At 37.5% G+C, this 1,021,658-nt stretch overlaps 5 protein-coding genes across 5 annotated transcripts; 3 read left to right on the top strand and 2 right to left on the bottom strand.

The window, feature by feature from the left end:
• Positions 1-138,078: 138,078 nt before the first annotated feature.
• LOC150084430 (uncharacterized) lies at positions 138,079-394,604 on the top strand. Its single transcript, XM_090376228.1, has 9 exons — positions 138,079-138,171; positions 148,957-149,037; positions 152,474-152,635; positions 159,062-159,190; positions 186,218-186,332; positions 367,168-367,323; positions 384,092-384,261; positions 388,518-388,591; positions 394,418-394,604. Exons 1-9 carry the CDS (start codon positions 138,079-138,081, stop codon positions 394,602-394,604), a joined length of 1,167 nt encoding a protein of 388 aa, XP_090232354.1.
• LOC150084431 (uncharacterized) lies at positions 200,988-259,977 on the bottom strand. The gene is made up of 3 exons (XM_090375220.1): positions 259,645-259,977; positions 210,074-210,223; positions 200,988-201,375 (listed from the first exon to the last, which is right to left on the bottom strand). Exons 1-3 carry the CDS (start codon positions 259,919-259,921, stop codon positions 201,146-201,148), a joined length of 657 nt encoding a protein of 218 aa, XP_090231346.1. The 5' UTR covers positions 259,922-259,977; the 3' UTR covers positions 200,988-201,145.
• LOC150084432 (uncharacterized) lies at positions 293,315-309,284 on the bottom strand. Its single transcript, XM_090375222.1, has 3 exons — positions 308,766-309,284; positions 299,556-299,705; positions 293,315-293,592 (listed from the first exon to the last, which is right to left on the bottom strand). The coding sequence occupies exons 1-3, from the start codon at positions 309,034-309,036 to the stop codon at positions 293,351-293,353; spliced, it is 663 nt and encodes a 220-aa protein (XP_090231348.1). The 5' UTR covers positions 309,037-309,284; the 3' UTR covers positions 293,315-293,350.
• A 17,927-nt stretch (positions 394,605-412,531) lies between the features above and the next one.
• On the top strand, positions 412,532-654,760 carry LOC150084433 (uncharacterized). The gene is made up of 11 exons (XM_090376229.1): positions 412,532-412,605; positions 436,089-436,195; positions 443,328-443,433; positions 480,002-480,107; positions 487,580-487,756; positions 511,381-511,594; positions 532,080-532,286; positions 602,451-602,521; positions 625,542-625,672; positions 650,382-650,445; positions 654,608-654,760. The coding sequence occupies exons 2-11, from the start codon at positions 436,111-436,113 to the stop codon at positions 654,758-654,760; spliced, it is 1,314 nt and encodes a 437-aa protein (XP_090232355.1). The 5' UTR covers positions 412,532-412,605; positions 436,089-436,110.
• A 23,136-nt stretch (positions 654,761-677,896) lies between these two features.
• Positions 677,897-957,672, top strand: tapas (tudor domain-containing protein 7 tapas). The gene is made up of 16 exons (XM_090376230.1): positions 677,897-678,040; positions 690,379-690,474; positions 706,855-706,964; positions 730,246-730,363; positions 739,024-739,149; positions 740,545-740,700; positions 751,602-751,718; positions 770,742-770,846; positions 789,568-789,681; positions 825,884-825,999; positions 847,140-847,331; positions 873,442-873,592; positions 899,412-899,483; positions 910,962-911,084; positions 926,048-926,165; positions 957,171-957,672. Exons 1-16 carry the CDS (start codon positions 677,906-677,908, stop codon positions 957,398-957,400), a joined length of 2,079 nt encoding a protein of 692 aa, XP_090232356.1. The 5' UTR covers positions 677,897-677,905; the 3' UTR covers positions 957,401-957,672.
• Positions 957,673-1,021,658: the final 63,986 nt, after the last annotated feature.

The raw sequence follows: 1,021,658 nt of genomic DNA on the forward strand, positions 1-1,021,658 counted from the left end.
ATTCTTAAACCAGTTAAAACATTTTAAGCGAATTTAACTTATGGCTGATTGAAAAGGTTGAACTCATCTTTGTTGAAATTGTGATGGCAAGAGGAGTTTTCTAAAACCAGAACTTTTATATTCTCTCTCTCATCTATAGTAATAATGGCATGTGATGCGAGCTTATGTAGCATCAGCCAAAAAAAAAAAATTTCACACAACCATTCCCTCTATATGGTTGTCCAATTCTTCTTTAAATTTATTTAAGCTATCAACTTCCACAACGACAGATGGAAGTTTGTTCCAGCAATTAACCACCCTCTGGCTAAAGGCAAATTTCCGCACATCTATTCTACAACTTTCTTTCCTCAATTTGAATTTATGCCCCCTTAGGTTCGTAATCTGAACAAGTGGAAGGATCCCATCAGAATTCAACTTGCTCAACCCATTCAAGGCCTTATACACCTCAATCAGATCACCTCGCAGGTGCCTAGTCTCCAGCCGCTGTAATTAGCAGAACTTAAGCCTCTTTTGGTAAGAGGATCCCTTCATTCCCCTCACCAATCTTGTAAGAAATTTAATTCGTGGTTTGCTAGAAAGTGTTTATATTGATTCTGGAGCTACTTACCTTTTACCCATCACAGAAGAATAGTTAATTAGTAAGGTAGCGATACGAAAATATTACATTACCATTGTTTCCCTATTATGATATTTATTTTTAAATTGTAATTGTTAGAAAAGTTTTTAACACGAAAACATATTGAACAATGTTGAACCGTGTATTGCTTCACCAATTCTTTTCTAACCTTTGAAAATTATAATTGTTAATAATCATTTCGAATCTAATATAATTTCGATGCTAGTAAGTTCGATGATATTCTCTAGATATCAATATGTTTAAGAGAAAGAGAAAACACTTTGCTATAAAGAAAACGAAGAAAGTGTCTAATACAATGAACAGTCGTGTTCAGGATAACTAGAGATAATTTATATGCAATTAATTTTTTTCTTATTTTCAGTTAAATTATTTACTCATTATTTGAAGAGCAGAAATTTTTGGATTTATTTTCGCTTGTCTCATTCTTGTTCTCTAGCATTATTAAAGACCACGGCATATTCTTATTTTTCTTTAAGGACACCAGCGCATTTAATTTATTACTCACTCCGTCTTTAGCTTTCTCCGCCAAGAGACCTATTGCAGTAAAATAATTTATCCTTGATTTGAACTGCGAAATTAGCTCTTACAGATAACGCTTTTATATAATGGATGCTTTAATGTTATAGCTATTTCTGTGTCTCTTGAGAAGTACTTTAATTTACAATTATGTCTAGCTCCACACTGAGTTATTAACTTAGGCACCACTTCATTTTTATTTTGTGAACATGTCCTGTTAACTTCACTGGAGAGTAATTTCTTAAACAACGTCTTTATTTTTTTATGTGGATTTAATGTATTTTTCATCAACAAGAAACTTCAAGAAATCATCTCCATGCGATTATTCTCATAACCAACAGTTAATTTTCTCCTCCTCTAACAATTGGTTGCGAATGAATAATAAATATCTGAGGGAACAGTACATGAGAAGAATAATTGAGCAGCCCAAAATGGATTTTTTTTTGAAAACCACAAACACGCAAAGTATTAGAAGCTGTGGTACTTAGAACGGTACCTGGGTTGAAGGTTGGGGAGACAGAACTCCGGGAATACTGGTTGGCATTATACTTGAATTTCTATAGATTGTAATTTTCAGGAAATACGTGTGAAAAAAAAGGTTGTTCCAGAAAGATGAAGTTGAAGGGATAAATAAGGAAAAAGAAAAGTTTGTTCCGGAAGTTTGAAGTTGGACAGTAAATGGATGTTGACTGGTTGAGGCACTTGTTTGGACTGGTTTTGAAGAAAGAAGGGGATTGACAAGAAATTCAGTAGAACAGTGTCTATGGGTGTATCTACTGAAAAGCATGCAGTAGAAATAGAACGTCTATGAAACAGAGTGAGAATGACTTTGTAAGAGATGGGTCATTAACCTAACTGCCCTCTTCTGAATGTAGTCTAGAGGCGTGAGAGAAGTTATAGGGCATCGTCCCAGATGTGGAACAATATTCCATAGTATGACGGATTTCAGGTTGTACAGAGTGATTAGCTATTTAGAAGAAATTTAACACCTAGAGCGAAAAAGAAAACTCAATTTTTTTTTTTTATGCAGAGGAAGCAATATTTTTGATGTGCTTATGATAAGAGAAATTATAAGTCAGGTTAATCCCTACCGGAGATATATGATCTCATCTGGAAATCTGAGTGCCGTCGAAGATAAGCATAGGAATATAAGAATCATTTTTTCGAGATATAAGACAGGACTCAGTTTTAGAAGGATTGTAATTAACTACGTTATCTTTGCTCCATTGGAGAATTTTTTGGAAATTAGGATTTATGGAATAGGTGGTGGACATTGAAATTGAAGATGTTAGTGCAGAAGGTTTCTGAAACTGGAAAGTGGAATGCAATTAATGAATGCTATCATCAGCAGAATTCTAGATAAGATATGCAAGAGGAAAGAGTGGGAGAAAGAACTAAATCTTGGGGAACGCGAACATTAGCGGAGAAGTTAGAAGTCACATATCCATCGGCCCCCATGGGTAGCACAGTTGGTAGGATCGTCGTCCCCCCCACGCCAGGTGGAAAAGAAAGACCTGAGTTTGAGTCCCGTCGACGACGGAGGAATTTTTATCGACCTTTTCCACAACATCGCTGAGTTAGTCGTTCTCAGTCGAGGGTAGCATGGTTTATCTTGGAAACTTGGGTTTTTCGTTCAGAAAATAAAAAATCGACCTTAGAACACGCAATTTACAGACAATATACAAGGAGAAATATGGCCTTAATTGCTGATGCTCCTAAAACCCTATTACAACAAAAACCATCTACAATCGATTGCAGAGATCGGTCAGAGAGAAACTGGATACTCAATTTGTGGGGATAAAACAGTTGGATGAAGGCGGAAATCCTTAAGATGGAGGAAGTCGAAACGAAGTGCTTTAGTTTCGCCAAATGTTTTCATTTAATTTATCCATCGATGACTAACATCTATGAACAGATTCAATTTTAACTTCTATGGACAAATTTAGCAGTTAGCTCGTAATGGATTTCTCCATTACTTGGAAAAGAATAGAGGTAAGTGCAATGGGAGTTAATCTGGATGACAGTGATTTTTAACCCCTTTTTTTTTAGTAATTGGCTGGATATAAGCAAATTTCCAAACAGAAGGAAAAACATGAGTGAAATAGGAAAGTGTAAAAGGGCGACAGAGAACTGGATTAAGTTTAGGAGAACAGGTTTCAAGAACTAGTGAAAAAGTACCATCAGGACCAGAGCTATCTTGGCATCCACGTTGTTCCAAATGTTTCTGACATCCTTTTGACAGAGAACCACAGGAGGCATTGAGTAGAGTGTACTGGAAGTGGTAAGAAGTGGTTTACCAAGATCGTCGATTCAAGACTTAGAAGGAAAATAGGATACTATTTTTATTTATGGCACTGTATTGTGGTCCCAGCCAGCTTTCCTAGCAACCCCGCCACCTATTTACAATGCTGTACCACTGAATAATGTTGATGTACAATTATCTTAGATTCCCTCGTAGAGGGTCATTTCGTTGTCAGTGTAATGTCCATGTCACAATGCAATACCATGAAGTTATGAAGTCCCAACATAAGGTTATGATGATCTTCAATTGACATTTGTAGGTCCACCATGAAGACTCAAAATCATGAGTAGAAGTCCAATCCAGAGAGAAGTCTAACACTGGAATTGTGGTCACAATTAGGAGTCAAATCTTCCTCAAACCTGAATAGTCCCAATAGTACAGCAGTTAACAGTAAAGAGTAATACCTCAATCAGTCTCCACGTATAGTCACTGGAATCACAGGTCATCCTGGAAGCAACATAATGCAATCCAACAGGCTCGTCGCGATGTTCTAGCCCTCCACTGGAGCTCCAGTTATCCGATACAAGCTCGCCTGAAAAACGTCAGTGGTCTCAACAACTGACGTGACTCACCTGATACCACATGCCATTACTGATATTGCTATCATTGTATCTCAGATTTCCACAGATGGACTGTTCTCCGTGCAGGCACCATGAGTCTGATGTTGGTAGTATAATATCACAATTCTTCCCAGCTGAAGCATTGTGCTCCACGAATACTGACAAACAGACACAATGAGCCTGTAATTCCTACTGTAGAAATTGCACAATGAGCCATTTAGGCCGAAAGACTATGCTCCACCAATACTTACAGATAGGCACTTTAAGCCTGTAACTCCAACTGCATAATTGGCCAGTTTGGCCGATCGGAACAATGGAAGCCCTGCTATAGAAATGGCGTAATCAGCCATTTAGATCAATCAGAAAGTATAATGGCACACTGAGCCATTGAAGTTATACCTGTAGACCTAATCCAATGAGCAAGGTGTGAGAATTTCCTTCTCTTGCAGAATCATTCAATTAGTTAGTTTCTTAAGTTATTGGAAGAGTCATCTGTAGGATTTATCTTGAGGTAGGTTCTTTAGAAGCCGTAGTGTTCACAGGGTCGACTCCTACCTATAATTAGAATGGTACCATTCATCCTGCGTCCATCTTGTCTACCATAATAATAATAATCCGTTCTAATGTAGCAGTTCACGACAATTTAAACGTTATTCAGTATCTCTTTTATGCTCTCTTAAGTTATTTTCTTCTAAGGTTACAATACTGAACACATTCATAGAAAAGATGGTTCCAATTTTCCTGGAGTCCACAATTACATAGTGTTTCCAAATTCATTTAACGTTGAAAAATTCGAATCATGTCCAGTCAAAAGATAAGTTGCATGGAGATTGGGATTTAACCAAGAAATTTGGCTTTATCTTTAGCTGAGGTGGCATTATAAACATTACGTTTTAACAGAGGAGGTAGTGTAAATGGGCAAAAGTCTCAACCGATAGCTTTGGCAAGAGACCAGAATGCTCGACTACCGTTTGGACAAGAAACAAATTTTCTGCCCTTAGCCTGTTGAAATCTAGTTTAGACTGATTAATAACTGCTTTGCAATCGGTGCGAGCTTTGGTGTAGGCAAAAAATGAACGCGGAGGTTTGGATGCAAGCCAATCACGATATGAAACATTCTGATCTTGAACAGCCTGAGCACATTTATTGGCAAAACCAAGGTTTAGATTAAAGGACGAGATTTTAAGGGAGAGTGCGGAATGAAGGATTTCATCGTCCGTACAAGAATAATTCCACTGACACTATCTGAGTAAACATTGGCATCAGTATATTTAAAAAATCCAACCAAGGAAAAGAAGAAGAAAAATCTCGCAGATCATCCCATTTCGCATTCACATAATGCCAAATACCTTGAGGCTGAGAACAACCACGAGAGGAAGGCTCCATTGGAGGAGAGACCATCACCAAGTTGTGATCTCAGGCGACTAGAGGACCACTCTCCTCGACTGTGCACTTTGTAAGATAGTGTTGGATGTGTGGTTAAGACTGTCCAGTATTCTGATAGGTAAATGAACAATCTGTGAGATCATCGGCAATTGGAAAAGCCTTAGCATCTCGGCCAGCTGTATCCATGTGACTAGAAAACGGAAACCAGATGGAGCTGTAAGCATTAAAACCACTAAGAAATATTACCTCACTGTTAGGAAAGTTAGACGGAGAAAGTCGAGTTTCAAATAAAGTCAGAGATTAGTGAAGTTGGGATAACGATAGAGGCAACAGATGAATTTGACAGGCTGGGGTAGAGATTATAAGTCAGAGAAGATCGAAAATAGGAGATTCGAAATTACTAAGTCTCTGACATTGAATATCAGAGATAACATATGCCCAAGTTCCACTTTTGTCGCGAGCAACAGAAATCATAAGCGAATAATTAGGACAAACAAGATGAGAAGCTGTTGGGGCAATAATTGGAATTTTCTCGGAAAATGTACGTGGTGTGAATTGCAGTCTCAGTGATGTCCATTTCCACCTGCAGTCTGCCAAGACTGTAGGATGAGACTGCAACTCAGCCCACGTATATATTTTTGAAATGAATGAGGAAGTTTTTTGGAGGTTTAGTTCTTTTTGCAGTTAAGTCTGTTCTATTAATTTTACTATTCATGATGTGTTCAGTACTAAAGTAAAATTAGAGAGGGACATGTTGTATGAAGTAATGTAATTTTCGGATATGACGTACACACAGCAAGAATATACCCAGCTCCTTAACATAAACGTAACCTCAACAATGCCCCCCTCCGCATACACACTACTTTGACTCCCTGCAATCACTGTCTGGTGGAGTAGAGGCTATGTGATTATACAGTAGCTGATCCGGATGCCTCCTAGAAAATTACCAATAAGTTCGGTCCGGTGGACTATCTAGCGGCCGGCCTGCGAATAACGTTTTAAACTACCCTCGAAATGTAAAGAAGATTCGATCTGTCCATGATGTCCATCATAACCTCAAAAGACTTCAATCATACTGCATGGTAGAAAAAATTACAGTTGTGAGCTATGATTTGCAGACTAAACGTGGGTTTTTCCCGCTTCGAGCCTCCAGGAAGCAAAGTGGTGGTATCGAACCATTGATGAAAGTCATCTACCACTTAGTATTGCCTTGTAACACAGGGGGCGCATTCCTACGTGTGGTGTGGAAACTGTGCCTCGCTTTCGTTGGTTCACACCTGGTTGGTCACCTCCAGTATACTAGGTGCAGCATTTCAGGACTTGCACAGGGTGGTTACAGCCAGGGTTACTAACAGTCTCCGCACCGGGTGGAAAAGACTTGAGTTCGAATCCCGTCGATGATATGAGGAATTTTTGTGGGCCTTTTTCGCAATTTGCACCCTGAGTTAGTTGCTTTCAGGCGAGCGTAGCATGGTTTTTTTTTCCAGAAATTTATGGTTTTCTTCCATCAAACTGACCACAAGAACAGACGTAATTTACAGAATCGTTAAATATAGCGCAATATGGCCAAAGTTCCACAACAGTCAGCCAAAATCGAATTATGTAAGAAAAAAAATAATTAATTGCATTGTTCTCTGTAATAAATAATTATTTATTCAAACACAGAACTTCAAAAGTATTGAAACCGATTGAAAAATAATTTTCAGCAATTAATGTGTGCCTTATTAGCAAGTATGATGGTGTAATTTCTGTTGGTGTATAACTTCTAAAATACTGTGTAATTTTAGAAGTTCAAATTTTCCAGATTTTTTACACCAGTAATTTCTTTATATTCTAATTTTCAGAATGGTCTTCTCCGTTTTGAGTTCTATTTGTCCTGTAAACATATCAGTGCACACTTAGATCATTTTCATGTCCCGTATTGAGTGATGAAGGAAACCTCTTAAAGCACACTGTGAAAAATCAATCACATTGCATTTGTTGAAAAGTCTCAATTAACAGTACCTCGTCTATCCGCATAAGCGAAAGTACAGTTATTTGTTTATTTAACATATGATATACACAAAAGGCATGCGCCCAGTTCAAGTGAATCACAGAGCAGAAAAAAGATAACAGAACAAAGATTGTACAAAACATAAAAATAAATAGTAGAATAACACACTTTGCACAATGGAAGTTCTTCAAACGGGAAAAATCTAATTCAAGGGAAAAAAGAAGGTATTCGTGACGTCAAGTTCAGTACCATGAAGAAAATCGCAGAGAGCAGGTGGCTGCAGGAGACATCATCACATACACACAAATTAATGAGGACATCTTTAGCCCAGAACTCCTCCGTCAGCCAGTCAACCTACTGCAAACAGTTCTGTTAAACTACTTCTTATTCACAGCCATATCTAGATCAAACTTGTTCATTAGTGCTAATGTTCTTTTGAAGAAGGAGTTCCTGGATATCTCTAATCTAGAGTTTATCCAATGTGAAATGTAGTCTTCTGTCTAGTAGCCACTGCTGGATGAGCACGCATCAGAAAATAATTACTTTGCAGCTGTTTACTTATTTATTTATTTTATGGCATACACAGAATAAGTTTCGGTTTAAGGAGAGGGTAGCAGGGTTTCCCTCCCAGAAACTCAAGTTTTTCGTCTAGCGAACAAAAAATCCACCTCGGAGCACACGCAATTTACAGACAGCGCACATGGAGCAATATGGCCTTAGTCCCTAATGCTTCTAAAAACCTACAACAACAGCAATACAGAATAAATGTTTTATTGTTTATTGAAGTCAATCACATCAATTTACACTTAATACTTTGGCAACGTTTCGAGGCTAGCTGAACCCCGTCATTAGTCCAGTTAACGGGGTTCACTTCATCTGGATACGCTTTATTTATTTTATTGCAAACAGTTGTGGAAAGTTCGGGAAGAATAGTGAGAAGTTTGTGTAGCATGTTGACGGTATAAAACCTGGATAAATAACTCAAACAAAAGAGAGAAGAGAGAGGTTGGATGACATAGAATTTCATTTCCTATCACGCATTTCCTATCACGGGATCTCCAGAAATTCGAGACTTCCATCAATCAGTAGAATTGTGCCAACTGTCTTATGGTATCGTTTAGGTCTCCTGTATGCTTGAGTTTCTGCCCAAGGGATCCACCATAAATTCCGTACACTATTGCGAGGTATACTTCAGAAACTAGACTTCCATAAGGAAGGAATGAGGTGGGCTGTGACAATTAGTGTGGTATTGATTAGTAAAAACGCAGTACTCCATGAATATACTAGAATACCTCCGAGTAAACCAGACCTGTCCTTTTCGGACTTTCGTCTGTTCGTTCCGTTGAAAAAAGTGTCAGAGCACGTTTTTAATCAAATTATGTAACAGTTTGTGTCAAATTATGGCTGGTGCACGGTTTCTTCGTTTTTTTCAAGAGTGACAAATGTCTGAATTGCTACTAGGACCACTTGAAAAAATTTTACTTGATCAAAATGTTTTCACAATGGTCCCATTTTAAGATCTTATAAGTGGCGTCAGTGTATCTGTAAATTGAATATATACCGTATATGTATTCTGTGATAAGTTTGTTTTGATGTATGTAAAACCCGATAATGCAGGAAAAAAATCTTCCAACCATTTCTCGTGATAAACTTATTTGACCACAAAATGTTCCTTGACGCAATACAGTAATCGATAGAGCCCAAGGTGGGCCAACAAGCTATTAAATTTCTTTATATAAATAAATGTTTTGTTTATACTTGCAGGTATCCCAAGACTTTGGTAGGACAGTGTAGATATAGTTTCCTTTAATATTAGTCCTCTTATTAAAAAAACTAATTTCTAACTACTACTTGTCATTCTGGAAAGACACTGTATAGCATCAGGAAGTCCTCAGCATAATCAGATAAGAATATCCTTTCTTAGGTATTGAATATGCTTAGACTATTGGTGTGCTCGTATGCCAGCAAAAGCTAGAGGTAATGATTTGTCCAAATAAAAAAATATCTGGTCTGGAGATTAGAATTTAAATGAAAAAAAAATTGAGAGAAAAAACAGAACTTCAGTTTTCTGGATTAAATTAATAGGTTTCGGTTGCTCAGTGGAGAACAGTCTGGAGATAATCTCCAAATGCTTTTTCAGTAGCCACGATTGTTAACAATACATACGTTGAGTAGCGAAAAACATTTGGGTTCAGGCCATCGAATTGGTACTTTTTTTTTTTTTTCATTGCCACTCAGTTAGTTTTAAGTGAAGGCGCTATGCTTTCCATCGATGATGTTACCACTACTTATCCTACAAAGCAGTTAAAACTACCTAAGGAACATACGCAATTCATAAAAACAAAACAGAGAACTCTCGGGACGCTGTTCAACGGCATTCGTCACCACTTCGTCAAAAATCTCGAAACTACATTCCGATTAAATATTTTTCCCAGTTCCCCTCTAAATCAGATCCTTTTCTCGTTATAAAGTGACTTAACATCCTCAAAAAACAACCAAAAAACTTTAAAAAATAATCTTTCTTTAAGCAGCTCTTCTTTGCAAATTTAATAAATATTATGTTATCAATGTTATTTATTGTGCACTTAAAAGTATTGAGATATATTTCCTGCCCAAGAGAAAGTATTTAGTTCTTTAAACATTCCTCCATAAGATTCAGAGACAATTTAGTTAACTGTCTTGTGTTAGCCTAAGGATGGATTCCTAGTAGCATGATTCTAAACCTCGTTTCAGACTAATTGCAATTACAGTATAAATGATTATACTGTAATTGCAATTGTACGTGCCTAAATTATATATCGAGCCAGTTACTTGCTTAATTCGTCGATCTAAGGACGTGCAGTCGATATGAAATGGTGAGACTAATGGATTTGTCATTTGTTGTTTGTGGCTCTTGGCAGTTCTCCACTAAAACACAAAGATTATATTTATTGCCACGTCTGTACGCTCAACCTTCAGATGAACATGTTAATTTTCTTCATTAACTGTAGTAATAATTCCATTGAATGCCTTCAGATATAACAATCTTAAATTCGTTCTTAAATTAGAATTTTCATCAGCAACAAACACTATCAATTCGAACTGTGTGGTTGCTGTAATCACACGAGGAAATATCTCCAGTCATGGTATGTTCCAAAGATTAATTGAGGTACTTGTGGCGTATTCGTAAACTTTCTATCTCGATTTTGATCTTCTATTTAAACGATTCATTACCCAACATCGGGTAAAAAGACCTGAGTTCAAATCCCGTCGATGACGTGGAGAATATTTTTATGGTCCTTTTTCACGACGTGGCTGAGTTAGTCAGTCTCGGGTGAGAGTAGCATAGTTTTTCTCCAGAAACTCTGGTTTTAGATTCAGCAAATCGAACAAAGAACACACGCAATTTACAAACACATTGTATGCAGAGCAATGTAACCAAATTAGCTGATGCGGCTAAAACCCTATAGCAATAACCTTTTGTAAAAATCAATGGTTAGGCCACTGCATACACGTTTAGAAACCTGGGGAAATGTCATTTTAGGAAGGCATAGTTATGTTGGAAATGGCGCAGAGAGGGGCAGCAAATTGCGACCCAAAAGGGTATCTTTTGAATATTTGAAGTTTAAAGCTTTCAAACAGGCATCTACACGGAGACCTAACCGAATTGTTTATAAAGAGGTTGAAAATGAAAAAAGGATGGTTGCAGAATACATGTGCAAAATTTTCCTTCGTAAAAAGTAATTTTTTGTTGGTTGAAATAAACTTCTGTCTAGTGTTGGTGGAGATAAGAAGTCTTAATACGAAGGTAAATCAAAACGTAAAGGCAATTTGTGTGTAAAACTAACACCCATATCAAAACACTCCCCAAAGTCGTTATACCTGCTATTCTATTAGACTGATCATAGTCATGTATAATCAGTTGTAACATATAGTCAGTTGCCTGCACTCAGTCTGTTTTATATAGTCAAGTTATAAATATCGGTTCCGCTTTCTAATTGTACCGTTAGTGAACAACGTTCTGTTATCAGATTTTTGTGGTCACAAGGGGTCGAAACCTGCCAGATTCACAGAAAAATGTTAGCACAATATGGAGAAAAGTATAATATGGAAAGAAAGTTGTTGAATGGGAGAAAGGTTCAGATGTACAGAACAAGTGTGGTCGACGAAGATCGTTTAGTCCGTTCGACAACTGCAACAATGGTAAGCAATTCTGATTAAATTTATGCTCTTATTTAAGAAAACAGATGGATTTCTGTCACATCAGCTACTGATCTGCGTATTCGATCATACACGACACGCTCAAATATCGAGAAGTTCGTCCAAGGTGGATCACTAAACCTCTCACGGATGAGCACAAACGGAAGTGTTTGGAAATTTCCACGAAATACTTTCAGGGGTATCGTGATAGAGGGGCATTCCTACTACGAGTTGTTACGGGACAGGAAATGTTAGTTTACGAGCTCGAAAGCAAGGGGGCTATGCATGGTGTGGAAATACACGTCATCTCCAATAACTAAAAAATTCACAAGTGTTCCTTCTTCTGTAAAAGTAATGTCGGTTTTGTTTTGGGATTTGACCTGGCGTGTTCTGGCGCGTTCAAATCCCAGGAACAATAGTGAAAGATATGCTAGAATGTTGAAAGCGAAACTTAAACCAATATTTCGCAGTATACAAAATGTTATTTGAATATTCGCCTTGGTATTCGAGTAATGAGAATCGAATATAGAGCTTGGTGGAAAAATTGACGGCTGTCTGGGTTCAGTGACACTATTGTCAAGGGATGCTTGCTGGGCCCGCTGGTTTAATGGCGTCTTTTCTTTCTTTTGATTTATTACCAACTTTACTGCATCATGTTGCTTTTTCCCAGCCTAGGTATACGAGCTTATTTCGCAACTTCCCTGTTAATAAAATTAAGCTCGATCGTGCCCTATAAAATATTGCAGTATACCTCTCTTGCCTACTTCTTACGACTTTGTTTACTCAACTCGAAGACAGGCCTTATTCGAGAGACTTATCAAGTTGGTTCAGTCTCTGAAGAAATAGTGATTGTTTTTTTTATTTCATTGGCCATGTTCTAAAAATATAAAATGGCATGTTTGGTAGCTTTTTTTTTCTTCTTCCATTACTGCCAATCTGCTTCTTTGATCGGAGTACATTAGTTTCAGGAGATGCGTGTGTTACAATGGCAGCAATGGAAGGGACAGAAGAGAAGAAGAAATGGAATACTAGACGGTATATTTCAGAAAGTTATAGATTCTGAAAATTGCTATTTTTAGCCTATATCTAAGCAATAGTCCAGTTGTTTTCCAGTTTCGCTCGTTCAGACATTTCAATGAGCACAGTGAAATCGAACTCAAGACAGCATCTATCATCAACTATCACCTTAATGTTGCCATAATGAAAATCCTGAGCATTTCATTCTCCGGCATTAAAATATTTTTTTCTGTACATGAAAAGTCACCTTGTTAGTTAGCTATCGTAATAACCAATTATTTGAAGTCTAAGTAAGAACTATGTGTCTTTAGCAAATAGTTTTCTGGCGCTACTAGTAATATGTGAAAAAAGAAAATCAATTTCGAGTAGGTAGTCCCATTTCTCCTTAGGCTGGTTGCTGCTTCCTCCTGTTGTATTTTATTAGCGCTTTAACGTCACAAGAACCAGAATATACTACTCCGCTCTCCCATATTAGTGCTCCTGGAACCATGTCTAAAAATGCCAAGACAAGAAATCCATCAATAGTTTGTGTGGGCGATGTACGTTAGTCTCCCAAGAATGTAACTTGACATGGTTACCTTTTTGTTTCTTGTTTAGAAATTTTAGTAAGATTAGATTGCGATTGCTTTTTGGGGCGGTGGGTGAAATATTGAGAAGTATAACGGTATGGATCTCAATGTAACAGTGATCAGATTTGAAGACGATAATGGAGGCTATCTGCTTCTTATGGGACGAGAGGAGTTGAGTTCAGGGGCTTGATTCCCCGTAAAGCGAGCTCTGTCAAGCTTATTTATTCCCATTGAGTAGAGGACAGTTTTTAACGTATATTTCGAGGAGGAAGGTTGAACCACCCAGTGGAGATGATATCGTAGTCTTTCAAATGGTCGAGATAGTTCATCGTGTTATTCCGATGGGTGTTCCTTTCATTGCTTTGCCTTTAAATATTAAAGTCATCTAGATCCAGCGTTGTGTTGTAGTCAGATGATGGTGGCTTTAAAATATTAGAAGTACGAGCAAAGACCTTTATTTTTTCTACGATAACTGCGAAATCGCACTTTTCCGAGTTTGTGTGAGAATAAACATACTTATAAGTAGTTATTATTTCTTACTCATAAGTAGGTATTAATATTTCTTACTCATAAGCAGATATTTCGTTATTTCTTCGTATTATTATATATTTTTTAATTTTTTATTTCTCTGGTGGGGGTTCCACCCCGTGACGAGTACTGGTACCAAGTGCACAGGGTGGTTGTTATGTCTGGTGTTAGTGTTGGTCGAAGAACTCTGACTATTCTATAGGTGTTCAGGATTGCGACTTTCTGGCGTTCCTTTTAATTTTTCTCTGGGAGACCTATTGCTGCTAGGCTGTTACGTAGGGTCTTTGGCACCATACCGGTGGTTGACACGATGATCGGGATGGTCGTTACTTGTTGCATATGCCACATTTATTTGATCTCCTGTCTCAGCTCCGTGTACTTCTTGATCTTTTCCTCGTACTTTTTTTTTTTTTTTCTGGAGGTTGCTGGTGTTGGCTACCGCCATGTCGATCAAGTAGGTAGCCATTTCCTTCTTGTAGATGAGTATTATATCTGGTCTGATGTGTGGCATCGTCTTGTCCGTCACTATGGCACGGCCCCAATATAGTCTCAGTAGAGGTCTCTAGTACAGCCTGAGATAGCATAACCCTGTTTTGGCCAATAGACCTGCTCAGTTACATACTGTCATCCAGAAGAGGTCAACGATAAAAAACCTCTTCAGTAACCTACAGATTAAAAGTTCTCAGTAGCAAGACCCAAACGGATAGTCTTTTTTTTTTTTTATATTAAATCAGCCTTTGATAGATTAATCATTCTTGCCCTGTGCTACGCAGAGAATACTCTTTCAGAATCAGTGGGAAAAGATTAACTGTTATTGACGCCTTTCTGAAGCCAGTATGTCTCATATTCCATCAAGACCTTCAGTACAATTACAGGGTTGCCTGCCGAGTACAGCGGGAGTCCTCGTGAGTAGCACAGTTGGTAGAATCGCCTTCTTCCTCACGCCGGGTGAAAATACCCAAGTTTGAACCCTGTCAAACGGGAGGAAATTTTATTTTTCACAATGTGGCTGAGTTAGTCGGTCTCAGGCGAGGGTAGCATGGTTTTTTTACCCGGAAACTCCAGTAATCAAGTCTTACAAGATTGGCTTGAAGTAACTCGAAGAATGTTTCGTCCAGCAAACAGCAAATCGACCACAGAACACACATACTTTACAGACATTATATACGACGCAATATGGTCTACGTTGTTCATGCGCCTAAAAAACCCTACAACAACCAACCAGTACCGCGGGGGAGTAGGGAGGTCTTATCTGATGCCCTCTTTGCTGCAGCCCTTGAGTCTTTCCTGGATTATAGCCCAACTACTTGTCGTATGCAGATGATCTGAAATTATTCATCACTTCAAAAGAATCAAGATGCATGCCTCTGATTACCCAACAACTTAACCTCCAAATTCAGAAAAATGAAGAATACCTGGGATGATGGTCTCACGTGCCGATGCTACTTTTCCAACACTACATCTAAAATGTACTTAGCTATGTGGAAAAGCAATAGCTATTGGAGTTTTTTAGGCGCATACAGAAATATTTCGTATCAGTCCCTTTGTAGGTGTCTATAACTGTCTATTATCTGTATGAGTCGGTAATTTTTGTCATATGTTCCATCCACATACCAAAATAAGTCTATAGGTCATTGAGTGTATGAAGAGGGTAGCTGACAGGCCCTTTTCCATCTCTGGACCAATACTCTATGCAGACTTACACATCATCTCCTGAAAACTGAAGCTCTCATCACGGAATATCCACATGCTTGCGCAACTCACAGAACAAATTGATGCATCTAGTCTTGAACACACTTCACTAGTCCGAGAATAGCTGGGTGAAGTCAAATCGACTCTCATCCGCCGCTTCGATATGCTGATAACAATCTGGCTAGTCTACGGAACATGTTCCTTGCAAACACAGAATTCTTCAATGTATTGAGCACATATCCAAGAGAATTCTATGACGAGAAATAATACAAAACACAGAGAGACATAGCCAATGATCCATTTCTGATATGTAGTTTTCAGAAAATAAGGCACCCCACTTTCGCTGTAATTAATTTCTTTCTCGAGAAGGTCGGCCTGGAAGACGAAAATCAGAAAATATTCTGATGGGGAGTTAACAAAGACTCTGATCCTAGTGTATGTCTATTATCTGGAAATATTTGGCCGGGAGTGTCGATATATACAGGGTGTTTCAGTTAAACGTTTCAGAACTTCTAAGAGGGGTAGGGTACATCCTGACAACTCGAAATCATATAGCAATGTGGGGTCGGAAATGCTTTCCTGAAGCGGTGTTGTACACAGAAGCACCATAAAGAGAAAAGAGACCGTAAGTGAGAAATCGTTTTAATAATACATGAAAAGAAGCAAAAGGTACATGGATTAAAGTAAGTGTTCGAAGTTTCTTCAACCTCGTATTGCTTTCGCACAGTGGTACCTTGGAAAATGTGCTACAAATCCCCTTTTTCCTGCTGAAGTGTTGTTTTCCGATGAGGCATCCTTCACAAGGGAAGGAATTTTCAACACGCATAACGACCATATCTGGGCAGTCGAGAACCCGCATGCAATACGACGTCGTGCAGCACAGATTCGATTTTCGGTCAATGTATGGGCCGGTATTATAGTTGTGGCAAGTATTGCCACAACTTTTGAGAGATGAACAGATTTCTGCATCGACGCAACAGACAATGTGGTTCCAACACGATGGAGCCCCTGCCCATTATAGCGGAGATGTTCGTAACTACCTGGATGTCACATTTGGTCAACAGTGGATCGGACGTGGTGGTCCCGTGCGTTGGCCTGCTCGGTCACCCGACCTATCATGTCTTGATTTTTATTTCTGGGGTCATATGAAATCGCTAGTTTATGACACCCCTGTTGACAATGCTGAGGAGCTGGTTGCAAGAATCGCAGTAGCTGCCGAAGAAATTCGAAATTCGCCTGGAGTATTCCAGAATGTTCGGATGTCCATGCGTCGGAGATGTGAGGAGTGCATTGTAGCCCGTGGAAGAAACTTCGAACACTTACTTTAATCCATGTACCTTTTGCTTCTTTTCATGTATTATTAAAGCGATTTCTCACGTACGGTCTCTTTTCTTTTTATGGTGCTTCTGTGTACAACACCGCTTCAGGAAAACATTTCCGACCCCACATTGCTATATGATTTCGAGTTGTCAGGATGTACCCTACCCCTCTTAGAAGTTCTGAAACGTTTAACTGAAACACCCTGTATATCTATAACCATGTGTAAGTTAGCTGTAAGTCATAGAATATGTCATATTTGTATATACGACCTTTTTAACCAGATGCTGTATTTTTGACAATAAACGGATATTACATATATACACAAGTGAGGAGAGAGAGAGAGAGAGAGAGAGAGAGAGAGAGAGAGAGAGAGAGAGAGAGAGAGAGAGAGAGAATAAAGTCCAATTTAATTCATTGCAAGCATAACAGCTTATATCGCTACTATTCATATTATTGTATTGCTATTCGTACTGAATGATCAGAACAATTATCATTTCTTGCCTTCACCTTTCCAATTGTATACTAATGCTCAGGTAAATCACTGTACTCTTTTAGTGTAGGATGTGGTAATTTTTTAAATTCAATTTTTGGATTTTTAATCAGCGAATTAATGATGTCGCGATGTATCTCATTCATTAATCCGTGCACCCACACTAAAGCACATAAGCCAATATTTTTCCATTCTTTTAGACAGCATTGCTGTAGTATTACAAAAAACTTATGTTATTCACATAAATAAAATGATCTTAAAATACACAATGTGCAATAATTGAAAGCTTTTGTGGAATAAAATTGCTGGCCCTGTTCAAATAGGAGGAGGAGGAGGAATATCTTGTCGAACTTTTTCTTCTCTACCACTTTTTGCTTAGCTAACTCCAAGTATTCAGAAAATCGAACCTTCATCGACAGTTCAGTATCTGAAAAACTAAATATCGTATTGAAAAACTAGATTCCGGAACGCTCCCGAAATGACCGAGGTAAGTCATCGTAATCCCACTCCACGACACCACTATATTGGTAACCCCACGCTTCGAACGGAGAGGAAAAGCTCCGTCCACGACGAAGCTTGCTACAAGGTGTTTTCCGCTTCAACACCCGCATCGTATATCGGCAGAAGTGAAGCGTGGTGGAAACGGAAACTTGTTCCTGCCCTGCCTCACATGGAATTTAAACACTAATAAATGTGGGATAAGTGAAAGTGAGAATTAACGCTCCATTTGACTTTTAGCTTTCCTCCTCCCTCTCCCCCCTTCCTTTCACCTAAAAAAATAGTTCTGTAGACAATGAAATATGTGAGTAGCTTCGTGCAGTACAAGACTTTCATTTGCTCCCGAAAACCATAAAGAGTTGAGTTTCATGCTCTTCTTCAAAGAGCAGGAAACTCAACATAGTTTTATCTTCATATCGCCAAATACAGAGTTGAGAGGACTTAAATATGTTGGAAAAGAAATACCAGTTATCTTTCATGGAACAAATTTGTTTATAAAGATATAAACCGTATAATCCTACAATTTCTTAGCAAAGACTCCTTGCTAAATGGCTTAGTTATTCATTTATCGAATTCCTCAATTTTTGTAATTTTCGTAGAAATTAATATAACTTAACATAGATTTCATTGAAACCACTATAGTCTTCCGCCTCTTTTAATCCAAACTGTATTAGTTCTACTTCCCCCCACCTATAATTTCTTCAATTATCTGCAGTACTCTTGACCTGGTGAAGAACGAAAAAGCTGAATATCAAGCGCATTAGTTGCCATTTTATTATAATTTAAACGTTTTTATGAATTGGAGCATCCTTGCTGTTTGCAAAGTATATTTTAATTCTGCGTGATGAAATGTTTGAAGGAACATTTGTGATTGATTACGTAGAGGGTGAAACAATTGTTTGTTAAAAGGGAAGGCAGTTCTTTGCCTGTTAATTAGTGTGGTAAAAGTAATAGATTTGCTTTATTTGTAGAAATTTCAATGATGTGTCCTCTATAAAAGCAGCATTCGTACATTAAGCGACCGGTTGTTGAAGGTAACTTTAGTTATTCTTTAAAAAAAACGATCATAACAGTATTGGCAGCCAGAGTTTAATGGCTGTGGCGTAAATTTCGAATGAAGTCTTCTGCATGACTACATCTTAATGGGAAGTCATTAGTTAAAGTTTTTCTCCACACTTTTTAAAGATTTTCTTCTTTTTAATATCAGTTTTACAATCGATACTTCAACTGACGAAGCTAAAGCCATTCCAGTGACCGAAAAAACATTTCGTTTCAGGTTATTTTCACAGTCAAATGATGGCGAGTCCTTGATGGTGAAGTTGGTGTATCATCTTAAACAGAGTGAGCGCTTATACATGTCAGTATTTTGCACTCTTTGAATGATTGGTGTAATAAGTGGACCGTTCTCATATAGAGCCTGCAAATATTTTACACATTCATCAATTGTTATCTCTCATTGCAACTGGTGGTAGCCTAATGACTGTGTGCTTCACGATGGAGGTTTTTTCTTTCAAGCTGTGTGTTATTGGTATCACTCTATTTCGTAATCCTCTAGCTAACTAATCGCATATGTAAGTTCCTGCTGTTTGTAGAAAGCTTATTTCATTTTAATTATTCTATATTTTAAACAATATCCACAGACAGATATTTTCCTACTATCTGTACGAACAAATATAGTATGAATGCGTGTTATATCTACTTTTTGTTTAGTGTTTGCGTGTACCATTTTTTGTAAATGACATTTATAAGTTAAAGATCTAGAGAGCCAGTGTTGTTTGTCACCCTTGATGTTGTGGACCAGCTTCTTCATATTTTTTGTATATGGATGTTTCTCGTGTTTTCCTCCCCTAGAAGTCTATGTATGAAATATAGTGAGAGTATAAGCATTTACTCTTATGAACAGTTAATCACTGTTCATTATAAATATAATTGGCTCTCACTCTGGTAATTAATTACCAGAATGAGAACCAATTATATTTATAATGAACTAGAACCATCCTTCTGTGAGTTACTGTTTATCTTATCTGTATACGCGTATGTCTGGTTTTTCTAGATAGTTGTCATTCGTGATATTGCTCATCATTAATTTCCCTACCTAGAAAAACATAAATGATTGGACTTACCTGAAAATTTGCATGCATGACTGACGTAAACGATCATAATGTCAAGCTGATAGGTGCATTAGAACGCCCATTAAAATGCCTGTTACCGCCTTTATCTAAGGTGGTGTTGTAAAAACATGTGTAAACATTAGACGGCAAAGAAAACAGTGAGAAAATGATCACCGAAGAGCATGCAATGTCCTTAACGTTCCTATGACGTTACGTGCACTGAACTTTTAAATAGGGCGGACTATTGGGGTATCAGAAGCTGGATGGTCAACATGGCATCGCCATTCTTGCAGGTCGTGATACCCGGACGGTTGGATGCTGTTGCCAATATTGAGTACCGGAAGGTACTCAAACAGGTCGCTATGGCTCTGGTGGCGTCAGAAGAACGGGAGAATCGACGGATCCGCCCACTTAGCGACAGGAAACAGACCGGTCAAAATACTCTAGATTTCAAACATCGTAATGTCGTCACTCTTTGCACCTGTGTCGGGGGAGCACGATTAGCCCACTGCTAGGAGTGAGACTGTATTCTCACTGTAATTTTCCTTATCTGCCTGTGGCGCCACTTCATCGCTTTCAGCGTCTGCAGTGATAAAGGAACATAGACAAGAATGGTATTGTCGTCTTTAGTGACAAATTCCTTTTCTGTTTGTGATCCAGTGAAGGTTGTATGCGCGTCTGGAGACCGATATAAACAAGCCTGCATCATGAGGCAGCGTACTGTGGGAAATCCTTCAATTACAATGGCCGTTCATCTGTGTTCCTTATTGGCAGCACGTTGACGGCAAGACATTTGTGTGGAAACCATTCTGAGACGAGTGCTTCTGGCCCTTTCTGCGCTCCATCCCAAACGTTGTTTTCCAAAAGCACAACTTCTGCCCACATACTGCTCTCTTATTTTATAATGTCAAGCTGATAGGATCAAATCCACATCACGTAGGCACTGTCAAGTGCCTACGTGATGTAGACTTGCTTCCTTGGCCTGCACGTTCACCATACCTGTCGCCCATCGAACGCATTTTTGGATATGATGGGGATGTTCACTACTGAACGTTCCGTGTTATCCCAAATGCACTATCCATTTTTGTCTAACACACAGCACAAGTGAGAAGCATGGTTCAATGTTAACCAAGATGACATTCGACTTCCTACCGGAATATTTGGCCACTTGTATCGCTATTTATGGAGGGCATGCTTCATATTGATGTGAATTGTATTTTCTTAAATGAATGTTACAGATTGATATTCAAACTTAATCATTTCTTGTCTGCACGTCATCTGTCACTCCAATTATTTTGAGCTCAACGCGTGCACTCCTGTTAGGTGGGGAAATTTCAAGGACGAGCAGTGTGTTAAAGTTGTGTTGTTTCTGCCTCTTTACTTCATTTCCAACTACTTATTAATTAATAAATAACCTAACCTTATCCTTGTTAGTTTGCATTAGCTTAGATGAAACTAGACTTTTCACTACAAATGTTAGGTTATTTAAGGTTAAAAAAAATGTCAAACATTCTTATTGTAAATTTCTAACATTTGTTGCCGAGTATTGAAATAACTAGTGAGTAGAAAGTGCTCTGGGAAAACAAGAATATTTAGAATTATTCATCGGTAAGAATAAGTATTTGAATTATTATTTCAATCTTTCTGACTTAAAAGTAACCAAGTATTCTTAATATAATGCTACGTTCTGTCAATTATATCTAAACTTTTTTCCCAATTATATCCATGTCAATTATATCTGAACGGTTCCCAATATTTAAATGCATGGTTATATTGGATTACTACTTCGCCAGTTTCCAAATCTAAAATTTTAATGGAGGATACAATGCCTCCAAGACTTAGTTATCTTGCTTATTGTATTCTTCCTTCAGAAACTTGTACCCTTGCAGCTAACACAATACTATGCGACCAACTTTCTTCCGCAGTGGGCGAAAAACATGTGGGTTCTATTTCCTTTGGGCAACAAGGAAACTTTCAAGAGTTTCCTTTGAAAGTTTGCCCTCTTCGGTATGGAACACTAGCGGAATTAGTCAGTCTCAGAAGATGGTTATGATTTATTTCTCCCCGCCCGTGGAAACTCACGTATTTCATCTTTCAAACAGGCAAACTGAACTTACAATACCATCAATTTACATACCCTAGCGTCCAGTCCATATATCCTTGTTTATGCTAAAAAACCGGGATTTGGCTGTGACTTTTTAGGTATCAGGAATTATGTGATTCCCGCTTTAGACATTCCGTAAGTCGTCATGCATAGCGACATCAAACTGCTATCTGTTAAATGATTTGTAGTTACAAAAGTGCTTTTATTCGTGTTTCATTAAGTTGCTCCTAGGTATTTTACAGTGAACATAAAATATAACTGTTTGAAATATTCAGGAGATATTTGTGTCTTTATTCCCGAACCAGTCGGTACTTTCAGGGGACTGTGTCATTTAAAAAGTTCAGAGGGCTAAGAAAAACCGCGGGTATTCCCTCTAGATGCAGGCAGTTATGTGGTATTACACGTATAGGGTAGCAGAAATGGACCCTTCATTTTTATCTTATTTCACTTAATGAGCTCTTTAAATTTGCAATAACTTTCGATCTACGCGAGAAATCGTATTAAATGTGGCTCTTAGAACTTTCCTATCTGCCTTTAAAAACCCACATAATGTCTACTTGGAAAGGACACCTTGCAATAAAAAGGTACTCAACATTGATAAAGACAGTAAAGACACTGGTCAATGACTAATAATTATTTATTGGTAAAAGAGGAATTGCTGTTATACAACAATATTTGAGTTTAAATCGCATGCAGCCTTCGTTATTGGCACCTTTCAAAATGAAGTGCGCAGCTCTTGCCTCACCGAGTTTAAATTACACGTCAGAAGTGGTTGTATGCCAGTAGGAATGAAAAATCGCATTTTTCTTTTTCATTTCTTCCACTTTTTCGGGGTGATGTCTGAAAGAAATGCGATTAGTCTGGAATTGGCATAAAAGCTGCGAGTCAACGCAAGCGTCTTGCGCAAATCACGTCACAGTGTTCAATGTATTGACTCCCAGTTCACGTTTCCTCGCTGACAGCATCGGTCCAGTCCATATTGTTCCAGTCCAGCAACAACAGAAAAAAATTATCTTATTTTCTGTTCTTACTTTCTTCTCGCAGTCCCGAGTAAAATGATGGGTTTCTCCGTGCTTAAAGTGATTTTTCACGCTAGTATGCACGCCCAGACATTTTAAGCTTCCAGACAGAACACTGTGTTTGTGTTCTGTGCAAATATCTATGTTGTCAGTTGACACCATCCATCTCATATTAATCCGAATGCATCTGTATTGATATTAGCACGTCCTTCATTGCTGTAAACCATTCTTTGGAAGTAAGAGAAGAAAAAATTGTCGTGCAACCAGCTCATCTACATTCATATTTTTTATGTGAAGGGTATTCATTAAACATGATTGCTGTTGATTCGGATAAATCCAACAAAATGAGAAAATTTTCTTCATTTTTATGAAGATGTGAATAGCTTTAGAAGTAAAAATGGGATCGAACGGTATTATTTTTCGAACGTTATTCAGAGAACGATCTGAAATGAAAGTTTCAATTAGATTTTGTAGAGATTCTGTGCGACATTCGTCGACATCCATGGAGTCATGCTTCTTGCAAAGTTAATCACCTCTGCATGCGATTCACCAAACTTAGCCAATATAATAGCTATCTCCAACAGGGAAAATTCAAGAAACCAGCAATTCAAATCCAACCTCTCCAGGCTCAAACAAATGGACAGAATGTTCCCCAATGCATCTCTTCAACTCATAAATCATCACAACATTGATTGCAACAGGTTAATCAACTCTGAAGCCTACAGGAGTCAGATCTCCGATAAAATGAAGAAAAATAATCCAACCCAGTAATTGCAACTGAAAGCCAAATGTCCTGTTCTGCAATTTTTTTTAAATTCATAACTAAAATTCCTAGGTATTGTTAAGATCTATATAAAATCTGCTATGTACATATATTCGATTATTTTATGTCATTCCCGTTGTATTTTTACCTGCCCCTAGCCATGTGCTGTGATGGGCTTGCTGTATTTGCAATAAATGAATATTTGTTTGTTTGTTACTTGGACTGTTATTGGAATTGTGGTTCAACAGTAATTGAGTGAAGTCATACGTATTAGGATAAAATTCCAATAATTTCCATGAATATATAAATTAAAATTCATTTTTATAATGATATATACAAGTACGTAGCAGCCAAATAAATCGCATCACTATAAATTTTTCGCGAAACGAACATTTAAACTGGAATAATTGCCCCTCTAGACTGAATTTTCTTATAAATTGACCAAAAAGGATTAAATATTGTATTATATTAATAACAGAAATTAAAATAACTATTTAGGCATATTTATTTAGAAAAGCTCACAGAAATACACTCCAGAACTGGCACACATTCCTTTATGACCAATGTTCCGTGTCGTGGGTCAAAAAAATGATACTTGAGCAACCAGAGTAATTTTCTGAGTTCGAATTTAACCTTCATGGATCTGATAGGAACCACTACAATAGGTATAGATCAAGCAAAGTTTATAAACCTGGATGGTCCTCCGTGGCAACGTTCTTTAGTAAGGTCTAGGTTCGATTCCCGAAGGAGTTCTCTTCGGTCGAGCTATAGTTAGCCGATCTCAGGCGGAGGAGTAAGGTTTTTCAGCTCGCCCAACGTGCAGATCTGCCCTTGAGCATATACTTCTACAGACAAAACCATCTACTGATATAAGCGTAGAGTTAGGAGCCGTTAAACTAACATAACTGTAATAATAGTAATTATTATTATCATCTGAATGCATTGACTGCACAGCAAAGTTTCCATTTATCCAGAGTTCGGGAATGTAATGTTTTGAACATTGCCTGCGAAGTTGGTACAGTGTATTTCGCAGGCAGTTATTAATACAATATATATCAAACATTGTACGGTTCTGTCTTTAGGTGAAGGATTTCTTGCGAGACTTCCATGTCTATCTGATGTGATTCATCGTAGTCAGACTTAAACTGCTGCAGGTTGTGGATGGATTTTTTGCAGAGAAACCGTTAAGAACTAGGCAACGATTACATCAAGAATGTTGTATTCCATGCCAGCAGGTACAAGGAATAGAAGCCGAATGGGCAAGCGAGACAGTATAGAAGTATACGCTTTTCAGTTAGGTGTTTCAAGCTCACGTAACTGCTAAATACAGTGATGTTCTTATATTCTCTATGTATTGTGAGCTTCTCTCTCTCCTTGGATGGTCGACCTGGATTATAAAGAGAATTTATATATTAAATTTCGGGGTAGACCAACATACACTAATTTTCTATGAAAGACCTAGAGAATATGGCAGTACCTTGAGTAATTTCTTTTATCGATATAATACAGTATTTAATCATTTTGATCAGTTTATCTAGTGTATGGGGTAGTTATTCCATTTAGCACCAATTATAATTCTTCTTTTGCGAAACGTTTATAGCGATATTAATATTATTTTATTAATGAAATGCGATTTATATTGATCTTCTCCTAAAGGAAACTTTTTCAGAAGAATAGTTGTAGCTCGCACCTCTTGCCTCAAATTCAAGTAGACTTATCTTCATCCTCTCGCATATCTTTTTAAATATTACTGACTTCAGCTTTCTTTTACGAAATTCGAGCTATTTTTACCTTTGTTGAATCACCGGGAGGCTTTTGTAATAGAGGTACCAGCACATGTTGTTTGTGTGTGAGAAAATTGCAATTGTGTTTTATTCGCAGTAGTCACTTCTGATTGTGCGACTTGCTAGTGCTTCCCTTGGGAGGTGATCGCCTTGCTGTCGTATTATTCAATGGTTTACTTAGGAAGGTCAGGAAGAGTTCATCCAATTAACGGCATCTCTTAAATTAGGAAGAAGGTCCAGCACACCCTGCTTTATCTTCGTACACTTCTTTCCCACGGAAGCTGCCGAAAGCTAATTGCGTCATTAATTAATTTGAATGAGATAAGGGGGAGGAAGAAAGGATGAGTTTTCGATAAATGAAAACACAGCAGCTAAGCGATAATTGTAAATGTAGAAAATACTGATTGCCATACCGCGCTTGTCTAAAGCGCAGAATGCACAAGAAATCATAATAGTAAACTTCCTGTATTATTCGTTGAAATCCTCCCTCGCACATAAGTTACTTCGGCCCTCCACATGTAACACATCGCAAAATTTTGTGCCCTTCTCTGTAAATGCCACACTTTACCTTTGTAAAGTGTGGCATTCGAAGCGTGCCACGTCGTCCCCGGGGACCTACAACTTCGTACGTGAGCCCCTAGTTTAATCAGGCTCGGTAGATCCTTCAGTTTATGCACCAAGTGATAAATTATCTTCAGTGAATCGGTGATCTTGACCAAAATAGACTGCTGCGCTGTGGGTGGGGTCAGTACTAGCACGAGCTGGGTGTAAGTGGGTGTGTTCGACCTCCCGCCATCTGATTTATATCGTGCGGAATGGGATTTGTGCTAATTGAGGGGCTCATTTTTGCCTCGCGTATGTCATCCTCTCTTCCTTAGCCACCCTTCTTCATACCTTTTATCGATCTCGGTTACGACTGTTTTTGACCTCCGACATTTCCCTATTCCGCTATTCTTAGTGTCGTACGCACCCTTTGCTTTGCCTAATGGGATGACGTTTATCTTTTCAACTTTCAGCAACGCTCGAAAGATCTTGATGGAGTACGCGCATGCTTGGAAGGCAGTTTCTCTCCTGCCTGTCACATGAAATTCAGCTTCTTTAGTAAAATGAATGTCCAGTGTTTTCTCTTTATCCAGGTGATACCTCATGTGTATGCGCACCGAAGTAATGTAAAATGTCAGGCAATAATTAACCGCAATCAGGAACCATTCTACCATGCTGCGTTGACGTTAGAATAAGTTTTGAAACGATTCGGACAAATTTGTGGATTGAGTTCGAGAAACTCTGCCTGCAGTGCGTGACTAGTCTTCGTTATAACGTGACGCATCAAGAAACAGCAAGTGACTCCGTGACAGTATAACGGGTTCGCGCTACTTACTCGTTTGAAGAGATCAGGGTTCAAGCCTGTCGGAGGATGGAGGAATTCTTAAAGGCCTCTTCATTCGAGATTATAATTTGTCTATCCCATTAGGGGGAAATCAGATTGTAGCATTATGGCCAAAGTAGGCGATATGCAAAAAAAAACAGCTGTGAACTGTGTGATTTTGATGCCAAGCTAGTTATAATTTATAGATCGCACATAAAGAGAAATCATTGGCTGCTTGTTTGGAAAAACCTAACTTTTAGAAAGTATTTCGCCAAAATAAATTCTTTGCAAGATAACCACACAAAAAATGATTCGTGTAAAACGCTATGCGATGCGCTCTATTTGGTCACTGCAAGCCAAGGCTTCTTCTCTCATTGTACAATAAAGAGTTTTTCAACTAATGTCCTGTGAGAGATAAAATGGCCACCGAATATAAAAAAGACCAAAAAGATAAGCACCGAAAAATTATAGAACCGCAAATTCATAAACTTGTAGTATCCACTATTTGTGATAATATACAGGAGTAAATATAATATAAAAAATTAATAATATAATAAAACTAACTTTTAACCCATAAAATAATGTAAATGGAAAAAAAAAAAAACTTAATTGAATTTTTGTGGTGGTCGTTTCATATGTAATTCCAAATAAGCTTATTTTACCTTTCTAAATTTGATCACTTTCAAATTTTAACTAATTTTTCACTTTTACATTGTATTTATTCGTGTTAATATTTGCTCCCTTCACTTTGCACTTTAGCCTTTCATTTTTCTGTCCTCGATGGCAGTGTGGTTGATTCTGCACCTGTTGGGGAAGATGCGATTTAAATCCTATTTTATATTTAAGGAATTCTTAAAGACCTTTTTAATGTTGGCTGTAGTTCGCTTATGTAGGAGGAACTGAACGCGACAGAATCTGGATATAAAATTGGTGCTTTCTCCATTCTCTCATATTTTGAACTGTGTTGTTAAGTCCATCTGGCCTGCGTGTTGTACTGTACGGTCTACAAATTTATAATTTAAGACCATTAAAGTGCATTTATCTATGAGCTTATGCGTTTTATTTATGAGCAACGCCACTCAGTCTTATGGATTCAGCTATCCTTGAAAACTTAATGCGTCTATGTTTATCTCTTCCCAGATCTTTTAATTGCCAATCAATCCTGATACGAAACTGTCCAATCTTTAGTGTTGCTTGTTTTTTAAATACAAGTATACCACCCTACAGATTGGCGCACAAAGAACGTCTGGCGGCATCTAGCGTCCATAAAATGAACAGATGTATAGAACGGTACTTCATGAAAGATATGTCAGAGAGGGGGAATATATATATATTTTTTTCTTTGAAACATTATCTACTTGGGCTTTCATCTCCCAGCCTCCTCCTGGAATTTTGCGCCGTTGGTGCATCATGCAGTTTAACTTTGAATGCTATGCTTTTTTCCGGTTCTTTTTCTGAAAAGCTGAAGCAGGCTTTTGAAGTGACAATAAAAAAAAAAAGATGTAGCTGGTTTTTGTCACATTGATAAGTGTAAGCGCTGATACCACTTTCCAGCTTTTCTACTAGAGACTGTTGCTAGCAAGGATAATAGAGACTCGCGATGTCGGTGGTGCAATGTGTGGCCAGGTCGACGAACTGCGTGATAAAAGATGAAAAGAAGGCTGAACTTTGCGTCAATAGCTGTGGCATTCGCCCAGTTGAAAACTGTAAGGAAATGGTTTAGAGGGATACGAAAATATCCTAAACTCCTCAATTTGTGTTGAACTGATTAACCGAGAAGTGTATCCAAATATAAAATATTTCACTTTTGTTTCCTGCTCAGTATTCCAAGATAGATATTTGGTTCTTTTCAGCGATGCTGTGAATGGCTCAGCAATTCAGCGATCCTAGTGAATGGGCAACCTAAATAAAACAAGTGGAACGGTTTTCTTTGGTCTGATTATTTTTTTATAAACAGACATTTACAGAATATAAATATTTACTAGTGTTTTTTGCGTTTTTATGGGTGCTTACATATTTTGAGCTTTTTATCTTTAGCGCGTACATTTGTGATACGACTAGTTTAATGGGCCTCGATAACTGTATGCGATGAAGATAACTGAAACAATTTTTCTCCTGTGTCTTTATTTTTTTGGGAATTACGTACATTTTTGCTACTTACGTCATCTGTTGGCCTTCACCATCCACGGAATTTGCCCGTTTCGCTCGTTCTCTCTGAGTAAATGATGAACGGAATATTTTCCACCATTAAACTGTGGAATGATTTTTACTTTCGGGGTATCTTGCGCAGTTGTTGAAAGATGACGACTCGATCTTTTAAAATGATAAGTCTTCGGCACACCGCTGCTTTGGCTATCAAAGAACAAACTAAAGAAAAGCGAAAACTCCGAAATTGGGGACAACTCTAAGAAACTTTTTCTCTCTCAGATAGAAAACGTTGGCGCATCTTTTTATTAACTGGAGTTTCTCCTTAAAGCTCGCTGCAATTCGAAATTTAATGGAACAACCAAAAGGTTTCATTGCCACCAGGAACAAAAGATGCGTTGCCGAGCGTGTGTAATAACGCTGCCTGAATAGTAATAAATTGAGGAAATGCAGTGGACGTGATAGGGAAAATAGGTGTAACGCGTCAAGATATCCAGTTCGTATTTGAATTCACGTTCGAAAATCTGTAAAAGGGAGAGAAATATATCGTTTGAAGAAATTTCGAAAATAATTTTGCACATTTCTAAATCTTATTACGCTTGGTAAGTGTATAAATCTAAGTGAATGGAAAACCTTCGAAACAAACTGCAGTTTAGAAATAAGTGGACTTCAAACTGAAGTTCCTGCGACGTTGCCTCTGGTAGTATTGTACTGTGTTCAAGTACAGCGTTATAAAGTTCTTTGCTTATCTTTTTCTGGATAACTCAATTCTTCCACTGTGGACTAGATGTTTACACTGACGCACGCGCTCGTCAATTGATAAGCTTGGTACTTTCATGGCGTCTCCATTTCCAGCAGTTTTCTCAGTGGGATCCATTAATGCTACTTCTGAGACAAACTGCACTACCTTGGATTATAAGGCGCGTCTTTAAGTAGCTCTTCCAAATAATGTCGTGGTACAACAGAGTCCATGTAATTCCCAAGTGTTCATCCGCTTTTCTATCTTCTGGACAGTTAATCGGAGAAAAATCGTGAAAGGAGGGACATTGTTTATTTTAGCGAGTACATTTCCATGGAAACTTTATTTAGAAGTTCTAATGTATAGTTCAAAATTTATTATAACAATTGATTGTCACAATTAACTTTTTACCAATCTCTTGTTACAATATAAGATAAAACTTAATTGTCAAATAAACGAGATAAAATTCAAATGTCATCAAGCTAAAAGGAAAAATGCCAATTAGGTTAAAGAATAAAGCAGCAACATACACTGAGTGGCCACATTGTTAGGTATACCTACCCGCTTTTCATGTAATGGGGGGCTCCTTCAGTAACGGCATTCTGTTAGTACCATAGTGACATAGTGTTTTTTGACAAGCGGCACCGGTGCTTTCGCACAACTCCGCATTTGAATCTCTTGTGAAGTAAGACAGTACAGTACTGCCAAGGCCAGATATCATATGTTAGTGTATGTTCATGTTTGCTTAGTGCGGGTTATGTTGTTCATCTGGCCGCTTAGCCTAGGGTCTGTGGAACACCACAGACTGCTAGTTACCGTCACTGGCACTGGGAGCCGGACCAGGTATGTGGAAAGAGAACTCTGGCTGGCCGACCCTGGGGTTAGCCTGAGCTTCCCAGGGAGGGCCGGAAAAAAAAAAAAAAATAATAATAATAATAATAAAACAAAAATAAATAAATAATAAATAAATAAAAATAAATAATATAAAATATAAATAAAAAAAATAATAAATAAATAAAAAAATAATAATAAAATAAAATAAATAAAAATAAAAATTAAAAATAAATAAATAAATAAAATAAATAAATAAAAAATTATTTATTTATTTTTTTTTTTGAAATAGGAGAAGGGGTGAGAGATTGAGGAGAAGAAAGAAGGTAAGCAGAAGAGAGAGGGTGAGGTGGGGGAGCCCACCCTACCTCAGGAAGAAGAGAAAAGGTTGTGAGGTCAAGTGACCCACAAAGTCAGATTGCCTAATAGCATGATCCTCCATTTGATAAGTCAAATGCCAGTCCCACTCCCAGAGGAGTATTTATATGAGTTCCTGCACAAGTAGGAAAATCAGATATTGTCATACACCTTGAAGAGAAGAGGTGCCAGCAAGTGAGTGGGTCCCACAATGGGCAAGGGGCCCAGTGTCAAGCAATTTAATCTTCTTCATCCAAGGGTGACTTGTAGGCAATGAGCAGTGTCCCACACTGGGACTTGGATAATCTTCTCTTAGGGGATGAGAGGAGGCACATGGATTCATGAAGCTCAAGGATTGCTTGGAGTTCTTGTGGCTATTGTAGAAAAGTCCTTTTTGGGTTCGTGGGTTTGTCAGATAGCTACCTTTGTGAACGTCGAGAGATTCCTGTTAGGTCATGACAAAGATCAATGTTCTGTTTGTGTTTTCTTTGATTCCATTCAGGATATGTTCTGTGAATTGAGTTTTGGGTTCATTATAAGATGGGGGTGCGTTGAACAGTTTGCTGTAGGTGAATTTGACGCATTTCAAATACAGTCTGGGCAAAAGTAGTGAAGGCTTTGTAGTTGGTTTCGTCAATTATGTAGAGGTGTTCCTGCCCACTGGGTATATTTCCAGTTTTGGTGATTAGGAGACTTCTGGGTAAATCATAAAGAGGGCAATTATACATGAGGTGAATCCAGTCTTCATTGTCACCACATGTGCAGAGAGGAGAATCGGTGAGACCCAGGGCATGCAGCTTGGCCCGAAACGATCCATGACCAGTGAGGAAGAAGGAGACGTGAAGGCCTGGTGAGTACCACGGAGGAGGTTTTGGTGCAGTTATCATAACTTGTGGAAGAAATCTTTTAGTTGTTTCACCTTTGGTTGTTTGCTCCCAAGATCTTTGCCAATGCTGGAAGAGCTTAGGGTAAATCTGTTTCATTTCGTTTTTTGGATCGTTAGCTAGATCGAGTGTTATATCCAGAATGGTGGTGGGAATTCCTCTCTTTATGCGGTATGCAAGGCCGCGACGAATAACCTCCAGGTCCAGAGGAAGAGTGCCTGCTAAGACCTGCAGGGCAGGATTACTGACTGTGCGGCATGCTCTAGTCACAGTGAGTAGGATATTGCGTTGAATTGTATGTAGCTTTGCTTTATTACGTGCAATGATGGCACGAGGGAACCATATGGCTGCACCATAGCACACAGCTGGTAAGAAGATGGTTTTATAAAGTAGCATGAGAGTCCTCCTCTTCAAACCCCAGTCTGCTTTGCTAATTCTTACGATCATGGCAGTATAACGACGTATTTTATTGGAGAGGTAATTAAGATGAGGTAAGAATGTTAATCGGGAGTCGAAGGTTACTCCTAGATATTTTAGTTCTGTTTTGAGTTGCAATGTCTGCCCAGAGATTTTAATTTGGGGTGGTCTTCTTATGTCCAAGGAACCTTTGAGGAGGATAGTCTTCGTTTTTTCCCCAGAGATGACTAACTTGTGGTTGTTTGCCCAATTTTGGAGGATCGTTAAGGCAGGGGAGGCAATTTGCTCAAGCTGAGTTCTAGAATCAGCTTTGATAAGGAGGATGAGGTCATCTGCATAGGCCATGCAGTCCACAGGAGCCAAATCCATAAGAAGAAATTCATCTAGTATCAAGTTCCAGAAGTAGGGCCCAAGAACCGAGCCCTGTGGACACCCTCTAACAACTGGTCGGGAGGTTTTCTGAAAATTTGTTTGAACAGTGACTGAGCGGTTGAAGAGGTAGTTCTGGAGACAGCGGTAGAGGTTGAGTGGAACATTGATTTGACGTAATCTCCTGACAATGCTGGGCCACCAGATGGAATCGAAGGCACCAGCAAAGTCAATGGAAATAGCCAGTAGATATTTTTCTGTGGTTGAGTTTGCCGTGTTGAGCAGATTGTTCATAGCATCTTCAGTGGAGCATCCTGGTTTAAAGCCATACTGCTTTGGAGAGTCTAAGTTGGCTGTCAGTACCATGCGATGTTCAAGTAGGTAGGCAGATACGTACGGATTTTGTATGTGTGACTTGGAACGTGGCATACTAGTCTGCGTCAGACGCGCCAGTATGAGTATCGTGGAAAGTTTGCACTTTCGATGATACTGAGGTTTATACATATGAGTGTTATCAGGTGTCAAGACTAGTGCAGTAACCAAATAACATCCAGCCATTGGTGATCCTGTGGTTCAAGGTTGATGCATGGGGGGGGCAACTTTATGCTGAATAGCTAGGCTATTTGTATGATAATAGAAAGACTTCAGTTAGTTAAATAACAACCCAGTACAACAGTGGTAATTTTTATTATATTAGGGTTGCCCGTAATTGATTACATAAACCCGTATTTGTCTGTAAATTGCGTGTGTTGTCTGGTCGATTTGCATATTTTGCTATACGAATCACCCCCCCCCCCATTTCTGGGGGGAAACCTTGATAGCTACGCCTGAGACCGACTAACTCGGCCACCGAGTGAAAAAAGCCCATTAAAGTTCTTCGCATCATCAACGGGATTCGAATCCGGGCCTTTTCCACCCGGTGTGTGGGAAGAGCGGTGACGATTCCACTGTGCTACCGCGCAGACTGCAACATGTGTTTGCTGTCTGTGGTGGCATATCTCCGCCTAATGTCTCTGCGATGGAATACAGAATCTCTGTAAACGGGCCTGACATAGTATTAGTTTGTGTATGTGTTAGCGTGTGTACTGTAGTATGTATTGTTTATGTAAGGCCACCAGGGAGCATCTAACACCTGGAGAGCTGATTCCTGGTGCCCAACCACCGCACGTGCAGTTGGACCTGTACTAGTAGTCTGTGCTGTAATGCACCAAATCCCGAATCTACCAGTGGGTGTGCCATACCGGTGGATGCCAGCAATCCCGTACCGAGGTCGCCCACACCTAGGACTACAACAGTGGTAGGTATAGGTATGTTGAGGGTCAGACGACTCCGGGGATTTCTCCATCTCCGCGTATGTTCTATGTATCGAGTGACAGTACCCTGTCTATGCCAGAGGTTTAAAAAATAATGTATGGGTCATGTGGTAAGTAGTTGGTTGTGCCCATTGTTCATCCGGCCTGTTGGCCACCTAACCTCTAGTGGGACCCGTCGTTACCATACCTATCGACGGGGACGCCGGCCGGGTGTACCAAGAGACTAATTATTCTGTGGCAGGTCCTGCCAATTACTTTCCTGGGATTTCGGTAGCTAGGACCTAAAATAAAGGTTGGAGCGATCGCAGTTGATTTAGATAAAATTGCATTTAGAAAGCGCTGCGCTGAGGTTTTACGCTGAAAGAACTATACTGTGCTGACACTTTGTTAGGCACACCCCTGCTGTGCACACAAATGGTTTTTCCCACAACGATGCAAGTCACATGACCACAGTTGTGGATATAAATGCAGCAGAACAACCTTTCTAGTATCAGTTATGCGTACAAACCGCAGCAACAGTGGGGAAAAGGAATGATCTAACGGATTCGACCGTAGCATGGTAGTAGGTGCATGACATGCTGGACAAAGCATCTCTGAAACGGCAGTTCTCCTGAACTTTTCACGCACCACAGTTTCAAGGGTGTATCGAGAATGGTGCATCGAACAGAAAACATCCTCTCGACGGCACTCCTGTGGAAGAAAATCGCTTGTTGACGAGAGAGAGGTCAGAGGAGGATAGCTAGAATTGTGCAAGCAAACAGACGGGCCCCAATGTCACACATCACGTCATAATACAACCTTGGTGCGCAGAACAAAATATCGCAACGGACCACTATCGCACTTTGTCGCGAATGGGCTACAACAGCCGCCAGCCACATCGCATACCTTTTGTTATCAATGAAGAACAAGAGAGCACGCCTCCTGTGGGCACAGCAACACCAGCACTGGGCTATCGAGGATTGGAAAATAGTTGCTTGGTCTGACGAGTCGAAGTTCCTGGTGCATCATGTTGATGAAAGGCCCAGAATTTGGCGAAAACAATATGAATCCATGGACCCATCATATCTGACGACGCACCGTGCAAGGTGGTGGGGCAGTGTTATGGTGTGGGGAATGTTTTCTTCGCACACGTTGGGTCCATTGAACCCATAGATTCACGTATGAATGTCACATCGTTGCTGACCAAGTGCATCCGTTAATGTTGACAGTTTATCCTCAGTCAGGTGGTTACTTCCAGCAGGATAATGCACCGGTGCACAAAGCCCTAATCACTATGGAATGGTTCCAGGAAGATGACAATGACTTTTCTTTGCTGCAGTGGTCCGCTCAATCCACGGATCTCAATCTTATTGAATATCTTTGGGATGAGCTGGAAAGGGCTGTTCGCTGCAGGCCTACATCTCCGCCGAATCTCAAGGAACTGCGTGAAACACTCATGTCTGCATGGTACTGCATTCCTGCACAACCTTTTTAGCATCTTGTTCAATCCATGCATAGACGAATTCAGACTGTTTTGAAGGCTAAAAGGAGGCTCAACACGATACTAGATAGGTGTTATTAGATAGGTGTACCTAATAAAGTGGCAGCACAGTGTATTTCTAGAGAGCCTAAAAGGTCGGGAAAAATTTGATGTGATTTAATTTGAACATGTGGGGCAGTCGCTGTACAAGAGAAAGTGTTGGGAGGGGAGGGTGAAGACTGGGGGATGAAATAGGAAGAAGAGGGATCTGATAGGAAGGTGACCCTCCATTTCCATTGGAGCATGCCCATGCCCCACCGTAGTGAAAATATGTGTAGGGAAGAAAAACTCTCCTCCCCCTCCGCCGGAAATAGGAAAAAATAAGCCCGCCCAAGGGAGTGCGGTTTTGGGTCGCCAATAGGCCATATCACTTATTGTATCTCCGCTGTAGTTCGAATGGTGGTGTCACTACTGACTCAACGACATGGTCTTGTCCTGGCAAGCCGGGGTCTGGGGTTCTGTAATTTTTATTATCTGGCCTTTGTTGTGCAATGAATTAGTTTTCTTCTGTTTACTTTCAGGAGTGGTAATTTTGGATTGGCGTTCAAACTGGCTATCACAGAGTGGGTGCTGTGGAATAGCTTCATACATTATGGTAAGTTTTATTTGCGTGTCACGTTCTTGTTTGACCTCCTGCAGTCCTAGTCGGGTTGCCTTTAGTGTATTGCTATCATTGTTTTCCTTCTCGAAAATAGATCATGGGCATATCGACTGAGTGCCTTGTAGTCCTCTTGAGTGCCTAACAATCTGAGTTCTTGGTTGTCTGGTATATATTGGATTGCCGTTATTAGTCGTAGGTCGTCATACAGATCGCAGTCAAACATTAAGTGGCTCCAGGACTCCTGGTTGCCACAAGGACAGTCCGCGTTATCCATGATGCCAAGTTGGTGAAGCTTAACTTTAAACGGGCCATGTCCTATAAGGAGGAAGGTGGTACAACAGTGGTATTTTTTTCAAATTATTCAAAGTATTTTATTAAAAGTTTTGCGTGCTCCAGGGTTTCCCCTATCTGCCTGGTACAACGGTGGTATCGTATCATCGTATGTGAACTTTTCTTCGGCGGCACCCAGGCTAATGCCCATCTCTACTTTGTGTCTTGTTTATTCGAGTGGATCTTCCACATATAAGCTTGCAGTGTAAATTTGTCAGTGTAAGTGTAGTGTAATGTTCGTGTTTAGGGCAGGCCACTTAGCCACCAGGGAGCAGACGCCACCAGGGCATCCACTACCTGCCTCTCCTTCCTGGTATGCGAAGCCGAAACCGGGTCCATTAAACCTTCTATGCTGTAAGCACATGATCCCACACCAAGGCCGCCCACACCCAAGGAGCCAGCAAAAAAAATAATAAAATAAGTGTTTAACAAACCCGCAAGATCGATATCCCGCATCAGCAAAATCTGCCCGACACCTGCGAGGGGGAAAAAAAAAAAAGCACCATACATACCCGCAATAGTGCAATCATATCAGTATTATCTTCCTGATATTTAAGAATATAAAGACTCGAGCGAATCCGTTAAAAACAACAATAAAAATTGTCCTACCCCCAGAGAATCAGTCGTCAATCTGGGGGGAACAAAAACATCCCCCCAGACAGACAGTCTGAGGGGAGGGAAAAAAATGAATATATAAAAAATAATTTTTTATATATATATATATATATATATAAAAAATAATTTTTTATATATATATATATATATACACACACACAGTATCATGAAACTCCAATTTTAAACAACATGAATTAATAGACAATAGTTTCCGTTTATGGAATACTCTCCTACAATAATCCTGAAACAAAGCAAAAATTGTCAAAGCTAGACGGCCATTTCGTTTCAGTACCCCTGCTTAATTCAAACAAATTGTATCTCAAAATACATCTGTATTCCTCATAAATCGGGCAGTCATACAAGACGTGCTCCCAAGTTTCTGGAGACCGACAAGATCACAGGGGATCTGTTTTCAAACCTAAGTCTCACAATTTGAATTTTAATGAACCATGCCCCGTAAGCAAATACGAGGTTTCCATCTTTGGATAAAACCATTTATTACGTTTCCCCACATTAAAACCTACATCTGGAATGAACAACCTGGTGACTGCTCCAGTATCACTTGTATTCCATCGCCTTTGCCATATTTCTTGTAATTTTAAGAATATTTTTTTTTCCTCAGTTTTTCTACCAACCAAAATATTATTTGTTATACCCATAAATGTGATCTGTTTACCTCTTCTTAAAAAATAACTAAATGCCCTATATATGATTAACAAATCTAAAGGTAAGGCACCAGCAATGACTTGCAACGCATTTGTGGATAATGTTTTGCATGCTCTTAAAATAGCAGCATGGATCTTTGTACTGAATTAACTTTATTCCTAATTGTAATCACACTTACCCTCCTAAACCAAACGGATGCTGCATAGGCCACTATCGTTAAAAAAAATTGGCCTTATAGTAAAGAGTGAGGACCCGCTTACCAAGTCCCCAGTCTTTCCTTGTAATCCTAACAATTGAGGCCGTAAATTTCTTAATTTTAACACATAAATGATCCAAATGCGCAGTAAAAGACAATTTATCGTCTAAAATTGATCCCTAAATATTTGACTTGGGGAACCAGAGGTATTTGTTTTCCATTAACAACCAATCTGGAAGGCCTGTTGTAATCTAACTTTCTCTTAATCAGCATCATCACAGTTTTACTTGAATAAATCCTAAGTTTATTATTAGAAGTCCATTTTACCAAACTGTCAACAGCCACCCCAATTATATTTTGTATAACCTGTCTGGATATGCCTTGAACACACAAAACTAAATCATCTGCATAAGCAATTTTATGGCGGTCTACACAATCTTTTTCTAACCATATGTTCAGAACTAGGTTCCAAAATATTGGTCCTAGTATTGATCCTTGAGGGCACCCCCTATTAATTTCCCTCTCATATTTTAGATGCTGAGACCTAATCGTTATCATTCTTTGACTCAAATAACTTTTGATGGTCTTATACAGCTGGTCTGGGCAATTTAAAGCACTCAACGATAGAAGCACGCTCTCGTGCCAAACTTTATGAGCCTGCAAAGAACCCAGTATATGGTTCCTGTAAACAGAAAACATTTATCTATCATTACCACTTTGGCCTCATCCATTACAATTCTAGATTTTTGTCCATTTAATTGCATAAACTCTAACATCATTACATTGTTAATATCACTATTGTTATGATCTACACCAGGGCTCCCATTCACAAATTTTAAAAAAACCTAGATTGCAACTTACATAAACCCAAAAAAAACCTAGTTTTCATCATATATTTCATCATATCGCGCAGAGAATGAATACAATTGAACTGTGGTACGCTTTTAAAACATTAATCACAGATGCCTTGAATGCGTATATACCATTAAAAAAATACTCCACGAGAAGGGTTCCAAGTTGGATGAATAGTGAAGTTGCCACATTACTTGAGCAGAAAAAGGTGGCATGGAAAAGTTACAGAGCAATAAAAAGTACTGAAGCCTATAACAGCTACAAGGTGATGTGTAATAGAGCCACAGAAAAGGTTCGACAGGCAAAGGCAGTTTATGAGAAATCACTAGCAAACAGAGCAAAGAGGGGGGATAAAGAATTCTTCACATATATAAATGCCAAGAAGAGCAGGACAAACCAGATCGGACCTTTATGTAAGGGAAAGGGGATAGTAATAAATACACCAGCTGCCGTTGCAGATGAACTCAACAGTTATTTTGCATCGATATTTACAAATGAAAAGCCTTTTGTGGCAAAGGGAAATTGTGGGAGCGAAGTTAAAAAATATGTAATTAATGATATTGAAATTTCGCAAGATTATTTAATGAAAAAACTTTCGAGCCTACAGACCAGTAAGGCTCCTGGAGTTGATGGAATATACCCTATAATCTTAAGAGAGGCGGCAAGCGAGTGCATTGAACCATTGAGGCTAATTATGCGAGCATCATTAGACTCTGGGGAGATTCCCTTGGATTGGAAAAGTGCAAATGTATCTCCCATACATAAGGGTGGCTCTAAAAGTGAAGTTGGAAATTATCGACCTGTCAGTCTGACTTCAGTAGTAGGGAAAATCATGGAGGCAATGATCAAGGGTGGAATTCAGGATCATTTGGATCGAATTGAAATTCTCAAGGATACTCAGCATGGTTTCGTAAAGGGAAAATCATGTTTAACAAATCTGGTTCGCTATTTCGAAAGGGTCACTCACGAGCTGGATTTAGGGAATAATTTCGACATTGTTTATTTAGATTTCAGCAAAGCTTTTGACTCAGTCCCACATGAGCGGTTGCTTTATAAGCTGGAACAGGTTGGAATCACTGGGAAAATCCTTAGATGGATAGAAGGATGGCTTCAGGGCAGGAGGCAGAGGGTTGTGATAAATGGCTATTCCTCAGATTGGGTTGATGTAAGAAGTGGGGTTCCCCAAGGATCAGTATTAGGACCACTGTTGTTTTTAATTTTCATAACGACATTGATGAAGGGATAGAGGGCGTGATGTCTAAATTTGCAGATGATGTTAAAATTGGTAGAGTAGTTAATGATCACTGTCAAGCTTCTTCAGAGAGACCTAGATAGACTTCAGGAATGGTCAGAAAAATGGCAGCTGTGCTTTAATCCAACAAAGTGTAAGGTATTACACCTGGGAAACAGTAATCCCAAAATAACTTATTCACTTGGTGGAGTTCAACTAAAGCCAGTACTGGAGGAAAGGGACTTGGGTGTTACGATACGGTCAGACATGAAATTCTCTGAGCATTGTAAACAGGTTGCAAGGAAGGCCCATGGTGTCCTATCAATGATCTATCGAACTTTTGCAAGTAGAGATAGGGACGTGATAATCCCATTATATAAGGCTTATGTTAGACCACACTTGGAATACTGTGTTCAAGTATGGAGACCGCACCTGAAGAAAGACATCGAGCTTCTTGAAAGGGTGCAAAGAAGGGTAACTCGCCTGGTGAAATCGGCAAAAGGGCGTCCTTATTAAGAAAGACTTCGAATATGTGGGTTGCCGAGTTTGGAAACTAGACACCTTAGAGGAGATTTGATTGAGGTGTTTAAGGCTCTGAGAGGCATCAGTAAAATGAATGAGGACAAAATTTTCAAGATTACAAATGATGCTAGAACTAGGGGACATAAATTCAAGTTACGGGGGGAAATGTTTAGATTGGATTGCAGGAAGTTCTATTTTAGCCAGCGAGTTATAAATTACTGGAATAAGTTGCCTTCATGGGTGGTAGAGGCCGACAGTTTGGGGAAATTCAAAGGTCATCTGGATAGTACTTTCGGGTAAGGGAAGCACATAGGATGATAGGTTTAATTTCCTTTTTATTTATTTTTTATTTTATTAATTATTATTATTTATTTATTTTTTTTTTATTTTTTTTTTTTGTTTTTATCATTGTTTTGTTCGGATTTATATTTTTTTTTATTATTTTTATTTTATTTTTTTTTTTATTATTTTTTTTTTTTTTGGCTGGTGCAGCATAAGCCATAGGCTTTCTTGCACCATGCGGCCGTTACTAATACTAATATAGTATAGCAACACAAATAAGATAAAACTTACCATGCATAAATATCTTTTATTTAATTGTAATCAGAATTTTCATCCCATTCAGTTCCCTCCACATTTATTTTTTGAAGTTCTTTCATTTTTTTCAAACGTTCTTTTATGTCAAGTTCCTTGTATGACTTCTTTTACCAATTCTATTTAGATTTCCATGTATAGCAATTTTGATTAGATCTATTTATCGCTTGTTTTGCCATTAGTCAATCTTTCTGTTTGTGGCTTTTGTTTTTATATGGTTTACTTGGGAGAAGATGCTTTCTACGCTTGCCAAAGAGTGAGGTAAAATAGTTAGATAAAATGTTATATTTAGAATTATTAAAGCCATCTTTTACATTACGTAGCAGATACCAAAACTCAGGGATGGTTTTGTAAGAGAGATCTTACAAACGAAATGATCTCCATTCATCATCTAGAAGATCTATTTTGTCTTCAGAAACAAGGTGAGGGAACTGCATTGCTAAATGGAAAATTGAGGATGGCGAGTTGACACGATCATGTATCACTACTAGTTCAAGAACATTGAGACTGGCAATAATTCCATCGTCATTTAGAGGAAATCTTTTTCTGATTTCCATACAAAGTTCAACAAGAAATTTTAAACAATCATTTTTAAACCTCTTTACACTGTCACCAAGTGGTGTTGAATTTAATAAGGCCATACAACGGCCTCCCAAATATATTTTATTCAAAGGCTTATGATTTATTGCATTGCTTGGATCAATTTCAACCAGCTTGCACGAAGTAATGACTTTTTCTTTTATGAAAACACTAAGAATATTTTTATACTCAATTGAAACCATTGAATGAAGTAAGTGCAATCTGAAATGCTCAGATTGAAATTCAATATTCAGGCAGTTTATTTTCTCCAGTACATATCCTAAAAACAACAACATATGCTTGGTTTCTTTGGTGATCATAGTATTGTAAATATTCCCTCCACCATCGATTTTGTCAATTTTTGATTGAGACTGAAAATAAAGAACTAACGCATCCCACCAACGGATAACCAACGTGTTTGTGCTAATTTGGGGATTTTATGCTTAGCAGTATCTACAACATCTTGAATCATTTTGAACTCGTTTAATCTTTTACTACTACGGGAAAAATAACAAGAGATATTTTTTATAAATATTTCTAGATATGATGGTCGTACCTTGACTGAATGACTAGCACATAATGCAAAAGAATGGCAAACACATCCCATTATAAATACTGATGGTACATCCTTTTTTAGCAATGACTAGAACCCACTCTTAGTACCCCATTATAGTGGCACAATTATCACTTCCAAAGCCAACAACATTACTTATTTGAATGTTTATTTCTATGAAAAGATCTTTTACAGCTTGATAAAGCCCTTCTGAAGTACCATTTTCGACACAGTGTCAAGTAACACTTCTACAACATCAAGTTTTTTAATATCAAAATATCTGACAACAACAGCTAGAACTTGCGATAAAGATAAATCTGTACTTTCATCTATTATCATTGAAAACATGTTGTTTCGGCATATGTTAGAAATGTATATTTTTTCATGATAGGCTATGCCATCTTGTATAAGATAAGACTTTAGTCGCCTTCATCTGAACTTGTTTTGCAATATTGCTATCATGAAATGCTTTCTTACATGCTTCTATAAGGTGATCACATTGCGCAAATGGAATATTATGCTCAGAAATGAGTGCAGCAATTGTTAACTCTGCCTTTGCTAATTCTTCATTCTCCGTAGGTTTACTTTTTGTGAAGAACGTGTCTAACGTTGAACTTGTCTTAGCAATATTTGCACTTTTTCTATGTTTAACTGTATTTTTATGCGCTAGTAACATCGATTTTTTGGCATTCTTTAATTTCATTTCCCAACAAATACAGTAAGACACACCTTTTTCATTACTGTCTTCTTTCAACCAATCTTTTAATTCCGGATCTTCTAACCATTCATTTCTAAAATTTTGAGTATACCACCGTTTACTCATCTTTCTCTGTGGGGAACAAGTTTCAGACATTGTGGGCAATTTGTGGGTATGGCTAGTTAGCAGTTATCTTATTTAAAAATGTTCTATAAAATAAAAAATAAAGCACTAATCCATTAACATAAAATAGAAATAGTCACTACAATTTAAATTTATATCACTGTATGTAGTACACACATAAATGTAAAAATCACACAAAATAATGCAATAATACCACGAACGATCACAAAAGACTGTGCAGTAAAGACCGCCTTCCGCCTGCTCAATAGGCTGTGCATACATGTTAGTAACACGAACGAAAACCATAGTGTAGAACCCTGCGAAAACTTTGAAATCGTTTTACATTTGTAGTATTTTGTACAAGCACTTGAGATATTACAAATTATGATCAGTATTATTAGAATATACTATTAAGAAAATTGTAAACTGTTATTAAATGTATTAAATTTTATTGTATTTACAAGAAATAAAAATAAATTTTGACTAAAAATTAAAAATTACCGAAAAAACCCAGATAATGAGATATTTTTGTGAAAAAAACCTATCAACCCAGATGACAATCAAAAAACCCAGTTCTGGGTGGAAAAACCCAGGCGTGGGAGCCCTGATCTACACTGTTATTATTCATTACTTATACCCGTATTTGAAATATCCATAGAGTACAACAGTGGTAAGCAAGGAACCATTTCAGAATGCACAAATAGTATCTCGTCGCAGATTGGGTAGCGCAGCCGATGGCCGAACCGGGTTCCACTCTCGCCAGAAAAAAAAAAAATAATAATACTAAATAAATAAATAAACAAGCACACAGTTATGGTGGGCCCAGAAGCACCAACACTAATGAACAGTGCAGGACTGAAAAAACAATGCATGTTTTGACAAATTCCAGTTTTTACTGTTTCACGCAGATGGAAGAACCAGATTATACTTATGTAACCAGATATCAACGTTGCTGGTAACGGCGGTATTAATGGTATGAGTAGTGTTTTCTTGGTGTGCGCTGCGGACCATCACTGGATAACCAGTGCAGTTGTTGTAAGGTTTTAGGCGCAACACCAACTTAGGCTATATTTCGGCGTATATAATATGTCTCTAAATTTCGTGTGTTCTATGGTCGACTCACTGTTTTCTGAGCGAAAAACTCAGTTTCCGGGCGAGAAAAAAAAATCATGCTACCATCTACTGAGACCGACTAACTCAGATCTGTTCCACGCGACGTGGGGAGGACGGTGATTATACCAACTCTGTTTCCCACGAGGGATACCAGTGGAGCAACGTTTAGATGCAATAGGTTATCTGGAAATTTTTCAGACTAATCGCATACCTTTATAATTAGTGTATTCGTCTGCAAGTGGGTTCTTCCAACAGAATATTGCGTTTGTCAAAAGACTAGAATTTTACGGAGCTGGTTCAATTAACGTGAGAGTGAATTCGACCTGATATAACTCATCGGATCTCAATCCAATTGAGTATATGTGGAATGAGGTGGCACACACTCTTCGAAGTAGACTTCCGAAACCATCCAGTTTGCAACAGTTGACTCATTATGAACCAGTATCTCCGTGTAATGCTTTCAAAACCTTGCTGAGAACATGCCATGACGAATCCAAACTGTTCTTTGAGCTATAAAAGCATCTACACGCTGTTCGGTAGGCGCACTTAATAAAGTGACTACTTAGTATATGCATTTTTTAACGTCTATAGTGCCCCTGTTTAAAACGTTTTCCGCTTATGTCGCTTTTTTTAATATTCCAAGAGGATTAATTTTTCAGTTTCTTTACCAATAATGGTTTGTGTGTTTTTTGGGCCTTAACACACAGTGTGTGTGTGTGTGTGTGTGCCCAAAGCACTAAGACTATGAAGCGAAGGTATATTGTCCTTAAATTGCGTGTATTTTGTGGTCGATTTGCTTGTTTTCTGGACAAAAAACCAGAGTTTCCGGGAATTAATATCATGCAACCATAACACGGATCAAGTCAGCCACGTTGTGAAAAAGCTAGTAAAAATTCCTTGAATCATTGACAGGTTCGAACCCTAGCATTTTCCACCCAGGAAGAATATCATTATATCCACTTGATATCTGCGAAGGCTCATCATATTTAATTCCTCAAAGCTTTGAAGATAGAAAGGCAGCACTTTATAACATTAGAGACTTTCCATTTATTGCTACCTTAGCATGGTTCTCCTCATTTTTTTTAAATTCAACATCGTCCAGTTTCTGTACCAGTACAATAATCAGTATCGTGTGTGTTCAGCATAGCACAATAAATCCATTAATAACAGGATTACCATTACTCTTATAGAACTTTAACCTGTTTATTTAGACGAGAGGTCCTTCATGTTGAGGAGAAACTGACTAAGGTTAGACAGTATGAAATTAATCGTATAGAAATAATAGATTGCTTGTTTGTTTTTTAGAAATACTTTCCAGCTTAAAGGCCACTTGGATTGCTGTAGTTTATTACACAGCCACTTATTTTGAGTTGAGGGTGGCGGCAAGAGAGTGCATTAAGATTAATTATAAGGGCATCTTTTGACTCTGGGAGATTCCTTTGGATTGAAGAAGTGCCAACGGATTGCCACTACATAAAGAAAGTTCTAGTAGCGACGTGGGTAACTACAGATCGGCAAGTCTGCTTTCAGGGGCAGGGGGGAAATCAGCAGGAAGAGGAAGCGATCAGTCATGCAGTACAAGGCCACTTAAAAATTAAATTTTGAAGGAAACAAAGCACGGTTTTGTAAAGAAAAACCAGTCTTTAACCAACCCAATTAGCTATTTTAACAGTCGCTGATAATCACCCACGAGGGAGGTAGGAAATAATTTCGACGTCGTTTATTTGAATTTTAGGGAAGAATCTGGCTGAGTCCTGCACATAAGCTTACCGTATAAGCTGAAACACGTTGGAATGACAGATGAAGATCCTCAAATGAATTCCATGGTGACTATTCGGTATAGACAGATGGTAGTTATTAATGATTACTCTTCAGATTGGACTAATGTAAGAGCTGACCGGGCTAGCCGGGTGGGTAAAGTGCCTGCCTGGCAACCCAAAAGTCGCGCGTTCGAATCCTGCCTCGGGCTTCGATCGGAATAGTGCAAAACCTTGGGCATTATGGCCACAGAAGCCGATGCGCCAAACAACTAACAAAAAAAAATTAACGTAAGAAGCAGGATCCCCAATGGATCAATCTGGTACATCTATGTTTTTGATTGTAGTAAATGACGTTGATCGAAGAAAGTGCACAGGTCGTGATGTCAAAATTTGCTGATGACGTCAACATCGAGAGATTAGTTAATGATCAACATCAAGGAGTGCTGCTTCAGGATAACTTGGGGAATAACAATTCAAAGATAAGTTAGCCACTTGTTGGAGCTGGATTGATTAAAATAGATGAAGGGCATTTGATAGTTTCAGTACGGAAGGACAAGAAGTTCGCTGTGTAATATAGGCAAGCGAAAAGGAGTGCCCAATGTGTCCTATCAATGATTTTATGGAACATTTGCTTGTAAAGAGAGGAAAGTCATAATATAAATAGTCTTTATTGTATACAAAGGTGATATATATTTATATATACACCCTTCACAGCAGCAATTCCAGGGGTTAATCCTACTGTGTAAGGCAATTGTAAAGACCACACAGAATTTAAAGATATCGAGCTTCTCGAAAGGATCGAAAGCCAGGCAACTCGCCCGATGACACAGGCAAAATGGCTTCCATAAGAGGAAAGGCTTCAAATATGTGGGCTACAGAACTTGGTAATTAGACATCTAGAGAGAGCCCAATCGTGGTCTTATAAGGCTCTGAGAAAGGATAGCAAAATGGACGAAGGTTATATTTATGCTATGAGGAGGGAAGTTAATTTCAAATTGCAGGGGAGAGGTCCAGATGGGATAGGACGTTTTTCCAAAGATATTAATTACTAGAATAAGTTGCCTCCATAGGTGGTTGAGGCTGACAGCTTGAGGTAATTCAATAGTCAATTAAATAGGTAACAGCGTTTATTTTATTTTATTTATTTTTAGGCTTTTGCAGCAAAAGCCAGGAGCTTTCTTGAACCATACGGCTGATACGAGATGATTTAAAATATTTGCTTTCAACTTTCAGTCGGATAAAATAAGTTCAGTCTTATAAAAACAAATGGTTTCCCCCACCTTCTGTTACTGTTTCAATTTCATGGTCCTCCTCTCAGAAATATCTGGTGAATCGTAAGGAGAGGATACAACTTCCATCATTCGTTTTATATACCAAAGATATCATATTACCATCACTTTAAATATTTTAATCTTTGCCAAAAATTTAGTGTTCTTCTTTTACATAGTGCTTTCTTCATTCCTAAACTGGTATACGCTCATCGACTTATCCTTTATTTTGTTAAAATATACAATCAGAGATATTCAACTCTTACATTTGATGGTTTTCTCTTCGACCCCGGAAACTGTTTTAGCAAACTAAACTATTTGTAACCATAGTTAACTACAATTTTAGTTCAGCCATGACAACGTGCTAAACAAGTCTTATTATAAGTTATGGCAAATTGAGTTGCAGTTTTCGTTACGTAGTGTCACGCATTCCCAGAAGTGATATATTTATGACCAGATAGGTGTTTCAGTTTCTATATTCTACTTTCCATTTCTCTTAGGGAAAGTTTAGGCTCAGTAAATAGTCAGTTATAGATCCTAGTAAGTGTCATTGACGCATCTTTACTGGTTTCCGCTTCTACCTGCAGTCTCCCTTAATAGTCGTTTGGCAAAATATATTTATACCAAGCGACTATTCATTTCTGTATTTTAATTCTTGATTGAAAATCGGCTGATCTTTTGAATGGTGTTAGGCCTTATCAAAACAGAGAGAGAGACGAAAGAGGATTGCGGTCCTCTTTTTTTCCTGACTGGAATAACTTTTAAAATTATTTATGATAATATATTTTATTAGTAATATTATTGCATGTTTCTCTGTTACCTTTTGGGGAAATATTTATCCATCGGGCCTAAACAGTTGTGATCTGAGGATTATAGTAATAATAATGGAAGTTATAAAAATTGAACCATTTAAAAATAATAATATGGACCAGTAATACATATTTATCTGACTGATTTGAGCATCAGTGGCGGTACAGCTTCCTATACAAAGCTTTAGCAGAGTAATATCAGAACTGTGCTTCAAACAGCTTATAGCAAAAGTGGTTTTCGGGATTTTCTATTTTAAGAACTATCATTTGCTTCCAGAATGCTACCGGTAGAAAGCAAATGGGAAATGTGGAGAGGGGTAAGGAAGGCGACACTAAGATACTTGTACCCAGACGAAACTCGACATTAGATTGTACTTGCATTTTATAGAATCGCGCACAGAGCTGAGCTGTGACACGAGCAGTAGTCTATTCTCCTTGAATGAATACCAAATAGCTCTTTGCTTCGAGTAATTTGAACTTGGAAAAGATGAAGTAATTCCCTTAATATATAGGTTTCTTATCCCTTTTTAATTGAAACATTCCATCCAGCTAAGCGTTTTAACGTCTTTGAAATAATAAATCGAGAGAGGACTTAAATGCATTCTGTTGTCATTTATTAAAGAATCTTAATCTTTTGAACTCTTGGATTCTTTCCGCATCATGTTGCGGCAACTCTCTCGCTGTTAGCATGAATGCTTAGTGATGTATGTGTGCTAAATACTTTGCATCTCCAAGTTCTGTATCATGCCATGAAAGGACATCTTTCTGGTAATTTCTTCAGTCTACTCATGCGTAACAAGCTATAAATACACAAGTATAAATATTCATATGGCCGCTAGAAACAACTCGCTGCATATTAGAAAGGATTAAAAGATGTAATTTTTCTTCCTGAACGGTGCAAGGCACATTGATTTATATTGTATCGTAATAGCCTTGCTAATACTATGAGAAAATATTCATTTCCAAACTTTATTTTAATTAAAAGTTTCATAAATAGTACCTACGTTTAGACGTAGCATTTAGTTAGCTGAAAAATTACTTTAGAAAGCATTATGGGGCAGTCGTAAAAAGTTACAAGTGGAAAGCATTTTATGCGTTCTACTTTTATATTATTTTAAATTCAAACATTGGAGTAGCCGTCGGTGACTATATGAATTGAAATTCTAATAATAGGCTCCTTTAAAGATCCTCTGCCTCAATTTGAAAATTCTACTCAGAAATGCTTTCAATTTCTCTCTTGAGAACACTTTGTTCCCTCTAGTGAGAGACCGACTTTCAGCCTTCAAGGTTTGTGCTTAGGTTCATAGTAATATTTTTGTTTTCCAGCTAAACGCAAGCCAAAGTTGGTACTGCTGAAGCTAAAGTTCCATCACGAGAAAAGAAGAGTTTTTAAAAAAGACAGACTTCAAATTTGCTAGTAAATCTAATGATTCTTTAACTGAATAAAAATCCTTTTGCCTTTTTTTTTTCAGAAAAAACTGAATAGAGCCTGTCGATTATGAAGGAAACTGAAACTTCGCTTGAAAATAGTCTTTATAATGTATTACCAGTTATGGAAGCAGTGCAGCCTAATTTAGCGTGAGAGTATATGTTATCTATCATTTCATGGATAAGGTGGCAAGGTCACGATTACATTACACAACGCATCTCTTCGTGGTTATTTTAATTTTTTAAAGTAATCATAAAGAATAATAATTTATGGTCAATGTTTTAACTTTTGGTGAGACGAGCTAATGAATGTTAAATGTAATGTTATTTCTTTAATTACTATCATAACTTTTAATATTTATTAATTAGATCGTACGTTTAGCTTAATTTTATTAATTTAAATTTATTAATTTAAACAACAAATACAAAACAGAAGGAATGAGTACAGGAACGTGGTGGACAAAGTGGATCGCTTAAGGTTTGGATTCGGTTCATCGTGGCTATTGTGACCAGAATATTATCACTAAATAAAGTTATATAATAAACATATAAAATATAAGTACACTATAATGTCAGTGGGAATTTAAGTAGGGAAAAATCTTTCGACACTGAATAACACCTTTTTATAATATCGCTTCTCACCATTTTTAAAAGACTGCTTTAAAAACCAGCGAAATCTCAAATATAAAATAAAGAAACAAGGAATAATCGATTGTAAATTGAGAAAAATCCAAGCAGATTTAGAGTAAATATTTCAGACATTTATCGAAATTTATAACATATTGTAAATGAGTTTCCAAAATCACAAATTCTTCACGTAGCGAAGAATAAACTAAAATTGTTCTGAAAATGCATCCATATCGCATAAGGTCTCTTCGGTTGCAGCTTGGTAAAACAGTCAATGTAATGAGTAAATTTGAGTAAACTTTGAATGACCAAAGCGAATTTCGTATTCGGTAGAAGCTAATCAGATAATAATTTAAAGAAATTAAATAGCATCAGTATATATTATTTATTTTTTTACCCTATGGACACATTGCTCAAAACTTTATGTACATAATATTGAGAATTGTATTGGTCGCCCCTAGATCTTTGCCCTCTAATTTAAATTTTGATGCCTCTTTCACCTAAACCTGCCCAAACCTGCATCAGTGAACCACAAGCGCACTCAGTGAAGGACATGACAATCCCCTGATGAAATATCTCCACAATATGAAGCTTATCTCTCATATTTGGACGTCATAATTCCATTATATAAGGCCATAATCCCATTATATACAATAATATTATATTGTTAGACCACACTTGAAATACTGTGTTCAAGTGTAGAGACCGCAAGTAAAAAAAAAAAAAAAAAGACATCGAGCTTCCTGAAAGGGGCCAGAGATGGGTAACTCGCCTGGTAAGATCGGCAAAAGGACGTCCTTATGAGGAAAGACTTCGAATATGTGGGTTGCACAGCTTGGAAACTAGGCACCTTATAGGAGACTTGATTGAGGTGTTTAAGGCTCTGAGAGGTATAAGCAAAATGAATGAGGACGAAATTTTCACGGTTATAAATGATTCTAGAACAAGGGGCCATAATTTCAAATTACGGGAAGAGTTGTTTAGTCTGGATTTCAGGAAGTTTTATTTTAGCCAGCGAGTTATAAATTACTGGAATATGTTATCTACATGGGTGGTAGGTAGAGGCTGACAGTTTGGGGAAATTCAAAGGTCAGCTGGATTACCTACGTTAGGAGGGAAACGCATGGATTGTCTATTTCCTTTTCTCTTATTATTATTTATTCTATTTTATTTATTTATTTTTTTTTTGGCTAGTGCAGCATAAGCCTTCTTTGCATCATATGGCCATTACTAATATGCCTACGTGATATAATCATAAGCCATTCACTTTTTCCCCAGAAAAATTATTCACTCCGCCCCAACCTGAATTTTCGAAATTCGTTAGCAAATTAGGCTTAATGTGAACTTGTAAAACAAATGAAATAAGCAGATATTGAACAAAGTGACAGCATTTTAAAGTGTCAAAATCATTACTGCCTGTTTTATTCTTTCATAAATAACTAAAAAATGCATAACTTCTTATGCATTTTTTAGTTATTTATGCTAAAAATTTGTTAGGCTAAAAAATGCATAACAAATTTATTCCGCAACGATTACTAATACAGATACAGCAGCGAAAAAAGGTCGGTTATGATACGTCCGTTGTACGCAATGAATGGCCATTTTATTCCATATGCTTACCTAATAACGAATAGATTCCCGTTTAGCCCTCAGAGCAGAATGGATTCGTCGTGCATGGACTCAGAAAGGGGTCGAAAGCTTGCCACATTGAATGCTGCGTTGACTTAATTAGTTCCCACAAATTGGGTGGTTACAGATCTCTACTCCGAATAGCTCGTTCCACTTCATTCCACAGGTTTTCCGGTGGACATCTGGAGAAATTACTGCAGTTGGCTAAATTCACTCGCATATACCTGGGACCAGTCTTGTACAACTCTAGTTTGGGATATTGCTGATTAACCTTGTAGAAGAAAATGGATACACTGCAGCAATGAAGGGATGCGCGTGATTGGAAATAATTTTCGAATAATCCGCTGCATATAGTTGTTGCTCTACTAGTATCAAGAGGCGCAATGTGCACCACGAATACACATCCCGACCGGCAGCCTGAATTGCTAACGTATAGCAGGATTTTCCCGTGGAATTGTGCTGTTTTCGCCATATTCCGGTTCTTTCATCGGCATGAAACAGCTGGAACCGGGATTCATCATAGCAGAGAACGTTTTTCCACTCCTGCAGTGTTGGTGTTCCAGAGCCCACTCTAACTTTACCTTGTGTTTTACTGACAGGGAGTGGACATGTATCTTATGTAGGACGGCACCTGAACGTCAGTTCAACTCGGCCTTGGTACTCTGTGATCGATATAGAACTCTGTAGAAGGCCAGATGTTTGTGCAGTGTGTGTTGTTTAGTTGTTTCTGGCCATTTTGTCACCAGGAAGGCGATCATCTGGAACGGCTGCCCAGTGTCCGTTTACACCGCGGGGATGTAGGCCGCAACTGCTCATGTACCGTGGCTAACCTTGACAGGCCCTCGTAGGTGGCACAGTTGGTAGGATAGCCGTCCTCGGAGATACTACCAAATGTTAAATTTTGAAATACTGAATTATTCCCTTTCCCAACGTCCTTTATGGTTGGCACATGGCTTGCAGGCCATGTGCCAACCATAAGATGATCATCGGTAACCATTTTCAGATCGCAGGTAAATAAGGTTTCTGTATCATATGATGGGTGGGTTTGAAATTGTGAATGAAAATCAGACTTCCAACTGTATTTCCATCTAACAAGCGATCAGTTCACTTGGTGTACAGTTTCATAAATTAAATCAATGGATCAGAACCTAGGCAGCCTTTTAGCATCGAAAACTTCGAAGTAATCACATTTTTTTCCATTTACAAAGCTCGTCGTGGAACAGCCTCCATTGTACTACTATTTGTTTTCTGGTAGGTTTTCTTTTTAAGACTATCACTACCGTGATAGTAGCCTTACAATCTGAGAGATAAATGCCTTTCTTATAACTTCTGCTTTTTTATATTTAATTTTATATTTAATGAGGATGTTGTAAGCCAAACTGTATTATAAGTTTTAAATAGACGGTAATGCGTGACTGAATTTGCGAAATAGTCAGAATATCATTTAATTGTCGAAACTTCAGTTTCAGGATTATAATTTAGAATTTGTCTTTTAGTCCAGAAACAAATCAGAGGATTCTGGACGTCAATTCAACCAGACAGTCAAATTATCATTTCTTTCTGCAGACATTTTAAAATTTTTCGGGGTTCCGAAACGTGAAAAGAAAAATGGGGATATTCCATTTAAAAAAATAATAATAGTGTGATAACTTTGGAAAACAAGTCCTAGTTTTATACAGTGACATGTTATTTATTGTTGCTACATGCACGAGAACGTTCATACGTATCTGCAAATAACTTTGAAATTCTCGAGGGTCTATGTAACCCGTCTTATCTTCGACTGTGAATAGACTCTGCTTCGAAAGACAGTGAGCTTTTACTCATACATGGATTCATTGTAGAAATGATTCAGATAGATGCCGAAGCTGAGAAATCTTTTCTTGAGCGATATTATTTGCAGACTCCAGTGCTGCTGCAGACATTTATCTCGTGATGGATGGAAACTTGAAGTTATGGGTTGTGCAAATGATTCACGTATTCATTACCTCCGACTATTACTCAAGTGACGTTGTTCAGTGCTAAATTTAATTCCACGTAAAGATGCAGAGCACTCCATCAATTTCATTATGATTTCAATCCTTTTGTTTATTTACTGCATGTTTGGCATTTTTATTTTTTAAAATGCATTACGTAGAAGGATCAAAGAAATTAAAAGCTCTGAGAATAGTTCAACGAAAACATGTCATCTTAAAACAGATTAACTAGCTAAAGATGCTTGCTATGTCTGTTTAAATCCCAGAAGCATTCATTTATTAAAAGCGGTAATGGTTTAACCATGTAGTTTAAATTATGCAACAGTCGTACAAAAAGAAGGGCTCTAACAGTATGCAGAATGCATTAGCTGTGTACTGTTTTAAATTTTTTGTTGGCTTAATTAGGGAAATAGTTCTCTTGGAGTATTGCCTTTAGAAAAGAGTTTCCCTCCCTCTCCTTCATCTTCTTTGATGAGAGAAGTGCATCCCACTCGCCTGTTCCAAAAAAGCGAATGGTTCTACTTTGTATGATGATGCAATGCAAACTTATAATTTCGTTGCCTAACAATATTAAAACTTATAATTCTTCAAAGGCACTTTGACTAATTTGTACTTTCAGTCTTATTTAACAAGCTCTCCCTTTTGACCGTGACGAATCGGAAAATACTATCTGGTCTTCCTCGAGACACTTGCAACGCCGAATTAAGGCTTACAGTTGCAGAGTTTGTTGAAATAAAAACAAGTACTACTTGGATATTATGATATCCTATTTTTTCAAAACCTGCTGGACATGCTGGCAGACATTGTCGCATTAATAATTCTTTCTTATTTTACTAAGCATTTTGTTATTATATAAATAGATATAGCAATATGTTCATCCGGTGGCGAAACTACAGATTATGTCCAGAGTTCAGATTATGATAGTTTCAATACTGTGTTCATCCCTTGTTAATTGTAAGAAATTTAACAAACTTGCTATATAATACAATTTATTCGTTGTTATTTTAATAAATGTAAAAATACTTTAAAATATATATATATTTTTAATCTTTGATGTGCTGACAATTTCGTCCATTATTAACTAGTCTACTTTAACAAACTACGAGCGTAGTATTCTTTACGAAACATGAGCCCTATCCTGGTTTGTTCTCTGGTTCCCATTTGTTGCTGCTGTATCAGTTAATATCCGATATTTATAAGAAAGATGTTCCATTCTTTTGTGACATCCACGGAATTTTGCATAATTACGCAAACTTTAAATTGCATAATAACCAATAAAAACTGTTTTATTTATACTCCAGTGCAGCATATAGGCCTTATCATTACAGCCACCAGTGCGTTCAACTTAAAAACAGTTTGTTGTTTTTCTTCAGTGGATTTTTAGACTATTTGGTTTGATCACCTACGTTACCAATTTCCTTCTGGTAAGACACACACCATATTCAAGTTATCGCATTTCTTATCTTTACATATTTTTTGATGATAATGAATGTTGGTAGTCAGATTTCCAGTGCGGAAATCGCTTGGTTCAGATATTCAATCATTTCAGTCATTCTCTCTTATCACTCTGTATTAGACTGGATATTCTTTCTGTGAACTGGGAACATCTGCTCCAGCGGCAAGTGTTTTCAGAAATGAGAATAGTCTTCAAAAAGAATCAATCTCGTTGCATCTGCGTTTGCCGAGTATCAAAATGAATTTACAAAAGCACCGCCTGTGTGAAATTTTAAATGAAGTTTGTTGGATTCAGGCCGACTGGAGAAAATGGTGCCTTTAGATTTATAGTCAGAATTTAGAACAGAATTTGCGGACATTACAGAATAAGAACGTTCTTGTGCATTCTGTCCACTGTATGAAAACACCGCCCAGTCCACCAAACCAAACAACAAAGTTTGCTTGATATAAATTAAACTAATAGATAGTCAGTGAGTTTTCGAAGTTAACTATTATGGAATGAAAGAAAATTCATTCACTCTTCATCTGATTTTAGCACCTCCTATTGTCCACGTTTATACACCTCAATATCGATCATTCGTTACTATTTTCTTCCCCTTTCAATACTGGTTGTAATTTCTTGATTTGAGTTTTTTCTTATGTTCTTCACAACACTTGACATGTAATAGCCCGTATCGTTTCCTCCATGCCTATAACTGATAGCTTATCTATGCTCACACTGTCCTCGTATTCAGTATCGTCTACCCTTTCTTCAAACGTTCAATCACCAGAGCATCCGCGAACATTCTTTATTGGGATTAATCGTCTGCCATGTTGCAGGAAGAAAGAAGCACTCCTGACAGTTTCGTATCCATCATTTTCAATTGAAAACCCAAAATCTATTTGGGAACCACTTTTGTTCGCTTACGTCCTTGAAATGTATACATCCGACAACTTACGTTAGTAATAATCCAAATGGAATACTTGTGGACAATTTCATCAGTCATTTGCTATCACTTTCAACGAATTACTTTCCAAGGCCGGCACAAATGTCCGCACATCATTTATATTTTGTTCTTGGAACGTGGCTGCAGTAAGTAAATATTTTTCTCCTTGCACGATATTCATTTCGGGATCGTGAAATTTTTCCATCTCCACTTCATAACATCAATACTTACTCGGTTTATTTACATTAACTCTCTCTTTGAATGTATGCGTTGTATTATAAAGATGCGTTAAAAATTATGTGACTTATTTGAAAATAATAATAGTTTTCCTAGTGAAGTTTAGATTTCGACATGTTTGTATTTACAATTTTGTTTCACATTTAATAGTTGAATACGAAAATCTCAATTGCCAATTATTACAAGATACTACCAACATTCCTACAGTATTATACGGTTGTAATAATATTGCTAGATTCTGAGGAAGATAGGTAAAATAAGAGAAAGCAATATAGAAAGATCGAATATTATTAAAAACGTATATTTTCGAAAGTCAGTGCGAAACTATATTTTTTGGCACTCCAGTTTTAAACTTGGGGGAACGCACAACACTTGCAGGTTGGCTACATGGCCGCGGTTTGGACATCCCTGTATTAGTGTATCAGAGCGATACTCTAGTATCATATTGATGAAGGTATATCAGGCTTCATGTCGAAGTCTGCTGATGATACAAAGGTTGGCAGGGTTTTAATGACAGGTAATGAAAATATACTACTGAAACAAAAAAAAATTTGAGCAGATGGGTTGAGAAGTGGCAACTGAAGTTTAACATTTGACAAATGCAAAGTACTGCATATGGATAAAAGTAACCCCAGAGAAATGTACCTACTGGGTGGTACTCCACTCAGGGTAATGGAGAATGAAAAAGACCTTGGTAATTTTGTAGTCAGATGCGAAGTTTTTTGAGCCAGAGAAGGTCATAGGGTCTTATCAATGATTTACAGGAATTTTGCTAGCAGGAAGAAGGTGATTATCCCTTTGTGTAAGGCAATGAATACTGCGCACACGTCTGGAGACCTCATTTTAGGAAGGATGTAGAATTGCTATAACGAATACAGAGAAGGGCAACAACACTGGTGAGGGGGTACAAAGAGTTTCTCAAAGAAAAGCTTAAGTTCTACAAATTGCAGCGTCTGGAGACTAGGCACCTGCGAGGTGATCTGATTGAGGAGTATAAGGCCTTGATTGGTTTGAGTAGCCTCAATGCTGATGGGATTCTTCCTCTTGCTCAGATTACAAATTTTATGGGGCATAAACTCAAATTGAGGAAAGACAGTTGTAGAATAAATGTGCAGAAATTTGCCTTTAGCTAGCGGGGTAGTTGATTGTTGTAACAAAATTCCATCTGTCGTTGTGGGAGTTGATGGCTTAAATAAATTCAAGGAAGAAATGGACAAACTTTTCAGAGCGAATGGATGGATGAAATGGGAAGTTTTTTGCTTTTTTTTTTTTTTTTGGCTGATGCTGTATAAGCTTGCTTTCTTGCATCATATACCTCTGCAAATTCTAGTAATACTTGTAGTATTCGGGTAGAGTATTACTAGAATTTACAGAGGCATATTCGAGCATTTTGCAGACGAGCATAGCAAAGTATATACCCCAGAACAGTGAGGATGCCTTAGCACGGGGGATCTGTTGACGATTAATTGCATAATTCTTATGCAATTAATCGGCAACATGGAGTTTATTATTAATCGTAATCCCTCCAACTAGATTTTACATGGGGATTAACTATTGTACTCACTTTCATGTGTAGTTGTCTGTGTATATTTTAAATCCATTACAATAAAGAGATTTGATAGTTTAATGGTTGTTCAGTTGATAGTCCACTATCGCCATTTCAGATTCATCTAGTGCCGATTCTGCATGATTGAAAATAGATAAGCAAATATTTTAAATTGTTGCTCGTGATATACAGGATATGAAAACATTGATTTGAATCCAGAGTTTACGAGTTTCTCTCCTGGAAAAAAAATTATCCATCCTTCCCTGATTGGTTCTGCATTTGAAACTAGGTAGGAAAATTAATTGTTGCATTTACATTATTTTCGATTTCTGTCAGGGAAGCTTCTACCGATTCATATCCAATGATCTATAAAAGTAATATTAACCCCCACCCCAAACACAGTTTCCTCGTAAAACCGCATTAAAGCCCAGCTGGTTGCAGGCTCCCACTTCAAGGAGTTCAATAACAAAAGAAGGATTTCATAGAGTAGCACTTCGGTAAACACCGATATGTTATTACCTGACACGTCGAAGTTCTCTTTCTGTCGCTAACGTGCTCTGTTAAGTTCATCTATCAGTCTGAATTGTTCCACTTGCGTGACTTCGCGTGTTCAGTACTACTACGTGCTAATCCAGCAATGGATTTACAGCTTATACATCAAATCACCACAAATGGGTGTTCGCTGCGTTATTAATCTTGTTTCCTCCATTTTAGACGTCCTACTTTTCGCTTGTGAAGCCCTTAGAGATCAGTATACTGTAACCTGTAATCTACCAACCTCGTCTACAACACGTGTGCCAACTGAAATGCTCTCAAATGAATTCTGTTAATACTTTCAGTAAAACTTCTTTTATTAAATATTAATTTTTATCTAACCGGATATATTCTGGTAATGATTTCGAATACGTTTTAATTCCTGATAAAGGGTCATGCTGTTTATTATTAAAATAAACGATTGCCTTTGATTTTGTTATGGAGTCATGCGGTTATGGCGTGCAACTGAAATGTGCTTCGTTACTTGTTAATATGTGTACGTGCGAAAGACAGTCGTTTCCTGTTAAAGTCGTTTCAGTATTACTGACCATTTAAGCATGAACTTGCATTCACAAATCCTCAGTTTGCTCTGAATGGTTTCTCTTCTTTAACAAAGGGAATTGTGAAGTTTGAAAATGTCCGTGATTTACTATGGGATACGTGCTTTCAAAAGAGCTTGGACTTTATAAGGGTTGCTCAAATGACACAGTTTGACTAGTGGCAGCGCAGGCGACTGTGATAGCACATTCTCTCATTGATTCATGCCTGCCTAGAAGGCTAAATAGCGTATCACCGTACTTGGCTTACGTAGTAGTATTGGTACATGAGATGTCTCACCCAGTAACATGAAACATTTCACTTGTTTGTCATACTTGGACAAAAGTAAAGAGCAAATGACTGCGGTGATCGGTTCAATCTAAACTGCACCTGTCGTTCAGGCCAGCTAACCTCATTCGAAATATTTGATATTTATATAATTTGTTTGTTCAGGATATTGGCAGGTAAGAGCTACATGTATAATAAATATTTAGCTGACGTTTCTTCTTTAATTTAATTGGAAATGGCTCCCGCGATTTCTGCTCATAACTGGCTTGAATTCATTTAATATGATTTACTTCTATACGTCTATGATTTACTTAAGCAATATTTTATATCAGGTAATTTCGTAAGTAAAATATCAGTAAGTTAATTTTAATGAGAGTACATTTCACCTCAAGATATAACATTTGCAGTTGACATGTCAAGCCAGTGAGATGAGGAAAATCCACAATTATAACCATTAGCATTATATTTCAACTTGACATAGCTTATGTCAACTTTAAATAAAGACAACTTCTGATTATGCAAGTTATTTCTTCCAATTTATTAACGATTTGAAAAAGGAAGAGCGGCCTGATACTAACTCGGATACACTTGAGTTGGCTTTGCATTAACAACATTCCCCTTCTGCAGAAATGGACTGGTGTGTGACGCTGCTGAAGGATCAAAGTCGGAAACGTGTGATATAAGTTGTACTTCGGACACGTGGTGAGCGTCGTATGTCTAGTCTCGTAACACAACAGCGACGCAGCACAATGGCCCAGCTAACCACCCGTTACAAATAGGAACAGCAAGACCAATATTCACATGGACTATGCGCTCGATATTAGCTAGTATATGCTATGACAATCGACTGCCGTCATGGGTATCTATGTTCACTGCGAGACACAAGGTACTACGCCTTGAATGGACACTTCATCACCAACACTGGACCACCGACATGTGCAAATCTGTTGCCTGGTCTAGAGCGTTGTCTTGTTTGGTAGATGCTGGAGTTATCTGGATACACTGTCATCATGAAAAGTATGCGTTCCCATCGAGCCGTTGATTAATGGTGATCAGAGGACCCAGGACATGCCACTAAAACAGTCCCGAAACCATGACATCACCACCTCAAGACTGTCAAATACCAACAGTGCATCCAGATGCTATGGCTTCATGTTGCTCTCTCCAAATGGGGATACGCCTATCAGCATGATAGAATTGGAAACGGGATTGATCAGACCAGGCGTTAGATTTCTATATTTCAGTGGTCCAGTGTTAGTGCTAACTTGCCCATTCAAGAAAGCGCAGATTCTTGTCTCACAGTGAGGATGAGTACCCGTGACTGCCACAGCCTATAAACTGGCATTTGCACGTCTCTCCCCACAAACATTCCACGTTCGAATACGGAAGGATCTCGACCTACCATTCTTCCGCGTAGGCCCTCAAAAACTGATCGCCATGTGCAAACTACAATCTTTCATCATCTTCCCAACTTCCAACCTTCAGCAGCGTCACACACTAGTTATTACTACATAAGGACGTGTTGATAATGCAAAGCCAAATCCAAATAAATCCTGCTGGCTGCAAAAAGCATATGAAAGGACAACGTAGTTCTGCAAATATCATATTTGTCTGAAGTCATATCGCTTTAGCTATATTATAACTTTGAGTTTTTCTCTCTTTCAGTAAACTTCATAGCATATCACGAACTACTCTTGCAAATTACAGTTATTTGGCTGATCATACAGCAATTGCATGAGCTAGTGACTTTGGTGTCCCTTTAGGACAGTTGGAACAAAGATTTGAAAATGTTTAGCGAGGGTACGGTTGGAAAAATACTTTCATTAAATTTGTACTTACAATGTTGGCCATAAAGGACGACTTCACACATCCACAAAATAATAGATTTAATTCAACAGAACCAAAGTTTTTGCCACCAATTTTGCAGTTATACATTTCATCAGTCTATTATAGTTATAATAGAGGCAAAAACGAAACTTGGTTAAATTAAATTTCTCCACAGAAAATTAAATTAAATTTCTCAACATTATTAATAACAGAATATCATGTAAACTGATAAACATTGCCTCGTTTTAACAATTATTCCTCAAATGGAACAGTTATTTATTTATTTTTTTTTTTTTTTTCTGATTCTCCATTGCGGAAGTATTTATTTTCTGGAGTCTGGAGTACATCTATTGATAGTCCTGATTTTCATATTTAACAAATTGAACTATTAGTTACATTTAACCACTATCTTTTAGTCAATGTAAGCGTCTATTGATGTAAATAAATTGTCTTTATTCCTTAATACTCACTGAAATATGTTTCTCCAAAACGGCGCTCAACAGCTAAGTATACCTCCAAAATCGATCTCCGCCTGAAACTCCCTGAGGGTACCGGATTTTAAAGTTTACCGTACGATATTTTAAAAGTTTTAACAAAAACGTTTTTCTTTTTCAGAATGGTGACTAAAACGAAGAAGTTTCTTGACGAACGAACAGAGTTGAATTTATCACTTTCATAACTTTAAGTAGAAATAGTTCTGAAGACCCGTTTGGTGAAAAATTCTGTTTTATTGACCATCCACAAACAAATATCAATTCAGTTATATTTTCCACATCTATTTGTACAAAATATAACTCGGATGGTTTTCATTAAATTACCTTTTAAATGCATTGCAAGCCAATGTCTCAGCGTCAAGAGCGTAAGCTCTGTTCCCTGGTGTGAACAAGTGGATTATCAAACAGCGCTCATTGTCACATTAGAACCTAAGCAAAGTTTCATTTATCGAGACCCGCTAAGCCTAAGTAATCTCGATTAATGGCCCATTTGCTGAGGTTAGGTTCTAATGTGAATATGGGAGTTTACGAGACAATTCCTCTATTTTCTAATACTTGGTAATCGCACTGGATGTTGAGCTTTACTTCAAAAATAAATGTGCCATCATTAAGAGCTCAAATAACATGCCGTTAGGAACTGGTATTTATGCTTTTTTTTCCTGAATATTTCGTCTAGCGGGGCATATTTCACAAAGACAGAACGACAATTCATAGACCATGAAAATGTAGACCACGCAAGAATGTATTAACACATTGTATTAACACGTGAAAGAGCATACTTGATATATATTGACTAAAAGTGTGATCATATTGCACTTTGTCTGTTGTTAGACTGTAGAAAGTTTGTTTAGATATTGTACCGATAACTTAAACATTAACCATAGTTGTTGATTTTCATATTTCTGAATCTCAATGTATATAAAAGAAAAGCTGCGTCTAGTAATACTCAAAATATATAAACATATTCAAAAGAATAAAACCACTCAATTCCGAAAGGTGACAAGATATTTTATTAACTACCATACAATTCAAGCAGTTGCACTCAACTTTCATTTAACAGAGCTCTTACCAGACCTCGCGCCCATCTCAAGATCTGGCGAACGACAATGAAAACAAACATCAACTGGGCTGAAATGAACAGTACAAGTGATCCCTTGAAAGCATACAACACGAATTCCTGGGTAGTCATTGGTCGTTTTCCCTTCCTTAATCTGCGACTTCGGTACCATCTTTGAATCTTAATTGCCGAAACCCAGAAACCGTGAATTTTTCTCCAAAGTTGTATTTTGCGAAGGTATTTCTTCTTGCGATACCATTCTTGGATTTTAAGAGCAGCCACTTCTTTCTTGACTTTTTCCTTGAAGCCAACATGGAGAACTGACCCCAAAACGAAAGTATAAATAACAATTGGAATCAATTTTATCATTTCGGAGTTGATATTTGGATATCCTCTGTGCCAATATAAGCGTTTAACTGACGTAAATTCTTTCCTTCTTTAGGAAGGCAGATATTTTACTTTCTGCCAACTACATGAACTCGCTGAAGAGTCCTGCTCTTACTGCAATAAACGTTTCCCAAGTTCAAAACGGTTTACTTTAGTAATAAAATTAAGAAAATATCCTTAATAAGAATCCTCTCTCTACCTTGTTTTCTTCGTCAAACGTACCACTCTTACTGCTTTAGATAAATAAGTTACTACTATTCAATACACTGTGTAAATAAACTGCATCAATTAATGAAGCGAAAAAAAGCACTGCGTTCCTCTGAAAGACTAGATTGGTGAATGGGACAAAGGGGTTCTCTTACGAAGAAAGGCTTAAGTTTTGCAAATTACAGTGTCTGGAAACTAGGCACCAGCGGGGTGATCTGATAGAGGTGTACAAAGCCTTGAATGGTTTAAGCATGCTCAATGCTGATGGGATTCTTCCTCTAGCTCAGAAAAATCACCTGAGAGGGCATAAATTCAAATTGAGGAAAGACAGATGTAGGATAGATGTGCGGAAATTTGCCTTTAGCCAGCGGGTGGTTGGTGGGTGAAACAGACTTCCATCCCTTGTCGTGGAAGTTGATAGCCTAAATAAGTTTAAGGCTCAGCTGGACAGGTATTTCGAACGAACAGAGGGGTGAAGTGTAAGTGGTTATTTTTTATTTATTTTTTTTACTTTATTTTTTTTTTTGGCTGATGCTGCATAAGCTTGCTTTCTTGCATCAAATGCCTCTGCTAATGCTAATGCTAAAGACAATGAATTCATCTGCGAAAATAATATTGTAAAATATCCATTGTTTAGTAGTGGGCAAGTTTATTGTCAGCTTATAAACTATTGTCCACTGTTACGTAAGACAGCCTTTATTATGTATTGCATATCATATAATACAAATATAACATTTGAAAACATGTACATTTTTATAAACTTTCCGTTTGTAAACCTTTTCTCACATTTAACTGTAGCCCCTCATTCTGCCATTTTATTATCCCCCTTCTTTGTTATTAAGCTGAGTAAATTACCACCTTAAAATTTTTTAAAAAATCATTACTACATAATTGTTATTTATATTGTATTCGAAGTGTATAACCCAATGGCAAGTTGGGAAGGAATAGCTACCCTATATGTGTGCATTCTCAGGATGCATTCTAGGAATAGACACTCGGCAAGCAGGGGGCTGGCAACAGCCAATATATGGACTGATGGACACTGGCAAGGTTCCCGAAATTTCACCATAATCTCTTATAATTCACGTGGTATAAGAGTGGTCATTACTAAAAGTATAATTCTGAGGAAAATCACCACGTAACATCATTCCCCAATTATATTAATACTAATGGGATTTTGTACCTCCTGATTATAAAATATCAATTCAACTCTCTTGTGAGATCATTCGGAATAAGTGATTTTCTTTTGAGCAGTGTCAGTTGCGGTGCAATTCTTTATCAGTTTTCAATCGAACGATAAGGAGCCCAAATTAATTAAATATTGATTTCACATAGGCATTTCATTTTATTATTGCTGATGCAGAAAAAGTTTGTGGCATCTTTGCACCCTATTGCTAATTCCAATACTAATAACGTTTAATGATTTTAATAAAAAAAAATTAGACGTCTTTTAAAGATTAGGACAGTTTTTGTGTTATGTTAGCTTGTTTAGGAAATAACCAGTAGGTTATTATTTCTCTTCAAAATTCATTTCAGTTTGTGAGAGCTTTAGTCCAAAGGAAACACCGCCTTGCTGATTTCCCAGTGTTTTACACGTCTAAAATTCTCCTTGTTATATAATTCATTAATGAAGGGTTATGTCTAGAAGGAGGCATTGTCTCACAAACATGTTATAGTTATCCTTTTTCTCCAATCCTTTTATACAACGGCGAACTCTTTATCTCCTTCAGATTTCTTTATTTTTTTTTTCATATTTCTACTTCTGCCGTCAGATCAGTGATTGCTAGAATATTATGTATCTTAATCGCGACTTCAGAGGGCTTTTATAGTTTAAGTTTCTTTTGATGGTGATATTGGTAGCTTAAAATGGTGAGATCAAGCAAGCTTATACTACATCAACCAAAAAAAAAACTTTTCACATCACCTATCTATTCCCCCTAACAATATATCCAATCTTTCCTTAATTTTATTCAAAGTATCCTATCCACAACACCAGATGGAAGTTTATTCCAGCAATCAATTACTCTCAGGTGAAAGCAAATTTCTCTCATGTATCCTACAACCATTTTTTATCTATTTAAATTTATCTCCCATTATTGTTATTATCTGAGCAAGAGGAAGAATGCCATCAGCATTTGCTTTGCTCAATCCATTCAAACCCTTAAACACCTCAGTCAGATCTCCACTAACAACACCACATCTTTCTTAAAATTAAACTTCCAGACTTGCATGTAGTACTGGAGATGCCGCCTAACCATTTTGCCTTATACAACGGGATAACATCTCTCTGCCCATGCCGGATATACCTTATATAAATAAATGCAATATATATAAATACCTGTATATGATTGACAGAGCTGTTCCAACAGCTCGTCTGCACTGCTCAGCGAACTTCATGTGCGACTGTGCAATTACTTGTACTTTTTGTTCTCCACTACCCTGAGCGTCGTACAACCCAGTTTATATATTAATCTGGGATTACTGCTGCCCACGTACATTGCTTTGCGTTCGTCAATGTTATACCTCGATTGCCACTTCTCAGTCCATCTGCCTAAGTTTTCTTGTTCTTCTTGAAGTAGTATACCTGATTCCTGTCATTAACTGCCCTGCCCACCTCTGTATTATCTACAGACTTGGGCATTGACCCTAATTACGTCTTCTTGACTGTCTTTAATAAATATTGAAAACAGTAAGGGATCCAACACTGAATCCTGAGGGGCCTCCACTAATAATTAGACTAAGAAGAGCAGTGCCCATTTATAACCTCACTCTGTCTTCTGCCATCCAACCATCACTTTATCCATGACAGTAACTTGCCTCTAATGCCACGACCCCAATTTGTACGGTAGCCTTTCGTATCAAAAGCTTTACTGAAATCGAAGTATACGATGTCAAAATTATTTGTTGCTGCATAATGGTATCCATCCATATTGGTCAGACATGAACTTCTGTTAACAAATCCGTGGTTTGATTACCGTATAACTGCCTTCTTCTCAAGATGGCCCTGCATTAGTTCTTTACTCATTGACATTATTGTGCAAGTCAAGCGTACAGCTCTGTAATTACTCACTTTGCTCATTGTGAATAGGAGAGTCATCTGCACATCTCTAATTTATAAGAGCCTTCCCTGAATCCAAAAATGTGCTCATGATTATGGCTAACGATTTACACACTACAATTTCAACTGAAGTTTTTTTTCTGTATCTACTTTTTCCACATGTCCCTGTTTTGATAAAATTTATTTTCAACCACATTTAATTTATTATAATGTTAAATTTTTTGTAAATTTGTTTCTATCCGATTTATGACTGAGATCTCAGATTTGATAAAAGGGAAAAAAAAACTTTTAAAGAAAAGTCGACCGATCTTCTGATTGTGCACATCTTTGTCTCAGGTCTCAACGGGTAGTGGATGTGCCTTATGACAGCTGATAAGCCCAACTATTCGGACTTAGAGAGATTAGTCTGATATGGGGCAGAAGTTATATTAGCCACTTGCTGTCCTTGTTATGTAGTTCTTAAGGTATATATATATATATATATATTTTTGTTAGTTGTTGGCGCATCGGCTTCTGTGGCCATAATGCACCTCCAAAGTGTTTGCATTTTCGAAGAGCACCCGCGATCTTTGGGTGGCCAGGCAGGCACTTTACCCACCTGGCTAGCCCGGTCGGCTTAAGTGACATGGTGGCATTGAGTCTAGTGATGAAGAAAGACATCATGTACATTGTTCTCTTTTTTTTTTTTTAAATTTGATTGAAACAAACCATGTAAACTGTTTATTTTTTTTTTTTGTCAGATCAAAGGCACATTATAATATTCAGAGACATTCTGCTCAAAACATGGCAAACAGTTATATTATTATGCTTTAAGGATATACTACGAGTATGTTTAATTTATGCTTAATATTATGATTGAATGACTCCGAAACACCAGTTTGTTTCGGGATCAAAATGACCGAATACCTGAATTAAAGAAACCCTTCTCCCCCCCCCCCCATTCAAAGCAGTATGTAGGTGCAAGAGAACAGTTTTGAACTTACTTTTTTTTCCACTAATTCCATTTTATGAACTCTCAATATTTCAGAAGCCCAAACATTTTATGCGTATCGTACAATAAGCCTTGTATATAAATGATTCATTAAGCTAGATGGAAAGCACAGACCTGTTGATCGGTTACTCTTATGGAATGCTGGACAGATAACTTAAGAAAACATTACATTTTTAAATATCGATTGCTTGTTTTATTCAATAAATAAAACGTACCAATCAGATTTTTGCCGTGTTCGGTTATTAGAAAGCAAACGTGAAGGACTATTAATGCAGAAAAGTCCATAGAAACGGTATCCTTGAATTGCCACACTAAACATCCCATGTTTAGTGTGGCAATGGTTGCCATGGTTGGTCAAAAAAGTTCAAAATCGTAACACTAAATATACCATGGTTGTTCAAAGGATCTTTCAGACAACAATAAAATATTAAGGAAATAAATCCGTGTTCGTTGATATTCAAGGCGATACTCACTCATGAATTAAACATATCAGTAATAAAATGTATCCGTCAGTCGAAGTGAGAAATACAAGAACAGCATTGCAGGACTGCGTTTATCCAACGAGTTTACAAGTGTTTTAACTCCATGGAGTGAACTGCATTGATAAAGGAATCTTTCTTGAAGAAAAATACTGTACGTTTCGCAGAAAACATTCAACTCACGGCAACTTTAAAAGCTCGCCATTGCCATATTTCCCAGCTCAACCAGCTTTCGTATTAATGCAATCGTCCAAACGGGATATTTTTAGCAAAAAAATACATTGGGACATGCATGTGGTCTTGGTTTTCGGCCGTTGTTGGGGGTTCATTATTTGCACGCGCCGCTATACTAATAAAGAGATACGTGAGTTTGAAGGAACTGTTTTTATGGCAAACGTTAACAATAAAATGTCGACCACCAAAAATTCACGATAATCGTAAACTGTCAGTCGTACGTCATCCTCTCCGTTATTACCAATGATAGCTTCCGTGTGCAACTGCAGTGTGTGCCAGTCGTGTTCGTTTGAGGAAGGAATCGCAGGGAATGACAGATGGACTCGCCTTACAATCGAGTAGGAACTAAGAAAAGGTAAGCTAATAAAAAGAACCTAATAAAAATGTCCGAGAAGCCTGATGGAGCGTGCTGCATCGAAGATGGAAAGGCATAGAAAGTGGCTATCCAAATAAAAACGTTCCGCAATCTGAAAGTCCCAGATTAAAGTAAACAGAAATGCATATGGAACCTACTAAATATGGAAAAGGGTCTTGCGGAAGCACGTTCTTCTCTTGGGTTTGAAAGTAAAGATTGCCACTTGCTTTTTGATGGTTGCCATTTCTGCACTCGGGCAAAATTGTATAGCTCCTCTTCGCGATAATCGAGGAGAATGGGATAGTATTTTAAGAAAGTCATTGTGGTCAGTTTACGGCACTTCGAAAAACATAACAGGTGGCATCTTCCTATTTACGCAGCAGCCATAAAAGTGTATTCGGAATTCCTCGGATCGATTTAAGGAAGTATTCACCATAATATAATAGCTCGTCTTTCATATTATTTATTTGTTGAAAGTGCTGAAGAAACACTATTCTCGCGTTCTAGTACACAAAAGTGTGTGGGCGTGCATGCGCGCGCCACATCGCTATCCTGGTATCATTTGAGACAACGTTCCCCATCACATATACCAGATTATTATATCTGGTCGATGGCTCTGAGGAATCGATAGCAGTTTCGTTGCGCACCTATGCATAAATCTTGTCAAAAAATAGATGTGTAGCCAGGCCATCTGTCTTTGTCACCTTTGGAAATATTATTGCAAAGATAGCATGGTTTTGGATGACCATAAATCGGATAGTGAAAGTTTGGTTCTGTGAAGTTTATAAATGTGGCAAAGGTGTGATGCTGAATATTAAGTAAGCAAGTGGCTACTAAAAGAGCGCCACTGGCATGTGAATATTTTCATGAATACCTCACTTATGCGGTAAGTAAGGTTCGAAGATATTGTCTGGTGAAAAATGAAATTTTAATATTTTTGTGCCATAAAGTTTACTATAAATCTCAATCTTCATTAATTCTGTTGCATCATTAAAGTATCGGTGAAGCATATTAAGCAAAAGAGAATTTAATTTAGCAAAGGGGGACAAAAAAGGACACAGGATCACGTCATTATAAGCATTATAAGAGAATATTTAACAAAACCACTGATGGGATAAGACGGACGAAAGCTGATTACGAGAATGCACCAGTAAAGATATGCAAGAACGGGGATAAGGAGTTCATATGTAGATACAAAAAAAAAAAAAAAAAAAAGAATAAATGAAGTAGGTAATTTAATTGGTTGCAGGGAAAGGATTATAGAAAGTCTATCAGAGATGGCAGATCGATTAAACAGATACTTCTCAACGATAAATTTCTAAGGAATATTAAGGAGTCAGATTGCCGTAAAATAAGTGATATAATTATCTCATAGAAGCTTTCGTTAGAAAAGTGAGATTTAAAAAAAGGACAAGGCATCCAAATAGCAATGGTATGTATCGTTGAGAGCTTCATTTGATTCTGGAAAGATCCCTGCGGACTGGTGAAATGCTGATGATAAATAATGACAAATAAAATAAGTTTAATTGTTATTTTTACATTTGTTGGGAGATAACCGCAAAAAGGAGAACTCATGAGATAAAGGCTTTATAGGGGGCCTTCCTTTAGAGAAGAGATGCAAATACCAGTATAAAATTTATGCAGTTCTGAAATTGTACAAGTATTCAAACAACTGATAATCAATGAATAAATTGGAAATTTTATGTAAATTTCAATATTAGACTATTTCAGATGTCTTCCAAATCCACGAAAGTAGTGTTAAAGACCACTGGAGTAACTATAAACCAGTGAGTGAGAGTTCTTCTGTGGTAGGGAATATTAAGAATTCGATTCAGGACCATCTGGACAAGAATATTATCGAACAGATCCCAGAATGGATTCTCTTGCTATGATGTCGTCAATAAACAGTTAGATGCAGGTAACAGTTTTGAAATTTATATACTTTTGTTACCATATCTCGTATAAGGATGCTTTGTATAAACTGTAAGAAGATGGAGTTACTGGTAATTCTGTGCTTTGTCACAGGCTGGCTAAAATATAGAAAGGGGGGGCTGCCATAAATGGTTAATCGTCAGTGTAATAAATGGAGTCCCTCATGACTGGATATTTGGTCCTCACCTGTTTCTTGGATACGTTTATCAGCATCATTTAGGAAAATAAATGATGCTCATAAGAGTATTTATGAAATCATTATTTACTTAATCATTATTGGATACTCTCAAAGTTTGCTGATGATTTTAAGGTAGGAGGAGTGGTTAATAATTCGAACCAGACAGTGTTATTTCAAAACTACTTGGATCGGTTGCATATATGTTCCGAAAAATGGGAAGTAAAGTTTTTAATACTTCTGAATGTCATGCTTCTGGGGAGCAGAAATCCTGAAGTCACGTATAAGCTAGGGGAAGAACTAAAAGTGGTTCAAGACGAAAAAGCCTTTGGTGTTATAATTCCATTTGACATGAAATTTTCCATGTAATGTATATACACAGGCAGCTTAGAAGGCACGTGGCGTCCCTTCTACGATTTATAGGACCTTTGATAGTACCTCTTTTATAGCACCTCTTCCTGATATATGATACAACAGCCACAGAGCACAAATATAAAAGACTGGATCTCATGAAGTTCGCCTACAGGCAACGGTTGTTGAATACTGAAGTAAGTTGCATCCATACGTGGCAATGGCAGTAAGTCTGGCTAAGTTCAAAGCGGATTGGATGGATATTTTGTGGGAATAGGCATAGTATGAGTATTCTGTTTCGTTCTATTTTTTTATTTGCCCAGTAGAAAAAGTCTTTTTTTTTCATTTGTGATTACCATCTTTCACTAATATAGTAAAAGATGCTAAGCGTATTCTTTCTTCGTGTATAGCAATCAGTTATTTCTTTTCATTGTTTAATTTTCTTAATATACATGTGACTTTGGGAGTAACCAAGGTCTTCTCCTTTGTACTTATTATATTTACATCTTTAAATACTGCTATTCAGGTCTCCCTCCTCCTTTTTCTCTCATGTAAATTCCAAAAAAAAAAAAAAAATACATTAGGGAATTGGTGATGGAGTCCAGCGCATTTTTTTCCTCCACCTCCTTCGCTAGCCCATGCTTGGGGCTTCATCAAAAAGTCGCCAGCGATGTCAGCATTCTGAGCTGCTATCTGCGTAGAGAGTAGACCCACCGGTAAATGCAGAGTGTACTTTTATGAAACTGATTTTTTATTTGCACTTCTTTCTTCTCGCTATGGATTTGCTTCGTTGCATATACGTCATTGCGTTGTCGTCAGCAATATTTTATGTATGACGGTCCCGAACTATAAACTCTTGCCTCTCTTGCCTTTCATCATACTTCAGTTTCCTCCTTTCGCCTTCCATGTGCAGAAGCTTCGAATTTCATCTGAAGACTAGGAAAGGTAGTACCGAGTTCATTTGAGAACTAAAGTACTACGCTCTCTCTCCATCGCCGAAGGGCTTTGGACGTATTCGTCCTTTTTAGCATTGATTATGTTGTTCTAAGTTGCTGTGACGATGTTGTTACTATGGTTTCTGCTCTCGCTTTTAAGAATTCCATCGTCTCTAGTTTCGCCATATACTTGATATAGCATTCGGCTTCACTCGAGCAAAATGAGTTTCTCACAAAAGGGAAAGACATATGGTGTTAAGGACAATGAGAAGCGTGCAATTATTTCAGCGAGAAAGCGAAGGAAAACCTCGTAAAGATAAGGATAATGACAGTTATTCTCAGTAGCAGCTTTGCAAGTCATTGTATGCAGTAGTTCTTGAAGTTCTTGCATTTCCATCTGTCCTTGAAACGCTGCATACTCTCAGATAAATTCTCTTCCTTTTAAATTTTAATCATCTGTAGAAAACTGTGTATTCTAATTCAGGTATGCTATACCAATATATATAAATAAATGCTTTTCTAAAACGGTTGAATCATCCTCTAGTTTTTTAAAACAATTTCACCTAAAGAAAATTAATGTTAAAATATTGAAGTTCTTCATTATTTCAGTGTAGTTGTGCAGCCAGAAAGTGCCACAGTCAATGACTTATTAATTCACATCACTAAAATCTAAGAACATGTGGGATATTAAATGTTTTTTTTTTTTTTTTTACATTGAATGCAACAAGAGAAATACAGATGATGAGCAAAACATTCCATGTTACCTAAAGATCACAGAGATGGTTTTCTCTTATGGGTAGCTTATTATATTTATTTTTAATAGCTCTCAACGTCTTATTGCCAAAAGAAACTAGTTAATTTTTAAAGGTATCTCCTTTCGTTGTTTTATTCTTGCCCAAGTATATAATAGATTTATGGACAGCCTTTAGTTCCGTGTAAAATTAACAATTAATTAATGGAAACCTAAAAATCACTGGAACTTACCACTCAACTGCTTTATTAGCTAGGTAAAAATTAAAATGGAATGAACTGGTTAAAATAATCACATAGAGAAAGGTGTACCTACTCAATGTACGTCTATAATGATTTGAAGCATTAAAACCAAGAGATTAGCGGAGGCTTTCGTGATCGCCATCAGCTGATGATCATCCAAACATCAAATTTCCATATGCAGACAACCCGCATCATGGGAATTGAAAAAGATATAATCACCTCTCTAAAGCCACCGTCAAGCTCTTGGTTTTAGTGCTTCAAATCATTTTAGACGTACATTGAGAAAGTACACCTTTCTCTGTTATTATTCTAAAAACAGCTCATTCCATTTTAGTTTTTGCCTAACTGATAAAACAGTTAAGAGGTAAGTTCTAGTGATTTTTATGTTTCGGTTATTTAATGGTCTTGCCAAAGAATTAAAATAACTTTCAGTGATTGATATTATTTTTTTTTATAATTTTGATGATGTTTGTTAATATGAATTATTAACATTAGTAAGGCCAAATGATCAAAGAAGGCAAACTTTTCCGTATCATCCAAAAATTAATTCATTAATAATAATTAAAACAGAATCTTCATATTATTCCCATTCCCCCAAGGTAATTCTGCTCCAATTCTGCTTTAAATTTGGTCACACTTAGAACCTGCTTCCATCACAGAAGGCAACTTATTCGAGTGTTTGATAATCTGCTGCCATAAATGAACTTCATGAGATCCAATATTCTGATATTCCCTGAGATTTTAGTTGGTTCCCACATACGAGGTGGGGGAGAGATCTTCCTCATTCAATTTCACTCAATCCGTTCACTGATTTGTCCACCTGAGTATTTCCCTCTTAATGTTCTTGTTTATACTCCGGCCTGACTACCAGATCAGTGGAGTTTACAATAAATCAAACAATACAAATGTTAATCGTATTTAGCAGTCACGGGCTTGAGCCCCGGTCCACTCAAAGAGTGGACCGGGGTTCTGACCGGCTTCATGGAAGAATTTTGTATTTACAAGGGAATACAGATCCATGGGGTCTTTTATGTAAACCGACTAGAGACAAATTACATATTAATAATGTGATTAATACGGTTAAGGTAAATAATAGGGAAACTTCTGATTGGTTATCAACTAGAACTCCTCTGATCATTTGGTCGTCCCGGAGTATAAACAGAAAATTTATTTATTTTTATTTATTAAGAAAATCACTGATGAGTTGTTTGTTTGTGATACTTTAGATGATGATACTGATGAACAAAAGAGAAATAAGTTAAATTCTTATGTTGGAGATAACGATATACAATTTTTTACGAAGAGTGAGTTACTTAATGATATGTTCAAAATTAAATGTAAATAAAACTCCAGGTATGGACTTGATAAAGAATAACTGTATAATTAAGTTGATTGAATGTTACCCTGAGATTTTAGTGGTTATGTACAATAAGTGTTTATTGGAAGGGTGTTTTCCAGGGTTCTGGAAAACAGTCCTTTTAAAAGTTTTGCGTAAATCAGTCAGTGGTTGGTTGTTTGGTTTTTAGGAGCATTAGCAGCTAAGGCCACATTGCTCCGGGGATATGCGGTGGTCATTCCCTGACCTTCCCGCATCCTCCGTATTTGGTGGTCACGGGCTCGAACCCCGGTCTAATCAAGAAGCATGTGCTACGCACTACTGCTCCTGCCCACCTGGCTACGGAGGCCCCAATCAGTCAGTGATTCAAGAGGCTATATGCCTATATCACTTTTGGCAAATTTAGGTAGAATTTTTGAGAGGCTGTTGCTGTTAAGATTAGAGTACTTGTTTGTTAAAGCTAAATTGGAATTTCCATGTCAGTACGGTTTTAGAAAAGGCCTCTCAACTAAAGATGCTATAAATTCTTTGGTTGATTGTGGTACGCAATCAGAAAGTAAATATGTACTACCATTATTTGTAGACTTTGAAGGTGCTTTTGACAAGATGTGGTACGAGAGCATTTTATGCTCACTGAGAGGAATAAATTGTCCTCATTTATTGTATAAAATTTTAAGAAGTTTTCTCGCAACGTTTAAAATATGGTAGGGCTATTAATCGGAGCTGTCTGCAAGGTATAGTGCTAATATGGTGCTAAACCAGTGGTTGGGAGATAGATTCCGTATTGTAAACGAGTTGTGTATGCCGATGATTTGGTTATATGCGTTGAGGGTAAATCTAGGGTCATTTTAGAACAAAGGATGGGAGAGGTAGTACAAGGTTTAATTCGGTGGGTATCTTTAAACAAACTTAAGATTTCGGATAGCAAGAAAGTGATGATGTTGCTAAAAGGCCAATTAGATTATGGAAGGCCGCCTAAATTAAAAATTAATGGGAAACAAATTCCTTTGAAATCACAAGTGAAATACTTAGGTATTTTACTTGATGATAAGTTAACATTTTTTTCCGTACCTTGTTTATATTAATAGTAAGATTAAGAAATTTACATCTGCAGTTGTTAATGTTACCAAAACTGAATGGGGTCTTGGGAAAAGGGTATTTGGGTTATATTATAAGGCCTTATTCCTGCCTGTAGTTTTATATGCAGCATCTGTATGGTTTAGACGTATTAACAACGTTAAGTTTAGACAAAAATTATTATCTTTACAAATATTAAAATGTTGACTTCAATTACAGCATGCAAGACCGTGTCAACAAATGCGTTACATGTTATAGGAGAGGTACTACCGTTACATTTAGTAGTTATCTATAGAGAATTTTGTTATTTCTTGAATAAGAAGATAAGGGTTAGTTTTTTAGGAATAAATGTGTACTCTGTTGAAAACGTTAAAAAAGAAAAAGAAATGATTATTACAAAGTTAGTGGAAATGTGGCAACATCGATGGGAAACAAGTGTTAATGGAGAAGTTACTACAACTTTTATTCCCGATGTGAAATTTCATTATAATGTTAAAGATAAGAAGTGGTTTTATCCATATATGGAGACATCATTTTTAATGACTGGACATAGGTCACTAAATCAAAAATTGTTTTATTTTGGGTTAGTAGCCCAACCTTATTGTAGATGTTCACTGCCTGAGAAGTGGGATCATATCATGTTTGATTATCCCATTTATGACGACTACAGGAGGAATTTAATGCTTACTATACCACACCTTGTCAGAGGGCATGAGAATAATTGTGTAGATAATAAAGAAGCTTTTCGGGCCTTTCAAACTTTTGCTAGTTTGGTGTTTAAGAAAAGGAGGGCCTTGTTTGTTTGTTATTTGGTTTTTAGGAGCATTAGCAACTAAGGTCATATTGCTCCGGGAATATGCGGTGGTCATTCCCTGACCTTTCCGCATCCTCCGTATTTGGTGGTCACGGGCTCGAACCCTGGTCTAATCAAGAAGCGTGTGCTATGCACTGCTGCTCCTGCCCACCCGGCTACGGAGGCGCCAGAGGGCCTTGTCTATAGTCACTTACAGTTCATAAGTACAGTGTACTGTGTGCTTTTTTCCCCCCTCCCTGTCTTGGTTTTCCCAGGATGTTTTTTTTTTCTTGTTTGTTTATTTGTTGTCTTGGCCAGGCCAGGCCCGGATGGGGCTTAATTATTTATTTATTTATTTTTTTTTTCCCCAGGTGTTCTGGTCAGTTACCAGATCGTGGAATGCTGGCACCAGGCAGTTTAATTTATTGTCTGGTGCGGGATTGCCCTTTATTTATTCCCAAGTGGTGGAAAGATTTTTTTTTTTTTTTTTGCTGGGCAAAAAAAAAAAAAAAATAATTGCAGTCTCAGTGCAGGATGCTGGCACCCACCTGTATAGCACTATCTCAGTTGGGTGCGGGATATTAGTGCCAATTCGCACAGTAAGATCTATAGTAGACCTAGGTCCGGCTTTGCATGCCAGGAATGGGCACTGGAAAGTAACTGCCCATGTGTTGGATGCTTCCTTATGGCAGAGTAGCCTGAAAACAACACACACACACACACACACACACACACACGTATTAACATGTACACTTCACAACATACATTCAGGCCTCTACGCAGAGTGTATTATGTACAAATTACGAGGTGGATTTGGATGAGAGTCTTGGGGCCACCGAAGTACAGATACACAGATAGATAGGTATCGTGTAAGTTCCGTTGAAATTAATGTTGGCTAACAACGTAGATGAAACGGTTGTCCAATAGTTTGTTGGTTTAGGGAACTCAGCATTCATCATGTCCTCTGTGGCTTAAAGGAAGAAGCCAATGAACTTGCACTGAATAAGCCAGGAAATTAACATAATTTGTTTAGGGCAATAGCCTCAGGTTACAAATAAGTTAAGCTAACATATAGGTTAGTTAACACCATCAGGCATCTCATGTTGTGGAGTTATACTTCGCAACTGGATTGTAATCATTGCAACACCAGGGTACCTGCCCACCCACCGATGAAGAGCCATTAAGCTCTGAATCGTTGCCGTCTGGGTGGTATCCGCCGAGATTAAGTAACAGTAGTCTTCTCTGTTAGAGAAGAGTTACTTATTCAGGTAGTACAATACCATGGCAACTCGTTGTGAAGGCATACACAATATGAGATATACTTAAATGATGCTAATTTTGTAACTACTTAGTAGTTGGCTACATATAAACATGATCCTATAGCACAAACCTATATGCCAGGAAATTAAATAATACTAAGGGATATAGAATTCCTGCCCTTTTCGAGATTATAGAACATTATTTATTTTTTTTTTTTTTTTGTTTCATTTTTATTTTTCATTGTATTTGGGTTCTGTAATTCCAGATTTAAGATAACTTCTGTTAGAATTAATTTGGAAGCACTTTCTTCGCTTTCATATGGAATTCTTCAGTTTTATAAAATACATAAATTTTCTGTTTATAATCCGGGACGACCACATGGTCAGAGGAGTGCACAAGATAAAGAGAATACAAGGAACAGCACCGTATTTATGAGTCACAGGCTTGTATCCCGGTCACTTACAGCACTTGTATCGTGTAAGCACCCTCGCCCTTGACCAATCGGCTACGGTGGCCTTCTTAACTTCATGTACTTTTGGATCACACAATTATACAGTTACTGAATATTGAATAAAAGATAAGCAGTTCTTGTTCTGGAAATAATTATAAGGAAAGTTAAATGGAAATACTTGTAATTAAAAATTATTTTGATATGCTTCACATGAAAATTGACAAAATATTCATCTTATGATCTAATTCAGACGCTTCCAGTTCTTTGAAGCAGAGCAGGATCACGTGCGTTAACAAATAATTTTAATAACCTTTATAATGTCCTAAGCCAAACATAACTTCTCATTTCGGAGGTCATCTAACCGAAGTTATTAGTCTTAGTTATTGCCATATGAAGGATGCCACACCCCTCGATCAGTGATGTGATAAAACTGTATCACTGCGCACATAGAATACTGTGTAACTGCTGTCCTGTTTCATGTCTGCACAGAGCTGGGTCATTAATAAAAGCTGACGGCGAGTGATAGATACGTGATTACATTCTACTGACCTGTAGCAGGCAGGTAACTACTAACAGTACACGACAGACCATCAATTCAATGCAATCTGCGATGCGGCAGACGTGCAGATAATAGATCAGACCCATGTCTTTACATTGATAGTGTTCACAGAATGGCGGACTGGAGAGAAAGTGGGTACTTCGTTTGTTCTACATTCACAATCACGTTATGATTGAACTTCTAAGATTATTTAAAAACTGTTATGTTTTTAACCAACTCCAGGTTAGTCATAACGTGAATACATTTTCATAACAGGAGTACCATTTTCTGTGGACAGTGAAATGAATTTTCGATTCCTAGCAGTAACCTGTTCTAAATTACACATCGTCGTATCCTTCTCAATGCCATCAGTTATATCTTCTAGCTTTACGTTTTTATATATATATATAGCTTCCATTAACATTCCGTTAATATTTTAGTTATTTAATGTGGTCCACCGTTATTTCCCCTTAAATTATAACTCCCCTTTTGGTTGCAAACCCGTGAACACACACACACTTGTAAACGTTTGATACTTAAGAGAATTCAAGTTAAATTATTTTGCTTTCGAAATCGCCTTGCCTTTCACCATCGAAACTATGGAGCTCCTTGTGGTCGCTTCAGAATCGTTCTTTTCACTCCAGGCGACAACTCCATCGGTCTCTTTTTGTGTACAATGTGATGAACTATATTATCGATTCTCCATCTCTTCTTGAACAGATACCTTTCGCTATACTCCACTTGAATTTTCAGGCGCCTCCGTAGCCAGGTGGGAAGGAGCAGCAGTGCGTAGCACACGCTTCTTGATTAGACCGGGGTTCGAGCCCGTCACCACCAAATACGGAGGATGCGGAAAGGTCAGGGAATGACCACCGCATATTCTCGGAGCAATATGGCCTTAGTTGCTAATGCTCCTAAAAACCAAAACAACAACAACTTGAATTTTCGTTATAAAACTAATTTATCACTGCCTGTCCCTCGTACTCGACACATGGAAGTCCTCTGTTCCTTTTCCTTCAGGTATTGGATATTCACAATATCCAATACCTGAAGTTTTTTTTTTTTTTTACTCTAGGTGAATTCTCCAACACCTTGACGTGTTTTAGCATGTATTGGTAATTAATCAGAGAATGAGAGGAAAGCTTCCGGACTTCTGAAAGACATTCTGTACTGGATTTTTTGTAGTCTGCTTTCAATAATTTTAAAGCTTGAATATTTTCATGATAGTATTATAAAAAAAAATAAGCTTTAAAGAATTTTATATGGATTTATTTGAAGGAATATTTTAGCTAATTTAAAGAAATCCTGGTACCAAGCGGGGATTGATATCTACTTCCTTGCAGTGATGTGTTTACATGCCAGCAACGAATGGGAGGCAGTGTAAACCGAAGTAATTAATGTCTTTAATTGTGCTGAAGAATAATTTATGGGAACATTTATCCTCTTCTGCTTGGAATTCCGTACTCGTTTGCTTCTCTCCCTGTTTCTTTCCCTCCTGTTCGTTCGATGATCATTCAGTTTCCTCACCAAATAAACTTTTCCAGCAGTTCCCCTTTAATTGTCTTCATTGTCGTCCGTAAACGATATCTGGCCGTTGACCCGTATCTCTTTGAAACTCCACTTATTGATCTTTCACTTCGTTAACGGGGCTAGTGACCACTAATCGTACGTGCGATCACCTAACGCCGTTTCTTATTTCCACACTCTTTGAGGTTCGCAGACACGTGCTGGCGAAGGGTTACGTGACCCAAATGGCCGTGCTCTTTTTTCCTTTCTGAATATGTAGCTCGCACTCAGTTTCATCCCTGCTCTTATTTCTCCCCACCCACCAGTCAAGCCTTTTTATTCTCATAGAACTCATGTTTATTGGGTAATTGTAGTTTTGTCACTTAATTCCGAATAGTATTTTGTGTGTGAGAGAAAGAGAGAGATAACCAACCAACTTAATTATAGAAAATAATCTGACTAGTAATTATTAGTCCTATAAAATACTGAAAAGAGTCAAAATAATGACAGTTCACCGTTGATTCAGTTGAAATCTGAATAAGATTCCAGAGTGGCTGGTTCTTTAGCGATCTACCCTTGAACATAGTTAGCGTTTACTCATTAACTGATTCTGAACTGAAACCCATAATTGATTTGGTGGCATATTCATTTCAACTCTTGTTTCCACATGATGTATTCTCCAGTTCAAATCATTTCGTCATCTAGTTAATCCTGATAAGCACCTTGATAAAAGCTGAGTGAATAGCTTATAAAAGTATAGTACAACATTGTCTCTTTTGTCCTCCCAAATATTATCATCAAAATTAGTGCATGAAATTTTGATTCCTCGCCGAAGCGTACAAATGAGAAATGCCTTTAACACTGCTGATGCCGTAATACCCTTTTCTCTAGATAGGATAATAATTCCAACTACCATAATTACACAGTCGTATAAACTATGAAGAATGTCTCCTACAAATACCTTGCTTTTAATACCAAAGTGCTCCACAACTTAGATTTGGCTAGCAGTTTATATTCAATTAATGTATTCGTTAAGAATATATTCTACGTTGTTTTAAGGGCATAACTAAGATCGGAATCAAACTTCGTGGCACGCCTTCTCTGGGGCTTCAATTCCAATAACTGCTATCTTATTTAAGATGGTCGATTGCCTGAATCTGTTGTACCCGGGAGGGTATACATGTGAAGCACACTCTTCACATATATATCCTCTCGGGTATATAATTTGTATCACCATACAAACACGGGTATCAGCTAATGTCACTCATTTCCGGTAAGAAATCCCATGTGCTTTTCGTAACTCACTATAGCGATGATAGGTGGTACGTGTAGTATTAAATGAAACAAACGCTTATAGAGCAGAGATTAGAGCATCTAGTTCCGATATTAGCACTATTCAAGTTTACCGGTCTCTCTAGACAAGGTCCTGCTATACGTTAAGGAACATAAATCAGAGATATGTGTTCCTTATATGCCTGGAGAGAAAGATTAAATGAATAGCAAACTTCTCTAATGGGAAAGAATTATTCATTCGAAGTATAAGAGGAAGGAAATTCGTTACGAATGATTTCCCAATATAAGGTGAGATAATAATGATGTCTAATATACAAACTTCGGTCTGTCTTAAAATTTAACTATGTGGTAATAATGCAATTATACTAAACAATATTGCTTGCAACTTTTCTTTGGCGTTCTTGGAAGCAAACTGCTATGTGATATTCCGTTTTACCCTTCAAGATCATGTGGACAACCACATGAAAGTTACCTTAATGGAGTGCGGGTAATTAAAAATTCAATAGTTCCTTTAACTGAAGTCAATACAGATTGATAGGTTTGTTGGAGTTGAAGTATATATTGTGCATTTGGATTGTGCCTCAGAGAAATTTGTAGTTTCATGGATCGTCTACTGTTCATTTATATCATTAGAATGATCTGTGGCTAAGGAATATTAACATTACAAATCAGCGTTTGAATTCAAGAGCTCTACTTTTTTAACTGATGAGCTCAATGTTAGTATTCGCACTCCGTCCCCTCCCTCATTATCAGTCCTCAAGGAGTAACTTACAACTTATCTTGCTTCTTAGGCGGCTGTATCAGGGTTAAAAACAGCAGGCGGTTCAAGATCATTCGCTGAGTTTCCCACTCCATACTAACGCCATGGAAGACAAAGCCTAGTGAGCGACCTTGAGCCGTTCTTTGTTTTTCTCCTTGCTGTAGTATACTTTGCTGCTGTACTTCCTCTGGTTAAAGGTTCACAATTAAGGATGCCTGTAACTGAACTTAAAATAGGCTTTTGATCATTTAGGCTATTAAGCAATACAAGGTACTGTGTTATTGCATATACTCTAAATTTTAATTTCAATATGTTACAGCTTTAACCAATCAAGGGGACATATTGTCTCCCAGGTAATGTGTTGGTAAGCAAATGATGTACACTTAAAAATATTTTAGATGGAGTCTTTATTGTACGTATTTTTGTCAGTGCACCTCCTGAAGCCTTGCTCAAAGATATCTCGTGTGGCGATTCAAAACTCTTCACGAGTAGCCTCGTAGTGTGTGGGAGAGAGCTTTGTTGATGTTTAGCTAACGTCTTTATTCCCAGAAAGTTGCAAATTATCTGTAAATCAAATTTCTTGCCATAAGAAGGCGAGCCATCTGCTTTTTTCATGTGGTGACACTACAGTATAAGATACTATCAGGAATAACCAACAACCTTTACCGTGGTATCCTTTAGACATCTATACATCTCGCATTGATGTTTCTATCGTTTCTTTCCTGGCTTATCCAGAAATACTCCGATAAATAATTGAAAACAAAAAAAGCTTGGTTTCTGGTTCCCTCCACTGAAAAGAAGGTAGAATTTTGAATTTTACACGAAGCACACTCTACTACTTTTATTAGTAGAAAACCTCTATTGACGTTTTTATATCAAGGTCTTGATATTCTTTTGTTGAAAATTAAGTTTATGTGCGCCTACATTTCGAAATAGTTTTCTGTTAAAAAGTTAGTTTTACTTCGTACGCTTCTTTGTCATCTACGATCTTATGAATCTCACTGCTCTTATTGATGCATAGAGAAACAGCTGTTAGGTCGATCAAAAGGAGCTTTAACAGCTCTGCAGGGAGTTGTATAGCAGAACGTATATAGGTCCCATGCGTTCTGGCACAGATTATTACCCCCTGAACTATCTTAGCATGCATCAACATGACTGCGTTTTTCCTTGGCGTTATTTATGACAATGGCTGTAATTTCTTTTGTTAACAGAGTAAAGTTGACATTCCTCATCTCTCTCTCGTCTCGTCAATATTTTATTCTCTGCGAGATGCCTCCGGTGATATTTCGGCTGAAAAGTTTATTGAAAATTTATTATTTTAAGTTATTATTATTATTATTTTGAAAAGTTTTCCTACGATAAGGAAAATGTGAATTATTCCATTTGTTTTGTTTCAATCTAAAAACTAGCAGCTAGTCTTAGGCAGAAAGATGGAGAAAGCAGATCTGTAGAGATAGGAAATTTTGGGACAATAATAAAAACTTGTTTTAAAAGTTCTGTTTTGACGTTAAAAACGTTTTTACAGGCGTTATTCCAAAAAATTTGTAACGAAAAACCGTCATGCGAAAAACGTTGCGGAAGTGACGTCAGCTTCAACCAGAAGCAAATTGTTGTAACTTGTATTGTTGGAACCATACTTGTACGATGCCAACAATAATTTATCTTCTACTGGACCAAATTTAATGAAATTTTGTACAGATCTTCATCTACTCTATACTATTCACAAAGGGGGATCGAAGGGCGACACGAGTAATTACAGACCATTTAGTTTAACTTCTGTTCCGGGTAAAATAATGGAGTCACTGGTTAAAGATGCATTGCAGGATCATCTAGACATGACTGCAGCAATAATTCAGACACAGCATGGGTTTGTTAAGGGAAAGTCTTGTCTGACAAATTTGGTAGGATATTATGATGTGGTTACAAAGGAACTGGATGCAAAAAATTATTTTGATATCATATATTTGGATTTCAGGAAAGCTTTTGACACTGTTGCGCATAATAAAACACGCCTGCGTGCTCTGGATTCATAATTTATTTATTTTTGTTACACAGAGCATTAAAATTATGATAAATGAATTAGCTTTCGGCTGGGTGGCAGCCTTCATCAGATTAAAATACTTGAATGGCAGTTAGAATAGAGATGCACTGCCAGGATGGTACGTGAGACACGTGGTTAATTGTTTGTTGATGTTTGTGGCTGTGACGTATGGTGGTGACGTGGCCAGCGTTTGTCTATGGACAGAATTACTGTTTCTGTGATGGGGTTAAGAGTTGACAACCACTGTTCCTGTTCAACGAGGTATCCGAGCATTTTATACTTAACGATTCCAACCAGGTGCGCCTTAGGTAATGGTGGGACTTGTCTACAACCACGACATCGCGGTGTGGGTCGATGTCGTGGTGGGTTGTCCAGACACGCTCGGCAATAGCTGAGTGTTCTACATCCGCCAAACGGATCGCCCTTTTATGTTCTGAGAGGCGTTTCTCGAGACGACGACCAGTCTCTCCAAAGTAGCAGCTCGTGCAGTCACGGCAAGAGATGCGATAGACCACACCACTCTGTAGAAGGGTGGGGACAGGTGTTTTTATGTTGGAAAGGAGAGAACGCAGTTTCTTGCCTGGGAGTTGGATGCACTTCACCCCATGCGATCTTAGGATTCTACCGATCTGCTGTGACAGGTTGGGGTAGTATGGGATGAATGCCCTCGTGGAAGACTCGTCACTGTTGGCGTTGCTGTTGGTCGTCACGTTGTCGCGTGCTTGTAGATCACATCTGTTAAGGACATCGATGGGGTAGCCACACCTCGTAAGGTCTACTTTGACTCTGGTAATCTCTTTGCGCCTTTCATCTGCAGAGCTGGAGTGTGTCCAGGCGCGAGTTAGCAAGGTTCGGGCGGTTGAGAGGAGGTGGCCCCGTGTGTGTGCTGACTGGAAGTTGGTAAATTGGCCAGCACACATAGGCTTACGATAAACCGTCGTCTTCAAGCATGTGTCTTCGCGCCGGACAAGTGTATCTAGGTATGGTATAGAGTTGTTCGACTCCAGCTCAACCGTGAATTTTATGAAGGGCGACAGTGAGTTGAGGTGGGTTAGGAGTCGCTGACTTGAGTCTCTAGGGATCACTACGAACACATCGTCTACGTAGCGACACCAAAAGGCGATGTGATCCGGTGCGTGTGTAAACGCACGTCCCTCTAACTCCTCCATCACGATGTTTGCTGTGACCGAGCTGACAGGGGAACCCATGGCTGTGCCATGTATCTGCTGGTAGATTGAACCATTAAACATGATTGCACCCCCTGTTAAGCACAGTCTGAGGGCGGCGGAAATGTGCTTAACAGGGGGTGCAATCATGTTTAATGGTTCAATCTACCAGCAGATACATGGCACAGCCATGGGTTCCCCTGTCAGCTCGGTCACAGCAAACATCGTGATGGAGGAGTTAGAGGGACGTGCGTTTACACACGCACCGGATCACATCGCCTTTTGGTGTCGCTACGTAGACGATGTGTTCGTAGTGATCCCTAGAGACTCAAGTCAGCGACTCCTAACCCACCTCAACTGACTGTCGCCCTTCATAAAATTCACGGTTGAGCTGGAGTCGAACAACTCTATACCATACCTAGATACACTTGTCCGGCGCGAAGACACATGCTTGAAGACGACGGTTTATCGTAAGCCTATGTGTGCTGGCCAATTTACCAACTTCCAGTCAGCACACACACGGGGCCACCTCCTCTCAACCGCCCGAACCTTGCTAACTCGCGCCTGGACACACTCCAGCTCTGCAGATGAAAGGCGCAAAGAGATTACCAGAGTCAAAGTAGACCTTACGAGGTGTGGCTACCCCATCGATGTCCTTAACAGATGTGATCTACAAGCACGCGACAACGTGACGACCAACAGCAACGCCAACAGTGACGAGTCTTCCACGAGGGCATTCATCCCATACTACCCCAACCTGTCACAGCAGATCGGTAGAATCCTAAGATCGCATGGGGTGAAGTGCATCCAACTCCCAGGCAAGAAACTGCGTTCTCTCCTTTCCAACATAAAAACACCTGTCCCCACCCTTCTACAGAGTGGTGTGGTCTATCGCATCTCTTGCCGTGACTGCACGAGCTGCTACTTTGGAGAGACTGGTCGTCGTCTCGAGAAACGCCTCTCAGAACATAAAAGGGCGATCCGTTTGGCGGATGTAGAACACTCAGCTATTGCCGAGCATGTCTGGACAACCCACCACGACATCGACCCACACCGCGATGTCGTGGTTGTAGACAAGTCCCACCATTACCTAAGGCGCACCTGGTTGGAATCGTTAAGTATAAAATGCTCGGATACCTCGTTGAACAGGAACAGTGGTTGTCAACTTAACCCCATCACAGAAACAGTAATTCTGTCCATAGACAAACGCTGGCCACGTCACCACCATACGTCACAGCCACAAACATCAACAAACAATTAACCACGTGTCTCACGTACCATCCTGGCAGTGCATCTCTATTCTAACTGCCATTCAAAGTATTTTAATCTGATGAAGGCTGCCACCCAGCCGAAAGCTAATTCATTTATCATAATTTTAATGCTCTGTGTAACAAAAATAAATAAATTACTGTTGCGCATGGAAGACTATTGTACAAATTGGAGCAGAATGGTATTAAGGGTAAGTTGCTACAATGGATAAAAGGATGGTTAAGTGAGAGAAGACAGAGGGTGGTAATCAATGGGTGCTGCTCTTCGTGGACTAATGTTATTAGTGGTGTCCCACAGGGTTCGGTGTTAAGTCCACTGTTGTTTTGTATATTTATCAATAATATTGATGGAAGGATGTATATCAGGCTTACTGTCGAAGTTTGCAGATGCTACAAAGGTTGGCAGGGTTGTTAATGACAGTAATGGCAGTGTGCTACTGCAACAGGATCTAGATAATTTGGGCAGATGGGCTAAGAAGTGGCAACTGAAGTTTAACCTTGACAAATGCAAAGTACTGCATATGGGTAGAAGTAACCCCAGAGAAACGTACCAACTGTGTGGTACTACACTTAAGGTGGTAGAAAATGAAAAAGACCTGGGAGTAATTGTGCAGGCAAATATGAAGTTTTCTGAGCAATGCAAACAGGCTGTCAGGGCAGGTCATGGGGTTTTTTCAATGCTATATAGGAATTTTGCTAGCAGGGAAAAGGAGATGATTGTCCCTCTGTATAAGGCAATGGTCAGGCCACGCCTTGAGTACTGCGTGCAGGTCTGGAGGCCTCGTTTTAGGAAGGATGTAGATTTGCTTGAGCGTGTACAGAGAAGGGCAACAAGATTGGTGAGGGAATGAAAGGATTCTCTTGCCAAGAGAGGCTTAAGTTCTGCAAATTGCAGTGGCTGGAGACTAGGCACCTGCGCGGTGATCTGATTGAGGTGTATAAGGCCTTGAATGGGTTGAGCACTCTGAATTCTGATGGGATCCTTCTACTTGTTCAGATTACGAACCTAAGGGGGCATAAATTCAAATTAAGAAAAGACAGATGTAGAACAGATGTGCGGAAATTTGCCTTTAGCCAGCGGGTGGTTAATTGCTGGAACAAACTTCCATCTGTCGTTCTGGAAGTTGATAGGTTGAATAAATTTAAGGAGGAACTGGACAGGCATTTGGAGGAAATGGTGTGTTGTTTTTTTTTTTTTTTTTTTGGCTGATGCTGCATAAGCTCATACACTTGCTTTCTTGCATCACATGCCACTACTACTACTAAAGGAAAAACTTTCAAACCTCTGAAAATTATAGTAGTTTTTCCAAGGTAGTGGAAAATATGAACTTGGGATCTCACGTAATAAACGGGATAATGTGGATGTTTTGGCATATCGTTGGAAAGCTAAGGAATTTAGAAACAGAAATATTAAGGTTTTAAGATACAAAAACTTTCGAAAATGACTCTGAGGCTGGAAAAGAGTTGTGCACATTTATAAAAACATTTTTCAACTTGGACATGTCATCAGATCTTTCCATAAATACTACACTCAATGTAAAAATAAATAAAAATCAATGTAAAAATCATATATCCTACTTTAGTCATCACAGACCAATACTTCAAGTAACCGATATGTAATTATTAATAATAAAATGAAAACATTGTTATATTATTATCCATGAATATTATTAATATCTGAAAATTAAAACGTTTTTAACGCTTGCCGATGACTCTTAAATGTAAAACAACTTAATTATGCCAGAGGCAGGACACATTATGTACCTGCTACAGAATTTTCAATATTTATACAATTTGTAGCCCACTTTTTGGCTTTATTTGACGTGTTTTAGTGCATAAATTCCTGAGCGATTAGGCGGAATATTTTTTAACTGCGTTGGAGTTAATACTCACTGGAAGCATCCTATCCGTCTCCTGTCCGTTGTCATCAAGAGCTGCTAAATGGGGCGCAATTTTCTTCTCAACACTGTCTTGAAGGACATATTCGCAGCAGTTAAGTCTCAGCATTTTACACTTAACCCGAAGAAAACTATCTAGCAACGAATTTCTTGCATTAAATATGTGTTCGATATTCGCTAGATATGTGTGTGTGCACTAACCGTGGAGAACATCGGTAAGTCAAACATGAGCGCCAAACTTGGTGATAAACACTTGATCGCAGTCCACTACATTGCTCCGACCAAGTACCAGCAAACTAGCCCTGAAAGTGTACTCGCAGCCTTCTTTTTGAATTGCACCCATGCGCTCTCTCCCTTTTTATTACTAGAGCAGTGCCAAATATTTTAAATTCGAATTGTGTCCAGACATTTTCTGAACCTGTTGTTACCATATTTTATGACTTCATATGTTGGTGTCCACAGCTGAAGCGATAAATCAAATTTTATGAGTAAGTCTATACGGAGTTAAAATAGCTTTTGTGCATATATACTTCAGCAAAAAATATGCTGACTGTAATGAACTGGAGCGATTCAAGTAAAAATGTTTGCAAACAGACATAAATACGACATAATCTTCTTTCTTTATTTTATCGCAGAAACGATTTTGAAAATATCAAGGCGACACGTTTAGATGAATTTCTGCTAGGATAGCAGAAACAGGCCAAACGAATTCAAAAAAAAAAGTCCATATGGAGTTTGATGTGTGGAAAACATGTTACATGACTAAACTATGGTCACATCTAAAGCATGACTAAGGCCAGTTTTTAAATTGCAGTAATATTTAAACTATAACTCAAGGGTACTCATGACAAATTTATTGATGACGAATTGATTGACAGCCTTTTCAGAGAGATTATCAAATAGGCAAAGATGATTTGCCCTCCATCGGATTAGTAAAATACAATATGATCCTTTTACCGTCCCTAGGCAGCATCAAACATTTTAATAGAGTGGGCGTATTTTGAGCACCACTTGAATATTTTAATTTGTCTACTTTGTAATGCCATTCTTTATTTTAATATTATAATAGATTAAACTGGGAATATTATACAATGTTTTAAAAACAAGTATCCACAGGCACACCCTGAGCCGTGTGCCCTCCCCTCTCGTAATTATTATTTTAAATTGTTCTACGTTGTGTATTTGGTTCTTAATTCTTATACGAAACGTGCCTAAAAGCAGCAATTACTTCTAGAAATACTATAATATAATTACTTTATTAATTTTATTTTTTTAAGTATTATTATGAAATGAAAAATTGGAATACCTTATATAACGGAACTTGCCTCCGCTATATAAGATATTCCAAGATTATTAAAATATTTAAAGATTATTATATATATTATAACAACTACTGGTAACATACTTGGCCTTTACAACAGTTTTTGCCTGTTTTTCTATTTTATTCCTACATCTTTAGTAATCTCACTACAATGTTTTATATTTTATTTTTACCACAGACTTGGCACACATTACGGCCTTAGTTGCTAGTGGACCATAAAAAGTCGAAAACCAACCAAGCAGCATGTTCAGTTATATTTCTTAAATCTTTAATATTTCATAAATGTAAGATTAAATTCTCCTTTATGCGAATTGTGTGCAACTTTTATATCAAGTTTAATTTCCATTTTTATATTAATTTTAGTGCAGATTTTTGCTAGTTATTAGTGAGTATTGTAAATATAATTTAACCTTAATTAAATAAAATGGTAGGGGCTTAGAGAGGAACAGGCATTCTCTTTGTTATCAGACACTCAGTCTAAAACACTGATGGATCCGATATCTTTCTATTTCAAAAGATTTAGAAGTCCGGTTGGCCTGCCTCCCTAAAATCCACTCATGTACACCTTCTCGATGGTAAGCCCTGTTATGTCACTTAGGTGGCAACGAACGTGTACAGTGGTTTTCTTCAAGACGCCTGGTCAGCGTGAAGAGGAAAAGACCAAACCCTCCAGCACTTGACAGCACGACGAAACAAATAGTCCTCAGTCCCCAGCGGCTTTCACTCCCCCTCTTACGGCAGCGAGAGAATCAGAGTGGAAACAGAGGGTGCTAAGAATCTCTGGGTACGACCAGGCTGCCATGCACGGAAACTGAACTTGGCCTGTTACAACGTAAGATCCCTCATCGGTGAAGACAGGATATTACAGTTGGAAAAGAATTAGAAAATGTGAATTGGAATATCATCGGTTTGGTTGAAACAAGAAGAAGAAATGAATCACTTAAGTTTATCAAGTGGAAATCTGCTGTACACCAATAGAAACAGTGAAAGGAGCGAAGGTGGAGTTGGCTTTCTTGTCCATAAAGATATAAAACACAACATTTTGGAATGCAAAAGTACATCACCAAGGGTGCCAAGACTACTATTCATGATTTCTAATAGGTACAAGCTAAAGGTTATACTGATTTATGCGCCAACATTGAGCCATGGTGATGAAGACGTTGAAGAAATGTACACCGAAGTTTAGTCTTCTGGATGAGCAGAAAACTCACTACACTATCATTATGGGGAACTTCAATGCTAAGGTTTGAAAGAGACAAAACAGCGCAGAAGGGGGAACTATAGGAAATTTTGGAATTGATGAAAGAGGTGAAAGACTTTGTGAAATTTTCAGAACCTCGAGAAATGTCAGTAATGAACACTTTTTTTTTTTTTCAAGAAAAGTATGAACAGAAAGTGGACATGGAAGAACCCAAATCGATTAACAACTAATGAAATCGACTTCATCCTCACTAACAGAAGATATATCGTGAATTATATTACCGTCCTGAACGTAAATGTTATCATCGGTTTGGTTGAATGGTAAGGTGCACACTTGATATAGATGTAAGAAAAGAAAGGAAAAAAACTGACTGGAGTAAATACACTGATGTGCAAAACTTAAGGACCAACACTATTTCTAAAGGTTACAACCACAAAATCTTTACTTAAGGTACTCTTTACTGATGAGAGTAGATTCAGTCTCAGCAGCGATTCTGGACGTCAGCTAATCTAGCGAGAGGTTGGCACACGGTATCACCCCCCAAACATCACTGAAAGGGATCGATATGGCGGTCTAGGTGTTCTCGTCTGGGGAGGCGTTATCTTGGATGGACGTACACAACTCCAGATACTGGAAGGCGGTACTGTAACCGGTGCACGCTACTGTACTGAGGTAATCCTTTCCCATGTGCGTTTGTTCCGAGGTTCCGTTGGCCCCGAGTTCGTGTTTATGGATGATAACGCCACACCCCATCGCTCTGCGGCTGTTGATATGCTTTTGGAAAGTGAGGACACTGTTCATATGGATTGGCCTGCCCGTTTCGGCGATCTAAATCCCATCCAACACATATGGGATGCTCTGGGTAGACTCCTGGCGGCACGTCCACACCCACCAGAAAATCTTCACCAGCTGAAGATGGCGCTGACAGAGGAATGGACGATGTTACCGCAAGAACTTATCAACAACATTGTTCTAAGTATTGACAGGCGGTGCAAAGCCTGCATCGACATTAGGGGTGGCCATATCTCCTACTGAGGACCACCTCTTCCCCTGGTTCTATTTTTGGCAGTTATGCATCTGTGTCATGGCAGCCAGTGCTATGTTGCCATTTTTGAATAAAGTCCCTCTGTACCGTTTTGTTTCCGTTGTTGTGTCGGTGTTGTTTCCTTCATTTTTGTACCTCACGAGGTTCCTTTATGTTTTTCCCATATTCAGGCTACTCCTATAAGAAGCTACAGGTGAAAACCTGACTGGTCCTTAAATTTTGCACACCGGTGTAATACGAAGGTCTTTGAAATAACAGAAGAGGAGAAAAAGCAGTATGTACTGGAACTTAAGAACAAATTTGAGCTTCTGCAGACTGCTTAGGACCAAGATATCGACGAGGAATATTACAACTTTTTGAGAGTGATAAATCCCAAGAACCTATAGGTAAGAAGAAATCCAGAGAAGAAAAAAATAGCCAAGAAACACTTGTCATGATGAACCAAAGACGGCAAATGAAAAGCAAGATAAACACTGACAAAGATAAAATTGGGTATGTTGAGTTATGCACAGCCATTAGAAAGAGACTCAGAGGACATGAGAAGATTTAACACAGGAAAAGTAGAACACGCACTAAGGGAACACAAAGGACTTAAATCAGCAGTCATACAGAAAGACAAACGATACTGAAACTGAAGAATGCCGATGGTTTACTTATAAATAGCAAATAAGGCATAATTCAAATAGCAGAAGACTACTAAAAAGAATTATATAAGGAGCGAGGGAATGATGCCAGCAGTGGGGAAGGTGGATCGCAAATTAGTAACACATACGACATACCCGATATTCTTCCTTATGAGGTAGAACATGCGTTGAAGAGAATGAAGAATCAGAAAGTCCCGGAAGAAGATGAAGTTGCAGTAGAGTTGTTAAAATTGGGAGGAAGTGACATGACACAAAAACGGTCAAGACTTCACAAAATGCATTAGAAAAGGTGCGACGCCTAAGGAGTGGAATAATGCAACCATAGTTTTGCTGCATAAGAAAGAAGATAAATTGGAATTAAAGACCAATTAGTTTGTTATCCCACATCTACAAGTTGTTCACAACGGTCATTACTAACAGATTGGAAAGAATACTTAATGAGAATCAACCGAAAGAGCAAGCTGGCTTTAGAACAGGATTCTCAGCTATGGATCACCTTCACGTAATATCACAGCTAATGGAGAAAGCAAATGAATATGAAACACCATTATGCCTGGCATTTATGGATTATGAAAAGGCATTTGACTCCATACACCATAAGGCAATGTTTCGGGCACTGGAAAGACAAGGCATGGATACCCCATATATTATGATTTTGAAGAAAATATATGAGAGTGCTACATCCTTTATTAGACTAGACAAAGACAGTAGGAAATTTAAAATCGAGAAAGGAGCTCGACAAGGAGACACAATATCTCCGAAGCTGTTTACTGCTGCCCTTGAGGAAGTTTTCAGAAGATTAGACTGGTCGCATAAAGAATCACTGTGAATGGAGGGTACCTAAACCATTTACGATTTGCAGATATTGTGGTCGTAAGCCACGATCCCAGAGAATTAGAGGAAAATCTTAATTGGTTATGCAGTGTTAGTAAGGATTTTGGACTAAAGATGAATATGGCTAAAACAAAAGTAATGATGAACAAGTATATCACAGAAAGGGATATAATGATTGAAGGAGCAGTAATTGAAAAGGTGGAGTCATATACTTATCTGGGACAAGTTGTTTGCTGTAAGAATGATAAATGGCTGGAAGTCAAGAGAAGAATAAATTTTGGATGGATAGCATTCAAGAAATATAGTCACATACTGAGGAGCAATATCCCAATTTGTCTGAAACGTAAAATAATGAATCAATGTATACTCCCCACCATGACTTATGGAAGTCAAACTTGGGCACTCACCAAAAGAATGGAAGAGAAACTGAGAACTACACGGCGAAGAATGGAACGAATTATATTGGGAATCAGACTGTTAGATAAGAAGAGAAACACGTGGATTAGGCAGCAAATTCAAGTAAAGGATATTCTTATCAAAACTAAAGAACTAAAATGGTCTTGGGCAGGACACATAGCTTGAAGACATGATGACAGATGGACTAAGAAAATAACAGAATGGTACCTAAGAGGAGCTAGAAGAAAACCTAGAAACAAAATCTGGAAGACGACGGAGACTGCCAGATGAAATTCATGATTTTCTGGGTAGTAAATGGATGGCCATTGCACAAAATAGAAGGAACTGAAAAGTTGCTGGAGAGGCCTTCATCCTGCAGTGGATTGAAAATGGCTGATGATGTATCCAAATATAACTGAGTTTCTATTTTAAATTCTAAAATTGTATTTTAAGCAACAAATTGTAAATACGGCTTGGCAAATTGCAATGTGTAACAGGATTATTGTGTATAACATGTATAATACTAATTAAAGGAATATATAGTTACAGTATATTTAATGTACGGTTTACTGCGTGAAAGGTGAGCACTGCGATTAGCTATTCTAATCGGTATCGTCTCCGTCGGGGCCAGCCTTTATCTGGGGCAATTACAGAAAAATAAAATGCATCAAAACTTGACCTAAAGTCATTCTTTGCAAGAAAATTGGCTGGTTTATAATAATTTTCAAGACTGCCATAGCTATGAGGTGTCAGTGTATGGTATCTGTAAATTGCGTATTCTGTATTCGACACAAAAACTCAAGTTTCATGTAAAGAAAACCATGTAATTATGTGACGCCATCCATGAAATATCAAACTGGATCATTAACCAGCTTCATCCTTCAGCTTTGCACTTTGTCTGTGGAGACTTTAATCTTCCTCCCCTACTAGCTAACCTTCAGCAAATGCTCCTGTCAAACCTATCTTGTACTGGGTTACAAATGATTAATGACCTCCCGACCAGAGGTAACAATCAACTAGATCTCATCCTTGCCTCTTTTCCTTGCACACCTGATTACATGCCAGAGACTTATTTTAATTCGGACCACAAGCCAATTATTGTTATTTTACAGATACCTGCTCCAAACTTCAATGTTGTGAATTCAATTAACACCAGAGTAATAGTTAGTCCCAGATTTTTGAGCATTGCTAAATGTGTTGAGGCTGCCTCTGCCATCCCGTGGTCAGTCCTTGAAAACTGTGATCTTGAAATTGCAGTAAATCTGCTTACTAATTGGCTTAAGACGATTGCGACATTTGCAGCATCAAAGAATTTCTATTATGCCTCGGTCCAGAGCATGGTGGACTCCCCATCTTAATATGAGCTTCAAATTAAAACAGCAACTCCACAAAATGTGGAAGCAGTCGCAAAGTGTTCAAGACAGGATAGCCTACTCTAGATCCCGTGCAACATTCAACAGGCTGAAATCTCAAGCAATTAAGAATTATATGGACACCACCCTTCGTAGAGGAAAAACCCCCTACTTTGAACGGCCTTCTGATTTCCCACAAAAACTTGAACCTAACCAGTGGCTAGACTTTGTTCCGAGTTCGAGGCAAATCTGGATATAATGTCCTCATCTTGAGACACCAACAACTGAAATCCCCCCCGACACGCTTTCTGCAGTATCAATTTCCAGGGAACAGCTTATTTCTGCCATAAATTCTACACCGGCTTCTGCTAAGGCAGGTGCAGATGAAATACCCCAATTCATTATTAAATGTCTTAGCTCATACATTTTGGGTCCCCTTCAAACTATTTTTAATGCTATTTTGTCAAATAATTTCTTTCCCCAGCAATGGAACATCTACCTTGTGAAGCCTGTACCAAAAATTCAATCACCTACTCTTCTTAAGCACTACCGGCCAATCTCCAATGCCTCAAGTCTTCTAAAATTCCTAGAGAAGATACTTCTCCCCATTTTAACTAAACAACTTCTTCCACATCAGCCTCATAAAATCCATTACTCTCTTCCACATAGATCCACTGTGACTAATCTCTTAGCCACCACCAGCTCTATCCTCTCTGCGTTTGAATCTCATGCAGAGCTTGCAGTCACTTATGTAGACCTCGAAGCAGCATTTGACTCAATAAATGTTCCTGCAATGCTGAAGCTACTTTCAGACCATTATCAAATCAAGGGAGACACTCTACAGTTCCTCACTTCACTCCTTCAAAATAGAATAATCCGGCTTACTGTCCACGGCCAAACATACGAGCGATGTGTCTCTTCAGGCGTTCCAGAGGGTGGTGTCTTATCCGGCCTCTTATTTACAGCGCTCATCTCGCCGCTTGTTGAGTCCAGGCATGATACTCTATGCTATGCTGATGATATGAAGCTCCTCACACTGATTTCTCCACATGATGATCTTCTTGTGATAACAGCATCAATTAACAATATACTCCTGGAATTTGCAAACTACCTCAACCAGTTTGGACTAAAAATAAATCCAGAAAAGTCTGAATTTATGATATTCTCGTTAAAGAAAACGCCTTCCTATATTCAGCCAACACTATGCAATTCCCCTATTCCCATCGTCAAGAAACATACTGATTTGGGGGTTGTTTTTGATCCTAAGCTCTGCTTTGGTAACCACATTGGAAAAGCTGCTCACCCAGGCAGCTCGACTCCGATGGATGGCCAAACAGCATTTGCATTACATTAATGAAGTAACGATCACCAGAAGATATATAAAAAGCACGGTATACTCTCCGCTTCTATATGCTGCAGAAGTATGGGCATCTGCCGCCCCTAGCACAATTCGACCACTCTTTTCTACTGAGTTTTGGCTCTTAAAATGGGTCATAAACAAACAAACTTCCTCCACAGTTAAGGACAACTGAAATGGCCAGTTTGATAAAAATTCACAGGCTTCCCACGCTGATTAGGGTGAAATGCCTTACCACAACTGTAAAAATGATCACTGGAAAGATCTCGGCACCATCATTCTGGGACCTGTGCTCTTGGAGAGTCCCTCAGCCTTCCCTCAGAGCGACTCCAACTCTATGCCCACATCTCAGCCGTCTCCACCTATCCGATAGGTTTCTGCCATATCAGCTACTTCCATGTGCCCAGTCTTTGGATGCTGACCTTAATAAGTTTTCTAGTGATAAGGAGTATAGACGCCACATCCTTAAATTGTACTTCCCCGCCCCTGATTCTGCTCCTTGAAGCTCGCCTTAACGCCGCAATCCAGAAATGCGACATGAAGATGGCTTACCAACGAACCTTGTAGTTTTCCACCTGTATATTCTTTGTTCATTGTGATGTTTATAATTGTGTTATACTTTGAGTGTTGAGCTCTATTTACTTTTGATTCGTTCATATATGTATTTTATATTTCATTTATTAATTTCCTTTCTTACATATTGTAATATCACTGTTAACCCCTGGCCTTGTGGCCGTGAAGGGCTTATTGCAATGTATCCATTGTATTACCATTATTATTATTGCAATAAAGATTTCTAATTGCTAAAGACTGACTGATTCGGTCATAGTTTGAAAAACTTATGAAGTTCTTCACGTCCGGACCGAGGTTATTACCCGTTTGGAGAGGAGAAAAACTTTTTCTACACAGTGTGGTAGCAGTTTAACTATTTGGGAGGGCTGCTCATCACAGAATGATTGATACATGATATAAATATAACACAACTTACAGCTTGGGACTTAACCCTCTTGTCGAAAGGATTGTTTTGATTGGTATTTACGAATTAAACGATGGGGTGTCCCTCGCTGGTACCTTCATCATCATCAGCCATTTTCAATCCACTGCAGGATGAAGGCCTCTCCAGCAACTTTCCAGTTCCTTCTGTTTTGAGCACTGGCCATCCATTTACTACCCACAAACTCATGAATTTCATCTATCCATCTCCGCCTTTGTCTTCCAGGTTTTCTTCTAGCTCCTCTTGGGTACTATTCTATTATTTTCTTAGTCCATCTGTCATCATGTCTTCGAGCTATGTGTCCTGCCCAAGACCATTTTAGTTCTTTAGTTTTGATAAGAATGTCCTTTACTTGAGTTTGCTGCCTAATCCATGTGTTTCTCTTCTTATCTAACAGTCTGATTCCCAATATAATTTTCGTTCCATTCTTCGCTGTATAGTTCTCAGCTTCTCTTCCATTCTTTTGGTGAGTGCCCAAGTTTCACTTCCATAAGTCATGGTGGGGAGTATACATTGGTTCATTATTTTACGTTTCAGACAAACTGGGATATTGCTCTTCAGTATGTGACTATATTTCCTGAATGCTATCCATCCAAAATTTATTCTTCTCTTGACTTCCAGCCATTTATCATTCTTACAGCAAACAACTTGTCCCAGATAAGTATATGACTCCACCTTTTCAATTACTGCTCCTTCAATCATTATTTCCCTTTCTGTGGCATACTTGTTCATCATTACTTTTGTTTTAGCCATATTCATCTTTAGTCCAAAATCCTTACTAACTTTGAATAACTGATTAAGATTTTCCTCTAATTCTTTGGGATCGTGGCTTATGACCACAATGTCATCTGCAAATCGAAAATGGTTTAGGTACTCTTCGTTCACATTGACTCCTTTCTGCAACCAGTCTAATCTTCTGAAAACTTCCTCAAGGGCAGCAGTAAGCAGCTTCGGAGATATTGTGTCTCCTTGTCGAACTCCTTTCTCGATTTTAAATTTCCTACTGTCTTTGTCTAGTCGAATAAAGGAGGTAGCACTCTCATATATTTTCTTCAAAATCATAATATATGGGGTATCTATGCCTTGTCTTTCCAGTGCCCGAAACATTGCCTTATGGTGTATGGAGTCAAATGCCTTTTCATAATCCATAAATGCCAGGCATAATGGTGTTTCGTATTCATTCGCTTTCTCCATTAGCTGTGATATTACGTGAAGGTGATCCATAGTTGAGAATCCTGTCCTAAAGCCAGCTTGCTCTTTCGGTTGATTCTCATCAAGTATTCTTTCTAATCTGTTAGTAATGACCCTTGTGAACAACTTGTAGATTTGGGATAACAAGCTAATTGGTCTATAATTTCCAATTTCTGATTTATCTCCTTTCTTAAGCAGCAAAACTATGGTACCTTAGTGGATATCATCGATGCTTTCTCACACATACTGTGAAAAAGGCTTGGGATCTGTTCTTGTCACTGGCCCAGTTTGAGATATACCTCATCTTACATTGGGAGGAACGTTATGAATTTTTTTTTTTTAGTCTCGGACGAGACTCCGTCGTTGTTTCTTCTGGAAACTAAAGTGGCAAAGAAAATTATTTCACTGGTGGGGGAAGTTTAAAAAATTAAAATCTGTGAAAATGAAGCGTTCTGTGAAATATAGAATTAGTACGAAAGTAGGAATGGATTTTAAAAAATGCTAATTTCGTTTGATTTTATTTGATATTGATATGGGAAAGAAGTGGGAATGAATAAATTTTCTAACATTTAAAAACAATTTATTAATAGATACATATGAAGAAATGACTACTTACATGATGCCCACAATTTATTAGTACACTTTTAAGAATTATGTCGTAAAATATTTGGTTATTATTTGTTGTACACTGGATTCTACTGTACACCGTTCATAAAAATGCTGGCATTTGTTTAAACTTTAAACATTCAGATGTATTTTCTGTTACATTTTCTTCCCACTGAAGGCCTCAATGCAACGTTTCAAATGCTCAACGTTTGTTTGGAAGGTTTAATATTGCCCTCATTTTCATCCAGCTCATCGTCGATATTGTCGCTAGTTCTTTAAATACGCTCCAAAATGTTGGAGTAACTCGGATAATCAGCTACTATGACATCATTATCAACTCCTAAAAATTCGTCAAGAACAATTTCTCCGCTGATCAAACCTCTCTTGGAACTCTTCCCAACATTGCTCAATGTCTTCTAGTAGTTCATCTCTGTTAATTAGCATTTTAGCAAAACCTGCGTTTGTGAAACAATTCTTAATCGTTGTTTCCTTCACATCTTGACTCCACACGTTTGCCAACATCATCTTATATGCACATCCACAAATCTATAACAGAATCTATAGGTTGGTTGGTTTCTATTCTCAGTATAATTTTTTTTTTCAGTATGAGCCTTCGGTAGTGCATTTTCAAATTCTTGATAATGCCAAAATCTTGATGGCTACAGTTAAGACGAATTATTCAGATGGAAGAAAACAAGCTTCACACTTGTAAGTTTCGAAATTACCGAGTGAAGGTGGGCAGGGCAGTTGTCGGCAATCAACGCGATTTTTCTGTTGTCTTTCGTCATCTTTCTATCGAAATTTAAAATCCACTGCTCAAAAATTTCGCTTGTCATTCACGGTTTTTTGTTGTAGTCCAACTGTAATGACTTTACTCCTTTGAAACATCGGAGTTATTTACTTTTGCCTATTACCAAAATCTCCAGTTTTTCATTACCAACCATATTTGCACCAAGAGTGTAATTCTCGCCTTACTATTTTTACCACATAAACATTTATCACCTTCAAAAGTCAGTGTCTTGTTCGGCAAACATTTTAAAAATAGACATGTTTCATCAACGTTGAATATGTCTTTGGACTCGTAGTCCTCCATAATTTTTTTTTTTTTTTCAAAACTGTTTTTTTTTCTAATTGGTATAGTCTTCTTCGATTGCAACTCCACTTTCATCAGAAATAACTTTTTCGAGTAAGCCGTGACGCTCTTTAAATTTGTCCAGCCAACCAGAACTGGCTTGGAATGTTTGTGCCCCAGAAAAGATGCGCACTCCATAGCCTTTTCTTTTATTAATAGCCCTGATATCGGTATATTTTGGTCTCGAATCAACGTCATTCACTTAAACTGCTTCATCTATATCTTCCCAAAGGCATACTTTCGCACGCTTCCCACTGGGTCCCGTTTCTTCAAACAGTTTGAGAATCGAAACAGGGTTTTTCAGAATGGTATATGAAATGGAGATTGGTTGTCACTACTGGCAGGGACATCAAATTTTAAAGCGATTTTTTTTTTAACGCCGCGATCTACACTATTAAACACTCCCACTTTTTCATACTACAGTCAAGGATTTCCTCTTAGAAACTGCAAGGTTACTTGCACAACAGTCAAAATAAAGCTGAAATTAGGGACCACTTGTAGCTACCATGTAAACAGAAGGTGAAAGTGTGGACGACTCATTTCTTCGAAACAACAGATGAATTTCCGAGATAAAAGAAAATCAGTTTCTCCTAATTCTCTAACAGGATGCTTACGGTAGAATATAGGTTGACCAGAGCCAATTTCTGCGTCGGGAATATGCCTTAATCTTTGACAATGGCTGTGGACAGCTGACCAGCGAGACTTCTCAGCGTAGTAGTGTATAAGTTGTATAGGTTTTACTTCTTTTTAGAGCCATTGCTGGCAAAGGCCTCTCCCAAACTTTTCCATTTTTTCTATCCCGCGCCGTGGTTGGCTAGTTTCCTCCTGCATGGTTTTACAGGCACCATTAAATTCTAAAATGTTTTAGCTCTTAATTTGTGGAATTAAAGCCTTTAGCTATTAAAAGCTAAAGGGATTAAAGCTTAATCCTTTTGGCTCTTAATTCGTGCTATCTACAGCATCAGCTTTATATCCTGAAGGCCAGAGGTACGAACAATGCGTACCGAGGTCTCTCGAAATCAGTTCGTTATACGGTAACTATTTTCAATGTAATTGTAATGACCAGGGGGAATCAAAAAAGTTCGCTATATCTAAATTCGTTAAAGAGAGGTCCGACTGTATTTCGTATCCAATTCGATGACTTTCAGTTCATTCGAAAGCTCTTAATCTGTTTGTTTTATTTTCGAAATCATTATTCGTAATTAAGTACATAATTCAGATGTTTAAGGAGTTATAGCGCGTACAGTGCATTCTTACTAAGAAGAGATTATCCACATTGTGGATAAAAATAAATAATAATAAATAAATAAATTTTCATTTATTCCAACTACAGCAAGCCCATCACAGCACTAGGCTAGGGGCATAAATTCAGTACAAAGGAGACATATATAACAAAATACATAGCATATTCTATATATACATTAACAACGAATATGAATTACAATGATCAAAAGTATATATTGCAGAACATCACATTTGGCTCTCGGATGTAGTTACTGGGTTGCAGGCAGGCAGCTGTTTGTATTTCTCATAATTTGTTTGGAAATGAGACTCCTGTAGGCTTCAGAGTTGAGCAACCTCTAATGTTGAAGTGAGTTTGACTGAAGACCTAAACATCATGGTTTTCGAAACCTAAGTACAATCCATTAGTACTATTGAACCGGCATACGAATATTCTGTGCATATTTAATTAAAATAAGTATTTGTAATTTAAATAAAATATCTGCACTATCAATCCTTTATAACTACTGTCCTCTTTCAGTCTTTCTGATTCGACTTCGGTTAGTCATATTTCACTTGAGCTGATCTGTAGATGTGAAATAACTTCGAAAACATTAAAAGTTATTAAAGTCTACAAAGCGTATCATGTTTATTCACTGGAAAGCTTGTCTGCCATAAAGATGGTTCAGATTCCATTTATGGCAGATAAATTAATGCTGTCCTTTCCTTCTTTTCTTGTAACGTGTAAAAGAGTTTGAGGGAATTGAATAATCAACGTGAGAGGCGTGGATGTTAGGCTGAAAAATTAGGCTGTTCCAGTCTACAGTCTGCTGACACCTCCATTTCGGCCTTGGTACAATAATTAAGGCATTTTAATCTTGCATAGATATTTTAATCAAAATTTAATTATCACACTATTTGATTGTAACATACAATGGCATCTAATGACTATAGTAACGAATCTGGCATGAGATAGAGGTATTACTTAATTAACAAGGGACTCGGCGATTGGATGGTAGCTAAGTTACGTCCCTCCTATTTTTTTTAAAGGTATGCATTCCGTAGATGATACCGCTAACGCACAAATTTAGACATAATTACGTCTAAATACGTCTACATAATTACGCTAGCATGTCCGAGCGCTTAACGCTACAGAAGGATTTTTTTATTATGTTGGTGTTACACAAGCTACAGTTAAAACTATGGAAAGGATAGCGATCCGTTGGATATCCATCGATTGCTTGCCATGTGATCATTCCACAATGTCTGATCCTTTTTGAGTTGGAATTGTCTGAAGTTGAAAGGTTATAACGAGATTTTCGTAGAATGCTTTATTCAAGACAAGCTTGGCCAAGAAGCGAATATTTTATTTACATAGTCGCAAAGAAGTATAGTAACGTTCTGTTCATTTTCCAGAACGCAAAAGTATATATTATGCTTTAGAATAGTTGACTCACTGTTCTAAGTTATGCACTCTAAGTACATTGGTTTCGAAAACTTAAACAGACATACTTGCTTTGTAACTTAATTTCTATATATGCTATAAGCATGCAATGAACGAATAATTGCATACCAAACGGATGGCGTTTATTTCATATACCGCATGCAAATTAATGTTTGACTCGATGGAGATATAGTCTCTGTAGCCTACCTACCAACTGCACTTCATTACCTTATTTCTCATTCAGTAAACCGCCCATTCATGTCAGTTTTGTGTTAAGAATGCCTGAAACGAACCATCTAATGAATATTTGCAATAAGGATGCCGTTGAAAATCTTAAGGCTGGTCAGGCTGAAGCAGATGCAATCAGGTGTTGATCGTACAGTTGTTTCTGAACTTTGTGGAGGGCTTCCAGGAGTCGGGGATTGGTACTTGAAGACCTGCCAGAGGTAGACTTGGTGCAACAACTTTGAATAAAGACATAACTTCCACTGTTACCACGAAGTCGCAGGTTAACAACGCCATTTCGACAGCGTTGGGACCTCATGACCATCACTGTTTCTGCCTCTTCCATATTGAGGAGCTTGATGAAGATTGTCTACCCCACGTCACAGGAGTGATTGCCTGAATTAGTGTATAAAGTATGTTGCATTGACCCAAGACCAATGTGATGGCTATTGGTAACCGATTATTCCAGATTTGAGGAGGCCTGCGCTCATCTGAAAAGAGTCAGAGGCGTGTAATTTTCCCTATAACATCATTGAAAAGTACTTCTAGTTTGACTTATGGGGAATAGTGCACTGCTTTGGAGAGGCAGAGGCACTGTTGGAAGTATGTATCAATTTTACTTTCTGATGGAAAGGGGAATAATGACTCCATAGAGGGGTACGAATATGACATCTGGATTCCTTATTTCATCCCCTTATGCGGGTACAATAAGGAACATCTTATAAGACTGTAATACTCCACAAAATTGCTCCAGAGTGGCTGACCCTTGTATAGCGATGAATATTATGGCGTGGGCAACTTGAGTTCCCAATTTCGGTCTTGTAGCGCAGGCTTTGGTCCTTCTACCCATCTCCACGATATCTCTAAGAACTGAGAAGCGCTCTTGTTGACTAGAGAGCATCATTGCCACCTAGGCTTCTTTATGGCCTCTGAGTCATCAACAATGCGTAGTACCACTATATTATAATCGCGGAGGTGCGGGGTGGTTGGAATCATATCTCCTAATGACTAGCAGTTAACATTCCATTTGTAACTTTACTCTTGAAACGGAATGTAAACTGCTGGTCATTAGGTGATATCGTTCTCCATTAATAACTTCGTTAACTGTCATTCATGAAATGAACTGCCACTTTAAGTTCAACTATTTATAAATCGTTAGTACTCATAAATAGTTGAACTTGGCGTAGAGTTAGTGTACGTATTTTGTTTAACAGAAAATGGGAAAAATTTAAATGAGGTATCTTTAAATTTTGAATTACAATTTTTACTCAGCCTACATCGGAATATTGGTCACTTATTTAATAATAATTAAAGATATATGTATGTGTATACGTTGATACTCAATATATAATTTCATTCCATGCATCAGATCAGAAAAACAGACATTAACACATAATTTTGATCCAATACAATGCCTTGCCTCCTCGTTAATATGATCCTTTGTCCAAAATAATTACCAATTTGTTTTTATACTCATGATAAGGCAAAAATTAATTTCTTTGCGCATCATATGCAAATGGCATTTTGAGAAGCAAGCAAGCCGTGCCAGAAATACATAGAAAAAGTCGATTTTTCTCCCAAGTATAGTGAATTAGCTTGTCGCAGTTCTGCAGAAACAACACGACACACTTAACTGTCTTCAACAACCTTGTCAAATATCCTCAAGATGAACGTTTCTGGAATGAAACGTAAACTGACACCAAACTACTCTTGCAGAATGAAATAAGAAGACGGAACTCACCAACATACTTGTTGTGAGACAGTCAGTAGATCGCTTTGTGCCCAGCTCACGAACAAATAAAATATTGGAAGACTGCCAAATAAAACTTTACATTTGATAAGAACTCGCTTCCTCTCCCCTCTTTCTTTCTTGGCACGAGTTCAGGGATTTATTCTTAACGGTTTAGCTAAATCTTAGTAATTCATTCTCATCAATGTGAGATTGCGTGTCTGGTTTTGTAATTACATTAAATCCCTTCGGTAAAAGAAACCTAATGTGGCCCACCCACTGTTCGTATATTCAAATGAACAAATGATGGCCGCGGTTAAGCATTTGAATTGTAAATCTTGTTGCCCAACACATGCCGATTCTGGCTGAGCAGTTCTGCGGAATTGTTATTAAATTTTTATCCCAGCTTGATTAGCTTTCTACCTCTGAGTTTTTCCAGGGGAAACAAGGCACAGTTCCAATTCCATTTCTTCCCAGGATGCCATTGTTTGAGTACATAATAGTCAAAAGGCGATCCTTTTCCAGCTAAAGTGCAATCGATTTCTTAAAATGTCCAGCTGTTCTTACTGAATAAGAAATTTCTTTGTCTCTCTTCGAAATATGTAATAACTGGAATTTAGCTAATGGTGAGTATATTTATCACTTTTTTTAAGAAGAATTACGACTGGTTGTTTATAACACTGTAGATCGTGAGTTTGGATGAAGTCCAAGTCTTCTACTGTGGAAAAAAAAACGTGTTGTGATGTATGATATTTAGTCTAAGCCTTTGAATAATATATGAGCTCATAAAAAGAACCTGCATATTTTAATTGAAATATTTATCTCTATCTCATAGCATGTGTACGAAATGGTTAGATCAGATCCTCGATAAGGAAAGTTATTGTAAATTAATTCATACCCCGTTCAGCAAACTTTTGTTGGACACCTTAGCGTCCAATTAAATTATTAAAAACTATTAAATTTTTAATAGTTTTTAAAAATATTAAAAAACTATTAAATAATTTAATAATTTAAAAATTATTAAATTATTAGAATTAAAAACATCTCAGTTTATTACACTCATACTCTTATCTGGTATATAAACGAATCTTATAAATAATTAAGTTTAGTATATTATCTCTAAAAATTATTCTTTTAAACTTTTCAATAAACGTGGAGTTGCCGAGAGAAAACTATTACAATTAGCATATTGATTATGACCATAGTCCTTAACTGTAATAATTTAGCATTACTCTACATTTGCAAAAGTCTCATTTATGTACGTAGCCAAAAGTATGCTAGGTTTTGCTAGCGAGTATTCCGAGAACACTCATTTTAACTCACACAGGTGCAGCTCTAATCATTGTATATGGAAGTCCACAATAAGTTTGGTAAAATAACTAGATATTAAACAACAACCGGCCCTTAGCCCCAACTCATCTCCCAAGCATCCTGTCAGATTTTTTATAGCGCATACTTCACAAAGAAAAGACGATGTTGACATCCATCTATACGAGAGAGAGAGAGAGAGAGAGAGAGAAAGTCAATGAACCTCCTTAACATAAATAGATGAAATTTAAAGGGCACTTACCGTGGTATACTAAATAATATAAATTACAATATTTTATTTATTATTTTATACATTTGTGATAAAATTTAATCCTGTACTTGTATAAAATAATAAATGAAATGAATTCTTCTGATATACATTAACCCTTTACTGATTATTTCAAAGAAAGTTATAAATAAATAAAACTCCCATTGTATTTAGTGATTTAGAAATATTTTTTTGCTTTATTTTTATTTATTTAATTTTTTTTTATCAAGCCTTTTGAGAAATAACGTAGTCATTCTCTCAAAGAAACAGTTGTAATAATTCCTCTTGTTGTAACAATGTTCTTTTCGGCTAACCAAATACCACTTGCAAACCCCCAGAGATCCGAGTCTCTCCTCACGGACATTTTACTTCGCTGATAAAATGCCCCTCTTATGTAGGCTTTCACTCCAGTCTGATTAGCTTCTAATGGCCAGTCTTATCAGCACCGAAGTTCCTTGGGTCGTAGGGCATAGACATATCGCCCGTTGGTGATGAAAGAGGTCTCAAGGCGGATCACTGTACGGTGGAAAAGAGATTGGCTCGAGAGCATAATTAAGAAAGCTTCTTTAAATGGTATCAGACAACGTGCTGTGTGGCTATGAAGGAAAGACGTTTCTATTTGAATGTTTCTAGAGTACATTGGAAAGGTGGAGACAAAATTTATAGTGATCCAGCTTCAAATCAGCAACTACTTTTAGCTAATTTTATTCTATACAACTATCTATAATAAATTAACTTTAATTCAGTAGCGTAGCGTGCTGAAGTTTGAAATTTCTTTAAGTTACTAAATCGTGGTCATGTCGAATATTTCTTTCATGATGACAACAGAAATTTTAATAAAAGTTGTAATTTTTTTTACTTCTTTTTTGGCGTTTTTTTTTTTTCTATCTGACTTTTGATCCGTATTATACGCGTTAAATTTTTCCAAGCCTTTTAATATATGAACATGATTTTCTTACCAAAAATGTAGGTTGCGTGTGTGAAGAGGAATCGTTTAAGCAACCAGAATTTAATTGTATAGGATTTTCATAAAAGAATCGATATTACAAATACCAGTGTATTTTTTTTTATTATTTTATATTTTGGATGCGTTGTGTAGATATGAGTTTCGTTTATGGTTCAATATACACCAGACCTGTAATTTAGCTGTTTCCACGCGCTCCTCAAATATATATCTTGTGAAACTGTAGCCCTTAACTGTTAGTGACGTCACTTTCGACGAGTGAACCTTTACATAACCTCTAAAAAAAAATCTATTGAGGTGAGCTTCTTGGGCGAAAGTTACTTTTCGCCTGGAAACTCGGTTTTTCATATCAAACACCAAACTATAGATAAGATGGACGAATACTAACGTTTTCCAAAATTCGAAACCCAACAATCTTTGTAACAGAAGTTACGTTTCCATTCCTTCCATGCAAATTCGGATAGGATTTTTAATTAGAAATCGCACAGATGGTTTTTCGGGTGTGCGAACGTGAGTTGTGGCGCAGAAGAACGAGTTCCTTATACAGCAATCCCAGTATCTTCGTTCGTATTGCACACCTTAACTTTCCAATCTTATTTCTGAATTTATTTCATTTTGAAGATATCAATTCACACATACAAGTATATTATGTGCGCCAAAATAGCAATATTTTTCCTTCCAAACGTTCTTATAAATTGAGATATTCTGCTTCTGATAACTTTTTTTTTTATGATTTGCAATAGGATTGTATTTCTAAAATGTTTTCCAGTGCTCATTTGACTACATCTGGAGTCGTATCCACTGGAAAGGAAATTTAGAGATATCTACCGGTATTCTTAAGCGGCCTGACCTGCTCGCTCATTTTCTCCTGAAGTAATTTGTTTAACTGCAGAATGAAATATTTCAACGTCTCATTTATTTCCAGAAACTTTCAACAATTTAAAATGGACAAATTATTTTTATTATTTGATTCAAAAATGAATAATTTAATTCTAAATGGTTCATCGTTAACAATCGATTATACATTATTGAAGTCCATTTTGGATATTTGTAGATGATTACGAATTAAAGGTTATAAATCGCATCATTTGATCAAAGAACAATACAGTCTGGGGAAATTAGAGGTTGTTAAGATTAAACTGTTTGATGATAAATACTTGAACTGCAAATATACTGTTAGGAACAGCAGAGCTTTTGTAAACTGTTTTACGAAGCATATTACTGAAACTGTTTACAACAGTGTAATGTCTTCCTTTAGGTCAGTCAGAGGCTGAATATTGCCTTGACAAACTCTGTCCTGTGGTATATACTTTCGGGACCAGAAGTCACGAAGATTGAGGTCTGAAGAATGAGATATCCAAACATTGCCCACATCGCTCTCCTCCCTCGCTTTCAATTATAAAATTGTGTCCATCTTCAAATATGGCCCAAACAACGGTTTTACCGCCCGAGCAGTGAGCACTGGAGTTCACATTGCTTGGACTGATTTTCATGGCCTTCTAAAAAAACAGTTGTGTTCCAACGTCTTTTTTGATGGATTGGAATCATACGATGTCGGGGAGAGATAACAGTAACGATATACTCCTTCGAGACCACTTGCTTAAACCTTCTCGAATGAGAAAAATGATCTACTCATGAAGTTTGCAGTGTGACCCTCCCCTCCAACAAACAGTAACATTTGGGCAGTGAAGAGGAACTTCATCGATAACACGTGGGGACTAGGTTCTTTACCGGAAATGACGGGTATTCACACCACCGCTTAGCCGGAAATGAGCTTCATCGATCGATAAGATGTTCCAAGGCCACGTGTCATTCACCTCCATCTTAACCAGAAATCGTAGAGCGAATATGGTAGGTTGTTGGGTAAGGTTATCTTGTAAGGTAACCATTGCAAGTGGGATCAAAGCATTTTACATTCAGTTCCCTGAAGTATCTGGCTGTGACGACACCGCTCAGAATGAAATACACATTGAATTAGTATGTATTTCGTGTTACACCACATTAATTTTGAAAAATCAAAAGCTGTTGCAATTCAATGGTATCCTCTGCTCGGGGGTACCGACTACGCACCTATTCCTTCGCATTCAGTCGTCATTTTGCGCAATTCATTATAGGAATGGGGGTCCTCTTCTTAAGTTTTTTGCACAGCGATTTTCCCGAGGTGCAGCCAAAGTCACATCTAAGAAATGTACGACGCATCTCATGTCATGAGAGTTACACCAAATGACACCCTGATAGCCCTCGTGCATTGGTATGATTGTCGTCCTCTCCACACTGGGTGGAAAAGACCTGAGTTCCGAGTCCCGTCAATGACGGGAGGATTTTTATGAGCTTTTTTCACAACGTGGCTGAGTTAGTAGTCTCGGGAGAGGATTGCCTGTTTTTTTTTCTCCCGTAAACTGGTTTTTTGTTCAACAAATTAAAAATAGACCTCAGAACACACGAAGTTTAAGACAGTATACACGGAGCAATGTGGCCTTCGTCGCTGATGCTCCTTAAACCCTACAACAACAGAACCCTGCTGTCATTCTTTGGGAATGTTTTTCCTTTGTGCCTTTCATTTTCGAATATCTTGCCTATCGGTCAGCAACCTTTTTCCTTGTGAGTGCTATTTTTGTTCATTGCAATAATAAATGTCGTCACACATGCTACTGTGACAGGTCTGTGAACATAAAAATAAGAAATTCCATTAAGCACTGGCGTGTCGCATAAAAGCTTCTCCACGCCAGCTGGCGGCTGTCGTGCCTTAGGTTGCCGAACAGCCCATGTCTATTCTAGGTACCATCTGTCAAGTGATACTTCTGACTTGAATCACTGCTACTGTACGTGTGTATATTCCTACATCTGCTGAGCAGATATATGAATATATATTCATAGACAGAAAGCCAAACATCCAGATCATTTCGGATAGCTGCTTTGAGGACCTTAATACTTGTTATCCGCAGTTGGCAAATGTTCTTCACAATTCCCTAAAAGTGTCATTTGTCAAGTCTGAGATTCGAAGTGACCAGGTTGTTTCCAATTCTCGTGCACTGATTATGCTGTTAGTATATGCTATGCTCGAGCATATCTTATCCATAATTGTTTCTGTGCACCATTTTACTGAGTGTTGCATGTCTTTTGATTCGGGATTCCTTTCACGCAGCTGTGGAACGAGCCTCGTTTGCAACATGTCCAGGTGTAATCTGTGTTCAGCTCTTTCCTCAAAACAATGAGAACCAATTAAAAGGTCTATATTGACCATATAAGGTCAGAGGAATTCACAAGATATAAGAATATTACTTTATTTAGTAGTGCTTTTGTTTATGCATTATTTATATCTGTCTTGTATACTGAAATACGGACCTAATTTCAGGTTTTGTATCCATCATCCTTTGTTCGTACTTAATTGGATGATGAGGTATCATTAGTAGTATTAATTAGTATTACTACTAATAATAATTATTATCAATACATTTATTGAACCGATATTAAATACATGTTGTCAACTTATTAAGGCGAATATACTCCTTTTTAAAAGTTGATTAACAAAGAAATTAATTATGCAAGTAACAGGTTTAATTCTAAATCTCTTAACAAACGCAGTCAACAGTTTAACGATAAACTATTGATAGCGTTTGTCATGATTTTTGTATGAATTCGTTCTGTTATGGAGACGATGCTGTTGTTTAGGGCCTCTATTTTGAAAACAATCTGTTTTTGAATATCTTGAAATTGTTTTCTAAAATAAAGGACATGGAATATATGCAATTTCTGTAATGAAATTAAACTATTCTGCTTATTAAAAACGAATTGAAAAGAAGGTATCAGGCCATTTTAAATAGATTCATAATACAATTTCAATAATTATTTATATATAAGCTCGGTATATAATAGCAGCCACTACTGTGCTTTCATTCATCGACATATGTTTTTTTTTTTTTTTTTTTTTTTATCTGTTTGATTTTTTTTATTTTATTTTAATTGTAACGCTGGTTTCGTTTTAACATGAATAGTAAGCTCTCTTGGCTGAACTTTTCTGGTACATGCACCCTTGTTTTTGGTGTCACTGGCAGAATTTTATTAGCTGCTTCGAGGACATTTAACTTATAAGAAAAATTTCCACGATCGGGAGAAATGCTGGCTGAAATGGTTGAAAATCTCTGAATTAATGACCACTAAGGGTTTTCATTTGGAGGGGGAAGCGCTGTTTTCTATGCAGTAATTATCTCCTCAGGCTTTGATAGATGAAGTTTTAATGTCTTTTCTTGTTCATCCTCCAACAAAGCCGCTTCTAATTAAGAGAAGAATGCCCGAACACTCTTTTTCTTTGATCATACGTCATTGGTTGGATCTTCCAGCGATGCTTGGTTGTAATTGATGGGAAAGGATAAGTTGGGCATGCTGAAAAAGCTTTCCCTTGGCAGTAGAGGGAAAAAACTCTTACAGATTTCCTTAGGGAAGTTTCATAATGTCAGTCTTTTTGACTTAGTGAGTATCGATATTTTTCTGAATCACTGTACTGAATGTCACGTTATGTTGATTCAATGGGAGTGTAACTCTGTAACTGAGTTAGTCGGTCTCTGGCAAGAGACTCACGGTTTCTCTTTCAGATTTTTCATCTAGAAAATTAGAAAAACCAACCATATAATGCATGCAATTTACAGATACAATACACCGACGCTTCATAGCCTAAGTTGCTTTGGTACAAAAACAAATAAGTGAAAGTGCTCTTTTGTTTGGCATCACAATAGATGAGACTATTTTGATTTTAAGTTGAATGAAAGGCTTATGTGAGAATTAAGACGTTAAGAATAACACTTCAGGCAAGTATTCAGCAATTGTAAGTTTATTGGGTCTAAGTAAACAACATCTTAAGCAGTTTAAATTATTTGCAAAATTATCCCAGTAATCAAGGTTTCAGTTAGTTTCGTACAACTCATACTCACTTTGGGATCTCTTTTCAAGTTTAAAAAAATAAGTAAGAGAAGAAAAGAAACTAGGATGGAAACTAAAGAATTAGTTGGGGCATAACCGTTAAAGTCAATAAATCTACTCGCAATAACGGATCTTTCATGGAATTTCATATTTTGGCTATTTTATTCCGAATTTTCTCAAAATCAACAAATAGAAACCTGAATTTTTATATACTTATTTCTTATTATTTTTGAAAACACATTTTTGGTAATATTCAACGGATGTTTATTAATTTCATAATACACCTTTAGAATGATACATCTTAAATAGTTTTCTCCGCTTGCCTTCTATTTTATGCAGTGGGAAAGAAATGTGTATTTTACTGTTACTTTTAAGATTATTTCTCATCTAATAACAATATGTGTATGAAGCAATGTCCACTTTTTTAATCCCTCATTAGCAGCTAATTACCATTTAGGGGCTAATGACGTCTAAATAGGTTAATTACGAGATATGAATTAACATTAAAATTAATGCCTTCAATAACATATCCTTTTAAATGGTTTTCTAACCACTACCTCAAACTAGTTCATGCTTTTTAAAAAATTATTTAATTTCAAAGTAAAATTCATATTACCCTAGTCCTCTGTTTCATATACTAAGTCAAGTATAGTATAACTTTCTTAATACTAAAATTGTGAGATTATATTATAAAGTTAAAAAGCTGAAGCTCTTAATAAATAATTTACACCGTTGCTTTACATTTGAAGTCCTCCTGTTTCTCTCTGTCGGCATAAAATAAGCTCTGTGGGCTTATTTTCGTGTTTAATCCTAAATGGCTTTTTTTAAGAGAAGCAAAATAGCATGAAACTAAATAATTAGTTTGAGCATGTCCATCAGCATTAACAAATCTAAAATATAGCCTTCTAATTTGTTTTAGCGATTTAATCAGTTTACTTTTCAGAATAGGCGTGATAATAAAATTTCTGGAATAAAAGTATTCCAAAAATGCGCATAGCTACATAATTGTAACCAGGAATGTGCTGCCAGTTTATTAAACAAGGACCTTGCATGAGTTGCAGGTAAGGTCATTCCTCGTTAACGTAGTCTTAAATGGTATCAGACTTTTTAACAAAGGGCTCGAATGATTCCCAAAAACGTAAGTGGCTCGGATGAGTCCCCCCAGCCATCTCCAGCATACCCCTTGTTGTAATTCTCATTGATATCTCTGAAGATCCTTATCCAGGTCATTCTATGTATATGTTGCTTGCACAGATTCGTAACCTCAAATCCTGCGTTTTTAATGGAATGATATTGTACCATTCACCAATTCAGTCGGCTTTGTATAGTGTTCGATAGCAAACTGTAGGTTACTATTGCTGCACAAGGCCGATTTAATTTGGGTGTAAATAATGGCTTATTTTTTATAAGTTACTCCACTGCATTATAGGAAACTGAATTAGACAGTCAGAGAATGGATGAGGTTATCGCCTCCTGGAGTATAATATGGGCAGTTCTCAGACCTGGTCTCAGTTTCAAGACATGCAGAATTATTCTGAGTTTCCTTACTTAAAGCCGAAACGAAAACTATCTCATTATTCGAATCTGTGATTGTGATTATTTGACTGCTCACAGGTGTTTGAGAAGTATGGGTAACCTGTTTAATAAATTCATTAATTACATGAACTGGGCTTAAATATGCATGAAATTCAACATAATTTGTGATATGGGATCGCCCTTTCATGATATTTCAGACTCAGTTATTCTATCTTACTTGTGTTCAGCTGCATCTGACACCCGAGTGGATCAGTGTATTACGGGAACTGAAGAGTTATGTTTAATCTTATTGTGGTTCTCAAACTTGCTGAAGCTGTTGGCATTAGTCCAACATACAAGTTCCTGCCGCATAAAGAGCTTCGCAACATTGCATTCCTATTCCTGACATGTATACACTAACTGCTAATACTTTAATCCTAGTACATAAGTCGAATGGATTTAATCGAAAGTAAAAATTCAGCTCTTCGTGAGATGGAATGTAATAACTCACGTATTCGGCCACCTAAGATAATTGAAACAAAGTTAGTTTAAAACTTATTTTAATTTGCGCTGTTCTACCTGCAGATTTTTTTTAAGAATTCGGTCGATAACTTTAGTGCACCAGAGTTCTCCTGTAATGGAATTGTCCACCATGCAGTATGGTTCGTAGAAGTCTCGAGAACCTCTACTGTGACCTATAAGACTGCAGCCTGCTTCTGACGTAAGACTACTTTCGGGAAGCTCTGGAGGCAAGCCTATCAGGAGAACACCATGGGATGCCACACGTGTTCGATTTTCTCTGTCGCTTGTCCGGCTACGGGAAATTACTAATACGCGATAGTCTAGTTACCGATGTATTTATTGGGATTGTGTGAGTGCGAATACCATTCGATATGAAGACATATTCTTATCTGCTGTAATTTTCTATATTGCAAATAAATAGCCAACCCCTTCTCGATAAGATGTCAGTATAAGGGTGCAATGTTAGCTATTTTCTCAAAACCAGTTCTCGCAATTCTGGTTGCCTTGGTGGTACCGGACACACGCACACAGAGTCAGATATATTTTTTTATATGAAAACCCCAAACACGAGAGGTATTAGAACCTATAGTACTTAGTACCGTGCTTGGGTTGGAGGTTGAGAAGACGAAAGAAGATATTTGTTGACATTATACTCTTAACTTCTGTAGCCTATAATTTTCAGGAAATACGTATGAAGGAAGCTTGTTCCAGAAAACAGCAGTCGAATGAATAAACGAGGAAGATAAAGTTGGTTCTGTGAGTTTGAAGTTGGATAGTAAATGGATGTTTGCTGGTGGCGGCATGTGTTCGGACTCTTTTGAAAGAGAGAGAGAGAGAGGGGGAATTATAGAAGCCAATTCAGAAGAACAGTGCCCATGGAAGTATCTGTGGAAGAGGCATGCAGCAGAAACAGTACGTCTATGAGACAGCGAATGGAGAGACATCTGTTAGAGATGAGTCATTAATTAACCTAACTGCCCTATTCTGAATGGAATCTAGAAGGCTGAGAGAGGTTTTGGGGGCAGCCCCCCCCCAGATGTGGGAAAAATATTTAATGCTAGGGCGAATTTGCGATTTGTACAGAGTGAACCTGTTTGGAAGAAAAGTAACGCCGAGAGCGAAAGAGAAAACCAAGTTTTTTAGATGCAGAGGAAGCAATATTTGTAATGTATTTGTGCCAAGAGAGATTAGAAGTCAGGGTAATCCCTAAAAGATATATATATATATATATATATATATATCATCTTGCGTAGAAATCGGAGTGTCACCAAAGATAAGCATAGGAGCAGAAGAATCCTTTTTGCGAGATATAAGACAAGACTGAGTTTTAGAAGGATCGAAATCAACTAAGTTGTCTCTGCCCCACTGGAGAATTACCTGAAGATCGGCATTTAAGAAATTGGTAGCGGATATTCGGGAAGTTGAAGCTGATTGAGCAGGACAAGGTTTCTCAAAATGGAAAGTGGAATGCAATGTGTTATCATCGGCAAAACTATGGATAGGGTTTCCAGTCAATGGAAGAAGGTCATTAATATACAAGAGGAAAAGAGTGCGGGAAAGAACTGAACGTTGGGGGACACCAGCATTAGTGGAGAAGTTACAGAACAGAGAGCAATCTACCATCACACTCAGTGAGCGAGCGATCAGAGAGAAAACTTGGATAACCAATTACAAAAAACAGTTGACAAACAGTTGATGGAAGCTTGTTAAGAAGACATTTATGCCAAACACGATCGAAAGCCTTTGAGATGTTAAGAGCAACTGCTTGTGTTTTACCGAATGTTTCCATTGAATTTGTCCATAAATGGGTAACATAAGCCAGGATATCACCAGTGGATCGACACTGACGGAATCCATACTGGCGATCGTTGATCAGACGGAAGGTTTCTAGTAGTTTAAGAGTTGGAGGTTAATTGATTTCTCCATTACTGTAGAAAGAGTAGAAGTAATTGCAATGGGACGATAATTGTGTGGGGGAGATTTATTCCCCCTTTTTAGGAACTGGCTGAATATGAACAAATTACCAAGCAGGAGGAAAAATACCTTTGGAACAAGAAAGTAAAAAAAGGCGACAAAGAACAGGACTAAGTTCTGGAGCACAGGTTTTGAGAACAAGTGGAGAATTACAATCAGGAACTGGAGCTTTCTTAGCATCAAAATTCGTCAAAATCCTTTTGACGGAAGACCAGAAGAGGCATTGAATGGAGCATGTTGGGAATGGTGGGAGGTGTTTTACAAAGATCATTAATACATGAGTTAGAAAAAAAATGGGATGCTAGCAGGTCAGCTTTATCCTTGGCTGAAGTGACAACAGAACCATCTGGTTTTGACAGGTGGGAGCAGAGATGGGCAAAAGTTGCGGCCCATAGCTTTGGCAAGAGACTAGAATACTCGGCTACCATTAGGGCAAGAAGCAAGTTTTCTACTCTTAGCCTGTTCAAAATCTAGTTTAGACTGATTAATAACTGCTTTACAATTATTGCGAGCTTTGATGTAGGCAGAAAATGAAACTGAAGAAATGGAAACAAGCCAATTAGGATGTGCAACATTCTTGTCTTGAACAGCCTTAGCACATTTATTGGAAAACCAAGGATTAGATAAAGGGCGAGATTTTAAAATAGAGTGTGGAAAAAGGATTCCATTCCTACAAGAATAATTTCACTGACACGATCTGAGCAGACGTTGACATTAGAAGTTTTGAAACAGTAATCCGACTAAGGAAAAGAAGAAAAATCTCGCAGGTCATCCCATTTTGCATTCTTGTAATGCCAAACAACACGAGGTTGGGAATAGCCGTGAAATAAAAGCTCCATTGGAGAAGAGACAATAACCAAGTTGTGAACTGAGGTGCCTAAAGGACCACTCACTTCGACCGTGTACTTAGAAGGGTTGTTTGTGAGAAAAAGATCAAGCGTGTTGCCTTCATGGTTAGGACTGTCCGGTATTCTGGTAGGTAAATGAACAACCTGTGCGAAGTCATCAGTAATTGCAAAAGCCTCAGCATCTCGATCAGCTGTGTGTGTGTGTGACCAGAAAATGGAAGTCGGCTGGAGTTGTGAACATTTAAAATCACCAAGGAAAATTACCTCACTGTTAGGAAAGTTGGACTGGAGAAATTCAAGGTGCAAAGAGAGGAAGTGAAAGTGCTCCAAATGATTAGTGGAGTTGGGAGAACGGTAGAGACAACAGATGAATTTGACACAATGAGATTAGAGAGATTTTAAGCCAGAGGAGATCGAAAAGAGGAGATTCCAAATTACCAAGTCTCTGACAGGGAATATTGGAACGGACATATGCACAAATACCACCTTTGAGGCGAAAGGAATCATACAGCGAATAATTTGGGCAACTGAGATGAGCAGTAGTTGAATCAACCAATAACTGAGATTCTGTCAGAAAACGTACATGGGGTTTGGCAGACTGCAAGTGGAAATGGACATCGCTGAGATTAGAATTGAGACCACGCATATTTGTGAAATGAATTAGGAAGGCTTAGATCTTTTTTCAGATAAGCTTACTCTATTAGTTAGACAATTCATGGTGTATTTCAATAATAAGAAAAAGTGGGGGGACGTGCTGTATGAAGTAATGAAATTTTTGGATATGGCGTACACATGGTAAGTTATGTAAGACATGTTGATTGGCAAGATATGGACGTTGTAAGAAATATAGACATCTGGGAAATCTATCTCTACCTTGGGTGCTCTCACTTCCCTTTCTCATAGGGCTAATAAACGTGTCGTTTTCTACTGAGGGAACAATGTATACCATTGTTCGGTCAACTTCTCTTAACAGAATCGGCCCATTAAGAAGATCGTTTATTTATTAACGATTTCTTTAAGTCAACCTTTATAACTCTAGGGCTGCACTTAAATCTCGAACAGGTGTTTCATACTAATTAAAATTTAACCCAGCTATAGCGAAAACACTTTTTCTAACTGCTTTTCCTTTAAGCATTTATCGTGCAGTTTCTCCCTCTGCTTCCTTCCTGAAAGGTGGGAGAAAGGAAAGCTGCATCCTCCAAATTCTCCTCGATAAATAGGAGCTTAATGAATAATTTTGAATTGGTGCTGAGTTATTCTCTCAGAGAGGTATAGAGAATTTCTCCAAGTTTTTCATCCTGCAAACGAAAAATCGAAAATCATACCTTAGAAACGTGCAATTTGTAGGTACTTCATGTTCTGAGTTGCACGCCGCTTAATATAAACAGCTTCATCGTGAAAGGGAAAAAAATTTTATATAAATTAACACAGGAAAAATTCCCAATTATTAATTTTATTAGGGATCGTATTAATTTTTGGTTATGTTTGTAATCTATTGAATGTATATCCCCCTGCCAAACCCAGCTTTAACTGATGGATGATAATGTATGATTGCATCCACCCCCACCCCTTAAATCCGAATCAATCGATGGATGATAATAATAAGAGGAAGATGATGATTAACCTCAAAATCAACTTAGGAATTCTACATAATCTGTTATTTTTCCACAGAGAAGCAGATTTTAAGGTCCATTTACTCACATTTAATGCCTGGGGAAACATTTTCGAAAAGAAGTTCTTGGAAGCAGTTTGATTCTGGCAAATGTGGTATTGACAAGGAATTTCCTTATCCCATAGAATAAGAAAATTCATATTTTTACGTGTTATAAAATGGCCCTTCTTAAAACAAAAGTGTCTTGTTAAAGAAAATTTATAGTATAGTAAATTATCATTTTAATGCATTACACACTAATAGCGTAAAATAGTTGTATCTGAAGACTCTAGTCTCACGTTCTGTTGCTTATCGTTATATTCTGAGGTGTAACTAGATATTTCAGCACCCCGATAAATTGCATGAGCTGTTCCCCCCCCTCGACACAATTTATATAACCAAGGATTTATAATTAAACATGAAAAACATGCGATTTATTTAATAAAGGGAATGCAGTTGTCCACGTGAATGTTTCACAAAGGAAAATGTGTACAATATACATAAATACTGTATGTATAATAAGCCCATCAGCGTGTAAACAATGTATTTTGGATCCCTTGAAGTAAGCTAATGCGCATAGGGGAGAGGGATAAACATCTCAAAGTTTAATTTAAAGCCCTTATAAGTTAGACATAGAAGAAAAGATCGAAACAAATATACGAGGTGTGGCAATGAATTTCCCGGACTGGTGCTGTTGCTGTCATGTTCGTTGAGTTTGAAAATAAACGGAAGTGGCACGTTGTTGTTGAAACTTATTCAAACAGATAGTTGTACATAGATGATTGTCCAGTAGGCTGACCGGTTGCTTTGAACAACCAATTTCGTTAGTAGCGTTAACGTTCCATGTCGCGATTCTGCAATGGAGAAATTAATAAATATCACATTTTACTCGAAACTGCAAAATTCCGCAAATGTATGTAAAGTTAGAAATTGTTTATGGTGATGAAACGTTGTCGTACCAGTGTGTTTGAATGACATAAGCAGTTCAAAGACGGACGGAGGATGTTCGCGATGAACTGAAGAAGGGATGTCCATCAACCTCTGATACGAGGACGGGGTTGCAAAAGTTCGGAAAATTGTGGCATGAGATCTTCGTTTGACCATTCATAATAATGGCTGATGAGTTGGGTATGAATAAGGAAACAATTCGTCAAATGCTGGAAGAAAATTTAGGAAAAAGAAAGGTCTAAAATATTTATTCTGCACAGCCTTATGGATGGGCAGAAAGAAATAGTGTCATCGTGCAAACACTTCATCCAGACTTGTCAAGACAATCCTAATTTCCTCGACTATGTTTTTCACTGGAGATGAGTGTTAAGTGTTTCAGTACGACCCAGAGACGAAGTGTCAGAGCATGCAGTGGACTGAAAAATCATTACCAAAACTCAGTGAGTTTTGTTTACAGAAATTCAGGTTCAATACGATGCTCATCATTTTGTTCGACAAACTGTGGTTCACAATGAATTTATACATGAAGGGGAGAAAATAAATGCTACGTTCTATGTACAGGTGTTTCAAAGGCTATTGAATCACATTTCCCGGGTGGGCCGCAATTTAAGAGAGAAAGACAGCTGGTTCTTATTACACAACAATGCTCCGCCCATTACGCAATTGTTGTGAAAACATTCCTGACGAAACATGTCATTGCACAGATCAACCATCCACTCACTCTCCTGATCTAGCACCAGCGGACTTCTTCCTCTTTTCCAAGGCGAAAACTGCTCTCAAAGATTATTTTTCTTTCAAGATGTTGAGTGCGAAGCAAAACTTAGCCGCCGAACCAAACATATCTTTGGGCGCCTTCGTCGACTCTTTTCAGACACTTTTAGAACGGTGTAATAAGTTCAGTTCAATTAGGTGGTAATTACTTTGAATAAGAAATAAAACCAGTTTCGAGCTCATTCGCTTTGTGTTCTTTTTATTGCACTAGTCTGGGAACTTTATTATCATAAAGTTCCCAGACTGGTTTATTATCATGTTCAACAGAATTAACAGACTTCCAACGTGGAATGATAGTAGGATACCACATAAGCAAGCGTTCTGTACGAGACACCGCAGTCACGCTGGGAATCCCTAGGTCAACGGTTAGTGACGTCGTATGCAAATGGAAGAGGAATGGGACTGAAGCTGCCAAATACGGCCTAGTTTATCCCAAAACCTAAAAGAACGGGACAAGAGAATTCTGGAAAGAACTGTACGCGAAAATCGTAATTTGCCATTGTCTCAAGTCACACAAACCCTCTATAAGAGTATTGGGACTAATGTCAGCACTAGTACAATACGAGGACACCCATGTTATGGATTACAATGGTCGTGCAGCTGTTCACAAACCACTGATCACCTCAACAAATGCTAGACGCCGATTAACATGGTGTAAGAAGCCCGAATCCTCGACTGCAGAGCAGTGGAAAACAGTCCTGTTGACAGGAGTAGAGGTTCGCACTCTACCAGTCTGATGACAGTTCCTTCCTGATTGTATCTTACCAATAATGAAGTTTAGTGGAGGCAGTGTCATGGTATGGGGCTCCTTTCATGGAAAACCATGAATGCTGTGCAATACCAGGACATCCTGGACAATTATGCACTTCCAACATTATGGCAATACTTCGGAGAAGGCCCATACCTGTATCAGCAAGACAACGCGCCATGACATGCTGCTTAGGTCGTAACAGTGGTTTGAAGACATGAGTGTGAAAAAGTTGGATTGGCCAGCCCAGAGTTCTGATCTGAACTCTATAGAACATCTTTGGGATGTATTAGATCATCGGGTACGTGCACGTCAAGATCGCCCAAAGAACAAGGCCGAACTGGTGGCTGCGTTAAAGGCCGAGTGGAGGAACGTATCACGTGACATTTATAAAAAAAAAGCTGGTTGAGAGTAGGCCGCGAAGATTGAAGGCCGCCATAAAAGCAAAAGGTTTCAGCACAAAATATTAAAGTTTTTGTACAATCACGAAATCTAATTATTCGTGATTGCACAGTTGATGGTAGCATCATATGACAGATAAAAAAAAATGCGTATTCTTTTTTCGTGCAACTATAATGTTTACTCGTGCGTGTAGGACAAAGAACCCGAAGAGAGAAGGAACAAACATGAAGAGGAGGAAAGCGAGATGCACTGTTCCGATACGACACGTGCACGCAAAATTAGTGCCTCCGGCTAAATAGAAGAAAAAAGGTGGCTTTCAAGAGAGAGAGAGAGAGAGAGAGAGAGAGAGAGAGAGAGAGAGAGAGAGAGACTTCGCCGCTTGCCAGTAGATACTTTCGTAGAGGTAGCGACAGTGTAGAGGGTGCGGCAACGTCGTCAGAGTATGTTGGATCGAGGGGTAGGGGTGGAAGCAGACACAGTATGCGTTTCGCAGAAACCCCGGTAATGAAGCGGAAACTCAATATCAGCGAACCGATACTGCACGAGTCACAAAAGGAGTGTCCTACAAGATGCAGGACACTCCCAGCGCGTGTATGTTTCATCTGCGTCATCGATCGAGGATAGAGCATTTTTGACCAACTGGAAGTCAAGGACGTGACCTTGAGAGAGCGGTAAAGCTTTTTAGCAGCGACGAACGGGAAAGGCGTAGCCTGAGTAAACTTTGCTGCTCTGTTTTCCTTTTAATACCCACCGTTCTGCAGGAGACCTAGCCAAAGGCTAGGAATTACCAGAATAAAGCTTCTAGTCTGTTGTGTGTGTGTGCCTGCTTGGCATTTGATCATCTAAAAAAGAAGTGTGTTGCATGCAAATTAATGGTTGGTGCGAACTGGTTTACTGTGAAACCGTACAGTAGATAAAATAATACCATTATTGAACCTTGTGGAACTCTTCTACTACATCTAATTTACCATTTAGAAATAGAAGCTCCTTAACGCAATAAGTTCTTCCAACGGAACATTTTTATTTATGTTTCAATGTCCTTGTTAACCCTTTCTGACTAACAGCGATTCCATTATCGGCTGTTTCGTGCTCTCAGATCTTCCTGCGTTATGATGCCTCTAACCACATCCATTTAACGCAAACTTCTCACGTTTCGTTGCACAATCTAAGAAGAGACCAAATTTAGTTGCTTTCTTTTCAGCTAGTTTTCTTCTGTTAATGACTTTCTGTTGAGGCAGCTCGCAGTGCTTTAGTCAGTAATGATGCCGGTTTGCCAATTTGGGAAAGTGTAGGGTTCAAATTAAGTCGAGTGTTTATTGATCTCAAGTGTACATAATAGAAAGTTGTAATAGAAAATCAAGTAAACTTAAGAGTATAATATACAGACAGTACAGTAAACAAAAAGCATCATGACCTGTGTTTCCTAAGATCATTAATGCTTCAACCGAACTAATCGCGATAAAGCCATCCCGCCTAGTAGATCTTAGTCAACCCATGGAAGCAAAATGTATTTAGCTTTTATAGTAGCTTGTATGATGATTATATTCCAATCCATTTTGCTTTCTCTTGCAACCGTCACGTGATTGATCTTTCAGTTGATCGCCCAGTTGATGCACCGAAGTTCAAACTGCGATGTTTTATAAATCCCATACTTTACCTTCATACTTATCTCTTTAAATTAAGATAGTTTAATCATCCACACCATACTTGTTATAAAATATACTCGTAAACATTCCCTTGGACTCATTAGTTATTATGAGTTTCTATGTAAACGTTTATTTTATCCAACTACACATGAATTGATGTTGTCTTCTTTTAGCACTTTTCATTTCACTGACTTTTCACCTTGCTTTTAGTATTAGTAACATAATGCATGGAAGCAAAGTTTATACAAGAGCAGCCAGAAAGGAAAAAAAAACACTTCTTTGCCAATTTCTACCAATAATTTGCCTAAACTTCTAAATTTATGTCATCAACATTTAGTACAATTGCCTAGTTTCCACGGGTTGCAATTTACAGAAGTCGTCTTTCTTTTTGGTAAGAATATCTTTTTGTACCCTAACTGATTTTGTTTCTCTTCTTTGCACTCTTTCTATTAGATCTTTCTAATAATCTATGTCCTTCTTGAAATGAGGTCTCTAAATCTTTATCCCGTATTCCTGATATGGCCTAACCATTCCCTTATGTAATGGGACAATCACCTCTTTGACAATTGTTACTCGTGCCCTCGTCTCTGCCGAGGGTAGCAAGGTTTTTTTCTCTTTATTCTGGAAACAGCGGTTTTTTTTTTCGTCTAGCAAAGCAGAAAACCGACCAGAGAACACATGGAGGTTAGAAATGCGTTAAGCGCAAAGCTACTAAGGCTATGAGACGTCAGTATATCGGTGGAAAAACCCATGCATCCACTGCTCGAGACAGACCAACCCAGCCACAAGGTGATTGTGACAGAGCATATGATGTCAGTGATATCGAGTAATCTAGTTCTAAACAGGGGGCACTTTCATTGAATCTGCAGTACTACTTTTCATTCAAATCATCTTTGTAATTCTGAGATACATTCAGTAAAGAATATGCATACAGGAAGTGTAAATGAACGCAAATATAACCGCGAGTAAACACTTCTAAGGGAAGATAAAATGCAGGAAGTTGAAGAAGCGCTCATAGGAGTTGAAAAAATCTCTGCTGAAGCCTACGTCATACCAAAGCATGGAAAAGTTCAAGATGCATTATGTTTAGGTTGAGCACGAATTCAAACAACTAGGGCAGCATATTATAACTGGTTCGCCATTTCGTTCGACCAGAGAAACTTTTTAATCACACTTTATTGTATTGTAAACAGTCTTGCATTATTATACAATTAATGTATTATCCTCTATAAAAAGCTCAATTACTACTATAAATGTAATGCTAGAAGAGCGGCCACGTTACAGGACTGAATTTATGCCTTAGACAATTGCTTGAAACCTTATAGTAGTACTGGTCGTGCTACTGTAAAGACTCGAACCGGGTCCTGTTGCATTAATGACATTTTTTGAAATTAGGTATATGCAACAACAGATATTGGGTATGACACGATACATGCTGCAGCCATTATACCATTTTTTTAAATAAAAACAAGCTTCAGATTGGTGTTTAAAGTATTATTATTTGAATCGGCTTTCCTCTGTAGGTACCTCTATATTAATATTTTGATAAGGATCCATATTTAAATCTAAATTTCTAATAAATGCATGTACTGTTTTTCGAAATCTATTTTGATAAAATTGCCCGGTGTTGTTTAGGCCTGTGATATCAAATTAATCCCTTCACTGCTAAGCTGTAAAGGCGAATTAATGACATCACTTGTTGGGTCGTGAATGAATTGATAATAATTTTTTTACCCTTAGAATAAATAATAGTTAATCTTTAAAACATTCATTTGTTAAAATAATACTTTGTCATCATACAGTACCCTTGACACGTTCAAAGTGAATTGGTAATGCATCACTTTCGAGTTGCCTCGGTATTGCACTGTCTGAAATAAGCAAACCCCGGTTTTTATTATTATTGGTTAGGATAGCTTTTTTCAGTAATAGTATAGAGCAATATAAGTACAGTATTAGATATTTCTTCGTTTTTATGGATAGTGGAATTGCCACTTCCCCCCTTGTTTGGAGAGGTATGGGTTTATATTATTTTTGAGACTGACAGAATTATTAAAGACCTCTTCAGTCGTGGTTGTAGATTGTCAAGAGGAAAGAATCAAGTTTCCCCATGAGTTATTTTCAGATTTTTAAGTCCACATAAATTTCCACTTTCTCAGAAATTTAACTAATTTTTTTTTGTCAGTCCTATTATGACGTGTTTCAGGCAGAAATTATTCGTTCGCTTTTAGCCGTTTACAGCGAGTTGCCTTGGCATTTGCGCGACTATTCCCCATTATATTTGATATTTGTCCCTTAACTAAAATATATTTCCAAATCAAGTAATTATGATTACGCAGTATATTGTATAATTTGGAGTATTTTGTTTAAGGGATCATTCACAAGTATGTAAATTGGTGGCAGGAAAGTGGCTATGAACGTTAACAGATTTTTTTGGGAAAAAAATGGAGTGTTTACAATAATGGATAGTTAAAAAAAATAGATTGAAGTGTTTCATAACGCAATAATGGAGGGAGGAGAATCAGAAGTGTTGCTCCAAAATATTCCGGAGGAAGTATTTTTTTTTTTTTTTTTTTTTTAAGATAAATAGTGAGTGCAGTTACAGTTTCTTAAAGTAATTTCCCGTTATTTTATGACAGGTTTAATTTTTTTTTTTTTAAGATAAATAGTGAGTGCAGTTAGTTTCTTAAAGTAATTTCCCGTTATTTTATGACAGGTTTTAAGCAAATTATATGATGGCCCTTGATGTACACGTTCCAGAAAAATATTTAGGTCTATGATGAACTTAAAAAGAATTAAGCTGCTTATGAACGCAATTTATATAATGTAAGTTTTTCACGATGCTCGTGAATTCATTTCTTTCATGGCTGATTATATATTTCATGCCCTGTTTACTATCAATATTGCTGGCTCCGGTAAATCATTATTTTAAATGTGCATTTGCAGGAAGAAGTCTTATGCCTTAATAACAATTGTAATTTCCTTTTACACAGTTGTAGCTACTTATCTCAAAAAGGAAAAAAGAAAGCTATTTCCGTGAATTTTTTCACTACTGCGCTCATATTTTATTTCCTTTTTTTCCATAACGAGTGCCCCATAATTTGCAATTTTTACCCCAGCATGTCTTCACACAGTTTTCGCAGGTCATGCATACAAAGCGAGGCGATGAATACCTGCAGCCACTTTCAGCACATTGTAAGCCATCCGTGAACAATTCACAAGTGACATGGCCGAGCTTTTGACATTTCGGATCGTCTCGTGCACGTGACTTGAAGCCGTAATCAGCTGCGCGCCAGCAATAACATGTTCTTCTCGCCAACTTTCGGATAATGTCACACAGCGGGCACGCGAAACATTTGTGAAAGCGAGTGGGAACAGCTAATAATGTGACAGGAATAACCACAACGGCTGTCTGGGTGCGCTGTCATATTTGATGCCTTATAAGCAGACAAGAGCACTTCATAATGTGGCGTGGCTCATCTCAATGTTTATTATCCCTAGCTAATTTTGCCTTAATTATGCCTACCTAATACTGTGAGTATAGAAAAGACAGCGTGATGTTTCTTTCTTTTTTCATTCGATCAACGCCTCTTGCATGTCTGTTAAAATTTATAATTTATTCGTTACCAATTTTTTATAGCTCCTCTCACCTATCTTTAAAAAGAAGTATTTCAACGAAAACATGATGCGTTGATTACCTAAGTTAAGATGTTTTTTTCTAGAGAACAACGTCGCAGCAACCGATTCTCATTGTAATCATCCTTTGAAAAGATGAAAAATTATCATCCTTTGATGGAAAAATTACCTTACACACAGCCTGTGTGTAATGCAATATTTTAATACAAAGAAACTTGTACAAAGTGTTAACTTCAGCATATTTGTACGTAACACGATTTTGTGGTGTTTCTAATATTTATGAACACAAATTGTTTCTGCCCTTTTAGAAAGAATGGTGCCATATTTTTGGATTTCATGTGGCACTGAAACTTTGAATTTGTAGCCCCTGTATATGTTGTTTCACCGCATGGCTTTCCTGTGTGGAAAAGCTGCTTACTGCGTATTCAGTTACCAACTACTTAGAGTAAGGGTTATTATTGATAAACAAATAAGAATCGGCGCTTTGGAGCTTGAATGAGTAATAAAGAACTAGTAGGCGTGCAGTAAAATTCCGCCATGAACAGAGGTTACACAACCCTAGCAAACTTAAACCGTCTTTTTTTTTTATGTGAAAATATCTTAAGGCAGCACCTACTAAATTTTTCGGACTGAAGTAAAACCGATTGGTAACGCAAATGACGTCACTTCCTAAATGACGCCAACTCAGTCACTAACGCTGATTCGGTAGAGTAAGTAGCGGGCGTGAGCAAAAAACGTTACATCATTCATAACTTCGGTTCTAGCTTTTCGAGTTTAAAAACTTAAATGGTTTTGATTTTCGTCAAAGATGTTTTCACATAAAACATCTTTCTTGCGTACAGGGCACGCACACGCGGTTGTTTTAATTTTAAGGTTGTAAGATTTGAAAATCTTACAAAAATAAAATATTTTTTTTAGACTTTGGAAGTTAGTTTTCCTTTTGGATTCTTGCCGTTAGTAGGATAATATGGTAATGTCCGCAGTTTCAATAACAAGAATTATTCAGTAAGAATTGTAAAATTAGTGGGTAGTAGTAATGAAAAACAGAGCCATTAGCATAACTTCCGTTGTAAGCAGGGAATAGACGGTGAATACTACGGCAAACACAGCATGGGGTTTGTTGCGAAACAAACAAGTTAATGTTTATGCAAGGTCAAAATAGCAGGGCAATTTACTTCAGTCGCAGACCGGAAGTCGGTTCTTAAACGGCACACACAAATTTCCAAAAATAGATGCTGTGGTCACTAATGTCACTTTTTGTGGTTTTAGAACGCTGTGAAGACAAGGTGTTATATGAGACGGATAAAGTTGTTTTTGGACAACCGGCTACTTCAAAGAACACACCGGATGGCCGCAGATCCAACAGGTTGAAATAGGGGTGTATTGATCACGTGCTACTGGGCCCACAGAATAAGGGGTTTTCCAACAAATGGAATGAGATAGAATCCAAAAGTAAATGTAACATTGGTAGAAGTCACTGGGAAATGGGCGTGGCGAAATCGACAGTAAGAGGAAGAAAATAGGCAGTGAACGAGTTGCAAGAGACACAAAGTTGAGATTTTTGTGGGGTGAGTAAACATGGTTTAAGACATAAAGTTGAGATTTTGGCGGTGTGAATGAAAATGGTTTAGGAAGGAGATAGTTTAACAACTTTGGTCGGTGCGAGGGAATGGGTTAGTAGTCGAGAAAGTAAGAGTTCCTTTTTTGAGTGGAACATAGTCAATGCTGGCTCTTTGAGACGCCTAGGAGTTGGGAAGAAATATGTAAAGGACAAGAAGTTGAGAATGGAAACCAATGGCCCGAATAAGTGGAGCCAAGTTGAGACTGGAAACCAATGGCCCGAATAAGTGGAGCCAAGTTGAGACTGGAAACCAGTGGCCTGAAAGATGGAGCCAAGTTGAGACTGGAAACCAGTGGCCCGAAAGATGGAGCCAAGAAGCTGAGAATGGAAAGCAGTGGCCCGGATAGGTAGGAGCCTTGTAGAGCTGTCCTGCGAACGCAGTAGGGAAGAGTCCTAATGTAGACACTTGATGAAGGTCCCCCTTATGAAGACACCTGACCATTTAAAGAGTGTAACTTTGTAACGAGTCTCTCACAAAGAAAAAGGTGAAATCAAATCTGCCGAAAAAAAGGCCAAGATTCCTGAAATCTTGGAAAGCACAGTGTAGGATCGGATGGAATCGGAACCCCGACCGACATGATAGTAGCCATTCCGAAATAGGAGAGGTGCATCAAGCGGGCTGAATAAAATGGAGCCGAAACCTCCTGGCAGCACAACTACCAGTGCCTAATTCTTCAAGAATAGTAAGACGTCGCCCCAGATAGTAAAGATAAGCTGTACCTGATAGGAAGGATAAAAGATGACGCCCGCCGAGTTCTACAAGTAAGTCGCTAGTTTGTAGTACATAGTACCTTCACATACACAAAGAACTGTAGAAACCCAGTAAATTGCTCAGCAGGACTTTAGAAATAACTAATTGTAAAGATAGTTTAGTGAAGAATCAGGAAGGAAGAACATTAAAAAGGGGGAAATTTATTAGATATAAGATTATTTGAATGTTGGATATATGATATGTAGAAAGGAATGGATGGATTTGATATTTCTTATTAATGGTTTTTAAATTAAGCAGTATTAAGTATATGTAGAAAGGAATGGAATGGAATTGATATTTCTTGTTTAATTGATGCAGCATTAAGTATATGTAGGGAGGAAGGAAATGGAATTGATAATTCTTGTTAATAGTATTTAAATGAAGCAGTAGAAAGTATATGTAGAAGGAATGGAATTGATAATTCTTGTTAATAGTATTTAATTGATGCAGTATTAAGTATATGTAGGGAGGAATGGAATTGATATTTCTTGTTTAACTGATGCAGTATTATACATGTAGGATGGGATAGAATGGAATTAATATTTCTTGTTAATAGTATTTAATTGGTGCAGTACTAAATATATTAGAAAGGAATAGAATGGAATTGATGGTTCTTATTAATGGTAATTAAACGAAGCAGTATTAAGTCTATGTAGAAAGGAATGGACGGAATTGATAATTCTTGTTGATGGTATTTAATTGAGGCAGTATTAAGTATATGTAGAAAGGAATAGCATGGAATTGATGTTTCTTGTTAATGGAATTTAACTGTTGCAGTATTAAACAAATGTAGGAGGGGATAGAATGGAATTGAGATTTTTTTACTAATGGTATTTAGAGGATGCAGGATAAAATATATTAACAAAGGAAGGGATTAATGTTAGCTTGTTAATGATTTTTACTGATGTATGAATATGATATATATACACATGTAGGCGAGTCCAAATCATGTTGTCATATGTATGAATTCAATTATTATTTGGTTTTAATTATGCTCATGTAAATATGTCTAATAAACTGATTTTTTTTTATACAATATTTGTGTGTGTCTTTTGTTGTTCTGGGCACAAGCCTATCCAAAGGGAATTAAACACATAAAGGAGATTTTCCCCTTGAGCTTAGAATTTTCTGTGAAGTAATAGTCAGATGCGCAAGTGGGGAGTTGTTATAAGAGGATATATATTATAAAGGGGAGTTGTTTAAATAAAGGATAGATAAATAATATACATATAAATATAATCTTTTACATTTCCCCCCCACAAGGTTATTAAAAATACTTATCTACCTCTATAATAATTTCAAATGTTTTCTCGAATGGAGAAGCAGTTTCACTAGACGGGTCTACTGTTGTTGCCAATATAAGAGAGAAGAAATATCAAAAAATAAATTTAAGAAGGATAAAAAAAAAACATACAGAATCTGCAAACCATAATGCAAGCTTCCCTCTATAATTAAAACAATTTAGGTTATGTACTTAGTCCGTTTAATTTCAGGTGCGTTCGATAATTATTTCTTAAATTTAATCGTTTTCACTTCGCTTCACCCACATACTCACTCAACTTTTTCCTCCTATATTTTAATAACAGATCAAACATAACACACATTTCGCGTTTCTCAACGAGCTCCACTCAACAATTCTGCGAAATTTATGAAGTTACAAACCCTCTGCAGATTTATTTCCAAATCTGCAAAGTTCAGGAAGGAATACCTTCAATAACTCCATTCTGCAATGTATACAGTTATTTAATTGTATGGTTAAAATGGCGGATTTTTTAATGTGAAACATCCTTGCGGGCACCTACAAAAATTTCAACGAGTTAATCTGATTGGTCACGGAAGTGATTACATCATTCGCGGCCTTCCAACGCTCCCACCACTAGCCTGTGCCAAGCACTCGACGCGGCGGTAATGTGATTAGAGCGCGTGACACATATTTTCGTGACCGGTACGATATCTCGAGTTTTAGTGGACCGATTTATAAAATTCAAACGCCATTCGTTTGAATTTCGTCGAACCGCATTAGAAAAACACAATTAAACAAATAATTTGAGTGTTCAACGATGACGAAGTCAAGTGCAGAGCGTTCCTGAGAGTATCGAGCAAAATGAAAGCGACGAGACCTAAGAAAATAAAGAACAAAGGTAGTAATGAGTGCGCGAGAACGAAAAAAAGACTATCAAAATTGTTTAAAAGACAAACAGAAAATCAAGCGTTAGATTTAGCAGTGCCTTCAACCAGCAATGCCGCTCCATCTGACAATGATGTATCCTAAGTGAGTATTAATTATGTACAATGGAACATGTCTTCAATTTCGGAGCTGATGAGTTTAAGTGCCCAAGCTCCTTTTCTTTACGCCGACTACTATTTACATAAGAACGCACATCCAACCGATTTCATTGGCACTCAGAGTTAAGAACACTGTAGATTTACCAGGCTATCCAATCATAGCGAATTGATCGCGTTTACGTTGAGCCCAGTAGTAGATCGAATTTGGAATTGCCCTTAGGAAGGCCGCTGTGCAAGTTCGTTACAATCACAAGTATACCTTTACTTTAGCTATCATAGATCCATTGTATTTTGTCTTTCAGATTAAATTAACGAAATTTGTGAATGGTCAATAAAATATTTACAATACAAAAACTCTTATTTCGTAATCAATATATACAAATCAAAATACCTACAAGAAAAGCGAAGGATGTTTCACATAAAACCATCTACCGCGCATTCTCGGCACGCGCACCATTTTTTTATATTAATTTATAAATATTATTGCTGAGATGTCAGTCATAAATTTCAGCATGACTTACCTTGCATTATGAATTGATGCAAGCCTAGTTCAGAAAGCCTTATTATTTTAATAAATTAAATAAACATGTTTTCGAATGGAATTCCGAAAACATTGGCTTAAATCAATTAAGAATACTCGTGCGTTTATTTATTAAGATATATTTACAGTTTTGCGTTCCTCGTCTCCCTGTCATATCATCCATTTGAGAGATTATTGGAAAGATATATGTTCTGATTTTGAAGTTATTTCCTCGCATGAATGACAAATTCAGCCGCTCAATCATTATATAAATAGCGATTGAATAATTTTGTAGGAAAAGGCTACATTGTTTTATTGACTCTCACAGGATTTCTTGTTTGTTTTGTGCAGACATTTACTGTAAGAATTGTCGGGATGTTTGCATCTGCAATCGGTGTAGACCCACTTATAGATTGCAGTTCATATTTATTGCTGTTAATAAACCTTATCGTATGATGTATTGCTTTTAATCTTGCTTTAAAAGGCAAAATGCGCCATTAAAATCCAGCTCGTTTTTAAGAACTTGGTAATTACTTCTCCAAGATCGGATCGAGACGGTCGACCTAGAATAGGGTCATTAGCTGACAGGATTAGTTTCGCTTCCTATAACCACATCTGATACATATTCATGAGATAAACTATGGACATGTATGCAAATTTATTAATAGGGAACTGCGATCTCTCCAACCGTTCATCTATGTATGTGGATTATTGAAGAAATATTTTGAGAATTGGTCTCTAAAATGACCTTCTATCGTCGGTCTCTTATTCCTCGTAGATACAGTCTCGCTGATTTGCATTTGCGGGGATAGGCTGTGCGCCATGCATTATTCATTTGTTGCTATGTGCGCACATTAAATCTTATTATTTGATGCGCACGTCTCTCTCCTGTCTGCGTGAATTACTCTGCCACTTCCCAATGAGCCTTGTGTGTGTACGTATACAGTTAAAACACGCATTAATGGGTTCTTTAACCACTCTGTTTCCTCTTTTAATTGAATAAGTTCTGCATAATAATGGATGCAGTCCCCTGATATTGCTTCCAACCGAGATGTAATCTTCTTGTTTGTTCGCGTTGATAACAAAATTAAATCGGGAGTTAAGATGCTGTCGTTGTAGATAAAGTCGCAGTTAGCTTGGATACTTCCACGTGATGGTCTTCGCTCCCTGCTCTGCATCATTCTATTTTCGAAACTCTTTATATCAGTGGGGGGATCGAACATATAGCAATATAAAGATCGTCCCATGGCTTCCTGCTTTTCTAGATTCCAAAAATGTGGCATTACTTGTCGAACTGTCAAAAGATTGGTAATTACCGCAATGAAATCGTCATAGATTAATACTTTAATATTAAATTATAAAGATTAGGTTAACAAAACAGTACAGTCCTTTCTGTTGATTACCTCAAGTAAATTAAGTGGTTCAAACCATTGCGACTGATAAATTACAAATTCATAGCTCACTGGGGTTCCTTCGGTAATCTGAAAATTTGGATTAATAAATTTAAAAAGTTCTTAAAATAAATGCATTATGTTCATCTTGTCTGCATTCTTGCATCATTTCTGGCCTGTGAGAATCATCATGGGACCATTTTTGGCTACCCGATGGTATATCTGCGTATTCTCCCACCGTGGATGAATTCTGCTTTCTTACCATCTATTATCTCATACATAAATATTACTGTAAATTTGGAACGGGAGCTCTAATCAATTTAAAAATTTCATTGCTCACTTAGAATATTTTAGGAATCTTTATAACAAATTTTCATGCCGATGGCTTATTTTGCTATAAATGAATTATTACTATTTGCTAACACGCTTGAAATGTAACGCACTGCGCATACATCAACTAAGTTTATTTATTTATATATATATTTTTAATCATATCTCATCCATCATGGGTCAGGCACTCGCTCATCGTGATAGACCTCGTCACCATCCTCCACGTGAGATCCCTTCCTCACTGGTAGCATCTTAAATTGCGGTTTAGAGTAAATTGGCAGATCATAATTCGCATAGAAATCGCCACAGAAAATGCGTAAGCCTTATCTAAATTCATTTTCTGTGTATTTTAAATTGCGTTTTTTTTTTTTTTTTTATTTTACACTACAGTACGCGTAATTGATCCTTTTAATTTATTCAGAGAAAATGTTTCCTTCTGGAGTAATAAACACAAGTTTAAAACTTATCGATAGTTGATATCAGGTATAAATATTTAATACTAATAAATACAAGCAGTCATCTCAAAGATACAAAAGTGCAGGAAACCCGAGACTTTTCCTGCACCAGCCAAAAAATTTATGATTAGTATTTATTAATTAAATTATCAATAATTTATCAATTCATTAATAATTTAAATTATTAATAATAAATTTGAATTTGCAATATCTGTCATCCACGCATGGAGGCAACTTATTCCAATAATAATAAACAACTCTCTAGCTAAAAGAAAACTTCCTACAATCTAGCCTAAACCTCTTCCTCTGGAATTTAAATTTATAGTCCCCAGTTCTGGATTTCTTAAAACAGTGAAAAGTCCGCCTTCATTCGCTTTACTAACCCCTCTCAGAGCCTTATAAACCTCAATCAGATCCCATCTAAGGTGCCTGGTTGCCAAGCTTTGTAGTGCATATAACTGAAGTATTTCCTCGTACGGTCGCCGTTTTGCTGATCACACCATGTGAGTTGCTCACCTTTGGACCCTTTTAAGAAGCTCGATGTCTTCTTTCAAGCGAGGTCTCCATACTTGGACCAGTATTCCAAATTCCGTCTTACAATTGCCTTACACAGTGGTATTAACACCTCTCTATCTCTTTAAGCAACTGTTAGATAAATCATCGATAGCACTTCTTGCCGTCTAACTATTTATCTGCTCGGAGAACTTTGTCCTACCGTATTGTAACTCCTAAATCCCTTTCTGCCTCTACTATTTTAATTCAACCCCAGCAAGTGTATAAATTATTTTGGAGTTGCAGCTTCCCAAGTGTAAGACTTTGCATTTGCTAGATTAAAACACAATTGTCACTTCCCTGACCATCCCTAAAGCCCAACTAAGTAGCTCTGGAGAAGCGTTGCTTGGCACTGACCATCAACTACTCTCCCGATCTTGACATCTACAAATTTCCCCGGATATACCTTCATTAATGTCATTTAAGAAAATCGGAAATAGCGGCCCCAATACTAATTCTTGGAGGACCCTTCTTATTTCCCAATCTGAAGTGTAACCATTAATCACAACCCCTGCAGCCATCCTACGATCCATCTAAGGATTTCCTCTGTGATTCCAACTTGTTGCAGCTTATACAGTAACCTCTCCCTGGCTTGTAGCCGTGAAGGGTATTTATTGTGTACGGCGTGTGTCTTTTGTATGCAATAAAGAGTTCTTCTCGTGCTGGACTGAATCGTATACCTGGCTGAGATTCAAGTAAACAATGTGGAAATTATTTCCTACATCCAGTTTTGGTTAAACATGATTTTCCGTTTAAAAAACTAAGCTGTTTCCGTCAGAATTCTATTTCTATCTGTGTACTGCACTCTTGGTCATTGCTTGCACCGTTTTCCTTACTTGGTAGTTACCCACTTCGCTCTTAGTCTCGCCTTAATGTATTAGCGATACATTGGCACTTTTCCAATCCAAGAGAATCTCTCCGAGTCCTGAATAAGAAAATGGTAAAAAATGTTCAAATCATTTCAGTTGTAGAAAAATAAAATCATTATATTTGATGTGCAACACATCAAATGTAATGATTTTATTTTTCTACAACTGAAATGATGAAAAATTTGGTTCAGTTAAGAGAGATGAAATGCAAAATAAACTTCAATTTCTGTTTTAAATTGCGTTTCAGAAATAATAATAAAAATTTTTCCACTGTCAATTAAACGTCCAGTTCAGTTAAAATATACTGCTCTGCTTTTAGTTTATTCTACAAGCAGAGCGGAAGCCAAAGTAAAATATATTTGGTCTAAATGAGCATTGTAAGAACAATACATCATTAAGCGTCTTTGAAAAAGAAGGCGGCTACAACCCTTTAGAAACTGAGTGTACTACGAAAATTAAGCACCTCCAAAGCAGAACTTTGTTATGTTTTTAAATGACGACAACACCGAAAACTCTTAAAGGATATGTACGTGCCACCCTGGTACATGAAAATCTCTCCGTTATTAATTCCTTGGTGTTTTTGATGTGTTAACATGTGCTCCGCCAGCACGTCATTCCTCCTCTTACCTACTTAAGGGAAGAGCAATGCCATTAAAATGAAATTACTGTCATCTGTAGCGAGTGAATGCTGAAACACCATTTTAACATTTGGCCTTATAAACCAAGATTTCAAACTGATAACCGTGTTGTAGAGAAAGTGCATTCGTATTGTTACTTGGAGCGGAAACTAAATAAGTAATTCGTTCTTCGAAATTCGCGTACCACTATCTTTTGCAGGGCCAGTTAGCAGTAAAAATTCTATGGCTCATTTAATTTAAGAAGCCTTTCTAGTAATCTCCTTCTGTGCTTATCTAACCGTAGTGGGTTGCACGTTCTTCATTCTATTCTCGTATGGAATTAACTAACAGAATGTGCCGTTCGCCAAATGCTCTTACTCTTTTCATTGGATCCACTTCTATTGCATAGAACATTGTACTCTTTATCTAAATACAGGGCTGTTTTATACTATTATTTTTTTATTTATTTTGTCATAATAAATGTGTAAATGAGATTTGCTAACCAGGATAAAATACGGTATGTGCACGCTGCTCAGATTTTTCTCCAAACTGCATGAAAGCTTATAAGGAATTGTTACAATATATACATGAACATAAATACAGCTAAAGTTTGTGTGTAAATGTACAAATTAGGAAACTTCTTCCATTAAAATTGTAAAAAAAGAAGTAACCGTGCTCTAAATAAGAGTTGTTGAGATAGTCAAATGTGGCGAGCGGTTTGAAAAACTCATTGATGGCAAAATGTAATCAATGTGACTCATAAAATGAGTTTTAAGAAAGGTTTATCTTAGTTAATGGAAGTCTATAAAGTCAGAACAAAAATTTGTGGCTAGTATGAAGGAAGTTGGTTTTCCTGTAACTTCTGTTGATACATAACATTTCATAGTCTATGCGAACTTCATTCTGAACATCAGTTGTTTTCGCAGGCTGCTAAGGTTGGTGAGCTTGTAATAGAAGGAATCTCTAAAGAAGGTCGGTTCATTGTCACTGCTTCTTCCCCCATATTTGATCTTGTAAGGATATAGACGTTTTACTTGTCTTTTAAACTCGTCCTCTAAGAAATACATACAAACGCCTAGCCTCAATCCTAGCACTGAAAATGCCCAAACTTGACGTTGAAGCAGTTTCTTGAATAGTTTTTGGATATTTCCTCAGCTATCGCGTCAAAGATGTTGGATCACCATTTCTGGGGGACATCATTCCCGCCTTTTGAATTTTTTTTTCACGAGGCAGGGAGTGCTTTACTGGAGAATGCTTTTAGGATTTAATGCATTCCAGAACAGAAGCACTTTCATAATAACAAATAAGCATTGCACGTTTTTCAGATGTTAGAGGCATTTCAGAGAGCGATTAAATAGCTTACGTAATATTCATCCAACCTGTCACCCAGATTTCTTTCTTTATAAACGTATCCTACGTAAAATTCATTTTACGATTACCTATGTATTACTATCATGGGGAAGTGACCAATGCAGAGGTTTGGAGATCCAGATGCAACCCTAATATCATAGAGTAATTGTTAGTATTGATCTCTGCATTGGTCATTCTCACAAAGACGGTAATATATATAATTGAAGAGATCACTTCATGCTGCTGTAATGTCTAGGTGGGAATTGCAAATTCGGTATTAGCATTGAGTGCATCAAGAATTCGGTTGTATTCTATTGCCGTTATGAGGTTGTGACAAATGACTAATTCTTAATTACAATAGTGAATTTTGCCTCTTACTCGGGCATGAATTGGCGTGTTTGTATTGATAATTGCTTTTTTTCAGTTATTTTAAACAAATATGAAATTTTTGCTATGGACCTAGTCTGATTAACTGACGCGCATGTTGAGGCTTTAAAGGATTTGACTGGCTTTGCAGTAGATGTACATGTAGCATGCCATTCCGTGATTGAATACTGGTAAATATCGGCAATGAGTATGCAGACAAATAACGAAGAAACAGAATGTGCTGATCGTGAATTGGCTCTTGTCAACCGCCCTTTATGTACTTCAGTACAAAGAAAAGTAAGCAAGTATGTGAAGTGGTAAGGCGCTTATGAGAATGAAATGAGTATCCGTATGATAGTGGGTCAGACTATGCTTCTGTAAAAACTGTTAAATCTGAAACGAGGAACTTCGTTTCAGATTTAACTCTTTTCAAGGAGAAAATTAACAATTACCGCAGAAACTGCAATTTAGAAAAATAACTCGTTTAACGTCCTTCAAAGTGACTATTTTTAAACATGGGAATAATTAGTATCCGTATTCTTTCATACATCCTGACCAGAAAATCGTGTTTTTTTTTTGTTGTTTTTTGTTTTCATATATTCGATTCCCCCATGGGTATTTTAATGCCGATCCTTAGAGGCCTTTGCTAATATTTCAGGAGCTTACCCTGTGGAAAATGTGCTGGTTGTTGCCCTGGAAAGGTCCCCCTCTAATGACTTATCACAGAATTATATATAATTGGGTGTTCCAATTTTTGATGAAGAATGGTTCGCGTTTGTCTCCCGATGTGCATAGGATATTTTAATGCCCCTACAATAATTCGATTCAATGTGCTGCGGTCTTATAATGTGAGCAAAGTTTTCCACACCGTGGCATGGGGATTCGCTGTCAATGTAACATTGTGGAAGTCATGCAGCGTTGTCTCTTTAAGTATGGGCTGGCAGCAGGCTAATCGTAAAACGAATATATCATCTAAATAGACGGATGAAAAGATCTCTCTTTCTTCCTGTGAACATTTCTTATCAGTCCCCGTGGATTTTTAATAAAAATTGAAATGCAACACGTATTTCACTGGTCTTCTGTGATTTAATAAAATAAACAGTTACAATACGTAACTCACATCATAGTATGCTGTCAACACTCTGGTAATGCTTCTTATTTCTTCCTGTATTTTAATAACAATCGAAATATGTGTATTTCACGTTTTTGCTGTGATCAATCTAATAAGAAAATAATAATTCTTGATTTATATATTTAGTAAACTGATAACAATGAGCTCATCAAGAATTACCTACTTCATATGCATGAACTGAGAACATTTACTTCTGGGCATCCTCCATAGTCCATTCATTCTTTCATTCTTCCAGTCAGCGCGCTGCAACAAACATAATATCCATTGCTTCAGCTACAGTATATGGATATCTCTTTGTCCGATTTTAATGAAATTTAGAATAGCTCGACAAATCTTTTTAAAGAGCCAAATATAAAATCTCATGAAAATTCAACTATTAGAGGTCAAGTTATCACACGGACAGAGAGGTGGACGAACATGGAGAAGACTATTGGTACAATACACATATATGCGAACGTGCCTTTAAAAGACATGAAAAAAATTTCTTCTTTGTAATCTGAGTAAATGAGTGCGGTAGAAAAGAGTTCTTGAATTATCAAAGGTTCCTTTTAATTGAATAATCCTTTTCGAATACAGCAGCCACTTCAAACCCTTAAAAGAAGGGTAGAGTATTTTAGCAGCCAAGTCTCATTAAGATGCATGGTTAACGCTAGGAACACTGTTTACAAATAAAAGTATTTGTTTTGCTTTAAAGTTAATCTTCACCAAATCAACCGAGGAAGGTTTTATTTATAAAAAAAATCGAAATAAACATTGTTTTTGAAAAAATACTACGGTAATGCTAATAAAATTTAAATTATTCCACTAAATTCTCTGAAAGGTAATCCCAAATGGTTACGTCGTTAATCCTATGGAAAAACATATTGCGTGAAATAGAAATCCCTACACGAAATAATAAAAGACAAAACTGTTAGGAAAGCATCTCCTTCAGCTATATCAATGAAATACATTTTATCTCACAGAATTCCAAGAAAGCTTCTTTTCCTCTTTTTTTTAACCCTGCATAAATAAACAATTCTGCTAGGATTAGCAAAACAATCGCACTCGGGTACCCATAAACCATCACTTTCACAGACTAGTAAAATGTATTGCTCAGATAATAGAAGTTTTAAATAATATTCTTTGGGGAGGAAAAAAAAAAAAAAAACGTGATTCGAAAGACATTGAGCAGGAACGTCTTTAGAATCACACACACAGAAAATGTCTAAGAAAGTTTTACGATACAGTTAGGTGGGAAAAGATTTCGTGTTTAGGAGCTGCACGCATAGAGCAATTCTTAATTATGTGGATTCTTTTGGTGAAAGATCTTACACAACGCACATCCATGTCAAAAATGTCGAATCAATAGGGGTCGTCTCACGCTAATCGCACTCTCAGCTTGCGTGAGTCCCGAACAGGTTAGCAGTGCGAAGCTTCTCTTCTGGAGTCGGGAGGAGTGGGCTGTTTGAAGGGGAGGTGTACAAAGTAAACGGCCAAAATATACATACCTTGCTTACGAATTTGCAGCATTAAAAGATCGAAATTTTGAATTCTACTTTTTTTTATGTATAGTTTGTATTTTATTATTGATTGTTTGCGTGTTGTGAAGTAAAATGCAACATTTTAAAAATATACTGCGTATTCTTCGGTATTATATATGAATAAGGTTGCTATTTGATACAGTGAAGATTTATTATTTTTATAATAAAATTGGGAATTTTCTTTTTTCTCTTCTGATTTATTCCCTTCACCAAAATTTCTTGTCATTAATGATAGCAACTACAGCATTAGTCTTATATTATTTGTACAGTAGATTTATCTTTAATATCTTGAGCAAATCTTTAAATCTGCGTTGTTTTAAGCGGTCTTGTTGAACGGAAAATTTTGTACAGCAGTAACAATAAAAGCGAGTTGCAGAATAAACAAAGTTCGCTTCATTATTTATTTATTTTTCCCTTTTTCCAATTCTAATATATTAGAGAAAACACCTTTTGTATCATTTATATTTTTACTGAAAAAAACGGACCTTTTTCTTGGTTTGATTGTGCTTAAAACCGTCACAAAGTTTGTCACCCATAAAGTCGAAATGTACGCAGATGGATGGAGCAACATTTTGCAGTCACATATAATGAAGATATTTTCGACTTCAACCCAATGTGGACACTGCAGCTACGCACAAATGCATCTGCGCCTCGCAAAAGAGACGTCTACACAGGCAAGCTGCAATCTTCCTGTTGTTTGACGAAGCTCTGCCGCTGCATCCCGCACTCACTCGTTACCACGGTTACACTTCGTTGTGCAATTCTGTGGCATTCGCGGTGCTCTTTCTGTGACCTCACCAGATTGAGAAGAATATGCCAGCCATGACACGTGTCCCTCCACTTGCAGTATATATCGGGATCAGCAACACCGAAGGAGCGCCAACTACTTGAATCTCCTTCTCTGGTGTAATTTATGTTCGCGCAATAGGTACGGTTCCAGTGCTTTCCAAACTTTTTTGACGTCTATACACGATGTATGTATATTTTGTGGGGAGCGGTACCTAGAACGTTAGTTCAACTCCGTCTCGTTTCACAGTGAAGGTACAGATCTCTGTAAAAAGGCCAGGCATGTGAGTAGTATGTTTGCGTATATTGGGCATGTGTTGTTCTGGCCACCTGGCTATCCATAAGTGGCAATCACCAGGCGAAAACTCTGAGTACGCGTCCCTAATTACTGGAAGATGAGCCAATTCTGATATTACACAACTCCCAATAGAGATTAAATCCTATAATCCCGAGAGAGAGAGAGCAATACTTGATAAAAAAAAAAAAAAAAAAAAAAAAAACACTTCACCTATTCATTCCTCCAATACAATAGTTTGTCTAGTTGTTCCATGAATTTATTTAAACTATCATGTTCCGCAACAACAGATGGAAGTAAGTCAAATATTATTAGAAAAAAAACAGTACACGTTTGTTGTTAGTAGATGGTTTTATTTCTTTCTGTAGAAAGAAAGAAATTATAGAAAGTGGTATGTACTATTGTCCAAGTACAGTGAAATTGTGCCATGAGAAATTATTTACGTTTGGAGATGAAGACATTTCATGATTTGATACGGAACATTCTCACGAAAGAAATTGGAAGGCCTTCAGTAGACAACTCGTCGAAAGTAGTACAAAGAGGATATTTCTCAGCGGCCATCGAAGATAGAAAATGCTAGCGCTTTGGAAACTGACAGAAAATGATATATTTTGAATTTTACAGATGTGTATATAACTGCAGAAGGGAAATACACTCGCCATTGCCTCAAAACCGTGATAGCTTTGATTGCATTAGAAGAAACGAATTTACTAACGATGCCAGAGCAATTCTTGTTGCTTAATGTTCTTTTAATTCCTCGATATTCGCAGATACGCCCATCTTTACTAGCCCAAGGGTTCGCAGAATTCAGTCACTGACCTTAAACATAAGCAAGAATTTTATCTTTTTTAGCCATCATATTAGTGATGGATGTGCAGAGTTGTTTACTGACAGCGCTTTCATTGACTGATAACATGCATGAGGAGCAAAGGTCAAGATGTTTGCCTCTTTATACAATGACATTTTAAAGATATTCATTAAAGAAAATAGCAGGAGAAAAAAAGGGACAAACGCAGCTTCATTTATTTGATAAAACTAAAATTACGATTGTCCTCTAGTTATCTGTCGATCATCAAGTTTTGTCGATTATTGCCTATCCATTAAACTTCGATTTCGCCATCATTTCCTCTTCATTCGTGTGCCTTATCGACTTTCTCCTACGTCTTCGTTAGTTTCTGCCTCTGTCTGTATTGCGCAAATGTTTTTTCGCTCTTTCTTCTCTTCCGTTTTCTAACCTTGTTCATACCCATCAAATTGACTCGACTGAGTCTAATCTCGTTCTGTTTCCTCTGCAAGATAACCTCCAGTCAAGCAGACAAGACCACAGTCCCGTTGGAAATCATTGCCACTCCCAAGGGGCTCTCAAACTTTAAAAAGAAACGTCGTTAGTTGTTGTAGCCTTCGGTTACGATATTGACGGTAGATTTACGACACTAACGCGCTTCACACCGCGCTGCTAAAATAGCAACACGCGCACCCACCTGCATTCTCAACTTGAAGACACTGTACCTTCGATTAGTTTCAACTGTTTATATTCCATTTATGCATCTATTCATTAATCGATGAATTTCAAATGGTTTTTGTTTTCGTTTCCAAGCTGCTATGCACACATTGCATTTTCTTGTAAGCAACATTGTATACAAAGGATTTCAAGAAATTTATTGGAACAGAAGCTTGTCAGATATATATTCATCGTTCGTAACAGCCTTATGATTATTGAGATGGCGGTTCCTCAACTGAACAAACAAAACAACTAAAAGGTGGGATTTTTTTTTTTCATGTGAATTAATCACGGAAATGGTTTCATTGCAGATTAAGCAAAAGAGGATTCGTACTTCACCTGCAGGCAAGAGAGAGGGAGATACAAATATTTGCCTGCCTATCTGCCTCTAAACCGATTTTTAGAATTAGTTTTATCTTTCGATACCAAAACAGGGTCAATTGGTGAAAACAAAAAGGCACGCTTTTTAATAGTCAGTCATAAACAACATGAATAAACTGGCTACTAATGCATTTCAGTCACGCACTGATATATCGTATTAAGCAGGTTGGCTTTGAGTTCCTGCACGTGAAATATGTTTCCTAGTGACCCCACCCCCATATTAGTAGTTGTGCTCAAGATATAACTTCAACACTTTTTTTTTTTTTTTGGGTTAGAATAGGAGAATTTCTGATTATCATATTCACTTCACAGAATGTTGTGAAAATGTATTAATTCTTGTTTGATCCGATCATTTCAGGGTGCTAGCTGATTGGTGAAATAGTGAATAGTTTCCATGTTTGGTACTTATTATTTTTATTTTTATGAAACACCCAAACACGAAAGGTATCAAAACCTATATTACTTAGGGCCGTGCATGGCTTGAAGGAGATGGGGACAGAGGTAGGGGATGCCAGAAACTTTGCTTTGGTGACTAAACATGGGTTTCACCACTTCAAACCTCCAATAAGCAAAGTGGTGGTATTGCATTAGTTGATGAGAGTCATCTACCATCTAGTGTTAGTATTAGTGCATATTAGTATTGTATTATTAGTGCTATTTTATATTAGTATTAGTAGTACCGTGCACGGGTTGAGTTATATATATAAATAAGTAAACTGCAGCCATTACAACCCACTACAGGATGGAAGCCTCCTCAAATAAATAATTTTTTTTCCCTTTGTTTCTCTGGACTTCAGCGTCCACTTCTTGCTGACAAAAACGTTTGGTGAGGAACTGAAAAAGATCTTTATAAATCAAAATTATTTCACGATAAATACTGTCCCCGAAATAACTAATTGCATAAAAATGCAATCGTTGACCCAAAATACATAAATGGGTCTGATAGCTTAACAGTTTAAGTTAAGTGGTAAATGAAATAAAGATAAATTTTGTTAACAAAATATTACTGATATGTTTATTTACTCTCCCATGAATGGGTTTTTTTCTTTCTTTCTTTTTAGATTTCACCGTCAGCGTTATAATCGGTGTGAAGTGCTGTTTAAAGTGGTCTTAATGCCCACAAAAAACATTTCCATTTCAGCCTCTGAATGAAAGATATCTCTTATGTAGATGCGTCCTTCAGGCTTGCAGCGGGTCTTCGGGAAAGGGAGTGGGAAGAAAGCATGACAAGCATTACTTGCTCATTAGGCTCATTTCTCTGAAATTCTGTTTACTGGTTTCCGGGAAGGACACAATGTTTGCTAGACTACCAACGAGATAGATCCCTTATCGATTTGCCATCGGTTAGCTGTAGACCGAACCTGAGCCCACTAACTAGGTCACTTGAACGGGCAGCTTTACGCTGCAAGCATCGAGACTTTGATCGTAATTGCGGCAACCTAATACAAGGAAGAAAAATTAGGAGGATTAATGGAAGGCTGACGAAACATAAAGGATTAGAACTGTTTTCAGTTACGTTACCAACTGTATGGTTCTTCCACGTTACTTATTAAGCAAACAGTTGAATTCTGAAGCTATGTTGAATGTTTCAGATGACTTTTTCTTTTCCATTGGAATATTTCTTGATTTCTTTTTTTTTTTTTTTTTTGGACTTTCCTCTCTTCTTGCGTTTCTACACCACCCCACCTTTCTCTCTCATGTTTCAGCCTTCTCATCTCGAAATTTGTCTCCCTCTAACTTTTATTCCTATTCTTTTTTAATATTACCTTACTACTCTTTTAATCTACAACCACTCCACGTTATTTTCTCTATTATTGCTTCCATATATGTAATTTTTATCTTTCTCTTCACAAGTTCTTATGCCCTCGTTACCACAGTGGCTGCAGCCAATATTTTTCTACATCTTAAAAGTTCAGTTTGATTCCCGTCGGGACGAGGAGAATGCCTTTGTTCTCATCTCTGCCGAATTACTTGGTCCGGAAAAGAAAAAAAAACCTTCGTGTTTTCTTCTTTTGAAATTTCGGTGTTTGACTGAAAAATGGACAAACCGATAACTGGCGTTTCATGATTGTAAATGCATCGGTGTGTATTCTGAACAATTCAGCCTGGGCCCCTTCCACTCCACAGTTTATCGCCCATTTTTGTTATTTCCTTTTCTATCTGCTATCTGATATTTCCTAACTCTATATAGCATTAGCATTAGTAGAGGCATTTGATGCAAGAAAGCAAGCTTATGCAGCATCAGCCAAAAAAAAAAAAATAATAAAATAAATAAATAAATAAAATATAACCACTTCACCCCTCTGTTCGTTCGAAATACCTGTCCAGCTGAGCCTTAAACTTATTCAGGCTATCAACCTCCACGACAAGGGATGGAAGTCTGTTCCACCAACCAACCACCCGCTGGCTAAAGGCAAATTTCCTCACGTCTATCCTACATCTGTCTTTCCTCAATTTGAATTTATGCCCTCTCAGGTGATTATTCTGAGCAAGATGAAGAATCCCATCAGCATTGAGCATGCTCAAACCATTCAAGGCTTTATACACCTCTAACAGATCACCTCGCTGGTGCCTAGTCTCCAGACACTGTAATTTGCAAAACTTAAGCCTTTCTTCGTAAGAGCACACCTTTGTTCCATTCACCAATCTTGTTGCCCTTCTCTGTACTCGTTCCAGCATCTCTACATCCTTCGTGAAATGAGGCCTCCAGACCTGTATACAGTACTCTAGGTGTGGCCTGACCATTGCCTTATACAAGGGAATAATCACCTCCTTATCCCTGCTAGAAAAATTCCTATATATCATCGACAATACACCATGAGCTACTCTTGCAGCCCGTCTGCACTGCTCAGAAAACTTCATATCTGCCTGCACAACCGCCCCCAGGTCCCTTTCATTCTCTACCACTGTCAGTGTAGTACCACAGAGTTGATACGTTGCTCTGGGGTTGCTGTTTCCCATATGTAGTACTTTACATTTGTCAATGTTAAACTTCATTTGCCACCTCTCAGCCCATCTGCTCAGCCTTTCCAGATCCTGTTGCAGTAGCATAGTGTCAGTAGTGTCTTGACAACCCTGCCAACCTTCGTGTCATCTGCAAACTTGGACATTAAGCTTGATATACCATCATCAATATCATTTATAAATACAGAAAAGAATAATGGACCCAATACTGAACCCTGAGGAACTCCACTAACATTAGTCCACGATGAGCAGTGTCCATTGATTATCACTCTCTGTCTTCTCCCCCTCAACCACCCCTTTATCCATAGCAGCAATTTGCCTCCAATGCCACACTGCTCCAATTTGTGTAGCAGTCTTCCATGTGCAACAGTATCAAAAGCCTTTCTAAGATCCAAGTATATAATATCAAAGTTATTCCCTGCATCCAGTTCTTTTGTGACTGCATCATAGTATCCAATCAAATTGTTCAGGCAAGACTTCCCCTTAACAAAACCATGCTGTGTCTGAGCTATAACTGAAGTCTTGTCTAGATGATCCTGCAGTGCTTCTTTAACCAGTGCCTCCATTAATTTTCCGGGAACAGAAGTTAAACTAACAGGTCTATAATTACTTGTGTCGCCCTTTGATCCTCCTTTGTGAATTGGGGTCACATTTGCACATCTCCAGTCCATGGGTACTTCCCCTGAGTCCAAGGAAGCTCTCATAATTATAGCTAAGGGTTTGCTTACTTCCTTTGCTGCCTCCTTTAATATAACTGGATAGGTCCCATTCACCCCAGGTGCCTTTCTTGTATTTATCTTCAACAATATCTCCTCCACTTTACTCTCAGTTATTACAAGATTCTCTAGCTTACTGCCAGAGTTGAATACAACTCTGGCATTCCCCTCGCTGAATAACTCCTCATGTGTGAATGTCGATGCAAAATATTCATTTAGTTTGTTAGCTACTTGAGCAGGATCATCAACAGTTGACCCATCGATATCAAGTGGACCAATCTGATTCATCCCCTTCCTTCTAGAGTTTACATAAGTAAAGAACTCTTTGCTGTTTTTCTTTGCATCCCTTGCCAAAGATTTCTCGTAGTCTGTTTTCGCCTGCCTAACCTCCTTTGTAACTTGGTTACAGATCAACTTGTATCTATCATAGGCTTCTGTGTCACGTGTTAATTTGTATGTATCCCATGCATTTTTCTTCTCTGCCATATGTCTTCTTAGCAAAAATAATAGGACACCTTTGTTGAAAAAAAAAAGTTCATCGGGCACTTTTTTTTCCAACAAAAAGGAGGTAATGATGCAGTGCATATGCAAAGCATTTTCACTATCTGCAGTATGATTAGAATTGCATGACAAGTAGTTCACGCTTACTTGCAGCAGCGAAATTACCATACCGCAAGGACCACCACAGCCGGCAGACCAGAGAGTCACCGGACACGACGTTAGTTCGTATTGTTATTAAAGGAATCGTTCAGGATTCTCGGGGAAGGGTCTACTGAGTCATGAGCCGTGGGAAAAGAGCTAGACTTTTTGTATAATAATTTTATGCCGCATTAGAAAAATGTCAGTGCGTGCTTAGTGCAGCAATTAAACATCTTCGAGTCGCTTGTTATTGATGTTATGCAAAAAATAGAAGATTGCATGTGATCTTGTAGTAAAGAAACGACCAGGTAGATCCAGAATCCTTATTAACAGGAGCCGATATACCATGCAAAAAAAGTGGTAATAACGCCATCACATTTACCTACTCCTCCAAAACATGTGGATAAAATACCACGAGGATAATAGTATTCCATGAATTTCTAAGTAGTGATGCAGCGCAAAAACTCCTGATTGCCAAATCCGATGCACAATGCCGGCTCAGGTCGGGGAGCACCAGAACTGGACAATGGATTACTATAAAAGCGGTATTGTGGGGTGATGAGTCACGATGAACGTTTTTCCAATCAGATGGATGGGTTGGGAACTGGTGAATGTCAGGCGAGTGATTCCTACCAAAACGTGTTGTCCCAAGCTGTCAAGCTTACAGGTGGCAGCTGCACAGTGTAAGGGTGTTTTCATGTGATATGGTCTCGGCTCACTGGTAGGAGTATTATGGATGCAGAGCCCAAGCTTCTTGTATTAGATAACATTGTGGCGGATTCAGGGTAGGGACACCGGGGCACATTCCCCCCCTCATTTTTCGGAAAATATACACCAATCGTTTAAATTCCCTTTAGCTACAAAAAAGTTGTTTTTTTTTTTCATTGTTATCATAGGATTTTATCTATTTTTGCATTGTGGCTCAGCTATTTTCAACTGACTACAGTCATTTGATGTGATCGACATTCTGGTGCACAAAAAAGCCCCCCTGTCATTTTTTTCTGGATCCACCACTGGCTTAAATTACTGTTTTGTGGAACTCGAATCTCGTCTCCAGCGGGAGGAGGAACTGTTTTTTTTTTTTTTTTTTAATCAGTGTCAGGAGAGCGTTGCATTACTTTATCTTTCTGAAATTCCGATTTTTCCAGCAAAGTGACCGAAGAATACACCAGTATGCTGATTCCTCGTGGCTTGGTCCTATTTGGGGCTTAACACCCAAACACACGTTGGTAAGCCGGTTTCTGCACCTTGCAACACGATTACACGTCATGTCTCAAAGCATGACTTGTGCACAATAACACCGGAATAATTGCCATCACACCTCCAGATCTCAACCCAGTGACTGTGGAATAAATTAGAACGCGGGATTAATGCGCTACCAAAAGGTGCGCTGCTGCTTTGACGGGAGATTGGATCGCAATACCACAAACTTTTCAGCGGATATTGGTAGGAAACCTTCCGTAACTTATTCACGCAGTCAAAGGCCAACGATGGTCCAATTCTTAATTTTCTTAATAAATGCACGGTGTATTCTAGGACACATTACTAACAAAAGTAATTTGATCCCATTATTTTTGTTAATAATGGGAAGATTGTAGAGTTCCTCATATCTCTTCCCTTTTCTTTATCATTTATCCTTTATTCTTGTTGTAAAACTTAAAGTTTAAACCTAAAGCACTCTATAAAAATGTGTTCTTCTAATTAAGTTAGTCATTATGTTATCGAATTTTTTTTTTCTTAAGTTTTTCTTTTCTACTTTTGTGTATAAATGAGCTATAACTTATTTAATTGTTACAATTACATAATTTTATTTTTGTACAAAACTATATTTTTACCGAAATTGTATTATTAATATATAATCTATTATAGCATATACGTTGCTATCAGGCTGTATCCTGTTATTTGCTTGTTAAATAAATTTCCACCATTATTTTTTTTCTCTTTTTCCACATGTCATCTTTTATTTTTACATTCCCTGTCATTTTAATTCCTTGATTTTATTGCACTTTCTGAAAAGGCAAAATTGCATTTAAGTGTCATTCGAGTTATGTGCTGCTTTCATTTTCATGATTTGAATTAGAACGCTCAGAACCGTTCATTGTATTAAAACCAACTGCGAAAAAAATTTGAAGTTTTCAGGCCGATACCGAATTAATCATCACACATCAACTCCCCGTCAAACGCCATTTTTCTGGCTGACGTACCAATCTCTTCCGCCTTCGCTGACTACCCTTCTTTCATCTTTCTCGAGAGCTTCTTGTGATCTAGCTGTGATGTCACAAACTGGCAATAAAGTTCTCCCTTCAAATGGAATCATGCTCGGCCTGAGATGATATTCTGTCACGACGGGTTTCCGGGTAATGTTTGTTATCTGTGACGGTCGCCTTCCGTGTTCGGAAAGGAAAATTTGTCGTTCACATTGCACCGCAAGCGAAGCGTACGGAGTTTGAGCCTCCAGGAGGTTTAAATCTTTCTCTCTCTCTCTGCTACACTCAACTTGGGAGTCTAACCAGTCTATTCTGTGGACGGTTTGCCTGTTTTGGCGAATGAAAAACCGGAGTTTACGAGAAGAAAAGCAATGCAATCCTCATCCGAGGCCGTCTACTCAGCCACGATGTGCAGTAGCCTACACCGTGTCCCCCTTCAAAGAAAATTATTATTTTTTTCTTTTTGTTTTAATCGATTCTTTTGAAGGAGTATTCAGAAGGACTCATCCTCCCTGGATGAGCCCCTGACAATGTGTGTTGAAGAGGAGGGGGACCATAAAAATTCCTCCCGTACTGACGACTTTCAAACCTAATCAGACCTTTTACACTGTGGAAGGACAGCGAACCGGTGTGCAAACTGCAAGAGTATTATGAAGCATCAGTACATCGTTTACCTAAATTGCATGTATTATGTGGTGTTTCTTGCTGTGGACGGTTTGCCTGTTTTGGCGAATGAAAAACTGGAGTTTACGAGAAGAAAACTCCGGTTTTCCAATTTACACAATTTTTCCTACAAGTCCAGTTCTGCAGAAAAAATTACTTGCTGCAACACTTGCTTTCCCCGGACATTGCAGTAGCAACAAAACAATGCTGTGTGATTGTACCGAATTAATTTTATATAATTTTTCGGTTGGAAAAATATATAGTCCCGATTTAACTTGGATATTTGTTACATAAATTGTGAATCCGATAAAACTTGTGATAATTGATAAAGTGTATATCTCTACTCCCAAGAACTCGTTCCATCTCATCTAACAGGTACTCAGTTGGATTGAGATCTGGTGACTGGAGAGACTACCACACTAGGGTGAATTCACTTCGTGCTCCTGTAACCAGTTCTGTACAATTCTAGCCTTATGGCATGTAGCTTTATCCTGTTGGAAGAACCCATTCGCAGATGGATACAGTGCAGCCATGAAGGGATGTGGTATATCAGCGTAAAACATCTGGAACTGGAATTCGTTAGACCAGACATTTTTCCAGTACACCACTATCCATTGTTGGTGTTCTTGAGACCACTGTAAGTGTACGTATCCTTTTTTGCTGACAGTAGTGGAACTCGGTTCGATCATCGGTTGCGATGCCCATCTGTAATAGGGTGTGGTGAGTTGTGCATTCTGAAATACCTCTTTCATACTGAATTGTTATTTGACTTGAGTGCAGCCTTTCTCTTACCCTGTGCGGCTTGTCAACCTCCGTTGGCCTTTCGCATCGAGCTGTTTCTCATGTTGCTATTGGCTGAATGTTATTTAGTTATTAAATCAATCTCGATGCACGCAAGATACAGTCGTGCGCGAAAACTCCTAGCACGGTTGGTTTTCGAGAAAGTTATACCGGTGTTCTCGGTGCCGACTATCATGCCATGTTCAAAGTCACTTAAATCTTTCATCTTGCCGATTTTGGCACTGCATTGCCTACATACACCATCCGTATGTATCTGCCCACTTGCTTTATGTCACATGGTACGAACATGCGATGTTACTGAAGGAACGTTGCATTAAAAGGGTAGGTGTATCTAAATTAACCACTCATTGTGTTGTTTTTGTTTGGTTTTTTTTTTTAGAAGCATTAGCAACTAAGGCCATATTGCTCCGGGAAATGCGGTGGTCATTCCCTGGCCTTTCCTCATCCTCCGTATTTGGTGGTGACGGGCTCGAACCCCGGTCTAATCAAGAAGCGTGTGCTACGTACTACTGCTCCTTCCCACCTGGCTACGTAGGCGCCAGCCAATGTGTTGTTCTTAATAATGCAGATATTCTTAATCCAATGAATTGAATTTTCTTTATCTTTCGCCTGCAGCAGAAAGCTAACTAAAAATTTTACACCTATGCCTAAAATTCTTGGAATATCAGAAATGTCACATTTAAAAATAAATTATAGAGATTCAGTTATTCTAAGTCTTTAACTCCATTCGGCACCTGTAGCTGAGACAATCTTTGCCATACCCGTTATGCCTCTGACCTGCACAAACAGAGAATTACTACCTCAACATCCTTTCTGCTTTAGATTACCATAGAAAAATTGAATATAACAAACTTTATCTTCAGTGGAGTTTCTTAATAATAGCATGTTAGGAAAATTAAATTGGGAATAAAAACGCCCTGTTCTAGCCTGCTGATAATCTTCCTCCGAAACTAAACCCAGAATTATAGATTTCCATTTCCATCCCTTCTTTTAGGTGAATGGAAGCACACATGTTGGTTCAATTTACACATCCCCAGGTGGTGTTGCCAGGAATTTGGCTGATTGTCTGACTCGTCTTGGCCACTGGCCTTTGCTCATAACTGCTGTGGGAGAAGACAAGGCTGCTGACCTGTTATTAAGTTTCAACCAGGAAATGGTAAGTATTTATTTGATTTATATATTATGTAATACATTACAGTGTGGGAGATTTCTTTTTTTTTTTTAGTAAAAATTCAGATCTTGGGTACCTCTCCATACTTTGACTAAAAGTCAGGAGGAAAGTAGTGATTGGGAACTCAGGAGGATAAACACTCTACCTAAGCACACCCTCCTCGACGACACAAAACAATCAGAAACAAAATGCCTTCACAATAATCGTCCAATCACAAAACTTGACCGTGAAATAACTCCATTCTACGGCAACTGCACAAATGGTACCCAAATAATAGATTTTAGCCAATTTCTTTTTATTTCTATATTTATTTCCACCTGTACCTTACTATTGGTGTCATGGCAGCTGTTATTATTTTAATGCAACAGCTACCCTCAAGCACTAAGGTCCATAGCTACCTGACTGCTTTAAAATATCAGAATTTCCAGGAGCTGATGAATTTCCCATATATGTGAGCTCTCAATTTCTAATGAACAATTTAAGATTGCACAAAACTTATAAAACTAAGTCATTTACAGTAAACTTTTAGAATAACGGCACCTTTGGGGATTCAAGATGCTGTTATTTCATCTTTTCCATTATCCAGAAAGTTTTTTATTTTTAATATATTTAATGCAGAAATAACGAGGCAATATACGAAATAAAGAGATTAAGATTGCAATTTTATTAATTGCACATAAAAAACAAACATGTTGACGATCCAATGTTATATTCTGCTATTAATACACTCCTACCTACGCCATTTTCTATTTTCTTTATTATATAGTATAGAGTGAGTGATAGGGAATTCAAATTTTTAATTGTGGTAAATAGGTAGCTATAACAAAACTAGATACATATCACTGCATTTAGGAATCTATTAGTGTAGTACTGATAATTAATTTATTAATCTTATTAGTTTTCATTGTTAATCAATATTATTCAATCCGATATCATGCCCCAGACTAGAGCAGCAAAAGCAATGGGCACAAAGTAGCAGGAGTTCTGTGACTCAGGGAGAACCGAAGGGGGCAATTCTCCAACACATCACAGCCTAAAAAAAGTTTAACTTCTGAAATGTTTGTGGAACTATCTGGAACACTACATGACCTAGCCAAGGAGGATGTCTTTGTGTGTACTAGGTGCAGAGAGTATCAAGATATTAGGCGCCAACTCAGCATTCTGATGAGTGCTTATGAGAGTTTGAAGAGTTGTGTAGATGCCCTCGAAGGTATTAAAGTGGAGGACCCATCAAGCTCTCAGCTGCCGAACTCAACACCAGAGTTCACTCTTGTGCATCAGACAACACAGCAGCAATCTTCAAGGCAGAATTCGCTGGTCCCAGAGGAGCTAGTTATTGTTGGTGACGTCAGGGAGATGGGAAATATATTGTGCAAAAACGATAGGTGGAACAGGTTCAGGGGCAAAAGTAAATGACATTGTACAGCAGATATAATCTTTTAAGAGACACAAAGGGTAAGATTGTTGTACATGTTGACATTAAGAGTAGGAGATTTACCTTGCACTACCTTGAATAAGTAACACTTCACTAATAGAGAAGACGACTGTTACTTATTCTCAGTGGGCACCACCACCCAGACTTCACCGTTTCAAGGCTTATTGGCCTACCCTCGCTGGGTGGGCATGTACCCTGGTGTTTGCAATAAATTGTGAAAATAACTTCACAACTGGGTTGGCATGATTGCAACACCAGGGTACCTGCCCACCTACCAAGGATAGGCCAATAAGCCTTGAAACGGCAGTCTGGGTGGTGGTGCCCACTAAGAATAAGTAACAGTAGTCTTCTCTATTAGTGAAGCCTTACTTATTCGAGGTAGGTAACTTGTTGGGAAGGTTGTCACAATATGAGATACAATTAAATCGATGTCTTTAAACTACTTACGTAGTTTTTCATTATGAGTTCATTATGGTGTATTTACACTGATATTTTATAGTGTATTGTAAACTCGTAATATATTATGCCTTGAGAACTTATATTTTATTTAAGTAGCATTACAGTTGAACTAACATCCAGCCACCCTACGTGCGCACACACACAGCTCCTTTCAGTATACATTGTACTTGCCATATTTAGTGCATTCCCTTTATCTGAGTGGCACCATGTTTCCAATACCCAACAATTCCACATTTGATGGCTTAAACTCCAGGGGCTCACATCTGGTGAGTATGGGCTTGGCACACCCAGGATCCTCAGCTGGATACCATCATTCTTCTCTTTCTTGGTGATTCCCTTCTATCTCTCTCTCTCTCTCTCTCTCTCTCCTGCAGGGTAATTCAGAATTTTTTTTTTTTTTTTTTTTTTTTGGCTGGTGCAGTATAAGCCTCAGGCTTCCTTGCACCATATGGCTAATAATAATAATAATAACTGGCACTTCAAATTTGTCAAATTTTATTTATTATGCTCCTTGCATTGTACAAGCTAGTATATTTGTGCCTATTTTTAGAGTCACCATATCACAGCCCATATACAGTATTATCTCTTTCATCTCTGCAAGCAGAGATGAAAAAGATAATACTGTATATGGGCTATGATATGGGTAACTGTGTATCCCCCCCCCTTTTCTTTTCCGTTTTATAAAAATAAAACTGATGGTGGAGATTGTTTGCCAATTTGCAAATACTGCTCAATTACTGTGTCAAATAAATTATTCATTCATAATTATTCTTTGAATACTCCTTGAATTTGAATAAAATTGATGCTCTTTACAGTATTTGATTTTCAATCATGGGAATCCTTCTGTTTCCACTGAAGGAAAGAGTAAGGCCAAGTACTCAGTATTAAGGATTAGGCTTATGTTCGACTTAGAGACAAATACTGTTATGCTTAAATTGCTAAAATCTTTTTAAATTGTGTAGCGTCACCTAAAAAGCTGATTTCAATATACACTTATTGCAGTAACGCATATGAATTTTATTTCATTCATAACAAAAATACATTATTCACTTTACTGCAATTAACTGCATACTTTTTGCTCACCACTCTATTACTGCTGTACTTTATTATTACTTCTAGATAAAATCTAGGAGTCTAAGGGAGATTTGAGGCACCACACTGAAATATCGTCTTTAGACTACTTTGTAATCCTACAGTATTGCACTATATAGCCCACTTATTTAGGGTTAAAGATATACATAATGGTTATTATGTGTGTAAACAAATGGTTTACTTTCATGCACTGCTTGACTGTTCACTTAGACAAAAATGCAATATTCGCAGTTTGACATTGTTCACTAACAGAGACTACCTGCCAGCTGATGAGAAACTAGTAAGCTTTGAAACATTTAAACTTCTGAGACACCAGCAGCTGTCCTGGCAGTGTCTTATAATTTTAAATATATAACAGATTAACCTTTTTACATGATACTATACAACTTAAAAAGACATTAGCAACTTAGACAAAACCACAGATAACAGGCCAGTTGAGCACTCAGCTTGATCATTAGTGAGAGCAGAATGATCCTTGTGATCAAAAATTGAATACAGTAAAATATATAAATTTTATTTGAGCATTTCATATTATTTGATTCAAACATTTAATATTATTTAGTGTAAATTAAAAAAACATTCTATTAAGAAATATTTTATTTAACCCAGTGCTGTCTGTGCTGGGTCTTTGAGATTCCAACATGATTTCAGTGGCATCATGGCATTCAGTGGCATCTACTCAGTCCACACGTCTGAAACTCCAAATACCTGTTAACAAAAGGATTTTATTTTTCTATTTTTCATTTTATTTTAATTTTTCAAGAAATCTGATAATTATTGAAATATGAAGGATTGAGTTAAGCTTATTCTCAATAATTAGATGCATCTCTTGCATAAAATTGAGTTACTGAGAGCACGTACGAGGATCAAGAAACAATGGCATGACCATTTACAGGTTAATAAATTACAATGCTGATTAAACAGAAAATACTTAGTAATTTGACTGGCTTACACTTAAACTCATTAATTTAGCTCATTTGTGCCACTTAAGTAATTCAGTAATTCAGCTACAATAAACTGTGTAAAATTCAGCACTTTACAATCCAGAATTCTTTCAAATCTGGAGAATTTTACAAAAAAAATCAGTTTTAAAATCCAGAAATATTAAGAAAGCAATTTGGCATTTGTTAAGAATCCTAAAGAAAAATGAGTGACATTTCTCTTTATAAAATGTTTCTGAATTATCCTTAACTGTTTTTCCCATCGGCAAGATTTAAACTACACAGATAATGTAATGGGCTTAATTTTCACAATAGACGTTGCCTTTGCAATGAATTGCCTTGATATTGCACTGCTCTGAAACAGCCTTGCCAAAAGGCTAATCAGCCATTTGTTTAGTATTAGTAGTGGCAAATGAAGCAAAAAAAGCAAGCTTATAAATCGTCAACCGAAAAAAAAAAAAAAAAAAAAACCTCCCCTTCCCCTGTCTAACCCCTCCAATAACTTGTCTAGTTCTTCTTTGAATTCATTCAAACTACTCACTTCCACAACAGTCAACTGAAGTTTGTTCCAATAATCAACCACATTGAGGAAGGATAAACTTCAGCACATCTGTCCTGCAACCCATCCTTACTCAATTTGAATTTATGCCATCTCGTGTGTGTAGTCTGAGCAAGAGGAAGATTGCCATCAGCATTAAACTTGCTCAATCCATCTAAAGCTTTAAACAAACCTAATCAGATTACCTCATAGGTGCCTGGTCTCCAGACACTGCAATTTGTAGAACTGAAACATTTTTTATTGTAAGAGCACCCCCCTTTGTTCCCCTCACCAATTTTGTTGCCCTTCTCTGCACCCATTCCAGCAGATTGACATCTTAACTAAAATGAGACCTCCAGACCTGCATGTCATACTCAAGATGTGGCCTAACCATTGCCTTATACAATAGGATAATCACCTCTGTAACCCTGCTAGCAAAATTTCTGCATGTCATTGAGAAAACCCCATGAGCTTTCCTGGCACAATTACTCCTTGGTCTTTTTCATTACCCTGAGTGAAGTACCACACAGTTGGTACGTTAATCTGGGATTACTGCTACCCATATGCAGTACCATGCATTTGCCAATGTTAAACTTCAACTGCCATTTCTCAGCCCAAAAAATTAGACTACTAAGGCAGCCTTTTAAGGACTAAGTGGTCCTGCATCAGATAGCAGGTGGCCTCTAGTGGCACCATGCAAACAAAACAGTTGGAAAGAAGTGTGATGTGGAATGCCATGTGATACATGAAATCAGTTTTAAAAGTTATAATACAGATAAAGCTGCTTGTTTTGTCTGAGTGTTGTTACTAAAGACTTTTACTTTAAAAAATTTTTCACTTTAAAAAAAGGCTTTTTTTAAATAGTTAACCTTTTGGCAAGACCATTTGTTTGAAAGTAATGCAATACCAGGGCAACTTGAAGGGAAAGTTTGTTCTGCTGTGAGAATTAAGACCCTTGCATTATCAATGAAGTTCATATCCTGCTGGCAGCAAAAACAAATGATAGGACAAGGTAGTCCTGCAAGTAACTTGTTTCTTTAACATCATGTGACTTTAGCTGTACTATAACAATGAATTTCTCTCTTTTAGTGATGTCTGTTATTCAGTGAAATTCATAATGTAATGCAAACTGCTCTTGAAATTACTGCTATTTGGCTGGTCATACCATGCTTGCATGAGCTGGTGACCAGTTCTACATCATTTTACGACAGCAAAAAGAGAGTGAACGCCCAGTGTGGGTACAGTGAAAAAAATCCATGCTTCATTAAATTTGTGGTTAATCTTTTCCATAAACAGTGACCATTACTGACATACAGGAACAATGGATTTAATTTTTCACATAGCCAAAGTTATTTTGTGCCATTATAACTAGTCATATGGTTCATGAGGTGCATGGCTAATGTAGAGAGAAAAACAACAGGTGGTTCTAGAACACCCACTTGGTTTCCCACTCCATACTACCACTAAGAAGAGAAGACGTGCCACTTGTAGTTTTCCCCCCTGCTATACTTAGGCTGGCAGCAAATGGATACTTAGCCATCTCTGTTATTACAGGCAAAAAATTGATTACATATCTAACAGCATGTTATTAAAAGAAGAATGTTGTGTAAGCTGATAAAGACTGCTTTGTTATAATAATTATTCCTTAAGAATAGTTAATTTTGTTTCTTATTCTCCATTGTGAAAGTTTTTTTTTTTTTTTTCCCCTCTGAAGTACAAATTCACAGATATTTTGGCAGAATTTGCTCTTACTAAGTTTATTGTCATTTATTAAAAAAATTGACTGTTATTTAAATTTTCACTACTAGTACTATCTAAAGCCAACACAAACATTTACACATGTAAATAAGTTCAGTTGATAGTTAATGTATTCACTGCTCTGCATCTTGAATAATTTTAATATCATGTGTTGTTTTTATGCCCTAATTAGATTTTTTTATTTCTAGGATACAGATGGAATTAAAAAAATTCCTGGTGCTTTAACAGCAACTTACTCTGTAATTCTGGATAAAATGGGTGATTGTGCATTTGGTGTGGGAGATATGACAGTTCATAATGAAATTACATATGATCTGGTAAGAGAAATTTGAGTAAATCAGCTAGTTATCAGTTTTTTTAAATCCAAGTATAACAAAAATCAGTGGCACATTATTTGCTTTTTGACTTTTTTGTCCCACAACAACCTTTTCCAATATGCAGTAATTTATTATTGTTGCTCTTACATTATTTCTCCGATTGTGGGTTCCACCCCATGACTGGTACTGCTACCAAGTACATAGGGTGGTTGTTATATCTGGTGTTACTGTTGGTCGAGGAACTCTTTATCCTACGGGTGTTTAGGATTGCGACTTTTTGGAGTTCCTTCACCCTTTATTAAATAAAAAAATTGATCAGACCCCTCAATGTTAAACCTGAAGTAGGATGACAATATTTTTAGCAAGGAAAAAATAGCATTTTATAAATTACATAGTAGAAAATTTTATTCGACTACTGAGAAAGGAATAAAAAACTTGTTTCCATTATGATTTACACATTAAAATAATTTTTAATTTTACACATTAAAATAATTTTCCTCCTATTGATATTTATTCAGCCAACAGGAGAAGAGAGATGTGGGTTACGTGGTAATACCTAAATACTAAAATATGTAATAGAAGCTTGTTTTGCTGTGGTAAAACAAGCTTCTGTTTAAGCACTGTGTTTATCTAACATGACCACGCAGTACCATGCTTGATTGCCATATATAACGTATTTATGTATTCATAGCAGAGGAAGAGACACACACACAGTGTCGAATGCTTCTGTATTTTATTTTACTTTATCAAAAGAAGCAAGTGCAGTGAGCAGTGGGCAAAGCCCCCTAGTAAACATTAAAATAATTGTTTAATAATTTAATTGAATACAGCAAAAACAACAAATCAAATTCTTAAATTAAGATTACAAAACAAACACTTAATGAGAAGGATGAGCTTCGATAACTGATAATATTTGATCCATATTTGAAATTGCTAATCTCATGTCATCTTCTGGAATGCTGTTTTGTTTTTATAACTGACATATAGGTTAGTGCAAAAGCATAATTTTAACATAGCCATCCACCAACGTAGTTAAATTAATTAATTAAATTGGCATCGTTTTAATTATATCTCATATTGTGAATGCCTTCACAATGAGTTTCCATGGTATTGTACTACCTCGAATAAGTAAACTTCACCAGTGAAGAAGATCACTGTTATTTATTCTCAGCGGATACCACCCAGACAGCACCATTTAAAAACTTGTTGGCTTCTCTTCGGTGGGTGGGCAGGTACCCTGGTGTCGCAGTAGTGACAACCCAGTTATGAAGTATAACTTCACGATATGAGAGATGCCAATACTTCATAACTGGGTTGTCACTACTGCAACACCAGGGTACCTGCCCACCCACCGATGAGAAGCCAACAAGTTTGAAATGGTGCCATCTGGGTGGTGGTATCCGCTGAGAATAAGTGACAGTAGTCTTCTCCACAGGTGAAGTGTTACTTATTCAAGGTATTACAATACCATGGCAACTCGTTTTTATAACTGACATATAGGTCATGAGATATAACAAAAATGATGCCAATTTAACTAATTGATTTAACTACTTTGGTAGATGGCTACATTAAAATGATGCTTTTGCACTAACCTATATGTTAGTCATTCTACCTCGTAGCATGAGGCCTTTGCCCTTAATTATTTTTATAGTTTTTATAACTGTTAATTTTGAGAAGCCAACCTCACATAAATATGTAGACCTGAAAGGTAGCAAGGTTTATATTGCCATTTTTGATAATTCCCGATACTCATCTCAAAGAGAAAGCCAAAATTTTCACAAGTTGTAGTCTTGAAAAGAGCACGTAATGCTTCTTAAGCAACAGGTCAATGACATCTTCCTTTTGCTGAATGGTAATTTTGGGGCATGAAGAAATTTCAAAAGCAAAGGGATCACAAATCCAGTACAACTTTCTATTTTTTTTTCTGGAGATACATTAAATTGTTTTTTTTTTTTTTTTTTTTTTTTTTTCGGTAGTTGTTGGCGCATCGGCTTCTGTGGCCATAATGCACCTCCCAAGGTTTTTGCAGTACTTTGATCCAAGCCCGAGGTGGGATTCGAACCCGCGACCTTTGGGTTGCCAGGCAGGCACTTTACCCACCTGGCTAGCCCGGTCAGCTAAATTGTTTGTAAAAATTCTTAATTAGCATTGATAGGTAGGTGGCAATGATATCCTTAAACTGTAAAATGTCAATATTATTAACAAAATCAGAAAAACATGGGAACATTTCAGTATTATTACGGTCAAATTCAGTTTTCTAAAGATTAAGCTCCTTTTTTGAAAGCTTGCATTTTATCAGTGTATATTAATATATTTGTTCCCTGTCCTTGAAGACTTAAATCAATAAGTTTTTCAAATATATGAACAGGGTAACTGTTAGCATTAGTAGAGGCACCTGATGCAAGAAAGCAAGCTTATGCAGCATCAGCCAAAAAAAAAAAAAAAAAACCACTTCCACTTCACCCCTCTGTTCGTTCGAAATACCTGTCCAGCTGAGCCTTAAACTTATTTAGGCTATCAGCTTCCACGACAAGGGATGGAAGTCTGTTCCACCAACCAACCACCCGCTGGCTAAAAGCAAATTTCCGCACTTCTATCCTACATCTGTCTTTCCTCAGTTTGAATTTATGCCCTCTCAGGTGATTATTCTGAGCAAGAGGAAGAATCCCATCAGCATTGAGCATGCTCAAACCAATCAAGGCTTTATACACCTCTATCAGATCACCTCGCTGGTGCCTAGTCTCCAGACACTGTAATTTGCAAAACTTAAGCCTTTCTTCGTAAGAGCACCCCTTTGTTCCATTCACTAATCTTGTTGCCCTTCTCTGTACTCGTTCCAGCAGCTCTACATCCTTCTTGAAATGAGGCCTCCAGACCTATATACAGTACTCTAAGTGTGGCCTGACCATTGCCTTATACAAGGGAATAATCACCTCCTTATCCCTGCCAGAAAAGTTCCTATATATCATTGACAATACACCATGAGCTATTCTTGCAGCCTGTCTGCACTGCTCAGAGAACTTCATATCTGCCTGCACAACCACCCCCAGGTCCCTTTCATTCTCTACCACTGTCAGTGTAGTACCACAGAGTTGATATGTTGCTCTGGGGTTGCTGTTTTCCATGTGTAGTACTTTACATTTGTCAATGTTAAACTTCATTTGCCACCTCTCAGCCCATCTGCTCAACCTTTCCAGATCCTGTTGCAGCAGCATAGTGTCAGTAGTGTCCATGACAACCCTGCCTACCTTTTGTATCGTCTGCAAACTTCGACATTAAGCTTGATATACCATCATCAATATCATTTATAAATACAGAAAACAATAATGGACCCAACACTAAGCCCTAAGAGACTCCACTAATAACATTAGTCCACGACGAGCAGTGTCCATTGATTACCACTCTGTCTTCTCCCCCTCAGCCACCCCTTTATCCACAGCAGCAATTTGCCTCCAATGTCACACTGCTCCAATTTGTGCAGCAGTCTTCCATGTGCAACAGTATCAAAAGCCTTTCTAAGATCCAAGTATATAATATCAAAGTTATTCCCTGCATCCAGTTCCTGTTTTCCAAACCATTTTTGATTTATAAACAATTGGGCAAGATTCTGATTTTTATCCAATAAAAACAATAATACTTCATGTTTGAGGTCAAAAAGATGTCTCAACACTTTACCACTGGACAACCACCTCTCATACGTAAAAAAAGTGTTTCATGAGCGGATCCCATTTCATTGCAAAGTATAGTGAAAAGTCTGCTATTTAAGCTTCTATTTTTAAACTTCCAATAATGCTCTTAAAACTTTACAAGGAACTGCCATATGTTTCTTCTTGAAAGATTTCAGACCTTGTATGGCGTCAGTGTGTCTTTTGAAAAAGGATTCAGTGTTTTCCATTAGCTCTGGATGTTTTGTATCTGTCTTTTTAATTTAATAGGTTTCATGCTTTCGTTAGCCAGTTTTTCCTAACATATTATGCACACAGGATGCTGCTCATTATCAACAACACTGTAAGTGAAGCCGTACTTCATAAACTCTTGATGATTTCTATTCTTTTTCATTCCTTTTGATTTCGAATATGATGGCTCTCTGCCAGAAATTGGTGGTTGCATTACACTTTAGTGTCCAAATTTTCACAATACATTTCTTACCTTATTAGCTTCTGAAGTACCTGTAGCAACATTGTCGTCACTCCTCGGCCATTTTGTTTTGATTACCCTATTGTCCATGGTAAAATATATTTTTTTCTTCTTACAAACAATGATAATAACATGAAACGAGCAATATAAAAAGTATAAAAGTAGCAGAAGAATGAAAAACACCAAGTTGACATGAAAGCACCGAATTACGAAACAGAATAAAACATGTGCAACAGACTTTCTATATAGAATATTTACTGCCACCACACATTTGCATCTCTAGCATTTAGGCAATTTGAGAATTTGTGCTGTAAGAAACACAAATTAAGAGTGAAAGGGATTATCGTTCAGCAAGTGTACTGAGAAGCATTAATACATACTGAAAAGTCGCACTAGTCAGCTGCTTTATGTGTGTGTATCCATAGCCAGAGAGCAAGTTAAGGAGTATTCACGATGCAGACAATAATAAAGAATGTCACCCTAACAAAATAAAGAGCAGCAGCAGGGTTCATTCATATTTCAGACTTAGAGTAGTGGGTCTGTACATCTGCAGTATTGAAAAATGTAATTTTAGCAGCAGGTGTTTTAGCTTTAATGTACACAACAATTAATTTTGGATTAGGAAGTCACGCACCACTGACATATGCCAGTGGTGCGTGACTTCCTAATATTTTACTTACGTGTACTTCCTCATGGGTTTTCTGGAGGTTGCCAGTGTTGGGATTGTCTTCTTGTCTGTTATTATGGTGTGGTCTCAGTACAGCTTGTGGGTTGGGGTCTCAGTACAGCTTGTGGGTTGGGGTCTCAGTACAGCTTGTGGGTTGGGGTCTCTAGTACTGCCTGGTGTTCATACTTGTAATACTGTACACTTTCTTTGATTAACTGGTATTTCCTCACTAGCTTCTGATGTATTATCCTGGCTACTTGGTCATGTCTAAGAGTGTACTCCGTCTGGGTGATCACCTTGCATTCTGCGGTGATGTATTGGATCGTTTCTAAGGCCAGATGGCATTGTCAACATGTGTCATCTGACACTCCGTGCTCTTTGGCAGTGTATTTTCTATAGTTTCTGGTGTTGATTACCTGGTCTTGGATGGCAAGCACGAATCCTTTAGGCTCGGATCAGAGTGTCCGGCTTGTGAGACATGCATTGGAAGCCATTTTATCTATATGATCTTGATGGAGATCATTGTAGTGTCTTCTTTGCCCACCTTTCTAGCTTCTTTGTGCCATCTGGGAGGGAGAGGACTCCTCACTTAGGTTGAGTGGGATATGCTTCCTGTCTATCTTCATTATGGCCTGGTAGAGTCTTTCTCATGATATCCTCCAGCTCAGTGTTAGTCCAATCCATGATCCCGAAGGAGTATGTTAGCATTATTGTTGGTGGCTTTCTTGAATTTATTCAAACTGCCCACTTTCACAACAGATTGAAGTTTGTTCCAACAATCAACCTTCATGCATCTATCCTGCAACCATCATTCCTTAATTTGAATATATGCCCGCTCATGTGTGTAGTCTCAGCAAGAGGAAGAATGCCATCAACATTTAGCTTACTCAATCCATTCAAGGCCTTAAACAGATCAATCAGATCTCCCTGCAGGTGCTAGTTTTCAGATGCTGCAAGTTTCAGAACCAAAGCCTTTCCTGGTAAGAGGTCCTCTTTTGTTTCCTTCACCCATCTGGTTGCCCTTCTATGTAAAAACTGGTCTAATCCTTCTACACAAACTGGTGCAGTATTGACAAATAATATTAATAACATTAAACCTTAGGATACAGTTTAAGCCAAATGTTCCAGGCTTGTTGCTGATGAGGTGTACTTATCTTAGTACAAGGGTTTTCCAAAAAGTAAAGTAACACATTTTTTCTCTCGATGATGTTTAATAATACAAATTTGAAATTACACACCAAGAAATAAGTGAACATGCACTACTTCTCCACAAAGTCTCCAGTTTTATGGATGCACTTGTCCCAATGATGGATCAGCTTATCAATACCAATACTGAAGAAGTTTGTGCCCACATGCAGTAACCAACATCGCACTGCCTGATAAACACCCTCATCCATGGTGAAATGCTTTCCTGAAAGGTGTTTTTTCAGAGGGCCAAACAAATGGAAGCCTGAAGGTGCTAAGTCTGGGCTGTAGGGGGGGGGGTGACAGAGTTTCCCAACGATTTCGGCCCAACCGCTCACAAGTGGTGTGGAGTTGTGTTGTCGTGCAACAAAATCACGCTGCTTGTCAGGAGTCCTGGTTTGCGTTGACTTTGCGTTGGCTTTCAGTTTTTCCAATGTTGCACAGTAAAGCTGTGCACTGATTGTTCCTCCCTTCTGCAAGAAATCCACCAACAGAACGCCTTAGCGATCAGTTGGTGGATGGCCACACAGAAGGGAGGAACTTTTCGGATACTGGGATCAGTTTTGAATTTTTTGCACACAAGAGATTGTGGATGTTTCCAGGTCATGGAGTCTTGTTTGCTCTCCTGGGTAAAGTGATGAACCCAATTTTCATTTGCTGTGACTATGCGAGCAAGAAAATCCTCTCCTTCATCGCTATATTGCAACAGGTTCTCCAGACACATCCCCATATGTTTTTCTTTGAACTCCTCTGACAATTGTCGGGGCACCCAGTGGCAGCAAACCTTTCGAAAGCCAAGGACATCATGAACAGTCGACTTACTCATGTTCACTATTTTGCAGTTTCACTTGCCTGTTTTCAAGAACGATGCCCGTAATGCACGAAATGTTGTCTTCTGTCTTGCTCGATGAAGGCCTACCCATGCGATGTCGATCTTCAATGTCAGCACGGCCTGCTTTAAATTCATTGCACCAAAAACACACCTGCTTGTTTGTCATTACCTTTTCGCCATACACAGCAACCAGTTCACGGTGAATGTCACTTTGTGAAGACCCTTTTGCTTGCAAAAAGCGATAACGTCAAGAACACCTGTTTTGGACCACACTCGCATGGTAGCCGCCATTTTGCAACTGGAATCTGCTGTGAGGCAACAGTACTACAACACTACACTGGTGGTCTTTTTGAACATTATTAACCAGTCTATCTGCCCACCACATTTCATTTCATTCCCTTTCACCATTATTAAGAAAAAAAATGTGTTACCTTACTTTTCGGAAACCCCTCGTACATCTTATTATATCTTAGTATATTTCCTTGCTTATTAGTGACTGGTCTGTATTTGAGGAACTTTGCTCTAGTGACCACTGGACTATCACCTTTTCTATAACCTCTAATTACAATGTATTTAGTCCTCTTCTTCAAGATCTCCAACACTTCTTGTTAAAGCGAATTCTGTAGGATCACTGAAGCATCTATTAATTCTGATTTCCTTTCTGACTCTTAGGTTTTCTGAACACTTATTCTGCACCAATCTCACATCCTTTCTGATTTCTCTATATAGTGTCTGCTCCCATGCTTATAGAAAAAGGTGCTCTCTAAACAACTAACACTCCTGTGTCGCCATCTTCATCACAGAAGACGATACCGGAGACGTTGGCCATCCTCTGAGGTTGATTGCCTTACGTAATCAACCCAGAAGGCTGAAGGAGATAGTGGAACTTCATCATCTGAGCCTTCAACGAATCTTATTCACTTTGCTGGTGAAGACCAGGTCTTCACCAGCAAAGTGAAGAACTTCAGCACTTCACCAGCAAAAAGTTTGCTGGTGAAGTGCCACAACCAGGTCGTGCCTGGTTGTGGCAGGCAAGACCTGGTTGTGGCCCAAGTTTGCCTCATTGACTGAAGTTTCCTTTCCCAAAGGATTTCTCTGTAACATGCTATACTGTTTGATAGTATTTTACCCACTGTAGAACTTCTTTCAAAATTGGCGTCAATCCTCCCAAAACCTGCCACTACTGTATCAAGTTAGCCAGCTATTGTTCTAAATCCTTCGTTGTCATTTCAGCAATGCTCACTGGATCTTCGTCAGGAGTAGATTCCATCCCAAGAAGTGTAACCTCTTTGTTCATCTACGAAAAGCAAGTCCTCATCCGTTAAAGGCTTATCATGAGATGCCAGCAATTCAGCTACATCTTCAGGCTCCAGTTTCAGTTCTCTTGCCATTTCTACCACATTTGAAGTCACTTCCTCCACTGAAGTCTCAAACCCTTCAATGTCATCCATGTGGGTGGGAATCAACTTCTTCCAAACTCCTTTTAATGTTGATATTTTGACCTCTTCCCACGAATCACGAATGTTCTTAATGGCATCTAGAATGGTAAATCCTTTCCAGAAGGCTTTTAATTTATTTTGCCTAGGCCCATCAGAGGTATCACTATCAGGCAGCTGTAGCCTTAACAAATATCCATCTTAAATAATAGGACTTGAAAGCAGCAATTACTCCTTGATCCATGGGCTGCAGAATAGATGTTGTGTTAGCAGGCAGGAAAACAACATTAATCTCCTTATAAATCTCCATCAGAGCTTTTTGGTGACCAGATACATTGTCATTAATCAGTAATATCTTGAAAGGAATTTTTTTACTAAGCAGTAATCCTCGACAGTTGGCTTAAAATATTCAGTAAACCATGTAATAAACAGATCTGCTGTCATCCAGGCTTTGTTGTTCGATTAAAAATACACAGGCAAGCTAGCTTCAGCATGAGTCTTGAGGGCCCTAGGATTTTCAGAATGGTAGATGAGCATTGGCTTCAACTTGTAGTCACCAGCTGCATTAGCCCCTAACAAGAGAGTCATCCTATCCTTAGCTTTGTTGTTGTTATTTGTTTTTTAGGAGCATAAAATTAAGGCCATATTGCTCAGAGAATATGCGGTGGTCATTCCTTGACCTTTCCGCATCTTCCGTATTTGGTGGCGACGGGCTCGAACCCCGGTCTAATCAAGAAGCATGTGCTATGCAATGCTGCCCTTCCCACCTGGCTACGGAGGCGCCTGCAGTTTTGAAGCCAGGCATTGACTTCTCTCTAGCTGTGAAAGTCCTATACAGCATCCTCTTCCAATATAGGACCATTTCATAGACTTTGAAAATCTGCTGCTTAGTTTAAGGTAACTGATGAAGGTGGCTACCACCTTCATCAATTACCTTAGCTACTCATCTGGATAGCTTTCTGCAGCTCTAGATTAGCACTAGCTGCTTCACCTTGCACTTTTACAGTGGTGTCTCATGACTCTGATGTATGGAGGTGCTGCTTCTTAAAGTTATATTAAATTGCCTTGGTTATAAGACATGTAGACATAGATGGTAATAATAATAATCAAGTTAAAAATACTATAAAACATTAACTGGACACTTACCATTAACAGACTTGCGTAATCTCAATTTTATTTAAAAATAAAATCTATTCTTCAGTTTTTATTTGTTGAAAATAGATTAATAACTGTTTCATTCAAGTTTGGTGCACTGTTCAAATTGGCACTGCTCACTCCTCAGTTCTTTCGACTCTAAAAAAAAAAAAATGCATGTTGGCAACCTGCCAACTAGGCATTGACTCAACCACTGTGGCAAAAATGTGGAACTGTGTAGTCCACAGTTCCACCTACTTTTAACTTCAGTGTTGAAAACAATTTCATGTTTTTATTTGTTTATTATTAAATGATTATTGGAAATAGAGGATGAGTATACTATATGCGGGACCTGTTATTGAAAATATTCATTGCATTGCATTGTTGTTCACAAAATTTCATATAACTCCGCTGACTGTATATTTAGATTTAAAAAGCTGGGGGTGCTACAGTTCCTATCAACGAGCCACCCCTGCACTTTGTTGTTGTTGTGGAGATGGCTTCTTTCTTAAACATCATGAACCAACCTTTGCTAGCTTCAAACCTCTCTTCTGCAGCTACCTCGCCTCTCTCAGCCTTCGTAGAATTGAAGAGAGTTAGGGCTTTGCTCTGGATTAGGCCCTGGCTTAAAGGAACATTGTGCCTTGTTTGATCTTCTATCCAGACCACTAAAACTTTCCCCATATCGGCAATAAAGCTGTCTTGCTTTCTGATCACTTTCATGTTCACACTGGAGCAGCAGTTTTAATTTCTTTCAAGGACTTCTCCTTTGAGTTCACTACTGTGCTAACAATTTGGCGTGCTAAACCTAGCTTACGGCCTACCTCAGCATTCCTTTCTCACTAAGCTTTATCATTTCTAGCTTTTGATTTAAAGTAAGAGGCTTGTGACTCTTCTTTCACTAGCACTACACTTAGGGGCTATTGTACTGTGATTAATAATTACAATAATAACAATAACACAAGTAAAAAGTTTGAAAAATTTTGAAAATTGCCAGAATACGAAGTGAGACACGAAGTGCACAAATGCTGTAAACAGACTGAGCAAGGGTAACAAAATGGTGCCAATTAACTCGCTTGATTCAACTTGGAGACAGCTGATGTGCGCACCACTGCCAAAAACCTCCTTAAGAGCAAGGCAAGCACCAAAAATAATAAAACATGAATATAATTGAAAAGTGCCATATTAGCAAAGCACTCTAAAACAGAGCATCTTAAAGCGAGGTACGCCCTGTGTTAGATGTTCTCTTGCCTACAGTAATCCAGATAATGATTTTCCTGAGCATTGCCAAATTCGTATTGATAACTATATGCACTCTTCCATAACTGCTACTGATCCCTTCACTCAAACTGCAGTTAATCTTGCTGTTACTAAAATAAATAGCTCCAGCTGTCCTAGTTGAAGGAATTTTTATTAAGAGGTTTCATACACTTCATATGACTGTCTTACCAACATTATATAATAAATGTTCGAATGAAGATATATTTTTTGGTGCCTCCGTAGCCAGGTGGAAAGGAGCAGCAGTGCGTAGCACACGCTTCTTGATAGACCAGGGTTCGAGCCCGTCACCACCAAATATGGAGGATGCGGAAAGGTCAGGGAATGACCACTGCACATCCTGGAGCAATATGGCCTTAGGTGCTAATGCTCCTAAAAACCAAATAACAAACAAACAACAACGAAGATATATTTCCTTCAATTTGGATGTCTTTTCTGCTAAAATTAATCTCTAAATTATCTGGTGCAACAGCAGTGATTTCATTGCTGTTGCACAAGATAATTTAGGGATTAATGGGACAGAAAAGACAAAAGGACAATAGGTCATCCAGACATATTGCCCATCTGTCCCGTTTAGGCAAACTTCTTGAACAGTTGCTCTCTGTGAGGCTCACTTCTCTTTTCATAGACAAATCACTTATCTCTGATCAGTATGGCTTTTGCCCAGGGCATGGCACTGAGGAAGCTCTGGTTGAGCTTCTCTCATGTGTCCAAGATTGTAACTCCAAACATGCTTTGCCATCTACTTCAACTTCACCAGTGCCTTTTGACTTTGGTGGCCGTTTATTTGCTTGGTTGCATCAAACATCTTGTGCAGTCTCTTTATATAATCTAACTAAAAGCTACTTCAGAGACTGATCTGTTACTGTTTGCTCAGGCTCCAGCTCCATAATTAGGTCTGACATTTGTGGTTGGCCAAAAGGTTCAGTGTTAGGTCCACTCATCTAGAACCTTGTTCTAGATGAGTGGCTCCTTAGGACTGCTTATAACATCTATAAACTGGCATATGCTGATGATGTTATGCTGCTTGTAAAGGATCTTCTCATTCCTCAATTGAATCTGATCCAAATGCTATTATGACCATTTATCTCAATGGTGTACCATCAACAAGTTGTCTATTTCATCAACCGAGACTATGATGATGATGATGATGATTCTAAAGGTATTGCTTGAGCCTTCCTAGCCTCCAGTGGTTAAACTTTCAAATAAGTCATTGTCTTTGGTGACCTTTCATAAATTTCTCAGTATGATCATTGCCTCCAAACTCAAACATTTGGCATATCTTCTTGAAAAAATCAAAAATTATACATCCATGCTGATCCGCATTTCCAATCAATCTTCGGGTTTTGAATCATTGCTCTCTGCATCTCATGTATAAAGCTGTATTTGTACCTAAGGCACTGACAACTGGTTTTGGCATGCTTGTAAAGTCAGTGTGAAGAATAAGCTATCTTCCATCCAATGGTCTATGCTTATGGTGTCAGGCCTGCAGAACTGTATCAACCCAATCCCTGCAGGTCCTTAACAGTTGTTTGACCCTTGATTTATTGCTTATTTTCCATGGTATTAGTTTTTATATAAGACATGGAACGTCTGTTAAATTTTTGGGTTTTACAGTTAACACTGCCACTGATTCCAAGGTTACAGTCACATTGCTGGGAGTTTGATTTTGTGGTGGCAAGATAACTGGAATAACTCCCCGAAGGGGATAAGTAACTTACAAATTTATTCACAAAGTGTTATTTTTGCATCTGTGGAAAATAATTCTTGCTGGATTACTCCAAACTTATATATATAAGTTTACAAGCAGCATATATATAAGTAGACGTGCGGAAATTTGCCTTTAGCCAGCGGGTGGTTGGTGGGTGGAACAGACTTCCATCCCTTGTTGTGGAAGTTGATAGCCTAAATAAGTTTAAGGCTCAGCTGGATAGGTATTTCGAACGAACAGAGGGGTGAAGTGGAAGTGGTTATTTTTTATTTATTTATTTATTTTATTTTTTTTTTTTTTTTTGGCTAATGCTAATACTTAAGAGCTATCTGTGGTGAATCTACACCAATATTTAAAAGATAATTTTAAGCTCTTATAATATTATGCCTTGTTGCATTCGGATTTATTATATTCTTAGTCAGTTTTATTCATAGAGGGAATTTCATATCTATGGGATAGAATTATTTAATATAACTTAATGATAATCAATCTATAGTAGAATAGATGTGTGGAATAATGTTTGCCTTTAGCCAGTGGGCAGTTGATTGCTGGAACAGACTTCCATCTGTTGTTGTGGAAGTGGATAGTTTAAATAAATTCACTGGATGGGTGAAATGGGAAAGTTTTTTTTTTTTTTTTGGCTGATGCTGTATAAGCTTGCTTTCTTGCATCATATGCCTCAACTAATGTTAATGTTGTATAATTTCTCACTTCTTGGCATAGTTCACTAAACGGTAAACTGGCTGAATTTCATCTTACAGCTTTACCTCTGTGTATTTGTAACAATACTGGAAATTGGGACCATGTCCTTTTCCATTGTCACCTGTATGCAGATTTACGGCTGCCTATGACACACCTTTTGCCTTCTCTTGCTCCTGGTTAGGAAGAAACTCTGCTGAGCTCCAAGGAGAGCTTTCTACTTCTTCAGGACTTTACTACCAAGGCTTTCCTTCATGCTGAAAACAACTGCTTGCATTTAGACAACCACCTACTGGCCACTGTTGATGCTTTGATCCAACTACATTATTCATTCGCATGGATCAGCCTATGCAGGGAACTTCACCAACCCTGGACTGTAGATGATGATGCTGACACACTGACATTATCTACTGAACTATTCTCTTTTGCCCCCTTCCCCCTCTCCCTATCCCCACCTTGGTCCCCCCCCCTCTTCTTTCCTGGCCTTCTGCTTGAAGTGGGATTTTGCTGGTGCCCAGGTTGAAGCTCCTGGGCAGAGAATTATTGTCCACTGGTCACACACTCCACCAGTGGATTTTTTTTTTTTTTTTGCCTCTTCATTTTTTTTTTTTTTTTTATTTTACTTTACTTTATCTTTTTGAGGTTCTGCCTGGGTTTTGGTTCCCTGGGTATGAAATAGCTGGTATCCATGGTCTCGTTTTCCGCCAGTGGATATGGGACCTTTTATTTTTTATCATATTTTTTTAATTAATTAATTTTATTTTTATTTTTTTTATTTTTAATGATCCCAAAGTCACTTTGGAATTTAGCAAGGGATAGTTATGACCTCGATTCATGCTTAGTTGTGGCCCTCCTCCTCATGGTGCAGATGGACCCATTGGCAGGCTTTCCAGGTGATTGCCATTCCTGGTGACAAAGTGGCCAGAAAAACACAACACGCATACCCTGCACAAACATAATATCACACACATTTCTGGCCTTTTACATAGATCTATAATCATTACAGTATCAAGATCTGTAATCATCAAGGCATAGTTGAACTAGTGTCCAGAGCATGGCTCTGGACACTAAGATACTATACATGTCTACATACCATTCTCTGCACCTATTCTAGCAGATTTACATCCTTCCTGAAGTGAGACCTCCAGACTTGTATACAGTACTCAAGATGCAGCCACTGTGGCCTTGTACAGAGGGATAATTGCCTCCTTATCAATAATATACAGAAATTTTGTTTGCAAAATTTCTGTATATTATTGCTTTTGTTTGCAAAATTTCTGTATATCATTGACAAAATGCAATGAGCCATCCTAGCTGCCTGTCTGCAATTCTCAGAGCAGGGCCACCGCATGGGTGTCAGCCACCCATGTGCAAACTTTCATAAGACTGCCCTCTACTAGAAAGGGGTTACAAAAATAATTAAAAATTGTATTATATATTTATTATTCTAATCACAGTACAACCAGTTCAAAGTATTGTTAAATATATCATAAAAACACACAGAAAAAATATAAATAGGTCAAAAAATAAATCACCCCAGGTAATTTTCCAAAGTAGTTTGCTGTCTTTACCTCTACTTTTATCTTTATGCTATCTAACTCTTGTATCTTATGCCTCATAATCTGTAGAGTAATTTGAAGGAGATTGAGGTACTATTGTTATTATAATTGTTGCCTATTTTTTGGGCTTATGCACTCGCTATTCTTTCCTCCTGTCCATTTTGCTACGGAAACAGAAATACTTGTGTAAATATTCCATTAATGTTTAAGAGTTTGGCTATCTGTAGGGCTAGCTGTTATATTTTGCCAGTCTGCCGTTCTAATTTTATATTACGAGTTTCATATTTATTTTGGTTATATTAGCTCATTTAGCTACTTAAATTTAATCTTAAAACTATTATGTATACTATATTTAGTATATATGAATATGGCGAGGCTGGCATGTAACTAGCAGAAACAGATAGCGCATGCTGTTATTGATGGCATATATTGAGAGGTGCTAGCCCCAGTTGACGTGCCTTTCGATGTAAGCCTTATTCAGTAATGACATTATGGTAATGTTGATTGTTTATTTTGTTAATATTGCAATTAGTATTACTTATTGAGATGGTTAGGGCCCTTTGTAGGTTATGGTTACACCTTTTATTTAAGCTTTATAGTTTGAAATAAAAATAAATAAATGTGACCACGTGAGGTACAAGAGTGCGGAGTTAGTCGACCTACATAGCCAAGTGGTCAGGAGCACGAGTGCAATAGCACACACTCTTTGAGTGGACCGGGGTTCAAGCCCGTGACTGCTAAATATGATTAACATTTGTGTATTGGTTGATTTACTGTAAACTCCACTGACCTGGTGGTCATGTTGGAGTATAAACAAGAACATTTTTTTTTTTTTTTTTTTTTTTTAGCATAGATAAGGTGTCAGTGGTTCAGTAGGTAGTAAAATTCTGAGCGTGATGAGTAAAAGGAAGGATTTATCGGACTTTGATAAAGGACAGATTGTGGCTGCTCAATGAGCTGGTGCCTCGATTTCCCAAATGGCTGAATTGGTGGGGTGTTCGAGAGCCGCCGTAGTTAAAGTGTACCAGGACTGGTGTCAGAATGGTCAAACAACGACCCAACGGCAAAGGTCAGCGAAAGGTTGACTTTGGAGGTGAGTGCTGGATCCAACGACTCGTACAGGCAAACAGGCACAGTAATGTTGAAAAGTTGACTACCCAATACAACATGGGCAAACCCGGAACAATATCTGGCATGACCATGCATCGCACGTATGGGCTATACCAGCAGATGACCCCCACGGCATCCTCTCCTAACCGAGGTTCATCGGCATAAAAGACTCACCTGGTGCAAAGAGCATGCAAGTTGGATGTTAGAAGACTGGAAGAAGGTGTACTGGTCGGATGAATCACATTATTTACTCCACACAGTGGATGGTTGTATGGATTTGGCATCAACAACATGAGGCTCTTGATCCATCATGCATGGTATGAAAAGTACATTACATGTATTGAAAACAATGGGACAGCACTGAACCCTGTGAGATGCCACTAATAACATGTCAATGAAGAGCAGAACCCATTTATAACCATTCTGTCTTCTCCCACTGAACCATCCCTTTATCCATAGCAGCAATTTGCCCTTAATACCACAGTGCTCTAGTTTGTACAGCAGTCTTTTATGTGTAACTGTATCAAAAGCCTTCCTGAAATCCAAGTACAGTCCATTCCGGTTATTTGGGACACATCAGGCTAGTGCATTTTGGCCCGATTAAGCGGCTGCCCCAATTATCCGAAGTTTCACGTTAATAGTTAAAAAATACAATGTACCGCCCCCTTTAAAATTGGTTCACTGTACAATCAAATCACGTTACGACGAACTCAACATAGTAAACTGCCCTTCACTACACGATCTGCAGTAAGTGCCGGTCATTGTGATCAAGTTTGTGAATTGAATTTTAATTCTATTAAACGGTGATTCTAATTAGCGAAAATAGGAGGAATGTTATCTACAGGCTACAAAAGCAAAGATATATTAAGCACAAATTTACTCTTTATTACCTTACCAATTAAAAAAATTAAATGACACGTGAAAATCGGAAGAATATACGTGATAATTGGAATAATTAATATGTACTGTAATATGTACATACTCACTAAACTAGTTGACATTTCTGTACACTAACATTTGTGGGTGAGGATTAAAATTTAAAATAGTAAAAAGATAAGCAATCAATAACAAAGAACACGGCACACACAAATTGCAAGTAACACAATACGTGCAAGTGAGAACGGAGTAACGAGTTACAAAGCTTTAAAAATAGGAATGAAAAGAAAAGCCGAAAATTAATTTTTTTTATATTATTGAAGATTTCATGATAGTGTAAACACATTTCACCATAATAACCCACAGAATTCCAGCTGTCGGTATTATCGCAAATTCAGTAAGATCGAGTTTACTGTCCATTTATGATAGATTTCACTAACAAAAAAGCCCAATAAACAGGTGACTGCTTATTGTTTTATGGTTGTGACTTCCAGAATTTCGACCGAACCACGTGGTACCGTCGGAGACAGTCGTAGGGTAATCTCCAGTGCTGCGGCATGCTGGGGGGGGGGGGGTTGACATGGCCTACAAGGCGATTATGAATGGAGATCCGGTTGTTAAACGTTTTTGAACAAGTTTTTTACGCTGAGAAAAAGAAGAGACGACTTCACCAGACTTTATTATTGAATACCTAAATAATCAATACAGCTGTTTTCTCATCTCTAATGATGTTACCTTTCATTAATAAAATTTTTGCAATATTTTTAATTTCATATCCTTCTAATTGGCTATCAACTGCAAATTGTTTATAGACTGTTTCTCTGGTATGCATTAAATTAAAACCCATTATAATTATACCTCAATCAGCATGGTTTCACAAAACTGGGGAAAGATACTCCCCCCCCCCCAGCAGTTATGGTCCTATATCTCTGACCAGCTGTTCAGGAAAAATCCTAGAAAATATGGTTCACATAAAACTCACCTGGATCATTGAAGATGAGGGTGCTATCTCATACCACCAATTTGGTTTCCATCATAACAGGTCTACTATGCTCAAACTTGAAATGCCTTTGTTGAAAAAAAAAAAATTCTGAGTTACCCAGAGAGAGAGAGAAATTGCCAAGAAAGAGAAGAATGATTATATCCAGTTCAGGACCCTGGGTGTACCAAGCCCATTCTCACCAGATGTGAGCCTCTGGCATGGTAATGTAGCGTTTGATATTAGTAAAGAATTTGACAACACCTGGAGATGTGGAATCATCTGAGACTGAGAGGTAAACTGCCTCGATTCATTCAGAATTTTCTCCCTCTCAAGAACTTTTAAGTAAAATATTCCCAGAATGCTTTGTCCATAATTCACATGCAAGAAGGAATACCTTAAGGTTCAATTTTAAGTGCAACTCTTTTTGCATTATTTACCAGTAACAACTTGAAACATTCCTACTACAGTAGAAATTTATGTACACTGATGATCTAGCTATTTCCTGTCAATCATGGCTACCATTAAAAAACAACTACAATTGACAATAACTAAAATTGAAATTTGGATAAAATGCAATGGCTATCAATTAACCAAGCAATATACTTCTGTAAATTGCAGTCTCTTCAACCAGAACTTGTCTTAAAACTGAAAAGGCATAGATATACCCGTGACAAATTCCATAAGATTATTAGGTTTAGTTTTAGACACCATACTAAATTTTCATAACATATTACCTACCTGCAAATTACATGCTTCCAGAAATTAAATATCCTTCATGCAGTATCCTCAGCATCTTCAGATGCCAACAAGCAGTCACTGCTGAATTTATACCATGCTCTAATCCAATCACATTCAGACTATGGAGCTAGAAATATGCTTTAGCTAGAAACAGCTTCTTACAATCTCTGAACACCATCCAACACACTGCCCTTCAATCTGTACTGGGTGCCTACAGAATCTTGCCAGTTCACAGCTTGTATATAGAAGTCCATAACCCCCTGCTTTATCTTAGAAGACAAAGGCTATCAAAATAAGAAGCCTTCTATCCCACCCTTATTGGGTATATCTCAACCAAACTCTTTGGCCAACACTGAATCTAAGCCTAATGAACCTAGACCTGCTGGGATATGCCTTCAAAAAATAATACATAATGGAAAATTGATCCCAACAAAATTTCTCCTTATCCCCCATGGGATAGATATGAGCTAGACATTGTCTATACTTTGCTTAATCGTCAAAAATACCATTCCATCACATAACATCCAACAGCTATGCTAATCATGCTTCAGAACATACTGGGAAAAACATAGTCTATACAGATGGTTCTAAATCCCAGTCACATGTAGGTGGAGCAGCTGTATTCCCAAAATCCCTTCCACTTAAGTACAGCATACTCTCTGAAGAATTATATGCTATCCAGCTTGCATTGACAAAAATATGTCAGCAATAATCACTTTCTGCATTAATATATTCTTATTTGCTCAGTGCCATCTCACCAATACAGGGTTAACATACTTCTTATCATCGCCTCCTACAGGAAATTGGAATTCTAATCAACCTCTGTCAAAAAAAAAAATCACTCCGAAAGAACTTGGTTGGATTCCAGAACACTGGAATAGCTGGCAATGACAAAGTAGATAATGCAGCTAAGTCAGCATCACACTTACCAAACAAAGCAATGATAGTCCCTTACACTGACTTCAGAGCAGTTATTCGAAGGGCAAGTGAAGATGAATGGGCCTAGCCATGGAGAAACCAAACCAACAATAAATTACATGAAATAAAACCTAATCCACAAATATTGGTCTCCAACATTAGAAAAAATCGCAGATAAGCCATAATGCTTGCTAGACTATGTGCGTTACAGCCACATACATCTTACACATTATCATCTATTAACTAATGGAGGGGCTCACATCTAGTGAGTATGGGCTTGGCATATCCAGCTCAGGACCCTGGGCCAAGTTCAAATTTCAGTAAAACACATTCTTTTGATATAAGACTACTTTGCTTCCAGAGTTTGGGTGCATTCTGATTATTTCATAATCAGAATGCACCTACTCTTCAACAGGTATTAGGTAACGCTACAAATCTAGAACTGTTTTATTTCATTCAGCAAATCGACTTTGATAAACAAATCTAACAAAATAGGAGTTACATTAAGAAACCGAGGGATACACTTGGCCTTTGAGGCCCTTGTGTAATAAAACCCTTAAACCACAACAACAACCCTGTTGCATTATGTTCAGCTGTAGTATACAGAGTGTTTCAAAAATGATGGTCAATAATTTAAAGGTGAAAAATACAAACTAAAATAAGCAAAAACGTCCCAGTGAACATCAGGCTGCAAACGAACCATTTTCGAGATAATGCACATTTTCTGTTAAGATCCACCAGTGACTATGGGAGCACTCTGGGAGGGTAGTCTGTATTGCTGAGACATGGTACACACTGGATATGGTAGGGGTACAGTAATTGGCAATGTAAAATTCGCCACACACTGCTATGACTCAATACATGCTCTTGCAGCGCAAACCTCCTTGATTTTTTTTTTTTTTTTTTTATTCTTTCTAACACCTTTCCTCAACATCAGGTATTATGCTTCTGGGCCTACCTCTCGTACTCCATGTGCAAAGCACCCATGTTCTATAAGGCGTTGGTAAACCCTGATGAATGTGCACCTGTTGGGCTGCTTTTGGTGGGGAAATGCTCCTTGGTACAAACGTGCAGCCTCACGTGCACTGCTGTTGGCTTTACCATATATGAAGTGCATGTCCGCATACTCTTTGTTGCTGTAACCTCTCCTCTTTCCATGTTGACTATCCTTTAACAAGTACTAGTATGCCTGCTACGTCTCAGAGCAGCATTGAGAGAGGGGAAAGGGAGAGAATGAGCATAACCTAACCTAAACAAACAAGTCAGTGGTGGATCCTAACTAGAAATGTGCAATATCTCGAAAACGATTCACTTAAGGACCCATGTTTACTATGCTTTTTTTTGCATACTGTAGTCTGTACAGTTCACCTTTAAATTATTGACCATCACTTTTGAAACACCCTGTATAGTGTTGATTAACAAACAGTACCAAGGGGGACCCCACCAGAACTGTTTTATTTCATTCAGCAAATTGATTTTGATAAACAAATCTAACAAAATAGGAGTTACATTAAGAAACCGAGGAAATCTTGTGTAATAAAACCCTTAAACCACAACAACAACCCTGTTGCATTATGTCCAGCTGTAGTATACAGGGTGTTTCAAAAATGATGGTCAATAATTTAAAGGTGAAAAATACAAACTAAAATAAGCAAAATAGCTGCTGTCCAGCTATAGTGAGGTATAAAGTTAATAATTTATCTTTTTTATAAAATCTGAAAAGATATATAAAATAGCATTAAAAATTAAAAAGCATTACACTTTAAAAAAAAAAAAATGGAAAAATTCTTACTAAAACTCCAGTCATTAAAAAGGTTATAATGTGACTACAAACAAATATGTATTTCTCCCTTTTTTTTTGTCTAGTCAAATATACGTGGATGAAAAATTGTTACAATTATCATAAATTTTGATTTAACAAAATCAATCAAAGTAGTATTTACTCATTACTTAGATCACAAATGGAATATAACAGTAAGCCTTAAGGTAGCCTGTAGCTCTCAGAAACTGGCTGAATATTGTTGCTTTTCTTAAAAAAATTACTATTATCAATGTTTCATTTATGTAATGCTTATAATATTATTTCAAAAATGTTCAATGAAAACTGGAGATGTCAGAATGTTTCCCCAATTCATAAAGGGGAATAAAAAATGACACGAGTAATTACAGGCCTGTTAGCTTAATGTCTTCCGGGCAAAATAATGGAATCACTGGGTAGAGAAGTAATGCAGGAACATCTTGACAGGAATGTAATTCTATGTCAGTCACAGCATGGATTTGTTGAGTGGCAGTCTTGTCTAACCAATCTGATAGGTTATGATACAGTGACCAAGGAACTAGATGCAAAAAATAATTTTGACATCATATACTTGGATTTCGGGAAGGCTTTTGATATTGTTGCACATATGACTGCTGTACAGACTGGAGCAATGTGGCATTAAGGGCAAGTGAAAAATATTCAGACATAACTACACTATATAAGTATAAAAGAATTTGGTTCTGCCAGAGTCCCTTACTTATACAACATTTTGTAATGAGACTACATTATATCCTGGCATAAAAGTCAACCTGAAGCACTGAAAAATCATCTAAAATTTAAAGGTCAGCTTTTACATATAAAATCCTACGGCATGTACACAGGGTTTGAGAAACATGAATTAATGCTAATAAGTATACAAGTTATAACATATTTTTTACAAAAATATTTTGTTGTTCATCAGGTGAATGCAGTTTCTGAAAATCCTCAGTTGTTTTCATGATGATCAATATCTTATAGCAAACATTCTTCCATTGAAGCATCATTTACAGAGAAACCAATTTACAGTACTAAACCCGCAACAAAGATTGGCTTGGTTTACATAATCAAAGCCCCCTCTATACACATAGTATCAATAAGAGAATTGTCACATCACCTATTCCTCTTGTTTTATTTTTGTGACCTTCTACATAAAGGAGTACTGTATACACTTACCCTTACAGTTTTACTACGCATGCTTTCTTTATAGTTTACTGTGCAGTGTAATGAAATGTCGCAATGTAAACTTTAAAAGAGCAGAAATAATTGAATAAAAGTAAACAGTGGTTCTTAATGCAACTTTCACTGCAATACACTACTATGCAGAGTTAAAAAGATTATTGTAAAAAAGGAGGTCAATTTATACAATGAATAAACTTTGAGGACTGCATGAAGACATGACTGCACACTGGTGGCAAGTGGCACACCACTTGCCAAAATTTTGCTTTGTCAGCCACAGAGATAGCATCACGAGATGGCATGCCATGGCAAGCTGCAGTCAGTGGCATTTGTTAGTTTCATGAGACATTGCTCTGCCAAGCAAATGTGCTCTTTTTTTAAACTGATAATTAGAAATAAAAACTTTATTAACTTATCCTCATTTTCCTAAACTAACCAGATGTAATAGCTTCATTAATATAAGTTAGTTTGCGGGAAGGTAAGAAACAACAGAAAACAGGCAACGTTTGCACATTGGTAGTGACAGTAGTGAAATTTACATAGGTGTTGGGAGCCAGCTGCTTTGATAAATTTTAGATCCCATACTCCTTACACTTTAATATACAGGGTGTCTCAAAAATATTGGTACAAATGTTTAGGGGAGGTAGGTAACATCTAAAGGAATGTGAATCGCATAGGAACTCATAACCGGAAACGTCACTGTAAGTCGGTAGATGGCACTCTTCATTAGTTTGGGAGAGGAAAAATTTCTGGTTTACTCATTCAAGCAGTAGTTGCCGCACGAAGAGCATGCATTGATATACGAACTGTGAGCTGGCAGACATGCACCTAGTGTATGGATTAGCAGAGAGCAATGGACGAGCCACACAGCGAATTTATGGAGAACGCTTCCCAGACAGACATGTACCAGACCACAGTTTGTTTGCATGTGTGCATCAAAATTTGTGAGATTATGGGTCATTTAGAGGTAACAGGAGTGGTGTGGGCGGATCACATTCGACGCGAACTCCCGCCATGGAAGAAAGTGTGTTGAATGCCGTCCAGAATAATCCTACTATCAGCACACTTGCCTCTGCCTTAGGAGTGTCTCGTTGCAGGTACAGCGTGTCTGGCACGACGATTCCTTGCACCCCTTTCATCTCCAAAGGGTTCAGTTACTGCTCCCCCAAGATCATCCTGCACATGTGGCTTTTGCACAGTGGTTTCTCCAAGAAAGTGTTCAAGACTTGAATTTTCCAGCCTATGTTTTGGTCACGGATGAGGCTTATTTCACTCGGGAAGGCTTATTCAATCAGCATAATGCTCATGTGTGGGCTCACGACAACCCACACGGTGTGCGCCCCCATGCGGCACAACATTGCTTCGCAATAAATGTGTAGGCAGGTATGATCGGTGACTGCTTAGTTGGCCCATACCTGTTACCATCCCGCATGAACTCCGCTAAATATTGGATCTTTCTTGAACAAGTTCTACCAGAGTTACTTGACGATGTTCCAGCAAATGTGAGACACAACATTTGGTTTCAACATGATGGGGCACCTGCCCATTATGGAAGGTGTGTTCGTGACCATTTGAACAGGCGTCGATGGATTGGCCGTGGTGGACCCGTTGCCTGGCCCCCACACTCACCTGATTTATCGAGCCTTGATTTCTTTCTGTGGGGGGCCCTCAAATCTATCGTGTATGAATCTCCTGTGGAGACGGAAATGGATCTCGTGGCAAGACTCGTCTGCGCTGCTGCTACTGTCAAAGAAACTTCAGGTGTATTCAACTGTGCTGCCAATCCATGCTGCGTTGTCCTCCAATCCATGCTGCACACATGCATCACGTCTCATGGTGGAACCTTCGAGCATCTGTTGTAACATCATAAAATGCATCCATCTCATACTCCATTGTTAATATTATGTCAAATAAGTGTTTGCCACTAATTATTGTCTTGTGTCATTTCTGCTTCTTGTGCCTCTGCTACTACTTTCCCGTGATGTTTCCGGTTATGGGTTCCTATGCGATTCACATTCCTTTAGATGTTACCTACCTCCCCTAAATGTTTGTACCAATATTTTTGAGACACCCTGTAGAGTTTGGCCTTTTTCATTTCTTTTTTTTCGTTTCCATTAAAATGTATCAGCAAAAGTACCAACTCTTGGCAGAATATATCATAGTGCAATTTGTCCTGTTCTGACTACAGATCTACGAATGGGGGCAATAGTTACTTTTACTGTTATAGGTAATATATAATAATAATGTTAAGGTAATATAGAATAGCTAAAGGCTGGCACGAATACAGATATCAAGAATATTTTCCTGATATTAAAGTATATTTGTTTGGTAAAAGAGTTTAAATATTCTTAAAGCCACTCACTAATTCTCATCCCCTTAAAATTCCTAGCAAGGGTATCTTTGATTTTATGCAACATGTATAATGTTCTTTTTAAATATGCTGCAACAGGGGATACATAACAGCAGTTAATCTTAATTAGTGAAAGCCAACAGAAGCTAGCATCAGGTGTGTTGTGTATGTAAGATAAATATCCATATACTGATTCTCAAGAAGAAAATTAGATATTCTCCTATACAGCTGAGGCCAGAGAGGCTTAGACAGATCATTAATTTTTTTTTAACAAACACAGGCTTTTTTATGTTAAAAAGAAAAATAAACAGAGGAAATTTACATTAAATAAAACTATATGCTAATAACTCCGTATATAAACATAAGAAATACAAGACCAAAAAAAAAAAATAATAAAATAAGAAATTTATAGTAGTTGTATGGGATAGTCACAAATTCTAATAATTAAATGCACAGGATTACCTCAAAAAATGCCTCATGTAGATTTATCATTAATCACTTCAAAACTTTTGGTCTCCAAAATTTTTAAAATGATTAACAACTAATGATAATATATAATGTTCATAAAAAAATTATTTAATTTTACCTCTTTGGCTGTTGAGAAGATTGACCATAACTTGGTATCAAGATATTACTTCAATTTTTTTTTGGAAGAGTAATGGAAGGTGTGAAGGGTCCCACTATGTGGTATTCTAACCAAAATAATTTTCTTTGAACATATCCATTGTTAAGTTTTTTGTATTAAATGAAGAATTAAGCTTTAAAATCAGTGTCCTGTTAAACAAGAAATGCTTAAGATACCAAAGAAAGTCACCTGTAATAGAATAAAAATTTTATATCAACTGATCAAAGCAGATCTCACAGCATCAAACATTGAGATGAGATGCCGATAAACACTGTCGAGTTAACCTCATCAATTAATGGTGTCAGATGCCAAAAAGCATTTCTAATACTGCTGGGCACCCCTTTTTTGGCAGGGTGAACATTGGTAAACTGAGGAGCCAAAAAGGGGGAAGTGAATGAAGAGCATGATGGAAAAGCTTTAAGACAGAGGAGGTGATAGCTATGGTGTACCAAACTTTATTTTACTTAGGGTTAGAGACTTCCTGAAATGGGAAAAACAAAATAAATCTCTCATTAAGTCATCTGTTAAAGAGAGTAATGAGTGTCACAATGTATAAACTGGAAAACTTTATTACAAAATCGTAAATAAAATCTAATGGGGTACCACTATCAAATGACCCAATGCCACTTGATAGTGGCACCCCATTAATCAGTTTCTTAAAGGACCAATTTAAAACCAAAACAAGGAAAGATTCAAGATACAGTACAGGTGAATTGGCCAGGTTATGCCATAAATATTCCAAAAAATGTAAAATCTAAAGATGTGTTCAAGCTAAGAAATTGGAGCAGCACGAAAAGATTGAACAGCTGTTCAAAGGTGTCTTCCTACGGGGGAATGTTTGTATCCATTAATTTTTTGCAATTTTAATTTTCTTAATACTAACAAAGTTACTTCAAGCTTTCCTATTTAACTTTAAGTTTTGAAGGGCTGGGGATTCTGTTTTTGTATAAACAACTTGTTTGATTTTAAACACTGTCTACTTCGTTGTTCCATCAGAGTTATAGTACTAATTTCAGACTGTTTTGATGCAACATTCTTGGCAGTGTATGCGAGCCATTTCAGCAAAAGATCCATAGCAAGATCAAACAGACAATTTATTAACACATCCTATGAAATAAGAAAAAGATGATCAAGAGCAATTGAATTTTTAGAAATTTCAGAGAAAACATCATAGCAGCAAAAAAGGTTACTAATCAAAGCTTAGTCCTCAAAAAACCATCCTGTATAACTAAACATGAATTTTTAAGATAAAAATGCAAGTTTGCTTGTATGTTGAGTTGACTTATATGCTAGAATATACAAAACTTTTGGTTGAAATGACGATATTTTATCAAGTATATTTTCAAAATTCAATTCACAATTCTGAATAGAATAAAAAAATATGCAGTGATTAATATTAGTTTTACAGTTGCAAAAATGTATATATACATGAAAAATAAGCATATTTTATGCTGATATTAATTAAAACACAAAGAGGATGTTATTATATTTATAAGAAATAAGCTATAAAAATTTTAAATGGTGAAATTGTGAGACCTCAAAGTCATTCTGATAATGAGAATTCATTTTAATTCTTGAAGCATAAATGCATTAAGTTTTGTATTTGCAGTGTGGGTTTTATTGTGTTAAGTGGAGCACTTAGTGCAATGAGAATCCACTAATATAAATCTTTATCTGACTGTTAAACCTGTTTTTTAGCAGTTGTATTTATATATATTTATTCTGTACCTAAAACTCATTTACTTACGGTAATAAATAAACACTTCTTTTAAAGTATTAATTTTTCTTCATTTATCAATTAATCCTAAATCCTTAGGTAATCCAGTATGAAAGTATAATAAAAGATGCTCCTGTAGTAGCTATAGATGGCAATTTACCAAATGAAACAATACAGTTTATTATAGATCTGTGCAATAAATATAACATCCCAGGTAAGTCACTTTTCTGCTTCTAGATATTAATGCAGTGTCTTTTCACATGATAACCATCTAAGTAATGAATGTTGATATGAAGTTTATATGTACACATAACTGTGGAGAAACTAAAAAAAAAACAAAAAAAAACGGTGAATTTATTTTGTCACCTGAGTTGTGCAGTGTTTGGTCATACCAACTTCATATATGATAAATATACTTGCTTGGAACAGTAGCAAGAGATGCTTCTATAAAGCAAGCAATGTAGTCAGTAGGATCTAACATAGTCATTATTGAAAAGGCCTATTTTTCCATTAAAACTAACATATTATGATATTCCCATATTATTATAGCCCATATTATAATATTCTCCAAAACTGCCACTTCCAATTTTGGAGAATATTATTTTATGCAACCGATCTCCTTAGGGTACTGCAAGGCTTCAGTAAACAGAAATACTATATTCTCTTCATTTTCTAAGACCTTTTTTGTCCTGAAAAAATGGACCATAGTGAGAAAATTTTCTGCTGTTAAGGGAATTGTCATTTTTGTTTAGTCTGTGACATTTAATACTTTATTTTGCACATAATGATTATTATTAAAATAAAATGGCAAAGGAGACAAGTAAGCCTCAACATATTTGTTGAATCTTTTACTGAATCATTTAGAACCTTCAACCTATTTTACACTCATTGGGTGTCCATAAGGCAGTCTCATTAGTGCTAAAACTAACAGCCAACTTACTTTTTTCTGATTTCAAAATATGGGTGAACATAGCATTATATGCATCTATAAAAACTTGAAAATTAATGCTTCTTACTTTTAGCGCCTAGTATGGCTGTTAGCATATGAAATAATGCAATAACAACTGTAACCCTGATGTTTACAAGCACAAATATGTAATCACTAAACTTCATAACTAATGAAACTATGGCACTTGCTCTGTGTGAAAGATGAAATGACCCACCTAATGGTGGCTTTGAAGCCCACATCAATAAACACACAAAGTGTGGTCAAAAAAAATTTGAGACTAACTTTATATCATGAAAGTGCAATGTTGTAGCAAGTTTCCACTTGTCAAAACCTTTGGTGATGAATGGGTGATTCATCAAATGACATTTGATGAATCACCCATTTATCTGAGTTTCATTTATGTGCATTGAACAGAGGTTGGTCTATAGATCACCCATGTCATTTAGTCCCATCACTGGCAATGTGCCAGGAATATTCGATTTGTATAGATGGAGTTGCATCATAGTGTGAGATTTAAACTCATGGTCTTATGTTTTACTGTATGCACGTGGCTATATACAAGTACTAGTAGTAGCAGTGTATAGTGTGTTCGTGTCTAATGGCACCAGGGGTTTCCCCCATCTCCGCATTGTTTTCATTGTGGGTGTAACAGTTCACTGTAAAGGCCAGAGATTTAAAATTTTTGGATTTTGTAAGTGTAGTGTTATGTATCATTGTTCTTCTGGCCATTTAGCCACTAGACCCCCCCCCTGCTGGGGCCCAACATTTCCCACACTATGCCTCGTGGAGGCAGACCAGGTACCCAGTAATTTTAAGTTTTCACTCTGGCAAATCCTGCCACCTAATTTCCTGAGATTTCAGTGGCTAGGACCTAAAAAAAAAAATAATAATAAAGAAATAAAAATAATAATAATAATTTAATAGTATCGGGAAGTAGTTGCTGAAAGGTTAGGCTTGAGAGAGGGTTTTCATATGCAGTTGGAATTTTGACAATTTTTAAAAAATGGCAAATGATGCAAGAAAACAAGCTTATATTACATAGTGCACAAAAAAAAAAAAGAAAGTTCACCCATCTGTACCCATCAAGAATTTGTCTAGTTTTCCCTTTATTCAAACCATCCACTTCCACAACAGATGGTGGAAGCCTGTTCCAACAATCGACCACTTACTGGCTGAAGGCAAACTTCTGCACATCTATCCCACACCATCCTTCCTTGACTTAAATTTATTCCTCCTCACGTGTGATATCAAGCCTGATATACTTTCATCAATATCATTGATAAATATTGAAAACAACGATGGACCGAGCACTGAACCTGTGGGAACTCCACTAATAACATTAGTCCACAAATAGCAGTGCCCATTGATAACCACTCTGTCTTCTTCCACTTAACCATCTCTTTATCCATATCAGCCCTTAATGCCACATTGTTCCAGTTTGTACAGCTGTCTTTTATATGCAACAGTATCAAAACCCTTCCTGAAATCCAAGTATATGATGTCAAAATTATTTTTTGCCACCAAGTTGCTTGGTCACTGCATCATAGCATCCAATCAGATTTGTCACACAAACTTTTGGTCTCAAATTTTTAAAATTATTAACAACTAATGATAATATAATGTTCATAAAAAAATTATTTAATTTTATCTCTTTGGCTATTGAGAAGATTGACTATAACTTGGTATCAAGATATTACTTCAATTTACTTCAATAGTTATGTCTTTAATTAGTGATCAGCATTATAAAAATATGCAAATCGATAAAACGGCATTTGTATCAAAGAGAAAAAATCTGTACATAGCCAAGGGAAGAAAATTTTTATTCAGTGTTACTGAACATTTTGATAAAGAAGCATTAAATGATAATCGGATATGAAAGCATACCAATCAAGCAAGCAATAATGCTTGCTAATAAGATCATTGTACACCAATCAAGAAGCAATTGTCAGACCATCATTTGGAGATACAGACTGATTTGAAATCGGAAAAGGTGTGCGACGGGGTTGTATCTTATTCCCGTTTCTACTTAATTTGTATACTGAATCAGTTATGAGAAAATTGTACTTGGATGAGTCAGAAACTGGAGTGAAAATTGGTGCACAAACATCAATATTTTAAGATATGTAGATGATATAACTCTGCTTGCAGAAAATGAGGAAGATCTAATACAACTGATTTTAATGGTTAAAGATGAGAACAAAAAAGCAGGACTGCAGCTTAACATCAAGAAAACAAAAATTATGACAACAGCTGGGCCTGGAGAAGTTAAAATTAACAATGAAGAGATCGAATCTGTCCGGGACTTCGCTTTCTTGGATCTAAGATTAACCGGGGCGGAGAATCTGATGCTGAAATTAAAAGAATTTCACTTGGACACAGCACAGTGATGAGCTTGGAAAAGATCTGGAAAGAGAAAGACATCAGCCTTGCAATGAAGCTCAGAATAGTTAATGCTATAGTGTTTCCCATAACAACTTATGGGTGTGAAAGCTGGACAATGAAAAAAAGTAGACAGAAGTAAATTGACGTTTTTGAACTCTGGTGCTGGAGAAAGATGCTTTGCATACCATGACAGCGAAAGTTACAAACAGAGAGATTTTGAATCGCATCAAGCCAGAAACATCACTGGAAGCCAAGATCACCAAGCTAAAATTGACCTATTTTGGTCACATAATGCAATCCAATTCATTGGAAAAATCAATAATGCTAAGAAAAGTCGGTGGAACAAGAAGCAGTCAGCAAAGAACACACTGGCTCGAGACCATCAAGGGTGACACTGGCATGAAGGATTTAGAAAGTCTCCGAAAGTTGGCTGTGACTGAACGGATGAAAACATGATATAGCAACAGGATTTTCAGAATGATTATGATTCAAAGTCAAGCAAGAGGTAAATGTTCTCCAAATTTCTTATCACCAAAGAAATATTAAAAAACCTAAAGAAGTTATTCCTGGAAAAATTTGATCACAGTATCATAAGGCAAACAATCCAGGAATTTTATATTTATGATATAAAGTACTAACTACATCTAAATCAATTCCAGTATTAATAAATTTTAACTGGCAAAGAAACTAAGAAAAATTCATGAGGTGGAATTTTGTTGGAAAAAATCTCAAAACAGGTGAAAGCTTTAAAGGAAAGAAATGATATCATACTTAACTGAACAAAGTATTTACAAGAAATGAAATGAAAAGAGGCCTGTTGTTGCATTGACAAAACTTGGATCAACAGTAGACTTGAAGAAAATGTTGTCAAGTCAGTGAATCAGGAAATGATCTATAAAGCGAATGCTACTATGGCAGATATATTACAGCCAAATGAACTCATTTATTTGTGAAAAATGGGCAACCAAAAAACTTTACAAAAAAACTTCAGAAAATGCTGTTATAATAATCAACAATGCAAACCTCCATAATCATCAAAAAAGAAAACAGAGAATAATGGATTGGTGTTCAAGGAATAATAAACCCTGCAGCAAATCATTAAAAAAGTTGAACTTTTAGATTTGGTTAGACAAAATACTCCCTGAATAAGAAATAAGTGATAAGAAATGCATCAGATTATTGAGAATAAGGCAAATGTACCTCTTTTTATATATCTAAAGAGTGTACAACTGTGTGATAATTTTTAATATTAATAACATATCACAGTGAAATTTTATTATATAATGAAAATAATATCATATTGTGACTCGAAATGAAATTTTATATAATGAAAATACATTATGTGGAATCAACTGGTATGCACAGTTTGGCTACAGTAGCCAGTGTACTTATAAATCCCTAAACAACAGTAACAAGAAAGTTGTGAAGCTACTTTTTAATTACCATGCGTTAAAAGGCTGTGTGGTTTCTAAGGAATTTTCAATAGGAAATTGATTAAAAGTAATCAAATGTATATAAACAAATAAAAAGCTGGTTGAGATATGAAAATACTTTATTATATAATAATTTCAACAGCTGGAATGTAGAATATCTGCTGTATATATGGCAACAGTATATTTCAAATAACTTGATAGGACAGAAGCGTGGGTGTTTTATAATTTGAATAATTTCACTTGATATTATTTGATAAAAAATAAAATTAAAAAAAATAAAAAATTCCCATGTTGGCACGTTTGTTTTGAAATACATGTTTTATTGCTTGTGCTAGCACCTGTTTGTTTTTATTTTATTTTTTTGTGCTCATTCTTAATAACTAATAACAGACATTTACAACTTAAGAGTTTTAAGATTTTATTATTTTATAAACATTTTCTCAAATGTGAAGAAATTGTATTAAAATATTTCCTGTAAAAATATATAATAAATTTTTCACTCTTACATAGAAACCTACAGTTGATATATAGAACAAAAAAAGAGATTCTTCTAACAGTTTCTCAACTTGTATTTTATTACATTATTATTAACAAGTTCTTAATTGTTGTAAACTTAAGAGAAACAATAATAAATACAAAATATTTTCAATAAAAATATTTAATAATTTTACAGTTCTCTGTAGAAAGCTTTATGGCACACGCCGAAAATTTATTGAAAATTCTCCACAGCAAAGTTGTGCCAATTATAGTTAAATAAGTTTCCCGTAAAGCATTTATTTACATTCTGAATTGTTTCATTAGCTCACTCTTATAAATCTTCAAATCCCATGATCCCTTATTATCTTCAAATCCTATGACCTCTGGTGAATTTACTCTTGCCAATCCAAAAACTTTCATAAGAGAAAGTTTTCAGTTTTGCTTTTAACATATGTGATAAATTAAGAAAGTTGATATTTCAAAAATTTGTAAGGTCAGTAAAAGAAATAAAGATCATTTCAGAGAAGTGGTTCTCATATTGTAGACACATCCCTCTAGTGGAGTGCAAACACATTTCAAGTAAGGTAGAAAAAATTGGCACATGTGCCAAGCACGTGCAGTAGATGGTTTTATGTGAAACATCCTTGGCTTGGAAGAGGTTAGCAATATTCAAGCCAACAGCCTAATTACCAATCTGATTGTAGCCATTTGAATGGCTACAATCAACTGGCATCGGCAGGAAGTATGATTGCAAGAACAAAAGTATTTGTTTACAAATACTTGTATTGTTGCAATCGTGCAAGTGTGATTGCAAAAATGAGTTATAATAATTCGCCTCTGGCGGAAGCTGCAGATGATGTCACTTCTGTGTCGCATTTTTTGCGACCGATCAGATTTACTCAGCTGAGGTTCCCCCAAGAAGGTTTCACATCAAAAATCATAGTTACCCAGTAAATAAGGTCGCACCATTTACAAAGATCTCAGCTCTTACTCTTGAAATTACAGTTCTAACTCACTTAACAACAGTTTTCCTGATGTTTTGTTATAGCATTTTTGAAAATCACTAATATTCTGTTTGAAACATTCCTCACTTCAAATATTTAAAGGAGCAGGGTTTATTTTATCACAGGCATTTAAAAATTACATAATACTGCATTCTGTTTAGAAATGGCATCATTATCCACAGTTTGAACAAAATTACTAATTTCATTTTTAATTTGAATAGCATCAAAAAGTGGGAATCCAATATTCATTTATTCATTCAGAAACTTTGAATCACATTATGGTCTCATAGCTGCCAACTGTTGACTTTCAAAAAGCTGGGGATTAGGTATTTGTAGGTTTTTTTTATTTTTTTTTTCAGCCAAACAGGCAAAAAAACAGGAGGTTTTTTTTTTTTTTTTTTTGCAAAAAAAAGCAGGAATTCTTCCCAAAAAACAAGAGGAAAACAGAAGAGTAGTTGGGGGGGGTTATAGTTCACACTACACTACAAATTAAATTTCTCTGACAAATACATTTTATACTAAAATACAGCCATAGGATTGTTCATCAGTACAGTATGCTATTAACCATTAGCTTATCCAACATTTATCTCTTTCCCTCTCTCTCTTAGTCGATTACTGTTTTGCTTTAAGATGCTAACTGATTATGATTGCATCAAGAGAGATACTGTAACAGACTTTGCATCTCTTCAAAAATGTTGAATCAAATTTTTGTTTATAACAATGGCACACTGTTCAGACTTACCTGCCAAGAGAATTTCCAAAACAACACCAGAAAGAGTATATTCAAATGTGTCTGCTGCACTGTGATGCAATATGTGAACTAAATGCAGCTCTTCCCCCACCTGGTTGAACATTCTCTGGCACTCACCATTACTATAAGGAATTATTAATAATTCCTTATAGTAATGATGAGTGTCAGAGAATGTTTGTGGTATTTTAAAATGCTACAAATGACCTGGGATAACTTGTTATATTTCATGTATCTTGTACAGCACCTCCGTAGCCAGGTGGGCAGGAGCAGCAGTGCGTAACACATGCTTCTTGATTAGACTGGGGTTCGAGCCTGTGCCCACCAAATACAGAGGATGCGGAAAGGTCAGGGAATGACCATCGCATATTGCCGGAGTAAATATGGCCTTCGTTGCTAATGCTCCTAAAAACCAAATAACAAACAAACAAGCTTCCTTGTGCACTTGTCAATTCCCTAATCTAGGAATATCAATTGTTTCCTCTTTCATAATAGCAGTGGTTAGGGCCTCACAATGAAACTAGCAGAAATTATCTGCAACATATCTATTTCTTTACGTTCAGCAAAATACTGAGATATACTAGAAACTTTGAGGAATTGATTCATTTCAATTTGGTTTAAAAAAAACTTTCTCTAAATAGAGTTATTAGATGACAAATTGTTCTCCAAATGCAATTATATTTTAATTAATTGGAAGCATTAGGTTAAATAATATTTAACTTAATTCTTCCGATAGCCCAGTCTTCTTTAACTGTAATTGACAAGGAAGGCAACCTTTACTAATTTATTGACAATGGAGGGTGGTGTTTTGGCTCATATTTCTACTCTATTGGCAATGCAAATTAGGAGTTGAAAATGATAATTCATTTTCTTTGACAATAAATCCTTTAACTATATTAGTTTTTAATAAACTAAATTCTTTCATTAATCTTTTTTGCTTTCTAAATTGAGAGAGGAAATCATCGTGAGCCATATATTGTGTGCATTCCACTGGAAATGAAAACCTGCAGAATAAAGTTTGCTTTTTTATGGCTAACTGAACAATTATAGCAAACTATTCTTAGGTTTTTATCATGGCTGTGTTCTTTAATGAATTTCTAAAGTCCTCTTTAACCGAGGCTGTGATTAGCTGGAGTTATTCCTGGTTTTTCAGCCTATGCAACATGCAAATTGGTCTGAAACACACTTGTATAGCACAATATGGTTTTAGTCACTGCATTTAACACCCTACAACAACAATGATCTCTAATGAAATGAAGAAAAAATTTGCATAATTTTTTAATAATTCTGATTTTAGCACAGTTTTACTATTTTTGGCAAAGAGAAAATGATGGAGAAAAATGGTGTTTTTGTGAGAAGATGGAGAAATTCTATTATACCAACTCTAGTACAATGGTGAGAAGGGATCAAGAGTCAAAAAGATAGATTCTCCATTGTAAATACAGACAGACAGTTGTGTTTTGGAGTCTGCTTGCCTCTCATCAGGTGGCAAGTAGCCTCAGTTAACAACCCAGCAGTGTGAAAGGAAAAAATTCTGATTACATTATCCTTAATATGGACTGCACTAACCGAACTTTGGTGGCATGAAGTTAATTGAGGCCACCCATAATCAGATGAGCAGCCAGTAATGCTCAAAACAGATTATCACAGCAGTGCCCCAGAAATTTTTAATTCCATATTCAGTGTATTCTGTCTTCTATGGTGATGCTATTCAAATTAAAAACAAAATGAATAATATCTGATCGAACTGTAGACAATGATGTTATTTTTTAAGTGGACATAAGCCAAAATCTGTTGTCATTGGAAAGAATCAACATCCCCAAGACAGCAAGATGCAGAGAAGCATCTATTGTCTAAATATCCCTCATATCTTACATCATAATTTTGTATATATGACTGAGAATCACCATTGGTAACAATGTTCTGAGTAGGGCAAGAATTTAAAAATTTTGGGAAATACTATTTTAGAGGTATCCAAGTGCAACATTTCAAGTACTGTATGTGTAGGTGTTCCTCAATTGTCGTGGAGATTATGTATATAAATACTGTGTTTAACTTCCCAGTAATCCAAATAAGACATAGGGCTTGGCAAGCTAGGAGATTATAGAGATAATTAGTTGACATAAGGGATTAATGCAGAAGAGGTATATGCAGTGGGGCTTGATGACTCAAAGAACTGTGTGACTGAAATATGCTATTTAATTCTCTGTGAAGTTAATACAGCCACACAGCCTTTGTTTTTGTGGCTAGACTTCATTTTATAGGATCAACCTCAGTAATTCTGGAATTAATTTAACTGATCAGTTTAAAATCTCTGCTGTTTTTGGCCATTAATTGTTATTCCCCATCTCTGCTTCTTTATTATCATCCTTTTTTTCCTGTTGTCAAAGTTTGAAATTTTCACTTAAAACAGTTACAGAAAGATCAGCCTCAATTGTTTCTATAATAAGGCTTGAGAACCACTTTCAGTTATATTTTAATGATAAAAAATAAAACTGAATTTACCAATGGCTGGGAATCACCGCAGTCAAACAAAACAATCGTTTCAAGAATATATACAAGGTGAGTCACATGCAAGTGAAATAATGAGCAACCTGTTTGAGGTGGAGATACCTTGACTTCAACATAAATTTTTAATGTTTTTCTATCTAAACTCATTAAATAATTTACTTTGCATCAACTCAATGCATTCTATCAGAATAGATGAAACTAAAGTGTAGAAGGAAATGGCAAATAAACAAAACCACAATTGGAAAAACTAGGCCATAAGAAGAAAACACCATGAAAAGTCAAAACTGTAATCAGAGGGTCACAATCAGTGAGGGATACCTATAGTTAGCATTTTGAGTTCTACTAAGATAGTGATTTGGATTTTTGAGTGCAAGCAGTAATGAATTGTATTGTGTAAGACATCAGTAGTATGCTAACATGTCTTACACTATACAAGTGGGATTTTTGTTATGCTCGGATACAAGCAGGATTATACTCGGATATGACAATACAATATAAATAGCTTGCCAGCACCTATAATTTTGTGAGCACATTTCCTTCTTTTAGGTGTAAATTAGAAATAAAAATTCTAATAACTTATACCCATTTTCCAAAACTAAACGGACATAACAATTTTATTAAGAAAACAAGGGAAAATCATTGACAGCATCAGGTACAGCAGTATCTAGAATGCATCCAGAACCAATTAGAAAAATTTGGGATCCTAGACTTTGATATAGAGTTTGGTTTTTTAATTGCTATTTCTCCTGTTCTGATCCTTAAACAGGAGCAATAGTGAGCCTTTGATTTGGTGTCCAGGACCTTTATTTTTATATAGAGTTCAGCTTTTTTTAATTGTTATTTTACTTGATATCAAAGTGTATCATTTTGGCAAAAATGTTCTAAAATCATTCAGTGAAATTTATTTCTCCCTTACAGTTCATGGCAAGAGTTTGATTCTCAGCGAAGTGTATTGTGTCAATGAAATTTTTTTTTTATTATTTTTATTTTTTTTCTCACCGTGCAGTCCTCAGCAGGAGTATTGAATTCATTTTATCTAAAAGAGGAGATGCCCAGCTGTCAATCATGATTAATGAACATAACAAGATCTAACATCAGTTGTGTCACATAAGCAATCATGGCAAAGATTTTTAGTAATAAAAGAGTGGCTTTTGATACTTCTTAATCTTATTTACCAAACTATCTTAACAAAATTGTTATGTCCAGTTAAGTTAAGAAAATGGAAATAAGTTAATAAAATTTTTATTTCTGATTTGCACTTAAAAAGAAGACAATGCACTCATGAAAGTATCAATTCTCATTGCTCGTAGCTTTCCATGCCTATATCATGCTATTGATGAAGCTGACTGCAAGAAAGTTGGATAGTGACATGTACCGCACTTCATCCCGAGTACAGTCTGCAAAAACCTCTCTGTGCTATCCTATTTGATAAAGTTATTTTTTAAATAGTGTAATAATTCTTTGTAAAATAGTGAGTTGTATTCCTACCTTTAGTTCAACATATTATTCTGAACCTATTCCATTCCCATTCTTTTTACTCTCCTAAGCCTGAGAAAAATCTGGATGGGGAGGGTTAAGAACAGAATTATCATTATCATTATATCCCTCCTGCTGGTTCTGAACATTTATCACACTGTATTTTGCCTCTGGACTAAATATCTTCTCACCTAATCCATAGGCACTGACTTCTGAAGTCAGTGCCTATGAATTAGGCATGAACATTGTTATCTTAAAATAATATAATCATCCAAGATACTTAAGAAATAAGTGAAATCTGAATTGAAGAATTTTGTCTGGAAATTAATTTTTTTATCATTACATATGTATATTTTTCTCTTACTGATAAGTTATACTGTTTTCTAGAATTAATTGTTTAGTTAATTTTGGCTGCTAATGTAAACCTTCCCAAAATTATCTATAGAGATTAATTATCTTGGGCTTCTTAATTCTATAAATTTGTTACGTTTCATATCAATTAAAACCAATCCCCTATTATATTTGTGAAATTAAACTATTAAAACTACTATTCATAAATTTTCCTGAGGCTGTTAAGACTAACTTTTGATGAATTTCTTTTTTTTAATATATCCAAACCATCTTGTTTTTTGATATTAAAAACTTCAAGAGCTAAACAAGCAAATTTATTCACAATCTTGCAAATAAATGAATTTTTATGGACACAATATGATGAAAAGTTATGAAAATGTTTATATTCAAATCGAAACTGAATACAAGGAGTTCAAACCATAAACTTAAACATTAATAACTGTACCAAATTGTATTATTTTTTCGAAGAATTAGAAAATGTGTTGAGTAAAGATTCTGCAGGTATTGCCATTTCCTTCTTCATTTCTATTAGAATGTAAAAATATGTTTTGAATTTGTATCAGAATTAGCAGCTTTTTCCTTTTGAATGAAGTTATTTCTTTTACAAAGTAGTTGTAAAATCATTCTGAAATAAGTTCAGAATTGTATCGTTAAATTTTTCTATAGGAAAAATCTCTGCTGTTCTGCATAAATAAAATATGCATGTAAAAGAGAAGCAGTGCAAATTAGTGAAGTTATACTGTAAACTCAAGTCACGTGATGAGGGGAAAATATCAGTGTACCTTGCTTTTAGCATTAAATTCATATAATGCCTACTTCTGAAAGCAACTGATATCAACCATCACCACACTTTGACATTGGACAGTCCATTGATAATTAAACTCTGTAAAAATAAAAAGCTTTTAAATTTGTTTACACAATTGACTTTTATTTAATTGTTAAATTACTTATAAATGATATATTAGCTACTGCCAGCAAACCAAAGCAACAAAAATTGAAAAAGCACAAGAGATGATAAATTACTGGATCATATTCCAGATTATGAACACCTGATACACATAACCACTGTGTATGTAAAAAAAAAAAAGCACTAAGATAAACAATGTTTATCTTAATGAACAATCTTCAGATATGTTCTCCCTCTGACCAACTAAAAAAGGATAATGTTGTACTGGTGTTGAATAAGAAACTGATTATGAAATGCTCAAATTCTCTATAGATAACTTTAAATTTCATGCTATTCTAATGAAAGCTGATATGATTGATGGCTGTTATTCTTGATAATGTTTTTTCAATGAAAAAGATTTGCTCTATAAGATAATGCTGCTATATCTAATAGTTTAACATCTGTACTAAGAGTCCATCCTACTGTACGTTTTTCAAATGGTCATGCTAATCCTTGTAATATACGGATCACAGCAATTGTAAAACAAAGGACGGTCAGTTCAAATTCACAGCTGGTAGACTGATCTATAAAATAATAGTCACCAAGCAATTCCTTAGTTTACATTGTAACTGTATATTTCAAGCCCTGGCTATAATACACATACACACCTCGTGTTCCCTATTATCTCAATCTTATTTAATCATGGTTGTTGTTTCTACCTTATATTTTACCAAGTCCAGGGGCTCAAACCCAGGGTCCTGAGCTGGATATCATCATTCTTCTCTTTCTTGGTGATTCCTTTCTACTTCTCTCTCTCTCTCTCTCTCTCTCTCTCTCTCTCAGGGTAACTTGGGAATTTTTTTTTGGCTGGTGCAGCATAAGCCTCAGGCTTCCTTGCACCATATGGCTAATAATAATAATAATAAGTCTTTCAAAATCTGTTATCTGCATTACCTCTTCTGCTTTATTGTTCATTTGTTTCATTTATTTTGCCAACTTTTTATTTCTTATATTACTGATTTGCATCTCTAATACACACATGCACAAGAAAATAAACTTTAAGCTGGAAATTTTAGCCAAGATATCATGCTTGTTTATGTTGTAAATGCCTTATAATTATATTCCTTTTAATTCTTTTGACATATGTAAATCCTCCCTATCACAGTAAGCTAACATCATTTAACCTACATTTATCTAAAAAATGTATCTCTTCAATACACCTTTCATGGCCAGAGGATAAGGAGTTCACAATCTAGTAAAATGAACATGAACACGGAAACTGAGAAAAAAATCAAGAAATGTAAAAATTAAGCAAAAAAAAAAAAAAGGTTATGCACATTCTGACTGCACCTAGAGACTTAAATACTATATAAAAGGTTGTAATTATCAATGTATCCTGTTGGGGGGTTGAGGACTTGACAGTAATTAACACAATAACCAATTGACAATAATGTGGTCAAAGTATCAGAAAAACTGTTGTGAACTGAGTTATGCTATAAACTGGTTATGAATGATTCATGCAGGGCATCATTTCCGTCGAGAGGTCCAAACAAAATCTTGAAGCCTTCCCCTAGAACAGCAGCTCCCAAATTACTGAGATCTGCAGACCCCTACATATATATAAAAACACATATTACTTGATACCCTTTCTGAACATTTCATGGATCCATGTTTGGGAAACTCTGCTCAAGAACATAACAAATGCTCCTCATTGTAATACAGAGAAATAGGACAGTTTGAATGAAAAAATTAGGTGCATTGCTTTATCACCCAATATTTCTTTAATCCAATCAAATCTAAGAGATGCATCATCACAGCCTTGGTTCATGGCTGCAAGTATCTTCACAAGAGAATTTTTAAATGAAGTTATGGTGTGTTGAATGAGACTGAAAATGTAGTTAAAGACCCAAGACAGGAGGATCATTGCTGAGCATAAACTATACATCTGGCAGATATAATTAGGGAAACTCATAAAATCAGACTAAATAACAATTCTTGAAAATAGATGGAACAAGTTTGATTTCAACATTCAATGCTCTGAGGCTGCAGAAGACCAAACCACTATACTGCTGGCAGGGAAAGAGTGCAACAATTCAGAATGCTGAAGATGATCCAAGTTAATGATTCTAGCATAGAAAATAGTAGTAGAAAATGTTACATCTGCTACTTTGGAGGGAAAAGAGACTAACAGTGAAAATGATTTCCCAAAAACCTAAACTTCTATCAGAGCCCCTAGATTGATTAAATTCATTGACTGAACTTCTGATCATGATACGTAAATATACTATGACCACTTCAGAGGGAAACTGTTATACATGAACACACTTAAAATAAACAGCCTGAAACTGATACTTTTCTTCCAAACCTACATCAGTTAAAAGCAGCATCATTACACAAATAGGATCCTCATCATCTCTCAGGATTGAAATGATCATAACCAGAACTATCACTGCAAATATCCGAGTGTAGAAACACCACTTTATAAGGTTTAATTTTAAATATTTATAATGTACTTATTTTTGCATGAACTTTACCATGCACTTCCAACTTTAACAACAAAGTTCAGTAATTAATAAAATTACCAAAAGCCAGTAAAAAATTTTGATGGAGATATGTTTATCACAGTTAGTTACTTTGGAAAAGGGACTGACACATACATATTCCATTTTTAAAAATTATATATTATCTTTTAGTCATAAAGCAACTATAAAGAACTGTAAGGATTTATAAATTCGCACCCAAAATAAAACGTACAATATGTCAAAAAAGGTAAAATAGGTTTGCATGAAGCTTCTCAGTTTTCCTTTAAGCTACCGCACTGTCAGTGGTACTCCATATATAAAGTTATTGGTCCTGCGGCGACGTTCTCTTGCTTGGTAGATCTCAGAAATCAATGTACCAGCAGCACAAACATGACAAATAAAGGCTATTACTGCTAGTCCGTATGCCCAAGATAAATGATTAAAATTAGGGTACTGAATCCAAGAGCGATCAAAGCACATTCCACCAAATACACATACAGACAGGAAGACTGGCAATGCTATTAAAAAATAAAAGTATGGTGTTGTCTGATACATTTTCATATATCTTCTTTATTTGATGAATCCTAAATTTATAATTATGATTAATATATTCAAATTTTCAAGTATATTACAGCCTAAATGTCAAAAGTGAGTAGAAATATTAGAAAATTGAATTATAATTTAGTTACTGGAATTTTGATATTACCACAGGTTTGCCCAGTAAAACTGTACCATAAACAGAATTTCATTTATTTATTATTTTTTTTTTTTTTTAATTAAGATTTCCAAACACTGGGAATGAAACAAACTGCCAGCACTATCAAAAAAAAAAAAAAACCTGCTCCTTCAGTAACTTCACTGAAGGCTGGGTCAGTAATAATAAAAATCAATTTAAATTCCTAATATTGTCAATAAATGGCACATCATATAAACATTTAATTCTTATATTACAGTGTGAAATCATTATATTGGAATGTAAAAGAGGTGGAAGTGTGGATGGGCTGAAAGTGAACTGTAACCCTATAGCTTTGACAAGAGACCAGAAGGCTCAAACTATTTGGACATGGTTTCATAATCTTAACATTTTCAAAATCAAGCCTGGATTTATCCGATGTCAGCCAACTGTGATAGGCTTATCTCGAGCGACCTTAAAACATTTATTAGAAAACCATGGTGTACAAAAAGGGCAAGATGGCAGAATAAGAAATAAAGAACTTCATCATACAAGAATAATTTTAATTTCGGTAATAACACAATCTGAGTAATATTAGAATCAGAAGATTTAAAACAGTATAAATTCAAACTGTTATTTAAATAGCATCATGCTTATCGCTCATATTTGTATGTGTAGTTGTCTGTATAAGTGTGTGTCTTTCCTTGAAAGTTATCTGGAATAAGATACAAGGAACAATTCTTCTTCCGCCTGACATCAGCTAGATGCACTTTTATTGAAGACCTCAAATTCCTGAGTTGTTGAAGTGAACCCAGACCTCTCCGAATGATCAGAAAACAGTGAAGTACCATGTCAACTAAACTGCTACAGAGAATGATTTAAAACAGTATTTTTATTATTTTTTTTATTTATTTATTGTACTATGCAGTCCCAGCCAGCTTTCCCAGCAACCTCACAATCTATTTACAATGCTGTACTACTAACAATGTTGATGTACAATTATCTCAGATTCCCTCATAGGTGGTCATATTCTCAATGCAATGCCATGAAGGTATCTAACACTGTAAAGTCCCAACACAAGGTTGTAATGAACACTGAGGATCCAATTGACACGTAGGTCCACTATGAAGATTCAAATGAGGATAAGTCCAATCGAGGAAGTAATGTCTAAACCAAGAATTATGGTCACAATAAAGAAGTCAACTTTTCCTTAAACCTGAACCATTCCAACAGTAAAGGAAAATACCTCAATCAGTCCCTGGAACCACAATAACACCACAGCATCACATGTCATCCATCAAGGAAGTAACCACAATGCAATCCAACAAGGCTCATTGTGATGGTCTAACCCTCCACTAGAGCCTCAAGCTCTCTGATACAAGCCTGTCTGAAAAGTGTCAGCAGTCTCAACTGCTTGGAATTGCCTGTTAATGGAAGAGGCATCTGGAGGATGTATTGTGAGGTTCCACAGAAGCCAGTGTTCACAGGGTAGACTTTCACCTATAATCAGAACAGTTCCACTAGTCCTATATCCACCCTGTATAACATAATAATATTCTGTTCTAATGTAGCATGTCATGACCTTTTCAAGCCCGTTTTAACTGTCATTCAGTATCTGGCTCATGCTCCGCCAACTGCAACAAGATCCTCCTTCTGAATAGTTGGACTGCAAATTTTTGAAGTGCGTAAAAATCTTATTTTGTACTAACTAACAGTTGTTCACATCTGGGAGTAAGGAAGTGGAGATTAGGAGCCTTCTTCAACGGATAGTCTTTACACAGTCTGACCAAGGAAAAGATGAATGGAAACCATGAAAATCATTCTATTTCACTCTTAATGCCAAACACAATGCTGAAAATGGCCACGGGATAAAAGATGCACTGAAGAAGAGACTATCACCAAGTTGTGATCAACAAGAAAAGATCAAGAGTATTAGGTGTGTAGTCAGGATTGTGTGGTATGCTAGTGGGTAAAAATACTGTGCATGAGGTCATTAGTAATTGCAGAGGCTTCAGCATCAATACCAGCTGGGTCCTTATAACTAGAAATTGAAGCCAGATGAATTTGTGGACCTTAAAATAGCCAGGAAATATTACTTGAAAGTAAGGAAGAAAATTATATCTGAGAGAAAGTTTAGTTGCAAAGAAAGAAATTCAAGTGATTTTTAGATTTGGGAAAACGAGAAGAGGCAAAAGCTGAATTGGACAAAATAGCGTAAAGAGATTTTGAGGCAAAGAAGATCATAGAGAGAAGATTCCGATTCAGGAAATCTCTAGCAGGGAATATCATAGGCACAATACCAGCTTTAAAGAGGGAGGAATTATAGAGCAAAAAATTAGGAGAAAATAATGAAGCAGTTGATAACTGAAGTCTTTTCAGAAACAAATAATGGGGCTTGGCAGACTGTAAAAGGAAACAGACATAAATGATGTGTAAATGACAAATATACGTAGGTCCTTTACATATAGTGGCCTTGGATGCTCCCCACATACTAGTCATACTCCCTCTAGTCAAGGCTGGCAGAGCAGAGACAGCAAGATTATAAACTAGCTGATCCAGATGCCTCCTACAGCATTACCAATGAGGTTTGATCCAGTATACTATCTAGTGGCCAGCTGTCAAAATCACTTTAATGCTGTCCTGTCCTCTCCACCTGTGAGGAATACTGGATCTCACTATGATGTTATCATAACCTCAAAAGACTCATTGCATGATGGAGAAGACGAGGAGATTCCAGACCTTTCCTCTTAAGATCACACATAGTTTTGCCACTTCACACCTCCATTAAGCAAAATGGTGGTACTGCATTGGGTAATGAGTCACCCACCACCTAGTATTGCTTAAGTGCCATAGAGGGTCAGCTGTTCCACTTGTGTGGATGCTACAACTTGATCCTTGTTGCTTCACACTTGGGTGATCTCCTTGAGCATACTAGGCACAATATTATTGAACCATGCACATGGTGCAGTATATACCCAGGATTACCAATCCCCACTGGCATGAAGGTGCAAGCAGAGGATCAGGCAATCACAGAATGACACTTTGCAAAATTCAATGGATGTGACTCCCCCTCCATAAGTGGCAGCCTTAGCTTATTACTGGTGGAAGGATATCCACAACAAACTTAAGGGACCATCACACAAGCACCTTGTCTGATTTCTGATTAAACTTAATTTTAAATATAGTGATGTATGCATACATTTGCATTAATGCAGACACTGCTACAACTCTGTACAGCTCTGTCTGCCATGTACAGAATTCTTTGTGAATAGAGTTAGTATTAGTAACGGCCGTATGGTGCAAGAAAGCCTATGGCTTATGCTGCACCAGCCAAAAAAAAAAAAAAAAAAAAAAAAATCCGAACAAAACAATGATAAAAACAAAAATTAAATAAATAAATAAATAATAATAATTAATAAATAAATAAAAATAATAAAATGAAATTAAAAATTAAATAAAAAGGAAATTAATCCTATCATCCTATGCGCTTCCCTTACCCGAAAGTACTGAGTTAGCATTACTATTGGCATATGATGCAAGAAAGCAAGCTTGTACAGCATCAGCCAAAAAAAAAAAAAAAATTCCCATTTCACTTATCCATTCCCTCCAAAAGTTTGTCTATTTCTTCCTTGAATTTATTTAAGCTATCAACTTCCACAATGACAGATGGAAGTTTGTTCCAGCAATCAACCACTCGCTGGCTAAAGGCAAATTTCCGCACATCTGTTATGCAACTGTCTTTTCTCAATTTCAATTTATGCTCCCTCAAGTATGTAATCTAAGCATGAGGAAGAATCCCATCAGCATTCAGCTTGTTCAAATCATTCAAAACCTTAAACACCTCAATCAGACCACCTCACAGGTTCTGGTCTCCAGATGCTACAATATGCAGAACTGAAGCCTTTCTTGATAAGAGCACCCATTTGTTCCCCGCCAATCTCATTGCACTTCTCTGTACTCGTTCCAGCAGCTCTACATCCTTCCTAAAATGAGGTCTCTAGGTCTGTATCACACAGTTGATACATTACTCTGGAGTTATTGCTACCCATATGCAGGTTATTGCTCGCTGGGGTTATTGCTACCCATATGCAGTACTTTGCATTTGTCAATGTTAAATTTCAGTTGCCACATCTCAGCCCATCTGCCTAATTTTTCTAGATCCTGTTGCAGTAGCATACAACCCAGCCAACCTGTGTATCATCTGCAAACTTGGACATTAAGCCTGATATACCTTTATCAATATCATTGATAAATACTGAAAACAACAATGGGCCCAACACCAAACCTTAAGGGACTCCACTAATAACATTAGTCCACGAAAAGCAGTTGTTGTTATGGGAGTTTAAAGGCGCATAAGCTACTATGGCTATAATGCGCCTTCGAAGAGCAGTGTCCATTGATTACCACTCTGTCTTCTCCCACTCAACCATCCCTTTATCGATAGCAGCAACTTGCCCTTACTGCCACACTCCATTTTGTACAGCAGTCTTTTATGTGCAACAGTATCAAAAGCTTTCCTAACTAACCATCTTAGTAGAAGAATAATAGAATTTTCCATCAGATTTTCAGACTAAGCTCAAGGGGAAAAAACTGGACGGATCTCAAGGGTAAAAACCTAGGCAATGGATATAGGACTACGACTAAGGAACTTAAAGTAGCAACTTGGAACGTTAGGAGAATAAATCACAAATTAGATGAATTGACCTTGGAACTATAAAATAGAAATATTAACATAGCAGTCATTACTGAAATAAAAAAAAAGAAGAACAAAGGATCCAAAGAAATAGGTAATTTCATAATGATATACTCCGGCGTACCAAGTGAAATGTGGGCATCATCGGGAGTTGCTGTTATAATAAAGAAAGAATGGGAAAACAAAATATTAGACTACTCTTGGCTATCACCCAGAATACTGAAATTAAGACTAAAAATTTTATCTTATACAATAACAATCATTGGCATCTACACACCAGTAGAAGGCAACATTGATGAAACCACAGACAATAATGGAAGATGCCTGATAGAATTCTGCATTTTTAATAAACTTAAAATTACAAATACTTTTTTCAGACAAAGAATATCCATAAATTCACATGGGAAGCAAGAAACACAAAGTCTATAATAGATTATATTATCATTAATGAAAATTTAAATGACAAAATTAGAGACACTAGAGTATTCAGAGGCAGTGAAATTGACAGTGATCACTACCTAGTAGAAAGCATTTTCAAAATAAAAAGAAATTATCTTAATAAAAAGAAGAAAATACCAACAAAAACTACTAAGAAATTAAAAATTCATTTATTGGAAGACGAAAGCACTAAATTCCTGTATGAAAATAGATTGAAAAATAAACTCAAATCAGATGAAAGTGATAATGTTGAGGAAATCTGGTCAAACATGAAAAAATCAATTCTGGGAGCTGCTGAAGAAAGCCTTGGATATAAACCTATAAAAAATAAAAACTGGCTAAGAACTTGGAATGAAGAATTGAAACAAACAATCAATGAGAAAAAAAGGCCTATAAGCTGTTCCTACAAACTAAAGATCTACACATAAAAATAAAAAGCTTAGAGCAGAAGTTAGAAAACTAACCAGAAGAATCTGACGAGATGACTGACTGGAATAAATTTGTTAAATCTTTAGAATGTGATATCATGGGACCACAGAGAATAGGTTTTAAAATTTTTAAGAAATTACAACTAGACACAAATGATCAAATAAAAACCAACTCCATCTCCCAAGCAGAATGGAAGCAACACTATTCCAAACTATGGTATAACCCAGGCACTAGGGAATTGGAAGATGAATCTGTGATAACCAAAGATGAAGAAAATATAACAATGGAAGAACTAGAGTTAATATTACAAAAATCAAAAAACCGAAAAAAGCCCAGGCATAGACAATTTGAATGTAGAACTATTTAAATATGGGGGCCCCTTACTAAAAAACGCACTACTAAAATTATTTAACATCATATGGCATAAGCAACAGATACCCAAAGATTGGGAAACAGGAATAGTAATCAATTTACACAAAAAAAGGCTCCAGAAATAACCCTAACAACTACAGAGGGATAACACTGCTGCAAAGCTATACTCTAATATACTAAAGAATAAACTTAATAAATACAGTGAACAATTCTTAGAAGAAGAACAATGTGGGTTCAGAAAAGGGAGAAGCACAATAGATGCCATTTTCTCACTACAACAAATTTTGGAGAAAAGAAGAGAATTCAATCTACCAACATTTCTGCTCTTTATTGATTATGAAAAAGCATATGACAATGTAAACAGGGAAAAACTTTGGCAGATTCTACATGAAGAAAATATACCAACCCAACTCCGGAAAGCGATCCAAAGCCTATATAAAAACTCAAGTCTGTATAAAATATATTAATGGCCAACTATCAGACCTAATTAACACCAATAAAGGAGTGAAACAAGGATATGGACTATCACCAAATTTATTTAGTATCTACATCAATAAAATTCTTAAAGAATGGAAACAAACAATTAACAACGGAATACAGTTGAACAACAGGAATAAAATCCAAATTATATTATATGCTGATGATCAAGTTATAATTGCAAAATCCGAAGATGAACTACAGATAGCAGCAAACAAACTTAATAAAATAGGTAAAAAGTATGAGATGAAAATCTCAACCTCAAAAACAAAATCAATGGGATTATGTGGAAAAAACATACAAAGAGTCAAAATTGTTATCGATGATAAAATAACAGAACAAATATCTGACTTCACCTATTTGGGAAATTTAATATCAAATGAAGGAAAAGACATCCACACTAAACTACAAAAATATAATAAAATTAATGGAACGATTAAACGCCACTTCGGAAAACAAATGACAACTGAAACAAAATTACAACTGCACAACATCACTTCAAAACCAGCCCTTTTCTACAGCTGTGAGACTTGGGTCATAAATAAGAAATATGTGGTAGTCATTCCCTAACCTTTCCGCATCCTCCGTATTTGGTGGTGACAGGCTCGAACCCCGGTCTAATCAAGAAGCGTGTGCTACGCACTGCTGCTCCTTCCCACCTGGCTACGGAGGCACCTGCAGCACAAATGAGATTTTTAAGACCATTATTAGGCTTTACAAGGCTAGACCACTAAAGAAATTTAGATATCCGCGAGAAATTAAAAGTAGATAACATAGTAAATGACATAAAACGGTATCAGGAAAAATGGATCAGCCACATAGAAAGAATGAACCCAGACCGGATCCCAAAATTAGCCTTTAACTACAAACCTACAAGCGAGATTTTGGTCGACCAAGACAACGATGGCAAGATCAAGATCACCTCCAAGAGCTACAATGGAACAGGTCTTAAAAGACCTAAGCCGGACCAAGTTCATGATGATTTCCAGACTAATGGAACCTGATGAAAACTTCATCAGCTTTCATCATTCTAAAAAGTTACACAAAAATAATTCTGTTTTGATAGCAGAAACAATTCTTCAAAAAAAAAAAAAAAACCAGCATGTAAACATTAAAGAAATGAACTCATTAATATCAATACAGTTGCATTATAAACTTCTAAAGGTTACAATTCAAAAACTAGCTCATGCAACAAGGGTTTATGAAAAATAAATAAAAACTGTTACTATGATGAACAGTTAACCAAAAATTAAATAAATTTCAATATAATATAAATATTGCACTCTAATAATCATTTTAAAATTAAGAAGAAAATTATCCTGCACTGCCACTTGCATTATGGAATTTCATGCTTGCAACAATGGGTGAAGAAAACAAGACCATCTCTGTAATAATAAAAACTTTTACATTTTCAAATGGGAGCTAACTGGTAGTTCAATTGTACTGTTGCAATTGTAGATGGTTGCAGATACTGTTGCAGTTCCACTGTCAACAGTATCTAACAAGAAGAAAATGTAAAAATAAGGTAAAATTTTTCTGGTAATATTTTTTTCTGAAACTGTGATGTTGCTTTGCTATACAGACCCTCTATTACTGAAAAACTAAAAGCCATGAAAAATTGAAATGAAAAGAAATAAGCAGAATCCAATATTACCTAATTTTTTAGAGGGGGCACCCTCCCAGTTATCAAGTTAGCATGATTCACTAAACTTCACATGGCAGAGTATTATTATGCCATGTGAAAGCCCACAAGTATTAAAAAAAAGCAAACTGAGATGAGAAATTAAAATGAAAGAAAGAAAGTTAATGTATTGGGCCAAGTAAGATATTAGTCAATACTGAAATTCAAAATTAATGTGATATCTTTATTCTCTCCTCTCCCTCCCTTTCTTGAACTTAAATCTGCTAACTCACATTGAAAATTTGATTGGAATTGAGCAAATCTAAGATGAATTTGAAAATAATCAACAAATAATCAATAAAAGTAACATCTTTATGGTGTGTTCAGCATTCTCTATTGAAATTAAAATAACTTTGGACACAAAAATAATATAAGTAGATGGCTAGACACCAAAGAATTTTAATATATGGATTGTTAAATATTATAGTTAATGTATTTTGAATTATCACTTACCGGCTAGAGCTTCCAAAATGAAGGTAACAACAAGAATGAAGATTTCTAAAGTCAGGAAAAAACGCATCAGTAACAGGCTAATTATAGTCATAGCCAAAACAGAAAATATCACAGCCAAAGACATCATAGCCTGAACAAACATCATCCATGCTATAATTACAATAAAAAAAATACTTGTAATTACATACTTATTTATTAAGAAAGTAAATCACAATATAAAAATTCCACTCATTACTTACATTGTTATAAAACAGCTCTACACTAGTAACTTAATTTCATATAGTTTGAATTAAATGAACTTAAATGAGTCTTAATTTCATTTTCTGGCCAAAATTCATAATAGAAACCAAAATTCAGACTGCTCTCGCAGAATATTACTTTACACAATGTGATTGTGTGCAGAACTTTTCTGGCATTGAAGTCAATTTGACCCCACTCGCCCATGCTTGATGGTTACGGTGAGGTGCCTCCGTAGCCAGGAGCAGCAGTGGGTAGCCCATGCTTCATGATTAGACCGGGGTTCGAGCCTGTGAGCCACCAAATACGGAGGATGTGGAAAGGTCAGGGAATGAGCACCGCATATCCCCGGAGCAATATGGCCTTAGTTGCTAATGCTCCTAAAAACCAAATAACAACAACAACAGCTTGATGGTGAGTTTAACAAATAAAGTACAGGAATTCCTCACTAGCCACAACAGATACAGTCCCACATGGCAAGGCTAAAGTTCTATAGAAAATAGGGGTTTAGGGGAAAAACAATAATTATGGCAATAAAATATGAAAAGAGCAAAATTTCATTTTCCAGTTAACAAACATAAAAACAATGGTATGATTGAATATTCAATGGTCTGCACAATACAGTGAGGTCAATTTGACCCCTCTCTCCCATGCCTGCTGGTGAGTTTAGCAAATAAAACACAAGAATCCCTTGCCAGCCACAAGAGATACATTCCTGAATAGTACCACATTTGGGAAGCTTACTGTCCTATTAGAAAATAGGGGTTTAGGAGAAAGACAAAATTATGGCAATAAAATATGAAACAAGCAAAATTTCATTTTCCATTTGTCAAATATAAAAACAATGATGAGGCTGACAATACAATGAGAAAAACATGTTAAGAACAAGGTGATGGAAACATATGCCTATACATATTTGCTTTTGCCCTCATGGGCAGCAGTGCTGATAATATAATCACTGTCCTTCCACACTGGGTAGAAAAGTCTCAGTTGTTTTTTTGTTCCCCCCCCCCCTACAACATGGATGAGTTAGTCTCAGACAGAGGTTGCATGGCTTTTTCTCCTGGAAACTCTGGTTTTTCATTCTGCAAACTGATCGAAGAATGCATGCAATTACAGAAACAACCCAGCACATAAACAATTGCAGAAACTAGACAAATTTTTGGAGCAAATGGACAGGTGAAATGGGAAGGTTTTTTTTTTTTGGCTGCTGCTATATAAGTTTGCTTTCTTGCATCATATATATGCCTCTGCTAATGCTAATTCACTGACACTTTATAGCTTTAATTGCTTGAGTGCTTAATACACATTCACTTTCAGAACTTACTGAACGTTTAAAGGACATAATAAAGAGTAAAAAAATGCTAATTATGTTACTGTATAACAAACATAGTATTTTTCAAAGAGCTACAAAAACAAGTCTATTTACGTTTTCTTAATTTTACGAAAAATGTAAACTATGATCCACAAATTGGTAACCCCTGATGTATAGTGTTGTATGTAGATGTGTTACTGCCTCTCTGTAGATTTTCTTGCTTCTGACTATTGTTTACATTTGTGTACCACAATCTGTGAAAAATCATTGAGCTGAACCTAAGTCAATAATTTATGCATAGCATAATTCAGTTTTGTATTTTTGCAACCTCCTTTAATTTGACAAGTAACAGTTAAAAAAACTAATCATATGTTATACTGAACTTCTTAATAGCCTTCATAGTTTCTTTATAGGCATAAAGGGAAATAAAAATGCATTACATAATATTTACTTGACATTTTAATTTTATGCTCAAAAAAAAAAAAAAAATTTGGATTGCGATGAGTTACATATTTCCTAATGCACGCCACAGAGAAAATTAAGTGGTGTCCCCTAGTACATATATGGTACCAACAAGTGCATAATTGAATTATGCACTAGCAAGGCAAATTTACAAAGGGCGTATGGTAGAGTTGCTCCACAGTTCCCAAGGTCATGGGAGCATGCCCAGAAAAATGCAGTTAGTGTTAGTCCAGGGGGCCTCGTACTTTATTTTTAGGGTGTTTAAAAATATGTGTACAGGGTCCTAGATTGAACCACATGTATGTACAGACAGTTACCACTTTACAAGTTCCTGGGTTTACGAGTTCTTTTTTATCAAGTATCAACAAAATCGAAAATATGAACGTTAATTGCAATAAATAAATGCTAAACATTCATAAATAATTCATTTCAAACCACATGCATAGCTATACAATACAGTATGTGCTACCATGCGTGCGTTTGTTCAGGCAGATGAGAGCACCTCATTGATTCACATAACATAAAGCGGTTACCATGACCTGAGTGGTTGTGTTTCTCTTCATTTTTGCTGTGTTGTCTTATTTCAAATTTATTCAGCTTATTATGGGGGATAAATTTGAAGGGTGGTTGGAATAAACTCTTCCTCAGTTTATTGATAATTTTGAAGGATTTCAAGAACCAACAGACAGAGATCATACAAAATTAAACAGAAGCAGTCATTAATATTGCTAACTTTTGCAGCTTGAGGTTTCTATAACTGATGCCACTGAGCTACTTCAAGCACAAAATGGAGAGCTCACAAATGAAGACCTCTTTGAAATGGCAAAATGTGAAGAAGCTGAGGAAGAAGATTTAACAGCTGAAACTCCTGTTCGTTCCTTCACTTTCGAGGGGCTTGACGAAACTTTTTAACACAGAAAAAGCAATTGAAATTTTCGAGTCACAAGATTGAAATTTCAAGAGCACTAGAAAAGTTGCTGCGGATTTAAAAAATGCTCGTGCATGCTATCATAAAATTTATAAAGAAAAGAGAAGACTGTCTTGGAAACAAACGACTCTTGACGCATTTCTGAAGAAGAAGACGACTCCTAGTGCTTCCAACAAACCAACGAGTGTGAACCAGCAATGAGTGATAAACCATCAATGAGTGTGCATTTAGTTAATGATGATGAAGAATAAACATCTTTAACATTTTATATGACATAAATAATTTCTTTATTATTATAATTTGCTTGATTTTAAAAGCTGTTTTCATTTCTTTGGATAAAAAAAAATAATTTTTATGCATAAACTGTTCTTTTGTTGACCTTTATTTAACATTAATATGGTTAAATTTCATTGTTGTGAACATAACCCCTGTTTTGAATTGCGTCTATGAGAAATAAATTCCCACTTTATGAGTTTTCTCTTTACGAGTGCATGCTAGGAACAAATTAACTCATATAGTCGGGAACTAAATTCCTTGGTGATGTAATTCCTCATTTTGGATGTGGAGACTCCATGTGAGTCATTGTGCTCACCATGATCCTTTTCTCTGGAGTGGAAATGGACTGGCCAGCCATTGCTTACATGATTTTATAATACAATTAATATTAGTAAGTTGCCCACATAACACATAAATAATGTCTATATTTACAACAGATTAAGTTTTTCAGGGATAATAGGACTCTCTGAACATCCTGTACAACTCAAAATAAGGTAGTCTAAGGCAGTGATGCACAAACCTTTTTATGCTGCCCAAATATTAATGAGCATATTTATTGAAATCCTTGTTTGAGTTTGCCATCATTAAAAATCTGTAGTATTTCTGCAAGGATGTTATTTCTTTTTTAATCTAAAGAGCATCTGATAAATAACAAACCTTATAGAAAAGATGTATTAAAAATAATAATAATACATTTCCTGTCGCTCCCCCAGAGAGGCAGAGTTCATTCAGTTCTGGTTTGATATAGCACTCTGCTTTGTGCAAAGGGCACCTTTCACTCCAAGTGCATCATTGGGTGTTTACGAATCCTGATTGAAAAACAATTCTTCATTGCCTCTTCTGCTAGATCTTCAACTAGCTATAACTTTACAGTACTCTCTTAAAAAAAACAAAAAAACTTTGATTTTATTATTAAAGTTCAACTGTAACGCATAATGAGCAAGTAAACATAGTGAATTTATTTTATGAGCCTTGTTGACATTAGACTTCAATTTCTGTAGATTGTAATTTTGTGTAAGAAGGTTATTTCAGAAAGTTAAAATTGAAGGGATATATGAGGAACAAGAAAAATTGGTTCTAGAGTCTGAAGTTAGACAGTAAATGGGTGTTGACTGGTTTTCAAGACAAGGGAAGAATTCCAAAAGCCAATTCAGAACAATGCAATGAAAATATCTATAAAAAAGGCATGCAGCAGAAACAGAACATCTACTATACAAGACAGAGTGGAAAGACTGTAAAAGACAGATCATTAATTAACCTGACTGTCCTCTTTTGAATGGAGTCCAGAAGTCTGAGAAAAGCTTTGGGGGCAGCACCCCCACGTGTGAGAACAATATTCCATGGTAGGGCAGATTTGAAGATTTCTAGAGTGAGTAGTTATTCAAAAGAAAAGTATTGCCAAGAGCGAAAGAGAGAACCCAATTTTTATATACAGAGGAAGTAATATTGGTGATGTGCTTAAGCCAAGGGAGGTTAGAAGTTAAGGTAATCTGCAGTAGAGATATGTGATCTTATCTACAAATCTGAGTGTCATCGTGGATAACCATAGCAGCAGTAGACTCATTTTTGTGAGATATAAGACAGGACTAAGTTTTAGGATTCAAATTAACAAGGTTATCTTTGCCCCATTGGAGATTTACCCGGAAATCAGCATTTAAGGCATTTGAGCTGGATAAGCACAGGGCAAGGTTTCTTAAAGTGGAAGGTGAAATGCAATGTACTATCATCAGCAGAACTATGGATAAGATTTCCAGTCAGTGGGAAAAAAAGTCATTAATACACAAGGTGAAAAGAGTGGGAGAAAGAATTGAACCTTGGACAACACCAGAATTAGTGGAGAAGTTTGAAGACAGTTGTCTACCATTCACCCATAGAAAGTGGCTGGCGAGAAAAGTGAATACCCAATTGAGCAAAAAAAAAAAAAAAAAAACAGTTGGCAATCCATAAGATGGAAACTTGTATAGAAGACCATTATGTGAAACACAATCAAAAGCTTTAGAAGTGTCAAGGACAACTGCTTGAATTTTACCATTTTCTATTGAATTTTAGCATTAGTAGAGGCATATGATGCAAGAAAGCAAGCTTATGCAGCATCAGCCAGAAAAGAAAAAAAAAACATCCACTTCACCCCTCCGTTCATTCGAAATACCTGTCCAGCTGAGCCTTAAATTTATTTAGGCTATCAACTTCCACAACAAGGGATGGAAGTTTGTTCCACCCACCAACCACCCGCTGTCTAAAGCCAAATTTCTGCACATCTATCCTACATCTGTCTTTCCTCAATTTGAATTTATGCACTCTCCGGTGATTATTCTGAGCAAGAGGAAGAATTGCTGATGGGAGGAAGAATCCCATCAGCATTGAGCATGCTCAAACCATTCAAGGCTTTATACACCTCTATCAGATCACCTCACTGGTGCCTAGTCTCCAGACACTGTAATTCACAAAACTTAAGCCTTTCTTCGTAAGAGCAACCCTTTGTTCCATTCACTAACCTTGTTGCCCTTCTCTGTACTCATTCCAGCAGCTCTACATCCTTCTTGAAATGAGGCCTCCAGACCTGTATACAGTACTCAAGGTGTGGCCTTACCATTGCCTTATACAAGGGAATAATCACCTCCTTCTCCCTGCTAGAAAATTCTTGTATATCATTGATAAGACACCATGAGCTACTCTTGCAGCCCATCTGCACTGCTCAGAGAACTTCATATCTGCCTGCACAATTACCCCAGGTCCTTTTCATTCTCATTTGTCCATAGATGAATAACATAAGCCATTATATCACCAGTGGATGGACACTGACAGAATCCATATTGGCAATCATTGATCAAAAGGAAGGTTTCAAGCTAGTTCAGGAGTTGGTGGTTAATAGATTTCTCCATCGTGATGGAAACAGTTAAATGCAATGGTAACGATAATTGTATAGAAGGGTTTCAACACCCTTTTTAGGAACTAGCTGGATATGAGCAAATTTCCATGAAGGAAAAACACCAGCGGAATAAGAAAGGATAAAAAGGTGACACAGATCAGAAGTTTTGGAGCATAAATTTTGAGGACAAGTGGAGAAATACCATCAGGACCTAGAGCTTTCTTGGCATCAAGGTTGTTCAAATTCTTCTGACATTCTTTTGACAGAAGATCACAGAACACATTGAGTGGAGTGTACTCGGATGGTAGAAAGTGGTTTTCCAAGATTTTGTCAATACAAGAGTTAGAAGAAAAGTAGAATAGTAGTAAGTTGGCTGTCTTGAAGCAATAGATCCATCAGGTTTTAACAGTGGGAGTATAGATTGGGCAAAAGTTGTGACCAATAGTATTTGACAGGAGACCAGAATGCTCAACTACCATTTGGATGAGAAGCAAGTTTTTGAACAGGCTAAGAAAAGTAAGTTTTCTTAGCCTGTTCAAAATCTAGTCTTGACTGATTAATATTATAATTATTATTACAATTATAATTGTTGCGAGCTTTGGTATAGGCAAAAAATTAACCTGGAGATTTAGACATGAGACAATAGCAATATGAAATAATCTTATCTTGAACAGCTGTACTACACTTATTGGAAAACCGAGATTTAGATAAAGGATGAGATTTTAAGGTGGAGTGGGGAATAAAGGATTCCATCCCTACAAGAATAAATTCCCTAATACAATCTGAGCAAACATTGACATCAGATTTGAAACAGTAATCCAATCAAGTAAAAGAAGAAAAGAAATCTCACAGATCATCCCATTTTGCATTCTTGTAATGCAAAATGGGATGATCTGTGAGGTTGAGAATGGCTGTGAAAGAAAGGCTGCATTGAAGAAGAGACCATCACCAAGTTATGATCTGAGGTGCCTAGAAGACCACTCACCTGACTTTACCATATACTTAAAGGGTTTTTTGTGAGAAAAAGATCAAATGTGTTGGCTGTGTTATTAGGACTGTCTGGTATTCTATTAGGTAAATGAACAATCTGTGCAAGGTCATTAGTAAATGCAAAAGACTCGGCATCTCGACCAGCTAGGTTCCATGTGACTAGAAAAAGGAAGCCAGCTGGTGTTGTGAACATTAAAATGCTAAGGAAAATTATCTTACTGTTAGGAAAGTTTGAATGGAGAAAGTCGAGTTTCAAAAAAAAAAAGGATGTAGTAATAGTAGTAGTAGTGGCATGTGATGCAAGAAAGCAAGTGTATGAGCTTATGCAGCATCAGCCAAAAAAAATAAATAAATAAAAAAAATAACACCATTCCCTACAAATGCCTGTCCAGTTCCTCCTTAAATTTACTCAACCCATCAACTTCCATAACGACAGATGGAAGTTTGTTCCAGCATTTAACCACCCGCTGGCTAAAGGCAAATTTCCGCACATCTATTCTACATCTGTCTTTTCTTAATTTGAATTTATGCCCCCTTAGGTTCATAATCTGAACAAGTGGAAGGATCCCATCAGAATTCAGCGTGCTCAACCCATTCAAGGCCTTATACACCTCAATCAGATCACCGCGCAGGTGCCTAGTCTCCAGCCACTGCAATTTGCAGAATTTAAGCCTCTCTTGGTAAGAGGATCCCTTCATTCCCCTCATCAATCTTGTTGCCCTTCTCTGTACACACTCAAGTAAATCTACATCCTTCCTAAAATGAGGCCTCCAGACCTGCACGCAGTACTCAAGGCGTGGCCTGACCATTGCCTTATACAGAGGGACAATCACCTCCTTCTCCCTGCTAGCAAAATTCCTATATATCATTGACAAAACCCCATGACCTGCCCTGGCAGCCTGTCTGCACTGCTCAGAAAACTTCATATCTGACTGCACAATTATTCCCAAGTTTTTTTTATTTTCTACCACCTTAAGTGTAGTACCACACAGTTGGTACGTTTCTCTGGGGTTACTTCTACCCATATGCAGTACTTTGCATTTGTCAAGGTTAAACTTCAGTTGCCACTTCTTAGCCCATCTGACCGAATTATCTAGATCCTGTTGCAGTAGCACACTGCCATTACTGTCATTCACAACCCTGCCAACCTTTGTATCATCTGCAAACTTCAACATTAAGCCTGATATACCTTCATCAATATCATTGATAAATATACAAAACAATAGTGGACTTAACACCGAACCCTGTGGGACACCACTAATAACATTAGTCCACGAAGAGCAGCACCCATTGATTACCACCCTCTATCTTCTCCCACTTAACCATCCTTTTATCCATTGTAGCAACTTACCCTTAATACCATTCTGCTCCAATTTGTACAATAGTCTTCCATGCGCAACAGTGTCAAAAGCTTTCCTGAAATTAGCATTAGCATTAGCATTAGCAGAGGCATATGATGCAAGAAAGCAAGCTTATTCAGCATCAGCCAAAAAAAACAAAAAAAAAAAAAAAAAAACCCACTCCCATTTCACCCCTCCGTTCGTTCGAAATACCTGTCCAGTTGAGCTTTAAATTTGTTTAGGCTATCAACTTCAACAACCAGTGATGGAAGTCGGTTCCACCAACCAACCACCCGCTGGCCAAAGGCAAATTTCCGCACATCTATCCGACATCCGTCCTTCCTCAATTTGAATTTATGCCCTCTGAGGTGATTATTCTGAGAAAGATGAAGAATCCCATTGGCATTGAGCATGCTCAAACCATTCAAAGCCTTATACACCTCTATCAGATCACCTCGCCGGTGCCTAGTCTCCAGACTCTGTAATTTGCAAAACTTAAGCCTTTCTTCGTAAGAGCAACCCTTTGTTCCATTTACTAATCTTGTTGCCCTTCTCTGTACCCGTTCCAGCAGCTCTACATCCTTCTTGAAATGAGGCCTCCAGACCTGTATACAGTACTCAAGATGTGGCCTTACCATTGCCTTATACAATGGAATAATCACCTCCTTATCCCTGCTAGAAAAATTCCTGTATATCATTGACAAGGCACCATGAGCTACTCTTGCAGCTCGTCTGCACTGCTCAGAGAACTTCATATCTGCCTGCACAATTACCCCCAGGTCCTTTTCATTCTCCACCACTGTCAGTGTAGTACCGCAGAGTTGATACGTTGCTCTGGGGTTACTGTTTCCCATATGCAGCACTTTACATTTGTCGATGTTAAACCTCATTTGCCACCTCTCAGCCCATCTGTTCAACCTGTCCAGATCCTGTTGCAGCAGCATAGCGTCAGTATTGTCCTTAACGACCCTGCCAACCTTTGTATCATCTGCAAACTTGGACATTAAACTTGATATCCCATCATCAATATCATTCATAAACACCGAAAACAACAACGGACCCAACACTGAACCTTGAGGAACTCCACTAATAACATTAGTCCACGTTGAGCAGTGTCCATTGATTACCACTCTCTGTCTTCTGCCACTCAACCATCCCCTTATCCATAGCAGCAATTTGCCTCCAATGCCACACTGCTCCAATTTGTGCAGCAGTCTTCCATGTGCAACAGTATCAAAAGCCTTTCTAAGATCCAAATATATAATATCAAAGTTATTCCCTGCATCCAGTTCTTTTGTGACTACATCATAGTATCCAATCAAATTGGTCAGGCAAGACCTGCCCTTAACAAAACCATGCTGCGTCTGAGCTATAACTGAATTCTTGTCTAGATGATCCTGCAGTGCTTCTTTAACCAGTGCCTCCATTAATTTACCTGGAACAGAAGTTAAACTAACAGGTCTATAATTACTTGTGTCAGCCTTTGAACCTCCTTTGTGAATTGGGGTCACATTTGCACATCTCCAGTCCATAGGTACCTCCCCTGAGTCCAAGGAAGCTCTCATAATTATGGCTAAGGGTTTGCTTACTTCCTTTGCTGCCTCCTTTAATATAACTGGATAGATCCCATCCACCCCAGGTGCCTTTTTTATGTTTATCCCCAACAATCTCTCCTCCACTTTCCTCTCAGTTATTACAAAATCATCCAGCTCACTGCCAATGTTTACTTTACCTGCATCATTCTCCTTCCTGAATAACTCCTCATGCGTGAATGTAGATGCAAAATACTCGTTTAGATTGTTAGCCACCTGAGCAGGATCCTCAACTGTTGAACCATCAATATCCAGTGGACCAATCTGATTCATCCCTTTCCTTTTCGAGTTCAAGTATGTAAAGAACTCTTTTCTGTTTTTCTTTGCATCCTTTGCCAAGGATTTTTCATAGTCTGCCTTTGCCTGCCTAATCTCCTTTGTGACTTGGTTACAGACCAACTTATATCTATCATAGGCTTCCATGTCACCCATTAATTTGTATGTATCCCATGCATTTTTCTTCTCTGCCACATGTCTCATTAGTTCATCTGACAACCATTTAGGCCTAAACCTTGAACAATATTTCTTAGTTGGTATGTAAAGCCTGGTAGCCTCCAAGATTAGTTCCTTGAATGCTTCCCATTTTGAGTTTGCTGTTGGTAACATCATCAGTTGGTCCCACTGTATAGAATTTAAATACTGTCTCAGACCATCATAGTCGCCTTTACGAAAACAAAAACCCTTCCCTTTACCTCTGATGGTAGTTACCTCCTTGAGTAAATCCCACTTCAACACACTGTGATCACTGCCACCTAGTGGTTCATTTATCTGCAGGTTCTTAATGCATGAGGAATCACTACTGATAATCAGATCAAGAGTATTGCTCCCTCTCGTTGCCTCACGAACATGCTGATGTAGAAAACAATCATCCAATAAATCCACAAAAGCCTTGCTAGTGTGCGAGTGACCAACCCACAAATTCCAGTCAATATCTGGGAAATTAAAGTCCCCCATTATAAGACTCTCTGATTTACTGGCCCACTCTATTTCCCTGTACAATATCTTATTATACTCATCAGAGTCATTAGGCCTATAGCACACTCCTACTCTCAATTTTGATTTCCCTATGCTTATGTCACACCAAACTGACTCGACGCTGCCCTGTCCATCGATGTCGACTGGCTTCACTTCCTTGGACTTTATGTGTTTCTTAATTAATAGCATAACCCCTCCTCCCCTCCTGTCCTGTCTATCCTTTCTATACACATTGTATTCCCCAAATTCCAGTTCCGCATTACTTATATCTGTGTGACACCACGTCTCTGATATCCCAACAATATCTGCCTTTGATGTTTTGAGCAATACCTCAAATTCATCAAATTTATTTACCAAACTCCTAGCATTGGTGTACACGCAGGTATACATGCACCTGTTTCTATTCTTAGCTACCCTAACACAACCCATGTGTTTACTTGTACCGCAATGACTCCCAGCAGTCTCTGAAATATCCTGCATCCTGTTTTTCAGACTTCTGCTCATTTCAATAGAAGCAGTGCAAGAATCACTTCCACCTCTGCCACTGGCTACTGTTAATCTATTAGTCCTTGTATCCCCCCCAACTAGCAGTTTTCCGACCCACCTAACACTGCCTCGACAGCATCAGCAAAAATTCTTGCACCCTTTCTATTTAAGTGTATCCCATCCCTGTAGAAGCAATCTCTCCTGTTAACAAGTACAGTCCAGGCTGAAAAAAATTCTACCCCTTGAGCCTTGCACAATCCCTCCAGGGCCGAATTGATCGACAAGGCTCTCATCATATACTCCCTCCTATCGTGTCTGGGCAGAATTGCAGACACTTTCAAGTTCAACCCTAATTCACGGCTTTTTTTCAACAGTGACCTGTACTTGCTAAGTAATTCCGCCGGTCTCCTACTCTTAATATCATTAGTGCCAACGTGTACAACTATATCACCTTTTGTGCCCTTAAAAGATGATATCCGTTCTACAACGTCATCAACCTTTGCCCCTGGCAGACATACCCTGGTCCTATTCCACCTATCCTTTTTACAAAGGATGTTCCCCGTTTCCCTGACAATAGAGTCACCAACAACTACTAGTTCCTGTGGGACCAGCGCATTCTGCCTAGGGGGCTGCTTCTGTGTTGCCTGATGACCAAGTGCAAGCTCTGGCGTTGATGTGGGCAGCTGAGAGCTTGATGGGCCCCTCAATTTATTTCCTTCGAGGGCATCCACCCTGTCCTTCAAGCTCTCATAAAGGCCCATAACAACGCTGAGTTGTCGCCTGATTTCCTTGCACTCCTTACATCGTGCACACACAAAGACATCCCCCTTGGCAGTATCATGTCCCGTACCCGACTGCTCCGCAAACATCAAGCAAACAGTGCATTTTAATAGACTGTGATTCAGAGGGCAACTGCCCCCCTCAGTTCTCCCCTGAACCACAGCACTCCCATTAGCTTGAGCCTTTTGCTTTGCTGCTCTGGTCAGAGTCATGATTCCGATTTAATTCAATAAAATTCAAAACAAAAATTAAATCCTTAAGTTATATCCCAAAACAGTTATGTTATATATATATTTTTTTCGGTATCTAGTGTTTTCTACGAGTTCCCTTTATACAACTTCCGTATCACGTGTACCACTATAGTTATGTATTAATTATTTGTTAGATTAATCGTTACATATATATATATATATATAGAGTTAAAAGTACAATTTAATTGACAATAAAGTTTATCAAGATTAATAGATTTACTGATTAATTGGCAATATTATATTATGCACTATACGACACTAAGCTTATGCTATCGTGTAAAAATGGCGGGAATTCACGAACGGTATTTCTACGGACTCGTAAGTATTGATTAGCTTCCAAATCTCGCTATCTCAATTTAGAATAAACTAAGGCTCCTGACTAGGTCTATAATCTACTTATAGAAGATAATTTGATATAACAGTTGGTTAATAAATCGACTAAATTTGGTTAAAAAAAAAAAAAAAAAAAAAATTTGGTTTGTGACACGTCGATTTGATACCGTTACCGATACTAAGTAATATCTACAAAATCTCTGTCTAAGTTAAACTTTAAACTAAGTTTCGTAACTAGGAATATAAAGCTACTCTAGAAAATAAGGTAATATGACAATTTAAACTAATAAAGCAGAAAATAAATCAGGAAAAACTTCTCTGTTTGAAGAGCTTTAAGGAGCAATGTCCGCACAGGCTAACCTCGCACCCAGACTCGAATATATATAATATATGATATCAAAATTATTTTTTGCATCCAGTTCCTTTGTAACCACATCATAATATCCTATCAAATTTGTCAGACAAGACTTTCCCTTAACAAACCCATGCTGTGTCTGAATTATTGCTGCAGTCTTGTCTAGGTGATCCTGCAATGCATCTTTAACCAGTGACTCCATTATTTTACCCGGAACAGAAGTTAAACTAACTGGTCTGTAATTACTCGTGTCACCCTTCGATCCCCCTTTGTGAATTGGGGATACATTTGCACATCTCCAGTCCGTCGGAACCTCCCCTGAGTCCAAGGATGCTCATAATTATGGCTAAGGGTTTGCTTAGTTTCTTTGCAGCCTCCCTTAATATAACTGGATAGATCCCATCCACCCCCAGGTGCTTTTCTTATGTTTAACTTCAACAATTTCTCCTCCACTTTGCTTTCAGTTATTACAAAATCATTAAGTATCCTGCTACAATTTGATAACCTTCTGCCATTTTCAAACCTTAATAATTCCTCATGTGTGAATGTAGATGCAAAATACTCATGCATCTACAAAATGTCGAAGAGTTTCAACTGATTATTAGAGTTAGGAGAACAATAGAGGCAGCAAATGGATTTGACAGAGTGGGGTACTGAGATTTTAAACCAAAGAAGATCAAAAAGAGGAGATTCCAGTTTACTTGGTGTCTGACAGGGAATATCAAATGAGACATATGCACAAATACCACCTTTGAAGTGAAAGGAGGTATTTGTGCATATAGCTATATCATACAGCAAATAATTAGGACACCCGAGATGAGCAGTAGTTCAATCAACTGATAATCAGGATTGAATGATTTTTGAAAATTTTAATAAATTCTAGACGGTAAGTGTTGATATTTATAAATCTTTATAAATTTTTTTGGCATTATTTGCAAATATTCATTGCCTTTAGTTTATAAAAATGCCTCACTGCTTGTGACAGTCTTATCAAGTAAATTCTGAATTCTAACTACTACCTTGTGTGCAGCCATATTTACAATTATATGCTAGTCTTTTGATATGATGCAAAACTGGGAGACTATAGGTGTGAAAGACATAACTTCTGAAGCACCTGCAAACATATAAGTTTTCTTAGAAATTTTATCATAATTTTGATTAATTAACATATTAATTTGTGTTTTACAAATATATTAAATTAACTTAGCGTTTGGTGCTTATGTTTTAAAGTTAGGTATAGTGTATAGTGTGTTTAGGGTCTAACGGCACCAGGGGTTTCCCCCATCTCCGCTATTTTTTAAGTTACAACTCCGCTACTCATTCTGCTATCATATCGGCATTTTTGTGGGAATATCGTAGCACATAACCAGTAGCGCAGAAGAATAGTAGGGTTCTAATTGTAATAAATAAGTATTTTTAAGGTTTAATCACTTTTTGGGCATATATCTTTTGTATTTAGTGAAGAACATAACTAATTTAACATTGTAATCATTACGATATAGCGTATGTCTCAGACTCGATAGCTAAGGTAACGTAAAACTATATAGCGGAATATATATCACTGCATTAGCTTAGTACAGTATTGTATTGTATAGTCAGTCAAGTATAGTATAGTCAATTAATCGATTATATTTATTAATCTTATTAATTTTCATTGTTAATTAATTACATCGCATTTAAATGAAAATCGTGCCCCAAACTAGATCAGCAAAGTACCAGGAGTGCTGCGGCTCAGGGAGTATCAAAAGGGTGATTCTAAAATGTATCACAACCAAAAAAAATGTGCAGCTTATGAAATGTTTGTAGACTTTCTGGAACAGGACATGATCTAGCCAAGGAGGATGTCTTTGTGTGTGCAGAGAATGTCAAGAAATAAGGCACCAAGTCAGCATTCTGATGGGCTTCTATGAGAGTTTGAAGAGTAAGGTAGGGGCCCATCAAACTCTCAGCTGCCCAACTGAATGCCAGAGCTCACTCTTGTGCATCAGGCAACACAGCGGCAACCATCAGGGCAAAATGCACTGGTCCCACAGGAGCTAGTTATTGTCGGTGACTCTATTGTCAGGGAGATGGGAAATATAATGTGCAAAAAGGATAGGTGGAATAGGACCAGGGTATGTCTCCCAGGGGCAAAAGTTGATGACAATGTAGAGCAGATATCTTTTAATGGCACAAAGGTTGTTGTACCAGCATATTGTTGTACATGCTGGCACTAATGACATTAAGAGTAGGAGATCTGCAGACTTGCTTAACTGCAAAACTTACTGCAATTCTGTCCAGACACTATAGGAAGGAGTATATAATGAGAGCCTTGTCAATCAATTCAGCCCTGGAGAGACTGTGCAAGGCTCATGGGGTAGAATTTTTCTCAGTGTGGCCTGTGCTTGTTAATAGGAGGTATCTTTCTTTTTTTTTTTTTTTTTTTTGATTTGGTAGTTGTTGGCGCATCGGCTTCTGTGGCCATATTTGCACCTCCCAAGGTTTTTGCAGTACTTTAATCCAAGCCCGAGGCGGGAATCGAACCCGCGAACTTTGGGTTGCCGGTCAGGTACTTTACCCACTCGGCTAGCCCGGTCGGCCTAGGAGGTATCATTTCTACAGGGATGGGATACACTTAAATAGAAAAGGTGCAAGAATATTTGCTGATGCTATCGAGGCAGTGTGAAGTGGGTTGGAAAACTGCTAGCTTGGGGGATTCACAGACTAATAGATTAACAGGCAGAGGTGAAAGTGATTCTTGCACTGCTTCTATTAGAATTAGTAGCAGCCTGGAAAACGAGGTTCTGGGGATTTCTAGTAGATAGAGATTTCAGGATGTTAAAGACCTAAAGAAAAACATAACTGCTGAACTAAATTTGTTTGGGCACTTTTCCTGACTCTTTTTTAAAAAAAAAAAAAACTTTTAGAACAGCATAATTAATGCATTCACTTAGGTGGTGATTGCTTTGAATAAAAATAAAATCATTTTTTGAGCTCCTTCATTCCATGTTCTTTTCATTGCACCAGTCCAAGAACTTTATTGCCACACTTCATATGCACGGATACTGTACAAATGTAATTTACAAATTAATCTACACTGTACAATCTTCATTTTATTGATTAATGCTGTAAGTACATATTCTGAATTAGATTATATTCTATTAGTAGAATTATATTAAATGTTCTAACTTTTCTTTATTCTTTTTCTGATATTATAAATTAATATAATGTCCTTTCAGTATGACAGTTTTTCTCATTCCCTTGGTGGGTCACTATAAAGAGCTTCAACTTTACTACATTTAGCATCTACATGATTTTGAACAGTGTGTAGGGTGTTGCCAATCTGGAAGTTTAGTTAAGATCAAAAGAATTCCGATAATTTAAATAACTTTTTTTTCTTTTTTCTCAGTTTGAGTTAAAAATAAACCTTAGTGAATGTCATAATCTATGATAATCAAGCTACTTTCGGATAGTCTAAATTTTAATTTGGTACTGTAAGATATTCAGTGGAGTATATTTAACCATTTTTAATAATAACTTATATAGCTAATGGTTTGTAAATTAATTTATGAAATATTTTGTATATTTGATGTCTAATATTTTGTAATATAGCTGCAGAATTATGGTTAAGATAAGAGCTTCCAAGAATAGTGTAGCATGTGACTGAGACTGAATTGTTATGGGCAATTAACTCTCTTGAGATGCAGGGCTTATTGTATGAACAGGATGCCATGTATTTCATGATCACTCTTACAAGTGATTGCTGTACGATGGATTAACTGATTTCTGTACCAAAAGCAGAAAGCATTACAAACTGTAATTTAAAATTTGAGAAAGATGAGATAAGATAGATGAGAAAGTAGGTTGATGCTCTGGAGCAGCACTGAGGAACCAGCAGTGACTTGAGTGTCTAGTGATGTGCCAGAGAAGGCCTTCCCGTACCTGCCAACTCTCCAGGTTTACAAGGGAGAATCCATCTTTTTTAGCTCAATTTGACCCTTTCACTATCTCTCTGGTATAACATAGTTCATAACACTTTTTATCTACCTTCCTTCAGTAATGTAGTTCTTCCTCCATCTTTTTGTTTTTGCAAAAGAATAGTAAAACTACATTAAAATCTGAATTATTATTTTTTTTTAAATTCCACAAATTTCTGTTTATTTTGGTTAACAAACTGGCCATCGGGTGTACTAGTCTATGTTGCAAAACAGGAATGCAAGACAACAGCACTATTCTATATAACATGTAACCGTTTCATGCAATTGTGTGTAGCAAACCTAATTAACAATATCATTCAGTATGATGACAAAGAAGTACAGCATAAAACTTCAGGAGACATATCCGTCACATATTTTCTATATATTGTAAAATACAGAAACAGTAACATGTTCTTTGTGTACCATATATAGATGTGATTTTTTTCAATTTCAAGTGGTTGGAAATGCACTCTAATCAGACATATGCAAAAAAATGAGGACAACATGCAGTACATAGAAAGAAATGGAAAAACAAGACAGCATTTCACAGTGACGATGATGTCATACATGTTGAATGTTATTCATATTGTTTATCGGCAGAATATAATCTTCCTCAGCTTCCTCATTGTTCAAAAATGTTTTTCAATAATGAAATAGCAAAAAATATGGTTGTGGAAGAACAAAAGTGACAAGAATTTTTAGTGGAATTAAACATAGGGAAAGAAGTAATAAATAGCTCTATATTGTATACGTAAATGTATAGTACATGTCAGTATACAATCCCATTATGACTGCAAGCCAGGGATTCAATTTAGAAAAAAAGGTAAATATAAAATAAACAACAATTCAAAATAAAAGATAAACTAAATTACAATAATTTAAAACTCTGCGAAAGTAATGATGTAGCACAACACATATAACATAAACTTGATATAGAGGAATGTGTATAATTGCTACGTAACTGTGAATAGTTATTATTGCATTTAGTTATCTATTAGTTTAGTGTAGTATTCTCAAATTAAACTGAGTATAAAGAAAAAATCATGCTTTAAACTAGACCAGCAAAGGAATGGGCTCAAAGTAGTGGGAGTGCTATGGCTTGGGAGAAACTGAAGGAGTAGTTCTTCTACAAATCACAGACACAAAATGTGCTACTTGTGCAATGTTTGCAGATCTTTCTAGAATGGGACATGATACAGCCAAAGGCAGTCTTTGTGTTTTCTCAGTGACTCTATTGTCAGGAAAATATACTTGTGCAAAAAGGATAGGTGGAATAGGACCAGAGTATGTCTCCCAAGAGCGAAAGACCTCCTACTCTTAATGATATTAAGAGTAGGAGGTCTGTGGACTTACTTAAACAAATATTGGGCGATGCTGGGAAAAAATTGCAAATTAGAATTAAATTTTAAAATGTGTGCAATTGTAACCAGACACCAAAGGAAGGAGTACACGTTGAGAGCTTTGTCAATCGATTTGACCTTGAGGAGACTCTGCGTGGCTCGTTGGGTAGAAATTTTCCCAGCATAGTCTGTGCTTGTTAACAGGACAGACTGTTTTTAGAGGGATGGGATACACTTAAATAGGAGTGCAAGAATATTTGCTAATGCTATTGAGGCAGTGTTACGTGGGTTGGAAAACTGCTAACTTTGGGAAATACACAGACTAACAGATTAACTACAGCTGCAGCCAAAGGTGAAAGTTATTCTTGCACTGTGTCTACTGGAACATGCAGCAACATGGAAAGCATGGTGTTGGGAATTTCAAGCCCTGCTGTGAGTCATCATGGAACAAGTAAATACTCGGGCTGTGTTAGGGTAACTAAGAGTAGGAAAAGTTGCATGTATACATGGATGTACACAAATGCTAGGAGCACAGTAAATATGATGAATTTTAAGTAAAGATTAAGTCATCTAATGCAGGTATTGTAGGGATAATGGACATGTGATGTCACTCAGCCATAACAGATGCAGAATGTGAATATTAGCATTAGTAGAGGCATTTGATGCAAGAAAGCAAGCTTATGCAGCATCAGCCAAAAAAAAAAAAATAAAGTAAAATAAATAAATAAAAAATAACCACTACCACTTCACCCCTCTGTTCGTTCGAAATACCTGTCCAGCTGAGCCTTAAACTTATTTAGGCTATCAACTTCCACGACAAGGGATGGAAGTCTGTTCCACCTACCAACCACCCGCTGGCTAAAGGCAAATTTCCGCACATCTATCCTACATCTGTCTTATGCCCTCTCAGGTGATTATTCTGAGCAAGAGGAAGAATCCCATCAGAATTGAGCATGCTCAAACCATTCAAGGCTTTGTACACCTCTATCAGATCACCCCGCTGGTGCCTAGTCTCCAGACACTGTAATTCGCAAAACTTAAGCCTTTCTTTGTAAGAGCACCCCTTTGTTCCATTCACTAATCTTGTTGCTCTTCTCTGTACTCGTTCCAGCAGCTCTACATCCTTCTTGAAATGAGGCCTCCAGGCCTGTATACAGTACTCTAGGTGTGGCCTGACCATTGCCTTATACAAGGGAATAATCACCTCCTTATCCCTGCTAGAACAATTCCTATATATCATTGACAATACACCATGAGCTACTCTTGCAGCCCATCTGCACTGCTCAGAGAACTTCATATCTGCCTGCACAACCACCCCCAGGTCCCTTTCATTCTCTACCACTGTCAGTGTAGTACCACAGAGTTGATACGTTGCTCTGGGGTTGCTGTTTCCAATATGTAGTACTTTACATTTGTCAATGTTAAACTTCATTTTCCACCTCTCAGCCCATCTGCTCAACCTTTCCAGATCCTGTTGAAGCAGCATACTGTCTGTAGTGTCCTTGACAACCCTGCCAACCTTCGTATCGTCTGCAAACTTGGACATTAAGCTTGATATACCATCATCAATATCATTTATAAATACAGAGAACAATAAAGGACCCAATACTGAACCCTGAGGGACTCCACTAATAACATTAGTCCACGATGGGCAGTGTCCATTGATTACCACTCTCTGTCTTCTCCCCCTCAACCACCCCTTTATCCATAGCAGCAATTTGCCTCCAATGCCACACTGCTCCAATTTGTGCAGCAGTCTTCCATTTGCAACAGTATCAAAAGCCTTTCTAAGATCCAAGTATATAATATCAAAGTTATTCCCTGCATCCAGTTCTTTTGTGACTGCATCATAGTATCCAATCAAATTGGTCAGGCAAGACTTCCCCTTAACAAAACCATGCTGTGTCCGAGCTATAACTGAAGTCTTGTCTAGATGATCCTGCAGTGCTTCTTTAACCAGTGCCTCCATTAATTTTCCGGGAACAGAAGTTAAACTCACAGGTCTATAATTACTTGTGTCAGCCTTTGATCCTCCCTTGTGAATTGGGGTCACATTTGCACATCTCCAGTCCATGGGTATCTCCCCTGAGTCCAAGGAAGCTCTCATAATTATGGCTAAGGGTTTGCTTACTTCCTTTGCTGCCTCCGTTAATATAATTGGATAGATCCCATCCACCCCAGGTGCCTTTCTTGTGTTTATCTTCAACAATTTCTCCTCCACTTTACTCTCAGTTATTACAAGATTCTCTAGCTTACTGCTAGAGTTGAATACACCTCTGGCATTCCCCTCGCTGAATAACTCCTCATGTGTGAATGTCGATGCAAAATATTCATTTAGTTTGTTAGATACCTGAGCAGGGTCATCAACAGTTGACCCATCGATATCAAGTGGACCAATCTGATTCATCCCCTTCCTTCTAGAGTTTACATAAGTAAAGAACTCTTTGCTGTTTTTCTTCGCATCCCTTGCCAAGGATCTCTCATAATCTGCCTTCGCCTGCCTAACCTCCTTTGTAACTTGGTTACAGATCAACTTGTATCTCTCATAGGCTTCTGTGTCACGTGTTAATTTGTATGTATCCCATGCATTTTTCTTCTCTGCCATATGCCTCATTAGTTCATCTGACATCCATATGGGGAGTATAATGTATACAGAAAGAACAGGAGGGGTAGAAGGGTAGAAGGCTGACAAATATTAAATCTAAAGCAGTGAATCTTGTCAATTTGGGAGGCCAGTGCATTGTTGAGTGAGTTTGGTGTGACATGGCTACCCAAAAAACTAAAATGAGAGTAGGAGTGTATTATGGGCCCAATGACTGTGATGAGTATAACAAGCAACAGTACAGACACATAAAGTGGACCAGTAAATCAGAATGTCATAATGGATGATTTTAAACTTTCCAGATATTGACTAGAACTTTTAAGTTGGTCACCACACCAACTCACAAGCAAGACTTTTGTAGATTTACGGGATGACTGTTTTCTACAGTAGCATGTTAGAGAGGCAAAAAGAGGAAGCAGTACTCTTAATCGTGTTATCATCAGCGATACTTCATGAATTAGGGATATGCAGGTAAATACCCATTGGGTGGCAGTGATCACAGTGTACTGATGTGAGATTTACTTAATGATAAAACTACTATCAAGGGTAAAGGGTTGTTGTTATTTGGTTTTTAGGATCATTAGCAACTAAGGCCATATTGCTCCGGGAATATGCGGTGGTCATTTCCTGACCTTTCCGCATCCTCCGTATTTGGTGGTGACGGGCTCGAACCCCGGTCTAATCAAGAAGCGTGTGCTACGCACTGCTGCTCCTTCCCACCTGGCTACGGAGGCGCCCAGGGTAAAGGGAAGAACTTTTGCTTTCGTAAGGGCAAATATAATAGTAGTAGTAGTAATGGAGGTGTGTGATACAAGAAAGGAAGCACATGAGCTTATGTATCATCAGCCAAAAAACAAAAAAAAAAAAAATAACAATGTCATACAGCCATTCCCTCCAAAAGTTTGTCCAGTTCCTCCTTGAATTTATTTAAGCTATCAACTTCCACAAAGACAGATGGAAGTTTGTATTCCAGAAATTAACCACCTGCTGGCTAGGCAAATTTGCACACATCTATTCTACAACTGTCTTTCCTCAATTTTAATTTATGCCCCCTCAGGTTCATAATCTGAGCAAGCAGAAGGATCCCATCAGAATTCAGTGTGCTTAACCCATTCAACGCCTTATATACCTCAATCAGATCACCTCACAGGTGCCTAGTTCCAGCTGCTGCAATTTGCAGAACTTAAGCCTCTCTTGGTAAGAGGATCCCTACATTCCCCTCAACAATCTTGTTGCCCTTCTCTGTACACGCTGAAGCAAATCTACATCTTTCCTAAAATGAGGCCTCCAGACCTGTATGCAGTACTCAAAACGTGGCCTGACCATTGCTTTATACAAAGAAACAATCACCTCCTTTTCCCTACTAGCAAAATTCATGTATATCATTGACAGTACCCCTTGACCTGCTCTGTCAGCCTGTCTGCATTGCTCAGAAAACTTCATATCTGACTGCACAATTAAGCCCAGATCTTTTTCATTTTCTACATCCCTAAGTGTAGTACCACACAGTTGGTATGTTTCTCTGGGATTATTTCTACCCATATGCAGTACTTTGCATTTGTCAAGGTTAAACTTCAGTTGCCACTTCTTAGCCCATCTGCCCAAATTATCTAGATCCTGTTGCAGTAGCACGCTGCCATTACTGTCATTAACAACCCTGCCAACCTTTGTATCATCTGCAAACTTCGACATTAAGCCTGATATACCTTCATCAATATCATTGATAAATACACAAAACAACAGTGGACCCAACACCAAACCCTGGGGAACTCCACTAATAACATTAGTCCACAAAGAGCAGCGTCCATTGATTACCACTCTCTGTCTTCTCCCATTCAACCACCCTTTTATCCATTGTAGCAACTTACCCTTAATACCACACTGCTCCAATCTGTACATAGTCTTCCATGCGCAACGATGTCAAAAGCTTTCTTGAAATCCAAGTATATGATATCAAAATTATTTTTTGCATCCAGTTCCTTTGTAACCACATCATAGTATCCAATCAAATTTGTCAGACAAGACTTTCCCTTAACAAACCCATGCTGTGTCTGAATTATTACTGCAGTCTTGTCTAGATGATCCTGCAATGAATATTTAACAAGTGACTCCATTATTTTTCCCGGAAAAGAAGTTAAACTAACTGGTCTGTACTTACTTGTGTCATCCTTAGATCCCCCTTTTTGAATTGGGGATACATTTGCACATCTCCAGTTCATGGGGACTTTCCCTGAGTCCAAGGATGCTCTCATAATTATGGCTAAGAGTTTGCTTACTTCCTTTGCCACCCACCTCCTTTAATATATAATCAACAGCAAATTCTAAATGGAAAGCATTCAGGGATTCATAGAAACTACTAATCTCATCATAGTAACTAAGAAATACTATTCAAGATTTAGACCTAAAAGGATGTCAGATGAACTTAGGAGACTTGTGGCAAAGAAGAAAAGAAATATGCATGGGATGCATATAAATTATAAAATGATATAGAAGCTTATGGTAGATATAAACTGACATAGATACTGATATGAAAATGATATAGAAGCTTATGGTAGCTATATAAAGATATATATATATATATGGTAGATATTTGTAATCAAATCACCAAAAAGGTTAGGCAAGCTAATGCATGATTATGGGATGTCTCTCATGAAAAGTGTAGAGAAAAGCAGTAACGACTTCTTTTATGAGGGGTGATCATTTAATTCAAGGACTGGTGCAAGATTTTATGTTTACCACGCAAACTTTATATAACTGCTAATAGAGGCGTTTTCCCTGATCGCTACTGAGCAGACTCTGTGTGTGCATACCAGTACTTGTCGAGCTAGTGTTGCATGAAGAGTTTTTTTTTAGCCACATGTCACTGACAATCATTTTGAAGCAAGTATCATGTCGGACCTACAGATTGAACAGTGATATGTGATTTGTTATTGTGTCAGACTGGGATTAAATGCATCTGAAACAGTTAAAGAGATGATTGAAGCGTATTGAATATCTTGGCCATATTTAAATGGCACAAGCGATTCAGTTGAAGGCCATGAGTTTGTTGCAGATGATCCAAGACACCTGGTTAGCCTTCCTCCTCAACAACTCCTGAGCAAATAGCAAAAGCCCAGGAAATCTTGGATGAAGACAGCAAATGATGCTTCTTGAATAAACTGTTAGAATACCCATTTCATACAATATTGTGAAAGATCAACTGAAAATGTTACGAATCTGTGCCTGCTGGATTCCACACAACTCAAGAACAAAACGAACAAAGAGTAGACGTGTGCAAAGAAATGCTTGATTATTTTGAAACACAGGGTCAAAACTTCTTAAATCGAATAGTGACATGATGAAACTTGGATTTTTCACTATGATCCAGAGATAAAACAAAAGTTGAGTGAGCGGAAGCATTCTGATTCACCAAGACCTAAGAAATTTCGAGCTTCTCATTCGGCTGAGAAACAAATGGTTCTTGTGCTTTTTGGCATAAAAGGCATTCTTCTTACACATTTTGTGGCTCGTGGAACAACTATGAATAAGAAAGCATACTCTGAGATTCTCAGAGTCAAACTTTGCCGTGCCATTTGTGAGAAACGTCAAGAACTTCCGGTGTGAAATGGTTTTTCCATCGAGACTATGCCAGCCCCCATACAGCTAATATCGTGCAGCCACTGATCACTGCCATAGGTGCCAAGGTTCTGCCACACCCCCTCTTATTCACCAGATATAGCCCCTTGTGATTTCTTCCTGTTTCCATGTCTGAAGAAAGCACTGAAAGGCAAGCATTTTTTTGTGTCCAACAATGATACTCACAGAGCCACAACAGAAGCACTTTGCAGTCTTTCGAAAAATGGCTTGCAAGAAGCATTTAATGCATGGGTACAATTGTGGCAAAAATGTGTAAAGTTCAAAGGGAGAGTATTTTTAGAAGTCCACAGAAGATTCAAATCATGACAATTAAGATAAGATCTCGCACCAATGCACAAATTAAATGATCACTCCTCATACTTATATTAACAGTAGAAGGAAGGGATTGAATCATATTATCCCACTTGATGTTAATAGTTTAACAGTTGATTTTCCTGCTCAGGTAGCTGACAAACTGAATAGCTATTCTGAATCTACATTTGCATATGAGGAATTCTTTAGGGAAGAAGATGTGAGAAGTTTATCAAACTCTAACAGGGAGCTATATGATATTGTGATAACTGAAAGTAAAGCAGAATGGAAATTGTTGAAGCTAAACATAAAAAAGGCACATGGGATCTATCCAATTATATTAAGGAAAGCAAAATGAAAAAAATCGACAACTTACCGGTACATTAGAGTAAAATATAAATAATTAAATAATCAATTTAACACAATTCAAATCAATTTAAAACAATTAAAAATCAAATTAACGCAATTAAAAGAATCTAATGAAAATATTCAAAACGATTTTCCTTCCTAAGGAAGGAATCTAATGAAAATATTCAAAACGATTTTCCTTCCTAAGGAAGGAAAATCGTTTTGAATATTTTCATTAGATTCTTTTAATTGCGTTAATTTGATTTTTAATTGTTTTAAATTGATTTGAATTGTGTTAAATTGATTATTTAATTATTTATATTTTACTCTAATGTACCGGTAAGTTGTCGATTTTTTCGTTTTAATTTCTGGAGGGTATCATACGGAAGTGTTCTACGCACTATATTGAGGTAAACTTCTCTTATTATTTTACTAATATTATTATCAACGTAGAACATATTGAGTAGTACAGCTCTGATTCATACTAGCTAATTAAGGAAAGCAGCAAAGGAGGTAAATAAACCCATAGCCATAATTATGAGAGCATCTTTGGATTCGGGAGAAGTCCCTATAAACTGGAGACGTACAAATGTACCTCCCAATTCACAAACAGCGAGCAGAAGGTGAGATGAGTATTTACAGACTTGTTGGCTTAACTTCTGTCATAGGGAGAATAATAGAGTCACTGGTTAAAGATGTAATGTAGGATCATGTAGATAGGAATACAATTATATTACAGTCATAGCATGGATTTGTTAAGAGGTGATCTCTGTTTGAGCAATCTGACTGGATACTGTGATGATGCAGTAACAAAGAAACTGGATGAAAACAATAACTTCAACCTCGTATAATTCAATTTCGGGAAAGTTTTTGATATTGTAGAACGTAAGAGTGCTGTACAGATTGGAGTAGTATGCATTCAAGGCAAATTATTGGTATGGATAAATGGATGGTTCAATATGAGAAGACAAAGAGTGGTTATTAATGGATACAATTCTTTGACTAATGTTATTAGTGGAATACCTAGGACTCAGTGCTGGGCCCATTGTTGTTTTCTATCTTTATTAACATCATTGATGAAGATATATCAGGCTTAACATCTAAGTTTGCAGATGACACAAAGGTTGGCAGGGTGGTTAATGACAGTAATCAAGGTAAGCTACTGCAACAAAATCTAGAAAAATTAAGTTGATGGGCTGAGAAATGGCAATTGAGGATTAACATTGAAAAATGTGAGGTACTGCACACGGGTAGCAAACTGTGTAGTACTACGCTCGGGGTAGTGAAAATTGAAAAAGAATTGAGGTAATTGTGCAGTCAGATATGAAGTTCTCTGAGTAGTGCAGATAGTCTACGGACAGATCATGGGGGTTTTGTCAATTATAAACAGAAACTTTGCAGGCATGGATAAAGATGTGATCATTCTATTGTACATCGTCATCATCATCAACCTACACTACTTGTACAATGCACTACTTGAGCAACAGCTCATCCGCACTTAAATCTTTAATCTATAATTTCATCCTTAATTGATCATTTGCTGTGCCCCCTCCCCACTTTCTAATTTTATAATTCTTTCATGTTTTTTTTTTTTCTTTTTTCCTTTTCTTTTTTTTTCTCTTTCCTTTTCTTTTTTTCCCCCTTTTTTTCTCTTTTTTTTTTTTTTTTTTTTTACAAACTGTAAACTCACTTAAACTTTCAACTCAACAATTTCTAATATAAATAAAAACTCATCAGTGCAATAACCAGTATAAATAGCTCAAAATAAATATAAAATACTCAAATATAAATAAAGATAAAATAACTAAAAAAAAATGAAAATATATATAGCATCAGTACAAATTAAACTCTTAAAACTCTATTTACATATTTACCCTATATACAATCCATTAATTTTTCAATCTTATATTCCTTATTTCATTAATTCCCTTAGCATAATCCAAAAAAGCTTCATACCAAATCCTATTCTTAAATAAGTCACTACGGGTGTATGAGGCAGAGCCAACCTTAGAGAAAAATATTTCTCTCTGTTCTGTGTACCTTGCACAATTTTCCAATGTGTCCGTATCTTCAATGTGTCCACATACATATCTCAGATCATTTTCTATTCCCAGCTCCACCAACTTTTCCTCATTCCATGCCCAGTTAATATCATCATAGCCATCAGACCCAAGCCCGGCAATCATTCCATTTGGTGTGAAATCAGCACTAGGAAAGGAAAAATGAGGGTAGGTGTATGTTATAGGCCTGATGAATATAATGAGCAATTGCACAGAGAAATAGAGTGGGCCAGTAAATCAGAATGTCTTACACTGGGGGATTTTAACTTTTCAGATATTGACTGGAACTTGTGGGTTGGTCACCACACACTAGCAAGACTTTTGTGGATTTACTGGATGACTGTTTTCTACAGCAACATGTTTGAGAGGCAACCAGAGGAAGTAATACTCGTGATCTGATTATCAGCAGTGATTATTCATGCATTAAGAATTTGCAAATAAAGGAACCACTGGGTGACAGTGATCACAATGTACTGATGTGGGAATTACTTAAAGATGTAACTACCATCAAGGCTGAAGGGAAGAGCTTTTGACTTCATAAAGGTGACTACAGAGGTCTCAGACAGTTTTTAAATTCTGTACAGTGGGATCAACTGATGATGTTACCAATGTTGAATTCTAAATGGGAAGCCTTCGGGGACTTAATTTTGGAGGCTACTAGGCTTTTCATTCCAACTAAGAAATACTGTTCAAGGTTTAGGCCTAAATGGATGTCAGATGAATTAATGAGGCTTGTGGCAGAGAAGACGAATGTGTGGGATGCATATAACGTATCAGGTGACACAGAAGCCTATGGCAGGTATAAACTAGTCTGTAATCAAGTCACAAAGGAGGTTAGGCAGGCGAAGGCAGATTAGAGAAATCTTTGGCAGAGGATGCAAAGAAAAACAGCTAAGAATTCTTTACTTATGTAATCTCTAGAAGGAAAGGGATGAATCAGATTGGACCACTTAACATAGATGGGTTGACTATTGATGATCATGCTCAGGTAGCTGATAAACTGAATGAGTATTTTGCATCTTCACACATTATTCAATGAGGGGAGTGCCAGAAGTTTATCAAATGACAACAGGGAGCTAAGTGATTTTGTAATAAATGAGAGCAAAGTGGAGGAGAAATTGTTGAAGTTAAACATAAGGAAGGCACCTGGGGTGGATGGGATCTATTCAGTTATATTAAAGGAGGCAGCAAAGGAAGTAAGCAAACCCTTAGCCATAATTATGAGAGCTTCCTTGGACTCAGAGGAGGTCCCCATGGACTGGAGGTGTGCAATCATCATCATCATCATCAGCCATTTTCAATCCACTGCAGGATGAAGGCCTCTCCAGCAACTTTCCAGTTCCTTCTGTTTTGAGCACTGGCCATCCATTTACTACTCAAAAACTCATGAATTTCATCTATCCATCTCCGCCTTTGTCTTCCAGGTTTTCTTCTAGCTCCTCTTGGGTACCATTCTGTTATTTTCTTAGTCCATCTGTCATCATGTCTTCGAGCTATGTGTCCTGCCCAGGTGTGCAAATGTATCACCAATTCACAAAGAGGGTTCAAAAGGTGACACAGGTAACTACAGACCTGTTAGTTTAACTTGTGTTCTGGGGAAAATAATCGAATCACGGGTTAAAGAAGCATTGCAGGATCATCTAGACAAGACTGCAGTAATAGTTACGACACAGCATGGGTTTGTTAAAGGGAGGTCTTGTCTTACCAATTTGATTGGATATTATGATGTGGCCACAAAGGAACTGAATGCCAAAAATAATTTTGATATCATATACTTGGATTTCAGGAAAGCTTCTGATATTGTTGCACATGGAAGACTGCTGTACAAATTGGAGAAGTATGGCATCAAGGGTAAGTTGCTACAATGGATAAAGGGATGGTTGAGTGGGAGACGACAGAGAGTGGTAATCAATGGACACTGCGCTTCGTGGACAAATGTTATTAGCGGAGTTCTCCAGGTTTCGGTGTTGGGCCCATTGTTGTTTTGTATATTTATCAATGATATTGATGAAGGTATATCAGGTTTAATGTCCAAGTTTGCAGATGATACAAAGGTTGGCAGGGTTGTTAAAGACAGTATACTACTGCAACTGGATCTAGTTAAGTTGGGAAAATGGGCTGAGAAGTGGCAACTGAAGTTTAACATTGGCAAATGCAAAGTACTGCATATGGGTAGCAATAACCAAAGAGAAACATACCCACTGTGTGCTACTACACTCAGGGAAGTGGAAAGTGAAAAACACCTGGGGGTAATTGTGCAGTCAAATATGAAGTTCGCTGAGCAGTGCAGATGGGCTGCCAGGTCATGGAGTTTTTCAATGATATATAGGAATTTTGCTAGCAGGGACAGGGAGGTGATTATCCCATTATACAAAGCAATGGTCAGGCCACACCTAGAGTACTGTGTACAGGTCTGGAGGCATAATTTTAGGAAGGATGTAGAGTTGCTAGAATGAATACAAGAAGGGCAATAAGATTGGTGAAGGGAACAAAGAGGTGCTCTAACCAAGAAAGGCTTAATTTCTGCAAATTGCAGTGCCTGGAAAGTAGGCACCTGTGAGGTGATCTGATTGAGGTGTATAAGGCCTTGAATGTGTTGAGCAAGCTGAATGCTGATGGGATTTTTCCTCTTGCTCAGACTAAGAACCTGAGGGGGCACAGTTTCAAATTGAGGAAAGATAGTTGTAGAACAGATGTGCAGAAATTTGCCTTTAGCCAGCGGGTAGTTGATTGGTGGAACAGGCTTCCATCTTTTGTTGTGGAAACTAATAGCCTAAATAAATTTAAGGCTGAGCTGGACAGGCATTTGGAATGAATGGAGGGGTGAAATGGGAAGGTTTTTTTGGCTGCTGTTGCATAAGCTTGGTGACACAGCCCTTGTCAGAACGGTTCCACCTTTCCTGCCAAATACTATCTATTTCTTGTTGCAATTGTTTTCTCTCTCTCTCTCTCTCTCTCTCTCTCTCTCTCTCTCTCTCTCTCTCTGTGTCTTTAGATCCTGCTTCCCATATACCTTATTTTCCTCAATACAAGATTTAATCCCCAATAATGTATTTCTATCCTCTTATTTTTCTTGATTGCATACTCCATTATTCGTTTAAACACAACCAAATCAATTGGTTCTTTTCCTGATACCACTTGTAATGCATCATTTGAAACCATTCTACACAACCACGTAACAGCCAAAAGGGCAAATCTCTGAGCAGAAATTAGATTTCTTTTAATGTGACTATTAGTCACCCTGTGCCCCCATGTCCCACATGCATGTCACAATGGGCACAAAGATATACTTATAGATGAGATTCAGGGATTTCCCTTTCACCCCCCATTCTACTCTACTAATCTTCCTTATTTTAGAGTATATAACCTGCACCTTTTCTTTCAACTTCTGCATATGAGGCAAAAAGTACATTTTCTCATCCACGTGTACTCCAAGGTATTTGATTACGGGAACATATGCCACAGATGTTCCTAATATCTTCAAAGTGGGCCTTCTTCTTTCACTCAACCTTCCTTAGCACCATTTTAGTCTTATCAGTAAGTATCTCCATCTTATGCATTATTACTCATCTTTCTAATTGTCCCACAACTTTCTTCGACCTATCCTCTATTTCTCTTCTTGAATTACCTCTCACCATTATTAATAGGTCGTCTTCGTAAGCCACCGGTTCACAAGTGTCCCACTCCTGAGCCAATAGCTCATCTGTCACCACATTCCAGCTGTATGGGCCAATAATTGACCCTTGCAGGGCTCCTCTATCCACTTGTAAGATTTTACCATATCTTGTAACTACTGTTACACTCCTCTGATTAAAATAAGACTTTAACACACCATAGTACTGCCCAGAACATTTCATCTCTCTCTCTCTCTCTCTCTCTCTCTCTCTCTCTCTGACAGCCTTGCTAAAAAAACTGTCACCACCTTCTGTCAAATGTCCCCTTAAAGTCAATAAATATACCAAGTACATACTTCTCTGGAGCCTCTTGAACATATGTCACCATTTTATCAATGGCATCTTCAGTAGATTTACCCCTTCTAAAGCCATACTGCCTAGAGCTACTCATTCCACTTTTTCCATAGTATTCCTCCAATTGATTCATTATGACTGGCAATAAAGCCACTGGACGGTATGAGCCTGGGTCCATTACTACCTTATCTTGATTTTTCAACATCTTTATATGGGCTTCCTTCCATCTCTTTGGAAATGTCTTTTCCTTTAAACATTTATTAAATACCAGAAGTTCATTTCCCCATTTCTCTCCAAACTTCTTAATCACCTCAGATAATAAACCATCATTTCCAGGAGCTTTCTTTAGTTTCACCTTCTTCAAAGCTTTTTGCAATTCTTCCTGCTCAAACTCTCTTTCCTCGTTCTGTTCTCCTTCATAACCAATATTCAAACTCCTAATTCTTCTTTGTTCCCTATTCTCAATACTTGGGCAGTCCCTTGGAAACAACAAGGAGAGCAAAAACCTCACAGATAATTCCCAATCAACAGTATACTGATCTCCTACTTGCATAGTATGGAATACCTGTTCCACCTTCAGTTTTTGAAACAATATTTTGTATGGCAACCCCAATACATCCTTGTTCATTTCCTCCTTAACATATCTCTTCCATGTTTCTCTTTTTTCATATTGTATTTTAACAGTATACGCCCTTCTATACTGTAAGTATTGTCTTTTCAAAGCCTCTTCCTCCTCTAATATTCTCCTCCTTCTTTCTCGTTGGTAACACCTCCTCCACAAACTGTTCACCCTCCTCATATCCATCAGAACTGTTTTCCACCAAGGTACAACCTATATAACCTAACTCTCTTCCTCGTAGACCCACAGAAACTCATAAATTATTTTACTCAAAATCTCACAATTTCTTTCAGCCAAGCTGCAATCTAATTCATTCCTTTCTTCACATAACCTCCTATTTACAATATCCTCAAATTTTTTCCAGCATACGGAACTCACTGCAAACTCCCTCCTCAAATTCATCCCTTCTATCCATTTTAATATCTTGAATTTCATAGCAAATACATCTTATGATCACTTGTAACCCTCCAATCTTCTTTAACCCTCCAATTCCTAATTCTTCCCACTACCGCATTAGATACTATTGTTAAATCAATATTTGACTCCCCCTTACATATTATGAAAAGTAGAAGGCCGGCCTAACTCATTTAATATATTCAATCTCATAGCTATTAAAACTTCCTCCAATTGTTCTCCTCTAGCATTTAACTCCATACTCCCCCATGTTACTGAGTTCGCATTAGAGTCAATGCCTATCACAATTATTTTTCCACACAATACATTCATTACTTTTTCTATATAATTCAGGTAGGGTTGCAGCTCATCCCGAAACTGGCAATATATATTTACAAGATACAAACTTCCTATCTCACTAACAATTTCAACACATATACCATGAGTATAACATAACTCATCTACTTGTGTTACTACCAGATTCTTATTTCTTACTATAATAGCAGCCTGGCTGTTTCCCTTTTGACTGTATAACTTTATCATCTACTTTATAACCCTTTACAAGGTTCCCAACCACATACGGCTCCTGAAGCAGAAGGACATCATAATTCTTTTCATCCATTTTTTGACTTAATTGTAGAGCAACACTATATGCTCTCTGCCCATTCACTTGCATTACCTTAAGCCATCCATAATCAATTTTCCTTCTATCCGTAATCAATTCTATTTTTATATTGATCATAAAATTTCTTATACTCACTACAATCTCAGCTTCTTATTGAATGGCAATAATCCTTATTCTTCTGCTTGCAATTTACGCAAATAGGACCTTCACTTTTCTTTTTACAATCTTTATATACATGTCCTTCTCCTCCACATGTAGTCTTTCCCTTGCACTGATAGGCAGCATGCCCATATGACAGACACTTGAAACATTTAGGAATGAGTACAATTTCTTTCACCCAAAACGAGGTCCACTGGCAATATACTCGTCCTTTTTCTACCAATACCTTTCTCAAGCTTTTGGACACTTCAAATATCCAATTACTTCTTTCTTTTCCAGAGGAAATTGATCTCACTACCATATCTCTTTTAACTTATAATTTATATCCATGCTCTTTCAAATTCTTCTCCCATATTTCTTGTATGAAATCATTTTTTTGCAACTCCTTTAATACATCATATACAGGGCACCTCCGTAGCCAGGTGGGAAGGAGCAGTAATGCGTATCACATGCTTCTTGATTAGACCGGGGTTCGAGCCCGTCACCACCAAATACGGAAGATGTGGAAAGGTCAGAGAATAACCACCGCATATCCCGGAGCAATATGGCCTTAGTTGCTAATGCTCCTAAAAACCAAAACAACAACATCATATACAATGATTTTCATTCCTGGCTTTTGTGGTATTTCTATTCTAAGACCGGTCTGCCTCAATCTCTCATTATTCTGCAATTCCTCTATATTCTTTTCCAAATCTACTTCTACTAATAATCCCCTGATCCTTATTTTCTTATTCTTTTCACTTTCACATTCTTTATACATGGTCTTATCTCTTTATTAACCACGTCCTCTACTTGTTCACTTGTCACTATATCTTCTTTATTTGCCTTAATTAATGCCATTACAGTCTCCCTATCCATCTTTTATTTTTCTTTCCCTCTTTCTAACACAGAGGCATAAGTTTCAAATTGATGTTCTTGTTCTAGGGCTAACAATCTCTCACTCTAGTATTCATAACTCTATTTTCAACATACATTCTTATCGTTTTATCCTCTAATTGATCCCATAGGAAGTATATTGTTCATAGCAGCCCTTGTTACCTTATTTGTACCACAAAAGAGAAATTTTTGCAGACTGGTCCTTATCTTCCTTATTTCCAAAAATTCATCCCATAAATTTTTCTCTATCTCAATTTGATCTGAACCTATACTATCCATTTCCTCTTTCACCCTTGTCCTTTTCTGTGCCCTTCTATTCTTTCCAAAATCACCATTATCCATCTTCCCTCCTCTTCAGTTCTCTCCAATCTCACCACAGCTGTTTCTGAAATCTCATTTCTTCTAATTCTTCATCATCCATTGCCAGCATATCCTCTGAATCGGATGAAGACTCGTTTGTTATTTGGTTTTTAGGAGCATTAGCAACTAAGGCCATATTGCTCCGGGATATGCGGTGGTCATTCCCTGACCTTCGGATGAAGACTACTCAGTCCTTTTATGTGCCATCTTAACACTAACTATAACTCTATACAGTCCTATCGACGTAAACACTTATCTTGCTGTATCGATTCAAGGGTCCAAAAATGCTCCAAACTCTACACTAATATAATATAATCCAATGTGAATACTCAAAATAGTAAAATTCTACAATAAAACAAGTCAGTCAGACAACTCCAGTCAATATTAATTACCTAAATATAAATTTACCCTCTAATCCCAAGATACAATCTAAAACTCTACCAGGAAAGGAAAGTAAAAAAAAAAAAAAAAAAAATTTTTTTTTTTTTTTTTAATGACCTCCGGGATCTTTATACCTCATTCTGGTAAAAAGCCTAATGTCATCAGCATATGTAATGATGTTACTGTGACTGAACACAAAGGGGGCAAAAACGGCAGAGAAGGATCCCATATGTGGTAAGCCTGACATTAACATTCTGGTGAAGACATTCTCTGCAAGCCACACAACAATGGTTCTGTTGCCCAGTAATGCATGAATAAATCACAGAAAGTCTCCACTAATGTGATAGTATTCATGCAGCAAGCTCACTTGCGAGCTACATGAATTAGGAATAGAAAGAGCATCAAAGTCAGCCTGATCATCTATATGTGTAACTGTGATTTATAATCTCTTCCCAAAGGCCTGGAATAATTTTCCCGGTAGTGGCTGCCAAGTTAGTGGTGGTTGATCTGCCTGAAATGGAGTAGTGAAATTGCAGTGACGTTATTTGATTGGTAAGAATTTTAAGGGATTTCCCAAAAAGTTTGAGAAGGTAGTGATCGCTCTGAAAGAAAGTGCCATTTCTGACTGCCACAGATGGCAGCAATCAGAGTAATTCCATGCTATATCCCATTATGGTGATCTGTCATAATAAAAATAAAATAAATCATAAAATCAAAAGCAGCTTGCTCTCATTGACAGCACTGGAAAGTAACTTTACAGAGTACAACATTGGGCATCTTCTTCTGAACAACCTGAAAGAATATGAGATTCCTTTAAAAAAAAACCATCTTATGTTAGTGTCAATAATGCCCCTGTTATGGTAGCAACTGGAGTAGCAGGGGTATCAACGTTTTGGAAAACATTTTCTACTATCTAAAAAAAAGTGCTAAAAGGAATGATAGATTTAAACAGTTTCAATTAATATATGCCACTTGAAGTAAAAAATATTTTGAAGATGTGTATACAATGCTAGCAGTCCTTGAGTACCTTTGGCAAGTCTATTTAAAGTAGGTTAAAAGTGGTGAGAAAATCCATGTGAGTATTTTTCAGTTACTAAATTGAAAATTACAATTAAATTAAATTTAAAGGTTAGAAGTGGTGAGAAAACTTATACAAGCACTTTTCCAGTTCATAATCCAAAAGAAGCTTTTAAAGAAAACAAATTAATGACATCCCCAAGAAGAAAAAGATCTTTGGTGAAAGCAATCCTAAACAGACCAAGCAGCTCATGGTTAGGCCACATCTTGAGTACTGCACACAGATCTGGAAGCCTAATTTTAGGAAGGACATGGATTTGTTGAAACAGGTGCAGAGAAGAATAGCAAGATTAGTGGGGGGGAAAGGATGCTCATATCAGGAAAGGCTTCAGTTTTGCAAATTGCAGCATCTGGAGACTAGGCAGCTTCAAGGAAATCTGACCAAAGTGTTTAAGGCCTTAAATGGATTGAGTAAGCTCAATGCTGCTGGAATCCTTCCTCTTCCACACACAGATGAGGAAGCATAAATTCAAATTGAGGAAGGATGGCACAGGGTGGATGGTTCAAATCTGTCTTCAGCCAGAGAGTGGTTGATTTTTGGAACAAACTCCAATCTGGTGTTGAAGAGGTGGATAGTTTGAATAAATTCAAGGAAGAACTAGGTACTGTTAGAAGAGATGGACAGGTAAAATTGTTAAGTGTTGGATTTTTTTTTTTTTTTTTTTTGGCTAATGCTGTATAAGCTTGCTTTCTTGCATCATTTACCATAACTACCACTAATTATAATACTAACTCTAGGCATGTGCAATCTGTTCATGTTCCTCTTTTCTGGCTTGAATACAGCATTTTGTTTGTTTCTGTTTTTTTTTTCTTTTAAATATTATGCTGCTTGAAGATCCAAACATAACTCTTCAGTTCAATATATCTCACATCTGTGTACTCAGGTCATTACCCTTACAAATGTTGAAGTATGTAATGCATAAATTTCTTTTGGCAATGGTGTTTTAAATCTTCCATTTCCATTTTAGAAGTAGATTACCAAATTAGACTGAATTGGAAAGATGATTCTGACTTAGTCTTATGCATTTCTTTTGTGGAATTCTGTGGAGAACCTAAAACAAGAGGAGAAGATTCTGTTCTTTTATTCAGCGAGGAAATAGTTTATTGCTGCATGTGATTGCATGGTGCACAAGTTTCCACTTAATTAGATGCCAACGTAGTACAAACTTTCAACTGGCAGTGTATTATTTTCAAATTTGAATTTTTTTATGAACAGTTCCCAGTACTTCTCTGTGTAGTTACAGATGAAACTGTAGATGTTTTGCATCGTGAGTTCTCTCAGTTTCACGTGTGAAACCTAACAGATGCTATTAGAAAGAAGAAAGTATTAATGTACTGTGTCCTTGGTTGTGAAACTAACAAGTGAACAGGAAAACTTAAAATATAACAAATTATCTCAAATCGTGTTTGGTAATTTAACCATTCCTCATAGCTATGCTGAATGAAAAGCTTTAGAAATACTCTTAACAATCAAGTCTAGACAGCAGGGCCACTGTTACAAAAAACAAAACTTTTATCCCATATTTCTGAAGAGAGCAAGGTCTAAAACAATACATTTCTTGAAGTATATTGTTGTATCCACAGACAGAAAAATCCTTGGTAAGCTAATGTTTGAAAGCATATTGTACTGTAAACAATCCTATGGCTGTATTTTAATATAAAATGTGTATGTTGTCAGTGAAACATAATTTCTAATCCTTTTTCAATTTAAATTTATTTGTGCGTGTGCACGTGTGTCATCTGAGAAAGGCAAAGATGCCCAGCATTCAGTTTGCTTAACCCTTTAAAAGCCTTATACTGTACAATTTGATCTCCTCAGATGCCTAAATTCCAGAGGATGAAATTCACAAAACCTCATCTTTCTTGGTAAGAATATTCTTTTTTCCTCAAACAAATATTGCTGCTCTTCTTTGTCTCCTTTCCCTCATATTTATTAAAATAAATCTGAGGGAAAGAGGAACAAAGAATCCATTCCGTATCTTGTTTATTTTAATAAACAAGATACAGAAATAAAACATAAGCCAATTTTCAACATAATATCCTAGAAGGAATACACATTTTTCTCACTTTTTCTTCCAAGTTGTAAAGGTCGCTTATAGATTTTTTGGAGGTGTGTTTATCCCACTGGTGAATGGCCAAAGCAACTGCTTGTCAGCTATGGAAAGTTATGCCACAAGAGCATCCTTTATCATTGGAAACAACCAAAAGCGAAAGGTCAGGCAAGTATGAAAGATGTGAGATAATTTCAAAATTCTTTTTTGCTGTACAGAAAATTTTGCACCTTAGCATTATTCATTCCGTGTGAATGTTTATTCAGAACAGGTGAGAAAAATTTTATCTTTTCATATGAGTTTCCCCCATTCCATATAAGACAAACTTCTGCCAATGCTGTCTATAAAAACTTCATGTGTGATTGTAGGTGCAAAATATTTATTTAGTTCATCAGCCATCTGTACAGGATCATCAGTAGTTATGCCATCCATATACAGTGGACCAATGCAATCCGACCCTTTCCTTTATTGTTAACATATATAAAGAATACCTTGATACTTTTCTTTTAATTCTTAACCAAACACTTCTCATAATCTGCCTTCTCATAATGTTGCCTAATCCTTTAAGTGATGTGATTACAGAATAGTAGGCCTCTCTATCCTCTGACAATTTATAATCATCCCACGTATTTTGTTTCTCTGCTACCAGGCTCATTAGTCATTAGACACATGTTTTGTCCTAAAATTTGAACACCATCTCTTAGTTTGTATAAAACAGTGAACTTTATAATTATCTCTCTAAACACTTCCCATTTGGCATTTATACTTTTTAACATTAGCTGCTAGTTCCACTGAAAATAGTTTACAAAATGTCTTGACAGCAGTTATTTCTTTGAATAAATCTGACATCAACATATAATGACCACTGCTGATAATTAGATCGAGAATATTACTCTCTTTTTGCCTCTCTAACACACTGGTGTAGAAAACTGAGAAATGTTCTGCTACCTAGTGAGCTGCCAAACCATAAGTTTCAAATGATATCTGGAAAGTTAAAATCCCCCATGATGTGACATTCTGATTTTCTAGTCCGCTTATGTCTTTCACAGTCGTTTAGCCTGTAACACACTCCTCCTCCTAATTTTTTTTCCAGTTTTGTTTTGTCACACCAGACTTACTCAACATTATAGTGGCCTATGTCTATTGGCTATACTGCTTTAGAATCGGTGTCTTAACTAGAAGCATAACTCCCCCTTGTCAGGTCTCTCATTCTGTATGCATTATAACTACCATATTCAAATTCTGCATCCCCAATATCAGAGTGACAACACGTTTTTACCTACATGTCAGCATTTGATGTCTTAACCAATATTTCAAACTTGCTTATACACTATGCTCTTAGCATTAGTGTATAAGCAAGTAAATGTATGCCTGCCCTAACATAATAACTGTTATAAGATAAAAAGTAAACTGCAACCATTATCCACTGCAGGATGGAAGCCTTCTCAAAAATTCATGTTGAGGGAAATGGACCATAATCTGTCCAGTGCAGGTTGGCAGATCAACCGTATTTAGCAGTCAGGAGCTTGAACCCCGGTCAACTCAAAAAGCGTGTGCTACTGCACTTCCGCTCCTGACCACTCAGCTACGGGAGGCCCTATATTTACCTTAAACCCTAGAATTGGGCCATGTGTGCCCTTTGCAGTACAATAGTATAGGAGTGTAGGAATATTTCAATGCAGTAGTTGAAATCAAATCCAAATTCATCTGCCTTTACCTGTGTTTAATTTTAATGATGAAGACCTTCTACTCTGGCCGAAGACCAAGTGCCCAGTCTTTTAGCACTGCAGCTTTCAGCTTATGTTCAACTTAGAGATGACAGTTATTAATATCTTTTTAAATTTTATGGCAATGCTAGAATTGGTGCATTTTGCTATACATTTAAAAATGTGAGACACCGCCAGAATAGCTTTGAAAGCTTAATGGCTTCTCAGTTACTGGCTGTTCACTGAGATATCTTACTCATCATTCTCACCTTACTAGCTGTACACTGGAAGAGAGGAACACAGACGTCTTCACCTCCTCCTCCATCAATTCCTCTTGAGATACAGAATGCAAAATGGAAATCTCAAAATGTTATACATAGGCAGGGATGACACCTGAGTCTGCTGTGAATGAAATACAGACCAGTATGATTAACCGTACTAAACTGTTTAGTGATGTAGGCAAGGATAGTGTCGAGACCTAAAGTCTTGTAAAGACTCCTACCACTAGTTCACGTACAGTAGTTATTAAGGCTGGGGTGGACATGTAGCATGGAACTCGAGTGCTGATACTGGGAAGATTCTTGTTGCAGAAGTCAGCTCAAATTTATCTATTCTTAAAATAAACTTGTTTAGAGATGTGAGAGAAAGAGCTATTGTTGTACAGCTTCACAATCCTAAAGATGTTGAATGCCACTGATGGCAACGAATAACATTGTTGAATTCAGTGATGATTATTCACTGTCATTACTGAATTCAATGATTATTATTCATTGTCATTACTGAATTCAGTGATAGCATTGAATGCTAAGTTATGAGATTGAATAGCATACTATATACTACGAGATCGTGGATTGGTTGTCAAGAAGTCCTTATGCTCTAAACCTAAAATTATGATGTATGACGTGGAGCTTGACATAGATGAAAACAAACTCCATGAAAGAAATTTTTAATTGTAATTTATGCAATTGGGATGCTTCAATGTTTATTTACAAAACTGACTGGCTCTGTCGATTTCTCTACTATAAATAGAAATGGCACGAGGGGTGTTCAATAAATTATCTACCTCCCTATGAGGGAAATGAGATGGAGGCAAAAATCTGGTTTTATTTTTCAATGTAACTCCCCTGAACTTCAATACACTTGTTCCATTTTGTTGGCAATGAGGAAATACCAGACAAATAAAATTCTTTATCCTATCCATCAAAGAATGCAACAACAGACTTCGGTTCAATATCATCAGCAAAGCAACGTCCAAGTAAGTTTTTCTTGAGGTGTTGAAACAGGAAATAGTCACTGGGGGCCATATCCAAACTGTAAGGTGGATGGGTAAGTTCTATAAAGTCACAGTATCTCAAAGCAACAGCATGTCATCTGTGCACTAGTGCATTGTCGTGAAGAAACAGCACACCTCTGGAAAGTTTTTCACGGCGTTTTTCCTTTATGACATCCTTTAGGTTGTACAGGAGGGATGCATATGACTACCCAGTGACTGTCTGCTTGTGTTCCAAGTAGTGTATGTAAAAAATTCTCTCAGCATCCCAAAAAATGGTGGCCATAATCCTTCCAGCTGAAAGTTGTGTCCGAAATTTTTTGGATGGGGGAGAACCCTTTTGCTTTGCATTGATTCTTGCTTGGTCTCAGAATCCCAGTGACGAACCCATGTTTCATCACCCATAACAATTCTGGAAATAAAAGTTTCAGGATCCTTCCATAAAGCTCTAAATTCTCCTCACAACACCGCACTCTGAATTCCTTCTGCACAGGGGTCAGAAATCTGGGGACCCACTTGCATTGACCTTCATCATCATCATCAGCCATTTTCAATCCACTGCAGGATGAAGGCCTCTGCAGCAACTTTTCAGTTCCTTCTGTTTTGAGCACTGGCCATCCATTTATTACCCAAAAACTCACGAATTTCATCTATCCATCTCCGCCTTTGTCTTCAGATTTTCTTCTAGCTCCTCTTGGGTACCATTCTGTTATTTTCTTAGTCCATCTGTCATCATGTCTTTGAGCTATGTGTCCTGCCCAAGACCATTTTAGTTCTTTAGTTTTGATAAGAATGTCCTTTACTTGAATTTGCTGCCTAATCCATGTGTTTCTCTTCTTATCTAACAGTCTGATTTACAATATAATTCGTTCCATTCTTTGCTGTGTAGTTCTCAGCTTCTCGTCCATTCTTTTGGTGAGTGCCCAAGTTTCACTTCCATAAGTCATGGTGGGGAGTATACACTGGTTCATTATTTTACGTTTCAGACAAACTGGAATATTGCTCTTCAGTATGTGACTATATTTCCTGAATGCTATCCATCCAAAATTTATTCTTCTCTTGACTTCCAGCCATTTATCATTATTACAGCTAATAACTTGTCCCAGATAAGTATATGACTCCACCTTTTCAATTACTGCTCCTTCAATCATTATTTCCCTTTCTGTGGCATACTTGTTCATGATTACTTTTGTTTTAGCCATATTCATCTTTAGTCCAAAATCCTTACTAACTGTGCATAACTGATTAAGATTTTCCTCTAATTCTTTGGGATCGTGGCTTATGACCACAATGTCATCTGAAAATCGTAAATGGTTTAGGTACTCTCTGTTCACATTGACTCCTTTCTGCGACCAGTCTAATCTTCTGAAAGTTTCCTCAAAGGCAGCAGTAAACAGCTTCGGAGATATTGTGTCTCCTTGTCGAATTCCTTTCTCGATTTTAAATTTCCTACTGTCTTTGTCTAGTCTAATAAAGGAGGTAGCACTCTCATATATTTTCTTCAAAATCATAATATATGGGGTATCTATGCCTTGTCTTTCCAGTGTCCGAAACATTGCCTTATGCTGAATGGAGTCAAATGCCTTTTCATAATCCACAAATGCCAGGCATAATGGTGTTTTATATTCATTTGCTTTCTCCATTAGCTGTGATATTACGTGAAGGTGATCCACAGTTGAGAATCCTGTCTCCTAAAGCCAGCTTGCTCTTTCGGTTGATTCTCATCAAGTATTCTTTCTAATCTGTTAGTAATGACCCTTGTGAACAACTTGTAGATGTGGGATAACAAGCTAATCGGTCTATAATTTCCAATTTATCTCCTTTCTTATGTAGCAAAACTATGATTGCATTATTCCACTGCTTAGGCGTCACACCTTTTCTAATACACTTTGTGAAGAGCCTTGCCAGTTTTTGTGTTATGTCTCTTCCTCCCAATTTTAACAACTGTACAGTAACTTCATCTTCCCCCGGGGCTTTCTGATTCTTCATTTTCTTCAATGCATGTTCTACCTCATCCGGAAAAATGTCGGGTATGTCGTATGTGTTTCTAATTTGCAATCCATTGTCCCCACTGCTGGCATCATTCCCTCGCTCCTTGTATAATTTTCTATAGTAGTCTTCTGCTATTTGAATTATGCCTTCTCTGCTGTTTATAAGTATACCATCGCTGTTCTTCAGTTTCAGTATCATTTGTCTTTCTGTATTACTGCTCATGGCTGCTGATTTAAATCCTTTGTTTTCCCTTAATGCTTGTTCTACTTTTCTTGTGTTAAACCTTCTTATGTCCTCTCTGAGTCTCTTTCTAATGGCTTTGCATAACTCAGTGTTTATCTTGCTCTTCATTTTTCACCTTTGGTTCATCATAACAAGTGTTTCTTGGCTAATTTTTTCTTCTTTGGATTTCTTTTTCCCTATAGGTTTCTTGGGTTTTATCACTTTCAGAAAGTTGTAATATTCCTCGTCGATATCTTGGTCCTGAGCAGTCTGCAGAAGCTCAAACTTGTTCTTAAGTTCCAGTACATACTGCTTTTTCTCCTCTTCTGTTATCTCAAAGACCTTTGTATTATTTACTCGAGTCAGTTTTTTCCTTTCCTACATCTATATCAAGTGTACATCTTACCATTCTGTGATCACTTCCAACATTTACCTTATTCAGGACGGTAACATCATTCACAATATATCTTCTGTTAGTGAGGATGAAGTCGATTTCATTAGTTGTTAATCCATTTGGACTCTTCCATGTCCACTTTCTGTTCACCCTTTTCTCGAAAAAAGTGTTCATTACTGACAGTCCTTGAGATTCTGCAAATTCCACAAGTCTTTCACCTCTTTTATTTCTTTCACCAATTCCAAAATTTCCTATAGTTCCTCTTTCTGCGCTGTTTTGCCTTTTTCCAACCTTAGCATTGAAGTCCCCCATAATAATAGTGTAGTGGGTTTTCTGCTCATCTAGAAGACTCTCAATTTCGGTGTACATTTCTTCAACCTCTTCATCATCGTGGCTCGATGTTGGTGCATAAATCTGACCTTACTTATCCTCAAATGTTCATGGAGGATGATTATAACTGTTCCCTCAGATATGTAACATGCCTAGAGACTTGGGACACCTTTAAACATCTGTCATTCAGCACAAGGGTTTCCACAGCTTGGCACAGGCCTTCCTGCACATGGCTCATCTTCTATGGACTCTCTACCCCACTTGAATTGTTTTGACCAGAATTTCACCTGGTACTCTGAAGGTGCACTGTTGCCATACACAAACTTCATCCTTTCATGAATGGCCATTGATGAGAAATTTGATGACTGAATGATGCTACAATTTGAGCAAATCCATAATTTGATACAGGTGTCTTCTTTCTCTCTGTTGCATCAGCATAACCTAAAAACATAGTGGGATCAAAATTAGTATAATTCAAGTTGATATATGTAGGAACATCATAAATCACTGAAATATAACTATGGAAGTATCTTAGGTAGATAATTTATTGAATGCCCTGCATACAGGCCAGGATTGGATGATTGAGATTCCTTTTAAAATTCACTCATCTCTTGAAAAATTAGTCTTTATTGAGTGGCAGAGTTACAAGTTTAGCACTTCTATAGTGATAAGGTGTTACATTGTCTTGCCTATGGCTATACTGCAGAACACTTCTATAGTAAGAAACTTACTTGTGCACATTAAGTGAAAAAAGGAATATACCTACAAACAACATAGCTAATAAAAAAGACCTACATATATTAACTGTCTTGGTACAAAGTGTGATTCATTCCATTCAGTATGAGATAAGCTTTTCCTGCTTATCGGAAGGCTATAACGGGCAGTTAAGGAACGAACTCAGAATACAATTCATGCAATGCAAGTTATTGGGTTATTTAAGGTTGGAATCTGCTAAGATCATCTATTCAAGGTGGTAAAATTCTGTTAACCTTCTGACGGGAGCATCCCAGGATAAAGTATGCCAGAGCCATTTTTACCTAATTTAAGCAGTCTATATGAGTAACATCAATGCCAATTTTTGAATTCCTAAATTATTGTTTCCAATTGTTAATTGGCACCTCCATAGCCAGGTGGGCAGGAGCAGCAGTGCGTAGCACACGCTTCTTGATTAGACTGGGGTTCAAGCCCTTGACCACCGATTACGGAGGTTGCGGAAAGGTCAGGGAATGACCACCGCATATCCCCGGAGCAATAGGGCCTTAGTTGCTAATGCTCCTAAAAACCAAATAACAAACAATTGTTAATTGTCTTGTTATTGAAGAAGAAGATTGGACATAAAAGGGAAAAAAAGCACTTACAACATATTAATTATCTCATGTTGATAAACAAGAATTCAAAATTAGTAGCATCTTTTCTGTCCATTTACTGAAGCATGCTACCACCATGTTTGATCCACGAGTCTCCCAATGGAAGCAATCGCTTGCTTCCATTGCATCCCAATGGAAGCAATCATGTTGTTTGCATTTCTCAGCAGTGCACAGGTTATTTGATTTTAGTTTCTTTCTAGTTTTGCTTGCCGACAGTAGAGATGATACCCAAATACAGGCATTTTTTAATATGTGAAAAAAAAAAACCCATGCTTTAGACATGCCAGAGGGGATTTTATTTTTAAAAAATAATTCAAAATATATGTTTTTAATATTAAAAAATGGATTATTGACATTCACAAATGCATTTTTTAACATGTAAGAAAAAAACATGTCCAAAGCAAAGCAGAAAGGGTTGGTTTTATTTAAAAAAAAAATAATTCAAAATACATGCAGTAAGTCGACCAGGCTAGCCAGGTGGGTAAAGTGCCTGCCTGGCAACCTAAAGGTGTATAGTGTATAGTGTGTTTAGGGTCTAACAGCACCAGGGGTTCTCCCATCTCCGCATAGTATACATTGTGGTGTGATACAGAACACTGTAGAGGCCAGAGGTTTAAAAGTGTATGGATATTGTGGTGTGTAATGTTTTGTACCGTTTTCAACCCAAAGGTCGCGGGTTCAAATCCCGCCTCGGGCTTGGATCACAGTAAAATGCAAAAACTTTGGGAGGTGCATTATGGCCACAGAAGCTGATGTGCCAACAACTAACAAAAAAAAAAACAGTGTAGTGAATATCGCATTTTGTGCTCTCATCTTTATTTAAGAGAAAAACGATATCAAATCTTTTAAAACAACTTACAAAACTGTAGATGTCTGTATAACTGGTAGGAGAGCAAAAGGAAAAGTAGGTTGTTGGGCAAATGGGCTGAGAAGTGGCAACTAAAGTTTAACATTGACAAATGCAAAGTACTGCATATGGGTAGCAGTAACAACAGAGTAACATACCAACTGTGCAGTACTACACTCAGGGCAATGGAGATGTTTTTTTTTTTTTTTTTCCTTGTTAGTTGTTGGCGCATTAGCTTTTATGGCCATAATGCACCTCCCAAAGTTTTTGCATTTTACTGTGATCCAAGTCCGAGGTGGGATTCGAACCTGCGACCTTTGGGTTGCCAGGCAGGCACTTTACCCACCTGACTAGCCCAGTCGGCAATGAAGAATGAAAGAGACCTAGGGCAATTGTTCAGTCAGAAATAGAGTTTTCTAAGCAGTGCAGATAGGCTGCCAGAGCAGCTCATGGGATCTTGTCAATAATATACAGGAATTATGCTAGCAGGAATCAGGAAGTGATTATCCCTTTGTATAAGGCAATGGTCAGGCCACACCTTGAGTACTGCACACAGGTGTGGGAGGACTCATTTTAAGGACGTACAGCTGATGGAACGAGTACAGAGATGGGCAATAAGATTGGCGAGGGGAACAAAGAGTTGCTCTTACCAAGAAAGGCTTAAGTTCTGTAAATTGCAGCATCAGGAGACTAGGCACATGCAAGGTGATTTGACTGAGGTGTATAAGGCTTTGAATGGTTCTCAAACTGAGGTTACGCACTTGATGGGGCATAAATTCAAATTGAGAAAAGACGGTTGCAGAATAGATGTGCAGAAATTTGCCTTTAGCCAGTAGGAAGCTGATTGCTGGAAAAAAACATCCATTTGTCTTTGAGGAAGTTGATAGCTTAAATAAATTAAATGAAGGACTGAACAAACTTATGGAGCAAATGGATATGTGAAATGGGAAGGGGTTTTTTTTGCTAATGCTGTACAAGCTTGCTTTCTTGCATCATATCCCTCTACTGATGCTAATGCTAAGCAATCTTAAATTGTAAACAAACCCTACTTTATGTAATTCAAAACTTTGTAGTGTTCACAAGTGTAAGTTGCCTTGCCACTCTTAGAGTTGCAATGATGAGTTCTTGCACTCACTTACTCTGCAGAAACTGTAAAAAAAAAAAAATTACGTGCTATTTCAGTAAAAGTTTGTCTATATCTAGAAAGGTGGAATGACCACACATTAAATGATTAATCATTGATTAACCATTAATGTCTGGCCATTATTTTGGGGAGGCATCTACCAAGTGCAGGGCTGTTGCCGTGAGATTAAAACAAGGGTGATCATATTATAATACTAAATAAGGTTAGAATCACTTAATGATGGTCCAAAGCCTACAACTGACATCATTTATTAACAGTTTGGGATGCATAAAACATATATTTGTCACAATAGTTATTTTATGTATACCAACCTGTTGGTAAATGATATCAGTTATCGAACTTAACTAGTGGTAAAAGATTTGATTGAGTTTCACAATGATAAATAAAACATGACAGATACATGTATTTACTTAGATAAGAAATATTACAAAAAAAAAAAAAAAATGAAATCTGGAGAAAGTAAATTAATCAAAAAACTAAAAATATGAATATCGGAAATCCTCAAGAAAGACTACATAGTTGCTGTGTGCATATGGACTCAAAATAAAATATGCTTTTCAAAATAGAATATTAATGATATTAATAATTTTTTTTTTAAAACATAGTTTGCAACCAAAATGGGTTTCCACTTTTTAGGCTTTAATTTCAAAACCTCTAATGCATCACCTGACAGATTTTTTTTTTCCCCCTCTGGTTCACAGTACTGCAATCCAGGGGTGTAAACTTAGCAGGTTATATGCATCTCTTAAACACTTGTACAACTGCGAAGGTAAAGAAAGCCAACATGAGAATGACGAGAAAAGTCAGATAACTTACACGGAAATTAGTTTCCTGATACAGCACTCTAGCACTGCTTGTTCGGTAAACAGACGGTAGGTGTTATTGGTCTGGAGCAAAGTCGAGAACGATATATTGATTGACAGGTAGGCATGGGAAACGATGTGCTGATTGGTTCACGAACACAACATACGATAACATCGGGTTAGTATCATTTTAGTAGCACTCAGAAGCACTAATGGTAACTTGCCCTAATGAACGCTTTCCATAATGGTGAAAAAAGGCAGAGTTACCTCCACTTGAATCCCATGGGAGCTTGAACCCCTCCTGAAGTGGAGGGGGTAACCTAACCTTTTTTCTTTAGAATCACAATCATATTTAGAAATACATTCATAAAAAATTTTATGACTGTATTTCTATTTTCTTGTTCAATAATATGCCCTAATGGTGAAAAAAGGTCAGGTTACCTCCACTTGAATCCCATGGGAGCTTGAACTCCTCTCGAAACGGAGGGGGTAACCTAATCTTTTTCTTTAGAATCATGTGAACTAGTGCATAAATTGTTTATTAACAAAATATTATTTTTTTATTACTGTACTTTTATTTTTAAAGACATTCATGCGGATACACACGTATCATAATGTCAGTCAACACCTCAACAGCTATTCACTATATATATATATATCACTAGCGTAGCTACCCTTTTTTGGGCCCGGAGGCAAAGAACATGTTCGGGTCCTTACTTAATTAATGAAAATTAAAAAACAGGAGACAGCCAAAGATGCCAGGCCCCTAAATGGCCCGGGCCCGGAGGCAATTGCCTTTCCTGACTACATGGTAGCTACGCCACTGATATATATATATATATTTACTATTATTTACTAACGTACCATTTAAGGTCGGGTTACGAAATACGGTATAACGAAAAATAAAGAAACCTTTTCCTTTTTTCGTAACCAAACCTAAATCAACAGTATAGTAAAAACACTCATGAACTCTAAAAATCTGCTTTTAATAAAAAAAAACTTAATGAGGAACATAAAAATGAACAGAAAGAAACTTTCATTAATTTAGTTTTCATCAAAAAATCAACCAATGTTTTATTTTCCTTACAAATTTCTTCTGTCTTTAAAAGATTCATCGCTACTATTACCTGTTTACCGTTCATTACAAAACTATTATGCTCCATTCTTTACTCATAAATACACATTATAATGCCAACCAATGACTACACAGTAGCTTGTCCTCTGTTGCGCCCACCACCAATCATTTCATCGTTTGCCACGCTGTTTACCGAGTGAGCAGCGCTACAGTCCGGTGTCAGGAAACTAATTTTCCGCGTAAATTATCCGACGTTTCTTGTCGTTATCGTGTTGGCTTTCTTTACCTTAGCCGTATAACCTAACCATAATCAATTTGTACGGTTGATAGTGTTGAACTTACATAAAAATAATGGTAAATGTAAACAATAGTATTCTCATCATCTTAGAATTCTACATCACAATATTAGTTTTATTAGATTGTTAACTGTCTAAAAACAATAAGTTTTAAAGGAAAATAAATACAAAGAAAAAGTAAATATAAAACATACCAGGTTGTAGCCAATCACGAATATTCAGATACTTATTGCTAAAGATCCAATGGCAACCATCAAATTTTTGATCAAACTGATATGATGGATGACGATACTCTCTAAAGCACACATCCCACAGTCCTAGCCGTACAAACTGTGAATAGCTTTCAGGATATGATTCCAACCAGTAAGGACTGGCAAAAGAAATAATAAGAAGTAAGTTTGCTAAAAAAATAAGTATGGTTGAGGCTATAAATGTCCCAGATACTTGAGGAAACCGAGATATAGTCTTCATCTTGTGGAAGTATTTTGAATATATAAAAATTTCCTCTGCTATACTTGGAAATAATACATTATCTACAATTTAAAAAAAATAAATAAATAAATCAGTCAATTTATTAATTGCTCTATTTTAAAATATTACAACAGCTTATCCTTAATAACTACATAAAAGTAAAGTAACATTTCATTTAAAATTTTTTGATTTAATTTCACTTTGAATAAGTAGGGTATTAGTGTGGCACTTAGATTATTGATAAATCATTTCAAGCTTGTATAATAACAGAGTAAGCAAGAAGTGTCTTGTTGGCTTTTCCACTGGCTATGGACACAAGGAAGCAGCTGACCAACGCAACTTCTTGGTACAATATGTGGGACAGGTGGTTATAAATGTGTTATAGATACCATTAAATTGTGCAATTTTAATCCCTTTAGCTCTATCAGTATAAAGTTGTGTTTTCTGCAGCAGCAGCTCTATTGCCTAAAGGCCAGAGGTGCAAACAATGCGTACCGAGGTCTCTCAAAATTCATTCGTTATTTATGGAATTTTTTATTCATACCATGGAAACTATTTTAATTGGACCACCCATAGATTTCAGTATCTATATAAGCTGAGACCTGAAAACTGTAAAATTTAGTTTAATTTAGCAGTTAAAGTGTGATACAAAAGAGTGCATACATTGAAGTAAATATAGGTATGTATCTATATCTTTGAAAGTTGTGTGTTGTTTAATAAATTTTGATTTATTAAAATTTATTAAACTACAAAATTTATTAATTACAGGATCATCTCCAATGTATGTGTATATATAAGAAAATGTCTCAAACAATAGAATGTATCAATAAGGGAGGGTTAATACAACAAATAGAGTCCCAAAAAACTTATTGGCATGAGGTAGCAATGACAATATATATTGTGAATGTAAAGGAAATTTTTTAAGTTGTTTGTAATATCTTAGTCAATTTGACATATTTTTAAAAAATCATAAAGAAATGTATGCAAATTGCTGACCTTGTAAAACAAATTACCTTTCCACACAAAACCTATTATGATGAGTTTATATATTTAATAGCAAATATATAATTACTTTAATATGAGTAGTAGTAGGATTTTAGGAGCAGCAGCAACTAGGCCATATTACTCTGTGTATGCTGTCTTTAAATTGTGTGTGTTCTATGGCAGATTTTCTGTTTAGTGGAAGAAAAACCAGAGTTTAGTGGAGAAAAAGGTTGTGCAGGCAGATATGAAGTTCTCTGAGCAGTGCAGACAGGCTGCAAGAGCAGCTCATGGTGTATTGTCAATGATATATAGGAATTTTTCTAGCAAGGATAAGGAGGTGATTATTCCCTTGTATAAGGCAATGGTCAGGCCACACCTAGAGTGCTGTATACAGGTCTGAAGGCCTCATTTCAAGAAGGATGTAGAGCTGCTGGAACAAGTACAGAGAAGGGCAACAAGATTAGTGAATGGAACTAAGGGGTGCTCTTACAAAGAAAGGCTTAAGTTTTGCAAATTACAGTGTCTGGAGACTAGGCACCAGCGAGCTGATCTGATAGAGGTGTATAAAGCCTTGAATGGTTTGAGCATGCTCAATGCTGATGGAATTCTTCCTCTCTTGCTCAGAATAATCAGCTGAGAGGGCATAAATTCAAATTGAGGAAAGACGGATGTAGGATAGATGTGCGGAAATTTGCCTTTAGCCAGCGGTGGTTGGTTGGTGGAACAGGCTTCCATCCCTTGTCGTGGAAGTTGATAGCCTAAATAAGTTTAAGGCTCAGCTGGACAGGTATTTCGAACGAACAGAGGGGTGAAGTGGAAGTGGGTTTTTTTTTGGCTGATGCTGCATAAGCTTGCTTTCTTGCATCAAATGCCTCTACTAATGCTAATGCTAAAAAACCATGCTACCCTTGCCTGAGACAGACTAATTCAGCCACGTTGTGAAAAAGGCCCATAAAACTCCTCACATCATATATGGGACTTGAACTCAGGTCTTTTCCACCCAGTGTGGGGAGGATGGCGATCCTACCAACTGTGCCAGCCATGAGGGCAAACTTTAATATCTGAAGTAAAACAAGCTACATACTTTTCAATGGTTATCAACTCTATGCCTGACATAAGTCACATCATTCAGTTAGTCCTGATGGTAAAATTAAAGAAAGATTCTTAAATTTGTGTATGTATATATACTTATTTTTTTGGATTCCAGGAGATGATGGAATACATTAAAAAACACTGTTTACCGAGAAATTCATTTACATTTAAAACAAAGGGTGATACACGATGGTCAGCCTAAGCAGATGCTGTATTCCACTGAAATTTAAAATAGTCCTGTCTGCAAACAGATATTAAGTCTGATATACCTTCATTAGTATCATTGTTAAATAATGAAAACAACGATGTGCCCAGCAGTGAATCCTGGGGAACTCCACTAATAACATTAGTCCACAAAGAGCAGTACCAATTGATAACCACTCTCTGTCTTCTTCCACTTAACCATCCCTTTATCCATAGCAGTAACTTGCCCTTAATGCCACATTACTCCAGTTTGTGCAGTCTTTTATGTGCAACAGTATCAAAAGCCTTCCTGAAATCCAAGTATATGATATCAGAATTCTTTTTTGCATCCAGTTTCTTTATTACTGCATCATAATATCCAGTTAGATTGGTCAGACAGCATCATCCTTTAACAAATACGTGCAGTATAAGTGCTTTCTTGTCTAGATGGTCCTTCCTTACTTCTTTAACCAGTGATTCCATTACTTTCCCTGGGACGGAAGTTAAGCTTACAGGTCTGTAATTATTCATCACTTTTTGATCTCCCCTTCCTTTGTGAATTAGGGTTACATTCATACATATCTAGTCCATAGAAACCTTCCTGAATCCAAAGATTCTCTCATGATTATGACCTAAGTGTTTTCTTACTTCCTTTGTTGCTTCCCTTAATACAACTGGATTGAGCCTACATACCACAGGTGCCTTTTTTATGTTTAGCTTCAACAGTTTCTCTTCCACTTGTCTCTCAGTTATCACAAATTCTAGCTCCGTGTTAAGAGTTTAATAAACTTCTGGCATCCCTCTCCCTAAAACATTCCTCTTGTGTGAATGTACATTCAGGAATACCTATTCAGTTTTTCAGCTACCTGAGCAGTATTATCAACAGTTAAACCATTGATATCATGTGGACCAATGTGATTTAATCCCTTCCTTCTACTGTTAATATAAGTAAAAAAAGTCTTTACTGCTTTTCTTTGCTAGAGACCTCTCGTAATCTACCTTAGAATGCTTAACCTCTTTTTTGATATGATTACAGACTAGTTTAAATCTACCATAGGCTTCTGTATCACTTGATAATTTATATGCACCCGTGTGCATTTTTCTTTTCTGCCAGATGTCTCATCAGTTCATCTGACATCCATTTAGGTCTAAGTCTAGAACAGTATTTCTCAGTTGGTATGAATAGCCTAGTAGCTTCTATGATTACTTCCCTGATTAGACCGGGATTCGAGCCCGTCACCACCAAATACGGAGGATGTGGAAAGGTCGGGGAATGACCACCGCATATCCCGGAGCAATATGGCCTTAGTTGCTAATGCTCCTAAAAAAATACCAAATAACTTCCCATTCAGAATTTGCTCTTCGTATCACAATCAGTTGGTTCCACGACATAGAAATTAAAAACTGTCTTAGACCACTGTAATCACCCTTACAAAACCAATAGCCCCTCCCTCCCTCCCTTTACCCCTAACAGTAGTTCTGTCTTTAAGTAAATCCAGCATCAGTACACTATGATCACTGCCACTTGTGGCAGTGATCATAGTGTACTGATGCTGGATTTATTTAAAGTGGGTCTTTGCCTTCAGATTTTTAATGTATGAAGAATTACTGCTGATACAAGAGTGTTGCTTCCTCTTGTTGCCTCTCTAACATGTTGCTGTAGAAAACAGTCATTCATCAAATCCACAAAGTCCTGCGAGACTAACACACAAGTTCCAGTCAATATGTGGAAAGGTAAAATCCCCCATTATAAGATATTCTAATTTACTGGCTCACTCTATTTCTCTGTATAGTTTTTGTTATACTGATTACAGTCTTATAACACACTACTACTCATTTTCATTTTCCCAGTGCTTATGTACACCAAGGTGACATTGCTCTGACCACCCCATATCCACTGCCTTATATTTAATATGCTCCTTAACTAAGAGCATAATCCCTCCTCTCTCTCTCTCTCTCCTGTCCTTTCTGTATACATTGTACTCCCCAAATTCAAATTCTGCATTCCTTATGCCTGAGTGACACAGTGTCTCCAGTATACCTACAATATCTGCATTTGATGGTTCATCGGTACTTCAAATTAATCAAATTTACTAGGCTTCTAGCATTCGTGTATGCAAGTATGCATTCACCTATTCTTACTCTTAGTTATCCTAACACAGCCGACATATGTATTTGCTCCTTAATGACCCACAGCAGGTTTTAAATCCCTTACATTGCTTTCCAGGCTGCTGCATGTCCCAATAGAAGAATCATTTTAATCTCTACCTGCAGCTGTAGTTGATCTGTTTTTTTTTTTTTTTTTTTAGGAAAAACCCCAAATACGAAAGGTATCAAAACCTATAGTACCTAGTACCGTGCATGGGTTGAAGGAGAAGTATTGGGGGGGGGATGCCGGAAACTTTGCTCTAGAGACTAAACATGGGTTTCACCACTTCAAACCTCCAATAAGCAAAGTGGTGGTATTTCACCGGTTGATGAAAGTCATCTACCACCTACAAATTTTAGCCCAGTTGTTTTCAACTGGGGTGCCACGGCACACTAGGGTACTGGAACAACATTCTTGGGATGCCGTGTAATTTCGGTTTAAGTTATTATTATTTTTTATTTTTTCGAAAGTTATACATTTATTTCATTATAAAAAGGTGTACGGTATCCATTGTACCGTATCTTTTTAATTTTGCAATGATCTATAATTGATCTTTATTTAGTACCTCTGTATAAAGAATAAAATTATTATATAGGTATATATTAAAAGGTCGAAAACCACTGTGTTAGGTATTTCTTTTGGCCTAGGGGTGCTGTGAAAAAATTACTGGGACACTAAGGGCGCCATGAACCAAGAAGGTTTGGGAACCTCTGTGTTAGCCTATGCATCCCCCTAAACTAGAATTTTTCTAGCCCACCTAATACTGCCTCGATAGCATCAAGAAATATTCTTGCACCCCTTCTTTTTAAGTATATCCCATCCCTGTAAAAGAAGTCTGCTGTTAACAGGAGACGTCTTTTACAGTGTGGTCTGTGCTTGTTAACAGGAGAGACTACTTCTACAGGGATGGGATACATTTAAATAGAAAGGGTGCAACAATATTTGCTGATGCTATCGAGGCAGTGTTAGGTGGGTCGGAAAACTGCTAGCTTGGGGAGATTCACAGACTAAAAGGTTAAAAGTAGTCGCAGGCAGAGGTGAAAGTGATTCTTGCACAACTTCTATTAGAATAAGTAGCAACCTAGAGCGAGAGGTGCTGGGGGGTTTCAGGGACTGATGGCAGTCATCGTGAAACAGGTGGGTATATGGGATGTGTTAGGGTAACTAATAATAAGGATAGGTACATGTATACCAATGCTAGAAGTACAGTAATACCCCGATTTACGCGAACTCGGAGTTACGCGGTTCTTGATTTTTTCGTTTGGCAACGCTGCCGCCCACTATCTTCAAGGTCGTTTTTCATATGTTATCGATATACGGTGCGACGGCGGAGAATGAGAGCGAAAGATGAACAAAATTCAACTTTGCTGCTTTTATGTTTTTTATATCAGTGAAGGGAAAACACATTTCACCATAATAACGTAAAAACCAACACAATTCCAGCTATCGGTATAATCGCAAATGCAATTAGATCGAGTTTACTACCAGTTTATAACAGATTTCACTAGCAGAAACGCAACTGGACTTTTATTGTTTTATGGTAGTAACCCCTAGAAATGTGAGGTGTTAATAGTGTATCTCTGCCTTTATGGTGTTGTTTATTCAGTTGCTACATGCGCGCAGCTTTATTTATGCGTATCAAGCGTGCCTCGTCGTTTTGCAATTGTGCTTTATTCCCTAAAAATGAGTAAAATACTTAATTAAAAGGTGTGAAAAGGAAGCATCCTGGTGAAGACACTGCAGATTCAGAGAGAAAAAGAAAAGCAATTATCGATAAACAGAGGCGGACTGGATCAAAAATTCTTACCCGGGAAAATTTATAGTGGCCTCATACTATGGTTTATGGCCAAAATCACACTGGCCCACCGGGGTTTCCCCGGTAAGGCTTATGGCCAGTCCGCCTCTGTCGATAGAGAAAAAATATGAAATTGTGAAACGCTTTGAGCGAAATGAAAGGCCATGTGATATTGCACGTGCTACAAGCCTAAATGAAGCAACGGCGAAAAGCACATGACAATTGCAAACTTGACAAGTTGAAAATTTGAAAAGGGCTCAATTGTAAAGGGCTTAAAAATTTTAGAAAACAGACTCCAACGTAGAACGCGTTATAGCTACAAATCAAGGAATAAAAAAAAATTATTAGCTTGCTACGAAGAAATTATGCGTGAAAAAAAGAACGCGCTGTGTCGTCAGACGAATTTGTTAGATTTTATGAAGCCATCGAAATAACTTTTTAACGTAAGTAATTTGTTTTTTTAATACATATTTTGTATTAATATGTATAAAGAACTGAAATTTTATTAATATTTTTCTTCTAAACTAGTGTTTATGTTAGTCCTTGGTCCCAATTAAGCAAAATTTATATGTATTTATATGCAAAGTTGTACCCCGACTTACGCGAATTCGAATTACGCGATTTTCGTCGGACCCACCTATCGCGTAACTTCGGGGTATTACTGTATAGTAAATAATTTGATGAATTTGAAGTATTGGTCAAGACATCAAAGGCGGATATTGTTGGGATAGCAGAGACGTGGTGTCACACATATATAAGGAATGCAGAACTGGAATTTGGGGAGTACAATGTGTACAAAAAAGATAGACAGGATAGGAAGAGAGGACGTGTTATGCTGTTAATTAAGAAAAACATAAAATCAAAAGAAGTGCATCCAGTTGATATAGATGAACAGTGCACTGTTGAGTCAGTTTGGTGTGACATAAGCACTGTGAAAGCAAAAATAACAGTAGGAGTGTGTTATAGGCCTAATGACTCGAATGAGTACAATAAACAATTGTACAGTGAAATAGAGTGGGCTAGTAAATCGGTATGTCTTATAATGGGGTATTTTAACTTCCCAGATATTGACTGGAACTTGTGGGATGGTCACTCACACACTAGTAAGACTTTTGTGGATTTATTGAATGACTGTTTTCTGCAGCAGCATGTTCGAGAGGCAACCAGAGAGAGTAATACTCTTGCTCTGGTTATCAACAGTGATCATTCATGTATTAAGAATTTGCAGATAAAGGAACCACTAGGTGGCAATGATCACAGTGTACTGGTGCAGGATTTACTTAAAGATATAATTACCATCAGGGGTAAAGGAAAGAGTTTTTGCTTCTGTAAAGGTGAGTACAGTGGTCTCAGACAGTTTTTAAATTCTGTACAGTGGGATCAATTGACGATGTTACCAATAGTAAATTTTAAGTGGGAAGCATTCAAGGAATTAATCGTGGATGCTACTAAAAGTTTCATACCTATTAAGAAATATTGTTCAAGGTTTAGGCCTAAATGGTTATCAAATGAATTAATGAGACTCGTGGCAGAGAAGAAAAATGCATGGGATGCATATAAATTATCGAGCGACTCAGAAGCCTATGGCAGATATAAGCTAGTCTGTAATCAGGTCACAAAGGAGGTTAGGCAGGCGAAGACAGATTACGAGAAATCTTTGGCAAAAGATGCTAAGGAAAACAGCAAGGATTTCATTACTTATATAAACTCTAAAAGGAATGGGATGAATCTGATTGGTCCACTTGATATCAATGGTTCGACTGTTGATGATCCTGCTCAGATAGCAAACAAACTGAATGAGTATTTTGAATCTACATTCACACATGAGGAGTTATTAAGGTTTGAAAATGGCAGAAGGTTATCAAATTGTAGCAGGGTGCTTAATGATTTTGTAATAAGTGAGAGCAAAGCGGAGGAGAAATTGTTGAAGTTAAACATAAGAAAGGCACCTGCGGTGGATGGGATCTATCCAGTTATATTAAAGGAGGCGGCAAAGCAACTAAGCAAACCCTTAGCTATAATTATGAGAGCATCCTTGGACTCATGGGAGGTCCCCACAGACTGGAGATGTGAAAATGTATCCCCAATTCACAAAGGGGGATCAAAGGGTGACACGAGTAATTACAGACCAGTTAGTTTAACTTCTGTTCCAGGTAAAATAATGGAGTCACTGGTTAAAGATGCATTGCAGGATCATCTAGACAAGACTGCAGCAATAATTCAGACACAGCATGGGTTTGTTAAGGGAAAGTCTTCTCTGACAAATTTGATAGGATATTATGACGTGGTTACAAAGGAACTGGATGCGAAAAATAATTTTGATATCATATATTTGGATTTCAGGAAAGCTTTTGACACTGTTGCGCATGGAAGACTATTGTACAAATTGGAGCAGAATGGTATTAAGGGTAAGTTGCTACAATGGATAAAAGGATGGTTAAGTGCAAGAAGACAGAGGGTGGTAATCAATGGGTGCTGCTCTAATGTTATTGACTAATGTTATTAGTGGAGTCCCACTGGGTTCGGTCCACTGTTGTTTTGTATATTTATCAATGATATTGATGAAGGTATATCAGGCTTAATGTCGAAGTTTGCAGATGATACAAAGGTTGGCAGGGTTGTTAGACAGTAATGGCAGTGTGCTACTGCAACAGGATCTAGATAATTTGGGCAGATGGGCTAAGAAGTGGCAACTGAAGTTTAACCTTGACAAATGCAAAGTACTGCATATGGGTAGAAGTAACCCCAGAGAAACGTACCAACTGTGTGGTACTACACTTAAGGTGGTAGAAAATGAAAAAGACCTGGGAGTAATTGTGCAGGCAGATATGAAGTTTTCTGAGCAATGCAGACAGGCTGCCAGGGCAGGTCATGGGGTTTTGTCAATGATATATAGGAATTTTGCTAGTAGGGAAAAGGAGGTGATTGTCCCTCTGTATAAGGCAATGGTCAGGCCACACCTTGAGTACTGCGTGCAGGTCTAGAGGCCTCATTTTAGGAAGGATGTAGATTTGCTTGAGCGTGTACAGAGAAGGGCAACAAGATTGGTGAGGGGAATGAAGGGATCCTCTTACCAAGAGGCTTAAGTTCTGCAAATTGCAGTGGCTGGAGACTAGGCACCTGCGCGGTGATCTGATTGAGGTGTATAAGGCCTTGAATGAGTTGAGCACGCTGAATTCTGATAGGATCCTTCGACTTGTTGAGATTACGAACCTAAAGGGACATAAATTCAAGTTAAGAAAAGACAAATGTAGTATAGATGTGCAGAAATTTGCCTTTAGCCAGCGGGTGGTTAATTGCTGGAACAAACTTCCATCTGTTGTTGTGGAAGTTGATAGGTTAAATAAATTTAGGGAGGAACTGGAAAGCCATTTGGAGGGAATGGTGTGTTTTTTTTTTTTTTGGCTGATGCTGCATAAGCTCATACACTTGCTTTCTTGCATCACATGCCACTACTACTATTACTACTATAAGCACAGACCACACTGAGAAATCCTTCCTCATGAACCTTGAAAGTCTCTCCAGGGCTAAACTGATTGACATGTACTCCCTTCAATCATATCTGGGCATAATTGCAGACACTTTCAAATTTAATCCTAACTTGCAACTTTTGTCCAACTTCGCTCTGTACTTGTTAAGTAAGTTCTTCAAACTCTTACTCTTATTATCATTAATGCTAATATGTAACTTCACTATTGTGCCCCTAAAAGATGATATCTGCTATAAAACATTATCCACTTTTGCCCCTGGCTGACATACCCTGGTCCTATTCCACTTATACTTTTTGCATGATATATTTCACATTTCCCCTGAAAACAGAGTCACCAACAATACCTCCTGTGGGACTAGAAAATTCTGCCGTGGGGAGTGCCACTATGTTGCCCGATGCACAAGTGTAAGCTCTGGCTAATAGATACCCAAATGCAATAATATATATTACACAATCTAGAACTAGGGTGAGGTTGCCATAAAAGTTTACCTACTCAATCTATTCAGAGCCTTAAACCTCATTCAGTTGAAAATTGAAATAAATCCTGAAATACCTTAGTGGGGATTAGTGGTGAGAACAACGCATTTTTCTTTTTTCCCAAAACATGCACTTGCTGATATATCACACATATAAAATCAACTGAACAGTGTTTTTGAAATTTCATTCTGCTGTTTGCATCAATAATAAAGGCATTATTAATATAGGCATCTATAATAAAGGCGTAGTTCCTAATAGACATGTTTATATATTTAAATGAAGAGGCTGAACAATATAAAAATGAAAGAAAGAAAGTTTTTATTATTGTTAATTTTCTTTTTTGTTTCTGATATTTACTGAACTCTTTCACAAGAGTTCAGTAAATATCATAACCTTTATTGTGGAGTTTCGAGGATATTGCATTTGGCGGCAAGTTTATAAGGCACTATATATATATATATATATATATATATATATATATATATATATTATTTTTTTTACATAAATTTAAAAAAGTGAACAGAGGCAAATAATCTTAGAGTAAAAACCACGCGGTTTTCTCTATTTTTAGGCATCCTATTTAATCAGCTACATAAATTAGAAAAAAATACAACGAAAACGCCGTTAATATTCCATAAATAAAGTCAGTGTATGCAAAGGTAAAACGCATTTTTTTATCATCGCTATATGCATTGACAAACGAAAAACGGTTATAAAAAATCACCTGAAACGGCTTTTACTGTAGATATGCGATATTTTATTCACTAATTAATAAAACCGTTTTTTATTAATTATTTTTGAACTTGTATTATTTTATATGATTAATTATAATATTTAATTAATTATTAAGAGCTAATTAATATATAAATTATTATAATTAATAAACGTGAATATTCAGAGGTGTTATACAAAATGCTCGTATGCATGGAGATAGACTTACTTTAGCTCAAGCTACAGATAGAAAACCAAACAAATTATGCTTTGTATTGTAAAACTGTTCAATGAATACGAAGAGAGTAGAATCGTGAAAGACATTGATTGGGAATCTGTAGGAAACAAGGTGAAAATAAAAACTTCGTATCAGCAGGTGTCTGAAACAGGTCAGTAAATAGCTGGCAGGTGGCGCATATCCAGTGAAGACCTAGAGGTATACAGTCGCCAATATGACGTCACAGGCTTGTCACCATATACCCACTACAGTGGGATTACGTAATCTCAATATCGTAGGTCATAATATGGTACTATATTTCAGTTTTCCTTAGAATACAATGTGCGAGACGAGTTTGTCTCTTCAGTCTCCTTCGCGAAGAAAAAAATGCTTACATGTTTCGCATGGATGCACAAGTAAAAGAAGAAAACACGAGACAGATCCTCTTACGTAATATTAATTTCCACATTTGCTTATTATAATAGCGCTTGCAGGCACATTCATATGTTATTATTATCTATATGATGCAAGGAAGCCTGATGCTTATGCTACACCAGCCAAAAAAAAATTCTGAATTACCCTGAGAGAGAGAGAGAGAGAAAAAAAAAAAAAAAAAAAAGTCAGAAGTAGAAAGGAATCACCAAGAAAGAGAAGAATGATATCCAGCTCAGGATCCTGGGTGTGCCAAGCCCATGCTCACCAGATGTTGAGCCCCTGGGGTTATATATATATATATATGATCAAATTAATCCAAAAATTTAATAGAGAAATAACAGTTACTGAAATATATATTAAAATAAATAAGAAAAATAATAGCTAACATATTTTAATTTAGCTTATATATATATATATATATATATATATATATATTATTCTTTAGTAATATGATAATTTATGTTGTATTTAACTTTTAATATACTTTTATAGTGGTTTTCCTTAAATTATTTCTAGATTTTTCTGTTGTCCCAGTAGCTGTTTTAGCAATGCCCGGGTACGAACAGAGTACATATTATTATTTTATCTTTCTATTGTGGTTTATTGTGTTTATTTTCTTAATTACGGGTGTTTTCTACTCATAGGTATTATTAATACCTATGAGTAGAAAACACCCGTAATTAAGAAAATAAACACAATAAACCACAATAGAAAAATAAAATAATAATTATATATATATATATATATTCAATAAAAATATTTGTCAAGACATTCTAAATTTCATCAAAACCGGAAGAATAGAAATTCGACAATTAATATTTCTTTTTTCCATACAGATTGTATGAAAAAAAGAAACTCATAGATTAAATGTAGTTTTAATGCATTGTTAGCTTTAAACATACCATGCACTTTGAATGTATTGTTATATAGAAAGAGAGAGAAAAAATAAATAAAGTGTATTGGAGAAGAGCAATAAATACAGTATTACTCAAAATAAAAAAATTTTGTTATGATTACACATGGTCAGGGGAGTTCATAAGATAAAGAGAATACAAGAAACAGCACCATATTTTGCAGTCATGGGCATGAACCCTGGCCATTTAAATAATTTCAGCTGTATAACGTGGTTTAAATTATTTTTAATTTCTGAAATTATTTAATATCTATTCTGTTGAAATTATTTGATTTCAACTGCATATTATACTGAAATTAAACTGAATGGCTAAGTTTAGAGAAGATAAAACTATATAGAGTTTTACTAAGTAGTTTATATAAAGTTATAATTTTGGTAATTAATTCATAAGGAGATAACTAATTTGCTTTTTACTTCTATTAATCACAGGAAAAAAATTCAATTTAAAAAAAATCGAACGTGCCTGAAATGTAATGCACTGCATACATTAACTAACTTGGTATAGTTATAAAAAAGCATCAATTGCTGGTTAGAAGGTTACTCAACAGGTACGATTTATCTCAATTTATTTAAAATCTTGATTAAAACCATTCAAGGGTGACCCCAGACAGGTGTGAAGGGGATATAGCCTACACTTATCAAAGTAATGCAGATCCTTTTTACTACTACATAATGATTAAAACTTAATGATGTTCTGGAACAATGCTTCAGCCCCCCCTAACTATTTTAACCCCTTCCTTGTATTGACAGTAGCTCACCCAGAATTCTTTGAAGAAGGCTCAAGATGTGTGTGTGTGTGTGTGAAGCATCAAAGAAATTAAGTCTGTGAGGCATTAGTATATTGTGTCTGAATTACAGGTATTCTGTAGTCAAATTAATTGTGGTCAATTTGCCTGTTTGCTGCACAAAAAATCATTGCTTGCAGAATATAAAACTATGCACGCCTTACCTGAGACAACCACGTGAAAAAAAGCCGATAAAAATTCCTCACATCATTGCTGAGATTTGAAAGCAGGCCTTTTCCACTAGGTATGCAAGGGAACAGTAAGGATATCCATTGTGTCACCTGCGAAGACATGAGAATTAGTTGTTGCTTTGACCTAGAGATATTTACTTGTTTTTTATTTGTTTGTTTGTTTCATTTTATCAGTGCTCTTTGGGAGAAGCCCAGCAGTACTGCCCTGGGTGTGCCCTACAATTTGGCAAAACCATCTGACTGCTTAGAAGATTAAAAAATGTTCCAAGGTTACTATGTTGCTCACTTTCTATTGTATCTATAATCAGAACTCAGAATGGACCAGTATGCCATTTCTCTTCACCATATGCATCATTACTGTCACTCATGTTTCCTTCCCATTTATCCATCTATAAGTTATTCCACTTCCTAAAACATTAAAGCCGTAAGGTTCCAAAAAATTTTAACCCTATTTATATTTCTTCATCTATACTGAAAATTGGCAAATTGTCTTCTTTCTACTGTATCATAGCAGATGTTTCCCAATCACATACCTCCTACTCATTATCAAATTCCAGGTTCTACCTTCAGCAGCCTCTTCTGTTAACAATTTTCACATCTTACAAGTGTTAAAAAATAAACCTCAAATTGATCTTGACGGCAGGAACTTCAGAAGGTAGTAGTAGTGGCATGTGATGCAAGAAAGCAAATGTATGAGCTTATGCAGCATCAGCCAAAAAAAAAAAAAAAAATCACAACATTCCCTCCAAATGCCTGTCCAGTTCCTCCTTAAATTTATTCAACCTATCAACTTCCACAACGACAGATGGAAGTTTGTTCCACCAATTAACCACCCGCTGGCTAAAGGCAAATTTCCGCACATCTATTCTACATCTGTCTTTTCTTAATTTGAATTTATGCCCCCTTAGGTTCGTAATCTGAACAAGTGGAAGGATCCCATCAGAATTCAGCGTGCTCAACCCATTCAAGGTGACACACTTTGAGTCATACTATTTTCCATTATCATCCACCTGTTTTTACAGATGCAGCTTAATGTTTCTGCATGATGCTATATTTTATTTATTGCATTAATATTAGGATGCTTCCAGATTTGCATTACGATATTTCTGCATCTGCAAAAATATCCTAATGCAGACAGTGTAAATATTGTTAGCATTATGACAGTGGCAGATGATACTGATCAGGGCTCTTTGGTGTCAAAAATTATTTCCAATTCATGGATGTTCAGACCGAGGCAGTCTGAACATCCATGCAAAAGAATTGAGGAAGGAATTCTCTGCATATTTCACATTGTTCAATTGTCCTGGTGAAGATATTAGTAATTTCGTGGCTTGTAAACCACGTTGAGCCAGTAGTGCAATGGATAAAGAATGTCGTGTGTATTATTTATACGCAATGAGATCTTAGTGGAAGCATTCTCTAAAGGTCATTGTAGCCAAGTGGAAAAACATGAGTGTTTATTTACTATGCATTACTACATGTATATAAAAAAGAACAGGAAAAGAAGTGAAACTCCAAAGACCAGTGAATTGGTATGTATGTTCCTTTGCAGGTACTGTACTGTATAGACTTTCAGAAATGAAAAGCTAAAATGAATGGAAGAATTTTTTGTTCTTCCAAAAAAAATTTTTCCTCCATTATTTTTCATTTCTTGAAAGCCTAAGCCAGTGGTTTTCAACCAGGGTGCCATGTAATTTGGGTTTAAGTTACTTAAACTTATTTTTTTTAAAAAAATTATGTTTATTTCATTATAAAAAGGTGTACAGTATCTTTTTAATTTTGTGGTAATCTGTAATTGATGTTTACTTAGTACTTCTATATATTTTTTAATATTTTATATATATATATATATATATATATAAAGAAACATACCATTTCACTGGTTTTTTGGAATTTTCCTTCTTTCCTGTTATTCTTTTCTATATGGGCAAACTTTACAATTTAAAAAAATTTTCACCTACATTTCCTGCCTGGTCAGTGGTGTGACAAGAATATTTATTGTATTTATCCCAATCTCTAATAATAAGGTCGTTATATCTACAGTATACGGGTAGCCTATGTAAGAAATATAATAATTGCCAGATTTATCATGAAGCTTCAGATTGGCTTGTGGGCTAAGATAACAAAGCTAACACGAGAACTACAGGAAACTTCGGGGACACTTACCGGGCAAACTCATTTCCCGCTACCGCAGTTTCTCCCTGCATTCTCAGTAAACAGATGGTGTGTGTTATCGGTAGTGGCAGAAGAAGTCGATAACAATGTATTGATTAGATTTTTTCTCATTATTAAAAGAAGACTATTGGAGTTCATGAGTGTAATGCCCTTGCAGCTGAAATTTACTTATGGTTACACCCTACAGACATCCTCAGTCTTAGGATGTTTTTCCCCCCTCCTGCTGTTTTAAATTGGAAAATGACTTCTACAGACAGCGCGTGTTATCAGTAGTGGCAGTAGAAGTTTGTTTCCTATCGGGAAAAAACAGTGGGAAGGGGGGGATAAACACCCTAAGACCAAGGCAGTCTGGGGGGTGTACCCATAAGTAAATTTCAGCCCATTCATGAACTCCAATAATCTGCTTTTAATAATGAGAAAAAACTAATCAGTACATTGTTATCAACTTCTACTGCCACTACAAATAACATGCACCATCTGTTTACTGAGAATGTAGGGAGAAACTGTAGTAGCGGGAAACAAGTTGGCCTGGTAAGTTAAGCAAAGTTTCCCGTGGTTCTCATGTTGGCTTTTTTTACCTTAGCCAGCTTATGAAATCTTTCTAAAAGAGCGAAATATAAAATTTTATGAAAGCCATTAGTAGTCGAGTTGCTACATACAGATGTGGTGAAGGCAGTGGGTGCTTTATGCGTATATCCCTGCCATTAATATCTGGACACTCCTCCCTTGATAGTTGGTCATATCCTACCCAAGCACCATGAATCAGTCAATTAAGTCAGCTTGTAGGCCTTCAAGGAGACAGTATACAATTTTGAAAATGATCAACAGAGTTAACAGACATTCAGTGTGGGATGACAAGAGGGTACAGCATAAGCATTTGATCTGTATATGACATTTCAACAGCACTGAAAATCTCTAGATCAATAATTGCCAATGTGAACGGAAAATGGAAGAGGAGTGGTGCTGAAACTGTCATGAAACGATCCAGAAAATCTCCAAACCTGATGGATGACAGGAGCATCCCTACAAAGAACTGTCCACTTGGAACAATGGTTGACATTGTTGCATCACACATACCCTCAGTGAGACGACTGGAACACATCAGCACCAGTACAGTGTGGAGGCCACTGCATGATATTGGTTACCAAAGTCATGCAGCTGTCCACAAGCCACTAAACGTATTGAAAAGTGACACAAGAAATATTGAACCACTCATTCAATGACTGGCCTCAACTCCTCGAATGATGTAGGCAACGCACCTTTCCAGTTTGTCCCACAGATTTGGATTGAGCTTAAGTGGTCACAAGTAGCACTGTATTCATAATGACTGCACTCTTGCACTGGGTGGTAAAAGGCACAGATTCAAAGCCCATCAATAAAATGAGAAATTTTACCCACTCTTTTTAATATTATAGCCTCAGGTGAGGGTTTTGTGGTTTTTTTTTTTTTTTTTTATCTCCTGGAAATCCGTGGTTTTCTTCCAGCATGCCAGCTAAAGAATACACACAATTAGATGCAATATATTGATACCTCTTAGCCTTAACAACCTGATATGCTGCTTGGGGCACTTACTTGAGACCCTTTTTAACTGCTCTTTCACACATTAAGTGCAGTGCAGGGATGCATTGTCCCCTTGAAAGTATCTCTGGCCAAAGGGGTAAACCGGCAACATTGCTAGAATACCTGATCTTCAGATATCTACTGAAATTTCTGGTGCCCTCCAGAGGGATAAAGGGACCAAGAGTGGACCACAAAAACATGCCCTATCCCTGTTACATCTCCAACAATATATAAGGGTGATACACAACAGGATAGTTTCAGTGGCTCATATGGTTTCCTCCTCGTTCATTACTGAAAAGCATAAATTGCATGTCCGAGATACTGTCCATTCGCCATCATAAGTTAGCTATTTTAGGTAGAAGTCAGGTCACACAGCTTTCAGCACTTTCCTGCACACATCACGTATAAATGTGGAGCTGCTGGAATGAGTACAGAGAAGAGCAACAAGATTAGTGAGTGGAACAAAAGATTGCTGTTACCAAGAAAGGCTTAAGTTCTGCAAATTGCAGAGTCTGGAGACTAGGCACCTGCAAGGTGATCTGATTGAGGTGTATAAGGCCTTGAATGGTTTGAGCAAGCTCAAGGCTGATGGGATTCTTCCTTTTGCTCAGATTCTGCACCTGAGAGGGCATAAATTCAAATTGAGGAAAGAGTTCCAGAATAGATGTGCAGAAATTTGCCTTTAGCCAGCAGGTGGTTGATTGCTGGAACAAACTTCAATCTTTCATTGTGGAAATTGACAGCTTAAATAAATTCAACTAGACAAACTTTTGGAGTGAATGGATGGGTGAAACGGGAAGGAGTTTTTTTTTTTTTTGTTTGGCTGATGCTATATAAGCTTGCTTTCTTGCATTATATGCCTCTACTGATGTTAAATCTCATTAATTTACATATATTTGCATGATTGTTGCATACACTGAGTGTCCACTTCCTTAGGTACACCTACCCAAAAAACAAGTCCCCCTTTAGCTCTCAGAACAACCTGAATTATTCATGGCATGGACTCAAGAGTGTGCCACAAGGACCATGTTAACTAATTTGCTTCCCATGTTTGTAAATTGGATGATTATAGATCTACCCTTGAATAGCTTATTCCACCTTATCTAACAGGCGCTGAATTGAATTAAGATTTGGTGACCAGGAAAGCAATGCATTTATTCTTACATTCCTGGAACCATTTCTGTATGATTTTGGCCTTGGGATATGGCAAATTATCCTGTTGGAAGAACACCCGTTCACAGATGGATACTCTGAGCCAAGAAGGGATATGCCTGGTTGGAAATCGTTTCCAAATAACTGGTTGTTCCTCTGTTATCAAGTGATCCAGTGTGGACCAAAAAAATGCTCCCACACATTACAGCACCGTCATAAACCTGTACTGTTGCTGGCAGGATGGGTTCGTGCTGTTTTTGCCATATTCTGGTCCTTCCATCTGTGAGAAAACAGTAGGAACTGTGTACTAAGAAGGGTGCCGCATGGTTCTCTTCCATGCCATGAGGAAGTGGGCCTTCTATTCTGGAGCTCTTATTGAGCCACCTTATATAGCCTCCTGTGCCCAGCACTGCAGACAGCTGTCCCTTGAGAACTGGAAAGTGGGGTGATAGTTGAAGTCAGGGGATGACTGGTCATGAACTGATGTCCAGCAAAGTGCAAGCAGGTGTCCTTATACAATCTAAACCAGATAGTGAAAAATGAATAGAACTCAAATAAAAACTGTCATAGTCACATACACTCTATATGTATGTGGGTTCTCTGTACAATCCAAACCAGATAGCAAATAACAAATAGAACTCAAAAACTGTCATAGCCACTACCCTCTATAGGTAAGTGTGATATCAGTTCTGTTTTTTTTTTAATTCGTTAACAAAAGTGGTGCTCATTCTTTGGTGGGTGGGGGTAAGCAGGAACAGATAAATCCCAGCCCAAGGAAGTGGGTATTGCTTTCTTTTCCTTATTTTAATTCAGCTTATTTCATTTTATTTTTCTGTTTCTTTGGTACTGCATATGGATATCATATCTCATATGGATAGCAATAATCACAGATTAACATACCAACCCAACTGTGTAGTACTACACTCGGGGTAGTGGATAATGAAAAGACCTAAGGGTAATTGTGGATTCAGATACAACCTTTCCGAGCAGTGTAGACAGGCTGTCAGGGCAGCTCATGAAGTTTTGTCAGTGATATACAGGAACTTTGCTAGCAGGGATAAGGTGTTTATCACATTGTACAAGGCAGTGGTTAGGCTGCATCTTGACTACTGCATACAGGCCTGGAGGCCTCATTTTAGGATGTAGACTCACTGGAACTGGCACAGAGAAGGGCAATGAGATAGTGAAGGGAACAAAAGGGTTGTTTTACCCAGAAAGGCGTTTCAGTTCTGCAGATTGCATCACCTGGAGATTATGCACTTTTGAGGTGTTTAAGGCTTTAAATTATTTGAGTTTGCCCAATGCTGATGGCATTCTTCCTCTTCCTATAACTACACTTATGATGGGGCATAAATTCAAATTGAGGAAGGATGGCTGCAGGATAAATGCACAGAAGTTTGCCTTCAGTCAGTGGATTGTTGATTGTTGGAAAAACTTCCATCTGTTGTTGTGGAAGTTTGAATAAATCCAAGGAAGAACTAGACAAACTATTGCAGGGAATGGACAAGCAATGTGAAAATACATTTTTTTTTCTGATTGATTCTTTGTAAGCTTGCTTTCTTGCATCATTTGCCACTGCTAATAAAAACAGAATTGCACCTTGGTAAGTTTAGCTTTAAAAAGGGACAAATACATGGTCCATTTTATTGATTTCCCCTTTACCTTCTCTTTTATTTACATTTTCTTCCATCCAAACTTCTGCTATATTTGAATGTTCATGACCACCTGGTTTCTTCATTATGTTCTGATGTACTCTATCCATTTGTGTTAATTATTTGATTCTAATTCATCTGTTAAATCTGCTTATCATAATTTAGTTCAATATTAATTTGTATTTTGGTTAAAGTTTGCTTATTTAGCCTATAGAAGGCAGTGGCCATGACATACTTTTTAAGTTTGGGTTCTCTTAATTATTTATTATTTGATTTGGATCATATAGGGATGGCCATTGGCACTTTCTGAGTGGTCAATGATTTAAATACAATCCTTTTTGGAGTTCACAGGTGCTGGTGTTCCCTTTAAGAAGTAGTGCTTATGAGAGTTTCGAGTTTTATTTTTATTCATTATTTAAAAATAGGGGTACTCATTTTTTAGTGGGTGTGCATTTCCTTGAGCTGAGGGTCCTGCATTTGCAATGCTGGAGGTGAGTGTTGCTTTGTTTTGTTTTCTGTATTTTATTTCATTTTATTTTGTGGTTTGCTTGGTACATAGGAGCAGAACTGTACCTTACCAAGTTTAGCCTTAAAAAGACAGCAAGGATTTGTTGTATTTGTGATGTGTTGTAGTCTTTCCTTTTCTCTTAAATCTTAGTAATATTGTTAGTCCTCATAGGAAAGTGTGGTGAATTTTGTTGCTCACTCCATGGAGTTAAGAATAGTAACAAGAGAGATTAACTAGATTAGCATGTGGCAAGTTAATTCATGCTGCAAGCCAGTTATATAAGCAAGTTTAGCTTGAAAGTGAAAAGTCAATGCAGCCCCAGTCAAACTAAGAGAGAAGGAAAAAGTATCCTCTAAAATTTTTAATTAAAACTTGGGGGGGGGGGGGCAGACATCTCATTATCTAGATGTGGTTCATATTTTTATTTAAAAATGGGACTCTCTGGTCCAAAAAACTAAACATCTAGAAACCCTATATGTAGACCCAATTTCACACATTTACTTATATCTCACGTATATCTGCATGTTGGAACCTCTAAGCAGCTGCTTGTACTTAAATCCACCACTGTGCTTACCTTTAGCAGTCCAACAACAAGAATATGCAATAATGGGTCAAAATATCTACTATTTTCTAAAAAAAAAAAAAGGTAGGATGTGCCCTGATTTGGCTACAATTGTTTTTATTTAAATGAAGCCTGATGTTTAAGTAAAACATTGAAGTCTGATATGTAGGTTAAAGTCTGCAGCTAAAAACCACCAAAAGGACAACTGGAATGCGGTTTTATCTTAACTGTGCTAAACAGACTAACTGCATTCTGTTGTTTGGATTATCTGTAAGGTCTCATCTGTAAAATAAGCTAATTGCATTATATAACTTAAAAAAGAATGTCAGAGTTAAAATATGATATATTGTATGTGGTCTATGTAGTAGTGGCAAATACAAGAAAGCAAGCTTATAAAGCATCATCCAAAAAAAAAAAACCAAACCCACACACTTCACAAATCCATGCCCTCCAAGAATTTGTCTACTTCTTCCTTGAACTTATTCAAACCATCCACTTCCACAAGAGACGTTAGCCTGTTCCAACAATCAACCACCTGCTGGCTGAAGGCAAGCTTCTGCACATCTCTCCTGCAACCATCCTTTCTAAACTTGAAGTTATACCTGATGTGTAGTCTCAGCAAGAAGAATGCCATTAACATTTAGCTTACTCCAGAGGTTCCCAACCAGCAGTACATGAACTGGTACACGGACTGTGTATGAAATCACCTACAATTTCCCTCATGAGAGAGTAAACTTTTTAAATGTTAATATCTTACTAAAGCCAAAACTTTTTATTTTTCAGAGTTCATATCTATGCGAGTATTTTGGTCTTTCTTCTTAGAAAATATACCTCTTTTCTTTCTTGTACTTCTTAATTCATAGAACTTTATCTCTTTACTTAAAAGTAGTGGTCATAGATTTTTAAACTATTTTTAATCGGTTTTGGTCATATCTATGACCAAAAATGTGACTGACAACATCCACAAACATATAAAATCTTTGCACACAAGTTTTGAAAAATATTTCCAAGTAGACTTGACAGCACAGAATTGGATTAGAAACCCTTTTGCACTCTCAAATGAGATCCCAGATGTGATGAACAAGGAGTCATTCATAGATTTAGTATCTGAAATGGGCTTAATGTTGAAGTTTAAGAGTTCAAACTTAACAAAATTCATCAATATCATTAATCATATTGAAAACAATAATGAGCCAGCACTTAACCGGGAGGACTCCACTAAAAACATTAGGCCACGAAGGGTAGTGCCCATTGATAACCACTGTCTTCTCTCACTCAGTCATCCTTTTATCCATAGCAGTAACTTTCCCTTAATACTACACTGCTGCATTTTGTATGGCAGTCTTTTATGGGTAACAGTACCAAAAGCCTTCCTGAAATCCAAGTATATTTTTTCAAAATTCGTTTTTGCATCCAGTTGCTTGGTCACTAGATCATAACCTATCAGATTGGTTAGGCGAGATTGTTCCTTAACAAATCCATGCTGTGACTGCAGTATAATTGCATTCCTGTCCAGATAGTCCCACATTAATTCTTTACTGGTGACTCCATTATTTTCCCTGGACCACATGGCATGGTCTTACAATAAAAATTTATTAACTAAAATTAACTAACTGCCAATCTCACTTAACTTTAACCAACCAACGTATTTCAACAAACTAGGTGATAGATGACTCTCATCAACTGGTGCAATATCACCACTTTGCTTATTGGAGGCTTGAAGCAGTGGAACTTGTATTTCAGCTCCAGAGCAATGCTCTGGCAAGCACCCTCTCCATTATGCAGTATCATTGATGTCTTTTGAGATTATAATAGGCATCATGATGGGATCCAAACTTCCTTACATTTTGAGGGTACAGCTATAAAACAGCGTTCGCAAGATGGATACTTTTATGGGAACTGGTCTCAGTTCCAATCTCAATGTCCATTCACATTCTGCCAAACCCCACATATTTTTTCTGACAGAATATGTTGAAGTTTAAGAGAATATGTGATTGGTTGATTCAACCACTGCTCATTTAAGTTGTCCTAATTATCTGCTGTGATTCCTTTCACTTCAAAGGTAGTACTTGTGCATGTCTATTCTGATATTTCCTGTCATGGACTTCTGGCTTAAAATCTCTACCACATTCTGTCAAATTCAACTGTTGCTTTTATCGTTCTCCAAACTCCACTAATCACTTGGAACTCTGACTTCCTCTCTTTGAAACTTGACTTTCTCCAGTCCAACTTTCATAACAGTGAACTAATTTTCCTTTGATTTTAATGTTCACAACTCCACCTGGGTTCTGTTTTCTAGCCACACAGACCCAGCTGTTCAAGATGCTGAGGCATTTGCAATTACTAATGACCTTGCACAGTTTCATTTACCTACCAGAGTCTAGTGACACTTGATCTTTTTCTCACAAACAACCCTTCTAAGTACACGGTTGAGGTGAGTGGTCCTCTAGGCACCTCAGAACACAACTTGATGATGGTCTCTTCTCCAAAGGAGCCTTTCATTTCCATTTGCAACCTCATGTTTGGCATTACAAGAATGCAAAATGAGATGATCTGCAAGACTTCTTTTTCTTGGTCAGATTACTGTTTCAAATCTTCTGATGTCAATTAAATTCTTGTAGGGATCCTTTATTCCACACTCCAGCTTAAAATCTTGTTCTATATCTAAACCTTGGTTTGTCCAATAAATGTGCTAAGCTGTTCAAAATATGAATGTTTGGATGCAAGCCAATGTCGTAACTGGCTTGCTTCCAACTCTCCAGGTTCATTTTCTGCCTACAACACAATCATAAAGTAGTCATTAATCAGCCAAAACTATATTTTGAACAGACTAAGGGTAGAAAGCTTATCCAAATGGTATTCAAACATTCTGGTCTCTTGCCAAAGCTATTGGCTGTTTGCCCATCTCTTTACCCACCTCTGTCAAAACCTGATGGTTCCATTGCCACCTCAGCTAAAGATAAAGCAAATTAAAAGAAAAGTAGTCCTATTTTTCTTTTAACTTGAGATGATCTTGTTAAACCACCACCTACTATTCTCAGTACACTCCATTTGTGCCTCCTTTGTCTTCCTGTCAGTTGAATTAAGTCTTGGGAAAGCACCAGTTCCTAATGGTATTTCTCCTTGTTGTAAAAAACCTGTGCTCGTGAGCTTAAGCCTATTCCGTGTCACCTTTTTTTCACTTTCTTATTGCACCAGTATTTTCCATCCTGCTCAGAAATTGCTCATATCCTGCCAGTTCCTAAAAAGGATGACAAATCCCTCCATCCAGTTATCATCCCATTGCACCTCTACTCTCTCTAAAGTAATGGAGAAAGCCATTAACCGCCAACTCCTAAACTATCTAGAAACCTTCCATCTAATCAGTGATTGCTAGTATAGATTCCCTCAATGTCGATCCACTAGCGACTGGCTTATGTCATCCATCTATGTATAAATTCAGTGGAAAAGCAGTTGTGCTTGATATTTCAAAGATCTTTGAGTGTTTGGCGTAAAGGTCTTCTAAATAAGCTTCCATCTTATGTTTCGCCAAGTGTTCTTTGTAATTGGGTACCCAGTTTTCTCTCTGATGGCTCACTGCGGGTAATGGCAGATGCCTGTCTTCTAAATTCTCCATTAATGCAAGTGTTCCCCAAGGTTTTTCTTTCTCCCACTCTTTTCCTCCTATATATTAACGACCTTCTGCCATTGACTGGAAATTCTCTCCATAGTTTTGCTGATGATAGTACATTGCATTCCATCTTCCAGTTTGAGAAACCTTGCCCTGCACAAAAAGTTTCAACTTCTCAAATATTCACTACCAATTGGAAATTACTCATATCCAGCCAGTTCCTAAATATACTGATATAGATTTGGGCAGCAATAACTCAGTTGATCTATCCTTTTAAAACTCTGTCCTGTCTTGCTCATCTTCAACAACTCGTATTTCTAGACAAGATCACTTATCTCTATTACAGGTTACCCTGACTTCTAATCTCTTGGCATAAACACATCAAAAATATTGCTTACTCTGCATCTATAAAACTGGGTTTTCTCTTTAGCTCTGTTACTTTTCTTCCAAATATTTACTCACTCAGTACAAATCTGAAATCTGCCCTACCATGGAATATTGTTCCATCTGGGGCAGTGCCCCAAAACCTCTCTCATGCTTCTAGACTCCGTTCAAAAGGGGCAGTTAGGTTTATTTATGACTCATCTCTAACAAAGTTTCTCCACTCTGTCTCATAGACATTGTTTCTGCTATATGCCTCGTCTATAGATACTTCCAGTGGCACTGTTATTCTGAATTGGCTTCTGTAATTCCCACTCTCTTCTAAACCAGTCTGAACATATGCCACAACCAGTCAGCATACTTTCTGTCCAACCTCTTCAAATTCACAGAACTAACTTTTCGTCTTCATTTATTCCTTCAACTTCCATTTTCTGGAACAACCTCCCATCATACGTATTTCATGAAAATTACAATCTACAGAAATTCAAGTCTAATGTCAACAAGTATCTTCTTTCATCTTCCAAACCTTCAACCCACACACGCTACTAAGCACTATAGATTCTAATACCTTTACATGACTGCAATTTTCGTTAAAAAAACACACCTTAACTGTAACCTTTACTATGGAGTTCCCCTAGTACAAGTTCTAATTTCTAAATTTCTTCCTCTTGCATATAGTCAAGTTTGTGAGTGGAACCAATATAATTAATCGCTTTTAAAGACTTAGCCCAGTTTCAAATTAAATATATTTTTCTCAATATCTTCTGTACCTAACAATTTGTTTCCAAGAGCCTGTGACAATATTAATATGTAAATGTTTCATACAAGGCAATAAGTGCAAACTCCTTTCAAATAATTGTTCCAACCTCTGTTACCAATAGTTATACAAATAGAATTCTAGCAAAAAATTTATATATTGTATTTGACCCAACCAGCTTGACATTGCAATATCTTAAACATAAACCAGCTTACTGCCTTTGAGTGTTGAATGAATCAAATCTTTCTGAAAGGCTTTATACTAACATTACAAAGAAAATCTAGCAATTAATGTCATTCAACTGAATTCTGATACCTAGTGTTCTTTAACAAACAAGTATGCTCAAATATGTAAGTACTTTAACTTTGCAGAACTAAATTTGACTTATCAACAAACAGAATTAAGCCATGCTACAGCAAATCTATTCATTGTGAGATATGTTAAATTTCCATTTATATTTTTAACTAACCATTACTACTGCTGCCATTCGATAACAAATATTAAGTTCATATCAGTCACCGTTAAATACATGCTCAGATGGGCAAAAACATAAGTTTATTCCAGCAATCAATCATCCCCTGGCTAAAGGCAAACTTCTGCACATCTATTCTGCAACAGTCCTTCCTCAATTTAAATTTGTACCTCATGTGTGTGGTCTGAGCAAGAGAAAGAATCCTGTCAGCATTGGGCTTGCTCAATCCATTCAAAGCCTTAAAACACCTCAATCAGATCACCCTGCATATGCCTAGTCTCCAGATGCTGTAATTTGTAGAACTGAAGCCTTTGTTCCCCTCGCCAATCTCATTGCCCTTCTCTGTACTCGTTCCAGCAGCTCCACATCCTTCCAAAAATGAAGTCTCCAGAGCTGTATGCAATACTCATGTGGCCTGACCATTACCTTATACAATGGGATAATCACCTCCTTATCCCTGCTAGCAAAATCCCTGTATATCATTGAGAAAACCTCCATGAGCTGTCCTGGTAGTCTATCTGCATTGCTCAGAGAACTTTATAACTGAATGCACAATTACCTGCAGGTCATTTTCCACTGCTCTGAGTGTAGTACCACACAGTTGGTATCTTAATTTGGGATTACTGCTACCCATATGCAGTGCCTTGCATTTGTCAATATTAAACTTCAATTGCCATTTCTTAGCCCATCAGCCTAACTTTCTAGATCCTGTTTAAGTAGCATACTGTTATTAACCACCCTGCCAACCTTTGCATCATCTGCAAATTTGGACATTAAGCCTAATCTGCCTCCATCGATATTGATAAATATAGAAAACAACGATGGTTATATAATTATTTTAAATAATTTTGGTAAAGATTATCATATTGTATATTATGTAGAACATTTTAACATGCATTGGATAAAACTTCTAACTCCATGTGTAACCTTTCTTGTGTGTTTGGTACTATCTTACTCTCTCCATTCCCTAACTCAGCTGATCCATGGTCTACTATATCTGTGAAGCTAAAAATATCCTTGGCTCCTCTTATGTTATGTCTTTCAGTTTTCAGTTAAATATTTGGCAACACATGAAATGTAGATAGTTTAACACATTGTTTAGTAAATGACTACACAAGTAACTAATTTCAAAATTTATTTAATAATTCCAATACAGAAAATAAAGTTCACTGGAAAGTAAATTCAAAATATATAAGATCTTCAATATGTAAATAACTAGTATTCATAAAAAAAACTGCTCTTTAACCTTCTCAGGTTATTGTATTTTAATTTTTAGAGAGCTACTTCAGATCTTTCCAAATATGTGTATAAATAATTTTAAAGTGGAATTAAAGTTCATAAAAACTGGAATGTAAAAGTAGACAGCATCCCCTTTCACTTAAAAAATAGTAGTATGGTTACTATAAACATTATTTTACAAAACCTAACAGAAATAAATCCATAAATTAAACACAGCTGGCAACCATTTGTTATTCTTATCATTTTGTATAGTTTCAGTCAAAAACCTAAGGAAAATCTCTGAACGTATTCAAGTACAATCACCGCATCTTTTGTTTTAATATAACCTACTAATTACTAATTCCACTGAATGTTTATTTTGAAAACGATAGTCAATGATTAGGATATCACAGAAAATTACAAAACTTCAGCAAACAAACTGATTCCATTTTCGTGTACTTTATATCAGTTATACAAAAACATTTATTTTTGAACTAAAACTTTCTACAAAAACATATATAACCATCCAAAATTCTAGTCATATTCCTTTTATATAAATCAATTCTTTTTAATTATCCTTTTTTTATTGTGGGTACATACTGAAATATTCTCCTAACTCTGTGCAACTTCCTAAACCTCACCATAATATAAAATAAAACATTTTTCTTGTCATTATAATAAGAGAAAAGAGGAGTAGAGATGCTACCAATGAAATGCCTAAGAGACATGTACTATACACAATGAGGTAACATAACTAAGCTGCCACTGAAGATTAATGTTGTAACAAATAAATCTGAGTGAAATGAGATATATGGTGCTTTCTTCTTGGCACATCCTCCCCTCCCAAGAATGGGCTTAGAATTAAATGTAAAACAATAGTCATTTCAAAAAAATAATAGGTTAAGAAACATATTTTTAAATATTTACAACTTAACTGTAGAAAATTAAATTTTATTTTGGTCATATTTATATAATAGTTGCTTTAGTTAAGTAAACAAGTCATCATATATTAAAGGAGAATTATATAATAGAAGTAGCAAAACAATTTAAAATGTATAAGAATATTGTATATTACTTTAACAAAAATATTCTCCTGGTGACAGCTCACTGGCTGGAATGTTATTTCTTGATCATTATCCAGAAATAACCATAAACAGATATTGGTTTTGTGGTAAACAAACAGTTCTGTTCAATATACAGCCACTATTAACAAAGTGGTTTTGTCTAGTTCAGTATATCAAAAATTAGAATATAACAAAGTTTCTTAAAGATCACTTCCATAAATGACTTGTGCAAAACTGTAGGACTTCTATACACAGAATGGTTACAATCCTAAATTCTAACCATATCCTAAACATATATTAAGTTAATAAAGTTTCTTATTTCAATTGCGTTTGAGTATTCTTTCTTCTCACATCCTGTAATTTAAGGAATATTGATAAGCTTACTATTTAGTATACCAAAAAATTTGCTGAGACAAGAATAATGCAGGCCTGCAAGTAGTTAGTAGTGAAAAATATTTCTTAAGCGTTTTATATATGTTTCAGATCTACAATTGTGTGAAATAATTCCTTTGCATAATCAGGATTACTTATGAGAAGGCTAATCCAGGATAGTTTTTGGAATTTGCTCTCAAAGCTACAATAATCAAATATAATATACAAACATATCTGCTGTTGAATCTTTTGAAAATTTTACCCTCATAAAGATATTAAACTCGAATTCAGTATGATCCCTAACAGATGGACAGTAAATAAGTTAAAAAGTGACCACTTGAAACTAAATTTGCTGCAGTCTAGTAGCACAGAAATTTTTACCTGCTACATCAGGGGTATCCAACTTGTGACCATGCAGGCAGCCTTCAAGTGTTTACACATCCCCCAAGTTTAAAACTAGTGTGTTACAAAATATAGTTTCACATTGATTTTTAATAATCTTCATTTTTTTTTTTTATTGCTTTCTCGTGTTTTATATATCTTCCTCAGAATTTAGAAATACTATAACCATATAATAGGTATGTTATCAGTATTATGTCATGATTGGTGGATTTTCATATTTAATTATTAAATGTGAGGGGGGAAAAAACACAAATTTATATATACAGATGACAAAAATTAAATTCCATTTCCAAAACTGCATAATTAAATTAAATATAATTAAAACTGGTGTGAGGCCCACAACCCACTTGCCAAGACAACCCATACAGACTGTGACTTTCAACATTTGATCTGTTTTGGTCCCTAGCCAAAAAAAAAGGGGGGGTGGACACCCCTGCACTACGTAATACCAAAAGAATTCAAAGATTCGTGAAAAAAAAATCAGCTTATCATATGCATAATTATTCAAAACTAATCTCATATTTTAAAAATGTTCTCTGTTAAACAATGCATTAATTAAAAAGAAGTAAGGTAAAATTGATGTACTGACAGATATAATTGACGCTTACTAATCTTCCAAAACTCAACGATTTTTAAGATTAATATAATTAAATGCTCGAAGATATTCTTGAGGTTGCATTTTTTCATTATTTTTATTTGGACTTGATGCAAACTCAGAAAATTAAAAAGAATAATAAATCTTATCACTTATTTGTTAAAATTAACAAGTAAAACTAATTAAAATTGGCATTTCAGCCCTTGGAATCATTATGAAATTTATTCTTTGAAAACATTTCCACACTAATCAGTTAAAATTAACTGATTAGTGTGGAACAAATAACCAACTGATTCAGAACCATAACCTTCAATTTACAACAAACATTTCCAAATGTTTATTCAGAAACCAAAAACAGTTGTGTTATCATCACAGTAGGAGGATGTAAATAAATAAATTTTCTGTTTATACTCCGGAACGACAACCAAGTCAGTACAGTTTACAATAAATCGTCAATACAAATATTTATCATATTTAGTAGTCACAGAGTTGAACCCCGGTCACTCAAGGAACACGTGCTATGCACTCTCACTCCTGACAGCTCGGCTATGTCAGGCCTAAATGTAGCAAACTGGCATAACTGGAAGGCTTATAAAATTAACTTTTTAATGCATAGCTGCCAACTTTTGACTTTCAAAAAAAAAGCTGAAGTCGGGTAACTATAAGCAGGAAGAAAATGGACAAAAAACAAAATAAAAGAAAGCTTTTTACTCTTTCCCACCACAAAAAGCAAATCTTTTGGAAAAAAAACATGAGGAAAACTAAAGATTTTTCAGGAAAAGCAAGAGAGTCCATAATGCTCTAGGAATTAAATTTCACTGACAACATATACATTTTATATTAAAATACAGCCATGGAATGTTTACTAGTAGAGTATGCCTTCAAACATCAGCTTATCTCGGATTTTTCTATGAATTGTCTGTCTGACATCAATCGATTATGACTGTGTCACGAATTTTGATTATAACAGTGGCTCTAACGTCTAGAGCAAGATCTGAACTGTTTTCTCTCCCTCTTCACCAGCTGAATATCCTCTCACCCTTGGCATTGCTAGTTAAAATGCCAAGCTAGTTAAAATGCCAAGCATGATTTGGAATAATTTGTTATATTTCAAGCTTTTGTATAAACTTGTCAGTTTCCCAACCAAGAACCACTGTACATCAGTTCTTTCATAATTGCATCTGGTAGGTGAAATTGACAGAACTGATACTGCAAATATCTATTTCTTTATCTTCAGTGATATGGAGAAGTACTAGAAACTTAGGGCGCCTCCGTAGCCAGGTGGGAAGGAGCAGCAGCAGTGCGTAGAACACGCTTCTTGATTAGACCAGGGTTAGAGCCCGTCACCACCAAATACAGAGGATGCGGAAAGGTCAGGGAATGACCACTGCATATGGCCTTAGTTGCTAATGCTCCTAAAAACCATATAACAAACAAACAAACTAGAAACTTTGTGCTTTTTTTTTTTTTTTTACAAAATAAAACAAGTTTTCTTCAGAAAACTTGTATACTGAATAGTGCTTGATGACAAATATTTAACTTTAAAATAAAATACTTCAAAAAGTCAGTTGGAAACTAGCTATCTGTAAATCCTGTTTGAAGCCAGCAGACTTTTCAATGCCATAAGGAAACATGCCTTGTTCTTAGGCATTGACAATATAACAACTGGCTGCCAAATGAAGTCCACAATTTATTAAATTTCTTCATAAAGTAACTCTTCATTTGATTGTATGTGGAACATAAATCACCCCAATAACACAATGTTGGTAGAACTGCATGAATGCTGCTACTTTTTTTTTTTTTTTTTTTTTGACTATACATATAAAACATGGTCAAGTTTTCTGCGAATGTTATAGCATACTACTGAACAGTTTACCATCCACAATTTATCATCCAATATAATTTATCAACAGTGTAGTGTTTTAGCTCATATTCCTAGGCTATCAGCACCACAACTTAAGACTAGTTGCTGCCATCCTGTACATTTATTTTCTGTGAAAATAAATCTTTAATAATATTAGTTGTTCACACAGTTTGTAGTCTTGCCACTAAGTGCAGTTCTGTGGGAAACCACTGGCACTGTGTAACAAACACACTTTCTCCGCTATTATAACAAACACACTTTCTCCACTATTAGTTGCTCACAAACTTTTAAGTTCTTTTAGTAATCTTTATTGCTTTCTAAACTGAAAGAGGTTATCATCCCTAGACCATATCACATACATTGCATTGGAAATAAAAACCTGCAAAAACTTATTACTGCAATATTTGTTAACAAAAATAAATAAATTCACATTTTTTTTTTTTTTTAATTCCAATTTCAACAGTTTTACTATTTTTTTTTTTTTTTTAGAAAAATAAAAATGCAGAGAAACTGTTTTGGTGGTGAGGCAGAGAAAGGGATCAAACTGAAATTCTCCATTTGCAAACCAAAGATTTGGCACTCACATTAAAGGATCACAACAGTTTGCTTAAAAGAGTAAATGATTGCCTTACTGTTTTTTTTTACCTTCTGTTGAAGCGATCTTAAGTTTCTAAACCTTTAGAACAGAGCAAACATCCTCCACTGATATATGATCTTACAACCATAAAAAGAATTAAAATTATGCATCATTATGCTGATGAAAACATTGACAGTAAACCCAGATATTCACACTTTCATATAAGTAAAGGTTCTCTGCCTAGTGATAAGAATAGTATGAAATGTCTTTTTATATGAAGGCTTTCCTTCGTGGTTGCATTTGCTGCTGGACAAAAGATACTTCTTTTTTTGCTGCTGCTCTTTGACTCTAATGCAAAAAAATATTTGTGCCTTTAAACAATGCATTTTCTCAGATTGTCACTTTAAGTCTGCATGTACTCCAAAACACAGCCTATAGCATTCAAATACACATTCCGTTACCACAAAAAAGAAATAAATCTAAATGCTAATATCAAGTGCCGTATGAAACAAAGTAAGCACAATATATTCAGTGTGATTATCCAAATGGTAATCACAGTATAGATCTGTATATAGCATAAAACTCGGTATTTACACATTATTCTATGAACAGGTTCATGATGCTTCTAAAATTTCATTAGTATGCTTTATTTTTCCTTAGCATCAAGGTTAACTATAAATTTTACTCCATATAACAAAGATAAATGCATTATTTACATTGATGATATCAAAAACATGATTTACTCACTTTCATAAAATATACCCCTAACAGAAACTGGAATGAACATACATATATATTTATTTATTTTTGCCTACCAGAATAGACATGATTCAACAAAAAAAAAAACTAATAAAACAAGATTTTTTTTTTTTAATCAAAACCTAATCATTCATGAAAGCAATGCAGCTAAAATCTAATATCACATTTTTGTTATCAAGATAACTGTATGCTTACAAAACACTATATTTAAAAATACATGAAGAAATTATTTGTAAAACTTTCTAGCACATGATGCAATAAAAAATTGTGTTTGTGAAATAGAAAATTTCTGTTTAGTGTATACAGCAGAAACGTTATTTAAACAAATCAAACTTTTGAATGTGTTTGCTCCAGACGATACACAACCTGATGATCACGTTCCTCTTCCTCTCGTCTTTTAACAAGTCTGCTTTCCACAAAGAACAAAATGGCAGCAATGTATTCAAAAAATGTCCCAACAACAGCAAGACCAAATGACCATGACAAATAGTTATGGTCAGGGTCAGGCATCCAGTCATTCTGATCACCCAGTGCTCCAAAAACTATCACTGCAAGAGTACAAAGGACAGCTAAAGAGAGAAATTATTAAAGTTGATTATTAAAGTTTCTAAGATGTTTCCTTTTAAATCAATAAAATAACTTTCTATTTAAACAAAAGTACCACAATTTTGCTATCATGTTAGTACAGCAATTTACTTAAATTGTTTATTACCTAATATAAAACTTATTCTGTTAACTATAGATATTTACAGCAAGTTCTGTTCATGAGAGTTAAATTCCTTAAGATGCCTTCAAAAAGTGAGGTTAAAAGCCTGTGGGAGATGACAGGAAGTTTAGTTTCCAGCACCTAAGATCTTTCTGCATAAAATACACTTTAGTACTGTTTCAATATAATTTATATACTGGTAAAATTAATGAATTTTACCAGGTGAGATCAAAATAGAAATATAAAGATCACATGACTACAGAGTTTGGAAATATCCAAACAAACTCAGCCCATGTGATCTTAAGAATATAGTAATCAGAGTATGCTACTGCAAAAAGATCTAAACAAATTAAGCAGATGGACTGAGAAGTGGCAATTAAAGTTTAATATAGAAAACTGCAAGGCACCTCCCATAGGGAGCAGTAATCCCAGATTAACATACCATCTGTGTGGTACCACACTCAGGGCAGTAGAGGGTGAAAAAGACCTGGGGATAATTATGCAGTCAGATATGAAATTCTCTGAGCAGTGCAGATAGATAGCCAGGACAACTTATGAGGTTTTGTCTGTGATATAGGGGAATTTTGCCAGCAGGGAGGGAGGTGATTATCCCTTTGTATAAGTGATGGTTAGGCCACACCTTCAGTATTGCATACAGATATGGAAGCCTCATTTTTAGGAAGAATGTGATCTGTTGGAATAGGTGCACAGAAGAGTAAAGAGATGTTTGAAGTCCTGAATAGATTGAGTAAGCTCAATGATTATGGAATCCTTCCTCTTGCTCAGACTACACATATGAGGGGAAGCATAAATTCAAATTGAGGAATGATGGTTGATTGTTGGCATAAACTCCCATCTGATGTTCTCAAAGTGAGCAGTTTGAATAAATTCAAGAAAAAACTAGATCAACTGTTATAGGGGATAGACAAGTGAAATGGGAAGTGTTGGTTTTTTTTTTTTTTTTTTTGGTTTTTTTTTACTGATACTGTATAAGCTTGCTTCTTTGCATCATTTGCCACTACTAGTACTACTACTAATAATAACAATTACAATTTGCTCATTACTGAAACTTAAGTTTTTCTTTTCCTGAACCTTTTCTACTTTAACCCCCTGCCACCCACACACACTTAGTCATACGCTATTCCTGGGTTTCTGTGCACAAGTGTAAGACCTTACAACATTTAGTGTGAAATCTGTTGCTATTTTTAAGACTATATTTATAAATTATACAAAATTTAAAACAGCATAGCCAGGTCCTCCAGTGTAAACTAGTATATTTTACACACCAACAAAAATTAAAATTTGAACTTAAAATAATCTATTAAAAGCAATGATAATATTAATTTTAATATTCCTTCAGTGTAGCATTCACTTTTAATCTACATCTCTCTCTCTCTCTCTCTCTCTCTCTCTCTCTCTCTCTCTTTAACTGGAAAAGTACAGCTGGAAAAAAAATGTTTTATATAATGTATTCCCTGTGTCTGGTCCTGTTGTTAATGTTACTTCAAGTTTTGGTTTCCTCTTCTATTCCTACTCTTTGTAGCCCCAGGATTTGGCTATCTCAGGAATTTTTCTCTTCCTTTTTTTCCAGACAACAATACTTTTGTTGCTTAAGATATTGTGTGTTCTTATTACACTGTCAGAATAAAATTATAATTATTTTCTTGGATTTTTATTTTTTACACCCCATGTACACAAAAGATTAGAAGCCCTAGCACCCATACTGAGAAACACCATTTGCTACACTGGTCTACTCTGATATGTATCCATTTATGATTATTCTGTCTCCTTTTCAGCCAGCCAACCTGGAATCTGTGATCCACCTATACCCCATAATTGTGGCTTACCCTGGTTTATCCAATACAGTTTAGCTTCCCAAATCAGGTAAATGGCTAACACTACCCATTTTTCAGCTATGCTTAGGAAAATGGGCAAATCTAATAAACCACCTCAGGATTGGCAAATTTAGTTCTCAAACTGGATTACTCAATTTCCAAATCTACAGTGATTTGCACATAAAGCATTATACTAAGTGATAATTCACTGAGCAAATTTACTGTTTAGTGAATTTTTGAGAACTTTTAGACTGTTGTTGATAAGCAATGTCAACACAGAAACCCTCATCCATTTATATTTGCCCATATGCTCTTGAAAGAAAACTAAATAACCTAGAGGACTATGGCCTTTATGTTAAGCATATTTCATATAAAAGTTGTACTGTCAGATATGCTCAACACCTTAGGACTTTGGTGAAACAACTATGTGAAACGTTTCCCCATATAAAATATATACCATATACAGTATATTTTGGAAGGGGAAATAATTTAATTTTTACTGTATTGTACATTTACTCTACTTTTCCATCAAAATGCACATGACATCTCTCTCAGAAGGGGTGGTGAACGATTACACTTTAGAGTACTATGCACTCTAAGTTGCAGTATTTTTTGCAATTTTTTTTTTGATACGTAAACATCTTTGGCAGCACCTACTAAATCTCGGACAGAAGTAAAATCATTTGACGCCATTTTCATTTCAACAAAGAAAAACAGGGTCGGGAGAGGATATCGTGCAAAGGATCATGGGAGGTGATCTTGGATTTTCTCAGAGCTGGCATAAGCCAGCTGGTTATGGAAAAAATGTTTATGATTCAGGGCATACCACTTGGGTGGCTTTGGGCTAACCATTGCCAACCGTGACAGAAACCTTTTGGTAACCAGAGAAATGGATAACCTAAGGGCAGTGATCTTGGATGTGCTCAAAGCTAGCATAAACCAGCTCTGAGCACATCCAAGATCATTACAGTACCCGTCTGTATTACTGAAGTGGTTGTATATTTCCATCAAGAGGCAAACCAAACGTTTTTCTGCAGAAACCGGTTTTCTGGGCCGGTCAAGAATATTATTATTATTATTATTATTAAAATCCATTTATTAAAATAGCAAGTGTTTGCTTTCACCCCTTATACACAGCCGACCGGCTAGAAGGGTGTACAAAATGCAAGAATTGCAATTATATACAATATAAAAAGGGTGTACAAAAAGCAAAAATTACAATTATTTACAGTATTTACAATATAAGAAGAGTGTACAAAATGCACGAATACAATTATTTACAATAATTTACACAAGTGTGTATATTTACAATATTGTTTACAAATTCACTCATTGTCAAGATTATAGTTGAAGTAAGCAGTGCGCTTCTGAGATGCTCTTCACTCTGTACTGCTTGCTTTCAGAGTATTTCACAGGGTCTATTGTCAATGAATTGAAAAGGTTCACTGCGTTGTTTGGGAAGAAGTTCTTCAGACAGCACAGGTTGGATAGTGTAGAATGCAGTGGTAGGTAGGGACTGTCATTACTGCATCCAGCACGTGGAGTAGAGATAAGTCCTCGAAGACTGGGGGCGTCAATCACACCGGTAAGCATCTGAGAAAGAAGAAGAATATTCCTGGATGCAATGTGAACTCTCCAGGGAGTGATATTTTAAGTTGGTATATAACACAGCCCTGGAGATGGTGAAAGCATTGCCCGTGACCCTGTTCATCCATCGCATTACCCAGTACTCGACTGCGAGGAATCTATTTATATACGACGTCGGGGCAGAAGACCAGATTGCTGATGCATACAGTGCGATAGGTTGTAGGCACCGCTGAACGTATCCTCCGACTACATCTACGTTCAGTAACCCTGTCAGCTCTTGTCGAATTGCCCACATCGCCGAGAAAGTCTTCGTTTTCATGGTCGAGAAATGGGTCTGAAAAGTGAGGCCCTCGTCCCAAGTCAAGCCGAGGTCGGTGTGAGACTTCACTTTCCTTATCTGCACTCCATTGTGATAGGCTGTGATGTCATTTTTTATTCTCTTTTTTGTGAAGGTAAGTTGAGCTGACTTTGATGCATTTATTTCCAGACCTATCTGCATTTATTTCCAGACCTAATATTTGAATTGGTTCACAACTGGGAGATAACAGACTTCAAATTACATGCTTGAGTAGAATCTTTTGCTCATCATTGGCCATTCTTATTAAGTTGCAGAAGTCCTTGTGTGGTCATCAAGTTTTTGCATTTTCACTGAGTGGGTTGAGCGTGGCAAGCTTTAGATCCTCATTCATCTCATTTGGATGATTGTAAAAGTTTCAAAGGGGGTCTTCTCGCAGTCTCATTACAAGTCATTACAGCTATGCAGGTCATTACAGCAGCTTTGTCAGGGTCACCACTGTCGGTGTCTTGGCACATCGTCTTACATATTTCAATCATTTTGCTAATGTCCAAGTCCGATTTATACAATTTACGATCTAGTATGAGCTCTTCATTGTCACCGTAGATTTTAACAATACAAATACTTGTATTGTTGCAATCATACTATTCAACAAATGGCTACAATCAAATGGGTAATTAGGCTATTGGCCTAACCTCTTCCAAACATTGATTGGTAGAGTAAACAGCAGGCGTGTATATCCTATTTATCACTAACAATGATTCAGTAGAGTAAGTAGCGGGTGTGAGCATAAATTACATCATTTCATGGTTTCGGTTCTAGCTGTTTGAAATTTGGTAGGTGTCGTCAAAGATGTTTACCCATAAAACATCTTTCGTGAGTACACACACACGATTTTTTTTTAATCACTACAGGCTAATATGACCACCCAAAAGCCAGAAAATTTAAAGATCCAGCAAAGATCAGTTCCATTTTGGAAGTTCTGCTGTTTTCTATCACGGGAAAACTATCAAAAGATTTACTAAAATCTATGTACATACTGTCATTTCTTTCTGCATGGAAATTTGTCTTATCCAGCCAACTACTCAAAAGGGTTCCAAATCCTTCTCTTCTAATTACCATCCCAATGCATTAATCTTAACTCTTCCTAAAGTAATGGAGAAATCCATCAATTGGCAACCCTTAAACTACCTTGAAAACTTCCATACTTAATGACTGACAACATGGATTCCAACAGTGTTGGCCCACCAGTGAAACCTTAGCTTGTGCTACTCATCTTCAATTCAATGGAAAATTGAAGTGAAATGGAAGCAATTTCTAAGGCTTTTGAATATATTTGTCATAAGTCTCCTAAATAAGCTTTTATCTTGTGATATGTCTTCTATTTTTAAATGAGTGGACAGCCAGCTCGCTTTCCAATCACTCACTGAGTGGCTGAAAGAGGATGGCTATCCACTTTCCAACATCGATTGCTCTCTGTATTTTAATTCTCAACTAGTACTGGAGAACTAGAACCCAACATACTGCTCATTTTTTCTTTCTTATGTATTAATGACCTTCTTCCACTAAATGGAAATCCTATCCATGGTTTTGCTGATAACATGCCATGTTCCAGTTTGAGAAACCCTACTTTCCACCCACAGCAGCTCCTCAAATATATCCACCACCAGTTTCCTAAATACCATCTCCCAGATAACTGTCCAGTATAGCAAATAAAACTCAGTTAATTTCAATTTTTCTAGAACTCAGCCTGGTGTTATCTTATGCCTATGCTCATCTTCAATGGCACACAGATTTCTAGAGATGATCACATATTTTCTCTAAAAATTTCTGACCTCTCTTTGCATAATCACATTGAAAAAATTATTGCTTACCCTGCAACAAAAAACATTTTCGTATATTTTCAATGCATATTTTGCACATATTATCCAATTTTAGCTTATTTTTAGCACATATTATCCAATGTCTAGTCATAAACATTAGTTGCTTTGTAAAACCAATCAGTCAATAAACTGATTCTGTATGAAGCAATCAATACTCGTGATATTCAAAATACAGTATTTAAAAAGTAATTATTACAACAAATGAAAAATACGTTACACAACTTACCTGAAACCAAAACCAACATGCCAATCATCCTTATAATGGAAACATCTTTTTCTGGACTAAGGCAAAGATGTAATGCAAGTACAAGTACACATGCAATCAGCAGAGCAGTAAATCCAATGGTAAAAAGAACTTGTGTTGCAATAAAAAATGCTAGGTTAAAAAGAAGAAAAAGGTTTTACTAAATAGTATAATAATAAAATTATCAGCTCATTTATTCACTTTCACATTACACTAATTTGTGATTTCCAAGTTAGTGAAATCTTTCACTGATGTACAATATGGGGGCAGATTATGAGGGGAGGGAAACTTTTTCCTGCAATATTTCACCTAGGGGTAGATTCAGAAGCTACCCAAATGTCACCAAATACTTTTTGCTATGTAAAAGAATTTTACACTAAGAGTTGGTAATAAAAAAAATTAAATTAAAACAATTTTACATTTATAAAATAAATTTAATATAAGTTAAATTTTCATCTCATAGAATTGATGTCACAAGAAGCTGTTAAGTGCTTCTACTTGCCTCTACTAAATAATATTAAAAGGCAGTTTAATATGAGCTGGTAAATAACGTTACCATCTGACTGAAACCCAGCTCATAATTTCTGGCAATAAAAGTGAACCATATGTCAGTCCTATCCAAACTTTCTTGAAACTAACATGCCACAAACATGCCAAAAATGATTCTACAGCCTACCCAGAATTTAATTGATATCCCCCTTTTCACCCCTTATCTTTAAGTTAATAATACGCAACTTCCTTTAGTTCCATCTAGTGATACAAAACTTTCTTTATCTCAGGCCAAAAACATGTATATAAGTGTAAGAAAGGAGAAGGATGTCTGTTACTAAGCACAAGCTTAAACAAGGCTACTTGAAATTGACTACGTCAGTTAATAGCTTTCAAAGAAAAAGAAAGTGTCCAGAGCTCGCCAACCTCCAAGTATTTAAGTATGTTTTTTTTTTTTTTTTTTATGTAAACCCCAAACACGAGAGGTATTAGAACCTATAGTACTTAGTACCGTGCTTGGGTTGACGTGAAGAAGTATATGCTGTACATTTATGTATTAATCAATTATCAATTATGCAGTGAGAGGACATCAGGGTGAAAATGAAAATTTTATCCCGAACAGGGTATGAGTAGGAAACTTGCTTCTTGTCTAAATAGTATTCATGCATTCTGGCACAATCAGAGAACATACCAGGAACAGAATATTTAAAACAGTAATCCACATGAAATAAAGGATTTTATCCCTATGTGAAAGGGATAAATTCCTTTATTCCATCCTAAAATCTCACCCTTTAAACCAGCATTTCCCAAACTGTTCCGTGAAAAACCGTAATTAATAATTAAAAAAATAAAAGAAAATAAATAAATTTTGCATATTTGTAGCATACACCACTTTTGTATCATCATAATTTTTAACTTTTTGGTTATTAATATACTGGGATAGACTAATAATCAAATAGACTGCAGAACACTTTATTTTGACAGGCTTTTGTATAGAGAAGTATGGAGAATGACATAATGAAAGAACGGGCTTTTGTATATGCATACTTCTAAAGGTGATCTAATATGCCATTCGTATATGATTTCGCCTGGAGGGCATGGGTTGAAGGAGAGGGGGAAGTGAACCGATATCATAACTAAACTCACTTCCCTGTATAAATTTTTTTTTTGATAATTATCAGTATTTCAAAATATTATTAAAATAAATGACCATTTGTTGTTGAAAAAAGGAATTTAAAACAAGAAGCAAGTACTCCTAGTAGTGCAACTGTGGTCGATGAAACCGAACACAATATTATCACGCTTCAAAGTGAAGGTGAACAATTGCAGCCTTTTGTTCCCCAAAAATCTAAAGTGAAAAAATAGGAACCAACTAATAAAAGATCAAAACGAAAGTATGACGGCAGTTATTTGAATTTCGGCTTTACATGTGTTGGAAATAAAGATGCTCCTGATGCACAGTGCATCGTACATAATAAAATATTAGAAAAACAGTTCTTTGGCTCCAGCTAAACTTGTGTTTCATGTTCCATAAATATATAGCGAGATGAAAAGTGTTCCATAAATATACTGAGAGATGAAAAGTGGTCCGTGACTAAAAAAAGTTTGGGAAATGCTGCTTTAAACCATGGTTTTCCAACAAATTTGCTAAAGCTGTTCAAGATAAGAATGATGAATATCACAAATGCCTTGAATACAAATCTCCAGCTTCATTTTAAGCTTATACTAAAACTCACAATTGCAAAACAGTCATTAATCAATCCAATCTTCAATAGGTTAAGAGTAGGAAATTGCTTCTTGTCTAAATGTTCAAACAACCTCATTGTTTGGCAGATGACTCATCAACCAGTGCAATTCCACCACTTTGCTTGTTGGAGGCTTGAAGTGGTGGAATCCATGTTTAGTCTCCAGAGCAAAGCTCTGGCAACCCCCCTCCCATCTCTTCCATCATGCAGTATGATATCTTGATATCTTTTGAGATTATGATGGGCATCATGGCAAGATCCGATCTTCCTTACATTTCGAGGGTACAGCTCTAAAACAGTGTTTACAGGCAAGCTGCTAGATAGTCCACCAGACCAAACCTATTGATAACTCACTAGAAGGCTTCTGGATGTGTATAATCTCACCGCCTCTACTCCGCCAGAGACAGTGACTAGAGGAATTCCGAGTAGCCTGTGAGAGAGGGGGGGGGGGGCATTGCTGAGGCCATGTTGTCAATGAGCTGGGTCTATTCTTGCTATATATACACAGTATCTATCCAAAAATTTCACTATTTTGTATAATACATCTCCCCGCCTTTTCTTACTACTGAAAACATTGTGAATAGTCGAACTAATAGAACAAAATTATCTATGAAAAGATCTAAACTTCCCAAACTTATTTCACAAATACACTCATGTATATTTGTGAAATTAATGAAATGGAATCTCAGTTCTAATGTCAATGATGTCTGTTTCCAATTAGTCTGCCAAGTAGCGTGTACTTTTTCTGACAGAATCCCATTGATTGATTCAACCATTGCTCATCTTAGTTATCCTAATTATTCACTGTATAATTCCTTTGCTTCAAAGGTAGTAAATTTGCATATGTCTGCTCTGATATTCCCTATCAGAAAGACTTAGTAATTTTCAATTTCTTCTTTTCGATCTTCTCTGGCTTAAAATCTCTCTACCCCATTTCTGTCAAATTCATCTGTTGCATCAATCATTCTCATAACTTCTCATATCACCTGAAACTCTTTTGCTCCCTCTCTTTGAAACTTGACTTTCTCCATCCCACTTTCCTGACAGTGAGGTAATTTTCCTTGGTGATTATAATGTTCACAACTTCAGCTGGCTTCTGTTTTCTAATCACACAGGCCCAAATGGTTGAGATGCTGAGGCTTTTGCAATTACTAATGTCCTTGCACAGATTGTTCATTTATTGACCAGCATACCAGACAATTCTAAATAAATCCTAAACACACAGCTAACGCAACCTTTTTCTCACAAACTACCCATCCAAGTACACATTTGAGGTGAGTAGTCTTCTAGGCTACTCAGATCACAACTTGGTGACAGTCTATTCTCCAATGGAGTCTTTCTTTTGTGGCCATTCTCAACCTCATGTTTGTTGTTGTTGTTGTTTGTTATTTGGTTTTTAGGAGCATTAGCAAGGCCATATTTCTCTGGGGATATGCGGTGGTCATTCCCTGACCTTTCTGCATCCTCCGTATTTGGTCACGGGCTCAAACCCCGGTCTAATCAAGAAGCATGTGCTACGCACTGCTGCTCCTGCCCACCTGGCTACGGTCTCAACCTCATATTGTTTGACATTACAAGAATGCAATATGAATGATTTGAGAGATCTCTTTTCTTTTCCTTGGCTAGATTACTGTTTTAAATCTTCTAATGTCGAGGTTTACTCAGATCATGTCTGTAAAATTATTCTTGTAAAAATGAAATCCTTTATTCAACACCCCTTTATCTGAACCTTGATTTTTCCACTAAATCTGCCAAGGCTGTTCAAGATAAGAATGTTGCATATTGCAAGTGGCTTGCATCCAAATTTCCAGGTTCATTTTCTGCCTACACCAAAGCTCGCAACAACTATAAAACAGTTATTAATCAGTCTAAAATAGATTTTTACAAAACTTGCTTCTTTTTCCAAATCGTAGTTGACCATTCTGGTCTCTTGCCAACACTAGTGGCTGCAACTTCTGTCCATCTCTTGCCACCTCTGTCGAAACCAGATGGTTCTATTGCCAACTCAGCTAAAGATAAAGCTGACCTGCTTTCATCTTAATTTTTTCTAATTCATGTATTGATGATCTTGGTAAAACTCCTCCTACCATTTCCAGTACACCCCCATTCAGTGCCTCCTATGGTCTTCTATCAAATGGATATCGGAAGAATTTTGAACAGTCTTGATGCCAATAAAGCAGCAGGATTGTTTGTTTGTTATTTGGTTTTTAGGAGCATTAGCAACTAAGGCCATATTGCTCCGGGAATATGCGGTGGTCATTCCCTGACCTTTCCGCATCCTCCGTATTTGGTGGTGACGGGCTCGAACCCCAAAGCAGCAGGTCCTGATTACATTTCTCCACTTATTCTCACAACCTGTGCTCCTCAAATTATACCTTCTCTCTATCGCAGTTTTACACTTTGTTATTCCACTGGTATTTTCCCTTCTGCTTGGAAATTTCCTCATATCCAACCAGTTCCTAAAAAGAGTGACAATTCCCTCTCATCAAATTATCGTCCCATTGCACTTATTTCTACTCTTTCTAAAGTAAGGGAGAAAGCCGTTAACCACCAACTGCTAAACTATCTAGAAATCTTCCATATGATCAATCATTGCCAGTAAGGATTCTGTCAGCGTTGATCCACTGCCTTATGTTACTCATCTGTGGACAAATTCAATTGAAAAGTTTGGTGAAAGTGAAGGAATTGTTCTTGACATTTCAAAGCCTTTTGTTCATGTTTAGCATAAAGGTATTCTAAATAAGCTACTTATGGATTGTCAACAGTTTTTTGTAACTGGGTATCCAGTTTTCTCTCTAACTTCTCACTGCAGGTGATAGTAGGCACTTCTTCACGAATGCTGGTCTTCTCCAAGGTTCAGTTCTTTCTCTCACTCTTTTCCTCTTGTATATTAATGACCGTCTTCTATCAACTGGAAATCCTATCTACAGTTTTGTTGATGGTAGCACATTACATTCCATTTCCAGTTTGAGAAACCTTGCCCTCCACAAATAGCTTCAACTTCTTGAAACATCCACTACTGATTCCTTAAATGCTGATCTCCAAGTAATTCTCCAGTGGGGAAAATTAATTGGAGATCAGCTTATATCTCTCAAAAAAAAAAAAAAAAAAAAAAAAAAAAAAAGGGGGGATTCTTATGTCCCTATGCTTATCTTTGATCACAAATTTCTAGACAAGATCAGATATCTCTATTAGGAATTACCCCAACTTCTTTCTTGGTATAACCACATCACAAATATTTCTTCTTTTGAATCTAAAAAACTGGATTTTCTCTTTTGCTCATGGCATTACTTTTCTTCCAAGTGAAGAGCAATGTCCAAGTCAATGGACACTGTCTAGGAAATAAGTGAACTCATACACCAACCATTAAATGAATTTTACTGTAACTAAAATTTTACAAATAACAAAAATATTATATAATTTACAATAAACTGATGGCTGTATATTACGGAATGCTAAAACTATAATAAAATCATTTACTATAAAATATAAAGATTAAAAGCACTAAAAAACCTGAAGCTTTCGAGATCAGCTCTCTTCCTCAACAGTGATAAAACTTCCTGCAACATCTCCTATATAACAGGCTCACGGTACCTACACACGTGGTTCCCTCGGTGCATGGGCAGAACTGGAAGCGGAAATGGCTTGGGTGCGTGGCAAACAAAATCTTTCATCCGTACTGTGGACAACTGCTTCAAAAATAGGATGTATGCGTATACCTCTGTCTCTATTCATGGTATTCTTACTGGATGAGCCAATCCATAAACCCTCTAGCCACTTACGCTCCCAGTACCCATGCGTGTGGTTCATGATGATGCAGTGTCCATTTTGTATCATCGTGGTCCACGATGATACATTGGACACTGCTATTCATGGACTAATGTTATTAGTAGAATTCCCCAGGTGTTCAGTCCATGTTGGGCCCATTGTTGTTTCATGCATTTATCTATGATATCGATGAATGTATATAAGGCTTAATGTCCAAGTTTGCAGATGATACGATGGTTAATAGTGTTGTTAATGACAATAAGGACAGTACGCTACTGCAACAGGATCTAGAAAAGTTGAGCAGATGGGTTGAGAGGTAGCAACTCAGTTTAACATTGACTAATGCAAAGTACGGCATATGGGTAGAGGTAACCCCACAGAAACGTAATAACTGTGTGGTACTACACTCAGGGTGGTAGAGAATGAAAAAGACCTGGGGTTAACTGTGCAGTCAGATTTGAAGTTTTCTGAGCAGTGCAGACAGGCTGCCAGATCAGGTCATGGGGTCTTGTCAATGAAATACAGGAATTTTGCCAGTAGGGATAAGGAGGTGATTATCCCTTTGTATAAGGCAATGGTCAGGCCCCACCTTAAGTACTGCATATAGGTATGGATGCCTCATTTTCAGAAGAATGTAGAGCTGCTGGAAGGAGTACAGAGAAGGGCATCAAGATTGGTGAAAGGAACAAACGGGTCCTCTTACCAAGAAAGGCTAAGTTCTGCAAATTGAAGTGTCTGAAGACTTAAGCACCTGCGATGTGATCTGATTGAGGTGTATAAAGCCTTGAATGGGTTGAGCAGGCTCAATGCTTATGGGATTCTTCCTCTTGCTTGGATTATAAACATGAGGGGGCATAAATTTAAATTGAGGAAAGACAGTTGTAGAATAGATGTGCCTTTAGTCAGCAGGTAGTTGAATACTGGAACAAACTTCCCTGTTATTGTGGAAGCTGATAGCTCAAATTCAAGGAAGAATTGGGCAAACTTTTAAAGCAAATGGATGTGTGAAATGGAATTTTTTTTTTTTTTTTTGGGCTGATGCCGTATAAGCTTGCTTTCTTGCATCATATGCCTCTACTAATGCTAAATGTATGAGAAAATGAGATATCTAATAGAAATAATTACCAAAATTAATCTTAATTTGAAGATCTAAGGAGTCTTAGGTCAACCAAAAATGATAATTCTGTGAACACAATGAAATCAGTTTCTCTTTTAAACTCTTCAGTGATCACAAAATCAATAAATTAACAGTAACTGTTGGATAGATCTATTCTTATCATGTCTAAAAATGTATTCTGAAGATTGAAAAAAAAAATTCTGTACCAGGTACATAATGTGTCCTGCCACTAGCATATTTAACATTTATGAGTCATCAGCAGGCATTAAAAACATTTTAATTTTCAGATATTAACAAAATTTGTGGATAATAATATAACAATGTTTTTATTTTATTAATAATAATTACATATTAGTTACTGAAAGTATTGGTCTGCGATGACAAAAGTAGGATATATAATTTTTACATCGAAAAGATTTCAGTTCGGCTGAATACACCATCTATAGTTGTTCCATTACATTAGTATTTATCGAAAGATCTGATGACATGTGCAAGATGAAGAATGTTTTCATAAATGTGTAGAACTCTTTTCCAGCCTCTGAGTTTAATTGTAAATAAAAAAAAAAAATTACAATCAATCTGAAAACACCTGGTGACTTGAAACCAGATGCATTTTCGAATTAACGCATTTCCCAGTTTCTGAAAGGTGTTTTTTTTTTTTTTTTTTTTTGTATCTTAAAACCTTAATATTTCTGTTTCTAAATTCCTTAGCTTTCCAACTATATCCTATACGTCCACATTATCCTGTTTATTACATGAGAAAATTTCCTTGATCACGTGCCCATTTTTTCCTCCAGTATAGAGCTAAGATGAAGATCTGTGCAAAAGTTCATTAAATTTGGTACAGTAGAAGATAAATTACTGGTGCCATTATACAAGTGTGATTCCAACAATACAAGTCACAATAATTCGCTTCTGCGGAAGCTGAAAATGACGTCACTTCCGTAATGCTTCACATGACGGTTTTTCGTTACCAAATTTTTGGAATAATGCCAGTAAAAACGTTTTTAACATAAATTATTAAACTTACTGGCCATTTAGTGGTTTTCAGTACATTTGCAGTGTTTTCTATGGCTGATCAACATGGTCAATTCCTCTTAATCTGATCAATGTAGTGGTGAATATGTTTGTGCAGTGTAGTGTAGTGTAGTGTAGTGTAGTGGACTGTTGTTTTGCCTAGTTGTTAAACTCTGGATTAATTCATATTAATTCTAAGAGTAAGATTTCTTGATACTTTAGCTTTCTGTATTATGCAATTTTTATCTATTTTTATATATTGGTGGGTGGAGCAAAGGGTTGCTATTACCAAGAAAGACTTAAGTTCTGCAAATTGCAGTGTCTGGAGACTAGGCACCAGCGAGGTGTAAAGGCCTTGAATGGTTTGAGCAAGCTCAATGCTGATGGGATTCTTCCTCTTGCTCAGATTACTCACCTGAAAGGCCAAATTCAAATTGAGGAAAGACAATTGTAGAATTGAAGTGCGGAAATTTGGCTTTAGCCAGCGGGTGATTGATCGTTGGAACAAACTTCCATCTGTCGTAATGGAGGTCGAAAACTTAAATAAGTTCAAAGCAGAACTAGACAAGCATTTGGAATGAATGGATGGGTGGGTGATTTTTTTTTTTTTTTGGCTGATGATATATACGCCTCTACTAACCTTGCTTTCTTGCATCATATGCCTCTACTAATGATAATAATTGAATTTCGTATCACTTAATGTCGATAATTTTAATGTTCTACATTAAAATTATTTAGAAACTTAATGAAAGTAGTTCTTTTATAACGTTAGTCAACCATCCTATTACTTACTGGTTCAAAATATTCCCTGAGAGTCTGATATTCATCAATTAAAATTCACCTACCTCTTGCATAACAATTTATTTTTTGCAGTTGTTAAAAGCAACAAAAACATAAGATTCCCAACTTCAAACAGGAAGCCACATATCAGACTCAAAATCAAATCTGTCATATTTAAATTACATCATCATTATGAATTAAAATTAATAGAAGTAATTCTGGCGATATCATTATTTACAATGTTTAGTCAACCACATCAGTCATACTATTACTTACCTGGTTCTAAAAATTCCCTGAGATTTTGATATTCATCTGTTAAAATCCACCTGCATCCTGCATAATATTTTCTTTTATCAATATCAGTTGGGCTTGAAAAGCTACGAAAACACGTCTCCCACAATCCCAACTTCACAAACAGTGCGCCATACACTCGTTGATCAGATGCTAACCAGTTTGGGGTACAGAAAGCAATAAAAATAAGGGAAAAACAAAACGCGGCAAATCCATAAGCGAATAGACGTATCCTAGAAACATGCAATTTAGGCATTTTAAACAAAAAAGGAGGTAGCAGTAAAGATTATTTCAAGTTTCACAGTTCAGTACATAATTCCCCAAATCCTCAAACTCCGCCGCTTTCACGTGTAGGAACATAGGCTAATACAAGTTGATGCTTCTCAAGCACCTGTGCTCCATACCTGTTCATATATATTTCTTTTTATCAACATATCTAAAAAGTATATATAGGTCAAATTAGCTAACAACTACTACCAAAAATAACAACGCCCCACCCCAGGCGTTTACAAATGTGAAAACATCATACATGGATAGACTAAGCTTCGTAAGGCCGGTGTCGAGAGTGCAGGTGTACACCCTCTAGCCACAGAGTAGTAAGATGCAGAGTGCCAACTCCCATAGACGATAATGTCCATTCCGGTTACACGTTAAAACGCATAGAAAGTGGCGCCACCAATTTCGGACCTAAGAAACAGGCTGGAACATTGCGAAGAGTGCGTGAAGAATTTTCTAGTTTTGTAATTGCGATGGACAACATATCAATTCGCAGATTATTAGTATGAAATATTCACAATTAATTCTTGTTTCAGTACAAAAAAAAGACAGTATAAAAGACGGAAGAATAATGAAATATAAACATAAGTAAAAATATCGGCAGGTTTAAAATAATGGTTATGATAGTCGTGTGGTAATGCTAAAAGTACTGTAGTCGATTTCTTCTTCCTGAATTCAAACCCTTGTTTTCAACCCCACTATCCTTTTCTTTCCCCCCTTTTTTCTCCCACTTATAATTTAAATTTATTTCTCAAGTATATATATGGTAATTTACGTATGTTTTCGGATTTTTAATTTAATTATTTTCCTTTATTTATTACTTGAATGGGTTGAGCACGCTGAATTCTGATGGGATCCTTCCACTTGTTCAGATTACGAACCTAAGGGGGCATAAATTCAAATTAAGAAAAGACAGATGTAGAATAGATGTGCGAAAATTTGCCTTTAGCCAGCGGGTGGTTAATTGCTGGAACAAACTTCCATCTGTCGTTGTGGAAGTTGATAGGCTGAATAAATTTAAGGAGGAACTGGACAGGCATTTGGAGGGAATGGTGTGATTTTTTTTTTTTTTGGCTGATGCTGCATAAGCTCATACATTTGCTTTCTTGCATCACATGCCACTACTACTACTTTTGCTATGGCATCCTATGAAATGAACACTGCATCATATTGCTGTTAACCATAGCCACTAATATTTTTTTTTTTTTTTGTATACTACACAAAAATACAAAGAACCTGGAATCAATGAAAAATTTGGAATACAATTATGTGACTAAATGTTGACTGTTTTATTGCTGAGTTATTTTCTTTAACAAAATTTAGTATTCTTTCATTTATATCACTATTTATTTGAGTTAGGTTTACAACTAAAAAAGGACAAACTTCACACTTTATTATTCAACTTCCTTTAATTTAAAACGTTTCTCATTATATATGAAAGATTTGAATTATATGTTATCTTCTGTAAATTGAAATAGTAATATCATCACATGAACTGTCCGGTAATATATATATAAAAAAAGCATATTGATTTGTCATAAAATTAAAAGCAAGACTTATATGCCCAGTACAAGCAACATAAACAAATAAATTAATAATAATAAAGCACTGTGTCACAGTCTTTAATACAATCCTTGATTTTATAAACTGTAAAGATGCTATGATATGCTGTTACTGAGAGATAAACTTTGCTTCCTTTGCAAATTAAAAAATCAGTATCTTTCTTACAATTCCAGCATCAAAATTCAGATAATTTTCATACTGGAGTTGTAAGAAAGATACTGATACAGATAAAAACTCTGAAACATGCTTTAAGACTTTCTTGTGGTCAGTTCACTAGACTAAAACAAGTGGGAGCTGTCATCTTCAACAAAATCAGAACCTTTTTTTTTTTTTAAACTATGATGCCAATTCTGAAATATTTTTTTTTTTTAATAAAAAGGAACAGGTATTTTTCATATTTATCTTAAAAATCTTCAGGTCTGGCTTTCAGAGACATTCTGAAGACTATTTTGGAATGTTTCTGAAAACCAGAAGACACTTAAGTGGTTTGGAGTTCACCAGATAACAGAATTCCATCCAATTGAAATGAAATTGTATCTTATTTGTGGATTTGTCATGTTTTATGTAGTTCAGAATAGTCAGTTAACATTCCATTTATCTTAAAAATCTTCAGATCTGGCTTTCAGAGACATTCTGAAGATTACTTTGGAATGTTTCTGAAAACATTCCAAAGATAGAATTCCATCCAATTGAAATGAAATTGTATCTTATTTGTGGATTTGTCATGTTTTATGAAGTTCACAATAGTCAGTTAACACTGCTTTGATACAACTTATCTCTAATTAAAAAAATCATGACACAATTTTACCCCTCTAACTTTCATAGCACATGTTTAACATTTCCCAGTTACATGTGTTTAACATATGTCAATTTTTTTTTTTTTTTTAAGGGATTTTGATGCTGGATTCTGACTATTTCAGACCAGTAAGTCAAGTTCACATTTTTCACTTTTTGTTTTAGCATAATTTTCAAGAAAGACTGAATAAGCACTTTTTGCATATTATCTTTGTGCTTGTGGTTCCCAATCCACTCAAGGTCAATAAAACATGTTTTTTTACAAAATTTTCCTTATGAAATACCAAATCAACTTCAGAAAAGAAGATATTTGATACATATATCAATGTATTCAACAATTCCTTTGATGGCCATTTCAATCCATACTCCTCACATTAAAATCTTTAAAATACAACATTTTTTTCAATATCAAGATCTTTTGGGCCTAATAGTAAATTTTACATGTTTCAGAATTGTTGCTGTTTAAAATATTTCTAGCTAGGTAACCTGGGACATATGCCAGTACATTTTCATCAGAAATATCTATATCCTCACTGTACCTGGTTGATTCTCACTATTTCACTTTGTCAGTGACACTTACAGGCTCACTAGCATCCTGGTGAAGCAAAGTATCAGTATGGTTTAAGAGGCCAAGAAGAACAGCAGCATCATCATTTTCACAATTAGATAATGCACTTTGTTTATTCATTTGCATGCACAGTTTGTCTTTTTCTTGCATAGCTGTTATTTGCTTCCTTAAACAATTCAATAAAACAGGGCAGAATCCTGGCTTATTAGCAAATTGAGCTTCCTTCTCAATAACTGAGGTTAAATTGAGCTTCCTTCTCAATAACTTATAAGTACTCGTGCTTTGAAAGTAAACATTAAGAGCAAAAGCCTTGGGCAAGACTGAAAAACATGGACTGAACACTTCACAATCAGTTGAAGGAGGAACTCAGTATTCAGCCAAGCAAATTTGATAAGGTTTTCCCTTTCAGTGCTTGTAAAACACCAATCATAAAGATGAGCGCCATACAGTCTAGCATTATTATATAATAATGATGGATAATTATCTTGATGCCGAATACTATCATACAACTATTTCAGAGAAATAGTTTCAGAGTTAAATATTTCAGAGACTGCTGGGAGTCATTGCAGTACAAGTAAACACATGGGTTGTGTTGGGGTAGCTGAGAATAGAAATAGGTGCATGTATAGTTGCATGTACACCAATGCTAGGAGTTTAGTAAATAAATTTGAGGTATTGCTCAAAACATCAAAGGCAGATATTGTTCGGATATCAGAGACATGGTGTCACACAGATATAAGGAATGCAGAACTAGAATTTGGGGAGTACGTCTACAGAAAGGATAGGAAGGGAGGAGGGGTTATGCTATTAGTTAAGAAATACATAAAATCCAAGGAAGTGAAGCCAGTGGACATCGCTGGACAGTGCAGTGTCGAGTCAGTTTGGTGTGACATAAGCATTGGGAGATCAAAATTGAGTAGGAGTGTGCTATAGGCCTAATGACTCTGATGAGTATAATAGGAAACTGTACAGGGAAATAGAGTGGGCCAGTAAATCAGAGAGTCTTATAATGGGAGATTTTAAATTCCCAGATATTGACTGGAATTTGGGGGCTGGTCACTCACACACTAGCAAGGCTTTTGTGGATTTATTGGATGATTGTTTTCTACATCAGCATGTTCGGGAGGCAACTAGAGGGAGGAATACTCTTGATTTGATTATCAGCAGTGATTCTTCATGCATTAAGAATCTGCAGATAAATGAACCACTAGGTGGCAGTGATCACAGTGTGCTGAAGATGGATTTACTCAAAGAGGTAACTATCATTAGGGGTAAAGGGAAGGGTTATTGCTTCCGTAAAGGCGACTATGATGGACTGAGACAGTATTTAAATTCTATACAGTGGGACCAACTGATGATGATACCAGCAGCAAATGCAAAATGGGAAGCATTCAAAGAACTTATCTTGTAAGCTACTAGGCTTTACATACCAACTAAGAAATATTGGTCAAGGTTTAGGCCTAAATGGATGTCAGATGAACTAATGAGGCATATGGCAGAGAAGAAACATGCATGGGATACATACAAATTAACACATGACACAGAAGGCTATGATAGATACAAGTTGATCTGTAACCAAGTTACCAAGGAGGTTAGGCAGGCAAAGGCAGATTACGAGAAATCTTTGGCAAGGGATGCAAAGAAAAACAGCAAAGAGTTCTTTACTTATGTAAACTCTAGAAGGAAGGGGATGAATCAGATTGGTCCACTTGATATCGATGGTTCAACTGTTGATGATCCTGCTCAGGTAGCTAACAAACTAAATGAATATTTTGCATCGACATTCACACATGAGGAGTTATTTAGCGAGGGGAAAGCCAGAGGTGTATTCAACTCTAGCAGTAAGCTAGAGAATCGTGTAATAACTGAGAGTAAAGTAGAGGAGAAATTGTTGAAGATAAACACAAGAAAGGCACCCGGGGTAGATGGGATCTATCCAGTTATATTAAAGGAGGCAGCAGAGGAAGTAAGCAAACCCTTAGCCATAATTATGAGAGCTTCCTTGGACTCGGGGGGAGGTACCCACAGACTGGAGATGTGCAAATGTGACCCCAATTCACAAAGGAGGATCAAAGGCTGACACAAGTAATTATAGACCTGTGAGTTTCACTTCTGTTCCAGGAAAATTAATGGAGGCACTGCAGGATCATTTAGACAAGACTTCAGTTATAGCTCGGACACAGCATGGTTTTGTTAAGGGGAAGTCTTGCCTGACCAATTTGATTGGATACTATGATGCAGTCACAAAGGAACTGGATGCAGAGAATAACTTTGTTATTATATACTTGGATCTTAGAAAGGGTTTTGATACTGTTGCACATGTAAGACTGCTGCACAAATTGGAGCAGTGTGGCATTGGAGGCAAATTGCTGCTGTGGATAAAGGGGTGGCTGAGGGGGAGAAGACAGAGAGTGGTAATCAATGGACACTGCTCGTCATGGACTAATTTTATTAGTGGAGTCCCTCAGGGCTCAGTGTTGGGTCCATTATTGTTTTCTGTATTTATAAATGATATTGATGATGGTATATCAAGCTTAATGTCGAAGTTTGCAGACAATACAAAGGTAGGCAGGGTTGTCAAGGCCACTACTGACACTATGCTGCTGCAACAGGATCTGGAAAGGTTGAGCGGATGGGCTGAGAGGTGGCAAATGAAGTTTAACATTGACAAATGTAAAGTACTACACATGGGAAACAGCAACCCCAGAGCAACGTATCAACTCTGTGGTACTACACTGACAGTGGTAGAGAATGAAAGGGACCTGGGGGTGGTTGTGCAGGCAGATATGAAGTTCTCTGAGCAGTGCAGACGGGCTGCAAGAGTAGCTCATGGTGTATTGTCAACGATATATAGGAATTTTTCTAGCAGGGATAAGGAGGTGATTATTCCCTTGTATAAGGCAATGGTCAGGCCACACCTAGACTACTGTATACAGGTCTGGAAGCCTCATTTCAAGAAGGATGTAGAGCTGCTGGAACGAGTACAGAGAAGGGCAACAAGATTAGTGAATGGAACAAAGGGGTGCTCTTACGAAGAAAGGCTTAAGTTTTGCAAATTACAGTGTCTGAAGACTAGGCACCAGCGAGGTGATCTGATAGAGGTGTATAAAGCCTTGAATGGTTTGAGCATGCTCAATGCTGATGGGATTCTTCCTCTCGCTCAGAATAATCACCTGAGAGGGCATAAATTCAAATTGAGGAAAGACAGATGTAGGATAGACGAGCAGAAATTTGCCTTTAGCCAGCGGGTGGTTGGTTGGTGGAACAGACTTCCATCCCTTGTCGTGGAAGTTGATAGCCTAAATAAGTTTAAGGCTCAGCTGGACAGGTATTTTGAACGAACGGAGGAGTGAAGTAGAAGTGGGTTTTTTTTTTTTTTTTTGGCTGATGCTGCATAAGCTTGCTTTCTTGCATGAAATGCCTCTTCTGCTACTAATGCTAATGCTAACTGCTTTCAGCCAGTCAGTAACCCAGAAAAAAAAAAAAAAAAAAAAGTCAAAACCATGGATGATAATTAAAAAAAAAGGTTAATATGAGCAGGAATGGCATATACAGTATATAGAACTGCACATTTCATAAGGGAAGAGTAAACTCCCCAACCCAATTATGTCTTTACATCTATAAATTCAAATTATTTAATTATTCGATAAACTATTACTCTGATTAATATCAATACACTATTCATATTAATGTAGTGGAGTGGTCAGAAGTGGGAGTGCAGTGGCGCACACACACACACACACTATTTAATGACTGCAGTTCAAGCCCCTGACTGCTAAATATGGTTGATCTGCTAACCAGTGCATAGCAGATTATGGTCCATTTCCCTCAATATGAATTGTTCAAGGAGGCTTCCATCCTGCAGTGGATTGATAATGGCTGCTGCTTACCTCTTATTAATTAATTAATGTAAGTTTGGAATTAGTTAATAATTAGCTTTTCAGTAGTGTTTTCTTTTTTTTACATTTAATTAAATATTTCCTGGTTCTATCAGTTATGATAAATTACCTTATGTTCTTTTGGAAATCAGTATAATCGCACTTCAGATTTATTACATGAGAAGCACTTCTCGTTCATAATGTCAGCAGACAAATACAAAAAAAAATAATAATAATACACAAATAATTATAATAGTAACCGAAATGCAATGAAAAATTAAATCGCTAAGCTATTTATATAATTATTATTAGCGCATAATAATAATTATATTAATAATACTCAAATAATTAAAATAATAGTAACCAAAAGGAAAATGAACTCGCTACGCTCAACGAAATAATCTTTTCAAACCAGTACCAATTTTGTTAGCACTGTGGATTTTGATGTCCGCGTTAGTTTATAGGTCCGAAATTGGTGGCGCTGGGAGTAATTCAGCGAGTTCACACTCTGTATCTTATTACTCTGTGCCTCTAGCCCTATGTCAACGTTTATTTCTCACACGCTGTGGAGTGTCTTACTTCATTTTGGCACGTAATCTTGAAAATTAATCTTTTTGCACTTGTCATTTCATTACTTTTTTTCGAAAATTGTAAGTAATAAATAACAGCACTAAATCCTGCTACATTTTATATTTTCGTTTAATGATTTTAAAAATTTTAACTAATTTTTGCTTACTTACACCATATGGGAAAGGTCTGACTGTGCTTCTAATCACAGACCACTGTTTAATACAAAACAGTAAACTCCCATAGATGACCATGGTAGTACAAAAATGATCTCAGCGCCGCCACCGAATATTCATATTCGCAAAACACATGGCTCTCTTAAGTGTACACATCTGTAAATTTCTTGTCTTCTGTGATCGATTTCTTTTCTGGATGAAAGAATGGGGTTTCCAGAGGAAAAACTATACAACCCATGCCTGAAGTAGAAGAACTCAGCCACTTTTCTTCTGCACACCCTGGTTTTACCTTTCTTGTGTTTACATTGGCCTAGATGCAATTATAAATTCGATATACAGTACTGATGTCTTGCGGTCTTAGTTGCCTTGCGCTTACTAGACGGTGAATTTTCCACTGTCGGAATCCCAATTCGAAATGCTTTCTGAAGCTTTGAACTCATTGCACAACTATGTTTATCCACAAAACATACTTCATCTATGTGGACGTTTGAGTGCGCTTCAACTGAACATGAAAGAAGTAACTTTTTGAAAGAGGAAGCAAGCAGTTTTTGGGTACACTGTTTAAATTTAGTTTCATAAAAATGTTTAAATGATATCTCAATGAAAAATAATTTTTCGTAATTGTGAGATTACACTTGTTTTTACATTCGGTAAACGAATGTTTTTAGTACATTTAGTAGCTGAAAGATGTATGCCCTTTAGAACAAATATGAAATATACATTATTTCTCTCATGACTAGTATAGCTATTACAAGCACTCTCCTTTCCTCACTTTGGGAAAAAAGATTGCGGTTCGCCTCCCATCTAGACAACAGAAAAGACTCTTGCACCATTGTTGAATTAATCAACCTCGAATTGCAAGTTTGCCTCTTCTCTTAAACTGCAAAGTGACTAGCTCACATCTAATTATTGTAGCTTATTATTTGTTATATTATTTTTCTATTCTCTAACGGATTAATTATTACTTTTTTACCGGTAACTTAACTTAATACAATCCTCTTTTGTACATATGCTTTTATTGTTTGAATCTATATCAATGTTTATCATCCTGTTGGATTTCGTATTATTATTATTATGTTTATTGATCTGATCTCAGATACACTGTTAATGGTTACCTGTTGTGTATCTTGCTATTAATAAAATAAAATAAAATAAAATTGCATAGTTTTTCTAACAGAAATTTGGGTTTTTCTTCCCACAGAATACATTGAGTTTAGAGACAATTTACTATACTCCAAGGGCTCGCATCTGGTGAGTATGGGCTTGACACATCCAGGGGCCTCATGGATATCATATCATCATTCTTGTCTTTCTTGGCGATTTCCTTCTACTTCTGACTCTTCCTCTCTCTTTTTGCTGGTGCAGCAAAACCCTTATGCTTCCTTGCACCATATGGCTATTAATTTTTAGCAATACAGAGGCGCTGACTACCTCAATACTTTCAACCTCCAAATCAACCCCCTAAAATCGGCACAAATAATTTATTCACTAAAGCGCAGCCCAATAACTTTGGAGCCTGTGCTTAACGGCTCCTCAGTTCCAAGTGTTCAAACGCACAAAGATCTTGGGATCGTTTTCGACTCCAAACTATCTTTCAACGATCACGTAAACCTCATACAGTCGAAGCTGAATTCACTACGCTGGATTGCCAAACAACAGCTCCTCCACACCATCGACCCACACCTGGTAAAAAGTATCAATCCTTTACCCGACAATACTGTATGTTTCAGAGATATGGACCTTGGCTGCCGAATCCAACATTAAAAGGATATTCTCTGCCGAATTCTGGCTTCTAAAATGGGCTAACACCAAACTTCACTTTCCCCCAGCTCTCAGATCAACGCAGTTAGCAGATGCCCTTCAACCAACTGTGCAGGCTCCGATCCTACATCGGAGAAAGAAAGCTGCTGTTCACCATCAAGATGGCCACAGGCAAAATTACAGAGCAGAACTTCTGGGATCACTGCTCTTGGCGCATTCCTCCCCCTTATCTCCGAACTTCAGCACAGCTGCTAGCAAACTATAATTAGCTAGTACTAACCGGCAGATTCCTGCCAAAGCAAATGCTGTCCTCACTGCAAGCCACCGACGGGTACCTCCAAGAAGTGGTCAACAATAAAAAGTACAGGAAGGGGATCCTCGTCGAACTGAAAATGTAGAACTGTGCTTTGTTGCCTTCCCGGTTTGATTTCCAATAATCTGATGTAACATATATGTTTTTCTCATGTGTATCTCTTTTGTAAATATGTATTGTAAATCCCTGCACCATCATGCCGTGAGGGGACTAATTGTTGTATATCATGCTGCAATTAAAGATTCTATTCTATTCTAATAATAATAATAATAATAATAATGTACACTGAAAGGACAGAATTCATGAGATACCTGGTTCATGGGCAACCCAACGCTGTCACCCCTCTCGCTAGTGGATGAACCCACCACTTTATCGTCTACGTGAATTCACGTGAGTTCACATAGACGATAATTCGATGTCAGCATAGATAAACGTCCTGAGTTAACTGACTTTGAAAAAGGGATGATAGTGGGTGCCCGACGCATGGATCACTCTATCGCGGAGGTGTACACAAATTGCACTGTCCCCATTCGACAGTATCAAGAGTACATCGGGAATCGCCATTTCCGGAATAACATATCGTGGACAGCGCTGTGGGGCGGAGAAAGGTGGTAGATGAACGTGGCCGTCGACCTGTGTCTCGCATTGTTTAAGCCAACTGGAGGCGACAGTGGCACAAATCACCGTCGACTTCAACGAGGAAGGTGCCAGAAACTTCTCCACCAAGACCAGGCGATCATATCAGTAATCTCTTTCTCATCCTCCAGATCTCCACAACTAATAAATACGGAGTACACTATTACCTCTGTGATCATCGAAAGGTCTGACCAAGTTAAGGACTTGCCAATTCTCTTCTCCAGCAGTGCTAAATTTGATGCCCATCCTTATAATCATCAGCAAAGCATTCAAAACTTGGATTTATCGAACGGAACACCTACAAGTTCAAAAACTACAGATATGCTATTATCCTTAATAAAACTATTGTTCTGTCAATCGTTGAATTCAGCTCACCAATCTGGAATCCTCATACAAAGACATTAATTAACAAAACAGGGGCTCACAACCGGTGAGTGTGGGCTTTGCACACCCAGGGTCCAGCATAAGCCTCAGGCTTCCATGCACCATATGGCTAATAATAATAATAAATTGAAGCAGTCCAAAAAAGGTTTTTCCTTACCTTACGTTATGTAATCCTCTATGTTTTTTCACTCAGTTTACTATGAATCGCTGTGCGATTACTTTCCGCTGAGTCCTCTGTGCAGTAGAAGCGTTATTGCTGACATCACCCTTCTAGCCAAAGTACTCATTAGCACTTATGAAGCATCTGATATCCTTAGTAAAATCAACTTCTGTGCTCCTTGTAGACAAGTCAGGAATTGTATGCTGTTTCGCCTTGACTCTGCCACCACCGACTTTATGAAGTTCAGTCCACTGAACGGAAACAGCAAAGACTCATTGACTTTTTTGACAACTCGCAATCACTGATGAATTCCATCCACAAGTATGCCTGTTCTCTTGAACTGCAAAATGACTAGCTCTCATTTGTTTATATAGTTTAATTTTAATTATTACTTTTCCTATTCTCTAATTAATTGATTTATTATTTGTTTAACGGTATATATGATTTTAATGTTTGAATCTATATCAATATTTATCTTCCTGTTGGATATCTTATTATTGTTATATGTTGTGTTCATTATTCTGCTGTCAGATGCACTTTTAATGGTACCTGTTCTTACTATTAATAAAAATAAAAAAATAATAAAAAATTAGCCGCAATAGTTATAGGAGTCGCTGACCTTCTAGGGTCCCATTGCTAACACCACGACACGGGACGGCTCTTCAACTGGGCAAAAAACATCGGAACTGGATGATTGGAGACAGAGAAAGGTGTCACGATGAGTCCCGTTTCCAGTTATTTCGAGCGGACGGGAGGGTGCTTATCTGGCAGACACTGCACGACGCTTTGCGCCTTTCAAGTCAACAAGAAACTGTTCGGGCAGGTGGACGGTCGGTATGGTCTGGGGCTTGTTCAAATGGCACAAGTTGGGACATGTGCCATTTGCTACATCTAGCTGCATCTCTGGTACGTCTAGCCGCATCTCTGAACAATCCAGGTTACATGTCCATCCTTGCAGACTATCTCCATCCCTTCGTGGTCATTGGGGCAATGGCCACTTCATGGTCACCCACAAGGAAATGGACTCCCAGCAGGACAATGCACCACTCCACACAGCCGTGGTACCTAGAACATGGTTCGAAGTGCATTCTGCAGATTTTACCACCATGGAATGACTACCCTGTTCACTGGATATGTACCCTGTGGAGCATCTTTGGGATGCTGTGGAAAGATCCGTTCGAGGTTTGGATCCTCCACCCAGGAATGCGACGGAATTATGGACAGCCGGGCAGCAAGCATTGATAGATATACCTGTGGAGCGCTTTCGTGAACTAGTGGACTCAAAGCCTTGCCGCGTGACTGCCCTCATCCGGGCAAAAAGTGGGAATACCCGTTACTAGGTAGGTATCCCATGATTTCTGTCAGTGTACTATACTGTATATAGTAATATGGGTACAACTTGGGGGGGAGGGATTTCCACCCTGCGATGATTGCTGGTATCAAGTTCACAGGGTAATTGTTTTGTTCGGCTGTTATTATTATTACTGAGTTTTTTTCCGTTCCCCAGATGGGCGCTGGTACCACGAGCATGGGGTAGTTATTATGTCCTACTTTTATTATTATTGATCGAGGAACTTTCTGACTAACTTACAGGTAGGACACCTGTTGCAATTCCTTGCAGGTGTTGTCTGAGAGGTCTGTTGCTGCTACTAGCTTCTTATGTAAGCTCCTTGACAGTTGTTGATACGATGATCGGAATGTCGTACGTATAGTAGTAGTAGCATGTGATGCAAGAAAGCAAGTGTGTGAGCTTATGCAGCATCAGCCAAAAAAAAATATGTACAAATTTGTATGTCGTTATAATATGCCACGTCTCTTTGAATTCCTCTTAGTCTTTTCCTTCTTGTCAGTGAGGATTATGTTCTGTCTGTTGTGCTTCATAATCTTGTTTGTTATAGTGGGCTCTCTAGTATAGTCCGAGATTCGTTCTTTTAATACAGTGTACCTTCTTTGATCAATTGGTATTTCTACGTTACCTTTTCATCTATAATTCTGGCGATCTGGTTGTGCCTGTGAGTGGATTTCGTTTATGTGAGCACCCTGCATACCTTAGTGATGTGTAGGATGTTTTCTGGAGCAAGGTAGCATCGTACTCTGTTGTTCCTGGTATTGATTACCTAGTCGTCGATAGCTAACCTAAATGCTTCGACCTCGAAATAGAGCGCCGTGCTGTTGACCCATGCATTGGGAGGCTTATCTGTGTAGTCTTTATGAAGGTAATTTTATTACCTGTTATGAAGTGTCTTCTTTTTCCATATTTCTGTCTTCGTTTTTTCCGTCTGTGTGGGGGTCTCCTTGTTGAGGATGAGCGCGGTGTGCCACTTATCTATCTTCCTTATGTACTGGCAGATTGATTCTGTTTCTTCGAAAACAACCTCAGGGGCTCACACCTGGTGAGTACGGGCTTGGCACACCTAGGGTTCTGAGCTGGATATCATCATTCTTCTCTTTCTTGGTGATTTCCCTCTCTCTCAGGGTAACTCAGAACTTTTTTTTTTTTGCTGGTGCAGCATAAGCCTCAGGCTTCCTTGCACCATATGGCTAACAATAATAATAACCCTTGAGATATTATCTATCGCTTTATTCTCTTGTTCGATGAAGTCTTAACCTTGACAAATGCAAAGTACTGCATATGGGTAGAAACGTACCAACTGTGTGGTACTACACTGAAGGTGGTAGAAAATGAAAAAGACCTGGGAGCATGGGCGTCCGCAGAGGAGCGCAAACGGGGCACTTGCCCCTCCCTGGGATCGAGTAAAAAATTCCACAAATTATAATCGTGAAAGTGATTGAGATATGTAACCTTACACCCTCGACCATGGGACGCTTTGTCTGCCTTAAAATTTTATTACGGTTGGCTGGTTTCGGCCTTCGGCGGGGTAACCATAGAACACGTATTTCATCTATTGCAGCAATAAAACACGTATTCCTGTTTTTGGTTCATCCACTGATATTTCCCAATTGCGACTATTTTCTATTAATTCGGCAATAGCTATTGGTATGACATTACCTGCTATGACCTGTACCATTGAAAGAAGTTTCAGAACCTTGAGACGTGTGAAAACATGGTTAAGGTGTTCACTATCTCAGAAACTCGCCTATAAGGTTTATGTATGATTAGTGTGCACAGGAAGGAACTAGAAGAGGAAGCGGTTAAGAAGAAATTTATTGAAAATGTCATCAATAGGTTTGCAAGTGATTGACGGAGAATTCAATTCTTATACGATACGTGATTATTGAAATTATTATTATTATTTATATATGAGAGCATCCTTGGACTCAGGGGAGGTCCCCACGGACCTCCCCTGAGTCCAAGGATGAAGTTATGTAAAAGAATAAAAGAAATAGAAAAGGAGAGTGACAGAACAGATTAATGCCATCAAATTTATGATTGTACATTACATCTGTCTGTACAAAGGGTACTAGGAAAGTTTTGCAATATGACGCAACAATGAATCACAGGAAGCTGCTTGTTGCTGCATGTTAAGACATGTTCATACGTGCATAGTAGCCGCCGCGCCAAGTCGATGGGCTCAGTTATTCATTAGTAGTGAGAGTGTAAAGTGCTTGCGATGGCATCGTGGTCACGAAATGAGATAAGGACAGTTTTGCGGTATAATTTCGTGCGTGGTTTAACCATAGACCAGTGCTTAGAAGAAATGACTCTTGCACTAGGTTATGATTGTCCACATCGTACAACGATATTCAGGTGGTATAGAGAATTCCAAAGGGGAAATTTCACTCTGGAGGATTCTGAGAGGCCGGGAAGGCCACGAACGTAAGTTACGGAGGAAAACGTTACTGCTGTGAGGAAAATGCTTGACGAAAACAGGCGACTGACCTACCAACAGATAGAGGATACTTTGGGCCTAAATGCACCAGCAATTCGTTCGATTCTGCAAGATCATTTGCACGTGAAGAAACTTTGTTCTCTCTGGGTGCCGCATCAACTGACTGAAAAGCAGATGACACGATGTGTGACTTGGTGCCGGGAGATGTTAAAAAAATTTGATAAGGGACAATCTCGGTATGTGAACAACATCGTGACAGGTGATGAGACTTGGCTGTACTATTACGATCTGCCGACCAAGGCTCAGAACAAAGTTTGGGTCTTTGATGATGACGACACACCCGTAATTGTCAGAAAATCCCGATCTGTAAAGAAGAAAATGATAGCTGTATTTTTCAAATCGAGTGGAATTGTGGAACGTGTCGTTTTGGACACGCAGAAGACAGTCACAGCTAAGTGGTATACTGAACAATGCCTGCCTAAAGTCATTGGATCTATGAAGACCCTGTGGCCAAAGTCAAGAATGGACACCTGGTACCTCCATCACGATAATGCTCCAGCTCACCGCGCCAAAGCCTGCACCGAATATTTGACCACGACAGGACTGAAACTTCTCGAGCACCCTCCTTACAGGGCGCCTCCGTAGCCAGGTGGGAAGGAGCAGCAGTGCGTAGCACATGCTTCTTGATTAGACCGGGGTTCGAGCCCGTCACCACCAAATACGGAGGATGCGGAAAGGTCAGGGAATGACCACCGCATATCTCGGAGCAATATGGCCTTAGTTGCTAATGCTCCTAAAATCCAAATAACAAACAAACAAACAAACAACCCTCCCTACAGACCAGACCTTGCTCCCTGCGACTTTGCACTGTTCCCGCATGTGAAAATGAAGCTAAAAGGGAGGCGGTTTTCCAGTGATGAGGACCTTCTACGGGCTTGGGACAACGAGTGTGCTTTACTCCCTAGTGAAACTTGGCAGAACTGGTTTAAAGATTGGTTTCGGAGGATGGAGAGGTGTATTGAATATAGAGGAAATTACTTTGAAAAAAATTAAATAAACAAAGCTGTATTGCAAAACTTTCCTAGTACCCTTTGTATATATCAATTTTTCAGTTAATTGTAATACCAACTAGATAAATTGGAGAATTTAGCATAAAAGTATTAGGGGTGCAAACTATACTCATTAGATCAAAGGGCCAAGTTTAGGTAACCTATGTTGGACTTCTTTGTTGTACCCTATAAATATACACAAAAAAAATAGTAACATTAAAATGATAATATAGCTAATTTCAGATAATAATTAGCTGAAGCTATCTGTTTCTATTTGCTATTTGCCATCTGGAAAATGGCAAACAGAAATGAGTATACTTTGCACCTCCTAATACTTTTGTGGTAAATTCTTCAGTTTATCTAATTGGTATTAAAATTAACTAAAAATTTTGTTATATATTAATAACAAGAATTAACATATATAATTAATTAATTAATTATATATATTTATTAATTCTTGTTTCCTTTATATTGTAAATTTATATACATTATGTATGTGTTTTTGTATTGATACAATACTGTATTCTATAATAATTAATAATTAAATAATTATTTAAATAATTAAATAAAAATTTATTGATGTAATTATTTGTCTCCAAGCTCCTCCCCCCCCCCAGAAAATTATCTGTGGACACCCATGCCTGGGAGTAATTGTGCAGTCAGATATGAAGTTTTCTGAGCAATGCAGACAGGCTGCCAGGGCATGTCATAGGGTTTTGTCAATGATACATAGGAATTTTGCTAAAAGGAGGTGATTGTCCCTCTGTATAAGGCAATGGTCAGGGCACGCCTTGAGTACTGCATACAGGTCTGGAGGCCTCATTTTAGGAAGGAGGCACCTGCGAGGTGATCTGATTGAGGTATATGAATTCAGCCTTGAATGGGTTGAACAAGCTGAATTCTGATGGGATTCTTCCGCTTGTTCAGATTATGAACTAAAGGGGCATAAATTCAAATTGAGGAAAGACAGCTGTAGATGTGCGGAAATTTGCCTTTAGCCAGCGGTGGTTAATTGCTGGAACAAACTTCCATCTGTCGTTGCGGAAGTTAATAGGTTAAATAAATTTAAGGAGGAACTGGAAAAACATTTAGAGGGAATGGTTGTGTGAATTTTTTTTTTTTTTTTTTGGCTGATGCTACATACGCTTGCTTTCTTTGGCTGATGCTCATACGCTACCACTATTACTATTACTATAAATCCTTCTTACTCAGGCCACAAACGTTTCAATAGCCTCCCCCTCTTTCGTACATTAGCTAAATTTTATCCTGGTTAGGCCATGTACTTATAAATTTATTATAAAATAATAAAATAAGAGATTCCGGGTAGTGGGACTTTACTAAAGTTTTGAAATTAACGACTGCAGCAATATTCGTTTCCTTCAAAACTGCAGGGGAATTCTCATTAACATCCGTTCTGTAAATTATTTGCCTCCCTTGGAACTTCCTTTCATTATATCTGTTCGCTTACCACATATACCGCTACTATTGTGTTCGTTATTTACATTGATTGGTCAATGACGTCACGATTTTCGTGCAACATGGCATATGCACTCGTGTGTTTAAATTCATTGTCGTTTCGTTGTTTTACAACTCGCAGTCTCCGTATTAATTGCTGTTACGTCATATACCCCAGGGGCTCACATCTGGTGAGTATGGGCTTTGTGCTCTTAGGGTTCTGTGCTGGATATCATCATTCTTCTCTTTCTTTGGTAATTCCCTTATACTACCCCCCCCCCCCTCTCTCTTCTCTCTCTCTCTCTCTCTCTCTCTCTCTCTCTCTCTCTCTCTCTCTCAGGATAACACAGAATTTTTTTTTTTTTTTTTTTGGACCATATGGACTTGCACCATATGGTCCAAAAAATTATAAATAGCATTATCTTAAGAAATAAGACTCCATAATCTTAATTTCTTACAAAGAAAACCGAGAATCAATTCATGCCCATTTGTATTATACCCGGCTCTTTACCCCTTGGTGTTGGGACAGTTATTATAGCCACTGTGCTACCGCGTAGGTTAGAATATTTAAGCAATTTTGTTTTGAAACAAATCATGTGAGCTTTTTTTTTTTTTTTTTTTTGTAATTTGGTAATGCTTTCCGCACCTGCGCTCACATGAATGGTACGCATAAAAACTTAAGTTACTTCAGTATAAATCTGATGTCACGTGTAATTACATAAATTGCAATAGTAGTTTGGACATGCCCCTTCAAGGGCACTCTATTCTATTACTAACTTCCTTTCGTATCGATTTATTATTGTTTTCCGTGGTCTCGCGAGCTTGTTACAAGTTACCACGGCCATGAGTACCGTCTCGAAATACGCGAATCGACAGGACGTGATATTACGCTTTCGTGAGTCACGCGAAAGGTCGCGTCATGGTCAAGCGCAGCTGTTTTCGATTACGGCAAGACTTGGTGTACGAGGAGGGTTTGTGTACTTTTGTGTACAAGGTGGGAAAAATAAGTTTGTTAGTTGTCATTTAGCCTGTGCAGCATTGCATGAAATCGGCATTCTTTCTCGCTTTGAGCTGTTCGCCATATGTGACAGGCTGTGATACCCTCTTTCCCTTCCGAATTCTTCAGGAGAATGTACAAGAATTACTAACTTCATGTAGATATAATAATCTTTATTTGTCCTACCATACTATAAGGTGTTACAATGGTGAGTGACAAATTCCTTTCACGGCAGTAAATGCCAGAGGATATCTGAGATATAAAATGTCGTAATGTTTATCCTCGAATGCTTATCAACAACATCTCTTTAAAACTATTCTTACTGTTTAACGACCACACAAATTATTAAATTAACTCCTTAATTATTTAAAGATATTCAAATATGTCATTATTTTTAATATATGTTTAACCTAAGAAAGTTGACTGCACTTGGGACTGGGTAACACACCAAACGTCTGAAGGCCGCGGGTTGCCAGTTTGACACGGCCCCTTTACACCACTGCGTATTAAAAGCTATTAATGCCGGTCACCAGTTTGTTGTTATTTGCACTGCAGAGAATGTCGTTTATTTCACAGGCGGATAGTAAGTCTGTGAAGAGGATCCTGAATACGAAATTTACTATGCAGTATAAATAATTAGAAAAAACAGCAGCCAGGAAGGCACATGGTATCCTAGCAGGGATTCACCAAACTTCCCTTATTGTTTTCTTATAATATTTTATATATTACCCCAGGTGCTCACTTCTAGTGAGTATGGTCTTGGCACTCCCAGGGTCCTCAGCTGGATATCATCATTCTTCTCTTTCTTTCCCTTCTACTTTTGACTCTCTCTCTCTCTCTCAGGGTAACTAGGGAATTTTTTTTTTTTTTTTTTTTGGCTGATGCAGCATAAGCCTCGGGCTTCCTTGCACTATAATATAGCTAATAATAATAATAATAATAATAATAATAATCTGAATGATATTGTAAATACACGAAGGGATTGCCAGAGGTTTACTAGACCGCCTAATAAAATAAATAAAAATGTAACACCACCTTCCACTCACCGGTTGGAAAAGACCCGGATTCGAATCCCGTCCACGACGAAGAGTTTTGTTATGGAGTTTTTTCATGCCGTAGCTGAATTAGTCATCCTCCTGCGAGAACAGCCTTCCCGGAGACTCGGGTTTTTTCTTCGGCAAAACAAGCAAACCGACCAGAGAACACACTCAATTTATGGACCTAATACGGTGATGTTTCTTGTAATCTGTCTATCTTGTGAACTCCTCTGACCGTTTGGTCGTCCCGGAGTATAAACAGAAAATTTATTTATTTATTAATTAATACAAATGGATAGATGAGTTTGTTCTCAGGTAATCTTCTTAATATATCTTTTTGTAGTGGCGCACTGCAGTCAAAGATTATGTGTTTCTGTGCAAATAATGTGAGGAGATTACCAAAAATTTAGCGTTCTGATGTGCAAATATGATTGCTCGAAGAAAACCGCTGAAGCTCTGAAAGCAATTAAAGGTACCCATCAACCACTCAGCTGCCCAGCTCAAAGCTAGAGCCTACACTCATGCTTTAATAAACACAGTGGAATCCTAAATGGCAGAAAGAGCTAGTCACACATAGTTACACGAGCCAGTTTTTGTCAGTGACTCTGGTTAGGGAAACAGGAAATATATTGTGCAAAAAGGATAGGGCCAGTGACAAAAGGTAAGGATGTTGTAGAACAGTCTTTTAAGGTACAAAATGTGATATTGTTGTACGCGCTGGCACTATTGATATCAAGAAAATGCGATCTGGGGATTTACTTACAACTTACAAGGCAATGTCAAGAAAAAGCCGCGAGTTAGGATTAAATTTGAAAGTGTTAAAAATTTTGTCCAGACCATAGTTGAGAGTACACGATGAATATCAGTTCGGCTCTGGTGATTATGCAGACTATTTTTTACAAAATGGGATACATTTACAAGTAAATATGAATTACAAGAATATTTGCTTGTGCTATAGAGACAGTGTTAGATGAGTCGTAAAACTGCTAGTTTTTGGGAAGGGTTAACGCACAATCGAGCGGTTCCCCCGAACAGGGCACCAAAATTTAGGGGGACCAAAATTCCCCGAAAATTCATTGCTGTAAATTTCAAGTCGGAGGGGGCACACCAAAATATCTCGCATTGGGCGCTGATAGACCCTGGGCCGCTTCTGGTTTTAGGATGCATACATTTGATATAACTATGCGTACAAACGCCACATATGAGAGTGAGAGACTGAATTCTTCCCTCATTATATTTCTTCCCTACAACCTGCTTTCTTGTACACTTCAGATTGTTGTGATCTCTGAAACAACGCACCTCTGTAGATCCCAGCATTCAATAGCAGGGGTCAGCAACCTGTCACGCTGAATGATTTCGCTTAATTATACAAATAAAGTGTTGTTACTTGAGCCGTTACAAAGACAAAGAAAGGTATATTGCTTTATGGCGAAATTACCATACTGCCAATTTCAGCACTGCAGTACCAGAGGAGTCGTGGGAGAGGAACCGGTGACTGGTTTGTTATGATTGGAATCATTCAGTAATCTGCTGGAGATTACTATTTATAGTGTATAAATACACCAGATAAATAGTGTCACCACTGCTTTAAAGAGAAATGTCTAAAAGTTTGGGTAATAAAATCTTCACTGAATGTGTGAATCTTACCTGGGAAGTTTGAACTTGATGATTAGTGGAGGTTGTGGCAAGAAAGATTAATATGGTAAGGGCATGAAAAGTTAAATTTCTTAATTCAATAACAGGAGTCAGATATTGCTTGTGTGCATGCCGCTCAAGCAATATCTAAATACACTTAGATATTGCTTGAGCGACATGGTACGTAATAATTGTGAATATATTAAAAGAGGATTTAAATCTCTTCTTTTAAATATATATATTAAATATAGTAAATATTTTAAATATAAGATCTTACAAATTAAAATAGAAATATTTGTTTTGCTAAAATAAATCCAGGAAGGACGATGGAAAGTGAGAATTAGCATTAATGCTAATTTGCGAGTTTACTTGTACGTAATAATTGTAACATTTAAATTCACATTTAAATATGTATTTATTTCCATTTCGAAATTATATGCAGGTGGTAAACTTTCTGTGTAATAAATAATTTTATGTAATTATTTAATTACATAATTTTATGTTTTTAGTTCAGTACCAATCAAAATTATAAAGCAGCAGTTATGACTTATTTTGTACAAGTCAAAATTATCAAGCAGCAGTTATGAGACGTAGTAAAGATATGGAATTGGGAAAGCTCGTGTATCGATTGCTTTCATTATTATTATTCTGTTTATTTCCATAAGGAAACCACTCCGGGACGGCAAAGTGCCAGGAGGAGCACCTTTGGTAAATTTGTGCTGTTGTAATTTTATGCAACTGAGGTGATAATAATAAAATATATATTAAATAAATAAAAAAATATGCATAATGGCGCGCATGTCCATTTATGCGAGAGCGCATAAATGGACATGCGTCTTGTTGATTTTTGTTCTGCATGTTGATACCTAATACATACAGTTTTTAGATACCGTAGCCTAGTGGTCAGGCGCGCGGGTGCATAAGCACACGTGCCTTGAGTGACCAGGGTTCAAGCCCGTGAATACCGTGCTGTTTCTATCTATCTTGTGAACTTGACCGTCCCGGAGTATAAACAGAAAATGCAGTACAGTGTGTATCCGCACGCTCATACAGTTTGTATGAGCGTGCGCACGTTGATTTTCGCAAGTCCATTTAGGCGTGTCGTTTTGTAACGTCCATTTTTGTATGCGCGTGCGCAAGTCCATTTAGGTATGCGCATGTCCATTTAGGTATGCGCGTGCGCAAAGCAAAACGACAGGCACACTGCAGTGTTGTTCATAATAAACTAAAAAGAGCAAAAAGAATTACTAGCAATAGAAATAGCACAGAGAATATGACCGAATGCATTTTCAAGGAATGGGCTAATAACACTTTTAGTAACCTGCATGGACTGAATCAAATTGAGAACACTGATAATGGTAACAAAATTTTTGAATTCCTGAAAGATTTAACCAAGCGAAACCATTCGGCAATAGAGGAACCAACAAGACCTCCTTTGAGTGAAATACAAATCACCAAAGAGAGCGTAATGAAAGCAATCAACGATCTGCCCAATAAGGCCACTGTTGGACCAGACAAATTTCCAATGTTCATCCTTAAAATAAGTAGCCCATTTATAATAGATCTATTACTGCACATCTATCAGGAAATCATCAGGTCAGGAGCTTTCCCGCAAGCTTGGAAAAATTACATTGTAACCCCAATACCAAAGATTAAACACCCAAAATTGGCTAAGGATTACAGACCAATTTCTGTCAGTTGCACCCTACAGAAGGTATTCGAAAAAGCACTGCTTCCCACCATCAATCAACACTGCTTCAGCCATAGACCACCACATTTGCACTCAGTTATTTCCGGTAGATCAACAATAACAAACTTACTGGAAACCCTTTTTCGCGTGCAGAGAGCACTAAATGAGAAGGAGCAAATTGATATTATTTTTTTGGATATCTCCGCAGCCTACGACAACGTCTCAATTCCAGCGCTCATTGCGATTTTAAAGAATTATTTTAATGTAAGAGGAAATTTGTTAACTATAATAACCAACCTGCTAGAACATAGAAAACTTATTGTTAAGCACCAAAAGCTACAATCTTGCTTTACCATCTCGCGAGGAGTGCCACAAGGGGGAGTTCTTTCGGCTACTCTCTTCGCGGCCGCCCTGGAGCCGTTTCTTGCACGGTACTACAATTTTATAACATATGCTGACGATGTAAAATTCTTCATCACTTCCAAAGACCATGAATCAGCAGAAGGTATTTGTCAGATGGCAAATAGCACAATCAGAGAATTTGAGAGCTACCTGGATTGCATCGGGCTCCGTATTAATGCGCAGAAGTCTGCCCAAATGACCATAACTTGCAAGCAGAATAAAAATGGCATCTCGATCTCCGTGAACGGGTCTAATGTGGTAAAAGTGCACTCTCACCTGGACCTGGGTCTTAAGTGGGATGACAGACTCACCTTTGCTCAACACTTCGCCCATATGAAGACAAAAATATTCGCCGCTTTATGGGCTACCAGACAGGAACTGGTAGGAATTAGGGATCCTCAGCTAGCGACCAAGTACATTTTAATGTGTGTCCTGCCAATTGCAATGTATGCCTCGCAAATCTGGTCTTCAGCTCCAGATTCACATTATAAGTCCGTCCTTGGGATCGAGTACTGGTTCTTGCGATGGCTTAACAGAGTTGCTGGTCACCCTTTTACTATCTCAAGGGCCATTCTCTACTCAAACCTTAACATCACACCCTGGATGCAGCGGACAATTAACAAGAACATACACACTCTCGCACAAATGCTCACAGGCAGAGTGGATGCTCCAGTCCTGGATAATATTCTAGTCAAACCGCGTGCCACTGCTAGACGTTGCGGGGAAGTAAATAATCCACTGCGTTCAGTCCTGAACAATCTTAGTAGCCTGCAAAGATTCTTCCCATCAAATGCAGGGAAAATATTTAACTCACTACACATAGATGCCGAAAAACTGTGTGAGAATGCAGCATACCGGAAAGAGATCTTTCAGAATTCGTACAGACTTACCGAAATATGAATCGCCTGCAAAGTACCAAAGAATTTAGAGTAAAAGAGAAACTTTCTGCTTTCAGAACAATAATAATTTGTTGACTGGAAAAATATACCTTCTGTAACAGTTATGTAAATATGTAATTTATAGATGGAATTATTAGTGAATTGTAAATATATCAGTTGTATAATGTATGTACAGAATCATCAATATGTAAATACTGTATATGTATACATAAAATGTGTATATAATATTTCGGGACGAGACTACGTGTTCAGTATATGTAACCCACTGCACGTAGTATCTCGTACCCTGATATGTACTTAGCACCCTCCTGGCACTTTGCCGTCCCGGGGTGGTTTCCTTATGGAAATAAACGGATAATAATAATAATAATAATAATAATAATGTCGACTTACGTATGCGCGTGCCGTGCCTAAAATAGCAATATGTATGCGCGTGCGCATTTTCATTTATGTCCATGTCTATAATTTTTGTATGCCCGTGTAGCTTCGGCGTATAGGGGGGACACTCTGGAGGGACACTCTCGGCGTATAGAGGGGAAATTCTGGAGGCCGCGACAAAGTACAAAAAAATGCGCGTGCGCATGTGCGCATTATGCGAGTTGCGCATACTGTGTTCATAATTTATATATAATATGGATGTGGGCGTGCATCCAGTTAGTTACAATAATTTGTAGAAGAAATTTTATAAATTTATAAATGTTCATTATCATTTAGTACGTTTATGAACAAGAAAAAGTACGTTTATAAACAATGCTCCTGCGTTATACCGATTTTTGTATGCTCATGTCCATTTATGTCCATGGGCACATGAATGGACATAAGTCCGTTTAATTTAACCTTTAATTTGACTCTTAACTTAATTTTAAAACGCAATGCGATATTTTTAGAAACAGTAAGTACAATAAACCGAAGTAATGAAGAGTTAATTTTTATATAATCCAAAACTTTATTTCTTCGTTGTCATACTGTTATTGCTCTTTTTTTTTTTTTTTTTTTTTTTTTTTGATGTTTCAAAACGATAAGGAACTGATCAGTTCCATCAGTTCCTTATTGTTGTAGGTTTGTAAAATGTGAATTATATTTTAAATCATGGCCTAAAAAAGACAGTAATTGCTACCAATTTCCTATCTCCGAATAATGTAGGTTTTCCATGTGCAGTTAACATTAAATAAAAGCGATCCCTTCAAAGCACCATAATGGAAATTACTGCTGTGTTAATTCTCAGTTTGATCAGATTCCAAAAACTGAGAGTAGAGTTAATTTCTTTACAATTATGTGTATTGGGTAGAACTGCGTGTTATAAGATTCATGAGAATTGAGGCTGACACACAAAATGAAATAACAAAACTATTATTATACAATAAGGCCATTTATTAGTTATCATTTATTATTAGATTACATAAGGAAATTACTAATAAATGATCAGTATAAATTTCTAATCATTATTCACCCTTTCATATATTTTCTCTTAATGAACAATCAGTTAATCACAGTTAATCATAATAGTGTTCTTAAAATTCGCCCCTGGTCTTCCTTTAAAAATTCAATTTACGAATTACCTCTTAATGATGCTGAACTCACCACAACTCGTAAAAATATCAAATATATCATCAATATATGTATGATGATATTTTACTGGAAAGTTAAATGCATATCGGTTAGTACTATTTTTAATTACTAATCTTCTCCTCCCTTCCTCAACATACGACCAAGAAAATAGTACATTTAAATACAGTATTGTTTAAGAAAATAGTAACTTTAAATACTGTTTAAGAAAATAGTAACTTTAAATACTGTTTAAGAAAATAGTAACTTTAAATATTGTTTAAATATCACCTTTTGTAAATATTGTAGGTCATCAATCTTATTTTTAGTGTTGAACTCCCTTCTAGTACAAATTATTTTGCTACCGCCCCTTTAAAAATACGTAAATAAATTTATACTCGAGTATAGTTTAGAGAAATATTTAACAATTATTATTAGTAAATATATAAATTAAAATATTGTTATGCTTCTAATTAAAACGAAAAAATAGTAAGTTCCCAACTTATGCAATTAATTCGGTCCTGTTGTTTTAGACTAAGTTGAAAACCGTTCGTATCCAGCAACTCAATACGATAAACCATTTTTTGATATGTTTTGACATGTATCTTCAGGGGATGGTCGAACTATCTACCGAAACTGTTTAAGAAAACATACTCGTATTTCATTCTATCTCCGAATTCATGTAATTCGAACTCGTGTAAGTCGAGGACCTAACTGTGTTTGTGTTATTTGCAGAGATATCATGTTTCAGTAGGATTATGACTGAGAGATTTGATTAATAAAGTGTTTAAAAGAGTGTAAAGTAAGAGCCCCTTTCACGTAAGAAAAGGGATTCGTTGGATATCTCTCTATATTGAGGAAGAGATTTTTTATGATTAATCACAATTAATCATAATAGTGTTCTTAAAATTCGCCCCTGGTCTTCCTTTAAAAATTCAATTTACGAATTACCTCTTAATGATGCTGAACTCACGACAACTCGTAAAAATATCATGACGTAAAAATATTTATGACGTCAGAGATGTCTCTCTATATTTCTCACGTCTACCAATTGGATATGGAGAAGATTACTACTGAAAAACTGTTTATCAATTATCATTTGTCATCATGTATATTATCATCAATGATATATGATGTATATAATGATGTATATGTACTTACTGTAAGTGTAAGTGTGTGTTGTTGTCTTACGGCACCAAGGGTTTCCCCCATCTCCGCGTTGCTTTCATTGTGGTGAACCAGTTCACTGGGAAATGCCAGAGATTTAAAAGTGTGTGGGAATTGTTCATGTGTTGTGTTCTGTACCGTTGTTCATCTGGTCATTTAGCCGTTGGACCCCTATTGCCCAACGTTGTCCCACTTACGCCCCGTGGAGGCAGACCAGGAACCCAGTAGCTGTAGATTCACTCTGGCAGGTCCTGCCGCTTAATTTCCTGGGATTTCGGCGGCTAGGACCTTAAAAAAAAAAAAAAAAAAAATATATATATATATATATATATATATATATATATATATAATAATAAAAATCATAAAAAATAAAATAAATAAAAAAAAATAAATAAAAATAAAATATATATATATATATTGTACTGTTTTTTCTTTTTTTATTATTATTATAGATACAATGGGGGTTCATGCAGAGGCGGATTTAACGGCGGCGCACCGGGCGCGCGCCCTGGGCCCCGACTCTTCTGAAGGGCCCACGCAAAACCCAAACTTTATACGCAAAAACCTCAACAAATTAGTTGAACTAATATGTTCAACTATTAGTTCAAAACTTTGTGATTATTATTATGCTATTATTAATTATATTATACATATATTATATTCAAATTTTATTGGAAATAAAACATTAATAGTACATAGTATTTTTTATTTATTTAAAAAAATGGTTAACGTGTATTTTTATTTTCCCTGTCTCTCTTTTTTTTAAGGGGCCCAGTATTTTCTTCTGCGCCCGGGGCCTCAACCGACCTTAATCCGCTACTGGATTCATGTTAGCTGTGTAATTTCTAAGCATATCACAAATCTGCCTGATCAAGGCAGAAGACATAGCTCCATGTATACATAGGAAAAGCATAGCTCCATGTATACATGAAGCTATGCTTAGAAATGCTTAAGGACGCTAAACGCTTTGGCCTGTGGGGTTGGTTCCTACGTGGCCCTTATCCGCATATCGTTGGGCATCAGTTTACATGTTTACCTTTACATCAATTAAAAAATTAAATTAATAATTAAAGAACGACAAAACTTAATTTCATTTTCTGTTATAAAATGGAATGTAGCTAATTTTCATTTTTTTTTTTTTTTTTTTTTAACGTGGGTCCACCTTTACAAAGTTGCGTTCCTAAAATGGTTTTCCAGTACATGACTGACCTTATATACTTGTCTTTAATCATCAGTATAAATTACTTGATACTCTATCATATCATGTACGCTGGTTCAATTATTTCATGTGTGTGTATATTTTATCATGCTTGTATATTTGTTTTAAAGCGTCTTATATACCATAAATTGCGCATATGTACTACTGTACTTAATGTCAACATTTAATTTCTTTATGGCCTACATTGTAAATAAATCTTTCTGATGGATTTTGAATAAATATAGAATGTGTGAAATATGTTATGGTAAATTATGAAAGGTCAAAAGATATGTTGTGCTTTTATCGTTGCGCTGTCATACTAAAGAATTGTTTACAAATATTTCGAAACTAAAAAAAAAAAAAAAAAAAAATATTGTTATCGAATACAGTATTAATGAATTTAAATTTCACAGACACTACCGTTTAGGGTGAGGTCATAAACCGTACAGAAATACTTGAAATGAAGACATTTGGCTTAAAACATTTAAGAAATTCCAAACACTCACGTGTTTCGAAGAGGTCGATGAGATAGTAGTAATCCTTGCTAAACAGCCATCTGCAATTCATAAAGTCATTATCATAACGAAGGAGCAAACTCTCACGATAACTAGTGTAGCACATCTCCCACAGGCCCAGCCTGTGGAAACGTTGATACGGAAGAAGTCCATCAGCCACCAACCAGTACGGTGTAGAGAAGGCTATGATGATCACAGTTGTGGCCAACACTAAAATGCCTCTTCCAGCACTCTTAACACACGAGTAACTCATCGCCACATCTGTCTCAGTACTCGTACTCCATCATCTAATGAAGGTATCAGCGTTTTTTATTTTCGTTCTTCAAGAGTGGGAGGGACTTTATGACGTCAGAGAATTAGGAAATGTACAGTAGTCAGAAGGTCAACCGCATTTCCCTTTCCGTTTTTTTTTTTTTTTTTTTTTTGTTTACTAAACATCGAATAGCTTTCTTTTTGTAAGAGACTAAGAAATCAAAACATGCAGTCAAGTGTGGTTTCAATAAACAAAATCATTTCTAGCCACTGTATTATACAGGTGGATTCGCATTTTTATACTGGAGAAGGCCTGACTTGATGGCAAACCATTTCCCGAACTCTTTACGAAGATATCTTCCGGAATGCGCGAGCGCACACACACATATCATAATGCACACCTGTTAAATTTGTCATCCAATAGTCCGCCTTTAAAAAGCGTGCACAAATGCTATTATCGTAATGAACCATGATTATGAATAATAAATAACGTTCATGTCTGTATCGTGAAGAGAGAACTGCACAACATTTGGTCACCAGTGACTAGTTTTTTTGTTTTTTTTTAATTACAATAAAATAAGTGAAACATGGAAATGGTAAGGTTAAATAAAACGAGTTAACAAGGTGAAAGGTGTCTTAGTTGTTAATCCACCTCGTTCCAGCGGGCAAAAGTGAAGTGATTCGTAAGATGGAAGAGTTTATAACTGGGCATTCGGCAGTTCGGTAGATCGAATCAGACAGAATGAGGATCCATTCAAGCTTCAGCTGACGAAAATTCTTTTGCGTTTAGTATATCGCCTAACGTGGATGGTGATATTAATCATTAAGATGTCATTTGTGTCACAATTTTGTGCGTCTCAATCCAGAGATTGGAAAATAGATATGTAGTAGTAGTATTACTATTGGTAGTAGAATTAGAATCGTTTGAGATTTCAGATGGCACTGGAGGATTCTCCACTGCAGATATCCCAAATCGATTGCAGAGATTTGACAGGTGACCATATTAGTTATGAAAATTATCCTTTCCTCTTCCATGAGTCGGGTAGTCTATCGAAGCCGAAAACCCGGGCTATATACTATTTATAGTTTGCTCCTGTGAGATGGAATTCCCAAACAGTCCACTTCGAAGCCAAAATTCGGAGATGACTGCTCTTTTACCTTTTTTTTTTTTTTTTTTTTTCATTTATTTACACACTCAAATATTATGTACAATTTCAAGAAACATATACAATAATTTATATACAATTTTATGTACGTTTTCATTCTCATATATAATTATCCTAGTATATATATATATATTTTGTTCAGAATACAGTTGAGGAAACACAGTATGTACAAAACAAGTGTGCGTGTGTCCTGATATCAAGGGTGGCCCATCTCCACCTAGTGGATCTGTATTCAATATAGGACTTCTGCAAAGGAGCAGCCAAAGGACTTCTGCAAAGGAGCAACCTGGGCAGCTGCTGCCTGGTGCCTGTCCCCAGGCACGAGTAGCCGGGCCTGGGTTTTTTTATCCTCTTACGTGTCAAAGTGCACGAAATCCCGCACCCATTGGAGGTATTTTTTTTTTTTTTTTAAGGTCCTAGCCGCCGAAATCCCAGGAAATTAAGCGGCAGGACCTGCCAGAGTGAAGCTACAGCTATTAGGTTCCTGGTCTGCCTCCACGGGGCGTAAGTGGGACAACGTTGGGCCTCAATAGGGTCCAACGGCTAAATGACCAGATGAAGAACGGTACAGAACAAAACACATGAACAATTCCCACACACTTTTAAATCTCTGGCATTTCCCAGTGAACTGGTTCACCACAATGAAAGCAACGCGGAGATGGGGGAAACCCCTGGTGCCGTATGACAACAACACGCACTTACACTTACACTTACCCACTGGAGGTAGTGCAATACCAGTGGGTGCTGCTCTTTTACCTCAGAAACTCGACAAAATGTTGAGCATAATCCTTTAAACTATTCATTGAACAGAAGCCTGAAAGCATGCGACCGCACAGTGGAAAACCTACATGAGCCAGTGATCCCCAAATTTTGGCACCGTATAATTAATGTAATTTTAAGAAGCAGCACCCCAGAGTCAAGAGCCGCCACTGCTGCTAACGAAGTACAGTGGAGCAGTTGGCCCCTGGAGCAACTGCTCCACTGTACTACTTTAAATCCAGCGTTGACTACACTTTTCGGAAAATGAACGCCGGCGTTTTGTTACACTGCATGTAATTCAAGTTTAATGCAACCGAATAATTGTTAATACCACTACTTTCGGCCATTATAGAAAAAATACGATATCATAATATCCAAACTGTACTTGTTTTTATTTAAAAAAACACGGTAAGTTCTGTATATTGCCGACCGTTAGCTCCACCACTGCTGTTTTTATGAACCATCTCTAAATAATAATAATTATTATTATTAAATCCGTTTATTAAAGTAGAAAGTGTTTGCTTTAACCCCTTTAACTCGACCGGCTAGAAGGGTGTACAAAATGCAAGAATTGCAATTATTTACAATATAAGAAGGGTGTACAAAAAAGCAAGATTACAATTATTTACAGTATTTACAATATAAGAAGGGTGTGCAAAAATGCACGATTACAATTATTTACAATATTGTTTACAAAATCCAATTATTGACAAAATTATAATTGAAGTAAGCTGTGTGCTCCAGAGAGGCTCTTCACTCTTTACTGCTTGCTTCTGGAGTATATCACAGGGTCTATTGCCAATGAATTGAAAAGGTTGACTGAGTTGTTTGGGAAGAAATTCTTCAGACAACACATGCAACGGTAGGTAGAGGTTGTCATTACTGCGTCCAGCACGTGGAGTAGAGATAAGTCCTCGAATGGGGGCGTCACTCACACCAGTTAGCATCTGAGACTGAAGAAGAATATTCCTGGATACTATGTGAACTCTCCAGGGAGTGATATTTAAGTTGGTATATAAAACAGCCCTGGAGATGGTAAATGCGTTGCCCGTGACCCTGTTCATCCATCGCATTACCCAATACTCTACTGCCAGGAATCTGTTTATGTACGACGTTTGGTGAAGACCAGATTGGTAAAGCGTATAGTGCGATAGGTTGTAGGCACCGCTGGACGTATCCTCCGACTACATCGACGTTGAGTAATCCCGTCAGCTCTTGTTGAATTGCCTGCCCACATCGCCGAGAAAGTCTTCGATTTCATTGTCGAGAAATAGGTCTGAAAAGTGAGGCCCTCGTCCGAAGTCATGCCGAGGTCGGTGTGAGACTTCACTTTCCTTATCTGTAATCCGTTGTGATAGGCTATGATGTCATTTTTGATTCTCTTTTTTGTGAAGGTAAGTTGAACTGATTTTGATACGTTTATTTCCAGACCTATTTGCAGTAGATAGGCTACAAGGCTGTCGATCAGGACGGAGACTCGCTGATTAGTCAGCTGAGTTTGTTCGGCTTTTTAGATGTTATGTATAATTTGAGGTCGTCTGCATACGATGAGAAATCAGTGTACCTTGCGAGGAAGGGTTCAAGGGCAGCGGCGAACAGTAGACCGGACAGGACACCTCCTTGCGGTACTCCTCTCGTTATAATGCACTCCTGTTGGAAGGATTTATAGCTGATGATGAGTTGTATTGGTGTAAGGATGAGGTTGATGGTTTTTAGCAGGCTTCCAGTAATGCCAAAATACTTTTCTAGAATGTAGATGAGAGCGGGAATTGAGAGCTTATCATAAGCAGATGTAATATCAAGGAAGAAGACGTCCAGCTGAGATTTACTGTTGAGAGTAGTTTGAATTTTAAATAGGGTATCCAATAGGTTTGTATATGTAGATCTTTTTGGGGATCAGAGTATGCAGATGTTTGGGTCTATGAGAGAAGCATTGTTCGATCAGTGCTGATAAGATAGTTTTCTCAAACACATTAAATAGAGAGCAGCCCACTGAGATCGGTCTCAAGTCCTTAGGTTCCTTTGTGTTTCTTCTTTTGGGTATGGGTTGTACCCTGTAGTGATTCCACATTGTCGAGATTGATCCGGAATTCAATATGCGATTAAAGATTACAAGAAGGGGCTCCACACTTTAACCATGAATAGAGGGAAGCCGTCAGGACCAATTGTAGATTTATTAGGAAGTCTACTGATGGTATTTATAAGGTGTTGCTTTGTTAGCGTTATAGTTGAAAGGAGCTGTCTGGAGTGCATGACGAAATCACGAAATCATTAGACCCAAAAACCCCAAGGTTTGGGGTTTTTGGGTCTAATGGCATCTCGTTGAAAGTCAAAGATACCCATTCCTGAAATACCTTCTCATCGATATGGAAATCTTTGTTGCATTTGGATGTAATACGTTTGGAGTGGTTTATTCTGTTGAGTACCAGCTGCCGGATTGCATTTCGTTTACATTTTAGGAAGGTTGCCCGCTCTTTCTTTTAATGGTAGTCAGCTGAGTTATGGTACTTTTCCATATTCTGGATGCTTTTTGTTTCCTCTTGAATGCTTCTCGGACTTCGGTATTGGATCTATCAGAGAGTTTTAATTGCCTGGAAGCTCCTTGGGAAGCAATTTCAAGTAGCTGGTTAGCCAGGTTAGATATAGCAATGTCTATTGATTCTTGCTGTAGATCCTTCTAGTTTATTTCTGTGAGACGTGCAAAGATGATCTCTGGGTTTAAGTATTTGATGGAGAATACTGTTTTGGTAATCACCTCGTTCCTGAAAGCTTCACCAGCGTTTGAGTTTACAATGACATTGAACTCAAACGTGACGGGAGAGTGATCAGAGGGGAAGCTGTGGTGTTCAGTGGTCAGACCAAGGTGTGGGAGATTGTGGAATAATACATCTGGCATTTTACAGCCAAAGGACAGCCTACAGATTAGCCATAATTTATTTAGAAAACAAATTTAATGAAAACCTTAAACTTCCGAATGCCAATGTAGATATCTAATGCTCGAGATTTAGGGGATTAAAGTTTGCACAGCCCTCTCGTTTTTATACAGTGGTACCACACTTCAGGGAGACAACATGATCTCCTTTTTATTTCCACCTCTCTGGCACTGCTCTGCTCGTTGGCAAAGAAGTTGTCGAAAAGCACATGGTCTCTCATACTAGCATTTTTTTGTAAATTTATTTTAATATTTTTATTTGGAAGACTAAATGGAAAGACTTTTGTGTACGTTTTTTTCGACTTTCAAGTAGGCTATTATTTTTTATTTTTTTTATTTCATTTTCTTTATTTTTCTTAACAATTTCCGTTAAATTCCAAGCACACACTTCTAATAATATTCGCATATTATTAGAGTTTTCATTACTCAGACGCTTTAGTTTTATTCATTTTCAAATCTTCCAGATAGATGTTCTAAAACAGGGATGACACACTAGTGGCACATGTGCCAAGATTGGCATTTATCCCCAAATGTATTATTAAGGTAATATAAATATATATTACCTTACAGTTGGAAGCATTTTTGAAGTAAAATGAACTGGCTCGAGGAAAGTTTTCTAATGATATGAAAATCATTATAAAACTTTCCTTGACAGCTTCCCTTGGATACCTTCATTAATATCATTTAAGAAAATCAGAAATAGGAAGGGAAGTACCCCACTTGTTACATAGATCCACCCTGAACCTTCTGTCTCGTACCTTTCAGCCAGCTTAATCCTAAGCTGAATACAGCTTAGGATTTTACCAGCTTCTATGGCAAAAACTCTACTGAAATCCAGATTATATGTCAGAATTTTTAGCTGCATTCAGCTGTTTAATGACTACATGATACAGTAGTAATTTATCAGATCGGTCAGGCATGACCTCCCCTTAAAGAATCTATTCTAAGTACTATTCTTGTCGAGATAGTCTTTGATCGCATCCTTAACCATACATTCCATGATCTTCCCTAGCACAAAAGTCAAACGCATTGGTCTGTAGTTACTCCTACCGAAGTCCTATTTAGAACCGAACCCATGCGTACTGGTAGGCATTAGACTCCTTCCCAGAGTCTAATGATACTTCCATTAACATCTCCAACAGTTGATACTCACATTGATACTCACCTTTTAAATTTTAACTGAATATATCCCGTCCTTTCTTGAAGCCTTATTCTTCAACGTCAGTATCTTTTCTAAAGACGCTTCTCTGAGATCATTATGATATATATCGATTATATGACTGGCATTTGATCTGATTTTAAACCAGTTTATAATCAGATCTCGGAATATACGCCGGAACGCTGTTAGTTCGTAATACGCATAGGTAATATCAAGTATATGCGTTAACTGCCTTTTCTTTTATTCCTACACAGAATAAATAATTCCAGCCCTACATAGAATAAATTTTGTTAGCAGCGAATTACTGTATATTTTAGCGGGGTTTTATTATCAAATAACATACCTCAGTGGGTTAAAAACTCCTATACTGATTTCAAGAATTTAGTACAAAGGTACTTAGGAATATTCAAATTAAGTTATGAGATTGAAAAGGATCGGAGTTGTTGTTTCAAGTTTATAGTAATTATATGTGTAGGGCTATGGAATTGGAAAATTTCCCAGGGACCAAAATAACATGTTCTAAAAATTTGGTGCCGGTCTAACTTTTCCTTCTCGAGTAATGCCCGGATAGAGACTATGGAATCGGAATTGGGCTAAAATCTTCCCAGGGACCAACAACAGATACGCTAAAAATTTGGTGCCTATACGATTTTTCAAATAATGCCTTCTCAGGAAAATTTAGTGTTGATTTTATGTTTCCTTATTAAGTAATACTGGAATATTTGACAGATACTTTTTATAGATTTATTTATATTGGGGAATGGAAATCTGGGGTAAGGAGGAGAAGCTGTGGAATCGGAAATAGAACGAAATCTTCCCAGGGACCAAAAAAAAAAAAAAACATATTCTGAAAATTTGGTACCGGGCTAACTTTTCCTTCTTGAGGATACCTGAAACTTCCCGGATACCTAAAAACTTTAATTTATATAGACAACTGTGATTTTTATGAAAAAATTAAAATAAAGAAACCGGATTTCTGTTTGTCAGATTTTAATGAGAATTGGGAATGGCTCGACAAACCATTCTAACGGATACAAATAGAAACTTTTATGAAATTACGACAACTGGGATTATACATGCAGCCTGCTCAATTGCATATTTTTTAGTGGAGCTTAAAACAAACCTAATACTGTTACCATGAAATGCTAATACTTATGTGAGATCATAGATCAATCCCTTATACAACTTGGATGCTACAGAAAATTACTGATTTTAAACAAACTCATCTGAAACAAGTTGGTCAGAGACACCAGGTTCCATATAAAGGCAAAGGTATTTCTAAAGATGAAACTAAATAAAATATAAAACGATATTCCTACGCTGGACACTTTCTCTCCTCAATAACTTCGATAACTCTTGTACAATTTAAACTAAAAGGTAAATACGAACTATATCACTTAGGATTAAAATTAATCACTTGAGATTAAAAAGGTAAATGCAAATTCCATTATTACAAATGGCGTACTTCACGTGTGCCGAGTGCTCTTGAATGGTGTTCTACAAAAACTGCACACCCCTCCCCCCAGAGAACAATTTCGAAAAGTGATTCTTTTCTGCCCACTATGCTACGTAAAGTATCATCGAAGGTGTATCTGACTTACCTTAATTGTGTATTTCTTATACTTAGTACGTAATTTGTAATAAGGAAGTTAATACATATCGCGCGATGATATGCAATTAAAGATTTCAGAAATTTTTCACAAATACAGTCCACAGAAATAATCGTTTCATCCTTCTCTGGGCAGATCCAGTTCTATTGCCAACAGTATTGTTTTAACAATTAAATATGTTAACAATTAAAGAAACACTACTTACGTTTCTCGATTAGATCCAGCAGGTGGTTATGTCTACTAAACAGCCACCTACAGTTGTCATTATGGCTGTAATAACGATCATGAGGCTTTCGATAATTGGATTCGTACGTTTGGTAGTAGGACCGCGAATATTGCGTTGATCTATAACCATTATAACACAGAGTCCACAATCCAAGACGATGAAAAGGAAGAGTAGAGTAGCGCTCGTCTGACTGGATCCAGTAAGGAGTGGAGAAGGCTATACCAATAATAATAAGCGCTAGAACTAACAATCCGATAGCAGAGAATCTGACCGACTTTCTACCAACTGGCCTTGCCATGAGGTTTCTGTAGTGTTACCGACTGATTGCTTATATCCCCTAATTTCTTATATTTCCTATTTATTATATTACTTTTTGTTACCTCACACTTATGTCGATAAAGAACCTCTGCAATGTGGGTTACTCGTACCCGCCTTCCTCTGTATTCCGCAGCTGGAACTGTTGCATAATTTTTGTTTTTCTTAGTCGTACCGAATCTTCTGTTTTAAAAATGAAGCTGGATAATTTCCTGTTTACATTTACAACGCATGCGTGATTCATATACCACGCCTGTCATGCTTGGTGACAAGTAGTTTCTTTGTCCGTCTTCCACCTTCTATGTAGGTTATGAATACTAAAAATGTTCGGCTCAAATGAGTTTATCATTCCGATACACAGTACACGTTTGTACGCTTCAATCAATTGAATCCTAGTTGTGGCATATGATGTGGTGACTTAGCACATTTTATCCCCCATCTGGTTTCTTTCTTGTCTTCATCTTGTCTAGTCTCTCTCTCTCCCCATTTTGTACACTCACTCAAAGGTTCACTTACAGCACACCTTTATCTTTTACGCTCTATTGATTGCGTACATAAATAAAATAAATATTAGCAAACCTCTCGAAAATTTATTCTTATTCGGTTATTCTCTCTCTCTGGCATCACATAGCTATCACATAACTATCTGTGAAACTCATCGTTTGGTTTCAGAGATAATTACCAATATATATTGAATAAGATTTCTTCAAGGGAGCACAGGCCTGTATAAAAGAGTATTCCTCAAGTAAGGTTTATAGTTTCATGTACCAATAAGCAGAGGAAATGGACCTCGAATACAGATACTGACAGCGGAAGTGAAATACTGGTTGTGAAAAGATGGGGACGTGTTAGTTTAGTTTTAGTTTAATTTTACCTTAACTGTTTAAATTCACCAATACAGTGGTGAATTTTAAAATTGCTCAAATTATAAATGTATGCATTTATAATTTGATGATCGTCATTGAAATCATGTTTGGATGGCTTGTGGACTGGTTAAGGCCTCTTAAACAACATTATTTGGTCAGATGCCATTTTGCTCATTTAATATTTTCTATCATCATCGTTATGTCGCCCATCCTTAGACAAACAGTCTGCTCCTTCCCCAGAGTAGCTAGTGGAGTTCATTGTAGCAATTTTTGGCAGCCTATATAGTTGAGCCACATTTAATAAACGGACTGTTTTTTTGTTTTGTTTTTCTTTTTTGGCAGCGTACAAACTCGATTTTGCAATATGCGTAAGATTCGTACTTTCTGCTGACCATATACGTTATTCCAGAACATTTACAGTAATCCTGCACTGCCTGAATTTTATTTTTTCTAGAGGGTGTTCTTATGTGAAGTTTTATAATTCTGAAGTAACGATTGTTTACAACTTCATTGTTCCAAGAATTAATTTGTGTCATTTTTGATAGAAATCTTATACATGAGAAAACAAAAACGCCACATGCTGTAACGACCCTGTAAAGTTAATGCATTTAAAAAAAAAAAAAAAAAAGTCCCTCGAGTCAAGGTTTCAGTGAGGGAAGTCGATCTTTGGTGCAAGGCAGGGTGGTGCTGAAAAGACATTTATGCAACTGTGACTTTTTTGTTTTTACTTTTCCCAGATGTCATTGTCTTTACACATTTCCGGTTGCCACAGGGACGCTGTAGATTTACGACAGTATTGCGTTAGCTGTTTCTACGCGTGTAGGTTACGTCGTGTAGGTTATAATAAGCTTTTATAATAAAAAAATGACACTTATTCAACATGGTGTATATAATATATTTTTATTATAATACGACCCCAGACGATCAAAGCCTTGTATGATACATCCTTATTCGAGAAGGATACGTTCCTTGGATGATCGCGAATAGTAAAATTTTCAATCATTCCTGATTGAATGATTCCTGATGAGATCATGTATTGATGAGATCTCATTCCTGATGAGATCATGTATTAACATATTCTTTAAAATGAATTAAACATATTATACAGTGGTGACGAGCTAACTGACTGACTGATAATTAGCGAGAGCGAACCCAAAAAGTTTACGTTTCTTGGTCCTCGGTCCTCTGTGAGAATATAGTAACTTCCCATTTGTCACTGGTTTGGAGAGATCTGGGTCCCATTCCATCGACAGGTGGAGGAATTTCTAAGGTCCTCTTCAATTGAGGCTGTAGTTAGCCGATCTCAGACGGAAGCAGTAGGCCTCCCCTCCACTGAGTTATTCCCAGTTTTTTTCAGCCCGCACCACATGCAATCAGCCCGTGAACCCACAGTCACAAACACACACACACACATGGATTTGGATAACGCCTGGGGGACCGTTAACATAATAATAATTAGCATCAGACTAACAAAAGGCGTTTCCTGAGCACCAAACAACAACAACTTTTTCAGCTTTCACAGTAGATTGCCTTTTTTTTTTAAATAAGCAATATTAATGCAAATTTATTGGATTGAAGGATTGTCTTGTCCTTTCGCGTATGTTTTGTGGCCAAAGTGCAAAATGTGTTAGTTGTCTGATGGCACCAGGAGTTCCCCCGTCTCCACGTTGTGTACTCTGTTTGTGTAGCACAGAACTCTGTGAAGGCCAGAGATTTAAAAAGTGTGGGGAGTGGACAGATGTGTAGTGTTGTGTACCGTTATTCTTCTGACCATTTAGCCGTTGGGCCCACCGTTACCGCACTTGGCCCCGGGGAGGCAGGTCAAATACCCAGTAGATTTTTTGTACTCTGGCAGGCCCTGCCACCTAGTGTCCAAAGATTTCGGTGGAAAGGGCCCATGTGAAAAAAAAATAATAATAAATAAAATAAATAAATAAAAAAGGGGGTTAACGCTAGAATATAAAAGGCCAAGAGAGGTTTATGTAAGCATGGTTTAAATTTGGACGTCATTAATTGATAAGTTGTGTGGGGGTGTACACTGCGAGTTAGACAGAGTAGGAGGGAGAGACTGAAGGCTGGGGACAATAGAGAAGGCGACTCCAGAAAGTCAGTGAGTCAGACCCATGCCTCACCAGGCGGAAGAAGGGGTGACAGGAGGGAGGAGACATGAACCAATCTCCTCCCCCGGCCAGGGAGGAGAGTTAAAGAAAACCAGGCTAGAGTGCTCGGTTTGATTGCCAAATGTGGCTTGTGGCAGAAAAGCTGCTGGTGCCTCCAGTGTCTGGGTTTGGAGTCTTGAGTGGGATCAGGTACTGGTTGATCTTGCCTGCAGATTCAGTTGCAGATATCAGCCCGATGGAACTTGGATGAAGGAAGTGAATTTCAGTTCAGTTGAGCTTCGATGAGGTTGGCGGTTGATGCTACTGGAGAGGGGTGCCCAGAATCTGTCTCAAGTTATTGGTCTTGGTAGTTTCGGCTCCTTAATGTTCTTCGTCTGTTGAAGACATCCTGTGCAAAAGTGGTGAAGTATTTATAATTGTCATGGGTATGAATTAGTATATATTCTTGGTGGTCCTTTGGCAAATTAATAATCTTTGTGATCAGAATAGATCTCAAGTCTTCATAGTCAAGACAGATGATGCCAAGATTCGTCAGTGCCATAGTGACCACAAAAACATATGAAAGGAAAAATAATCCGCCCAACTTCTTATAAGTTGAGTAAGCCCAAACAGCATAGTTATTTATAATATTGAAGCTCTAGCTACGTGTAGTTAATTTTCTAATCGCATAAAATATGAAAGAAAATCTGTGTTATATTCATATATTCTGTGTCATACACAATCACTAATTCAGTTGGACGAATTGTCTTTCCTTTGATATGTTTTTTGTGACCATCAGATTTAAACTGCCTAGTTAAAACCGTGGATCAAGAAACCCTTTTGTGTGCACTATCGCTAATAATTATCAGACAGTGGTGTTATCGCTCACAAACGCAAACACAAGTTACGAAATCCATAATATAAATATCTCCACATATTGGATGAAAAGGGTAGGGAAGGGAAATGTGATACGAATTACATTTTGACAATTTTTATCTTCTAAGGATTGTTTCTAAATGATATCAGAATGAAATAGTGGCGCATCCAAAAAAATTTGTGGGGGGGGCTGAAGTGGCTTTTACGTTCGATATTAGTAGCTTTTAGAATTAATTTCTTAGGGGAATTTAGCTCCCTCTTCTGATGGACCTATGCACTAATACGTTTTACTTTCTCTTTTCATTCCTTAATTACTTTTCCCGAGTTATCCAATCAGACGGAAATTAAAGAAAACAGAGCAAAGTAGTATGTGCCACGGGTAGGCTACTCCCCACTATAAGAGTGAAGGGTGGGATTGACTCATACGATCTCCAGCTTAATTTTATGTGCGCTGCTGTTCATTTAATTTAAAAATACTGAATGCAATGAAACACTTATTTGATAGAGCATAGCCTTTTTCTGGTTTTACCAATATTTTTGTGTAAAACCCGAAAATACGTTGTTGCTCACTTTTGAAATAAAAGAATTTGTTCATCAGATGAAAACAGCTCACAGAATTCGTCCGGTTTAGGTTTTTGGAATTATTTCAAAAGTTCTGAAAATTTGAATTTTGACTTTTTTTTTGGGATTTCTCGAAAAGTAGACTTTCGAGATTAGTAATTTCTTATAGAAAACGCTATTCCATATTGAAGCATTGTTTACAGAGAAACCAATTTGCTGCATCGTTCTATACAGGCAACAAGAAAGATCTTCGTTACATAATCAAAGCCTTGCATGTACACATGTAGTATCAATAAGAGCTTCGTCACCTTCATCTGTTTTGGTTTCGTGGCCATCTACATAAGGCTTTATATGCTTACAGCTTTCTTTACAGTTTACTGTGCAATGTAATTTAATTTTATTGCCTTTTATAGGTAATAAAATGTCTGAAAGTAAATTTTTACAAGAAAGATCAGAAATAATTGAATTAAATGTACAGCGGTTCTCAATGCAGATTTCACTGTAATACGCCACCACGCGAGATGCAAAAGATGACTGTAAATAAGGGGGGGAGGGACGAGTCGAGTTTTACGACGAATATGATTAAACACAAATTTTCAAGACAAACATAAGTGCGGACTTATACGCCGGAATATACGGTATACGAGACATCCCTCTATTCTTTACTTCATATGAATCCATCCCAGCTTCATGGGATATTACAGTAAAAATTTAAAAAAAAACAAAAAAAAAAAAAAAAAACAGAGTTTATTAAAAGGTCGGTCGTGTGTGTGATGGCCCGGTGGGCACCTGTAAAACAGTATTGCTCCCTAGTAAAAATACTTTTATAAATAATATTTACCTGATGACTCTCAAAAATTCACTCGTGATAAAGATTACGGGGTGGTGGTATTAGCAGTCATAACGTTGTCCAAGCAATGCAGCCAGACGAGAAGGAAGGCACGTGGTATGTTGACAATGATTTATTTCTTTAGAAGTTATAATTCATTGTATAAATCAGTGATAAGACCATACTTAGAGGTGTTCAAGGTCGTGAGGCCACTTCTTAAAAAGGCCCAAAGAAGGGGAGACCAGGTCAATAAGAAGCTCAAGGCGACATCCCATGTGAAATACTCTGAGAATGTGGTCTGCAAGGATTGAACATTAGGCAACTGAAGTGAGGGCGAAGGGATCGGACTTATTAAACAGGATTCAACCTTAATAAATAGGATGAATAAATTCAAAAATATATTCTCACTAGAGTGATACAAAGGCTGTGGGGGGATAGTGAATAAATATAAACCGAAGGGAAGTACCAATATATTGGAGTTCAGGAAATACAGTATGCTTTTGGCCAAAGAACAATTGATTACTGGAATAAATCCCAGAACGCTGAGGTTGAACGCTTAGAGAAATTTAAGGAGGAATTGGACACATTGTTACTGTTAGCCGATAGGAATGATAACAATGGGGAAGCGTTTTTTTTTCTTTCTTTCATTTTTGTTTTTTGTTTTGTTTCAGTGGTTTTTCAAATAAATGACTTCACCGAAAAGTGAAGAGGGAATGGTTGTTGCAAATCATGGGTTTCTAATATGTAGTGGAAAAGTACCAGCAATGTTGCACTTTGACATGGCACAGATCTGAACAGTGCTGTGTTGTGCTCCACACGTATGTATGGTTTTGTTGACTTGCAACACTCCGCCACTGCTGTTCAGAGTGCAACATAATTTTTGTACGAGTCTAATAAAACAAAATAATTCCATTCATTGTTTTTCCGGTAATACTGTTTCTCCTTATTCTGGAAACACCTCTTTCGCTGTCATGTCAAAATGGCATCATCGCCTATTAATATGCCAAGGACGCTGTAATGGCTAGTCCTAGGTAAAAAATTCTAACACTTCAGGTTACTAATCCATGACGTACAACAACTTTTCCGTCCTTCACTTTTCAGTGTTTTGCCAAATAACCGACTTCTACGAAAGCAGACTTATGGGACACCCTGTATATATAAAAAAAAAAAAAATTGTGTGTTTGTGTGCCGAGCACGTTAGTGGGAGTTATGTGAAACTTCTTTAACCGGACATTTATCACTTTACCGAGGACCCCGTATTGGCCGTATTAATACCGCAGTCGACGAATCTGCATGAATGGGAGCCTCGGAGATATGTGACTTTCCGTTACCAAATCTAGTTTCGGCAAATGCTGTGGCATCGGATGATATTTAAAACCATTTGACTTCGATAGAGCGGGAATTACTTTGTTCTTGAGAGAGCCATGACAGCTGTTACAGGCCAACATTTGACTTATATTTTCGTTTGGAAATGATGTTTGAAGAAGAGCGTGATCTCGAGCTGCTACAACCTTCACATCGTTCTTGAACCACCTGAACTGAAATCATTATCCACGTTTAAACTGTGCGTGGAGGCTTCGGTGTTTCTTAAAATCCTGTTGCTATTACATGTTGAACGATTTGATGGAGTACTGTACTTCTGGCAGTCGGTTTTGGCTTCTTCGCTTTTCGTTTAGGACTGGGCTTCCATGACTTCTTCTTTCAAATTCACTTCTAACATTTCTTGGGAGATGTAAGACTCTGAAGATGTGGACGGACCTTCTCCGGCTTTTGTTCAACTCCATCGCACTCTCTAATTTCTTCCACTGTCGAAATAGCTTAAATCTCTTCTTTGTACTCAATGGAGGTGGTTTCGGTGGTCGCATTGCACGTATACGTGCTCTATACGCCTTACAACGCTCATTACAGTGTACCCTCGTTTTACGATGATTCACTGTACGATCACTTTATGGTGGACACTCCGTAACAAAATACCGTTCACTATACGATATGTAATAAGCGCCGGTCATTGTGATCACGTTTACGAATTGAATTTTAATTCTATTAACGGCGATTCTAATAAACGAAAATAGGAGGAATATTATCCACTTGCTATGAAAGTAAAGATTTAAAGCACAGATTTACACTTTATTACCTTACCAATTAACAAAATTAAATGATACGTGAAAATCGGAAAAATATTTTCCACAGATTAACAAAATAAAAAAAAAAAAGAAAGGCAAAAAGTTAATTACACCAGGTATTCCCCCTTCCAATCACTAACCAGGCCTAACGCTGGAAAACTGAAAACTGCCTGGAGCGCGCCTAAAGAAGTTTCACTTTAAAATATTTCGCTGATTGTTATACCCTTAGACTGTATTTTATTTGCTGATCTGTACATTCCTTCTCTAATTTATTTTTGGAAGGAATTTTATCAAGTATTTGAATGCTTATTATTATTTTATTTGTCACCTCAACAAACATGCAATGTAACCTTTCTATTTTCACCGGAAATGTGTATTGTATTACTACTACTATTATTATTATTATCATTATCAATCGACCTACATGGAAATGAATTTTACAATGCGGTTTACTGCGAACTTCCCACTATCTTGTGCTGTCCGTACTGTAACTAACCCTGAACGATGAAAAGGATGGAGGCGGAGTGGTAAACTTATGTGTCGAAAATCGAGCGCTTCGCATCCACTGCATCCTCTTTTTGCACGGACATTAATAAATTAAATCTTTAACTGTAGTATTACAATTAAGGGATTAATTTAGTCAGGTCCTGTGATGGTATTAAAGTATAATTAATTGAAGGTATGTCTCTATCTCTCTCAATCTTTCTGTTTATTTTCTGGCTACAAAAAAACAGCATATATTATTTCAAATAGGTGGGTGACTATCTGTCTCGAAAACAGTCGCTATTCTGCATTTAAGTTGGGTATAACAATCCAAAAACAAATCATCATTTTACTACATGGGTATATCCTGATACCTGGATGTTAAATATAGGATTAAAAATGTATTTCGCATTCGCATTAAAAGTATTTATTTCAAATAGATAAATAGTTAAAATTTCTGTAAGGAAACGTTAACTATTAATTTAATGCCGAGAAATAAATGCAAAACAAGAATACTGAAGTGTGGTAAAGCATCATTCTACCTAAAGGTCATTTCCTCACATATTTTGGAAATTCGTGACTTTAGTGAAAAACAAATTTTTGAAGCATAGTGAGGTATCTTCCTTAATTTACCGCATCTTGTAAAATGAAGGAGCCGAAAGTTCTGTCAAATACAGGTCATAGAGTTCAAGGTTTCAGGTGTGAGAATTAATGTTGGAGAGCGCAAGGAGGAGTTCTATCCTCGATTTCAGAGATTCCTCCTTTGTTGGAATTTGAGTCCCTTTTCACCTGCACCCCCGGGCTGTACTTATGAATAGACTTATGAGGCGCTAGCCTCGGGCCTCGCTATAGAGGGGGGGGGGCTCTGTTATCTCAAAATTTTAAAGCGATTTCTTTTTTTAACATCCTAGTCTAAATTAGGGCCCACTTGTATCTACCATGTAAACAGAGACAGGTGAAATTTACCGAAAGTGTGGATCACTCATTTCTGCGAAAGAACAGATTAATTTCCAGAATAAAGGAAAATCACTCTCTCCTAATTCTCTAATAGAGTGTAACAGTAGAACACAGGTTGACCACGACGTATTATCCGCGTCGGGATTATGCCCTAATCTTTTCCACTGGCTATGAACACAAGAAAGCAGTTGACCAACGCGACTTCTCGGTACAGGACACGGTAAATTGTGGAATTTACCGTGTCCTGTACCGAGACACGGTAAATTCCACAATAAGGACACGGTAAATTGTGGAATGTTCTTAATTCGTGCATTTTACAGCAGCAGCTCTATTGCCTAAAGGCCAGGGGCGAACAATGCGCGACTCAGGGTTTAGTTCAGTACTGTTTACTGTTCTTTTCGCAGTATTACAACTTTTGAGTTTAAACAGATCGGTAAAAATAATTGTCTTTTTTCTGATTATATTTATATATGCAAGTTTTTTTTTTTTTTTTGGACTCTAATATCTTTAAAGAGAGTCCCACAAGAGCTTAGCGCCTCGGGCTCCCAGAATTATAAGTACAGTCCTGTGCACCCCCACCAAGTGTGTGTGTGTGTGTGTGTGTGTGTGTGTGTTGTGTCGAGGGTGGCCCCTGAACTTTCGCCCATCTCCACCTTGCTCTCCTGTTTTGATATTTTCTGTATGTGGACCTGACAATAAAGTTAAGAAATCCGAAATTGTTATTAGAATAAGTGCTGATCGGGCTATCCCGGGTAGGTAAAGTGCCTGCCTGGCAACCCAAAGGTCGCGGATTCGATTCCCGTCTCGGGCTGGATATCACGATGGTGCCGAACAAACCGGTTGGTTGGATATCCCGGCCACGATACACGAAGGAAGCAAGAAAAAACTGGTTCCTTCGTGTATTGATCACATCATACGAAATAAATAAATAAATTAGAATAAGTAAGTTAAAAGAAAAAACAAAAAACGAAGAGTTTAGATTATAGGTTTGGATAGGAAAGATTTTTACTTTCTGTGTGAAGATAGGTTTGTGTGAGTGAGGGTGTTGTTATGTCAGGTCACTTTGCCAAAAGGGGGCATTGTGGACACCCCCAGTGCTCGTCCCTGGTACGTGGAGTCGGACCTGTTGTGCTATCTGCACTAATTTGCGCACCCACCAGAGGCAGTGCTATATTGGTGGGTGTGGACGTAGTAAATTAAATAAAAAAAAATAATAAAAAAAAGTCTTTTGGTGAAAGCACCTCCGCTTCCTCTGTTCTCACCGCTGTCTGCTTCTGTTCATTGTTGGCTTTGTCTGTCTCGTATTTCTTGCCTATTGGTGAAGGCCTCCGTTGAAAACTGCTGAAGGGCCTCGAAGTTTCCTGGTCCTTCAACCAGTAGATGTACATTGCTGTTTTCCAGTTCTGGTATTTTTGCTATCAAGGTATGTCTTTCTTCCGCGTAGTGAGGGTACTGGAATAGGACGTGCCCCGATCATGGTCTCATATCAAACCCACCGTGGAGCCGTAACTAGTTATTTCCTGGCAAAATAAAAATTTTGCGCCCCGCAACTCGCCGTATAAATAAACATATAAATTAACAACGAGCACCAGAGACTTCTTAAAATATGAAATACTAATATTAATTTTATATCCTACTTTTTTTTATGAGGTAAGTTCTTCGTTTGCTCCGCCCTTATTATGATCCTTCCCGTCACTTTAGGAGAGCTTTGGCTCTTCCCCCTTGTTTCCTATGGTTCGTGCAATTCTTAGTAATGGCTGTGTGTACTTATTAACCAAGCCTAGTTCAAAAATTAAGCTCGAATTTAACTTGAATTTATCTCGAATTTTTCAAAATTCTTTATATACTTGCAACACGAATAGTTACTATACAACTCGATGTTATAAAACAAGCAATATTTGTTCCGATTTTTCTCAGGGTCTGGAGGAAGGAGGATCGATCACTCCCATCTAGATCTTCCGCTGCTTTGGGATTATATCCAAAAGCAGTGGAGGAATACAGTATATAAAAAAATTATTAGATACTTATTGCATTCGGTGTGGTAAATATGGCCACATATGAGTTGTGAGCTGGGTAGAGCTCGCGGCGATGCTGATATATTTTTTATGAAGATAGTGTGTTTAGTAAAATTATTTCTCATTATTTGAATAAAAAATTTATTACTTCAGTGACTTCTCAAAAATCAATGAAGTTAGAGGTTCAGTGGTGTGGTGCCATCTGGTGCTGTGAATATGCCTCATTCACATTTTTATTTACTCTTGTGCCCACTGATATTTCTGGCCTGAGTCAACTCTTCAAAAGTGCTTTCCCCCCCCCTCTTTCTTTTGTCTTCCATCAGTATAGGTTTCCCCACTTGTCACTCGCCCTCGTGGTTAGCACAGTTGGTATAATCAGAGTTGAATCCAGAGGATTTGCAGATTATTCTCCCCCCCCCCTCTCTGGGGGAGAATAATCTGTATATTTATGAATGTTATAATAAGAGAATACGAGAAAACAAAATAGTAAACAAAAGGAAATATTTATTATTTAATATCTAAATGCTAATAGTCAGTTCACAAAAACCACATTACTGACAATAATCGGTTTAATCATATAAAAATAACCGATCAAAATTTGCAAAAAAACAAAAATTATACAAATTATAATCAAACATGCAAGTACTGTATTATAAATAATCTTATTCTTCTTTGCTTTTTCTTTGCATGTGTATCAGTAGCTTCATTTTTTAATTTTTTCAATAACTCATTCGGGCTCTCTAAAATCTAAGCTACCTTGCAATACCGATGGATATATAATAAAAAGGTTATAAAATGTATTGTTTACAGGCTGCGACCAAACCGTTTGTTTGCAGTATACAAAGGTAGAATTAGTACAAGTAGACTCTTGCTGTGAAAAAAAAAAAACAAATATTGTATAGGGAATGTGAAAACCATAAATTGAAATTGCCCAACGATTAAATTAGTGGCTGCAGTAGACTCCCCTGAAAGCCACAGGACACTTTATACACTGGTGTGCAAAACTTAAAGACCAACACTATTTCTAAAGGTTACAACCACAAAATCTTTACTTAAGGTACTCTTTACTGATGAGAGCAGATTCAGGCTCAGCAGCGATTCTGGACGTCAGCTAATCTGGCGAGAGGTTGGCACACGGTATCACCCCGCAAATATCACTGAAAGGGATCGATATGGTCGTCCAGATATTCTCGTCTGGGGAGGCGTTATCTTGGATGGACGTACACAACTCAAGATACTGGAAGGCGGTACTGTGCACGCTACTGTAAAAAATATACTGAGGTAATCCTTTCTCATGTGCATCTGTTCCGAGGTGCCACTGGCCCCGAGTTCGTGTTTATGGATGATATCGCCACACCCCATCGCACTGCAGCTGTTGATATGCTTTTGAAAAGTGGGGACATTGTTCGTATGGACTGGCCTGCCCGTTTCGGTGATCTAAATCCCATCGAACACATATGGGACGCTCTGGGAAGACGCCTAGTGGCACGTCCACACCCACCAGAAAATGTTCACCAGCTGAAGATGGCGCTGACACAGGAATGGACGATGTTACCGCAAGAACTTATCAACAACATTGTTCTAAGTATAAACAGGCGGTGCAAAGCCTGCATCGACATTAGGGGTAGCCATATCTCCTACCGAGGAACACCTTTTCCCTTTGTTCCATCTTTGACAGTGATGCATCTATATCATGGCATCCAGTGCTATGTTGCTTTTTGAATCAAGTCCCTCTGTACCGTTTTGTTTCCTTTGTTGTGTCGGTGTTGTTTCCTTCATCATTTCTATACCTCACGAGGTTCCTTTGATATGCTTTTCCCATATCCAGGCCACTCCTGTAAAAACCGGACTGGTCCTTAAATTTTGCACACCAGTGTAATTACAATAGCATCAATCAGGAACCAATTCAGGTGAACCTATTCGGGGCTTGCGACCTTGTTTGCGATATACAAACAAAGAATTACTCGCAAGTAGACAGTTTGTGTGAAACACTATCAAGAGATGGTTCGTATGAAAATAATGGGAACCCGAAAACCATAAAACGAAAACGCGTACACGTGAAATAGTGGCTTTTAGTTACAATTTGTGCAGCCAGCAATATTGCCCATTTAATTATTTTTAAAATTTCGTATCTTTTGAATTTTAGTGATTTATTTTCGCCCTGTACCACCTAACAAGTACCACACTTAGTTGATGTGATTTTTCGTATTGTGTTTATTTGACATAAATTTATTGAATTCGTGTTTTATAAAATAAAAATTACTATTTTTCACCGGGGGGGGATTTTATTCCACCGGGGTTTCACCCCCCTGGATTCAGCACTGCAGTACAGTATAATCATCGTCCTCCCCACACCGGGTGGAAAAGACCTGAGGTCAAATCCTGTCAATGACGTGAGAAATTTTTATGGGTCTTTTTCACAATGGCCTAATTAGTCTGTTTCAGGTGGGGTTTTATTTCGGAAAACAGCAAATCGACCATGCGCAATTTACAGACATAGTATATAAAGCGCAATATGACTTAAGTTGCTGTGGGCCTTAAAAAAAAAAAAAAAAAAAAAAAAAAAGCTTGTCACTCGTTTGGACAGGTCTAGGTTTGGATCCATCATATTCTTAAAATCATTTTCAATAGTAGCAGTAGTTAACTGATCTCAGATGGAGAGTTTGGATTTTTCCCCTTTTCCGTTAGTTCTTCGGCGTTTTTGCAGCCTGCACAACATGCACTCAACAGATATAACACACGGATGCAATATAGCCGAAGACGCTGATGTTCTCTAAACTAATAACAATAATAATGTTAACCTTGCACCCGAAAAAGATGCCTCTGGCTCCACACCTTCGTCCCCGTGTGTCGTCTGCTATTTGATGTGCCTGTTGTCAGGACCTGATTTATACATGCTGATATCCTAAGCCAAAGCATGAAGAGGCTCCAAAACAAAGGCCTGACGTAGCCCAATGGTCAGGAGCGAGAGTGCATAGCACGCGTTCCTTGAGTGGACCGGGGTTCAAGCCCGTGACTACTGAATACGATAAATATTTGTATTGATGATTTATTGTAAACTCTACTGACTTGGTTGTCGTGCCGGAGTATAAACAGACAATTTATTTATTTATATACGATTATACATTTTTATCTTCACAAAAGGAAACGTAGAGAGATGCCCAAGCCACCTCCTTTTTGGCTTATGCCTGCCCGTTGTAACTCAGTCAGAAATTTATTTTCCAAGAAAACCTCTCTGTTGGCTCTCATAAGATGAGGCCATTCACTACGGTACTGTATTTTGATAATAAATACGAATAATAATAAATATTCTGTTTGATCAACACTCGGTCAGAGGAGTTCACAAGAAACAGAAGTGTATTTAGTAGCCACGCAGGCTTGAACCACGGTCACTCAAAGCAAGTGTACTTAGGTTCAAAATTTTTTTTAATCTATTTTCACCATTGAACAGTTTGCTGTACATATTACTGATAATGCTTTAGAGATTAAATGCTGTTTTGGTATTTCCATCAGGTCAGCGGGATAACCGCAGAAAATCAGACCCACAACAAAAATAAATGTCAGCCTCCCATCTCTTCCAGGAGGCCGAACACCCAATGAAAATGAAAGGATAATAGAAAAATGCCTCGCTATGGGAATATTCGAGACACGAAGTTTGGCTATAACGAACATTGGATTTATTGCCATTATTTTATACAGAAACTGAGTTTCTGTACTTCGAATTTTTTTACAATTATTCTCTTGTACATATACTCATTCTTTTAATATGAATTGCAAATTTTAAAAAGACCAATTGTATTTAATTTCCGTATAGATATGAGGTTTTCTTTCGATTTATTTTTAAATTTAGTCGAGAATAAATAAATCGATTTATTCTGTAAACGTTGCTTATGTAGGGAACGGGTTCACATGTGGGTTTTATAAAAATTAGGATTAATCTAGTGATACAATGGATATACTGTATAATTATTCCTGGCCAGTACAATATAATAATTTCACCAGTTTGTCGCTCCTTATCTGGATTTGGAATCCCATTATCGACTGGAGGAGTTTCTAAAGACATTTTCAGAAAATATTATTTGGCTGAAGCAGACGGATTTTCTCCCCCCCTCCCCCGTGATATATTCCCTATTTTTCGACTTTGAACGCGCTCGGAGACTTTTCCGATCGATAACTCCCCCAACCACCCCTTCTCCTTATGGGAGATCAGCGGCGGTCAGAGACAGAGGCCGCCCCCTTTCCCATGATAAAAATAGTCTTTTCTTTCTTTTTTTTTTTTTTTTTATTGCTACGTGATGATTAAAGCTCAGTGGTTGCCGGAACGCTGCTTTATTCCATCCCCCCCTTTAAAAATTATAATCCTGCACTGAGCCGGAAAAAAACAGAACTGATATGCTTTTCTCCTCCATTTGATGAATTCTAGTTACAGCGAGCGACGAAAAAAAAAAAAAAAAAAAAAATCGAAGTTTCTGCAACAAACCATCCCCTGTGACGGTATAGCGGTTTCGCCACTTGTCAGTCGGTTGGAGAGGTTTTATCCGAGTTACATCGATGAAAATAGAATAATTTATAATGGCCTCTTCAATCTAGGCTGTAATTAGCGGATCTCAAGTGAAGGTTGTAGGGTGTCCCCCCCCGCCTTGAGCTGTTCCGAGTTTTTCGCCCTGCATAACATGTAAAGTATTTAAATATAAATTATGTAAATGCCAACGGATTTCTTTTTTGTTTATTTGATTAATTAACAGGTCTGGCAGTTATTACATTGTTAGCAGCCGACCGGGCTAGCCGAGTGGGTAAAGTACCTGCCCGGCAACCCAAAGGTCGCGGGTTAGATTCCCGCCTCGGGCTTGGATCAAAGTACTGCAAAAACCTTGGGAGGTGCAATATGGCCACAAAAGCCGAATGCGCCAACAACTACCAAATCAAAAAAAAAAAAAAAAAATCATTGTTAGCAACCAACTTCAGCAAACTGGTGTGAACTGGCCTAATGACACTCCTAATTTTATGTTTGTTTTTCCCGCTGTGGCAGGTATAAAAAAATTAAAATTTGTTTTGTAATAAGACTTCTTGCTAAAAGCGATCTCAGGTTTTCACACGACTCATCCCCCCCTAAAGAGAATGAGCTGTGTGTTCGTCTATTCCCACAAGAAGACCCTCCCTTTCCTGATAAGCCCTCGGTCTCATGTTCCATGAAAGGTTTTAAGAAAGATTTATTTCAGATTTGCTTGACACCAAGAGGACTTAAATCTCTTTCTTTTCAAAGTTGCTGTAAATAATCTGCACGTGGGCCTTTGAACAAATGCTTTGCCGACTACCGAAAGCAGTCGGGGTGCTTTTTGCGCTCATCAACTGTAAATGGGTCTTCAAATGGAAAGAGCCGCACCCACTTCACACATTCTTGTGGGAATGCTGTCTAAACTGCAGCTGTGGATTTGGTCGTCTGTGGAAGCATTAAAGCCCAATCAGAAAAGCTGAAAAGAATTTATTTTTAGAATATATAAAACTAGAATACCCATGGCGAATATTTCGCCAAAACTCTTTCAGAGAAGAAGTAAAAATTAATTTCGAAGTAATTAATAAAATCCTCTCCTTCTGCTCCTTTCGCTGCTAGCTAAGGTGTCAGTGGGACAGACTCGGGTAATAAAATATATTTAAAAAATGACTAAAAATGCAATTTGATAATTTTTTACAGGTATGACTATATCGCCTTTAAAAAATTACAATTATTGCATAGATATTAAAAAATTACAATTGCACTCGTGGTGAATATTAGGCCAAACTGTGACAACTGTTGCTCAACAGTTCCCTTATAGAACTGTACAAAAATAATGGATGTTTTGAAAATCGGTCGAAAAATTTCACTGCTAAATAGAAAACCTATTGCAAAAGGAAATAGGATAAAAGCTTGTTTAGTAGTCTTTGAGTTATTCAAGTTCAAAGAGCGTTCCAAGAGCATTAAGAGCGTTAAAAGAGCTAATAAGAGCATTAAAGTGAAGAAAGATGAAAATGCAACAGGAAATGATGAAGTATTCAGAAATTTTAAAAATACTGAATGCTATTGCAAACTCCCAAAAGACCTGATGAATTGTATAATGGTAAAAGAAAAATGTTGTTTGATTTGCAATGCGTTCGTGGCTAGACTCAAAAAAGGAAATTTAGAAAGGCACTTCAACGCGCTCCATGTTGGGTCCCCTTACCGCTTTCAGTATTTATTAACGATATCAATATCTTTATGGTAAATACCAATCGGATTTTCCGCCTAATAGTGATCTTAGAAAAAATAAATTAAAAGAACTTAAATCCAGATTATTCGCGCAACAAAATTTCTTCATGACGCCTAATTTACAATCTAAAGCATCATTTAAAATGAGTGATCTCCTTGAAAAAAAATGCAAACTATTTTCTGATGGTCAATTCATCAAAGACGCATTTTTAGAAATAACAGATTCTCTTTTTGAAAAATTTAAGAACAAAAAATGAAATTAAAAGTGCTCTTCAAGATCTGCAATTATCTCGAAATACTGTGATGCGAAGCATCGCAAAAATGAGTGAAAATGTGAGTGAACAATTGCGTGCTCATATTGCTAGTGGTGTGTCCTTTTCTTTACAACTGGATGAATCTACAGATGTCAGTGATACAGCTCGATTTTATTCGAATAGTTTTCGATGATTCTGCCACTAGAGAAGAACTGCTGGGTATGGTTTCGTTAAAAGAAAGAACTAGAGGTCTTGATATATTTAACGCATTCAAAAATTTTATTGAAAAAATTAAATTACCGCTATTTAAGCTTATATCAATAACAACAGATGGAGTCAAAGCAATGACAGGGCATCTTAACGGATTCATCGCATTGTGCCAAAGGGATGGTGAATTCCCAGATTTTTTGAGTTACCACTGTGTCATCTACCAACAAGTGTTACCAACAAAAGATTAAATTCTAAGTGTTATGGACATAGCTTTAAAAATCGTGAATTCCATTAGGGGACAAATCTCTTCAAAGGAGACTTCAAAATGCAACTCGATGAAAATTAACCGGATCTGATATTACAAATGTGAGGTGGTTATTTGTGAGGTGGTTGAGTCGGAGTAAGTTTCTACAGACATTTCGAAATTTGCTGAATGAAATTTTAAAAAAATTGTTAATCAAAGGGGAGATCATTATCAGCAAGCAGCTACAGAGTGGTGATGTGGTCTGACTTTTTTTGGCAGATTTTACCAATAAATTAAGTGATCTGAATTTGGAATTACAAGTAAAAAATAAAAATGTGGGTGGCATGATTAGTAATATTTCGTTGGGCGGGCAGGTACCCAGGTATTTATTGATAATTGATATTTATATGCAGGTATTCTGCATGTAAATATCAATTTTTGGCAATGGCTAAGGATCTCAAAGAAAAAAAATTCTATCATTTTGCAAATATGCAAGTTAATTTGCAAAAATATCCTGTTTTTGAATTTAATAGTAAGAAATATATTTCTGAATTTAATAGTAAGAAATATGTTTCTGAAATTGAGGAAATTGTGCATAACTTTGACAGAATTGAAGACATTGTTCAATATATTTCTTATCCATTTAATGTCGACTTAGATACGAAACAAATTGAAGAAAAAAATCGCTGAGATTTTTTACATGGAGAAAATATTACTTTAAAATGAAATTATTACATTGGGAAATGATATCTTCCTAAAAGGCCAGATCATCAGAAAAAGACTCTTGGAATTATGTTTGCCGAGAAAAGTACCCAAATGTAAAAAAATGCAGTGAACTTTTAAATTTCTGTTTTGGTTCCACATATCTATGTGAATCAGCCTTTTGGTATTTGAAAAAAAAAAAAAAAAAGACGGAGAATCTTACGGACTTGCATACGGAAGGTTCTTTACGGTTCAACTTATCACAGTATATTCCCGATTTTGAAAGCTTAGCAGTTGACATGAAGACACAAACTTCGCATAAATTAAAAATTTAAATACGTATGAATTTAAAATAAGAATTCTGAATTTTATTTAAATTTAAAGACAACGTTTTTCAATATATGTTGATTAACTTTTTTAACCATGTGCAATGAAATTCTTGAGATGGTAGATTGCGGCACATTTTGAAGAAAAAAAGTAGATCGCGTCACAAATTAAGTTGGCCACCTGTTATATAGCATCAGCCAAAAAACCATGATCCACTCACTCCAAATGTTTGTCTAGTTCTGCCTTGAACATATTTAAGCTATCAACTTCTACAACAACAGATGGAAGTTTGTTCCAACAATCAACCACCCGCTGACTAAAGGCAAACTTCCGCAAACTTCCTTACAACTGTCTTTCCTCAATTTGAATTTATCCCCTCTCAGGCAATTATTCTGAGCAAGAGGAAGAATCCCATCAGCATTGAGCATGCTGAAACCATTCAAGGCTTTATACACCTCAATCAGATCACTTCGCAGGTGTCTAGTCTCTAGACACTGTGATTTGCAAGACTTAAGCCTTTCTTCGTAAGAGCAACACTTTGTTCCATTCACTAATCTTGTTGCCCTTCTCTGTACCTGTTCGAGCAGCTCTACATCTTTCTTAAAATTAGGCCTCCAGACCTGATAGATGTTCTGATATACTTCATAGATTATGAAAAGCCTTCGACAGTCAACAATGAGAAAATGATAGTGTCTACAAGATATAGTGAGTAGGCAAATTTGCCTCACTTGAACAAACGGTAACCAGTGATGGAAGAAACGAAGAGGAAATAAACAGAAGAATTGCTATGGTGATACAGGCATCAATATGGAAAAAATGTAAACATCCCGAGACCTGGATATCAAAACAAGGCTTAGTATTAATAAATGCTTTGTGTGGTCCGTGTTCTCATATGGTTCAGAAACATGGACACTAAGCAAAAAGATTGAAAATAAAATCAGTGCTATTGAAATGTGGACATATAGAGAATGATGAAGATATCATGGAAAACGAAACTAAGGAACGAAGATGTGCTGAAAATGGCAAACGCTAAACATACACTTCTAAACACATTGGAGCAAGGGAAAATAGCATATATCGGCAACCTGATTAGAAAAATGACATTCAGAAACTGCTAATGAAAGGAAAAATAGAAGGTAAAAGAGGAAGAAGAGGATGACCCAGACATTCATGAATAGGAAATTTAGAAGACTGGGGCCAGCTCAAATACAAAGAACTTGTAAGACTGGCTAAGAAGAGGGAGGGATGGAGATCCTTAACAGTCAACCTCCTGCTAGGTGGTGGTACATGATAGAATATTAGTGGGAAAACATCAGCCGAATGTCACATGCATGACTGTCTCTTATAATGCATACTTGATCACCATATGCAAGCGACGTGCTCATATGTGCACATCCGAGGCAGACGAGTTCATTGTTTGCCCTGGATCGTATTGTCCAAGAAATCCATCTTTCAGTCCTTCGATTGAAAGATGGATTGTGCGTATGTCAGAATCCAAGGACACTTTTGTTTTCTCCCGGCGAGTGATATTTCTTAACAATGTTCAGAACATTTTATTTGTTGTGGGATTTTTATGGATACGTGTATAAAACTGTTCCGAGAAATTTTGAGATTAAATCCTTAAATGTAAACGCCTTTCCACGGCATCAATAATAAATATTACTTTACTTCAGCGTGGCTGAGACAGGATGGGTCTCTTTAAACGTTACATATTTTGCACTGATCAAAAGCATCTTTTCTCCTTGCAGACTCGAACTTAATACCCACTAACGCTGTTCACACTCCTCCTTTTCGAGGGAAAATTTGCATAATATATTTCTCCTTTCAAATATCATAAATCCTTCTTACCCTCTCGAAAATTGTTCAGTGAGGACGATCATTACATAGTGGCTGCTTTCCTATTCATCAAAACCAGAATTTCCTGGGGACACAATTGTATTTTTGTTGAGGGGGCACGTGTTGTTTTCATGAAGCACTTTTTTAATGAAATATGAACAAACCATCCAACTAATCCAGGTAAAGCGTTTTTTATTTATTTTTATTATTTGTATTTTATTTCTGTGAGATTAAATGTATTGATATTAATATTAATTTATAGAATTATGTATATTCATAGCTAAATTTCAAGTCAGATCTGTTTATTTTCACTTGTTCTAGAATTTGGGGCGCATGAAATTTATGTATGAAAAATTTTAAGGGGCTCAAGGTATAAAAGTTTGGGAACCTCTGCTCTAAAACTATAGCCTATAGTTTCATGTGCCACCCACCAGGGCCGTTCAGAGGTACTTGGGGACCCGGATGCAAAAGGGGTTAAGGGGCTCGTTTATTTATGTTGACACAAAAAATGCTCCCTCGATTGGGGCCCTCGTAGATCGGGGCCAGCTCAAATACAAAGAACTTGCAAGAGTGGCTAAGAAGAGGGAGGGATGGAGATCCTTAACAGTCAACCGCCTGCTAGGTGGTGGTACATGATGGAATATTAGTGGGAAAACATCAGCCGAATGTCATATGCATGACTGTCTCTTATAATGCATACCTGATCACCATATGCAAGCGACCATATGCCGCTAATCTGTTGACAAAAAATATGTTTTGCTTTATTTTTTCTGCCAAATCTGCCATTTCGGTTGTTAATACGTATTTTTTTTTATGTATTTTATTAATTATATCTAATCAAATACTGCTAATCTTATTGCATTCATGTAATTCGTTCTGTCTTTTTTTTTTTTTTTTTCTCTTTAGTGTGGTTTGAACCAACAGATGTCAACAAAGCAGCCAAACCTTTCTTTTCTGAAGCCTGGAAAAGCTTGACTTACGCCTCTCCTAACATCAACGAATTAAGAGTAATGAGCAATGCCATCCAAGGAAAAGAAGTTGAAATACAAAGATGTTTTCCTGGTGAGGAACATTGTATTGTTTACAAGAACGTGTGCGCATGTCCATTTATGTATGCGCGTGCGCATACATAAATGGACATGTTTACAATCTGTTTATTCCAGTAAAGGAAACCACCCCGGGACGGCAAAGTGCCAGGAGGGTGCTAAGTACATATCAGGGTACGAGATACTACGTGTAGTGGGTTACATATACTGAACACGTAGTCTCGTCCCGAAATATTATATACAAATTTTATGTTTAATGTGTGCAGTATTTACACATTAATGATTCTGTACATACATTATACAAATCATATATTTACAATTCACTAATAATTCCATATATAACTTACATATTTACATAACTGTTAGAGAAGGTATATTTTTCCAGTCAACAGCTTACCAAAATATTATTGTTCTTAAAGCAGAAAGTTTCACTTTTATTCACAATTCTTTGGTACTTTGCAGCCGATTCATATTTCGGTAAGTCTACGAATTCTGGAAGATCTCTTTCCGGTATTGCTGCATCCTCACATAGTATGCACACAGCATGCACAACTCGCATACTGTGTTCATAATTTATATACAGTATATACAAGTCCATTCCGGTTATTTGGGACACATCGGGACTAGTGCATTTTGGCCCGATTAAGCGGCTGCCCCAATTATCCGAAGTTTCACATAAAAAGTTAAAAATACAATGTAACCCCCCCTTTTTTTTACAATTGGTTCACTGTACAATCAAATGACGTTACGACGAACTCAACATAGTAAAATACCGTTCACTTTACGATGTGCAGTAAACGCCCGTCATTGTGAATTGAATTTTAATTCTATTAAACAGCGATTCTAATTAGCGAAAATAGGAGGAATATTATCCACAGGCTATAAAAGCAAAGATATATTAAGCACAAATTTAACCTTTATTACATTACCAATTAAAAAATTAAATGATACGTGAAAATCTGAATAATTAATACGTACTGTAATATGTACATACAGACTAGTTGGGGGGTTAAAATTTAAAACAGTAAAAAGATAAGCAATCAATAACAAAGAACACGGCACACACAAATTACAAGTAACACAAGTAGCTCAAGTGAGGACGGAGTAACGAGTTAAAAAGCTTTAAAAATAGGAATGAAGAGAAGATCTGAAAATTAATTTTTTTATATGATTGAAGATTTCATGGAAGTGTAAACATATTTCGCCACAGTAACCCACAGAATTCCGGCTGTCGGTATTATCGCAAATTCAGTAAGATCGAGTTTACTGTCCGTTTATGATAGATTGCACTAACAGAAAAGCCCAATAAACAGGTGACTGCTAATTGTTTTTATTGTTTTATGGTTGTGACCTCCAGAATTTCGACCGAACCACGTGGTACCGTCGGAGACAATCGTAGGGTAATCGCCAGTGCTGTGGTCTCCTGCCCCGATTAAACAGCATTTGTGTGTTTTTTGTGTTTTTTTTTTTTTATGGGCGGCTCCTAGAACAGAAGTTCATCTCCGCCTCGTTGCTCTGTTCAGTTTTTATAGACTCTGTAAGGGTAAGGCCGGTGTGTGTCTTATAAAAATAAATAATATTTTTTTTTTTTTTTTCCAAACCGAATCCACACAGGAATATCCCAGATTGGATGAAGATAGATGAATAGGAAGGGGAGAGAGGGAAAAAGAAAAAAAAAAAAAAAAAGCTTTTCATCCCGCACGGGAGAAAGTGATAGGAAAGAAAAACTGTGTTTGTGAGCTTATGTGTATGTGTTCTGTAGCGTGATGTTGTGTTTTGGCCTATTGGCTACCTGGAAGGAGTGAGCACCTGGACGATTCCTCCAGGTACTCGTCCCTAGCAGAAGAAGGGCAAGGCCTCCCCTACTATCTGCACGCCCTCCTCCCTGGGGAAGAGTTCCCAGGGAAGAAAGAAAAACTTGTATAAGATGAAGAGAGGGAAGGAGTAAAGAGGAGAAGGACTGTTCCGGCCCAGGAAAGTCCCAGTCCAGGATGGATAGCTAGAACAACAACGCAAACAAATAAATAAATAAATAAATAAATAAATAATAATAATAAAAAAAAAAAAAAAATTAGTGTGAGAGAGGAGCTTTCCTGGTCTGGGGAGCCCCAGCCCAGGTCAGAACGCGAAAAAAAAAAAAAAAAAAAAAAGATTTAAATCCCACAACCTGGTCAAGGAAAGGAATAGAGCCAGGATGTCAGCAAGCAGAATGATGTTAAAGGGGAAAAAAATAACAAATAAATAAGAATGCTGTCCCAATTAAGCGAAGTAAACCCTGGCTATTTTCTCGATTGGTTTCTGTTTTTTAAGATTTGCCCCAAATAAACGGCTGCGCCGATTAACCGGTGGCCCAAATAACCGGAATCCACTGTAATTTAGGTACATCCAATTGTCTCAAAGTAACAATAGTTCTTTTTTTCTTATATTTTGCTATAAAGCGCTAATAAATTAAAAAAATTTCCCTTCACAACCTTCCAGTTCGTTTACATAAATTGGGTGTCCCCATCTGTTCCTTATTGTTTTGAAACAATTTGAAACAATAAAAAAAAAAAAAAAAGAGCAATATCAGTATCACAACGAAGATATAAAGTGGTGGATTATATAAAAATTAACTCTTCATTACTTCAGTTTATTATACTTACTGTTTCTGAAAATATCGCATTGCGTTTTACTATCGTTGATTTTATGTCAATAAATGCCCTTTCTTAAAAAGTTTCTTACTGTTTTGCTTTCTACAACAAAATTGCAGCCTGCACGGTTCGTAAAATATGCATTATATTTTAAATCATGGCCTAAAAAAGACAGTAATTGCTAACACCCACCAATCTCCGAATAATGTAGGTTTTCCATCTGCAGTTAACATTACATAAAAGCGATCCCCTCAAAGCACCATAATGGAAATGACTGCTGTATTAATTCTCAGTGTGAGAATTAATTCCAAATTCTCATTCCAAAAACTGAGAGTAGAGTTGATTTCTTTACAGTTATGTGTATTGGGTAGAATTGTGTGTAATATCTCATGAGATTGAGGCTAACACACAAAATGAAATAATTATTATACATTATACATTAAGAAATTATTATAGAAATTATTAGAAGAAATTAGAAGAAACAATGTTAACAATAAGGCCATTTATTAGTTATCATTTATTAGTAATCTCCTTATATACACACATAAGGAGATTACTAATAAATGATCAGTTTAAATTTCTAATCATTATTCACTTTTTCATATATTTTCTCTTAATGAACAATCATAATAGTGTTCTTAAAATTCGCCCCTGAAATGTTTTTATCAGTCATATCTTTTTGTACCATCAGTTGTGACTCTCCTAGTAGGTTTTTAATATTTAATTAACTTTTCAACACATTGGCAAAAATTTTCAAAAATATTTTCGCCTGTAGTTGTTCCGTGCATACTCTGTAAATCAGCTAAATCGTCAACTGGTACAAAATTATCATTAATTCCACGACGTACAAAGATAAGGAGTTGAGCTGTGTCCTTTACATCAGTACTGTTGTGTCCTTTACATCAGTACTGTCATCCACTGCCACACCAAAATACTGTATTTCATTTGCTTTATGGTTTCCAAAAGTTGTTGGAACAAATTCTTTCCAATATCTTCTTCTCTTCGCATACTTGTTTGTCGAGACAAACTAATATCGTCTAAAACTAATAAAGAAACTTCGTTTCTCCGGACAGATTCCTTCCACAACTTTTAACAAATTCACCATCACTGAAAGGTTTGCTTTCAAAAGCAAACAGATGTGCAACTTGATCACTGGCACTTACAGCAGATAAATTTCTTGACTGATACATTTTCAGTGTGTTTTGTTGTTGTCTTAATTCGTTTAGCAACTTTCAACACTTTTCTTTTCGTAACACTCCTTTATATTGATCATAAGATTTTGCTTGGAATCATAATGTTGTTTTAAATTATATTAAAACTGACAGTCTCCTTACACACCGAACACACTGCTTTTTCGTCTTACTCAATGAAGAAATGGTCTTCAGTCCACCTTTGATTAAAAACACGACACTCCAAATCGACTTTCCTCTTTCGGGACGTTTTTAAAGACGATTTTTTAATTTAGTACAAATTAATAATAATTCAATAAAATGACCAAGTAATATCAAAATACAGTAGTAGAATTTCACAACATGAAAATATTGATACATACATAACTGCATTTAGTGTACATACTCATATGACTGCACTTGATAGTTCACAGTTTATTGCGTAATAAACTTCGAAAACTGGTGTGACATGAACATTCGTAAAATTATCCAGTTGTAATTCTTTATTGCATGGAAAGTACTGTAATCCTGTAATGTGAATAGTGGGGAATGTTTACTGTTTCAATTGGATGGAAAGTCAATTATTTCATCTGGAAATAATGGCAACTGGTGTTTTATTCTGAGAGATCCTTGCGGTAAAATCAAACAGGAGGTTACCCTTTATATTGCCGAAGATAATTCCTTACAGTGCGGGAATATGAACTCTTTTATGTTTCTAACGTTCTAACAGATGTATTTGCCAATATTCCCAAAGGGGATAATCTCAAGACAGTGCAGTTTAGAAGACAGAGTGGAGCAGTAATGGCTTGCAATCTGGACAGTATTCATTATGGAGAAATAACCTCTTTCAAGTTATAGTAAAACCAAAAGATAGAGAGAGGGAGAGAGAGTAAATCTATTTTTCAATAGGGTATATCTTTTTATTGCAGCTCAGAATAGGAAATGCAGACTTCGAACAGCATATGACACTGGATGGTGAACTTTTTCGGCTTGTACTGAAAAAAAATTTCTCCCTTTGCACTCCAAGGAGATATTGAAATATTTTGTAACAATCCAAATAATAACAATATTTTGTAACAATACAAATAATAACAATATTTTGTAACAATATAAATAATAACAATATTTTGTGAACAATCAGTTAGTCGTAGCTTTCTTTGTATTGTTACAAAATATTGTACTTTTTAGGTAAAAATGCACATTACAAAAAACAATCCGTTATTCACAGCAGATGTCTTTTTTTCTTCTTTTGTACACCAATTTTCGAAGTTTATAGCAGAACTAACAATAAATATATTTTTTTGAAATTTCGTTAGAAGATCAAATATGCATCCAGTAAACATGCTGTACCGATATTGTTCCCTAAAAACAATTACAATGAACAAACTTTTTTTTAATTTTTTTTTTTATTAAATGGGCATTGTAGTGTTATCAGTTTTTTACAATTGCAGTGGCTCCAATGGCTTCCAATGTATGAATTTCCTTGGTTTTGTGTTAGTAGAATTTCATAATATGAAAAGATTGATACGTACATATCCAGTCTTAATATGGTAATTTTTAAATTTTGAATCTTATAAATGATCAGATCACAGATGAAAATTTTATTTTCATCTGTGATCTGACTGGTGGAGAAGCAGTCATAAGTTTAACACCGTTTTGGATCACCGAATGAATTAACACTCTCATCTGAAGAAAGAAAATATGATTATTGTTGAGCAATGGTACAGCTGCAGCTGTTAGGTTAAAGTTAACTTCCTAAACTTTATATATAAAAAAAACGTTTTGTGTGCTGTATGTGTGTGTGTGCGAGGAGAGAGAGAGAGAGAGAGAGAGAGAGAGAGAGAGAGAGAGAGAGAGAGAGAGAGAGGACTAAATTAATCAAATTTCTCAGTCATAATTCTACTGAAACATGATATCTCTGCAGGTAACACAAATACAGTTAGGTCCTCGACTTACGCGGGTTCGAATTACATGAATTCGTAGATAGAATGAAATACGAGTATGTTTTCTTAAACAATTTCGGTAGTTAGTTCGACCATCCCCTGAAGATACAGAGAAAATCTTTATCGTAAAGTAAAGATTTTTACAGTAAAGATACAATAATGTTCCCGCCACAGCCAGGAGGCCAGGGGCTTGACAATGATATAGGGTAATATAAAAATATGTACAGTATAACAAAAAGATAACTTAACATGAAATTAACTTAAAAACGTAGCATTAACCATTCAATAGATATGAGTATATACATAGTTGTGAGGCAGACAGTACACCAAGGTATGTACGCGTTCATATGTACAAGGCACATATTTCAAAATATTCACAGAAGTCAGAATATTTCACATGCATGAATTAAGTTGTTGTATACGGTTTCGCATTTTCTTGTTGGAGATATCGGGATGAGTCGACATCAGGGGCCAAACAAAAAGGGGAACAAGTTCGGCCAACGAGCGCCTGTAATTGCGATCCGAAGCGAATTTCTGGAGATCCACTCCGATCATTAGCAGGGCTTGTATTATAGGAAGTACTTGGCCAGGTAGGAATCTGTCACTGATCTTCAGCCTGTTCCGTTGTAGCTGAAGAAGAGGGACGGCTCTTAGGGAAGGAAGTGGAACATGCCACTGACACATATCCTACAAGTCAGGGGAGTTGATTTTGCCAACCAGCATTTTGGCTATGGTCACAGTTCTCCTCATGCCGATTATATGAGGCAGCCGCGGGATTTGAAGTTGGTCGGGCATGCTGGTGGTCCTCTGTTGGGGGGGGGGAGTCGATGTTTGCGGGTTGCCCACTTCAGTATCCAGTATTCGCTAGAGAGGATGGGCTTCGTGAGAGAAGGTACTGCGGAGGCCCATGTTTCAGAGGCATACAGAAAAGTAGGATACACAATGGTTTGCAGATATCTGATTATGGTTCTTGCGTCTGTGTTATGAAGAAGATGTTGACGGGCAATCCAGCGCATTCGTCTGATCTTGCGTAGAACACATTCAATGTGACAGTTGAACCTAAGGTTTGGATCGAAGGTTACACCGAGATCTTTGTGTTTAGTTACACTTGGAATAATTTCACCCTCCAGTGATGGTTGTATGAAGGTGGGACACTTCTTCAGAGAAAAAACCATAATAACAGATTTTTGCGGGTTTAAGACCGAAATGGTTGAGATGGCTAGAGAAAGCTGTGATCTTATTACAGATTTCCGATGCGATCACTCCTCTATCGGCTGATGGTGGTATTTCCGTTAGGAACTTTATGTCGTCGGCGTAGGTAATAAATAACATCATCTCTGTTACACACAAACGGAATAAGGAGGGCAGTAAAAAGTAGCCCCGATAAAACGCCACCTTGCGGCACACCTGCATTGATGGATCGAGTATAGGAGAGGTTGCAATGAGTGAGGTACACTGTTCTATTCCAGAGGAGCGAGTGCAGAAAAGCGAAAACGTCACCTTTGATCGGAAAGAAATTGGTTAGGAGATTCAGAAGAGCTGAGATGTTGAGGCTATCAAAAGCAGCTCTTCGATATCGGCATAAACAACCGCCATTTCTGATCTGGCCTCAAATGCATTTAGAATTGCCGTTTGGACTGCCAGAAGGTTGATCTATTAGGGAGAACATAATGGAGTTGCTTTGGTGGTTGTGGAAGAAGATGGCGTGTTATATGCGGAAGAAGGACTTTTTCCAGTAGCTTTAGGAGTGTGGATGCAGTGGATATCGGTCTATAGTGCTTCGGCTGGCTTGGTAGTTGAACTTTAGGTAGTTGGGCGAGAGCGTATTTGCTCCAGGATGCAGGAAACACCCTATGAGAGAGGATGGATTTGAACAAGTAGAGCAGAGGATCAAGGATATATGGACTGAGGCACTTTACGATGAAATGCGGGACTTTATCGACGCCAGCGGTGCATGACGGATGCAGCGAGTTGATGGCTCGAAGGAGCTGCTGTCGATCGATTTGAATGGAAAACAGCTCATCATCTGGACCAGCAATGGGGTCTGGTTGGTAATCATATGGTTGTGTGGTGTTGCTTGGTCAAAGCATATCAAATAAATGGCTTATCGTATCGAGTTGTTGGACACGAACGGTTTTCAACTTAGTCTAAAACAATAGGACCGAATTAATTGCATAAGTTGGGCACTTACTATCTTTTCGCTTTAATTAGAAGCATTACAAAATATTTTAATTTATATATTTACCAACAATAATTGTTAAATGTTTCTCTAAACTATACTCGAGTATAAATTTATTTACGTATTGTTAAAGGGGCGGTAGCAAAATAATTTGTACTAGAAGGGAGTTCCACACTAAAAATAAGATTGATGACCTACAAAAGGTAATATTTAAACAATATTTAAAATTATTATTTTCTTAAACAATATTTAAATGTACTATTTTCATGGTTGTATGTTGTCGGGGAAGGGGAGGAGAAGATTAGTATTTTAAAATAGTACTAACCGATATGCATTTAACTTTCCAGTAAAATATCATCATACATATATTGATGATATATTTGATATTTTTACAAGTTGTGGTGAGTTCAGCATCATTAAGAGATGCTGAACCGAATTAAATTGATCGTAAATTGAATTATTAAAGGAAGACCAGGGGCGAATTTTAAGAACACTATTATGATTAATTAATTAACTGACTATGTATATAAAGTGCTTAGCATCATAATACACAGCCATTTTGATGCTGAGCACTTTATAAACATAGTCTAAATTTGTTCGCAGCTTGAGGCTCTAGCCCTAAATGCGCCTTAATTAACTGATTAATTTCATTAAGAGAAAATATATGAAAGAGTAAAACTGATAATTTATAAGTAATTTCCTTATGTAATCTACTAATAAATGGCCTTATTGTATAATAAAAGTTTGTTATTTCATTTTGTGTGTCAGCCCCAATTCTCATGAGATATTACACACAGTTCTACCCAATACACATAATTGTAAAGAAATTAACTCTACTCTCAGTTTCTGAGAATTAATACAGCAGTCATTTCCATTATGGTGCTTTGAGGGGATCGCTTTTATTTAACGTTAACTGCACATGGAAAAACCTACATTATTACATTATTCGGGACAGGTGAGTGTTAGCAATTACTCTCTTTTTTAGGCCATGATTTAAAATATAATGCATATTTTACGAACCGTGCAGGCTGCAATTTTGTTGTAGAAAGCAAAAACAGTAAGAAACTTTTTAAGAAAGGGCATTTATTAACGTAAAATCAATGAGAGTAAAACCCAATGCGATATTTTTAGAAACAGTAAGTATAATAAACTTGCTACACATTCAGAACATAAACCTGATAAAAATGTATATCAGGATGATGATTTTCGGAGGTGTACTGTATGGAGTAGAGTTGTGGGGCTCAGCTGCAGACACCACAATTAAACCATTAAAAGCCGCTGAATACTGGCTCCTGAAGTGGGCAACCTGGAAGTGTCATCTCCCAGCACAGCAGCGCACAACACCGATGGCCAAAGCGCTGAATTTAACCAGGTTTTCAGCATTAATGCACGAGAGAAGAGTCTCTCGTGGTTGCCGGGAGAGTCTCAGCATGATTGCCGAATGATTGCCGGGAGAGTCTCAGCACCCAACGTTTGGGATACCGTGTGCTGACGGATTCCCCAACCAGCTCTCTGCTCCCAACATTTTAAAGATCGGTTCCTTCCTTATCAGAAGCTCCATCTGGTTCAATCCCTGGATGCGGATTTGTTTAAAATCATAGATGATGAAAAGTATAGACGGCTCATCCTAGATCTGCACGTGGTCTCCACAACTACCAACTGATCTCAGATCGTTCTGGCTGGGCAAGAAACTCTCAGAAAACCGGAGTCGAGGAAAATATCTTTTGTTATCACAATTTGTATTATTTTTCCTTCCAAGTAAATGTTATCTGCTATAAGAACTTTTTTTTATATATACTGTACATATCCAGGCAACTTACCTGTCAACAACATCCCAACGGATATGCTCGCCACCGTTAGCATCACCAGGAAGCAGCTTATAACTGCTATGAATAGATTGCCACCCACCGCAACTGCAGGCCCTGACCTTGTGCCACAATTCATGATCAAGTGTCTCAGCACGTTTATCATTGATCCACTACTCTCAATTTTTAACCGTATCTTAATGCAGCACTACTTTCCCCCTCTCTGGAACAGATATGCTGTGAGGCCACATCCTAAATGCCAATCTGCATCCCTCATTAAACAGTTCAGGCCAATCTCTCGCTCTTCCAGCCTCTTGAAACTTATGGAGAAGGCATTACTCTCAACCATCACCAATCAAATCATGCCTCACAAACCCCCACAAATTCACTATGCCATTCCCGGAAGATCCACAGTCACCAATTTAACTTCTATAACCAGCACCATTCTCAGTGCACTAGAAGCTAAAGCAGAACTTGCCGTTACGTATGTCGACCTGGAAGCTGCCTTCGACTCAATCAGCATTCCCTCACTCGTTCACCTCCTAGAAAATTACTTCCATATAACAGGCGACTTGTTGTGGTTTATCACAACCCTGCTATCAGACAGAATCATTGTCCTTACAGCGGATCAAAATATAATTTCAAGAAAAATCACTGCAGGAGTTCCCCAAGGCGGAGTCCTCTCCGGAGCATTATTTACTGCAGTCATTATTCCGTTTGTTCAAGAGAGAGAAGACATAATCTGCTGTGCTGACGATATTAAGCTACACGCCCAGATCAACCCGGAGGAACATATCTCAAAAATTAATGAAAAGATCAATCGAAAGCTACACGACTTAGAATCCTATCTCCATCAATTTGGACTACTTATTAATCCGGCAAAATCAGCCCAAATTGTCTTTTCGTTGAAGCACCAACCCACTGACGTCCAAGTTTCTCTAAATGGCATTCTCCTTCCAGTGGTAAATACACACACAGACTTGGGAGTAGTTTTCGATTGCAAACTGACCTTCAAGCCCCACATCGACAAGCTCATAACAAAATTCTGCAAGATGCGGTGGACTACCAAACAACAACTACTTCACGTTAAGGATCTGGATGTGACTCGGCGGTACATATACACCTCTGTATACTCCGTCGTGTTATACGCCTCAGAAATATGGGCATCTGCAGCCCCCACGAATATCAAGCGTGTGTACTCCTCCGAATACTGGCTCCTTCGTTAGATCACACATGAACATCATCGTCCACCCCAGCAAAGAACAACTGCGATGGCAACCGCACTGAATTTTGCCCGACTGCCAAATCTTATAATGGAAAGACGCCTCGCCCTAACTGTCAAAATGACCACTGGAATAATCTCGGAGCCAAACATATGGGAACTGTGCAGCTGGAGGATCCCTCAACCCGGACTGAGATCAGCTCCAACCCTTATAGCCAACCATAACAGACTAGCCCTCAGCGACCGCTTCCTCCCCAAGCAGATGCTTATCACAGTACAAGCAATCAAAGGCGACCTCTACAAATTTGTCAAGGACCGCAAATACCGGAGGGAGATCCTTGATGACCTACACCCAACCAGGCAAACTGCACAGTAATGTGGCAGTATAATAAATGTAAAAATGATGTCTGTATAATATTGTACATAATGTGAAAAATACTGTATAACATTTTTATGAATATTGTGAATAAGTTAACTGAAACGTATTATATTGTTGGCCCTGGGGGATGAACCCGAACTTCGATGTGGGCCCCGTCCTCAAGGCCTTTGTACACCAGCCAATGTGAAGCCCCTGGCATTCCTGCCGTGAAGGGTAAAATTGTATACATCCTTTGTACACAATAAAGATTATTTATTTATTTATTTATATATAATCTGCCTATAATTAATCTTTATAATCCCGGCGAGGTTATCTCTGCCGTTTGTTAACCCTTGACATGATGCCGTGAAGGGTTGTGGTACCTGCGTGTACCGATGAACTTTACAATAAAGATGTTATTTATAAATCGACATGCACACATGTTCTTGTTTTTATCTTTATTTATTCCTAAGAGACACCCGCTTAGGCTATTAACCAGGGGGTGCACATTCATATATACAAATATAAGTTATATACATAATTATCCATTTATAATTTATACATATCGTAAGTATACAAAATATACATTGTCTAATTAATTATATTATACATATCATTGCCTTATTTTACATGACGGGCAGATAGAAAGAGAGCACAAGCATAATTTGTAATTTTACAAGCAATTAGAGAATTTTATTTTATTTTTATTTTATTTTATTTTATTTTATTTTATTAATAAAAAGATACACAACAGGTAACCATTAACAGTGTATCTGAGATCAGATCAGATCAATAAACATAATAACAATAATGTGAAATCCTACAGGACGATAAACATTGATATAGATTCAAACAATAAAAGCATATTTACAAAAGAGGATTGTATTAAGTTAAGTTACCGGTAAAACAAGTAATAATTAATCCGTTAAAGAATAGAAAAATAATATAACAAATAATAAGCTACAATAATTAGATGCGAGCTAGTCACTTTGCAGTTTAAGAGAAGAGGCAAACTTGTGGATGGAGTTCATCAGTGATTGGGAGTTGTCAAAGAAGTCAATGAGAGAGTCATTTGCTGATTTGCTGATTCTGTTCAGTGGACTGAACTTCATAAAGTCCGTGTTGGCAGAGTCAAGGCGAAACGGTGTAAGGTTCCTGACTTGTCTACAGGGAGCATTGAAGTTTATTTTACTCAGGATATCAGATGCTTCATAAATTCCAGTGATTACTTTGGCTACGAGGGCGATGTCAGCAGTAACTCTTCTAGTGCACAGAGGCCTTAGATGAAAGTAATCACACAGCGATTCATAATACACTGAGTGATAGAATAGAGGATTGCGGTACGTAAGGTAACGGATAAAGTTTTTTTGGACTGCTTCAATTTTGTTAGTTAAAGTCTTTGTGTGAGGATTCCAGATGGGTGAACTGAATTCAAGGATTGGCAGAACAATAGTTTTATAAAGGATAACCGCATATCTGTAGTTTTTGAACTTGTATGTGTTCCGTTTGATGAATCCCAGTGTTTTGAATGCTTTGCTGGTGATTTTAAGGACATGGGCATCGAATTTAGCACTGCTGGAAAAGAGAATCCCTAAGTCGTTAACTTGGTCACACCTTTCGATGATCACAGAGTTAATACTATACTCCGTATTCATTAGTTGTGGAGATCTGCAAGATGAGAAAGAGATAACTTTGCACTTCGAGGGGTTAGCAGACAAGCCATTCAGAGATAGCCATGTTCAGAGATAGAATGTTCACATCAACACCATTATTTACAGCGAGTTCACAGAAAGATAAGACGTATAATGTAAACATAACAGGAGCAGAGCAATAAACAGTCTCGACCAGTTCATTCTTCATTTCCTGCATTCTGTTTTGTTTTCATCTGTGGGCTTCACTCATCATTTATAGGTGGAGTAATGCATTTTGAAACATTTCAGTCCTTGAAACTTTGTATGCCCGAGCATACAAAGCTTTTCTGGGTCTGCTTGAAGATCTTAGTATCCATTAAGATCTTGTAGATCTTAATGGTGTTAAAAGGAAAAAATCGCTGAAGGCTTCCCAGCTGTGTGAGCGCGCTGCTGAGTGGAGGGGATGGTGTCCTATTCGCCCACCTTTGGGTCATACGGGGTCATTTTTCGGCGAGTAATCACCAGTTAGCAGTTTCGCAAGCTTGAAAATGTTCTTGGTGACAATTATGTGAGACCAACGCGTGACATCCAAGTTATAAACGTACTAAATGATAATGGACATATATAAAATGATTTGTAGAAGAAGAAGAATCTTTATTGTACCTAACTGGATGCACGCGCACATCCAATTATATTATATTATATATAAATTATGAACGCAGTATGTCTATGATCTGAATACCAGTTATCCAAAAATAGACATACGTGATGTGTGATAAATAGGCAAGCGCACACCTAAAGGGACATGCGCACGCGCATTTGTTTTTGTACTTTGTTGCGGCCTCCAGGGTTTCCCTGGAAGCCGCAACAAAGTACAAAAACAAATGAAGCTACATGAGCATACAAAAATCATAGACATGGGCATAAATGGAAATGCGCAAGCCCATACCAAAATCGACATGCGCACGCGAATACATAAATCGACATGCGCGCGCATACCCAAATAGACACGCGCATTTTTTGTAGCCCCCAGGGTTTTTTTTTTGCGGCCTCCAGGCCTCCCCTATGTGGATTCCAGGGTTGTTTTTTTTTTTTTTTTTGCGGCCTCCAGTCCTTCCCTACCTCAGGATTTCCCCGAAAACATAAATAAATGGCTACGTGGGCATACATAGACATGCGCACGCGCATAGGTAAATGGACAAACGCATACGTAAATCGACATGCGCACGCGCATATCGATTTAGGTATGCGCGTGCGCACGCACATACAAAAATCTACATGCGCACGCGCATTTTTTTGCGGCCTCCTATTTTTTTGGCCACGATTTTTTGCGGCGGGGTTTTTGTATGCGCGTTTTTTTTTTGTATGCTTGATTTTTTTTTTTTTTTTTTTTTTGATTTGGTAGTTGTTGGCGCATCGGCTTCTGTGGCCATATTGCACCTCCCAAGGTTTTTGCAGTGCTTTGATCCAAGCCCGAGGCGGGAATCGAACCCGCGACCTTTGGGTTGCCGGGCAGGTACTTTACCCACTCGGCTAGCCCGGTCTGCTTTTTGTATGCTCATGTAGCCGAAGCTACACATACAAAAATCAGACATGCTCACGCGCATACGTAAATGGACATGCGCACGCGCATACGTAAATGGACATGCGCACGCGCATACCTAAATGGACATGCGCACGCGCATATGTAAATCGACATGCGCACGTGCATACCTAAATGGACATGCGCACGCGCATACAAAAATCGACATGCGCACGCGCATACAAAAATTGACATACGCACGCGTATATAAAACGCGCATACAAAAATCGATATGTGCGCACATTTGCGGCCTCCAGGGTTTATGCCCCTATTGCACGTGGGCATAAAAATCAGACATGCCCACGTGCATACGCAAATGGACATGCGCACGCGCATACGCAAATCGACATGCGCACGCACATACCTAAATCGACATGCGCACGCGCATACAAAAATCGACATGCGCACGCGCATATGTAAATCGACATGCGCACGCGCATACCTAAATCGACATGCGCACGCGCATACGTAAATCGACATGCGCACGCGCATACCTAAATGGACATGCGCACGCGCATATGTAAATCGACATGCGCACGCGCATACAAAAATCGACATGCGCACGCGTATATAAAACGCGCATACAAAAATCGATATGCGCGCACATCTGCTATGCCCCTATTGCACGTGGGCATAAAAATCAGACATGCGCAGGCGCATACCTAAATCGACATGCGCACGCGCATACGCAAATCGACATGCGCACGCGCATACGTAAATGGACATGCGCACGCGCATACGTAAATCGACATGCGCACGCGCATACGCAAATCGACATGCGCACGTGCATACAAAAATCGATATGCACACGCGCATATGTAAATAGACATGCGCACGCGTGTATAAAACGCGCATACAAAAATCGATATGCGCACGCGCATTTGTGGTCTCCAGTGTTATACTCCCCTGTTATACTCCCCTGTTGTATGTGGGCATAAAATCTATTTATCTATGCGCACGCGCATAAATAGATTGATAGACATGCGCGTGCGCATGTCTATCAATTGACATGCACATGCGCATACCTAAATAGATCACGCGCATACAAAAATCGATATGCGCACGCGCATTTGCGGCCTCCCTATGGGCATAAAAATCAAGCAATGCGCACGCGCATACGCTAAATTGGCATGCTCACGCGCACACCTAAATGGACATGCGCACGCGCATAGGTAAATCGACATGCGCGGTGCGCATGTCCATGTATGCGCACCTTTTGTCACTGGCATACCTAAATGGACATGCACACGCGCATTGTGGCGTCCAGGGTTTTTTGCCCCTATCGCCAAAGGTACATTAAAAATCAGGGCATAAAAAATCAGACATGCGCACGCGCATAGATAAATGAGCAAGGGCACGCCTATTTACGTAAGCGCATACGTAAATAGACATGCGCACGCGCATAGATAAATCAGCATGCGCATGCGCATACGTAAATAGACATGCGCACGCACATACGTAAATGGACATGTGCATACGCAATGGGTAAATGGGTAATGGGAAAAAAGGGCCTATGGTAAATGGATATGCGCAATCCGAAAATCAACGTGCGCACGCTCATACAAAAATCAACATGCGGAACAAAAATCAACAACAGGTCCATTTATGCGCATAAATGTCATGTGCGTCCATTATGCATATATTTTTTTATTTAATATATTTTTTATTATCATCACCTCAGTTGCATAAAATTACAATAGCACAAATTTACCTAAGGTGAATTTGTGCCCGTGTAATGAAAGCACTCGACCCACGAGCTTTCCCAATCCCTTTCCCTTTTGAAACTCAATGATATCTTTACTACGTCTCATAACTGCTGCTTTTTAAATTTGACTTGTACAAAAGACGCAAATTTGTGTGGCATTTGAATGCATAGTTATATCAACTGTATGCAACCTAAAACCAGAAGTGGCCCAAGGCCCAAGGACTCAGCTCAAAGCTAGAGCCTAATTTTCTTTAGGCTCTAGCTTTGAGCTGGGCAGCTGAGTGGTTGATGGGTATCTTTAATTGCTTTTAGAGCTTCAACTGTTTTCTTCGAGCAATCATGTTTGCACATCAGAACGCTAAATTTTCGGTGAGCTCCTCACACTATTTGCACAGAAACACATAAACGCATTCCCTTTGACTGTAGTGCGCCACTACAAAAAATTTAACAAACAAACAAACTATTTTTTATTATTTTATTTATTTTTTCTATTATTTTGTTTATTTATTATTTTATTTTTTATTTTAATTATTTATTTATTTATTTATTGTTTTCTGCAGGAACCTCGAATTTGGATTCTACGTTAAGGGAATGTGTCAATCTTTGTGTTCCTCTGCTGGAACATATTCACATTTTGGTAATTACACTGGGAAACAATGGAGTTTTGCTCGTCTCTAATCTCCCGCAGGGTGCCCATTTTCCAGTTAGAGGAAGCAGAAAGGAAAAGAACGTATGTAGATTCCTTAAATTGTGAAAGGACTACTTTTAGACTTTTTTTTTTTTTTTTTTTTGAATACTGTATATCTGATTATAATAATTTCATCTTGCACCAGATGGAGAATAAGATTATTGCACAACTATCACGCCTGTGAGACCAGCTTAGTGTTTCTTTTTAACTGTGATAATACAGTTCATACTTTAAATCCTCTTTTTGTTCGTAGTTTAGTTGATGTTGGGATAAATTGCATTCATAATTTCGATCGTTTTCCATTCTTCTGAAGATGAATTCGCAGACATTATGCGGCACTTAGCAAAACAAAGGCTAAAAACGCTGTGGCCCTCGCTGGTTTCTCATTGGATAGTTTCCTTGCTCTTCTGCACCATGTAAGAAAAGCCTTGTTCGATTCCTGTCGTCCGATAAATTACTTCCCGTTGAGTGAATAACTTTCATAATAATTTTGTACACCATCACCAAATTAGTCATTTTCATGTGAGGGTTGCACGCTTTCTCTCGGTAACTCCGATTTTTCATCTCAAAAAATAAGTCAAGTGGCCACAGAACACAATTTACAGACGCGATGTACTTATACCTCGTCGTCTTAGTTCTATATCTTCGGTGCATATTCTAAAGAATCCAACCAAAATATAACCTTATAAAAAAAAACTTTTGAATTGAATCCCATTAACTTTTTTTTCCCATAGTTTCTCTAGTGGTTTCGCTAACTATCTTTTATTGTTTCACACCACTTCCTCCCGATGTAGCCCAGTAAGGGTTATCACTCCAATTATTATGGCCAGCTGCCAATGCCCTAGTGATTAAAATGTGGCTGTGTCAGGGTCGAGCTAAGATATTTTTTCGCCTGAAGATTGTATATTTATTATAATAGCTTGCTTTTTTATTGATTTCTTTATTGATATTTACGTATAAATAAACATTAAATACTCCGCACCTTTCGCAAATGACACCCTCACTTGCCGACGCAGCTCCGAGTTGTGCAGAAATTCTGATGAAGGAAGGTCAAACTTAATGTCTAAGTTTACAGATAATTCAAAGGTTGGCAAGATGGTTAATGTCACAATCAATGCATACCACTGCAACAAGACTAGAGAAGTGGCTGTGGTTTATCATTGATAAATGCAAGGTACTACATATATTTTGGTTGGATTCTTTAGAATGTCCACCGAAGATATAGAACTAAGACCAAGAGGTATAAGTACATCGCGTCTGTAAATTGTGGGCAGTCTAATCCCAGAATAGCATATTAACATAAGTTCTCTCAGCAGTAACAAATGGGCTGCTAGTGCGGTTCTCTCAATCATATACAGGAATTTTGCCACCAGAGACAAGGAGGCGATTATCTTGTATAGTTTAATTGTTAGGCTGCATCTTGAGCACTGCATGCAGGTCTGCAAGCCTCGTTTTAAGAAGGATATCGATTAGTAGAAACAGTTAAGTAAGGAGAAAGGCAACGTGAAAGTTCTTTTACCACGTAAAAGTTCAGTTCTGCAAACTTTAAATGGATTGAGTAAACTAAATGTGGAGAGCATCCTTCATTTTTATTGGACATTGCATAAAGGAGACATAAATTTAAATTGAAAAACGATGCTTGCAAGATGCATGCGGAAATTTGCTTTCAGTTACTGTTATTGCATTTTAGGAACATCGGCGATTCAGACCATATACCTTACGTTTGTAAATTGCGTGGGTTCTGTGGTCGATATGCCTGTTTGCTGTACAAAACATTCGAATTTCCCTGAGAAAAAAAACAAAAATTCCATGCTACCCTCTCCTGAAACCGACTAATTCAGTCATGTTGTGAAAAATGCCTGTAATAATTCCTCGTGTCATTGACGGGATTCGAACATGGCCTTTTCTACGCTGTATTAGATGGCTGATTATATCCACTGTGCTACCGCTAGGGCATGCTTTCAACCAGAAGGTACTACCTTGTTGTAATAAACTTCCATCTGATGTTGTGGAAGTGCGTAGTTTGAATAAATTTAAAAGGAAGAATTAGACAAATTATTATGTGGGTTGAACAGTTGATTGTTTTTTTTTTTTTTTTTGGCTGATGGCTGTATAATCTTGCTTTGTTGAATCATTTGCCACTATTCATACTGATACGTACATCAGTGAGAGTTACTTTCAAGATCAAATTCTTGATTAAGATAATGTCCTAATACAAACTGGAAATTTCCCTCTATTTTTAAAATATCCTTACATACCATTATTACTACAGATTTACTGGTCACACAATTTTTCTGAGAATCAAAATAGTGAAGAATTGTTGGAGTGGTTTGTTTTATGTACCAAAATAACTGAGGCCATGAGGTGTCAGTCACAGAGTATGTTCTTTTATCAGTTTACCAGTTTGCTGGACCGAAAACCCAACTTTCTGGGAAATGAAACCATGCAAACTTACTCCGAGATTGATTAAATGAGCTATGTTGTAAAACATTTCGCTAAAACATTCCTCCTGTCGGTTAGGGATTCAAACTGCGCTTTTTCACAGTGTGGAAGGACTGAATCATAACCACTGAACCGCGAGGGAATGATGAAAAACGGAACTTGTGGGTACTGAACGCAAACGTGTGGGACATATAGTTTCGTGACATCTGGTGCAGTACATCTGCACCAGATGTCACGAAGACATCTGACTTCGCTGAAGACATCTGACTTCCGTGTTATAAGGTCAGAATAGAATTTTCTTGGTTTTCCAGGTCTCCCAACTTCTCTCTATTGGCCTTTTTACTTCTGCGAATGGTTTGAACGTCGATCAGACTGATACGAGTATGTTTCCTATGTGTAGAAAACTCAAAAGGTCGCATTTTTATAGTCAAATAATAACATTTTGACTTCTTTTGTATATTACATAAACTATATTATCATTTGTCTTTAAACCACAGGGGATTAAAGTGGGGTTAAAAATGGTACAATTACTTGGATTTAATTTTATACTGTGTTGTCAAAGGTGTTTTGTTTTTTGTTGTGTATTCAGAAGATATGCTGAGTGAAAGGCATGATGATGATAGGTCCATTAAATACTACTTGCTGTCTTCAGATAGAGAAGAAAGGAAATTTCTAGTTTAATACAATAAATACTTTAGATATAAATACTCCGTGGCTTATTAGCAGAGTGAAAACTTCTATTTGTAAAACTCCGCACTTTAACACCATTGAACTACTTGTTGTTTTCCAAACGTGCAGTTAAGTGTTATTAATTTAATTTAATCTAAATTCAGAAGAGATTTCTATCATTAGCTACTACACTAACTAGCCAAAAAATTAGGTATTCAAATATAAATTGTCACTTAGTATGATCCCAAGTTTCTTGGTCTGAGCCTAGTCGATATGGTAATGGGGAAGACAAGTGATCGTTCCAATTTTCAAAAAGGTATTATTGTTGGAGCATGTTTAGCAGTAGCCACAATTGAGAAAACACTGGTGTGTTGAAAGCAACTATCCGTAAAGAAGTGTGCAACTTTACTGATGAGTGGAAGACGAAAAGAGACTTCAGTCCTAAAAGTCCTTCAGTCCGAATTTAAACAAAGAAATACCCATTTCCAACGAGGCAAGTGTTGAATCTGAGATTTGATAGCCGTGCTTTTTTTTTTTTTTTTTTTTTTTTGTGGCGTGAACCTCTTGAAGCCATGCATCCAGGCTGTGTCGTGTTCGCCACTGATGAGGCTAGAGTTACTATCATGGTATTGGTTATGTTCTGTTGGTACGGACTGGGTCTTCTCACACTGTTGGAACGTCATGTTACCTACAATAAATATCTTTTTGTCGCGTAGGACCAATTTCATCCTGCAGTGCTTCAATTTTATTCGGATTGCAATGGATTATTTCAAGACGACAACTGAAATATTCACCATGCAAAAATTGTATCCGAATGGTTCGTGGAACATTCCCAAGATTTCCAACATATACTCTGGCTGCCTAGTTCTCCACATCTGAATTCAATTGAGAACATCTAGGATATGTTGGAAAGAACAATTAAGCTTTGCAGTTCTCTACCGACTAAAATACAGCAGCTGATAAATATTCTGATGAAAATGGTCAAATCTGGAACTAGACTTCCTCAGTCACCTATTGGAATCCATACCACGACGTATAAATGGTGCAATTCAGGCCCTGCTAGACGTTGAATAAAGATTTCTAATCTTTTGGCCAGTGAATATAATTATGTAAATGTTTTGTTTGAAAACTTTTGCGCTTCTTGATATAAAAGGTTTTTTTTCTATCACTTAATCTATATATTTCAGAACTGTGTAAGAGCTCTTCATTATCCTGTGCCAATTCCTCAGACTGTGGTAAGTGCGTCAGGAGCGGGGGACTGGTAAGTTACGAAACATATTATGTTTAATTTCTGTCGCTGAATTGTCTTACATTTTTTTTTTTTTTTTTTGCTTCAGGATTAAATAACGGTATAGAGGCAAGTCCGGAAAGACTATAAAACTTGCATACACAGCGTGGCAACCTTCGATTGTGGCAAAAATGCGATTTTTGAAACCTGAAGCTGATTCTCAGGAACATAGTTGACAATATCAGTAAACTTTAGTACTGTACTTTATAAATCATAAATTATGCAAAAAACAGCAATTCTTTATTATCTCTCAACATTTCGGCTAATACATCTTCACTGGTACATTATAATTTCATATGCGGCTCGAGATGAACATAAGCTTTGCTGATGCATATTAGGGAAAGCTTTGTTATCGAAACCCAAATAGAGCTATTACTATAATTGACAAATTTATTCCTTCCCTCTCTTTGTCTTTCTGACGTCCCTGAATAAATACATTTTCTATTTATACTCTGGATCAAACACACATGGTCAGAGGAGTTTACGTTAGAAAGCATAGGAGATCACGTGGGCTCAAACCACTATTAGCTCAAACGTGTATACTGTTCTAGTTTGGTGTTAACGCTCCCCCACTTCAGTCATCATGGATTCTGTGGTATTATGCAAATAGATTCCTGCCAAAATATGTTGAAGCAGCTTAGGACGTTAATAATTAAAAACAGCCTTGGAATCAGTGGTGAAGCGTTTCCTGAACTGTGAGGTAACATAGTCGACTGGATGCGTTTTATAATTGGGTTTACAATGTCCATCACATAATCAAACGCGTATACTACTCTACACGCTCGTCTATTATTATTCTGCATACTCAGTTTTCTACGTATTCACTAAACCGATTGAGGCATTTAGGCACTAATCAATTATTCTTGCAACTATTAAAGAAATCTGGGCTTCCTGCATATAATCAGTCGTAATTTGTTTGCAGAACAACTCTTTTGAATCGGAATCGCCTTGAAAGATGTAGTTTTAAATGTGTAAACACGCAAAAGTGAGGACCGGATAAAGAGTTTAAAAATATATGCAATTGAGTAAAAAACAGCAATTAATCTTTCATAAAAGTAAATATTTGTCTCACGGTAATCCCAAATTAATACTAACTTTCGGGCAATACCCACTCTTTCTAGAATTACTTAAGTAAAAAGTCCGTTGGGCTCTGAAAGGAGACCCCCATGGTCAGATCACATCTTAAATGCAGTATACAAAGTCTGAGAGCTTCATTTCAGGAATGATATTGACTTCCTTGAAAGGATACAATAGAAGGCAACAACATTAGGAGGGGACACCAAAAACTGATGTCTCCTTTAGGAGGAGACGTCAATTTTGTAAGCTATAAAATTTGGAAACCACACCTCACAATCGGAATCTGATTGAGGTGTTTGAGGTCTTGAATGAATTGAATGGATTTAATGGTGGGGATATATTTTCTCTTTCTGTGACGATGCACATAAGGAGACTTATATTCAAATTAAGCAAAGTCAATATTCAAATTAAGCAAAGTTTAGTCAATGAATAATCAACTATTGGAACAAGTAGCCACCTGGCTTTGTAGAATCAGGGAGTTAAAGAAGGATTAGGTAAATATTTAGAAGTATAAGAATAAGATGAACAAGGCTAACCGCAAGCAGCCATCCCAGAGTATGAACAAAAAATGTAGGCTTAACGTAGCTGAGTGGTGAACGGTAAGGAGAGGTAACACGCGCATTGGAGTTGACCGCAGTCAGAGCTCACATAATTGCTAAATGGGTTATATTGTATTCACTCTCAAAATGATTAGTTGTAAACACCTCTGACGTATATGATCGTGCGTCAGTATAAATGAAACATTAAATATATAAAAATTAGGAGACATTTTATTTTTATTTATCCGTTAATTTTATTTTTTAAGACAGATGCATTGTTCTGACATTTTAACGCTAATACCAAGATAGCAAACAATATAAGCAAATTATATTAGGGTAAGTTGGCGGGGGACACTACAATTAAGGGAGTTTCTTATTTACATACTTTGGAAGTAAAGATGTCTAACACCATAATAAAATAATTTAATTCCTGTTGTTCATTAATAAAATATATAACAAATGTAGTGATATTTTAAAAATTATCTCTAAATTCAGTATTTCTGTGGCTTTTCTTTAACTCTATTTGGCCGCCTATAGTTAATGGGTGCTGATGGCCAGGGCCACATTCACCACGTGTTAATTACGCCTCTGCTGCGCCGCATTACCCGAAGAATTTTTCATGATATGAGCGGGTAATAAGCACAAAGGATGCAAAGTACTTGAAAGTACAGAAAGGCCTGCACATTACAGGCAGGTGTCACGGATGGAAAATGGTGTCCTCTCAGTGATTTATAGAAAAATTACTTTAAGAGAAAGATTATGAATTCAATATGTAAGGTAATTGTGAGACTACACTCAGAACACTATATCAAGATATGGAGGCCATTCAGGCCACATATTAAAAAAGGTAATCTTAGTGAAAAGTTCAAAGATGGTGAACACTTCTGGAGAAATCAATAAAAGGGAACCCATACCAGATAAGACTTCTGATATGGGGGCTACAGAACTTAGTAACCTCTGGGAGTGATATAAGTTTATAAGGCTCTGCGTGAGGATAGCAAATTGAATGAAAAATGAAGTTTTCAGATGTTAATGACAATTGAACTAGGAGACAATGTATATGTTAATCGCCAAAACATTAAGGCTGTGGGGCGTCAGTATATCGTGTCTGTAACTGTGTGTATTTTTTGATAGGTTTGCTGTTTCCGGGAGGAAAAACTATGTACCCCTTGCCTGAGACAAATTCAGCCACATTATGAAAACAAAATTCATAAAATATTCCTCGCGTCATTGACGGGATTCGAACATTCTTTCCGCCTGGGCTGGGCAGGGCCTCAGTTCGAACTTTCGAGCCAACAAGCTGTTAATCATTGGAATAAGTTGCCTCTATGGATAGTTGATGCTGACCACTTGGGAAGATTTAAAGGCCAGCTTGGATCTGCAGTTACTGGAGAAGGATAATCAATGGAATCTTTCTCAGTGCAAGATGAAAATTCCTTCTCTGCCTCCTTCCAGGACAAACCTCATCCGCTGTTTATTGCTTTCCCTTCCCATTTCAAATGTCGTCTCCTTTCATTTCTTCCAGTTTTCAAGGGCTAGCCTTGTGCAGCCCCGGAAATAGGAGAGAGGTGGCCCATTAATAGTTCCTTGGCAGACGCTCCCGGGGTGTCTTTGATGATTAAAAGTACATGATGATTAAAACTTACAAAGTTTTTGTATGCTGCTACAACAACACGTGAATATCCTTGAAACACTGCTTTAAATACTCTCCATTTTAACCCTTTCCCTTAAAATATTCTGCCCCCCCCCGCCGCTTTTAACAATTACCCTGTTTTATTTTCTTTGAGCAATTTCGTCTTTTCGTGCGTTTTAAGATTTAGAACCAAGGGAACAGCCACTGTCGTAACTATAAAAAGTGGGCCCCAATTCAAAGTTTAGTGTGCCCCCCCCCCCCCTGAAAATATTTGTTTTGGTAAAATTAAAAAAAAAAATCTTTAAAAATTGCCCTGGGAGCTGCAGCTATGCCAATACCATTTCACCTCTATTCACTGCAGTTTCACTTGTGCTATGCAGCTAGCAAACAATAAACATGCTTTGTGTGAAAAAAAATTATTGTTAATTAAGTAGACATAGTAAATTTTATCATAAACATCACTAAAAAAAACTTACATTTTTATTCAATTACATTTTTTTCTGTTTCGGGCAGTGAGACCTAATGCACAGCAGTGGCTGCATTGGCATAGTTAGGCCACTGGGGGGACATACAGTCTTCCAAGTGATCGCTGCTCCCAAGTTGCTAAGGAAGCTAATCAGAAAATATTTTGACAGCATGAAACTGAACGCGCTGCCTTCAGTACACGCAGACACTCACGCACATGATTAGCTTGACAGTTTTGGCTAGTGGCATGTGAAGCACGAGTGGATATGAGGAAAACCATTAGAGCCGCATCAGTATGAGACACATACGTGTATGTGTCCACCTATGGAAGGAGGGAAATGGATTGTGATTTATTATTATTATTTATTTATTTATTTTTTTTGCTTGATGCAGCAAAAGTCATGCCTTCCTTGTACCATTAACCAATACTAATAATTTAATTAATTAACTAAATATTATTATGGTTATAATATTAATTAATATTTCATCGAATCATTATTTGATAATTAAATTGATAAATGTATTTAATAATAATTTAAATAAATAATTTATTTTATTAAATTAATGTAAATCAAAAAGTGAATTTCGCCATCGGTGTCAAGAAATCCTAGTTGCACCTCCGCGACACAATAGTTGATGTATTCGTTGTTCGATGAGATGATTCACCGTGTTTCAGACGAGGACGCAATTTAATCTTTGTCTGAACTTATATCGCTTCCTTCCAGGGCTGGGTCTAGGTAGGCAACATTAGCTCCCCTAAAATCAAAATAATTTGGATTTTTTTTTACTGCTACATGATAAGCTTTAAAGTTTTTGTATGCTGCCACAACAACACATGAATATCCTTGAAACACTGCTTTAAATACTCTTCCTTTAACTTTTTCCCTTAAAAAATTCTGCTTCCCCGCTTTTAACAATTACTCTGTTTTGTTTTCTTTGAGCAATTTCGTCTTTTCGTGCGTTTTAAGATTTGGATCTTCTTCTTCTTCCAGTCACATAGCTCCCTGAGGTGCTGTTGTGGTCACCAACAAATTCCTCCAACTGCATCGATCGTGTGTTATACGAGCAGCATCGCAAAGTGTCATTCCCAGAAGTTCACTGATCCCATCCTTCCACCTAGTTGCAGGTCTTCCTCTGCACCTCTTTCCCTCGGTTTTTCCTTCCATTATATTCTTCAACGGAAAGTTTTCTTTTCTTACTATATGACCAAAAAACTTGTTTTCTTTTGTTGATGCTATGAAGAAGAATTTTAGGCCTGCCAATTTTATTCAATATCCATTCATTTGTTCTTCGATCCAAGTAAGAAATACGCATTTATTCTCCTGTAACACCACATTTAAAATGCCTCAATTTTCTTCCTGTCAACTCTTTTCACACATCCATAAGTGGCAACTGGAAAAATTAACGAATCAATGCTTCTCAGTTTTATCTTTAGGGGCAGATCATGATCAAGATTTGGATAGCTTCTCATAAATAATCGATACCAGGCATATCCTACAAGTTTAGTATTATTATTATTATTATTGAGAGGATGACCAATGCTTTATTTTCCGCGATGCTCAACACGTTAGTGGAAATCCAAATTTCTCAACCTGACGAATGTATTGAACTAATTTTTTTTTTCTAACCAGCCTTCTGCACCTATATATATATAGAAAAATATAAATGGAACCAAACATATTTTAAAATAAATATTATGGGGAAAGATGCAACTTGTGGCATCATACCTCACATATTCTTTGTCCCAAGTATGGGAGTAAAATGTCTGTGCTATTTATGACAAGCCAGGTCCTCCACATGTTACTGTAATATACATCAGAATGTATTTACATTTGCAGCGGTGAAATATTTGTATTGAAACTATCAATTAAAGCTCTTATTTACTAAGATCTGAAAATTATATCGGCTTCAAAATTTGCTTTCCCTGCTGAACTATCACTTGTTACATGGAAATAAATTAGCAGATAGTAAACAATAACTACTTACTCTACTTACCCTATATGTTTTATGTTCTCTTTTTTGTTTAAGTTTTAAAATATTCAGAATTTTTGTAGACTTTCTATTTAAAAAATACTTCCTTTCCAGCTTTGCAGCAGCAATGATTGGCGCTGTAATTAGAGGACTAAATGAAGATACCAGCATTGAAGTGGGAAAACAGGCTGCCCTTCTGTCTCTAGCTTCTCGCGTCACTGTTCCAAATACTGTCTCGCCATATCTCTATGCTACATCTTGTAATGCTGATAACTTGAAGCCACGGTTAATTCCATATTAAAAATGTCTTGTATAGATCGCTTGTAGGAATAACTCCATTGCAGACCTAAGGGACGGCAGCCATTTTGTATCTATACATCGACTGAGGGCAAAAACAATTATATTTAAAAATTGAAAGAATTAAAATTATTTTGAGCATAATCTTTTCCATTATGTGTTACTATCATTCTTAGATAAATAAATTTCATTGTACCTTGGGAATTTCAGAAGTTTACTACAAGTATATAGCAACATGAGTAGTTGTTGTGAGTGCGCTCCCATTTGTGTGTGGTCAGATGGATATTCTGTGATAAAGACGCCACGGGCAGTTGGCCAAAAAAGTTGGCCACGGGCAGCCATGGAAGGACGACGTTCCAGAATTAAAATTTCTAAGAGCAGTTAGATAATATTAATGAAGTTGTAATTCCAACGTCGGAACATTTTCTTACTGTATCGGAACACTTAGAAAATAAAGTTGCATTTTCAGTATTAAAAAAAAAAATAAAATTGAAGTTGGTTACTGTAAGAAAGGAAAGTGGGAAGGTTATCCAGAGGCGGACTGGCTCAAGCTACTGGACAATGATCTTCCGGGGCCAATGACATGATAAGTGATTCATGAACTTATCATGACATGATAAGTGATTCAGATCGGGCCAAAATCGTTAGAAGCTGCTGGTGCCAAAACCTGCCCGCCCGGCCCTGCGGTTAGCTATTTGATTTTTTCATTGAAGAGGCCTCTGGAGTCAGGAACTCTATAATTCATCTGTGATGCTACTAAAACACTGACTCAACTCTGTATAAAATGCCTTTATTGTAATAATATAAAATTATAATAAAACATATGCGTACTGATCGTATAAACTGTATTTTAAAATATTAAAATAACAGCACGGGTTTCACTATAACATGATTTTCAATTAAGTTTAAGTCTGCGACAAGGCCTTTGGTATCATAATACATAGTCGTAAAGTTTGTTTTATGACTATAATGTTCCATCGTCCTGAAAGCTCCTGTTTGTTTATATTTTTGTATCTTAACTTATAATAAATTTATTAGTTTTCAGAAGAAGCAATAAACTTTGACTAATTTTAAGTCGAAAATTTACAGTAATAGCCTAGACACGTACTCCACATATATGCTGCATTGTAGCCTGGGTATGCGTACATATATGCTGCGGTGCCAACTCTACTGTCTCACATGCACATGTGCCAATAGCTCTCCTCAGGTAGTCAACGTCAACAGTGTTCATTGTTCCATCCTGACGAGACAAGGTAATAAAAGCTTTTCAAACTTTTTATTTCACAATTTATTTTTAGCCCTTTAAATACGAAACAATGAATTGTTTCGTATTTAAAATAAAAGGAAAAGTAATAAAAGGAAAAGGGATGAGAAGAAATTCAACCTGCACGGCTCTGATGGGAGACAAACGATTCGCCGTAGACATGGTGAAGAATATCATCCAGACTGTATGGTGTCTACAGTGAAATTCCCTACCAGCCAAATGATATGGGGGTGCATTTCGTATCGCGGATTATGTCACGTGCAGTTTATAAAAGATTCCGTAAATGCCAATGGATACCTGGCTATATTGGAAGGCAAATTGCTGCCAACCATGAGAGACAATTTCAACCTGTCATGTAACTGCATCTTTCAAGACGACTCTGCTCCTTGTCATCAGACGAAAAGTGTAAATACGCACTTCTGTAGTTACTTTAGCTTCATTTCTGCATTAGAGGTTCGACAGTAATGTGTTTACATTTGATACAGGAGAAAAAAAAGGAAGAACGGTCCATTACAACTCAACAGACCAGGAAACAGCCCGGACGTGAATCCTATAGAGAACTGTTGGCATCGTGTGGAATCTGAGTTGCCAGAAAGAAACCAAAGACCCTTCGTGAACTTCAGGAAGCCATAATTCGTGTTTGGAACCACGAACTATCAGTTGATTATCTTCAGAAATTGATCTTGTCAATGCCTCGACGGTGTGCTGCTGTCATCAGAGCCAGAGGCGGTTCAACTAAATATTAGTTTGCACCTGGTGAACTTTTCATTTTGTTTTCCATTTAAAATGATAAACTGAAGAAAATTGAGGACTTCTGATAACATTTCAGCCGTAATTGTCGTGTTTATCAAACCTGTTGTATAAAGGTTGCAAATGCTCATTTCGGAATACTTTGAGAGCATCTGTCAAATATTACTTAGTTTTGCCTTAAGAAACGCTAGGTGAACTCCAATCTTGGATGCATGGGGATTACGTATTGAACACGGTTTTGCATTAAACATATAAATTTATTAAACTGGCCAGTACAATACATCAAAAGATATAGGCATTCAAAATTGTTTCTCCTTTTCTTGACGACTCTGTAAAGGTGTTTTTCACTGGCGTAGCCACCACTAACAGGCAGGCAAGGCAATTGCCTCCGGGCTTGGGCCCTTTCGGGGTCCGGCGTCTTTGGCTGTCTCCTGTTTTTGCAATTTTCATTAAGTAGGGGTTCGAACATGTTCTTTGCCTCCGGGCCCAAAAAAGGGTAGCTGCGCTAGTGGTGTTTTTCATTTTTACCTCGCGTGGAGGAAAATTGTTTGGATGACTAAATTTTTTCAGTATTTACAAATAGATAATGAATGATTATTTAAATCATTTAATGATTTAAATAATCATTTATTTAAATAATAAAAAAAAAATTAAAAGAATGATTTAAAGAATCGGTGAATGTTAAAAATGATATAAAGAATGAACGAGAAACATGATATATAAAGAATGAATGATATATCTGTTTATTGTGCCAACCAGTGTGATTTCCCAATGAATGGACGTGGTTTCACAATGACTAGAAGCGTGTACATAATTGCGCAATAATATATGTATACAGCGCTTTAAAATCTGTTTATGTAACTAACATTAAAAGCTGAGAGGTTGGCTTAATAATAGTTTAACAATGGTTATCTTTAAAGATGATGATGGGTACTGTTCCTATCCGGGGACCATAGTGATTTAAATTAAGCTCCGGTGTATACTCCAGTACGATCACACAAAGTTAGTAGAGTGTACAATATTATTATTATTATTATTATTATTATTAGCCATATAGTGCAAGGAAGCCTGAGGCTTATGCTGCACCAGCCTAAAAAAAAAAAAAAAATTCCTGCGTTATCCTGAAAGAGAGAGAGAAGTAGAAGGGAATCACCAAGAAAGCAAGAAAGAGAAGAATGATGATATCCAGCTCAGGACCCTGGGTTTGCCAAGCCCATACTCACCAGACGTGAGCCCCTAGGGATATAAAATGAATAGAAGAACATCACCGTATTTATCAGTCTTGAAGACTTGACTCATGGTCAATTCAAACACCTGGTACTAATGTACTCCCGCGTTTGACTATTCGGCTACTGCGATTGCAAAATTGCTGATTAATGATTTTACTCCCGATTCTTTTAAGAAAAAGCAATAAAGACAGGGTGGCCATATTTTGAAAATTTGTAAGCAGGAAAACTTGATACGAAACGAAATGTGTAGAATAGCATTTTTTCACCTCAAAAAGCAAAAGAAAAATATAATATTACCATTAAAATACATTTTTTATCATTCATAGTATTTATTTGTTATATGATTGTTGTTAATATGTATTTGTCCTATATAAACTACAGGGTGTCTCAAATATATTGGTACAAACGTTTAGGGGAGTAGGTAACATCTAAAGGAATGTGAATCGCATATGAACCCATAACCGGAAATGCCACGGGAAAGTAGTAGCAGAGGTACAAGAAGCAGAAATGACACAAGACAGTAATTAGTGGCAAACATTTATTTGACATAATATTAACAATGGAGTAAGAGATGGATACATTTCATGATGTTACAACAGATGCTCGAAGGTTCCACCATGAGACGCGATGCATGCGTGACACCGACGCAGCATGGATTTGTGGACACGGTCGAACACACCTGGAGTTTCTTTGACAGTAGCAGCAGGGCAGACGAGTCTCGCCACGAGATCCATTTCCGTCTCCACAGGCGATTCATACACGATAGATGATTTGAGGGCCCACAGAAAGATATCAAGGCTCGATAAATCAGGTGAGCGTGGGGGCCAGGCAACGGGTCCACCACGGCCAATCCATCGACGCCCAAAACGCCTGTTCAAATGATCACGAACACACCTTCCATAATGGGCAGGCACCCCGTCATGTTGAAACCAAATGTTGCGTCTCACATTTGCTGGAACATCGTCAAGTAACACTGGTAGAACTTATTCAAGAAAGATCCGATATTTAGCAGAGTTCATGCGGGATGGTAACAGGTATAGGCAGAGTAAGCAGTCACCGACCATACCTGCCCACACATTTATTGCGAAGCGATGTTGTGCCGCATGGTGGCGCACGCCGTGTGGATTGTCGTGAGCCCACACATGAGCATTGTGCTGATTGAATAAGCCTTCCGAGTGAAATAAGCCTCATCCTTGACCAAAACATAGGCTGGAAAATTCAAGTCTTGAACATTTTCTTGGAGAAACCACTTCGCAAAAGCCACACGTGCAGGATGATCTTGGGGGAGCAGTAACTGAACCCTTTGGAGATGAAAGGGGTGTAAGGAAGCGTCGTGCCAGACACGCTGTACACTGCAACGAGACACTTCTAAGGCAGAGGCAATGGCACGTGTGCTGGTAGTAAGATTATTCTGGACGGCATTCAACACACTCTTCCATGGCGGGAGTTCGCGTCGAACGTGGTCTGCCCGCACTACTCCTGTTACCTCTAAATAACCCATAATCGCACAAATTTTGATGCACACGCGCAAACAAACGGTGGTCCGGTACACGTCTGTCTGGAATGCGTTCTCCATAAATTCGTTGAGCGGCTCGTCCATTGCCCTCTGCTAATCCATACACTAGGTGCATTCTGCCAGCTCACAGTTCGTATATCGATGCATGCTCTTCGTGCGGCGACTACTGCTTCAATGAGTAAACCAGAAATTTTCCCTCTCGGGAACTGATGAACAGCGCCGTCTACCGACTTACGGTGAGGTTTCCGGTTATGGGTTCCTATGCGATTCACATTCCTTTAGATGTTACCTCCCTCCCCTAAACGTTTGAACCAATATTTTTGAGACACCCTGTATAATGTTATTTATCAGTTATTTTAAAAATAGCAAGGAAGATTGCTTTTACTTTATATATTTTTCTTTAGATTTCGTTAGTTTTAAAATTTCTTCCCCTTCGAAAGATTTAAAAAAATTTTTGAATTCTCAGCAGGCCATGTTATACTTTTCTTTCACCATAAGTTCGGCTTCTAAATTTTCTAATGAAAGATTGTCTGTCTTTCCGCCGAGCAGTTTTCATTAAGCTGAAAACCCTTTCTGATGAAGCATTTGAATGTGGAATGCTTAATATGGAGCTTACAATTTGAGACAAATTATTTGCCTCCTGAAATTTTGAGAAAAATTGCACCCATTTTTTCTTAAAACACATTTCTTTTCTTTTCTTTTTTCTTTTTTTTTTTTTGTCATGTTAAGGTAATACGTGTAAGAGCAAACAAAATTAGAGAGAAGAGAGAGAGAGAGAGAGAGAGAGAGAGAGAGAGAGAGAGAGAGAGAGAGAGAGAGAGAGAGAGAGAGATGCAGAGACTAGAGTTTCCCAAAGTGTGGGTGCGTTCCTCTTTGGGGCACACATGGTTTTTTGGGGAGAGTATGTTGTTTTTATGAAGCGCTCTTTTTTAATGACCAAGCCATCCCACTCTGATCAAGCCATCCGACTAATCCAGGTATGAAGCTTATTTTATTTCAACCTTTGAGATTAAATGTATTGATGTATATATAAATTTATAAACGTATGTCTACTCATAACTAAATTTTGGCACTTGTTCTTCTTAAGGGGGCGTGAAATTACAGAAATATTTTAAGGCGGGGCCAAGATATAAAAGTCTGGGAACTCTGGCATAAATCTGTATACCGTAGTTCACAGAGTAGTAACATACTTCTCTGTGCCGTAGTTGATGCGCGGGTAACACAGTGATATCGTTACCGTTCTCCCCACACCGGCTGGAAAAGGCCCAGGTTGGAATCCCGTCGATGACGCGAGGAACTTTAATGGGCTTTTTTCACTCCGTGGCTGAGTTAGTCGGTCTCAGGCGTAGATAGCAAGGTTTTTTCCCCCCAGAAACTGAGGTTTTTCGTCCAGCAAAAACAGGCAAATCGACCAGAGAACACGCAATTTATAGACAAAATACATATATGTATTAGAAATAATGGGTGGCCCTAATATAATAGTTTCAGTTTTTTTTTTTTTAATTCATTCCCATCACACTTCTCCAAGCCGAAAAGGAAAATAGAGGTAGTTTTGTGTGTATGCGTGGGGTGAAGGGGAAATGAAAGAGAGAACTCCCCTTCCGTGAGGAAAGCCTTCCTTACCTACATGGCAAAGGTGTGTTTTGTCTATTACATGATGCCTTCTACTCTTTGAATAGGTAGGAGGTTTCATATAATGGTCAATTGTATTAACAGACCGGTACGTCTGTCTACGCTTTATCAACGAAGATCAACTGAACTCGAATTGCTCAATCAGATGACATTCCTACCTTATTATGTGTCTACAGAGGGTGGTTTCAAAGCAAGGCTGAAAGTACCACAGAGTAGTAAATTACTACTCTGTGGAAGTACTGTACAATACGAAATGTTTTTGTAATTCGAACTGGGAGTCTTGACGTATCATAATTTCGTATCAGAAAACATTCGATAGAAAAAATTAAAATAATTATTGAAAAAAAAAAAAAAACCCTGTGCTTGTCTCATGATTTGCCATCATTAATTTATTTTTAAATTTTTGTAATTTAAAGCAAGACTGTATTATTGTTAAAATACACACAAAACTTTCAGTTCTAAGAAATTTTTTTTTTTTTTTTTCATGTGCAGGTCTAAAAATTCTTTGCGAGTCACTAAAAAAGAATATAAAAATGCTTTAGACAGCTGGTGCTCTCCTAGAAACTTTTAAAATTCCTGAAGAGAATCTGACAGCTATTCTTCTAATAATATTATTTCTTAAAATGTTAATGTTTTCGCACAGTACATTTGTACAGTACAAATTCCAAAAATAGGGGCTAATCTATCTTCGGAGTTTGTGGAGTGCAGACTTTATTGGTTAAGATTGAGACCTAATTGGTTAAGGTAAACTTCCATCTCTTGTTTCATATCGATCAGTCCTGTGATAAATACGGCGTCATCACTGGCAGTAACTGGCATAAGGATCTTCACATCGTCAGATTAGATCTAGAAGATCTGGGTTGCTCTTCATCAAGGTGAAGAGGAGCCCAGAAAGAAACCCCAGCCGAAATCTGTCTGGTCAACACATATCCCCTTACTAACACCTTGACTACTAGATCTTGCTGAAGTGAAGAAAGGAATTAGAGGATGTCCTCTCTGATTTGGCAGGGTTTTGAAGCAGATGAGGAAGTGAGAACATCTGAAGAGAAACAAATGCAGCCTCTATGTCAATATAGGTTGCTACAAGTTCGGCTCTGCTTTTTAAAAGTAGAGAGGACAATGATGGCAGCCAGTATTGTTGGTAACGGTAGATCTCTGTTCTGGTGAGTAATGGATCTGAGGGGACTTATTTCTGAGAATTTTTTTGTTCATGATGGGGAAAAGAGCATTCTTTTAAGATATTAGAGGAGTCTGAGATGAGGGTTTTACTGTGGGAGGATTAACTTTTGGTAAGAGTTATATTGCAGGCTTTCTATAGTAGTAGAAAGAAATGATTGAATAGAGCAGCATTGTAAATGATCATAAAATTATCCATTATATAGTGGCTTAATTATTTTTAATCACTTTATGATGAACTGGGATACACCATCTTTCCCTGCTGTTCCTGTAGTCCATGTCAGATTGGTAGCAGCTGTCAGCTGTTTATAGTGACGGATTTTGTTTCTAGTATCTCATGCTGATATGCGCTTTGTGGTATGGATGGAACATCACGAGGTTCTTCCTGGGGGCAGTAGCGAATCTGGCAATCAAGCCAGTGACGTGGTCCAGTTGTCGAGGAAATTCAATCTGCTGATTCTTTTAAGGGATGTTTCTAATACTCACGGTTCTGCCAACATTCTTCTTAATGGTTTGAGACTTCAAGCGATTGAAAGTGGCACGTGAATTGGAGTAGGTACTTCTGTCATTGTAGTCTGTCATGAAGTAGGTACTTCTGTCATTGTAGTCTGTCATGAAGTAGGTACTTCTGTCTCCTTCTCTCCACAAGCAGTTGCTTGTGGAGAGGAGATTATAATTTCACTATATAAAGCGATTATGAGACTGCACTCGGGACACAGTGTGTAAGCTGCACATAAATCTCCCACGGCATCAACTTTAGTTGTGGCATCAGAGATTTTCAACTCCTAAACTAAACATACGCAAAAAAAAAAAAAAATCTGTATACAGAACAATCAGTAATCCGAAATAACTGATTTGTGACCTTCGCGCGTGGAGGAAGTACTAAGAATGGCAAGAAGAGAATTTTTGCTAAACAAAAGATTTCGTTAATAAATATAGTAGGTACATTGTGAGACTGCTTGTATATGTTTTGGAGGCGTTGCTTTTCATTAAAATTCTTCATTATCTACCATAATCTGCACTATGGGGAGATTGTGATTTTTCTTGAAGTGCATAGGATGTCACCATACTCAGGACCTTCACTGTTGACCCAGCTTAGGACTCTACTTAGGACCTCGACACTTAGTACTGTCTAGTGCAGTTCGAATTACTACCAACTTTGCAATTTTAATCTTCCTTCTTTAGCTTCCTCTGTTCTGTCTACATATTACGTCTTTGACACTAGTGCTTTTCTGGTGTCTGTCTTATGTTATTAATCATGTTTTTCTGACAATGAGTCAGTTCTCATAGTGTAATTTTTCTCCTTTTATTTTCCTCCTTATTCTATTGTCCTATCTAGTCTGTGAAAGCGTGTGAACGAGTCTGTGAGTAGTCAGCTGCCATAAATTACTATAAAAACTACAGATTTTTTTTTATAATAATGTAGTAAGTATTTTATTTCAAAAAAGTTTGAAGTTCAGCAAATTTGAGTGCCTTGTTATGGTAGATTTCAATCTGCCCCTTAATGACTGGAATGGTTGCAAAAAAACTAACATGGGCGACAAAAATTTTTAAATGAACTAGATGATTTACCTGCATGTTAGGAAAAGTACTAGAGACAACAATATACTACGCCTCATCATCACTCATGATCGGTATAATATTGGATAGAAAATACAGCAAAGTTTATACAGTGTAGACAGGTATCAAGGATAGCTGATGGTGCCTTGTAAATGATTCATGAAGCAACTGCTTGTGGAGAGAAGGAGATTATAATTTCACTATATAAAGAAATTATGACACTGCACTCGGGACACAGTGTGTAAGCCGCACATAAATCTCCCACGGCATCAACTTTAGTTGTGGCACCAGAGATTTTCAACTCCTAAACTAAACATACGCGAAAAAAAAAAAAAAAAAAATCTGTATACAGAACAATTAATAATCCAAAATAAGTGATTGTGACCTTCACGCGTGGAGGAAGTAGTAAGAATGGCAAGAAGAGAATTTTTGCTAAACAAAAGATTTCGTAAATAAATATAGTAGGATACTTTTCATCCCAGGCTACTGCGCCCGAGTTAAATGATGCCGTGAAATTCTGGAGGGACTGTTATTCGGCTTCTACTGTTATGCTGTCAGTCAGTATTGTTTTTGTGGAATCCTATAATGAGCATTTTACAATCACCTCCCCCACCCCAGATAATTAAGAGCCATGGAGGTTAATTTATAAATTACCTTGTGTCAAAATGAAAAAAATAAGTAAAATTCGGTATTCATTTGGAGAAGGAGAGGAAGAGTGATTTACATGGGAAGGTATTGTAGAAACTATCTTGGAACACCTGACACTGCACGAAAAAGATAACGAACAGTCAGAAGAAACTAAAAATTAAAATTGATAATGGAAATTACTGCTCTAGGGATGATGAAGAGGAATTTAGGATGGAAGAGTTAGCTGGAGCAATAGATAGGATCAGAGGGAATAGGAGGATAGGTACCTTGGAATTGGCCTTATTGAGGGTGAGTTGATAAAAAGGTTGTTTCGGGTTCTACCATATCATCTATTATGCTTATACAATATATGCTTAAGAGATGGAATCTATCTTCATAGATGAGTGAGTGGAAGGCAGCATTGCTGAAATTAATATTGAAATCATCTGCTAAGCCGTAAAATAAGCCAGATTCCTATAGGCCAATTGCATTCTTGTCGGGGCTGAGAAAGCGTATGAGCGGTTGTTGTCAGAGGGCATCGAGAATATAATTGAAAAAAATTTACTTATACACTAGTGTGCAAAACTTCAGGACCAGTCAGGTTTTCACCTATAGCTTCTCATAGGAGTGGCCTAGATATGGGAAAAGCATACCAAAGGAACCTTGTGAGGTACAGAAATGATGAAGGAAACAATCCCGACAAAACAACGGAAACAAAACGGTACAGAGGGACTTTATTCAAAAATGGCAACATAGCACTGGCTGCCATGATAGAGATGCATCACTGCCAAAGATGGAACAATAGGAAGCGGTGGTCCTCAGCAGGATATATGGCCACCCCTAATGTTGATGCCTGCTTTGCACCGCCTGTCAATATTTAGAATAATGTTGCTGATAAGTTCTTCCGGTAACATCGTCCGTTCCTCTGTCAGCGCCATCTTCAGCTGGTGAACATTTTCTGGTGGGTGTTGACGTGCCGCTAGGTGTCTCCCCAGAGCGTCCCATATGTGTTCAGTGGGATTTAGATCACCGAAACGGGCAGGCCAATCCATTCGAACACTGTCCTCACTTTCCAAAAGCATATCAACAATTGCAGCGCGATGGGGTGTAGCGTTATCATCCATAAACACGAACTCGGGGCCAATGGCACCTCGGAACAAACGCACATGGGGAAGAATTATCTCAGTACAGTAGCATGCACCGGTTACAGTACCGACTACTTCCATCCAAGATAACGCCTCCCCGAGAATATCTGGACCACCATATCGATCTCTTTCAGTGATGTTTGCGAGGTGATACCGTGTGCCAAGCTCGCCAGATTAGCTGACGTCCAGAATCGCTGCTGAGACTGAATCTACTCTCATCATTAAAGAGTACCTTATCCCATTCCGCTGCTGTCCAGTCCTTGTGTTCGATGCACTACAGTAAACGGTGTCTCGGATGGCCAGGTGCTAAAGGAACACAGCGTACTTGCCGTCGGGCAAACAGTCCACGATTGTGGAGTCGCCTGGCCACAGTAAACCGCGATATTCTGCATCCTGTGCTCCTGTGCAGCTGGTTTGCAATGGATCCCGTTGTCTGTTAACGGTCCCTCTTGACCTTTAGACAGAGCGGTCATCATTGTGCGTTGTTTTTCGTGGACGACCGCCACTGTTCCTTCGAACAGCTGTATCTGTCGTTCTGAAAGCCGACGACACACATAAGACGATGCTATGGGCGATACTGAACTCTGCAGTCAGACACCTCACACCTCGAGCTTCCTAATTATTCGACCCTGGGAAAAGTCATCCAGATGTTGTCTACTGGCTATTTCGTTGTCTGTAGCACTGTATGAAACCAATCGAACGTCTGTAACAATCGTGCTCACCATTCGGTAATTTGCACTTAACTGCTGCTTTTATCTTCTTATGTGAGCCCTGTCATCACGATTCAAATTTTGGCATGTGCACCAGCTTTCTACTGAACGACCACAGTTATGCCAATCGCCAGAGGCTGTTTTGTTTGGTTTTGTGGTTGTAGAAATAGTGTTGGCCTTTAGAAATAGTGTTGGTCTTTACGTTTTGCACATCAATGTAGTCATTGGGCCTATAACACACCCCTACTCTCAATTTTGCTTTCGCAATGCTTATGTCACACCAAACTGACTCGACACTGCTTTGTCCACCCAAGTCAACTGGCTGTACTTCTTTTGATTTTACGTGTTTCTTAACTGATAGCATAACCCCTCCTCCCTTCCTATTCTGTCATTCGTTCCTCTAAATCACAAGACCACCTACAATAAAATTAAACTTTATGCCCATACGGCTGCACACTGAAGTCAAGCTCCTAGGTATCTTCTTAGACTCGGGGCTTACCTTCCACCACCACCTAAAGTATCTAGCCAACAAAATTCAAAGGTACAGTGCTATGATAAGGCGAGTCAGCAGGGCAGACTGGGGGCTGAAGCACAAAGCTCTTACTCTGATATACCAAGCGGCATACGTGCCAATTGTGTGTTATGGTGCCTCTATCTGGTACCGAAAAGCCATCCTAGCAAGAAATAAACGTAAGCTGGATTCAATCCAGAGATTCATGCTCCTTTCAATTTGCAGGGCGTGCCGCACCGTCAGCACCCCTGCTCTGCAGGTATTAACTGGATATCAGCCACTATACTTAGAAGTGGTTAAAAGAGGGCTTTTTTATCACTTAAGGAAGGGAGTTCCAACCCAACTGCTAAATTTTCAACTTGACACCACAAACGTCACCAGGCAGGAAAGACAACGGATAACCCAACATCTACAAGAGATATGGCAACATGACTGGGACACTACAACAAAAGGGCCCATCACAAAACGATTCCTTCCATCCATAAGCTCAACTCACCCAGAACCTCCACCCTGGTTTTCGCCTGGCCTCCATGTGACCTTTATCATCACCGGCCATGGACCCTTCCAACAAAAACTGACCGCCATGGGAATCGAGAATGATCCACGTTGCCACTGCGGCGAAGAGGAGTCCTGGGGGCACCTCATGTATGAGTGCCCCAGCTACGACAACATTAGGCTTAAATTCCTCACCACGATACAGAGAAACCCTCGTAATCAAGAATCCACTCTGCTACTCGAGGAACATACCTATAAGGCATTAACCACCTACGCACAGGAAACATTTGCTCTTAGGCGAGTTAAGATTGCAGAACTCAGAGCCCAAGAACTAAACCGGACCGGCGTGGGATAACTCTCTATTCCCCCGGAAAACGCAGACATAATCATGCAAACCCTAATAGGGTAGGATCTATTGCAGGCACCATCCAAGGTGCGGGATGCTGGCACTCCTTGGAGTGCGGGATTTAAGTCATCGCAAACCCGAAATGGGTAGGATATACTGCTGGCACTGACCTCAGTGCGGGATCTACAGGCACTTTGCCATTGACAATTACACAGGGGCACCTGTCCCCTGTGACTTTTTAAACCCACACTCTTTCCTATACTTCGCCCAATCAGGGTGGATTTATTCTCCACTGTCAACCCACCCAAATTCATTCCCCCTCAAGCCCTCTATTCTTCTATGCCCCTCTCTCTCTCCCTTTTTTTTTTTTTTTTTTTTTTTTTTGGTCTCCGTCAGGAAGCTCAGGCAACCCTGGCGGAGGCCAGCCAGAGTATAATGGGCAGCCTGGCTCACCTCCCAGTGGTGGTGGCGGGCAACGTGGGGTTCCCTTAGGGGCCTTGCGGCTAAGCAGCCAGAGACAGAACAACAGACCACAGCACAACTCTGTCACAAACCAGACACCACACTTTTTCTGGCTTTTACAGAGATTCTGTAAATTCTTCACAGAGTACTATGGTGCAGATGTAGGAAACCACCGGTGGCGCCTTCCACAAAACACTATGCCACTATGCCACTATGTACTCCCTAAATTCCATTTCTGCATTCCTTATATCTGTGTGACACTGCGTCTCTGTTATTCCAACAATATCTGCTTTTGATGTATTAGTAGTAGTAGTGGCATGTGATGTGAGAAAACAAGTGTATGAACTTATGCGGCATCAGCCAAAAAAAAATTACAAAATAATTCCCTCTAAATGTTTGTCCAGTTCCTCTTTAAATTTATTTAACCTATCAACTTCTACAACGACAGATGGAAGTTTGTTCCAGCAATTTTGACCAATACCTCAAATTCATCATTTATTTTCCAAACTCCTAGCTTTGGTGTACATGCAAGTATACATCTGTTCTTATTCTTAGCTACTCTAACACAGCCGAAGTATTTACTTGTTCCACAATGACTTCCAACAGTCTTTGAAATCCCCTGCAAATTGTTTTCCAGACTGCTGCTCATTCCAACAGAAGCAGTGCAAGAATCACTTTCATCTCTGCTAGTGGCTACTGTTAATCTATTAGTCCGTGTATCCCCCAAAGCTAACATTTTTCCGATCCACCTAACACTGCCTTGAAAGCATCAGCAAATATTATTGTACCCTTTCTAGTGAAGTGTATCCCATCCTTGCAGAAGCAGTCGCTCCTGTTAAGAAGTATAGACCAGGCTGAGAAAAATTCTACCCCTTGAGTCTTGCACAATCTCTTCAGGGCCGAATTAGTCGACAAGGCTCTCATCATAAACTCCCTCCTGTCGTGTCTGGGCAGAATTGCAGACATTTTCAAATTGAACCCTAACTCAAGGCTTTGCTTCAACATTGACCTGTACTTGTTAAGTAATTCCGTCGGTCTGCTACTCTTAATATCATTAGTGCCAACGAGTACAACAATCTCACCGTTTGTGCCCTTAAGAGATGATATCTCCTGTACAACGTCATAAACCTTTGATGACGTTCGCAGATATACCCTAAGATGGGGGAAACTCCTGGTGCCGTTAGACGCTAAACACACTTTACACTTTGTTCCTCACGTAACATAACAAGTTGATTCGAAATGGTCAACGATGGCATTTTTCTTATTATTACCATGAATACATTTTTGTGAATGTGTGTGGCGTAAGTAGACCTTGTGATTGTTGTTTGGTACATACTTGCCATATCAAGTTAAAGAAAAGACCCAAATAAATGCATTTATAATTTGCTTTAAAAATATGACTGGTGTCACATTTGTAAAGCGAATCGATTTTATATTACAAAACACAGTGTTTCTTCTAGTTTAGTGGATGGGATCTATCCTGTTATATTAAAGGAGGCAGCAAAGGAAGTAAGCAAACCCTTAGCCATAATTATGAAAGCTTGTGGACTCAGGGAAGGTACCCATAGACTGGAGATGTGCAAATGTGACCCCAATTCACAAAGGAGGATCAAAGACTGACACAAATAATTATAGACATGTGAGTTTAACTTCTGTTCCAGGAAAATTAATGCAGGCACTGGTTAAAGAAGCACTGCAGGATCATCTAGACAAGACTTCAGTTATAGCTCGGACACAGCATGGTTTTGTTAAGGGAAAGCCTTGCCTGACCAATTTGATTGGATATTATGATGCAGTCACAAAAGAATTGGATGCAGGGAATAACTTTGATATTATATATTTGGATCTTAGAAAGGCTTTTGATACTGTTGCACATGGAAGACTGCTGCACAAATTGGAGCAGTGTGGCATTGCAGGCAAATTGCTGCCATGGATAAAGGGGTGGTTGAGGGGGAGAAGACAGAGTGGTAATCAATGGACACTGCTCATCGTGGACTAATGTTATTAGTGGAGTCCTTCAGGGTTCAGTGTTGGGTCCATTGTTGTTTTCTCTACGTACAGTGTATTTATAAATGATATTGATGATGGTATATCAAGCTTAATGTCCAAGTTTGCAGACGATACGAAGGTTGGCAGGGTTGTCAAGGACACTACTGACGCTATGCTGCTGCAACAGGATCTAGAAAGGTTGAGCAGATGGGCTGAGAGGTGGCAAATGAAGTTTAACATTGGCAAATGTAAAGTACTACATATGGGAAACAGTAACCCCAGAGTGTCCTATGAACTCTGTGGTACTACACTGACAGTAGTAGAGAACAAAAAGGACCTGGGGGTTATTGTGCAGGCAGATATGAAGTTTTCTGAACAGTGCAGACGGGCTGCAAGAGTAGCTCATGGTGTCTTGTCAATGATATACAGGAATTTTTTTAGGAGGGATAAGGAGGTGATTATTCCCTTGTATAAGGCAATGGTCAGGCCACACCTTGCATACTGTATACAGGTCTGGAGGCCTCATTTTAAGAAGGATGTAGGGATATTGGAGTGAGTACAGAGAAGGGCATCAAAATAAGTGAATGGAACAAAGGGTTGCTCTTACGAAGAGAGGCTTAAGTTTTGCAAATTACAGTGTTTGGAGACTAGGCACCGGCGAGGTGATCTGATAGAGGTGTATAAAGCCCTGAATGGTTCGAGTATGCTCAATGCCGATGGGATTCTTCCTCTTGCTCAGAATAATCACCCGAGAGGGCATAAATTCAAATTGAGGAAAGACAGATGTAGGATAGATGTGTGGAAATTTACCTTTAGCCAGCGGGTAGTTGGTTGGTGGAACAGTCTTCCATCCCTTCCCGTGGAAGTTGATAGCCTAAATAAATTTAAGGCTCAGCTGGACAGGTATTTCGACAGGCTGATGCTGCATAAGCTCGCTTTCTTGAATCATGTGCCTCTACTAATGCTAATGCTAATGCTAATACTGAGGCTCTGGGAAGGGATGCGATTGCCTCACAGAACTGGAGTAAATATTGCAACTATACAGTAGAAGACAAAATATCCCATGTTATTTTTAACTAATATTATGATTATTCTTATTAATGAAAGCAAACTTATGCATTGTAGTCAGGTCTAAATAGCATTATCCTAATCCTAAGATTAGGTGGCAGTTATTTCCTATAATCAATAATTCTTTAGCTTGGTTACCTTCTTCCTTGATGCCTTCATTTTCTTTCAGCTTTGTTCCATTGCTCTTGAGGACAACCCAAGGCAATTGAAACCATCGCTGAATTGGGTCGAAGTTATCTAAAGTGTATACCAAAGGAACTAAGTTTATGATGCAGCAGCATATTGTAAATTGCGAATATTGTATTCCCTACCGATCTCCATGTATGATAAAGGAAATCCTCAGGAATTAACAGAAATAAAATCTTACATACCTCCGTTTGCCTGAGATTCGTTCCTACAGAAATGAGGGAGAACATGGTACAATCTTTGTGACAAAACTACCATATCATCAGATTCGCCACTGCCTGGATGCCTGAAGAGTCACCGAGGTCAGACAGCTAGTATTTCATGGTTATCAGTGAGTACAGAGTACCCCATTCAAAAATTTCCCGGCGGGGGGCATAAATTGTATTTTCGCTATTGTTTAAGGTTTTGAAAAAGAATATAGAAGAGTGATGTCATTTTATCTTACAGAGGAAATAACCATTTGCAAGAAAGAAACAAATAGGGAGAAGGCAGAAAGTCTGATCATATATAATTGGGAATTCAAGTCTGTGTGATTATAGGGAGTTTTTTTTTTTTTTTTTGAAATTTGTTTTGCTTTAAATTTCAAAACGGAGTAAATAAATTTTAGTCATTAGGTAAACGTAGCTTTATCTAAATATCTGTAGGGAACATTTAGATGAAATATGAGCAATGCCAGATTTATTGCTGTTTTATGTCTATGAAATCAGAGTAACAGCAACCTTCCAGTGTAATGGCGGCGCTTCAGCATTTAACTTTGGCCATTTTTTCGGGGGGGGGGGGTGGAGCTATAGCGTTGTACTACTCTTATTTCTCAATGGATGTGAAGTACTGTATTGTATAGCACTTAAAAACTGATTCGGTTGAGGGCGCTTTAAAGTCCAGCACCATATCGAGAAATATTTTAAGGAGAGAGAGATCGCTTTAAGCATGTTGTCAGTTTTTGAGAGTTGGACTGCTTTTTGAAATCTAGATGCTCTTGAACGTTCAGTGGCATGTTTAGTTTTTTTTCCCCGTTTTTATTTTTATAGGTAATTTATTTTTGATGTGTGCTTGTTTTTTACATTGTAGTAAAGTTGAACCGAAAGCGGGGGAAAAAAAGATTGTACATTTAATTTCTGGCATTTGTTGAGTAATCTGGTTTTTAATATTTAATATGATAACGTTATGCGTTTTATTTATTAATTTTTTTCCTTTTATATTTTATAATTTTCTGTTAGCATGTGTGAGCAGAACAGCCATTTTATGTTTCGGTTTCGCTTGTGAAGTGTCAGTCGTGCTATTTAGTCCTGCCCTGAGCGTAGTGTATGCTTGTTTAGTGGAGAATTATATAGTTTTATTTGTAGGTTATATATTCCAGTAATAAGTTAATAAACGTAATAGAGAAATGAATAATGGGTACTATTAAATGAAATTGATATTTGTTTTCCAGTTACTAAACTTGTGATGCTTAATTGTGTATCCATCCACATGGTTAGGTTTACGCAAAGGTAATTTCATGATTCCTTCCAATCTTCCAATTCAAAGAAGGATTAAAAAAAATGTTTTAAGTCGACCCGCTGAAAAGGGTACCTATATAGAAGACGTTAACCGAGATAGGGGTTGCGGCAAAAGATGACAGTACCCTAAATCTTGTGTAAAATGATTTCTTGCTATAGAAAGATATCACAGAACCTTCGCTATTCTGTTTATATTGACGAATATAGTTTATATCCAAATATTTTACAGCCATGTCAAGAGTCACTGTAGCAGATAGTAGATTTGTAATGTTGGAGAAACTAGCTTGTACTTAAAACTAATGCTAACATTTTTAATTGTCAATTTCTAGATAAAGTAATTTAAGGAGGGAAAGATTTTCATCTGTGTTGAAGGGCGATTAATGATTTCATATATTGCATAACAAAATTAACAACTAACTGAAAAAAGGCTTATTTGTTATTTAAATATTTTAACCCAAAGTTCTAAGAAAAACACAAAAAAAAAAAAAAAGACCAACTTCAGTGTACCGACATGCAGTCTTGGAAACTACCGAAACATTTGCCTAGTCAAATGTATGATAATATATAATCACAGCTTATTTGAAAGTGTAAGTATACTGGTGTTCAAAGAAAGTGCATCACCTAGAAATTTCGCATTTCTAAACCTTTTTCGAAATGGTATGTTACATTAATGACTAGCGTCACAAATAGAAATATAAACGAAAGATATTTATTAATAGTTAAGGCATAGCTAAGTAATATTTGAAAAGTGCTCTCAAAATGTTCCAGAATGAGCATTTGCAACCTTTATACAACAGTTTTGGTAAACATGACAATTATGGCTGAAATATTATCAGAGGCTCTCAATTTGCTTCAGTTTATCATTTTTATTGGAAAACAAAATGAAAAGTTTACCAGGTGCAAATTAATATTTAGTTTGTGGTTCCAAACATGAATTATGGCTTCCAGAAGTTCACGAAGGGTCTATGGTTTCTTTCTGGCAACTGTAGATTCCACACGATGCCAACAGTTCTCTATAGGATTCGGGTCCGGGCTGTTTCCCGGCCAGCTAAGAGTTGTAATGGGCCGTTCTTACAACCATTTTTTTCACCTGTAACAAATGTAAACACATTGCTGTCGAACCTCTAATGCAGAAATGAAGCTAAAGTAACTACTGTGCCTACTTACACTTTTCGTCCGATGACAAGGAGCAGAGTTGTCCTGAAAGATGCAGTTACTTGGCAGGTTGAAATGTTCTCTGATGGTTGGCAGCAATTTGCATTCCAATATAGCCAGGTATCCACTGGCATTTATGGAACCTTTTATAAACTGCAGGTGACCTACTCCACGATATGAAATGCACCCCCATATCATTTGGCTGGTATGAAATTTCATTGTAGACACCATACAGTCTGGATAGTATTCTTTTCCATGTCTAGGGCGAATCGTTTGTCTCCTATCAGAGGCATGCAGGTTGAATTTCTTCTCATCCGAGAAAATAACTGACTTCCACTGCCTCGGAGGTCCATTTGACACACTCCTTATACCAAATTAATCAGTCCTTTTTAATTTTTTGTGTGAGGAGCGTCTTCTTCTTAGGACAATGGGCTACAAGTCCATTTTTGAAGAGGCATCTTCTGACTGTTACTGCACTTGCTACCACTCCTGTATGTTCTTCCCATTCTCTTTTCAGCTCAGACAAAGAAGCTTTATGGTTTTTAGGGCATAACCACTTCAAAACGCTGTCCTGTTTTGGCGTAGAGACTCATTTGCATCTGGTTCCTTTTTTCCTATCAGCAGAACCAGTATTCTTGAGTTTGGAAAGAAATCTACTCACTATCGACTGATTACAAGACACTCCATAAGCAATATGACTGGAAAAACAACCTTCCTCACGTAGAGGAACAATAACATTCTTTCTTCGTGGCGTCAACTGCATGTAGCTCGCCATCCTGACACAAGCAAGGAATGGCTGCAACTCTTGCAGAGCGTGCTTATATAGCTGAAAGTAACAGCAAATGCAATATTACATCATCACCTAAGTGTGTCAAGGTTATCTGATGCAATCTGTAAGAAATATTGCTGTATGCTTACGTTATTCGGATCACAATTACAACTTTAAGGGGTGATGCACTTTCTTTGAACACCATGAACAGCGAATATTGTGTTGCCTTTATATACTGTTGTTCCGTAGTGTGTTTTTTCTTTTTTTTTTTTTTTTTTTAAATTCTGCATGTAAATTTCTAAAAATCGTGATAAATTTCCATCTTACGCTTACCATTGAATTGCATTTATCTGAGTCCAGTGTAATGGATTTATCATTACACATTACATGTAATGGACTTAACGTTACAAATCCTGAACAGACTACTCTAACACTGTCTTGATCTGTTCATTTAACACTTGCCACTGTAGATTGTAATTGCTGATACCCTGATGATATCTGGAATTATATTGCTCATTTGTGGATGCATTTGATGGAGAGACTTAGAGAAGCTTTAGCAGTTATGCTTGACTTTAAGGGGTTATGTTTGATATAATCCTAAACATAAGCCTCATAAGTTCAGACCTTCTATGCACTTTCAGAATGTCAACATTCTGCTTTGTAGGTTGGTTGCTGGTTTCCTCTAACTGCATCAAGAAAAAATATCTTTTTGTAAAGTGTATAACTCAGAAATGACAACAGCCATTTCTGAGTTTTACACTTTTTTTTTTTTTTAAATTAATTAATTATTATTATTTTTTATTATTTTTTTTTTTGCACATTTATACAAGGGTTGCCTTGTGTGAACTGTGCCTTTTCTAGATTTGGGTTTTTTGCATTTGTCCTAATAACTTTTTGTTTGGGGTTTCATTAAAAAAAAAAAAAAAAAAAGTCATAACTTATATGCCCAAAACATTCTTTGGTGAATGTTTCATTTGAGAAGCTCCTAATGCTCTTTAATTTTTTATGAAAATTTTGATTTATTCATACACATTTTTATTAAAATGTTTTAAAGTTAATTTAAATTGACCTTGGCAAATTGTGGTTCATTTAGCCTATGATACTTTAGCATTAGCAGAGGCATATGATGCAAGAAAGCAAGCTTATATAGCATCAGTCAAAAAAAAAAAAAAAACTTCCCATCCATTAGCTCAAAATGTTTGTCCACTTCTTTCATGAATTTAAGGTAACTACTTCCACAACAACAGATGGAAGTTTGTGCCAGAAGTCAACTATCTGCTGGCTAAAGGAAAATTTCTGCAAATCTATTTTACAACTGTCTTTCTTAAATTTGAGTTTGTCCCCTCAGGTTAGTAATCTGAGGAAGTATCCCATCAGCATTGAGCCTGCTCAAACAATTGAAGGCCTTATACACCCCAGTCAGATCACCTTGCAGCTGTCTAGCTGTAGTTTGCAGAACTTAAGCTTTTTTTGGTGAGAGCACTGCTTTGTTCCCCTCAGCAGTCCTGCTGCCCTTCTCTGTATTTGTTCTAGCAATTGTACATCCTATATAAAATGAGGCTTCCAGACCTGTACACTGTACCCAAGGTGTGGCCTGACTGTTGCCTTATACAAAGGGATAATCGCCTCCTTATCCCTTCCAGCAAAATTCCTGTTAATCATCGACAAGATCCCATGAGCTGCTCTGGCAACCTGTCTGCACTGCTCAGAAAACTTCATATCTGACTGCACAATTACCCCCAGGTCTCTTTTCATTCTGTATTCCCTGGATTGTTGTACCACACAGTAGATACATTTCTCTGAGGTTACTGCTACTTTACATTTGTTAATGTTAAATTTCATTTGCCATTTCTCAGCCCATATGTCCAACTTTTCTAGATTCTGTTGCAGTAGCATACTGTCGTTACTGTAATTAACAACTCTGTCGACTTTTGTATCATCAGCAAACTTTGACATTAAGCCTGATATACCTTCATCAATATCATTGATAAATGCACAAAACAACAGTGAACCCAACACCAAACCCTGGGGGACTCCACTAATAACATTAGTCCATGAAGAATAGTGTCCATTGATTTCCACTCTGTCTTCTCCCACTCAACCATCCTTTTATCCATTGTAGCAACTTGCCCTTAATGCCATACTCAGATTTGTACAGTAGTGTTCCAGGTGCAAAGTATCAAAAGCTTTCTTGAAATCCAAGCTTATGCAGCATCAGCCAAAAAAATCCTTCCCATTTCAACCCTCCATTCGTTCCAAATACCTATCCAGCTCAGCCTTAAATTTATTTAGGCTATCAATTTTCACAACAAAAGGTCTGTTCCACCAATCAACCACCTGCTGGCTAAAGGCAAACTTCTGCATATCCATTCTACAAATGTCTTTCCTCAGTTTGAATCTATGCCTCCTTAGGTTCTTAATCTGAGCAAGAGGAAGAATCCCATCAGCCTTCAGCTTGCTCAACCCATTCAAGGGCATATAATACTTCAATCAGATCATCTCGCAGGTGCTTACTCTCCAGGTGCTGCAATTTGCAGAACTTAAGCCTTTCTTGGTAAGAGCATCCCTTTGTTCCGCTAACCAATCGTGTTGCCCTTCTTTGTACTTGTTCTAGCAACTCTACATCCTTCCTAAAATGAGGCCTCGAGACCTGTTCACAGTACTCTAGGTGTGGCCTGACATTGCCTTGTACAGTGGGATAATCGCCTCCCTGTCACTGCTAGCAAAATTCCTATATATCATTGGCAAGACTCCATTGGAGTAGCATACTGTCTTTACTGTCATTAACAACCCTGCCAACCTTTGTATCACCTGTGGACTTAGACATTAATCCTGATATACCTTCATCAATATCATTGATGAATACATAAAACAATGGGCCCAGCAGTGAACCTTGGGGAACTCTACTAATAACATCTAATAACATTTGTCCACGAAGAGCAGTGGCCATTGATTACCACTCTCTGTTGTCTCCCACTCAACCATCCCTTTTTCCATTGTAACAACTTACCTTTAATGCCATACCTCTCCAATTTGTACAGCAGTCTTCCATGTGCAACAGTATCAAAAGCTTTCCTGAAATAGTAACTGTGGCATGTGATGCAAGAAAGCAAGCATATGAGTTTATTTAGCATCAGCCAAAAAAAAAAAAAAAAAAAATTTCACACAACCATTCCCTCTAAATGCTTATCCAGTTCCTCAAATTTATTTAACCTATCAACTTCCACAACATTTTTAATTCCAGCAATTAACCATCCACTGGCTAAAGGCAAATTTCCACATATCTATTCCACAGCTGTCTTTCCTCAATTTGAATTTATGCCCTCTTAGGTTCGTAATCTGAACAAGTGGAAGAATCCCATCAGAAACCCAAGTATATGATATCAGAATTATTTTTGACATTCAGTTTCTTTGTGACCACATCATAGTATCCAATCAAATTATTATTTTTATTATTATTATTAGCCATATGGTGCAAGGAAGCCTGAGGCTTATGCTGCACAGTCAAAAAAAAAAAAAAAAATTTCTGAACTACCCCAAGAGACAGAGAGAGAAATAAGGGAATCACCAAGGAATGATGATATCCAGCTCAGGACCCTGGGTGTGCCAATCCCATACTCACCAGATGTGAGCCCTTGGGGTTAATTGGTCAGACAAGACCTCCCTTTAACAAACCCATGTTGTGTCTTAACTATTACTGCAGTCTTGTCTATATGATCCTGCAATGCTTCTCTATGAAAATTATATGACTATGATATGAAAATAATTTTCTTGTATCTAGTTCCTTTGTGACCACTTCACTCTCCAATTAAATTGGTCAGACAAAACTTCCCCTTAACAAATCCATGACTATGTCTGAATTATTACTGCAGTCTTGTGTAGATGATCCGGTAATGTTTCTTTAACCAGTGACTATTTCCCCCAGAACAAAAGTTGAACTAACAGGTCTGTAATTACTTGTCACCCTTTGATCTCCCTTTGTGAATTTGGGATATTTGCACATCTCCAGTCTGTGAGGACCTCCCCCTGAGTCCAAGGATGCTCTCAATTATGGCTAAGGGTTTGCTTACCTCCTTTAATATAACTGGATAGATCCCATCTACCCCTGGTGCCTTTCTTATGTTTAACTTTAATTTCTCCTCCACTTTGGTCCCAGTTATTACAGAATCATTTAACTCCCTGTTAGTGTTTAATAAGTTTCTGTCCTTCACTTCCCTGCAGAATTCCTCATGTGTGAATGTAGATGCAAAATACTCATTCAGTTTGTCAGCTACCTGAGCAGGATGAATAACAGTCGAACCATTGATATCAAGTGGACCAATCTGATTCTCACCTTCCTTCTAGAGTTTATATAAGTAAAGTAGACTTTAGTTTTTTTTTTTCCATCCTTTGCCAAAGATTTCTCGTAATCTGGCTTCATTTGCCTAAGCTCTTTTGTGACTTGATTACAGACTAGCTTATATCTACCATAGGCTTGTGTGGTGCCTGATAATTTATATGCCTTTTTCTTCTGTGCCACTAGTCTCACTAGTTTATCTGACATCCATTTGGGTCTAAACCTTGAACAGTATTTCTTAGTTGATATGAGAAGCCTAGTAGCTTCCAAGATTCCTGAAATGCTTCCAATTTTCTGTTGGTAACAACATCAACATCAGTTGGTCACTCTGTATAGAATTTATAAAAAAACCTTGAGACCACTGTAATCACCTTTGCCAAAGCAAAAACCTTTCCCTCTACACCTGATGGTAGCTGTATCTTTACATTCTGTTTTATTTACTAGCAATTTACTAGCATCCAGTTAGTCCACAAAAGCTAGTGTGCGAGTGACCGACACAAGTTCTAATCAATATCTTGGAAGTTAAAATCCCCCATTATAAGACATTCTGATTTACTGGACCACTGTTTTGTCAATGATACACAGGAATCTTGCTATCAGGGATAGGAATGTCATTGTCCTATTGTATAAGGCAATGGTCAGGCCACATTTTGAGTACTACATATAGGTCTGGAAGCCTCATTTTAGGAAGGATGTAGAGATGCCGGTACAGAGTTGGGCACTGAGATTGGTGTGGAGAACAAAGGCATCCCCTTACCTTTGAGCCATTTGCAGCCTGATTAGCTGCAGACATTTGTTACAATTTGCTGTTTGTAAATTCTGCCAAACTTATGTATGCAAAAAAATTTATTTGAGTAATCTTATTTCAACTATCTACTCCCTTTTGTAATTTAGAGCTCAGCAGTCAATAGTCATGATTGGTTTCTATTCATTCTATATCTTCTTGGACTAACGTAATTAGTGGAGTCCCCCAGGGTTGAGTATTGGGGACCATTGTTATTTTCTCTATCAGTGATATTGATGAAGGCATATCAGATTTCATGTTCAAGTTTGCAGATGATACAAAGGTTGGCAGGATGGTTGACAATATGATGGTATGCTACTGTAGCAGGATTTAGAAAAGTTAGTCAGTGCTTAGAAATTGCAACTGTAGTTTAACATCAATAAATGCGAAGTGCTGCATATGGCTAGCAGTAACACTAGAGTAATGTACAAACTGTGTGCTACTCCACTCAGGCTGGTGGAGAGTGGGCGGGACCTGGAATATGTAGTTCTCTGAGCTGTGCATACAGGCTGTCAGCTCATGAATTTTATGTCAATGATACACAGAATCTTGCTAGCAGGAATAACTTACGAATTACGTTAAGAATTAATTAACAAGTACAGGTCACTGTTGAAAAAACTCATGAATTAGGTTTGAATTTGAAAGTGTCTGCAATTCTGCCCAGACAGGATAGGAAGGAGTATATGATGAGAGCCTTGTTGATCAATTCGGCCCTGGAAAGATTGTGCAAGGCTCAAGGAGTAGAATTTTTTTCAGCCTGGACTGTACTTGTTAACAGGAGAGACTGCTTCTACAGGGATGGGATACCCTTAAATAGAAAGGGTGCAAGAATATTTGCTGATGCTATCGAGGCAGTGTTAGGTGGGTCGGAAAACTGCTATCTTGGGGGATACGAGGACTAATAGATTAACAGTAGCCACTGGCAGAGGTGAAAGTGATTCTTGCACTGCTTCTATTGGAATGAGCAGCAGCGTGGAAAACAAGTTGCAGGGTATTTCAGAGACTGCTGGAAGTCATTGTGGTACAAGTAAACACATGGGTTGTGTTAGGGTAGCTAAGAATAGGAACAGGTGCATGTACACCAATGCTAGGAGTTTCGTAAATAAATTTGATGAATTTGAGGTATTGCTCAGAACATCAAAGGCAGATATCGTTGGGATATCAGAGAAGTGGTATCTCACATATATATGAGGAATGCAGAACTGGAATTTGTGGAGTACAATGTGTACAGGAAGGATAGACAAGATAGGAAGGGAGAAGGGGTTATACTATTAGTCAAGAAACACAAAATCCAAGGAAGTGAAGCCAGTCAACATCTCTGGACAGTGCAGTGTCGAGTCAGTTTGGTGTGACATAAGCATTGGGAGATGAAAATTGAAAGTAGGAGTGTGTTATAGGCTTAATGATTCTGATGAGTATAATAAGGAACTGTACAGGGAAATAGTGGGCTAGTAAATCAGTCTTATAATGGGGGATTTTAATTTCCTGGATATTGACTGGAATTTGTGGGTTGGTCACTCACACACTAGCAAGGTGTTTGTGGATTTATTGGATGATTGTTTTCTACATCAGCATGTTTGGGAGGCAACTAGAGGGAGTAATACTCTTGATCTGACTATTAGTAGTGATTCTTCGTGCATTAAGAATCTGCAGATAAAGGAACCACTAGGTGGCAGTGATCAGTGTGCTGAAGTGGGATTTACTCAGAGGCAACTACCATCAGGGTAAAGGGAAGGGTTTTTGCTTTCGTAAAGGTGACTACGGTGGTCTGAGACAGTATTTAAATTCTATGTGGTAGGTCCAACTGATGATGTTACCAACAGCAAATTCAAAATGGGAAGCATTCAAAGAATTTATCTTGGAAGCTACTAGGCTTTACATACCAACTAAGAAATATTGTTCAAGGTTTAGGCTTAAATGGATGTCAGATGAACTAATGAGACACATGTGGCAGAGATGAAAAATGCATGGGATATATATAAATTAATGGGTGATATGGAAGCCTATGATAGATAATAAGCTGGTCTGTAACCAATTCACAAAGGAGATTAGGCAGGGAAAGGCAGATTATGAGAAATCCTTGGCAAAGGATGCAAAGAAAAACAACAGTTCTTTACCTATGTAAACTCTAGAAGGAAAGGGATGAATCAGATTGGTCCACTGGATATTGATAGTTCAACTTTTGATGATCCTGCTCAGGTGGCTAACAAACTAAATGAGTATTTTGCATCTACATTCACCCATGAGGAGTTATTCGGGGAGGGAAATGTCAGAGGTGAGTTAAACTCTGGCAGTGAGCTGGATGATTTTGTAATAACTGAGAGGAAAGTAAGGAGAAATTGTTGAAGATAAACATAAAAAAGGCACCCGGGGTGGAAGGGATCTATCCAGTTATATTAAAGGAGGCAGCAAAGGAAGTAAGTAAACCCTTAGCCATAATTATGAGAGCTGCTTTGGACTCAGGGGAGGTACCCATGGACTGGAGATGTGCAAATGTAACCCCAATTCACAAAGGAGGGTCGAAGAGCAACACAAGTAATTATAGACCTGTTAGTTTAACTTCTGTTCCAGGAAAATTAATGGAGGCACTGGTTAAAGAAGCACTGCAGGATCATCTATAAAAGACCTCAGTTATAGCTCGGACACAGCATGGTTTTGTTAAGGGAAAGTCTTGCCTGACCAGTTTTATTGGATACTATGATGTGGTCACAAAGGAACTAGATGCAGGGAATAACTTTATCATATATTTGGATCTTAGAAAAGCTTTTGATGTTGTTGCACCTGGAAGACTGCTGCACAAATTGGAGCAGTGTGGCATTGGCGACAAATTGCTGATATGGATAAAGGGATGGTTGAGTGGGAGAAGACAGTGGTAATCAATGTACACTGCTCATCGTGGACTAATGTTATTAGTGGAGTCCCTCAGGTTTCAGTATTGGGTCCATTGTTGTTTTCTGTATTTATAAATGATATTGATGATGATATATCAAGCTTAATGTCCAAGTTTGCAGACGATACGAAGGTTGGCAGGGTTGTTAAAGACACTAATGACAGTACGCTGCTGCAACAGGATCTAGAAAAGTTGAGCAGATGGGCTGAGATGTGGCATATGAATTTTAACATTGATAAATGTAAAGTACTACATATGGGAAGCAGCAACCCCAGAGTGTCCTATCAACTCTGTGGTACTACACTGACAGTGGTAGAGAACAAAAAGGACCTAGGGGTAATTGTGCAGGCAGATATGAAGTTTTCTGAGCAGTGCAGATGGTCTGCAAGAATAGCACATAGTGTCTTGTCAATGATATACAGGAATTTTTCTAGCAGGGATAAGGAGGTGATTATCCCTTTATATAAGGCAATGGTCAGGCCACACCTTGAGTACTGTATACAGGTCTGGAGGCCTCATTGTAAGAAGGATGTAGGGATATTGGAATGAGTACAGAGAAGGGCAACAAGATTAGTGAATAGAACAAAGGGTTGCTCTTATGAAGAAAGTTAAATTTTGCAAATCAGTGTCTGGAGGCTAGTTACCTGTGAGGTGATCTGATTGAGGTGTATAAAGCCTTGAATGGTTTGAGCATGTTTAATGCTGATGGGATTCTTCCTCTTGTGCAGAATAATCATTTGAGAGGGCATAAATTCAAATTGAGGAAAGACAGATGTAGGATAGATGTGTGGAAGTTTGCCTTTAGCCAGCAGGTGGTTGGTTGGTGGAAGAGACTTCCATCCTTTGTTGTGGAAGTTGATAGCCGAAATAAATTTAAGGCTGAGCTGGACAGGTATAAGGCAGTGGTCAGGCCACATCTTGAGTACTGCATACAGGTCTGAAGGCCTCATTTTAGAAAGGATGTAAGGCTGCTGGATCATGTAGAGAGAAAGGCAGAGAGATAGGTGTGGAGAACAAAGGGGTTCTCTTGCCATGGAACACTTCAGTTCGATAAATTGGAGCATCAGGCGAATTGGCACCTGCAATGTGATCTGATTGAGGTGTTTAAGGCTTTGAATGGATTGGACAAGCTTAATGCTGATGAGATTCTTCCTCTTGCTTAGACTATGCACACGAGTGGGCATAAATTCAATTTGGGGAAGGGCAATTGTGGAATAGATGTGCAGAAGCTCGTCTTCATTCAGTGAGTGATTATTGCTATGTTGGAACAAACTTCCATCTGTTGTGGAATTTGATAGCTTAAATAAATTCATGGAAGAACCAGACCATCTGATGGAGGGAATGGATAGGTGAAATGGGAAATTCCCCCCCCCCCCATTTTGGCTGATGTATAAGCTTCCTTTTTCTTTCTTGCATCATCTTCCACTACTAATGATAATTAGTTATGAGAATAGCCAATGTTTTTCACACTGTCTTTTAGATAATGTTTTTAGAACAATGTTTGTTACTAATACATACCAATGTTCTGTTTCTTTGAGTAACAGATCCAAATCTCTTAACTTATTTCATTCATTCAATTTGGGTACAAAACACTTCGTAAACAAAATCATCATGAGAATTTGTTTTTAGTTTAGATATATGAAGTATCGTATTTATCAGTTCATAAGACACTCCCCCCCTCCTATAAATACAGCAGACTCTCAATTTACTGAGATTGGATTAACCGGGACACTTCAAAACTCCAAATTTGGAGAAAAAAAAAAAAAAAAAACAACCAGCAATCATAAAATTCAAGTAATAGGTATAAACAGATGTTTTGCAGTGTCATAAATAACTGACAAGAAGTGGCATTATAAGTCGTCATTGAAAGATGAATGTACCTATTATCTTGCAACCCCTGCTGTCTTCATCTCTTCCGTTCAAAAAAACCCAAATGTTTAGTTTGTTTTAGTGTGCCGTGTCTGTTGTGTTCATTTCACTGCAAAAGGACAAATTGTTTCATTATTTATGTCTGGGATTGTTTAGAAATTGCAAAAATGATGGGCAAATGCAAGAGTTGCTTTCAATTAAACAAAAACATGAAATTATTCAAAAGTTTGAAAACAGTGCATCCGTTAAATCTCTGATGAACCATTATAATGGTGGTGACCAAACCATATGCGACATTGTAAAAAATAAAGGGAGGCTATTAGATTTAAAATCGACACCATAAAAAATAAATGCATGTCCAATACACGAGTAGTGTGTGGCAAGTTTTTTTTCATTTTTTATCTATCGCCATACTTTATGTAGGTTGCTGAACATTTTTCGATACAGTAAGTCCCTGACTTACATAGCTTCGGACTTACATTACATTATTTCTATTTATTTTTTTATGACTGAAGATTTCATTGAAGGGGACACGCATTTCACTGTAATAGCTTAAAAACCCACAGAATTCCAGCTATCGGCAATATCGCAAATGCAATAAGATAGAGTTTACTACCCATTTATAATGAATTGCACTAATAGAAAAGCCCAGTAACATGGAAAGTGCAAACTGTTTTTATTGTTTTATGGCAGTGACCTCAGGAAATGTGCTTTAGTAAAAATGTGAGCTCATGTGGGGTGACAAGTCTCTTTCTGCGTTAACCCTGTGAAGTTCTTTACAGAAAATTTCATTTTGACTGTTATCATGGTGCTGTCTAAGAGAATAAGTAACAGTGGTAGTAGAAATCTATCAAAAAAAGGAAATCGATAGTTGGATCAGAAAATTAAAATAAGGATGTATGAAAATTGCCAAACGTTAACAAGTATTGTGCAGAATTCAGATTTATCAGTGGCCACGGTGAAAAAGGAGAAAGACAGAATACGAGAAGTGGTGAAGCGATTGGCACCAATTAAGTCAACTATAATAACCAAGACTACGAAATACATATCAGTTTTTACAGTACAATAACATGAGTTTTTTTTTTTTTTTTTTTGCTTTTATGTTTTCTTATGTGCCACTCCTGCTACTTCATCGCTGTCCCCAGATAGTTTTTAATTGAACTAATTAAAAATATATAACTATTTTACTTCATTCTTCTAAGGAGATATTATGTGGTTTTTGTAATTTTTACATATCAGGGATATAGTAGCAATACTTTTTTAGTCATTCCTGAGTTACGTAAACTCGACTTATGTAATAATTCCTAGAACGTATCTCTTACGTATGTTGGGAACTTACTTTATTTTTAGATTAACCGGGAATTCGATTATCCGGGAATTTCTTTTTTACCATCTATTCCGGAAAATTGAGAGTATACTTTACCTTAAATTGCTCTACATTTTAGAAGCTGAAAGTGGCAATACAGCATGTGCACAAAACGAGAGTTAATGTATAGTAGTTAATGAATAGTTTATTGCCATATGTTAGTACACTTTTCAGTAATTACCAGGCTGTTGTGTAACAAGTGAATTCCAGTTATACATTTAAGCCTTAATCAATGGCAGGCACATCAAGAAGCCAAAATTATACTATTGGATTTAAGCTAATTGTAGTACAATATGCCCAAGAACATGTGAACAGAGTAGCAGAATGAAATTTCGGACCACTACCTACTAAAAAGATGATTTCAGTGGAGGAAGTAGGAAGGTTTATTACAAGAAGCTTATAAAACAAAGCACAACTTTGCAGGTGCCTAGTCTCCAGAAGCTGCAAATTGCAGCTTCTGGAGACTAGGCACCTGCAAGGTGATCTGAATGAAGTGAATAAGGCCTTGAATGGATTGAGCAGGCTCAATGATGATGGAATTGTTCCTCTTGCTCAGATTGCAAACCTGAGGGGACATAAACTGAAATTGAGAGAAAGACTGTTGTCGATTGGATATGCCGAACTTTTTCTTTCCGCATATGCAGTGTTAAGTCTCTTTCTGCCTTAACCCTGTGAAATTCTTTATATAGAAATTTTCATTTTGACCATTATCATGGTGCTGACCAAGAGAATATGATAGCAGGTGGTTGATCAGTGGAATGAACTTCCTTGTACCTTGGTGTATTTTATAGCTTAAATTCAAGGCAAAACTCGGCAAACATTTGAATGAATGGATTGGGTGAAATGGGAGTATTTTTATTTTTTGGCTAATACTACTTGCCCTTAATGCCAAACTGCTCCAATTTGTACAGCAGTCTTCGACGTGCAACAGTATCAAAAGTTTTCCTGAAATACAAGTACTGTCGATTCCGGTTATTTGGGACCAGTGCATTTTGGCCCAATTAAGCGGCTGCCCCAATTATGTGAAGTTTCACGTAAATAGTTAAAAATATAGTGGATCCCCGCTTTACAATTGGTTCACTGTACAATCTAATCAAGTTATGATGGACTCACCATAGTAAAGTACCATTCACTATACGGTGTGTAGTAAGCGCCAGTCATTGTGATCATTCACTATACGGTGTGTAGTAAGCGCCAGTCATTGTGATCACGTTTGTGAATTGAATTTTAATTCTATTGAACAGTGATTCTAATTAGCAAAAATAGGAGGAATATTATCTACAGGCTATAAAAATAAAGATATATTAAGCACAAATTTACCCTTTACCTTATCAATTAAATTAAATGATACATGAAAATCTGAAGAATATGTGATAATCGGAATAATTATGTACTGTAATATGTACATACTAACTAGTTGACATCTCTGTTCACTGATATTTTTGGGTGGGGTTAAAATTTTAAAACAGTAAAAAGATAAGCAATCAATAACAAAGAACATGGCACACACAAATTGCAAGTAACAATATACGTGCAACTGAGAATGGAGTAACAAGTTAAGAAGCTTTAAAAATAGGAATGAAGAGAAGATCTGAAAATTTAATTTTTTTATATGATTGAAGATTTCATTGAAGTGTAAACACATTTCACCATAATAACCCACAGAATTCCAGCTGTCGGTATTATCACAAATTCATTAAGATCAGATCGAGTTTACTATCCATTTATGATAGATTGCATTAACAGAAAAGCCCAATAAACAGGTGACTGCTAATTTTTTTATGGTTGTGACCTCCAGAAATCCAACCGAACCACGAGGTTTGGTCGGAGACAATCATAGGATAATCTCCAATGCTGTAGTCTTCTGCCCCGATTAAATGGCATGTTGTCCCAATTACGTGAAGTAAACCCTGGCTATTTTCTTGATTGTGTTCTGTTCTTTAATATTTGTCCCAAATAAACAGCTGCCCTGATTGAGTGGTGGCCAAAATAACTGGAATCCACTGTATATGATATCAAAATTATTTTTTGCCTCCAGTTCCTTTGTAACCACATCGTAGTATCCAATCAGATTGGTCAGTCAAGACCTCCCCTTAACAAATTCATGTCACCGAACTGTTGCTGCAGTCTTGTCTAGATGATCCTGCAGTGCTTCTTTAACAGTGACTTCGTTATTTTCCTCAGAATAGAGGTTAAAGTAACAGGTCTATAACTATTAGTGTCACCCTTTGATCCCCCTTTGTGAATACATATGCACATCTCCAGACCACAGGGACCTCCCGTGAATCTAATGACCTCATAATTATGGCTGAGTTTGCTTACTTCCCTCGCTGCTTCCTTCAAGATAACTAGATAGATTCCATCCAACCAAGATGTATTTTTTATGTTTAACTTCAATAATTTCTCCTCCACTTTTCTCTCGATTATTTCAAAATCATTTAGCTCCCTGTTAGAGTTTAGTATACTTCTGTCCTCCCCTTAAAGAATTTGTCATGTGTGAATGCAAATGCAAAATACTGTTTGCCAGCTATCAGAGCAGGATCATCAATAGTCGAACAATCAATATCAAATGGACCAATCTGATTCATCTGCTTCCTTCTAGAGCAGGGGATGTGAACGGGGGGGATTTTAAGTTTTTGCGGGGATTGGGAACACAGATTGACAGACTCAAACTGTTGGAATATTGATCTTTCTACAAACTACACTTCTACAGATTGTACATGATCTACAAGACATCACACTTTATTGGATGTCACATATTAACTTAAAAAATAAAGATAAATATTTCACTTTATATGTGGAAATATTTCATTTATAGTTATATTGGACTTTCTTGTTTTTTATGCCCAGATTTTGGAGCTTTTTGAGTCAGACAAACTTGGAAAGGGGGGTGGGGAATAACATTCTGACATGTGGTGAAAAGGGTGCATGGGAAAAAAGGTTAAGAACCACTGTTCTAGAGTTTACATAAGTAAACAAGTCTGTTGTTTTTCTTTACATCCTTTGCCAAGGATTTCTTGTAATCAGCTTTCACTTGCCTAACCTCCTTTGTGATTTGATTACAGACTAGCTTATATCTGCCATAGGCTTCTGTGTCACCTGATAATTTACATACATCCCATTCATTTTTCTTCTTTGCCACAAGCCTCATTAGTTCATCTGAAATCCATTGAGGTCTAAATCTTGAACAGTATTTCTTAGTTAGTATGAAAAGCCTGGTAGCTTCCAAAATTAATTCCTTGAAGGCTTCCCACTTAATTTGCTGTTTTTAAATTCTATACAGTGGTATCATCAGTTGATCTCGCTGTATAGAATTTAAAAACTGTTTGATACCACTATTGTCACCTTTATGAAAGGAAAAAACCTTTCCCTTTACCCTTGATGATAGATACATCTTTAAGTAAATCTCACACCAATTATGTACATCATTAACTTCTAGAGCTGGACTGCATTTGCCCTCTGCAATACAGTACTATACACTTGTAATGAAAGCTGTTCTATTGCAGTAGTCAAAACCAAATGAAATACATATTCTTTACCATTTTGTTTTTAATCACAGGGATCTTTCTGCTCTCATTCAAGACTGAAGCAGTGTATTTGATCTGATTGAGGTGTATAAAGCCTTGAATGGTTTGAGCATGCTCAGTGCTGATGGGATTCTTCCTCTTGCTCAGAAAAATCACCTGAGAGGGCATAAATTCAAATTGAGGAAAGACAGATGTAGGATAGACGTGAGGAAATTTGCCTTTAGCCAGCGGGTTGTTGGAACAGACTTCCATCCCTTGTCGTGGAAGTTGATAGCCTAAATAAGTTTAAGGCTCAGCTGGACAGGTATTTCGAACGAACAGAGGGGTGAAGTGGAAGTGGTTATTTTTTATTTATTTATTTATTTTTATCTTTTTTTTTAAATTTTTATTTATTTATTTTTTTTTGGCTGATGCTGCATAAGCTTGCTTTCTTGCATCAAATGCTTCTACTAATGCTAATTTGTTATTAACTGATTAAGTTGAAAGGTACACATAATGGTTATTATGTATTTAAATGGAAGTAGTTTTGTTTTTTCACTTAAATAAAATGCATTAGCATTAGTTGAGACATATGATACAAGAAAGCAAGCTTGTAGAGCATCAGCCAAAAAAAAAACTCCAAAAAACTTCCCATTTCACCCATCCAGTCACTCAAACTATTTGTCTAGTTCAGCCTTAAATTTATTTAAGCTTCAACTTCCACAAGAACAGTTGCAGGTCTGTTCCAGCAATCAACTACCTGCTGGCTAAAGGCAAACTTCTGTACATCTATTCTAAAACAGCGTTTCCTCAATTTGAATGTATGACCCCCCCCCCAGGTTCTTAATCTGAGCAAGCAGAAGAATCCCATCAGCATTGAGCCTGCTCAAACCATTCAAGGCCTTATACACCTCAATCAAATCACCTTGCATGTGCCTAGTCTTTTCAAACACTGCAATTTATAGAACTTAAGCCTTTCTTTTTTTTCTCTATCAAGGCTTTTGTGGATATATTGGATGATTGTTTTCTACAGCAGCATGTTTGGGAGGCAATTAGAGGGAGTACTACTCTTGATCTGATTATCAGTAGTGATTCTTCATGCATTAAGAATTGGCACATAAAGGAACCACTAGGTGGCAGTGATCACAGTGTGCCGAAGTGCGATTTACTCAAGGAGTTAACTACCATCAGGGGTAAAGGGAAGGGTTTTTGCTTTCATAAAGGCGACTTCGGAGGTCTGAGACCTTATTTAAATTCTATACGGTGGGACCAACTGATGATGTTACCAACAGCAAATTCAAAATGGGAAGCATTCAAAGAATTAATCTTGGAAGCTATTAGTCTTTTCATACCAACTAAGAATTATTATTAACCATATGGTGCAAGGAAGCCCAAGGCTTATGCTGCACCAGCCAAAAAAAAAAAAAAAAAAATTCTGAATTACACACAGACAGACAGACAGACAGAGAGAGAGATCGGGACTTTGTTCAAGGTTTAGGCCTAAATCGATCTCAGATGAACTAATGAGACATGTGGCAGAGAAGAAAAATGCAAGGGATACATAGAAATTAATGGGTGACATTAGCATTAGCATTAGTAGAGGCATTTGATGCAAGAAAGCAAGCTTATGCAGCATCAGCCAAAAAAAAAAAAAAAAACACACCCACTTCCACTTCACCCCTCAGTTCGTTCAAAATACCTGTCCAGCTGAGCCTTAAACTTATTTAGGCTATCAACCTCCACCACAAGGGATGGAAGTCTGTTCTACCAACCAACCACCCGCTGGCTAAAGGCAAATTTACGCACGTCTATCCTACATCTGTCTTTCCTCAATTTGAATTTATGCCCTCTCAGGTGATTTTTCTGAACTAGAGGAAGAATCCCATCAGCATTGAGCATGCTTAAACCATTCAAGGCTTTATACACCTCTATCAGATCACCTCGCTGGTGCCTAGTCTCCAGACACTGTAATTTGCAAAACTTAAGCCTTTCTTCGTAAGAGCACCCCTTTGTTCCATTCACTAATCTTGTTGCCCTTCTCTGTACTCGTTCCAGCAGCTCTACATCCTTCTTGAAATGAGGCCTCCAGACCTGTATACAGTACTCTAGGTGTGGCCTGACCATCGCCTTATACAATGGAATAATCACCTCCTTATCCCTGCTGGAAAAATTCCTGTATATCATTGACAATACTCCATGAGCTACTCTTGCAGCCCTTCTGCACTGCTCAGAGAACTTCATATCTGCCTGCACAACCACCCCCAAGTCCCTTTCATTCTCTACCACTGTCAGTGTAGTACCACAGAGTTGATACGTTGCTCTGGGGTTGCTGTTTCCCATGTGTAGTACTTTACATTTATCAATGTTAAACTTCATTTGCCACCTCTCAGCCCATCTGCTCAACCTTTCCAGATCCTGTTGCAGCAGCATAGTGTCAGTAGTGTCCTTGACAACCCTGCCAACCTTTGTGTCGTCTGCAAACTTGGACATTAAGCCCGATATACCATCATCAATATCATTTATAAATACAGAAAACAATAATGGACCCAACACTGAGCCCTGAGGGACTCCACTAATAACATCAGTCCACGATGAGCAGTGTCCATTGATTACCACTCTCTGTCTTCTCCCCCTCAACCACCCCTTTATCCATAGCAGCAATTTGCCTCCAATGTCACACTGCTCCAATTTGTGTAGCAGTCTTCCATGTGCAACAGTATCAAAAGCCTTTCTAAGATCCAAGTATATAATATCAAAGTTATTCCCTGCATCCAGTTCTTTTGTGACTGCATCATAGTATCCAATCAAGTTGGTCAGGCAAGACTTCCCCTTAACAAAACCATGCTGTGTCTGAGCTATAACTGAAGTCTTGTCTAAATGATCCTGCAGTGCTTCTTTAACCAGTGCCTCCATTAATTTTCCTGGAACAGAAGTTAAGCTCACAGGTCTATAATTACTTGTGTCAGCCTTTGATCCTCCTTTGTGAATTGGGGTCACATTTGCACATTTCCAGTCTATGGGTACCTCCCCTGAGTCCAAGGAAGCTCTCATAATTATGGCTAAGGGTTTGCTTACTTCCTTTGCTGCCTCCTTTAATATAACTGGATAGATCCCATCCACCCCGGGTGCCTTTCTTGTGTTTATCTTCAACAGTTTCTCCTCCACTTTACTCCCAGTTATTTCAAGATTCTGTAGCTTACTGCTAGAGTTGAATACACCTCTGGCATTCCCCTCGCTGAATAACTCCTCATGTGTGAATGTCGATGCAAAATATTCATTTAGTTTGTTAGCTACCTGAGCAGGATCATCAACACCTGACCCATCAATATCAAGTGGACCAATCTGATTCACCCCCTTCCTTCTAGAGTTTACATAAGTAAAGAACTCTTTGCTGTTTTTCTTTGCATCCCTTGCCAAGGATTTCTCGTAATCTGCCTTCGCCTGCCTAACCTCCTTTGTAACTTGGTTGCATATCAACTTGTATCTATCATAGGTTTCTGTGTCGTGTTAATTTGTATGTATCCCATGCATTTTTCTTCTCTGCCATATGCCTCATTAGTTCATCCGACATCCATTTTGGCCTAAACCTTGAACAATATTTCTTAGTTGGTATGTAAAGCCTAGTAGCTTCCAAGATAAGTTCTTTGAATGCTTCCCATTTTGAATTTGCTGTTGGTAACATCATCAGTTGGTCCCACTGTACAGAATTTAAATACTGTCTCAGTCCATCGTAGTCGCCTTTACGGAAGCAATAACCCTTCCCTTTACCCCTAATGGTAGTTACCTCTTTGAGTAAATCCCACTTCAGCACACTGTGATCACTGCCACCTAGTGATTCATTTATCTGCAGATTCTTAATGCATGAAGAATCACTGCTGATAATCAAATCAAGAGTATTACTCCCTCTAGTTGCCTCCCGAACATGCTGATGTAGAAAACAATCATCCAATAAATCCACAAAAGTCCTGCTAGTGTGTGAGTAACCAGCCCCCAAATTCCAGTCAATATCTGGGAAATTAAAATCTCCCATTATAAGACACTCTGATTTACTGGCCCACTCTATTTCCCTGTACAGTTCCTTATTATACTCATCAGAGTCATTAGGCCTATAGCACACTCCTACTCTCAATTTTGATCTCCCAATGTTTATGTCACACCAAACTGACTCCACACTGCACTGTCCAGCGATGTCGACTGGCTTCACTTCCTTGGTTTTTATGTGTTTCTTAACTAATAACATAACCCCTCCTCCCTTCCTATCCTGTCTATCCTTTCTGTAGACGTTGTACTCCCCAAATTGCAGTTCCGCATCCCTTATATCTGTGTGACACCACGTCTCTGATATCCCAACAATATCTGCCTTCGATGTTTTGAGCAATACCTCAAATTCATCAAATTTATTTACTAAACTCCTAGCATTGGTGTACACGCAAGTATACCTGCACCTGTTTCTATTCTTAGCTACCCTAACACAACCCATGTGTTTACTTGTACCGCAATGGCTCCCAGCAGTCTCTGAAATACCATGCATCTTGTTTTTCAGGCTTCTGCTCATTCTAATAGAAGCAGTGCAAGAATCTCTTTCACCTCTGCCAGTGGCTACTGTCAATCTATTGGTCTTTGTCTCCCCCCAAGCAAGACATGGAAGCTTATGATACATATAAGCTGGTTTGTAACCAAGTCACAAAGGAGGTTTAGCAGGCAAAGGCAGATTACGAGAAATCTTTGGCAAAGGATGCAAAGCAAAACAGCAAAGAGTTCTTTACTTATATAAACTCTAGAAGGAATGAGATGAATTGGATTGGTCCACTGGATATTGATGGTTCAACTGTTGATCCTGCTCAGGTAGCTAACAAACTAAATGAGTATTTTGCATCTATATTCATACATGAGGAGTTATTCAGGGAGGGGAATGCCAGAAGTGAATTAAACTCTGGCAGTGGGCTTGATGATTTTGTAATAACTGAGAGCAAAGTGAAGGAGAAATTGTTGAAGATATACATAAAAAAGGCAACTGGGGTGGATGGGATCTATCCAGTTATATTAAAGGAGGCAGCAAAGGAAGTAAGCAAACCCTTAGCCATAATTGAGAGCTTCCTTGGACTCAAGGGAGGTATCCATGGACTTGATATGTGCAAATGTCTCCCCAATTCACAAAGGGGGATTGAAGGATGACATAAGAAATTATGTGGAAGACTATTGTACAAATTGGAGCAGAATGGTATTAAGGGTAAGTTGCTATAATGGATAAAAGGATGATTGAGTGAGAGAAGACAGAGGGTGGTAATCAATGTGTGCTGCTCTTCGTGGACTAATGTTATTAGTGGAGTCCCACAGGGTCCGGTGTTGGGTCCACTGTTTTGTATATTTATCAGTGATATTGAAGGTATATCAGGCTTAATGTTGAAGTTTGCAGTTGATACAAAAGTTGGCAGGGTTGTTAGTGGCAGTGTGCTACTGCAACAGGATCTAGAAAATTTGAACAAATCCGCTAAGAAGTGGCAACTGAAGTTTAACCTTGACAAATGCAAAGTACTGCATATGGGTAGAAGTAACCCCAGAGAATCATACCGACTGTGTGGTACTACACTTAAGGTGGTAGAAAATGAAAAAGGCCTTGGAGTAATTGTGCAGTCAGATATGAAGTTTTCTGAGCAATGCAGACAGGTTGCCAGGGCAGGTAATGGGGTTTTGTCAATGATATATAGGAATTTTGCTAGCTGGGAAAAGGTGATTGTCCCTCTGTATAAGGCAATGGTCAGGCCATGCCTTGAGTACTGTGTGCAGGTCCAGAGGCCTCATTTTAGGAAGGATGTAGATTTGTTTGAGCGTGTACAGAGAAGTACAACAAGATTGGTGAGAGGAATGAAGGGATCCTCTTACCAGGAGAGGCTTAAGTCCTGCAAATTGCAGCAGCTGGAGACTAGGCACCTGCGAGGTGATCTGATTGAGGTGTATAAGGCCTTGAATGGGTTGAGCATGCTGAATTCTGATGGGATTCTTCCTCTTGTTCAGATTACGAACCTAAGGGGGCATAAATTAAAATTAAGAAAAGACAGATGTAGAATAGATGTGTGGAAATTTGCCTTTAGCCAGCGGGTGGTTAATTGCTGCAACAAACTTCCATCTGTCATTGTGGAAATTGATAGGTTAAATAAATTTAAGGAGGAACTGGACAGGCATTTGGAGGGAATGGTGTTTTTTTTTTTTTTTGTTGATGCTGCATAAGCTTATACACTTGCTTTCTTGCATCACATGCCACTACTACTACATGGTTCCCCCCCACCTCCTAATTATGGACTTTAAAACTTAGTAGTTTTACCACGGCAGCTGGAGTAACAGTGATTTCTCCAAGCATGGGTGTTACTTTAAAGAGGCTTTCAGAAACCCATAATAAAGAATGCAGTGTAGTATAAATACATAATTGAAATCATTGAATTGTATATAGTGACCCTGAATTTCTTTCCTTTATATTATTTTTCTGATGAATTACGCTTGAATACATTAGTTTACATTAATTTGAGTGTTTAGTATTAATTTAGAAATCAGAAGTTGTTTCTGTATTCCATTTGGCATATTTGTTACGTTAGTTATTTGCATATACTGAAAATATATTTTGGGCATCTGCTTTTTCCCCCTCTTATATCATAGGTAAAAAATTATTTTAAGAAAGATGATGGATAAGAATGAAGTAATTGCAACCATTCGGTCAGCAGTGGAATCCTCACCTGTCAGGTTATTACTGACAGATTTACAGAGTAAGTACTGTTTTTAATACTAAACATGTAAGAACCATAAGTTAATGATACTGACGACGATTGTTACAATTTTGTCATAAGAAAGTGAATTTGTTTTTTTAGAGAAATTTAATTCTGCAAATTGTTTTTTTATATTCGTTGAGATCTATTTAACCAGTGGTAAAGTGATATCGAAATACTTGTGTTCAGTTTGACAAGATACTTAACTTCTCGAGAGAATGTCTATTAATTTCAGACTTAAAAAGTTTGAATATGAACATTAATTACAAAGATCTCTTTACACAAAAAAAATTCTAAGATAATGAATAAAATAAATGTAGAAAAGTGGATTTCTGTCCTTATCACACTAATACACACTCTTAAGAGCTCATCTCCATCTGTATACCATGGTGCTAAAAGAACCACTTCAAATAAATGCAAGTGCTTATATGTAGTTCTGATTGATTCATGAATTAAAATTGAGGCTGGAAACCAGTATTAACCACTAAGTTGATGTTTTCAGTGAAATGGTTTACTTTATTTTACAATTTGAAATTCACATGTTCCGTGCTTCCAAGTCTTCCATGATGGTATAGTTGTTTTGTCATTTCTCACTCATTTGGAGAGGTCTTGGTCTGAATCTGCCAATAATGGAGGAATTTCTAAGTCTTCAATTACAGTTGTTACCTGATTTCAGGTGGAGGGAGTAGTCTCCCTCATGAGTTATTTTGGGTTTTTCAGCTTGCATAATGTGTAAATTGACCCATGTATATGTACTTTTATAGATATAATACACAAAGGAACAATATAGTTTAAGTTGCTGATGCTTCTAAAAACAATCAGCAAAACAACTGCTTCTAGTGTTCAGAATTCCTACGCTTTTAATTTTTTTGATAAATTTATTGTATATTTATGATAAAATAGAAATTATATCTTTTGATACATGTTATATTTCTACTTGTTTTACTCCATAGCTTCATTATTTGAAATGAGTACACTTCTTATATTCAAGCTATTTACATCTTTCTTGCTTAATTCAGTTTTATTCTGCCTACCTACAGCTTGGCTATAAATAGGTATAGTATCGTATACAATTGTTATAAATGAGATATTTGAGCCCACAACTTTGTTGTGGGCTCAAATATCCCATTTAATGAATTATATGTGCACTATACAGTGGTGGAAAACTTGTAATGAAATTTGTTTCAAATTTAGAAATGCAACTTTAAACACATTTGCTTGCCAATACAATAATATAATTAGTATCCTTGTTGATATGTGAGCTTCCCCGATCCTTCATAAAGTACAGAACTTCAGCTTCTGTTATCAACAAATTGATAATTAATGATAGAGAACTCTCACTCCCCCAGTTCTTCTAGTTAAATAGGAGAGAATGCATCTGCTGTTGTTGACAAATTGCCATATTATCAACAACATTAATGCAGAAACTTTCATCCAGTTGCATGAATTAGGAAGACTTTCTTTTCTTTCTGGTCAGCAAGATTTAAACTGTCTAGCTAATGCAATGGTCTTATTGCATGCAGCAGAACAAACTGCCATCATGGTGAGGCTCATTGGTATTGCACTCATTGCAAATGTTATCATGAAAAGATTAACCACCATTTATTTAAAAGAGATCTGATGAGTGACCAGTAAGTCCTGAAACAGGTGTCATAGCAGTATCCAGTATCTTAGCTTTTAAATAAATACCAGATTAACCTTTTGGTGGTGCTATTTATCTGAAAGTAGTTTAATATTAGGGCAGCTCATTTGTGAAGACTATTTTGCCTTCACAATGAGGCAGTTTGTCTTGCTGGCCACAAAAATACATGAAAGGGTTAGCCAGTCCTGCCAGCTATCTATTTTATAATTTAAATGTGTAAATTTCAATAATTTTTTTCAAAAATTTCAATACCTAAATGTGTATAGTTAATTTTCATTCACACACCATATCCAGAAATAAAATCTTTACTTTGTGACATGTTGCAATTCAAACAGTGAGTGAGTTGCATGCTAATGTGATGCAGCATGAAATAATCATGTCAAAAGCTTTTGTGCAGGTGAATTTTACTACTGAAGGGTTCATTCAAAGAAAATTTGTGATTTGCAGATATGGAGGTTAGAGTGTATATGTTAACTACATATGGTGAAGTGTTTCTCTTAGTGTATTTGGAATGGCTTGTTTAGCATCAGTCTTAAAAGAAACTCATGTGTGGTTCTTTATCTTTTGATCTGTCTGTTCCTTCTTGAAATTTACATTAGTTTTAAAAGGTTAAGATATTCTGTATCTGTTACAGTAAACCTTGATTTAATGGACTGTATGGGGCCTGTCCACTAAATTTTTGTCCATTGAACTTGAAAGACGGTCTCCAAAGGTGCTGTAATGGATTTTATTTGCTTAAAAATATTCACTTAGCAACACTTAAATTACCACTGGTATTAGTTTTTTGACATCTGCACATTGTTACAATAACACCTTAAAATGATTTCCTAATTTTTTAACATTATTAATGAATTTTATTTTAAAATTAAAACAAGAAATATTGAACAGTACACTATTGAATAGTAGTGAACAGTATTGAATAGAACACTATTGAATTTCATTGTGATGTTTCTCTCCAAACTGAAGCACCATTTTAATAAGTTCTGTATTTGTTATTTTATTTACCTGTGTTTGCTCAGTTCACTTGATTTTTCTTAATAGTCTATTTAAAATGGGTTCAATCACCCATAAATGGAATGGAACTTGGAGAAAACTATGGCTTGGTTGTATTCAAAATTATCTTTCACTGATAGAGCCAGCAAATGATATAGTGTCCACAAACCTCCTTTACAAAATTAAAATGTTATTGTATGAATTCAGTACATGAAAAACCTGAAACCACTTCGAAGTGATGAGGATATCTTCAAGTTTTCATTCCCTAACCAGAAAATGTGTGTACTGTAGTTAGTGGCAAAATTATTGCAAAACTGTGATCAGGGTGGAATTTGACCTTTTGTGTGGCAAGTTGTTGCATGGCATACAACCTCCTTCTTTTGAGAAGCTACCATCACGGACACCTTATATCTGGATATGTTACTTTGTTTCCCTATGCCCTAATGGCAGGATGATGGCACTGTATTTTCCAACAATACAGAGCTCCACATTACCACAAAGAAGTTCACGCATATTTGAACATAGTGTTTCCCCAATTTCGTGGCCCTTACAAGTTCCTCATATGACACATTTTGATTTTACTCTGAGGATTCATGATAGAAAAGGTGTATTAATTAATGATAAAATAATGGTTCCTGGCAGGTATGTTCCACTTGCCAGGAACCATTATGGAACTTAAATAATGCATTTGTGAAGCAGTCTTTCATGTTGACAGGGATATGTTGTGCCAAATATGGGAGGAATTGTATTATACGCAAGATGTGCACAGTAACTAAAGGTACCCACATCACACTTCTAAAGCGTAAAGAAACCCCTGTCACCTGGACATGGTTTCAGGTTTGTATCATGTACCTTTTCGTACAGCAGGTTTGTGGCCACCTTCACCTTGTACAAAGAAAAATAGTGGAAAAGAGGTAACATTGAGGAAGTTGATGTGGCTGCTTTACTAGGATCACATGGCAGAAATTTGACTACTAAAGAACTCCTTTAACTTAAACCAAAGAATGCAACACAAGGTTGAAGAAATACTAATGCTGCAGCCCAAAAAATTGACAGAAATCAAGGATGTTAGAAGCTTTCATCAATTTAGAGTGAATATTATGCAGTCGATTCAATGATTTTTTTTTTCCACATTAAACTTGGCCTAATTGAAGAGTTTTTGAATGTAAGATGAATACAAGATTTCATTATTTAAGTGAGAAATTTTCCAAGATCAGTATCATAAGAGTGAAAGAGGGGATATTTGTGGGGGCTCAGATCAGAGCATCTGCAAGATGAAAGCATTGAAAAATACCTCAATGCATTAGAACTAAAGCATGCATAGTTTCCACAAAGTATGTGAAATTTCCATGTGTGCCCACATATGGAGTTGAGAAACTGCTCAATGTGTATAAAGAAATCCGTGCCATATGTTTGTGAAACTTCATTTATTGCATTCACATTTGGACCTCTCTCCTAAAAACCTTGGCACACTTATGGACAGGCACCTCCGTAGCCAAGTGGGAAGGAGCAGCAGTGCGTAGCATACGCTACTTGATTAGACCGGGGTTCGAGCCCGTTACCACCAAATACGGAGGATGCGGAAAGGTCAGGGAATGACCACTGCATATCCTGGAGCAATATGGCCTTAGTTACTAATGCTCCTAAAAACCAAATAACAAACAAACAAACACTTATGGACATAAAGTCAATGGAAAATCACCAAAGTTTCTGAAATGAACATACATTGGCAGACTACTGCTAGATGTTGTACCAAGCCATTTCAAAGAAAGTGTGATAAAGGACATCATCTATACAACAATTTTTAAATTGTATATATCTTTTTTACAGTAGTACTGTGTATTGGATTTAAACTGTAAAAGTGATAAAAATGTAATTATATCCAGTCTCATGTGTTTCATAATGAAATAATCTCAATTTAACTTGTACTGATATTAATAATAAATTTAAAAAAAAAAAAAAAAACCTGAGAACATATTTGAAATAGCATGCAAAACTGGTTTAGAAAATTGTTTGCACCTCTAATGATAAAAAAAATTATTTTTTTGACCAGTGTATTCTTTTTAGTATTTTTGTTTCTATTTATTTTGTTCTGTTTGTTATTTTTTTTAAGTGGAGTATTAATGAAGTGATTTTGTAGTAAGCAATCACTTCATTATGCCAGAATTCCTTATTTTTAGATTTTATCAACTGACCAAAGAAACAAGTAATTTGTTAGCCTCTAATAGTACTTAAAAAAAAAAAAAAAAAAAAAAACACCCAGCTAAATTGCTTATTCCATTTCTTCTCAGATATTTCCACTTCAATTTTATATATACAGTATAGCAATTGAAAAATGATACTGATGCTAGAAAAAAAAATGATCCATGTATGAATAAATAAACTAACCTTGGTTTATTCAAAGTAACTTCCTCCTGTAGTCCACACACTGCATGCAACAATCACAATGCAACTGGAATGAGTGATGGAAGGCCATGACTGGTATACTTTCAATGTTCTCATCACACCTCTTTGCATGGTGTTGACCTCAAGAAAGTAACATGCTTTCAGTGGTGCCTTGAGCTTCAGGAACAAAGTCATACGTGGTTGTCTGCTGAATATGGTGGGTCTGACAGTATGCAGACTTTTTTGGTAGATGAAAACTCCTGAACAGTTTAAAGCCTTGTGGCTTAGTGCATTGTCATTTAAGAGGAACCAACTACCATCTTCTCCATACTGAGGCTGCACATGACAGATTCTCTGCAACAAACGTTTCTAAACGTTCAGATAATAGGCAGCGGTAACACTTTGGCTATTGTGCACAAACTCTTTGTGCACAATTCTCTTGTTGTCATAGAAAGTGATGAGCATGGTTTAGATTTTTGACCTCTCTTGACAAACTTTTCTGGCTTTGGGAGAGTTTGCTGACTTCCACTCCACACTTTGTTGCTTTTTTGCGGGGTTGTACTGAAAACACCAAGTCTTGTCACCTGTAACAATTGAATTCAAGAAGTTGGATTTGTTTTCAGCAAGTTCTCTGCAGTGTTTAACTCGCACCTATTGTTGACTGTCTGTTAACAAATGTGGAACAGACCATGCACGGACTCTCGTTTCTTCAAATCCTGGGTTATTATTTGTTGACTGGTTTCTTTATTAACACAAAGCTCTTTTGAAATCATTTGGAGTGTTGCATATTGGTCATTGGTAATTATTTCCTCGACGTTTTCAATTAACTCTGACATTTGAACCATTTTGACTGGGCCCCGATGTTTGTCATCTTCCATGAAACATTTATGCCACCTGAACACACATGCACAAGACAGACAATTCTCTCCATGCACTTGCCTCATTGTTTGAAATGTTTCCACGACACTTTTACCCAGTTGCTCTCTGTTCCATTGTCCCTCCAGAACACAGACATGGGAGAGACATGCATTTCAGCTCACACTACATTCTGAAATGGCAATAATTTCTGCAAACCTTTACTGCGGTGCTAACCTTTATTGGGGAATGATCACTATTTCATTTCGTGTTAATCTCTAGTAGCTGGCAGCACCAACACTTGTCTCATAACATCAGTCTCATTTTCCAGTTGCTGCACTGTGTACAATAAACAACTTTCATTTTCACTTTATTAGACAGGCTTTATATTATTCTTTCTCTTAATTCGCCATTTTAACTTGCAATAACTTTAAGCTGTGGCAGAGACGTTATCTTGTTGGCATTTTGCGATTTTTTGTTTCTGAAATTCTTTTCAATCATTTTATGTATTTTATTGCAGACAGACTATTTCCTTAAAATTAGCATTATTGTTGTCATACTTTTATTTGACTTAGAGAAATACTCTGTCAACATTTTCAACTGAGATAGTATTTTTATAAACTATCTCAGTTGACTTTTTCAATTAAGCTAATCTTCCTTTATTTGGCATTGGTGAGAATTTTACATGTGTACCATTTAATTATATTTTGTTTATTATAATATAAATTAAAGTATCATAGATAAAATGTTAAATTTATCAGTATTATACCCTTGCCATCCAACAATGTTTTGTGTACTTAGTAACTGAGTGCACAAAACTCTGCTTTGATTTAAACCAAAATAAGGAAAAACGAGATATTTTCTGTTCACTTCAACTTGGTTATTATGTTTCTAACGAGACTGGAACTAACTAATTTCACAAATGGATGTCAAAATCATTGTACACATGTACAGGGTAGCATATGATAGGCATTCCCGTGGCATATCCAAATTACTTTTATGAAAGGCATCTCACTATAAATTTTATAATTAGTTGACCTCATCAACCTTCAGAGAGCGAGCTGGAGGCAAGGGTAATCAATTGCAAAGGAAAAAGAAGAAAATTTGGTGTTTAAAGATGTATAGAAAACTTAGTCATTGGTATAACCAAAAGTCTTTTTAAATCTAGAATATTAATTAAGCTTAATATAATTTCTTGAAATATAATAAATGATGTAGTATCAGTTAACTGAGGGAACTATATTCTTTTATTTGCAGAAGAATATAAACTTTTAGTTGGCCAAGCAATTCCATTTGCTGAAATGGGCTATCGTTCACTAGAAGATATGCTAAGGAACATTCCTGATGCAGTACAGGTAGTAAGGTATGTTCCTCGTTGTTGTGAATTATGAATTACAATTCCAGTATACTAGATGGTAGTCCACTGTTGATACTTTAAGAAGAATTAGTACCAAAATATCAGTATTGACACAGAACTGAGCATGCAAGGTGCTTTTAAGGTTTTTATCATTTGTCAGTGCCAAATTTCAGCAGTTTTGTGCTCTCCATCTACATCAAGCACAGAACTGAAACCCCTAGCACCTTTTAAAACAAAAGGTTCTTTAATTTTTCACTTAAATTCCAGAAATTTCTATTAGTTATCACACAAATAAGAAAATGATGGATCAAGTATGAAATGCTACTGTTTCTTTGTGTAAAGGAAAACAAAAGAAAAAATAAATTAAGTTATACATTCCTTATAGTGTGTTTTGCATCTACTAACAAAATTTCAAGGAAATTTATATCATTAATTTCAAAAATTTGTGTCAAATGGAAAGCACCACATTGTGTCCTACTTAAAAAAAAAAAAAAAAAAAGTTACTTGTAGAACTTTTCTGAAAAGGATATTACTACAGTACCTTTCCTGAATATTTATTTGATCTTTTAACAAAATTTCAAGAAAAAATATCTGTTAAACTTCCAAAAGTTGGTATCAAATTAATATTTGAGACCACTTTCATTTACTCACAAAGAAAAAAAAAAAAAAAATACTCCTCACAATGAATTAAAAAAAAAAAAAAAAAACATTCCTTTTTGACTGCCTTCATTTAATTTCAGAGAAATTTGTATATTGATATTTCTATTATAGGCTTTTTAAAATTGCAGTCAGGATGAATCAAAATAGAATGATTTTTTTTTTATATAATTAATACTGCTTTGAATAAGGTATTTTAATGTTGCAAACAAGATAATCTAATTGACCAGAATAGTGTAAGTTGGTGAAAAATTTTTCATAAACACTGACTTTGAGTATTTAGAAGTCAGGATCTATGAAACCATGCAGCAGGATTGTCGTACATTTGCTGACAGGTTAATTGATTAACACTGCAATTTTTGGCATTATAATCTCTAAATGATACTGCAGAATTATTGATTTATATTTCAGTACTGTAGTTGAAATAATTTGTCATTTACTTCTTTTGATTTTGATTGCAGGAAGATCTTTGCTCCTGTTAATGACCAAGAGCCAAGTATTCAACCATAAGATTTGGACTTATGTTGAACTTACAGATATAGTGGCTCAATCCTAGCCATTAAACACATGATGACCACTTTATAGTCGGTGTTTAAACTGAAGCTTTACTGTGGATTAATTTTGAAATAAACCGCTCTTTGAAACTTGTCTTTTAGCCAGCCGGTATATAGTGCAGGATCTTACCAGTAATCCCAGTTTGGTCTTGTTCACATATCAGCCTTCCATCACGGACAGTATTAAAAGCTGTAGTTAAGTGCAGATGTATAATGTCAAAATTGTTACTTGCATCCAGCTGTTTAATGACTACATTTCAATTTACGAGCTTGGTCAGTCATGACCCCCCCTTAATGAACCCATTTGGCAATCAATTCAATTTAGCATTCTTGTCAACATGGTTCTGAATTGTGTCATAAGCCACAGACTCCATGATCTTCCCTCAATAGAAGCCACTCAGTTGTCTGTAGCTACCCAACCCCTCTTTATCACCATCCTTGCGGATTGGGGAGCCATTAATGTTTCCGTTCCAAGGGGATCTTTCTAGCATCTAACAGTGTCATTAGCATTACTAGAGGCACATGATGCAAGAAAGCAAGCTTATACAGCATCAGCCAAAAAAAAACAAAAAAAAAACAGTGGATTGACACATTCTGTCGGTGTCCAATCCACTGGTGATATTCTGGCTTATGTCACCCATCTGTGGACAAATTCAATGGAATAGTTTGGTTAAATTCAAGCAGTTGCTCTTGACATTTCAAAGGCTTTTGATTGTGTTTGGCATAAAGGTCTTCTAAATAAGCTTCCATTTTATGGTTTTCTAACCTCTTTTTTTTTTTTAATAGAGTATCCAGTTATCTCTGACGGCTCACTGTGGGTGATGGTAGATGGCTCTGTCTTCTAACTTCTCCACTAATGCTGGTATTCCCCAAGGCTCAGTTCTTTCTCCCACTCTTTTCCTATTTTATATTAATGACCTTCCATTAACCAGAAATTCTATCCATAGTTTTGTTGATGATAGCACATTGCATTCCACCTTAGTTTGAGAAACCTTGTCCTGCACAACAGCTTCAACTTCTCGAATATCTACTACCAGTTACTTAAATGCTGATCTACAGGTAATTCTCCAGTGCAGTAAAGATAACTTAGTTGATTTAAATCCTTCTAAAACATACTTCTGTCTTATATCTCACAAAAAAGAATTCTTCTGCTCCTATGCGTATCTTTGATGACAATCCAATTTCTAAGCAAGATCATAGATTTCTATTGGGAACTACCCTGACTTGTAATCTCTTTTGTGCATAAGCACATTACAAATATTGCTTCCTCTACATCTAAGAAAACTGGGTTTGCTCTTTCATTCTCTGCATTACTTTTCTTCCAAACAATTGTACACTCTGTACAAATTGCAAATTTGACTTACCATGGAATATTGTTCCAACATCTGGTGCGGTGCCTCCAAAACTTTTCTCAGGTTTATGGATTCCATTCTGAAGAGGGAAGTTAGGTTAATTAATGACTAATCTTTGAGTCTCCCTCTCCCAAAGCAGTGTCTGAACGCATGCCACAACCAGTCAACATCCCTTTACTGTCCAACTTCAAAATCACAGAGCCAGTTTTTATCTTTCCTCATTTATTCATTTAGCTTCTGTTTTCTAGAACAACGTTCCTTCATACATATTTCCTGACAATTACAATCTGCAGACGTTCAAGTCTAATGTCAACAACCCATGCACCATTCTCCCTTGTATCCTTTGACCTCAGTATCACTTTCTTACAAATGCATGTCTGAGATCATTATATCACTTATTTTACAGCAATTCAATACCTTAACATTCCCCACTGCTTCACACTAGCTTTTGACTGTAAATATTGATGAGAAGTATCTCAAATCTTCTGCCATTTCTACTGGACTTTCCACTGCAAACAATTAAGAGACCTATTGGATATACTCTTCTTCCTTGTATTTACATATGAGGAGAACTAATTATCTCTGTTAGCTCTCTGCCAGTGCTTTCTCATAAACAAAATTTTCACAAATCTCACTCCATCAGCGGCTTTGTTATGTATGCTCTTATAATGCTCCTGCAATATTGAATTACATGATTATTTGTCTGCAACTGTCCCATGCTTTTCCCTACCCACTAGATTCTTAACCGTACTAATCATCCATTTTGGCATCTTATGTTTATGAATACAATTGTAGCTTTGAGGATAAATCTCTTGAATACTTTTAGCCCAGGCTATTTGTATTTAGACCTGGGAAAAATTGCTTCAGAAGTTTTCTAAACAGTTTCCAGCTTGGGAATCATTGCTGAATAACATATCCAAAATTCGACAAAATCGGACCCCGGGAACACCCCCAAAAATGGATTTCAAAATGGCGGACTGGCTGTGTCCTAATAAATGCAAAAAGGAACTAATTTACACTTTGTAGAGAGAGATAATGCTTTTATTTACAGTTAAAAATGTTTCAAATAAAAATAACTTTCAAAAATATATCACACAGCCATTTTTTGTTATGAAATTTTAATATTAAAAATATTTTACAGAATTTTAAAATCAAGAACACAATTATTTCAAAATCTGTTTCATGTTCTGTTCATTACAGAAGTCAGCTTAGTCAAAGAAAAACTTAAACATCATCACTGTCATCATATTCATTATTGGCAGTGGGGTGGTTATTATCGGAACCACTGATTTGGCACTCGCCACAAGCAGTTAAACAGGACAATCCGTTACGCTTGCATCCACGTTGTCAAGTACCACATTTCGTCTTGCAGGAACAACGGATCATGTTGAGTAGATAATCTGGATCTGGTGGCATGTCGCAGAGTGTAGTAGGAATTATTCTTTACTTACCAACCCCACTCTTCTGCATTGATCCTCTCTTCTGTAGACTTCCAGAGTCTTATTTGAAAGTATGTGCGAAAGCTGTGGTACTTTGTGGACGAATCGGTAGGTGGCAAACGCTCAGGTGCAACAAATGATGTAGCTGCAGCTACCTTTCAACTAACATTTGATGATGCAGTGCGTTTGTGGATTCCAATGTTTTGCAACCATAAGAAGCATTGCCTTTCTTCCAGCGGCTTCAATATCTGAGTGTTGGCAACAATCAGAACAAAATGTATTTGCAACTGAACTCAGTTCAGCCACCGTCATCAGTTTGTCGAATGCCGAGGTCTTCCCAATCGAAAAAATTCTGGATGTGGTATCACAGCCCGTGAAAACATGCACAAACAGGAGCAACTTGCAGATGTCACTACCCAACAATGATTGAATGCTGAGAATACCATACACAGGATTGGGAAATGGTCCCCTTCTTATGTCACTGTGATAGTACAACTTGAAACCATTGTTCTTGGCATAGTACAGAAGCAGATTCAGCAAGTCGGTGTCTTCCCCTATAACTGTTGTATTTGCATTTTCTGATGATGAGACTGCAGCACAAACAATGTCCACATCAGCATCCCCATGCTTCTTCAACATCTCACCTACAAGGGAAATCATTGCTTGTTTTCATTAGCCAAGAAGTGTTCCTTCTTGCCGACAAACTGTATGCCCGGACTGAAGTTAACATTTTTACTTGTCTTGGTGCTGCGTCTTCTGTGGGCTGTGTCCTTGATCGTAGGAGAGCCGCCGTAGCCATCAAAAACAATGATAGCTTTTCCATAGGTTTTCAGAGTGAAATCGGCATAGGAGATTGCAATTTTTTTCAAAAGTTTCATTGTTACGCCATGGAATACGATGTACTAGAGATCCACCATCCAATACGTACTGGTCTGTACACTGAATTTCTTCAGCTCCTTCCATGTGTAAATTGTCAATGCATTCATTTCAATATTGCATGAGCTAACTGAGACTTGTTGGCTTTTTCTCAACATACTTCATGATTTGAATAATGCAGGAGGGTACGCACAAAGTTTGTAATACGTGACATTTTCAAGATTCATGTCACAACCAGTGGAGTACAAAGAGGAGTACAGGATCTACTTGTATATTGACATCGACAGGGCTCACAACGGCAGCAGCAGCAGATCCTATGGTTTTCACTTTGTTTGACCTTTTGGCAGAATATGTGAATACTTCCTTTCCTATTATTTTGATGATGATGTCCATACCTATGGAGTGCAATTCATCAACATTAACTCCAGAATCAGCAGTCGCCCCTATCATAATGTTGCAGAGACCTGAGTCAGAATTGAATGGAGATATGGATTCCAGTCATTCGAGTACTTTCTTAATGTCATTACTGTCCCTCATTTGTCTGCTTTCCCTCATTTCTTTGTCTTGTTCACTACTTTCCAACAAAACTCTGAAAATTATATGCCCCATTGTTCCACTTATAAGTTAAGTTGGAACACAGGGGCATAGAAAACAGCCACGTTGCCCTCTGGATTTCTGTAAATCCACTTCCTTGTGTCAGTCCTCTGCTTTTTCAGGGAACCCATTAGGACTTGTTCTATTACCAAGTCTGATCAGAGTCTGGCCCATAATCTGTTGCTTCTTCTTACAACAAACTTACCTTCCAGGAACATTTTGTGTACGGTTGGATTTTCAAAATGCAATCTAAACATTTATAGTAAATAATACACTAAATATTAAAAATTATTCAATATTTTTTTATATTTTGAATTTTTAATTTAATTATTATAATTTTTAATAATATTCAATAATTTTAATATATTATTAAATATTAAAAAGCAAAAAATTTTACGAAGTTCACAAATAAACGAAAAATATTTGCTATAGAGCCGTGAATTAGTTTCTTTTTGCATTTAGGAGGAAACGGCCAGTCTGCCATTTTGAAATTCATTTTTGGTGGTGTTCCCGTGGTCCTATTTCGTCAGATTTTGAATATGTTATTCAGTAATCATTCATGAGCTGGAAACTGTTTAGAAAGCTTCTGAAACAATTTTGCCCACGTTAAAGGGAAAATTGCTGTAGTTTGCCTGGACTATTTCCATAGAGCATTTGTTTCTGACACTAGTCTCTTCATTTGATTGAGCCCAAGAGATTTCTCATTCCATTATAGTCCACTCTTAAATTTTAAGCCTCTTCTTTACCAATGGCCACATGGGTTTCTATATACAACCCATTTTGTGGTGTTGTGGTCATCATAAAATGGATTTTATGGTCATTGCCAACAATTGGTACACCCATTGTCAAAGTTCTTGATATAGTTGGGTGCTTTAGTGAGAACCAGATATAGAATATCAGACTTCCTTATATGCTCTTGGACATAGTGAGATAGCAGCAATCATTCAATTTGTTCAAAAAAAAAAAAAAAAAAAACTATTACCATATAACATTTGCTTAACTATTTGCTCTGATTCTCTTCACTCCAAAGGTGATGCTTTTGCATATGTCCACTCTGATATGCTTTGTAAGAGACTTTCTAATTTTGAATCTCCTCTTTTATTTCCTCTGGCTTAAAATCCCTCTGTCTCATTCTGTAAATTCATCCATTGCTTCTATTGTTCTCTCAACTCCACTAATGATTCTTAACTCTGACTTTCTTTCTCTCAAACTCTGCTTTTTCCAGTGTAACTGTCCTAACCATAAGGTAATTTTCTTTGGCAATTTTAACTTTCACAACAGCACATGGCTTCAGTTTTATAGTTACACAGACCCAGCTGGTCAAGATGCTGAGGCTTTGTAATTACTAATGACGTGACTCAGCTTGTTCATTTACCTCCAGAATAACACTAGACAAACCTCTACACTCACTAAATACCTTGACATTTTCTCGCCAACAGCCCTTCAAAGTACACGGTCACTGTTAGTTGTTCTTCAGGGTACTTAAGATCACAAGTTGGTGACTGTCTTTTCTTCATTGGGCTTCTATATCATGGCCTTTCCTAGTCTCATTGTATGGAATTACAGGCATGTGAAATAGACTCAGTTGTTCTTTTCCTTTTTTGGATTACTGTTTTAAATATTCTGATACCACTTTTATTCAGGATGTGTGAGTGAAATTATTGATCAAAAAATATTGAACAGGCTGAGAATAGAAAAGTCACTTCTTGCAGACTGGTCTGTTAGTTGATGGACAGAAGTTGGAGCTGTTAGCTCCAACTTCTGTCCATCAACCCCCCCCCCCACTTCTGTGACAATCTGATGGTTCTATTTCATTCTTAGCTAAAGACAAAGCTGACTTATTAGCTTCCTATTTTTCTTTTAAGTCTTGTATTGATGACTCCACTCCTCTCATATTGAATACACTCCACTCAGTGCCTCTTGTGATTTTTTGACAGAAGGACGTTAGAAGAATTGTGAAAAATCTTGATTGCCAAGAAAGCTCTAGGTCCTGACGGCATTTCTCCACTCTTGTTCTTAAAATCTCCTGCTCTTGTGTTGCCTTTTTACGTGTTCTTATTCCACTGATGTTTTTGAATGCATGAAAGTTTGCTCTTATCCAGCCAGTTCCTAAGAAGAGTAGCATATCCCTCTCATGAAATTATCACCCCATTGCACTTACCTCTACTCTTTCTGAAATAGAGAAATCCATCATCTGCCAACTCTTTTACTGATCATCACTCTAGATTCTGTCAGTGTTGTCAGTTTTCTGGTGATATATTAGTTTGTTAGCCATCTTCAGACAGATTCAGTGGAAAGATGTTTTGGAACTCAAGCAGTTCTTTGACATCTTTAAAGCTTTGGATTATGTTTGGCCTAAGGGCTAAGCAAACTGCCATCTTATGGTCTGCCAAGTGTTGCAATAAGGTATCCAGATTTCTCTGACTGTTCACTGTTTGTGATGGCATTAAGTCATAACTTCTCTATGAAAGCTGATGTTTTCCAAGGTTCATTTCTTTAACTCTTTTCCTCTTGTATATTAATGACCTTCTGCTGATTGGAAATGCTATAGTTTTTCTGATGATAGTGTACTACAATCCACCTTCCAGTTTGAGAAATATTGCCCTGTATAAACAGTCTTAACTTCTTAAATATCCACCACAAATTCCTTAAATGCTGATGTTTCTGTTATATTCCTTTTCTATGAGTATTGTTCTTCCAAATTGGCATCTATAATGCAAACAGTCTCAACTTCTTGAATATCCCCTACCAATTCTCCGGCGCCTCCGTAGCCAGGTGGGAAGGAGCAGCAGTGTCGTAGCACACGCTTCTTGATTAAACCGGGGTTCGAGCCCGACACCACCAAATACAGAGGATGTGGAAAGGTCAGGGAATGACCACCGCATATCCCGGAGCAATATGGCCTTAGTTGCTAATGCTCCTTAAAAAACCAAACAACAAACAACCAATTCTCCATTGGGGAAAAGAAAACATAGTTAGCTTCAATCCTTTTAAAACCCAGTCCTGTCTTTTTTCTTGGAAAAAAAAAAGTCTTCTGCTGCTATGCTCATCTTTGATGATACTCATATTTCTGGACAAGATCATATCTCCACTAGGGATTACCCAAACTTCTCTTCTAAAACTTCTAATCTAAGCAGAGGTCAAATACTTGGCCATCAGATTTCAGTGGGAGCAAAGATTTCACCACGATAGAAATCGGATACAGTAAGAAGCATTTTGATTTTATTTAGCCTCTAAAATGCTTTTTAATTAAATTCTGCATGTTTAAAAGTATATTCCCTTATAAGCTGTTTACAGTTCCATGTTTCAATACAGTTGAAAACACTAGGGGAGTGGATCATTTCTGTATAATCACATCTAAATCTGTTTAAATTCTGGAACAGATTTAATATTCTTTGTTTTGGTATGTTGGTAGTGGTGGTAGTAATAGTAGTACACGGTTTTTGTTTTATCAGGTTGTGTTCTTCTTAAAGATCATGTCGAATGCAGAGTAGCGTTTCTGTTGTTGCTGATCTGAGATTTATATTTTTAACAAATGCAATTTAGTTTTGCTACCACTGTATATTTTACAGTAATAGTAATATGCAGTAGTATTAAGAATAGTATCTAGCAGTTATGATCATAAAAGTAATTTAATTTAAAAAAAAAAAAAAAGGAAGCAACACTTATTTTCAGGCTAGCTTTGTGTAAAGAATATTCTTGTGGTTCTTACAGAGGTGTGTTTTCTGTTTAGGTTTTTTGTTCTCTGAATAGCCAGTCATGCATGTTGTCTTATGTTTAGTGTTGTGCTGTATGACTGGTTCCTGTCATACAGCACAAAGCAGAATGGCTGTCTGCACCATTCATTGATACTCTGTACTGGACTGCCATCTGTGACCCTTGGGTTCTAAACAGTGATCCCTGTAAAAAAAGAAGATAAGAAAGGAAGATGGGTTGGAAAAAAAGGTGTGAGATTATAGTTGGATTAGATTAGGGTTAGGAGATTGAGAAGACAACCCACCAGGAGGGGATGCAGAATTGTGGTTGACCAGCAACCACGATGGGGCTGCTGGCCAACTACAGTTATTACAGCCTTTGCATGTTGTGCAGCAGCTTCTGCTTAGCAGATGTAAGTAGGATGACAGAGGGAGAGAATTGTAGTACTAGAATATTGCACGCTACTCTTTGGTATTGAGGGGCATTCAATAAATTATCTACCTACTTATGAAGGAAACAAGAATGAGGGAAAAATCTGTTTATTTTTCAATGCACTCCCCCAAACTTCAATAAACTTTCCATTTTGTTGGAAATGAGGAAATACCTGACAAATAAAATTTTCCTGTCCATCAAAGAATGTAGAAACAGCAGACTTGAGTTCATTATCATCAGCAAAGCGATGTCTACTTCATGTTTCTTGAGGTGTCGAAACAGGAAATATTCACTGCGGCTAGATCCAGACTTGTAAGGTGGATGGGCAAGTTCTATAAAGTCAGTCTCTCAAAGTAGAAGCAACAGCATGTGACCTTTGCACTAGTGTGTTGTCCTGAAGAAGCAGCACGTCTCTGGAAAGTTTTCCATGTTTTTCCTTTATGACATCCCTTACGTTGTACAGTAGGGATACATATGACTTCCCTGTGATTGTCTGTTGTATTCCAATTAGTGAATGTACAAAATACCCTTAGCATCCCAAAAAATGGTGGCCATAATCTTGACAGCTGATGGTTGTCTGAAATTTTTTGGGGTGGGGGAGAACCTTTGTGCTTCCATTGCATTGATTCTTGCTTGGTCTCAGGATCCCAGTGATGAACCCATATTTGGGGTCAAGAATCTGGGGACCCACCTTGCACTGAGTCATCCACAAATATTCGGAGGATGGTTATAACTGTTCCCTCAGATATGTCATATTCCCTAGAGATTAGGGACACCTGTAAACGTCTATCATTCAGCCCAAGGGTTTTCCACAGCTTGGAATATTTCTGGAGTGATTGCTGTCACAGGCCTTCTGGGATGTGGATCATCTGCAGTGGACTCTTTACCCCCACTTGAATTGTTTTCACCTATTACTCTGAAGGTGCACTGTAACTATACACAGCCACCATCTTTTCATGAATGGTCTTTGGCCCACTTCCTTTATCTGCAGATTAAGAATTTGCAGATAAAGGAACCGTTAGGTGGCAGTGATCACAGTGTACTGATGTGGGACTTACTTAAAGATATAATTACCATCAGGGGTAAAGGAAGGGGTTTTTGCTTCTGTAAAGGTGACTATAGTAGTCTCAGACAGTTTAAATTCTGTACAGTGGGACCAACTGATGATGTTACCAACAGCAAATTCTAAGTAGTAAGCATTCAAGGAATTAACAGTGGAAGATACTAAACGTTTCATAACTATTAAGAAATATTGTTCAAGGTTTAGGCCTAAATGGTTGTCAAATGAACTAATGAGACTCGTGGCAGAGAAGAAAAATGCATGGGATGCATATAAATTATCAGGCAGCATAGAAGCCTATGAGATATATAAAAGCTAGTCTGTGATCAAGTCACAAAGGAGGTTAGGCAGGCGAAGGCAGATTACGAGAAATATTTGGCAAAGGATGCTAAGAAAAACAGCAAGGATTTCTTTACTTATATAAACTCTAAAAGGAAGGGGGTGAATCTGATTGGTCCACTTGATATTGATGGTTTGACCGTTGATGATCCTGCTCAGATAGCAAACAAACTGAATGAGTATTTTGCATCTACATTCACGCATGAGTTATTAAGGTTTGAAAATGCCACAAGGTTATCAAATTGTAACAGGGTGCTTAAATGATTTTGTAATAACTGAGAACAAAGTGGAGGAGAAATTGTTGAATTTAAACATAAGAAAGGCAACTGGAATGGATGGGATCTATCCAGTTATATTAAAGGAGGTGGGCAAAGGAGGCCCCAAGTGCCAAGCGATAGGGACCAAGCGATTTTTCTTAAGCGAATTCTAAAGTGATCCTTCCAAATGATTTTGTTCTTTCATTTCTAGCTGCTCTCTTATTCTCAGTTCATTGTAAGTGGTTCTTCACTTAGCAGATTTTAAGTAGAACCCAGGAAGGAAAATCACCTTTCTTTTTAGATTATTTATCCAATTTCTCACTAACAAACTAATCCGCCAGCCGCTTGGTCACTAGGTGGCACTGCTCCTGCCTCCCCGTGGTGGGGCCGGAAACCTGAAAGGAAAAATAATCCTTTCAGGGCTAAAAGGAGCACCAATGGACTTGACAAACCAGGCTTCTCCTGGAATTATGGATCAAACTGATCACAATTGGCAGCAAGATGATCCTAATCCATCTACTGCCAAAAGACAAAAGAAAGATGTGACCCAAACCATCTCGCCACTCTTTCTAATTGTTCATTCCCTATCAGACCAACCAGTTAGTAAACTCTCTCCCTTTGTTATACAGAGGTGTCTAGAACATATAGCTGGTCCACCGAAAATGGTTCGCCGCTTGAAATCAGGCGATCTTCTGATAGAAACGACAAATCATCGACATTCTGAGCTTCTTCTTGAAACCAAAACTTTTGGAGGGATTCCCATCAAAGTCACTCCACATGCCACTTTAAATTCATCTAAAGGGTTTATCGTGGAATGGGACCTCCTAAATAGCTCTGAAGAAGAAATCGTACAAGAGCTACAAAACCAGAATGTCATACATGCCAAAAGAATCCTTATTAAAAAGGATGGAAACCTCGTTCCAACCCGCACCATCATACTTACTTTCAGTACTCCAACTCTACCATCATCAGTCAAAGCCGGGTACCTGAATTGCCAGGTAAAGCCATATATCCCCAATCCAATAAGATGCTTCAAGTGTCAAAAATATGGCCATTCCCAAACAGTATGCAGAGGACAAGCTATTTGTGCCACTTGTGGCGCAAAAGAACATACCTGTAAAGAATGCAATACACAGTCTCCTCGCTGCCCAAACTGCAAAGGAGACCACCCTGCCTATTCCAGAGACTGTAATATATGGAAAAGAGAAAAGCAAGTTCAAAAATATAAAACTGAACATAAGATAACATATCAAGAAGCCAAAAAGCAGATACCACTATTTCCAGCAGTGAGATCATATGCAGCAGCAGCAACAGCAGCAACTACAGTGCAGAAAACAAAGGTAATTGAAATACAGACTGACATCACAATCCCGCCTAACATCTCAATAGCAGATTGGGCACGTAATCTTCTTTTACAAACAAAACAAAAAGTTGATCAGGCAATTAATACACCCATTGTAATCCCACCAGATGCTAAAGATCCAACACCAACAAGCAGTACAAATTCCACCAAACCTGTTGAAAAAACACAAAAAAATACTGACACTATGGAAATTGATGAAAAGGAGAAAGAAGATGAACCAGTTCTTGAACTTTACGCAAATGATGACATGGACAGTGGTGGCCGACCAAGCTTCCCCAGAAAAGAAAAAATCAAAACAGATCGATTAAAACAAGCAACTCATCGTAAGTCATCTGAATCAAGTAGTAAACACAAATAATGCGTACACTTCTACAATGGAATTGTCGTGGCATTCGAAGTAATCTAAGCGATATCAAAGATCTAATTTCCGTATATGCTCCTGCAAGTATCTGTTTGCAAGAAACAAACCTAACTCCGCACATAAGTATTTCAATCAAGAACTACAATGTATATAGGCAAGATCGAAAAACCAATACAGGTCATGGAGGAGTCGCCATTCTTGTTGACTCTAATGTTCCATCCAAGCATATTCAGCTACAAACACCCCTTGAAGCAGTCGCGGTATGCATCGTGACTGGAATTACCCTGACTATGATTTCACTCTACCTTCCACCTAATCATGTGTATACACTGCAAGAATTTGAGGATTTAATTGAACAATTACCATCTCCTTTTTGTTTGATGGGGGACCTTAATGGGCATCATATCATCTGGGGATCACTTCGTACAGACAAGAGGACAGATGATTGAAAAACTTATAATAGGAACCTAACACTCTTAAACACAGGTACTCACACCCATGTCCACTTACCAACAGGGACTACCTCTGCAATTGATCTCACCATCTGTTCCCCAGCTCTCTTTCCTCTCCTTGACTGGTCTGTTTCCGATGATCCTTATAGCAGTGATCATTACCCAGTTGTTTGTCACCTACTAGCAAATGATGTACAGCAACCTATAAGAGGTATAAAATGGAAATACCAATATGCTGCTCCTTTAGATGAGAAAATCATAAGACATGCTGATATCAGTAATGCTGTTACTCATATCACAAATCAAATAATTTCTGCAGCAAACATTGCAATACCAAAGACAGCTAACCAGTCTCATAAACATTACAAGCAGTGGTGGAATGAAGAATGATTGGAAGCAAAGAAAGAAAAAAATAAGCCTTGGAATCAATTCAGAAAGTATCCCACCACCACTAATCTCATAAAATATAAGAAAGCCAGAGCAAAAGCACGCTATATACGCTGGAAATCTCAGAAAGAATCCTGGATATCTTTTGCAAGCAAAATTAATAGAAATACGGACAGCAGAATAATATGGAATAAAAATAGACAAATTTCAGGCGAATATACAATCGTCCCTAAACCGATCATAAGCTGGAAAGGTCATGACATAACTGAACCAGAAAAAATTGCAAATCTCCTAGGAGAAACATTTGAGGAATTGTCAGCAACAACGTCATACAGACCAATCTTTCAAACATATAAAGCTCAAATCGAAAAATACAAAATTAATTTCCATGCAGCTCATGAGATTTCATACAATCAATCCTTCACCATAAATGAATTGCATAAAGCCCTAGCCAAATCTAAAGAAAGTGCAGCAGGTCCGGATGGAATCCACTATCAAATGATTAAACACCTTCCTAAAAATTCTTTATGCATGCTGTTACTGCTATATAATAGGATATACCTTGAGGATACATATCCAGACTCTTGGTGACATTCGTTTGTACTGGCCTTTCCAAAACCTGGGAAGGACCATTCAAATCCATATAATTATCGTCCCATCGCACTCACTAGCTGTCTAGGTAAAATTTTAGAAAAAATGGTGAATGATCGGTTAACATGGTTCCTTGACTTCCATAACCTCCTGAGTCCTAGTCAATATGGTTTTCGGAAAAATAGATCAACAATAGACATAATGACAAAAGCTGAATCAAATATTCGCAATGCCTTTCTCCGAAACGAACACCTTGTAATGATATGCCTTGATATTGAAAAGGCGTTCGATACTACGTGGAGATATGGTATCCTTCATGAATTGCACAAATTAGGTCTCCGAGGCCATCTACCGAAGTTCCTTCAGAATTTCATGACTAAAAGAACTTTTCAAGTCCGTTATCATATTCTGTCTCTAATATACAATCAAGAACAGGGGGGGTCCCCCAAGGCTCAGTCCTCAGTGCAACCCTTTTCGCTATTAAAATAAACCCTGTAACAGAAGTTATTCCAGCAACAGTTGAAACCTACCTATATGCCGACGACCTCACAATATCATGTCACTCACAGAATATGCGGACAATCGAGAGGCAGCTCCAATGTGCTATTAACAAAATAGAGTCCTGGTCCACCTATAATGGATATCGAATCTCAGTACAAAAGACAGTGGCAATACACTTCTGCAGAAAACGAAAGATGCATCCTGATCCAGAACTAAGGATAAGCAATCAACAAATTCCACTCAAACAGAGTATCCGGCTACTAGGACTAATCATGGATCAAAAATTAAATTTCCTAGAACACATAAAATATCTACTTACAATGTGCTTAAAGAAATTAAACATTCTACGAGAATGATAAGATCTAAATTAGATTATGGTTCTCCCATTTACTCCTCAGCTAGGAAAAGTGTGTTGAACTGGTTAGATCCAATTCATCACAATGCATTACGTGTTGTTTCAGGAGCCTTCCGTACCTCACCTGTGTATAGTCTATACACAGAGATCCATGAACTCCCACTCGGTCTTCGTAGACAAGTTCTTCTTATGAACTATGCTGCGAAAGTTCAAAGCCTTCCTGGACATCCAACATGGCAATATCTTTATAAACTGAAATGGGAAAATTTATATACGAACAAACCTAATATATGCAAACCTGCAGGCATCCGACTAAAAGAAATACTCTCACAATTGAACTTAAGTATGGATAAAATCTACCAAGATACCCCCACAGCCCTTCCACCATGGAAAATCAGTTCAGTTGACTGTGACATGGTCCTCATAAAATGGAAACAGAACAATATCCCAAGTCAACATATAAAACAGCTACGTTCCTCTTATGTAATGCAATTCTCTGACTACTCTCATCTGTACACTGATGGATCCAAGACGGTCACACACGTTGGTGCTGCTGCTGTATTGCCAAACAGCATAATCTCACAGTCTCTTCCAATAGAGTGCAGTATCTTTAGTGCTGAACTGTTTGCAATAAGTCTCGCCCTAGATCACATTGCCAAAACTTCCCCCGTAAAAAGTATAATTTTCAGACTCGTTAAGTGCAATATATGCTTTACAGACAGAAGATCATCGATCTCATCCGTATGTAAGAAAAATTCTTTCCTCCTTATCACACCTTAGGAAAAACAAACAAAGAGTCAGATTCACTTGGATTCCTGGACATTCTGGAATACTCGGCAATGAACTTGCGGATGATGCTGCAAAACATCCGTCTAACAAAAATTTTCACTTGCATAAAATACCGCTCAATGACTTTAAAAACATCAATCGAAAAGCCTCTGAAAATATATGGACGCAGATCTGGAAATCTCAAACAAACAATAAATTATACCAAATCAAACAACAGCAGAAATCATGGAAATCAAGTTTTCGGTCAAACAGACACGAAGAGGTTATCCTCGCCTGGCTTCGCATCGGACACACATTTAACACACTCTTACCTGCTAATGAAAGACGATCCTCCACATTGCCCTCAGTGTCTGACCACACTAACAGTGAAGCACATCATCATAGAATGTCCACGATACCAAATTGCCCACCAATCAGCTTTCAAATCGCATTCAAATGAGCCATTAAGCCTTGAACTCATTATGGGAGAAAAAGCAAACGTCAGTGAACTCTTTTCATACCTCAGTTTAATAAACTTAACTAATCATATCTAATAGGTTAAATCAGTAACAATATAACAGGAAATAACAAAACTTGAACAGGCGCAATATAGCTGAAGCTGCTCTTGCGCCATTAAACCCCAAACAACAACAGCGGGCAAAGGAAGTAAGCAAACCCTTAGCCATAATTATGAGAGCATCCTTGGACTCAGGAGAGGTCCCCACAGACTGGACATGTGCAAATGTGTCCCCAATTCACAAAGGGGGATCGAAGGGTGACACAAGTAATTACAGACCAGTTAGTTTAACTTCTGTTCCGGGTAAAATAATGAAGTCGCTGGTTAAAGATGTATTGCAGGATCATCTAGACGAGACTGCAGCAATAATTCAGACACAGCATGGGTTCGTTAAGGGAAAGTCTTGTCTGACAAATTTGATTGGATACTATGATGTGGTTACAAAGGAACTGGATGCAAAAAATTTTGATATCATATACTTGGATTTCAGGAAAGCTTTTGACACTGTTGCGCATGAAAGACTATTGTACAGATTGGAGCAGAATGGTATTAAGAGTAAGTTGCTACAATGGATAAAAGGATGGTTGAGTGGGAGAAAACAGAAGGTGGTAATCAATGGGTGCTGCTCTTCATGGGCTAATGTTATTAGTGGAGTCCCACAGGGTTCGGTGTTGGGTCTACTGTTTTGTATATTTATCAGTGATATTGATGAAGGTATATCAGGCTTAGTATCGAAGTTTGCAGATGATACAAAGGTTGGCAGGGTTGTTAATGACAGTAATGGCAGTGTGCTACTGCAACAGGATCTAGAAAATTTGGGCAGATGGGCTGAGAAGTGGCAACTGAAGTTTAACATTGACAAATGCAAAGTACTGCATATGGGTAGAAGTAACCCCCACAGAAATGTACCAACTGTGTGGTACTACACTTAACGAGGTAGAAAATGAAAAAGACCTGGAGTAATTGTCCAATCAGATATGTTTTCTGAGCAAGGCAGCCAGGTCAGGTCATGGGGTGTTGTCAACGATATACAGGAATTTTGTTAGCAGGGAAAAGGTAATTGTCCCTCTGTATAAGGCAATGGTCAGGCCACGCCTTGAGTATTACGTTGAATACTACATCCTTCCTAAAATGAGGCCTCCAGACCTGCATGCAGTACAGTTTTTGGTGTCTCATTTTAGGAAGGATGTAGATTTGCTTGAACGTGTACAGAGAAGGGCAACAAGATTGGTGAGAGGAATGAAGGGATCCTCTTACCAGGAGAGGCTTAAGTCCTGCAAATTGCAGCAGCTGGAGACTAGGCACCTGCGAGGTGATCTGATTGAGGTGTATAAGGCCTTGACTGGGTAGAGCACGCTGAATTCTGATAGGATTCTTCCACTTGTTCAGATTACGAACCTAAGGGGGCATAAATTGAAATTGAGGAAGAACAGATGTAAAATCGATGTGCGGAAATTTGCCTTTAGCCAGCGGGTGGTTAATTGCTGGAACAAACTTCCATCTGTCATTGTGGAAGTTGATAGGTTAAATAAATTTAAGGAGGAACTGGACAAATATTTAGAGGGATTGTTTTGTAATTTTTTTTTTTTTTTTTGGCTGATGCTGCCTAAGCTCATACACTTACTTTCTTGCATCACATGCCATTACTACTTGATGACTGAATGGTGCTCCAATTTCAGCAAATCCATAATTTGATACAGGTGTCTTCCTTCTTTCTGTTACAGCAGCACAACCTAAAAACATAGTGGGATCAAAATTAGTATGATTCAAGTTGAGATATGTAGGAAAATTATAAATCATGAATCATTGAAATATAACTATGGGAAGTACCTTAGGTAGATAATTCATTGAACACCCTCGTATTTTGCATCTAGATTCATGTGAGGAATTCTTTAGGGGAGAGGATGCCACAAGTTTATAAACTCTAATGGGAGCTAAACAACTTTGATTACTAAAAGAAAAGTGGAAATGGAATTGTTGAAGCTGAACATAAAAAAGGCCTCTGGATCGAATGAAATTTTTCCAGTTATATTAAGAGGCAGCAGATGAGATATACAAGCCTGTATCATAATTATGAGAGCATCCTTGGATTCAGGGGAGGTCCCAATGGATTGGAGATGTGCAAATGTATCCCCAATTCATAAAGAGGATTAAAAGGTGACATGACTAATTACAGACCTGTTAGCTTAATGTCTATTCCAGGGGAAATAATGCGGTCACTGGTTAAAGAAATAATGGATTTGTTGATGGGTGGTCTTGTCTAACCAATCTGATAGGTTACTATGATGCAGTGACCAAGGAACTGGATGCAAAAAATCATTTTGATATCATATACAGCAGACTTAGCTGAGTGGGCAGGAGCGGGAGTGCAGTAGCACCACGCTCTTTGAGTAGACCGGGGTTCAAGCCCCTGACTGCTGAATACGGTCTATCTGCCAACCCGCACTGGACCAGCGTGGCAGATTATGGTCCATTTCCCTCAACATGAATTGTTGAGGAGGCTTCCATCCTGCAGTGGGTTGATAATGGCTGCAATTTACTTTTTTTTTTTTATACATCAGACTCTCGATTAACCGGGAAGTAGATTAACTGGGACACTTCAAGATTCTAAATTAAAAAAAAAAAAAAAAAAATCAACCAGAAATCATAAAATTCAAGTAATAAATAGAATAGGAATAAACAGATGTTTTGCAAGTTGTAAATAAGCGACAAGAAGCAGTGTTATAAGGTGTAATTAGGTGATTAATGTGCCTATTATCTTGCAACCCTCGCTGTCTTCACACCTGCCGCTCAAAAAAAAAAAAAAAATTGTTTAGTTTGTTTTAGTGTGTCGCACTGCAAAAGGACAAGTTTTGTTTCGTTATGCATGTCAGGGATGTCGGAATTTTTTTTTCATAGTAATTTTTTTTCTTTTCGTTTAGAAATCACAAAAATGATGGGCAAAAGCAAGAGTTCTGCTTTCATTTAAACAAAACTTGAAATTATTCAAAAGTTTGAAAATGGTGTATCTGTTAAATCTCTAAAGATCCATAATGTTAGTGACCAAACCATATGCAACATTGTAAAAAATAAAGGGAAGCATTGTATTGGACATGTGTGTAGTAAGGTCTTTTATCCATCTCTATACTTTTTACGTAGGTTGCTGAATATTTTTCGATACAGCAAGTCCCCGGCTTACGTGGCATTACGTCATTTATAACTTTTTTTTTTTTTTGTGACTGAAAATTTCAAGTGAAGGAAACACGCGTTTCACCATAATGTAACAACTCGCAGAATTTCAGCTGTCAGTATTATCGCAAATGCAATAAGATCGAGTTTATTACCTGTTTATAATTAATTGCACTAACTGAAAAACTCTAACCTGGAAAGTGCAAATTGTTTTTGTTTTATGGCAGTGACCGTCAGAAATGTGCATTTAGTAAAATGTGAGCTTGCGTGGAGTGATAATAGTGAGTTTTCACCTTAAGACCATGAAGTTTCAGAAAATTTGTTTTGACTGTTATCATGGTGCTGACTAAGAGAATAAGTGACAGTAGTACTAGTAAGTCTATCAAGAAAAGGAAAGCAATCAATTTGGATCAGAAAATTAAAATAATAAGGATGTGTGAAAATGGCCAAACGTTAAAAAGTATCGTGCAGAATTCAGATTTGTCAGTGGCAAGGGTGAACGCAAAGGAGAAAGACAGATACGAGAAGTTGTCGGCACCAATGAAGGTCAACTATAATAACCAAGGCTATGAAATACATACCAGTTTTTACAGTACAATAACAGGTGTTTTTTTTTTCCTTTTATGTTTTCTTTTCTTATGCGCCACTCCTGCTACTTCACCGCTGTCCCCAGATAAAGTTTTTAATTGAACTTATTAAAAATATATAACTATTTTTCTTCATTCTTCTGAGGATATTATGTGGTTTTTGTAATTTTAGCATATCATGGAAATAGCAGCAATATTTTATTAGCCATTCCCGAGTTACGCAAATCTTGACTTACGTAAGAAGTCCTGGAATGTATCTCTTACGTATGTCGGGGACTTAACTGTATTTTTGGATTAACCAGGAAATCAATTATCCGGGAATATTTTTTTTTACCCTCTATCCTGGAAAATAGAGAGTATCGCACTTGGATTTTAGGAAGGCTTTTGATACTGTTGCACATAAGACTGCTGTATAAACTGGAGAGTGTGGTATTAAGATGGCACCTCCGTAGCCAGGTGGGAAGGAGCAGCAGTGCATAGCACACGCTTCTTGATTAGACTGGGGTTCGAGCCAGTCACCACCAAATACGGAGGATGCAGAAAGGTCAGGAATGACCACCGCATATCCCCGGAGCAATATGGCCTTAGTTGCTAATGCTCCTAAAAACCAAATAACAACAACAGTGGTATTAAGGGCAAGTTACTCCTATGGATAAAGGATGGTTAAGTGGAAGAAGATGGTGGTTATCAGTGGGTGCTGCTCTTTGGTGACTAACGTTATTAGTGGTGACCTCCAAGGTTCAGTGCTGGGCTCATTTTTTTTTTCAATATTTATTAATGATATTAATATTGATGAAGGTTTATCTGGCTTATTGTCAAAGTTTGCATATGATACAAAGTTTGCAGGGTGGTCATTGACAGTAATCAGGTTGAACTGCTGCAACAAGATCTAGGAAAATTGGGTTAGTGGACTGAGAAATGGCAGTTGAAGTTTAACATTGACAAATGCAATTTACTGTATATGGGTAGCAGTAATCCCAAAGTAACTTGTCAACTATGTGGTACTACACTCAGGGTAGTAGAAAATGAAAAAGATGTGAGGGGGGCTAATTGTGCAGTCAAATATGAAATTTTCTGAGCATGTGCAGGCATGCTGTCAGAACGGCTCATGGGGTTTTTGTCAGTGATATACAGAAACTTTGCTAGCAGGGATAAGGAGGTGATTATCCCTTTGTAGAAAGGGATAGTTAGGCTGCATCTTGAGTATTGTATACAGTTCTGGAGGCCTCACTTTAGGAATGATGTAGATCTGCTGGAACAGGTGGAGAGAAGAGCAACTTGATTGGTGAAGGGAACAAAACGGTGCTCTTACCTAGAAAGGCTTCAGTTTTGCAAACTGCAGTGTCTGGACACTAGGCACCTGCAGGGTGATTAAGGTGCTTAAAGCCTTGATGGGTTGAGTAAGCTGAAGCTGAATGAAGTTCTTGCTGTGGCTGCACACATGAGGGGTGCATAAATTTAAGTTGAGGAAGGATGTTTGCAGGATAGATGTGTGGAAGTTTGTCTTCAGCCAAGTGGGTGGTTGATTGTTGGAACAGGTTTCCATCTGTTGTTGAAGTGGTGGGGTTTGAATAAATTCATGTAAGAACTAGACAAATTTCTTGGAAGGTATGGATTGGAGAAGTGTAGTGCTTTTTTTTTTTTTATAAATTTAAATTTTTGTATAAATATAAATTTATGCATAAATATAAATATACAGATTATGTATATTTATGAATCTTATAAATAAGAGAATATGAGAAAACAAAATAGAAGACAAAAGGAAATACTGTATTTATTATTTAACCTCTAAATACTAATAGTCAGTTCACAAAAACCACATTACTTACTTAAAAGTTTAATAATAGGAAAATCACTGATTAAAATTTGCAAAAAAAAAAAAAAAGAAGAAATTATACGAATTATAATCAAACATACAAGTACTGTATTGTAATAATCTTATTCTGGTTTTGCTTTTTCTTTACATGTGTATCAATTACTTAATTTATTAATTTTTTCGATAACTCATTCAGGCCCTCTAAGCTTTATCTTCTTGCAATATTACACTACAGATGCATATATAATAAAAAGGTTATAAAATGCATTGTTTATAGGCTAAGACCAAGCGGTCTCGTTTGCGGTATATAAAGGAAGAATTAGCCACAAGCAGACACTTACTATGAAAAAAACGAAGGGAATGTGAAAGCCATAAAGCAAAACTGCCGACAATTCATTTAGTGGCTGTAGTAGACTCCTCTCTCTGCCTGGACATAATTTTGTCCTACCACTGAAAGCCACGGGACACTTTATAATTACAGTAGCATCCGTCAGGAACCTATTCATGGCCTGCGATCTTGTTTGTGATATACAGAATTTGTCGTAAGTAAACAGTGTTTGTATGAAACACTATCAAGAGACGGTTTGTGTGAAAATAAAGGGAACCTGAAAACCATAAAACAAAAATGCAGACACTTGAAATAGTGGATTTTAGTTACAATTTATGCAGCCAGAAATATTGCCCATTTAATTATTTTGAAATTTTCACGCCTTTTGAATTTTAGTGATTTATTTTTGTTGTGTGCCACCTAACAAGTACCACACTTAGTTGGTGTGATTTTTCATGTTGTGTTTATTTGACATAAATTTATTGAATTCATATTTAATAAAATTAAAAATTACTATTTTTCACTGGGGGAATTTTATTCCACTGGGGATGAAACTCACCCCGGTCATCCCCCCCCCCCTGGATTCAACACACTTTGTAATCCGATATTTCTGTTCAGACTTTTTGTTTTTGGGTTGTAATTTTATTTTTGGTTTTAAAATGTTAAACAGTAAAAAAAAAAAAGATGAGTGTTAATCAATAACAAAATAGGGCAAGCAGAAATTGCAACTAACACTATATGTGCGAGTGAGAAATGGAGAAAAAAGATTCTGAATAGAGTTTTTACAGAATTTTATTTTACTGTAGGTTTCTTTGTATTTTAAAGGGAAGCAGAAATTTTTGTCAATTGAATTGAAGATTGAGATTTTCAGAAATATTCATGAAAAAAAAAAAAAAAAAAAAGCTTCAGTAAAAAACTTTAAAAGATTCAGGATATTATAAGGTTTACAATTTCAAAATTGTAATAAGCACTTAGAGCAGGGGTTGACAACCTTTTTTGAGTGAAGACCCATTTTTGATTTAATTAAAAAAAAAAAAAAAAAAAAATCTTTTTTAATTAAAGAGAGAGAGAGAGAGAGGGTTTTTTAAGAAATGGAATAGTGGGAAGGTGTTTTATTAAAAATATATATTTTGAAATAATATTTATGAATGATTATTTATTAATAAATAATCATTAATAAATATTATTTATTAATGCTCACAATGCACAGGCAAACTAAACTGAAATGTTTGCAACTTGTACTGACACTAAAGTTATTCACGTTGCCGCCAATGCCCACTGCTCTTGTCAATGTGGGCTAAAAGTTATAGCTGCAGTTACATGTTCAAAGAACCGCAGGTTGCTGACCCCTGACTTATAGGATGAATTATCTGTGTAAAAGTAATGAAAATTTGTTGAAAACCAAGTTATTAGGCCACTGAAAGTAATTTTTAAGATCAGTGGATGTTTTAAATAGTGCAGTTATGTTTGCCGGTTCACTAAAGAATCCTGATATCCAAATTGACAAGGAATTAAACTCTCTTGGTTGTGTTGTTTGGACTAGAATTTGCTCCAAGGCAATTGTCTATTTTTATTCAGCAGAAATATTACTTCAGATAATTCATATCAGTGTTTACAAGATTTTGTTTATCTTAAAATGGAAGGAAAAGACTTTTGTGCAGGATCAGTCATTTACATTATTCTATGAAATTAGGAAATCTTTAAATGAAAAATTATCAAGACTCTTTAAAAGACTGTGCTTTGGTTCTCCCGAAAACTTTGTACTCTGTAGAACCAAAAATAGTGATAACTAAAAAATTTGCGAAAACCGATCTTGTTATATTTCAAAGTTCAGTAAGAAAAAAAAGTGTGCCAGGCTGACTGTTTTTATGCATTGAACCTACAACACCATTTAGAAATTTGACATATTTTCTAATAGTAGTAGTAGTAATAGACGCATGTGATGCAAGCGTATGAGCTTATGTAGCATCAGCCAAAAAAAAAATTCGCACATCCAATCGCTCTAAAAGTTTGTCCAGTTCCGCTTTGAATTTATTTAAGCTATAAACTTCCACAATGACAGATGGAAGTTTGTTCCAGCAATTAACCACCCACTTGCTAAATGCAGATTTCCGCACATCTATTCTACAACTGTCTTTTCTCAATTTAAATTTATGACCCCTTGGGTTCATAATCTGAGCAAGCGGAAGAATTACACTGGACCGAACCTATTGGTAACTCTTTCAGAGGCTTCCGGATCAGCTAGGGTATAATCTTGCTACCTGTACTCTGCCAGATGGTGACTGGAGGGAGTCCAAGTAGTGTGTATGCAGGGGGCATTGTCGAGGCCACGTTATGCCAAGGATCTGGGTATATTCTTACCATGTGTATTCTATATCCAAAAATTTCATTACTTCATACAGCATGCCCCTCCCCCCCCACTTTTTCTTGCTATTGAATATACCAATTGTCAAACTAATAGAGTAAGCTTATCTGCAAAAAGATCTAAGCCTCCCAAACACTTCCTAGTTCATTACACAAATACACATGGTCTCACTTCTAATCTCAACGATGTCCATTTCCACTTGCAGCCTGCTAAACTCCATGTAATTTTTTGACAGAATCTCAGTTATCAGTTGATTCAACTGCTGCTCATCTCAGTTTCTCAAATTATTCGCTTTGATTCCTTTCACTTCAAAGGTGGTACTTGTGCATTTGTTCGTTCTGATATTCCCTGTCAGAGACTTGGTAATTTGGAATCTCCTATTTTCGATCTTCTCTGGCTTAAAATCTCTCTACCTCATTGTGTCAAGTTCATCTGTTGTCTCTACCATTCTCCCAACTTCACTAATCACTTGGAGCTCTTTAACTTCCTCTCTTTGCAACTTGACTTTCTCCAGTCCAACTTTCCTAACAGTGAGGTAATTTTCCTAGATGATTTTAGTATTCACAACTCCAGCTGGCTTCGGTTTTCTAGTTAAACCAACCCAGCTGGTTTCCAGCCACTACAATTTGCAGAACAAGCCTTTCTTGGTAAGAGGGGCCCCTTTGCTCCCCTCACCAATCTTGTTGCCCTTCTCTGTATATGCTCAAGCAACTCTACATCCTTCCTAAAATGAGGCCCCCAGACCTGTATGCAGTACTCAAGGTGTGGCCTGACTATTGCTTTACACAAAGGGATAATCACCTCCTTTTCCCTGCTAGCAAAATTCCTGTATATCATTGACAATACTCCATGAGCTTCTCTGGCAGCCTGTCTGCCTTGCTCTGAAAACTTCATATCTGACTGTACAATCACTCCCAGTTCTTTAATTTTCTATCACCCTAAGTATAGTACCACACAGTTGGTAAGTTTATCTGGGGTTCCTTCTACCCATATGCAGTACTTTGCATTTGTTAATGTTAAACTTCAGTTGCCACTTTTCAGTGCATTGATCAAATTTTCTAAATCCTGTTGCAGTAGCACATTACCATTACTGTCATTGACAACTCTGCAAACCTTTGTATTATTGGTAAACTTTGACATTAAGCCTGATATACCTTTATCAATATCATTGATAAATATTCAAAACAACACTTGTCCCAACGCTGAACCCTGTGGGACTCCACTAATAACATTAGTCCACGAAGAGCATCATCCATTGATTACCACACTGCTCCAGTTTGTACAGTAGTCTTCCATGTGCAACAGTGTCAGAAGCTTTCCTGAAATCCAAGTACAGTCAGTCTTCTATAACACGTGTTTACATTACACAGATTCAATCATACACTATTTATAAATAGGGAAACGATGTTGTATATAACACAAACTGAACTTGCTTATTCATGATTTGCCTTTGTGTTTACAAGAAATGGCAGCCCAATGCGGAATCACCCCAACTGAACGTAACACGATAGGAATGAAGAGAAGATTCTGAAAATGTATTTTTTTTTTTTTTTTTTTATATATATATATATCAGTGAAGGTGAAACACATTTCACCATAATAACATAAAAACCGACACAATTCCAGCTATCGGTATTATCACAGATGCAATTAGATCGAGTTTACTATCAGTTTATAACAGATTCCAACAGCAGAAAAGCAACTGAAAATTGTTTTTGTTTTATGGTAGTGATCTCCAGAAATGTGCTTTAGTAAAATGTGAGCTAGCGAGGTGTTAGTGTCTCTGCCTTTACGGTGTTGTTTATTCAGTTGCTACACTGCCAGCTTTGTTTATGCGTATCAAGCATGCCTCCTCATTTTGTAATTGTGATTTATTCCCTAAAAATGAGTAAAATACTTAAAGGTGTGAAAAGGAAGTGTCCTGGTGAAGACACTACAGATTCAGAGAGAAAAAGAAATGCAATATGCATAGACAGAGGTGGACTGGGTCAAAAATCCTTACTGGGGAAAATTTGTAGTGACCTCATACTGGAATTTATGGCCAAAATCACACCGACCTTCACCGTCCTGCCCACCGGGTAAGGCTCATGGCCAGTCCGCCTCTGTCCATAGAGAAAAAAAAATATGAAATTGTGAAACGCTTTGAACAAAATTAAAGAACATGTAATATTGCTTGTGCTACAGGCAACATCACATTCTATAAATGAGGCAATGCTGAGAATTAGAAAGAATGCAGAGAAAATAAAAACACTTTCATAGCAGGAACAACTCAAAGTGTAATAAAATCCATTAGATCAAGACAGAATTGGAAGAGATGGAATGGCTGTCATCTCTTTTGATAGAAAATCAAACATAGAACAAGTTTGCTTATGATAGAAGCAAAAGCATTAGCAAAATGCTTTTGTTAATGCCTTGCAAAATACTGTGTTATGCGAGTTTTCCAGCAATTCTCAAACTGTGTTAGAGTGAAACTATGTTGTAGAAGTACCGTGTTGTGCAAGGGTTGCTGCAATTTATCAAATGTGTTAGAGTGAAATCGTGTTGTAGAAGTACAGTGTTATATGGGGGTTGCCTATATATGATATCAAAATTAGTTTTTTGCATTCAGTTCCTTTGTAACCACATCATAGTATTCAATCAACTTTGTCAGACAAGACCTCTTAACAAACTCATGCTGTGTCTGAATTATTGCTGCCATCTTGTCTAGATGATCCTGCAATGCATCTTTAACCAGTGACTCCATTATTTTACCCGGAACAGAAGTTACACTATCTGGTCTGAAATTACTTGTGTCACCCTTAGATCCCGCTTTGTGATTTGTATATTAATGTAGTCATTAGCATTAGAGGCATATGATGCAAGAAAGTAAGCTTATGCAGCATTAGCCAAAAAAGAAAAGCACCCATTCATTCCAATTGCCTCTCCAGCTCGGCCCTAAATTTATTTAGGGTATCAACTTCCACAACAAAAGGTGCAAGTCTGTTCCACCAATCAACCACCCACTGGCTAAAGGCAAATTTCCACACATTTATTCTGCAACTGTCCTTACTGAATTTGAATCTATGCCCCCTGTTCTTAATCTGAGCAAGAGGAAGAATCCCATCAGCATTCAGCTTACTCAACCCATTCAATGCCTTATACACCTTAATCAGATCACCTTGCAGGTGCCTACTCTCCAGGTGCTGCAATTTGCAGAACTTAGGGGCATTTCTTGGTAAGAGCACTCCTTTGTTCCCTTCACCAATCTTGTTGCCCTTTGTACTTGTTCTGGAAACTCAACATCCTTCCTAAAATGACGCCTCCAGACCTGTACACAGTACTCTTGGTGTGGCCTGACCATTGCATTGTACAACGGGATAATCACCTCCCTGTCCCTGCTAGCAAAATTCCTGTATATCATTCACAAGACTCCCTGGCAGCCCATCAGTACTGCTCAGAAAACTTCATATTTGATCGCACAATTACTGCCAGGTGTTTTCCACTTCCCTAGTACCAAACAGTTGGTATGTTTCTCTTGGGTTATTGCTATCCATATGCAGTACTTTGCATTTGTCAATGTTAAACTCAGTTGCCACTTCTCAGCCCATTTTCCCAACTTGTCTAGATCCATTTGGAGTAGCATACTGTCTTTACTGTCGTTAACAACCCTGCCAACCTTTGTATTATCTGCAAACTTGGACATTAATCCTGATATACCTTCATCAATATCATTGATGAATACACAAAACAACAATGGGCCCAACACCAAATGTGGGGAAACTTCACTAATAACATTTGTCCATAAAAAGCAGCGACCATTGATTACATTTTTGTTGTCTCCCACTCAACCATCCCTTTATTTAATGTATCATCTTACCCTTAATGCCCTACCTCTCCAATTTGTACAGATGTCTTCCATGTGCATAGCTTTCCTGAAATCCAAGTATATGATATCAAAATTATTTTTGACATTCATTTCCTTTGTGACTACATAGTATCCAATGAAATTGGTCAGACAAGACTTCCCTTTAACAAACCCATGCATTGTCTTAACTATTATTGCAGTCTTGTCTGGATGATCCTGCAATGCTTCTTTAACCAGTGACTCCATTATTTTTCCCGGAACGCAAGTTAAACTAACAGGTCTATAGTTGTCACCTTTTAAACCCACTTTGTGAATTGGTGATACATTTGCACACCTCCAGTTCATGGGGACCACCCCTGAGTACAAGGAAGCTCTCATAATTACGGCTAAGGGTTTGTTTGTTTCCTTTGCTGCCTCCTTTAATATAACTGGACAGATTCCATCCACCCTTGGTGCCTTCCTTATGTATAACTTATAACTTCAACAATTTCTCCTCCACTTTGCTCTTAGTTATTACAAAATTACTTGGCTCCCTGTTAGAGTTTGATAAACTTCTGGCATTCCCCTCATTGAATAACATCCTCATGTGTGAATGTAGATGCAAAATACTTATTCAGTTTATCATCTACCCGAGCAAGATCATCAATAGTTAACCCATCTACGATAAATTGTCCAATCTGATTCATCCCTTTCCTTCTAGAGTTTACATAAGTAAAGAACTCTTTGCTGTTTTTCTTTGCATCCTCTGCCAAAGATTTCTCTAATCTCCCTTTGCCTGCCTAACCTTTGTGATTTGATTGCAGACAAGCTTATATCTGACATAGGCTTCTGTGTCACCTGATAATTTTTATGCATCGCATACATTCTTCTTCTCTGCCATGAGCCTCTTTAATTCATCTGACATCCATTTAGGCCTGAACCTTGAACAGTATTCTTAGTTGTAATGAAAATCCTAGTAGCCTCTAAGATTTAGACCCCAAAGGCTTTCCATTTAGAATTCCACATTGGTAACATCATTAGTTGCTCCCACAGTATAGAATTTCAAAACTACCATCAAGGCTAAAGGGAAGCCCTTCCCTTTAGCCTGGATGGTAGTTACATCTTTAAGTAATTCCTGTATCAGTATATTGTGATCACTGTCGCCCAGTGGTTCCTTTATCTGCAAATTCTTAATGCATGAATAATCATATCAAGAGTATTACTCCCTCTGGTTGCCTCTCGAATGTGCTGCTGTAGAAAAGTCATCCCATAAATTCAAAAAAGTCTTGCTAATGTGTGGGTGACCAACCCATAAGTTCCAGTCAATATCTGGAAAGTTAAAATCCCGCTTTATAAGACATTCTGATTTACTGGTCCACTATTTCTTTGCACATTATACTCATCAGATTCATTAGGCCTATAACACTCACCTCTCATTTTTCCTTTTTCAATGCTTATGTCACACCAAACAAACTCAACATTGCATTGTCCACCAACATCAATTGGGTGAACTGTTATAAATTTTGTGTGTTTCTTAACTTACGGCATAACCCCTCCTCCCTTCCTGTCCTGTCTATCCTTTCTGTACACATTGTACTCCCAAAATTCTAATTCTGCATTGCTTATATCTCTGATATCCTAACAATATATGCCTTTTGATGTCTTGACTAGCACTTTAATCTCATCAAATTTATTAACTATACTCCTAGCATTGGTGTACATGCATGTACCCATGCACCTGTTTCTACTCTGTGTTACCCCTAACAGCCCATGTATTCATTTGTTCCACTATGATTCCCAACACTCCTGGAAATCTCCATTGTCTTGCTTTCCATGCTGCTGCTGCTGCTCATTCCAGTAGAAGTAGTGCAAGAATCACTTGTTTCTGGTTGCAGCCACTGTTAGCCTTTTAGTCTGTGTATCTCCCCCAAGCTAGCAGTTTTCTGACCCACGTAACACTGCCTCGATAGCATCAGCAAACATTCTTGCACCCTTTCTATTTAACCTCATCCCTGTAGAAGCAGTCTCTCCTGTGAACAAGCACAGATCAAGCTTTAAAAAATTCTATCCCTTGAGCCTTGCACAATCTCTCCAGGGCCGAATTAATCAACGAGTCTCATCATATACTCCCTCCTATTGTGTCTTGGCAGAATTGCAGACACTTTGAAATTCAACCTTAACTCGTGACTTTTTTTCAATATTGACCCGTACTTGAATAAATCTGCAGATCTCTTAATGTCATTAGTTCCAACGTGTACAACAATATCCCCATTTGTGCCCTTAAAAGATGATATCTGCTGTACAACATCATCAACTTTTGCCCCCTGCAGACATACCCTGGTCTGGTTCCATCTAGTCTTCTTGCGTAGTATAATTCCCATCTCCCTGACAATAGAGTTACCAACAATAACTAGTTGCTTTGGGATCAGCGCATTCTGCCTTGGAGATTGTCTGTGTTGCTTGATGCACAGGAGTCAGCTCTGCCGTTGAGCTGGTAACCTAGAGCTTGATGGGCCTCCTCATTAATTTCTTCGAGGGCATTTACCCTACACCTTAAGCTCTCTTAGATGCCCATCAGAACGCTGAGTTGGCACCTAATTTCTTGACACTCTAGGCATCTTGCACACACAAACATCCTCCTCCTTGGCTAGGTCATGTTCCATTTTAGAAAGTTCACCAAACACTTCGCACATTTTTTGAGACTGTGATGCTTTTAGCATTAGTAGAGTCATTTGATGCAAGAAAGCAAGCTTATGCAGCATCAGCTAAAAAAAAAATAAATAAATAAATAAATAAAAAATAACCACTTCCACTTCACCCCTCTGTTCGTTCGAAATACCTGTCCAGCTGAGCTTTAAATTTATTTAGGCTATCAACTTCCATGACAAAGGATGGAAGTCTGTTCCACCAACCAACTACCCGCTGGCTAAAGGTAAATTTCCGCACATCTATCCTACATCTGTCTTTTCTCAATTTGAATTTATGCCCTCTCGGGTGATTATTCTGAGCAAGAGGAAGAATCCCATCAGCATTGAGCATGCTCAAACCATTCAAGGCTTTATTAACCTCTATCAGATTACCTCGCTGGTGTCTAGTCTCCAGACACTGTAATTTGCAAAACTTAAGCCTTTCTTCGTAAGAGACCCCTTTGTTCCATTCACTACTCTTGTTGCCCTTCTCTGTATTCGTTCCAGCAGCTCTACATCCTTCTTGAAATGAGGCCTCCAGGCACTGTATACAGTGCTCTATGTGTGGTCTGACCATTGCCTTATACAAGGGAATAATCACCTCCTTATCCCTGCTAAAAAAATTCCTCTATATCATTGACAATACACCATGAGCTACCCTTGCAGCCAGTCTGCACTGCTCAGAGACCTTCATATCTGCTTGCACAACCACCTCCAGGTCCTTTTCATTCTCTACCACTGTCAGTGTAGTACCACAGAGTTGATACATTGCTCTGGGGTTGCTGTTTCCCATATGTAGTACTTTACATTTGTCAATGTTAAACTTCATTTGCCACCTCTCAGCCCATCTGCTCAACCTTTCCAGATCCTGTTGCAGCAGCATAGTGTCAGTAGTGTCCTTGACAACCCTGCCAACCTTTGTATTGTCTGCAAACTTGGACATTAAGCTTGATATACCAAAAAAATGAATCGCAAATGCTTAGATATACCATAAAAAGCTTGATATACCAAAAAAATGAATCGCAAATGCTTAGATATACCATAAAAAGCTTGATATATCATCATCAATATCATTTATAAATACAGAACACAATAATGGACCCAATACTGAACCCTGAGGGACTCCACTAATAACATTAGTCCACGATGAGCAGTGTCCATTGATTACCACTCTGTCTTCTCCCCCTCAACCACCCTTTTATCCATGCTAGCAATTTGCCTGCAATGCCACACTGCTCCAATTTGTGCAGCAGTCTTCCATGTGCAACAGTATCAAAAGCCTTTCTAAGATCCAAGTATATAATATCAAAGTTATTCCCTGCATCTAGTTCTTTTGTGACTGCATCGTAGTATCCAATCAAATTGGTCAGGCAAGACTTCCTCTTAACAAAACCATGCTGTGTCCGAGCTATAACTGAAGCCTTGTCTAGATGATCCTGCAGTGTTTCTTTAACCAGTGCCTCCATTAATTTTCCGGGAACAGAAGTTAAACTCACAGGTCTATAATTTCTTGTGTCAGCCTTTGATCCTCCTTTGTGAATTGGGGTCACATTTGCACATCTCCAGTCCATGGGTACCTCCCCTGAGTCCAAGGAAGCTCTCATAATTATGGCTAAGGGTTTGCTTACTTCCTTTGCTGCCTCCTTTAATATAACTGGATAGATCCCATCCACCTCAGGTGCCTTTCCTGTGTTTATCTTCAACAATTTCTCCTCCACTTTACTCTCAGAGATTACAAGATTCTCTAGCTTACTGCCAGAGTTGAATACACCTCTGGCATTCCCCTCGCTGAGTAACTCCTCATGTGTGAATGTCGATGCACAATATTCATTTAGTTTGTTAGCTACCTGAGCAGGATCATCAACAGTTGACCCATCGATATCAAGGGAACCAATCTGATTCATCCCCTTCCTTCTAGAGTTAACATAAGTAAAGAACTCTTTGCTGTTTTTCTTTGCATCCCTTGCCAAAGATATCTCGTAATCTGCCTTCACCTGCCTAACCTCCTTTGTAACTTGGTTACAGATCAACTTGTATCTATCATAGCCTTCTGTGTCACGTGTTAATTTGTATGTATCCCATGCATTTTTCTTCTCTGCCATATGTCTCATTATTTCATCTGACATCCATTTAGGCCTAAACCTTGAACAATATTTCTTAGTTGGTATGTAACGCCTAGTAGCTTCCAAGATAAGTTCTTTGAATGCTTCCCATTTTGAATTTGCTGTTGGTAACATCATCAGTTGGCCCCACTGTATAGAATTTAAATACTGTCTCAGTCCATCGTAGTCGCCTTTACGAAAGCAATAACCCTTTCCTTCACCCTAATGGTAGTTACCTCTTTGAGTAAATCCCAGTTCAGCACACTGTGATCACTGCCACCTAGTGGTTCCTCTATCTGCAGATTCTTAATGCATGAAGAATCACTACTGATAATCAAATCAAGAGTATTACTCCCTCTAGTTGTCTCCCGAACATGCTGATGTAGAAAACAATCATCCAATAAATCCACAAAAGCCTTGCTAGTGTGTGAGTGACCAGCCCCCAAATTCCAGTCAATATCTGGGAAATTAAAATCCCCCATTATAAGACTCTCTGATTTACTGGCCCACTCTATTTCCCTGTACAGTTTCTTATTATACTCATCAGAGTCATTAGGCCTATAGCACACTCCTACTCTCAATTTTGATCTCCCAATGCTTATGTCACACCAAACTGACTCGACACTGCACTCTCCAGCGATGTTGACTGGCTTCACTTCCTTGGATTTTTTGTATTTCTTAACTAATAGCATAACCCCTCCTCCCTTCATATCCTTTCTGTAGACATTGTACTCCCCAAATTCCAGTTCTGCACTCCTTATATCTGTGTGACACCACGTCTCTGAAATCCCAAGAATATCTGCCTTTGATGTTTTGAGCAATACCTCAAATTCATCAAATTTATTTACTAAACTCCTAGCATTGGTGTACACACAAGTATACATGCACCTGTTCATTTTCTTAGCTACCCTAACACAACCCATGTGTTTACTTGTACCCCAATGATTCCCAGCAGTCTCTGAAATATCCTGCATCTTATTTTCCAGGCTGCTGCTCATTCCAATAGGAGCAGTGCAAGAATCACTTTCACCTCTGCCAGTGGCTACTGTTAATCTATTAGTCCTTGTATCCCCCCAATCTAGCAGTTTTCCCACCCATCTAACACTGCCTCGATAGCATCAGCAAACATTCTTGCCCCCCTTTCTATTTAAGTGTATTCCATCCCTGTAGAAGCAGTCTCTCCTGTTAACAAGTACAGACCAGGCTGAAAAAAAATTCTACCCCTTGAGCCTTTGCACAATCTTTCCAGGGCCGAATTGATCGACAGGGCTCTCATCATATACTTACTCCTATTGTGTCTGGGCAGAATTGCTGACCCTTTGGAGAATTGCCCCCTTCGTTTCTCCCCCGAGTCACAGCACTCTCACTAGAGTTTGATCTTTGCTTTGCAGCTCTAGTCTGAGTCATGATTTTCATTTAAATACAGTTTAAATACAGTTTTTTAAATACAGTTTAATTAACAATGGAATTTAATAAGATTAATAAATATTTTTGATTAATTGATAATACTGTACTAAGCTAACAGATTCCTAATACGGTGCTTCGTATTACATTATACCTTACGCTATCAGTTTGAGATATACACGTTGCACTATTTCTTATTGATTACAATATGGTGGCAATAATAGTTCAACAATATTGGTGCCAACACCGGGAGTCGTAACTTCCAAAATCACTAATTAAATTCAAAATAAGAAGCTAACAAATGCTACTAAAACCTATTTAATATCTTTGTAAAACACAATGTAGTTATGTGTTTTACTATTATTAACCAGTTTTTATGTAAGTTCCTAGATGTGCATGGGCTTGTAGTGGTCAGTTCTTGGAACCCTCTGGTGGGCTTTGGTGTTTTCTGATTGTGTGTGTGGGACTGTGGCTAGTGAGTTTCCAATGACAATGGATCCTTGTGAAATTTAAGTTTTATTAAAATGAACACTTTGTACATAAGTGCTTTTAAATATAAATTTTTTATTTTGACTTGACTGTCCCACATTACAGTGAAATTACTTTAAAAAATCAATTAAAATTTTTAAACAAATTTGTGACAAATTGTGAAATAATTCTAAAAAAAAACATGAAAAAAAATCGCAGTTATGACTTTATTTGATGCCATAATATCCTCTACAACTATTTATATATAACCCAATTCAGTTTTATCAACTTCTAAATTAAAATTCTGGCTTATTTGTGAGATAAGAGAAGATAGCATGTACTTGAATATTTCTAGACAATTTGGATATAAACTTGCACATTTGCAACAATCTTAAATGTATACAATGGTTGTAGCACTCGGGGCAGCATGCAAGTGCACACTGACACAAATAGTGCTTCAGTTGGAATGCCAGGGTCTATATTGCATTTTTGAATTTGATGTTGAAATTGGACTAGGTATTACCATTTAGATTTACTATTGCTAAATTAAGATTTTGCCTAATCAACTGCTTTTTTTTCTCTATGGGGAAAGTTGTTCCATTTCTTTGGTTTAGTCTAAAAATGCCATCTCTACTTTTGAAATGACAGCATGTTTTTATTTGAATAAAAAAAAACAAACAGTTCTGTGTTCTGTTATTTTCAGCATGTGCAGTTTGCTATGAATCTATAATTCATAGCAAACTGCACATTTTAAACTAGTTCAGTTGTCATGAGAAAACATAACAATTGTTATGTTTTCTCATGACAACTGAACTCTTGCCAGTTTCATCTGTTTCTGAAGTACAGGTTATGTTTTCAGAACTTACCAAAGATGAGAAACAAATTTCCCATTGAGAGGTAAAAAAATTGATTAGGCAAAATTTTAATTTAGAAATCATAAAATCTAAACAGTAAAATTTAATCCAATTTTAACATCAAATTCAAAAATTTCAGCCCTGGTATCTTTTATTATTCATAAAAGATACCTTAATATGAATAAAGCACATATATATATACACACACACACACACACACACACATACATATATACATACAGTATGTATGTATAACAGTACACACGAGAGGGTTAATAATTGTTGGGTTTGTTAATTATTATTTAGAATGAGAATTTAAAAGTTGTACCCTGACTTTTTAATCATTCTATATATATAAAAATATGTAATTTTATTTTATTTGAGTAGTTGCAGTTTTCATGATTTTTATTCTTTCAAACAGAAATTCCTCTGCAACTTATGTTCAAGCAGTTCCAAGTTCTTCTACTGCACACATTGTTAGTTTAGTAGCAAGACAAAGAAAACCAAAAACTCGGAGAGGTCTTCCTGTAAGTAATTAGAATAATCATTATCTGTTAGTCATAATTTTAAACTAGTAAATATTTTTATTTACTAATAATAGGCTGCTAATTGTATTCTAATATTTATTTATTTCATTTAGTTTATTTTTATGTTGCAATATGAAAAGCAAAATCCAAAGTGTAAATTATTATTCAGAAAAATGTATTTTCTGACCTTATTGTGGTTATATAAGCAAGCTGAATTATGTTTTTCATATAATGTTTAAGCATATCAGGAACCTGATTACGTGATTTTGCACTTTCATTATTCATGGAATTTTTTTTTTTTTTTTTTTTTCCCTTGGAACTCTCCCTGTAATTTTCTTGATTGTGAATTTCATTATTCAGAGAAAATTAAATTGCACATTAAGCATAATAATAAAACTAAAAGAATATCTCAGAGGTTGAATGATTTATAGTTTACATAAAAATTAAAATTTTCCAGTTTCCTATTTTTATCTAATTTCAAAAATCATAAATTTGGCAGTGTTGGGACTTTGCCTCTGCCAGATTTTGAAACCTGATACCATATATTTCTGCTGGTAGTCAAATGCTGTAAAAAGATTATGTAGTATTCCATTGGACTGACTGAACAGTGTTGTTATTACTACTGCAATTGTAGCATTTTGCTTACCTTGGGAACTTTCCTGAGCATCAAATTTGTCCAGCGCTGAATTTAGGTAGTCTGGGGTATTGGCACACAAATATTAAAAGCTATAATAAAAAAGCTGAAGTAATTTTTAAACTTAAGTTTTAAAATAAAACTTTAGAATAAAAACTTAAAAATATTGAAAAACTTTAAAGTTTTTCAATATATGCTTTGTATAAAATTTTTTTTTTTAATTTAAGGATTTTAGAGTCAGATTTTATTTTCCACTTTCCCCATGTTGGGTTGAATTTCTGCAATCGAGAGCATAATGCACATGAATTGGATCACAAATAAAAGTCAACAATAAATTGGCAAATGAAATCAATAATATTGTATGCTGATGAAATAAAAGTTTTTCAGTTTTATTTTTTAGTAGTCAAAGTAGTAAGCTAAGATCACACCCATAGAAATATGAGCTGTAGAGTAATCACAACATGGCTTGCCAAGGGGGAGATCATGCACTGATCAATCTGATTAGCTGCTATGAAGTTGTTACAAAGGAACAAGATTTAGAATAGTTATGACTACTACTTTTCATAGACTGTTATTGGGTGGGGTCCCATAGGGTTAAGTGTGGGCTTCTTACTGCTTATAGGTGCATTAGCATATTACATACCATCTGCATGTAATAACTCTACTTCTAAATGGATGGATTTTCATGAAATTTTATATTTGGTTCTTTTAGAAAAAAGTTGTGAAGCCTTTCTAAATTTCATTAAAATCAGACCATAGAAATTTGTCAATTATTATTTCTCTGTCTGTCCATTTGCTTGTAATAGTTCAACTATCAGTGGATGGATTTTTTAAAATTTTTATATTTGGGTCTTTAAGAATGATTTGTCGAACCTTTTCAAATTTCATTAAAATTGGACTAGGAAAAATCTTGCAATTATTTTTATTATTATTTTATGTCATACCTAATCACATGAGCTATTCATGTACTGTATGTTTTAGCTTAAGCAGTTTGTTTGTTTGTTATTTGGCTTTTAGGAGCATTAGCAACTAAGGCCATATTGCTCTGGGGATATACGGTGGTCATTCCCTGACCTTTCCATATTTGGTGGTTACGGGCTCGAACCCTGGTCTAATCAAGAAGCGTGTGCACGCATTGCTGCTCCCTCCCACCTGGCTACAGAGGCGTCAGCTGAAGCAGTGGATATTATGTTTGTTGCTATGCACTGATTAGAGGAATGAATGGGCAATATGGTTTTTGCTTAATGCAATAAATCGTGAATTAATACTATTTGCTAACATGCCTGAAATGTAATGCACTACATACTTTAACTAAACTGCTAATATTTAATAATGATATTGATGTTAGGTAAAAAAGATTGATGTAAAAAAAATTGATGTTAGGTATTGATGTTAGGTACTTCAAGACTAATATTTAAGTTTGCTTATGATTCAAAAATGGGCAGGGTGGTTAATGATGTTAATCAGTATGTGCTACTTCAGGATGATCTAGAAAAACTAGGTAGATGGTCTGAAAAATGGCAGTGGAGGTTTAATTTTGATAAATGCAAGGTACTGCATTTGAGTATCACTAATTCCAGAATAGTAGTAGTAGAGGCTTTTGATGCAAGAAAGCAAGCTTATGTAGCATCAGCCAAAAAAAAAAAGAAGCCATTTCACACATCCAATCCCTCTTAAACATTTGTCCAGCAGGCAGACTGCTAAAACAGTGTATGGGCCTCTGTCAGTTATATACAGGAACGTTTCCAGCAAGGACAAAGGAGTGATTACCCATTGTATAAAGCAATTGTTGGGCCACATGTTGAATACAAACTTGTTAGTAAACCTCATTTTTGGATGGTATATGTCTGTTGAGAAGAGTGCAGAGAAGCGCAATGTGATCAGTTGGGGCAGAAAGCATGTACTTACTAAGAAAGGTGGGTTCTTTAAATTGCAGCATGTGGAAACTAGGCAACTGCATGGTGACCAAAAGGAACTGTTGCAGGTTTTCAAAGGGTTGAGGAAACTGAATTCTGATTGCATCTTTACTCATTCTCAGACAGGACATTTAAGGGGATGTAAATTTCAGTTAGTGGTATATACAGTTACACAATAGATATGTGAAAATTTGTCTTTAGCCAGAGAATAGATTGTTGGAATAAATTAATATGTAGTGTTGTAGAACTTGGTAGTTTGAACTGGTTTTAATTTGAGTTCTGCGTTGATGCGTGTATTGTTGAAGTTAATGAACTATGACCATATTTGGGGTGACATCTCTTTTTTGACATCTCGTAAAAAATACCATTTGCTACAACAAATACACCATCTCGGATTCAAACTTAAAGAGATGTCACCTCAAACATGGTCAGAGTTCGTTAACTTCAACAACACACGCATTAACGCAGCACTCAATGTCGTGGAACAAAGACATTTAAAAATATGGAATGCACTCACGCAAAAAACATGAATACCCCGCAAAGTTCCACCATTAATATTTCATCACAATCATTTTCCATGGCTGAATTATCAGGGTTAGAATATGGGTTTAACTTTGCTATAAGCAATCATCATTATCCCATTAAAGACTGCATCATCGAATTACAAACCAAACTGGAAAATCACCCTGACAAATGGTGAATTATGCATGAAACCAACACTATTATTAATTCAAAACTTGTATCCCAACCCAATATGACTAAACATTATCAAACATGCACAAATTACGGAAAAACCCAAACGTTATTGTACAAAAAGCCGAAAAAGGAGACGCCATCGTAATTTTAGGTAAAAGCGTTTATATCAATAAAATGGAACAAATCCTCTCTGACCAAGATACCTATAAAATTGACAACACATATAACATCTCCAGATTAAAGAATAAACTTGACGATATTTTGAGAAGACTAAGATCTAATAAAGAAATCAACCTGCACACGCTACAACAAATTGGTATATGCAGTAACATCCTTCCACACATGTTCAGCATTACTAAATTACACAAACCTGGCCAACCCCTACGACCAATAGTTTCTTTCAGCAAATCCGCTTTTGCCAACCTATCCACCTTTTAAGTTAAAATCAATCACCCCTTATGAGATTTTCAAAATACAGGGCTTTCCAATAGTAACGCTCGATTTTTGTAACGCAATAAAACAAATTGTGAGAGTGATAGTGATCTATTTTTATTTTTATTATGAAGTATATGTGTTAACATTAAGTTTTAAAAATTATATCAGATAAATGTCCGCCGCGGCTTTGTCTGGTTTGGTTAATCCTGGATACCCAATTGGTGATGACGTTATCGCATAAAAGTGGCTCAATTTCAGCAATAACGCGCCTAATGTAACTTTTTCGGAATGTAGTGGGACCTCATGAATCTCCCGTGGGTTTTCGTCGCTCCAAATTCGGCAATTTTGCTTGTTAACAAAGCCACTTAACCAGAAATGAGCCTCGTCACTAAACATTATTTTTCGCCCAAAATCAGGATCGACCTCCAACTGCTCTAGCGCCCAATCAGCGAATGCACGCCGCTGCGCATGATCGTTGGGCTTTAGTTGTTGGGTTAATTGCACTTTATAAGGGTGAAGCCCTAAGTCCTTATGCAGGATTCGCCAAGTTGTCGTCGAAGACAGGCCAAGTTCTTGAGCCCGACGCGGAATGGACTGTTGCGGATTCTCACGCACACTTTCCCGGACTGCAGCAATATTTTCAACGGATCTTGCGTTTCGCTGACGTACAGGCACTTTCAGATTTGCCACAGACCCAGTTGCTTCGAATTTGTTTATTAAACGGCGAATTGTGGATTCTGAAGGACGTTCGTCGACACCATAAACTGCACGGAGTGCACGAAACGTTTGACGAATAGAACATTGGTTTTGATTTTTTACAATTTCGACTCGTTGCTCAGTCGTGTAACGCTCCATAATAAAATGCAGAGACTAACTGAATACGGCTACCAAAGATACCACCTGTGTGACTGTCGACTTCGTCATGCGCTGTTGCCAAACATCGAGCGTTACTATTGGAAAACCCTTTATAAGGTCAGCAACACCAACCAAGCTTTTGAACAAATAAATTCTGCTATAATTTCAGTGAAGACATCTTAGCCTCCTTCAATGTCGTTTATTTATACACTAACGTACATTTACCCTTTACATCACAAGCCTTATGTGAACTCCTAATGACCGATCTCCTAATCACCTCTCTTAACACTAATAGTATTTTAGAACTTACCTCGATATTACTTGAAGCTAGACACTTCAGTTTTCAAAACCAAATATTTGGCCTTCCCATGGGATTAGGAATTTCAGCTCCCTTATCAGAAATCTACTTAATTGCTATCGAAAACCAAGTACTTCAACCTTTCCCTCCTGGTATTAAACTTTACATGCGGTATGCAGATGACATATTATTAATAGGAAACAGTGCCACTATTGATAATCTCTTTATTAAATTCAATACAATACACGAAAGATTAAAATACACACTTGAAATATAAATCGACAATAAAATCAACTTTCTTAATCTCACAATATATAAAAAAGGTACCAAACTAGAAACCAAGATCTATAGGAAACACACACACACATGGGAAAATATCTACATTTTGAATCGCATCATCCACTCAGTACGAAAAAGTCCATTCTTTACAATCAAATCCACAATGCCATAAAGTTAGCTTTGCAAGCTGATTTATACGCCGAATTACATTATCTCACAAAGGAATTCACAGCTAGGAAATATCTGTTACAATTAATCCAACACAATTTCTGTTGCAAGGAATAATGTCAGTAACCTGTGTAATCATAACAACAAACAGAACGCACTTATTATTCTACCCTATCACAGCAGTCTCGCCAGACAGTTCCGCCAAGTGTTCGCAAACACATATCACATTAATATTTTCTTCATACAATAAATTAGGGACTATGTTTAATACATACAAAGAAACACACAAATATCCAATAAGCGACATCAATAACATAATATATTTAATTAAATGCCTACCCGGTTGTAACGCATGCTACATCAGGAGCACTACCACAAAATACGGTTCCACCAAAACTTCCAATACACGCGCTTATTACCATTACAACAGCTTCAGAACTAATTAAACCAGCACCAAACTTACACAACATGTACATTCTCACAACCACAATCCCCTAGTCGATTCGGCCATTACATTTATTAAATTAGGATCTAGTTACAAAATCTTCCAACACGAAGCACTTACCATAGAATGGTGTCGCCATAATACTAAACTTAACGTTCTAAATACGAAACTACCTACCAACCTCTCCCCGGTCTGGAATCTTATGCACATAAGATTCCCACATGTTGCAAAATGCATTATGGGAACATAGAAATCCTTTAAATACACAATTTCTTTCTTTCTTATCACTGCCAACCGAAGACGTTTAATATGAAAGTTGCTCATTGTGACTATTGGCCTTGCTTATTTCGTATTATTTTAAACGTTAATTTTTCAAATGACAACCAGGGATGAGGTAGTGCACTTCTACTTGCTTGAGCAAATTTTAACAATTCCATATTCATTCAATTAACTTATTTTAATTTATTTTAAACTTCATTTCCACCCCAACTTCATGTAACTAAGCAGATCAATCAAGGTGAGTACTGTCTATTAAGCTTTACTGCTATTCACACTAATAAGTTAATTGTGTTTCTAAATCCACTTTGGGATTCTGTTATCAAGTTAAAAGTAAAAATGGATGACTATTTTCAGATAGAAAAGAAAGGAAATGGTTTTTTCCTTTTCTGTCTCAAGATAATCATATCCATTTTTAGGTGTTTAGCATGTATGCATAATATACCTATTAAATTATGTTCACTGCTTCTGTCATTCTGCCATCCATCTGCATTAAATAAGTTGACTCCCAGTAGATGGATTTTCATAAATTTTATATTTGTGGTTTTTAGAAACAATTGTTGAGCCATTTCCAATTTTATTGAAATTGGACCAATAAAAACTTGACAATTATTATTTCTTTCTGTCTGTCTGAATACAACTACTTCCATTGGATAGATTTTCCATCAAATGTTATATTTTGAACTTTTCTAAATTTCATTAAAATTGTACCAATAGAAATCCATCAGTTATTATTTATTTTTGTTACTATGTATCATATAGGCTGTCCATATACCATATATTAAGTTAAACACTGGTTATTATTTGTTGCTGTGTACTGGTTTGAGGAATAAATGGGTAATGTGGTGGATGTGCTGAAACAAAATATTCATGGTTCACATAAAAATTGCCTTTTTGGTCTTTTTTGCTAATGTGACTGATATGAAATGCATCATGTACATTAACTACTTTTACTTGATGTAGAATCCCAAGTGGATTTAGAAACATCTGTAAATAAATTAGTTCAACATATTGAATATTCTGGATGTAGGGTTTCTCAACATTAGTAAACAAATTTTCTTTTAAAATGTGGAGTTAATGTTTTAATTAATTTTTACTCTAATTTTAACTGTATTTGAATCATTTGAAGGTTGCACATTACTTGGCTTAGTTAAGTTTATTGAATCAGGGTTATTATATAGTTTTTCTATTTTTATTTTTTTTTGTTACTTTAAATTTGTCATTTGGTGATGTTATCCTGTTTTTGATTGATAAACAGTGATCTGCCACAGCATAAGAAAGTCATTCTACTCTTTTATAATAATATCAATAAAATAAAATTCTAACTAGGACACTTCTGGTATATTTTTGGTAATGGTATTATAATTAGCAATGTACTGTGTATGTATTTTATACTATGGGAAATTAATTTTGATTTCTTTCTAGCAAGTTATTGATATATTGCTGCTTTTCTTCTCCCCCTTTTTGCAGATACGGGGACGAAGACCTCGTGGGATAACTCACACACCTGATTTCCATTCTTCAGGATCCCCAAGCAGTTATTGGCAGAGTTCAGGTCTTTTGGCTTCAGAACATATACCACCATTTCATAAAAATAGGATTGCGCCAGTTTTATCCCCACCTTTAATTAGGAGGCACATTTCAAAGGTTTGTTTTTAAGAGCTCCTTTTGTCTTATTCCTCTGTAACTAATTCTCTCACTGATTGGATTTTGCAGTTTCATCTTAATTTTAAAAAAAGTTATAAAAGATTTATACAATATAGCATGGATAGTGTGCAGATTATCTTTGGTGCAAAATACAAATTTTTATTATAGTAAAGGTCAAAACTATCAAAGTCAAAAGGTCAAAGTTAAGTGTTTGCGTATACAGGGTGTCTCAAAAATATTGGTACAAATGTTTAGGGGAGATAGGTAACATCTAAAAGAATGTGAATCGCATAGGAACCCATAATCAGAAACGTCACCGTAAGTCGATAGACGGCGCTGTTCATCAGTTCGCAAGAGGAAAAATTTCTGGTTTACTCATTCAAGCAGTAGTTGCCACATGAAGAGCATGCATTGATATACGAACTGTGAGCTGGCAGACATGCACCTATGTATGGATTAGGAGAGGGCAATGGACGAGCCGCTCAATGAATTTATGGAGAACACTTCCCAGACAGACATGTACAGGACCACCATTTGTTTGCGCGTGTGCATCAAAATTTGTGCGATTATGGGTCATTTAGAGGTAACAGGAGTAGTGCGGGCAGACCACATTCGACGCGAACTCCTGCCATGGAAGAAAGTGTGTTGAATGCTGTCCAGAATAATCCTACTACCAGCACACGTGCCGTTGCCTCTGCCTTAGGAGTGTCTTGTTGCAGTGTCTACAGTGTCTGTCACAATTCCTTACACCCCTTTCATCTCCAAAGGGTTCAGTTACTGCTCCCCCAAGATCATCCTGCACGTGTGGCTTTTGCACACTAGTTTCTCCAAGAAAGTGTTCAAGACTTGAATTTTCCAGCCTATGTTTTGTTCAAGGATGAGGCTTATTGGCTTATTTCACTCGGGAAGGCTTATTCAATCAGCACAATGCTCATGTGTGGGCTCATGACAACCCACACGGCATGTGCCCCCCATGCAGCACAACATCGCTTTGCAATAAATGTGTGAGCAGGTATGGTTGGTGATTGCTTAGTCAGCCCATACCTGTTACCATCCCTCGTGAACTCCGCTAAATATCGGATCTTTCTTGAACAAGTTCTACCAGGGTTACTTTACGATGTTCCAGCAAATGTGAGACGCAACATTTGGTTTCAACATGACAGGGCGCTTGCCCATTATGGAAGGTCTGTTCGTGACCATTTGAACAGGCGTCGATGGATTGGCCGTGGTGGACCTGTTGCCTGGCCCCCACGTTCACCTGATTTATCGAGCCTTGATTTATTTCTGTGGGGGGGGACCTCAAATCTATCATGTATGAATCGCCTGTGGAGATGGAAATGGATCTCGTGGCGAGACTTGTCTGCACTGCTGCTACTGTCGAAACTCCAGGTGTGTTTGACCGTGTCCACCAATCCATGTTGCGTCGGTGTCACGGATGCATTGCGTCTCATGGTGGAACCTTCTAGCATCTGTTGTAACATCACGAAATGCATCCATCTCGTACTCCATTGTTAATATTATGTCAAATAAATGTTTGCCACTAATTACTGTCTTGTGTCATTTCTGCTTCTTGTGTCTCTGCTACTACTTTCCTGTGACATTTCCGGTTATGGGTTCCTATGTGATTCACATTCCTTTTAGATGTTACCTACCTCCCCTAAACGTTTGTACCAATATTTTTGAGACACCCTGTATATGCATTATATCTAGGGTTCAATGTTAATAAAAATTTACTGTATACAAATTCAATGTTGGAACTCTTTTTTTTTTTTTTTTTTTTTTTTTTTTTTTTGCCCCCCACTGAAGGTCTCAGGGCTGCTTATTCAACATTAAAGCTTGATTGATAAGCAGTGACATCTTGAGACTTGGACTTTTGTTCAAATTAGAGACACTTTTTATCCGTGGTTTTGTCTAAGTTGGCAATTTATTTTTAAATTATATAGCATCATTCAAAAAGGTGGAGCTGATAAACATTTAAAAATCTGAGACACAATGCCAGGAGAGCTGTTTGAAGCTTTACTGGCTTCTCATCTGCTGATGGATGAAATCTATTAGTTAATGTATGCCAAACTGAATTTTTTTAAATTTTTTTATAACTCCAGAACAGCCGAAGTCTTATATAGGAGGAATAAAATTCTATTTACAGTCAATATACAATAGCAAATAACAATATACAAGGTCAGTATACAGCATATACAATGGAATATCTTATGTTACAGGCGATTTGCATTTAAGCAATGCTGGGATGACAGATTTTTGTATTTCTAACACCTTTGTCATTATATTTTCTTGTTTGCTCACAATGAATAGTTACACTGATTGATTTATATTATTATTTTTTGTATTATTTCTTATTATTATATTTGTTTATTTTCTTTGTTTATTGAAATATTTATAGTTAATATATACCTTATTTTATTTTTATTATTATTATTAAATTAATCATTTATTTGCATTTTCTAATTACTTAATTGTGGAACCTTTGCAACTCTTTTTTGATATTGCTTGCTTTCTGTCTAACTGAGCAGCAAAGTAGTTCATAAAGTAAAACTTCTATTTAAACACAGTGACCATTATGTGTACCTTTAATCCCTAGAACTAAAATAAAAAATATATTATTTACAGTTCAGCATGCATTTGCTGATAGATTGATGTGTGCCAGCTGATGATAAACCAGTAAGCTTAAAAAACAGCAGTTATGACAGTATTTCAAATGCATAGTGGGTTCACTGTTTCAGGTAATGCTGTATGATTTTAAAAGATATTATCATATTAAGCAACCACGGAGACAGTATTTATTTCTAAACTCAAGCCTTAAGGTCAAATACTTGGTCTTCAGTGGGACTAGAAAGATTTCCATGAACAAAAATGAATGTAGTAAAGCACAAGAATTTTACTTCATTTCAACTACTGCAGTGAAATGCACTTATGCAGTGGAACCATTAGCAGGAAATGATTATGCAGCCCTTAGTTGGAAGATGAAGAAAGAAGGTTGCAGTTGTTAAAGGTAAAGGCATGGGGTTTAATTTCAGACAAGGGGACTGTGTCTGTTTCAGACACAACTCTCCCAACTGGATGGGTAGCAGAAGGAGGGTGAATATATTAGAATTATGAAATATCTTTAAAGCAGTAGACACAGGAGCCATGAATGCACCTATAGCATTAACAAAACTAAATCAAAAGGAGGCCAAGATGGATGAATACAGAATTTCTCAGTTAATAAAGCTGAAAAAGATGGCAGGGGAAAATTATAGAGATTCATGAAAAATACTGAGGCCTATAACAGGTACAAGTTGACATGTAATAATACCACAGAAAAGGTTAAGTGTGAAGCAAAGTTTGAGCGTGAAAAGAAACTGGGATAGTAAAGAATGGAGACAACTTTTACACTTAAGTCAATACAAAGAAGAAGAAAATGAATCAGATCGGACCCTTTGTAATGGGTGTGGAAAAGTATAAGATAACCAAGTTGGTGTTGCTGTTAAATTGAACTGGTATCTACTAGATTGTATGTATAGCTTAGCTTAATTTTCAGCACTCACCTCATAGTAATCCGCTTAGCTGGTGGAGGGTTTTATCACATACATAGTGGTTATAGGATTCTAATACTTTAGAGGGATTATGGGTTTTAAAATTAAGTTATGGGTTGTAGAAAAATTTTTAAGAAAGGAAAGTGCACCTTCCATTGTTGCCTAATTAAATTAAATTAAGAGAAAAAAAAAGGGAAATATATAAGCTAATAATCGCGCACGAGCGACTTTCGAGTTTCCTCGTCTTCAGTTAGCTATAGTGGAGGGGGGGAAGAGAGCGCGCTTGTCTTATATATGGGTTGGGTTCCCGAAATGCATTTCAGTGCACGTGGAAACTTGATACGTGCTAAATTCCAAATGGGGGAGAAATTGGCAGGAATCTTTTTGTTTAACACGTTGAGTGATGTATGGCGCTTAAACCATTCAATAACGAGGGCTTCGTTTTCAAGGATTTTGTAGCTAGAATTTAATTTAATTACTGTGACGGCTGAATCGATGAGTGGGTTGTGATTTTGAGATTGGACGTGTTGTGTTAGTTCTGTACTTGCTGAGTTAGTTTTGAAGCTATTAAAGTGGTAGTATGCACGCGTGTTCGCGATTTTTGATGTCCCGAATTTTGCTGTTGTACTACCTATGTAACATGCTTGGCAATCTGATTGGCATCTGATCAAATATATAATGTTGTTGTAATCTTGCGTCTCGTACTCGTGTGTTGTCTTGTATGAATTGTCTTGTATGAACTAACACAACACGTCCAATCTCAAAATCACAACCCACTTATCGATTCAGCCATCACAGTAATTAAATTAAATTCTAGCTACAAAATCCTTGAAAACGAAGCCCTCATTATTGAATGGTTTAAGCGCCATACATCACTCAACGTGTTAAACAAAAAGATTCCCGCCAATTTCTCCCCCATTTGGAATTTAGCACGTATCAAGTTTCCACGTGCACTGAAATGCATTTCGGGAACCCAACCCATATATAAGACAAGCGCGCTCTCTTCCCCCCCCTCCACTATAGCTAACTGAAGACGAGGAAACTCGAAAGTCGCTCGTGCGCGATTATTAGCTTATATATTTCACTTTTTTTTTTCTCTTAATTTAATTTAATTAGGCAACCATGGAAGGTGCACTTTCCTTTCTTAAAAATTTTTCTACAGCCCATAACTTAATTTTAAAACCCATAATCCCTGTAAAGTATTAGAATCCTATAACCACTATGTATGTGATAAAACCCTCCACCAGCTAAGCGGATTACTATGAGGTGAGTGCTGAAAATTAAGCTAAGCTATACATACGATCTAGTTATTACATTACAGCACATAAGGACTCCTTAAAATATCAAGAGTCAATTTAACACAAATCCTTTAACTATATATTACACCTCTTCCGCACGCCTATCATTTCCACATTTTCCCCAATGCATTCAGATCTGCACGATAGGAAACTCCATTTCACAAAACTATTAGTAAAATACTTTTCCGACAAACTCCACATCACATTCTTAAAGAAATGTCTTATATATGACATAATCCCCAATTTCGCTCGTATCTGCACCAAAAACACTGTTAAAAAATACCCTTTTATCATACACCAAGCCTCCATTGCCATAATTAAAGCCGAATTACGGAAAAGATACAGAGAAAAATATCTCCTTTTAGATCAAATACATACCCTTAAATTCAAACTTAAAAGAGAACTAACCCCCACGACTTGGTACGATTACGTACAACAGAACAACACACGAATTCAAGCAACTTTAAAATGGGATACACTCACTAGGAGACACAAAAAACTCCCCACAAACTCAGTTGTTAACATCTCCACACAAACATTTTCCCCTAACGAACTTGCCAGTCTAGAATACGGATTCAATTTCGCCATTAACAGCAACAACTACCCAGTCAAAGACGCCATGATAGAAATACAAACCAGACTTGATAACCACCCAGATAAATATCGAATCATACATGAAACTAACGCTGTTTTTAACTCCCAATTAACCAGTAAACCTAACATTCCCCAACAACAATTAATCCACATACGAGACTTCAAAAAAACCCCGAACATTATAATACAAAAGGCAGACAAAGGGGACACCATCGCAATCATGGACAAAAGCACATATACAAAGAAAATGCTACACATCTTATCAGATTCAACAACATACAGAACTTGCAACACGTTTAATATTAACAAGCTTAAAAATAAACTTGATGGGATCCTAAGAAGACTCAGAGCCAACAAACAAATTAATTTACATACCCTCCAGCAAATAGGCATACGCAATAACATTCTCCCACACATATTTGGAATAGTCAAACTCCATAAACAAGATTACCCTTTAAGGCCCATCGTTTCTTATAAACAGTCCGCCTATGCTAACCTATCCATATTCCTGGTCAAAATCATTTCACCTTTAATGAGATTTTCTCGGTTCAGGGTCCACAACACTAAACAAGCACACGAATACATAACTTCCATAACCATATCTGAAAACGATATTCTCGCATCCTTCGACGTCGTCTCCCTATACACAAACGTACACATCGAATCCATGCTACTGGCCCTTAAAGATCTATTAATCAAAGACGACACATTAACAAAACGTACCGACTTAAACATTAATGATATTTTAGAACTCGCATCACTGTTACTTGACGCCAAACAATTTAAATTCCAAAATAACGTCTACGAACAAATTTTCGGCCTTCCCATGGGCCTCGGTATCTCTGCCCCTTTATCCGAGATCTACCTCGCATCTATCGAAGAAAAAATTCTCCAACCTTTTCCCCCAGGAATTAAACTATACATGAGGTATGCAGATGACGTCCTCTTAATAGGCAACAGAACCACCATCCGATACTTTACTGAACACCTTTAACACAACACATGAAAGACTCAAATTCACCCTCGAAGTAGAAAACGATAATAAAATTAATTTTCTAAACCTCACTGTATACAAAATAAACACATCTTTAGGCACCAAAATATACAGAAAAAACACGCATACAGGTAAATTCTTACATTACCACTCACACCACCCTCTATACATCAAAAAAGCAGTTATATACAACCAGATATACAACGCTGTAAAATATAGCCACACACAAACAGACCTATCTATAGAATTACAATACCTCACCAAAAAATTCATCGACAGAAAATACCCACCACAACTAATAAAAGAAACCATCACCAAAGTTCATAATAACACTAATAACCCAAACAAAATTATTAACCACGTGAACAAGAATAAGACACAAAAACCCCTTATCGCGCTCCCATATCATCAACAATACGCTAGAAGACTTCAACAGATTTTTAAAAATACAGATATAAAATTAATATTCACATCGTATAACAAATTAAGTTCCAAATTCAATTCATACAAGACAACACACGAGTACGAGACGCAAGATTACAACAACATTATATATTTGATCAGATGCCAATCAGATTGCCAAGCATGTTACATAGGTAGTACAACAGCAAAATTCGGGACATCAAAAATCGCGAACACGCGTGCATACTACCACTTTAATAGCTTCAAAACTAACTCAGCAAGTACAGAACTAACACAACACGTCCAATCTCAAAATCACAACCCACTCATTGATTCAGCCATCACAGTAATTAAATTAAATTCTAGCTACAAAATCCTTGAAAACGAAGCCCTCGTTATTGAATGGTTTAAGCGCCATACATCACTCAACGTGTTAAACAAAAAGATTCCCGCCAATTTCTCCCCCATTTGGAATTTAGCACGTATCAAGTTTCCACGTGCACTGAAATGCATTTCGGGAACCCAACCCATATATAAGACAAGCGCGCTCTCTTCCCCCCCCTCCACTATAGCTAACTGAAGACGAGGAAACTCGAAAGTCGCTCGTGCGCGATTATTAGCTTATATATTTCCCTTTTTTTTCTCTTAATTTAATTTAATTAGGCAACCATGGAAGGTGCACTTAAAAATTTTTCTACAGCCCATAACTTAATTTTAAAACCCATAATCCCTGTAAAGTATTAGAATCCTATAACCACTATGTATGTGATAAAACCCTCCACCAGCTAAGCGGATTACTATGAGGTGAGTCCTGAAAATTAAGCTAAGCTATACATACGATCTAGTTATTACATTACAGCACATAAGGACTCCTTAAAATATCAAGAGTCAATTGAACTGGTATTTCACATTGATCTTTACAGATGAAAGACCCTTTGTAGTGAGGATTAAATCTGCATTGTTGAAATTGCAGATAATGTTTATTAGAAAAACTTGAGGCTAAAGGGAAAGGACGGCACGAATTTGATGGTATCTATATGAATAGGCCTTTAGTTTCAGGTTCCTTATTGTCAATAAGGAATATTGTGACTTCCAAAAATGCTGTATTTATTATAGAGTAAGGTACAAATAGGTTAAGATACAAATATAAAACAGGAGCTTCTGGGGCGATGTTGCCCCTTCCTTAGCTGGAAATACTTTGTATATAGAATATCAATATAGGACTGGGCATGACTATGCATTAGACAAAGTAGGCATGTGCATGAGGTGGATGAATGTTATAAACAATGAATAAGTCACTGAGCAGAATCAGACATTTGGTGCTGAGACTGTGAGGCACTTACATGAGACCTATACTAGGGTTTTGTTACATTGTAAAACAGCTGCCTCCATGATTAGATGCATGCACACGCCTCAACCCATAGGCTAAACCAGCGTTTCCCAAACATTTTTAGTCCCGGAATACTTTTTTCATCTAGCAACATATTCACATGGAACACATGAAACACAAGTTTAGCAGGAGCCAAAGAACTGTTGGTAATATTTTAATACATACAATGCACTGGGCATCAGGAGCATCTTTATTTCCAACATGTAAAGCCGAAATTCAGATAACTGTCATACTTTTGTTTTGGTCTTTTATTAGTTGGTTCTTGTTTTTTCACTTTGGATTTTTGGGGAACATATAGTGTTCATTTTCATTGACCATAGTTGCACTACTAGAAGTACTTTGCTTCTCATTTTAAAGTTCCTTTTTTCAACCACAAATCCCCGATCACATATATTAATAATAATATTTCAAAATACTAATAATTATCAAAAAAAATTTATACAAGGAACTGAGTTTAGTTATGATATCGGTTCTCTTCCTCCTAACCTTCCACCCGTGTACTCCAAGCTAAATTGCATATGAATGGCATACTAGATCATCATATTGCTACTTTTTTGTAGGTGTCATTACCTCTACGTATACTTCTCTATGCAAAGCCTGCCAAAATAAAGTGTTCCGTGGTCTATTTGATTATTAGTCTATGCCAGTATATTAATAACTGAAAAAAAATTGTTAAATATTATAACGATTCAAAAGTGGTGTATGCTACAAATATGAAAAATTTATTTATTTTATTATTTTTAAAAAATTATTAATTACAATTTTTCACGGAACAATAGTGTTCTGCAGAACAGTTTGAGAAACGCTGGGCCAAACCATCAAAAAAATTAATTAAAAAAAATAATAAATGGTAAAACTAAAATAAACTACCTATTTGACTCCCTCCTCACATGTGTTCAGCTGAATTTCCTCAAGCTGTCAGTCTCAAATGTCAGTCACCTTACTCCAGTAACTAAAAACTTTCTAACTGAAAGAACTGTAAATCTGGTCTAAACCTTTTTCTTGTAATTTGAATTTATGGTCCCTAGTCCAGAACCATTTGTGAAAATGAAGATTTCCCTCATTCATTTTACTTTCACCTCTCAGAGCCTTATACACCTCTATCAAATCTAAATCTCCTGTAAGGTGTTGTTTTCAAGCTCTGTAGCTGACATGTTTGAAGTCTTTCCTCATATGGATGCCCTTTTCTGATCTCACCAGATGTGGTGCCTATATTTGGACCCTTTATGCACGGTACTAAATATTATAGGTTCTAATACCTCCCATGGGTGGGGTCTTCATAAAATAATGTCAATTATTTCCTGAATTTAGCTCATGAATGACTTGCAAAATAGCTAGCTAGGTTAGTTAAACGTGATTTTCCCTTTACAAAACCATGTGTTTTCTTCAGAATTTCATCTGTCTAAATTATCCTGTATTTGAACTCTTGAACATTGCATCAATGATTTTTCCTAACATTGAAGTTAGACTAATTGGTCAATAGTTACCCACTTCACCCGTAGAATTGCTTTTAGGTATTGACATTATGTTGGCACTTCTCCAATCCAAAGAGTCTCTTCTGAGTGCCCAGTTATGCCCTCCAATCCACTGAATTTTGCTGGCACTTCCCTCAAATTGAATAGCATGAACTCCAAGAGCTTTACTTGCCTTTAGGTTTGAAAGGTTTTCTAATATATAATCTGAAATTTCAGCATTGCTAATTTCATGCTTTCCAGCTTCACTTATGCAGTTTCTCCGTACCATGAAGGGGTCTTTCTTTTGTAAATACCAATGCAAAGTACCTGTTCAGTTAATCCTCAACATTGGCTGGGTTATGTAAGACTTTACAAAGGTCTGATCGGATTCAGTGTTTTATTCTTTGTATTGACATACATAAAGAACTCCTTGTCCCAGATCTTTGCTTTCTTAGCTAGCAATTTGTGGCACATATAAGCATGAAAATATTACTTCCATTTCTAAGTTTATAAAACTAAGAAGGGTGCAAAATTTAAAAATTAAACGTCACACCCTTGTTTCTGTTTGTATGTTACCTGTAGAAGCTAAAATATTCAAACACTAATTCTGCTAAAAATATACCACTCATGCACAGCGTAGTCCCGATGATATGACACACTTTTGTTCTTGGAAGATCTGTTTTTGTTTGGGAAAAAGGGCAATGTGGGAGGTGCGCGCACGCACACACACACACACACACACACACACACACACACACACACACACACACACACACACACACATTCTTAAGAGCTGCCAGTAGACCTCACCAATGAAACGTTGGTCCATATGCACGAGGGATCCTAGTTCTTGTGCAAAACATGTCCCATATTAAACAACCACTACAGTCTGTCCTCGTATAGCACAATAGTTGTGTTCCTAGAAACCCTCGTGCAATGCAAAATCGCGCAATATAAACAGGCCCTATGGGAAAAGTGGGGTTAGGTGCCGACCACCCAAGATTGAACACTCATTTGGAACCAAAACATTACCAAACACAATAAATAATCGGGTAATTTTAATCGTTATAAAATACGTAAGTATTTTATAATGATTAAAATACGTAATAAAAAATAATATCATAATATTATAAAGCATTTTTAGTATTTTTTAATACTAAAAAAGTATTTTATTCGTAAAAAATTTATTATATTAAATAAAATAGTCGTAATAAAATAATTACGTATTTTATAATACGTAAGTCGTAATAAAATGCTTACGTATTTTATTACGTAATAAAATATTGCTAATGCTTTTCCTTCTTATCGTAAGCAAACTTGTTTTTTCTTTGATTTTCTATCCAAACAGATGACAGCCGTTCCATCTCTTCCAATTCTTGTGTCTTAATCTAATGGATTTTAATTACACTTTGATTTGTTCCTGCTATGAAAGTTGTTTTTATTTTCTTGGCATTGCCTCATTTAGGTCTGTAGCATGTGCAATATCACAGTCTTTCATTTCGCTCAAAGCGTTTCACAATTTTATATCGACAGAGGCGGACTGGCCATAAGCCTTACCCGGGAAATCCTGGTGGGCCGGAGGCCAGTGTGATTTTGGCCATAAACCGTAGTATGAGGCCACTATAAATTTTCCCGGGTAAGAATTTTTGATCCAGTCCACCTCTGTTTATCGATATTGTTTTTTATTCTCTCTGAACCTGCAGTGTCTTTGCCAGGATGCTTCCTTTTCACACCTTTTAAGTATTTTACTAATTTTTAGGGAATAAAACACAATTACAAAACGAGGAGGCACGCTTAATACACAGAAACAAAGCTGCGCGCGTGTAGCAACTGAATAAACAACACCATAAAGGCCGAGATACACTATTAACACCTCACATTTTACTAAAGCACATTTCTGGGGGTTACTACCATAAAACAAAAACAATTCCAGTTGCGTCTCTGCTAGTGGAATCTGTTATAAACTGGTAGTAAACTCCATCTAATTGCATTTGCGATTATATCGATAGCTGGAATTGTGTTGGTTTTTACGTTATTATGGTGAAATGTGTTTCCCCTTCACTGATATAAAACACATAAATACATTTTCAGAATCTTCTCTTCATTCCTATCGTGTTGTGTTCAGTTGGGGTGATTCCGCGTTTGACTGCCATTTCTTGTAAACACAAAGGCGAATGTGCATAAGCGAATTCGGTTCGTGTTATATAAGATAACGTTCCCCTATTTATAAATCGTGTATGATCGAATTCGTGTAATGTAAACACGTGTTATACGAGGACCAACTGTACTACATACCTGAATAGTGGGCACCGTGCACAGTGGGCCCATGGATGTGTTGCTTGCTCTACACACAAATGCATCCTTCGGTTTGTTGTGCTAGGTATTTGGATTCATCCAACCAGCACACTTATTTCCAGTCCTTCAGTGTCCAACCAGCGTGTTGTTGACACCACAGCATTTGTCATTGATGATGATCGGTGGTGAGGAGAGGGTGTCTCTTTGGTCATCTGCTGTGGAACTTCATACGTTTGAGTATGTGGGATATTGTTCTTGCATTTCCAATATTTTATTGTGATGTCAGCTGTTGCACAGCAACCTGTTGTTGAGCCCATGCAATGTGCTGCACCCTTTGCTAACTATGAACATCCACCTTGCATAATCCTTTACAGTTCTTCTGGTGGGCCTTGAGCAATTAACAAGACATGCAGTTTCCAATATATAAGCACCTGATACACAAGCTCTTACAGTCGTGCCCTTTTTGAAACTCCATGATATCTTTACTACATTCTGTAACTGCTAGTTTAGTACTTTGACTTGCACAACCAGATATAAATTACCACTGCTCTAGCATACGAAGTTGTTTGGCTTTTTTATTACGAGCTATGTGCATATTCCATTACGGATGGGATGGTCATAATTCAGTGGTCACGGAGTGTATGTACCTAATTACAGTTTATGCTATCACAGTATTTCCTTTTGTTCCTGTGTATTTCATTTGTTCTTACAGTTCATATGATTCATATATGACCAAAGATATCAATTTCTTTTCAAATAAATAAATTATAATGAATGAGACAACTTTTTCCTTATAATAAATCAAATAAAATTAATGGAATTTAGCATATTAGATTATTCTGTGGTTTTAGATTTAAAAAAAGTTGAAAAAGTATAGTACTTATTCACTTCACAAATCTCACTGAACTCTACATAAAAATAATTATAAGGCGAGTTGCAGGGAAGAAAACCCATATAGGGTTCTCACATGTTTTCAGTTTATTACTCTTCAAAAGCCTGAAGCATTCTTCCAAGGTTGAGCCAGTGCTTTATTTACAAAGAGAGCCAAACTAGCGGGCAATTTTGACCTAGAACAGAAATTGTTTGATGCATAATTGAAATATAAACTTGAACAGCATCGATGTGCATGATCTGTTCATGCAACTACTCTGTGAAAAACATAAAAATATTACTCAAAAACAACTTGAGTAAAACTAATCTATATTTAGGAAGGTTCAAAGTTTCAGTTTTTTAGGTAAAAAGTTTCATTTGCTAATCTTGAACAACAATTAATGTGAAAAACGTTTTCTTGTGAGGCACATGTCCCACGCATATGCTGCTAGGATAATGTATATACAGGAACTCCCCAACTTAGGTAATACTCGACTTATGGAAATTCAACTTTACGTAAGTTTTTGCTGGCCGGTGCAAACTAAAAAAAAAAAAAAATTGTGGAAACGTATTTTGCATCGCGTGTGCAAAAAAATTGAGGTAATGTGGGAAAATATTGTAATGTGAACCCATTAACACTTTTTTTTTTTTTGTTCTTCTTTTGTAATTAGTTATCCTTGGAAGTTTAAAATTTTGCTATATTACTAAGCTATTTATCTCTCTAAAAGGTCATATTTATAATGGAAATTACACTACCCTTTCATCGTTATCATATGTTCCTGTTATAAGAATTAATTTTTAACGCCTCTGTGATATTTTTCTAAAGCATGTTTCTGGAGGTCACGACCATAAAACAAAAACAATTTGCATTTTCCAGTTTATTGGGTTTTTCTGTTGGTGCATCTAATTATAAACAGGTAGTAAGCTCTTATCTTATTGCATTTGCAATAATACCGATAACTGCAGTTGAGTGGGTTTTTATGCAGTTATGGTGAAGCATTAGTAAAGGCATTTGATGCAAGAAAGCAAGCTTATGCAGCATCAGCCAAAAAAAAAAATAAATAATAAATAAATAAAAAATAACCACTTCCACTTCACCCCTCTGTTCGTTCGAAATACCTGTCCAGCTGAGCTTTAAACTTATTTAGACTATCAATTTCCATGACAAGGGATGGAGGTTTGTTCCACCCACCAACCACCCGCTGTCTAAAGCCAAATTTCTGCACATCTATCCTACATCTGTCTTTCCTCAATTTGAATTTATGCCCTCTCCGGTGATTATTCTGAGCAAGAGGAAGAATTGCTGATGGGAGGAAGAATCCCATCAGCATTGAGCATGCTCAAACCATTCAAGGCTTTATACACCTCTATCAGATCACCTCACTGGTGCCTAGTCTCCAGACACTGTAATTTGCAAAACTTAAGCCTTTCTTCGTAAGAGCAACCCTTTGTTCCATTCACTAATCTTGTTGCCCTTCTCTGTACTCATTCCAGCAGCTCTACATCCTTCTTGAAATGAGGCCTCCAGGCCTGTATACAGAACTCTAGGTGTGGTCTGACCATTGCCTTATACAAGGGAATAATCACCTCCTTATCCCTGCTAGAAAAATTCCTATATATCATTGACAATACACCATGAGCTACTCTTGCAGCCCATCTGCACTGCTCAGAGAACTTCATATCTGCCTGCACAACCACCCCCAAGTCCCTTTCATTCTCTACCACTGTCAGTGTAGTACCACAGAGTTGATACGTTGCTCTGGGGTTGCTGTTTCTCACATGTAGTACTTTACATTTGTCAATGTTAAACTTCATTTGCCACCTCTCAGCCCATCTGCTCAACCTTTCCAGATCCTGTTGCAGCAGCATAGCGTCAGTAGTGTCCTTGACAACCCTGCCAACCTTCATATCGTCTGCAAACTTGGACATTAAGCTTGATATACCATCATCAATATCATTTATAAATACAGAAAACAATAATGGACCCAATACTGAACCCTGAGGGACTCCACTAATAACATTAGTCCACGATGAGCAGTGTCCATTGATTACCACTCTGTCTTCTCCCCCTCAACCACCCCTTTATCCATAGCAGCAATTTGCCTCCAATGCCACACTGCTCCAATTTGTGCAGCTGTCTTCCATGGGCAACAGTATCAAAAGCCTTTCTAAGATCCAAATATATAATATCAAAGTTATTCCTTGCATCTAGTTCTTTTGTGACTGCATCATAGTATCTAATCAAATTGGTCAGGCAAGACTTCCCCTAAACAAAACCATGCTGTGTCCGAACTATAACTGAAGTCTTGTCTAGATGATCCTGCAGTGCTTCTTTAACCAGTGCCTCCATTAATTTTCTGGGAACAGAAGTTAAACTTGCAGGTCTATAATTTCTTGTGTCAGCCTTTGATCCTCCTTTGTGAATTGGGGTCACATTTGTACATCTCCATTCCATGGATACCTCCCCTGAGTCCAAGGAAGCTCTCATAATTATGGCAGGCGCCTCCGTAGCCAGGTGGGAAGGAGCAGCAGTGTGTAGCACACGCTTCTTGATTGGACCGGGGTTCGAGCCCGTCACCACCAAATACGGAGCACGCGGAAAGGTCAGGGAATGACCACCGCACCGGAGCAATATGGCCTTAGTTGCTAATGCTCTTAAAAACCAAACAACAAACAAACAAACATAATTATGGCTAAGGGTTTGCTTACTTCCTTTGCTGCCTCCTTTAATATAACTGGATAGATCCCATCCACCCGAGGTGCCTTTCTTGTGTTTATCTTCAACAATTTCTCCTCCTCTTTACTCCCAGTTATTACAAGATTCTCTAGCTTATTGCCAGAGTTGAATACACCTCTGGCATTCCCCTCGCTGAATAACTCATGTGTGAATGTCGATGCAAAATATTCATTTAGTTTGTTAGCTACATGAGCAGGCTCATCAACAGTTGACCCATCAGTATCAAGTGGACCAATCTGATTCATCCCCTTCCTTCTAGAGTTTACATAAGTAAAGAACTCTTTGCTGTTTTTCTTTGCATCCCTTGCCAAAGATTTCTCGTAATCTGCCTTCACCTGCCTAACCTCCTTTGTAACTTTGTTACAGATCAACTTGTATCTATCATAGATTTCTGTGTCACGTGTTAATTTGTATATATCCCATGCATATTTCTTCTCTGCCATATGTCTCATTAGTTCATCTGACATACATTTAGGCCTAAACCTTGAACAATATTTCTTAGTTGGTATGTAACGCCTAGTAGCATTCCAAAATAAGTTCTTTGAATGCTTCCCATTTTGAATTTGCTGTTGGTAACATCATCAGTTGGTCCCACTGTATAGAATTTAAATACTGTCTCAGTCCATCGTAGTCGCCTTTACGAAAGCAATAACCCTTCCCTTTACCCCTAATGGTACTTACCTCTTTGAGTAAATCCCACTTCAGCACACTATGATCACTACCACCTAGTGGTTCATTTATCTGCAGATTCTTAATGCATGAAGAATCAATACTGATAATCAAATCAAGAGTATTACTCCCTCTAGTTGCCTTCCGAACATGCTGATGTAGAAAACGATCATCCAATAAATCCACAAAAGCCTTACTAGTGTGTGAGTGACCAGCCCCCAAATTCCAGTCAATATCTGGGAAATTAAAATCCCCCATTATAAGACTGATTTACTGGCCCACTCTATTTCCCTGTACAGTTTCTTATTATACTCATCAGAGTCATTAGGCCTATAGCACACTCCTACTCTCAATTTTGATTTCCCAATGCTTATGTCACACCAAACTGACTCGACACTGCACTGTCCAGCGATGTCGACTGGCTTCACTTCCTTGGATTTTATGTATTTCTTAACTAATAGCATAACCCCTCCTCCCTACCTATCCTGTCTATCCTTTCTGTAGATATTGTAGACCCCAAATTCCAGTTCTGCACTCCTTATATCTGTGTGACACCATGTTTCTGAAATCCCAACAATATCTGCCTTTGATGTTTTGAGCAATACCTCAAATTCATCGAATTTATTTACTGAACTCCTAGCATTGGTGTTCACGCAAGTATGTTCTTTTTCTTAGCTACCTTAGCACGACCCATGTGTTTACTTGTACTGCAATGATTCACAGCAGTCTCTGAAATATCCTGCATCTTATTTTTCAGGCTGCTGCTCATTTCAATAGAAGCAGTGCAAGAATCACTTTCACCTCTGCTAATGGCTACTGTTAATCTATTAGTCCTTGTATCCCCCCAATCTAGCAGTTTTCCGACCCACCTAACACTGCCTCGATAGCATCAGCAAACATTCTTGCACCCTTTCTATTTAAGTGTATTCCATCCCTGTAGAAGCAGTCTCTCTTGTTAACAAGTACAGACCAGGCTGAAAAAAATTCTACCCCTTGAGCCTTGCACAATCTTTCCAGGGCTGAATTGATCGACAGGGCTCTCATCATATACTCCCTCCTATCGTGTCTGGGCAGAATTCAACCCTAATTCACGCTTTTTTTCAACAGTGACCTGTACTTGTTAAGTAAATCCGCCGGTCTCCTACTCTTAATATCATTAGTGTACAACTATATCACCTTTTGTGCCCTTAAAAGATGATATCCGCTGTACAATGTCATTAACCTTTGTCCCTGGCAGACATACCCCGGTCCTGTTCCACCTATCCTTTTTACAAAGCATGTTTCCCGTTTCCCTGACAATAGTCACCAACAACTACTAGTTCATTTGGGATCAGCGCATTCTGCCTTGGGGGCTGCCGCTGTGTTGCGTGATGACCAAGTGCAAGCTCTGGCATTGGTGTGGGCAAGCTGAGAGCTTGATGGGCCCTCACTTTTAATCCTTTGAGGGCATCCACCCTATCCTTACAGCTCTCATATAGGCCCATAACAATGCTGAGTTGTCGCCTGATTTCCTTACACTCCTTGCATCGTGCACACACAAAGACATCTCCCATGGCAGTATCATGTGCCCTACCCGACTGCTCCACAAACATCAAGCAAGTAGTGCATTTTAAAAGGCTGTGATTCAGAGGACAACTCCCCCCCCCCCACAGTTCTCCCCTGAGCCACAGCACTCCCATTAGCTTGAGCCTTTTGCTTTGCTGCTCTGGTCTGAGTCATGATTTCGATTTAATTTCAATAAAATTTCAATTTCAGTACAAAATTAAAACCCTGAACCTGTATCCCAACACAGTTATAATGCTATATTTATGTTTCAGTATCGAGTGTTATCTACGAAATCCCTTTATATAACTTCCATATCAAGTTAAGTATTAATTATTTATTTTTACTAGTTATTTATGTTATGTAATCTAAGTTGTTATATGTATAGTTCAGAGTACAATTTAATTCACAATGAAGTTCACAAGATTAATAGATTTACTGATTAATTGACAATATTATGTACTATACTATACTAAGCTTATGCTATCTAGTTCGAGATATTTTGTATCGCGTAACAATGCTGGCAATTTACGAACGGTAAACATGTGGATTTGATACCCTTACCGATACTACATAATACCTACAAAATCTCTATCTAAGTTACTTTAAACTAAGTATCGTAAATAGGAATATAAAGCTACTCTAGAAAATAGCTTAATATGCCTATTTAAGCTAATAAAACAGAAAATAAATCGGAAAAAACTTCTCTGTTCCAGGAGCGGCAAAAAGCTACGCCGCACAGGCTACCCTCTTTCTCAAAAACCCCTTCGTGGTTCCCTTTCACTGAAATCTTCAGTCGTATAAAAAACAAATTTTCAGAAACTTATCTTCATTCCTATTTATGTATTTCAATGATGAAGGGAAGCGACCAACAAAAAGTGCAAATGGTGGTAGTGCCAGGAAATTATACAAAATTGATTTCAAAATGAAGATGAAAATGATTAAGAAGCAGGACAAAGTTTTTCATCTATTTCGTGTAGGAATTAATAGAGGAAGAAGAGAAGGAATTGTCTAATGAAGAACTTATTGATTTGCAGGCAGCGATAGTGAAAGAAGAAAATGCTGACGAAGCTCAAGATGAACCAAACGAGGAGCCGAGATGCTTCATCAACGGAGATTGCAATGGCAATTTCATGAAATTGCATTGGCAATGGCGAGGCTTGAGAAGATGGCTCCTGACAGTGAACGATTGTTAAAAGTTAACAGAAGGGTGAATGATATGCTTGCTTGCTACAAAGAAAGCAATGAAAAGGAAAAAAGCCGTCATCCATTATGTTCTTTCCTAAGGTTGAGCTGCTGACCCCTTCTAAATCTCCACAGCGGTTGCCAGAATCGGAGTCTTCAACTTATCAGCTGAAGACTCCGATTCTGTTAATGATGCTCGAGAGGTAAAATTTACTGACGGTTATGCCTGTCTCCTCTCTTTTTTTGTAATTTTATAATTTTTTTTTAAATTGCATGCTTTAGTAATTTAGTAAAAATTGAATAAATACAATAAATAATTCTATTTACATGTTTGTCGAACATTTCTTTTTTGATTCAATCAATTCAGCGAGCACAGTTGAGTGCTGCACAATTCTGACTTACGTAGTGTTCTGCCAAATGCAACCCTACGTAAGTCTGGGAGTTCCTGTTTATGCATTCTTGGCTTTGTGACTATGGTTTTAAAGGTGTACAGTAATTATGAATTCGTGCTCTTGTGAGCTATCTTCCCAGTTGATAGAGGTTTAGCACCTTAAGTTGTTATAATTTCCTTTCCTGAAATTAAAACCCATTCCATTGCACCTTTAACATTACTAACTCCCTCCTCATCTCTCTCCTAATGATTCCTGTACTGTCAGCTCTATGATGTCATCTGGTTCATGGGCAGTCATCAGGCGTAGAATATTCTTTCCCCAAGTTACTTTCCCTGACATGTTGATACAAATAACAATCATCTAGTTCATTTTAAAATTTTATCAATTAGGGGGCAAGTGAAGTTTCATATAGCAAGACATTTGCAATCTATCTTCTATTCCATATGCATGTAGAGGCTGCCATCTTGAACTTCACAATCTTCTGGTCTGGTCTCTTATTCACATACATTTTCTTCTGACCAACTCAACACAGATTCTATACTGGCATTCACAACATTTTAATATAGGAAAGCTTTTCTTGCACTTAGGCTGCTGTTGATAAGGTGAATGACCCTGCCTTCCCTATCCTTACTAAATCTAATATATTATAGATATCATAGTGAAACTCATCCTCTATTTCCTGGTTTTACCACATTTCCCTTAGTCCTATTATCTCAGCATTTTTAAGGACAAAAGGGGAGATATTGTACATGTTGGTACTAATGATATGATATTAAGAGAAAGAGATCTGAGGATTTACTTAATAAGTGCAGAGGGCAGTGTTGAGAAAGTTAATATTAGAATCGAATTTGAAAGTATCTGCAATTTTGCTGGACATGGTGGGAGGGATTACACGATGAAAGCTTTTGTCAGTCAATTTTCAATTTGGCTCTGGAGAGACTGCAAGGCTCATTAAGTAGAAATTTTCTTGGCATGGTCTGTGCTTGTTAACAGAAGAGACCTGTTTTTACATTATTGGGAAATTCTTAAATAGAAGGAGTGCAAGAACATTTGCTGATGCTATTGAGGCAGTGTTGAGTGGATTGAAGAACAGCTAGCCTGGTGGGGAAAGGGGTATGTATAGATTAATACATTACCAGCAGCCTCAAGCAGATATGAAATACTTCTATTGGAACATACAGCTACCTAGTCTGTATAGATTAGGTTGCTGTGTGTATTGCTGGATACAGCAACCTAGAAACCAAAGTGTCTAGGATTACAAGGCCTGCTGGCAGTTCACATGGAAAAACAAATACATCAGCTGTCTTAGGGTTACTAAAAGCAGGTGTACATATGTTTGTGTTTTCAGTAAAGCTAGGAGCATACTAAATAAATTTGAATTTGACATACTGGCTAAGTTATCAAATGTGGACATTGTAGACATGGTTGCCACTCAGACATAAGGGATACATGGCACGGACAGGGGAGGAGTTATAATTATAGTTAAGAAGCAAATAAAATCAACAGAAATGCATCTAGTTGACGTTGGTTGGCCAGTACATTGAGTCAGTTTTGTGTGACACAAGGACTGGAAAAACAAAAATGAGAAGTATGTTATGGGCCCCTAATGACTGTGAGCATAATGAAGAACTGTATGAAACTGTCTGAATTGACTGGGACAGTCAATCAGAATGTCTTTAAATGAGGGATTTTAACTTTCCATTATTGACTGGAACTTTTAGTTGATCACTCACATAGTAGCAGAACCTTTCTGGATTTATTGGATGATTCCTATCTACACAACAAGTGAAATCAATACTGTTGGTCTGATTTTTAGTAGAAACTCTTCAAGCATTAAGAATCTATAGATCAGGGGTGGCCAACCTATATCACATTTGCCAAACAGGGCGCTTTGGAAGATTACAAGTGGCGCATTTCATCATAAAATTTCAAGTACCCAAAGCTCATATTGCCGATTCTTTGGTTCTATTTCCTTTCATTTCAGGTCCTTCCGCATATGGCTTAAGACACTCACCACCTTCTTTCCATTTACATGCACATAAACGTGTCAATTTCCTCAATTTAGCAAAAGAAATAAATTAAATAGTCTCCAAAAAAATGCATTTCTGAATTTTGACCATAAGTGATCTATGGCTATGAAAATATATCGAGCACCTAATCGTCCATTCTTTTGTACGGCCGTTGCCCGACTCTATGCACAAGTGGGAAAATAAATGCAATACGTGACTTTTTCAGGGGACTGAGAATATACAAATAGATCCTTTGTCGGAAGTCTTTCAAGTTAAAAGGAAACAAAGAAATGATAAATTTGAGGTATTTTCATCTACGAGAAATTTCCATCAATCGCATTTTGCCAACTCAAGAAATAGTAGGAGGGAGCTCCCCCCCCCCCCGGCAAAACAGAAAAGTACAAAACTCTAGAGTTTTGTACTTTTCTGTTTTTTTATTTTTTTATTCCTTCTATCCACCACAGTGCAAAAGAAAATGAGCAAAAGAAAAGCAGAAAGTGACATTAAATGTGAATTTAATGAACAGTGGGAAAATGAGTTGTTATTTTTAGCAAGTTCATCAGGAAAACCGTATTGCATTGTTTGTGAAAGTACTCTTTCACATAATAAAAGACATGATCTTAATAGACACCATAAATCACAGCATCAGACTAACATAGAAGGAAAAATGAAGCTCATTCTTGGGTCTGAGCTACGAAAAGAATATGTGACTAAGAAAAAGGAAGAAATCAGAAGAAGACAATATATTTGCTAAAGTTAGTTGTGAAGACTTGGCGATGATAGAAGCGTCCTATGATATTGCTTTAGTATTGGCGAAAAAAAGAAACCTTTTTCTGACGGAGAAGAAATTGTTAAGCCTCGTCTCCAAATATTTGCACACCATCTTGGTAATAAAGGTATTGAAAGGAAAGCAGACGAAATTGCTATATCAAGGCAGACAGTTACGAGACGTATCGTGGAACTCTCTCAGGATGTATCTCAACAACTGGAAGATCTTGTCCATTCTTGTACTTTCTTTTCTCTAGCTTTGGATGAATCAATGGACATATGTGGTGTAGCCCAGTTAAGCATTTTTATAAGAGGAATTGATGCTAATTTTAATGTCTTTGAAGAACTTGCCAGTCTGGAGTCATTGCATGGTAAAACAAGAGGATCAGACATATTTGAAAAAGTAAAATCATGCCTAGAAAATCTAAAATTAGATTATAGTAAACTCATCAGTGTGTGTACTGATGGAGCGCAGTCAATGATAGGTAAAGCCAATGGTACTACAACTTTGCTTGAAAATTTTTTTAAATCGTCCTGTACTAAAATATCACTGCATTATTCAGTCATTTGTCTTTCTGTATTACTGCTCCTGGCTGCTGATTTAAATCCTTTGTTTTCCCTTAATGCATGTTCTACTTTTGTGTTAAATCTTCTTGTCCTCTCTTAGTCTCTTTCTAATGGCTTTGCATAACTCAGTATACTCAATTTTCTCCTTGTCAGTGTTTATCATGCTCTTCATTTGTCATCTTCGGTTCATCATGACAAGTGTTTCTTGACTAATTTTTTCTTCTTTGGATTTCTTTTTACCTATAGGTTTCTTGGGCTTTATCACTTTCAGAAAGCTGTCACATTCCTTGTTGATATTTTGGTCCTAAGCAGTCTGCAGAAGCTCAGACTTGTTCTTAAGTTCCAGTACATACTGCTTTTTCTCCTATGAGGGTTATCTAGTGACAAGCAAATACATGAGTTGTATCAGGGTTATTAAAAGCAAAAACAGGTACATGGGTACTTGCATTGTATGCTAATGCTAGGAGTATAGGAAATGAATTTGATGAATTAGAAGTAATGATTAAGTGATCAAATGTGGACATTATAAGGATATTTGAGAAAAGGTTTCACTCAGACATAAGGGATACAGAATTTGAATATCGAGAGTACATGTACAGGAAGGAGAGGAGGAGTTATCCTCCTCTCCTTCCTTTCTGCAATAAATACCCACTTCGATCATACAATTAGTTAAGCTGTTTGCTAGCATTTGTGGCAATCAATTCAAATGATTAAATTAACTTTATTTTCTCTGTTAATCCTTTATTACCTGAATGCTTTAGAATAGCCATGGTACGTATTACTTAAATTAAGATTTCACATTTCTCTGAATTCTCAACGCCCATTCTTGATGTGTTATTGGGGTGGAGAAGGGAGGAGAAGAAAAAAGGTACCTTCCTGACAGACTAGATGTAATATTTCAATTTTTTTTTTTTTTTTTTTCCCCTAGAAAGTTCCAGCTCACACGCAATGTTGGTTTCCAGAACAGTATGAGTTGCCCCCTCGTTTCAGAAAATTGGAAAGAAGGAAGGGTTTTCATAATATTAAAAGAACTGTGTTTTTCGACGAACCAAACAATCTGGATATTGATTTCAATCTTGTTGAGCCGCCACCACCTCCGCCGCCGCCACCACCACCACCACCACCACCACCTGTAGTCAAAAGTAGGTGTTAAATTGAAATAAAACTGCAATTGTTTGTATGGTGCTTCACTTGCATAGATTTGTGATCTTAATTATTACAGTAAACTCTTGATTTACAAACACCATGTATTTCTCAAACGTCATGAATTGGGTGCAGTTTTTCCATATACATAATATAATAGATGAATGCTGAAAACAAATTCGTCTTTATTACAGTATTTTTAATTTATCTGATTTATACATCTTTTTTTTTTTGTATACTTATTAAAATTATATTATGCAATGGTAAGATTAGGTGGTAAGACAGTTATACAACTGTCTATATGATTTCATTCAAAAATCTGGTAATGTGCCACTTCCAGCATTGCTCGATTTGATAGATTGTGCTGATTTTATTGTTTTAAATTTCTTTTATAAAATTTCCTTGTTGTAATGGTGACATCATATGATAAAATTAAAGGTACTGTACACTAAATATTGGATTTAATAATTTCTATACCAGGTTAAAAAGAAATTACCATAGTAACAATGTTGTAAATTTACATAAATATAGTGGGTCACTAATTATCTGAATGAGTTGTCTGAGCCAGTCAAGCACTAACTTATAGTGCTGTCCACAAGTGTTTTGCAGATATTAATTATTCACATCATTTATGATGTGATGCTACTATGCTACGAAACCAGTAACAAGACATTTATTTCTGAATTGCATATCAGAGGATTTTTATATATTTAATAACATTGCGTACAGCAGACTCTCGATTTACCAGGATCGGATTAACTGGGACACTTAAACTCCAATAAAAAAAACAACCAGTAATCATGAAATTCAAGTAATAACTAGAATAGGTTTAAACAGATGTTTTGCATGTTGTAAATAAGCGACATAAGTCGTCATTGGCAAATGAATGTACCTACATGTATTATCTTACAACCCCCACTGTCTTCACACCTGCTGCTCAAAAAAAAAAAAAAGCGAGAAGAAATGTTTAGTTTGTTTTAGTGCGTCGTGTTGATTGTGTTCCGTTGCTCCGCAAAAAGACATTTTGTTTCGTTATTTATGTCAGTGATGTCCAATTTTTTTTTGTTTAGAAATTGGGAAAATGATGGCTAAATGCAAAAGAGTTGTGCTTTCAATTAAACAAACTTGAAATTATTCAAATTTCAGTCATTTGTCATTTTATATTACTGCTCCTGGCTGCTGATTTAAATCCTTTGTTTTCCCTTAATACTTGTTCTACTTTTCTTGTGTTAAATCTTCTTGTCCAATAACTCATGTTTGGGGTTTTCATAAAAAAAAAAAAAAAATAGTAATAATAATGTGGAACTTTGCCTTCAGGCAATGGGTGGTTTATTGTTAAAGAAGCTTCCATATATTTTGTTGTGGAAGTGGATGGTTTGAGTAAATTCAAGAACTAGAACTAGACAAACTATTGGAGGGGAGAGATAGGTGAAATGTGTTCGGACTGTTTTGAAAGAGAGCAGGAATTATAGAAGCCAATTGAGAAGAACAGTGCCTATGGAAGTATCTGTAGAAAATTCATGCAGCAGAAACAGTATGTCTATGAGACAGTGAGTGGAGAGACTGTTAGAGAGGAGTCATTAATTAACCTAACTGCCCTCTTCTGAATGGAATCTAGGCACCTGAGAGAGGTTTTCTGCAACCATCTTTCCTCAAATTTGAATGTGTCCCCTCATGTGCATATTCTGAGAAAGAAGAATCCCATCAGTACTGAGTTTGCTCAATAATTCAAAGCCTTAAAAACGGCAGTCAAGATCACCTTGCAGGTGCCTAGTCTCCAGATGCTACAATTTTTACAGAACTCTTCTTCAGACCTCAATGCCATACTCAAGATGTGACCTGACCATTGCTTTATACAATGAGATAATCACTTCCTTATCTCTACTAGAGAAATTCCTGCATATCAACAACTAAACCAAATGAGCTGTTCTGGCAACGTGTCTGCACTGCTCAGAACTTCATATCAGAGTGCCCAACTGACTTTAACACCCTACAATCTCTGTTCCCCCTTCTCCACCTCCCATTCCAACCTTTTCCCCTGGTGGAATACCACCGCAAATCTTTTCCTGCTCTTAACAGGAATGCCCCACTCTTCATCTGCTCCTCACTTTTTCATCGGTTCCCCACACTCCCTTTTTCACTTTTCAGAGAGTCCCCACCTAGGGCTGTCCCTGCCAAGCTCAGGCATCGTCTAGGGCTTGCCCCTGCCAGAGACCTTTCTATTCCCTACTACATCTCTCCTTCCTCTCCAGGGTAGAGGATGGGCACACTGGGTTCCATTAGGGGCCCCTACAGCTAAATAGCCAGAGAAACAACACACCAACACAACCCAACAGTAAAACTCTCGCTATCTCTGGCCTTTACAGAGTTTATACTGTGACACGAGTACAAATGTGGAGTTGGGGTGGGACACAAGTGCTGCTTGGCAATCAACAATACACACTGTACTCATTAAGGAATTTGCAAAACAAATTTTTAAAAGAAGAGTTTTATTAGGAAATGAACAAGATGAATTAAATCTATAAATGGAACAAGGGAAAAAAAAAAGAAAAGGTAACAGAGCAAGTGTAGGATGATAAGTAAGGATGTGGATCTGCTGGAACAGGTACAGAGAAAGGCAACAATACTGGTCAGGGGAACAAAGGAGAGCTCTTACCAAGAAAGGACTGTTTTGCAAACTGCAGCATCTGGAGACCAGGCACTTGCAAGATCTGACTGAGGTGTTTTAAGACTCTGAATAGTTTGGTTTGGTTTTGGCTTTTATGGTGCATGGCGACTATGGCCATGATGTGCCAAACTCTGAATGGATTGTAATCAGTGTGCTACTTTTTTTTTATTATTATTTTTTTTATGAAAACACCAAACAGGAAGGAAAGATATCAATACTTAGTACTGTGCATGGGTTGAAGGAGATGGGGTGGAAGTGGATGCTGGAAACTTTGCTCTGTAGACTAAATAGGAGTTTCACCAATTGAAGCCTCCAAAAAGCAAAGTGGTATTGCATAGGTTGATGAGTCATCTACCTAGTGTTAATATTAGTACTAGTTTCGGTATTATATTATTGTATTGTATTATTAGTGTTATTTTATATTAGCATTACTAGTGGTAGTTAGTATTAGTACTAGCAGTACCATGTATGGGCTGAAGGAGATGTGGGTGGGGACTTTGCTCTGGAGACTAAACGTGGGTACCACAATTTCAAGCCTCCAAGATGCAGAAGTGGTGGTATTCCTCCAGTTGATGAGGGCCATGTACTACCTGGTGTTAGTAAGTATTAGTATTATATTACTATTGTATTATTATTAGTAGTGATACTGATTAGTATAAGTAGTACCATGCACGAGTTGGAGATGGGAGTCGGGGAGATGATGCCAGAAAGTTTGTGCTGGGGACTAAACATGGGTTTCACAGGCTAAGAAATGGCAATTGAAGTACAGTAGAGCATCAGTTATCCAGAATAATTGACGTCAGACCTCTTCCGGATAATCGAACATAACATAAAATAAATTTAATTTAAATAAATTTAATCTTACCTTACAATTAAATAATTATAAACCAATCTCGGAAAACAAACATTCATCCAGGCATTTTTATACAAAACAGGAAAATTAGATTTTTAAATGCTCTTTTTTTTTGACTTGCTGATAACAAGCACAGACAATCTGTGCCAGAGTAGCATTTGCACACATGATAATTGTAACCCAATCTTTTCTTATCTTAAAACCTGGTGCAGGCATTTCTCCAGTGCTTTGCATACAACATTGCTTTTTCCAATGCTTTTTCATACAACATTGGACCAGACACTGGTTCACCTAAACTTCACTTCTCAAGAAACCACAAATAAAGTGCACTCTCTAAAGTGACATTTTCAGGTTTCAACATCTTTTTCTTGCTAAATCCTCCTTCACTATCCATAATCGACACAAATTCTACTATAGAATTGAATATTTTCTTGATGTCGTAAATTGTTGAAGTCCCCACATTAAACTCTTTGGAGAGATTTGCTAAACTTTCACCTTTTCTAATTCTATTAATAATTTCTTTTTTTTGTGGCAAAGTTAAAACTACACATTTTCATTTTGTTCACATTTTACTGAAAAAAAAAATAAAATCACAGTTTTAGGCCGCTATTATTCTTAATGAATCTGGAGCTAAATTAATCTGAAATTCCCAGTAGTTTCTGTGATATTTTTCTAAAGCACATTTCTGAAGGTCACATAGAATTCTAGATGTCATTATCATAAAACAATAAAAACAATTTGCAGTTTAGTTTATTGGGTTTTTTGTTTGTACAATCTGTTATAAATGGGTAGTAAACTCGATCTTTTGCCTATTAGAATGAAAATTCAATTTTCAAACTTGATCACTATAACCAGCACTTACTGTACTACCATTAATAAAAAAATCATTGATGTCAGACCTTTTCCGGATAATTGAACGAAAGGTAAGATAAAATAAATTTAATAAATAAATCTAAACTTACCTTAATTTAAATAAATTTAATCTTATTTTTATTAAACTTTTTTATTCAACCCTTTTAATTAAAAAAAAAAAAATCAGTCTTTCAAATTATTCTGGATAACTGCAATGTTGATGTCATTCTTCCTCTTGTTTAGACTTCACACATAAGGCATAATTCAAACTGACAGAAGAATGGTAGCAAGATAGATATGCAGAAATTTACTTTCAGCCAGCAGGTAGTTGATTGTTTGAGCAAACTAGGTAGTTGCTTGTTTAAACAAACTTCCATCCGTTTTTGTAAAAGTGAGTGGTTTCAACTGAGCTCTCATTAACTTTGCGAATGGTTTTATACTCATATTCAGCCTTTTTAATTACAAATCAATATATACCATCCACCTCTGGCACCTTGCTCTCCTTTAATCTCGGCAACTATTCTAACAGATGCTTGTCCAAGATCATTATATTACTTATAAAGGCACACTGATTGAACCATGGGCTATTTGCATTACACTCTGATTTTGCTTAACGTAAATCATACTGTCTAGAGCAGCATTTCCCAAACTTTAGTCACGGTACACTTTTCATTTCACAATATATTTGCAGAACACTTATATGTTTATGGAATACTTGCGGATCACAAGTTTAGCAGAATCCAAAGCACTGTTTGCTAATATTTTACTCTATATGATGCACTGTTCATCAAGAGCATCTTCATTTCCAACACATGTAAAGCCGAAATGCAAATAACTGTCATCATCATACTTTCGTTTTGGTTTTTTATTAGTTGGTTACTGTTTTTTCAGTTTGGGGAAAAGAAGGCTGCGATTGTTCATCCTCACTTTGAAGAAGGGACATATTCAGGGGTGGGCAGAAGGGACATATGCCCCCCATTAGCCAAAAAATTGAAATTAAAGAAAAAGAACACAGGTGGTATTCTTAAAAAAACCCAAACCCTGGTCGCCATGCCCCCCCCCCCTACAATGGTACCTGGACCTGGTCACTATGCACCCACTTATGATGATACCTGGATACGCCAATGCTTTGAAGTGTGACAATATTGTGTTCGTTTTCATCGACTACAGTTGCAATACCAGAAGTACTTGCTTCTCGTTTTAAAGTTCCTTTTTTCAACCACAAATCCGTGGTCATTTATTTTTATAATAATATTTCGAAATACTGACAATTATCAAAAAAAAAAATTTATACAAGGAAGTGAGTTTAGTTATGATATTGGTTTGCTTCCACCTCTCCTTCACCCCTCGACGTGGGCACCTGTACGTGGTGAGGGGACCTCCCAGTGACGCTGCTGGACTTCCAGACTAGCATCACTGGGATCCAATGCCCACAGCCCAGGTTCCAGGCTTACATCAATGGAATCCGGCGTGTTTGCCGTGCGCTGCGACCCGTGGAAATTCGGAAAGGGGGATCCTGGTGGTTGAGGGGCCCAGCTTCAATACACCACTTTGGCCCCTGCTTCGACAAGACGGGTGGTCCTGGAAGGCCCGGCTAGGATCAATCGGCTAGTAGGCTCACCTGCGAGGGTCAACCGTGTCAATGCCACGCCCCTACCCTCATGGTCCGAGGGACAGGATTCAGGCTGGCGGCGGTGCGGGTATAGTGTCTGGGTAGCCCTGGCGTTCCACTCCCGAGCGCATTTATTGCATGCCGGGTAGTGGGCGTCCCTTTGGGCTCCGTGGTGGGTGGGGAGCCCGGGCACTGAACAATTTAAAAAACTTCATGAATCCTGATAAACATTCCTTCAGGGGCCCCAACCCGGTCCCTATCTGAAAATAATGACGGAGAGGCAGATAGCATTATTGCTACAAAGAGGCAGTGAACCGAACTACCATCAGGGCCTGTCCCAAGGTTCTTAATAATGCATTCCACCAACGAAACACCGATTGGTAAAATGTCGCCCTTTTTTATACAAAAAGGTTTGGATGGGTTAGTAGGTACACCCAAGTCAGTTAAGAGGCTCCGTTCTGGGGACCTCTTGATTGAAACAAAAAAACGACAGGCAGTCTGAACATCTACTCCGAGTAACATCAATCGGAGGTATACCCATAACAGTGACACCACACAGAACACTAAATTCATCGAGAGGTGTCATTTCGGAGTGGGACCTTCTCGACGTCACCGAGGAGGAAATCTGCTCCGAATTAAAACCACAGGGAGTTACTGCCGTCAAGAGAATCACTGCGCGAAGGGATGGGAAAATTGTTAAAACCAGGAGTGTTATCCTGACTTTTAACTCTCCCAAACCTCCTGATGAGATTAAAGCTGGATACATCAACTGTCCAGTACGTCCATACATTCCGAACCCTTTACGGTGTTTTAAGTGTCAGAAGTATGGACATTCTCAAATGGCCTGCCGTTTAGTCCTTGCATGCGCCCGGTGCGGTGCAAAGGACCACGAAACAACAGCATGTTCAGCCACTAAACCCACCTGCATTAACTGTGAGGGAGAACATCCAGCCTATTCAAGGGCATGCCAGAGGTGGAAAGAAGAAAAAGAAATTCAACGGCTGAAGGCAGAGCTAAACATATCGTACCAGGAGGCAAGAAAAGCAGTGAAACCTCTTAACATCAAAAAACCTACCTACGCCCAGAAGGTAGCAGGGAGATGTTCGATTGGGACTCAGACGGACATGTCTGTCCCTCAAAGAATCATTTACTCCCATTGCACGTTATCTTTTAAGCTCCCAAAAACCTGCACAAAAGGACCAATCAGCTGCCACTCCTATATCGATACCTCCTAATGCTCCACAAGTAACAAAAGCAAAAGAAAAGAATAAGAAAGGGGAAGTAACACCTAGTACCCAGGAAAACATGGATGTCGAGCAGAAGGAGGTACATGATGAGTCAGTTTTGGAACTCTTCGCTGAGGAAGAAATGGACACAGGACAGCGTCCATACTTCCCCAAGAAAGATAAATCCAAGACTGACAAAATTAAGCCCTCAGCACCTCGGAAGCCGCCTGATGGACCCACCAAGTCCAAATAATGGCTAAATTCCTACAGTGGAATTGTCGTGGATTCCGGCAAAATACTGACGACATCAAGGCACTCCTGCAAAAGCACAAACCAGTTTGCTTTTGCATACAGGAGACTTATTTAAAGGCAAATGATGACCCCACCATGCATAACATTACCATCATTCGTAAGGATAGAATTGTGGATGGTTCTGCCCACGGAGGAGTCACAATCCTCGTCGGCAACCAGATCCCATTTCAGGCTTTGCAGCTTACAACTAGCATTGAAGCTGTAGCAATTCGCCTTACAGTGGGGTTCTTATTAACTGTCTGCTCTGTTTATTTGCCACCTGGGATTGACATCACCCAGAAAGACCTTGATGATCTTATCATGCAATTGCCTTCCCCTTGTTTAATTCTTGGGGATTTCAATGGACATAACACTCTGTGGGGTAGTGCTGACATCAATGGAAGGGGACGAGTCATAGAGCATATGCTCACTGACAATGATCTCTCCCTCCTAAATGTGGGAACAAACACCTTCTTCCACATGCCTACCCGTACATTCTCTGCCATTGATCTTTCTATCTGCTCCCCTTCTCTCCTTCCTTCACTTACTTGGGAAGTAGAAGAAAATCCATATGGAAGTGATCACTTCCCCGTGATAACAACCCTAACTAGTGGTAGACCCTGCCTGCCATTTAGTTTACCGCTGTGGAAGATTGATCAGGCTAACTGGAATGCCTTTCAATATCTGGCAAACTTTGACATCACTACAGTCAGTCAGGCGCCAATCAATGAAGCAGTCATGTATGTCACAGAAACGATTGTCCAAGCAGCTGCAATTGCAATCCCAAAATCATCCAGCCGGTTCCCACTATTTCCCAAACCTTGGTGGAATTCAGAATGCACGGCAGCAAAAAAAGCACAAAACAAAGCGTGGGGGATATTCCGCCGATATCCCACCACTGAAAATTTAATATCATTCAAACGTGCACGTGCAAAAGCACGTTATGTACGACGTCAGAGCCAAAGGAAATCTTGGATTCGTTTTACATCTTCCATAACTCAGGCTGCTAGCTCAAAAGTAGTCTGGGATAAGATCCGGAAAATGAAGGGAAAATATTCACCATGCCCTTCAGTGATCCTCGAGCACAACGGATGTCCAATTGCAGATCGAACTGCAGTTGTGCAAATACTTTAGGGGAAACATTTGCAAAAATCTCTGCAATAACATCTTTTCCCGCAGAGTTTCTGGCCCTGAAAAAGAAAAGTGAGAAAAACCCACCGAACTTCTCTTCAAAAGGGCTTGAATCGTATAACAAGCCCTTTTTACAGGAAGAGTTAAATACAGCACTCTCTCTCACACATGCAAGTGCCGTGGGGCCTGATGACATCCATTACGAAATGCTTAAACACCTCTCACCACAGTCAAAGGATCACCTTTTAATTCTGTTTAACAGAATTTTTATTCGCAAACAATTTCCGGATTCCTGGCAAAGGGCTATCGTCCTTGCTTTCCCAAAGCCAGGAAAAGACCCTAGCAATCCAAGTAACTATCGTCCTATTGCTCTGACAAGCTGTTTGTGCAAAGTCCTGGAAAGAATGGTTAATGCACGCCTCGTTTGGTATTTAGAAACAAATGGGCTGCTTTCCAGGACACAGTGTGGCTTCCGAAGAAATCGATCCACTCTGGATCATTTAATCCGATTGGAAACGTCCATTCGTGATGCTTTTATTAAATCCGAGCATTTGGTAGCAGTTTTCTTTGATATTGAAAAAGCGTACGACACAGCCTGGCGATTTGGGATTTTAAAAGACCTCTATAATTTTGGTCTTAGAGGTAACCTTCCTGTTTTTATTAAAAACTTTCTTTCGAATCGCCAATTTCAAGTCCGTTTAGGATCCACCCTCTCTCGAATTTTCTCTCAGGAAGAGGGAGTCCCACAAGGATCCGTTCTAAGTGTCACGCTTTTCGCAATCAAAATAAATTCTATCGCAGAACAACTTCCACCCACTGTAAACAATGCCCTCTATGTTGATGACTTTGCTATTTTTTGTCATTCATGCAATATGAGGGTCATTGAAAGGCAACTGCAGAAAACCATTGACCATCTTACAGCTTGGTCTTTGGCTAATGGGTTCAGATTTTCATCACAGAAGACTGTTTGTGTACACTTCTGTCGCAAACGTAATCTTCATCCTGACCCAGAATTAAGGCTTGGGCAAAATAACATCCCAGTTGTAGCAGAATTCAAATTCCTTGGACTTATTTTCGACAAAAAGCTGACATTTTTACAACATATTCGTCAGCTGAGGACAAGATGTGTCAAAGGGCTTAACATCCTTCGTGCCCTTTCTTCAACCTCATGGGGCGCAGATCGTGCTACCCTTCTTTGTCTCTACTGGGCACTTGTCCGTTCCAAACTCGACTATGGGTCTCAGGTCTATGGTTCTGCTAGAGATAGTGCACTTAGGTGGTTAGATCCAATCCACCATCAAGCCATCCGGACAGCCACTGGAGCATTTCGCACATCTCCTGTCCAAAGCCTTTACGTTGAAGCAAATGAACCATATCTGTCTCTTCGACGTAAGCAGTTGTCCTTACAGTACGCCTTCAAACTAAAATCCCTGCCCGATCATCCCACGTGGCGATCCGTTTTTGAGCCGCGCTGGGAAAACCTCTATAACACCCGTCGGACTGCCAATAAACCTTTTGGTATTCGCATTCAAGGGCTGCTGAATGAGCTAAACTTGACGGTAGACAAGGTTGCCCAGTCACCAAGGCAATTCTTTCCACCCTGGCATGCTTATTTTCCAAATTGCGACTTCTCCCTTAAGATCTGGGAGAAGGCTACTACACCGCCATCTGTCTACCAGCAACTCTTTGCATCACATAGGCAGCAGTATTCTGACTTTCTGCCAATCTACACAGATGGCTCAAAGTTAGAATGTCATGTGGGATCTGCTGTTGTGTTCCCTCACAAAACATTATCCTATAAGATCCCACAAGAAACTAGCATATATACTGCAGAGTTGCATGCAATACAATCAGCCCTAGATCACATTAAAAATCGCGACTACCAGAGGTATATGATATATTGTGATTCATTGAGCGTATTACAGGCTCTAGTATCGGTGAGGTATAACCCTCATCTGATCCTGTCCAGGATCCGGCAGATTCTTTTTTCTCTCGTGGAATTAGAATTTGATATTCGCTTTTGCTGGATCCCAAGCCACATTGGGATCTGGGGAAATGAATTAGCTGATACCGCTGCTAAATCAGCCATTTCCCTGGATAATCATTGTCTGTCAGTCCCCTATACAGACTACAGGCAAATAATACGTTCTAAATTACTCTCCCAATGGCAAGATTCTTGGCACGGACAGGCCACAAATAAATTACATCGCATTAAGCCTGTAATTGCGCAATGGCAATCCAGTCTACGCAGGGTCCAAAGAGAGGAAGTTGTTCTTGCTCGGCTCCGCATAGGTCATAGTCATCTAACACATTCCTATTTGCTGAGGGCGGATGACCCACCTATGTGCGAGATATGTAATGTTATTTTAACCGTCAGTCACCTTTTTGTAGAATGTCCAGTTTTTAATGAAGCACGACGCTTGTGTTTTACTGATTTTAATAATTTGACTGAGCCATTTACACTCAGTCAGATAATATGTGACAGAGACAATATGTCTGACGTTTTTAACTTTTTACAATTTATTAATGTTTATACAAAGATCTAAGTTTTATGCTTTTACTTTTATGCCTTTTTAAACATAATAATTAATTGTTTGACGTGGTAGCCTTTGCTACCAAAATGTTTAATAACATTTTAAATTTGTCTTGGCGCATTATGGCCTTAGCTGCCAATGCGCCATTAAAAACCAACCAACCAACCAACCAACCAACCAACCAACCTCTCCTTCAACCAGTGTACCCAGGCTAAATTGCATACAAATGGCATATTAGATCACTACATTGTTACTTTTTCGGAGATGTCATTACCTCTACGCATACTTCTCTATGCAAAAGCTCACCAAAATAAAGTGTTCCATGGTCTATGTGATTATTAGTCTATGGTAGTATATTAATAACTAAAAAAAATTGTTAAAAATTATAATGATGCAAAAAAGAGATTAGAGACGCTACAAATATGCAAAATTGATTTTATTATTATTTTTTTAAATTATTAATTACGATTTTTCACGGAACACTTGTTAACATTTCACAGAACACTGGTGTTCCAAGGAACAGTTTGGGAAAAAATGGTCTAGATAGTGCTAAGAAAGCTATATACTTGGTTCAAGGCTTCCTACATTCTTTGCTTATGTTGAAGTTATTTTAGTTCAGTACTACCCACAAGAAGAAAAGGCAAAAATTTTTCTAAGATTATATTTGCTTAATTTTAATTCTTTAGTTTGTGATGCTGCTTTGGGATGGTGGTGGCTGCTCTTTGTCATCATTGTCCTAGTTTTCCTCGATTTCTCAGTGCTCTAAAAGCCATATAATTGGTTCACAGTTTCATATTTTCTTTCCTTATATTGAAGTTATTTTACTTTGTTTATTTTCCACAAGAAAAGTTTTTTTTTTTTTTAAGATTATGATTGCTGAATTTTAATTCTTCAGTTTGTGAAAAAAAAAATCATCCTTAGTGTGTTTATACTGATAAAATTTCGTATAAAAAGTGTTTTCCTATAAAATTTTACCCTAAATGGTTGTTATAATGAATCCACAGCCCAGGACATCAGAAATGAAAAGGAACAGAGATGGACAGTATGTTGAAGCTGATGACACTAGATCAGCTCTTTATGTCATTTGATACCAAAACAGGTTTCTATTCAAGTGATGTAGATTCTGAATCTTGTTCAAATGCATCTGTTGATGTTAGAATGCTACAAACAACAGAAGCTGGTGTTACTTGGAGTGATGATTCTTCACAGATGAAATCCCTTCCATTTACTAAAAAGCAGTGACTACTTGTTTGAGCACCCTGCAGAAGCATCCCATGGCATGCAGAAAGGATCCTTACAAATATATGCAATGGTAAATGTGTTAAGCTTTCTATCATTAATCTGCATATGTATTACCATGCACCCAATAGTCCCATCACAAGCTGAAACTCTTACATCAATTTTTGCTCTTGGTAAGATATATACTCTGGTCACCATCTGTGTTTTTTTTACAGAATATATTCCTACCTCACTAACATTTGAGTTCCCAATTAAAAATTGCCATTTCTGGATCAAGTGATGCATTCTGCACTGACTGATCTATTTCTGAGGCTGGATTCAAGAGCACACTGCTTGATATAACATCAAATGCATTGGAAGCTTGTCTAAGTCTGACAATCTCCCAGACTGAATTTGCTGTAGGGCATCAACTTATTATCTGAGTGACTCAATCATGCCTGATGGTATTTTGAATTTAATTCATTGCACTACCAACCATCTTCTGCAAAGAAATGTCTCTCCACAGCTAGCAAAAACTTGGCAAACATACAGACTGCAAGCAAAAAGGCCTAAATTGAGGAGAACAACAACCGACAATTCCACTGTCTGCTACATCATTTTGCATGAAGTGACTCACTTTTCTAGACAAATACATGATTATTTCTATCAAAACATCTTACTATGAATTCAGAAACTATTTATTTATTACACTTTAGAACACTACATTTGATTATTACAGTTTGCAAATTACAATTTACTACCATCAAATTATGAAGTTCTTGCCAAAATACTGATAACAAGAGCTATCATATTAAGCAATAACTTTATAAATACTTAACTAAATATGGCAATTCACACTATTTATTAACTATTTTTTATGGTAACACTATTTTTTATGCTAATGAGTAAAAAAAAAAAAACCTCAATTATATCAAAAACTTGTTATGAAGAGGTCAGAAAATTTGCAGCCACAGAATGTATTCTCATTTTCCAACACAGTATAGCATGATTCCCCATTTATGCATAACTTCTATTGATGAGACTGATTTTCATTTATTTATTTCTACTTTGTGGAACACACACACACACACACACACACACACACACACACACACACACACACATACTAAATGCAAAATGATCATCAGCCTCAGCTAAGAAATAAAGTGACTGTAATGCCAAAAGCAGGAAGACTAATGTGTATTAGAGTGTTATCTCATTTGTCAAACATTATGACAAAAAATTTCTGTTAATATTCTAACTACCACAATTTACAAGAGGGACCACAAGAATATTGCTATATTTTGTGGTATGTGGCATCAATGCTGATTATTCGGCTATGTTCATGCTTTATGATTATGTGGTAATGATTCCCTACATACAGAAAACATGAACACCAGTTATTTTTAACCAGAATCAAATTAAATAAAAAAAATGAGTACTGGAAAATTGAATTAGTTTAGCACTTGATGGCAGTTCCTCCCTGAAGAGAAGAGGCAAAAGCCACCTTTCCTTCTACAATTTCACTTCATTTTATTCCATTTAATATTAACATTGGCAGAGACATATGATACAAAAAGCAAGCTTATGCAGCATCAGCAAAAAAAAAAAAAAAACTTCCCATTTCACCCATCCATTTGTCCAAATGTTTGTCCAGTTCTTCCTTGAATTTATTTAAACTATCATCTTCCACAAGAACAACAGATGGAACAGTCTGTTCCAGCAATCAACTACCTGCTGGCTAAAGGCAAACTTCCACACACATTCCACACATGCCCTCTCAGGTTCGCAATCTGAGCAAGTGGAAGAATCCTATCAACAATGAGCCTGCTCAAACCATTCAAGGCCTTATACACCTCAATCAGATCACCTAGCAGGTGCCTGGTCTCCAGATGCTGCAATTTATAGAACTTAAGCCTTTTGTGGTAAAAAAAAACACCCCATTGTTCCCCTCACCAATCTTGTTACCTCTCTCTGTACTTGTTCTAGCAACTCTACATCCATCTTAAAATGAGACCTCCAGACCTGTATGTACACAAAGTGTGGCCTGAACATTGCCTTATACAAGGGGATAATCATCCCCTTGTCTCTGTTAGCAAACTTCCTATATATCATTGACAAAACTCCATGACCCGCTCTGGCAGCCCATCTGCACTGCTCAGAGAACTTCATATCTGACTGCACAACTACCCACCTCCCTGAGTGTAATACCACACAGTTGTACGTTTCTCTTGGGTTACTGCTATCCATATGCAGTACTTTGCATTTGTCAATGTTAAACTTCAGTTGCTACTTCTCAGCCCATCTGCCTAACTTTTCTAGATCCTGTGGCAGTAGCATACCGTCATTAACAACCCTGCCAACCTTTGTATCATCTGCAAACTTGGACATCAAGCCTTCATGATATACCTTCATCAATATCATTGATAAATACACAAAACAATGAGTCCAGCACCAAACCCTGGGAGCCTCCACTAATAACATTAGTCCACATAGAGCAGTGTCCATTTATTACCACTCTCTGCCATCTCCCACTCAACCATCCCTTTATCTATTGCATAAACTTGCCTTTAATGCTATACCGCTCCAATTTGTACAGCAGTCTTCCATGTGCAACAGTATCATAAGCTTTCCTGAAATTCTTTAAATATATGATATCAAAATTATTTTTGCATCCGGTTCCTTTGTGATTATCTCAATATATCACTACAGGCCATTGTTTTATGAATCAATTTATTTTAGTTAGATTGAATTTTAATTAGTCCTCCAGATAATGACATCTCTTAAATTCTAATGATTTTTGGAGCAGGATGACTTTTTTAACTATGCTTATTAAAGCAAATTTTCAGGCTGGATCACAATTGACAGAATTCCTAGATAAACTGGTTTGGAAACAGTTTATCAGTTCACTTAGCCTTTAATTAGCAATAAGATTCTTTCAGATAAGTTCTTCTGTTGATGTCTGATCTTGAATAACTATAAAAATCACAGAACTAAATATTTTTTTAAAGTTGGTTCAAAATTCTAACATTGTGTAATACAACACCCATAGAAGTTAAGCACCATTGCTTTATAACAATTTTATTCAGTGTAGTGCAGTGTTATATTTTAAATTCAAGTTTCTTCCATATTTTCCTTGTTTTTAAATAAACTGAATTTACACTTCTTTCAATGACGAAATCAATGCTAAAAGACAAAAAAAAAATTCATAAAGGCCATTCTGATTGCTGTATCTAATCTGGAGGACTAATATAGAGAATAATAACTCCAAGATAATGACAAAAGATAACTCCATATAATGACATCTTTTGGCTTCTAATGAGTTCTGGGCCAAGACCACCAGTAGCTAATTAACTTGATGCTAGTTAATTACAGATACTGCATATAGATTAATTTTTGCTGACTCTCTCTCTCTCTCTCATGCTATCTGTTTTTCTGGAAAGAGTTTGCCATCCTTACACATTTTCTGAAAGGATAAAAGGTAATCTGTTTCAAATTACTGAATGACCTGGGCTGTCTAACCAGAAGGAGAACCCCCATATCATCTAAGTTAATCTTATATAGAACCAACTGAGGACCATAACTAATACCCATCATCTTCTTGTAGGGTAACCAATTACTGAACAGCCCAGCCATAAGGCTACTTAACAGATGACAAATCATCTGCCAATAAGGAGTTATTGGCAGATGATTCATGGGGCAATAAGTCAAACCAACTGTATAAATTATAAAGTAAACCTTTATCTTTGGTAAGATGAAATAATCAAGACATATACTTGCTGAGACATACCCTGGTTATTATCAAGGACTCAACTGTGCTTTCCAGGAAAGCAGGACATGCAGTGCAAAATATGCTACTAAACAACCATCAAAGTAGATACAATCAGTGTTAAAAAGTTAAATGACAAAGAACTGAAATTAGCAAAACCACATCAGGCTATTTCAGAAAAGCAGGTTTCACAAAAACAAACTAGATGAATAGATACACTTAAACAATAATTAAAAAGTAATTTATTCTGGAAGTAAAATAAGGTGCAAGAAAGGTGCAGAAATAACTATAATTAGTTTGAAAGAAAGTTTTAATTGGCTGGGAAGAATTATCCAGCATTATGTAGGTAAAATTTAATTTTTTAAGTTTGGTGATGAAATTTGTCTATGCAAGACCCAACTGAAGTTTCAAGAAAAGATGATTTCTCTAACCAGATAGTGATTCTCAATTTTCCATGGAGGAAATAATTTCATGCTTTCATGCTTGTCTGTACCTCACTGAGTGTGTGCAAGGGAGTGCTATGGGAGGCATTTGCAAGTGCTCCTATTTCTGGCACTTAAAAATAAGCACGTCAGGGAATTTAGTGTAGGCATTGTAAGTACTCAGCTGTAGTGAATTAAAAATAATTGGGTTCCTCGTGAGGACTAGCTTCTGATTACTATTCCCACATGCACATTTCACATGGAAAATAAATTTGATGAATTTGAGGTGTTGGTCACACATCACAGGCAGATATTGTTGGGATATCAGAGACGTGGTGTCACACAGATATAAGGAATGCAGAACTGGAATTTGGGGAGTACAATGTGTACAAGAAGGACAGACAGGATAGGAAGGGAGGAGGGGTTATGCTATTAGTTAAGAAACACAAAATCCAAGGAAGTGCAGCCAGTCGACATAGCTGGACAGTGCAGTGTCGAGTCAGTTTAGTGTGACATAAGCACTGGGAAATCAAAATTGAGAGTAGGAATGTGTTATAGGCCTAATGATTGATGAATATAATAAAAAACTGTACAGGGAAATAGTGGGCCAGTAAATCAGAGTCTTATAATGGAGGATTTTAATTTCCTGGATATTGACTGGAATTTGTGGGTTGGTCACTCACACACTAGCAAGGCTTTTGTGGACTTATTGGATGACTGTTTTCTACATCAGCAAGTTCGGAAGGCAACTAGAGGGAGTAATACTCTTGATCTGATTATCAGTAGTGATTCTTCGTGCATTAAGAATCTGCAGATAAAGAAACCACTAAGTGGGAGTGATCACAGTGTGCTGAAGTGGGATTTACTCAAAGAGGTAACTACCATCAGGGGTAAAGGGAAGGGTTTTTGCTTTCGTAAAGGCGACTACAGAGGTCTGAGATGTTGTTATTTGGTTTTTAGGAGCATTAGCAACTAAGGCCATATTGCTCTGTGGATATGCGGTGGTCATTCCCTGACCTTTCTGCATCCTCCGTATTTGGTGGTGACGGGTTCGAACCCCGGTCTAATCAAGAAGCGTGTGCTGCGCACTGCTGCTCCTTCCCACCTGGCTACGGAGGCGCATGTCTGAGATGTATTTAAATTCTATACGGTAGGACCAACTAATGATGTTACCAACAGCAAATTCAAAGTGGGAAGCATTCAAAGAATTAATCTTGGGAGCTACTAGGCTTTACATACCAACTAAGAAATATTGTTCAAGGTTTAGGCCTAAATGGATGTCAGATGAACTGAGACATGTGGCAGAGAAGAAAAATGCATGGAATACATATAAATTAATGGGTGACATAGAATCCTAAGATAGATATAGGCTGATCTGCAACCAAGTCACAAAGGAGGTTAGGCAGGCAAAGGCAAATAAGAAATCTTTGGCAAAGGATGAAGAGAAAAACAGCAAAGAGTTCTGTTCTTTATGTATGTAAACTCTAGAAGGAAGGGGATGGATCAGATTGCTCCACTGGATTTCGATGGTTCAACTGTTGATGAGCCTGCTCAGGTGGCTAACAAACTGAGTATTTTGCATCTACGTTCACACACGAGGAGTTATTCAGGGAGGGGAATGCCAGAGGTGAATTAAACTCTGGCAGTGGGCTAGATGATTTTGTAATAACTGAGGGCAAAGTGGAGGAGAAATTGTTGAAGATATACATAAGAAAGGCACCCGGGATGGATGTGATCTATCTAGTTATATTAAAGGAGGCAGCAAAGGAAGTAAGCAAACCTTTAGACGTAATCATGAGAGCTTCCTTGGACTCAGGGGAGGTACCTATGGACAGGAGATGTGCAAATGTCGATCAGGGAAATTAATCGAGGAACTGATTGAAGAAGCACTGCAAGATCATCTAGACAAGACTTCAGTTATAGCTTGGACACAGCATGGTTTTGTTAAGGGAAAGTCTTGCCTGACTAGTTTGATTGGATACTATGATGTGGTCACAAAGCAACTGGATGCAGGGTATAACTTTGATATCATATATTTGGATCTTAGAAAGGCTTTTGATACTGTTGCACATGGAAAACTGCTGCACAAATTGGAGCAATGTGGCACTGGAGGCAAATTGCTGCTGGGGATAAAGGGATGGTTGAGTGGGAGAAGACAGAGTGGTAATTAATAGACACTGCTCTTCATGGACTAATGTTATTAGTGGAGATCCCTCAGGGTTCAGTGTTGGTCCATTGTTGTTTTCTGTATTTATAAATGATATTGATGATGGTATATCAGGCTTAATATTCAAGTTTACGGACAATGCGAAGGTCGGCAGGGTTGTTAATGACACTAATGACAGTACGCTGCAGCAACAGGATCTAAAAAAGTTGAGATGGGCTGAGAGGTGGCAAATGAAGTTTAACCTTGACAAATGTAAAATACTACATATGGGAAGCAGTAACAGAGTAATGTATCAACTGTGTGGTACTACACTGAGAGTGGTAGAGAATGAAAAGGACCTTGGGGTAATTGTGCAGGCAGATATGAAGTTTTCTGAGCAGTGCAGATGGTCTGCAAGAGTAGCTCATGGTGTCTTGTCAATAATATACAGGAATTTTTCTAGCAGGGATAAGGAGGTGATTATCCCCTTATATAAGGCGATGGTCAGGCCACACCTTGAGTACAATACAGGTCTGGAACCACAATCTGAAAGTCATGACTTTTATGCACAGACTGAGAGCTTATATGGTATATAAGCTCTCGGTCTGGTATATGGTGTATTATTATTAGCTATATGGTGCAAGGAAGCCTGAGGCTTATGCTGCATCAGACAAAAAAAAAACAAAAAAAATCCGAGAGAGAGAGAGAGAGAGAGAGAGTAGGGAATCGCCAAGAAAGAGAAGAATGATGATATTCAGCTCAGGACCCTGGGTGTGCCAAGCCCATACACACCAGATGTTGAGCCCCTGGGGCTATGGATGATTGGGTTTTCAAACACTGAAAAAATAACTGTTACAGACAATATACTGATGCCTTATACCAATGATTCCCAAGCTTTTATCACTAAGTTACACTTTAAGTTAAAAGACTAGTATTAATGGCAAACCGAAATAGTGATTGCCATCAAACTCAATGGAATTTTTCCTAATCTTGCAGCATACTTGAAAAGGTTTAAGGCACACCAGTTGTAAACCACTGCCTTATACTGTTAATTACTGTGGTGCTAAACAGTGCTAGCACCTTTATTTCATATTTTTTAGTCATATGTTAATAAAAAAAATTAGGTAAGTTTTAGTTTCACATATGTTGTTCCTTGATAGTTGCATTGTATATAAATTATTTTATTTGAGGTTAAAATTGAATTTACAAACTTGATATTTGGAAGTTTGCTTGTATAGATTTTTTTTTTTTTTTTTGTGGTTTCATTTATTAGGATAAAGTTGTTTTATATTATCTGCAGGTAATTAGTTCCCAGTATCAGCAAAACAGTTGTTTTGCTTATAGAAATTGGCAACTTTTAAAATTATGGTCATATGACTTATTTCCCTTCTACCATAACCAGTTAAGTTTTTCATTTGTTTCACTTTGTGTTGCTCAAGTCTTTCTTTTTGTTGACAGTATGTTTGTAGGTGTAGACTTGTAACACTCAGTTAATATAAATGCAGTAACTCACAGCCACACTGGGCTTTTTACAGCAGTATAGTTTTATTCATTAAAGTTTAGAATCACATGATTTGATTAGTCTAGAAATTGTCTTCTGTAAAAAAAATATTTATTTCAGTTAATAATGTTGCTTCGAAAAAGTAACAGAAATCAGTGTTTTAAAATGAAGTATTATGAATATTTAAAAATACCACTTTTGAAAGATTGTCTTCTTTTCATGTATAAAACTTAACTAAAATATTTCTTTTGTGTCTTTTAGAATCAAACAAAGAACTAATAGAAGAATATGCTGCTAAGATAGGTTGTAAGCCACTGTACTTACGACATTCCATTGATGGTTATTATATTGCTCGATTAAAGATTGGAGGTAGTACTTATACTAGCTATCCAGAAGAGATCCATAGTGTTAAAGAAGCAGAGGAAGTAGTTGCATCTCAGGTTGTTGAAAAACTTGGTCTTAACCAAGGTAAAGAGACAGGCATTCGGTCTTTCAGTAGAAATGTTATTTGGGATGGATATTCGCTAATTATTAATATTAATTGCTATTAGACAGATATATCTTAGCTCTCAATGTAAGTTAGGAGCTAATTTACATCAGTGTCCCTAATTAAAAAGAAAGTTCCATTGATAGTTCTGTTAATTGAAATTTGAAGCAAATAATACGCATGAAGTATTTAGAAAATCTGCAGACTTGAAATCTGCATGGCAGTTCGTAGGAATGCTTTTATAAAGTTGTAATTTGATTTATGTGTGAATGTGAAGCCAGAAAGTGACATTTAAGTGACATGGAAAGAATTTTCCCTCAAAGTTCTTGCTGCTTGCCTTATTTTATAGTAACCAAACCATATTTTTGGCTACTGAATTCCATTTTATAAAATCCTAGAAATACTGTTGTAGGCAAAGAGTGACTATATTTCAGTATATAGTATTCTAATTTATGGTATTAATTATTAATTTAATTCACTACAATCTGGGGTATATCCTGTGAATCTCTTTTACACACACACACACACACACACACACACACACACACACACACACACACACACACACACACACACACACGTGTGCGCGCCCTGCATTTATACTGTTAACTTTTTATATATGTTATTTTTATATTAATAACAATCTTAATGTATTTATTTATTCATGACACTTCAAGCCATTAATAAATAGTCATAGAATAGAACCAGCATTAAAGGGGGGGGAGAAGTCTAACTAGAAAAAAGACATAACAGCCATTATGCCTCCACTCATCAGCATTCCTATTTCCTTTCCCAATATTCATGCATTTTTGTAGTTTTGGATAAGTTTACTTCCAGATTTTAGTCAATAGTTTCCTCTCTCAAACACTGATATAATGTTTTTTATTGATGTGGACTTCAAAGCTGTCATTAGGCTGCTCTGCATGGAGAATATCAATTATGTAGTCAGAATGTCGCATACACTCAGTTGTAGTGTCTTGTAGACACCATAGTGGTGTAAATTTATTTTCTTTTAAAAATATTTTTAAAAACTACATTTATTTATTTTTAAAAATATTTTTCATAAATGCAACTTTGCTGAGGGTTGATTTCTTTTCTGTATTGTTTTTTTTTCCAAATGTAACGGGTATTATATGCTACTGTTGGCTCGCATTTTATAGTTGGAGCAAGTGTCATTTATTTTTTAATTCATTGTTCTTTGTTATATAATGTCCTATAAATCATTAATTAAATAATATAATATTGGACAATACTTTGCTTATGAACTGTTGCATTACTTGAAATATAAACACTGGTTACAGATAATGAAAGAAAGAAATATATAGTATTAGTAAAGCCAAAAGATGCAAATATGCTTTTGCATGCATCGGATAATGCATGCACATACACTTGGGTAGGAAAATTGTGGCCTCTTTTTCATACTTGCCTAAGCATACTTAAACTGTGATATTATTTTAATAACATAGTCAATAAAAGCTTACTTTCTAGGGTTTCATGTAACACTCCCATTTCTTTACCATCACTTCACTGAAGTGATGGTAAAGAAATGCCACATCTGAGTGCTGTGTGAAATATGCCAGAAGATTTGCAGGTGGAATTGATTGAGCTCTCAGGAGATATTTTGAAGTCTGTTTTAAGGACCCCATCGAAATATGGATGGTTTTGAACATCCATGATTTCCTCAACATGCTTGTCATTTACTCTTGCTTTGGCACAATCTATTGTTAGATTCACATCAATAGGTCAAGATTATTGTGATTGTGGGCACATCTTGATTATCAGGATGAGCCTGTGATCACAAATGACAAACCACTCATCTAGAATAGCAATTGAAGCTGAACACAATGTTGAAACCAAACATTTTCAGTTCGGAACAACAAATTGTTTGGATCTTCTTCTGTTTTAAATTTTGCTAAATGTGAATACTGCACTTTTTTTTTTCTTTTTATTTAAAAGTGAATAAACTGTTTATACATTCTCAGTTTTTTTTTAAAATATTGGTAATATAAATATCCAAAAAAACTGCCTTAGTCTACACAACCTATATCTCTTATCTGTCATGCTTTTCATACTAGCAGAAGGTACCAATTCAGTTGTAACTTAACTTTGACTACTCAGGAAGGCAGTTTATTGTAGTGTATTGTTGTCCAACTCAATAGTTTCTTCAGTACCTGTATTTAATCACCTGGCTTTTTTTCTCTGATTTCAGTGTGATAATTCAGCTATCATTCAGTTTGTTACCCCCCCCTCTCAGTCAGTGCCTTGTATTTAATCACCTGGATTTTTTCTCTGATTTCAGTGTGATAATTCAGCTATCATTCACTTTGTTACCCCCTGTCAGTGCCTTGTCGTCCTCAGTCACATTCCTCCTGAAAGTGGCTAGTTTTCAAGCACTGTAATGCATATATTTGTAGTCTCTCCTCGTGTGGATGCACCTTTACTATTCTAATCAGGCAGATTTACCCCCCCTCCCCTTTGGACCATTCCAAGAAACTCAGTGTTTTTGCATAAATTTGGCCTCTAAACATGAATCCAATATTTCAAATGTGGTGTCGGCATTGATTTTCATGACAGATCTATAACCTCCTTAGATGCAAAAAGGTACAGTAAAATTGATAAGACATTGCAAGTTTTATTATCTATAATTTATTACCAACTTTTATGTCTGACTGTCAGAACACCTAAGTTTCTTAAATTGTTTAAGCTCTTCTCACTTAAATAGTATAAGTTTTTTTTTTTTCCCTACATTTCCTCTAAATGTAGAACTTTACATTTAGCAGCATTAAAACTTAACTGACATTTCTCCAACCATTCACGAATCTATCAAAATCGTTTTGAACAAGTTTAGTCTGACTGCCATCATTAATCACCTTCATGATCATTGTTATCTGCTAAATTAAACATCTCCATTATTTCCTTCATTATTTGTAAAAGAATAAGAGAAGTTTACCTCAATATGATACATAGAACACTATGTATCATATTGAGGTAAAGCTGACAATTCTTTTTGACTGCATGTCGTGATCACAGGAATGAATTATTAAGTATATGATACTCTCCAGAAATTAAAACGAAAACAATTAAAAAAATAAAATCTTACATTACAGTAAGAAATAATTAACAATAATTAAAAATCAATTTAATGCAGTTAAAAATTAAGTAAAAATTTAATTTATCAAAGAAAATGCAAAACTATTTCCCTTCCTGAAGCTGACAATGCTTTTCGACCATATGTCGTGATCACAGGAATGAAAATTACCGAATAGGGGTGAGCATGGAACTTAAATAGGGATTATTTGTCTTCGCACATGTGCATAAAGGACCACGAGTCGGAGATTAGATATGGCCGGTGAACATTAACAGAATTGTCATTAATTTAATTTCGACTGTTTCTGCAATTAAGTCTCTTATAATTATTTTGGATAAAGTATTTTGGCCTCATTAAATAAAAAGTATGTTTTTCGTGTTTTTCATTAACGGTTGGAGGCTAATTCTGATGCTGCTGAACGAGAAGCATGAACGCATGTTGATTAACACGAAAATTCTGAGCAAACTGCATAGAACCCTGATAAGACGAGTCGCAATCTCCGCAAGAAATGTTGTATACTAGGTCATTTATTAGTGTTGCGAACGAGGAGAGGACTGAGCGATTGTTCAGTATAATGTGTAATTTCTGTATTGGCCTGACTTCAATTTTAAATTCGGTATCTTTAAAGAATCTGTTAAGTTGTTTGTGCCGCTGTTCAACATATGGGACAGAAATAAAGTATTTTTTGATATTACTATTGTTGATTGGTGTATTTTTTGTATTCTATCTTTAGCTTGTACCCTAATTCTGTCTATTGTAGCAAGTGGGTAACCCTTGTTTACCTACTGTAATGTAAGGTTTTTGGTTTTTTTTTTAATTGTTTTCATTTTAATTTCTGGAGAGTATCATACAGAAGTGTTCTACGTATCATTTTGAGGTAAACTTCTCTTATTCTTTTACAAATATTGATATCAACGTAGAATGTATTGAGCATTATAGCTCAGGTTCATACTATTATATTATTCAAGAAGATGAAAAATAAGAGCAACTTGACAGGATAACTTCAAGTTTCCAGAAATAGGTTGGAAATGTGAACTTTACAAAATGGATATTGACTATCAGACTACTAAACTATTTGATTTCACTTCTGTAATAAGTATAAACTAGAGCGAATTATTGCCATGAATAAAGGAATGGTTGAGTAGAAGACAATGTGATTACACTGGTCAAAAAGGTTTTGCTAACATGGATGAAAGTAAGCATTTTTTTTGTTAATTTGTATGTGTTGATCATGAATATGACAGTAAAAAGTTTATCATGTCACATTTTTTAGAAAAATGCAAAAACAGTTTTAAAAAAAAATACTAAAATAGCTTCAAAATCAACAAAATCGTCCAACGTCACACACTGTATCTTCCCAGGCGAATTTATTGAAACAAAAGAGCCATCTCTGTGTTGTTTAATGGTACAGGCACTCCTCTACTTATGTACAAATGACTTATGTACAACTTGCAGACATGTAGTAGTGGCATGTGATGCAAGAAAGCAAGTGTATTGTGCAGCATCAGCCAAAAAAAAAAAAAAAAAAAAAAAAAAAAAATTTACAAAACAAATCCCTCTAAATGTTTGTCCAGTTCCTCCTTAAATTTATTTAACCTATCAACTTCCACAACGATTGATGGAAGTTTGTTGCAGCAATTAACCACCTGCTGGCTAAAGGCAAATTTCCGCACATCTATTCTACATCTGTCTTTCCTCAATTTGAATTTATGCCCCCTTAGGTTCGTAATCTGAACAAGTGGAAGAATCCCATCAGAATTCAGCGTGCCCAACCCATTCAAGGCCTTAACACTTCAATCAGATTACCTTGCAGGTGCCTAGTCTCCAGCCACTGCAATTTGCAGAACTTAAGCTTCTATTGGTAAGTGGATCCTTTCATTCCCCTCACCAATCTTGTTACCCTTGTCTCTACACACTCAAGCAAATCTACATTCTTCCTACAATGAGGCCTCCAGACCTGTATGCAGTACTCAATGTGTTGGCTGACCATTGCCTTATACAGCGGGACAATCACCTCCTTTTCCCAGCTAGCAAAATTCCTATATATCATTGACAAAACCTGATGACCTGTCCCGGCAGCCTGTCTGCATTGCTCAGAAAACTTCATATCTGACTGCACAATTACTCCCAGGTCTCTTCCATTTTCTACCACCTTCGGTGTAGTACCACACAGTTGGTACGTTTCTCTGGGGTTACTTATACCCATATGCAGTACTTTGCATTTGTTAAGGTTAAACTTCAGTTGCCACTTCTCAGCCCATCTGCCCAAATTTTCTAGATCCTGTTGCAGTAGCACACTGCCATTACTGTCATTAACAACCTTGCCAACCTTTGAATCATCTGCAAACTTTGACGCTAAGCCTGATATACTTTCAATATCATTGATAAATATGCAAAACAGTGGATCCAACACCGAACCCTGTGGGATGCCACTAATAACATTAGTCCACGAAGAGCAACACCAATTGATTACCACACTCTGTCTTCTCCCACTCAACCACCTTTTATCCATTGTAGCAACTTACTCTCAATACCATTCTGCTCCAATTTGTATAGTAGTCTTCCATGTGCAACAGTGTCAATAGCTTTCTTGAAACCCAAGTATATGATATCAAAATATTTTTGTATCCAGTTCCTTTGTAACCACATAATAATAACAACCAATGAAATTTGTCAGACAAGACTTTCTCTTAAACTCATGTTGTGTCTGAATTATTGCTGCAGTCTTGTCTAGATGATCCTGCAATGCATCTTTAATCAGTGACTCCATTATTTTACCCGGAACAGAAGTTAAACTAACTGGTCTGTAATTAATTGTCACCCTTCGATCCCCCTTTGTGAATAGGGGATACATTTGTATCCCCAAATGTAAACCCGTAGCGCCGGGTATACAGACCCATATCCCCGGGGCTACAGGTTTGCTTACTTCCTTTGCCACCTCCTTTAATATAACTGGATAGATCCCATCCGCCCCAGGTGCCTTTCTTATGTTAACTTCAATTTCTCCTCCACTTTGCTCTCAGTTATTGTAAAATCATTAAGCACCTTGCTACAATTTGATAACCTTCTGGCATTTTCTAACCTTAACTCCATGTGTGAATGTAGATGCAAAATAGTCAGTTTGTTTGCTACCTGAGCAGGATCATCAACAATCGAACCACCGATATCAAGTGGACCAATTAGATTCATTCCCTTCCTTTTAGAGTTTATATAAGTAAAGAAATCCTTGCTGTTTTTCTTAGCATCCTTTGCCAAAGATTTCTTGTAATCTGCCTTTGCCTGCCTAACCTCCTTTGTGACTTGATTACAGACTAGCTTATATCTGCCATAGGCGTCTGTGTTGCCTGATAATTTATATGCGTCCCATGCATTTTTATTCTCTGTCATGAGTCATTTTTGCCTCCATAGCCAGGTGGGCAGGGGCAGCAGTGCATAGCACAGGCTTCTTGATTAGACCGGGGTTTGAGCCCGTGCCCACCAAATACGGAAGATGCGGAAAGGTCAGGGAATGACCACCGCATATCCCCCCCCCCCCGGAGCAGTATGGCCTTAGTTGCTAATGCTGCTAAAAACCAAATAACAAACAAACGAGTCTCGTTATTTCATTTGATAACCACTTAGGCCTAAACCCTGAACAGTATTTCTTAATAGGTATGAAACTTTTAGTAGCTTCCATGATTAATTCCTTAAATGCTTCCCATTTAATTTGCTGTTGGTAACATCATCAGTTGATCCTACTGTACAGAATTTAAAAACTGTGAGACCACTATACTCACTTTTATGTAAGCAAGCCTCTTTGCGAGAGGCTTAAGTTCTGCAAATTGCAGCAGCTTGAGACTAGGCACCTGCAAGTTGATCCGATTGAGGTGTATAAGGCCTTGAATGGGTTGAACACGCTGAATTCTGATGGGATTCTTCCACTTGTTCAGATTACGAACCTGAGGGGACATAAATTCAAATTGAGGAAAGACAGATGTAGAATAGATGTGTGGAAATTTGCCTTTAGCCAGCGGTTGGTTAATTGCTGGAACAAACTTCCATCTCTTGTTGTGGAAGTTGATAGGTTAAATAAATTTAAGGAGGAATTGGATAAACATTTAGAGGGAATTGTTTTGTATTTTTTTTTTGTTTTTTTTTTAGGCTGATGCTGCATAAGCTTATACACTTGCTTTCTTGCATCACATGCCACTACCACTACCCCTTCTCCCTTCCTACCCTGGCTGTCCTTTCTGTACACATTGTACTCCCCAAATTCCAATTCTGCACTGCTTATATCTGTGACACCATGTCTCTGATATCCCAACAATATCTGCCTTTGATGTCTTGATCAGCACTTCAAATTCATCAAGTTTATTTACTATACTTCTAGCATTAGTGTACATGCAAGTATACGTTCACCTGTTCTTACTGTTAGTTACCCTAACACAGCTCATGTATTTACTTGTTCCATGATGACTACTAGCAGCTGTTGAAGTCCCCAGCAACTTCCTCTCTAGGCTGCTGTTCATTGTAATAGAAGCAGTGCAAGAATCACTTTTGCCTCTGTCTGTGGCTACCATTAATCTTTTAGTCTGTGGCTACCATTAATCTTTTAGTCTGTGAATCCTCCCAATCTAGCAGTTTTCCGACCCACGTAACACTGTTTCGATAGCATTGTAGTCAAGTACACTGTTTCGATAGCAAAGTGAAACTTAATGATTTGGTTAGGGATTTTTAATCTTTCAAAGCAACAGGCTGAGCTATTAGGATCTAGGTCGCAACAGTGGAATTGGCTGGCAAAACCATGAGAATTTCTGTATTTAGAAACCGAAATGAAAAGTTTGCAGATTATTATCAAATGGAAAATTCTCTTTGTGTCTGCAAAGGTGTAAACGGATTGATGGATGAAGTAGGGTTTGAACAAAATCCTGAAGAATGGAGATTATTCATTGATTCTAAACTCAGTTAAAATGCAATTTTGCTGCACAATGGTAATATCAAACTATTGGTTCTAGTGGCTTATTCAGTGGCTATGAAAGAAACCTATGATAGCATGTCATTGCTATTAAATGCCTTAAACTATAAGAAATATTGTTTGAAAGTTTGTGGTGAGTTTAAAGTAATCACTTTGTTGCTTGGGCTATGGGGTGGTTTTACTAAGTATTGTTGTTTCCTGTGTTTATGGGATATTCATGCAGTAGAACATAATTATATTGTGAAGAAATAATCCATTAGAGAAGAATGTTTCCAGGAAACTCAACATCAAATGCACACCTTTGGCAAAACCTGAAATGGTGCTTCTCCTGCCTTTGCACATTAAGTTTGGGTCTCATGAAAAATTTTCTAAAAGCTCTGGACAAAAATAGTGAAGATTGAGTACTTAAAAAGCCAGTTTCCAAAAATTAGCGATGCAAAGTTGGAGCTGTTGTTATCAGGTTTTTAGGAAATAATAAAAAGTAGAGAACTATAAAGAGTTGATAGAAGAATTGTTGCATAACTCTCAAAAGTTAAGATGTCGAATGTCGCTGAAGATACACCACCTACATTCACACCTGGACTTCTTTCGGGTCAGCTTGGGATCTGTCAGTGATGAGCAGGGGGAATGATTCCACCAAGATATCCATACTTTGGAGCAGAGATATCAATGATGATGGGATCCAGCAATGATGGGTGACTATTGCCGTTTTCTGATAAGGAAGGACCATTCTGCTCATAAGAGTAAAAAATAAATGTAAGTAGTAAGATTTCGTATTTTTGCCTCTACTTTTATCGGTTAATTGCTTACTTAAATCCAAATAGGCGTTTATAAAGTTTAAATGTTAAGTTTTACTGGTCATCATTTCTATTTCAAGAAATTAATTTACAACAAAAATTGTAGTCAAGTACGTTTAGATAAGTAAAAATTTACAATTTTTGGAAATAAGGAGCACGAAGCCATAACATGAAAATGTGATATGTTACGAACTTTCTACTTTCAATTTTGTTTTCCACACATGATTTAATGAAAACCAGTTGATTTCATTCATGTTATCGAAAAAGTTTTTAAAATTGTTGGCTAGTGTTAATGGACACTGCTCTTCGTTAATTAATGTTATTAATTCACGAAACAATGCAGCCATTGTTTTTGTATATAGTGGTAGGGAATTCAAATTTTTAATTGAGGTACCTAGATAGCTCTAACGCATAATTATATAGAGATAGCGTAGTATTGACATTTAATTAATTTAATTTATTGATCTTATTAATTTAAAATTGCATGCCCCAAACGAGAGCAGCAAAGCAACGAGTACAAAGTGGCAGGAGTGCCTCGGGGGAGAACTGGGGGGGGGGCGATTCTATATGAGAGTTTGGAGGACAGGGTGGATGCCCTCGAAAGATCTAAATTGAGGGGCCTATCAAACTCTCACCTGCCCACATCAACACAAGAGCTTGCACTTGGTCATCAAGCAACACAGTGGCAACCCCCAAGGCAGAATGCGCTGGTCCCACACCAACTAGTAGTTGTTGGTGACTATTGTCAGGGAAATGGGTAACATGCTTTGTAAAAAGGATAGGTGGAACAGGATTAGGGTATGTCTGCCAGGGGCATAGGTTGATGACGTTGTAGAGCGGATATCATCTTTTAAGGGCACAAAAGATGATATAGTTGTACACGTTGGCACTAATGATATTAAGAGTAGGAGACCGGCAGAATTACTTAACAAGTATAGGTCACTGTTGAACAAAAGCCGAGAATTAGGGTTGAATTTGAAAGTGTCTGCAATTCTGCCCAGACACGATAGGAGGGAGTATATGAGAGCCTTGTCAATCAATTTGGCCCTGGACAGATTGTGCAAGGCTCAAGGGATAGAATTTTTTTCAGCCTGGTCTGTACTTGTTACCAGGAGAGACTGCTTCTACAGGGATGGGATACACTTAAATAGAAAGGGTGCAAGAATATTTGCTGATGCTATTGAGGCAGTGTTAGGTGGGTCGGAAAACTGATAGCTTGGGCGGATACAAGGACTAATAGTTTAACAGTAGGCAGAGGTGAAGGTGATTCTTGCACAACTTCTATTAGAATAAGTAGCGACCTGGAGCGAGGGGTGTTGGGGGTTTCGGGAACAGATGGCAGTCATCCTGAAATAGGTTGGTATATGGGATGTGTTAGGGTGAATAGGAATAGGAGCATGTATGCTTACATGTATACCAGTGCTAGAAGTATAGTAAATAAATTTGATGAATTTGAAGTGTTGGTCAAGACATCAAAGGCGGATATTGTTGGGATAGCAGGGACGTGGTGTCACACAGATATAAGGAATGCAGAACTGGAATTTGGGGAGTACAATGTACAGAAAGGATAGAAAGGGAGGTGTTATGCTGGTAATTAAGAAAAACAATCAAAAGAAGTGCACTCAGTTGATATAGTTGAACAGTGCACTGTTGAGTCAGTTTGGTGTGACATAAGCACTGCAAAAGCAAAAATAAGAGTAGGAGTGTGTTATAGGCCTAATGACTCGAATGAGTACAATGAAAAATTATACAGAGAAATAGTGGGCCAGTAAATCAGAATGTCTTATAATGGGGGATTTTAACTTCCCAGATATTGACTGGAACTTGTGGGTTGGTCACTCACACACTAGTCAGACTTTTGTGGATTTATTGGATGATTGTTTCCTGCAGCAGCATGTTCGAGAGGCAACCAGAGACAGTAATACTCTTGATCTGGTTATCAGCAGTGATCATTCGTGTAATAAGAATTTGCAGATAAAGGAACCACTAGGTGGCAGTGATCACAGTGTACTGATGTGGGATTTACTTAAAGATATAATTACCATCAGGGGTAAAGGAAAGGGTTTTGGCTTCCGTAAAGGTGAGTACAGTGGGATAAACTGACGATATTACCAACAGTAAATTCTAAGTGGGAAGCATTCAAGGAATTAATCGTGGATGCTACTAAAAGTTTCATACCTATTAAGAAATATTGTTCAAGGTTTAGGCCTAAATGGTTATCTAATGAACTAATGAGGCTCGTAACAGGGAAGAAAAATGCATGGGATGCATATAAACTATCAAGCGACTCAGAAGCCTATGGCGGATATAAGCTGGTCTGTAATCGGATCAGAAAGGAGGTTAGGCAGGCTAAGGCAGGTTACGAGAAATCCTTGGCAAAAGGTGCTAAGAAAAACAGCAAGGATTTCTTTACTTATATAAACTCTAAAAGGAAGGGGATGAATCTGATTGGTCCACTTGAAATCAATGGTTTGACTGTTGATGATCCTACTCAGATAGCAAACAAACTGAATGAGTATTTTGCATCTACATTCACACATGAGGAATTATTAAGATTTGAAAATGGCAGAAGTTTATCAAATTGTAGTAGGATACTTAATGATTTTGTAATAACTGAGAGCAAAGTGGAGGAGAAATTGTTGAAGGTAAACATATGAAAAGCACCTGGGGGTGGATGGGATCTATCCAGTTATATTAAAGGAGGTGGCAAAGCAACTAAGCAAACCCTTATCTGTAATTATGAGAGCATTCTTGCACTCAGGGGAGGTTCCCACGGACTGGAGATGTGCAAATGTATCCCCAATTTAAAAAGGGGGATCGAAGGGTGACACAAGTAATTACAGACCAGTTAGTTTAACTTCTGTTCCGGGTAAAATAATAGTCACTGGTTAAAGATGCATTGCAGGATCATCTAGACACGGCTCCAGCAATAATTCAGACACAGCATGGGGTTGTTAAGGGAAAGTCTTGTCTGACAAATTTGATAGGATATTATGATGTGGTTACAAAGGAACTGGATGCAGAAAAATAATTTTGATATCATATATTTGTATTTCAGGAAAGCTTTCGACACTGTTGTGCATGAAAAACTATTGTACAAATTGGAGCAGAATGGTATTAAGGGTAAGTTGCTACAATGAATAAAAGGAATGTTAAGTGGGAGAAGACAGAGGGTGGTAATCAATGGGTGCTGCTCTTCGTGGAGTCCCACAGGGTTTTGTGTTGAGTCCACTGTTGTTTTGTATATTTATCAATGATATTGATGAAGGTATATCAGGCTTAATGTCGAAGTGTGCAGATGATACAAAGGTTGGCAGGGTTGTTAATGACAGTAATGGTAGTGTGCTACTGCAATGGGATCTAGATAATTTGGGCAGATGGGCTAAGAAGTGGCAACTGAAGTTTAACCTTGACAAATGCAAAGTACTGCATATGGGTAGAAGTAACCCCAGAGAAACGTACCAACTGTGTGGTACTACACTTAAGGTGGTAGAAAATGAAAAAGACCTGAGAGTAATTGTGCAGTCAGATATGAAGTTTTCTGAGCAATGCAGACAGGCTGCCAGGGCAGGTCATGCGGTTTTGTCAATGATATAGGAATTTTGCTAGCAGGGAAAAGGAGGTGATTATCTATCTGTATAAGGCCATGGTCAAGCAACGCCTTGAGTACTGTGTACAGGTCTAGAGGCCTCATTTTAGGAAGGATGTAGACTTACTTGAGCGTGTACAGAGAAGGGCAACAAGATTGGTGAGGGGAATGAAGGGATCATCTTACCAAGAGAGGCTTAAGTTCTGCAAATTGCAGTGGCTGGAGACTAGGCACTTGTGCAATCATCTGATTGAGGTGTATAAGGCCTTGAATGGGTTGAGCATGCTGAATTAGCATTAGCATTAGTAGAGGCATTTGATGCAAGAAAGCAAGCTTATGCAGCATCAGCCAAAAAAAAAAAAAAAAAACCCACTTCCACTTCACTACTCTGTTCGTTCAAAATACCTGTCCAGCTGAGCCTTAAACTTATTTAGGCTATCAACCTCCACCACAAGGGATGGAAGTCTGTTCCACCAACCAACCACCCGCTGGCTAAAGGCAAATTTCCGCACGTCTATCCTACATCTGTCTTTCCTCAATTTGAATTTATGCCCTCTCAGGTGATTTTTCTGAGCTAGAGGAAGAATCCCATCAGCATTGAGCATGCTTAAACCATTCAAGGCTTTATACACCTCTATCAGATCACCTCGCTGGTACCTAGTCTCCAGACACTGTAATTTGCAAAACTTAAGCCTTTCTTCGCAAGAGCACCCCTTTGTTCCATTCACTAATCTTGTTGCCCTTCTCTGTACTCGTTCCAGCAGCTCTACATCCTTCTTGAAATGAGGCCTCCAGACCTGTATACAGTACTCTAGGTGTGGCCTGACCATTGCCTTATACAATGGAATAATCACCTCCTTATCCCTGCTGGAAAAATTCCTGTATATCATTGACAATACTCCATGAGCTACTCTTGCAGCCCGTCTGCACTGCTCAGAGAACTTCATATCTGCCTGCACAACCACCCCCAAGTCCCTTTCATTCTCTACCACTGTCAGTGTAGTACCACAGAGTTGATACGTTGCTCTGGGGTTGCTGTTTCCCATGTGTAGTACTTTACATTTGTCAATGTTAAACTTCATTTGCCACCTCTCAGCTCAACCTTTCCAGATCCTTTTGCAGCAGTATAGTGTCAGTAGTGTCCTTGACAACCCTGCCAACCTTTGTATCATCTGCAAACTTGGACATTAAGCTTGATATCCCATCATCAATATCATTTATAAATACAGAAAACAATAATGGACCCAACACTGAGCCCTGAGCGACTCCACTAATAACATTAGTCCACGATGAGCAGTGTCCATTGATTACCACTCTGTCTTCTCCCTCTCAACCACCCCTTTATCCATAGCAGCAATTTGCCTCCAATGTCACACTGCTCCAATTTATGTAGCAGTCTTCCATGTGCAACAGTATCAAAAGCCTTTCTAAGATCCAAGTATATAATATCAAAGTTATTCCCTGCATCCAGTTCTTTTGTGACTGCATCATAGTATCCAATCAAGTTGGTCAGGCAAGACTTCCCCTTAACAAAACCATGCTGTGTCTGAGCTATAACTGAAGTCTTGTCTAAATGATCCTGCAGTGCTTCTTTAACCAGTGCCTCCATTAATTTTCCTGGAACAGAAGTTAGGCTCACAGGTCTATAATTACTTGTGTCAGCCTTTGATCCTCCTTTGTGAATTGGGGTCACATTTGCACATTTCCAGTCTATGGGTACCTCCCCTGAGTCCAAGGAAGCTCTCATAATTATGGCTAAGGGTTTGCTTACTTCCTTTGCTGCCTCCTTAAATATAACTGGATAGATCCCATCCACCCATCTATTCTACATCTCTACTGTACGAATTGGAAGACTACTGTACAAATTGGAGCAGAATGGTATTAAGGGTAAGTTGCTACAATGGATAAAAGGATGGTTATGTGGGAGAAGACAGAGGGTGGTAATCAATGGGTGCTGCTCTTCGTGGACTAATGTTATTAGTGGAGTCCCACAGGGTTCGGTGTTGGGTCCACTGTTGTTTTGTGTATTTATCAATGATATTGATGAAGGTATATCAGGCTGAATGTCGAAGTTTGCAGATGACACAAAGGTTGGCAGGGTTGTTAATGACAGTAATGGCAGTGTGCTACTGCAACAGGATCTAGATAATTTGGGCAGATGGGCTAAGAAGTGGCAACTGAAGTTCAACCTTGACAAATGCAAAGTACTGGATATGGGTAGAAGTAACCCCAGAGAAACGTACCAACTGTGTGGTACTACACTTAAGGTGGTAGAAAATGAAAAAGACCTGGGAGTAATTGTGCAGTCAGATATGAAGTTTTCTGAGCAGTACAGACAGGCTGCTAGGGCGGGTCATGGGGTTTTGTCAATGATATATAGGAATTTTGCTAGCAGGGAAAAGGAGGTGATTGTCCCTCTGTATAAGGCAATGGTCAGGCCACGCCTTGAGTACTGCATACAGGTCTGGAGGCCTGATTTTTTAGGAAGGATGTAGATTTGCTTGAGCGTGTACAGAGAAGAGCAACACGATTGGTGAGGGGAATGAAGGGATTCTCTTACCAAGAGAGGCTTAAGTTCTGCAAATTGCAGTGGCTGGAGACCAGGCACCTGCGCGATGATCTGATTGAGGTCTATAAGGCCTTGAATGGGTTGAGCACACTGAATTCTGATGGGATCCTTCCACTTGTTCAGATTACCAACCTACGGGGACATAAGTTCAAATTAAGAAAGGATAGATGTAGAATAGATGTGCGGAAATTTGCCTTTAGCCAGCGGGTGGTTAATTGCTGGAACAAACTTCCATCTGTCGTTGTGGAAGTTGATAGGTTAAATAAATTTAAGGAGGAACTGGACAGGCATTTGGAGGGAATGGTGTGATTTTTTTTTTTTTTTTGGCTGATGCTGCATAAGCTCCTACACTTGCTTTCTTGCATCATGTGCCACTACTACTACCCCGGGTGCCTTTCTTGTGTTTATCTTCAACAGTTTCTCCTCCACTTTACTCTCAGTTATTTCAAGATTCTGTAGCTTACTGCTAGAGTTGAATACACCTCTTGCATTCCCCTTGCTGAATAACTCCTCATGTGTAAATGTCGATGCAAAATATTCATTTAGTTTGTTAGCTACTTGAGCAGGATCATCAACACTTGACCCATCAATATCAAGTGGACCAATCTGATTCATCCCCTTCCTTCTAGAATTCACATAAGTAAAGAACTCTTTGCTGTTTTTCTTTGCATCTCTTGCCAAGGATTTCTCGTAATCTGCCTTCGCCTGCCTAACCTCCTTTGTAACTTGGTTGCATATCAACTTGTATCTATCATAGGCTTCTGTGTCATGTGTTAATTTGTAAGTATCCCATGCATTTTTCTTCTCTGCCATATGCCTCATTAGTTCATCTGACATCCATTTTGGCCTAAACCTTGAACAATATTTCTTAGTTGGTATGTAAAGCCTAGTAGCTTCCAAGATAAGTTCTTTGAATGCTTCCCATTTTGAATTTGCTGTTGGTAACATCATCAGTTGGTCCCACTGTATAGAATTTAAATACTGTCTCAGTCCATCGTAGTCGCCTTTACGGAAGCAATAACCCTTCCCTTTACCCCTAATGGTAGTTACCTCTTTGAGTAAATCCCACTTCAGCACTCTGTGATCACTGCCACCTAGTGGTTCATTTATCTGCAGATTTTAATGCATGAAGAATCACTGCTGATAATCAAATCAAGAGTATTACTCCCTCTAGTTGCCTCCCGAACATGCTGATGTAGAAAACAATCATCCAATAAATCCACAAAAGCCCTGCTAGTGTGTGAGTAACCAGCCCCGAAATTCCAGTCAATATCTGGGAAATTAAAATCTCCCATTATAAGACTCTCTGATTTACTGGCCCACTCTATTTCCCTGTACAGTTCCTTATTAGAGTCATTAGGCCTATAGCACACTCCTACTCTCAATTTTGATCTCCCAATGCTTATGTCACACCAAACTGACTCAACACTGCACTGTCCAGCGATGTCGACCGGCTTCACTTCCTTGGTTTTTATGTGTTTCTTAACTAATAGCATAACCCCTCCCCCCTTCCTATCCTGTCTATCCTTTCTGTGGACGTTGTACTCCCCAAATTGCAGTTCTGCATCCCTTATATCTGTGTGACACCACGTCTCTGATATCCCAACAATATCTGCCTTTGATGTTTTGAGCAATACCTCAAATTCATCAAATTTATTTACTAAACTCCTAGCATTGGTGTACACGCAAGTATACCTGCACCTGTTTCTATTCTTAGCTACCCTAACACAACCCATGTGTTTACTTGTACTGCAATGGCTCCCAGCAGTCTCTGAAATGCCATGCATCTTGTTTTTCAGGCTTCTGCTCATTCTAATAGAAGCAGTGCAAGAATCTCTTTCACCTCTGCCAGTGGCTACTGTCAATCTATTGGTCTTTGTCTCCCCACAAGCTAGCAGTTTTCCGACCCACCTAACACTGCCTCGATAGCATCAGCAAATATTCTTGCACCCTTTCTATTTAAGTGTATCCCATCCCTGTAGAAACAATCTCTCCTGTTAACAAGTCCAGTCCAGGCTGAAAAAAATTCTACCCCTTGAGCCTTGCACAGTCTTTCCAGGGCCGAATTGATCAACAATGCTCTCATCATATACTCCCTCCTATCGTGTCTGGGCAGAATTGCAGACACTTTCAAATTCAACCCTAATTCTCGGCTTTTGTTCAACAGTGACCTGTACTTGTTAAGTAATTCTGCCGGTCTCCTACTCTTAATATTATTAGTGCCAACGTGTACAACTATATCACCATTTGTGCCCTTAATGCTGAATTCTGATGGGATTCTTCCACTTGTTCAGATTACGAACCTAAGGTCGCATAAATTCAAATTAAGAAAAGACAGATGTAGAATAGATGTGGAAATTGGCCTTTAGTGAGCGGGTGGTTAATTGCTGGAACAAACTTCCATCTGTCGTTGTGGAAGTTGATAGGTTGAATAAATTTAAGGAGGAACTGGACAGGCATTTGGAGGGAATGGTGTTTTTTTTTTTTTTTTTTTGGCTGATGCTGCATCAGCTTATACACATGCTTTCTTGCATCACATGCCACTACTACTATTATTAGTGGAGTTCCACAGGTTTTGTGCTTCGGCAATTGTTGTCGTAGTTTTTCATATTTATTAACGTTATTGATGAGGGTATATCAGATATAATGCTAAAGTTTGCAGATGATACAAAGGTTGCAGGGTGGTTAATGACAACAATGAACGCATGCTACTGAAACAATATCTAGAAAAATTAACAGATGGGCTGAGAAATGGCAATTGAAGTTTAATGTTGACAAATGCAAGGTATTGCATATGAATAGCAATAACCGCAGAGTAATGTTCCAACTGTGTGGTACTACACTTGGTAGTAGAAGATGAAAAGAAACCGTGGGTAATTGTGCCATCAGATATGAAGTTATCTGAGCAATGCAGACAGGTTGCCAGGACAGCTCGTGGGGTTTCATCAGTGATATACAGGAAGTTTGCTAGCAGGGATAAGGAGGTGATTATGCCATGTATAAGGTAATATTGAAGCCACATCTTGAGCACTGCAAAGAGGTCAGGGGGGCCTCATTTTAGGAAGGATGAAGAACTGCTGGAATGGGTACAGAGAAGGGCAATAAGACTGGTGAGGGGAACAAAGAGTTGCTCTTACCGATAGTGGCTTGATTTCTGCAAATTGTAGTACGTGGAGACTAGGCACCTGCAAGGTGATCTGATTGAGGTGTTTAAGGCTTTGAATGGCTTGAGCAAACTTAGTGCTGATGATATTTTTCTTGCTAAGCCAATTCACATGAGGGTACACAAATTTAAATTCAGGAGTGATGGTTGCAAAAAAAGTGTGCAGAAAAACTTAGGCAAACTATTGGAGAGAATGGATAGGAAACGGGTTTTTTTTTTTTTTTGGATGGGCCGATGGTGTAAAATCTTACTTTCTTGCATCATTTGCCGTTGCCAATACTAACTACACTATGAATCTGAGCTGAGATTCAAGAACCACTTAATCCCTCTTTCCGGTAACTTTCACTTCTTGGATACAATCTTAGACCCAAAACTTAAATGTTCCAATTATATATCACATTTAAAAACTGTGCCCCTGAAGAAATTTAACACAGAGCTACCTCTGCCATGGCTTAGGTGGTGATAGATTTCATTCTACTGCTTTCATACCATGCCCTTATCAGATCCTCCCTAGACTATGGTGCTGTTGTTTATGATTCTGCAAGGAAGTGTATTTTTTTTAAGGCTTCACGCCATTTAGCTTAGCACTCTCTCAGAAAGAAAACATTACTTCTTGAAATTCAAATTCAGTCTTCTAGGCCAGTGGTGCCCCAACTGTAGGGTGCGACCCCCAGAGGGGTCAATGGATAGATTAAAGGGGTCGTGGAAATTTTTAAATAAATTTATTTTGTACATAAAAGCTAAAAACCTGTTGTTAAAATTATTTTTCAATGTAGGTGTAGAGACCTTGCTACTCGAAATAAGTCTGAGTTACGAATGAATCCTACTGCCCACCGGGTCAGGAATACGCCTTAATTTGCTCACTGGCTGTGGACACACAAAAAGCAGCTAACTAGTGCGACTTCTCAGTATGTATTAATATGTACTTCTCGGTGCTAATCAAATGCTAAGTAGTACTGAGAATACAAACGACGACTAGAAGTGCATCCAAATTACCTGGAGATGAACCTTTTTGATAACGGTGAAGTTCCCAGAAGACTAAAATGCCAACATCTGCTGGACTCAGTGTAGTGCCTAATGTTTTAATTAAACTAATCTATTCAGTGTGAATACCGTTGTCAGTGATTAACTAAACTCAGTAGAAGTGTCGTCGCTGGACATCTTCATTCAAAACAATCTACTGACATTTGTCATACATCAGATTTACTTAATGTTTGTTCGTAGCGCCCCCGTAGCCAGGTGGTCAGGAGCGGCAGTGCATAGCACATGCTTCTTGATTAGACCGGTGTTCGAGCCCGTGACCACCAAATACGGAGGATGCGGAAAGGTCAGGGAATGACCACCACATATCCCCGGAGCAATATGGCCTTAGTTGCTAATGCTCCTAAATACCAAATAACAACATAACATAACTTAATGTTTGTTATCTCGAATAGATTGTAAATGAGCATTACAGTAAAAAAAAAAAAAAAAAAAAACTGACAAGTACTACTCAATTAATCCCTTATGGTTAATCCCTTTAGCTCTTAATTTGTTTTTTACAGCACAAATTATCAAATTGTCTGTACTGTATTGCCTAAAGGCCAGAAGTGTGAATGTGCAGTAGTAGTAAATATACATAGCAAGTATGTTGCATGCAAGGGCGGTGCTAGGGTTTTTTGTGCCCCTAGGCAGAAATGTATTTGGTGCCCTTGAGATACTATTATTATAATAAAAATTTTGAATTTCGGTACCCCAAGATGTAGATGCCCCTATACCCTGCTTACCAGGCTTACCATGTTTATGTTCTGTTGGCCCTGGTTGCACACAAGCTTTATTCTGCTTTGTAATTTGGTGCCTTTTCCTTGCTGCAATAAAAATTATTTCAAAATTATGCATAGAGAAAAGTACAGCAACGATTTTAAAAACCCATTCCTCTGTCAGAAGGACACAGTTTCGAGGCGTATTACAATTATTGGACAACATAAAATTCAATTTATTAAATCGATTGAGAGAAAGTCCAGTTTTTGCAATACAGTTAGATGAATGTACAGATATTACAAACCTTGCTCAACTTATTGTATATGTCAGATACTGCTACGAGGGGGATATTTTGAAGAATTTATTTTGCAAATCTTTGGAAGGAGGACAGTCCAGAAGATTTTTGAATTTCTAAATATTTTCTTTCAAACTAATAAACTGACGTGGAACAATTGTGTTGCGATTTGTACTGATGGCTGCATTAACAAGAGAAAATAAAGGTTTAAAAGGCAAAGTAAAGGAAATTGCTCCAAATATAGTTTTTAATCATTGCATTATATATAGGGAAGCATTAGTAGTGAAGGAAATGCAAACTGATTTGCACAAAGTTTTGAAAGATGCACTGTGTGATCAACTATTATTGAAAATAGAAGCTTAAATAGCACACTTTTCACTGTACTTTGTAATGAAATGGGATCCGCTTATGAAACACTTATTTTGTATACGAAAGTGAGGTGGTTGTTCAGTTGTTGTGACGTCTTTTTGGCCTCAAACATGAAGTTTTATTGTTTTTGTCAGATATAGATCAGAACATTTCTCAATTGTTTACAATTAAGCAGTGTTCTGATCCAGATTCGATGCCCTTGGAAAACTTAGTTACCTTGTTGATATACACAGTATTTGAAAAACTTAATCATTTAAATTTAAGTCTTCAAGGACAGGGAACAAATATATTAATACTCAGAAGCTTTCAAAAATAAACTTAACCTTTGGAAAACTGAATTTGAGTGTAATAATATTGAAATGTTCCCATGTTTTTCCGATTTTGTTAATAACAATAATATTGACATTTTACAATTTAGGGATGTTATTGCCACCCACCTAACAATACTAATTAAGAATTTTTCCATACAATTATATACCTCCAGAAAAAAATGTTGTATTGGATTCGTGATTCCTTTGCTTTTGAAATTTCTTCATGTCCCAAAATTACTATTCAGCAAAAGGAAGATCTTATCAACCTGTCTTCTGATGAAGCATTACGTGCTCTTTTCAAGACTACAACTTGTGAAAAATTTTGGCTTTTTCTTTGAGATGAGTATCCAGAATTATCGACATATTTATAATTATAAATATGTAGACCTTTTGGGTCTACATATTTATTTGAGGTTTGTTTCTCAAAATTAATAGCATTCCAGACTTGATCCAGAAGATGACATGAGATTAGCAATTTCAAATATTGCATCTAAATATGGACCAGATATGATCAGTTATCAAGGCTCATCCTTCTTGTTTTTTTTTTTTTTTTTTTTTATAATTGTCCATTTTTTATTGTTTTGTAATCTTATTTGATTTGTTGTTTTTGCTGTATTCAATAAAAATATTAAACAATTATTTTAATGTGTAAATTAAAAAAAAAATTTTCTTCCTTTCTCAGTACTCAAAATTTTCTAGTTCATAATTTATAAAATGCTATTTTTCTTTAAAAATCTTGTCATTCTCTCTCAGGGTTTATATTGAGGGGTCATGTCAATTTTATATTTTATAAAGGGGGTCACGAGCGAAATAAGTTTGTGAGCCAGTTCTAGGTGATCCTGTTTACTCCCTACTTTTAATCCAGTGGATATTTTTCTATGATAGTACACCCTTTGAAAATAGGCCCACTGGCATTTGGTTATTGCCAGATTCGATGCCCAGCTGGAATATTCATCTTGAACAGAATACTTAAAGGAACTGACACACTTAATCCACTCTGGTTGGAAAACCTTATTTCCACAACACCTGTTTTTAAAGTTGAGTAGGGGCTCTAGAAAACTAACATTTGACCACCACGGTCTTAACAACAACAATGATAGCCGGAAAACTAATGTGGCCGTTGGTGCAGTAGTGATCTTTCCCTTTGTATACTGTTTTTGTCTCTCTCCCAGTTGAATGCCCCCCTTGATGTGTGCATCCTCACATGGTGAGGACTTCTCAGTGATGTTGCTGGGCTTCCAGCTTAGCATCACTGGGATCCAATGCCCCAGGCCTAGGTTCTAGGCTAATGTAGGAATCTAGCATGTCTGCTGTGCGCTGTGACCCAAGGAAACTCGGAAAGGAGGAATCTTGGTGGTTGAGCAGCCCAGCATCAACACACACTTCGGCCCTTGTTTTGACGACAGATGGTACTGGATTGCTTTGCCGGGATCAATCGGCTAGTGGGTTCGCCTGCAAGGGTCAATCGTGCCAATGCCATGCCCCAACCCTCATGGTCTGAGGGGCAAGATTCAGACTGGTGGCAGTGCGAGTATAGAGTTTGGGTAGCCCTGTTGTCCCACTCCTGAGCATAATTATTGTTTTAAGTGCTCTAAGTGCCAGAAATATGGACACTCACAAATGGAAAGAATGGTCACTGCTTGCCTTATGTGATATTTAGAAGCTAACAAACTCCTTTCCAGGACACAGTGTGGATTTCGAAGGAACAGGTCAACCTTCGACCATTTAATCCGACTGGAAACATCTAGTCGTGATGCATTTCCTGAAATGCGAACACCAGATGTCGGTTTTCTCTAACGTGGAAAAAGGATATGACACAGCTTGGAGATATGGAATTTAAAAAGACACAACTTTGGCCTTGGATACATTGCCATCTTTATTAAAAATTTCCTTTCAAACCAGCCTCTCCAAGTTTGTGTAGAATCCATTGTCTCTCAGCCATTTTGCCAAAAAGAGGGAGTTCCACAAGATCAGTTCTAAGTTATGCTTTTTGCCATCAAAGTTAAACTAAGCGGCTTCTTCCAACAGTAAATGGTGACCTCTTAGTAGATGATTTTAGCATCTTTTTTTTGCAGTCATGAGGGTCATTGAAAGGCAATTGAAACATGCCATTAACCACATCAACTCTTGGGCAGTGGTTAATGGTTTCAGATTCTCGCCTCAGAAGACCATCTGCATACACTTTTGTTCTAATTGGAGCCTTCACTATGAACCAGAACTGAAGCTTGGACAAAATATCATTTCGGTAGCCCCGAGACAAAATTCTTGGGGTTCATATTTGATAATAAGTTTATTTTTACCACACATCCATAAACTGCAGACAAAGTGCACAAGGGGATCAAACCTTCTACTTGTGATATACTCCAATAAATGGAGAGCAGACCGCTGCAACTTACTCTGCCTATATCGTCCACTTGTCCATTCTAAATTAGATTATGGGTCCTAAGTGTATGCATCAGCAATGAACAGCGTACTATGATGGCTAGACTCAGTTCATTATCAAGCCATCCGCATTGGTACTGGATAGGGAACTAACAGTAGCCTGTGAGTTCCCTATACAGATTACAGGCAGCTAATACATGCTAAATTACTCTCCCAATGGAATGACCCTGTGCATGACATTGCTGTGTACACTGCGAGTGTTTTGTTAGGTTATGTTCAATCATGGTCATACTATCACATTTTGCAGTGGTGCATTGCTGAGATTGTATGAACATTGAATAACTCCTAAATTATTCAAAATTGGACCCATGCTCATCTGAACTTTTTTTAACTGGAATTGCTTCTGAAATCAGCTCCTGAAGTTAGGCCATACCTTCACGAACCATCTTGTGTGCAGATTCCAAGAGTGCAGCCTTAGCAAATAAACTCTCATCCTTGCATCCAATAATAAACTAAATCAGGTATTGCTTAAATCATCTAAGCAACAGCAACCGTTCTAAGTTTCTGCCAGATTCCTGGACATTCTAGCATCCTAGAGAATGAGAATGCAGACCAAGCAGTTAAACATCCAGTCATGTTGTTGCATCTTGTAAATAAGCAAAAATCAAAAATAACAGATTTTTGACCATTCTGTCAAGTACCATATGATTTCCTGACCCATATTCAGTAGGTTTGTAATATTTGATGGTCAAAAATCTATTTGCAAGTGAAAAACTTCTGCAAAAAAAAAAACAAGGAACCACAACCATTGAGTTGTTCCAGTTTTAAACAAGAAGAGGTAGTTCTGGCAAAGCATAAATATGACATGCCAACCTAACTCATTTGTTTCTGCCCATCATATGTAGAAGGGATGATTCTCCTTTATACACACAATGTTCATCGCAGTTCATAGTTAAACTTATCCTAGTAGAATGTCTGCAGTATTCTGATATAAGAAAAGCTACAAAATCAGCAATTCTGAAACACTTGTTAGAACATTTATCAGTTTCCCACATCATAGGAAATGCACATTTGGACAATTTTTTTTTTTTTTTTTTTTTGCCTCTCTTGAAAAATTGATTGCATGAACTGTTCGGATGGGAAATTTTTTCCCTTTTATATTGACTGTTTTATAATATACAAATATGCATGTTATGGCCTAAGTAGTCCTGGTGCCACTAACAGCTAAATCAATTTGCTCCTTTCCGGGACCCCCACCTTAAGTTTTTGACATTAGCAGCAGCATAGTTATCTCCAGTGATTGTTTTTTTTTGTATGGCACATAGTCAGTGGTGAGCTATGAATATTTTAACAATGGGTTCGCAGTTTTTCCGCTTTCTACCGAGTAAATTTGATCAGTCACTAAAGTGACTGATCAAATTTACTCATCAGCGCCTCTAGCGGAAGCCGCAGATGATGCGGCTTCCGCTAGAGGTGCTTCCCACGCTCGCACTACTAGTAGTGTGATTAGAGCGCGTGATGCATTTTTTGTGACCGGTATGACATCTTGAGTCAGGGGCTGATTTAGGGGGTTGGACAGATACGGGTTATTACACTTTAACCATGCGTATAAGTGAATGTGTAAAACTTTCCTAGGTCTATCTAAAAAAAAAAAACCTTGTTTATGATGATAACTGGATATGATGGTGTATGGCGTTCTAACTTTTTAGAATATTTGAATAGCATGATGTCACAATCATGCTTCCTGAAGTTACTACTGCAGTAAGTATGATTGCAACAATACAAATATTTGTCAATTTCTTTTTTCGTCTCGCATTTTCGTTACATTTCATTGTTAGGTTTCCCTAACAGCTGCGTATGTCGCTTCAAATACAAGATCGGTACATCAATCGGTGCTATTTTACAGAGATATTTAGATATGTTGCACTCGCAAGTATACATCTCTTACTTTAGTTATCATAAATCCATTGTATCTTGTCTTCCAGAAATTATGAAAATCTGTGAATGATCAAGAAAATATTTACAATAAAAAAGCTCTTATTTCGTAATCTTATATACAAATCAAAATACCTAAAAGAAACGCGAAGGATGTTTTGCTTAAACCATCTACCGTGCGTGCTTGTCACACGGCCAACTTTTTTTATTATGTGCAACTATGGAAATATAATGGATACATTTTTCATGATAAAATTTTTTATATTGCGAATAAAAAATAACATGAAATATTTCCCATATCACAAATAACATAAAACCTATCAAAACATTCCACAATATAAAAACAAATATTACATAAAAAAAAAAAAACTTTCTAGAAAAAGTACAGTAATACCCCGAAGTTACGCGATAGGTGGGTCCGACGAAAATCGCGTAAGTCGAATTCGCGTAAGTCGGGGTACAACTTTGCATATAAATACATATAAATTTTGCTTAATTGGGACCAAGGACTAACAAAAACACTAGTTTAGAAGAAAAATATTAATAAAATTGCAGTTCTTTATACATATTAATACAAAATATGTATTAAAAAAACAAATGACTTACGTAAAAAAGTTATTTCGATGTCGATGGCTTCATAAAATCTAACAAATTCGTCTGACGACACAGCGCCTTCTTTTTTTCACGCAGAATTTCGTCGTAGCAAGCTAATAATTTTTTTATTCCTTGCTTTGTAGGTATAACGCGTTCTTCGTTGGAGTCTGTTTTCTAAAATTTTTAAGCCCTTTACAATTGAGCCCTTTTCAATTTTCAACCTGTCAAGTTTGCAATTGTCATGTGCTTTTCGCCGTTGCTTCATTTAGGCCTGTAGCACGTGCAATATCACATGGTCTTTCATTTCGCTCAAAGTGTTTCACAATTTCATATTTTTTCTCTATCGACAGAGGCGGACTGGCCATAAGCCTTACCGGGGAAACCCCCCGGTGGGCCAGTATGATTTTGGCCATAAACCATAGTGTGAGGCCACTATAAATTTTCCCGGGTAAGAATTTTTGATCCAGTCCGCCTCTGTTTATCGATAATTGCTTTTCATTTTCTCTCTGAATCTGCAGTGTCTTCACCAGGATGCTTCCTTTTCACACCTTTTAAGTATTTTACTAATTTTTAGGGAATAAAGCACAATTACAAAACGAGGAGGCACGCTTGATACGCATAAACAACGCTGCGCGCACGTAGCAACTGAATAAACAACACCATAAAGGCAGAGATACACTATTAACACCTCACATTTCTAGGGGTTACTACCATAAAACAATAAAAATCCAGTTGCGTTTCTGCTAGTGAAATCTGTTATAAACTGGTAGTAAACTCGATCTAATTGCATTTGCGATTATACCGATAGCTGGAATTGTGTTGGTTTTTACGTTATTATGGTGAAATGTGTTTCCCCTTCACTGATATAAAAAACATAAAAGCAGCCAAGTTGAATTTTGTTCATCTTTCGCTCTCATTCTCCGCCGTCGCACCGTATATCGATAACATATGAAAAACGACCTTGAAGATAGTGGGCGGCAGCGTTGCCAAACGAAAAAATCAAGAACCGCGTAACTCCGAGTTCGCGTAAGTCGGGGTAGCGTAAGTCGGGGTATTACTGTACACAAAAAATTAATTACATGAAAAAAAAATTATTTACAAGATTAATTTAAAAATAATTTACAAGAAAAATTTATTCTAAAAATTGCCATGAACAATTTCCTTCTTTATTAAGATTTGTTGTCTATCTGCTTTATTCAATAGCTGAGCGATGATAACAGAGGAATGATTTAGCATAACGATCTGGATCAAATTGAAGCAATGGTTTCCATTTAGATGTATGGTCATGATAATCTGCACTGTGTTTAATTGTCAACATTATTCATTCATTTATTCACACAATATTATTCATTATGCTGAAAGCTCGCTCAGCTTCAGCACTGCTAATCGCAATGGTTTCAAAGATATTTCTGGCTTTCTTAATTAATTGAAAAGGGAATTTCAACCAATTTTAAAGATAAATTGTCTTTGATAAAATCTATAAAATCATTAATTTTTATTTCATATTTTATCAGAAAACTTAAATTCCTTATTCGGTTTTCACCGGCTTGCCACCGAGACGAAAGTTCTCTCACATTCTATGATTTCCAGTAGCATATGTTTAAAATTTCTTTCAGTGGTATCGTTATTTTCTTTATTTAATTTAAAATCTCCCTGTTGTATTAAAAACTTAAGGATAAAACAATGCATTTAATAATCTGTCACGAGGTAATTTTTTTACTTTCGATTTTGATTCCTTCATATTCTTTCCACTTCAACATGCTCTCAATTTTAGCTTCATAATTTCCTTCAGAATTTCTCAAATTAGCAATAGCATTCATAGTTTGAATAATTAATTTATATGCTTTTACCATTGTGATGCTGCGACTTTGTAAAGCTTCTGAAAGGTAAGGAGCTCCTGCAGGATATCGATCATTAGCGGTAAATGGTTAAGAAATTCCAAATTTAAAAGTCCATTTAATAATTCTGGATTATTTAACTTCTGATTCAAAATGTTTGCACAAAGCGGGATGATTCCTCCAACCCACAATTGCCGTCCACAAGCTGCAAGTTGCTCATCATTGCCCAAACACACAACCAATCTTTATAGTTTCCACATAAAGTTCTTCAGCAATCATCCTTAATTTGCACTAGTTTTTTAGAGATTGGTAATAGTGCTTTTTTTTTTAAATTATTTCCTGTATGCCATTATATTTTTGAACATTTTTTACACAGTGAAAGGCTCGACAAAGTTTCAAAATCTGCCAACATTTCATCTTGGTAAAGTTTACTTAATATCTTAGTTGCCTCAGTCCTCCTTCTACTTTGCCACCGTCACTAGTTCTTTGAATACAGTGCAAAATGTCGGAATCACATGGATATTTGGCTACTGTGACCATGTAAACATAGACAGGAGAAATTTACTGAAAGGCATGGATCACTCCACTTCTCCCAAAAACATACGCCCGTTTGTCGGAGTAAAGGGGAACCACAACACATGTTGACCAGAGGCTATAATCCGTGTCGAGAATCTTCTTAATCCTCTGACTGGCTATGGAAAGCATATTGACTAGTGTGACTGCATAGGTTTTACGGACACCACTAACATTGTGGAATGGTAATCCCTTTCACCCTTAATTCGCACTTTCTATTACCTCTCTCCTAATCCATCGTTATACGGAAATTTTCTTTGTTCAATGGAAACTATTTTAAATGTAATTACCAAGGGGAATCAAAATATGTGCTATAAAAAAAAGTTCATTAAACAGAGGTCCGACTGTAATTAAATCAAAAATGAAGCAATTTTAAAATACATAATTGATCAATTGCGTGAATTAAATGCTGGGAATGGGTCTCGTTCATCCCACCGTAGTTTCCGCTGTGGATTCTCAATAATTGCATCCAGGATTTCATTTGTAAAATAAATGATCGTCTCAACAGTGGGCTTGCAAATTTTCAAAAAAAAATAACAATGGTCTCTAGCGAGCCCGCTATAGGTCACCACTGCACATAGTCTATTGAAGGAATTCATTTCATAATCCCCAAAAAATGGTGGCCATGATCTTCGTGACAGAATGTTGAGTCCTTAGCTTTTTTACGTAGTAGTGATCCATAGTGTTACATTTCATGGACTCCTCTTTTGTTTCTGGATCTCAGTGATGAATCTATATTTTATTACCAGTTACAAAATCTTAAAAAAATCTCTTGTAGATTTGCATCATGCATGTGTAAATTTTCCTCACAAATTCGAGCTCTGCACTGTTCCTGAAGAAGTGTGAGCATTTTTTTTTCACCCAACGAGAACTGACCTTTATAACACAGCCTGGTGTTCATGGAGGATGGTCAGCATTTACCTCTGAGAATATAATCAACGTTTCAATTAATTGATGCTTGCATATTTACAAATAAAAAAATTCCCCTGATGATAGTCATTCCCAGATGATCCTGGTGCTTCTTTTGTCAAAAATTTGATGATGGCCTCGTGCTCAGATTTTGTGACACCCATTTTTCATTTGGGTTGGTTACTTCAAATCCAATAAGTTTCCTAAAGTTTGCTCTGGTTCTCGTTTTGGCTTTCTTTACCTTAGCTTAAATCCCTTCTGTAAGCTAGGGAAGGCCAAACTAAGGAAAACCTGTCTTCCAAATCTTGTAGAGTCCCTCAAGGCTCAAGTTAATCAACATATCTTTCATCATATAGACCCTCCTGTCATGTCTGGGAAAAATTGAAGGTACCATAATGTTTTGGAATATCTCATTTATCCAGCATGACCTTATATTTTATGACAGTCTTCAGTTTGTTTTTGTTTTAAGTCATATGTTCTCATATGTATAACTGTACGCCTTTTAGTTCCTTTAATAACTGAAAACTGGTTATCAACACCATCTGTCGGTCTTTATTATTGAATCACTCACTAAAATTATCTCTTGGACCCAGAGATTTCCCTGTCTGATGATTTATTTCCGATACCTGTTCTTTTGAGTGGTCATTCCTTTGGTTTAGTTCAAAGTCACAGAAGAGTTTAGGCAAGCTAAGGCTGATTATGAGAAGTCTGGCGAAGAATGCAAAGAAAAACAGCAAAGACTTCTATGTCTACGTGTTAACTGTTGATGACCCTACTCTGGTTGCAGACAAATTGAATAGGTATTTTGCATTTACATTCACACATGAGGATTTATTTAGGGAAGGGAGATGCCAGAAGTTTATCACTGTAATGGAGCTAAATGATTTTGTAATAAATGAAAGAAAAATGGAGGGGAAATTGTTGAAGATGGACATAACAAAAGGCACCTGGGATAGATGGAATCTTCCAATTATATTAAGAGAGGCAGCAGAGGAGATATACAAGCCTTTAGCCATAATTATCAGAGCATCCTGTGGACTGGAGATGTGGGAATGTATCCCAATTCATAAATGGGATCAAAAGCAATATGAGTAATTACCGACCTGTTAGTTTAACATCTGTTCCAGCAAAAATAACAAAGTCACTGGTTAAAGAGGTAATGCAGGACCATCTGGATAGGCATGCAATTATACTGCTTTTTTTACCTTTTTATTTTGAAAAAAAAGTTAATTTTGCTGAAAATTAAAAAAAACATGTTATGTATGCATTAAATAGAAAGATAACTACTGGTTTCTTTCATCTTCCAATTAAAAAATATTAAATGTGTGAAATTTTAAATGTACACATGAAGATATATTTTTGCCTATATGTATAAATTGTTTAAAAAAACATGTGTGTTAGATTGTATTGTTCACTTCAGTTTTCAAATTTTTTGAAAAAGTTATTTCAAATTTGTGAAGTGTGTGAAATTTAAATATATGCGTATTGCCAACTGTGCTGTGAATGAATATTGCTTTCCATGTTTCAATGATAATGCATTCATTATAGTTCAAAAATAATGAATCTTTGAATAAATTGCTCAAAAATACCCTAATCTATAATAATACCATTAGATCTATAAATAACTTGAACTAGTAACCAAAGGGTTCAGAGCTCTGTAGTGGCAATACCTATCCCAGTTCCCATGATAGCATTATTACAATTAAAAGTAGAAGAAATGCACTGGATTGAGACCAGATAGGATAGATAGACATCTAGACCAGTTAGTTTTTTTACTGCTGCATTTATGATATTCAGATAATTGGTAAAAATGTCAAGAATATTTCTGCTCCTTGTTTTCTCTTTGACATTGACACAATGATTCACAAAGTTGATTCAAAAAATTAACCCCCACATGCTGTGTTTCCATTTCAAAATTTCTGTTCAATGAGTGGTAAGTTAATCTTCCCTAACAAGACACTTACTTGCTGAAACAAATTGCATATAGACTCTTATCACACTATTGTACAGTCAATACCATACCCCCACACTCTCCCCCCCTTACCACCAGTTATCTTATACCATGCACCGTGTGGTGTCAGATAGTTAGTGGTAGCTTTTAATAAGCATACCCCACCCAAGTCTCTCCCACACGATATCCAAAATGAAATTAAACATCCCCTGTATCACTATGACCCTAAGTATCAGTAATAAGGTTAACACTATTATATCAGCATCTGTAGAACTAGCCAGTAATCAAATTCATCCCTGGTATAATGAACACAGTATAAATGTGTAAACAGTTTAAATTTTTTGTCACGTTCACTCTGATGATACGTCCATAATAATTATTGAAGCAAGTTGTATGAGAACTGTTCAACAGCATGCCTTTATTAATCATCAACATGCCTTTATTAATCATCTATATTTTATGGTCCTTTTCAAAGTTGTCCCCATTTAATGAAATGCACTTATTTCAACATTTCTGCCATTCTTCAAAAACATGATGGAAGCCATTTTTTGAAATGCATTTGAGAATTACTTCTGATGTGTTTAAACCTCCATGTCAACTTGTTGCTCGGGTGCGAGTAGTCTTTGGAGCCCAGTGTGTGTGCAAACAAGTGTCATATGTAAATGTCGTGGAGAATACAGTGCGTGCTTCCTACTGATATTTTCAATGTCTCTGCGAGTTACCTTACTGTTATATGATGATCTTCTCTCACAATTACAGAAGTGTTTATGGTTTCTGTGGTAAACAGCAGTGGTTTGAAGCTCAAGGACTAACTGATTTTTGATCATCTTTAAACATTCTAAACCAACTGCAAGCTGTGCTGTATGGAAGGATAGATTCACCATAAGCCTCTTGTAATATTTCATATGCTTCAGCCGATCTTTTCTTGAGATGGACACAATCTGAGAGCAGCATACGTGGTTGCTCATGAAAAATTGATTCTTTATCGAACAGCCCTCTTGCCATTGCAAGCTTGTGCACTATTTCTGCCACATCACTTTCACCTAACTGATAAAGCGATTATCAATGGTCCTTGGAGATCACAATTTGCTTGACTCTGAAAGCCTTAACACTTTTCAGGAGTTAAGGAAATTGTACCGCTATGATTTTAGTAAGACTCCTTTAATCCCTAGACATAAATATATTATTTAACTCCTCTGACATTAATATGCTGTGTGGTTGTTAAAAAAAAAAACAAACAGTAAGCTCTTTATAGTGATCCTCTTTTTAATGGCCCAAAATGTTATGTCCTGTGTGGTTGGTCTTAGATAATTTGTTATTGTGTGGTTGGTCCTGTACAATTTGTTATTAACCCAATGCTTTTTACATTCAGTATAATGACATTAAAAATAAAAGGATTTCTCTATAACAACCATAAATTTCCAACTCTTAATCTGAATTTTTACTTTTTTATTACAATACTCACATTTAAAAATGACTGAATGCTTCAAATATATTGAAGTAATTGACAAGCTTGTAGCCTGACCATGGGAAATCATTTAAGATTTCCCATGCTCTTTTCTCACAGTATGATAATGAAATGAACATTGGCTAAAAGTTAATTTCATTAGTTAGTGTATGTTTATTGGTATGGCTCCAAGAAAGTGGATAGCTTTGCCAATTGCATATAAAATTAGGATTTTGAAAGCTGTAGATAATGGTGTGCATTCTATAAGACTGACATTGCTAAACAGGTCAGCATTCCTAAGGGTACTCTGTTCTGTATTCTGAAAGATTGAAAGTTTAGAGAAATTTGCTGCACAGAGTAGGATTCGAGCACGAAAGGCAAAGTATGTGGATCTTGTAAAGGTACTTTTGGAATGGCTGATGATGATGCTTGCAAAAAAACGTTTCCATAGCCGGTAATCTTTTAAAAGCTAAGGCTGAATCACGTGTGCATCGAATGGATATTGAAGAATTTAAAAGTTCAGATGGATGGTTCAAGAAATTTAAGATTTGTCATGGCCTATCTTTCAAAAAAGTGTGTGGCAAAAGTGCAGCCCAAGAAAACCGTTTAAAAAATGTATTGCTGACATACAATCACAATAACATCTTCAATGCTGATGAAACTGGACTCCTATTTAAATTGCTACTGGATAAAACACTTGCATTTAAAGGTGAGAAATGTAGTGGCAGAAAAAAGGCCAAACAATGGATTGCCGTTCTCCTAGTAGCAAACATGTCTGTCCCCGAAAAGCTTCCTCTTTTAATCATTGGAAAGCCCAGAGGCCGTGATTCTTTAAAGGTTTGTAGACGTTTCCAGCTATGTATCAAGCAAACCAAAAGGCATGGATGACATCACAAATCTACAAAGAATAGATCAGAGACTTAGAGAGCAGGATGAGTATGAGCAATAGAAAAATTTTGCTGTTTGTGAATAACTGCATCCCTCATTGTCAAGTAAATGACCTAGTGCAATCACTGTTGAATACCTACACCAAAAATATCAGTTCTTCATCCACTTGATCAAGGTGTAATCCAGTGTTTTAAAAAAAACTACTGAAATTAAACTACTATTATTAAACAAAATTGTGCTGTCTTGGAAGCAAAATTCAATGCGAAATTGACATCCTGCAGGGAATGTGTTCTAGCATGGAATGAAGTTGATGAAAAAGTGATCGCCAACTGCTTCAAACATGCTGGAATTTACTGCTTTGAGTGATGCAAAGTGTGAAGTTTTGCATGCTGCTTCTATTAATTGCAAAGAACAGTCCAATAACAGCAAAGAAATATTTGAGCATGTGCGTGATTACCTAAACTTTACAGGAAAACTTAAGCTTCCAAGATTATGCAGACATTGAATGTTTCAGGATATACAGGAATGAAGAGAAACACATTGCACCTTGGAATATTCTGAAATTTGTAGTGATTGAAGATGAGGAACTTACTGTGGTTGAACAAGAATCTTTAGTAAAAGATTACTAAAGATTCTTGTTCATCAAGAATTAGACTTTATCGCTTAACTGCGAAAGTGAAATAATTGCTATCGCACACTATAATTCTCGTTTAAAACATGCTCTATCATTGAAACTGCTTGTTTTGACAGATTATTTTGAAATATGAAACAATTCTCTTGATAGGTCTTGATAGGTGTGTAGCCTATGTAGTAAAATTTACAATTTAATTGTAACCGTGCTACACTCTGCAGTCAATGCAAAATTTACAATCATAAGTTTCTTGTTTATACTGTAGTACATATTATAAATAAGATTATACTAATATATTGTATTAGTAGAATTACATTAAATGTCCAAGATTTTACTTGTTTTGTTGCTGATTTTATGAGCGATTGATATACAGGGGATCCTCATTATCTGAGGATAACTGGTTCCAGAAAATTCCACTTAAAACGGGGACCAGTTTTTGTAATGTTTATTATTTAAATAAAACTAACTGCATATTTTAAGGGTAAGATTCTATATCTATATAATATCAGTGTAGATACACCATAGACATTGATGAAAAACTGACAATAGTGTGAAAAGCATCATTTCATCTATCTCGTGCTCATCCTTCACAATGAGTTGCCCATGTATTGCACTACCTCGAATAAGCAATGCTTCACTAATAGAGAAGACTATTGTTACTTATTCTTGGTGGGCTCCACCACCCAGATGGCACCGTTTTAAAGCTAGTTGGCTTTTCATGGGGGTGGGCAGTTACTATGGAATTGCAAGTGAAGTTTTACTTATTCAAGGTAGTGCAATACATGGACAACTCGTTGTGAAGGATGAGTAAATATGGTGTATCTACACCGATATTATATAGTAATATTTATCATGTACTTTTACATGGTAAAAAATGGATGAAGGAACTGAAAAATGAGAAAATTATTTTATTAGACATTTTTTATTATAATATGTTACACAATGTAAGGTTAAGTAAAGTTTATTGAAGTTGTACTATTTTTCAGTTGTACGAATAAAGAATGAATCCAGGGTTAATGTTTTTTTTTTTGTCATATTTTTTCAGATAAAATTGTGTCGTAGCATTTTGTTGTCTTTAACTTCGCGCTTAACATTTGTTGAACAGAAATTTTGAAATGGAAACACAGGATAATAAACAAATGGATAATTAGTTGATCATGAAGAAGATTGTTCTCACAAAAAAATTGGTCAATTTTTTCAAGGGAAAAAGTTTTAATTCTTCAATTTTCAGATTCTCGTAACTGCGGAGACTCATAATGAATATTCGGATACCGGGCACCCCTGTAACATCCTTCCGATATATCAACTGTTTTTCTGATTTCCCAGGGGAGGGACATTATATTGAACTTCGACTGTATTATCTACCATCTGAAATGTGCAAAACATATTTGGAGAATAGTGTCAGGAAAGAAACAAAGATTACAAAAATAATAAAATAAATTTTTTTGGTTGAACAAGTGTTCAACCAAAAAAGCTGGTCCCTTATTTAGAAGAATCTTTCCTAAAAAGAAATTTTAAAAGTGCTGTTAGGAAAGAGCAGCAGCTATTTGGTTTTTCTAGAAACAGTGCTTGATATAAGTGCTATATTGTGTAATGCATGCAAAATGGACCATTTTCAAATTGATGGCAATAATAACACAGATATAAAGATACAAGTTCCTTTGCAGGAAGAGGAACTGAATTACTGATCTGTATTTTGCTTTATCCATTTGACACTTCACTTTATTGAGGACTGCAAAGAAAAAAAAAAAAAAGAATTGTCATATTGAAACCAAAATTTGCATGTTGCTATAGATTTCAAGGTATCAAACAAAAAAAAAATAATTTTTTTTATCACTACTTCTGGGTGAATACAAATCCATTTTGAGCCCTCTTGTAAAGCTCCAACTGAACATCATTCTAGTAGCACCCAAGACAAAGATCTTGTGGCTTGTATTTGATAATAAGTTGACATTCCTACAACACATTTGTCAATTGGGGAAGAAGGGCATGAGAGGTGTGAATCTCATGTGTTCCATTTCATCTAATAATTTGGTAGCAGATCAGTGTACTTTATTTTTGCCTCTATCATGTATTGGTCTGGACTAAAATGATTAAGTCCCAAGTGTGTGCCTCTGCCAGAAACAGCATATCAATGGCTAGACCCAATTCACCATCAAGCTATCTGCATTGCTACTGGAGCATGTAGAACATCTGTCCAGAGTTTATATGTCAAAGCAATTCAACTTCCTCTGTTGCATCAACAAAAGAAACTGTCTCTAAAATATACTTTTAAACTAAAATCCCTCCTAGATCACCCCACATTTACATGCATATTCAAAGCATAATTGGAAAATTTCCATATTACATGTCAGATTGCCAACTGTCTGTTTGCTATGTGTCCAAAAGCTGCTGAAACAGCGAACATCTTTGTAGACATGTTCCCCAGTCACCAAGACAATGCCTTCCACCCTGCCATGCCCACCTGCCATCATAACTTCTCCATTAATAATGGGGGAAAGAGGCCAGCACCTCTGTTTACTTATAACCCTTTGAGCTGTTTACTTTGGTTTTGTCTGCCTTCACTAATTGTTTGAAGTCTGTCATCTGAAGGATTAACAGTAATCTTCCCAGCTAGCATGGTCTCTGAGATGATTCCCCACGAGTGCAGCATATACACTAGTTCTGTGCTATAAAGCTAGCCTTGAGCCACATTAAAACCCTGTTAATTATCAAAGGTGTATAGTATACACAGATTCTTTAAGCACATGATAGGCTTTCTCAGTATTAAGATAAAATCCTTCAGTCCTGTTTGGGGGATCAGCAGAAGCTATGTTTGTCAGTCTACATTTGATTTCTACTTCTCCTTGAACCTAAGCTATATTGGAAGCAGGGTTAATAATCTGATGGCTTTTGGGTCAGATTAGCAAAACCCCAGAACAGTCAGTCTGTTAGTAATAAATGCTGTTCCCAGTGTCAACAATCATGGCATGGACAGATCGCAAACAAGTTCTATCAGATCAAGCCTATAATCAAACTGTGGCAGTTTAATCTGCACAGGAACGGTAGAGAGGAAGTTCTTGTTTGCCTCTGTATAGCTATATTCAACTTATACATTCCTTTTTGATGAGGGTTGATGACTACCCTATGTGAGAATTGACATTATTTTAATGGCACCTCCATAGCCAGGTGGGAAGGAGTGGCAGTGTATAGCACACGCTTCTTGATTAGACTGGGGTTTGAGCCCGTCACCACCAAATACGGGGGAAGCGGAAAGGCCAGGGAATGATCACCGCATATCCCCGGAGCAATATGGCCTTAGTTGCTAATGCTCCTAAAAACCAAATAAGAACATTATTTTAAGTATCCATCACTTTATCTGTGTGTCTTTGTTTTAGAGATGAATATCGTATACAGTAAACCCCCTTGAATAGCGGGGGTTACGTTCCTGAGAAATGCTGCGAATACCGAAAACACGAATACTGAGTTATGGCTCCCATAGTAATAAAGGGGTTCTGTTCCAAAGTACGAAATATATAAGAAAAACTAGTCTAAAATTTTGTCTATGTATGTATTATATGTACTTTCATAATATGACTATGTACATAGACAGTACATAGTGAAATGCAAGCCTATGGCATCGAAATGAAAATAAGAAACAATTTAATATTAAATGTAATATTTATTAGAAATTTTAAACAAATCTTTCAAGCCAACGCCTTTGCTAGCTAAAAAAACTTATCCTGCCAGTGCTATCACCAGTGTTGATAAAGGAATTTTGCCTTTTCATGAATTATGAGTGAACTTTACGGAATTTTATTTTGAGTTCGGTCTTCTATCCACAGATTTAAAGCGTTTTCCATTTTTTCTAATTTAACATCACGAGTTACAGAGCAAATTTTTGAAGCAATTAGCGCGTTTTCACGGACACTACGGCGGATTTTTTCTTCCGATTTCTTGTTTGATCGTACCGTTCACTCATTGATTTTATAATGTTTTGCCACTGAGGAGACATTTTCACCATTAGAAATTTTATCTAATAACTCAATTTTATTCGCTAATGTCATCGCCTTCTTTGATCTTTTCACATTTCCCTTGTTCTTTGTAGCCATATTTTTGTATGGGTTAGAAAGAACTTGTCCACAATAAAGTCACTTTCTTCCGTTAACACTGTCTGTTTTACACTGCGAAACGGTAGATTTATCATTTTTGTAAGCATATCAATTTATAAATTGATAAATTTATTCAATTAATATGCATATAAATTAAAAGTAAATGATGAAACCTTCCATGACAAGCGCATAACAAATACTGAACAAGGATTAGCGAGAAACATCCATGCTCGCGATTTTGTCGCCCCTCTCCCCCACCCACTGAGTGCTGTTTTGACCGGGAAAGATAATTTTAGCCACGCCCATGTTTTTTTATGGCGGAAAATGTTCACGGCACTTTAAAATTCATTTTTTTAGGTTTCATTTTATATTAAATCAGCAACCGTGAATACAGATACCGCGAATAGCGGGGATTTACTGTATATCACTCTGTCATCTGACTCAGCCCTCTGCACTCAGTCGATACTTTCTGATGACTGTCAGTTTTTTTAACTTCTTAAAAGCAGCAGCAAAAAAAAAAAAAAAAATCACTTGCCCTTCTCTCCAATAATCTGTCTGCTTCTTCCTTCAGTGCATTCAAACTACCCACTTCTACAACAAAAAAGTTTGTTTCAACCTGCTGGCGGAAGAGAAACCTCCACACATTTATCCCACAACTATCCCTCAGTTTGGGTCTATCCCCTTTCATGTGTAGTCTAAGCAAGAGGAAGAATTCCATCAGCTCTTAGCTTGCTCAATTCATTTAGAGCATTAAATACTTCAACCAGATAACTTTTCAGATACCTAATCTTCAAACATTGCAATTTGCCAAACTGAAGCCTTTCTTGATTAGACCATACCTTTCTTTTACCCTTCTCTGCATCTGTTCCAGCAGATCTACATCCTTCCTAAAATGGATCCTCCCGATCTGTATGCAGTACTCAAGATGCAGCCTGACAATGGGATAATCACCTCATGCCTGCTAGCCAAATTCCTTTATATGATTGACAAAACCCCATGCGCTGTCCTGGCAGCATGCCTGCATTGTTCAAAAAACTTCATATCGAACTGCACTATTACTAGTGAATGTTTTTCATTTTCCACTACCCTGTGCGTAGTACATCACAGTTCGTACATTCATTTGGGATTACTGCTAACTATATGAAGGACCTTGCATTTGTCAGTGTTGAACTTTGACTGTCATTTCTCAGCCCATCTGTCTAATTTTTCTAGATCTTGTTGCAGTAACATACAGTGGCACGTTATAGCTCCATGGGGTCCAAGGCAAAATGGAATTTGGGGATCCCATCTTAATTAAGAAATTTTTTAAATTTCATTTTATTGTGATAAAACAAATTATATTGACATAAGAACTAAATATAAAATTTCACCAAAATCGGTATAACCATTTTTGAAAAAACCTAATTTTCAAATTAACCTTCAAGTAAAGTTTATTGAACTTGGTTGGTAGAAAGTTCAGTTTTTGATAAAAAAAAAAATCACTTAAAAAAACAGCAATGAGTTTTGAAACTGATTTTAGGGCCCTAGACAGATGTCTTTTTTGCCCTATAGGATAACGTGCCACTAGTAACATACCTTGATTACTGTCATTAACCACCATGCCAGCCTTTGTGTCGCCAACAAACTTCAGGCATTAAGCCTGATATAACTTCATCAATATGATTAATAAATATAGAAAACAGTGGGTCCAGCACTGAACCCTGAGTACCCCACTAATAACATTAGTCCATGAAGAGCATTATCCATTAATAACCAATTTCTCAACCAGTGACTCCATTATTTTCCGTGGAACAGAAGTTAAGCTAACAGGTATGTAATTATTCACGTCACTTTCTTCATTGGGGTTCACACATCTCTAGTATAACAGGAACCTCTTCTGAATCCAAGGATCCTCTCATAATTATGGCTAAGGGTTCACTTACTTCCTTTGCTGCCTATGTTAATGTAATAGGATAAATTCCAACTACCACAGGTTCTCTTTTTTTTGTTTCTCTTCCACTTTCCTATCAGTTTTTACAGAATCATTTAGCTCCTCCTTAACTTCTTTTCTAAACAAGTCTTCATGTGTGAATGTAGATGCAATATAGTTACTCAGCTTATCAGCAACCTGAGCAGGATCATCAGCAGTTAAGACTATCAACATCATGTGGACTGGTGTGATTCATCCTCTTTCTTCTACTGTTAATATAAGCAAAGAAGTCTTTGCTGCTTTTCTTTTTTTTCATGCCTTATCTTGCCTAACTTTCTTTGACTTGATGGCAGGCTAGTTTATAACTACTGTGGTCATCTGTATCACCTGATTATTTATATGCATCCTATACATTTTTATTGTTTGCCACTAGTTTCATTAGTTCATCTGACATCCATTTAGGTCTAAGCCTTGAACAGTATTTCTTAGTTGGTATTTATGAACATTATTTCTTATGAAAAGCAAATATTTCTTAGGCAAACCTAAGAAATATCTGATTACTTCCCCGAAGTAAACCTTCAGGGAAGTAATCAGAGAAGCCTAGTACCTTCTATGCTTACTTCCCTGAATTATTTGTATTTATAATTTGCTGTTGGTAACATCAGTTGGTGCCACTGCATAGAATTTAAAAACTATCTGAAACAATTGTCACCCTTACAACAGCAAAAGCCCTCACCTTTACTCCTGATAGTAATGTTTTAACTAAATCCCACATCACTACACTGTAATCACTGCCACCTAGTGGTTCTTTTACCTGCAGCTTCCTAAGGCATGAAGAATTACTGCTCATCATGTTAAGAATATTGCTTGTTGCTGCTCTAATGTGCTTCTCTAAAAACAGTTACTGAATAAATCCACAAAAGTCTTGCCATTGTTTTAGTGCATTTGACCAACCCACAAGTACCAGTCAATATCTGTAAAGTTAAAATCCAAAATTATAAGCCATTCTGATTTACTTGCCCAATCTATTTCTTGTTTTAGTGACCAGAATCATTAGGCCTATAACACACACCTACTCGCATTTTTGATTTCTCAGTACTTTTGTCATACCAAACGGACTTGTCATTGTACATGGCTATCCATTTCAAGTGGATGCACTGCCTGATATATTAAATGTGCATCTTAGCTAAGCATAAGTAGTGGCATGTGGTGCAAGAAAGCAAGCTTATATAGCATCAGCCAAAAAAAAAAAAAACCCCACTTTCCTATTTCACCTGTCCAATCGATCCAAAACTTTGAGTTCTTCCTCGAATCTAATTAAGCTATCAACTTTCACAATTACAAATGGAAGTTTTGTTCCAGCAATCAACCATTCGCTGGCTAAAGGCAAATTTCCGTACATCTGTTCTGCAACTGTCTTTCCTCAGTTTGAGGGTTCGAGCCCGTGACACCAAATACGGAAAGGTCAGGAAATAACCACCGCATATTCACGGAGCAATATGGCCTTAGTTGCTAATGCTCCTAAAAACCAAATAACATCATCCTCAGTTTGAATTTATGCCCTCCCAAGGGGAGGAATCCCATCGGCATTGAACTTGCTCAAACTATTCAAAGTCTTATGCACCTCAATCATATTAATTGCAGGTGCCTAGTCTCCAGCTGCTGCAATTTACAGAAATTAAGTGTTCCTTGGTAAGAGCACCCCTTTGTTCCCCTCACCAATCTCATTGCCCTTCTCTGTACTTGTTTCTGCAGCTCTACATTCTTCCTAAAAGGAGGCCTCCAGACCTGTATGCAGTACTCAAAGTGCAGCCTGACCTGTTGCAGCAGTGTACCATCATTACTGTCATTAACAACCCTGTCAACTTTTGTATCATCTGCAGACTTGAACATTTAGCCTTTTATACCGTCATCAATATCATTGATAAATATAGAAAACAACAAGGGTTCCAACAGCAAACCCTGGAGATGCCAGTAATAACATTAATTCACGAAAAAGAGCAGTGTCCAGTGATTACCATTCTGTCTTTTCCCACTCAACCATCCTTTTATCTATAGCAGTAACTTACACTTAATTCCATATTGCTCTAATTTGTACAGCAGTCTTCCATGTGCAACAGTATCAAAAGCTTTCCTGAAATCCAAGTATATGATATCAAAATTATTTTTTGTATCCAGTTCCTTTGTGAACACATCGTAGTATCCAATCAAATTGGTCAGACAAGATTTCCTGTTAACAAACCTATGCTGTGTCTAAACTATAACTGCAGTCTTATCTAGATTATCCTGCATTGCTTCTTTAAACAGTGACTCCATAACTAACAAGTCTGTAATTACTTGTCACCCTTTGATCCTCAAAGATGCTCTCCTTTGCTGCTTCCCATAATATAACTAGATAGTTTCATCCACTCCAGATGCCTTTCTTATTTTTAACTTCAACAATATCTCCTCCACTTTCATTTGTTATTACAATCATTTAGCTCCCTTATTACAGTTTAATAAACGTCTGGCCTCCACCAATCTACATAGTTCCTCATGTCTGAATGTAGATGCAAAACACTCATTGTTTGTCAGCAATCTGTCAATCCATTGATAAAATGACCCATCAACAGTCGAACCATTGATAAAATGAACCAATCTGATTCATCTACTTCCTTCTAGAGTTTACACAAGTAAAGAACTCTTTGTATCCTTTGCCAAAGATTTCTCGTAATCTGCCTTTGCTTGCCTAACCTCATTTGTGACTTGATTACAGGCTAGCTTATATCTATCATAGACTTCTGTCGCCTGATAATTTATATGTATCCCATGTATTTTTTTTTTTCTTTCTGTCATATTAGTTCATCTGACACCCATTTAGGCCTAACCATTGAACAATATTTCTTGGTATAAAATTCTAGTACAGGGGTGGGGAACATGTGGCCTTATGGGGCTTCCTATTTTGTAGTATTTTGTCTATTGCTCTTAAATGGAAAATCCACCTTTTATTTCATGACATAACACCAAACTCAAAGTATTTTTAAGATAAATTTTACCTATTCTCTTTATGTAATTTAGTTTACAGTTATGCTGTACATTACCAAAAGAAACAAAAGGCATAAAAATATTGGATAGATCGATAGAGGACAAAACAAAGTGAAGTTATCGATATAAAATTATTTATATCGATAACTGTTTAGTTAGTGAGAGGCCTGTCAGTGTCAACTCGGTAATTGGTGAACTGGCAACCACCCAGTGATTCATGTCACAGGCCTGAGAGCTTAAGACTTTAACATGTTAAATAAAATGTATGCATTGGCTTTTCTAGTTAAGGAAAATAATAATGAATTATATATTAAAGTAAATATAAAATAAAGCATTTATTCTAATTTATTAATCTTTACAGAATATTGTTTTTTTTTTTTTTTTTTTTATGAAACCCCCAAACACGAAAGGTATCAAAACCTATAGTACTTAGTACCATGCATGGGTTGAAGGAGAAGTATGGGGGGAGGGGGGAATGCTGGAAACTTTGCTCTAGAGACTAAACATGGGTTCACCACTTCAAGCCTCCAATAAGCAAAGTGGTGGTATTTCACCGGTTGATGAAAGTCATCTACCACCTTGTTGCCCATATAGGTGATATGGCATCACTTCACTTGAAGCCGAACTTCATTTGGAAACATTGCCTTTCTTATCAGAGATGACTCATCTTGCTGACTGCTATCAGTGTCAGTTGACATGCCGGTCATTCTTCCCGGTGCCATCAGTTTCCTGATGGCACTTGTTTTCTTTAAAACTGAATCTTCAATCAGTATTTTTAATACTGATTGAAGATTCTGAAAAGAAAGTGTTCAATTTTTACTGGTAACCCGATTATTTCAAGAAATAAGAAAAGTGCATTAAAAGAAGGCTCATAAGGACAACAAATATGCTAAACTAGAAGAAGAACCTCGAACGTCTGTACTTAAGAAAAGGAAAGATGGAAAGCAGCAGCAACAAGTATCCAAAACTATGTCAGGACAAGGGACTGACAGTTTTGAATAAATATAAAAGGACTGACATAGTTTTGAACATATAAAGTAGCATATATACTTGGAAGAAGAGGTACTTCTTGAGGAGTTACTTCATGAGGAGTTACTGGCTTTGGGTGGAATTGACATCTTCACCTTCAAAGAAAAATGCTGTGAAGTGAAACTGAATTTGTGTAATTTAGTAACTGTATGCACAGATGGCACGCCTTCCATGAGAGGAAAATATGAAGGTTTTGTTGCTTTACTACAGTAAGAATTGCCAGATCCAGATACTTTGATTTCCTTTCACTGTATTCTTTGTTAGCAGAATCTTTGTGCCAAATCTACTGTTTTGAGTGACACATTAAATAAAGTTATAGGTACTGTAAACTACATTGAGCAAATACATCATGACATTGCCAATTTTGAAACATGCTTCAGCTTGATGAAACATTCAGTGTGGATCTGCCATATCATTCTAAAGGTTGTCCAATACTTGCCAAACTTTTATCTTTGTTAAAACGAATCACAAGCTTTTTTTGTTTTTTGAGGAACTGAATTAATGGTGTGAATTATCAAAAGTGGAATTCTGCATAGATATTCCATTTTTGCTTTTTTGTATATTGAATATTTTTTTTGTAAGGTAAAACCAAATCTATATATGATATGTGGCTTAAAATATAGGCATTTCGGAGAAAGCTGACCTTTTTCAAAATCTTGCTCACTCGATCAGAACATTCAGCTGAACATTTTCCTGAACTGGCAAAAGTAATTAATGAACAGGATGCAAACAAATCATTAAGGAAATGCCACATGGAAGAATACACAGCTGTTCTAGACTCCCTTATTTAAGAATACAATGAAAAGTTTGTTGATTTTGAGAAATATGATCTCACACTTGAAATTAGCTTTTCAATCATACCTGATGATTTACAGATGGATTTAAATGAGTTCTCAGATAATATTCTGAAGTCTATTTGAAGTGAAGAAGGATCCTCTTAAAATATGGAAAAATGCTGTTGAATACCCACGTCTACATCAACATGCTTATTCAGTGCTATCTTGTTTTGGCACCATCTACTGTTGTGAATCAACATTTTCATACATGACGTAAATTAAACAAGCTTGAGATTTCAGATTAGCATTAGTAGAAGTACACGATGCAAGAAAGCAAGCATATACAGCATCAGCCAAAATAATAAAAAAAAAAAAAAAAAAAAAACACCCCTTCCCTTTTCACTAATCCATTCATTCCAAATCTTTAAATGGAATGAATGGATTAGTGCCTTGAATTTATTTAAGCTATCAACTTCCACAACAACAGATGGAAGTTTGTTCCAGCAATCAACTGACCGCTGGCTAAAGGCAAACTTCCGCACATCTATTCTACAACTGTCTTTCCTCATTTTCAATTGATACCCCCTCTGGTTTGTAATCTGAGCAAGAGGAAGAATCCCATCAGCATTGAGCCTGCTCAATCCATTCAAGGCCTTATACACCTCAATCAAATCACCTCACAGGTGCCTAGTCTCCAGAAGCTGCAATTTGCAGAACTTAACCCATTCTTCATAAGAGCACACCTTTGTTCCCTGCACCAGTCTTATTGCCCTTCTCTGTTGTTCTAGCTACTCTACTTTTTTCCTAAAATGAGGATTCCAGACCTATATGCAGTACTCAAGGCGTGGTCTGACCATTGTCTTATACAGAGGGACAATCACCTCCTTTTCCCTGCTAGCAAAATTCCTATATATCATTGATAAAACCTGATGACCTGCCCTGGCAGCCTGTCTACATTGCTCAGAAAACTTCATATCTGACTGCACAATTACTCCCAGGTCTTTTCCATTTTCTACCACCTTCGGTGTAGTACCACACAGTTGGTATGTTTCTCTGGGGTTACTTCTACCCATATGTAGTACTTTGCATTTGTCAAGGTTAAACTTCAGTTGCCACTTCTCAGCCCATCTGCCCAAATTTTCTAGATCCTGTTGCAGTAGCATACTGCCATTACTGTCATTAACAACCCTGCCAACCTTTGTATCATCTGCAAACTTCGATACTCAGCCTGATATACCTTCATCAATATCATTGATAAATATACAAAACAACAGTGGACCCAACACCGAACCCTGTGGGACTCCACTAATAACATTAGTCCACGAAGAGCAGCACCCATTGATTACCACCCTCTCTGTCTTCTCCCACTCAACCACCCTTTTATCCATTGTAGCAACTTACCCTTAATACCATTCTGCTCCAATTTGTACAGTATTTTTCCATGTGCAACAGTATGAAAAGCTTTCCTGAAGTCCAGGTATATAATATCAAAATTATTTTTTGCATCCAGTTCCTTTTTGACCATATCATAGTATCCAATCAAATTGGTCAGATAAGACTTCCCCTTGACAAACCCATGCTGTATCTGAATTATTACTGATGTCTTTTCTAGATGATTCTGCAGTGCGTCTTTAACCAGTGACTCCATTATTTTCCCTGGAACAGAAGTCAAACTAACAAGTCTGTAATTAACTGTGTCACCCTTTGATCTCCCTTTGTGAATTGGAGATACATTTGCACATCTCCGGTCCCTGAGGACTTCCCCCGAGTCCAAGGATGCTCTCATAATTATGGTGCTGACCAGGCTAGCTGGGTGGGTAAAGTGCCTGCCTGGCAACTCAAAGGTCGCGGGTTTGAATCCCGCCTCGTGCTTGGATCAAAGTACTGCAAAAACCTTGGGAAGTGCATTATGGCCACAGAAGCCAATGCGCCAACAACTACCAAAAAAAAAATAATAAATAATAATAATAATAATTACGGCTAATGGTTTGCTTACTTACGTTGCACCTCCTTTAATATAACTTGATAGATCATATCTACCCCGGTGCCTTTCGTATGTTTAACTTCAACAATTTCTCCACTTTTCTCTCAGTTATTACAAAATCATTTAACTCCCTGTTAGAGTTTGGTAAACATCTGGCCTTCTCCTTATTGAATAACTTCTCATGTGTGAATGTAGATGCAAAATACTCATTTAGTTTGGCAGCTATCTGAGAATGATCATCTACAGTCAAACCATTGTTATCAAGTGGACCAATCTGATTCATCCCCTTGCTTTTAGAGTTTATATAACCAAAGAGGTCTTTGCACTTTTTCTTTGTATCCATTGTGAAAAATTTTTCATAATCTGCCTTTGCTTGCCTAACCTCCTTCGTGAGTTGATTACAGACTAGCTTGTATCTACCATAGTCATCTTGTGTTGCCTGACAATTTCTGCGCATTTCCATGCATTTTTCTTCTCTGCCACGAGTCTCATTAGTTCATCTGACATGCATTTGGGCTTAAACCTAGAGCAGCATTTCTTAGCTTGAACAAAAAGCCTAGTAGCTTCCAAAATTACTTCATTGAATGCTTCCCATTTAGAATTTATCATCATCAGTTGAGCCCACTGTATAGAACCTAAAAAATCTCTGAAACCACTGTAGTTGCCATTATGAAAACAAAAACCCTTCTCTTTACCCCTGATAATAGTTACATCTTTAAATAAATCCCACATCAGTACAATGTGATCACTGCTACCTAGTGGTTCCTTTATCTGTAAATTCTTAATGCATGAATAATCACTGCTGATAATCAGATCAAGAGTGTTACTCCCTCTTGTTGCTTCTCTAATATGCTGCTGTAGAAAGCAATCATCCAATAAATCCACAAAATCCTTGCTAATGTTCAAGTGACCAACCCACAAGTTCCAGTCTATATCTAGGAAGTTAAAATCCCCCATTATAAGACACTCTGATTTACTGGCCCACTGTATCTCTCTGTATAATTCATTGTACTCATCAGAGTCATTATGCCTAGAACAAACTCCTACTCTCATTTTTGCTTTTGCAGTGCTTATGTCACACCAAACTGACTCGACATTGCACTGTCCAGCGATGTCAACTGGCTGCACTTTCTAGGATTTTGTGTTTCTTAACTAATAGCATAACCCCTCCTCTCTTCCTATCCTGTCTATCCTTCCTCTACACATTGTACTCCCCAAATTCCAGTTTTGCATCCCTTATATCTGAGTGGCACCATGTCTCTGATATCCCAGCAATATCTGCCTTGGGTGTCTTAACCAGTACTTCAAATTTATTTACTATTCTCCTAGCATCAGTTTACATGCACCTGTTCTTAATCTTAGTTACCCTAACACAGCCCATGTATTTACTTGTTTCATGACTCTCAGCAGTTCCTGAAATCCCCAGCAACTGGCTTTCTGGGCTACTGCTCATTCCAGTAGATGCAGTGCAAGAATCATTTTCACCTTTGCTTGTGGCTACTGTGAATCCTCCCAAGCTAGCCCTTTTCCCAGCCCACCAATACTGCCTCGATAGCATTGGCAAATTTTCTTGCACCCCTTCTATTTAAGTGTATCCTATCCCTGTAGAAGCAATCTCTTGTTAATATGCACAGACCAGGCTGAGAAAAATTCTACCCCATGAGCCCTGCACAATCTCTTTAGGGCCAAATTGATTGACAAGCTCTCACCATATGCTCCCTCTTATCATGTCTGGGCAGGATGATGGATATCACTTGGAGGACAAATTAAAACTGCGCTCAACGATAGTGGAACCATCATTGAGTGTAGTTTTAAAAATAAATTTAAAAATAAGTGCACTTCAAATGTACATAGAAGTGAAAATATGTACTGAATTATTAACAAATATACATGTACACATAGATTGGAACTTGCAATTTGACAGCAGTAAACTATGCTGCATTTATGGAATGCAGCACTCTGTGGACGAAAATGGGTACTTATTGACTGTAATATTATATTTCAGCTTGTGGTTTGGAAACTTACATTAAGTATTTCTACAGTTCCTGCTGGCACTCCTTTTGATTCAGTAATTTTGTTCTTTTTTTTTTTTTTTTTCTTTTTCCAGTATTCTTCCTCTTTTATAAAGAATTTTTTTAATGAAAATTCCAAATACAATAGGTATTAGAACCTATGGTACCTATTGTACCTTTGTGGATTGAAGGTTGAGAAGATGAAAGAAGATGTTTTTTGATATTAGACTGGAATTTCCGTTGATTGTAATTTTCAGGAAATATATGCGAAGCGAGGTTGTTCCAGAAATTGTAATTTGAAGGAATAAATAAGGAAGAAGAAAAGTTGGTTCATTAAGTTTGGAGTTGGACAGTAAAAAGATGACTGGTTGTGATGTATTCAGACTACTTTGGAAAAGGGAGGGGAAATTATAGAAGCCAATTCAGAAGAGCAGTGCCAATGAAAGTATCTATAGAAAAAGCATGCAACAGAAACAGATTGATTTGGCACGTCATGGCCTAAGCTGCCAATGTGCCATAAAAAATTAAATCAGCCAACCAACTGACCAGCAGAAATGGAATGTGTGAGACTGCGAGTGGAGACTTTGTAAAAAGCGAGTCATTAATTAACCTTAACTACCCTCTTTTTTTAATGGAGTCTAGAAGCCTGATAGAGGTTATGGAGGTGCTGTCCTGATGTGGGAACAACATTCCATAATAGAGCAGATATGAGGTTTGTACAGAGTGAATAGCTGTTTAGAAGAAAAGTAATGGTGAAAGCAAAAGAGAAAATCCAATTTTTTAGATTCAGAGGAAGTAATACTTATGTGCTTATGCCAAGAGAGATTAGAAGTCAGTGTATTCTCTAATAGACATGTGTGATCTTTTGTAGAAATCTGTGTCAATGAAGATAATCAAAGTAACAGAAGAATCTTTTTTTGTGAGAAAAATTAATTTAATTATTTGAATTGAAATTGACCAAGTTATCTTTGCCCCACTGGAGAATTACCTGGAGATGAGCTTTTAAGGAATTGGTAGTGGATATTCAAGAGGTTGAAGCTGTTTGCACATGGCAAATTTTCTTAAACTGTGAGGTGAAATGCAATGTGTTATCATCAGCAAAACTATGGACAGGATTTCCAGTCAATAAAATAATAAAGTAAGAAATAAAGTAAATACACTTAATTTTTTGGGTGGAAGAAACTGGATCAAGTACTTTGTTTTCTAATGTTGTTTTAGCTCCTAAATAATTGCAAAAGCACATTTCATGGTTTATGACTTATTTTTGTTTAATTTCTGTTTTCAGAATAATTCATATTTTAAAATTATTTTGCAAAGTAATTTATATTATTATTTATATTAAAATAATTTATATAATTATAATTATTTATATTATAATTTATCAGATAGTATGAATCATTATCTAATTAATTTTTAAACTCATATTGAGGTAAACTCCTTATTATTTTACTAATATTATAATTTATATAATATTATATTATGATTTATATTTTGTATATTTATATTTTACGTTATTTATGTAATATTATATTTATAATTTATATTCACAATGTAAATTATTTATAAATAATATAATAATTGATATTTATTTATATTCAAAAAAGTTGGACAAAAAGTTGCACAATTTCATGGAAAAAGTGACAAATTATGAATTTGAGCAGCTCAGTATATATTACTTTACTGACAGATTAAAAGAAATTAAGTAGGTAGATTGAAATGTAAAAGTTAAACACAGTGTCAAGCCCTTGATAGTTTTCTATGAAATTTATGAATCTCTGCAGATGTGTTTGGTGGCAGAAAAATGATTTGAATGTTGAACAATTCAATGTGCGGGTGAGATCCAGCATTATCCATGAAAAGAATAATTTTTCTGTTTTGACGAATCATGTTTTGGTTAAAGTGACTTATCCATTCGCTCATGATATCTCGTGTCATCCACGCTTTTTTATTAGACTTCCAGTCAACATTCAAAAGATTCAACTTCATGCCCTTGAAACGAGGATTTTGTGGTTTTCCTATAACAAGAGGTTGTTCAAAGTCTCCCAGCATCTTTGTACACAATAGTACAGTCAAGCGTTCCTTAGAAATTTTTCCGCCCTGGCACTTTTCGTTTTTTAGACTCTGTTTTTTCAGGAAGAGCTTTAAAAAAAACAACCCTGTTTCATCACAGTTGTAAATATCCTTAGCTTCAAAATCATGACATAAATCTTCCAATTTGACAGTCCACTCTGTTACAACCCCAGTATCAACAGATCCACCTTCACCACTTAAGGTTTTCCAAGAAATTTTATGCCGAGTTTTGAACTTGTCTAGCCATCCCACAGAAACTTTGAACTCATTTACTCCCATAGATTTCGCAATCTCCAAAGCCTTTTCCCTAATAATAGGCCCATTAATGGGAATATTTTTAGCACGTGCGCGACAAATTTTAAGTCCAACAGTTTTCGGGAATGATTTTTGAACCTGATCATTTCCGTGTTGTCAGAATTGTTCGAGCAGTTCATTTTTTTTCTTTAGGATGTCGCTTACCTGCATCTTCTCGATTTTGAATTTTGCAGCGAGATTGCGAACACTATTTTTTTGTCAATCATACGCATTAATGAGTTCGACTTTATCTTTTAAAGTTAAATTTTACGAGAAGACATTGTGCACTTCACACAACACTGAACAAAACTGAAAACTGAAAGTGAAAAGACGAAAGGCCGACCATATTCCCCCCCCCCCCCGCACACACCGAATTCATCAGAAGTTTTACACGTGCCTTAAAATTCTTGAAAAAGGGTTTAGAACCGCGACGTAAACCGTGATAAAATTCAGAGAATCGGAAATAGAAAATAAACACACGATCGAGGCAATACGTGGAAGAAACGTTCCTAGAAAAAGGACCGCGAGCTCGCCCGCTGTCCGTTATGGGGAGATCAAATTAAATGCTAATCTAAACGAAACAGTGCAGATTGCCTGTCCGCGTCCGTTACAGAGAATGTCCGCTAGACAGAAGCTGCAAACACGTTAAAACCAATGGAGGTGAGTTGGGGAATTTGAAAATGTCCGTTGTAGAGAGATGTCCGTTAACGAGAGGTGTCCCGTTAGGAGAAGTTTCACTGTATATAAACATTGATAACAAAAATTTAATTTCAGTTTTAAAAAATGTAATAAGTAGTAAGGAAGTGTTCTGTTAGCATTGGTAGAGGCATATGATGCAAAAAAGCAAGCTTATATAGCATCAGCCAAAAAAAAAAAAAAAAAATTCACATTTCACCTATCTATTCACTCTAAATGTTTGTCCAGTTCTTTGTCCTATAATTTCCTCATATCTATTCTACAACTGTCTTTCCTCAATTTCAATTTGTCCCCTCAAGAGGAAGAATCCCAACAGCACTGAACCTGCACAAACCATTCAAGCCCTTATACACCTCAGTCAGATCACTTTACATGTACCTAATCTCCAGATGCTGCAATTTGCTGAGCTTAAGCCTTCCTTGGTAAGAGGACTGCCTTTGTTCCCCTCACCAATCTTGTTGCTCTATGCTGTACTCGTTTTAGCAACTCTACATCTTTCCTAAAATGAGGCTTCCAGATTGCAGTACTCAAGGCGTGGCCTGACCGTTGCCTTATACAAAGGGATAATCACCTGTGTACTAGCAAAAATTCCTGTATTTCATTCACAAGACCCCATGACCTGCTCTTCAGATTTCTGAGCAGTGGAGACAGGCCGCACTGCTCAGAAACCTGACTGCACAATTATCCCCAGGTGTTTTCATTCTCTACCCTAACTGTAGTATCTCTGGGTACTACACTTAGGGCAGTAACTTGCTCCTGATTTAAGTACATGGTCGGAATGGAAAACCACCAGATTCTGTCAGTACCTTGTGATGAAGGAAATCACCTGCGGGAGACGAGACATTCTGGTTAATAACTCGGGAACCAAGCATTTCCGGAACTATGTTGATATAAAATATTTTTATTGTCTACATATGAGTAACTCATTCCTGAAGTTATGCCATGTATTTTCAAGACACCCTGTATATGCATTCAAATGAACAAAAGTGATATAAAACAGTGCAAAGTCAATTAATGCTGTGTGGAGTTAATTTAAGTTTATCAAACAAACTGTAGAGTAAATACAGTAATTACTTTATCAAAATTAGTATTAGTAATGGCAGATGATGCAAGGAAGAAGAAAGCTTATATCGGTCAAGAAATATAAAAAAAAAAAAAAAAACACCGCTCACCTCATCTGCCCATCTCCTTTAATAATTTATTTAACCCTATTAAAACTACCTACCATCAAAACACCAGATGGAAGGCTATTCCAGCACTCAGTCACTCTTTGGCTGAAAGAGACATGTACGTTCAAATGCACAAATTTTAATTAATATTAAAATTTGAATTTTTGCACATCTGGCCTACAACCATCCTTTTTAAGTTTGAATTTATGTGCTCTTATGTGTGTGTTGTCTGAGTAAGAGTTAGAATATCATCCATATTTAATTTACTCAATCCATTCAACGCCTTAAAAACTTCAATCAGATCTCATTTCAGGTGCCTAGTTTCCAGACTGCAATTTACAGAACCAGTCTTTCTTGGTAAGGGTGCCCTTTTGTGTCTGTTTTTTGTTGCTCTTCTCTGCACATGTTCCATCTCCACATCCTTCCTAAAATTTCTTCTAGACCTGTATGCTGTACTGAAGATATAACCTAACCATTTCCTTATGTGATGGAACAATCACTTCCTTACTGGCAAAATTTCTGTATATCATTGGCAGAACCCCATGAGCTACCATAGAAGTCTGTGTACAGTGCTCAGAGAACATCATTGTGCTGACCATTATCCTCAGGTCTTTTTCTCTATCTGCTACCTTGAGTGTGGTACCACCCAGTTGGTATGCTGTTCTGGGATTAAAGCTATTTATGTGGAGTACGAATGCCCCCGCTGGTGGTCTCCGTAGTCGAGTGATCAGGAGCGCAGTAGCACATGCTCTTTGAGTAAACCGGGGTTCAAGCCCCTGACTACTAAATACAGTCAAACTGCCAACCCGCACTGGACCAGTGTGGCAGACTATGGTCCAATTCCCTCAACATGAATTGTTGAGGAGGCTTCCATCATGCAGTTGGCTGATAATGGCTGCAGTTTACCTTTTTACCTTTTTTTTTTTTATGTGGAGTACTAGTTCTTATCAATGTTAAACTTCAATTGCCATATGTCATCTCTTCCAGCTAATTTTTTGGGACCTGTATCATTATACCCTGATTTTTGTCTTTAACCTCCATTACATCAAAATTTTTGGGACCTGTAGCATTATAACCTGATTTTTGTCATTAAAGCTTTTGTAATATCTGCAAACTTTGACATTAAACATGTCTTCACCAGTATCATTAATAAATACTGAAAACAAAAGGCTCTGCCTCTAAACAATAGGGGACTGCACTAAAAAATTAATCCAAGAAGGGCAATGTCTGTTAATAACCACTCACTGCATCCTGTCATTTAACCATCCCTTTCTCCTTAGAAGTAACATTTCCTGTAATGAGGCCATACTGCTCCAGTTTGTATGACAATCTTGCACGTGGAGCAGCATCGAAAACTTTGATGAAATCAAAGTATGTGATGTCAAAATTATTTTTTGCCTCCATTTCTTTTGTCACTACAACCTAGTAGCTCATTAGATTAGGCAGATCTTCCCTTAACAAATCTGTGCTGTGATTGGCCATATAACTGTCAAAGTGCTCCTGCATTCTTTGATAACTCACTCTATTATTTTCTCTTGAACATCAGTCAGGCTTACTGGTCTATAGTTACTCACTTATTTCCTTTCTCCCTTTATGAAAAAGGGGACATTTGCACCTATCCAATCCATGGGGATCTTCCCTGAATCCAAGGATGCTCTCATAACTATGGCTAAAGGTTTAATTACTATATATTTGCTTTTAATTTAATTGGATAGATTCCTTCAGCAACACGTGCCTTATTTACTTTCAGCCTCAATAGTTTTTCTCTCAGCTTTCACAAAATCATTTAGCACCCACTTGTAAGCTGGTATACTTCTGGTATGCCTATCTCTAAACACTTCTTATGGGAATGTAGATGCCAAATAGATGAGAAATAGATGAAATAGAAGAAGAGAAATAGATGAAAGTGAATACCACACTGGAGAAGAATACTAAAATTTATACTGCTGTAATTCTAATCAATATTTAAGTTACAGTCGTACTAAAATAATATAAAAAATTAAAATTAATGTAAAACTGTAACATCATTAAATAAACATGATCATGCCATCTCTCTCTCTTCCCAAAAATTCAGCACAGAATTGGGGTGGGGAGGCAATGAATAAAGCTGCTTGAGAAAATGAAGTTATGATATTTCTTTGTATGATCTAAGAATCAGGAACTGTTTGTAAGTATGAGTGTTTAATGCTACTGATTAGAAACTAAAATTAACTGATTATATGTATACAGGAAGTATAATAAGGGAACTTAGGGTGTAAATCTAAATAATCTTCTTGGATTATTTTTGGCCTCTGAGAAAATGCTGGTGGTTCCCAGCAAGTTCTGCCCTCCAGTTAGTTTCTAGTTGTTGTGTATGGCCTTGGGGGATTTTTCCCACTGAGTTGTTAGTTGGAGGATGTGGAGTTTGGATAGGATTCTTGTATTTTCAGAAGAATTGTTTTTGCCAGATGAAAATATTCCTTAAACCTTTTCTTTCTTCTGATGGAGTTTCTCTGAATTTCTGTATTAAAAATACCTCTGTGGTAGTTCTTCTGGGGTTAGTCCTGAACAGTGTAAAGATTGAAATTCTGTTCAAAAAGAGACTCCAGTGCACATATAGCAGAATCTGATTTCTCTACTTGACCATGTTGAACGTTTTAAAATGCTTGCCTTCTCTGGTGAAAAATCTTCTGCATGTGAGTTTGTATACTGCATCCATGGAATTGTATGTTTAGTTCTTGGGTTTGGTTATTCCTCTCCAGAAGAGTCTTTAAAGAAGCATTTTTCATAAAGAAATTAGCCATTTCATCAACAGTTGGAAATGATCACATTTAAAGAAGAATATTTTCACATGTTCAAAAACAAAGGCTTCTCAAAATACAAGAATTTTAACCAAACTCCTTCCATGTCTTCCAATCAAATTAGTGGAAACCATACCCATCCCATGTAGAAAACTCCCAGAAGATACATGATGCCTGGACAGCTTCATCCATAGAGCTGAACTGTGAGTGCAGCCTGAAAAATATATGCTTCATTAACTCTGTGGCTAATCTCTTTCATAGACATGGACAAACAATAGTCGTACAGCTCATTGGCTGCATGACATGGCAGAGTGATCTTTGTTCTTATTTGTAAGACATTGATTGAATTTCTCTACAGTACATTAGTAAAATCAGAATTTTTGTACATTGCACAAACCTTGTTATAATTCCTTCTTATGAAGAAAAGTTACTTCTTATCCTTCAGTTTAAAAGTATTTTTCTCTGAAGCACATTCATTGATATCTCCAATAACTAGATATGTTTTTAAAATTGATATTACAATACATTATGACAGTTTGCTGCAACTTTATTTGGCATCTGTTTACATTTAAAAAAATGTGTTATTTACATTTTTGACCACTAGCACTACTTTTAGTCATTATAAATGTTTATAGTGTAAACAACTTTAATCATTAGTGCTTAATATCACTGAAAACTGCTTCTCCCAAAACTATCCAACCATTTAGTATACCTCTCTGGGCGCCTCCGTAGTCAGGTGGGCAGGGGCAGCAGTGCGTAGCACATGCTTCTTGATTAGACCGGCGTTCGAGCCAGTGACCACCAAATACGGAGGATGTGGAAAGGTCAGGGAATGACCACCGCATATCCCTGGAGCAATATGGCCTTAGTTGCTAATGCTCCTAAAAACCAAATAACAAAAACAACAAACCTCTCTGAAATGTGGAAAATTTTAAAATCTGGCACTTTTCAAACTTCAAGGGTGATCGATTTTAAAAAGTTTATTGTATATTCCCTCATAAGATATAAAGGGATATACAATAAACAATACAATTACTATATGCAGAATATAAAGAAATCCAGAGGACACCCGAATTGCTTTATGTACTGTGTATGGTAATTGATTTTCTCTTAACTCTTGTCTCATTTTTTACGTTCCACAAAATAATAACAGGTCTTGAGGATATACTTTTACAGCCCTCCCTACAATTCATTTCCTTTCACAGGAATCATTTTAATTAGATGGACATCAAGCATTTACTCTTTTAAATACTGGTGTTTGCTCATATGTGCATCTTCTCACTGGATTGAATTCATCTGTCAGTCTTTCCATCCATTTCTTCATCATGTACTGTAGCATTAAATGTGCACTACAGTGAGTCCCCGATTTGTGTAATCCCAAGTTACGTAAATTCGGACTTACGTAAATTTGTTTGGTAAAATCGTAAAGATACTTTCTGTATAATTTTTAAGAGTAAAGTCGAATGAAGGAACAATAAGTATAAGTTTTTATTTTTGTTCCCATACAAACTATGTTGGATAATAACCTTTGGCACAACTAGAATCTAGTAAATAACTAGAGTTAACATTTCATTTTCTGCTTTAAAAATTCTGAAGAAATATTCGACAATATGTGTTTGAGACAGGTGAACTACATCGAAGCACTTCAGAGAATCCCCACAACGTTCAAGCCATGTGGACTGTGTCCCATCGGCTGTTTCTTCAGAAAATTACATTCTAGCCCTTCGTCTCTGTACGCCCTTTCCTTCCTTGCTTTCTGGATTGTAGAGTCAGTTCAGTTTTGTTTGAGAGTGAAGTGGGAGCTTTTTTTTTTTGCTTTTTCTATGCAATATTTGTTACACATGTTGGGTTATTGTGGTGAAGTTGAAATTCACATTGTGTTCTGTTTTCAACGATTGCTTCAAACTGTCATCGTGTAGTGTGCACTTCATTTGCATGTTGTAAGGTGTGATAGTATTTCTTGTAATTTAACCCTGTTGTTTCTGAAGTTCTTTACAGAAAATTTCATTTTGACTGTTATCATGGTGCTGCCTAAGAGAATAAGTGACAGCAGTACTAGTAAATATACCGATAAAAGGAAAGCAATCGATTTGGATCAGAAAATTAAAATAATAACATGTATGAAAATGGTCAAACATTAACAAGTATTGTGCCAAATTTAGATCTGTCAGTATTAACAATGAACACAATAATAAAGGACAAAGACAGAATATGTGAATCGGTGAAGAGATTGCACCAATGATGCAACTACAATAACTGAGATTAGGATGGGACTAATAAGCGAGATGGAAAAGTTACTTATTGTGTGGATGGAAGACCACATCCCGTTAAGACTCCATCCGCATCAAAGCAAAGGCTTGTGCCATTTTTGAGGATCTCACGAGGAAGCTCGATGATACTGAAACCACCTTTGTTGCAAGTCATGATTGGTTTGATAACTTCTGTAAGAGAGAAACAGATATAAAGTTGCCATTATTGGTGAAGCAGCAAGGGCAGATGGTGAAGCAGCAAGGGCAGATGGTGAGGCTGCCGAAAATTTCAAGGACAAATTGGATGAGATTATAAGAAGTGGTGGTTATTTGCCGTAACAAATATTTAATGTGAATGAGACTAATCTTTCTGGGAAAAATATGCCTAGTAGGACTTATATTTCTATTGAATAAAAGTCGATGTCTGGATTTAAAGCTGCCAAAGACAGGGTAACACTCTTAGTGGGGTGGGGGGAAGGAACAAAGCAGGTTATAAACTTAAACCTTTAGTGGTTTTTCACTCAGGAAACCAGCAGGCTTTTAAGGCATTGACAAGAAATCGCTTCCTGTATACTTTAGGGCTAACTCAAAGGCCTGGTTGACAATAACCATGTTCGAAGAATGGTTTCTAAATGTTTTTGTCCCTGAAGTTAAAATATTGCTTACAAATGTCAGTGCCTTTTGAGATATTAATTCTCCTTGACAATGCTCCCGGTCATCTTAAATATCTTAATCTGCACTGCAACATCAAGGTGGTATACTCCCCTCCAAATACAACAGCTTTGATTCAACCAGTGGATCAGGGAGTTATCTGGGTATTCAAAGCTTATTACATACGTACAACATTTTCTGGGGCTGTAAATGTAACAGAGCAAGGGAAAATGGATCTGCGGAAATTATGGAAGACTAACATCCTTGATGGAATACTCAACATTTCAAGAGCCTGGAATGATGTGACAACAACTTGTATGAGTGCAGTTTGGAAAAAAACTTCTAAAACATTCCGAGCTTAACAATGAAGGCTTCAACAAAGATGAGCTGATGCCTTCTGTTGCAAAATAAATTGTGAACTTAATGTTTACATGCCTCCATCACTTTAATAAATTCGGAATGATTTTTTCCAAAATCAATTGTAACAATTTTCTGATGTAATGAGTTTTAAAGGTAAATTAAAGAAGTTGTATTAGGTGGTAGGAATATTACTTCAACATTTGAATGGCCTGGCACATAGTAATGGTAATCGTGGCATGTGATGCAAGAAAGCAAGCGTATGAGCTTATGTAGCAAAAGGAAAAAAAAAAAATTCACACAACCATTTCCTCTAAATGTTTGTCCAGTTGCTCCTTAAACTTATTTAACCTATCAACTTCCACAACTTCAGATGGAAGTTTATTCTAGCAATTAACCACCTGCTGGCTAAAGGCAAATTTACGCTCACCTATTCTACAACTGTGTTTCCTCAATTGGAATTTATGCTCCCTTAGGTTTGTAATCTGAACAAGTGGAAGAATCCCATTAGAATTCAGCGTGCTCAACCCATTCAAAGCCTTATACACCTCAATCAGATCACCTTGCAAGTGCCTAGTGTCCAGTCGCTGCAATTTGCAGTACTTAAGCCTCTCTTGGTAAGAGGATACCTTTATTCCCCTCACCAATCTTGTTGCCCATCTCTGTACACGCTCAAACAAATCTACATCCTTCCTAAAATTAGGCCTCCAGACCTGTACACAGTACTGAAGGTGTGGCCTGACCATTGCCTTATACAGAGGGACAATCAGCTCCTTTTCCCTGCTAGCCAAATTCCTGTATATCATTGACAAAACCCATTGACCTGCTCTGGCAGCCTGTCTGCATTGCTCAGAAAACTTCATATCTGACTGCACAATTACTCCCAGGTCTTTTTTATTTTCTACCACCCTAAGTGTAGTACCGCACAGTTGGTATGTTCCTCTGGGGTTACTTCTACCCGTATGCAGTACTTTGCATTTGTCAATGTTAAACTTCAGTTACCACTTCTCAGCCCATCTTCCCAAATTTTCTAGATCCTGTTACAGTAGCACGCTGCCATTACTGTCATTTTGTATCATCTGCAAACTTCGATACTAAGCCTGATATACCTTCATCAATGTCACTGATAAATATACAAAACAACAGTGGACCAACACCGAACCCTGTGGGACTCCACTAATAACGTTAGTCCACCCATTGATTACCACCCTCTGTCTTCTCCTACTCAACTATCCTTTTCTCCATTGTAACAACTTACCCTTAATACCATTCTGCTCCAAATTTGTGGGGCACCTCCGTAGCCAGGTGGGCAGGAGCAGCAGTGCATAGCACACGCTTCTTGATTAGGCCGGGGTTTGAGCCCGTGACCACCAAATATGGAAGATGCAGAAAGGTCAGGGAATGACCACCACATATCCCCGGAGCAATATGGCCTTATTTGCTAATGCTACTAAAAACCAAATAACAACAACAGCTCCAATTTGTACAGTAGTCTTCCATGCACAACAGTGTCAAAAGCTTTCCTGAAATCCAAGTATATGATATCAAAATAATTTTTTGCATCCAGTTCTTTTGTAACCACATCATAATATCCAATCAAATTTGTCAGACAAGACTTTCCCTTAACAAACCCATGCTGTCTGAATTATTGCTGTTGTCTTGTCTAGATGATCCTGCAATGCATCTTTAACCAGTGATTCCATTATTTTACCTAGAACAGAAGTTAAACTATCTGGTCTGTAATTACTCATGTCACCCTTTGACCCCTTCTGTGAATTGGGGATACATTTGCACATCTCCAGTCTGTGGGGACGTCCCCTGAGTCCAAGGATGCTCTCATAATTATGGCCAAGGGTTTGCTTACTTCCTTTGCTGCCTAATTTAATTTAACTGGATATAGATCCCATCCACCCCAGGTGGCTTTCTTATGTTTAAATTCTACAAATGTTTAACTTCAACAATTTCTCCTCCACTTTGCTATCAGTTATAACAAAATCATTAAGCAACCTGCTACAATTTGATAACATTCTGGCATTTTCAATCCTTAACTCCTCATGTGCGAATGTAGATGCAAAATACTTATTCAGTTTGTTTATTACATTACATTATTACATGTAATAATGTACATGTTTGTTTATTACATTATCCAATAATAATAAAACTTTGAAATCTAGATTTTTCAACAAGTTCAATAGCACAGAACCTAACACGGGGATTTCCAAATAATTTTTTTTGCGTAACGACTAGCAAGTCATTTTGTGAATCCTCGCTAGTCACTAGCGAGGATTCACAAAAAAAATGGAAATGTTGAAAAATTACGTCGAACCTAATAGTTTTTCCAAAACACAAAAGTTCGAAAATAACGTGTTATTCGAAGTAAGCCACAATTCTTCATCAGAGTTAGAGCTAAACTGTATTATATAAATACCATGTTGTGCGAAGATTGCTGTAATTTATCGTGTCAGAGCAAAACCATGTGGTGCATGTACCATGTTATATTGGGGCTGCCTGTGTGTGTGTGTGTGTACAGTATATATAAATGAAATTATTTTTACAAATTGGTGTATTTTATGCTGAAATATGTGATTGCATGTTTTCTGATTTTTAAGCTAGTATCTTCAATAGTATCAAAATTATTTACTGTTTTGGTTTTAAATTCTGTGAAATAAAAATATTCTTCATTATTTTTATTTCATAGGAACTATACTTCTGCTTTATATTACTGCCTTTGTTGCAGTTATTTGATTTTTCTGTTATGGCCTGAGGTCAGTATATTCCTGTGAAATTAGTGTCTTGTATTTTGAGTGTGCTATTTTGTTTTAGTTTCTACATTTTTACCTACAGTTCCAGTATTATACTCTTTTTATTCATTTTATTTATTTTTAGTATTTATAAATGAAAGTAAGTTTGGATAGTAAGTAAATAAATTTGAGGTGCTGGCCAAAACAACAAAGGCAGATATATTATTGGAAAATCAGAGACATGGTGTCACACAGGTATAAGGAATGCAGAATTGGAATTTGGGGAGTACAATGTGTACAGGAAGGGAGGAGGGGTTATGCTGTTAGTTAAGAAGCACAAAATCCTAAGGAAGTGCATTCAGCTGACATGAGTGGATAGTGCAGTGTTGAATCAGTTTAGTGTGATATAAGCACTGGGAGCCAAATTAAGAGCAGGAGATAGGCCTAATGACTCTGAGTATAATGAACAGCTGTACAAAGAAATAGTAGGCCAGTAAATCAGATTGTCTCATAATGGGTTATTTTAATTTCCCAATATGGACGGGAACATTTGGGTTGGTCATTTGCACACTAGCAAGGCTTTTGTGGATTTATTGGATGATTGTTTTCTACAGCAGCATGTTTGGGAGGCAACCAGAGGGAGTAATACTCTTGATTTGATTATCAGTAGTGATTCTTCATGCATTAAGAATCTGCAGATAAATGAGCCACTAGATGGCAGTGATCACAATGTGCTGATGTGGGCTTTACTCAAAGATGTAACTATCATCAGGGGTAAAGGGAAGGGTTTTTGCTTTCAAAGGGTGACTATGGAGGTCTGTGAGAGTTTTAAAGTCTATACAGTGGGACCACTGAAGATGCTTACCAACAGCAAATTCTAAATGGGAAGCATTCGAAGAATTAATATTTGATGCCACTATGCTTTTCATACCAACCAAGAAATATTGTTCAAGGTTTAGGCCTAAATGGATGTCAGATGAACTAATGACACATGTGGCGCAGAATAAAAATGCATGGGATACCTATAAATTAACAGGTGACACAGCAGCCTATGGAAGATATAAGCTGGACTGTAATCAAGTCACAAAGGAGGTTAGGTAGGCAAAGTCAGATTATGAGAAATCTTTGGCACAGGATGCAAAGAAAAACAGCAAAGAGTTCTTTATCTATGTAAACTGTAGAAGGAAGGGAATGAATCAGATTGGTCCACTTAATATCGATGGTTCAAATGTTGATGATCCTGCTGATGTGGCTAACATACTGAATGAGTATTTTGCATCTACATTTACATATGAGGAGTTATTTGGGGAGAGGAATACCAGAGGTGTATTAAACTATGGTAGTGAGTTTAATGATTTTTTTAATAACTGAGAGCAGAGTAGAGGAGAAATTGTTAAAGATGAATGTAAAAAGGCACCTGGAGTGGATGGGATCTATCCAGTTATATTAAAGGAGGTGGCAAAGGAAGTAAGCAAACCCTTAGCCATAATTATGAGAGCTTCCTTGGACTATGGGGAGGTCCCCATGGACTGGAGATTTGCAAATGTGATCCCCGATTCACAAAGGAGGATCAAAGTGTGACACAAGTAATTATAGACCTGTTAGTTTAACTTCTGTTCCGGGAAAGTTAATGGTGTGCACTGGTTAAAGAAACACTGCAGGATCATCTAGACCAGTGTTTCTCAACCTTTTTTGTTTGCAAACCCCCAAAGAACCACATTCTTATTTTTGTACCCCCATATATATATGTCTACTATATTTTACTACAAGTAAACCTCTACACTTGAATTCTAATTGCTTACAGTGAGTTAACTTTTTTGTACTTATATATAGTAAAACAGATGATAAGACCCGTTTTTTTCACATGTTTTGTGTTTCGCGACAAACTGTCGAAATGCAGACATTTATTCTCATTATAATATTGCTTCTACAAAAATCGCTTCTACATAAAGTGCCACATAGTGGCTCCTTTATTTATTCTCATTATAAATAACAAATATTAAAAACAATACAAACATTTATTCTTATTATAAATAACAAATATTAAAAACTCAGTGAGATTTATTGTTAAGCTAGTTTTGTTGAAGCCAGTAGTTCAATCAGTGGCCGAGTAGAAGTTACGACAATTTTTGACATTCTGGAATTCTGCAATTTGACACTCTGGAATCAGAATGTCAAAATTTTTAATCAAATTTAGTTAATACAAAAATGGAATGTGCGTATAATCGGATTGTGTGGTACTTGACACTTCAATGCAGCACTTCGGATGAATCATTACTTAAATCGCAATAGTAAGTACTACAGAATATGGTTAAGTAAAAAATACATTTCAATTGTTCCAAAATATTTTTGTTTCATGTTAATCTCTCGCATACCCCTAGTTGAATTGAATAACGCTGATCTAGACAACACTTTGGTTATAATTTGGACACAGCATGGGTTTGTTAAGGGGAAGCCTTGTCTGACAAATTTGATTGGATATTATGATGTGGTTACAAAAGAACTGGATGCAAAAAATTATTTTGATATCATATACTTGGATCTTAGGAAAGCTTTTGATACTGTTGCACATGGAATACTACTGTACAAATTGGAGCAGTATGGCATTTAGGAAAAAATGCTGCTATGGATAAAGGGTTTTGAGTGGGAGAAGACAGTGGTAATCAATGGACACTGCTCTTTGTGGACTAATGTTATTAGTGTATTCCCCCCCCCCCATGGTTCAGTGTTGAGTCCATTGTTGTTTTCTTTATGTTTTCTGTATTTATTAATGATATTGATGAAAGTATATCAGGCTTCATGTCTAGGTTTGCACACGATATGAAAGTTGGTAAGTTTTTTAATGACACTATGAAAGTATGCTACTGCAAGAGGATCTAGGAACATTGAGCAAATGGGCTGACAGGTGGTAACTGAAGTTTAACATTGACACATGTAAGGTACTGCATATAGGTAGCAGTAACCCCAGAGTAACATATCAACTGTGTGGTACTACACTGAAGGTGGTAGAGAATGAAAAGGACCTGGGAGTAATTGTGCAGTCAGATATGAAGTTGTCTGAGCAGTGCAGACAGTCTGCAAGAGTAGCTCATGGTGTCTTGTCAATGATGTACAGGAATTTTCTAGCAGGGATAAGGAAGTGATTATCCCCTTATATAAGGGAATGGCCATGCCAGACCTTGAGTATGTATACCGGTGTGGATTCCTCATTTTAGGAAGGATGGAGAGCTGCTGGAATGCGTACAGAGAAGGGCAACAAGATTAATGAATGCAACAAAGGGTTGCTCTTACGAAGAAAGGCTTAAGATTTGCAAATTAGTGTCTGGTGACTAGGCACCTGCGAGGTGATCTGATTGAGGTGTATAAGGTCTTGAATGGTTTGATCAAGCTCAATGCTGATGGGATTCTGCCTCTTGCCCAGATTAGCATTAGTAGAGGCATTTGATGCAAGAAAGCAAGCTTATGCAGCAACAGCCAAAAAAATTAAAGTAAAATAAATAAATAAAAAATAACCACTTCCACTTCACCCCTCTGTTCGTTCGAAATACCTGTCCAGCCGAGCCTTAAACTTATTTAGGATATCAACTTCCACGACAAGGGATGAAAGTCTGTTCCACCTACCAACCACCTGCTGGCTAAAGGCAAATTTCTGCACATCTATCCTACATCTGTCTTTCCTCAATTTGAATTTATGCCCTCTCAGGTGATTATTCTGAGCAAGAGGAAGAATCCCATCAGCATTGAGCATGCTCAAACCATTCAAAGCTTTGTACACCTCTATCAGATCACCTCGCTGGTGCCTAGTCTCCAGACACTGTAATTCACAAAACTTAAGCCTTTCTTCGTAAGAGCACCCCTTTGTTCCATTCACTAATCTTGTTGCCCTTCTCTGTACTCGTTCCAGCAGCTCTACATCCTTCTTGAAATGAGGTCTCCAGGCCTGTATACAGTACTCTAGGTGTGGCTGACCATTGCCTTATACAAGGGAATAATCACCTCCTTATCCCTGCTAGAAAAATTCCTATATATCATTGACAATACACCATGAGCTACTCTTGCAGCCCGTCTGCACTGCTCAGAGAACTTCATATCTGCCTGCACAACCACCCCCAGGTCCCTTTCATTCTCTACCACTGTCAGTGTAGTACCACAGAGTTGATACGTTGCTCTGGGGTTGCTGTTTCCCATATGTAGTACTTTACATTTGTCAATGTTAAACTTCATTTGCCACCTCTCATCCCATCTGCTCAACCTTTCCAGATCCTGTTGCAGCAGCATAGTGTCAGTAGTGTCCTTGACAACCCTGCCAACCTTCGTATCGTCTGCAAACTTGGACATTAAGCTTGATATACCATCATCAATATCATTTATAAATACAGAAAACAATAAAGGACCCAATACTGAACCCTGAGGGACTCCACTAATAACATTAGTCCACGATGAGCAGTGTCCATTGATTACCACTCTCTGTCTTCTCCCCCTCAACCACCCCTTTATCAATAGCAGCAATTTGCCTCCAATGCCACACTGCTCCAATTTGTGCAGCAGTCTTCCATGTGCGACAGTATCAAAAGCCTTTCTAAGATCCAAGTATATAATATCAAAGTTATTCCCTGCATCCAGTTCTTTTGTGACTGCATCATAGTATCCAATCAAATTGGTCAGGAAAGACTTCCCCTTAACAAAACCATGCTGTGTCTGAACTATAACTGAAGTCTTGTCTAGATGATCCTGCAGTGCTTCTTTAACCAGTGCCTCCATTAATTTTCCGGGAACAGAAGTTAAACTCACAGGTCTATAATTACTTGTGTCAGCCTTTGATCCTCCTTTGTGAATTAGGATCACATTTGCACATCTCGAGTCCATGGGTGCCTCCCCTGAGTCCACGGAAGCTCTCATAATTATGGCTAAGGGTTTGCTTACTTCCATTGCTGCCTCCTTTAATATAACTGGATAGATTCCATCCACCCCAGGTGCCTTTCTTGTGTTTATCTTCAACAATTTGTCCTTCACTTTACTCTCTGATCACACAAGATTCTCTAGCTTACTGCCAGAGTTGAATACACCTCTGGCATTCCCCTCACTGAATAACTCCTCATGTGTGAATGTCGATGCAAAATATTCATTTAGTTTGTTAGCTACCTGAGCAGGATCATCAACAGTTGACCCATCGATATCAAGTGGACCAATCTGATTCATCCCCTTTCTTCTAGAGTTTACATAAGTAAAGAACTCTTTGCTGTTTTTCTTTGCATCCTTTGCCAAGGATTTCTCGTAATCTGCCTTCACCTGCCTAACCTCCTTTGTAACTTGGTTAGAGATCAACTTGTATCTATCATAGGCTTCTGTGTCACGTGTTAATTTGTATGTATCCCATGCATTTTTCTTCTCTGCCATATGCCTCATTAGTTCATCTGACATCCATTTAGGCCTAAACCTTGAACAATATTTCTTAGTTAGTATGTAAAGCCTAGTAGCTTCCAAGATAAGTTCTTTGAATGCTTCCCATTTTGAATTTGCTTGGTAACATCATCAGTTGATCCCACTGTATAGAATTTAAATACTGTGTCAGTCCACCGTAGTTGCCTTTACGAAAGCAATACCCCTTCCCTTTACCCCTAATGGTAGTTACCTCTTTGAGTAAATCCCACTTCAGAACACTGTGATCACTGCCACCTAGTGGTTCATTTATCTGCAGATTCTTAATGCATGAAGAATCACTACTGATAATCAAATCAAGAGTATTACTCCCTCTAGTTGCCTCCCAAACATGCTGATGTAGAAAACAATCATCCAATAAATCCACAAAAGCCTTGCTAGTGTGTGAGTGACCAGCCCCCAAATTCCAGTCAATATCTGGGAAATTAAAATCCCCCATAATAAGACTCTCGGATTTACTGGCCCACTCTATTTCCCTGTACAGTTTCTTATTATACTCATCAGAGTCATTAGGCGTATAGCACACTCCTACTCTCAATTTTGATCTCCCAATGCTTATGTCACACCAAACTGACTCGACACTGCACTGTCCAGCGATGTCGACTGGCTTCACTTCCTTGGATTTTATGTGTTTCTTAACTAATAGCTTAAAATAATTAAATGCACATGGCCTAATACTTTAAGAGTTTAGTATCTATATAATATCGGTGTTTAGATACACCATAGACACTGTTAAAAAAAAACAAACTACAAAGTAGTTGTTGTGGGCATCATTTGCTCTTTCTCATATTGTGCTCTGCCTTCACGACGAGTTGCCATGATACTGCACTACCTCAAATAAGTAACGCTTCACTAATAGAGAAGACTATTGTTACTTATTCTCGGTGAGACCACCACCCAGACATGTTTCAAGGCTATTGGCCTATCATCAGTGGGTGGGCAGGTACCCTAGTATTGCAGGTACCCACTGATGATAGGCCAATAGCCCTGAAACATGTCTGGGTGGTGGTACTCACCGAGAATAAGTAACAATAGTCTTCTCTATTAGTGAAGCGTTACTTATTTGAGGTAGTGCAGTATCATGGCAACTCGTCGTGAAGGCAGAGCAAAATATGAGAAAGAGCAAATGTGATGCCCACAACAACTACTTTGTAGTTTTTTTTTAAGAGTGTCTATGGTGTATCTAAACACCGATATTATATAGATACTAAACTCTTAAAGTATTATGCCATGTGCATTTAGTTATTTTAAATATTATCTTATACACCTTTTGGCATCTCTCATATTGTGCGATTAACTTCACAACTGGGTTGTCATGTCTGCAATACTAGGGTACCTGCCCACCCACTGATGATAGGCCAATAGCCTTGAAACATGTCTGGGTGGTGGTACTCACTGAGAATAAGTAACAGTTGTCTTCTCTATTAGTGAAGCGTTACTTATTTGAGGTAGTGCAGTATCATGGCAACTCGTCGTGAAGGCAGAGCACAATATGAGAAAGAGCAAATGATGCCCACAACAACTACTTTGTAGTTTTTTTAAGAGTGTCTATGGTGTATTTAAACACCGATATTATATATTAACTAATAGCATAACCCCTCCTCCCTTCCTATCCTGTCTATCCTTTCTGTAGACATTGTACTCCCCAAATTCCAGTTCTGCATTCCTTATATCTGTGTGACACCACGTCTCTGAAATCCCAACAATATCTGCCTTTGATGTTTTGAGCAATACCTCAAATTCATCAAATTTATTTACTAGACTCCTAGCATTGGTGTACACGCAAGTATACATGCACCTGCTCTTCCTCTTAGCCACCCTAACACAACCCATGTGTTTACTTGTACCCCAGTGATTCCCAGCAGTCTCTGAAATATCCTGCATCTTATTTTCCAGGCTGCTGCCCATTCCAATAGAAGCAGTGCAAGAATCACTTTCTTGCAGAATCACATTAATCGCCTGAGGGGACATAAATTCAAATTGAGGAAAGGCAGTTGTAGAATAGATGTGCGGAAGTTTGCCTTTAGCCAACGTGTCGTTAATTGCTTGAACAAATTTCCATCTTTTGTTGTAAAAGTTGACAACTTAAATAAATTCAAGGCAGAACCAGAGAAGCATTTGGATTGAATGAATGAGTGAAATACATCATATGCCTCTACTAATGCTAATTAATGTAATAGGTCAGTTTGGCACCAAGATTTTTCATTGCTTGTTTTATTGGCTTCATAGAGTTCTTGTTCCTATTTCATAGTGCTCCGCCCACCCCAGTTTCCTTTCACAGAAACAATGTAATAAATTTTCAGTTGTGTTCCTTTTCAGAATTTTGAGTTACAATGTTCTTATAGATTACTGTACCTAATATATCAATAAACCCATATCCTCTCAGCTCCCCCACCCCCAAAAAAATAAAACTGTTACACAATCTTGCCTCATAACTGCTCATCATGTGGTGAGTTCTTGATGTTGAACGTGCCTAAAATATAATGTACTGTGCACATTACCTAACCTGTTTATTTTTTTTACTTTATTAAAGAATCCCAAAGTGGATTCCAAAGCTATCTGTAAATAATCAATTGGCTGAGGGTATTAAATGGTCCGAATGTAGAATTTTGGAGTCAAACAAATTGTCGCATTTAAAACTTAGTATTTTAATTAATCCCACCCTCATGCCTATCACTCAGCATATTAGCTCTCTTTATTGGACAATTTAAATGAAATGACTGTGGGATTATACATTCCAAATTGTAACTATTTACACTTATGCACCCTGAAATTATTTTCTTAAACTCACTGTTATACATTATATACTTGGATATTATTAACTTATATTTCATTTATAATGTCTTTATAGAGGTCAAGCTTCCCATTACTAAAGCTGAGACCGAAGAGGAAATTAAAATATTCATAGAAAGAATTCTTGAAGTGAGTTTTTTTTTTTAAACTTTCTTTTTAATATGATAGTGGCATACTTAAGGTGGGTTTTATGGAAGATTATAACTCCCCTTTGGATCTGCTACTGTATGCCTGCAAGCATGTGTTTGTCTGTGTGTTATTATTAAAAATTAAGAGCTAATATTAAAGGGGAAGATGAAGTGCATTTATAAATTAAATAAATAATAAATTATATGGATTTTTTTAAATATTATTTTAATATATTTTTTAATATATTTTTTTTTGGCTGGCGCAGCAAAAGCCGTAGGCTTCATGAAATGAGTTAGTTTTTATGCAATAAGCTTTGTTATCAGTTCTGAATGAGGATTTGGGCATTACAGTTATAAATTTTTCAGTTGTTTTGAGCATCATACTTTGGTTGCATATATATATATATCCATGGATACCACCACCCAGACAGCACCGTTTCAGGGCTATTTGGCCCTTCTTCAGTGGGTGGGTAGGTATCCGAGTGATGCAATGATGGCAAAACAGTTATGAAGTATAACTCCACAATATGAGAAATGCCAAAGCTTGAGGCTTACGCCCTAAACGCTTTATAGTCTAAATACATCATACACCATCAGGCATCTCTCATATTATGGAGTTATACTTCATTACTGTTTTGCCATCATTACATCACTAAAAATAGCCCTGAAATGGTGCCGTCTGGGTGGTGGTGGTATCCATCTGAGAATAGTAGTAGTAGTGGCATGTGATGCAAGAAAGCAAATGTATGAGCTTATGCAGCATCAGCAAAAAAAAAAAAAAAAAAAAAAAAAATCACACCATTCCCTCCAAATGCCTGTCTAGTTCCTCCTTAAATTTATTCAACCTATCAACTTCCACAACGACAGATGGAAGTTTGTTCCAGCAATTAACCACCCGCTGACTAAAGGCAAATTTCCGCACATCTATTCTACATCTGTCCTTTCTTAATTTGAATTTATGCCCCCTTAGGTTCGTAATCTGAACAAGTGGAAGGATCCCATCAGAATTCAGCGTGCTGAACCCATTCAAACCCGTTCAAGAATAAGTAACATTAGTCTTCTCCTCAGGTGAAGCGTTACTTATTCAAAATAGTGCAATATTATGGCAACTCGTTGTGAAGGTATTCACAATATGAGATATAACTTAAAACGATGCTGCTTTGCTAATATTCTGTTCATTCAGATTTTGCTATGTATTATTGATGCTTTCGCACTATACTTATACATGTGAAGGGAAGTTGTTCCAGAAAATGAAAGTTGAAGGAATAAATGGGGAAGGAAAAATGTTAGTTCTGTGAGTTTACAGTGGAACAATAAAAGGATGCTGACTGATTCCAGCACATGTTTGGACTGTTGTGGAAGAGAGAGAGAGAGGGAGAGGCGCAATTATAGAATCTAATTCAGAAGAACAGTGCCCATGGAAGTGCCTATTAAAAAAGGCAAGCAACAGAAACTGTCTATGAGAACAAAAAATGTCTGAGACAGAGAGTGGAGAGACTCAGAGATGAGTCATTGAATTAACCTAACTGGCCTCTTTTGAATGGTCTAGAAGCCTGAGAGAGGTTATGAGGGGCACTGCTCCAGATGTGGGAATTCATATTCCATGGTAGGGCAGATTTCAGATCAGTACAGAATGAATAGCTGTTTAGAAGAAAAGCAACAGTGAGAGCAAAAGGGGTGAAAAAATTCTTTAGATGCAGAGGAAGCAATATTTGTGATGTACTTGTGTACAAGAGAGATTAGAAGTCAGGGTATTCCCTGATAGAAACATTTGATATTTTCTATAAATATGAGTGTTGTCAAAGATAACCATAGAAGCAGAAGAATCTTTTTTTTTTTTCTGAGATGTAAAACAGAAATGAGTTTAGAAGGATTGAAATTAACTAAGTTATCTTTGCCTCTTGAAAGGGGTGGTTGAGGGGGAGAAGACAGAGAGTGGTAATCAATGGACACTGCTCATCGTGGACTGATGTTATTAGTGGAGTCCCTCAGGGCTCAGTGTTGGGTCCATTATTGTTTTCTGTATTTATAAATGATATTGATGATGGTATATCGGGCTTAATGTCCAAGTTTGCAGACGATACAAAGGTTGGCAGGGTTGTCAAGGACACTACTGACACTATGCTGCTGCAACAGGATCTGGAAAGGTTGAGCAGATGGGCTGAGAGGTGGCAAATGAAGTTTAACATTGACAAATGTAAAGTACTACACATGGGAAACAGCAACCCCAGAGCAACGTATCAACTCTGTGGTACTACACTGACAGTGGTAGAGAATGAAAGGGACTTGGGGGTGGTTGTGCAGGCAGATATGAAGTTCTCTGAGCAGTGCAGACGGGCTGCAAGAGTAGCTCATGGAGTATTGTCAATGATATACAGGAATTTTTCCAGCAGGGATAAGGAGGTGATTATTCCATTGTATAAGGCGATGGTCAGGCCACACCTAGAGTACTGTATACAGGTCTGGAGGCCTCATTTCAAGAAGGATGTAGAGCTGCTGGAACGAGTACAGAGAAGGGCAACAAGATTAGTGAATGGAACAAAGGGGTGCTCTTACGAAGAAAGGCTTAAGTTTTGCAAATTACAGTGTCTGGAGACTAGGCACCAGCGAGGTGATCTGATAGAGGTGTATAAAGCCTTGAATGGTTTAAGCATGCTCAATGCTGATGGGATTCTTCCTCTAGCTCAGAAAAATCACCTGAGAGGGCATAAATTCAAATTGAGGAAAGACAGATGTAGGATAGACGTGCGGAAATTTGCCTTTAGCCAGCGGGTGGTTGGTTGGTGGAACAGACTTCCATCCCTTGTGGTGGAGGTTGATAGCCTAAATAAGTTTAAGGCTCAGCTGGACAGGTATTTTGAACGAACAGAGGGGTGAAGTGGAAGTGGGTCTTTTTTTTTTTTTTTTTTTGGCTGATGCTGCATAAGCTTGCTTTCTTGCATCAAATGCCTCTACTAATGCTAATGCTAATAATTACGGCATTTAAGGAATTGTTAGTGGATATTCAAAAGGTTAAAGCCGTTTGTGCAGGACAGGGTTTCTTAAACTGGAAGATGGAATGCAATGGGCTATCATCCAGCATTTCCAGTCAATGCAAGAAGGTCATTAATGTACAAGAAGAAAAGAGTGGGAGAAGAAAGAACTTCTCCCACTCTTTTCTTGGGGGACTCCAGAATTAATGGAGCAGTTGGAAGACAGAAAGCTGTCTGCCATCACATGTGGTCAGTGAGAAAACTCCATTGATAAAAATGGGTAGCAGTAAATAAGATTTAGAAAACCTTTATGCCAAACACAAGCAAAACCCTTTGAAATGTCAAAAGCAACTGCTTGAGTTTCACCCAACTTTTACATTGAATTTATCCATATTTGGGTAACACCAGTGCTACAAGTTTGGTAAATAAATTTGATGAATTTGAGGTATTGCTCAAAACATCAAAGGCAGATATTGTTGGGATATCAGAGACGTGGTGTCACACAGATATAAGGAATGTAGAACTGGAATTTGGTGAGTACAATGTGTACAGAAAGGATAGACAGTATAGGAAGGGAGGAAGGGGTTATGCTATTAGTTAAGAAACACATACAATCCAAGGAAGTGAAGCCAGTCGACATTGCTGGACAGTGACATAAGCATTGGGAGATCAAAATTGAGAGTAGGAGTGTACTATAGGCCTAATGACTCTGATGAGTATAATAAGGAACTGTACAGGGAAATAGAGTGGGCCAGTAAATCAGAGAGTCTTATAATGGGAGATTTTAATTTCCCAGATATTGACTGGAATTCGTGGGTTGGTCGCTCACACACCAGCAAGGCTTTTTTGGATTTAATGGATGATTGTTTTCAACATCAGCATGTTCGGGAGCCAACTAGAGGGAGTAATACTTTTGATCTGATTATCTGTAGTGATTCTTCATGCATTAAGAATCTGCAGATAAAGGAACCACTAGGTGGCTGTGATCACAGGGTGCTGAAGTGGGATTTACTCAAAGAGGTAACTACCATCAGGGGTAAAGGGAAGGGTTTTTGCTTTCATAAAGGCGACTACGACACAGTATTTAAATTCTATACAGTGAGACCAACTGATAATGTTACCAACAGCAAATTCAAAATGGGAAGCATTCAAATAACTTATCTTGGAAGCTACATACCAACTAAGAAATATTGTTCAATGTTTAGGCCTAAATGGATGTCAGATGAACTAATGAGACATATGGCAGAGAAGAAAAATGCATGGGATAGATATAAATTAATGGGTGACATGGAAGCCTATGATAGATATAAGCTGGTCTGTAATCAAGTTACAAAGGAGATTAGGTAGGCAAAGGAAGATTATGAGAAATCCTTGGCAAAGGATTCAAAGAAAAACAGAAAAGAGTTCTTTACTTATGTAAACTCTAGAAGGAAAGGGATGAATCAGATTGGTCCACTGGATATTGATAGTTCAACAGTTGAGGATCCTGTTCAGGTGGCTAACAAACTAATCGAGTATTTTACATCTACATTCACACATGAGGAGTTATTCTGGAAGGGGAATGCCAGAGGTGAAGTAAACTCTGGCAGTGAGCTAGATGATTTTGTAATAACTGAGAGGAAAGTGGAGGAGAAACTGTTTAGGATAAACATAAAAAAAGCACCAGGGGAGGATGGGATCTATCCAGTTATATTAAAGGAAGCAGCAAAGGAAATAAGCAAACCCTTAGCCATAATTATGAGAGCTTCTTTGGACTCAGGGGAGGTATCCATAGACTGGAGATGTGCAAATGTGACCCCAATTCACAAAGGAGGATCAAAGGCTGACACAAGTAATTATAGACCTGTTAGTTTAACTTCTGTTCCAGGAAAATTAATGTAGGCACTGGTTAAAGAAGCACTGCAGGATCACCTAGAAACAATACTTCAGTTATAGCTCAGACACAGCATGGTTTTGTTAAGGGAAAGTCTTGCCTGACCAATTTGATTGGATACTATGATGTGGTCACAAAGGAACTGGATTCAGGGAATAACTTTATCATATATTTGGATCTTAGAAAGGCTTTTGATACTGTTGCACATGGAAGACTGCTGAACAAATTGGAGCAGTGTGGCATTGCAGGCAAATTGCTGCTATGGTTAAAGGGATGGTCGAGGGGGAGAAGACAGAGTGATAATCAATGGACACTGCTCATCGTGGACTAATGTTATTAGTGCAGTCCCTCAGGGTTCAGTGTTGGGTCCATTATTGTTTTCTGTATTTATAAATGATATTGAAGATGGTATATCAGACTTAATGTCGAAGTTTGCAGACGATACAAAGGTTGGCAGGGTTGTTAAGGACACTACTGATGCTATGCTGCTGCAACTGGATCTGGAAATGTTTAGCAGATGGGCTGAGAGGTGGCAAATGAAGTTTAACATTGACAAATGTAAAGTACTACATATGGGAAACAGTAACCCCAGAGCAACGTATCAACTCTGTGGTACTACAATAACAGTGGTAGAGAATGAAAAGGACCTGGGGGTAATTGTGCAGGCAGATATGAAGTTCTCTGAGCAGTGCAGACGGGGCTGCAAGAGTAGCTCATGTTGTCTTGTCAGTGATATACAGGAATTTTTCTAGCAGGGATAAGGAGGTGATTATTCCCTTGTATAAGGCAATGGTCAGGCCACACCTTGAGTACTGTATACAGGTCTGGAGTAGGGCTTCCATAAAACCGAGAAATTTCAAAATCGAGTTTAACCGAAGTTTACTCTTAAAACCGGTTTTAAAACCGATTTTCTCAGACTTAGGGAAAATAATTAAAAGCTTATAACACAGGTATTTATTTTATCTTGGGTAGATTGTACAAATCGTAATCAAATCTCTTAAACAAAATCTATCACCTCTTATAGTAAAAAAAATAAAAAAATTAAAATGCTCCAAAAAAGTAACCAGCTTGAGATTATACAAAATTACAAATTGTATTCAAATCCTTTGAATAAAAACTATCTTCTCGTATAGTAAACAAAAAAAGTAATAAGCCCTATAATAATAATATATAAATAAAAATAATGTGAAAAAAACAGCTTGGGGAAATTACTTTACTATTTATTGCTCAGCTTTTTTCTGAAAATGATCCTTTAAAAAACACAGTATATTAAGCATTTTTCCTAATAGACTTGACCTTATTTTTGTGTTAAAGAGACCAGTGATCGAAAACACTCTCTCAGATTGGACACTTGTTGTTTTAATGGTCAGCAGTGCTCTATAAACTTTCTCCAGCTTTTCACTTCTACTGCTAGTTGCCTCCAAAATTTTAAATTCTTTGCTGATTTCCAATTCACTCGGATATTTTGAAGGCTCTTCAGTTAATCTCTTTATTACACTATCATATTCTAGCATGAGTGTATCGCCAACATCGGAACTAGACAAGTCTTTGTTTTCTTCTAAAAGAACAGTTCGTTTATTTTCAGTTTCTTCATTCAATGCTAAGACTCCTTCAGAATGTTTTGCAAAGCAAATAATCTCTGATAAATCTCTTCAGCTTGCTTTTTAAAAACTTGCTTACTTGGAAAATCAAAAGTTCTTGAACCTCAATCTTCTTTCCTAAACTTTTTGGGGTTGTGTAGATAGCTCAGCAAAGCCACAGTTTGGCAATTTTGTCTTGCATTGTAACGCTGCAAAAGGCTTTGGTGAAACTTTAAAGCAAATGGGTTTTCTGCTGTATCAAGCTTAGCAAGCAGAAATTCTACTAAAGACTCTGCTTTAAGTAAGTCTGTATCTTCTGAGGTTATAGCCTTCAGAATCATTTCAACTGGTCACACAAAGTTTCACATAGCAATTCAAGTGTTTTCCAGTCATCGTCAGACACAGCTTCAGTTGACAGTACTGTACATAGAGCATTTGGAATGCAATTTTTCAATTTCAAAAATCTCTCAATCATATAGAATGTGCTATCCCATCTAGTCTTGCAATCTAATATAAGTTTATATTCTTTCCCATTAAACTTTGCTTTAACAAAATTTTGTAATATGTCATTTTTGGTAGGCGATTTTCGAAAAAGCTTGCAAATTTTTCCGACTTTGTTAATAGTTTGTGCAATATTGGCCATTGGATTGAAGAAATAAATGAGCTCATCGGTAAAGTCGGTTTGATAAAGCATGCCTTGCTGTCTTTCTTCAACTTCATCATCACTACTTTCTTCATTATTTTCATTTTCTTCATTGTCTTTGGGAGACTCAGAGACTGTGGCACCATAATTGATTGCTTTTTCATAAAGTACATCTATAACTGACAGATGTATACAATGGGCTATACATTGTTGATGATTAGGTGTAATTTTCTTGCCAAACTTAAATCATCATTGCTGCTCCATTGGTGGTGCAGGCAACAATATCCTCATCCAAGTTCAAACCAAATTCCTTCAAGTGTCCATTCATAATTTGCTCAGTTCTTCTGCTATCAAGTGAACCATTAATCTCAATAAGACCGAACGACCAATGATTGTCTTTTGAATGCACATTTATATTCATATACCTTTTATTTTGTATAGACGTATATTCGTCTAGCGTCAATGAATACCGTGCACCCAAAACCAATGAATTTTTGAAATGCTGAATGAGTTCTTCTTTCTTAGTTTTATAATAATTCAGAACCATATTTTTAATTCCATTCACTAAGGCTGGTGGTAATTTATCGTATTTATTTCTCTGAAGGTGAAGGCTTGATTGTATAAACTCACTCTTGGCAATTGAATTAAAAGAAAATCCATCTAAAGCAGCTAATTTTGAAATCTCTTCTTCCATAGATTTTTTAACGATAAAGTTTTCTAATATTCTTATCATTTTTAAGGGAGGTTCACTGTTATCTTGTTTAATGCCAATCTGATGCATTTTCTTTAAATGCAACATCAAAGATGATGTGGATCCTCCAGATGACTTCATTATCTTCTGACATTTCGAACATTACGCTTCATCTTTGCTTTTTCGAGCAAAATAATTCCGTACATCTGATTTCATCTTAGACATATTAAGAGTAATAACTATTAATTAGTAGGAATTTATATCACTGACAATTTTAAAAAAATATATTGAAGATAACAAAGGCACAATACTATGCATCACTCCCGCAAGCACTGAATGAAGAGTCTAAACGAGGCAAGTTTCAAAATTTTCACGAAAGAAATTTTTTATTTATTTACTCGCAATTTTTTTTTCCCCAATTAAATCTGTTGTATTTTCAAAATTACATAAAAGCTAAATTTGGTGAAGCTGCTTTTTGGAGAACATTTGACCACAAATTTAATAGGAATAAAGAAGCAAAAAACTTTCTACGATTGAAATTTGATGCAATATTCAGCGAATCTGTTTCTAGTCGGTAACCAAGGCACGCATTCCATAACTTGCCTGGCAAACAAGATAGATGGAACGGAGAAATGTTGAGCATTTTCTTTTACGCTATCGCTCCGACTCACTCAATCGTAAATGAGTACGCCTGCATCATGCCATGATACAGGTAGGAAGATAAAAGGTACCCCTCCTAGATTTGGGCCACTTGCCCATGAGATTCGTACCTAAACATAAAATAAAAAACATGTTTAACAAAAAGCAGTTGAACGATCCAGACAAATGAACAAACAAAAGAAAATGTGCGTAACAAAAAACTATATTCGAGGGCTAACTAAAAAAATATTCGAATCCGGTTTTAAAAGCTCGGTTTCGGTTTTAACAACTCAATATGAAAACCGGATTTAACCGGTTTTATAAAACCGGTTTGCAAGCCCTAGTCTGGAGGCCTTATTTCAAGAAGGATGTAGAACTGCTGGAACGAGTACAGAGAAGGGCAACAAGATTAGTGAATGGAACAAAGAGTTGCTGTTACGAAGAAAGGCTTAAGTTTTGCAAATTGCAGTATCTGAAGGCTAGGCACCGGCGAGATGATCTGATATAGGTGTATAAAGTCTTGAATGGTTTGAGCATGCTCAATTCTTCCTCTTGCTCAGAATAATTCCAGCGATTCTTCCTTTTGCTCAGAATAATCACCTGAGAGGGCATAAATTCAAATTGAGGAAAGACAGATGTAGGATAGATGTGTGGAAATTTGCCTTTAGCCAGTGGGTTGGTGGAACAGACTTCCATCCTTTGTTGTGGAAGTTGATAGCCTAAATAAATTTAAGGATCAGCTGGATAGGTATTTCGAATGAACGGAGGGGTGAAATGGGAGTGTATTTTTTTTTTTTTTTTTTTTTGCTAATGCTGCACAAGCTTGCTTTCTTGTGTCATATGCCTCTAATAATGAAAATGCTAATAAGCCAGTATAACTCCAGTGAATCGACACTGGAATCCATATAGATGATAATTGATCAGATGGAAGTTTTATTAGAGTTTCCGGTTAATGTATTGCTCTATTACTTTAGAAAGAGAAGAAGAAGTGCAATAGGATGATAATTGAATGGGAGGGATTTTTCAACCTTTTTTTGCAACTGGCTGGATATGAGCAAATATCCAAGCAGAAGGAAAAGCACCAGTAGAATTAGAAAGTCTAAAAAGGAGACACAGAACATGAGTAAGCTCAGAGAAGCACAAGTTTTGAGAATAATTTGAGAAATACCATAAATGCATGGAGCTTTCCTGGCATCAAGGGTGTTCAAAATTGTTTGGACATCCATTAGTTGGTAGGCCACATGAGCATTGTGCAGGGCAAGGTTTCTCAAACTGGAAGGTGGAATGCAATGTGCTATCATCAACAAAATTATGGATAGGATTTCTGGTCAGTGGAAGATGGTCATTAATATACAAAATGAAAGAGTGGGAGAAAACTGAACCTTGGGGGAATACATGCATTAGTGGGGAATTTAGAAGACAGAGCCAGCTACCATCACCTACAGTTCAGTGTTCAGAGAGAAAACTGAATACCCAGTTACAAAAAAAAAAAAAAAACTGGCTGACCATACTATGGAAGGTTATTTAGATGATCTTTATGCAAAACACTTTCAAAAGCCTTTGAAATGTCAAGAGCAACTGATTGAGTTTCACCAAATTTTTCCATTGAATTTGTCCATAGAGGGGTAACATAAGGCAGTATATAACCACTGGATTGACACTGACAGAATGTATACTGGGGATCAGATGGAAATTTTCTAGGTAGTTTAAGAGTTGGCAGTTAGATTTCTCCATTACTTTAGAAAGAGTAGAAAAGTAAGTGCAATAAGACAATTATTGGATGGGAGAGGTTTTTACCCTTTTTAGGAACTGGCTGGATTAGAGCAAATTTCCTAGTAGAAGGGAATAAGATAGGTGAAAAAACAGTAGTGTATTTTTACAACTGCTGTACAATTGTTCTGAGCTTTGGTGTATGCAGAAAATAAACCTGGAGATTTCAATACAAGCTATTTGTGATATGCAACATTCTTCTCTTCAACAGAATTGTAAGATTTATTGGAAAACCAATATTTAGATAAAGAACAGGATTTTAAGTTGTCATGTGGAAACAAGGATTTCAACTGCACAAGAATAATTTCATTGACACGATCTGAGCTAGCATTAGCGTTAGTAGAGGCACGTGCAAGAAAGCAAGCTTATGCAGCATCAGCCAAAAAAAGAAAAAAGCATTCCTATTTCACCCTACCATTTACTCCAAATGTTTGTCTAGTTCTGCATTGAATTTATTTAAGCTGTCAATTTCCAAAATGACAGATTGAAATTTGTTCCAGCAGTCAACCACCTGCTAGCTAAAGGGACATTTCCACACATTTATTTGTCAACCATGTTTACTCAATTTGAATTTGTCACCTCAGGCAATTAATCTTGGCAAGAGGAAGAATCTCATCACCATTGAGCTTGCTCAAACTATTCAAGGTCTTATACACCTCAATCAGATCCACCCCCCCGCAGGTGCCTGGTGTCCAGACACTGCAAATGTCAGAACTTAAGCCTTTCTTCATAAGAGCAACCCTTTGTTCCATTCACCAATCTCGTTGCCCTTCTCTGTACTCATTCCAGCAGCTCTATATCCTTCCTAAAATGAAGCCTTCAGACATGTATACAGAACTCAAGATGTGGCCTGACCATTGCCTTATACAAGAGGATAATCACCTCCTTATCCCTGCTAGAAAAATTCCTGTAAATCATTGACAAGTCCATAAGAGCTATTTCTACAGTCTGTCTATACTGCTGAGAAAACTTCATTTCTGACTTCACCATTACCCCCAGGTCTTTTTCATTCTCCACTACCCTGTGTATAGTACCTCACAGTTGGTACATTACTCTGAGGTTACTGCTACCCATATGCAGTACTTTGCGTTTGTCAGTGTTATTAACTTCAGTTGCCACTTCTCAGCCCATCTGCTTAACATTTCTAGATCCTGTTGCAGTAGCTTATTGTCATTAGCGTCATTAACAACTCTGCCATCCTTTGTATCATCTGCAAACGTGGACATTAAACCTGATATACCTTCATCAATGTCATTAATACTTACAGAAAACAATTGGCCCCAACACTGCACCCTGGGGGATTCAACTGATAACATTAGTCCACGAAGAGCAGTGCCCATTGATTACCACTCTCTCTGTGTTCTTCCGCTCAATCCTTTATCCATAGCAGCAATTTTCCCTTAATGCCCTACTGCTCTAATTTGTACAGTTTTTTTTTTTGTGCAACAGTATCAAAAGCTTTCTTAAAATCCAAGTATATGATATCAAAATTCAATTTTTCATCCAGTTCCTTTGTGATCACATAGTATCCAATCAAACTGGTCAGACAGCATGGGTTTGTTTCCCCTTAACAAACCCATGCTGTGTCTGAACTATAACTGTAGTCTTGTCTAGATGGTCTTGCATTACATTTTTACCCAGAGGCTCCATTAATTTCCACAGAACAGAAGTTAAACTAACAGGTCTGTAATTACCATGTCACCCTTTGATCCCCATTTTGCAAATTGAGGAAATATTTGCACATCTCCAATCCATGGGGACCTCTCCTGAGTCCAAGGATGCTCTCATAATTATGGCTAAGGGTTTGCTTACTTCCTTTGCTGCTTCCTTTAATATAACTAGATAGATCCCATCCACCCTAGGCCTTTCTTATGTTTAATTCCAAGTTCTCCACTTTGCTCTGTTATTACAAAATCATTTAGCTCCCTGCCAGAATCTGATAAACTTCTGGCATTCCCCTCGCCAAATATCTCCTTACGTGTGAATGTAGATGTAAAATACTCATTCAGTTTGTCAGCTAGCTGAGCAGGATTATCAATAGTCGAACCATTGATATCAAGTGGACCAATCTGATTCATCACCTTTATTCTTTACTTTACGTAAGGAAAGAACTCTTTGCTCTTTTTATTTGCATCTTTTGCCAAGGATTGCTTGTAATCTGCCTTCGCCAGTCTTAACCTCCTTTGTGACTTGATTACAGACCAGCTTATATCTACTATAGGCTCTTGTGTCGCCTGATAGTTTACATGCATCCCATACATTTTTCTTCTCTGTCACAAGTCTCATTAGTTCATCTGCCATCCATTTAGGCCTAAAACTTATTTCTTAGTTCGAACAACAATCTTTAGGCCTAGCTTCCAAGATTACCTCCTTGAATGCTTCCCATTTAGCATTTGCTGTTGGTAACGTCATCAGTTGATTCCACTGTATAGAATTTAAAAACTGTCTGAGATCACTGTAGTCAACTTTTACGAAAGCAAAAACCATTCCGTTTACCCCTGATGGTTGATACATTTTTGCATAAATCCTATATCAGCACACTGATCACTGCCACCTAGTGATTCCTTTTTCTTCAGATTCTTAATGTGCGAATAATCACTGCTGATAATCAGATCAAGAGTATAACTCCCTTTGGTTGCCTCTCAAACTTGCTGTTGTAGAAAACAATCATCCAATTAATCCATAGAAGCATTACTAGTATGCGAGTGACCAATCCGCAAACTCCAGTCAATATCTGCGAGGTGAAAATCCCCTGTTATAAGACAATCTGATTTACTGGCCCCCCTCTATTTCTTTGTATAATTGTTCATTGTACTCATCAGTGTCATTTGGCCTAGTCACTCCTACTCTCCATTTTGCTTTCCCAATACTTATGTCACACTAAACTGACTGAACATTTACACTGTCCACCCATGTCAACTGAATGCAGTTCCTTAGATTTTGTTTCTTAACTAACAGCATAATCTTTCCTTTCTGTACACATTGTACTCTCCAAATTCCAATTCCTCATCCCGTGGCATCTGCGTGATGCCACTTCTCTGATATCCCAACAATATCTGTCTTTGATATTTTGACCAGCATTTCAAATTCATCAAATTTCGTCAAACTCCTAGCATTGGTGTTCATGCAAGCATTAGCATTAGCATTAGTAGAGGCATTTGATGCAAGAAAGCAAGCTTATGCAGCCTCCATTAATTTTCCTGGAACAGAAGTTAAGCTCACAGGTCTATAATTACTTGTGTCAGCCTTTGATCCTCCTTTGTGAATTGGGGTCACATTTGCACATTTCCAGTCTATGGGTACCTCCCCTGAGTCCAAGGAAGCTCTCATAATTATGGCTAAGGGTTTGCTTACTTCCTTTGCTGCCTCCTTTAATATAACTGGATAGATCCCATCCACCCCGGGTGCCTTTCTTGTGTTTATCTTCAACAGTTTCTCCTCCACTTTACTCCCAGTTATTTCGCCGACCTGGCTAGCCGAGTGGGTAAAGTACCTGCCCGGCAACCCAAAGGTCGCGGGTTCGATTCCCGCCTCGGGCTTGGATCAAAGTACTGCAAAAACCTTGGGAGGTGCAATATGGCCACAGAAGCCGATGCGCCAACAACTACCAAATAAAAAAAAAAAAAAAAAAAATCCCAGTTATTCTAAGATTCTGTAGCTTACTGCTAGAGTTGAATACACCTCTGGCATTCCCCTCGCTGAATAACTCCTCATGAGTGAATGTCGATGCAAAATATTCATTTAGTTTGTTAGCTACCTGAGCAGAATCATCAACAGTTGACCCATCAATATCAAGTGGACCAATCTGATTCATCCCCTTCCTTCTAGAGTTTACATAAGTAAAGAACTCTTTGCTGTTTTTCTTTGCATCCCTTGCCAAGGATTTCTCGTAATCTGCCTTCGCCTGCCTAACCTCCTTTGTAACTTGGTTGCATATCAACTTGTATCTATCATAGGCTTCTGTGTCATGTGTTAATTTGTAAGTATCCCATGCATTTTTCTTCTCTGCCATATGCCTCATTAGTTCATCTGACATCCATTTTGGCCTAAACCTTGAACAATATTTCTTAGTTGGTATGTAAAGCCTAGTAGCTTCCAAGATAAGTTCTTTGAATGCTTCCCATTTTGAATTTGCTGTTGGTAACATCATCAGTTGGTCCCACTGTATAGAATTTAAATACTGTCTCAGTCCATCGTAGTCGCCTTTACGGAAGCAATAACCCTTCCCTTTACCCCTAATGGTAGTTACCTCTTTCAGTAAATCCCACTTCAGCACACTGTGATCACTGCCACCTAGTGGTTCATTTATCTGGAGATTCTTAATGCATGAAGAATCACTGCTGATAATCAAATCAAGAGTATTACTCCCTCTAGTTGCCTCCCGAACATGCTGATGTAGAAAACAATCATCCAATAAATCCACAAAAGCCCTGCTAGTGTGTGAGTAACCAGCCCCCAAATTCCAGTCAATATCTGGGAAATTAAAATCTCCCATTATAAGACTCTCTGATTTACTGGCCCACTCTATTTCCCTGTACAGTTCCTTATTATACTCATCAGAGTCATTAGGCCTATAGCACACTCCTACTCTCAATTTTGATCTCCCAATGCTTATGTCACACCAAACTGACTCAACACTGCACTGTCCAGCGATGTCGACCGGCTTCACTTCCTTGGTTTTTATGTGTTTCTTAACTAATAGCATAACCCCTCCCCCCTTCCTATCCTGTCTATCCTTTCTGTAGACGTTGTACTCCCCAAATTGCAGTTCTGCATCCCTTATATCTGTGTGACACCACGTCTCTGATATCCCAACAATATCTGCCTTCGATGTTTTGAGCAATACCTCAAATTCATCAATATATGCACCTGTTCTTATTCTTAGTTACCCTAACACAGCCCATATATTTACTTGTTCTGCAGTGACTACCAGCATTCATTGAAATCCCCAGCACATTGTTTTCCAGGCTGCTGCTTTGTTTTCCAACAGAAGCAGCACAAGAATAATTTTTTACCTATGCCAGTGGCTACTGTTAATCTGTTAGTCCATGTATCCCTCCAAGCTAGCAGTTTTCTGACCAACCTAACACTGCCTCGACAGCTTCAGCAAATATTCTTACACCCTTTCTATTTAAGTGTATCCCATCCCTCTAGAAGCTATCTCTCCTGGTAACAAGCATAAACCACGATGAGAAAAATTCTACCCTATGAGCCTTGCACAGTCTCCAAGGCCGAATTGATCTACAAGGCTCTCTTCATATACTCCCATCTATCGTTTTTTTTTTTGGTAGTTGTTGGCGCATCAGCTTCTGTGGCCATAATGCACCTCCCAAGGTTTTTGCAGTACTTTGATCCAAGCCCGAGGCGGAATTCGAACCGGCAACCTTTGGGTTGCCAGGCAGGCACTTTACCCACCTGGCTAGCCCGGTCAGCCTGTCTGTCGTGTCTGGGCAGAATTGCAGACACCTTGAAATTCAACCTTAACTTGCGACTTTTTTTCAACACTGACCTGTACTTGTTAAGTACAGCTGCAGATTTCCTATATTTAATGTTATTGCTGCCAACGTGTACAACAACAATATCACCTTTTGTGCCCTTGAAAGATGTCTGCTCTACAACATGATCAACTTTTTCCCCTGGCAGATATACCCAGCTCCTATTCCACCTATCCTTTTTTCACAATATATTTTCTGTTTCCCTAACAATAGAGTCACCGACAATAACTAGCCCCTGTGGGAACAGCGCATTCTGATCTGAAGATTTGTGCTGTGTTGCCTGATGCACAAGAGTTAGCTTTTGCATTGTGTAGGGCAGCTGAGAACTTGATGGCCTCCATTTTAATTCTTTCAAGGGCAATTTACCCTACACTTCAAACTGTCATAGATGCCCATCAGAATGCTGAGTTGGTGCCTAATTTCTTCACACTCCGTGCACCTAGCACATGCATCCCATACAAAGCACACAAAGATATCTTACTTGGCCAGATCATGTCCTATTCCAGAAAGGTCCACAAACATTTCAGATTTTGCACATTTTTTTTAGACACATTGGAGAATCTCCCACTTCGGTTCTCCTCCTGAGCCACAGCACTTCTGCTATTTTGTGTAAGACCACATTTGGAATACTGTGTTCAAGTTTGGAGATCCCATGTGAAAAAGAGACATTGAGCTTCTTGAAAAGGGTCCAAAGATGAGTAACTCAAATGGTGAGATTGGCGGAAGGACAGCCATACGAGGAAAGACACACTGATTATGTGGGCAGCAGAGCTTGTTAACCAGGCACCTCAGAAATGACCTGATTGAGGTTTATAAGGCTCTGTGAGGGATTAGTAAAATGAATGAAGGGGAATTCTTACTGTTATAATGAATTCCAGAACTAGGGGTCATAAATTCAAATTACAGGATTTAAGGTTTAGATTAGATTATAGGAATTATAGGAAGGTTTCTTTTAGTTAAGTTGTCGATTCCTGAACAAAATCATCATTCTTCTCTTTCTTGGTGATTCCCTTCTACTTTTGTCTCTCTCTCTCTCTCTCTCTCTCTCTCTCTCTCTCTCAGGGTAACTTGAATTTTTTTTTTCCCCCCCTGGTGCAGCATAAGTCACAGGCTTCCTTGCACCATATGGCTATTAATAATAATTTGCCCTCGCAGGTAGTTGAGGCTGACAGTTTGACTAAATTCAAAGGCCAATTGGATAATTACCTGTGTGAGGAGGGAAGTGTATAATTTATATTTTCCTATCTGTTTGGGGTTTGTGTTTTTTTTTTTTTTTTTTTTTTTGCCAATGTAGCAAAAGCCTGTGGCTTCCTTGTGCCATATGGTGATTATTATTACTATAACCACATAACCAATTAGTCGAATGGTGTAATTGAACATAATTTAATAAATCACATTTTTTACCTAATGCAGCATCAACCAAAAAAAAAAAAAAAACCTTTTACCCCTCCATTCGTTCCAAATGCCTATCCGGGTTACCCTTAAATTTCTTTAGGCTATAAACTTCCACAACAAAACATGGAAGTCTGTTCCAGCAATCAACTACCTGCTGGCTGAAGGCAAATTTCCGCACATCTATTCTACAACTGTCTTTCATCAATTTGAAACTGTGCCCTCTCAGGTTCTAAATCTGAGCAAGAGGAAGGATCCCAACAGCATTCAGCTTGGTGAACCCATTCAGGGCCTTATACACCTCAATCAGATCACCTCGCAGGTGCCTACTCCCCAGGTGCTGCAATTTGCAGAACTTAAGCCTTTCTTGGTAAGAGCATCCCTTTGTTCTCCCTTACCAATCTTGTTACCCTTCTTTGTACTTGTTCTAACAACTCTACATCCTTCCTAAAATGAAGCCTCCAGGCCTATACACAGTATTCTAGGTGTGGCCTGACTATTGCCTTGCATAATGGGATAATTACCTCCCTGTCCCTGCCAGAAAAATTCCTATATATCATTAACAAGACTCCATGACCTGCCCTTGCAGCCTGTCTGCACTGTTCAGCGAACTTCATATTTGACTGCACAATTACTGCCATGTCTTTTTGACTTTCCACTTCCCTGAGTCTAGTACCACACAGTTGGTAATCTTCTCTTCGGTTATTGCTACCCATATGCAGTACTTTGCATATGTCAATATTAAATTTCAGTTGCCACTTCTCAGCCCATTTGCCCAACTTATCTAGATCCAGCTGGAGTAGCATACTGTCTTTACTGTTGTTAACAACCCTGTCAACCTTTATCATCTGCTAACTTACACATCAAACGTGATATACCTTCATCAATATCGTTGATAAACATACAAAATAACAATGGTCCCAACAGCGAACCCTGGGAAACTCCATTAATAACATTTGTCCCCGAAGAGCAGTGTCCATTGATTACCACTCTCTGTCATCTCCCATTCAACCATCCCTTTATCCATTGTAGCAAATTACCCTTAATGCCATATCTCTCCAATTTGTACAGTCTTCCATGTGCAACAGTATAAAAAGCTTTCCTGAAATCTAAGTACAGGCATACCTCGAATAACGAATAGGATGCGTTCCACGAAATTACTTCGTTAAGCGAAACTTCGTTTTCAGAGGTAAAAATACTATGGCTAGAATAGGGATACGTTCCTACGTAAAGAAAATGAAAAGCTTTTTTTTTCGAACAAAGAAAAGTTTTATTAAATAAACAGTCAACTTACATACAAAGTGAAATCACATTTTAAAATATGAGTCTCAAGTTGATTGCTTATGCTCTTTTTCTCTTTCATTTAACAATTGCCTATACGGAGTTATTGCATTTAACACTGATTGCTTAACAATAAAACTTCTTCCTAAATCAGGATCATTTTCACTAAAAAAATTTGAAACGTTTTCAATGTCATTTAAGCACCTTTTTAAATCTTTGGTTGTTAACACTTTTTCGGCAGGAACTTCTTTAACTTCGTCTTCATTATCTTTGTCTTCGTTGCTAACAAGGTTTTCTAAATCTTCCACTGAAAAACCATCATCTTCTGCATTCAATAAATTTCTAACATCCTCTTCATCGACATTTTCGAAACCTAGTGATTGAGCCATCTGGATAACTTCATTTCTAATATCTTGGATGTTATTTTCATCTTCTGGTATAATTTCTGGCCATATTTTGCGCCAAACTCCATTTAAGCATTTCTTAGTGACTTCTTTCCAAGAACTATCAATGTTTTCAATTGCGTTTTTAATGGTGTAGTTTTTCCAAAAAGTTTTAACTGTCATTTCCTCTTTATCCTCTAGTTCAGTTAAATTGCTTAATGTTCGACGCAGATAAAGGCCGCCGTAGCCTAGTGGTCAGGCGCGCGGGTGCATAAGTACACGTGCCTTGAGTGACCGGGGTTCAAGCCCGTGACTGCTGAATACGGTGCTGTTTCTTGTATTCTGTCTATCTTGTTAACTCCTCTGACTGTTTGGTCGTCCCGGAGCATAAACAGAAAATTTATTAAATTTATTATTATAATAAGCTTTAAATGATGCTGTTACTCCCTGATCCAATGGTTGAATCAAGGAAGTTGTGTTTGCTGGAAGAAACACAACTTTGACAGGAATGCATGTGTCCAACGTGTTAAGATCAGTAGGATGTCCCGGAGCATTGTCTAGCAACAAAAGAGCTTTTTCTTCAAAGTTGTTTTTTTTGACAATACCGTTTTACTTCAGGACAAAAGTGGTTAACAAACCAATCAGTAAATAACTCCTTGGTAACCCACGCTTTTCTATTTGCTTTCCATATTACAGGTAAATTCATTTTTATGTTACCTTTTAACGCCCTCGGATTTTCTGAATGGTAAACTAATAACAATTTTAATTTATAATCGCCAGAGGCATTTGATCCAAAGAGTAACGTTAAACGGTCTTTGGCTGCTTTGAACCCAGTAGCTGATTTTTCTTCAATAGAAATGAAGCTTTTTGTTGGTAGCCGTTTCCAGAACAAACCGCTTTCGTCAACACTGAACACCAAATTTGGTGGAAAATTTTCACGTTCAATTATTTCCTTTAGTTTTTCTGGAAACTTATTTGCAGCTTCTCCTGTTAATTTTACACTATGAATCCTGGCCCGTTTTATAAATTTCTCGAACCAACCACGAGAAGCCCAAAAGGTTTCCGTAATTTCTTCAGTTTGTTTAGATTTCAGGTGATTAAACTCGAATATATATATTTTTTTTATGTTAAATGGGACTTGAAATTGCGGACTTCGTTATATCGAAGCTTCGTTATCAGAGGTAACGTTAACCGAGGTATGCCTGTATATGATATCAAAATTATTTTTGGCATTTAGTTCCTTTGTGACCACATCATAGTATCCAATAAAATTGGTCAGACAAGACCTCCCTTTAACAAATCCATGCTGTCTTAACTATTACTGCAGTCTTGTCTAGATGATCCTGCAATGCTTTAACCAGTGATTATATTATTTTCCTCAGAACACAAGTTAAACTAACAGGTCTATAGTTACTTGTCATCTTTTGAATTCCCTTTGTGAATTGGTGATACATTTGCACATCTTCAGTCTATGGGGACCTCCCCTGAGTCCAAGATATATCCCATATTATTTTGTTAAATATACATATTAGTTTATGGGGAAGATTATTGTGAGAGACATCAGGGTAGTAGAGAATGAAAATGACCTGAGAGTAATTTTATCAGTGAGATATGAAGTTTTCTGAGCAGTGCAGACAGGCTGCCAGAGCAGCTCATGGAGTATTGTCAATGATATACAGGAATTTTGCTAACAGGGAAAAGGAGGTGATTATCCTTTTGTATAAGACAATGGTCAGACCACACCTTGAGTACTGCGTACAGGTCTGCAGGTGTCATTTTAGGAAGGATGTAGAGTTCCTAGAGTGAGGACAGAGAAGGGCAGCAAGACTGGTGGGGGAACAAAGTGGGTGCTCTTACCAAAACAAGCTCACGTTCTGCAAATTGTAGCATCTGGAGACAAGGCCCACCTGCAGTGCTATCTGATTGAGGTGTATAAGGTGTTGAATGGTTTTAGCAGGCTCAAGGCTGATGGGATTCTTGCTCAGATCACGAATCTGAGGTAGCATAAATTCAAATTGAGCAAAGTCAGTTGTAGAATAGACGTGCTGAAGTTTGCCTATAGCCAGTGGGTAGTTGATTGATGTAACAGACTTCTATCCTTTGTTGTGGAAGTTGATAGCTTAAATAAATTCGAAGAAGAACTGGGCAAACGTTTGGAGTGAATGGTTAGGTGAAATGGGAAGTGCAGTTTTTTATTTATTTATTTTTTGGCTGATGCTGTATCAGCTTGCTTTCTTGCAACATATGTCTCTACTAATGCTAACACTAATGGTAAATCTATGGAGAACACATGGGTGAAATATGTTACATATACATAAAGGATAATATACAAAAATTTTTCCCTGTATATTGTTTTTTCTATATTATCGTGTGTGTGTGTAACACACTTCACTTGTGTTTTCCATAGAATTATCTAATATCTTTTATGATAATCTTCCCCATAAACTAACACATATATTTAACAGAATAATACGGTATATATATTACATTATTGGTTAGCGTTTCTGTTGTCACTGCAATGGCACTAGCCCATAAATTCTGTATGTTAATGATTATCAACATATTATATACCTCATATAATGTAATGTGTTAATAATAGGTGGTTGTAGTGAATAGTAACGGCTTGAAAAGAATGATAATTTAAAAATTTGGGATGGTTTATGTGTTCTTTTGTGTTTTCCAATCTCAGTAACAGTAGAGATAAATTTCAGTTTCATCTCTGTTGTAATTAGAAAATTCAACATATATATTGTAGATTATTATGAGCTTGGCCTCACTTAGTTTTCTTATGTCTTTTGCCCATCAGTTCATCTAACAATTACAGAAGTATGAACAATGTAATTGTTAGATGAACAATTACATTGTTCATCTAACAATTACAGAAGATGCATTTAAACATTCTAAGGAAACCATAAATATGAGCAGATTATATAAAGAAGCCTAAGAAGCAATAAAAACCACAGTTTTATTCCACAGAATTTATAATCCACAATGTACTTTGCCAAGCAAGGTCAGATCTGACCTCACTCTTATTCTAATTTTATGACCAATAAAAAAAATCTTTCTCCTTCGATGCATAACCTAATAGGGAAACTTGATTTATAACTGAATTAGGAAAATTACGGGGAGGGGAAGAAAAACTAATTAAAACGCTGAAACTGATAAAAATTAAATTAGGAAAATTGGAGTGGGGCTAAAAGGTTTGACTTGGGGTTAATTCTATTTAATATGCAAATGCTTAAGTAGTGCTCTACCTTTGTTTTCTCTTTCAAAGTACCATTTATTTGTTATACTCTTTTGCAGTTGTTTCTGATGGCTGGCCCAGATTATAGTTTGTATGGGGACAGAAAACAATTTCTCTCCCCATACCTATTATTTTACATTATCAATGAAATTCAAATGTTTTGGCATCTGTTTCTTGGTTCATATTGCAAATATTCAACTTTTACTTTATCACTTTTACAAATTTAAATCGGTTGAATAACATGCATTAGCATTAGTAGAGGCATTTGATGCAAGAAAGCAAGCTTATGCAGCATCAGCCAAAAAAAAAAAAATAATAAAAATAAAAGAAAAATTAAAAAAAAATAAAAAAGAAACCACTTCCACTTCACCCCTCTGTTCGTTCAAAATACCTATCCAGCTGAGCCTTAAACTTATTTAGGCTATCAACTTCCACGACAAGGGATGGAAGTCTGTTCCACCAACCAACCACCTGCTGGCTAAAGGCAAATTTCCGCACATCTATCCTACATCTGTCTTTCCTCAGTTTGAATTTATGCCCTCTCAGGTGATTATTCTGAGCGAGAGGAAGAATCCCATCAGCATTGAGCATGCTCAAACCATTCAAGGCTTTATACACCTCTATCAGATCACCTCGCTTCTTCATCTAGGGGAAGAAAAAAGTTGTAACAAAGCAAAATGCTTCTAGGTGTAGCTTTAGTCTTTACACTGTTTTAATAACAACTGGATATGATTGGTTGGATTATCATTCTTCATGTTCCTTCAACCAACAAGAATTGCTCTGTACAGGATGTTGTCAGTAGTTCAGTGTAAATATAAAAGAGTCAGTCTTATTGTACCTTTTTCAAAAGTCGTGGTGATGACGAATGAACTTCAAATGAAGAATTTGAAGTTCAGCCTCATGATGGTAATTGACCTGTAAAATTCTAGTTGTTAGGCTAGATTTCTTAGTTGCAGTGGCAACTTGGCACCCAGATTTGTCAAGCCCTGACCTAATCTAAATTTGAGATTTTTTTCGAGAATAAAAAAACTTGCGTTTAATCTCAAATTTTGTTTTAGATCATTTCAGGGAAAGGAAATGGTGTTTGGGATGAATATGTACTCAATGAATATAAACAGCATTTTGTGGAGCAACCTCCATTAGATTGGTTAACTTTTGTGAAACAATACAGTAATATCATCTTATCAAGGTAAGTATTTCAAGTTCATTATTTATTATATTAGATGAAAGTTTTGTTTAACTTCCTTGCTAGCATTAAACTATTTTCAATGACTTGATTACATTTTGTTTCTGTGAAACTTAAATTATTGAAATTTAAAAAAAATGTATGGGAAACAACAACATATAAAACATGTGTGGGAACATTATATAAAACTAGTATTTGGAAAATTAAATGCACAGGGCATAATCCTTATGGGTTTTGATAATTAACTATATAGTATTGGTGTAAATACACCATAGTTAACTCATATATTTGAACTACGTGTGTAGCATAGAGGGCATCGTTTTAATTGTATCTCATAATTTTTCAAATACATTACCACCACACTCTTTTGGCATCTCTCATAATGTGGATATAACTTCGCAACTGTGATGGCTTGTTATATTACCTGGGTACCTGCCCGCTCACTGATGATGAAGCCACACAGCTTTGAAACGAATGTCTGGGTGGTGGTACCGCTGAAAATAAATAACAGTAGTCTTCTCTACTAGAGAAGCGTTATTTATTTGAAGTAATGCAAGTAGCTATTTGAAGTAGCTATCTCATTGTGAAGGCAACCACATTATGAGATACAATTAAAACGGTGCCTCTACGCTACATACGTAGTTCAAATATATGGGTTAACTATGGTGTATTTACACCGATACTATATAATAAAACTAGTATGTAACATACTAGTGTAACGTACTCAGGGACCGCCAGAAGCCGCACTATCGATTGATCCCCCTGAAGTCTCCATGGTCGATGTTGAACCTACAGTAGAAGAAGTGAAAGCAGCCATACAATCCCTAAAGAATGGCAGGGCACCAGGAGTGGACCAAGTCACCACAGAAGCGATCAAAGCTGGGGGAGATGTACTGCTTCGCCGACTACACTCACTCCTCAAAACCATCTGGTGCACTGAACAAATTCCCCTAACATGGAGGAAAGCCATTATCGTACCGATCCACAAGAAAGGTGATAACCGGGATTGCAAGAACTACCGTGGCATCAGCCTCCTTTCCATCATCGGAAAGGTCTTTATGAAGATCATCCAGTCAAGGCTGCAAAAACATCGCGAGCAAACCAGTCGAGAAGAACAGGCGGGATTTAGACGCTGTGATCAAATCTTTGCCATCCATCAGCTGATGGAGGAGAGGATCCGGTGTGGACAGGGAACCGTCATTGTTTTCATTGACTTTAAGTCTGCTTGTGACTGTGTCCATCGGCCTCCCTTATGGAAACTACTAGAGGTCGAACATGTACCTCGAAAAGTCATCACACCCCTCCAAACTGCATACAGCGGTTTAACCAGCCAGGTGCGCATCCAGAACGATTTATCTGAGGAATTTACCATCCAAACTGGAGTCCGCCAAGGGGATGTAGCCTCCCCGTTGCTTTTCAACATCGTGGTCGACGCCATTATGAGGCAAGCATTCAGAAACAGACGGGGCATACAATATGACAAGGATCACTATGTGACTGACCTGATGTTTGCCGATGATAGTGCTATCTTTGCTGGTAATGACTCTGAAGCCACGGACATCCTCTACGACATTGCCCACATTGCCCGGCCATACGGTTTGAAGATCAGTGCTGATAAGACAAAGGCCCTGACAACAGATGGGTTGCAAGCCACCATCTATCTCGAAGGCGTCCAGATCGAGCAAGTGTAGGACTTTAAATACCTTGGGTCGCTGGTCCAGGAGAAGAAAGTTGCATCCACCATGGAAATCCACAGCAGAATTGGACAGGCGGCCACTGCATTCACCTCGCTCAAATGGTGTCTGTGGAAGAGGACCAACATTTCCTCAAAGACTAAAATCCGACTCTTCCGGACTTTGATCCTGCCCATTCTCCTTTACGGATCAGAAACATGGATTTGTCTCAAGCTAGATTTAAACAAACTTGACGTAGAATGCGATGCCTGCGGCAGATTTTGGGCATCTCACTTCGTGACCGCATCACTAATGATACCATCTGCACCAGATGCCAACAGCAACCAACCATTGCCGACCAAATCCAGAAGCGAAGGCTTAGATGGTTTGGCCACATATGTAGAATGGGCACGAACAGAATACCATCCACACTCCTTTGGAGACAACGACCCACCCAATGGACCATCCAGCGGACTGCGCCTAGGAAAACGTGGGCCAAGCAAGTGGAAAATGACCTGAAGAGCCGACGTCTCGACCTTAACCAGGCCAGGATTGACGCCGTGGATCGTAAAGTATGGAAGAACATCACAGAGCAAGTCCGAAACCCTGCGGCACCTACAGCAGCATACTGGTTGCGTGGCCAACCGCCTCCCCCAGCTGCCAGCTAAGGACCAAGAAGAAGAAGAAGAAGAAGTAGTATGTAACATGTCATATAATGATGGGAAAAATTGGTGTGTAAATCTGCCCAATGTCATTTTTTTTATCAGTCTTCTCTTCTTTCATGTATTTTTGTCATACAAAACAAATTCCTCTGATTTATTCCAAAACCCATTATTTCCCACAGACTCTCCCTGTGGATACTCTCTTAAAACTGTTCATACCTACTGCAATAGCAACTGATATAGTGCTGTTATGTTTTAATATTTTTTTCTGAAATTTCTATATCTGGCATCATCATCAACTGCTTGGACTTGGATGCTGCAACCAACACTCATTCTTTCCTCAAGGAGTTCCTCGCCCTCCTCCACGTTTGCTTTGAATTTGTATTATTCTATGTATATATAGAAAAGGGAAAAAATTTTGATAACAGAGTATAGAGGTATGTTTAAAAATACCTAAAGATGAACATTTCTGAGTTAATATACGTTGTAGTTGTTAATGTTTTGAAATAATTATAAAAAAATTTCTGTTTGCACTATACTCAATAAAACCATTTCAGTCTGTATTCGAACCATTGAATTCAACTAATGCTGCGTTCTGTAAGCATAGTGCTTCACATACTGTAGGACTCTTTGAAAGTTGCTAACCATGATGCCATGTTTCCACTGAGTGGCCAACATCACAGCCAAGTTGAGTTTTTTGTATCATGCAAAGCATGATACATAGAAATATTTGAGCTTTAATGATAATAATAATATACATAAGAGGGGTGAGGTATGTTAATGATTCCAAACATTTCTATATCCAAGAATGGTCTTCTTAGAATTAAGGTACCTGGATTGATTATTATTTGTCCTTGGAATATCCCCATCTTTTAGAATGTCCTGCAAGGAAAAGCGACTCTCTTGCAAGAACTGCAGATGACTGTGCATATAAATACTCTTTCCAGGTTAGTATTTTGCATATTATATCACAAATTGGTAAATGGTGACATTTTTTATGAAAATGTCATCATTTATCATATTTTGATGACAGTGTCATTGCAATGCCACTACTATGGCCATATTAGGGTGGAAGCTAGTGTGTAACTAGGGTATGGCAAATGTAGTCTTGGACATAGGCATTGAATGGAGGCAAAGTAAAATTCCAACTAGCTAAGTTTATATGTTTAAAAACATACTCATTTTTATTGTCTTAATCAATTATCTTTAAGTCTGTAGATTTTTAAATAAAAGCAGACTTTGGATACTCTGGTAACTACTTTTTTTTTTTTTTAATTTAGTATTAGCAAAGACATATGATGCAAGAAATCAAGCTTATGCAGCATCAGCCAAAAAAAAAAAGAAAAAAAAAACTTCTACAACAACAGATGTAAATTTGTTCCAGCAATCAACAATCTGCTGGCTAAAGGCAAACTTCCAACCATCTATCCTACAACTGTCTTTCCTCAATTTGAATTTATGCCCTCTCAGGCAATTATTCTGAGCAAGACGAAGAATCCCATCAGCATCGAGCATGCTCGAACCATTCAAGTCTTTATACACCTCAATCAGATCACCTCGCAGGTGCCTAGTCTCCAGACACTGTAATTTGCAAAACTTAAGCCTTTCTTCGTAAAAGCAACCCTTTGTTCCATTCACTAATCTTGTTGCCCTTCTCTGTACTCATTTTAACAGCTCTACATCCTTCTTAAAATGAGACCTCCAGATCTGTACACAGTACTCAAGGTGTGGCCTGACCATTGCCTTTTACAAGGAGATAATCACCTCCTTATCCCTGGTAGAAAATTCCTGTATATCATTGACATGATGCCATGAGCTACTTTTGCAGACCGTCTGCACTGCTCAGAAAACTTTATATCTTCCTGCACAATTGAACCCAGGTCCTTTTCACTCTCTACCAGCTGACCGGGCTAGCCGGGTGGGTAAAGCACCTGCCTGGCAACCCAAAGGTCGCGGGTTCGAATCCCGCCTCGGGCTTGGATCAGAGTACTGCAAAAAAACCTTGGGAGGTGCACTATGGCCACAGAAGCCGATGCGCCAATAACTACCAAAAAAAAAAAAAAAAAAAACTCTACCACTGTCAGTATAGTATCACCCAGTTGATACGTTACTCTGGGTTACTGCTTTCCATATGCAGTACTTTACATGTGCCAATGATAAACTTCATTTGCAACCTCTCAGCCCATCTGTTCAACTTTTCTAGATCCTGTTGCGGCAGCGTACTGTCATTAGTGTTATTAACAACTCTGCTGGCCTTCGTGTCGTCTGCAGACTTGGACATTAAGCCTGAGTTAATTTAATTAATTTAACTAATATTATAATTAAAATTGTTTTGTTTAATTCTTGTATAATATGCAATTTTTGTGTTGATTACACTGGTCAATATGGCTTTTTACCACCACTAATATACCAGCTGTTAGATTTCAATTTTTATGTATGATTTCAAATATAATTCTTAAAAGTTCACATCATATCACAATTTATACTTACACAGCTTTTTGTGTTTATCTGTAATATGTACATCTCACTACAATTTAGAGAAGGAGATAAGACAATGATCTGTTGTATTACCAGCATGCAAATGATTTTTCGCATGTACTCATAGATGACAGTAATGTTGGGAAGGGTCAACCTTGTCGGTCTATCCCCTGTCTCTCTCTTTCAGCAATAGAAAGACAATTGTAGTGCAAGTACATATACAGTTTATCTGTGTATCTATTGCATATTATTTGTTTCTTCTGTGTTTTGCTTAGCATTGTATTGCATGAAATGTTTGGGCAGAAACAAAGGAAGTGTCTGAATCACCCTGGCAAATTCTGCTATGTCTGTGGACAGTTTACAACAAAAGCTCAGGAAGAAAATTTAGTCTAACTTAATGTGCATATTCTTTGTACTTTTGTTGTGATATTGGTGATCACATCATCAAACCTAATGACATGACTAAATAGAATTAAAAGTATGCCTTTGCTCTTCCTATGGTGTGGCAAGAACTATGCATCCACATCAATTGCATTTTCTGCATGACAAAAATATCAGGGATGTCAAGGAAAGCAAGTACAGCTTCAAATATCCTGACATGTCATCTACAATAAGGCCTGTTCCACATAACAAAGACCTGCTGACATCAGATCCCTATAATCATGGATGAATGTAGCATGCATTCTTGTGTTGCAGATATTCCTGACCTCTCCACTTCAACAGATTTGGCCTACTAATTATAATGTGCTGCACTTAATTAAGCCAGAAGAGTTTGAGTGACTTAGTTTATGGTAAAGTGCAAGCAAATCATCTGATCTAGGTTACAACTGTGGTAGTTGCTGAAGCAGGAACTAAAATTGCAGTTAATTGAAAAATGTCATGAAGTGTTTTAAAAATATTTCATTACAGAAGGTTAAATATATTTCTGTAAAGACATTAGTTGTCTTCTGAACAAACTAGGCACTGAACACAATCTTAATGAATGATGTATATGTATTGATATGAGTAGTAGCAAATTATGCAAAAAAAAAGCAAGCTTATACAGCATCACCTCCCCCCAAAAAAAAAAAAAAAAAAAGTTTATTTCTTCTTTGAATTTATTTAAGCTATCAAATCCCCCAACAACACATGTGTTGTTCCAGAAATCAATCCCCCCCGACTAAAGGCAAACTTCTACACATCTATTCTGCAACCATCCTTCTTTGATTTGAATTTATGCCTCCCCCTTTGTCTGAGCAAGAGGAAGAATCTCATTAGCATTGAGCTTGCTCAATCCATTCAAACCCTTAAATACCTCAATCAAATCACCTTGCATGTGCCTAGTCTCCAGATGCTGCACTGTGCAAAACTGAAGCCTTTGCCTATGGTGGTCTGAGACAGTATTTAAATTCTATAGGGTGGAACCAACTGATGATGTTACCAACAGCAAATTTAAAATTGGAAGCATTTAAAGAATTAATCTTGGAAGCTACTAGGCTTTTCATACCAACAAAGAAATATTGTTCAAGATTTAGGCCTAAATGGATGTCAGATGAACTAATTAGACATGTGACAGAGAAGAAAAATGCATGGGATACATATAAATTAACATGTGACACAGTAGCCTATGATAGATATAAGCTGGTCTGTAACCAAGTTACAAAGGAGGTTAGGCAGGCGAAGGCAGATTACGAGAAATCTTTGGCAAAGGATGCAAAGAAAAACAGCAAAGAGTTCTTCATTTATGTAAACTCTAGAAGGAAGGGGATGAATCAGATTGGTCCACTTGATATTGATGGTTCAACTGCTGATGATCCTGCTCAGGTAGTTAACAAACTAAATGAATATTTTACATCGACATTCACACATGCAGAGTTATTCAGGGAGGGTAATGCCAGAGGTATATTCAGCTCTGGCAGTAAGCTAAATAATCTTGTAATAACTGAGAGTAAAGTGGAGGAGAAATTGTTGAAGATAAACATAAGAAAGGCACCTGTGGTGGTTGGAATCTATCCAGTTATATTAAAGGAGGTGGCAAAGGAAGTAAGCAAACCCTTGGCCATAATTTTGAGAGCTTCCCTGGACTCGGGAGGTACTCATGAACTGGAGATGTGCAAATGTGACCAATTCACAAAGGAGGACAAAGGGAGACACAGATAATTACAGACCTGTTAGTTTAACTTCTGTTCCAGGGAAATTAATGGAGGCACTGATTAAAGAAGTATTGCAGGATCATCTAGACAAGATTTCAGTTAAAACTCGGACACAGCATGGGTTTGTTAAGGGAAAGTCTTGCCTGACCAATTTGATTGGATAATGTGATGCAGTCACAAAAGAACTAGATGCAGGGAATAACTTTGATATTATATATTTGGATCTTAGCAAGGCTTTTGATACTGTTGCACATGGAAGACTGCTGCACAAATTGGAGCAGTGTGGCATTGGAGGCAAATTGCTGCTATGGATAAAGGGGTGGTTGAGGGAGAGAAGACAGAGTCTTAATCAATGGACACTGCTCATCGTGGACTAATGTTTTTAGTGGAGTCCCTCAGGGTCGGGTCCATTGTTGTTTTCTGTATTTGTAAACGATATTGATGATGGTATATCAGGCTTAATGTCTAGGTTTGCAGACGATACGAAGGTTGGCAGGGTTGTTAATGACAGTACACTGCTGCAACAGGATCTAGAAAAGTTGAGCAGATGGGCTGAGAGGTGGCAAATGGAGTTTAACATTGACAAATGTAAAGTACTACATATGGGAAGCAGTAATCCCAGAGTAACATATCAACTCTGTGGTACCACACCGACAGTGGTAGATAGATGCTAATGCGCCAATAAAATCCAAATCAATCAATCAACCGACAGTGGTAGAGAATGAAAAGGACCTGGGGGTAATTGTGCAGGAAGATATGAAGTTTTCTGAGCAGTGCAGATGGTCTGCAAGAGTAGCTCATGGTGTCTTGTCAACGATATACAGGAATTTTTCTAGCAGGGATAAGGAGGTGATTATCCCCTTGTATAAGGCAATGGTCAGGCCCCACCTTGAGTACTGTATACAGGTTTGGAGGCCTCATTTTAAGAAGGATGTAGAGCTGTTGGAACGAGTACAGAGAAGGGCACAAGATTAGTGAATGGAATAAAGGGTTGCTCTTACGAAGAAAGGCTTAAGTTTTGTAAATTACAGTGCCTGGAGAGTAACACCTGCGCGGTGATCTGATTGAGGTGTATAAAGCCTTGAATGATTTGAGCATGCTCAATGCAGAAGGTATTCTTCCTCTTGCTCAGAATAATCGCCTGAGAGGGCATAAATTCAAATTGAGGAAAGACAGTTGTAGGATTGATGTGCGGAAGTTTGACTTTAGCCAGCTAGTGGTTGATTGATGGAACAAACTGCCATCTGTTGTAAAAGTTGATAGGTTAAATAGATTCAAGGCAGAACTTGACAAGAATCTGGGGCAAGCGGATGGGTGAAATAACGGTTTTTTTTTTTTTTTTTTTCTTGGCTGATGCTATATAAGCTTGCTTTCTTGCATTATGTGCCTTTGCTAATGCTAACTCGACAGCCGAGGTCAATCGGATTAATAAATTCATGATTTTAATTGGCATTTTAAGTTTAATTTTGATTCATAATGTAGTAACTTTACCACATAATTATATATGTAAGTAATGGAGAATATTTTATATATACAGGTTTTTAATATTAAAAGAAAGAGATTGCAATTTTTTCGTTAAATTCTTTTAAGTAATTTTCTTATTTGTGTTAAATTGATTTTTAATTGTGTTAAATTGAGTTTTATTGTGTTAAACTGATTTTTAATTATTTTTTAAACTATTTGTTACTCTAACGTAAGTTTTTCGTTTTAATTTCTGGAGAGTATCATACAGAAGTGTTCTGCGTACTATATTGACATAAACTTCTCTTATTATTTTACAAATATGATATCAACATAGAACATATTGAGAACTACAGCTCTGGTTCATACTATGGAAGAATAATGTACAAATTGGAGTAATATGGCATTAAGGGCAAGTTTCTACAATGGATAAAAGGATGGTTGAGTCGGTGAAGACAGAGTTGTAATCAATGGACACTGCTCATAGTTGTTTTTAGTTTTTAGGAGCATTAGCAACTGAGGACATATTGCTCCTGGGATATGCGGTGGTTATTCCTTGACCTTTTTGCCTCCTCCGTATTTGGTGGTCACGGGCTCGAACCCCGGTCTAATCAAGAATCGTGTGCTATGCACTGCTGCTCCTGCCCACCTGGCTATGGAGGTGCCCACTGCTCATAATAGACTAATGTTATTAGTAGAGGTTCCCAGGGTTCGATGTTGGGTCCATTGTTATTTGTTGTATTTATCAGTGACGTTGATGAATGAATATATCAGGCTTAATGTTGAAGTTTGCATATGATACAAAGGTTGACAGGGTTGTTAATGACAGTAATGAAAATATGCTACTTCAACAGGATCTAAAAATTTGTGCAGATGGGCTGAGAAGTGGTAACTGAAGTTTAACATTGACAAATGCAAAGTATTGCATATGGGTAGCAGTACAGTAAACCCCCGCTATTCGCGGTTTCTGTATTTGCGGTTTCACGTATTCGCGATTTAATATAAAATGAAACCTAAAAAAATGTGAATTTTAAAGCGCTGTGAATTTTTTCCGCCATCAAAAAACATGGGTGTGGCTAAAATTATCTTTCCCGGTCAAACAGCGCTCAGTGGGTGGGGGGAGAGGGGTGACAAAATCGCGAGTGTGGATGTCTCTCGCTAATCCTTGTTCAGTATGTGTTATGCGCTTGTCATGGAAGGTTTCGTCGTTTGCTTTTAATTTATATGCTTATAAATTGAATAAATTTATCAATTAAATATATAAATTGATATGCTTACAAAAATGATAAATCTACCATTTTGCGGTGTAAAAGACTTTTTCGAGTGTGTTAACTGAAGAAATGACTTTATTGTGGACAAGTTCTTTCTAACCCGTACAAAAATATGGCTACTAATAACAAGGGAAATGTGAAAATATCAAAGAAGGTGATGACATTAGCGAATAAAATTTGAATTAGATAAAATTTCTAATGGTGAAAGTGTCTCCTCAGTGGCAAAACATAAAATGAGTCAACGGTACGATCAATCAAAAAATCGGAAGAAAAAATCCGCCGTAGTGTCCGTGAAAACGCGCTAATTGCTTCAAAAATTTGCTCTGTAACTCGTGATGTTAAATTAGAAAAAATGGAAAAATCTTTAAATCTGTGGATAGAAGACCGAACTCAAAATAAAATTCCGTTAAGTGCACTCATCATTCGTAAAAAGGCAAAACTCCTTTATCAGCACTTTAGCGAAACTGGTGATAGCACTGGCAGATTAGTTTTTTAGCTAGCAAAGATGCTGGTTTGAAATTTCTAATAAATATTACATTTAATATTAAATTGTTTCTTATTTTCATTTCGATGCCATATGCTTGCATTTCACTATGACTATGTACATAGACAGTACATAGTCATATTATGGCCCCGAGTGCCAAGCGAGTGACTAAAGCGATTCTTCAGTGATTTTAAAGCGATTTTTCTTAAAAGAGCGATTGATTGTAGTTGAACGTTATTTTCTAATTTCCAAAGTTATATAATTTTGCTCTTCTAAAGTAAAGAAGTCAGCTTACTCAACAGAAAGGAAAGCCACCTTTCTTCTTGTATATAAGACTAATCTACTAACGCACTAACACTAACAACCTTATCACTTGGTCACTGGTGGCACCGCTCCTGCCTCCACGTGGTGGGGCTGGAAGCCTGGGAGGAGAAATCCACTCTCCCGGGACTAAAAGGAGCAACTATGGACAACACAAAACAGTCCTACTATGGATCTCTTGATCCAGATTCAAGTAGACATGATGACCATGATAATTTGAATAAATCCCATGCTAAGAGACAAAAAAAAGAAGGGACAGATTTTTCTGCTCCTCTCTTCTTAATATTGCATTCCTCCACAGACCAACCATTGAGTAAGCTCTCCCCATTTTAAATTCAGAAATGTCTCGAAAATGTGGCTGGGCCTCCAAAAATGGTTCGACGACTAAGATCTGGAGACCTATTAGTGGAGATGAGTGAACACAGACATGCTGAAAGACTCTTGAAAATATCTACCTTTGGTGGAATTCCCACAAAGGTTACCCCACATGCCACCTTGAACTCCTCTAAAGGGGTAATATCTGAATGGGATCTTCTAAATGTATCAGAGGATGAACTTGTCTCCGAATTAAGTAACCAAAATGTAGTCCAGGCAAAAAGAATTGTCATAAAAAAAGATGGAGAGCCTGTCCCTACACGAACAGTCATATTGACATTTAAGTCACCAAATCTCCCCACAACTATAAAAGCTGGATATCTCAGATACCATGTTCGACCGTACATTCCCAACCCAGTTCGGTGTTTTAAGTGCCAAAAATTCGGTCATTCGCAAACTGTGTGCAGAGGTATAGTCACTTGTGCTTCTTGTGGTTCAAAAGAACACACGCATACGGACTGTAATAATGAAACCCAAAACTATCCTAACTGCCAGGGAAATCATTCTGCCTTCTCCTATCAAGAGGCAAAGAAACACTTTGCAATCCCTACTAAATCATCTACATACGCCTCAGTTACTCAACAGCTATGCACAATATCAACTCAGACTGACTGCTCCGTCCCTCCAAATATCTCTATATCTGGTTGGGCGAAATCATTACTTACTTCATTAAAAAAACAATCTCCCTCCAAATATGCAACCCAAGAAGTAAATACTCCGGTAACAATACCTCCAGATAAGAATCCCAATCAGCAACTGAAAGTACAAACTAAGAGCTCTGAAAGAACTGATACGCACACATTCAGATCTGATACCATGGACACTGATGAAAAAACGGATGAAGATGACACATTTCATGAAATTTATCCAGAAGGTGACATTGACACAAGCAGACCAGTCTTCTCAAAGAAGGATAAAGGAAAAATAGACAGGCGTAAGCAAACTACCTCACGGAAGTTAGCAGACACTAGCTAAAACCAAACAATGGATACAATTATTCAATGGAATTGTCGTGGGCTCCGTGCTAACTTTGACGATTTTTACGATCTCCTATCTGAATACAAGCCTGTTGCAGTATGCATTCAAGAAACAAATCTCACAAATGCAATATCTATGAAAATTAAGCATTACAATATGTATAGAAAAGATAGAAACTCATCTAATTTAGCTCATGGAGGAGTAGCACTCATAGTGAACTCTTCAGTGCCCTCTAGACCTATCCCCCTGCAAACATCTTTAGAGGCTATTGCTGTCCGTGTCACCTTCGGAATCACAATAACATTAGTTTCATTGTATCTATCACCAAATCATACATACACCTTTGCTGATTTAGATAATTTAGTAATGCAAATACCTGCTCCCTTTTGTATTATGGGTGACTGGAATGGCCATCACCCGCTATGGGGTTCTCAACATCTTGACTCCAGAGGACAGATAATTGAAAAAAATTTAGATAAACATAACCTGACAATTTTAAACACTGGTGTTCACACATACGTGCATTTACCATCTGGCTCAACCTCTGCTATTGATCTTTCAATATGCTCTCCAGTGATATTTCCTCTCATAGACTGGACCGTTACTAATAACCCTCGCGGGAGCGATCACTTTCCTATCATCTGTACTTTCTGTATAAGTTCTACCCCTCAGAGTAACATTAGGACAACCTGGAAATTTGCTAAGGCTAACTGGATTAAATACCAAGAAATAGCTCACTTAGATACTGTCTTCATAGCAACCCACACAATTGACTCTGCAGTAAGCTACATTACAGATACAATAATGAAAGCATCCGAGACTGCTATACAAAAATCATCATCCAAAATCCGGCTTCATCCAAAAATGTGGTGGAACGAAGCATGCAACAGTGCTAAAAAAGAAAGGAACAAATATTGGAATATTTTTCGAAAACATCCAACCACAGCTAACCTCTTACAGTTTAAGAGAGTCAGAGCTCAAGCTCGTCATATAAGACGGGAGAGTAAAAAAAAAGCATGGGCGCATTATGCCTCCACCATAAACAGATCCACGGATACTTCTACAATATGGAAAAAAAATCAAAAGAATTAATGGTAAATACTCGCAGACAACTTCTCCTATTCTACTTGTAAAAGGGAAAGAAATCTCTGAACCTACAGAAATTGCCAATGCCTTAGGTACTACGTTTGAAACGCTTTCAGCTGTTGCCACATATGAACCTGCATTTCAATCGCTAAAATCCCAGACAGAAAAATACAAACTAAATTTTAATACTGTCATCCTTCATTCTTATAATCTGCCTCTGACCATGAATGAATTGCGTAATGCACTTGCACGAGTGAAAAACAGTGCTCCAGGTCCCGACGGGATTTATTACACCATGATCTGTCATCTAAGTGAGGAATCGTTAACTGTTCTCTTACAATTGTATAACAGAATTTTCTTAGAGGAGTATTACCCCGCTAGCTGGTGCCATTCTTATGTGCTAGCCTTCCCGAAACCAGGGAAAGACCACACAGATCCCAAAAATTACCGTCCTATTTCTCTAACCAGTTGTCTGGGAAAAACATTGGAAAAAATAATTAACGCCAGACTGACATGGTTATTAGAGACTCAAAACATTTTAAGCCCAAGTCAGTATGGTTTCCGGAGAAAAAGATGTACGCTTGATCTTATTATCAAGGCCGAAACAAATATCCGGAATACGTTCTTGAGAAATGAACACCTAGTTATGGTATGTGTTGACATCGAAAAGGCCTTTGATACAACTTGGCGATATGGGATTCTTCAGGACTTGCATAAATTTGGACTTCGGGGTCATCTCTCAAAATTTATTAAGAACTTTCTAGGCAATAGATCCTTTCAAGTCAGATTCCACTCTTCATTATCTCGAGCATATGTACAAGAAGAGGGAGTTCCCCAAGGATCAGTGTTGAGCGCCACACTCTTTGCCATTAGGATTGATTCTATTACCAAGTGCATACCTAACACAGTTGACGCATACTTGTACGCTGACGATCTTGCCATGTCATGTCATTCTCAAAATATGAGACTTATTGAAAGACAACTACAAGGCACCATTAACAAAATAGTCTCTTGGGCCAAAAATAATGGATATCGGCTTTCTAAACCAAAAACGACTGCTGTGCATTTCTGTCGCAAACGTTCTTTACATCCGGATCCAGACCTTCAGTTGGATTCTCATTGTATTACTTTCCAACCTAGTATTTCTTGGTGTAATATTTGATAAAAAATTAAACTTCCTGGAACATATAAAACATATTCATACAAATTGTCTTAGAAAACTAAATCTTCTCAGAGTAATTTCTTCTATGTCATGGGGTGCAGATCGTTACGTGCTGTTACATCTATACCGCTCACTGATCAGATCCTGGTTAGACTATGGGTCTCCTGCATATGACTCAGCCAGGCCAAGTGTATTGAAATGGCTTGACCCTGTACATCACAGTGCATTAAGAGTTGCACTGGGGGCTTTTCGCACATCACCAATCTTAAGCCTGTATACCGAAGCCTATGAACCACCGTTACACCTTAGGCGGGAAACTCTACTACTAAATTATGCAGCCAAAATCAGCAGTCTCCCACATCATCCCATGTGGCAATGCCTCTTCACGCCAAAATGGAGAGAAATCTATCAAACTAAACGGCGTTACAACAAACCATCTGGCATTAGGCTTGAAGCTTTGATCACAAGCTGGGGCCTGAAGTTTTCTAACACCCTCCAGGATACTAGCATGGAAATGCAGCCATGGCTTTCCATGGCTCCAGTACATATTGATAGACATTTTCAGCAATGGGGAAAGAATAACTTCTCCGATATCAACATTAGACAAATACATATGGCTCACTCTACTGAGTTTAGCAGCTTCATTCAGCTATACACAGATGGATCCAAAACTGGTAATAAAGTTGGCACAGCTGTAGTACTACCAAATGCCACCATCTCCAGACAGCTCCCACCAGAATGCAGTACTTATACCTCAGAGTTATATGGTATTCTACTAGCCCTAGAGAATATAAAAGAAGCCTCGTACGCTAAATCCATCATTTATACGGACTCGTTGAGTGCTGTTAATGCTCTACAGTGTAAATCCTTCCCTAGTCATCCTCTGATACAGAAAATTTTAGCAGAGTTATTAGCACTTCATGGACGTGGACAGCTCGTAATATTTTGCTGGATCCCTGGACACGTTGGAATCGTAGGAAACGAGCAGGCAGATTTAGCTGCTAAAATTGTTACAAATGAGATACCATCAAATTTCAGGACTCCTTATAGTGATCATAAGTCCTTTATCAAACAGACATTTAAAGAAGTGTGGACACGCTTGTGGAAAGATCAGAAAAATAATAAACTTTTTGAAATTAAGAGAGAACCTAAACTGTGGAAATTCAGCCTGAGACGAAACAGAAAGGAAGAAACTATTTTAGCCAGATTACGCATTGGTCATACTTTCCTCACTCATAGCTATCTACTAACAAACAGTGACCCTCCACAATGCAGTAATTGTTTATGCCAACTAACAATAAAGCATATCATCATAGAATGCCCGCAATATCAAAAAGAACGGAAAACAGCTTTTTCCTCTAATTTTCATAATTACAATCATTTAACACTGCAGTGTGTCCTAGGAGATCGAGAGAACATAGATGACATTTTTCTTTTTCTAAAATTTATTAATAAATATCACCTTATCTGAACTGCTATCTCCTGTAAGAAAAACGAAGGAAATATCAGACAGTAATTAGTGCATTATAGCCTAAGTTGCTGATGCACCAATAAATCTAACAAACAACAACAAACATAGTCATATTATGAAGGTACATATAATACATACATAGACAAAATTTTAGACTAGTTTTTCTTATATATTTCATACATTGGAACGGAACCCCTTTATTACTATGGGAGCCATAACTCAGTATTTGCGTTTTCGGTATTTGCAACATTTCTCAGGAACGTAACCCCCGCGAATAGTGGGGGTTTACTGTAATCCCAGAGTAACCTACTAACTGTTTGGTACTACATGCAGGTTGGTGGCGAGAGAATGAAAAAAGATGGGGTAATTGTGCAGTCAGGTATGAAGTTTTCTGCATAGTACAGACTGGCTGCCAGAGTAGGTCATTGAGTCTTGCAAATGAAATACAGGAATTTTGCTAGCAGGTATAAGGAGGTAATAATCCATTGTGTAAGGTAATGGTTAGGCCACACAGGTCTGCATATAGGTCTGGAGACCTCATTTTATGAAAGATATAGAGCTGCTAGAGTAAGTACAGAGAAGGGCAACAAAATTGGAGAGTGGAACAAAGGGGTGCCCTTATCAAGAAAGGCTTAAATTCTGTAAATTGCAGAAATTGCAGTGTATGGAGACTAGGCACCTGAATTGTATAGGGTCTTAAATGGTTTGAGCAGACTCAACGCTAGTAGGATTCTTCCCTCTTACTCAGATTACGAACCTGAGGGGGCATAAATTCAAATTGAGGAAAGTCAATTGTAGAATAGATGTGCGGAAGTTTGCCTTCAGCCAGCATATAGTTGATTGCTGGAACAGACTTCCATCTGTTGTTGTGGTCGTTTATAGCTTTAATAAATTCAAGGAAGAACTGGACAGAATATTGGATAAAATGAATGGGTGAAATGGGAAGTTATTTTTATTATTTTTTTTTTTTGTCTGATGCTGTATGTAATACATCATGTGTGATTGAAATATTTAAAAACGAATAAGAGTCATTTTTGCGTCAGTTGAATTTGTTGTACAGCCAGTTCTGCTGTAATGCTAATTTTCGCAACATGAATTTGCTCCAACGCGATTGATATACAGGGTTTCCGGGCTAGAGGTATCAAAAATAATGGCTTATAATGCGAGAATTGCTCATTATATTTTCTCAAATGAAAGCACAGTCGATAGGAAATCTCTCCACATGTTGTTTCGTCACACTGTCAAGGTCACTAGTGCAGGTGTATCACCTGTAGTCGCACATATGCAAAAACTACACAACACCGGCTATTGCCTCAGTTCCTCAGTCGAGATGTGGATGCCACAGCGGAAGGTGCAGGGGATGCTTTGGTTAGCTGAATTTCAATTAGTTATGCGTGTTCAGCAGTGCACATGAAGGGATTGGAATGTGGATCCTCACACATCGAAATCCATGCTTCAGTGGGATAAGGCTCAAAGAGATGGGAACTTTGGTTTCACAAACTGGGAAATACCTGAAAAAGCATGTGATTGATGAGACTGTGGATCGGGTGTGTGAGCCATTCTCTAGGAGCTCACTTAAGTCAATTAGACGTGGATGAGGAATTGATTTAATTAGTTAAGTCAATTCCTCATCCACGACATTGTTCACAAATGTCTCTGTTTGCGTGCTTACAAACTTCAATTTCTTCAACACCTTAAGCCAGATGATCGCCACTTTAGATCTGGTTTTGCTGCTGTATCGTTGACAATCCAAGTTATCTTGATCTGTCGTTATTCAGTGTTGGATCAACCTTTCACATTTGCGGGAAAGTTAACAGACACAATTGCTGGATTTGGGGTATGGAGAATCCTCACCAAGTGATCGAAAATGGCAGACATGTACCAAAAGTCAATGTCTAATTAGGAGTGAACAAAAATGGCATCATCGGTCCATTTTTTTTCGTAGTGCCCACAGTGACGGGACACACACACCTTGGTGCTGCAGATCTTTGCTGTTCCACAGATTCCTCCAGGTTTCAGCAAGATATGGAGAATCCTCACCAAGTGATCGTAAATGGAAGACATGCACCAAAAGTCAGTCTAATTAGGAGTGAGCAAAAATGGCAGCATTGGTCCATTTTTTTTCGTAGAGCCCATAGTGACGGGACACACTTACCTTGATGCTGCAGATCTTTGCTGTTCCACAGATTCCTCCAGGTTTCAGCAAGATGGTGCTCCACCACACTTCCATTGAGATGTTACCACATTTTTGAACAAGACTTTTTCTGGATGTTGGATCAGAAGAGGAGGCCCAACTGCCTGGCCACCTAGATCTCCAGATATGACTTCGATGGACTTTTTTGCATGGAGCTTTATTAAAGACTGTGTACCAGAGAAAAGTTCGGGATTTGGATGATTTGACACAGCCTATTGTTGAAGCAGTTGCTTAATAATGCCTCAGATTCTGGAAAACACTTGGCAAGAGCTTGAGTATCATCTGTCGAGCTACAAAAGGTGCCCACATTGAACTTTACTAACCTTCATAAAAACTTGGTGAGTTACTCTATAATAACAAACAAATTATTTATTGCACCTTATAGATGCTGAGATATATGTGTGTATTTTGGATACCTCTAGCCCGGACACCCTGTATTAGGGAACAGTGCAACTATAACATGATTTTCATGTTGGCTCATGCACAATTTCGTCTGCGAGTAACACCAGGTGAACTTAAAACCCAGCACTAAGCTGAAAATGTAGCGACCTGCGCAGCAATACATCCAAGTTTACGAAGCTTAAAAAATGTCAAATGTGTGAGAGCTATATTTCCCATTTATTATAGTTGTATTGGTCAGAGACACTTGTCATTCACTGTATTCACAAGATTTTTTGTTCAAACAGAAATTTTGTGAGACGGGATAGCATGAGCGTAGGAGCACATTTCTGGAGGTTACTGCCATAAAACAATAAAAACAACTTGCAGTTCCTGGTTTATTGGGCTTTTCTGTTAGCACAGTCTAATTATAAATAGGGAGTAAACTTGATCTTACTGCATTTGCAATAATAGCAATAGCTGGAATTCTGTGGGTTTTCATGTTATGGTGAGATGGTTTCCCCTTCCTCTTCAATCATATAAAAAACAAATAAATTATCAGAATCTTCTCTTTTGTGCGTGTCGTTCATCATTATTGATTGGTTATCTTTTTTACTGTTTTAAAATTTACAATCTAAAAAAAGTCTGTGAACAGAAATATCAATTAGTATGTATATATTACAGTAATAATCAAGCTATATGTAAGCATACATAGTCTGCGACCAGTACAACTAAATTGGAAGGAAATATAGCTCTAGAATATTTGAAATTTGACATGTTTACATGTGACATCAGTGTATGAGATGATAGTGTGTTTCCATCTTCAAGGTAGAAACATACTACATATTCTCGCTTTACACACACGAACCTCATATATCTCTTACCTTCATTCACCCGCGTGTGTTATCCTACAAATGTCTGTCTTGCACTGTTCTCCTGCATTCTGGGAAGCTATATGAATATACTACTTATTTATTATTATTAGCTATATGGTGTAAGGAAGCCTGAGGCTTATACTGCACCAACCAAAAAAAAAAAATGTGTGCCAAGCCCATACTCACCAGATGTGAGACCCTTATTCATACAGCTTCCCAGACATGGGTAAGCATCCTCGTTCTAAGAAGCCAAGCAGTGAGTGCAAAAGGAAAGCATTAAGTATAGAAGAGAAACTTAAAATAATAATACGTTTTGAAAGAAATGAGAGAATGTGATATCTCGAGACTCAAGAGCAACAGGCTTAAGCGAATCCACATTGCGCACCATCGGAAACAATGCCGCAAAAATAAAAGCTACTGTATAGCTGGAACAACTTTAAGTGCCACAAAGTCAATTAGAACAAGGCCTAAAGAAATAGAGGAAATGGAAAGGCAGCTAAGCATATGGATTAAAGACAAAAAAAAAAAAAAAAAAGCAAGCTTTCTCACAGTGAAAGAGAAAGCACTAACCATGTGTGAAAACCATGTTTAAAAAGAAACCACCAGATCCTGCAGAAGTGGCTCCTTTTAATGCTAGTAGTGGCTGGATTAGTGGCTTCAAACACCTCTACTCTTTTTACAGTGTTAAGCTGTAACACAGATGAGGAAATTGCAAAGGCATACAGAAAATAATTGAAGGCAGCAGCTACAAATTGGATCAGATTTTCAATCTGGATGAAACATGCCTCTATTGGAAACATATGCCTTCAAGGACCTACATCTCTAAGGCAGAAGCACATGCCTCAGGATTTAAGGCTGCAAAAGATCGCTTAATTAACTGTGATGATCACCACCAATGCCAGCGGAGACTTGAAGTTAAAACCAGTAGTGGTTTATCACTCTGCAAATCTGCCTGCTTTAAAAGGAATTGTGAAATCCAGCCTTTGTGTTCACTATGTGTCTAGAGAGAAAGGTTGGATGACTGGGCAAATATTCACTGATATTTTAGTTGAAGCTTACTGTGACACTTTCAAGAATTATTGCAAGAAGAACTTAGATTTTAAAATTCTAATAATTCTTGATAGCGCACCAAGCCATCCTCAGACGTTTGCTGAACTCTCTCTGAATATCAAATTCATCTTTTTACCTCCGATCACAACCTCTCTGCTCCAGCCTCTTGACCAGGGTGTGATTGCAGCATTTAAACCTTACTATTTATGGTGAACCACAAGATGCTAATTGCTGCTACTGAAGCTGACGAGGCACAAACTGTTGTTTGGAAGAATTTTGGAAGAGATTTAACATCAAATTTGCCATTGACATGATTGTAGAAGCCTGGAATGATGTAGCAAAAGACTGCTTAAATCGTGTGTGGTGGAAACTTATCCCTCATTTAATTCATGATTTTGAAGGCTTTCAACCTTCAGAACAACTAAAACAAATCGAAGCAGATTGTGTTGCTCTTGCACAAGAAGTTGGTTTCGAGGAAGTAGAAGATGTAGAAGACCTTCTAGAGTTTCACAATGAGGATCTATCTACTGAAGACTTGCAACAACTTGTTGCAGCTACTCAAGTGGAAAGTCAAGATGAGGATGATGACGAGAACTTAAAACAGCAGAGTTTTATCAGCTACTTTAAGTGGAATTGAAAAGCACCTGCAGTGGATTGAATATAATGATTATAATGTTCAACGTAGTAAGATAGTGCTTGGTGGCATTCAGACCATTTGTAACAATACAGCCAGCTCCTTTATGAAAGAAGGAGGCAGGAAAACCAACAAAAGCTGGATAGCTAATTTAAACCAGCACAGAAGAAAGGAAAGCAGAACAGTGAATCACACCCTTCCACATCGGGAATAACAACATTTCTTCCTAAGAATGATAACCCTCCTTCTGCCTCTTCGCTATAACGCACCATCTACAGCCATTCATTACACCCACTTCAAACAAGCAAACTTCATATCTTATCAAGATAAAGTGCTATATTTACTGTAATATTTATTTATTTATTAAATTTATTAGAAATTTAAGATGTTTAAACCTGTGTTAGCAACTTTATTGGGTTTTAACTTTTTTTTTTAGTTTTACTTACCAGACAAATTTTTTTTTTTGAGTGCTCTGCCCCTATCCCTATTTTTCCCATAAGCCCTGTTGTTTGTAATGCACAAAATAGTTTTGTGTCATTAAAGATTAACTTACTCTTCAAGCCACTGTTTATCCGGCATATTTTATATGCTGCTGAAATTTGGGCATCTGCGTCGCCTTCACTTCAAAAACCGGTGTTCTCGTGTGAATACTGGACCCTGAAATGGGCCACAAATAAGCATCGCCGACCCCCTCAATTGAGAACAACTGACATGGCTGAGCAGCTAAATGTACCCAGGCTCCTGAGGTTAATTGACAGCAGACGTTTAATGACTTCAGTAAAAATGTACACAGGAGTAATAAACGCCCCAAACATCTGGAATTTCTGTCAGTGGCACAATCCTACGCCATCCTTGAGGTCAGAGCCCACACTAATCCTCAAATACAACCGGTTGAAACTGTGTAGTCGGTTCCTACCTGCCCAGGCACTCCCCAAAATTCAGGCACTGCTCCGTCTTGGAGTCGACCTTCAGAAATTAGCTACCGACTACAAATACCGTCACATGCTCCTCAAGTGGATTCTATCTGTGGAACTAGGATAATTTCCTCCATATGACGTTTAGTCCTCATTTTTCATTATTATAATTTACATGTTTGTAACTCATAATTTCCATGTAACGGTATTTTTTTTTTTCCTTTTTGCCAATTAATTTCATTTATAATTTCATTTATAATGTAAAACTCCTGGCCATGTCGCCGTGTTGAGTATTATTGTCTCTAGTACATGTCCTGTACTTATTAGCAATAAAGAATTTATTTATTTATTTATTTAAAGCATAATTTTTCATTAAAAAATACAGATTTAATAAGTATTAAATGTGTTGAAGATAATGATAATTATGGTCCATTAAAAGGTAAACATACACAAACTTGGGCATCTGTCAGATGTCATGTGACCATGTTTGTTACAATCTGGATCTGACCACAGTCTGTTAAGGCAAAGGACCTTTGCTGATGCCTCTTATAAGGCATCAGCAAAAAGTCCCTTGCACCTCTCCTATTCAAGTGAATTTCATCATTACAAAATAAATCCCTTCTTTTAAGTAGGGCAGGCTAAGCTGAGCAAAACTTCTTCATAAGCCATGCAGAGAACCTTGCTTTATTTTATTTTGATAGCAGATTAAGTCATTAGTTTTACAAGGACCCCCATGGAGCATTGCAGATTTATTTATTTAATTTTCTTATCATTATTGATAATAAAATAAAAATAAATACTGTAGTTATTGTCAATCCATTGTAGGATGGAAGCCTTGCTTCATTTTGTTTTGCTGGTGAATTAAGTTATTAGTTCCACAAGTGACTGCAAGAAGCATTGCATCATTATTACTGATAATAAAATAAAATAAATCTGCATCCATTATCAATCCACTGCAGGAGGAAGGCCTCCTCAACAAGTCATGTTACTGTTACAAAGAATTTATGAAAAAATCCATTTCAGGGAATGGACCATAATCTGTACATGGTCCAGTACAGGTTAGCAGATTGACCATATTAGGAAGTCAAGAGCTTGAATCCCGGTCTACTCAAAGAGCGTGTGCTGTTGCACTCCTGGCCATTTGTCTATGGTGGCCTTTTGTTATTGATACTGAATGAAAAATAGAAATGGTTCAGAAAGAGTGGTGTAAGGTTATGTTTACATAATGAAAACGGTAGTTCTAATTGTTTGAAGTAATTACGTTTACACATTGTTATTGTTTTCCAGAGTTTCAAAACTTTTAAAGTTTAATAAACCTATCTACATCATATTTAAATTGTTAGTACATAATATTTTTGGATATCTTTGAGGTTGGTAATATTCATGTTACTTCGTGTAGCTTTACTATTGTGGGCATCTATGGACAAAAAGTATTAAAATAGAGAACACGGCATCTGCTCATATCACAGGAAAAAAGTGTCTGTTGAATGCAATCTGAAGAGGTTTCCCCCCCCCTGCAAAATCCTTAGAAAAGAATTTTCAGTAGGCAAACAAAAAATAAAATAATACTAGAAAAATTTGCCAGTCAACTGGTTATAGATGCAGGGAACTCAGTATAGAAAAAAAAAGTGTCCTTCAAAATACCCTGTGAGGAGATTATTTATGATTTTATGAATTTTGGTTAGCTTTTGAATTTGAAAACTAACTAAAATTGCCATTTATTGCAAATGAGAAATTAAACCTGACAAACAACCAGTCATGATGTTGAAAAAACAAAGAATAAGATAGAACTCTTTCCATTTATTCCTTTTGTATGCGGAAACAGAAGATGAGGGGCCTTTAGACTGCTACAAAGTAGAATAAGTGTAAAAGTCATGAACAATTTAGTTGTGTTGATTTTCCTTTGTTTTATTCAGAAATATTTTTCACCATTAAAATTGCAGCATTTTCTCATTTATGTGCTTATCTTCTTATTTCACGTGAAAATTCGAGGGTTTAGTGTCAAACAATGTTAACTACAAAATAATTTTTTAGTTAACTTTATAATTGACGGTTACTAAGAGATTTCGATCTTTCTTAATTTTCCTGTAATTAGGTACTAAAAACACTAATCAAAAGAGTATAAATTTGTATTTCACTACTGATAGCCTCTCTTGTCAGGTCTGAACAGAATTGCAGGCACATCATTTTTCTGGCTTGACCTTATATTTCTTGACCAAGTCATCATTTCATTTTTGTTTCACACCATTAGTTCCCACATTTATAACCATGCTCCCTTTAGTACCTTAAGAACTAGTAACTGGTAAGACACAATAGACAAGCCCTACTTCCTTTCTATCTGTCTTTATTATAGAATATATTCCCAGTTTCTTTAAAAATTAAATTACCTATTCATATTACCTCACTTGGAACTACAGTACTTTCCATCTGATGATCCACTGTTTCATACTGGGAATGTATTCTGATTATAGAATATTTCCCAGTTTCCCTAAGAATCAATTATTCACTAACACTATCTCATTTGGAACCAAGGTACTGTTATCGAATAATCCATTCTGTGGTTCTATTTCATCTTTCTTTATTACAAAATGCATTCCTGGTTTCTCCTTGCAATTTAATCACCTACTAATGTTATTTCACTTGAAACCAGAATAGTCTACATCTGATGATCCATTCTGGATTATCAGATGTGGATTATTAGAGCAAATTACTTTCCATTGTGAGCAAGGCAGTAAGTTGTTTTTTTTTTTTTTTGTGATGAGAAAAGTATAAATGATTTGGATTTTTTTTATATTTTATTTATTCCTGGCAGTTTAAAAATGTTTAGTCTCTTGTATCATTTAACCATTCTAATACTAAATACTAATATTACTGAAACTGTCATAAATGAGGTTTTTTTTTTTTTTTTAACCTTTTTCGTTTTTTTTTTTAATATATTTATGCAAAGATAAAAATATTTGGCATACTTTTTTGGGTGGCCCTTGTATGTATGGTCTATAGAGTCCTATAGACAAAAGTAGAACTCGTGGTACTTGTTAGCCCTGGTAACTGAAATTTTTATTTTATTATAATAGTGTTAAGTAAAGTAATAACATTCCTTCTGATCTAATTAGCTTGAATTGTGGCCGGTGCATTCTTTATCCTCCTCACTCAGAGAGCAGCGTACAAGATGATGAGGTAAGTTTTAAAAAGTATAGAGATTGTTTCTAGATAGCCTAATTTATGTTAAACAAAAGGATATTTTTGACTTAATTTTTTTTATACAGACTTTCCTTGTCAACCACAGGTGAACAGGAGGTTCATTCCTGAAAGGTACTGTGTTTGGCAAAACGGCAGCTAGCAAGACTAAGGTCTATTATTAAATAGTGGATTAAAGGAACAAACATTAATTATGCCAATAAGATATATGACAAAATACAATAAATTGCTTTACTACAAAGACAGACATTGTCTCCAAGACTTGGCATTAAAAAGGAACATTATAATATGGCAAGTTAATGCTACAGTTAGGATTATATATGTCAAAGTGAAATTATACTATTAAGTACCAGTATAACCTGCCGGAGCAGGCCATGGAGTTTTGTTAATGATATATAGGAATTTTGCTAGTGGAGACAAAAGGTGATTATACCTTTGTATAAGGCAATCAGTGGTCAGGCCACACCTTCAGTACTACGTAGATGTGTGGAGGCTTCATTTTGGGAAGGAGTAGAGTTGCTAGAATGAGTACAGAGAAGGGCAACAAGATTGGTGAGAGGAACAAAGGGGTTCTCTTACCAGAGAGGCTTAAATTCTGTAAGTTACAGCATCTGGAGACTAGGCACCTGCAAGGTGATCTGATTGAGGTGTACAAGGCCTTGATTGGTTTGAGCAGGCCTAGTGCTGATGGGATACTTCCACTTGCTCAGATTAAGAACCTGAGGAGGCATAAATTCAAATTGAGGAAAGACAGTTGTAGAATAGATGTGTGGAAGTTTGCCTTTAGCCAGCAAGTAGTTGATTACCGGATCAGATTTCCATCTGTTGTTGTGAAAGTTGATAGCTTAAATAAATTTAAGGTTGAACTAGACAAACATTTGGAGTGACCGGATGGGTGAAGTTTTTTTTTTTTTTGTTTTTTTTTTTGGGCTGATGTTCTATAAGCTTGCTTTCTTGCCTCATATGCCTCAACTAATGCTAATACTTTCTTCAGTTGTAAAGTGTTAGTGCAAAAATTTAATGAAGAATGCCCAGTATGGTGGTCATGCCAGGTGAACTGCATGAATGGATGCTGCAACAATTAGCAGTTGGAAAATTTGGGCAGCATACCTAAGCATTTTATACATATTGATGGTTGAAATTTTCAACCATCAATATGTATAAAATGTATAATATGATGGTTGAAGAATCTTTTTTTTTTTTTTTTTTTTTACCTTTAGTTAAAATATCTTATAAATAAGATTTTTTGAGTATAAGATATTTTGTCTCACCAAGGATATCGGAGTAATTAGTCAATTTATAAGAATAATACCAGGATCCTGAGGACATTAAGGCTAGTGAGTACAATGGAAGAAGAATAAACAGTTCTAATGCAACAGGTTTATTCAAAAATTTAGGAGAATGCATGCTTCTGGATTTGTCCACTTCATTGACAGAGTGGTTTGGAAACGACAGTTGCATTTTTAATATAAAAAGAGAAGGAGACATGTTGATATTCAGAAATACAGGGTTAGTCCCATTAGCAAAATGAGAAATCAATATTAGTGAAGAGGAAAAATATTTTTTGTCATACCTCCGCAATGAAAATATGTGATTCTTGAGGAAATAAACATGTTTATTTGGAAAATCACCATAAAAAGTCTATCACATCTCCAAAAGATGTACCAATATTTAATGTTAAAATAAAGGGATATATGTATAATTCAAGTTTGTAATACAAGTGTAAAAAAAAATGTTCTCTATAACGCATTTAACTTCGGAAAAAATATCATAAATCATTGTGAAATAGTTATGTTTCAATAATATATAATCAGCATACCTGTAATTGCCGTTAAAAATGTTTGCTACTAAAGGATTTTCTCTTCTATTCCTGCTTACTTTCCCTCACAAGGAACTAGCAGTAATCCCCCATCATTACAGGATCCCAGTGACCTTGGTACACTTTTCCATCGTGGAAATATCTTAATGAAACTGCCCCCTTCCCCTTGTTCATCACTCACATCTCCCAGATTTTTGGAGAAAAATTCAAGATGGAATGAAGAAAATGAATTTTCAACGACATTCAGCAGCCCATGTTTTTGTAGTACTCGAGTAAATTAGACACTAACATTTCATAGTTTTCTTCTTTCCTATTACCCAAAAAAACCATGCACTACTGCCTTAAATGATTGCCAAGCTGCCAATTCAACTTCCTTTAACTGGGTTTTAAACACATCATCTTTCAGGAGTTTCATAATTTGGGGTACTATGAAAATTCCTTAAGTTTGGCAAATGTTAAATTAGGAAACACACTTCTCAAGTATGCAAATCTGTTACCTTTATCTAGTCCCTTCACAAAATTTTTATCAATCCAAGTTTGATGTGCAGGGGTGGAAGAAGAACTTTGTTTGATTACACTAAAGGAATATATTTTTCATTTCATTCTCCTGGTATGAACTTGTCCTGCTTGTCCTAGTGTTTGCACAACAAAATGTTCTTATGTTCCATAAACACACAAAAAAAAACATTTTGTGAAAGCCCTTGCAAACTAACAAGCAAACCAATAACCTTAAGATCACTGCATATGTTTGAACCATAATCATGGTATTTTATAGGATGTAGAACCCTGGACATGTTTTCATGACTTTCTTTAAATCCAACTGCATGAAACACAGGAACTGATGGAAATTTGTTGCTATTATGAAGCAAAACTGCTTTTAAACTTAATTTTTTGGCATCTATGAATAAATGCCATTCATCTGACTTATGCATGACATCTAGTTCTTTCAGAAGTCCAATAATGTCTTTGCAAAAACACATACCGTCCTCTGTAGCAAAATATTTCAAACCTTTCATGTCTTTTTCGAAACACTGAAATCTTTGTTCCTGCTGCGAGTATATTCCACTGCTGCAACCTAGAACCTAACAGTTCAGCTTGTTCTTTCGGCAGCTTAAGTCTCAAATCAAATCATTTAACTCATCTTGTTTGATTAACAAGATGAATGTCAAGGCATTCATTGAGAGATCATTGCTCCAGTAAGAAAGCTTGAAGGTGACAATAGCAACATAATGCAGTAGATAAATAAAGTCAAATGTGGCAAAGAGTATTCTACAAGATTGAAAATGTTTAAACTGATCAGAATGATGGACTTTGTTGAAAAGCTAAATAAGTACAGGAGAGACACAATACCATTTATTGGATTTTAAACCAATTTTACTGCATATTGTGACCCCTTCACCAGAGATAATTTTTAAATTTGAAATGAAAGACACAATTCTTCCATGTTACTATCTCATTGTTATTTGTAGGTTTAAGATTTTCTTATGGACAGTGGCAAAGCCAGTTTGGTGGTCTGATAGGCCAGGAAATTGCTGCCAAAAAAAAAAAAAAAAATTGCCCAGCTAGTATCAACAGGGTTTCGTTCACTTCCTTTCGTGGTGTGTGTGAGTGACATTTAAATGAACTACAGTATTTAAACTGTTTTTCCTTTTGTTCAATACACATATGACATTGTTCATCAGAAGAATTGCAAATATACAGCTGTTTAACTTCAAAAATTTCATAATTTGTAATTTGAACTATAATAAAGTAAGCCACTTTCAGTTAGCTGCGTCATACGATTAAAATTGGTTGGTTTCTGAGAATATTCTCTCGTTTATGATTGACACATTGAAAAGTCACATAGAATAAGGACATAATCTTGTTAGTCAATCAACTATTCCACATTGCTCTTCAAAATTATCATCCAGAAACTGTTATATATTTAGTGTGTATTGTGACAGTACCTAATGTGGCTAAATTAATGTGGCATTTTCATGGACTGATTTATAGTTTGGGTTTCACATCTTGTTTCTATCTTTAAATTGACACATGGTCCACCCTGCGCATGCTCTCTCTCTCTCTCTCTCTCTCTCTCTCTCTCTCTCTCTCTCTCTCTCTCTCTCTCTCTCTCTCTCTCTCTCTCTCTCTCTCTCTCTCTCTCTCTCTCTCTCTCTCTCTCTCTCTCTCTCTCTCTGTGTGTGTGGCAAATTGACAATTTTAAAAATATGATTACTTTCAGGTGATTAAATTTGGGAAACTGTCTATTTTTGGTTTTATTACATATAACAGATGAATATTTTAAAAAGTTTGCTGCATATTTTTAGAAATAAGTTTTTACAGAACGGTACTGCTGGTGATGATGTCAAAAGCAATGCTGATGGTTCAGAATGTGGTTTGCTACCACCATCACTTCAATTTCCTGAAGGTCCATACTGGGATATATTTGTTTCATATATTAGAGGTGATAGTGGACTTGCTGTTCGCCTAACCTAATTGACTATGCAGTAAGTAACGTAGTATTAATTAAATCTGAGGCAAATTGAAATATGTTACTTTTAAATTTGAACATACTTACAAAATTTGCATAATTTACATAATAATAACAAAATTGAAATTTGCTTCATATATTAAAGGTGATAGTGGACTTGCTGTTTGCTTAATTGACTATGTAGTAAGCAATATAATATTAACATATTATAATATAGTATGGAAACTTGAAATATATTACTTTTCAATTTAAATTTGAACATAATGACAAAAACTGATTGCTTAGAATTACAAAAAACAAAATGGAAAGGTGTTTTTTTTTTTTTTACTGTTTATTTTAAAAGATGATACTGTATTATAAGTTGGTATTCTTACCTTTGAATTTTTATTTGTTGTGTACAAGTAGTTCTCGACTTTACGAGTTAATTCGTTCCTAGTGTGCTCGAAAAGCAGGAATTTATTTCCCATAGACAATGTTAAAAATAGGGGTTACGTTATCAACAATGAAATTAGTTAGCTAACTAGTTTGTTTAAACAATGATTGATTTATCCAAAGAAATGAAAATGTAGCCTGTAAAATCAAGCAAATTATAATAATAAAGAAATTATTTGACTTACAAATGTTAAAGAATGTTTATTCCTCATCATCATCATCATTGACTAAATGCACATTCGTTGATTATTATTGGCTCAGCACTCGTTAGTTTGTTGCACAAGGAGTCGTCTTCAGAAATGTTTCAAGAGGTGTTTATTTCCAAAATAATCTTCTCTTTTCTTTATAAATTTCAGTAGCATGCATAACCATTTTTTAAAGGAACGCACAAATTGCAACTAACACGATTTGTGTGGAGTAATAAGTTTACGAAGCAAAAAAAAAAAAAAAAAAAAAAACAATGAAGAGAAGATTCTAAAAATTTATTTGTTTTTTATACGATTGAAGATTTCAGTAATGGCCAACACATTTCACCATAATAACGTAAAAACCCACACAATTCCAGCTATTGGTATTTTCACAAATGCAAGAACATATTTTACTACCGGTTTATAATTGATTGCACTAACAGAATGGACCAATAAACCAGAAAGTACAAATTGTTTTTATGGTCGTGACTTCTAGAAATGTGTTTTAGAAAAATATCACAAAGCCGTTCAAAATTGTTTCTTATAACATATGATAGCATTGAAAGTGTAGTGCGTTTAATGATTTGAATTGGTAACTAAGTCAATTTAGACTATAAAAATGACCTTTTGGGGAATTATATAGCAAAAATTTGAACTTCCAAGGTCGCAGAATGAATTACCAAAAAACAATGTATTATTGGATTCACATTATGATATTTTTGCGATACTTGACAATATTTCTTAGTTGGTGTGTAAAGCCTAGTAGCTTCCAAGATAAATTCTTTGAATGCTTCCCATTTTGAATTTGCTGATGATGTTACCAACAGAAAATACTTCCCAAAATGGGAAGCATTCAAAGAATTTATCTTGGAAGCTACTAGGTTTTACATACCAACTAAGTATTTTTTTCAAGGTTTAGGCCTAAATGGATGTCAGATGAACTAATGAGACATATTGCAGAGAAGAAAAATGCATGGGATACTTATAAATTAATGGGTGACATGGAAGCCTATGATAGATATAAGCTGGTCTGTAACCAAGTCAAAAAGGAGATTAGGCAGGCAAAAGCAGATTAAGAGAAATCTTTGGCAAAGAATGCAAAGAAAAACAGCAAAGAATTCTTTACCTATGTAAACTCTAGAAGGAAAGGGATGTATCAGATTGGTCCACTGGATATTGATGGTTCAGCGGTTGATGATTCTGCTCAGGTGGCTAACAAACTAAATGAGTATTTTGCATCTACATTCACACATGAGGAATTATTCAGGGAGGGCAATGCCAGAGATGAGTTAAACTCTGGCAGTGAGCTAGATGATTTTGTAATAACTGAGAGGAAAGTGGAGGAGAAATTGTTGAAGGTAAACTAAAAATGCACCCGGGGTGGATGGGATCTATCTAGTTATATTAGAGAAGGTAGCAAAGGAAGTAAGCAAACCTTAGCCATAATTATGAGAGCTTCCTTGGACTCAGGGGAGGTATCCATGGACTGGAGATGTGCAAATGTGATCCCAATTCACAAAGGAGGATCAAAGGGCGACACAAGTAATTATAGACCTGTTAGTTTAACTTCTGTTCCAGGAAAATTAATGTAGGCACTGGTTAAAGAAGCACTGCAGGATCACCTAGAAACAATACTTCAGTTATAGCTCAGACACAGCATGGTTTTGTTAAGGGAAAGTCTTGCCTGACCAATTTGATTGGATACTATGATGTGGTCACAAAGGAACTGGATTCAGGGAATAACTTTATCATATATTTGGGTCTTAGAAAGGCTTTTGATACTGTTGCACATTGAAGACTGCTGAACAAATTGGAGCAATGTGGCATTGGAGGCAAATTGCTGCTATGGATTAAGGGATGGTTGAGTGGGAGAAGACAGAGTGGTAATCAGTGGACACTGCTCATCATGGACTGATGTTATTAGTGGAGTCCCTCAGGGTTCAGTGTTGGGTCCATTATTGTTTTCTGTATTTATAAATGATATTGATGATGGTATATCATACTTAATGTCAAAGTTTGCAGATTATACGAAGTTCGACAGGGTTGTTAAGGATACTATGACAGTATGCTGCTGCAACAAGATCTAGAAAAGTTAAGCAGATGGACTGAGAGGTGGCAAATGAAGTTTAACATTAACAAATATAAAGTACTACATATGTGAAGCAGTAACCCCAGAGTAATGTATTGACTCTGTGGTACTACACTGACAGTGGTAGAGAGTGAAAAGGACCTGGGGGTAATTGTTCATGCAGATATGAAGTTTTCTGAGTAGTGCAAATGGTCTGCAAGAGTAGCTCATGGTGTCTTGTCAATGATTTACAGAAATTTTTCTAGCAGGGATAAGGAGGTGATTATCCCTTTATATAAGGCAATGGTCAGGCCACACCTTGAGTACTGTATACAGGTCTGGAGGCCTCATTTTAAGAAGGATGTAGAGCTGTTGGAACGAGTACAGAGAAGGGCAACAAGATTAGTGAATGGAACAAAGGGTTGCTCTTACAAAGAAAGGCTTAAGTTTTGCAAATTAGTGTCTGGAGACTAGGCACCTGCAACATGATCTGATTGAGATGTATAAACTTCTGTTCCAGGGAAATTAATGGAGGCACTGGTTAAAGAAGCATTGCAGGATCATCTAGACAAGACTTCATTTATAGCTCGGACACAGCATGGGTTTGTTAAGGGGAAGTCTTGTCCGACTAATTTGATTGGATACTATGATGTAGTGACAAAGAAACTGGATGCAGAGAATAACTTTATCATATATTTGGATAAAGCCTTGAATGGTTTGAGCATGCTCAATGCTGATGGGATTCTTCCTTTTGCTCAGAATAATCACCTGAGAGGGCATAAATTCAAAATGAGGAAAGACAGGTGTAGGATAGATGTGTAGAAGTTTGCCTTTAGCCAGCAGGTAGTTGGTTGGTGGAACAGACTTCCATCCTTTGTTGTGGAAATTGATAGCCTAAATAAATTTAAAGCTGAGCTGGACAGGTATTTGGAATGAATGGAGTGGTGGAATGGGAGTTTTTTTTTTTTTTTTTTTATTTTGGCTGATGCTACATAAGCTTGCTTTCTTGCATCATATGCCTCTACTAATACAATGGTAATGGATTAATGTCGTAAAGCACGGTACACTGTATTGTATAACTACGTGTATGGTTTGAAATGCAGTATTTATGAATGTTTAACATTCACTTTTTGCAATTGATGTTCATATTTTTGATTTTGTTGATACTTTAAAAAAAAAAAAAAAAAAAAACACTTTCAAACCCGGGAACTCGTAAAGCGATAACTGCCTGTATTGAATTTTCAGGTACATAATCTTAAGCACAGTCATATCTTTAAAAATAATCAATTTAAATTATTTTTTCTCCTTTTGTAATGACTTTGCTTCAGGAACTATGTTAAAGTAAATGTTTATTTTATATAATGAAAAAATTCATGGTCACTACAAGGATAAAAATCGGAAAAGAAAATCTCTATGAATCTCTATGTGAAATAAACCGTACATGCTTATTATTTATGCTTTTTGAAAGAAAAGGAACATTAATTGTCCAAAAGTAATTAATATTAATCTGTCTATAAGTACTAGAGGTTAATATTGTCATATTACCTACATGGTTCATGCTCACTGTGACTATTAAGAGAAAATGTTTAAAATCATTGAAATTGCCGTTTCCTGTTGGTAGCACTAGGAGTCACTTGAAGACAGTGTAGAGAGAGAGAGAGAGAGAAAGAGAAAACACACTTATGGAGTATGACAGTGTTTAGCTTTGTTTTTGTTGTTATGAAAACTTTGTAGCTGTTGATATGTCTACTAGGAAAAAAATAAAAGCTATAGTTTATTGTATCTTTTGAGACTTCGGTAGTTGTAGCAAGGAAGTTTATGGATCAAATTTGTATTCTTTTGTGTTGCATTGAAGTTAATTTTAATGAGTAAAAGTTATGCCTATTTTCTAAGCATTTTGAATGTTAAAAGTAGCTGGTAAAGGGAATAGAGGGTTTCTTATGTGTGATATACCTCCATGGGTTTAATCTCATCAATGAAAATGGGCTAATGAAACATCAAGAAAGTTATTCATGATTTCTTGATATTGAAGTAGGAATTTCCTCTTTTTTTTTATTTTTACTTTTGCTTCAACAGATGTTTTATCAATGTTACTAGAATTTTCAGTGCACATTGAGACTAACCTACGCAAGATTTAGCAGCTCAAATCGATGGACCACGTGGCTTTTATAAAGGACAAAGTTTCTCTTTGCATGGAGAGGAGACTGACAGTATGAAACACACTATAAAATAATATTTAAATTGTCATTAACAAATTTGCATGCTTTCTGGAATTAAATCTGAATGAAAAGGGTATCTACATTGCAAAGCATTGTCTAATTAACAGTAACTGTAGGAATCAGCTAGATAATTAAAAAGGTGGCTGCTGTTAGGTATAAAAAAAAAAAGTTAATATTAATCATTCTGAATTTTTGCATCTGTTGCAACCTGCATGAACATTATAACTTTTTATGTATATTATTTGCAAGGTTCAGAATATAATACTTTCATTATTTTTTTAGACAATGGCCATTTATTTCTCCAACAAATTTTTATTATCAGAAGTCAACAAAAACAAAATGTTTCTGAACTTATTCATTTAACTGAGAAACTCTAAGGTACAGTAAAGAACAGTTTTTTTTAATTTTGGGAACACAAAATACTCTATTTGCATAACAAAGCAAAAGGGAGGGAGTGCTATTATTGAACCTGACTTTGTAATTGCTTTGTCTAAGTAAACCATATGCATCTTCTGTTTGGTGCTTGTTAGATGTTGGCTGTAGTTTACATTGGTATTCTCTTTTCTCAGTCTTCGAAGTTAATAAAAACAGGCAAGATATAACACTTTGAACTATCTGTTTTATATTGTATATAAATTGAAAAATTAACTAATTATGATAAGAAGAAAATTAACATTGCAAACATCAGGGCTGCATTAATGCATAATTCACCGAATGCTGCTGATAATAAATTAGAATAGAAAATAAAACAAATGCTAATAGCATGGCAAACCAATAGAGTGAAAATAAAATAAACCATACAAAATGAAATGGGGGGGGGGCATCAAGATGAAAATGTATTGCAGAAGGAAATGTTCCTAAAATAATTTAAGAGAACCAAAAATTACAATATCAAATAATGAAAAATATTTTAGAATGTGCCAATTACATAAAATTTAGTGGTGCCCCTTGACTAGCAACAGGTTCAAATTATGTGAAACCTCACTTAGAATGGAAATGAAAAATAACTACTACAGTAACAGATCAACAAAACTATAAATAAATAAAGTGAACTAGAATGACCATTATGCCCCATCTTGACAGAGGATCACAAGGCCAATAAGTCTGTGTGAATAGTAGACTAATCCATGCATACATGAACCAATGTACTTGTTGATCTGTGGATGCAATGGATTTCAATAATGGTTGCACTTATTCCTAGCAGATCAATATATGGTGCAACCTTCTGTAGAAAAAATTCATTTGAGATGAATATAGTGCTGCAAAAGATTGTGGATATGTCTAAATGTAGAAGCTATACAAGTCCATAGCTGCCAAGTCTTCATCATATTATCATAACAGCAGCAGAGCAAACTCATACTATCATAACAGAACAGCAAAGCAAAAGTCTCAAGCTAATGGTAGTGCTTTGGCCCAGGAGAGAACTGAGGTAGGGGTTGTCCTCTGAATCACAGCATTTTGAAATTTACTGCTTGTTTGATGTTTCTGGAGCAAACAGGAAAGGGACATTCCATTGCCAAGGGGGAGTATCTTTGTGTGTACACAATGTAAGGAGTGGGAGGAAATCAGGTGCCAACTCAGTGTTGTTATGGGCCTATTTGAGAGCTTGAAGAACAGGGTTGATGCCTTCGAAGGATTTAAATTGAGGCGCTCATCAAGCTCTCAGATGCCCCGATCAATGCCAGAGCTTGCACTTGAACATCATGCAAAACAGTGGCAACCCCGAGGCAAAATGCGCTGGTCCCACAGGAACTAGTTGTCGATGACTATTGTCAGGGAAATGAGGAATATATTGTGCAAAAAGGATACCACCACTTTGCTTATTGGAGGCTTGAAGTGGTGAAACCCATGTTTAGTCTCTAGAGCAAAGTTTCCGGCATCCCCCTCCCCTCATACTTCTCCTTCAACCCATGCACGGTACTAAGTACTATAGGTTTTGATACCTTTCGTGTTTGGGGTTTTCATTAAAAAAAAAAAAAAAAAAAAAAGGTGGAACAGAACCAGGGCATGTCTGCCAGGGACAAAAGTTGATGACATTGTAGAGCAGATATAATCTTTTAAGGGCACAAAAGGTGATACTGTTGTACATGTTCGCACTAATGATATTAAGAGTAGGAGACTGGTGGAATTACTTAAAGTACAGGACAATGTTGAAAAAAGCCACGAGTTAGGGTTGAATTTGAAAGTCTCTGCAATTCTGCCCAGACATGATAGCAGGGAGTATATGATGTGAGAGCCTTGTCAATCAATTCGGTCCTGGAGAGACTGTGCAAAGCTCAAAGGGTAGACTTTTTCTCAGCCTGGACTGTGTTTGTTAGCAGGAGTGACTGCTTCTACAGGGATGGGATACACTTAAATAGGAAGCGTGCAAGAATATTTGCTGATGCTATCGAGACAGTTAGGTGGGTCAGAAAACTGTTTGCTTGGTTGATACAGAGACTAACATATTAACAGTAGCCACTGGCAGGGGTGAAAGTGATTCTTGTGCTGCTTCTATTGGAATGAGCAGCAGCCTGAAAAACAAGGTGCAGGGAATTCGGAGACTTCTGCAAGTCATCGCAGTACAAGTAAATACATGGGCTGTGTTAGGGTAGCTAAGATTAAGAACAAGTGCATGTATATTTGCCTGTACACCAATCCTTATAGTAAATGAATTTGAGGTGTTGGTCAAAACATCAAAGGCAAATATTCTTGGTATATCACAGATATAAAGAATGTAGAAATGGAATTTGGAGAGTACAATGTATACAGGAAGAGAGGAGGGGTTATGCTATTAGTTAAGAAACATAAAATTCAACGAAGTACAGCCAGTTGACATGGGTGGACAAAGCAGTGTCAAGTCAGTTTGGTGTGATATAAGCACTGGGAAAGCAAAATTGAGGGTAGGAGTGTTTTTAGTCCCAATGACTGTGATGACTATAATAAACAACTGTACAGAGAAATAAAGTGAACCAGTAAATCAGTCTTATAATAGAGGATTTTAATTTCCCAGATATTGACTGAAATTTGTGGGTTGATAACACTCACACTAGCAAGGTTTTGTGGATTTATTGGATGATTGTTTTCTACAACAGCATGTTCGGGAGGCAACTAGAGGGAGTAATACTCTTGATCTGATTATCAGTAGTGATTCTTTATGCATTAAGAATCTGCAGAAAAAGGAACCACCAGGTTGACAGTGATACAGTCTACTGATGTGGGATTTACTTAAAGATGGAACTGCTATCAAGGGTAAAGGGAAAGGTTTTTGTTTTCGTAAAGGTGACTATAGTGGTCTCAGGCAGTTTTTTAATTCTATACAGTGGGATCAATTGATGATGTTACCAACAGCAAATTCAAAATGGGAAGCATTCAAAGAATTAATCTTACAAGCGACTAGGCTTTACATACCAACTATGAAATATTTTTGAAGGTTTAGGGCTAAATGAAAGTCAGATGAACTAATGAGACATGTGGCAGAGAAGAAAAATGCATGGGATACATATAAATTAATGGGTGATGTGGAAGCCTATGATAGATATAAGCTGGTCTGTAACCAAGTCACAAAGGAGGTTAGGCAGGGAAAGGCACATTACGAGAAAACTTTTGCAAAGGATGAAAGGAAAAACAAAAAGAGTTCTTTACTTATGTAAACGCCAGAAGGAACAGGATGAATCAGATTGGTCCACTTGATATCGATGGTTCAACTGTTGATGATCCTGCTCAGACAGCTAACAAACTAAATGAGTATTTTGCATCTACATTCACACATGAGTTATTCAGGGAGGGGAATATCAGAGGTGAATTAAACTCTGGAAGTGAGCTAGATTATTTTTTAATAACCGAGAGCAAAGTGGAGGAGAATTTGTTGAAGATAAACATAAGAAAGGCACCTAGTTTAGATGGGATTTATCCAGTTATATTAAAGGAGGCAACAAAGAAAATAAAGAAACCATTAGCCATGATCATGAACGCTTCCTTGGTCTCAGGGGAGTTACCCAAGGACTGGGGATGTGCAATTTTTTTTTTTTTTTTTTTTTTTTTTTCCCTTTTAATGAAAACCCCAAACATTAGAGGTCTTAGAACCTATAGTACTTAATACCAGTTTTTGGTTGGAGGTTGAGAAGTTGAAAGAAGATATTTGATGACATTAGACTTGAACTTCTGTAGACTCCAATTTTCAGGACATATGTATGAAGGAAGGTTGTTCCAGAAAATGGCAGTTGAATGAATAAACAAGGAAGAAGAAAAGTTGGTTCTGTGAGTTTGAAGTTCAATAGTAAATGGATGTTAGCTGGTGGCAGCAAGTGTTCGGACTGTTTTGAAAGAGAGAGTGGGAATTATAGAAGCCAATTCAGAAGAACAGTGCCCGTGGAAGTATCTGTAGGAAAGGCATGCAGCAGAAACAGTACATCTATGAAACAGCGAGTGGAGAGACTCTGTTAGAGAGGAGTCATTAATTAACGTAACTGCTCTCTTCTGAATGGAATCTAGAAACCAGAGAGAGGTTTTTGGGGAACCTCCCCAGATGTAGGAACAATATTCCATGGTAGGGTAGATTTGCGATTAGTACAGATACTAAAGTAATGCCAGAGCGAAAGAGAAAACCGAGTTTCTTAGATGTAGAGGAAGCAATATTTGTAATGTGCTTGTGCCAGGAGAGATTAGAAGTCAGGATAATCCCCAAAAGAGATATGATTTTACCTAAAAATTGGAGTGTCACCAAAGATAAGCATAGGAGCAGAAGAATCCTTTTTGCGAGATATAAGAGAAGACTGAGTTTTAGAAGGATTGAAATCAACTAATTCATCTTTAATGCTACTAAATAACACTGACTCAAATCTGTAAAACGTCTTTATTATGATAAAATTTGAAAAAAATACATGTGTACTGATTGTATAACTATATGTTAAAATATTAAAACTAAATAAAATAAATGTTGTATACCAAGAATAAAATTCAATAAAATATATAAAATTAAGAGCGATAAAAGTTGTTTAAAATCACTAGAGCCACTAATATAGGAGCTTTCGGCAGCAGCGGCTGCCTTCATCAGATATAGTGGTTGCAGGATGACCAACAATCTATATGAACCACACATTTAGCAGGTCTGCGACATGAACTATGGCATCTTCGCACGGTTCACTTCTCATGCATTGGAACCGGAAAATGGATGGGCCACTCTAAACCGTTTGTTTCTTCATAGGATAAGGGCTTCAAAGAGTGGATGAATGCGACAGCCCTTTTCCCTATTAAGACTGTAGCACTCGGACAAACATATTCTCAAACTCTCCAGCCATTTCCAGTTCCAAAAGCCATGTGCCTTATCCACGATCACTGCTGCTTTTTCCGCATGCTCTGCTACAGCAGAACCTCTGTAATTTGCAGTTTAAGGGCTCTATTGTGTTTCCCCAGGCAATCCTGCAGTCTGTGTCTCGTTTACCCCACATAACACCCCACACAATCAGGACACACAATTTCTTATATGACCTCACTACTGTGTGCAGCCTCCAACCTGTCAGCTGCATACAGCTGCCAGTTTGGAGGCTGCACACAGTAGTGTTGTCTTTGCCCCACTGGAGAATTATCTGGAGATCGGCATTTAAGGAATTGGTAGCAGATATTCGAGAAGTTGAAGCTGATTGAGCAGGGCAAGTTTTCTCAAAATGGAAAGTGGAATGCAATGTGCTATCATCGGCAAAACTATGGATAGGATTTCCAGTCAATGAAAGAAGGTCATTAATATATAAGAGGAAAAGAGTGGGGGAAAGAACTGAGGGGACCATCACCCTCAGTGAGCGATCAGAGAGAAAACTAGATAACCAATTACAAAAAGCAGTTGGCAGACCATAAGATGGAAGCTTGTTTAGAAGACCTTTATGCGAAACACGATCGAAAGCCTTTAAAATGTCAAGAGCAACTGCTTGTGTTTCGCTGAACTTTTCCATTGAATTTGTCTATAAATTGGTAACATAAACCAGAATATCACCAGTAGATCGACACTGGAATCCATACTGGTGATCATTGATCAGAGGGAAGGTTTTTCAGTAGTTTAAGAGTTGGCGGTTAATTGATTTCTCCATTACTTTAGAAAGAGTAGAAGTAATTGCAATGGGACAATAATTGGATGGGAAGGTCTTGTCACCCTTTTTAGGAACTGGCTGGATATGAGCAAATTTCCAAGCAGAAGGAAAAACACCTTTGGAATAAGAAAGTGAAAAAAGGCGGCAAAGAAGAAAAGTATGTTCAGGAGCACAGGTTTTGAGAACAAGTGGAGAAATACCATCAGGACCTTAAGCTTTCTTAACATCAAGATTCGTCAAAATCCTTCTGACATCCTTTTGACAGAAGATCACAGGAGGTATTGAATGGAGTGTGTTGGGAATGGTGGGAGGTGTTTTACCAAGATCATTAATACATGAGTTGGATGAAAAATGGAATGCTAGCAGGTCAGCTTTATCCTTGGCTGAAGTGACAACAGAACCATCTGGTTTTGATAGAGGGGTGGGAGCAGAGATGGACAAAAGTTGCAGCCAATAGCTTTGGCAAGAGACCAGAATGCCTGGCTACCATTAGTGCAAGAAGCAAGTTTTCTACTCTTAGCCTGTTCAAAATCTAGTTTGGATGATTAATAACTGCTTTGCAATTGTTGTGAGCTTTACCTTAGGCAGGAAATGAAACTGCAAAATTGGAAACAAGCCAATTATGATATGCAACATTCTTTTCTTGAGCAGTGTTAGCACATTTATTGGAAAACCAAGGTTTAGATTAAGGATGAGATTTTAAAGTGGAATGTGGAATAAAGGATTCCATTCCTACAAGAATAATTTCACCGACACAATCTGAGCAAACATTGACATCAGAAGTTTTGAAACAGTAATCCGACTAAGGAAAAGAAGAAAAATCTTGCAGGTCATCCCATTTTGCATTCTTGTAATGCCAAACAACACGAGGTTGGGAATAGCCATGAGATAAAGGCTCCACTGGAGAAGAGCTAATCACAAAGTTGTGATCTTAGGTGTCTTAAGGACCACTCACTTCGACCGTGTACTTTTAGAAGGTTTGTTTGTGAGAAAAAGATCAAGCATGTTGGCTGTATGGTTAGGATTGTCTGGTATTCTTGTAGGTAAATGAACAATCTGTGCAAGGTCATTAGTAATTGCAAAATCCTCAACATCTCGACTGGCTGGGTCGTGTGACTAGAAAATGGAAACCAGCTGGAGTTGTGAACATTAAAATCACCTAGGAAAATTACCTCACTGTTAGGAAAGTTGGACTGGAGAAAGTAAAGTTGCAAAGAGAGGAAGTCAAAGAGCTCCAAGTGATTAATGGAGTTGGAAGAACGGTAGATACAACAGATGAATTTGACACAATGAGGTAGAGAGATTTTAAGCCAGAGAAGATCGAAGAGAGGAGATTCCAAATTACCAAGTCTCTGACAGGAAATATCGGAACAGACATATGCACAAGTACAACCTTTGAGGCAAAAGGAATCATACAGTGAATAATTCGGGCAACTGAGATGAGCAGTAGTTGAATCAACCGATAACTGAGATTCTGTCAGAAAAAGTACATGGGGTTTGGCAGACTGCAAGTGGAAATGGACATCGTTTAGATTAGAATTGAGACCATGTATATTTGTGAAATGAACTAGGAAGTGTTTGGGAGGTTTAGATCTTTCTGCAGATAAGCTTGCTCTATTAGTTTGACAATTCATGGTGTATTCAATAGTAAGAAAAGTAGGGTGGTACGTGCTGTATGATGTAATAATTTTTGGATGTGGCATGCACATGGTAAGAATATACCCAGATCCTTGACATAACTTGGCCTCGACAATGCCCCTCCACATACACACTACTCGGACTCCCTCCAGTTATTTCCTGGCAGAGTAGAGGTAGCAAGATTATACACTAGCTGATCTGGAAGCCTCCTAAAGAGTTACCAATAGGTTCGGTCCAGTGTACTAACTGGTGGCCGGCCTGCAAACACTGTTTTAGAGCTGTACAATCGAAATGTAAGGAAGATTGGATCTCGCCATGATGTTCATCATAACCTCAAAAGTCATCAGTCATACTGCATGATGGAGGAGATGGGGAAGGGTTGAAGGGAAATGTGACCCCAATTCACAAAGGAGGGTCAAAGGGTGACACAAGTAATTACAGACCTGTTAGTTTAACGTCTGTGCAGGAAAATTAATGGAGGCACTGGTTAAAGAAGCACTGCAGGATCATCTAGACAAGACTTCATTTAAAGCTCAAACACAACATGGGTTTGTTAAGGGGTAGTTTTGTCTGACCAATTTGATTGGATACTATGACGTAGTCACAAGGAACTGGATGCAAAGAATAATTTTGAAATCATATATTGGGATCTTTTAAAGGGTTTCCATACTGTTCCACATGGAGGACTGCTGCACAAATTGGAGGAAAATTGCTACTTAAAGGGATGGTTGAGTGGGAGAAGACAGTGTGATAATCAATGGACACTACTGTTTGTGGGCTAAAGTTATTAGCGGAGTCCCCCAGGTTCAGTGTTGGGTTCATTGTTGTTTTCTGTATTTATTAATGATTTTGATGATAGTATATCAGGCTTAATGTCTAAGTTTGCAGACGATACGAAGGTTGGCTGGGTTGTTAATGACACTAATGACATTACGTTGCTGCAACAGGATCTAAAGAAATTGAGCAGTTGGGCTGTGAGGTGGCAACTGAGTTTAACATTGACAAATGTAATAACTGCATGCAGGTAGCAGTAACCCTGAATATTAACTGTGTAGAACTACACTCAGAATAGTGGAGAATGAAAGAGACCTGGGGTAATTGTGCAATCAGATATGAAGTTTTCTAAGCAGTGTAGACAGTCTGGAACAGTAGCACATGGTGTCTTGTAAACGATATAGGAAGTAGCACATGGTGTCTTGTAAATGATAGAGGAATTTTCTAGCAGAGAAGAGGTGATTATTCCTTGTATAAAGGAATGGTCAGGTCACACCTTGAGTACTGCATACAGGTCTGGAGGCCTCATTTTAAGGGCGCCTCCGTAGCCAGGTGGGAAGGAGCAACAGTGCGTAGCACACGCTTCTTGATTAGACCGGGGTTCGAGCCCGTCACCACCAAATACGGAGGATGCGGAAAGGTCAGAGAATGACCACCGCATATTCCCGGAGCAATATGGCCTTAGTTGCTAATGCTCCTAAAAACCAAACAACAAACAACAACAAGCCTCATTTTAGGAAGGATGTAGAGATGCTGAAATGGGTACAGAGAAGGATAAGAAGACTGGTGAGAGGAACAAAGGGGTGCCATTTACCAAGAATGGATTCATTTCTTCTAATTGCAGCATCTGGAGACTAGGCACCTGCGAGGTGATCTGATTGAGGTGTATGAGGCCTTGAATGATTTGAACAACCTCAATGGTGATGGGATTCTTCCTCTTCACCAGATTAGTTGCCTGAGGGGACATAAATTCATATTGAGGAAAGAAGTTGTAGAATAGACGTGTGGAAATTTGCCTTTAGCCAGCGGTTTGTTCATTGTTGGAACAAAGATCCATCTTTCTTTGTGGATGTTAACAGCTTAAATAAATTCAAAGCAGAACTAGACAAACATTTGGAGTAAATTGGGATGGATGAAATGGGAAGGTTTTTTTTTTTCGCTGAAGCTCTATAAGATTTCTTTCTTGCTTCATAGCCCTCTACTAATGCTAATTAGTGGCCTGTTAGTTTGACTTATGTTTAAGATAAAATAATGGTGTCACTGGTTAAAGGAGTAATAGAGGACTACCTTGACAGGATTGCAATTATACTGTAGTCAGAGCATTGATTTTAGGGGCATCATTGTGTGATCAGCTTGATTAGATAGTATAATGTAGTAACAAGAGAAGTGTGTGGAGAACTGAATGCAAAAAATAATTTTGACATCATATACTTAGATTTCAGAAAAGCTTTGATAGTGATGTGTAAGGGCAAGTTACTGCCACGAATAAAGGGATGGTTGTTGAGAGAAGACAGAATTCTTTTCAATGGGCACTGCTCTTCTTCGAGAAATGTTATTAGTGGACTTTCCCCGGAGTTTGCTGCTTCAACAATTTGCTGTATTTATAAATGATTTTGATGATAGCATAGCATTTTGACACTTATGCATGGAAGACTACCGTACAAATTGGAGCAGAATGGTATTAAGGGTAAGTTGCTACAATGGATAACAGGATGGTTGAGTGGGAGATGACAGAGTGGTAATCAATGGACACTGCTCTTTGTGGACAAATGTTATTAGTGGTTTCCCAGGGTTTGGTGTTGGGCCCATTGTTGTTTTGTATATTTATCAATGATATTGATGAAGGTGTATTAGGTTTAATGTCCAAGTTTGCAGATGATACAAAGGTTGGCAGGGTTGTTAACAACAGTAAATTCATTATGCTACTGCAACTCAATCTACCTAAGTTGGACAAATGGACTGAGAAGTGGCAACTGAAGTTTAACATTGACAAATGCAAAGTACTGCATATGGGTAGCAATAAAGGAAGAGAAACATACCAACTGTGTGGTACTACACTCAGGGAAGTGGAAAGTGAAAAAGACTGGGGGATAATTGTGCAGTCAAATATGAATTTCGCTGAGCAGTGCAGGTCATGGAGTCTTGTCAATGATATATAGGAATTTTGCTAGCAGGGACAGAGAGGTTATTATCCCGTTATACAAGGCAATGGTCACGCCACACCTAGAGTACTGTGTACAGGTCTGGAGGCCTCATTTTAGGATGGATGTAGAGTTGCTAGAACGAGTACAAAGAAGGGCACCAAGATTGGTGAAGGGAACAAAGAGGTGCTCTTACCAAGAAAGACTTAAGTTCTACAGATTGCACCACCTGGAGAGTAGGCACCTGCAATGTGATATGATTGAGGTGTATAAGACTTGAATGAGATGAGCAAGCTGAATGCTGATGGGATTCTTCCTCTTGCTCAGAATGATCACCTGAGAGGGCATAAATTCAAACTGAGGAAAGACATATGTAGGATAGATGTGCAGAAGTTTGCCTTTAGCCAGCGGGTAGTTGGTTGGTGGAACAGACTTCCATCCGTTGTTGTGGAAGTTGATAGCCTAAATAAATTTAAGGCTGATCTGGACAGGCATTTGGAACAAATGGAGGAGTGAAATGGGAGGGGTTTTTTTTTTTTTTTTTTTTTTTTTGGCTGAGCTGTATAAGCTTGCTTTCAGGCATTGTATGCCTGTACTAATGCTAATTTATTCTCCTGTGTAGCATTAGTAGTGGCATACGATGCAAGAAAGCAAGCTTATACGGCATAAGCCAAAAAAAAAAAAAAAAAACCACTTCCATTTCACACCTCCGTCTGTTCGAAATACCTGTCCAGCTCAGTCTTAAATTTATTTAGGCCATCAACTTCCACAACAAGGGATGGAAGTCTGTTCCACCAACCAACTACCTGCTGGCTAAAGGCAAACTTCCACACATCTATCCTACATCTGTCTTTCCTCAATTTGAATTTATGCCCTCTCAGGTGATTATTCTGAGCAAGAGGAAGAGTCCCATCAGCATTGAGCATGCTCAAACCATTAAAGGCTTTATACACCTCAATCAGATCACCTCGCAGATGCCTAGTCTCCAGACACTGTAATTTGCAAAACTTAAGCCCTTCTTCATAAGGGCAACCCTTTGTTCCATTCACTAATCTTGTTGCCCTTCTCTGTGCTCGTTCCAACAGCTCTACATCCTTCTTAAAATGAGGCCTCCAGACCTGTATACAGTACTCAAGGTGTGGCCTGACCATTGCCTTATACAGCGGAATAATCACCTCCTTATCCCTGCTAGAAAAATTCCTGTATATCATTGATAAGACAAAATGAGCTACTCTTGTAAGCCCGTCTGCACTGCTCAGAGAACTTCATATCTGCCTGCACAATTACCCTCAGGTCCTTTTCATTCTCTACCACTGTCAGTGCAGTACCACAGAGTTGATGTGTTGCTCTGGGGTTGCTGTTTCCCATGTGTAGTACTTTACATTTGTCAATGTTCAACCCATCTGCTTAACCTTTCCAGATCCTGTTGCAGCAGCATATCGTCAGTAGTGTCCTTAACAACCCTGCCAACCTTTGTATTGTGTGCAAACTTGGACATTAAGCTTGATATACCATCTTCAATATCATTTATAAATACAGAAAACAATAATGGAACCAACACTGAATCCTGAGGGACTCCACAATGAGCAGTGTCCATTGATTACCACTCTCTGTCTTCTCTCACTCAACCACCCCTTTATCCATAGCAGCAATTTGCCTCCAATGCCACACTGCTCCAATTTGTGCAACAGTCTTCCATGTGCAACAGTATCAAAAGCCTCTCTAAGATCCAAATATATAATATCAAAGTTATTCTCTGTATCCAGTTCTTTTGTGACTGCATCATAGTATCCAATCAAATTGGTCAGGAAAGACTTTCCCTTAACAAACCCATGCTGTGCTTAAGCTATAATTGAAGTGTTGTCTAGATGATCTTGCAGTGCTTCTTTAACCAGTGCCTCCATTAATTTTACTGGAACAGAAGTTAAACTCACAGGTCTATAATTACTTGTGTCAACCTTTGATCCTCCTTTGTGAATTGGGGGCACATTTGCACATCACTAGTCTATGGGTAGCTCCCCCGAGTCCAAGGAAGCTCTCATAATTATGGCTAAGGATTTACTAACTACCCCCTTTGCTGCCTCCTTTAATATAACTGAATAGATCCCATCCACCCCAGGTGCCTTTCTTGTGTTTATCTTCAACAATTTCTTCTCCACTTTACTCTCAGGTATTACAAGATTATCTATCTTACTGCCAGAGTTGGAAACACCTCTGGCATTCTCCTCGCTGAATATCTCCTCATGTGTGAATGTCGATGCAAGATATTCATTTAGTTTGTTAGTTACATGAGCAGCATCATCAACAGTTGAACCATCAATATCCAGTGGACCAATCTGATTCATCCCGTTCCTTCTAGAGTTTACATAAGTAAAGAACTCTTTGCATCCTTTGCCAAAGATTTCTCTTAATCTTCCTTAGCCTGCCTAACCACCTTTGTAACTTGGTTTCAGATCAACTTATGTCTATCATAGGCTTCTGTGTCACCCATTAATTTATATGTATCCTATGCATTTTTCATCTCTACCATATATCTCATTAGTACATCTGACCTTCATTTAGGTCTAAACCTTGAACAGTATTTCTTAGTTGGTATGTAAAGCCTAGTACCTTTGAAGACAAATACTTTGAATGCCTCCCATTTTGAATTTGCTGTTGGTAACATCATCAATTGGTCATACCGTAATGAATTTAAATACTGTCTCAGACCACTGTAGTCACCTTTATGAAAGCAAAAACCTTCCCTTTACCGCTGTTGGTAATTACCTCTTGGAGTAAATCCCAATTCAGCACACTGATCACTGCCGTCTAGTGGTTCCTTTATCTGCAGATTCTTAATACATGAAGAATCACTACTGATAATCAGATCAAGGGTATTACTCCCTCTAGCTGCCTCCCGAATATGCTGATGTAGAAAACAATCATCCAAAAATCCACAAAAGCCTTGCTAGTGTGTGAGTGACCAACCCACAAATTCCAGTCAATATCCAGGAATTAAAATCCCCCATTATAAGACTCTCTGATTTACTGGCCCACTCTTATTTCCCAGTACAGTTTCTTATTATACTCATCAGAGTCATTAGTCCTATAACACACTCTTATCTCTCAATTTTGATCTCCCAATGTCACACCAAACTGACTAAATGTCACACCAAACTGACTCGACACTGCACTGTCCAGCAATGTCGACTGGCTTCACTTCCTTGGATTTTATGTGTTTCTTAACTAATAGCATAACCCCTCCTCCCTTGCTATCCTGTCTATCCTTCCTGTACACATTGTACTCCCCAAATTCCAGTTCTGCATTCCTTATATCTGTGTGACACTACTTCTCTGATATCCCAACAATATCTGCCTTTGATGTTTTGAGAAATTACTCAAATTCATCAAATTTGTTTACCAAACTTCTAGCATTGGTGTATATGCAAGTATACATGCACCTGTTCCTATTCTTAGCTACTCTAACACAACCCATGTGTTTACTTGTACTGTAATGACTTCCAGCCGTCTCTGAAATACCCAGCATCTTGTTTTGCAGGCTGTTGCTCATTCCAATAGAAGCAGTGCAAGAATCACTTTCACCTCTGCCAGTGGCTACTGTTAATCTCTTAGTCCTTGTATCCCCCCAAGCTAGCAGTTTTCCAACCCACCTAACACTGCCTCGATAGCATCAGCAAATATTCTTGCACCCTTTCTATTTAAGTGTATCCCATCCCTGTAGAAGCAGTCTCTTCTGTTAACAAGTACAGACCAGGCTGAAAAAAATTCTACCCCTTGAGTCTTGCCCAGTCTTTCCAGAGCCGAATTGATCAACAAGGCTCTCATCATATGCTCCCTCCTGTCATGTCTGTGCAGAATTGCAGACACTTTTGAATTCAACCCTAATTCACTGCTTTTTTTCAACAGTGACCTGTACTTGTTAAGTAATTCTGCCGGTCTCCTACTCTTAATATCATTAATGCCAACATGTACAACTATATCACCTTTTGTGCCCTTAAAAGATGCTATCTGCTCTACAATGTCATGAACCTTTGCCCTTGGCAGACATACCCTGGTCCTGTTCCACCCATCCTTTTTACAAAGCATGTTCCCCGCTTCCCTGACAATAGTCACCAACAACTATTAGTTCCTGTGGGACTAGCGCATTCTGCCTTGGGGGTTGCCGCTGTGTTGCGCGATGACCAAGTGCAAGCTCTGGCGTTGATGTGGGCAGCTGAGAGCTTGATGGGGCCCCTCAATTTAGATCATTCAAGGGCATCCAACCTGTCCTTCAAGCTCTCATATAGGCCCATAACAACGCTGAGTTGGCCGATTTCATTACATTCCTTGCATCGCGCGCACACAAAGAAATCCTCATGGCAATATCATGTCCCATACCCGATTGCTCCACAAACATGCAAGCAATGTATTTTAAAAGGCTGCGATTCAGAAGGCAACTGCCCCCCCTCAGTTCTCCTCTGAGCCATAGCACTCCCATTAGCTTGAGCCTTTTGCTTTGCTGCTCTGGTCTGAGTCATGATTTCGATTTACTTTCAATAAAATTTCAATTTCAGTACAAAATCATAACCCTAAACTTGTATCCCAACATAGTTATAACGCTATATATATTTTTCAGTATCGAGTATTATCTACGAGTTCAGTTTATATAACTTCCGTGTCAAGTTATGTATTAATTATGTTACGTTTGTAATCTAAGTCATTATATGTATTTAGTTAAAAGTACAATTTAATTGAAAACAAAGTTTAACAAAATTAATAGCTTTTACTGATTAATTGACAATATTATATTATATACTGTACTATACTAAGCTTACGCTATCTAGTTCGGGATATAGCATGGGGGCTTATAACAATGGCGGCAAGTTACGAACGGTAAATCTATGGACACTTAAGTATTAATTAACTTTCAAATCTCGCTGTCTCAAATCAGAATAAACTAAGGATCCTGACTAGGTCTATAAGCTACTTATAGAAAATAATTTGATGTAACAATTGGTCAATAAAGCGGCTAAATATGGCTAAAAAACTTCTCGTTCAGCGGAGCTGCAACTTGTAACACGTGGATTTGATACTCTTACTGATACTTTTATGCAATTACAAGACCGAGTAAAGAATAAATACACCAGATTAATCAGAAAATCACAAAATAATGATATACTACTAAATTTAAATCTATTAGATTTAAATCAATTCTAAATTTAGAAAAACAATAATTTCAAATCAATAAATAAGAAAATCCACCTAGCGGCTTTAAACACGTCTGACTCCCACTAGCCTCCAACTAACCCGAGTACATACCTTTTTGTCTTTGTGTGTGTGTGTGTGTGTGTGTGTGTGTGTGTTCCATTCATGAGAGAATCATAATGTGTCAATTTATGTACGGATAGTCTCAATCTTCAAATAAGTGCTGTCATCTCTTATTTGTGTTTCTGATTGATTTTAAGCACTTTATAATATATGGCAGCATTAAAAAATGGGCTGATCATGCCTATCAGCCATTGTGTCCAATTTTGACTTACAAAAGCTGAAATTCTGTGCAATTCAGTTCCAGAAGTGGGCGAAATTGAATCAGCTATTTATTTAAATTCATAGAAGATAATGTTATACCAAAAAAGAAGTAACAATGAATTTTTTTAGTTAGTTATGATTTCTTTTTAATATTACATATTAAAATTTTGACAATAATTTCTTTAATGTTGGCAACTAAGTCCAAATAAGAAAATTTAATTATTAAAAGCATTTATGTACAAAGTTTTCACATGAAGAATTTTCAAAATTTCGAAACTATAAGAAAACCTGCTACTCGTTGTCAAGATATATTAAGAGCGTTGACTCCTAAAATAGTTAAATGGCTTATTCATTAAATAATTTTATATTATATTCAGCTGTGATACTCAGTTACTCATAAATTGCAGCACTGGCATTTCATATCATATCCTTATGCACTGCCTCTGGACAAATAGCATCTGAGGTGAAACACATTGCTTTTCTCAATCCTTATGCAATGTATAGTATAATGACCAGAAGAATTACTATTGGGTTGTGTTGCTTATCATTCTCTCTATATCAAGACAATTAGCTTATTTTTAGATATTTTTCACTGTCCAAATTATGTTGTGATTTTGTTTTATAATTTCCCCTCTTGATTTGACTTCAATTTGTTTGCAGGAATAGCAACTGATTAATTGAAATAAAAAAACAATAATAATAAAGTCAACAATACAGTATATCTTGCTCTAAAGAAACTTCCTTTCTTGCTTGTGAAAATAAAATTGTAAGAGACAGTTTAAAGCAGTGATGAGCAACCCATGGCCTTTAGGGCTTTGTGAGACCATCATGGAAAATGTTTCTAGTAATATTTTTCAAAATATAAATTAGTCATAATAAAAATTATTACTTCCTAATTAATTGTAAAATGTTAAGGACCAATTAAATTAAGGAAATCTTAATGAATCACATTGCCCACATATTTTAATTTATAGCTTCTAAAAGAGGCTATAAATTAAATTGTGATGTTTAACACGATTTCTGCCCATCCACAAACTTTCATCAAAACAAACAGCAGTTTTTGTGCCTTGGCACAGATATATGTCCATTCAGTTGTAGTTGGTAAATGAGTGCTGCTGTAAAAGGAAAGGCACATGAAATTAACAACTCAGTGATATAGGCTCACTGATTGAACCATGGGCTATTGCATTAGCTGGGATTTTGCTTAGCATCAATTGCACTATCTAGATAGTGCTATAAAAGCTGTATACTTGGTTCACAGTTTCATATATTCTTTGCTTATGTGAAGTTTCTAGTATGTAGTTGAGCATTTTTCACAAGAAGAAAAGATAAAATTTTTAACCTTGCGCTTGCTGAATTTTAATTCTTTAGTTTCTGAAAAACAAATATCATCCCTATTATGTGTCTACTGATAACATTTTGTGTAAGAAGTGTTTTGCTATAAAATTTTACCCTAAAGGGTTGTTATATTGGATCCACAGTGTTGGGATATCATGACTGAAAAGGAACAGGGATGGAGAATATGTCGAAGCTGATTAAGTTGAATCAGCTCTTTATAATATGTCATCTGGTACTAAAATAGAATTCTATTCAAATTATATGGATTCTGAATCTTGTTCAAATATATCTGTTGATGTTAGAACACTAAAAACAACAGGTTTTGATATTAGTTGACCTCTTTGAAGATGAAATGCATTTACTAAAAAGCATGCCTACTTGTTCCAGCGCCCCACAGAAGTGCCTCAGTGCACTTAGGATGACCCTCAACAATATGAAAGGAAGCAGAGATATAAATCTGAAAAGTACAAAAAAAAAAAAAAAAAAAATTGTGGGGGGGGGGGGGTGAAAGGAAATGCTAGTTCCTTACAGTATGCAATGCTAAATTGAAGTACAAAGTTACTCTTTTCGCATTTCTAGAAGTGAGTCTTGCAGGTCTTGTGGCCTGCCAGACCCTTCAATACAGCTTAGGGCGAAAAAAAGATCACCACTGTTATAAACACTATTTTACTTGAATTATATTCTCTCTCTCTCTCTCTCTCTCTCTCTCTCTCTCTCTCTCTCTCTCTCTCTCTCTACCTACATAAAATGTAATTTATTTCATTCAGGATCAGTATGAGCAAATGACAGATGAAATGGATATGTACTACAAAAATCACAAATTACCAGTTGAAAATTTGATTATATCAAAACTGTATGCAGCTCATGTTGAGAACTCTTGGCATCGAGTGGAACTGTGTGCCGTTAAAGAGAAGAAGGTAATAATTTAAATTAAATTGTTGTGCTTGTAAAATGTACTGTGAATTTGTTTGATTAAGAAAACATACTATAATTGCATTGCCTTGACATCTAAAAATGACTGAAGTTCTCATTTTTAGGAAGATGAATCATCCCTTTTAATAAATCATGCCTTGTTAATAAATTAAAAATTTTAGAATAACACAGTAATTCAATTAATGTAATAAATACAAATATGCCACTCTTTGCACCTTCAGTTTCTCTTTATTCTATGGTATGAAACACTGATACATTTAAATGTTTTCTGAGAAATTCATTTATCCATTAATTGCTACAAACTCTATGAATTTTCATCTGAAATTCTTGAAAAAACATTCTTATTTTACCAGATTTCTAAGTATGTCCTGCATTTTGATGAATAAGTTCCTGAAGTCACACACCAATGTTTTTAATGTACTGACAACACATCGTCAGTTTTTATGCAACTGAGAAGTAATGTTCAGGTTTTGCATACATTTGCATGTGAAAAAAACTGGGAATTAAATAATTCTGTTTTAACTCAGAAATGGAAGAGAAATTGCTGGAGCTAAAAGTAAAATTGGCCCGAAGACTGCAGAAACAGGAAAACAGTGACAAAATTGAAGATGAATGGGCTTGCATAAAGGAAGCAATTCTGGGTGCAGCATGCGTAACCTCGGGTGAGACCTTGAGGCTAAGAAATGAGGAATGGTATCATAACGAGTGCAGAGTAGCAATAGGATTAGAGATACAAGCCAGGGTGAAATGTTTCGCAGTGGAATAGCAGAGTGAATAGTGAACACTATAAGGAAAAACAGATTGCCGCAGCTAGGATATGTAGAAAGAAAAAGAGAAGCTCTGAGGAGGAAGGTCAATGAAATGGTGGAACATTACAACAAGAAGGAAAGTAGAAAGTTTCATAAGAAGCTTAAAGAAAGTACACAGAAATTCTGATCCAAAGTTACTGCATGTAGAAATAGTGAAGGAAATTTGCTGACTGAAAGAAAGGAGGTCCTGAAATGTTGGAAAGAGTTATTTTGAGAGCATCTTGATAGGAGGTAAGACTGAAGAGAGAGGGGGAAAAAAAAAAGCAGCTGTTGTACCATACAGTAGAACTGTGTATTGAAGACCCTAGCTTCGAAAAAATTCAGAAAGTTAAGTACTTAAAGAACTTTAAACTGCTGGGAGCTGATGGAATAACTGCAGAGTTGCTCAAGAATGGTGGAGTGACACTATGGAGAAGAATACATAATCTGATACTGTTAATATGGGCTAAGGAAAAAAATCTCAGATGAATGGACACTTGGAATCATACAGCTAATTCACAAGAATGGTGATAAACTGCTTTGCTCTAACTATAGAGGTACTGTATTACATCGCAGAGCATTACTTAGGTTTTTTCGGTAATTATACCAGACTGGCATTGGAGAATATTAGTGTGGTTTCAGACCCAATTCTCAACAACTGACCAGATTTTCATTTTGAGGCAGATACAGGAAAAAGCATTGGAGTACAATATACACTAATTTAACCTATATGTAGATTTCAAACAAGCTTTTGATTCCCTCAAGAGAGGAAATGATAAACAATCTTCTCTTGGGCATGCCTGCAAAGATTGTTAGGCTCATAACAGCAACCCTGGCTGGCTCTGAGGCAGTGATGAGAATCAACAATGAGTTGACAACTCCCTGTGACATTAACGCTGGTTAGACAAGGTGATACACTCTCTACTGTGTTATTTAACTTGGTTATAGAGGCAGCTGTCAGAAAATTATAAATGGCTAGACACATAGGCACAACGACAGTGCAGGTCTGTGCATATGCTGATGATGTCGCTGTTATCAGTAGGACTAAACCAGCACTGGAAGAAACAGTGGCTAGGCTGGATAGTGAAGCACAAAGAAGAGGACTTAGGATATAAATGAAGCGAAGACAAAATATATGGAAGTCTGGAGAACAACAGATAACATGGAAAATTTAAGAACCAGTGGCTTCTCATGAAATTAAGTCTCCCTTATCCTGAGTGGAAACAGATGTTTCTATGCACATGAAAAACTAATGAAGTCCAGAATATGGAACATACATTTAAAATTAAAAATATACAAGTCTCATCAGACCAGTTGTGACATACGGATGTGAAGCTTGGACATTAATGAGTAAAGATGAGCAGTTGTTGAGAGTGTTCGAGCGTAGAATTTTATGAAAATTTTTTTGGCCCGTACAAGATGTTGATGGATCATGAAATTTACCATCTTATTCAGGGTACAGACATTGTCATATTTGTAAAGAGCCAGAGACTTGCCTTGTTGGACTATGGTATGAGAACGGATGACAGCAGAACAACTAAAAGTATGATGAAATGGAAACCTACTGGAAAGATGGCGAGTGGAAGACTGTGGAAAAGATGAATGGATGACATAGAAGAGGACTTAAAAATCATGAGAATAAGAAGTTGGAGAACTTTGACTTCTGCGAGGGCTTACTGGTGGAACATATTGAGAAGGATAAGACCCACCCTGGGTTATAATGCCAGAAGAAGAATATATATATATATACACAGCAGACTCTCGATTTACCAGGATCGGATTAACTGGGACACTTCAAGACTCCAAATTAAAAAAAAAAATTAACCAGAAATCAAAAAATCCAAGTAATAACTAGAATAGGTATAAACAGATATTTTGCAAGTCGTAAATAAGCGACAAGAAGCGGCATTATAAGTTGTCATTAGGAGATTAGTGTGCCTATTATCTTGCAACCCCAGCTGTCTTTACACCCGTCTTTTTGCTTATCTTTTTAAAACAGTAAAAAGATAAGCAATCAGTAACAAAGAACACGGCACACACAAATTGCAAGTAACACAATACGTGCAAGTGAGAACGGAGTAATGAGTTACGAAGCTTTAAAAATAGGAATGAAGAGAAGATCTGAAAATTAAGTTTTTTATGTGATTGAAGATTTCATGAAAGTGTAAACACATTTCACCATAATAACCCACAGAATTCCAGCTGTCAGTATTATCGCAAATTCAGTAAGATCAAGTTTACTGTCCGTTTATGATAGATTTCACTAACAGAAAACCCCAATAAACAGGTGACTGCTAATTGCTTTATGGTTGTGATCTCCAGTATTTCGACCGAAATATGTGGTACCGTCGGAGAGAATCGTAGGGTAATCTCCAGTGCTGCGGTCTCCTGCCCCGATTAAACGGCATGCTGTCCCAATTAAGCGAAGTAAACCCTGGATATTTTCTCAATTGGTTTCTGTTTTTTAAGATTTCCCCCAAATAAACGGCTGCCCCGATTAACCGGTGTCCCAAATAACTGGAATCCACTGTACGTTGCTTTTTTTTTTTTTTTTTTTGGTAATTCGTTCCAAGACCTCTGAAGTTGAAATTTTCGCTACATAACTAAGCTATTTATCTCTCTAAAAGGTCATTTTTTAATGGAATTTGCACTACACTTTCATCGTTAACATATATTCCGTTATAAGAATCAATTTTGAATGCCTTTGTAGTATTTTTCTAAAGCACATTTCTGGAGGTAACAATCATAAAACAATAAAAACAATTTACACTTTCTGGTTTATTGGACTTTTCTGCTGGCGCAATCTATTATAAACTGGTAGTAAACTCGATCTTACTGCATTTGCGATAATACCGATAACTAGAATTCTGTGGGTTTTTCCGTTACAGTATTACGATGAAATGAGTCCCCCTTCACTGAAATCTCCAATCATATAAAAAAAAATAAATACATTTTCAGAATCTTCTCTTCATTCCTATTTACTTAATACAATGGTGTAGGGAACAGGTACAATAGAAAGTGAAAGTGCTAGGAAACAAAACAAAATTGATTTTGAAATGAAGATGATTAATTAAGAATTACGAAGCAGGTCAAAGTTTGATCTATTGCACGGAATTAGGTCTCGCTGCTTCAACAGTGAATACTATTTTAAGATATAGTGCACGTATAAATGAACACGTTAAGGTATCAATGCATTTAAGATCATCACTGATCACAAAACAGCATTCAGGTGCTATATTGAAGATGGAAAAGCTATTAATAATATGGATGGAAAATCAGATTTAGAAGCAAGTTCCCCTGAGTCCAATGCCCATTCAAGCAAAAGCAAGAAGTATTTATGAAAATATTAAGAATAAGTACAACGAACCCCAAGCCAAGTTCGGGCAAGCAACGGGTGGTTTCATAGTATCAAGCATCATGCTGGTTTCCCAAACATTAAAGTATGCGGTGAATTTGCCAGTGCCGATTCTGCAGCTGCAGAGAAATTGTGATGTGTTGGGAAAAACCCCTTCTAAATCTCCACAGCCCTTAACTTCCACAGTGGCATGCTTATCAGCTGGAGAGTTAATTCTGGCAAATGATGCTTGAAAGATAAAACTAACTGACATTATGCCTGTCCCCTCTTTTTTCGTAATTTCAAAATTTTTGTTTTGTACACTTTTGCAATTTTTCCTCTGCATGAGAATGCAATTTTTCTTCTGCGATGAACATGTAATTAATTCTATTTACATGTTCATCGAATATTTCTTTTTTGCTTCAATCAAATTCACTCAAATTTGTGAGTGCTGCATAAGCATTTAGGGAAATTCCGACATGTAAAATTCCAACTTACATATAGTTTTGCAGAATGCAACCCTTACGTAAATCAGGGAGTGGCTGTATTTTAGAGGCAGTACTTTATTTTTTCAATATTTGTCCTCCTAACAAATTCACAACTCTGTGATGAGTAGTTTATGGGCTGTAAGTAAATCACTTTGCCTTTGAAAACAATAAGTTATGATGTACTCTTTTTAGTACAACAGATTACAATTACAACATATTAGTGGTTGTTTACAAAGATGACAGAGTTTTGACTATTTAAAAATATACGTGGGCAGGAGCAGCAGTGCGTAGCACATGCTTCTTGATTAGACCGGGGTTCGAGCCCGTGACCACCAAATATGGAGGATGTGGAAAGGTCAGGGAATGACCACCGCATATCCCCGGAACAATATGGTCTTAGTTGCCAATGCTCCTAAAAAAAAACAAATTTAAAAATATTTAATGATTAAAAATTCTAATTTTAATATAGAAAATGATTAAGGCAGGTAGACATAACTCTATATCAGTTTTTCATGTTTAAACTTTGTTTGAGCCTTTTAAACAGTAGAATACCTTTTGGTTTTTTCTCTTAGTTTTTAGTATCTCTTGCTTTTTTACTATGTGATTCCATCAAGGATCAATAGTATGTAAGATAAGGATCGACAACACCCTTTCAGACAGTGTGTTGGTTTCATTCTGGTGAAGGGATTTTGGTACCAGATTCATTCTGGCCTTGGATCTCTAAAATTCTGCAGTGACTCACTGATAAAGCAAATTGGCAGATGTATAAAAAAACTAGCTAAATTTCACATGGATATAATCTTAGAATTCCCAACTGAAGAAGCAGTTGAATATGTCACAAAAACAATATTACATGCAGCAGAAAAAAAATATACAAAAATCCTTTTCAAAATTGCCGATACACCCAAAAATCTGGTGGAGTAACGAATGCAGCTAAAAAAGCACAAAATAAAGCCTGGAATTCTTTTCGCCACAGTCCAACTACAGCTAATCTTATCCAGTATAAATGGGCCAGAGTAAGAGCAAAGTATGTTAGACATTGTAATAAAAAGGCAACTTGGATCTGCTTTACTTCAACCGTCAATCAAGACACCCCTATAAATAAAAATCTGGAAAATAATAAGAGAAATGAGTGGTAAACACCAAACAACTCCCATGCCTATCATGGAATGGGGGGACAGAATGTTTCTGATTCTGACCCTGTGCAAATTGCCAACATTTTAGGGGAAAACTTTTGCCAGAGCATCAGCAACAGTAAGTTACACACCAGCCTTCAGAGGTGCCTCCATAGCCAGATGGGCAGGAGCAGTAGTGTGTAGCGCACACTTCTTGATTAGACCGGAGTTTGAGCCCATGACCACCAAATACGGAGGATGCGGAAAGGCCAGGGAATGACCACTGCATATTCCCAGAGCAATGTGGCCTTAGTTGCTAATGCCCCTAAAAAAAAAAAACCAGCCTTCCGATGATTTAAAACAAATACAGAAAACAAAAATTAAACTTTTCGTCTAAAGGGAATGAACAGTACAACCTATCATTTACTCTCCATGAACTGCGTAGAGCTCTATCAACATCTAAATGCAGTGCTGTAGGACCAGATAATATTCACTACTTGATGATACAGGAACTAAGTACTGAAACATTGCTATCACTCCTTGATCTGTTCAATAGACTTTACCTAGAAGATACATTGCCTAAACAATGCCGCTATGCTACAGTCCTTGCCTTTCTTAAACCAGGAAGAGATCCAACAAATGCTACTTTCTATAGACCCATTGCCGTGACCTGTTGCCTCTGCAAAATTCTTTAAAAGATGATAAACCGTCGACATATATGGTACCTAGAAAACTTTAATCTCCAACATTCTGCACAATATGGTATCCGAAAAAACAGATCAACACTAGACATACTTGTAAGACTAGAGAACTCCATCTAAAATGCATTCCTCAGATCGAAACATCATGTCATGGTGTATTTTGATATCAGTACAGCTTACGTTTCCACGTGGGGTCATCTCCTGATTTTCATTCAGAACTTGCTGTACAAACACACATTTCCGGTTTTTTTTAAAACTTCATTATCCCGAGCCTTCTTACAAGGAGGAGGAGTCCCCCAAGGCTGTGTACTCAGTGCTACACTTTATATAATTGCAATAAACACCATTGCCAAACAAATTCCAAACACTATTGATACAGCATTTGTAGATGACCTTAGCATTTCTTTTCATGCAAAAAATATGAATACTGTTGAAAGACAGTTATAAGGGACAATAAATAAGATCAACTAATGGATTTCAACTCTGTCCACATAAAACCATTTTTGCTGCCAACGTAAGCGCTACCCAAATCTGGAACTGCAACTGAATCAATAGCAGTTCATCTCAGCATGTGGTTCTTAGGAATTACATTAGATCATAAATGTACCTTTTTAGAGCATATTAAAAAAACTAAGAACATCCTGTCAGCAAAAGCTAAATATTATCTGGGTTCTCTCAGCAACTAAGTGAGGAGCTGATCAAGTTACCTTGTTACGATTATACAGAGCCTTAATAAGATCAAAGCTTGACTACGGAGAAACAGTGTATAGCTCAGCAAGACCTAGTGTTCTTTGCTGGCTTGACCCTATCCATCACAGTGCAATATGCATTTCCATAGGAGCATATCACGTCTCCAATACATAGTCTATATGCTGAAGCACATGAATCCCCTCTCTCTATCAGAAAACAGCAACTTACATTATGCTATGCATATAAAATTAGATCTATGCCCGAAAACACCCAAACTGGCAGATACTTTTCACCCACCAGCACAGCATGTTATACTAAAACTGCCCTTCTGCTAACCGACAATTAGGTATGTAAATAAAATACCTTTCAGAAGAACTTAATCTTTCTTTTAATAATGTTACTAATACCCTTCTAATTTCTTTCCTCTCATAGACTGGACAGTTACTGACAATCCCTTGGTAGTGACCACTTTCTGATCATCTGTAATTTCTGTACAAGTTCTCCTCCACAGAGTAGCATTAGAATTTTGAAAATTTGACAAGGCCAACTGGATTAAATATCAAGAAATAGCTCATTTAGATTCCACTATCATTGCAACTGACAAGATTGATTCTGCAGTAAGCTATATTACACAACAAATAATGACAGCAGCTGAATCTGCTAACGTGAAATCATCATTTAAAATCTGACTCCATCCAAAAATGTGGTGGAATGAAGCTTGTAGCATTGCTAAAAGAGAAAGGAATAAATACTGGAATCAGTTTAGAAAACATCCAACCACAGCCAATCTCCTACAGTTTGAGAGCAAGGGCTAAGGCTCGTCATGTAAGACGAATGAGTAAAAAAGAAGCATGGGTACATTATGCTGCCACCATAAACAGATTCACAGATACTGCTACAGGCTGGAAAAAAATCAAAAGTATCAATAGCAAATACTTATTTGCTCCTTCTCAGATTCTATTGCTGAAAGGGAAGGAAATTTCTGAACCCATGGAAATTGCTAATGCATTCGGCTCGTCTTTTAAAACACTCTCAGCTGTTTCCGCCTATAAACCAGCCTTTCAGTCACTAAAATGCAGTACAGAAAAGTATAAACTGAATTTTAATACCACTCTCCAACATTTGTACAATCTGCCACTGACCATGACTGAATTGCTTAATGCGCTCACAAAAGTGAAAAACAGTGCTCCAGGTCCTGATGGAATTTATTACACAATGATTTCCCATTTAAGTGAAAGATCATTAAGTGCTCTCTTACGATTCTATAATAGAATTTTCTTATAGGAATATTACCCCACCAGCTGGTGCAATTCTTATGTGCTAGCATTCCTGAAACCAGGAAAAGACCACACAGATCCAACAAACTATCGGCCTATCTCCCTAACAAGTTTCTTGGGAAAAACAATGGAAAAAATAGTTAATGTCCGACTAACATAGTATTTGGAGACTCAAAACATTCAGAGTCCAAACCAGTATAGTTTTCGGAGAAGTAAATTGACGCTTGATCTCATTATCAAAGTGGAAGCAAATATTCAGAACGCCTTTCTAAGAAATGAGCACTTTGTTATGATATGCATTGACATAGAAAAATCATTCAATACAACTTGGCGTTATGGGATTCTTCATGACCTATGTAAATCTGGTCTTCTGGGTCATCTCCCGAAATTTGTTCAGAACTTTCTATCTAACAGATCCTTCCAAGTATGCTTCCACTCTTCACCTTCTGGAACATATGTACAAGAAGAGGGAGTTCCCCAGGGCTCAGTGCCAAGCACAACATTTTTGCCATCAGGATCGATTCTATAACCAAATGTATTCCTGTATGCTGATGACCTTGCCATCTCATGTCATTCTCAAATTGTGACTTATTGAGAGACAACCACAAGGTGCCATAAATTCTCTTGGGCCAAAAACAATGGTTACAGAATTTCTAAATCCAAAACAACTGCAGTACACTTCTGTCGTAAACGCACATTGCATCCTGATCCAGACCTTCAGTCAGACTCTCATTGTATTACATTTCAGCCAAGTACTCGTTTTCTTGGTATAATACTTGATAAAAAACTAAACTTCCTTGAACATATAAAATATATTCGTACCAGCTGTCTTAAGAAACTAAATATTCTCAGAGTAATCTCCTCTATGTCATGGGGTGCAGATCGTTACATGTTGCTACATTTATACAGCTCATTAATTATATCCCGCTTAGACTATGCATCTCCTGCATATTTAGCCAGGCCAAGTGTACTGAAATGGCTTGATACCATTCATCAGTGCACTTCAAGTTGCACTGGAGCCCTTTTATACATCTCCAATTTTAAGTCTATATACAGAAACCCATGAATTGCCGCTAGACCTTTGACGACAAATGCTTCTCCTAAATTTTGCCTCTAAAATCAGCAGCCTTCCACATCACCCAATATGGCAATATCTCTTCAGACCAAAATGGGAAAACCTCTATCAAACTAAATCATGTCTCAACAAACCATCTGACATTAGGCTTCAAGCTCTAAACACTAGCTGGGGACTCAACATGAATAACATACTGCAGGATACTAGCATGGAAATCCAGCCATGGTAAATACCTACAATATATGTTGACAGATATTTTCAGAAATGGGGGAAGAATAATCTTCCAGATATTAACATTAGACAATTACATCTGGCCCACTCCACTCAGTTTAGAAGTTACGTACAGCTATATACAGATGGATCCAAGACCGCCAATAAAGTTGGTACAGCCGTAGTCTTGCCGGATGCTATCATCGCCAATCAGCTCCTCTCAGAATGTAGGTACGTATACCGCATAGTTATATGGTATCCTGTTAGCCCTCGAGAACATAAAGGAAGTCTCACATACTCAATCCATCATATGTACCAATTTGTTAAGTGCTGTAAATTGTATACAATGTAGACGTTCTAGCAATCCATCCTCTGATACGGAAAATCTGGTCTCAGTTAATGGAAATTCATACATGAATTTCCATTAACTGTATGACTATCTCATCAAAAAAAATATTGATGAGATAGTCATACAGGTGGCCACCGCATTTTTTGTTGGATTCCTGGACACTCTGGAATCCCAGGAAATGAACAGGCAGATTTAGCTGCTAAAAATGCTTCAAATCCGATCTCATCCAATTTCAGGACACCATATGTTGACTATAAATCCATTGTACAACAGACCTCTAAAGAACAGTGGAAACATATATGGGGAAAAGAAACAAATAATAAACTTTTTGAAATAAAGAGGGAACCCAAACAGTGGCAGTCCAGTCTAAGAGGAAATAGAAAAGAAGAAACTGTACTAGCACAACTGCACTTTGGTTATACATACCTCACTCACAATTACCTATTAAGAAAGGAAGACACCCACAATGCAGTAGCTGTTCATGCCCACTCACTATAAAGCATATTGTCATAGAATGCCAACTATATCTAAGAGAACGAAAAACTGCTTTCTCTTCACATTTTAAAAATTGCGATCAATCAGGGTATGGATGATGTTTTGTTTTTCTAAAATCGATTGATAAATATCACCTAGTCTGAACTTTTATATCAGAATCAAAACAAACAAGAAAAAATATATTAGCCAGAAATATGTGCATTATAGCCATTGTTGCTGAAGCACCAACAAACCCAACAACAACCTTCTAATTTCCTGTGCTCCTTGGGATATTACTTCACCTTCATGCGATTTATCCCTCCATCAATCAAATAAATCTATATTACATAAAGAAAATTTCCTACAACTGTATCATGCAGTAATGGATCAATTCCCCAACTTTGTGTTAGTGCACACAGATGGATCAAGGAATGAGGCCCACGTTGGAATTTCCGCAGTTTTTCCGAACATCACATTGGCTTATGAATTGCTATATGAGTTCAGTATATTTTCTGCTGAACTAAGGGCAATTCAGATTCCACTGAAGCATATCAAGTCCTTCGATACTGAAAATAGTAGTAGTGCCGACCGGGCTAGCCGAGTGGGTAAAGTACCTGCCCGGCAACCCAAAGGTCGCGGGTTCGATTCCCGCCTCGGGCTTGGATCAAAGTACTGCAAAAACCTTGGGAGGTGCAATATGGCCACAGAAGCCGATGCGCCAACAACTACCAAATCAAAAAAAAAAAAAAAAAAAAAAAACTGAAAATAGTATAATTTTTATAGATTCTTTAAGTGCACTTCAAGCCTTGAAAAACACCACGAATATTACTCACCCAGTCTTAAAGGAAATAATCTCCTCTTTGCATACTTTACCCAAACTTGGAAAAAGCATGCACCTTTGCTGGATCCCTGGACATATGGGAATTCCAGGAAATGAATTAGATGACAATGCTGCAAAATCGGCCACCTTACCACCCGATGACAATTGGACAGTCCCATATCAAGACTATAAATCAATAATCCAGGGAAAATGCATGTACCAGTGGCATTTATCATGGCAAAATCAATATGACAATAAGCCACGGAGTATCAAGTCTCCACTTGGGGACTATTCTTGGATAATAGTTGGTTTTACAGCCCTGCAGAATGTAGTGTTCCAGCTTATCTTTTGTCTGCCTGTGCAGAAGAAATTGATGCCCTGTAACAGTTCTTACCTGAATGGATTGTGCAGGGTGCAGCATCATCTTGCATAATACTGTCCTACTTGTTCTAAGGCTGATACTTATGCTAATATCCCTTTTGAGCATGCAGGAGTTATTGTAGTGCTGTTGCATACCTGTGTAATTTTAACAGTCCCACATATACACTCCATTGTCCTTCTTTGAAAATTGGATCTGGTAGGTAAGCATTTATTTAACATTCCTTAAAGCTACTATCATTGACCATTGTAGACTTTTGTAAAGCTTTATTTTATAATAAGAGATAAATATCAGCATTTTGTGTACATGTTAGATGCTAGATCAGGCATTCTAATTGCTATTGCAATAAAACATTTTGTTGTCATTGCCATAGAACAGTGTGGACTGCCGAAAAAAAAATATTTTGTGTGCACAAATGCAGTTGCTGTGGTTTTATTGTGCTATTAGTTTAATCTTTATTAGAATTCATATTGATGAGATAGTCCTTTAAAACACCAAATTTTTTTTAGTCACCCTGTATAAAATAATTTTTTTCTATCCTGTGAATGCATTGTATGCATATCTGTTTTGTAGAAGAATAAGAGAAATTTACCTCAATATGATCATATCTCTTTTGTTACAGGTAGAATGTCATTTTGTGGATCATGGTGATGTTGAATGGATTGACATCAGTGAGTTACAAGAATTGGAAGCTTCATTTCTGATTCTTCCTTATCAGGTAAACTGTATTTTAATTTATTTCTGTCATGCCAAAATGTGTATTTGCTGTGAATGTAAGTATGAATAAACTGAAATGAATTGTTAAGAAAAAAAAAAGTACTGTGAGAGGTCAGCAATTTAGTAGATCAGATGATTTCTGGTTTTTAACTTTTTTTTTTTTTTAAACTTGTTAAGAATGGAATGAAACTTGCTTTGAAAGTGTTGTGTTGATTTGTTGTTTAATTTTATGACTTAGTAAGATAATATTGTAACAATGCAATGCTTTGAAATTAGAAGGAAACATTAAACATTTCTGCCTCTACACGGATTGCACAGTAATTTTTGTAGAGATTGTCAGTATGCATTTGTTGTTTTTTTGCAGTTATCAATCTTAAAGTTCTAAAAACTGTGTTAAATGTATAGTAGCATATTAAATTACTACACAAAAATTAAATTAAACACAAATTACACACATTTTCCTGTCTGGTGCCGCCATTTTTAATTTAAAAAATATTTTAACATTATATTTTAAACCTACTCGAGCTCTTTCAAATGGTGTATAATAAGCTATAGGTTGTCTACAAAATTTTGTCCCCCCACATTTTACCCCTCCATTTCTCAGACAAATTTTTGTCAACAACGATCAATATGGCATTATGTTGGCCCACATGATGCACAAACCCATGCAAAATTTCAAGTCAATAGGTTGAGTGGTTCCAGAGATACAATGCTGCGACGGACAGACAGACAACTGAGTGACATTATATATAGGGTCTTTCGTTAGACTACAGACCCTAAAAATAATAAGTACAAATAAATAACATAAGTAAAATTAATTTCATAAAGTTTTCGTAGAATATTCCAAATTTTTATTAAGTTCTCATCCGACACCCAATGCCGACTTCTTTTCTTCCTTTGTGTGTCGGTTGCTGAATGACGTTTCCGAAGCAGCCACGGAATCGACATATTTTGCTGAATCGAAGCGGGTCAGCGGGGGCCTGCAATTTTAAGAAACAGTAGTGAAGAAACTATTTTTGTCATCGATGAAGCTCTTGTTGGGCTGGCGATAAGATTAATTTGTGAAAATCCTTGTTCACATTGGCTTAATGAAATTGGTATCATACTCAGAGCGTCCATCAAATGCAATTAGGTATTCCCGAAATCCACAAATTGTATCTCTTTCATTTAACCGTAACCTAATTGACAATTTTCTAACTTCATTTTCGCCAAATGACAACAATTGTTGTTTAGAAGGTTTAAACCTTCGTTGTCCTAATTTTCCTTCTCTTGTCATCGACGTTGTCATTAGTTCCTAAATCTGAATTTTTTTCTTCTTTTTTTTTTTTTTTTTTTTTTTTTTTGAAACTGTCCAAAATGTTAGTATCATTCAGATACTGTGATCATGTAAACACAGATAGGGAAAATTTATGGAAAAATGTCGATAATGCATATCCGCGAAAGAACAGATGATTATTTTTTGGAGTAAAAGAAATTCGCTCTCTCCTAATTCTCGAATGGGGCACGTACAATTGATTCACAGCGGTGTCCAATCTACGACTCGCCCGGAAAGTCAACTAAATCAGCATAAAGAAATCTAACTTTGAATTTTTTTTTAATATGGCCCCTGTACGGGAAAAGTTTAGACACCACTGCAGTAGAAGGTGGACCAGAGCAGAGACAATAGACAGTGAAAAATGCAAATTTAGTTAAATAATTTTAAGCCTATTTGAATAGTAGGTAAACATGTGAAAAAAAATTTACAGAATATTACAAATTTCGAAGTGCATTGCATCCAAATGTCACACATTACTGTTAATAAAGGTGCCGGTACGCCGTACCGTCCCAAAAAAAGCACTGCTGAATATTAATACATGAATATGAATTTATGAATTAAATGCCCAAATCATTTAGGAAAATTAAGATTTTTTTTTTTTTTTTAATACAATAACAACTTGAAGATACACAGGGTCATCAAGAAAGGATGCAGCTGCTTTCAGTGACTATATTTCTGATGTGTCTGCTGTAATACTGTAACAAAAGTTTGGTGTCATTAAATACATAAGACATGGGAGTTTATTTTTTAGTCAAAAACATATTCAGAATTTGAACTCTGTGCATCCAATGCAATTCAAAGCTGTTGGTTGAAGTTTAGTATAACTGCAGCCAGTTTCCTTTCAGAGATACCCTCAACTGTTGCTGTGATTTCACTTTTCAGTTCTTCAGTGGTATGTCGATGATTCTAGTAAACATTGTCCTTCAGGAATATCCACAGAGATTTGGATCCATTGGGTATGGTAGCCAAGATCATCCAGGATGTTGACATGATCCTATCATTAAAATGTTCCTTCAAGAAATGAAATACTACATTTGACAAGACCTGTATCTGTCCAATTGTGTTTATTCTGTGACCAGTCCATGCCTTCAGGGGTTGAAACAAAGTGAACTTGGAGTTTCATCTAGCATTTTGCATTAACTGTATCATCTGGGAAGACTTATCCAGCAATTCCGATGATGAAATTGCACACTACAGCATGCAAAAGAGTCTTCAATCTGTGAGGGTTTTCACCCCTATATATGCATATTCTTTTTATTGACATGGCTGCTAAGGGTAGATGTGCATTTCAGTAGTGAACAATGTGTGGTGAATAAATTGTATTGGTTACCAAATGACATGAATCAGAGGCTAATTTGCCTTTCTTTGTCAATGTTAGTCAGGTTTGTTACACCTGTATTTTGTAAGGAATCAGTTTCAAGTCTTGTCAAGCAATGCTTAAAGTGGATGTTTGCTTTATCCCTCGCTCTTGAGACATTTATTCATAGATTTCTTTGGGATATTGATGACTTCTTCCTGTATACATGCAGTATTTTCATGCATATTCACATTTCGTTTTTGACATCATTGCATTTTTTATGATCCATTTTTGGTACAAAGAGTCTCTAACTCTGCATACTATCTGTATGATGTATACAGTTCATTGTAAAGGCCAGATTGTCTAAGAAAAGGATTTGTACAGTGTAGTGTTGGGTTGTGTTATTTTCACGTAGCCTCTTAGGACACTTGGCACCCCCTGTTGCCCCCGAGGTGGATGAGGGCAGTTGGTAAGTAGATGTGTGTGTGTGTACTCTGGCAGGGGCAAACTCTGGATTTTTTTGAACTTGCCAGAGAGGGCCCCAATAAGTAGGAAGATACTAGATGGCATCACAAACTAGTAAAAACTCCTATGTGTTACACGTTTGACACCAAACTCACTAATGCCAACACAGTACACCAACAAATATATGCAACAGAAAACTGTTGCATGTTTCCTTGATGATCCTGTATTAAAAAAAGATACAGAATGAGGTGCTGCCCAAAAGTAATGAATATTTGTTTTTAAATGCAAAGATTCATTTAGGTTATTCAACTTTGCTTCATATCCCTTTCATAGTAACTGCCTTTGGACTGAGCTCAGCTGTTGTACTGTTGTTGGAAGCATGTCTAAATTTCTTTTTTCATAATATTAGGTAACTCATTTGTTCACTCTCTGGTCAACATGAATTCATTTTAATACTATTTCAAAAAAATTAAAAAGCAAAAATATCTGGTAAGGAGCCATATACATGTAGTACTGGGTGTGAAATCCATCCACGCTACACACGACTTTTTATGTACATGTACATTTATTACTCACAGATTTACTATCACCATTCCTCATCTGCTGTGCTATCAAGTTAGTGTGTTGGGTGGCTCTGTTTTATGCTGTCCTGAAATTTTACATACACAGTTTTATCATATTTTTTGCATAGTTTTAAAGCATTATGGATGGCCAGAATAGATAAAGCATGTGAAACTGGTGGAACATTTTTCCACGTAATACTTTCTGGTTAAGAAAATATCAGACAGATGAGTTCTCTTCTCCCCCTCCACTACTTCCATTACTCTCCAAACCGCTCCCAGTAATCATTTCCAAGATAAGTTTGCAGCAAAATGAAGACATTTAATATGGAGATTCAAAAACTGCCACAGGAGATACTTGACTCCCTACTTAATGTATTAATGTGTTAAAATCCTTAGATGGATAGCAGGATGGCTTCAGGGCAGGAGGCAGAGGGTTGTGATAAATGGCTATTCCTCAGATTGGGTTGATCTAAGAAGTGGGATTCCCCAAGGAACAGTACTAGGACCACTGTTTGTTTTTAATTTTAATAAACAACATCATTTGGCGTCAGGAAGGGCATCCGGCTGTAAAAATTGCATGCCAAAACAATAAAAACGCTGACCCCCATATAATAATGGGAAAAGGCGAGGGGGAAAAAAAAAAAAAAAAAAAATTATCAGGCTTAATGTCCAAGTTTGCAAATGATATGAAGGTCTGCAGGTTTGTTAATGACTCTAATGACAGTACGCTGCTGCAACAGGAGCTAGAAAAGTTGAGCAGATGGGCTGAGAGGTGGCAAATGAAGTTTAACATTGACAAATGTAAAGTACTACCTATGGGAAGCAGTAATTCCAGAGTGACATATCAACTGTGCGGTACTTCACTGACATTGGTAGAGAGTGAAAAGGACCTGGGGTAATTGTGCAGGCAAATATGAAGTTTTCTGAGCAGTGCAGATGGTTTTCAAGAATAGCTCATGCTGTATCGTCAATGATATACAGGAATTTTTGTAGCAGGGGATTTTTTTTTTATTAGTTGTTGGCATATCGGCTTCTATGGCCATAATGCACCTCCCAAGATTTTTGCAGTACTCAGATCCAAGCCCGAGGCGGGATTCGAACCCGCGACCTTGGGTTGCCAGGCAGGAACTTTACCCACCCGGCTAGCCCTGTCGGCATAGCAGGGATAAGGAGGTGATTATCCTCTTGTATAAGGCGATGGTCAGGCCACACCTTGAGTACTGTATACAGGTCTGGAGGCCTCATTTTAAGAAGGATGTTGAGCTGTTGTAATGAGTACAGAGAAGGGCAACAAGATTAGTGAATGGAACAAAGGATTTCTGTAATGAAGAAAGGCTTAATTTTTGCAAATTACAGTGTCTGGAGACTAGACACCTGCGAGGTTTGTTATTTGGTTTTTAGGAGTATTAGCAACTAAGGCCATATTGCTCCGGGATATGCTGTGGTCATTCCCTGACCTTTCCGCATCTTCCATATTTGGTGGTGACAGTCTCGAACCCCGGTCTAATCAAGAAGAGTGTGCTACACACTGCTGCACCTTCCCACCTGGCTACGGATGCGCCACCAGCGAGGTGATCTGATTGAGGTGTATAAAGCCTTGAATGGTTTGAGCATGCTCAATGCTGACGGGATTGTTCCTCTTGCTCAGAAAAATCGCCTGAGAGGGCATAAATTCAAATTGAAGAAAGGCAGTTGTAGAATAGATATGCAGAAGTTTGCCTTTAGCCAACATGTGGCTGATAGCTGTAACAAACTTCCATCTGTCGTTGTAGAAGTTGATAGCTTAAACAGATTCAAGGCAGAACTAGACAAACATTTTGAGCCAACAGATGGGTGAAATGAGAAGCGTCTGTGTGTGTGTGGTTTTTTTTTTTTTTTGTCTGATTCTATATAAGGTCTCGCTCTTACATCATGTGCCCTTGCTAATATAATGCTAAAATAATATGAAAATTATTTTTTTGCATCCAGTTCCTTTTATGATCACATAAATAGTATTCAAACAAATTGGTCACACAAGACTTTCCTTTAAGAAACCCATGCTGTATCTCAATTATTACTGCAATCTTGATTAGATGATTCTGAAATGCTTCATTAACCAGTTCTCCATTATTTTCCACAGAACACAAGTTAAACTAACAGGTCTAAAGTTACTTTAATCCCCTTTGTGAATTCAGGATACATTTGCATAGCTCCAGTCCATGGGATTTCCCCGTTGCAAAACAAACTCTCATAATTATGGCCTAGGGTTTGCTTACTTCGTTTGCTGCCTCTTTTAATATAACTGGATAGATCCCATCCACCTCACTTGCCTTACTTATGTTTAACTTCAAAGAATTTCTCCTCCACTTTGCTCTCAGTTATTACAAAATCACTTAGCTCCCTGTTACAGTTTGATAAATTTCTGGCATTCCCCTCCTTAAATAACTCCTCATGTGAATGTAGATGCAAAATACTCACTGAGTTTATCAGCTACCTGAGCATGATCATCAATAGTCAAACCGTCTATGTTAAGTGGACCAATCTGATTCATCCCTTTCCTCCTAGAGTTTACATAAGCAAAGAACTCTTTGCTGTTTTTCTTTGCATCCTTTGTCAAAAATTTCTCATAATATGCCTTCGCCTGCTTTAACTCCTTTGTTACTTCATTACAGACTAGCTTACAGCTGACATATCCTTCTGTATCGCCTGATAATATGTATGGATTTCATGCATTTTTCTTCTCTACCACGAGCCTCATTAATTCATCTGAAATCCATTGAGGCCTAAACCTTAAACAGTATTTCTTAGTTGCTATGTAAAGCCTAGTAGCCTCCAAGATGAAGTCCCTAAATGCTTGCCATTTGGAATTCACCGTTGGTATGATCCCACTGCATAGAATTTAAAAACTGTCTGAGACCACTGTAGTCACCTTTACGAAAGTTAAAGCCCTTCTCTTTATCCTTGATGGTAGTTACATCTTTAAGTAAATTCGACATCAGTACACTGTGATCACTGTCACGCAGTGGTTCCTTTATCTGCAAATTCTTAATGCACGAATAATTGCTGCTGATAATCAGATCAAGAGTATTGCTCCCTTTGGTTGCTTTTCGATCATGTTGCAGTACAAAACAGTCATCCAATAAATCCAAAAAAGTTTTGCTAGTGTGCAAGTGACCAACCACAAGTTCCAGTCAATATCTGGAATAATTAAAAATCCCCTGTTATAAGAATCTGATTTACTTGGCCCACTCTATTTCTCTACACTTTTGCTCATTATACTTCTCCGATTCATTAGGCCTATAACACACACCTACTATCATTTTCCCTTTCCCATTGCTTATGTCACACCCCACTGACTCAACATTTCATTGTCCACCGGTGTCAGTTCAATGCACTTCCTGAGATTTTGTGTTTCTTAACTAACAGCATAACCCCTCCTTTTTCCTGTGCTGTCTATCCTTTCTGTACACATTGTATTCCCCAAATTCCAGTTCTGTGCTGTTTATATCTGTGTGACACCACGTCTCTGATATTCCAACACTATCTGCCTTTGATGTCTTGACCAGCACTTGAAACTTATCAAATTTATTAGCCGCCTCCGTATCCAGGTGGGAAGGAGCACCAGTGCATAGCACACGCTCCTTGATTAGACCGGGGTTCGAGCCCGTCACCACCAAATACGGAGGATATGGAAAGGTCAGGGAATGACCACCGCATATCCCGGAGCAATATGGCCTTAGTTGTTAATGCTCCTAAAACCCAAATAACAAACAATTTCATCAAATTTATTAATTATACTTCTCACTTTGGTGTATATGCAAGTATACATGTACCTTTTCCTACTCTTTGTTACCCTAACAGAACCCATGTATTTATTTGTTCCACTATGACTCCCAACAGGCCTGGAAATCCCTGGAAATTTTTTAAAACACTACAGTAGTGCTTTGACATTGCTTTTACTGATTGTTTATACTTTAATTTTTATTTGCAGTCACACTTTACAAATTTGTGTTTTTATGTGGTATCTCAAAATTCAGTTAATTCATTCCTAGCGCATGAGCATAAAGTGGGAATTTATTTTCCATAGACATAATGTTAAAAATTGTGGTTACTTTCCCAACAGTGAAATTAGTTAGCTAATTAGTTTGTTTAAACAATGATTGATTTATCCAAAGAAATTAACACGTTGCCTGTAAAATAAAAAAAAATAAATAAAAAAATAAATAGTGACAAATGGGCCTGGAGTACTGGGGTCCATAGTTTAACAGATATTTATTTAAAGTATACCCAGTATAAAATAAAATAAAATAAAATATTTCCAGAAGCTTTCGGAACTCGTGTCCCTTTCTCAACTGATAAAATTTTTAAATACGCTACAAGCAAAGTGTGGCACGTTACTCATTCGTCATTGTTGTAGCACGGACGTGTGCTGCCTTGCGCCAGTGATCATCCATCAATAAAACGGTTGTCTCCAGGATTGGATGTATACGCATGCCTTTCTGGCGATTTAATGCCTTAGGGTTGTTCATTATGTTTAGTGACTCTAGCCATAGGCGGTGGCGAAAGTGTCGCGCGTGGTCCACTATCTCAAAGTCGCGCTTGGGGTCAAGATCGTGGTTGGTAGCCCAAAAATGTTCTGCAAGCGCGGACTGGTCAGTTTCGGCAAGCCGGATTGCTCTGTCGTGTTCCGTGAGGCGATCCTGGAGACGTCTCGATGTCTCACCCACGTAGCAACTGTTACAGGCCCTACAGGTGATACGGTACACTACATTGCTGCGTAAGACAGGTGTGACAGGGGTCTTCACACTGGAGACAAGTGAACGTAGGTTCCTACCTGGTAATTGTACACATTTTATGTTGTAACTTCTCAGGATCTTCGAGATACGTCCTGACACTCCTGGATAGTACGGAATGTAGGCGGATGATATGCCGACTTGCTTCGGAGGTCTTGGGTTGGAAGTAAGTTCTTGTGCCTGTAACAAGCATCTGTTTAGTACATGGGATGGATAACCGCATCTGGTTAAGTCCGCCTTCACACGGGAGATCTCGTTACGTCTAATTGTGTCGGTGCTGGAATGGCTCCAGGCCCTGGAGAACAGGGTGCGGGCAGTGCTATTGAGATGGCTTGGAGCGTGGCCGGACCCGTAGTTGGTGAATTGACCGCACCACATGGGTTTGCGGTATACTGAGGTCTCTAGATGTGGGCCTACGCGATGCACTAGCACGTCCAGAAACGGGAGCGAACCGTCCACCTCTGATTCTACGGTAAACTTGATGAAATTGGATAGAGAGTTGAGGTATTCTAGTAGTACCGTTTCAGAACCACGTGGTATTATGGTAAAAATATCGTCGACATATCTACACCACGTTGTAATAGGTGTAGGTGGGTTCTGGTGTATCTGTTTCTCCAGATCTTCCATGGCGATGTTAGCTACTACGGAACTGACAGGGGCACCCATAGCAGTGCCATGTACTTGTTTGTAGAGTGAGTCTTCAAAGGTGAAGATGCTGCTAGAGAGGCATAGGTTGAGGGCGGTACAGATGTCATCAGTGGATAGTGACGTCCTGGATTGGAGGCTTAAGTCGCTCTCAAGGAGCCTTCTGGCGCAGTGCACGGCCTGTTGGACGGGAATCGAGGTGAATAAAGAAACCACGTCAAATGATGCCATGACAGAGTTATCAGGGATTGAAATGTCCTTAATGGTGTTAATGAATTCACTGCTGTTTTTAACGGTGTGAGATGTATTACCTATAAGAGGCGAGAGGAGGCTCGCGATGTGTTTGGACAGTTCATACGTTGGGGCACTGCAGCAAGACACTATAGGTCTGAGAGGAATACCCGGTTTATGGATCTTTGGTAATCCGTAGAATTGTGGTAGTTGGCAGCCAGTAGCACGCAGAAGATGGTGAGTCGCGGTCGGGATCTTCTTATCTTTAAGCCATGCGTGGACAAGTTTATTAACATTTGCTTCCAGACGTTTCAAGACTTTAACGGGAGGATCAGGTAGAGGTTCATATACGTTAGGATCGAGTAATAGGGCCAAGGCTTTCTCTCGGTAGGCTGATCGGTCCAGCACAACAGTCCGGCGCCCTTTATCCGCAGGAAGTACAACGATGGAGTTGTCTTTTCTTATAGATGACAGGGCGGCACGTTGGCGGTGGTTGAGGTTTGAGCACGTTTTTCGAGTGTTGCGGAGGACTGCGGCAGTCTTGAATCGGATCTCGTTGGCAGTTTCTTCGGGAAGGTTGGTAATACTGGCTTCTATGCCCATAGCGAGCTGTGTGATGGGAGGTTTCGATGGTATAACGGCGAATTTCATACCGTTTGATAAAACACTCAGCTGCTCGTTGGACAGTTGTTTGTTACTTAGATTCAAGACGAAAGAAGTCGTGTCGTCTGAACGAGTGTTCGTCTTTAAGGAGTTAGTTTCTATGCTCAAGTTTATGAAGCAATGTAGCAATGTAGTGTACCGTATCACCTGTAGGGCCTGTAACAGTTGCTACGTGGGTGAGACATCGAGACGTCTCCAGGATCGCCTCACGGAACACGACAGAGCAATCCGGCTTGCCGAAACTGACCAGTCCGCGCTTGCAGAACATTTTTGGGCTACCAACCACGATCTTGACCCCAAGCGCGACTTTGAGATAGTGGACCACGCGCGACACTTTCGCCACCGCCTATGGCTAGAGTCACTAAACATAATGAACAACCCTAAGGCATTAAATCGCCAGAAAGGCATGCGTATACATCCAATCCTGGAGACAACCGTTTTATTGATGGATGATCACTGGCGCAAGGCAGCACACGTCCGTGCTACAACAATGACGAATGAGTAACGTGCCACACTTTGCTTGTAGCGTATTTAAAAATTTTATCAGTTGAGAAAGGGACACGAGTTCCGAAAGCTTCTGGAAATATTTTATTTTATTTTATTTTATACTGGGTATACTTTAAATAAATATCTGTTAAACTATGGACCCCAGTACTCCAGGCCCATTTGTCACTATTCGATCACTTTATGGCCATAATACCTACAACGATTGTGCACAGTTGCAAAAGTGCTTCCTCTCAATAGCTCGCTACAGGCAACATTTACGCTTCGCCCACAGATGCAAAAGCAATCGAATTATACCTAAAGGGTTCCGATACAAAGCCCCGTTCCACAACTCTCATATGGATCGTGCCTGCTTTAACTTCAGCCTACGCACGTTAAATTTATGGATATCCCATCTCCACCGTGAAATCAGGAACGCTGACTACAACAAGTCCAGACTGTTACAACATATACAAGGTAAGGTCTCGCCTATTGTATTTACAAACCTTATACATACCATCTGCCATCGGGCTAGTCAGACCTCGGATACCTACCGTTTACGCCAACAGCGCAAGTTCATAAACTTGAGCATAGAAACTAACTCCTTAAAGACGAACACTCGTTCAGACGACACGACTTCTTTCGTCTTGAATCTAAGTAACAAACAACTGTCCAACGAGCAGCTGAGTGTTTTATCAAACGGTATGAAATTCGCCGTTATACCATCGAAACCTCCCATCACACAGCTCGCTATGGGCATAGAAGCCAGTATTACCAACCTTCCCGAAGAAACTGCCAACGAGATCCGATTCAAGACTGCCGCAGTCCTCCGCAACACTCGAAAAACGTGCTCAAACCTCAACCACCGCCAACGTGCCGCCCTGTCATCTATAAGAAAAGACAACTCCATCGTTGTACTTCCTGCGGATAAAGGGCGCCGGACTGTTGTGCTGGACCGATCAGCCTACCGAGAGAAAGCCTTGGCCCTATTACTCGATCCTAACGTATATGAACCTCTACCTGATCCTCCCGTTAAAGTCTTGAAACGTCTGGAAGCAAATGTTAATAAACTTGTCCACGCATGGCTTAAAGATAAGAAGATCCCGACCGCGACTCACCATCTTCTGCGTGCTACTGGCTGCCAACTACCACAATTCTACGGATTACCAAAGATCCATAAACCGGGTATTCCTCTCAGACCTATAGTGTCTTGCTGCAGTGCCCCAACGTATGAACTGTCCAAACACATCGCGAGCCTCCTCTCGCCTCTTATAGGTAATACATCTCACACCGTTAAAAACAGCAGTGAATTCATTAACACCATTAAGGACATTTCAATCCCTGATAACTCTGTCATGGCATCATTTGACGTGGTTTCTTTATTCACCTCGATTCCCGTCCAACAGGCCGTGCACTGCGCCAGAAGGCTCCTTGAGAGCGACTTAAGCCTCCAATCCAGGACGTCACTATCCACTGATGACATCTGTACCGCCCTCAACCTATGCCTCTCTAGCAGCATCTTCACCTTTGAAGACTCACTCTACAAACAAGTACATGGCACTGCTATGGGTGCCCCTGTCAGTTCCGTAGTAGCTAACATCGCCATGGAAGATCTGGAGAAACAGATACACCAGAACCCACCTACACCTATTACAACGTGGTGTAGATATGTCGACGATATTTTTACCATAATACCACGTGGTTCTGAAACGGTACTACTAGAATACCTCAACTCTCTATCCAATTTCATCAAGTTTACCGTAGAATCAGAGGTGGACGGTTCGCTCCCGTTTCTGGACGTGCTAGTGCATCGCGTAGGCCCACATCTAGAGACCTCAGTATACCGCAAACCCATGTGGTGCGGTCAATTCACCAACTACGGGTCCGGCCACGCTCCAAGCCATCTCAATAGCACTGCCCGCACCCTGTTCTCCAGGGCCTGGAGCCATTCCAGCACCGACACAATTAGACGTAACGAGATCTCCCGTGTGAAGGCGGACTTAACCAGATGCGGTTATCCATCCCATGTACTAAACAGATGCTTGTTACAGGCACAAGAACTTACTTCCAACCCAAGACCTCCGAAGCAAGTCGGCATATCATCCGCCTACATTCCGTACTATCCAGGAGTGTCAGGACGTATCTCGAAGATCCTGAGAAGTTACAACATAAAATGTGTACAATTACCAGGTAGGAACCTACGTTCACTTGTCTCCAGTGTGAAGACCCCTGTCACACCTGTCTTACGCAGCAATGTAGTGTACCGTATCACCTGTAGGGCCTGTAACAGTTGCTACGTGGGTGAGACATCGAGACGTCTCCAGGATCGCCTCACGGAACACGACAGAGCAATCCGGCTTGCCGAAACTGACCAGTCCGCGCTTGCAGAACATTTTTGGGCTACCAACCACGATCTTGACCCCAAGCGCGACTTTGAGATAGTGGACCACGCGCGACACTTTCGCCACCGCCTATGGCTAGAGTCACTAAACATAATGAACAACCCTAAGGCATTAAATCGCCAGAAAGGCATGCGTATACATCCAATCCTGGAGACAACCGTTTTATTGATGGATGATCACTGGCGCAAGGCAGCACACGTCCGTGCTACAACAATGACGAATGAGTAACGTGCCACACTTTGCTTGTAGCGTATTTAAAAAATTTTATCAGTTGAGAAAGGGACACGAGTTCCGAAAGCTTCTGGAAATATTTTATTTTATTTTATTTTATACTGGGTATACTTTAAATAAATATCTGTTAAAAAAATAAAAATTAAATTTTCTGTTTATACTCCGGACGACCAAATGGTCAGAGGAGTTCACAAGATAGACAGAATACAAGAAACAGCACCATATTCAGCAGTCACGTGCTTGAACCCCGGTCACTCAAAGCATGTGTACTTATGCACCTGCACGGCTGACCACTAGGCTACGGCGACCTTTGTAAACTTGTTATTCCATGCAAATCGTGTTAGTTGCAATTTGTGCGTTCCATTAAAAAAAATTCTTATGTATGCTATTGAAATTTATAAAGAAATGAGAAGACTATCTTGGAAACAAATGCCTCTTGAAGCATTTCTGAAGAAGACGACTCCTTGTGCAACAAAAAAAAGTCAAGCAAATTATAATAAAGAAATTATTTATGACTTAGAAATGTTAAAGAATGTTTATTCTTCATCATCATCAACTAAATACACACTCGGTGATCACTCATTATTGGCTCGGCACTCGTTGGTTTGTTGCACAAGGAGTCATTGTCTTCAGAAATGCTTCAAGAGGCATTTGTTTCCAAGATAGTCTTCTCTTTTCTTTATAAATTTCAATAGCATGCATAAGCATTTTTTTAACAGAATGCACAAATTCTAATGAACAAAATTTGCATGGAATAACACGTTTACAAAATAAAAAATAATAAATAAAAAAGGAATAAACAGAAGATTCTGAAAATTTATTTGTTTTTTATATGATTGAAGATTTCAGTAAAAGAGAAACACAGTTCACCATAATAATGTAAAAAACCACACAATTCCAGCTATTGGTATTTTCACAAATGCAGTAACATCATGTTTACTACACATTTATAATTGCTTGCAGTAACAGAAAAAGCCCAATAAACCAGAAAGTGCATATTATTTTATGGTCGTGACCTCCAGAAATGTGCTTTAGAAAAATATCACAAAGGCATTCAAAATTGATTCTTATAATGGAACATATGATAACGATGACAGGGTAGTGCATTTTAATGATTTGAATTTGTAACTAATACAATTTACACTATAAAAACGAATGACCTTTTAGAGTTTTATATAGCAAAAATTTCAACTTCCGAGGTCGTGGAACGAATTTCCAAAAAACAGTGTGTTATTGGGTTCACATTGCAATGTTTTCATGATGCAGTGGTATCTCGTCTCTGTGCGCATGGTTTTAAATGCAGTATTTATGAATGTTTAACATTCATTTTTTCCCAATTAATGTTCATATTTTCAATTTTTTTGATACTTGAAAAAAAAAAAAAAAAAAAAAAACATAAACCGGGAACTCATAAAGCAGGAACTGCCTGTACATTGTTACAAATAACAGTCGCGACTTCTGTAAAAAAAAAAAAAAAATTGCACTAGATAAAGTGGAAACAAATTATATCATTTGATTATTTGTAGAATTATAACATTTAATTCTCTGCTTAATGTTGAAAAGACCTTTGATAATACTTGTCACTTTCACATTATTTTAAGGTCTCATGCCTTAGAACTTTGAAAGAACCTTCTGATTTTAATCCAGAGTTTCCCCCAGATTAGATAATTTTCTGCCAAGTGCTCTTTGCTCTTGATATCCTCCTTGGGATATTGGTATTCTGCCTATTCCACTCAATGGAGGAGAGATTTTAGTTCGATTCCTGTCTGTGACTGGTGGAACTTTTTAATCAGGTCTGTTTATTCAGAATAGTTAACAAAACTTGAGCCGAGGAAATAGACCTGAGCACATACTACACTCATCCATTTATTAATCTTATTAAAAATTGTGTTTGTAAAAAAAAAAAAAAAAAAAAATTCATTTTACATTGTTCATGAAATCACAGAAGCCTGGCGAGCTATAAGCATATTTCTGAATAGATGCTGGGGGGAGAGCGTTAAGGAGAAAGAGACCAGAAGAACTCGTGCACAAATTTAAGGATACCTAAGTAGTTGCAGGGGCAGAAGAATTTGTTACGTGAATTTATAACTTAAATAAATGAAATTAAAAATTCGCAAACCTTTTTTCCAAAACTTTTTTGCAAGAATTTTTTCCTAATTTTGCAGCTGTGGCTTGTTTCACTCTTTCCATTCCTACCAGCAGTGTAGCCAGTAAAAAAATTTTCTGCATTCTAATTTCTTATCCAAGAAAGAATGCAGCTGAACCCAAAAACTGTTGATTGTCCTTTTTCTATATAACAGAAATGCATAAAATTAATTATATTATGGCTATTTTTATTATATTTTTTTCTGTTATATTTAATAAAAATGATTGGTATTATTAATTGATTGGATTTTGCATTATTATTATTATTGTGTAAAAAAATTTAAGATTTTCTTGACATCAAAGGCCCCCCCCCCCATCTTGTTTTTTTTGTTTTTTTTTTTGTTGGTACAATCAATGGGAGTCGCGTGCAGGTCAGATCTAATGAAATGGATCAGTGCAGGACTCTAACCTGCAGAAACACAACATCTAAGATCATAGCTTTTTTTCATATGTAGTCTAAGCATTGCAGGCTTGGAACATTTTTAAAGATTAGGTCCCTGATCTTTTTATTAAATAGAGTGCTATTGTAAATAAAATCTTTCAGATTTCATTATTGATCAGTTGTCATGCTTTGTTCATACATTGTTGCGTTCTTGCCTTTGATCACGGCGCCTCCATAGCCAAGTGGGCAGGAGCGGCAGTGTGTAGCACACGCTTCTTGATTAGACCGGGGTTCGAGCCCATGACCACCGAATACAGAGGATGCAGAAAGGTCAGAGGAATGACCACCGCATATCCTCGGAGCAATATGGCCTTAGTTGCTAATGCTCCTAAAAAACCAAATAACAACAATAGCCTTTGGTCACTTTAGTACTTCAGAGAGCAACCAAGCAGGAATTCGCAGTGTAGTGGTGGTTTTATTTATTCTTTCTCCCAATTTCCATTTCGTTTTTTTAATAGGGTTTTTATTTTTCTAATTATCAGACTCGTAGTAAAACAGTACCGAACTTAGATTATTTTTATCATAGCAGTAGATCCTTAATAGTGGAGGGGGAGTGCGAAGCATGGCAAAAGTCCTCATTTACTGTGGTTACATAAGCTCTGTTTATAGCAGTTTAATTGAATGCACTCACGTGTTCTGTTATTAAAATTCTGTTATTGAATTTTTGCCCAAATGAAATACTACTTGTTATTCAATTATCTTTTTTTTTTTTTTTTTTACAATTTAGGCAGTTCCATGTCGATTGGAAGGATTACAAGTATATGTAGAAAAAGGTATCATATCTGACTATGCAGCTGAACTTTTAGGTAGAACTTTTGTAGCCCAAGTAGTAAACAGGTATGTATATAGTTTTGCTTAATATATCGTTGACCTCTGTTTGCTCTTACTTCACCAAGAAAGTTAACCATCTTTTTATACCAACATCATGTGCTTCCCTGTAATAGTATATTGCAATAAAACTTGCATTAAGAACCACTTTTTAATTAAATAATTTTTGCTCTTTCTTTCGAAAGTTTGTGTTGTGGCAATTTTTTACACTCTGTAATAACAATTCACAATTGTCTGTTCGGTACTGTACCGCAAATTGTTCTCTTAAACAGTGCCTCAATATGAAGGTGAGTTTTCTATTAGAATGTGACAATCTAGAAAGTCTCTACTTTTTGGAAATATCAGAGGAAACCTGAAAACATCACTTGTGATGAATTCCATGACTTGTGTTTGTCTGATAAAGATGATGGGCATATTCTTTGTTTTTATTGGATGATTGTTTTCTACAGCAGCATGTTCGAAAGGCAACCAGAGAGGGTAATACTCTTGATCTGGTTATCAGCAGTGATCACTCGTATTTAAGATTAAATACGATATTAAGAATTTGCAGATAAAGGAACCACTAGGTGGCAGTGATCACAGTGCACTGATGTGGGATTTACTTAAAGATATAATTACCATCAGGGGTAAAGGAAAGGGTTTTTGCTTCTGTAAAGGTGACTACTGTGATCTCAGTTTTTTTTAAATTCTACACAGTGGGATCAACTGATGTTACCAACTGCAAATTCTAAGTGGGAAGCATTCAAGGAATTAATTGTGGAAGCTACTAAAAGTTTCATAGCTATTAAGAAATATTGTTCAAGGTTTAGGCCTAAATGGTTGTCAAATGAACTAATGAGACTTGTAACAGAGAAGAAAAATGCATGGGATGCATATAAATTATCAAGCGACTCAGAAGCCTATGGCAGATATAAGTTAATCTATAATCAGGTACAAAGGAGATTCGGCAGGCGAAGGCAGATTATGAGAAATCCTTGGCAAAAGATGCTAAGAAAAACAGCAAGGATTTCTTTACTTATATAAACTCTAAAAGGAAGGGGATGAATCTGATTGGGCCACTTGACATCGATGGTTCGACTGTTGATGATCCTGCTCAGATAGCAAACAAACTGAATGAGTATTTTGCATCTACATTCACACGTGACGAATTATTAAGGTTTGAAAATGGCAGAAGGTTATCAAATTGTAGCAAGATACTTAATGATTTTGTAATAACTGAGAGCAAAGTGGAAGAGAAATTGTTGAAGTTAAACGTAAGAAAAGTTAAACTGGATAGATCCCATCCACCTGGGGTGGATGGAATCTATCCAGTTATATTAAAGGAGGCGGCAAAGCAACTAAGCAAACCCTTAGCCATAATTATGAGAGCATCTTTGGACTCAGGGGAGGTTCCCACGGACTGGAGATGTGCAAATGTATCCCCAATTGACAAAGGGTGACACGAGTAATTACAGACCAGTTAGTTTAACTTCTGTTCCGGATAAAATAATGGAGTCACTGGTTAAAGATGCAGGATCATCTAGACAAGACTGCAGCAATAATTCGGACACAGCATGGGTTTGTTAAGGGAAACTCTTGTCTGACAAATTTGATTGGATATTATGATGTGGTTACAAAGGAACTGGATACAAAAAATAATTTTGATATCATATATTTGGATTTCAGGAAAGCTTTTGACACTTGCGCATGGAAGAGTACTGTACAAATTGGAGCAGAATGGTATTAAGGGTAAGTTGCTACAATGGATAAAAGGATGGTTGAGTAAGTGAAGACACAGGGTGGTAATCAATGGGCACTGCTCTTAGTTTTCTAATGTTATTAGTGGAGTCCCACAGGGTTCGGTGTTGGTCCACTGTTGTTTTGTTTATTTATCAATGATATTGATGAAGGTATATCAGGCTTAGTGTCGAAGTTTGCAGATGATACAAAGGTTGCCAGGGTTGTTAACGACAGTGTACTACTGCAACAGGATCTAGAAAATTTGGGCAGATCGTCTGAGAAGTGGCAACTGAAGTTTAACATTGACAAATGCAAAGTACTGCATATGGGTAGAAGTAACCCCAGAGGAACGTACCAACTGTGTGGTACTACACTTAAGGTAGAAAATGAAAAATGACCTGGGAGTAATTGTGCAGTCAGATATGAAGATTTCTGAGCCAATGCAGACAGGCTGTCAGGGCAGTTCATGGGGTTTTGTCAATGATATATAGGAATTTTGCTAGCAGGACCAGCAGGGGAAAGGAGGTGATTGTCCCTCTGTATAAGGCAATGGTCAGCCATGCCTTGTGTACAGGTCTGGAGGCCTCATTTTAGGAAGGATGTAGATTTGCTTGAGCGTGTACAGAGAAGGGCAACAAGATATTTGAGGAGAATGTAAGGATCCTCTTACCAAGAGAGGCTTAAGTTCTGCAAATTGCAGCGGCTGGAGACATAGGCACCTGCGAGGTGATCTGATTGAAGTGTATAAGGCCTTGAATGTGTTGAGCACGCTGAATTCTGATGGGATTCTTCCACTTGTTCAGATTACGAACCTAAGGTGGCATAAATTCAAATTGAGGAAAGACAGATGTAGAATAGATGTGTGAAAATTTGCTTTTAGCCAGCGGGTGGTTAATTGCTGGAACAAACTTCCATCTGTCGTTGTGGAAGTTGATAGGTTAAATAAATTTAATTAGAAACTGGACAATCGTTTAGAGGGAATGATTGTGTAATTTTTTTTTTTTTTTTTTCGGCTGATGCTGCATAAGCTCATACACTTACTTTCTTACATCACACGCCACTATTACTACTACTACTACTACAACTAGGCAAATAAACCCATATAAATTCATGTTAAAATATATATTATATTATAATGATATAAATTATAAATGTATTGGTATTATTTCATGGCTTTTTAACCCTACATCTTTAATACCAGTTTAAGATTTCATACCAGTGTATAAATCAATCTTAAAATAGACTTTTTGTTACTTCAGAAGTCAGTTGTACATCAGATTATATGGTGTCTTGAAATCCTGAAGAGGCATGTGCAAAAATTTTTATTCCTTAATAGGGAAACCAAAAGAATAAAATGTGCAAAGGAAAAATTATTATGACATATGTTCATAATAATTTTTAGTGAACATAAGTGATGTGTTCACTACTGGCTACTAGGGTATTTTAACTAAAGAGCTCAGTGGTTAAATATCGACAGCAGTAGGATCATTCTTGGAGATCACACTTCACAGCTCATTAAGGCAGATAAAAACTTCAGCCCATCTGTTTTTTTAATTTTTTTTTTTTATATTTGAAAATTTCTGCTTATTTTCATTAATGAATTGAGTGTCAGATATGCTGTAGTATTCTACATTCCAAAATCGAAACTTACACTAATAGCATTGTTCTTTGTTACAGGCAATAATCTGATAGTACTTGTGTAGTGAAAAACTAATTAGCATGGTCTTTTAGTAAAATGCCAAAGAAACATGACATAAGATTTCAGCAGAGATACACTCAGTGATCACTGAATTATGACCATCCCATCTGAAATGGGCTATGCTGCATAGCTCATAGTATAAAAAGCCAAACAGCGCATATGCAAGAGGAGTGTAATTTGCATCTGGTGTGCAAGGCAAAGTAATAAAGTAGCAGTTATGGGATGTAGTAAATATGTCACGGAGTTCCTGAAAGGCATGATTGTGGAAACTCTTGTCGGGTGCTTCCATGTTGGAAGTGGCACATCTTGGTCGGGTGCTAACAGCCCACTGTGTTTAAGGTGTACAAAGAATGGTGTCAAACAGGTTAAACAACCTCCCACCGACAGAATTGTAAAGGATTACACAAGGTGATATTTGTGGCCAGCAAAGGGTGCAGCACATTGTATGGGGCTCTACAGTAAGTTATTGTGCAACAGTTGACATTGCAGTACAGTATGGGGAATGTAAGAACAACATCCAAAATGACTGTGCTGCACACACACACAGGTGTGTGTGTGTGCATGTGCATATGGGTTTCCAGAGCAGATGACTCAAGAGATGCCCTCTCCTCACTGCTCATTGTCAATCACAAATGCGGTGCAGTCAGCAATATGCTGGTTGGATACTGCAGGACTGGAAACAAGTGTGCTGGTTGGATGAGTCCAAATACCTGGTACAACATGCTGATGGATGCCTTTGTGTGTGGCCCAAGTAACATGGGTCCATGCTTCCGATCATGTGTGGTGCCCACTATCCAGGCAGGTTGCAGCAGTTGCTTAGTATGGGATGTATTTTACTGGCAAGAACTAGGATTCCTGGGGTGTATGGACCAATGTTTCACTGATGAGGTCTACAGCAGCTCTTAGGACTGTGTGCACTCTGCCATGTTGCCTTTTTGTCCAGGACAGAAATGGGCTCTTCCAAGACAATAATGCGCCATGTCATTGAGCTCACATTGTGCATGAGTGGTTCAAGGAACACAGTGAAGATATCCCCCTTCTTGATTGGCCTCCCGGTTCACCTGACCTCAATCCAGCTGTGATATGTTTTGAAACAGGAAGTGAGGCGTATGGTCACGTAATTGTCTCCCACACTGTGGAAAGCCTTGGAAATCCTATGTACATCTTCAGACATCTAGTGGAGTCAATGCCTAGGTGAATAGTGGCTGTTATCCATCTGAATGGTGGCCCACATTGTATTAGGTAGGTGGTCATAATTCAGTGATCACTCAGCGTATATGCAAGAGTTCCATGTATTATAAAATCCGAAAAAGGTAACTTGTTTTTTAAGTGTACTTATGCGTAAGAGATCTTTCAATTTCAAACTGCGGAAAATGTGTTGAAATCAGACATATGTAAACAAGTAAGCATACCAACAGTGTGCATTGCACAGAAAGAAATGTAGAAGTAATGTTACATTTCTTTGTGATGATGTCATGTATGGCATGTTTATTTGCATCTTTTGTCATAGAACATAATCTTTCTTTGAGTTGTGCTGATCGTGCAGGTGCATCATTCAGAAATGGGTTTCCCGATAGTGAAATAGCAAAAAAAAAAAAAAAAAAAATACAGCTGTGAAAGAACAAAAACAACAGGCATTGGTGAAATTGCATGAATAGGAAAAGAAGTAATGATGATGGCTCTGAAAAATGGGCCATTTTCAATTGCTTCAGTTGACAGTAATCAAACTGATTCCAAGCTATAACCCTTTATGGTTACTTCTGTAATAATAAAAAAAAAAAAAAAAAAAGAAAGAAAGAAAGATTGTTAAATTGAAAGAAGCCTGTTTTCAGTGCCAACACTAGAATGTGACTCTACAAAGTACAACATTAGATACCTTTGATCAAACTGAAAGCATATGGGATTCTTTCACTAGACTGACTAGGAGCTGTGTACCTTCCTGTGAAAGTGGATAAATACTTGGAAATTTACTACTAACTAGAAAGAAGGGCTAAAAGGAAAGAAAGCTTTAAACAATTTCAACTGATTCATACCAAAGAAGTAAAACGTTTTTTGTAGCATGTGTTTACACATTGGCTATCTTTGGTTAAATGTGTAACTAGTGTGGCAGAGCAGTGGCAACTTTTGACAGTCTGTGTAAAGAAGAGGTTAAAGTGGTGGAGAGGGGGAAACCAATATGAGTTTTAAAAGTTATCAAATTGAAGAAGTGCAACAAGCAATCACCAGTAAGTGGTGGCACTAACTCATGTTCAAATCCATTTTGTGATTCAAAATTTTGGGGAGATGACAAATTGATGACTTAAATTAAAGAACTTCTGAATTGCAAACTCCTGGTAAAAGCAGTCGTAAACAGGCAAGCTGATAATTCTATGCATGTTAATCTCAGTCATGCAGAAAGTCTGTTCGTGTTTTTCTCTTCTGGCTTGAATACTGCAGTTTCCTTGGTTCTTTAAAATGTTAGACCAAAGTTTGAAGATTCAAACATAGCTCTTCAATCCAACGTACCTCACATGGGTATACTAATGCCATTACTCCAAGATATGTTAAGTGCAAATTTATTATACCTACAGTTTTTAAATCTTCCACTTCCATTTTGGAAATCGATTACCTTGGCAGACTAAAGCAGCATTACTTTATAGCTACATGTCGTACCAGTCCCATTGATATATGATGATCTTATAAATGCAAAATTTGCGCAAATTTCGTTTCATGGCAGTGCAATAGTTTTTAATTTTAATTATTTTATTTTATTTTTTAAGAAAACCCCAAACACAAGAGGTATTAAAACCTATAGTACTTAGTACTGTGCTTGGGTTGTGGAGGTTGAGAAGATGAAAGAAGATATTTGTTGACATTAGACTTGAATTTCTGTAGACTGTAATTTTCAGGAAATATGTATGAAGGAAGCTTGTTCCAGAAAACGGCAGCTGAATTAATAAATGAGGAAGATGAAAAGTTGGTTCTGTGAGTTTGAAGTTGGATAGTAAATGGATGTTGGCTGGTGGCGGCACATGTTCGGACTCTTTTGGAAGAGAGAGCGGGAATTATAGAAGCTAATTCAGAAGAACAGTGTCCATCAAAGTATCTGTAGAAAAGGCATGCAGCAGAAACAGAACATCTATGAGACAGCGAGTGGAGAGACTGTTAGAGAGGAGTCGTTAATTAACCTAACTGCTCTCTTCTGAATGGAATCTAGAAACCTGAGAGAGGTTTTGGGGACACTGCCCCAGATGTGGGAACAATATTCCATGGTAGGGCGGATTTGTGATTTGTACCGAGTGAACAGCTGTTTGAAAGAAAAGTAATGCCGAGAGCGAAAGAGAAAACCAAGTTTTTTAGATGCAGAGGAAGCAATATTTGTAATGTGCTTATGCCAAGAAAGATTAGAAGTCAGAGTAATCCCCAAAAGAGATGTATCATCTTGCCTAGAAATCAGAGTGTCACCAAAGATAAGCATAGGAGCAGAAGAATCCTTTTTGTGAGATATAAGACAAGACTGAGTTTTAGAAGGATTGAAATCAATTAAGTTGTCTTTGCACCACTGGAAAATTAAATGCCACTTAAATGCCAATCTCTGCCTGGAAATTGGCATTTAAGGAATTGATAGCGGTGCACAAGAAAGCCTAAAAAATTGTAATATGTATTTATAACATTATTCCAAGTTATGCTAGGCTTTTTAACAATTGCTCATAGCAGTGCTTTGCGTGAGAATATTCAGCTTAGTGAGAAAAAATAAATAATAAATAAACTTGTTCATATCTTTTCTTTCCAGTGAGGCTTTGGAAATGCTCATGTATAACTTAAGTCTAGACAGAAGGCCCATTCTTATAAACGAAATTTTAACTGAACATTTTGAAAAGGTCAACAACAGTATATTTCTTGAAACGATCAAAATCTGTTTGTCTAATAGAATTTCCAAACAAAAATCCATACCAAAAACTGTTAGGGTGCTTTAGTCTAACACCAAGCTATAAGTTCTAACATTAGCATTAGTAGAGGCATTTGATGCAAGAAAGCAAGCTTATGCAGCATCAGCCAAAAAAAAAAAAAAAAAAAAAAAAACCCACTTCCACTTCACCCCTCTGTTCTTTCAAAATACCTGTCCAGCTGAGCCTTAAACTTATTTAGGCTATCAACCTCCACTACAAGGGATGGAAGTCTGTTCCACCAACCAACCACCCGCTGGCTAAAGGCAAATTTCCGCACATCTATCCTACATCTGTCTTTCCTCAATTTGAATTTATGCCCTCTCAGGTGATTATTCTGAGCTAGAGGAAGAATCCCATCAGCATTGAGCATTCTCAAACCATTCAAGGCTTTATACACCTCTATCAGATCACCTTGCTGGTGCCTAGTCTCCAGACACTGTAATTTGCAAAACTTAAGCCTTTCTTCGTAAGAGCACCCCTTTGTTCCATTCACTAATCTTGTTGCCCTTCTCTGTACTCGTTCCAGCAGCTCTACATCCTTCTTGAAATGAGGCCTCCAGACCTGTATAAAGTACTCTAGGTGTGGCCTGACCATTGCCTTATACAAGGGAATAATCACTTCCTTATCCCTGCTGGAAAAATTCCTGTATATCATTGACAATACTCCATGAGCTACTCTTGCAGCCCGTCTGCACTGCTCAGAGAACTTCATATCTGCCTGCACAACCACCCCCAAGTCCCTTTCATTCTCTACCACTGTCAGTGTAGTACCACAGAGTTGATACGTTGCTCTGGGGTTGCTGTTTCCCATGTGTAGTACTTTACATTTGTCAATGTTAAACTTCTTGTTGTCAATGTTCTCTCTTTGAACTTCTCCTATTAGTGGAGAAGTTCAAAGAGAGAGCTATCTACCATTGTCCACAGTGAGCATCAGAGAGAAAACTGCATACCCAGTTACCAAACACAGTTGGAAAACCATTAAATGTAAGCTTATTTAGAAGACCTTTATGTCAAACACAGTTCTTTGAAATGTCAAGAGCAACTACTTAAGTTTCACCAAACTTTTTCACAGCAGCAATACACTTCTGTGAATTGCAATTGATTCATTAAGGCAGAGAAATACTGATGACAGATTCCATACTGGTGATCATCGATCAGATGGAAGGTTACCAGATAGGTTACTAGACATGAGCATTTCCAAAACCTCACCAGAAAGAAAAAATATGAACAAGTTTATTTTTTATTTATTTTTTCTGACTAAGCTGAATATTCTCATGCAAAGCACTGCCATAAGCAATTGTTAAAATGCTTAGCATGACTTGGAATAATGTTATAAATACGTATTACAATTTTTTTGGGCTTCCGTGTGCCTTTGTTAGTTCCCCAACCAAGGACCAGTGCATATCAATTCGTTCTTCTTTCGTAATGGCATCTGGTAGGTTCTCACAGTGAAACTGACTAAAGTAATGCTGCTTATTCATTTATGTATTTCATTTGTCTTTAAATGACACCAAGAAGTTTTTTTTTTTTTTTTTTTAAGAGGTTGATAAGAAAGCCAATTTCTTGTAGGAGAAGATGATGAGAATGTTGTTTACCCTGTCTGGCTGAGATAGCACTGAGATAATCAGAATATATTAGGACAAGAAAGACACAGCATAATGCAAGCTGTGTAGCATACAGTTCTGCAGAACATATGCTGCACTCAACTGGAAGGGATTTTGAGATTACATGGGAAGGGAATACAGCTGCTGCACCTACAGGTGAGTGGGACTTAGAGCCATCCATCCATATAGACCGGTGGTTTTCAACCAGGGTGCCGCAACAACATTCTTTGGGTGCCGTGTAATTTGGGTTTAAGTTACTTAAAGTTATTATTATTTATTTATTTATTTTTTTTTTTTTTGAAATTTATACATTTATTTCATTATAAAAAGGTGTACGGTATCCATTTTACTGTATCTTTTTAATTTTGTGGTGATCTATAATTGATCTTTATTTAGTACCTCTATATAAAGAATAAAATTATTATATAGGTATATATTAAAAGGTTGAAAACCACTGTGTTAGGTATTTATTTGGCCTGGAGTGCCACGAAAAAATTACTGGGACACTAAGGGTGCCGTGAACTGAGAAAGTTTGGGAACCTCTGTTATAGACTGAGCTTCCCAGTGTGTTCCGAAGTATAGTTGGCATGTAACTGTCAGATGTTAAGTGATGGAATGGTATTTTTTTTAATACTGAGCAAAGTATAGATCACTGCCTATATCATGTCTATCCCATGGAGGTAAAGGCATATTTGTACTTTCCTTAATTTTATTGAGATCGATTTTCCACTTCTGTATTACTTCTTGAAGATGTATACCAGCAGACCTAGGTTCATTAGGCTTGGATTTGTAATGTGTTGGCCAAAGAGGTTGGTTGAGATATACCCAACAAGGATGAGATGGATAGCTTCTTATTTTGGCGGTGTACTGGCAGAGTAGGTGTTGTCTTCTAAGATAAAGCAGAGAGTCATATGATTCAATGCACAAACTCTGTACCGGCGAGGTTGTTCAGGTGCCTAGTACAGATCGAGGGGAACTGTGTTGGATGGTGATCAGAGACCGTAAGATGCTGTTTTTAGCAGAAACATATACTATAGCTCCATAATCTAATCTAATCGAGGTCGGATTAGAGCATGATATAAATTCAGCTGTGACTGCCAGTCAGCACCCCAAGATGTTGAGGATACTGCATGAAGGATGTTTAATTTCTGGAGGCATGTAGTGCACAGGTAGGTTATATGCTTATGAAAATTAAGTTTGGTGTAAGGCAGTGAAAAAGCAGACAATGCAGCCAAGTTAGCATCAGAACTGCCAAAAAAACAAATGATAGTACCATACACTGATTTTAGGCCAATTTTTATTAGAGAAAGGAAAGACAAATGGGACCAGATGTGGAGAAATCAAACCAATAACAAACTCCAGGAAATAAAACTGAATCCACAAATATGGAACTCAAGCATGAGAACAATTCACTGAGAAGAAATGCTTGCACCTTAAGCATTATCATCTACTAGCTAATGAGAATCCCCCTCTCTGTTTACAATGCCAAGTTCACCTTACAGTAAAAACACATCCTTTTGGATTCTTTGGGTGCCGTGTAATTTGGGTGATTTGCCCGTGCTACAAAACTTCCAGATTAGTTTGCTTCCAAAGTCTATTAGATATTCAGAATCCACTTACCCCTCAACAGATATTAGATAACTCTGCAAATCTAGACAAATTATTTTCCTCATTGGCAAATCCAATTTGACAAACAAATCTAAAAATAATTGATTTACATTAAAAAAAAAAAAAATAGGGGGGAAAGACATCTTGGCCTTTGGTGCCCTTGTCTTAAAACCCTTAAACAACAACAACAGCAGCACCAAACTTTTCCGTTGAATTTGTCCATATATGGGCAAATTTAAGCTAGTATATCACCTATAGATTGACATAAGCTAGTATACAGGGTGATTCACTACCAGTGCGACAAACTTGCAGGAGGTGTAGGGAACACAAAGACGAATCGGAATCACATAGCATTGCAGGGTCCGAAATGCCTTCATCATGCGGTAGAGGACGTTGAACGGGAGGTCGCGTGAACAGTGATCCCCCTGGAAGTCAGCATTTGCGAACCGGTTCCCAAGGCAGTAGGATGGACGAGTATTCAAACGTTGAACTGGCCGGCATGCACCTCGTGTATGGAGCTGCGGACTGTAATGGGCGTGTCGCTCTGCGCTTGTACCAGGAACGTTTTCCGCACAGGCGTGCTCCTCCTCATACGATTTTCGCACGTATGCACAGAAGGTTACGTGAGACTGGTTGTTTCACAAGAGGTACCATGAATTGAGAGCAAACGACGAGGACGCCAGACAACGAGGAGAATGTCCTACGTCTTGCAGAAGGCAATCCCAGTACGAGTACTCGAGCGATAGGCCAACGATTGAGTATTTCCCAATCCACTGTATGGAGGATACTGTCGACAAACCAAATGAGTTCATACCATCTGCAACGCGTCCAATCATTGGAGCCTGCAGATTATCCACTCTGGAGGACTTTTGCTACTTGGTTTCTTCAACAGAAATGGTTCGCAAATGCTGACTTCCAGTGGGATCGCTGTTCACACGACCTCCCATTCAACGTCCTCTACCGCATGATGAAGGCATTTCGGACCCTGCAATGCTATGTGATTCCAATTCGTCTTTGTGCCCCCTACACCTCCTACAAGTTTGTCGCACTGGTAGTGAATCACCCTGTATATCGACATTGACAGAATCCATACTGGTGATCATCAATCAGATGGAAGGTTACTAGATAGTTTAGGAGTTGATGGTTAATGTATTTTTCTATTACTTTAGAAAGACTAGAAAAGTAAGTGCAATGGGACAATAATTGGATGGGAGGGATTTGTTGCCTTTTTTTAAGCAACTGATGACTGAATATGAGGAAATTTCTAAGCAGAAAAAAAACCGCTTGTGGAATAAGAAAGTGTAAGTAGGTAACACAAAACAGAAATCTCAGAAGCACAGGTTTTGAGAACAAGTGGAGAAATGCATCAGGACCTGGATCTTTTTCTTGGCATCAAGGTTGTTCAAAATTGTTTTGATATCCTTTTGAAGGACGACCACAGGAGGCACTGAATGAAGTGTACTGGGAATGGCAGGAGGTGATTTACCAAAATCATCAATACAAAGAGTTAGAAGAAAAATTGGATGCTCCAAAGTCAACTTTATCTTTAGATGAAGTGACAATAGAAACATTGGGTTTTAACACAGGTGGGAGTAAAGATGGACAAAATTTGCGGCCAATAAATTTGTTGAGATACCAGAATGCTCGACTACCATTTGGAAAAGAACATGTTTTCTACTCTTAACCTGTTCAAAATTTAGTTTGAACTGATTAATAGCTGCTTTACAGTTGTTGTGAGCTTTGATCCAGACAGAAAATGAACCTGAAGACTTGAATGCAAGCCAATTGCAATATGCAACATTCTTATCTTGAACAGCCTTAGCACAATAATTGGAAAATCATGGTTAAGATAAAGGATGAGATTTTAAGTTGTAGTGCAGAATAAAGGATTTCATTCCTACAAGAATAATTTCACTGACACAATTGACATCAGAAGATTTAAGGCAATAATCCAACCAAGGAAAAGAAGAATAGAAATTTTACAGATCATCGCATTTTGAATTCTTGTAATGCCAAGCAACACAAGGTTGAGAATGGCCACAAGAGAAGAGCTCCTCACCATGTTGTGATCTAAGATATTTAAAGGATCACTTTCAGGTGAGGAAAAAAAGATCAAAGTATTGGCTGTGTGGTTAGGATTGTCTAGTACAGTAAACCCCCGCTATTCGCGGTATCTGTATTCACGGTCGCTGATTTAATATAAAATGAAACCAAAAAAAAAAAATGTGAATTTTAAAGCGCCGTGAACATTTTTCGCCATAAAAAAACATGGGCGTGGCTAAAATTATCTTTCCCGATCAAAACAGCGCTCAGTGGGTGGGGGAGAGTAGTGATAAAATTGCGAGCGTGGATGTTTCTCGCTAATCCTTGTTCAGTATGTGTTATGCGCTTGTCATGGAAGGTTTCGTTGTTTGCTTTTAATTTATATCCTTATAAATTGAATAAATTTATCAATTTATAAATTGATATGCTTACAAAAGTGATAAATCCACCATTTTGCAGTGTAAAATAGACTTTTTCTAGTGTGTTAATGGAAGAAAGTGACTTTATTGTGGACAAGTTCTTTCTAACCCGTACAAAAATATGGCTACGAATAACAAGGGAAATGTGAAAATATCAAAGAAGGTGATGACATTAGTGAATAAAATTGAGTTATTAGATAAAATTTCTAATGGTGAAAGTGTCTCCTCAATGGCAAAACCTTATAAAATCAATGAGTCAACGGTACGATCAATCAAGAAATTGGAAGAAAAATCCACCATAGTGTCCGTGAAAACGCATTAATTGCTTCAAAAATTTGCTCTGTAACTCGTGATGTTAAATTAGAAAAAATGGAAAAAGCTTTAAATCTGTGGATAGAAGACCGAACTCAAAATAAAATTCCGTTAAGTTCACTCATCATTCGTGAAAAGGCGAAACTCCTTTATCAACACTTTAGCGAAACTGGTGATAGCACTGGCGGGATAAGTTTTTTTTGCTATCAAAGGCGCTTGTTTGAAAGATTTGTTTGAAATTTCTAATAAATATTACATTTAATATTAAATTGTTTCTTATTTTCATTTCGATGCCACATGCTTGCATTTCACTATGTACTGTCTATGTATATAGTCATATTATGAAGGTACATATAATACATACATAGACAAAATTTTAGACTAGTTTTTCTTATATATTTCATACTTTGGAACGGAACCCCTTTATTACTATGGGAGCCATAACTCAGTATTCGCATTTTCGGTATTCGCGGCATTTCTCAGGAACGTAACCCCGTGAATAGTGGGGGTTTACTGTATTGTGGTAGGTAAATGAACAATATGTGCAAGGTCAGTAGTAATTGCAAAAACCTTAACATCTCAACCAGCTGGGACTGTGTGTGATTGTAAAATAGAAGCCAGCTGGAGTTGTGAACATTAAAATAACAAAGGAAAATAACCTCACTCTTAGGTGATTCCAGGTGATTAGTGGAGTTGGGAAAATGATAGAGGCAACAGATGAATTTGACAGAATGGAGTAGAGAGATTTTAAGCTAATGAAAATCAAAAAGAGGAGATTACAGATTACTAATTCTGACAGAGACACATGCACAAGTACCACCTTTGAAGCAAAAGGAATCATACAGTGAATATTTAGCACAACTGCTGTGTGCAGTGGTTGAAACAACCAATAATTGGGATTCTGTCAGAAAAAGTAAGTGGGGCTTTGCAGACTGTAAAGGGAAATGGATTTCATAGAGATTGGAACTGAGACCATATATTTGTGAAATGAATGAGGAAGTGTTTGATAGGTTTAAATCTTTTCACAGGTAAGTTTGTTCTATTAATTTGACTATTTTTGACTATTTCTGATAGAAATTTCATTCCCATAGGTGATTATAAACCAGAGGTGGAGCCCTGAATCTGAGGAATGACCCTATGGTTGTCAAAGTGGAGTATCGAGCAGCGATCAAGTTCCTGCATTTGCAGGGCAAGAAAGCTAAGGAAATTGACAAAGAAATGAAAGCTGTGTATGGGCAAAATTGGCCATCTTATGACTCTAAAAAAAGTGGAAATGGGAGTTCCACTGTGGTACTACAAGTTTCTTTGACGAGCCAAGAGAAGGAAGGCCATCAACATCCACAGACACTGATACAGTTGCAAAGGTTGAGCAGCTGATGCTGAGTGACAGATGTGTGACAATTCATTTCATCGGAAATGCAGTCTGAATTAGTAATGGATCTGCCCACAGCATTTTACATGACCATCTGCTCATGTCTAAGGTTTCCTCATGACAGGTTCCAAGATTTGCGGACGCTTTTGCAGAAGCAATGCCAATTGCAATGTTCTTGCCAACTGTTGGATTTGTGCTACTGCGGCAACCATCCTATTCTCCTGACCCACCGTCGGACTTGTTCTTGTTTTGAGAAATGAAGAAACTATTGCGTGGACGCTGCTTTGATTCCTCTCAGGAAGTCATCAATGAAGTGGAATCGTAGTTTCAGGCAAAAAGTGCAGACTTCTGTGATGAAGGCATTAAACAACTGATCCATAGATGGGAGAAATGTGTTACTATACATAGAGTACATAGAAAAGGATTAAAGTTCCTGTGAAGTTTCACCTTTCTATAGCTATTATTTCTAGTTAAGGGTATGAACTTTTTGATACCCCATCATACATGCAAAACATACATATGTACAAAATATGTATTACATACAAAACGTACACACAACTGCTTACATACTAATACAAGTATAAATAATATGTACAGACAATAGAATTTTATGAACAAAAAATTTGACAAGCAGCGGTCTCTTCAAACCATACACACCCATTAAAAACACATTTCACCATAGCAAATATCAGAAATGATTTTAGAACAGTACTCTATTCTGTACTGCAGTGTGTGTCACTGCAGTACAGAATAGAGTACTGCAGAATTATGTGTCATAATTATTTACTTAATTTATAATTGGATATGAGAGAAACTTGTGCTCAGATTTCATTCTGTTGTGTAAGAAATACAAGACATGCTTGGATCTGGTTTTTTTTGGAGGGATTTCAAGCCAATTTTTTTTTTCCTGACATGGATGAAAAGGAATAATTTAAGAGTAGATTTTAGCAAAAGTTTTAAGTGGTTCATCTTCTAATAGACTAGAGAATGGAGTATGTTCTAGTTTATTTCCTATCTCCACAAGGTGAAAGAGAATCCAGCTTTAAAGTTAGCCCATTTAACAACACTGAATCCAGTAGAGAAAGGAAAACCAAGATTTGTTTTAGTAGATGTTGACCATTATGGAACCATATAACAGGATGCAAATTAGTTTTATTGTATTTTTACTATTATAGAAGAGTCAGATTTGAATTAAATTATGTCTTAAATTCAATGCACATTTCCAAAGTTTAGTCTTGGAATTTTGAAGATACCTTTTATATGAATCCTTATAATCAAATAAATTCCAAAATCCTCAAGGGTTGCAACTTTTTAAACAATAGAATTTCTTATAACAGAATAAACTGAAATGGTGTAGTTCACCTCATGATCGAAAGATGAGCAGGTTTAGGAAAAGGCAAAAGGAGAGTAGGAAATTCTATATTATTTATCGACAATAATATATAGTTAGTTTCTCACTGCTTGTTCAGCGTAATGAAATTTTTTATTTTGATGTATTTTCTTATTTTTCCCTATGATAAAGTTGTTTTGCATAAGTGACTAGAAGTAAAGTAATCAGAGGAAAATGGCAGACTAGGTAAAGTACTACCTTGAGGATTACCAGCAGAAATAGTTCTGACAAACATCTTCCCAGAGCAGATAATTAAGTTTCTGTTAAATGGAATTTTGAAAGAAAGCTTACAAATGTCTATTGATGGAGTAGTAGTCTACAAAATTTATTGTTTACACAACATTTATTGTGTTTTATTTCATGGTAGAGCAATTTTTCATAATATTCTGGCAACTTTGACAAACATTTCTTTCGAGTTTAACAGACAGGTTTAGTGGACAGACCTTACCCCATTACAGTCTGTTAAATTGAGGTTTACATTAAACTTACATATTTAAAAGTAACCTAACTTTCTTTTAACAACACACACACACACACACACACACACACACACACACTCTCTCTCTCTCTCTCTCTCTCTCTCTCTCTCTCTCTCTCTCTCTCTCTCTCTCTCTCTCTCTCTCTCTCTCTCTCTCTCTATTGCCTTTACGCATATATGTGTAAAATGGCACACAGCTGCATTCAAAATGCACCCAAGCGGTCATTCTCTTGAGAATGACACATGAAATTAACAACTACTTGGTATTGGCAGTCTGATTGAATGCTTTGTAGTAATGCTTAGCTTTTGTCTATAGACTTGGTACACAGTTTTATTTTTTTGCTCGTGTTAATGGTAGTTTAGGTGCAGAAATTAACTTTTTATAAAATTAAGGTTTACTCCGTACAGAGAATTTACTCCATAAAATATAAGGTTTGTTCTGATTTACGGAGTAAATCAGAATGAACCTTAAAATTTACTGAGTAAATCAGAACAAATTTAAAAGTAGAGGTTGACTTTTAACAATGAATTCCAAACTTTTAATTTTCAACCATTATATGTAAATTTTCAGAATGATAGGGATATTGGAATGTTGATTGTTTTCAATAAAGATTACAGCACATTGAACAAGTTGTCACATTTAATTTAATTGGCAGTAAACGTGTTAATTAGTAAATGATTTATTGTGCACTGGAGTCATTAATGCTACTTACAAAAAAAAAAAAAAAAAATCATTGCACTGAAATTAAGATATTAAAAGTTAAATACATATTTAACCTTTTCTTATATGTATTAGATGATGAATCTAATGGTGTCATTGGTTGCTATGCAGTGTCAGTATTTTGATGGGAACTGAATGTTTTGTTTCAGCATCATTTATTTTTATTTTATTGTCATTTGCTATGGCTGCTAAATGAACGTGTAAGTTATCTCCAAACTCATTCTCCCATATTTGTGGATATTACACAGGTCCAAAGCACATAAAGCATAAAGTCATGGGTGGCACTAATTTTGTTTGTGAAGCCTGTTTTCGAATGCTTATGATGATTGAGGCAAGTCGTGGATACATCATGTCTACTTTGGTAGTTACAGGTCAGCATTAGAACGATGATTTGGTTGTAGTTGTAAGTGACTGCCTTTTTGCTGTACTTAATGTGGAGAGAGCTCACAAACCATCATGATGATTGTCATTTTTGGATGGTGGATATATCAAAGTTTAAGTCTGTGGTGTATCTCAACATACCATTCTCTATTGCTGCAGTGAAGTAAAGACCTGCTAATTCCTAGTCCACCTTCCATCATCCAATTCTGAAAGATCATAGAGCTTTCAGAATTGGATGATGAATTTGGTGAACAGGATAATTGGGATTATACCTGAAGAAGTGTGTTCAAATAAAGCGTCATATTTCCCTAATCTGCCAGAATTAGATGACTTAATAGGGTCTTGGTTCTAACCAAATGCAGTGCAGTGCACTGCAGAGCTCCTTACATCTCATTTAAAAGAGCGGAATCTGCTGGATTCCAGCTGCAATACTTCCACATACAGAAAAAGACATGATACTTATGCATATTTTTGCACCATTGTTTTGATTTAATTGGTCTTTTTGAAGAAATTGATGTTACAATACAAAAGAGTAACATCTTTTCATAGGCAATTAAAGTTTGAAAGCTAGTCTTGCTTCACAGTAGGAATATACGTCCAATTCCTGGTTGTGTATGAAGATGATGAGTGACGATATTTGATTCTTGGTTTGGGATGATAACACTGCCTACCAAAGAAAAAAAATGTAGCTGTGGTAGATTTTTTTTTTTTTTTTTTTTGATTAAGCAGAGGAGGTTTTCCACTTTTTACTTTGTGATTTTTTTTTTTTTTAGCTTGTTTACTTATAATAAAGATTAATATTCTGTTTTGTAGTAATTAAACATTGTTAATAAATCTGATATATGAGTAGTATTGTTTCCTATTTACTTTTCTCTCATTTCTGGACAAAACCATTGATGCTATGCAAAACCTAAGGTAATATTCAAAATCAGCATACCTAAATTCATAAAGAAATGCCAAGAAAATGTAGTAAAAAGAACCCTTTTTTTTTTTTTAAATTTGTTACATAGTCCAATCAGATGCATACCTTAAAACCTTAACAACATACCTGCCATAACTTCAGAAAAATGAAAGAATAAAAAAAATTTTTTGTATTCTTCTTTATGTGTAATGTCACATTGTTGCAAAATGCAAACTTACTTCCTTTTCTGACTTTAAAAATATAGGTCATTTTTAAGTTCTTGAAAAGACTTTCTTTTCTCATCTGACATTGTATTTGATGTAATTGTGACTACTTTTTAATATTAAATCTTGATCATTATAAGCTAAGCTCCAAACTTTTCACAATTGTGCAAGGTATTAATAAGGAACACAAAAGATGGTGAACAAATGATAACACATTATGTAGCAAAAAAAAAACACTAAATTAAAAATAAATTTCTCCACAGGTGAATTTTTTTATGTACCCAAGAATATTTTATTGTTGGGTACATGACTGAATACCAACATAGAACTTCAGGCTTCTGCTGTCCAAAACAAAAGTGAAAACATGCAATCACCTAATTATTATGCTTAGGCTAAAAGTGAGTAGAGCTTTCTAACATTAGCTTGAGTACATGTTCAGTTGGTCTATAATAGTAATAATAATAATAAACTGAAGTTGACTAAGTCTTTTCTTGGAAAACAGTCAACTGTTACCTGGAAAACAGAAAACTGTCAACAAACATTCGGTTACCTGGAGATCTTATTTAAGAAATTCATGCTGGATATTTGAGTTGTAGTTGTTTATGCAGGGGGTTAAGATAGAATGCCATCTACTGTTATTAGCAAGTCTGTGGATAGGATTTATGGTTAGTGGAGCTGGTAGTTAATATACAAGAGGAAAAGAGTGGGAAAAAGAACAATACCTTTTTCAAACAAAGAACAAGAATTAGTATTAAATTATACTGGAATTAGAAAAATTATATTGAAATTAGAAAACGAACCGCCATCTAGCATTGTTTGTAATGAGCAGTTAGAGAGAGAACTGACTATCCAATTGAGGGGAAAAAAAGAAGAAAAATGAGATATTGAGAGGCAATTGCTTGAGTTTCCCCAAACTGTTCCAGTAATTTGTCTTAATATGTGCAAATTTTCACATTAAAGAAACACTAGTAGGATAAGAGAGCATAATCTCATTCATAATCTGAACACTATATGGAAATATTTTTCTTCTATATCCTACCTCATTTCCAATGAGGAAATGGGGTAGGATATAGAAGAAAAACTTGATATGAGGCAGAGTGCTTCACATCAGGTTTTTTCATCTTGAAATCCACCCTTCAGCCTATCAGATGGTTAAATGCCAGTCTTGACCATCCTATTGTGTCATCCCAACATCAACAAATTGAAATAGTCTAACTCTAATCACTGGCCAAAATAATTTTCCTTAACATCTGGTACTTTCTTGACTGGCCAATTCCAAGACTACTAGAGCCACTTTGTCACTTTAGTCTAAACTCCCCTGAATAAACAAATTTGATTCTTCATTTTTCAACAATTCTCTCAAATTAGCTACTTGCATTGATCTTTACCCTGACGTCTGGATTCATGATGCAGTGTACAGAAAAATTTTATTGAGCTTGTTACGTTTTATTGAGCCAGTTTTATTGAGCTTGTTACGTTTTTATTTTACTTTGTTTAAGCTATATTTACCTATTTCATGTGTTATTATTATCATCACTTAACTTAATTTTGTTTGGCTGTTAATTTGGCTATACCAGCATATTGCCCTTACTTTATTGGATGGCAATAAATGATATTATGTATGTTAATATAAACAAATACCACAATAATAAAACAGGCCTACGTGCTCTGGATTCATAATGCCAAAATTTATTTTTATTTTGTTACACAGAGCATTAATAAACTACAATAAATAAATTAGCTTTCGGCTGGGTGGCAGCCTTCATCGGATTAAAATACTGAATGGCAGTTGGAATAGAGATGCACTGCCAGGATGGTGCGTGAGGCACGTGGTTAATTGTTCGTTGATGTTTGTGGCTGTGACGTATGGTGGTGACGTGGCCAGCGTTTGTCTATGGATAGAATTACTGACTCTGTGATGGGGTTAACTTGACAACCACTGTTCCTGTTCAAAGCGGTGTCCGAGCATTTTATATTTAGCGATTCCAACCAGGTACGCCTCAGGTGATGGTGGGACCTGTCCACAACCTTGGACTTCTACTTTGGAGAGACTGGACGTCGACTCGAGAAACGTCTCTCAGAACATAAAAGGGCGATCCGTTTGGCCGATGTAGAACACTCAGCTATCGCCGAGCATGTCTGGACAACCCACCACGACATCGACCCACACCGCGATGTCGTGGTTGTGGACAGGTCCCACCATCACCTGAGGCATACCTGGTTGGAATCGCTAAATATAAAATGCTCGGACACCGCTTTGAACAGGAACAGTGGTTGTCAAGTTAACCCCATCACAGAGTCAGTAATTCTATCCATAGACAAACGCTGGCCACGTCACCACCATACGTCACAGCCACAAACATCAACAAACAATTAACCACGTGCCTCACGCACCATCCTGGCAGTGCATCTCTATTCCAACTGCCATTCAGTATTTTAATCCGATGAAGGCTGCCACCCAGCCGAAAGCTAATTTATTTATTGTAGTTTATTAATGCTCTGTGTAACAAAATAAAAATAAATTTTCGAAATACCACAAAATGAGGGTTAGCCCTGGAGCACAGGTTTTAAGAACAAATAGAGAAACAATACCAGGACCTAAATACCTTGACATCAAAGATTACTTGCCTGGCAACCCAAAGGTCGTGGGTTCGAATCCCGCCTCGGGCTTGGATCAGAGTACTGCAAAAACCTTGGGAGGTGCATTATGGCCACAGAAGCCGATGCGCCAACAACTACCGGAAAGAGAAAAAAAATAAATAAATAAAAAAAAATCAAAGATTACTTGGGATTCTCCCTATATCCTTCTTTTAGAAGACCAAGGATACACTGAGTGGAATGTATTTGGTATGATAGGAGGAGATTTGCTGAGATCATCAATGCAAAAGCAAGATGCTCATCATCTTTATTTTTTAGATGAGGATGCAATAAAACTAGCAGGATGTAACAGAGGTGGAATTGTGTATGAACAGAAGTTGCAGCCAGTAATAAGAACATGCAATATGCTATGTTCTTATCCTGAAAACTTTTTCTAGAAACCATGGTTCACATAAAGAACAAGAGTTTTAAGTGGAATGATCAGAATAGGATTTCATTTTTACAAGAATAATTTCAGTGAAGCAATGTGATAGGAAGATTTAAAACAGCACTTCAGCTATGGAAAAGAAAAGTAGAATCAAGCAGTCTAACCATTCTCATATGCTTTTATAGTGCCAAATGACATGAGACTGAAAATGGCTATATTGGAGAAAAGACCATCACCATATTATGATCTGGTGGCTAAAGGAAAGTAAGGTTAATGTTTACTTTGAAGGGTTGTTGGTGAGGAAGAGGTCAAGGGTGTTAAGTGTTTGGTTTGCTTAGGATTGTTGGTATTCTAGTAGGTGAATTCGCTTTGTAAGGTCATTAATAATGAAAGTATTAATAACTGGTTCTGTACAACTACAAAATCATAGTCAACTGCAATTTTCAATGTTAAAATCAGCAAGGAAAATTACTTCATTAGGAAACTTATATTGAGGAAAGTTGAGTTTAAAAGAAAGTTGAAAATTTGAGTGATTTTTAGAGTTGGGAGAAAGATGGGGTGGACAGCAAATGAATTTGAAAAAATGGGATGAGAAGATCAGAGAGGAGATTCTAGATTAGGAATATCAAAGTGGACATACAAGTGCCTCCTTTGATGTAGAAGGAATCATAGTGAATAATTGACATAATTGAGAGGATCTGTGGGCATGACAACTGATAATTGGGATTCTGTAAGAGTAAGTAGAGCTTGACAGATTTGTCCCAGTAAAATATTTTTCAAGAAGATACTAAAATAATCAGTGTTTATTTGAAACATTAAATATTTTTTCATGGACTATGATTGATGTTTAGGGGGGGGGAAGAGAACTTCCTCTTGATATAAATGTCTCAGGTTGCATACGAAATGAAATTACCATTTAAGAAATTTACATTGGTGTCAGAAATTACTCTAATTAGATCAGAATTATGAACATTGCCACTAATCAAAGAATGGGATTTTCAACTAATTGCTTTGGGGCGGGGGAAGAGAACTTCCTCTTGATATAAATGTCTCGGGTTGCATACGAAATGAAATTACCATTTAAGAAATTTACATTGGTGTCAGAAATTACTCTAATTAGATCAGAATTATGAACATTGCCACTAATCAAAGAATGGGATTTTCAACTAATTGCTTTGACTCCCCCCCCCCCCCCCGAACTGCTGACTTGTTTTGGAATGGCTGATCATACTTTTAGCTGCATTTATAAATGAGTCTTTTTCCATCTCACACATTAACAGTTTATGGCTCTTGTATACCTGTCTTCATTCTAAATTTACTTGAGTTAATGGATTGTCTTGGTTTTTATATCAGTTACATTAACAGATTTTTAATCATTTTAAGATTATACTATTCTGTGATTCATAAATCATCAGTGTAGTGATTTAAAATTAGGTTGTAAGTATAATTTCTTTCTCTTTCATAGAGATACATATCCAGTGTCTGTGATTCTGTATGACACATCCACTGATGAAGATGTTAATATAAATCAAAAGTTAAAGATTGATATGATTAAAACAATTGGAGCTCCAGAAGTACCAATGGTAAATTTTAAAACTTATTAATTTGTTTATGCAAATTCCAATATAACAATTCTGATTGTTTGAAAGTCAACTTATTTCATAATCTTACATTACAAGATAAGTTGATTATCCATTACATTGCAAAGAAATTTCATGTGTTCAACATATGAAATTAATTAGAACGTATACTTTCTTTAAAAATATGAAATGGTAAAATTGTTATGGCTTATTAATTATATTAAATATAAATAATAATTTTAGGAAAATAATTAAGCATTATGTGCAGTAAATAAATAAATAAAGTCATGTTGCAGTGATCAAGTTATATTCAAAATAGCAATAATGGTACAGTTCACATGTTACATTCTTTCAGAACATTGCATTATACTGAAGAAATCTAGACTTGGGACTATCAGTCATATAAGATAATTAAGCTCTTTTTCAAGGCTGAAAAAAAAAATATGCAGAAGATTTTTTTTTCTCTAAATGAAACGACAAAACTGTTAATAATTATATGAAAATATGAAATTAAATATATAACAAAGCTTAAACAGACTATGTGGGTAAAGGCTTGTTTAATGAATCTGACTGTCTATTAGAACAGTGGTTCCCAACCAGCATGCTGCAAGATTTGGAAAAAATGCTATAGAGTTCAGTAGCAATCACCATTTAGTAGTGGCGTGAATATGCACCTCTTAACTTCACATGTGACTTGAGTACCTAAAGATTGGAAACCATTGTGTTAGACTCAAAAGGAAACACACAAAATAAACTTTAAACACTAATGCTGTATCTTATTTCACTTATTGCATGGAATAGAATATCTTGAAATTTTGCTGAGTCTGAGGAAACTGTCTTAAGCGTATTCAGGTACCCTTGCCTGAGGTTTAGATAACATCCTTACTGATCTCTAAGCCGGGTGGGAAGGAGCAGCAGTACGTAGCACACGCTTCTTGATTAGACCGGGGTTCGAGCCCGTCACCACCAAATACGGAGGATGCGGAAAGGTCAGGGAATGACCACCGCATATCCCGGAGCAATATGGCCTTAGTTGCTAATACTCCTAAAAATCAAATAACAAACAAACAACTGATCTCTAAGAGACTTGTCTGATGACGTAACTGATGATAAATACCATCTTCCTGAGGCAATATTACGTCACCAATTTCTGTACAGATTACTTAATTTATTGGACTGCCTTAGTTTTTGTAAATATGGTATTTATATAAATTGCAATAACAGAATTTTAATTATTTTAAGATTACATTGATCTAGGGCTCATAAATCATCAGTGTAATCAATAAAATTAGTTTGTAAATATATTTTCTTTCTCTTTCATAGAGATACATGTCCAGTTTCTGATTCTGTACAACACATCTACTGATTTTGTGGGAACTGTTAATTGTTTGCAAAGTCCATTAAATTTAGATCCATTAAAGGGATTTTTTACTGCAATAGTTAAATTAATGCTGTGCAGTTTATATGACAAAATAATTTGATTTAAGGTAAAATTGCACTTGAAGATCTGAGGGATGCCTAATCAGGAGGAAACTCCTACACCTTATAAGCTAAGCTTGTGGGGAACAAAATGGCATCCAAGTCAAATGCTTGTGCCTTGCCTTCTCATGATGCAACCTTGTTAGTAGGGAGTCAGGTGTATGGTTAAAAAATAAACAAATATGGGCTTCCTGTATGGTACTAAGCTGACTAAATTGAATAAATCATAGGCTAAAGCATGTTCACAATGGTAGAACAAATTAATCAAAACTTATACCAGCTGGAATGTTGCCCCTGTAAGCAGGGTCCCTATGACTTGTTTTTTGAATAAGGATCCACAGTGCTAAATGTGCTATCAGAACAACCATCTGGGTAGGCATTATCAGTGTTAGAAGTTAAAATAGCAAGAGCTGTAGAAACCAAAGAAAATAAAATTAGTACTGGAAAATGATGCATTAGGAGTGAAAAAAAAAAGTAAAATAAAAAATAACACATGTTCGTTCATTCATTCTAATAATTTGTCTAATCCTTTCTCCATCCTTAAATTTATTCAAACTACTCACTTCACAACACCGAATGGAAGTTTGTTTCAATAATCAACTATTCTCTGGCTGAAAGCAAATTTCTTAATTACATCTCTCCTCCAGCCTCCCTTGATTTTAATTTGTTACCTTTGTTAATTTGTGTGTAATCTAGTATTTAAGGGTGGCAGAAAAAAAGAACCACTCTTGCATCCTCATTTTTTAATAAATTCAGATCTCTAGAAAGATTATTTAATTCTGATTGTGAAAAAGTGAAGGGTTATTGATGTACAAGGCTGAAAATCTAGACCTGTAAATTGATTGCTGCAGTTGATATGTTGTCTGAGTCATCATTTGATCCTCCTTTCAAAATCCCTCCTTCAGGTAGGTGTGTATTGGTTAAAAAACATATATATATTTAAAGACTGTATGGAATGTATCGACTTCAGCAGAAATCTAGATATATAAGTTACACAGAAATATCAATCACTTGTATATCTCTCTCCATACTATTAGAAAATTTGCAAATTGATTAATGATAAAGAACTGTGTAACCATACTTGTAGTGGTGTAGCACATGAGCTGCAGTATATATGGACTGCTCAGCTTTTATCCTGTCTTCCAAATGAACACCTGAAGTAGAACACATAGAGCACCCTTGAGACATTAAACAGCTGGCTGTTTTTGCAATACACCAGACAGCAACTAACATGCAACATACTGATTAACTCAAGGTCAGATTTAATCAGTCAGATATAATGCAATGCTTGAGTTGCATTTGGCTTTACAAAGTGTGGTACAGTTTCCAGACTGGTGCAATAAAAAGAATACAAAGTGAAGGAGCTCAAAAATGATTTTATTTTTATTCAAAATAATGACTACCTGATTAAATGCACTTATTACACCATTCTAAAAGTTTCTGAAAAGAGTCATTGAAGGCAGCCAAAGAGATGTTTGGTTTAGCAGTTACATTTTTTTTTTGTCCTTAACATCTTGAAATCTCTTATCGTTGAGAGCAGTTCCAGCACCAGCAGACTTCTTCCTCTTTCACCTTGGGAAAGAGGAAGTAGTCTGCTGGTGCTGCATTTGGAGAGTAGAGTGAATGGTTCATCTCCACAATGCCATGTTTTGACAGAAATGGCTTCACAACAATTGTGGAATGGGCAGGAGCATTGTTTGTGCAATAAGAACCAGCTGCCTTTTTCTAAAAATTGCAGCCCACCCTGGAAATGTGCAAGAATAATCTGTAGCACCCATATATAGAATGCATCATTGACTCTCCCCCCCCTTCAAGTCAAATTCCTTGTGAATCACACTGTTTGTTAAACAACATGATGAGCATAGTCTTGAACCTCAACTTTTCTGTAAACAAAACTTTTTGTGCTTTGGTAATGATTTTGAAGTCCACTGCATGCTCTGAGGTGCCTCCGTAGCCAGGTGGGAAGGAGCAGCAGTCCGTAGCACACGCTTCTTGATTAGACCGGGGTTCAAGCCCGTCACCACCAAATACGGAGGATGTGGAAAGGTCAGGGAATTACTACTGCATATCCCATAGCAATATGGGCTTAGTTGCTAATGCTCCTAAAAACCAAATAACAAACAAACAAACAAGCAGCATGGTCTGACACTTCATCTCTGGATCATACAGAAACACCCAACGGTCATCTTCAGTGACAGTACAGTTGAGGAAATTAGGAGTCTTAAAGTCTGGATGAAGTCCAGGCACTCCCCGGCTTATGTAATACTCAACTTACAGAAATTCAACTTTATGTAAGTTTTTGCTGCCCAGTGCAAACTTAAAAAAAAAAATCGTGGAAGTGTATTTTGCATCCCGTAGGAATAAATGGAAGTATTGTGAAAATATCGTAATGTGAACCCAGAAACACTTTTTTTTTTTTTTTGGTAATTCGTTCAAAGACCTCGGAAGTTGGTGGAATTTTCGCTATATAACTAAGCTATTTATCTCTCTAAAAGGTCATTTTTATAATGGAAATTGCACTACACTTATATTGTTATCATATGTTCTGTTATCACAAAGGTGTTCAATTTTGAACGCCTTTGTGATATTTTTCTAAAACATATTACTTGGAGTTCACTACCATAAAACAATAAAAACAATTTGCACTTTCGGATTTATTGGGCTTTTCTGTTAGTGCAATCTATTATAAACGGATAGTAAACTTGATCTTATTGCATTTCCAATAATACTGATAACTGGAATTCTGTGGATTTTTCGTTACGGTATTATGGTATAATGTGTTCCCCTTCACTGTTATCTTCAATCATATAAAAAATAAATAAATTTTCAGAATATTCTCTTCATTCCTATTTACTTATTACAATGGTGAAGGGAATGGGACCAACGGAAAGTGCAAGTGCTGGCAGTGCTAGGAAACAAAACAAAATTGATTTAAAAATGAAGATGATTAATTAAGAAGTACGATGCAGGACAAAGTTTGTCATCTATTGCACGGGAATTAAGTCTCGCTGCTGCAACAGTGAATACTATTTTAAAGGACAGTGCACGTCTAAAAGAACATGTTAAAGAATCAACATATTTAAGATCAACAGTGTTCAGATGCTATATTGAAGATGGAAAAAGCTGTTAATAATATGGATGAAAAATCGGATTCAGAAGCAAGTGCTCCCGAGTCTAATGACCATTCAAGCAAAAGCAAGTAGTATTTATGAAGACATTAAGGGTAAGTAAGGCGAATCCTAAGCCAAGTTTGTGGCAAGAAACAGGTGGTTTAATAGGTTCAAGCATCGTGCTGGTTTCCAAAACATTAAAGTGTGCGGTGAAGTTGTCAATGTCGATTCTGCAGCTGCAGAGAAATTTTGTGATGTGTTGAGGAAAAAAAAAAAAAAAAAACCTTTTCTAAATCTCCACAGCCCTCAACTTCCCCAGCAGCATACTTATCAGCTGGAGAGTTAATTCTGGCAATGATGCTCGAAAAGTAAAACTTGCCTGTCTCCTCTCTATTTTTGAAATTATGTAAACTTTTGTAATTTTTCCTGTGCATGAGATTTAAGAAAATGGTGAGGGATGGAATATTTTGGTAACATTTTTGTAATCGGGTCATAAAAATACACTGAAACACCTAACTTTATACTCAGGAGAGAATTAGTATTGTACAGTGTTATCAATGAGTCATTCAACTTAATAGAATTGATAATTCTGTGGCTTTGTAATAAATTTCTTGATGTTGCTCAAGTGCATTAAATTTATGGCTCTGATGTGAAATTTCCATTCTGCACAGTCAGACATGATTTGCTGCTTGAGCAAGTGGTCATTCTGAGAAGTAAATTTGCATATTCCTGGGTGGTTTGCTGGATTAGTCCATCTTCCTAAAAAGAGAGTTAGAAGGTGGGTGTTGCTGAAAACATATAATCGGATTTAGAAAGTTTGGTTGCATTATGTAGTACTTATTATTCTTGCATGTGGGAGATATACTTGGGGTTATGCTTAATGCTAGTGAGACTTGTCTCACTAGCGTGAATGTGTAAGCAGAAGATTTGATTGTCTCATAACAAGTGGATTTTGCCACACATCTCTAATTTGTAGTTGTGATCTGACTATCAATGCTATTAGCACTTCAGACTTCTAGTTTGGCAGTCTTAGTTATAATCACATGAAGAATATCAACAACAGATCTCAGAAATGCACTGATGGACTTAACTGGTATGTGTAACACAATATTTAACTTTTCAGTATACTGTCACTGGTTTAAAATTTTTGCTGGTAAATATTCCTTTGTTATGCATAAGGTTTATTATAATTTGATACATAAATGCTGCCCTAGTGGCAAAAAAAAAATTTATATATATATATTTTTTTTAAAAAAAATTTTTTTATGGTTCACAGTTGTGCAAACATTACTGCAAATTTCAACAGATGGCATAGGTAGTTGCTTTTACACATTGCCCCTGTTTTTAGCCTCTGCTTCAGATATTTAAGTGAAATTACTTTTGTTATTTTACTGTAATTTAATTTTAAGTGAAAACTAGCTAACCAATTTAGCTTAAAAATAATAAATAAATAATAAATATAAAAAAAAAAAAAAAATCCTACTTCCATTTCTAAAGATGGTGTTACTTCCAAAAGAAAGGCCTTAGCATGTGGAACATTCACCTCTACTTCTGAAATACAGTCGATTCCGGTTATTTGGGACACATCGGGACTAGTGTATTTTGGCCCGATTAAGCGTCTGCCCCAATTATCCGAAGTGTCACGTAAATAGTTACACAATGTACCCCCCCTTTACAATTAGTTCACAGTACAACCAAATTACGTTACGACGAACTCACCATAGTAAAGTACCGTGCACTATATGATATGTAGTAAGCACCGGTCATTGTGATCACGTTTGTGAATTGAATTTTAATTCTATTAAACAGCGATTCTAATTAGTGAAAATAGGAGGAATGTTATCCACAGGCTATAAAAGTAAAGATATATTAAGCACAAATTTACCCTTTATTACCTTACCAATTAAAAATTTAAATGATATGTGAAATTCGGAATAATTAATATGTACTGTAACTTAATATGTATGTACTAACTAAACTAGTTGACATTTCTGTTCACTGACATTTGTGGGTGGGGGTTAAAATTTAAAACAGTAAAAAGATAAGCAATCAATAACAAAAAACACAGTGCACACAAATTGCAAGTAACACGATATGCGGGCAAGTGAGAACGGAGTAACAAATTATGAAGCTTTAAAAATAGGAATGAAGAGAAGATTCTGAAAATTATTTTTTTATATGATTGAAGATTCCATAGAAGTGTAAACACATTTTACCATAATAACCCACAGAATTCCAGCTGTCGGTATTATCGCAAATTCAATAAGATCGAGTTTATTATCCGTTTATGATAGATTGCACTAACAGAAAAGTCCAATAAACAGGTGACTGCTAATTGTTTTATGGTTGTGACCTCCAGAAATCCGACCGGACTACGTGGAACGGTCGGAGACAATCGTAGGGTAATCTCCAGTGCTGCGGTCTCCTGCCCTGATTAAACGGCGTTTTGTCCCAATTAAGCAAAGTAAACCCCTGGCTATTTTCTCTATTGGGTTCTATTTTTTAAGATTTGTCCCAAATAAATGGCTGACCTGATTAACTGGTGGCCCAAATAACCGGAATCCACTGTATCATAAACCCACTGATGCATAAATATACCACCACCCTATATCACAAGCTCACTAATAAAGCAATCATTGTTAATTTCTGATCAAGCCACTCCATTTTTATGAAAGTGGGTTTTATCAAATGGGTCATCCTGAGAGCCTTGAATATCTGTGGCACCAGAACCAGGAATTTAGACACACAAAACTCCTGCGTGTTAGCAGCTATCTTTTTAAAATTCATTTAAAGTACCATTAAAAAGACAACAGATCAAGCCAGCAAAAATATGAAACTGAGGTACAGGTTTCAGGGAAGGAGGAAGCTGAAGCTACACCTCAGAGCTACCCATGTCCTTTCTCATGCTGGATACGAGGAACATGATCAGTTAGATCACTTACCATTAATACAGTGGTACGTGTGTGTACAGGCCAGTTATACAGGTAATTAATAAATACATATATTTCCTAATTAATAGTTAGTAAATAAATATAATTTAAATTCCATTCCAAATAATACTGAAGAAGTTCCCAAGATGGGTTATGTAATGTAGTTTTGCATGTATTTCAGCCAAATTGTATAAGATCATTAAATGTTGCCCCTGTGTAGCAAAATGTTTTCATTATTCTGTTATTCTTAAAGGTGGGTGGGGGGATAGAGTACTGGAAAAATGATGCAAAGGAGCAAAATTTATATAACATTATAACATAAATAACTTGAAAGGCTGTTCCTAATTGTGGTATTACTGCCGTTCTATGGACATCTTAAGAATTTTTAGGTTGTGGGGGTTACTACATATATGTAATAGAGATACATGAAAGATTTATATAATAGACTATAGTTTAAAACCCAAACTTGTTCTCATAGATGCATGCATGTGTACTTTGCGTACTGCATTTAGCAACATTTGAGCCTTCTTTCTCTAGCAGAAACACTTTGTTTGAGCCAGTAGGACAGTATATACTAGAATGGGGCACCAGAGTAAAAGGTTTAGGACTCACTGATCTAATCATTGAAATTTACTTAAGATTTCTATTTTTACAAGGGAGAGTGTGAGTTTATTGTTGTAGCTGAGTATTGCTTGTTAAAAGCAAAATTTCTTTCATATCATCTGCATCAGCAGTTGCCTTTTTTATTAATTGATGTGTTTCTGTCAGCTTACTTAAGCGATACAGGGACACTGAAAAGTTAAAATAAAGCAAAATTAGCATTTAATATAAACAGTAAATGTACACAGCATGATTTTTTGTTGTTGTAATAAGTATTAAGGATCATTATTAATTTTTTAAAATAAGACTTTCAGTATTATAAGTTTTAAAAACATTGTATAAGAAAAATGTTTTAAACTTTTTTTTTTATTTCATTTAAAAAAAAAATGTGTGAAATTGAGAAGCTGATAGAAATAAATTTTCCACTTATATATTTATTTATTTATTTTATTTTATTATTATTATTTTTTTGGCTTTGAAAAGACTTATTTTGACACCTCATTTTAATCCACCCATTTCAACTTTTTTATTCGCTTGGTTTTAGGTTGGGGCAATAAGAGAAGTTTATATTACTTATATAGATTCTTCAGGAGATATATTTGTTCAGTTTGATGGAATAAACCAAACATTATTGGAAATGGAAATGAATCAAGTAATTGAGATCTGCGAGGTATGATATTATTAGGTTTTGATTTTTTTTTTACTTGAATTGTAATTAAATATGATTTTGCCATGCTATTATATATAGTGTAAAATTTTTATTTGTTTGTTGCCTCTTCCTAATATTTTAAATAAGCCATGACTCATTCAGGGCAAAATTTGCTACTATATGGATACCTCTTGTCAACAGGTTATTCAACCAACTAAAGTTTAATTTTTAGATACATTTATTTTTAGCCTTTTGCATAGGGCAAACCTATGGAATTTCTTTATATAGAATATTCTTTGCTTCTTTCTTCAAGCCTGGAAGAGATTTCCTTAGCAAAATTTTACTTCAATAGATGCTGTATAGATATCTTTCACTAAACTTCAAACAGATACCTCCCCATACCACTTTATTTTTTAAACCTATATGTGTAAGCAGTTCAACTTTCAAAAATCAGCGCTGTGCAATTTACGTCCATATGATTTTTTTTTTGCCATTTTTACATTCACTAGAACTGAACTAAAAGGAACATGCACAAAGGGGGAAAATGATACTGCCATTAAAAAGACAGTGGACCACCTATAAACAACTACAAGACAACGGTACAGGTTTCAGGGAAAGAGGAAGCTAAAAGTGCACCTTGAAGTTACTCCCTTCCCATCCCCTATTGCTAGAAACCATGCACACAGTCTTATGTCACTTACAAATTAACTTTTTTTTAACTGAATTCTAGAAATTTTGAATGTATTGTGCTCTCATTAGGTTTTGTGTAGACTGTGGTGTTATTCTTTGGCGTAGCTAAAGGAAGAATGTTTTCACAATGCTTTTACCATTCAGTACAGCATAGCACGTTTTTGGATTGTTTTCAGATTTTGAATATTCATTGTCCAGAAAAGGCTCTAGAGGCAACTAAACCTCCACAGAAGGAAAATAAAACTCCTCAGTTATATAGCCAGATTTCAAAGCCTTAACTCATTAACCCAGAATGGACAGCATTATGTGACATGCCTATGTCACAGAACACTGTCACAGATTCACCCCCCCCCTCCATTCAGATGTGCTGAATGGTAAAAAACTTTGGCATTTCTTTCCTTTAAAATTTCTGCATTTCTTTTATACTGAGAACTCTGTAATTAGTATTGGCCATGTAGTGAAAGGAAGGTTCCAGGCTTTTTACTGTCCAGCTAGCAAAAAATGAAAATAATAATAATTAAATATGATGTACAGTCAGTATTTACCTTTAGAAATGTTTCTTCTCTGTGTAGCTACCTTCTAGGGCAACACAATTTTTGCATCTCTGGATAAACTCTTTTAGGTTTTTGAACAGAACTCACTTTGAGCAGAAAACCAGGCTTCCACTTCATTAATAAGCTCCTAATCACTGAAATCTATAGCTCTGTAATGGTTTTGTCATTTCAGGAAAAAGAAAGAAGTGCTAAAGGTGAGAAGTCAGGGAGAATAAGGTGGGTGCTTCAGATTTTCAAAGCCATACCTGATTGCAGAATCACCGCTGAATATCTTCTAATGTCTCTTCAACTTGATAGACTCCGCAGTCAGACTGTTGCCTATTGGGAGGTAATCTGTATGAATGATTAGACTTTTAGGTCCTTTAGACTCCCAGAAGACTGACAGTTGAAATAAGATTGTAGTTTGTACATGTGGAAATTAGTTTTTGAGAGTCTGCAAAGAATTGGTTGGCATTAATCTTTCAGACTTCAAATGTGGAATGATTGTGGGACAGCCACATGTAGTCAATACCCATGGTGAGTACCATGTGTCTCGTATTGTAATACTGCAGCAAAGTGGCCCAGCTAACCACCCTGTATGATGTAAGAATAGCAGAACCAGTATCCATAGCCTGTGGTGTCATGAATTTTAAGCAATTTATTTGTGTTTTCACTGAGCAGTTTTTCCTAGAGTGACTAGTAGTTATTTTTAAGTTCCTACATTTATTAGAACTCCTTATTTGATAGAAGCTCTTCTACAAAAAAGGGTTTTACAGAGACCGAGAAAGGAAAGCTACCTTTCTTTATATTTTGCCTTGCTTATTGCTAATCCTTAGTAATCTCTGCTTGGTCACACAAGGCACTGAGCCTTCCTTCCCTGTGGCGGGACTGGAAACCATGACAGAAAAGTTGATCTGCCAAGGGCTAAGAGGAACAAATGTGGATCACATTGGACCCATATCATAATTATAATTCTGTCATTTCAAAAAGCCAGTAATGAAAGTTTGGCACATTTCTGGAAATGTCAAATAGGAAATAAATTATTGCAAATAAAACAAGCACCCCAATCCCGGAATTCAAGCTTCTGGAAAGACAGACACAAAAGTTATTCTTGCAAGACTGCGTATTGGTCATGCACATCACACACATGCATATTTACTTAAAAAGACAAGCAACCAACATGTTCACAATGTGAAATTTACCTCACCGTGTAGCATCTACTGACGGACTGCCCCTTTTATGAAACACAAAAAACAAATCCATCTTTCAAAATAGCTTACACCAGTCTCTAATGGATATTTTTGGGAGTGATGCAAGCCTCAATAAACTGTTTATTTACTTAAAACTGATAAAATTCTATTGCCAAATATAATATGCAATTTAAGGTTTAAAATTTTGAAATAGCAGCACTTAGTGCAATTGTAAAAGGCACAGTATAGTCAAAGAAGTTCTTGCACACCAAAAAAATATAAACAGCAACAATTTGGTATACAGTTCGATGTAAGACAATTTGGCAAAAGACAATTGGAAGCTATTACAATTTGGCAAGTGTGAACAATTTGGTGAATTCTGTGCAAAAATTGGTATATAACAAAGCAAGACTAAAAATGCAAACTTTTAACATGCCATGCTGTAAATGATTAATATAATGACTATGGTTAATTTAATGACAAAGATTTGGTGAAATTATGTTCTTTATATGTTGCACCTAATTGTCACTTGCAGCAAACTGTCATGCACCAGATTGTCTCATGCATCAAACTGTCATGCACCAGATTAACGTGATCTCTAAAATTATGCATGTGCACAAATATCTCTGCTTATATATTATATGTAAATAACACACACACACACACACACACACACACACACACACACACACACACACACACACACACACACACACACTCTCTGTAAAATCATAACACTCCTGTTTATAATGCTGTTCTGCATTTAATACTCTTTTTGTCTGTAGTCTGTACTCTTTCTGCATTTAATACTGTAGGGTTAATCATGGCTCCGTGATTAACCCTACAGTACCTCGTATTTTTTAACATCTGTAGTGCTCCAGTTTGAACAGTTTTCACCCTGTCACTCTTTTTTAAGGTACCAAGAAGGAATATACCCAGATATAGCCCTTCTTGGTTTTGGAAAAGGAAAGGAATGACAGAAACAAAATCATAGAAATCATTTGATTCAATTCATTTACTTCATAGAAATTGTTCACACTCATGAATAATTTCTATGAAGCTTTGAAGAAGCTGATCATTATGCATGTTTCCATTTAATGGCATTCATATGCTTTCCTAAGCTTCTTTTTAATTTCAGTATTGTTCATTTGCTTTCCTTGCTAGTATAGTAATCAGTGTCTTTTTGTGTATGTTCAACATGGAATCGGTAAATTTCATTAATGACAGCATTATTATGGGGCACCGTAGATCATTTCACATGGCACTGGGTGGTCACTAGAGGTCTCTAGTTCCACCATACTGAGTGGCGCTGAGATTGGTCTCGTGAATGCAGCACACAGATAGTTCAAATTGGTGGATGTTGCAGATATATATATCAAGCAAAGAATGGTGATTGAATTTCTTACCAAGGAAGAAGTGATGCCTATCGAAATTCATACATTTCTCAGAAGTGTTTATGGTGACTACACTGTAGATATTAGTACAGTTATTCGTTGGGTAAAACACTTTAAGAGTGGGGAAGTGACATTAGTGGACATAGTGTTTTTGTCAAGCAGTTCCTGTGGTTCCCCACAAATCCACACAGAGTGGAAGACTATCCCCAGGTGAGTTGGAGCAGGAAAAATGCAAGACGCATAGGTAAGAGTTCCCTATAGAAGGGATAGGGGTTAGAGAAGAAGAGAAAGTGCTAAAGTGTGAACGAAGACCGCCTTAAAGGAAAACTGCTGTGTGCATAGAGCTGTGAACAGATGAAGAACATTGTTTTAACTAAGCAACTGTCAGAGATAAGTGGAGACATTAGGATATTGCCAAGATGGCATAGTTTTTTAAGAGGTGAAGGGTGGAGTTGAAAATTTTATGGAGCAGGAGGTATCTTGGTAGATTGGGTGTCCACCTAATGAAACAGCAAGTCTTCCAGAAAGAAGTGTAGAAGCAGAAAGAATCCTGCCTGGGAAGGGTCCCGGGCCAAATGGCAAGGTGATCCCACGCCTGTCAGTTGATCAGCGTCAGCAGAACCCCTTCAATGAGGACTCATCAAGGGTGGTTAAAATCCCGCCTGGGGAGTGTCCCAGGCCATCAGAAGAGCCCGAAAGCATCTAATCCCATGCCTGGGGAGTGAGCCGGCATTAGCAAAAGAACTTTAAGGAGAAGAGGTGAAGGCAGGAATCCCACCCAAGGGGTTTATCCCTTGCAGAGAGTAGTGTTGACATCAGCAAGAATCTCCAGTGGAAGCTTTGTCAAGAGAAGTTGAGTATTACCCAGTGAAGTCTTCTAGGAGCAACAGGGAACTCATTGGAGCATTGTAGGAGAAGATGAAGTTACTGTGAATGGACAGGGCAAAGCTAGAGACTGCTCTCGAGTGGCCACTTAATAGTGACTTGGTGATGTAATTGCAATGGTGTGTCCTGTAGAGCACAAAATCATTACTGGGATTGGTATATCCCTATGACTGACAAGTTATTTAATTTCTGGTGTGACTGGCAGTGGGGAAGCTAGTCGACAGAATGAGCTGCAGTAGTCATAGGTGTGCCAGTTGGAAGTTGTGAGTGATAGTAGCGTCTGTTGAAGACTGCGGTGGCATAGGTCGAGAATGCTCTGTAGATTCTAATACCCTAGCCTCTGGATGGATTGTCAGTGCATAGAGGGTCAGGGAAGCGGCTAGCCAATATTGTCAGTGACAACAGACAACAAGAGCCAGATTGACATGCTGATCAAAGAGGACCACCACATCACTACATGCGAATTGTGTGATGCATAGGTATAGGGAAACCTGCTGCGGTAACCATCATAAAGGAAAACTAGGCTACTACAAGATTTGCACCTGGTGGGTTCCAAAAATGCTGACACATGAGCACAAAGAAGCCTGGAAAGGCACCTGTATGGAACTTCTCCAACACTGAGAGTGAAGGAGAGATTTTTCTTTCATGCATAGTCACAGGTGATGAAACCTGGGTCCACCATTATGACCCTGAAACAAAGAGACAGACAGAGTGGCACCATCAAAAGTAATCATGCAAGAAGTTCAAAAGGTAGCCTTCTGTCAGTAAAGTTATGACGACAGTGTTTTGGGACAAAGATGGGCTCTTGCTTGTGGACTTCATGGAGCGTGGCACTACAATCAACTCAGATCGATATGTGGAAACATTGAAAGAGTCAAAAGCCCATGCCAGTATCCGTAGAGTTTGACCTTAGAGGTTTTTCTTCTCCACGACAACGGACGGCCCAACACTAGTCTGTACACGATGGAGGCCATTGCAAAACTGGCGTGCACTGTTCTTCCTCACCCCTTTCATAGCCCTGATCTTAAACCTTTCAACTATCACCTCTTCAGCCCGCTGAAGGATGCACTCTGTGGAACCCATTTTGTAGACAGCGACCAGCTCAAACAGTGTTTGCAAATCCCTCTGGAGCAAGAGTAAGGATATTTACAGGATTGGAATACAGCGTCAGACTCGGAGATTATGGAAGTGCATAGAAAATGATGTCTTTGTGAAAAAATAACAGTGTATTTATTAATGATTGAGGATTAATTGATGTAAAAGGCATAGTTGTAGGAATTAAATTTTCTGAGTAAAAAATAGGAAGTATTACTTTTGTGCCACTCCTCATATTATTATGTTGTTGCAACTGTATCAGTCACCTCCGTAGCCAGGTGGGCAGGAGCAGCAGTGCGTAGCACATGCTTCTTGATTAGACCAGGATTCGAGCCTGTGAGCCACCAAATACAGAGGATGCGGAACGGTCAGGGAATGACCACCGTATATCCCCGGAGCAACATGGCCTTAGTTGCTAATGCTCCTAAAAACCAAATAACAACAACAACAGTGGCAACTGTATCCAGTTTATAATACTCAAGATTGTTTAGTTTAATGAATTTTTTTTTTTTTTTATTACCATACAAAGTTTGAAGGTGTCAAAAAAATACATGTACTGCAAAGAGTCTGCAGGTTTCCATATAAAATAATCCATTGCTTATAAACATTGAAAGAGAAAACCTGAAAAATTAATGTTACCTATCAGAATATTGAAAAAAATATGAAAAATAGGTTCCAAAAAAGGACTTGATGTATTGCTTTCCTCCTTATAGTGCTGTTTAGGGTCAGTCCCCGAGAAAGTGCTGTAACCAGAGTTTACTATTTCAGGTTCCATGAGTCACTTCCATTTTGAAGGCTATTTCAAATTTTGCATTCCTAGTGGTGGGGTGAGGTGCTGCACAACTGATGAATGAAAATAATTGCAAGAAAGACCCATTCGTTGATTTGAGGTTTACCAGTGCACACGTATAACAAATTGCTGTACTTGATTTTATATGATGACGTGCATCTCGTAGCAGGTCAATTTTTGGAATAATTTTGAGGGTTTTTTTATATAATACACTAAACAGTAGTAACATAATTTGAATCCATATGCTCACAAAAGTTAGTTTATATTTGTATTTAGTTGAGTATTTATAAAGCTACAGTTTAATATTCAGAAGGCCCTTGAAATCCAAAATTATTGATATTTTGGCGGGAACTTAATAACTTACATTCAGTAGTTTAAATTTAACTTCTCTAGTGGTTAAAGTTTTGTCAACAGTTTCATTTCTGTTAATATATTGTAAATTTAAATTTTGTAATCTTTCTGAAGTTCAAAGTTATCTTAAAAATGGTTGCTACAAGATCCACTTACAATACAATGTCCAAGGATATCGTGACCGAGACATTTCGAAAATGCCTGCAGGCATTTCCGGTGTGAGGTAATGAGTTCATTTGTATAGCCTGCCGCGTGTATTCCAAGATTGGTTTAGCGACAAACCTAGCTCAACTGACAATTCTTTACTTTACACCTGATGTAAGGAGTGTACCGATCTCAATTTAGAACTTGGTGCATTACAAGAAGAATTTGAGTCACTGAAGAAAGGCATGCTTTCCCTTCAAATGTTACGAGAAGAATTTGAGTTACTGAAGAAAGTAACTGCTAATTTGAGTTACTGCTTGCCCTTGAACCAAATGTAACTGGGAGCTCATCAGGGATTTAAGTATCTTGTGATCTGTCAAGTGACGGTGCCACCTATTTGGGTTCCAGATAAGAATAGTTGCGTGCATACTGCTCTGATTGAAGGTGATCTAGTTTTATTGGGAGACTATTGTGAGGGAAACAGGTAATTTTTTTTGTAATAAAGAGAGGTAAACCAGAACCGGAGTGTGTTTGCTGGGAACAACAATTAACGATATTACTAACAGATTGTCATATTTGGAAGGGGGGGGGGGTAAATACAGCATTATTATTCATGTGGGGACTAATGATATTAAATGATCATGACCTGATTATTTGTTGGATAAATATAGGACCATACTGAAAAAGTTCCACAAGTTAGGTCAGAATGTGTATTTGTCTGCAATTCTGCCCTAGCAGTTTCCCTGAACCCTTATGGTATCTTCAATGGTACTAGCAAAAATCCTTCCACCATCTTTGCTCTAATGAATACTATCTCTACAAAATTCCTTCTATCTACAAATGTGGGCCTTGTGGATTAACTCGAGACTTGAGGGAATCTTAAAAAATCTAGGGATGAAATTTTTATCCATGTGGCCCACATTTGTAGATAGAAGGAATTTATTTTGTAGAGATAGTATTCATTAGAGCAAAGATGATGGGAAGATTTTTGCTAGTACCATTGAAGATACCATAAGGGTTCAGGGAAACTGCTACAGGTGAAACCTGTTATAACGTGATGCTCAGGGTCCAAAGAATCGCATCACAATATAAGCGGGATGACATTAGAAAATTCTAGCCATTTTTTGGCATTCAAACGTTATACGTATTATCAATTTTGATTGTTTTTTTTTTTTTTTTTTTTTTTTTTTTTTTGCAATAATTGCAATACGGTCTAAGAAAAATCACACAAAGAATAATAATGGAAATGATATGCAATTGCGTTGTTTGCATCTTTTATTGATGCACTGTAGAATAAAGCATTTTAAAAAACCAATATTCATGTTGTTAAATATACGTAAACATGTTAAACACACACCTTTTCTCATAAAAACAAATTAATACTCATAAAAACTGCTTTTCCGCATGGTTGTGTTGACTGTTATGTTCGCGTTTTGAAATTAAAAAAAAAAAAAAAACACAGTCAAATTAGGGAGAAAAAGGGAAACAATGCATTCCATTTTCTTTCAAGTAGGTAGACATTAGCGAACAAACTTTTGCATATTTGAGTCATTACTTTCAAGTCTTTCATTTTTTAAAGAAACAATCAAGGGGTTTACTGTTTCATTACAACTCTGTGTCTTTTTAACAATTTCAATAAGGCATTTTAACTGTAAAATTGAAAGGGAATCTACATTTTCTGTTTCAAAAAAGTTCAGTTTGCAAACCACCAAAGATCGGAGTTGGTAACTACAGACTGGTTAGCCTGACCTTAGTGGGGGGATGGAAAATTTTAGAAGCAGTGACTAAGAGTGCAATCCAGGGATATTTAAATAGATATGGCATTTTGAATCATACGCAACATGGTTTTGTTAATTGAAAATCTTGTTTAACTATAACTTAGTTATTTAACAAAATATGTTATATAACTATAACATGTTTTGACACAGTTACTCATGAGCTGCATGTTGGGAACAATTTTGGCATAGTTTATTTCAATTTAGTAAAGCATTTGACTCAGTTTCTCATAAGAGGTTATTATATAAGCTGGAACATGTTTGGGTTAGTGGAAAAATTCAAAAAAATATTCTAAGATGGGTGGCTACAGGACCAAAGGCAGAGGGTTGTGATGAATGGTGTAAAGTCAGAAGTGGGGTCCCCAAGGATCAGTTCTTGGATCACTGTTGTTTCTGATTTTCATAAGTGACATCAATGATGGTATAGAAGGCTTGATATCAAAATTGACAGACAACGTAAAGATTGGTAGAGTAAATAATGATCAGTACCAAGCGGTGTTCCTTCTGGATGACTTGAACAGGCTGCAAGAATGGTACAGAATGGAATAGCAACTCCAAAATAAATTAATTGCACACTTGGTGGGGTTGAATTGAAAACAGTGGAGGAAGAAAGAAATATTGGGAGTTATAATTCGGTCAGATATGAAACTTTCTGATCAGTGTAAAGAGGCAGCCAGCAATGCTCATGGATTATAGAAATCATAGTTCTACTGGGTAAGGCAATTACAGTGTAAGACTACTTTAGGAATATTGTGTTAAAGTATGGAGACCTAATCTGAAAAAAATATATTGAGCTTCTGATAGGGTTCAAAGATAGGCAGCTCACATGGTGAAATCGAAAAAAAAAAAGGCAACCATAATGAGAATATACTCCGTATATATGGGTAGGTACAGACCTTGGCAACAGGCATCTCAGAGGGGACCTGATTGCGGTTTGAGGCTCTAAAAGGGGTTAGTAAAATGAACAAAGGTGGAATTTTCACTGTTATAGAGAATTCCAGAACTTGGGGTGTATAAATTCAAATTACAGGGAAGAGGTTCAGATTAGATTGTACAAAGTTTTCTTTTAGCCAGCAAGTCGATTGCTGTAACAGATTGCTTTCACAGTAGTAGAGGCTGATAGTTTGAATAATTTAAAAGGTAAGGTGGATAGTTACCTGTGAGAGGAGGTAAGCAAATAATTTGTATTTTCTTATCTGCTCATCCCCCCCCCCACCCCAGTCAGTTCAGGAAAAGCTTTGGATTCCTTGTACTATGGTTATTACTGTTACTATTTGACAAGTACTTTCAAACAGTTACTGAGCAGAAAAAAATTTGCTTTTTTGCTGAGTAACTCTTTGTAGTTAGGAAAGTAAAAAAAAAAGTTCAGGCCTTAACCTTGAATCATGAAAATTTTTGAACGAAGATTCTTTTCATGATGGACCTGTTAGGTCCTCATGACCACTGCAGAGTTAATTATGATATTTACTTCAAAGGAAGGTAAAAGTGATTTTAAATATACAGGGTATCCATAAATTATTCAAAACAATCAATGAAGCTATGGTTGAAACAGTTTCAAGAAAGCAGCAGTGTGCTGTACTAGAATGGTGCAGGTAGGCCATGTGCTTGCAAATAAATTTCAGAAATTCAAGAAGTGTGTACCTGAAGTCCTACAAAATCTATCCATTTTGGGTAAGCCTGCAGCTGCAAATACTGTGAGCAACATTGCACAGGTGTAGTATTATTGTTATTATTATTTTTTTTTTAAATGAGGATATGGGACAAGATGCAGGATCTCTGTTTCTCTTTTGTTGAATGTTCTGTTCTGAGGTTCCTTATCCAGGGGTACATCACCAGACAGGTCACTAGACACTTCAGTTCCTGATAAGTCACAAGTTTTATCTAGGTTATCCACCTGTTTCTTTAGTATGTGGAAGAAATACATTCCTTGTGTTTTGATATTTTTAGATGTTAAGGTAATAATGATTTCTTCCACAAATAAATTGCTGATGAATTTATTCTGATAAATAAATTACTGTTTTTTGAAATCGTGATGTTGTGCCTTGTTAGTTAAGTGTGATAATTTTGAAAATTTTATGACAAATTTTTAAAGTTAGGGAAAGATTAGGCCTGACGTAGCTGAGTTGTCAGTTTTGATTGATTTAACTCCACTGACTTGGTGGTTGTGCCAGAGTATAAACAAGAACATTGTTATTTGCTCACTGTTAGTAGATGGTGTATTTGGAAGCTAAAGAAAGTATGCTCTCTTGGCTTAGTTTACCATTTAAATAAGTATAATGTTATTAATGCAGTTACATTGATAGAGAGACATGATTACTGCTGACTTGCCTGTGCATTCATGTGCAGATGCTTAAGAGGATCATATAGAGAAAAAAAAAAAAAAACCTGTGATGTTTCATAATTTTATTTTATGAAGTACAGAAATTTACAGAATCATTTCTCTCATAAAGAAGGTAGGATCTAATGCTTTTTAAAAAAACTTCTTGACATTGATTTTTGTTCTGAAGTGTTGACAATTGCAGAAAAATTGGTGTAGAAACTTCCTATAGGTCCGAATATCTTATTTCAGAATCATAAAGCTTGTAGTATTGTCAATTTTAGATATTTAATTTTATTTCAGAATAATTAATTCTTGGCAGTACATCCTAAAATTTCTTTAAAACACATTCTCAGAAAACGAGGTGGTCTATGGATACCATCCAATCTTACTGAGGGTGTCTGCTGGTGCTCCTTTGGTCCAGCACTTGTCTAGAGTATCATTGCTGCCATGACAAGTCGTTTGCTAGTAGCAGATTTCTCCTTCACAAGTCCAGATTTCTGAGTAGGCTCCCATTGAAGGATGAAACACATTATGTGAAATGTGGAATCTCATCCCTCTATAATTCTACATGTGGATAAAAGAAATGCTATGCCATACACTCCATAACCCACCAATAGTTCTCTGTGAAACTGTGAGCTGATGGTTGATATCCACATATTTTGCCTACCTGTCTCACACTTGGTGCCATTTGTACTTTTGTTACATATTGTGCTACCCATTCATATCCGTAAGTTGCTCATACTTTATGGGGCAACCAATGTCGATGAACTGTCAGTCCATTTGCAAGAATCTCTAACTCCTCTATGGCTGGCTGGCTAGAATATTAGCTACATGTTACTTAATATCCATTTGATGAAAGGGTAACGCTTAAATCCCATTAGTGATGCAAGGAGCTGTCTAGGCTTTTTCAAGCATGATTGAGTTAGCAGTTCTCTGATATACTGCTGGTTATTTGGATTACTATTTTATGTCAATAAATTGGATGTATTCTGAGTCTTGGCTGTCTGTATAGAAAATTAAATACCAGGAAACACTAAAGTTATACATCCACACAAATTTAGACAGGGGACACTCAATCTTGTATGTTAAGAATGAATATGATAGCAAGTACTAGATTATAAAATGAATGCCACTGTGAAATTATAACCTAAACAAAGCTTTTTCATACCTGTGATATAAGACTAAGTTGTTTAAGTATGGAATAACTAACAATTATAGTTGATATTTTGAATTTAATATTATGAAATAAATAAACTATTTATTTATTTATTATTATTATTTTTTTCTTTCCTCTTTTGTGATTTAGAACAGTATTGGAAAGTTAAAATCATTTGCATTGGATAAAATTTATTGTGTAAAGTATCAGGATGGAAATTGGTACAGAGCTAAAATATTGAACATTCTTTCTGAAAATAATGATAAAGTAAGTATCATGCATAAAACATGTTATTCTTTAGCATTTAATTTTTCTTAATCTGGCAGTTGAAGGCATAAACTTCTGAACTGTGTGTGGACTTGGGATGCAACCCACATTTTAAAATGTATGCGGGTAGTTTTGGATATTTCTTTTATAACAATAGTGTTTTTTTATTAAATTTCCTAACCAGGTGTGCATTTTCACATTCCAACCATCAGAACTTTATAATGCCACTGCCTGTGAATATTTTTGAAGGATTTTTTTTTTTTTTTTTTTTGTTATTGATTTTATACATACTGCAAAAATAACAAGTTGTTTTTATTTTTATAGTTAGTTTCTTTTTAATGGTTTTGTATCTAGTATATTTGCTAATTTTTAATTCTTCAGTTGCTTTCCTTAACAATACCTCACCCCACTGGTGGCAGTTACATTAAAGGTATTCTTGGTAGTATTTGCTAGTATTCTTGTTACAGTTTTCTGGTTTACTTTTCTTCCATCCCCCCCCTATCCTTTTTCAAATACACATGTTTTATTTATAAATGTGAACTTCAAAGATGGCATTAGATGGATCTTCTCATGTTGGGCATGTGAATTGGTTTAGTATATAATGTGCTAAAATGGTTTAGTACACAGTGTGCTTTGTGCACTCATAAATAGTTAATTCTTCTATTTATTTGCTTTTCTAAAATACATTTTGAAATGTGTAGCTTAGTTGAATTACAGTCAGTCCTCATGTAACATGATAGTTGTGTTTCTAGAAACCCTTGTGCAATATAAATAACAGGCTTTATGGGAAAAATAAGGTTAGGTGCTGACCATCCAAGATTGAACACACATTTGTAACCAAACACAATAAATAATCATAATAAAATACTTTTATTAGGATTATTATGTAATAAAGTATTGTGAATGCTTTTGCTTCTGTCGTAAGCAAACTTGTTCTTTATTTGACCTTCTATCCAAACAGATGACAGACATTCCATCTCTTCCAATTCTTTGTGTCTTGATCTAATGGATTTTTTTACACTTTGAGTTGTTCCTGCTATGAAAGTTGCTTTTATTTTCTCTGCATTCATTCTAATTGTTCTTGGTGTTTCCTCATTTAGGCCTGTAGCACGCTCTACAGGCCTAAATGAGGCTTTTCACAATTTCATATTTTTCCTCTATCGATAGACATACTGGGTAAACTCCAGTGTGCCAGAGGCCAGTGTGATTTTGGCCATAAGCACTAGTAGGAGACTGCTACAAGTTTTCCCCAGTAAGAATTTTTGACCAAGTCTGCCTCTATCTGTCGATATTGCTTTTCTTTTTCTCTCTGAATCTGTAGTACCTTCCTTTTCGCACTTTTGTCAAGTATTTTGCTTATTTTTAGGGAATAAAGCACAATTACAGTATAAAAAGGACGAAAAATGAGGAGGCACGCTTGATACACATATACAAAGTTGTGCACTAGTAGTAACTGAATAAACAACACTGTAAAGGCAGAAACACTACTATCACCTCAAGTTAGCTTATATTTAACTAAAGCACATTTCTGGAGGTCACTACCATAAAACAAAAACAATTTCCAGTTCTGTTATAAACGGATAGTAAACTAAATCTAATCGCATTTGCGATAATACCGATAGCTGGAATTATGGATTTTTGCGTTATTATGGTGAAATGTGTTTTCCCTTCACTGAAATTTTCAATCATATATAAAAAACACATTTTCAGAATCTTCTCTTTATTCCCTATTGTGTTGCATTGTTCAGGTGATTTCCGCGTTTGACTGCCATTTATTGTAAACACAAAGGCAAATCATGTATAAGCGAATTCGATTGTGTTATGTATGACATCATTGCCCTATTTATAAGTCATTTATGATCGAATTCATGTAGTATAAACACCGTGGACTGAGTGTATTAAATTTTGACGAGTATTTGCTTTCTTAAGAAGTATTGGGTATCATGACATTGTGTGGGAAAGAATCCTTCCATTCTGAAAGAAAGATAATAAGTTATCTTTCTTTCAAAGTGATCTCTTCCACATGACGCCTTACAAATTGTTTATTAAATCATTTGATCGGTTTTTTTTTTTTTTGCTTGTGAGCAGTTCATTATTTCAAATATAAACAGTGACAGGCCATCGATGATGGAAGGTGTATTATTTCCAAGAGTTTACGGGTTTTTTTTTTCCCCCTTCTTATTGCAATCCAAAACAGGAAAGATATTAGAATATGCAGTGCTCTATACTGTGTATTGTTGAGTTTAAGAAAACAGAAGATAGTTGCTGTAGTAAGACTTGAATTTCTGCAGGTTGTTATTTTCAGGAAATGCATCTGAAGGGAGGCTATACCAGAGAAAAAGGTGTAATTACAGATGCTAATTAAGAAGAACAGTGCCTGTGGAAATATCTACAGACTAGGCATGCTGCAGAAACTGAATGATCTGTGATGAGAGTGGACAGAGTTTGTAAAAGGTGTGTCATCAATTAACCTGACTGTTCCTTTGGATTAAATCTAGGAATTTAAAAAAGGTTTTGGGGAAACCATTCCAAATGTGAAAAGAGTATTCTGTGACAGGATGGATTTCAGATTTGTACAGAGCAAATGAGAAAATATATATACAGGTAACCCCCATATAACATGGTAGTTAGGTTCCTATAAAATGTCGTATTGTGCGAAACTGTGTTATACAGGACTACAAAAAGGGGAGTTACGTTCCAAAAGCTAACACACTATTTCATTAACAAAATGTTAACAAAAATACACCATTCTAGATTTTGTGTATCTTCTACTCTCTTCAAAAAAATCAGCAAACAGCTTTTGCTTGATAATAAATCTTTGTGAATTTCATTGTATGGAACTAAGCATTTTTGAAGCTCCCTTTTGAACTCTGGACTCCTTTCATTCAAAAATCTGCATTCAAAAAATAAGATTCTAATTGCTTGGCTAACTTTATGCCTTCCCGTATGTTTTTTAATGTAAAATTCAGAAGTTTAGAATTTTTTCATCTGCGCTATCATTGTCTAAATTGATTTGGTTTTGCCTCTGATGCCATTTCCACCAAATCCACTTTACCAGCCACTTTTTATACCAGTAATAATTTCTTTCTTTATTTTTTTAGGACCATAGGCAACTAAGGCCATGTTACTCTGTCTATATTGTCTATAAATTGCGTGTGTCCTGAGGTCGACTTTCCATTTTGCTGGACGAAAAACCCAAGATTCCGGCAGGAAAAAACCATGGTACCCCTCGCCTGAGCCAATCCAGCTCAGCCATATTGTGAAAAAGACCCATAAAAATTCCTCCTGTCATCAACGTGATTCGAACTCAGGTCTTTTCCACTCAGTGTGAGGAGGAGGAGGAGGAGGAGGAGGACGATTCTATCAATTGTGTTGCTACCCATGAGGGCTTGAGCAGTCATATCATCAAAACCTTCCCCTCCTACCGAAGTAGCAAGTTCTACACTATCGCACCGCTTCCATTTTCTGCTAGCTCGACCATATTTCTTGAATGAACCGACTCTGGCCATATATTTTTCTACACGCATTTAACGTTGACGGTTTTACTTCTTTCAGCAATAAAGCTATGATTCCGATACATTCCACAATTGGGAAATGTTTCCATGCCTCCATTACTTCAATAGATTCAGAATCAATTTTTTCCAAAATCCATTGTAACGATTTTCTGATGTAATGAGCTTTAACCGTATTCCCGTCCGCTGGGACACGTTCCAACCCCAACTGGGTTCAGCAAGTTAATTCTATAATTTTTACTCTAATTACAGAGCTGAAACTCGCTATAGTTGAAGCCAGAACTGTTTTCTTTAATTTTCCCACTTCAATTTTCAAAACCTTCTATTGAATTTCACACAAATGACAAAAATGTGACATCAAGTGTGCATTTTTTTAGGCCTTTTTCTGTTATTTTTATAACTCCACCCTAATTAACCTATGGCTTATGAAACACGATACTTGATTCGTTTGTTTGTTTTGGAGCGGTTGTTTTTGTGGAGCAAAGTGTGAAAAAGAAGCCATTGATTACGTCACGCCGTCGGCCTGTACAGCTACATCGAGAAGGAAAAGGAAGAAACGAAAATAAACAAAAGTCACCGCGAGCTACTGTTAGTTGACATAAGGAGCAATAAAGCGAAACAGTAGCAACAACTGTTTTTCAAAGGCGAAAAGATCGTATTTCCTTTCTTCAACGTGTATTGCACCTACTAACAGAAAATCAGGAAAATTCATCTTTTAGAAACGGGAAAAATGGGTGTAAAATTGATAACACTGCAATGCGCATTTGATAAAAAAAAAAAATTATTGTAATTGTTTTGAGGAAACAAAATCGGAACAGCAGTATCCTGGGTTTGATCTTCTAACGAAATTTCAAGAAAATATTTCTATTTGTAGCTGTGTTATAAATTTCGAACACTGGTGCATCAAAGGAAAGAAAAAAAAAAAAAAAAAAAATCCGCTACGAATAACGGATTGTTTCTTGAAATGTGTATTCTTCACAAAACTGCAATATTTTCTAACAATACAAAGCTAACAGATTGCAACTAACGGCTGCTCAAAAAGTATTGTTAGAAGATATTTGCTTGTTACGCTTTGATGTCATCGCAAAGGTAGAAATTCTGTTTTAGTTCAGAAGCCGAATAAATTCACTATCTGCGGTCATAAAGCTGTTCTGAGCTGCAATAAACAGATAAACCCCGCTGAAAAATAGATTTACTCCCCATCACTTTTCTTGTTTTACTGTGGTTTTTGGCAGATGAGTCGGTGACTGCTAAGTGCGGTGCGGTTTCTTGAATTCTCTCTCTATTTTGGGATCTCTGACTGTGTGGTCATAATGGAATATAAACAGAAAATTTGTTTGTCAGAATGCTGCCCACCAATTATCAACTCTTTTACCGAACTTCTAATGTATGTTGTGTTCAAATAATCCACTTCGCGAAATTCGAAAGTGCTACATCAATTAGGAGCAAAAACGGTTTCCCCCAACATAACGAATTACTTTATAGGTATAATAAAGGACGACTACTGATGATTTTACTGTCCACAATAAAACATCTGTACAAGGCAAAAACATGCGGTCACTCAAAGGATAAGCATTCAAGGATAAGCAATACAGTGATGTTTGAAATTTATAATGCAATTCACTAGCTAATATTTCCAGAGGAATTATTCTGAATTTTTTTCTCAAATGAGCACCAGACCAAAATCGGACTAATTAGTACTTCCGCATCCTAGGATGAACTGACTAATTAGAACTTCAGCATTTGTGATGAAATGTCATGCACACCGATATCATTGGCTACAGCAATAATGTAAAGAAACGAAGCAAAATATTCTAACAGAGCTGTAAAGCAAAATAATGTTAGAAAGTAAAAATGCAAAATATTGTTCTCTAAAACAATTGCAGTTTCGGCATCCTAGGGTAAAGCTGACTTAGAGCTGCAATGCTATTTTTTTAATTATTTTTATTTATTTTTTTTATTTATTATTTTTTTTTGTGTGTGTTTTTGTATGGGTGGCTCCTAGAACAAAAGTTCATCTCCGCCTCTTTGCTCTGTTCAGTTTTTACACACTGTCAAGGTAAGGCCAGTGTGTGTTGTAAAAAAAAAAAAAAAAAAAAAAAATCATCCTGCATAGTAATATCCCATGTTGGATGAAGACAGATGAAAAGGAAGGCAAGAGAGAAAAAAGTTTTTCATCCTGCACTGGAGAAAATGATAGGAAAGAAAAACTGTGTTTGAGAGCTTGTGTGTGTTCTGTGTTGTGTTTTGGCATTTTGGCTACCTGGAAGCAGTGATCACCTGGATGACTGCCTCCAGGTACTCGTCCCTAGCAGGAGGGCAAGGCCTCCCCTACTATCTGCCCGCCTTCCCCCAGGGAGGAAAGAAAAACTTGTGTAAGATGGAGAGGGAAGGAGAAAAGAGGAGGAGAACTATCCCGGCCCAGAAAAGCCCCAATCCAGGATGGATTGCTAGAACAACACAAGAAAAAATAAATAATAAATAAAATAAAATAAATAAATAATAATAATAAATTTTAAAAAATAATAATAATAAATAAAATAAATGAAAGTTAGTTCTCTGGACCTTTGACAATCTCTTGGCCTTCTCCCCACCAAAAGGGTATTTTTTTATTTCTCTCTCTCTCTCTCTCTCCTCCCCTCCTCTCCCCCCTAGGGTCGGACTAGAAAGGGTGGTCTCCCTCCCCTAAGGAGTTTTTTTTCCCTCAAGTGAAAGAAGGAATTGAAAATTTCATGAAAATGAACCCTGTTTTTCTTCATTCGGTGAACGGCTACTCTGTCCGTGCAAGAGAAGTGACTTTATTACAGTTGCAGCTCAGAATGGAATTGAAGCATTGAAACACATGACATTTTATGGTGAATTTTTCGGGTGTTGTGTGATAATGAAAATTCAGTTTTTCTCTTAATTTTTTGATGGTATCAAATGCACATCAAGGAAATATTGAAGTATTCAATAACAATTACTTATAATTTCTTACTTCAATTACTTACATTTTTTTTTTTTTTTTTTTTTTGTTTGTACGCCAGGTGAGATGCATGTGAAATTCCTTCGACATAACTTTTCGAAGTTTATAGCGCAGCTATGAATAGAAATATTTTCTTGAAAGTTCGTAAGAAAATCAAATATACATCCATGAAACTGCTGTTCTGATTTAGTCCTCTAAAAACAATTAGAATAAAGTGAACTTTTTTTTTTTTTTTTTTTTTTTTTTTTTATGAAATGTGCATTGTAGTGATCAGTTTTATGACAGTTTTTTTTTTTTTTTTTTCTTTTGTTTTCCTTCTGTTTCCAGTATGGCTTCCAATAGATGAATTTTATTGATTTTTTGTTAGTAGATACAATACATATTGAAGAAAGGAAATGCGATATTTTAGTTTCTCAAAACCAATTCGTTGCAATTCTTTCGTACAACAATTACGAAAAGCAGTAAAGCAAACTGTTGTGAGAGAGCCATGCAAAATAGTGTTTGCAAGTAATGATGCTCAATGAAATTTTGTTTTCCACGAAAGTTGTTTACAGTTTTATTTTCTCCTTGGATCACCTTGGTAACGCTAATGACGTAAGCTTGACTAGTCAATTATCTCTGCGTGTGTTGATTTGTTTTAGCCAGAGGTGCCGAGCTGAGGTGCGAATTTTTGAACTAATGCTGTAATGCGTTTTATTTTCAAAGCTTGGATCTTGTTTTGCCAACATAAAAATTTAATAAATTGAAATGTGATCGTACATTTTTGCTGTTTTAGAGTGAATTAATAGTTTTTGCAGAGCTCTAAAGGTAGGAAATCAAAGAATATACTTCTGTTTATGTATATTGAGAGCTTAAATTTTGTAAATTGAGTAGAAATTATGGAAATTATTAGTTTTTTTCAGGGGGGACAACTTTTTAGTGAGGGGTTAAAATTAGGCTTAAAACAGGGCGGACCAGGCTTAGGATTAAAGGTGATTCCAATGGCTAAATGAAAGTAGTTGTAATAACCAAGTACAACTGTGGTGGTAGGAACATAACTTCAACATTTGGATGGCCTGGTGTGCTATCCAATAGTGATAAAACTTTGAAATCTATATTTTTCCACAAGTTCAATAGCACACAACGTAACATGGGGATTTCCCAACAAAATAAAATACAGGGATTTCTCTTTTTTTTTGACTAGCGAGTCGACAGCGGGGATTCAAAAAGAGTGGAAATGTTGAAAAATTACATTAAAATAATAGTAGGGTTCCCCCACACCAGCTCAAAAATACCCTGTTCTTGAGGTTTACTGAAATTCTCTAACCATGTTAGATTGAACCGTGAAAAAATTCAACATTATGGGTAGAATTGTTTTTTCAGCCTGGTCTGTACTTGTTAACAGGAGAGACTGCTTCTACAGGGATGGAATACACTTAAATAGAAAGGGTGGAAGAATTTTTGTTGATTCTAATGAGGCATTGTTAGGTGAGTCAGAAAACTGCTAGCTTGGAGGAGGGATACAAGGACTAATAGATTAACAGTAGTCACTGGCAGAGATGAAAGTGATTCTTGCACTGCTTCTATTGGAATCAGCAGCAGCCTGGAAAACAAGATGCTGGGTATTTCAGAGACGGCTAGAAGTCATTGCAGTACAAGTAAACACATGGGTTGTGTTAGAGTAGCTAAGAATAGGAACAGGTGCATGTATATTTGCATATACACCAATGCTAGAAGTTTGGTAAATAAATTTGATGAATTTGAGTAATTTCTCAAAACATCAAAGGCAGATATTGTTGGGATATCAGAGAAGTGGTGTCACACAGATATAAGGAATGCATAACTGGAATTTGGGGAGTACAATGTGTACAGGATAGGAAGGGAGGAGGGGTTATGCCATTAGTTAAGAAACACATAAAATCCAAGGAAGTGAAACCAGTCGACATTGCTGGACACTGCAGTGTCGAGTCAGTTTGGTGTGACATAAGCATTGGGAGATCAAAATTGAGAGATAAGAGTGTGTTATAGGACTAATGACTCTGATGAGTATAATAAGAAACTGTACTGGGAAATAAGAGTGGGCCAGTAAATCAGAGAGTCTTATAATGGAGGATTTTAATTCCCGGATATTGACTGGAATTTGTGGGTTGGTCACTCACACTAGCAAGGCTTTTGTGGATTAATTTGAATGATTGTTTTCTACATCAGCATGTTTGGGAGGCAGCTAGAGGGAGTAATACTCTTGCTCTGATTATCAGTAGTGATTCTTCATGTATTAAGAATCTGCAGATAAAGGAACCACTAGATGGGCAGTGATCACAGTGTGCTGAATTGGGATTTACTCCAAGAGGTAACTACCATCAGGGGTTAAGGGAAGTGTTTTTGCTTTCATAAAGGCGACTACGGTGGTCTGAGACAGTATTTAAATTCATTACGGTGGGACCAATTGATGATGTTACCAACAGCAAATTCAAAATGGGAGGCATTCAAAGATTTTATCTTCGAAGCTACTAGGCTTTACATACCAATTAAGAAATATTGTTCAAGGTTTAGGACTAAATGGAAGTCAGATGAACTAATTAGACATGTGACAGTGAAGAAAAATGCATTTGATACATATAAATATGTGGGTGACATGGAAGCCTATGATAGATATAAGCTTTGTGACTTGGATATAAGTTATATCCAAGTCACAAAGGAGATTAGGCAGGCAAAAGCAGATTATGAGAAATCCTTTGCAAAGGATGCAAAGAAAAACAAAAAAGAGTTCTTTATCTATGTAAACTCTAGAAGGAAAGCGATGAATGAGATTGGTTCACTGGATTTTGATGATTCAACTGTTGATGATCCTGCTCAGATGGCTAACAAACTAAATGAGTATTTTGAATCTACATTCACCCATGAGGAGTTAATCAGGGAGGTGAATGCCAGAGGTGCATTCAACTCGGGTAGTAAGCTAGATAATCTTTTAATAACTGAGAGGAAAGTGGAAGAGAAATTGTTGAAGATAAACATAAAAAAGCACTGAGGGTGGATGGGATCTATCCAGTTATATTAAACAAGGCAGCAAAGGAAGTAAGCAAACCCTTAGCCATAATTATGAGAGCTTCTTTGGACTCAAGGGAGGAACCCATGGACTGGAGATGTGCAAATGTGACCCCTATTCACAAAGAAGGATCAAAGGGCGACACAAGTAATTATAGACCTGTTAGTTTAACTTCTGTTCCAGGAAAATTAATGGAGGCACTGCTTAAAGAAGCACTGCAGGATCATCTAGACAAGACTTCAGTTATAGCTCGGACACACCATGGTTTTGTTAAGGGAAAGTCTTGCCTCAATTTGATTGGATACTATGATGTGGTCACAAAGGAACTGGATGCAGGGAATAACTTTGATATCTCATATTTGAATCTTAGAAAGGCTTTTGATACTGTTGCACATGGAAGACTGCTGCACAAATTGGAGCAGTGTAGCATTGGAGGCAAATTGCTGCTATGGATAAAGGGGTGGTTGAGGGGGAGAAGACAGAGAGTGGTAATCAATGGACACTGCCCTTCGTGGACTAACATGATTAGTGGAGTCCCTCAGGGTTCAGTGTTGGATCCATTGTTGTTTTCTGTATTTTTAAATGATATTGATGATGGCATATCAAGCTTAATGTCCAAGTTTGCAGATTACACGAATGTTGGCTGGGTTGTTAGGGACACTAATGACAGTACCCTGCTGGAAAAAGATCTAGAAAAGTTGAGCAGATGGACTGAGAGATGGCAAATGAAGTTTAACTTTGACAAATGTGAAGTACTACATATGGGAAGCAGTAACCACAGAGTAATGTATCAACTGTGTAGTACTACACTGACAGTAGTAGAGAATGAAAATGAAAAATGATAATTGCATTATCCCCTTGTATATGGCAATGGTCAGGTCACACCTTGAGTACTGTATTCGGGTCTGGAGGCCTCATTTTATGAAGGATGTTGAGCTGTTGGATCAAGTACAGAGAAGGGCAACGAGATTAGTGAAAGGAAAAAAAGGGCAACAAGATTAGTTAATGGTTGCTCTTACAAAGAAAGGCTTAAGTCAGTGGTTTTCAATCGGGGTGCTGCGGCACCCTAAGGTGCCACAACAACATTCCAGTGGTGCCACGTAATTTGGGTTTAAGTTACTTAAACTTTTTATTATTTTTTAAATAAATTTTTTTTATTTAATTTAATAAAAAAAAAAGTGTACACTATCTTTTTAATTTTGTGATGATCTATAATTGATGTTTACTTAGTACCTCTATATAAAGAATAAGATTATTAAATACTGTATTAGCGTTAGCATTAGTGGAGGCATATGATGCAAGAAAGCAAGCTTATGCAGAATCAGCCAAAAAAAAAAAAAAAAACCGCTCCCATTTCACCCTGCCATTCGTTCCAAATACCTGTCCAGCTCAGCCTTAAATTTATTTAGGCTATCAACTTCCACAACAACGGATGGAAGTCTGTTCCACCAACCAACTACCCGCTGGCTAAAGGCAAACTTCTGCACATCTATCCTACATATGTCTTTCCTCAGTTTGAATTTATGCTCTCTCAGGTGATTATTCTGAGCAAGAGGAAGAATCCCATCAGCATTGGGCATGCTCAAACCATTCAAGGCTTTATACACCTCAATCAGATCACCTTGCACGTGCCTAGTCTCCAGACAATGTAATTTGCAAAACTTAAGCCCTTCGTAAGGGCAACCCTTTGTTCCATTCACTAATCTTTTTGCCCTTCTCTATACTCGTTCCAACAGCTCTACATCTTTCTTAAAATGAGGCCTCCAGACCTGTATACAGTACTCAAGGTGTGGCCTGACCATTGCCTTATACAAGGGGATAATCACCTCCTTATCCCTGCTAGAAAAATTCCTCTATATCATTGACAATTACCACTCCTACTCAATTTTGATCTATAAATGCTTATGTCACACCAAACTGACAATACACTGCATTGTCCAGCGATGTCGACTGGCTTCACTTCCTTGGATTTTGTGTTTCTTAAGTAATAGCATAACCTCTCCTCCCTTCCTATCCTGTGTACCCTTCCTGTACACATTGTACTCCTCAAATGAGCTACTCTTGCAGACCATCTGCACTGCTCAGAAAACTTCATATCTCCCTGCAGAATTACCCCCAGGTTTTTTTCACTCTCTACCACTGTCAGTGTAGTACCACAGAGTTGACACCTTACTCTGGGGTTACTGCTTCCCATATGTAGTACTTTACATTTGTCAATGTTTAAACTTAATTTGCCACCTCTCAGCCCATCTGCTTAATTTTTTTTGATCTTGCTGCAGCAGAATACTGTCATTAGTGTCCTTAACAACCCTGCCAACCTTTGCATCGTCTGCAAACTTGAACATTAAGCCTGATATACCATCATCAATATCATTTATAAATACAGAAAACAACAATGGACCCAACACCGAACTCTGAGGGTCTCCACTAATAACATTAGTCCACGATGAGCAGTGTCCATTGATTACCCCTCAGTCTTCTCCCAATCAACGATCCCTTTATCCATAGCAGCAATTTGCCTCCAATGCCACACTGCTCCAATTTATTCAGCAGTCTTACATGTGCAACAGTATCAAAAGTTTCTAAGATCCAAATATATGATATCAAAGTTATTCCCTGCATCCAGTTCCTTTGTGACCACATCATAGTATCCAATGAAATTGGTTAGGCACAACTTTCCCTTAAGAAAACCATGGTGTGTCCGAGCTATAACTGAAGTCTTGTCTAGATGATCCTGCAGTGCTTCTTTAACCAGTGCCTACATTAATTTTCCTGGAACAGAAGTTAAACTAACAGGTCTATAATTACTTGTGTCGCACTTTGATCCTTCTTTGTGAATTGGAGTCACATTTGCACATCTCCAGTCCATGGGTTCCTCCCTTGAGTCCAAAGAAGCTCTCATAATTATGGCTAAGGGTTTGCTTACTTCCTTTCCTGCCTTGTTTAATATAACTGGATGGATCCCATCCACTCTGAGTGCCTTTTTTTTTTATTTTCAAAAATTTCTCTTCCACTTTCCTCCCAGTTATTACAAAATTATCTAGCTCGCTGCCAGAGCTTAACTGACCTCTGGCATTCCTCTCCCTGATTAACTCCTCATGGGTGAATGTAGATTCAAAATACTCATTTAGTTTGTTAGCCACCTGAGCAGGATCATCAACAGTTGAACCATCAATATCCAGTGGACCAATCTCATTCATCGCTTTCCTTCTAGAGTTTACATAGGTAAAGAACTCTTTTTTGTTTTTCTTTGCATCCTTTGCCAAGGATTTCTCATAATCTGCTTTTGCCTTCCTAATCTCCTTTGTGACTTGGTTACAGACCAACTTATATCTATCATAGGCTTCCATGTCACCCATTAATTTATAATAAATGTATCCCATCCATTTTTCTTCTCTGCCATATGTCTCATTAGTTCATCTGACTTCCATTTAGGCCTAAACCTTGAACAATATTTCTTAATTGGTATGTAAAGCCTAGTAGCTCCAAGATAAATTCTTTGAATGTTTCCCAATATGAAATTGTTGTTGGTAACATCAGTTGGTCCCACCATATAGAATTTAAATACTGTCTCAGACCAATCTGATTCACCACCGTATTTGCCTTTATGAAAGCAAAAACCCCTCCCTTTACCTCTGATGGTAGTTACCTCTTTGAGTAAATCCCAATTCGGCACACTGTGATCACTGCCATCTAGTGGTTTCTTTATCTGCAGATTCTTAATGCACGAAGAAGCACTACTGATAATCAGATCAAGAGTATTCCTCCCTCTAGTTGCTTCCTGAACATGCTGATGTAGAAAACAATCATCCGATAAATCCCCAAAAGCCTTGCTAGTGTGTGAGTGACCAAGTCACAAAATCCAGTCAATATCTGAGAAATTAAAATCCCCCATTATAAGACTCTCTGATTTACTGGCCCACTCTATTTCCCAGTAGTTGCTTATTATACTCATCAGAGTCATTAGGCTTGTAACACACACCTACTCTCAATTGTGATCTCCCAATGCTTACGTCACACAAAGCTGATTTGACACTGCACTGTCCAGCGATGTCGACTGGCTTCACTTCCTTGGATTTTATGTGTTTCTTAACTAATAGCATAACCTCTCTTCCTTCCTATCCTGTCTATCCTTCCTGTACACGTTGTACTCCCCAAATTGGAATTATGCATTCCTTATATCTGTGTGACACCACGTCTCTGATATCCCAACAATATCTGCCTTTGATGTTTTGAGCAATACCTCAAATTTATTTACCAAACTCCTAGCATTGGTGTACATGCAAGTATACATGCACCTGTTCCTATTCTTAGCTACCCTAACACAACCCATGTGTTTACTTGTACCGCAATGATTCCGAGCAGTCTCTGAAATACTCTGCATCTTGTTTTCCAGGCTGCTGCTCATTCCAATAGAAGCAGTGCAAGAATCACTTTCACCTTTTCCAGTAACTTCTATTAGTTCTTGTATCTCCCCAAGCTAGCAGTTTTCCGACCCACCTAACACTGCCTCGATAGCATCATCAAATATTCTTGCACTCTTTCTATTTAAGTGTATCCCATCCCTGTAGAAGCAGTCTCTCCTGTTAACAAGTACAGACCAGGCTGAAAAAAATTCTACCCCTTGAGCCTTGCACAATTTTTCCAGGGCCGAATTGATCGACAGGGCTCTCATCATATCATCATGAGCAACAGTGCGTAGTACACGCTTCTTGATTAGACCGGGGTTCGAGCCCGTCACCACCAAATACGGTGGATGCGGAAAGGTCAGTGAATGACCACCGCATATCCCGGAGCAATATGGCCTTAGTTGCTAATGCTCCTAAAAACCAAATAAACAAACAACAACAACCAACAGAATGATCATAATTTTTCATGAACAACTGTATTACTAGCTGTGTATAGCTGAGCTATGGAACTAAGACCGAACTAAGTTGCATCCACATAGCAGTTGCACATTTAACTCATGCACAGTTGTCCATTGTTATGCAGGCAGGCAAAATGAACAGGCATCAGCCTGATTGCCAAGGTCATTGTGTGTGACCTTGGCTGTAGGTCAAATTTATGCCTGTTCCGTTTTACCAACATAACAATGGATGTGACATGCGAGGAACAGTAAGCTGTTCTCAAATTTTGTTTCCATCCCAAGAAATCCCTTGAGTCATTCCCAAAAATCAGTGGCCCAAAAATTTTTGACAATCAAAAAATAGTGTATCACCATGTTGTGCCACATCATGACTGTTATGGATCCTTACTACAGACCTGTACTGCACACTTTGCAGGATCACATTTGTTGAAAATGACCACAACTGCATGCAGGTGGGTGGATGCTGCATTATTACAATGTGAGATCTTCAAATTGCTTGTACTGTCATCGCATATTTAGCCTGCATTAATGTGAAATGCATTCCTCAGCTTCTCTACACCCTGCACCTACAATTTTTTAAAATTTTTTATTTTCAAAGTTAAAGGAGCTGTGAGGAAAACGATTGCAGTCATCAAAGTTGTAAAGAAATCGGAGGTGATTCTCAAACATGTGTCAAAAAACGGCTTCCACCCTGTGTTTGAAGAATGGGAGAAACATTTGAGTAAGTGCAATTCATTAAATGGCGACTACTTTGATAGGACCATCAGAATATGGAAAATTAATAAAGGTATGTTGTGAAAAAAATATTGATCATTCTTTATTCAACAGCCCTCAAACCCTATTTTGTTATTAATTTTGTTATTTAAGCTTATTATCACTTTTTTTATTATTGTGTTACAGCAAAAGGACATTATAACAAACATCAAAGTAACAAAATATTGTTATAATATTGTTATTATAACAATATTAAACAATGTTAAATATTGTTAAAACAATGTTAAATATTTTTATGGTATAACAAAATCTTTTTCATCCCCTGCCAATTTACTGTGTATCTTTGTGTATAAAAATCTTTCCTATCCCCTGCCAATAGTGTTATGTAAACCATTTCATTTTAATGAATATCATTGTAATGAAATTGTCAGTTTAACATAATAAAAATTCATACCACATATTAAAAATGTAATCGTTATAACAAAATTTGTAAAAAAAAAAAAAAATTCCTTAAACATAGAATGTATATAGAATGTACATTTCTCATCTTTATTCTTTAGAATCTGGTGGTGGTGGTGTTGCAGTGATTACTAACTGAGCAGTTAACCACCTGTTCAAGATGTGACTTTTGATCTTTCTACATTCTTAAAGTCATACTTGAGTCATTTTGAAAATGATTAGTTGTTTACATATTTAATTAAATATGGTGATGAAGTGCCAGTGTGGAAATTGTTGATGTTTGTTTTCAATTTTGTGTGGAGAAGTATTGTTTTCATCTGATGGTTGTGCTTAGTTCCAAAGATAGAGGAGGAGCTGCAAGGAAATGTTTCTGGTTGTCAGAAGAAGCTGTAAAGATATCAGAGGTGATTCACAAATGCATGTCAAAAAATGGCTTCCACCATGTTTTTGAAGAATGGCAGAAACATTGGAGTCAATGCATTTCATTAAATGGGAACTACTTTGAAAAGGACCATCAAAAAAGATTGTTTATTTTTTAGAATCTGGTGGTGTTGCAACGATCTACTAACTGAGCAGTTAATTACCTGTTTGAGATAAGTGACCTTTGATCTCTCTACATTCCTAAAGCCTTACTGGAGTAATTTTGAAAATTATTGGTTGTTTATATATTTAGTGAAATGTAGTGATGAAGTGCCAGAATTGAAATTATTTGTATGGTTGTTTGCTTTGTGTGAAGAAGTATTGTTTACATCATTTCATTTGATGGTTTTGCTTATTATACTTTTATAAATTTGAAAATGAAACAGACTATATTTTTGTGTTTGTTTTTCTCTTTCCCTGCATAAATAATAAAAGTTTTGTTTTGGTGAAAATGACAACCAATAAAACAAACAATTTTTGAAAATTTCACTGCAAAAACAAACTTGCATTTAATAATTTTTCTTATAATTATTTTGTAATATACAACTTATTGTTTTGACTTCTGTATTTCTCTATGACAATTTCCCTTAACTAATATATTTTGTTTGCCCTCAAGAATTCATTATACTGACACTGTTATTATTACCCATATTATTTCTCCCTGATTGGGGGTTCCACCTCATGATGGGTATTGCTACCAAGTACACAGGGTGGTGGTTGTTATGTCTGGTGTTACTGTCGATCCAGGAACTGACTATCCTACAAGAGTTCCTTGTAGGTGTTCGCTGGGAGGCCTATTGCTGCTAGGCTGTTATGTAGGGTCTTTGGCACCATACCTGTGGTTGACATGAGGATCGGGATGGTCATTACTTGTTGCATATGCCACATCTCTTTGATCTCCTGTCTTAGGTTCATGTACTTCCTGATTTTTTCCCCACAAGATTTCTGCAGGTTGTGAGTGTTGGGTACTGCTATGTCAATCAGATAGGTAGCCTTTTCCTTCTTGTCCATGAGGGTTGTGTCCGGTCTGTTATGCAGGAATGTCCTATCCATTATTATGGCACGGTCCCAGTATTGCTTGTGGGTTGGGGTCTCTAGTACTGCCTGGGGTTCGTATTTGTAGTAAGGTACACTTTCTTTGATCAACTAGTATTTCCTTGCTGATGTATTATCCTGGCTACCTGGTCATGTCTACGAGTGTACTCAGTCTGGATGACCATCCAGACTGAGTACACTCGTAGACATGACTCGTAGACATGACTCGTAGACATGACTCGTAGATGTACTCACTCGTAGATGTACTCAGTCTTGCATCAACTGCGGGATGCAAGTCTGGATGACCATCCAGACTTGCATCCAGCAGTTGATGTGTTGGATTGTTTCTGAGGCCAGGTGGCATCGTACACATGTGTAATCGAACACTCCAGGCTCCTTAGCAATGTATTTTCTATAGTTCCTGTTATTGATTACCTGGTCTTGGATGGCGAGCATGAATCCTTCAGTCTCGGGGAAGAGTATCCTTCTCACGAGCCATGCATTGGAAGGAATTTTATCTAAGTGATCTTGATGGAGATCATTGTGTATGCCACGGAGTGTCTTCTCTGCCCATCTTTCTAGCTTCATTTGTGCCTCCTGAGTTAGTCTAGACCATTTGTCTAGACGAAATTCCATCCTAATATCATTGCTGAATTTTTCGGTGATGTGGAGTAGTTGCTGGAAGTGCTTCTCGCTTCCCGCGTAGTTTGATATCATCCATGTACATCAGGTGGGTGAGGGTGTTACAGGTTATTCCTTCCTTCTTTGAGGTTATATCCATACTTGCTACTGTTGAGCATAGTGGATAGCGGTTAAGTGCTAGACCGAACCACAATGGGCTCAGGACATCTCCCTGAAAGATTCTTCACCTGATGGGGATATGCCTGGTTGTGATGTTTTCGACCTTAATGTACTCCATTTCACCATCATTTCTCCTAGGAAGTTTGTCACTATCGGATTGACTTTGTAGATGTTCAGCGCCTCTATTAGCCAGCTATGAGGCATGGAGTCAAAGGCCTTGCAGTAATCAATGTAGGCTGTGTACATGTTGCAGTGGTTCTTTGTAGGCTTGTTCCATAACCGCAGCATCTGTGGGTCCTTGCATCCTTTCTGCTGTTCGGCCATTTATGTTCTGGCTTTCCAAGTGGTCTGATATCTTTCTGGTTATGCAGCTGGTCAGGATCTTGTACATTGTTGGGGGGCAGGTGATTGGCCTATGCCGGGTTCCTTGTATCTTCATCTTTAGACTTCAGATATGTGATTCCTTGAGTGAGAAACTTCGGGATTATCTCTGGGTGCCTTATCATTCAGTGAACTGCTCTGCCAGGTGCTTGTGTGTGCAAGTAAGCTTCTTGTACCAGTAGTTGTGGACGTTATCTATTCCTGGAGTTTGCCAGTTGTGAGAGTTGTTGATCATCTATTTTACTTCTTCCCAAATCTCCCACCCTATCATTTCTTGTATGTCGTTGGTTTTCTTGCATTCTAGTTCTGTCCAGGGGACTCAGCTGTTATGTCTTACTTCTCTGCTCCATATGTTTCCCCAGAACTCCTCAATCGTCTTCTGCTCAGGTGGGCCATTCCCTTCTTTCCTGTCTCCTCTGAGACTCCTGTAGAAGCTTCTTTGGTCCTCATCGAAGATTCGGTTGTTTATTTTCCTCTGGGAGCTCTCTTTGTATCAGTGGCGTCTCTTGCTGAGTGCAAGGAGGTTCTGCTTCAATGTGTCCAAGTACTCTCCTATTCTCCGATATATTTTTTTTTTTTTTTTGTCTCATGTTTGCTGTAGATGCTGTCTCTCTTGAGGATGCTCTTCACTTTTCCAATTAATTTCTTACTCCTATTGCCCCTTTGGTACTGGGTCAGTTGACCTATCTTGACTCTTTATTCTTCTATCTTCTGCTGAAGTCTTCTTTCCCAAGCTGGTGGTTCCTTTTGTTTATTATTATTATTATTATTATTTTTTAATTTTATTTTATCTGTGTGTATTAATTTTGTGAATGGATACACTAAGTTTATATTTCTGTTTCAGGCTGAAGTATTTTATGTAGATTTTGGGAATTCTGAAATAGTTTCAGTAGCAAATGCATGTGAAATAGAATCATGTTCTGATATACTTGCTGAAATTCCGTTTCAGGTAAGGAATTTTTCTCAGTTACTATTTCAGATATTAAAGTACCTTCAAATAAATCACCACAAACTGTTCACTTATGATCACAATATTTCACCTTTTCTAACAAGCATTTCATACTTTGTTTCCTTTAAGTTTGTATATATTAGGCAGTTGGATTTGAGAGAAACATGTTCCCATTGTTTAGCAGAATTAGTTTTAAAACCACCACCATCAAGTGAAGAATCTCCATTCCAACAGATCTTACATTCAACCAAGTGTATTGATTGAACCATTTTAATTAGCAATCAACATAAGAAATCCTTGCATGGTGAAGGGAATTAATTGTTTTTCTCTGCATCAATACCAGAAAATGAAATGCCTGGTGCCAGCAAATTCTTTTTTGCTCAATATGGAACTTCAGCACTGTGCTGAACTCTTCAATAGATCCATATCCCATACCACATTATCCCTTTCATCTTGTGTAGTGTGTTGTTTCTTCTTTGACTTTACCAGATTTCTTCTTTGAATTTTACCAGAATATTCAAATTCATTATGCTTACTGTGGAACAATCACAATCTGTCTACACTGTAAATAACGTAGTTCTGAGGATTAATAATAATAATTACATTAACACCTCCCAAGCATAACTTCTACTCATATATTATATCTGTAGAAGTGCATGTTCGTGGGCCAATTTGCATGTTGTGTGGGCAACTCTTTCAGCACATTAAGCAGAATGTTCTGATATTTATCAGTCTGCAGTTTGCTGAGGCAGAATCACATGTGGGACCAGCTGCTGTTCTTCCACAGAAAATGGTAGCCAGCTAGACTCCAGAAGAAAGCTGCACATACATAGCAGTGCTGCATGCAGTTGAACTAGCCCTTGAGCCATTACCAATGATATGGTATATACCAATTCATCAAACAGATTACAGGCTTTATCAGTGGATGAGTTATAATTCTCATGCAGTTCTGTTCTGGATTTAGCAGATACTTTATTCACTTGCTGAATCTGAATTTGACATCCACATCAGGTTCAGGGAAAATTAGTTGATATGCTGCTAAAGCAACAGTCTACTTGTATAACTGTCAATTCCGTATACAGACTACAGTCAAATATTCTATTCAAGTTGGAAACAATCAGAATCAGTCTGTGCCATAAGTATCAAAGTTCTGAAGTTCAGGAATAGATACTTATATATTCCTAATGGCAAGATTCTTGGCATAGGCAGGTTATAGATAAACTAAGCCATATCATCAAGCAGTGGCAGTCTAGTCTTAACCAAGCAAGAACTTCCTCTGAAGAGAGGAAGTTCTTGCTTGGCTCAGCAAAGGACATAGCCATCTGACCCATTTTTATGCTGAGAGTGAATGAACCACCTATGTGTGAAAACTGGAAAACTTTTTACCATTCGTTTATAGAATTCCCCATTTTTACAAAATGCACAACTTATGTTTATGGCTTTTAGTAGTCTGGCTGAACCATTTACTTTCAGCTAGATCCTAGACAACAGAGATAACGTGTCATTTTTAACTTTTCACAGTTCATTATCCTATATACCTGTATTAGAATTTATCCTATTCATTGATATAGACTGTGTTTACTTTTACTGACATGGCAACCTGTTAATAGGTTACCATGCTGATTCACTGATGATTTTTGTTTTGACATTATGGCCAGACTGCCAGGGCACCACCTCTCCTGAGCATTTTTTTTAAATTCAACACTGTCACCCACTTTCCTTGCTCATACAGTAATCAGTATCTTTTATGTGTGTTCAGTGTAGCATCACTTAACCTTTGTTAATAACAGCATTAATATAATTAGTACGTTAGTTAATAATTATAATTACACATGTACATACAGTTATACTCAAGATATTTTTTTGTGTCATTTAATAAAATCTTTTGAAAACTTTCCATTCTTTTTAACAACATTCAAAAAAGATTTTTAAGGTGCAAGAATAATAGTGTGTAGGTTTGCAACTTATATATACACCATTGCTTCATAAAAACTACAAAAAAGTTTTAAAAAAAACTCAGTTTTGTCTACCAAAGCATGGACGAAAAATGAAAACTAGCCTACAAAAAGGGTAATGTTTATAGTGTTCTTTGGGGATGGTACCTGTAAAGTTCTGTAAAGTAGTTTACTGAATTGTGATCAATCACTGTCTGCTAATGGGTGGGTCCTTTATATTAAATTATTAATGTGCTTTGAATTCTTATAGTATTTTGGTAAGAATTGTTTTCTCTTGTGATATATCAAATATGTTAATTCAGAAAGCTGTTATCTGGACTGAGCTTACTAAGCTCTCTTATTTAATAGAAGTATTTAGTACAAATTAGCCATATATTGCAGGGGAGCCACAGGCTTTTGCTGCACCAGCAAAAAAAAAAAAAAAAAAATAGATATAGGAAAATATAAATTATGCACTTCCCTCCCAACATAGGTAACTATCCAGTTAACTTTTGAATTTCTTCAAACTGTCAGCCTCAACTACCTGCAAAGGTAGCTTGTTCCAGTAATCAATAACCTTGCTGGCTAAATTAAAAAATTTCCTACAATCTATTCCTCTTCAGTTATCCAGTCAATTCAATTCAAAGTACCTATTCAATTCATGACCATCTGCTGGATTATCTAAGACCTTTGCCCACGCAATGCACAAGGGTCCAATCCAATTTGTTTTTTTCTTCTCTGTATTCACATACATGAAACTCCTTGCCCCATTCTTTGCTCTCTTAGCCACTGTTCTCGTACACTGCCTTGACCACTCTAATCTTATCTGTACTTCTGTTACAGATCAACTTGCAGCTGTTGTAGGCTTCGGTACTTTTCATCACCCTGTCACTTTCCCGTGCTGTCTTTTTTCTGCTTTATTAGACTTGTGAGCTCCGTACTCATCCATCTTGGTATCCTGCTCTTGCTATATTTTCTTAATGGTATATATGCATTTGTGGCTTCAATGATTATTTCTGTGTATTCCATGATTCTAATGTAGAATGCCCTCCTTCTACAATCTGCCCAAGTATAATCCCTTTTCTGAAATTAAAACCCATGCCTTTACCTTTATCAACTATGATAGCTTTCTTTATCTTCCAATTAATGAATTCAAGATCACTACTTGCCACTGGCTCCTATTCTTTAAGCCCTGTAATGTCATCTGATTCGTGAGTCAAGAATATTCTTATTTCTAGTATTTTCTCTAACATGCTGGTACAAGTAATAAACATCTAGTTTATTTTAAAAAGATTTTATCCAAGGTGAGTTTCTCTCTCACTTATTCCAATCAATCTGGGGAATACTAAAGTCACCCATAACATTGCAATCTTCTGCTCTACAGATTACTCCCACTCTTATTATACTTTTGTTTCCAACTAACTCACACCACAAATTCTATGTTGGCAGAAGTAACTTCTCACTCAGCTTTTTTGTACTTGTGCTGCTTTTGATAAAAAGCATGACCCTCCCATCACACCTTCCGTTCTTCTCTATCTTTCCAAGATACATTATACAATGGAACCCGTCATCCCTAATTTCCAGGTGGCACCACATTCCTGTAAGCACTATTATGCCAGTATTAGCTGTTCTAACCAAAAGTTCAATTTCTTTTTTGAGTCAAATTCACCTGTTTTGTTGACAACAGTCCAGACATTAATGTGAACACAGTTAAGACTAAGTATTCTCCTGTAATTTACTACCCTGCTACACTCCTTCAAGTTCAGCATTGTTTCCCTAGCTTTACCTTCCAGCTCATTTGAAATGTTGCTGCCCTGTGAAAACCTTACAAACATCAGCTCTTACAGCAACAAACAAAGATTCTTGATGTCTGCAAGCAGTACCTTGACTCATATCATCAGATAAATGCTTGTCTGTATCAGCTTCCCCTTCTCCCCCAGCTATCAGTTTCCCTGAACCCTTAGGTTAGCCTTAAAGATACTGGTAAAAACCCTTGCACTGCCTTTGTTCCAGTGATACTGTCTCTACAAAATAAATTCCTTCTACCTACAAGTGTGGGTCATGCTGATTAAATATATATATATATATATATATATATATATATGGGATGCATTTAAATTATCAGGCAACACAAAGTCTGTGGTAGATATAAGATAGTCTGTAATCAAGTCAGAGGAGGTAAGGCAAGCGGAGACAGATGACGAGAAATCTTTGGCAAAGGATGCTAAAAAGAACAGAAAAGAATTCTTTACTTATGTAAATGCTAGAAGGAAGGGGATGAATCAGATTGGTTCACTTGTTATTGATGTTTTGACTGTTGATACTCCTGCCCAGGTAGCTAGCTGACAAACTGAATGAGTATTTTGCATCTACATTCACACGAGGAATGTCTGTAGGGAAGTGGATACCAGAAGTTAATCAAACGGTAACAGGGAGCTAAATGATTTTGTATTAACTGAAATCAAAGTGGTGGAGAAATTGTTGAAGTTTAACATAAGAAAGGCACCTGGGGTGGGTAAGATCTATTCAGTTATGTTGAAGGAGACAGCAAATGAAGTAAGCAAACCTTTAGCCATAATTATGAGAGCATCCTTGGATTCAGGGGAGGTTCCCATGGACTGGAGATGTGTGAATATATCCCCAATTCACAAAGGGGATCAAAGGGTGACACGAGTAATTATGAACCTGTTACTTTAACTTCTTTCCCGGAAAAAAATAATAGTCACTGGTTTAAGAGGCATTCCAGGATCATCTAGACAAGACTGCAGTTATAGTTCAGTCACAGCATGGGTATGTTAAGAAGAATCTGACCAATTTGATTGGATACTGCGATATGGTCACAAAGCAACTGGATGCAAAAAATAATTTTGATATCATATACTTGGATTTCTGGAGGGCTATGACATAGCCGAGTGGTCAGGAGTGAAAGTGCAGTGGCACGTGCTCTTTGTGAGTAGACCGGGGTTCAAATACGATAAACGTTTGCATTGACATTGGGTGAAGGAAACACCAAAATAAAACCAAGAGCATCAGGCCCAGCCAGCTGGATTGTAAATATTCGGCTGGGCATATCATATCAATGTGGAGGAATGACAAGCATTCCATGCATGTCGCTGACCCCTAACTAGGATAAACAGCACAGATAGTTTTATACTTGGATTTCTGGAAAGCTTTTGAAACTGTTGCACATAAAAGACTGCTGTATAGGTTTGGAACAGTATGGCATTAAGAACAAGTTGCTCTTATGGATAAAGGGATGATTGGGTGGGAGAAGACAGAGTGGTAATCAATGGATACAATGTGTTGGGCAAATTGTTGCTATGTATATTTATCAATGGTATTGATGAACTTACAGTAAGTGCCAGTTATAGTGATCACTGGTTATTAGAATCAGCCACTTTATAGAATCAAATTTTAAAGAACAGATTCAAATCAGTAAAATGCACTACACTTTCATCGTTCATTAGAATCACATCTTCGGTGATGAGAATCAATTTTTACGCATCTGCGATATTTTTCCAAAGCACATTTCTGGATGTCACAACCATAAAACAATTTGCAGTTTTCGGTTTATTGGGCAAAAGCCCAATTGTTTATAAAATCTGTTATAAACAGGTAGTAAATTCGATCTTATTGCCTTTCGATAATACCAATAGCTGGAATTCTGTGTTTTTTCATTATTATAGTGTATTGTGTTTCTCCTTCACTGAAATCTTCAATCATATAAAAAGAACATACTGTAAATAAATTTTCACAATCTGCTCTTCATTCCTATATCCAAACTTCGTAAACTTTTTACTCCATATCTCACTTGCATGTGTTGTTGTTGTGTTAGTTCCAATTTGTGTGTGCCGTGTGCACTTGTGATTGATTGATGCTTATCTTTTTTACTGTGTTTTAAAATTTTACTACCAAAAAAAAATCAGTGAATGGAAAGAAAGTGAATTTGAGTGTAGTAGTAGTAGTAGTGGCATGTGATGCAAGAAAGCAAATGTATGCACTTATGCAGCATCAGCCAACAAAAAAAAAAAAAAAAAAATCACACCATTCCCTCCAAATGCCTGTCCAGTTCCTCCTTAAATTTATTCAACCTATCAACTTCCACAACGACAGATGGAAGTTTGTTCCAACAATTAACCACCCCCTGGCTAAAGGCAAATTTCCACACATCTATTCTACATCTGTCTTTTCTTAATTTGAATTTATGCCCCCTTAGGTTTGTAATCTGAACAAGTGGAAGGATCCCATCAGAATTCAGCGTGCTCAACCCATTCAAGGCCTTATATACCTCAATCAGATCACCGCGCAGGTGCCTAGTCTCCAGCCACTGCAATTTGCAGAACTTAAGCCTCTCTTGGTAAGAGGATCCCTTCATTCCCCTAACCAATCTTGTTGCCCTTCTCTGTACACGCTCAAGAAAATCTACATCCTTCCTAAAATGAGGCCTCCAGACCTGTACGCAGTACTCAAGCCGTAGCCTGACCATTGCCTTATACAGAGGGATAATCACCTCCTTTTCCCTGCTAGCAAAATTCCTATATATCATTGACAAAACCCCATGACTTGCCCTGGCAGCCTGTCTGCATTACTCAGAAAACTTCATATCTGCCTGCACAATTACTTCCAGGTCTTTTTCATTTTCTACCACCTTAAGTGTTGTACCACACAGTTGGTACGTTTCTCTGGGGTTACTTCTACCCATATGCAGTACTTTGCATTTGTCAAGGTTAAACAGAAGTTAAACTAACTGGTCTGTAATTACCCATGTCACCCTTCGATCCCCCTTTGTGAATTGGGGATACATTTGCACATCTCCAGTCCGTGGGAACCTCCCTTGAGTCCAAAGATGCTCTCATAATTATGGCTAAGGGTTTGCTTTGTTGCTTTGCCACCTCCTTTAATATAACTGGATAGATCCCATCCACCCCAGGTGGATGGGATCTATCCAGTTTAACTTTTCTTACGTTTAACTTCAACAATTTCTCTTCCACTTTGCTCTCAGTTATTACAAAATGATTAAGAATCTTGCTACAATTTGATAACCTTCTGCCATTTTCAAACCTTAATAATTCGTCACATGTGAATGTAGATGCAAAATACTCATTCAGTTTGTTTGCTATCTGAGCAGGATCATCAACAGTCGAACCATCAATGTCAAGTGGACCAATCAGATTCATCCCCTTCCTTTTAGAGTTTATACAAGTAAAGAAATCCTTGCTGTTTTCCTTAGCATCTTTTGCCAAGGATTTCTCGTAATCTGCCTTCGCCTGCCGAACCTCCTTTGTGACCTGATTACAGATTAACTTTTATCTGCCATAGGCTTCTGAGTCACCTGATAATTTATATGCATCCCATGCATTTTTCTTCTCTGTTACGAGTCTCATTAGTTCATTTGACAACCATTTAGGCCTAAACCTTGAACAATATTTCTTAATAGGTATGTAACTTTTAGTAGCTTCCATGATTAATTCCTTGAATGCTTCCCACTTAGAATTTACTGTTGGTAACATCGTCAGTTTATCCCACTGTACAGAACTTAAAAACTGTCGGAGACCACTGTACTCGCCTTTAAGGAAGCAAAAACCCTTTCCTTTACCCCTGATGGTAATTAAATCTTTAAGTAAATCCCACATCAGTACACTGTGATCACTGCGACCTAGTGGTTCTTTTATCTGCAAATTCCTAATACATGAATGATCACTGCTGATAACCAGATCAAGAGTATTACTTTCTCTGGTTGCCTTTTGAACATGCTGCTGCAGAAAACAATCATCCAATAAATCCACAAAAGTCTGACTAGTGTGTGTGTGAGTGCCCAATCCACAAGTTCCAGTCAATATCTGGGAAGTTAAAATCCCCCATTATAAGACATTCCGATTTACTAGCCCATTCTATTTCTCTGTATAATTGTTCATTGTACTCATTCAAGTCATTAGGCCTATAACACACTCCTACTCTAATTTTTGCTTTCGCAGTGCTTATGTCACACCAAACTGACTCAACAGTGCACTGTTCATCTATATCAACTGGATGCGCTTCTTTTGATTTTATGTTTTTCTTTATTAACAGCATAACACCTCCCTTCCTATCCTGTCTATCCTTTCTGTACACATTGTACTCCCCAAATTCCAGATCGGCATTCCTTATATCTGTGTGACACCACGTCTCTGATATCCCAACAATATCCGCCTTTGATGTCTTGACCAACACTTCAAATTCATCAAATTTATTTACTATGCTTCTAGCATTGGTATGCATGCAAGTATACATGCACCTATTCTTATTCTTAGTTACTCTAACACATCCCGTATACCCACGTTTCACGATGACTGCCATCCGTCCCTGAAATCCCCAACACTCCTCGCTCCAGGTCGCTACTTATTCTAATAGAAGTTGTGCAAGAATCACCTTCACCTCTGCCTACGGCTACTGTTATACTATCAGTCCTTGTATCCCCCCAAGCTATCAGTTTTCCGACCCACCTAACACTGCCTCGATAGCATCAGCAAACATTCTTGCACCCTTTCTATTTAAGTGTATCCCATCCCTGTAGAAGCAGTCTCTCCTGTTAACAAGTACAGTCCAGGCTGAAAAAAATTCTACCCCTTGAGCCGTGCACAATCCCTCCAGGGCCGAATTGATCGACAAGGCTCTCATCATATACTCCCTCCTATCGTGTCTGGGCAGAATTGCAGACACTTTCAATTTCAACCCTAATTCACGGCTTTTTTTCATCAGTGACCTGTACTTGTTAAGTAATTCTGCCGGTCTCCTACTCTTAATATCATTAGTGCCAACGTGTATATCTGCTCTACAACGTCATCAACCTTTGCCCCTGGCAGACATACCCTGGTCCTGTTCCACCTATCCTTTTTACAAAGGATGTTTCCCTGACAATAGTCACCAACAACTACTAGTTCCTTTGGGACCAGCGCAATCTACCTTGGGGGTTGCCGCTGTGTTGCGTGATGACCAAGTGCAATCTCTGGCGTTGATGTGGGCAGCTGAGAGCCTGATGGGCCCCTCAATTTAGATCTTTCGAGCGCATCCACCATGTCCTTCAAACTCTCATATAGGCCCATAACAACGCTGAGTTGTCGCCTGATTTCCTTACATCGCGCACACACAAAGACATCCCTCATGGCAATATCATGTTCCGTTCCAGATAGTTTGGCAAACATTTCACGAGTTGCACATTTTTTTAGGCTGTGATGCGTTGGAGAATTGCCCCCCTCAGTTCTCCCCCGAGTCACAGCACTCCTGCCACTTTGTGCCCGTTGCTTTGCTGCTCTAGTTTGGGGCATGATATTTTAAATTAATAAGATCAATAAATTAAATTAAATTAAATGTCAATACTACACTATCTAATAGAAACAGTGAAGCGTATTATTGTTTCTTGATTCATAGTTTTTTGTGTTTTTTTAATAAAGTTTAAATGCATGGTAGAGATTCAGTATCGAGTACAGCTGCCAAAAAATGGCGGCGAGGAGAAGAGGGAGAAAGCAGTAATTGATGGGTTGTGACTCCACCCACTCACTGCATTCCCCCTCCTCTCCTGACCCGGCGGATGTCAAGTGACAGGCAAATGACACGTGGCACAGCAATAAATATGGTGGCTGAAAACAAAGGACAAATCCAATAAATTTAAAAATCCAAATACAAAAATACACATTTTTGTGGATTCACAAAATGTCACGCAACATTTGAATAAGTTTTATTGAGCTGAAAAGAAAAAGGAAAGGGGAAAAGGTAATTTAAAATGAATTTTCGTGAAAGAAAAGGAAATGAACTCAATTTTAAAAATTAAAAACAAAAATTCACCCTTTTCTTGACCTCAGGTAATACGGCACAACCAAAAAATTGAACAGGAATTGCAAAAAGTCACATCACAAATTCACTAAAAAGGCGAAACAACATTTTTTTTTAAAAAAAACAATGACAAAAATTCACACCCTGTGCAACCGATTCCTTTCGCATGCAGATTACTAGACTATTTCACGAGCCTTAATTAACAACGAGAATTGTAGATGCACGTGAACAAAAATGGTTATGATAATTTTTTTAAAATTTTGATGGGGGCTACTGCCTCTGATCCCTGCTCTTTTTTTTATTTTTTACTAATTTCACGAGCAAAATCAGAACTGTTGATGCATGTGAACAGAAAAGCTTTACGATGAAACACCACATGCAACCACTGATTACTATATGACTTCATGAGCATTAACCCTGAAAATTCACACGTGAACAACAGAAAAACGAAAGTTGTTTTTTTTTTAAAACAAGAACCAAATTCACACCACGTGCAACCGCTGATTCTTATATTACCAGAGAATTGCTGATCATGGAAACAACAGAAATGCTTGATTTTACAGACAAGAAACTAAAATTAACACCACCTGCAACAGCTGATAACTTGACGATTGCACCAGCATTAACATTGAAAATTGGGGATGCATGTCAACAGAAATGCTAAAAAGACAATGAAAACCACTCACCTGATCAGTGGAAATTCCTCATTCATTCCTGAGTGTCGGCCTTGTACATTATGGAAACAGCTTTCAAGAATTCCATTGTAAGATTGTTACTGTCCCGATGCTTCCTTCGCCACATATACTCTGCAAGGTAGGAGTCGAACTGGTCATTGACTCTGCTTAATGACAGTTGCCTTTTTAGAGTACTCCATGTCCCCTTGATGCTGTTCATGTTTGCACCAGTTTCCGGATCACTGAAATGAATTGAGTGGTTTACAGCTAAATGCTTAAAACCTTCGTCTCCTAGTGTGCCGGGTAAAATGGAAGTCTTAATGATGTCTAGGAGAACATCTTTGCTCCTATTTTCAGCGACCTGTAAAAAACACTTTCCTGTTCCTCGTTCAAACCCCCCCCCCCAAACACCCATTTCCCATTCATCCTTTTTCCCCGATTGTCTTTTCACTTCCCAAATTTGTTTTCGTCGATTTGCACTATCACATTTACACTGCCAATCATACCTCTTTCACTCTCACACACTTGCACACATACCTCGCGGCAATAACTTCTCCAATCACTCACGGTCACTGATCTGGCACCAAGCTCATTTGTGATAAGATCGACTGGCACCTTCATAACCCAATAATTAGTTAGAAGGAGCACATCGATGATACTGAGCTTGCTCCCGGAAAACCACGACCCCTTTCACACTGATCTTTTAATGTAATGAGCGTTGGCTCCTTTTGTTCTGCAGACCTTCTCATAGCCATCTAAATGATCTTTGCGCTTGGCCAAGCTCATCTTACTTTCACACAAGAAACATTTATACTTGCAATCAATTTATTTTTCTGGCACCAGTCTTATCATACACTTACATCCTTCTTGCTCCAATCGACTCAACATTCTCGCACTGATTCGTTCCATTGGGGTTGAACTCAGAAAAATAAAAACCTACAACAAAGGAAGACTCATGGCGACAGTAAGATTAACACGCAACCTCGACGAACCAAAAAGTAAATGCGGGATGTCACGAGGTGTTGATTAAATGAATGGCCTAAATTAAATGCAGAATTGAAAATGCACAATTAAAAGTAATTAAATACTTAAAAAAAAATTAAATACGGATAATACAAAGGAGGACTCACTGATTTAATAAATGGCCTAAATTAAATGCGGAATTGAAAACTGTGCAATTTAAGGTAATTAAATACATAACAAAAAAAATAATAATAAATACCTAATACAAAGGAAAACTCACGACGGCAGAAGCAGTAGGATTAACACCTGCTCTCAACGGAGATGAACCCAAAAGAAAATGGCAAGCAAACACAGAAATTGGGGAAATTAAGTTTTTTTTTTTTTTTTGTAAAACCGGGGGTGTAGGGGATCCTGCCCCCACACCCCCAGTTTTATTCAACCTTCCCAAATTCAAAAATCATGGTTTTTTTTTTTTTTTTTAATTACGGATGAAATTAAGGCTTATGATTACATCAACACCATGTTGACAACCCATTACTACGTGGGTGGTGGATGACACGGGTGACATGCACTGCCTGGCACCCATGCCAGATGTTACCATACTGACAGAAGCAGACTCCACCCACTGGGTGGAGCTGGCTGCTGTCAATCACTGCCGTATCGCTAGCAGTCATAACATTGTACCCAATAATGAATCTCGACCAAATGCATCATATTAGTGTGGTTGGGGTTATACAGAAGTTAGTGATGGTATGAAATATGCTATTCTCTGCTTTATTCATATTGCATTATATAACTGGGATCAAGATTTTATTATATTTATGTGATATTTTTGTTTTTTACAGTTAAACATTAAATGCATCAATTTGTTTTGAGTGAAATTAAGGGAAAAAATCAAAACAAAAAAATTTTTTTTGGATGATCAATATTTCACACGATTGGACTTCTACAATTACAGTGCATATCACGTATTGTGATTGTGGATAAATGTTATTATTCATGTAATGTTATCACTGATCTGATGTACTAATATATATAAAAAATTACATTTAGTGTAATCAGTGGTTCTGTTTATGTTATTTTTTTTTGCCTTATTGTGGTTTGGGGATGTGTCATGAAAGTGACTATGTAACATCTCAATTTGTTCTTGAACTCTGACTTGTTGCAGATCAAGTTATTGCTGTTGCTTCTTACTGTTCATATAGTTGTTGGTGTCTTTACTCCATAAAATATTATTGCATTAAATTAAAGTATTTTATACTGGTTTATTTTAATGTTTTTTTTCATCCACTTCATCCTTTTTATATACACATTTCTGCTTTGCACCAAGAAACAAGGCCTGCACAACTGAATTCTTGTTTCTTTGGTTATTGTTATCAAATCAGCTGTGAAATGTAAAGATCACAATAAGCAGTGTCTGCTGTCTTATATATGCTGTATTTAAATTTTGCATCCTTTATATCAAAAGAAATTAAGAAGTGCTGAGATCCATATCAACTTTGTGTTGATTTAGCTTATAATTCAAAATCAAATTTACTTGTTATAATCCATTGCTTAATTCATTAACACAGAATTGTCCATTTATTATTAATAGTAGTAGTGGCAAATGATGCAAAAAGAGCCCACTTCCCATTTAACCCATCCACCCCCTCTAGATGTTTACCTAGTTCTTCGGCGCCTCCATAGCCAGGTGGGCAGGAGCAGCAGTGCATAGCACATGCTTCTTGATTAGACCGGGGTTCAAGCCCTTGATCACCAAACACGGAGGATGCGGAAAAGTCACGGAATGACCTCCGCATATCCCCAAAGCAATATGGCCTTAGTTGCTAATGCTCCTAAAAACCAAATAACAGCAACAAAAACAACCTAGTTCTTCCTTGAATTTATACAAGCTACCCTCTGGTTGAAAGCAAATTTCTGGAAATCTGACTTGCAACAATCCTTTCTCAATTTGAATTTACGCCCCTCGTGTAGTCTGAGCAAGAGGAAGGATTCCCATCAGCATTGAGCTTACTGAATTTGTTCAAGGCCTTAAATACCTCAAACAGATCTCCTTGCAAGTACTTAGTTAGTCCAAATGCTCCAATCTGAAAAACTGAAGTCTTTCCTGGTACAAGAACCCTTTTGCTCCCTTGAACAGTATTGTTGCTCTTCTCTGGTCCTGTTCCATCAGATCACATCCTTCCTAAAAGGAGTCTTCCAGACCTGTATGTAGTATTCAAGATGTGAACTAGCCATTACCTCATGCAAGGGGGAATAATTAGTTACCTATCCCTACTGAAAAAGATTCCTGTGTATCCTTGACAAAACCACATGAGCAGTCCTGGCACCTGTCTACACTGTTCAGAAAACATCATATCTGAGTGCACAACTACCCCTAAGTCTTTCATTCTCTGCTGACCTGAGTGTGATACCACACAGCTGGTATATTAATCTCTAAGTATTAGTACTATAAGACAGAGTGGTTATTAATGGGCACTGGTTTTCATGAACTACTGTTTTCAGTGGAGTTCCCCGCCGTGGGTTTAGTGCTGAGCACATTGTTGTTTTCAGTATTTATTACTGATATCGATAAAGGTATTATTGGGCTTAATGTCGAAGTTTACAGATGATACAAAGGTTGGCAGGATGGTTAATCACAATAATCATGAACTACAGCAACAAAATCTAGGAAAATTGGGTCAATGAGCTGAAAAATGGCAGTTGAAGTTTATAATTGACAAATGTGAGGTACTGAATATGGGTAGTAGTAATCCTAGAGTAACTTATCAACTGTGTGGTACTACACTCAGGGTAGTGGAAAATTAAAAAGACCTGGGAGTAATTGTGCAGTTTGCTATTAAATTCTTTGAGCAGTAAAGACACGCTTCCAGGACAGCTCGTGGTTTTGTCAATGATATACAGGAACTTTACTAGCAGGGATACAGAGGCAATTATCCCTTTGTGCAAAGCCATGGTTAGGCCACATCTTGAGTATTGTATACTGGGCTGGAGGCCTCAATTTAGGAAGGATGTAGATCTGCTGGAATGGGTGCGGAGAAGGGCAACTAGATTGGAGAAGGGAACAAAAGGGTGCTCTTTCCTGGAAAGGCTTCAGTTCTGCAAATTGCAGCTCCTGGAGACTAAACAGTTGTGGGGCGATCTGATTGAGGTGTTCAAGGCATTGAATAGATTGAGTAAGCTGAATGTGAAGAGCATTCTTCCTTTTGCTGAGACTACACATGACGGGGCATAAATTTCAGTTGGAAGGATGGTTGCAGGATAGATAAGTGCAAGTTTGTCTTCAATCAGCAGATGTTTGATTTTTGGAACAGGCTTCCATGTGTTGTTGTGGAAGTTTTTTTTTTTTTTTGGTAGTTGTTGGCACATAGGCATTCTGTGGACATAATGCACCTCCCAAGGTTTTTGCAGTACTTTGATCCAAGCCCGAGGCGGGAATCGAACCCGCAACCTTTGGGTTGCCAGGTAGGCACTTTACCCACCCGGCTAGCCCGGTCGGCTCTGTTGTGGAAGTGGATGGTTGAATAAATTCAAGGAACAACCAGACAAATTCTTGGAGGGTATGGATGGGTGAAGTCTGTAGGGTTTTTTTTTTTTTTTTTTGAGCTGATGCTATATATTCTTCTATATCATATCATTTGCCACTACTACTACTATAATGGTGCATCAGAATTAAATGTTATTATTGACACAACAAAGTTGCTTCATAATTCAAATGTGTTTATAGATACAAGCAGAAGGAGACTGTAGTTTCTTACTGCAATTACCCAAGTTCAGGTAACAAACAAATTCAACTTAATCATAGAATAACAAATAATAACTACGCTACTAATTTTTGAGCAATAAAGAAATTTTGAGTTCCCATCTCCTGAGTTTGCATTTCGAGGACTGCTGGGAGTCCTATTAAAAAAAAAAATACTCTGGCTGTGTTAGGGTAACTAAGAGTAGAAACAGGTGCATGTATACTTGCATGTACACAAATGCTAGGAGTATAGTTAATAAATTTGATGAGCTTCAAGTGCTAGTCAAGACGTCAAAGGCAGATATTGTTGTAATATCAGATACATGGTGTCAAACAGACGTAAGCAGTGCAGAACTGGAATTTGGGCAGTACAATGTGTACAGAAAGGATAGACAGGACAGAAAGGGAGAAGGGGTTATGCTCTTAGTTAAGAAACACAAAATATAAGGAAATGCATCCAATTGATGTTGGTGGACAATGCAATGTTGAGTTTACTTGGTGTCACATAAGCACCGGGGAAAGAAAAAATGAGAGTAAGTGTGTGTTATAGGCCAAATAAATCTGATGAGTATAATGAGCAATTGTGCAGAGAAATAGTGGGCCAGTAAATCAGAGTGTCTTATAATGGAGGATTTTAATTTCCCAGAGATTGACTGGAATTTGGGGGCTGGTCACTCACACACTAGCAAGGCTTTTGTGGATTTATTGGATGATTGTTTTCTACAGCAGCATGTTCGGGAGGCAACTAGAGGGAGTAATACTCTTGATCTGATTATCAGTAGTGATTCTTCATGCATCAAAAATCTGCAGATAAAGGAACCACTACGTGGCAGTGATCACAGTGTGCTGAAGTGGGATTTACTCAAAGAGGTACCATCAAGGGTAATGGGAAGGGTTTTTGCTTTCATTAAAGGTGACTACGGTGGTCTCAGACAGTTTTTAAATTCTGTACAGTGGAATCAACTGATGACGTTACTAACGGGCAATTCTAAATGAGAAGCCTTCACGGACTTCATTTTGGAGGCTACTAGGCTTTTCATTCCAACTAAGAAGTACTATTCAAGGTTTAGGCCTAAATGGATGTCAGATGAACTAATGAGGCTTCTGGCAGAGAAGGAAAATATATGGGATGCATATAAAGTATCAGGTGACACAGAAGCCTAGGGCAGATAAAAAATTGTCTGTAATCAAGTCACAAAGAAGGTTAGGCAGGCAAAGGCAGATTACGAAAAATCCTTGACAAAGGATGCAAAGAAAAACACCAAAGAGTTCTTTACTTATGTAAACTCTAGAAGGAAAGGGATGAATCAGATTGGACCACTTAACATAGATGATCATAGATGACTCTTGATGATCATGCTCAGATAGCTGATAAACTGAATGAGTATTTTGCATCTACGTTCACACATGAGGAGTTATTCTATGAGAGGAGTGCCAGAAGTTTATCAAACTCTAACAGGGAGCTAAGTGATTTTGTACTAACTGAGAGCAAAATGGAGAAATTGTTGAAGTTAAATGTAAAAAAGGCACCTGGGGTAGAAGGGATCTATCCAGTTATATTAAGGGAGGCAACAAAGGAAGTAAGCAAACCCTTAGCCTTAATTATGAGAGCTTTCTTAGACTCAGGGGAGGTCCCCATGGACTGGAGGTGTGCAAATGTATCACTAATTCACAAAGGGAGTTCAAAAGGTGACACAAGTAACTATAGACTTGTAGTTTAACGTGTGCTACGGGAAATAATGGAATCCCTGGGTCAAGAAGCATTGCAGGATCATCTGGACAAGACTGCAGTAATAGTTAAGACACAGCATGGGTTTGTTAAAGGAGGGTCTTCTCTGACCAATTTGATTGGATACTATGTTGTGATCACAAAGGAACTGAATGCCAAAAAGAATTTTGATATCATATACTTGGATTTCAGGAAAGCTTTTGATACTGTTGCTCATGGAAGACTGCTGTACAAATTGGAGAGGTATGGCATTAAGGGTAAGTTGCTACAATGGATAAACGTATGGTTGAGTGGGAACTGACAGAGAGGTTTATCAATGGACACTACTCATTTGTCTCATTGCACGCCCTAACTATTACATTATTTTTAAATATTATCTTCTCTGATTAAGTTGGTGAATAGGTTGCATATTTAAATAAATAAGAAATAGCATTAGTCACATTTTCAATTTTATGTAATGTTTTACACTGAAAGGACAGAATTCATGGGGTTCTTGGGAAATGTGATGTAGTCACTCTTCTTGCTAGTGGATGAACCCACTGCTTGGCAGGTTCATATAGATGGTAATTCGATGTATGGAGAAACGTCATGAGTTAACTAATTTTGAAAGAGGGATGATGGATGCCTGACACATGGGTCACTGTTGCGGAGGTGGTACACAAATTGCACTATCCCTGTTTTACAGTGTCAAGAGTGTATCGGGAATAAGCCGTTTCCGCAATAATATCTCATTGTGCACAGCACTGTTGGTTGAGAAAGGTGGTGGATGAATGTGCCCATCGATGTTTGTCTCGCATTTTTTCAGCCAAACGGAGAGTTACAGTGTCACAAATGACCCCCTGACCTCAACGAGGGTGGTGCAAGAAACATCTCCACAAAGACCATCAGGCGATCATTAGTCGCAATAGGTTATGGGAGTTGCCAACCCAGCAGAGGCCCATTGTTCACATCACGGCACAGGACTCTACATCTCAACCTGGCGAAAGAACATCAGCACTGGACCCTGGATGACTGAAGATGGATCTGATGAGTCCCATTTCCAGTTATTTCGAGCAGATGGGAGGCTGCATATCTGGCGGAAACTGAACAAAGCTATGCATCTGCCATGTCAACAAAGAACTTTTCAGTCAGGTTGATGGTCAGTAAAAAATCTGGGGTGTGTCCCACCGGCACATGTTGGGACCTCTTGTTATGTATGTCTAGACACATCTCTGAATGATCCAGGTTGTGTCCATCCTTGCAGACCATCTGCATCCCTTCATGATCATTTTGCACCCACAGTGCAATGGACTCTTCCAGCAGTGGAGTGCATCTCCCCACAGAGCCATGGTGACTAGAACATGGTTCAAAGAGCATTCTGCAGATTTTACACCATGGAATGGCCTCCCTGTTCACTGGACATGAGCCCTGGGGAGCATATTTGGGAAGCTGTGGAAAGGTCTGTTCGAGCACTGGAATTATGGACAGTAGTGCAGCAAGCATGGATGGAAATACCTGTGAAATGCTTTCGTGAACTAATGGACTAAATGCCTCACCATGTGACTGCCCTTATCTGGGTTAAAGGTAGGCCTACCCATTACTAGGTAGTTATCACATGATTTCTGTCCACTCATTGTATTTGAGGAAGTGTTTTGATTAAATCAAAAGAATCCATAAATATATTTTAAATTCTCTTATAAAAATGGTCGAGTACAATAAGAAAGATGGAAACTGACAATTAAACTTTGCATTGGTATGTCTTTAATATACTATTAATTCTTTGTGTTATCAAGTTCTCTGAAATATAATCTACAATTCAGCCTCTGTTTATTATAGTTATGTTCTTTTAATATCTTGAATTCCTGATTTCACTGTTGATATTTTTTTATAGGCAGTGAAGTGTGTCCTTCATGAAATTCCACCAGAAACTTACCTTCTTTGGTCAGACGTGGCAGTGGAGCGATTAAAATCATTAGCACCAGATGATCAAGTGATTCTGATGAAAGTATGTTATTTCTTTTGTACTTTGTTATGTATATAAATTATTTATAACGTAACAGTATATATTAATGGTTTATGGACTAGGGACACTGCCAAAATTAAGCAGAAGGAACCCAGTGACACCATAATGAATACATAAATTTGTAGGTAGAATGCAGAATAGGTAAAGGTTAACGGAACTGAAATTGTAACTACGGAGAACAAGGAAGAAGGACAGAAGGTGAGAACAAGGACAGAAGTTAATAAGTAGTAATTAGAAGTGCTTAATGCTTCATGTGCTATGATTTCAATGCCCTCTTCCGGGACCACCCACCAAAATCAAAGGAAAAAGCAGCAAGAAGTAAGGCCTATGTTTTTGACATAAAATATACGCAGCACGTGGTAGATTTGAAAAGCCGGCGCAAGAAGATGAGGGTAGAAATTTTAATTTAAGGCATGCATATATTTCATGGCTGACCCGACAGAAGTGGAATACAAAGTAGTAGTAGTAGTGGCATGTGATGCAAGAAAGCATTTGTATGAGCTTATGCAGCATCAGCCAAAAAAAAAAAAAATCACACCATTCCCTCCAAATGCCTGTCCAGTTCCTCCTTAAATTTACTCAACCTATCAACTTCCACAACGACAGATAGTAGTTTGTTCCAGCAATTAACTACCCGCTGGATAAAGGCAAATTTCCGCACATCTATTCTACATCTGTCTTTTCTTAATTTGAATTTATGCCCCCTTAGGTTCGTAATCTGAACGAGTGGAAGGATCCCATCAGAATTCAGCGTGCTCAACCCATTCAAGGCCTTATATGCCTCAATCAGATCACCGCGCAGTGAAAGTGAAAGGTTAAAATGAAAGAGGATAACTTACTGAGGTCAAGTAGGTATATGAGAGAGAAAAAAGGTCTGTACTGCTGTGGAGAGTTACGAAAAAGTTTCAGATATGTCTGATATAAAGTATTTATGGTATATGCTAGCAATCCCCATGTGTAAGAAATCGGAAAAAGTAAGTTAAGGAAATAATCAGTATTAAAATACACTAGCTACCCCACGTGTCGGAAATATGAAACTGTAAATTAGAGAAAATAAAATAAAATTATATTAAACTAAATTGAATTAAAATAAAATTACGAATGTAATTTTGGGTTAGGTATTAAACACAAGTAGTAATCCCAGGATAGAAAGGAATAATAAGCTGACAAAGTGGCAATAAATTGTCGCCAAACTTTGTTTAGATGAGAAAAGTGTGTTACAGCAGAAAGGGGGCATCTCGAATTTGCATTCGGTTAACTAATGGTTCACGAGAAATAAAAATATAGAATAGTAGGAAAGAATCCAGAAGACCTAAATAAATCGTGCTCATGCTGTTCGTAGCTGCTATTCCTCTTCCTATAGTAGGACCCTTAACATAGTTCTGGGAGTATACTTCCAATGTTTAAGTCAATTATGCTTGGTATGTTATAAAAATAAAAAAATACTTCTTGGTCAGCCAATCTGTGGGTACAAGGTTTCTAAGTTGTTAAACACTAAAGAGGCTAGGAGTATGACTTATAAAGCCTAGCAGCTATAGAATATCAGTTAGCCACAATATTTAGGCGCCTCCATAGCCAGGTGGGAAGGAGCAGCAGTGCATAGCACACGCTTCTTGATTAGACCGGGGTTCGAGCCCGTCACCACCAAATACGGAGGATGCGGAAAGGTCAGAGAAAGACCACCGCATATCCCGGAGCAATATGGCGTTAGTTGCTAATGCTCCAAATAACAAAAAAAAAAAAAAAAAAAAACAAACAGCCACAATATTATTGATATTAATTTTGTAGTTAATCAACTTTTTATGATTGATAATAAGTAGTGCTTTTTGGACCTGACAATGCAGGTAGGCTGTAGGGAACTAGTTATCTAGAAGCTTATTGTAGACATTTCTGATATTGTTAACTACCAATTTTTTTGCTGTTGCATATAGTAGCTATCCTTATACACTGAGATAGAATAATATTAGCATGTACCTTTTTGGAGTTATTAGAATACCAATGTGTGAGCTGAGCATTATTAAGATCTATATCTAAATCCAGGTAGTTGGCTGCCAGGTTATTATTATTGGTTTCCAGAGTGAGTTCTCCAGGGTATATATTGATAAGATCTTGTAGGAAATTGGGGCAATTTGGTACAAATAAATCTTCTATATATATGTAAACATATAGATTTTTTGGAGGTAGTGATTTTTCAGACCAGTATAGGTATATTGGCAGTGATACAACTAGCAGGCCTACCCATAGTTTGTTGGTAAACTGTTTTTCCATCAAAAATGTAATTATTAGAAATGCACAGATTAATTAAATTTTTCCTGTATGCTGGTTTGCAGTCTGTTATATGTTTGTATTTATTATACCGATTGTTTAAGAGAGACTTCAAACTAGTTTGGTTAATACTTGTGAATAGGCTATGGAAATCAAAGGTTTGTATCAGTGGTGGGATTCAAATAATTTAACAACTGGTTCGCTGCCCTAATGACCGTTCTAAGTATAAAAAAAACTATATACCAAAAGGTAATTTATTATTTCATGCAGTTAATACTTAAATAAGAACAATAAAAGAGGTCCACAAAACTAGATTATGTTATAAGAAAGAGTTTTAAAATATTAATGAAAAAATATTAAATAATACCTTAAAAAAAACAATAAAACTGTTATTTAAGATATTTCCATATTGCTTCTTGCAATTTTCTTCGCTTTTATCCGAGCATCATCGGCTGAGTGATTTATCCTTAACCATCTCTTCACTATAGGAGTAGGATCCCATTCCTTTAGAGGTAGGCCGATTAGACTAATAGTCATTGTGTTTGATATATTAGAAACAGTTAGGTGACTTCTCTTCTCTGAACATATTATGTTCATCTTTGAAAAACCCCTTTCCGCTTCTGCTGAACTTACAGCAATTGTTCTGACAATATTTTTAGGTCTTTGAGCACTTTCAGGAATTTCATAATTCTGGGAATTTTTTAAAACGTTTTCCACGAAATCTCGATAATCATTAATATCAATTTAGTAATTAAAAATGTCATTAAATACGAGCAGTTGTTCTTTAGCTGCTTTCCATGGAACTGGTACTTCAATATTCCAGTAATCTGGCTCCAAAAAACTGAGAAATTGTAATTTATTCCTATCTTAAAATTGGCTACAACTTGCTTTTAAATGTTTTCACAATCCATTAGTCTTGTTTTCAAATTCGTTACGATGTTTTCTAAGTCTTTCCCGAGGAAGCCCGACAAATCGATGATTTTCTACAAATTTTATATTTTTGAAGGTTTCTGAAGTAATTAATTCATCAACTTTTTTTTCGTATGGACCCTTTTCCTCTCCAAGAATTTGAAACACTTTAATAGATCTTATCACGAGTTTTTCAGCCTTTATTATGTCTATATTTCTTGCTTGCAGTGCATTTGAAAGAAGAGAAATTTCGTTTAAAATATCAATCATCAATGCCAAATCAGTTATAAAATATATATATTTTCAAGACGGGCAGCCATACCTAAGTACTTTTTATTTGAATAAAAATAGTGATGTAGTGCTGGATAGGTGCGCCACACAGCTAGGGTTGACCTTAAACTACAGACAGCCCATCTTGGTCCCAAAACTCTACCAATCTTTATAATTTCGATTCCAAGTTGTTTGGATATTTTGGAAAGTTCAATTTGGTTCTTATTGGATCGATGAAATAATAGTATATATCTTATCAATAAATATTTTAAAATGATTTACTCGCTTTATTTCCTTTATCGAATCATCTAAAACAAGATGGAGGCGATGATTTAAACAGTGCCATATTATTATGTTTGGAAACTCTTTTGCAATCCTAGTGCTCACTCCAGATTTTCTCCCAAGCATAACGCTGGCACCATCAGAGCAAAATCCTATTAAATTTTTTTCTAGGTAGTTCTTAGTAAGCCCAACATTATTTAAACTTTCCATAACTGAAGAACATATTGTCTGTGCATCTTGTTTTTCCAATTCAACTAGTTCAACGAAAATTGTTGGTGATGTAACTGAATCCTTAACTTTTACGAAATGTATAGTAACTGGTTTGCAGGATATCATTGAAGCTTCGTCAATAATCAAACATATTTTCAGATTATTTTCAATAATTTTATTAAATATTTCTTTTTTAATTTCCTTTGCAATGAAATTAACTATTTTCACAGCAGTTTTACGAGAATGTAATCCTATTCCCATATCTAATCCATTTTTAATTTGCACTTTAGCATTAGCATTAGCATTAGCATTATAGTAGAGGCATTTGATGCAAGAAAGCAAACTTATGCAGCATCAGCCAAAAAAAAAAAAAAAAAAAACCCACTTCCACTTCACCCCTCTGTTCGTTCAAAATACCTGTCCAGCTGAGCCTTAAACTTATTTAGGCTATCAACCTCCACGACAAGGGATGGAAGTCTGTTCCACCAACCAACCACCCGCTGGCTAAAGGCAAATTTCCACACGTCTATCCTACATCTGTCTTTCCTCAATTTGAATTTATGCCCTCTCAGGTGATTATTCTGAGCTAGAGGAAGAATCCCATCAGCATTGAGCATGCTCAAACCATTCAAGGCTTTATACACCTCTATCAGATCACCTCGCTGGTGCCTAGTCGCCAGACACTGTAATTTGCAAAACTTAAGCCTTTCTTCGTAAGAGCACCCCTTTGTTCCATTCACTAATCTTGTTGCCCTTCTCTGTACTCGTTCCAGCAGCTCTACATCCTTCTTGAAATGAGGCCTCCAGACCTGTATACAGTACTCTAGGTGTGGCCTGACTATTGCCTTATACAAGGGAATAATCACCTCCTTATCCCTGCTGGAAAAATTCCTGTATATCATTGACAATACTCCATGAGCTACTCTTGCAGCCCATCTGCACTGCTCAGAGAACTTCATATCTGCCTGCACAACCACCCCCAAGTCCCTTTCATTCTCTACCACTGTCAGTGTAGTACCACAGAGTTGATACGTCAGTGTAGTACCACAGAGTTGATACGTTGTCTATGTTGTAATTGAATCCTGCTCACATTGTTTTAAGTTCTCTTTACAAATGTTATGAGCTTTTGATGAAAAAAGTTCTTTCATTTTTTTCCTTAGAGAAGCTTGTTGTACCTCTTTATTTTTCCCTGATGCCTCAATCTGAAAACATTTCCATTCTTTTGACACGGGAACACTTTTCTCTTTTATAAAGTCATATTTTGCACAATCATCGCAACCTAACTTTTTGTTAAAAATTACCAGTCCGTCATATTTTTCTTTAAAATTGTTATATTGTTGCACTGTCCAGCAGCATTCAGGAAGATTATTTTCAATTTTGGAGTTGTTATCGTTTTTTATTTCAATAATTGACGTGCTGCTTTCTTCAAGTTGGAGTGGTTGTGCTTGTGTCTGTTTTGTACCATCCAAGGCCAATTCTGATACAACAAATTCTGATTTTGGTTTCTTATTGAAAAAAATCTGTCAAACTCTGTTGCCTTTTCATTCTTTTAAGAGCTACAAAAAATTTAAAAATGTTTTATTTTAATATATTATAAAGCAGGAGCGGATATGTGCCTATATAGTTGAATATTTTTACAGGTTCTGTCCACATGTGGTCTTATCTTAAAATTTTATAAACAAAGCACTGTGCTTATACCATTGATAAACATCAGTCAGAACATATATTTTCTTCATTTTATCGATACTGAACGAAAATTTCTTGCTGAATTAATGAATGGCATAGGCTATACAGATTAAATAAGATAGAATAATGTGTACGACAAACCTGTTTGTCACGGGAAAGTTGTGATAAAAACATCTTAATTACCATGTGCACACTGGCATAAGGATTCCAACATGGAAGAACATTCTTCCATGTTGGAATCCGAAATGGGCGATAAGATAACCCTTGAAATCTATATTTCTATTGGATCGTTGTATCCTAGCTTCCTATTGTTTTTATTGATCGGGGAACACCAACGCACTCATATCTCGTGTGAATTTAGGGCGTAACACAAAGCTGAAACAAATGACAGTTTGTCACCCCCTGGTTGTTTGGCACTTTTTCTTTTTACGTTATATGTTTGTTTACTTAAGTAACAAACGCGAGGGAATAAAAATGTAGTATTTTATCAAATGTATAATGAGTTTTATGAAATGAATAAATATTACAAGCATAGTTCCGTCTAATTTTTTTCATCTGTGGACGGAATGAACATTACTACGGGCACTTGGAATATGCTGTTGCGTAGATGAACGTTAAAAAAAGAGTAAGGAATGTATTTTGTGATTTCCACATTGGGTGGCTGCCCAGGCGCCCACCTTAGAGAGAACCCTCATCACAAGTGCCATTTTAACAACTGGTTCTCCGAACTCAACGAAAAATTAGGTATCGGTTCTGCCGAACTGGTGCGAACCGGCTGAATCCCACCACTGGTTTGTATGTGGGATATATTGCTATTATGCAAGGCTTCTAAAACAGGGATATTGCTGGTGATGATCCTACTGCAGGTATGATGTTAATATGGGTTTCAGTAACTGTTCTGATGTTTTGCCTGGTTTATGTGCATAGCTTCTCTTGCACAAAGTAATAAATCTGAAGACTGTTGGGTTCTTATGAAACTTGGATATGAACCCAATACGCTTGAGATATATTCAGACTTCAGATATATGCTACTTAATCTATCTATTTACACCTGCCTCTTTTTAGCACACCATACTGAATATTCTGACTTCTTGCTAGTTTACACAGACAGGTCGAAGTTGGAATCATGTAGGCTCTGCTGCTGTCTTTCCAAACTCTTCTAAATTTGAATAGATTTTTTTTTTTATAACACGACAGGTATAAGAACCTATAGTACTTAGTACTGTAAATGGGTTGGAGGTTGAGAAGATGAAAGAAGATATTTGTTGACAATAGAATTCAACTTCTGTAGACTGCAATTTTCAGGAAATACGTATGAAGGAAGGTTGTTGCAGAAAATGACAGTTGAATGAATAAACGAGGAAGATGAAAAGTTGGTTCTGTGAGTTTGAAGTTGGACAGTAAATGGATTTTGGCTCGGGACGGCACGTGTTCGGACTGTTTTGAAAGAGAGAGTGGGAATTATAGAAGCCAATTCAGAAGAACAGTGCCCATAGAAGTATCTATGGAAAAGGCATGCAGCAGAAACAGTACGTCTATTAGACAGAGGGTGCAGAGACTCTGTTAGAGAGGAGTCATTAATTAAACTAACTGCCCTCTTCTGAATGGAATCTAGAAACCTGAGAGAGGTTTTAGGAACACTGCCAAAGATGTGGGAACAATATTCCATGGTAGGGCGAATTTGCGATTTGTACAGAGTGAACAGCTGTTTTGAAGAAAAGTAACGCTGAGAGCAAAAGAGAAAACCAAGTTTTTTTTAGATGCAGATGAAGCAATATTTGTAATGTGCTTGTGCCAAGAGAGATAAGAAGTCAGGGTAATCCCCAAAAGAGATAATGTGATTTTGCCTAGAAATTGGTGTGTCACCAGAGATAAGCATAGGAGCAGAAGAATCCTTTTTGTGAGATATAAGACAAGACTGAATTTTAGAAGGATTGAAATCAACTAAGTTATCTTTGCGTGACTTTAGAATTACCTGGAGATCGGCATTTAAGGAATTGGTGGTGGATATTCGAGAAATTGAAGCTGATTGAGCAGGGCAAGGTTTTTCAAAATGGAAAGTGGAATGCAATGTGCAATCATCGGCAGAACTATGGATAGGATTTCCTCTAAATTGAAGAAGGTCATTAATATACAAGAGGAAAAGAGTTGGGGGAAAGAACTGAACCTTGGGGGGGGACACCAGCATTAGTGGAGAAGTTAGAAGACTGAGAGCCATCTATCATCACCTTCAGTGAGCGATCAGAGAGAAAACTGGATAAGTAATTAAAAAAACAGTTGGCAAACCATAAGATGGAAACTTGTTTAGAAGACCTTTATGCCAAACACTATTGAAAGCCTTTGAGATGTCAAGAGGAACTGCTTGTATTTCACCGAACGTTTCCATTGAATTTGTCCATAAATGGGTAACATAAGCCAGAATATCACCAGTGGATCGACACTGACGGAATCCATACTGGCGATCGTTGATCAGAAGGTTTCTAGGTAGTTTAAGAGTTGGCAGTCAATTGATTTCTGCATTACTTTAGAAAGAGTAGAAGTAATTGCAATGGGATGATAATTGGATGGGAGGGATTTGTCATCCTTTTTAGGAACTGGCTGGATATGAGCAAATTTCCAAGCAGAAGGAAAAACCCCTTTGGAATAAAAAAGTGAAAAAAGGCGGCAAAGAAAAGAAGTAGATTCAAGAGCAGGTTTTGAGAACAAGTGGAGTGATATCATCAGGATCTGGAGCTTTCTTAGCATCAAGATTCGTCAAAATCCTTCTGACATCCTTTTGACGGAAGACCACAGGAGGCATTGAATGGAACGTGTTAGGAATGGTGGGAGGTGTTTTACCAAGATCATTAATACATGAGCTCGAAGAAAAATGGGATGCTAGCAGGTCAGCTTTATCCTTGGCTGAAGTGACAACAGAACCATCTGGTTTTGACAGGGTGGGAGCAAAGATGGGTAAAAGTTGTGGCCAATAGTTTTGGCAAGACACCAGAATGCTCAGCTACCATTAGTGCCCGGCCTGCGAAACACCGTTTTAGAGCTGTACCCTCGAAATGTAAGGTAGATTGGATCTCGCCATGATGTTCATCATAACCTCAAAAGTCATCAGTCATATTGCATGATGGAAGAGATGGGGAAAAGTTGACTGGAGCTTAGCTCTGGAGACTAAACATGGGCTACACCAATTCAAGCCTCCAATATGCAAAGTGGTGGTATTGCACCAGTTGATGAGAGTCATCTACCACGTAGTAATGCCTGGTAACACAGAGATGGGGGTGCATTCCTCCATGTGGTGTGGTGCCACACCTCGACCCCCTGCTTATGTTGGTTCATACCTGAGTAGTCACCCACAGTGTGCTTGTGTATGGAGGTTATACCCAGGATTACTGACAGTCCCACCATCGTGAAGGTGCAAGCATTCTCCCTGAATGCAGCATATACACAACCGAGCTCCATGCTCTAGACTTAGCCTTGGAACACAGAACTACATATATAAAACAAAAGAATCAAAATATATAACAGTTTGTTATATATATTTTGATTCTTTGAGCAAATTAGAGGCTTAATTATCTTTGAGATACAGTTCTCATCCAGTCCTGTCTCGAGTTCAGGGAAACATACATTCACTCTATGTACATAAATTTGATATCTGCTTCTGCTGGATTTCTAGACATGTTGGGATTAGGGGAAATGAGTTGACTGTTAATGCAGCCAAATCAGCAATTCCCACTAATAATTATGGACTGTTAGCCCTCTGTATACAGGCTACAATACACAAGATGATTCACTTCCGGTGGCAGGATTCATTGACCAGACATACTACAAATAAATTAAATCGAATAAAGCCTTCAATTCAGCTGTGGTCGTGTAGGCTGCACAAAGAGGAAGAGGAAATTGTTCTTGCTTGGTTCCATAGGACGTAGTCATCTAACACATTCCTTTTTGTAATAACTGGGAGCAAAGTGGAGGAGAAAATGTTTTAGTTAAACATAAGAAAGGCACCTGTGGTGGATGGAATCTATCCAGTTATGTCAACGGAAGCAGCAAAGAAACCCTTAGCCATAATTATGAGAGCATCCTTGGACTTGGGGGGAAGACCCCATGGACTGGAGATGTGCAAATGTATCCCCAATTCACAAAGGGGATCGAAGGGTGACGCAAGTAGTAGTAGTGGCATGTGATGCAAGAAAGCAAATGTATGAGCTTATGCAGCATCAGCCAAAAAAAAATCACACCATTCCCTCCAAATGCCTGTCCAGTCCCTCCTTAAATTTATTCAACCTATCAACCTCCACAACGACAGATGGAAGTCTGTTCCAGCAATTAACCACCTGCTGGCTAAAGGCAAACTTCCGCACATCTATTCTACATCCGTCTTTTCTTAATTTGAACCTATGCCCCCTTAGGTTCGTAATCTGAACAAGTGGAAGGATCCCATCAGAATTCAGCGTGCTCAACCCATTCAAGGCCTTATATACCTCAATCAGATCACCGCGCAGGTGCCTAGTCTCCAGCCACTGCAATTTGCAGAACTTAAGCCTCTCTTGGTAAGAGGATCCCTTCATTCCCCTCACCAGTCTTGTTGCCCTTCTCTGTACACGCTCAAGTAAATCTACATCCTTCCTAAAATGAGGCCTCCAGACCTGTACGCAGTACTCAAGGCGTGTCCTGACCATTGCTTTATACAGAGGGATAATCACCTCCTTTTCCCTCCTAGCAGAATTCCTATATATTTTGACAAAACCCCATGACCTGCCCTGGCAGCCTGTCTGCATTGCTCAGAAAACTTCATATCTGCCTGCACAATTACTTCCAGGTCTTTTTCATTTTCTACCACCTTAAGTGTAGTACCACACAGTTGGTACGTTTCTCTGGGGTTACTTCTACTCATATGCAGTACTTTGCATTTGTCAACGTTAAACTTCAGTTGCCACTTCTTAGCCCATCTGCCCAAATTATCTAGATCCTGTTGCAGTAGCACACTGCCATTACTGTCATTAACAACCCTGCCAACCTTTGTATCATCTGCAAACTTCGACATTAAGCCTGATATACCTTCATCAATATCATTGATAAACATACAAAACAACAGTGGACCTAACACCGAACCCTGTGGGACTCCACTAATAACATTAGTCCAAGAAGAGCAGCACCCATTGATTACCACCCTCTGTCTTCTCGCACTTAACCAGTAATTACAGACCTGTTAGTTTCATTTCTGTTCCAGGGAAAATAATGAAGTCACTGGTTAAAGAAGCATTCCAGAATCATCTAGACAAGACAGCAGTAACAATTCAGACACAGCATGGGTTTGTTAAGGGAAAGTTTTATGTGACAAATTTGATTGGATACCATGATTACAAAGGAACTAGATGCAAAAAATAATTTTAATGTCATATACTTGGATTTCAGGAAAGCTTTTGATACTGTTGCACATGGAAGACTATTGTACAAATTGGAGCAGTGTTGGCATTAAGGGCACGTTGCTACAATGGATAAAAGGATGGTTGAGTGGGAGAAGACAAGTGGTAATCAGTGGGTACTGCTCTATGTGGACTAATATTATTAGTGGTGTCCAACAGGGTTCAGTGTTGGGCCCATTGTTGTTTTGTATATTTATCAATGATATTGATGAAGGTATATCAAATTTAATGTCAAAGTTTGCAGATGATACAAAGGTTGGCAGGGCTGTTAGTTGAGGCATGTGATGCAAGAAAGCAAGCTTATACAGCATCAGCCAAAAAAAAAAAAGAAAAAACCTTCCCATTTCACCCATCCAGTCATTCCAAATGTTTGTCTAGTTCAAGCTTAAATTTATTTAAGCTATCAACTTCCACAGCAACAGATGGAAGTCTGTTCCAGCAATCAACTATCCGCTGGCTAAAGGAAACTTTCTGCACATCTGTTCTACAACTGTGTTTCCTCAATTTGAATCTATGCCCCCTCATGTTGTTAATCTGAGCAAGCAGAAGTATCCTGTCAGCATTGAGCCTGCTCAAACCATTCAAGGTCTTATACACCTCGATCAGATCACCTCACAGGTGTGTAGTTGCTAGATGCTACAACTTGCAGACCTTAAGCTTTTCTTCGTAAGAGCAACCCTTCGTTCCATTCACTAATCTTGTTGCCCTTCTCTGCACTCGTTAAAACAGCTCTACATCCTTCTTAAATTGAGGCCTCCAGACCTGTATACAGTACAGTCAGTCCTCGTATAACATGTGTTTACACTATACGAATTCGATCATACACGATTTATAAATAGGAGAACGATATCTTATATAACACGAACCGAATTCACTTATGCACAATTCACTTTTGTGTTTACAAGAAATGGCAGTCGAATGCGGAATCACCCCAACTGAACGCAATATACGATAGGAATAACGATAGGAATGAAGAGAAGATTCTGAAAATTTGTGTTTTGTATCACTGAAGGGGAAACACATTTCACCATATTAACCTAAAGACCAACACAATTCCAGCTATCAGTATAGTTGCAAATGCAATTAGATCGAGTTTACTACCAGTTTATAACAGATTCCACCAGAAGAAACGCAACTGGAAATTGTTTTTATTGTTTTATGGTAGTAACCCCTAGAAATGGGCTTTAGTAAAATGTGAGGTGTTAATAGTGTATCTCTGCCTTTACGGTGTTGTTTATTCAGTTGCTACACGCACGCAGCTTTGTTTATGTGTATCAAGCGTGCCTCCTCATTTTGTAATTGTGCTTTATTCCCTAAAAATGAGTAAAATACTTAAAAGGTTTGAAAAGGAAGCGTCCTGGTGAAGACACTGCAGATTCAGAGACAGGAGCTGATTAAGGTCGGTTGAGGCCCCGGGCGCAGAAGAAAATATTGGGTCCCTTAAAAAAAAAAGAGAGAGACAGGGAAAATAAAAATACATGGTAACCAATTTTTTAAATAAATAAAAAATATTATGTACTATTAATGTTTTATTTCCAATAAAATTTTAATATAATATTTGTATAATATAATTAATAATAGCATAATAACAAAGTTTTGAACTAATATGTTCAACTAATTTGTTGGGATTTTGCGTGGGCCCTTCAGAAGTCGGGGCCCAGGGTGCGCGCCTGTGCACCCGATGTTAAATCCGCCTCTGTTCAGAGAGAAAAAGGAAAGCAATATCGATAAACAGAGGCGGACTGGGTCAAAAATTCTTACCCGGAAACATTTATAGTGGCTTCATACTATGGTTTTTGGCCAAAATCACACCGGCTTCTGGCCCACTGGGGTTTCCCCAGTAAGGCTTATGGCCAGTCCACCTCTGTAGATAGAGAAAAAATATGAAATTGTGAAACACTTTGAAAGATCATGTGATATTGCACATGCTACATACCTAAATGAGGCAAAGCCGAGAATTACAAAGAATGCAGAGAAAATAGAAACAACTTTCATAGCTAGAACAACTCAAAAGTGTAATTAAAATCTATTAGATTAAGACACAAAGAGATGGAACGGCTGTCATCTGGTTCGATAGAAACTCAAACAAAAAACAAGTTTGCTTACAATAGAAGCAAAAGCATTAGCAATATTTTATTACATAATAGTCGTAATAAAATACTTACGTATTTTATTACGTAATTTAATAAAATAAAATAAAATAAAATATTTAATAATAGATTATTTATTGTGTTTTGATTACAAATGTATGTTCAATCTTGGGTGGTCGGCACCTAACCCTACTTTTCCCATAGGGCCTGTTGTTTATATTGCACGAGGGTTTCTAGGAACACAACTATCGTGCTATATAAGGACTGACTGTACTCAAGGAGGAGTAATCCTTGATGACCATTGCCTTATAAAAGGGGATAATCACCTCCTTAACCCTACTAGAAAAATTCCTGTATATCATTGGCAAGACACCATGAGCTACTCTTGTAGACTGTCTGCAGTGCTCAGAAAACTTCATATCTGCCTGCACAATTACCCCAGGTCCTTTTCATTCTCTACCACTGTCAGTGTAGTACCACACAGTTGATACGTTACTCTGGGGTTACTGTTTCCCATATGTAGTACTTTACATTTGCCAATGTTAAACTTTGTTTGCCACCTCTCAGCCCATCTGCTCAACTTTTCTAGTTCCTGTTGCAGTAGCAAAGACAGTAGCATACTGTCTTTACTGTCATTAACAACCCTGCCAACCTTTGTATCGTCTGCAGACTTGGACATTAAAGCTGATATATCTTCATTGATATCATTGATAAATACACAAAACAATGGGCCCAGCATCGAACCCTCAGGCACTTGTTTCATCATGAAACAAATAAATACATGGGTGTGTTAGGGTAGCTAAGAATAAGAATAAGTGCATGTATACTTGCATAAACACCAATGCTAGAAGTATAATAAATAAATTTGATGAATCTGAAGTGCTGGTCCAAGACATCAAAGGCAGAAGATATTGTTGGATATCAAAGACATGGTGTCCCACAGATGAATGCAGAATAGGAATTTGCGGAGTACAATGTGTACATTAAGGATAGACAGGATAGGAAGGGAGGAGGGGTTATGCTGTTAATTAAGAAAAACATAAAATCTAAAGAAGTGCATCCAGTTGACATAGACGGACAGAGCAGTGTTGAATCAGTTTGGTGTTGTTGTTTGGGTTTTTTTTAGGAGCATTAGCAGCTAAGGCCATATTGCTCATGGGATATGCAGTGGTCATTCCCTGAGCTTTCCGCATCCTCTGTATTTGGTGGTCACACGCATGAACCCCGGTCTAATCAAGAAGCGTGTGCTACGCACTGCTGCTCCTGCCCACCTGGCTATGGAGGCGCCCAGTTTGGTGTAACATAAGCACTGGGAAAGAAAAATTGAGAGTAGGAGTGTGTTTTAGGACTAATGACTCTGAAGAGTACAATGAACAACTATACAGAGAATTAAATTGGGCCAGTAAATCAGATTGTCTTGTAACCGCAGATTTTAACTTACGAGATATTGAATGGAATTGGGCCAGTAAATCAGATTGTCTTGTAACCGCAGATTTTAACTTACGAGATATTGAATGGAACTTGTGGATAAATTCTGTATAGTGGAACCAATTGATGTTACCACCAGCAAAATCTAAGTGGGAAACATTCAAGGAATTAATTGTGGAAGCTACTAGGCTATTCATACCAACTAAGAAATACCGTTCAAGATTTAGTCCTAAATGAATGTCAGATGAAATAATGAGGTTCGTGGCAGAGAAGAAAAATGCATGGAATGCATATAAATTATTAGATGACACAGAACCCTATGGCAGATATAAGCTAGTCTGTAATCAAGTCACAAAGGAGATTAGGGAAGTGAAGGCACATTGCAAGAAATTTTTGGCAAAGGATGCTGAGAAAAATAGCAAGGACTTCTTTACTTATATAAACTAAAAGGAAGGGGATGAATCAGATTCGTCCACTTGATATCGATGGCTCAACTGTTGATGATCCTACTCAGATAGCTGATAATGTGACTGAGTATTTTGCATTTACATTCACATATGAGGAGTTATTATTAAGTGAGGAAAATTCTGAAAGTGTATCAGACTGTAACAGGGTGCTTAATGATTTTGTAATAACTGAGAGAAAAGTGGAGGAGAAATTGTAGAAGTTAAGCATAAGAAAGGCAGCTGGGGTTGATGGGATCTATCCAGTTATATTAAAGGGGGCAGCAAAGGAACTAAGCAAACCCTTAGCCATAATTATGAGAGCATCCTTGCACTCAGAGGATGTCCCCACGGACTGGAGATGTGCAAATGTATCCCCAATTCACAAAGGGGGGAACTTATGGTGGCTCGAGTATTTACAGACTCGTTAGTTTATCTTTTGTTTTGGATAAAATAAGAGTCACTGGTTAAAGATGCATTGCAGGCTCATCTAGACGATAGTGTGGCAATAATTCAGACACAGCAAGACTTTGTTAAGGGAAAGTCTTGTTTGACAAATTTGATTGGATACTATGATGTGGTTACAAAGGAACTAGATGCAAAAAATAAATTTGATATGATATACTTGGATTTCAGGTAAGCTTTTGACACTGTTGCACATGGAAGACTATTGTACAAATTGGAGCAGATGGTATTAAAGGTAAGGTGCTACAATGGATAAAAGGGTGGTTGAGTGGGAGAAGACAGAGTGGTAATCATTGGACAATGCTCTTCATTTACTAATGTTATTAATGGAGTCCCATAGGGTTCAGTTATTCCCACTGTTGTCTTGTATGTTTATCAATTATATTGAAGAAGTATATCGGGCTTACAGTGTTCTACAACAACAGTGTCTAGAAAATTTAGGCAGATGGGCTGAGAAGTGGCAATTGAAGTTTAACCTTGACAAATGCAAAGTACTGCATATGGGTAGAAGTAACCCCAGAGGAACGTACCAACTGTGTGGTACTACATTTATGGTGGTAGAAAATGAAAAAGACCTGGGAGTGATTGTTTTGTCAGATATGAAGTTTTTTTGAGCAATGCAATCCTTCAAGCACACTACTGACACTATGCTACTGCAATCCTTCAAACAGTCAATCCTTCCCAATGCAGACAGGCTGCCAGAGCAGGCAATGGGATATTGTCAATGATATACAGGAATTTTTCTAGCAGGGAAAAGGAAGTGATTATCCCTTTGTAGAAGGCAATTGTCAAGCCATGCCTTGAGTACTGCGTACAGGTCTGGAGGCCTCATTTTCGGAAGGATGTAGTGTTGCTTGAATGTGTACAGAGAAGGGTAACAATATTGCTGAGAGCGAATGAATGGGTGTTTTTACGAAGAAAGGCTTAAGTTCTGTAAATTTCAGGCGCTGGTGACTAGGCATTTGCGAGGTGGTCTGATTGAGGTGTATAAGGCCTTGAATGGGTTGAGCATGCTGAATTCTGATGGGATTCTTCTGCTTGCTCAGATTACCTGAGGGGGATAAATTTAAATTGAGGAAAGGCAGCCATAGAATAGATGTGCAGAAGTTTGCCTTTAGGCAGCAGGTAGTTAATTGCTGGAACAAACTTCCATCTGTCATTTTGGAAATTAATAGCTTAAATAGGTCTATGTGGTAGATGACTCTTATTAACTGGTGCAGTACCACCACTTTGCTTATTTGGAGGCTTGAACCATGTTTAGCCTCCAGAGCTAACTTCCAGTCAATCCTTCCCCATCTGACCCATGGACTGGAGATGTGCAAATGTGACCCCAATTCACAAAGGAGGATCAAAGGGCGACACAAGTAATCATAGACCTGTTAGTTTAACTTCTGTTCCTGGAAAATTAATGGAGGCACTGGTTAAAGAAGCACTGCAGGATCATCTAGACAAGACTTCAGTTATAGCTCAGACACAGCATGGTTTTGTTAAGGGGAAGGCTTGCCTGACCAATTTGATTGGATAGTATGATGCAGTCACAAAAGAACTGGATGCAGGGAATAACTTTGATATTATATACTTGGATCTTAGAAAGGCTTTTGATACTGTTGCACATGGAAGACTGCTGCACAAATTGGAGCAGTGTGGCATTGGAGGCAAATTGCTGCTATGGATAAAGGGGTGGTTGAGGGGGAGAAGACAGAGTTGTAATCAATGGACACTGCTCATCGTGGACTAATGTTATTAGTGGAGTCCCTCAGGGTTCAGTATTGGGTCCATTATTGTTTTCTGTATTTATAAATGATATTGATGATGGTATATCAAGCTTAATGTCCAAGTTTGCAGATGATACGAAGGTTGGCAGGGTTGTCAAGGACACTACTGACACTATGCTATTGCAACAGGACCTGGAAAGGTTGAGCAGATGGGCTGAGAGGTGGCAAATGAAGTTTAACATTGACAAATGTAAAGTACTACATATGGGAAACAGCAACCCCAGAGCAACGTATCAACTCTTTGGTACTACACTGACAGTGGTAGAGAATGAAAGGGACCTGGGGGTGGTTGTGCAGGCAGATATGAAGTTTTCTGAGCAGTGCAGACGGGCTGCAAGAGTAGCTCATGGTGTATTGCCGATGATATATAGGAATTTTTCTAGCAGGGATAAGGAGGTGATTATTCCCTTGTATAAGGCAATGGTCAGACCGCACCTAGAGTACTGTATACAGGTCTGGAGGCCTCATTTCAAGAAGGATGTAGAGTTGCTGGAACAAGTACAGAGAAGGGCAACAAGATTAGTGAATGGAACAAGGGGTGCTCTTACGAAAAAAGGCTTACGTTTTGCAAATTTATGTGTCTGGAGACTAGGCACTGGTGAGGTGATCTGATAGAGGTGTATAAAGCCTTGAATGGTTTGAGCATGCTCAATGCTGATGGGATTCTTCCTCTTGCTCAGAATAATCACCTGAGAGGGCATAAATTCAAATTGAGGAAAGACAGATGTAGGTTGGATGTGGGAAATTTGCCTTTTGCCAGCGGGTGGTTGGTTGCTGGAATAGACTTCCGTCCCTTGCCGTGGAGGTTGATAACCTAAATAAGTTTAAGACTCAGCTGGACAGGTATTTCGAACGAACAGAGGGGTGAAGTGGAAGTGGTTATTTTTTTATTTATTTGTTTTTTTTTTGGCTGATGCTGCATAAGCTTGCTTTCTTGCATCCAGTGCCTCTACTAATGCTAATCTGTTCCAACATGCAGTTGCGACTGATGTCTTTTGAGGTTATGATGATCACCATGTCGAGATCCAAACTTCCTGACATTTCGAGGGTACAGCTCTGAAACAGTGTTCGCAGTCCGGCCACTAGTTAGTACACTGGACCGAGGCCACGTCATGTCAAGGATCTTGATATATTCTTACCATATGTATGCCCTATCCAAAAATTTCATAACTTCAACCAGCACCCCCCCCCCCCCACACTTTCTTACTATTGAATACACCATGAATTGTCAAACTAATAGAGCAAACTTATCTATTAGTTTGACAATTCATGGTATATTCAATAGTAAGAATAATGAAAGAAAAATGACAGTTCGTTTCACAAATATACGTAGTGTCAGTTCTAATCTCAGTGATGTTGATTTCCACTTAGTCTGCCAAACCCAATGTACTTTTTCTGAGAGAATTGCTGTTATGGTTTGATTCAACCACTGCTCATCTCAGTTGCCCAAATCGCTTGCTGCGTGATTCCTTGGGGATTTTAATGTTCACAACTCCAGCTGGCTTCCATTTTCTAGTCACACTGACCCAGCTGGTCGAGATGCTGAGGCTTTTACAATTACTAATGACCTTGCACAGTTTGTTCATTTACCTACCAGAATACCGGACAATCTTAACCATACAGCCAACACATTTCATCTTTTTCTCACAAACTACACTTCTAAGTACACGGTCGAAGTGAGTGGTCCTTTAGGCACCTCAGATCACAACTTGGTGATTCTCTTTTCCAATGAAGCCTTTATCTCATGGCTATTTCCAACCTCGTGGTTGTTTGGCCTTACAAGAATGTAAAATAGGATCACCTGCAAGATTTCTTTTCCTTGATCGAATTACTGTTTCAAGACTTCTATTCTCAATGTTTCCTCAGATCGTGTCAGTGAAATTATTTCTGTACGAATAGAATCCTTAATTCCGCACTCCACTTTAAAATCTCATCCTTTATATAGAACCTTGGTTTTCCAAAAGATGTGCTAAGACTGTTCAAGAGAATGTTGCATGTCGTAATTGGCTTGGTTCCAACTCTCCAGTTTCATTTTCTGCCTACTAAAACTCGCAACAATTGTAAAGCAGTTATTAATCAGCCCAAACTAGATGTTGAACAGGCTAAGAGTAAAAAACTTGCTTCTTGCCCTAATGGTAGCCGAGCATTCTGGTCTCTTGCCAAAGCTATTAGCTGCATCTTTTGCCCATCTCTGCTCCAACATCTGTCGAAACCAGATGGTTCTACTGTCACTTCAGCCATGGGTAAAGGTGACCTGCTAGCATCCCATTTTTCTTCCAACTCGTGTTAATGATATTGGTAATACATCTCCCACCATTCCTATCGTGCTCCAGTCAATGCCTCCTGTGGTATTCCGGAAAAATGACAGTAGGTTTTTGATGAATCTCGATGTTAAGAAAGCTGCAAGTCCTGATGGTATTTCTCCACTTGTTCTCAAAACCAGTGCTTCTGAACTTACTGCAATTCTTTGCAGCTTTTTTTCATTTATTTATTACAAATTTGCTGATATCCTGCATGTTCCTAAAAAGGGTGACAAATCCCCCCCATCCAGTTATCGTCCCATTGCAATTACTTCTACTCTTTCTAAAGTACTGGAGAAATCAATTAAACGCAAACTCTTAAACAATTTACGAACCTTCCGTGTGATCAGCGATCCCCAGTATGGATTCAGTCATTGTCGATCCGCTGGTGATATTCTGGCTTATGTTACCCATTTATTAACGAATTCAATGGAAAAGTTCAGTGAAACATAAGCAGTTGCTTGACATCTCAAAGGCTTTCAATTGTGTTTGGCATAAAGGTCTCCTAAACAAGCTTCTACCTTATGGTTTGCCAACCGTTTTTAGTAATTGGTTATCCAGTTTTCTCTTTGATCGCTCACTGAGGGTGATGGTAGCTGTTTCTCTGTCTTCTAACTTTTCCACTAATGGTGGTGTCCCCACGGTTCAGTTCTTTCCCCCACTCTTTACTCTTGTATATTAATCACCTTCTTTGATTGACTAGAAATCTTATCCATATCCATAGTTTTGCTGATGATAGCACATGGTATTCCAGTTTAGAAACCTCCCCTTCTCAATCAGCTTCAACTTCTCGAATATCTGCTACCAACTCCACTGGTAATTTCTCCAGTGGGACAAAGACAACTTAGTTGATTTCAATCATTCTAAAACGCAGTCCTGTCTGATGTTGTTATTATTATTATTAGCTTTACGGTGCAAGGAAGCCTGAGCCTTATGCTGCAGCAACCAAAAAAAAAAAATTCTGAATTACCCTGAGAGAGAGAGATCTGAAGTAGAAGAGAATCACCAAGAAAGAGAAGAATGATGATATCCAGCTCAGGACCCTGACCCTGGGTGTACCAAGCCCATACTCACCAGATGTGAGCCTCTGGGGTTCTTGCAAAGAGGATTCTTCTGCTGCTGTGCCTATCTTTGGTGACACTTCGATTTCTAGGCAAGATGATATCTCTTTTGAAGATTAAGCTGACTTCTAATCTCTCTTAGCACAAGCCAAGCACATTATAAATATTGATTCCTCTGCATCTAAAAAACTTGGTTTTCTCTTTCGCTCTCGGTGTTACTTTTCTTCCAAACAGCTGTTCATTACTCGGAACAAATCGCAAATTCCCCCTGCCATGGAATATTGTTCCACATCTCTGGCTGTGCCCCCAGAACCCTCTCTCAGGCTTCTAGATTCCATTCAGAAATTGGCAGTTAGGTTAATTATACTCATCTCTAACAGAATCTCTTCATTCTCTGTCTCATAGATATACTGTGTCTGCTGCATGCCTTTTCGACAGATACTTCTGTGGGCACTGTTCTTCTGAATTGGCTTCTATAATTCCCACTCTCTCTTTCAAAACAGTCCGAACACATGCCGCCATAAGCCAACATCCATTTACCGTCCAACTTCAAACTCACAGAACCAACTTTTCATCTTATTTTTTTTATTCATTCAACTGCCATTTTCTGCAACAACCTTCCTTCATACGTATTTCCTGAAAATTGCAAATATCTTCTTTCATCTTCTCAACCTCCAACCCATGCACGGTACTAAGTACTGGTTCTAATACATCTCGTGTTTGGGGTTTTCATTAAAAAAAAATTAAGGAGGAACTGGACAAACTTTTAGAGGGAATGGTTGTGTGATTTTTTTTTTTCTTTTTTGGCTGATGCTACATAAACTCGTACGTATCACTTGCCTCTACTACTGATAGGCATGACCTGAGCCACGGGGGTGCCATCAAATATGCAAATTTCTTCCTCTGGGTATTTGTTAAATCAGTGTGTTGCCCAGGAACTTCTTCCAGGAGAGTAGTAGGAAGTGGAGAACATGATTGGATTACAGTGAGCTGTGTCCAGGTTATTTGCTTTAATTGTGATTTGCATTTAAATGCTTTCAGGTTTAACTGAGGCTTGGGATGCCCTATTGGTGGATTCCAGCAGCTCAAATTCCCCACTTCAATTTCACTGTCACACATTTTAGCTCATTCCGGTAAACAGATATATCCACATAGTCAAGATACCACTAACACACTCCATTGGGGCTGAGCTGCAAGCCAGCATTTATTTGGGCTTATTTTAGAGGAAGTAGAAGTGTGGTAAAAGAGCACAAGAAATGGTCGTACGATCCACATACAACTTCTGTTGGAGGTTCCAAGGGTGCTAAACACTATGCTGAAGTCGGTGTCTCCATTCAGTGGGTAATGTGAGTTAACACATCCAAGGGGTAGAATGGGGGAACATACAGCCCATTCCTGTAAGAGAAAGTCCTATTTTGAGTACCATTCTCTTACTGGGCCTCCCAAGTAGGACCTTCTCACCTTGATTTTGATAAAGTGCCAAATGGACTGTATTTTGGCCTTCATTATAAAAACGCTTTGTTGTAAAAACCTCCTGACTCAATCTACTTGCCCTATAAGGCACAGGGACAGGTCCCCTTAAGGTAAATAGGACATCCTGAAGCTGAAATAGGGCCAATTTGTGATCTATGAGCCAGATTTCACATGGCTGTATCATATAGGACTGAATCAGTGGTGTAACTATTGGGGCCCCACTGCCCTCCTACCCGAAACAGAAAACAAATTTAATTGAGTAAAAATATAAGTTTTTTAGTTTTGTTTTTGATAAAATTTATTAGTAAAATAATAAGAGGAGTTTACCTCAATATAGTGCGTAGAACACTTCCATATGATACCCTCCAGAAATTAAAACCTTCAAAACAACATCGTTCCAAAGTTTTCCAGGGTGAATTTAAATCAAAAAATTTCAGGCATAAAACAACTAACACTGGCGACATCGCGTAATATTGTTAAGCTGGCCTTAAAATCTCGATATTCGAATAAACAAAAATACCTTTCTCAGGTTAGGAAGCTTCGCGATAAATTAAAAAATGATCTACATCCGAACGATTGGTCTGTATTGAAGACCTCCATAGATTTGCGACGGGATGTACACTATCACAGGACCAGATTTCGCTTTTATCCAAAAGACTAAATTATAATTTACCACCTCGAAAACTGCCTAAAAAACAATGCGTAATTGATATTGAATTTGGACGTCGTAATGTTCCACAAAAAGATGTATTTATTCAACAAGTTAACCAAGTAGTGAATAACATAAAAGAAACGCGACTTCCTAAATTGAATACACATGACAGTTCAGCTTTATGAGAACTTCGGGGAAATAAGGACATTATTATACAGAGGGCAGATAAAGGAGATACAGTGGTAATACTAGATAAACATGATTATATTAATAAGTTAGATTCAGTTGTGTCAGATACCTCCACTTATCGTGAAGTAGACCCGGCACTGTTTACCAATTTGGTCAATCAATACAATAAAACGTTAACCACGTATCAAAAAAACGACTACATTACTATGGTTCAGTTAAAGGAATTGAAGTCCAGAACATACAATATTCCTGCACTTTTCGGTCAGGTAAAATTACACAAGACTTGGTTTCCTATTCAACCTATTGTTTCCTACAGGAACTCGGCATTTTCATCCTTAGCCACACATGTATATAACATTATAAAACCCTTTAGACAGGTAATACAATTTGGGATGAAGAACTACAATACATTATTTAATAAGCTTAAAGACTGTAGACTCGGCAACAATGACAATTTATTCTCACTAGATGTTACCTCATTATATACGAATGTAAACGTTGAATACACATTAGATATTATTTGGGATATGTTAAATAAAAACTCGACACCAATTAATTATATGAAGCTACCTATTAAGGAAATTTTTCACTTAATTAAACTGTTAGTTGAAGCTAACTACATCACCTTTCGAGACAAGGTATACAAACAAATTTTTGGATTACCAATGGGTTTGAGCCTGAGTGGCTTAATGTCAGAGATCTATCTCTCAACGATTGAGCAGATACATTTGACACCTTTTCGAACCCATATCACATACTATGGAAGGTATTTAGATGATGTTCTAGTTATTACCGATAGTAATACTATCCAAGACATTTTACATTCGTTTAATAATATTCATTCTAGACTCAAATTTACATTGGAAAGGGAGGATACGGATACTAAGTCATTAAACTTTCTAAATTTCACGCTTACCCGGGACTCGAATAAAATACAACTTAGCATCTATCAAAAACCTACAAACACCGGTATGCTTCTACATTATAATAGCTATCACCCGTTCACCTACAAAAGATCGATTATCTTTAATCAATTTCTTAATGCCTATAAATATTCAATGACGGAATCTGCTTTGGACTCAGAAATACAAATATTAACTAGCAGATTCTTAAACAGGGGTTATTCCATTACCACAATAAACCGAATTAGGGTACAAGCTAAGGATAGGATACAAAATACTACACCAATCAACAATAGTAATATCAAAAAATACTTTATTTCTGTCCCATATGTTGAGCAGTGGCACAAACACCGTAACAGATTCTTTAAAGATACCGAATTTAAAATTGTAGCTAGGCCAATATGGAAGTTACACACTATACTGAACAATCGCTCAGTTCTTTCAGCGTTCACAACACAAATTAATGATCTGGTATACAACATTTCTTGCGGTGATTGCGACTCGTCTTATCAGGGTTCGACCCGATTTTCTCTTAATATTCGTGTAAATCAACATGAAGCCTCTGTTCATGCTTCTCGTTCCGCAGCGTCAGAATTAGCCTTTCATGCCATTAACGAAAAACATACTTTTTTATTTAATGAAGCCAAAATACTTAACGTTCAACGTAATTATACGCGACTATTAATTGCAGAAACCGTTGAAATTAAATTACACAAGAATTCTGTTAATGTTCGGCAGCCATATTTGATCTCTGATGCGTGGACCTTTTACGCGCATGCGCGAAGACAAATAATCTCTATTTAAGTATCAGGTTTAACCCGATTCGGTAATTTTCATTCCTGTGATCACGACATACGGTCGAAAAGCGTTGTCAGCTTCAGGAAGGAAAATCGTTTTGAATTTTTTCGTTAGCTTCTTTTAATTGCGTTAATTTGATTTTTAATTGTTTTAAATTGATTTGAATTGTGTTAAATTGATTATTTAATTATTTATATTTTACTCTAATGTACCAGTAAGTTGTTGATTTTTTTCATTTTTTCCATTTTAATTTCTGGAGGGTATCATACGGAAGTGTTCTACGCACTATATTGAGGTAAACTCCTCTTATTATTTTACTAATATTATTATCAACGTAGAACATATTGAGTAGTACAGCTCTGACTCACACTATCTAGATAAAATGTATTACATTTACTAACAAGAATTTTTTTCACAAGAAGCATGTTTATTGTTAGCTAGCTGCACAGCACAAGCAAAACTGCAGTGAATAGAGGTGAAATGGTATTAGCATAGCTGCTGCTAGGGCAGTTTTTAAGGATTTGTGACTGCGGAGGCCAGAGTCAAATAGGGGCTCACATATTGAGGATAGGGGCCCATTTATTGGGATCATTATTATTGAGTATAGTATTACTATTGTAATATAGTAATACTGTAATATTTCCCACCCAAAATAATTACAACCGAATGCGTTGTATCTACTTTGTGCGGTGTACAATTTCAATTTAGTTATTAATGATGCAGTAAATGGAGTACCAGAAATATCCAACTGTTTCAGCATTGTTCAAAGTACATATGTGTGTTTTGGCTACAGCATCAACCATTGGGACTTGTCTCAAATTACAAGCGAATCGATATCGTATTAAAGTAATTAAATTCAACTCATTGGTCTATTCGGCTTGCATCCATAATTGCTATAAAATTGAAATTTCCTGGCATTAGATAAAATTATCATACAATCTTCAAAAAGCAATGTAAAGTCGGAAGCCATCTGGATTAAAAATAATATTGAAAATTTTGATTTCGTGTTAACCACCATACTGATAGAAAAAATCTTGTTGCGTATTAATTCAACATCAACAATTTTGCAAAGAATGAATATGGATATTGGTCAAGCTGCATTGGGCATAGAAACATCATAAAATCAAGTGAAAAATTAAGAAATGAATTTGAAAATATCATCAAGGATGCATCATCTGTTGTGCAGAAATGGGGTATAACTTGTCAATTTTGAAATGAATAGAGGCGATTTGTTAAGAAACATTTTGATGAACTGGCAGAGGACTACAGATTTGAAAATGCAGAACTGCTCTTTAAAGTTAAGATTTTTTTTATTGTGTAATTGACCTAGTGACTACCCAGCTTCACAAAAGGTTTCAAAGACTAAATACGTTTTCTGACTTGTTTGCATTTTTCTCCAATTTAATTAATCCAAATGAAGGAAAATTCCGTTATAAAAAACGCAGAGAAGGTGCAAAAAAAATTTTCAATTTACTTTTCAAAATTTTTCAATTCAATTACTACTTTGCTTAAAGTCACTAAAAAGTGAAATTGCAAAAATTAAAACTATTCGCAGATTCGCAGGACTAGCCGTAGAAAAATACTTCGATACGAGTGCTACTTTTCAGAAGTGTGCTCCTTATTGATATTATTTTTGACAATTCCGGTTAACTGTATCAACCACAGAACACTTTCTCGAAATTAAAATTAAGAATTATTTGAGCAATACCATGGGACAACATCTATCAGCACTAGCACTACTTAGTGTAGAAGCGCAAGAAGCTGAAACAATGAACGTTTCTAAATTAATTAATAATTTTGCCAATGCCAAATCTAGACATCATTTATGTAAGTCAATATATTACTCATTTAATTTTCAGAATTTATTTTTCATTTTTATATTTACAGAATTTAATATTATTTTTGTTTTTATATTGTATTGATAAAGATTTTAAATACATGTTTACCATTGTATTGTTAATTTTTTATTTTTACCAAAACAAATATTTTCAGGGGGCCCCACTTTTTCTAGTTACACCACTATATTGAATTATATTAGTTTGTAGAAATTTTTTCCTTTCACATTACAAATTTGAAAATGTTCACAAGGGTAAAACCACTCCTGTTTGATTCTATGGATATCAGTATCAACACACACAAGAAGGTCCCTGGAGAATTTAGGGGCCCAAATGCATCCAAGAATGAACATATATAGGAATAAAAATTGTGGCATGTAATTTCTAAGGTATTTCAATACTGAAAATTTTGTAGTATGAATCGTATCAGTACAAGGGTGGAGAGCAGAGATGAAGCAATTGGTATATCAGTTGTTAAAATCCTAATTTGAATAAAAGTTATGTTGGGGAGATGACCATTAAAAAAGCCTCATTGACTTATAATGGGGAGAGGGGAGGGGAGGAAATCAAAGTGGTAATATCTGAGTAAATAATCAACCAAACAAAGCAAAATTTTGTGTGTGTTGGTTTTTTCAAGATGCAGATCAAAATACAGCTGATAGATTGTCCTTTCAAAGAGCAGAGCTCACAAAAAAGTTTCTGCTAATATCCTGCATTAATGTATGTAATGCAGAACATAATTACCAATCTGAGTATTTTCAGAATGGCTAAAGAGAATACAGCAATATCCTGCATAGCACTGATAATTGGTACCGAAACCGTTCCATGTTATGTGAAACCTTGCTGATTGAGGTATAATTATAATGGGTTTTAATTGAATGTATACCAGAGAAATGGTCTCTAAACAAATTATAATAAATCTATAAACAATTTGCACTTGATACCAATTAAAAGGATTTGAAATAAAAAATATTGGAAAAATTTTATTAATGAAACGGTAACATGATGAAAAAAGCTTTATTGTTTATTTAGGTATTTCAATAATGAAGTCTGGTGAAGTTGTCTCTTCTTTTTCTCATCATACAAGTCTTTGTAGCATCGAATCCCATCTTGTAAAATTTGCTGTATCTTGATGCTATGTTCAACCTTCAGATCTCCATTCATAATTGCCTCGCAGGCCATGTCAAACCCCCCCCCCCCGCAAAGATTACTCCAATCATTCTGTTGAAAGTTCTTTTGTTGCAACTTCAGTGTTATCCACTTGTTTTCCTCTTTATCATATGCAGTTTGCTCATCAATTTCAATGAGAATTTCATCATCTAAGTCATTTGCATGTGAGTCGATGCAATCATCACATTGGCAGTGTCGAAAGTTTCGAACCCCAAGTCTTTTCTGATCTTCACAATGCCTTTGGCAATTGTCTGAACTTAGCATTAGCATTTAGCATTAGTAGAGGCATTTGATGCAAGAAAGCAAGCTTATGCAGCATCAGCCAAAAAAAAAAAAAAAAAAAAAAAACCCACTTCCACTTCACCCCTCTGTTCGTTCAAAATACCTGTCCAGCTGAGCCTTAAACTTATTTAGGCTATCAACCTCCACTACTAGGGATGGAAGTCTGTTCCACCAACCACCCGCTGGCTAAAGGCAAATTTCCGCACGTCTATCCTACATCTGTCTTTCCTCAATTTGAATTTATGCCCTCTCAGGTGATTATTCTGAGCTAGAGGAAGAATCCCATCAGTATTGAGCATGCTCAAACCATTCAAGGCTTTATACACCTCTATCAGATCACCTCGCTGGTGCCTAGTCTCCAGACACTGTAATTTGCAAAACTTAAGCCTTTCTTCGTAAGAGCACCCCTTTGTTCCATTCACTAATCTTGTTGCCCTTCTCTGTACTCGTTCCAGCAGCTCTACATCCTTCTTGAAATGAGGCCTCCAGACCTGTATACAGTACTCTAGGTGTGGCTTGACCATTGCCTTATACAAGGGAATAATCACCTCCTTATCCCTGCTGGAAAAATTCCTGTATATCATTGACAATACTCCATGAGCTACTCTTGCAGCCCGTCTGCACTGCTCAGAGAACTTCATATCTGCCTGCACAACCACCCCCAAGTCCCTTTCTTGTGGTTCAAAACCAGTGAAAACCAGCCAAATGGAGCAAAACATGTTGCCAAACAGAACACATGTTGTTGGTAGTGATTTCTAGCCAAGTTGCAGGTATATTTTCAATCGCATTCCTGATGTTATAATTTTTACAAAATGTTTGTAAAGATGATGATCCCACTCCTGTTGAAGCTTCAGTCTCTTGGAAAAAAGTTCACTGCAGATAATATGCCTTGAATGTGGTAATTACACCTTAATCCATGGGTTGTAAGAGAGACATTGTGTTAGGCGAAGAAAGCATATTTTTATATTTTCACTGAGATCAGAAATTTCAGGTGGATGGCCTGGTGCATTGTCTAAAAGCATCAAAATTTTGAACTCCATCCCTTCATCTTTGCAGCAACATTCAACCATTGGACAAAAATAATTTGTGAACTATTCTGTAAACAATTCTCTTGTAATCCATGCTTTCTTATTGGATTGCCAAATTACGGACAATGTGCTTTTTACGCAACCCTTTAGAGCTCTTGGGTTTTCTGCTCTGAACACGAGGAGAGGCTTCAATATAAAATTCCCAGATGAGTTTCCACCCAATAAAAGTATTAAATGATCTTTTGATGCTTTATATCCAGGTTGGGCCTTTTCATTTCAGCTAAAAAAGTTCGTGAGGGTATATTTTTTCAGAACAGTCCAGTTTTGTCGACGTTGAAAATTTGTTCATCCTTGTAGCCACCGTCTTCAATGATGCCTTTTAATTCACTGGGAAATCTTGCACCAGCGACCTTGTTTGCACTTTCACCTGAGATACGAACATTGTGAAGCCCAACCCAGTTTTTAAATCGGAAAAACCAAACACAACTGGCTGTAAATATTTCTTTAGTCTCCTCCTCTTCATTTTCTTCTTTTTCCTTGTGTGTGTTATAAAGGCTCATGGCTTTCGCTTGAATGATATTTTGACTCAAAGGAATTCTCTTTTCATTACAATCTTCTCTCCATATTAATAAAAGATGTTTCATATTAATCGATAGCGAACTTCTTTGCTTAGTTATCGCTTTTGTCATGTAAGATGTAGAAATTCCCTGCTCTTTAACCTGATCCTGCTTTCAAATAATCGTTCACACTGATGCTTCATTCATTCCATTTTCCTGCACGATTTTAGCATATGATGCACCACCTTCATGGCACTTGATAATATCAAGTTTTTTTCCTAATGTAAGCCATTTACATTTAGTAGCTTCACCACTTTCATTACTTTTCCTTTTTTGACTCAACGGTTCATATTTAAAGTTGTAAAATAAAGTTTGAAAAACCACCTTGTCTCGTCAGGATGTAACACTGAACACTGTTACACATTGTCCCTGAGGAGAGCTATTGGCACATGTGCATGTGAGACAATAGAGTTGACACTGCAGCATATATGTACGCGTACTTAGGCTATGACAATGCAGCATATAATTACTACATAGTTATATGTATCTAGGCTATTAGTGTAAATTTTCGACTTAAATTTAGTCAAAGTTTATTGCTTCCTCTGAAAACTAATAAAAAGTTAAGATACAAAAATATAAACAAACAGGAGCTTTTGGGGCGATGGAACATTATAGTCATAAAGCAATAAATTTTATGACTATTATGGAACCTGATACCAAAGGCCTTTTCGCAGACTTAAATTTAATCAAAAACCATATTATAGTGAAACCCGTACTGTTTGATGCCGTGCTAAGCGAGGTATTGCTGTACGTTCAAATTTATAGCAATAAAACTGTATTTAATTATCTACCAGTTGGGATACAAATCATAATTTTCATTTACTAGTAATGATTTTCTAGACTGCCAAAAATGACTCGGAGCAGCCCACAGGAATGCATGGTAGGAAAATTGTCATATTAATAAAAAATTAACTAAGAAAGTATGATATTGAAACTAGTTATGTAAAACTACAATAATCTGTCTTTCAATGAGACCGAAAAGTTAATTTTTGGTCCTTTGGATCATGATATTGAAATGTTCAAAGTTTTGAAATGGGAGGAAATCCATCATGGCTGTCCCTTTGTTTACAAACAACAGGATCAACTTGTGAATTAAGAAGATTATTAAAATAAAAATTTAGCCTTTTTTTTTTTTTTTTTGTGAAACTCTAAACATGAGGCATCAGAACCCATAGTACTTATTACTGAGTGTGGATTGAAGGTTGAGAAAAAGAAAGAAGATTATTGTTGCCAATAGACTTGAACTTCTGTAGATTGTAATTTTCAGAAAATACTTAAGAAGGAAGGTTGTTCCAGAAAACAGAAGTGGAATGAATAAATGAGGAAGAAGAAAAGTTAGTTCTGTGAGTTTGTAGTTGGACAGTAAAAGGATGTTGACGTTGTGGCACATGTTTGGACTGCTTTGAAAGAGCGAGAGAGAGAGAGAGAGAGAGAGAGAGAGAGAGAGAGAGAGAGAGAGAGAGAGAGAGAGCAGGAATTATAGAAGCACAATTTAGAAGAATAGTGCCCATGGAAGTATCTATAGAAAAGGCATTGCAACAGCACAAACAATGTCTATGAGACGGAGTGGAGAGAGAGAGAGAGAGAGAGAGAGAGAGAGAGAGAGAGAGAGAGACTCTGTTAGAGATGAGTCGTTAATTATTAAGTCCCCTCTCTTGAATGGAATCTAGTAGCCTGAGAGAGGTTTTCGGGGCACCAATCACCCCAGTTGTGGGAACAATATTCCTTGGTAGGGTGGATTTGCAATTTGTACAGAGTGAACAGCTGTTTGGAAGAAAAGTAATGCTGAGAGCCAAAGGGAAAATCCAGAGTTTTTGGAAGCTTGTTTAGAACACCTTTATGCCAAACACAATTGAAAGCCTTTGAAATGTTCAGAGCAACTGCTTGAGTTTCACTAAACTTTTACATTAAATTTAGGCACCTCTGTAGCCAGGTGGGAAGGAGCAGCAGTGCGTAGCACACGCTTCTTGATTAGACCGGGGTTCAAGCCCGTCACCACCAAATACGGAGGATGCGGGAAGGTCAGGGAATGACCACCGCATATCCCGGAGCAATTATGGCCTTAGTTGCTAATGCTCCTAAAAACCAAATAACCAACCAACCAACATTAAATTTGTCCATATATGGGTAACATAAGCAAGAATATCACCAGTGGATCAACACTGCACTGACTGAATCCATGCTAGCGGTCTTTGATCAGATGGAATGTTTCTAGTTAAAGAGTTGACAGTTAATTGATTTCTCCATTACTTTAGAGAGAGAGAGAGAGAGAGAGAGAGTAGAAGTAAATGTAATGGGATGATAATTGGATGGGAGGGATTTGTCAACCTTTTTTTTTAGGAATTGGCTGGATACGCACAAATTTCCAAGCTGAACGGAAAACACCTTTGGAATAAGAAAGTGAAAAAGACGACCACACAGAACATACCAAATTCAGGAGCACAGGTTTTGAGAACAAGTGTAGAAATGCCATCAGGACTTAGCATCGAGAAATGCCATCATCTTAGCGTCAAGATTGTTAGCTTCACGACTCAGCATCGAGAAATTCCATCATCTTAGCATCAAGATTGTTCAAAATCTTTCTGATGCCCTTTTGATGGAAGACAACAGGAGGCGCTGAATGGAGCATACTGGGAAGGGCAGTAAGTGTTTACCAAGATCTTCAATACACGAGTTGGAAGAAAAATTTGATACTAGCAGGTCAGCTTTATCTTTGGGTGAAGTGGTAATAGAACCATAAGGGTTTGACAGAGGTGGAAACAGAGATGGGCAAAAGTTGCAGCCAATAGCTTTGGCAGGAGACCAGAATGGTTGATTACCATTTGGACAAGAAGCAAGTTTTCTACTCTTAGCCTGTTCAGAATCTAGCTTGGACTGATTGATAATTGCTTTACAGTTGCGTGCTTTGGCATAGGCAGAAAATGAACCTGGAGATTTGGATGCAAGCTAATTGTGATATGCAACATTCTTCTCTTGAACAGCCTTAGCATAATTATTGGAAAACTAAGGTTTAGATAAAGGATGACATTTTAAGGTGACGTGTGGAAATAAGGATTTCATCCCTACAAGAAAAAAGTTCACTAACATGATCTGAGAAAACGTTAATAGCAGAAGATTGGAAACAGCATTCTGACCAAGGTAAAGAAGAATAGAAATCTTGCATATCATCCCATTTTGCATTCTTGTAATGCCAAACAACACAAGGTTGAAAATGACTCCATTGGAGAAGAGACCATCACTAAGTTGTGATCTGAAATGCTACAGAGGACCATTCACCTTGACTGTGTACTTAAAGGGTTGTTTATGAGAAAACAATCAAGCATTTTGGCTGCGTGGTTAGGACGGTCTGGCATTCTGATTTGTAAACAACCTGTGTGATTGATTTGAAAACAATCTGGCATTCTGATTTGTAAACAACCCTCAGTATCCCATCTTTTAGCCAGCCTGCAATCCAACATTGGATCATACCAATAACTGCATCTTTTTCCAGTTTATACAGCAGTCTTACATGAGGAACCGTATAAAAAGTCTTACTAAAATCCATATGCATAATGTCATTTTTAATTGCAAAAAGCCTCAGCATCTCGACCAGCTGGTTCCGTGTAACTATAAAACAGAAGCCAGCTGGAGTTGGGAACATTAAAATCAACAAGGAAAATTACCTCACTGTTAGGAAACTTGGGCTGGAGAAAGGCAAGTTTCAAAGAGAGGAAGTGAAAGATTTCCAAGTATTTAGTAGATTTGGGAGAACAATAGAAGCAACTGATGAAATTGACAGACATTGTAATAGAAAGTTTTTGAGCCAGAGAAGATTGAAAAGAGGAGATTCCAGATTACTAAGTTTTGGCATGGAATATTAGAATGGACATTTGCACAAGTACCACCTTTGAAATGAAAGGAATAATACAGCAAATAATTCGGACAACCGAGATGAGCACTGGTTGAATCAACCAATAACTGGGATTGTGTTAGAAAAAGTACATTGGTTTGGCAAACTGTAAGTGATAATAGTCATCCATTTGCTCTGGAGACAAAACATGGGTATCACCACTTCATGCTGCCATATACAAAGTGGTAGTATTGCACCAGTTGATGAGAGTCATCTACTACCTAGCGTTAGTATTGTATTACTATTGGATTGATATTATATTATTATTAATAGTGGTACCAGTTAGTATTATACTAGTAGTTCTGGTCTTGGCGTATTATAGCCTTAGTAGCTAATGCGCCAATAAAAACAAAACCAACCAACCAACTAGTAGTCCCATGCATGGGGATACTGAAAACTTTGCTATAGAGAGCTGAAGAATATACCCAGATCCTTCTAAAACTCAGCCTTGTCTTATATCTCGCAAAAAGGATTCTTCTGCTCCTGTGCTCATCTTTGGTGACACTCCGATTTCTAGGCAAAATGATATATCTCTTTTGGGGATTATTCTAACTTCTAATCTCTCTTGGAACAAGCACATAACAAATATTGCTTCATCTGCATCTAAGAAACTTGGTTTTCTCTTTCACTCTCAGCGTTACTTTTCTTCGAAACAGCTGTTCACTCTGTACAAATCGCAAATCTGCCCTACCATGGAATATTGTTCCCACATCTGGGGCAGTGCTCCAAAAACCTCTCTCAGGCTTCTAGTTTCCATTCAGAAGAGTGCAGTTAGGTTAATTAATGACTCCTCTCTAACAGTCTCTCCACTCTCTGTCTCATAGATGTACTGTATCTGCTGCATGCCTTTTCTACAGATACTTCCATGGGCACTGTTCTTCTGAATTGGCTTCTATAATTCCCGCTCTCTCTTTCAAAACAGTCCGAACATGTGCCGCCACCAGCCAACATTCATTTACTGTCCAACTTCAAACTCACAGAACCAAATTTTCATCTTCCTCATTTATTCATTCAACTGCTGTTTTCTGGAACAACCTTCCTTCGCACTTTTTTCCTCTAAATTTCAGTCTATAGAAGTTCAAGTCTGATGTCAACAAACTACTAAATAAAACTACTATCTTCTTTCATCTTCTCAACCTCCAACCCAAGCATGATACTAAGTACAATAGGTTCTAATACCTCTCGTTTGGGGGGTTTCATAAAAAAAAATTATTTTAGTTTAGATTTTCCACAAGAAGAAGATAGAAGAAAAGTAAAAATTTTTGCAGATTATGCTTGCTGAATTATAATTCTTCAGTTTGAGGCCACCTTGGGATGGTGTTGGCATCCCTTGGTGATCATTGTCCTGGTCTCCTCATGATTTCTCAGTGCTATAAAGCCATATACTTGGTTCACAGTTTCATAAGTTCTTTGCTTATGTTGAAATTATTTTATCTAGTTGAGTATTTTCCACAAGGAAATGTAATTTTTTTTGAAGATTATGTTTGCAGAATTTTTTTTCTTTAGTTTATGGAAAAAAAATAAAAATCATTCGGTGTGTGTAAAACCTTTCAGTGATGCATCTTCAGTAGTTATTAATTTCCTTCATTGCCCACATTAGTAAAAATGCATGCAAAATATTCACTGAGGTTTGGATTACTCATGGTCTCTAAAAAAGAATTGATACTCTATCAGTTGGTGATCTCTTATACATAGTTTATTTCATGCTTTGAAAATTTCAACATTATGCAGTACTTTAAATCTTAACTTTCAAAGCTGAAACTGCATTTATGTCGTTTTAAATTAAATGAAATTTGCACTGTGTTTTTCATATATTTTATTGGCATGATTAATCTATTTCCCTCTCCAATTTTCTGTAGGATCTTATTCTTACCAATCATGTTTTTTTTTTTTTTTAAATCCTGTATTTGGGAAGGGATTCCTGTACCCTGGTTCTGTTGTTCTATTCTGCCTATATTTATTGTATAGAATACTCCACATTTCCCTCACAGTAGACTCCAAGAATAACTACTTGCTCTGGAATGAGCTTATCCTGTTGTTGCCAGTCTCACCCTGCAACCAGATGCACAAATGATTTTAGGAACATTGAGGTAGGCAACTGAGTACTTGAAGAGTTCTCTGCTTTAATTTGTTTGTGGCAAACAGCCCTTTTCTTCAAGCAATTAAATTCATCTAACAAAACTCTAAATTTCTGCTTAATTTCTTCACCTTAGCATGCGCGTGCACGCACACACACACGCACCCACGCGCGGTGTTATGCTCAGCTACAGTAAGGTCTCCACATGTACCACACACTGAGTACATGCAATATCCATAAAAAAGTACCTAAATACTTTTTTATAGTTATTTTAATGCATTTAACTTGTGTATTTTATTTGATTTTAATTTTTAGCCTGTTGTTTTTACATTTTATATGATTTTAAACTATAGTCATTATATTTATATATAAAAATTATTATATTCTTAATTTGTCTAATTGCTGTTACAAATTCAGGATTTAATGTTGGCAGTATATCTGGACACTTAGATTTATTTGGAAGTAGTCTGTATTACAATTAGAAATTAGTGTATGCAGTGTACTTTACTTTTCCAATAAGCATATCATTATATACTTAACTCTTAACATTTAAGAAGGAAAGGTATTACATTTAAGGACGGCAAGTTTATTGAGTGTTGTTGTGATCTTTAGTTGTAATTATGATTTAATTTTTAGTTGAAGTTAACAATATTTTTAATCTCCTTTAGGTGATAGCAAATGCTACAGACAATCTATCAATGCAAGTAGAACTATTTAAGAGGACTGAAGCTCATGAATTAGTGTCTGTTAACCAAACTCTAGCTCTAGATAAAAAATTATTCAGGTATTCTTTCTTCTTTTAATTATATATAAAATTTTGTCTTCTTTTGTTTGATATAAACATTTATGTAAAAGAAATGACAAACTACACCTTACTTGCAGCCAAATCCTTAGCTTACTTTGTTATATCAACCTTGACCATTTACTTTCTTTCCAAGTCCAAAATACATAATGTATAGAAACAGTTAAGCAGATCAATATTTGCCTATCCATTGTTTGGATTATTTCCTATCCAAAAAATCGCTAAATAAACCTCTCGTTTCTCATCACATTCTGTAGAATGCTACTAGTTCTCCAGAGATCACGAAGAAGGCTACAATCTAATAACCATTTAGTTGAAACTTTTGATTATAATAATGCCCTTGCATTCTTGTAACTCTTACCTTTGGTGAAACGAACACTAAATTGCCCCACATGTTTTTCCATTTAGCTCTGAAGGTCATCTCACAATGGGTCTTCATGAATATTCTCAGCAGAGGAAATCATGCAAGAATTAAGTGACCAGCAGATGATCCAAAAAGAAATCTTTTCTGATGAAAAAGGATGACATTATAGTTTGTCACAGCATCACTCTCATGTTTAACAATCCTACCTATCTCTGTGAAAACTGGTTACAAGGACTTGTAGTAGATGTCCTTATATTCCAAACCTATTAAGCTGTTATTGTTTTCAGAAATATGGATACACTCAAAAAAGGTACTGTGACAACCTAGATTGCATAAACTGGAGACCTGCACATCATGAGAAATCTTTATTTGTTGTATTTTTGAAAATAAAAAGAAGCAGATCTGGCCCATCATAGCCATTGGCTACGGGTTTTACATAGAGATGGTTTAATTATACTACAACTAATTGTCAGTTGCTCACATCTACGAAATGGCCAAGGTGGATAATTTAAGGACAGTTTAAAATTTAAGACACAAAAATAATGAAACTCAAGAATATGTCACCAGTATGTGAAATCTTGGTTATTGTAAATAAATAAATATGAGCTTTTGATCAAGTCAGCTAATGCCAATTTAATTAGTCTTACTGACACACAGACAGTGCTACTCGCAGATTCAAGAAGAATTTCATTTTGGTGAATATTGTTCAGGAGAGATGGGGAGGGACAGAGGAGAAAGGGAATGGTGCTTGTCATTAAAAAAAAAACTGCCCAAAGATGACAATTATATTCCCTGAGTCAGATGTGATGTAGATATTGAGTTAAATGTGGTGTGAAGTGACTTGCAGTAAAGGGAAGATGATAGTTGATCTATTAAGAAGCCAAATGATGAAGAGTATGACAAAAATATCTTTAGGAACATTGAATGGGCTAGTAAGTACAACTGTCTCTTTATGGGTGATTTCAACCTACTTATAGACTAGAATATGTGAGCCAGAAATATTATATGGTAACAGCTTTTTGAACAAACTGGATGGCTGCTACTTTGTCCAAGAGAGTGCAAGGTGCATTAATGCCCTCAATTTTGTTCTAACAAAGGATGCCTAACTATATTAAAAAATTAAAATTGGGGGGCCTAATAGCAGGCAGTGACCACAGTCCCATAAAATGTGTTGCATCTAAAGAAACTTATATGGGAAAGGCAAGAGCCTCACTTTCAAGAGAGCGGACTATAATCGATTGAGATATTTCTAGTGCTCTATTAACTGGAGAGACTACTGTAAGCTGTTAGATTTTTTTTTTTTTTTTTATGAAAACACACAAACATGAGAGGTATTAGAACCTATAGTACTTGGTACCATGCTTGGGTTGGAGATTGAGAAGATTAAAGAAGATATTTGTTGACATTAGATTTGAACTTCTATAGAATGAAATTTACAGGAAAAACATATGAAGGAAGGTTGTTCCAGAAAACAGCAGTTGAATGAGTAAACAAGGAAGATGAAAAGTTGGTTCTGTGAATTTGAAGTTCGACAGTAAATGGATGTTGGCTGGTGGCGGCATGTGTTTGGACTGTTTTAAAAGAGAGAGCGGGAATAATAAGAAGCCAATTCAGAAGAACAGTGCCCATGGAAGTATCTGTAGAAAAGGAATGCAGCAGAAACAGTACATCTATGAGACAGAGAGTGGAGAGACTCTGTTAGAGAGGAGTCATTAATTAACCTAACTGCACTCTTCTGAATGGAAACTAGAAGCCTGAGAGAGGTTTTGGGAGCACTGCCCCAGATGTGGGAACAGTATTCCATGATGGGGCAGATTTGCGATTTGTACTGAGTGAACAGCTGTTTCAAAGAAAAGTAATGCTGAGAGCGAAAGAGAAAACCAAGTTTCTTAGATGCAGATGAAGCAATATTTGTAATGTGCTTGTTCTAAGAGAGATTAGAAGTTAGAATAATCCCTAAAAGAGATATATCATTTTGCCTAGAAATCGGAGTGTCACCAAAGATGAGCAAAGGGGCAGAAGAATCCTTTTTGCGAGATCTAAGACATGGCTGAGTTTTAGAAGGATTGAAATCAACTAAGTAAACTTAGTTGATTTCAATCTTTTCACCCCACTGGAGAATTACCTGGAGCTCGTCATTTAAAGAATTGATAGCAGATATTCGAGAAGTTGAAGCTGATTGAGCAGTGCAAGGTTTCTCAAAATGGAAAGTGGAATGCAATGTGCTATCATCAGCAAAACTATAGATAGGATTTCCAGTCAATGGAAGAAGGTCATTAATACACAAGAGGAAAAGAGTGGGGGAAAGAACTGAACCTTGGGGGACATCGGCATTAGTGGAGAAGTTAGAAGACAGAGAGCCATCTACCATCACCCTCAGTGAGTGATCAGAGAGAAAACTGGATAACCAATTACAAAAAACAGTTGGCAAACGATAAGATGGAAACTTGTTTAGAAGACCTTTATGCCAAATACGATCAAAAGCCTTTGAGATGTCAAGAACAACTGCTTGTGTTTTGCAATGGGACGATAATTGAATGGGAGGGATCTGTCACCCTTTTGGCCAACTGGCTGGTTATACGCAAATTTCCAAGCAGAAGGAAAAACACCTTTGGAATAAGAAAGTGAAAAAATGTGGCAAAGAACAGGAGTAAGTTCAGGAGCACAGGTTTTGAGAACAAGTGGAGAAGTACCATCAGGACCTGGAGCTTTCTTAGCATCAAGATTCGTCAAAATCTTTCTCACATCCTTTTGATGGAAGACTACAGGAGGCATTGAATGGAGCGTGCTGGGAATGGTGGGAGGTGTTTTACCAAGATCATTAATACATGAGTTGGAAGAAAAATGGGATGCTAGCAGGTCAGCTTTATCCTTGGCCGAAGTGACAACAAAACCATCTGGTTTGGACAGAGGTGGGAGCAGAGATGGGCAAAAGTTGCAGCCAATAGCTTTGGCAAGACACCAGAATGCTCAGCTACCATTAGGGCAAGAAGCAAGATTTCTATGCTTAGACTGTTCAAAATCTAGTTTGGACTGATTAATGACTGCTTTACTATTGTTGCGAGCTTTGGTGTAGGCAGAAAATGAAACTGAAGAATTGGAAACAAGCCAATTACGATATGCATCATTCTTCTCTTGAACAGCCTTGGCACATTTATTGGAACCATCACGCCATCACTGCAGGCCTCAGCAGGCCACTGCTGAGGCCTGCAGTGATGGTGGAGAGAAGATCCAGAAACAGTTCAGTAGAATTCAGCAGATGGAGTTGTAACTCAGCAGCAGACATGTAGATTTGTAGTGCAGGTAACTTTTTCAGCTAGGATCTATGGGGGAAATGGAAGCCAGAAGAGGAATCACTGGAGTCTTGAGAAAGCACAATCTGTTTAAATATTTTTAAATATTTCCTTTGATGTCAGAAAAGAAGAATTTGTTCCCAGGAGAAAATGGAGTGCAAGAGATAAGAGGCTCATGAAGATCATTACAATATGCATCATTCTTCTCTTGAACAGCCTCTGTTGAAGGAGAGGTGTTTTTTTTTTTTTTTTTTTAAACATATTTAGCCGATTTATTAACCAATTGTTATATCAAATTATTTTCTATAAGTGGCTAGTCAGGATCCTTAGTTTATTCTGAATTGAGACAGCGAGATTTGGAAGTTAATCGATACTTAAGTGTCCGTAGATTTACCGTTCGTAAATTGCCGCCATTGTTATGCGATACAAAATATCTCGAACTAGATAGCATAAGCTTAGTATAGTATAGTACATAATATTGTCAATTAATCAGTAAATCTATTAATCTTGTTGAACTTCATTGTCAATTAAATTATACTTTTAGCTATATACATATAACGACTTAGATTACGTAACAAATAAAAAGCAAAAATAAGTAAATAATACTTAACTTGATACGGAAGTTATATAAAGGGATTTCGTAGATAACACTCGATACTGAAACATAAATATAGCATTATAACTGTGTTGGGATACAAGTTTAGGGTTTTAATTTTGTACTGAAATTGAAATTTTATTGAAATTAAATCGAAATCATGACTCAGACCAGAGCAGCAAAGCAAAAGGCTCAAGCTAATGGGAGTGCTGTGGCTCAGGGGAGAACTGAGGGGGGGGGGGGCAGTTGCCCTCTGAATCACAGCCTTTTAAAATGCACTACTTGCTTGATGTTTGTGGAGCAATCAGGTACGGGACATGATACTGCCATAGGGGATGTCATTGTGTGTGCACGGTGTAAGGAAATCGGCCGACGACTCAGCGTTGTTATGGGCCTATATGAGAGCTGTAAGGACAGGGTGGATGCCCTTGAAGGATTAAAAGTGAGGGGGCCCATCAAGCTCTCAGCTGCCCACACCAATGCCAGAGCCTGCACTTGGTCATCACGCAACACAGCGGCAACCCCCAAGGCAGAATGCGCTGGTCTCACAGGAACTAGTAGTTGTTGGTGACCCTATTGTCAGGGAAACGGGGAACATGGTTTGTAAAAAGGATAGGTAGAACAGGACCAGGATATGTCTGCCAGGGGCAAAGGTTGATGACGTTGTAGAGAGGATATCATCTTTTAAGGGCACAAAAGGTGATATAGTTGTACACGTTGGCACTAATGATATTAAGAGTAGGAGACCGGCGGAATTACTTAACAAGTACAGGTCACTGTTGAAAAAAAGCCGTGAATTAGGGTTGAATTTGAAAGTGTCTGCAATTCTGCCTAGACACGATAGGAGGGAGTATATGATGAGAGCCCTGTCGATCAATTCGGCCCTGGAAAGATTGTGCAAGGCTCAAGGGGTAGATTTTTTTCAGCCTGGTCTGTACTTGTTAACAGGAGAGATTGCTTCTACAGGGATGGGATAAACTTAAATAGAAAGGGTGCAAGAATGTTTACTGATGCTATCGAGGCAGTGTTAGGTGGGTCGGAAAACTGATAGATTGCGAGGATACAAGGACTGATAGATTAACAGTAGCCACTGGCAGAGGTGAAAGTGATTCTTGCACTGCTTCTATTGGAATGAGCAGCAGCCTGGAAAATAAGATGCAGGATATTTCAGAGACTGCTGGGAGTCATTGCGGTACAAGTAAACACATGGGTTGTGTTAGAGTAGCTAAGAAAAAGAACAGGTGCATGTATACTTGCGTGTACACCAATGCTAGGAGTTTGATAAATAAATTTGATGAATTTGAGGTATTGCTCAAAGCATCAAAAGCAGATATTGTTGGGATATCAGTGACGTGGTGTCACACAGATATAAGTAATGCAGAAGTGGAATTTGGGGAGTAAGTCTACAGAAAGGATAGACAGGATAGGAATGGAGGAGGGGTTATGCTATTAATTAAGAAACACATAAAATTCAAGGAAGTGAAGCCAGTCGACATCGCTGGACAGTGCAGTGTCGAGTCAGTTTGGTGTGACATAAGCATTGGGAGATCAAAATTGAGAGTAGGAGTGTGCTATAGGCCTAATGACTCTGATGAGTATAATAAGAAACTGTACAGGGAAATAAGAGTGGGCCAGTAAATCAGAGAGTCTTATAATGGGGGATTTTAATTTTGCAGATATTGACTGGAATTTGTGGGTTGGTCACTCACACACTAGCAAGGCTTTTGTGGATTTATTGGATGATTGTTTTCTAAATCAGCATGTTTGGGAGGCAACTAGAGGGAGCAATACTCTTGATTTGATTATCAGTAGTGATTCTTCATGCATTAAGAATCTGCAGATACAGGAACCACTAGGTGGCAGTGATCACAGTGTGCTGAAGTGGGATTTACTCAAAGAGGTAACTACCATCAGGGGTAAAGGGAAGGGTTATTGCTTTTGTAAAGGCGACTCAAGGTTCAGGCCTAAGTGGATGTCAGATGAACTAATGAGACATATGGCAGAGAAGAAAAATGCATGGGATACCTATAAATTAACACGTGACACAGAAGCCTATGATAGATATAAGTTGATCTGTAACCAAGTTACAAAGGAGGTTAGGCAAGCGAAGGCAGATTACGAGAAATCTTTGTCAAGGGATGCAAAGAAAAACAGCAAGGAGTTTACTTATGTAAACTCTAGAAGGAATCAGATTGGTCCACTTGATATCGATGGTTCAACTGTTCATGATCCTGCTCAGGTAGCTAACAAACTAAATCAATATTTTGCATCTACATTCATACATGAGGAGTTATTCAGGAAAGGGAATGCCATAGATGAAGTAAACACTGGCAGTGAGCTAGATGATCTTGTAATAATTGAGAGTAAAGTGGAGGAGAAATTGTTGAAGATAAATACAAGAAAGGCCCCTGGAGTGGATGGGATCTCTCCAGTTGTATTAAAGGATGCGGCAAAGGAAGAAATTAAAGGAGGCCCTGGTTAAAGAAACACTGCAGGATCATCTTGACAAGAATTCAGTTATACCTCAGACACAACATGGTTTTGTCAAGGGAAGGTCTTCCCTGACCAATTTGATTGGATACTATGATGTAGTCACAAATGAATTGGATGCAGGGAATAACTTTGATATTATATATTTGTATCTTAGAAAGGCTTTTGATACTGTTGCACATGGAAGACTGATGCACAAATTGGAGCAGTGTGGCATTGGTGGCAAATTGTTGCTATGGATAAAGGGATGGTTGAGTGGCAGAAGACAGAGAGTGGTAATCAATGGACACTGCTCATCATGGACTAATGTTATTAGTGGAATCCCTCAGGGTTCAGTGTTGGGTCCATTGTTGTTTTCTGTATTTATAAATAATATTGATGATGGTATATCAAGCTTAAAATACAAGTTTGTAGACCACACAAAGGTTGGCAGGGTTGTTAAGGACACTACTGACGCTATGCTGCTGCAACAGGATCTGGAAAGGTTGAGCAGATGGGCTAAGAGGTGGCAAATGAAGTTTAACATTGACAAATGTAAAGTACTGCATATGGGAAACAGGAACCCCAGAGCAACGTATCAACTCTGTGTTACTACACTGACAGTGGTAGAGAATGAAAAGGACCTGGGGGTAATTGTGCAGGCGGATATGAAGTTCTCTGAGCAGTGCAGATGGGCTGCAAGAGTAGCTCATGGTGTCTTATCAATGATATACAGGAATTTTTCTAGCAGGGATAAGGAGGTGATTATTCCCTTGTATAAGGCAATGGTCAGGCTGCACCTTGAGTACTGTATTCAGGTCTGGAGGCCTCATTTCAAGAAGGATGTAGAGCTGCTGGAACGAGTACAGAGAAGGGCAACAAGGTTAGTGAATGGAATGAAGGGTTGATCTTACAAAGAAAGGCTTAAGTTTTGTAAATTACAGTTTCTGGAGACTAGGCACCAGCGAGGTGATCTGATAGAGGTGTACAAAGCCTTGAATGGCTTGAGCATGCTCAATGCTGATGGGATACTGCCTCTTGCTCAGAATAATCACCTGAGAGCGCATAAATCCAAATTGAGGAAAGACGGATGTAGGATAGATGGGCGGAAATTTGCCTTTAGCCAGCTGGTAGTTGGTTGGTGGAACAGACTTCCATCCCTTGTTGTAGAAGTTGATAGCCTAAATAAATTTAAGGCTCAGCTGGACAGGTATTTCAAATGAATGGAGAGGTGAAGTGGAAGGGTTTTTGTTTTTTTTTGTTTTTTTGGCTGATGCTGCATAAGCTTGCTTTCTTGCATCATATGCCTCTACTAATGCTAATGCTAAAGTACTGGACCACCACTCCTGCAAAAATTGGACAATGTGGTCCCAGCAGCTTTTCTTTTCAATTTTTTGATTAAAAAAAAAAAAAAGGAATTTTTCTTGATTAACAAAGATGGAAACAAAATCCGCAGAAGGTTATCTGGAAGAAGACTGCCATTCGTGACCTGAAGCACAGTAGTTTAAACTGTACAAATGTTTGGTTTTTGATTAAAATAGATGATAATTGTTTCTTAAGATAGACCCAATGTACCTTTTTAATGTACCAGAACCAGATGCCAGTACTGTAGGTACAGAGAGGGAGAAACACAACTTATTATAAGAGATGGAGTGTAGGATGATTCACACCCCAAGATTGGTTAGAGAGGCAGACAGTCGTAAATGTGTATTTTGTGTCACCGAACCTAAAATGGGTGCTTTCAAGCACCTTCACTTAAGCTAAAAAAATTTATATATAAATCTCTGTATTTAAAAAAGATGCTTTCTATTTCTCAATTTTCTGAAATATTCTACAAAAATCCATGCCAGTCTTCGCTATAAAATTCTTTTTTTCACACGACGCCTCAGATTCTACGAAATAGCATAGGATCATATAATAATGTCATAGAATTTGGTAGTCTACAGTGAACCACAGAACTTGACTTCAACAGAAAACATGCAAACAACTGCCAGATAGATTTACCTTTGTCCTACAAGGACCTCTGTAAATGTGCTTATTAATTAAGCCTACATATTAGGCTCATAATTTTCTGTAAGAGATACTCTCCAACCTTCTTGGAGAGAAAAACGAAAGCGGCTTTATAAGTTGTTTTGTTTCCACTGCATTCATGACGTATGATGTGAACTTGATAGTTAAAAAGCACTGTTATCAATGTTTCTCTTGGAAATGTTAAATTTTATTTATACCGTCAAAATGTTTGACTTCGACCACCAGTCAAACATTGACCATTAAATGATGATAGATTTTTTTTTCAAAGTAGTCACATTATGAGCAATTTTTAGTACAAAATCTCAATTTTAGTTAGAATACTTGTTTTACATGCCTCTGGTGCCAGTAACTTGTTATAAAAGTGACGTTTAATTTGTTAAATTCGTAAAACAAAAAGCTGGTACTTTGGCGCCGAAATAGTTTGTAAATTTCTTGTTAACAAAATTTAGAGCCCTTTTAAATTGCATTTGTTGATTTTGGTAAGTTATGTAAACATTTATTTAGTGAATACATGGAAAATTTTTGCAAATTTATAAAGTTTTACAAAAGTATTCTTAAAAATTTAGAGATAGTTTTCGTGCCAATAAGTATAACTTTGCCTAACATATGTATTACTTTGGCCACCCAGTTAGCTATACACACACAAATTTTAACTTTGACTACAAATTTTTTTAGACTAATATTTCTATTTTTCTATCAAGCAGTCGTTTTTCTCTTGATCAGTCAAAGTAAAAATCATAGGGGTCAAAGTTAGTCTCATATAATTTTAACTTTGACCATTCAGTTTTTTGTAATAGCTCAAAACAAACTGAACAAAGGCAATCAAAAACATGGGCAATCAAATCATTTTTTATAGCCCCTAAAATTTAATTTATGCTTTCTTTTGTTAGTGATTGGAGGAAAATAATATTTTGTGATGTTTTTATCTCAAAAATGGTCAAATGGTCAATGGACACTTTGACACTATTCTTAAAATTTTTTCTTGTTAATTATTCTTAATTTGATATTTATTTAGTAAGAAAAATTTTTACAATTATTATTACGATAGTGTCGCTACAGAACGAGGATACTGCCCCATGCAATTCTCAGTTTCTGGTTTTAACAGATTAGAACAGGTTTCTGCCAGGTTTTTCTCAGTTGTGCTGTTGCAATAGATACCGTATATGTATTGTGCTGCCTTTAAAAGTGATGAAAGTGTTATAGTAAAATCTTTTGATTTTGTGTGAAAATGCTTAAATGTATTTTCTTTTAACAGATTTAACTAAAGTTACTAAAGCTTTTCAAAATAGATAAGTTTTTAAAAAGAAACCAAAATGAACATGATGTGGTAAAAATGATCCATTAACACTACCTTCATAGTCATCTGATTTATACCTACATGTTTCAAAATGCAAAGAAACAAAAAATTAAAAAGTATGCATTTCAGTTCTCTTGGGAATATGGTTATTTGGTAATAGATAATAGTAGTGGAACTGGTGTAATTTGCTTATTATGTCACACACGCTTGACTGGCTATCGAATTTCAGATTGTGAAAGACATTACCAAACATGTCATAGGAATTTTCACGAAGCTTTTCCCAAATTTAGTGATATTAGAAAAGCTGTACTTCAAGAAGAAAAAAAGAAACTTGAAAGACAGAAAAATATTTTAAATTTAGGTCAAGCTAATGGTAGTAAAGTGTTAGCTAATGAAGTTTGATTTATTTTATCGAATATAATTGCAAAGAATTCATTGCCTTACACTAATGGTGAAATGATAAAAAATCGTGTAGTACTTGCTTAGCATCTTACCAGAAAAACTGAAAACTATCTTGATTAGCTCTGCCAAAAATATTCCATTGAGTAATGATACAGTTTCAAATAGAGTTCATAAAATGGCATATATAATATTCAATGAATTATTAGGTAGAATTGAAAGTTGTGTATTTTTTTCACTGGCACTTGATGAGTCGACTGATGTTATGGGCATATTACAACTAATGTGCTTTGTTCATTTGATTCAACATGATGGCATCTGTGAAGAAGATTTTTTGGCTATTTTGCTGCTTACTGGTCATACAACTGGAAAAGATGTATATGACACACTTATGAAATTCCTCACAGTGCACAAAATTGATCTGAGTAAACTTGTATCAATTGTTACTAATAGTGCACCTTCCATGATAGGTAAAAAAACAAAGGCCTTATTGCTTATCTTAATAGACATGAAAGGATACCTAATTTTGTGCATTAACACTGTTTGATTTATACAAATATAGAGGCCTTGCGTTCATGAATGAAAGATCAAAAAGAAATTATAGGATGTCTTGAAGCCATTGTTAAAGTCACCAACCATTGCTAAATTCCTAAATAAATGACTCCTAAAATATTTTTGGAAGATCTTCAAGCACCGCATCTGATCTTATTACACATTTAACCCCAGGGGCTCACATCTGGTGAGTATGGGCTTGGCAAACCCAGGGTCCTGAGCTGGATATCATCATTTTTCTCTTTCCTTTCTCTCTCTCTCTCTCTCTCTGTCATGGTAATTTTTGAATTTTTTTTTTTTTCTTTTTTTTTTTGCTGGTGCAGCATAAGCCTCAGGCTTCCTTGCACCATATGGCTAATAATAATAATATGTCCGTTGGCTCAATAACTAAAAAGAATTAGTGCTTGATTTTAATGAAATTTGAAATGGCATGACAAATATTTTTAAAGGCTCTAATATAAAATTTCATGAAAATCTGTATACTGGGAGTTGAGTTGTTACTCACAGATGGATGTGACAAAGATATGCATATAAAAAATGAATTAAGTATTATTACTGGCCAACTAGCTTTCTTGCCCTCTTTTCTTTCAAAAGTTTACATCGGATGTGATGCTAGGTTAACAAGAAAATAATGAAATTACCATTGTGTCAATAATAATTTCACTAAATAAAATGGCACTGTTTATTCATGCCCAGTGTTAAGATAAATACATAATTGTTAAAAGTATTTAAAGTGTTTACCAACTCAAAGCTTAATATTAATGACTTCTGCTAAACCTCAAGTTTGCCAAAAGTTAGTAAAGATTGAGCTTTGAATTTGTAAATTGAATCTTGGGGTGTCAGAAATTGAATTTTAGATACCATTATTCATTAGATTGAATATTCATAAATCAGTAGATCACATTTTTTGGTCCCTGATCACCAAATATGCACTTCTGTCTCTTATTTCTAAAAGAAATTGAAATACACTGTGGGGGGGCGGGGTAACTATCTTATATATATTTTTATATTACCTTTTATTTTGTTATTATTTGTTATTTATATTCCCCACTTTGCATCTGACTTGTTTGTTCTCAGAAGATTACCTGACTCGTAGGGGACCTTAATTATTTTAAGTATTTCTCCACAGGATTGGCTGAGTTTCGGAATGACAGACTCCAACACATGAATGTAAAATAAAACAATGTTTATTAACATATCATACAGAAATTAGCAATAGTATTTGGTCAAACTATATTTGGCTGGTAACTTGTTAATTCATTAACCTTTATATGTGTAAATATCTTGTTCAAACTCAATTGTTTCATCATCTGATATCCTATTCTAATACACATTATTATTCATTATGTCATGGTGTCTCTTCATGTTCTTTACAGGGACTTCAATAGGTCGTGTCATACACTTTACATAGATTCTTCCCACTCTTCTCCTGAACAGTCTGTATAATAAACCAACAACTACCCGCCAATGAACTGGCTCACAAAAACCTTCAGAGTTCGTGTCCCAATTTGTAAAAAAATTTTGAATTTATTCAATTGGACACCCTTTCTGCATTCAGGTCAACAGGAAATATTAATCAATTCAATTTAACGTTATCCTTCAGAACAGTTAATCCTCTATACCTTTATATATAACTTATTAATTAGCCCCTACTCAAATCAGAAATACTCTCCACAAATCAACTCATAATAAATTGAAATTTCAACCTTCAATTTCATACATATTATAAAAACCTTTCCCAACTTTAAACAATTCTTAGTTATCTATTATACCCTCTCCTTCCAGCAAGCATTAATATGAGGAGCTTCACTTCAGATTATAGGCTACGTCCGTCTTAAATACCTAACACTTTTATTCATATATTCATTACTTAAACCTCCCTCCTTAACCATATATGTCTAGTTATCTTAAAGTCCTCTCCTTAATAAATTAAGTACACCTATGTTGGTAAACTCTCTAGCACTTACGTGTTAGGCCTGGAACTTCCCTCTCTGCTCGGCTTCCTTTCATATCGGTCATTCAGGTACTGGAATGCGGGGGCGCTCATTTGGGGATCTCGGTGATTTATGGTGTCTCCCTACCGGATACTGCACGGCTGGGATCAATCAGTGTCGCATACTCTTTACCGGTCAGCATTTCTTCTTCCGTGGATAGAGGGGTTTTCGAGTAGGTCAATGGTTCGACCACTCATTCGACTGGCTTCGCCTATATAATTCTCAGGGTGTGATTCTTCCTTCTTCCTCACTACGGCTTCCATGTTTACAGGTGAACATTCCTACTGGCTGTCGGGATATGCAGAATTTCTATCACTGCTTCCATCTACCTCAGGTCTGCAGCTATCACCCAAATTAGACTACTGCTCTGCTTAGTATCGTTCTCCAACTCCTTCAAATCATCCTCCAGACCGCTCTGTGAACTTCTTCCGATTCTCACGAAAAACTTCTTCCGAATCCCCCGAAACTTCTTCCGAATGCCACGAAAGCTTCTCCCTGAATGTCACGAAAACTTCTTCCTAATCTCCCTCTCAAAATTCGCTCCACTTTCTTCCTGGCCAATAGGAGATCTGCGCATCCCTTTTCCTGTGCTCTCATTTGTCTCCTCTCATCTTCCGTGGGCGGGTCTTCTTCCCAACTTCCGTGGCCTAGAATATACGAGAACCATCTAGAACGAGAGGCGGAAGTTCAGGTTAACTGAGAAACGTCACAGCTCTTCCCGTGACCTCACGCGCGCACACCTGGTGACGTCGCCCACCTCTACTAGCGTTCCACCGTGAAATTTCTAAGAGAGCCAACTTAAGTGCTCTTGGCCCTTACTATGGTGCATCTGCCTCTGTCTTAATGGGGATTTGTCACGGTTATTTACTTTTACTGACTCGTCAAAGAATTTCCATACAAACAAACTACAACTAAACAGGGAGTGACTGGAAGGTATTTTTGAACTCCAGAGCTTCTTAACCCATGTTGTTTTTATCAGAAAACCACTATTCGTATTACAGTTAAATTCACATAATATTTAACAAATTTTATTAATTAATGTAAGGACGGGTCCTTACATAGCATTCCTCTTCCCCTAAAAAATTTATATTCCATATGTAAATTTTTTTCTTTCTTTCTTTCCTCAGACGGATATGCCTTTATCCCAGATCCACTTAATTGACAGCCAATCTCCTCTAATTGCCTTTCTATATTTTCTAATTACACTTATATACCAGACATTACTTAACTTATATTAAGCTTCATTAACTACTCCCATCCCATATTTTCGTCGAATACTGCTCCTAGATACATTTGCTGCATCCTGTTTATTTCCTTTAGTTTGTGTGCCTTCTCCTCACTGGAAGCTTCAGTTCTGTAATTTCCTAATCCTTCGATTCCTTTAATTTCTGTTGCTCCATTTAATTTACGATCCTTCTCATCACAGCCATTCTCTCCCCCTTCATGTGTTTTCTCTCCCGAATGTAAACCGACCCTTTCTCTCGTTTCCAAAATTCCTACGTGTAACACCCTCCCCTTTTCTTGGCACTTTCCCTCATTATTCCTATTTGTTTTGGTGTTCTTATTTAATTCCCATTTGTTTTGTGTAACCAGAACTTTATTATCTGTGCTTGCCTTACACCCTTCTAATTCTTTCCCACTAGCTTCCTTTGGAGTTTCCCCTTTCTCTGGCTCATACTGGGCTCTGCCGCCTGCCTTTCGCCTCCTGTCTACCTTTGGACTCGCCTGGGTATTACTGCCGAAGGTAATGCGGCCATTTCTCACATCTATCTTGGCTCTTAACTTCCTTAGGAGGTCCGTGCCTAGTATTGCGTCGTGTCGACGACTGTTTATTCTGTTTGCCACAAAATATGAATGGGCCACCAAGTTATCACACCCCTGTATTCTTACCTTGTCTCTGACAATATAATCGGTGTGAATTTCTTCAGCACCTACCCCCTCCACAAGGAAATCGCGGCAACATCTTATATCTCCCTTATTCGGCCTTTTGCAGTATCTAATGAGGTAGTCCCACATTAAAATAGACCTCGAGGCTCCTGTGTCCACCAGAAACTTACCTGGAACCCCTCCTAAGCTGCCTCTCACATATAATAGGTCGTTTCTACTGCCCTTTGCACTTACCGCACCTAAAGATATGGCCTTTCCTTTGGCGGTGTTTAAGTGTAATGATGGCCTCCCGCAGCGGGCATGTCTAAAAGATCCATGTCTCCTGACTACGGCATTGTTAATGCGCTCTCGTTCATTCCGATACCCCCCTTGTTTTGCGCAATGCCTTTCTTCCCTGTGCTTGTCCTTGTTTCTGAGGTTTTTTTCGTGTGGGTACCTGTCTCGTTCCCAATACTCTTCCCTTTCCCAGCTTTCTTTAGCACCCTGTTTCACTTTACAGTTGCGGGTCCAATGGTCTGAGTTCTGGCACTTATAACACCATTTACGACCGCCGTCCTTGTCTCCTCCCTCGTTTGTTCGTGAAACTGTACCCAATCTTTGTTTCACTTCCGTTTGTTGCTGATTTTCTCTAGCATCATTGCTTAAGGAGAGCCTTTCCATCATCCACTCCATCTTTCTTTCGATGCTATTTAAATGTTTAGCTAACCCTTCGATTTCGCTTCCCCACTCCCTCGATTCCTTTCCTGTTTCAGGCTGCTTTCTGTCGGTCATTGCGTTTAATTCCCTTGCCCCCGTATTTCTGCTAAAGTTCTCGAGTCTTTCTTCCTCTAATGAGTGTGAGTACGCTTCTGTTAATGTTTCTGGGTTTTTCCTTAGTACTTCTTTTTTAAAACTGTGCCTGAGCCCTGTGATGAACTGCCCAGTTAGTATTTTTTCGAATGCCTGTTTCTCCGATTCCGATGTTTCTGTGTTTAGTTTTAAATTTAGGAGGCGCTGGTGGAATTCGCTTACTGTTTCGCGAGTGGTTTGCGTGTATCCCCCCAATTTTCCTACGCTTGTTAACAAGTCATTCTTTTTCCCAAATATTTTTCTTAATGTCTCAGTGAATCTGTGGAGCGTTACTATTTCTTCTGCCATTGTAGCCTGCCTGTATTTTTCTAATGCCTGTCCTTCTAGTTTAAATTCCCCTATAGTTATGACATCCATATCGCTTAACTCTTCCTTATCCTTAATTAGCTTTAATTTATTAATAAATTTTTCCACTCTTTCACCTGATTCCCCCTTAAATGGTTTTAAATACTTGCTGTATTTGATTTGTCCTGACCCCTTTGCTACCCCGCTTACCATTCTCACCTCTGGTTTTTCTTGGCCTTCATGTTCGTCACTGTGGCCCCCAAAATTTTCGCAGTCCTCGCCGCGTTTCCTACCCTTTCTTGGCATTTTTATTTTATATCTATTAATCTCTAGCTATCAACTTTAACTAATCAATATGTCTGCCGATTAATCTTTCTACAATTCTTTAACTATATTAGATAATCCAATTCAATCTACCATTAACATTTACCTGCTTGATCAATAATCAATTAGTAAAATTTCAACACCCAATAATTATAAAACTTATTAAGTTTTACTTATCTATCCTTGAAGTTTCCCTGTCCGGTCTCATTAATTAATTCAATTGTACATAAATAATAATTTCCAGTTCAACGCTAAATCAATACTTGTCTCTAAAATCCACCGTTATTTACCTGTTCCATCTAAAATTCATTCAACAATAATCAACTCAGTAATACATATATAATTCTAACTTACGCTTTCTGGCTCGCCAGCTGAATTTTTTCTATCAGTTTCAGCAACTGGATTGCATGTATATATACATGTATATATATTTTCCTGTCGTTCTGAACTCAGCCTTCCGTTGTGCAGAATTATCCTGGCTTTCGCTCGCCAATTGTGGGGGTGGGGCGTGTTTATTGTGGTGCTGGTGTATTATTGTTTATTCTTTTGGTTGCCCTAATTTTCTTTATATTTTAATTATTATAATTTATCCCCTTTTTTTTTATTTTTTTTTTATTTTTTTTTTTTTTTTTTTAAATAAAACAATGTTTATTAACATATCATACAGAAATTAGCAATAGTATTTGGTCAAACTATATTTGGCTGGTAACTTGTTAATTCATTAACCTTTATATGTGTAAATATCTTGTTCAAACTCAATTGTTTCATCATCTGATATCCTATTCTAATACACATTATTATTCATTATGTCATGGTGTCTCTTCATGTTCTTTACAGGGACTTCAATAGGTCGTGTCATACACTTTACATAGATTCTTCCCACTCTTCTCCTGAACAGTCTGTATAATAAACCAACAACTACCCGCCAATGAACTGGCTCACAAAAACCTTCAGAGTTCGTGTCCCAATTTGTAAAAAAATTTTGAATTTATTCAATTGGACACCCTTTCTGCATTCAGGTCAACAGGAAATATTAATCAATTCAATTTAACGTTATCCTTCAGAACAGTTAATCCTCTATACCTTTATATATAACTTATTAATTAGCCCCTACTCAAATCAGAAATACTCTCCACAAATCAACTCATAATAAATTGAAATTTCAACCTTCAATTTCATACATATTATAAAAACCTTTCCCAACTTTAAACAATTCTTAGTTATCTATTATACCCTCTCCTTCCAGCAAGCATTAATATGAGGAGCTTCACTTCAGATTATAGGCTACGTCCGTCTTAAATACCTAACACTTTTATTCATATATTCATTACTTAAACCTCCCTCCTTAACCATATATGTCTAGTTATCTTAAAGTCCTCTCCTTAATAAATTAAGTACACCTATGTTGGTAAACTCTCTAGCACTTACGTGTTAGGCCTGGAACTTCCCTCTCTGCTCGGCTTCCTTTCATATCGGTCATTCAGGTACTGGAATGCGGGGGCGCTCATTTGGGGATCTCGGTGATTTATGGTGTCTCCCTACCGGATACTGCACGGCTGGGATCAATCAGTGTCGCATACTCTTTACCGGTCAGCATTTCTTCTTCCGTGGATAGAGGGGTTTTCGAGTAGGTCAATGGTTCGACCACTCATTCGACTGGCTTCGCCTATATAATTCTCAGGGTGTGATTCTTCCTTCTTCCTCACTACGGCTTCCATGTTTACAGGTGAACATTCCTACTGGCTGTCGGGATATGCAGAATTTCTATCACTGCTTCCATCTACCTCAGGTCTGCAGCTATCACCCAAATTAGACTACTGCTCTGCTTAGTATCGTTCTCCAACTCCTTCAAATCATCCTCCAGACCGCTCTGTGAACTTCTTCCGATTCTCACGAAAAACTTCTTCCGAATCCCCCGAAACTTCTTCCGAATGCCACGAAAGCTTCTCCCTGAATGCCACGAAAACTTCTTCCTAATCTCCCTCTCAAAATTCGCTCCACTTTCTTCCTGGCCAATAGGAGATCTGCGCATCCCTTTTCCTGTGCTCTCATTTGTCTCCTCTCATCTTCCGTGGGCGGGTCTTCTTCCCAACTTCCGTGGCCTAGAATATACGAGAACCATCTAGAACGAGAGGCGGAAGTTCAGGTTAACTGAGAAACGTCACAGCTCTTCCCGTGACCTCACGCGCGCACACCTGGTGACGTCGCCCACCTCTACTAGCGTTCCACCGTGAAATTTCTAAGAGAGCCAACTTAAGTGCTCTTGGCCCTTACTATGGTGCATCTGCCTCTGTCTTAATGGGGATTTGTCACGGTTATTTACTTTTACTGACTCGTCAAAGAATTTCCATACAAACAAACTACAACTAAACAGGGAGTGACTGGAAGGTATTTTTGAACTCCAGAGCTTCTTAACCCATGTTGTTTTTATCAGAAAACCACTATTCGTATTACAGTTAAATTCACATAATATTTAACAAATTTTATTAATTAATGTAAGGACGGGTCCTTACAACACTGTAAGGGAAGCTCTCTGCCCTTACAGTGTACAGGCACTCCCCGACTTACGTAATGCTCGACTTCTGTAAGTTTTTGCCGGCCGGTGTATGCTTAAAATCATGGAAACATATTTTGTATCCCGTAGGAATAAATGGAGGTATTGTGAAAACATCGCAGTGTAAACCCAATAACATTTTTTTTTTTTTTTTTTTGTTAATTCGTTCCAAGACTTTGGAAGTTTAAATTTTTGCTATATAACTAAGCTGTTTATCTCTCTAAAAGGTCATTTTTATAGTGAAGTGTTCCTTTCATTGTTATCATATGTTCTTCCATTATAAGAATCAATTTTGAGCAGCTTTGTTGATATTTTTCTAAAGAATATTTCTGGAGGTCACGACCATAAAACAATTTGCACTTCCCAGTTTATTGGGCTTTTCTGTTAGTGCATCTAATTATAAACGGGTAGTAAACTCGATCTTATTGCATTTGTGATAATCCTGATAACTGGAATTGTGTGGGTTTTTAAGTTATTATGGCGAAATGTGTTTCCCCTTCATTGAAATGTTCAATCATATAAGAAACATAAATAAATTTTCAGAATCTTCTCTTCATCCCTATTTATTTATTACAATGACAAATGGAAAGCGACCAACGGAAAGTGCAAGTGCTGGCAGTGCTAGGAAATCAAACGAGATTGATTTAGAAACGAAGATGATTAATTAAGAAGTATGAAGCAGGACAAAGTTTGTCATCTATTGCATGGAATTAGGTCTCACTGCTTCAACAGTGAATACTATTTTAAGGGACAGTGCACGTATAAAAGAACATGTTAAAGGATCAACACAGATCACAAAACAGCATTCAGGTACTATATAGGTGGAAAAGCTATTAATAATATGGATGGAAAATTAGATTCAGAAGTGAGTGCCCCTGAATCTAATGGCCATTCAAGCAAAAGCAAGAAGTATTTATGAAGATATTAAGGATAAGTACAGTGAACCCCAAGTCAAGCTTGTAGCAAGCAACATGCTGGTTTCCACAATGTTAAAGTATGTAGTATGTAGTGAAGTCGCCAGTGCCGATTCTGAAGCAGCAGAAAAATTTTTTGATGTCTTGGGAAAAACCTCTTCTAAATTTCCACAGCCCTCAACCTCTGCAGCGGCGTACTTATCAGCTGGAGATGTTGATTCTGACAACAATGCTAGACAGGTAAAACTTGCTGATGTTATGCCTGTCCCCTCCCTTTTTTTGAAATTTTTGTAATTGCACACTTTTGTAATTTTTCCCACGCATGAGATAAAAAAAAAATTGAATAAATAATTCTATTCACATGTTCATCAAATATTTATTTTTTGCTTCAATCAAATTCAGCAAGCATAGTTGCGAGTGCATACAAGCCTTTAGGGAAATTCCGACTTAAATTCGATTTATGCAGAGTTCCATGGAATGCAACCCTTACATAAGTTGGGGAGTGCCTGTATTTCAGTTTCTTCAGTATTGAGTACTGGCTTCTGGAATGACTTAAATGACTGACTGATAACTATTTCCTGTCTAGAGCTCAAGTGCACATCAACTTTGAAGTTACTCCTTGGAAGCAACAAATAAATTACTGCAACTGACCTTCTAGCACTGGCCAGACTGGATATGCCCCAATGCCCGTTATATTACAGATCTGATCAGATGACCTAGGATTGTAGTGGTCAATCTGCCCCAAGGTCTTCACTAATAAACTTTCTTAATAAACATATAAGGCCTGAGAGACATGTTCCCAGGAAACACATTAGACCTCATTAGTAATCTATATATATCTAGACAAATTCTGCCTACAGAAAATGTAGAGAACCTAGAATCTGACAGAAACATTCTCTGATTCTAAGTATGTCAGGGAGTGAATTCCCAACTCTGAGGCTACCAGTGACAGACATTACTGTTGTTGGTGGCCTTGAGAGCTGGGAATTCGCTAAGGGTATCATAAGGATACTGCAACATTACAAGAAACTCTGCACAGCTATCATCACCTGATTCAAAAATAATACAAACTTTTGATAACTTTGTAATGAACTGTTGAGATGGATTAATCCTAAGGAACTTTTATCACATAGCCTGATGATATCAAGAGGTGTAATGCATAATTTTTTTCAGAATGTAATGTTACTAGGTATTGGTTCCATAGTCTAATTCAATAATGATAAAGTATATTTGTAATACTAAATTTATAATGTGTTTATTTTTAATCTTTTATTATGTTTTGTTTTAAACTGTAAATCCTTGTACAATTATTCAGGAAATCAGAGGTGAATATTATTAGTGACTGTGCAATCCAGCCAAGCTCTTTTCAGAAGCTAAATAAAAGGCAGAAGGAACATAGACCCAAATCACTTTTGCCTAGAGATCTTTCCATACCAGATGTTGCTCTTTCTGCTGCAGTTGCTGAAGAGCAAATGGCAAGAAATAAATCAAAAAAGGAATTGTCTCTGTAAGTATGTAATTATTTGCAGAACTCTGCTGCTCTGCACTTATCAGATATACAAGTTTTATTTAATTCTTGTAATTACATAGGGAGTAAAAGTACTCAGAATATAAATTTAAGCATCGTGATATGAGGGTGGTTCAGTAAAGAATCACCCTGACCTAGCTGCAGAGGTGCTAGCCTGCTGATTCTTGGCACACGCTTTAGTCCTTTCCACATATCACCGTGCAGATTTACACATTTTTCCCATCGAAGGATGGGGCTATGGATACCATTTTTGCAGAAGTGGTGAAGTTGGTCTTTGAACCATGACTCTGTTGTAGAAATGAGTGTCTCATCATTCGGAGTGGGCCCCAAGGAAAGGAAACAAGAAGTCCAATGGTGCAAGATCAGGTGAGTAGGCTGGATGGGGCAGTATTTCATATCCACAAGTGGCTGCTTGTGTTGTTGCAATTTCAGAAGTGTGAACCGGGGCATTGTCTTGAAGCATTCTGACACCTTTGGACAGCATGCCAAGCCTACATATTTTGATTTTCTCCCATAATTTTGTGAGTAAGTTGGCATAATAGGCACCTGTAATTGTTCTACCTTTTGGCAGATAATCAGTCATCATTACGCCTTACTCATCCCAAAACACTGTCAGCAAAACCTTTCCTGCTGGACCCCCCAAGAATGCTTGGACCCTTACCTTCTTGGGAACAATGATGTCACCATTCCCTGGATTACTTTTTTACTTTCACGGTCAAAATGGTGTATCCAGCTTTCATCCTGAGTGATTAGACGAGAGTAACAGGCTTCCTCATTTTTTTGGCAAAAGGCTAACAATTCTTCTGATTTCTGTTGTCAATCAGCCTTCTGGAAACCAGTCAATAATTGGGGAATCCATCTTGCACTCCATTTTCTTAAATGGAGTTGGTCATGAAGTACTGTTTCAACAGAGCCCACACTGATCTTCACCTCCTGGGACAATTCACGCACAGATATCCGGCAATCTTCCATGATTAATGACTCCACTTTTCTGATCGTGCTGTCATCAATTGCTGAATGGGCTCAGATTCTACCGATGTCCGACCACACCTAAACTGTCTATGCCAGTGCTTCACAATGCCATAGTATGGAGCCCCATCCTAAGCATACAGCAGTCATCTCCTCATGGATTTCTTTAGGCATTTCCCCTTCAAGAACAGATACTGGATTACAGCTCTGGCTTCAACTTTGTCCATGATGCTGCTGCTGCTTCGTCACATGTTCAGATCTGTAAGAGAAAAACAAATTAAGACACAGGGCTGAAATTTTACACCTTTAGTACAGAGATATGTATGATGTACACGCAAAATATCATGACTCTGCAATATGCGAGGGCGATTCTTTTTTGAGCCACCCTAGTACCATTCACATTAGAAGCTTTAATGGCAAAGAAGTAAAATTAGCAGAAGAATTCAATGATATGGGATTAGGATAGTTCCTTTTATAACAGGTTACACAGAAGTCAGGGGGTATAAATTAACACAGGTAATCTGTAGCTATATGATAATTATAAGTGCAAAGAAGATGTTGCAATAGTGTTTAGAACTAGTTTGGAAGAATGTTTAATTGGCTAGGAAGCATTGTCCAGTTTGCGCATATTGGGCGAGTTGAATACCCAAAAAAGATGAAATAGAAGAGTTCTTTAAGTCTAACAACTCTGAGATATAAATAAATTTATAGTGCAGACTAAATAATAAAAAAACTGAAAACGTTAATTTTGTCTAGGAACAGTTTTAAGATGGAAAATTAAACATGGAAATAAACAAATGAATAAATAAAGCATAAAGTGTAGGAAGTCAGTTAAAGAAATTCAATTGGAACTACAAGAGCAATTATTAAAATTAGTTGTTTATAACAAGTTTTAATCGATGTATTTCCCTAGTAGCATCCACTGTTCACTAAACTTAGATATGACTTCACATAGTAATGTTACTTTAGTTCAATCATTTAGTAGCATGTGACCTGCATGCGAAGGCGTGCCCTTTAACATATCAGGTAATTAACTTCAGGTTCTTAATAGCAAATTCAAGTAGAAAGAATGAAGATTTAGAGACAAATTGTTTATATTTATTATAGTTCCTGAAGAGAGCAATTTTATTTAGGTCTTCTTGTCATATATTTTTTTTCCTACGTGTCTTTAAATATCCTATATTTTTAAAATATTGAATGTAATATGTGCATTTAAGTATTATCTTCATGTTTAAAGAAATGAATATGGTGTTGGCAGGATATTAGCATTAACATTAGTAGAGGGGGGAAAAAAAAAACTTCCATTTCACCCCTCCGTTCGTTCAAAATACCTGCCCAGCTAAGCCTTAAATTTACTTAGGCTATCAACTTCCACAATAAGGGATAGAAGTCTGTTCCACCAACCAACTACCCGCTGGCTAAAGGCAATTTTCCACACATCTATCCTACATCTGTCTTTCCTCAATCTGAATTTATGCCCTCTCAGGTGATTATTCTGAGCAAGAGGAAGAATCCCATCGGCATTGAGCATGCTCAAACCATTCAAAGCTTTATACACCTCTATCAGATCACCTCGCCGGTGCCTAGTCTCCAGACACTGTAATTTGCAAAACTTAAGCCTTTCTTCGTAAGAGCAACACTTCGTTCCATTCACTAACCTTGTTGCCTTTCTCTGTACTTGTTCCAGCAGCTCTACATCCTTCCTGAAATGAGGCCTCCAGACCTGTATACAATACTCAAGGTGTGGCCTGACCATTGCCTTATACAAGGGAATAATCACCTCCTTATCCCTGTTGGAAAAATTCCTGTATATCATTGACAATACTCCATGAGCTACTCTTGCAGCCCGTCTGCACTGCTCAGAGAACTTCATATCTGCCTGCTCTACCACTATCAGTGTAGTACCACAGAGTTCATACGTTGCTCTGGGTTGCTGTTTCCCATATGTAGTAGTACTTTACATTTGTCAATGTTAAACTTTATTTGCTGCCTCTCAGCCTATCTGCTGAACCTTTCCAGATCCTGTTGCAGCAGCATAGCATCAGTAGTGTCCTTAACAACCCTGCCAACCTTTGTATTGTGTACAAACTTGGACATTAAGCTTTATATACCATCATCAATATCATTTATAAATACAGAAAACAATAATGGACCCAATACTGTGAACCCTGAGGGATTCCACTAATAACATTAGTCCACGATGAGCAGTGTCCATCCCTTTATCCATAGTTACCTCTTTGAGTAAATCCCACTTCAGCACACTGTGATCACTGCCACCTAGTGGTTCCTTTATCTGCAGATTCTTAATGCATGAAGAATCACTACTGATAATCAGAGCAAGAGTATTACTCCCTCTAGTTGCCTTCCGAACATGCTGATGTAGAAAACAATCATCCGATAAATCCACAAAAGCCTTGCTAGTGTGTGAGTGACCAAGTCACAAATTCCAGTCAATATCTGAGAAATTAAAATCCTCCATTAGAAGACTCTCTGATTTACTGGCCCACTCTATTTCCCAGTAGTTTCTTATTATACTCATCAGAGTCATTAAGCTTGTAACACACTCCTACTCTCAATTGTGATCTCCCAATGCTTATGTCACACAAAGCTGATTTGACACTGCACTGTCCAGCGATGTCGACTGGCTTCACTTCCTTGGATTTTATGTGTTTCTTAACTAATAGCATAACCCCTCCTCCCTTCCTATCCTTTCTGTAGACATACTTCCCAAATTCCAGTTCTGCATTACTTATATCTGTGTGACACTACGTCTCTGATATCCCAACAATATCTGCCTTTGATGCTTTGAGCAATACCTCAAATTCATCAAATTTATTTACCAAACTCCTAGCATTGGTGTACACGCAATTATGCATGCACCTGTTCCTATTCCTAGCTACCCTAACACAACCCATGTGTTTACTTGTACCGCAATGACTCCTAGCAGTCTCTGAAATATCCTGCATCTTGTTTTCCAGTCTGCTGTTCATTCCAATAGAAGCAGTGCAAGAATCACTTTCACCTCTGCCAGTGGCTACTGTTAATCTATTAGTCCTTGTAATCCCCCCAAGCTAGCAGTTTTCCAACCCACCTAACACTGCCTCGATAGCATCAGCAAATATTCTTGCACCCTTTTAAGTGTATCTCATCCCTGTAGAAGCAGTCTCACCTGTTAACAAGTACAGACCAGGCTGAAAAAAATTCTGCCCCTTGAGCCTTGCACAATCTTTCCAGGGACGAATTGATCAACAAGACTCTCATCATATACTCCCTCCTATCTTGTCTAGGCAGAATTGCAGACACTTTCAATTTCAACCCTAATTCATGGCTTTTTTTCAACAATGACCTGTACTTGTTAAGTAATTCTGCTGGTCTCCTACTCTTAATATCATTAGTGCCAACGTGTACAACTATAATCACCTTTTGTTCCCTTAAAAGATGATATCCTCACTACAACGTCATCAACCTTTGCCCCTGGCAGACATATCCTGGTCCTGTTCTACCTATCCTTTTTACAAACCATGTTCCCCGTTTCCCTGACAACAGAGTCACCAACAACTACTAGTTCCTGTGAGACCAGTGCATTCTGCCTTTGGGGGTTGCCACTGTGTTGCGTGATGATGAAGTGCAAGCTCTAGCGTTGATGTGGGCAGCTGAGAGCTTGATGGGCCCCTCAATTTAGATCCTTCAAGGGCATCCACCCTGTCCTCTCATATAGGCCCATAACAATGCTGAGTTGTCACCTGATTTTCTTACATCACGCACACACAAAGACATCCCCCATGGCAATATCATGTCCCGTACCCAATTGCTCCAGAAACATCAGGCAAGCAGTGCATTTTAAAAGGCTGTGATTCAGAGGGCAACTGCCACGCTCAGTTCTCCCCTGAGCCACAGCACTCCCATTAGCTTGAGCCTTTTGCTTTGCTGCTCTGGTCTGAGTCATTTCAATTTCCGTACAAAATTATAACCCTAAACTTGTATTCCAACACAGTTATAATGCTATATATATTTTTCAGTATCGAGTATTATCTTCAAGTTCCATTGATATACCTTCCGTATCAAGCTATGTATTAATTATGTTATATTTGTAATCTAAGTTGTTATATGTATTTAGTTATGCCAGTGTGATGGTCGCTGTCTATCAGTAACTGTGGGGTGTGTAAGTTTTCAACAAGGATAGGAAGTGCATCAAAACCTTGGCAGTACAAGAACTGATAACCAGTAATGATTACAATTCATAAATGAGTAGTGTTGAAAGAGGTGCCTTAATGAAAACATGAAGGGCTTCAGTTTTGGGAAGGGGAGGAGATTGTAATGGATTAAGATATTTTTTAGGCTCTGTTAACTGTACAACTATTTTCCATTAAAGTCATTATGGGTAGTAGTCTTTTTCAACCATTGTCCAGTCCACTGCTAGATGCAGATTTGTCTATCTCCAGCATTCCTTGTTGCTAGAACTCCCTTCCATTGCACTCCTGCAGTTTTCTGGATTTCAACTCTCCATCATTTTTATTTTATTTATTATTTTTTTTTTTTAAAGGAAATCACAAACACGAGAGGTATTAGAACCCATAGTACTTAGTATTGTGCTTGGGTTGGAGGTTGAGAAGATGAAAGAAGATCTGTTGACATACTTGAACTTCTGTAGATTGTAATTTTTGGGAAATACATATGAAGGAAGGTTGTTCCAGAAAACAGCAGTTGAATGAATAAACAAGGAATATGTAAAGTTGCTTCGGTGAGTTTGCAGTTGGACAATAAATGGATGTTGGCTGGTGGCCTCCATTCTATTAATTTTTTTCATCTACTGTCACCTTGCAATGTGCCCAGCCCATTTCCACTTACTGTGTTATTATGTCAATTACCCCTGTTTTGTCTATGACCCACGCATTTCTCTTTCTGTATCTAGGGTAATTCCCAACATGCTACTCTCCATGCTCTGTTATGTTACTTTCAGTCTTTAGCACAGTCTTTCTGTTAGATATTGTTTCACTTCCATAGAATATTACAGGCAAAAACACTGGTAAAATTCTCTGTTTTAAACTTCTCAGAATATTTTCATCTTTAAATAAATTTCTCATTTTTCTATATGCTGTCCAGCCAAGTTGAATTCTTCTTTCAATTTCTTCTCTTCGTCTGTCTTTCATACTTATTATTTGTCCCAGATAGATATATATTGATGTCTTTTCTGTTTCTTGCTATCTTAACCATTTCTTAACATTTCTTGTCAGTATGCTTTTTTTTAGTGATCATTATTTTTATTTTAGCCATGTTTATTTTTAGTCCTATTTTACTAGAGGCTTTGTATAGTTCATTTAGTCTTCTTTCTAAATCTAACATGTCTTCTGCAATCAATGTCCCATCTACACTAAATTTTAGATGGGTTAGCTTCTCCCCATTTAGTTTAATCTTTCATGATGTTCAATCCAGGTCCCTAAACACTTCTTCCCAATGCTGCAGTAAATAGCTTAAGGGAAATAGTATCTCCTTGGCAAAATAACCTCTCTGGAAATATTTAATTTTTTTTTTTTTTTTAGTTTAATAGTTGATGTATTACTCTAGATGTATTTTAAAGTCTTTACATATGCCATCTTAATGCTGCTAGAATTGCTGATGATTTTATCATGTCAAATGCATCTTCATAATCCACATATGAGAAACAAACATAGTGGTTTATTATATTCATCTGTTTTTTTTTTTTTTTTTTTTATTAACTCTAATTATTACATGGATATGATCTATTTTACTGTAATTACTTCTGAAACCTGCTTGTTCCCATGGCATGAGCTCAACAGACTTGCTTTAATTTTATTACTAATTAATTTCATGTTATAAACAAATAATAATAAGCTTATTGGTCTGTTGTTCTCTTCTTTGTTTCCTTTCTTAAAGCTAAGTACCAGAATAGCATTATTCCAAGTTTTGGGAATTTTTCAGAATTTAAGACATTTTGTATAAAGATTAGCTAGTTGAACCACAGCCACACGTCCACTCAGTTTCAGAAGTTCAATCAAGATTCTGTCTTCTCTTGGAGCCTTTCCATTCTTCATTACCCCTACAGACAGTTCATCTTCTTCAGGCAATAATTCTGGTACTTCTTCACATTACACTTCCAATTCTTCCTTGTCTAAATCTCTATCTTTGCCCTTATATAGCTCTGTAAATTCTTTTGACTCTGGGAAGTATTCAGGGTATTTAGCCTAGAAACCAAAAATATATTTTTTCCAGTGTATTATCTTTTTTTCAAAAAGATGCCAAAGTGGTAGCAAGTGGTTGAGTCTAATTGAGCAAAAGTGAAAAATAATAAATAATTATGTGACAGTTACAGACGATTGCAAGATGCAAGAATGGGGAAATGAAATTCTATTTCAATGAGAATGCAAAGCTTAGAAATCTTAAAATACCATGTAGATAGACTAATAATAAATAGCAAATGCTTAAAAAAGTGGTACTCACCTTGAATAAATCTGCATGGTTTAATTAGAAAGGGTTGGTTAGTATTTAGGTTGAATAGTTGAGTTAAAGAGACTAAGGGAGGACAAAAATAAAGTGTTATTTTGGAAATTAGAATAGGCAGAAGGAAGCAGGTGTATACACACCTAATCCTTGGTTGGTGTTAAGTAGGAAAAAATAGTTGAAATTAAATAAATAGTATAGTGGGCCAATAGTCGTTACGGGGACTTTCGTTGGATTACAGCATCTTCAGTTGGCAATTGGGTGGGTAGAGAACGCGTGCGATATTTAAGAAAATATTTATACTTTCGTGATGCACTTTTTGACATGTGGTAACGTTAACCGCGAGAGGTTCCAAATCGGTGAAAGGTTGAAGGGGAGTTTAGTGTTTAAGACTAAGATTGGAGTGGTGTCGATACCATTCAATGGTTAGTGCTTCATATTGAAGACTCCTGTAGCTGGATTTGAGTTTAATAATAGAAATGGCAGAATCGATAAGAGGGGTGTGGTTATGGGTTTGAGCGTGAGTTGTGTAACAGTTCGGTTAGTCATAAGACTGTAGTGGTGGTAATATGCACGGGTGTTAGAGGTTTTTGATAAGCCAAATTTTGTGGTAGTACCTCCAATGTAACAGGTGTCGCAGTTTGGCTGGCAATTAATAAGGTATATTATATTATTAAGAATGCTGATGGAATATTTATGTGTGTCTTTGTAAGAGTTGAAAAAAGATCCCAGTTTATTGTAAGCAGAAAAGACAAGAGAGATATCGGTATTGTTGAATATATGTCAGAACTGTCCTACTAGTTCGCTGTGGTAGGGGAGGACTATGTGGGTGTTTGTGTTGTTTTTACGTCTGATCGGATTATTAATTTTATTTTTGGCGACGGAAATTGTATATAAGATAAGTTGATGGGGGTAACCTCTGGCTATGAATTTATCGGTGAGATATTGGATTTTGTTGTGTAGGTCATTTTGTGAAGAGCTAAATTTTAAAGCATTGTGGAATTGGTTATATAAGATGGCTTTTTTGGTATTAAGGGGGTGATGTGAAGCGAAATGTAAATATTTGCCGGTATGTGTGTTTTTCCTGAAAATTTTTGTACTTAGTTTTGTACCTGTAATGTAGATTGTGAGGTTGAGAAAATTGATCTGGTTGTTTAGTCCAATTTCAAGGGTAAATTTAAGCCTGTCATGTACAGAATTAAGTTTTGAAAACAGATTGTCTATGCTAGGTCTATTGACTATTACAAGGATGTCATCAGCATAGCATGTATGTATAATTTTAATTCAGGGGGGAAGGGATTTAGAATTTGGTTCTCGATGGCGGCCAGGATTCTTCAATATGAAGCACTAACCATTGAATGGTATCGACACCACTCCAATCTTAGTCTTTAACACTAAACTCCCCTTCAACCTTTCACCAATTTGGAACCTCTCATGTCAGTATGTCAGTACATCAGCAAATTGGGAATATTATTCAGATCATCATTAGCTTCTGAGACTAGAGAAGCACTCTCTCCCCCCAAACCACAATGAGATGTGAAACAGAGGGGATGGATGGCTATCGACCAGTGTGTTTGACTTCAGTAGTGGATAAAATTATTATTATTATTGTTGCTCTTATATTATTTCTCCTTGATTGGGGGATTCCACTCCGTGATGGGTACAGGGTGGTTGTAATGTCTGGTGTTACTGTCGGTCGAGGAAATCTCTGACTATCCTACAGGTGTTCAGGATTGCGACTTTCTGGAGTTTCTTGGTGTTTTCTGGGAGACCTATTGCTGCTAGGCTGCTATGTAGAGTCTTTGGTACCATACCGGTTGTTGACACGATGATTGGGATGGTTGATACTTCTTGCATATGCCACATCTCCTTGATCTTATGTCTCAGGTTCGTGTACTTCCTAATTTTTTCCTCGTGGGTTTTCTGGACACTGCTAGTGTTCAGCACCACTATGTCAATCAGGTAGGTAGCCTTTTCCATCTTGTCCACAAGGGTCATGTCCGGTCTGTTGTGTGGAATGGTCTTATCCGTTATTATGGCGCGGTCCCAGTACAGCTTGTGGGTTCGGGTATCTAGTACTGCCTAGGGTTCGTACTTGTAGTATGGTACACTTTCTTTGGTCAACTGGTATTTCGTTGCTAGCTTCTGATGTATTATACTGGCTACCTGGTCGTGTCTATGAGTGTACTCAGTCTGGGTGATCACCTTGCACCCCACAGTGATGTGTTGGATCGTTTCTGAGGCCATTGACATGTGTCATCTGACATTCCAGGCTCCTTTGAGATGTATTTTCTATAGTTTGTTGTGTTGATTATCTGGTCTTGGATGGCCAGCATGAATCCTTCAGTCTCGGGGAAGAGCATCCCGCTTGTGAGCCATGCATTGGAAGCAATGTTATCGATGTGATCTTGATGGAGGTCATTGTAGTGTCTGCCATGGAGTGTCTTCTTTGCCCATCTTTCTATCTTCATTTCTTGTACCGTTTGGGCGGGAGGGGTTTCCTTGCTTAGGTTGAGTGGGATACACCACTTATCTATCTTCCTTATGGCTTCGTGGAGTGGTGCTGTGTTGTTCTCGAAGTAATCTTATTATTATTATTAGCCATATGGTGCAAGGAAGCCTGAGGCTTATAGAAAGAGAAGAATGATGATATCCAGCTCAGGACCCTGGATGTGCCAAGCCCATACTCACCAGATGTGAGCCCCTGGGATCTTCGAGTCTGGTTAATGTATGATGCAGGACCGTCTCACGGAATGGTGCCATTAATGTGTCACAGCATGGGTTTATTAAGAATCTTGTGCTGCCAATATGGTTAACTCTTATGCCAAAGTTGTAAAATATTTGGATTCAAAAAACAAGCTCAGTAAAGCTTTTGATAGAGCCCTGCACGAAAGTCTATGATATAAACTGCAGTAAATTGGTAAGATCCTTCATTGAATCAGAGTTTGAGTAAAAGATAGGAGACAGAGGGTAGTCATAAATTGACATTCTTCAAGGTGGATCACTGGTACAGGTAGTGCCACTGTGGCGCCTCCGTAGCCAGGTGGGAAGGAGCAGCAGTGCGCAGCACACGCTTCTTGATTAGACCGGGGTTCGAGCCTGTCACCACCAAATATGGAGGATGCAGAAAGGTCAGGAAATGGCCACTGCATATCCCGGAGCAATATGGCCTTAGTTGCTAATGCTCCTAAAAAAAACCAAAAAAAAAAAAAAAAAAAGTGGGAAGGAGCAGCAGTGCGTAGCACAAGATTCTTGATTAGACCAGGGTTCGAGCCCGTCACCACCAAATATGGAGGATGCGGAAAGGTCAGGGAATGACCACCGCATATCCCGGAGCAATATGGCCTTAGTTGCTAATGCTTCTAAAAACCAAATAACAAACAAACAGTTCCAATGCGAGATTTGTGTTTGGGCTCCTTCCTATTTCTTGTACAGGGGAACCTTTTTAAAGTTGACTTGAAGGTAGTTAATGACCAGAATTAGTCCATGGTAGTCTTAGTATTTTAGTATTAATATTAGCAGATGATGCAAGAAAGCAAGTTTATACAGCACTGGCAAAAAAAAAAAAAAAAAGCCTTCCCAACATCACTTATCCATTTCCTCTAGTAGTTTGTCAAGTTCTTTGAATTTATTCAAACTACCTACTTCCACAACGACAGATGGAAGATTGTTACAGTAACTATCCTTCTTCAATTTGAATTTGTTTCCTCATGTGTAGTCTGTGCAAGAAGAAGAATGCCATTCATATTAAGCTCACTCATCTTTGGACTATTTCAAGAAGCTCAATGTCATTTTTTAGGTGCATCTCCATACTTGAACACAGTATTTCAAATGTGGTCTTAACAATAACTCTATATAATGGGATTATGATGTCCTTATATCTGCTAGCAAATGTTTGATAAATCATCGCTAGAACATCATGGGCCTTCGCAACCTGTCTGCAATGCTAAGAGGACTTCATGTCTGACCGTATCCAACTCCCAAGTCCCTTTCTTCCAATACTGACTTTAGTTAAACTCCACCAAGTGTATAAGTTATTTTGGGGGTTACTGTTCCCCAGGTGTAAGACCTTGCACTTTGCTGTATTAAAGCAAAGCTGCTCCCTTTCTGACCAACCCTGAAAAATCGTAATTAACAATTAAAAAATAAAATAAATAAATTTAACATGTTTATAGCATACAACACTTCTGTATCATTATAATATTTAACATAAATTTTTTTTCCTGTTAATATACTGGCATAGACGAATAATCAAATAGACCGCGGAACACTTTATTTTGGTGGGCTTTGCATAGAGACATATGCGTAGAGGTAATGACACCTATGAAAAAGTAGCAATGTCGTGATCTAATGTGCGATTTAGCCTGGAGTACACGGGTTGAAGGAGAGGAGAAAGCGAACCAATATCATAACTAAACTCACTTCCTCACTTCCTTTTTTTTTGATAATTATTAGTATTTTGAAATATTATTACTAAAATATGTGACCATATATTTGTGGTTGGAAAAAGGAACTTGAAAACGAGAAGCAAAGTACTTCTAGTAGTGCAACTTGCTTGATGAAAACGAACACAATATTGTCACACTTCAAAGTGAGGATGAACAATCGCAGCCTTTTGTTCCCCAGAAATCTGAAGTTAAAAAACAGGAACCAACTAATAAAAGACCAAAACGAAAGTATGATGACAGTTATTTGAATTTCGCCTTTACATCTGTTGGAAATAAAGATGCTCCTGATGCACAGTGAGCCATGTGTAATAAAATATTAGCAACAGTTCTTTGAATCTCGCTTAAACTTGTGTTTCATAAGTGTCCCGTGAATATGTTGTGAGATGAAAAGTGTTCTGTGACTAAAAAAGTTTGGGAAACGCTGATCTTATAGGGGAACAGGTATTCTGTGTGTTAAACACTGATGGATCCAATATCTTTCTATTACAGAAGATTTAGGAGAAGTCCGGTTGGCCTGCCTCCGCAAAATCCACTCATGCACATCTTCTCGATGGTAGCCCTGTTACGTCACTTAGGTGGCAATGAACGTGTAGAGTGGTTCTCTTCAAGACGCCTGGTCAGCGTGAAGAGGAAAAGACCAAACCCTCCAGCATATGACAGCACGACGAAACAAATGGCCCTCAGTCCTCAGCAACTTTCACCCCCCCCCCCTACAGCAGCGAGAGGATCAGAGTGGAAACTGAGGGTGCTAAGAATCTCTGGGTATGACCAGGCTGCCATGCACGGAAACTGAACTTGGCCTGTTACAATGTAAGGTCGCTCATCAGTGAAGACAGGATATTAGAGCTGGAAAAGGAATTTGAAAATGTGAATTGGAATATCATCGGTTTGGCTGAAACAAGAAGAAGAAATGAATCACTTATAAGTTTATCAAGTGGAAATCTGCTGTACACCAATGGAAACAGTGAAAGGAGTGAAGGTGGAGTTGGGTTTCTGGTCCATAAAGATTTAAAAAACAACATTTTGGAATTCAAAAGTACATCACCAAGGGTGTCAAAACTAATACTCAAAATTTCTAAGAGGTACAAGCTAAAGGTTATAATGATTTATGCACCAGCATCAAGCCATGATGATGAAGAGATTGAAGAAATGTACACCGAAATTGAGTCTTCTAGATGAGCAGAAAACCCACTAGACTATTATTATGGGGGACTTCAATTCTAAGGTTGAAAAAAGACAAAACAGCGCAGAAAGGGGAACTATAGGAAATTTTGGAATTGGTGAAAGAAATGAAAGAGGTGAAAGATTTGTGGAATTTGCAGAATCTCAAGGATTGTCAGTAATGAACACTTTTTTCAAGGAAAGGGTGAACAGAAAGTGGACGTGGAAGAGTCCGAATGGATTAACAACTAATGAAATTGACTTCATCCTCACTAACAGAAGATATATCGTGAATTATGTTACAGTCCTGAATAAGATAAATGTTGGAAGTGATCACAGAATAGTAAGATGTTCACTTGATATAGATGTAGGAAAGGAAAAAACTGACTCAAGTAAATAATACAAAGGTCTTTGAGATAACAGAAGAGGAGAAAAGCAGTATGTACTGGAACTTAAGAACACGTTTGAGCTTCTGCAGACTGCTCAGGACCAAGATATCGACAAGGAATATTACAACTTTCTGAAAGTGATAAAGCCCAAGAATCCTTTAGGTAAAAGAAATCCAAAGAAGAAAAAATTAGTCAAGAAACACTTGTTATGATGAACTGAAGGCGAAAAATGAAGAGCAAGATAAACACTGACAAGGAGAAAATTGAGTATACTGAGTTATGCAAAGCGATTAGAAAGAGACTCAGAGAGGACATAAGAAGATTTAACACAAGAAAAGTAGAACAAGCATCAAGGCAAAACAAGGATTTAAATCAGCAGCCATGAGCAATAATACAGAAAGACAAATGATACTGAAACTTAAGAATAGCAATGGTGTACTTATAAAAAAAAAAAAAAAAACAGAGAAGGCATAATTCAAATAGCAGAAAACTACTATAGAGAATTATACAAGGAGCAAGGGAATGTTGCCAGCAGTGGGGAAGATGGATCACAAATTAGCAACACATACAACATACCCGATATTGTTCCTGATGAGGTAGAACATGCATTGAAGAAAATGAAGAATCAGAAAGCCCTGGGGGAAGATGAAGTTACTGTAGAGTTGTTAAAATTGGGAGAAAGAGACATAACACAAAAACTGGTAAGGCTTTTCACAAAGTGCATTAGAAAAGGTGTGATGCCTAAGCAGTGAAATAATGCAATCATAGTTTTGCTGCATAAAAAAGAAGATAAATTGGAAATTATAGACCAATTAGCTTGTTATCCCACATCTACAAGTTGTTCACAAGGGTCATTACTAACAGATTAGAAAGAATACTTGATGAGAATCAACCAAAAAGCAAGCTGGCTTTAGGACAGGGTTCTCAACTATGGATCATCTTCATGTAATATCACAGATAATGGAGAAAGCAAATGAATATAAAACTCCATTATGCTTGGCATTTGTGGATTATGAAAAGGCATTTGACTCCATACAGCATAAGGCAATGTTTCGGGCACTGGAAAGACAAGGCATAGATACCCCATATATTATGATTTTGAAGAAAAGATATGAGAACGCCACCTCCTTTATTAGACTACACAAAGACAGTAGGAAATTTAAAATCGAGAAAGGAGTTCGACAAGGAGACACATCTCTGAAGCTGTTTACTGCTGCCTTTGAGGAAACTTTCAGAAGATTAGACTGGTCGCAGAAAGGAGTCAATGTGAATGGAGAGTACCTAAACCATTTACGATTTGCAGATGACATTGTGGTCATAAGCCACAATCCCAAAAGAATTAGAGGAAAATCTTAATCAGTTATGCACAGTTAGTAAGAATTTTGGACTAAAGATGAATATGGCCACTCATAAATAAAAGTAATGATGAACAAGTATGCCACAGAAAGGGACATAATGATTGAAGGAGCAGTAATTGAAATGGTGGAGCCATATACTAGTAGTAGTAGTAGTAGTAGTGGCACATGATGCAAGAAAGCAAGTGTAGAAGCTTATGCAGCATCAGCCAAAAAAAAAAAAAAAAAATCACACCATTCCCTCCAAATGCCTGTCCAGTTCCTCCTTAAATTTATTTAACCTATCAACTTCCACAACGACAGATGGAAGTTTGTTCCAGCAATTAACCACCCGCGGGCTAAAGGCAAATTTCCGCACATCTATTCTACATTTGTCCTTTCTTAATTTGAACTTATGTCCCCGTAGGTTGGTAATCTGAACAAGTGGAAGGATCCCATCAGAATTCAGCGTGCTCAACCCATTCAAGGCCTTATAGACCTCAATCAGATCACCGCGCAGGTGCCTAGTCTCCAGCCACTGCAATTTGCAGAACTTAAGCCTCTCTTGGTAAGAGAATCCCTTCATTCCCCTCACCAATCGTGTTGCTCTTCTCTGTACACGCTCAAGCAAATCTACATCCTTCCTAAAATGAGGCCTCCAGACCTGTACGCAGTACTCAAGGCGTGGCCTGACCATTGCCTTATACAGAGGGACAATCACCTCCTTTTCCCTGCTAGCAAAATTCCTATATATCATTGACAAAACCCCATGACCCGCCCTAGCAGCCTGTCTGCACTGCTCAGAAAACTTCATATCTGACTGCACAATTACTCCCAGGTCTTTTTCATTTTCTACCACCTTAAGTGTAGTACCACACAGTTGGTACGTTTCTCTGGGGTTACTTCTACCCATATGCAGTACTTTGCATTTGTCAAGGTTGAACTTCAGTTGCCACTTCTTAGCCCATCTGCCCAAATTATCTAGATCCTGTTGCAGTAGCACACTGCCATTACTGTCATTAACAACCCTGCCAACCTTTGTGTCATCTGCAAACTTCGACATTAAGCCTGATATACCTTCATCAATATCATTGATAAATACACAAAACAACAGTGGGCTCAACACCGAACCCTGTGGCGCCTCCGTAGCCAGGTGGGAAGGAGCAGCAGTGCGTAGCACACGCTTCTTGATTAGACCGGGGTTCGAGCCCGTCACCACCAAATATGGAGAATGCGGAAAGGTCATGGAATGACCACCGTATATCCCGGAGCAATATGGCCTTAGTTGCTAATGCTCCTAAAAACCAAATAACAATAACAAACCGAACCCTGTGGGACTCCACTAATAACATTAGTCCATGAAGAGCAGCACCCATTGATTACCACCCTCTGTCTTCTCCCACTTAACCATCCTTTTATCCATTGTAGCAACTTACCCTTAATACCATTCTGCTCCAATTTGTACAGTAGTCTTCCATGCGCAACAGTGTCAAAAGCTTTCCTGAAATCCAAGTATATGATATCAAAATTATTTTTTGCATCCAGTTCCTTTGTGACCACATCATAATAACCAATCAAATTTGTCAGACAAGACTTTCCCTTAACAAACCCATGCTGTGTTTGAATTATTGCTGCAGTCTTGTCTAGATGATCCTGCAATGCATCTTTAACCAGCGACTCCATTATTTTACCCGGAACAGAAGTTAAACTAACTGGTCTGTAATTACTCGTGTCACCCTTCGATCCACCTTTGTGAATTGGGGACACATTTGCACATCTCCAGTCCGTGAGAACCTCCCCTGAGTCCAAGGATGCTCTCATAATTATGGCTAAGGGTTTGCTTAGTTGCTTTGCCGCCTTCTTTAAAATAACTGGATAGATCCCATCCACCCCAGGTGCCTTTCTTGTGTTTAACTTCAACAATTTCTCCTCCACTTTGCTCTCAGTTATTACAAAATCATTAAGCACACTGCTACAATTTGATAACCTTCTTCCATTTTCAAATTGTAATAATTCCTCACGTGTGAATGTCGATGCAAAATACTCATTCAGTTTGTTTGCTATCTGAGCAGGATCATCAACAGTCGAACCATCGATGTCAAGTGGACCAATCATCTTCATCGCCTTCCTTTTAGAGTTTATATAAGTAAAGAAATCCTTGCTGTTTTTCTTAGCATCTTTTGCCAAAGATTTCTCGTAATCCGCCTTCGCCTGCCGAACCTCCTTTGTGACCTGATTACAGACTAGCTTATATCTGCCATAGGCTTCTGCGTCACCTGATAATTTATATGCATCCCATGCATTTTTCTTCTCTGTCACGAGTCTCATTAGTTCATTTGATAACCATTTAGGCCTAAACCTTGAACGATATTTCTTAATCGGTATATAAAGTCTAGTAGCTTCCACGATTAATTCTTTGAATGCTTCCCACTTAGAATTTACTGTTTGTAACATCGTCAGTTGATCCCACTGTACAGAACTTAAAAACTGTCTGAGACCACTGTACTCCCCTTTACGGAAGCAAAAACCCTTTCCTTTACCCCTGACGGTAGTTACCTCTTTGAGTAAATCCCACTTCAGCACACTGTGATCACTGCCACCTAGTGGTTCCTTTATCTGCAAATTCTTAATACACGAATGATCACTGCTGATAACTAGATCAAGAGTGTTACTTTCTCTGGTTGCCTCTCGAACATGCTGCTGCAGAAAACAATCATCCAATAAATCCACAAAAGTCTGATTAGTGTGTGAGTGACCAACCCACAAGTTCCAGTCAATATCTGGGAAGTTAAAATCCCCCATTATAAGACATTCTGATTTACTGGCCCACTCTATTTCTCTGTACAATTGTTCATTGTACTCATTCAAGTCATTAGGCCTATAACACACTCCTACTCTTATTTTTCCTTTCGCAGTGCTTATCTCACACCAAACTGACTCAACAGAGCACTGTTCATCTATATTAACTGGGTGCACTTCCTTTGATTTTATGTTTTTCTTAATTAACAGCATAACACCCCCTCCCTTTCTGTCCTGTCTATCCTTTCTGTACACATTGTACTCCCCAAATTCCAGTTCTGCATTCCTTATATCTTTGTGACACCACGTCTCTGCTATCCCAACAATATCCGCCTTTGATGTCTTGACCAACACTTCAAATTCATCAAATTTATTTACTATACTTCTAGCATTGGTATACATGCAAGCATACATGCTCCTATGCCTATTCCTTGTTACCCTAACACATCCCATATACCCAACTATTCCATGATGACTGCCATCCGTCCCTGAAACCCCCAACACCCCTCGCTCCAGGTCGCTTCTTATTCTAATAGAAGTTGTGCAAGAATCACCTTCACCTCTGCCTGCGGTTACTGTTAAACTATTAGTCTTTGTATCCCCCCAAACTAGCAGTTTTCCGACCCACCTAACACTGCCTCGATAGCATCAGCAAATATTCTTGCACCCTTTCTATTTAAGTGTATCCCATCCCTGTAGAAGCAATCTCTCCTGTTAACAAGTACAGTCCAGGCTGAAAAAAATTCTACCCCTTGAGCCTTGCACAATCTTTCCAGGGCCGAATTGATCGACAAGGCTCTCATCATGTACTCCCTCCTATCGTGTCTGGGCAGAATTGCAGACACTTTCAAATTCAACCCTATTTCACGGCTTTTTTTCAACAGTGACCTGTACTTGTTGAGTAATTCCGCCGGTCTCCTACTCTTAATATCATTAGTGCCAACGTGTACAACTATATCACCTTTTGTGCCCTTGAAAGATGATATCCGCTCTACAACGTCATCAACCTTTGCCCCTGGCAGACATACCCTGGTCCTGTTCCACCTATCCTTTTTACAAAGGATGTTCCCCGTTTCCCTGACAATAGAGTCACCAACAACTACTAGTTCCTGTGGGACCAGCGTATTCTGCCTTAGGGGTTGCCGCTGTGTTGCGTGATGACCAAGTGCAAGCTCTGGCGTTGATGTGGGCAGCTGAGAGCCTGATGGGCCCCTCAATTTAGATCTTTCGAGGGCATCCACCCTGTCCTTCAAACTCTCATATAGGCCCATAACAACGCTGAGTTGTCGCCTGATTTCCTTACATCGTGCACACACAAAGACATCCCCCATGGCAATATCATGTTCCGTTCCAGAGAGTTCGGGAAACATTTCACAAGTTGCACATTTTTTTAGGCTGTGATGCGTTGGAGAATTGCCCCCCTCAGTTCTCCCCCGAGTCACAGCACTCCTGCCACTTTGTGCCCGTTGCTTTGCTGCTCTAGTCTGGGGCATTGTAGTTTAAATTAATAAAATCAATAAATTAAATATCAATAGTATTTGAATAGAAACTATTAAATAGAAACAGTGAAGCGTATTACTATATAATATACTTATCTGGGACAAGTTATTAGCTGTAATAATGATAAATGGCTGGAAGTCAAGAGAAGAATAAATTTTGATTGGATAGCATTCAAGAAATATAGTCACATACTGAAGAGCATGTTCAATAAAATAATGAACCAATGTATACTCCCCACCATGACTTATGGAAGTGAAACTTGGGCACTCACCAAAACAATGGAAGAGAAGCTGGGAACTACACAGCTAAGAATGGAACAAATTATATTGGGAATCAGACTGTTAGATAAGAAGAGAAACACGTGGATTAGGCAGCAAACTCAAGTAAAGGACATTCTTAACAAAACTAAAAAACTAAAATGGTCTTGGGCAGGACACATAGCTCAAAGACATGATGACAGATGGACTAAGAAAATAACAGAATGGTATCCAAGAGGAGCTAGAAGAAAACCTGGAAGACAACGGCGGAAATGGATAGATGAAATTCATGAGTTTGTGGGTAGTAAATGGATGGCCATTGCACAAAACAGAAGGAACTGGAAAGTTGCTGGAGAGGCCTTCATCCTGCAGTGTATTGAAAATGGCCGATGATGATGATCTAGATCAGGGGTGGCCAATGAGTCAATCACGGATTTAATTTCGGTCGATCACGACGAATTTTAAATACACAGTCATCCCTCAATTTGTGCATCTTGTGCAATGAAATTTTTGAGATGGTAGATTGCGGCACATTTTGAAGGGACAAAGTAGATCGCATCACAAATTAAGTTGGCCACTCCTGATCTAGATCATGCTGAAGCTCTGCTTAGCGGTGATCATTAACTACTCTACCAATCTTTACGTTATCCGCAAATTTAGACATCACTCCCTCTATCTCTTCATTGATGTCATTTAAGAAAATCGAAAACAACAGTGGTCCCAATACTGGTCCCTGAGGGAACCCGCTTCTTACATTAAACCAATCTGAGCAATAACCATCACAACCCTCTGCCTCTTGCCCTGAAGCTATTCTGCTATCCATATAAGGATTTTCCCTGTGATTGCAACCTGTTCTAGCTTATAAAGTAATGCTTATGTGGGACCGAGTCAAATGCTTTTCTGAAATCTAAATAATGTTAAAATTATTCCCTAAATGAAAATAGCTGACCAGATTTATAAAACCATGCTGTGTATTCTTCAGAATTCCATTTCTATCTAAATGATCCTGAATTTATGGAGGCAATGAACCTTGATCATTGCCTCCATGAATTTCCCACTACACTCTTAGAACCGCCCTTATGTATTGGAGATACATTGGCACTCTTCCAGTCCAATGGAATCGCTCCTGATCCAATGATGTTCTCATAATTAGTCTCAATGGTTCAATGCACTCACTTTCTGCCTCCCTTAAAATTATAGGGTATATGCCATCAACCTCAGGAGCCTTACTCACCTATAGGCTCAAGTTTTTTCATTAAATATCATGTGAAATTTCAACATCATTAATTCCATATTTTTCAACTTCACACCCATAGTTTCTCATTGACATAAAGGGTTTTTCTTCTGTAAATATCAATGCAAAGTAACTGTTGAGTTCATCTGCAACATCAGTTGGAGTAGCTAATATTCTCCTGCGTACATTACATAAGGGTCCAATCTGGTTTTACTTTCCCTTCTTTGCATTTGTATATGTGAAGAATTCCTTTATCCCCACTATTTACTCTCCTTGCCAGCAGATTTTCTCATAATCTGCCTTTGCCAGCATAACCTTTTCTGTGGCACTATTACAGGTCAATTTGTAACTGTTACAGGCTTCAGTACTTTTTATTTCTCTTTTCCATGCTGTCTTTTTCTGCTCAAGTAATCTGGCAACTTCATTATTCATCCAAATTGGAATCCTCATGGAGTAATTTTTTAATGGTATATATGCATTCAAGTCTTCTGTAATTAATGTTTTAAAGGTATACCATAATTCAATTGTATTTGCCCTGTGTGAGATATCTATGCAGTTAATATATGCCATGTAGCACCTTCAGCCGTCACAATTTCCTTTCCTGAAATTACGCCGATGAGCCAAAACATTATGACCACCTACCTAATATGATGTTGGTCCTCCACGTGCAGCCAAAATAGCTTGTACTCGGCGAGGCATGGACGCTACAAGATTTCTAAATGTGGTATCTGGTACCATCACGTAACTAGCAGATCCTTTAACTTCTGTAAGGTTTGTGATTGTGACACCGCAGATAGGAGTTGCTGTTCCAACACAAACATTGATGTCTGTGGAATTTGGAGGCCAGGGCAATACCTGGAAATCTTTGTCATGTTCCTCGAACAATCCGGGTGGTGTGGCATGGTGCATTATCCTGCTGAAAGATGGAACTGCCAGAGGAGAAGATCATTGCCATGAAAGGGTGTACCTGGTCAGTAATGATGTTTAGGTAGGTGGTAGGTGTCAGAGTGCCCAGCACATGGATGACTGGACCCAGGGTATCCCAGCAGAACATCTCCCAAAGCATGAGACTGCAAAAACCGGCTTGTTTTCGTCCCACAGTGCATCCAGGCACCATCACTTCCCCAGGTAAACAATGCACACGTACCCAGCCATCTACAGGTGCAACAGGAAAGGTGATTGATCGAACCAGATGACCTTCTTCCAATCACTCAAGGTCCAGTTTCGATGCTCGTGTGCCCATTGTAGGCACTCTCACCTGTGAATCGTGGTTAGCATGGGAACGCGGAGCGGCCTGCGGCTACACACCCCAATTTTCAGCAGTGTTCGATGTACTGTGTGTTGTGACACAATACTCCCATCACCAGCATTCCAATTACCGGTGAGTTGCACCACAGTCGCCCTTCTGTTGCCACGTACCATCCGGGAGAGGCTTCACTCACCTCGAGCGTTGATGAGCTGTGTTCATCCAACGCCTCACCAGTGGTTTGTGGGTTTTTCCTCCTCGGATCACTCTCCATAGATACTAACCATGGCTGACCATGAGCACCTCGCCAGCCGTGCCATTTCAGATATGCTCTGACCCAGTCATGTGGCCATTACAATTTGGCCTTTGTCAGACTCTTAAGTCCGCTGCCTTTCCCATCTGAAAAACAAGAGTAACACTGATTAACGGAATTCAGTATCAGGGGTTTTTTATACCGTGCTTTAACCTGCACACGCTCCATAGTTCACCTGCAGTTGCTTCGATTTGCATAATGACTCCCTGGTCATAATGTTTTGTTTGTCTCCTTGGTGCATAACCCATTCCTTTGCTTTTGACTACTGTTGCCGCTCTCTTCATCATCCACCAAAGAACTCCGTGATCACTTCCTACTACTGGTTCCTGTACTGTTAGTCCAGTTATGTTATCTGGTTCATGGCAGAATAAGTTATATAATGGTAATTACATCAATATGTATGGATGAACTGGTAATTCTCTAAAGTTCTTTTATGCTGAATAACATATTTACATTAGGTATATGGCACCTCTAGGCCACATTAACTGTTGGTGCCCCCTCCTGACGATGTGAAGATTTTCATTTTTAGAATGATTAATTTTAACAATTTGTGCCAAAGTTTAGGGTGAGTTGGCACCCCCCTAGGCCATTGCCTACTTGGCTTTACCCTAAAGTCGGCCCTGAATGTAAAATAACACATTAACATTGTGTGTGGTCACACAAAACCTACAAGGTTTTCACTTTAGTAAAGCATTGCATTTTGTCAATTACATTCCATAGATGTTTTCCTGTTAAAATATTTTGCTGACATGTATGTGTCTTAATAACGTCAGCATTCATAAAGTGGTAAAAACTGAAGAGACAAATTTCAAAGAAGAGGTTAATGGTTGATTCCTACTTGAAAGAATTTTTCCAAAGGAAAACTTTTTTTTTATTTTTATTATTATTATTTTTTTTTTTTGCTGTTGAATACTAAGGTATAATATTTCAGTTAATATAATGCTAGAATATATAACTAGAATATGTTTCTGATATTAAATTGCCAGTTTTGATTATTTTGGACTCTTATATAAAAGATTGTAATATGATTGATTATGCAAGTTTGAATGAAAATAAATATAGTTGGGTTGGAGACTGAGTCAATTATTGATTTTATAAATGGGGTGAAACTGAATCTTAATACATAAAATACGTCACATGCAGTACAACTTTTACAAAAAAACCCCCAAAATTTGGTGATAGAAAGTTTGATGAGGTAAATAGTTTAACCAGCTGTAACCAACTGGCAGCTGTAGTCTGTTCAATCTAACTTTCATCCCAATATAAACAAATATAGTGAATGTCTTATTGTGATCACTTTGGCACTCAAAGTGATAACAATAAGCACTTGATGACAAAAGCTGAAGAAAGAAGAATGCAGCTATTCAGCATTGTTAATTGATGCAGAATGGAAATGTATACATAAAAAGGTGGAAGTAGACAGAAAGAAAACATTAAAATCAATCAAGGTAAAATACTTTAATTCAAATGTCCACTCTTCCTTCCAGAAAATCATCAATAAAAATAGAACCATCTGTTTCTGGAAATCCATACAAACTCTTAAAAACAAAGAGAATATTAAAATCAAGAATCAAAAATAAAAGCAGTGAGATTGGTAGGAGTACAGATACAGTACCTTCTTTCGTGGAGTAACAACAGTGATAACCATACGAACTGTATGAAGAAACAGCAGTAAGTAGCCATGTAATGTGTCAGAGTTCAAGAACAAATCGGGATGTTATACAGGGTATTCCATAATGAATTGCACTTTGGAAAAAATCATAATGAAAAAAATATGTATTTTAAAAAACAATTTATTTATGAAAGATATTCTACACTTAATGGAAAATTATTTTCTAAAAATCAGATCATTGAGATGACGTCCCTCATAATGATGGCACTCTTCAAACCTAACCCTCGAATTTTCAAAGACGCGCTGACACATTGCCGACAGAATGCTTGCGATTTTGTGGCAGATGTTTTCTTTAAATTGTTCTTTTGTTGTTGGATTATTGGAGTAAACACGAATCTTGAGGTATCCCCACAAACAAAAATCAAGTGGGGATAAATCAGGACTTCTTGGAGGCCAGTTGATGTCACCTCTACATGAAATGAGTTTTTCTGGAAACAGTTTGCGAACCACAGGTAATGTTGCATTTGATGTGTGACAAGTCACCCCAGGATACAATACCAGGAAGAACCATGTCCTGGAAATTCCTGTAATTGTGGGGTCAGAAATATCTCATCATTTGAACATAGCGCTGAGGATTAACCGATTACAGCACAGCCGCGCAAGTCCTCAAAGAAGCTTCTGGAATAACTGGCCGGTACGGCCAGTTATTCCAGAAGCTGACATTTCAGCCCAGACAGTAATTTAGGGCAGTGCAGTGTTCTCTGGTATTTCAGTCTTGGATTATTCTCACTCCAATAATGACAGTTTTGTTTGTTTATGTGTCCGTTCAAATGAAAATGAGCCTCATCAGAGAACAAGATGCCAAATTCGGTAAATCTTTTGAACCTTTCATTGGTGTAATTTTACCCTTGCAACGAAGTCAGACTCTTTTAAATCTTGAAACAGTTGGATTTTGTAAGGGTGCAGAGTCAAATCTTTCTTCAATATTTGGTTTACAGTTGTTTGGTGAAAGTTTAATTCTGCAGCACGCTTCCGAACTGATTGGCTTGGATTTTCGCATATTGAAACGTTTACGCATTCCACATTCTCATCACTTCTTGAAGTTCTTCGATGGCCTGATGGTCATTGATTTATTGTTGAACTGGTTTCTTTGAATCTCTTGACCCATGATTTGATCAGATTTACACTTGAACTTTCACTAATGTCATGTAAATTGTAGTGATCACAAAATCGACGTCTAACAGTAATGATCAAATTATTGTTTTGGTTTAAATGTATGTACACAAAACACGTGCGCTGGTCCCATGAAACGATCCGTTGCTGCTAAATTTCCGAGAACTGGTCTAATGGTAGGGACTAGCCTTGCACTTGCATGTTTGTAAACTGTGATAAGGCAAAAAAGCAATAACATAAACCCAAGCGCTGGTTACAGTAAACATAATTTTTTCAATGTATTTGCATATATCTGATCTGGACTTCATGAAAGATAACATTATCCACGATCATGATAAGCAGCATGCACTGTCATTGAGTAAAGCTCTCATTGGTCAGTTACATTGGTCAGCACCTGACCAATGAGAGAGCTTTATCTAATGACATGTATTTGTTTTTGTTAGGATAAAAGTTAGAATGAACAGAGTTAGACATCATAGGGAGGAGCTAATTGAGAATGAAGAAGCTGTATTCTTATTGATGGGAGAGACAGGAACCATAAGGCACAAATATAAAAATCATAATGAGTAAGAGACAGCTAGATGTAATGAAAGTATATCTTCAGGCAGTGTGTTGTAGATCATTGTACAAAATTACATGAAAATATGGCTGTGGCAGAAAGTTTGGTAAATTTTAAAGTGGAATTGTATAGTTGCTTTTTGGTTAAACTGTGAGGGTTTTTTTTTTTTTTTTTTTTGTTGTTGTTGGCAGATGCAAAAAAAAAAAGTGTGCTTCCTTGTATTGTTTAATGATTGTAATACTAAAACACCTAAGTTTAATTACAGAATTAAAGATAAAATCAGCACCTTAGCAGCCACATATATGAACCTACTGCCATTGCTGTCAATCACTGTTCTTGTTAATTAGTTCCTTGAAGTTCCTTTTTATATTCATTAGTTTATTTTACTTTTCATTAGTTCCTTTTCATATGTTCAGTTCCATGGAGCTGTTGCACCTCTTATGTTACCATATGACTTTCCACCAAATTAGGGGGAAGCGTGAAAGTTATTGGTATATTTTTTAATTTTTTTTAAAATAGAACTTTTGAATTAAGATAAACCTCAGTATTTCTTTTCTTGAATCAATAAAAGAAGAAAAGTAAATTTTATAACTTAATGCTACAGTTTCCTTTCTCTATTAAATTATTAACTTTTAGAGCTCTTTACTCTCCCATAACACCTGATGGAAATGGAGATATTACAGAAGGTATAAATCAGTTGCCAGCCCTTAAACCTCCATTTATACCTCAACCAGGAGAATATTTTGATGTCCATGTCACTGTTGCTGCCACTCCACATAATTTTACTGTGAGTATTTGCATTTTATATCTATATTTTTATGTATTTAAACATTGTGAAATAAAATTCCAGGAATCAACATCGTGTTACAACTTTTCATCATTTGTGTCTATCATTAATCATAATCTGTCACCAATTATGGATTTCCTTTAATTTTCTATGAAATATGCTATAGCAGTTCTAACATTTCAGATGAGTTATCAGTAATGTGAAAAAAATGTGGCTGGATTACATGGAATCTGCCATATGGTCCATATTAAACATAAATTCTTCAACGGATTAATTAGAAATTCACCCATTCATAAAAAGCAATAAATGATTAATAGATACCGATGATCTTGGTCATTTGTTTTGTGTGCATCTGCTTGTGTTGGATAGAGAAGCTTAAACAAGAAACTTATATAGCATGGAAAGGGCTAGGTAACTGGAGGGTTTTGAGGTGAGGGGGGGGGTAGATATTAATATTGTTATATAACACTTTCTTACCTTTTTTTTGCATGTGGTCCTGATTTCTGGAAATTTTACTTGGTACTGAATTAACACTTACATCTTAAACTTCCATTCTACAATTGACAAGTGTTTTTACTGAGCAAGGAATTTTCTTTAATAGGTAGTGGTTCTCACTGTTTCACTAATCCTACTGTTTAGGTTTGCTGTTGTTGTGGTATGACTATAAGGAGCTGAGTTATATCTTACCAAGTTTAGCCTTTAAAACAGCTGGAATTTACTGTTTGTAACATGGTTTAGTGTTTCCTTTTTTCCTGTCTTAGTAACTATACCATGTCTGTTCCTATTGTAGTATTTTAATTTTAGATATGGACATAACAGTAAATCCCCCCCCCCCAAATTTTAGTTTCCTTCCATTTCAGTTTCTGTTCTATTTTATTTGAATGTCCATGATCATTTGGTTCTTCAGTAAGCTTTTATGAATTCTGTCATTTTGTTTACATTAATTAATTAATCATTTGATTTTAATTTTAGTTATGTTAAATCTATTAAGATTTAGTTAAATATTTATATTCGCATTTGGTTTAGGCCTATCGATTGACTGTGTTCGTGTTTAAATTAGCATTTTAGTTTTTTATATTTGATTTTTCCACCTAGAGAGGGCAGTGGCCATAACACTGTTTCTTAAGTTTGAGTATATTTCTTATTCACTACCTGGTCCAGACTGTATAGGAACATCCACCGACCTACCAGTTGAAATTAAGAAACGATGACTGAAATTATGATCCTTTTTTGAGCTTACAGGCACTGATTTCCTCTTGAAGACATAGTGCTTGTGAGCTTCCAGTTCTATGTATTATTCATTTAGAAAAAAAAAGTAGTGTTCATTATTTGGTGTGTGTCTGTGGAATACATCTCCTTGGGTTGGAAGTTATGCATCGACACTGCCAGAGGTAAATGTTGCTTTGTTTTGTAGCCAAATTATTATTATTATTTTATTTTTTTAAATAGCCAAATGGCTAAACAGGTTAATAAATCTTTCGACTCTTAACATAACTCCTCATCAGTATTTTGATCCTAATTCAACAGCACATAGAAGATCTTTGTCTCTACCATGCCAAGCAAAAAGACATGGATGCAAGTCCAACTACAGTCCAACTTTTAGTCACGTTACGTTCACTGACAGACAAACTATTAAAGAAATTTACTCTCTGATTCAGAAATGTATGAAAATTGGCAGTCCTCCTAATACAGTATGCAGATTAAGATCTAGTGACCTACCAGTTGAAATTAAGAAATATTTATATATCTGAAAATCATTTATATATTGAAAATCATCATTTGATGGAATTTCAGCAAAACTTCAAAGGAATGGTTGGAGAGAGAGAGAGAGAGGGGCATTATAGCCAAAGTAGCTTATGCGCCATCAAACCTCCATATCAACAAGAGAGAGAGAGAGAGAGAAGGACCTTCGAAATATTTCAGAAGAAATGTATCAACATTTCTTGATCAAAATGCAAAGTAACTTTTTAATGACTGTTCCTTTTGCTGTAAAAAAGAAATAAGCATTAAAAAAAGAAAATACCAAATCTGACAGACAGTCATGTTTGTTCTTACTTAATAAATCCCATCAGATTAGTATTAGTAGAGACATGTGATGCAAGAAAGCAAGCTTATGCAGCATTAGACAAAAAAAAAAAAACCTTCCCATTTCACCCATCCATTTGTTCCAAATGTTTGTCTAGTTCTTTCTAGAATTTATTTAAGCTGTCAACTTCCACAACGACAGATGGTAGTTTGTTCCAGCAATCAACTACACTGGCTAAAGGAAAATTTCTGCACATTTATTTGACAACTATCTTTCCTCAATTTCAGTTTAGGTCCCCTCAGGTTTGTATTCTGAGCAAGAAGGAGAATCCATTCAAGCCCTTATACACCTCAATCAGACTGCCATGCAGGTGCCTAGTCTCCAGATGCTGCAATTTGCAGAACTTAAGCCTTTCTTCGTAACAAAACCCCTTTGTTCCCCTCACCAGTCTTGTTGCCCTTCTCTGTACTCATTCTAGCAACTCAACATCCTTCCTAAAATGAGGCTTCCAGATCTGTACACAGTACTCAAGGCAGGGCCTGACAATTGCCTTATACAAGGGGATAATCACATCCTTATTCCTTCTCGCAAAATTCCTGTATATAATTGACAAGATCCCCATGACCTACTCTGGCAGCCTGTCTGCACTGCTCAGGAAACCTCATATCTGACTGCACAATTACTCCCAGGTCTCTTTCATTCTCCGCTACCCTGAGTGTAACACCACATAGTTGGTACATTTCGCTGGGGTTACTGCTACCCATATGCAGTATTTTGCATTTGTCAATGTTAAACTTTAGTTGTCACTTCAGCCCATCTGCACAACTTTTCCAGATCCTGTTGCAGCAGCAGCATAATGTCATTACTGTTATTAACAACCCTCACAACCTTTGTATATTCTGCAAACTTTGACATTAAGCATGATATGCCTTCATCAATATCATTTATAAATATACAAAACAACAATGGGCCCAATACCGAACCCTCAGGGACACCACTAATAACATTAGTTCACGAAGAGCAGTTTCCATCAATTACCATTCTCTGTCTTCTCCCACTCAACCATCCTTTTATCCATTGTTGCAACTTGCGCTAAATTCCCTAAGCTCCAATTTGTACAGTAGTCTTCCAAGTATATAATATCAAAATTACTTTTTGCATCCAATTCCTTTGTGACCACGTCATAGTATCCAATCAGATTGATCAGACAAGACTCCCTTAACAAACCCATGCTGTGTCTGAATTATTACTGCTGTCTTGTCTAGATGATCCTGCAATGCTTATTTAACCAGTGACTCCATTATTTTCCCTGGAACAGAAGTCAAACTGACAGGTCTGTAATTACTTTTGCATACATTTGCTTTCTTGCATCACATGCCACTACTACTACTACTACTACTACTTATGTCACCCTTTGATCCCCCTTTGTTAATTGGAGATACATTTGCACATCTCTAGTCTATGGGGCCTTCCCCCGAGTCCAAGGATGCTCTTATAATTATCGCTAAGGGTTTGCTTACTTCCTTTGCCACCTCCTTGAATATAACTGGATAGATCCCATCCACCCCAGTTTCCTTTCTTATGTTTAACTTCAACAATTTCTCCTCCACTTTGCTCTCAGGTATTACAAATCATTTAACTCCTGTTAGAGTTTGATAAACATCTGGTCCTCTCCACCTTGAATAACTCCTCATGTATGAATGTAGATGCAAAATAGTCATTTATTTTGGCTGCCCTCTGAGAAAGATCATCTACAGCTCTCACGCTGATATCAAGTGGACTGATCTGATTCATCCCCATCATTTTAGAATTTATATAAGTAAAGAAGATCCATCTCCTTCCTATAATCACGGCTCCAGCTCTGTATGCAGTAATCAAGATGTGGCCTAAACATTGCCTTATACTATAGGATAATCACCTCCTTATTCCTGATACCAAAATTCCAATATATCATTGGCAAAATCTCATAAGTTATTTTATCTTTTTCATTCTTCACTACCCTGAGTGTGGTACTACATATTTGCTACATTAACACCTGACACGTTGGTATGTGTTTTATTTTATTTACTTCAATTAAGTCTAAGTTCAAAAAAGGACTTTAGCAGTTATTTTAGTAAGAGCCTCAATATGATGTTTGGAGTTAGAGTATTAAGTGAAAACTTAGGAATCATATTCATGGATAATGGTTTATTAGCCAATATACCATTAAGAAAAGAATAGATTTTTTTAAATTTTTCGAAGATATCGAACACAATAGATTTTTCGAAGGCTTCCATAGCTGAGTGGTCAGGAGCGGGAGTGCAGTAGCACACACTCTTTGAGTAGACCAGGGTTCAAGCCCCTTACTGCTAAATACGGTCGCTCTCCCAACCCGCACTAGACCAGCATGGCAGATTATAGTCCATTTCCCTCAGCATGAATTGTTGAGGAGGCTTCCATCCTGCAGTAGTTTGATAATGGCTACAGTTTACCTTTTTTTTATATATAAGTAAAGAGGCCTTTGCTGTTTTTGTTTGCATCCATTGTCAAAGATTTTTCATAATCTGCCTTCACTTGCCTAACCTCCTTTGTGACTTGATTACAGATTTTATATATGCCATAGGCATATGTGTCGCCTGATAATTTATGTGCATCCCATGCATTTTTCTTCCCTGCCACGAGTCTCATTAGTTCATCTGACATCCATTTGGGCCTAAACCTAGAACAGTATTTCTTAGTTGTAACAAAAAGCCTAGTAGCTTCCAAGATTACCTCCTTGAATGCTTCCCATTTAGAATTTGCTGTTGGTAACATCATCAGTTGGTGCCACTGTATAGAGCTTAAAAATCTCTGAAACCACTGTAGTCACCTTTACAAAAGCAATAAACACTTCCCTTTGCCCCTGATGGTAGTTACATCTTTAAGAAAATCCCACATCAGTATACTGTGATCACTGCCACCTAGTGGGTCCTCTATCTGTAAATTCTTAATGTATGAATAATCACTGATGATAATCAGATCAAGAGTGTTACTCCGTCTGGTTACCTCTCTAGCATGTGCTCTAGAAAACAATCATCCAATAAATCCAAATAAACCTTGTTAGTGCACGAGAGTCCAATCCACAAGTTCCACTCAATATCTGTGAACATCCTTAATATCATGAACTTTCTACTGAGGAAGTGGCTCAACCAAGCCAAAATTAGCAAAGTGCAATACTGGAACCTCCATGCCACTGGGGCTGCTTCTATGGGCTACCAAAAATCCATAAACCGGACATCCCCTTGTGCCCCATCATTTCAGGCACAGGCACTCCCACCCACGAATTGACATGCTTCATTTCCAGCCTCATCAAGTTGCTGGTAGGACGGACAGACTTCACAATCCAATCCAGCCAGGAACTCGTACAATCCTTAAAGAACCACAGCATCAATGACCAAAACCTCATATCCTACAATGTCACCTCCTTATACACGTGCATCCTCATCTCTTGTGCAATAGATTGTTTGCCATCGACTGGAAGGTGACACCACACCTTATGCAATAGGACTAAACTTTCCGTATTGGATATCTGTGAAGCAACACAGCTATGCCTCAACCATTCCATCTTCATATTCGAGAGCACTAAATATAAACAAATCCAAGGCCTTGCCATGGGCTTTCCCATCAGTCCTCACCTTGGAAATCTGGTCATGGAATATATCTACACTCTAGCGTAGATGTATGGATGATATCCTCACCATACTCCCCCCAAGGCTACAAAATGACATTTCTAGGCTATCTCAACATCAAATTACCTTTTTTAAAATTCACGATTGAAACCGAGAAGGGCCAGGCCCTTCCATTTTTTTTTTCATGTGGTTAAAAAGAAAGGGTTCACAGGTCACATCATTATATCAGAAATCTACATGTGCCAGACAAGATACCAACTACCGTTTCTGTCATTCCAATGCACAACGTCCTAGCATCACCCGTTCACTAATGAACAGGGCTTGGACACATTGCTCCAATGCTACCGGCACACACAAATAAATACATAGGGTCAAGTTGGACCTCAGAAAATGCAGTTACCCTGAGCAGACCCTCAACTATGGATATAATGCCGTCAGAGCACCAGGCAGTTCATGAGACACCTGACACATTCGGTTTCACAGGCGTCACCCGCATCCCATTTTACCCTGCTCTAGCACACGGTATAACCAGAATCCTTTGCAGCTACAACCTCACCATTCAAACACCTGGAATGAAACTCCAATCTACATACCCCCTCTGAAGTGGAGCTAGAACATTTACCGCATACCATGCCGGTACTGCAACTCAAGCTATATCAGAGAGGCCATCCATTGTTTGGAAGACCAGTTGACCACTAAAGCTGAATTTACCCATTCAGCGCTAGCTGCTCACTATTGGAAGGAGAGCCATGATATCACACCCATGGATGCAAAGATCATATGCTTCTCTCACAATTTCAGGATCTGCCGTTGGCTGGAATCAGCACACATCAGTGTCACTGGGAATATGATCAACAGGCACCATGGCACCCATATGCATCCAATCTTTGAGTCTCTCATAGTCCACGAGCTCAGCTGCCGCTTATGACGGCAGTCATCCATCTCAACCTTCTCCTGACCTCTCTCTTCCTTGCCCACGTCACAGTTCGCAACTACTCATAAACAACTCTCCCCTCCTCCATGACTTTGCATACTTACGTACTCGAAGGTCAGCTACAGCACATAAAAATAACTGCTTGCCAGTGCTCAGTTAGTTGAAAAAGGCTACATAGAGTAGCCGAAAGCTTCTATGTATGTTCTGTATTTGCTAAATTTAATATATGTTATCTCCTAAATATCTGTGCCTTGTGTCAGTTTTTTATGTGTTACGGTGTTTACTCTCTCGCTTACTAATTAAGTTCTTTTCACTTAGTAGGTGCAAGCAAGAAATCACTGACTCAACAAACTGTGTCTATGTCACACCAAACTGACTCAACATTGCACTGTCCATCTATGTCCACTGGATGCATTTCCTTAGATTTAGTTTTTCTTAACTAACAGCAATACCTCTCCTTCCTTCCTATCCTTTCTGTACACATTGTACTCCCCAAATTCCAATTCTGCATTCCTTATATCTGTGTGACACCACATCTCTGATATCCCAACAATATCCACCTTTGATGTCTTGACCAGCACTTCAAATTTATCAAATTTATTTACTATATTCCTAGCATTGGTGTACATGCAAGTATACATGCACCTGTTCTTAATCTTAGTTACTCTAACACAGCTCATGTATTTACTTGTTTCATGACTCCCAACAGTTACTGAAATCCCCAGCAACTTGCTTTCTGGGCTGAGATGTTTTAACTCCTGAAAATTTGGATATTTACATGTATTCAGCTGATAATTTATTTATCTGCTTTTGTCTAAGATAAGGCTCAAAATCCCTTACAGGAATTTAAATTTATTCTTGTTCAGATTTCATCTAAAAAATTTGCTAGTCGGTATCATATTGACCCTTTAGTACAAAGAGAAGCGAGTCACATGGAAACATTATTTCACCAATGCTTTTTGTATGATATCCCACGAACGGCTGTTGTATAAATTTGAGCAAATTGGGTACCAATAAAATCATCCTTTGTTAGATCAAGTGTAGGAAGGAGGAGATCCCTAGGGATCGCCACTTGCTACACTTGATCTGACAAAGGGGCCAGTTCGATCTCTCACATCCTTAATGATATTGATGAGGGAGTGCAGAGTAACTTGTCAAAGATTGCTAATGATTTAAAAGTAGGTAGGGTAGAAAAAGTTTTCGTTTATGATTCAGTCAGACATGGAAAATGCCAAGTGCCTTCCCAAGTAGGGAAAAGGAGGTAATTGTCCTTGTGTATAAAATAATGGTGAGACCACATTTAGAATATTGTGTTTGGATCTGGAGGCTACACTTGAAAAATTTGATGAATTTGAAGTGCTGGTCAAGACATCAAATTCAGATATTGTTGGGATATCAGAGATGTGGTGTCACACTTCTTGAAAGGATTCAAAGGTTGGCTGCATGTGCTAATTGATGCCCATATAAAAAATGCTTAGAAAGTTTAGATTGTAGAGCTTGGCAACTATATAACTTAGGGGAAAGCTTGGCAGCTAAGTATCTTTGGAACCTATGTACCTTCCTTATTGAGGTACATAAGGTCCTAAAGGGAATCATTAAATTGAATGTGGAAGGTATATTTTCACTGGAAGAAGAGAGAAGAACCAGAAATCACAAGTATATAATTTTGGGAGGTAACAGAAGGCTGTATCTCATGAAGTTTACTTTTAGGCAGCGTGTTGTAGATGCCACAGCGATCAGGCAGGGAGTTTGATAAAATTCAGAGCAGAATTGGAAATGGTAAGGTATGAGAGACTGATAGAGATGCCCCCCCCCCTCAATTTTGGCAGATACAGTAAAAGTCAACTTCCTTGCATCGTTTAGCCTTTATAATACTAACCCTGTCAAGTAAGTTTTCTGAACATGTTTGTGTACCAGGTATTGAGTTTCCAATAGCTGTGGTTGACTTTTTGATGCAATTTCAAATTTTGTATATAAATGCTTTTAAAATATTAATTTTGAATTGATTTTCCAGTATTACAGGAAAATTTTTGTAGAATATCAAATAGATTTTTTTTTTAATATTAAAAAAAAAAAAAAACTTTTGATGTAGTAATTTTCTATTTTAATTTTCTTTTTTTATTTTTGATGTAGTAATTTTTTATATAGTTATTTATATCACTTGATTCAATTTTATCAAAATCTGGATTAAAGAATTTCTGCAATTTTGAGTTGCACATTGAACAAATGATGCCAACAGGTGTGATCTCTTCCTCTTTAAATTTCCAAACATGTTTTCATGCCACCTGTTAGTTGAATAGATAAGAGATGGCAGAACAAACTGGAAAAGCTTCAAGTCAGTTCTTATTTTTATGGACACATTGTTTGAAGCAATTCAAAATCTAGAGCTAAATGTATCCTTCCTGAAGCCCACACATAAAAAAATATATATAGTGGTCAGTGTTCCCTCATACAAGGGTTAAACAGGACATTACACTTCTTCCAGCAAAAAACTATCCTCCCCCATTCTCTATGACTCTTTAAGTATGTCCCCATAATGCTTCCTTGTCTTCCCCACTTCTATTATCATTCAACATAAGGTCCTGTCCTATGTCAGTTAAGTCCTCCTTTTATGGCTTGTTATACTCACATTATAGCTGCACACTACCTTGAAAATGTAACAAACCTCTTCTCAAATTTTGAATTTAAGAATTTTCTTGAATTAATAAACTAATTAAAAAATCTATTCTTTTCTTAATGGTATATTGGCTAATAAACCATTATCCATGGATATGATTCCCTCAGTTTTCACTTAATACTCTTTAACTTCAAACATCATATTGGCTCTTACTAAAATAACTGCTGAAGTCCTTTTTGAACTTAGACTTAATTGAAGTAAATAAAATAAAACACATACCAACGTGTCAAGTGTTAATATAGCAAATATGTGGTACCATGCTCAGGTAGTGTAGAATGAAAAATATAAAATAACTTGTGAGATTCTGCCAATGATATATGGGAATTTTGCCATCAGGAATAAGGTGGTGATTATCCTATAGTATAGATGGGTGCAAGGCCACATCTTGATTCCTGCATACAGAGCTGGAGCCCTGATTTTAGGAAGGACATGGATCTGTTGGAATAGATGCAGAAAAGAGCAACAAGACTAGTGAGAGGAACAAAAGGATACTCGTACCAGGAAAGGTTTAAATTCTGCAAACTGCAACAGCTGGAGAATATGCACTTGTGAGGAGATCTGACTGAGGTGTTTAAGGCTTTGAATGGATTGAGCAAACTCAGTGTTGATGGAATGCTTCCTCTTTGCCCAGACTACACACACATCAATGTTCTCCCAAGAAAATTTTGTCAGCTGAGTGGCATTGTGAAGTAGCCAGGTGGGGAAGTTTAATACTTTGCAGTATTATAATATTTTCTGTTATTTATAAATGTGACTTAAGCAATCCAGAGCAAGAATTAATTGCATAATTTAACATTATGCTCCTGTCACATTGACCTCGATTGCATAGTGTGTTCGAATTAATATTTATCGATCAGTGAACAGACCATACGATACCGTGAGAATCACTTAAATCTTACCCAGGTGGTCAGTTAAATTCACTGGGCGGTGTGCCCATTCGATTAGTCCTGGGGAGAACACTGCACATGAGGGGCCATAAATTCAAACTAATGGGTGGTCAATTGTTTAGCATTAGCATTAGTAGAGGCATTTGATGCAAGAAAGCAAGCTTATGCAGCATCAGCCAAAAAAAAAAAAAAAACCCACTTCCACTTCACCCCTCTGTTCGTTCAAAATACCTGTCCAGCTGAGCCTTAAACTTATTTAGGCTATCAACTTCCACGACAAGGGATGGAAGTCTGTTCCACCAACCAACCACCTGCTGGCTAAAGGCAAATTTCCGCACGTCTATCCTACATCTGTCTTTCCTCAATTTGAATTTATGCCCTCTCAGGTGATTATTCTGAGCGAGAGGAAGATTCCCATCAGCATTGAGCATGCTCAAACCATTCAAGGCCTTATACACCTCTATCAGATCACCTCGCTGGTGCCTAGTCTCCAGACACTGTAATTTGCAAAACTTAAGCCTTTCTTCGTAAGAGCACCCCTTTGTTCCGTTCACTAATCTTGTTGCCCTTCTCTGTACTCGTTCCAGCAGCTCTACATCCTTCTTGAAATGAGGCCTCCAGACCTGTATACAGTACTCTAGGTGTGGCCTGACCATTGCCTTATACAAGGGAATAATCACCTCCTTATCCCTGCTAGAAAAATTCCTATATATCATTGACAATACACCATGAGCTACTCTTGCAGCCCATCTGCACTGCTCAGAGAACTTCATATCTGCCTGCACAACCACCCCCAGGTCCCTTTCATTCTCTACCACTGTCAGTGTAGTACCACAGAGTTGATACGTTGCTCTGGGGTTGCTGTTTCCCATGTGTAGTACTTTACATTTGTCAATGTTAAACTTCATTTGCCACCTCTCAGCCCATCTGCTCAACCTTTCCAGATCCTGTTGCAGCAGGATAGTGTCAGTAGTGTCCTTGACAACCCTGCCTACCTTTGTATCGTCTGCAAACTTCGACATTAAGCTTGATATACCCTCATCAATATCATTTATGAATACAGAAAACAATAATGGACCCAATACTGAGCCCTGAGGGACTCCACTAATAACATTAGTGGAGTCCACAACTGGCAGAGCTACAACACAACTGGCAGAGCTACAAGACGACATCACAGTGCTACACAAAGAAAACAAGGAGATGAAATTTATACTCCTTGATATCTATAATAAGATCGAACTGAGTAAGCTAGCAGTTCCGAGCAAACTCACTAACCTTCTGAACTCAGACGAACTTCGTAGATTATATAAAAATTATCCAAAGGCCATTACAGTATCAGTCTGCCACGAATGTAGCAAAAAATCAATCTCCAGTCCTCCATCAGAAGCTCCAGGTAGGAACGAATCTGAAAAACGGCTAAACATAGGATTTCGTCGAGCGCCATCTCCTCACTCCAGCCAGCTTCTAAAAACAGATGGGAAAGGACAAAAACCATCCACAAAAGCGCATCATTCACGTGCGCTCAAGAAGAACCTGAAAAGGGCAACTGATATTAATCACCACTCAACAAATGAGAGGTTTCCACAATTACAGAAGCAGGCTCCACCTACGGTCAATGGCACCGCATGCATAAACTCTCTTACTTGCAATAACGAATTCTCTACCTCTATGCCAATGAGGCAAAAGTCATCATTTCCACCTTCATACCCAACTCTTGGCAATGCCTGTCCTGTCATACCTCATTCGCAATTCTCATATTCACAAGGCCTGGGATTAAGTGTCGGAGCGAATTCAATATTCGAACCAGCGGATTCCTCCACATTACAATTTCCACTCCCAGTTCACCCCACTGCATATCCATCCTATCCTATGCAACCAGAGGAAAGTACAAGTAGGAACCTCAGAGTGAGCCAACGAACAAGTACGGCTTCACGTGAATGGCTTCGAATTGGCACATCGACCAACTCCAAACTGCAGCCTTCCCACACACCTCCCAGACGCCAGAAGTCCAGATCCTCTAGCGGACTTTTCGTATCTCGCTTAGCCCCAACTACCACAGCAAATCATGTTGCTGAAGTTCTACGTGATCAACTAAACCTTCGACTAAAGGTGCAGCAACTTCACACCAGGAACCCCCGCTGCGCATCGTTCAGGGTTGAATGCGCACAGGACCTGTTCAATTTAATTGGAACCGAATCTATCTGGCCTATTGGCACAATTATTCGACCCTACTATAATAGGAGAACCAGTCACCTTCCCCAACCTCCACTTCTGCACCAAAACCAAGTCTGCAACATCACTACCCACAGCTGACTGGACTTGTTCCCGGACAACTTCCAAAGATCTCAACAGTCCTCCTTTCGTACCACTGCTCTGCCAAACCCCACAGTTAAGGCACCACTCCGCCATGATAAGAGTATCCTGAGTCCCCTAGGTGATGGACCCCATAAAATACCAGTCCATATTTCGTCAGGACGTCGAGCCGTTCGCTTTCGAACACGCCAACTCAGAACACCTCCAATTAGGACGGAAGTTCGTCGAACACCTGTCATCAGGGTCTACTTCCAAAATATCAGGTCCATTAGGAACAAACTAGACTCAGCAGAACAGATCTTTCTCTCCCAGGTCGCTGATGTGGTCTGCCTCGCAGAAACGTGGCTTCAACCTAATCAAGATACACTCTTCTGCTCAGCTATTGCTGGTTACAACATGCTGTCTGCATCCAGGGAGCAATCTAGAGGCGGTGGAGTAGCCATACTGTACAACTCCTCCCTATTCTCATATGAGAATTCGACCTCAACTACAACTGAAGATTTCGAAGCGATTATAGTCTCGCTACGCTTCCACTCCAGCCACATTGATATCGCATCTGTGTATATTCCCCCAGGGCCTACAATTGAAATTATTGAAGATTTGGGGAATTGGCTCTTAAACCATCTTCGTCCGTCTGCACAACGCCTTGTTTATGGTGATTTTAACCTGCCTCCAAACCGACATCACCTCTTTATCAGGCTCTGCGAGTTCTTCAAATCCATCAACATGATACGGGTCAATGAGAACCCCACCAGGGGATTGAACCTACTGGATCTCGCTTTTGCTTCAACACCATGCACAGCTGAGGATGATCCCATCGCATTCTTCCTGTCTGATCACCAGCCCATAGTGTTGACATGGTCATTGCAGGTGCCAAACTTCAACATCCCTGACAACAAAATAGTCAAATACGTTTCAGCACCTAAATACCTTAATCCTCAACTCTGTGTAGAAGCAGCATCTTGCATTCCTTGGGATGTCCTCATTGACTGCGACCTCAGCCTTGCAGTGACACTCCTGTCTGACTGGATTAAATCCGTCACCGACTATGCTGCCACCAAACGAGTAACAGTAACTCCCCGTTCCAGATCGTGGTGGACTGCTGATCTTAACAACAGCTTCAAAATGAAACAAGTCCTACATAAGAAATGGAAGCATACAAATGACAGTAAAGACAGAATCGCCTTTTCCCGTGCCAGGGCCCACTTTAATCGAAAGAAAGCTGACGCAATCCAAGTGAACCTTAACCGCACTTTGAGGAAAGGAAAGCCATTCTATGCTGCCCCACATGGTGGATTCAATCACATGCTTGATCCTCAAGAATGGCTCAAATACATCGCCAGATTTTCAAATACAACCACAGTCCCATCTACAGTTGTCCAGCCTGACTATGAAAACCCTTCAGATGTCCTAGGGACTATCCAGATCATGGAACAGGAGCTCATACGTGCCATCAATTCCCTTCCCACAACAGCCACTGTTGGGGAGGATGGAATTCCACAATTTATGATCAAATGCTTAAGCACATTCATCATAGGCCCTCTTCTCTCGATCTACAACAGATGCCTCGCTGAGCATTATTTTCCACCCCAGTGGAATAAATACAGAGTGTACCCCATCCCCAAAAACCAATTTGCCTCAAACGTCAGCCAGTTCAGACCCATATCAGTTGCCTCTTGTCTGTTAAAAACTCTTGAAAAGGCTTTGCTACCCACAATCACTCAACAAATCCTCCAGACGAAACCACCTGAAATCCATTATGCTATCGCAGGAAAATCATCAATCACTAACTTGGCAGCCACCACAGAACGCATTCTCTCAGCATTCGAACAAAGAGCTGAGCTAGCAACCACATACCTCGACATAAGCGCAGCCTTTGATGCCGTGTCGATTCCGGCCTTGCTCCTCCTACTTAAGGAGAATTTTCACATTCGAGGTGATATGCTGTGCTTTTTGGAATCACTTCTCAGTCACAGAATACTTATTCTCCATCGGCAGCAACATACCCTATCCTGCGACATTACTGCTGGAGTACCGCAGGGGGGTGTCCTGTCTGGTGTCCTGTTCACAGCCATCATCGTGCCCATTATTGCTTCAACGAATGGTCTCCTATGCTATGCCGATGACTTCAAACTGCTGACTCCAATTAACCCTGGCGACGACCCCGCCCAGCTTAGCAACAGGATCAATTCCCAACTTAAGGATCTAGAATTGTACCTGGCAAACTTCAATCTAAAAATCAACCCTCTGAAGTCTGCTCAGGTTATATTCTCCCTTAAATCCATGCCGACAGTACTCAACGTTTCACTCGCAGGGGTACGAATACCAAACGTACCCTCGCACACAGACCTTGGCGTTCTGTTCGACCAAAAGATGTCCTTTGTCCACCAGATCGACAAACTCAGTACCAGATTTTCTCGTCTACGGTGGATCTCAAAGCAGCAGCTGCTACACGTCTGACATCCTGCCACTGTTAAAAGGTTCATCACCTCCACCGTCTACCTTGCCATTCTCTATGGTGCAGAAATATGGGCCTCTGCTGCACATACAAACCTTAAGCGGGTGTACACTGCTGAATACTGGCTACTGAAATGGGCGAATAACAAGCTTCGGCTACCTCCCGCTACCACAACTACCATGATGGCACAAGCACTCGACATCCCGAGGTTGAAGTTCCTGATCGTTGAAAAGAGGCTGGTCTTCACAGCCAAACTCATCTCAGGCCAAATATCATCTCCAAATATTTGGAATGCTTGCTCTTGGAGGATTCCACAGCCAAGCCTAAGGTCGGTACCAGCACTTGTGGCTCACCACAACAGGCTTGTACTCACCGAAAGATTTCTGCCCAAGCAGATGCTCGCTGCCCTCAACCGTGTGGACGCCGACATCGACACCATAATAAGTAAAAAGAAGGACAGACACAAGTTTATCAAAGCTCTTGAAACCTGAATCACTGCCAACTTGTATTTGTTTTTCTTTATTTGTGTTCAGCTCCTTGTTTTTATGATGTATTTGTATTTCTTTTTGCATTTGTAATCTGTATTTTGTAGCCTTTTGTATGTGTTCGCTATATTTTGTAGCCATTTGAATTTGTACTTATGTTATCTATATGTGAACCCCTGGCGCTCGTCGCCGTGATGGGATATTGTGCTGTAAATCTACTTCACAATAAAGATTTATTTATTTATTTATTAGTCCACGACGAGCAGTGTACATTGATTACCACTCTCTGTCTTCTCCCCCTCAGCCACCCCTTTATCCACAGCAGCAATTTGCCTCCAATGCCACACTGCTCCAATTTGTGCAGCAGTCTTCCATGTGCAACAGTATCAAAAGCCTTTCTAAGATCCAAGTATATAATATCAAAGTTATTCCCTGCATTCAGTTCCTTTTGTGACTGCATCATAGTATCCAATCAAATTGGTCAGGCAAGAACTTCCCCTTAACAAAACCATGCTGTGTCCGAGCTATAACTGAAGTCTTGTCTAAATGATCCTGCAGTGCTTCTTTAACTAGTGCCTCCATTAATTTTCCTGGAACAGAAGTTAAACTCACAGGTCTATAATTGCTTGTGTCAGCCTTTGATCCTCCTTTGTGAATTGGGGTCACATTTGCACATCTCCAGTCCATGGGTACCTCCCCTGAGTCCAAGGAAGCTCTCATAATTATGGCTAAGTGTTTGCTTACTTCCTTTGCTGCCTCCTTTAATATAACTGGATAGATCCCATCCACCCCCGGGTGCCTTTCTTGTATTTATCTTCAAAATTTCTCCTCCACTTTACTCTCAGTTATTACAAGATTCTCTAGCTTACTGCTAGAGTTGAATACACCTCTCGCTTTCCCCTCGCTAAATAAGTCCTCATGTGTGAATGTCGATGCAAAATATTCATTTAGTTTGTTAGCTACCTGAGCAGGATCATCAACAGTTGACCCATCGATATCAAGTGGACCAATCTGATTCATCCCCTTCCTTCTAGAGTTTACATAAGGAAAGAACTCTTTGCTGTTTTTCTTTGCATCCCTTGCCAAGATTTCTCGTAATCTGCCTTCGCCTGCCTAACCTCCTTTGTAACTTGGTTACAGATCAACTTGTATGTATCATAGGCTTCTGTGTCATGTGTTAATTTGTATGTATCCCATGCATGTTTCTTCTCTGCCATATGCCTCATCAGTTCATCTGACATCCATTTAGGCCTAAACCTTGAACAATATTTCTTAGTTGTTATGTAAAGCCTAGTAGCTTCCAAGATAAGTTCTTTGAATGCTTCCCATTTTGCATTTGCTGTTGGTAACATCATCAGTTGGTCCCACTGTATAGAATTTAAATACTGTCTCAGTCCATCATAGTCGCCTTTACGAAAGCAATAACCCTTCCCTTTACCCCTAATGGTAGTTACCTCTTTGAGTAAATCCCACTTCAGCACACTGTGATCACTGCCAACTAGTGGTTCATTTATCTTCAGATTCTTAATGCATGAAGAATCACTGCTGATAATCAAATCAAGAGTATTCCTCCCTCTAGTTGCCTCCCGAACATGCTGATGTAGAAAACAATCATCCAATAAATCCACAAAAGCCTTGCTAGTATGCGAGTGACCAGCCCCCAAATTCCAGTCAATATCTGGGAAATTAAAATCTCCCATTATAAGACTCTCTGATTTACTGGCCTACTATTTCCCTGTACAGTTTCTTATTATACTCATCAGAGTCATTAGGCCTATAGCACACTCCTACTCTCAATTTTGATCTCCCAATGCTTATGTCACACCAAACTGACTCGACACTCCACTGTCCAGCGATGTCCACTGGCTTCACTTCCTTGGATTTTATGTATTTCTTAACTAATAGCATAACCCCTCCTCCTTTCCTATCCAGTCTATCCTTTCTGTAGACGTTGTACTCCCCAAATTCCAGTTCTGCATTCCTTATATCTGTGTGACACCACGTCTCTGATATCCCAACAATATCTGCCTTTGATGTTTTGAGCAATACCTCAAATTCATCAAATTTATTTACTAAACTCCTAGCATTGGTGTACACGCAAGTATACATGCACCTATTTCTATTCTTAGCTACCCTAACACAACCCATGTGTTTACTTGTACTGCAATGACTCCCGGCAGTCTCTGAAATATCCTGCATCTTGTTTTTCAGGCTTCTGCTCATTCCAATAGAAGCAGTGCAAGAATCACTTTCACCTCTGCCAGTGGCTACTGTTAATCTATTCGTCTTTGTCTCCCCCCCCAAGCTAGCAGTTTTCCGACCCACCTAACACTGCCTCGATAGCATCAGCAAATATTCTTGCACCCTTTCTATTTAAGTGTATCCCATCCCTGTAGAAGCAATCTCTCCTGTTAACAAGTACAGTCCAGGCCGAAAAAAATTCTACCTCTTGAGCCTTGCACAATCTTTCGAGGGCCGAATTGATCGACAAGGCTCTCATCATATACTCCCTCCTATCGTGTCTGGGCAGAATTGCAGACAATTTCAAATTCAACCCTATTTCATGGCTTTTTTTCAACAGTGACCTGTACTTGTTAAGCAATTCTGCCGGTCTCCTACTCTTGATATCATTAGTGCCAACGTGTACAACTATATCACCTTTTGTGCCCTTAAAAGATGATATCTGCAAGATGGAACTTTGTTAGAACAAAGTTCCATCTTGTGTTGTAGAGGTGGGTAGTTTGAATAAATTCACAGAAGAACTAGACAAACTATTAGGAGGGATGGACAGGTGATATAGAAAGTGACAGTTTTTTTTTTTTTTTTTTGCTGAGGTTGCATAAACTTGATTTTATCATTTGTGACTACTAATAATAATACTAAAATCCTGAAATACATTGATATTTATCATTTATGCTTTCTCTATCATTTTATATGCCTCTGCTATAGAATTTCCCTTCTCCTTCTAACATAAAATGCTTAGCTTGTCATGAACCATAGGCACATGTGTACACAAACACACCTTATTTAACTTTTCAAGAGAAGTATTACGAGGGAGTGTCAAAAACTTTATCCCTTGAACTGTACATTTTATGAACATTATATTTTATTCACTGTATTGTTTGTTTAACTAGTAATATATTCCAGAAGTTTCATTGCTTTAACTCTTCATTGTTACAGAGCTGAATATGTGACAGTTTCATCATGGATAAAGTTGGATATCGATCCATTAGCAAATTCCTTTTTTTTGCAAGGCAAACAGCCAAGGATCATCCATAAAGAGATTTCTGTTGTGTATGGGGATATCCATTCATCCACCCTATGACCTTGTAAAACATCTGTGAAGACAGTTAAAGTGTGGCCAGGGGAGCATTTATGATGAGTAAAAAAGTGGGCAGCCATCCACAACTCACTCTGCTCAATTTGTGGAGAAAACTGAAAAACTGATCTTTAATGACCACTGGATAACAATTAAACAAATAGTTGCTGAGACTGGTATGGATCAATGGAGAGCATAATTCACAATGAGTTGAATATGAATATGGTCTCAGCATGATGGATTCCTTGTTTGCTCACAAGTATTTAGAAAGGGGGGTAAAAAGCAGGCCTGCTCTGCTGAATTGATTGCCATGTGTGATGGCAATCCTGACCTGTTTTTTCCATAACTGGTGACTATGGATGAATTGTGGATACCATTGCTTTGACCCAGAAACAAAACAAGAACAATAAAAACATGCATTATCACCAATTCCCAAAAAAGGCCAGAGTGCAACCATCTGCATAGAGGGTGTTGCTATTGGATTTCTGGGAAGGGATGGACATTATTCTCACAGATTACTTGGAGAGGGATACTACCATCAATGCACATACTACAGCAACTTACTGAAGCAGTTACATGTGGCAATTAAGGAAAATAAACACAGAATGCTCAGCAATGGTGTGCTGTTGCTTCACAACAATGTACCAGCCCACACTGCTGTCACAACTACTGACCTTGCCTGGAAGTACTTCAGTATCTTGCCACATCTGCCTGCCTTCTCTTTTCACAGCTGAAATCATTTTTGCATGGAAAGCATGTTTTTGGCAATGCAGAGTTCATTTCAGCAATAGAAGCCTGTTTTCAAGAGCAAAGTGTGTCTTTCTGCAAAAAATGGCATACTGAAGTCCTGCATAAGATGGAAGAAATGTGTTGTTTTGGGTGGCTACATCTTACCAAGAAAGGCTTAAAAACTTAAGCCTTTCTTGGTAAGAGCACCCCTTTGTTCCCCCTAACCAAACTTGTTGCTCTTCTTTGTACTTGTTCTAGCAACTCTACATCCTTCCTAAAATGAGGCCTCCAGACCTGTACACAGCACTCTAGGTGTAGCCTGACCATTGCCTTGTATAACGGGATAATCACCTCCCTGTTCCTGCTAGCAAAATTCCTATATATCATTGACAAGACTCCATGACCTGCCCTGGCAGCCCCTCTGCACTGCTCAGCGAACTTCATATTTGACTGCACAATTATCCCCTGGTCTTTTTCACCTTTCCACATCCCTGAGTGTAATACCACACAGTTGGTACGTTTCTCTTGGGTTATTGCTACTCATATGCAGTACTTTGCAGTTGTCAATGTTAAACTTCAGTTACCACTTTTCAGCCCATTTGCCTACCTTATCTAGATCCAGCTGGAGTAGCATACTGTCTTTACTGTTGTTAACAACCCTACCAACCTTTGTATCATCTGCAATTTTTTCCCTGACCTACAACTGTCTTTCCTCAATTTGAATCTATGCCCTCTCAGGTTCTTAATCTGAGCAAGATTAAGCTTAATCTGAGCAATTATAAAACTTTGATACTTCCCCAAATAAACGATATGTAATGGCTTCAAATCAAATTTCATTCAGCAGCTGACTGGTACCCTAGATCATTTCATTGTCTGAGTTTTTATTGATTGACAGATGTAAGAAGCTACAGATGCTGGCCTCAGAAATCCCCATAAACATTATCTTTTAAAATAATATGATTAACAGGTTTGAAGTATTTCTTCCCAAACTATATAACTAAGCTAATCATTGTCTCCTTGTGGTCCTAGTTTACCTACAATCCCTCCCCTCCAAACACATTTAACCAGCTCAGATTTGTTGTGTATGTATTAATATTTGCAAGGGGGGTGTGTGTGTGTGTGTGTGTGTGTGTGTGTGTGTGTGTGTGTGTGTGTGTGTGTTTTAATACTTCTGTTATGAAGGGCCATCAGTTGTCTGTGTCTGACTCTTTTGTGACATTTTTCTTAAGATGTTGTCTAGAGATTTTGTGCAATAATCATTTAAATATTACTTATCTTCTTGCTCTTCCTCTTCTGTTTTCTAAAGAGGTCTTGGTTTTTTTTTAAGTAAACTGTTGTTTATATACTTATCCCATATGTCTCAGGCATCAATGAAAAGATAGCAAACACAGCCAGAACCATCTTCAGCAGCTCATATTATCAGAAGATAATCCAAGAGGGCCAATATACCACATTCAGCTGTGGAGCCATATACATTGGAAAATCCTTACAAGCATCTTCAGTCAAGACTTGAAGAACACAGGAATGATGATATGTGCAACATATCGAATACAGCCTACCATGTCCTCCAATATGGCAATCTCTGGGAATTAAAGGACACCTTTGAGCTTGCCACAGATTAAAACTACAAAAGAACCTTTTAAAGAAGTTTTTTTTCATTAAGCTCTTTAGTGACCTTTCTGTTAACAAAAACCAGGAATCAAATGTTGACAACCTATATTTCAACATTTTCAAACCAACAATAGAAAAGGAAACTGTTATGTTCCATATTCCCCCCTCCCCGTCAGTAACACATAGTATGTAATACTACCTGGTGAACAGCAGAACAGAGTCAGGTGCTTATAGATGGTATGCCACCCAGATATCTGGTACTCCAACCATATCTTACCTGGTTCTCTTTATATAGCCCTGAATGAGGAACGTTTTTGTTGTATTACAGTGCAGGAAGTAAGAGGTCCGGTTCCTCCAAAGTGTATGTAGGTATAATTGTCGTGTTTCTATTTAATATTTAACTTTGGATTTAACTTGGTTGTAGAGTTCTAAATCTGTATTCTCTATATTATATTAATGCAAGTGTATACATTCCTTGAGTTAACATTAGTTGTAATTTCTTACTTAATTTCATAGTAATTTTCATGTTGTGAAGATGTTCTTGTATCCCTGCTTAAGACGAGGTTCAGCAAGAATCCTGAAACATCACCTGCTAACAAATTAGTATAATATTTAGCTTGTATTATATATGAGGTGCCTCTGTTGCCAGGTGGGAAGGAGCAGCAGTGCGTAGCACAAGATTCTTGATTAGACCGGGGTTCGAGCCTGTCACCACCAAATACGGAGGATGCAGAAAGGTCAGGGAATGACCACCGCATATTCCCGGAGCAATATGGCCTTAGTTGCTTATGCTCCTAAAAACCAAACAACAAACAAACAAACAGTATTATATATGAGTTTAATAAAACCTCTGTTAAGAATTTTCATGTGGTATAATAGTGTTATTTTATATATACAGGCATACCTCGGTTAACGTTACCTCTGATAACGAAGCTTCGATATAACGAAGTCGGCAATTTCAAGCTCCATTTAACATAAAAAAAATATTCCAGTTTAATCACCTGAAATCTAAACAAACTGAAGAAATTACGGAAACCTTTGGGGCTTCTTGTGGTTGGTTTGAGAAATTTAAAAAACGGGCCAGGATTCATAGTGTAAAATTAACAGGAGAAGCTGCAAATAAGTTTCCAGGAAAACTAAAGGAAATAATTGAACGTGAAAATTTTCCAAATTTGGTGTTCAATGTTGACGAAAGCAGTTTGTTCTGGAAACGGCTACCAACAAAAAGCTTCATTTCTATTGAAGAAAAATCAGCTGCTGGGTTCAAAGCAGCCAAAGACCGTTTAACGTTACTCTTTGGATCAAATGCCTCTGACGATTATAAATTAAAATTGTTATTAGTTTACCATTCAGAAAATCCGAGGGCGTTAAAAGGTAACATAAAAATGAATTTACCTGTAATATGGAAAGCAAACAGAAAAGCGTGGGTTCCCAAGGAGTTATTTACTGATTGGTTTGTTAACCACTTTTGTCCTGAAGTAAAACGGTATTGTCAAAAAAAAACAACTTTGAAGAAAAAGCTCTTTTGTTGTTAGACAATGCTCCGGGACATCCTACTGATCTTAACACGTTGGACACATGCATTCCTGTCAAAGTTGTGTTTCTTCCAGCAAACACAACTTCCCTGATTCAACCATTAGATCAGGGAGTAATAGCATCATTTAAAGCTTATTATCTGCGTCGAACATTAAGCAGTTTAACTGAACTAGAGGATAAAGAGGAAGTGACAGTTAAAACTTTTTGGAAAAACTACACCATTAAAAACGCAATTGAAAACATTGATAGTTCTTGGAAAGAAGTCACTAAGAAATGCTTAAATGGAGTTTGGCGCAAAATATGGCCAGAAGTTGTACTAGAAGAAGAAAATAACATCCAAGAAATTAGAAATGAAGTTATCCAGATGGCTCAATCAATTGGTTTCGAAAATGTCGATGAAGAGGATGTTAGAAATTTATTGAATGCAGAAGATGATGGTTTTTCAGTGGAAGATTTAGAAAACCTTGTTAGCAACGAAGACAAAGATAATGAAGACGAAGTTAAAGAAGTTCCTGGCGAAAAAGTGTTAACAACCAAAGATTTAAAAAGGTGCTTAAATGACATTGAAAACGTTTTAAATTTTTTTAGTGAAAATGATCCTGATTTAGGAAGAAGTGTTATTGTTAAGCGATCAGTGTTAAATGCAATAACTCCGTATAGGCAATTGTTAAATGAAAGAGAAAAAAAGCATAAGCAATCAATTTTAAAATGTGATTTCACTTTGTATGTAAGTTGACTGTTTATTTAATAAAACGTTCGAAAAAAAGCTTTTCATTTTCTTTACGTAGGAACGTATCCCTATTCTGGCCATAGTATTTTTACCTCTGAAAACGAAGTTTCGCTTAACGAAGTAATTTCGTGGAATGCATCCTATTCGTTATTCGAGGTATGCCTGTATATTAAGATACACACTGCGGCAATTGGAAAACAAGACTGATGTTATGAGATGGTGCTGTCATCTACTAGAAGTAAACGTGAAGTGAAAGAGTGATTGTTCCTAACACCTCAGTCAAGGTCAGCAGAAATTGCACTATTTTTCAGAATGTAGTGTGAAACATTACATTCTGAAATAGCTGAACTGCACATCTCTTCTGTGTCGTGGAGGGACAATGGAGCAAAGAGCAAACATCAAGTTTTGCATTTGACTTGGCAAAAGTGCAAGTCCATGCACTTGCTTCATCATTTCAAATGATGACACAAGTGTATGGAGAGAATTGTCTTTATTATGCATGTGTGTTTGAGTAGCATAAACATTACACCCATGGATGAGAATTACTGGAAGACAGTGAACATCCGGGCCCAGCAAAAACAGTTTGAACGCCAGAGTTGATTGAGAAGATGTGGGAAATGACCAATGGCCAACATGAAATTCTCTCCAAAGTATTTCAAGAAAACGAAGGTCTTTGCACAATTTGTTCCACATTATTGTTACATGACAGGTGCGAGTTGAACACTGCAGTGCCGTCATTGAAGCTGCTGAAAGCAAACCCAACTTCCTGAATTCAGTCATTACGGGCAACGAGAAGTGGTGTTTTTCAGTATGATGCCGCAATGAAGAGAAAAATTGTGGAGTAGAAGTAATCAGCAAACTCTCCCAAAACCAAAAAAGTTTGCCAGGAAAGGTCTAAAATCAAAACCATGCCCATCCTTTTCTACAACAGCAAGGGGATTGCACATGAAAAATTCATGCCCAGTGACCAAAGTGTTACTACTGCCATTGTTGTCTAGACAATATTACTATCTGGACATTTTGAAACATTTCCTGCAGGAATCTGTTATGTGCAGCCTCAGTATGGAGAAGATGGCAGTTGGTTCTTCTTGCATGACAATGCACCAAGCCACAAGGCTCTCATTGTTCAGGAGTTTTTGGCTACCAAAAAAGTCTGCATACTGTTGCATCTATCGTATTCACCAGACTTAGCCCAGTGCGACTTCTTTTTGTGGAAAGCTCAAGATAACCCTGAAAAGCTGCTGTTTTTATGACGTCGACACCATTCACAGCTTTTATGCGAACATTGAGCAGTATACTAGTTAGCCTTCCATCAGTCATTCATTCCATTTGCTTTGTGATCATTGCTGGCAGTGTGTAGATGTAGGAAGAAGTTTAAATAAACCGAAATTAGTTTGCCATACATGAGATCATGAATTTTTTTATGGCATCAGTCTCATTTTACAGTTTCCATATAAATTAGTATAGTATAAATTAGATACAGTAGATTGTCAAAATAACAGCATCCCAAATAATGGAACATTCGAGCTAACAGCACATTGAGATTGACTGTTTACATACATCACAGATGTCTTGCAGTTCCGGAAAAAGAAAATGGCAAGTCACATGATTACCATATTTGTTTACATTCGCCATTTTGAAAGTGAATTCTGTACTGATATCACGGATTATCCCGCTGTTTTACATTTATTTTAAATTAAAAACCCTTCACTATGGATCCTAAAGTTAATAAACCTCATACAGAGAAGAAAAGAAGAACAACTTTAAAGCTTAGTGACAAACTTGATATAATAAAGAAAATAGAACAGGGCATAAGGTAGGAGTGTATTAATGACAGAATATAACATTGGCTCATCAACGTATTTATGTTATTATTATTATTAGCTATATGGTGCAAGGAAGCCTGAGGCTTATGCTGCACCAGCAAAAAAAAAAAAAAAAAAAAAAAAATCCCAAGTTACCTTGAGAGAGAGAGAGAAATAGAAGGGAGAATATGATGATATCCAGCTCAGGACCCTGGGTTTGCCAAGCCCATACTCACCAGATATGAGCCCCTGGGGTGTGTAGTTAATAAAATTGCATTCTTAATCTCTCTATTTCTTATTTAGCCTCATTATACCTGCATTAAATATATTAAAAATAAAACTTTCTAGATAACTAAAAAATGGAAATAATGCCACCTTGAATCCCTGAAGGTGACATATTCTGAAAGTCTACTGTATATAGTATAAATTTCACCATAAAAATGTTGTTTAATAAAGAAATTAAACTTACTGATAAGAAGCATGATCTCTTTAATGAGTTTATGCTACTTGATTAAAAACAGTCTGTATTGCATTATATTATTATTAAAGATGATAAAGTTCCACCACCACCATTAATTTATCTATATGATATGCACGGGCTTAAAATAGGATGTTTGTTTCCACTTCAAATGGTTTAGCCTTTTATTTGCTTTATAATGTAGTGCCAACCATGGGATCAAGGTGCTGAGTTGGACAAGCTTATTCAAGAAATGCAATCCTTTTATACGTCAGAGGTATGGTTTTTAATTTATTTCCTTTACAGTTATTTACAGGAGAAATTATAGAAAAATATTAATTTTTAATGCCAAAAATTCCAAGTAAAAATGAATAAAGTATTTTATAAGTACGATGCCTAAATGAATTATTACTGAAGTTCAGCACATGAATATTTTGAATTAATGCAATACATATCATCTGGTATTCATAATGGTTTAATGTAATGATATTTAAGGAATTTGTATTTCTTATAATTCTTGTTATCATTGTAGTAAAATTGCCTATCCAATGTTGGTATATATTGTGTTAATTATTATTTCAGTTAGAATCACAGTGAAATTTTTGGCAAATATTTGGGCATATCTTAACTTTTCTGCTTCCAGTGAACCATGAGTTCTGATTTGGTATCACTTTTAAGTGGGTATGCAGATAGTTTAGTATTATAAACTAGCTCCTAAGAAAGCTTGATTTAAAAAAATCGACATTGGCTCCATGGAGCCGAAGGTGGATCCGTGAATAACGTCATGTGAAATGAAAAAATGCAATTTAAGCTTAATAAAATCAGTTTTATTTTATTCGATATTTTCATTTACAATCAACAATAAAGGTTTGTGGTAACTAAAGTAGGATACATAATTGAAACAATTCAAACTATTAACATTGTGATTGAAGACCAAGTCGATACATGATTAACCATGTGTAGTAGATTTTGTATGATGCAAGTTTAAGATTGAATGTTAATTCCACGAAGTCAAAGAATGGAGCATTTTCAGGTTTCTTAATATCAATGTTGAAATCACCCACTAAAATTATTGGGATCTTTTGAAAGTTGAATTTCCGTACAACTTTAAGTATGTCTCCAAAATTTGGCATATAAATCGCTAGATTGGATATTAAGAAAACTTTAATCTGCTCGAATATTGAATTAGGTGAGATGTAGAATGTTACAAGCAGTCTTCTGTCCATTTATTTCAAATTCAGCTGCACAAATGTTGCCACAATTATCTGTACCAGTCATTTGCCATAGCAAGTCTGCATCCATCCACGGTAATTTTTTTTTTTTTTTTTTTTTTTTTATGAAAACCCCAAACACGAAAGGTATCAAAACCTATAGTACATAGTACCGTGCATGGGTTGAAGGAGAAGTATGGGGGGGAGGGGGATGCCGGAAACTTTGCTCTAGAGACTAAACATAGGTTTCGCCACTTCAAGCCTCCAATAAGCAAAGTGGTGGTATTTCACCGGTTGATGAAAGTCATCTACCACCTAATGAGAATATGTGGCGTACATATTATCGACTTTATTGTATAGCACAGCACCACCACATCGCAGAGAAGGTCTTTTGAATTGTGTGATACGTTTGTATTCTCGAACATCAACATTTTCATCATTTTCAAGCCATGTTTCATTTAATGCCAGGATATTCGATTCCGTGAAAATTGGATTGGTCGCAGTGTCTTCACTATGAAGTTTCAAACTGTGTATTCAATAATACCATTCTGAAACTCGACTAAGCAACTTGATCCAAAAATTGTATCGAGGCAGTGTTAGTTGGGTCAGAAAACTGCTAGCTTGGAGGGATACACAGACTAAAAGGTTAACAGTGGCAGCAGGCAGAGGCAAAAGTGATTCTTGCATTGCTTCTATTAGAATGAGCAGCAACCTGGAAAGCAAGGTAATGGAGATTTCCAGGACTGCTGGAAATCAGTGGAACAAGTAAATACACAGGCTGTGTTAGGTAACTAAGAGTATGAACCAGGTGCATGTATACTTGCGTGTACACCAATGCAGGTATAGTTAATAAATTTGATGAGCTTAAAGTGCGAGTCAAGACATCAAAGGCAGATATTGTTGGGATATCAGAGACATGGTGTCACACAAATATAAGCAGTGCAGAATTGGAATTTGGGGAATACAATGTGTACAGAAAGGATAGACAGGACAGGAAGGGAGGAGGAGTTATGCTGTTAGTTAAGAAACAAAAATCTAAGGAAATGCGTCCAATTGATGTTGGTGTACAATGCAATGTCGAGTCTGTTTGGTGATATAAGCACTGGTAAAGGAAAAATAAGAGTAGGTGTTTGTGTTATAGACCTAATGAATCTGAGGAGTAAAATGAGCAATTGTGCAGAGAAATGGAGTGGGCCAGCAAATCAGAATGTCTTATAATGGGGGATTTTAACTTTCCAGATATTGATTGGAACTTGTGCGTTCGTCACTCGCACACTAGCAAGACTTTTGTTCATTTATTGGGTTACATGTTTTCTACAGCAACATGTTCAAGAGGCAACCAGAGGGAGTAATACTCTTGAACTCATTAATAGCAGTGACTATTCATGCATTAAGAATTTGCAGACTGGTGACAGTGATCACAATGTACTGATCTGGGAATTACTTAAAGATTTAACTACCATCGAGGCTAAAGGTAGGCTTTTGCTTTCATAAAGGTAATAGGGGTCTCAGACAGTTTTTAAATTCTTTACATGGGGATCAACTGATGATGTTACCAACATTGACTTCTAAATGGGAAGCCTTCATGACTTAATTTTGGAGGCTACTAGGCTTTTCATTCCAAATAAGAAATACTATTCAAGGTTTAGAGCTAAATGGATGTCAGATGAATTAATGAGTCTTGTGACAGAGAAGAAAAATGTATAGGATGCATATTATCAGGTGACACAGAAGCCTATGGCAGATACAAACTAGTCTTTAATCAAGTCACAAAGAAAGTTAGGCAGACGAATGTAGATTACGAGAAATCTTTGGCAACAGATGCAAAGAAAAACAACAAAGAGTTCTTTACTTGTGTAAATTCTAGAAGGAAAGGAATGAATCAGATTGGACCACTTAAAATAGGTGGGTTGACTATTGATGATCATTCTCAGGTAGCTGATAAACTGAATGAGTATTTTCCATCTACATTCACACATGAGGAATTATTCAAGAGGAGAATGTCAGAAGTTTATCAAACTCCAACAGGGAGCTAAGTGATTTTGTAATAACTTAGAGCAAAGTGGAGGAGAAATTATTAAAGCTGAACATAAAAAAGCACCTTGGGTGGATGGGATATATCCAGTTATATTAAAGGAGGCAGCAAAGGAAGTAAGCAAACCCTTAGCCATAATTATGAGAGCTTCCTTGGGCTCAGGGACTGGAGGTGTGCAAATGTATCAACAATTCACAAAGGGGTTCAAATGGTGACACTATAGACCTGTTAGTTTAACTTGTGTTCTGGGGAAAATAATGGAATCACTGGTTAAAGCAGCATTGCAGAATCATCTAGACAAGACCGCACTAATAGTTAAGACACAGCATGGGTTTGTTAAAGGGAAGTCTTGTCTGACCAATTTGATTTGATACTATGATGTGGTCATAAAGGAACTGAATGCCAAAATTATTTTTGATATCATATACACGGATTTCAGGAAAGCTTTTGATACTGTTGCACTTGAAAGACTGTTGTTGTTATTATTTGGTTTTTAGGAGCATCAGCAACCAAGGCCACACTGCTCAGGGGATATATGCGGTGGTCACTCCCTGACCCCTCCGCATCCCCCACATTTAGTGGTCACGGGCTCGAACCCTGCTCCAATCAAGAAGCGCGCGCTACGCACCGCTGCTCCTGCCCACCTGGCTACAGAGGCGCCAGGGAAGCCTGCTCTACAAATTGGAGATGTATGGCATTAAGGGTAAGTTGCTACGATGGATGAGTGGGAGACAACAGAGAGTAGTAATCAATGGACACTGCTCTTTGTGGACAAATGTTATTAGTGGAGTTCCCCAGGGTTCGGTGTTGAGCCCATTGTTGTTTTGTATTTTTGTCAATGATATTGATGAGGGTATATCAGGTTTAATATCCAAGTTTGCAGATGATACAAAGGTTGGCAGGGTTGTTAATGGCAGTAAAGACAGTATGCTACTCCAACTGGATCTAGATAAGTTGGGCAAATGGGCTGTGAAGTGGCAACTGAAGTTTAACATTGAGAAACGCAAAGTACTGCATATGCATATCAATAACCAAAGAGAAACATAACAACTGTGTGGTACTACACTCAGGGAAGTGGAAAAGCCCTTGGGGTAATTGTACAGTCAAATATGAAGTTCGCTGAGCAGTGCAGACAAGCTGCCAGGGCAGGTCATGGAGTCTTGCCAATGATATATAGGCATTTTGCTGACAGGGATGTGATTATCCTGTTATACAAAGCAATGTTCAGGCCACACCTAGAATACTGTGTATAGGTCTGGCGGCATCATTTCAGGAAGGATGTAGTTGCTAGAATGAGTACAAAGAAGGGCAACAAGATTGGTGAAGGGAACAAAGGGGTGCTCTTACCAAGAAATGCTTAAGTTCTGCAAAATGCAGCACCTGGAGAGTAGGCACCTGCGAGGTGATCTAATTGAGGTATAAGGCCTTGAATGGGTTGAGCAAGCTGAATGCTGATGGGATTTTTCATCTCTTGCTCAGATTAAAAACCTGAGTGGGCACAGTTTCAAAGTGAGGAAAGACAGTTGTAGAATGGATATGTGGAAATTTGCCTTTAGCCAGCCAGTAGTTGATTGGTGGAACAGACTTCCATCTTTTGTTGTGGAAGTTGTTAGCCTAAATAAATTTAAGGTTGAGCTGGACAGGCATTTGGAACAAATGGAGAGGTGAAATTGGAGGTTTTTGGCTGATGCTGCATAAGCTTGCTTTTTTTTGCATTGTTTGCCTCTGCTATTGCTAAAATCATACATGAAGAGAATTAAACCTGGAAATTACACTGAAAACTATATAAGAGGTTGATAGGATGGAATGAAGTAAAATAGACATTGCAAAGAATACAACATCCCTTTACACACTTTGGCTATGATATAAAAAAAAAAGTGCAGCAGTGATAAAAAATGGGAAACAAATTTGTGGTGTAAAACATGAGCTTGAAACTATTTTTTTATTAGTACCATCAGATACTGGCAAATCAAATGCATGCATTTGATTTGCCAATATCAGGTTCAATTTTGCAAGAAAAGACTGATTATCTCAGTCAATTACAACATAAAATTAGCAACTGCAAATGCAGCAGTAGCTGGCTCCAAAGATTTAAAACAGGAGTAACTTAGCTTTGTAAAATGTTTTTGATGAGTTTATCAGTTTACAAAGAAAAAGCTGCAAATTGTTAATCTTGACAAGACAGGTAAATTTTATAATTTGCTGCCAAAAAAAAAAAAAAAGCACATGCTGTTTGAAGAGTCTTGTAATGGTGGAAATTAAGTAAAGAAAGAATCATTATTTTGTTATACTGCAATGCAGATGGCAGTACAAAAGTGCATCCACTTGTAGTTGGTAAAATTTTAAAGCCAAGATGTTTTAAAGGAGTTAACCAACTTCTGTGGGATTATAAGGCCAATCGAAGTGCTTGGGTTATGGTCAAATTTTTTTAGTCTTGAGTATTGAGTGGACAGAAGAATGGCTTCAGAATAAAGGAACATTTTGATGATTTTAGGTTATGCACAACACATTTTGCTGAGGCACTTAAGTTGGCAAATATATGGCTTGGATGCTGTTTGAATATTGTTATTGTAGGAGATATTTTTAATCAGAATTATAGGGATTATCATTGAAAAACATGGTCTAGAAAATGAATGTGATTAATAATGTTGAAGAATAGGGTACTTGGAAAGAGAATATGGATTTTTTTTGGTGAATTTGAGGAGTTAAGATGGATGATATTCTACCACAGCAATGGCAACCAGAAGAGCTGCTGAGTATGAAGCAGAATGATGAAGTTTTTGTTACCAGTAATGAAAGGGATAGTGAAAGCAAAAAAAGCACACACTGCCTTCTAAAAAAAAATGCACAAACTGCATTGAACACAACCAGGACCGTGCCGAGCCATTTTAGTACCCGAGGCAAGAATGAAAAATTGCAAAATATGACTTATTCAAAATACATTTCTGGTACAAGTTTTAATAAAAATAAAAGGATGACAAAAAAATAAAATAAAACTCTTTAAAGTGATTTTTATTCTCATAAGCAGTATTTATTATAAATATATAATAGATTTATTTATGCAATCGTCCATTTCAAAAATTATTTAATTTTTCTTTTGCTGCCCCTTTCAGCTTTTAACCTGAGTCAAGAGCCTCATTCGCCTCACCCTCGGCATGGCTCTGAACACAACAGAGAATGTGCTGGCCTATAGTAACATTGATAAAGAAACAATGTTGCATATGATAATGTCTTTGCTATAGTTAAGAATACATATAAGACAAAGACTGAGCAAGTTAAATTAGATTTATTTTTTAAATTAGATTAATTTAGATTAAAGAGTTAATTGGTTTGTCTTCTGTATTTTAATTAGTTTAATATTAGGACTAATTCTTCTTTTACTGCTTTGAGATACTAGTTACATATATGCTACATTTTTATTTAAATTATGTTGTTTCTTTTCTCTTAGATTACCTTATAAATAAAAGAAAGTCTGAACAAAATATGTATTATTCTTATTATTGTTAGACGAGCCATATTTTTTACTTTTATTTTATTATTTCTTATTATTGTTATATATGTGTGTGTGTGTGTGTGTGTGTGTGTGTGTGTGTGTGTGTGTGTGTGTGTGTGTGTGTGTGTGTGTGTGCACAAAAAATTGCTATAGTTTTAGCACCTTTGGCAGACTTCACTATTACAAACCTCATTATTACAAAACATGAAAGTTTCAATCTCTAGAAATTTTTTTTAATGAGATTTTACTGTATATAGAAAAGGCCTTTCACCACTTTCCACCATAGCATATTTCAAGATGCAGTTCTTTGGACTCTGGGGTCAGTCAATTTCCACATTTAATTCAAAGTTTTCTCCAAAATAAAACCTTCCAAGTTTTCAAAATATTTGCTGCTAATCATTTGTCCAAGATAGCATTCCCTAAGAAACAGTACTGGGCATTACACTGTTTGCAATGAAAATGAATCACATAAACCCACACTCATATATATATATATATATATATATATATATATACAGAGAGTGTTTCTAAAGTGATGGTCAATAATTTAAATGTGTACTGTACAGACTACAATATGTAAAAAAAAGCCTAGCCATGGTTCCTTAAGTGAATCATTTTCGAGATATTGCACATTTCTAGTTGAGATCCACCACTGACAAGGTGAACTATACAGAATTGGGATCCACCACTGACTTGTTTGTTTCGATAAGGTTATGCTCGTTCTCTCCCTTTCTCAATGTTCTGAGATGTAGCAAGCATACTAGTACTTGTCAAAAAGATAGTCGACTTGGAAAGAGGTTCAGCAATGACGAGTACTTAAATCCTATGGATTTTTGTATCTGGTGTCATGAAAAAAAGCTTGGTGTACACTTCTGACATTAACACAGTTGAGCAATTGCAGCGTTGGGTTGGAGTCTTTCAACAAATCAGAAATGACCCAGGAATGCCTGAGAGGATTTGCAACTCAATGCAGAGAAGACTACAAAGCTGCATACAGATGCAAAGACAGCATTTTGAACACCTTTTTTAACATCCTATAACATGCAACATCTGTAAAACAGGCACCTCCATAGCCAGGTGGGCAGGAGCGGCAGTGCACGCTTCTTGATTAGACTGGGGTTCGAGCCTGTGACCACCAAATACGGAGGATGCAGAAAGGTCAAGGAATGACCACTGCATATCCCTGCAGCAATATGGCCTTAGTTGCTAATGCTCCTAAAAACCAAATAACAACAATAACCTCTGTAAAACCCTGTGGTATTGACATTAAAAATGTTATTATCTTATGTTTAATAAAACAACCCTTAGCAAAGGATTCACATCTTTTTGCTAAACTAGTGCTGTCATAGTCAGTGGCAGATATTAACAGAAAATGTGCATTATCTCAAACGTTTCATTTGCAGTCCGATGTTCACTGGGACTTTTTTGCTTATTTTAGTTTGTACTTTTCACCTTTAAATTATTGACCATCATTTTTAAAACACCCTATATATATATATATATTTGTGTAAGCAACCGTGCAATATCCTGTCACTCACAAAATGTGTTCTGTCAGCTGTTAAGCTTTGAGAGAGAGAGAAAGAAAATGCATTGTGAGCCCAAAATATAGCTAGCAGACCATGTGATAACCAGTTCCTATGACATATAGGAACATGCATGACAGCAAAGTGATAACTTTCTAAATGACAATGCATGTAAGAATACTCTACTTTCTAAAGCTAAATATATTTAGATTTAGTTATGCAGAGTTGTTTGATACACCATGCTCCTCTTTCAATACTTATCTCATCCAATTGGTACAAACGTTTAGGGGAGGTAGGTAACATCTAAAGGAATGTGAATCGCATAGGAACCCATAACCGGAAATGTAACCGTAAGTCGGTAGATGGCACTGTTCATCAGTTCGCGAGAGGGAAAATTTCTGGTTTACTCATTGAAGCAGTAGTAGCTGCATGAAGAGCATGCATCAACATACGAACTGTGAGTAGGCAGACATGCACCTAGTGTACGGATTAGCAGAGGGCAATGGACGAGCCGCTCAACGAATTTATGTAGAACGCTTCCCAGACAGACATATACCGGACCACTGTTTGTTTGCACGTGTGCATCAAAATTTGTGCGATTATGGGTCATTTAGAGGTAACAGTAGTGTGGGCAGACCACATTCGACGCGAACTCCTGCCATCGAAGAAAGTGTGTTGAATGCCGTCCAGAATAATCCTACTACCAGCACACGTGCTGTTGCAGTGTACAGAGTGTCTGACACAATGATTCCTTACACCCATTTCATCTCCAAAGGGTTCAGTTACTGCTCCCCCAAGATTATCCTGCACATGTGGCTTTTGCGCAGTGGTTTCTCCAAGAAAGGATTCAAGATTTGAATTTTCCAGCCTATGTTTTGTTCACGGATGAGGCTTATTTCACTCGGGAAGGCTTATTCAATCAGCACAATGCTTATGTGTGGGCTCACGACAACCCACACGGTGTGTGCCCCTCATGCGGCACAACATCGCTTCGCAATAAATGTGTGGGCAGATATGGTCGGCCCATACCTGTTACCAGCCCACATGAACTCCGCTAAATATCGGATCTTTCTTGAACAAGTTCTACCGGGGTTACTTGATGATGTTCCAGCAAATGTGAGATGTAACATTTGGTTTCAACATGACTGGGTACCTGCCCATTATGGAAGGTGTATTTGTGACCATTTGAACAAGCGTTTTGGGCGTCGATGGATTGGCCGTGGTGGACCCGTTGCCTAGCCCCCATGCTCACCTGATTTATCGAGCCTTGATTTCTTTCTGTAGGGGGCCCTCAAATCTATCGTGTATGAATCGCCTGTGGAGAAGGAAATGGATCTCGTGGCGAGACTCGTCTGCACTGCTGCTACTGTCAAAGAAATTCCAGGTGTGTTCGACCATGTCCGCCAATCCTGCATCGGCGTCACGCATGCATCATGTCTCATGGTGGACCTTCGACCATCTGTTGTAACATCATGAAATGCATCCATCTCATACTCCATTGTTAATATTATTATGTTAAATAAATGTTTGCCACTAATTACTGTCTTGTGTCATTTCTGCTTCTAGTGCCTCTGCTACTACTTTCCCGTGACGTTTCCGGTTATGAGTTCCTATGCGATTCACATTCCTTTAGATGTTACCTACCTCCCTCCCCTAAATGTTTGTATCAATATTTTTGAGACGCCCTGTATATATAACCAGAAATGGTTATATATATATTTATTTTATTTTATTTTTTTACTTTGAAGTCTTGAAATGTCCCAGTTAATCCAATCTTGATAAATCAAGAATCTGCTGTATGTACACTAGAAAGCTTACTGATAAGGAATAGCCTCAGTCCTAACCAGTAGTAGCTGGTTATCTTGTTAAGATGTGTTTCAAAGTTAAAGGAACTGATGAGGAATTTTTGATAGCTATTCTGTAATCTGGATGGAGACTCAGTCAGAAAGGGAAGAATCAGCCCTACAAAGTCTGGCCACTTGCTGGTATCAAATGATTGTGAGAAAGGAGGATTTTTTTTTTTTTTTTGGTATAATGCTCTTGCCCGAATATAGCCTAGAAGACCTTTACAAGTCTTGCAAATGTGGTCCTAGTTGCTTTGTAGTGCTTGGTGTAATCTAAATAGTTTGTTTCTTTCTGAAGCTTGGAAAAGTCCAAAATTGATTCAATTTTTGAAACTGCGTTGTTTGCAATACAGGCAAGCCATGCAGAAAGAAAGGAGACAACCAGGTCAGTGGGACAGGAGTCGATGGTGCCAAGGAAAGATTTTTCAAAGGTTCAACAGAAAATTTAACATTAGGAAGTTTAGGGGAAAATACCCACCTCTTCCTCCATCTTATTACAAGAAAGAAGGGATCATTGAATTTTAAATGTATTATTAAATCTGAAGATGGTATGGTAGGGATCTGAGGAAAAATTGGGTCAAAATTCAGCAGCATAATCAGTAGTATTAAGACAAAGGTCTAGACTAGATTTGGTACCTTTTAAGTTAGTGTTCAGTTTAATCAAACAGAGAAATGATACATAAGATTCCTCACTGGTGGTGGGAAAGGGAATTAAATGTTAATTATACGCTCACCATAGATATCCAAATAAAATTCCACAGTCATGGCTTCAAATTTATCAGATTGAGATTTAAGATTTTTTATTATTTGGAACTAACTTTTCAGCCAGGTAAATCCCCCCCCCACACCTCTTTTATCCTTGCAGTAATTTAAACACTGAGAACATCCTGCAGTATTAGGTATTAAACAATCTTCATTTGTTTTGTTAAGCCAAACCTCAGTTAAACAGATTTCTGACCAAAAAATTGCATTTGAAGAAAGCTTGCACAATCAGTTTGAACCACATTCAGAGGAGTGTGCCAACTGTTAGAAAGCAGGTTTCCAATATCAATTTCTCTGACAGTCCCTTTCATATAGACTGTAACGGTTTTGATTGAAACAGATAACAGGAATCTTAAACTCAGTTGGTAAATGGAACTTTTAAAATTTCCAGATATATCTTACAAATGTCTTTTTTTTAATAATATCTTGGTCTCCTCATCTCAGCATGGTGACCTCTGTAATTGGTAGGCAGTATTATGTTGTGAAATCTTATATAGAGAAATAATCAAAGCATTGGTGGCTAAGGGAGGATATCTTCTGTCAGAACATCACAGTGATAGAAGATTGGATTTCCAATATTGCCACATTATAAATTGGAGACTATAGCTAATAAGTAGATGTAAAATAAAAAGAACTGAATGCATATCAGTAGTCTGAAATGAGAGAATAACCTCACAAACATTTTAGAAATGTAAAATACTTTAGAGAAAATGGTAATTCTTATTCCAATTCAATATCAAATTAACAAATATTAGCCCAAATATGGTCCAGACAGCAAATAGCCTGAACCTAAAAGTAAATAAGGTAGACTTGGGTACCTTTTAAATGAAACACCCTGTGTGTATATATAATAGAAATATGTATATGTAATTTTTTTTTTTTTTAAGGAGAATATCATAGACATGCATGAATGTTTGCTGAAAGAAGAACTTTTTTATGCTGGCAGGCACACAGATGATATATGGTATCGAGTATATGTAAAAAGCATAATAGGAAGAGATCCATTTACTGTAAGTTAGATAATAAATCAAAAAGATCTGTATTTATTATACCCATATATAATTTAGTATTATTAAATTATATATTTATTACAAATTAAATATTTGTTTTTCAGCTAATGTTTTCACATGTAATAAAAGATAGCTTACTATAACTTATTAATGTGACTGGGAAGCTGTCACATTAATTATAAATTGCAATATAAGTTTCTGAGAATTTATATTGCAATAGTTAAATCTAATAGCTGCTGTATCCTCCCCTCTCTTATGACAGAGCTAAGTAATGGGGGCCGATGTTCCGTACAAAATGCCAAGCTTGTAGTTTTATGTTAGGATGGAGTATAATGAGAGATGAAATTCTCAGTACAAAACTAGTAGTTTATATTCCAAAGAAATATAAATTGCTAGTGTTTCATAATTGACAATTGCTAGTATTTCAAAAAATTATCTATATTTGCATTTGTTAAAATAACAAAAAGTAACATGTATTGTATATTACTAGTAAAATTCAGTTTATTTTAATTAACTTTTGCTACCACTAATTGTTCAATAAATTTGCCATAATGTAAAGTTTCAGCTAAAATCCTTTAGGGCACCATCCATGTAGGCTGTAAACATGTCATTATTTTAGTTTCTTTTAGTTGTCATTATTTTAGTAGGCTGTAAACATGTCATTAAAGTATATATATACAGAGAATGACTTAATTCATTTTTATAAATTTCTGTGAATTTATATTGCATATTTAACTGTTCCATGATGACTGCCTATCTCCAGAAATAATTTTCAGTGAGGTAGTCAATTCTAGGGTGTCTCATAATCCTGATTGTTTAGTTTAGTTTGGGCAGTGGTCTTTTTGCTTGCAGTAGAATAAACATTGCCTTCACAATTTAGTTAACCTTTTGGTGATATGATTACATTGCCAAAAGGTTAATCTCAAAATTGCACTATTTTTAAACAAATGTGTTTGATACTAGTTCAGTACTTGTCATGCATGCAAAGATTTTTTTCTGTGAACATTAAGACCATTGAATTAACCATGCAGTTTTAAATTAAGGTTGCCAGGACTAAATCCACTTCATTCTTGTAAGTCACCTTTTCAGGGTAACTGCAAATTGTGATGTACTTGAGACTACTCTTCTTTTCCAAATTAATATTCTCCATATCATATTATGATTTCTCTGTCTTTAAATTGTCAATGACGATATATTCACATGCCACTATATATGCTGCATGAGGGTAAATGTCGGTAACATAACTAGAATAGGTTAAGTGTGTTCACTAAATAAGCATCAAGTGGAGTTAAATAAAAGAATTGGAATAACTAAATTAGATTTATTGTAAAAATATGATTACCATTTTTATTTTCAAAATCTATTATTATAAAAATTATTTCATATTTATATTTTTTATAAAAATTAATGACAGATGAAATTTACTTATACCAAGCTCTTATTAGACCTAAAATTAGACTATAGTGCCCAGGTGTATACCACTGCTCAAAAAAGTGCCCTTCATTAGCTGTATCTTATCCACCACTGGTGCTATCTGAACATCTCCAGTATTCCTTGTATGTTGAGGCCAATGACTGTTATCATAGACCTTTATCACTCCACAAAATGCAGCTGTCATTGCAATATGCTTATAAATTGAAACCCATACACAGCTGCGTCTTTTTGAGCCACATTAGAAAAACTATATAATTCTCATCCAAGAGCTAACTGACATTTTGGTCGGTTAGCTCTTGGAATATATTAACTTGATATAAATGGTTTGACTGTAGATGATTATTCTCAGATAGCTGCTGAACTAATTGAGTATTTTGCATCTACATTCACACAGGAGGAGTTATAAAGGAGAAGAGGGCCAGATGTTTATCAAACTCTAACAGGAAATTAAATGATTTTGTAATAACTGAGAACAAAGTGGAGGAGAAATTGTTGAAGTTAAACATAAAGACACCTGGGGTGGATGGGATCTATCCAGTTATATTAAAGGAGGCAGCAAAGGAAGTAAGCAAACCCTTAGCCATAATTATGAGAGCATCCTTGGACTCAGGGGAAGTCCCCACAGACTGGAGATGTGCAAATGTATCTCCAATTCACAAAGGGGATCAAAGGGTGATGGCGCCTCCGTAGCCAGGTGGGCAGGAGCAGCAGTGCATAGTACACGCTTCTTGATTAGACCAGGGTTCGAGCCCATGACCCCCAAATATGGAGAATGTGGAAAGGTCAGGGAACGATCACCACATATCCCCAGAGCAATATGGCCTTAGTTGCTAATGCTCCTAAAAACCAAATAACAACAACAACATCAAAGGGTGACACAAGTAAATACAGACCTGTTAGTTTGACTTTTGTTCCAGGGGAAATAATGGAGTCACTGGTTAATGAAGCATTGCAGGATCATTTAGACAAAACTACAGCAATAATTCAGATACAGCATGGGTTTTGTCAAGGGAAAGTCTTGTCTGACCAATTTGATTGGATACTATGATGTGATCACAAAGGAACTGGATGCAAAAAATAATTTTGATAACATATACTTGATTTTCAGGAAAGCTTTTGATACTGTCGCACATGGAAAACTACTGTACAAATTGGAGTGGTATGGCATTAAGGGCAAGTTGCTGCAATGGATAAAAGAATGGTTGAGCGAGAAAAGACAGAGTGGTGGTCAATGGGTACTGCCCTACATGGATGAATGTTATTAGTGGTGTCCCTTAGGGTTCTGTGTTGGGCCCATTGTTGTTTTGTACAAAGGGTACTAGGAAAGTTTTGCAATACAGTTTTGTTTATTTAATTTTTTCAAAGTAATTTCCTCTACATTCAATACACCTCTCCATCCTCCGAAACCAATCTTTAAACCAGTTCTGCCAAGTTTCACTAGGGAGTAAAGCACACTCGTTGTCCCAAGCCCGTAGAAGGTCCTCGTCACTGGAAAACCGCCTCCCTTTTAGCTTCATTTTCACATGCGGGAACAGTGCAAAGTCGCAGGGAGCAAGGTCTGGACTGTAGGGAGGGTGCTCGAGAAATTTCAGTCCTGTTGTGGTCAAATATTCGGTGCAGGCTTTGGCGCGGTTAGCTGGAGCATTATCGTGATGGAGGTACCAGGTGTCCATTCTTGACTTTGGCCGCAGGTTCTTCATAGATCCAATGACTTTAGGCAGGCATTGTTCAGTATACCACTTAGCTGTGACTGTCTTCTGCGTGTCCAAAACGACACGTTCCACAATTCCACTCGATTTGAAAAATACAGCTATCATTTTCTTCTTTACAGATCGGGATTTTCTGACAATTACGGGTGTGTCGTCATCATCAAAGACCCAAACTTTGTTTTGAGCCTTGGTCGGCAGATCGTAATAGTACACCCAAGTCTCGTCACCTGTCACGATGTTGTTCACATACCGAGATTGTCCCTTATCAAACTTTTTTAACATCTCCCGGCACCAAGTCACACGTCGTGTCATCTGCTCTTCAGTCAGTTGATGCGGCACCCAGAGAGAACAAAGTTTCTTCACGTGCAAATGATCTTGCAGAATCGAACGAATTGCTGGTGCATTTAGGCCCAAAGTATCCTCTATCTGTTGGTAGGTCACTCGCCTGTTTTCATCAAGCATTTTCCTCACAGCAGTAACGTTTTCCTCCGTAACTGACATTCGTGGCCTTCCCGGCCTCTCAGAATCCTCCAGAGTGAAACTTCCCCTTTGGAATTCTCTATACCACCTGAATATCGTTGTACGATGTGGACAATCATCATCTAGTGCAAGAGTCATTTCTTCTAAGCACTGGTCTATGGTTAAACCACGCACGAAATTATACCGCAAAACTGTCCTTATCTCATTTCGTGACCATGATGCCATCGCAAGCACTTTACACTCTCACTACTAATGAATAACTGAGCCCATCGACTTGTCGCGGCGGCTACTATGCATGTATGAACATGTCTCAATATACAGCAACAAGCAGCTTCCTGTGATTCATTGTTGCGTCATATTGCAAAACTTTCCTAGTACCCTTTGTATATTTATCAATAATATTGATGAAGGTATATCAAGCTTAATGTCAAAGTTTGCAGATGATACAAAGTTTGGCAAGGTTGTTAATAACAGTAATAATAGTGTGGTGCTGCAACAGGATCTGGAAAAGTTGGGTAGATGAGCTGAGAAGTGGCAACTGAAGTTTAACATTGACAAATGCAAAGTACTGCATATGGGTAGCAGTAACCCCAGAGAAATGTACCAAATATGTGGTGTTACACTCAGGGTAGTGGAGAATGAAAATGAAAGAGACCTTGGGGTAATTGTGCAGTCAGATATGAAGTTTACTGATCAGTGCAGACAGGCTGCCAGAGTAGGTCATGTGGTCTTGTCAATGATATATGGGAATTTTGCGATCAGAGATAAGGGGATGATTATCCCCTTGTATAAATAAGGCAATGATCAGGCCACACCTCAAGTACTGCATACAGGTCTGGAAGCCTCATTTTAGGAAGGATGTAGAGTTGCTAGAACGAGTACGGAGAAGGGCAACAAGATTGGTGAGGGGAACAAAGGGGGTGCTCTTATGAAGAAAGTTCTGCAAATTGCAGCTTCTGGAGACTAGACACCTGCGAGGCGATCTGATTGAGGCATATAAGACCTTGAATGGATTGAGCAGGCTTAATGCTGATGGGATTCTTCCTCTTCCTCAGATTACAAGCCTTTGGGGGCATAGATTCAAACTGAGGAAAGACAGTTGTAGAACAGATGTGCGGAAATTTGCCTTTAGCCAGCAGGTAGTTGATTGCTGCAACAAACTTCCATCTTCCATCTGTTGTTGTGGAAGTTGATAGCTTAAATAAATTCAAGACAGAACTAGACAAACATTTGGAATAAATGGATCAGTGAAATAGGAGGTTTTTTTTTTTTTTTTTTGCTGATGCTGTATAAGCTTGCTTTCTTGCATCATGTCATGTGCCTCTGCTAATGCAATTGTACATTGGACCCTCGTTTAACGATTGGTACACTATACGATCTAATCACTTTACGTTGGACTCTCCATAATAAAATACCATCCACTATACAATGTGGTAAGCGGTGATCATTGTCATCACGTTTGTGAATTGAATTTTAATTCTATTAAACAGCAATTCTAATGAGTGAAAATAGGAGGAATATTATTCACAAGCTATAAAAGTAAAGATCACAAATTTACACTTTATTACATTACCAATTCACAAAATTATATGACATATGAAAATCTGAAGAATATTTTCCACAGGTTAGCAAAATAAAAATAAATTTACGCTTGCATACAAAGCTTAATTAATAAGTACTGTAATATGTACATACTAACTTGTTGATATTTCTATTCACTGACATTTGGGGGGAGGTTGTAAAATTGAAAACACTAAAAAAGATAAACAGTCAATAATTAGTAGAGGCATATGCAAGAAAGCAAGCTTACATCATCAAAAAAAAAAAAAAAAACCCTTCCCATTTCACCCTTAGATTCTGAAAATTTGTTTTTTTTATATAATTGAAGATTTCATGGAAGGGGAAACACATTTCACCATAATAATGAAAAACCAACAGAATTCCAGCTATCGGTGTTATTGCAATGCAATAAGATCAAGTTTATTACCTGTTTATAATAGATTTCACTAATAGAAAAGCCTAATAAACCGAAAACTGCAAATTGTTTTTATTGTTTTATGGTAGTGACCTCCAGAAATGCGCTTTAGACAAAAAAGCATTCAAAATTGATTTTGAATGCCTTTGTCTAAAGGGACACGCGTCCCGAAAGCTACTGATTTTTGTTAATCTATTTGTATAACTGGTTTATAACTAACTTATGTGTATATTAAAATTGATTTTTATAATGAAACATATGATAACGATGAGAATGTAGTACATTTTAATAATTTGAATTGGTTTTTTGAAATTAAAGTGGCTGATTCCACTAATCAAACTTATTTCACTTCACATTGGGATGGGCTTATGATTCTGTCCGACTGGATCACGTGGTCATTCCTCTCAGTCAATAGCAGCGTTTGTAAATGTGGGCTGCGTGTTTTGTTTTTACATCCTTTAGTTTAAATAATTTTTTTGTGTTGTGCAATATATTACATTAGTTAAAACTAATCAATATATTAATTTTAATCAATTTTTTAATCAATATGTACAATTTCCATTATAAAAATCACCTTTTAGAGAGATAAATAGCTTAGTTACATAGCGAAAATTTCAATTTCCGAGCCCTTGGAACGAATTACCAAAAAGCAATGTGTTATTGGGTTTACATTACGATATTTTCCCGATATAATAGTGTCTCCAGAATGGATTAATATCATAAAGCAGGGGTCCACTGTATTCTTGATTATATTAATTTCTGAACTTAACACGTCAACAGATCATGTATAAAATTACTCAAGCAGGTGATTGAGACATGCTTTCCAACTGCTAACTTTTCTTTCAAGATCACTGCCCTGCATAGTATCATCAGTTTCATGCTGCACACACACACACACACACACAGTCCAATTCTTTGACTTCCTGCCAATTTACATTGACGGCTCAAAGTATTCGGTGGAATCTGCTGCTGTTATTTTACCATATTTTATTATCTAATCAGCTTCCCTTTAGAGTGCAGTGTGTGTGTGCGTTACTCTAAAGGCCAAAATCCAGTAAATCCACCAGGATTTACTTGAATTTTCATTGGTAAAAGCCTGAAAATCAGCACTTCTCACTTTGTTTCCAACTTTTACCCTGATATGGTAATTCCTTACATTTGCAAATTTGTTTCAGCAAAAGGATGGTGAAGGTGATTTGTAAAAGCCAACAATTCAAAATAAGTTTTCATTGTAAATTCTAGTGTAGAAACAGAAACACATAAATCATAGAAACATAAACAAATATAATTGAATACCTTAATTATTTTATTCAGAATGTAGTGAATATGTTACCGGGCAATTTTGCTGGATAGAAAATATATTGCCACATGCCCTTGTTTAAAAATCAGAAAAGTAAATGAAACAGAAAATTGTTATTGATTCCCTTTTCTCGATGTTCAATTATCTCTTTTTCAATTTTTAAACAAGACATAGGGGGATATATCTGCTATCCCCAAAGGTTGTCTGGGTAACATATTCACTATATTCTGAATATAGTCAATAACCCTCCCCTCCATGCCCTTATTTAAAAATTGGAAAAGAAATTAGAGAGCACGAAAAGGGAAGCAATAATAATTTCCTGTTTCATTCACTTTTTTGTTATGTTCAGAGTGCCTGAGATATAATACTTCTATCGTAATGGAAAAGAATTTGTAAATGCAATTATCAAACAAGCTTTGACCAATACAAACTGTTAAATGATAGGATTTAGTATATCATCAGTAATATGTGAAATATGTATATATGTGACTTTTATCAAAGCAAATTGGTAAAACTTAGGATTTACCAAATTTCAGGCTTTTCAGTAACATACTGCATGCATTTTTCATACTGCACTCTAAAAGTTATTTATACAGTAAACCCCCCCGCTAATCGCGGGGGTTACATTCCTGAGAAATGCAACGAATACCGAAAAAGCGAATACTGAGTTATGGCTCCCATAGTAATAAAGGGGTTCCGTTCCAAAGTATGAAATATATAAGAAAAACTAGTCTAAAATTTTGTCTATGTATGTATCACAGCTACCTTCATAATATGACTATGTACATAGACAGTACATAGTGAAATGCAAGCATATGGCATCGAAATGAAAATAAGAAACAGTTTAACATCACGAGTTACAGAGCAAATTTTTGAAGCAATTAGCGCGTTTTCACGCTAATTGCTTCCACTATGGCGGATTTTTTCTTCTGATTTCTTGATTGATCGTACTGTTGACTCATTGATTTTATAATGTTTTGCCACTGAGAAGACACTTTCACCATTAGAAATTTTGTCTAATAACTCAATTTTATTCGCCAATGTCATCACCTTCTTTGATAATTTCACATTCACATTTCCCTTGTTATTCGTAGCCATATTTTTGTACGGGTTAGAAAGAACTTGTCCAAATAAAGTCACTTTCTTCTGTTAACACACTAGAAAAAGTCTGTTTTACACTGCAAAATGGTAGATTTATCAATTTTGTAAGCATATCAATTTATAAATTTATTCAATTTTAAAAGCATATAAATTAAAAACAAACGACGAAACCTTCCATGGCAAGCACATAACACATACCGAACAAGGATTAGCGAGAAACATTTTAATATTAGTTTATCTTGTCACCCCTTTATTTTTTTATTTTTATTTTTTCACCCCTCTCCCCCCACCCACTGAGCGCTGTTTTGAACGGGAAAGATAATTTTAGCCACGCCCATGTTTTTTTTATGGTGGAAAATGTTCACGGCGCTTTAAAAGTTACATTTTTTTAGATTTCATTTTATGTTAAATCAGCGACCACAAATACTCGAAACTGCGAATAGCGGGGGTTTACTGTACTGCACAGATAACATGCTGTTGAATGTTTGATCCAACTTCATATGTTTGCTGATTCCAGTCCTGAAGTAATAAGGTTACTGAGGAAAAAAAGTTTAAATTTTTCAACTAAATCTGAAGATAGAAATATTAATTTAGAATTCAGCTATTCATATCCAATCTTGTATTGGATTTAACACAGGCTACAGTCCCAATCAAAAACTAATGTTATAATCTGTCTGTTGTATCCCAAATCAGTCTGATATGAAGTGAAGATGGCTGGATAACATGCAAACCTCCAAAGTGTATTTGTCCAGCAGTATCATTTATTGACTACAGACAATCTGATTCAGATACTTGTCAACATGGTAAATGACATGGTAAATGACATGGTACAGGTAGGATAGTAATAAGCTATATCATATCAAGCCCACAATAAAAGCATGATATTCTAGTATACACAAAGGGATAAGCTGATGATCCTCTGATATGCAAGTGTTGTAATATTGCATTAACAGCGGCATATATGAATAGACTACTCACATTTCATAATGAATGCTATTCTATTTTTACAACTGTCAGATTGTAGCAGATGATGGTAATATTCTAAATGTCTTTTCCTTTTTTTGCAAAGGTTAAATTACTATCACCAGCTTTAAGCGTGTTTTTTTTTTTTTTTTTTTTTTAAATGAGTAACTGATATCATACTTGGCCTTTTACTTGTTCTAATTTATGTCTACATATTTTGTATTCATATCCTAGTAGATTGTTTTATATCTTAATTTCACCATGGACTTTGCACATTATGATGCATTGGCAGCCTTAGCTGCCAATGCATCATGAAAAAAACAGCCAAACATCTGGCTGGTGATTAAACAGGCTGTCTCCATCTGGATATTTGCTATGTTACTGGCCTACTTAGAACCTATTACAATAAACATTTTTGAAGTCCAGTGTGCATGGCAGTGACTCCAGGCTGATTGATAGCCCCCCCCCCAAATGTTCTTTTAATAAAGTGCATCAGCTAAACATTGTTTTTCAAAAGTTGCTCTGTGTGCCTAATCTCTTTGTTCTAGACCCAGAAGCTGTTAAGTTTAGGGTCTCCAGGGCATGACTTCTAATTACACATGCTTTTACAAATAGGGAGCAGTTGGAGCAGAAATTAAGAACACTCTTGTGTCTCATGTCTGCAGTATGGGGTGAAGTAAATGATGTACTTCACCCCATACTGCAATTTTTGTGTTCATAATCAAGGAAAGGGACAGACATTCTTCCAGTTCCAAGATATAAAGGTATATTGAGATTTTAGTTGTTCAGATCTCTCCAAATTGTCTGTGTTGTGGTGTGGTGTCCCAGATGATTAGTATTTCATCTCTGTCCCTTAGTTAAAACTTAGTCATTCATGAAGTGAGATAACACAGCTGAAAAGTCAGCCATGAAAACATCAATTGAAACTGAGTTGCCCTTGATGAGTCCATTCTTTTGGAGATAGAAATGCCAAGAAAACTGATGTGATCAAGAATTTCTGTGATAGTGTGGCAATTTGGTGTTTATTTGTTTATTCACTAGACTCTCTCTCTCTCTCTCTCTCTCTCTGGTGGGGGGAGGAGATGCTAGTAAACATTGAAACTTGACAGGATGTCCCGGCATTGTATGTGAATGTTGGAGGCATTGGCCAAGATTTTGTGTGGGTGTTTCAGACATTAATCAAGCTTGATTAATGTCTGACATTGGAAAATATTAAATGCATTTCCATTGCATTGTGCAGTGAAGTATACTGTTAGTGATTATTTGTTTGTGCATTAACTATTACAATATGTGGGTCACAAAGGCTCTTGAAATTTTTTTATTATTTTATTTTTCGTATTGATATAAATCAGTTAGCAAAAACCTCATTTATGTATGTACCTTAGAGCAAACTAAGTGCATCAATCTCAGATTATGAAGCAAGCCAAAATGAGTTACCTCTATATTGCACTTTAAGTGAACAGCACTTTTCCCTTAGGAAAAGTATGAATGTTGTATACAGCAGGCCCCCGTTATAACGCGGTTCGCTTTACGCTGATTCGCTATAACGCTGTTCTTATATTATAACCCGTATCTGACTATAGAGAAAGGAGTTCGAAAAGGAGACACAATATCTCTGAAGCTGTTTACTGCTGCCCTTGAGGAAGCTTTCAGAAGATTACACTGGTCGCAGAAAGGAGTCAATGTGAATGGAGAGTACCTAAACCATTTACGATTTGCAGATGACATTGTGGTCTTAAGCCACGATCCCAAAGAATTAGAGGAAATTTTTAATCAGTTATGCACAGTTAGAAAGGATTTTGGACTAAAGATGAATATGGCTAAAACAAAAGTAATGATGAACAAGTATGCCACAGAAAGGGAAATAATGATTGAAGGAGCAGTAATTGAAAAGGTGGAGTCATATACTTATCTGGGACAAGTTATTAGCTGTAATAATGGTAAATGGCTGGAAGTCAAGAGAAGAATAAATTTTGGATGGATAGCATTCAGGAAATATAGTCACATACTGAAGAGCAATATCCCAGTTTGTCTGAAACGTAAAATAATGAACCAATGTATACTCCCCACCATGACTTATGGAAGTGAAACTTGGGCACTCACCAAAAGAATGGAAGAGAAGCTAAGAACTACACAGCGAAGAATGGAACGAATTATATTGGGAACCAGACTGTTAGATAAGAAGAGAAACACATGGATTAGGCAGCAAACTCAAGTAAAGGACATTCTTATCAAAACTAAAGAACTAAAATGGTCTTGGGCAGGACACATAGCTCGAAGACATGATGACAGATGGACTAAGAAAATAACAGAATGGTACCCAAGAGGAGCTGGAAGAAATCTTGGAAGACAAAGGCGAAGATGGATAGATGAAATGGATGGCCAGTGCTCAAAACAGAAGGAACTGGAAAGTTGCTGGAGGGGCCTTCATCCTGCGGTGAATTGAAAATGGCTGATGATGATGATCTATAACGCTGTCACAAATCACTATAACACTCTTTTACAGATTGCATTTTTGGCATATTTAACGAAATCGTTTCATTTGATGGAGTCAATAGCTTGAAAATGAATATAAAAATACGGTTAAAACGTTTTCCGCGCTGACTTGAGAAATATTCCCATGCTCAGTGAAATTCTCTTGTGCGCTAATTCAGTTGCAGTACAGTGACTTGTTACGTAGTTCCGAGATCAACATTTTAAAAAATGATCAAGTATATTGCTTGTAATATTTACTTTATATGCATTTATCTGAAGTCTAGTCATCACTCAGTATAGTATTAGACATCGTGCGTAATGGACAGTTTACTCGAACATTGTATCATAATTAATGCAACCAACGCAGTTACATTTTCGAAGAGTTAATAATGGCCAATAAGAATGAAAAAGCAACAACATCTGGGTGCAGTACGAAGACTATAAATGTAAGAAAAAGACTGAATTTGAAAATTAAATTAGATGTTTTGAAGTGAATCGATCTGGTCAAAGACAAGCGGATGTGTGCCATAATTTAGAACTTGCAAGTTTAACTGTAAGAACAATTATTAAAAAATAAAAGAATTAATTTTAGCAGCGGGAAAGATAGCTGTTCCACTGCAAGCAACTAGGGCTAGGCTGGCTATTAGGATTGAAATGGAAAGACTAACTAATTTTATTGAAGATAATATCCAATGTAGAATTCAGTTATAAAAAAAGAGAGAGAGAGAGAGAGAGAGAGAGAGAGAGAGAGAGAGAGAGAGAGAGAGAGAGAGATTAGCCTATATGATGATCTGAAGAAAACTCACCTAAAAAAAAAAAAAATTGGAACCATTTAAAACTAGTAAGGGCTGGTTGAATAGATTTAAAATCTAGGGAGAAGCCACCAGTGCAGATCAAGGAGCCGAAACTTTCAAAAAAGAACTTGTTAAAATTATTGAAGAGGGGTATTGTGTGTTATACTTCTCAACAAGTTTATAACCTATGTTATAGCGCTAATTCTGCCCTTTCTTATTTTTTTAAGTTCCCACGACTGAATTTTCTGTACCCGTCCTATCTAGATCTTTTTCAAAAGCTTCGATATAATATCACTTTAAGTACTTTAAGTACCAAATGAAAAGTAAAGAATCCTCAAGTAAAAGCGCATATTTTTCTTAATATAATCGCAAAATTAGTCGCTATAACTACGTAATAAAGACGTATTAAAGAGGCCTACAGTTGTTAGCCAGCAACAGCTATTTCAGTTAGCCACTTGCAAGTGTAATGTAAGATTTTTGTAAACACCGGATGGACGCGTTCATTTAAGATGCAAATTAGGCCAAAGGGAGATGGTAGAGTGGCTCCACGTGTCGCTGGAATATTCGAGAGGTGGCGTGAGATACCTCTTTGAACCCAGTGCTTTCCCATGACTCATCATGGGAAAACATCAGGCATCTTAAGACTCGGCTCCTGCCAATGAGAAAGAAGTTTTGTATAAACAGTGTGGGCGGGCTTGGGACATAAAAAGCGGACCCTCGCAAGGAGAAAGTTCATCATCGGACGGAGGGAGTCGGACGAGAAGAGGTCGTCGGAGGAGATCGGACGAGAAGAGTCGAGACGGACGAAGAGGAACGAAGAAGACACTAAAGGAAGGACCCAAGAGCCCAGCTAGAAACTGACCGTCGTTCTGCCGAGCCAACGCCCAGAGCCGATCGAGATTCATAGCCATTGACTGATGAACTCAGTGTGATCTCTAGAGCTGGTAAGTTAAAATGATATAAGCATAGCATGCAATGTAAAGATATTAGTGACCATGATACCGTTAAAATGTTTCCTTTCTAACCTTTCTAAAATTGCTAAACTGAGCCTATTCAAAGTTAACTACTGGAATTAAAGATGAAAAGCTTTAAACTTAAAAGGTTGGATCTTAGAATTGCTGAACTAGTTATGATAAACATGTTTAATGGAATATTTTGATGAAATACCTTATTAAATGCAATGTCTAAATAATGAAATGACTTAGTATATCTTTTGAATGAAGTATGTAAAATTCTCTTTTGTTATATTAAACCCTGTTATGTTTCTGTGTTATTTGAGTTTCTTCTTTACTGCCAAAACCTCACACTCAACCACTAAAGTAGTAAAGCTAAATGTTAAAGCATGATTAGGAGGTAACTGCGGTGTCAAGTAATTAATTACTTGATAATTACAACGCTAAAGTCCAAACTGCGGGGGTAAAGGGGGAGGAATCGCTGCCCCCCTTCCTCTCTGAGGGTATATGAGACTGTCCTATAAAAACCACTAGACGAAAACAGAATTAGATTCCAGATAGGCGAGATGAACACATTAAAGCAAATTAAGATGGCCAACCAAAAGAAAAGTGTTAAATACGACTTAACTATACTCATAATAAAAAGTATAAGTTATGCCTAGACTAAGCAGTTCTGATGCGGCCACACCCTAGTACACACAAAACCTAAGTAAGTGTAACGAGTATATATATATGTGCAAAGAGTGTGTGTGTGCGGGGTAACACCTAGATGAAGCAGGATTTTTGTGGAAACGAATGCCTAAAAGAAGTTTCATATTGAAAGAAGCAAAAAACATGCCAGGTTTCAAAACGGTGAATGATCGGGTGATTTATTGCTGGGTGGTAACGCTGCGGGGGATTTAAAATTAATACCCCTTTTAGTTTATTTGGAAGAGGGCTAAAGTTCAACCCAAAACCGACACACTTTTCATGATTAAATTCATGATTTTAATTGGAATTTTAAGTTTAATTTTGATACATAAGTAGTTACCATAAGTAGTTACCATATAATTATATACGTATGTAATGCAGAATATTTTTTATGTACAAATATTTTGACCGACATTTGGGCATCTTTTCACAACAGTTTATTATTGATTAGGAAATATCCTATGGCACCAACCGCAACTCACAAATACATATGTTACCTTATAGGAATGCGGCGCTTGCTTAGCGCAGATTCACTTAGCACTCTGTTTTTCCGGAACGCATTATCAGCGTTAAGTGGGGGTCACCTGTATTGCTATTTGTAATGTGAGCCATTACTCAATAGCTGTTTCTGGATTGTTGCTTCATTTAGTAGGTTACTAGCATTACTAGTAGAAACTTGATTCACAATATGAGATTGAGGCATTTTGTAAGAAACTTTGTTTTTTCTTAACTATGTACACAAATGAAGAATTTGACAACTTGCATACATTAATGGCAGGCATTACAAATAAGTGGCAATGTACATCTCATGGAGAAGTGCCATTTAATAGAAGTGCAATGCAAAGGGCTGTCATAGTGACTCATTTCAGAAAATAAGATTGATGTATTTTGTAACACACTGTTTGTTTTCTAGCTCTTATATCCGAAGCCTTTGTTTTAAATTTACTTGTTTTACTAAATATTTATCAAATATTGTGTACTATGGGAAACAGTGCTGTACTTCAATGATTAATAGTATCAGAATTGTATTAATATAAATTATTAATGTAATACGTTAAGCAGCTATTCTAATAGGACTTAATTTTTTAGGTATCTGTGTATTTTGTTGATTTTGGAGATTACGCATTGATGAGTCTTAATAAAATACAACCTCTTTGGCAGAACTTTCGATCCTTACCTTTTCAAGCAATACGGGCAACATTAGCAGGTAAGTCAGAGTATGTAATTTAATTGTAGTTCAATTACGAAGAATAATTTAACTTTTTCTTGTTAGAAATAATTATAAAACATTCATTTCCCATTAGAGAAGAAAATTTATGTCCCTCTACTTAAGGAAAAAAATTGTATTTTCTGGTGCTTTAGCTAAAAATTTAATTTTAGTGTTGCAGCCAATAATTGTATATACTTAAATGTGGCTCTAGTTTGTACATAAAGTGAAATGTATACAGGGTGATTCAGGAGGAATAGTAAATATTTTGGGAGGTTATAGTATCGACTATTCTATAGTAAAAAAGTTCATATAAACATGTGACCAATTCTCAGTGGATACAGATATACAGCTGTTTGAAACTGGTGCGGAAAAAGCCATTAAAGAATGATAAATGACTTATTGTTTGCATTTACTGACTTTTTTGAATGATACAAAATGCAAGTAACTGGCAAATTTTTTACATTTCACAATAAATGTTCGAAAATTCCACCGGCAACCTCAATGCACTTTGCAACTCTTGTGGTAATATGACATTCTTCTGAGGTCGTCTTGGCGTTCCTTTATGAGGGCAGCAGTATCCAAAATGCAAGCAAGCAATTCATTTCTTGTATTCACCTTTTCTTTGTATACTACGCTGTTCATCCATCCCCACAAACAAAAATCTAACGGAGTGTAAAGTGTTTTTGGGTCAAACAGCACCAGGGGTTTCATCTCTGTGTAGTATACATTGTCATGTGATACAGTACATTGTAAAGGCCAGAGATTTAAAAGTGTATGGATATTGTGATGTGTAATATTTTGTACCGTTGTTCATCTGGCCTTTTAGCTTTTGGTCCCCTAATGGGACCACCATTGCCCATACTTGGCCCCATGGAGGCAGACCAGGTACACCCAGTATAGTTATATTTACTCTGGCAAGTTCTGCCACCTAATCTGCTGAGATTCGGTGGCTGGCTTCCAGAAAGGAAATTCACCTTTCTTTCCTTATACATATATATTTATTTAATCCGTACTAACCCAACTAACTTCCTCAACCGCTTGGTCACTGGTGGCACAGCTCCTGCCTCCAGGTGGCGGGGCCGGTAACTTGGGAGAAGAAAGTTTACTCCTCCGGGGCTAAAAGGAGCAAAGATGGACTTAAATAATTTTCCTCCTTTAGAGCCATCAAGCTCAAGGTCGGAAATGTCCAATGAAAATGACTCAAACCAACATAAAAGACTTCGAATAGAAGTAGTGTCATAACCTCCCTAACTCTCTGGTGATACACTCTCTGTCTACTCAGCCTGTGGGTAAGTTATCACCATTTATGGTATGATCCAAAAATATTTAGAATCAATTGCAGGATTACCAAAAATGGTGAACAGACTACAATCAGGAGACCTCCTTGTTGAAACAGCCACTGCCAAACGCTAAGTGGCTATTAAAGACAAAAACATTTGGTGGGTTGCCAGTATCTGTTACTCCCCACAATACTTTAAATTCATCGAAAGGTGTCGTCACAGAGTGGGACCTGCTTTCAGTGTCTGAGGAGGAGTTAGTCCACAAACTTAGTAATCAGAAGGTAACCAGTGTGAAGCACATAATGATTAAAAAAGATGGAAATCTCGTACCAACTCGATCCATCATTTTAACCTTCGGCACTCCTGATTTGCCATCCACTGTAAAAGCTGGCTATTTAAACTGCCGGATTTGGCCATACATCCCGAATCCTCTTTGCTGTTTTAAATGCCAGAAATATGGCCATTCTCAGCAGGCATGCAGAGGTGATGCCATCTGTCCTATATGTGGCTCTAAAGACCATACACAAGCAGATTGCTCAGCCTCAGCCCCCTGTGTCCCAACTACAAAGGAAGTCATCCTGCGCTTTCTAAATCATGCTATATGTGGAAAACTGGAAAGAAAATTCAGAGATACAAAATAGAACATAAAGTAATATATCCTGAAGCACACAGACAAATTATGTCGACCATGCCCAGTCAATCTTATGCGTCTCACACACGAAGCTATATCTCAAACAGACGTGTCATTACCACCGAACTTTTTTTTTTTATTTAACAAATTGGGTTAAAGAAAACTTATCAGCCTCCAGAAAAGATACTCCTAAACTTAAACCAGTGAAGCCACAAGCATCCCACAAGTATCCCAACAGTCTCGTAGGACACTGAAAGAATGAAAACTACTAAAGATTGTAAGAAAGCCGAACCTCAAACAAACAGTATGGAAGTGGATGTACACCCGGATTATGAAGAACCCATCCTAGAATTGCATGTCAATGACACTATGGATACTGGTCACCCCACATTTCCAAAAAAAAAAACCGAAAAAAATGTCCTGCATCCAAAAAAACAGCCAGCTGAATCATCCTCAAATAAACCTAAATAATGCATAACATCATACAGTGGAATTGTGGAGGACTAAGCAGCCATTCTGATGACTTAAAAGATTTAATAGTTCAATTCAACCCCATAGCTGTATGCCTACAGAAAACATTCTTGTCACCCCAAGTTTCACCAAAATTTTCCAATTATGATGTATAGATGAGATAGAAACTCAGTCTCCTGCACGTGGAGGAGTAGCCATTCTGGTTAATTCTAACATGCCACCCAAGCCGATCCAGTTAATAACAAATCTAGAAGCTGTGGCTACTCGTACTGCAGTTGGTACATCAGTTACTCTTGTTACCGTTTATATTCCACCATCTCTACCTCTTCCCCATTCAGAACTTGACAATCTCATTACACAACTCCAATTTGTCTTTTCGGTGACTTCAATGGACACCATCCATTGTCGGGGTCTGCTACAATGGACAGAAGAGGCAAATTAATTGAATAATTTATGAATAATAGCGATCTTAATTTACTAAACACTGGATCTCCTACTTACATCCACCTACCCACAGGATCTACTTCTGCAGTTGACTTGTCAATTTGCTCTCCATCCATCTTTCCAATCCTGATATGGTCGGTAGTAAGCGAACTGGGATGGCTATTCTGCCCAAATGTTCTTAGACAGAATTTATGTCCAACAGAAACATATTGATTATGGTAACTACTTACATCACCAATCAGATTCTGACTGCGGCAAATGCTTTCGTTCCAAAATCCAAGACATTTTTGCTCACCGAAATCACTGGTGGAATGCAGAGTGCTCTTTTGCCAAACAAGATAAAAACCGTGCATGAAATGATTTTCAGAAATGTCCTACTACCACTAACTTAATTGCTTATAAAAGGCTTAAAGCAAAAGCAAGGCAAATTAGAAGGAAAGCAAAACGTGATTCGTGGATTGCTTTTGCATCAACCATCACAAAAGACACTGACACACAAATCATCTGGAGAAGGATACAGGTACTAAATGGCAAATTTGTTCGGCTGCCCTCTCCCATACTTCACTGGAAAGGAAAAGACATGTCTACGCCCGAAGAAGTTGCCAATGCATTAGCAGAATCTTTTGCCACCATCTCTGCTTCTGCTTCCTATGCATCGTCCTTCCACAGCATTAAAGATCGTGCAGAACGGTATAAAATTAACTTCTCAATACACCACTCCTTTCCGTACAACCAATCCTTTACATTAATAGAACTGAAAGAATTGTTAAATAGATCTCACAACAGTGCTTCAGAACCAGATGGTGTTCATTACATTATGCTTAAGCATTTACATGAAGAGGACTTGTGTACCCTGTTGATTTTCTACAATCAGATGTTCTCTGAAAATGTCTATCCTTCATCCTGGCGCCATTCATTCATTATCGCCATACCAAAACCAGGCAAAGATCCTACCCTGATTCAAAATTATAGGCCAATATCTCTTACCAGCAGCGTAGGGAAATTTTTCGAAAGGATGATTCATAGAAGACTCACATCCTGGAGTCACAGAATCTCCTTTCAGACCATCAGTATGGATTTCGGAAGAACAGATCAATGCTAGACGTGCTTATTAAAGCTGAATCTCATATTCGCAATGCCCTTGTCTTGAGACAACACCTAGTCGTGGTCAACTTAGATATTGAAAAGGCATTCGACACTACTTGGTATCATGGTATTATAATGGATCTTTACCATCATCTAAAGGGGACAGTTACCTGAAATAATTCAGAATTTCTTGCGACTTCGGTATTTTCAGGTTCGATATAAAAACGCACTCTCTACATCTCACATTCAAGAGGAAGGGGTTCGATACTTAGTCCAACACTCTTCGCAATTCGAGTTAGCAATATGACACGGAACATCCCAACAAATGTTGAAACTTACATGCATGCAGACGATCTTACCATTTCCTGTCACTCCAAAAGTATGGACACCGTTGAATGGCAGCTCTAACTAGCCATAACCAAAATAGAATCCTGGACTTCATGGAATGGTTATCGACTGTCAGAAAATAAATGCACTGCTACTCACTTCTGCAAGTTACGGGCTCTCTATCCTGACCCTGAACTATAAATAAATAAACCTCCAATCCCACTTGTTAATACCTTAGATTTCTTGGACTGATATTGGACAGCAAGCTAAACTTCCAAGTTCACGTCACTCATTTAAGAACTACTTGTCTTAAAGCATACGAATATACTTCAATCAGTCTCATCCATGTCATGGGGAGCTGATCGTTATACCTTACTACACCTGTACAAGTCCCTAATCCGTTCATTCTTGGATTACGGTTCTTCAGTATATGACTCTGCTAGGGTAAGCACATTAGAATGGCTGAACATTGTACAGCACAGTGCTCTGAGGACAGCCCCAGAAGTTTTCAGGACTTCTCCGATCCAAAGTCTTTATATTGAAGTGCATGATCCCCCATTACACCTGCATAGAAAAACACTACTGTTCCACTACTGCTGCACCCCAGTTGGGAATATCTCTGTAATACTCGGTGGGAATCGTTCTATGAGAGCAAGCCAAATGAAAATAGACCTGCTTCACTCAGGATTAAAGAGCTTGTTCAGAGTTGGAATGTCAATTTAAATGAAATTTTTCAGGACACAACTGCACCTGTTCCACCTTGGACTTATGTGTCTGTCTCTCACGATGTGCACTTTCTCCAGTGGGGGAAAAATATTATCATCATCATCAGCCATTTTCAATCCACTGCAGGATGAAGGCCTCTCCAGCAACTTTCCAGTTCCTTCTGTTTTGAGCACTGGCCATCCATTTACTACTCAAAAACTCATGAATTTCATCTATCCATCTCCGCCTTTGTCTTCCAGGTTTTCTTCCAGCTCCTCTTGGGTATCATTCTGTTATTTTCTTAGTCCATCTGTCATCATGTCTTCGAGCTATGTGTCCTGCCCAAGACCATTTTAGTTCTTTAGTTTTGATAAGAATGTCCTTTACTTGAGTTTGCTGCCTAATCCATGTGTTTCTCTTCTTATCTAACAGTCTGATTCCCAATATAATTCGTTCCATTCTTCGCTGTGTAGTTCTTAGCTTCTCTTCCATTCTTTTGGTGAGTGCCCAAGTTTCACTTCCATAAGTCATGGTGGGGAGTATACATTGATTCATTATTTTACGTTTCAGACAAACGGGGATATTGCTCTTCAGTATGTGACTATATTTCCTGAATGCTATCCATCCAAAATTTATTCTTCTCTTGACTTCCAGCCATTTATCATTATTACAGCTAATAACTTGTCCCAGATAAGTATATGACTCCACCTTTTCAATTACTACTCCTTCAATCATTATTTCCCTTTCCGTGGCATACTTGTTCATCATTACTTTTGTTTTAGCCATATTCATCTTTAGTCCAAAATCCTTACTAACTGTGCATAACTGATTAAGAATTCCTCTAATTCTTTGGGATCGTGGCTTATGACCACAATGTCATCTGCAAATCGTAAATGGTTTAGGTACTCTCCGTTCACATTGACTCCTTTCTGCGACCAGTCTAATCTTCTGAAAGCTTCCTCAAGGGCAGCAGTAAACAGCTTCGGAGATATTGTGTCTCCTTGTCGAACTCCTTTCTCGATTTTAAATTTGCTACTGTCTTTGTCTAGTCTAATAAAGGATGTAGCATTCTCATATATTTTCTTCAAAATCATAATATATGGAGTATCTATGCCTTGTCTTTCCAGTGCCCGAAACATTGCCTTATGCTGTATGGAGTCAAACGCCTTTTCATAATCCACAAATGCCAGGCATAATGGTGTTTTATATTCATTTGCTTTCTCCATTAGCTGTGATATTACGTGAAGGTGATCCATAGTTGAGAATCCTGTCCTAAAGCCAGCTTGCTCTTTTGGTTGATTCTCATCAAGTATTCTTTCTAATCTGTTAGTAATGACCCTTGTGAACAACTTGTAGATATGGGATAACAAGCTAATTGGTCTATAATTTCCAATTTCTGATTTATCTCCTTTCTTATGCAGCAAAACTATGATTGCATTATTCCACTGCTTAGGCATCACACCTTTTCTAATGCACTTTGTGAAGAGCCTTGCCAGTTTTTGTGTTATGTCTCTTCCTCCCAATTTTAACAACTCTACAGTAACTTCATCTTCCCCCGGGGCTTTCCGATTCTTCATTTTCTTCAATGCATGTTCTACCTCATCAGGAAGAATATTGGGTATGTCGTATGTGTTGCTACTTTGCAATCCATCTTCCCCACTGCTGGTATCATTCCCTCGCTCCTTGTATAATTCTCTATAGTAGTCTTCTGCTATTTGAATTATGCCTTTTCTGCTATTTATAAGTACACCATCGCTATTCTTCAGTTTCAGTATCATTTGTCTTTCTATATTACTGCTCATGGCTGCTGATTTAAATCCTTTGTTTTCCCTTAATGCTTGTTCTACTTTTCTTGTGTTAAATCTTCTTATGTCCTCTCTGAGTCTCTTTCTAATGACTTTGCATAACTCAGTATACTCAATTTTCTCCCTGTCAGTGTTTTTCTTGCTCTTCATTTGTCGTCTTTGGTTCATCATGACAAGTGTTTCTTGACTAATTTTTTCTTCTTTGGATTTCTGTTTCCCTATAGGTTTCTTGGGCTTTATCACTTTCAGAAAGTTGTAATATTCCTCATCGATATCTTGGTCCTGAGCAGTCTGCAGAAGCTCAAACTTGTTCTTAAGTTCCAGTATATACTGCTTTTTCTCCTCCTCTGTTATTTCAAAGACCTTTGTATTATTTACTCGAGTCAGTTTTTTTCCTTTCCTTTCCTACATCTATATCAAGTGTACATCTTACCATTCTGTGATCACTTCCAACATTTACCTTATTCAGGACGGTAACATCATTCACAATATATCTTCTGTTAGTGAGGATGAAGTCGATTTCATTAGTTGTTAATCCATTCGGACTCTTCCACGTCCACTTTCTGTTCACCCTTTTCTTGAAAAAAGTGTTTATTACTGACAGTCCTTGAGATTCTGCAAATTCCACAAGTCTTTCACCTCTTTTATTTCTTTCACCAATTCCAAAATTTCCTATAGTTCCTCTTTCTGCGCTGTTTTGCCTTTTTCCAACCTTAGCATTGAAGTCCCCCATAATAATAGTGTAGTGGGTTTTCTGCTCATCTAGAAGACTCTCAATTTCAATGTACATTTCTTCAACCTCTTCATCATCATGGCTCGATGTTGGTGCATAAATCATTATAATCTTTAGCTTGTACCTCTTAGAAATCTTGAATATTAGTCTTGACACCCTTGGTGATGTACTTTTGAATTCCAAAATGTTGTTTTTAAAATCTTTATGGACCAGAAACCCAACTCCACCTTCACTCCTTTCACTGTTTCCATTGGTGTACAGCAGATTTCCACTTGATAAACTTATAAGTGATTCGTTTCTTCTTCTTGTTTCAGCCAAACCGATGATATTCCAATTCACATTTTCTAATTCCTTTTCCAGCTCTAATATCCTGTCTTCACCAATGAGTGATCGTACGTTATAACAGGCCAAGTTCAATTTCCGTGCATGGCAGCCTGGTCGTACCCAGAGATTCTTAGCACCCTCTGCTTCCACTCTGATCCTCTCGCTGCCGTAAGAGGGAGAGTGAAAGCTGCTGGGGACTGAGGGCCATTTGTATTGTTGTGCTCTCATTGCTGGAGGGTTTCGTCTTTTCCTCTTCACGCTGACCAGGCGTCTTGAAGAGAACCACTCTACACGTTCGTTGCCACCTAAGTGACGTAACAGGGCTTACCATCGAGAAGGTGTGCATGAGTGGATTTTAGGGAGGGAGGCAGCCAACCGGACTTCTCCTAAATCTTCTGTAATAGAGAGATATTGGATCCATCAGTGTTTTAGGCTGAGTGTCTGATAACACACAGGATACCTGTTCCCCTCTAAGCCCCAAAAAAAAAAAAAAATATTATACCACCCTGCAATATCAGACAGTTACACTCAGTTCATGCTACTATGAACAACCATGCCTATAAAATTTATACAGATGGTTCCAAAACTGACAAAATGGTAGGTGCTGCTGCAGTTTTTTCTTCATGTATGATTTCAGCCACACTACCGCTAGCTTGCAGTGTCTTCACAGCTGAATTATATGCCATTAAGCTAGCACTTAGTAAGATTATTGAGCTTTCCATCTCACCTGCCATAATTTACACAGACTTCCTCAGTGCTGTCTCTGCCATAAAGAAGTTCTCATATTCCCATCCTATCTTGAAACAGATTCGTTCCCAGCTATTCTGCTGCAGTGTGTCCAATCAGTTGATCAGTTTCTGCTGGATCCCTGGCCATTCTGGCATTCCCGGAAATGAAAGTGCTGACTTTGCCGCTAAACATCCTCAAAGCACTCTCTCACAATATCCTCCGGTTCCTTACACTGACTAAGTGTGTCATTCATAAAGCGTGCTACGATAAATGGTCACAGATCTGGAAAGGTAACATCAACAATAAACTTTACCAGATAAAAGAAGATCCAAAGCTGTGGCTCTTTAGCTTCCGACAAAACAGACAAGAAACGGTATTGGCAAGGCTCAGAATTGGACACACTCACCATACTCATCTCTTCCTGCTACTAGGAGAAAACCCACCTCACTGCTCATCCTGTCAGACGTGCAACTTACGGTTGTCATTTTCTGCTCGAGTGTCCCTTATATTCAACCATTCAATCAAACACTTTCTGGTCACTTTTAACATTAAACATCTCATCTAATTTATCTCATATATTAGGAAATGAAGCCGATATACAAGAACTTTTCGTGTATTTAAAACATATTGGCCTGTACAGGAGCATATAATTTAACATCTCTAACGATATGTTGCCTGTAAATAAACTGTGAACAGACACAATTTGGCCTCAGTAGCCCTTGTGTCGTTAATCCCAATAACAACAACTCAGCAGTGACAACTTTGTAGAATTTAAATTAACAAGATTTTTGCCAGTCTTCAACTTTTTGTCAGCTCAAACATTTCAACTTGGTTCTCTTTTTTGATTCTGTGACAACTTTGTAGAATCAACTTTGTAGAATTAAATCGACAAGCTTTTTGTCAGCTCAAACATTTCAACTTTGTTCTCTTTTTGATTCTGGCTCCACAATGTTAATTATTCCTTAAAAGAGTTAATTTTGTCAGTACAAGTCAGACTATTTTCATTCTTTCCTTGCATGCTCTTGAAGGCTTGGGAAATCTCAGCTAGGAAAGCAACTTTATTGCACCAGATCTCATCACTAAGCAGATCAGTCAGCTCAGACCCTTCAGACGTAAAAAAAATTATAAGCTCTTCCCTCAGTTCATAGAACCTTGAAAGTACCTACCCTTGAGATAGCCACCTCACTTCCTTGTGCAGTAGAAGTTGTGTGTGTGAGCAGCTTCCATGGCAGAACACAGTGCTGAAAACAACCTCAATTTTAATGGTCTACTCTTGATGTAGTTAACCATTTTGATTGTCCATCCAGTACTTTTTGGAGCTGAGCTACTACTGATTTTGAATGAGGGGCCTCTTTGTGCAGGAAACAGTGTGTAAAAACAATGCCAGGGTCCTTTTGCTTGGCCAGTGCGACGAATCCTTTCAGGCTTCCCGACATAGAGGGAGCACCATTGCCGCAGATGCTGATGCGTGATTTCCATGACAAATCTTCACAACTGAAATAACTGTCAACAACATGAACGATGACTTGGCCTTTTGTTGTTTCTGGAAGTGGTTTGCAAAACAAAAATGGTTCAATGATGTCTCAATTACAAACAAACCTGCTGAATGCTAGCAGTTGAGCTTTTCCAGTGATGTCAGTTGACTCGTCCAACTGGATGGCAAAAAAATCGGCTTCTGTAATGTTAGCTACTTGATTCAACGTCTTGAGACATGTCTTGTATACGCTGATTAATAGTATTATCAGACATACGGATTTTCAAAATCTCTTTTTCATATTTCTCGTCAAACATAATAATTATAGTTTTACAGCATGCTGGTAAAATTACTGACTCAGCAATTGTACGTAATTTCATCTTTTTTGTCACGATTTCGGCAGTGGCATAGCTTGCTTCTTGAGCGTTGCCAGAAATAGTTATGATTTTGGTCCATTGTTCAGACTGGTGTGTTTGATCAGTTATAACTCTTTTAAAATATTCAATTGGTTTCTCACATAAATGTTGAGTGCTTTTTTGTGAAGGTGTCTTTTCAGCTTCCTTGGAACCATAGCTTGGTTTGCCAGTTTCTCACCTCAAACAACACACTTAGGACGTGGCTGCTCTTCTCCAAATGAAAAGAATCCAAAACACAAATAGTCTTCATTATACTGGTGCACAACAGTTTTAGAACTAATACTAACTGCACTGTGTTATTCTTCGTTATGTGTTATTCTTCATGGATTAATGTTATTAGTGGAGTCTCCCAGGGTTCAGTGTTGGGTCCATTGTTAATTTTTATATTTATTAATGATATTGATGATGGTATATCAGGCTTAATGACCAGGTTTACAGACGATACTAAGATGGGCAAGGTTATTAATGACACTAATGACAGTACGCTGCTGCAACAGGATCTAGAAAAGTTGAGCAGATGGGCTGAGAGATGGCAACTGAAGTTTAACATTGACAAACGTAAAGTAATGCATATGGGAAGCAGTAACCCCAGAGTAACATATCAACTGTGTGGTGCTACGTTGACAGTGGTAGAGAACGAAAATAACCTGGGGTAATTGTGCAGTCAGATATGACGTTTTCTGAGCAGCGCAGATGGTCTGCAAGAGTAGCTCATTGTGTCTTATGAATAATATACAGAAATTTTTCGAGAAGGGATAAGTTGGTGATTATCCCCTCGTATAAGGCAATGGTCAAACCACACCTTGAATACTGTATACAGGTCTGGAGGCCTCATTTTAAGAAGAATGTAGAGCTGCTGGAACGAGTACAGAGAAGGGCGACAAGATTATTGAATGGAACAAAGGGTTGCTCTTACGAAGAAAGGCTTAAGTTTTACAAATTACAGTCTGGAGACTAGGCACCTGCAAGGTGATCTGATTGAGATGTATAAGGCCTTGGATGGTTTGAGCATGCTCAATGCTGATGGGACTCTTCCTCTTGCTCAGAATAATTGCCTGAGAGGGTATAAATTCAAATTGAGGAAAGACAGGTGTTAGGATAGATGTGTGGAAGTTTTCCTTTAGCCAGCGGGTGGTTGATTAGCATTAGTAGAGGCATACGATGCAAGAAAGCAAGCTTATACAGCATCAGCCAAAAAAAAAAAAAACCTCTCCCATTTCATCCCTCCATTCGTTCCAAATGCCTGTCCAGCTCAGCCTTAAATTTCTTTAGGCTATTAGCTTCCACAACAAAAGATGGAAGCCTGTTCCACCAATCAACTACCCGCTGGCTACAGGCAAATTTCCACACATCTATTCTACAACTATATTTCCTCAGTTTGAAACAGTGCCCCTTCAGGTTCTTAGTCTGAGCAAGAGGAAGAATCCCATCAGCATTCAACTTGCACAACCCATTCAAGGTCTTATACACCAAAATCAGATCACCTCGCAGGTGCCTGCGTACTCTCCAGGTGCTGCAATTTTCAGAAGTTAAGCCTTTCTTGGTAAGAGCACCCCTTTGTTCCCCTCGCCAGTCTTGTTGCCCTTCTTTCTACTCGTTCTAGCAACTCCATATCCTTCCTAATATGAGGCCTCCAGACCTGTACACAGTACTCTCGGTGCGGCCTGACCATTGCCTTGTATATGGGATAATCACCTCCCTCTCCCTGCTAGCAAAATTTCTATATATCATTAACAAGACTGCATAACCTGCCCTGGCACCCGTCTGCACTGCTCACCGAACTTCATATTTGACTGCACAATTACCCCCAGGTCTTTTTTCACTTTCCACTTCCCTGAGTGTAGTACCACAGAGTTGGTACGTTTCTCTTCAGTTATTGCTACCCATATGGAGTACTTTGCATTTTGCAATGTTAAACTTCAGTTGCCACTTCCCAGCCCATTTTCCTAACTTATCTAGATCCAGTTGCAGTAGCATACTGTCTTTACTGTCGTTAACAACCCTGCCAACCTTTGTATCATCTGCAAACTTGGATATTAAACCTGATATACCTTCATCAATATCATTGATAAATATACAAAACAAATTTGTCCACGAAGAGGACAAATGTTGTGGTAATCAATGGACAACATATGTCCATTGATTACCACTCTCTGTCATCTCCCACTCAACCATCCCTTTATCCATTGTAGCAACTTGCTCTTAATGCCATACCTCTCCAATTTGTACAGCAATCTTCCATGTGCAACAGTATCAAAAGCTTTCCTGAAATCCAAGTATATGATATCAAAATTATTTTTGGCATTCAGTTCCTTTGTGACCACATCATAATATCCAATCAAATTGGTCAGACAAGACCTCCCTTTAACAAACCCATGCTGTGTCGTAACTATTATTGCAGTCTTGTCTAGATTATCCTGCAATGCTTCTTTAACAGTGATTCCATTATTTTCCCTGGAACACAATTTAAACTAACAGGTCTGTAGTTACCGTATTTCCCCATGTATAAGACGCACCTTTTTTTGAAAAATTTGGGGTCTAAAAACTGGGTGTGTCTTATACAGTGGTTGTAGATTTTTTTTTACTTGCATTACCCGCTTTTTCCGCACTTGTTGTCTTTGCACTCATTGTTTTGCACTTGTTACCGGTATATTAGGTTACGTTTTGCCACGTTCTGCCCAGAAATGGCTCAGAAAAGATTTTCGTGCAGTGCTGAATTCAAGTTAAAAATGATCAAATGAGTTTGCAACAGTGAATGGAAATCGTGCCACTGAACGTAAGTTTGGTCCTTCTCCAACTGAGAAAACAATCAGAGAATGGCTATGGGAAGAAGAAACCCTACTGAAAACGCCACGGCAGAAGGCGACCATTAGAGGCAAGTCAGCAAAATGACCTAATTTAGAGAGGGAATTGAAGATATAGATTGAGGAGCAAAGGGCAATTGGAATTCCTGTGTCCACAAAGATGGTTCAACATGAGACAAGAAGAATTGCTGATGAAAAAGAAGTTACTGATTTCAAAGGAGGACACAATTGGTGCTTCAGGTTCATGAAACGGAATGGACTAAGCATGCGTACACGAACCAGACTTGCCCAAAAGATGCCTGAAAGCTATGAGCAGACGGTCCTTAAATTTCATCGTTTTGTCATTCAGTGTCGGAAGACACATCAGTTTGAGTTGGAACAGATTGCAAATATGGACAAAGTCTCCCTTCAATTTGATGTCCCAAGTAACAGAACTGTTGATAAGAAGGGGATGTAAACTGTAACTGTGAAGACAAATGGACATGAAAAGAGCCATTATACAGTTGTTCTAGCTTGTTTTGCCGATGGAACCAAGCTGCCTCCTATGCTGATTTTCAAACACAAAACAGTGCCAAAAAAGACATTTATCGAGAAGTGATTGTCCACGTTCATGACAAGGGTTGGCTGGATCGGGATGGGATGAAGATCTGGTTTGAGAAAGTTTGGAACAGGAGAACAGGTGGGCTCTTACGCAAACCTGCCCTATTGGTGCTTGATCAGTTCAGGGCACACATAACAAAAAATACAAAGAAGATTGGTGCATAGCAAAAAACAAAACTTGCCATCGTACCTTGACATCCCAGCTCCAACCACTTGATGTCACCATTAACAAACCCCTTCAAAGCTGACATGAGAGACGAATGGAATCAATGGATGAAGTCTTCTGGGGACAATTTGACACCAGCAGGAAGAGTGAAGAAACCAACTATAGGAGAAGTTTGTACCTGGGTGAAAAGATCCTGGGATAATATCAAGATTGAGATCTTTGTTAAGTCATTTAAGAAGAGTGGCATTTCAAATGCCATAGATGGAACTGAGCACAAGGCAATATATGAAGACAGTGATTCGTCATCAGACACAGATCAGGACAAGCCTAATGGATGGGAGTTTTGACAGTGATGAGTTGTATGAATTTTATGATGAATAAAACTTGAGTTCAATAACTTTATGTAATACATTTTTTTTTTTTTTTTTTTTTTACATTTCGGGCCCCAAAATTAAGGTGCATCTTATACATGCGAGCGTCTTATACATGGGTAAATATGGTATTTTTGTCACTTTTTGAAAATCCCCTTTGTGAAATGGTGATACATTTGCACCCCCAGTCCATGGGGACCTCCCCTGAGTCCAGGGAAGCTCTCATAATTATGGCTAAGGGTTTGTTTACTTCCTTTGCTGCTTCCTTTAATATAACTGGATAAACCCTGTCTATCCCAGGTGCCTTCCTTATGTTTAACTTCAACAATTTCTCCTCCACTTTGCTCTCAGTTATTACAAAATCACTTAGCTCCCTGTTAGCATTTGATAAACTTCTAGCACTCCCCTCATTGAATGACTCCTCACGTGTGAATGTAGATGCAAAATACTCAGTTTATCAGCTATCTGAGCATGGTCATCAATAGTCAACCCATCTGTGTTAAGTGGTCCAATCTGATTCATTCCTTTCCTTCTAGAGTTTACATAAATAAAGAACTCTTTGCTGTTTTACTTTGCATCTTTTGCCAAAGATTTCTCTGAATCTAACCTCCTTTGTGACTTGATTACAGACTAGTTTATACCTGCCATAGGCTTCTGTGTCACCTGATACTTTATATGCATCCCATACATTCTTTTTTGCCACGAGCCTCATTAATTCATCTGACATCCGTTTAGCTCTAAACCTTGAACAGTATTTCTTAGTTGGTATGAAAAGCCTAGTAGCCTCCAAAATTAAGTCATGAAGCCTTCCCATTTAGAATTCAACGTTGGTAACATCATCAGTTGATCCCACTGTACAGAATTTAAAAACTGTCTGAGACCACTGTAGTCACCTTTACGAAAGCAAAAGCCCTTCCCTTTAGCCTTGATGGTAGTTACATCTTTAAGTAATTCCCACATCAGTACATTGTGATCACTGTCACCCAGTGGTTCCTTTATCTGCAAATTCTTAATGCACGAATAATTGCTGCTGATAATCAGATCAAGAGTGTTACTCCCTCTGGTTGCCTCTCAAACATGCTGCTGTAGAAAACAATAAGTCCACAAAAGTCTTGCTAGTGTGCGAGTAACCAACCCACAAGTTCCAATCAATATCTGGAAAGTTAAAACCTCCCATTATAAGACATTGATTTACTGGCCCACTCTATTTCTCTGCACAATTGCAGATTGTACTCATCAGATTCATTAGGTCTAAAACACACACTTACTCATTTTTCCTTTGCCAGTGCTTATATCACACCAAACGGACTCAACACTGCATTGTCCACCAACATCAATTGGATGCACTTGCTTAGATTTTGTGTGTTTGTTAACTAGCAGCATAACCCCTCCTCCCTTCCTGTCCTGTCTATCCTTCCTGTGGCGCCTCCATAGCCAGGTGGACAGGAGCAGCAGTGCGTAGCACATGCTTCTTGATTAGACCGGGATTCGAGCCCGTGACCAACAAATACAGAGGATGCAGAGAGGTCAGGGAATGACCACCACATATCCCCAGAGCAATATGGCTTTAGTTGCTAATGCTCCTAAAAACCAAATAACAACAATAACATATCCGTCCTGTACACATTGTATTCCCCAAATTCCAATTCTGCACTGCTTATATCTGTGTGGCACCACCTCTCTGATATTCCAACAATATCTGCCTTTGATATCTTGACTAGCACTTCAAGCTCATCAAATTTATTAACTCTACTCCTAGCATTGGTGTACATGCAAGTATACATGCACCTGTTCCTAGTCTTAGTTACCCTAACACAGCCCATGTATTTACTTGTTCCACTATGACTCTCAGCAGTCCTGGAAATCTCCATTACCTTGCTTTCCTTGGCTGCTGCTCATTCTAATAGAAGCAGTTCAAGAATCACTTTTGCCTCTGCCTGTGGCCACTGTTAACCTTTTAGTCTGTGTATCCCCCCAAGCTAGCAGTTTTCCGACCCACCTAACACTGCCTCGATAGCATCAGCAAATATTCTTGCCCCTTTCTATTTAAGTGTACCCCATTCCTGTAGAAGCAGTTTCTCTTGTCAACAACCACAGCCCAAGGTGAAAAAAATTCTACCCCCTGGGCCTTGCACAATCTCTCCAGGGCCGAATTGATCGATAAAGCTCTCATCATATACTCCCTCCTATCGTGTCTGGGCAGAATTGCAGAAAATTTCACATTCAACCCTAACTCACGACTTTTTTTTTTTTTCAACATTGACCTATGTTTGTTGAGTAAATCAGCAGATCTCTTCCTCTTAATGTCTTTGGTTCCAACGTGTACAACATCACGTTTTGTGCCCTTAAAAGATAATATCTTCTCTACAACATCATCATCAACTTTTGCCCCTGGCAGACATACCCTGGTCCTGTTCCACCTATCCTTCTTGCATAGTATATTCCCCGTCTCCCTGACAATAGAGCTACCAACAATAACTAGTTCCTTTGGGACCAGCGCATTGTGCTTTGGAGATTGCCTCTGTTTTGCCTGATGCACACAGGAGTGAGCTCTGTCGTTGAGCTGGGCAGCTGAGAGCTTGATGGGCCCCTCATTAATTTCTTCAAGGGCATTTACCCTACACCTCAAGCTCTCATAGACGCCCATCAGAATGCTGAGTTGGCACCTAATTTCTTGACACTCTAGACACCTAGATTGCTGGAACAAACTTCCATCTGTCGTAGAAGTTGATAGCTTAAATAGATTCAAGGGAGAACTAGACAAACATTTGGAGCGAGTGGATGGGTGAAATGAGAAGGGTATGTGTGTGTTTTTTTTTTTTTTTTTTTTGGCTGATGCTATATATGCTTGCTTTCTTGCATCATGTGCCTTTGCTAATGCTACCAGAACTAGTTCCAGCTACACTTGATTCATTGTCATCTAACTTACGTTTTTTAATTAAAGATCTGTCCATGTCTAATAAGCCCTAAAAAACTAAAAATAAAAATCAACTAAATTCAGAAATAACAAAATAATTAAAACGAAATAGAAATAAACAAAAATGCATTAGTGCAAACTCACATGGAATAACACACCCGATGTCAACAACAGCTGACTGAAGACTGACACTGGTTAAAGGTGGGGTGGTAAAAGTACCGTATTTCCCCATGTATAAGACGCACCTTAATTTTGGGGCCCGAAATTTGAAAAAAATTTATTACATAAAGTTATTGAACTCGAGTTTTATTCATCATAAAATTCATACAACTTCTCATCACTGTCAAAACTCCCATCCATTAGCTTGTCCTCATCTGTGTCTGATGACGAATCACTGTCTTCATATATTGCCTCGTCCTCAGTTCCATCTATGGCATTTGAAATGCCACACTTGTTAAATGACTTAACAAAGATCTCAATCTTGATATTATCCCAGGATCTTTTCACCCAGGTACAAACTTCTCCTATAGTTGGTTTCTTCACTCTTCCTGCTGGTGTCAAATTGTCCCCAGAAGACTTCATCCATTGATTCCATTCGTCTCTCATGGCAGCTTTGAAGGGTTTGTTAATGCTGACATCAAGTGGTTGGAGCTGGGATGTCAAGGTACGATGGCAAGTTTTGTTTTTTGCTATGCACCAATCTTCTTTGTATTTTTTGTTATGTGTGCCCTGAACTGATCAAGCACCAATAGGGCAGGTTTGCGTAAGAGCCCACCTGTTCTCCTGCTCCAAACTTTCTTAAACCAGATCTTCATCCCATCCCAATCCAGCCAACCCTTGTCATGAACGTGGACAATCACTTCTCGATAAATGTCTTTTTTGGCACTGTTTTGTGTTTGAAAATCAGCATAGGAGGCAGCTTGGTTCCATCGGCAAAACAAGCTAGAACAACTGTATAATGGCTCTTTTCATGTCCACTTGTCTTCACAGTTACAGTTTTCATCCCCTTCTTATCAACAGTTCTGTTACTTGGGACATCAAATTGAAGGGAGACTTTGTCCATATTTGCAATCTGTTCCAACTCAAACTGATGTGTCTTCCGACATTGAATGACAAAACGATGAAATTTAAGGACCGTCTGCTCATAGCTTTCAGGCATCTTTTGGGCAAGTCTGGTTCGTGTACGCATGCTTAGTCCATTCCGTTTCATGAACCTGAAGCACCAATTGTGTCCTCCTTTGAAATCAGTAACTTCTTTTTCATCAGCAATTCTTCTTGTCTCATGTTGAACCATCTTTGTGGACACAGGAATTCCAATTGCCCTTTGCTCCTCAATCTATATCTTCAATTCCCTCTCTAAATTAGGTCATTTTGCTGACATTCCTCAAATGGTCGCCTTCTGCCGTGGCGTTTTCAGTAGGGTTTCTTCTTCCCGTAGCCAGTCTCGGATTGTTTTCTCAGTTGGAGGAGGACCAAACTTACGTTCAGCAGCACGATTTCCATTCACTTTTGCAAACTGGATCACTTTTAACTTGAATTCAGCACTGCACGAAAATCTTTTCTGAGCTATTTCTGGGCAAAACGTAACCTAATATACCGGAAAAAAAAAAGCGAAACAATGAGCGTAAAGACAAGCGCGAAATGCAAGTAAAAAATCTACAACCACTGTATAAGATGCACCCAGTTTTAATACCCCAAATTTTTTTGAAAAAGGGTGCATCTTATACATGGGGAAATACGGTACATTGCAGAGTTATTTTGCGATCTGGAACAACAGGGATGAAAGTTATTGGAATTTTACTATAATTTTTTTTATTATATTTTTTTATTAAACTGTTATTGTTTTCATTTTTATCGGCCTTTCATGAAAAATATACAGTACTTCTAAAAGTTATCTCGACGATTTTTTTTATTCCCCAATTTTTTCTTGACTTGTTTTTTACCTTCCCCCAAACTCTGCAGCACATCTGCGGCACACCAGTTGAAAATAACTGCCATACGTGATCGTATACCAGAGGCAGAACCTGGAATCTGAGGAAGGAAGCTATGGTTGACAAAGTGGAGTATCGAGCAGCGATCAAATTCCTGCATTTGCAGTGCAAGAAAGCTCAGGAAATTGATCAGTTGTTGACAAATGCTGGGTGTACCAGTATGATCCAGAAACTAAAGGCATGTCAAAGCATTGGAAGCACACCTCGTCACCACCTCCCAACAAGGCAAAGACCACTCCATCTGTGAAGAAGAAGGTAATTTTGTCCATGTTTTAGGACAGAAAAGGGGTTATCCTGATAGATTACCTAGCTCGTGGTTCCACATTTACCGAAGAATGTTACAGAAATCATTTGGAAAAGTTACACAATTCTTTGAAGGTGAAAAAGCATTGAAGCTTTTTAAGCTTTACAGTTATGCAAAGTTTTGAAGGCAATCCGCAACTTTTGCAATAAAAGACATGAAATATTAACCAAAGGTGTCCGTCATCTGTCAGACAATGCACCAGCTCACATGCCATTGCCACTACCAACTTTTGTTGCCCAGTGCACCTTCAAACTACTGCAACACCCACCCTATTCTCCTCACCTACAACCATCAGACTTCTTGTTTCGAGAAATGAAGAAACTATTGTGTAGACGCTGATTTGATTCATCTCAGGAAATCATCTGAGAAGTGGAATCATGGTTCCACTTCAATGATGATTTCCTGGTTCGTAGAAGTCTGCACTTTTTGCCGACTTCTATGATCAAGGCATTAAACAACTGATCCATAGATGGGAGAAATGTGTTACTATACATTGAGAGTACATAGAAAAGGATTAAAGTTCCTGTGAAGTTTCACCTTTCTATGGCTATTATTTCTAGGTAGTGATACGAACGTTTTGATACTCCGTCGTATATACGTTGAGTGATTACTAAATTATGACCACCTACTTAATGCCGTGGTGATCCACCATGGCATTAGGTAGTGGCACTATTTGCCCAGGCATTGACTCCACAAGATATCTGAAGACATCCGTAGGGATCTGTAGCCATGCTGTCATCAAGGCTTTTCAGTGTCAGAATAGATGGTGGTTGTGTATCCTGTTCCCGTTCCAAGTCATCCCACATATGTTCAATTGAATTGAGATCAGGCAAATATGAAGGCCATTTAAGATGGGTGATATCTTCATTGTGTTCCTTAAACTACTCATTCACAGTGCAGTCCCAATGACATGGTGCATTATCATCTTGAAAGATTCCATTTCTCTCCAGAAAAAAAATGCAATGTGGTAGGGTGAACATGGTCTCCTAACAGCTACTGGTAGCTCTTAGGAGACCATGAAACACTGATCTGTGTGCACCCATGGTGGTGGAACCCATGTTTAGTCTCTAGAGCTAAGTTCCGGTCAACCCTTCCCTATCTCTTCCATCATGCAGTATGATTGATGACTTTTGAGGTTATGATGAATGTCGTGGCGAGATCCAATATTCCTTACATTTCGAGGGTACAGCTCTAAAACGGTTTTCGCAGGCCGGCCGCTAGTTAGTACACCGGACCGAACCTATTGGTAACTCTCAAGGAGGCTTCCGGATCAGCTAGTGTATAATCTTGCTACCTCTACTCTGCCAGATAGTGACTGGAGGGAGTCCGAGTAGTGTGTATGCGGGGAGCATTGTCGAGGCCACGTTATGTCAAGGATCTGGGTATATTCTTACCACATGTACGCCATATCCAAAAATTTCATTGCTTCATACAGCATGTCCCACCCACTTTTTCTTACTATTGAATACACCATGAATTGTCAAACTAATAGAACAAGCTTATCTGCGAAAAGATCTAAACCTCCCAAGGACTTCCTAATTCATTTCACAAATATACGTGGTCTCAATTCTAATCTCAACGATGTCCATTTCCACTTGCAGTCTGCCAAACCACATGTACTTTTTCTGACAGAATCTCAGTTATCGGTTGATTCAACTACTGCTCATCTCAGATGCCCAAATTATTCGCTGTATGATTCCTTTCGCCTCAAAGGTGGTACTTGTGCATATGTCCGTTCTGATATTCCCTGTCAGAGGCTTGGCAATTTGGAATCTCCTCTCTTCGATCTTCTCTGGCTTAAAATCTCTCTACCTCATTGTGTCAAATTCATCTGTTGTCTCTACCGTTCTCCCAACTCCACTAATCACTTGGAGCTCTTTGACTTCCTCTCGTTGCAACTTGACTTTCTCCAGTCCAACTTTCCTAACAGTGAGGTAATTTTCCTTGGTGATTTTAATGTTCACAACTCCAGCTGGCTTCCGTTTTCTAGTCACACCGACCCAGCAGGTCGAGATGCTGAGGCTTTTGCAATTACTAATGACCTAGCACAGACTGTTCGTTTACCTACAAGAATACCGGACAATCCGAATCATACAGCCAATACGCTTGATCTTTTTCTCACAAACAACCCTTCTAAGTACACGGTCGAAGTGAGAGGTCCTTTAGGCACTTCAGATCACAACTTGGTGATTGTCTCTTCTCCAATGGAACCTTTATCTCATGGCTATTCCCAACCTCGTGTTGTTTGGCATTACAAGAATGCAAAATGGGATGACCTGCGTGACTTCTTTTCTTCTTTTCCTTGGTCGGATTACTGTTTCAAAACTTCTGATGTCAACGTTTGCTCAGATCGTGTCAGTGAAATTATTCTTGCAGGAATGGAATCCTTTATCCCACACTCCACTTTAAAATCTCATCCTTTATCTAAACCTTGGTTTTCCAATAAATGTGCTAAGGCTGTTCAAGAGAAGAATGTTGCATATCGTAATTCGCTTGTTTCTAATTCTTCAGTTTCATTTTCTGCCTACACCAAAGCTCGCAACAATTGTAAAGCAGTTATTAATCAGTCCAAACTAGAGTTTGAACAGGCTAAGAGTAGAAAACTTGCTTCTTGCCCTAATGGTAGCCGAGCATTCTGGTCTCTTGCCAAAGCTATTGGCCGCAACTTTTGCCCATCTCTGCTTCCACCTCTGTCCAAACCAGATGGTTCTGTTGTCACTTCAGCCAAGGATAAAGCTGACCTGCTAGCATCCCATTTTTCTTCCAGCTCATGTATTAATGATCTTGGTAAAACACCTCCCACCATTCCTAACACGGTCCATTCAATGCCTCCTGTGGTCTTCCGTCAAAAGGATATCAGAAGGATTTTGATGAATCTTGATGCTAAGAAAGCTCCAGGTCCTGATGGTATTTCTCCACTTGTTCTCAAAATCTGTGCTCCTGAACTTACTCCTATTCTTTGCCGCCTTTTTTCACTTTCTTATTCCAAAGGTGTTTTTCCTTCTGCTTGGAAATTTGCTCATATCCAGCCAGTTCCTAAAAAGGGTGACAAATCCCTCCCATCCAATTATCGTCCCATTGCAATTACTTCTACTCTTTCTAAAGTAATGGAGAAATCAATTAACCGCCAACTCTTAAACTACCTAGAAACCTTCCGTCTGATCAACGATCACCAGTATGGATTCCGCCAGTGTCGATCCACTGGTGATATCCTGGCTTATGTTACCCATTTATGGACTACTTCAATGGAAAGGTTCGGTGAAACACAAGTAGTTGCTCTTGACATCTCAAAGGCTTTTGATCCTGTTTGGCATAAAGGTCTTCTAAACAAGCTTCCATCTTATGGTTTGCCAACTGTTTTTAGTAATTGGTTATCCAGTTTTCTCTCTGATCGCTCACTGAGGGTGATGGTAGATGGCTCTCTGTCTTCTAACTTCTCCACTAATGCCGGTGTCCCCCAAGGTTCAGTTCTTTCCCCCACTCTTTTCCTCTTGTATATCAATGACCTTCTTCCATTGACTGGAAATCCTATCCATAGTTTTGCCGATGATAGCACATTGCATTCAACTTTCCGTTTTGAGAAATCTTGTCCTGCTCAATCAGCTTCAACTTCTCGAAAATCTGCTACCAATTCCTTAAATGCCGATCTTCAGGTAATTCTCCAGTGGGGCAAAGACAACTTAGTTGATTTCAACCCTTCTAAAACTCAGTCTTGTCTTATATCTCGCAAAAAGGATTCTTCTGCTCCTATGCTTATCTTTAGTGACACTCCAATTTCTAGACAAAAGGATATATCTCTTTTGGGGATTACCCTGACTTCTAATCTCTCTTGGCACAAGCACATTACAAATATTGCTTCCTCTGCATCTAAAAAACTTGGTTTTCTCTTTTTCGCTCTCGGCGTTACTTTTCTTCCAAACAGCTGCTCACTCTGTATAAATCGCAAATCCGCCCTGCCATGGAATATTGTTCCCACATTTGGGGTGGTGCCCCCAAAACCTCTCTCAGGCTTCTTGATTCCATTCAGAAGAGGGCAGTTAGGTTAATTAATGACTCATCTCTAACAGAGTCTCTCCACTCGCTTTCTCATAGACGCACTGTTTCTGCTGCTTGCCTCTTTTATAGATACTTCCATGGGCACTGTTCTTCTGAATTGGCTTCTATAATTCCCGCTCTCTCTTTCAAAACAGTCCGAACATGTGCCGCCACCAGCCAACATCCATTTACTGTTCTACTTCAAACTCACAGAACCAACTTTTCATCTTCCTCATTTATTCATTCAACTGCCGTTTTCTGGAACAACCTTCCTTCGTACGTATTTCCTGAAAATTACAATCTACAGAAGTTCAAGTCCAATATCAACAAATATCTTCTTTCGTCTTCTCAACCTCCAACCCAAGCACGGTACTAAGTACTATAGGTTCTAATACCTCTTGTGTTTGGGGTTCACATAAAAAAAAAAAAAAAAAACCCAGGGTCTTCGCTCTTCCTAGCAAAATATGCCCCGTATTAAGCAACCACAGCCACCTGCCTGGATAGTGAGCACCATGCACAATGGGTCCATGAACTCATGTTGTTTGCACCACACACAAAGGTGTCTATTGGTGTGTTGCAACAGGTATTTGGACCCATCCAACCAACACACTTGTTTCCAGTCTTCCATGTCCAACCAGTGTATTATTGACAACACAACATTTGCCATCAATGATCAGCAGTGAGGAGAGGGTGTCACTTGGGTCATATGCCATGGAAACCCCCTATACGTGTGAGTGTGCGGCACATCACCATTCGGAATATTATTTTTGCATTCCTCGCATTGTATTGAGATGTCAACTGTTGCACAATCACCTGCCTTTGAGCCTGTACAATGCACTGCATGCTTTGCTTAGCATGAACATCACCTTGCATAGTCCTTTACAGTTCTGTTGGCAGGAGGTGGTTTGACCTGTTTGACACCATTCTTTGTACACCTGGGCTATGAGCAACTGACAAGATATGTCATGCCACTTCTGATATGGAAGCACTCAACACACAATCATGCCATTTTGAAACTCCATGATATCTTACACTTAAATCCCATAATTGCTACTTTATTACTTTGACTTACATGACCAGATGCAAATTACCACTGCTCTAGCGTGCAGCTTAGCTCTTCAGCTTTTTATACTGCGAGCTATACAGCAAATACATGATTTCCAGATGCTGAAATTTACAGAACTCAAATCTTTCTTGGTAAGTGTTTATATAACCTGTTTATATTGCTCTGTAAAACAGAGCAATATAAACCAGTTGCTAAGACAGCCCAAGGGCTTCTTTCAAGCAATCACTTGTGTCATTTTCATTTTACACTATCTCGAGTTTGGTACCACCAAAATGGTATGTTATTCTGGAACTACTGCCACAAATGTTAGTGGATTGCATTTATCAATGTTAAGCTTTAACTTCATCCACTTTTAATCTCCCCACTCCCACCTAACTTAATAATATTGCCTGATTACTGTTATTTACCATCTTGCGTATATTTTTATCAACAGAAAACTTAAACATTAAACTTTATAATATGCCTAAATCAATATTGATAAATACAGTAATACCCCGACTTACGCTACCCCGACTTACGCGAACTCGGAGTTACGCGGTTCTTGATTTTTTCGTTTGGCAACGCTGCCGCCCACTATCTTCAAGGTCGTTTTTCGTATGTTATCGATATACGGTGCGACGGCGGAGAATGAGAGCGAAAGATGAACAAAATTCAACTTTGCTGCTTTTATATTTTTTATATCAGTGAAGGGGAAACACATTTCACCATAATAACGTAAAAACCAACACAATTCCAGCAATCGGTATAATCGCAAATGCAATTAGATCGAGTTTACTACCAGTTTATAACAGATTTCACTAGCAGAAACGCAACTGGATTTTTATTGTTTTATGGTAGTAACCCCTAGAAATGTGAGGTGTTAATAGTGTATCTCTGCCTTTATGGTGTTGTTTATTCAGTTGCTACATGCGGGCAGCTTTGTTTATGCGTATCAAGCGTGCCTCCTCGTTTTGTAATTGTGCTTTATTCCCTAAAAATGAGTAAAATACTTAATTAAAAGTGTGAAAAGGAAGCGTCCTGGTGAAGACACTGCAGATTCAGAGAGAAAAAGAAAAGCAATTATCGATAAACAGAGGCGGACTGGATCAAAAATTCTTACCCGGGAAAATTTATAGTGGCCTCATACTATGGTTTATGGCCAAAATCACACTGGCCCACCGGGGTTTCCCTGGTAAGGCTTATGGCCAGTCCGCCTCTGTCGATAGAGAAAAAATATGAAATTGTGAAACGCTTTGAGCGAAATGAAAGACCATGTGATATTGCACGTGCTACAGGCCTAAACGAAGCAACGGCGAAAAGCACATGACAATTGCAAACTTGACAGGTTGAAAATTGAAAAGGGCTCAATTGTAAAGGGCTTAAAAATTTTAGAAAACATAGACTCCAACGAAGAACGCGTTATAGCTACAAAGCAAGGAATAAAAAAATTATTAGCTTGCTACGGAGAAATTCTGCGTGAAAAAAAGAACGCGCTGTGTCGTCAGACGAATTTGTTAGATTTTATGAAGCCATCGACATCGAAATAACTTTTTAACGTAAGTCATTTGTTTTTTAATACATATTTTGTATTAATATGTATAAAGAACTGCCATTTTATTAATATTTTTCTTCTAAACTAGTGTTTTTGTTAGTCCTTGGTCCCAATTAAGCAAAATTTATATGTATTTATATGCAAAGTTGTACCCCGACTTACGCGAATTCGACTTACGCGATTTTCGTCAGACCCACCTATCGCGTAACTTCGGGGTATTACTGTAATTGAAAACATGGGGCTCCCTCATAACAACAGTCCATGAATAATATTATTATTAAAGCAAGAGGTTCTTTTAAAGTCACTCACCTCACATTTTGGTTACTTCTTGACCATAAAACATAGATAAAAGAATTTAAAATGAAAGATATTAAATTTTGTTAAAAACAAAAAAGAAGCTGAATTTAATTAATTTAAATGAATCCTGGAAGAACTAACTTCTGTGAAGATCTTTAGTCTTGTAGCAATACGAAAACCACTTATTTTCAAGCTGTACTCATTTTCAATTGCTGATTATGAGAGAACAGTAGTTTTGAATGTTACGGAGGATAAGACATTTTTTGATAATGCTGTTCAGTTAAGTGAGGGGGGGGGATGGAGGAAAGGAAACTAGATCTTTTCCAAGTTCCATATCCTTAAAATCCACGGGTAGTCTACCATTTAGTATATTCTCATTGTGTAATTTTGTTTGGCAGTTAGCTTGCCACTTTACCAGGTACATGTTAGTAAGTCATTTATTTCATAGTTAACTTTACTAGGATTTTTAAAAAAAAATTTTTTTTTTTAATCTACCCAATCTTTAGCAGAACCTTGAAACATTGCCAGTATTTTAAATGTAGATTGACAGGATAACACCTTGATAAATACATTTTAAAATACATTCACAGGATATGACAGTGTACTTATTTGTCAATTAATCTGTTTGTATTATGACTAACTGTACATCATCCCCTTTGCACACAGGCAGCTCAAATAACTGACATACTTGATGCTTTTGGATGACCTCTGAAATACAGACTACATCCTAAACCCAAAACTCAAATGAATAAAAATAGAAGGAGAATGAGACTTCCACTGTGGAGGTACCAGTGGGTAACCTACAGATTGGTGAAACCCCACAGATAATATATACTGATTTATACATATTTAAATATAAAGGTGTAACATTGGAGAACATTGTAAAAATATCATATTTGGAAGGTGAAAGGTTGGAGTTCCTGTGGGTGGAGGATTTTATTTTTATATGACTGGAAGTATTCTTTGAAAGTTACTTTATCCTTCATATTTATGACTATGAATCTAAGGTTTTTTTTATAAAATAGGTTTCAGAACGCTCTTAGAGTATATAAGTGGTTGATGAAGAGGACTGAGGCTAGCTTGATATCCTTTTCTAGGGTGTGAAAGCTGGGTCTGATTTATCTTCTCATCCACATCAGATGTCTACAGAATCTTTGTGAGTCTCAATACATGTGAGCTCCCACAATTACTTGTGAGTTTGTATAATGGGCCTGTGGGATTGTGTAGGAATGGATTTCAGACTTTGTGAAGGAATTCTTCACTGAGGTGAATTGAGCATAGTACATAGATTTCCCACAGATTGGCTATTTATTGCAATTTTTTGGCAAATGGCAGGCACATACAAGATGTTGATGGTTTCAGCAATGCTGGGCTTTCAATGCTTATTCTTACAGACTAGTAGTGTCTTCTGTTACTTTGGACAGCAAATTTTCTGGTTAACCATTCTTTCTGGTTTACTTATAGTTATTTTTATTGGAAGTCTGAGCCCTAGCAAACTGTAAGGGTTCTTTACAGATGGGGGAGGGGGGCTTTGAAAGAAAAATAAGCTTCCTCCAAAAGAGATAAATCAACACTAGAATATTTTTTATAATAGATTATCTTCATAACAGAATACAAGAACAGATCTGAAAATTAATATATTGGGAATTGAATGTGCCTTTATACAGGGTATTTCAAAAGTGATGGTTAATAATTTAAAGGTGAACTGTATGTACAATTTCCAAAAAAAAAAGCCTAGTAAACATGGGTCCTTAAGTGAATTGTTTTTGAGATATTGCATATTTCTGGTTGGGATCCACCACTGACTTGTTTGTTTAGGTTAGGTTATGCTCATTCTCTCCCTATCCCCTCTCTCACTGCTCTGACATAGCAGGCACACTGTTACCTGTCAAAGAACAGTCAACATGGAAAGAGGTTACAGCAGCAACAAAGAGTATGCGGACATGCAATTCATGTATGGTAAAGCCAAAGGCAGCTCAACAGGCATGCATTCATCAGGGTACATCAACGCCTTAGAGAACATGGGCACTTTGCACATGGAGTACAAGCAGGTAGGCCCAGAAGTATAACATCTGATGTTGAGGAAAGGGTGTTAGAAAGAACAGAACAAAATCCAGGAATTTCGACAAGGAGGGTTGCTCTGGAAGATCGTGTACTGAGTCATAGCAGTGTGTGGCGAATTTTACATCGCCAATTACTGTACCCCTGCCATATCCAGCACGTATAAGGTCTAAGCAGTACAGACTACCCTCCCAGAGTGAACTTCTGCCAGTGGATGCAAAAACAGTGTGTCCTGAACACCCAATTTTTGAACAACATTTTGTTCACTGACGAAGTTGGGTTTACTTGTGATGGTATTTTTACTTTTCATAACTGTCATGTTTGGTCCAACGAAAATCCAAATGCAATTCACGAGTCATGACATTAGCAACGTTTCTCGTTGAATGTCTGGGTAGGACTATTAGGTGATCATCCAATTAGACCACACTTTCTGCCAAACAGGAGAGCTGTACTTTCAGTTTCTGCAGAATGTTCTTCCATACCTCCTTGATGATGATAATGTTCCACCTCAGCAATGCCAGAACATGTGGCTTATGCATGATGGTGTGCCAGCACATTTTGCTCGAGTTGTGACTCGTTATCTTACAAGAAGGTATGGTGAATAGGTAGAGGTGGACCTGTAATGTGGCCTCTCAGATTACCAGACACAAAATCTTATGGATTTTTGTATCTGGGGTCATGTAAAAAGCTTGGTGTACACTTCTGACATTAACATAGTTGAGGAATTGCAGCGTCGGGTTGAAGGAGCCTTTCAGCAAATCAGAAATGACCCAGGAATGCCTGAGAGGGAGGATTCACAACTAAATGCAGAGAAGACTACAAAGCTGCATACGGATTCAAGCACAGCATTTTGAACACACCTTTTGTAATATCTAACATCTATAAAATCCTGTGGTGTTGAAACCAAAAATTAAAAATGTATTATCTTATGTTTAATAAAACCACCCTTAGCAAAGGATTCACAGTTTTTTGCTAAACTAGTGCTCCCATAGTCAGTGGCGGATCTTAACAGAAAATGTGCATTATGAAAACAGTTCATTTGCGGCCAGATGTTTACTGGGACTTTTTTGCTTATTTTAGATTGTACTTTTCACCTTAAAATTATTGACCATTTTTGAAACACCCTGTATAAGAAATTCTTTTTCACTATTGATATCAGTGAATTATTTACTTTTTCAAATATATGTGGTGTCTAGTTTTTTACAACTGAAATTTAATTATTAATTCCACATGATGCTTTTCACATAATATGTGTATAGAAGATGTTTTTCAGACATTTGGTTTACTGTTGATGTTGCGTTTAAGATGGCTAATACTGACTATAGAAACTAAGAAATTTTAATATTGTATGGTAATAATTTAAGGCAATGTTTTCAAGGTTCCACTGAGTTTAGTGCATAATAGTATCACAGAGTATAATGTATTCGTGTATTGTTTATCATGTTCACTTCTTCCTGAACACAAATATGCAGCTTTGTATTCTAATCTGCATGGTGGAAAACCACTGTACTTCTATAACTTTTTCTTCCACTTTGACAGAAGAAAAACCAGATATTTTTGTCAAGCAACTTTTGCTGGAGGCTGGTTAATTCAGTCATGGTGAGAAGAAAGCTCTTCTGCCCTTTCCAATCCAGATTGACTCATCTAGTCAAAATTGTCAGAAAAGCCAGCAGCAAAAGTATTAATTAAGATAACCATCTTAATTAACATATACACTGAATAAGACAAGAGTCTTATTCAGTGTATATGTTTTAAGTCCATTTTTGAGTGTAAAAAAATCTTGAAGCTTTGGTATAAAACTTGAAAGTTTTACTTTATGAAAATCTTTACACTAAAGGCAAACAAAAGTTTGCAGATTAGCTACACTGCTATTAGCAAATTGCTTTGGTATTTTACCATTGAGATCAGCAAGATACGATGTCACTGAGCTTTTCATTTATATTTCTATTTGTAAAATAATAAGAGGAGTTTACCTCAACATAGTACGTAGAAAGCTTCCATATGATACTCTTAAGAAAAAATATTATTACAAATTGTATTAAAATATTATTACAAATATTAATATCAACGTAGAACGTATTGAGCATTACAGCTCTGATTCATACTATCTACTTTATACTTCTAATAAGCATAAATACTATTTTTGGAACAATGGATTTTCATTCAACCAGACTTTCAGTAGTTATTTAATTGTGAGACTGATACGACATTCTTTGCTTCTGTGTGAAGGTCCCTGCTAATTTTAACATAAAGACAAAGTTAGATGGAGGGGCAACTACTCTTCAGCCCCTTTTTTTCACACACACACACACACACACACACACACACACACACACACACACACACACACACACACACACACACACACACACACACACACACACTTTATCCCTTTAAGAGAATGGTCTTACTTATTCCTCCTTTTTTATTCTAGGAATAAAGCCTGCATGTGGAGACTGGACACCAATCGAATGTCTGAGGTTCAAGGAGCTAGTCCTAGAAAAACAATTTGTGTCTTGCATTAAAGAGAAACGGCCAGGGTCATTAACTGAGTTAGGATGTCAAGAATTAGTGGTGTCTTTAATTGATACAAGGACACCCGAGAAAGACATTTTTATTGATAAATTACTAGTAGAACAAGGAATGGCAGTATATGACTCATAAGTTTAGTTGCTAACGATTTAAAAATATTTTAGGATACATACATCAGACAAATTACAGAATCCATAGTTTATCAAGAATTTGCAAGTTCAATGTACTGTTGATAACAATGTGCTACTTCCTGTGTTAGTTGCATCCTCATCTCTAATGTGTAGCATGTGGAGTTTACTTTGGTTCCCTATAAGTATTTCGAGAAATTTTTTTGAATGCATACCACATCTTAATGAAAGAAAACAGTGCTGTGTTGTTTAAGTTCCATACTACATCTTTGGATATTTATGTGGCCTCCCTATTTCATTTTATAATCTAGAGTAAGTAAATTTGAAAAGTGCTTTCGTATTGCTAATCCAGTAAGCAATAAAGACTTCTTTCAGAATGATGAGATCTAGTGGCATGGTGGTTTTTTTTTTGTTTTTTTTTTTTTTTAAATTTGTTAAATTACTGTGCATTCTTTGCACAGAAGTATAACGAATGCACAGAAATTTAATTGATATATGTAACTGAGAAGAGTTATATATATAATCCCTGTTCATTCAATCAGTATGACATTTTGTTTAATATACAAATGCCTAATGCAATTTTCTTTCTATATTAAATGCCTAAATTTTTATAATGTTCCAGTTAGCTAATTAGATTGAATTAATTTTTTCAACTGTGATTGAATACACTCCATCATAAGAACCTATACATTTTAGCATGCTGCATTCTTTTCATCTGTTTCTTAAAATCTTATAGATGTAAATGCAGCATAGAAATTATTTCAGCTCCCCTCAATTTACTGAACAGTAATTTTTGCTTAAAACTGCGACAGTATTGATAATGTACATATTCTATGTAAAAAAAAATTTGAATAATGTTCTGTATTTCATGGATAACCACATTTTCACTTTAGTTATGTTTACTATTAAGTTGAAATTGAGTTTTTTTTTCTTTTCTTTTTCTGTAATTATATATATCTCACATCACTACTCTAAACATTCCATGAATAGTGCATTGTTTGTTCCCTTATAATTTGTATTTATGCAGATCTTGTTTTATTTAAATTGCGATTTGCCTTAATTATAAAGATATCGCATTAAATCTGTGTTGAATAAAATTTAACTCTCGATCATTCCAAAGGATTCCACTTAAAGATAATTTTGATCATATCTCATGTAATGTCTGCTTGGAAATTGCACAGGTTATCTTTATCTAAATACTTGAAATGAAAGCACTTGGTCTGCTGTGTGTAAAGTTTAGAATTTATTACAATAATAGAATCTAAAAATTGTTTTCAGATGCTTCTTCAGTGAAATCCTGCTGTTACACTATCACAAAATGTGAAAATATCAAACTAATAAACTTTTGTAAATTTGATATTTTGGTATTTTTTATTTTTATAAAAATAAAATAAAACACAAAATATACTTAAAAGACCAAACTCTTTTTTTTTTTTTTTTTTTGTGATGGTGTGGCAGCAGGTTACAATCACTGAAGAAGTGAATAAAAACACATTTGCAAAACATAATTTGTATGCTCTATTAATAATAAATAGATTCTAAACTTTACATTTACACGTGTTAAGCTTTCTTTCCAAGTACAGTAGACTTCCGATTTTTAGGGATAGGTGGTAAAAATAAAATCCCGGATAATCGATTTCCCAGTTAATCCAAAAATACCAAAAGATGCTCGGCAACATACCTAATAAATATGGAAATAGTTAAAATATGAAAATACTTACCACGCACTACTCATGTGTCCAATGCGATGCGTGCATAGGTATAAAACACACCTATAGGTAATGATGTATGTTGTGTCGCCCACCAAAGGCTGCTGACAGGAGTGCACAATATTTTTACAAGTTTTGTTTTAACTTGGAAAGTCTATTGATATCTTTAAAACATGTTTTGTTTTTAACATAATATTTTATATTTTAAATTTATGAAAAATAGGAAAGATAAGTGAAAATCAATTCACTTAGAAAAATACCAAAGTATAAAAGATTGATTTTTGTCTTTTGCAACTTTTTGATGATTGCCACTTTGAATATTTCTTAAAATCATTTTTTGCGGCAGAACACTACTGTTTTGCTACTCCAGGTAGTGAAGAAGTGAGTGGTTTAAAGCAACACAGTTGCTAAATTTTTGTGACAATATCAACTCTTCTTCAGGTTTGCCATCATTATTTAGGTGTAGTAGTCACATGATATAAAATTTCTTCATCATTCGGTACTTCATGGCCATCTAAATCTTTGTCAGAATTAAACTAATCATGAATTGATTGTTCATTGACATCTCTGTTGCGAATTTCATAACATTTCTCATACCAGATCTTCACAGTTTTCTTCAAATCCTAGGAATCTTTCATCATTTCCTGGTAAAATTTTACGCCAAGACCTCTTTAAGGTTATGCTTTTTATTGATTTCCATTCTGCTGAAACTTCGTAAATTGCATCCAATACAGTCAGATTTTTTCAAAATGTCAATAGTTAGACATTTCCAATACAATCCTGTTTCATCGGCATTGTAAATTTGCTCCGGCACAAGTTCATTAGTTTCAATAAATTTTAGAAAATCATTGAATCTTGGGCAGCCAGTGCATCACTACTTAGTTAAAAAAATCTTGAATGGCAATCTGACAAATGTTTGGTCACCAACATTATAATGGTTCATTAAGGATTTAATGGATGCCCCATTTTCAAAATTTTGAATAATTTCAAGTTTTTGTTCAATTGAAAGCGTAACTCTTGTGTTTACCCATTTTCGCGATTTCTAAACAAAAAAGTGTGTGTGTGTGTGTATTATAAAAAAATTTGGCACCCCTGACATAAATAATGAAACAAAATTTATCTTTTTGCAGTGCGACAGAACACAATAATCCATCCAACACACTAAAACAAACATTTGTTCTTTCTACTGTTTTTTTTTTTTTTTTTTTTTGACTGCAAGTATGAAGACAGTGGGGGTTAGCATTAGCAAGGGCACATGATGCAAGAAAGCAAGCTTATATAGCATCAGCCAAAAAAAAAAAAAAAAAAATCCCCTATTTCACCCATCCCCTTGCTCCAAATGTTTGTCAGGTTCTCTGCCTTGAATCTATTTAAGCTATCAACTTCTATAACGACAGATGGAAGTTTGTTCCAGCAATTAAGCACCAACTGGCTAAAGGCAAACTTCCGCACATCTATCCCACAACAGTCTTTCCTCAATTTGAATTTATGCCCTCTCAGGCGATTATTCTGAGCAAGAGGAAGAATCCCATCAGCACTGAGCATGCTCAAACCATTCAAGGCTTTATACACCTTAGTCAGAGTTGTGGGAATAGGTACATTCATCTCCCAGTCAAGACTTATAATGCCACATCTTGTTGCTTATTTATGAATTGCAAAACATCTGTTTATTACTTGAATTTTATGATTTCCAGTTGATTTTTTTTTAATTTGGAGTCTTAAGTGTCCCGGTTAATCCAATCCCGGTAAATCAAGAGTCTGCTGTACAGTAGCGTGTCAATAATTTGAACTAATTGGAACTGGGAGTAGTTCGGACTTTGGATTTTTGAACTTATCAAAAATACTGTTCTGGAGACAAAAAAAAAAAGGTTTAGTAAGTTCAGAAGTAAAGACTATGTAAGTTGTACTTATGTATTTTTATTCATAGGTAACAAAATAACTGGAACTTTCAGCCAGAATAACACATATGTATAGGCCTTTAACAAAAATAATTGCTTATTTTTTGTTGCACCATTTTCAAACTTTGTTTCTTTGCTACCAGATCTCTCACTTTTTTTTCGCCAAGTTGCGTTGGACAGCATTCAGTTTGTTGCTCATACCATGTCATTGCAGTCTCTAGCACAGCGAATTCCTCAGCATGCATAAACCCAGTATTGATGTCATTTTCTTTGTTATTGTCTTCATCTGTATCATTTTCAGGATCTCCAGTTTCTTTTAAATTTGCAAATACGTTTTCATTTAAAACATGGAAAACCTGTGGCATCAGTATCATTTTCAAGCCATGCCCTTCCATGAGAACCTTCGAACCCAGGGATTGGCTGAAACAAGTCAGTCATCTCATTCAGTATTTGTCCCTCATCTCTTGCAGTTTGATTCTGCTCATCTCCTACAGTTTCTTCTGCAATAGGCCACAATTTGTCCAACCTTTTTTTAAATTTTGCGCAGTGAGTGATTCCCACGTGTCAGCTAACATGTAGCAGCTGTCCTTGAGACAGCTTCTTCGAAAAATATGATGCTTTCTTCATTGCCTTCTGCTAAAAGTAAATGACTTGTTTTTTGTAGATTCGCTTCAACTTTTCGATAATGTCCTGATCCATCGGTTGGAGGAGTGTAGTAACATTTGGTGGAAGAAACATGACCTCGAATCAGTCATTGATTTTGTTTAATGTTTCCATTGAAGGATGTGATAGTGTGTTATCTAGGATGAGCAAGACCTGCCAATTTTGCCTTCTCATTCATGATACGTTTTGACATTCGGAATAAAATCTTTGGTAAACCAATCGGTATACACTCCTGAGTTTGTCCATACATATTTTTGCACTTTATAACTCACAGAAAGGCAAAAGACATTTTTAAAACAACAGGGTTTCTTTGATTTTCCTATCAACATCAATGGCCAAGCACGAGTCCTATTTGGCATTAGCACAAACCATAGCTGTAACTCACTCTTTACCCACTTTAAACCCAGGAGCAGCTGTTTCATGACAAGATGCAAGAGATTTTCGAGGCAGTGACTTCCAGTTTATTTCAGTCTTGTCTGTGTTATATATGTCATTTTTGAAATATCCTCCACTTTTCATAAGGTTGTTAACTTTTTTTTTTAAACGATTCCTCTACAGCAAAATCACAAGATAAAATTTGCCCTACAATGTAAAGTTCTCTAATGCTGTGCCATTAGCCAGCCTGTACTGGCTTTAAAACCTGAGAAACTGCCTGATTTTTTTTTTGTTAAAATCCAGCACCTTTTCACACAACCAAGGTCTAGATATGGGTTCTCCTAAACTTAGTCTCTGTGTGAACCACAAATAAACAGCATCTTCAAGGAATGGATCATTAACTGTTCTTGTAGGGGTTTTTTTTTTTTTTTTTTTGCACTATCATCTGAATCAAGTTTTGATGAGAACTTTCAAATTTTTTTCTTTTTGTTTTTAATGTCTGTTTTGGCCAACGTTCCAACCTCGTGAGATTTTCTTTAAATTTAAATCATCAAAAACAATTCACTAGAAATAAGATGTTCTAATTGCAAAGTGCTCTCTGTAGTAAAAGTAAAAACTTTCTCACATCACATTACTAATAGTGCAAAATAGTTTTAATTTTGTTTGGTTTTCTATGCTTTGATCATTCCTGTGAAAGTTAATAATCCTCTATGCTTTCGCTTTGGGTTTATGTGAATGCTTTACATTTAATTGTCTAAAAACAAGTATTTTTCCAGTTCTAAGCTTGTTCAGTGGGTTATAGATATAATTATCGTATTCTAAAAAACAGAGGAATACCAAACTGAAGCTTCTGCCATTTTTTAATAATTTCTTACTGCTGTTAGGAAATTAATGAAGTACTGTCTTCTTTTAGCCTTTTTTTCTACATAATTCTGTTACTGAATTAGTGATAAACCACTACTTCTGCTATCGTATATTCATCACTTATTCTTCTAAAAAATATCACCCCATATTAGTCATTATCAAATAGCATATAATCAGAAGTTATTACAGCAGAAAGATTAATAATGCAACAGACATCTACAAAGCAAAGTGCAGGAAACAAATGTATATCGTGTAGGAAGATGATGAAAAGATACGTGCTTCAGTGACACATTCATTACTCCACACTTCTGTTTCAAGATTAAACATCTTAGTATATTTCTACAGTATTTTATATATATGAAATGGCAATTAAATTTATTTCATTTAAAAAATGTAAATATTTTGTGATAAAGGTAGTAGATTCAAAAGTAATTTCACACAGAGTTTTAATTAGTGTATTGTATTGGAAACTGTTCTCATAATACACCACAGTTAAGTTCTGTGCAATTCTTCTAGATGTTTTTTCTTTCTTTCATTTTTGTGTATAGAGCTTTTACTTTACAGATAATTATAATTGTTTATTTAGATTCACAACTGAAACTGAAATAAATACTGTGCTATTCATTTACCAAACTACGCTCCTTAAACTATTTTTTAATTTATTTATAATATAACCTTCAAGATTTCCTGTAAATAAAAATTTAATAAATTCTGGGTTTTTATCTTTTTATTGTTTTGTTTATCCCTTACAATGCAAAGACTTCACTATGAAATATTTAACCACATTCAACTACTTTTCATAACTAATCTATCTTGTTAACTCTGTACAAAAATAATTCTACACATATGATGCTGACATATATCCAAAGAAAAGCCTGTACTAGTAGGTTTTTATTGCTCAGTAAGAAGGATTTAAGTCTAATTTTTTAGTTTTGACTTAAGTCACAAGTATTACAGATTTATATTTATGTAGACTTTTTTGTTTGTTTCTTTCTTTCAAATAGTATTAAGGGCTTAAGCCTCATCCTCACAACTAAAGTTATGAGCACTTGTAGCTTGGCCTTCTGGTACGACTAATACATCTCATTGATATAGGGATCATTAGTTAACTAATGTCCCCTGATTTAGAAACTTGTATCTAAAAGACACAAGTTGTCATGTGCCCATAGTATTACAAAACTAAGTTCTAAATCATAATAGGCAGTGCTTTTTTTGGGACAGTATGCAATGGTACAGCGTACCAGCACCTTTATTAACAATGATGTGTGACGTTTTGATGCAGTACACTTCGAAATTTGTAATATTCAACTAAATTTGCATTTTTCACTGTCTATTGTTAAGATATTTTCTATATAAAACTATAACCATTTCTATAATTCTGAATTACTCAGTTGTTTTATAGCAAATTATTTTGAATTCCCCTAGGAAGTTACATTAAGAATACTTTCCGTTGAGCAAAAAAATTTTCATATAGCGAATGGATTAGGGGACACACTGTTTCGCATTTCTGGCCTTCAGGCAATTAGTGCTGTTGCACAAATTAAGAGAGCAAAGGGATTACCATTCTACAACTTAGTGGTACCTGATAAAATCTATTCGACCACCTGTCCCACATACGGAGAAGTTGCACTGGTCAACAGCGAGCAGATCAAGGGGTATTCCCAATGGGCTCTGGTCCACCTTCTACTGCATTTGTTTCCAAACTTTTTGCCCTACAGCGGCCATATTAAAAAAAAATTCAAAGTTAGATTTCTTTAGTGTGTTACATTTACTGAATAAAACATTTAATGAGAAAATTTGTTTGATATTTAACAAAATTTAAAATGCTATTTTAGTTCACTTTCCTTGCAGGTCGTAGGTTGGACACCGCTGTGAATCAACTGTAACCGCACCGTTAGAAAATTAGGGGAGCCTGATTTTCTTTTACCCCGACAAATAATCTGTTGTTTCTCAGGAGTGCATTATCCACATTTTTCCGTAAATTTTCTCTATCTCTGTTTACATGGTCACAGTACCTGAATATTCGAATGACGTTGACATTTTGGACAGTTTCAAAAAAGAAAGGAAGGAAAAAAATTCAAATTTAAGAACTAGTGACAATACCGATCACGAGAGAAGGAAAACTATGACAATGAAGGTATTAAATCTTCTAAATGTGAAATTGTTGGCATTTGGTGAAAATGAAGTTAGAAAATTGTCAATTAGGTTACAAAATGAAAGAGGTGGATTTCAGGAATACCTAATTGAAAAGATGGTTTCGGAAGAATTGAAAACCATTAGAAAGAGCTCAGCCGGTCAATCAGGTTTAAAATATTTTTAAAATTAAAAATGGCATTTGATGAACGCTCTGGATACGATACCAATTTCATTGAGTGAATTTGAATGAGGATTTTCACAAATGAATCTGATTGTCAGCCCAACCAGAGCTTCGTTAATGACAAAAACAGTTTCTTCACTACTGTTTGTTAAAATTGTAGGCCCACCGCTGACCCGCTTCGACCCAGCAAAATATGTCGATTCATGGCTGCTTCAGAAACGTCATTCAGCAAGAGATACACAAAGAGGAAGAAAAGATGTCGGCATAGGGTGTCGGATGAGAACTTAATAAAAATTTGCAATATTCTACAAAAACTTTATTATGAAATTATTTTTACTTATTATTTTTAGGGGCCGTAGTCTAACGAACAAGCCTTATAATGTCACTCCGTTTTCTGTCTGTCTGTCTGTTCGTCCATCCGTCACAGCATTGTTTCTCTGGACTCACTCAACCTATTGACTTGAAATTTTGTACATGTGGGCCAACATAATGCCATATTGATCGTTGTTGACAAAAATATGTCTGAGAAATGGGGGGGGCAAAAATGTTGTCGACAACCTATAGCTTATTATACACCATTAGAAAGAGCTCAGCGAGTAGGTTTAAATTATTTTCAAAATTAAAAATGGCAGTGCCAGACAGGAAAATGTAATTTTCGCCTCCCCCCCTCTATTTCCGTCGCTAATGGAACTAAAAATTTAAAAATCACATCAGCTATGCATTATTCGATGCTTATCAAGGGAAAACTATTCCTATTGAAATCTATCATTTACTTTTTGTGTTAAAATTAAAAAAACAATTTTTTATTGCACTTCGATAGCACGCTTCTTTGTACTAAGTAACTCTCCTTTTGGGGACAAAAAGGTTGCTAAATAGTTAGTTAATAATTCTATAAAGGTCATTTGTAAATTGTGACGAGAAGTATTTTTTAACAATTTTCAAAGCTGGAGTTGTCCCGGCAAGGAGGTACAGGTGACCCCTGCTTAACGCTGATAGTTCGTTCCGGAAAAACAGAGCGCTAAGTGAATCCGCGCTAAGCGAGCACAGTATTCCCATAAGGTAACATATGTATTCCCATAAGGTAACATATGTATTTGTGAGTTGCGGTCTATTCCATAGGATATTTTCTAATCAGTAATAAATGGTAGTGAAAATATGCACCAATGTCGATTAAAAATATTTAATATTCAAAATTTTGAACATATAAAATATTCTACATTATACACACATATAATTATGAGGTAATTAACTAACGAAAATCATGAATTTATTAATTCGATGGCCCTGTGCTCTTGAGTTTTCGTATCTTTGGACTGAAAAATGTGTCGATTTTGGGTTGTGCTTTGGCCCTCTTCCTCTCATTGTACATCATGTAGGGATTCATTTCTTTCTTCAAATTTCTTATTACCTTGGCACTTCGTTCCATGTCAGGGTCATTCTCCCGGAAATAATCACACATTTTTTCGAAGTGTTCAAAAGCTTCACTAAGTCCTTTTGCAGTCAGCGACTTCATCGGTTCTTCATCTATAGTATCTTGATCATCATCTCCCTCAATAGCAAGCTCTTGTTCTTTTATAATTTCCATTAGTTCTACATTAGAGAGGCCATCCCTGTCGTTGTCGATAATCTCTTGTACGATGTCTTCGTTAATTTCGTGTAATCCTGCTTCTTTTCCGAGCTCAACAATTTGTGTTTTAACATTTTCAACGGAATTTGTGTTTCAACGGAATCATCAGGTTCCTGGGAATGCTTTATGCAATTTTTCCAAACTTTCCTCCACACTCCATTCATGGTTTTCTGAGTCACTTCATCCCAGGCACTTAAAATGTTGTAGATGGCGGTTTTAATGTTATAGGATTTCCAAAACTCCTTTAAGCTCGGTACATTTTCAGTGTTTGATGGCTTTAATAGCTTGGGAAAAGGTGTTCCTTATGTAGTACGCTTTAAATGTGGCAATTACTCCTTGGTCCATTGGTTGGATCAGAGACTTAGTGTTTGGAGGCATGTAAAAAACTTTTATGTGATTGTTCAAGTCTTCTGAGCTCTCTTTGCTTGGGTGTCCTGGCACATTGTCCATGATTAGAATTGCTTTATAACCAATGTTATTTTTTGCACAATATTTTTCCACTGCAGGACAGAAGAACTCAGCATACCAATCAATGAAAATGAAAAGCGGCCTGGTTACCCAAGCTTTTTTATTAGCCTTCCAGATTACAGGTAGGTTTGATTTAGCTAAACCTTTAAGAGCCCTTGGATTTTCGGAATGGTAAACTAAAAGGGGTTTTAATTTAAAATCCCCCGCAGCGTTACCACCCAACAACAAAGTTAACCGATCCTTCGCCGCTTTGAAGCCTGGCATGTTTTTTTCTTCTTTCGATATGAAACTTCTTTTAGGCATTCGTTTCCAAAAAAGACCTGTTTCATCTATGTTAAAAACTTGTTGAGCAGTATAACATCCCTCTTCAATAATTTTAACAAATTCTTTTTTGAAAGTTTCGGCTCCTTGTTGATCTGCACTTGCAGCTTCTCCCTGTATTGCTACGTTGTGCAGGTTATAGCGCTTTCTAAATCTATCAAACCAGCCCTTACTAGCATTAAATGGTTCCACATTTTTTTCGTGGTGAGCTTCCTTTAAATCTTCATATAGGCTCTTCGTTTTTTCTTTAATAATAATTGAACTTAACGGAATTCTACGTTGAATGTTGTCTTCAATAAAATTATGTAGAAGTTTCTCCATTTCAATCATAATAGCCAGCCTAGCCCTGGTCAATTTAGTTTCCTGCAGGGGAACAGCTGTTTTTCCAGCTGCTAAAATTGATTCTTTATTTTTTATGATTGTTCTTACAGTTGAACCTACCAGTCCTAAATTATTGCACACATCCACTTGTCTTTGACCGGAATAAATTCTCTTCAAAACGTCTAATTTAATTTTCAAACTCAATGTTTTTCTTACCTTTCCAATCTTTGCACTGCGTCCAGATATTGTTGCTTTTTCATTCTTATCCGCCATAACTCTCTGCAAATGTAACTGCGTTGCACTGCTTGTGATACGATGTTAGAGTACAGTAAACTGTCTGTATGTCTAACACTGTATGCACTGAATGATATCTAGAATTCCTCTGGCAAGTGAGCCGAAGACGGTGACAAATGTTTTATTTATCTGAAAAGTTCTATTTTACCGTGCAGTAAAATCAAATGGTTGTTTATTGCACGAAAAGTACTGTAATCAATTATGGTGTGAGTCATGGAGAATGTTTATGGAATTTCCAAAACAGTAAAACAAACAAATTTTATGTACTTCGGGTGACCACAAGGTCAGAGGAGTTCAGAAGACAAGAGAATACTGTACAAGAAACAGCACCGCATTTAGCACTCATGGGATTGATTGTGTGAAAAACATTTCGCAAGTTATAGTTCCCACAGTAAAACAAAAGAAGATATAGGGAGTAAATCTATTTTTAGTATCTTTCTATTACAGGTCAGAACAGAAAATGCAGACTTCGTAACAGCATATGACACTGGATGGTAAATTTTTTCAGCTTGTGTACTAAAAAAGAATTTCTCCCTTGAAACTATCCACACCAAGAAAATAGAGCATATTGAAAGTTTCAATTTTGTACATAGAGTAGAAATTATAAAAATAATTACTGTAGTTAATTTCATGGTGGCTATTTTCTCCTTTTGCCAAAAAAAAAAAAGGCTCAAAACAGACTGGACTGAAGACGGATTTGCCAAAAATTCAATCTGTATGCTAGTAAAATAGCATTACAGTGAGTTTTGACAGCGTTATAGTCAGATACGGGTTATAATATAAGAACAGCGTTATAGCGAATCAGCGTAAAGCGAACCACGTTATAACGGGGGCCTGCTGTACTCAGAGAGCTCAGTGTTGAGGCAGCAGTGGTGGGGAGGTGCCTGTGTGGAGTTTTGCACGGCTCTCACCTGGCAGTCGCCTCTACCCCAAGACTTTAATCGCTTCTCCAAGAAGAAGGTTGGAGTCACTTCTCCCACCCTTGTCATTCACAACAACTGGAAAGACTCAAATAGACAAAGTTTTCGTTAGTTCCTCAGTTTTAGGCCAAGCTATTGTAACTAGAAATGTTTTTCAGGTACAATAAAGCTCTCTATTTGAGATACTACACTAGCGACCATTCGTGACTACGGACCCTTCATCCTGAGTACCCAGCACTCAGTAGTTGACTGATTTATTTACTTATTTTACTCACATTTTACTTATTTTTTTTATATACTTGAATAATAAATTTATGCTTAATAAACTGTGTTAATATACTAAATTTGTTGTTATTCCAAAAACATTACTACAAAAGTAACAATATCAGGAAAAAACCTTTTAGAGTACTTTTCATATCCTTTTAATTTTCAGTTTTTCCTGATAGCAAAGAATAAGTACCGGCACCTATTTTTTTACAAAAAAAACACCGATAATAGTATATGGTAGAAAGGGTATTAGGTCAACATATGCCTCTGGTATTAAAGAACAAAAATTGTCTTCATACTCTGAGATGGCCATGAGGTCAGAGGAGTATACATGACAGAGAACACAAGAACAATGGCATATTCATCAGCAACATGGGCTCATATCACTATTACATTCAGTGCAAATAATACTGCAGTAATGCAACTCAAAAGGGACTCAGAAAAGTGCTGAAGCTTCAATTAATAGTGCACTGTGAAGATGCAGTCATAACAAGCACCTGTATGTGGTAAAGGTACCTCCCAGTGATGCTGCTGATCCTATAAATAGCTTGTAATCTCGAGAATCGGCATTATCACTGGGATCCAATACCCACAGACTAGGATCCGGGTTAATGTCATAGGAATCCAGTGTGTTTGCCATGCATTGCAACCAGTGGACACCAAAAAGGAGGAACCTCAGGGTTGATGGAACAAAGTATAAATCAGCCACGAGGTTCTCCTACAAGTCAGTATGTAAATGCCATGCCCTGTCTTCATGGTCAGAGAGAAGGAATTCAGGCTGATGAAGGCATGATGCCTGGGTAGCGAGCATTATAATATTGGTATGGATAATGTCACATTAGCAAAGAGACACAGAACCAAAGATATATAAGATCCAATCTCAACAGGTGATACAGTGCATTCTACCAGTGAAAAGGCCATACAAGAATGCCACTCTTCTTCAACCAGAGTTTGGAAGGGCTAGCAGGCTCCCCAAAATCAGTCAAACAGCTTCATTCTAGTGACATCTTTGTTGAGATCAAAAGTGATAAAAACTCAGAATAGCTCCTTCATGCTACATCCTTGGACAAATACAGGTTAGTATTAGTAAGGACTTCCTAATTCATTTCACAAATATACGTGGTCTCAATTCTAATCTCAACGATGTCCATTTCCACTTGCAGTCTTCCAAACCCCATGTACTTTTTCTGACTGAATCTCAGTTATCAGTTGATTCCACTACTGCTCATCTCAAATGTCCAAATTATTTGCTGTATGATTCCTTTCGCCTCAAAGGAGGTACTTGTGCATATGTCCGTTCTGATATTCCCTGTCAGAGACTTGGCAATTTGGAATCTCCTCTCTTTGATCTTCTCTGGCTTAAAATCTCTCTACCTCATTATGTAAAATTCATCTGTTGTCTCTACCGTTCTCCCAACTCCACTAATCACTTGGAGCTCTTTGACTTCCTCTCTTTGCAACTTGACTTTCTCCAGTCCAACTTTCCTAACAGTGAGGTAATTTTCCTTGGTGATTTTAACGTTCACAACTCCAGCTGGCTTCCGTTTTCTAGTCACACCGACCCAGCAGGTCGAGATGCTGAGGCTTTTGCAATTACTAATGACCTAGCACAGATTGTTCATTTACCTACAAGAATACCGGACAATCCTAATCATACAGCCAATACGCTTGATCTTTTTCTCACAAACAACCCTTCTAAGTACAAGGTTGAAGTGAGAGGTCCTTTAGGCACTTCAGATCACAACTTGGTGATTGCCTCTTCTCCAATGGAACCTTTATCTCATGGCTATTCCCAACCTCGTATTGTTTGGCATTACAAGAATGCAAAATGGGATGACCTGCGAGACTTCTTTTCTTCTTTTCCTTGGTCTGATTACTGTTTCAAAACTTCTGATGTCAACGTTTGCGCAGATCGTGTCAGTGAAATTATTCTTGCAGGAATGGAATCCTTTATCCCACACTCCACTTTAAAATATCGTCCTTTATCTAAACCTTGGTTTTCCAATAAATGTGCTAAGGCTGTCCAAGAGAAGAACGTTGCATATCGTAATTGGCTTGTTTCTAATTCGTCAGTTTCATTTTCTGCCTACACCAAAGCTCGCAACAATTGTAAAGCAGTTATTAATCAGTCCAAACTAGAGTTTGAACAGGCTAAGAGTAGAAAACTTGCTTCTTGCACTAATGGTAGCCGAGCATTCTGGTCTCTTGCCAAAGCTATTGGCCGCAACTTTTGCCCATCTCTGCTCCCACCTCTGTCCAAACCAGATGGTTCTGTTGTCACTTCAGCCAAGGATAAAGCTGACCTGCTAGCATCCCATTTTTCTTCCAGCTCATGTACTAATGATCTTGGTAAAACACCTCCCACCATTCCTAACACGCTCCATTCAATGCCTCCTGTGGTCTTCCGTCAAAAGGATATCAGAAGGATTTTGATGAATCTTGATGCTAAGAAAGCTCCAGGTCCTGATGGTATTTCTCCACTTGTTCTCAAAACCTGTGCTCCTGAACTTACTCCTATTCTTTGCCGCCTTTTTTCACTTTCTTATTCCAAAGGTGTTTTTCCTTCTGCTTGGAAATTTGCTCATATCCAGCCAGTTCCTAAAAAGTGTGACAAATCCCTCCCATCCAATTATCGTCCCATTGCAATTACTTCTACTCTTTCTAAAGTAATGGAGAAATCAATTAACCGCCAACTCTTAAACTACCTAGAAACCTTCCGTCTGATCAACGATCGCCAGTATGGATTCCGTCAGTGTCGATCCACTGGTGATATTCTGGCTTATGTTACCCATTTATGGACTAATTCAATGGAAAGGTTCGGTGAAACACAAGTAGTTGCTCTTGACATCTCAAAGGCTTTTGATCGTGTTTGGCATAAAGGTCTTCTAAACAAGCTTCCATCTTATGGTTTGCCAACTGTTTTTAGTAATTGGTTATCGAGTTTTCTCTCTGATCGCTCACTGAGGGTGATGGTAGATGGCTCTCTGTCTTCTAACTTCTCCACTAATGCTGGTGTCCCCCCCAAGGTTCAGTTCTTTCCCCCAACTCTTTTCCTCTTGTATATTAATGACCTTCTTCAATTTAGAGGAAATCCTATCCATAGTTCTGCCGATGATTGCACATTGCATTCCACTTTCCATTTTGAAAAACCTTGCCCTGCTCAATCAGCTTCAAGTTCTCGAAAATCTGCTGCCAATTCCTTAAATGCCGATCTTCAGGTAATTCTCCAGTGGGGCAAAGACAACTTAGTTGATTTCAACCCTTCTAAAACTCAATCTTGTCTTATATCTCGCAAAAAGGATTCTTCTGCTCCTATGCTTATCTTTAGTGACATTCCGATTTCTAGGCAAAATGATATATCTCTTTTGGGGATTACCCTGACTTCTAATCTCTCTTGGCACAAGCACATTACAAATATTGCTTCCTCTGCATCTAAAAAACTTGGTTTTCTCTTTCGCTCTCGGCGTTACTTTTCTCCCAAACAGCTGCTCACTCTGTATAAATCGCAAATCCGCCCTGCCATGGAATATTGTTCCCACATCTGGGGTGGTGCCCCCAAAACCTCTCTCAGGCTTCTTGATTCCATTCAGAAGAGGGCAGTTAGGTTAATTAATGATTCATCTCTAACAGAGTCTCTCCACTCGCTGTCTCATAGACGCACTGTTTCTACTGCATGCCTCTTCTACAGATACTTCCATGGGCACTGTTCTTCTGAATTGGCTTCTATAATTCCCGCTCTCTCTTTCAAAACAGTCCGAACACGTGCCGCCACCAGCCAACATCCATTTACTGTCCAACTTCAAACCCACAGAACCAACTTTTCATCTTCCTCATTTATTCATTCAACTGCCGTTTTCTGGAACAACCTTCCTTCATACATATTTCCTGAAAATTACAATCTACAGAAGTTCAAGTCCAATATCAACAAATATCTTCTTTCGTCTTCTCAACCTCCAACCCAAGCACGGTACTAAGTACTATAGGTTATAATACCTCTCGTGTTTGGGGTTCTCATAAAAAAAAAAAAAAAAAATGGAAAATGTTACAAGGAAGCAAGCTTATATAGCATCAGACAAAAAAATATATACTGTATATATAAAAATTTCAATCCATCTGTTCATTGCCTCTAATGGTATATTCAATTCTTCCTTATACCCACTTCCACAACACTAGATGATAGTTTGTTCCAACAATCAGTTACTCTCATGCAGCCATAATTTTCCAATTTAAGTTTATAGTCCAGTCTGTACAAAGAAGTTAATATAATTATGAAATGACATTACATGGTGATTTTCCATGGAACTTTCCTCTCTAAATAAGCACTCTTATAAGGTATGTTTGTGTCAGACGGCACCTGGGATTTCTCCCATCTCCGCGTGTGTTTTGCTGTATTGAGGACAGTACACTGTGAAGCCAGAGACTTGAAAGTGTGTGGGCCGTGTCTGTGCAGTGTGATATGTTGTGCCCATTGTTTATCTGGCTTATTGGCCGCCAGGTCCCTAGTGGGGCCCGACGTTGCCCATACCCTGCCACGTGGAGGCTAGCCGGGTGTATCCAGTATCACAACAAATTGCTCTGGCAGGTCGTGCCACCTAGTTTCCTGGGATTTCAGTGGCTAGGACCTATAAAAAAAAAAAATTTATGCGTGTGACATAAATGCTTAATGGGATTGCTGTTAGGAAATAGCTGGTTGGGGTTGAACACTAAAGAGATGTGTTAAAGGCCAAATAGGTCAGGCAAAATTTTGATGTTATTAAATTTAGACATGTGAGGCTATATGCTAGATAAAAGCTAATAGTGTTAGTTGTCTTAGAGATTTACACAAAACCGGTAGAATTTAGACATTAATTATAATTTGGCGGCATTGTTAAGGGTGTACTCGGTCGATTTAGTGAGAGGGGGGAGACTGAAGACTGAGGGAAAATAGACAGAAGAATAGGGACAATAGAGTAGGCATCCCTAAAGAGGTCAGTGGAGACGAACCCCACCAGGCGAAGTATGGGGGGTAGGCAGGGAGGAGAGGAGACAGATCTGTCTCCTCCCTCTCCTGAATGGGAATGGGGTTTTAAAGGGAACCAGGTTAGAGTACCCAGTTCAAATTGCCAATGGCGTGTTGGCAGCAAAGCCGCAGAATGTCTTTGTTGGTGTCATGTCCAAGGAGCGTTGAATCCAGTATGAAGGTCAAGCTGCCCATCCCGCTCTGGGGGTGGGATATGTTAGCTGGCAGTGGGGAACCCACTAGGCGAGGGGGTGGGGGAGACACACATTTACTTCATTCATAATCTGCATTCTCACTCTACTTGCATTTTTTTTTTTTTAATACTTTTTTCTTATTTTATAATTTTTTTTTTCCAAGTTTTTTTTTTTCTTCTTTTTTTTTTTATATATATATATATATATATATATATATATTATTATTTTATTTATTTATTTTTTCACTCAACTCATTCATCTTTTTCTCACACACCAGGAGGGGATGCAATAATGTGTAGTATAAATTTAAATACTAATTAAAACTAGGGTTAGTGTGTACTTAACTGTAGATTTATGGTTTATGTTCTTTTTCTCACATGCTTACACTTTTATTCATTCTTCTAGCTCTCATTTATTCGACTCTTACTTTCTGCACTGCACTCTCTGGGCACCTCAACTTACTGTTATTCTTCAGTTGTGGTGCAGGCCTAGCCGCAAGTTTTTTTTTTTTTTTTCCTTCTTTTTTTGCAGGCCGAGGAGAATGCAGTGATAGTGTTTATGTGGTTAGTAAATGTTTGTTGGTACAGTATATATAAAGTAATGTAAGCTATTTTTAACTTTGTATTCTTTCGGCCAATCACATTTGCTCTTCCATTCACTCTCTCTTTCCCTCATGCTAGGTCACTCTTTCTTTCACCAAAACTCCCATTTATTCCCTTTTACCATAATTCCTAGTTCACTCAGTGCCCAGCCTATTTATTAGTATCTTTCATTTTCATTCATTCATATCTTTCATTTTCATTAATTCATTCTATATTGCATCCCCTTGCTACTAGCTTACTGATATTTTTCAGTTAATCTGTTTCCCTGGCTGCCTGTACATCACCCTCCCCTACATGGTTACTTATTTGGTGTGGGGCCCCAGGTTCCTACACATGGCATCGTCTGGGCGTGGTGGGAAACTTGGGCAATTTTGCTATTGATTATTGTTTAATTGCTGGGGGGACTGAATTGCCATTCTTTGCATTGCTCTGCGCATTTCGAATACTTTCTGTGTGAAAGATGTGAAAGCTTTATAATTTTGCTCTTCTATGATGAACAGATGTTCTTCTCCCCTGGGAAGGGAAACAATCTGTGTTATTAGCTCTGTTCTGGGGATGTCATATATTATACATGCATATAGAATGTGTGCCCAGTCTTCACTTTTGCCACAGGTGCAGTTTGGGTCATCGGTCAGACCAAAGGAGGTTAGTTTCGCCTTTAGGGAGCCGTGACCTGTCAATATAAATGTTGTAAAAAGTCCAGGGGCATACCACTTAGGTGGCTTTGGGCTAACCATTGACACCCGTGGCAGAAACCGTTTGGTAGCCAGACCGCTGGTTTCCTGCTCCCACTTTGTTTGCCATAGCTTGTGGAGCTTTGTGGCTATTCTTTTTCTTTCATCATTGAAGGTGTTGGTTGTATCAAGGGCTATCCCCAGAAATTCTGTGGGTATGCCCTTTTTAAATCTATAATATAAGCCTCTTTTAGCTACTTCCAGGTAAAGTGGGAGGATTCTGGCCAGCAACTGTAGTGCAGGTGTGCTTACTGTGCGACATGCTCTGGTAATAGTGAGTCGTATTGTCCTTTGTATCGATTCTAATTTATTTCTATTTCTTATTATGGCCGAGCGGATGAACCATGCACCGGCTCCATAGGTGATAACAGGTAGGAACATTGCACGGTATATGATTGCCAGGGTCTTTCTTTTGAGTCCCCAGTCTGCTCGACTGATCCTGGCAATCATACCTGCATAATTTCTCACTTTCTTCGCCGAGTAGATCAAATGGGGGTAAAAAGTTAATTTTGAATTAAAGACCACTCCAAGATATTTTAGTTCTGTTACCATTTTTATAATGGTTGTGTTAATTTTGATTTGTGGACGTCTTCTTATGTCCAAATTGCCTGTTATAGAAGTATTTGTTTGGTTTTTTTCGGGCGATATTTTGAGCATGTGCATTTGTGCCCACTCCTGCAGCTGCAAGAGGGCAGCATTTGATCTTTGCTCTACAACCACTCGCAAGTTACCTTTTACAAGGAAAATCATATCATCTGCAAAGGCCAGGCTTTCCAAGGCCAGAAATTCGTTCAGAATAATGTTCCAAAAGAAAGGGCCAAGGATTGAACCCTGCAGGCAGCCTTTATTTACAGGGCATGTCAATTCCTGGAACCTTGTGCGTACTGAGACACTTCTGTCTGTAAGGTAGCTGTTTATTACCTTATAGAGGTTTTGTGGGGCATTTGCTTGGCGAAGTCTCCTAAGGACACTAGGCCACCAGAGTGAGTCAAATGCCCCAGCAAAGTCAATGGAGATTGCCAGCATATATTTCTCCTCTGTGTTTTTAACTGTTGTCAGTAGGTGGTGCATGGCATCCTCCGTAGAATTGCCCTGCTTAAAACTGTACTGATTGTTGGAATGCAAACCTGCTTCTGTGTAATATTGACTAATCTGCTATATATTAGTCTTTCATATATCTTCCCTAGTACAGGGAGTAGGGCTATTGGTCTATGATTTGGGATCAGTAGGGAGTTTTTAAGGGTTTTTGAGGATTAATCTTAATACAGCTTGTTTCCATATTTTTGGGAATATACCTTCTATCATACAGTTATTATATAGTGCTATTAATTTATCTGATGCTATTTCCGCTAATTTTTTGATAATCTCAACCTCTAAGAGGTCAAAACCTGGGCATTTATTGTTTTTGGTTTTAGATAGTGCTATTTCTAAGTCTTGTATAGTGAACAGAGGTGCAATATTGGCATTGTCATATTCAGTGTTTTCTTTTATAATGTCTAGCTGGGTGGGGGAATGATTTCCAGTTTCAGTGTGAATGATACTGTCTAGGATGTTATTTACAGAATCCACCCAACACAGGGTTGGGGGTTCCATCTGGTTTGACAGTAGTTTCTAAGACATCTCCTCTTGGCAGCTTGTTGGTCACTATTCTGTAGACAACTCCCCAAGAGTTATTGTTTCCAGTAGTTCCCACCAAGTGCCTCCAGCATTCCTTTTTCTTGTCTCTTATGAGGGCTGTATACTGATTCCTGAGAGTTCTATAAGAATCTCTCAGTGCATCCACCTCATTTTGTGGCCAAGATGTTCTGGCTCTTTGAAAATGTCTCCTCACTTGGTGTACCCTACTTCTGAGTATAGTCAGTTCAGGACACCACCAGGGAACTGTCTGCTTCCTCGGTTTTTTCCATGGGATAGACAGGGTTGCTGTTTTTGTTAAAATGTTTGTCATAGTCAGTGCCTGCTCGTCCGGGCTAAAGTTGCCTGATCGATCTAGACCACTCATTTTCCTGTTTTTGCAGCTCAACTGCTGTATGTTCTGCAAAAATCTGCCAGTTTGCCTTTTTAAGGTTATACCGTTTGATATCCAACAGAGAGTGCTGGGTTGTTTGTAACTGCCTGTTTAGTTTGAAGGAAATGGCTCTGTGATCTGATGTGGTCCAGGCTGGCTGGACACACCAGTCTGTGATTTTATAAGATATTGAATTGGTGGCAAGAGTAACATCAATGTCACTCTCCCACACTGCTAAAAGTTGGGAGATTATTTGGTTGGTTTAGCACTTGAAAGGGTGAGGTGGCTATATAGTCTGAAAGTATCTGGCCATTGTGTGTGCCTGCTCTGTCTTCCGTACGGCTATGCCATAAGGCTGACTGGCAGTTGACATCAGCACACACTATGATATTTGCAGTAGGTAGCAAGTTTGTGACTACTTGTAGGTATTCAATAGTTGGATTTATATCTTCACCTGGTCTGGAATATAGTGAAATAATGTAAAACTGTCCTACAGCACTGGTGATATGGGCACACACACTCCCACTGGGGAGCAGAGGTGACTCACCTTTGTGACTGTAAGGTCAGTATTTTTAACTACTATTGCTGTAGAAGGGACACCTGAGGTGTATTCTATTATTTTATAGCCTCTTGGGTATCCCTGAACCCTACCAATATGTGTGTAGGGTTCTTGGAGTACCAAGATATCTATATTATTTTCTTCCAATTTGAGTTTGACCTGATCTACAACGGCTCTTGCTCTTTGAGCATTCAATTGGACAAGATTTAGAGCCCTAGTCACATTTAAGTTTTCAATCTGGCCCATAGTTGGTTCTAGATTGAATAAGTTTTGCCATTTTTTTTATAACTGGGGCATTTATCATCCCTGATACTATGTGTATAGTCAGTCAGCCGTGCTGCCTTGCAGGTAGCACATTTTGGCTGCTGAGACTTATTTTTGCAATTTTTGTAATCATGGCCAGTTACTGCACAGTGACCACAAACAGGTTCTTTCTGACTGCAGTCTCTGGCAATGTGACCATATTTATAGCAGTTAAAGCAACTTTGGATAGGGAAGTGTTCTGTAAATCTATGACTGGTCCAGCCAGCATAGATTCTCTGTTGTCCCTGCAATACCTTCCAAATTTTTGGTGTAATTTCTGCAATTATGTTGAGTTGTCCATTCCTTTTGTTTTTTGTTGCTCTTTTCAGCAGCAAATTCATCTATTGTCATTTCATTGTTAAAGTTTTTGAAGTAGATACATCCATCATGAATTCTTTTTCTATTACTGACACAGGTACATCAAAGATTATAATATTAGGGTTTTTCCATCTCGGGATGGTTTTATATTTTTCTTAGATCTTCTTTGCTTGCTACCTCGATCAGGACTCCATTATTCCTGATTTTCCGCATGTTGTTTATCTTTACTTCTCTCAGATGAGGCCTCAGCTTTGTTACCACTGTGTCCTTAACTGCCTCACTAGTTTTATGAGTAGAGTCACTTTTTGCTTTCAGAATAATAATGTTGCTTTCCTTGTTTATATTAGGTTGCTTAGTAGCTATTTGTTTTGCTTTAGTTATGTCCTGTTTGCCATTAATCTTTGTACATTGGGCATAGGTTAATGTGTTCATTGTTTTATAGTTGTTCTTCTCCTCAGTTGTAACCTCTAATTTTGATTTTAACACCTGGTTCTCTGTGTTTAATTCAATCAGACACTGCTCAAACAGTGACCAACAGTTCACTATCTGCAGCCTAATTGCAGAAGTAATCCTGCTGGTTTGCTTGTGCATATATTCTTCTAGATACACTCTGGTTTCCTTTGCCTGTTTGATAGGGTCAGTCAAATTTGTTAGGTAGTCTAGTTTTAGTTCTTCTGTCTTTCGTTGCATCTCTGGAATTTCTATAGTTTCTTGATTTTTTTTTTTTTTTTTTCCTTTCTGCCCTTCTTAATACTGAGGAGGCCAGCTATCCAGTTCATTACCATTTTCCTCATTAACAGGGGCTTTCTCTATGAGCACTCTAGCTTCATTTTCAGAGGAGTCTTTTAAGTCATTGTCCAGAATTTTGTCATTTTTTGATTTTTCAGCCATAATTTCTGCATTAAATTCACTTTCATAGCAATAAGTCAATTTCTGACGTTTTAAGTAGTGGTTTGAGGTACTTATTTCCAGTGTAGGCCCACTAGAAATCAGAAATCGCGATTTTCCAGTTTACGAAACGCCTATAGACAAAGAAAACTATCTTATAAACTAAGTATAAGTTAATTCTGTCAGTAGTATTATATTTTCCATACAAAATAACCTTATCACAAGCAGTTTGCAGTATAATATATTCAAATTTTTGGACTTTTGAGATGTACTCAAATCAGTGGCTATGCCAGTGGGGTCGCTACCGCTGAAGTAGTCGTGATCGCGCTGAACAAAAACACTCTCAAAAGAGCAAAAATAGGCAAATACAATCACAAAAACTATTCTTGCCCGACTTAATTTACTTACCTTCATCTGTGATACTCTTCAAACCTGAAAAATCCATGTTGTAATATTTGCCTAAATCGAAGATTGCGCAATATCGTCGTCCGTCGTTTACATCATATAACAAGTTTGTTTATTTTAGTCTTATTATTATTATTATCATTAGCTATATGGTGCAAGGAAGCCTCAGGCTTTTTCTACACCAGCCAAAAAAAAAAAAAAAAAAATTCCTGAGTTACCCAGAGAGAGAGAGAGAAGGGAATCACGAAGAAAGAGAGAAGAATGATAACATCCAGCTCAGGACTGTGGGTTTGACAAACCCCTACTCACCAGATGTAAGCCCTTGGGGTTAAATTGACTAATAGACTAACTTTTTAAAAACCTACTATAAGAGTGATTATTTTAGAGAGAATTCCAGAGAGGTTGTTCTAGCTTGGCTCAACACAGTCATCTGTAAGATGACTGTGTTGAGCCAAGACTGTGTTCTGCTGAATACTGATTGCCCTTCTATGTGTGAGCATTGTGACACCAACTTAATCAAAAAATACATTTTTATTGATCCTAATTTTATCAATATATGCTGTCAGTACACTCAGTCAGCATTTATCTGATAAAAGCAATGTGTCCAAAATTTTTCAGTTTTTAAAACTTATAAGAGGTGCTACCCAAAAGTTCCTGAAATGCATTTATAAAATAAATTAGACTCACTCTGGGCCACCACCACCTTCGTAGTAGTTCCCTTGAGAGCATAAATACCAATCCAGCACTTCTCCCATGATTTGAATGCATCCTGAAAGTCCTCCTTCGTCATAGTGTTCAGCACTGCCTGCGATTCGGTTTGGATGTTCTCTACGCTGTCAAATCTTCGACCCTACAGCTTGATTTTCATTCTTGGGAAGAGGAAGCAGTCGCAGGGTTTAATTTGGCAAATAAAAATTTGGGGGTGGGGTGGGCGATGATTGTCATGTTGGATGCCAACAATTGTGCCACAGTGAGGGATGTGTGAGCTGGCATGTTGTCATGATGAAGGACCCAGTTCTTGTGCCGCCTCTCTGGACGTTTCCTCCTGACAGCTTCCCTTAACTGACTTAGGACATTGCAGTAGAACTTTGTGTTGACAGTCTGGCCAGGAGGGACGAATTCCTTATGGATAATCCCGTCAATGTCCAAAAAACAGATTAGCATTGACTTCACGTTGCTCCTCACTTGTCGGGCTTTCTTCAGTTCGAGCGAAGATGGGCTCTTCCACTGGGATGATCGTTGCTTAGTTTCTGGGTCATACTCAATTCTCGTGACCAGTGACGACTGTAGAAAGGAAGTTTTGGTCACTACTGGCCTATTCTTAAAGATCCCTGCTAACTTCCGATGCTGTCTTTGTTTTGGTCTTCACTCGGTAACCATGGCACGAACTTGGCCACAATCCTTCTCATGTTCAAATCATCTGACAAAATCCGCTGACACATGCCATGCGATAATCCTACAATGCCACAAATCTCGTGGATGGCCCACTTGCGGTCTTCACAGATCACCACCTAAACATTTTCTTTTCCAGAGTGGTGCTCGATGACAGATGCCTATAGCGATCGTTGTCATCAACCGACATTAGACTGTTTTTAAAATGGTTAAACCAATAGTAGGTCTGCATCTGGCCTAAAGCATTGTCACCAAAAGCTTGTTTCAACTTCTTATGGGTTTCTGCTGCTGTATCGTTAAGAAGGAAACAAAACTTGATGCAAACACGTTGCTGCGCATAGATATTCAATGACTATCCAGCCTGATGCCACGTGGCACACTGATACATATACATTGGTCCTTTACTTGTTTTTAGATTTGTTACTGCTTTTACACATTTTTACGTGTAATCTATTTGTAGGTTACGATTTTTAATTTATTTTATTCTTTGACTTGGTGCATCATGGCTTAAGTTGCTGTGGAGAGACTCAAGGAGTGGTGAGGTAACATGCTAGTGCCTGAAGTGTAACATGCTTTGTACACTTAAAATAAAAAAAATAACTATATGAAGATGTACTCTTCACTAGTAACTACTTTCAGATGACTCTTGTTTGACTCTGATCACAATTTTATGATCAGAGTCAGCATTTACAGTGTTTGTTGCAGCTTTTTGTTACCTAACCAATTATATGTTAAATTGCATATTTAAGTGCTGTATTAGTATTCTTGCTTAAATAGTTAGAAATTAGTGGGCAAAGTCAGAAGTTATTATAAGGTAGTTGAATTCTTATGTTGGTCCAATATTTTTTGTTACTAGAACAATGACAATTTTAAATTAAGCTGATAAAATCTTTATAATAATGCAATTAAATGAAGTAGTATTGAGCATTTAGGTTGAGTTTTTCAACAGCATGCTTATAATTTTTTTTAATTTATCTTAGTATTTTTTTCTTACCCTAGACTCTTTCCATGTTTTAATACTACCCTGATTCCTCTACTCTAATTTCTTAGTTAAAAAAATAAAAAAGGGTGAGTATTGATACATTTATAATATTCTGGTCCTGTAAAAAAATTTAATCTAATTTGATTTATATTAAGTAGTAGAATATTCAGCTTATAACTCTGCAGGCACCATCTAGTTACTGTACTTGCAGTAATTGCAGAAAAACTTTAACTCACCTCTGATTTAAATTCTTGTGAAAGAATCAAAAATGAAACACCAGTGTCTGAGAATTTTATGGTGAGTGTCTTGGTGTACGTATCTGTCTTCAATTTTGAATTTAATTGAGGCAAATGCTTCCATTTCGCAAATTTATATTCACTATCCAGTTTAATTAAAAATTCAGCACGATCCAGTTTAAGCTTATGTAATGAATTATAGAAATGGACTGAACTCTGGTTGCCCCATTGAACTCTGTGAGATATCTAAGGCACAGGTGTTTGAATTATTGGAGTACCCATGTCTAACTGATGTTGAACCTGCATATATAGGCAACTAATTGGTAAAGTATGATATCTCTTGATAACTAATTAGGTAAAGTATGTTATTTAAATTTCTTTCACAATATATGATTTTGCTGGTATATTTTTGAATAGAGAACCAATCACTTGCAGATAACACATTAGGAATATTATTAATATCTGTGTTCCTAAAAATATTCCTAATGTTGTATGCAAGCAAGTTATGATATGGCACGGATATTACTGTAGTCCCGAGTCAGGTTAAGCTTACGAAGTATTGGCATGGAACTATCAACATGTTATAACTTCACTGGGGAAGGGGTAAGCCTCTACCTCAAAAAGCTGAAATTATGTACTGCAATTCTGGTGCACAGTTCACTGAGTGAGTACCTGAGTGTGTAATACAGATTTTTATTGTATTTTTATTTTTTTTTTTTTAACTCAACAGTTGTGAACTAAAATGTAAGTACTGGCCAGAATAAGTCAGTTTCGTGTAGATATATATGCACAACATTGTTTTATAATGATAAAATTTAAGAAATTAATTATTTTCGGTTTCAAGGATGTACTTTAATCTAGTGAAAAAAAAAGGGGGGGGGGTGAATTTGATCAGAAGACTGTCAGTTGTGGTTCTGTTATTACGAGTATATCTGTGAACCTATAATATGGTGGCAACATTATTTTCAACAGCAATTAAATCGGTATCTGAAAGTGAAGCTGACACACGTAAGCTCATATGATCCCAAATAGCTGCTTAAAAGTTGTGTGCAAAACAGAAAAGGGCAGGGAAGAAGTATGTTAGCAATACCATTCAGTATCAGCTTGGACCAACCATTGCTGTAAAATGCTATCCAAACTTAGTAGTTCTGACATTCTGTTCAGAGTAATATCAATATCCATGTAGTGTACAAAGAAACTACATCAGAAAAGGTTAAGATGCCCTTGGTACCTAAATGGACTTTTACCATTAGTTGAGGCATATGATGCAAGAAAGCAAGCTTATATAGCATCAGCCAAAAAAAAAAAAAAAAACTTTCCCATTTCACCCATCAGATCACTCCAAATGTTTGCCTATTAACTTCCACAACAACAGATGGAAGTCTGTTCCAGCAATCACGTACCTGCTGGCTAAAGGCAAACTTCTGCCTGTTTATTCTACAACTGTCTTTCCTCAATTTAAATCTATGCCCCTCAGGTTCTTAATCTGAGCAGGCGGAAGTATCCCATCAGCATTGAGCCTGCTCAAACCATTCAAGGCCTTAACACTTCGATCAGATCACCTCGCAGATGCCTATTCTCCAGATGCTGCAACTTGCAAGACTTAAGCCTTTCTTTGTAAGTGCATCCCTTTGTTCTTCTCACCGATTTTGCTGCCCTTCTCTGTACTCGTTCTAGCAACTCTACATCCTTCCTAAAATGAGTCCTCCAGACCTGTAAGCAGTACTCAAGGTGTGGCCTGATCATTGCTTTATACAAAGGGATAATTACCTCCTTGTCTCTGCTAGCAAAATTAATATATATCATTGACAAAACTCCATGAAGCCTGTCTTCATTGGCAGCCTGTCTGCACTACTCAGAGAACTCCATACCTGACTGCACAATTACCCCCAGGTCTTTTTCATTTTCCAACCCGTTGAGTGTAGTACCACACAGTTGGTACATTTCTCTTGAGTTACTGCTACCCATATGCAGTACTTTGTATTTCTCAATGTTAAACTTCAGTTGCCACTCGTCAGCCCATCTGCCTAACTTTTCTCGATCCTGTTGCAGTAGAATACTGTCTTTAATGTCATTAACAGCCCTGATATACCTTCATTGATAAATACGCAAAACAACAATGGGCCCAGCACCGAACCCTGGGGAACTCCACTAATAACATTAGTCCATATAGAGTAGTGTCCGTTTATTACCACTCTCTGCCATCTCCCACTCAACCATCCCTTTATCCATTGAAGCAACTTCCCTTTAATGCCATACTGCACAATTTGTACAGCAGTCTTCCATGCACAACAGTATCAAAAGCTTGATATCATATACTTGGATCTCAGGACCTGAAATCTAAGTATATGATATCAAAATTATTTTTTGCATCCAATTCCTTTGTGACCACATCATAGTATCCAATTAAACTGGTCAAACAGATTTCCCCTTAACAAACCCATGCTGTGTCTGAATTATTACTGCAATCTTGTCTAGGTAATCCTGTATCACATCTTTAACCAATAACTCCATTATTTTCCCCGGAACAGAAGTTTAACAGGTCTGTAATTATTTGTGTTACCCTTTGAAACCCCTTTGTGAATTGGGGTTTATCTCCAGTCCATGGGGACCTCCCCTGACTCTAAGGATGCTCCCATAATTATGGCTAAAGGTTTGCTTACTTCCCTTGCTGCCTCCTTCAGTATAACTGCATAGATTCCATTTGCCTCAGGTGCCTTTTTTATGTTTAACTTCAACAATTTCTCCTTCACTTTGTTCTCAGTTATTACAAAATCACTTAGCCACCTGTTATAATTTAGCAAACTTTTGGCACTCCCTTCCTTGAATAAATCATTATGTGAATGTAGATGCAGAATACTCATTCAGTTTATCAGCTATTTGAGCGAGATCATCAATAGTCGAACCGTCTATGTTAAGTAGACCAATCTGATTAATCTCCTTCCTTCTAGAGTTTACATAATTAAAGAACTCTTCACTGTTTTTCTTTGCATCCTTTGCCAAAGATTTCTCTTAATCTGCCTTTGCCTGCTTAACCTCCTTTTTGACTTGATTACTTACTAGCTTATATCTGCTGTAGGCTTCTGTGTCACCTGATAATTTAAATGCATCCCATGCATTTTTCTTCTCTGCCACAAGCCTGGTTAATTCATCTGACATCCATTTAGGCTTGAACAGTATTTCTTAGTTGGTATGAAAAGCCTAGTAGCCTCCAAAATTAAGTCCCTAAAGGCTTCCCATTGAGAATTCACCATTGATAACATCGTCAGTTGATCCCACTGTATAGAAATTTACTATACTTCTAGCATTGGTATACATGCACCTTTATGTGCAGGTGGGAAGGAGCAGCAGTGCGTAGCACATGCTTCTTGATTAGACCGGGGTTCGAGCCCGTCACCACCAAATACGGAGGATGCGGAAACGTCATTCAGGGAATGACCACCGCATATCCCAGAGCAATATGGCCTCAGTTGCTAATGCTCCTAAAAACCAAATAACAAAATAACATAACCTTTATGTGCAAATTCTTTATGCATGAATAATCACTGCTGATAATCAGATCAAGAGTATTACTACCTCTGGTTTCCCCTTGAACACGTTGCTGTAGAAAACAATCCTCCAATAAATCCACAAAAGTCTTGCTAGCCTGCGAGTGACCAACCCACAAGTTCCAGTTAATATCGGGGAAGTTAAACTTCCCCATTACAAGACATTCTGATTTACTCACCCACTCTATTTCTCTGTTCATTGTACCCATCAGAGTCATTACGCCTATAACACACTCCTGCTCTCATTTTGCCTTTCCCAGTGTTTATGTCACACCAAACAGACTCAACAATGCACTGGCCACCCATGTCAACTGGATGCACTTCCTTAGATTTTGTTTCTTAACTAACAGCATAACCCCTCCTCCCTTCCTACCCTGTCTGTACACATTGTACCCCCCCTCCAAATTCAAATTCTGCACTGCTTATATCTGTGTGACACTGTCTCTGATATTTCAACAATATCTGCCTTTGATGCCTTGATCAGTGCTTCAAATTCATCAAATTTATTTACTATACTTCTAGCATTGGTATACATGCACCTGTTCCTATTCTTAGCTACCCTAACACAGCCCATGTATTTACTTGTTTTCCGATGACTCCCAGCAGCTCTTGAAATCCCCAGCAACTTGCTCTCTAGGCTGCAGCTCATTACAATAGAAGCAACGCAAGAATCACTTTCGGTTCTAAGTGCAGCTACTGTTAAAATCTTTTTCTTTGTGTATCCCCACAAGCTAGCAGTTTTCTCAACCCACCTTACACTGCCTTGATAGCATCAGCAAATATTCTTGCAAGACACTGTTTATTTTAAGAAAAGAAGGAGGTTCTTCAACTTTTGGGGGGGGGGGTATCATTTCCATCAACACAGGGGAGTGTTTTCTTAAACTAAAGCCAGAGGACTGACCTCTGTTTCCAGGTCCAAGTTCAACCCACAATTCATCACTAGTAATCACTGAAGAAACAAAGTGTGGATCAGCAACAAGTAGTAGATTCTGACATGCAAAAACTCTTATCTATGATTATCAGTGAGAATGTTAAGCACAATCTTGGCTAAAATGCATTACATTCCCAAATGATAAAATTTAAGAAAAACAGTGCTAAAAATAATCAACCTGTCCCATAAGAATTGCCAATTTCATTAGTAACTTTATGGATAATTGAACTCATTCACCTCTGTTCAGATTATGAACACGAGTGATTGAACCACCTGTTTTTAAAGTTGAGAGTGGCCAGAACAAGAACACCTTGAACAGAAAAGTCACATTTTTGAAATCCTTATACCTGAGTGATACCATGTCTCTAATATCACCACAATGTCTGCATTTGTTGATTTGATCAGCACTTCTATTTATGAAATTTATTTACCACACTGCCTCTATAGCATCAGAAAATATTCTTGCCTCCCCTTCTATTTAAGTGTATCTGATCCCTGTAAAAAAAAACAGCTCTCTTACTTACAGGCACAGACTATACTCAAAAATGCTATCCCCAATTTCCCTTGTATATTCGCTCCAGAGCCAAATTAATTGACAAGGCTATCAACATGTGCTCCCTCCTGTCATGTCTGGGTAGAATTGCAGGCACTTTCAAATTTAATCGTACCTCATGACTTCTTGCCAGCATTGTCCTGTACTTGTTATTTAAGCCCTTAAATCTACTACTCTTAATACCATTAGTGTCCAGATGCATAGGCAGATTTAGGGGAGGGGCAAGTGCCTGGAGATTATGGGCGAGTCCCTTTCTTTGTTCTTTGTGTGGTTCGGCACCATCTTGTGGGCGGCGTGGTTCATTTGTTTGCTTCAAGGTGCCATCTTGTTTCCACTTGCTCTCGTGGGGCAACGCCCTTTTTTGCCTGATCACTCTAACTTACTCGCTCTTAGGACAAAATCCCTGCCCTCTGGCCTCAGGGGCAGTATAACCTCTGGGACTGCGGCAACTGGATTCGCATTGTGTTCAAAAGCTCGAGTGAGCACAGGATGTCAACTCAATCCCCTGCAGTGACTCCCTCCTGGATTCGAACTGGTGTATTTTATTACCGGCAGAGAGAGAGTCAGACATTATGTAACACATAACATTTATTATAACAAAGAAAAACATGCATACAGGTTTACATTCCATCTAGTAGGTTTGCGTAGAAGTAACATTATGTGTATATTGCTTCTAGGTTTCTGTTGTTTGTTTGTTATTTGGTTTTTAGGAGCATTAGCAACTAAGGCCATATTGCTCTGGGGATATGCGGTGGTCATTCCCTGACCTTTCCGCATCCTCCGTATTTGGTGGTCACTGGCTCGAACCCCAGTCTAATCAAGAAGCGTGTGCTACACACTGCCACTCCTGCCCACCTGGCTCACTCCCTCCCGGTTATTATTCCCGCAGCACCCTGCCGTAAGATTCTGTGTACCAACTACTGTGGGAGAGATTCCCATTCTATCATTAAATTAACAAAGATTAAATAATTAGGAAGGAAGCATTCAAATGGTATCTGTTTGTGTTATATTCTAGGCTTACATTTGCACAAATGAGATGAGGGCTTACCAGTTAAATCTCTTGCTTCAGGACAGATTGGGAGAGTCTTCCTTCCTCTGGTTGGAACTAGGGCGTGGTCTTCTCAGCCATGCTTCCTTTGTCTTGATTACTCCTCGGCCATTCTTAAGGCTGGAGACACGATTGCAGAACTTTCCCTTCACATTGTTAAGAATCTGGACCTTCGAAAACAGACGTTCCATTCTCCTGCCAGTCTGTTTAAAAAACTAAAAGGTGTCTCCTTTCGCTCCCTCTCTCTGCTCTGTGCCCTCTAGACTTTCTATCCCCCCCCGGTGCCTTTCAGAACCATTTATATACTAACATCTCGTTCTATGTAATAGTGATAGAATCATCCAAGAATGTCCCTTTCGCAGGGACGCTACCACTTGTGGTAGTCGTCCTGAGGAGACGGCTGGACATCCCGCCTATGCCACAGCAATAAAAGCCGTTTTTAGTACCATCGTGGGCATGAGAACTGAAATGATCTCTCTTTGCATCCTGTTGGTGAGAGGCCCACGACAGGGAACTAGGGTGCGGGGTCACGCAAAAACTGGCAATACACTCTCTCCCCTTTTGGAAATAAGTTTCTACTCCCTTACTATATTAAACGTAGGTTCCAAATGAATATAGTTTTATAATTTTATCCTACAGCTTCCCGAGATATAATATTATTAACAATAAAGTAGCTGATTTTTGGGTAGACCGAAGAGTTAAAGAAGTGTCACTTTAATACATTTAAAATATCCCAAGACACTATTAGCTATTTATCAGTTAATAGAGTCAACCTGATTATTGAGAGATCCCGAAACTCTCGGTCTAATAAGACCAACAAACAACAATAAATCTTGCATGTAAAAATGCGAGTAAAAATTAAGTTTAAAGGATTCTGAACTTGTTTTCCTACAATTTCATGATCCTTGTGATTCTCCTGATATAAAAAAAAATAATAATACATTTACTGTACTGGCGTTACACCCTGTACACAGCGCCTAGACTGTACACCCTGTACACAGCGCCATAATTATGAGAGCATCCTTGGACCCAGGGGAGGTTCCCACGGACTGGAGATGTGCAAATGTGTCCCCAATTCACAAAGGTGGATCGAAGGGTGACACGAGTAATTACAGACCAGTTAGTTTAACTTCTGTTCCGGGTAAAATAATGGAGTCGCTGGTTAAAGATGCATTGCAGGATCATCTAGACAAGACTGCAGCAATAATTCAAACACAGCATGGGTTTGTTAAGGGAAAGTCTTGTCTGACAAATTTGATTGGTTATTATGATGTGGTCACAAAGGAACTGGATGCAAAAAATAATTTTGATATCATATACTTGGATTTCAGGAAAGCTTTTGACACTGTTGCGCATGGAAGACTACTGTACAAATTGGAGCAGAATGGTATGAAGGGTAAGTTGCTACAATGGATAAAAGGTTGGTTAAGTGGGAGAAGACAGAGGGTGGTAATCAATGGGTGCTGCTCTTCGTGGACTAATGTTATTAGTGGAGTCCCACAGGGTTCGGTGTTGGGTCCACTGTTGTTTTGTGTATTTATCAATGATATTGATGAAGGTATATCAGGCTTAATGTCGAAGTTTGCAGATGACACAAAGGTTGGCAGGGTTGTTAATGACAGTAATGGCAGTGTGCTACTGCAACAGGATCTAGATAATTTGGGCAGATGGGCTAAGAAGTGGCAACTGAAGTTCAACCTTGACAAATGCAAAGTACTGCATATGGGTAGAAGTAACCCCAGAGAAACGTACCAACTGTGTGGTACTACACTTAAGGTGGTAGAAAATGAAAAAGACCTGGGAGTAATTGTGCAGTCAGATATGAAGTTTTCTGAGCAGTGCAGACAGGCGGCTAGGGCGGGTCATGGGGTTTTGTCAATGATATATAGGAATTTTGCTAGCAGGGAAAAGGAGGTGATTGTCCCTCTGTATAAAGCAATGGTCAGGCCACGCCTTGAGTACTGCGTACAGGTCTGGAGGCCTCATTTTAGGAAGGATGTAGATTTGCTTGAGCGTGTACAGAGAAGAGCAACACGATTGGTGAGGGGAATGAAGGGATTCTCTTACCAAGAGAGGCTTAAGTTCTGCAAATTGCAGTGGCTGGAGACTAGGCACCTGCGCGGTGATCTGATTGAGGTCTATAAGGCCTTGAATGGGTTGAGCACACTGAATTCTGATGGGATCCTTCCACTTGTTCAGATTACGAACCTACGGTGACATAAGTTTAAATTAAGAAAGGACAGATGTAGAATAGATGTGCGGAAATTTGCCTTTAGCCAGCGGGTGGTTAATTGCTGGAACAAACTTCCATCTGTCGTTGTGGAAGTTGATAGGTTAAATAAATTTAAGGAGGAACTGGACAGGCATTTGGAGGGAATGGTGTGATTTTTTTTTTTTTTTTTTTTGGCTGATGCTGCATAAGCTCCTACACTTGCTTTCTTGCATCATGTGCCACTACTACTACTACTGGCTAGAATATTTTTTTTACCCTCCCCAGAAAACATTTTCTGATCTGCCTATGCCCAGGTATACAATAATATCACCTTTAATGCTCTTAAAAGATATCTGTTCATCATCTACTATTTCCCCTGGCAGACAACCTGGTCCTATTGCACCTATTCTTTTTTTGCACATTTCCCTAACTGTATTCACAACAATAACTACCTCCTGTGGAAACAGCTTATTCAGCCTTGGGATTAGTGCAAAAGCTCTGGCATTGAATTAATCAGCTGAAAACGTGATGTGCCCCCATTTTAATTCCTTCGATGGCATCCTACCTGTTCTTCAAGCTCCCATAAATGCCCATAGGAATGTTGAGTTCGTACCTAATTTCCTCATATTCGTTGCCCGGAACACACAAATACCCCCTCTCCTTGGCTCCATCTCCCATCCCAGTGAGTAGAGAAGGTACCCCTTAAACTAAATCTCAGCCAGAAAATTAATTTATTCTAGTAAGGCTATATATAACTAATTTAAGTTATATATAGTTTTAAATTAGTTATAGAGTTTTCGTTCGTAGTTTTAAATTAGTTATAGCCTTACGTTATTCTATAACGTTTAACTAAATTAAAGAAAACCTGCTGACCTATGTTATTAGAACCTACGAGCTTCTTGTTTACCGCATTATATTCCCGCCAAATCACCGATACAAAAGTTCTAAGAATATTATATTATTACGTACTACATTATAAGGTTAATTTATTAAAACACGTTTCTATTGCTATAAATTATAGTTTATCGCCTCTTCTGATACTCATTACGTAGTTCTGTAGAACTAGTAAACTTCCAAATATTGCCTATATCAATAAAATTCGAATGTTATCGACACAAAACAATGGCGGCAGAAGTCAACTGGTTTTTTAATTAATTACAAAAGCCAAGAACAAATGCACCAAATTAATTGGAGAATCAAATAATTACTATACTACTAATTTTAAACCAAAAATCATTTAAAAATATATATATATTTCGGCAATAAAGAAAGTTCCACTTAGTGACTCCCAATAAAGTTGTGCTCATTCATTTACAGACCACGCAGTGAAAAATTCTTTTTGCCATCTTATAAATTTATTTACACGTTAATTTTATATAACATAACAGAATTAATAGCAGCCACAAATTTTAAAATTTCTGAAGTCTTCTCTTGAAACGAAATTCTATAAAAAAAAAAAAAAAAAAAACATGACCACGTGTATCTAACAAGATAGTCTCATAAAAGTCATCAATCTTGCCTTTCAGCTCTTCTAAAATGAAATTTTTAAGCAAAGAAAACAGATAAAATAAGTTTTTTTTCAATTTGAAATTCTGTATTAGTAACATGTTTACCCATATTCTTAACTTCCATCCTCGTGTGTAGCACACTTGGTAGGATCGCCGTCCTTCCCCACACCGGGTGGAAAAGACCAGAGTTCAAGGTCCGTCGAATTTTTAGAAGCCCTTTTCTCGTGTCTAAGGCGAGGGTAGAATGCTCATTCTTTTTTTTTTTTTTTTTTTTGTTATCCCAGAAACTCGGGGTTTTCATCCAGCAAACAGAAAATCGACCCCAGAACGCGCAATTTACAGATAATATACACGGAGCAATATTATTATTAGTCGTGTGGTGCAAGGAAGCCTGAGGCCAGCAAAAAAAAAATCCGCATTACCCTGATGATGTCCAGCCCAGGACCCTGGGTTTGACAAGTCCGTACTCACCAGATGTAAGCCCCTGGGGTAAATATGGCCTTAGTCACTGATGCTCCTAAAATCCAACTACAACAAACAACTTCCACCCAAACTGACCTACTTTTTTAATTAAGAGTAAATTTCATAAATTTGAATTTATTGATGGCTCAGCCCATTTTTCTAGTTATTCACAAGTGTTTTGCACATATCGAATTTTTCATATCATTACCCCGAGTACTGTGATTAATTGAAATTATACGAGCCCTTAAGAGAGCAAATTTTTCTTAAACGGCTAATAACTGCATTTCAAGGGTGTGATGCATGTATCTCATTGGATCTACCATGCAATTTTCTGAACATTCCATTCTAAATATTTGCTTATTGACCAAGCCAGGCATGGGCAAGAAGCAGTTCAGTTTGGTTCCATTGTGCATAAAATGGAAGTAGTTTTTTCAATTGTGATTGGAAAAAAAAAAAAAAAAATTTACAATACATTTCGGCAACTTTTCTTCTGCAAGAATATGGAATATATATATCTTAAAAAATCACTAATTAAGTTGGTTTAAACTTCAGTAAGAGACTTACCCACAGATCTTGGCTACAGCAAATGATGGCGAGACGTCGCTCTGTGCACTGCTTAGCTGCTAAACATGGCGTAAACTAACATAACCATTTTTTAGTAGTGTAAAGAATAGCAAATTAAAAATGGTTTGGTTAGTTTGGCCACCAAATTCGGGACGGCTTCTAGGGAAAAAGTACCCGTAATATTTAGTATGCACCTTTTTTCGCTTGATTCTGCTCTGAATTTAGTGGCGTAATATAATCTGACCTTTTTTCACTAGTGTAAATGAAAATTACTACAAACAGGACAGTTTTACTGCCCTGCTTACGTGTATTCCTGGTGATTTACTCGCTTGCAGAATGGCATTCTCTTCCTAACTCAAAATTGTGGTGAGCAGTCAGTGCGAAGCGACATCTGGTCATCATTTGCTGTCGCAAAGATCCATGGATAAGAATTTACTGAAGTTTAACCTTAAGGTTATACCAACCCATTAACCAAATATTAAAAATTTTCAATGTTTCAATAACTTATGTATTTCATCTTTTAAAGAAAAAGATTCTCAAAATTACAAAGCTCTATAAGCAGAGATGAATTGTAGTAGAGGTCATAAAATTATTTGGACAATGAGGCTGTATATCGTCCTGTGAATTTTGGAGATTGTTCATAAAAGGTTAGTAATTGATTTTTTTTAAATTAGGTACTAAAATTGTTAATAACTAATCTGAACTTCTCTAGTCAGGTAGATTAGCTTATTTTCATATAATTCTAAGAATTTAACAAGCTGCTTAATATACAAATTTGTATAAGATACCCTTTGTTATCGATATTTTGGCGGGAACTTCGTAATATGCGACTAATAAGTTGTAATTAGTTACTAAACATTACGATGGAGGTGGTGCAATAGTCACTTGTACTGTTCTAAAGTGTAAATAAATAAATATTTCTGAATTCATAGAATGATGGGGATATTTCTTTGTGTAGAAAGGTGACAGTGCGATGAACGAAACTTGACGTACAGGAGTGATTGAGTCCCTAAGAAAGAGTGCTGATGCCCTAAAGCAAATTCATCTGGGGACACAGACTCAAATGGCTAATGGTATGTCAGGCAACATGCAACCGATTCTAGCCCCTAGAATTAATAAAATTATGCTGTGAAATGCCTTGGTTCCAAAGGATGTAGTCTTGATTGGAAACTAAATTGATAGTGACACAGGGAATATACTCTCTAAGAAATACAAATGGCACATGGGTAGTAATGATTTAAACCATGAGTGATGAACTGCTTATGACATAAAAGGTCACGTTAAAAAGTGTCGCGAGATAGGAGCAAATGTTCTTGTGTCTGCAGTTCTCAGCGATCAGAGATTTTATGATGAAAGCCTTGTGAATTAACTCTAGGCTTGAGGGACTCGGCAAGGAATATGAGGGGAGGAAATTTTCTGACATGGCCAGCCTTGGTAGATAATTGTTTTTTGTAAAAATGGTATTCACTTAAACAGTGCAGGCGAAAATGTTTTTTGCTAATACCATTGAGGATGCGTTAAGGGGTCGGTGGACAAAGGGTGGAAGTCGACAAGATCAGTTCGGGTCAGTGGCATGGGACAAAATTACATTTGCACCCTCTGAGAGTGCTTGTGTACAACCATTAATAACCTCAAACAGAAAGGGAATGTCTAATAGAAACAAAATCCATTAGCAGTCGAGGACCATGTGGAAAAACAACTAAGGGTTGTATGTGTATGTATATGAGCCTTAGGTTATGCGGCACCAGGAACATTCGTTCAACTCTGGTGTATTGTTCTATGAAGATACAAAACTGTAATTTGGACAAAAATGTGTTATGTTTGTATGAATAGAAAGTGTTTTATTGTGTCTGGTCATTTCACTAATCAGAAGTGTTGATCACCTAAAATTCCATGCTTGCCACATGGAAGGAGGCCACACACTGTTCCTGCCAGTCTTCTGAAGAAGACAATATCTCTTCAACTATAGGAGAAAACTATCCTGTATCCAGAGACCTGGTTACCAGCAAACCATAAAGGCCAACAAAAGCAATAAAAATAAAATAAGAATAAACTATAAGGGATACATGACATGTACACTGAAAGGGCAAAATTCATTGGGTTTCCTGAGAAATGCGACGGTATTAACCCTCTGGCTAGTGGACGAATTCGCTGCTTGGCAGATACTGGGTGGTTATAAAATAAGTTTCCCTATTCAGGAGACCCCAGTGTTGTCAAAACGGTTAGAGATAGCGCTGTGAAAATCGGCGGGTATGGGTAAGCGACTTGTAGATGAAAACAAGTTAGTTCAAATTTCTGCCACCATTGGAGAAATTGGCACTGAAACACGAGATGGAATACTTAACTTAGGATTAGATTTTAATAGCAGAACTTAGAAATCTACAAGTATTGTTCTATGTGCTTTCCTTCACTTGAGATGACAGTCTGAAAACGGAGGACTGCATGCAACGCAGGTTGGCATAGCATCTCATTGGGGATGTTGGCTACATGCTGTTTAATGCTTGCTTTCAAATCGACAAGCGTCTGTATGCTGCCATGGTAAACTCTGTCTTTCAGGTATTCCCATAGCCAGAAAACACAGGGATTGAAATCTACTGATCGGGCTGGCCAGAACTGTGGAAAGTCTCTAGAAATGATGTGATCATTTTCGAATGTTGAACGGAGCAGTTCCTTCACTTGTTGACCAACGTGGGGAGGAGCACCATCTAGCATGAAAACTACGGTCTCCAAGCGTTGCCTTTCTTGCACAGCGAGAATAATGTGATCTCTTAGAAGAGCTCAGTTCCATGCACTAGCTACCGTACACATTATGGGCCCATGAGGTGTAGACTCTTCAATTAATAATGGTCCGATTATAAACTCTGCTGTGAATCCACATCATACTGTAACATATGGACTTTGTAGTAGTCTTTCATGCACAGTAGATGCATGGGAATTTTCCCATATTCGGCAGTTTTGGGCATTTACAGCCCCACGAAGAGTGAAAGGTGCCTCATCAGACTACAAGATCATTCAAGCCCATGTATCGTCAAGTTCCATACGAGCCAGAAATCGTAGAGCAAAATGTATTCGTCGTTGCTGATCACAAGACTAGTTCTTGCACTACGTGATTCTTCTATGGGAACCAGCATTAAATTATTCGAAGCACTTTACGCACAGTAGACCAAGGAAGGTTCAAGTCTCTTGACACACTTCTGACACTACTGACTGTGTTTTGCTTTCCAATCATTGCAACGCCACTTCATCCACCACCTCCATTCTGATACTCGGCCGTCCCCTGCCTGGGATTACACCTAACTCCCAAGTTGGTAGATTCAAATTTCTTTAGTTTTTGAAACCCACTTACGTCAAAGGTTCTTTACGCAAACCTTTTAAGTTTCTGATATTCACGTGGTGCTGCATTAGCGTTACTATTATTCTGCTAGAACAGTTTTACTAAAAGAGCAAGTTCCTTTTTTGTAAGAGCCATTATGTTTGGTGGCGTTGGCCTTTCTGCTTTTATCTAAGAGGATGTTAATTACGTAAGCAGCGTGTCTTGAAGTAAATGACAACTTTTACATATGTACAATGCCGTTTTTCCCCTGGTGGCGAAAATTTGAATTAAATTTTTCCATCTACAAATCACGTCTCCGTACCCTAAATGACGTATCCACCGATTTTCAGAGCACTCTCTAACCATTTTGACACTAGGGTTGTTGTTATTATTTGGTTTTTAGGAGCATTAGCAACTAAGGCCATATTGCTCCAGGGATATGCAGTGATTATTCCCTGACCTTTCCGCATCCTCCGTATTTGGTGGGCACGGGCTTGAACCCCGGTCTCATCAAGAAGCGTGTGCTACGCACTGCTGCTCCTGGCTACGGAGGCGCCACACTAGGGTCTCCTGAATAGGGAAACTTGTTTTTTAACCACCCGGTATATAGGGTACACTGCATTCACTTAGACAGTAATTCAATGTCAGTATGAATAAACGTCGTGAGTTAACTGACTTTGAAAGAGGGATGATAGTGGGTGCTGATGCATGGGTCACTATCACTAAGGTGGTGCAGAAATTGCACTATCCCCCTTCGACAGTATCAAGAGTGTATCAGGGAATATGCCATTTCCGGAATAACATCTCATCGTGGACAGCGCTGTGGGTGAAGAAAGGTGGATGAACGTGACAGTCGACGTCTGTCTCGCATTGTTTCAGCCAACCGGAGATCGAAAGTGGCACAAATAACCGCCGACTTAAACGAGGAATGTGCCAGAAAAGTCTCCAACAAGACCATCAGGCGTCATTAGCTGCAACAGGTTATGGGAGCCGCTGACCCACAGAGTCCCGTTCCTAACACCAAGACACATAACTCTACGCCTTAATTAAGCAAAATCTCTTGTCTCTAGACCTGTACCTTGGAAATGGGTCTCCTGGTCCAATGAGTCCCGTTTCCAGTTATTTTTTCGAGCCGGCGGGAGGGTATATATCTGGCAGAAACTGCACGAAGCTATTCAATTGGGATGTCAACAACGAACTGTTTGGGCAGGTGGATGGTCGGTAATGTTCTGAGGCATGTTCCACTGGCACACATTGGAACCTCTGGTATATCTAGACTCATCTCTGAATGGTCCAGGTTATGTGTCCATTCTTGCACACCAACTGCATCCCTTAATGATCCTCGTGCACCCACCGGGAAATGGACTTTTCCAGCAGGACAATGCGCCTCCCCACAGAGCAATGGTGACTAGAACTTGGATCGAGGAGCATTCCACAAATTTTACCACCATGGAATGGTCTCCCTGTTCATCGGACACGAACTCTGTGGAGCATCTTTGCGATACTGTGGAAAGGTCCGTTCGAGCTTTGGATCCTCCACCCAGGAATGCGATAGAATTATGGACAATGGTGCAGCAAGCATGGTTGAAAATACCTTTGGAACGCTTTTGTCTTTTTATAGGAAAAGGCATTCTAACATAACCTATTACCCAAGGGTTGTGCTTTGATTTATTGTATCATCCAGGAATTAATGAAAGAGTTTCACATCCAAAGAGTAGCACATCCCTAAGCAGTGGAGGCTTTTCATTGATTCATTCAGGGTAAGTTTGAAGGCAGATTTACTTTGGATGCTGTGGAAAGGTCCATTTGAGCTTTGAATCCTCCACCCAGGAATGCAACAGAATTATGGACAGCAGCGCAGCAAGCATGGATGGAAATGCCTGTGGAATGCTTTCGTGAACTAGTGGACTGAATGCATTGTCATGTGACTGCCATTATCCGGGTGCATAGTGGACCTACTCATTATTGGGTAGGTATCCCATGATTGTTGTTCACTCAGTGTATACACTGTGATGAATACAGAACTCTAAAAGGCCAGAAAAGTATGTTATGTTTCTGCAGTGTGGAGTGGTGTGTTGAGTTGTGTTGTTTCTGGCCACTTTGTCACCAGGAAGGCGATCACCTGAAAAAGTGTGCCCAGTTTCTGTCTCACCACTGGGAAGTGGGCCACAATTACGCATGTACTGTAACAGACCTCGTCTAACTCATACTGAATGCCCAAAAGGAATTTGGAATTATTCAGAGAAGGAAGGGAAAAAAATCCCGCAGCCACTGTTAAAGACCAGCAGAAGTCAGCAATCCAATACTCATGGAGCCCAAACCCAGGCACCAGCAAGGTCCCACCTCTAGCAAATGGCTAACGGCCAGTAAAGAATAAAATTAAATAAAATAAAAAAAATCTGCCCCAAGCAAACTAATGTTCTGAAAGCCTCTCCCCAAAAGGGCTATCATAGAGAAATAAATAATAATAAAAAAAACACTTGATAGGATAAAAGAAAGAAGGAAAAGCAGGTAAAGAAGAAATATAAATCCCACCCTGACAGTTAGCGAGATGCAATGCAATACGGAGCACCGTATGAATTAATTTCAGTGCCAAAAACACGTCAGTATCAGCATGAAGACAGGAACCTAGAAAATTAAAGAATCAAAACGATAAAGAATATGTTATAATGGCTATCCAGTGTGAACGGTGGTTATACTAAGATGCAGTGATGTCACAGGTTGCACAGATGTACCGCTTTCAGGCAAAGGAACAGGCAGCAGAAGACATCAGTAGTACACATCGGCTAGAAAAGGTCTTGTCAGCAAAGATTTGTAACTGAGTGAAGACATCTTTCGATTGTAGAAGTTCAGCTTTGCGGCCAGGGAAGAAGAGATTGCAGGAGGTATCCAGAGTGATGGTCTCCGTAGTAGGGACGGTGCTACAGGATATGTTCCAGTCTTTAAGTTGTGCACAAAGGCATAGTGAAGTATCAGAAAGGTGGAAGCAAGCTCTGGATTTGGCCCTCATGGAGCCATGTCTGGTGAAAATAAAAAGAGTGCAATGGGTGCATTAGGATTACCCTCGCATATAATCACCGCCCTCTCCACCAGTTGAAAAATACCAGAGTTCTAATCCCAACAAAGACGCGAGGAATTTTTATTGGTTTTTTTTACTACGTGGCCCAGTGTGTTAGGCCTAGTGTCTGGTAGTGCAGTTTTTCCCCACAGAAACTGGTGTTTCGTCCAGTTATCGGACAACTCGACCGTGAAAACTCGCAACTTACAAACGTAATATATGCGGTACAAAATGGTCTAAGTCCGCGATGCGCCTAAACCCTGCACAACATAAGAGTAGTCAAAAGCAATAAATTTAGGAACTTAATTTGTCTATACAATAATGCCAGGGGTATTGTGAACACTAAATGCATTGGAGCTTTTGATCAGGGCAAGTAATTCTAATCTGGTTGGGTTTACTGACACTTGGTACCACTCAGATAGAAGAGAATTTCATTTCGGTGAAAACTGTGTTAGAGAGGGAATGGTAGAAGAGTGACGCTTGTGTTGAAATCTAATCAAAAATTGCATGATGGCAACAGAATTTCTCTGAATCAGATCAAGGTAATGCAGATGTTGATTCAGTGTTTTGTGAAATGATTTCCAGTTAAGGGAGGATGATGGTAGGGAGATGTTAGGCGAAATGATTCTGAGGAGTATGGCAAAATTCTAGGTAATCGGAATGTGCCAACAAGTACGACTTCTACTTCCCTTTTATAGACTGGAATACGTGGGTCGGAATAGATTCTATGGTAACAGGTTTTTGAAGGAACTAGATGATTGTTACTTATCCCAGCATTTACTGGAGAATACAATGGGTTTCAACACCTAGATCTAGTTCTAAGGAGCCTAACTGTATTTAAATTTGAGAGTGGAGGAACCAATAGCAGGCAGTGCCCATCAATACCACAATTACAGACAATCACGTGATTTAGATTTGTATGAGCATTATGAGAGAAAAGCCACTCTTGGAGTAATGCGAAATCTCATCATGAGAACACTAGCAGAGGTAAGAATGGGAAAGAGTTGTTCTTATACGTGAACACGAAAAAGAAGAGGGTAAATCTATTAGCCCCTCTAATTAGTGCAACGCATAGTCCACTGAAAGCACAACGGACATGGCAGATGAAGTGAACAAATACTTCACGATATTTCCTCATCTCCACAGTACCCTGCCATTCTCTACGGAACAGAAATATGGGAGTTAGCCGCACCTACTAACCTTAAGAGTGCATACACTGCTGAATACTGGCTGTTGAAATGAGCCAATGCCAAGCCTCATCTCTCTACCGTAAACTACAATCGCCATTGCACAAATGCCCGAGATCAGAAGAATGAAATCCATGTACAAGAAGCTAGTTTTTAAAGCCAAACTTCTCGCCGGCCAAATGTAATCCCCAATACTTAGGACGCCTACCCCTGGAGGTTCCCCCATCCATACCTAAGAGAAACACCTGCATTAGCTGCGCCATAACAGACTTGCACTAACTGACAGGTTACTCCCAAAGCAGATGCTTCCGTCTCTGAATAGAGTAGATGGCAACTTCGACATCTTGATTAAGAACAAATAAATATATATATTAGAATTTACGAATGCCCTGCACGCTCCGCATCAGCGATGTACTACAAGCGGATCATCAGCTCGACGTCCTTCTCCCATTACTCTCTCCAGGTGGAATTTAGCGAGCATAACACCCTTGGTGAATAGGATCGCCACACACTCAAATGTGGATCTTTAGGCGTGCCACTCAGCCAACTAGGAGGCAGCTGACTCTATCTTATAGTTTTGACATTTGTATATATCATTATTATTTTGTTGTGTATCCCTTATTATTATTATTTTATTACTGTATGCCATTGTCACTGTATTCTCTAACCAATTTATGTTGTTTAGTTCATAAATGTGAACCCTTGGCGCTTGTTGCCGTGATAGGATATTGTGCTGTGTGTAATGGAGTACGCAACAATAAGAATTTATTTTTTGACAGTCGAAAGCAAGCAGCATACTTCGGGGAATGTTCAGGTATCAGACTGCTGTAAAATAAGTGATATGAGCTCACAAGCGTTTCTTAGAAGAGATACTGAGATTAAAGGAAGGAATGGCTCCAGGAGAAAGCTGTATATATTCAGCTGTAATTAAAAAGGCTGCATATGAGTATTAAACCGTAGGGAATGTAAATAAGAACATAAATGAAGTGTTAATGTCTTTTCAGTCACCACAGGTAATGCCAAAGAGAAGGTAACTAACTATAAGCTAGTGAATTTGACTTCTGTGGTAGTGAATATAATGGCGTCTGTGATTAAGGATGGTATTCAGACCATCTGGCCAAGAATGGAAACCAACAGATTCCAGCATGTGTTCTTTAAGGGATGGAGGGTCATTCCTAGCAAACTGGTAATTTACTCTGTAGCCATTAAGCAGTTGGATGCAGGTAAAAATTTTGGCATCGACAATCACGTGGTTCCAATTTCAGTGATTGTCCTAGACTTTAGTGAAGCTTTTCCCACATGGAACTGCTAATTAAGCTGGAAGAAGTTGGGGTGACTGGTAAGATGCTATGCTGGATTACCGGCTGGCTAAAAGATAGGTGACAGGATTGTCTTAAATGGCTAATTTTCGAGGATTGACCAGCAACAAATGGGGTTCCTCAGGGATCGGTTTTGAGTCCACTTGTTTTATAATTTTCATAAATAATATTCACGAGTATATATCCGAGGTAAGCTATCAAAGTTTGCTGATGATTTACAGGTAGTGAGGGCAGTTAAGAATCCGTGACAAGCCACGTTGCTTCAAAAAGACTTGGATCAGTTGCATATATGGTCTGAAAAATGGCAACTAAGTTTCATGCTTCTGAATGTAAGGTTATACATTTCGAGAACAAATCCTGGAATCACGTATAAGCTTAGGGACGAGGAGCCAAAAGTAGTTCAAGATGAAGACTGTTTTAATGTGACAAGAAATTTTCCAAACATTGAACAGGTGGCTAGGAAGGCGCATGGTGGCCTGTCTATGATTTACTGGATCTTTTCTGATAGGAAGTGGGATGTCACGTCCTTCTTCATAAGGCAATGGTTAGACAAATTGGAATATTGTATTCAGGGCTGGAAACCTACCTACAAAAATGACATTCTGGAGAGAGTTTTCAGAGACGGGAGACCAGGTTGATGACGGATGCACATATGAAAAACGGCTTAGATGTGAACTGCAGAGTTTTACAATTAGACATGTAAGGTGAGGTGTATACTCCCAACTAAAAGCTTGGAATCACAGTGTATGACAACAGTTTTCGTTATTTATATATATATATATATATATATTTTTTTTTTAAATTAGCTATGACAATGTAAGGTCTAATATAAAAAACGACGCATTACAAAGTATTATGATTTTTTTTTAGTAAACATTTAAAAATGTACAGCAAAAAAAAAAATGAAATGATTAATATTAACAACTATACTGATTTTTCATCAAAATATCCTCCACGAGATTTAATCACTGCCAATCAAAGACGTGTCATTCTGGCGATTAATTTTATTATAGTGTCTTGACTAACATTATTCCAAGCCATCTGAGCATAAATTTTGTGCAGATGGGCAGACTTCACAGACTTGACAGTTTAGATCACCCGAAATTTGCCTTTAGCCAGCGGGTACTTGATTGCTGGAACAGACTTCCATCACTTATTGTGGAAGTTGATAGCTTAAATAAAGGCTGAGCTGGATAAGCATTTGGAGGGAATAGATGAGTGAAATGGGATGGGAGGGTTTTTTTTTTTATGATGCTGCACAAGCTTTCTTTCTTGAATCGTTATGCATCTGCTAATACAAATAATTGGAAATACCCCTCTTGTTCTTTAGTTACTGGACAGTCGCTGCACAGCTTACAGCTCTGCTTGGAATCATTGTTGTAATATAAAATTTATTCCACAAAATCGAAGTCCACAGAATGTTTTTATAGTCTTTGTTTCTTAAAATTCCTTCAGTTTTGATGATGATTTCACCCACTCCAGGAAACAAAAGCAACTCCAGTTCATGCTGGGAACCTCTATTGTGCTTTACTGTAGGCACTAAACAATATGGCACTATATATATATAGTATATATAACACACACACAGTGCTTTGTTTTTTTAAAAAATAGGCGCCGGTACTCATTCTTTGCTATCAGGAAAAATTGAAAATTAAAACTTAAAAGGATATGAAGAGTACTCTAAAAATGTTTTTCTTGATATTGTTACTGTTATTGTTCCAAAATGTTTTTGGAATAAGAACAACAAATTTAGTATATTAACACAGTTTATTAAGCATAAATTTATTATTCAAGTATATAAAAAAATAAGTAAAATGTGAGTAAAATAAGTAAATAAATCAGTCAACTACTGAGTGCCGGGCACTGAGGATGAAGGGTCCGTAGTCACGAATAGTCGTTAGTGGTATCTCAAATATAGAGAGCTTTATGGTAACTGAAAAACATTTCTAGTACCCCTGCTTGGCCTGAAACTGAGGAACTAACGAAAACGTTGTCTAATTGAGTCTTTCCAAGTTGTTGCGAATGTTAAGGGTGGGAAAAGCAATTAAAGTCTTGGGGGGGGGAAGGAAGCGACTGTCAGGTGAGGGCCGTGCAAGACTCCGCGCAGGACTCCCCTCAACTCTGGCTCGCTGAGTACCTCCTTGTCGGGACAACTCCAGCCTTGAAAATTGTTAAAAATACTTCTCTTCGCAAAATTTATAAATGACCTTGATAGAATTATTAACTAACTATTTAGCAACCTTTTTGTCACCAAAAGGAGAGTTACTTAGTACAAAGAAGCGCACTATCGAAGTGCAATAAAACATTACTTTTTGTGTTAAAATTAAAAAAAAAAAAACAAATGATAGATTTCAATCGGAATAGTTTTCCCTTGATGAATAGCGCATAGTTAATGTGATTTTTAAATTTTTAGCTCCATTAGCGACGGAAATAGAGGGGAGGGACACGAAAATTACTCACATTTTCCTGTCTGGTGCCACCATTTTTAATTTAAAAAAATATTTTAAGATTATATTTTAAACCTACTCATTGAACTCTTTCCAACAGTGTATAATAAGCTATAGGTTTTCGAAAACATTTTGCCCCCCCCCACTTACCCCCATTTATCAAACAAATTTTTGTCAATAATGATCAATATGGCGTTATGTTGGCTCACATCATGTACAAACCCATGCAAAATTTTAAGTCAATAGGTTGAGTGGTTCCAGAGATACAATGCTGTGACAGACGGACAACCGAGTGACATTATAAGGGTCCTTCGTTAGACTACGGACCCTAAAAATAAGTAAAAATAAATAACATAAGTAAAAATAATTTCATAAAGTTTTTGTAGAATATTCCAAATTTTTATTAAGTTCTCATCCGACACCCTGTGCTGACTTCTTTTCTTCCTCTTTGTGTTGTGGAGGTTGGGGTTTTTATATCTTTATTCTTATATTTATTTATTATATATATATTATTTATCCCCTTTTTTTAACCCCTCCCACTTTAACACCTGACTTGATTGATTTCAGAAAATCCCAGACTCAAGGGGACCTCAATTATATTAGGTATTCTTCCACTGGACTGGCTGAGTTTCGGAATGACAGACACACACATGAATGTAGAATATAACATAGTTTATTGACATATCATACATAAGAAAACTTGCAATAACATTTAACTGAATACAATATTTAGTTGGAGACTTGTTATCATACTAACGTTTAAATGTGTATATATCGTGATATCAAATCAATCGTTTCACCAACAATTATCCATTTCTAATACATAATCTTATATATTATAACATTGTGTCTCTTCATGTTCTACATAGGCTTCGATAGGTCATGGTATTCACCTCACACAATCCCTCTCTCTCTACTCCTAAACAGCCCGTATAGATGAACGACCAACTATCAGCCAATGAGCTGGCTAACAAATTCATTAAGAGTTCGTTTTCCAAAATTGTAAGGAAAGTACATTTATTCAATCAAACATTTCCTTATAGCCAGGTTAACAGTCAACATTAATCAACCAAATTAAATAGTACCCTTCCAATCAATTAATCCACAACTCCTTAATAGCCTACCTGTTTAATCAATTCCTACTCCAATCAGATATATTCACCATAAATCAACATTCACAATAATTCAAAATTCAACTTTTAACTCTACACTAGTTAGGAAACCTTTACCCAATCGTTAACAATTCTTAATTACTTAATAGATCATTTCTTTCTATCAAACATTAATACAGAACTTCACTTCCAATTATAGACTACTTACACCTTAATTACATTACTCTTATGCCACCCTCTAGGCTGATTATCTTTCTTTATGTATTACATTAGTACACTTATATATATATTTATCACTTAGACATCCCTCCATAACTATATAGCATTCTCCTATAGTCCTTCCCTTACTAATTTAGGTTCATTTATTCTCAGAAAACTTCCTAACACTTACGTGATTTTCTGGGCTTTTCTCCTTGCTCGGTTTACTTTCCTATCTGTCTTAGGCGTGGACTGGAATGCGGAAGGTCGCCCATCCTGGGATCACGGTAATCTTTCTGATGTTTCCCTACCGGGTACTACGCGGCTGGATTTAATTCAGGATCCTATATTCTTTCTTAGTCTGCATTTTTTTCCGTGGACTGAGGTGCTTTCCGAGTAGGCCAGTCGCTCGACAGCTCATTTGATTAAACTTTACCTCTAGAATTCTCTGAGTGTGTTTCTCCTTTCTCCCTCCATACTGCTTCAATATCTACAAGTGAACATTCCTTCCTACTCTAGTCTTACCTAGAGTTCTTATCACAATTCTCCCGCTACAACTTCCATCTGCCCCAGGACTGCATCCACCACCCAAACTAGACCACGACTCTTTCCGAATCACCCCAAAACAAAACTCCTCGAATCTGCCCCGTATCAATTTTTCAGACCCTTCTCTACGTTCTCTCAAAAATCCCTCCGCTTTCTTCCTGGCCAATCGTTGACTTCCACATCCTTTCCTTCGTGATTCTTATTCGTCTCCTTTCATTTCCGTGGGCGTGTTTTTCCATCCTTTATGTCCGAACTTCCGTTGGTCTAGAAATTACGGGATCATTCTAGAAGGTAAAACGGAAGTTCCGGTCAACTAAGAAAGTTTCAGGCCTTCTTTGTGACCTCATACTCACATCCATTACTACGTCGCCCACACCTGCTAGTAGTCGCACCGTGAAATTTTTAAGAGGGCCACTTCCGCACTCAGTGCCCTTTCTATAGAGTATATGCTCCTGTCTTAAGTGGGATTTGTTTCGGTCTATTACTTTTACCGACTCACTTAAGAAATCCTTTACAAACGAGATATAACTAACTGGGAGTGTCTGGAATAACTTTCAAATTCCAGTGTTTCCTAACCCATGATATTTGAGCTGAAAACTAACTATTTACTCTACAATTAACTCTCCCAATATTTAACAAGACTTTATTAATTATTATTGTAAGGATGGGTCCTTATAGTGTATCTCTTGCTGAATGACGTTTCCGAAGCAGCACAGAATCGACATATTTTGCTGGATCGAAGCGGGTGAGCAGTGGGCCTACAATTTTAAGAAACAGTAGTGAAGAAACTGTTTTTGTCATCAACGAAGCTCAGGTTGGGCTGGCGATCAGATTCATTTGTGATGAAATTGGTATCGTACTCAGAGAAGAATTGAAGCATTTGATGCTTCAATTCTTCCGAAACCATCTTTTCAATTAGGTATTCCCGAAATCCACGAATTGTATCTCTTTCATTTAACTGTAACCTAAATTGACAATTTTCTAACTTCATTTTCACCAATTGCCAACAATTCGTGTTTAGAGGGTTTAATACCATCGTTGTCCTCGTTCTCCTTCTCTCGTCATCGGTATTGTCACTAGTTCTTAAATTTGAATTTTTTCTTTTCTTTTTTTGAAACTGTCCAAAATGTCAGCGTCATTCGAATATTCAGGTACTGTGACCATGTAAACAGAGATAGGGAAAATGTGGATGAATTTTCGAACGGGGCGCTTACAGTTGATTCACAGCGGTGTCCAACCTACGACCCGCGAGGAAAGAGAACTAAAACAGCATTTAAAATTTTGTGAAATATCAAAAAAATTCTCATTAAATGTTTTGTTCAGTAAATGTAATTGTGTATTGTACTTAATAAAATTTTTGAATATTTTCAATTTTACTTTTACACGCAACAAGATATGGAAAATGTAACACACTAAAGCAATCTAACTTTGAATTTTTTTGAATATGTATACGGGCAACGTTTGGACACCAGTGCAGCAGAAGGCGGACCAGAGCCCATTGGGAATACCCCTTGATCTGCTCACTGTTGATCAGCGCGACTTCTCCATATGTGGTACAGGTGGTCAGGTTTTACCAGGTACCACTAAGTTGCAGAACGGCAATCCCTTTAGCTCTATTAATTCGTGCAGCAGGAACACTAATTGCATAAATTGCCTGAAGGCCAGAAATGCGAACAGTGCGTACCGAGTTAATTCTCTCCTAATCCGTTCGCTCAATGGAAAGTATTTTAAACACAACTTCCAAGGGGAATTCAAAATGATTCGCTATAAAAGGACTTCGTTAAACAGCGGTCCGACTGAGTAATTTAGAATTATAAAAATGGTTATACAGTTTTATATAGAAAATATGTTAACAATAGACAGTGTAAAATGCAAATTTAGTTAAATAATTAGTATGTAAACATGTGAAAAAAATTTACGGAAAAAATTGTGAAAAAAATTTACGGAAAAAATTGTGAAAAAAAAAAAAAAACGTGAAAATAATTTCGGAGTGCACTGCTTCCAAATGTCACTGTTAATAAAGGTGCCGGTACACCGTACCGTTGCGTACCGTCCCAAAAAAAAAGCCGCCGTAGCCTAGTGGTCAGGCGCGCAGGTGCATAAGTACACGTGCCTTGAGTGACCGGGGGTTCAAGCCCGTGATTGCTGAATATGGTGCTGTTTCTTGTATTCTGTCTATCTTGTGAACTCCTCTGACCGTTTGGTCGTCCCGGAGTATAAACAGAAAATTTATTTAGTATTATATATATATATATGTATATATATATATATATATATATATATATATATATATATATATATATATATATATATAGCCGAGTGGTCAGAGCGAGAGTGCAGTAGCACACGCTCTTTGAGTAGACCGGGGTTCAAACCCCTGACTGCTGAATACGATCGCTCTGCCAACCCGCACTGGACCAGCGTGGCAGATTATGGTCCATTTCCCTCAGCATGAATTGTTGAGGAGGCTTCCATCCTGCAGTGGGTTGATAATGGCTGCAATTTACTTTTTATACACACACAAAGGTTTAGGGGAAGTAGGTAACAGCTAAAGGAATGTGAATCGCAGAGGAACCCATAACCGGAAACGTCATGGGAAAGTATTAGCAGAGGCACAAGAAGCAGAAATGACACAAGACAGTAATTAGTGGCAAACATTAATTTGACATAATATTAACAATGGAGTACGAGATGGATGCATTTCATGATGTTACAACAGATGCTCGAAGGTTCCACCATGAGACGCGATGCAGCATGAATTGGCGACACGGTCGAACACACCTGGAGTTACTTTGACGGTAGCAGAAGCAGCGCAGGCGAGTCTCGCCAGGAGATCCATTTCCGTCTCCACAGGCGATTCATACATGATAGATTTGAGGGCCCTCCACAGAAAGAAATCAAGGCTCGATAAATCAGGTGAGCGTGGGGGCCAGGCAACGGGTCCACCATGGCCAATCCATCGACGCCCAAAACGCCTGTTCAAATGGTCACGAACACACCTTCCATAATGGGCAGGCGCCCCGTCATGTTGAAACCAAATGTTGCGTCTCACATTTGCTGGAACATCGTCAAGTAACCCTGGTAGAACTTGTTCAAGAAAGATCTGATATTTAGTGGAGTTCATGCGGGATGGTAACAGGTATGGGCCGACTAAGCAGTCACCGACCATACCTGCCCACACATTTATTGCGAAGCGATGTTATGCCGCATGGGGGGTGCACACCGTGTGGGTTGTCGTGAGCCCACACATGAGCATTGTGCTGATTGAATAAGCCTCATCCGTGACCAAAACATAGGCTGGAAAATTCAAGTCTTGAACACTTTCTTGGAGAAACTACTGCGCAAAAGCCACACGTGCAGGATGATCTTGGGGGAGCAGTAGCTGAACCCTTTGGAGATGATAGGGGTGTAAGGAATCGTCGTGCCAGACACGCTGTACACTGCAACGAGACACTCCTAAGGCAGAGGCAACGGCATGTGTGCTGGTAGTAGGATTATTCTGGACGGCATTCAACACATTTTCTTCCATGTCGGGAGTTCGCGTCGAACGTGGTCTGCCCGCACTACTCCTGTTACCTCTAAATGACCCATAATCGCACAAATTTTGATGCACACGCGCAAACAAACGGTGGTCCGGTACATGTGTGTCTGGGAAGCCTTCTCCATAAATTCGTTGAGCGGCTCGTCCATTGCCCTCTGCTAATCCATACACTAGGTGCATGTCTGCCAGCTCACAGTTCGTATATCGATGCATGCTCTTTGTGCGGCGACTACTGCTTGAATGAGTAAACAAGAAATTTTCCCTCTCGCGAACTGATGAACAGCGCCGTGTACCGACTTATGGTGACGTTTCCGGTTAGGGGTTCCTATGCGATTCACATTCCTTTAGATGTTACCTATCTCCCCTAAACATTTGTACCAACATTTCTGAGACACCCTGTGTGTGTGTGTGTATATATATATATATATATTTTTTTTTTTATTATTATTATTTTTATTTATTTTTATTTTTTTCAGTTGATCGTCTCACATAAACTTTACGCTTGGATTCAACAATTTAGATTCATTCGTCCACAGTACGTTTTGTCACTCTTCTGTTGTATAGTGTTGATGACCCTTTGCCCAACCCCACCATTTGTTTAAATTTTCTGGTTTTAATATGTATATTAGGACCTCTACAGTCTACACGACCATGAAGTCCTGCTTGTTTAAGACGGAAGCGTTATAGTGGAGTTTTACACGGGAGCTTCTCTATTCTTTTTGAAATGTGAGGCTTTGAATTTATTTCTTGATGATTATGCTCTTCCGTGGAGGGTTATCTTGTCAACGAAATCAGTTGACCAGCTTGTCGTGCAGCTGGTGAGCTGCACGACAAGTTGTCACGGCAGTAGAAATCTTGGCTGTGTGTATGTGCACATCCATCCACACGGAGTTCGACTGAACACGTATTGAAATATATTGGAGAGACGAATTTGGACGTATATACGTAATACTGGAACCCTCCATGCACTGATATTAGCTCTTGTATAGAAGTGGGATTTATGAACACAAGGCTTAATTTCCATGCTCTGCATAGATTTTGTTTCCAAAACTCATGGTGTTTCTGAGCAATTTTAGTGCTAATTCTAAAAATCCAAACCGTTTTTACCCATAATATACAATTTTTCTCTCTCTTTTTTTTTACAATAAAATATGTGTTTTCTTAGATGGACATTTCACGTACACGCGCTATGCATGCATATTTCCTTTGTGACTAACAGGTACAGACGTTGAGACCTCCAAGTCAGGCAGATATTTACACAGCTACACTGCTGTAAAAATTGGAGCAGTGTGACATTAAAAACAACTACTGCTCTGGATAAAGGGATGGTTGAGTGGGAAAGGACACAATGGCTATAAATGGACACTGATCTTTGCGAACTTGGTATTTATGGAGTTCCCCAGGGTTTAGGAATGGGCCCGTTGTTTTCAATATTTATTAATTATATTGATGAAGGTATATCAGGTGTAGGCGTACACTTTTACTCTGTACTATATATAATTGTTTACTTAATTTATATATATATATTTTTACCACCTACTGTTAATTTATTATTTCGGTAACTATATGTTACCCTTGGGCCTCTGACTGCATATAGAAGTCCAGGGATTTTGGGTTAGCTAGAATAGAGTGAGACAAACTGACAAATACACATAGTTAATTGTAACATGTTTAATACAAGGTTCAAACCCATGCTCATACAAATTTTCCACCAACTGTCCAATACAGGCAAACTCCACGGGGATGTACCGTTACAAAAGTTCTTTACTAAATCTCATTACCACGAAGGATAATTCACAGTTCTTTTAAGACATCAGTTGGGTTTTATCCTTCCACTTTACTGGTTAATCATGTCCTTCCTAGGTATAATAAAGATAAACAGTACTTGCAATTAATTTTCCCCTTCTCCAGGTTGGGCCAGCTCCCTGATTTTTGGGCGACTTTCCATTATGGTCTTCAAATTGGGTTCCTTTGTTCTGTACCAAAAAATTCACCGATCGACTCGCTCTAAAACTTCCTACTCACTTAAAACCACCAACTCTCTCTAAAACGACCAACAACTACCCTGTTTTCCCGCCGAACAAATCCTTATACTGTATATCCTTTTCGTCCTAAATTCTCCCCCCCCATCCATTATTGTAATATAATCCCTGATTAGTTCCGTCGTCCTTGACCTTCTCCGTATATTTCTCCTGGTTCGGACCGTTTCGGGGAAATTTAACCAAATTTAACCTGACCTTCTTTTTGTAGGTCGAAGCTCACCCTCCTTCTGGGAATTTTATCTTGCCCTTAAACATTTTCCTAACGACTTATTCCTAATCCTATTTTAATTGTTCGTTGCGTGTATAATTAAATGTTCACCGAATTAGTCTAATTTGTAAGACGATTCCAATGTTAAATGAATATATATTATTTTATTATTTTATTTTTTTTTTTTTGCAAGCCAAAGCTTACACGGCTATTGACGAATGCAAGGTACTACATATGGGTAGCAATGTCCCAGATTAACTTACTCGCTGTGTGGTACTACACTAAGAATTGAATACAGGCCGCCAGGCCAGCTCATGGGGTTTTTTCAATGATATACAGCAACTTTGATGGCAGGGTTAAGGAGTTGATTACCGCATTGTATAAGGAAGTGGTTAGGCTGCATCTTGAGTACTGCATACTGGTCTGGAGGCCTAATTTTAGGAAGGTTGTAGATCTGCTGGAACTGGTGCGGAGAAGGCAATGAGGTTAGTGGAGGGAACGAAAGGCTTCAGTTCTGCATATTGCAGCGTCTGGAGACTAGGCACCGGCGACGTGATCTGATAGAAGTGTTTAAGGCTAATGTATTGAGCAATCTCAATTCTGATGACATTCTTCCTCTTGCTCAGACTACACACTTGAGGGGAATTAATTCAAATTGAAAAAGGTAGTTGCAGGACAGATGTGTGGAAATTTGGCTTCAACCAGCGGGTGGTCTATTGTTGGAACAAAGTTCCATCTGCTGCTGTTGTTGTGGAAGTAGGCAGTTTGAATAAATCCAAGGAAGAAGGACAGGTGATGTGTGGGAAGTTTTTTTTTTTTTTTTTTGGCTGATGCTTTTTAAGTTTGCTTTCTTGTATCATTTATCAATACTAATATACTGTATAAACCTACGAAGTGCTATGCTTCCAACATGAATTTCATATTCTGTATCTTTGACAATAGCAACTCGTGTTTGGCTGAATAATCCAAATACAGTACGTTTTATTACATTTACTTACAGTATGTTGCGGCGAAACAAGACGATATAACATCATTTGTGAAAAATGTATATGACGCATATTTTGGAATTAAATTTGTTGATCGTGAAAAAAGTTTGGCCCCACATAAAGTCCATGTATGGAGGGCTTCTGATTGTGGAAGTGTGGTAGGAAGAAAGCCATAACATTTTCCATTCCCACGGAGTGAAAGGAACTTCGGGATCATATTAATCACTGTTACTTTTGTTCCGTAAATATAGCAGATTATAACGTGCAAAACAAGCATAGCAGTGTGTACCTCAACAACATTACTTCAGCTGTAAGGCTAGTACCCAATGGACCTGAACTACCGGTAACTCCTCCACCAGCTGTACTTGAACTTATGCCATCAGTTCATAACTCTGGACAACAGCTGTTTACACAAAGTGAACTCGACGATCTAGTGAGATTTAAATCTACCGAAAGGGTCTGCAGAGGTTTCAGGGTCAAGATGGAAATCCAAGGATCTGCTGGCCCCATAGTACAGGCAAAGACATCGTAAAAAAGAACGTTTTCCATTTTTTCGAAGAAGACTCAATTATATATTGCAACAATACTACCGCAGTTATGAACTTTATTAGAATTTTCTATTAACAGAGAATCGGCTCATTAAAGCAGAGCCTCAAAGCAATTCTCCTTCAAATAGAAATAAATATGCATATATTGCTATATCCAATTCAGCATATTCAAAAGAAAACTATAAAAATATTAAGCTTCTTTTGGAAAAAATTCAGTACAAAGTTATCTACTGTGTGGAGATTTTAAATGGTCTGCAACTCGGTCACATAAAAATGCCTTCTTTCTGCGTGAGTGAGATAGTCTGGCAAGAACATTACAAAAGTATTAAAGAACACCCAGTCTGTATTAAAGAACATTAAAGACGAGTCTAGTGGTTCATCTTTAATATTCGCTCTATTAGTGTATGACAGAACAAAGTATTGTTATCTCCTCTGCATAGAAATCCCGAGTAAAAAAGGAAATTGTTTTAAGTATGTTTGCACTAAATTCCAATCGCTTACATGCGAAAAAATCACAGCAGAAATTTTTGTTGGATCTCAAATCGAAGTTGATTCTAGTTGAAGATTGTATTTGAAGAATCCACGAATCTTCAACTGAAAGAGACGCTTGCACTGGCTTTAAAAGTGTAGTACACAAATAATTTTTTTGGGGAAACAATGAACACCCAGATTACAGTGAACAACAAATTTTGGATCATGTCTTATTACAAGCATGAAAGTCAGTTTACTTTAGAGATTTTGGGGTGCTAAACACGGATATAATGCTTAAAATGGCAGATTGGCTCTTGTTTTCGAGAAAAGTAATTTTTTTTACATGGCAGTAAGATGTAGGTACACACATACCTGTATCAAACACGGGACCCTTTCACTTGCATTCAGCTTCGGGAGCATCTCTTTTCACCATCCAGCAGTAGTCGACTAACATGGTGGCACTCCATTTGCTTTTGCATCTTTGTTCCACCGCTGCGATGTCTTTATGGAAGCGCTCACCGTGTTCGTTGCTGACGACACCACAGTTTGGCGGGAAGAAATCCAGGTTTAAGTGCAAGAAATGCATCTTCAATGACATGTTGAACTCCACTTTATCGTAAGAAGTAATGAAATCTTCCCCAAGCTGCCTGTAGTTGTCGCTTTAACATTTCCTAGAAAACCAGTTGAAACATTTCGAAAATCTTTCCACGCTGATTTCTCGCTATCACTGAGAGCACATTCGAACTGTTCTCTTTGAAAAGTTGCCTTATTTGTGAACCAATGAAAACGCCTGCCTTAATCTTCTCTGTACTAAGTCTTGGGAATTTCTCTTATAAGTATATGAATGTAGGACCGTTCACTTCCAAAGCCTTCACGAAATTTTCATGTCCCAGTTTGATGTGGAGTGGTGGAAGCAAAACTTTATTTGGATCTACCAGAGGTTCAAATGCTAAGTGCTTCATTCCAGGTGTTAATGATTTTCGTTGAGGTCACCTCCTCTTCTCGTAGAACATATCCTTCCTACTCGCAGAGAAAGCAACAATACTTAGTGTAATCCTTTTGTAGTCCTAATAAAATGGCGATTACCTTTAAATCACCACAAATATGTGGTGATTTAAAGGGTCGGCACGAGGTATAGCAGCGCTCCGGGCAGGAGGAAGTCCTGCATCCCCTTCCAGATAGAAATAATTTAAGCAGTGTTTTTATTGAGTTTATATTTTTACTTTTGCTAGAGAAAAGTTTAAAAAGACATGTAAACAAAAAATACAACCGGAATATTTATAATGTTTTAATTGTCATTAAATCGTTTTTCCCCTTTCGCGAAGTGTCAGCGCCAACACGAGGCTCTGACACTTTCCCAAAGTGTCAGAGCCTCGTGCGATGAGGAAAACATCCTAAGAGGATGTTTTCCACGTTTGCGTATGATTCTTTTTTTTTTTTTTTTTTGTGGACGGCATACAGAAGAGGTATTGAAGGCAGCACATTTTCATTGTGTAATAACACAATCTTAGAAGCGTCTATAAATAGTCTCCATTCTTCGGGAACGTGCCTCATGTTTATTGCTGCCATTAGACCACCCATAACCTTACAAACAGTGAGTTCACTTCTGTATGATAGAATTTATCATAGTCTTTATTTCGAGTACGAAATGTTGTCACTTTCACAGAATGATCTAGAAGATTCCACTGTTGTAGCCTCGAGGCCAAAAGCTCTGATTCAATCTTCGGCAGTTCGAGCTCCCTGATGAGACCATTAAGCTCACTTTCTGTGATTTTGTGGTTCAGAAGGATAAAGGTTTGGACAAAAAGGTGGATCCCTTGACATAGACCGCTGCTGGACTACTTCGTGTATATCAAGTTGATGCTCATCAGTGTCTTCATCAGAGTGTACAGAAAAACGGTTGGATGGTTCAGGAATACGTAGTACTTCACCGTGAGGCACGAGACGAATTGCAGATGGTATATTTGGGTACGTCACTGTCCACTTTTTCTTCATTGTCATCCCTTTTCTAGTAGGAGGCACAATGCAGAAGTCTCTGTATTACTTCTGCACAATGCAGAAATAAGTCTCTGACGTGATTTATTGGCTACCTCGATATCATGGGCACTGAAAATGGCATAAAACGTCCCTTTTGATTCACCCACGCGTCGAGATTTGATGAAGAGTCAGTTCAGCATATATGTGGAGCCCAGTTCTTGTCCTGGTCGCCCACTTTTCACCAAAAGTACAAGAAGTAGGTCTTTTTTATTTGGCTCGAGTTAAGGGACGCTTTCTTGAAGCTAACTTTACTTCTCCACATGCGTAACGGAAGTCATTCATTTCAATATTCACACAATTACGAGTCACATTAATCTTATACGAAACAAATACTGTGCAAAAAGTAGAAATTCACAGAGAACAACCGGTAACTGAGAACAAATCATCCAGTACATAGCCGTATTCGAGGATTACTGCGACAGAATTGAAGACGCATTTGGGGGCGGCGACAACTTATCACGTGATAAGAGCGTGGTGCAACTGAAACTGCGGTGTTGTCATGCGTTTTGCGGCGGAGTTGAACTGACGTTCAGGTACCGTCCTACATAAGATACCATGCGTTTTGCCGAGAGCCGTAGCTGATAATGTAGATTAACTCGCTCCCCAACAGTACTTCGAAAACAAGAACCAATCGACATTTTTTAATGTGATTTTCGTAGCATAAAATTAGTCAAGATTGGGTGTTTTCTTAACATTTTACGTGTTAATCAGTGTTATGAGAAGATAATGGGTAACATGCTCGAAAATTTCAGAAAACTAGGTTGCAACATGAGTATTACGAGTATCAAACTTGTAATTAACGGGTTTATTTTTGGCCGAAAGTTATCTTAACAAAACAGTTGTGTGGGAAGATGCATTCTTATCCACTAGTAATTTTTGCAAAAAAAAAAAAAAAAAAGTGGCCGTTCAGAACATGGCTGCTTCAATTGATTTACCGTGGCATGAGAAAATGATTTTATGCATGCCAGAAACTTCGTAAAGTGTCCATGAAACCAGAAGGAAATAGCTTCAAAACTGTTATGTTTAGTGATTCTACTGTTACTAAAGTTGGTGCTAAATAGAGGGTGATTCAGGAGGAATAGTTTGGGAGGTTATAGTATCGATTATTCTGAGTAAAAAAAGTTCATATAAACATGTGTCCAATTCTTAATGGATACGGAGATACAGCTGTTTGAAACTGGCGCGCACAAAGCCATTATGAGAGGTGTTAAAGAAGGATAAATAACTTATTGTTTGCATTTACTGACTTTTTGAATGATACAAAACACAAATAATTGACAAATTTTTTACAGTTAACAATAAATGTTCGAAAATACTACCGTTAACCTCAGTTCACTTTGCAACTTTTGTGGTAATGGTAATATGACGTGTTGTTCTTCTTAGGTCGTCTTGGCGTTCCTTTATGAGAGCAGCAGTATCCAAAATGCAAGCGAGCAATTCGTCTCTTGTATTCACCTTTTCTTTGTATACTGCACCGCGGCCGATCCATCGTTCAAGGAAAGTTCGATTTGGATATAGTATCACCAGACGCGTATAATGTGCAGGAGCTCCGTCATGCTGAAAGTACATACCAATCCTTGTAGCCAAGGGAACATCCTCCAATAGTAGTGAAAGATTGTTTTGCAGAAATTCTAGGTAAAAGGCCCGTGTAAGACGATTTGGTAACACAAAAGTCCCAATCAACTGATTGTCGATGATACCGCACCACAGAGAAGAAATGTTGAAAATTTGTTTCTACAGTGGCATGTGGATTTTCGTCTGACCACCTATGAGAGTTACGGGTGTTGTTGATACCGTAATGGGTGAAAGTAGCTTCGTCGCTGAAGTATTAATGGAATTAATCAGCGATTAGCATTTAACCACCGACAAAATTCCAATCGCTGGGCATCGTCTCTTGTTTGAAGGTGTTGCACCCGCTGTATGTGAAATGGATAAAAGCCGTAATGTTCTACATACTTTTCTCTGTAGAACACCCGTACCCGTAGAAATCCTGGGTGGGAGGTCTTTTCGTTGTATTACTATTGATTTGTTTACTCAATTATATGAGGTAATTAGTAATGAAGAGAAGTGCCTTCAAACCTCTGATACCCACTTACGCTACCTGACTGCTTAATAAGTATCTAAATCAGAATTTTTCCTGTCCAGAGGGAGTTGTGATTTTCCCTGGACCTGACAGAACCTAATTATGTCCTCAAGCCAGTGTCTGAATAATTACAAACAATCTTTGAAACAACTTTAATACATGTCATAATATATACAAGTACACTATAATACAAGCTATAAATTTCATAAGTATAATATCTATAATTTCTTCTTCTCAAATTGAAAACGGTTCAAACACTATACCAGCAGATTCTAATCTGGTCATACCGTTCGTTTACCTTCTCTTGGTCAACAACATAGGTATACTTTAACAATTCCACCATTTGTTCTTGCCCTATAACAGTCAGGGCTACCTTACCTAATATACATATACAGTAATTCATTCTAACATTATGGGAACTTTCTACTCTTGAAGCCATTCCAATTCAGTTTAATACAAAAACCACTTAGCCTATTTCTAAATACCCATAAGATATTAGCTAGATGTATATTACAAGTTTATTTCCTTCTCGGCATCTACTTTAATTTCTACCTTCTGTGCGGAAATACATTCTATAAGCGTATGGTTTCCTAATTTACATAAAATTTCCCTCCAACAAACTGTCTTTGCTCTCCCTAACGTTTATCCTAACTTTACCTTGCCCTTTTAATGAACACAAATTTATCGGGTTATGTTCAGATGCCAGACATAACCTTCCCCTTTTCATAGTAAATTTCTTAGCTGTTCCACCTTAATTTAGGGTATAATCCCCCTTTGTGTAAACCTGGCTTTAATTGTTTTGCTAACATCACTTTTACCTAAAGCACACAAGAGTCCTAATATATGCATATATATAAACATACAAGTACCTTAGTTCTAGTACACTCAATCATATTTTCTTACAAGTTCCGTTTTCGCTGCCAGATCCCTTTTTTAACTATACTGCCAAATCACAGGCCCACATAAATAAATAAATATATATGTCCTGGGATTCATCTTTATAGTTTATATAGAATGAGAGTAACAGTCCACTTTGTTCCTATCTCGCTCTTGCCTTGTCCTAAGTTGGTGTTTCCATTGCGTATTTTCCACTTTTTCCACTGCTTCCACTTTTCTGAAGGATCTCAGATTCTTGGGTGATTGGCGATTATTTCATCTAAGAGATGGTCTTCATTCCAGTTGAACAGCCTGTACTGCTGGCGGACTGTGGTAGGCAAAGATCTGGCTCCTCATTTCTCCCATAGATTCCATCTCTCCGTAGGGATATCACTTTACTTGGAGATTCTTTCTCACTATGAGGCACATAACTATCTTAGCTTTAAGCTCACTATCATAATTTTCTTTTACTTCTCTCGCATTATCGACCTTGTTCCGACCCACACTCACTTACTCACTCAATTTTCCCGCTTTTCCTCTCTCTTTCCCCCTTTTAGGTTTTACACCAATCGCAGGCAGATTCCAAAGCTCGGCCACTCGCCTTTCAGCTTCTGATCTCCTATTTCCGCTTCCCATGGATTTCTTCTCGAATTTTCCTTTCTCAAAGATTCTGTCATCTAACTACATTCCTAATTATTCACGCTGTTCCTCAATCGTCGAGCCTACTCGGTATATATTCCTTCGAATATAATACTATCAAATTCCTTAAGCGTTGCATTTCCTCAGGCATGTCCTTGATTGTTACTATGTACTGACTCTTCTCAACTACTCTTTAGAGAATGAAATTGATTTTGTTTTTCTCTCTTTCGCTTTATCAATTAATCTACCTAATCAACCATGTTCGCCTACATTTGAATTATTATTATTATTTATTTATTTTATATATATATATATATATATATTTAGCCAGGTTTATCCCACTACGATCGTATATCAAGCCGAATTTTGTTACGGAATACATGTAAGATATGAGTCTTACAATTCTTCGTGTGCTAATAGTAGGACTACGTTCTACTGATTGAAGAATGTGTTCTATTTCATCCACATTTTGTTCATTTGCATGTTCAGAAGAAATATGAGCGCTGGGAAACTGTACCAGTCTCACGCAGTTTGGTGTAAACGCTCTTGAATCCGGTATTCTGCGGTTAGGAAACTGTATTCTCTACAAGCAGCAATAGCACTTCCACCACAAAATCGTAGACAAACACCATATCGGCATATTCAGCATGTATGGAGATGTGCGGCATTCTTACAACACTTGTAATACCAAACAGCGTCAGGTTATAACTGCTTCTTGGTCATCTGATTCGGGGAGCTGTGCGCGCTAGATTCAAACAGCTGTATCTCCGTATCCATTGAGAACTGGACACATATTTATATGAACTGTTTTACTCAGAATAATCGATATTATAACCTCCTAAAATATGTACTATTCCTCCTGAATCACTCTGTATGTGTAGTTTTTACGGAATTAGCCTGGTTACTTGATCGTTAGATATCGTAGTTATTCCTTGTCCTCCCCCCCACTCTCCATAGTAGAGGAAATTGTATAAATATTCCGGCGTACTTTATCCGAAATATTAAAGCACTTGTATCAATAATCGTAGTTATCTAGTGAAGCCGTACAAAAAAAAAAAAAAAAAGTTTCTCTTTTAGTGCTTTCACTTATTCAGTAATCTTCGTAACTTAGCGCCAGCTGCCGTTTACAAATTACAGCTGTGTGGATGGTTTTACGTCGTT

Source organism: Mastigoproctus giganteus, chromosome 6, assembly GCF_048544385.1.
Source record: "Mastigoproctus giganteus isolate SK-2022 chromosome 6, ASM4854438v1, whole genome shotgun sequence".
NCBI lineage: Eukaryota > Metazoa > Arthropoda > Arachnida > Uropygi > Thelyphonidae > Mastigoproctus > Mastigoproctus giganteus.

Excerpts from the sequence above, each read along its gene's own strand:
- LOC150084430 (XM_090376228.1), top strand. The coding sequence starts at position 138,079 with ATGAGTATGCAGACAAATAACGAAGAAACAGAATGTGCTGATCGTGAA. Across the intron at positions 149,038-152,473 it reads TAACACCCAAACACACGTTG|GTGAATGGAAGCACACATGT; the intron begins GTAAGCCGGTTT and ends CCCTTCTTTTAG. Across the intron at positions 384,262-388,517 it reads GAAGCAGAAAGGAAAAGAAC|AACTGTGTAAGAGCTCTTCA; the intron begins GTATGTAGATTC and ends TATATATTTCAG.
- LOC150084431 (XM_090375220.1), bottom strand. The coding sequence starts at position 259,921 with ATGAAGACTATATCTCGGTTTCCTCAAGTATCTGGGACATTTATAGCC. Across the intron at positions 210,224-259,644 it reads TCGTGATTGGCTACAACCTG|CATGGATGATGTTTGTTCAG; the intron begins GTATGTTTTATA and ends TTGTAATTATAG. Across the intron at positions 201,376-210,073 it reads CATTTTGGAAGCTCTAGCCG|CATTGCCAGTCTTCCTGTCT; the intron begins GTAAGTGATAAT and ends ATTTTTTAATAG.
- LOC150084432 (XM_090375222.1), bottom strand. The coding sequence starts at position 309,036 with ATGCCTAAATTGCATGTTTCTAGGATACGTCTATTCGCTTATGGATTT. Across the intron at positions 299,706-308,765 it reads CAGGGAATTTTTAGAACCAG|CATTTTTTATTGCAACACAA; the intron begins GTAAGTAATAGT and ends TTTTTAACCTAG. Across the intron at positions 293,593-299,555 it reads CATGTTGGTTTTGGTTTCAG|CTGTCCTTTGTACTCTTGCA; the intron begins GTAAGTTGTGTA and ends TTCTCTCTTTAG.
- LOC150084433 (XM_090376229.1), top strand. The coding sequence starts at position 436,111 with ATGATGGATAAGAATGAAGTAATTGCAACCATTCGGTCAGCAGTGGAA. Across the intron at positions 443,434-480,001 it reads GATGCAGTACAGGTAGTAAG|AAATTCCTCTGCAACTTATG; the intron begins GTATGTTCCTCG and ends TCTTTCAAACAG. Across the intron at positions 480,108-487,579 it reads AAACTCGGAGAGGTCTTCCT|ATACGGGGACGAAGACCTCG; the intron begins GTAAGTAATTAG and ends CCCTTTTTGCAG.
- tapas (XM_090376230.1), top strand. The coding sequence starts at position 677,906 with ATGACAGATGAAATGGATATGTACTACAAAAATCACAAATTACCAGTT. Across the intron at positions 678,041-690,378 it reads GTGCCGTTAAAGAGAAGAAG|GTAGAATGTCATTTTGTGGA; the intron begins GTAATAATTTAA and ends CTTTTGTTACAG. Across the intron at positions 911,085-926,047 it reads TAGGAAGAGATCCATTTACT|GTATCTGTGTATTTTGTTGA; the intron begins GTAAGTTAGATA and ends TTAATTTTTTAG.